At 39.7% G+C, this 1153433-nt stretch overlaps 1 protein-coding gene, 1 long non-coding RNA gene and 1 other non-coding gene across 3 annotated transcripts; 2 read left to right on the plus strand and 1 right to left on the minus strand.

Moving 5' to 3' along the window:
- Window positions 1–94856: 94856 nt before the first annotated feature.
- LOC142829459 (uncharacterized) lies at window positions 94857–97605 on the minus strand. The gene is made up of 3 exons (XR_012903877.1): window positions 97548–97605; window positions 97045–97138; window positions 94857–95080 (listed from the first exon to the last, which is right to left on the minus strand). It is a non-coding gene; the product is annotated as an uncharacterized LOC142829459 (long non-coding RNA).
- A 71640-nt stretch (window positions 97606–169245) lies between these two features.
- Window positions 169246–965193, plus strand: SGCZ (sarcoglycan zeta). Its single transcript, XM_075930376.1, has 8 exons — window positions 169246–170038; window positions 595626–595820; window positions 768631–768732; window positions 838180–838267; window positions 878843–878965; window positions 933508–933580; window positions 948539–948662; window positions 964999–965193. Exons 1-8 carry the CDS (start codon window positions 170000–170002, stop codon window positions 965191–965193), a joined length of 939 nt encoding a protein of 312 aa, XP_075786491.1. The 5' UTR covers window positions 169246–169999.
- On the plus strand, window positions 514793–514855 carry LOC112546685 (U7 small nuclear RNA). The gene has a single exon (XR_003090401.1). It is a non-coding gene; the product is annotated as a U7 small nuclear RNA (small nuclear RNA).
- Window positions 965194–1153433: the final 188240 nt, after the last annotated feature.

Below are 1153433 nucleotides of genomic sequence, written 5' to 3' on the forward strand. Positions count from 1 at the left end.
CACACCCAAGAGTCCATGTATTCTCTTGGCCCCTTGTATCAAGGGCCCAGCCTGGCTGTTATCAGGCTGGAGCTGCTGATGGCTCCCCTGATGTTGCCCAACATTGTTCTCTCCTTGGTGCTTCCTAATGGTCCCTAGCAGGCCAGGGTGACACGCCCCTCTGCTCTGCCCTTTATATCAGGACTCCTCCAGCAAGCTTTTTCCCGCCTGGCTCTCAGTAAGCCCTTCCTTGATTGGCTTGGCTTCTGAGCAGCCTCTCTGGCCTGCCTTAACTCCTTACATGTCAAACTAGGGCAGCTGCCCCACCACAGACCATTTCCCTATATTTGGAACATGCCTTAGTGAACATACAGTAGGATCTTATAACTTTAAAAACAAAGTCATTACCACAACAATACCAATCAGCAAATTGTAAGTTTTCAAATAATATCTCATTTGTACAAGATTTATTACAGTATTGTAAAAATTGTGAATACAGGGTATCATCCATCACACCCAGCACAGTCACTGAGTAGCTGGGGCTCCTGGCATTGAATTTCCAAGACAAACAGCAAAGCATTATTATCAGAAAGTGCTAACTTTTAGCATTTGCCCCCATTGACAGTCAACCAAGTCAAGAAATTACCAGCCGTAAGAGCACAATACAATGTTTTATTTGTTTTTTTGCTTCAGAGTGTTTTCTTCTTTCACTGTTTTATTCTATTTTTAGTCCTGACAGCAATGCTGCTGACATCCCTGGAAGCAACAATAATAGGTCTTAAATGCTTCTAAGTGTGGTTAATTTTATGTCATTTGTGTTTCTCTTTTGTACACAAGCACAATCTGTCATTATAACAGACATTTTATAAACTAGGTAGTATCCTCTGTCTAAGCTATGGGGAAAATTGTGTTTCTGAATAAGAATGAATAGTATTGTCTACAAAAAACCTTTGATCCCAGTGATACTGTCACAGGGCTTCCCCCTCCCCCCAATGCTTTGTAAAATTAGCTTATGAATAAAACTGAATAGACACTAGAAGCAACATATCATTTTTAAACTTATAATCTGCTGAATCAGTATATCATATTTTATGCATTTATTATTCTTGTTGTGTGAAGTTAGAAATATGAAGTGTGAATCTGTTTTTAATTCTAAATGTGCTAATGAGGGCCATTAGTGATACTTTAGGAACTCGATAGATCAGTACTCAAATCAATGACCCATGAGTGATTTTATTTTTCCTTTAAATTTAGTCTCTTAGTCCTTGGTTCCAGAAAGGCATGTGACCATGCCATCTCACAGTAGGATCCATCTTGATTCTGGTTCTTTTCCGAGGAGATGAGATTGAACAAAAAGTTCATGCCCTGGGAGAAAATCTATTTAAGGAATGGAAAATAATCAGGGCTTTGTCTTTAGCAGGCTTTTGAGATTGCCTCCCCACTCTAGAGGATATACATGAAGAGACCTGGAAACAATGAACTGTAGCAAAAGGGTGAAGGAAAAGCTACTGGGCTCAGATAAGAAAAAGATCAACATTGGACTAATTCTTTAGGGTAAGAATTCACATGTAATAAGTTTCTTGTTGCATGAAAATTAGTTGGTGTGTTTTATTTCTTTTGGCTTAGTAACATAGGGTATGTCTACACTGCAAAGTTAATTCGAAATAACAGCCATTATTTCAAATTAACTTTAATAGCATCTATACATGCAAAACGCCAATTCAAAATTAATTTGAAATAGCAGAGAGCCTAATTCAAATTTGGTAAACCTCATTCTATGAGGAACAATGTCAAATCCGAAATAGCTATTTCGAATTAAGTGCCGTGTAGACACTTAATTCAAAATAGGGGGCCTCCAGCCCTTCCCAGGGAGCCCTGGTGGCCACTTGGGGCACAAACAGGAAAACTTACTCTCCTCTCCTCCAGCCCCAGAGCCATTAAAAGGGTAGACCCTGGCCACAGTGCATGTGCCAGCTCCAAGCCTGCCAGCCCAGAGCTAGCAGTGGCCACTGGGACCCTTGACCCAGTGGCCCCAAAACATGAGCCAGCAAGCCACTGGCAGCCAGCCTTCTACCGCTCCGCAGGAGCAGTCTGCCAGCTCCCAGGAGCCTGAGAGGGGCTGGAGAAGGTGGGTGCCTTCCTGATCCAGGGTAGAGATCATTGACCATATTCAGGTTTGGGGGGGATGCCCCCAATGTCCATGATCTCCGCACTAGATGGAGGAATGTAGCTGTCTATGGCAGGCTAGCTGCCAGCCTGGACACCAAAGGCCACATGTGAACCCAGGAGCAGGTTAGTGTGAAAGTCAAGTTGGTCCGATGAGACCCCCAACCCTGAGTCCTGAGCTTCCCCTTTGTCAGCCGATGGTCAGGGTAGTGCATGTGTGTGTGTTACACCCGAGTTTTCAACCGCTGAGACACAAGGACCCGTCGCAGTTGGCAGTCTAGGTGAGACTGACGGGCACCCCGAGGAGTTTAACATCTGTGTCTTTACTGCTAGGATCTGGATCCCTTCGTGGCGTGCAGCCAACAGGCCAACAGATGCCCCAGAGTTTACAGGGAGACCCTATTACACCTCAGATTTTGACTGCTAGGATACACGATCCCTTCGCAGTGGGCAGCCTGGGGAGGCTGAGAGATGCCCCAACGGATCTGTCCCCTGGAAGTGACACGATCCAATGCTCAAGCTCTGCCTGTATCTGTCCCTTCTCACCGGCTGGAGTTCTTTTTAAAATTGTGCTTGGTTCTGTTACAGCAACTGAAGGAGTCAGGTTACAGCTTAAACAGTTACTATTTTATTGTTACAGGGTAAACTTAGCTGTTAAATGATACTACTGTGTTACAGATAACACAGCCACTACAAAGGACAGGACAGAAATTAAACTAAGAAGTCACTTACAGGTACCATGAAAACCCTTTTGGTTCTCTGAGCTCTTATTAAATGCATGCAAAATAGACACCTAGCAGGTATAAATTCTCACCCCTGCGTTCCAGACTTGGCGTGGCCAGCGTCTTTCTCTCAATCCCTCGGGAAGAAGTAGGGCGAGGTTGGGCATCCCACAGACCTCGGGAGTCAATCAATACCTGCCAGCAGGTGTAGATGATTGGCGCTCAAATGGGGTGGCCTACTAAAACCCTCTTTATACTCCTTGGGTCATGTAGGCTTCTTCCTGGTCTCAAGTGGCCAATTAGGAAAAATGGCTTTGAAAGCCAAGTTTCTCACGAAGGGTGCAAAGCATAATTCACACCTGGGAAAATGCAGACAATGGGCACCTCTGGTATGTGATGGGTAAAGGTTCCTCTCCTGGGACAGTGCAGGCGTGTCAATTACTGGTACTAGCCATCAGGGCGACGGGAGGCCTCCCAGTCATCAGCTAGCCCATTTACTGTCTGGTTTCTGTTTATGATAGAGTCAGGGACAGGCAGCACACCTGCGTTCTCAGGGCATCAAAGGCTGACTGCCTTTCTCTTGCTCTCTGGGGGGAGGGGGAAACAAGATGGGGTTCATGTCTGGCTACACCCTCCCCCTTCTTCTCCCTGCTTCCCCCTTCCAGCTCCCTCCTCCCAGGTTTCCCCCTCTCCTCTCCCACCCTCTCTCTTTTCCTCTCCCACCTCCTTTTCCCAGTCTCCCCAGAGGTTCATCCCCTCCCCCCCCAGTTTTGTTTAATAAACCCAGTTTCTATTTTTGAACATACATGTCTTTTATTTGACATCAGGAAGGAGGGCTAGAGAGGAGTAAGTGGAAGGATGTGAGAGAAGAATGGGGCAAAACCCCCGGTGGAAAGGACCGGGGAGGCTCTGAGGGCTCTGAGGGGTGGACACGCTCCCTCAGGGCCTCCTGGATCCTGACCACCCCCCGATGGACCCCCCAGATGGCAGCCTGCAGCAAGTACAGCCGGGCTGATGGCAATGACCCCACAAGACACACCTGAATGCCCAGGGGCAGCTCTGGCTCCATGTAGCTCAGTGCTGTAGTGTCCTGTGTTCGGGCACTCAGGGCACTCCAAGACAGTACTGCTTTGCTGTCCCTCATCAAGGTAGACAAGCAAGAGGGGAACCCTGAGAACTGTCTGTCCAGGGCGTGGGTAAGGTCCCTTTAATCACGGAGCTCAGTTAGCCTCAGGCAGCAGCCCCACACACTAAGTCCTAACCTGATGCCCTGCCGGCACTGGTTCTGGCCAGCCTTAACTTCGGTTCAGGGTCCACTCAGTGTGGATGTGCTATTTCAAAATAGCAAAACACTATTTCAAAATAGTTTTTGTGTATAGATGCGTTATTTCAAATTAGGCTAATTCGAATTAACTATTTCGAATAAAGTTAATTTGAAATAGCGCTGTAGTGTAGACGTACCCTTAGTTGGATCTGTCTGTTTTCACTTTCAATCACTTAAATCCTACTTTTTATACTTAATAAAACACGTATGTTTATTATCAAACCCAGTGTAAATAATTGTTACCTGTGGAGGGGAGCAACTACTGTACATAGTTCTCTTTAATTGATAAAGGCATTTTTATGAGCTTTATCTGTGCAAAACTTTTACAGAAGGTGAGATGGATTTATTGGATTTTGGTCCCTTTTATAGGTTATGTTTCTGAGTGCTGCAAATGATCCTATAGCTCTTCTAGAACTGAGTTGATTCAGCCTTTGTGTTGCTCTGAAGGGAGTGGTTATATGAAGTCTGTGCTTTGGCTGAGGGAGACCAGAGCTTCTGGCCCACCAAGACAAGGTGGTGGGGAGCCCCAGAGGGCAGGTACACTTGATAAGTGGCTTGATCAGCACACCGTGAGACTTCTCTGATCTAACCTGTTACAGATACCTTTTGAATTCTATGTACATTTTAAGTGGCATTAATCTTAAAGTAATACAGAGAAGATATGAAGAAAACAATTGTAGTGACCCAAATTCTCTTGTGATGTAACTATATCAGTGCAGTCAGAGCAGTTGAGTATTTAGCTCTTATGAACACAATGCAATGTGCAAACAATGTACATCATCTCTGTGTTTGCATGTAAACCTCACCTCTCCATATCAGGGATCAGTTATGCATGATGCACATATCTGGTGCACATTCTGTCATTGTTACATGAACTGAACTTGTAATGACAAGCTCATTGTCAAGTCAAGCTCATTGTTGTCAATCAATCAATAAATAAAAATCAATTGTACTCTGTACACCCCAATTACATAAAGGTGGATAATTACTGGTGGATGCTCTGATGGAAATAATGTCATATGTATTATTCCTAATAGTGATTGATTGTTATTTTTCACTAAGGCCACTTTATACATGTAAGCCATGTAAAAAGGTCTTCAAATGGGAGTATTTTTATTGCTAGAACAGTATAAAATAGCCTCAACATAAAAGAGAATCGAGTCCTTATAGAAATCTATATTACACCCTGTGGAGAAACAATATCTGAGTCTCTTGATGCCTTGTTTGATGACCTAATAGAGGAGATTTAACTAGAGATTTTTAGATTGTTGCTTTTTTCCAAATAGTCATCCTTAGCCAAGTTCTAGAGTAAAGAACCAATAAAACAAATATCTTCAAATGTGGCAGCTGCTTGCTTGTATTTAAGGTGAGGGAAGAAAGAGAAGGCAGATCTTCTGTCAATGATGACTTAATTAGCATTAATGTTAAGCTTCTGAACCTCTGCCTCCTCATCTGTTGATGTTTTATAAGAACCTAGTTTGGAATCCTAGATCTGAATTCATACACTGGCTCCCAGTAGGTTGTCTTGGATGATGTTTCTATTGTCCTCATGTAATTGGGGCCTTAAAAGTCAAGATTAAGTTCCTACTACTATTTAATATTAGCAAATATTGTCATTCTAAATACAAAATCAATTGTATATATGTATGAAACTGATATATACAGTATAATGCTTAGGGCTTTATTAGAAGAAAACTGGATTGAAAGGTGAAAGCAGAGTATTTCAGTACAGTCAGTGCATGTGTAGTTGATAGCTCCTGCCTAGAATTTAAATCAGTGGATGAAGACTTGTTAAAGGTTCAAAGTGAGAAGCTGGCCAAAGGAAGGTGAGCAGCTAGAAAAGCAATCATATTTGCTATGTTCAAAACTTTACATGTTATTGATATTAAAGGAGCTATACCAATTTATACCAGATGAAGATCTGCTCCCATAATTTAAAGCAACATTCACACTCAACACAATGTCAGTCTTAAGAAATCTTTAACTGATGCTGAAGCTTACTTGCCTATCCCTCAAAACTCTTCAGACTGCCAGCTTCCTGATGCTTCACATGCTTCACTTAAGTGGCAGCTGGAGGAAGCTGGAGTATTGATTTTAACTTTTTCTTCACGTGTGAAAAGTCTTCAGTGAAGGAGATAAGAGCATTTATCTTGAACCAGTAAACCAAATTAGTCCTTTTCTTTAGATCCAAGCAATCTTCAGCCCTGTCTCTATAAAACTAGGACATTTTGAGGAAAAAAACAAACTTTAGTTATCTTCAAGTTAAGGAAGCTTAAGTATATTCCCTGACAGAAGTGGAAACACTAAAATGCAAGGGGAAAATCCTCTCTCAGTGTAAATTGGCATCAACAGAGCTATTACAATTTATACCAGCTGAGAATCTGCTTCCATGTATTAAAACAACATTCATACCTCACTCAATAACAGCCTCCAAAATGTGCACTCTTACCGGCACATCCACACAAACACATGAATATTCTCTTCAAACCCTTTTCAGTTCAGTTTGATCCCCCTTCAATACAGATAGCAACTGAAAAGCACAAAGCTCTCCCCTCATTCTTTATATGGAACAATTGAAAGTATTAGGACTGCTTATTGAAAGAAGAGATGAAAAAGATAAGGGCAAATAAAAAAACATGATAAAATACATTATTTGGAAGGTAAAGTGGATCCATCTATTTAAATTTTCTTGTAATACAAGACCAAACTGTGAACAATCACGTATGTTGAATTCAGATCTACAGATGGCGTGCAGGTTGCGGCCACCACCCAGAAGCTTACCTGAATAATCAGGGAAGGGTCTAGCAAAATGTTAGCACCTGATCCTGTCTCTGGCTTTGACCCTTGGCTCCAATTGCTGGGTCTGATCGCTCTCTACTGGGTCATTGCACAGAGAACCATCCAATTAAACTCAAAATTAACATATTTAAAATTAATAAAAAGAAATACTTCCTTTAAATAATGCATAGTTAACCGGAAGAGTTACATTAGGTAATGTCACATCACAAGCATGCCAAGGCAGCACAGTCCAATGGCTAGAGTCAGTAGCAATGGCCCTCTGTCCAGGGTACCACAGCGGGACTTCCTCCCTCCCCAGGGCATTAAGCTCTCCTGACCCAGTGTGGGATATGCAAACCCCGTCACAGTATGGTAAAATAAAATAATGGATATACATTTCTTCCTTTAGGGTATAAACAATGACTAGCTCTCTGGGAGTAGGAAGAAACTTCCTCTCTGAATAGAAAAAAACCCGTTTTTTTCATTTTTCTCTGAAGCATCTGGTAATAATCACTGTCAGAGATGGGACACCAGATTACATTGACCAATAGCCTCATGTAACATGATTTCCTGTAAGCGATACTGCTTTATACTGAATGGAGCCAGAACTACTCAATTATGTTATAGGCCCAATGCTGCAAACAACTAATAGGGATTGTCCCTATACGAAGTGGTAGAAGTGTCTGTATTATAGCAATAGGTTCAGAAATCTAGCTCTGCTCCACTGACTTTCTGGTGATGTGCAATTTATCATTGTCACTTGGGGACCAGCTCAACTCCAACTGACTTCATTTGTGAGTGTTTTAAAGGATTCCAGTAAGAACTGGCACTAAATGTCAGGATATAATATGCCTGCATGTATATGTATATGAGAAAATATGATACATGAATAAATTATTATGAAAATTTTCTAGATCTTCTACAAAGATATATTGGGAGAGGGAGAAGGTTCTTAAATGTATTCTATGAATAGACAACAGTGAAAGTAGAATTCCTTTTGGTTTTTGAGCTTTAAACTCTAACTAACTGAAGTGGTTTCCAAAAGAACCCATACATTGTATAGCAGAATATCACTAATATTTTGCATATTTTATTTTCTCTGTGTATTTCACTATCAGAGACTCTGAATTATGTCCTTTTCTTGGGTAATATTATCAGGAGGGTCTTTTAAATCTTCTGGGTTTTATTTTGTTACAAATAAAAATCTATGATCTAAACATCTGCAACATGAGAAATCAAAAATGTGCATTACCAACAGCCCTTGGCAGGCATTCCCAAAGGAAAGAGTCACATTCCAATGAAATATTTTGATGCTTAGGTCTTGTTGAGGAAGACAGCATAGCACTAAACTTTTGTTCTTAAAAAATGAAGATTCAGTTTCTGTAGTTTTTATCTTTCAATAAGAAACATAATTGTCTTGAAGCAGCAGCTAAGGATGAAACTATGGAAGGGGGTGCTTTGGCTAAACATTGGTAACAATTGCAATAAAGACAAGATAGAGACCCTGGCATATAAAATTGCAGTCAAGGTTGCATGGCAGAAGTTAAAGATGAGATAAAATTGACTTCCCGATTTTCTAGAGCTAGAGGAAAAGACTGAATTCTTATTTTTCAATAGTTTTGTTTGGTGGTTGTTGTTTTTTCACTTTGAGTAGCATAGCCTCAATATCCTTCATTATTTCTCTCACATTCTGAAATAATATATTCTGAAAAATTTTGAAAACAGGGAAGATGAATACAAATCTTAAAGCTTGAAAGCTTTAGTTACAGAAGCTATGCATTCAAAGTTAACTTTTCTCCTTTCTCATTTCCATTTTTTGTATGAGGCGTTGAAACATCCACATAGCTTCTGTGAAGAAAATCCTTCCTGTTTAGCATACTAGAATTCCTTGATTGTATCAACAAACCAGTTGATAAAGGAGAACCAGTTGACATAACTTATTTGGACTTGTGAGAAAATTCCTTGTGAGGACTTCTGTAGGACTGTGGGGTGGGGCAGTTCTGTGCTCCCAGAAGGGGCAGAGCCTTAGGCATAAGAGGCAGGGTTGAGGAAGCCAGCCCTCAGCACTGCCCAGAACTTGCCACACGGCAACCCTCCCCATCCAGCCTTCAGAGCCATGTGGAGTGCACCATATGGTGCTACGGCAGCAACTTAAAGGGTCCAGAGCACTGCCACTGCTCCTGTGGTAGCCATAGAAGCTGGGAGCTCTAAGCTCTTTTGAATCATTGGGCTGAGGGGCAACTGCCCCCTTTGTCTCCTCCCTGTTCTCGCACCTGCTGTAGAATGAGAGACTAGGAAGATTAGGAGTGGATAGTTTAAAAAGGAAATCAAGGGGGCACATAATGCCAACATTTAGCTCCTGCGGCTGAGGACTAGCCAGCACGGCTTCCAGGTACATTAACGATCTTAGTTGAGTAGTGGTAGGACTGCCTGATTGGCTGAGGGGAGACAGTGGGCCTGCTTTTTACGCTCAGCGGCAGGCTGCTGGTTGCTCAATGGTTTGGTCTACAGTTGTAATTGCATGTGTGCAAGTCTTTGGGAATGGGCTGTGGGTAGATAATATGAGCTTGCTTCTATGCTAACTGAAATCAGACCAGTACTCCTATTGACTTCAGTTCTGCAGGGAAATGGATTAGTGAGGCCATCAGTCTATTTATCTGGGTATGTCTACACATCAAAGTTATTTTGGGATACTATAGGTATCCCAAAATAGCTACCCTGTGGCTTCACAAGCCATCCATTATTTCGAAATATTTTGGAATGCTATTTCGGCATCCCGGTAACCCTCATTCCATGAAAAAACACTTTAAGGGATGTCTCGAAATAAATTTTAAGTTTAGAGTGCAGTGTAGACATAGCCTTCAAACCTAAGAAAAACTATTCATTGATAGACTTTGGGAAGAAACTCACCCTTTAGAAAGGCTATTCCAAAACAGGGGATGTTTATGGGGTTTTTTTTAACATTACTCTGAAGTATCTGAAACAGGTTGGTATCAAAGACATGGTATGTAGCAGATGGACAAATGGTCTCTTTGGGATGCCTATTTTTAATGGATCTGTGAAAAGAAATCTATTACAATAGAAAGCTAGGGCAAAATACTGTACCCATTAGCAATATAAATCCTAACAAACTACTGTTGTCGATAGTTACTCCTAATTAATGTAAATGATCAATGTCCTTTATAAAATAAAAAATACATATTTCTTACATTTAAGTATTCATTACAATTCCATTATTATATGATCATACAGCAACAGACTTGCTATTAATACGATAAAATTTCAAAGAAAGTGCAGTTTTTTATATTCTCCGTTTCACATATGAAGGATAATAAACTAGGGTATGTCTACACTACAAAGTTAATTTGAACTAACAGTCGTTAGTTCGAATTAACTTTGATAGGCGCTACACAAGCAAACCGCTAGTTCGAACTTAATTCGAACTAGCGGAGCACTTAATTCGAACTAGGTAAACCTCATTCTACGAGGAGTAACGCCTAGTTTGAATTAAGTAGTTCGAATTAAGGGCTGTGTAGCCACTTAATTTGAACTAGTGGGAGGCTAGCCCCACTACTGGTGGCAACTCTGGGCACCGCCAGGGAAATTCTTCTGCTCCCCTCCCGGCCCCGGAGCCCTTAAAGGGGCATGGGCTGGCTACAGTGCCCATGCCAGCTGCAAGCCTGCCAGCACCCAGCCAGCAGACCCTGCACCTAGCACGGCACGAGCCAGTCGCTCGCTGCCACACAGCCCTCTGCCTCTTCCTGGGACCAGGCTGGCAGCTCCCAGGAGCCTGCCCAGGGCCGCAAGAGGCGGGCACCCGCCTGGTCTAGTGCAGAGATCGTGGACCTCATCCAGGTTTGGGGGGAAGCCTCCAACGTCCATGACCTCTGCACTAGGCACAGGAAAGTGGCCGCCTAGGGCAGGATAGCTGCCAGCCTGGCCACCCAGGAGCAGGTGTGCATGAAAATCAAGGTGGTCCACTGAGACCCCCGACCCTGAGCCCTAAGCTTAGAACATAAGAATGGCCGTACTGGGTCAGACCAAAGGTCCATCTAGCCCAGTAGCCTGTCTGCTGACAGTGGCCAACACTAGGTACCCTGAAGGGGATGGACTGAAGACAATGACCAAGCCATTTGTCTCATGCCATCCATCTCCAGCCTTCCACAAACAGAGGCCAGGGACACCATTTCTACCCCCTGGCTAATAGCACTCCATGGACCCAACCTCCATGACTTTATCTAACTTCTCTTTAAACTCTGTTCTAGTTCTAGCCTTCACAGCCTCCTGCAGCAAGGAGTTCCACAGGTTGACTCTTTGCTTTGTGAAGAAGAACTTTCTGTTATTAGTTTGAAGCCTGCCACCCATTCATTTAATTTGGTGTCCTCAAGTCCTTCTATTATGGGAACTAATGAAGAACTTTTCTTTATGCACCCTCTCCACATCACTCATGCTTTTATAGACCTCTATGATATCCCTCCTCAGTCTCCTCTTTTCTAAGCTGAAAAGTCCCAGTCTCTTTAGCCTCTCTTCATATGGGACCTGTTCCAAATCCCTGATCATTTTAGTTGCCCTTTTCTGAACCTTTTCCAAGGCCAAAATATCTTTTCTGGGGTGAGGAGATCACATCTGTACACAGTACTGAAGATATGGCGTACCATAGTTTGATACTTCCCCTCTTCCTTCTTCTCCTGGCTTCCCCCTTCCAGCTCCCTCCTCCCAGGTTTCCTCCTCCCCTCTCCCACCTCCTTTTCTCAGTCTCCCCAGAGGTTAATCGCCCCACCCAGTTTTGTTAAATCAAGAGAGTTTCTATTTTTGAACACACGTGTCCTTTATTTTGTACATCAGGAAGAGGGGCTAGGGAGGGGTAAGTGGAAGGAGGTGAGGGAGGAATGGGGTATGAGCCCCCGATGGGGAGGACTGGGGTGGCTCTCCTGCAGCCCCCCAATTGACCCCCCCGGATGGCAGCCTGAGGCAAGTGCAGCCGGGCTGATGGCTGAGTGCTGTGATGTGCTGAGTGTGGGCATTCAGGGCACTCCAAGCCAGGACTGCTTTGCTGTCCCTCATCGAGGTAGAGAAGCAAGCGTGGTACCCTGAGAACTGTCTGTCCGGGGTGGAGGTCGGGTCCCTTTAAGCACAGTCCTCGGCTAACCTGAGACAGCAGCTCCATGCTTTAAGTCCTAACCTGATGCCCTGCCAGCATTGCTTCCAGCCAGCCTTAACTTTGTTTCAGTGTCTACTCAATGTGGACATGCTAGTTCGAATTAGCATTTTGCTAATTCGAACTAGTTTTTAGGTCTTGATGCACTAGTTCGAATTAGTTAGTTCGAATTAGTGCTGTAGTGTAGACATACCCCTACTGTCTGGTAAGGCAAACATTTACCTACAGTAATATATAAGATTCATACTTAGCTGTAATTATTTCCTATTCTAAGTGGAGAAGAATACTGTTGCCCCGATAGCGCATGGTCACTATGTGTAACTCTTGTCTTTATTAAAGGCAATCATGATTTATGCTGTGTGTTATACAGAAAGACCCTACCAAATGCATACAGGTAATGGTATGAAGGTAACACTTCAGTAACACTTTGTCAGACCCAGCCTACCTCTAACAAGCTCCACAAAGGGAATGAAGCAACTCAATTTCACCCAGAGTAGTTAATCAGACAGCAAAGCACCTGGGCACAATAAAAAGTTAGGAACCTCAATAAGATCAACTACTGAGAAGAAAGGATGGTCCACAAAGGAGAGCCTGAGCTAAATGGAATCTATGTTCCAAAGACAGGAAGCAGGAAGCAAGCTCCTAGAGTGTGTCTAGACTACATCCCTCTGTTGGCAGAGGAATGTAAATGAAGCACTTTGAAAGTACAAATGAAGATGTGATTATGCAAATGAAGCATGGAATATTTAAATCCCGGCTTCATTTGCACTTTCAAAGTGCTTCATTCACATCCCTCTTCCGACAGAGGGATGTAGTCTAGACATAGCCCCAGAGTAGAGAATCAAAAAAATAATAATAAAAAAATAAAAGAAAGAAAAGAAAAAGAGAGTTCCTAGAAATAAAGCTTCCAGAGAGAGCCTGGAACAAGGACATAAGGAAAGAAGATGGTTCTCGTGGGAGAGTCCTGGTAGGCAGACTGCCTGGAGGGTCGTACCCAGTATTTGTGGTGACCTCTGTAGACACTGTCATCAGAAGAGGATTCCACACAGCAGTAACAGAAGATCTGAGGTGAGAGCAAACAAATGATGTGCCTGGATAGAGAGGAATACTGAATGAAAGCTAGGTAATAGACAAGTTGCTTAGGCCAGAAGGTGAGAGAATGCTTGTGTGAGAATGCATGCATGCCTGTGTGAGATTGTCTGTTAAATAAAGGGGACTGCCCTCCTGGGGAGGGTGCTTTTAAATTTCCAAAGCCAATCTGGACTTGTTAATTCTCCAGGCAGAAGGAAATCAAAGCAGGGCTTTCCTGCAGTGCTGTGCCTGAACACAGCAGGGGCATGCTGGATTGACACCCCTGCCCTCATAGATCCTTACTTTCATATTTTATTCACTTTAAGACAAATAAAATATGAAGCTTCATATTGCATCAAGAAACTTTTCACATAGCAACCCCAGTACATTGTTGCTAGCTAAAAATATGCTATGTGTAAATTTCAGCAGCGCCTTAAGAGTGTGAGATGCTTTTCAGACAGAGGAAGATAGTGTCTGTCCAGAACAGCATGCAATCTAACAAATAAACATAACATTTTTAGAACTGGGTTTTTCAGAATGCAATTGTTCACTTGGGTTTGTTTTTACATTGTGAAGCTAAGATTCCTACCTTGGAAAGACTCAAGCACGTGCTTAACTTTACTCAGTATTGAGTAGTCCCTCTGAAATCCAACATGGAAGTGTATCCCACATCCACTCAGTGTAGTGCTCTGTTTTCTTCTGTTGGTGGCTGGGCCACATATAGAGATTGACCTTGCCACAACTTTGGCTAATAGAACTGCGGCTTTTAGTTTGTGCTCTTGATTCAAAGGTTCCCCATTCAATCCCTACTGCTGACAGTCTGCCCAGAGGCACAGCATTATACAAATCTTTGCAGAATAGGGGAATATTCACATTTTTTTTTTCTGAAAGGGTGTCATTGTATATCCTGCAGCCTTCCTAGTGGTATAATTCTGAACATTTCTGAGGTCTCTTCCAGCTCTATGGTTCTATGATTTAGAATGAATATAAATTTTGGAGCACTGTTTCTGCTATGTGAAAATGATTCCTCTCTCTTTCTTCAAATGTATTTTTGAGACAAGAGAAACCAGTACTTGTAATAAAAATGGTTATTAAAATCGTAATAATTGTAATCATATTAATCATATTAATGGCACTGTAAAATCAAGCAAAATAAACTAATTTTAATAAACTAATTTAAAAAGATTTGAAGTCTTTACTTTCATTTAAGCCACTTTATCAGCTGTGAGAAAAAAAATAAAAATCATAAAAGCATCTAACATACATTTCAGGCAGCTACTCTGACTCACAGAGACATGTAAATGGCTCACTATATCCCTAAACTATTCTTATTTTCTGAGGTCAAACTAGGTTGATTACTAATTTGCAGAAACTTAAATAGTTAGTTCCTGATTACAGCCAAAACACTTTAAATCATACACAAGCTTGGCATGTATTTCTGCTTTGGCTATTGCAAGCATATACAGTGCTACTACACAGCTTTCTTTTTATAAGTATGTTACTAAAAATAGGATTTCCTATGGTTAATACAATTGTAGAGTTACAGAGTACCAAGAAAATGCCATTTAAGGGTATGTCTACACTTGCACCCTACTTCGAACTAAGGATGCAAATGTAGGCATTCGATATAGTCAATGAAGACAGAAATTAAATATCCCATGCTTCATTAGCATGATCTCGCCAGCACGGTACTCCGATCAACAGCTGTTTCGAAAGTGAAAGTGCACACCGGGACACGTTAGTTCGAACAAAACCCCAGCTCTCCCTGTGCCGGAATCGGCACTGGGCCTTACACACAGGTGAGGGGTTATAGAACCCAATCTCACCTACCCCGAATGGATTCTCCCGGTCTCAAAGAACCAGCCACAGACTCCTGGTCAGTTTACCCTTTAGATCTTACCTACAAGATCACACTGGGCCAATCCTTTAGATTCTAAAATCTAAAGGTTTATTAATAAAAGAAAGAATAGGTTGAGAGTAAGGTTGTTAAGGAAAATACATTACATGTACTAATCACCAAGTTCTTGATGCAGGCTTTCAGAAGAGATGTTACAAACTGCTATCTTAAAAGTCTCTGGTGTATATCCTATGTCAGAATGGGTCAACAATCCTTCATGGCTCTCTGTCCCGCTCAAGGCTGCATCTGGGATCAGTAGCAGAATTGAAGACAAGATGGAGTCCACCTCATAGCACTTATATATCTGTCCTGGTGTCTTCCTAGCCAGAGCCTGTCACATGATCAAGTGACCTGTCTGTGTTTCACATACTGACAGCCATTATGCCCTGCCTGGTTTGCATGTTTCCAGATGCATTCCTCAGGTGTGTATTGGCCTCTCGGAAAGCCATTGTCCTTGAAGCAGTGCTAATTAGCATAGTCATCGACTGAACAATCCTTTACAACAGGCATTGCAGGCCAATATCAGCACAGAGTCCATATTCATAACTCCACATACAAACATCACACAAGTATATGAGTAGCGTACATAGAATCAGTAGCACATAATATTTCATTTGATACCTCACATGGCCCCCTTTGTACAGACTTTGAGGCAAACAGTGATCTGGCTGCTCCCCTTAAAATCCAATAACGTGATACCAGGCAAGCTGGGGGCGACATCCAGGCTCTGGGCCTGAGGTTCTCCACCCCATTACAAACACTGGCACCCTATATTAAAATCTATAGGTCAAGTATGTTATAGATTTAGTAAAAGAATGAATATTTGTCATGTTTATAAAGACTTTCATTGTGTAGGATTTTAAAGCAACTGGGAAAAACATAAAACTATTCGGAAAGATCAGAGTCAGGAGCACATCACAGTAAGAGCCCCAATCTTTCCATCAGATGCATAATGATAGCTCATAATGAAGGAGTTCTTGACATGAAGGTAGAGTATGGCCCTGAATATCTTTAGCAGATGTGTATTTCCCTCATCTTTTTTGTTCTTATTGTTAGAATGATCTCTAGTGGTCTCAAAGTAGGACTTAATTCTAACACCAAAGTACAAGTAATATATTTAGAAGCATACTTCTCTTGAAAAATCAGTGGCACCAATACTGAAGGTTCTCAGCTGGAGTGAAGCAATGTGGTTCCACTACGACAATGGAGGAGGTACAAAAACTTATAATAGCCAAGAATCGGGCTCTGAATTTGTAAATCTCTCTAATCTGAAATGGGATTGGTTCTCATAAAACCATGAAGAAAAGAGACAAAATCATCAGGGAAGTGAAAGGGCAGCCTGGGGGCACCTGAGCCCTGAGCCCCACCCTCTTTATGGAGAGTGATGGGGAGAGGAAGCTCACTCCCCACATTGGTACGGAACATTGCTGGCTGTTCCCCTCAACTCCCTGATGAAGAGGAAGTGCACAATTTGCATCATTCCTCCCTCTGGCTGGGGAGTGCAAGGGGCAGCTGAAGCTGGACCTGCCCCAGCCCAGCTATAGCTGCTGGAGCTGCACTGGCCCTGGAGAACCACTTCTTACCTAGCCCCAGGCTGCTTCAGTAAGAGAGGGCTGGACATAAATTAATATTTTACTTTATTTAAAATGAAATTTGGTAAATAAACATGAGAAAGTTAAAATACTTAAATCTGTTTAATAATTTAAATTAAACCATTCTCCCTAGTTGCAGCACTAGCAAAATGGCTCGGGAATAATTATGTAATTGACCGTGAGTTTCCATTAGCAAGTGGTAATCCACAGAAAGGTTTGCATTGACCCAGGGGGTCCATGGAGTGTGCAGGGGAGAGAGCCCCTCCTCCCTCCCTGGCATGGCCCAAGGCATGAGGGTTAAATCTTGGCACACCACTTCAGAAAGGTTGCCAGCCCCAGTTGTAGTGTTTCATAAAATTAAACAAAATTGTTCAATGTTTTCTGAATGAAACAGTTCTGAGTGAAAATCTCATAACCAGCAATTTATATAAAATACAACTTCATATTTCATAGCATCTTACCAACTGTACTTTCAAATCCTTTAGATTTGAAATAGTTTCCAAATAGAACTTTTATAACTAAAAAAAATCAGCTACCATACAGAGTTATTAAATTCAAACTACAGCTTACTTTTCCGCAGTTATATTGCTTGCATTTTGGACTTCACTTATTTTGGACAGTGAAACCAGACATATCTCTTTATTCCAGCTCCTTGAGAATAATCAGGGAGTTGATTGAGGAGATATGTGAGCCATGAGTTATTATTTTGAGAAGTCATCTAAGTCATAAAAGATTCCAGAAGACTGGAAAAGGGCAAATATCAAAGAAGGAAAATAAGGACAAACCAGGAAACTACAATCAGTCAGTTTACCTTATGAACCAGGAAAGATAATGTCACAAATAACTAAGTTAATAATTAAGGAATCAATTTGCATACATCTAGATAATGAGGTGATAAATAACTGTCAGCATATATTGGTCAAGAATAAATCATGTCAAACCAACCTGGCAGCCTTCTTTGATTGGAAAACAAGCAACGTGGATAAGGGGGAAGCAGTAGATTTGATATAGCTAGATTTTAGTAAGGCATAATAAGTGGTGTTCTAGTGGGATCCGTTTTGGGGCTACTTTTGTTCAATATCTTCATCAATGATTTAGATAATGGCGAAGAGAGTACCCTTATAAAGTTTGCAGATTATAGCAATCTAGGATGTGTTGCATGTGCTATGGAGAATAGTATTATAATTCAGAATCACCTGGACAAACTGGAGAAATGGTCTGAGGTGACTAGAATGAAATTCAATAAGGATAAATAGAAAGTACTCCACTTTGGAAGGAACAATCAATTTCACACATTCAAAATGGGAAACATCATTCTGAGTTTTGTAAGCATGGCATGAGAAGTAATTTATCATCTCACCCTGAACTGATTAGGCCTCAAGTGGAGTACCGTGCCCACTTATGGGCATCATATTTCAGGAAAGATGTGGAGAAATTAGAGAAGGTCCAGCAAAAAGCAACAAAAATGATTAAAGGTCTAGAAAAGATGACCTATGAGGCAAGATCGAAATAACTGGGTTTGTTTAGTCTAGAAGAGAAGATAGGGAAGAAAAGATAACAGCTTTTAAGTATCTAAAAGGGTGTTACAAGGAAGAGGGAGAATATTATTTTATTTAACCTCTGATGATAGGACAACAAGTAATGTTCAATTTGCAGCAAGACTTTAGGTTGTACATTAGAAAAAACTTCCTAACTATTAGGGTGGTTAAGCACTAGAATAAATGGCCTTGAGAAGTTATGGAATATCCATAACTGGAGATTTTTAAGATCAAGTTTGACAAACATTTATTAGAGATGGTCTACATGGTGCTTGGAACTGCCATGAGTGCAGGGGACTGGACTTCATGACCTCTCCAGTTCCTTCCAGTTCCATAATTCTCTGATTCCTTAGTCAATTTCATTTGATCATCCTCATGCATTTGTTCACTACTATGGCATTTGAACAGCAAATCTTTCAATTAAGTTTAAAATTGAAGCAAATGTATCAGTGAAATTTAGAACATGTATTTGAATCTTTTGCTTCTTTTGTCATACTTACATTTGGGATCCTGATTAAATGCAAGTGCTCCCCTAAGCAACTGAGGAAAACTCAGTAAACTGTGCAAATTAAACTGCAGAGCTCAGTTTCTTGTTATAAGTACATCATTACTAGGGCCACATAGTAATGTTTCTGAAATTAATGTTTAGAATTGCATAAGCCTGTTTGGCAGTAAATCTGTTTGGCAGGAATCTTAGGCTCTAAACTATGCTATTAAAGTTCACTCATTAATAAGATTGAACAAGAAGCAATCAATTCCTATTATGGAATAAAAAGACTAATAATAAAACTTTAAAAATATCATTTGTTTAAGTGCAGGATATTCTATTTGTGAGGTTATTCTTAAAATCAAGATTTTGCACATGGTAAAAAAAAATAAGGTAATTTGAGTTTAATATTCATATTCAGAACCAGTATAGCAATTTTCATCTTCAAAAACAGATCTACAAAACATTCCTGTGAGGAAAGCATGGATCTCTACATGGACTATTCGGGCTCGTCTACACTGGCCCCTTTTCCGGAAGGGGCATGTAAATTTCACCAGTCGTCGTAGGGAAATCCGCGGGGGATTTAAATATCCCCCGCGGCATTTAAATAAAAATGTCCGTCGCTTTTTTCCGGCTTTCAAAAAAGCCGGAAAAGAGCGTCTACACTGGCCCCGATCCTCCGGAAAAAGCGCCCTTTTCCGGAGGGTCTTATTCCTACTTCAAAGTTATTACTTCAAAGTAGGAATAAGATCCTCCGGAAAAGGGCGCTTTTTCCAGAGGATCGGGGCCAGTGTAGACGCTCTTTTCCGGCTTTTTTGAAAGCCGGAAAAAAGCGGCGGACATTTTTATTTAAATGCCGCGGGGGATATTTAAATCCCACGCGGATTTCCCTACGACGACTGGTGAAATTTACATGCCCCTTCCGGAAAAGGGGCCAGTGTAGATGTAGCCTTCTAGTTTTATGGTACTGACATAGTATCTTAGATGGCTTTAGCAAAATTCAGAATTTAGAACTGCATTATGTTTGCACTGGGCCCAGTACAGACGCTGGGGCCCAAGACAGCAGGTGGACTAGCAGGAACTTGAACCCCACCTTAACACAGTTCATTGTTAGTAAATAAACATCTGTAAAAATAACATTGAATCAACACAATTTTTGCCAGCGATCCTCCTGACTGCTTTTCTTGTATGATGCATCACTTCTCCCATCCCTTTTCTATCCCACACTCTATAACAAACTGCACTAAAAGCTTCCCTTGTAACTATATTGACTTAGTGGCAGGGATACAACTGCATAAAGCTCAGTGCACAGTCATCACGTTGTTACTTAAACTGTTCAAGGCAGGGAATGTCTTTTTCTGGATCTAAGCATATTAAAACAGGACCTGATCTTAATCAGGACTCTGAAATACTATTGCAATACAGATATATAATAATAAAGTAGGATGATAACATGAAAGATGGCAATAATTCAGGCTATGTCTAAACTACATTCCTCTTTTGAAAGAGGAATGTAAATGAGGCTGATTGAAAATTCAAATGAAGCGCGGATTTACAAATCTCGTGCTTCATTTGAATAATTGTGCGAGAGCGCTTTTTTGAAAAAGGGTTTTTCAAAAAAGAAACCGCAGTCTAGATGGGGTTCTTTTGGGGAAAAAAAAACCCTTTTCCAAAAGAACCCCATCTAGATTCTGGTTTCTTTTTTGAAAAACCCTTTTACGAAAAAGTGCTCGCACACGATTATGCAAATGAAGCACGAGATTTGTAAATCTGCACTTCATTTGAATTTGCAATCGGGCTCATTTACATTCCTCTTTCAGAAGAGGAATGTAGTTTAGAAGTGCCCTCACAATCCTGCTAAAACAAATATTTTTCAATTACTTCCTCATTTTATTCTTTTTCAAAATATTTGGAAATGCTACAAAACAGATTCTTATTTTATACGACAAAAAGTGTCTTATTCTCACTACAAATGCATGTTACATTTGATTAAATAGTCTAAGTCTTAGGCAAATAGTATTTGCAAAGCAGGAATCACATTCTGGGTAGGACTCACTGTTGTTATAGTAGTTATATAAAGACAAGGATAATAAATTATGCAAATTTAATTATTTATTTATTATTATCATTATTGTTATTATTAATGGGGAAGAAGTTAACATGAACAATTTTAGATGCTTAGGAATGTTTCAGAGTGTTTTCAGATTTAGGTCATTTAGTTCTGAAATTTCTCTTGCTGTAGCAGCTTCTAACTTCCTACTGTCTTGTCCAGTATGTCTTCAGTAATGGGTAGTCTCTGACTGCAGCTGCAGATTTTCCTTTTAACATGCACCACCTTTGAAGAGTTCAGTGTGTTTGAAGGGTTTGACTTTGAATGCTGTGTGACTCAGTTTCACAGTTTAGTTATTACAAGTCACTGCCAATTATATTAGGATTGCAGGTTGTAGTTTCAAAAAATTATGTCACATTCTTTAGTATTTCAGACAATTCTGATAGTATTATGACATTGTTCTTTCACATTTTTAAGTTTAAGAAATGGTTTGACTCACTGACTTAAACAAGTTTTAAATGATAACATGGTTGCTTTCTATACTCTGACAATCCTATTTATGGTTATGTACATACTTAATTTTACACACATCTCATTGACTACTATTCACATGAGAAAAGTTATACATGTGCTAGCTAGATGTTTGCAAGGCATAATGGCCAAAGACTCCATTCCTATTCACTTCTGAGCAACCATTCAAGGTATTAAATGTCTTCAACTCCCTCTTCTTTAATATGAAGTGCAGGCAGTTCAGAGCCAAGCAGAAGATGCTAAGTGTTTTACAGTGTTCTAATCCTGCATTCCTATTAAATAACTTGTTCTAGGAAGGGAGACTTGACACTTAGGGCACATCTATACTAAAGAAGAAGATGGACTTAAGATACACAACTCCAGCTACATTAATTATGTAGCTGTAGTTGATACATCTTAAATCACCTTCCAAACAGCAGGAGGTTGATGCGAATAAGCCCTCCAATTGGCTTCCCTTACTCCTCATGAGGAACAGTAGTACTGGTGCCAATAGAGGAGCCCTCTCAGTTCGAATTAGCAGGTCCTCACTAAACCCGCTAAGTTGCATCCTGGAAAATAGACTGTGGCAGCATTGCTCTTCTGCATAGTATACACATGGCCTTAGAGCCCCACCTAGGAGTAGTAGGCTATATCTACACTAATCTTTCTTCTGAAAATTTTGCCTAGTTTTTACCCCGATGGTACTCCAAAGTGGTCAGAATTCTCTCCATACTTATGTAGATGGTGTTGTGGACAGAGACTAGATTTTCAGCACCATGTTGTCTAAATACATTCTCAGAAGGTCTGTGACAATCTGGTAAAAATTATTGGTGGCCACTGCTGCTTGCCTACACACATACTCCCGCTGCTGCTTTTACTAGTGGAGCTGAATTAATGTCAGCAACAGTAGATTTTTTTCTGTACCCTAGATATTAGAGGAATAAAAATCTTATACAGGACTTCAAAAATACAATTATGTTATTTGTATTTTCCTTCATTTTACAATTAAATAATGTGTCCTATAGAAGGAATTATTTTCAGTCACTGAGAAGTCCCAGAATTCAGTAGACTAGCAGCAATAATGTGTTCTGTGAAGAAGTTCTCCATCCAAAGCACAGGATGTGGTGGTGATGGGGAACTTTAAGTTACTGGACTGCACTGGAGACAATTTTTTTTTATTTCAGTAGATTGAGAAAACTACTGGGGGGGAAGCTCTTATAGATTTAATTTTAACAAATAGGGAGGAATTGGTTGAGAATTTATAAGTGGAAAGCAGCTTGGGTGAAAGTGATCATGAAATCATAGAGTTCATGATTCTAAGAAATGATAGAAGGGAGAACAGCAAAATAGAGACAATGAATTTCAGGAAGGCAGATTTTAGTAAACTCAGAGACCTAGTAGGCAAGGTCCTCCTATGGGAAGCAAGACTAAGAGGAAAATCAATTGAAAAGAGTTGGCACTTTTTCAAAGGGACATTAAGAGCCCAAAAGCAAACTATTCCATTGCAGAGGACAGAGAGAAAGTATGTCAAGAGACCACCTTGATTTAACCAGGAAATATTACATGATCTAAAAATCAAAAAAGGAAATACATAAAAAGTGGAAACTAGGTCAGATTACAAAGAATGAATATAAGGAAAGGCTCAATCTAGCTCCAGAGATAAATGGTAACAAGACAACACTCTATAAATATATTAGAAGCAAGAGGAAGACCAAGGATAGGGTAGGCCTATTGCTCAGTGAAGAGGGCAAAACAATAACAGGAAACTTGGAAATGGCAGTGGTGCTTAATGACTTCTTTGTTTCACTTTTCAACAAGAAGATAGATGGAGACGGGATGCCTAACATAGTGAATGCTAGTAGAAATGGGTTAGGTTTAGAAGTTAAAATAAAAAAAATGAACAAGTTAAAAATTAGTTAGAAAAGTAAGATGTCTTCAAGTTTATTGTCTTACAGAGGATATTACTTTTGAAGGATTTTAATCAAAAATAAAATAATGCTGTCTTCATTGGTGTATTTTTATTGAGGTTGATTTTGCATTGTAATCTCTTTCAGGGTTTACATCTGTAATGCTGACAGACCTCGATTATCTGTGGGCATGAGCCTCTACCACATGCACTAAAAGCCATCTGGCTGGTAGGTAAGGCTGTAGAACAGACTCATTATCTCTCTGTAAGTGGTCTCAGTGCCACTAGATGAAACAATACACCACACTCAACAGATATGTGGGTTACACATCATTTTCTGGGAATCTTCTGACACATCATCTTGCTGCTGAAATTGAATTATTTTCAGCCTTTGGAAAGCAAGAGCATGACATAATTTACTTAAAGTGTAACATCTACAGAGCATCTATTATTACAAAGAGCCTCTCCAAATTTTAATCTCTGGAATATATTAGAATATCATTGGAACTCCATAATAAACATCAGCAATTATTGGGGCAGTTTACCACAGAATTCTGAAACATCACAAAACAGGAATTACTTGAAAAAAGCATGGCAAATTGATATTTCTACCTCTGGAGTTTGCTATTTCTCAAAGTAAAGCATCACAGCTTCCAAGTCAAAGCTGTAGGTTTGTGAGGTAGCAATTAAAAAAATGTATATTTAATATGTTCTGTGCAGCATGCAAGCTATGAAATCATCACTGAACATGCATCTCTAGCACTAGCATGGTGTGTTTCAATCATAACACACACTGGAGTTACTCAATATTCCTAGTGTAATACAATAGCAAAGATGTTGATCCCTTGTTATGGGCATGTTGAGAATTTCCCTCACAAATACCTCTCTTACCATTCTTTTTCTCGACCAATGCAGGCCTTGACCACTCATTCATTAACTTGTCTATAGTTATTTCTAATCTTTATTCCATGTTCCTCCATACATAAGGAATGCTCTTCTAGGGAGGATACACCAATTTACTACCTTCTCTTCATGCAAATTCTGCTTTAAAAATTCTTCTTCCATGACTTTTACGAGAAATTATTTACAAATAACTATTGACAATAGAATGGATAAGACATGTTCCTATTATCACTTTGATCATCTTGCTCTTCCTCCCACCACTACTTTTCTCCATCCACTTTCGCTTTCATATGAGTTTCTTTTGCCACTTCAGACTATGATTTTCTCTTCCTATATGTGAATACTTTGATTAGCATGTTTTGGGCACAGCTGTCATGAGCAATAATACAGTGCTGATGATTTTTCATTAGCGTTTCAAGGTGGCAAACAGACAGATGTCCACATGGGAGAAACACGACAACAATGAAAAGAAAATCTATCCTTTAAACATGTTTATTACTTGGAAAGATTTTTGAACAGGGCGTAACTGGTCACATCAAATGTTTTTTTTTAATTTGATTTGATTTCCCCTTTATATATTCTAGTCTCATAAGGACTGATTTGTACTTCTTCCCATGCAGAAAGCATTCAGAATTTTGGCTGTATTGATAACAATAAATTCAATGGGTTGGATCTTTGGAGTCTCCTGTAGCACTGGATTGTTTTTTACAGGCTTGAAGTTCCTTCTGTGTCTTTTGGGCCTGATTTCTTTCTATAATGTGTCTGCATTAATCATTTCTACTTCAGTCTGCTGACTATAGGTGGAGAAAAAAGGGATAGGCTTGAGAAGCCAATAAAGAGCTTAGAAGTTACAAGGGAGTCTGGTGCGTGAGTTTAAATTGCTATTGTATTTCAGCAGCTGGGTGATGGTTTGATTACTGTTGTTAGATGGATTCCCAGATTAGCAGCCTCCTGTGTGATGCTTCCTGCAGAACAAGAGGTAGGGGATTCAGCTGCTGGGAGCAAGTAGAACACAGAACAGCTATTTTTTCTCTTCCTTCTCCAGAGAGTTTTTCACTAGAAAAATTCTCTCTGTCAGAGCTCTAGCCTATTTTCACTAGCTGAACACCAAAGTACCACTCAGATAGTGCATAAAAGCCATGTATTATTTGCTTTTCCTCTGTCTTCCATTTTCAGATGTAAAGGCAAGAAGAATGAAAGGAATCCCGCCAACTATTGTTTGTTTCCTCATCAGACTCTTTTTCAACATGAAACTTTTATTTCTAAACTCCAGGGAAACAGTGCATTGGGAGGACAGTGTTCTGCACAGCAACCCCAGTTCTGCTTGAGAGGACATGGATGTAAATCCATTTGCATTAATGGGACTTGCTTCTGTAAAGCAAAGAATAATTATGCCCATGGTTTTCTAATTCTCTCCAATATTAGTACTTCCACATCCAAAGAGCAAAGACCAACAGGCAATCATGGAAATCAATTACTGAACTTTTAGAGTGGTTCATGGGAAGTTAGACTAGGATACATTTTCTGCACGTAATTCCTCCCTTATATGTTTTAAACATAGAGCCCTTGTCCTTTGCTCTGGTCCTTTAATCACAGTTAACTAGTGAGAGCTGTTAATTCAGAATGCATTCTTCCACAGTAATAACAAATGGAGGTTTGTTCTATACTCTCCTCTGTTCAAACTCTTTTACCACTGTCATCCCTGTACCTCAGGTACTCAGAATTGAGTACCTGAGGTCCCGAACGTAAATGATTATGGCAGACTATTCATTTATTTCAGAATCACCTCCATTTCCCTGAATTGGATCATCTCTATGTAACCCCAAAAATGGGTGCAGCAAGCTACTATGGAAACATATTCACCCCACAGTATGAAGCAGTGAGTCAGATAGCAATATCAGTCTTCACGGCTGAGGACGTTGGGGAGATTCCTGAATCTGCACCATCCTTTGTGGGTGATGAATCTGAGGAACTGTCCCGGATTGAAGTGTCATTAGAGGAGGTTTTGGAACAAATAGAAAAACTTAATGTTAACAAATCTCCGGGACCGGATGGCATTCATCCAAGGGTTCTAAAAGAACTTAAATGGGAAATTGCTGAACTATCATCTGTGGTTTATAACCTATCCTTTAAATCGGCTTCCGTACCTAATGACTGGAAGGTAGCCAACGTGACACCAATATTTAAAAAGGGCTCTAGAGGCGATCCTGGCAATTACAGACCAGTAAGCCTAACTTCAGTACCGGGCAAATTAGTCGAAACAATAGTAAAGAATAAAATTGTGAAGCATATAGAAGAACATAATTTGTTGGACAAAAGTCAACATGGTTTCTGTAAAGGGAAATCCTGTCTTACTAATCTGTTAGAGTTCTTTGAAGGGGTTAACAAACATGTGGACAAGGGGGATCCAGTAGATATAGTATACTTGGCTTTTCAGAAAGCCTTTGACAAGGTCCCTCACCAAAGGCTCTTGTGTAAATTACATGGCCATGGGATAAGAAGGAAGGTCCTTTCTTGGACTGAGAACTGGTTAAAAGACAGGAAACAAAGGGTAGGAATAAATGGTAAATTTTCAGATTGGAGAGGGGTAACTAGTGGTATACCCCAAGGGTCAGTCCTGGGACCAGTCCTTTTCAACTTATTCATAAATGATCTGGAGAAAGGGGTAAGCAGTGAGGTAGTAAAGTTTGCAGATGATACCAAACTGTTTAGGATAGTCAAGACAGAAGCAGACTGTGAGGGACTCTAAGAAGATCTCACCAAACTGAGTGATTGGGCAACAAAATGGCAAATGAAATGTAATGTGGATAAGTGTAAAGTAATGCACATCGGGGAAAAATAACCCCAACTACACGTACAGTATGATGGGGGCTAATTTGGCTACGACAAATCAGGAAAGAGATCTTGGAATTATCGTGGACAGTTCTCTGAAAACTTCCACACAGAGTGCAGCGGCGGTCAAAAAGGCAAATAGGATGCTAGGAATTATTAGGAAAGAGATAGAAAATAAGACCCAGCATATCTTACTGCCCCTGTAGAAAACTATGGTATGCCCACATCCTGAATACTGTGTACAGATGTGGTCTCCTCACCTCAAAAAAGATATTTTGGCCTTGGAAAGGGTTCAGAAAAGGGCAACTAAAATGATTAGGGGTTTGGAACGGGTCCCATATGAGGAGAGGTTAAAGCGACTGGGACTTTTCAGTTTAGAAAAGAGGAGACTGAGGGGGGATATGATAGAGGTCTATAAAATCATGAGTGGTGTGGAGAGGGCCGATAAAGAAAAGTTATTTATTAGTTCCCATAATAGAAGAACTACAGGACACCAAATGAAATTAATGGGGAGCAGGTTTAAAACTAATAAAAGAAAGTTCTTCTTCACACAGCGTGTAGTCAACCTGTGGAACTCCTTGCCAGAGAAGGCTGTGAAGGCTAGGACTATAATAGAGTTTAAAGAGAAGCTGGATAAATTTATGGAGGTTAGGTCCATAAAAGGCTATTAGCCAGGGGATAAAATGGTGTCCTTGGCCTCTGTTTGTCAGAGGCTGGAGAGGGATGACAGGAGACAAATCGCTTGATCATTGTCTTCGGTCCACCCTCTCTAGGGCACCTGGTGCTGGCCACTGTCGGTAGACAGGATACTGGGCTAGATGGACCTTTGGTCTGACCCAGTACAGCTGTTCTTATGTTATGTTCTTATTAGTGGATATAATAGCCACCATCCTCCCTCTTGTACCCACCAAAATTAAGGGGAGGAAATAATTAAAACTGGTTTAAGCTGGGGGGTTTTCAGAGTAGCAAATAAGAAACCAAGCTAGAAGATGCAATTAGTTCTATTTCTTTGACAGACTAGCTGAAAGCCAAGCTCCTCCATAGAGGATGACTAATTTGTTGACTTAAATCAGGCCAGATATTTAGATCCTAGCACTATCAAAAAGGCTTGTTCTCCTTAGTGTTATTCTCTGGCTCCTAGTATTCTCATGAAGCAATATTATCCTCCAGCTAATCCCACCATCCTGTCTAGGGTCCAACTCAAATTTCAGCATACATCAATCCCCAACCCCAAACTAGTTCCTCCTTTTGGTCATTTTGCATATCAGCTCTACAGGTTGCTATGCCAAATCTCAGTGCTGTCTGGAAGCATCCTCTTCAGGACACAGCCTTTCTCTGTGCCACACACCATGTTCCCTCCTTACAGGGGACAGTACTACAGTGATGAGTAGTGGTAGGGAGGAACCAGGCCTACCCACCATTCCAGGTCAGGGCCTCAGAGACCGTATGAAGGGCCATGTACTGTGCCCTCCAACTTCTCAGTCTATTTCCCTGAGGGCATATCTATACTTAGCTCAAGATAGATGCTCCAGAGATGGATCTTCTAGCATTCGATTTAGCAAGTCTAGTATAGACTCATAAATTGAATGTGGAAGGCAGTCTATAATGGAATCTGGTACTCTTCCTTTTGTAAGGAGTAAGGAAAGCCGATGGGAGTATTTGCTCCTGTCAGCCTCTTGCTGTGTGGAAGCTGCCAAGACTTGGCTTAAAGTAAGCCAACTTCAGCTATGAATTTTGCAGAGCTGGAGTTGTGTCCCTTAACCTGGCATTCCTAGTCTAGTATAGACCAGGCCTGAGCCACTTTCCTGCACTCCTATCTTCTTTATCCTTGCTTTAGGGCGTCTGCCTATAACTCCTAGACAGCAGCCAGGACCTTTCCCCTAGCTCCTATGAACCCTGCTATCAGTACTGCTCTTCCCAAGATGCTGACTTTCTTCCATCTGTCCTCCCAGTCCATAAGCTCCAGGGAGTGACTCAATGTGTTCTGTCCTGCAGCTTTTCTTATATGAGCCTGCCCAGCCCTGATGGGCTGCTCCTTGTGGCACTTCTCCTAATGGCTGCTTTCTGTATTGCTTCTTTACAGTTCTATTCACTCCTTACAGGTCAGTGGAAGGTAAATGCACCATCACCCTCCCCAGACTCTTCCACCTGATACAGCTCTTTCCTAGTTCTTTTTTCAAACATATCTTCAGCTCAGTTCTCCTGAGCTTGTATCATTCTCTTCTGCTACAGTGATCATTACATCCCCTCAGAGGATGGCAGTATAGGGAAAACCATCCCCTCACTTTATGTGTTTCGAGCTTCAAGAACCCCATCAGATTGTCTGTCCCATAGTTTCTGTACCATCCCTTTCCCCCAGGCCTCTTCCACCTCTGTCTCCTCACTGGTCCTTTTCTGGATTGATTTCTCTTAACAGAATACTACTCCTAAGCTTACTTTCCACAGAGTCTTTCACAGATTCTCCTTTCTTTGTTGAGTCACAAGCTGCTGCTATCACCCACCAGTCTTGGTTTAGTCATGTGATCTTTGTCATATGATTACCTATGCTTCTGTTCCATTTAGAAAGCTATCTAAGCCTGATATAGGTGCAACTGAGGCTTACTCACCTTAAAGGGCCCATCTTGCCTTATAGTATACTAATACATTATTTTAAAGCAAGAATTTCTCAAAGGGAAAAATGTGATAATGATAAGAGGAGATATTATTAGAGATTAGAAAGCACCCAAAAAAGTTGTGCTTATTTTTATAGTACAAAGAGGGTATGTCACAACGTAAAATAAAATCTTTAGATGGTGGGACTGCTGTTACTTTAACATGAAATTAGCACTCTTCTTCATATGGTGGATAGTTAGCATGTGGAAATCAAACCTCATTACATTTGTACTATTATTTTCTTAGAGTGCATGTCTAAGAAAGATGTGAGATATTTTATCAATAGAACTCTGCACAGATGCAAAATTTGTATCTGCATCTGCAAAAATGATCCATGGATATCTGAATCTGTAGATGTAGATACCTGTGGATATAAATCATAAAATCATAGAATACTAGGACTGGAAGGGACCTCTATAGGTCATTGAGTCCAGTCCCCTGCCCTCGTGGTAGGACCAAATACTGTCTAGACCATTCCTGATAGACATTTATCTAATCTAACCTACTCTTAAATATCTCCAGAGACGGAGATTCCACAACCTCCCTGGGCAATTTATTCCAGTGTTTGACTACCCTGACAGTTACGAACTTTTTCCTAATGTCCAACCTAAACCTCTCTTGCTGAAGTTTAAGCCCATTCCTTCTTGTTCTATCCTCAGAGGCCAAGATTAATAAGTTTTCTCCCTTCTCCTTATGACACCCTTTTAGATATTTGAAAACTGCTATCATGTCCCCCCTCAATCTTCTCTTTTCTAAACTAAACAAACCCAATTCTTTCAGCCTTCCTTCATAGGTCATGTTCTCTAGACCTTTAATCATCGTTGTTGCTCTTCTCTGGACCCTCTCTAGTAGAGGGTATATCTGCAAATGTGCAGTGTTCTAGTTACAAAATTTGTTTCTTTATCCACATGCTGCCATTTTGGGATTGTTGCCCTGATCTCCCTTTCTGAAGCTTCCTGGATGAAGGTGATAAAGTCTAGATAAGGATTATACCATTTGTTCCATCCTGTGCATTGGTAGATGCATGTATGTTGAAGCTACAGAGCAAGATCAAATTTTTGTTTCATCAATTCCTCAACTTCTTCCTCGTCATTGCCATAGCTGGATTATCCTTAGATGATGCTGAGTCCGCTGAAGTTGCCTATGACAAGGCATGATTTTTCAGGCACAGAAAAACTGGTTAGCTATAGAAACTTTTCAGTGGGTGGCTTTTAAATAGAAATTGCTGCCAATTAGATCAAGTTCAACCATGGTAAGTTCCATTTACCATGATATTTCACAACAGGTCTTTTTTACCAGGTTTTTTTTTGTTGTTTGTTTGTTCTTTTTTTTGTCAGATACAAGTATTGTATCACCACAGATGTGACTCACAGCAATATTCATGCCTGGGATGTATGGCACTGTTGTTTCTTTGGGCATGACTACATGCAGAGCTTAAGCCAAAATAAGCTACACAATTTGAGCTACGTCAATTGTATAGCTCAACATTATTTTGACATTATGTTGAAATAACTGCCTGTAGATCTGGACTATGTTATTTCAGAATAACATCAGTTATTCCGAAGTAACACTGCTGTGTAGGTATAGCCTATTTATGTGTCTCTTGAAAGCACATGATTCCTGCTTCTCTGCCGGATGGAACATCAGTCTTCTCTCCAGAGAATCCCTCCACATTGAAACTGATTATTTGTGAGCACTCTCTTTGACTGAGGCTCCAAAAGTGTTCATTTATTTTAATATCTATGTCTACTGCTAGTGCCGTCTCTGAGTTTTGTCAGATTTCGTCTCTATGATGACTAGCTGCAAAGAGATATTAATTAACAGGGATCATGACAGAAACATACCCGGTACAACCCCCTTATCAATGCAGTATTTGCATTGTATCCGATTAAATAATGGAAGATTAACTGACTTTCTATTACAATAAGACATGGAAGTATGATGCACTAGAAACTCTCCGCAGGAATAAGATATCTGAAGGCTTTCATTGTATTAGTTTATAACTTCTCTTTTAGCATTATATCAAGTAACAGAAAATCCATTCCTGCCAGTTCCAGTTCATTTTTCTCTTCCTTTGAAGCACAAAATATAGCATACATCTTCATCACTAATCATATGAGGATACAATACTTGGGAAAACATGCAGAGTGAATTACATTACAGTAGGTCACTGGTCAGGATGGATGTGTGCAACTGAGGAGAAGCTGCTTTCTGTAGGTTTCACCTCTTTTTTTCCAAGTGGCATTTGAAGAACAAATCTGCACAGGAGTTATGGCTTATGGCTAATTTTACTCAGAGTGATTCCTCATTCACAACTACATTCTTCCTCCCTCCAGCCTACCATGTATGATTCTAGCACAGCCCCTGGCAGTCTCCATTCTTCTTATCATAAGATCTGTATTGGGGGGTGGGGGTCTCAGAATATTCAGAAATTTAAACTCCTAAATCACCCTGTTATGAGGGCTATGGCTAGAAACTCAAGAATTCTTGTTCCCAAATGCTAAAACTCCTTACGACATTAAGATAGGCTCTGTATTTAAACACATGCCAATATCTATTTATTTCCCCTTTCAGAATGGCAAGAATGGTGAGATATAATTTTTCCAAAATTAGGTAAAGAAATACTTTGATTCTTTGCGGTTTTAGTTTCAGAGAACCCACATAACAAATGAACCTATTCTTTTTGCAAAGTGCTAATTATTAGTATCATAATACTTATCAGCCTAACTACTCAGCTCACGAATTTTGGAAAATTTATCAGACTAACAGACAAACAGTAACTCAGTTTCTTTGCTTGCCCCAGGCCTTATGGCTTCTTGTTGAATAATTTTATAAGTAACAGAAATATGATCCAATCTACTTGGCTATTTTTCTCTTAGACATATTTTAAATATCTCAGATATCTTAAGACACTGTATCCTTCATGGTAAACAAACAGTGATTATCCAGTCATCAGCATTACTTAACGAAAACCAACAATGTGGTGATCTTGTGATCTCAGCAGCCACGTTAGCAAATGTTAAGCAACACCTATTAGTGGACAGATGCATTTCTAGGCATCATTAATCCGAGAAATGTTTCATACTGATACAAAGACATCTAGAGGACCTTAGGGGTTTTCTCATTTAAAATAAAAGTTAAAGAAATAGAGCATGATGGCTTATAATCCATGATGTGCAAATGCAGCAATATTATTCTGGATGATGAGCAAACAGTGGGTGATTTACTGAAAAGTATCAGAGGCACAAATGAATGAAAGGAAATGTCAGCAGCAGCAGTAGCTATGGTTTCAGCTGAGTGAATAGAGGCTAATACTGCAGTAGCTTGCTCAGCTTGCTTTCTTCAGCTTTAATGATGACTGAGCCTTACAGTTGCTTAACCAGAAGCAAAATTCTGTTGAAGTCACACAAGAATGTTTGCAGGGATTGGACACAGCTTAATCAGAAAATTTTTCTTCCTTTTAGTTTTCACACCTGTTTAATTGACAATATAAGTAATTGATGATACAAATCCTATTTGCTGCACTTTAATGTGCTTTCTGAATTGTTGGAGAACCCCCAAGGACTGACACAGTTTGGGATTTAACACCTTTTTAATTAGGAAAACTGGTCTTGTAAGAACAGAAAAGTGTAAGACTGACAGGGAGCAAAATATACATTTCCTGCATTTTGAAATGGCATATTTCTATGTATTTCTTCTGTGCTGATCACCATAATACCTAGGGGCCAAATTCAACAATTAAAATTCCATCAGCAGTGTGCCATCTTCTGCACCTTCCATGGTTAGATTCTATTTCTAAGGATCATTTTAAAAGGATTATTTCTAAACAAAAAAAATCCTTGACAGGCATTTTGTATCCTCCCTTAGCAAAAGAAAATCTGCCCTTTTACAAATGCACATGGCATGAATAAATCAAATACTATCTAAAGTTTTATGTACAACTTATTTTATACTAACTCTAAAAGCTACATCAGCAAAAGGCACATTCCAGCACAGCCAGCAGTTATATTGTGTAATAAGTTAATTCACTGCCTTTGATCCATCAAAACATGTTACCTAACACATCTTGTTCCCCCACAGTGTCCTTTAAGATCCCTTCCTTTACATTGATGATGCAACTTTTTGTCCGTTATAGTAAGGACAATAGCGACATTGTCAATTAGTAAGGACAATGTTACTTAACCCAAGTGAACGATAAAATACTTGGAAAAATTTAAAAAACAACAAATAGCCTTACAGCACTGTAGAGACTAATTAAAAATGACTAATTATCATGAGCTTTTGTGGGCACAACCCACTTCTTCAATTGAATGGAGTTTAAGGGGTTCAGTTTTCAAATAAATCACACAGATAGCAGATGGGGAGGAGGGGGGAAAAGGTAAAAGAAATTGTCAATTAGAATGTCCATGCTAACTGAATCTGATAAGAATACTTAGTACCCTCTTGAAGTACCCTTTGTTTGTTTTTGTTGTCATTAGGATGTGGAATGTAGCAGGCCAACCAGCCAATGTCTTTGCTTAGACTTCTCTTGTAGAAATCAAACTCGTAAATGGAATTAAGTTCTGTAGCTTCCCTGTTCAGTTGGCTTTTGAAATTGGTTTGAAGTAAAACTGTGACTTTACGATCCATTAATGATGATGCCACTGCATACCTGGTTGCAGAGCTCTGCGACTTTGTCCTCACCCATAACTATTTCCAATTTGGAGGCAATTTATATCTTCAAGTCAGCAGCACATAGCCCCACAATATGCCAACAGCTGACGATGAACAACGTTTCCTCAGCTCTCACCCCCTAGCACCGTTACTCTACTTACACTTCTTTGTTGACATTTTCATCATATGGACCCACAGGAAGGAAACCCTTGAAGATTTTCGCAGAGATTTCAACAACTTCCACCCCACATTCAACCTTAGCCTGGACCAGTCCACACAAGAGATCTATTTCCTTGGCCCTAAAGTACATTTCCACCACCTTCTACCAGAAACCTACCAACTATGACACTTACCTACATGCCTCTAGCTTCTATCCAAGACACATTTCCCAAAGATCTCCCAAACAGGATCAAGAACCTCATAATTTAACATGGCAGTCTACAATTGAAGCAAATTTTCAAAATACACTATGCTAAACACCTCAGCCATTTGAATTTATGTTGCTTAAAAAGCAGTATGTCTCATTTCTGTATGGTAGTGATTGTGGCTCTAAAACATGCTATAGCAATAGACACACATTTTTCTGTAATAAAATTAATAAAGTTAAACTTTCATGAAGTTACAAAAGTACTGTGTCTTCAGTATTGCCAAGCCCAAACAGTCAAAAATAATGAGCTTTTTAAAATAATAAAATGTGGGTGCTGTTATTAACTTTAAGGATTTTGAGTCTTTGGATTTCACATATAAAAGCCTTTCTCTCTACCCAAGAAAACTAAAATCTCATTATTTTTAAAAATTAAAAAAAATCTCATATCATCACACCTAGAAATTGGGACTTTAGGAAAGACATGTAATGCTGCAAGACTTGCCAACACTTCATTGCTAACTTGCCAACACAGTAAAATTGCAAGAATTTTCAACACACACAGCCCCTATAATACTATGCTTGCAGCTTCATAGAAAATATTATATTACTGCTAGGCTGCTTAGAAATATGTTCCTTCTATATATCTTTTAAGATGAATATTCTATTAAAGGTTGAATGTTTAGTTACAAAGAATTCCCAGGTTTCACAGAACTAATTTTTCTTGTAGTTCCCCCTGCCTCCAAAACTCCAACACATTGAGCATTTTTTGTTTCCTTTCTTTGTACAATTTTTGATCATGAATAAATTTTCTTAACTCTAATATAATTTCTTCTTTGATGACAACACATCAGTCTTTTCAGCTCTCCATGTTCTACACGTATATTCTCCTAAAATTTCAGATTCCTACTTTGGTGGTAAGTGTACAATGATCTCCTCTCTCAGAAAAGAACTTGTAAAGTGGCAGTGTTTATTAGGCTAGTCATGCAATATTCTTTATGGTCAGGGCACAATGAGGCAGTGGGAGAATACAGTGATTCTAGCCCTGCTTCCTTTCCTTGGCCATAGATATTACTACAAATCCATGTAAATGTCCTCACCAAAACCATTTCTCCTGCCAGAATGAGTCTGGAAATAGAGGAGTGGGTGGAAGTAGAGTGAGAGGATGATGGGCCAGGGTTGTAAGAAGTGGGAAACTGGGTATGGGGGAGCCTGGGTTCTGGAACCCCAGAAGGCAGTGCTGTCCTGCTCTGGCCAGTTACTAGGGCTTCAAGCATCACTTCCTTCCCAATCCAACTGTAGGCTGTGTTTGACTGGTGTGACAGACTGTCCCCAAATGGTAGCTAGGGTAGCAGAGCCTCCTGCATTAAGATCAAGACTTGTCAGGTTTGATTCCTATTGCCAATGACCAAGTAACAGGGTATTATACAAAGGACTGGTCTGAAGTAAGAGAAAATGGCTGAGATAGCTTTCCCTTCTGACACACCAGCATTACCTGAGATCTTACTCACCAGAAACACCCTTGGGCCCATCTTTTCCCACCATCTTCTCATGCAGTATCCTCTACCTTTCCTGCCTCCAGCTCACTCCAGAAGGAGAGACAGCAGCTCAATGGGGGCATACCTGTGCTGTGTGGCAACACAAACCCCATCCACACATGTATCTCAGAGCATGATCTCTGCTACTTGATAGGTAACCTGAACTTCCTCCTTAGGAAATTCTGTCTGAGCCTACTTAAGGTTTATGACCTGAGTTCATGGTATACATTTAGAACCTCCAATGACAAATACTGTGGAAACCCATGGGGTTATTATATATTACAGAGATGAAAATCCTAATTGTTAAATGAAATTTGCAAGTTAATTTGAGAATTGAACTACTTAATTCTCAAATGTAGACCAATCCTACAAGAAATGTACAGATCTTTGATATCTGTTACTGTATATTGGGATGTGATGGGACGGACAATGCATGACCTCCCCGCTGGAGACCATTCAGCACCCTGGCCAACAGCAGGCACAGTGGAGAGGTCCTCTGAGCATGTTAGAAGGGCAGCCTTCACAATAGCCAATCAGGATGTAGCAGGCTGATATATAAGGAACTGTTAGGTAAGGCTTGCCAGTTCCTTCCTCTGGGCTAACTGGGGAACACCAGAACCTTGAGCAGCACTGAGTGGGAGTTGGGCCTCATAACTACAAATACAACTTAAATGGGCCTACTATAAGGTGAGTGCATAACTGGCTGGATAACCGTATCAGAGAGTAGTTATTAATGGTTCACAATCCTCCTGGAAAGGCATAACAAGTGGGGTTCCGCAGGGGTCTGTTTTGGGACCGGCTCTGTTCAATATCTTCATCAACGATTTAAATATTAGTATAGAAAGAACACTTATTAAGTTTGCAGATGATAGCAAGCTAGGAGGGGTTGCGACTAATCTGGAGGATAGGGTCATAATTCAAAATGACCTGGCAAATTGGAGAAATGGTCTGAGGTAAACAGGATGAAGTTTAATAAAGACAAATGCAAAGTGCTCCACTTAGGAAGGAACAATCAGTTTCATACATACAGAATGGGAAGCAACTGTCTGGAAAGGGGTATGGCAGAAAGTGATCTAGCAGACCACAAGTTGAATATGAATCAGCAGTGTGATGCTGTTGCCAAGAAATCAAACATGATTCTGGGATGCATTAACAGGTGTGTTGTGAGCAAGACATGAGAAGTCATTCTTTCACTCTACTCTGCGCAGCTTAGGCCTCAATTGGAGTATTGTGTTCAGTTCTGGGCACCGCATTTCAAGAAAGATGTGGAGAAATTGGAGAGGGTCCAGAGAAGAGCAACAAGAATGATTAAAGGTCTAGAGAACATGACTTATGAAGGAAGGCTGAAGGAATTGGGTTTGTTTAGTTTAGAAAAGAGAAGATTGAGGGGTAACATGATAGCAGTTTTCAAATATCTAAAAGCGTTAGGAAAAAGTTCCTAACTGTCAGGGTAGTCAAATACTGGAATAAATTGCCCAGGAAGGTTGTGGAATCTCCATCTCTGGAGATATTTAAGAGTAGGTTAGATAAATGTCTATCAGGGATGGTCTAGACAGTATTTGGTCCTACCATGAGGGCAGGGGACTGGACTTGATGATCTTTCGAGGTCCCTTCCAGTCCTAGTATTCTATGATTCTATTCTATAACTGAGTGGAGCTAGATCCTGAGGCTAAAGGCTACACAACAACAACTTTGCAGAACCCCGGACAAGGCCCTAGAGAAGGACTGGATGAAACGGCATTCCAGGGAAGTGGCCCAGAGATGTGACCGAAATTACGGACTTTGAAACTTGGCAAGTAACTGCTATGTATAGGGTCCTTGGGCCAGGACCTAGTGGAGCGGGCAGGTCTGGGTTCCCCCAACCCCGTGCAAACCACACCAAAGCAAGGTGAGGGGGATAAAGAAGAGGCCTGAAACCCAGCCACGGACTGGATATCGACTTGCCCGCAGACAGGCGAGTAAATATTGTGAGACCCCCTTCAGCTCCCGAGGGGTGCTTGCACACAGGACTGAACCTGTTACATGAGACTAGACAAATTTCATTATATTTGCTACATGTTAAATAAATGTATATAATATAAAAGGATATTTCTGCTACATAATATGTAAGGAAGCAAAGATCAGGTTGGAGGAAGCTCATGATACCATCTACATGCTTTGTTACTCTATAAAGTGCTACCAGACCATTTGTTGTTTTTTAAGTTTATCCTGTACAGACTAACTTGGCTACCCCCTGATGCTTCAGTACTGAACAGACTGTCATCCTCAGTGTTTTTTTAAGTAGGACTTTTGTTTGTATATTTAGACTGTCAATGATTGATTCGAACAATGAAGGTGGCAGTGGGTTGTATCCAACGAATGACAAACAAAACAGAAACTAGTTTGGGCATCTGCTGAAGAACACCAGAAACATCAGACAATAAGAATAAAAACATTCTGGACAAGCTCTCAAAGAGAACAAAGTCATTGGATATTTCTCAGCTAACAAATACAGACAAACATGAACCAAAGAGGTTTCTAGGTCACTCTCTTACCTTTATAATTCAGCAAGCTGACGCTATAGCAAGAGGCATGATAATAAATACATATATTTCAGTCAAAAACTGTTAAGACAGCATTAAGGATGCATAAGTGAGCACTCCCTTCAGGAAAGTTGAGGCTGCATATATAACCTTAACCAGGACCCCTGGTACTTATCTATTACAATATGTAGTTTCTGCCTTTTTTGTCATTCTTTTTTGCAAAAACTAAGTTTTTCTGGCATGGCTAAACTTATGGCCAGATTTTGTGATGAAGGCAAATGCCAATGTTAGGGCTATTTAGAGTGCCAATGCTGCAGGAGAACGCCAGAATGCATATAATTCCTCCTAAATCTTCCTTATATATAGTGGAAAATGTTAACCATACTAGCCTTTAAGGGCATCTTTACACTAGGGAATTATTTTGAAATAAGTTATTTCAAAATAACTCCCAAAATAAATATTTCAAAATAGGGTGTTCTCACAACAGGGGAGTCTTGAAATTAGTCTGAGGCAGGCTCCCTTAATGTGGACATGTTACCTTGACTTAGAGCCCCAGGAAGCACTGAGGACTACTTTGAATGACTCTAAGAAGTAATTATTTTGAAATAGCAGGAGTGGAGCATCGATAATACCACTATTTCTAAATAACTATTTCAATATAAGCGTTATTCCTCAGGAGTTATTTCCAAATAACCAGCCCCTTATTTTGAAATAACGGGCTTGGTAGTGTGGATGTTCTGCTTATTTCAAAATAACTCTCTAGTGTAGACTGGGGCTAGGAGGGCTTAGACTGTAATCCCCTATGGCCAGCTAAATCTACTTTCATGGCCTTGACTTTTCCTTCTTTTTGGGCATGGCAGATTCCCCAGGAAATATCAACCAATAGTCCCTACACTCAAGGGGAGAGTGGGAACTTGCATAAGAAGGGTGCTCAAAGGATGGGAAATCTATAAATGGACAACCTAAGTTAGTTAAGAAGGTTGAAAATGTTCCATCTGAATATTTTTTCCAATTAAAAAATAGCTGTATAACAAAAAAGAGATTCTATTTGTATACATTTCAAATTTTATTACAAAATATTGTAAAAAATCCCGGAGAAATCCCGGATGACTGGAAAAAGGCAAATGTAGTGCACATCTTCAAAAAAGGGAAGAAGGATGATCCAGGGAACTATAGGCCGGTCAGTCTTATCTCAGTTCCTGGAAAAATCATGGACGGGATCCTTAAGGAATCCATATTGAGGCACTTGGATGAGAGGAAAGTGATTAGGAATAGTCAGCATGGATTCACAAAGGGCAAGTCGTGCCTGACCAATCTGATTAGCTTCTATGATGAGGTAACTGGCTCGGTGGACATGGGGAAGTCAGTGGATGTTATATACCTTGACTTTAGCAAGGCTTTTGATACGGACTCCCACAATATTCTTGCCAGCAAGTTAAGGGATTGTGGACTGGATAAATGGATGGTAAGATGGATAGAAAGCTGGCTAGAAGGCCGGGCCCAGCGGGTAGTGGTCAATGGCTCGATGTCAGGATGGCGGTCGGTTTCTAGTGGAGTGCCCCAAGGTTCGGTTCTAGGACCGGTTTTGTTCAATATCTTTATTAATGATCTGGATGAGAGGATGGATTGCACCCTCAGCAAGTTTGCGGATGACACTAAGCTGGGGGGAGAGGTAGATACGCTTAAGGGCAGAGATAGGGTACAGAATGACTTAGACAAGTTGGAGGATTGGGCCACAAGAAATCTGATGAGGTTCAACAAGGACAAGTGTAGAGTCCTGCACTTGGGACGGAAGAATCCCAAGCATAGTTACAAGCTGGGAACCAACTGGTTAAGTAGTAGTTCTGCAGAAAAGGACCTGGGGGTTACAGTGGATGAGAAGCTAGATATGAGTCAACAGTGTGCCCTTGTAGTCAAGAAGGCTAATGGCATATTAGGTTGCATTAAGAGGAGCATTGCCAGCAGATCCAGAGATGTCATCATTCCCCTTTATTCGGCTTTGGTGAAGCCGCATCTGGAGTATTGTGTCCAGTTCTGGGCCCCCCACTACAAAAAGGATGTGGACACATTGGAGAGGGTCCAGAGGAGGGCAACCAAAATGATTAGGGGGCTGGAGCATATGACTTATGAGGAGAGGCTGAGGGACTTGGGTCTGTTTAGTCTGCAGAAGCGAAGAGTGAGGGGTGATTTGATAGCAGCCTTCAACTTCCTGAAGGGTGGTTCCAAAGAGGATGGAGAGAGGCTGTTCTCAGTAGTGACAGATGGCAGAACAAGGAGCAATGGTGGGAGAGGTCCAGGTTGGATATTAGGAAAAACTATTTGACTAGGAGGGTGGTGAAGCACTGGAATGGGTTACCTAGGGAAGTAGTGGAGTCTCCATCCCTAGAGGTGTTTAAGTCTCAGCTTGACAAAGCCCTGGCCGGGTTGATTTAGTTGGAATTGGTCCTGCCTAGAGCAGGGGGCTGGACTTGATGACCTTCTGAGGTCTCTTCCAGTTCTATGATTCTATGATTCTATGAAAATTAGAATCATAGAATCATAGAATCATAATTAGTTTGATATTTCTTTTTAAGAACACAAACAAAAATCCCTATGAAAACAGAAACCACAATACAGTATATCCTTTCTGGAAAACAAAAATCATTAGAAAATTCACAACCAACTCTCAATATCAGTCTTACAGTAGAATTTACTTAGACAACTGTGGCAGGAACCACTTGTGAAAATTGTCAGGCTCTTGCAGTGAAGTAGCAAGTTTCCATCAACCTTTTTTTCATGTTGTCAACATGTTCTGGGTTGATTCTGTTCCTATGCTGCATTTAGCAAATCCTTCTTTTCCTACCTGCTTTCAGTTTTATTAACCATGGCTGCTGCTGCTTTTATGGGCATACATTTAGGGATTTCTTTGAATAGCCCAGAACTAAGCAGACAGCACTAAGAGGTATATGTACTGAGTTCTGCTTGTGGGTGATCACTTGGAACAACATACAAATTGCATTGAGGTGGAATGAGGTGTACCAGTAGTTCAAATTAGAGATCCTAATTCGAACTACCTACTCTGTGCCGCGTGTAGTCGTGGGCACGGAGTTCAGACTAAGGGACATTTAAAAATGGCGGCACCTGGGAAGATGCAAATGAAGCCCGGGATATTTAAATCCCGGGCTTCATTTACAATTTTGAATGCCTACATTAGCCTCCCTAGTTCAAACTAGGGGGCTAGTGTAGACATACCTTATGGGAAATAAATGGGAAGAATTAGAAATATTAATGAATAATCACAGTTATCATAAATTGTTATCACAGTGGCTTGTTGAGATAATTTGCATGATTGGAATACTTGTATAGAAAGGTATAATGTAAGGAAAAGCATGGGGGAAAGGCAAAGAGGGGCTGGATTGCAATGAGGTTGAGACAGAAATAGGAGATAGATCTGTTGAAAGCCTCTGGGTAAGGATAAACGTGGTTAAAAAGAAGGATGTTGTCATGGTAGAGATCTAATATAGACTATCTAGTCAGGAAGAAGAGGTGGATCAAGCTTTTTAAACAACTAACAAAATCATCTAAGGCAGCACAGGAGTTGGGGGTGATGGGAGACTTCAGTTATCCAGACATTTATTGGGTAAATAATATAGATTATCTAACAAGTTCTTGAAATTCATTAGAGAAAGCAACTAGAGGAGAGTCTGTTCTAGAGTTGATGCTGACAAATAGAGGGCCGATTTGAAGGTAGAAGGCAGTTTGGATAGGTGATCATGAGATAACAGAGTCCATGATTCAATCTAAGGCATGGCAGGAAGGAAAACAAACAAACAAAAATTAAACACAATGAAACTAAAAAGGTAGAATTCAGGAAACTCATATAATTGGGTAATTTGTCAATTTAATTATGAGTAGCATTCTCTTTTCTTCTCTCCCCCAGCCTTCTTCATCTCTTCCTATATTTCAACAAGCTCTTTTCCTTACTTATAATTTTATCCATATCCAGCTTCATGGCAGTGGTACCTGCGTGTGCTAGAAAAAAATGAATTAGATTTGCTCTTGCAATGAAATCCCTATAAGCAGACCCCTGCAGCCATGCAAGGTTCAGTGAAGTCCTGGAACCTCTGCAGGCATAAATGTCCGCAAATGTGGACTTTCTTAAAATATTAGGGACATGTTCTGAATGGATTAAATAACTGGAGTGTCTTGATAGGATGCATGTCAAATGTTTTGACTTAAATTAGGTGAAATATGTGTGGCTAGAATTCATGGAATGGTTGTGAGAATTTCAATGAACTGAAAACAATCCTGCATTGTTTAGTTCATCAGTGACATTTTGAACTTCATATACTAACTCTGATGGGCTTATAAATTAAAAAAAAAAAAAAAAGAAATGAAGATATTTTGTGCTGAGTTGACTAGTGGTCTCCAGAGTAATAATGCAGCACTATGTTAGTACAGTGTGTACTATAAGCTTTAATTTCCTTAAAAAAATAGTATTTTTATGGTGATTTCTTTTTCTTTTTGCTGAACAAGTAGCTATGTTTCCTCAAAGGTAAAATAAACCAGATGGGGCGTTTATGTAAGGAGTAACTTATAACTGCAAAATAATGTGTATGCAAACAGATGTGCGGTTTAACTTGGAGGTCAAAAGATATATTTCATCAAATTACATTGGAGAAATAGCTTGGAGTGATTCCTCTTTCTTAATCCTGAGCAGTAAAGAACAGACAAATTAAAGTGTTAATATACAGAACTGAAAACTATTTATGATAAGGAACTTGAGCCAACAACCAAGTTTCCAAGTACCACATGTGGTATTATATTTACAATTTTCGGTGAAAGGTCTAGTCCTAATTTTCAGCTTTTACCACATCAGTAAGAATTCAATACAGTACTGATATACCCCACTTCCTTTGAAATCTAAACAAGTCAAGCTGTAGTTACAGTGCAACAACTTTCAGTCGGGCAACAGGGTCCATTTTAATAAAAGTAACCAGCTGGATTACCAATTATTTAGGAATTGTTTTAGCTCGTTAAAATTATAGCTATTTGGAGCTTCACCAAGTGAAATATACATTAAGGTCATGTCAATTTATACAACACACAAGTAAATTATTCCCATTTGGAAAACATCAAAGAGATACAACCTTGTTCCTGGCATAAAATTATGATAAAAAAGTAACAGTATTTTACTAACCCTGCTGCAAATATATAAATCCAGCAGCTATATATGCTGGCAACCAACAATTCAGAAAGTTCTTTGTTTAATATCATGTTAATTTGAAGTATATGTGGAGTGTAAAATCTTGGTGATATAAGGCAAAGAAAATGCTGACTGTCTGATTCTTATTGTTACCTCCTATTTCTTGGGATAAACTTTCTTATTTAAGGAGAATGCTTAAGTAACATGGCAATGGGATACAAATACCAATACAATACAAATACAAAAAGAAACAGTGGGTAAGATAATATTTTTGACTGGTCCAACTTTTTTTGGTAGGAGAGACAAGGTTATATGTCTACACAAAACTTGTGTCTCAGCAACAGAAGTTGATCTAATCAAAGATATTAACTCATCCATTTTATCTATCTAATATCTTGGAACAAATATAACAAAAGCAAAACTGCACTGATTCCAAAGACTAAGCTAAATCTTGCTAATTATTCTTTACTTTGTAAAAATGCAAGCCATTGTTTTTCCATCCTTTACCAACCAAGTATTTGTACCCATTTTGGGAGTTTAGCTTTATCAATAATTAAACAAACACTCACAAAACGTGGAATATATCAATATAAACTACACAATCGGCAAAGGAAGAAGACTTCTGAAATTAGAAGGCTCTCTACTTTAGCAGACAACAATATAAAAAGGTCCAGTAACTGCAAGATAGTGCTAGGCAAATTTAGACTAGAAAGGGAGTGTAAATTTGTATTGATGAGACTATTAAGTTTCTGGAACAGGATGGGCAATAATTTTAGAAGGGGTGCTGTCATGTAAGCCATATGTAGGCTTTGCGAACAGAAGCAGCAAACAGGAGTTTTGAGAGGGAGTTCTCCAGATAAAGGAGGAGCAAATACGGGACCCTTGAGATAAGTGGCTGTCTGTAGTGTGTGTTTGGGGGTTACTTGCTGTGTGCTGAGCTTGTGTTTGTTTTGTTTGTTTGTTTGAAGGAGCATGTGCTGTGGCTGGCAGTTGGAAACTGTGAGCTTCTAAAGGTTTGAAATCTAGAAGCCTCTGTTAATTGGCTGAGCCTTAGTCAGGGGGTGAGGCTTTCAGGAAGGCCAGGGCTGTATAAAGCAGTGAGTCAACGACCAGGGAGCTTTGCAAACAGAGGCAGCAAACAGGGAGTTTTGAGAGGGAGTTGGGAAGGGGCCAAGGTGTGTTTCCCATTCTTTATAATTTAGTTTAAAGGTTTTAATCAAAACTTCCTGATTTAACTAAAAACCCTATCAATAACCTAGATAGCTGTAGGAGATAATGCAGACAGAAGCCCAGCAGCAGAGCAGGAGCTATACTGTGTATTGTACTCAGTGTAGCATGTATGATTACCTGCCCTATGGGTAGGTGGCATATGTCTGCATTTGGTGCAAGGAGCTCCTGGCCCTCAGAGACCGTGTACGGGCTTTGGAGGCCAGGGTGGCTGAACTGGAGGAGCTGAGGGAGGCAGAGAGGTACATAGATGAGGCATTCTGGAACACTGTAGAATTGTCCCACCTCTGGTCAGACAGCCCTTGCATGGTTAAGGAGGATGAAAGGCTCAGGGAAGGAGAGCAGTAAATGGGAGCAGAGGGAAACCTTCCCATATTTGGGACCCTCCTTCCAGATGTTGGGGTATACTCTCACACTGAGGTTACCTCTCCAGAAGAGGGAACTCTAGTCAGTAGGAAAAGACAGGTGTTAGTAATGGGAGATTCGATCATTAGAAATGTAGATAGCTGGGTTTGCGATGACCGGGAGAACCTTATGGTGACCTGCCTGCCTGGTGTGAAGTTTGTAGATCTCTCGAGGCATCTAGATAGACTTATGTGTAGTGCTGGGGAGGAGCCAGTGGTTGTGGTTCATGTAGGTAGCAATGACATAGGGAATAGTAGCAAAGACATCCTTGAGGCCAAATTTAGGCTGCTAGGAAAGAGACTGAAATCCAGGACTTCTATGGTGGCATTCTCAGAAATGCTTCCAGTTCCACGTGCAGGGATAGGTAGGCTGGCAGAGCGTTAGAGTCACAATGCGTGGAAGAGACGATAGTGTAGGGAGGAGGGGGTTAGCTTTATAAGGAACTGGGGAAACTTTTGGGATGGGAGAGCCTGTACAGGAAGGACAGGCTCCACCTAAACCAAACTGGATCCAAACTGCTGGCACTTAACATTAAAAAGGTCACAGAGCAGTTTTTAAACTAAGAGATGGGGGAAAGCTGATTGGTGCAGAGGAGCACGTCTCTTAGAGGAGAGTCTATTGATAGAGATTCTCTAGGTTTTAGTCAGGAGGAGAAGATGGAAGAGGATAAAGTATGGGCCAGATCAGACGAAAAACATACACTTAAAAAAAATCTGACACATCAGAAAAGGGCAGACAAATAAACAGTGACAAGTTTTCAAAGTGCTTATATGTAAATGCTAGAAGTATAAATAGTAAAATGGGTGAGCTAGAGTGCCTCATGTTAAAGAAGGATACTGATATAAAAGGCATCACGGAAACCTGGTGGAATGAGTACAATCAATGGGACACAATCATTCCGGGGTACAAAATATATCAGAAGGACAGAACAGATCGTGTGGGTGGGAGAGTGGCACTGATACCTTAACGACTGCTTCTTGGAGCATTTTCTTGAAATGCGGTGCCCAGAACTGGACACAATATTCCAACTGAGGCCTAACCAGTGCAGAGTAGACCGGAAGAATGACTTCTCATATCTTGCTCACAACACACCCGTTAATGAATCCCAGAATCATGTTTGCTTTTTTTGCAACAGCATCACACTGCTGACTCATATTCAGCTTGTGGTCCACTATAACCCCTAGATCACTTTCTGCTGTACTCCTTCCTAGACAGTCACTTCCCATTCTGTATGTGTGAAACTAATTGTTCCTTCCTAAGTGGAGCACTTTGCATATGTCTTTATTAATCTTCATCCTGTTTACCTCAGACCATTTCTCCAATTTGTCCAGATCATTTTGAATTATGACCCCATCCTCCAGAGCAGTCGCAAACCCTCCTAGCTTGGTATCATCTGAAAACTTAATAAGCATACTCTCTATGCCAATATCTAAATCGTTGATGAAGATATTGAACAGAGCCGGTCCCAAAACAGACCCCTGAGGAACCCCACTTGTTATGCCTTTCCAGCAGGATTGTGAACCATTAATAACTACTCTCTGAGTACGGTTATCCAGCCAGTTATGCACCCACCTTATAGTAGCCCCATATAAGTTGTATTTGCCTAGTTTATTGATAAGAATATCATGTGGGACCGTATCAAATGCCTTACTAAAGTCTAGTTATACCACATCTACGGCTTATCTACAAGACTCGTTATCCTATCAAAGAAAGCTATCAGATTGGTTTGAGATGATTTATTCTTTACAAATCCATGCTGGCTGTTCCCTATCACCTTGCCACCTTCCAAGTGTTTACAGATGTTTTCCTTAATTACTTGCTCCATTACCTTCCCTGGCACAGAAGTTAAAATAACTGGTCTGTAGTTTCCTGGGTTATTTCCCTTTTTATAAATGGGCACTATATAACATGATGGGGGCTAATTTAGCTACAACTAATCAGGAAAGAGATCTTGAAGTCATTGTGCATAGTTCTTTGAAGATGTCCACACAGTATGCAGCGGCAGTCAAAAAAACAAACATGATGTTAGTAATCATTAAAAAAGGGATAGAAAATAAGAGAGACAATATCTTATTGCCCTTATATAAATTCATGGTATGCCCACATCTTGAATACTGCAGACAGATGTGGTCTCCTCATCTCAAAAAAGATATACTGACATTAGAAAAGGTTCAGAGAAGGGCAACTAAAATGATTAGGGGTTTGGAATGGAGGAGAGACTAAAGAGGAGAGACTAAAGAGACTTGGACTTTTCAGCTTGGAAAAGAGGAGACTAAGGGGGATATGATAGAGGTATATAAAATCATGAGTGGTGTGGAGAAAGTGAATAATTAAAAGTTATGTACTTGGTCCCATAATATAAGAACTAGGGGCCACCAAATGAAACTAATGAGCAGCACATTTAAAACAAATAAAAGGAAGTTCTTCTTCACATAGTGCATAGTCAATCTGTGGAACTCCTTGCCTGAGGAGGTTGTGAAGGCTAGGACTATAACAAGGTTTAAAAGAGAATTAGATAAATTCATGGAGGTTAAATCCATAAATGGCTATTAGCCATTATGGGTAAGGAATGGTGTCCCTAGCCTCTGTTTGTCAGAGGGTGGAGATGGATGGCAGGAGAGAGATCGCTTGATCATTACCTGTTCGATTCATTCCCTCTGGGACACCTGGATTTGGCCACTGTCAGCAGACAGGGTACTGGACTGGATGGACCTTTGGTCTGACCGAGTATGGCCATTCTTATGTTCTTATGCAGGGGTTAAAGTTCTGTCCCTGTAAGCCAGACATGAACCCTGCAGGTGGAAACACAGGTGTTCTTTATTGGATGGTCTTCAGCAGCCACAGCTCTATGCTCCTTAGCTGAGAACTGAGTATGGGAATTCTCAGCTCCATAGGAATGTTTAGAGTTGCACTGAGCCAGTGCGCGCACACTTAGGGTGTCTCTAGACTACAGAGTTTTGTCGACAAAAGTGGACTTTTGTCGACAAAACTATACCTGCATCTACACTACCACTGAGTTCTGTCGACATAACGTCGACAGAACTCAGCAGTTTTGTCGACGCTGGTAAACCTCATTTTACGAGGCATAACGCCTTCTGTCGACAGAATTCGGTTGACGGAAGGTGTTATTACATCTAGGGTTGTGTCTAGACTACAGGCTTTTGTCGACAAAGCAGCTTGCTTTGTCGACAGAACTGAATGTAGTCTAGACGCTCTTTGTCGACAGAAGCTTTGTCGACAGTATCTGTCGACAAAACTTCTGTCGACAAAAGCCTGTAGTCTAGACGTACCCTCAGTAAACAGCTAAAGCATAAGATCAATGGGAGTCCCGCTCCTCGTGAGTTTCACCCAGGACCCCAACCTTGAGGGTGCCCAGATTTCCCCCAGCTGAAGCCATGTCCACTGGTGCAAGGTGACAGGGACGGAACTCCCCGCAGACTGAAGGGACGTAAGCATTTCTACGTGCCTGTCACTCTTTCATGCATTGCTCTGCCTGCGCTTATTGACGTGTCACTTTGCAGTAGCTGTGTAAGCATTTGGCGGTATTAACCCTGTAATAGTAGTGACAGAGAAATTATTAAAAGCAACTCTACCTAATCTACTCTGTTGACAACTTTACATAAAAACTGAATGTCTATAAAATATGCTGTAGTTCAACCAAAAGTTATTGTCTCAATGAAAGAATTATTGGATGAAATTCTCTGGTTTATATTATGGAGGTCATCAGACCAGATGATCACAATGGTCCAAGCTATAAAATCTGAGTGAATTTTTAGATCACCATGGGGAGAACAGAGTGATCAATGAAGTTTGACTCTGAAACGGATTTTTTCAAAAGCATAGTGGTTCTCAGATCTAGTATTTTGGTTCAGACATATCTGTCGTATTTAGAGTGGTATAACTTTTACTGATGCACATCATAGATCTCAGTTGACAGACAATGTTGTAGAAGGGCAGTACAGTATAACTCACATTAATTTAATAAGGTCTTGTTTAGGAAATATCATTATAGCTTTTTATTGACATTGTTAAATGTGTATGGCTCAATCCTCATGAAGATAATCTTGATAAATAAACTGATATCATGTACTAAGATCTCTGCAGAGCATTCCCCTACAGGTTCCCATGATTTGGGAATTTACATACACCATGGACAAAAGGTCTCTCATTTTTTAGCTCAATGTGGGGAAAGGTGGCTTTGATGCTTAGGCTAAAACACTTGCACTAGAATTTCATTAAGATGCCATCCAGCTAGTTGCTCACAGAACAGTCAGAACCTCTGACCAAAAAGAGATGTAGAATAGTCATGTAGATTCAGCATGAACAGAGAGCAAAAGATATTCTGCTCTCAATTGACAAAGATATGCTTGGAGGCTTTAATCAATGAGTTCTCTTAATATTCTTCTTCTGCAAAAGTGGGATAACGTAACTTACATAAGGGGTGGAATGTATACTAACATTCAGCAGAAGACACATACAATGCCACAGCAGCTATTGGGAAAAAAGGTCCTGCGAAAAACTATAATGATAACTAGGTACATATGGCTAGAATCACTTCTACAATCCTTTCTTATGCACAATTTGGGTAAAATGACTCTGAGGTATATCCCCCAGAATCAGCATGCAAAGATTCTTCAAAATTGTCAGGTGAGTGTTCTGTGCAGTGTGGAGTGATCACAGTGAACAGGTTGGCTGCCTCTAGACTCAGATTTGCATGTAGGATAAAGTTGGACATAAGGTAAGATACAAGGTGTGTGTTAACAAATAAATAGACACAGGTGGGAATGAAAAGGAGGGAAGCAGGGAATTTTGGTTACAAGTATTAGCAATGAGTAAAAACTGATGGTTCCTCATCTTTTAAAGATCATTGGCCAGACCCTACACTTATATAAAATATGTGAAGCTTCACTGAAATCAGTGGAGCCACACTGATTTAAACAACTACATGGACTTTTATATTTGATTTTAAAATGTAAATGAATAAATGAGATGTAAATAATCTCTGCTGATGAAAATGTTTGATTTCTCTAGGATTAGAACTGGAAAAGGTCTCTCCGATACATCTTTCTGAAAACTGTTGGCAATTGCAGACTTTGAGAGCTACCACAGCACCTGCAATTAGGTCAGCTATTTGTGCAGTCCTCTTGGGAACTCTGGCCAATCAGGTATTCCACTATCTTATCTAGTTATCATGGTTACCTACTCAGAATGATTTATCTGTGCAATAGAACACTATGTCATTTAAAGGTTTTTTCTCCTGTTTTCTCTGTCTGTTCTACAATTCCTCACAGTAGCTCTCTGCATAGCTAAATGCTAATGTAGCCTTTGGTTCAATCCCTCAGCAACTTGTGGGGAAGATAGAGGCAAGGATGTTTCAAAACCATAAAATTCATCATTGTTTTCATACATAATAACTGGCAGATTGGCCATGGCTATGGATGTAACTATCACCCCAAATTTGTAAGGCTTCCTTTAGATATTCTTGACAGTATAGGTTTCTATACAAATTCTTCAATTTGTAACATGCTTGTGTTCTGTTGAGTAAATAGCCTTGTGTGTCACTAAATTACTAAAAATATAGTTTGTATTAACGTTTTTTTTCCCAGTGAGTCTATTTAATGTTTTAATGGAGGTTATGGTACAGAGACAATGTTAGCTTCCCTTGGCAGGTGACTTCCACCATTCTTTGACATTTGAAGAAAGTGACACAGTATTCAAACATCTTGTTTCAAATCCCTGGTTAGCATAACAGACATCTCATTAAAACCATTTTTTCTCCAGCATCAGAAGGATATTTTTTAGTCATTATCAGTTTCATATGTTTATATTTTAAAACTTTCAGTTCATATCTTGCTTTCTATATATATTGCATTAAAGATCAGTGTGATGTGATTTGTACTTCCCTCCTTCATGATAAGGTAACTTGCAAATGCTATATTGTGTTGTTCTTTTTTAGCATTTGCTGCTTTGCCCCTTAAACCATAATATTTCTCATTCAACAAGCTCCTTAGGCAATTTATTCCAGTGCTTAAGCCACCCCCTGCCCCCGACACTGCAATAAATTGCTCAGGGAGGTTGTGGAATCTCCATCATTGGAGATTTTTACGCATAGATTATACAAACATGTGTCAGGGATGGTCTAGATGATGATTGGTCCCACCATGAATGTGAGAGACATGACTTGATGATCTCTTGAGGTTCCTTCCAGTTCTGTATGATTCTGAGAACTCACTGATGGCCAGATTTTTACAGGTTGGGTTTTTTTTTTGGCACCTAAAAATGCGGGCCTTTCCACATTACTGGAGTTCTGCAACCATGATAGCCTGTTCTGTTTAATTTCTGCTAATTTATTTGTGGATTAATAGTCCTTCTGATTGATTCAGAATAGCACTCAAGATCTTTGTTCTGCTTCATGCTTTTATGCCATCAGCTTTTACTTGCAGTGTCCATACATGTGCATCACTTGACACTTAAAATATAACTTGCATATCAAATTTTTCTTTTCAAAAGATGTTATCAGAACCATTCTGAACTAGCATAAGGGCATATAAATATGGAATAAGGTGCACTAAATATAAATATGTTGATTCAAAGGTAGCCCTTGCATAGGCTATCATTAAAACCCAGCATTTACAATATAGGTATAGCCAAGATTTCATAGTTACATGCTGGTCTAGGAAATCACTACTTACCCAACATTTTAAATACCTGGAGAGTTTCATATGGCAGAATCTATAGAAATGGAATGAATTGTAATAATGTATATTTAAATGTTATACTTTCTCTAACTGCCACATTTTTTTCTTAAACTATTATTCCATTTTTAATTTTTACAGAGAAATAGTATTCATATGTGGCGATTAATTTCCCTTTCTGAACTATGACTAATATATTCACATTATTTCATATTTCTTTGTTAAAAGCTTCTCATTTTAATTCTGCCCTGTTGTTCCTGAATAGTTCTAGAAGGATGATTCCAATCATGTGAATTTTTCTATTGACATCAAATCTAAATGGTCTGTCTTGCTTGGTAACATTGTGGGTGCATAAATGCTTGATTAAGAACCAGTCAAATATGGTGTTATCAGCCTCATGACTGAAGATGTAGGACCACATGCCTCTTATGGAATTCTGCTGATACCAGTGGCATGTCAAGTAAGCACAGATATTCACACTTGTGCTTCTGTTTATAAGATGATGGGCACCTTCTGCTTCACCCCTTCACAAGCCCCTCATCCCTGCTCTCATTTCCCATCTTTAGTGGCAGTAATAGTGTCCAGATTTCCCCACATCATTGTCACTGTATTCCAGAATTACAATAAAGAAAGACCCAGTCCTCTTAGGGGATGTCTACTTTAAGAGTTTATTTCAAAATAATGTATTTTGAAATAACTTCTAAATAGCATGTCCATACTATGGGGAAGCCTCAAAATTAGTCCAAGGCAGGCTCCATTAATGTGGACACACTACCTCGACTTAGAGTTCCAGGAAGCACTGGGGAGTAATTAGTTTGAATTACACTGGGGAGTAGTTCTTTCAAAATAGTGACACCAGAGAATCCACACTGCTGCTATTTCAAAATAGCTGTTTAGGAATTGACGTTATTCCTCATGGAATACAGGTGTTATTTTAAAATAACCATCCTGTCATTCTTAAATAATGGGCTTGTTATTGTGGACACTCAACTCGTTATTTCAAAATGTAGTCCACAGCTTAGGGCTTAATCGTACAAGGTATTGAGTATGCTTGAATTCCAGTTAAAGTCAATAGAAGTCGAGGTCTCTTAGCACCTTCCAGGATCAGCCCTTATGTTCTCCAACCTCTTCATTGCATGGTAGAGCCAAACTGAATCTGGAACTGCTTTTTAAGGAAAACCTAAAAATTTAAAACTTTTTGGTGATTAATAGGAAAGAAATAAAAAGTATGTTTTTTTAACTTTCTTCCTTCAATTCATTTTGTTTAGCCATTCCTTTTCAAAATATAAGTTACAACAATATTGATATTTTACTGTAAGATTAAATGAATTGAATGATAATGTCCAAATGAAATGTATGTACTTTATTAAAAATGAAATGTTTTGACACAAATTAAATGAACAAGTCAGAATGATTCATCTTGATTTTCCCCATTGGAAGTGTCATAGAAATCAATACAATCTTTCAAAACATTTACATTTGGATGAAAATGCATTTTTTAAGATATCGTTCCAGTGAAATGTTTTACCATCTCTATTATACCTTCAAAAGATGGTACCACTACTTTTCATGATTCTGCAATGTAGGTCAAATAAAAGTTAAAGGCTCCAGGGAATACAAGTTTTAACTGCTGTCAGCAACAGGTGTAAGAGATGTAAAATATTGTTTTTTTCATTCTGTTATGATAAGGAGGCTGTTTGTGGAATGCGGTATTTATTCTAGTTTTTTATCATGATTCATGAAGTATCTAAAGTCCAAAATGAAGTAGAATGTCTGTTCTAGAAGTGGAATCATAATGGCCATACCCCAAAGCCCCTTCACAGGCAAAACTCTTATCAAAGCCAATAAAAGTCTTTTCTGAATAAAAGCCAGGTAAGGAATTAGGGTATGTCTACACTACAAAGTTAGTTCGAACTAACTTTCATAGGCACTACACTAGCGCTCCGTTAGTTCGAATTTAATTCGAACTAACGGAGCGCTTAGTTCGAACTAGGTAATCCTCATTCCACGAGGATTAAGCCTAGTTCGAACTAGCTAGTTCGAATTAAGGGATATGTGGCCCCTTAATTCCAACTAGTTGGAGGCTAGCCCTCCCCAGGTTTCCCTGGTGGCCACTCTGGCCAACACCAGGGAAACTCTACTGCCCGCCTCCCGGCCCCTGACCCCTTAAAGGGGCACGGGCTGGCTACGGTGCCCGTGCCAGGTGCAAGCCTGCCAGCACCCAGCCAGCAGACCCTGCACCTGGCACAGATCGAGCCACCCACCCGATGCCCCCCAGCCCTTCCCCTCTTCCCAGGACCAGGCTGGCGGCTCCCGGGAGCTTGCCCGGGACCACAAGAGGCGGGCACCCGCCTGGGCTAGTGCGGACATCGTGGACCTCGTCCACAATCTCCACACTAGGCACAGGAAAGTGGCCGGCTTGGGCAGGAGAGCTGCCAGCCTGGCCACCCAGGAGCAGGTGTGCAAGAGAATCCAGGGGGTCCACTGAGACCCCCGACCCTGAGCCCTGAGCTTACAATGGCCGTCCTGGGTCAGACCAAAGGTCCATCTAGCCCAGTAGTCTGTCTGCCGACAGTGGCCAACCCTAGGGACCCTGGAGGGGATGGTCCGAAGACAGTGACCAAGCCATTTGTCTCGTGCCATCCCTCTCCAGCCTTCCACAAACCTTGGGCAGGGACACCACTCCTAACCCCTGGATAACACCACTCCATGGACCTGACCTCCGTGACTTGATCTCACTTCCCTTTAAACTCTGTTCCAGTTCTAGTCTTCACAGCCTCCTGCAGCAAGGAGTTCCACAATGTGAAAGTAGAAAGAATTATACTGTAAGAAAAAGATGAATTGTGCTGTAATAATTGAATAAGTTGAAGGAATTCTGTTTGTCTTTTTAAGAGGAAGAAGAAAAGTATGTTACTGTTGATTGTAGGTATGCAGATCAAGGTGCTAGCCAATTTGGGCCTGAGTTTAACAGGAAAAGGAACATTAGGTGTTAGACAGAAAGCAATTCCAGATAATCAGGGAGAGATAGCCAGGAGATTGCTGTGGGCTTGATGTGGAAATGAAGAATACTTGAGTAGCCTCACACTAATTATGTGAAGTTTTGCCCCCCTTTTAATCCTGTTAATTTTGGCTTTCTTTTGACTGTATGAATCAAGGGGTTTGAACCTTGTATGGCACTCACATTTTGTGGATGCATTTTAGCAGAGCTTTGCTGAAATAAACAGAGCGGTCTGCCAAATCTGTGAGTCCTGTCTGACTTTGACAACAGGTTGACTCTTTGCTTTGTGAAGAAGAACTTTCTGTTACTAGTTTGAAGCCTGCTACCCATTCCTTTCCTTTGGTGTCCTCTAGTCCTTCTTTATGGGAACTAATGAAGAACTTTTCTGTATGCACCGTCTCCACCCAACTCCTGCTTTTAGAGACCTCTATCCTGTCTCCCCTCTGTCTCCTCTTTTCTAAGCTGAAAAGTCCCAGTCTCTTTAGCCTCTCTTTATATGGGACCTGTTCCCAACCCCTGATCATTTTAGTTGCCCTCCCCTCTCCCAGCCTCTCTCTTCCCCTCTCCCACCTCCTTTTCCCAGTCTCCCCCAGTTTTGTTCAATAAAGACAGGTTCCATTTTGGAAGACACGTTATCTTTATATTGTACATCAAGAAGAGGGGCTAGGGAAGGGTAAGTGGAAGGAGGTGAGGGAGGAATGGGGCACGAGCCCCCGATGGGGAGGACTGGGCTGGCTCTGCGGGCTTCTGGGGGTGGAAGCTCTCCTGCAGCCCCCCAATTGCCCCCTCTCCCCAAATGGCAGCCTGCGGCAAGTGCAGCCGGACTGATGGCCGAGTGCTGTGATGTGCCCAGTGTGGGCACTCCAGGCACTCCAAGCCAGAACTGCTTTGCAAGCGGGGCACCCCTGAGAACTGTCTGTCCGGGGTGGGGGTCGGGACCCTTTAAGCACAGCCCTCGGCTAGCCTGAGACAGCATCTCCATGCTCTAAGTCCTCCTCTGATGCCCTGCCGGCACTGCTTCCGGCCATCCTTAACCCCGCTTCAGAGTCCACTTAATGTGGACGCGCTAGTTCGAATTAGCAAAATGCTAATTCGAACTAGTTTTTAGTTCTAGATGCGTTAGTTCGAATTAGCTTAATCGCATTTAAGGCGCTGTAGTGTAGACATACCCTAAGCTCCTTACTAAAACAGTAAACATGAAGTAATTATGCTTGTTCTTTATGTTGTATTAACTTGTCCACTCAATTATTTAACAATTTGGACATTTCATATAGTAATTATTCCAACAATGTTTCATTTTTTCTTTGTGTTTGGTAGTAGTAGTATTCACAGTACATTCCTGTCTTTTAGCATACAAACTACTGTAGCAATATTACTTAGTTACATTAGCAGAAGCCCTCCTCTACACAAAATGGACAAACACAACAACAAACATGCTAAGGGTGAGAAAAGGTATTTTTATGATACAACCTCACTTTCATGTGGTTTCTGTGTTTGAAAGTCTTAGGGAAAAGATATGTACTGAATTTAAGAAAAAAATCCATTTTGGTTGAAATTTCTTCATTCCATTCTCTCAACAGATTGTAGTGATGGAGCTAATCTGGTTATGCCCTGGTTTGTCTCTCAGACTATGTTAATTTATATTATTTTATATATTGATATTATATCAGAGCAGTTGAACAGAGGGCCAAATATTATTCTTACTGAAACTAAGTCTGGAGTAGTTGATTTGAAAGGTACAGAATCTGATTTGGCAAGCATCTAACAATCTTTTCTGCCAGAGCCAAATCCCAAACTCTGTATGGATGTCAGTGGAAGTTTGGTTGACTAAGGAGGGGGTGAGTGGTGTACATTTGATTTAGCTCTTAATTGTTATGTTCCTTTTCTGCAGTGACAAGACACTTGTCCTAATTGGCCAGATTTGCACTGGACCAGGTCTAAGGTTCCATCTGATGTTCAGAAATGAAGGAAGCTCAGTGAATATTAATAACAAAACTCATCTGTAACACTTTTCACACAGAGGTTTGTGACGGAAGTACTGTTTTTTTCCAATATGACACTTATACTAGGTGATCTCTTTGGCAATTATGTGAATGTTCATAATCTACAGAATACAAATTTCTAAAGACTTGAGAATGGCTGATTCACTAGTGTGAGAAAGTTTCAAAGGGTTAGCCATGTTAGTCTAACTGGAAAAACTTAAAAAAACCAACAAATAGCTTTGCAGCACCTTAGGGTATGTCTACACTACAGCATTATTTTGAAATATCTTATTTCAAAATAGTTAATTCGAAATAAGATATTTTGAAATAACACATCTACACACAAAATGCATTTCGAAATAGCGTTTTGCCATTTTGAAATAGCGCATCCACACTGATTGGATGCTTAATCGCATTTAAGGACAACTGAAATCAGTTCCAGCAGGACATCAGGTCAGGAATTACTTTGTGTGGCTGCTGCCTGAGGCCTGTGCTTAAAGGGACCCCCCTGGACAGCCAGTTTTCAGCTTTCTCTGCTTCCTTACCTACCTCACTGAGGGATAGCATAGCATTTTTGTCTCTGTCTGCTTCGGTTGCCCTGATTTGGGACACCACAGCACTCGGAACCATGGAGCTTTGAGCTGCCCCTGGGCATTCTGGTGCTCATTTTGGATGTCTTGCTGCAAGCCTGGCAGCAATTGCTGGATTCTGCCTCACAGAATCTGCTGCAGCCCGACCCCCAGGCCCTCTTCTGGACCCTCCTGGGGGACGAAGAGGAGCAGCAGCAGCGCCTATATGCCAGCGTGCCCCACCACATCTGGCATCTGAACACCAACAGCAGCTGGTGGGACCACATCGTCCTGGAGTGCTGGGGAGACCAACAATGGACCCAGAACTTCAGGATGAAGAAGGGCCACCTTCCTGGAGCTCTGAGAGTGGCTTGCCCCTGGTCTGCAGTGACGGGACACGCACATGAGGCCTGCCATTGCTCTCTGGAAGCTCTCCACGTCGGATAGCTACTGATCCATGGGGAACTAGTTGGGTGTGGGGAGAGCCACCGTCGGAGTATATTTATACCTGCCTCTGGAAATTTCCACTATATGCATCTGACGAAGTGGGTCTTTGCCCACGAAAGTTTATACTCCTACACTTCAGTTAGTCTATAAGGTGCCACAGGACTCCTCGTCGCTTACATTGAATGAAGCTGAGAGAATACTTAGTACCCACTTTTTATTTCCCCTATTTGGTTTTTTATATCATTAGGATGTGTAATATAGTGGGCCATCCAGCAAATGTCTTTGTTTAGACTTCTATTATAGAAATCAAACTTGTAAATTAAATTAAGGTCTGTAGTTTCCCTGTCGAGCTGGCTTTTGAAATTTGTTTGAAATACGGTGGCTTTGAGATCCATTAATGAGTACCCAAGCAAGTTAAAATATTCCCCAACCTGTTTCTGTGTGTTGCCTCTTCAGATATCTGATTTGAGTCCATTCATTCTCTCTTGTACAGAGTGTCCATTTTGGCCAGTATACACAGCAGAGGGGCAATGCTGGAACTTGATGGCATAGATCACATTAGTGGATGTGCAGTTGTACAAGCCTCTGATGTGGTGGTTTATGTGGTTAGGATCTGTGATGATATCGCCTGTGTAGACGTGTGGACTGATTTGTCATCGGGGTTGATTTCAAGGGTGGGTTCCCAGATGAGTGTGATAGAAGTGTGCTGCATGGTTATTTGAAATAATTTGTTTGAAGTTAGGAGGTTGCCTGTAGATGAGGATTGGTTTGTCCCCCAAGGCTGGTGAAAGCGAGGGGTCATTTTCCAGGATATATTGTAGATTGTTAGAGGGGTTTAAGTTGGGGGCTGTAGGTGATGACAAGTCATGTCCTGTTGCTTTCTTTGTAGGGCCTATTTTTCACTTGTTTGTAGGGTATTTCAGTTTTAAGAATGGTTTATATAAATTCTGTAGGTGTTTGTTCTCTGATGTGGGACTGGAGCAAATCAGGTTGCATCTTAAGGCCTGGCTGTAAACAATTGTTTGGGAAATGTGTCTGGGATGGAAGCTAGAGGCATGTAGGTAAGTGTAATGGTCAGTAGGTTTCCAGTAGAAGGTGGTGGAAATGTGTCCATTGTGTAATTGTACTGTAGTGTTCAAGGAAGCGATCCAGACTAATGTTGATAGTGGGATGGAAGTTGTTGAAATCCCTGTGAAATTCTTCAATGATCTCTTTCCCATATGTTCATATGATGAAATCTCATCTATGTCACGTAAGTAGAGTATGGGTGCTAAGGGGGTGAGACCTGAGGAATCATTGTTCAAGGTCAGCCATAAAGATGTTGGCATAATGTGAGGCTATATGAGTGCCAATAGTTGTGCTGCTGTCTTGAAGATATAAATTGTCTCCAAACTGGAAATAGTTGTGGGCTCTGTAACGAGGTGTGTAGTGGCCAGTAATCCATCTTCAAGTGGAATGTTGGTGTAAAGAGCTTCTATATCCATGGCGGCCAGGATGGTGTTTTCAGGAAGATTACTGATGTTCTCTAGTTTCCTCAGGAAGTCAGTGGTGTCTTGAAGATAGCTAGGTGTGCTGGCAGCATAGGTTCTGAGGAGAGTGTCAATATAATCAGATAATCCTGCTTCAAGTGTGCCAATGCTTGAAATAATGGGTCTTCCAGGATTTCCAGGTTTGTGTATCTTGGGTAGCAGATAGAAAACTCCTGGTCAGGGATATGGGGGGGGGGGGGGGGGGGGCTGTTTATATAGATTTGGCCCTCAGTTGTAGCAGGGAGTTTCCTGAGCAGTTGGTTTAGTTTTTTTTTTTTTTTAAGTAGGATTAGAGGAGAGAAGCCTGTAGAAATTGGTGTTGGTGAGTTGTCTGGTAGCTTCCTGTTCAAATCTGTTCTGTTCATGATGACTACAGAGCCCCTTTTGTCAGTTTCTTTGATTATGATGTTAGAATTGTTTTTGAAGCTGTGTATAGCATTGCGTTCTACATGAGGTTGTGTTACATGTTGTTTGCTGACAATGTCAGTCCAGGCACGTTTGCGGAAGCAATTGATGTAGAAATCAAGACTCTCGTTATGACCTCAGGAGGGGTCCACATGGATTCTTTCTTCTTGCAGGGCTGGTGGGGGGGGATGGAACTGCAAGGTCAGTGTGTTATTCATCGGTGTGTTGGAAATATTCCTTTGGACGGAGGCAGCAAAAATAGGCTTCTAGGTCTTCCCAAAACTGAATCACATCTGTGGGGGCGGTGAGGCAGAAAGTGTCCTCGAGATAAGACAGATTCTTCCACCGGGCTAAGAGCATGGTTGGATAGGTTGACAATTTTGCTAGGTAAGTTGAAGGTACTGGGACTGAGATATCATTAGGCGTGTAGGAGTTTGGACAGTCACTAGTGTGAGGATGCTGGGTTCTTACTTTGCCAGTCTCAGGCATGGAGGCATTTTATGTTAAAGTAGCATTAGAATCAGTGTGATATGATGCTGGATATTAACGCTTGCCAGAAAATTAAGATCAATCTCTTGCAAGCAATGCTGAAGTATTTCTTTAATGTGCTTTGGTGAGAGTCAGTGTATACTAGAGGGACTCCTAATGTGGCAGGCAATTAAATATGACTATCTGCTTCTGTGTTCTATTCTGTCTTGGCTTTCCAGAAGCAACAGCTATAGTGGCAATCATTAAATACACTCTATTAACAGTACCACATAATCTCTACACAGATAATAGGAAATAGCCAATGTGTCTCATATAGCATAGTGTGTTAACTGCTCTCTGAATAGAATGGTAGTTGCTATTTGCATGGAAGCCTAGTTGCTGTGAAAGTTATTCTATTTGTTAATTAGAAATTACATTTCATCTTTTCCCCCAAAGGTTATATCTGACTCAATACAGATTTTTCAGATTTTTGGTTGCATTCTTCTATAAGCTCTTCTGTCTGTTGACAGAGTGAATCCAGGTGTTGATCAATGATATCTTTATCACCTCATTTTCAATGTGATGTAATTGAACTAGCATCCCTCTGTGTTGGTGGATAAGCTCTTCAAATTAGATCTGACAGCTTTTTCTACTTGGGCTGTAATATTCTTTGTTACACCCCGACCCAAAACTCTGAAAGAGTCAACTTGTATACTTTTGTTCTCATTACTAATTGAAGGTAAACATCTGAGGAAGAGGGTTTTGATAATCTCTAAGCCTTGGTCTACATTAGGGGATAAATTCAAATTAAGATGCGCAACTTCAGCTGCATTCATTGGATAGCTTGAATCAAAGTATTTTAACTTGAATTTTGATGCCATCCACACTAAGTTGAAGGAAGCACACTCTCCTTTCAACTTCCCTTACTCCATGTAGAAGCAGGAGTACTGGCATCGATGGGAGTGCCCTCTGTTTGAATGTGTGTGTCTTCACTAGACCTACAAATTTGAACCTTAGAAGATCAGCTGCGGCTGCTTCCATCTTCTCCATAGTGTTGATATGGCCTAAAGTGCTGCAGGACTACTCGTGTTTTTGAAGATGAACATGTGCGTCTTCTGGATTCCTTGCCCTAAGTACATCTGTCTTGCTAGCACTTCTGAAAGAGCTTCCTGACCTACTTAGAAATTCAGTCTGATTGATATAAATGTGCTTTGGAAGAATATATATTTACATACACAGGATATACTGTAACAGATCTCTAGCCAGCACTCAACAAGTGGCACTATGCGTTTTTGAGGCAGTAGGTTATGTGGAACAAATCTAGCCAAAAACACCTTGGCACGTTCAAAAAAAAAATCGGGAAATCTGAATAACCAGCACCAGCTTTATGAAACATCTTTTCTGTCCCAGGACAACTAAGAACAGAGCTCTGGGGAAAATGCACAAGATGAATTCAAGCCAAAGAACAGTTCAGCATTTCCTACTTTTCTATTGTCAACATTTCATGAGATCATTAAAATTGAAATAAAAACAATCAGAGAAAAACAAATCAGCAGAATACTCATAATGTAGCTGGACACCTGTTGAAAATATTCAACAGGAATGACTTTCCAGTGACATTAATTTGAATTCCAAGAAATGGTGTGGGGAGATATTCTGGGGTAATCTTTCATTGAGCATAACAGATCTACCAAGGGCAGCATTACTGAAGGTAAATTATGAAAAGGGATTGTATCTTTGCTCCTTACAAAATATTATGAGTATGAGGAAACCACACCAGTACAGATTCTACATAGCCATATTTACTTACCACAGGTTCTACCTCCCTAAACCGGGACTCTCTGGTTCGGCAACATCTGAGGTCTGGCAGGATGTTTCTTGATCAGAAAATCGCAGGCTGAGCCCAAGGACACCGGGGCCTGGCATCTGTGGTAGACTCAGCTGGGGTGCTGGGAACACTCATGACACTGGGGCAGGGTGTCCACAGAAGCCCCAGTGAGTGCACTGAAATCTCTCCCATGGCACTTGGGCTGGGGGCCCATGCTAGCCCTGGCAGTAGGGGCTAGGACTGGCCAGCCATTCAGCTGGGTCAGAGGCAAGGGTGACTGGCCTGAAGTGGAGCTGGAAGTGGGGAGGGGCAGCAGACTGGGAGGCCAGGAGAAGAGGACCTCTCCTGGTCTGGAAAATTCCCTCTTTTGGGATTGGTCAGGTCCTGAGGGTGCCAGACCAGGTAGGCCAACCTGTTTATACCAACATAGCTACATATATGCTGATGCTCACCAGTACCTATAGCAGGATGTCCTAGTTCCTATATACCTCCATTTCTCTAAAACCCTTCACTGATAATGTATTTTAAGAAGCTCACATTTTGAAGCATACCAACAAGCTGATTACTTCCTGTCTCATGACCTTTATATTGTAAAACAAACAAAAAAACTTTGGGCTCTCTTTTTAGATTTAAAAAAACCACTCAGTTTTCTATTACTATCTAGGGTTTCCTATGAATTTTAGAAGACAGAAGTATTTGCTGGTAGGCACCATTCCAGAAAGTAAGTATTTAGGAAGTGCTGCTGATTTATTGCCTGACATATGAAGGCAACTTGGCACCTTCCTACTGAGCTGAGTTGGAAAAGAGTGAAATATGAGTCTGTTTTGTTTTATTGTTTGTTGCCCTTGTCCTTGTCTTTCATGTGTGGTTGATGTTCATGGTCCTTTATTGGCCAAGAGAGGCCAAGGTGGAAAACTGTTTTTGATAGTTAAAAAAGGAAGCTTTTTGGAGAAAGGGTCCTAGTGTTACACAAACACACCATGGGAAAATAATCCTAGATGGTGTGTCTACATGATTCTTCAATTAAAAAAAATTGTTGGGAAGGTGACAGGAGCTGATTGGCTGAAACTCAAGGTGAAGGTGAGCAATAGCACTATACATTGGTCTCAACTGGATGTTACAAGTTAAATACTGTAGAGGTAAGAGATGTCATCCATACGGGATAAAACATTTATTCTAAACATGATCCAAGCTGCAAAATTCATATTGGGGTGAGCATTTATCCAGTAATGAGGCTGTTTGTCAGGAACCAGGGCCTGCAGCAAAGCCCATCTCTGAGTTGCCTTATGAGGGCAGCTGGCTCATAGTAAGCTGCCTTTGTGGCTACAGCTCCTGACTGGATGTCTCAAATTAAACTAACAGCACACTGATTGGAAGGAGAAGGCCACAGCTTTATTTCTACCTACAAGAAGAAGAGAATACAAAATCAAGAGCAAATCCTAATGTATTAGGGTTGCTTTATCAAGGGGTACGTAGTCCAGTGCAAATAGCATCCTATAAAAGTAAGAGAGCGCAATCCCACTCAATACATGCTGCCAGTTTCGCCTTACTACTCCCTCCCCTGTGGCATTTTCCTCAGGGACCCTCACTTCCATCTAGAATCCAGCCCATTTTTTTTATTAGTAATAAAGTATTCCATTTAAACTGTGCCTTTCATCCACAAAGATCTCAAATGTTTGTTGATATGCATCCAAATTAAATGTAAAAATATGATGTGTGTGTGTGTGTGCACACTCACTCCAACACACAGTGAAACAGGCTTATAAATATCCTGTTGAGCTGGTTGATTTACTAAATATTGCTAGTATGGGATGGAAAGACATTGTTGTTCTTCCAGCTGTTCGAACAGGTGGCTGCATAATGCTGTTCAATTAACAGGGAGGAGTGGTTGTGAGGACTGACATTTTATTGGATGGTTATACGAGTAACTGTGATTAACAGGTGACTATTAGCACAGCCTTCATTGTAAACTGTATTTATATGAAATGCATCCACCAGTAGGATGGAATGTAGCAAATGTGTGGCAATAGTACAGTTTGTGGGGAGCAAAAACAATATTGTAGCTACACAAAAAGGAAGGGGAAATGATCATTTGGCAAAGAAGTTAACATAACTCCTTCCTTTCTCACAGGTTACGTGAGATCTTTAATGATCTCAAGTTATTATAACCTATATTCTGTATCCCGTCTGAAAGACTCCTACTCCTTCCTAGCTGGCGATCCTAAAAATGTATATAGCCAAACATTTCTTAGAACTGCCCAAATTAACTGTTAGCATGTATTATTTTACTTTCTAATCCACAGGAATTGCTATAGATATTTTCTTCTAGACTGATTGGAGCATTGTGCCTATTTGGGTAAATGCTGTGCTTTTATGAAAAGGGTATGCAGATATTTGAATAACTCACAGTTGGTTTCTGAAGTTATATCCTGCATTCCTTGTTTCTTTTAATTCATCAGGTGAAAATAAGGTGAAAAAAATGTTGCTAGTCATCCTTATAGGCGTTAGTTAACAGTATAAAAAAATACTAAAAATGAGGCAACATTTTGGAAAACTCATTAGTGAAAATAAAATATTTTCTTGAAAAAGCAATAATAAACAAGGCCATCTCAATTAAAATGTAATCCATAACCCGAGCTTCGTTAATTTTAAGATGCACGATGTAAAGGGGGGCTGTGCAACATGACATTTGAATTTTGTGCTGTATATAATATGTTGAGTAAAGCACTGTTTTTAAATTATTAAAAATAATCCTAACTAAATTTAGAGCTTTGTTATGAAAAAAACTTGAAAAATTAATACTTTGTATAATTTGTGTCCAATGAGTGGCTGAACACCCACCCAGTCAATTTATTCCCACATCTATCTGTATCTTGCCCTTATTGAATGATAGACCCTCAGTGAGAACAAGCCCGATGTGATGGTGGAGTAGCATTGTATATGAATGAGTAAGTAGATTGTACAGAAATTAGAATTGATGGACAGAACAAAACAAATTCTGAATCAAAAAAATCACTGAATCTGGCATATCTAGACTACATCTCTCTTTCGAAAGAGGGATGTAACTTAGACAGATCGAAAAATTGCAAATGAAGCCGGGATTTGAATTTCCCGTGCTTCGTTTTCATAATGGCAACTACGTGTTCTTTTGAAAAAGGGCTTTTCGAAAGTGAAACCACCATCTAGTCATGGTTCTTTCAAAAAAAAAAAACTTTTTGAAAGATACTGTACTCATTTTTGGAGGAGTACAGGCTCTTTTGAAAAAGGGTGTTTTTTTTTTTTTTTTAAAGAACCGCATCTAGACTGTAGTTCACTTTTAAAAAGCCCTTTTTCAAAAGAATGCAAAGCCGCTATTATGCAAATGAAGAGCAGAAAATTCAAATCCCGGCTTCATTTGCAATTTTGATCTAATTTACATCCTTCTTTCGAAAGAGGGATGTAGTTTAGACATGCCCTTAGAGAAAGAAAGTTGAGGAGAGGCTGCACTTGGACAGAACTTGGGGTTTGGATATGGATAGAGATGTCTTTAACATTTTAGTGAAATAAATGCTACTGTCAATTGTCTATTAATGGGAGGATCTCATAGGGGAACTGCTTGTAGAGAACAACTTTGGTTCAAGTGATCATGAGCCAATTTATTTTAAACTAAATGAAGGATAAACAAAACAGGTATGCAACTCAGGCATTTGATTTCAAATGGGCAAGTTTTTTAAAAAATGAAGAGAATTAGTAGGAGGTAGTGGACTGAATGGAACAACTCAAGGACCTAAATGTAAGCAAAGGCTTGTAATTATTTTAAATCAAAGCTGAAGAAAAATATCTGAAACCTGTATCCTAAGCAAGAGGAAAAATCAGAAGGAAAGCTTGCAGACCAAACTGGATTACCTATTTGGAGATGCTTGTTTAAAGGAGAGCAGGAAGCCTACATGGAATGGAAACTACCAAAAGCCAAGCAGAGCTGGACCTTGCAAAGGAAATTAAAATTGATAGTAAAATGTTCTCTGTCCAAATCAATAAAAATAAATGAAAAAAGGGACCCTAAACGCTAAGGATAGAGTGAAGACTAAATATAGTCTAGGCCTAGCTCAATACCTAAACAAGCACTTCATTTCCTGAAATTCTCCATATTTTTGGTGATGCAAAAAGGATCTTTTTTTATCTGTACAGACAAGGGAGTTGATCTTGGGTCTTCCACAATTGGAGTGTCTTAATGACTGTGCTGAAGGTAATATAAAAGTTGGGGGGAGTGGAAAGGCACCACAGCCACCTTCTCTACCTTTTTCTGGCATTCTGTGACCAGACAAAATCATTCATGCCATGTTTGTGACTAGATTCAGGGTTACCCAAAGTGTATTCTTCATTGAATACATTCAGTCTAAAACTTTTTACTGGGTCGTAGTTAGACATGAGTGAAACAGGAGTACAAAACTGCTGCTAGATTTCATTAACAACAGAAAAAAAGAAATAACAATAAACTGTATTTTTATGGAGTGTTTTTTTGTTAAAGAAACCCAGGGAGCTTTACATCTCAAACTAATAAAAGCTATATTGAACAAATGGACAATTCTGCCTTAAAAGCCAATTCTAGTTCTAGCTTTCCAAATATAAATAGGAAGTTAATTTCAGAACCGTGAGAGAGACACATGAAAAGCTTGATCACCCCCAGTCTCCCTATAACACTGAGGACAAACTGATTACTCAGCAGACAAAACCTAAAAAAATATTACAAGGAAAAGAAAGAAAACAAAAATTAAAGCTCTTATTGGCCAACATTACTGCAGTCCTTGCAAGTAAGCAGAAGTGTTCTAAAATCAATAAAGTAAATTGGAATAATAAAGAAAATAGTGATGTATTTTAATGTGATGATGAATTTTTCTGTTTGTGTAACTATAGAAAAAAATAGCAACTCAGATTCTGTGACTGACCTACACAACAGTGAAATAACAGAAGATAAATATAGCATCGAGTCATTTGCCAGTAAAAACTGCTGATCTGCTACAGTACAGTTATGGCCAAATGGTGGCCCTTGAGGCTCTGAAATCTGAGCATGTTAACAAACATTGCATTTGATTTAGAAATGAACACGTATTCCCTGAGCTGTACCTTCTGCTTTCTAAATTGAAATGTTTCAAACAGCCCTTCATTGCAGAGAAGAAAGAGAAAGGGCACCTCTTCCCCTACAGTGGCAGGAGCAGCTCTGATGTGAGCTCAGAGTGCATTGAGCTGCCAGTACCCCTTCCCTGATATAGTTGCTGAGCAGCTCTGCCACAGCCACTTTCTGAATTATAGAGGAGGATTGGGAGAGCAATTCAGGCTGGGAGAGAAGAGATCCCACTCAGAGCCTAGGAAATTACTTAACGTAAGAATGGCTGTATAGGGTCAGACCAAAGGTCCATGTAGCCAGGCATCCTGTCTTCTGACAGTGGCCAATGCCAGGTGCCCCAGAGGAAATGAACAGATCCCGTAATCATCAAATGACCTATTCTCTGTCACCCATCCCCAGCTTCTGACAAACAGGCGCGGGACACCATTCCTGACCATCCAGACTAATAGTCATTGATGGACCTACCCTCCATGAATTTATCTAGCTCTTTTTTGAACCCTGTTATTATCTCGAACTTCACAACATCCTCTGGCAAGGTGGACTGTGCGTTGTGTGAAGAAATATTTCCTTTTGTTTGTTTTAAACTTCCTACCTATACATTTCATTTGGTGATCCCCCTGGTATTATGTTATGGGAAGGAGAAAATAACACTTCTTTATTCACTTTCTCCACACCAGTCATGATTTTATAGGCCTCCAAGATGTCCCCTCTTAACAGTCTCTTTTCCAACCTGAAAAGTCCCCGTCATATTAATCTCTCCTCATATGGCAAACATTCCATACCTCTAATCATTTTTGTTGCCCTTTTCTGAACTTTTTCCAATGCCAAGATTTCTTTTGAGACAATACCTGCACAAAATTTTCAAATGTTGGCATACCATGGATTTATATAAAGCAATAAGATGTTCTCTGTCATATTCTCTACATTTAACAACAGTTGGCTCCCCAACACCACATAGCCCTCAGACCAAGTTGGAAAAGAAGCTGAGAACCTATAATATTTTAGCTTCATGATTTCTGCCTCAGCCTCATGAAGCATATGCCAAGTTTATCTGGCTTAGTGCCCCTCCTATCCACTTTCTCATGATGGCATGAGGCACATAGTCCTTAAAGAGCATCTGAGAAGAACTCAGATACAGCCCAAAGAACATACCAAATCTCAATCTTATGAATTGGAAGTCACATTTCTTTGATCTTCCTTTCACTGACAAATACATAGCAACATGTATATTGTATTTAAAAAAAACCCACCTAGACTAAACCCTTATGAAAACAAGATTCTCCACTGCACAACACTTCTCCCTCTGGGGAGAAAACTAATCATACATGAGACATATAGTCATTGGGTTTAATGCACTATGGCAGAGTACTAGATACTATCATGCAGAGCACTGTAGAGAGAAAAGAAAGACAAATGCCAAAGGTTAAAATCAACCTATATTAGCTTTACTGTCTCGAAGGTCTATTATACAGGTTGAAGCAGCTTGTCTGTAATGAATAATGTAAAAACCAACAACAACCAAACAAAAAGAATCAACCTCACCTTACTACAGGATCCAGACATTTAAGACAATAGTGTCAGCTAGTACTGCCTTATTCTGTTATGAACAAATGTATTTTCAGTTCTCCTTAGTCCCTGTGTCACTAAGATTGCCTCTGTCACAATGCCCTTTCACCATCTCCAAAAAAATCTCCCTTTTCTCACGCTCCACTTAAAGCTTCCCTTTAACAAACTCAAATTTTTGTCTAGATGTATTGACTTCAATTATAACTCTTCAGCTTCTAGAAGAGAAAGAGCAAAACTTCAGCACACCATTGTTTTGGTGACCTGGAGGGCTGATGATATATTTTAGCTTATGAAGGTCCTCAGAGCATTGGTTCTTAACATAATATATGTCTGGAGAATGGCAGAACTTCAATAACATACTACAGAAAGGCCTATTATTCTTGGGACTAGTAGGTGTGGTGTAATGAGAGGACACCTATTAGCTAGGATCAAACATGTAATTAACTGACAAAATGACTGTGTGCTATAACAGGTTACAATTCATCAGGTACTTGCCACACATCCTCCTGGCCACTATGCCGTGCTGCAATTCCTGGTGACTTACGAATCTGCTCACATGAAGCCATTTGCTGTGTACAAAAAACTAATATTTTTGGCAGTACTCATCGAGGAACAATGCTGCATATACTTCAGTGGCAGCTACTTATACCTCAGTTATCTACCTATTTACATATACATCAATATCTTTTTTTGAGCGGTCTTGTAGCAATTCTAACTCTCTCTCTCACCCACATTGATTGAGACTGCGAATGAGGGCAGGTGAGATTGCTATACCATCTGCACTGTCTTTACATTACTTTATTTTTTGCTGTTAGCTAAATAAATAAGCAGTTAAATTAATAAGCTATTCTAAATTCTGCCTCAGTCCTCATTGAAATATTGCAGAGCTGTCTGCTTTCTTCTACTTGAAGACATTTTTCCTTGTGTGTTCCAAGAGAATAGGATGAGGTTTAAACTAATTAATTTATGTTATAATTAATAAAATAGCTCTTCTAATTAGGTAATAATTTCACAGCTGGAAATGTAAAATGCTTATGAGAACAAAAGAGAAGAAATTGTGTGCATTTTATAATTATGAAAGTAACTGAACAAGGCACTGAGACTGTAAAGAAAAGAAGTTGAATAAAACTTGCAAATTACCCCTTCTATTTAGGCAAAAAACAAACCACTGACTCTCACTGTTGGAAGCCAGTATATTGCACTCCTGTGTTTCAGAGTGCTGTCAAGGTTGGCTGCCAATGTGCAAATCCAAACCACATTCAAATTATGTTAAAGGACAATTAGAAAAAATCATTGCAGATAGAAATGGCAAAGGTAGTAAAAAGCCCACCGTGTTCATGCATGAAGGGTGATTTCCACTTCCCAGACAGCACAGCAATTATTCATTTCTACATCTATGTCTTTGTCTGAATAATGGGCAGGATGTCCACTCACCATTATCTATAGTCCTCTGCCTGCAGTTGTGGAACTGCGATCATATTGTATTGCACTCCATGTTGCAGAATGCTGTCAACATTGGCTGCCAATGTGCAAATTCCAAATCACATTAAAAGTACCTATTTTAAAACTCCAGAAACATTGCTTTATATGACTAGGCTCCTTTGAAACACTACAAAAGTGCTCATGAGGTGAAAACATGTGGTTTTATTCTAGTAATGGCACTGTTCCATGAACTGCTGCACTCGTGTACAAAATGTTCTCCACATGCTTCATCGATATAGTCCATTTGATTGCAAATGCACTCTCTGGTAGGTCATTAGTCTTAACAGCATCAAAGCATTGTCACTGTGCATTTCAAGTAAGTGAACAATATGATAGTGAAGAGCACTTATACACAAAATATGTCAATAGTTATTCACTTTTGATTCCACATAATTGTTATATTGTAACAAATTTCGATGGAAAATTGTATATAGTACAGTAATATGACCGATTTCACATGTTGTTTCAGATCTTTTCCTGTGCTCACTCTCTCCAGGGTGTGGTCTAGATCAGGCCTTCTCATGCTTACACCAGTTCTATATCAGGTCTGGTGGAGCATGAAGCAGCTTAGTGGCTACTCTAAGTTCCAAGAGTAGTAACAGCTCATAATAAGATGTGTGTCAGTTGGCAATATACAGAGCTTGGTGCACTGCTCCCCAACTTAATATACTCCTTTGCCATTGGCTTCAGAGGGTGGTATGGGATCCAGTTATTCTTATTGTATGCCTGCCAGTGGAGAAAGTGCCTCCTTGGTGGTGCAAGCAGCAAAGGGCTCAGGATCTGCCCCACATTGTTTAAAAAAGGCAAATATTTTAATCACAATATGATTGAAGTAAAGTATTTGCATATAAAGATTAAGTAAGGAGAATAAATCTTTAATATGTTCTACATGATTCAGTGCTAGTTGGATGTACGCCCCTAGTACCAGTACCTAAGCAATCGTATTTATAGTGTCCTTTTTATATCAATAAATAGTAAATTTTATCTTGATTTTAAAATGACAGACTAAAGTATCAGGCTTTATTCAGAAGCCACTCATTCTAAGATTATACCACAGCAAATGCCCCCAACACAATGTCCCTCCACATATCCTGACCTGCTGTTTAGTCCCCCTTCTCATATTATCCCAGGTATCTTTCCCTCTTCAAATCTGGCTCCCTCCTCTCCTTCATGTTCTATTCTAGCTCAATCCAGCAGCTTGGCCTGGAGTTAGCAAAAAGAGCACTTTGGCATTTACTTTTGCACAAGAAATGATTCTTGATCATGTAGCTGATCTCAGTGGTATACACAGTGAGCTGGAATTTGAAAAACTTCAACAGACTTCATCCTTTTTTGAAACAAAGCTCAAGATTTTAAAACAGTCACTTGAGGTTATTTTTCATTTTTAAGTTACCCTCATAATCATCACAAATACTAGAAACTTGCTCTTTTCATAAATGCATGTTGATTCTAACAATCACATCCAGGAATTGAGGCTTTAAGAAATAAGCAAAAATGTTGCATGCTGGCAACACTGAATGCATTTAAATCCAGACCCTTAAAGGTAATTTGGCCACCTAACTCCAACTGAAATCAAAACTCTGACACACTGTTCCCCTGGAACAACTGAGTTCCTCATGACAATCTGCTGGCCCTTTAAACAAACACTTTCTCCCTGTGAATGGAAGGGAAAAGGAAGAGGATAAAGAGGTTCTGGCTGGTTTTCTATTGGTATAGCTCCATGGGTGCACTAGGTGATTTACAAGTAGGCATGATCATGATCACACATACAAATACACAACTATGATTTTCTACACCTTAAAAAGCAGGCTAGCCTTAGATCAATTCATGAATGTCCCATCTATTTTATGAAAAAATACCATTACAAATTTTCATGGAAAAGGACTAGAAATTGACTTATTAAAATATGAAAATTGAGTGTGTTGTGCCCTGAATGGGCAGACAGAGTATTTCTAGATCCATAGGGCTACATCTACATGGTAGGCTAAAGTTGAGTTAAGATGCACAACTTCAGCTACATTAATTACATAGCTGAAGTTGAAGTACCTTAACTTGACTTTTGGTGCTGTCTACACAGCAGAAAATCAAAGGAAGAACTCTTTTCCTTTGAATTGCCTTACTCCTCATGAAACGAAGGTTACAGAAGTAAGAAGCCCGTTATTTCAAAATTATTCCGAAATAATAGGCTTGCTGTGTAGACACGCATTCTGTTATTTCAAAATGAGTTATTTTGAAAGAAGCGTGCAGTGTAGACATAGCCTAGGAGAGTATGTGTGCAAATCTATGAAAATTTTAATTCCACCTAACCCATTCAGTTTCTTTTAAAGAAACGCTTGTATTTGGACCATTGATGACTTTCAGTATTCATTTTGTCTTTGTTTGTGAGCTATACTGCTGAAAGTATCTTTGTTTCTGTTGACCTGATTTGGTTTGCTAAATATCAAAGATCAAATGTTCTCATTTGATGTCACTGTAATATTTGTTTTTTATCTGAGCCCTAACTGGATTATGAAAGTCTTGAACACTGAAGCTTTTGATATGTCTGGCCTTAGCAACACATACATTCATTTTTTTATCTTCTAGTCAACACTTCTGTCCTTTTTTAATAGTGTTGTCAACACCAAAAAAACTAAAAAGGATATTTTGGTTTTGGATTCTGCTTTTTTGTATGCATGCCTCAGATATCTGTGTTGTACATAAAGTGTTACACAATCTGCCGTATGTTCTGTTGTGCACTGCATCTTGGTATGACAGCGTGTTTTACTGTGTTGTTTAAATATTTAATATTTGTATTCCTTTGTTTAAGAATACATTTATTCAGTAGGGTCATAGAGCCAGAAAAAAATAGCAAACAGCTAAGTTTAGTACATTAATTCAAAAATATTGTGCTCTTTCAAAATTCATTTGTTGTAACTATGTATCATGGCTACGTGATGTTTCAATCGCTTCATACACATTTTTATTTCCATTGCAAATGTGACTAATATTCAGTATGTTACACTCTCTCATATCATCTAGTTGTCTGCTCATTGCAGGACTGTGAATTTTGTTTTAAAACACGTGAGTTAACATGAGATCACGGCAAGCACACACTAAACATTTTTGCCCACCAACTGTCAATGCATTTCACTCCAGATTTGAGACTTTTGTATTGTTTATTAGTACAGATTGAACCACTGTAGTCCAGCATACTTAGGACCTGACTGATGACGAACCATAGAATTTGCTAAACTATGGGATGTCAATATTGTGTATCAGGATTACCAGCATTTCCACTGCTTACTAGGTACTTAGAGTTTTAGAGGTTAATTAGAGCTAAATAGCACAGAACACTGAAAACCAGGACTGGTGTCTGTAAAACTTTATGGGACCATGGAAAACTTTGCCACATCCATGATAAGCAGACATCTAGCTAACTAAAAATCATGCTGGACCATGGCTGTTGCTGGACCAGAGAGTGCCAGACTAAGAGGTTCAACTTGTATTTGATTCCTATTAAATTTGAATAGAGATCAATGTTTAATATCAAGAAAGAAGTATACCTAACTATTCTAATAGCTTGAAAATCATTTGTAGCTTTAAAAACAAAGTTGTGCTTTGTACATTTAATAGGAGAATTGGGGTGACTTTAACACATATTTAAGGAAATTGAAACAGTTTCTATATTTCTCCTAAAAGTAACAAACGCCCAGTTATGACACCGGTGAATTGGACCCAGCAGGTCAAATCCACTATTTGTTTATTCAGCTGCAATACATTATATTTTGATTCAAATAAAATAAAATCTAATGGTCACTGTAACACATTATCTTTTAGTTACATAATATTTCTACAAAAAAACCCAGAAGGCACAATAATGGGATGGATAGTGGATTACTCTCAGGGTCCATCTACAGAGTTATTTTGGAATATCGTCCTTTATTTTGAAATAACATTATGCATTGTCTATACAAGAAGTATATTATTTTGAAATATATTCAAAATAACAGGCTTCTTACTCTGACTGACTTCCTGTAAACCTCACTGTACAAGGATTAAGGAAGTCAGTGGAATAGCGATTTATTTCAAAATACATGCTGTGGGTAGACAATGCCAAATTTTGAAATAATTTATTTCAAAATAAGCTACACAATTTGTGTAGCTCAAACTGTGTAGCTGATTTTGAGGTATGCGCTCTACTGTGTAGACAGATCCTGACAGAATAGCATTGAAGATTGTATTATGACGTTGCCAAGTGCAGGTAAATGGGATTAGGAGATTTTATTTTTCTGTTTTATATTAAGTTGATATACTAAATCTTCCATTAAATAACCATTTCGATGACTGTGATGAAGCATACTACCTATCTGGGACCCACATTTGGTAGATATCCCCAAGGTTCTAGGATAGCATTCTGTCATGGGAGGAAGGGGGTTTAAGAATCAAATGGAACCCATTAGCCTCCCAGTAAATCCAGGCAGAAAAAGATGATAAGTCTAAGAAAATGGAGTATTACACTGCAGCACAATATCTCAAGTGGCATTATGTCCCGGGGACTACGTGCATGTGGCAGTTTTGCCAAGCATTCATGAGTCTAGAAATATTTGGTGTATTAGTTAAAGCCCCAGCTTTGGAATCAATTAATTATGTGAAAATCTCAACTTCCTTTTTTTTTTTTTTTTAAAGTCTTTAATCCACATATTAGTGGAGAAAAGATTGAAGATTTGACCTGCATACACTGTAAAGCAGTGGTGGACAACCCACAGCCGGTGGGTCACATGTGGCCCTTTGGGATTCTATGTGTAGCCCGTGAGACATTTTGTTTATCATTTCCCATGTGCAGGTTTGCCAGATTCTGCTGGTTTTCACTCACATAGAGTTTTCTCCCTACTGGCTTTACTAAAGTGACATGTATATATAGCAACAGCATGTGAAATGAGGTACTTGCTGATTGCACATAACATTGACTGTGAGCATTGTGCAATCCCTCTGTATCCAATCAAAGTGCTACTATGGTTCAATCAGCACACCCCACAAATTCTAGATATGCAAGTGCAGTTAGTAAATCTTTTCTATCCCAGAAAATTGTCTTGGTTACAACAATCTTGTGGCCGACAGATGTAAGAGGGTCACTCATTTAGCCTGCTTACTAGCTTATTTTGTCCATTGCTGTCCCTAGAGCCTGAAAACCAGAAAGTAAATAAACTACCCAATATTCGCTATTTTTATCTCATATTTAAGATTGTCTTATGATTTTTGGAGGTATGCCATGTGAATTTGAATATTTGTATCTCTGAGTACATGCTAACCAACATAAGGGTCTTCATATCCTCCCAAGAAAACCAAAACATTAGGTGTTGTCTCAGAAGCCCACTAAGTACAGAAGTAGCCCAAAATATCCTGCTAAGATTGAACTAGGAAAGAATCAATCTTCTCAGAAAGTAGATGGAACTCCATGATCATGCAGTACTTCTTTGGATTTCGGGGATTTCAAGAGAAGTACAAGGGAAACGTTACCTGCTTAATGCGGTGCAATGAAAGGTAGAGATGTTTCTAGTACGCAGATAGTTACATCAACTGATGTGATAAAAGATAAGATACATTACAAGTTGGTTTCCTGAATGTCATCCCAAAAGATACATGCACATTTATAATCAAGATTTAAGTGAACTCTCAGAACAGTTTGTAACAGAATTAAAATAGTCAAGGAGTCTGCATTTTCTTACATGGATGAAGTGATTTAGGACAGGATAGTATTTGGGACAAATCCACCCAAAGTCCAAGACAAGCTAATAAATCAAATCTGATTTAAATAAAGGACACATGTTAAATGTGTGTGTATACCAAGGCTTTTAGACAATCACAAAAGCAACAGCAATGATGCATCAACAGGCAGGCTACGACTGTGTACAGAGAAGGGTTCGAAATGTGGGATAAATACTCAAACCGGAGGAGTGCCCAGCAAAACATCAGCGGTAAAAAGATTTCAAAATAAAGTATTACGCAAAAAAGTCAGTTCAAAAGAATACTTGGCATGATGAGAAAATGCAATAGAGAACATGAACAAGTCACCTAGGCAGAGGCAGCAGGAGTAAGAGTTTCAGTTTACAGCAGTTTATTCAGGTCCAGACAAGCATTTCAAGAGATCACAATGGAGAAGAACTGGCACTTGGTTAAGTTTTAATTGGAGGTCGATACAAAATTCAATATAATATTCATAAAACTCTATGAACAATGAGCTATCTCAAAAACATCCTCACTTGCAATTCAGGAATTGTTTGGCACTGTGTGCACCTGGCAATCCAATGCATGAACACAATGTCCGAAGTATTACACTACAAACACAGAAACATCACCAACAAATCAAGAACATTTCTAGCTGTTTAATTCATGGAATTGTAAGGTAAGTGGAAACATACCAGATCCAGTGCCACAAAGTCCTGATAGAAGAGATGATTACTTAAAGAATACATCTTTAAACCCCTCTGACTTAAACCCCATCCAGCACATTATTAACAATCTATAACCTATACTGGAAAATGATCCTTCACTCTCACAGGCCTTGGTGCCAATCCTTGCCTACAGACAACTCCTTAACCCTGCATTTCTCAAACGCGCAACTTAGAGGGGGGTCATGGTATCACAAAGTTTGAGAACCCCTGACTTAACCTGAAACAAATTTTCTCCAGCAACCATGCATTACACCTCAAACATATTCACCCAGGAACCCACCCCTGCAATAAACTCTGGTGCCAACACTATGAAAACATCTATACAAGCTATATCATCACAGGACCTAACCACATAAGCCACCATGACAGAGACACATACAACTGCACATCCACTAATGTGATACATGCAATTAAGTGCCAGCAATGCCCCTTTGCCAGGTATACTGTATATTGCTTGTATATTGGCCAAACTGGACAGACTCTGCGACAAAGGATTAATGGACAAAAATCATATGTTCGAAATGGTAACTCACAGAGACCTGTCAGGGAACATTTTGACTTGCCCAGGCACTCAGTAATGGATCTCAAAGTGAATGTCTTCTTACAAAGCAATGTCAAAAAAAAGCTAGAGAGAAAAATGGCAGAACTTGCCTTCATATGCACATTTGACACATTTAACTAAGTTTAGAACAAAGACATGAACTGGATAGGCTGTTATATTCAACACGCAAATGACTTCAAAAACTAAGTATCAGGGTCTTACAGCCCACTCTATTAGCCTCATGGACACTGTAACTGACAAAGTTTTTTTTCCCCTTTCCCTCCACATCTCCCTGCTTTTTCTGCCATTTTTGTACCTGTGTATCCCGTGCTCCATTAATCTGAAGTGGGTTGTGCCCAGGAAAGCTCTTGATACTATCTACATTTTTTTTACTAGTCTCTAAGGTGCTGCAGGAGCATTCTTTTTTTTTCAGTTACAAGCTAACATGGATACCCCTTTGAGACTTTCATTTCAGACAGTGTAAACATCATGTTCACATATTTCTCATAGTTGTGAAGAGTATGATCAAATTTCAGTGTCCATCTCTTTGATTAGTGTCTCATTGCATTTTCAGGTTGGAATTATGGAAAGTTGCTATCTTAAGTGAACCTGTATGGAACTTCTGGAAACTAATTTCTCTTCCTTCAATATCTAGGTATCCTACAACTGCCTTGCCCTACCATGCTGGGTACAGAACATATGCAAAATACCTTTTACCCAGGTGGAATAAGTGGATGAGGCTTTTTTTAAACAACTAACAAAATCATCCAAAGCCCAAGATTTGGTGGTAATGGGGGACTTCAACTATCCAGATATATGTTGGGAAAATAACACTGTGGGGCACAGACTATCCAATAAGTTCTTGGACTGCATTGGAGACAACTTTTTATTTCAGAAGGTTGAAAAAGCTACCAGGGAGAAAGCTGTTCTAGATTTGATCCTAACAAATAGGGAGGAACTGGTTGAAAATTTGAAAGTGGAAGGCAGGTTGGGTGAAAGTGATCATGAAATCATAGAGTTCACAATTCTAAGGAAGGGTAGAAGGGAGAACAGCAAATTAGAGAAAAAGGATTTTGGGAAGGCGGATTTTGGTAAGCTCAGAGAGCTGATAGGTAAGGTCCCATGGGAATCGAGACTGAGAGGAAAAACAACTGAGGAGAGTTGGCAGTTTTTCAAAGGGACATTGTTAAGGGCCCAAAAGCAAACTATTCCGATGTGTCGGAAAGATAGAAAATATGGCAAAAGACCGCCTTGCTTAACCACGAGATCTTGCAGGATCTAAAAATAAAAAAGGAATCATATCAAAAATGGAAAATAGGACAAATTACAAATGATGAATATAGGCAAACAGCACAGGAATGCAGGGGCAAGATTAGAAAGGCAAAGGCACAGAATAAGCTCAACCTAGCTACGGGAATAAAGGGAAACAAGAAGACATTTTATAAATACATTAGAAGCAAGAGGAAGACCAGGAGAGGGTAGGCCCACTGGTCAGTGAAGAGGGAGAAACAGTAACAGAAAACTTGGAAATGGCAGAGATGCTCAATGACTTCTTTGTTTTGGTTTTTCCCGAGAAGTCTGTAGGAATGCCTAACATAGTGAATGCTAGTGGAAAGGGGGTAATTTTAGACGGTAAAATAAAAAAAGAACAAGTTAAATATCACCTAGAAAAGTTAGATGCCTGCAAGTCACCAGGGCCTGATGAAATGAATACTCAAAGAGCTGATAGAGGAGGTATCTGAGCCTCTAGCTATCATCTTTGGGAAATCATGGGAGACAGGAAAGATTCCAGAGGACTGGAAAAGGGCAAATATAGTGCTATCTATAAAAAGGAAAATAAGAACAACCCAGGAAACTACAGACCAGTTAGTTTAACTTCTGTGCCAGGGAAGGTAATGGAGCAAGTAATTAAGGAAATAATCTGTAAACACTTGGAAAGTGGCAAGGTGATAGGGAACAGCCAGCATGGATTTGTAAAGAACAAATCATGTCAAACCAATCTGATAGCTTTCATTAATAGGATAACGAGTCTTGTGGATAAGGGGGAAGCAGTGGATGTGGTATACCTAGAATTTAGTAAGGCGTTTGATACGGTCTCCCATGATATTCTTATCAATAAACTAGGTAAAAACAACTTATATGGGGCTACTATAAGGTGGGTGCATAACTGGCTGGATAACCGTACTCAGAGAGTAGTTATTAATGGTTCACAATCCTGCTGGAAAAGCATAACAAGTGGGGTTCCACAGGGGTCTGTTTTGGAACCGGCTGTGTTCAATATCTTCATCAACAATTTAGATATTGGCATAGAAAGTACGCTTATTAAGTGTGCAGATGATACCAAGCTGGGAGGGATTGCGAATAATCTGGAGGATAGGGTCATAATTCAAAATGACCTGAACAAATTGGAGAAATGATCTGAGATAAATAGGATGAAGTTTAATAAAGACAAATGCAAAGCACTCCACTTAGGAAGGAACAATCAGTTTCACACATACAGAATGGGAAGCGATGGTCTAGGAAGGAGTACGGCAGAAAGTGATCTAGGGGTTATAGTGGACCACAAGTTAAATATGAGTCATCAGTGTGATGCTGTTGCAAAGAAAGCAAACATGATTCTGGGATGTAGTAACAAGTGTGTTGTGAGCAAGACATGAGAAGTCATTCTTCCGGTCTACTCTGCGCTGGTTAGGCCTCAATTGGAATATTGTGTCCAGTTCTGGGCACCGCATTTCAAGAAAGATGTGGAAAAATGGGAGAGGGTCCAGAGAAGAGCTACGAGAATGATTCAAGGTATAGAGAACATGACCTATGAAGGAAGGCTGAAAGAATTGGGTTTGTTTAGTTTAGAAAAGAGAAGATTGAGGGGGGACATGATATCAGTTTTCAGATATCTAAAAGGGTGTCATAATGAGGAGGGAGAAAACTTGTTCATCTTGGCCTCTGAGGATAGAACAAGAAGTAATGGGCTTAAATTGCAGCAAGGAAGGTTTAGGTTGGACATTAGGAAAAAGTTCCTAAAGGTCAGGGTGGTCAAACACTGGAATAAATTGCCCAGGGAGGTTGTGGAATCCCCATCTCTGGAGATATTTAGGAGTAGGTTAGATAAATGGCTATCAGGGATGGTCTAGACAGTATTTGGTCCTGTCATGAGGGCAGGGGACTGGACTCGATGACCTCTCGAGGTCCCTTCCAGTCCTAATATTCTATGATTCTATGAAAGGGGCATTTCTTTCTCCTATCCCTTCTGCTGCTGCTCAGCTATACTAAATTTTAAAACCCACACATGTTTTCTCATTTTTTAGCTTATCTTTACTTTTTAACACTTTCAAATTCAAAATCCACAATGCCAAATTATAAAGTGTGGTCGGGTGAATGGTTCTGGCAGGAATCCACATATAGTGCATGCTTGTCACGACTTTCTTGTGTAAAAGATCTTCCCCAAGTCAAAGCCATCCTCCCCTGTGAAGTCCAAGGAAACCCAATTATATCTGATGGTAAGACAAATTATGATTAATAAATTAATGACCAAATTGGCAAATCATTTCTCTCATTGTTTAGCACACACTAGTTATGGACTAGAAAAAAATAATTTCTATGTAAACTTTCATATATTTTCTGTAGTACTGTATTCTAATTATTTTATGAATTTGTGTTTACTTTTTATAGCAGTTATGCATACAGGTTCAACATTAAAAAAAATAAAACAAAAAATCCAAGCAAACCTACAACATAACTTCTGTTTTTGCAATAAAAGTGTGTATGATTATGTTTGCTATATACCTTTTTACAGAATTATGCTTTATAATGATTGAACTCTGATAAAAATTCTACTAAAGTAATATCAGTGTAAATTTGTCTTATACAGTGGAAAGAAAAACAATATATTTATGCTTAATGCATTGCTATATTTAAAATGTCCGCATTTGCAAAGAAATCATTTTTCATATTATTCAGCCTTTAGCTCAAGAACTTTTGGAAACAGTTCTGCCAGGCATGGTGCCAGTTTGATAATGATATTGCCAAACAGGGATACGTTAACTGTTGAATTTTCCAATGAGTGAATCTCAGCTTTTTTTTTTTTTTTTTTTTAGGATCACTTTCCAGGCACACTTGAGGAACTTCATACTGTTTCTGTAGTAGCACCCAGGCAAAGGGAATAGACAGATGAGATTAGCACATATCACTTTCCTTTGGCTTACACTCGCTGTCCATTTCCTTTCCTATTTGCTACATTAGAAATGGAAATCTTGTACCACAGCTTAGGAACTCTTTTATAAAACAGGTTTCTTCATTTAAGAGGAGACAGCAAAGCTGTTACTAGCAAGGGTGAGAATTTAAAACAGCAGCAAAAGAAATGTCAAATCAATTGCCTTGATAACCTATAGGATAAACAACTCAATATATATAGAACCAAATTCTCATTTACAGCCTTGACGTCTCTGGCTATGTCTATACTCACAGCTTCTTGCGCGATAAATATGCAAATGAGGCTAAGCGTGGAATATCGCCAAGCCTCATTTGCATACCAAATGAGCTGCCATTTTTTTCAGAAGAGGCTCTTGCACCAGAAGGAGCTGTCTACACTGCTCTTTCTTGTGCAAGAAAAACCCTCTTGCGCAATGCTGTTACACCAATTATTTTCAGTAATAACGGCATTGAGCAAGAGGGTTTTTCTTGCACAAGAAGGAGCAGTGTAGACAGCTCCTTCTGGCGCAAGAGCCTCTTCTGCAAAAATGGCAGCTCATTAGGTATGCAAATGAGGCTTGGCGATATTCCACGCTTAGCCACATTTGCATATTTCTCGTGCAAGAAGCTGCGAGTGTAGACATAGCTTCTGTGTGATGAATTCCATCCTACAGGTTAGAGAGGCACATTATTTGGCTGGTCTCACAATCTGTAGCCTAATATTTGTCTCTGAGAACCTCTGAGATCCTGCCCTCAGATGGTAGCTGGGAAGCCCTTGGTACTGGGGATTGAGTTCTGCCTCTAGGGAGCCCCTGTGGGGCTGCAGAACCTATGCCACCACCACCCCACAGAGACAGCTCCTATGATTCCTTCCCCACAGGACTGGCTGGGCTCAGCTCTTAGATTTTAAGTCTGTGACCTCTGAGACTGCTGCATTGCTCAGATTTGGTCTAGCTCCCTGATGAAGTGTGTGGGGGGAAAGCTGGGCCACATTTATGTGAGTGACACTGCAACCTGGCCATATTTGACCAGCTCCCTATCATTAAGGATGGGTGGCCAGACCAAACCTGAGCAACACCACAATCCAGTACCCCAGGCCCAGAATGGAGAGATGAGCCCAGTCAGCCCTGTAGGATTGAAGCTACAGGAACCATCATGCAGCCTTTGGAAAGAATCTGGTAACCCCACTGAGATCTCTGAGCCATGGGTTGAGAAACTGTGATATAGAGCACCACTGTGGCTACTCTAAATCATAGGAACTGTGGCCCATAGATGTAACTTTAGCATTTATTTTATTTAGCAGTTTCACAAGGAACTTATAGGCCTGTATTGTTATCAGATATTAGCTTCAGCTGTTTGCTTAAGTCTTGAGGCCTATAAACTTTGGGAAAGATAAGAGCCCCTTGGGTGTGTCTAGACTGTGTAGTCCCCTTACTAAAGGGGCCTCTGTTTCATTCTGAAAAGACCCTGTATGCTACAATCCAGACTACAATTCCCGTTAGCCCTTGGGGAAAAAAAACAGGAAGGAAGGACTCTTGTGTGAGAGAAGACTCTCTCTCTCCATGTGCTTGAAGAAAGAGGCCTAGCAGTGTGGGACTCTGCCTTGCAGTATGGAACCAAAGGGGGAGCCAGGCTGCTTCCAAGGACATTGATCCTGTGCAGGGGCTGTAGGATGCAGCTACAGACCGTTGCCTGTTGCAACTGGGAGGTAGCAGGCTGCTTTCTATAGGCACAGCATGAGACTGTACGTTTTGGGCCTTGTTGGAAAAGTGCTGCCTGGGACAGAGCTGCTGTTTAGCCTGGACCAAATCTTCACTACAGCTGCAACATCAGCGCGCCAACACAAGCAAGTCTGGGACTGAGTCTAGGGGTATGCACACTCTGGGGTGGGGTCACTATTAGTACAAATGGTAGCAGTATTAGCTTCAATTATTGTGATGTGTTTTGTTAATGCTATTCATTTCTAATTCTGTTAATCCCTGTTTATTTAAGTTAAGTAAAGATTGTTTATTTTAAAGTATTCTATTAGATGTATATGATTTGTAGTTGTTGTTTTGGATCCATATTATAGTTGGAATGAGTATATTCCTGGAGGCTCTCAAGGCACACCAGTGTGTGTACAAGGCCAGACAGGTGGAGGCACCGCCATTTTACATTCATTGCCAGCAAGGGACTGCAGCAAGGGGGTGGATAGGGCTTTCCCCAACTAAATACCATCACCACTGGGGTGCTCAGGATCTCTTTGGGATTAAAACATGAGGCGCCCAGGCACACCTGTGAGTGTGACCTGCTCCCCAGTAACCCGGGGAGGAAAAAGGGGGTTACAACTGCATCCCTTTTCCGTAAAAGGGATGCAAATTAGACACATTGCAATTGCAAATGAAGCGGGGATTTAAATCCCCCCCGCTTCATTTGCATAAATATGGCTGCCACTTTTTTCCGGCTCTGAGCTTTTCCAACACGGATCTTTCAGAAAATAAAGCCTTTTCCGAAAGATCCGTTATTCCTTATTTTAAGGAGAAATAAGGGATCTTTCGGAAAAAGCTTTATTTTCCGAAAGATCTGCGTCTAGACTGGTGCTTTTTTCCGGCAAAGCTCCGAGCCAGAAAAAAGCAGCAGCCATGTTTATGCAAATGAAGCGGGGGGGATTTAAATCCCAGCTTCATTTGCAATTGTGATGTGTCTAATTTGCATCCCTTTTACAGAAAAGGGATGCAGTCTAGACACAGCCCTTAAATATTCTATTCCCAGTTTCCCAAAACTTAAGGGGAAAATTTGTCCATTATAATATTAGCCAGCCCTGGAACATGAGCTAACACCAGCATTTGGATATTTTAGGATAGGAACAGCTGCAAATGTCTGACAACATGAATGCCATGGCAACAAAATGACATTTATGGTAATAAGTTGAAATCATAAATATACTAGCCTAGCTCCCCACAATTACTAGGGTGAGGAAATACAAATAAGGAAGAGAAAAGAAAACTCTTACTCAATATGCATTAATCAGAGAGATGTCAGCATAGCATATTATAAATTAACCTGTGTACAGGAGAAAGAAATGTAGCTTGTGGGATATTTCAAGATGATGACCACTGGTGACAATAAGAAAGATGATGAGGAAGATGACACTGCATTTCAGGTTGTTCTGAAAGGATATTGAGAGTTAATAGATGTTCAGATGTGCATTCTGTATTCTCTCCATCTACCTCACTGGGTTAGAATGTTTGTGACTTTTCCAAGTGTGAGTACTACAAATGTGTACAGTGGGATTCCCAAATGAACTGGGCCTGACCTTGGGACAAGAAAAAACCAAACGTCAGCATGATAAGAGGGAATTTGTACTTAATCTATATAATTAATACATAATTCATAGATCAGGCTACGAATCAGCTTTTGGCAACCCCAAGAATATCAGTAGAATAAAGGTGGTTTAAAGACAAATATTCAGCCCACTCCCCATCTGTACCAAAGGTAAGGATGTGACCCACTGAGTTTTAGATGAAGTGGATAGTAACTTAACTACATTTTCTATTTCCTTTCCCTTGGTTGAGTTCAACTGCAACACAATTAAGAAACTTGAAATCATGTTCTTCATAGTGTATATGAACTGAACTTTCAAAAGCATTTTACATAGAACTTATTCACATGTTCCCTAAGATAAAATACCATTTAGGCTCTCAGAAGCAGGTCTCAAAATCATTATAGAAAAAGTGTCATAAACCTTGCCATGGATTTTACAGCTGGTGTTATGAAATTATGAATGCCTCCAGATATTTAACTGTTTCTTTTATAGCAACTGAAAACAGATACAATTAATGAATGGCACATAATTTTTTTTAGCTTTACTTTAATGAAAAACCATGTAAAATTGTAGCAAAGGACCATGCTCACCACTGTGCCTCCTGAGAAGGCTTATTTACATTAAATTATTTTTGTAATTTCTGTGCTATTCATGGCCCCCTAGCTTCCGAAATAATATCCCACCTGGTCTATTAATGTTGCTAAGAAATCAGTCTGGCCCTTGGAAGCATTTTTGAGTGTTATTCTTGTTCATTTTGTGAAAGTAGGAATAAGAGATCCTCCGGAAAAGGGCTTTATTCCGGAGGATCGCGCCAGTCTAGACGCTTTTTTCCGGCTTTTCCCCAAGCCGGAAAAAAAGCGGCGGACATGTTTATTTAAATCCCGCGGGGGATATTTAAATCCCCCATGGATTTCCCTATTCTGACTTACCTGCTTTGCATGACTTTTCCGGAATTAGGGGCCAGTCTAGACGTAGCCTTGGAGGCTACATCTACACTGCAAAGTTTTTGCGCAAAAACACGCAGAATGTGCACACTACAAGCATGTTTTTGCACAAGAAAAAGTACTGTAGATTGCCAGAAGACAGGGCTTTTTGCACATGAGTATTCCTCTTTCTCCCTGGCACCCCCTGCTAGTCATTCAGGAATTAGCTGTGCTCCGTATTGGAATGCCCTTTTCTAGCTAGGATATCACTGACTATTTCCTGTTTGTGTGTTAATGGTTCTGCTACCTTACATTAGGACCCACATCCCTCTAAGCCATGGCACCCTCCCCTCTGGATACTGCCCCTGTACCCCCACAGTCTGGGGTCTTCCCCCTCAGAGAACCCTTAAACCCCTACACCCACCTTACTTCAGTGACCCTATTGTCAGTCAGCATTTAGCCCCTGACACAGTTATAAACTGCTCTCTGAAATGGCCACTCATCATAAGCAAGGGGGTGTGGACCTGCTGCCGCCTTCTACCCTGGCTACCTTAGGACCCTCAGGCCTTGTAGCCTAATCAATCATAGAATACTAGGACTGGAAGGGACCTCGAGAGGTCATCGAGTCCAGTCCCCTGCCCCTATGGCAGGACCAAATACTGTCTAGACTAGCCCTGATAGACATTTATCTAACCTACTCTTAAATATCTCCACAGATGGAGATTCCACAACCTCCCTGGGCAATTTATTCCAGTGTTTGACTACCCTGACAGTTACGAACTTTTTCCTAATGTCCAACTTAAACCTCCCTTGCTGCAGTTTAAGCCCATTGCTTCTTGTTCTATCCTCAGAGTCCAAGATGAACAAGTTTTCAATCCTCATTATGACACCCTTTTAGATAGCTGAAAACTGCTATCATGTTCCCTTCAATCTTCTCTTTTCCAAACTAAACAAACCAATTCTTTCAGCCTTCCTTCATAGATCATGTTCTCTAGACCTTTAATCATTCTTGTTGCTCTTCTCTGGACCCTCTCCAATTTCTCCACCTCTTTCTTGAAATGCGGTGCCCAGAACTGGACACAATACTCCAACTGAGGCCTAACCAGCGCAGAGTAGAGCAGAAGAATGACTTCTCATGTCTTGCTCACAACACACCTGTTAATGCATCCCAGAATCATGTTTGCTTTTTTTGCCACAGAAAAAAAAAGTGTGAAGTCAGGCCAGAGCTCCCCAGTACTGCTCTATCTCAGGAAGCTGCTAGCTTCCCTAACAGCCAGTTCCCACCCACTCCACAGCTGGACAAAGAATGAGTGTTTCCCTCCACTGCTGGAGCTCTTATTTATACAGCCCCAACTGACCCTTAATTACCTTCAGCCTCACCTGTGGCTGCCTACCACTCAGCCTCCCAGGACTGGTTTTAGCCACTGTAGGGCCAGGGCAGGGCACATACCCTGTCACACTTGCCCATTGGACAAGCTTTTAAAATGTGATTCCGTGGGGAAAAATAATCCAAGAATCAAGCAAAGTAAATTACTGGAGATAGGGATTCCTTATTTTAAGGACCAATCAGGAGACAGACAATATGTGTGGTTAAGATGAATGATTAAATTCTGCTTTCCTTATTCCCCATGTAATCTCACAGAAGTCAAGGGCTCACCATTTTAAAATGTTAGAATGAATATTTTGAGGCCTTCAGGGTGTGTTTCTCTCTCTCAACTGTCTTCCTTGGAAGTGTCAACATCTGGCATGGAAATGTCTATGACAATCAGACTGCATCTCTTCCACCTATCACATATTATAATAGATACACTAAAGAGGCTTCATCTGTGGGCTGATAAAACAGGTCTCTATTAGAGCTGATCCTATTTTGAGTCAATGTTGTAGCCCTTGAAAAATTCCATTAAAAATTTTTTTATACATGAATGACCTGGAGGTGAAGTCACTTACCTAAAATTTAGAAAACCCAAATTCAAGTAATTTCTCAGAACCAGGTACAAATCACCAGTCTGCCTCAGTTTCCCACATCAAAGGTGTGTTTCCTGACTACTGTTTTCCCTGAGAGATGGGTATTTTATGTGTGTGGGTGAACAGTTTAGAAAGGCCTCACTTTTTGTTCCAATGCGGATTTTTGTTCCAAACTGAATTTTTCTGCAATTTTTTTCCAGGCATCTCTAATCTGTGTCCTCTGTTTTCTGGGAGCAAGGTTAGATCTATGAAAGGAATGTCTATTTCTTTATGATCTTCAAGCAGCCAATTACACTGATGACATTAATAGTACAATATCATGGCCTTCACTGAATTTGTTCTTGAATATGCCAGCAGTGGAACTAACCCTATATGCCTCTGTCTGCTGGCAGTAGTGGAAATGCCTCTCTCTATCTTATGATCTCAGGGATACATTAATCAGCTGAGCTAGCCAGAACTATGGCCTTTATGCGAACTGTCGAGCCATGACTTTTGCAGTCTAACTTAGAAAGTAATGTATTTCTCCAATTTGCATTGCAAACCAATCTGTTTTGGAAAGGAACTCTCAGGCAATCTTCATAGATGCAAAATCTTTATGCAGACTATATTGTCTGCATTATCAAAGTTTCCTACCAGAAATACCAAAGATGAAGTTTCTTGGTTTGACTGATAACTACATTCAGTACTAAAATGTCAATGCTTAGGGGGCAGTCTTTCAGCAAAGGCATTTAAGGACCTTCTCTCATTAGTAGTACAGCTTACCCAGATGGGCAATCATGCTGTGTGTATTTGTTCTCTGCTCTGAATTTATCAAGATAATAGTTATAATCAGTACACACTTGAACTCATAGTACAGGGTTAATGGTGAGCAAAATGATGAGACTGCAACATATACTTATTGTGTGTCAAAAAAATCAGCTATAAAATACTGCAAGAAAATATTCAAAGTGGCTGAAAACAGCAGGACAGCCCCACCCATTCTTTATTCCTGAAATGTAGAAACAACACTATTTATGTCAAGAATTTGTGTATAACATGCAGATGGTTTCATTTCATATTGAGAAGGATGGAAGATGTAATATGAGCTAATAAACTCTCCAAGCTGGGAGTTCTTCAGTTTAATAAGCTCCTCCTGCAATACATCCAGGACCTTTCTGGTAACTGTGGAGGACCACACACTCTAATCACTCCAGAGAAGAATCTGAATAATTCTAAGCAATTAAGATATATTCCGTCCAATTGGGAACATATAATCAGATTTCCAACTGGTGTAAATCAATGTAGCTTCAGGGAAGCTATGATTATTTTTGTATTTGAGGGTCTGGCCCCTAGAGTTCAAAGGGCCAATATTCTAGGGGAAATAGGCAGAGATGGGTGGAGTAGTAGAGACTGTGCAGAAAAAAGCACTGATAGCAGAGCACTGTTTGTATCATATTGGCTGAGTGCACAACACTAAAATGCAGGCACAAATATTCACAATATTACTATATTACTCACCACTATATTCCCTTTTTGTAACACGGAATCAGTAATGGAAGTGTATCAAATATCTATTTCCTATATCCAGCCACTTGTCATTTTAATGCTATTATTTTTCATTATTAGCCTTTGATTTGAGGAATTCCAGGGAGAACGCCATTAGGAAGGATCTGATGTAAATTGGATTGGCTACACTGTCTTCAGTATAACTGCACCAATTCACAGCAGCTGATGATCTGCCCCGTGAGTCAAATTCTGTATGTAATTGTTGCTGTTCGAATCTGGAGTCACTCCATCTAAATTTATTAAGGCTGCGTCTACACAGCAGAGCTTAACTCGAAATAAGATACGCAAACTGAGATACGTCAATTGCGTAGCTTATTTCAAAATAGCTTATTTCACAATAGGGAGTGTCTACACGGCGCTTATTTAGAAATACAGAACTCTTCCTCTAACTTCCCCTACTCCTCATAAAATGAGGGTTACAGGAGCTGGAGTAAAGTCCTCCAGCTTGACAGTATTTCAACATTATGTCAAGATAACTCCCAGCTGTGTAGATGTGGATTAAGTTATTTGGAAATAACGCTAGTTATTTCGAAATAATGTTATCCCATAGACATGCCCGAAGTGACTCCAGATTGGCATTCTTCAGAAAGCAGAGTTAGACCTACTATATTTTGGGGGTAATGGTTTTACCTGCCATGGGGGGAAAAAGTTAATCTTTTGTTGACCTTCCTTTTTGGTATGAGAGTTATTTTAATGTTGTAATGGATATGAATAGAAAAAAATGGCTTTGCTTGATATGTATGACCACTGACACTGCATTGGAGCAGAGGGATGACAAATAGAAATGGATTTTATGTATATGTTTTCATCTACAGAATAGAGACAATTAGTATGGTGATTTCAGCACCTACTTTTTTTTTTTTTTTTTTTTTTTTAAAGAGACTTCTACTGGACTAAAATCTGCTGTTTCCCTGGAAACAAAATTACATGCCATTCAACTCCTTGAAGTTAGAGGAAGAATCTGTTTTCTCATTCACCCTGCATATTGACTCGGAGTCAAAAATGAGTCTCTGGGCTCTGACATAAAGGGTTTAAACGAGAAAAGACATCAAAATATTGAAATAGAAATATGATTTTCTAAAGTTCCAGAAGGGGTTTTAATTAAAAGAATATAGTAATTTGAGAACTATAAAAATCATAATTTTCTACTTATCCAACACATTCTCAAAAACATGGATAGACAGTAATCCTCTTAACCACAGAAAAATCTGGTCCTGTGGTAAAAGAATTGGACTGGGGCTCAAAGAGATCTAGCTTCAATGTCTGTCTCTATCAAACACTGCCGATATATGACTTCTAAGTCTCTTGACCTCTCTGAGCCTCAGCTTTCCATCTGTAAAATAGGATAACAATACTTCATTTCTTCTCTCCTTTTGTCAGACTCTTCTAATAAATTTTGGAGGCAGGGGATATTCTCTTTACAGTTTGAGAACATATAGCATCTGATCTCATTGAGGCCACTAGATGTTATAATATGGGCAGAAGCAACAAATGCACATGTGCACACATTGTTGGTGTGTATTGGGAGGTCAGAGCACAGAAGTTTGTGAGATTTTGGGGTGAGTAGCTCATTGCATGCATGTACATTTATTTTGAATTGCTACACTGTTTTATTCATGTTACTTTTTTCTTTTTCAGACAAGTGGCCTTATTCTTCTTTAAAGGCCTGACAACGTTTGTACAATGATCAAGTGATTAATGCATACTGATAAAACTGTTCAGAAGCATACATTTTTCAATGACTTTTTACTTTCTTATTTGACTAGCAAAATATGGAAGCCCAGCCCATTTTGATTTGTTTTCACTGTTACTATTTCTCATAAGTGTTAAATGTTACACTTTGATTAAAAATCATTTTGTGATGTACTGTGTTGAGCCTGTTATTTATGGAGTGCTCCACACAAAGTAGTACTCAGATGCTCTCAGGCTTGCCAGACCCTAGCTAGAGGGATAGCTGGAGACAACATACAGAAGTTTGGCTGGTACTTTGATTCTCCATTTCAAATGCCATGTCTGGGCACATATGCAGACTCTGTGCTCAGAACCTGGAGGTGTCCTTCTCCAAATTTTCAAACAACCTCGTAGGCCTACTTTCAAAAGCCTTATGTAGAACTGTTTCATGAAAATTTGACATAAGTATGGAGCAGAAATTGAACACTTGCCTTAACTTTTAGGCTTGTCAACTGTCCAATCACAAAACCCAAAAGCACTTGCCCACCTCCTTCCTGAGGCCATGCCTCAACCCCACCTCTTGTCCAAACCTCCACTCCTGCTCACTCCATTCCCCCTCCATCTTCCATTCACTCTTGCTCATCCTCAGCAGACATGTCAAAGGTTTGGGGGCGGGCTCTGGGAATGTGTTACATCCTAGAGGTGGTTTGAAGTATGGGCTGTGGCTTGGCAGAACTTCTGACCTGATTTCCAGTCAGTGGCAGGCAAGCTTCTACCTTCCCTGGCCCACTGCTACTGCTGGAAGCCTTCAGCATATCCCTACAGCTGTGCAGCTCCTGTTGACCACAATTCCTGGCTAACGGGAGCTGCGGAATCAGTGCTTGAGGCAGGGGCATGCACAGAGACCCCTGCCCTCCTCCAGGGGTTCCAGGAATGTGCCAGACACTTTTAGGAGTAGCACTGCACTCAAGTGGGCATGGAGCCTGTGTTAGCCTTGTTGCACCATCAGACTTTAAGGCTGTGTTTACACTGGAGCGATCTTGTGCAAAAGTGGCCGCTCTTGTGCAAAAACTTGCTGCCTGTCTACACTGGCCACGTGTTCTTGCACAAATAAACTGACGTTCTAATATATGAAATCAGGGCTTCTGGCACCAGAACTCTGATGCTGCCACTCAGGAATAAGCCCTCTTGCCCAAGAACTCTTCCAGAAGAGGCCAGTGTAGACAGGCAACATGAATTTCTTGTGCAAGAAAGCCCTCTGGTTAAAATGGCCATCAGAGCTTTCTTGTGCAAGAGAGCGTCTACACTGGCAAGGATGCTCTTGCACAAAAGCACATCTCTTGTGCAAAAGCGCATGCCAGTGTAGACGTTCTCTTCTGGAAGAGTTTTTGCAGAAGAACTCTTCTGCAAAAGAGTTTTTGCATGAGAACATGCCAGTGTAGACGTAGCCTGAGTGGTTTAAAATCCCTCCAATGTCTTTGGTAGCCTTTGGAAGATTAAGCCCAATTACAAGACACCGCTAGTGAAACTGGGAGAGTTGGAAACCCCTATCAAAATCCTGACATTGTCAAGACCAGCAGATTGCAAGGTAGTAACCTCAGCAGGGAAGGTAATGATGTTTAGTACAATTGGTGTAGTTGCTGCAGTAATATGTGTCTTATTTATATGTGCATGCACAGATTCCCCTTCTATCAGATGACTGCTTCTGTATCGCTTCTGCTGTGACAAAGATCAACAGAAAGAAAAAGACAAACAAGTGGGGGGAAGGGGAAGCCACAGAGAAATCTGTCCACCAAGGGGCTTCTAGGATTGCCAAACCCCCTGGACTGGTTGAGTTTCCTGCAATCAAGCTTGATCTCCTGGAGGCTACTGAAGCCAATCCAGGAGATTTTAGGCTGCTAAAATTACAGACACATTTTGTGGCAAGTCACTAAAGGGATATTGGTTAGGTATAGATTTTTAATGTACATTCTTACTTTGTTACTAACTATTGAGATAAATTAAAATAGAGAGATACACACACAGTCAGGGCTTTGGGGCTCTCTCTCAGTTCTGGGAGGAGAGTGGAGTCTAGTGGGTTATAGCAAGGGCAGATACATCTGGGTTCTGTAGAATAATATCAGAATGACCACACTCAGTCAGTCCAATGGTTCTTCTAGCCCAGTATCCTGTCTTCCAACAAATGGCTATCATCAGGTGCTTCAGTAAGAATTAACAGAAGAGGCTGTCATCAAGTGATCCATCCCATGTTAAACATTCCCAGGCTCCAGCAAACAGATGCTAATGACACCACCTCTGCCCATCCTGCCTAATGGGCCCTAATAAACCTATCCTTGAAATTATTTAATTCTTATTGAGACACTATTATAGTTTGGGCCTTTCCATCATCTCCTGGCAAAGCATTCCACAAGTTGACTACAAAGAAATAATTTCCTTTGTTTTAAATCTGCTGCCTGTAAATTAAATGGACTGATCTTGTTTTATACTAAAGGAGTAAATAACATTTCCTTATTTGATTTTTCCACACCATTCATAATTTTCTAGACCTTTAATATATCCCGCACCTTTCAGTCATTTCATTTTCAACCTGAAAAGGCCCAGACTTTTTAATATCTCATCTGGAAGCTGTTCCTTACTCCTAATCACTTCTATTGACCTTCTCTGTACCTTTTCCAAAACCAATATATGTTTTAGATAGGGTGACTGTATCTGCATGCAGTATTTAAGATGTCGACATGCTATGCCTTTATATAAAGTCAACATCACATTTTCTGTCTGATAATCTATTCCTTTCCTTATGAATCTCCATATTTTGTTAGCTTTTTAGATTGCTACTGCACATTGAGCAGATGTTTTCAGGGAACTATCTGCACGGATTCCAAGATTTTCCATGAATGGTAGCCGCTAGTTTAGATCCCTCTCTTTTTGTGTATAATAGTTGATATTTTTCCATATGCATTACTTCATATTTATCAACATTGAATTCCATCTGTCATTGTATTTTTGTGATCTAATAATGATCCTTCAGTTACTTAAATGAAGAAGTTTGAGGGTTAGCCCAGTTAGTTTGTAACAGTAAAAACTTAAAACACGACAAATAGTCTGGTAGCACTTTAAAGACTAACTAAACATGTAAATGGTATCATCAAAGGCTTTGAATGACAAAGTATTTTGTTATCTTAATCATTCTGTTTACAAACAAACTCTCAACCCCAAAGGGAAAGCTGGGAGCAGCACAAGCTCTGTTGCAGTTAAGAGCTATGCCTGGAGTTGGACATGCACTTTAAGCAAACCTCAAGTATGAAATTCAAGGGTTCAAACTTTGGGCGGGGGGTGGCTACAGACTCCCTAGCTCTCTAAATGGTACCTCTGCCAATGGGAGCTGTGAGGACAGTGCCTGCAGGCAGGGGCACATGCACAAAGCTGCCTGACCACCTCTGAGCCTAGGAGTTGGATATACCCACTGCTTTCTGCAAGCTACCCTAGATACACAACCATAAGCCTGCACCTAAACCCCTACCCTTCCCTATCCTGCACCACATACCTCTTAGCCACAGCCTGGAGCCCCACTCTTGCACCTGAATTTCCTCTTAAAGTCTGTGCCCCAACCCCCTGCTCCAGGCTCCTCCCAAACTTGAAATCCCCCAGTCTGCATTCCCTCCCAAACTCCAACCCAACCTCGTGAAAGTAAGTGAGCCTGGAGGAGAGTGAGTAGTGGAATGAGGTATAATGGGGCAAGGATGTTTGAGTTTGTATAACTGGACAGTTGGCAGTCCTAAGCATTTCTGACAATGTTCTCAAGGGATGAAACTCCTTTTATCTGTGGAGATAAAGGTGGGGAATAACCCTTAATATTCTTCCCTTCATTGTTAAGGTGTTTGCCTAGCTATTGGCTTGCCCAGCCAGCAGAACAGCAGTGCAATGGTCTTCTTTTGTTGGTGGAAAGTGAAGCAGAGAAGAAGATTGTGACACCAGCTTTGCTGCAAGCAAAAAGAATAGACGTTAGGCCTAATGGGGGGGGGGGGGGGGAGGAATAAAAATGTAATCTAGTAACAGAAGTAAAGGACTAAGAAAGATGAAAGCATGAATAATTTAAGTGAAAGCGGGAAAGGAAATACAGAGTCTTAACCAGGCAAAATAATAAACAGAATTACAAAACATTATGGTATTTGCATTGGTTACATTTAATGTCTATGATGGACAGTTCCTCAGAGATAGACAAGTAGATTCAGAAATCTGGAGTCAAAACGATAGAGCGACAAGCAACTCTTTGGCCATACCATTTAAGTGAAAGGGTAAATTATGTTATAATTCATTGCCCAGAAAGCTACAGCTGGAAGAGATGAAGAATCCCTGAAATAGTTCTCACTACTTTTCTCCAAAAATAAATGTGATAATGAGGTACTTGTCATCACAGCTAACATTTAGGCAAGAACAACCATTTGCAGGTGGGACACTCACTAATTTTGTGTGCCAGATTAAAACTACCAGTACTAACTTGAGTTGGCTTGCTTAGTTTGTGAGATCAAAATGGACAACAGCATTAATCGAGCTGAAGTGAAAAGTTTTCAGTGGGTCAAAGCTTATATTGAACATTGGACACGACATGGAACAGCCAAGTCTCAGGATCTAAGCATAGAAAGCAATGCAAAACCGTTGTGTAAACTTAAAAAGGCTCAGTCTCAGCAAGCCAATTCTCCAGAAATTAAGTTAGCTTAACCTCCCACTCCTAAACAAAACCACCACACTTCCAGAATTTTGCATTTCTACCATGGGGCTACATCTACACTGGCAGCTTCTTGTGCAAGAACTGTTTTGCAGAAAAAAAGTCTTCCACAAGAGCGCATCTACACTGGCATGTGCTTTTGCACAAGAGCTGTGCTTTCGCGGAAGAGCTTCTATGGCAGTGTAGATGCTCTCTTGCACAAGAAAGCTCTGAGAGCCATTTTGAATAGCCGCCTTGAATATTTTAAATAGAAAGGCGGGGTAAAATATTTAAATAAATAAATAAATTTAGGCATAGCGGTTTCTTGCACAAGAAATTCATGTTGCCTGTCTACACTGCCCTCTTGCACAAGAGCTCTTGCGCAAGAGGTCTTATTCCTCGTGTGGAGAGGAATAACTCTTCTGGAAGAAGCCCTGTTTTCCAACACTAGACTGTAAATTTACTTGCACAAGAACACGCGTGCAGTGTAGACACCCAGGAAGTTTTTGCACAAGAATAGCTGTTCTTGTGCAAGAAGCCACCAGTGTAGATGTAGCCTTGCGAGTGTTTGGAAAGGCATATCACCCATGCCACAATACCCATTCTAATTGTGCTATTCCAAAATTCACAGGAATCACATCTAAGACAGGAAAAAAAAATCAACTCATTAGCCACTGTGGATGATGCAGGTGTTCATCCAAAGCATGAGATCGCCAGGCGCTGATTGTGCACATTGTCAGATTGAAACTCAGCTAGCACATCTACTAATCCAAAGAGGCAGGCACATCACACCACTATTTTCTGAACGAAAGTCTGCAGGCCCATCTCCAAAATGTAAACTAACCCTGAGAAAGTGAGTGGGATTAGGACAAATTTGAGCCTCTTACACTCACCTGTCCCACCATTATGACATCCTCTAGTTGCGAAACACCTTTCCGGTTGAAATCAGAGTTTAACTCTGACCATGCAAGACTTTAACTCCTTGATAGGGGCTTTTGCCCAGCAGTGACATTATTCCAGAGTCAGGACCAAAAAATCAGAGTCAGTTAAAAAAAAATTACTTAAAAAAAAAATTGACAAGCACACTAAGAAGAAGGAAGAGGATATAAATAGTGGCTGTCTCTGGAAGTATTTAGAACTCTTCCTGCTATTTTTAACTATTACATGGGAATTTTGTATCTTTTGTGTGAGCTACAGTTCACTTCAAGCCCTCCAATGAGAAGAGTAATGAAGACCCACCTCCAGGAAAGCAGCTGGACCCGCAGAATTTAGTTTCTGAGGATAGTCAGCAACGATTGCTCTGAGTCACTCCCCCCTCAATTCCAACGTGGAACTAAAGGGATCAAAAATAATTAACTTTATAAAGACTTCTGCTAAAGAAACAAATAATGATAGTTTAACTTTTATAACATGAATATTTCATAATCCACACACATTATAGCCAGATACACAAACTGAATTAAAAATTGATACAACTCATCTGGAAAGTTCAGTCTCCACAGAAACACACAGAGATGAAACCCTGAGTTCCCAAAAAGTTATGTTAAATTCACCTTAATCTTTGATTCTCAAGTCTACAGGGTGTTACAGTAAAAAACAACATCTTCCCTCCACTCATTTGTACAGGTTAAACCTCTGTAGTCCAGCACCCTCAGGACCTGACCAGTGTTGAACCAAAGAATTTTCTGAACCATGAGAGATCAATACTGTGTAGCAACATTACCAACATTTCCACTACTTACAGGCCTGCTACAAGACATTTCTTGCGCAAAAAGCTTTTTTCGGAAGAGATCTTCTAAAAAAAACAAACAACAACTTCTTAGCACATCCACACACAATAGCGCATTAAAAAAAGATATATGCTCTTGCGCAAGAGAGCGTCCAGACTGACTGGACAGTTTCTCGCATAAAAGGTCACCCAGAATCACTTCAGGCAGGGATTTAGGCCATCAGTTGCTTCTGAGCGCTGGTGCTGGAGCCTTGCAGAGACATGAACTTAAAGGGACCTCTCTGGACAGCAATTTCTCTGCTTCTGCTGCATGCTTGCTACCTCTCTAAGGGACAGCAAAGCTTTAGCAATGCCTGCTGTGGTTGTCATGTTCTTTTGTGGATGCCACAGCTTTTTCCCTTCAGCCATGGAGCCGGAGCTGCCCCAGGCATGCATTGGCCCCCACATGGTGATGCTGCAGTTTTTGCAGCACTTTTGCCAGCTGCCTACCTGGTCCTGCATGACCTGGACCCCTGAGCTTATTCGGGGGACCCACTCCATGGCTGCTCCACTCTAGCAACCGCACCCCACAGTGGGAAGGCATTTGTGGAGGCTCGACACCAGTTCAGACTGGTAAGACCAGTTGGTCCTGGAGCAGTGGGACAGCCAATAGTGGTTTCAAAACTTCCGCATGCGGAAGGCCACCTTTTTGGAGCTGTGTGCTTGGCTCGCCTCTGGCCCCTGCAGTTGCAACACCCACCTGTGGCCTGCCATCCTCCTGGAGAATTATGTCACAATAGCCCTCTGGAAGCTCGCTAGCCCAACAGCTACCGGTTGGTGGGCAAACAGTTCAGCATGGACAAGTCCACCATCAGGGCCCTCCTCATGGAGGTAAGGCACTCTCAGGCTGCAATCCCTACAGGGGATGTGGGAGAGTGTTGCATAAGGGGGACCCTCGGGAAAGGAAGGCTGGAGGCGTGTGGTGGAGTGGAGGGTCCCTGGGGGCTTGTGCCATCCTGCCCTGCTGTGGGAGGAGGGGGAGGGGGAAGAATAGCCTTATAGGAGATGGCTCCTAGGGTGTTGGGGGGGGGGGGGGCAGGGGAATAGGGTGAGTCCTCCCAAGGGCTCAAGCACCCCCTCTCTCATTCTTTGTTTTGTGTGTTTGTCTCCTTCTGGTGGTGAGGGCCATCAACTTGATCCTGCTGTGGAAGGTCATCCATGGCAGAGACCTGGACATGACTGTGGCTGGATTTGCTTCCCTGGGGTTCCCAAGCTGGGGGGTGGAGGGAGCCATTGATAGGACCCACATCCCACTCCCCCACACTGGAGCATTGAGCAGCCCAGTACATCACTCAAAAGGGCTACTTTTCAATGGTGTTGCAGGCCCTGCTTGACCACAGGGAACACTTTACAGACATTTGTAGGGTGATTGGGCTGGGCACACGATGCCCGAGTCTTCAGGAACTCTAGCCTGTACTGCAAGCTGGAGGTGGGCACATTCTTCCCCTGCTATGAACTTGCTGTTGGGGATGTGCACATGGCATTGTGCATCGTGGGGGATACAAACTACCCCCAGATGCCATGGCCAATTCAACCCTACACCGGGCACCTGCATCCCAGAAGGGACCGATTCAATGCCTACCTGAACCGGGCCTGGATTCAGGTGGAGTGCGCCTTTGGCCACCTCAAGGCACATTTCCAATGCCTGCTGACCTGCCTCAGGAAGCATGACATCCAAGGTGGTGGCAGCATGTTGTCCTGCGGGGTGGGGGTGGGCGGGCAGATGCTGGCCATGAGGGGCGAGACTTCCTGCAGCCATGGACAGCTGCCACCCACCAGGACTATTAGGCTGGGGTGTGCATCCGGGAGGTCCTGAGTGAGAGGGTCTCTCCAGGACCCCAGTAACTCCCCAGTGCCTCCTCCCTAGGGGCCCTAGACCTTCTCCACCACCCTTTGCCCTTTCAATAAAAACACCTGTTTTGTTTTCAAAAAAATGTAGTCTGTATTAATGAAACATTCTGAATAGGTGAGCAGGGGGCGCATAACTGGGAGGGGGAGAAGGGGTGGCTCTATGTGCCACCTTGGGTGTGGGGACCTTGTCAGGCTTGGGTGGGTCCATGGAGCACAGGAGAGGGGCTGGAGTGGGGTCAGGGTTGGCACAGGGAGGGCCCTAGGTATCACTTGGGGAGGTAGGAACATGCCTCACAGGGGCCCTAATGTGCCCAGAAGACCATGCTGCCCATTCCTCTCTCCACGGCCCATCCCCTCATGGACAGCAGAAGAGCTGGGAGCAGCCTGGGCTTCCCTGGGGTCCACACACACAGGTGTAACTGGCAATGCTGTTTGTGGGAGTGGCTGCTGCCTCACATGTGCAGGTACGCCTGTGTACTAGGTACAGCTCTCCTTGGTCTGTGTGGGGTTGGGCCTGCGCGTTTGTGGCTAGTCTGCTTTGAGCCATGGTGCCCCCCCTGCATGGCCTCCCCTGAGCATGGGAGCAGGATCCCACCCATGCTCAGGGGCTGCCTGCTGTGCCTACATGCCGCATAGTAATGTGGCACATGGTTGCGCATGCATGCACTGCAGCACAATGTCCGGGCAGAGCATCCCAAGCGACACTTGCCCCCCCCTCCGCCTGTGCACATGCCTCTCCCGCCCTGTGTGTGAGACAAAGTGAAACTACTCACCTGAAGATCCCTCCCAGGCGTCCGAAGCAGCCTGGGAGACGTCCTGCCTCACAGGCACTGGCTCAAGGGAGAGGGTCCTGGTGCCCGTCTCCTCCTCTGCCGCCGCTGGCTGGCTCTCCTGCTCCTCCTCCACGGAGACGTCTGGCTGGGTGATCAATGGCCATTTTTCCAACAAAACTGTTGTGTAGATATACCTTTAGTGGTAAATTAAAGCTAAAAAACAGCACAGAACATGTGGAGCCAGGACTAGGGACTAAACAAACTTTCTGTGACCATGGCAAACTTGGCCACACCCATGATAAGTGGACACCTGGGCTATCAAAAATCATGCCAGACCACAATATTGCCAGAGAGAGATTCAGCTGGAATCCATACAGACTCTTTCTGGGGGGATTTTGCAACTGCAGACACTACTATGCTCCAGAGGCCAGGGAAACAGAGGGAGAAACAATCTGATGCTGAGTCCCACTGACACCACCTTCTTCCTTCAGGACATGCTTGGAACTGCAGCTGCTGTGAACCCCTCGATTCTTTCACCCCCCATCCTCCTTCAGAGATTTTTCTTCTGTTTGTGGGGTGCACTCAGATAGGCCCAGTGGCCCCTTGTGCCAGCCAGCATCTCTGCAGCCTATTGCTGTGGGAAAAAACAGGAAAGTCTGTACACACATTTATTTCTGAAAAATTCTGCACTGCACAGTCTCCTAAAAGTAACAGCTTTTAGCCACCTCTGCTGAAGTCACAGTTTAATCAGTTAGCTGACTGATTAATGAACCACTCAATTAAGCATAGATTTAAAAAGTAACCACAACCACTAACAAAAAACCTGTCACAAGATAATACAAAACCAAGACTAGCAAGATATGACTCTGTCCCCATTATCACATTGAAAGAAAAGCTGACTCCTCATGTTAGCTGACACTAACTAAAATAGCTTAGGAAGTGTTGTGGGGTTATACACTTGTTCCCCTCTGAGGGGAAGCTGTCACGTTCCTAGGACCACGATCAACCCTGTAGTTATACACTTGTGCCATTCTACCTGGGGCAGTGCAGCTTAATGGCCAGAATCTATAATAAACATCCCCTCTCACCAGGGGAGTTTGGCCTAGCAGCCAGAGTCTATAGTACATGGCTGCCAGCCCCTCAGCCCAGGGTTGAAGAAGGTGGCAGGGGGACCCAGACCCTCCTTACTCCACTGGGTCCCAACCCAGGGCCTTACTAGCAGTGGCAGTCTACTGCTCCCTTTCAGCAGGGAATCCCACCACAACACATTGAAAACCACAGGATACAATCTCCCACCCCGGGCTACTTCCTGCCAGTCTCCACAGGCCTCTTGCCAGGGTCCTTCTGCCATATCCTCTGCTGCAGCGCTGGTATCTCACCGCTTGGTTTCCAGAGCTGGTCCCTCTGGCAGTTTACCTGCAGGCACTCTGGTGAATCTTCCTACCTTCTGGCTACATCTACACTGGCAGCTTCTTGCGCAAGAACTCTTTTGTGAAAGAGCTCTTGTGCAAAAACTCTTCCAGAAGAGAGCATCTACACTGGCATGTGCTTTTGCGCAAGAGCATCCATGCCAGTGTAGACACTCTCTTGCGCAAGAAAGCTCTGATGGCCATTTTAACCATAGGGCTTTCTTGTGCAAGAAATTCATGTTGCCTGTCTACACTGGCCTCTTGTGCAAGAATAGTTGTGCAAAAGGGCTTATTCCTGAGCGGGAGCATCAGAGTTCTGGCGTAAGAAGCCCTGATTTCTTACATTAGAATGTCAGTGTACTTGCGCAAGAACATACGGCTAGTATAGACAGGCAGCAAGTTTTTGCACAAGAGTGGCCACATTTGCACAAGATCGTGCCAGCGTAACCACAGCCTCTCAGTAGCCAGCCCAGACTGCACCTCTCTCCAGGCTTTTTTACTTGGGCGGCAGCCTGAACATGTCCAGCAGTCCTGCAAGGGCAGGACTTCTTCCACCAGGTGAACCTAGTTAGGCTCAGCTTTCCCAGTGGGTGGAAGCGCTGGTACACCCTGTCACAGGAAGGAACAATAATTACTTCTATTTTAATTCTATACTTTGAATCTCATTTGATTTTGGCCAGTTTCCCCTTTGTATAATTAACATAGCCTATGCTTCCCTGTTGGAGGGTAAGTATATCACTAATCTGCCACACCATGCTTCAGCATTTGAGAAAACAGCCTGCTTTCTGTAAAGTAACTGCCCTGGGCTGCTTGCCTCATGGAGTCTGACTCCAGCAACAGGGAGTTTGTTACCCAAAACTACCACACCCAAATCCAGAAGCTTCTGGATGTGAAGTGCTAAATCTACCTTGGAACAATGAGCAAGACACAACTCACTCTTACTCCACAGTGGGCTCTTAAAAAGTATGTGGCACATATGTGTTAGACACAATAGGCACCTGCGTTACATTTTTATATTAAAAGGTTTGTCTTATTAAAGTACTTAAACTTTGTTTTTCAATAAGCACAACAATTTTCAGGTAGGACACTGACCTAGATTTGTCAAGCAAAAAGGGAAGCTGACTATATTAACTTTGTGGAAGCAACTCACATCTACCTGATTGGAAAACAACTTATGACTTGCCATCGCTACAAAATTCAGAAAACTGAAGTGAAAGAAAAAATAACTCTCTCCAAATACAGTAAACAGCAGTATTGAGAAGATGTACGTGTGAGGGGATTGCACAAAAAGTGAACCTGAGAGGAAGACATCAAAAGACAAAGTGAAGAAGCTGGATGAAGCTGAGATAAATCAGAATCAAGACTTTTAGAAATTGTAGCCTGAAAATAAAGTGCTTGAGAGAAGTCAGAAAAGCAGAGAAAAAAGTGATGACTCAAAAGAAGAGTAAAGAGATGTTAAAACATTTAGAGACAGAGAGCAAATACAGACTTGGTTGCGCACACACACACACAAAATAGTAGCCATTGGAGGCATTCTTGATGTGCATTAATAGTACAACAGAAAGATAGAAAGAACCAGAAAGATAACTACATCATCTTGCCTTCCACTCAGGGTTGTTCAAGGACACCAGAAAAGAAAACATGGAAGTTCTTGATGGAAGAAAAAAATTATACAGAATTGCTGAAAATCCAGCATGTGTGATGATAAAAGGCCTTTAGAGCACTTCATAGCATTCAGCTCGAAATCTTGGAAAATCATTATTTCTTTAGCACCACTGCAGATAAAAGAGGATAAGGAGGCTCTTGAATGTGACCCAGTAAGAAAAACAAGACTACTGAAGAAGGACTTGGAAGACTAATGGTAACAATACCTTATGCATGACCAATTTCTGTATATTTTTCATTAACCCTTAGTAAGTCTGTAAAGAATTTGAGGAGCAATGGAAGCTTGTATCTCATTAAGACCACTACATTTGTAAGCTAATATGGTAATCTCAGACCTGCTGGTAGCAAAGTTTAGAGCAAGAGCCATTTGGCTGCACAGCCTGTTAGCAGGGTCAGTTCTGTGTGCTCCTGAATTTTCCTTCTACAAGACAGCACATGTTTCAGGATTCCCAACAGAAATTAAAATCAGGGGGCTGCTGCAAAGGTTCCACCTGCTGGGAAATCTATAGCTAGATGAAGTTTAATAGTTACTCATTTGTGTTCATAGGATAAAGGTAGAGTGAAGTGAAGTTTAGGAAGAAAAAATGAATCAATGTATCAAGGTTCTCGGAATTATGTATTTTCCAGCTTGACTTTGATGACCCTCACTATTCTCACTTGGTTTATATGTTGAAAATCTGCTCGGTTTAATATGGGGCTAATTGTTATAATACTTCTGACAAATCTGTAAAGAAATCAGAACTTTGGCTGCAAGTGAGGGAAGTGACGATATGAAAATTAAGAGAAGTCCATCTGTAAATGTATTTATTTCTGAACTCTGAGGGCCTGATTCTCATGTACCTTAAGTTACAATGTATTTCACACAATCTTGAGATGTCTTTTCACTGGTAAGGGCATTCACATAAATGAGAATTGGGCATTGAATCTGTGATTGTAGTTCTATTATGTCCCCGTGAAAAAACTTGTGATAACTAGCAAAGCCCTAAACCACAGCACAATATGAAACCCAATGAAGTCCAAGAGGCTTTGCTGACATACAGCTCATTGTTTACCATATTATATTGTGAATCAGCAGACAATTAAAGCACAATTTTATTTGTCTTCTATCATCTTTTTAGTTAGGCCTTTTTAACTAATATGTCTCATAGCTTTGCAGTTTGGCAGATGACTGACATGTGCAGTTATTTTTTATTCTATAGCCATGCTGTTTCTTTCCTAAGTCCCTGATTCTACAAGATACTTAAGGATGATAGGACTGTTCAAATATTTAAAGTTACTCATTATTAAGTTTCTTTTGGAATGTGGGTCTAGTTTTATAGTTCATTCTGCAAAAGAAAGGGCTATGGGGTTAAGCCCTATATTTATATATTGAATTACTTGAAATTTTTAAAAAAAGCATTATTACCACTGTTCAGCTAATAGAAGTAACATAAGTTATTCAATTATAATACCTTTAAAAAAAATTTTAAATGTTCTCAACCCTTAAAATTGGAACTTCACTTGAATCATGGCTGAAATGTTGCCTGCCCAGTACACAATACTGTGCAATTTTACAATAATTGCTTATACTTTAATTTGCTCCAGCTATGGGAAATGACACTTTCAAAGATATCAATGAGAGATTGAAAATAGCTTGGATAATACAGTTATTCCTGTTCAATACCCATTCAGATATGAACAGAGGAATTTAAATGGTTAAGTATTTTACAAGTAGTCTTCATATGATAATGAATTTAGAAAAAAGCAGTTTAAAGATTCAGTCCTTCAAAATCTTACTTCAGCAGAATTACTCACAGAGTATAAAGTTAAGAACATGGACAAGTCTTTCCAGGATAGTATCCTAAGAAATAAACTACTGTATATTGTTTCTCCTTGTTCCTCTATAGTCTAGAAGGATAGCTTATTGTCTAGATGTACTAGACTGCAGTTATCCAGAGGGTTGCTCTAATAAGTATGTAACCCTTCTGCCAGGTAGTGCCGGCAGCAGCCAGGGCCAGGTTCAATATCTAGGGGTACCTCTTCATCCATCTCACACACAACCGGCTTGAGCTCCCACCCAGTAGCCTGGGAAATTCACACACCCCTGGGTGCCTCTGAGAGGCAATGCTTCCCCACTCACAAGCACAGAGTCTGTGTGTAGATGAGAAACTTTTAATGAAAGAGGGAGAGAGGTCACATGGCATTAGTTTGGGGAAATACCACGAACAGAGTTCATAATGCCCCATGAGTAATCATCCCAGGTCAAATGGATCAAACAATGTCCTTTGCCAACAATGTAAGGATTCCATTCACTTACCCAAACTTTCCCTGTACGCTGCTTCAAATGTCCCACTTACAGCTCTGTCCAGTCATTGCGGACTCCAACACATCACCCTGATGTCTCCACTCATTGAGCCTGAGGCCAGGCCACCTTTGTGCTACTCCTGTGATCCGCTTGCTCCTCCAGCCACTTCTTCAGCTGGTCGCCTGCCATTGCTCCTACTGACCTCCTGCCGGTCATTCCCACAAGCTGCTCTGCTGGCCACCAGCTGTTGCTTCTACCAGTCGCCCACTGGTCACTCTGCTGGCTGCAATGGGTCTGGCTCCAGGCCAAACCAGTGACTTCAGCTCTTAGTGATTTCAACTCTTTAGCCACCACCCACTCTGGTCAAAAGATTCCAGCTTCCACTAGAATAACAAAATGACTCCTGATGGAGTTTGCTTTAGGCCTATCCATAAAACACATGATATTGTGGGAAAAGGGAGACAGCTTGAACTTGAACTTTAGCTTTGGCCCTCAGCTCAGTTCTGGAAGGGGAAGGCTTGTTTATCTGAGACCCCTTACAATGATGGTGTATCTCCTGCAAGCACTGGTATCATATTTTACAGTTCCCACATTTAGGGGTAGCATGGTTTGTGACTCCACAACAGCCCAAATTAGTTACAATACATCACATTCCATTCTAACAACCAATACTCTACCAGCCCTGGATGAATTGGATTTATATAACCACACCTTGACTTCCTTCCCCATCCCAGCATGAGCTGTATTTACATACCAACAGTTAATTATCTTGCAGGGCTAAACAACTTCAGCTGGCTGCATTGCAAGCCATCCTTCAGACCCCTGGCTTACAAATACATTGTTATTTTAACGGTGTATATCAACCAATCATTTAAGCTAAACAAATTAGTTTAAGGTTTCTATTTCTGAAAAGAATTTTGAGTAGTTGAGGCCAAAGCTGAAAAGAGTGAAAGCCAGTAATTGTTAAGACAACTCCCTGGCTGCAGTGTGACACTTATACACTTACATTTTGTGCTTCCTATTAGGTTTTTACAAGCTGAAACACTACAACTCACTTCATGCAATATTGGACCTAGCAACACCACATTTCCCCCTGATAAGAGCAAACCCAATTTTACAACAGTAATAACACAATAACTTGTTGCTGTATTAATAACCCCTAATTAAATAGTTATCGAATACATTAATGGTAACACAAAGTGACTATGGAACTATAATTAGAATTCTGTTTATAACTGAGGTCTAATCCCTTTTCTTTAATGATTACATAATGTAGTCTCTAGTGCAGGAATGGGCAACCTAAGCTAGTGAGTGTGCCAAATGAGTGCGCCCCTTCATCATTGTCATCAAAATAGTTTTCCAGGATAGGGTAATTTTGCTAATTGTGCTTACTTGCATACCTGGAATTTGCAAGGTGTGCCATTTAAACTGCAGCAGCACTTTGATTGGATGCAGAGAGAGCACAGGGCTCTCACACTCAATGTTGTGTGTAATCAGTATGCACCTTAGCTCACCTGTCCTTGTTTTGCATGTGTATTACTTTAGTAATACTGGTAAGATAAAAGCTATGCAGATAGAAACCAGAGGAGTCTGGCAACCCTGCACATGGGCAATAGTAAAAATGTTTCATGGGCCACACATAGAACCTCGATGTGGCCTGTGAGCTGCAGATTGCCCACCAATATTCTTATCCATACAAACAGCTGGCTGATTCTGATAGCACATCTGACAGGCCCAATAGCATTCAAAACCTGAACATCTGACAGCTTGTATGTGTAAGGCCTTTATGCATTAAAAGGCTCAGATACAGGTAAGCAATCAAACACAAGAATGTAGGTCATTAAGCAGCACATTAGGCAGAAGCTTGGTTCAGTAAGTGGCACATGTCCAGAGTGGTGCAAGTAAATCAATCCAGATAGTGTAGAAACAGCTGAGTCAGTGTCCAACATTAATTCCACTATGAGGATCAAGGGAAATTCATTAAATCCAACACTGGACATCATTGGGTCTGTGACTTTTTTATATGCATTTCCCTAGTAATTTTTAACACTATTGTTTTAGTCCGTCTGTAGTGGCTGCATGAGTTGGACTATATCTGCTGCATCTGGGCTCATTATTTTTGCCTCCACTATAGCTGACTCGATAGGGTTGGCAATGGGTATGGCTTTCCATAATGTCAGGTCCAATTCAAATAGTAAGCATTCTCTTATAATGAGCACAGCATTTTTTTTTCTCATGAGCTGATCTTGTATAATTTCACCTGCCACACTGCCAAAAATCACATGTGACAATCAGTTCCCTTAAAGCAGCAAAATACTGGTCTGTTGATTCCTCTATTTTCTGTTCATGCTGATGGAATTGATAGCATTGACATTTACTTTATGACATTTACTTTAGTCCCAAAAAAATTCTTTAACATAGGCCTAGTTTGCACTAGGAGTATAGGTCAAATTTAGCCACGTTAGGTTGATTTTCTAAATAATGAGACCACGCCACCAAACCCATTCCATCAACTTTAAGGGCTGTTAAAATCAATGTTGATGCTCTTGTCTTTCACTAGGGCTTCATCTACACTGCCAGTTTTTTTGGCAGAAAATATGCTAATGAGGGACTCTTTAGCATAAAATGCAATCTCATTAGTGTATTTTCTGCCATTTCTTTTTGCGCAAGAGGTTTATGAGCAAAAAGAAGCAGTGTGGACTCTTTCTTTGCACAGAACCCCCGTTTTGCGAAGATCCTTATGCCTCTCCAGGACACGCAATGAGACTTCAACTTAGGCATATTTTCTGCCAGAAAAACCTGGCAGTGTAGATGGAGCTCAAGAATATTGGTAAATTTGACTTTGGGTAGTTCAGATGCAACACTGTGAAAGTCAGCATTCTTGAACTACAGAAGGTATCCCACTGTTCCCCAATGTGACTGCTCTGGCCAGCACTTTCAACTCTGATGCTCTCTAGGTGCACAGGAAAAGCCCCACTAAAAACCGAATTTCATTTCCTGTGTGGCTAGCTTGGCAAGGGAACCTCAGACAGGCAGCGCACCTGATCACGAATGCCCAGAGTTGCAAACGAGCTCCAGCACAAGCATGCAGGAGATCCTGGAACACATTGCTATGTGGGGAGAGGAATTAGTTTAGGCAGCACCATGAACCAGCAAAAGAAATGCTGATATCTATGCCAAGGGCACAGAGGAAAAAGGATATGTCAGGGATGCCCAGCAATGCCACATGAAAATAAAGGAACTGAGGCAGGCATGCCAGAAGACAAAGGAGGCAAAAAGATGGTCAGGATCAGTGCCACAAACATACTGCTTCTATGAGCAGTTGCATGGGATTCTAGTGGGGGACCCAGCCAGTATTCCAAACCAGTCCATGGATTATTCTGAAAACACACTTCAGGCAACAGCTGCAAGTGGGTTAAAGCAATTGGGAATGATGTGTGTTATTTGTGTGGTGGCCTATTTAGTGCTTGGTGACAGCAGGAAGGGCAGGGGAAGATTATTGGTGAGAGATGGTTCCCCCTACCTGCTTGTACTGAAGCTGAAGGACAGGGTATGTGTGCTGTAGACTCCTTTCTCCTCACAGTCATTGGCTATGTCTAGACTGGCATGATTTTCCACAAATGCTTTTAACGGAAAAGTTTTTCCGTTAAAAGCATTTGCGGAAAAGAGCATCTAGATTGGCATGGACGCTTTTCCGCAAAAGCACTTTTTGCGGAAAAGTGTCCGTGCCAATCTAGACGCGGTTTTGTGCAAGAAAGCCCCAATCGCCATTTTTGCGATCGGGGCTTTTTTGCGCAAAACAATACCGTGTTGTCTACACTGGCCCTCTTGCACAAAAGCATTTGCGCAAGAGGGCTTTTGCCCGAACGGGAGCAGCATAGTATTTGCGCAAGAACACTGACAATCTTACATGAGATCGTCAGTGTTCTTGCACAAATTCAAGTGGCCAGTGTAGACAACTGGCAAGTTTTTCTGAAAAAGCAGCTGCTTTTGTGGAAAAACTTGCCAGTCTAGATGCAGCCCTCATGTTTTGTGGCATGGGCAGGGTGGTTAAGAGGGAGGGTTCCAATGGAATGGTGGGAGTTGTGATGGGCATGGGGAGATATGATAGTAAGATCAGGATGGGCCAAATGAGGGGAACAAGGTTTAGACAGTTATGGGCTATTCCTTGTTCTGGTCCTGCTCCCATCCTCAATGACCTTGGAAATTTTAACAACTGGTTGCCAGGCCTAATGGTGCTGTTGTTGAATGCAAAGTCGGTATCCTACAAGTCTGTTTTCATCCAGGATTAAATCCTGGATGAAGGGGCTGACCTGGCCTGTATCACTAAGTCTAGTCTGGGAGGGAGGAAATGAATGCATTATGGGAAGCTGGCAACATGTACGCAGAACCACCCACTGCATAGTTTTGGTCTCATTGGACACTGGCAACCTAACACAGAATACAAAGGGGCAGCAGGAACTGCAGGATAACTATGCTGTCAAAGTTGATGGCAGCCATCACAGTGGGGATTCCCTATGTTGAACTCTTGTGCACACGGGGCAAGGGGGGAGCACCTTCAACTTTATAAAATCAGGTGCTAAAAAAATTGACCTTAATAAATTCGACCTTAGAGAGTAGACAAGGCTGTAGAGTGCAGTATCATATTGATCATCCAGAAGGGGAAGAACATAATATATGCTGCTTTTTGGCTCCAAAGCACTCTATACGCAAAGCATATTTTTTTGCTTTCAAAAATTCTGTCTAATTTCAAATGTATAGATCTTGAATACTCTAATCCAAGTATTTAAACCAATTGGAGGCTGACCTGGGCTTTGAAGAAAGGGTTCAGGTAGAGGAGAGCCATTCTCTTCATAAATCTGTTGAGATGTGGAAGCCAAGACAGAAAAGAGTGAATAATAATGTGTATGAAAATAATCATGCTGCTCCAAAAGTAGTTGCAGCAGAAGCTTCTGGTTCCATCATGAAACACACAATTACATTTCCTGCTTCCTGATAATTTTCTACCCTCAAACTACAACTCCAACAACCAAGTAGTGGATCTAGCAGACCACAGAGGGCATCCCTGTAAATATTTACTATAAAGATTTAATCACACTGAATATATTGGATCAAGTTTTTGGTAGTCTTTTATGTAAATTTGAAGAATTTAGGAACTGAGGCTAGTATTTAGGCTTTTACTAATAGGCAAACCTTTACTCCTGGGAGTAATCCCATAGGTTACTGGGACTACTTGCTTGATAAAGGATTACTGAGATGAAAAGGATGTGCAGGGTTTGACTCTAAATTTGCTAAGGTAGTTAAGGAGATCCAAGTTTCTACATACATTTTTAAAGACTGTGTAATTAAAATATTGGATAAATATTTATTTAGAAATGCAATAAACTAATTATAATCTAACTGGTTTTACCAGTCTTATTTAAAAACAACTAATTTTCATGTTGTTAAAAGCAAAAAAATCTGAAAGGAGTAGAGCACGTGAGGTGGTCTATCATAAAAGTGGGAATTTTACCTTCAAGAAAAACCTACAATGACATTAGTGAAATACCTTTAAAGTAAACATTATAAAAACACATTTGATTCTAAACTGATCCTAGAAAACTTGCCCTGCTTTTTATAGAATTAAATTCAGATTTTATAGATACTATGAAATATGCACCGATTTCAGAAATGTCCATCAGATTGATCTCTCTCTCTCTCTCTCTCGATCAATTTTCTCTAAGCCTTCCACCACTTTTCTTAAACAGTCTTCTGTTCATGACATGTCTCAGAAAAATACATAGTCTGATCAACTGAAATAAACCTTGCATTTAATTAAAGTTACAATTTGCATGAATGCAAGATATTCCACTTACAGTGAATTATTTGCTTTCACAAGGGTACTCCATGTAATTTAAACCTTTTGAGGGCATATGCTATTTGACTTCTATGAATTGTCCCCTGACCTACACTTGGGCTCAGTCCTGCAGACCTTTATGGATGTGAATACAACCTCATTCGTTTAAGCAATTTATTTGATCAGCCTGTAAAAAAAAAAGTAGTAAGCATCATACTAATCCTACAAATATTTATGCATACAAATAGTCACATTGTGTTTAATAGAATTTCTCAGATGTGCATATTTGTTAGGGTTAGACCTAATATAAGTGAAGTAAACAGAAATGGTCCTTTAATAGTTTAAAAAAATAAAAAAATGAAAATATGCTATCTAGAAATAACTGATACAGAGAATCAAGGTTACTGATTTAGGAGCCTGATCTTGAGAAATTCTATGCACCTGCAACTACCAGTAGTTTAGTGGGAGCTAGAGAGTTCAGATTAATTCCTCACCCCATGTCTGACTCTTAACTGTTCATATTATCCCAAGACACATTTAGAGTTAACTTGGTTCCCTTTTCTGTTCCAAATTGTACTTTTCATATGGGTTTGCAGCAAAGAGTTAAGGAGTCATAAAGGGTCAAGTGTACAGTGTCTTATTTAACTTGTATGTGTTTGAATTCTCCATTTTTGCAAACTAGTAATAAACACCACAAAGTCTCAATATAATGGAGTCTTACTGGTGGCTTCTCCTAAAAACATATGCAGTGCATAACTAAAACACCTGTGGGAGGGACATCAGAGAAAGAATGGCATGTTTTCCCCAGCTCATTTGGTGATGGGGGATTGTTTCTATGTTAGATACCAGAAGATGAACAGCACACAAATATAATGTATGAAGAATTCCTGCCCATCACACTACTCTGGAGCCTCCTGCTTCCTAAACAGCTTCCTACCAGAGCAGCTTCAGTGTAGTCCCATTAGCAAGGCTTCTTCTGGCCACAGCTGCTCTACCCACAGAGTAGCTCCTTGGAAAAGATCATGCAGCCTGAAATTTTACTAACTTTTCTTCACATTTTCAGCCATGATTGGTGTGTCCAATCTGAAGCCTCACTTATGTCCCTTCTGTCAATGTCAGAATAAAATGTATGGGCTACGTCTAGACTGGCATGATTTTCCGCAAATGCTTTTAACGGAAAAGTTTTCCGTTAAAAGCATTTTCGGAAAAGAGCGTCTAGATTGCCACGGACGCTTTTCCGCAAAAGCACTTTTTGCGGAAAAGTGTCCATGCCAATCTAGATGCGGTTTTGCGCAAGAAAGTCCCAATCGCCATTTTCACCATCGGGGCTATAGGACCTCTTACAGGGACTGACAGCCGTAGTAGTTTTTGTGGTTGCCCTCTGCCTTTTTGGACACCACTGCCTTTTGTCTTTTAGTGCCTTTGCCTGTTATTTTTTTCCATCTTGCTTGTTTTGTGCCATGGAGCCAGGGGTGGCCATGTGCCTGCTCTGGCCCCTTCCGGCCATTTTGGAGTGCCTGCAGCTGGTGCTCCAGGCTGGTGCCCTCCTCTTCCAAGACCTGGAGGTGCAAATCACTCTGGACTCCCTCACCAGGGAGGCCATGGCATCCCTAACCCAGCGTGGAGAGGCCACTTTGGAGACTGGACACCAGTACGGACTGCTGGGAGCAGTCATCCCCATCAACAAGAGGGTCGCCATCACAGTCTGGAAGCTAGCCACCTCGGACAGCTACCGATCGGTGGCACATCAGTTCGGGGTGGGCAGATCAACCGTCGGTCTCGTCGTGATGGAGGTAAGTCCCAGGGGGAGTGGGATGGGGGGAGGGTGCTGTACTCCATGCCCAGTGGCAGCCAAGACTCCAGGATGGGTCACTCAGGGGTGTGTGTGTGTGTGTGTGTGTGTGTGTGTGTGTGTGTGTGTGTGTGTGTGTGTGTGTGTGAGAGAGAGAGAGAGAGAGAGAGAGAGAGAGAGAGCGCAGAGGGCATCACGGGGGGGAGGGGCCCAAGGGAGTGCACACTCACCTTACCTTATGTGATGTGTTCCTCTGTGTTTCTCTGTACCCTTCTGCAGGTCGTCCATGCCATCAATGATGTCCTGCTTCCAAGAGTCATCCACCTGCACGATGTGGACACCAAGCTGGCCGGCTTTGCTGGATGCAACCCACATCCCCATCCATGCCCCAGAGCATCAAGTGGCCCATTTTATGAACAGAAAGGGGTACTTCTCTATCCTACTCCAGGCCCTAGTGGACCACCGTGGCCGCTTCCTGGATGTTTACGTGGGCTGGTCTGGCAGGGCACACGACTCCTGCATCCTACAGAACTCTCCTCAATCAGGCCCGCAACCAAGTGGAGTGCGCCTTCGACTGCTTGAAAGCCCAGTTCCATTGTTTGCTCACCCATCTTGAGATGGGTGAGCAGAATGTCCCGGAGGTAGTGGCCGCGTGCTGCACAATCTTGTGGAGTGGAGGGGGGAAGCCTTCCTCCCAGCATGACGAGGGCCAGGCCTATGAACAGCCCCACACAGCTGCCATCTGCCAGGCGCACCAGGATGGGGTGCGCATCTGGGAGGCCCTGACGGGCATGTTTTCACAGGCCCCATAGTAGGGTCGCCTCAGTCTCCCTTTACAATTCCCTCCCATCCCCTCCGCTTCCCTCTCCCCTCCCCTCCCAATAAACAACAGGTTTGTTTTTAAAACACAAACTTGTAACTTTTTATTTACAATGGGGAGAGGGGATATCTAGGATGGGAGGGGAAGGAGACCTTGAACTTAGAGGGGGAGGAGCTACTCCTGAGAGGGGTGGCCCCTGCAACTACTTCTGCAGGGGCAGACCTGCACATGGGGGGCAGGCCACGTCGGGGCAGGCAGCACGGGAAGGTGGGCAGGAGGGGCAGGAGCAGGAGGGGCCATTGCAGGAGGGGCCAGGACAGGAGCAGAAGGGGTCATTGCAGGAGGGGGCAGGGCCAGTGCTAGGGGAGGGATGGCAGGGGCATGGGGCAAGGCCATGCCATGCCATAGTGGATGGCATGACCAATGTGTGCAGTGAGGGTGGCTATTGAATCCGCCATGCGGATGCACTGGGCCCGGAAGAAGCCCCAGGCCTCCTGGCGCCACTGCAGGTCCGCCTCCACATGCCGAGGGGTGGCTGCCTCGACGCGCTTGATGGCCTGCACGTGGCGCCGAAGGAGCTGGTCCTGGTGGCAGACCCGCCGCCTCAGTGGTTGGTGTGATGGACTGGGTCATGTCCGAGCACAGCTGAGGGCCTCCGCTCAGGTCGAATTGCTCAAATCCGGGGCTCCTTACAGCCCCCAGACTGGTGACCTCTCTGAACAAGCCACAAACCAGTCCCACAGAGCGCTTCAGCCGCCTGCCTGAAGCCTCACGAGCAAAACCCCTCCGGCACCCCAGCAATATCCGTGGCCCCGGGCCTCATACACAGGTGGGGGGTCTTAGCACCCAATCCCACCTATGAGTGCAGCAGTAATCTGGCTGCTCCCCTCAGATTCAGTAACGTGACAGTTGGGAGTGCTGCTGCTGCTGCTGCCGCAGGGCTGGAAGGTCCCCAGCTTGTGCTTGGTCCTGCTGCAGGGAAGAGAAGAAAGGATGGGTCAGTCAGGCAGCCTGGCCACTGTCCCCACACCTCATGACCTCCACCCGAGCCCAGGTGACACCACAGTAGTGTGGCTTGGGCTCACTTGGTTACCCTCCTGCTCCCCGTGTTGTATGTTTGCATACAGGACTGCCCCTGGAGTAGGGTCCTCCTCCATGTATTGTAACCTGGCCCCATGGAGGATGGGAGGTCTGTGTCCTGGCCCCATGGATGATGGGAGGGCGCATGAGTTGTGTTCACCTGTGGAACTCCTTGCCAGTGGAGGCTGTAAGGCTTTGGGCTAATCAATGGTGTTTGACAGGGAGCGAGATGAATCCCCACACAATGCCTGGGAACACATGTGGCAGAGGTGGTCTGGGCTCTCAGATCCCTATCACAAGGGGAGTGTCCTATCCTTGCAGCAAAACTCAGGCGGCCCTAGGGCTGGCCCGAGTGCTAGCACTCACACGCGTAGCCCAGGGACATGTGTGGCCGCAGTGGAGACTTCCCTCGGGGGGCCAGCCAAGGCACCGGGAGGAGGTGAGGGGCTCAGTGGGGGCCACGCTCACGGGCTGCGATGCTGAGGTTTTACCAGGAGCGTCTGGCTGTGCCTCACAGCCAGGCATGGGACAGTGTGCCGTCCTTGTGGAGGTGCAGGCTCTGGCCTGAGTCCCTGGCTGGTTCCAGCCAGCCTCCACCCTTCCTCCCTGGTCCTGCCGGATGTGTGTGAGCAGCATGGTTCCAGGCGTGCCCTGGAGCTGCCTGCCATGGCCACATGGTTGCACGTGCTGCATACTGCCTAATGCTACACAGCCCGTGTCGCTCACGTGGCCTGAGTGACGTGCTCTCCCTCTCCCCGCTCCAGGCGTCTGGCTCCCCTCCCACCCTTGTGAGTGCAAAGTGCAACACTCACTGGAGGATCCTTCCCCGGCCTCTGAGAATGCACGGGAGACATCGGGGCTGCTGGAGGGGGCCTGCAGGGTGGAAGTGCTGGCCTCGTCCTCTGACCACTCCTGGTGTCTCCTTCCCCTGACTCGGTGGTCCTGGTGACGGGGGGGGGGGGGGGGCACGCTGGTGTCCACAGTGACGTCTTGTCCCTGTGGTGCTGGCTGGCCCAGGATGGCATGGAGCCACTGGTAGTGGGGGTAGGTGTCCATTCCTGCCCCAGGCCCTCGCTGGCCCACACGTAGCCCAGGCGCAGCTCTTTTACTTTTGCCCAGACTTGCTCAAGGGTCCAGGCTGGATGTCCCTGGTGGGCAAGCGCCTGGGCCATGTGGGCAAAAAGGTCCGCATTGCGGCGACAAGACATTGTGTCTTGCAGGGCCTCCTCCTCCTGCCACAGGTCCAGCAGTGCCTCCAGCTCCCCCGGGGACCAGGATGGGGCCCTTCTTTTTCGGCCTCTTGGGGCCTCCTGTGCTGGGGGTGCAGGTGGTTGCTCCCCCCTGGAGATGCCATCTTGCTCTGGGCGGTGTTGGGGACAGCAGGGGTCGTGTGGCAGAGCTCTGCCCAGAGGTCCCAGAAGGGCTTCTGCCTCGTGGCCTTAGCGGGCTGCGTCTGCCTTTAATGGGTCTCGGGTTACGAGGAAGTACGGGAGCTGCTTGCAGCTATGGAGCCTCCAAACGGCCATTAGGGCTTTTTTCTGTTTAGCCTGCTTTTGCGCAAAACGTCTTAGCTGCCTGTCTACACTGGCCCTCTTGCACAAAAACATTTGCACAAGAGGGCTTTTTCCTGAACGGGAGCGTCAGAGTATTTGTGCAAGAAGCACTGATTTCGGACAGTAGAACATGAGTGCTCTTGCACAAATTCTTGCAGCCAGTGTAAACAGGCGGCAAGTTTTTGCACAAAAGCAGCCGCTTTTGCGCAAAATCTTGCCAGTCTAAACGTACCCATGATGAATAAGGGATACAATGCCTTGCAGGGAGGGGAATGGTGAGCAAGGGAGATTTGAAACTGCTCAGAAACCTCATGAGTAATAACACTGATGAATTCAACACTATAAGAAGATTTGTTGAGGTTACATACCATTTCTTCCCTTAATTGAGACTTAGTAATTTTAAAGTGACTGGGATGATACATTTTTGCATAATCATGTGATTCTCCCTGGCCAATGGCAATTTGAAATGTGTAATTGTTATGTTATAGCACTAATTATCCTGCTGTGAAAATAAGTAACTTTGACCTATCCAAGGCAGTATGATTCTTCTTCAGAACTTCTTCGTGCTTTTTTTGTTTGTCAGATGCTGTTGTGTATTTACTTTTTACAGCAGAGACAAAACAAGTTTTCAGTAAAATCAAGCTACAAAGATGCAGAAATGAGACATAACATACAGAGATTCCCGGATAATGTTTTAAAATGTTGAGATCACTGACACTGCAAATATTACCGGTAGCAGTCAGAATTAATATTTAAATTAAAATATATGCTGTGGACCTGTCTAAATTTCAGTGACTGGGTGAAGCCTGATATACAGGCAGTCCCCGAGTTACATGGATCCGACTTACATCGGATCCCTACTTACAAACGGGGTGAGGCAACCCCACACTATCTGCTTCCCCCCAGCAGACCAGGGAGACGCGAAGCTAGCGCCCCCGCCCCCAGCAGACCAGGGAGACTCGGAGCGGCTTTTCTCAGCAGACACCTCAGCTTGAGAATGAAGGACTGAGGGAAGTGAGGTGTGGGAGAATAAAACTGAGCTCTGGAGAAATGTTTGGCTAGAGTTTCCCCTACAATATGTACCAGTTCCGACTTACATACAAATTCAACTTAAGAACAAACCTACAGTCCCTATCTTGTATGTAACCCGGGGACTGCCTGTACTCTGAAAATTATGCCTCTCTAAACTATGCCCCTTGAGGATCCAGCATGTTGAGAGGTAACTCATGTCACTACCACTGCTTTCTTTGGGGTCCCCTGGAAAAGGCATTCTGCTTTCATTTCTGCTAAAGTGCTGCATTCCATTGCAAAAAAAAAAAAAAAAAAAAAAAAAGCTGAATCAATTCCCTAACATTCTGACCACAATACACATTCTTCTTAGGCAATGTTGCCACATTCTGAGGCTTCACTGGTCCTTCTAGTCACCTCTCATCCAAGTGATATTGCAGCAGCTTTCTTACATCAGTCTTTTGCTCATTCACATCTTACAGCCTGTGACACCCAGAGAACTGTGAAACATCACATGTAACTCCAACCCGATTTCTCATCTTGGAAGATGATAAATATGTGGTTTTTATCTATATCTTTCTTATGAAAAAATACATTTTTCAACTACAGTTTCCAAGTTTTAGATGGAAAAATTCAAAACAAAACATTTCATGCTGATAATTCCTTAGAGGAAAGTTTTCTAAGTATTTTTATGTCTCCTTTCGGTAGCTTTGTCCTGGAATGGGAGTTGGAGATGTGGACCACAGTTAAGTCTTTATGATTAGAATTCATCTGCTTTTACTAACAGCTTCAGACCACCCACAATTTTGTACTTCAATGGGAGTTTTGGGTACTTAGTTTCAATCCCTTTAAAAAATGAGAGGAATATATCACTTAAATGTGGTCCTTACCCTGCAGTCACTTACAAGATGCACTTCACTCATTTGATATTTGAGACTGTGTGTGTAAAGTTGAATGGTTACATATTTGCAGGACTGAACTCTAAATGCAAATTCAAAATGCAACTTTGTAATTGAGAAATGAGACGAGCCTTAGATATTTTTAATAATCAATGTATTTATGATGTGGATGTATTTATATTTTATGAATTTTTAGTTTTAATAATTTCTGTATTCTCTAAATATTGATTAGGTGTAGTCTGGCAAAATACTTAATACAAATATTGAAAAAAAATTAAAAAGAGGCTGGTACCTCAATTCACAGGAGTCAAGCAATTCTTTGCCACATAATATAATGAACTAGTGGTTCTTTGAGATGAGCATTTAGAGTAAATGAAGTGGTTATTTCAAGTTAAGCATCTAGTTTACCACAGAAACAAAAATAATGTAATTATGAATCAAAACAGAATTTATCTGAAATTAATAGTTTCTACCCAAGCAATTGTAGACACTCAGGCTATGCCCACACTGCAAGGTTTTTGTGCAAAAATGGCCATTTTCCCACAAAAACCTGCAGTGTCCACACCTCAAATGCACTTTTGCGCAAGTAAATCAGTAGTAAAATGGCAGGAGAGAGAGAATAGGTAAACCTCCTTCTATGAGGCATAACTCCCTTTTGCACGACAGCTATTGTACAAAAAGGCAAATGTGGATGCTCCAGGGAAAAAGCACAAGTAATCTGATGGCCCTTCTGTGGATGGCCATCAGAGCTTTCTTGCACAAGAGAGTCCACTTTTACTATGCACTTTGAGGTGTGGACATACTCTTGTGCACATATACCCAGTCCAAATTAGTCCCCATCTAGAGTTAACCTTATTTAGAATAGAAGGAAGATATTCTTTGAAGTATAGTCTGGACTCAGACAACATTCCCAAATATTACAGTAAAATGAAAACAAAACTCCTGAACCAAAACTTTAGGAAAAATAAACACTAATTGAAAAAATTGAGATCATATTTATTGTAAAACATACTCTAGTTTGACTAATTAAGCGACATTATGTTAATCAACAAAAGGAATATGAAAATGTTTTAAAGATCTGATTCTGATAATAGACTCTTAATATAGACTGTAACCATGCCATGAGCTTATTATCAAAGTAAGAACAAGCACACAAAACATCATTAATGTGCAACAAAAATAGCAATCAGAATTCACTAACATTCTCATTTCTTTAGTGGTGATTATTAATGATGCTCTGGAGATGCACTTGTAAAATTAGCACATTACTTCTGAAAGTTCAGTTACTCAGTATGCTTCTAGGTATTGTGTCTCATTCCTTTTACTGGAGTTGTATTTGTATCTGAACTCATGTAATAGCAAGATTCTGAGAACAGAGTCAAGGGCAAGGAGCAAAACTGGCAATTGAATCCTAGTACAGAACCCTAACTTGAGCATATAAAAAATCTTGGGGCATACTTCTGTTGCCTCTGACCATTACTTGCAGATGTCACAATGAAGACTCATTTGCCACTGAAAGAATAAAGTTTAAGTATTTTCTTAGTTGAGATTGTTTGGTTATACTATTTACACCAGTAATTGATAAGAATTGGTCATAAGTGAAATGTAGGAAGTCCTGTATTTCAGGAATCTTAGCCCAAAAATTAAAGCCTCATTTCCAGAGTAATTCTGACTTTAGTGGAAGAAATTAAGGCTGTGAACAAATTGATTTGCTGTTTACAAAGTTTCCCAACAATATAGCATTTCTTCATATACTATGAGCCCTGAGATATACAGCGCTGCTGGGTATTTTGAGTGAGCAAAGAAGAGGTGATGAAGAAAAGAAGTTAATTCCCATGTAAAAGGAGAGACTGGTAGTCCATTTCCCCAAATTTTTCCTTCAGCTTTTCTCAGCCAGAGACTAGATCAGGTTTAGGAGCAATGATACCTCCTGCCAGAGTATCTTCACCATGCTCATAGTGACTATTACCTTTTTCCCCTCATTGTTTCAATTTTATGTTCTTGAAAACAAAAGTGCATTAACACTGGATAAAAGCCAGATTCTAATCTCATTCCTTGCACTGCACTCTAATTGATATTAACTGGAAATCTATGCACAGACTTTGTACAGAAAATGGCACATAGTCCAGGCAAATGAAGGAGAAGATTGCAAGCACTGCTCTGTCAATGCATTTCAATCCTGACCTACAACTTCTCTTCAGCCTGCAGCCCTTGGCCTTTGTCAGCAGAAACTGCCAGCCATAAAACTACAGTGCTACATTTTGTAGTGGCTTTGCAATGTGAACAAATATCATATAGAGATAGAATGTGATCTCTGCTTATGGCTTAGAGAAACATTGGTCTCACAAGGAGACAAATGAGTAAGCTCTTCCCTTTCCTGTACTTGTGACACACTGTTCAAACATTAACACAGACATTACAGCTGCCAATTCTTCATCTCAAACTTCTTTTGTATGAGATTATAGATCATTGTTCAACTCATGCTAAAAAAAGCTCATCTGTGGAAAATTTAAATAATTTTCAAATGCTGATGCTGAAGGAGACCGAGCAGTAAACTTTTCTTATACAACTTTTGAATGAAATGTCAAAGGAAATATTAAATCTAGAACAGAAGCTATCATCAGCTTATTGTCAAAGTAAGAAGAAGTATGCAAAACATCATTAATGTGCAACAAAAATAACAACCAGAAATTGCTAACATAGTCACATTTCTTTAGTGAGTATTATTAATGATGCTACTGTTATATTCTAGTCTTTGTAGACCTAGGTAACCCATTGTATTGCAAAGATAATATGATATAGTGGTACACACACAAAAAGATTTCTAAATATTAACACTGGTATATCCTATAGAACATGTGATATCCATGTAAAAATCTAGTCCATGCTGTAATTTTTGTACAGTGATCCTTAATACTTTGGTTTATACACTGAGGGAAAATCCCAAATGGCCCAAATAACTTGCCCCCCTCTAATTGCCTCATTTGAAACATGTGGTTTGATCCATCTGCTGCATCTATGAAAAAGAGTAACTCGGCTGGATATATATTAATGGGCTAGTTGCCTCAAGACATCCAGAGTCCTTTTTTAAAAGCATCTTTATATTCTTCTATGAAAAGAAATAACTTACTTTGGAGGAAGTTTTAACTTGTCATTAGCCTATTTATTAGAGCTTTTCAAGTACTGCAGATGGTATGTTCTGGTGAAGAAAGCCATACATCTCATCTAGTCAAGTAAACTGGATGACACAGACTGATAATGGAATTCAACTTTAGGCCACCTCAAAAGTCACTTTTATCTGACGACTGTTTGGTGTTCTGACATGAATTGATAATCCAGTGAATTGTGGATAAGTGTCATTGTTACATTGGCACTCATTGGTCTCTGTTGGAATTCTTTGGAGACTAATAACTCATCTTTACAGGTCGTTCCTCCAGGTCAGCATGAGCCTGGGACACTGGAGAGTGGGCTCGAGGAAGCTTGCATTGCTGTTGGCTCTATTGTAGCCGCAAAAATAAGTGGTTCCCTTTCCTACGTGCTGTCCATCTGCACAAGGGTGAATTGAGGACCACTGTCAATATTGCACATTTCAAAAGCTCTAAACATCACTGTAAAAAGAAAGAAAATTTTCTAAAACCCTCACAATGTGCAAGATACAAGAGATACTTGAAGCTAATTAGCTCTCGATGTAATGCGGTGTCGTGCCATCTTTATTGTCTTGTGTAGAGCTACTTCCTCTTACACTTCCTCTTACAAGAGAAGAGCATTCTGACAAATTTTGATGCCACAGAACCCAAAATGAAATTTCAATTTATGTTGATATGAGAATCACAAGAATCTAGCTGCTCAAAAAATATGTTCTTCATCTTTGGAAAGATGATAATCTCTCAAGGAGTTGAAATTCTTTGTTGAGAGGCACTGCAAACAATGATTTTTAATGTTCAATAAAATATAATGAGAAATTTAGTTATGTCAGACTCCATCTGAGAGCAGCTGAGAAAAATTCCCTAATCTACAGTTAGTAACTATTCCTTCAATCTTTCTACTGCATTCCAAATGAAATATGCTAAAATCTGGAAGTACAATTTCATTATCCAAGATTCTAAAATATTGCCAAGTTTCAGAGTTACTTAATACATGGTGAGAATGTTGATTAACCTATGTTCAGACTTGATTAAAACTGCCAGATATTTCGAAAAACAGCCTTTAATCATCTAACATTAGGAAGTATGATACAAATCAACATACCTATGTACCATAATATCCATATAGAATAATGGCCCCAACATTAATTTTGGTCTTCCCCAATATTAATAGCCATAAGTATATTCTCAGATTTACAAATATTACAGTTTAGTTATACAGATTTTTTAAAAATAAACTTGTAGCCTTCATTACAAAGGCATAACTCAGGATGTAGTAAAAAGAGATGTAGAAAGTTATCAGTGGCGTACCAGTGATAAAATAGCCAACTAATAAAACTAATAAAAAAACCCATTGGTGAAAAGTAAACAAAGACCAAAAGCACAGACTGAACAAAATACAGCCCATCAATTACTTCACAAACTCAAACATTGTAGCAGGATCCAAAACCTCCCCTCCTAGACAAGTTCTCAAACATCAACAAATCTTTAGGAATCTAAACACAGAGAACTTGGCAAATTTACAGTTTTATTTTGTTTGTTTTAAATCTCAGCCTTCCTCTGTAGACAATATTATGCCTGCAGACTAGCTCTATATTGATTATATAATACTCTTTCCAATATATCCTTCCCAAGACCTTTTCCAGCAGGCCTCCTCTTTATTGATTTAATGATCCTTGATGCATCTGCTGCCATACCATCTTGAAATACTTTCTCTCAATTTCAGGAGCCAAGAAGAGGTGGATTTGCTCAGTGCTTGAGCAAGAGATGCCCAGAAACACTTAGGGTATGTCTAGACTACATGGCTTTGTTGACGGAGCCATGTAGATGAGTTTACTAGATATAGGAAAATGAAGTGTCGATTTAAATAATCGCTTCTTAATTTACATCAAAATGGCCAACACGCTGTGCCAATCAACTGTCTGGTGGCACAGTGGGGCAGTCTGGACGTGCCACGGTCAACAAGGGAAGCCTTTGTCGACTGCTCCGGTAAAACTCATTTCACGAGGCATAGCGGAGTAGTCGACAAAGGCTTTCCTTGTCGACCGTGGCGCATCCAGACTGCACTGTTGTGCCACCAAACAGCTGATTGTCACAGTGCAGTGGCCATTTTGATTTAAATGAAGTGGCGATTACTTAAATCACCACTTCATTTCCTATGTCTAGTAAACTCATCTACATGGCTCCGTCGACGGAGCCATGTAGTCTAGACATACCCCTAGATGTTGAAGAAAGGGCAGCTGAGGAGTCGCTAAATAGCAGTGTTGTTTTAAGTCATGACTGAATCAGTGCCCTAGCATAGAATCATAGAATACTAGAACTGGAAGGGACCTCAAGAGGTCATTAAGTCCAGTCTCCTACCCTCACGGCAGGACCAAGCACTGTCTAGGTCATTCCTGATAGATGTCTATCCAACCTGCTCTTAAATAGATCCAACGATACAGATTCCACAACCTCCCTAGGCAATTCATTTCAGTGTTTAACCCTGAGAGTTTTCCTTAGGCTATATCTACACAGCACAGTTATTTCAGAATAAGATATTCTGGAATAGTTATTCCAAAATAGTTTGTTTTGAAATAGCACATCTACCTTAGGGAAGCCTGTCTTAGACTAATGTTGAGGCTTCTCTGTAGTGTAGACATGCTTTCTCAATTTAGAGTCCCAGAAGGAATAACTTGGAATAGCCCTGGGCTACGTCTACATTAGCCCCTTTTCCGGAAGGGGCATGGTAATTTTTGAAATCGCAATAGGGAAATGCGCGGGGGATTTAAATATCCCCCGCGGCATTTAAATAAAAATGTCCGCCGCTTTTTCCGGCTTTTAGAAAAGACGGAAAAGAGCGTCTACACTGGCCCCGATCCTCCGGAAAAAGCGCCCTTTTCCAGAGGATCTTATTCCTACTTTGAAGGAAAAAGGGCACTTTTTCCGGAGGATCGGGGCCAGTGTAGACGCTCTTTTCCGTCTTTTCTAAAAGCCGGAAAAAAGCGGCGGACATTTTTATTTAAATGCCGCGGGGGATATTTAAATCCCCCGCGCATTTCCCTATTGCGATTTCAAAAATTACCATGCCCCTTCCGGAAAAGGGGCCAATGTAGACGAGCCCCTGGTGAGAAGACATTTCAAAACAGCAGTCATGGAGCGTCTAAACACGCATTATTTTGATATAGCTGTTTCAGAATAAGTGTTATTCTTCACAGAATGAGGATTACAATAGTTGGATTAAGCCATCTGTTATTTCAAAATTCTTTAAAAAATAATGGAATTTCTGTGTAGATGCTCACATAGTTATTTTGGAATAACAGCCATTATTCCAAAATAACTTCGATGTGCAGACATACCCCTCATGTCCAATCTAAACCTCCCTTGCAGCAATTTAAGCCCATTTCTTCTCATCCTATTATCAGAGGCCAAGGAGAACAATTTTTCTCCCTTCTTGTAATACCCTTTTATATACCTGAAAACCACTATCATGTCCCCTGTTAGTATTCTCTTTTCTAAACTAAATAAGACCAATTCCTTCAGCCTTCCCTCAATAGCTCGTGTTTTCTAGACTTTTACTCATTATCAATCTCTTCTGGACCTTCTCCAATTTCTCCACATCTTTCCAGAACTGAGCACACCTTCTAATTGAGTGCTAGAGTGGAGGAATGACTTCTTGTGACTTGCTCATATCACTTGTGTCTTGCTCATAGCACTCCTGTTAATGCAGCCCAGAAACATAGCCCAGAAAAACATACCCCCCCCCCCCACCCCGTGTCACTGTTGACTCATATTTAGGTTTTGGTCTACTATGACCCCTAGATCTTTTTCTGCAGTACTCCTTCCTGTACAGTTGCTTCCCATTTTGTAAGTATGAAACTGATTGTTCCTTCCTAGTTGGAGTATTTTGCATTTGTCCTTATTAAAATTAATTCTGTTTACCTCAGACCATTTCTCCAATTTGTCCAGATGCTTTTGAATTTTGACCCTATCCTCCAAAGCATTTGCAACCTTTTTTAAAAAGTAAAAATCTGAAATCAATCAATATGTTCCATAGAATCTCTATGGATAGTAATTCCATGCTCCAATAAGAATATCTATTATCAACCACCTGATCAAGACAGCGAAAATGGAGATAAACCCTCTCTGTGATGAGCAAGCAGTAGCTCGCACTGGAACTAGGAGGACAGTAGCTCCAGCCCTGGCAAGAAGTCAAGGAGGAGCTGTCCAGCAGGTGCGCAGCTGTGACACCACACCCGCCGAGCCTAGAATGGAATGGTGTCCCTCAGCCATGGCAAATAGGGCTTGCCAGCAATCAAAGGCAGACCAGCGCGCCCCAGGCAGGAGATGCTAGGATGTAACCCATGGGAGCTTACCTACCAGCTCTCTGATACCAACATGATGATAAATTACTGCCTTAGTGGGCTGTCCATCAGATAAGATGTAACCACCTGGGAAATTAAAGATCCTATGGCCTTTCCTCATGAGTAATGGTGTTAACTTTACCATGCCAACCAAATTCCATTTTTGTAATATCTCAACAACCTAAAATTGTTATGTTCTTTCTTCCATTGGGTGCTGATGCTGAGCCATCTACTGATAGGAAAGTGAAAAGGCACTGAAACAGCTCAGCTAATCTATATCTCTTCCTGCTATACTCACTTCAGAGTCACCTATCTGGCAGGATCGTGCATTACTAGGCAATGAAATGATGGAAAGAGAGGCAGCCATGGGCACATTTTGCTTTTGTGCTTCCTCAAGCTGGAAAAGGAAGAGAAAGTTGGACCAGAATATAAAGAATTGCGGCTACCCCTTTTCTCACACTTTGCTGGGTGGTGAGATAAGACTTAGGGTATATCTACACTGCAATACTATTTCTATTTTGAAATAACTAGCACTAGTTATTGTCAAGCTGGACAACTACTTACTCCAACTCCTGAAATCGTCATTGTACAAGGAATAAGGGAAGTTGGAGGCAGATTGCTCTTTTTCTAAATAAGTGCTGTGTACAGTGTCTATTTTGACATAAGCTTTTTTTAAATAAGATTTTAGTGAGTTGGAGTGGATGCCTACTGACCTCGAGGGGGAGCTGCCCCTCCCTGATCCTTGGTGGCAGCATCTGGCCCTGACAAAGCACCTGACCAGCAACCAGGAGAAAGGGCCAGAGAGATAAAAGGCCTGCCAGGAAGACCAGAGAAGGCTTGGCGGTGGAAGGGGCCCAAAGCCTCTACTCTGCACTCACCGGTGAAGCAGGACACAATGGAAGAAGAGAGTTGACCTGGGCCACAGGGCCTGCTGTTCCCAGATGACCAGCAAGGACTCATTAACAGACCAGAGCTGCTGACACACTGAGCCCCAAGAATGGGCCCGGAATCCAGGTACAGCCTCAGGGGAGTTCTGGAAGTAGCTCAGGGAAAGCTGACTACCCATTAGCTGAAACAGAGCTAGGGCAGCGTTGTGAAGAAGATCCCTGCTGACCCAGCAGCAGACTGCTTTGCTGCTACCAGGACTCTGGGCTGAGATGCAGTGGAGTGGGTGAGCCTGTGTCCCCTCCCGCCCCCCCACTCTCGGGTGGCAGACTCTCCTCTCAGTTCTGCCAAAACTGCAGCAGACCTCCACTACTGCCATGACCTGAACCAGGGTTTGGCTTTGAACTATTTGCTGTTTATTTAACTGCTGCCATGCCCTGAACCAGGGTTCAGTTTCGAACTATTTAGTTTGCTGCCCACCCCGAACCGATGCTGGGCCCATGAACTACTTAATTGTTGCCCACCCTGAACCAAGGCCAGGCTATTGAATGCTTTTGCAGCCACCCACCATAGACTACAGCTGGGCTCTGGATCCTGGACTGTTGCTTGCCCACTAGGAGGACCAACACTTGGGCCCTCAACTGCTGCTAATTCCCCTACTGACAGCATAACACATAGTGGGTTGGACTGGACACTCACTGACCACGAGGGGGAGCCACCCCTCCCCAAGTGCAACTGGCTTACAAAGATACACAATTGACTTTGCTCAATTTGCATGGCTTATTTTGAGTTAAGCTCTGCAGTGTAGATGCACTTCAGTTGGAGCTTTATTACCAAAAGAAGAATTTGTCAGGAACAATAGTTTTAACATTACTGCTAAAGAAAAAAAATGCTATGGGATTTTTCATTCCCCGTGGTCTACTCCTCAGTCTTTTATCCCATTTGAAAGCCATCTTATCAACACCACAATGCATCTTGGCATTATGCCAGGGCATGCCTTCTAAGATGACTCAAAGGAGAGACAAATATCTACTGAATAAACTCAATAGCTCATTGTTTTTTCTCTAAAGGAACAGAGGAGCCACCTGCTCCAACAAGATATATTTATCTCATAGAACTAGAAGGGACCTTGAGTCCAGTTATCTGTTCTCCCTGATAGATTTACCCCACATCCCTAAATGGCTCTGTCAAGGATTGATCTCACAACTCTAGACTTAACAGGCCAATGATCAAACCACTGAGCTCTTCTTCCCACCGATGGTGCTTTTATCTCCCAGCTCCACTTCCAATCAAGGGTGGAAGATCCCAGGGGAAACAAGATGTCTGTCAGAACCCTCTACCTCCTGTTGGGAAATGGTAGGCTTGGAGGAGAGAATTTAGTAAAGGTAAAAGTTAGAGAGCAATGGATGGTGAAGGATGGAGGGATGAGAGGAAGAGGAAAATGCAGATGACACAGCAGAGACACTAAAATTAACTTAAATCGTAGGAGAAACTGAAAATATAAGGAAAACCAGAGATGGATGAAAAGAAAAATACAATGATTAAAGAAAAGAGGAGGGAGGAAGTGTAAGACAGCAATTAAAAAGGTGAACTTTGTGTTGACATCCAGGGCCAAAACACAGAAATCATATATGATCTGGTTTGAAGAGAAACATGAGCACAAGACCAAAATATTCCTTCAGGTAGGAAACAAGCTTTGTTGGAGCTGACTGTTTATTGATATTTTAATAAAACAACTTGCTTTTGGCAAACTACAGTTTAATAGTAAATAATGTCATTGTGTTTTACTTTGCTGTGGGCTTTTTAATATAAATTCTCTTTTGAACTAACAGTTCTCTGCATTTCTGCAAAAATCAGGCCACTAGTTCAGATGCCTAAATATGAACTTTACAACCTAACGTCTGGGACTTGGTTTTACAAATCTTGCTGATTCTTGCAAATATTTTCTTAGACAATCCTATGTACAGCTGATTCATTTAATTCAATGTGTTCCAAGTAAGGTCTATAATTGTGTGATCTAGTTAGCAGCAAAACAACAAGAAATATATCTACACTACAAGATAAGGTTGAATTAAGATATTCAACTTCAGCTACATTAATAGAGTAGCTAAAGTCAAAGTACCTTAACTTGACTTTTAGCACTGTCCAGACTGCAAGAAGTAGAAGGGAGAACACTCTCCCTTCTGCTTCGATGAGGACTAAGCGAAGTCAAAGTATGGGCCTTGATTAGAGTGCCCCTCAGTTCAAATTAGCATTGTTACTTTAAAAATATTCTCACAGGAGACCACCCAGGGTTACACTATAAGGTTGGATCCTGGAGGGTCTCTCTCCTCATCAAGGCTGGGTCAGGAGGAAAGTGGTGGGGAGCTTCTCAGGATCAGTGGAAGGAAAAAAGAGTCTCACATGTGCTCCTTCTCTTTATATAGTGTCTGAATGGCTCCTGTGACTCATTCACCTTGTCATCAGGGAGCATGCCCAGACTTCCCTTTATCCAGCAGAGAGAATGCCCAGGCTGTGATAACTCATTGTCATGTGGTCCATTGTTCCAAGCTTTCTTCAAACACACTCACTCTCTCTCTCCATTCACTCAGGGGAGAATGCAGTTTAGGGAAAGTTACAAGCAAGGCGGCTGCATGTTACAAAGTTGCAGTTTACAGTAAGTTTGAGTGTTACACAGATTGCAAAGATTGACAAGGATCATAATAAGTTGCAGTTTAAAACCTTAGACCTTACAGTTTGGTGTAGCTTTAGAAAATCCACATATATAATCTAGTGAGCTCAGGCAGAGCCTTTTATGCAACAAGCGTGTCTTCACTAGACCTGCTAATTTGAACCCTGGAAGATTCACAGCAGCAGGTTTGATCTTCTCTGAAAGTGTCGACATACCTCCACTTCCTACAGATAACAGGAGAGAATGCCAAGACTAAATAACTATAACACTGGTCAGAACACCTAACCCAATTTTCGGCTTGGGGATTTTAACTCAAATATTATTAACACTTGTTCTAAAATGGATAATTTGACAGAACTATTGCCACTAAAGTTATTTACAATTTATATTTCAGATTCCCTTCATATAAGGTTAGATTTTTACAAGAGAAAATATATTTGAATGGCTAACCTTAAGGATATTTTGAATTTTCAGTCTGCACTCAAAGAATCTCATTTTAACCTTGTAACGTTTGGTATGCTGTTTTCAGTTTTCCACTTAATTTTAAGTACCTCAGAATTACTGGGCTATGGCCAGGACAAAGTGGTATAATGAAATATCGCTATTAGAGAGACTGTGTTTGCAATGCCCAGTGCAGTCCAGGAGGAGGAAACATAAGTAATCAAGACAGATTCTTCTCATTAGATTTACAGCTTAATTTTACAAAGCTAAGAACATGATGCACTTTACTTAGTCTCCAGTTCTGCAAATGCATCTGAATAAGAAGCATCTTCTGTGACTTGTGCCATTGACTATAAAGGTGGCTTTGGTACAACTGCAGGATCAAGGCAACAGTATTGGGTCAATACCCAAAATTTGCTTGGACTCATTGTGAGCTGAGCCCAAACTGCAACCCTATTGTAGTGTGTGCCCATGACTGCAAAGCAATATGCTATTATGGTTGTCAAGGGGTGCTGCCCCTCACTCAGGACCTGACCTAGCCTTTGAAAGTTCCCCCCTCTTGGGATAAATACAGCCTTCTGGCCTAGTCCTTCGGCCTGCAGGCCCTTCTGGACTCTGGGGGCACAGCAGAGGGAGAGGATGGGGGACCCAAGCTTTCCCACTCCACCGGGTCCCAGCCTAGGCCCCTACTGGTAGTGACTCAGTCCACTGCCTGCTCAGCAAAGGGTTCCTCCCCTCAACTCACTGAGTGCTCAGGGGTGTATTACTCCCTGTCCTGGACTGCTTCCTACCTCCCTACCATTCTCCTACAGTCATACCTCTCCACTAGCTCCTGGGCCAGGATTGGCCCAGCAGCTGCGGTATTGGTTCCAGTTGCACGGACTCCTCTGGGTCAGGAGCTGGCTTTTTCAGTCCTTCCCCTTCAACTAACAGCCCCAAATAAGCTGGCTCAGGGCCTTTTATAGTGTGGCTCACCAGTGAGCATGCCTGGCAAGGCCATGGGGGAGGGGCACTCTCCACCAGCTTTACCCTCTCAGCCAGCTGGGCCCTGCCCATAAGTTCATTTATAGTGCGGAGCCACCCTGTCACAATGGTGCACTAGCACATTGTTTTGCAGTCATGGGCACTAGCCAAACTTTATTTCTCCTTTCATTTTTCTCTCCCTAGCACATTTATTGTGAAACTGATAAAAGTCAAAGTTTGATGGGCTATGCATGAGACTTTTCAAATTGCTCAAGTGGAGAGACTTATTTAAAGTAGTCTGCATTTCTCAAATGTCTTTTTGGCAAAGTAGTTTCACAGCCCAGCAGAGCTGCCTCCTAAGTTGCTCAGCTGGTGGCGTTTGCACTTTCACACAGGTCCTAGCTATTGACTTCAGCACTAAACCATAAACAGTATGGCTTTGTCTACACTGCAGACTTCTTGCGCAAGAACTGTTTTGCACAAGAGTTCTTGTGCAAAAGGTCTTCCACAAAAGTGCATCCACACTGACATGTGCTTTTGCTCACGAGATGTGCTTTTGTGCAAGAGCGTCCATGGCAGTGTGGATGCTCTCTTGCGCAAGAAAGCTCTGATGGTCATTTTACCCATAGAAGTTTCTTGCGCAAGAAATCCATGTTGCCTGTCCACACTGCCTTTTTGCGCCAGAGCTCTTGTGCAAAAAGGCTTATTCTTCATGGGGAGAGGAATAACTCTTCCACAAAAAGCCCTCTTTTCTGATGCTGTACTATAAATTTACTTATGCAAGAACTCTCGTGCATTGTAGACATTCTGCAAGTTTTGCACAAGAACATCTGTTCTTGTGCAAGAAGCCTGCAGTGTAGCTGTAGCCTATGCATTTAAAAATCTTACTTTTGAAAACCTTTGTTAAGAAGCAAAGTGTATCCAGTCTATGATTTTAATTGTAGACTGTGCCCTTAAAACTCTTCAGCAAATATTTACTTAGCAAAATACTTTGGGGAGCATATGAACAGCACTACAGCATCAGAGCAGTATTTGCATTTAATTAGCAAAGTATCAGATAAAAGGAGGGAAAATATCTTGTTGAATTTGTGCTGTTGCTTTTAACCTCTCTGGAGTACTAAGGAAATGTTGTTCAATGTAATCTCTATTGTTATCCTTTAACATACTATGCTCCTTATCATAATTAATATGAATCCAGAGATTTAGTGTGTGAACTATCATGCATGGAATATGCAAAAACCTAAACAAATAACAATGTTGTGGTCATTGTTAAAATGACTTGAATGTGAAGTAGCCATAGAGAGAAAAAAGGGCAGTGTTTGTAAAAATGTCTTAAGTATCTTAATATTATTTATAAGAATCAAATAAGCAGGGTAATTTTTTTAAAATTATAAATGGAAAAAAAGTCAAATTGTGTTTGAACTACATGATTAAAAGGTAATCAATAGAGTGAGCCTGGCTTACTGAGAAAAAACTAGTAGTTTGTGTCAACTGGCTTTTGCTTTAATAAATAATGATCTATAAACAATGAGCACATTCATATTTACATAAAGCTTCTACTCCAATTTTTTCCACCTGGGGCTCCAAATTAAATCTGGATGCTTTTCTGAATGGTTAAATGTAATTGGTGGCAGACATGTTATTCCAGATTAACCTCAGCTCAGCCAGTAGGAGTCACAATTCTTGGGGACACAACAAATACTTGCGTCACAAGAGAACACAAAACCATTATTATTGGCTCAATAGAGAGTCAGTTTGACTATTCAGTGAAAAAAGTTAAATGTGCAAGTGGGAAGGATGTTTTCAGGGCCAGGACAATACAAGCAAATTACTATGGCTTGGAAACAGCACTATTTTACTCTAAAATGGCCCCAATATGTATATTCTGGAAGATTTGTGAAAGCTGATTACAAATGTACACAAGTGCACAAAGTTTTCCAAGTCTAAAACATGCTGAAGGAGAACAGAGCTTAATTGCACACGAGGAAGGCCACATCAGCATTATAACCACATCACACATCCAGAGGCATTGGCAACCTTGGAGCTGCAGCTGACTGAGGAGCCTGCCAAGCAGCCAGCAGCTGCTTCTACTGCTGGAGAAAATGTTTTTTTACAGCTGAGCAGCTGGGTCCTGTGACTGCTATGCAAAGGAAGAAATAACAGTTTGAGATGCTGATGGAAATGGTATTGCATCCTGAGCATTAAAAACAGTTAAAAACTTCCATCAGAATCCCTAAAATCCATCTTTTAGAAAAGGTCTTTAAGAACATATGAATGGCCCTACTGGGTCAGATCAATAGTCCATCTAGCATAGTCTTCTGGCAATGGCCAGTGCTAGATGATTCAGAGGGAGAAAACAGAATGGGGAAGCTCTTCAGTCATCCATCTCCTGTTGTCCTGTCCCAGCTTTTGACAGTCAGAGATTTAGGGACACCCAGAACATTGGAGTCGTGACTGACTATCTTGGGGTATGTCTACACTACCACCCTAGTTCGAACTAAGGTGGTTAATGTAGGCAACCGGAGTTGCAAATGAAGCCCAGGATTTGAATTTCCCGGGCTTCATTTGCATATTGCCGGGCGCCACCATTTTTAAATGTCCACTAGTTCGGACTCCGTGCCCGCGGCTATACGCGGCACGAACTAGGTAATTTGGATTAGGCTTCCTATTCCAAACTACCGTTACTCCTCATGGATGTAGCCGCAGGCATGGAGTCTGAACTAGCGGACATTTAAAAATGGCGGCGCCCGGCAATATGCAAATGAAGCCCGGGAAATTCAAATCCCGGGCTTCATTTGTAACTCCGGTTGACTACATTATCCACCCCAGTTCAAACTAGGGTGGTAGTGTAGCCATACCCTTGGATAATAGCCATTCATGGATAAGCGTATGGAAGAGAGATCTAATTCTTTACCCAATTATACTTTTTGCCATCATTACTTCCTCTGGCCACTTGTTCCACAGGTTTACTGAGCATTGTGTGAAGCTGTCACATAAAAGTCATATGTGGGTCCTGCAGCTTAGCAGGCCTGGGATGAAGTTTCCATCCCTGCTGTACCCAGCTTAACATAGCCTGGGACCGTACAAACCCAAACAGCAGCTGGGCTTTAACAGCTTTAAGCCATGCATTGAGGTGGGAAACCACTGAGCAGTAAACAAGTTTGACCTTGGTCTCAGCTCATGAAAATTATAAGAATGGTATGTACGCACACGGTAAACAACTGTAGTATAACTAGTGTAGGGAATCCCAGGCCCATTGAGTCTCACCAGGGACCTAGACCTCAAAGGGTGCCCTGGATCCCCCAGCTGGAGCCACGTCCACTTCAGCCTGGAGTGAGGTGACCAGAATGGGACTCCCCGCAGACCTGAAGGGGCATAAGCATTTCCAAGTGCCTGTTACTCTTTTATACATTGCTTTGCTATGATTACTGGCATATTACTTTGCAGTAGCTGTGTAACCATCTGGCAGTATTCAGTCTGTAATAGTAGTGATTAATAAAAGCAACTATCCCTAACTGACTCGGTCTTGAAGCAAATCCATAATCCTGTTGGGCCCTGCCCCTGTGAGTTGTCATAAGTAGTGTGTGATGGGACACTCCCGCCCCGCACTTGGGGGGGGCCGAGGCAAGGGCCAGAGGAGTCCCTGGGGGGCAGGCAGTCGGCCTGTCATGGGAACCCCGGGGCTGGCCGCAGACCCAGGGGCCGGCGCCGCGGGACGCGGGGAGCAAGGGGCGCTGCCAGAGAATGCCCTGGGAGGAGGGGCTAGCACGGCGCGGGCGGATGACATCATGGTGGAGGGGGGTTGCCTGGCATCGCAGGCGCAGTGACGCCGGGGAGCTAGGCTGGCGCTGAGTTTAAAACGGCGCCCAGCAGCCAGGGAGTGAGGAAGGATGGCGAGACGTGGAACCCAGGGAGCGAGGGTGAGGCAAGGGCCCTCGGAGGAGACTGGTCCCTAGGAGTGGCAGAGTAGGAAGCGTCCCAGGGCTGGATCGCGTAGCCCGTGAGCGGGTGTGTTTAGGGGCACTACCCTCACCCGCTAGGCAGGGACCAGCAGTCCCTGCCTTAAGGTCCCTGGGTCGGGGTTAAGAATGAGGGTGGGCCTGAACTCACCTGATCCTCCCAGCAGGGCAAAGCACATCCGTGAGACCGGCTGTCTAGGTCAAAGCGGGAAATCGAGTGACTCTGGGACTATTTTGGAGGGTTCCAGGCTATCCAATGGGTGCAATAAAAAATGGGTGACGGGAACCCACCAATGGCGAGGGTAGCATGATCCTTTTACATAGTGCTTCTGATGTTTCTTTTAATCCTGCAATCTATTAATTTAATTCTGACACCTGGTTTTCATGTTATGTGATGGGATAAATAACATTTCCTATTCACTTTCTCCATACTATAGAGAAGCTATTTCATACACTTAATTATTTTTGTTGACCTTCTCTGTATCCATTTGCCATGGTTCACCATTTCTGGCTAATGGGAGGCCCAGCCTGCTCTACTTCCTGCAGTTTCCATTTGCGGGAAATGGTGAACTGTGGCCAGTCAGAGCTGTGAGCATCTGTACCTGTGCACACCCAGGTAAACAAAGCATCTGCAGGCCCCCCGGGGTTAACCCTGGTGAACCATGCCCACCCACAGTCCGCTTATTGTCTACTACTGAGCTAGAGACAGGGCTTTAAAAGAGAACAGAGAAGCTCAGAGACAGTACAAGTGAAGAGATGGTTGCTCTGAGGAGGAAGTACTTCCCAGGAGCTCCTTCCTCGGGATTTGACAAAGAATTATATAAACCCACAAAGGGGAAGCAGTGGACTAAGATTTGATTTAAGTGATTTATCCTGGGAAGCTGAAGGAAGCTCAGGTAGAAAGTGGTCTGGGATGCTGTGGCTTAGCATCCCCAAACTCATCCTTTCATACCAAAAGTTATGTCTGTTTCTTCTAGTCTTTGGAAAACTAGTCTTGGGCCTATGTGCAAATCACTCGAAGGGACAATACCTCTTGGGAATTGTTTAGTATCAATGATTCATCTTAATCACCTTCCCCCACTTCTTACTTCCTGTAGCAACTTCAATAAACTATCCCCCTGGGAGAACAGAACAATCATACATGACAAAAAGTCTTGGAGGGATATCTGTAAAGACAATGAAAAGTCCTTGGACTTTCAGGTGCCACAGGACTTCTCACTGTTTTTATAATCACATATGAATTGTTCATAAATTTAATACAATACCCCCCCAAAGACAATGAATAAGACTGCAATATTTGACTTTGTTACATTATGGCACATAAATATCCATCACTTAGTAGCTGAAATTGTACCCACTCCCATAAAGTCAATGACAAAAGTCCATTTTTTACAACAGGGAACAAGTTTTATCCAATGTGTTAAGCAGAACTTCCCTTACCTTTCATTGGCTTATTCTGAAATTATTTTACAAAGCCATGAACTGGAATCTCATGTGGGGAGAATTGTTTGCACGTTCAAACCATTTGAACAATCAGAATGCTCTGAAAATGGCACATAGTTGTTTAATAATTTATGGTCTGTATTTCAATGCACATTTGGGAGGCCAATTTAGATTTGCACAGATCACCTTAATTTTGCCATTCCATAACTTCTGAGAGCTAGATTTGCAAAATTAATACAGGCAGTCCCCGGGTTACATGGATCCTACTTACATCGGATCCCTACTTACAAATAGGGTGAGGCAACCCCGCACTAGCTGCTTCCCCCCAGCAGACAGGGAGAAGCGAAGCTAGCCCCCCCCACCCCAGCAGACTAGGGAGACTTGGAGCGGCTTTTCTCAGCAGACACTTCAGCTTGGCTATGTCTAGACTGCAAGCCTCTTTCGAAAGAGGCTCTTTCGAAAGTATCTTTCGAAAGAGCCTCTTTCGAAAGAGCACGTCTAGACTACAATGCGCGGATCGGAAAATCGATCCGCTTTTTCGAAAAAGAGCGTCCTGACTGCTGGACGCTCTTTTGAAATTAAAAGCCACCCGGAACCGCTTCTGCCAGGGCATGGGGGCAGCATTTCCTTCCGGGTGCTGCTGCCTGCCTGCCCTTTGCAGAGACGCGGTGTGGTTAAAGGGACACTCCTGAACACCCGTTGCTCTGCTTCTGCAGCTGCCTTTGCTGTCCCTCTAGGAGGTAAGCAAGGCATTGCAGTGCTGGTTTGGAGTGCTCAGCTTCCTGGGACACCCCAGCAGGTTTTTTGTTTGGAGGTTTTTCGCTTTGAGACCCTTTTTTTTGGCATGGAGCCAGAGTTGCCCCTGGGCAGGCGATGGCCCCACGCCATCATACTGCAAGTGTTGCTGCATCTGCATGACACAGTCATGAGGCTACTTCCCCATCTGGACCCAGACCAGAGGTACGAAGGGATCGTTCGTCAAGCAGCCACACTGCCCTTGCCTCCAATCTTCTTTGTGGACAGGCGTGTTTGGAGGCTTGACACCAGCTCTGACTGGTGGGACCGGCTCGTGATGGAGCTCTGGGATGACCAAGAGTGGCTACGCAACTTCCGGATGCGAAAGACCACTTTCCAGGAGCTGTGTACCTGGCTCACCCCTGCTCTGCAACGGCAAGACACCCACCTGCGGCCCGCTATCCCCCTGGAAAAGAGGGTCGCCATTGCCCTCTGGAAGCTGGCAACCCCCGACAGCTACCGCTCCGTGGGACACCAATTTTTTAGTGGGCAGGTCTACTGTTGGATCCATCCTGATGGAGGTAAGTCATTGTCTGGGGACAGTCACAGTTTGGGGTGGGGGGAAGGGAGACTGTCAGGAAGGGCAAAGTGGAGTATGAGTGGGAGGGAGCTCCTCCACTCACCCTGAATTGTTGGGGGGGGTTCTGAGGAGGGGATTCCCGGGGTGTTTGAGAGGGAAGGTGGGTGGTGGGTTCTCCTCCTAAGAGATAAGGCACCCCTTCTAACATTTTGTTGTCTGTCTCGTTCTGCAGGTGGTGAGGGCCATCAATTCGGAGCTGCTCAACAGGCTCATCTGTCTACCAGATCTGGACAGCGTCATGGCCAGCTTTGCTGCCCTTGGCTTCCCGAATTGTGGAGGAGCACTCGATGGGACACACATTCCAATCCGTGCACCGCCCCATCAAGCAGCCCAATTCATTAACAGAAAGGGCTACTTTTCTATGGTCCTCCAGGCCCTGGTCGACCATCGTGGCCAGTTTTCTGACATTTCTGACATTTGTGTTGGGTGGTCAGGGCGGGCACATGATGCCCGCGTCTTCAGGAACTCGTACCTCTACCAGAGGCTTCAGGCAGGAACATTTTTCCCGCATCATGACTTTGCAGTTGGGGATGTGCACATGCCGGTGTGCATAGTGGCTGATGCGGCCTACCCCCTGATGCCGTGGCTGATGAAGCCCTACACCAGCCACCTGGATGCGAGCAAGGAGCAGTTTAATGCTCACCTTAACCGGGCTCGCAACCAGGCAGAATGTGCGTTCGGACGTTTAAAAGGCAGATTCCGGTGCTTGCTCACACGCCTAGACATGGGGGAGAGCAACATCCCTGAGGTGGTGGCTGCGTGTTGCATTCTCCATAACCTGGTGGAGAGGAAAGGGGAGGCCTTCCTACCAGGGTGGGGTACAGGTGCTGATGGCCAGGAGAGGCACTTTGCCCAGCCCCGGACAGCTGCCATCCGCCAGGCTCACCGGTCTGCTGTTTGCATACGGGAGGCCCTACGGGAGCAATTCTCAAGTGGAGGCCACTGACTCTACTGAGGGGCTTCTGCCTGGGGACTGGGCCCTGGCCCAAAAGAAGCTTCCCTCCACAACCCATCTCCTGACCCTGTTTGGAGAAATCATTAACACCAGGGTTTGTCTCAAAATAATAAGTTTTGTTTTATTTTTTTAAATATCACTCAAAAATAGTATAACTGTTGCAAACATAAAAAAGCTTTTGTTCATTTTTGATGTAGAAAAAACTATGTACAATAAACATTTTGTTGAACACTTTCTTTGTCATTTAACTGGGGTGATGGGGGTGCTTGAAACCTGGAGGGGGGAAGGGGACTTGAAACCTGGAGGGGGGAAGGGGATCAGGTTGCACGGTGCTTGCCTGATCTCAGTCTCCTGCCTGGGCCTCGTGTTCGGGGTCCACCATGGCCACGGGATCGGGTGGTGCACCTGTCGGTTGGCTGGATAGGGTGCTCTTGGGACGGGGAGGCCTGGGGGAGAGGAGGGCCAGGGGGAGAGAGGGGCTGGGGAACTGGGGGGGCTGGTGGGGCGGGGTCATGGGGTGCTGGAGGAGCAGGATCAGGCACAGGAGCAGGCAAGCCGCAGACCTCCCTGAGAGTGGCAGTCAGGGACGTGCGCTGCTGGACCAGCTCCTCCATCAGCCGGTCACGCCACCGATCCTCTGCCTCCGCCCTCTCTCGCAGGATGGAGTTGAGCTCCTGCACGGCCTCCACATGCTGCCTCAGGATGTCCGCATACACACGCCTGTGTCTGCAGCTCCCATGTCCCCGAGATGGAGATGGAGGTGGGGCTGGGGTGCTGTGGCCCTCTTGCACGGCTGGTCCGGCTGTGGAGGAAAAGAAGAAGACACAATCAGTCCTAAAAAACTGTACTCTGTAGCACTTAAAATACTAACAGGATGGTTTATTAGGGGATGAGCTTTCGTGGGCCAGACCCACTTCCTCAGATCAGAGTAACACGGCTACATTTCTATCACAATCAGTCATGTGTGCAACAGCTGTCCAAAAGGGCATGCCCTCTCCTTAGGACAGGGGAATCAGACATTCTGAAGGTAACACTGTGTGTGACCTGGGCATCAGCCTGAGCATGACAGGTTTCCCTTGTGCATCACCCACTGTGCACCCACCTACCTCCCCCCCCCCGGTGTTACACAACCTCACTGCACTCACCTGCTGCTTCATCTCCTGCGCCAGATGACACCTGGGAGGCCTCTGGGGTCTGGGTGACTGGCTCTAGAGTGAGGGTCGCCGTCTCCTCACTGTCCTCCTCTGGCACCATGTCCCCGTCTCCTGAGTGTTCTGGGTCCTGCTCTGGCGCGTCCACCACAGGGTCTGCCAAGCCTGACTGGACGAAACGCCGTGGTGTGCGTGCTTCACCACCACCCAGGATCTGGTCCAGCTCACTGTAGCAAGGGCAGTAGTAGGGGGCTGCACCAGAATGGGAGCTCTCCTCCCTGGCCTTGACATATCCTTGGCGCAGCTCTTTAACTTTAGAGCGCACCTGGTCCTGGGTGCTAGGATAGTGTCCCTTCTGGGCCAGGGCCTCTGCCATGCGGCCATAAATGTCCGAATTTCGCCGCCTGCTTTTGAGGGCTTGTAAGGCCTCCTCCTCTTCCCAGAGCTCGAGAAGGGTCTTGATCTCTGGCCCAGACCATGATGGTGCCCGGCGTTTGGAGCCCCTGGCTGGGTCCCCAGAAGGCTCTCTGGAAGGGCCAGGAGGGTCTTGGGGCTGGGACATGCTGCACCTAAGTAGCCGTGTGCTCTGGCTCCTTTGCTGCAACAAGTGGCTGTGAGGGTGCCTGTCCCTTTAAGAAATGGCTGCAGACAGGAACCAGAGACATGCAACCCATGCCCCAGATTGTCCACCAGGGCTTCTTCCTGGAGGCTAGTATTTTCAAAAAAATGGCCTCCCCACGTCCACACTCACTTATTTTCGACGGATCTCCGTCGAAAAAGGCGTTCTTCCTCGTGCAATGAGGTTTACCTCCGTCGAAAGAAAAGCCGCGTTCTTTCGATTTAATTTCGAAAGAACGCGGCTGTAGTCTAGACACAGGTGAAGTTTTTTCGAAAAAAGACTACTTTTTTCGAAAAAACCCCTGAGTCTGGACACAGCCCTTGAGAATAAAGGACTGAGGGAAGTGAGGTGTGGGAGAATAAAACTGAGCTCTGGAGAAATGTTTGGCTAGAGTTTTCCCTACAATATGTACCAGTTCTGACTTACATACAGATTCAACTTAAGAACAAACCTACAGTCCCTATCTTGTAGGTAACCCGGGGACTGCCTGTATTCTTTTAATGTTTATTTTTGGATGAAATGCTATATGTGAATTAATGGGATCTAGAATTCTCCCTGAATTTGAATTCCCCTGGTACTTGATCTAGAATGATACCAGTTCATACACATGTATTAGTTCATATAAAGATAATAAGCAAGCCATCAGGGAAAATGTTAGTATGCAGTTTTACAAATTTGGAAACTTGCACATTGATTTTGTTTTTGTAATTTCAATATAAATGATGACTAACAAACCAGATTACAATCTGAATCCTTTTTGAGACTTGCAGTTTGAAGTGGAATGAATTGATCAATTGTTGCCTTCTACTATGGATCTAAAAGCTGCCTGACTTTTGAAAAATCTCAAATTTAATTGAAAGTCATATATTTTTCAATTGTTTACTTCATAAAAGGAAGTATTTTATGCCACTAGCTATATTTTAGGAAAGAGATAACACATATATTAAATAATTTGGTATATATATATATAAAACACTAGAATTAAATTTAATTTATTAATTAATTTTAATAATGCGCTTCCTTTCAGATATTTTCCCATACTAGAGATAAGAGCTCCTACTGTACAAATAGGCAGATGTGGATACATATGTATAGATATCTATTTTTAAGTCTGGGATTGAAGTCTCTGACAGGATAAAAGCTTTTTCCTTAGGGACTGCAGTGTTGAGAATGATTCTGCACATGTCAGACAGCAATCCCAGAAGTGAGTCTTTTATCCTGTCAAGTAGACTATAGCATGGAAGCTTACAGTATGCTGGATTGGTCAGCCATAAACACTGCATACAAGTTGGATTTAGATCACATCTGTTGATTCCAATTTACTTCCAGAAAGCAAGACATCAAGCAGAAAGCTAAGACACAGAGAAGGTTTTTAGAACAACTTGAAATAGAATAGGATGAAATAGGATTGCAAATGTATCTGCATGCATACCTAATGAAGGGATGTATTAAGGAGAAATACTGCACAGAAGCCACAATTGTTTGCCCTAAGATTTACCAAAGAAACAGGGTAAAGTCAAATCATTTAAAGATGTTTATTGACAGTCACGTAAATAATGTTCCTTGTTACTGTCTCACCCTTTCCTCAAGTCAGAATGATCAAACCAGGCTTTGGTGGTTAAAAAAGATATCTTTAAAATAGTATCACTAGCTCAGCTTGAGAAGTAATTAAATGAATAATTGGTATGAAACTTCCCAATCACTACATCATTGGAAGCTTTGGACCCAAGTCAAATTCCAGAGATCTTTTTGATCATTTCTAGTCCTTTCCATGCCATGGTGAGAAGGGAATTATTTTATTTTAATTGTTTAAATAACTTTTTCCTGTTTTATTCTTACTTTTTTGTAATTATGAAGTAGATTTGAGCCTCAAAACTCCATAATAAAGTCAGAAGAAACCACTTAGCATAATATCTTGCATGTTAATGCTCTCATTAATCTCTCCCATCTTATTTGTATGATCACGAAGTGAGTTTTGTCCCACAGCCCTGGAATAAGGCAGGTATAATAATTAAAGGTATGAGTCTGACCTGACATTTCCATTGTGCTTCAAGATTGCTAGTATTTCAGATGGAAGATAGAATTTGTATCTCTGAAAATACACAGAAATAAGCTGCATAAAGCACTCATTAATATTAGGCATTGACATGCCTGTACACAATTCCTCTGTACCAGAGAATGTACCAGATAAAAAGACTTTTCCATCTGTCTCTATGATTTTCTAAAGTCTATTTTTAACTTACGAAGAACAAATTAAATCAACAACAGCTAGTTTATTATTTTATTATTTTAATTATACTAATACATTTACCATTGAAGCCTTACTTTGCTTGACATTGCACACACTTAATTTTTGGGACCTGGAAAGCACTAGTAGAATAGAGAATCAGCTTGGTGTTTTATCTCACATAATAATGATATGGGGAAAAATGTGAGATCAGGATTCTGTTATAATTCATCAGCGATCAAGTGGACCATTGTAGTCTGATGGAACAATTTACGAAAAATGTATGGTCCTGATTGTCAGTTACACCATTCTGCATTTGGGACAGAGAGGTTCTCTTACCCTGTATAGGGATCAAGTGATTGGTCCCTGGTGTAAATTATTACAGTGTCTCTCTTTTATGCACCTCTTCCCATAGCCCCCTATGAGCCATGGGGAACAGAGAGTAGCCATAATGTAGTGAACTCCTACCACATCTCCAATATGTCTTCTTCCCTAATCCTTCCCCTAAACTAGGTCTGTGAGTAATATCAGTGTAGAACCATTTTGTCAATCCTACACAGGCTGGTGAAACACAATGGGTGTTTTCAGAACTTACTGACACCCATGTCATGACCCTTTTATCCTGCCAGAATGGGCAATTTGATAATTGAATATCAGATGCTATGAGATTAAACTTGCTTTATGACTCTTCCAGGGAGTGTGCATATTTTTCCTACAAGAAAGGAGGATGGTCTATAATGATTTTCCAGTCCTGTGTGTAGACGCAGACAACAGGTATCATGTAATTTCTTAATCTGTAGATGTACGGTCATTTGTATGGGGCCATCTATGCACAAAATACTTAATTTGTTTATATCAAAAGTGCTATTTTTTCTTGAACTGTTGCAATATAGGTTAGAATTAGGTCAGTTAAACTGTACCAGGAATGTCCATTGAATCTGTCATGTAAGCTTCATCAAAACAATAGTAGCGAGGTAAGTATATAAGTGAAGCTTTGGGAGTTCTTGAGGCTAAGCTTTGGTGACTAAATAAGAGAGAATGAAAGAAAAAGAAAACTGAATGAGAGGTACATTTCATGCTCGCCTAAGACTAATGAAAGAAAAGAGGAGTATGCCTTTGTGTGACCAAGCATTCCAAAAGGGCAATATATATTTTCCTGAATTTATGTTATTCTTAAAAGTTAGTAACACATTCCACTACTACTGTAACCAAAATGAGCCTCTTCAGAACATCAGAAATCTCACTTCCGACATTTAGCAGACTAGAAATACTGACTTCAATATTAATAAATACAATATTGAACAATTTTATTCATGTGTATATGGGATTAGTCTAACTGCAGCCGACTTCCTGTCATTCGTCTGTCGGACATCACACCAGAAGAAGAAAGGGGAGATGAGAAGAGAGCTTATTATGGGGGGGGGGGGGGGGGGAGAGAGTCTATCTCTTAATGACTTCTGTATCCTTGCATCTTTAGAGCATGTAAGAACTGTAAACATTTTACATTGGCAGAAGGACATTAAAAACTGACAACTGAAGACAGTGGAGGAAAACAGGGATTTTCTTACCAGTTTTAGATAATATATTTAGCCCAAGGCAGTGGAATATGAACAGCAGATTAAGTTTACAGCCAAAGAAAACATTATCTCTTAATGATGTGGTATGTTGTATTGCCTTATTCAGGAAGATATGTTTAATTAAAAAAGCCATACAATCAATGCGTAGGATGGTGGAGTGAAGAAGCCAAACAGAAGGGCACAGAAGAGGAGGAGAGCATGAATGCAGGATTAATGGCAGAGGCAGATCGGACTACAGGATTCAGCTCCTGTCAGGTCTTCTGCCTCTAACAATTGTTACTGGATAACATGAGCACATCTCTGAATGTAGATTGGCTGAAGAAAAATATCTAGCAACAATACCTTATCCCTCCCCCTCCCCGTGATGAATGCTGACTCAGCAGTGTTGTTTTAGTGGGGTAATAAAGAAATATGTGATTTTAATTGTTTATATCAATAGCACGTAAGTGGAAAATGGAGCTAAAGAACACCTGACTTATTCTCATTCCTTCATTCTGACCAAATAAAAAATTCCTTTGATACAGTAGCAGCTGGGATTGTCACTATGAGCATTTAACCAAAGGCAGAAGGTAACAGTTGTTTGCCCCTCCAGAGACTCTTTCAATAATCCTGTGAGCTGAAAGGATGTTTTCCTTTTGTACACAGCATTCTTGAGCCACAATCAGCTGTCATCAAATGTTTTAGTGAATATCAGACACAAGAATGGAAGTTATTCTTTAAGCAGTTGTGCTTTATTATATTCATTTGCTAAATTCAAATATAATACAATGTATTGTACGTTCATAGATCTGCTACAATGCCAATAATTTAAGGATTTCAGCTTTCTTCTATAATGGGCCATAATATGAAAATTTACATTTCTCAAAGGTTTCATAGTTTGTTGTTGCTTTTAAAGACTGCAGTTCAAGTCCTACAATAGGTAGTTTGCTTCCAGTATGAATTAAAACAATTTTAGCTAGCAATGGAGGTACAATGCAACTACTACGCAGAGCAGTTTACGCCATATATAGGTGGAGAAAAAGAAGTAGGAAATAGAGCTATCCAATACAACTGGGTGAGTCACTACAGGGACTTGTTAATCAATATCTGCCATTGATGGCACTCTGATGGAAATAATTTTGCCGCAGTGTTTTAGCCTACTAGAACCAATTGGTTTTAGTGACAACACTGATGATGAAAAGGTAAAATATAGAGTAAAACTAGGATTTGTGGGAGAGGTAATAAAATAATGCAAGGGGATTAGAAAACTGTATTCACATATAGTTAATTGCATCCACAATACAAAATTCTTTGCAGCCTAAGCACCAATTTAAATAGCATGGATTTGCTTCTTAAACAATTACATTTCCACAGAGCTATATCCATTTTTTAAAGTATATCCATTTTAAAATATATCAATTTTTTGAGGGTGGGATACCCAAAGGTACACTTCACTGAATGGAAGTAAGGCATCTAAATAATGTGTATTCCACTTTTATATTTTAAATAACGTAACGGTAGTTAAATCTGCACAGAAAAATAGCACAATACAAAAAGAAAGTCATATGATCATATATTTGTGTGTGTATTGTATGTATACACACACAAATACACACACACACATATATTCATACGTCTGCCTCTGTAATCTACATAGATTGGTTTAGATCATATGCTCGATTCCTTTCATCCACAAAGCGTCCAGAGAATTCTTCTCCTTCCTTAGGCCATGCTTTCCATGTGTGGGTAGCTGAGAGAGAGAGAGAGAGAACGTATGTGTGTGCTCATTCAGTATTTCTAATCATAGCTATGGAAAAGCCTGAGTCGGGACTCCCAAAATCATACAAACTTAAAATCCATTGTGGAATCTGTTGTGGGCTCTTTTGTTTGCCCTCTAATTTTTGAGCAAGCAAGCATCAAGCTACTTTATTTCAAGTTCTTTTGAGCTAGAAACTAACTTAAAGAAAAAGGCATGATTAGATTACTATGGATTACATTGACTTCAGTGGCTGGGGCTTTAATAAAAACTTTAAATATTATAAAACAACAAATAGTCTAGCAGCACCTTAAAGACTAACAGAACATGTAAATGGTTTCATAAGCTTTCATGGGTACAACCCACTTCTTCAGATGAATGTAGTATTAAAAATTCAGTTTCAAAATAAATAGGCGATGAAGGGGGTGAAAGGGAAAAATAGTGAATTAGAGTGTTCATATTACAAGAAGCTGATAGAGAATGTGCAAGTTGTTCTTAAGTACCCATTGTTTGGTTAGTTAGGTCATTAAGATGGGGAAGGTAGCGAAGTTATTAAATATTATGAGGGTCATGACAAAATTACGATTGAGTGTGCGTATGTAAGAAAGAAAGAAAGAAAGAAAGAAAGAAAGAAAGAAAGAAAGAAAGAAAGAAAGGAGAAAATGGGGTCAAATTTACTACATAGTGAACTTCATATGCCATGTATCACAAAGGGTAAGAGAATTATTGCTGCTCTGACAAATAAGTGATAGCAATTATGGGTCCTTAATTTGCACCATACCCAACACGCTAAACAACCTGGATGTTATGGAGTGCTCTCTGCGACAGAGACAGGCTCTCTTTCCCAGTGTTCTCAAATACTAGGTTAAAATCCTTGTTTGAATATTCTGGGTTCATGGATTCATAGATTTTTAAGACCAAAAGGATGATAAAATCTGATCTCTTTTATAACGCAGAAATAGGAACTTCCCTGAATTACTTTCTGTGTGAACTAGAACACATTTTTTTGGAAAAACATCTAATCGTAGAATACTAGAACTGGAAGGAGAGAGACCATCAAATCCAGTCCGCTGCCCTAACAGCAGGACCAAGCACTGTCGGTCATCTCTGATAGATGTCTATCCAACCTGCTCTTAAATATCTCCAGAGATAGAGATTCCACAACCTCCCTAGTCAATTTATTCCGGTATTAAACCACCCTAACAGTTAGGACATTTTTCCTAATGCCCAAAACCTAAACCTTCCTTGCTGCAATTTAAGCCCATAACTTCTCCAATTATCAGAGGCCAAGGAGATCAATTTTTCTCCCTCCCCCTTATAGAAACTTGAAAACTGCTATCATATCCCCTCTTGGTCTTCTCTTTTCTAAACTAAACAAGACCAATTCTGTCAGTGTTTCCCCACAGGTGTTTTCTCTAGACCTTTAATCATTCTTGTTGTTCTTCTCTACATCTTTGTTGAAACGTGGTGCCCAGAACTGGTCACAATACTCGAAATGAGACCTAATCAGTGCAGAGTGGAGCAGAAGAAGGACTTCTCGTGTCTTGCTCACAACATTCCTGTTAAAGCATCCCAGAATCATGTTTGCTTTTTTTGCAACATTGTTACACTGTTGCCTCATATTTAGCTTGTGGTCCACTATGATTCCAAGATCCCTTTCTACAGTACTACTTCCTAGACAGTTGCATCCCATTCTGTATGTGTGAAACTGATTGTTAATTCCTAAGTGGAGTACTTTGCATTTTGTCCTACTTAAACTTCGTCCTTTTTACCTCAGATCATTTTTCTAGTATGTCCAGATCATTTTGAATTATGACCCTATCCTTCAAAGCACTTGCAACACCTCCCAGTTTCATATCATCTACAAACTTAATAAGCATACTCTCTATGTCTTCATCTAAATCACTGATAAAGATATTGAACAGAACTGGTCCCCAAACAGACCCCTGTGGAATCCCACTTGTTACTCCCTTCCAGCATGATTGTGAACCATTAATAACTGCTCTCTGAGAGTGGTTATTTGTCCAGTTATGCACCCACATTATAGTAGTCCCATCTAGGCTGTGTTTCCCTAATTTATTGATAATCAATAATATTGATTTTAAAATCTTCAGTGATAGAGAATCCACCTTAACTGTGGGCAAACTGTTCCAGCATTAATTACCCTCCCTATTCAGATTTTAATCTTATTTCCAGTCTAAACTGGTGTTCCTTAATTTTCGATCCACTTGATCATGTTGCACCTTTGTCTGGTAATTTGAAAAGCCCTCAGTTATGAAATTTCTGTGGATACTTATAGCTTGTGATCTGCCCCTTAAGATATTTATAGACTGTTATCAAGCGACCCTTTTAATCTACTTTTTGATAAGCTAAATAACTGAGTTCTTTGAATCTCTCATAATAGGGCATGCTTTGCAATCTTTTAATCATCCTCATGGCTCTTTTCTGAATCCACTTCAATAGATCATCATCCTCTTGAAATGCTGACATTAGAATTGGAAAAACTTAAAACACAACAAATAGTTCTGCAGCACCTTAGAGTATGTCTACACTATCCTCCTAGTTCGAACTAGGGGGGGTAATGTAGTCATACGGAGTTGCAAATGAAGCCCAGGATTTGAATTTCCCGGGCTTCATTTGCATAAAGCCGGCCGGCGCCATTTTTAAATGCCGGCTAGGTCGGACCCCGTGCCGCGTGGCTACACGTGGCACAGACTAGCTAGTTCGGATTAGGCTTCCTATCCGAACTAGCTGTATGCCTTGTGGAACATTGTGTACAGCTAGTTCAGATTAGGAAGCCTAATCTGAACTAGCTAGTCCGTGCCACATGTAGCCACGCGGCACGGGGTCCGACCTAGCCGGCATTTAAAAATGGCGCCGGCCGGCTTTATGCAAATGAAGCCCGGGAAATTCAAATCCCGGGCTTCATTTGCAACTCCGTATGACTACATTACCCCCCCTAGTTCGAACTAGGGGGGTAGTGTAGACATACCCTTAGAGACTAACAAAAAATGTAGATGGTATCATGAGCTTTCGTGTGCTCAACACACTTCTTATTTGATGCGGTATTCCTGTAGTGATCATAGTGCAAGACACAGAGGTAATATAATCTCTCTACTCCACTCCATGTTACCCTGTTCATACATCTGGTGAGTACATCAGCCTAGGAATTCATGTTCAGCTGATTATGCACCATGATTCTCAGTATTCTTCATAACCAGGGCTCGCCGAACCGCGGTGAGCTCCACTTGCCAGCCGCGCAGTCCGGCAATCTGCGCATGTGCAGATCGCCTGAACACGGCTCTTCCGGGTTGCAATCTACTCTCCATGGGTGAGTAGATTGCATTATTTGTTGAGCCCTGTTCATAGCCATTGCTGTTTTCCTTGTTCCTAAATGTATGAGTTTACATTTGATCCTTCAGAAACATGTATTGTTTGCTTTATATCCAACCTACTAAGCCACTCAGCTCACTCTGTATCATTGACCTCTCCTCTTCCTTATTTATCCATTTTCTCAATATTTGTATAATTTCTAAGTGTTTTTCAGTAATGAGTTCATATTTTCTTCCATGTTTTTGGATAGGGTGTACAACTGATGGGGTAAAATGTTCCCTTGTCCTTATTTCCCAAATATATGTGTGTGTGACCCACAGCATGATAGGACTATATTTTCAGAAACTGACTACTCCATCTCACCAATGAAAGACAGTCATCTCTATGGTAGAACAAGACAACCTTTTAACAATGTATAGAAACACTATAAAACATGTAGAAAAATGCTTCTTCATTTTAAATGTATAATGCCTATTTTATAGGCACCAAAGCATTTTTCTTTGCTGGAGGGAGTCATCCCACATTAGTTAAATTCAAACTGTTTCTGTCAAAAAAATGCTTCTTAATTTTTCAATAAATTCAACAGGACAAATTCACTATGTATTTTTCAGTGGCTTATTTCCCACAGTTTCTGAAAGAAAACAGTGAAGAACTGAGTAGCCTTTATACAATGCAATCAATAAATTATCTGTCAAAACAAATTCCCTTTCAGATGTTTCACAGAAGCCCTATTTAAAGGAATTACAAAGAATTCTGGTTTCAATGTTTATTTTGAAAAAAAAAAAATTGCTGAGCAACCTAAGGCTTCCTACAATAGTAAAACTTATGTCTTGGGTGGGGGAGGAAGAGAAAAAGACACTAATTGCAGTTTCATACAGAGAATCTTCTCTCTTAATCATTATAATCTATCTCTTTTGAAGCCCTTGTCTCTATTAACCTCTCTTCATTGTAAATCAGGATCTATAGACAGTGGCTGCATACACAGGTGAGAAAGGAAAGAATATAAATGCCTCAAATGCCAGAGATATGCTAAGGAAAAAGGCAGTGGATGATTTAGAAATCATCTGAGGCCTTCCTAAACATGGACAAAGACTAAGTACTGTACAAATACTGAATGAAAAGATAGTTCTTTCCCCAAAGAACTTACAAAATATACATGCCTGCTGGCGGGGTTAGGTGGGGAGAGGAGAGAAAGGGAGCAACTGCCCTGGGCCTGGCAATTCTAAAGCACCCAGTTGCTAAGGCAGCGGCAGCTGCTGGAGTAGTCCTGGTCTCCTTTGAATTGCCACAGGAGAGCCATTTGGTGTGGCTCCGAGGGGTTGGGGAAGAGAGACATGCCCTGTATTCTCGGCAGCTGCAGAGAGCTAGCTGCTCCCAGCCCTGAACAGACCCACCCACACCTTGCCCTGGGTCTATAGTGGCTGTTCACCCACTGAAAATGTAAGAGAAGAGACAACGGATAGATAGAGTGATGGGGAGCATAGGTCTGGTGCCAACAGGGCCGGTGCAGTAGGAAGCTCAGACCAGAGGGGCGGCTGGGCAGGAAGTACAGTTCCATCTGGGAGTGCAGCCAGGGCTAGTGGCTGGGAGCGCAGCCCAGGCTGGCAGCTGAAGGCATTGAGGCCAGTGCCCGGAATGCAGCCCAGGCCAGCACAGCAGGAAGCAGAGTACAGAACCTGGGTAGAGAGCAGAGCCCTGAGAGGGCTGGAGGCAACAGGGCCAGAGGAAGGGAGCACAGCATCAGCCATAGCTGGAAGCAGAGCTCAGTGGCCAAGACTGGCACCCAGAAGCAGAACCAACAACTAAGAGGAGATCTTTGACCTTCCCTGCTCCAGCAAACTCCATGGTTCGGGATCACTCAGATCCCGAGGATGCCAGACCAAGAAGGTCTTGTACATAATTTTCAGTGCCACATGACACTTTTGTTCCCAGTGTCCCTCCACGGAGTGCTAGATATGTAGCCCTTAATATTTTGTAGTATCCATATTTTAATTTGGCTCCCTCTAACTTCAGAACAGATGCAAACAACAATAGGCACCAACTTTAGAAAAAAAAGAAACTCAGAAATATATACAAGATTTTTCTAAATCTTTTTACTCACATCATTCAATTCACAAAGTAAAAAAAAATAAAAAAATAACTTTACAAATTCAGATAATTCCATTTTTTCTGGCAAAAGGAAAAGAGTTCTTCTGTTAACTTACTTTGGTAGTACATTTTATTAGTTTCCGAATCTTTCTTATGGGAGAGAGCCTCAGCTATAATTTGCCATAGCTTGACTGACTTTAGCTGAGCTAAGTGAACTTATACTAGGAGAGGAACTGGAACATTATTTTTTTTAAAAAAAATTAATTCTGACAATTGGCTGAAAACAGCTTGTATGCCTATTATTTTGCACATCTTTAGCCTTATCTTAAAAAATTGTTGCAAAATTGAATTATATTCCTTATTTAATATGTGATATAATAAAACAACGTGCCATATTGAAAATAAAACTTTTATGGAACTGCATACAAAAGATCATTTCTAAAATATGTTATGATTACTAAAGGTTATTATCTTTAACAATATTTTCATAAAAGCTATGAATAACTAGAAGTTATATCTAAAATTATATTTCTACAGTTATATTTTGAACTATACTAGTATTGTTTCACAGCTACAAGAACGTCTGCTTTTAGTGAGTAGAGTTTTATGCATATATTGCTATGATAAATGTTGGGGAAAACCTCACAGAATCTGGAAAGCATAGTAGATGTTCTTCATTCAGGATAAATGTAAGCAGTTAAAATCTTTTTTCAGTAGGATAGCTTAAACGATGGAGCCACTATCCATGAATAGGACCCTACCAAATTCAAAGTCTATTTTGGTCTATTTCACAGGTTATAGGATTTTTAAAATGGAAAATTTCATGATTTCTGATATTTAAATCTGAATTTCATGGTGTTGTAATTGTAGAGGTCCTGACCCCAAAAGCAGTACTATGGGTGTTGACAAGTTATTATATGGGGACTCTGGTATTGCTACCCTTACTTGAGTGCATCTTTGGACAGCAGTGTTGCCTTCATAGTTGGGTGGTCAGAGAGAGGCAGCTGCTTACCAGGAATCGAGCTCTGAAGGCAAAGCTACTGCCAGCAGCAGCACAGAAGTAAGGATAACTTGGTATGGTGGTATGTCTGCAGAGTTGAGCCCTTAGCAACTGCCACTCTGGCCACCCAGCTCTGAAAGCAGCAGTACAGAAATAAGGGTGACATAGATATTATACTGTCACCCTTCTGCACTGCTGCCGCCAGGATGGGGCCTTCAGAGCTGGGCACCCAGCCAGTATTACAGCCATCACTTTCCAATTGCCCACTTCTGAAGTCAGTGCAGAAATAAGGGTGGTAGTACTGTGACCCTCCTAAAATAATCTCATGATCCCACTGCAACTCCCTTTTGGGTCAAAACCCTCAGTTTGAGAAACACTGGTCCCTCCTATGAAATCTGTATTGCATAGTGCAGGGGAGGGCAAAAGGGCCTCCACGGGCCAGATCCGGCCTGCCAAGCAGGTGGATCCAGCCCGGGGAGGCCTGCTGCTCCCCCGCCCCTGCTGCCCTTCTTGTCCTGACAGGAACATGAGGTGCTTTGAAATGCCGTGCGCTGCTCACTGGGCGGGGGGAGAGAAGAGAAGGCTTCACACACTCCCCAACCCCCAGGCCAATCAGGGAGTTGTAGGGAAGAAAGCCTTTGAAAGGATAGAAGTCTAGGGGGAAAAGCAGCAAAGGCAGGAATTGTGTAAATCTTGAGTGCTGAAGATAGGTGTCCCTGTGTTAGAATCTGGAGTAACAGAATGTTCTAGGTTCCTTTAACAGACACTGGGAAAGTTGCACAGATTGTGAATTACAGAAGACTGCTTCATACAGCACATGGCTTGGTGGGACATGGCTACACAGAAAGAAGAAAACTCAGTGATTGAGTTCTGGAGAATTGGAAGAACTACTGGGGAAGAACACAGTGGAAGGGGGTCTAGACCTGATGAGAGCTGATTCCCCTGGGTATGTCTACACTAGCCCCTTAGTTCAAACTAGGGAGACTAAGTAGGCATTCGAAGTTGCAAATGAAGCCCAGGATTTGAATATACAGGGCTTTATTTGCATCTTCCCTTCTGGTCACCATTTTTAAATTTCACTAGTCCAAAGTTACTGCCTGGAATGAGGTATAACAGGTAATTCAAACTAAGGACTTAGTTCGAATTACCATTTAACTGCTGTGTGTAGCCATGGGCAGTTACTTCGGACTAGTGGAATTTAAAAATGGCGACCGGACGGGAAGATGCAAATAAAGCCCAGGATATTTAAATCCCGGGCTTCATTTGCAACTTCGAATGCCTACATTAGCCACCCTAGTTCGAACTAGGGGGCTAGTGTAGACATACCCCCTGAGACTTAAAGATGATCCATTATATCCTCATGTTTCAAAATTCCCTCAGATCCCACCCACATAGAACAAAAATTCTGCGGGTCAACAAAAGTAGCACTGCACATTCATAGAGGCATCCTATACAGGTAAAGATTTGTGTTCTCTTCTAAGTGCACTTCTACCACTCCATCCAGTTCTCTTCAAAAGACAATAAAAATATCCTGCTGGTTGATTAGGCATCTATTCTCTCATCAGTATTCCATGCACAGTATGTAATGCAGTATATGCTCAAAGCTGAAACTGGATAGCCTCAGTGAAGGGAACAAGATCCAGCATAGACATATTCAAGATTATTCCCTCCCTCTGTAACTTTCAGCTAAGATGGACAATAATACTTTCAGGCTGGGTTAGAGTGGGGTAGGCAAGAAATGATGACAATGACAACCTCAATTTTGCACTTCCTCTGTTGCCTTATAGCTGTGGAGAAACTCTGTTCAAAAACACTAGGGTCAGTGAGCAAGGGGCATCAAAGAGGAGAGTTTCCTTCCTAAAAAAACAAGCCACCTGTTCACATTCTTGAAACAGGCAAGGGAGAGGGACCAGACCTTGGTCAGCCCCACTTGGGGACGGTGGGAGAGGAGGAGGCAGGGGAAATGTTCAGAGAGGCCTTGCTCCTCTGGGGAGAGAGGCAAAGGACGGATACAACAAGCCATTGCAAGCCCCTTATCTGGCCACTAAGGATGTGTCTAAACCATACCCTTCTGCTGACAGAGGGATGTAAATTAAGCACATTGCTATTGCAAATGAAGTGGGGATTTAAGTATCCCATGCTTCATTTGAATAGAAATGGCTGCTGCTTTTTGCTGATGTGGCATTTTGCCAGCAAAAAACGACAGTCAAGATGGGGATCAGTCTACAAGGAAAGCCTTTTCCGACTGATCCTGTAAACCTCATTGCATGAGGCATAAGGGATCAGTCGGAAAAGGCTTTCCTTGTCGACCGATCCCCGTCTAGACTGCTGCTTTTTGCCGGTAAATGTATGTAAATCCCCGCTTCATTTGCAATAGAGATGTGCCTTATCTACATTCCTCTGTCAGCAGAGGGGTGTAATTTAGACATACCCTCAGGGTATGTCTACAATTCATTCCTCTCTAGAGAGAGGAATGCAAATGCAGGCACCCGAAATTGCAAATGAAGCAGGGATTCAAATATCCCGCACTTCATTTGCATAATCGTGCTGTGGTGCTATTTTTCAATAGTGCTATTTTGAAATAGCGCCATAACATGATTATGCAAAGAAGCACAGGATATTTAAATCCCCGCTTTATTTTCAATTTCAGCATTTGCATTCCTCTCGAGAGAGTGGAATGAAGTGTACACATACCCTAAGTTGCTGGCATGGAAAAAGGGTTTGGGGTATGGCTGACAGCATAGTATTCCTAGGGGGCCAACCAGACAGAGCTTGAGTAGCGTTCCTCTGCTGCAATTTGTCAGTTACACCAATATTTTAGGACTGGGCTAGGAGTCTGGATTATTCAGGATATTCATAGGGTGATATTTTTCCATTGTATTTTAAAGTTGGTCTCTTAGCTGAGGGAATCAGCTGAAAGGGTCTTTGCCCATGAATGTCTAAACCTTGCTGAAAGATGAGAAGGTGCCAGTGCTAATGAGGGTGCTGGTGCCACAGTTTCCCTATAGTTTTTTAGGCCTATAGAAACAAAACACTTTTAAAAAAATATTCTTCTACTTCCCTTTCCATAAGCATCCGAGTTAAAATCATGTTTCAAAGTAGAAAAAATATAAACAGTTTGGAAATAGCATATTCTGGCTGGCTATGAATGATAGCACTATAAGTAAAGATGAAATCTATTAGCCCACACACATGATATGTACAAGTGTTTCCTGTAATATGGAGATAAGAAGTCAATTGTAAGAATATTCAGAGGAACATAATACAATAATCATCACTTAATCATGGGCATTATCTTATACCTGAGCTTGATCATTTCTGATTTTAATTATCTTGGAAAGTATTGCCTCTGGTTTTGAGGATTTTGAAAAATATTATGACTTTAGAATGGACTTGAAATCTCTTTAGATTCTATTTCTTTCTGAGAGAGAAACAGGAAGATAAAACAAGGAGGAAAGATGCTTTTACTTTATCACATTACAATTGTTTCAAGGAACTGTAAAATTTCACTGTGCACAATTTTCACAGTCCCGTTAAGTCACCAAGCACTTACATTTTGAGTACCCAAATTTAATTTTAAACATTCAGTATCCACAGAACCCTTAATATGAAATAAATTGCATTAATGTATCTACATATTCTTTGTACAAATCGGTGTGCATTTTGGCATTCAGAGATTAAGGGAAAACTCATTCTGGTCCCCTTCACTTTGCCCAGTCATCAACAATTTAAGCATATTTTGTTTTCATTGTCATACCCTACCTACGAGAGACGCCAGTATTTCAAAACTGATCCTGCAAACTCCTATTCAGGTGAGTATCACTAATTTGGAAAGGAAATAACCATGTATGAGGTCTTTTATAACAAAATGATATCTTAGTGGTATTTTTATGTTCAGTGTGAAGGTTAACAAAGCATTGAGTTGAGTTTCCTTGCTTTTTACTGTTTGTATTTGTGGAATACCCAAGCCAATAAATATAGAGTGATGTCATTCTCCACCCCATTGGCACTTACCTCTGCAGTTCTCCTTCACTGTGCTCTGGGGATACAAGGTAGAAGTATTAAGGAATCAGAGTGTCTGTGTGCCAAGGCACTGGCACTTGAAAGTCTTGTAACATTATGCCAAGAAGCAGAAGCTGCAAAGTTGGAGAACCCTTCAAGCACCAATGCTAGGGACAAAGACACTGTCCATCCTCCTCAGCCATCTGTCCCTTCATAGATCTGTAAACAATGCACTTCCCTCACCCATTGGTCCTGCTCACCAGCTCGTGCTTCCTTGACTCAATCTGTCTCTGGGTGCCTTTTGATGTGCCCACAAGCCATCATGCCCCTATTTCCCAGCCTGCCTCCCTCACCAAGGGTGTGCTGAGAGCACAGCAGGTGAGTCAGGGATAAGACTGATTAGAAAACTGTAATGAAAATGAAATGTGTAAAAACAACAAATATATTTATCTGTATTCAGAGTGCACCTGAAAAACCCCATTCTCTATTCTGCTGAGCAAGTTCTTTGGTAATTTGATTTTCACCAAAGTTTTGATGTATAAAAAGGGAATAACATGTGTGCCTCATTGAAACAATGCAGAAGTAGCACATTGGAGTGGAACTCAGGCTACTTAATTTGAATTCCTGTATGACTCTGAGCAAATCACTTCATTTTCCCATGCCTTGGTTTCCCCATGTGAAAATAATGCTTTGCTTACACAGCAAAGGGCTGTGAGGGTATGTCTACAAGAGCTCGCTAATTCGAGCTAGATAGGCAAATCAGGTAACCGGGGCTGCAAATGAAGCCCGGGATTTAAATATCCCAGGCTTTATTTGCATGTTCTCGTCCGGCCACCATTTTTAAAACCCCCTTAGTCCGAACGAATTGCCTGCGGCTACACGTGGCAGTTTAAAGTTAATCCGAACTAAGGAGTTAGTTTGGATTAGCTTTAAACTGCCGCGTGTAGCCGTGCGCAGTTCGTTCGGACTAAGGGGGATTTAAAAATGGCGGCCGGACGGAAATATGCAAATAAAGCCCGGAATATTTAAATCCCGGGCTTCATTTTCAGCCCCGGTTCCCTGATTTGCCTACCTAGCTCAAATTAACAAGTGAGTGTAGACATACCCTGACAGATCCAACACTGAACTGTTTTTCATTCTATACAAGTATTCTCAAATCATGATGAAAGTTCAGCACTTGCTTAACTGGTTGGCTGAAAAGTAGCTTAAAGTCCTGACAGAAAGCCCATTAAAGTCAATTATAAGACTCCAATTAATTTGAATGGATTGTGGATGCGGCCCCAAGTTTGAGTCTTAATACCTCATTAACTCTGGAGTTCCTGCGGAAGCTTCACCATTATTTCTGTAGACTGAAATACATGAAACGGGATACTTTCCCTTTCCCCTCAATGTGTGCCAATATATGAGCCTGCATTTCTTAAGTATATGTTTATGTAGATGTGATAGATTATTGTGCACCTACTTATAGTGCTTTAAATATTCTGGACACTTTACAGAACATAAAAATTGCTCATTACAGTCTGTTAAATGTGACACAATGAGCAGAGTAACAAACAAGGTGGGGTTGTGAGTAAGGATGTTAAATATTGGTTAATTTACTAGCCGAATAGTCGATGGAATTTCCATTGATTACTCGACTAGAGGCAGCAAGGAGTGGGGAATAGATTAGTCCTTAACATCCTTAGTTGTGAATGGGAAAAGACTGATTACAATAGATCATACAATTTCTTGGTTCAGGCAAACGTATATCTCAGTACCAGAATTACAAGTTTTATTTTTGTGGCTTTTTAAAAAGATTTGTTCCAATGGGCAAAGCAATCACTTGAAGAGTAAGAAAAACTGGCATGACTAAGACACTGAAGACTTGTCCACTTGAAAAAAGAAGTGGTACAGCCAAGTCAGTTGCATGATGATTGCCATAATTATTCCTGGATTTAGTTGTACTTTATCTGGACTAGTACTCAAACAGGAATGGCTACAAATACCAATTTTTATTTGTCAAGATAGTTGTATCCTAACACACTTCATATTAAAAGATGAGTGAGTCATGCATAAAAAAAGTAAATAAAGGACCAGGTAGGTGTTCATTTGTTTAAATGCAGCTTTCTTCAAAAAGTTACTATTTGTTTTCTTCTTCAGTCATAAAAACTCTACTTTTCTACTCAGTGCTATTGATCATCTATTTTCCCTTAATTCTGAAGGATAAGCAAGAGCCTATGAGAACCCATTGCAATGTAATAAAAACAATCCTTGTGTTATTTTCACTGCTTGTGAAAGCTACGGACATGGAAACCCTAGAAGTCCTTTTTATTATTAATTGACCAGTACAACATGGACAGTGACACTCCAGTTTCCCTATTACCATATCAAAGTGTAGTAAATCCTGGCCTGTAGTTCAGCCCTCTGACAATGCCCTCTAATTCCAGTTGAAGCAATGATGTGATCTAGGCACTTACCCACTCAGTTGGATTAGAAATACTGGTGTATTTTGGTTATACCCCCAAACAGACCTGAGTTCTCAGTGAGAATTGAACTGATGGCCTAATTTACTATATATTTTAGAGAGACTATCTTTTTGTTTAAGTACTCCTGCGAAATGATAATAGCTAGGACCACTAAATTCGGAATATTGCTTCCTCTTACCATAGTTTAAAGCAAGGTAAGGGTTTCATTGTTCCAGGACAATGGGATGTGTCTGGAAAGGGATTCTTTGTCATAAAACATACAGAAAAGAGACAGAATCACCTGGCAAGTGAAAGGGGCTGGCTGGACTCCACATCCCTCCCCTCCATGCCCGGCAGTTTCATACAGGGATGTTGCTGGCTTTTCCTTAGTCACTGCCAGAAAGCGAGGGGAAAGTGCACAAACTTAAATGAATTAAGGGCCTGAGCAATTCTGGCAAATGTGCTAGTGATTCTATATTCTATTAAAATCCATTGAACAATAGAATACCCCTATGCTATATGCTTTGAACATTAGCCAGAAGCTGAAAATAGTTTCTGTGTGTGAACATGTGTCTGCCTTAAGGTGTGTAAAAAATTCTTAGAATGATTAAGAATCTGAGAGGAACAGAGAACTGCATAGTGTTTCCTTTATGAATGTTACAGCAGAGTATCTCACAGAGATTAAGCAAAATGGCTTCATTCCAAACTTCATTTCTTAGAATAAAAGTATCTCCCTCCAGCACTAAGACTCGATTATGCCCTCAGATACGTGTAACACTGAAGAGAGGAATAATTTATGCATTTGAAGGGCTAGCATCAGCCTCCATGATGAACTGTTGTTCCTCAGGGATATTGCAAGAAGTGGTGCATTGTGCCAGATACACATAATGCATCTGCTCTGAAAGATTTCCCAAACTAAAGAATAGGCTTGAATAAAAGTTACTATTTTTTTCTTAAACACAAATTATTTATACGTAGTATCTAGCAAGCATACAGATGAAGAATTTCCTCAGTGTAACTTATTCTGGACCTTTGAGGAATATACAACACATGAGTTTCTCAGAGAAGATAGTATTGTTTCATGTGATTTTAAATATATTTAAACAAAATCAGAGATCCAAATGGAAAAACTCTAGCTAGGAACATAGCAGTACTAACTAGAGAACTTTTGGCCATAAGCTAAGAAATGAAGTGCTCATTTTTATATGTAAATATTTTCCATCTGTGACAGATGTAAGATGTTTTGATTGATTTTATCTGTAAATTATTTTCAAAAGCAATTAGCATGGAAACATTACTCTCAGAAATAGACGACACTCATCTAAAACATGACGTGGTTTCAGAATGCAGCATGTTGTGGTCCGTGAAATGCCTGATAGTGAAGTGTAAGAAATATCCAACTGTGTCTTGTTGGTTGTGGTGTACCACGGGTCAGGCAGCATGTCACAACCAGAAAATTAAAATGTTACAATCCTGTTTCACTAGCAGGTAGTAAAAAATCCTGACATCTATACTAAGACATGATGTATTATGTAGTGTTGACAAACTGTGGAGTTAGACTACGGGTGTTTTCTCTGTTACAGACTTCTTGCTACAGAGCAGAAAGTTGGTTATTTTCAGGGGTAGTGGGGGGGAATATTTTTAATAGAGACTGGATATTTTTATCAAATTAAATGCAAATTTATTTTAAATGTAAATTAAATATATTTAAAAATAAAGCAGTACATGTTTGCTGCTGAAGTTTTAAAGAAAGTCAAAACCACTGAACTAGTGGAAATCAGAAGCGAAAGCACCTAAAATCAAAGTTTGCTGAAGTGCTAAACCAGCTTTTTGACTGCAGTACCCTCTTCTGCAAGTACAGAGACTATATATACACACATATATATATATATATTCATTTTGGTTTATTAAAGTAGTTCAACTCAGTGACAATTTAATTAAAATCTCAGAAGTGGATAGGGCATTGAAAATGAAGGAAACCTTGTTTTTTTCTTCCAATCTATGAATAGATATAAGCTGTAAGAAAATGAGATCTACTAGTTCTAAAATCTTGATGGACATGGTGACCATAAATAATTGATTGAATTCACTAACTATAGACAACACTGTCTTCATTTAATAATCAATTAGTTATCAATAAAACATGTTTTAAACTTATTCTTCTATACCTACATTTTCAATAGTTTCATTTAATTAACAAAACAACTTTAAAATGCTGTTTTTGTATATTTCTAATGGAATTCTAATTCCCATCAAAATGCAACTTGACACATATCATGAGTAAACAATTAATCATCTGCCAAATAAGTAATTTGTCCCTTACCATTTTCTAACATGATAAAAATGCAAAAAAAAAAAAAATACCAACAACAAAAAAGAATAATCTGGATATCTGTATATAAAACTATGCATTTCCTTAAATGTGTATAGATATTATTTCTTTCTAGTTATCTGGGGAAAGGACCAAGTTTAGTGCTTTGCTACAAATAATAAGTTTTAGTGGTTACTAGCCAATCACAATCCATCTTTCTTCAAAAAATTACCTTTAAAGTTCAAATGCAAAACAAGGTTCAAATCAAGCATTTAAATCAAAATATCCTGCTTGCTGACTTAAATCATGATTAAAATTGGAGATTTATTTAACTTTGATTTTAATCCATTCAGCAGCTTGGTACAGCCAGGAAATGGGAATGGTTACCTTCATTCTCTGCTTCACACCTCTGCCGGGTTTGGGGGCTTTTCTCCTTTAGATAACTGCTTTCTTCACCATATCAGCAATACTTCTTCAGCACTGATTTCCTACATACATACTTTTGTCTGAAGTTAACACTTCAGGGCAGTACCCACACTCCACTCAAACTGAAGCTAGAGGTGCTTTTTCTTTCTCTCCAAAAATGTCTTAGAGGAATTATCCCAAAATGAACTAGGAATCCCAACATTATCTTACATATAGCAAGATTTACCTAAGAAATCCGAGAAAACAGTGAAAATTGGAGTAAATAAATTAAGCTGTATAATTTAATATGTTGTTAATTGTTTTTAATCTAACTATTTGATGGCTTCTTATATGTTTGTGTATATAAATGATATGAAATATGTTTGATCATTTATGTTGGCTAACCTAATTTGACTCAGTAGCTTCAAAATTGTTTTTGTTTAAACATATAATTCAAATCATGAAGACTGATGCATCAATGTTCTGAGTTATATATGCTAATAAACAGTGAAGAATCATATTCTGATTTGAGTCTACTGAATGATGTACCTACCACTGAAGTAAATAGAAAGACTCCCATTGACTTCAGTGGGAGACAGGGTTACTGCCTGTACAAGTATCTCATGATCATCCCTTGTTTGTTTATGGTTTGTTTTAAGGTAGTTGTCCTTGGAAATTTGTGTACTGTTTGCAAAATACTCTGATAACACAATGTTTGCATACAAAATGTTTATATTAAAAAAATAACAAGAATTGCAAGCATGTCACCAGAGACTGAGGCAGCTAAATAAACATTAATTGGAGTGTGCTCCTCACTTTTGGGGTACCAATTTTCTATTAATCACTAATAAAAATGTATAGCTTTACATGGCACCATCCTGAGACTAGGAAGACAAGGTCCTGGTCCTCAAAAGTTTCAGTCTAAATATCTTTATTATAAAAAATACTGTTTCTTGATAAAATAGGACCAAGGTGGCTAGTAGAATAAATACCTATTTTACCTCCAGGAGATTTGGCAGATTTTTCTAATCCATGTTCCAGAAAATACTGTTGAGGTTGAAAATCTCGGTGGGGTAATAGTGTTAGTCTGTATCTGCAAAAATAAGAATCCTGTGGCACCTTAGCATATGTCTACACTAGCCACCCTAGTTCAGACTAGGGTGGCTAATGTAGTCATTCGAACTTGCAAATGAAGCCAGGGATTTAAATATCTCGGGCTTCATTTGCATGTTCCCGGGCGCCGCCATTTTTAAATGCCTGGTAGTTCAAACTACCTGCCCGCGGCTACACGCGGCACGGGCTAGGTAGTTGAACTAAAGCTCATAATTCGAACTACCGTTACTCCTCCTGCAATGACTCCTCATTGTTGTGAGGTAGTATTTCTTAAACATAACTTGCTAAATTTACTACAATTAATTATAAATTAAGTTTTAAAGTTTACTCAACGTAATTATTTATTTATATGTGTATCTATATTTTTTTCATAGTGTTGATTGGAGATCAGTAAACAATGTTACTAGGAAGCTTGTATATATTCAGAATTCCAAATATAATACATTATTATTTTCTTTTTTATACAATGTTTGAGTACTTGATATTCTTGAGTAACCAACATGTTGAGTACCTGATATTCTTGAGCAACCAACATGTTGAAGATATGAATGGTATGGTATTTCTGTTTCAAACCCCAGGCTCCTAATACATAGTAATGAAAGTTAGAGTATTTTAAGATTTTTCACTTAAGTATCCTATGATGATGACAAAGCACTATCTACAAGTTTATCTCCTCAATTTACAGATGGGGAAACTGACACATGAACTCAGCTGTGATTTTTCCCTTTTCTGAGATCACACAAAAGATCATTATTACAGCAATTTCCATGTCCACTGGATTGTTTGATTCCCTTTATAAACATTTGAATTATTGAACTGTTCTTAGTGCAAGGATACATTTTTCTTTACAACAACAAATAACATTATTTCTGATTGCTATTTAAAAAAATATATTCCAAGGACTGTATAACATAGTGATATTTTGTTTCTGACTTACATAATCCTGGCTATGTTTTGTAGCTTAATTTGAAAGCTAGACATTAATATTTTATCTTTTTTTCAGATGTGGAAGATGCCTATTAGCATGCAGCATGGAACATAAAGGATTATACCAAAGAATAAAAAATGATCCTGGACCTCATACTGTATTAAGCATGGTCCCAACCTTAAATGGCTAGCTTAGAAAGAGTTCAGAAATGACACATTCCCTCTTGCCAGATGTCAAACAGGCCTTATACAGGGGCTGTAGAAGGGTAATAATTTGCAGGCAGCCCTGTAGGGAGTTGTGAACATATGAACAATACTTAGCAGAGAGTACTTAACACCATGTCTCCAAATGTTTGGATTTTGAGGGTAGAAAAAGGGGAGGAAAAAGACAGGGCAAGATATTTTTGAATAGAGAAAGGGAAAGCCCAAAAGTTTGGATAAGCATTTAGTCATCTTAAAAAAAGGTCCATAATTTCTGAAGTTTATTTGTCACTAATTCAATCAAAACTTTGTCATTACTTTCTTGACAATCTTTTGTCACTCTGTCTTATTATATTATTCATGCGCCAGTATCCAGGCAAACATAAAATCTTCCAGGATGGCAGGGTAGGTATAACCTGGGAAAAGACTGCAACTCTAGGCTACGCACTGAGATATTGTCCATCTGTATTCTGTGAATTTTTCTAGACATTATCATTGTACATATATGCTAGTTCCAACTTAAGGGACTACAGATAGATAAAATGTATCTGTAAATGCACCATCTTTATTGGCTTATATAAAGAGTAATGTTGTGGTGGACAGGACGAAAATCAGCACCAGTTTCATTCTCTTAGAAACTTCCTTGCCACCTCATCTGTCAATCCAAATGGTAAGCACAATCAAAACGACCTTTAGGAATCAACTTAATTACTTAGCTCCTCTTTGCTCTATTTCTCTTAATAAATTGTTGCTTTTCCCATGTCCACAGTCTCAAAGGATTATGTGCTAGGCCTGAAAAAAATCTATTTACTTTTTGTCTTGTGAGGGTTTGGAAGATGGACAGGGGTTTTATTGATTTCAGCCCAAAGGGCCAACTGGGTGTTACATTTTAATTATGTCTTAGCAGAGTTATTCTGTGTAAGGTAGGAGGCATATGCTAGCCTAACATCCTCTAGTTAATAACAATTGCACATCCTTGAACTCACTGGAGATATATAAAAAACCATTTTCAGACACAGAGGATTCCCTTACAATGTCAGGATAATGTAGTCATTCTATTTATCAACTATGTTCATCCTCAACATGTACTGTTTTGGTGCTGGTGAGAAGTACTAAGCTGGACTTCTTAAATGGTAATGTTTGATTTACTAGTTAAATCTGGTTAATATGCACCAAAACTGTTTTTTATTCCATTGTGATGTTACCAAAAGCGTGGTAGGAAGAAAAGTAAAGAAATGATGAATCCTATTAATATAATTTGAAATAAGTGTCCAAACTTCAGGACAAAGAAATCCTTTACATATATGTATGTAACTTTAAAAATATTTGTCTGGACTGTGCAATAGAGCAATGTAAGAAGGGAATGCAGGTGAGGTCTTCTTATGCCATTCAGAGAATGGGCACAAAGAAAGTCTCTTGAGATTCCTCTAAATTAGTGAGGTTATACATGCTAAGGAGGCGTAGGGCCATAGCTGTGTCCAACCTCTCTTCAAACAGGTCAATGAAACTGTCCCTTCTCAGTGGGAATTCACTTTGCACCCTGTAAAAGGTTATGTAAAATCCTCATCCATCACTGGAGCAATTATGCTCCCTTGAAGAACTATGTCTCCAGGAACATATCCTGAAATGGTGTGCCTGTAAATTGTCCTCAGCTCATGCTATGGCATCCATACTTTGTCTTCTTGTATTATTGCAGGAGTTGGCAGTGACTCCTGGATAGGGGTTGTTTCTAAGACCTTCTATGATAAAAAGTGTTTGCAACCTTGATTTAAGAAGTTACCTCCTCCATTCCAAACCTTTGAAACTCAGCAGCTTGAGGATAGCTTTGAGGACAGAGGTGCCTTCTGCACTTTCCGCAGCATTTCATTCAAATCTGGCAGTGTTAAAAATCCTCATTTCCATCTGGGGCTTGCTTTGGACCTTGTGATTACAGGAGCTAAGCATGAAGTCCTGATCACACACTTTGTCTTACCGCTTTTTTTCAGCACACATTGCACTGGGAATCCCTTGGAATGGAGATTCGCAGAAAATATAACTTATTTTTCCTTATAAGAAAAACTCTAGAAAGTCATATATACAGGACAGAGGATGTTGCTTAGGAAATGAAGCAGGATTGCATTGCAAATGAGGTTTTTGTCTGTTTGCCCCTTGTCTCACTTGCTGAAGAAGTTGGAAGCTGCATAGAAAATGAAGCAGGTGAACAGGACTATTGTCAGGTCCTATGCAGTATTATTAAAATGGTGTCCCTATGCCTGATGGCACCTGTGGGAAGAGTGTGATTTTGTTCTGATGTGATTTTATAATATTCATCATTACACTAAGGAAATATTTGTAAAGCAGATTTTAAATTAATGTTCTGTAAACTAACACAGTAAATCCAGAAACTGACATGCTATACCTGGAGTTTCCAAATGCCTGTTAAATAGCTTCATTACCACTTAATTGGCTCTTTCACAGGTTCAGTGTTCTGCCAAAGCTATAGCAGGCTTTTTCTCTTTTAAGTTAACTAGAGCAGCTCCAGAGAAAGTGAAGCCATGGAACAGAGAAAGGAAGAGGCATGTGGGTAGACCCTAAGACATAGTGGTTCCCAAACTGTTGCACTTAGAGGTCTGTGGAGATAAGGAAGTAAGTCTGAGGCAATATACTCATCATTGAGATTCAGGTAGTCATGAGTTCTAATCTTTGAGTTGCCCTTAATATATTAGGCAGCCACTTTTTCTTTGCCTTGATTTCCCTGTCTGTTAAATACAGATGAAAATTCTCCATCTCACAGGGAATTCTGAAAATATATCCATGGCATGACATGAAGAATGCCTTAGAAAAGCCTCTGAGGTAATTAATTCAGTGTTCAATTCAGGCTTTAGATGACTTGTACAGTATGGCTACACTGCATTCCTCCTTCGAGAGAAGAAAGCAAATGCAGCTAAGTGAAATTGCAAATGAAGCACGGATTTGAATTTTCCATGTTTCATTTGCATAATTGCATCCAGGCGCTATTTCGAAATACCCTATTTTGAAAAAAAGAAACGCTGTCAAGACGCAGTTATTTCTAAAGAAAATCCTTCTTTTCAAATTACCCTTACTCCTTATAAAATGAGGCTGTGTCTGCACTATACCCCTCTGTTGGCAAAGGGACGTAAATGAAGCACTTCGAAAGTGCAAATGAAGAGGGGATTTAAATATCCCACACTTCATTTGCATAATCATGTCATGGCACTGTTACGAACAAGCACCACATTGAAAGTGAAACCACAGTTTAGATGCGTTTTTTTCGACAACAGGGCAATTTTTCGAAAGGAGTGCAAGATCTTTTGAAAAATCGCCCCATTGTTGAAAAAACTGCATCGAAACTGTAGTTTCTCTTTCGACATGGCTCTTGTTCCCGCCATGACGTAATTATGCAAATGAAGTGTGAGATATTTAAATCCCTGCTTCATTTGCACTTTCAAAGTGCTTCATTTGCATCCCTCTGCCCACAGAGGGATGTAGTGTAGAGATTGCCTCAGGTTTAAGGGTAATTTCAAAAGCAGGGTTTTCTTTTTTCTTTTTTCGAAATAGGGTATTTTGAAATAGCACCTGGATGCGATTATGCAAATGAAGCACGGGAAATTCAAATCCGCACTTCATTTGCAGTTCCGGTCAGCTGCATTTGTATTCCTCTTACGAAAGAGAAATGCAGTGTAGACATACCCCTAGTTAATAAAGCATGGGGCCACACATTAGATAGTGATGATAAACAAAGGTATTCAGTGGCCAGTCATTCTTTTATTGTGAGACACAGTTCCTGTAGAAAGAACCTAGTGACTAATTGCATAATCACATACTAGCATAATGTATATTCACAAGAAGAAAGAATTAAGGTTTTATGCATTTCCTAACATTTGGGTGACTGACTTTGCAACTTACATAACTGTGTTTTAAGCTGCTTTTCAAATTAATATCAGACTAAAACTTATTTTAAATGTCCATTCAAGGGACCATGTTTATAAAAAGTTTCATATAGTCTAATGAAAGTAGACTAGAATGGTATACAATATATTTGGGGATGTTTAAGACAGTTTTCTTATCCAAATTTCAGTATAAATAAAAAATGTTTGTGCAAATTTTATCAGGGAATGGATAACTCTTTAAATTACTATTTCTATAGGTCCTACAATCATTTGTTTAATATCCAGTTTCCCAGTCCTCTATTTAGACATTTTTTCATTCATTTGGAATCCAGGATGAAGTCCTTAATCTTTGAAAATTGCAGTTCTATTTGATTAAATGTATATTTGTGTTGCATTCAGATTCATTGTGAATTCACATACAGTTTTGTTCTAAGATGAGATGTATCCTTTGCCTCATCTCTACACTTGATTCTAGAAGATATGGGCTATATCCCATAGTTAGAATGTGGCCCAGACACCTATGTTTAACCTTATGTTGACCTTGAAGAATAGCAAACAAAGGAACAAGCCCTTATTGAACTAAGACTATATTATTGGCTTGAAACTATTAAATTTGTCTATGATTCTGGAAAAAAATGCATATACCTTCATGAAAATAAAATATATGTATGTAACCATAGAATATGTATAATATGAGAAGACAATGGTACAGGAATATGCCCACTGAGAATCTCTCAGCCAAAGAGTTAATTTAAAAAGGCCATCAAAAATGGAAATCCTATAAACAGTCTTATTTTTTTAATAAAAACCTGTGAGTGGCAGTCAGAATGCAAGGAAAATGAGTTTGATCAAATCAAGATCCTGGTGGGGAGGAATTTGAATTTTTTTAAATTCTAATTTTGATTCTATTTACAGCTTAATGTCATGAGAAACACAGCACACTGACTTTTTCAGAAAAATGAAGGAAATTACTAAAGAAATAAATGGAAAAGTATCCTTATTTAAATCAATGTGGCATCAACAAGGTTATTCTGCCAAAACTACTGCCCACTTCATATTAATACTATAAAGAATTATATAAAAACATGTACTGTGTCAATAAAATCAAATGAAAGGTAGCAACCCTTGTTTAATTTTCCAAGCAACATGTTTTGTTGGAGTGTTTGGTTTTTTGTTTTTTGTTTTTGTTTTTGGTTGGTTGGTTGGTTGGTTTTTAATGATGTAGTAGCTCTGCTGTGATATTCAGTATGTTAACTGATCTTCCCTCCATGGGGTAAAATATCCAATGAGGATATTGCATGGAAGTCCTTGTATTCTAAGTGATCTAGCATGATTACATTTGCTTGCATCTACAATGATAAGAGAGATACATATATTAAAATGCTGGAAGGCTAATGCACAGAGTGTCTGGATAGACAGGCTTTAAGACCCAGGGGTTGTATTTGTCGAGAAAGGAAATGTTGCTTTTTGACAGATGAGAGAAATCCCCCTCAGTGCTGGCCATGAGAGGAGAGAAGTGAAGTCAGTCACCTGGTGGTGAAGGACAGTAAAACAGGAAAGAAGGGGGAAAATCTCTCTCCCTTCTCTCTCCTGCAAAGAGATCCACCTTCTGTTTTCCTTTCAACTCTTTTAGCATAACCTTCAAAGGAGACCATTCCCTACAGACTTTATTATCTTTATTTTATTGAGAAAATACTTTAAGCGGCAAAGCATTTTTATGTATATGCAAGACTTGGGGGCATTTTATTTTTCCGGTGAAATTGATCATTGCTAATGACTCGGGCTCTCAGGTGCTAAATTAGCTACCAGAATAAGCTTGATGGAGACAGGTTTTTGTGATATACTCTTCTCTTCAATTTGAACACATTTGCCTGAAACGTGCTGCATGATGCTGTCCAGGGAAGCAGTTTTTTTTTCCTTGGGATGCAGCAATTCGCTGGTTTCTAAGCTTATTGCAGACGAAGAAGTCATCTTAAACTGAGTGGATTGGGGGTGGGGATTTCCTCCTCTTTTCATTGCCACTGGACATTATCGGCGAAAGATCACCTGTCGCTTTAACCCGTAAGGGAGTAAAGAAGTGATTATTTTATTTATTTGTAACCGGTGGAGGCGTGATCACGGAGAATGATACTGAGAGGAGCTGCCAGGGTTTGGAGGACAAGGCTGAGTTTGGGCTGGAAACTCAGAGACTAGATTTAAAAAAAAAAATTGGCACAACTTCCCGTGTCTATCTCAGTGTCGTTCGGTTTCACTCTATGGACAGATCCACAAACCTGGACATTGAGGAGCTCAAGGTACGTGATGCTCCGGGTGTTTGATTTCTCTCCTCCCCTCTTCTGCCTTGCTTCTGGCTGTGCCAGAGGAGTTGAAGGCGCTTCGGGTGCCGGTGAGTGGGCATGGGGGTGGAGGGAATGGAGGCTCACAGCAGTCCTTTGAGGAGGGGTGGGGGGGAGGAAGAGGAGGATCTCTGGAGATCAGATTGTATAGTCGGGCTTCGCTTCTTCCTCCTCTGCTTTGATGATAATCATAATAGCCCCTGTCCTCTCGTCAGTTACATCAGCACTTTGGGCACAGAGACAGATCGCAGTGTGTCCATTAATCGCACCCTGGGAAGCAGCAGCAGTAGATTTTTTTTCCAGCGCCTGCTGATTTTCCAGTGGAAGTTCGCTCTCAAGGCTCCCTCCCTCTCCCAGACTGGGCATCTCCTGCTAAAAGCTTTATTTTTCTATACAGAAGCAGCCTGCAGAGATAATGCCCCGCCGTGGTTGGGCGGCTGATCCCCGAGCTGACGCCTTCGCTGCTCCTTATCCCCGCTCGCTCGCTCTCCTACCCCGGCTCTGTCGGTATCATTGAGCTCGGAAAACGAGCGACAGCGACTCCCGGGGCTCCGTGGGGAGCTCAGGGACAGGGAGCCCACAGCGCCGAGGCCAGGGAGGGGGCTTGCCGGGGCTGCAGGAGTAGGGACTGTGCTTAAGGACGCAGCCCTGTGGCCTTCCTGAGCAGCCTAACTTTGCATGGGGCCCGTGTTGTGTCAGCATCTCGCTGCCCAGCCCGTTTTGCTCGCCGGGAGCCTGCCTGGGCGCCGAGCATGCCCGGTAGCCCCCTGCCCTCAGCCCCAGCAGAACCGGGGTATTGACCGAAGCAGGGGACAGGAGCCGGGGCGGGGAGCAAAAAGGGGAAAGGAGCAAAAGCAGGAGCTAGAACAACGAACCCGGGGGAGGTCTGGAGGCTCTTCAGGGGTCGCCCTGGGCTGTGAAATGGGGCTGAGGCGGGGTTTGAGAGAGGGAGACCCCAGCACAGCACTGAGGAGAGTAAACCCCACTGCACAGTCAGGGAAACAACAGCGAGCGAGGGTGGGTGGGGGCTTCCCGCCTGGGGGTTTCCCGCCCCCCCTCGTATACCGCTCTAGAGGCCAGAGCTGCTTCCCCAAAGCTGAACTGCGGAGTTCGCGCCTCATTTCGCAGCGAGCGTCAACTCAGCCAAGTCTCCCAGAGCTACCGTGGGGGTCTCTGCTTCTGGAGATGCGCCGAGTCGAAAAGTAATTGGAGACGCGCCTGGCTTGTAACCCCCGCCCCTAAAACATCGGAGTTGTCAGGGCCAGGCCGCCTGCACAGCAAGGGGGTGACACGCCTCTTTGAAAGTCACTGGGCAGCAGCCAGTCACCCACTTCCCCACCCTGAACCGAGCCTGCTCAGAGGGATCCTCTGGTGAAGCCCCGCCCTTCTCCGAGTTTCAGGAGTAACCCCAGAGTTCAGCTCAATCTTCGGACAGGGGTAGACGGACGTGGGATGGGCGCTGCAGTCGAGCTTCTGTAGGAAAGTGTAGTTGAAGTGACGGGGAAAAGCGTCACTGGAGACCGTGTGAATCCTAAAAATGGGCTGCACTTCGCAGGAGTTGCCACTGTTTGGAGACTGCCAGCTGCTTCACCGCTGCAAGGGAGTTTCCCTTAATCCTCTGGCGAGCTACTTGGCAACTGACGGCCAGTGTTGCAGAGATCGTGGAGTAGGCGACCTTGAGAAAAAGCAGTGTGGGTTATGCAATGCTGCTTTTCTTTGGTTAGCTTAGAGGGGGCCACAGGGATTGCTTTTCCCATACGAATAAGATGTGCAAAAACCGACCTTCCCAAAGCGCTATACCTCTCTTCACTTCGCCTCCTGCTTTCCACCTCTCAGTTCATTTTACTTGTATGTGCATATTTAGAAAAAGCTTGTGGGGCGGACGGCTCTCCAACTTTTAGCGATGCACTAAGCAATGGAAAAATTCTTTTACTTATAGCACCTAGCATTTGTTGCTGTGACGGGTGGGGGACTAGTAAATCAAATTGAGCCCTGGTGTACCTATTCTCAAGTCAGTGGGATGGATACAGTGAGCTAGATGCTCTGTCCTGTTATGCCCCTTTTAGTAGCAATCCAGTGATCCAAAGTATCATTTTATGGACATCTTGGAATTGCCCCACATCAGCCATTATCTTGCCAGTCCAGAGGATATGGACAAAACTCTATCAAACACCAACAAATAATTCCTAGCTGGCTAAACTGTCTCCACAGTAACCAGACACAGTAAAGAGCAGCCCTGATGCTGCTCTAAATTGTGCCAAAGCTGAATTAACTCCTTTCCAGCTCTGGGAGGATCAGGGAGCACCAAAGGTGGCATAAACTGTCTTTCAAGTCCAAGCTCAACCGGTCAAAGGATGTAGCTCCATATGTTTAGACATCAGAAACCTAGAGCTTCACAGAATACAGCTATCTCCTTGGACCTCCCTTCTCATGTTACTCTGAGGGCTGACATGCACAGTATGTTCCTAACCCAAGACCATGTAGCTACTTTTTCCAGGAATTTTTAAAAAGGGAACAATGGCTTAGTGCAGGATTGTGGAGTTTTATAGTAGTACCAAGTTTATTTTATCTAGTGTGGGCAAGTGAATTTAGGAAATAACAAAACTAAATACAGGTTAATACATATCAGATGTGCCTGGTAATGTCATTTCAATACTTTATACAAAAGGTAAAAAGTCTGATAAACTGAGGTGAGACTGAATGTCCATTTGAAATGTATGTTTTTTTTATTATGATTGCTATGATTTCTATATCCATTATGAAAGCTCTGGGTATGTGGTTGATTATTATTATAAACTGAAACAAAAATGGTGTGCAAGACCTACTAATGAGGTTAGGAATGACTTTCACTTGATTAGTCTGTACACGAATTCCTGAAGAAACAGATCAGAACAGGGGAGGGGGAGAGAGAGTGTACTCATCCAGAGATTTTTGGACTGCTCTGCTTTTCCTTTTGATCTGTCTCATATTTTGTCTCAGATGGCATCTGTGAACTTTACTCTGACTTTTAATTCACAACTATAGTATTTTCTTTTAAAGTAGTACCATCATAAAAATGAACTCAATTATAGTTATTTTCTTCGAAGATTTGTATTATATCCTGAATTTTAGTATTTTGAACTGATTCTATTTAAGGTGTGTGTAGATAGGTATATTGATACATCTAACTCACATGTACAAATATGTATATAGGCACTGTATACGTGAGTATATTTCTATAGGTTTTTTTGACTGGCATATAGTAATACATGTATGTTCCTTTGTATTCATGAACTCTTATATGTTGAGCACTGATGTTTAAGTTCCTATTCTTCGTAAAGGAATAGCGCAGTTTGGCTTTATAAATATTAGAGATTTTTGAGTTTCCTGGATTACAATAATTTGTGTGACACTCATTAATGCTGAATAGATACAGATTTAGTCCTTGAAAATTTCCTGACTGCTTGGTGTACAGGTATTACAGCATATTTTACAGTCTTTCCTTTTATGTTAATTTAGTCATCAAAATATGTACAGACTTCGATAGTAGGTGATAGCATTTTACACACTCCATAAAGCACCTGGAAGAAAGTTGCTATGTACATGTAAAGTATTATAAACGTGGTATTGTTTGCATGCTATAATAACTCTGTTTTTAAATCAGTGCTTTCTCCCTGAAGTTCCTCTTTAGACGCTAGAATTTTCCGTTAGAATCCCAAGATGTTTGTTATTACTAGAAATGTGTTTGGGTGCTTTGTAATTATTGTCACTTACTCTGAAAGATCAACTAAAATACAGTACACTATTTCTGAAAAACATTACAAACCTAGCCATGTTACTTGATGATAATTATCCTTAGAGTCTGTTATAGCTTCACATTTCCACATGAAATAAAACTACCAAACAGCACTGGCCACAGATGATCTATGATGATAAAACTGTCCAGTGCAGAACAGATTCTGTATTAAGAAGATTACTTATGTCATGAGGAAACTCAAAGAATCCAGAACCATTTGAACAAGAGGTTGATTCAACAATATTGTGGGCTTGAATCACTTCACAATTTAAATCAAACAGGAGAGCTAAAACTCCAACAGTTCTGAAATATTTTTTAATAAGATACAGCCAAGGAAAGTCATGCTTAGTAGGGTGTAGGAGGATTTTTGATGAGTGTAAGTAGGTGGTTATATTTCTGTTATAAATTAGTCATTCCATAATGAAAAATAGTACTCTCTAACAAATGACATATTTTTAGCACACTCTATTTCACTTTGGCTTAAGAGAAGGGCATCTACATGTGGATAATGAATTGTCATCTTTTATGAACCACTCTTTCTTCCCTTTCCATTCCAAGCCACTTGGCTCCCCATTTTTTTTAGGCAAAGCCCATCCTCAGCCTTGGGTAAAGGTAGTTAACCTTTGCAGTCCACAATCAGAAAATTTCATACTTTTCCTAATCAAAAGTTGAGCTAAAATGGGTTTAAAGAACGAAGCATGCAAATGTTTTCTCTTCTTATCCCCTCTGTTTGGGTTCAATCTCTAAATACTTTTAGAAACTGGAAATCTGGTAATTGACGATGGAAAGAAATATGTGCAAAGTATAAAGTTTATGTTCTTATGACACAGAAAAAAGCCAACACAATAAGTGTGCTTCCAGTACTCATTTTAGAAATTACTGATCCGCTGTCATTACTAAGAAAAGTTGATAGTACAGTATCTCATTCTGCATTTCTGCAATAAACATTACAGATTTGCTGAGCTCCATACTTTTCCAATTGAAAATATATCAATATCCCAAGTTGTAGTTTAAAATGAAAATACCTCTTACTTCCATGTTCTCCTGGGTTTTCCTACATTTTCTGGTTTTCCTCTAATGATTTGTGTACATATTTTGCCTGATTTAAAAACATGAGAGATTTATGAGACGGTCAGAAGTATTAATTTGAAGTTCTTCTGCAATTGAAGATAATCTTCTAAACTATTGTATTTGCAACTATAATTGGCTTATTTCTTATAGAGCTAAATTAAGACTCATGGAGAATCCATTTCCAATCCTGTATCCTTTCATTGATGGCTCAGGGAGTGAGTGTATTTTGGGGTTCAAGTATGCTTGGCACAACCTTTGACCTTTTCTGAAGGATATTATTGTGTATATCCTAGTTGCCCATGGTGCTGGGAACAAGGTTATCTGTAAAGTATTGTCTCATATGTTATGAACAAGGCTCTGCCTCCTGTGAAAACATTGTACTTGGTGCAATTTTAGATGACTTTTTTGTTAATCCATGTCTAGTGGAGCCATTTCTAAATCCATGAGGAATCCTACTATCCCAAGGACAAATATGGATTCAAAACACAAAAAAGGCATTGTTACAAGTAAACATCATAAAACTATTTTGTTCACTTTGAGGATAGTCTTTCCATACTTTATTTTTATTTTTTCATTTACTCTAATTTTAAAAGAAATCTGAAGATAGTTGGTTACAAATAATATATTTTTCATTACTTTTACTTAGATCCTTGAAAACCTAAGCTCCAAACTTTACTACCCTATCAGTCATTCTTTTGTGTCTCCTATCATGTTCGATGGTGTTCTAGTTTGGTTTATAGGACTGCAGGCTGAAATTACTTTGTAGTCCAAGAATGAAAGATTGGTATTAACTTACTATGCCATCAAACTATTTATTTGTTCCAAGATATATCTGAAACTCTTTATTAAATATACACACCAGTTCTTAGCTGCAAGACTCTTCTTTCCCTCTCTAACAGGAAACAAACCCTAATATTTGGGGACAATGTCATACAGTATCCCTCTTTGCTAAGTGTCACCTTAGCTAAGTCCCACAAGCCCACGTTTTAGAAGTGTTGAGCAAGACCATGGAAGCTGGGAAATTCTCAAAACTTAGTTCTTTAAGATGGCTGGACTGGGGCCCAACATTTTCGTCTTTGTAACAGGATATTATTTCCCTGTATTACAGAGATATTGTGAGATTTAACTCCTTTCTCATGTTACAACACAATGTTCTGTAGGAAAGGTACTAAATAAGTGCAAAATATTGTATTATCATGCTTAAAGAGAACTTGAGTTCATCATTTTTAAATTAGCAGCACTAAAATTTTAAAAGTTTATATAGCACAGTCCTACCAACAGTGAAACCTCACCAGGATTTGTAAAAATTAGTACCAGAAGCAGTAGCTTACCCCAGGCAGAAAAGTCTGGCCCATGGACATCTTATTTTGTTTCTTCAGTCCTCCTTCAGTTCATCCAGGTGGCATAGTACAGCATTTAGAGTCTCAACGTTCCTACTCTTCACAACTTTCAGACCAGATAAATGATTAACTAAAGCTTATACTTCTGAAAAATCATTTAGAGAGAGACTTCCTGCTGGTGTAGTGGAAATAAAGTAAGTCACATTTACTAAATGTACGTGTATAAAAAGCAAAATCATCCAGAAATAACCACATAATTTTGAATTGGTATTTGGTAAACACAGTGCAGTGATTTGTGTTGTATAATTGAGTATAAAGATGCACTATATAAGGTTGCGCCATTACGCATAGTTGCATCTTTAATGCTCCATGTACTTCAGATTCAGATGTGCATCCTATTTTTATGGTGACTTTTTTAAAATAACTATGTAGTAATGCTTGGTAATTTTGAGTAGGAATCATTTGAAAATAAATGTACACTGAATGCACATTGACAAACATAGCTTAGCAAGCATGCGCAGAACAAACTTTGTTGTACCAATTTTATTCACTGAAACCTTTATGCGCATTAAGTTTGCAGATGATACCAAACTGGGTGAGGTTGCAACTTCTTTGGAGGATAGGGACATAATTCAAAATGACCTTAGCAAGTTAGAGAAATGATCAGCGGTAAACAGGATGAAGTTTAATAAAGAGAAATGCAAAGTGCTCCACTTAGGAAGGAACAATCAGTTCCATACATACAAGATGGGAAGCGACTGTCTAGGAAGGAGCATGGCGGAAAGAGATCTAGGGGTCATAGTGGACCACAAGTTGAATATGAGTCAACAGTGTGATGCTGTTGCAAAAAAAGAAAATGATTCTAGGTTGTATCAACAGGTGTGTTGTAAGTAAAACTCGTGAAGTCATTCTGCCACTCTACTCTGCACTAGTTAGGCCTCAGCTGGAGTACTGTGTCCAGTTCTGGGCGCCACATTTCAAGAAAGATGTGGAGAAATTGGAAAGGGTACAGAGAAGAGCAACAAGAATGATTAAAGGTCTAGAGAACATGACCTATGAAGCCAGGCTTCATGAACTGGGCTTGCTTAGTTTGGAAAAAAGAAGATTAAGGGGGGACATGATAGCGGTTTTCAAATATCTAAAAGGGCGTCACAAGGAGGAAGGAGAAAATTTGTTCCTCTTGGTTCCTGAGGACAGGACATGGAGTAATGGGCTTAAAGTACAGCAGGGGAGGTTTAGATTGGACATTAGGAAAAAATTCCTAACTGTCAGGGTGGTCAAATATTGGAATAAATTGCCAAGGGAGGTGGTGGAATCTCCCTCTGGAGATATTTAAGAACAGGTTAGATAGACATCTGTCAGGGATGGTGTAGATGGAGCTTGGTCCTACCTTGAGGGCGGGGGGCTGGACTTGATGCCCTCTCGAGGTCCCTTCCAGTCCTATGATTCTATGATTTCCCCTAAAAGTTACTGCTTAAAGGGCACAATTATACTGGTGCAAAACAATCACTGATAAAAATATTGTAGTACATTGGTAACTGTAACTAAGAGCTCTTCTTGTAAAGTGCCAGGAGCTGATTAAAAACAGGACTATGTAGCACTTTAAAGACTAACAAGATGGTTTATTAGGTGATGAGCTTTTGTGAGCCAGACCCACTTTCTCAGATCAAATAGTGGAAGAAAATTGGCACAACCATATATACTAAAGGATACAATCAAAAAAATGAACACGTATGAAAAGGACAAATCAAATTTCAGAACAGAAGGGGGATGAGGAGGGGAGGTAAATGTCTGTGAGCTAATGATATTAGAGGTGATAATTGGGGAAGCTATCTTTGTAATGGGTAAGATAATTAATGTCTTCGTTTAGACCTAGGTAAAAAGTGTCGAATTTAAGTATGAATGACAGTTCAGAGGATTCTCTTTCAAGTCTGGTGTGAAAAGGTCTTTAAAGCAGGATGCAGGTAATCAAGTCATTGAGACAATGCCCTTTCTGGTTGAAATGGCAAGAAACTGTTGTTTTCTTTGTGATCCTGTCTAATATCTGTTTTGTGGGCATTGATTCTTTGGCGAAGTGTCTGAGACGTTTGTCCAATGTACATAGCAGACGGATACTTTCGGCACATGGTAGCATAAATTATATTTCTGGATGAGCAGGAATATGTGTTCTTGATCTTATGACTCAAATGATTAGGTCCAATAATGGTATCAGCAGAGTGAATATGTGGACAAAGCTGGCAACGGGGTTTGTTGCAAGGGAAGATTCCAGGGTTGGTATTAGTGTGGTATGTCCTGTGGTTGTTGGTAAGAATCATCTTGAGGTTAGGTGGTTGTCTATAGGAGACTATGGGTCTGTCTCCCAGAGCCTTTGGAGTTTAGTATCCTGTTCTAGTATAGGTTTTAGTTTATTGACAATGTGTTGCACAGGTTTAAGTTGGGGGGCTGTAGGTGATGACAAGTGGTGTTCTATTGTTGGTTTTCTTGGGTTTGTCTTGAAGTAGATGGTTTCTAAAACAGCTAGAGCACATGTCCTAGAAAGATGTTGAGAGTGTCTGTGTCTTTTCTACTCTAGGTAAGGCTAGACCCATAAGCAGAAGAGGCTTGCCCTGCCTTTTAACTTATCACTTCTACCACCAAGTGATCGGTTAGAAGAGTGTTGCATGTTGCTTCAAACTAAAGGCAACAAAATAGTAATTTGTTCTATGTATGATGGTAACCTACAAACAAAACTAAATAGGTCAAATCCAATCGGACTTTTGCTGCCTGGTAAATTGGTAGGACTTGATATGTAGATCAACAGAAATGACAAATGGTGCAACTAATTTAAGATTTCAAAAGCTACTGGATGCTTTAAAGGTGAGTGGGATATGCTTGAAGTGAGCCATACAATTGGGGCTCTAATCGCTACTTTTGCTTCCAGTGGCATTTGATTTTAATCCCTGCACAGGGGAAGGCTGTCTAGGCTTAACCCTTCAGCATGCTGTGAAAAATCAATAGTAAATACCATTGGTCACTATGACACAAATCTGAGTCTGTCATTAGTACTCCTGATTCAGCAAAACACTTAACAGCATGCTTCACTCATTTCAGAGGGACTTAGTCATGTGGATAAATGCTTTTTTGAAACAGGTGTCGGATGAAAAGCCCCAGCATACACCATTGAAATGAACAGTGCAGGATAAGATGTGTTGCCACCAAGCTCTTTGAATGCTCTAAATCAGGCCTGGGCAATATCTGGCCCATGGGCCAAATCTGGCCTGCCAAGCCATCGGATCTGGCCCATGGAGGCAGCAGGGAGCCCCAGGCAAGCTCCTTAGCTTGCCCAGCAGCCCTGCGTGCTGGGCAGAAATGTGGCTGCAGGGCTCCATTTCTGTTTTTAAACTGGAGGGGAGGGGGGAAGTTTTAGGAACTGCCTCGCCCCCGCACATTCCCTTCGGCCAGTATCTGGCAGAAACCAGCCGATGTGACCTGCTTGTTGGAGTAACAGGCAGCAAAAAGAAAGCCATGCTCCCTCTCCTCAGCTCAGTTATTCATGAAGCACATGGCCAGGCAGGCTGGTTGGGAAATATTTTAAGTCGGCAGGCAGGCTAGTTTGGCAGCAGGCAAGTAAGTTTCTTGGCCACAGCCTGCTTCTGGCACCCCAGTCCTTTCTTGCCCTAACTCTTTGCCCTCCACTCAACAAACCCAAACCCTCTGCCCCCCCCCTTACAGCTATACCCCCTCCCACATCAGGCACCTGAGTCTCCTGCCCTAGGTCACAATCCTCTTCTCCACTTGGTCACATCCCAAGCCCCTGCACTCCAGTCTCCTGCCCTAGGTCACAACTGCTTACTTCATCCCAACTCCCTCCCAGACTGCAGTCTCCCTCCTGAACCCTAGTGCCTTACCACAAGCTCCATTCTGCACCCAACCTCCATCCCAGACTCCAAATCTCCTCCATTAATATCATGGAAGAGTGTGGCCCTCGACCACTTTCCAAAATCTTGGAGTGGCAGCACATCAGAAATTATTGCCCATTCCTGCTCTAGATGAAACAGATTGTCATTCTGGATTTGTAATATATTTATTTTGTTGTGGATTGTGCATCTCCTGGACACTTGGATGTTATGTGATAACCCCAGCATTTCTAGAAAATATGAAGTAGGTAAATGGAAACCATCATTAAGAAGGAAAGTTTAGATAAGTAATGTACCATTCTTGCCACAAGGTAAATAAAGAGCCCTGTAAGAGGTTTACTAAGGTGAGAGTCTATAACTTAATGAACTCCTTTGCTCAACTTGTTCGTTAGGACTACTTTTCACACTGAGTAGTTATAGACTAATAGGTTCCCCTCTCCTATCCTTGAAGACAAGCAAATCCTCAAAACAAAACCCTGACACTGAACACCTCCAAACTTTGGGGAAAAAGTTCAAGCTGTGCATAAATAATACATTAGTGATTTAGATCCACTTTAGTTCTGAGTGTCTGATTAGTTACCAATATATATAAGGTATGTATTAGCTTATTCAGAGTTACCTAATATTTCACCTACACTATTGTTAGGCAACCTGCAGTCTGCAGGCCATGTGTGGCCCATGAGATTTTTTTTGTTTACAGTTGCCCTCATGGAAGATTTCCAGAATCTGTTGGTTTCTGTCTGCATAGAGGTTTTTTTATAGGTTTTTTTTTTTCCTATCAGTACTACAAAGGTGACATCAGTAAAGTAATGCAACATGCAGTGAGGTGCATGCTGAAATCCCACAGTTTTGACTCTTCAAAAGCTTCAGAGGGGTAGCCGAGTTAGTCTGTATAGGATAAACTTAAAAAAACAACAAAGTCTGGTAGCACTTTAAAGACTAACAACATGTAGGTGGTATCATGAGCTTTTGTGGGCACAGCCCACATCTGCTTATGATACCATCTACATGTTTTGTTAGTCTTTAAACTGCTACCAGACTTTTTGTTTTTTTAATTTTGACTCTGAAAATCATATACTCCCTCTGCATCCAATTAAACTACTACTGCTGTTAAGCCAGCAGCAGAACTTGGTAATTTCTAGGTACACCAGCATAGTTAGCAAATGTGTCCTATACCAGGAGACCGTCTTGGTTACAACAATCTTGTGAGGAAGTGAGGTGAAGCAGTGTTAATTATGTGGCGCATTCTCTAGCCAAGGTTGCCCATCGCTGATATAGACCATCCTACCTTATATTTGATTTCAGAGTTAATCTTTGCTAATTATGACACAGATCGTCTCCCTAAAATTTCTAATTTTTGAGTCACAAGTAGGTCTAAGAAAACTGCGTTGTGAATTATTTGTATGTTTGCTACTAATCATGAATAGTTAATCTTCCTAAATGTATTGTCCTTCAATTTTTGTGTTGACCAAAATACTTTTGTAAGTACCAAACAGGGTCATAAGTTGTTAATTGATGGGGACATTCCATGTAAAGGTGTCTAGGCATTGGTGCTGAGTTTCTTTTCAACTTAAAGAACTAGATGTACTATTTCAAACCTAACTCCATTTCATATATATTGTTGAATTATTCTCCATGACATTTCCAAGTGAATTCTGAAGACTAGAAAAGAATGAAGAAAAAAATCTCAAGTACACTCGTGTTCCCACTTAATCTTAATGCAGGAAAAATTATCCTATTTCAGTGTTGTATTAGACTTTAAAGAAAAGTTGCAAAAAGAGTGCTATTTTTCAAACAAGAGCAATGATCCAATTGGTATCTTCTGTACCCTAGTATTAGCATCAGCCTTCTCCTTTCTGTATTTTGTTTTCAGGGAGTTTTGGTGCTATTTTTAGAGCTGATCTTACAGCTTGCTTGCTTTTTTCCCCAACTCATTATGAGGCACAAGTGAATATGTGATTGGAAAATGATGTATTTGCCCAGCACAGACCTCTGACTAGTTAAGCTCCCTATTTCATTCAGTATTAATTTAGATGAGGCAGATAATATTCACTGTTCATGTAAATATGTCATCTATTCAGTCTACCGAGACTACTCGCAGTATTGCTTAATAGAATTATGGGAATATGAGCACTGTCACTGTGTCCCATGGTAAAATTTCCATCATAAAGCTGACAGTTATAATACAAAAGGTACTGTTTGCCAAGGTGCTGAATGTCCTATTGAACTTGGACTTTTCTGGGACCTGATGAATGAATGGTGTCTGAGTCAGTAAACAACCACATAATGAGTAGAGAAAGGAGTTAGGGCCTAGGCGAATTGAAGTGAAGCTCATGGTATATCCAGGATTATAGAATATATGGACTGAAATGTATTTTAGTGGAGGGCAAATTCTGTTGCATCAGAAATACAAAAGGAGTATTTTGTAGTAAGACACACATACACAACTTTAGGACAGGCAAGTAGAATTCAAGTTTCAAAGTCTGAGTGGCTCAAGGTGGCACATTGCATTTACAATTATAGCAAATCATAAACTGAGATTCAGAAAAACTAAAAAAAGCTAGTCCTATATTCAGACTAAAACTTCTGCTGACCTTTTATTTCTTTCTTGGTCATTAATATGGCATTACTGAGGTACCGTAATTATTGACCGATGAAACAGTGATTGCATTGGTATAGATTTTATTAATGCTTATTAAGTACTATATATTCGGTTGTCAGCACTTTGCACCAATATTATTACTTTATTGTTAAGGAAAAGAATGAGGCTACGTCTACACTGGCCCCTTTTCCGAAAGGGGCATGCTAATTTTACAGGTTGTAATAGGGAAATCCGCGGGGGATTTAAATATCCACCGCGGCATTTAAATAAAAATGTCCGCCGCTTTTTTCCGGCTTTTAAAAAAGCCGGAAAAGAGCGTCTACACTGGCCCAGATCCTCCAGAAAAAAGCCCTTTTCCGGAGGATCTCTTATTCTTTGAAGTAGGAATAAGAGATCCTCCGGAAAAGGGCTTTTTTCCGGAGGATCGGGGCCAGTGTAGACGCTCTTTTCCGGCTTTTCTAAAAGCCGGAAAAAAGCGGCGGACATTTTTATTTAAATGCCGCGGTGGATATTTAAATCCCCCGCGGATTTCCCTATTACAACCTGTAAAATTAGCATGCCCCTTTCTGAAAAGGGGCCAGTGTAGACGTACCCTGAGTGTTTATGATAAAAGATTAGTTTATTTTTCAAAGTACGGGATACAGACCTGAGTTGTCATTAGGAAGATCTATAGAAGCCTCTCAAAGTTCCATAACGTTCTTTTATGATATAGAAGGTGACTGAAAGTGAAGAATCAGACTTCCAGAAGTCCAATTGAGTTTGCTATTATCAAATGTAACTATGGTAGATGATGCTATGATAGCTCAATATAATTCTTTCTTCTTACACTGATGCATTAGATGTATTACTTTCTGTTTAATGTTTTGGACCCAATCCTGCGTTCTCGGTGAACTGCAAGTTTCTGCTGAGGCCAATAGAGAGGGCTTTCTCATTTACCATTCACTCTTCTGTGTTCTATTGGGTATCACTTTAGGCACAGCCTATTCTCTTCTACCAAACAGAGGTACTACTTTCTATCTTTTAATGTCATATTGCTTTTTTGTTACCACACATTTTAATAAAGAGCCATTGGAAGTAACAGAGGCTAGCAATTTCAGAGATCTATCTTGCTTCCGTCAATAGTGCTGATATTTTGTCTGCTCTCAAATGTATCTATTTTTTATTGTATTTCTAGGGTGTTGCATATTTTATTTAAAATAAAAAGACAGCTCAGATGTCCTAAGTCCAAAACAATATTCTTTTGTATGTAAATACAAGTTACATTTTAAACTATAGGGACTTTTCAACGTAATAAAATTACAAAAGAGGGTTTTTTTACATAGCCATAAGAGACCACATTCCCCAAACTCACATGAGTTGTTGCAGTTGAAATTAATGAATGTGAAAAATGATGGCACAGAAGGGAAACAGTATAGTGGAAAAATCAATTTATAGAACATAAAATATCTCTGAATCACTTATTATCTTACATGCTTTGGTTAGTTGGCTTCTGGGCTTTTCTTCCCTCTCAGTTTGTAAGTTAAGTTTATTGGGTTTGATCCTCTGTTGCAATAATGTAAGGCAAATTAACCAATCACCTAAGTGTTCCCACTCTATCAGGGAATCCTTTGATATAGAAACAAAGTGGTGGCTCCCACTGGCTCCCACTGTAACTGTTCTTGATGCCCCCAGCACAGGGGGTGTGATCAGCGTGTACCTATACCCTGATGATCCCACCTGGCAAAATGACAGTATGGGGCTCCATATTTGGAGTATAAGTATGAGGTAATTAGGCATAAGTCTTGAGTCCTCCAATTTATCTAGTGCCTGGATTATCCTCACCCCATCTGGGTCTGCACGTTGTTGGGATCATAAAGTTGAACTAACGGTACTTTTGCTCCTTTTTCTCCAGTCCTGTTCGTCTTGGCCAAGCTGTTGGCTATGTGCCGTTTAGTACATTAGCACAAAGCTTCTTGCTAGAAATATGGCATAAGGTAGATGATGGGTATATGTTTGGGCTAATTGTTTGCTTGCTTGCTTGCTTGCTTAAGAAATTGATAGGTGGTATTTAGAGCAGTGTTTTTTTCATACTTGGTAGATACGTATATCTTAATCTAGTTGTATAGAATTCTTTCAATATGTTCTTCTAATCATTGTAACCTACAAAATAACTGGAAAGTTTCATTGTAAACACAAAATATTGTAAATAACTATTTCTGCATCATAATCAGCCCCAGTCTCCTTAAATTTCCACAGTTGGACATGGCCTTTTTTTATATTTGACACCAGAAACAGTAAAGAGTTTTTTGCACTGAAGAAGAATCCCTCTGTACACAAACAGCTTAGATCAGTATTTCGCAAATGGTGTTCTGCAGAACACTGGGGTTCCGCAAAGGGAAGATAAGGGTTCTGTGAGAAAATTCCACTATAATATTTTATGATTTAAAACATAATTAATATTTAAGCATTTATGATTTTTATTGAAAACCACTTTCATTTGTTTGCCATGGTAAGTGTCCCTGTGCAATGCCAGCTTAGCCAGAGTGGGGATGATGTCACTACACAGCGCTGCATGCACAGTCAGTCAGTGGTGCAATTGTCTGTTATATATCACCGTAAATTTGTGTACTCACTCTCAGGGAGCGTGGATCACGTGGGTGACTGAATAGTATATTTGTATCGCTGTGTTGGACGAAGTCAAAGCTTCAGCTGTCATACCAGTTACTTGTATGGGAGTGTGCAGGAAGTGCTCTCATGCATACTTTACTTTAGTATAATCATGTGATTTCTTGAACTTAATTTATATGTCTCATGGTTAAATTTTTGATTGATGGATTAATCTATGCACAATTTTTAAACTAAATGTTGATCTCATGACCTCGTTTAGCATTTGTTTATTATTAACCTTATTTATTTGCGGTCTACTTTTTCAGTTCCATTTAGAAGACTTTTAGGGGTTCTGCAAAATTCTTTCAAATTTAAAAGGATTCCATGGCCAAATAAGTGGGAAATACTGGCTTAGATTATATCCTTAAACTGTAAAAATGAAGCAAGAAAACACACTTTTTAAACAATCAGTTTTATTCTGCATAAAACAAGTCTGCTGCCAGAAGTATAAAAGTTTACTAGAATTTTAATCCAATATTTTTTTGTAAATAGCATGAGGTGCATGTAAATGAGACCATACCTTCTAAGGACTCAATCTCCTCCAACTCTAATATTAGATATTTTTGTTGTAAACACGGTGTTCAGAAGCAGTAACAAAATATTGATTAGAGATAAGAGGAGCATTTGTACTATGTACCAGAAATCCTGCAGATGTCGTCTTTTATATACTAGGTGTGTCACTCACCACTTCATCTTCATCTGTACAACTCTTATTAAGGATAGAAGGAGAGTATTATGAATGAAAGTTTAAGTGGGCCTAATAGCTATGATTTCACACTCATGTAACACAGACTTCAGTAGAGCTAGTTGTTTTCTTATAAAATCGCAGTGGTCCCATAATCAGAATGGTACCCAGTATGTAATACTGAAAAGCTGCATTTTCATGCAACAAGACACCTTCTGCTCATATTGGCTAAGAGTCTCTGTATGCTGTAATAAAAATGCCCCGGGGAAGGAAGGGGCAGAATCAAATAAGTCTTCTGCTCTCTTGTGTTTGTTGCATGTGAATATTTGAAAATACTATGGAGTCAATTAAAAACAACCTTTCTATTTTGGTGAAAAACGACTACTTAGAAATTGTAGTGGATCCCTCATGTACAAGCTGTGGCACAAGTTCAAAGCACAGTTTTTCATCTGAAAAACAAACAAAATAAAACCCCAAAGTTGTAAATTTTCACAAGCCAGGGCTAAAAATGAGATGCTAGTACAGTAAACTTCCGATAATCCGGCACCTTTAGGACCCAGGGGGTGCCAGATTATCAGATATGCCGGACTATCAGAAGGGGGGGCCTATGAGGGGTCTGGAGTGGAGTGGGAGGGGATGCCACCCCAGACCCCTCATAACCCCCCCTTACAATAGTCCGGCTCTGCCCCAGGCGTCCCTGATTCAGCGGCTGCTGGTCAGTTTCAGCAGCAGCTGAATCGGGGATGCCTGCAACAGAGCAGCTGGGGTGCTGCCGGGTTGGTCCCACAGCGCCGAGGGGTGGCACTACAGCACCAACCCAGCAGCACTCCAGCTGCTCTTGGGGATGCCTTGGACAGAGCAGCTGGGGTACTGCTTGGTTAGTCCTGTAGCACTGCCCCTCGGGGCTGTGGGACCAACCCGGCAGCACCCCAGCTGCTCTTGGGGATGTCTGGGGCAGAGCAGCTGGGGGGGAGTGCTGCCGCGTTGGTCCCACAGCGCCAAAGGATGGCGCTACGGGATCAACCCTGCAGCACCCTAGCTGCTCTGCCCCAGGCGTCCTGATTCAGCCTGTTGGTCAGTTTCAGCAGCGGCTGAATCCCGACGCCTGGGGCAAAGCAGCTGGAGTGCTGCCAGGTTGGTCCCGTAGCGCCGCCCCTCGGCGCTGCAGGACCAACCCGGCAGCACCCCAGCGGCTCTGCTCCCAGCTTCCCCAATTCAGCTGCTGGTCAGTTTCAGCAGCAGCTCAATGGGGGAAGCCTGTCCGGCTGTCCCAGCACTTCTGGGTTCCTGATGGTGCCGAACCATCAGGAGTCCCAGAGCATTGGATGCTGGGCTAATAGAGTTTTACTGTATTGTGCAGCCCAGATAAATCAGGTGATATTAACAGAGTTTCAACACTTAAAGTTAATAATATCATCATTAGTAGCTCCTGAAAGAGACTTGAGTGCCTAAAGGCAACTTAATATTAAATAAGGAGATGAGTCAATCAGTGTACACCTAAAAATTATGCACTTGAGTATGTGGTTTGCATACATTACAGCCTTGTTTTTTAGTAAAAATGAGAAGTTCCTGTGACCCCATCACTCCATCACATTGAGGTCTTCTGTTCTCTTGTTTACTTATCCTGGAAAACAGTCTCAGAACATCCATAGTTGCTGGGAGGAGAAAGAACATGGGCTTTGTATGGGAGAAAAGGGAAGGATACATTCTTCCTCTTTAACTCCTTTGCAAACAGATCAGCCATAATTACCAGCATCCTATCCTAGTTTTGATGTGTTTTTAGGTGATGACAATAGGTGATGGAAGAAAGAAAAGCTAAAAGACCTCTTCAACATGTACAATGGCTTTGGCATGTATTAAATCATAGGTAGACGAGTGTTTTTTTTTTTTTTTTTTTTTTTTTTTCATTTTGTGCTCTGCATTATTAGAGCTGATAACCCTTCTGACATTTTAAAATGGCCAAGAGTAAAGTAGAAAGGCAAAGTATATTGATGTTAGTGAAATCATCTAAGTATCTTTTTAGGAGCTGTACTCTGCATCATGAGCAAATGGATATTTTCGACTAAGTGCCAACAATTTTGGCCAGGGTACGGTGAGGAATTTGTTGTGGGCTCTAAATGTATTTTCATTTGTGTTTGGAGAAACACATACAGTCTAGGAGGCACAGTAAATAATCAACATCTGCTCTCATTCTTTGTTTGCAATGCACCTTAGTGAAATGAAACAATTTTCCTTTAGATAGTTTAATTACAAGCAGTCCCCGAGTTACGTGGATCCAACTTACGTCGGATCCCTACATACGAATGGGGCTTTTCTCGCCGCGGATGATGCGGGCGGTGGGTCCGCTGAGGCCCCACTGCCTGCGTCCTCCGCGGCGAGAAAAGCCGCTCCACGTCTCTCTGGTCTGCTGGGGGGGCCCCCCCCAGCAGACCAGGGAGACGCAGAGCAAAGCCGCGGAGGATGCGGGCGGCGGGATCGCCGAGACGCGCAGTACTCCCGCTGCCCGCGTCCTCCGCGGCTTTGGTCCGTGTCACCCTGGTCTGCTGGGGAGGCGGGGGGGGGGGGAGGGGTGCAGCTAGTGCAACCCCCCCCTCCCCCCACCAGACCAGGCTTTTCTCGCTGATGCCTGGGGCAGAGCAGCTGCGGCACTGCCGGGTTGGTCCCGCAGCGCTGCTCCTCGGCGCTGCGGGGACCAACCCGGCAGCACCCCAGCTGCTCTACCCCAGGTGTTCCCATGTCAGCTGCTGCTGAAACTGATCAGCGGCTGATTCCAGGAAGCCCAGGGCAGAGCAGCTCTGCCTCGGGCTTCCTGTAGTCAGCCGCTGGTCAGTTTCAACAGCGGCTGAATCTGGACGCCAGTTCTGACTTACATACAAATTCAATTTAAGAACAAACCTACAGTCCCTATCTTGTACGTAACCTGGGGACTGCCTGTATTCAGGATAATATACACCTAGAACTATAGGAAAGGTATTTTTGAGACAAGGCAATAGGTTAAGTAAGAAGGTATTACTGCTCTCTTGATCAGTCTTTACTCTCCGAATTGGTCTTTACTCTCCTAAAGAGAAGAATTCTGTATCTTTTGAACATCCCGTGAAAACAAGATGTTTTTAGTTACAATTTTTCAGACTTCGAAGAGTTTTAAAGAGCCTGATTTGAAAGTGTGATTTTAAAATGTACATACTTTAAGAAACCCGTGGTTTTACCAAGGATCTTAAATTCTGAAACCTGATGTTGGCCTAACTGACAAGCCAAACCATAAAATGGTTACTAATTGTTATTACTCGGCCTGATCAGCCCACCCCAGGGAAATATTATTGTGGAAAAGAACTTGACAGAGCTAGGAAGTACCAAAAGATTTTTGGAGAGTTGCTTCCATTCTTCCATCTGAGGAATGGGTTTCCTCTCCCTACAGAAGCAGAAAAATATCTGGTCTTCAGAACCAGTGGATCTCAGATTTCCTGGCAGGACAAAGCATTTGCAGGTAGGAGAAACAATCACCTGCCATCCTACCTCTGCCAGAGGGTGAAACTCAGACATAGTGTCTGCTCTATGCTTGCTTGGAGGAGGAAATGATCATGGACGAGGTATTTAACAAACGTGTAAAGAGAGGATCCTGTTTTGAACAGCTTTAAAGTCAACATGGTAAGAAGAGAAGCAGGCTGGGGTACAGTACAGGACAGATTTTGTTTTTCTCTTGTCCCTTTTTATAATCTTTATTTTGTCCATAGTTTTCTTATTTGCCATTTTAGTTTTCTAATTAACGTAATTTACCTTTTGATGATCAGTTTTTAGATATTGCTATTTGTGTTGATCGTATGTCTCAGTTAAAACACAGAGAACTGTCTTTTAGGGTATGTGTACACTAGAGTTTTGCTGGAAAAAAACCTGCCATTTTCCAATGAAACTCGAACGTCCACACTGCAATTGTGTTCTTTTGCAAGAAAATTGAAAGAACAGAGGGGTTTTTCTGGCATGGGTAATCATCATCCTACGAGGAAGAAGCCTTTTTGTGGAAGAGCTCTTTCACAAAAAGGCATGTGTGGATGGGGAAGAGGGAGTTCCGTCGAAAGAAGAGGAAAAAGTACAGGTGCCCTGGTGGCCATTCCATCCATAGCAATCACATCTTACATGTGAGAGCGCATCCATTCAGTTTGGATGCTCTTTCGAAAAAGCAGATCGCTCTTTCGATGCACTTTTGCAGTGTGGGGGCACTTTCAGAAGTTTTTGTTGTTGTTGTTGAAGATCTCTGTAGTCTAGACACAGCCTTATTTTGTAATACTTTTCTAATATTTAGGGATGTATGGCTGTAATGTTCTCACACACAGACACGTGTGCATACAAGTATATTGGCTTAATCATTTCCTATTTGTGGAGTTTTTTTTAACTTTCTCGTTTTTATATTGGTGTTTGTTTTATCCCTGGTGACATTGAATTATTAACCTCTACTTGTTTAGGATCCAATGCTGTGAAGACTCATCAGAATACTGCCAATTTAGTTAGCCTTTACAACTGTCTATCCCTCTCTTATTCTGTACACAACTGCCATTAATAACAATGGAAGCTCATCATATGGAATGAGGCAATACATGGGCCTAATTACTGTAACTGTCTGACACAGGGCATTGCATCGTGAAGACCAAAACAACAAATGACAAGTAACAAAAAAATGGTAAGACCTTCTTAATATAGAACCAGGACTCCTTTCCTTTGGTAATAGCTGTGAAAGTGAATCTCTTTAAGGAATCCTGGGGCAAGGTGTGTCCATTGCAAGAAAGGATAAGCCATCCTCAAACATTGTAGGCCTTATAAACAATATCCACCCTGTATTTTAAACCCAGATCTGAGTGCCAGGCTTGTGGACCTGATATTTATTAGCCCACACTTGAGCATCACTACTGAATTTTTAAACTTGTCTTATAATTGCTGAACCAAGGTGTCCCATCCCTACCAGGATCTTACAACTGGGATCCTGAGTGCTTGCTGGCACTAGTCAAACTGATCTGTGTGTGAACAGAAGTGGGAGTAGAATTCGTTCATGAGTCAGTTCCTTAGTGTACAGGGTAGACCTATCCAATGAGGCTTCCATAGGGCCTCAGTTTTGAGTGACAGATTCTGTTTTTTTCCTGGCAGTGAAGCTTGGTTAGTCTAAAGCTACTTTTAGTCACGGATCTTTCCACACCGCAGAAGGGGCTGTGCTGAAAACATAATAAAGTCCCAGGCTTTACTTTCTCTTCATAAACTCTGGAGGGGAGTAATATTTATCCACACTTCAGACATAGCTAATCTGCTTCTGTTGTTCAACACCTTGCCTCAGATGATGTTGTGGAGATGACTAAGCCCCTGTTTTCAGAACAGGACAAAACACTACACATCTCTCGAGGACATATTCCTCACTATTATTATTAGCTTCTCTGAAAACCAAGCAGCCTTGTATTTTACAGCACTGCATTGCTTACACTTGAGGGCAATAAAATGTAGGTTAGTCATGATATAAGGGGCAGTGTCAAGGCATTTTCAGCCATGTCATAGAAAATGTTCTCTGTGTGTGCACTCACTTATCAGTTACAATGCACAGACCAGAGGGGATTTTATGGATCTGTTTTTTCCCTGTTAGTTGAGCAAGTGAATCCTCCCATGGTGTAGACACACATTTTGGGGTTATCTATGAGGAATTACACAAACAATTCTTGTTTTACGGGACCTGTTCATACAGAGACCACAGCTTTGAAAGCATAACATTTTTGCAATGTGCTTTTGCGCAAGAGTGTCCACACTGCAGCATGAATGCTCTTGCGCAAGAAAGTTCTGATGGCCATTCACAGAATGGCTGTCATAGCACCTGTGCTTTTTCAGATGGGCTCTTGTTGTGCAAGAAACTCCTGCGGAGCATCCACATGTGCCTTTTTGTGCAAGAGCTGTAGCACACAAAGGAGTTGTGTCTCATAGAAGGAGATAAATCTACACCACCGAAAGCCCTCTGTTCTGTCGATTGACTGTAGATTTTCTTGCACAAAAATGTGCTTGAGGTGTGGATGCTCTGCAGGTTTTTGCACAAAAATGGTGGATTTTGCACAAAAACCTTGTAGTTAGACATAGCCTAACTGTTTAAAATGTTCTCACTATTGATGATCTCCTTCCACCTGTAAACCAAGCTTGTTCAAAAGAAGAGGTCAAATTAGGCTCTTCAGTATTTTACCTCTGTATACACCATGGCTATGTCTACACTGGCACGAATTTCCGAAAATGCTTTTAACGGAAAAGTTTTCCGTTAAAAGCATTTTCGGAAAAGCGCTTCTAGATTGGCAGGATGCTTTTCCGGAAAAGCAGATGATTTTCCGGAAAAACTTGCCAGTCTAGACACAGCCAACCTGTGAAACAAATACTGGAATATTGCATACTGTTCTTGTGTCGACATTTTAAAAAGGATGTTGTAAACCAAGAGTGGATGCAGAAAAGACCCAAAGAAAAGAGATGAGGGATGTAGAAAATGCTTTTTTGTGATACGTCTGTTACCAGTCCTTTGGACCAGCCAAGGAGTGAGCCCAGAGAAAGTGAAAGAGGATTACTGAGGTTTTGTTTATTGGTACAGCTTCTTCATGTACGGCAGCGTGTGCGTGCGCACGCACACACACACACACACACACACACACCCATTCGTGCTGGCAGTTTAGAAGCAGGCTGCAGGTGCAGCATAGGTTACTCTCGATTTTGCAGGCTACTGAAAGAGCTTTTTGGAAATAGACTGTAAGATGATGAGCATCCCCCGAAGTCCTGTGGGGTTGTGGGAGGGTTCTATTCTTTCCAGTTTGGTCCCGAGTTTAGTGTGGTGATATGTGTCTCCTGAGGCTGAAGCCTGTATTTGGCCACCTGTTACATCCGCTTACACATTCTGCAGGATGTTCCCTTAGAGCCTTAAATGGCAATATACATTGCCTTGCTTTATCATTGGTAGTTTTTCAGTTACAATTTACACACTCCATATAATAACAGGTTGCGTATTACAATTGGAGTGTGCTTTTTAAGCAAGTGTCAGATAATAGAAAGTTGTTCAGACTGCAGTTGCTAGGCAGGCTGGGGGCCTTTCGGCTATAATTTCAAGAGCTCAATCTGTTTAGTTTATCAACAAAGACTGAGCGATAACTTGATAATGGTGCTATTAAACCTTGTATGGTGAGTACATATGAGGGCTAAATTCTAAAAGGCTCTTTAAGCTTTCATAGAAAGTAAAAAGGCAAAAATTCCTCACCTTTTTCTCTGAAGAGTGGGGGTAACAGAAGCTAGAACAGTTAACAGTTGGAACTAATGCTGAAGGTCAGTGGTGGATTCTCTTGGAGTCGTAAAATCAAGAATGATGCCTTTCCATAGGAGATGCTTTAGTCAAACAAATTACACTTGAGTCAACATACATGTTAGTGGGCTCATTAAAGGGGTAAAAGGAGGCAAAATTTAACTTCTGGTGTATATAGAAAAGCAAACTAGATACTATACTTTCTTCTGGCCTTAAACTCTATAAATCTGTAAAAATGGATTTTAGGGTCTGACAATAGTAGCTTATTGTGACATGAAATACTGTGAGGGGCAGCAGTCCCATGTATGCAGGGGTCCTCATTGCATTCGAACATGTGAAGTTGGGTCACAGTCTCATACTTTATTTTCATATGTTTGGGGACAAGTTTCATATTTCTCATTCCTCAAAAAAGGTATTGATTTTTGCAAGAAATTTGGCCTTCCCAAAATCATATCAGTAGATATCTTAGCACAGCTCAATACCATGTGTACAGAAGGAATATATACAGCCATATGTGATACTGGACCCCATATTCTTCAGTGATTTTATGATATTATGACACGTTTGATGCATTCTTATTAAACGTGTTTGCTTTATCTAAACCAGTGATTTGGAGTGAAGTTGGTTGGAAATTGTAGCTCAGTGGGCAAAAGCATATTCCTTTTCACATTGAGGGAAGGCCAACTTTGAGTTTACACTGTATAGTTCCCTGGATAATTTTGAATTTATTCTCTAGAGAGGTTGCATGCCTGAGGGACTGAGTGTTACTTTGGCATTAGGCTTTCGACTATTGATTTCATGCAGTGGTTAGTCAGAGAACCTACTTCTAACTGGAGTCAATGTGTCCCTACTTGTCTGGATGGATGCTGGTGGAAGAGCAGGAGTGGGTCTTCAGCTCATCACAGCAACACAGTGAGTAATGGAGTCCAGGCTGGTGGGTCAGAAGGCTCAGTGATGCCTCAATTCCAGGTGACGTCAAATATAAATTTAGGTAGATGAATGCAGGAGCAAATTCATGGACTACTTAAACATGCAATCAATGACTAATTTAAAAAAGTCTCCAAGAATCAAATGAAATATATATTTTTCAAATGTGGTAAGTGTTCTAGCTGGCAGCACAGAACACTATTTTCTGCCTGAGAACAATTTCTAGGACTTGCCATGTATTTCTAAACAAAAATACAATGCATCATAGTTATTTATTCATTCATTTCTTGTTTAGAGCATTAAACTAACCTAGAATATAACAATCATCTCTGGAACACAGGTGAAGGTCCCTTTTGTATTTTTATAAATGGGAATTTGTCTTTTAGCGTTCAGGTATTGGACTCTGAAGTCTTTGTTTTTGCTAGAATAAAACAAAATACAGCAACTGCTACCTTTTACTATCTAGCTATTGTTGAGTTTCAGCTAAGTGTGGGTTCTAACACATCCTCCTTATTTGCAGGGGCGTGTGTGTGTGTGTGTGTGTGTGTGTGTGTGTGTGTGTGTGTGTGTGTGTACACCATATTTATTTTAATCATTCTGTTAACTTGCCAGTTTAACAGGATTACACGTTTTCCAGTACACTGAATTCCATAAGGCCCTGGAGAATTATTGAAGGCTACTGAATTTTAGAACTCCAAGATATTTCTCAGCCTCTTAAATGTTGGTAAATGACCTTTTATTAGACCCATTTTTTTAAAAAGTAAATTTTTAATAAATGTTGAAAAATTTCATTTTTTTATGAGAGATGTTAAAACAGATATACAGTTTATTTGCTGGGGAAAATCTAAATTTAAAAATCAGAAGGAGTGGTAGACTTTTTTTAAATAATTTGTGTCCATAAAATTGCTCTTTTATTTTCTGGTAGAAAATGTTTAAACTGTCTTTAGTTAAATGTCTGTAATAATTGGTATAAATTAAGAATAATGTATAAGGTATTTCTTTTTTTCTTAAATAGAGAAAATAAATCTGTCATTTTTTTTACATGAAGTTGGTCACTTCTTCAATATAAGCCTTATCTAAAATCTAACAATGACATGTATCCAGTCACTTTATAAAAGATTTGCAGTTCAGTCTGAAAGACAGAATCCTGCATTCCCCCCTCCCCCCGCCCCATTAGTCAGTAAAATAGGACTGGAGGATTTTGACATGCAAGAATTTAGGAAATAAGGGTTTGATCCCAAAGGGGTTTACCATCACTTAAGAGACTGAGAAAAAAATCTATGGATTCTGGACTTCATTTGCCACTGTCTTCATTGGTCTCTGCTTCCTGTTTAAATACTTTAGGAATGTAACATCTAAGATACATTACTGCTATTGGCCAAATTCCTGAAGCCAGTATGGATATTTATTTTGGATACATCAATTGTTTGTATCCCCGGAAATTTTAGGTCATTGATTTTCTTGTACTGCATTTGTAATGTAAACATGTTGCTTTTATAGAAGGTTACTTTTACACTTCACCAATGTTGGTGAAACATCATGGCTCATAATGTTGTTCACCCAGTCTAGTTCTAAGTAATAGTCACCAGTTTTCCTTATTCTAATTGATCGTATTTGCATATCAGAATACCCTACATTGTACTGGATAAAAATGAAAGGTAAGCATTTATCTTGGTGAAGGGATGTGTACATTCACAGAACCACAATCCTCATTTAGAACTTTGCAATCAACTCTCTCAGTGCATCTTTTGCTTTTTTCTTCAAGTTTAAGGTTTTCCACTTCCACAGTTGTCTACTGAACCAGAAAGTAAATCTAAAACAAAGGCACTTTAATGTCCATGACTTTTAGATTTAACATGATGCAAAATTCCTTTCCTCTTAAAAGCTTTTGGTGCTATTTCACAGCACGAGTAATAGAATATGGAGGATAGATTAGAGTCAAAGATATGCCTGAGGAGCGTATGAGCTTTGATTTTTCTCAGCAGAAGAATGTGAAGTCTCATACTAACTTGTGTTCACGATATAGAACTCTGTCCTTAGGGATTTAGTTTTAGTATATAAGTACAATATTGGATGGATTATTTCAAGATGCTCTCCGATGGCACTGAACAATCTTATTTCCTGCAGAAAACAAACTAATGTTGGGCTGGACAGCAAGAGGCAGTGGAGAAAAGGTTATTAAATCCATATGTGGAAAACTTATAAGTTCACATAGCAATGATCTCAAATAAGACATGGCTATAATTATTAGAATGTTTTTGATAGAAAAGATTACTTCGCTGTAGTACATAACTTCCAAATCCACTACCTTACTTGAAAATAAAACTAGATTAAAACATTTTAATGTTTAGCATTGTCCTCCATTATATTTTCTATTCATAATAAAGTAACATGATCAATTTATCCTTATGCAAGATGTGTTTATATTAGACAATTATGACCAAGTCTTTCAAAATATACTCTGATTTATTATTCAATTAAATTTAGTCTTTATATTTTTCTTGTTATGTAGAATCTATATCTTGTCATGATATAGGCTTTTGAAGATGCCACTAGGGAAAAATAACACTTTCTGTATTGGTTATAAAGCTTTAAGTAAGTGTTTTTCCTTTAATAGAAATCCGAGTTACCTATTTTGTGTGATGTACCTGATGTACACTTTCTAAAATATGCAGTTATTTTATTGACTAAGTGTTTCACACATTAGTAGCAAAAACGTATAGTTAATGTTTATCAGGTTTGCATTGTGCATGAGGAAGATAGAGTGCAAACAGAAATAAAAATCTAGACCTAGAAATAGAAGAAAACATACTCTGATTGTAATGCTAAAGGGAGCCAGGAGAGGTGCATACAGAAATTAGAAAAAGATGAGTGAAGCATTCTTTCACTTCCAATTGTGTAGTTCTAGAGAAGATGATCAGAAAAAGAAAAATTAGTTTAAAGTCTTTTATGTTATGATACCTATTGGGGATTCCTCATTAAGACAAACCACCCATGGTGTTGTCTAGTTAACTAGTTTTAACCTCAGTTAAAGTAGTGGAAAATTTTTCACTTGAGGGAGTCTGAATTCTCACTGTTATAATGAGAGGAGAATTTGATACAGTAAAAATTTAGCCCAAAGGAAGAAGGCAGAATAAGGCCTTCTTTCCATAAAGTGATATTACTTAACTTAAAATAATGGGAGCTATAGATAAATAATAGAGGCAGATATACCTCACAAGATATGCTCAGCGGAAAGGTATGTTTATAAATGGGATAATTATCTATGTGAACAGTCTGATATGGTCTTTACCAATATGGTAAATATATAAATTGCCACAACTGCAATACCACATGGGAAAATTTATCAAAGAATGTGGCTTCTTCTCCATCTCTTGAGGTCTCTAAATCTAAATTAATGGAGATGGCCTATCTCCTAGAACTGGAAGGGACCTTGAAAGGTCATTTAATCCAGTCCCCTACCTTCATAGCAGGACCAAGTACCATCCCTGACAATTTTTGACCCAAATCCCTAAATGGCCTCCACAAGGATTGAACTCACAATCCTGGGTTTAAGCAGGCCAATGCTCAAACCACTGAGCTATCCCTCCCCCTGAAATGGGATAGTGCATGCTATATCTTTAAATATGCACCCTTTCTAGATTCAAAAACTATGCAGTTATCTAGGGTCTGTAACTAGAAAAACTTTAATTCTTCCCCTGCCCCCATCCACTCAGTTCCTAACTTATATCACTCTTTCCTACACTTCTCTAAATCTATTCAACTGAAAACTTCATCCAAGCCCTTATGTCCTATCTTGACTCCTGCAGCTTCCTTTCTGGCCTTGAGAAATGTCATCTTTCCTTCCTCAATTCAATCCACATTTATTAAGTACATTGCTTTGGCTTGTTGTAGTGACTACATCAAACCCATTTGTATTTTTCTCCTGCATCAAAAACAAGGAACTTGTTTTACCTTTAAATTAGTGTGCCATCATGCAATTGAGTCATGTCTGCTCTGCCAGTGAGTCAAGCACCTTTGCACTTTCTCCTGTGTTGTTCCTTTTGCATAGGAGGAGCCACATATAAACATGTGTAAGTGTACTGCATGATCTTCTTTCAAATCCACCCCAACTCATCTGACATAATGCCTAAAAAATACAGAGCCAAGCCATTAAAATACTGCAGCAATCATTTCACTGCTACCTTGTTGTCCCCATCTTTCTGTTTCTCATCTATGCTTTTTATAGCCATTACAGCACTACCAGAGAGCTGTGCATATGAGATGACAAACCAGAGAAATCCAGGCCAAAACTCTGTTTCAGGCCATTATGCCCACTATTCTTCCCAATGTTGCTACAAAATCCATCTCCAAGATTATTTGAATTTACTTCTATCATCCACACTTTCCCCACATGAAAAGTGTCTTGAAAGCATGAAATAATATTAATGTCTTTAAAAAAATTAGTGCACACATTGAATTTTGTAATCAGTTTCTGAGAGGCAGCAGTATTTTTCCTAACACTCATTGCAATGCTGTCCAATTTGATTTTCTTTTTTAAATAGAAGTTGTAAATTTTGGGGGGAAGGAAAAAGTTTGGGTGGTACACTTTAAAGTTTGACAGTTCAGTATGCTCAAACTCTTATGATTTTTGTGCAAAACCATCAAAAGTAGGGTGAAAACACAGGCTCAGATTTTCCTTTACAATGCCTGGTGTGGAAGAGAGTATAGGAGAAGGATGCCAAGCAGTGCCAAGGATGCAAAAGTGGATGTTCATAGCATATGTGGCATATCTCTTCTCCCCACCAATGCCATAACAAAAGTATGCAGCAGTTGCAACAGCCAGAGTACTCCCTTCTGTAACTGGCTGTCACAGACTAAGGGTGCGCCTATAGAGCACAGTTTTCTGGAATAACTGTTATTCTGGAAAAACAATACTAGCATCCACATTGCAATTGTATTATGCAGACAGTCAAAATAATGGAGGGCTTTTTCTGATAGCGATAAGCCTCATTCAACGAGGAATAAGCTCTTTTCTGAAAAAGCTTTCTCGGAATAGGATGTGTGTGGATGTTCCACTGCTAATATATCGAAAAAGCTCCTCACTAAGGCCATTCTCAAGTTTTTCCTCCCCAGTGCCTCCTGGGGCTCTAAGGCAAGAAAGCACATCCACATTAGGGGAGCCTGCCTGAAACTGATTTTGAGGCTTCCCTATAGTGTGGATGCTCTATTTCAAAATAAGCTTTTTCCAGAAGAGCTTATTCTGAAAGAAGCGTGAAGTGTACATATACCCCAAAACACTGCAGAAGATATAATGGTTTCCTTAGAGCACTGAGAAATGCATAGTCATAATCTGAAAAATGACACATGGCCACTCATTTGGGTTTGCTTTTCGGCTACTAAGGATGGGAGAGATTGCACATGAGTGCCGTTGCTGTGGATACATGAGGTGGGGCCAAAATTCTCTATGAATACTTGGCTACGTGTAAAGGCCATGCTCCATATCCCTCCCAGAGGCTTCATATGGCATAAGGGACAACACACTGAGTATACACCCTTTCGTATAAGTTTTCCCCTTTTGCAGAAGATGCTCTGCATTTCAAAGTTATCTATCTTTGACCTAGGAGACTGGCTGGCAATAATAATCTGAGAGGTTATGCAGAATTAGATACTGCACAAAGCCATAGAATGTGTTTAGCTCTGACTCAGACCTGACATGTTCAACAGAAACATTACTTTCGTTATAAGTGGCTCATTATCACGAGCACTCTGCATTCTTTTGGCTATTGAAATGTGATTCACTAGGTGGTTTAAAATGTGTGATCAGCTGCTGTGTGTGTGTGTGTGTGTGTGTTCCCTTCCAAGAACAGGCTGGTATATTTTCCTTCTGTAGTTGCAGATGTTAAATCAGGCTTTGATAGCCTGTGTCCAACTTAACTAGAATTTGGATATATTTTGCAAGAAATATTTCCTCCTCCTATTGGATGTACTACTGTTCTCTGTGTTTATAATCTTAGACTCTTTTTGCTGATCTAGAATTCTATTTCCTTCCTATTTCCTTGTCTCATTGGAAGCATAACCCAGGATCCTAGCTGAACCCCCTTTCACATATTCATAACAGGGATGAACTTTCAAAGTATTGTGTAGGCATCAGGAGTGACTCTGTAGTTGAGCTTTTAATTAAAGCAGGATTAAAACCCCATTGCTCGAAGTTCAGTGTTGGAATTTATTTCCTAAAATTATTACAGTAACTGTTCAGAGCACAACTGGATTTTCTGTGACATTATTTTTATAAATTGGTTACTAAGTCAGTTTGAAATTTGGCTCTGACATGCTGGCTGGTTTTTGGTTTAATTTTTTTTTCAGCAGTGGAGAAAGCACTTGTTGTTTAAATAGCTCGAGTCACTACAAACTCTGAACTGCATAAACTTAGGCGTGTGAGCACACACACTCTCCACAAACTCAAATACAGGGCACATTGGCAATTTTAAAACCAGAAAGAAAAACCCTCTTCATGATCTCTAATTGTTTAACACTTTTATTTACACCAAGAAAACATCTGGTTTCTCTGTGTTGTATCCCTGGGTCCTGGTGTCTCCCTGACCCTGTAGAAGCAAGTTGGAAAACAGCCAACCTTGTATTGAAGCTAGCAGACAACTTAGTTTTCCAGCACCCTGTTCTCCCCTATTCATTTTTTAGCTGTTAGGCTGACTGTCTGTCTTCAGGCAAGTGATACAGACAGCCTTACAATTGTGAATGTACAATAGAATCTAAAGTCATTCCCCAGCCCTTGACTGACAATCTGTTGGGTTTTTAGAATAAGAGGATCTTCACATAATCTATACCAAGAGACACCTGCATGGCTTTGAGCATCCCTGAGCAGTTTGAATTTTGTGTCAAACAGCTGATTGACTATATAACCAAAGAAGAGTTGTGGAATTTCTATGGCCTTTCTGTGCACAGCTCAATATTCTTCTTAACGTACATAATTCCTAAATAAAGGACTATCGTTTCTCTGGATAGTTATCCAGAAAAGCAAAGTGTAGAATTATGATGACTGCTGGGATTAACATTTTCAGATTCTCTGCCAAAACCTAAAAATTATTTTTCCAAATGTTTTCTAACTCAAGCCAGGTATATTAATAGGAAGAAATGACTGCCATTCAATTTCTCCATGGGGTTACATATTAAGTATTAGAGATGAGTAAACTGGTTATTGCCTAATTTAGAAACCATGTGTATACCATGTGTTTGTACCGTGCTTAGCACAAAGGGTTCTAGTTGCAACTGGAGCTCCTTAGCACTATGTTAAAACAAAGAAATAATAGGGTTGAGTGGCTTGCAGAGGGCTCACATTCTCACCGGAAATAGAGAAAACAAGAGTGACAGTGAAAGAAAAACCTGATGAAAAATAACTGTCACAGGTGCATGCGATATATCTCACTGAAGGGCGTGTGGGAGGTGTTTGCCTGGCTTCAGAGACAGCTTGATATTCTCAGTAGAAAGGAACATATTTTAACAAATTCAGTGACCATTAGGAGAGAGAGAGAAGAAAAAAATACACTGATATTAATTTGAGGGGGGGGGGGAACCACATGATCTTAAATAGTTTCACATATCCTTTGAAGCCAAAATATAATGGTGAAGGTTCACACATCCCTAATTTTCCCATCTATATTAAACATACATTACATGATTAGCCAATTAAAAATAGTCCACTCTGGCATTATTTATTATTAATGTATGTATTTCTGGTCCATAAGCTGCCTTTTAAGCCAGTACCAGTACTGGCACAAAGGCCAAAAAGCTTTTAGTCAGATTGCTTACCTGTAATATATTAACTCTGGGATTTGGCAGTGTGTAATATAACTTCAATTTTCTGTATCAAATGGTACTGAAAACAGGGTGCATGTACCTATATATTGTTTGCTTCATGTAGCCATTGATGGAACAGTTGATTGAGTCTTCTGTTAGATGCAGAATAGTGATGTGTAAACAAAGACGACATAAAATATGTCTAATGGGACATGTTAAGAGCATTGGCCTGAGTTTTCAAAAGAGAAGAGGACTAAAGTGCTCCATTTCTGAATTCCCAACTTGAGAAATGCTAATGGAGCTTGATTTTCATGGGATAGGTGTTTGTCTTCTGTAGGACACTATAAAATTATGGTATCACAAACCCAATCATTAAAACATTCAGACCCTAAATTGCTCTCATTGAAGTCAATGAAAACTTGGAATGTCTTTAATGGGAGTAAGACTGTGCCCGAAATTGATTACCCGGTTTCCAGCATCCCTTTAAACAATAGTAACTTGGGGCCTAAAGGCTTTATAAGCTTTTATTAAACTTACATCATAGCGCAGGAAGGCCAAGTGTGGAGATAGGTGTCCCCCAGAACCTGCAGATATCACTAAAATCTGCATGCATCCTACTGGAAATCTTTTGCACAGAAGCTCTTTGGCTAAGGACTACTTCCCTTGGCCTTCAACCGATCCCTAGCACAGTTTTAAATGTATTGATGCTGCTAGAGGTGGCTTGACTGCTGCTCTTGCCCTCCTGCATCTGTTTTTGAATAGTTGGACACACTAATGCTTGGGTATCCAACTGGTTGAAATGACAGCACTGTGAAGGTACATACATTGGGAGTTAATGGTACATATCTGAACCCTTCTGAGGGGTGTTTTTCATTGCAAAGAGGTGCGGGGCCATAGATTAATAGTTTGTATGTCCAGAAATGACCATTAGATCTAGTCTCGCCTTTGGTATATCACAAGCCATAGAATTTTTTCAGTTTACCCTGTATTAAGCTCAGTGCCTTGTATAAGGCTGACACATACCTGTGGAAACACATCCACTCTTGATTTGAAAACGTAAAGCAATGGAGAATCCACCATTTTCCTTGAGTGTTGGTTCTAATAGTTAACCACTCTTCCTGTTAAAATTCCTAATTTGAATTTGTTTGACTGTAATCTCCAGTCATTCATTCTTATTGTGGCTTTTTCTGCTAGATTGGAGATCTCTTTAATCTCTGGTATTTTCTCTTTGTGATGACAAATAGTGTAATCAAGTCACTTCTCCCTCTTCTTTTGGATAAAAAGCTCAATCTGTTTTAAGTCTCTATCTGTAAGGTGTTTCCTTCAATCCTCTAATTTTTTTCGTCTCTCTTTTCTGTCCCATCTCCATTTTTTTTCAATATATTCTTAAGAAGTCTGGATCTCAGAACTAGAGGTAGTATTCCAATACCCATCTCACTAATGCTGTATAAAGAGTCCTAAAATGCTAGAACTGGAAGGGATCTCGAGATGTGAACAAGTCCAGTCCCCTGCCCTCACAGCAGGACCAAGTACCATCTAAATCATTCCTGATAGATGTCTGCCTATCCTACTCTTAAATACCTCTTGTGTTACAGATTCCACAACCTCCATAGGCAATTCATTCCAGCATTTAATCAACCTGACAGCTAAGCAGTTTTTTCCTAATGTCCAACCTAAATCTCCCTTGCTGCAACTTAAGCCCATTGCTTCTTGTCCTACTAAATGGCCTGTCTGGGGGCGGGGTGGAAGGGCAGCGGCTGTGGAGCTCCAACCCAGCAGCGGCCGCAAGGGAGCTCTGGCTGTGAACCCAGTCTGACTCCAGCAGCCTGGGAGCCCCAGCCTCAGCAGTTGCTGGGAAGCTCTGGCCCCAACCCCGGAGCTCCAGCCATGGAACCAGGGAGATGCAGAGCTCTGCCCTGGCTGTGGAGCTCCAGCCCCAGCAGCAGCGGGGCTGGTGGCATCTAGAGAGCCCTGGGGGATGGGGCAGGCTGGAGCCCTAGCCCGGTAGCAGCACAGGCCACCAGGTTAGGGACCTTCCCTGGTACGCAAATCCTCTTGATCAGGTCCTGAGGTCCAACCTGTAGTTACTGCATCAGTTAGGAAATCAAGCTAAAGACTGTGGTGAAGCGTAGGATATATGGTGACAATTATAAAATGCTTTGTCTTTACCACCTGGGGGGGGGGGGAGAGTAACCTCAAAATGTCAAATCCTAGTAAACTATAAACACACCTTTCTTCCTTTGTGAAGCAATAGTCAAACATATTCTAGAACTAGAACCTGATTAACTATACTCTGGAGTCTTGATGTAATTGGAGACTACTCCAGACAATGGAAATAGCTTCTGTTTTCTCCTGTAGACTACAAACCTCACCTTCACACAACTAAACACAATGTGTGTATTCAGTTTCCCACAATGAGCTCTTAGTGCACACAGTTTTATTGTGTATGAGCTTTGGCATGCTGTTGGATGGTTCTTCTGTTGTCAAGTGTTCTGAATTATTGCCAGGGTTCCTACAGCTGTGCAGCTTTTTGTATTGAAATCAAAATAAACGATAAAAACCGCAATTTGTTGACTCCTTGTCACCAGGGAGGGGGAGAGAAGCACACTTGATTTCTTTTTGAAAAATCTTGAGATCAATCCAGTATAGACTTACGTGCCATATAAAAACTTAAACAGAATCCAGACTTTCCTGAGTGCTTGAATAATGAGAGACCACAGGACAGCCATGAGAAACTATAAGGACGAGATGCAAAAATATAATCCTAATCCAAAAGCAAGTAATTGACTACTTATGAACGGAATAAATAGGTACTACAGTGTATTCAGTAATGCAGATGCTGAACAGTTTACATTTGTGTACCTCTTTTTCATGGCATTTGTCTTGCTGTCGTACTATATTTTATGCTAGAATAATTGCAGATACTGAAAATGTATGATTTTTAGTGTTATAAAGAAATTCTTATGCTGCATATGGCAACATATAGATGGAAGTATAAAACACAAGATGTAAAATCATACTGCCATATTAAATCTTCATAGTGGCATGATAATTTCATGTTGCTGTATGACTGATATGCTAGGGGGCTGTTGAAATCAATGATTACTTTCCTTTGGGTACAATGGGTGCTGGATTCAGTTGTTAGAGGGTCAGCTATTCTATCACTGCCCTGTATTTACGATGTAAGTGCCTTTTCCCATTGCAAATACAAATGGATTTTAAAGTTGCTCATATCAAGAACTCTATTCTTGGCTTTGGTAACAAATTTTGATCCTTATTGATGCAATTTGCCATCCTTTTTTCCTCTCCTCTCCATCAGAAGACTCTGTCCCTGTCAGTTTAAGTTCCATACTGCTATTGTTAGTCACTGATTATTGAAACAGATTTCTCTAACTTGGATAGTAAAATATATAAACATTGGAATATCATAAGTTACCTACTACCACTATTTAGTGTATTTTTGTTTATTGGAAAGTAGCATTTGTGTTCATTCTAAATCTTGTAATCCTACACCCAAAACGTTGATCAAATTATCCTCTGCAATTTCTTGAAAAAATGGAAGAAACTTTTAAGAAGAGATCTCTTACCTTTTTAAACTCCTGAATCTTTTGTAAATGTTGCAGGTAATATAGAAATGCTGACTTCTGGGAGGAAGGCAGCTCCTTATAGAATTACAGTACAGTATCCAACTGGTATTTCAGTTTCAACTGGGTGTTATTTCCCATTATACTGGTAGAAGTCAGGAACTGCATTTTGCACTTCTTGTGAATCATAGACCAGATTTTTAAAACCTATGCCTAGCTTGGAAGACATTTGTTAAAAATTCTAGCTTACACTGCTAACTACGAGGGCACCTTCCCATATACTTCACATAGAAAAGATTCCTATCAAGAGAGAGATTTGGTTTGAAGAAGATCTCTATTTGCATTTTACAATAATCATATAACCAAAAGGTGCCAAAACCATTACAGTTGAACTGTTGATGGTTAAACTAAGGAACTCCAAAAAAAAAAATTGAGACAAAACTGGTAATTATAAAAGCATTAAATAAAAAAAAAAATGCAATATTTAAAAACCTTGATTATGGAGATGACTAAGTGCATTAATAGTCCTATCTAAAGCTAGTTAAAATGCAGTCTGTTTATGCAAAGGGTACCATCTTGCTGTGCATTACAATATCTCATTGAATTTTCACTACTACAGTACTTGAAATATAACAGACCTGTTCTTCAGGCATTGTAGTGGAAAAGTAATCATAGCTTACCACAAAATGTCTGCATAATATCCACAATATATAAAGAATCTGTGTAATTTTAAAATCATAGTTAGCTGAACAATGTGCAGTTGATGGCATTATGGTCTGTGAGTTGTGATACAAATGTTTGAAAGCAGAGGGCTTGACTGATTCAGGCTTAGTCAAGTTTTAGGTTAAAATTACCATCATTATGAATGTTTGTGGTCTTTTTCATTATTGTACATTTATTGGCTCAGTGGTCTCTGATAATTTATAATTGCTAATTACTAACCAGGTGGCATACAATTGTAATGAAACACTTTGTTCAATGAAGCAAGTACTTTTCAAGAGGGCTGCCTTTTTATATATTCCTTGAGTCCTTTATTAAAAAACAAAAAACAAAAATTAGTGCAAAATTCGAAGTGCAGCACTATCCTTTTAGGGTTGCATTTTCCATAGGAAATAACATGCACTTCAATATTGTTTTAAAAAATTTAAAATCTGCAAATGAAAATTTAAAAAAACCCACCCTTTACTGTTCCTTAAAATATTTCTCTAGAAAAGGGTCGGAATCCAAGTTCTCCCACACCATGTAAATGCACAGAGTCAGATTTTTATTCAGTTCCTGGGCTTGAAACTAGACTAAACTACATTTTATTCTATGTGCTCCTAGCATGCATAAGCTCACTTTCTAACATCTGATCCAAATCCTGTTTTTATTAATAACACAACTGAACCCTGGAGGAAAGCTTGGATGTGGAATTATAACCAGATTCTGATTTTTTTTTTTTTTTTTTTTTTTTTTTTTGGTAGTGCTAATTTACTTCTCCTTTCTGATCTTGACAAAAATTAAACTAAATTAGGTGGGAATTCATAAGTGTCTTGTTGGAACTTAAATTTAATTTAGCTCTAATGGTGTATTTCAACTCTAAGGTTCTGTTACTCCTACATACAAGAATTCATGCTAATATCTAGGGAAATTGCTTACATGGATGAAGACCTGAGACAAGATCTACATTACAAAAGTAAGTAGAATTTTGTTAAACAGCCCTGTGAAAATGGTTCAATTCCTGCCTATCAACAGACTGTATACATATATACACACCATTTTCCTTTATTCCTAATTAAAACCATACCAAACAATTAAGGGTATTTTGGGGATTTTTTTTGACAGTTGTATTTATTTATTTATTTATTTATTTATTTTTAAGACTTCACTTCAAGCTCCTCTTTTGCCTTGAATTCTTTCAGTTTTGTGTCATCCTGAATTGGCCCTTGCTCAACTGCCAGCTCAATATGCAAAATAGCTCTGAGGCCCCAGCTCATTTGTGGAGTTTTGGAATCTGAATTCTGATGTGGGCCTGTTTTTAAAAAACACCACACTAAACTATCACACATGTAATCAAGAATGGTCCTAATCAATCATGACAGGATCCAATGAAAACTCCCAGGATGCATTGGTTGGTCAATTTTTCCACAGGGAGAGCTGACGTGGATGTTTACCATCGTTGCTTATCACCTGTACCAGCATTACAGCTTTTTATATTTTAATTAAACATGTATTACAATAAGCAGAGGAGTTGTATTAAAGCAACAATAAACATCATACTGATGTATGGAGTATGATCATAGATAGCTTATCCTATCCAGATAAATTAGGAAATATTGTTGATCTGGACAGAAATTCTGTTTCATAGTTTTCTAGTTCAGATTACAAACCAGAAGTTTGGGTAGGAATTCAGACTAACCTACCAGATAATCACATATGCCCTCAAGAACAGGATTACAGTTATTCCTTTGAAAACATTCTGTACATGAGAAATGACCCACTATGCTCTCAGAACCAGAATTAGAAAATGGGGTGTGTGTGTGTGTGTGTATGTGTATGATGGGTGTTTTTTTGTTTTTGTTTTTAAAGGAAATGCCACCAATTTTGACCATTTTCTGATTTTGCTCAGAGAGGTTTATAATTCCAAAACATCTTTTTTTTAAAAGACTCAATCAGTTATCAAATTGCTTGTGTTAATTCCTAGCATGCCCTCCCTTCACTTAGTGAGCTACATTTTCAAAAAAAGAGGAAAAACAAAAAACCCCTATGCAAACCCATACCTTCTCTTTCTGAATATTGAAAGAAAAGGATTTGCAAGTGTGTATCTTGTGCAGCTCATCTCTCGAACAGAGCTTGGAAAATATAGCCTGGTATAAGTATCCCTTCTCCACATACACCCACAATCCCTGCCTCAAAAATGCACCAAGTGTTATAAACAATCGCATGTAATCTGTTCTATGATAATTGTTTCCCAAAGGCAGGACTGAAGACTCAAGTTGTTGCACAGAACATTTTTAAAGACAAGAAAAAGTGATTAATACCTGGAGCTGATCTGATACTGGTTTTTAATGTTTTGTTTTTATTTCTAAATCTCTACTAAACAGACCTTGAAACTTGATTTCATGATGCTCTCTCTCTCTCTCTCTCTTCCCCCCCCCCCCCCGGGTTACCATGATCAGTGATGATCATATGAATGGTTAATATTTGCAAAATCATGGAAGTGATAAGAAATAGTTCATATGAATTAATCAATAGAAAGAGATGCATTGAGTTAGCTACAGTTTGCTACAATTGGATTTTATGTTTTGTTTAGGCTTAGCAGGCAAAGATGACACAGGTAAAGGTTGATGAAAAACTGAATAGCATTAGAGGACTGAATATAAAATTGCAAATAACCTGATTGTGTAATTGCACAAGGATTGGGCCCATTGGTTCTATCCCAATTGGAGTTCCTGGTTAAATATAAAGCATGCTGAAGAGAAGTAGATAGTTTGAACCCAACAGGTTATCACAAAAGATAAACTATGTAATTGGTAGTTGCAACTTAAGTGGGGGTTGAAAAGGAAAAAAAAAATCCGTGCCGCAGGAATAGAGCAGAAATGCAGCTTCTGTAGCTCTATTTAATCTTCGTTCCTCCTTTCCTCTCCAAGTATGAACTATTTAGTTCTTCATCTTTATGAAAAATAATATTGTCACAGTGCACTGCCTCCTCAGCCGTATGTGCTATACACATGATCTTATTCACAACATACAGTCCATTTCTTTTCCCCACATGTACCTTTAATCTTTACATTCAGCACTGTAGAACGTGGCATGGGCATATTAGGTCAATAGGAATCTGGCACCCCAACTTTTTCCAGTGCTCCTAGTATGCATAAGCTCACTTTCTAACATCTGATCCAAATCCTGTATCTGACAATTTTATATTTTTCCATGTTGAACTGGTTACTTTATTGGTAAAACATAGCTCCCAAAGATCAACCAACACCATTCATAGGCTCAGTGGGAACTAGTTATTTTTTTCCCCTTGTATGCAGTTACTGAAGGGTGTCACAGTTAGCACTCTGTCCCTACTCTTTATTTTATTTAAGACCTTTTTTGGCCACCTTTGTGAGGTTAGGCTTGTACTGGGTCTTTTAGCATTCTTGAAAAAATCATTGTTCACGGGCAAGCAGTGGAGGTCTTCTACCTCTCCCCCACAAATGGTGTTTTCTATGGTGAAGGTTTGTCCCAGACGTCCACCTTAGCCCACAGATCATCCTAACACTCATACAGTGGATCTTTGTTCTAATTTACTTTGTTCTTGGCTTTTATAAAGGAGTGAAGTTACAGATTATCTGACTAATATCCCCAAAGGCTTCATTATTGTGTCCCTTCTCTCTACAATTAGAATATCTTTCATGTGAGGCTTTGTCCATGGCTTACTTGCCCTGGGCATCATCTGATCCTGTCCTCTTCCTCTGATAGGTCCTCCAGATTCATCACTCCTAGATCTATTGTCCTTATTGAGCACTTCTCCTCCTCCAGTGTGTCTCAATGTTTTCATTTTCTCTGAGCTTATTGGCTCTTGAAGGGCATATGTCAGAATTCTTCTCCTAGGTTCTGTCACTGAGATGCCTTTTCAATCCACACTGTTTTTCCTTAGGAAAATGGAGTTTGGACTCATCCTATCTTTGCTGCATAGGGCAGTGACTCAGAATTCCAATTCTATGCCACTTGAATTTTTCTCACTTGGGGGGGGGGGGGGGGAGTCACTTCTACAATACTGATTTTTTCACACTGAAAAGTCAGAGCTTTTTGGTACAAAATAGATCTGTGGTTCTCAACTGGAGGTCCATGGACCACTTGTGGTCCACGGTGACTTTTTTGGTGGTCCACAGGAACATTGTCCAAAGTCCACAAAAGTGTTTTGATTGGCCTGGTGGTCCGTGGACTGAAAAGAGTTGAGAATCACTGAAATAGATCAAAGTAGTAGGCTGGAATGGATTTATAGGTATGACAATAAATATAAACTTTTTGTTAAGGAAAAAGAGGAGCCAGTAGTAGTGATATGGGGGCAACAAAACACACTATTTGTTGAACTATTGGGCTTAACATTACTGTAAGACGTGAAGAGAAAGAACTTATATGTATAATATTTGCCTTGGGTATCTTTTAGTAAATTTTTAAATAACTAAACTGTTTTTTTTACAGATCTATAAAAGTTTATATATTTAAATGTGAAAGGTATTTATAAAGTAGGAGAGTTGATATTTGGTGATAAGTGATGCATTTTTGAGTAAGGATATAACACATGGAGTCTGTTACAAACCTCCAGGACCGAAGGAGAGTGAGAATGAAAAATTACTAAACTAACTGTAGAGGAGCTGGAAACTACAGGTTATTTCAGGAAACCAATCTGGGTGATGAATACAATTGAACATCCATGGCTCACCCAAAAGATTATTAAGTTATGTGGAGGACACAATTTCATTGGTAAGAAAGCCAGTGATGGATAGTGCTTTATATGAATAGCTTTCATTTTCAGATATACTAAAGTATGTAGAGCCAACCATCCTTGCCTTTGAAGAGAAGGTTTTGGAATCTTGTACTGGGTAAAATTGAAGGAGATGTGATGTACATCACATCAAATTAGATGATCTAATGGTCCTGACTGGTCTTTGAATCTAGTCAAAGGTAAAGCCCTACAGGAGCTGCTTCCCAACTGCCAATAGAAAGGAATTATTTACAGGTTAAGTCAAAGGGGTCCTTGTTGCAAATGATCATAAAATGAATTTGAGAGGGGAAAAAAATAAGGTCTACATTTTAAAGTGTCTAGTAATTTGGTGCATTTTCATTTGAGAGTACCTTAAAAAGGAGCCTGATTTTTAGACAGAGGTGAGGCCACACATTTTCAAAAAATCAGAATCCTTCATTTTATCCCCAGCAGGCTATCCAATCACTGCTCAATTTGATGATGTTTGTCAAGTGTCCACACAACTAGATTTCACAAAAGCAAATTTAGAGCACTATGAGATTGTCAGGATATATTAAAGTATATGAGCCTATAGCATAACATATATTCCATAACACGCTTACCAAAGAAAAAAGGGAAAAGAAACTCCAAATGTAATGGGGATGATTTACATCATGGAAAAGAGAAGGGAAAACTCTGCTAGGTCCATGCAAAAGGATTTGTTCCAATGATATTTTCTTTAAAGCTCTTACAGGGGAAAAGAATCTGAATTGGATATGAAGAAATGAGAGGATGTTAGAATATTACAGAAGCTTATAATGAAAAGAGATGAGCAGAAAGCCTCAATGGGGAGCTAATATTAGCTAAAAGGATAAGGATATGTATATGGACTTTGGGGTGAAAAAGAACCATTAACAAATGAAGAGGGGAGACAGAACTACGAATGTTGCTGGGAGCACAAAATTATTGAACTGCTTTTTAAAAACAAATTCTTTCAAAATAAGCAAACTAAAATTATTTAGGACAACTAAGGAGAGATGAAGACCATGCAAAGATAGCTTTTGATTAAAAAACCAGTTAAGAGACTGTTTGAGAGAAACTGAAGATACAGAAGATCAGCATTACTGGTCATTAAGCACCACAGAATGCAAAGGAGTTTACTAAACTGCCTGCAGTTATTTCTGAAAAATGGAGTGCTGTAAGATGCACCAGTGGAATAAAACATGCTACTGATCAAAATCATGATCCTAGCAATTAGAGTAATATCCAAGAACTCTAACTTCAGTAAAACACTATCTCTTTTTTTTCAGTATATCTGTTAACATCCAAAAATTGAGCAATAAATAGAGAAATATAAAGAGGAAGGAAGGCTAGACATGATTTTTTTTTTAAAAATAATCAGATTAAAAATTTAAGATGAGGGGACTGCAATGGAAGTAATATATCTGAACTGTAAAGTATTATATCAGGACTTAAAGCGAAGACTCATGAAGTTTCACTTGCATAATTAATTTAAATTGGCTCAGATGTCAGCACTGACTCCTGGATTGAAAATTGGATAGAAAATTGGTGGAAGTAGGCATAAATAAAAGGTCATGATAAACAATGTTCATTGAGTTGTGAAGGGAAAGGAGCAAAAGGGAGGGGGCGGACAGGATGTAACAGGATGTCACTGAAGTCAGTTTTAGGTCTGATCTTTTTCAACATCTTAATTAATTCTGAGAAAATGAGGTAAACAGCATGTTAATGAATTTCACATCTAATAGTAAACTGGGCAGCGTGGCAAACCTCAGAGAGATCAGATAAATAATTCAAAGGGACTAAAGTTAGAAATGTAGTGAACCTGCACTCAACCTGGAAAAACATTGAACTGTAACATTTTTGGAGAAAACAATTACGTTCACAGGTGATTGTGACTTAATTAGCCCTCAGTCCTATTGCTGGGTTGATCAGAAGCCTCCTGGGGACCAAACCCACTCCAGAGGCCATGGGGGGCCAGTCCCTCTGAACTCAGGGATTGCACTTGTGCCTCGTTTAAATACTCATTTTGATTGTGAAATTGGAGAGTGACAGTGTGTCCAAACCTCTTCCTCTTGGTGCTCTTTTTTTGGTGACACATGCAGTGGATCTAGCAGTCTTACAGGATTTAAAACTGTGAGCTGCCTACGTGGAAAGTGTCAGGGGAGGAAGCTTTTATTCACCATCCCTGGAGCAGATCACCATCTCTTATAATGTATTCCTTGATGAGACCAATATAGCGATGGCAATCCTCCTTAGAGGAGTTTTTTCACACATGAATGAATACTGTACAGTCCAGCAGGCATAGCAAAAACTGCTCTGTTCATGCTGTTGCTTGTGAGAAATGCAAGTGTTGCAAACTCTTATAAGGAAATCCAACACTTTTGAGGAATATCATGTAGATTTGTTCACCTCTGTTATCAGAGCTCAGATTTTATCACCTGTGCACTCCTTTTTGGGGGCACTGCTCTCCAGGAAGATTTACATCCAAGAAAAGACGTGGTGATATTTACATGAACATTCTCCTCCTGGTTTGCTTGTACAGAAAAGCAGCTTTAGGTTGTGGTTCCCATGTTGGCTGGCAATGCTATCTCCCTAGTGACACATCTCTTTTTCTCCCAATTCCTTTCCTTCTTCCCAATGTCAGCAAATGATTGAAGCATCCAGATGCATTTGCCACCTGTGGAAGGCCCTGAACCTTAGATTTCACCACCTTAAATCACTGAAACCAGAGTTGAATCCAAGACAAAATAGGAGCAAGTGGGGGAGGGGAGGAGAGGAGAGATGGGTGAAGCAATTTGCTTCAAACAATGTTCTATCTGTTGATAAAGTGGCATGGGTTTTTCAGAATCAAACTGAACTCATGTAATTCGAACCACTGTCAGAGCTTCATTTGTCTGAGGAATGAACCTGACAGGTGATTATTAAATATAAACATTTTTATTTAATTTTGAAAGGAGCAAGATTTTACTAGTTTGAGTGGGTATAATAGTTGGTGCACAGACATTATTTTGGACTTGCTGTACAAATGCTTTTGTTTAATGTTTCAGATAAGCAGTGCTTAACAAACGTTTTTATTATCAGAAAACCATCACAGCAGCAGGAAAAGGAGTAATTACAAGTTCTGTTATAGTACTGGGCTGATAGTATACCAAAAAGTATTTTTTTTTCTTTGAAATCCTGTTTTTATTTTAAAATCGTAACCAGGCTCTCTCTCTTTAGAAATAAAGCATTAGCATATGTTTCCATATTTTTTGCCTCTATTTTTGCATGTCTTCATTGTAGTGTGTAATTGGTTAACAAACATTTTGTGCAGTGGGTCAAGATGTTTCTAAATATGACTGACAATTTCATCTGAGGTGGATTTTGGGGTTGGATTTGTTATTTCTATAAACAGTTGTATGGTTATGAAAGGAACATGATTTGTGATGAGGTCAGTCGGTAAGGAGGCAGAAATAAAACACAGCATTGGATCTCATAGTTATAACCAGTACAGATAATACCTTTTTATTCAAATGGGGAATAACCTATACCAGTGGGAATGGAGATTTTTTTTTTTTATTGCCCATAATTATGTTTTCTAGATATGTGAACAATCTTTGACTTCATGTTCCTATAGAGTGTCACACTAGAATTCCAAGGGCTGTGGAAGGCTCCTATTGAATGGTATGGTTCTGCAGTGCAGGGTGAAGACACATCCACAGTGGCCCATTGGTCCACAATGATATCTGTGGCTGGGAGTAGCAGTTTGATGCTGCTGCTCTTGTCTGTTTCGTGAAGTTGCATCTGCATAACTCTGCATAAGCTTCTGCAGAGAGAGGTTAAATTTTGCTCATTTCCAGAAGTCACCTAATGCCACTCTAGCTCATCTGATGAAGTAGGTTTAATCCACAAAAACTCGTGATAAAATATATGTTAGTCTCGAAGGTGCCACAAGACTGCTGTTTGGTTTTTTTTGAAGTTACGGACTAACATGGCTACCCCTCTGAAACTTGTTATCCAGAAATAGTGAGTATCAACTTACAGGGCCATGGACAAACAGGATTATAGATTTGCTTCAACACAGAGTCAATTAGGGATAATTTGTTTTATTAGTCTTACTACGTCACTGCTACTACAGACAGAGTGTATATCAGCAAACACTGCAGAGCAATGCATATAAGAATAAAAGGCATTTGGAATGCTTATGTCTCTTCTACTGTGAGGTATCCCATCCCTGATCCTCACTTCAAGGACAGTGGTGGACATGGCTCCAGCGAACGGCACCCTCTGATATCTCGCTACACTAGTTTTATTAGTTGTTTACCAGGTGTGCATGTACTGGCTCAATGCCATTCCTATGAGACGAGACAAATGTCAAACTTGTTTACCTCATAATGGTTTCCCAGCACAAGTGCATGGGCTAAAGCTGATAAGGGCCAGCCCCTGTTGGCATTTTCAGACTACAAGGCTGTATTAGGCTGTGTATAGCAAGGATGGAAACTTCCATCCCAGCCTGCTGAGCTGCAGGCCCTGCATATTTCTGCTTATATGACCATGAGCAGATCACTATTTCCTCTTCAGAGAAAGATTCTTAAGCATTTGGCTAGGCCATTAAGGTTTGCCTGGTGTATTGTCAAGGTCCACGTGCAATTTCCATTCTTCTGTACTTTAGATATTAATCTGCCCTACTGTTGAACTAGTTGATAATGCTAAATCCTGTTTCTGCCCTATAAACATGAATATGCGCAATGTTTTGACCTGTTTAACGTTGTTGGGTCTCTAAAGTCTTGTTTTGTTGTGCTGGAATCCTGTACCTGTTTATGTTGAACAGCAAAACACTCACAATAGTCAACTTTCATGACTCCCTATGTCTTGTTCAGATTTGATGATAATGGTAGTCTTGTTGCCAGGGCAGCATTGATTCCCAATACCATTTTATAAAGTGTCTGAGCGGAAAAGATATCACGTAGCTTAGACCTGGGTCAGTCTTTAGGTAAATATTCTAGGTTATTCTTGAACTAAAGTACGTGTATTGCCAAAGCGGAAAGTATCTTGAATTATGTTGTTGGTGCCTAAATGTGCATATAAGCAATGCTGCAGTTTAGAATTCCCCCAGCTGTGCATCTGTTCATTTGGGTGCATTCACACAGGCCATTGTATGTTACATTTTCTGGTAGTTAGTTGTGTGATCACAAACATGCAAATAGCGATGTCCTATGTTGTACCTCGGGTTCCATTTCATCAAGGACTTTATATAAATCAAAAGCTCAAACTTGAATGTCTAAAGTTACTGCAAGCATCTTCAAATCTATACTGACATGTTTAAGTAACCAGATGAGATTTTTCAGAGATACTGAGTACCCACTGTCTACTGAGGTGAAGCATATCTAGAAATCATATTTTTTTGAAGTGCCTAGATATGATTGTTAGAGATCTGTCTCTAGGCACCCACGTCTAATAACATTCCCCATATTTTTTTTTCCTTCCAGTGCACTCATTCACTTCTTGGTTAATGTTTGAATATTGAAATTGTAATTAGTTTATTTTGTTCATTGATTGTTCAAAATGACTTTGGAACAGATGGATAAACAACTGAAATACTCCCCCTCATTTTTTTTGCAAGTTTAGAGAATATAAGGAGGGTATATCCTTATCCTTAATGCTGAAAATGGGATTCAGGATCAATGTACTGTGAACAGCCAGTTAGAGAATACATTCATGAAGAAATTAAGTATAACTGACATTACAGCTAAATTACTTAGATTGGGGTTTTCCTATTAAATTATTTGATTGGTGTCTATATTTTATGTAACTTATACTACCAAAGTTACAGTTCACTACGTGCTTTTACTTTTTACCCAGGATACATACAATGCATAACATTTCATCCTCGGGAATTTTAACCACCAGATCACAAATAAGTCATCTGTGTACTGACACTGCTCCCTGCATATGCTGGAGTAGCATCAGATATCCAGAGGAGGGCACTTGTGGCCCTCAAGTCAGTATGTTCAACTAGAGTACTGTAACTATACTGCAAAACTTAGTTTTAGGAAAAAAGAGCCTTTAGAGAGCCTTATCTAAATTGAGGCAAAGTACTATTAAGCAGTCATGGGCTATGCATGGTATCAGCATGGAGATGAGCTTGCAGGTTCCTGCAGTTAATTGGCATATTTGTCATACAAATTGTATCAAAATAGAGAAACAGGTATCTTTCAAGGGTTTTCAGAGCTGTAGCTGTTGGCTGCAAAAGTCCACCATTTCTACTGTGAAGGCCAAAAACATTCCTGTTCAAAATTCAGCCTAGCCTATTAGAGTTGGTAAACATTTAGAAAATAACTTTTCAGTCTCCTACATGTTGTAATAAGATACTGAATCTTTTTGACAAGGTGACTTTGTTTCCCTCGTGTCTGTGAGAATGCAAACAGAAGAATTATGGAATGTCATCTTTTATTTAACATAATTCTATAGCCCTAGACTCAGATAAAAAGCTAGTTTAAATATAGAAGTGAAAACCAAGCTGCTTGAGAAATTGTTTAACTGTTCATTTGTCTGAAAAGTGACTTATTTAGCCTATTAAACCAAAGCAGTCTTCGGATTTAAAAAAAAAATGCAGTGTCTTTTGAGGAAAAATAATTATTTATCAAAGTATATTATGTGAAATAGAAGAAACAAATTAGTTCCTGCCCCAACAGTTTATATATTCTGAAAGGACAAACAAATTTGGTGAAATATTCTATTCTGAGATACCACTAGAACTGGTCTGCTTAAGAGCACAAATACATGATGTATAGTAAATTGGGAAAATATATGCAAATTAAAAAGCCTGAGATGCTAGAAAAGTAAACCTTCATGTTAAGCTTTTTCTTCAAATAATGCACGCATTAGAGCAGAAAGAAAACATTTTCATTATATTCACATTATCAACAATTATATCCCATTGTATCCAATACGTGAAATGCATTCCTCCCAGAAATTGCACCCATATACCTAGATATTTCTCGTTAATATCCATGGGAGTCCCTTAGTTGAAGAGCTCACACCTTTTACATGTGTTCAAAATATTTCTCAAGGCGTTACTGAAGCTTTGCACCTTCCTTACATTGCTTCTCTGAAATCAAGAGGACCCAATCTTATCAAACAAAGCAACTTTGATGTATCATCAAATCCATCACCTGTGCTGAGAGGACCAAATAAATCCTGACAGGTGTTAGTTCAACCTCTTATTCAAAATGGCCAATGATGGGGATTGCATCAACTCCCTTGGAAGCCTATGCCAGTACTTATTTATATCTGTAGAGTTTAAAAGATTTTTGGGAGGGATATCTGCAGATTAAGCCTATTACCATCTTGTCCTGCCTTCACAATCTTCCTCTTCATAGCCTCCACGTTTGTAAATTATCATATTGTTCTGCTCCTCTTCCCCACACAGAGCCTTCTTTTTTTTCCATGACACAGCTTGTCCAGTTTTAAATCTTTTCTTCATAGGTCAGGTTTTCGAAATCTCTTGAAATGTTATTGCTATTCTCTGGACTCGCTCCAGTTTGCTCACATCTTTCCTAAAGTGTGGCATCCCAAACCAGACACTATCCTCTACTTGAGGCCTCACCAGTACCACATAGAGCAGGACAATTACCCTTTCAAATGACACACTTATTAATATACCCCTGAATATTAGCCTTTTTTTTTACATTTGCATCACATAGTTGATGCATTCAATTTGTGATCCAGTACAACCCCAGATAGTTTTCAGCAGAACTACCATCTAGACAGTTATTCCCCACTTCGTGCATTTTATTGTTCTTTCCTAAGTGAAGTACTTTGCACTTGTCACTATTGAATTGTATCTTGTTGATTTCAGACTACTTTTCCAATTTAAGGTTGTTTAAATTCTAATTCTGTCTTCCAGAGTACTTACAACCCCTCCCAGTGTCATCCACAAATTTAAAAAGTGTATGCTTCAACCCCTTGATCAAATAATCAGTGAAAAAATTGACTACTTCTAGACCTAGAACTGATGGCTCTGGGACTTTACTAGATACAGCCCCATCAGTTTGATAGTAAACTATTGATAACTATTCTTCGCATTCAGTCTTCAGCCAGTTTTGCAACCATCATGTAGTAGCTTCATCTAGATCAGATTTCCCTAGATGTTCACAGAAGCAAACATGTGGGAAGATGTGATAAAGTCAAGATATATTAGAAGATGGGATAAAGTCAAGATATGTCATGTTGTCTACTTCTTTCCTATCCACTAGGCCATCATTTCCATGAGTTCTCAAAGATAATTGCTAATTGTTCTAAGATTGCTTCAGCTTATTCCTTAAGTACCATGTGATGAATTTGACCAGGCCCTTCCAACCTGAACACATGTAACTTGTACACCTAAATATTCTTTAACCTGTTCTTTCCTGATTGTGGCTTGCATTCTGTCCCTCCTTGTTAGTATTATTTATGTTGAGTATCTGGTCACCTTTGTCTTTTTAGTGATGATTGGTACAAAACAGGCTTTATAAACACTCTAGTGCTTTTTAAGTCCTCAATTATTACCTCTCTTTTCATGCTAAGTAAAGGACCTACATTTTCTCTTGCCCCTAATGTTTTTCAAGAATCTCTTATTGGCTTTTATGTACAGCATGTATCTTTCCTTTAAAATCAATTCTGCTGATTTTTGGGTTCAGGGTATTTTTGTAAGCAATGTACATAGGGAGATATTGGGATGCTGCTGTCAAAATAATTTTGTAAACTAGTTACTGACATTTGTTTCCTTTTCTAACAGTAAATCTATTGAAGCAATTAATAGACCATTAGGTTGTAATGTTAATACTATCACTTCCTAAAATGTCTGAATGTATTGGAAAATTAAATGAAATAAAGTACAATTTGTAAAGTAAAAATTTACAACCTATGAGATGATTTCAGGACAACCTTACCCTACAGCTTTTTTCATGCATAGGAAAGGAATTCTGAAAATATAAGAACTCACGCATATATTTTTCTGTACTAAAAATGGTACATGCTAACTTTTTAGATGAGTAAAGGAATATTTTTCTTGATGGTGAAAAGATATGTTTATATAGGTTGCACCTCCCTAAATCTGGACTCTCTCTTGTCTGGCAATATCCATGGTCCAATAGGACCATGGATGTTGCTGAATGACAGAGCCCCGGGCAGGAGGGTCAGCAGCTGAGAGCTCCATGAAAGGCAAGGCTGGTGGTGGTGGAGCCAGGTGTTCAGCAGGTCGATGGCAGTAACAGTGCTTGCTAGCAGGGTAGGAGCAGCCCATGAATGCTGCCCCAGCAGTGGGGACAGAGCCATGGCAGCCTGGCAGCACAGCTGGGCTGTGGCAGTCCAGCAAGGGAAACTGGTCTGGGGATGTGGCAAGTCAGCAGACAGATTTGGGCTGTGTGCTGGCTGACAATGGGGCCAAGGCTGTGACCAGTACTGCTGGCAGTGGGGCTAGAGCAGCAGTTATAGCAGTGGGGCCATGTCACCTGCCCGGTAGTGGAGCCAAAAGAGCCAGTGCTGGGGAAGGGTGGCAGGCTGAGGGGGCTGGAGGCAGGGGACCTACCAGAGTCTGACAAATTGCCTCATACAGGACTGCTTGTGCCCCGAGGCTACTGAGCCAGTGAGATCCAACCTGTAGTATACTTTAAAACCAAGGAAAGACCATCATTCAATAAGATTTCTTCAATATAGGTCTGCTGCTCCATCAAATCTTATTCACCCTCTCATTCTCTCTAAAACGTTGTTGTTTAATATTGTATACAGCATAAAATCCCATAATCTATATTGGGCATAATCTGGCGCAATGGCTGAGACAACTCCATCTTGATATTGTTCTGCTATATCACAATGGCAGGTATAGAATTAGATAAAATAATAGGCCAGATTTTCAAAAGTGCAAACACAGAAGGTGAAACCCTTAACCATTAAAGTAAACAGGAGTTTTTCCATTAACTCCAGTGAGACTAATATTTCACCCAAAACTGTATATATATTCTGTGCATGTAATCTGAAATACAGGTATGAACGTGAGTGAATCGGGCTGGACATGCATGTCAAAATGCAAAGTAAATGTGTTGTGTGGTATGCATCTGTGAATATCTAACTGAACATATGTTTGAAAATACTGACAGGAATACAAAAATACCATTGGTAATCCCTTCACTATTTTGGCTATGAAACATCATTCAGAGAAGTAGAACTGAGTGCTAAATTCTGTGGGACAAGTAGAGTATGTCTACACTACGGGATAAGATGTGATTTAAGATATGTTAATTGAATAGCTGAAGTCAAAGCACCTTAACTCGATTTCTGGCACTGTCCGCACTGCAGGAAATTGAAGGGAGAACACCCTCCCTCAGTTGTTGTGGAAGCAGGACTACTGGCACCAACTGGAGTGTCCTCTCAGTTTGAATTAGCATGTCTTCACTAGACCTGCTAATTCAGACCCCGGAAGATCAACAGTGGCAGTTTTGATTGTCTCTGTAGTGTAGACATACCTTTAATGTGATCAATTGCTATTGGATTAGGCCCTTTCCTCACATTAGCTAAAGAATTATGACAACGTTGATTATGAGTTGTTGTTGATGGCTCAAGAAGGGTACAAAGGAAAAGAAAGATCTTATTAACAAGATTTTTTTATTCAAAAAAGATATTAATCTTCTGACATTTAAAAGGCAGACAAAATTTAAAATGTCCTCACAAATTTTTCCACCTGAAAGTACTAACCAAAACACCATTTTTTTTCCTTCAAGATGTCCTTAGAGACACTCATTAGTCAAAGCTATAGAACAGACTTTGTAGGATCAACCTGAGTTTCGCTCTTAGTGATGTGTGTCATGAACAGAGCAGGTACTGATCTCTGAGCTCTGGAGGTTATAAGCTCAGAGCTTATAAGAAATATTTCTTTTACTGGAAAGTTGCTCTCTTCAGCACAGGAACTCTGTTGTTGATCTGAAAGATCATAAACACAAATTAAATGGCATTCAAAGAATACTTACTGAGTCTGTAGCTATGGGAATTTTGCTTTTATTAAAATGAAGACACAAAAATGTTAACATAACTATACAACATATATAATTAAACATCTCTCTCTGACATCTATATTGCAAGATACTCACACACAAAGCCACTGTACAGGTCTATTGCCAGTGGCTATAAAATATAATGTCACTACTTTTGTACAAATGACTTTTTGCTGTGCTTATGCTCTTTATGTCAAGTCCAAGCAATAGAATAAATAAGTAAATTATGTTGTGTTGAATCCCTCTAGAGGGGAAAGAGACAAAGCAGTCTCCATGGGGGGGTGGAGGGGAGAGGGAACCTGAGTCCTTGTTCATGAAGCTTTCAAATGAAGAACAAGCAACTCCATGTAAAAAATATTCTTTTAAAATGAATTTAATTGCTGCTATTACACACGTGTACAAAATGTAGAATAAGTTATGTGAACTAGTTACATAAAATGTAAACATTCTTCAAGTTAATACATGCTGTGCCATCTGGAATGAAACCTGTAATTTACCATCATCTTAGCATAATTTTGTGTTAGAACTTCTGTATTAACATTTTCTTCTTTGAGAGCAGAAGTTGTCTAACTTCTTCCTTGTCTCTGACAAGGAATCTTTTTCCTCTCCACATCCCTCCCCATCAACTCATCCCCACCCTCACTACTTCTGTCTTTTGATCTGCCTTGTCTCATATGTCATCCCCATCTTTTCCTTTTAACTCTGATTCCTGCTCCACAAGCTTGCTTCCTCCAATTCAGACACAAAACTGACCCTGTTTTCCACTGTCATTGAGATATATCTTTATCCTTAGCAACTTTATATCTCTCTTCTTTCTTTCACTTCTAAACTCTTCCAGAGAATGGCCTGTTCTGCCACTTATGAAAGTCTCTCTAATTCTCTTTGAAAGAAGTTTCAAACTGGATTTCACACTACCAAAACAGTTGTCACCAAAATTACCTTTGAATAATAAGTCTAATTGTGGCTTCTTCACCATCTTGTTCCTTGGCCTGTCTTTCATTTTTGGCACCATTGACAACTATACTTTCTCTTTTGCACATCCAAGGTGTCTTTCACTTTGGTTTTCCCTACTCACCTTTGTGTTTGCAATTCCTCTTCTCTCTTCTGTTAACCTGTTAGTTTGAGAAAAAAGGATCCTTCATAGCTGCATAATGCGAATAAGGAATTTTACCAGGAATCCAATATAAACCTTGTGTTTCTTAACTTTGTAACCGTCTTTGTTCTGTTAACTTGCTTGGGCAACAGGATACTTAATATTGTGTGGTTGTCCAGCTTTCTCAATGTGAAATGTAAAGGTTAATAAAATTCCCTTTGTCACACCATTAACCGTTCTGGAAATAAATGCCCATGTTTTATATACACACTACTTGGTTGTCAGGCTAGTATCTATTTGTTACATAAAGCGCACACTTGGCTACGTCAAGTCTCTGGGTTATGAAGGTGACATACTGGCTGATGATTTTGTGTGTTCTGTGACAGCCAACAGTATTCATTTTTATTAGCTCTTTCTAGAGGCAAAACGCATGGATTTCATTTGCCTAGGTGTGAATCAAATGGCATTCCCTTGGCCTTGAATGTGGACTAGGGGTGTGCAGTCAGTGTGTGTGTGTGTGTGTGTGTGTGTGTGCAGTGTGTGAACACACACCCACATTATCTTTTTCTTTCTTTTTAATATTTCTTGCCAAGCATCAAAAATCAAGATAATTATTTCTGGTTGGCATATAAGAGGTGAATAACAAAATCTGGCCCAAGGTTTTGGAGCACAGCAAAGATGGTATTTTACAACACAGAGGGGGAATAACCCTCCTTGTACAAATGACAATATAAAGAATGCTTACCCTACATGATGTCCCCTGTTTTAATTGAGTTTTCTCACTCTGTTAAGCACATCTGCTGATAAGTTTCAGGAATCCTGCAGATATAATACTTTTAAACTAAAGAGTTGTGGGGTATGCTGCCCTGAAACATACACATTATCACTTACAATACATTTAAAAGATGAAAACATAATAGAATAACCAGTTAATAACCATAATTCATAACTCAGAATAAAACAAACACAATATAATTATGCTACTAAATACACCAATTTTAATATTGCATACAAATATTAATTATACTATATTTGATAATAAATGTATATTAAATTATCCATTTTAAGAACAGCCATACTAGATCATACCAAAAGTCCATCTAGCCCAGTATTCTGTCCTTCCACAATGGCCAATGCCAGGTGCCTCAGAGGGAATGAACAGAAACAGGTAATCCTCAATCGGTAATCAATAGGTGATCCTCAACCCTGTCACCCATTCCCAGCTTCTGACAGAGACAATGGGCACTATTCCTACCCATCCTGGCTAATAGCCATTGATGGACCTAACCTCCACCAACCAGATAAATCTCTGGTGTCTGGCAAGGAGTTGTACAGGTTGCCTGTGCGTTATGTAAAGAAAAACGTCCTTTTGTTGGTTTTAAAATCTGCTACCTATTAATTTCATTTGGTTATCCCTACTTGCTGTGTTATGGGAACAGTAAATAACTTTCTTCACACATTGATGATTTTATAGACCTCTCTCCTATCCCCCTTTCTCCTCTTTTGTAAGCTGAAAAAGTCCCAGTCTTATTAATGATGCATCATATGGCAGCTGTTCAATACCGATAGTCATTTTTGTTGCCCTTTTCTGAATTTTTTTCCAATGCCAAGTTATTTTTTCATTTTCACTTTCACTTTTGTTCATTTGTTTGTTTTTTGAGATGAGGCAACCACATCTGCATGCAGCATTCAAGATATGGATATACAATGGATTGGTATAGAGGCATTAAGATATACTCTCTTGTGTGTCTATCCCTTTTTTCAATGATTGCTAACATTGTTTTTGCTTTTTGGACTGCTGCTGAGCGTTGAGTGGATGTTTTCAGAGAACTAGTCACAAAGACTCAAAGATTTTTCTCTTGAGTGATAATAGCTATTTTAGACCCCATCATTCTGTATGGATAGTCAGGTTACATTTTTCAATATGCATTACTTTTTTATTTATCAACATGAAAATTTATCTGCCATTTTGTTGCCCAGTCACCCAGTTTTGTGGGATCCTTTTGAAAATCTTCAGTCTGCTTTGAACTTGGACATCTGCAAATTTTGCCACCTCGGTGTTCACCCCTTTCCCCAGATCATTCATGATTATGTTGAATAGGATTCGTCCCAATGCAGCAGACCTCTGTGGGACACCACCAGTTACCTCTCACCATTCTGAAACCTGGCCATTTATTTCTACCCTTTGTTTCCTGTCTTTTAACCAATTATCACTTCATGTGAGGGTCTTCCTTCTTATCCCATGACAGCTTACATATAATGAAGTATAATATAATAACCAATTCACAAAAATATACCAATTCTTATAAAAAGAAATACATTTAAAACTAGACTTCTAATTTATCTGAATGCAGTTTTTTATATATAATGCACTGATAATAGAATGTATTCCATCTTCTATAGAAGAAGCTTCCAAACAAAAAATTTCAATTCAGTACACCACAATAAAAACGCAAAAAAAAAAATTTCACAGTGGTTCTTAATGGCTAATAACTTGAACTATATTATTGGAAAATTATAGTGGGAATGTGAAGACAATATTATAAAGTAGTTAACATTGTTTATTAATCCTGTTTGGGCATACGTTTTGTGTGTGTGTGTGTGTGTGTGTGTGTGTGTGTGTGTGCATTGACATCACTATGAGGATCCTTGATAGCCAACATTTTTCAATCTTCAAAATAAAAACAAGTTCTTCATTTCCATAGTATTGGCAGCTTCCACTGAAATCAACATTGATGTAGCTATTAAAGTATGTCTGAGAATGGGGGGGAAAGAGGTCTCTCATGAATATGCAACAATGTCTCATGAATGACTTTGACAGCATGTTATCCTGGTTGATGTGACTGGGCAATTTGCAGATAGTCTTAACAAAGATTATATTTATATTCCATAGTTACAATAGTTAATATTTGGGATATATGTTGACACTGAAAAGCTGCTTAACGTTCTTAATGGAGAAGAGTGCATTGGTTGAAGAAAGCTTGGTTACTTGATATTATTCTTGTTCCCATGTTATTAATATTGTTGTTAGTTGCAAGCCTACTGTGAATATAGCTATCTTGTCAGAATAAGAAGGATTTCCTTTAGTTAAGCTTTTAGTCTGATTTCACATTTCTCTCCCCCCCCCCCCCCCCCCCCCGGCACATACCATTTTCAAAAGGTGTTTGGTTTTTTGGTTTGTTTGTTTTTTTGTTTTTAAGAAAATTCAAAACAAAAAAACGTAATGACGTTGAACCAAATTGTTCAGACTGTGGGAGTCAATCAACTTTTCTGCAGTTTGATATTTATATAATTTTTTATTCAGTCATGAATTTGTCACGCTATGCTAGACCAAAAATTACCTTTGTTAATTATATTGTGTGCATTGACATTGACAATATTGCTTATCAACACTCGCCACTTCGTGCTTCAAGAGCACTTCAAATATCACTATTAAACATATTCTGTGGAATGTTTATTAACAAGAGTGGTATGCATATAAGTATGACACTAATAGTTGGGCTTATTCTTCAGCTGATCAGGAATTATTACAAATATAGAATCATAGAATACTAGGACTGGAAGGTGACCACAAGAGGTCATCGAGTCCAGTCTCCTGCCCTCATGGCAGGACCAAGTACTGTCTAGACCATCCCTGATATACATTTATCTAACCTACTCTTAAATATCTCCAGAGATGGAGACTGCACAACCTCCCTGGGCAATTTATTCCAGTGTTTAATCACTCTGACAGCTAGGAACTTAAAAATTGGTGCACCAAAGTAAAGGAGCTAAAGAAGAATGGGATGATAAATTTGGCAGAATGTAGTTAAATTTTAGTCACAATAACAAGACAAATATCTCAACCTTTGTGCATCTTGTATGCACCTGAAACAATTCTCCCCTGCCTTTGTTGTCCTTCCCCGTTTGCACAGAACAAAAGTTGTACTGGGTTGGTAAAGCATTTTTAGAGCCTTTCAGAATGGACAGTAGTAGTTAAATACATATTTAGAACAATGAAAAAGTAGTGCCTTGCCAATTATTGAAAACAAGTCAAATACAAATTTTATTCCTTTCTACCATGCACCAGCTCCAAATGCAATTAACACTCTAGCACATCTGTTAATCCTTCACACACTGTTAATTCTCCTTGAAGGAAAGGTGAAACAAATCAGTTGTGCCCCACACCCTCTGAAAGCCAGCAAATCCAGGATATTTCAGTCCAGAGACCAGAGTATTCCAAAGTCACAGGTCCTTATAGAAAGCATTCCCACACCCCACCAAACAATGGAATTGTTAAATACCACAGATAGTCAAGAGCTCTTTTCAAAGTCAAAATCTGAAATGCAGGTGCACAGAGTCTTTTAACACACTGTCATGGCTTTTATACCATCCCAGAAGAAAATATGAAACTTGTTAAATGCCTTCCAAACAATGAGAGATCTTCCATCCAAAACTCCCATAAAAAGTGCCCCTAAAATACTCTTGTATATCCATGACACAATTGTACTGTAGGAAGTGGGAAGGAAGTCAAAGTCAGACTTTAATTAAAAAGTGTCAGCAAATTAATAGTTAGGACTTCACTCTTGCATAGCTAGCATAGGATGTGAAGTCTTCAAAAGTCAGAAGTTGACCAGTACAGTCTATAGAAACAGGATCAAAGAAGCATGAAAAATAAACAGTGGATGGTAGCTCTCCCAGTCTCTTCCAGCCCGACAAATGTCAAAAAGAATTTCAAACCATTTACCATCTTTCAACATGTGTGGATCCCCACTAAGCTAGGGAGAGAGGTAGATCCATAGGCGAGCAGTGATAGGGTCCAGAGTGACATAGACAAATTAGAGTATTGGGCCAAAAGAAATCTGATCAGGTTCAGCAAGGAAAAGTGTGGAGTCTTGCACTTGGGATGGAAGAACCCAAACCATTGTTACAGGCTGAGAACTGACTGGCTAAGTAGCAATTTAGCAAAAAGGACATGAAGATTCCAGTGGATGGGAATCTGGATGAGAGTCGTCAATGTGCCCTTGTAGCCAAGAAAGCTAACGGTATATTAGGGTGCAGTTGGAGGAGCATTTCCAGCTGATCAAGAAACATTATTATTCCCCTTTATTCCTCACTGGTGAGGCCACATCTCAAGTATTGTCAATTTTTTTTCTGCTCTCCCCCCCCCCCCCCCCCCCCCCGAAATACAAAAAGGATGTGGACACACTGGAGAGGGTCCAGTGGAGGGCAACCAAAATGATTAGGGGGTTTGAGCACATGATCTATGAGGAGAGGCTGAACAATTTGGGCTTCTTTAGTCTGCAGAAGAAAACAATGAGAGGAGATTTGATAGCAGCCTTCAACTTCCTGAAGGCAGGTTCCAAAGATGATGGAGAGAGGCTGTTCTCAGTAGTGACAGATGGCAGAACAAGGAGCAATGGTCTCAAGTTACAGTAGAGGATATCTAGGTTGGATATTAGGAAAAACTATTTTATTAGGAGGGTGGTGAAGCACTGGAATGGGTTACCTAGGGAGGTGGTGAAATCTCCATCCCTAGAGGTTTTTAAGTACTGGCTTGACCAATCCCTGGCTAGGATGATTTAGCTGGGATTGGTCCTGCTTTGGGCAGGGGGCTGGACTTGACCTCCTGATGGCTCTTCCAGCCCTAGGATTCTATGAATGTTGTGTTGGGCCATAAACCAAGCCCTGTCATGGATAACATTTTATGGTAATAGAGATGTAGCCGTGTTAGTCTAGTCTAGCTGAAACAACAAACAGGAGTATGTAGCACTTTAAAGACTAACAAGGTGGTTTATTAGATGATGAGCTTTCGTGGGCCAGACCCACTTCCTCAGATCAAATTGTGGAAGAAAATAAGCATGACCATATATATCAAAGGGATACAATCAAAAAAAGTGAACACATATAAAAAGGACAAATCTTTTATCATAATTCTTATTAATTAAGCTAATTCAGCAATTCTGGAATTATCAAGATACCACTGTTAGTCCAGTCTCATACATTAGTGTGGCACAAAGGGTGTTCTGGTTTCATTGGTCAATCAGTGTACAATAGTCTTCTGGCAAATGGTACATATATGCTTCTGCTTTTTATTTCTTTTGGCTTTCCACAATACAAATCATTACTGACTTAGATGATAATGCCATATACTATGACAAATATAAATTTAGCTGCCTTTGATTAACACTGTTACTTGTCTCATTGTAAAATTAAGTGATGGGCAATTCTGTGTGCCTTGAAGGATTTAAGAGGCGTAGGGTCAATTTCTGCTATCCTTTCTGTTCAATATGTGTGTAAGTCCCATAGGAAATGAGGGAATGGCCTGAAGTGTAGAGTGGCATATGGGACCTTTACTTTGGCATTTCCTGGATTTCGAGTGCTTAATTAGGTGATCTTCATGTTCTATTTATAGTAACTTCTCTCATGGATTTTGCGGATGTGGGTAAGGAAGGGAACAAAAACACTCCCTCTAGGATCACACAGATTTGCACCACTGACTTTACAAATGTAAATCTCATAACTTGAAAGTCTTTGACGAGACTCCTTTGGACCATTCGCTTCCAAATTCCTTTGGAGTGCTTCAGCATGGAGCTCTTCTCTCACTTAAGTGCTCCTTGAGGGAAAGGCCCCAGTTTTCTGCGCCTTAGCAATCTCTCAAAGAGCCCTTACATTGTTCATCTTCTACAAATGAGGAAGTTAAGACTAGTGTAAACAAGAGTCATTCAGATACTGAAATTTCAGTAACATTTTTCCAAAAAACAATCCAAGAATGTCTGTTTCTAAGAATGCTGGAGTTGATCTTACTCTCATTGTCTTATGATAACTTGTCAAATTACAAGTTGGATGTTTCGGTAGCTTTTGTAATCTGCATAAATAAGTGCCAATCATTACAAAATATCCTCCTCTCCCCCTCCATCCTTGCAGTATACTTTAATTGAAAATTATCAGGCCCATTAATAAATCACTTTTTATTTATTATAGTCTATCTGTTCTGAGTAAATTTGACATTATTTGAAATAATCCATACAACTACATCAAAACCAACTGATGCTTTCAGAAATCTCCTGGAAACCTCCATCCCTTATTCAACCCGATCAGAGCGATCTCGCCACCAAATCTCCATCTTTCTCATAAACAATCATATTGAGCAGGCCCAAGCCTCTTCAGCCACTCTAGCCAAATGTGCAGCATACTCACAAGCAAATCTTTTCATGTGCAGATTTTCTATATCAAAATACCATGGTTATGGAACAATCAATAACTCTTATTTCCCCCCCCCCCCCCGAACATTGTGTAGTATACATACAGAAGCCCATAACAAAGTATGCTAGGCTGGTGATCTTGTGTTACGAGGTATAATCAGGTAGTTCATTGGTTTGTAGGAAAAGCTAAAGTTTTAATAAACCAAAAACATAATAAATTGTTTTAAACAGTTCCACACTTTAAGCTAGGAAAGAACCAATCAATAAATCTATTTAAAATGCAGAAGGTAAAGCACCCACAAGCCCAAAGTTATTTGAAAGTATGACGTTTAAAATTATGCGCACATAGGCATGTTTTATGAAAGCTACCTTTCAGTACATCAGCTTATTCCTTGATGTATGAACTTCTTGCAGTATAATTTTTAAATGTAATAATCACACCGATAAGTGTGGGAACTTCAATCTGAAATCTAGATATTTTCTTCACCGTGTGTGTGTGTGTGTGTGTGTGTGTGTGTGTGTGTGTGTGTGTGTGTGTGGCACTAAATAGAAAAGAGAATAGAGTTGCTGAGAATGTATTAAGGCTATTAGAAATGGAACAGGAAGATGTGAATTCATGTAAAGGACAAGTGATTAAACTAAAATGAAGGGTGGGAGAAGGGTTTTCTGATAAGGATAGAATGGAAGGTATCTGACAGGGACACAAAAGGAGACCTATTACTGTACTAACGACAGAGCTAGTTGAGAATGAAACTGAGCTGGAATCATAAGCTAAAAATATACTGACCTAGTTTCTTTCATGCATGTAAATATTCTAACAGAAATTAAAGCAAGGCTTTCTGTGTGCCAATTGTAACAAAATTATACTACTTTTGGAAACCTTTGTCATCTAAGACCTGTTTTGTCTAGCTGCTTAAAATGATTGCTGCTGTTTTCCCAGATGGTGCTGTATTTTTGGAGTAACATATGATTTACTATGTTTTTTAAAAGGCTGAGTACTAAAGGCTGAATGAGAAAATGCATGTCAGAAAAAGGTATCAGATCATAATTTATTTCAGTGTAATTTTCCAATAGGCTGCCCTCTAGTTAAACAGAAGTGAATTGAGTGAAAATGTCTGATTTGTAATTTAGAAAACCTGTGTCAAGCAAGATCTCTGATTTTTCTCCACAAAATGTACTTCATTTGGAGTCAAGCCACACAGTTTTCCAAAGCCAGTAGTACAGTACAGTAATAGTATTTATTAATACTAGTACTAAAGACATATCTAACTTCTTGGGGGAAAACTGCAAACCTGTCACATGGGACTCATGTGCTGACATGTTATGGAAAATCTTCTTTTGAGTAGGATCTTTCCAAACCTGTTATGCTCATGTTCAGTTGTGCTATATGCTGAGCTCATAGTACTTTCTGTAGCTTAAGTGTGAGACTGGCAGACCAGATGCCTGCTGAGTAGGCCTTGCTGGACACTGACAAATACATAGCTTAAAACTAGACTGGCTTACCTATGGGTTGTTATAGCTAAAATAGCTATTCTATTTATAAGAATGTTTTACTGCTTGGACTTCAGAATGCTACATGGATTAATCTCATTTATAATATCTGTACCCCATGTTGTATTGTGTTTTTTGCATTGTAAGTCTCTGTATTTTTATAGTTCACCAAACAGGAAAGGAACTTTAATTAATGTAGATATGTTAGGTCCTGCCCACCTAGAAGTCCCACTGAAACCAAATGAAATATTTTGAAATATCAAAGAACAAAGATTTTGCTGATTGCTCTCCCAACACGCATGAAGATGAAATAGTTATAAGCATTCATCTCATTAGCTTGAGCTCTGAGAGAAAGGGAATAAAACTCCTTGTGAAGAAAAAAAAAATTTCCTGTGCTATTCGAACTCTGATGGGTGAACATTTCTAAGCAAGAGTGCTCCATGGGTTGGCTGGGTTAGCCCAAAAGGGCATAGACAGCTTGCTTATTACAGCAACATTCATTATCCTTTTGGAACAGAAGATTGCAACTCATTTGTATGTGTAAGTTTTTCTTCTCTAACTTTGTGCAAAAATCTTATTTATAGTTAATAAACATTTAGTTGTAAAGTTGGCTACAAGCATTGTCTTTGAGAGAGCTAGCCTGCAACTGATCCAGGGGGTTAATGACTGGTTCTTCAGGACTGGAAATAATCTGAATATTATTGTGACATCTTGTAGGGGCCATCTATCACAAAGGCAAGTTTGCCTTGATGGCAAGAGAGACTGGAGTGCCCAAGGAAATGGTTTCTGGCTCTGTTGAGGCTGTAATAGAACTTCTGGAGTTCACACTTGATAGTTGATTTGATAAAATCTAAGTATAGCACTCACCTCTGATTTGGGGGTAGCGCTTCACTAAGTGGGTGTTCTCACTCGTGAGCCACAAAGGGTACCATTCTGGGAGGGAAAAGTGAGGCTACAGTAGCACATACCAGGATGCTGCTTTCTCTTCCTCTTTTCCCCTTGCTCCCTGACAATGAAGGAAAAGTACACAACTTTATGCAATCATCTCACACCGGGGCTGGTTAGGATAGGGAGCCTAGGAGTAAGTGATGCAAGCTGTGCACTTCTCCCTCCCTCCCTGATACCCTTTTATAAGATTTTGTTTGCAGTTGCTTATAACTGTTCCAAATATCAGCCCTTCAGGCTCAAATTTTCCAAGCCAGGTATCTGCCTTAGGCTGCCTTTTTGGGTGAGTGGACAGAAGAGGGGGGTATAAAGTTTCAACAAAAATGATTAAGTCTTTTATAGAATGAGATTAGGGGAAAAACATTGTCTTGCGTCTTCCATCTGACCGCAAATGGAAAGGTTGGTTTGTTTTGGTTTTTTTTGTTTCGTTTTTAGGGTGCAAAAGTTAATCTCCTATGTGTGGGTAGGAGAATAGGCATTCTAAGCCTTCCAGAGATGAAGAAGATGCCCTACTCAACCTCTGCTTGAGGCAGGAAAGATGACATTGTGAGGTTCTATTTTTTGGGGGGGAGGCAAGGGAGGGGGGTCTAGGCTTCAAAGTTCTGAGCCCCAGAATGTTAGATCACTGTGATGGCTTTTGCTGGCTGGAGAAGGGAGACTGTCTTTGTGTTGTGAAAATAGAAAGGAGAGTGGAGTTTCTCTGCCAGTTCGGTGATTTTCTTTGTTGGAGGGAGGTCATATATCTTTTAAGATGTAGCACTTGTGATGCCATGAGTTCTGTGTTGTCTCTGTCCTTTCTTTTGTGCTGCTGCTGGTAGAAGGAGAAAGATGAAACTAAAGAGCCTTTTCAGCTCTCATCAGGCTTCAGTAACTGTTTTCCCCAGCTTCTTTCACTGGTGTTGTGTGTGGTGTTTATATAGTTTCTGCTAAGGGAGAGAAATGTAACCATTGTACAGAGCTTGTACCTCACATAGGGAGACAGAGCATTTTAAAGCAATTCTACTCACTCCTTAAAGGGAACTATCTTTTAGGTAAGGGTTAAAAACCTAAAAAACATGTTTGATTTAAAAAAAATACCCTGACCAAAATACATACATTCATTTTCCAAGTTTTCAAAGATTAATTGGTGTTCTAAGTGTACTCTATTTGATACAGCAAAGACTTATAAATATTTCTGCGCATGTTTATCTATTGCATCTCAGCAATTTGTGCTTATTTGTATGCAGGGTGATGAGTGCATTATTGTGACAGTTTCCTCTAGAATTTTTATATAGCTTATTAGTTTTACATAAGTGCCTTTTTCTCAGAACTGTCAATTTGGAAGAACCCTTTGACACATATCAGTAATGTACAGATTAAACTCCAGGTCTGGTGGGGTGGCAAAACTGGCAACTCTCACCCCACACAAATAAAAGCAAAGCAACAAGCAGCTACTGCTTCTTAAAGCAACAGTACAATAAATATGCACATAAACACACTGCATCTTCTGACTTTTTTCACAATATCTAATGAAGTAACATGTTATATTTTCACCTATTATTGCATTGGTATAACATTAAAATATTTTAGCCTGTGGGTAGAAAGGGGAACTGAAATTGGAATTACATAATGAAAATGTCAGTGGATTTGGGGGTAAGAGTACTTAGTTGAGTACCACCTAGGTAGACTGCTACCCTGATTAATATGGGGCTAATATTTAAACAGTGCATTTTGCTATATGAAGATGACTCAATTTTCACATCAGGCAAAACCTTAGCATTTCCTCAAGTTAACAAAACAGATAGCACAGCTGCAATTTTTATGTTGGAATCCCTTTAACTGAGAGATTACATAATTTTGCCCGCTGTGGATTCACACCATGTGTTACTGAAGGAAGGCTCTTTGGATTCTAAATGAAGCTGTTTTGTGTGTCTTGCATACATTTATGAGCAGATACAGTAAGTTAGAGTCCCAAATACAGACCATTTTCACTACAGTTTTGAAAGTGAATTTTAGCAGGTCCAGTCATATCCACTAAGGGTCTTGCTCTACTGGGAATTCTTTGTCAATTACTTTGAAATAATTGAACCAATTCAGCCATGGGCCTTTTCTACAGTACCACTTATGTTGACAACTTATATCACTCAAAAAAACACATGCCCCTCAGTGACATGTTTCACTGGCTATAAGTTGTAGTGTGCATTTGAAGGTGGTTTTCTTGTGTCTATGGGAGAGCACTCTCTCTGCCATTTTTCAGGGTGCTGCTGTAAGTTCTCTAGTGTAGACACGTTAAGGGTATAACCAGAGAAGCCAAACACTATTGGTTCCAATACTGTTCAGATATGCAGAAAATACCATTGTGAGCCTTTCCTGTATCCCCTATGCTAACCAGTGACCTGAATATATAAGGACAGTGGTGGGAATCCACTACTTCCTTTGAAGTTATTTTATCACAATAAGGTCATTCATCAGATTGTAGGCTACTTCAGAGATGTTCTCCCAGGAGTAACTGGATCAAAGAAGGTAAGGGAAGGTGTGGAGTACTCCGAGCTGCAGGACCCCTCTTACATACCAACTGATGGAAATGGTCAGCCATATTGAGGGGAAAGCTACTTGCTCCTAAACTTAAATATAGCAGATAGTTCTTTCCTTCAACACAAAAGGGTAGCTGCATGAGATACCATGAAGATTATGTCTGTTGTGGGATTGTGGCTCCTCATTTTTCCCCAAAGCAGAGCTGTGGCTAAGTGCCATTACAGGCAGTCCCCGGGTTACATGGATCCAACTTAAATCGGATCCCTACTTACAAACTGGGTGAGGCAACCCCGCACTAGCTGCTTCCCCCCAGCAGACCAAGGAGACGCGAACCTAGCGCCCCCGCCCCCCTCCCCCAGCAGACCAGGGAGATGCAGAGCAGCTTTTCTTAGCAGACACCTCAGCTTGAGAATGAAGGACTGAGGGAAGTGAGGTGTGGGAGAATAAAACTGAGCTCTGGAGAAATGTTTGGCTAGAGTTTCCCCTACAATATGTACCAGTTCCGACTTATATACAAATTCAACTTAAGAACAAACCTACAGTCCCTATCTTGTATGTAACCCGGGGACTGCCTGTATTTATCCCTCAATGAAATTGAAATAAAAGGAGCTAAGAATATACATAAGACACACATCCACAGGAAGAATGATTGATGCATGAAAGGTTTGCTTCACTTTGCAAAGTTCTGACCATTTAGCAGTATGGGCGACACTTGAAAATAGTTGACAAAGTATGTAGTGACTTAAAGGACTATATAATGCAAGTAAGCAACAATATTGTGCATGTATACCATTAATTTTTATTATTTAATCACTACTGCTGCTGGATATTTCTCAGTTCATTATGCTATTTGTGGCTTGATGTTGCACAAGATCTTGGAAAACAAAATGTAATTATTGGTCCTTATCCTTATAAATCGAGTGTAAACTACTTTGAGAGCAGCAAGTCAGAGAGAAATCCATCCATACTAAATCTATATATGACTTTCTGTTGGTAGTGGTAATGTGAAAAAATACAGCTTTCTTACCAAGAGAGTAATACAGTATTAATATCTGATACCATCATATACCAATTGCTTTCTACCAAGTGAATACCATCTTTATTGGTATATGATTTGCCCATAAGAATCTTTGTATAGATAGCAACATGTCAATTCCTGAATAATTCAGACAATAGTGCGAACACAAACTGGAGGCATACATGCTCTTGGAATAATAATGATGCAGCAGGAAACAAGCAACGCTAAATGCAGATCTACATTTGATAGGTACTGTCGTATTGTGTAAAGGGAAACTAAAAAGACAATTCCCAAATTTAAACTAGGACTAAAACAGGAAAGACTCACCTGAGGGAAGGGAGTTACATTTTGGGAAGACACATTGTCTGAGAGAGTCCACTATTGCTAGCTCTCACAAAGGAAACTTACGGGTGACATTTCTAAATGACTTGATATATATTAAGGTTACAGAATAGGCTCAGACATTCCACTCTAATTATTACTTATTTTCATAGTTTTTTTTTCTATGGGATAAATCATAGTCTGAATGAAGTCAGTAACAAGAACCCTATTGGTTTGACTAAGATCAGCCCTTTGTTCCACTGTGTGTTTTCTTTTTCTTTTATAAACTACTGGATACAAACTCAGGTTTGTGTTTGTGTTTTTTTAAAAAAGTTACTGTGTCCAATTTTTACCTGCAGCTTTAAGTTATTGTAACCATGACTTCTTGCTGGAGACAGGTGGAATTGGGATGAGTGGCTTGGTCATCATGGGGAAAAGAAAGGAGATAATAAATCTGTACTCACAAGAAACTTCATGGAGAACATTTAGGGTACTCAGATGACACACATGAATCAAAATGACTGTAGAGGAACAGATACCATCACAACTGCAGAAGGAAGACTTTGGCAAAGAAGGCAATTACTTCTCAAAGATAAAAGCATCATATGTCTGTGCCTTGCCAAAGCCTATCAGGGTCTCAAGTTGCTAAAGGACTCCCGTCAGGTTACAGCTGTTCATGTTTGAAATGCTTGAGGGAGGAGAAGGCAGTGATCTTAAATCCATTTCTATGACAAATGGATAATGTATAGAAGGGATTGCAGTTGATGTAGAGAATCATCCTTTTGATCATGCATAAGCAAGTCTACTTTCATTTATCAGGCAAGTGTGTTTCAAAAGCAATTGAGTTTATCCTATATTGATTAGGATGTGATGAATCTTTCTGGAAGACTCTTTACAGCACTGATTACCTATCTAGTATAAACAGGTGTAAATAATTACCCCACGTATTCTCACTCCGAGTTCTACCAATTTACTTCATTTTCTAAAAGACTCCTGCTACCTTTGGGCCAAACGGGCAAATTTTGTTACTACAAACTTGTTTTCACATTGCAACGTACTCTTTAACTCAACTGAGGTCTCCAGAAATTAAACCCACATTAGTCCTTTGTGCCAACTACCCCATAGACAACTTTATATATAAAGAATTACCCAATTTAGCCATATGTTTAAAAAAATAAATTCAGAATTCCTGACAAATGTATAGTGCTTTTCTTGGTTGTGGGGAAATCGTGAACTCATCATAAATCACTCTTAAGAGTTAAAGGGGCTGAGTTGTTGAAAATATTCAGGTCTTCCAAATTATGAAGCTGGAGAAGTCAGGGAGGATTAATGGTCTCATGAAGCTGACAATGTAGTTTACTGTTAACGAATTCATTGTGTGACACATCAGGAAGCACTGATAGCAGAAAGGCTGAAACCCATCATTAATGATATATTAGAATCAATTTTGAAAATTTTATAAATCATTAATTTGAGTGCGACAGCCCAAGTGAGCAGGAATGTGGGTGAAGAAGTTACCTGATTATTTTTCATGGTCTGGATCTTGAGAACTATTTCAGTAAATTAGAAGCAGAGGGGTTGGTTCATTCCACTATCTACCACTTGTGGGAAAGGCATTGCTAGGTGCCCTGTTTTTTAGTGGAACTGTTCTATTTGTTGGTGTGTAGGGGTGCTGTATTTGATTAGTTCAGTGTACTGAATTATGATTTCGTAATTAAGCAGGATAGTAAGTGTCTACTTGAAAAGACTTGACCTTGGTAGGAATCAGCTTGGTTTAGGAAGGACTGTAGATTTCAACCTCCTTGGTGGTGGTGGTGATGCTCATACAGACTTCTACTTTACTGAGATGAAGAGATGACCATTAAATAAAATGTTATTTTAATTACCTTGTCTAAAGAAGTTGGTTGTGCCCATGAAGTCTTACATTATCCTATATACTACTACAAGGAAGAGCTTGAAATTTAGAGCTATGGCTAGGTACATTTTAATAACAACTCACTTGCACTGAAGAGGCAGGGAAAAAGAAAACACTTGGATTTTCCAGATGATGAGAATCTTGGGCTGAATTATGTTCTACTCACAGAACTTTGAGTAAGAATTTTGGCGAACCATGAGAATACCACCTCTCTCTCTTTACCAAGAATTCATAAAGACAGGGATATCAGAATAACTTTCATGGTGGGACTACTGAGAGCTATTGAATCAAATGGTTAACCACAAATACGATGAAAACCACTTCAAGGAGTACCCTGAGCACCCTTAATTGAGACGCTCATGCATGATTATTGGCCCTTTCCTGCTTGCAAACAGCATTAATATGAAGTAGTGCTTGCTTTTAATAGGCTCAACTGTGAACATTCCAGTGCAGCAATGCTGGGGAGTAAGTGGATGCAAAGAAGCTTCTTACTCCTCTAGATAGGCTGCACACTCATTGTGGGGACCTGTGCTGGGCTGAGAGCAGCCACTGCTGGAGGTGAGTGGGTGGAGTCTAATTGACCAGCCAGGGCATCAGAGCGAACACAGAGGGGGAAATAATCTGAGGAAAAGAACTGGCACCATGATATTCTCCTCAAACTCCCACCTGAAAATGGGGAATAAGGTTGTGTGGTTTTGAGTGTCACTATGTTTTTCCCAGGGTAGCACAACTGGGTGCTGCCTCTTACTAGATCACAATCCAGCTCACTGAATATACTTAGATATAAAGATTACTTATTTCAAGGGAGTTGCAACACAGTGTAAGGCAACGAGCCTTAGAAAATGGAAGACTTAGAGACCTTCAAGCTCTCACTTTATGGTGGATGAATAAAAAGTGATGTGACTTTTTTTACCATACGTTTTGAGAGAGCACCAAGATCAGTAGACACATTTCCATTAATTCTTCTAATATTCTTTCATTGTTCTCAGCATTGCTCTAAGCAATGAGAATCTTTGAAAATGAATATAAACTGACAAGAGTGAGACTGAGGTTAAAGTCAACTGTAGTTGAAGTTCACATCAGATGGCAGTCAGCAATATCCAAAAATTGGCATTTTAAAAACACATTCATTAACTTACTAAATCACTGAACTCTGCTGCCTTTGGTAACAATCAGATCATCCTGAACCACAGGAAGTAATATTATCATTTGTTCATGCTGAGAGAAATGCAAAATAAATAAGATATTTTTTGTCTTAGTGATATTAGGTTAATATTTCAAAGTTACTATAGGTAAAGGCAGTTGCTTTCGCTGTGTGTGTGTGTGTGTGTGTGTGTGTGTGTGTGTGTGTGTGTGTGTGTGTGAGCAAATGTTCTGAATTATTTACTGAATATATATGTATAAATGAAAGCTGATTTCACTTTTCAGAAGTTGTAATTTATGATCCTGTGGACTTGGGACATGTATTTGTCCATGATTTACTGGATGGGTAGCAATGATGTCACCTAGCCTGTGTTTGTCTGGAAATGGATGACAGGAGAGGGATCACGTGATAACTACCTGTTGTGTTCCCTCCTTTTCGGGCATCTGGTGTTTGCCATCATAAGCAGACAGGATACTGGGATAGATGGAACTTTGATCTGACCTAGTATGGACATTCTTATGTTATGTAAACAAGGATTTGCTTTAACTTGCTCCTTCATATTTGAGATTAATGTATTGAAACCTACTGACCAAGGAAGGAAATAAATTGTGTAAGAACCATTAGTTTAGTCCCAGGATAATATGTTCTTCATCAGATAAGAAAATAATTACTGATTGACTCTAAGGTATGTTAGTTAATTCCATAGTTTAGATACTCTGGCCACAACTTCCTGAACATACTAAGAATTGAGGTTCTAGCTTAATTAAAATATATTTTTAATTTCTAACATCAAAGTATAGCATAACAAAAAGAAAACAGCCACTTGGAGTAGCAATTCTAACTCAATTCTTAATTAAGTAAAACTTGTATACATCTATCACTTGTCCAATACTCAAAATACATCAAAATCATAGTTCAACTCAAAATAGGCCTCATATTTTGTATTGTAACATGAATCTGAAAAACCTAAAAAATTATCATGTTCACACTTTAAGTGGGAGAATAAATCATTGTTTGGTCACTTATAAGACCAGAGGCTCATGGACTTTTAAGAAATTAACTGACACGTCATTGAACTTTGTACTTTCATTGAAATAATGGCCATGTCTCCATCAGAACAATCTCACCAAAGCCTTGGGAAATGTATAATAAATACATGCTTTTAGTGTTATATGACAGCCAGCAATTTGCAAGCAGTTTCTAAATGACATTCTGCATATTAAAGCTCTATTCTGTCATTTAGTCTTCCCGTTTGCTGCTTATTACACCAGAGCAGCTCCAAGCAGATATGGGCAATTTTTTTTTAATATGTTGTCCTTTTTATACAGAGCAATTATAATAGATGATATTGCAAACTTTTATTTTTTGATTGAGCTGTTTGTTGCAATAGAACACTCCTTCTGTAAGATGTGAACGTTTATTCCACAAGTATGTACTACTTTATTTTGTAATGCAAGACAACAAGTAATTCCTGTCTACTTTTAAATGTCTGCTGTTTTACCTAAAATATAGAGATAAATGGCTACATTTATAATATAAGAAATAAAATAGGTATTCTAAAGCTGGCACAATGATTCTTAACATCATAAGTATCCAGATGCTGACACTGAAACAGCTTTTTTAAAGGCTTCTCTTGCCATTTTGAAGTAAATGAATATTCATGTTCTTTATGTAAATATGGCTTCTCACATTTTTTTACTGCATGAGATTGCACTATATAACTATACACAGTCTGTTTTTTCTAAGTTAATGCTTTTTACTAATGAAATTAAATTTTATTTTTATATATATATATATATATATATATATATATATATATATATATATATATATATATATATATATATATATAAAAAAAATCATAGGGCTGGGAGAGACTTCAGGAGGTCAATAGAGTCCAGCCCCCTGTCCAAAGCAGGACCAATACCAACTAAATCATCCCACGTAGGGCTTTGTCAAGCAAAGACAGAAAAATTTGTAGGGATGGAGATTCCACCACCTCCCTGGGTAACCCATTCCAGAGCTTCACCACCCTCCTAGTGAAATAATTTTTTCCTAATATCCAACCTATACCTTCTGCACTGTAACTTGAGACCATTGCTCCTTGTTCTGCTATTTATCACTACTGAGAACAGCCTCTCTCCACCCTCTTTGGAACCTCCCTTCAGCATCTCAACCCCCTATTTGTTCTCTTTGAATAAGGTTCTTTCTACAAGAGTTTTTAAGGACTTTCATCCAACACTAATCAACCTAATTTTATCTCTGAACTAGCCTTATTTCAGAGGTATCTTTAACAGTTTTATATAAGTTAAAGCAACAATTTTTCTACTCCTCCACCAATGGAAACCACCTTATGCACCACAATCCCATTGCATGATGTAATTATTCCTAGGCATGCGTATTACTTAAGTAGAATCTCTAGAGCCAATTTCACAATGTTGAACTATCTAGTGCCAACACGTTTCTTTCCCTTTCAGTGTAGAGTGCAAAATGTATATAAATACTGTCAAAATAAGTATAGGACAATATTTTATTCTTTGTATTTTATACTGATAGAAATGATTGCACCGTGAAGATACTCTATTTTGATGCCACAATGTGTAAATTACATCATTGTTTATTTTATCCTTATGTTTTCTTCTGTTATGTTTCTATGACATTGAGTGGCAGATCAAAGAAAACAGTTACAATATTTTAAACATATTTATAATAGAGTTTATTTTTCAGTTGTCATAAAATGATCATCTTTTGTACTCTTTATATGTCATCAACAGTCGGCCAAGCACATATCACTCTGTTCATGCTACTATGCAGTTAATAAGTTGGCTCAATTACCACAGAGGAAGTTTAGGCCACCTATTGTTACTTCTAGAGAAAGGTGTCCAGATTCACGTTCAGGTAGTTTCCATGTCCCAGGATAATGTATATTTTAATTTAATTTCTTAATCAGACTTGTAGCTCTGGAATAGGCATTCCATGTGGCAGTCGGGCAAAAGCTACATAAACTTCAGTCAAAATTATAAAGATTATTCCCTCAGAAATGTGTTGGTAATAAAGAAAATAAGAAAAATCAGTAGAAGAGACATAAAATGTTGATCATCATTAAACTGGTAAATCATGTGCATATGTAAGGGCATTTTATGTAGCTGTTATACTATACTGTAATGTTCAGTAGTTATTTAATTAAACATTGAGGCGCCTTCCTGTTTTAGTTTATAACTGTTCGATTATGCACGCTTATATGGTGCGTATCATGGTGGTATCTGGGTGCCCTACTTACAAGGCAGTTATAAGTCACTTCAGGGGGTATGTAGCAAGATTTGGGAGTTTGTGTTCCATTTATTTACTATCAGTGTGAAAGTTTTTATCATGATATAGTTTATATTATAAATGAAATCTCCTACCTGCTATCTATTTATTTGTTGTGCTTGGAGTAATAGTAAAAGTTTAGCCATGAACTAGCAAAGTAAGAAGTTTAAATTATACTATGAAGTTTGGCTAGAAAGCAGAAATGGCTTTCTATTTTCAATTCATTTTCTCATATGTGACTACCCACAGACTTTTTTAGTTAGGAAATAGTTACAGAACCACCTGACACTGGTTGGTGAGTGATCCTAAACATATCCAGAATATGATAGCAGAACACTCCCCAGCATAGTGGAGGTGGGCTAAGGACAAGCTATGTCATTAGTAGGTCCACACTGTCCAGCACTCTAGATATTCTGTGTAGTTCTGAGGTCCACAAAGTTCCCTAAGAACTATCCTGTAACTTAGCCCGAAGCATGCTGGAGCTGCTGTAGTGCTCCCTCCCCACAACAGCTCAAGATCACCCTCTTCTCTCTCTGGACTGTAAATCTGCTGTGATTGTTTCTCCCTCTAGCTCTGCTGAGCCGAAATACAGACATTAGGAAGTATTAACCTCTATGCTCCTGTAAAGATACATTTTAAATATATATATATATATATATATATATATATATATATATATTTTTAAAAAAAACCCTTCTCCACTTTCTGCTCTCCCCCCTTTCTTAATTTTGCTTTGCTTTTCATTCTCCTTTTACTCGCTTCTCCTCATTGCAAATTAATTTCTTTCCATTAAATATAATTTTAAATCTGGATGCAGTAAGTACATCAGTGGAACTAGTTTCTGAATCCCAAGGTGTTCAGGGAGGCAACTGTAGTAAGAGAGCCAGATTTCTGAAGATATACAAGATAATAATTGTAACATAGTAGAAACACCTTGCTGTCATGTCATGGAGATGAAACCTAGTTGTGGTAAGGATTTTTGAGACCTCTGATAAGGACAGTGTTTTGGATATAGAGAGGCATCACATATTTAAGTGCATCAAATTTTTCTTCAAGCTCAAAGGATTATCAGAATGTATTCAATTTAATGAACATGTAACTTCATTAAGTGGGAATAAAATGGGTGTCTCACACGTCCTAAACTGATTACAAATAGATTTGTATTTACAACTTTGACACTTCTAGTGTAGTGTTCAGAAAGGGGCAGTTATATATCTTAAAGTAGATTCTCCTGGAACAGCTTTTCCCTTTATCTAGTCAGATCCCAAGTGATTTCTATTAAGGATACAAAAACTAAGAAAATGTTCAGAGGATGTTCCTTGGACTTTAAACTCGGGGCTTGAAATCCTTAAGTATGTCAAGGAAGGACCTGCAAGCTTTTCTGGTCACTAGAATACAACTATTCCTTTAAGCAAACTGCTTGAGGCATTAATGTAAGGTTTATGGGACTTTGCCTGAACATATATGTTTTGAACCTCATTAAATAATTTTGTGCAAACTTAATTAGTAATGAAATCAGATCTGAACAAAGCACCCCATGTCCAAGGAATAGACACAAAAGAGCATCGATCTCACAAGGACTTGAACATCTGAGGTAATGTCTATGATTGACAAGGAGCTAATATGGAAGGTATTTTTTACATCTGTGGTTCCTAAAAGTAAAATGAGGCACTGCAGTGCAATAATTTTCCTTTTTAGCTCAGTCAATAACCCCCCCCCCCCCCACACACACACACACAAACAACAAAAATCCTTTAATGAACAATACTAGCACTTGGTCTCAAGTGAGTCAATATTTGATAGGACTGCAGAGGACTGAGGATGGATAAATGTTTGGTGGTATGTAGTGCAATGCTACATATGCACAGGTCACATCTATCCTCCTCCCCCCCCCCCCCCCGCATACCATTCTTGATTATTATGATTGCAAATAAGAGATATTTCTGACAACCTATATTGATAAAACACTAAAATCTCCATCTGCTCATGCTTTGGACCAGTACTAGAGTTTGCGAAGTAGTGCTCAGAGATGCAGCCTACTGTTTAAGCCCACATCTTTTCTTTTAAGGCCTCAGATTCAAAGCAGCTTCTATGGCAGCCTCTGGTGACACAACCGAGCTGGGCGTGGGTGACCTGGCACAGGGATTAGTCAGGTGTTGAAGGTGGCCCACAAATCTGGCTGGGTTGGAATTCCAGAAAATCATGCTAGAGAGAACACCAAGAGGACAGGGGACCAGAGTCAGGTTGGTTCAGAAGAAGGCCAGATCAGATAAACACCAGACTAACAGTCCATTGCAGAGATAAGTACATTTGTAAAGGCTATTTCTGGTTTCCTCTTCTGGTTTAACTAGGGGTCATGGCCCAGTTGAAAGACCTGGAGATATCCCAATCAAAGTGTTGGGGTACGACCTGGGCACCAGTTGTGTTTCTTGGATCCCAGCCCCAGTGGATGTCTTAGAGTTTTTGGCTGGATGCTTGGAGCATGCTGATTTTCAGGACCTTTGTAGATGGGCGTTCAAGAACCACAAGGCCTGAGCCTTGCCTCCTGTTCTTGACTGATATCCGAAAAGAAAAAGGCTCTACATTATTATATTCATCTTTTTGGAAACCTACTTGTTTTGCAGATGATGGAAGCTAGTGGTAGATAGAAGGAATTTTCAAAATTCATTTTAAACTAAATAAGCCTACTTTTATTCAGAGTCCCCAACATTATGGAGGTATGAATAGGAGTGGGGGAGTTGGCTTGGAGAACAGGAAAAAAGTGAAGTCAAATGCGGTGGTCTTCAGGATAAAAAATTCTTAGAGCAGCTGCAAATCAGAACAGAGAAAAGTTAGAGGGGTGTGTGTGTGTGTGTGTGTGTGTGTGTGTGTGTGTGTGTGTGTGTGTGTGTGTGTGTGTGTATTTTTCAAATTTACATGTGATTCAAAACACTTGCTGCTCCATTAACCTCTATTTTTCAGGCATCTGTATTTTTCTCACTTCTATGCATATTTATTCACCATTTATTAGCTTCTTGCTATTCTCTTTTGCCTAACAATATTGTTGGAATGCACAGGAAAGGAGCAGCAGACTGTGCTACACAGAGCTCCAGCTTTTGTGTGCATATGTTTGAACCATTTTGCTGTGAAATGTGAAAATGCTTATGAATCCATTTAAGCAGGGATGCCCTTTCTATGGGCTTATCTGTATATTTAAACTTTTGATATGCAGAAGTGATCGCTTTATAAAAACTAAGCAGTAAGAGTAAAGCATCTTACAATTTGGGGGACGGGGGTGTAGCCAGCTAGAGCAAGTCTCAGGTCCGACACTGGGTTCCCAAAGTACAAAGGATGCCATGCAGGTATCTGTCAAGCACAAACAGTTTATTTCTTGACAGCTAACAGCTGTGCCCCATAGATGGAAGAACAATATAACAAAGAAGTGGCATATCTTACGTCCCTTCCTGAGTACTGGCGTTCCAGGACTGAAGGGTCAGGCATTCAGACACGAATCCCGGGGCGTGAACGGGGGGCATGATCCATTCAGCCAGGTCTAGGGGGATCTTTCCACCTGGGAAGTCGATTGCCACCATCCCGAAGGGTTAACTGACAGCACACTTGGAATCAGGAGCACCCAACTGCATGCTGGAGGGCTATTCTCATTTACGCAAGTGTGCCTGAGGAAAACATTGCAAAGTGCCATCATTAGCAGGGAGGACCCACCATGTAGCCCCTGGGCCCTGTGTGATGGTTTCTGCAGCCACCATAGGAGCAGAGTCTCCCGGGCGGGGTAGTACCCAGACTCTCTGCCCAACCTCCTCCGCACCCTTAGGTATACTTTCATCAGGAGGCTGGGTGCTAGGGCCACCCTGACCCTTAAAACGCTCGTGAGAGGTACTGCCTGCTATTAAGCAAGAGTTCAGATTACTACAGGCTTGCCTCAACACTGGCTTTCACCCCCGCAGAGTATGGGTGGGGGTGAGCGGTCTCATTTTTTTCCTTGAGGAGGCCATTACTGCACTCCATGAATCCTGCCACCTAGAGGTGGTATGGGATATGAAATATCAATTTGATGACAGCTTCATGGGCCCAATCCTGTACTGTGGTCTCTGTGAAGTGGGTGCCTCTGTCAGAGTAGATCTGTACCACCGGGCCATATAGTTGCAGCAGCCTGTGTAGCCCCATAATGGTACTGTGCTGGGGTTGCATGTCAGCTTGGGTTTACCCGGGAGGCCACTGTAGGTATCCTCAGCAACCAAGACATACTGGCAGCCCCCGGACTCGGGTGGTGAGCCAATGTAATCTACCTGCCAGGTCTGCCCAGGTGTATCTCCTTGTGGAATGTGACCTGGGGACAATTCAGACAGCTGTCGTTGTATCTGTCAGCATGTAAAACTACATTGCTCGATGGCAGTGTGAGCTTGATCTTTAGTGCAGGGAATACTGTGCCTGCTTGCCCACTGGTGGGTGTGGTCCACCCCTGCATGCCCAGTCTGTTGATGTGCCCAAGTAGCCAGGAGAGGCAGCTCAGTTTGATCGGGAGCAGTTGTCACTGAGCGTACAGCTGCTAAAGCATCTACAGCTGCATTCAGTTTCACATCCTCTCCAGGCTTTTGTGTGGGCATCTACATGGGACACCTGTATCTGTATGTGGCAGCGGAGGCCCCACAATTTCTGCCAAATAGGGGCACCCCAGACTGGGCGTCCATGAATCTGCGTAAAGGAGGCATGCCTCATCTCTCAGCTTTATTGCCTGCTTGCATGCCAGGTGTCCAGCCACTAATTCTGCTAGCTGGCTGGACCCTCCTGTGCCTTCTTTAATCATCTGTATGTTCTGGGTCTGCTGTAGGGCAGCAGCTCACCACTTCTGGGCACCCCCCCCCCGCATATCAGGCAGATCCCTCAGTGAACCAGGCAAACCGTTTCTGCTTGGTTGTGAGAACACTGTAAGGAGAGCCCCACACTGCTATTCCTTGCAGCAGAGGGAGCTGCTGTGGGCTGGGTTGTTGAGCCTTATCTCCCTCTGGAAGCTGTGCTATTAACTCATGCAAGTGGGAAACCCCTGAGGGTCCAGGCTTAGCTCTCTCCTGGATGTACCACCTCCACTTTAACAGAGTGCTGGCCATAGCTTGACCTGACGGGGGAGCAGCTGTATCTCACACCCAGCTCATGATAGGGAGCTCGGGGCGAAGCAACACCTGCAGGTTCTGAGTGGCCTGCTCAGTATCTAATAATGCAAGATAGCAAGCCAGTACCTGCTTCTCAAAGGGAGTGTAATTAGCATTGGCCCCCATTAAACTCTTGCTCTAAAACCCTAAAGGAACCCAACATCCTTGCTGCATTTGCCACAGACTCCATGCAGCTTGATTGCCCTGGGCGTAGACTTCCAATTCTACAGGACCAGGTTCCCACGGCCCCAAGGCAAGGGAAGTTGCTACTGCTGCCTTTGCTTGCTGAAAAGCTTCCTTCTGTTCATTCTCCCATTTAAAGGTAGTCTTTTTCCTGCTGACCTGATACAAGGGTCTTAGAATGGCCTGCAGGTGGGGGATAAAGCCCCTCCAATAATCCAGTAAACCAGTCAAGCGCTGTGTTTCCTCTTTTGAAGAGGGTCGAGCTGCACTTAAGATCTTATTCTTTGCACTTTCTGGCATGACATGCTGCTTTCCTGTCCATACTATGCCCAGGAATTTTACATTCTCACTGGGGCCTTGAATCTTATCTCTGTTAACTGCCCACCCACGTTCCTTAAGGTGATACAGGATAGCATCCAAAGCTGCTTCTACCTCCTCTCTGGAGTTGCCTTGGATTAACACGTCATCGATATACTGCAGGCACTGAATACTAGAGGGCAGACAGACACGGATTTGATCCAAGTCTCAGGCAATCAGTCTGTGGCACAGAGTGGGGGAGTGCAGATACCCCTGTGGCAGCCGGGTGAACATACACTGCCAGCCTTCCCTGGTAAAAGCAAACTGATCTTGAGATTCGGGGACTAAGCAGATCGAAAAGAAAGAATTTGCAAGATCTATCACTGCTTTCAAACTTCTCCCAAACTCAATAGAGTAACTACATCCGGTACAGCAAGGACGTCTAGTTCCTTTAGGGTTTTAGAGCAAGACTTTAGAGCAAGGGCCAGTGCTAATTACACTCCCTTTGAGAAGCAGGTACTGGCTTGCTATCTTGCATTATTAGATACTGAGCAGGCCACTCAGAACCTGCAGGTGTTGCTTTGCCCGGAGCTCCCTATCATGAGCTGGGTGTGAGATACAGCTGCTCCCCTGTCAGGTCAAGCTATGGCCAGCACTCTGTTAAAGTGGAGGTGGTACATCCAGGAGAGAGTGAGGGTGCTACTCAGTTCAGGTTCCGGTAATCAATAGTCGTATGCCAGCTGCCATCTGTTTTCTTAACAGGCCAAATAGGACTATTGAAAGGTGACACTACCGGGCAGATTACACCCGCCCGTTCTAGATCCTTAATGGTGGCCATGATTGCTGCTGTTTCCCCCCCCCCCCCCCCCCCCGGGATACGGTATTGCTTGGTATGCACAGGGGGTGGGGGTGGGGGTACAACCATGGGTTCCCACTTAGCATTTCCCATGGTCAGTGCCCGGACACCAAATGCAAAGCATCTGCCTGGCAGGGAGAGTTGCAAGCCTTTTAACATATTCATGCCCAGAATGTATTCACCGCCAGTGTTGGCAATTACAACAGGAAAGATTGAGGGGGAGGAGATCTCCGATTCCTAATCGTAGGGTAGTTTAACTGCAGGAAGGTCAGGGCCTCCCAAATCTTAGATTACAACGGGCTGTCCCCTTTGTGGATTAGGGGTCCCGTGGATCAGTCACTTCTGCCCCAGTGTCCACTAGGGCAGTTACTTTATGTGGGGTGTGTCCTGCACGATAAATGGTATGGGGAACATATGGCCTTGGGTCTCCCTGTGTGTATCCCCCCTAGTGATGCGGATCTGGGGGACCCGGCCCAGCCCCTATGCCTAGTACCCCTGGGGTTGGGGAGCCTGTCACTGCTGTGGAGGCGGGGAGGAGGAACTGATGCAGGAGGTGGTGGTGGTGGCCAGGATCCAGGGGGTGCATTCCTGTCCACCAGGGGAGTGGAAGCCGGTGGACCTGGTCCCTCAGATATTCAGTAGGTTTTCGATTGACTACTACAGGGGGGCACAAAGGAATTGTTCCTACTACAGGAGAAATAAAATGTCTGTTTCATGGAAATCCTACATAATATACTGTATTCCTAGAAAAGGCAGCATAAAATACATGAATGAGACCACACCTCCTAATGAGCCATCCTTCCCATTTGGTATTGCAGATGCTTAAGCAGTAAGCACATTGCTAAGTGCATATTACTCTGTGTAATACTCAGTATTGCACAACATTTACAAACATTAAACCTACATTTTCCCATAACTCAGAGTAAAACTGTGTTTCCTTTAGAAAATAGACGAGTGTTTATAAGACAAATAACTTGAAGTTAAGTTTGATAGCAGCGTTTAGACCAATTCAGAATTATGATGCATACTATTATGATTCCCTTTCAGAACACTAAAGGAATGTCTAAATCCCCCTTTAGTAAGAACTCTGTGCCCGCGGCTGCACGCAGTAGGTAGTTTGAATTAAAGATCCTAATTCGAACTACCGTTACTCCTCATTCCATGATTGCATGCCATGTATAGCCACGGGCATGGAGTTTGGACTAAGGGGGATTTAAAAATGGCAGCACTCTGGAACATGCAAATAAAGCCAGAGATATTTAAATCCCGGGCTTCATTTGCAACTCTGCTTGCTCTCATTACCCTACCTAGCTAGAACTAACGAGCTAGTACAGACGTACCTTAAGATAATAATGGAAACCTTGTTAGAAGTATACTTCCCCCAATAATGTCTGTGATGGAGACATTGAAGAGGTATTGATCTGAGATAGGAGCTATACTAATACTGATGTCTTCTCCCTTGGGCTGTATCTAGACTGGCCTGTTTTTCCGGAAAATCAGCCACTTTTCCAGAAAAACTTGCCAGTTGTATACACTGGCTGCTTGAATTTCTGCAAAAGCACTGACTTCCTACTGTAAGAAATAAGTGCTTTTTGCGGAAATACTATGCTGCTCTCGTTCGGGCAAAAGTCCCTTTCGTGCAAAACTTTTGCTCAAAAGGGCCAGTGTAGACAGCTGAGATTTGTTTTCCACAAAAAAGCCCCGATCGTGAAAATGGCGATCAGGGATTTTTTTGTGCAAAAGCGCGTCTAGATTGGCCATGGATGCTTTTCTGCAGAAAGTGCTTTTGCGGACAAACATCCGTGCCAATCTAGACTCTCTGTTCCAAAAATGCTTTAACGGAAAACTTTTCCGTTAAAAGCATTTCCGGAAAAATCATGCCAGTCTAGACGTAGCCTTGATGTATAAGTGTGTGTAAAAAGGTAAAAATAACCAAACTGAAGCATTTTTTTTAACCGATAGTAACTGAACAATAGAATGTTTCCAAAACCACTTTTCTCCATGCGGTACAAGAAAATAGTTACAATAATAGTTACAATAATGGAGCAAGAAGGAGAAAGAAAGGTTTTGTTTATACTTGCAAAGCAGAACACATACATTTAACGTTGTTTCCTTAACCGCTTAAAGCAAAACATACTGTTAAATGAGAAAACAGCATGCAATATGTATCTTCTCACCTCCCTTGCATCTGGAACAGAATTCTATTTAATGTTTAAAACAAGACAAAAAAACCCTTTCCTCTTTCTATTATTTTGGAAACTTCTGGAAGCCTGTCTGCTCTGAGCTGATTGCCTGTAGGTTACCTGTCTGTTCTGTCATACTACAGTATAACTTGTGAGCCAATGCAGAAAGAGTGGTTTTTATGACATTCAGTTGCAAAGGAAACTCTGTGCACAATTCATGATGTAAAAATGAATTATTTTAATAAAATTGAGTAGTCCCTTCCAATGCTAGAGTGATTGACCTCTAAACAAAATTTCTCAATATTTACAAAAATATTTAATATTAAACAGATGCTTCTGTGATGTTGTTTTTACCCATGTTGGGTAATACCATAGTCCATGAATAGACCAGTTACTTGGACGTACACGAAGTGGGACCTGGTGTGAGAGAATGGCAGCATCTTATCCCCATAATGAAATGAGTAAAGTAGTATGATAGATCTTTCTTCAACTTTTAATAGTATTCTTGAGCCCACTTGATCTGAAGAAAGACAAATAGAAAAAACATAAGGTAGAAAAAACAAACTCTTCTCAGGAAGTATGAACAATATATATTTAAATACATGACCCAGATAAAATAGTCACCTTATTGCTTAGATTCATTTTCATAATATTTGCTTTTGTGGCTAGTGTGGCAGTGTATACACTCCCCATCACAGGCAGGATCCTTTTCCAGAGTGGGATGCCACCTGATTGGCCACGAGGTAGCTGGGCATCTTTACAGTTCCCTAATCTTCCCTTGTCTCAGGGTAACCCAGAGCCCATAAGCAGCCCTTTGCACAGGGCAGCATGCCCTACCAGCCTGAATCTCTAGACAGCCCTTGGCAGTCTCAGGGCAGCGTGGCCTAATAGCCAGTATCAATATACAGCCCTCCATTCAGGGGTGTGTGGTCTAAGGACCAGTCAGTATACATCCCTCAGTTCAGGGCAAAGTGGCCTAAGGGCCAGAGTCTGAAGGGCTGGGGCTAGCACCTTGGTAGGATGATCCAGGCCCACCCTGCTCCACCAGGGCCCTATGAGAAGCAGAAAGGACTGCCACTCCAGCCAAAAAACACCGAGAATATCTGGGTGGGAGAGGCCACTCCTGTACCCTCCCTAAGTTACTTCCTACCGCTTGGCTGGGTCAGCGTGCCATATAGCAACAAGGTCTTCCCAGTCTCTGGCAGCAGCATCTTCCTGGGACTCTGCTGGGTTTACGTAGCAGCAGTCTTCTGGGGCTCTGGTTCCTGCTGTCTGAGTCATTGGCAGCTACAGCTCACAATCTGCAGCTGGAAATCCTTCTCCTTCTCTGGCCCACCTAGACTGAGCTGCTCTGCTGTCTTTTATACTGCCCCAATATTTGGAGCATGCCCAGTCTGGGGGAGGGGGTGGGACTTCCTCTGCCCACAGTTTTAATCCCCCTCTCCTCCCCCCCGCCCCCCCATTACAGTGCAGGGTATGCACATCCTGTCACAGCTAGTTTGTCAAAGTTCTGGAAAATGGTGTGTTAATATTAGGGGTCTGTGCCCTCTGCTCGCTACCCTTGCCTACCCCTTCTCTCTAGCTACTTCCGTGTTGTCGAGAGAGCCTGTTGAGGCTGATGACACTGGGGACGTGATAATGTATTTCTGTTGCCTGGCAGGAACATTCTCTTGCCCATCAGGAGAAACTGTTTTTATACAGAGAGATAATTTTATTTTTTGTTTGATTTGTTGTAAGTTGAAAAAAAAAAAATCGGGTCATTTGTGACCCAAACTAATACCAATGCCAGGATTCAAGCTAGTTTAACTTTTATGTAATTGCATAAAAACAACACATGTGATTTCATATTACATTAAGAATAATTTAAAGAAATGTAAAGGCTGCATAAACTCCCGCAGTATTCTTCCTGAGGAATTTACAAGCAGCTTCTTATTTTGCTGTTTCACTGCTTTGAGGTGATGAATGATTTTGTTTAGCTTTCAAAGAGTCACATTTCTGATTCAAAAGATGAAAATGCTAGCATAAAATATTTCTAATTTATTTTATATGTAACTGTAGATAATACTGACTTTCCATTCTAAGTCAGATATGAAATCCACTTTTAGCATTCCACCAAAAATTCTTGTTAATCTCCCAAATTGGCATGTATGGAATGTGCTCAAAACACATTTTCTTAAATTTAGAGTTGCTTTTAAGGTGGACCTTTAATAAAGAAAAGGTAAAAAGAAAGGTGTGTTCTTGGATTGTGAAGTGTGTGTGTGTGTGTGTGTGTGTGTGTGTGTGGTTTTGGTTTTCTGGCCATGTGTTGCCTGCAGATATTGTCCCAGTGACTAAAACTGAGGTTATTCAATTTTTTTTTTTTTTTTTGTTAAATGCAACACATAAACAAGTTGGAGATAAAGAGTTCTAGAGCAGTAAATCAAGAATGCTGGGTGTCATATCAGAATTTTTGTTGGGTTGTATGATGATTAGGGGAAAGAGAAAAAATTAAAGGCTAATTAGATAAATTGGATGTATTCAAATTGTCAAGGCCTGATAAAATGATAGAATGAATTAAGGAACTAGCTGATGTGGTGATTGACTCCTTAGCAATTACCTTAGAGAACTCCTGGAGGACTGGTGATATCCCAAAGAACTACAGAAGGGCAAAATAGTATCTGCATTTTAAAAAGAGAAACAAAGAGGACCTAGGAAATAGTATACCACTGAGCCTAACTTGAATACCTGGAAATGCACTGGAACAAGTTAAGCAGTCATTCTCTAAATACCTAGAGGATAGTAGAGCTACAAGGGATAGCCAGCATGGATTTGTCAAGAACAAATCATGCCAAATGAACTTAATTTCTTTCTTTGTCAGTGTTACTGGCTTGATGGATAGGGGGGAAGCAGTATACTTGATGTATCTTGATTTTCATCAGGATTCTGACACATTACCACATAACATTCTAATAAGCAAACTAAGAAAATGTGTCTTGAATTGCTATATGGAGGGTGCACAAATGCTTGACCAACTGTACTTGAGTAATTACCAATGAATTGGTCTCTCACTGGGAGGGTGTGTTTAATGTTGTCACTCCTGGATCACTTAGTATTTTATATTTTCATTATTTTGATAATGGAGGAGAGAATGTGCTTATAAAATTTGCAGATGAAACTGAGGTGGAAGGAGTAACAAGTACTTTGAATGACAGGATAAGAATTCAAAATGACCCTGACACATTGGAGAACTAGTCTGAATTCAGCAAGGTGAAATTGAGCTATGACAAGTGTACACTGCTTCATTTTGGAATGGAAAAAAATCAAATGCACAATTACAAAATGGGGTATAAATGGCTAGGCAATAGTACTGCTGAAAGGATAAGGTTGCTACTGTGGCTCACGAATTGAATACAAGTCAGCTATGTGATACAGTTGTGTGAAAGGCCAATATCATTCTGGAGTGTATTAACAGGAGTCTTGTAAGGCATGAAAATAGTCCTGCTCTACTTAACACTGACAAGATGTCAGCTGGAGAACTAGGTGTAATTCTGGACACAATACTTTAGAAAGGAGATGTGAATAAATTGGATAGACTCTAGAGCAGAGAAACACAATTAATACCAGGTTTAAAAAACCTGATTTTATGAAAAATGTTGTGTGGTTTTTTTTTTTTGTTTGTTTTTTAAGAAAACCCAGTACAGGCAGTCCCCGGGTTACGTACAAGATAGGGACTGTAGGTTTGTTCTTAAGTTGAATTTGTATGTAAGTCGGAACTGGTACATATAGTAGGGGAAACTCTAGCCAAACATTTCTCCAGAGCTCAGTTTTATTCTCCCACACCTCACTTCCTTCAGTCCTTTATTCTCAAGCTGAGGTGTCTGCTGAGAAAAGCCTCTCCGCGTCTCCCTGATCTGCTGGGGGGGGGGGGGGTGCTAGCTCCGTGTCTCCCTGGTCGTCTGGGGGGAAGCAGCTAGTGCGGGGTTGCCTCACCCCATTTGTAAGTAGGGATCTGATGTAAGTCGGATCCATGTAACCCGGGGACTGCCTGTACATGTTTAGTTTTGAGAAGAATTCTCGAGCAGACATAAGCCTTCAGATACATTAAGGGCTGTTTATAAAGACAACTGACCAGTTGTTCTCCAAGCCCTCTGAAGGTAGGAGGAAAAAGTAAAGGACTTAATCTAAAACAAAAAGATTTAGGTTAGATAGTTGAAAACATGTGGAAAAATGATATGAGGGTTGTTAAGCTCTGGAATATGCTTTCAAGGGAAGTTCTGGAATCACCATCAGTTGAGGATTTTAAGAAAAAGCTGGACAAACACTTGTCAGGTTTGGTCTAGGTGTATTTGATCCTGCCTCAGCTCAGGAGGCTGGATTTGATGTCTTGGAGTCCTTTCCAGCCCTATGTTTCTAGGATTCTTTTGCTATTTCTCTATTTCAATTGAAAGTTTGATCAAACTGGATAGCCTCAATCTAGCTAGCTTGGGTGATGCTAGAAGTTTACACATGGAAGAATAGCCTTCACAGGGAACTACCTGCTTTAGTATAATTCTTCTGATGATCTTGGGTATGTCATCTATTTGCTAATCTGTGCTGAAGCCGATGCCAACATTTCTTCATTATTTTTCTCCTTGAATGACTTACCTGGTGCCCAAGACCTTGAGTTACCATTTCACATCTGGTGGCTTGTTTGGGCTGCATGGCATATGAGGCTTAATGTATTCACTTGGCTGTGATTGGAATACAATAAGAAATTTCTGGTACTACAGACCATAGATGATATACAGGAGAGGAGCTCCACTCCTAAGTAGTGGACAGAGAAGTATGATGAAGTGGAGTTGCAGACTGTGATCTTTGGACAATGAAGGGTAACTAGAAACCTTGTTGTTGAGATGACTTGAGTTTTGATTTCCCATTATTGAAAAATTAGTTTATTTTTTAAAGTTTAACCTTAATTCTGAATACTGTGGTTTACAAATACACACACTTGCTAGCTACAATCTTGTAACTCTATCTTGAAGAATATTCTCCTGAGGAAATAGCAGTATAAGGTAGGCCCAAATTCTTTATAGCTTCTCCATCAAGGAGCTGGTTGTTCAGTACAGGATAGAAGAGCTTGGTCTTAGACAGTGTGACTTGAGTGTTCCCTATACCAATAATAGATAATACTCTACTGCTGAGGTGTCTTTACTTAAATAATCAAATTAAGTGAATTGACAATCTAAGTGCTCCATTGTACACTGAAAGTCAGGCAGCATGTCCTAGTTTGTACCTATGCCTTTCTAATGAGATTCTGGAATATGGTATGTTCCAAAAACTGGTCCATAATTACCAGGATTAAACACTGGCATATTGCATTGATGCAACATAGGTATTTTTAATATGTATTAACATATTTTAAGCTAGGTACTTTTTTCTGGAAATGTATTCAAACTGATTAGTGGAAACAATAATCCTGATGAGGTATTGCATTTGTTAACACAATTTTTGAGCATTAATTCTTTTAGGTGTCTTGCAATGCTGAAAACTGATAATACATCATGATTTTACTACTTAGTCAGGGATAGGATTGCAAAGTTAAATGTGGCAGATGACAGACTAGAGTTTGTGTGTTGTTGAAATAACTGAAGACCAAAGATGAGCTCATTAATGCGTATATTGTATTTTTTTATTTTAAAAGTTTAGATACCTATGATTAAAGGCCGGACGTCTTTTTAGCTCCGCTTACAATTTTATTAGCAGTTTTAAACAAGTTTAAAGTGAATTTAATACCCATTAAAAAGCACCAGACTAGCAGCAACGAAGCTATCAGCCTTTATGCACAGAACAGCTACAGCATGGGAAGCTGTAACAAAAGTTGACCTGTGCTATCCTGACATCACGTGTCTTTTCTTCCGGAGTGACGCTTATGGAGGAGGTGGGGTGGGAGGTTGAGAGGATAATACAGCTGTCTATCCAGCAACTTGATCAGGCTTGTTTAGTTCAATTGAAATCTTTCCATTTATTTAATGTGACTTGGATTAGGCCTTTAAACTTTAGCCTCCCCATTGTTAAAGGAGCTAACTGTGGTGTGAACATCTCTCCATTAAGAGTTGAAGTGATAGACCAGAGTTGTCTGTTTCATACAAAGTGATTCACAAATATTTTCAAAGTAAAATGTGTGAATTCAGTTGAGCATTAATGGAGTTAGATGCTTCACTCTTTCCAAGTTTTCAGATGGCCACAGGATATTGATAAAATGTTCATGAATCCCTTGTTTTCATCTGAGCTAGATTTCAACAGGTCACACGGATGAAAAGGTTGTGTGTCACATCACCAATTCCAACTGTCATCCATTCCTCAGCTGCTCTTAGAATTTTTTTCAGTCGTCATTCTGAATATTTTAATTAGTCTTACAATAACTTTTCAATCACTCAGAAAGTTCCAATAACAAGATACTTATTATACGTGGAGTGTCAATATGTTCCTCCAGTGCACTGTGTGTGGAAGGTATCCCGAGGAAAGAAAATAGATTGTGACCATAACATAACATTTAAGCAAGGAGGTTGATTTAAAATAACCCAGACAACCTTAATTCTGTCACTTAAATTCTGACAGTTGTCTTTGTTTTCTAATGTTCTTTTAATGGAATGTTTTGTGTATAATCATACATTAAGGGTTCTCTGTACTATACAAAATGAAAAGGCACAGCTGCTTCCCAAAAGAAATCTGCTATACAAATAATGGGTGTTGCATATAAATAACATTAATAAACTTCATGAAATATTATGTAAAATATAATAAATGATGATTCCTATGTATTATTCATTTATAGTAACCCTGGTTTCCAGCTCTCATTCACATGGTTTTCATTGTTGAGAATAAAAATAATTTCTATGGATGGCAATTAAGCTTTTTTCCTTATTTGGGAAAAAAATGCATTTAGGTTCACAGGGAAAGCAAAAAGCCTCTGTCCCACATAAATGATTTAGGTGACTTTGGAAGATTTTACTCTTACTCTTTTCTGCATATTTGAAAACTGAAAATTAAATAATTATATCTGAATAGTTAAAGAAACAAGTTCTCTAGCTTGTAAAAGTGTGTTTTGATATTCTGTTTGAACTTCAGTCAATAAATTGAAGTTTTTCATCTAATTCATTTTAAGGTATGAAGTTTCTGTTTGTGTGATGGTGGTAGTTGTAGTTTTTTATTGTAGATGATGATTGTGTTCAAGGTTGTAGATTTAAAGTTTTTAGAGAGCCTTGACATTTCATGTTAGAAGCCTTTGTGCATATTGAAGCAAGCATAAATGAATGGTATGCAATTTCATCCTGGTCAATTAAGAAAGAAAACTTACTTAATTATCCTTGCCCACATAATGGAAAAGTTTCTTTCGGGCCATCTGGCATACAACTCTCTAAATGTTTTTTGGCTGTGCAGCCTTTCCCTGAGCACTTGATAGACTTGAATACTGGTGGTTCTTGGATAGTATATAAATATACTAAACCCTTCTCTCAAGATAACCTCTCACTTGCTTGGAACTCTAGGCGAAGTTTCTCACATACATGAGTTGCAATCCATGTCCGTTACAGTTGGTGCTGATTGTCATCAGCATCAGATGTACACAATAAGTCAATATATAGGGCAGGCTATCTCAGAGAATACTATAGGTATGTTTCTTTTATAGTATTAGCAAATTAAAATTCTTGCAATGTTCTTGAACACTACATTGTGACAGTTGTTTTGTGCATGATAGGTTTAAGCATATGCAATAGATGGGTTATTTAAGGTTCATTTCCATGTTTTGATTAAACCTCATTTATTACTCATTTACTACATCCAAGTCCCTTGGATGTTTTTCTTCTTCATTAGCCACAGATAACTCCATTAAGCTTTGACCAACATTGGAAAGGAAGAACCTAGGTGGCGTATTTTCAGTATGTGCCATTGTACAGTGACACTTAAAGAGATTAAAATTACCGAGGCATTCAGTAATGACAGTTTTATGCCAGAAGGTTATATTTACTAGTTCATTATTGTAAAAATTATGCAAAAAGAAATTAGAAGCACCTTAACCTTTGCTCTCTCTTCAGTATAATAAACATTTAGCCCAGGCAGAGAATCTCTTAAAATGAAAGGCTGTGCTTTTAAATGTATAAGTTTAAATTTTAGCCATCAATTTCCTGGAATCTTTTCTAAATCCAAAACAGACTACAACATCTTGTACTCTTACGTTTCTCTTAATGAGCTATTTGCCTTCCTAATACTTTACCAGGTGGCAAATGAAATACTTGGCATTTTTAATTTAAATTAAATTACTTTTACATTTAAATATATTATGCAATCATTTAGCAGGTGGCTAAAACTGGTAACTTACAAAAGCACTTGGCCAGCAAAATTGTGAAAGCTGAACTAATAATCTTGGATTTATGGTCACATTTATTATCTAGATGAATGGGATCCTCTCTGTTCATGACAAAGAAATTTGGCACTGTGCAATGGGGTGGCACTCGCCTCCTGTGAGCACCTCCATCTGGCAGAGGGCATGTGCCTGCATTGTCTGTCAGCCTTTTGGCTACTCATACCTGCAGCTAAGTCATACTCTGTGTGAAGTACTCAAAATCCCTTCTGGGGAACACCTTCAAGAAGGATCCATCTCCTTGCTCTCTTGTCTAGTGTCTCTCCTCGAGTTTCACCACTTGAAGTGAGTGGTGCTGCCATGGCTTCCCTTCCTGGAAACAGCTTCCTCAGACATCCAGCTAAGAAGCCTCACAAGCTGTGCTGCTTGAGCTCTGTCATGCACAAACTGCTGCTCTGTTTTGAAACTTGCTTTGTAGGTCTTTCTAGCCCTGATTGTGGAGGAGCCAGCCAGTTACACTAGCCTCCTGGAAGATTTATCTATGGCTGTTTTTCTGGGTGGGGAATAGCAAGACTTCGCCAGCAAATACTGTCACACCAAATAGCCTATCTTTTAGGACCCAGATAGAGAAATGTCTAAAACAAGTTCAGCTGGAGAAACCAAGTGCACACGTACTGTGTCTTGCTATTCGGATACACCACTGTTCTGTGCTGTCACGTTATCGTGGGATGCTGCAATCAAGAATTGAAAGGCTGTTAATGAAAATTAGGAAACTTTTTTGTTCTAATGAGCTAGCATAACTATACACAGTAGCAGGCCTGCCAATGTGGGGTGGAGGGAAAGGAGGCAACTACTCCAGGGCCTGTCTAGTCTAAAGGCCCAGGGCTCCTAACTGCTGATGGCAATAGCAGTGGCTGGAGCCCCAGGCTCTTTAAATCACTGCAGAAGGCCCAGGTGGCACATTGCAGAATCCTGGGCAACAATGAAGGGCTGGCAGATGGAGGGCTAGCCCTAGCCCTGCCCCTTCCATCCTAGGAACTGCCCATTGCTGGAGCATAGATGTGATCACCCCGCCAAATGGACCAACAATTCTATCCGCCATCCTGTGTGGTATTGCAATCATGGTAGCAACATAGACATGGTTTGGGCTATGTCTAGTAAAAACCAACATGAAACTAGTAGCATGCCCATGTGTACACGAGCAGGGCTATCCCATGCCTCAGTCATTGTGTGGACCTAATCTAGAGGTTTCAGATTCTATTAAGTTTTCATATTGGACTTCAGCCATATTTTTAACATAGCTGTAAAAATATGGGGTCATCTTTTCAAAGCTAGCCTCAAATTGCATGCATAGACAGTCCTAGGTACTTCTCATTTACATAGTGAAATACCCAACGTGGTGGTATGTATGCTATTGCATACTTAATTTTTAAAATCTGTCCCACAATCTCTCAGCCCAGTGTTTGTGAAAAGTAAATATCATTTAAGTATCTAATCAGCTGAATGGGAAATGGGGGGAAAAATGCAATGTTTAGATCACAGGAACATTAGGCTTTAGTAATAGAATATTTGGCTTGTAATTGGCTGGTATTAAAAGCATGAAACACCCCTGTTGTAGGTTTAAATAAAGTCAGACTGGGACTCTTGATCTGGAGTGCTAAAGTTATGGTTGGCTGAAGAAAACAAGGCAGCAGAGAAAAAGCATATTCAAGATTAGGTAAGTAAAATGACAGGCATTACACATAGCATTCTGTTCCATTCAGATTAGCAGGTGAGATTTCAAGTGGAGCAGATAAGACTTTGCTTATTAATCTAATAAGACTTTGTTTTTTTGGTCATGCCCAGGACATCTATATATAAAAATCAAAAGAAAGTCATTATGCTAATATATTGCAACAGCTGAAATTAGAGTAGACCTCAAAATACCTATTTAATTTTCTTTACACAACAGGAATTTTGAAAATAGCTGTCCTTTAAGTAGTAAAGACTCTTCTGATATGAACCATAAATGTAATTCATTATAATGGATGCAGTGTAGCAACTCCAGCAATTGCATTACTAAGAAGAAATGTTATCCTTGAAAGATTTCAAAGCCAATTACTGAATGCCATAGAGAATCTACTAGAACTCTCTCTTTTTGTGGTGGTAATATCTGAACTACCACTAATGGTTTCTTCTGTTTAGAAAACTTTCTTTTTAACAATGACTAATCTAAGTATTTCTATTTTTAACATAATATTTGGATACCGTCCACATGTCCCCCCAATTGACACAGCCTGGTCTACTGTGATCGAGCATGGATGGTCTCAAAAAAAAGTCAAAACATGTTTGTTATGGTGGGAAACTGTTAGTGGCAATCCACAGTAGCTCCATTTGAGTCCTTCTAATGGATATGAAGGAGCTATGGACACATTCGTGCTTCTCCCTAAGCCATGTAAACCAATTTTTTTTTAGATGTGTTTGCGCATTTACCTGTTCTATCATGCAGCTACTTTTCTGGCAGACATTCTGTGAAGAGAGGAGCATTGCCAGCAGATGCCAGCATAAACCCAAGAATAAATCAGGCTCCTAATTCCGATATTACTAATTAATTTTAGGTATGGTTAATTTCTTTTCAGAATAAATTAATGGACCACAGACATATAATTAAAATATCCCAATCTACTTTTATGTACATGTTAGCTACAGTTCTTGCAGACAGATTGGTCAGAATGGATTTCAGCAGAGAAGCTGCAGAACTCAATACAGGATTGCACACTGAGATTAACACTTTAGTCTTCTCACCTTCATCCTGGATAGAGTCCATTTGGTCTTCTCCATACAGCTCAGTTTCTTTTGTTCTTGTAAACTATACCTCTCATCCTAGAAGATCCCCATGTTCTTTTAAACAAAATAAGAATGTTGCCAGTAACTTCAAAGGGGACAGGGATAGACTCGTAACAACTGCAAACACATGACATTTCAGTCTACAGGCAGTCCCTGGGTTACGTAAAAGATAGGGACTGTAGGTTTGTACTTAAGTCGAATTTGTACTTAAGTCAGAACTGGCGTCCAGATTCAGCCACTGCTGAAACAGACCAGCAGCTGACTACAGGTGTAGTCAGCCCGAGGCAGAGTTTCTCTGCCCCGGGCTTCCTGGAATCAGCTGCTGATCAGTTTCAACAGCAGCTGAATCTGGACGCCTGGGACAGAGCAGCTGGGGCACTGCCGGGTAGGTCTCTGCAGTGCCACACCTCAGCGCTGCGGGGACCAACCCGGCAGCACCCCAGGTGCTCTAACCCAGGTGTCCCTAAGTCAGCTGCTGCTGAAACTGATCAGCAGTTGATTCCAGGAAGCCCGGGGCAGAGCAGCTCTGCCTCGGGCTTCCTGTAGTCAGCCGCTGGTCAGTTTCAGCAGTGGCTGACTTGGGGACTCCTGGGGCAGAGCAGCTGGGGTGCTGCCGGATTGGTCCAGTAGTGCCGAGGAGCGGCGCTGAGGGACCAACCGGCAGCGCCCCAGCTGCTCTACCACAGGCGTCTGCGAGAAAAGCCTGGTCTGCTGCGCCCCTCCTCCCCCCCCAGCAGACCATGGAGACGCGGGCAGCGGGACCGAGACGTACCACGGTGCAGCTGCAGGGGTCCTCCGTGGCTTTGCTCCACGTCTCCTTGGTTTGCTGGGGGGCCCACCCAGCAGACCGGGGAGACGCGGAGCAAAGCTGCGGATAACCCGGGCGGCGAGACCGTGGCGCGTCTGGGCGGTCCCGTCGCCCGCATCCTCCGGGGCGAGAAAAGCCCCGTGCGTAAGTCCGGATCCGACATAAGTCAGATCCGCGTAACTTGGGGACTGCCTGTATTTTTTTTTTTTTCCTTTTTCATTATTTTTCTTGTCCTATTTCCTGGTACCTGAGACTAGGACCTTGACACGTTACATGGGCTCTCATTAGCTATGCAGAGTCAGAATTGATATAATTTAGGGTTACATTGTCATTTTAAGAGGGACTATTTAGGACGTTTATTTATCTCCCTTAAACTTTGATGGCATTATAAATAACCACCTCCCTTAAATAACCATATAGTTGATCCACATTTATAAGAACCGGTTACTTTGCCACTTGAAGAATATATTTCACTAACTACTTTATTCGTTGTTCAAGTTTTTCCTTGTATAACATTACCTTAATTTGTTTTACAAATGTGACCATAGTGTACAAATAGTCTAGTAGCACTTTAAAGAGCAACAAAACATGTAGATGGTATCATGAGCTTCCAACACTCCCGTCATCTGAAGAAGTGGGTTGTGCCCACGAAAGCTCATGATACCATCTACATGTTTTGTTAGTCTAGTAGCACTTTAAAGACTATTTGGGTATTTTTTTTTTTTTAAGTTTTCCCTGCTACAGACTAACTTGGCTACCCTTTGAAGATAATGTTATACAGTTATTCATTGAGCTGCAAATGAAAAAGTTGAGAGTGAATGTTCAAATCTGCCTCTTCACTGTTACACACGTGCATTACTATAAAGTGTTTAATTGTGCGGATACATATTATGGTAATAATCCACTAGAATATTCCCTTTTAAAAATTTCCAGCTTGAATATATGTACATCAAGCCTAATATAGTATATTGATGCAGACTACATTTTACTGTACATGTGTAATAGGGCTGAATTTAGCTTGTCCATTTGAATGTCTACATGTGCCACTGAACATAGCATTTTAATGCAACGTGCAGTTTTTTAAAATTTCCTAAAGGTTTAATGGAACAAAGAAAACATGTTAATTACTAGGGCACCAGCTGATCAAGGGCCAGACCGCACTTATTCTTACCATTACTACACTGATTTCCTATTCAAAGATGTTTTAGTATTTCAGATTTGTTAGTGTCTCTAAGATTTCATTTATAGATGGCACTTTTATGCTAACATCAAATGCACTGGGGGCATCTTCCAAAGAACGCTGAAGTTAGTGAAAAATTGCCTCAGATTGCAACATCCTTGGATCAGGGGCTAGATGTGTAAAATATTATACATAATTCCTGCAGTTTGATAAACCCTTTATTCTTATTGTTGTCTCCTCAGGTTCTGCACTTTGGGTGTTTATTTCTAACTGCGGGGGGGGGGGGGGGGGACAATTGAAGGACTTGGAGTTGTGGGCATCTTACAATAAATTGAGGCTTTAATTCTATTGAAATTGCTTAGAGTTCTTACCTAGCAGTTTCGTTTTTCAGTTGCAAGTATATGTATTTTTTTTTTTTAAACAAGTAGGGCCAGATCCTAAACTGAGTTCTCATTAAGATTAGAGCGTGCCCATGCCAAGAAGTTTCCACATTAAGCTCACATGCTTACCAAAATGAAGGAGGGGGGTGGGAACAGAGCTACCCTTCCTTTCCCTGGTCTTGGTGGTATAGATGGGACTATCAAGTACAATGTAAGACAAGCTTGAGCCCTCTTGGAAAAGCAAAGTAAAATACTGTCGACTAAGGATATGATCCAAAGCCCATTAAAATCATTGTGTTTTTCTGTTCACTTTGTAGAATCATACGGTATGTCTACACTACATGGCTCTGTCGACGGAGCCATGTAGATTTGTTTACTGGGCATAGGGAAATGAAGCATCGATTTAAATAATCGCCGTTTCATTTAAATTTAAATGGCTGCCACGCTGAGCCGATCAGCTGTTTGTCAGCTCAGTGCACTAGTCTGGATGCTCCGGTTGACATCAAAGGCATTTGTCCACCTCCCCGGTATTCCTCGTGGGATGAGGTTTACCGGAGAGGTCATCAAATGCCTTTGATGTCGGCCATGGAGTGTCCAGACTAGTGTGCTGAGCTGACAAACAGCTAATCGGCACAGTGTGGCAGCCATTTAAATTTAAATGAAGCGGCGGTTATTTAAATTGACGCTTCATTTCCCTATACCGGGTAGCTTAATCTACATGCCTCTGGCGACAGAGGCATGTAGTTTAGACATACCCTTAGAATACTAGAACTAGAGGGGACCTCGAGGAGTCATCAAATTCAGTCTTCTGCCCTCATGGCAGGAACAAGCACAAGCATAGATCATCCATGATCTAAGGATGTCATCTAGTCCAGTGTTTCTCAACCTTTTTTTTATAAAGTACCATATATATATGTGTGTGTGTGTGTGTGTGTGTGTGTGTGTGTGTGTGTGTGTATATATTAAAAAAAAATACACATAGAGTGCTTGACAAATCACTGAATCTACTCACCCGATTTCAGCCAGTCGCCCCGTTCACCAGCGGCACGGGTCTTGCGCATACGCAGTGTGGGGCTGGCGAGTAAGTTTCGCTGCTGTTTGTCAAGGGTGTGTGTGTGTGTGTTTGTTTATTTATTTATATATATATAAAAATAAATACAAAGTACACCCCAATACCTACTGTTTTCAGACGCACACAATTTTTTTCTACCATTGCAACACATTTGTTTAAACAACTTAATCATAGCGGTGTGGGCAATTACATTTTGGGGTGTTAAAAAGTACACAAATAATAAAGCGCTGTAAAACTTAATACAAAAATGTAGGTTTTTTTCCAAATTTCAGTTGTGTTCATGTCCTCCCCAGACTTCTCTTGAGTACCCCTAAGGGTACTTGTACTATTGGCTGAGAAACACTGATCTAGTCCAACCCCCTAGCTCGAAGCAGGACCAAACCCAATTAACTGATCCCAGACAAGGCTTTGTCAAGCATGGCCTTAAAAACCTCTAAGGATGGAGATTTTACCCCCTTCCTAGGTAACTCATTCCAGTGTTTCACCATCCTCCTAGTGTATTAATTGTTTCCTTACATCAAATCTAGATCTCCCCCACTGCAACCTGAGACCCTTGTTTCTTAGAATCATAGAATACTAGAACTGGAAGGGACCCTGAGAGATCATCAAGTTCTGTTTTCTGCCCTCATGGCAGGACCAAGCATGGCCCATATCATCCCTGATAGATGTCTGTCTAATCTGCTCTTAAATATCTTCAGAGATGGCGATTCCACTACGTAGGCAATTTATTCCAGTGTTTAACCACCCTGACAACTGGGAAGTTTTTCCTCAGATGCAACCTAAACCTCACTTGCTGCAGTTTAAGCTTCTTGTTCTATCCTCAAAGGCCAAGGAGAACAATTTTCCCCTTCCTCCCTGTGACACTTTTTAGATACCCGAAAACCTTCATCATGTTCTCTGTCTTCTCTTTTCCAAACTAAACCAGCCCAATTCCTTTATCCTTGCCTTATAACTCATGTTTTCTAGACCTTTAATCATTCTTGTTGCTCTTCTCTGGACCTTCTCTAATTTCTCCACATCTTTTTTGAAATGGTGGTGCCCAGAACTGGACACAATACTCCAACTGAGGCCTAATCAGAGTAGAGTGGAAGAATGACTTCTCATGTCTTGCTCACAACACTCCCGTTAATGCATCTCAAAATTACGTGGGGTGTGTGTGTGTGGGGGGGGGGGAGTTGCAACAGTGTCACATTGTTGACTCATGTAGCTTGTGGCTCACTGATCCCTAGATCCCTTATTGCAGTACTTCTTTCTAGACAGTCACTTCCCATTCTGTATGTGTGAAATGGATTGTTCCTTCCTAAGTGGAGTACTTTGCATTTGTCCTTACTAAACATCATCCTAGTTCAGACCATTTCTCCAGTTTGTCCAGATCATTTTGATATTTGACCCTATCCTCCAAAGTAGTTGCAACCCCCCCTTCTTGTTCTGTCATTTGTCACCACTGAAAATAGCCTGGTTTCTTCCTCTTTGGAAACCCCCTTTCAGATTGTTGAAGGCTGCTATCAAATCCCCTCTCATTCTTCTCTTCTACAGACTAAGTATGCAGTTTCCCTCCGCTTCTCCCAACTCATGCACTTCTACCCCCTAATCAATTTTGTTGCACTCCGCTAGACAGTCTCCAATTTGACCATATCCTTTCTGTATCAGGGGGCCCAAACGGGACACAATACTCTAGAGGTGGTCTCACCAGTGATGAATAGAGAGGAATAATCACTTCTCTCAATCTGCTAGCAATGCTCCTCATAAGGTAGCCCAATGTGCCGTTAGCCTTCTTGGCAACAAAGGGAAACAATTGACTCATATCCAGCTTCTCATCTACTGTAATCCCCATGTCTCTGTAAAACTGCTCCCTAGCCAGTTAGTCCCCAGTCTGTAGCAGTGCATGGGATTCTTCTGTCCTAAGTGCAGAGCTCTGTACTTGTCCTTGTTAAGAAAATTGTATGTGTAGAAAACAGGCATTTAGATTATAAAAACCATTCAAACAGGGCCTCCTTTAATATCTGAAAATATTGATATTATGAAATGTATTCTCATTGGTCCTCATAACAAACCATCCATTTTTGAAATAACATGGTTTGTGTTTAAAACTGGCTAGCATAAATGTGAATTATGTATATACTTGAAGACAAAAGAGTTTTAATCTTGGGTCTTTAAGTTTGTGATTCCTTTACTGATTTTTTTTTTCATAGAACTATGTTGCTCTGGTGTTTGCTCTTGTTCCATTATACAGATTTAATGTAGTAGTGATATACAGGTACTGTGTCAAAAAAACAACCCCCCCCCCCACTTTTACCTGTGGTGGTGAGATATTTTCAATGAGAAAAAGAAATATATTTGATCCTTTTACATTTGTGTCTTGTGACCAGTATACGATATAAAGCAGCCAACTGTACAGACTTACATGCCTTCCTGTTAAGGGCTTCCACAATGTATTGGAAATCCAGCATTCATGAGTTTTAACATAGAACCACACATAATTTAACCAGTGAGAGTGCTACACTGCTTTTTTATTTTTGCTCAAAAACCTCTTCTGCAATAAGGAGTGGAAGAGATCATGCAAATGAGAGCACAAGAAATGCTAATGAGCACTTCATTTGCATTGCCTGTGAACAAATTCCTGCAGTGTCTACGTAGCCTCAGCTGGACAGGAACAGGAGGGGCCTTTATAAAGCATAGGAGCCAAGAACATTTGGGAGTCAAGGCATCAGGAAAGTAGTGTTGAGTCTTTCTGGTTGAAAAGAAGTTTGGTGGGCTGTCTGGCAAAGCCAGGAAGATGGAGGAGTCAGATTGACAGGTAAGGCTCGGAGGTGGAGAGAAGCTGTAAGGTATAGGATAGCTCAGACCTTGGCTGCTGATCAGATGGTCCCTAAGCTGATTCCTGGTATAGAGGGTAAATCTTGGTCCCCTGCTAGACTCTGGGAAGTAGCGCAGACAAGGCAGTGGGGAGCAGATGGCTTGGGACAGTTTGCCCCCAAAGGACTTTGCTTGGGGAGGGTCAAGTCTCAAAGAGGATATTAAGATCCTGAAATAAGAGGAGCTGCAGAGTGAGAGAGGACAGTGGGTGGAGAGAATGTTAGAGGAGGGCACAACACCTGGAAAGAGCAGTCAGGAAGATTGGACCCATGACAGATTCCTTTACAAGTGAAAGTTTGCTAAACTGGGATGCTGTCAGCACTTATAGCAGGAATACTTGAGAAATTGCTTTAAGAATAACTAATTGATGGCAAGATGGGATGCTAAGAAAATGGAAAGCCTGGGGTCATTGTGTAGCCTCCAAAGTAAATGAAAACAATAGTCAATATATGTGTCAGACAAAAGTGGCTGACACACATTAAATCAGTGAGAGGTGATTTTGAAAATCCAGTTGGTGCCTAAAAATCTTTGTCTGGCCCCAGGTGCCTGATTGAACCTCGGGTACATGAGATCTAAACACAAACCCTATTGCAGTCTTCCACAAACTTCTCACGTGACTGGGTAAGTCAATTAAATGACTTACCCGGTATTTGTATCTTAATTTCTCTTGTAAAATGGAAGTAGTTTCCTATCTGATACAACTGTTTGAAAAGTAAAGTGTCATATCAGGCTCATTCCACAGTGATCTGATTTATGGTATAGGCCATATAACTACGTAGGTATCTGTCTATTCCCTGCTTTCCTTACTAAAGATGACTGTGTGACAATGTTCACTTTAATGTAAAAAGAGTAAAAGATCTACTTGATTGGGAACAGGCCCACAACTGACTAATGATAATACAAATTAAAGTGGGTGGTAGAATAATTTTACTGTACAGTATTACAGCACATCACTACTCTCTTCTTGTATTATCACACGCTTGGGTCACAAACATTCATTTCTTGCCATTTGCCTTTATTTCTCTGCTTGAAGATGGTACTGGAAGGTGTCTTTTACAATCTTTGCAGATTGTTGGTTGACGATATTCTGCAATATAGGAATGGTAAAATAATCCAAATGTTCAAACAGCATGGCAATGTTCTACAGAAGGATGTCTGGGAATATCTGAATAGCAAACTCAAACACATTTTTGTTTTGAGTAACTATAGTGGAGTCAAAGTTAATGAAAGCATTAATTTCTCTACAAGGCTCAAGAGAGAAGACTATTAACTGAACAACTTTTTCATTATGTTACTATTAATGTAATAGTCTTTTACAAGCTTAAAATAGACATTTCCCTATCGTTTTCTTTAAAGACTGCTCATTTGACTCTTCTTCTAAGAGTGCTAAAGTAAAGCAGCATTTCTTTGATTACATTAGTATTAATAATCTTGTTTATTTGATAGAGCTTAAAGATGGACTAGAAATAGATCCCTATTGATGGAGTAGTTGATTGCTCCTATCCTGAAGTGCTTAGGAGAACAGACAGTGAGGAAAGAAGTTCAATGATGGGATGGCAGCAAACAGTATGTTAGTTCTATGATTTCCTTTCCTTACTGTAGCTAGTAAAATTATATTTTGTATGTATATTTAAAAACTCTCAAATTCAGACTATTATTTTCAATTTTGATTGGTGCTGTTACTCATGTTCCTGGCCCTGACTGGAATATAGCTGTACTACCAGAGTTCTGCAGATTGTTATAAGCTAAAAAAATCTATCAAGATGTTGGCACTAAGCCTTTAAGGATGGGTGGGCAGCTGACGATAATGCTATAGCATAGCCCATCATGGAGGCTACAAATAGTCATTATTCTCCCGTTTGAATAGCATGTCTGAGGTGTACTAAACTGGGGAACAGGACACCAAATTTCTTCCAGACTCATATCTGCACTCAGAGGAACAGTGAAACTAACAGCACTAACCTACAGGATATAGGTAACTGCAAGAACACTGGGGAGTTGCAGCAGTAGGGCTGGTGGGCAGGGCACTACACCTCATCTAGCACTGTTTTGGGTAGGGCGGTATTATACCCAGTCTGGTAAGGACAGTCCCATGCCTAGCTGGCCACTCTCTTGCTGGTGTGGCTGCCCTGAGTGGTCATGCTGCAGTATAGCTGTCCCCCATGCTTGTTGTCCCCAGTGATCACTATGCATATAGCTCTCCCTCGAATCTGCCCCCTCCCTTTCCACGTTAGAGGAAACCAATCCCAGTCCAGGCACATCCCATTTTACAGGTACATCCAGACCCTGATCTTGCTCTAAGTTAGAATAAAAGGAAGTTTCATAGTAAATTTGGTGGGCCTAGCTTTTATCCTTTAGGAGGAGTTCTTGAACAAACGATTTAAAGGCAGATAAATGGATGGGCTCACAAACAGACAAATGCACAAACTCTGTAAGTCTCTTCTATCTCTCTATTTTACTTAAAATTACTTCACAAGGAAGGCGGCCTTTGGGACACATTTGCTTTTTTGACTTTCATATGAAGCATCAGTCAAAGACCTCTGCAGGAGACTAGTTTGAGGGACTGAGGTATGATCTGAAATGGCAAATAGTGTATTACTATGCTTTTCAGTTGTATCAGCCCTATGGGGGGAAAGCATACACTAACGCATAGCTGGCATAAAAACAAAAGGAGAATGAACAACATTTGATCACAATGTAACAAAAGAACCTCATGCCGCACATCACAGGTTAGCTATACAAGCAAGATGGTATTCATTTTATGCAGGTTCTCTGATCCCTTATGTTGTATATAGTTATATAAAAGATTGCAAAACATGCAGTGATGACAAAAGAAATAAAATAGGTGCAGGCAAAATGAGCCAGCAAATCATGAAGAGAAGCTGAACACAGGAAAAGGGTTTGACACTAGTAAGGCTGGCTGTGAGCAGATACCAGGGAATGGAAGGAGGACTGGTCAGGAATCCCTTAGACAATGTCAATGTAATGAAAACCAAACCTTGAGGGAATAAACCCATTTCAATGGAACTTTCATTGCAAAATATTAAGTCCAAGATGAAATTTATGACTGGAATTAAAAGAGTTGTTTAAAACCCTGGAGCGGGGGAGAGACAAATGAACACCAAAATAGGCAAGAGCCTGATTGTCAGGACAATCACCTGGAATCTACCTTCATGTCCCTGGACCTGATTACCTGATTGGGCTATTGGCTTTTCTGATGTCTTGGTGTGTCCTGCTGCAGTTGTTCCATTTTTGTATGCATTAAATATTGGGACAGAGAGAAATACCCTGACACTGTATAGCAGGGCCTGTTACTGTGTCAGGCAAAGTGGGACCACTGTCTTGTTAGGGCTTCTGAGCACTACTGCAATACAAATAGTAATTTTAAAGAGGCTAGACTGTACAGCATTAGTAGGTACGATGAAAAGTGATTTGCTACTTATTTAGCTGTCAACCTCACATGCCTGTTATAACAAAGATAATGCAAATATCAGGAATATGTTTCTTACTAATTTTGCCACTTCAGTACTTAAACAAAATCCAATTGTTTCTTTAACTGCTTAGTTATATTTCTGACATCTGTCAGTCTTAATTGTAATTTTAAATCCTAGCCAACTTCTCTAATACTGTTATCCACCTGCCATACCTATCGCGGTGTGGTTTTTTTCCCCTAATTTGTTGATTTTACTTTAACAAATCACTTTAGGAGTCATGAAACTGATGGCTTTTAGCAGAAATAATGTGGGTAGAGAGAGATTCCCATAAAGCTCTGGCAAACTTATTTAACTGTAACTGCATCATCCTTGCTACTCAGCTGCTATGTTTCTACTCAGCAGAGAATGACAGCTTGATGCCAAATTGTTAAACATTTTGGGAGTTTGTGAAATAGACAAAATGAAATTCCTTTCATGTGGTGGTAACATTATCTCCAATTCTGACTTCAAGAGGTGCAGTGTGAGAGCATGACTCCTTTATGTAATTTTATTCCTGTGTAGTTGTATTCATGGAGGGTGACAGACTTGCTGGGCCCCTGGGCAAGGTGGGGTGGGGAAGGAACTCTGCTTTTGGAAAGGGCGAAGCCTCGGGCAGAAGGGGCAGGGCTGGGGAAAGCAGCCCTCAGAGCTGCCTGGGGCATTCTGTGTGGGGCTCTATCAACAATTTAAAGGGCCGGGGACAACTGTCCCTTTTATCCCCCTCCATCAGCAGGCTGAGCTATATTCTTTTATCAGGATTGGTTGTAAGACTGTAAAAATGGGTAATAAAAAGCTGAATCAAAACTCACCCTCCCATGGAACTATCAGTAGCTAAATAACAGCCAAATGCAATCTGAGTTGAGTAGGAGTCATTTAATTATGATTTTCAGTGTAATGTCATGAATAATAACCATAGCTCTGCATGTTAATCCTGCATACGTCTTGAACTGAAAATAGGCAGACTTTTCAAATGTATGAGTAGTGAGCTGTGTTTAATGCTGAGTCTTGTAGTTTTGGGCTTTTTGCTTCCAAGTTGTCATTTAATAAAGATAAACCAGCTATTTTATTTTGAGCTTATCTTGAATTAATTTTAGGGAGCTATTACTAGTTTGAAATAGGATAGTTCAAGTACCTTGATAGCTTTTTTTTTATCGTGGCTTTCTGATTCATGAATAGAGCTGTAGGATAGCATCTGATTTAATGAACTAAAACTTTGAAGTTTAGAACATACCTGACAATTGTTTCGCTGTTCAACTATGCCCAAAGAAGGATAGGAGATATTTGACGTGGGTTTAATCAGGCTACAACTTCAGTATTAGATACCTTTATGTTCTTAGTCCCAGATAAGTCCAGCACCAGCTCAGCTTGGATTCAAACCTGTAATGTAGCTGCAGCCTTAATGAGGGGCCTGATCTTCAGAGAGGCCGAGCACCTGTACCTCCCTGGCAGTTTGTCTCTTTGGCTTTCTAATTATGGTAATACCTGGAAGCCCCATTAGAGGTCAAGGCTCATTGATCCGAAAAGAGGACCAGGAAGACGTATGAACAACATTTGATCACAATGTAGCAAAAAAAACTTATGCAGCACATCACAGGTCAGCTATACAAGTAAGATGTTATTCACCAGGAAGGCACGTTGCACCACAGAGAAGCAAAGGGCTCCCAAAGGACCATCGGGGCAGGGACTTAAGGCACTGTAAACTTTCACCCCCTACACTGACCCTGGAAAGTGCTTCTCCCACTTCACCACCTTACTTCCATCTGAGCCAAGTAGCATTAAACAACGAGGCCCTCCTCCATCAGCCTTGGTCTGTGTGAAAAGGAAGAACATAACATAAGAACAGCTACACTGGATCAGACCAAAGATTCAGCTAGCCCAGGGTCCTGTCTTCTCTCAGTGGTCAATGCCAGATGCTCCAGATGGAGCAAACAGAAACAGATAATCAGTGATCCCGCCCCGTCCTCCTTCCCCAGCTTCTGACTAACAGAGGCTAAGGCACTATTCCTATCCATTGTAGCTAACAGCCTTTGATGGACCTATCCTCTATTTGTTTTATCTAGTTTGTTTTTTTTAATCCTGTTGAAGTCCTGGCCTTCACAACATCCTCTGGCAAGGAGTTCCATAGGTTAACCGTGGATTGTGTGACAGCTTAAGTGACTGTACCATCTCTTTTCAAAGCCTTCATTCCTTGGGAATGAACCAGTGATCATGCTGCCCCTTTTGCATCAGTTTTCATCTCTCTCTCCTCCCCCTCTCCCCCCAGAATTGTTTTTCATTCTGCCAGGCAGCCAAGAAGCTGCTGCTTAAAGGTGCAGTGCAATCATCTTTATTTAAGTGGTCCACCGATGCCTCTTGTTCTTGCAACTGCCTCTTTCTTTGTAATGGATTCAGTGATATTGTGGGCTTTTCTAGATTGTAACAAGGGCAAGTCTCACATAATTGACCAGTCCTTTGGAATATCAGTGTTTTGAGGGAAACTTTTTTTTGGAAGACTGACTAGTATGACTTTCCAAGTCTTTTTAACATATACATTGTAAATAATAATTAAAAAAAAAACTTTACAAACTAGAGAAGTGATCAAATCAACAGAACCAGATATCTTACTAGATCTGAGCCTGGCAATATCCCCTTCTACCCAGCAGACTATCTTACCTTCAACCTCTTAAAGGTTAGAGAGCACCTCTTTGCCAGTATTTATTAGTGCTCCTTACCCACCCCTGCTTGCAACCTTTTTTTTTTTTTTTTTTTTTTTTTTAAGTTGGGGGCTGCACACAAGTGAGAAGTAGAATATTTTTTGGAGGGGAAGGGGGAAGCTGGAGTGCCATTGTCAGCTCCCCAGTGCTGGGAGGGGATGCTTGAGAGCTGGATCCAGGCAAGCCGGGGACCACAGGTTCTCCACCCCTGCTTAAAATGCTGCCCCATGCTGGCCCTTCCCTACCCCCACCAGGGGCAAGCAACCTTGGCTTATTTTCAGAGGGTATGTCTACACAGGCAAACTGCTATTTCAAATTAAATTTGAAATAGCAGGGCACTTAATTCAAATTTGGTAAACCTCATTCTATGAGGAGTAACAGCAAACTTGAATTAGCTAATTCAAAATAAGTGCTGTGTAGACACTTATTTCAAAATAGGGGGCCTCCAGCCTTCTCAGGGTGTCCTGGTGGCCACTCTATCCTCAAGCAAGAACACTCCTTTCCCTCTCCTACCCTCCCCGGAGCCCTTAAAGGGGTAGACTATGGCCACAGTGCCTGTGCCAGCTCCAAGCCTGCTGGCCCAGAGCCAGCAGTCACTGCCCCTGACCAAGTGGCCCCAAAACATGAGCTAGCAAGCTACGTGCAGACAGCTCTCCACTGCTCCCCAGGACCAGTCTGCCAGCTTCCAGGAGCCTGCCAGGGCCCAGAGAAGGTGGGCGCCTTCCTGGTCCAGGGCAGAGATCAGGGTGGACCTTACTCAGGTTTGGGGGGGATGCCCCCAACATCCATGATCTCTGTACTAGATGGACGAACGTGGCCGTCTATGGCAGGATAGCTGCCAGCCTGGATATCAAAGGCCACATGCGATCCCAGGAGCACGTTTGTATAAAAATCAAGGTGGTCTGGCCAGACACCCCCCAACCCTGAGCTTCCCCCTCCCTCTTCTTCCGCTTGCTTCCCCCTTTTAGCTCCCTCCTCCCAGGTTTCCTCCTCCCCTCTCTCACCTCCTTTCCCCAGTCTCACCAGAGTTTCATCCCTCTCCCGCCCCCCCCCCCCCATACACAGTTTTGTTAAATAAAGAGAGTTTGTGTATATGAAAATGTGTATTTTATTTGACATCAGGAAGCGGGGTTGGCAGGAGCGGCAAGTGGAAGGATGTGAGGGAGGAATGAGGCACAAGCTCCCAGTGGGGCAGACCAGGGAGGCTCTGAGTGCTCCTCAGGGTGGAAGCTCTCCCACAGGGCCTCCTGGATACTAACAGCTCCCCAATAAACCTCCCAGATGGTAGCCTGCAGAAAGTGCAGCCAGGCTCGCAGCAACATATTCACGAGAAGCACCAGCGTGCCCAGGAGCAGCTCTGGCTCCATGTTGCAGAGTGCTATGGTGTCCCGAGTGAGGGCAACCAGAGCACTCTGAGACACACACAGACTCATAGACTTCAAGGTCAGAAGGGACCATTATGATGGGCTAGTCTGACCCCCTGCACAGTGCAGGCCATGGAATCCCACCCACCCCCTCCTAGAATAATCCTCTCACCTATATCTTAAATATTGAAGCCTTCAAATACTTTGAAGATCCCAAGATGCAGAAAATCCTCCAGCTGTGATCTGTACCCCATACTACAGAGGAAGGCGAAAAACCTCCAGGGCCCCTGCCAATTTACCCTGGAGGAAAATTCCTTCCCTACCCCAAATATGGCGATCAGCTAAACCCTGAGCATGTGGGCAAGACTCACTAGCCAGACACCCAGAAAGTTCTCTATAGTAACTCCTATCATCCCTCCATTAACCTATTTACCACTGATAATGAATGGTCCGTTAATTACCAAGATTGTTACCTCATCAAACCATCCCCTTCATAAACCCATCTACTTTAACCTTGAAGCCAGATAGATCTTTTGCCCCCACTACATCCCTTGGAAGGCAGTTCCAGAACTTCAGTCCTCTAATGGTTAGAAACCTTCGTCTAATCTCAAGTCTAAACTTCCTACTAGTCAGCTTATATCCATTTGTTCTTGCATCCACATTGGTATTCATCTTAAATAATTCCTCTCCCTCCCTAGTATTTATCCCTCTAATATATTTAAAGAGTGCAATCATGCTTTGCTGTCCCTGAGTGAGGCAGGCAAGCAAGCAGGGACACCTGGGAACCGGCTGCCCGTGTGTATGTGTCCCCCTTTAAGCACAAGCCTCCGATTGTGTGGCTATTGCCTGAGACTAAGACACTCCTGACCTGATGCACTATCCCTGATCTGGTTCTGGCTAGCCTTAAAGCCCACTCAGTGTGGACGCAGTATTTTGAATTAGCAAAATGCTAATTCCAACTGCATTTTGTGTGTAGACACTTTAATTCTAATTAACTTAATTCAGATTAACTATTTTGAATTAAGATAACTCGAATTAATGCTGTCGTGTAGACATACCCACCGTGTGTTTCCCTCTAGTCCTGTTTTTCTCTGAAGTTCTGATGTTGGCTATCAAAGTGAATGGGTTCCATTTTTCTGATAAGAACTCTTAATCGGAGACTTGACTGCTATATAAGAGGTCAATTTTCTTCCTGGACACTGGAGTTGAGGTTGCTAATGAGCAGTGTTCTGGATTATGATACAGAAATCATTGCCGTTTCACATAAAAATGTTCTATTAATACAAGAGCCCATATGGTCTAAATCGGAGGCTCCTAACCATTTTTTATACCACAGACTGGCAAACTCATTCAAAAACCATTGGTGGACCAGCACTGAAATATTTCCATGTTCATTATGGTAATTAATTTGCAAATGTATACGTTCATTGTGGTAATTTTAGCCCCTGATATATCAGGCCAAGTGTAAGGCAGGAGGACATGATGGTTTTAACAGAATTTTGAAAAACTGCTACATGCGCACACACACACACACACACACTATAAAAAAACCAATGAAATAGATGCTAATGCTTGTTAAAGAGCATTCTCCAGTCCAAACCTTCTGCCTCAATTGCACCAGATTTAGAGACAGTACTAATACATTCTGCACAGTCATATTTTTCTGTGCACTTAATGCATAAAAATGTGTGTACTTGATGGCTGGGAGCAGCTGGAGGCCGGGGGAGGCTCCCATAAAGCTAGGAGGGAGGAAAATGGGGTTGCGGGAGCAGCTGCCTTTCACCTGGTGCTTGGCCCCGCCGGCCAGGGCAGCCACTCTGCATGTGGAGCTTAGCCCTACCAGCCGGGCCGCATAATGATTGCTGGAGCTGGAACTGGGGTTGTAGTGAGGATGCTCCTGTATGGACAGCCGCAGGCAGAGCTAAATAAAAACTGGGGCGTGGCCTGGCCATGTGCCACAGCCTGTCTTCATGTTGTCTGAGCGTCAGGTACTGTTTACCCCACCTTTATGCAGCAGGGTTTAAGGAATGCTCCTCTAGTTCCTCTGCTTATCAAGGCCATTGATTTATATAGTGGTTTTGTGGCCTCTAGATTTACTGAAGTAAAAGGGAAAGTCTCATCAGTGCTTCCTGGGGCTATAATGCACACTTGGGTAAAAGTGCGTGGGTACTTACCGAGGGCAAGGTCATTGAATTGTTTCCTACTGTCCCTGCTGAAGAAATAGCAGGTTGTGTGTATGAGGGGAGCAGAAAATGGCCACTTCCGATGTGCTCTCAAAATGCCCAGTGGATTGTCCCTGAAGCTGAAAGTTGGAGAGTAGAAGGCTTCATTGTGGAGTCTTAGGAAGACATCTATCATAAACACAAAGGCCGTGTCTAGACTGGCCAGCTTTTCCAGAAAATCAGCCGATTTTCCGGAAAAACTTGCCAGCTGTCTACACTGGCCGCTTGAATTTCCACAAAAGCACTGACTTCCTACTGTAAGAAATCAGTGCTTCTTGCGGAAATACTATTCTGCTCCCATTCAGGCAGAAGTCCCTTTTGCGCAAAGCTTTTGTGCAAAAGGGCCAGTGTAGACAGCTCAGATTTGTTTTCTGCAAAAAAGCCCCGATCACGAAAATGGCGATCAGGGCTTTTTTGTGGAAAAGCGCATCTAGATTGGCACGGACGATTTTCTGCAAAAAGTGCTTTTGCGGAAAAGCGTCCGTGCCAATCTAGACGCTCTGTTCCAAAAATGCTTTAATGGAAAACTAGACGCAGTCCAAGGGAAGAGCCAGTGTGCTGTTTATTTTGGGGCAGATAAGGGTGGAGGGGGAAGGGTCCTGGACTATCTCAATCTTGGAAATTTGGAATTACATTAAAACCCACCTAAAATGGTGTTTTTTAAATTTAGCTTCAATTTGAACAATTTACACACTCCAACTCATCTGGTGAAGTAGGCCTTACCCACCAAAGCACATATATTTGTTAGTCTATAAAGTGCCACAGAACTGCTCATTGTTTTAAAAGTTAGGCTAAGATGGCTACCCCTCTGAGACAATTTACATATTTCAGTAATTAGATACTTATGGTTCTCACCACATAGTATCTACGTACTTATTGTGAAGAGAAGAGTTCTGAAAGATTTTTTTTAAACCATTAGTAGAGCATCAAACTCCACATGGCTACTGACTGATTTAGCTCACATCTTTAAATCCTGATTGGAGGACTGCAGTAACTAAGCCGTAAGTTAATTGTTTATTACAGAAATGGATGGATGAGATTCTATGGCCTGCAAGGTGGAGGAAGTCAGACTAGATTATGATGGTTATACTTTCTGGCCCAGGTGGAGGGGGATCCATCCACCTGACCATTTATTGTTCTGCCCAGTTCCACTTAGCGGGCCAGCACAGGTACCTGCTGCCACAAGTGGTCCAGCCCTCCCTGCAGCACATACTCTTACTGTGAAAACAGCACAAGGCTGGCAAGCATACTTGCATTTTTGACTATCCCTTTCATAAGTGACAATGGGGAAGGCTGGGTGGAGCCCTACCTCTGCCTCACTAGCTCTGCTTCTTCTGACAATTTGCTCCAGCATTGCACAATGATAGGAGTCATCCCATACAGTCCCAAATTGAAATTCTCCTGTAATCCAGAAGCAGTGGCTTCTGCATGATTAATGCAGAAAGATTTTGAAATTGATTTGCAAAATTACATGTTTCAGCACGTTCCATTTGATTTGTTTAGTTAGTCAAAACCCCCAACTAAAACAAAGGAATTTACACAAGCTTCTGTGAGGCAGGCAAGTATTATTATCCCCTTTTTTTTGGATGGAGAAACTGAGGCACAGGATAAATAAGTTCCTTGTCCACTATTTCTGTTTTTGTTTTTAAAGTAGTGGAAAAACTCCCCTTGAGACCAAGCCTTAAAAGATGGGTGCAGTGTCACACTGGAAGTCTGTGACAGGAAGGCCACTGAAAGAACCCCTCATCTTCATACTTCTAGCAGAGGGGAGCACGAGCCACTGGCTGCACTGAGGTGGGGAGATCACCTGAAACCCCAGCTTCCCCCAGTACGGGAACTCCACAGTGAGGCTGCACATATACTTTAAGGTCAAGGGCTGGCCCTGCCCCTCTGTACCGGGTGTTGCTGGGTAGGCTCAGCCCAGCATGAGCCAAGTGTGGAGAGATTATTATGGAGGGATCTGGGTGTGAGTGGCTCAGTGGCAGATCTGGATGCAAAGGGTTTTGGTGGGAGGTTCTGGTACAAGGGCAATGGGACTCATATTGAGCTCAGTAGAGGAGTCAAGGGGAGGTGGGGCTTGGTGTGGGGTCTAGGTGCTGAGGAAGTAAGACTTCATTTCTTAGAGTAGGGGGTCCAGGTGCAACTTTCTGGGGCTCAGTGGGCTGAGGGTATGGAGAGCTTGTTGGATAAGTCATAACAGCCATACTGGGTCAGACCAAAGGTCCATCCAGCCCAGTACCCTGTCTGCCAACAGTGGCCAATGTCAGGTGTCCCAGAGGGAGTCAACTGAAAAGGTAATGATCACACAATCTCTCTCCTGCCATCCGTCTCCACCCTATGACAAACAGAGGCTAGGGACACCATTCCTTACCCATACTGGTTAATAGCCGTTAATGACCATTAATAACCTCCATGAATTTATCGAGTTCTCTCTTAAACCCTGTTATAGTCCTAGCCTTCACAACCTCCTCAGGCAAGGAGTTCTACAGATTGACTATGTGCTGTGTGAAAAAGAACTTCCCTTTATTTGTTTTAAACGTGCTGCCCATTAGTTTCATTTGGTGGCCCCATCTCTTATATTATGGGAACAAGTAAATAACTTTTCCTTATTCACTTTCTCCACACCACTCAGGATGTTATATGCCTCTATAATATCCCCCCCAGTCTCCTCTTTTCCAAGCTGGAAAGTCCTATTTTCTTTAATCTCTCCTCATATGGGACCCGTTCCAAACCCCTAATCATTTTAGTTGACCTTCTCTGAACCTTTTCTAACGCCAGTATATCTTTTTGGAGATGAGGAGACCACATCTGTACGCAGTATTCAATATGTGGGCGTACCATGGATTTATATAAGATATTTTCTATCTTATTCTCTATCCCTTTTTTAATGATTCCTAACATCCTGATTGCTTTTTTTGACTGCTGCTGCACGCTGCATGGATGTCTTCAGAGAACTATCCACGATGACTCCAAGATCTTTCCTGATTAGTTGTAGCTAAATTAGCCCCCATCATATTATATGTATAGTTGGGGTTATTTTTTCCAATGCGCATTACTTTACATTTATCCACATTAAATTTCATTTGCCATTTTGTTGCCCAGTCACTTAGTTTGGAGAGATCTTTTTGAAGTTCTTTATAGTCTGCTTTGGTTTAAATTACATTGAGCAGTTTTGTATCATCTGCAAACTTTGCCACCTCACTGTTTACCCCTTTCTCCAGATCATTTATGAATAAGTTGAATAGGATTGGTCCTTGGGGAACACGACTAGCTACCCCTCTCCATTCTGAACATTTGCCATTTATTCCTACCCTTTGTTTCCTGTCTTTTAAGCAGTTCTCAGTCCATGAAAGGATCTTCCTTCTTATCCCATGACATCTTAATTTACGTAAGAGCCTTTGGTGAGGGACCTTGTCAAGAGACCTTGTCAAAGGCTTTCTGGAAATCTAAGTATACTATATCTACTGGATCCCCCTTGTCCACATGTTTGTTTGACCCCTTCAAAGAACTCTAACAGATTAATAAGACATGATTTCCCTTTTCAGAAACCATGTTGACTTTTGCCTAACAAATTATGTTCTTCTATATGTCTGACAATTTTAATCTTTACTATTGTTTCAACTAATTTGCCTGGTACTGATGTTAGACTTACTGGTCTGTAATTGCTGGGATTGCCTCGAGAGCCCTTTTAAAATATTGGCAATACATTAGCTAGTCCAGGTTTAGGGGAGCAGGGCTTGTCAGTGTGAGGGTTAGATGGGCCTGCTTAACCATGGAGCCCCAGCTTGTGCTGAGATGACACTGCATGCCAGACTCCTGCTCCCTCCCAATTCCTCATCCCCTTTCCTTCTCCATTTCCTTCACTCCCCATTCCTTCCCCGCTGCCTCTTCCTCCCACCCCCACTTCCTCACCCTGCACGTCTCTCGTTCTCACCCACACCCACCCAATTCCATTGCAGAGCCCAGAAGACTGGAAGTATGTGGGGGAAATGACATGAAGAGGAGGGGATCGGGCAGCTATCTCTGCATGGCTCGTTGGGCTAGGCACCCCCACTCCACACACTAGCAAGGGTGTGGGGAAGGGGCAAGGGGAGAAAAGTCAGAAGCAGGTTCCCTAGCAATTGGGCTGGGAAAATCAAACCAAACCCACCCCCACTCCACACACTAGCAAGCAGGGCAAGGGGAGGTGGAGAGGAACCAACCAAGCAGGGAGAGTGCAAAAGAGAAGGGGGCAGTAAGAAGGAAGCCCAATTTTCCCACCCTGGGCCAAGGTTCAGGGATGGAGCTGGATAGGGTGAGGGGCCAAGCACGCAGGGGGCTGAGCAGGGACAGAAACTGGCAAACAGACAAGGCAGAAGCAGCAGGAACACCGCAAGCTGGGTGGGGTGGTCTGCAGAGCAGGGCAAGCAATCTGCTAGCGCTGGCGAGGGGAATGAAACTGAGGCTGCTGTAGCAGCAGGGAAACCCCATGTGTTAGTGATTTGAACCTTGTGTCCATGCCATACAGGTTCAGGGGTGGGCTGCTGAGGAGGCTCCCTGCTGCTGAGGAGGCTCCCAGCCACCCTGGAACCTTCCCGAATCCCACTAAACATCCATTGCCACCCCATGTGGCAGTTGGAGACAGGGGGGCAGGGCCAGCTCAGCTCCAGCTTAGGGTAGACTGAGCCTTGTTTTGCCTTACAGATGAAACATCCATGGGACTATGAATTCTCTACTGGTATAAAATCCCTGGGGCAAAAAAATAGGTTGACACCTACTTATTGTAACCCACACACCTAGTGGATGTGGTTTACTGTCCCAAATTGTGGCACTTAGACAATTTACACTGGGAAATAAGAATGAGTGAGTTCTACAGCTGCGGAGGTTACATGATAACATTTTAAATCATATTAATGTTGGCACTCCTACAGTTTTGTGAGAAACAGCAAATCACCATGACATGCACTGTATGATAAATATAATCAAACATGACAATTAACCATCACTTGGATCAGTTACAAACTGAGACTGAGCAAGAAGCCCTTAACTATCAGTTTGGCAGGTAAAGATATTTCTTGGTCTGCACGTAGTGGTGTGGTGGTTGTACCGTGGCAGAGACCTATACTAGATATTTCTTGCCTGAATTCTAGACATTCAAAACCCACGTAACTGACAAAGTTGTCTAAAAATAGTTCACATGCATTGTCATAAACAAAACTATAGATGCCTGTAAATATATATTTAAATGCTGCCAAATGCTAATGTAACAATAGAAAGAGCAGTCAAACTAAAATGGACCATAAGACTTTTTTTAAAAAAATTATCTAGCATAACAGGCTAGCATCAAAAGAACAAAATCTATGCTATAATTCTCCTCCAGCTGAATAAAAAGCTTTCAGTAATCTATCTAGCAACATAAGAGGCAAAGCATATGAGGAAGATGTCATGCTCATTTACTGACTCAGATGGACCCAAATCTGACAGACCACACTAATTCCCCATAGCAACTGAGAGATCAAGCACTTTCATTCAGATATGAAACATACATATTGGCTTCTTTTGAATGTTGTTTTCTGATCAGCTAAAAGATTTAACCTCTCACAAACACTTTCTCTTCCAGTGAGTAGTGCCAAACTATCAGGCTAGACTTTGATTCAATGAATTACTTCAAACATGTCTCTAATTTTAAGCATTATATATGCACAGTCCTATTAGTCAATAGAACTGTGCATGGCTTCGACACATAATTGAATATCCTGCTGAAATGGAGACTTCACTAAAGAACAACATTGTAACAAAAGGTCTATTCCTAACAGGAGTCCTTGGCCAGCATAGAAAGAAAACCAGGCATATCAGGATTAATTTGAAGGTCAAAGAAGTAGCATGGCAGTATTGGGATTCTAAGTATAATCCTACTTGAAGCATCATGTGCTTTTCTGCTATGAGGTACTGGGTTCCAGTCTATGCTTTGGAGGGGAGTATGCTACAGTGGGCACAGACTCTTTGCCTATTCTCTTCAAGCTTGACTAATTCTTCACCATCCTGTCTTATCCCTTTAACCCACCCAAGCTCCACACACCAGTCCCTGTCTCCACTAATCCAGTTTCTCATCCCCATCTCCTTGCCCAGCAAGGCCCAATTTCTCTCCTTTGGAGCCTCAGTCCTACTCTCCCACTCTTAGGCTATGTGTAGACTACAAAGGTCAACTGGAAAAAGAAACGCAATTGCGGTATGCAAATTGCATCTCTTTCTGATTTACTTCCAAAAGAGGCTTTTTCAAAATTTGGCCCGTATACATGGGGCCAGATTTTGGGGAAAAAACCCTCTTTCAGAACATCCCCCCCCTTCTTCGTAAAACAAGGTTTGCAAGGATGTTGACAAAACGCGTCCATTTTTCTGACTTTCTTTTCCAGAAAAGCGGACCTGTTCCTTGGATGCAGCAGAGCTTTTCCAGAATACCTTTGTGGTCCGGGATAGCTCTGCAACTTTTCTGGGATAGCTCTGCTGTCTAGACATATCCTTAGTGTCCTTTCCTAGTCCTGTCCAGCTCCCTCCCATCTCCTTATCTGTAGACTCCTAGCACAGTCAGTGCCAGTATTACATCTCTCATCACCTCCTCTGACACTGACTTTAACTCTGACCTCCTCTTCCTCCCCACTTGCACCTACTGCTGTTTGCCAGTTTCTGTCTCTGCTCAGCCCCCTCCATGCTTGGCCCCTCACCCTAACCAGCCCCCATTCCTGCACCTTGGTCCAGGGTAGGAATAGTGGGCTTCCTTCTTGCTGCTCCCTTCTTCTCTTTTGCACTCTCCCTGCTTGGTTGGTTCCTCTCCACCTCTCTCTGCCCTGCTTGCTAGTGTGTGGAGTGGGGGTGGGTTTGGTTTGATTTTCCCAGCCCAATTGCTAGAGAACCTGCTGCTGACTTTTCTCCCCTTGCCCCTTCCCCACATCCTTGCTAGTGGGTGGAGGGGAGTGACTAGCCCAAGAAAACATCATCCCTGTTTCATTCTCTGGCCCCTACTCCTAGACTCCAGCCAGTGAGGCTAATGCCCCATATTTCCCAGTCCCCTTCTCCTCTTCCAGCTGCTAGTGCTAGTTTGCTTCTTGCCCTAGTAGCTTCCCCCTGCCTCCCCTGTGAATCCATTTCTTTTCCATACAGATCAGATTGAATTCTCCTTCACATTGTCTGGGCCAGAGAGAAGGATAATTGAGAACACAGAAGTGTCAGGCTCCCTGCTCTCACCTTCTATGACAGACCAGAGCTGCAATTGTAGAGGAAAATTTGCTCAGCTCTGGATTAGAGCACGCCCAGTGCAGACTGAGTTTTCTGAAAATTTAAGTTTCTGGGAATCATCTGCAAGCTTTTTAAAACTTATTGCATGCCCAGTAGAGAAGACTGTTCAAGAATTTGGCCCCGATCCTACAAAAAATTACTTATATACTTTGCTGTAATCTCATTGACTATAATGAACTACTTGCATTGCATCAATTTAATCAAGTGCTTTAATCTGGGGATTTAATCAAGTGCATGACTGGGGATGACATCCCCAAGTAGTAGTTACGTTCTGAAAACTACAACAAGAACTATGAATGACATAATGTTTAAGGGTAATATGTGATAAATCACTGAATATTTGTGTCATGATTATTTCAACTTCTGCTGAATAAAAAAAAGTTAGGATCTTGCCTTATCACTTGAGAGAAGTTCTGTCCTGTGCCTGGTTCCAATATGGTCTCTACGTTCAAGGGACTTTTAGCTTTTATTTTAGTCTGGACTTATATCTATTCATTGATTTTTTTTTTTTTTTTTTTTTTTTAAACCAAGCACCACTGATAAGAATACTACATGTTTCCAGCATCTCCTTTGTTCTGCCTTCTTGCTAAACCTAGAAGTTCCAGCACTAAACTGGCAAGTTGTGGGGAAACTCAAACAACCTGCTAATTTCAAGTGTAAAGGGGTTTTGTTCTGGTCAAATGAGTGTGAGTTTTGACATAGAACCAATTGATGGGCATCTGAAGGTTTTCTGAGACTCCTGGTTGCACTCTGATGCCCACATCCTGCAATTCTTTGAACAGAAAATCTGTGGCATTTGGGGCAGGCAGGCCCACTAAATAGTTCAGAGCCCCAAGATGATAATCAATGGGCCTTCTATTCCACTCCCTCAGCTGGACCCACAAGCCATCACGGAAAAACCTCGTTCAAACAATGGACCTACTGGCTGGTTGTAGCTCTGTCCTGCATGTGCCTAGAAGAGCCCCGGGCCAGCTAAAACCACACCTCCTCTTCCTTCCCAGACCCAGCTCAGTGGCATTTGGGGGGAGATAATCTGAGCGATGGATTCCTGCTTTTGCTTCACCCAAGTGAGCAGCAGCACATGGTTAAATCATGTATAATCCATGAAGTAGGTCTGTACACATTTTAAAAGTTTCCAGACATGATGCTGATAATTTGTCATTAAATATTTCCCTCTCCTCCATCTCTACCAACAAGAAAATATATCTTTAGGAAGACATTCTCTCCCCCGCTCTCCAAATCCCTACCAAAAAAACCAAACAACTACAGACCAGTCAGCATGCAAGGTTTTAGAACAAATTTTGAAGGAAAGACTAAAGAAATGGAAGCAAACAGAAAATGGATAAAAATAGAACATGGATTTCCCAAAGTTTAATCATTCTAGACTAACCTGATTTTTTGCTTTGATAACATATCTTTTAAAGACAGATTAGACTTGATATGGTATCACATTAGAAATTACTTGTTAGGGGGATGATGATGGGCATTAGTGCAAGAATTGTAAGGTGGATAAAAAACTGAGTAAAGAGGAGACGACAACCTATTGTGATGAAAAGAGAATTATGGGGCTGAAGGGAAGTTACTAATGAAAGATTGCTCTTGGGGCCAAACATATTTAATATGTTCATTAATGACCTTGCAGCAAAATGGAGCCTGCTTGTGAAATTTGATGACACGAGGATCAGAATATTGTACTGGAAGAAATTAATGACTGTTAGTATTGGAGAAATACAAATGGGGTAATTTGTAATAGTACAAAATGCAAGGTAATGCATCCAGGGACTAATAAGCATTTCTGCTATAAACTAGGGTATTAAAGCAGTTGAAAACAGTAGAGGAGGGACAAAATTAAAAGAAGGCTCTAACTATATGAGGAATGAGGTTCAGGAACAACCTGCTAACAGGAGTCATGGATATAGGAAAACAGCCTAATTGGTTTTAAGCTTGATAAATCTTAGAATGGCATTACATGATGGGGTTGCTTGTGATAGGCAATTGGTCTCACTGACCTGGGAAGACCCACTCTAGTTCAGCACCCTTATGAATATCAGAAAATCAGGAACACATAGATTTGCATGCTGCTTTTATCAAGGGAACTCTAGTGGACAAAAAGCAGCAGGAAAAGAGGCAGGACACAGACTTAACAATAGATCAAAGTATGGAGCTTGCTTAAACAGTATACAAAGCTGCATATAGTAATACAACTGCTAAATGCCCCTCTAGCCTCTATATACCAGTAATTATTTCCTGTTGATTTTTAAATGAGTGTCTTAGATTTCTTTGTTTACCCCTCACCTTCACATCAGTGTTAACACTTGATGACATTTAGCTGATTGCTGTTATTGTGTTGAATTTTACACCATATGGTCTGTAATTCATCAGTTGTTCCCCCTCTTCCCCTCCTCCCCCCATAAGCAGATCTTTGTGTACATAAGCTTAGTGTTTTAAGCTAAGATTTTTGGAAACTAATACAAATAGATTATTTTATATATTTATACTAACCTAGAAGATTCAATACTAAATGTAAAATGGTTAATGCGCCTCTACCTCTGACCTACATCACTATACTACAGCATCTTGAGAAATAATCTATGCAACCTATATCCTGCTTATAGCACACAGGAAGTGGTCGACTCCACAGACTGTGTGTGGGAGTGATTGACTCCACAGACTCAGGCTTGCACTACAAAAAAATAACTATGTAGACCTTGCAACTCAGGACAGAGCTTAGGTTCTGAAGCTCTGGAGAAGTGAGGTGTGAGGGACCTCAAAGTGCAATGTTAAAGCAACTACTGTTAGAGTACTACAGGTTGTACCTCCCTTTACCAGAACTCCCTGGTCTGGCAAGGACCAAGGATGTTCCTGGACCACAGATCCAGGAACAGGGATGTCCGGCACTGGAGTAGGAGCATGGTGGGGGGCACTGGAAACTCAGCGATGAGCCCTGTGTCGGGAGAAAGGGTGGACAGGCAACATGGTGGGGAGTTGTGGACCCAGCAGAGCTGCGGCCAGGGAGTTCTGACCCCCAGTGGAAGTCAGGAGTTCTGGCCCCAGCTACCGACCTCCAGCCCCAGTGGCAGCCATGAAGTTCTGGCCCCGCTTACAGACCCAGGTGGCTGCAGAGCTCTGCCCCAGCTATGGAGCTCTGGCTGTGGTGCTCCAGCCCCTGCAGTAGCAGAGCCGGTGGTATTTAGAAAGCCTTGGAGGGCTTGGGCAATAGTGGAAGCAGGCTAGCCTCGTGGCAGCATGGACCATGAAGGGACCTTCCCTGGTCCAGCAAATTCTTTTGTTGGGAGCCAGTCAGGTACCAAGGGTGCTTGACCAGTGAAGTCCAATCTGTAGCATGAATCTGCCAGTACAGTTAGGCATTCCCTGAGAGGCCAAAAATCTGTTTCAACACTTAAACCCATATAATCCATGTTAATGTTGTTACATACTCTTTGTAAATTCATTCCCATTGAGGCAAATTCAACTTAGATGGATTTTTTATTTTTTTAACTACAGTACTTTGGTTTCAGTAGAGTTCAGGCTCCTAACTCTATTACGCTGATTTATCCCAGTCTAACGCCATTATAGTCAGTGACTGTCCTTGATTTACACTATAAGTGAAAGGAGAACTGGGCCCATGGTGGGCTACATAATGGATGAAATTTAGATCATTATATAAAAAATTAAATTAATTAATATTTGTAAGTTAGACTCTACACTGCTAAAACCTAACCATGCTTTTCAAGCAAGAGACTGAGTTCTATCTCTGTTGTCACTTCTAAGTTCCATATGCTCTATAGTATGCAGCATAATGATAATCAACCAGTTCAAGTGTTAATAAATGTATTGTAGAGTTATTTAGTTCAGCCTCTGTGGGCAACCATTTTAACTACAAAGGACTCATCAGAAGAAATCCTACATTCTGCATTAAAAATGAGCAAGCTGTTTTATTCAGTGGTTGATCTTTTGCAGGATCAAATTTGAGTCTAGCATTTCTCTTAATATGGAAGGAAACTGTATTGTTTATACACCTATGTATGTGACCAGGTTTCTCTGTAAAGTATTGCAGATTGCCAATTGGGGCAGACAATGAAAGTTAATAAAATTAATGTATAGCTGCTTCTTACACAAGTGCTGATAAAGGTTCTGATTCAGCAAAACTTTAGAGGATTCAGAACCGTAACCTTGTTAAAGACTGATACACTGTTTACCCAGTCCTTTAAAAATCACTAGATGTATTTGTAGAGAGAATCAGTATTAAAAAATACACATTTTTAGCTGCTTTTGCTTTTTTATAATATGGTCTTGTGCCATATATCCAAATTCTTATTTGAATGTAAATGTGGTTTGTGAATGACACAATGCAACATTTAAAAAAAATAGCATGTAGCACTATTTCATTACACATACCAAAAAGAAAAAAGACTCATATCAGCTTGTTCTATGCAGGGCAAACTTGGTACCAATAAGTGTCCAACTAGTTTATATCAGTGTAGATCCCATTGGCTTCATACAGCAATGCTAGTTTACATCAACTGCATTTCATCCTAAAGATGGGGGATGGCAATGAGTCTGTGGTAAAATATATTAGCTTGTTAGCGACCATCTCGTTTTCTCTAATAGGCTTATAAGGGATGTTACCAAATGATGACCTGATCAGCACAGTGAAAAAACAACAGAAGAAGAGAGGAGCTTGAGATAGCATAGTCATACTTAGAAAAGGTATATCAGGATACTTTATCATGTACGTCCAAAGGTCGGGTTTACACAGGGAGGTTAGTCCACACAAACTTAATTTACTGCTTAAAAATGCCTGTGGAAATGACACAGACCCTTAAAGCATGCTAACTCCCTATATGATGTGAATTCTCCTTTGACAAGTACTAAATGTTATGTAAATTGATTTAATACAGATTACCGCAAACTGCTATCCCATACCACTTTGTGGGTATCTGTGACAGACCTGCTTATGGGACTTTTTGTGTGTGTCCTGTATTGCTGTGCTCTGGCTGGCTATCCTCTCCTATGTTTTAAAAACTGATGCACAGATAAAATGGGCCCATTTACTCTGGATTCAAATATGTCAGCAGTATAGTGATATTACTGCAGCAGCCTTCCAGTGTATGCCACAAGTAGTTGTTGGGAGCTGTGGTCGGATCCCTGACTTTCTCGCCAGGTGGGCAGATGTGATGTTGCAAATAGCTCGTCATCAGCCATTGTAATTAGAAACATTTCAAGGAGGTTGTACAGCAGACGGCCAAGAAGCGTCTCAGCCAGAAGACCTCCCAGTGCTTTATGAAGAGTAAACAACTAAGAAAGGTTGACAGAATGAGGGATGACAGAAAATCCAGTAGTTGCCATTTGACTTCCTCATTTTATGAGGAGGTGGGCAGGATTTGTTACCAGCACATAACTGCAGAGCCCAGTGCCCTCATAGACAGCTATTGCACGAACACTGGGCCCCTTGAGGATGAGCAAGAGGCAGAGGAGGACAAGAATGTGGACAATACAAATGTGGGAGATATTACCCCCAAGTAACTAGGATCTCTTTGAACCTGGGTTAGTGAGGACAGACATATAGGCAGCCAACCTATAGAAAGAAGCTCAGGACACAGCCTGCTGATGACAGGAAGATTTTATCATTCCTATCAAGGGTACCTTAGCATGTAAATATCTATCTTTACAATTTAATATTCTACATTATACAGTCTTATTAGTCTCTCCTCATATAGCAGCCATTCCAAGCCATTAATAATTTTTGTTGCCCTCTTCTGAACTTTTTCCAATACCAAGATATCTTTTTTGAGATGAGGCAACCACATATATTCACAGACTGAACATGCCCAGGTGTTTTTTTTTTTTTTTTTTTTTTTAAGCCTTCTTCAGAGGTAAAATTCCTAAACCTTTTGGATTTTTTGTTGTTCTGCTCTCTCTGGACTCTATTAAAATTGTTCCTATCTTTCCTAAAATATGGCACTCAGAACTGTATATAATAAATACTCCAGCTAAGGTCCTACCCTGCTAAGCTCTGGTGAGGCAATTGCCTCTTGTGTTTCATGTATGAACACTCTTGTTAATGGCTAGAGAGATACCAGTCTTTTGCTCAGCTGCCTTATTGCTGACTCATTCAACTTGTGATGATCTATAACCCCCAGACCTCCCAAAAACACTACTGCATCCTGGGAACACTTTTTCTCTCCCACTTTTTTTTTTGCAGAGGAGCAAACACGCTATTTAAGAAGCCCTTGCATTCCTCGTTCCATGAGGAAAAAGGGAGCTTTCAAAAGAGGGTTTTTTTTTCCGAAATTTGGTCTAGATGGGCCAAATTTCAGAAAAGCCTCTTCCGACAAAAGTATCGGAAAAAGATATGCAAAATGAGCTCTGCATTTTGTGTATCTTTTTCCGATAGATCCTTGCAGTCTAGATGTACCCTCAGTCAGTTCTGTCCCACTTTATAATTGTGCATTTCCCCATTTTTCTAATACTTTGGGGGGTTTATGGGAAGAATCCCTCAATTGGTGGGACCAGTCTCATAACAGCATCCTGTATCTCCACTAGTAGAACACTCCTTTTATTTCAGGGTTTCCTGGTTTTATCTGTTTTCCAATGTGAGCCCCATTGGTATCCACTTATCCCCTTTTCTGAACATCTCACTCTTGGAATAACTGGGTTTAGTCATTTCTTTCTCTGCAGTACCTGTCGTCAGTCTTTTGCTGCATTTTGTGTCACTATATACAATTCTTTGCTGTAATAATCTTAGAACAATAATTTGTTTAATCTCTTGTGTAAAAATGTCTCTGAAGCATCATTCAGTAGGTTTTTTTTCCTTCTCTTACGGGACATAATCATCCAGTTGTACAACTCTAATCATTTTGGCTAAGAAGTGAATGTTTGCAGAGACAAAATGGGCTGTCCTTGAAAGAAGTAGAATATCATGCAGCTCAGTAAATAGTCTGATGAATACTTTGATTATTTTCACCTCTTTTTCCCAAGAGTGCACAATGTCCATTAATAGATCGGTTTGTTCATTATTCAAAACTATTAGAAATAAATATTACCAAAATATTTTCTCAATGTGTATTGCCATTTCTAGTTCAAAATGTTAGATGCATTATTAATCATATAAGGCACATGATGTCTTGCCTGACTGGATGAGTAAAACACACTAAATTAAAGACTGGAGGGGGATGGGAGAGAAACTACCATGTGATTTATGGCATTGTGTTTCAGTATAAATGGTTGTGGTAAGCAAATTTAAATTGAACTTCTCCTGAGTATTTGGTTGTATTAAGTGAACAATTAGATTTCTATGATCGTTTATAAAAATCAGTCAGATGAATGTTCTGATAAAGTTAACAGAAAAAGGGGTAACTGACAAAGTGAATTCATTTAAAAATTCAAGTGGATAGTTACATAAATTGACATGCTCTGAGTGTAATTCTGTATCTTGCTGGACTGCAGTATAGTTAGACAAAATAGGGCTGAAAGAAAGACTCTAGAATGTTGACAGACAAATTCTGGTCCTTCCTAAATCATGGAACAGGAATAAAATAGTTGAAAAATTACTATGCAAATATTTGATGCAGCATGGAGCTGGGAGAAGGAGGTTGCTTCTAAACTTTGTCTGATGTGCTGCTAGCAAAGGCAACATGTTGAGCACTGAGATGCTCTCTATGTTCTGAGCCTGGCTCTTGAATACTTTTAGCCAACTACTTGGCCACTCCTGCCAGATGTGTTGTTGCCAAAGTGGGCAATATAATGATGTGAGACTGCACAGTGTCTTCATGAAGTGGCACAGTATGGTAATTAGTAATGGGGCAGTGCAAGTTACTTTTGGTGTGCAAATAATTTATCATACCAAAAGGGAGTGATTTGGGTGGCATAAAAATATCACGTGTTACCATTTTTGAGCAAGATGTTGTTTTCCTTGAGGCCCCTCTTCAGTTTTTTCTTTTTTCTTCTTGTGACAGAATCTCAACTGCCATTTAATAAATAAGGAACTTTAAGCAAATAAACAGTCTGCTCTACAGATACATTTTACAGCAACAAATATTATCCTGTGTCATATAGTGATTAATGTGTGAATGTTTTAAGTATAACAGCGCTAGTGATCTGGGGTGTGTGTGTTGTAAGGGGGACTGGGATCCTTTCCTTTACGTTGACTTCTAACGAGTTTTGAATCGGGTGTGAGGGAGAAATGCCCTATGTGTTCAGACAGTTTCTCCAGCCTCCAGAGGCAATTATGCTGTGATGGTATTTTAGTGCAATCTGTATTTTTGTCACAGGTAGATCAGTATGCACAGTGGTCAAGTCAATTTTTGCATATTACATATTTGCCCTGCACAGTCAGATTTTTCCCCCCTTTTTTGGACAGAAATCTGACTGATTAGCAAAAACAGCTTCCAAAAGCGGCATATACAACTTTGTAGCTTAAGCATTTGTTACCTACTAGAGGAGAGTCACTGCTCAACTCTGGCAATCTAGTAAAACATAAGGAAAGTGTGCAGAAGCTGTCAACTTGTTAGAGTAATCCACATTTAACTATTTCATCTATAACTGAAGGAGCTCTACTCCCTCTTCCCCATCTGTGTGCATCATATTCCTACTATTTTCCATTTACTACAGGATGAACCTCTCTAAACCTGGACACTCTGGCAATATCCATGGTCTACCAGGACCAAAGAGTCCCAGTGCAGCTGGGAGTCCTACCTAGTAGGGCCAGGAGCCCAGTGCGCAGCCTGGCAGGGCCAGAAAGCCCAAGGGGACAGGGCAGTGGGGCCAGCAGTAGTGGTGGAACTAGCCAGGAGGTCAAAAGGCAGGCCAGTGACAGGGGCCAGAAATGACCTCCTCTGGCAAAATACCTCACCTGTGATCAGCCTGGTCCCAAGGGTGCTGGACCATAGACGTCCAATCGGTGTTAGTCCGTTTTCCAGTCTCACCATGGATTAATGTCAACCCTAGTGTGGTGCCATTGAGTTTATGCACTGATGACAATGTGTTATAGATGGGATTGCAGAGGTGAGTGTAATTTATCTGTTTTGCTGTATGAGTCTCTAATGAGGAGAGTGTAATCTAGAAACTGTTCAAGATCCCTCCAGGTCGGTTCCATTGTGAATATTCCTCCTGTCTTTGCCTGCTTGCTTTATGGCAGCTGTGGCTCTACTTCACTTAATATTTGTGCCTTATGATGCCTGTTTGCCACAGCAGATGCTTTTGTCCAAGCATCCAGCTCACACTAATTTTCTTTGAGGCCACCCCCTCTAGAACTTTTTTGTGGCACTACCAGACTTGTGGAAAATTAATATTGCTGTTGTTCCTGTGCTGTGCTCTCCTCCTCGCTCTCTTATCACTTCCTTCTGCACATCTCTCTGTTGGTCCACAACATAGGAGAGTATCTGATCCTATCTTCCTGTCTATATACATTTCTTTTGCTGCCGGATGGAAAAAATTGCTAGGATGGCAAAACACGTCAACATGATGTTTCATTTTATTATAGCTCCTGTTAAAAGAAAGGATGTGGATTACTGTAAACTTATAACAGCAACTAAATTTCATTTTATGACTCATCAATCACAAACTCTTAATAGATAAAAATAACAAAAGCTGAAGTTGAAAAGTGAATGAAAATTTAGCTGCTGTCACCAAGACTTTCCACATGCCTTATCCTTTTATTTTGCTGCAGAGAACTTTAGGGTTTTTTTTCCCCCACCCAGCAGGGATGGATGTTCAAGGACAATTTCCTCCTTAACATGATCTCTGTTGAGAGGAAACAACTATTTGTTTCTCTAATGAGATCATTTTACCTGTTTTTTAGGAAGATGCCCCAGTTATGTATCTTTGCTGTTACATTTAGTATCTAATGATTTAAAGTGTGTGTAGTCTTTTATGTAACTTTTTACAAATCCATAACATTAAGCCTAAATAAAACAATGTTAACAAGAATTTTAGTAACTTGGCTACCTCTCTGAAGAATTTTAGTAATTGTTAATTGTTCAGACTTGCTTGCTTTTTTACATCAATGCACAAAGAATGTTTCAGTTAGATGATAGTGTGTTTGAGATGAAAAAATCAAGGAAGATATGGATGTCTTTCTGTTCCTTTACTTAATGCACGAACAACTCCACAAATCTGAGGCCTGCATATGTTTTATTTCATTTGATATAATTCTGCATCAAATATAGTATAGGAACCAACCATATGGGAGAGTCAGGTATAAGACTTGTATCTAGTCTCTTATTCCTTGGGTACTGTATAGTGCACTAAGCTCCTGGATAAGTGATGAATGCCTTGCATAGTTCAATATTGTCCAGAATTTAAAAAGTGGTTTGTGATTCTCATCTTGTCCTCTTCAGGCAGTAAGATGGTTGTCCTACCATGTTTTACTGACATTGCATTTGAATGTATATTATATCATAAGGGCTTACAAGAGAATATGTAGGATCTACAGTTCTCATTTAGGTACATGCAGAAATCCTTGCCCAGAAATCAGCAAGGCACTCAACATTCCTTTAGTGGTAAGTTTTGGTATCCTGTTTGCATGTTTAAGCCTGTTTGTTAAAGGCAAGCACTCCTTTTTTTACTTTCTATTCTTGTTTTACTAACTTGTTTTGTAGTACTTCAGCACATAATTTATTATAGCTGCAAGCATATCAATTTTGGTGCATCAGTACATCTTATGGGATGCTTGTAAAACTACCTGTCACATTCAAGAAAGGATGCCTGACTACCTCTGGTTTTGCATAATAATCAAAAGATGTGTTAACTACCAGCATTTCCAGATGAAAATAATCTAAAGATGGCCCTTTTATATGAGATACCAGTGTAAATAATCTAGCTAGGTATTACAGTTGCTAGGGATGGGTTTTTTTGAAGATTTTCAAACTATATAACATACAGTTGCACATCTTTCATCCATTCTTCATAATAGGTAGAGGGAACAGATGGTTCTTGTTCTATGAGGTTTTCCATGTTCATGATCTGAGACATTACTAGCTTCATAAAATCTCACATTTGTTTGATCAGTCTTGCTAACTAATTACATCATTTCATAACAAAGCTCAAAACTTTGTAAATATTACCCTGATAATTTCCTGCTGAGGAACAAGAACTGTATTTGATGTTAATCGGTGTAGTTGCTTTGCTATTTCTTGTACAGTACATGTTACTTTGGCCCTTACACTCTTGCAAATAGCATTCTATTCAATGTATATCATAAAATAAAACAAGGACATGAGCATTAAAGCTATATCAGTGATGTGATAACTAGTAAATACTTCAATCACTAAAATACAGGGAAAGAAAAAAATCAAGATTTTCAATGTAGTATTCAATCAATTGTTTTGTGAATATTTCATGTTCAGTTCTTCTTGACCAAATCTCAGGGCTCTTACTCATCCTCAACCTGAATGATTTATACAGCTTTTGAAACAGTGGATCATTCTCACCGTTGCCAAAACCTTTACTTCCTTTGCATTCTTGACGTTGTCCTCTACTGGTGCTCCCCCTACTTCTCCATCTGTTTATTTAGTGTCCCCTTTTAGAGAAATTCCTTCTTTTCTTTCACTCTGACAGTCTTCCATGACTCCATCCTCTTTTTCTTCAGGACTATTTATTATCCACTCACAGAGGTTCAAGCAACAGGTGTTAACTGATGTTTTGCAGATCCAGCTTTTCACTTATGACTTATATTAAACATCTTGTTTCAACATCTCTGACCTTTTCTGACCTTTTCTCCTGAATGTCCTGATGGCAGCTTAAACTTTCTGTGGCCAAAATATTCATATTCCAAGTATTCCTGCTTACCAAGGAGCTTGGTCACAGGACTCTCCATGATCCTTCCTGTTGAGACCCATAAGTAGGAGTTATCTGCCTCTTGCATTCTGATAGATTCCAAAATGCTAACCCATTTTCCAGTATAACATTAGGAATATCAAACCTTTTTTTGGCATTGACACCAATAATATCTTTTAGGACTTGACCATTTCCTGTCTTGATTGTTGTGACTTTCTTCTCCTTGGAATCTTTGAAACATATTGTTCCCCTATAAAATCTACTCAAAAGGCAGCCATTGATATCACCTTTGCTTATCACTCCATCCCTGTGTGAAACCTTCTACTGGTTCTCCATTTTTTACGGTATGATATTTTAGAATCTTGTCTTTACCTTCAGGACTCTTCTGTTTTTTCCCCACCTTACTTATTGTGTCAGTTTCTGTCAGATATGCTGACAGTGAAAGCTCATTCGCCCACTTATCCCACTAATATCTGTGCTTTCCTCCATGCTATCTTTTATATAAGGAATTCCTTCCTTTCCTTAAACCACTACACCATTGCCTTTTACCTCAGCCATCAAAGATGGTTAGGTTGCAAAACAACCAGAGAACTGAAGATTTCAGGAGATTTGGAACTCTCAGGTGCACAATTGTGATGCTACATAACCACTAGAATGTTTCTCTTTCCTCTTCTTTACTCATTTGATTCATTTATTTCTTTGTATCTCATTTCAAATTATGTCAATTCTTCACGGTAGAATTGTGTTCCAGTAGTGCAAAAATGGAATATAACTTTGATCCTAAACAAGACTTTCCAATATCATCACAGTACAAAAAATGTCATTGGGCCATATTCTGATCTCACTCTAGTGAATATGAATCTGAAATAATTCTAAGGCATTAATAAAAGTGTTTTTTCAACAAATTATTAAATCTTTCTTTTGGCAAACATTTCAGGAACATATTCTAAATAACCCCTGACTTGGTTTACCCTGTCGCTTTAAGCAGCATCCTTAGCATACTGTACTGTGTATCTGATGGTCAAGTTAACAGCTGTAGGGGAAAAGACTCTGAGAATGTTTTACTTTCCAATAATTTGTTGTATTCATCACAAGAAGGATGCAATTTGTTATGAAGAAATAGCCTATGCTTCTAAATAAAAAATTAATACCACATCAAGAATTCTCCTTCATTATCTACCTTTGGTAGGGATCTGGAATTATTATATTGTTTATAGACAGATATTCTCCAATTTTACTCAGTTGGTGATTGTTTCAAGTAGATAAGCTTGTATATTTTGTATACCAGCTCCTGGTTATGCAATTGTCAAAGGTACAGTTCTGTACCTGGGCTGAAGTATCTTAGTCTTCAGTTGATTAAAAAGATGTCATGCCACACAATGGAAAGGAATAAAATTGAAGATGTTTCTTTTCTTCCTGTTTTGAAAGGCATTGACACGACACAGATAGTGTTTAATAGCATAATTCTTGGAAGTATAATGATGCATTACATTTCAATGGTTCAGAAAATAATAGAACGCTGATGCTTTTGATTAATACCATCCCATATTAACAACATCTAATTAACTTTCATTTGAAGCTTTTCAGCTGGATTATATGATCTTTGCATAAATTTTAGCTCAATAAAATGGGGCCTGTGTGTTATTCCTTTTTGCCTCTTAATTTCTATTAGTAGTAATAAATGTTTGCTGAGAGGGGGTGCTCATTTTGTGTAATATCCTGGTGCCATTACTTGCCTGTGGGTTTTTTAATAGGAAACTTGGCATAAAAGTAGCTGGCAGATTGTATTTTCATTGGGAAGGCTTAAGCCATTTGTTAGTATAACCCATAACAGATGTAAAGGATTTGCTAAGTATTAGAACAAGTATAAAATTTTTATCATACTCTCAATCCAAGTATGCCAATAGAACACCGTGAAAAGCTTCATTAAAACAGTTAAACTCTGAAACACATCATTTATTTAGATGCAGTTAAGTAAAAGTAGGCTCATTAACATGACTTTTTTGAACATGTGGAAGTAGTTGTACTTATATGCATTTATCATTAAACATAAAGTGAATGGGAATTCTGCTTACTTTGGTAAGGCAATATTGCTTTGCTTATACAAGAAAGTACAAGATTTTGTTATGGCATAGGAAGAGACATTTTGTATGGATTTTTAACACTTTGCAGTGTTTTGGTTCTGCTCAATTCTGGTTCTTGAAACACTCATAATAAAGAAGGGAATTAACTCAAGAAAAATATAATTTGTGCATTTGTAATTTAACTGTATTAATATAAAAGACTGAGGATCTGGTCATTTTGAAAGTTTAATTAATCTGGGTAAACACTGAGATTTGTATCTTCTGTTTGGGACTTTTTCTTGTGTATTTTCCATATGCTTTTACTGTACTATGGCACACACAAGCAAACTAGTGTATAGTGTTATAAGCAGTATATTACAGAAAGATCACAAATCTGACCAAAAAAAATCAAGTCGTGAAATTCTGGAAGTACTGAAGTAAATGGCAAAGTTCTTGTTGATTTCAATAATCTCCAGATTTCACCACAAGTTTTCAGGAAATTCCCCGTAGAAGGGAATTTGATTGCAAATTGATAGGTAAGATACCTTAGTTCTGTCTTAAGTTATATGATGGATCTTGACTGCACTATCCTTCTCTGCTTACATATGCAAATCTATTGTCTGGCTATGCCAAATGAAGGGCAGGAGACATTTGACGTGGGTTTAATCAGGCCACAACTTTACTATTAGATGTTTGTGACTTCCAGGCAGATAAATGTACAATGTAGGTAAAACTTTATGTACTCCATAATTTGTTGGGTGTGGAGGAGGGGTTTTACCAGCTCTTTCTCTTTCACTGGAGGTAACTGGATGAAAAATTAATTGCTGGGATCTTACCATCCACCCATACCTATAGGAGGAGAAGGGGGGCTATAATAATGGGAGATGCCTCCATGCCGTAGAAGTCATATGAGAGTCCCCAGCCACTACCCATTTGCTCCTTTTCTGAACACCTGTTTTTATATTCATTATATACATTCTTTTATATCCATTCTTTTTATCTGGTCACCGTATTCATTTCTTATGGAGTACCTACAGTGAACAGCTGCACTATTCTTAAATAAGTTGTGACATATAGCTTATCACCTTTTATGCCATACATGAACAAAACTTACTTAAACCTGCTCTGAGGAAGCAAAAACTCCACTTTACCTAGGCCAATATCGTAGAAGGGGAAACATTCCTTCACATTCCCCTTTAAGAAAGGGGTGGCAAGCATAATGCCCACAGTAGATCTAGACCAAACCTAGTGTTTTGGCATCAAAGGAGGGAAGGGTAGATACTACCTAGCCTGCTCTGTGCAAAAGGCAAAGTGAAGGAGCTGCCCCTTTTAAATTGCTCATTCCTAGGGGATGAGTCAGCAACCACCCCCTCTTGCAACTTTTTTTTAATCTTCTCCCTGCTCTCAAGTCATAGTTCACCTCATTTGGCTGGCCAACCTTCTCCTCCTCCCCCCCCTCTCCCCCCAAATCTGCCCAGAGAAAGAAAGGAATCAGTCCAACAGCAATTTAAAGGGCTTGGAGATCCAGTTGCCACAGTAGCAGTAGTGGCAACAAAGAGCCCCGGGCCCTTTTGAATTTCTGGGACCCAGAGCAACTGTTCCTTTTGACTCCCCCTCTGCCCCCTCCACCAACACTCCCGCTCAGTGTGTCTGGACCTATTGCACTTATATTATGTTTTATCTCAACACAAAGTCTCTTTAAGAAACTGTTCTACATATTGATACCTAAAGACTGAGTCTTGTTTGCTATACTCATGTGAGTAATCCCACCAATTTCAATACAAGAACTTGTGTCTCAGTATAGCTCCGGATTTGCCCCAGAATCTGTTTCCAACTAATTAGGAAAAGTGGATACTAGCAACGATATTGAGGATAAAGTCATGAGAATATTACACACCAAACTTTGATGTTTGTGTTGTAACAACTGCATCATCACAATCGGGCTGACTGCATGTCATTGTAACAGCGCCACAGTTTATCTGCAATAGAAGGCCCAATAATAGCAAGGCAACTAATTCAGAAAATATTTATTAAATATGAAGGGGGAAAAAAAAGGATACAATTGAGATGAAAAATGGAAGAGAAAACCATGGTAAAAAGGGAAAAACAGAAACTATACAGATAGATGCCACAAATAATGACAAGGAATAGAAAGTAAGGGAGGGAGGATGAAGAGGAAGATAGACACACTTTAAACCATGATAAATCACTTATGCTTAAAGTTCTACAAGAAAAATGCTCATTCCAATGGTATTTTCTATAAGGATCTTTTGAGAACCCTGATCCCTCAGAAATCTCAGTTCAGGTGCTCCTTAGTACCATTGTTGAAATAAAGAGTATTCTAAATGTCAATTTTTTTTTTCTTTTTGAGTGAAAATAAGGAAATGTTCTGACAGCCTAAATTACATTATATTTTGCACAAATGATTGTTGCAGCATGCAGTTCAAAATGTAAATTGTGGTTTTTCATAAAATAAATGCTTCCCTTGATAGTCTAGCTTTCAGTGTTCAAAGTACAGTATGCATTTGATTAGGAAAGTAACATAGTTTTATAGTGGGGTGTGTGTGTGTGTGTGTGTGTGTGTGTGTGTGTGTATATATATATATATATATATATATATATATATATATATATATATAGAACAGACTGTCACTGACCGATTAATACAAAATTCCTGTACAGTAAAATTGTTTCCTTACAAAAATGATCTAATTACCGTATGAAAATGCTTATGGCCTTAGAATAAGAGGATTTTTCAGTAAGAATGAGTTGCAAATATTATATAAAGTATTTAATCAATAAGCACTGGGTTAGGAAGATAATAAAATAGGTAAAACAGTCTGCTACACTGTTAAAGCAATATACATGATATCAGATATCCAGGTTATTAAATACAAACTTGATAGAACCAGCTGACTGAAGATCTACCATAACAGTTCTGGCTGATTCTGCTGCCTGACTTGGGGGATAAAGTTCACACTTGTCATCCTGATGTTAAGACAGTACACCAAATCTTATCTTGGAAATATAATTCACTCAGCTATTGCTTTCTGCATCCCCTTTAACTTCCATGTATTGCAGTTGTCTAGGCCACAAAATGATTGGCAAGTCCCTTTCCTGGGAGAAGAACTGGGACCCATTACGATGAATACCCCAAAGTTCTTACATTTAGGGACAATGATGGATTAGTTTTCCAATAGCTACAATAATAATTTCAGCACAGAAATGTCAATGGATGTTGTAAGTATTCCCTTTCTTTGTCTGTAACCTCTAAATCCAGCCGTGCATGGTCTACCCTTGTCTGACTGCTGCCCAGAGACTGTTCATTTATAAAGAATACCACCCATGAGATAAGACAAACATGGCTACAACACCACTACAAATATATTCTAATGATGGCAGCTACATATTGTATGTTCCCATAAGAATTACATTTTCACATTTCCGTGGGAAATTTAGTTTTATCTTTTCTTGTTTATAGAAAATTTTTTGGACATGTCCCCATGTCCCTTTCTGACTAGAAGAAAATACTCAACTTGGAATATAGCCTTACCATTGTCTGAAATGCAGTGGCCATATTGTCCTATGTTCCTTCAGCTCTTGACTTGCTTTATGACTGAGATATAATCCGGTATCATCACTGAAAATTCGTTTTATCATTTAAAGTTAGACTTCCATGGTATTGACCTGTTTTCTCTATATGATCTAGAAGGCTGCATGCCTTTTCATCTTTTTTTCCACTGCTTTATTTATAGTTTCCACTCCTAGTCATTTTCCATTTGCCTTCGTTCTCCCTTCCTTCACTACTGCATTTCTGGCACATTGTAGTTTTCTCTCTCTTTCTCTCCCCACTCCCTTTTTTCCCCAAGTCCAATTGCTGGAGGACTAGCCACCTTCCTGGGAAGTCATCCGTTCTATGTGTGTGACCTGACCTCAGCTACAGTTTGGGAAGTAGTTGAAGCTTATCAGTCTTGTCCCCATTTTACTATTAGGCTGTAGTGATAATTCAGTAGCCGTTGCAGCTGTATCAGCTGCTCATCCTGCCACTCTAGTGCAGAATGATGCCCAAAAAAAGGAATTTGGAAAGTTCTTTCACCAAATTCCTTAAAATAGAGTGAGCAGCCAAGGTAGCATTTTGAGTTTCTGCACTGTGCAAAAGAAAATGATAAATCTGTGATATCATAGAAACTGTAGTTTTCACTTTCTTCCTTAGTCCATGTTCTTTCTTAACTCTTATGGAGAAAATGAATGGTACCACTGACTGAAACAGCCCCGAAAGCTCATGATACCATCTACATATTTTGTTAGTCTATCAAGTGCTATCAGATCAGTTTTTGTTTGTTTGTTCTATTTGTATTGTAGGCTAAAATATGGTAGAAATACTGATCACTGTTTCCATAGAACTCACTACATATTCAGCCTACAGTTCACTATTGTTGCCATACACACAGTAAAAGAAATGTATTTCAGAGAGTACAACTTTAACATTGGTTAATAAATGAACACTGGAATCTATTTTCCACTTGGTTTGGATGGAAGCTTGACTCTTGAGTAGTGGAGATATGTGTGCTCTGTGAAACTAATGTTGCCTTTTAAAAAAAAATTGTGGGGCATTAATAGTACTTGGAAAATGGAACAAGGGAGATACGGCAGGCGACACATTAAATGGAGTTGCTCAGAGCCTCTTTCATATAAACAATTGTGCAGATTCTATGCAAACTTCCTGCTTTCGTTAAACACATTATAAATGACAAAAGCAATATTTTTTACATTTCCCCGTGTGTGCTGTTAAAAGCAACAGTTAGTGTATTTACTGCCTGGAGCCACAAGATTTATGTTTTACTGAATAATATCCACCCCACTGGGTGCAAAGTTCTGCTTCTAATTTAAACTTCATTCAAAGAAAATTCCTGTGTTGAGAATGAATGTCAAGTAATATGTTTACAGAATGTTTAGGCAATAATTTAAATAATCTGTTTTTCCTTCAGGCATCACTCTCAGTGTAGACTTGTGTTCAACAACAGGGAAATTAAGTTCCATTTGCTCTGCATCTTTTCTGAAATGGGCATTCAATAAAATAGACCAAAGCTGTAAGCACAGATCAACTCAACAAAGGAAATGGCAACAACTTTTGTTACTGTTAGTTTGTAGTTCTATACATTTCAGCAGATCAAGCCTCAAAGTTTGAATCCAAATTCAAATAGACGTAAATATTAAGGGTATTCATGTACCAGTTTTTCAGTTTTTTCGTCTCTGGTATTGACTAGGAACCTTAGTAGCATTCTTAAATGTCTAGGGAAATGTAAGATGTCGTTCAGGACCATGGCTGAACCAAATTCCAAGATATATGTAAACACGTTTTGTTTAATTTTCAACTGGCTGTTACTTTGGAATCAAAGGTTTGACTTGAGCACCATTAATATTGGGTGTGTATTCCATTTGGTAGCTGCTCTAAAATATGGGGCAGATAGAATAGACCTGGTTTAGAGATGGGATAATGTATAGAAAGAAAGAAAAACAAATAAAGATTGGCTGGAAAGGAGGTAAAGAGATCCATAAATAGTATGTACAGCCTACCCAGCCTAGCCAGCTTAGATTTGGGGATAATAGGATCCATAGTAGAATAGTAATAGAGATGCAGCCGTGTTAGTCTAGTCTAGATGAAACAAAAAACAGGACTATGTAGCACTTTAAGACTAACAAGATGGTTTATTAGGTGATGAGCTTTTGTGGGCCAGACCCACTTCCTCAGAGCAAATTGTGGAAAAAAATAGGCATGACCACATTATACCAAAGGGATACAATCAAAAAAAGTGAACACATATAAAAAGGACACATCAAATTTCAGAACGGGGGAGGGGAGGTCAAAATCTGTGAGCTAATGATATTAGAAGTGATAACTGGGGAAGCTATCTTTGTAATGGGTAAGATAATTAGCGTCTTTAAGACCCCAGTGTAAAGCGTCAAATTTAAGCATGAATGACGGTTCAGAGGTTTCTCTTTCAAGTCTGACGTTAAAATGCCTTTGAAGCAGTATGCAGGTAATCAAGTCGTTGGGACAATGCCCTTTCTGGTTGAAATGGCAAGAAACTGTTTTTTCTTTGTGATAGTGTTTGATATCCGTTTTGTGTGCATTGGTTTTTTGGTGAAGTGTCTTAGACATTTGTTCAATGTACATAGCAGACGGACACTGTCGGCACATGATGACTTAAATTCTATTTCTGGATGAGCAGGAATACGTGTTCTTGATCTTATAACTGAATTGGTTAGGTCTAATAATGGTATCAGCAGAGTGAATATGTGGAAAAAGCTGGCAACGGGGTTTGTTGCAAGGGAAAGTTCCAGGGTTGGTATTAGTGTGGTAAGTCCTGTGGCTGTTGGTCAGAATCATCCTGAGGTTCGGTGGTCATCTATAGGAGACTATGGGTCTGTCTCCCAGAGCCTCTTGGAGTGTAGTATCCTTTTCTATTATAGGTTGTAGTTTATTGATAATGCGTTGGATGGGTTTAAGTTGGGGGCTATAGGTGATGACAAGTGGTGTTCTATTGTTGGTTTTCTTGGGTCTGTCTTGAAGTAGATGGTTTCTGGGTATTCATCTGGCTCTTTCAATTTGTTTTTTTTTATTTCTCTGGGTCGGTAATTGAGGTTTATAAATGCTTGGTAGAGATCCTGAAGCTTCTGGTCTCTGTCAGTGGACATCTCCTTTGGGGTGTATTCTTATACACAGGTACAAACAAGTTACACATCACTCCTGAGGTACCAGGTTGCCACCTTCTGATGTACCTAGATCCACCCATTACCTTGTTCATGGGGATTCAATCACTATTTATCATGTTGTCAGTTTAGACCCTGTCCTGAACCTGGGTCAGTATGTTCTTGTTATCCATACGGAGTGTGTTGGTACCGAGATGTTTCTTCAGGAGTTATTCCCTTACTACCCTTCTGGAATGTGCTTATAGCCTATGCTTAGTACCTCCTAGGTATGAGTGTTGCTGCAACACCAGCCCTGTTCTTGCCAACTTCTGTGAACTAGGCCTGCCTCTTGATCAATGCTTAACTTGGCTTCACATTAGGAAAGTCTTAATCATTGTGGCCTACACCTCAGGCCTTACATCAAGCCTGTGATATGTGGGCTTATGTTCCAGGCCCTCATCCCACTACTTACTAGCACTTCTTATGCATAAAGAGTTGGAAAAACATTTTACAAACTTAAGTTGATATACAAAGTCACAGATTTTTTTTCTGGAATTAAAAAAAACAAACTATTGACATCAGTGCAGGGGTGGGGGGAAGTCCTTGCAGAGCAAACAATGCCCCTTGCTTCTCCCTCATCCTTACAAATGCTTGAAATTTTGAGGCAGACATTTTTTATGGCTAAAATTCTTTAACATGCCAGATACAAATAAATACTTTTTTTTTTTTTTTTTTTTTTTTTTTAATTCGGCTTAGTCAAAGTATCTTCACAGCAGGAACAAGGAACCATTTATCACTCATTCAGGAAAAAACTTCTAAATGTATTTCAGACAATAGTGGAATGAAACGCATTTGAAATTGGAAGTGTCTCCTCTCCCTTCCTTAGGAAACAGGTTACTAAGATGCAAACCAAACCTGGAACATTAAATGGCACTTTGTAAGGATTTTCATATTTCTGGTTTTGTGCATAAGAGTTAATATCCCTGTTGATTTGGCCTTTTTAAAATAATTCTGTTAACAAAGTTTGTGTGGAGTTCCACAAGTAAACTGTTTTATTTTGTTTGTTTTTATTTTATTCATTTATGCTTTTTGCCCTTTTGTTTCTGGTGTAATTAAGTGGGGGTTGTTTCTTTTATACATGGGGAGGAGTGAATATTATTGGACAAAGCATAGTAGGAAAGGACATTAAGGTAATGCTATTTTTTTAAGCATTGGTAGCAAAATGTACAGTTCATGTTACTAATGCTCACCAAAAATGACAGGGCTTCTTCCTCCCACAGTCCTGAACCTCCCAACTGATTATTATATTTTCAAGTGAAAAACTGAGAAATTGGGGGTATTACAGGAGGTAGAAAATGGAAATGGGAGGATAAGTGAGGAGAGAGGGCACACTTTCCCTTTTCAGAATCAAAGCCTGACAGTACAGGGAATCCGAGAAACCATCCGTATTTTTTTCACTGTTTATTACAAATGTCATACTTTCATTTACTCTGAGTCCATTCCTTTCTGGACATAGTCTCATACACCAATTCTCTTCCTGTCCCCATCCAAGTTCAGCATCTCTCCAGATTCTCTCATTTCTCTCTATCTCAGTACTCCTTTGCTCAAAACATCCCCCAACCAATGCACTATGCCCTCTACATGGAGCCCAAATTCCTGTGTCTTATGAGTTATGTGAATTTCACCCTCAAAGAGCAGCATCAAAACACAAACTTCTTAATAAAATAGATTAAAATGCTATGTGAAAACTTAGTTTCCAGCTAATTACTATAAATATTAGCATTTTCTAAATGTAAAGAGTCTGTTGGAGTAAGAGGATTTTTATTACCCACAATATTTTTATGATTTGTGTGTGTAAAAGTCTGAAGAGCCGATTCAGAAGTTTGTTTGTTTGTAAATATCGAGATGACAGATTTATCTGAATACACTCATAAATAGGCCATTTAAAGACTAGAATATTCCCCACTGTATTTCAGCTTGTTTGACTTGCAGATGTCAGTGTAGTCTACTGGGGAAGATATTCTTGTGACATGTTTTCGTAACTAGCTTTCAGAGAAACCTTTTCAACATTCTTCCTTCTGTGACTATATTTAAATTTATTATGCATAGACAAACCAATAAAACATATCAGCTGAATCCAGTTTTTGCATTCATTTACATTTCTTAAAATACATCATTAATGCTAGCAGAAAAATGAACAGGGGCAAAAATTATTCTCCTTAACTTCAGAAGATAGGACAAGAAGCACTAGGCTTAATTGCAGCAAGGGCGGCTTAGGTTGGACATTAGAAAAAACTTCCCAATGGTCACCGTGTCTAAGCACTGGAATAAATTGCCTAGGCAGGTTGTGGACAAACACCTGTCTAAGATGTTCTAGATGGGGCTTGTTTCTGCCATGAGTGCAGGGATCTGGATTTGATGATCTCCTGAGGTTTCTTTCAGTTCTGAGTCTCTGGTGAATTGGTTTGGTAGTTTGATCACAGGACTTGGAAAGGACATTAGTCTAATAGAATTTGATAATTGTAACTAATGGTAATAACTATTATAATGTAGGACTTCTTTGAGTGGAAAGTGCAGGCCACAGTTTCTGCAAAACAATATCAGGATGTGGTTAGAGGCGTAATTCATGAGATTTTGTGTCTGCAATAAGACTCAGGCAGAGGAAACAGGAGCCACAGTGGCACAGGTGGTGCAGCCCTTCTTTTCCATAATGTTTCAGAGGGGTAGCCATGTTAGTCTGTAACAAGAAGAAAAAATTTAAAACTACAAAAAAAATTTAGGTTCTACTAGTCTTTGTTGTTTTGTTTTAAGTTCAACTATAATGGTTATATTAGGGCTTCCTCTTACAAACTCCCTGCAGTTGCTTAACCTCTGGCTTTTAATTTCTTCTCTCGTAGATTAGCCCTAATCCCTCGTTGATCACACAGAGAGAGGGTGATCACAAGCCTCACTGAAGCTGGTCAAAGATGACCAAGGGCTATAAAGGGAACAAAGACTCAGACATTCTCCAAACACAAACCAGCTGACCTAGTAACTTAAATAACCTGAAAAAGAGAGGAGAGGGGGGGAAAACCAGTCAAGCAAACTTACTCACCCCAAGGTTAGTACTCAGACCTTGTTCATTCAGTAGGGAGATCTTTTTCTCCCCCTCTCAACTCCACTCTTTGCAGATATTTGACCTCAGGAGATGTAATGCTAGGATTTTTTTCCAGCTAGCCTTACAACACCATTGAAGGGCAATCTTGATTAACTGAGACAAAATATAGTGTGGCAAAGCTCTGGCCATGAGGGTCCTGCACTTCCTGGAAGTTAGAGTTCGCCTCAGAGGCTCACTGTGATACTCCATACAGCCTTTGGCCCTTTACTCGAGGCAAAGTCACAGCCTACACAGCCATTCTTATCATAGGCTAGTCTATAGTTTGGGGTGAAACTTCTCTGTAGTTCTAATCCTCCCTCAAGAGGCACATTCTGTAGTGGTGTGCAAATGGTTGGGGGCGAGAGGGAGGAACCCAAGAATGTCCACTAGTCTGGGTTCAAGTTCAGGGGCCCTAAAGTAGTGACAACAGGCAGCGTTTCCTCCACTCCCAGACTTGCAGGCTTTGCCTGAGCCATTTCTCCAAAGGATCCCTCCCACTACCTTCTGCCTAGTACTTGAGCAATCCTTCCTGCTCATCCACAACAATAGTCCACACTCCCAGTCTTTAGGTGTCTCAGTGCACCTCCTTACTCTCTGTCCTTAAGTACCCTCTCTTCCCTTTCTAAGTGGAAGCCTTTTAAATTGGAACCAGTAGACCCTGATTAGCCTACTGCTTAGATTACATGGCAGCAGTGCCCAGTCAGTTCACTCAGGGAACAGAAAACTATTCAGCCAGTTTACTGTATATTTACCCTCCACCAAGCTACTGTAACCAGCTGCTTTGGCTCTGTCACAATAGATTATAAATAGCCATTCCTGTTCCAGGTGTGTTAAATTAATCAAGATTGGCCAGTGTCAGTATTTGAAGGAGACTCTTGGGAAAACTCAGATGTTACAGAGAGTGGGGATGGAGATTCAGTGACACTTTTCCCTAGACCACTGGCCCAATATGAGCACTGTTGTGCTAGAGGTTTTGCTTTCAGATTAATTATGAAACTGAAGTCTGGATCAATTTACTGGTACTCGGATATTTGTTCTTTCAATTCCATGGTGCTTTTTGCGAGGCATTCACATTTGTATACTGATATGACTTGGATAATATCATTGTCTTTTTAAATTCTCCCAAACCTTAGTTGTAAATTAAGAATAACATACCCAATCCTAAACATCTCTGGTAATGCATAAATGCAAGAGCATACTCATTACTATCACCTGACACTGAAGCATACTGTGACCTACTGTAGTTCAGTGGCTGTCTTCTCGGGGGAAAAAAACACACTAGAGAGGATGAGTTTCTCAGTCTAAAGGAGCCTAAAAATACTTCATGTCCACTTTGGACTATCTTTACAATAGAGCAGTAGTATACATGAGAATCTGGCCCACAGAGGGAGAGAGAGGTAGGTGTGTGTGTGTTGTATCTCACCCAGAGTCATTGCATATTATTGTGGGATTGAGGTTGCAGAAAAAAAGTGGAGAATTCTGGATCTGAAGTGGTTGTTGATGTGTAGTAGAGAAGGGGAGCTTCTGTTAGGTTTTGGCAACAAGTGCTAGGAGGTGTGTTCTGGGTTGGGTTCGAGAGGCTGGGTGCTTGTGACTAGCTGGCCAGCAGGCCCCAGAAAGACAAAAGATGGCTGCTTTCCACACAGTGCTCAAGAGGAGGGAAAGGTCCTTGTTACAACCTAGCAGCTGCTCCTTTTCCAACCCACTGCTTCATCAGGGAAGCATGTTTTCAAGCCCCCAGAACCTTCCCACCCTCACAGAACTTCAATAAGGGAAAGGGAAGTAGCACTTCAGAATATCTGACTGCAGGCTGGGAGCAGGGACTACTGGGGAAAAGAGCCAGGTTTAATCTCTGACATGTCTGTAACTCAATACGTGAGGAGCAGGGAGTTTTTCTGGTGTGTGCCAGGGAAGATGCTTGTGAAAGAAACCTTTAAGAGGGCTTGAGGCCACAAACAGGGAAAGAACCAGGGAAGTCCTGAGAGAGAAGTCTAAAACAAGCTGTCTGACAGAAGCCTGGAAAAAACATGGGGAGTAGGCTTAGGAAGCTGTAAGCAAAGGCATCATAGAAAATGCTCCTGGGGCTATGTCTACAATACGCTGATGTATCAGAAAAAGGTACGCTGGGCCAAATTTCAGAAAAGCTGCCTTTTTCAGAAGAGCCCTTCTTCCTCGTGGGAGGGGGAAGACATGGCTTCTGAAAGAGCGCGTCTGCTGTTCCACTTTTTTTTTATTATTTTTTTTTTTATTTTATTTTATTTTTTATTTTTTTGCAGAAGAGCAAAGAGCAGACTCGTTCCCTGGATTTCTGTGTAGACATAGCCTGGGTATTGGAGAAAGTCAGGAGGAACATAGATAATAAGATAAAAATGAGAAGGCAGACCTCTGGATTTAAAACACAGTTGCTAGCCATGTCACTTTAAAGGGGAAACATTCTAAGCTTTGTTGTGCTGTATATGAAATAGAATTTTTCATTGCTGATGCTGTGTACTCATCACATTCAAACTCTATCTGTAGTGTACTTATACTGCAAAGACCCGATTGACTGCCTGTTTGTCTACTTTTAATCTCAATTTGGTTATAGCTGTCTAGAAAATCCCCAAATGCAATTCTCTTTGTAGCAGATAATGAAAAGCCTGAGAAATGGAAGGATGCTCAGGAGGCAGAAGTGAAGAAGGCTGGTGGTAAGCTTGTGGACATGTTCAAGAAAAGTGCACTAAAAGTTGTCCAACTCCATCTCTCGGAAAACAGTGAGCTGGAAGAAAGTAAATGAGCCAGAAATACAATGATCTCTTGTGGATATGGCACAGGATGTATTTGCATTGGTATTAACCTGATATTCATTTTTGAGGGGAAACTCCAAGATATATGTGTAGATTCTATTTTGCCCCAGAGACCTCGTCAGTGCAGCAGGTGGGGAATCTGGTTATAGATCACTAATCCTTAGATTCTGCACCATATGAGCTGCTCTATATTGTACCATTGATCTGAGGACCTTAATGGAACACTGAAGCAGAACATGCTCCTTGATACCCCATGCTTATCCTATTCCATCCCATGACATGATATCTATGCTGGGGATGAGTCAGACTCAGAGTTGGTTGCAGTATAAGTAAAGCCAGAAGAGAGTTCCCTGCATATAGGAAAATAATTTACTAGGAATACGCACCCAGAGCAAAAAGTATATAGTACACTAGAGAATCCGGCTCATTTGTCAGGAAATAAATATGATAGAAGCAAAGCTGACCTTCATGGATAAATATCTTGTTTGCTAAATATTGTTATTGCACACCTTTGAATATTGCAATAGGAAACACCTGGATTTATCATTAATGGCCATTAATTTCAGAATTCTAATAATTACTTTTCTTTTAAACTAATGCTATGAATGATAAAATCTCTGTATTTTAGGGAAGAAGGTGATGAAAAGGAAATGTGGAGGGAGGGGGGAAAATCCATGTTCCCTATAGGGATAACAAACTAAACTTTTACAGAATACTGTGAAGCCAGTTAAGTTGCATCCTTTACATATGTGAACTCCCTTTCTGCAAAGCACTAGTGCAGGGGTCTCAAACTCCGGTCCACAGGGTGGTCCTGATTGGAGAGATTGCACAATCTGGCCCATGACTCCCAGGAAGCAGGTGGGAACTGTCTGTTATTGCCACCCAATCTCATCATCGCCCTGCTCTCTCTCCCCCATCGCATCCTGTCTCCCTAGCGCAAGGTTTTGGGATCAGCAGGGGAACCTGGAGTAATGTGGTGGCAGGATCTGCAGGGGAAGCAGAGCCCAGCAAAGTGAATGCACTCACTCAGTGCACTCCACTTCCTCTGTGTCTCCTGCCACCATGAGGAGCATGGAAGGGTATGACCACTGCCACCATGTGGTTTCAGGTTTTCATGGTGATCCCCAAAGCCCTGTACTCAGGGACAGGATGCCAAGGGAGGAAAGGGCAAGGCGATGTCAGGAAGAGGTGAGGCTTGGGAGCCTGTAATGGGGAGGTCCCCTCCCAACCTGCGGGGAATCTCAGGCTGGATTCTGCAATTGCTTGGCCAGGACTGTCCTGTGAGCCATGAGTTTGAGCCCCTTGCAATACAGTATTCTACACTGTTCCCAAACAGTCAACCTTACTATAATGTTACTGCAACATTTTCAATCACTACTGTAACAGTCATTCTTCATAAAGTTTGATTGGTTAACATTGTACTAGGCTTTAGTGTAGCTGACCATTTTAAGGATGTAAACATAGATTTTCACTTGCCACCTGGCTATGCCCATGCGGCCATGAAGCAGAATTTTTATCTTACATGCAACAGGGTAAGCTCTAAATGTCATTAAAAAGTTAATACACCTTTTCAATGGCAACTTCATATTCTGCTCTCTTGCCCCAGCATGCTATTTCTAGTTCTCTGGGAGAAAATATAATTACTTTCATGTGTTGTTGAATCTTATTCTTGTAGTGCCAGTCAAACATTGTAAGGATTTGGGTGCTCCATTTCATATTCAATACGTATGCCTACAAAATGTGTCTGAGGTACTTTATGCACTCTCAATAATTCAGTTCAGACCATACATTTACATGCATTTTGGCAAAGATCAAGTTATTTAGTTTAATATCTAAAACATCTTTTTTTGGAAGAGAAGGTCTCAATATTTAATTAAACTTAAATGACTATAATGAGTTTTATATTTTTCTAAAAATATTCTGCTCATTTAAACCTCCCCTACTAATTTTTGCTTGAAATGCTAACATCAGCCAGTCAAAAGCCAATATTTCTCATGTAAGTTAGTAAAAATATGGGTTGAAATCCTGCATAATAATCTGATAGTTAGCAAATATGGAAACCAGCTGTTTCATACATAGGATATTTGCAGCATATCTTTACCGTCAGGAAAAACACTCTTCTAAAGTATGTAAGCTAATATAACATGATATGATGCAAAGTATAGATCAGTGAGTTCTAGCTGAGAAAAGATTAGCATACAGCTACTGGTCTAGCCTGAAAATGATGTTTTTTTTTTCTTTAGATCACCTGGTAAAATTCTTGTGCTGCCTGCAATGCATGATGAGGTGACTTGATTCTTCATCTCATAGATATGAAAGACACACTTTTTAAATTAAGCAACAAGATGGGAAACTATTCTGAGTAACTATTAAGTCTTATTTTCATGTTTGATCATCAGTTGGCTAACAGAGCATGTTTAGGGAAAACTGGAAATGTCAGCCATGTTGGAGCATGCCCACTCAGCAGTAAATCTGTACCTCAGTACATCAAATGAAATATTCACAATTACTTTTCCATTAGCAATAGGAGACTTCATCGAAACCTTGTAATTCACAATGCAGTTGTAAGCCATATAGCCAGGAAAATGCAGATCCCTTAATATACTTCAAACATGTCATTGTGAAAAGAACTTCTCAGAGTACCTACTACCATTTGTAGTGCTCACAAGGTGAGAGGAATTGAGTTCAATGAAAGACAAGCAAATCATGTTTCAGAGATTAGGGGCCCAAATCCACTTCCCTTTTTAGTTTCAATTTGGTCTTCCTTTTCAATCTCTCTCACCGGATAAATTGAATCTCTCTCTATTTAGCAGACTTAGAATTTTTATTACAAAAGATAAACTGTTCAGTAAAATCCCAAAGGAAAAAAGATGTAACAATCTAGTTTGAAATCAAAATGGAGAAATCAACACCTTTCTTATCTGAGTGACTTTCAGTATACAATTTTTTGAAATTAAATTATAAATCCCAGATGCATGATAGGAAACTACTCCTAGTCTGCAAGGTCTATAGGGCTCAGTATTGCCACCTCCCTTGTTGAACATAGAATCATAGAAATGCTGGAGTAGATAACCTTGAAAGGTAATTTAGTCCAGCCTTCTATGGTAAGGCAAGACCAATTATACCTTAGATTTCCATTTAAGAAAATTAGGGGGAATTTTAAGATGCAGCCATCTACGATGTCACACATGTAGAGGGGACATGATAGCTATTTTCAAGTATCTAAAAAGGAATTACAAGGAGAAGGGAGAAAAATTGTTCTCCTTGGCCTCTGATGATAGGACAAGAAGCAAAGGGCTTAAATTGCAGTAAGGGAGGTTTACGTTACACATTAAGAAAAACTTCCTAACTGACAGGGTGGTAAAACACTGGAATTACTGGGAAGGGGAGGTTGTGGAATCTCCATCACTGGAGATATTTAAGAGCAGGTTGGATAGACATCTATCAGAGATGATGTAGATAGTGATTGGTCCTGCTGTGAGGGCAGGGGACTGGACTTGATGACCTCTTGAGGTCCTTTCTGGTTCTACTATTCTGTGATTCTGTGTGAGAACTTCTCATTATACATCTGTTACCTCTTCCATAACATATAATATGAACTCTTGGATGTCTAAATGTTTATCAGTTGAGCTTATAGATGAGGGATGTTGGGTGAATATGTCTATTGGAAATTTACATAACAATAATCCATAAGAATTTTAGATAAGTATATTGATTTTTTTGAAATAAGTCTAATCAGGCCCACTTAAAAGAGCTCAAGTAATCTGAGACCTTATGGTACAGTAGGTAGAATATAGTACTGTGAATTAGTAGACATTAATTCTACTGCCACTTTACTATAGTTGTTCTATTGGTAAGTCACTTGACTGTACCTCTCCTCCCCTTATTATCATATCAATAAAATATCACTGTATGAATTATTTAGAGGGACTTCAGTGAGATGTGCTAAGTGGGTGAAAAATATATTTGTCACTAAATAAGGGAGTTCTGTGCTTTTCAGAAGAAAATCACTGAGAAATATACAGAATTTGTTAATCAAGTTAGCTTGTCACAAAATTAAATTACTAAATAATTTAAGTACAGCTGGTCCCCGAGTTGCGAATGGTCGACTTATGACCGTTCGCAGTTATGACCGACGCTGTCGTAAATGGCGGACCCTGAGTTACAAACGCAATCCGTGCTTACGAACAGCGTGGTCGTGTGTAACTCTATGGGGTCTGACTTATAAACAAACCAAGTTATGACCAATTGCTTGGTCCATAACCGGTTCTTAAATCAGGAAGAGGCTGTAATCGGGTAACTTTCCTATATGAAGCCTGCACATCTAGACTTGTGTATTGTACAGATTCTGCTCTCCTACCTATGGGTATTCATAATGCAAAAATGAAATTGTCAAAACAGGGCAGGTTAGGAAACCAATCAGTAATTTATAAAATGAGTCATTAATGCATGTCTTAATGAAAACTAGAAAGTTTTGATCACCAGTTCCCTGCAGAGGTAAACAATGCATATATGAGTGAAGTTGCAAATTTATTCTAGTGTCCATTTCAAGCAGATATTTACAATCAGCTACGCATCGCTGCTGTGTTTAACAATTTCCTGGGAGGCTTAAGGATAGTTTGTCATGTTGCCATGGAGTAAGGCATGCAACATAAATTCAGGGGAGCTGCAATATAAACACCTGATGTAACCCAGAGCTGAAATCACACTTTATAGGCCTCTTATCCTGAGTAGAGTTCCACCAGCCCAAGTTGATGAGATCCAAATGTAAATAGGCAGATATAAATGGAATAAATGAGTGCTGCTGGTGTCTATCAACCAGCATTTGATGACCTTGATGGCTGATCATCCTTACTGTCTGTGTACAGTTTTGATTCATATATGTATTTACTATTTACCTATTTCACAAATTCAGGTCCTTGACTCTGAATCAGTATGCCTAAACAAAGCAATGGTAATTTTCACCTAGTCTGGGTCTTGGCTGACCTTGCTTACATTTTTATTTTCTAATAGAAAAGGCTGGTTAGACTGATCATAGAATGTCCTATTGCCTCCTTAAATTAGGAGAGTATAATTACATCCTCATATGTATAGATTCAAAGGAAAAGCTGTTCTAATACCATGGTCAGCAATAAACTACTAGAATAATTGTAATGGAATAGCCACCATCAAAGAAAGTATGTATGAGTGGAACTGAATTTTTTAACAGGAGGACACAGACTTAAAAAAAAAATTGGTGAAATATATGGGTCACTATATTTTTGTGCCATCTTCCTCTAAATAAGTGATAGCTGATTCTATAAGATTTACAAGTTTATGACTTCCTAGATAAATTGGTTAAAGAATATACTCCTCCATAAACTCAATAGATTGGATACTAGCAACCACCTTACAAAATTTAAAAAAAACTTTGACCATCCAGCATGTATTGTTGCTTTTGTCTGAGAGAACTCTACATTTAACATGTATATATTATAGCAGTTTGTCCCTTCCAGATGGTAATATCCTTGTGGAAATATCTCCTTAAATATCCTATTACTTCATACCTACATGGCTTCATTTTATACATTTATCAAAGTTCATCTATGATGGAGGAGGGAACCCTGCCCTATCTCTGAGACAGATCTTCTGCCAGTATAAATTGACATAGCTCCATTATGTAATTATGCAAAGACAGACACAACAGCCTCAATTTTTTTTTGTATGCATGTAGGTGATTTTTACCAGTGGAGCTTGTGCCCTGGTTCTAGGTCTGAACTATGAAAAGAGAAATTCTTCTTCAAGTAGTATCCCCGTGGGTGCTCCACCTGAGGTGCTTCAGCACTGTTGAGCCAGCGATCGGAGATTTCTGACAAGATCTGTACACTACGCATAGAAATGATTGTCATCCACAATACTTATTAGAACTACACAACGCAGGTTTATCCTGGAGGTCCATCAGGGTACACCTTGCTTCTGTCTCTGCTCTTCACACTGCGTACAAGGACACTCGATTTTCATGCACCCTTCGGTCAAATGTTTTATACGGGGTCTCCACAACATGTTTTGCCCATACAAGGAACCGATTCCAGCATGGGACCTGAACCTTGTGCTGAAGGCCATCATGGGTAAACCCTCTGAGCCTCTCACTGCCTGTTTTCTACTGCACTTACCAATGAAAGTGGCTTCCCTTGTAGCTATCACCTCTGCCAGGAGAGTTGGTGAAATAACAGCCCTAATGCAGGATCCCCCATACACAATATTTCATAAGGACAAGGTGATCCTTAGGATTCATCCCAAATTCCTGTCCAAAGTACTGACCTCATTCCACTGCAATGAGCCCATATCCTTGCCTGTCTCTTTCCCTTAACCACGCAAGGGCAATAAAGAAGCAGCTCCCCATACCTTGGATGTCTGCAGAACATTTGCATTCTACCTACAATGAACAAAACCCTTTAGGAAAATTCCTTGGCTATTCATTTCATCTACAAAGAGGTCACAGGGTTTGCCTATATCAAAACAGACTATCAAAATGGGTATCTAGTTGCATTAAACTAGCATATGTCCTACCCCAGAGAGAGCCTCCCAACCATCATTCAGTCTCACTCAACAAGAGCAATGGCAGCCACAATGGCATTCCTACAGGGTTTCCCCATAAAACACATTTGCAGGGCCGCCTTGTGTCAACACATACCTTCATGCAGCACTATGCAATCCAGGCATTTGCTGAGTCAGAAACAAGATTTGGCCACACAGTACTCTCAACCACACAGGCTCAGCAGCCGAAGCTCCCACCTCCTACTATCAATACTGCTTCATAATTATCTAAGGTGGAGCATCCACAGGGACACTTCTCGAAGAAGAAGGAAAGGTTACTCACCTATGCAGTAACTGGAGTTCTTTGAGATGATCTACCACTCACCCTCCTCCCCTCTGCTTCAGAATAAAATATGTCTGGGTCAGAAAAGGAACCGATGGGGGGGCCCTAGCTGTGCATGTGCAGTAGCCTCCTCATGTGTGTAGCCAGCCACAGGCACTGCTGTCACAAATCTCCAATCGTGGGCTCAGTGGCGCTGAAGCACCTAAGGTGGAGCACCCACGGGACAACCATCTTGAAGGACTCCAGTTACTGTACAGAAGATTAACCTTCCCATCCGGGAGACCATCTTAAAGTCAAGCTGTGCTATGCCGAGTTGCCTTTTTCTTTGCTTAATTGATATTATGAAGAAAAATTCTTTATGGAGTTTAGCAGTGCTCTCAAAGGGAATTATAGTATAGTGCTTATCCATAATTGTGGTATAAAGCAGATTTAATAAAATAAAGCTAAATATATGGGTAATGACCCTACTGTGATTTATACTTGAACATATATTCATAGTTATGAAGGTTAATGGCCTGCTAACACTTCAAGTGAAGCTCTTTATTGACAGACAGAAAATAAGTAAAATAAAAACTATGGAGTCCATAGGGGAATTCTCATCCCTCAAGACATAATGTGTAAGAAACGGAACATAAAAAAAGAAAACATTAATACTCTAATAAAAAGGAACTCATATTATCAAATGTTTAATAGATAATACACCCATAAAATTAAACTGACTACACAATATTTAATAAAAACCTGTAATGTTGGTGAATTTATCAAAACAGATTGAAATAAGAAACTAGTCATGCTGTATATGCAATAACAAAAATGTGGTGGCAGGGAATACTGTTGCATTCAAAGTTGAGGATACTCAATGTATTCAGAAGCTTTAGTTAAGAATCTGAACATCATGATTTACTGATCATGACCCCACTTTGTTCAGATCATTTTTCTTTACTATGACATGCAAAATTTTGTGTTTAATAAAAAGGTTTAAACTTAGATTGGATGGATCAGGGTGAGTGATGAAATAAGGCATCCTTTGAGCTCAGGGGCATGTCATGTGACCATGAGAGAGTCAGTTCTAACACTAAACAAAAGTTTTATTAGAATGACACACTTGGTGTTAGCCCTAAGCCTACACCCTCTTTGCTTCAATTTCCCAGTCCCATTCTGCCTCTAATCCTTCTTTCAATGTAATGAAACAGTATACAAATTCAATGCAAGGAGGTGGTAACAAGAATTTGCCACATGCTGATGGCCCTGTTTTGAGGGCTACTTGAAAGGAGCATGCAGTGGACAGATGGGTTCCACACAATAAAGAAAATGAGCTACAATTGATTGACTCTTATGGACACATTGGATGTGTTGGCTAGCTTAAGAGACTCTTGACTTACCCCTTTAGGCATCTTCTCTGGCTTTAGTTACTCTGCGTTTTCCAACTAATACTTGTTCCTACTGTTACCACTGCTAGTAACAGGTAAGTGAACATGATGTCAATAGCTTGGTATTTTTAACAATTGTCTTGCCTTCCACTGCACTAGTATATTTTAATACAAATAATCAGTATTTTTTTTCTTGAAAAGCTGGTTTCAGAAGCTGTATCACATGTTGACAAAGAATGCCTTGTGTGTGTAAAAGATAAAGTCACACTGTATAATGAAAGAAGACATAGTTCAAATAACACAAAGATGAAATGTATTTGAAAGACTTGTTCATTTTTTTTTGTAGTTCTCACTTTCAAATTAATTTCATGCTTAGTCTTTATAGCTTTTACTTTCTCTGTTTCTAAGCTATGTGACTTTTTTTGGTAGCAGTCAAATCCAAATGAGAATTTACTGCAGTAACAGTGTGAGGTCTGTAATGAAAGGTTATGATAGATGTGTGATGGATTGGTTAGTTCAGTAGTCATCGGTTTAAATGGACATTACCTTCAAGGAATGGAGGCCAGCTTCAGCTAATTAGTCCCCCTACCTAAGCACTATGGTATGGTAGCTGTCAGTTGTTGTTAAGAACAGTAGACTCCTTTAAAGTCCTGCTGCTAATGGAAGGAAAAATACACAGGACTTACTTTATGGCTGCTAAGTGACAGGCCCACATCATGGGTGATACCAATGTGAAACAGCAGGAATCCTGAAACCCCTTGGCTTAGTATGCTAAAATGCTTCTGTGTGATATTTGAAGATGCAGCTGTCATCCTGTTGTAAGGTTCAACATGTGTTATTTTTTTCTGAGCTGGTTAAGGTGCAGTGGCTAGTGCAATGACTGTGAACAAGAGGATTGTGAACTAATTTGCCACATCCTATCAAATGCTGATGCTCCTGGACACTCAGAATCCAATTTATCACTGCCCTGCACTTTGTGTGGATAGTTACACTAATTCAAAAGAGTGTAAAATGCTATAATTCTGATTTGGAATTAGTGAATGCTATTTCACACTCACTTTGTGTTTATTTTACATTAGTGTAAATGATTGCACAAGTAGCACCATAATGATGAATTGGGCCCTAAATTTTTATACCCATGGAGAGCAAGGTTAAGTATGACAACCAGTGTTAATTGTCTTTCATTTTAGGGCACCAGTTGCATAGAAGAGATGCACTACCCTCAAAGCTGACAATAAACCAATTTGCTTCTTGGTTCATGAAGTTGAACTAAAGGGGAAGAAAAACCCTCAAAGCCCAAGTATCTTGTTTACTTCTCAAGATAGCACAATGTTTTGTGAAATACGGGGGGCGGCGGAGGAGATAATCTTAAGGGGAGCAATTTTGTCATACTCCCATGTCTCTCTCTCCCTCCCCCTTCCCCCTCCCTCCCTCCCTCCAGCATCTGAGGAAGTGAGTTGTAGCCCACAAAATCTTATGCCCTAATAAATGTGTTAGTCTGCAAAGTGCTACTCATGCTTTGTGGTTTTAGTTCATACAGATTAACATGGCTCCCCTTTTTTACAGTGGTTATAATGTACATTGAGGGGAAAAAAAACTTCAGGTCACTTATAGCTGACATGTGTAGTTGAAGTGCACGCATGCTTATTGGTTTCCATTAGTACATGGTTGCAGCAGTGCTCAAATGGTAAATGACTGATGGTTGCTGACCACCAACTGTTGAATAAGGCCTAATTACAAGTATGAACAAAGCCTAAAATAACTAAATCTAATCTGTTGTGTTTTAGGTATTTTTTTATGGTACAGGAAATCTTTGTTAAAACTGCAAATACTGAGGTAACCTTCCCTGTTAACGTGACAAAACTGGGAAGTTTAAAATGGTGATCCAAGTAGGTCCAGAGAAGAAGGAATTTATCATTGAAACAAAAAGTTGTCTAAGATAAAAGGGGTAAAAATCTGTGAAATGGCTTGTCACATATTACAATGCACTATAGTTTTCTACAGAAAGGATAGTAAGAGGAAAATATCTTTCCTGTTTAAATAACTCAATAAGGGTACGTCTACACTACAACATTAATACAAACTAAGCTAATTCGAACTAACGGATCTAGACTAAAAAACTAGTTCGAATTAGCGTTTTGCTAATTCGAACAAGCATGTCCACACAGAGTGGACCCTGAACTGGGCTTAAGGATGGCCGTAAGCAGTGCCGGCAGGGCATCAGAGGAGGACTTAGAGCGTGGAGCTGCTGCCTCAGGCTAGCCCAGGGCTGCGCTTAAAGGGACCCGACCCCCACCCCGGACAGACAGTTCTCAGGGGTGCCCCGCTTGCAAAGCAGTCCTGGCTTGGAGTGCCCGGACTACCCACACTGGGCACATTACACCACTCGGCCATCAGCCCAGCTGCACTTGCCGCAGGCTGCCATCTGGGGAGAGGGGGCAATCGGGGGGCTGCAGGAGAGCTTCCACCCCCAGAAGCCCGCAGAGCCAGCCCAGTCCTCCCCATCGGGGGTTCGTGCCCCAGTCCTCCCTCACCTCCTTCCACTTACCCTTCCCTAGCCCCCCTTCCTGATGTACAAAATAAAGATAATGTGTGTTCAAAAACAGAAACTCGGTTTATTTAACAAAACTCGGGGAAACTGGGAAAAGGAGGTGGGAGAGGGGAAGAGAGTGGGAGAGGGGAGGGGGAAAACTGGGAGGAGGGATCTGAAAGGGGGAAGCAAGGGAAAGGAGGGGGTGGGGAAACTGAAGGATCGGGGTGGGGGGGTCTCTCCGGGCCAACCGCCTCCCAGCACGGCGAGGGAGGGGGCCTCGGCGTCCCCAGGGGGATGGGGTGGAGGGTGCGGAGGTTGAGGTGGGGGGTGTGGACATTGAGGAAGAGGTTGTGGGGGTTGAGGAGGGAGTGGTGGGAGGGGGAGCAGGAGTGGGAGGAGGGACAGCAGTTGGGGGGGCAGCAGGTGCAGGACCAGCACGGGGCACCATGCTCTGCAGCAGGAGCTGCAGGTTGGTGCTCAGCCCTCGGAGCTCAGCCAGCAGCTCGTAGAGGACCTGCAGGTCTTCCCTCATCCACGCCTGTAGTGTGCGGTGCACGGCTCGCAGGGCCTCAAGGTGCTGCTCCCGGTACTCCTGCTCCATGGTGGTGGTCCGGAGCAGGCTGCGGGGCGGGAGCATGTCCCGGGCGGCGTGGTGCGCCCTGCACGAGCAGCTGGTACAGCTGTAGAGACAGAAGAGAAGTGGTCAGTTCTCCCTGGGGATGCAGAGGATAATGCCCAGCCCCCTCCCCAACTCCGCAACGTGAGGGTGACCATGTCCTGCACCATCACAGCCGCTGTGCTTGTACAGAGGCCATGGTCAGGATGTCTGGCTCTCCCCGGGACTGGGAGCTGCCCCAAGATCGCACCCATGTCCCTGTGCCATGTATAGTGTGGCCGGGGCAGCGGGGGGAAGGGGAGATGTCCCCTTCCTCCATGTAGAGGGGACATGTGAAGGGAAATCATCCTGCTGGGTCCTGCCCCGGGGTCAGGATCATGTCACGTCTCTTTGCACAAGCATGTGCCTATTGGGCAATGGCCCCTGGGTGTCACGCAGCTGGAGCCACCTGCCCAACTGTGGCATGGCATGTGCTCACACGTGCACAGGTGTCTGCGTGATCCGTGGAAGGCATGGCCCACGCACGCGGTCTCTGGTCTCCCTCCCACCTCCTCCTCTCCCCCCCCAAACTACTTAATTCAAACTACTTACCCGGTACGGTCTCCCTGGACGACCCTGCTGGAACAGCTGGCGGTGGCCCCTCCGGTGCGCCCAGGTCAGGGCCCTCTGGTCCCGGCTTGATGTCCCCCGGGCTGGCACGGACCGCCCTGCCCCCCAAGAGTTGGTGGAGGGCAGCGAAGTAGGGGCAGGTGGCAGCCCCTGCAGTGGCGCTGCCCCTTGTGGCCCTGGCGTACCCCTGCCGCAGCTGTTTCACCTTAATGCGCGCCTGCTTCTGGGTGCGCCTGTGTCCCCTGCTGGCCATGGTGGCTGCTATGCGGCCATAGACGGCCGCATTCCTTCTCCTAGTGCGGAGATCATGGATATTGGGGGCCTGCCCCCAAACCTCAATGAGGTCCATGACCTCCGCACTAGACCAGGAGGCCGCGTGCTGTCTACGGCCCCTGGCTGGCCCCTGGATGCTTGGGGACTGGGCAGGGGACGGCTCACTGCCACTGGCTACCTGGCTCATTGTGGGGCCACTGGCTCAGGGGCAGAGCCTGCTGGCAGGGCTGGCTGACTCCAGTGCCGTCTGGCCAGAGTCTACCCCTTTAAGGGCCCGGGGCTGGGGGAGAGGAGAAGAGTTTTCCTGGTTGTGCCCAGAGAGGCCACCAGGGGGAACCTGGGAAGGGCTAGCCTCCCACTAGTTCGAACTAAAGGGCTACACAGCCCTTAGTTCGAACTAGCTAGTTCGAACTAGGCTTAATCCTCGTAAAATGAGGTTTACCTAGTTCGAACTAAGCGCTCCGTTAGTTCGAATTAAGTTCGAACTAGCGGAGCGCTAGTGTAGCGCCTATGAAAGTTATTTCGAAATAACGTCCATTAGTTCGAACTAACTTTGTAGTGTAGACATACCCTAAGAGAATAACTGAAATATGAAACTGGAGATGCATCTTACAACATAGCAATTAAAAAAAAACCCAGCTTGTATTAAGAACCTTAAAGTGCAAGATAAGTCATTTCCATTGATACAATAATAGACATGTATCTCTGACTGTCAAAACAGAGGCTAGGTCTACACGGCAGTATTTTTGTACTTTTGCTTTTTCCGCTTTTTTTTTTTTTTTGGAAGAGGCTAGATGGGGCCAAATGGCAGAAAAGCCTCCTCTTTCAGCAGAGCCCTTATGCGTCGTGAAACTAGGTATACAGGGCTCCCCGAAAAAGCATGTTTGCTCTTCTGCGGAAAAAAGCAGAAGAGCAAACGCGTTCTTTGGATGTCAGGGTTTTTGCGGGATACCTCTGGTATTCCTAAAAAAACCCGTAGTCTAGATGTAGACAGTGATTTTGAAGGAGGAAGTGCAAAACACTGTAAATTATTTTATAGTGAGATGCTGTGAATCCTTTGCTAAAAACAGTATAGAAGTTCTGATTAGAAGAGTAATGCCTACACTTCATTATTTCCATTTCCTAGTTTAAATTTTACAAAGTACTAAACATATATTTTATTTGAACCTACTTGTGGAGGACACAGAAGAATATGAGTATTTTCAGTAAAGACAAACCACTTGTTAAAGAGCTGCTTGCAATATAAGAGTGGAGGCAAAACATTCTATTGGATTAATGAACACTTCAAGGCCTTACTCAACAAAAGAGTCTTTTCCTTGACATATATCAGAGAACTTCTTCTTGATCAAGAAAACATAAAAGTTTCAGTTTCCAGTTGTGCTTATCTTTATTTTGTAGGGATTCTAAAATAACTCCTCTGTAATCGTATAGTAGGCAGTGGTACCTGAAAGATGACATTGGATCGTCACCATAGTAGGTTGTGGAATATTCTTCCCAAAACTGGGAGAAGTCCCAGGCTACGTCTACACTGGCCCCTTTTTCGGAAGGGGCATGCTAATTTTGAAAGTGAGAATAGGGAAATCCGCGGGGGATTTAAATATCCCCCGCGGATTTAAATAAACATGTCCACCGCTTTTTTTCCAGCTTGGGGAAAAGCCGGGAAAAAAGCATCTAGACTGGAATAAGAATAACAGATCCTCCGGAATAGGGCTTTATTACGGAGGATCGGGTCAGTCTAGATGCTTTTTTTCCGGCTTTTCCACAAACCGGGAAAAAAGCGGCGGACATGTTTATTTAAATCCGCGGGGGATATTTAAATCTCCCGCGGATTTCCCTATTCTTACTTTCAAAATTAGCATGCCCCTTCCAAAAAAGGGGCCAGTGTAGACGTAGCCCCAGTGTTTGGACATTTAAAACTAGTTAAAAAAACTTAAATCTATTTAAAAACAACTCTTCATTGGTAGGGAAAACTTGAGGTACTGTGCCACATTCTCAGCTACACTTTAGTGTAAAATCAACATACGTCCACTGAAGTGAATGGAGCTACACTGACTTAAAAGAGATGAGAATTTAGCTTAACAGCATTTCCATATTCCATACAAGGCTTTTGAGATATGATTACTCAGTATGCATCAGCCAAGAGATAAGATACTCCAAGGCTTATTGGTAATGGGACAGATGCTGATCAGCCATCAGGAGTCTTAGAAAAGTTTTACTGAGAGAAAAGAAAATGTTCGGTGAGGTTATCTTCCTTGTGTATTCAGAATACGTATTTTTATTTTCAAATCTTTTCTAAGACACTTATTTTCTCTTTCACTTCAACTTTGAATCTGTTCTCTAAACACACTATTTCCATCTACTTTAAATCAAACTTACAGATCATACATACTGTTTAGTTCTCTCCATTATATCATTCAGCTTTCTTCCCTTAACACAAATTACTATTTATACACAATAGCTTACTAAGCTTTTGTATCTAAAGTACACGTGTATGCCTGTGCTAAGCTTCTTTGTGGACCCTTGCTATCATGTATGTACAGTTCCATTGTTCACTTTGATCTACTCATTTCAAAGCCAAGTAGATAAAAATGCTCTACAGAATTGTGCATGTGTAGAAGCAGGGTCTGCACAGTTAGACTAATGCTCTGTAGCTTTATACACAGCTTGCTGAAATCTAATTGTTAATACTATTTAGCCCTCAGTCTGCTGACTTGATAATTGGTGTTTCAGGTTTTTAGATTAATTTCCAATTTCCCTTCTGTTGCTAAAGTCTTATTCCTTTTCAGGATGATGTATTACTGTTTTAATACTCAGTCACACATTTCATGTTGTTTAACAACTTAAATCTCTCCTCTTCTTTTTAAAACTTGACAATTTTCATATTGAATATTGAACAAGGGAATGCTAATATACTCAGTTTAGAAATGGGTTACATTCAGGAATTATTCATACTGAAATTTATTAACCATAAACAGTTTGCAGGAACTAAAGTTTATGGACTATAAAGTGAAAGCATGAGGGAATCATTAAGGGAGTTAAAGTCAGGTGTTACTTTCCAAGAGAACTCCACTAGGAGTTTTGTTGAAGTCAGTTGGATTATTCATGGATGAAGACATTAGTTGAGGGCTGTAAATAAATCAGACTTGGGTGCTACAAGAATACATATAACACTAATTGTCAATGAGTATTTTGTCTCACAATAGTTAACTTGAACACGTCTCGAAAATCATACCAGATTGAGTACAGCCATTATGAAACACAACTTAATTTACACATACCAGCTCTGTTCTTTTTGTCATGTACTATATTTAATATTAACATGATACCTGTTAATAATTCAAGTATAATACATCTTTTGGTTCTGTTACGTTTTTTCCCTTCCTCACTTCTATCCATGTTGTCTTTCATTTCCTCCTTCTGCATAATGTTCAGCCAGGGTTGTTTTCAGTGTCTATTTCCTGTCTTTTTTTTTTCTTTTTCTTGCTCAGTTTTACTCTTATCTCTTTTCTTCACCCTTGACAGGTATGTTCTTTATTTATTCCTTCCCCAATTTTCTCATTTATTCCCTAATTCCCTCTCACTATCTCTTTCCCAGCATGTAAATACCTTACTTCTCTCTCCTAAATCACCCTGTTACTCTCTTCCTCCTACACATCCTCTTACCCATTCTTCTGGCCACTTCCACAGTCCATCAACAGAGTCTTAATATTTAGAGGACTTAATTTCCAGAAAGCTAAATGAAGACATGAGTCCTCCTTGTCCAAGGTTAACAGCAAGCTGAAAATATAGCCAAAACCATTACAAACTCAGCTGCGGAAGGGAGATAGTATTCTGCAGAAAATATTGTTCCTGGATGTTTCCTGAAGGTTAAAATTTATCAAACTTTAAAGTGCCCCCTTCAGTCCATCTCCTGATAGTAGAGAGAGAATATTTGCTAATTTATATCCTTCCATGTCAATTTCTTTTTCTCCTCTCCCTTGAAACTCCTGGCTACTAAAGTGGTGCATGATACAGTCCTATTTTGAGTCATGGTATTCAGTAAATATCTGCAGTGCCTACATCTGGTGGTAGTAGTTCTTTCCAAAATAGCCACGTGTTAAATTGACTTGATTGTTTTAGTTAATTTCAGAACCTTGCAGAGAACAGAGAATAGCAGCAATGAAAAACATGTACACTGGGTTTTCTGCCTGCACACTTTAGAAGAAAATATTTCACTTGTTTATATTAAGCACGCTTAGAAGGTTTTGTTGATACTGAAGGTTCTAGAAACTTAAAACGTAAAAGCTTAATTTCCACACATTAATAGAAACATACCCAGCAAAGAGCATTACTTGTGCTAGGCCACATTGAATTTAAAAACATATGCACTTAATTGGAGTGTTAATTTGTTAGAAGTCATGTCTTCTCTCTGCTAGAGCACATCTATATAGCAGGGCAAAAGTAGAAGTAAGCCATGCAATTTCAGCTACATCAATTGCGTAGCTGAAGTGAAAGTAACTTAATTCAGCTTTTGGTGTTGTCTACAACTGCTGAAAATTGAAGGAAGAACACTCTTCTTTCAACTTCCCTTACTCCTCTTGAAATGAGGATTACAAGACTCAGAGTAAAAAGTCCTCCAGTTCACCATTATTTTAAAATAATGTTTGGCTGTGTAGACGTGCACACTTTATTTTTGAATAATGTCAGATATTCCAAAATAACACTGATCTATAGACATAGCCCTATAGATTTTATTATTCATAGTATTTTCTTTTTTGGTTTTTAGTGATTTTTACAAAACAAATTTATTTTTTATTTTTTCAAAATCCAATATCTTGCTGCTTTTTAGGGGATGTATTAATTTGTTTCTGTTGTTGCTCCTAATGTAGAATTCTAAAGCTTTTATCATCTTTTTTTCAAAAGAATTCAATGAACTTTCCCAGTTGTGAAAAATAAGTCTTCTGGTACTTTCCAGAGGAATTATAAGTACAGGCAGATATTCAGCATGCTTTCCAGTTTGAATGTCTCTCAAATCAACATGCTTTATGTTCCATCCTGACACTTTTCCAGGTGAAGAATACCATATATGCCCTAGGTCTAGTGTGTGGGGGGGGGGGGAGGGGAGAGAGAGGGTTTGAGTTGGGAACACAATTACAATTAGTTTATTATCCTCACACATTTCACTTGGGACCATTCCACATTGAGTACAGAGACGCTGCATACTCTTTTTTCATCTTGGAATATTAAATCACCATATATAGTATTTTATTTGACATCTACCAAACAGAATGAATTTGAAAGAATTTTCTACTAAAAAATTGTTGACATATGAAATAGGATCTTGCATTCAAAGTTCTTTTTCAATTACTCTTATTCAACCCCTATTGTGTACAAGTGTCTGTTTTGTGGTTTCTATACCAGGGTTTCATTGTTTCCTCTAATGTGGAGGGAGTAGATCAAAAGACGAAATCTTTATTTATAAACTCACCATTTACTACTGATTATTTTGTAGCTCCTTATCTGATAACTATCATCACTGTTAATTCTGCTCAGTTATGAATTTCCTGATGCTGTTTAATAGCAGCTGCTTTCTAAGAACCCATTACACATTATCCATGCTATGAAACCTCTCCTCTGACAGAGACTTGATGAAGTGCTGTTACCAACTGATATCAGATTGTTGTTGAATTTAGTTTCAGTTTTCTTCTGATTTTTTGTTTTTGTTTTTGTTTGAACCTCGGACTAAGTCATTCATTGGTTTCTGACAACTGACTTTCTCAGTTTAATTCTTATACTCTGTATATTCACACAGTTGGCAGGGACCTCAACTGGTCATGTAGTCTAGTCTCCTGCACTCATTGCAGGATTGTATTATCTAGACTATCTCTCACAAGAGTCTAACCTGTTCTTAAAAATCTTCAATGATGGGGATTTAACAATCTCCATAGGTAATTTATCTCAATTTATTCCAATATTTAACTACCTTGATGATTAGGAAGTTTTTTTCTAAAGCTGAACTTAAACCACCCTTGTTGCAGTTTAAGCCTATAGCTTTAAGGAGAAGATTTTTTTCCTCTTTTTTTTTAATAACAACCTTTTATGTACTTGAAAATTATTAACATGTCAAGTCTTCTCTTCTCCAGATTAAAGAAACCCATTTTTTCACTCTTCCTTAATAGGCCATATTTTCTAAATCTTTAATAATTTTTGTTGCAATTTTTGAATAGTCTCCAACTATTGTTGAAATCCCCATGAAATTCTGCAAGGGTCTCTTTCCCTTGGGTTCATATGATGTCGTCATCAATGTAGCATAAGTAGAGTAAGGGTACTAAAGGGGAAGAGCTCAGGAAATGTTGCTCAAAGTCAGCCATAAAGACGTTGGCATATTGTGGGTCCATGCGGGTACCCATGGCTGTGCTGCTGATTTGCAGATACAAATTGTCTCTGAATTGGAAGTAGTTGTGGGTGTGGATAAAGTCGCAGAGCTCTGTAACCAGGTGTACAGTGGTGTCATTGGGAATGGCATTCCTGATATCCGTCTTCATGTGTAATGTTGGTGTAAAGAGCTTCTACGTGTATGGGGGCTGGATGGTGTTTTCAGGAAGATTAATGATGTTTTGTAGTTTCCTTGGGAAGTTGGTGGTGTCTCGAAGATAGCTAGGAGTGCTGGTAGCCCAGAGTCTGAGGAGAGTCAATATAGCTGGATAATCCTGTTGTAAGTGTGCCAGTCCTTGAGATGATGAGTCATCCAGGATGTCCAGTTTTGTGCCTTTTGGGTAGTGTCAGCCGACGGTCAGGGCAGTGTATGTGTGTATGTTTCCGAGAAAAGGTTTAACGTCCATGTCTTTACTGCTAGGACCGGGGTCCCGTCGCAGAGGGTGGCCAGCAGGCCAACAGATGCCCCGTTATATAGGAAGATCTTATTACACCTTAGATTTTAGCTGCTAGAACACAGGGGTTCCTTCGCAACGGGCAGCCTAGGAAAGGCTGAAAAGGTGCCCCAGCGGATCTTGTCACCTGGGAGTGACACAGATCCAAATGCCCAAGCTCTCCCTATGTCTGTCCCTTTATGACCGGCTGAAGTTCTTTTAAATTGTGCTTGGTTCTATTACAGCAACTGAAGGAGTCAAGTTAAAGCTTAAACAGTTACAGGTTTATTAAAAGACGTATAAAAGCATATGGTTACAATGGCTATTGCTCTCTTTCTTAAATGTTAGCAAATTAGATCTTAAAAATGATTACAGGGAAAAGGTAAAGATAGAAAATAGAAATAATGGTACCAAGTGACAGCTTAATCTTTAAAGAGCTCTTAACACTGTGTGTGTGTGTGTGTGTATATGTGTATATGTGTATATGTGTATATATATACTTAAGCAAAGGACCACATCCAGGTACAATTTTTACCCCTTTCTGTGCCTCTTGACTCCAGCGTGTCAGGCCAGGGCCGGTCTCTCAATTCCTAGGAAAGACGAATACAAGGTGGGCATCCCCTTGGAACCTCGGGAGATCAAACACCTAACCCGACCAGCAGATAGATGGTAGATTGACACTCAGAGAAAATGTGCTGCTGGACCCATCTATATACCCCTGGGGGCCCGTATCCTCTTTCTTATCTGAGATGCCGAATTGTACTGGTCCATTTTGTGGCGCCAGTTCTTACAAGCAAGTTTCAAGTTAATTTACACTTTCAAGGGAGATAACTAAATTGTGAGTACTAGACACTTTTTTTACTGGGCGAGAGATTCCTCCCCCCGCGGACAGCTGTGTGTTCGTATCAATATGGGTTAAGTCAAGGATACTCCTTGGCAGTCTCTTGGTCAGCAATTGGCGTATCTCTGTTTACAGCCATTCACGGTCACAGCAGCCTTGGCCTTCTGTTCTGTGTCCCCTGCATACTCCAGGCAAGCAAAAATGGATGTTACAAGGGGCGTTCCTGTCTGGCTACAGGTAGCAGATCGAAAACTCCCGGTCATGGATAGGGGGAGAGGGTTGGTGTAAATTTGCTCCTGAGAAGTATCGGGGAGCTTTGAGCAGTTGTTTTAAGGGGGGATCTATTCTTTAATGGGATCATCTCCTCTTCATAATCTATTCTGTCCATTCTGACTACAGCTCCCCCTTTGTCAGTCTCTTTGATTATGTTGTTAGAATTATTTTTGAGGCTGTGTATAGCATTGCATTCTGCATGATTGCTGTTATATGATGATGTTTGCTGATAATGTCAGCCCGTGTACATTTATGAAAGCAATTGATGTAGAAGTCAAGATGCTCATTATGACCGTTAGTAGGAGTCCACATAGAAGCCTTCCTCTTGTGGAATTGGGCGGCGGGTGGTCTGCAACATCAATGTGGTGTACATCGGTCTATTGGAAATATTCCTTTAGGAAGAGGCAGCAAAAACAGGCTTCCAGATCTCCACAGAATTGAATCCTATTTGTAGCAGTGGTGGGGAAGAAAGTCCTCAAGATAAGACAGATTCCTCAGCTGGGCTAAGAGTGTGGTTGGATTTGTTGACAATGTTGCTTGCTGAGTTGAAAGTATCAGGAATGAGAGATCCTGAGGCATGTAGGAATTTGGATAGTTTATTGTCCTTTCTCTTCTGAAGGGAGATGAAGTGATCCTTATAGGTGGTTTGTTGAGTTTTAGTAATGTCTGGCAAAGAGGAAGTTCATGTGCAAGCTTGTTTTTTTTTAGAGTTTCTAATGTTGAGAGCTCCTCCTTGATTTTCTTCTGTTAGTTGTATAGTATACTGATAAGGTGGTTCCTGAGTTTCACTATGAGGGTGTGGCATAATCATTGGCTGTAGTCTGTGGGATACATAGATTGCAATGGGTTTTTCACCTGCAGTCCTTTAGGGATGATGCTCTTGGAAGGGAAGATGATATACTTGGAAAGGAAGATAGTCTGTTTGGATCTCTGAGTTTATTTGTGTAGTAGATGGATTTCCACTCCACATGGACCCATGAGAAAGAGACCCTTGAAGAATTTCACAGGGATTTCAACAACTTCCACTCCACCATCAATCTCAGCCTGGATCAAGCCACATGAGAGATCCACTTCCTTGGCACTACAGTACAATTACATGATGTACAAATTTCCACCACCCTATACTGGAAACCTGCTGACTGCTACACTTAGCTTCATGCCTCTAGCTTCCATCCCAGACCTTTCTCAATCTATTGTATACATCCAAGTGCTAAGATAACAATCGGATTTGCTCCAATCCCACAGACGGAGACAAACACCTACAGGATCTATATAGAGCATTCTTAAAACTGAAATACCCACCTGGAGAAGTGAAAAAAACAGATCAACGGAGCCGAAGAAGTAGTTAATGTCTGGGTACTCTAAGAAGGGCTAAGAAGAGAAAACAGAATTCCACATGTCATCACCTAAAGCCCAAAACTTAACCCCCTCCAATGCATAATCCACAATCTACAAGCTATCCTGGAAAATGATCCCTCACTCTCACAGGATTTGGGGAAAGGCCAATCCTTGCCTATGGGCAACCCCCTAACCTGAAACAAATTCTTTCCAGTAACCATGCAACATACCTCCATCATAATCATCCAGGAACCTACCCCTGCAATCAGCCCTGGTGCCAACTCTGCCCACACATCTACACAAGTGATTTCATCACTGGACCCAACCACATCAGCCACTACAGCAGGGCTCATTTAACTTCACATCCATTAATGTGATCTATGCCATCAAATGCCAGCAATGCCCCACTGCCATGTATATTGGCCAAACTGGACAGTCTCTATGGGAAAGAATTCATGGGCACAAATTAGATATCCAAAAAGGCAACACACAGAAACCTGTTGGAGAACACTTAAACCTGCCCAGGCACTCTTTAATGGATCTCCAAGTCATCTTGTTTCAGGTCAATTCCACAAGCCAAATACACAGAAAAAGGTTGGAACTTAACTTAATTTACAAGTTTGATTCTTATCCGAATGGTATGAACAGGGACATCGGCTGGCTCGCACACTACCTTCCACATCCTAATGACTTAACTAACCAACCAAACAATAGTGGTGCTAACTGTTTTTATCAGCCTCTTGTAACTTGAACAATCTAGTCACTCTTTTTTTTTCTCCTTCCTCCCCTTTCCCCTCCCCTTATTTATTCTTGGATCTGGACTTTTAATTCTCCAGTCACCTGAAGAAGTGGGTTGTACCCACGAAAGCTCATGATACCAACTCATGTTAGTCTTTAAGGAGCTACTAGAGTATTTGTAGTTGTTTACGTTTTTCTATTTACAGAGTAACTAGGCTACCCCTGTGAAGCAATTTATCCACATTATTCCACATGTGGTACTCCAATCTGATCACAGTATTCTACATGAGGCCTAATCAGTGCAGAACAGAGTGGAATAATTATTTCTCATGTCTTAATTACTCTAGTGACAGGGAATTCTCCTCCTTCAGTTTTTAATCCAATGGGCAATGGATGCAATTCTTCTAGACCCCAGACCCTGACTAAGTGTTGTTCTGGTTTCAGTCTGTTCAGTTTTAACGGTCACTTCCATCATGATGAACTGATGGTGTTTACCAAGGTTGTGTTAAGTGCAACATATACTGCTCGCCTCTGGACAGGTAGGAAATGCTTACATGTGATGCAAGCAACTCGTGGTCCTCGGAGACAGAATAATGGCTTTTGATGCCAGAGCGGCTGAATTGGAGAAGCAAAGGGAGACAGAGGTCTAGAGAGGAGTCCATTAGGGACATAACAGAGCAGCCCCATCTGATGTCCAATTAAAGTCTTGGGGAAGAATAGCATCAAGATGGAGCCAAGGAAAATTATCACATAGTTGGGACCTACCTTCCAGATTATTGCATTGACTACTGTCCAGACCACAAAGACTCATAATCTGAAGAAGTCGGTTGTTTATATGCTGAGTAAACAGTGAGTGATCAGTCCACTGAAACAGGGCACAGTATAGGGTTAAGGAAGGCTTGCCTTAAACTATAAATTCATATATTGAATAAACACATTTCTGTTTAAGATTAGGTTACTGATTAAGTTGGTTATCTGATCAGATTGTTGTCTCTGCTTCTTACTTGGCTGTTTATTCCATGCCAGACAAACTGGCATTTTTTGCACTGTCCAAATATCTAAAATATAAATTCTCTATATATCATACTCTACATTCATAATATCCTCTTTCACAGAAGATATTCTTCTGGGGATAGGGACCCCAGTTATTAGAAAGATTCAGGCAATTAACAGTGGGAGATTTGTTTATTAGAAACATAGATAGGTTTGTGATGACGGAGAAACCACATGGTGAATTACCTATCAAATATAAAGGTTGCAGAACTCATGAGTGGTCTAGTCACGTGGATAATGCTGGGAAAGAACCAGAGATCATGTTATATGTGCACATGATATAGTGAAAGGTAGGAAAGATGGTCTGGAGGCCAAATTTTGCTTGCTGAATAAGTGGAACCTCTCTGGGAGTATTCTTTGAAATGTTTCCAGTTCCTCACACTGGTCCAGAAAGCCCAGCAGGACTACAGGGTCCTGTTGAATGGATGTGGTGATGGTGTAGCGAATGGATGTGGTGATGGTGTAGAGAACAGATTTTTGTTTGTGGAAGGGAGTAACCTATAAGGAAGGAATGGGATCAATCTTTACGAAAATGAAACCAGATTACTGGCATATATAATTAAAAAAGATTGTAGAGGTAATTTTAAACTGAGAGCAAGGGGAGAGGTAGAGGAAGCTGGGGTGCAGAGGATCACATGGTTCAGGCAGGGACATTCTGTAGAAAGGAATTTTATCAAACAGGGAACTATACATAGAGGATAGGAAAATCAGTTGATTAAGTACAAGTACTATCTAACAAGGAACTGTCAAATGGAAAAGGCAAGTAAATTCCAACAAAATGTACAATATACAAAATACTTAAGTACAAATACTGGAAGTTTCAGTGTTAGAAATTTCAAGGCTAAGGTAGGTGAATTAGAGTACCCAGCATTAAATGGAGTTATTAATGGGATAGACACTGTGCAAACTTGTCAGAATGAGAATAAGGATACAGTAATATCAGGGTGTAAGACACAGAAGAATGGCAAAATAGGTCAAGCAGGTAGGAGAATGGCATTATCCTGTTTAAAAAAAAAAGGAAAAAGCAAAATATGTGTAGCTCTTAAATTATTAAAATCATAGCATAGACTCTTTATGGATATAAATTCAACACTTCAATAATAAGAATAAAGTAATAAAGATTATACTATTAACCACCTAACCAGGATGGTGACTCAGGGTATATCTAGACTGCAAGGCAATTTCGAGATACTGGAGGTATCCCGAAATATCTACCCTGCATCCAAGGAACACGTCCACTATTATGAAATAATTTTTGAAATAATGGATGCACTATTTCAGCATCCCTGTCAATCTCGCGCAGTCTAGATATACCCTTATGGTAAGTGACTGTGAAAGAGGTAGTTCTTGGTTTAGTCCAATATGGAGCACAGGATCTGTTTTTAAAAACACATCTATAGTTAACCCTCTTGGCAACAGTGGTCATGATGTAATTAAAATTAGCAACACTGAATATACAAAACCCACAAAAATAGCATGTAACTTTAAAAGGGAAAATGCAGAAGAATGTAGATGCTAGTTAAATGAACATTAAAAATAATAGGCCCAAGCATAAAATGCCTGCAAGATTGACCCTACATAAAATTACCATAAGAGAGGCTCAGATTAAATATATACTCCAAACTAAATAAAAAAGGCAAGAGGACCAAAACATGACACCATTGCTAAACAGCATAATAATGAAGGGCTTTAAAGGCAAAACTTGAAAATTCAGAATTCAAATCCTAATGCAGAAAAAGGAAGGTACACAGCATTTTGCAGATTAGGTATAGAAGTATAAGAAGGAAGTCTCTTTTCCAAAGGGAGAAGCAACTTGCTCAAGATGCAAAAACTGTCAGTAAACATTTTAAGTACATCAGAATCAGAATGCCTGCCAAATAGTCAGTGGATCCAGTAAGTGTGAAAAATGTTCAAGGAGCAGTTGAGGAAGACAAGGTCACTGCAGACAAACTAGATGACTTCTTTGCATCAGTCTTCCCAGCTGAGGATGTGGTGGAGACCTCCACATCAGAGCTTTCCTTTGGATGATAAATCTGAAGCATTGTCCCAACCTGATGTGTCAGTAGATGAGGATTTAGAATGAACTGATAAATTATAGTTATAGTGCACCAGGACCAAATGGCATTAAACTAAGAGTTCTGAGGGAGTTCACATATGAAATTGCAAAACTACACGCTGTAGTAGGTAAACTAGCGCTGAAATCAGCCTCTGTGCCAAATGACTGGAAGGTAAGTAACATAATGCAATCTGGCAAGCCTATAGATTCAAATAATAGTGAAGAACAGAATTATAAAAGATAAAAATGATTTGTTGGGGAAGAGTCAACAGTGGTGAGGCATGGCTTTCTTTAACAAAAGCAAACTAGTAGAATTATTTGAGGTAGTCAGCAGGCAGGGAGCCCAGCCTGCCTTGGGGGTGCTGCAGGGCTGCTGGTCGGAAGATGCTTAGGTAAGTGCCTCCCAGCCAAAGCCTATCTTTGGCATCCCTGCCCCTCCCATCCCCCAATTCACTCCCCCAGATCACCATCCCAACCTTCTGCACTCTCCCCGGTCACAACTCCCTTCCATACCCTCGACTCCCCACTATAATCCCTCCCGCAGCCCAGAGTCATCTTCAGCACCTATACTCCCTCCTTGACCTTACACTCCAATCACCTGACCCGGGTCACAACACCCTCCTTCACCTAAACTCCCTCTTAGACTCACACTATCTTCTGCATGCCAGTCTCTTACCCCATACAACCTTATATACCCAACCCCCATCCTAAACCCCACACCTCCTCCACAGAAACATGCAGTGTTGTTGACAAGAGTAAGTCTCAGGTCCAACACTGGGTTCTCAAAGTACAAAGACATGCTACACAGGTATCTGTCAAACACAAGCAGTTTATTTTCTGACAGCTATCAGCTTCACCCCTTAACTAAAGAACAACATGATAGGAAAAGCAACGTCTTATGTCCCTTCTGCAAGCCAGGAACCCCATTTCGGCTGCAGATGAAGCAGGAGATCACTTAGGCTTCTGAGGCGCTGGTACCAAAGCCCATTGGTGAGGTCCAAATTGCTGTGCTCTGGTGCAGCTTTAAATACAGTGTCTCTACCTTGTTTGGAAGTTTGGAAATTTCCAGGAGTTACTCATCGCTTGTTACAGTATGGCTCAGCTGTACTGCTTGTCCTTGGACTTTGTTTACATGAGCAGTATATTTAGGTAAACGAGATTATGTCCCCCCCCCCCCATCAACAATTTGTTCTTGCTACAATGGCATATGTTCCTAGAGGCTTACTTCTGGCTCATCAGTAGCAGGGAATGGGGAAAGGGAGGGGGAATGCAGGCCTCGCCACTCCTATACTTCACACACATAGAGTTCTTCTGCAATTAACCCCTACATGCAGCCTTTGACCACTTTCCAAAATATTTGAGTGCCCCCCACCAAAAATATCACCCACCCCTGGTGAAGGGTGATGCAGTCAGTATAGCGTAGTTGAATTTTCAGAAAACCATTTCAAGGTCCTCAGTGATGGTCCTTAAGGAAATGCAGCAGCTGTGGAAAAGGAATAACTTCTCATTAAATAGTATCTCGTTGAATAATAGGAATAAAAAAGTAGGAATAAATGATCAGTTTTCACAGTGGAGAGAGCTGAATAGTGGGTTTCCCCAAAAATCTGTACCGTAATCTGTGCTATTCAATACAGCCTCTCTCTCCGACTTACAGAACGGTTACGGACCAAGCAATTGGTTGTAACTCGGTTTGTTCGTAAGTCGGACCCCATAGAGTTACATGTGACTGCGCTGTTCATAAGTATGGATCGTGTTCGTAACTCGGGGTCCGCCATTTACGACAATTTTGGTTGTACCTGCGAATGGTCATAAGTCAACTGTTCGCAACTCAGGGACCAGCTGTATATAAAAGATCTGGAAAGGGGGTGAAAATTAAGTGGCAATATTTACAGAAAATGAAAAATTATTCAAGGTAGCTGAGTCTAAAAGAAACTGTGAGGAGGAGTTAGAGGGCTGTCACAAAAATGGTGACTGGGCAACAAAATGGCATATGGATTTCAACATGAATAAGTGCAAAGTAATGCAAATTGATAAAAGTAATCCTAAGTATACATATAAAGCAAAGGGAGCTAAATTGCCTATTGTACACCCAAGAAAAATCTTGGTGTCACCATGGGTAGTTCTCCTTTCAAGGCATAGCAGTAGTCAGCAAGGCTAATTATGATAGGAACCATAAGGAAAGGGATAGAAAGTAAGAGAGAAAATATCATAATGTTGTATACCATAATGTGGATTTTTCCAATTTTCCTCTATTGAATATTTGGAACACTAATTATCACTAGGTAAGAAGTGCATTTTGGAAGACCGCTCTGTTAATTGGCTACTGTTTTTTCAGATCTTAGGTAATGCAAAATTCTATGCATTGGACACTTCATTTGCTTTCAGTTCAACTGATTACTGTTTCTGCAATTAAGTGATTTGGTTTACTTTTTCCATCTATATCCATTCACTTTTAAATTTCATTATCTTTTTAAAGCCCATTTCCATACTTGATTTATACTTGTCCAGTTCTGAGAGAACAATTCATCCAGTTCTCTGGGACCCCAAAAAAATGCAGTCCATGTCCTGATTTTGTTACTTAACTATCTTTATTTGGTGTACACTAAAGCTACACTCAGCATGCCAGATTCAGTTGTAGGGGTGGGTATAGGGAGCACCAGACATTTAAAGTTACAGAGAAAACCTTTTTGTTTATATATAATATAAACACACTCATTAAATTGCAATGTGCTGCTGTTCTTGTAGAACCTGATTCTATCTTGTTCATTGGCTGAAGCTCCAAAACAGCAACCAGGCTTCCTGCTGCTGCTGATGACCCTACAATTATCTCAGAACTTTTACTTCCATTTTCTACTATCTTTTATAGGGAATCACATGATCCCTGTTCAAATATTCCTCTTAGTGACCCCAGTTTGCTGGACCCAATTCTCTGGCCCCTAGAGTGGCAAATCATGCTCCTAATGTTCTCAAGCTTCTTTATTCTGGAGACTCTTCAAAACCATACGATGGATCCTTGATAATATATGGAGAGATGAGCCTCTAATGTATACTAAACAAAATTTCCAAATTATCACTCACATCACTAAATATGTTCCATATAGCAGGAATCTAAAAACAAAAATTTGACTAATTATACTGTTACTCCCTCTTGACTTGAATGGCCAGTCAGAATACAAAGCCCTGACAGTGTTCCAGTGGTGAATAGAATTGTTGATGGACTCAGGCATTTGCTTTGATGCATTCCTGTCCATGTACAAGGACCAAACAAAGTTGTCAGGAGGAATCAAAAGAAAAAGAAGAGTTTGCTTACTTGCCCATCCGGCTTTCCCCCCCCTAGTATGAGAGTCAGAAACTTCCTCTCTAACTTCTTTCATGGTTGCACATTTTGCTTTTTCTAGCCTCTTTCTATTTCTCCCAGTATGTCTTGACTCTCTCTCCCTGTTCATGTCTCTCCATATACTCTCCGTTTCTGTCTGCACTTCAGAAAGATGCACATAAGCATCCATGGTAAAGTGACAGACTGTTGAATCCACACACCTGTTGCTAGTTACTGGGCAGACTTAACTACCTCATTTTAGATGGAGCTCTTTAACTGTCTCTATGCCCTGGTCTACATGAGGGAATTATTTCAAAATAACCCCACTTATTTTGAAATAATAAGTGGAGCATCCACAGTACCAAGTCAGTTGTTTCAAAATAAGGGACTTGTTATTTCAATATTGGTACTTCTGCTTTCCTCAGGGAATAATGCTTATTTTGAAATAGTTATTTTGAAATAAGGTTAATCTGGATGCTCTGCTGCTGCTGTTTTAAAGTAACTACTCCCCAGTGCTTCCTGGGACTCTAAGTTGAGGTAGTGCATCCACAATAAAGGAGCCTGCCTTGGACTAATATTGAGGCTTCCCTGTAGCGGGGAAATGCTATTTTGATTTTATTTCAGGAGTCATTTTGAATTTAGTTATTTTGAAATAATTTTCTAGCGTAGACATGCCCTTACTGTTAGTTTAACTGAAGGGCATGTCCACTTCTATCAGTTTCAATTAGTTTAACCCACGCTGCAAAAACAGAAATAATTATTAAAACTCCCTACCTATAGGTATACATTTACTGACCCATTTTGAACACACAAATAATACCAAAGTCTGAGTGAATAGCAATGACCATATTTTGCATATTGTATTAATAGGAATAAATTATACTGCTCAGCAAATTGATCTTCCGTAATTGCTATTCTTTTAATACCTGTTAATTTATGGAATACCTCTGCATGGCATCAGCAAGTGTACCAAGGTGACAGGCAAAAAGATGGCTGCTTATTAAAGCACATTTATGTAAATATGGAAGTTATGGTTGTCACTTACTGAAACTCTGGCAGATCTGTCAGGGTGAAATATGTGAGGAATGAGAAGGCAGTTCTAAGAACTTTTCAAGTGATCACTTCCAGTACTTGCATTTCAAATAGGATGTTTTCAGGGATGTTAAGAATACCATTTGAAAAACATCGTTTTTACATTGGAGGAGAGAAAAATAAAGACTATTTTCTGTGTCTGCATTTAAGTAGTCTTACAACATGCAGGTAAATATTGCAGGAGAAAAGACCATAATATGGTTGGTTGGTTGTCTGCCTGCCTGCCTGCCTCTCTGTCTGTCTGTCAAAATCTTATTTATTTTAATAACCCTCCTCATGTACATTGACTACTTTCATAATGTATTTTTAAGAGGATTTTGAATATACAGAAGGCGCTCATGCTCACATGAGCACATAAGAGTCCCAGCTCTTACACTTCTATGGCAAACAAACTATTCACATTTCCCTGTGAATAAACAAAAAAGCAACTTGAGTTCTTGCTTTCTAGAGAGATCCCCTTGGGGAGCTCTTTAAATAAAAATGAACTTAACTGAAACAATAACAACCCTTGAGTTAACATTTATAATCCACAAACCCAGGTGCTTTGGGGCTGCAGTTTTCAACCAGAGTTCAAGTATCTTGGTGGTATCCAGGGTGTTCAAGGGGTACATTGGCTCTACTACATAGTTGCTAGTTTTACAAATGGTTCAATAAAAAGCAATAACAAAGTCAGTAGAAACTGAAATTTCATACAGTGATTTGTTTATACCACTCTATATTCTATGCATTGAAATATAAGAACAAACATTATATTCCAGTTGGTTTATTTTATAATTAAATGGCAGAAGTAAAAAACAAGCAATTTTTCATTATTAGTGTTCTGTGACACTTGGTATTTTTGTCTGATTTTTGGAAACAAGCAGTTTTTAAGGGAGGTGAAACTTAGTGGTACACAAGACAAATCAAACTCCTGAAAGAGATACAGTAGTCTGGAAAGGATGAGAATCACTGCTCTGAGAAACCAGGCTTGTCTATCACTATGCATAAGCTAATTCTTTTTTTTAAATCATTGAATTCCATTATAACTATTTGTGAGAGACTAGACTGTTAGAGGAATAAAAACACCTTTATGCTGCTGTGCAGGCTACCTGGATTCTGGGTAAAGCTATGCATTAGTGAATAAGTGCTGCATGCCTCCCAGCTTATATACCTCCCCATCTAAGGGCTGTTCCCAAATAAAAACTATCTCTCTCTTTGTCTTTAGTATCCCTTAATGAGGGAAAAAATAAACCTCACAAGCTCAGTCACATCTTGGTACAGTGAAATCTTTGTTATCCAGCACTCCATTAACCAGAAAACTTTAACTGGCATTGCCCCCAGACAAATATTGTCACATCTTCAGGAGCACAGGCCTGACTTGGTTTACCATGATTGGCTTAACAATTTTTTATTTAAGTGCTAATAACCTTTAACTCATAATAGAAATGGGAGACCAACTGCCTCATACTACAAAACTACCATTATTAAAAACCTGAGTTTTACTTCTATTGTCCATTGTTTTTTCCGAGGCTGATGGGACCTCAGATAACCAGAATTTTTAGATAACCAGAATACCCTAATCCCAAAGTGCGATGGATAACATGGGTTTTACTGTGTAGGCTTTTCTGAAGGAAATCTCATTATGGGTGTCCCTGATTTTAAACATTCCACCACGTTTTCCAAGCTGAAGGGTAAAGTGTTATTAACAGATCTATCTTGAATGCTTTTACTGTACAGCATGCAGACTAACTGTACTGCAGTTTATCATGTCCACCAAGATTTACTGATCTTGTGTAATAGTGAATTTAAATTTGCTTTCCATGGTAATATATTAACAAATAGGCTGAGAATTTGAAAACAGGAGGCAGTTTGGGTGAAAGTGAGCATGAATTAATAGTTAATGATTTTAAGGACTGTTAGGAGGCAGAACAGCAAAATAAATACTATGGTTTAAAAGAAGACTTCAGCAAAGTCAGAGAGTTGGTCTCTAAGGTTCTATGGGAAGCGAGACTAAGAGGAAAAACAATTGACTTTTGGCAGTGTTTCACAGAGAGATTAGATTATTAAAGATGCAAAAGCAAACTATTTCACTGCATAGAAAATATAGGAAGTATGGCAAGAGACTACCATGGTTTAAACAAGAGACCTTGAATGATTTAAAAATCCAAAAGGAATACTACAAAAATGGAAACTAAGTTACATTACAAAGGATGAATATAAACAAATACTTATGTAGGGGCAAAATTAGGAAGGCAAAGACAAAAAACAAACTCACCCTTTATATCTGTAGCTAGTCGAACAAGAAAACGTTCTACAAATATATTAGAAGTGAGAGAGAGAGAGACCAACAACAGGGTGGCCCCATTACTCAATGAAGAGGGGAAAACAATAAAAAAATAGGAAAATGTCAGTGGCACTTAATGAATTCTTTGTTTCGTTTTCATCAGGAAGGTTGGTGGTGATTGGGCTCGTAACATAGTGAATGCTGGAGAAAATTAGAGAGGTTCAGAAGCTAAATAAGAAAAAAAGCAAGTTAGAAATTAGACAGATAAGGTAGATATCTTCAGATCACTAGGGCCTGATTAAATGCTTCCTAGAATACTCAAGGAGATGGTAAGGTGGGAGAGATTACAATTATAAGGGTCTTTGTCTCTTTTAAATGTCAGAAATAATCTAAATGACCTTTATAAATGATAACGTTATTTCCACTACAGGGTGTCCCCGCTATAAGTTGCCCCGGTATACGATAGTTCCGCACTAGTGCTGTTGACACTTGTGGGAACTGTTCCATTTTAAGTCCTCCCATTCTTCCATTGCACCAAAAAAAAAAAAAAAAAAAGACTAAATCATGCTAACAGAAGTCAGCCGTAAGAGACAAAATTTCCCCTTTTTATGTCCTTTCACGCTGTGTCCACTTTTTTTAATGTATCTTGCATGCATAGCAGGGACACCCTGTATATTCTGAAGGTAGTCCATATTAATGAGGGAGAAGAATTATTAATACTTAGGATAATAAAGGGGATTTTAATTAAAGACATTTTCTTGTTTTTATTACTTATTAATACAACAAAAAGCAGTGTGGTTAAAGCTTACGCCTAAAGTAATGGACACATGGGTGAATAATATTTTTTCTTAATTAAAAAGGTAACACAAATTGCTTTGGGTTTTCCAGAATAACAATTATTTGTTTTCTTGTTAACTGAAACAGAAAAAATAAATTGTTTACCTTTTTTGTGTGTGTTAAACATAGCAATATTTTTAAATGAAATATATTGAAATGAAAGTCAAAACATTTCAATTTGAAAATGTCAAAACAAAACATTTGCAATTTCTCCTTCTTTTTCTTCACTTTTATTTGATTGAAATTATTGGCTGATATCTAGCTGAATTTGTGAACATGTTTTTCAACTCAATAAACTATTTGTCTCATTCCCCTCTCAAAAAAATTTAAGAAGCTCTAGCACTGGAATATTATGGACTCAGCTGAAGCGTCTTATGAAGTTAGCTGGCATAGTCATTTAACTCAGGTTGGCTCACAGCATACAAAGTAAACAAAGGATCTTTCACTTACTCAAACTAAAGGATACAGTCAGTAGGACATGCTTCCTCCCTTCCCAATAATTATTTCCTGTTCGAAGTGAATGTATAAATGCATACATTCCAGGTTTTCAAACTCTATTGTAACTTGTTCTAGAAAATACAAGAAATTTCTTATTCCTCCAACTTAAATGTATTGGTTCTTGAGTTAATCCATGGTCTTTGTGCTTAGTTATTATTCCTTCCATGTATTCTATAACAACCTCTTCTTTGATTTTACTCTTTGTAGCCATCATGCTGATTGAGCACTAGTTTTGTTTTCTTGGAAATAAATGTGTTCTGCTGAAAAGGTCCCTAGTTGTCGAAGTGGAGGAATTACAACAAGGCAGTTGTTCAGTTAAAAAAAAAAAAAACCTTCATTAACTGATTTAAAAAAAAAATCCAGTCTGTGCTGGAAAGAAATTTACCGCCTCGGATCCCAGAATGGAATATTTAAATAGCTTTGTATACTTTCATGAATTTTTATTGTCACTTGCTCTCTGTCAGCTGAAGCAGAAATTATCCACCTGATACAATTTAAACATCCATGTGATTTTTAGTCAAAGACTTAGTATGAACATTAGCACTTCGCTGAACAGTGTGACTTAGAAAAGTGCAAAGCCATCCTTGTCATCCTTGTAGAATTGGTACAATTGTTTTTAATGAATATTTGTTTTAACAATGAAACACTTACATATTGGGGAAGTACCTGACAATTTCATGCCATAGAAATTCCTTTGATTATGTTTTATTTTTAGCTCAAAGAACAAATTGTTAGTTGGTCCTCACTTGTGAGCTGACCTAATGTGCATTGGCACTTGCTGCTGTGGTGAATGCATACACAAATCTGGGTACATGATTTCATACACATTATTGCAAATTAAAAATCTTGTTGTTAGCTATCAGTTATCTCCTTCAGTGTGCATACAGATATTCTCCAAGTCAACTCTATTAGCAGAAATTGCTAGAGGTCCTTTTACAAAGTAAAAAGCATAGCAATATTGAATAGGAAATACAGAATTAAGAATCCCTTAAGGCCTAAGAACTTTATCCTGTGCAGTTGCTTAATGTAGCTTAAATTTTATAATGGGGGGAGGGGAGGGGGGAAGAGGGAGAATCCATTTTGGTAATCAATATGAAACAAGTGTTTATTTTTCTTGTTAATGTTTATTTCAGTGTTGGTGTGGTTTTGGTACTGCATGTTTGTTTAAATATTAATGTAAGCATCTGCTCAGCTCCATGTAAGATATGTTATGTGAGGCAACAATGAGGTGAAGTACTTTCTTTTTGTTATTGCAGTGTCCTCATATACCTTGAGGAAGATGGTGGAAAGAAATGAATGGGACTGTAGAAAGTAGAGTGTGGCCGGAATTTACCAAAATGGTATCAAAAGAATAAAAGAACTTTGATGTTAAAACAAAAATGTAAACTCAGGATTAATCAGGATGTGAATTATATCAAGAAGGAAAAATATAAAATCTTCTCTTCCAGTAAAGCACTGGGAAGTGCAGCATTCAGGAGCTTGTCTTTCTATAATAACAAAAGTTCTGAAGTTTTATTTCATGTCAGTCTAACTCTGATTCTGGCTTCTGATTCAGAGCAAAACATAGACTGTGCTGTAAGGAAGTTGTTCATGAATCCTGCAAGTCAGACCAAAACTTGGAGTCATATGAGACAGTTGTTTAATGAATTTGGTGGCTAAGATTTTGAAAACTATGCAACAAGGTTTGTGCAGAAAATGCAGCAAAAGTACCCAGCAGATAAAAAGGTCAGTTATTCACTACTAAGTGAGTTGGTTCTCACCGAAGAAAGCTAAGGAGAAAAAGAATGTTTTTCTAATGAAGCAGGAAAATTCAGGGAGGGAATTAACTAAAAATGAAAACAAGGAGGGAAGTTAATGCTTTTGCTACTGGTCATGTGCTATTCTCCCTTCCCAAAGATGCAGGAAAAGTGGGGTTGATGACTTTTAGGTGGCTAATGTGAGAAGTAGACACTGGTTAATGCAGGTGAGTACAATAGGCACTACAAAAAAGGATATATATGAAAAATAAAGGGTTAGCAACCTAAATAAAAATATCTACTACTGCTGATTTGACAGCACTTCATGTTGAATGAAAAAAAATTGGCTAACCTAACCAAGTAGTGATAAGACACTATTTGTATTCCACACACATAAAAGAAACAAGGCATGTAGTCAGAGTCATCCCCATGGAATATATTTGCAAAGAGAAACAAAGATTTTTCAATGTCAGTAACATGAAAAAGGTAAAGGAAAACCCATTCAGGTTTTCATCCAAATAGCTTTTAGAGAGTCCAAATTTTATCCGGGGAGGGGATAATTATTCATTCCTTGTATCATGATATAATCTTCCATTTCCTATTTCACATATATTTGAAAGCCCAGAAAAGTAAGGATTATGAAGTGAAAGAGGGAAAGGAATGTGATGTAATGAACATATGCTTTCCAGCTTCATGTTGCACCTTACGGAAACAATCTCATCAACATACACTGGTCTGTCTAGCTCCCACTGAAATCTGTAACAAACTGACTTCAGTAACAATAAGGTCTGATCCTTTGTGTGAGAGTCGAGGGATAAGGGTTCCAACTATTGGATTATCAAAGGTATAATGAACAGTATTACATAAATCACTCTAATACATAAACAATTTCAGACTATATAAACCTTAAATCTGAAAGCACAGTAGATTTGTTCATATTCATGTACAGCAGAACCTACATCTGCATCTCAACCCAATGTGAGATATTGACAGTTTTTATTAGAAGGTGGTATGACAACAAGTGTTCCTACTGCATATTTTAACCATTATTGGTTTTGGTGTTGGAACAATAAAATATATACATGTATTTCAATTTAAATTATAATCAGTAAAACAAATCATCCTAGCAGGAAAGTTGAATTTTAATTTATCCACAGTAAGTCATACAAACTCACAAATTATGAACTGAAAACAAAATGTAATTAAATTGTACACATTAACTGTGCTTTCCTCCTCCTTCAGGGAAAGAATATTACATCCCCTATCAGTTTGTTTGGTCCTACCACACTAATTTTTAGACCTTTCTACATAATACTTTGTAGCTGTGTAAGAGTTTTGGTCTTCTGAGAGTTATCCTCCTGTGCACAGGATTTGACCAAAGTATGGCAAGTTTCTTCTAACAGATGTACTTAAAGGCTACTAACTATGTATTTCAATTCTGGAACAGCTTTATTGACCTTATGTTCTTTTTGTGTGACTAGTAGAAAAAAGGCTTCAGTTGATGATTGTCTTGTTTTTTTCATTGTCCAGCTGTGACAGCCATAGTTAGCTACTGGCTAAATCAGAGCATGGAGAAATATAAGCTATGTAGCTTCTGAAATGCTCTAATTTTGCAATATCTGTCAGTCATGCTACAGTTGTTTCAGGTGTTCTTGGCACGTACAAATCTCCAGCATGATGTTATGCTGTCAAACTTCTAACTGTTATATCGTATGTGTGTGTACATACAATAGCTGTAGGTCTGATGCATCAAATTTTGTCTGCTGGGAAGTGGAATTAACAACTAGTACAAATTTTAGGTGTTTGATCACTAGTCAGAGGCTGAAAGAAATATAAACCACATTTTTTCACAATTCTATTTTTTTCTTCACTAGTATTAAGAATGTTGTAGTACATATAAGGAACATAATTCACCTGAGATTCCTTTTCATACTGGTCCTTCCAGCAATGTTTTCTCCTACATCATAATTACCTGATTGTTGTAATGATATTGTTTGTTGGGAAGCAAAAGGCAAAAGTTTCAAATCCAAACTAATGAGCTCTTTGGCTTGAAATTCTAAAAGTTTAATACCCTGTCAAATCATTATTTATAATGTAATAGAGATATGGTTAGATGGATCCGTCTCAAGAATGGCAAAAATATAGTTTAAATATGGAAATTTTGTCCAAATGTTCAATCGGAAGTATAATGGGTATCTTAATGGGATACTGTAAGGAAGAGTTGAGGAATGATTAAACAGGTTTGGGGCAGCAGAATCAAATACCATACAACTTTTTTAAAAATACGGGTTGTCGTGCACTTCATGTTGAAAGCATGACATACTTTATGCAAAACATTCAGTTTTTCCATTTGGAAAGTGGGGGTAGATGGGATGGTTTTAAGCTCCTTTCTAAAATGTAAAACGGAAAATGTGATGATCTTTATATCCTATGTCCTACAGAGTTCCAGATTTATTGTACCTAGTGTCTACAATGACATGCATTAATGTGTAATTTCAATATTTATTAACTACATCATTCCATTCTTCATAAGATCTTTTATAGCTTCCTTACTATAAAGTAGATAATTAGGTCTAAGTTGATCAGTTCCTGTCATTTGGTTAATGTTATCTCAAGGTACATATATCTTGTGGCATCTTTTAAATTCTGGGTATGAATCTGAAGATGAAATCTGAGCTTCTTTGTTCTGAAGAGCTCAAATAATCTAAATCCAAATCCATTTGTGCAGGATTTTAAGTACAACTTCACTAACAATACAATGACAAAATTCATTCCTTGTGCCAATGCCATAGACTAGAAATAACAGGGAGCAGGGAAGGATTAACTGACCAAAGTAGCCCATAGTTCTGAGGATAGAAAAGAAAGGTGAATAAAACACATACCAAAGTCCATAATTCTGCTTTTGGGCAATGTTGTACAGTGTTGCTTTTAGCAGGAGTCAGAGGATGTAGCATGAGTAATTTCATCTACACCGGAGTGGGAAAGCTGTTTAACAGTACAACACAAACTGTAATTTAAGTATAATATATAAAATCATTTAGGAAATAAGGTGAAAATTAACATTTATTTGACACAGCAGGAATAATTTTGGTAAACAACATGTGGCAAAGTCACTGTCAGTCTTAGACCTACTCTATACTAGGAAATGAGGTTGCTTTAACTGTTTGCTCATTCATGAGTATGATGACCTCATATGACATAGGTAGGTGGACTTAGGTCAGATTAACTATTAACTCTTGGGAAAGGGGATTATCTGTGTTAATGGTGCCCAAACTTTCTTCTGTACACCTCCCCTTAGCAGTAATGGAATTTGTTTGTGTCCCCTTTCCATTGCTGTACAGCCCAGTCTTCTAGGGTTGCCAGGTGTCCGGTTTTGGACAAGAACACCTGGTCAAAAAGGGATCCTTATGGCTACAACCTGGCCATTTAAAAGTCCCATCAGCAGGGCTAAGACAGGTTCCCTACCTACCCTGGCACTCTGTGGCTTTTGGAAGTGGCTGGCACCTCTAGCTCCTAGGCATCCCACTCTCCTACCCCAGCCTGGAGAACCACCCCACAGCTTAAATCCTTCATTCCTGGCCCCCTCTCAAAGGCCACACCTCCAGCCCAGAGAACTCATCCCTCTCATACCTCAACCCTTTGCTCCAGCCAAGAGTTCCACACACACACTCGAACTCCTCATTTATGGCCCCAGTCCAAAGCCCACACTCCATACCCCAGCCCAAAGCATGTGCCCCCTCACACAATCTATATCTCTGCCTCAGTCTGGAGCCCCCTTTTACACTTTAAACCCCTCATTTGTGACCCAGCCCAAAGCCTACATCCCCTCCCCATCCCACAGCTGAGTGAAAATGAGTGAGAGTGGGGGAGATGAAGCAAGGGATGGAATGAGTGGGACTGGGGCCTGGGATAAAGGGTGGATCTTTGGGAAGGAGCCAGGTACGCATAGTTCAATGCTGTTCAGTTTTCTACATACAAAAAGTTGGCAACCCTAAAGGCTTTCTCAGACGCAGACCTTGGGCTGAAGGAGGAGCTAGGGGCAGAACTGGGAGTGGGAGAGGAACTGGGCTAGTGACAGAAAGGGAGTGATGGCAGAGCTGGGCTAAGGGCTGTGTAGGGAGCAAGGTGGAGTTGTGACTGGGGCAGAGCTGGCCTGGGGTACTGTAGTGCTTTAATTGTAGACAATTCCTTATACTTTGTGCTTAACTCAGCATGTCTCATCAGAAAAACAGCAACTCCAACAGCATAATGAACACAATGCAGAGTTATTGATTTACTGCCACCTCAGAAGGAAATTTGACACTCACCAAATTGCCAACACTATGGTCCTACACCTCCTTGGCATTTTCTTTCGCAGGGTTTCAGTCCTGCGTACCTTATGTCCTTGTATGTCTTCATGTCATGTTGGTATTTTACAAAATGTCAAAATATATTTTAAAATTGTTATCCGATGTAGACCCTTTTAACACACATCAGTATATAAAAGTTGCAATTTACAATTATATAACATACAGGAAAAATATAATGATAATAGTAAATATCAAATGAGTTTCCAAGTAACAAGAAATCTTTAACATTATCTTTCCTACTGTATGGATTTTTTTGCTGTTGCATTCGAAAAAACTCAAGGAAGCCTGAAATATTCAGAGTGCCTAAAGTATACATTTATCCTAGCATTGTATCTAGAAGGATCAGTGTGATCACCTGCTCCTAAATGAATTGATCAGTTCATTAACTACTTGTATGAAAGTTGCTACAAAATGGCAAATCTGTTGTGTGAGATAACAATAAACACTTTCAACCTACAAAGTCAGTTCTAAAACTGTTGATTTTCATGTTTTAGAAGCTGAAAATTTGTATTTGAGGTCTTAATGAGTGGGTTTAATGGATGTCCTATGAACTGCCTGGGCAAGCCAAACAATATTCATTGCTCACTAAAAGTAAGCATGCCTGAATGAATAGCAGCATTTTAAATCCTGTAGTGTTCTCTAGTGGGATCTGCTTATCTATAACTTAGCCAGCCCCCGAAAGACTGATGCTGACTAAAGTTCTATTTGGATTAAAGTTGTAAAAACAGAGATTGAGTATTAAAACAGTGTTTTAGATTGGTTCCATGTTCATTTGACAGCTTGGCTGGTAAAGAGTCAGAGGATACACGTCTACAGAGGAAAACAAGAAAAAAGTTGAGTACACCTTAAAGTAAACAAGCAGAAGCTTACTATGACTTTGTAACATCAAAGAGAATATGTTTACTCTAGTTCTGTAATTTGCATTATCTGCTAGACTCTGCAAATCTAGAGGGATAATTCTATATCTGTAATAAAGTCTGGAAGATGCAGAGAAAGAATGATCTTATGGTGTGCACATGGAACTGGGAAATGAGCTGTGATAGGTCAATAGACCATCAGTCCTCTCTGTAGTACTCAATATAGGACTCAAGTGACAAGCAAGGAAAGTACATATTCTTTGGAGATTCTGTTTGGATCAGTGACATGGGACTCTACTGCTGGATATTGCAATAGCCACACAATATCTGTGGTAACCATATTGAACTAAGTGTGTGTCACTGTGGGACAGAGTTTGTATCCAATCCCAGCATGAAAGGTTGATATGGTTCATCCTGCACCAAAGAAAGGGCTTTTAATATCAAAAGGCTGTGTTTAATCTTACTAAGGACCTTCCTGCTTATCCTGCCGATGCACAGAATGTTCTGTCCAACTCTTGCAGAAGGATTCAAAAGACATTGGGCTCCTAGGGCCCCATAGGACTGATGGATGAGTTCTGGTAACCTTTTAGCATGTATATAGGAACACTTTATGGGGGTTTTATTGTGCTTTCTTTAAAACTTTTACTTTAACTGTAAATATTCTTGCCTATGTAGGCTAATTGGTAATTGATGTACACAGTTATAGCCTCTGAAGAAAGGTTTAATCATAGTAATGGATCTCAGTCTGACCTGATTGGAAATTAGTGAGGTAGAGGGAAATATGAACTCTTGGTTTGAAGGAAGAGCGACGCATGTCTCGGCTACTAAAGAAGTGACAAATGGGAAGCCTAAAATCTTGATCTTGAGTGGGGACCCTCAAAAAATAAAGGGGGGAAGGCTCAGAAGTCCAAATAACCTTGAAATTGTGACATCATTATTCATATCTTGTATCCTCTGCATACAGATTTCCCAAGTACCATATGTAAAGGGCTTCAGCTGTGACAGTGGAACTGTCCACATTTCTAGAACCTGCAGAGACTTCTCTGCAGGTTCAGGTTCTATATCTGAGGAGAGAATGAAAACCAGTCTGTTAGGTGGAGGAATGGATGATGTGGAAGAGATACTAGATGAATATCTATTGTTGCTATCTTTGGTTCCACAAAGTTCCCTTGATGTAGAATTTAATATCTTTTCTGCCAAGTTTTCTCATTGTGCATCATGGAAACTATACCAAGGAATGTTCCTGGTTGAGGAGCTGCGCTGAAGTCTTATTTCCAAGGAGCAGAGTGAGGGCATCTGAGAAACACAGGGTGAACATTCAGATGGTCCTGGCCTGCTAAAGAGCAGATTTTTTTGGGGAGAGTGAGCTGGTATGAGGGATAGTAAATCACAAACATGAGTCTGAGGGACCACAGATAGTCCTCAGACTGCAGCCACTGTTAGGCAGCTCACTGATATCAGCAGGTAGTGTAGGTTCCTGACTGGAGAGGCCTTTCCTCTCTGATGGGCTCAAACTTGGTATTCAAGAGCAGAGGCGCAGAAAGTTGTCTGAACAGCTAGGTGAATCCCTGGCAGGTTACACTCTGACTTCTCACCAGATGTGGCAGAAAAAAAATAGCACATGTTTACTGAAGATATATTTTTGAATACCTGAGTCTCCAGGGAAGCCAAAGAACAGTAAATCTTGAAGCTTCAAAGAGACATTCAAAATCAGTTCAGGCTTAAAAATTTCTTTCATATTATAGTGTTTTTTTTAAAAAAATATCGATACACTCAGAATAAAAATAAAATAATTGTGTGTGACTCAAGAATAATGTACCGTGTTGCAGAACCAATCAGTCAACAGAGTAAGCAGATATTAAACTGTATTTTAGAGATGTGCAGACATTTTGTAGTGCTGACGACAGCACAGGAGAGAGGAAAACATGTGACCTCTCATTTTAAAAATGGGTAAAGAAAGGAATGAGTGCTTGTCAAGACGAGTGGTTAGAAGGTACACATTCTAAGGGGATGTTAAATATACCATTCTCAGATTTTTCATTTTTCCATGATATACCATATCCAGTTACAATTGATCACAAATGACATAATTATAGTCAAATCAATGACACACACTGTTATGCCAGTGACAGAAACTGTCACCATTTATGGTAAATATATCAATCAGCTACTAAGCATAAAGTGCTCTAAGGTTACTGTTTTTAACAGAAAGAGAAAAGTGTGTCAGTGATAAAACTATTTTAAATTTCTTTTTGTATTCAGAGGAAACGCTAATATTCAACTTTCCTCCCTGAGATTCAGGATATTCATTAACCTTTATGGGTTTCACATCATTCCCATAGACACTTTTTGTCCTGTGTTGATGCCTGAATTTGACATTTCACCATGTGACTATTCACCATGAAATGTCATGCTCATTAGTAGAGGTACAGCCCAGAGTCAGAATTCGTAAATGCAGGCAGAGAACCTGTAAATGTGGATTATATGTCTATGGCCAAATGTCGTTGATGAAATATAGCTTTAATACAATTGTATAACAAATCTGTTATGAGAGAGGTGACAGCAAGGTGCTGGACAAAATGCCCTGCAATAAAAGATATTTGACAAAATAATGTGGATCCATTGTTACAGATATAAGTCTGAAAACAAAGTGGTGATCAGAGATGTCTAATTTTAGAGTAGAGATTTCTAAATTGTGTTCTTAATGACACAGGAGCAAACTTAAGGATAAGGGCCCAAGGAGCAAATTTATGGTGGCCTCCCTAGTAGTAGGACCCACGTTGAGTTTTCAGTGAGACATCCACTAGGGAAATAGTATTTTCTGGCTGCTATCTTTCTCTTTCAATCTGATGCCCCTCGCCCCACCTCTCTCTCTCTCTTCATTCAGTGCACTGTAGCCAAAGTTATCTTCCTTAACCACTATTCTGATCATTTCACTTCACCTATTCAAGTCTCTCAGTCCCCACTGGATTGCTGTCAAACTCAGACCTTTGCTGCAAGGCTCTGTGCAGTGGCACAGCTCCCCATATTTCAGCTACTTGCTCATACTATACTCCCTAAGAACTAGTTACTTATTTTTTTAAGGCAAGGCACCTATCCATTAGTCTATACTCCACTATCTTCACACATCATCCCTTCTCCATCACTCCCTCTCTTCTTCCTAAAATTCACTTTTTTCAAGTTGCAGATTGGGAAGGGAATAAGTATAGCAAGGCTAAAGAGTGGCAGCCTTCCCTACAAGGAATGCCCCAGTATTGTTTCTTGTCTTCCTGGAGTGTCAGGTTATGTAGAAGCTATGGCAGATTCCAGGGACTCCACCACACTCTATTAAATTTTATTTTGATGCAAGGTTGGAATATGTGAGACAGGGTGAGTCAGTCATCACAGGAAGTAAAATGAGCTGGACCTGTGGGTTGACTGGGAAGAAGTCAGTAATGTAAAATATAAAATTGCTACTGAACTTAGATCAGCTGTTAACTTGTGTAAATTACGTTTAAACTCAATTACTAAGGGGCAAAATAATATAACATTCTTAACAAATTTTTGGTTTTTCTTAGTTTTATTAATTTCTACTCTTTCCATAACATTGAAAAATGATGATCTGAAAAATGATGATCTGGGAATATAAAAGATTTACTTGGTAGGATTTTGGGGCATTTTTTTTCTGCTGTGTCTTTGGAGCACACGATCATACGTCCTACCTGCTGAATCTGATGGAAATTCTGAGAGCCCAATCAAAAAAGTGCTCCTGATTAGAAAGGATCTGAAATGTAATTAAATAAATATTAATACAAATATGAACCTCAATATCTAAAGGTTTTGTCATAAGAAAATAAGACAAGTTAAACATCTTACACTTATTTAAGAAATAATATGATACAGATGGCCAATAATGCATATACATTCTAGGGACATGGAAATTTGATTCCTTTCCATTATTATGGCTCATTTGAATGAACCTTTTAAAATATCAGCTAGCCAATACTATCTATGGATTCCCTCTCCCCAATTTAAATATGAGCATGCCAGCAGGTTTCACTGAGTTGTAAATAACCGAAATATTGTCTCTCCAGAGTATATGCCAATCAGCGCTTTCTCCTCCAGGAAATCTATCTCAGAAGGAATTTTTACAGAGTTTCTGCATATAACACATTCATGCTGTGGCTAATCTAGCTAGCCTAGTCCCTGGATTTTATTTGTAATCTGGGATCTTTTTGTATTTCATTTTAAATGATTGAAGGCATCTAACTGCAAATTCTTTGATTCACACCTTGGTGCATTTTCTCATGCCTCCTTCTACACTTGTAGCAAAGTTCTTCCTCTTCCTGTGTGGTGAGCAATCTCATACTCTGCTTCAGAAGAGAAGATTAACAGTGAAAAGCTAGTCAAAGAAAATGAATCCTGTGGAGGGATTTGAAAGAAATCTCCTCGTGCTCTCGAGACTGGATGTACTAAACTGGAACTGACTGCACTAGCTAGGGCTGTACTTGGTTTGAAAACAGAATGGAACTAACAAGGTTTAGTAGATATACATAAACATATTGCATTTGAACTATTTTGAAACCTTCTTCTCTCAGTGCCTGACCTCTCAATACATCTATTTCTTGCTGCTTCATAAATGTAATACAGAACTCAGAAACTGATCCTTTTATGCATGTCCTATAGTGCAGGAAACCCAAAAAGAATGGGGAAGAACTGAGCCCTTTTACCAGGGGCTAGCCAAGATGTAGGAGCATGTAGAAGGATACTTTGTTTTCTGCAGGACTGTGGAACTGCGATGCAGAGAATCTCTAGGAGCAGGAAAAGGAATTGTGGGAAACAGAATTGCATCACAGCTTCCTGATGGGGTGGGTGGGTGGGTGTGTGTGTGTGTGTGTGTGTGTGTGTGTGTGTGTGTGTGTGTAAGCGGGGGGGAATGGACCCGCTACTGTGGAGAACTTTCCTGACTTCTATACTACCCCAGTGAAATGGACCAGCAAAAGAATCGGAGTCCCTGCTTCCACTTCTTTTATCCAAAGGCCTCCCTGACCCTGAGGGCTCCCCTTCCACTCTCCTGAGTAGCAGAGTCCTCGATATCCCAACAAGGCTGGGCCCAGGTTTTCTGGGGCTCAATCCCTGACCTTGTAGTTATTTAGGGCAGGGGCTAGGGTGCCCCACTCCAGGGTGCTCTCTTCACACTGGATACTTTCCTGACCCAGTGATCATTACATACAGTTCAAAGTGAATACACTTTATTAAACAGCAACTGATTAAAAAGAAAAGAATAAGGAAAAATGAGAGAGGTTAAAAGAGAACACACAGCCCCACTCTGTAGCACAGGGACATCGCAAACAGCAGTTTTCTGAGTGTAAGGACAGTTCATGGTCTGTTCCTTATCGGTCCCAGGGCTCGCTCTCAGGCCCTGGCTGTGCTGCAGGGGGATCTGCAGCTTGGGCATGCTTGTTCTGGCAGTGACCACATGACTTCAGGCTCTAGGTGGAAGGACCCCTCTCCCAGTTTGAGTTGCAATCCCTCTCCAGTCTGGCCTGCAGAGCCTCTTGGCTGGTGGCATCTCCCTGCCCAGAGCCTCTTTTTCCCCCCTTTGCTAGTCCCAGGTGCTCACCACACCCAGCTCCAGACTATGCTGCTTTGCCAGCCTCCCTGCTCCTTGCTTGCTTCTCTAACTCCTTTGGCTCTGGTCACTGCAGGTCTGCTTCTCAGGGTCTGAGCTCTGTGGGCTATACGGGCCTCTGGCTCTGTCACTGCAGGTCTGCTTCTCAGCACAGCTTGGACCCCTTGCTGCTCTTCTTAACTCTCTCCTCCTTTGACTCAGTGACCCAGAAAATCCCAGCACACACGGAGGATGGGACCTGGCTTCCTTATTCCCTCATTGGACTGTCTAACCTGTCAATCAGGCTGACCTGAAGTGCTGACCTCTTCCCATTGTCCCTGGGGACAGTAAGTCTCAGGGCCCTGATTTCTCATGTACCCTTCCCCTTTTGGTACTGGGAGCTGGCCAACCAAAAACTCCTACTGAGTTTTAGTAAGGGGCTAACATTCCCCTTATATGTGGCTTCATACCACTCTCAGTGCAGGATGGACCCTAAGTGGCACCTTTATGGGACAGAATAAAGTGGGAAAACACTGACATATAAGGAAGCTTGAGGCTTACCACTAGTATTCATAACATTCTACCCTTTTTTTTCCTCTCCATATAATTTCTATTCACACCTCTTTGTTCTGTAGTAAGTGTTTTATTTCAATGACTCTGGTTTTAAGCACTAAGTTCATGGAGGAGTCTCTGTAATTGTCCTCCTCCATCATTCTAGAGATTGTACACCAGTTCAGCAATAGCATGGCCATTCATTAGCTACTCAGGATGGGAATGTATTCCACCAGGCTATCCCCAGGATTTCAAATTTTGCATCTGGACAGTAGGTTACAGTCATGGTCAGATTTGAGACATTTTATAAATGTGGGCTCTCCTATTTTAGCTTCACTGAATGAAAATTTCCATGGAAACCTAATGTACAGCATGGTAAATAGGCTGCAGTATGTTGTCAATATAGAATATAATGTGCTGGTTAAATTGCAAACATACAGTAGGGACAGAGTGTTCACAAATAGACAATTTTTCACCAGAATTAATGTTAATGTTTTTGCTTAATATTTGACAGTTGTACAGGAAAATGACCTTCCATTCTTTTTAAAATTCAGTACAACTTTCTGAACAGAGGTTTAAGTAAGAAACAAGTGGAATGATGCAAATTCCTATTCTCTTTAAAGGGAGTATTCTAAAGTATTATGTAACACTTTAATTTATAGAGTATTTTAAGTGTGCACTAGTTGTATGTTCTCCCAATATACTACTTTTTTTGAAAGAGTTCTCTTGTGAACTCTACCTGATCTGTACATGGACAAACAACTATGCTGCACTACACACCTGTGATATATGCTCCCATACACTAGTTTTCCATCATATATGCACTGAACTTTATTCTGCTGTAGGTTACATATATGCAAACTCACTGGGTCAAATTTTGCTCTTAAATGTGTGCACACAGTGGAATCACTCCAGATTTTTAAATATAATTGAGAGACAAAAGTACCCACTAATTGACAGCACATCTATGGTATGCTGACAGTGGCATCTTGGAACTGATGAAGAATTTGGTTCTATTCTGAAAATACAGAATACAGGGAAGAGGAAGAATCACATAGAGCTACAAACAGACTATTTCTGTTTAAAATCTTTGCTTTTTCCACTTCCAAACACTTCTTTCTGTATCTTGCTCAACTATTTTTCTTAGGCATTATAATAGCAGGATGCAGAGTGTCTGAGTATAGCCCTATAAAGACACATTAAAATGCATACTTGTTTAGATGTATATCTCCTATTACAAGGGTCTCTCTAGATTTTTTTTTTTTCCAATCTGTTCCTTATCCTTTTGTTTTTCCCTTTAAAGCCCTACCTTGGTGATGGTGGTTTCTGCTGTTTCTGTTAAGGCCCAAGCCTATGAACTTTGATTGCCATACTCGTGTTAGAAACTCAGATTACTAACTATTGCTTATAGTAACCTTAAATGGTTGATGCCTGAAGATACTTCAGCTCCTCTTATGATGATGCATATATATCATGACATCTTTCTGATCCATGATATATGGATAGATGTACTCTCGCACTGAAATTTGATTTCTCCATTGTTTTTCTACTAAAGTTGAACTTAAACTTAAAATCATGATCCAAACCCCTTTGCATTTGGATTGTTTGCATGCACAGTTCAGTTTTCTGCTTGTCCTCACTTCCCCAATGGCCTATGTTTTGTCTAACAAAACACCTTTCATTTTTTATTCTCATGATAATATATATTGAACCAAGAGCTTTACAAATAGAAAGGGAATTGACGAAAACCTGTAAACAAAATTGAAATTATTGTGGCATGAAATCGAAGCAGAAAGCAACCATTATAATAGTAATACAGTAATAAACATCCCCAAATACCCCCTCCCCCAATATGTATGTATGAGGAACTTTATTCTTGTACTGATACTTTTTAAAAGTTTAGTTTAGGATAGATGCTCTTTTACCTGTTAGAATTTTTTCTAGTTTCCCTAACCCTCAAAATTCTCAAAGACCAGCCATAGGAGGTAAAAACTAATGAATATTTAGAAAAATATATCCATGTAGGTGACGAATAATTTTATTTTATATGAGTAATCCAGGAACATGAATCTATCATTTGCTTGAGCATATTTATATTTTATTAACTCTTGACTTGTATATAAAATTTCTCATCCCATTATCTAATTTCATGCAGTTACTTAAGAATTGCTGCTCTCCATATTTCTTAAAAATGGCTAAACTTGGCTATGATTATATAAAACTGGGTTGGGTATCTAAGGGTTAAGAGTTTTCTTGGGAAGTTTCCATTAATTCCAGATTCCAATGAACTCGGAAGAAAATAGCCATTCTCAAGATTTTGCTGTACTTTCCGTTCTAAGCTGATCTCTGGGAGTGCAGAGTTATTTGAAAATGAAAACTATGGGGGGACGAGTGACAGAGAATCTAACCTCATTTTTCAAATGTTTAAATTGTTTTAAAGAAGTTTTGCAGAAACATCAGAGTGGAGTTTTGATTTTTCTCTGAACTGTTTCATCCTTCAGTAGTTTTCAACTTACTTTGCCACCTTTAAAATTGTGTTTTAATTCCATGTGAAGAAATCAACCTCATTATGAGGGACATGACTTAAATTCTTCCAGATACAATTTTTCCAATTGTTGAAAATGCTCTCCTAAAGTTTGTTCAGTTCTTCCACTTGTTCTCACCTCTCTGAAAGTTTCTCCTTCATTGTTTTATTGATGCTTGGTTGAAGTTTAGATCTTTTCAATGACATCTTGCATTTGAAATGAGCCTTGATACAACACTGAAGTGTGAGCTTTGACCATCACAGCTGCAGATTTGTTAAAGTAAATAAATTTTTGGAAGTTTATCCATGCACAATAGTTCACTGCATCCGTGTCTACAATATCAATAATAATATTTTTATATATCGGAAATTATTGAGATTTGATTTAATCCATTATTTAGTACAGTAACTATCCTGCATGTATCTTATAGCATGTTGTTTTTAATAAGGAATTCTTGCCTCTTTAATTCTTCATTGGTGTTTTTCTTTTTTTATGTTGTACTTAGTGTTGGCTTCTGTCGAGGAAGTTGGAAGCAGTATATTTAACTGTGTCTGTCTTTCTCCTGCTTTTACACAGGAAAAGTTGTTCAAGGAGCAAACTCTCCCTCCACTGAAAAGTTTGAAAGTCATTATTAAATAAGCAATCTCTTTCAATGACCCTCATAGTTATTAAAGCTATTGAAGACCTAAAGGAAAAAGGCCCAAGAATTTAAACAATTTTTTCATGTATTAGATTTTTTTATTACACCCCAATTGATTAGTTTTAGTATAAAAACATGGTTAGTGATTTTGTAAAAAGATATTAGAGTGTCTTTGTTTTAGTATCAGAACTTGATTTTGAGAGTATCCATAACTCCTAATCAAGTCAACAGCAGGGATTTTGTATCTCTGGTAATCAGATTCTAATCCTTTAATGACAATACTGTATATTTAAAACAGATACATGTAGCTTATATTTTGTCAGATTCTGATAAAAAGCACACTACCCAAAAGCCTCTATATGAAAGCCTGAGTTAAGCACTATAATAAAGGGCAATATTCATCCCTCATACAACTTCACTGACTTGAGACACTACCACAGAGATTAATCTGGCCCAATATGTTTTGTAAAACATATGTAAATACACAGAGCAGCAGAAAAATGTGTTCCCTACATGAAAAATTACAACATATTTAGAAACAGAATCACATAGCTGAGGAGGGAAATTTCTCCTGGCTTCTTCCATTCAAACAAATCACTGTGATCTACCTACATGCACACAAACCTGTATTTAACAGATTCTATGCAATTCTTCTTCTTCACTTTTTAAAGTCGGTACATTCAGTCTGAAAAGTGGCTGTGTAAAAAGGCACTTTCTTAATCACCAGTTCTGCCCTCTCTGTTTGTTCAGAGTTGTCAGGGCTGACTCTCAGCACAAAAATGAGCTTTTACTTTTTTTCCACTGCTATTAGCCCCTATGAAGCCAATGCAGCTGGGAAAGAGGAAGCAATTCCTTTCTATGAACTAATAGTACCATTTATTAAGTTCCTCTAGGCAAACACATTGAAGGCAGTGGAATTATATTGTTGTGTCTAAGGAAAAAAAATTGAAGACACTAGGATTTCACAGTTGTAACTGTGGACCCAAGTTGGCCTCCAAAGATTTTATTATTGGTTGTGATGTGCTTTATTCTCAGATTTCAGGATGAGCGTTCAGGGCTGGCAATTACTTCTCAGTTAAGCACATTTGGTACAGGCAGTCCCCGACTTACACGGATCCAACTTATGTCGGATCCGCACTTACGAATGGGGCTTTTCTCGCCCCGGAGCTCGCGAGCGGCGGAACCGCCCAGAGCGCAGCCGTGCCACCACCGCGTCCTCCGGGGGCGAGAAAAGCTGCTCCAGGTCTCCCTGATGTGTTGTGGGGGACTCCCCAGCACAGCAGGAAGACCTGAGCAAAGCCGCACAGGCGGCGGGACCCCGCTGCCCGTGCGACTTTGCTCCTTTACCCGAGAGCAAAGCCTCACAGGCGGTGGGGTCCCCCGCCTCTGCGGCTTTGCTCGGGTCTCCCTGCTGTGCTGGAGGGAGAGGGGGCGCAGCTAGTGTGCGCCCCTCCCCCAGCAGACCAGGCTTTTGTTGCGGGACGCCTGGGGTAGAGCAGCTGGGGTGCTGCCGGGTTGGTCCTGCGGGGACCTACCCGGCAGTGCCCCAGCTGTTCTATCCAGGAGTCCAGATTCAGCCTCTGTTGAAACTGATCAGTGGCTGATTCCAGGAAGCTGGGGGCAGAGCAACTCTGCCTAGGGCTTCCTGTAGTCAGCCGCTGATCAGTTTCAGCAGCGGCTGAATCTGGAGCCAGTTCCGACTTGCATACAAATTCAACTTAAGAACAAACCTATAGTCCCTATCGTGTACGTAACCTGGGGACTGCCTGTATAGAATTCAGTGAGCGGAAATAAGCATGGAACCCATGAAATCACTATAAACTTTTTTATTCAATAAAGCCACACTTGCAACACTAATAGTGTGCCTAACACTATGGCTATGTCTAGACTGTAGGCTTCTTTCGGAATATGCTTTTCTGGAAGAGTTCTTCCAGTGAAACTTCTTTTGAAAGAGAGCATCTACACAGCAAAAGCACAACAAAAAAGCAACGTGCTTTTTGGAAAGATAGCATCCACGTTCATTGGACCTATCTTGCATTTAAGTTCTGATTGCTGTGGATGGAATGGCCACCAGGACATCTGTGCTTTTTCCTGGAGGCCTCTTCTTTTGAAAAGAAACACTCTTCCCCATCCACACACACCGTTTTCTGGAAGAGCTTTTTTCAGAAAAAGGCTTTTTCCTTGTAGAAAGAGGTTTACCTCTGTCGAAAAAAACCCTGCATTCTTTCGACTTTCTGTCGAAAGAATGCAATTGCAGTGTGGACATAAGAGGACGTTTTTCCAGAAAATGGTCAATTTCCAGAAAAACTCCTCAGTGTAGACATATCCTATGTCTATGTCTAATTTTGAAATTAGAAAGATATGTATTTGTATTCTTAATTTTTAAGAAATCGTGGATGGCATCACAGAAAAAATAAGTAAAAAAGAAGGAATTCTAGGAAAAACTGGAATGGGCCATTTTTTCCATTCATAGAATGCAGCATATGGAAAAGTACAAAAATGAGTGGAAGAGTGAAATGACTAGCACAGCATAGTCAAAAATGAAATCATAGTATTTGAAAATCTACATAAATCGCATCTGCACATGACAGGTTCAGAAAAATAGTTACAGTAAAAGAGTCAGTTTTACCCAAAAGGAAGTGTTTAAGGATGGATTTAAAAGAAAGTAGTGTCAGATAATCACTCGTTTTTGTTATTGGTTAGGCAGGTAGTGAGCCAAGATCTTTACATTATTTTTAAAGATTATCTGCATTGTCCCAACCAATTTCCAGTTTATTTTATCAACCTGTTCTCTCCTGTCTCTTCTGTAAACTCTCTGGAGTAGGGACTGATTGTCTATGCTACTTGGCTGCAGAGTCCCGAGAGCAATGGAGCCCTGAATTTTAATTAGGATTCTTTAGGAGCTGCTGTAATAGAACTAATAAATAAGTATCAATAGACTCTATGCCTTAGTATTTTGCTGAAGTATTTGTAGTGTCCCTCTCTGCACAGCAGTTAAGTTGAAAACATTACTTTACTGCAGTAGTCAATTTAAAGAACAATGGAATGACAATGTAGATAAGGCTTTTGGTACATGTTCTAAATATCAGCTTTTAAAATTTATTCTGTGTATTTAACTAAAAATTGGGCACGTAAGTTTTGAGATAGTTACAACCTGGAAGAAAGATGATGCAGTGAATTGCTTACATGGGTCAATTCTGAGACTATTACCTAGAGACACATTTCAAAAATCATCTCAGCTTTAAGACTGTGCAAAAAACTCTCCAAGTTCCTGGCATAAATCAATCTGATAGGAATGTTATCACAAAAAAACAGATAATAAGGGAGCACATGTTGATGTTCCTGAAAGCACTAAAGCCTTCCAACCAAGCACAAACCCCTTAGTCTTGGTTGCAAGTTAAAAAATTATATTAATACTTTATGTAGACTGATCTGAGTCTTGCAATATTAATATATGTGAATTTGCCCCCTGGTGGGATTTTGCCAGTTTCACAGAGAAATATATCATTTTTCATAGTGGAATGAGGTTTCGCAAAGAAATTGAGGTTAAAAAAAATGTTTTGCTGGTTTTGTACCTTTGTACAGATGGTCTTTTCTCCGCTTTTACTGGCAGTTCATATTTTATAGAACTCCAGTAAACATGTGAGACTGCATCTCTGTCCTTCTTCAAGGGACAATATCTTAATATTCTTGACACTTTGGCAATGTCTACACTATGGAGTTTTTTTCCAGGATTCCAAAGGTAGCCTGGAAAAACTCCCGAGTCGAGACATCGTGTCTGCTCTTGCGAAAAGAAATTCAGAAGAGCAGGTGCACTCTTTCGGAAGCCCTGTATTCCTCAGTTTATGAGGAATAAGGGCTCTTCCAAAAGAGGAGGTTTTTCCAACATATGGCCCCATCTAGACGAGCCAAATGTCGGAAAAGCCTCTTCTGAAAAAAAGAATCCGAGAAAAGGTATGCAAATTGCAGTTAGCAATTTGCGTACCTTTTTCTGGAGGGGAAACAAAAAAAACCTAGCAATGTAGACATAGCCTTTCTGTGGAAGGGCACTAGCATACATTTTGGACTTGAAGTAATGATATCATCTCCAAGAAGAAAAGCAGTTCCAACATACCATTGCTATCTCTCAGATATGGGGGATGGGGAGAGCTTAGGGGAAAAAAAGAATAGCTGCAAAAAGATGAGCTCAATCAAACAGATCTTTCAGCTCCATAGTAACCATGTATAATCATAATGACAAGTGGCTCAAAAGAGTTTTGGAAATGTAACTATCATCTGGGTAATTAGATAAAATGAATAAAGAAGGGGAGAAGTGAGGATTTATTTTAATCAGAACTGACAAATGGCATCCTCTCATGAAAATATCTGTATCTTCTTATCAACTGTACGGAGCTAGTGGCAGTCAGATCCAGACAGGGAGGGCCTGAAAGGAAATTGCCTACGGGGGCACCAATTTCTTAGGCCTCTCCTCCCACCCTAGGCAGGATGCTCCTGCAGTGCTCTTTTACTCCACAAGACTCCTGGTGTTCTTACCTTTTCCATCTTTCTGCTCTTTTATGGACATTTATTGCTCTTAGCAATAGATAACAATTTGCATGTCTAACAATTTTGTTTTGTTTTGATTTCTGAAAAGTAAGTTTTTCAGATCACATTGCTGCCATGGAATGTGACTCTCATGTCCTATAAAGTGCAGTAAGCTACAAGGATATTGCAAAGGGGAATAATTAGAGCCTTGCCAAATTAATGGCTATGAAAAATGTCACAGACCATGAATCTGGTCTTCCCCTGTGAAATCTGGTATTTTGTAGGCTTTTACCCTGTACTATATAAATCTCACAAGGGAAGGGTTTTTTTTTTCAAATTGGAGGTTTCAGGGGGTCACAGGGTTATTTTAGGGGGATTGTGGTAATGCCACTCTTGCTTCTGTGCTGTCTTCAGAGCTGGGTGGCTGGAAAGTGGCAGCTGCTGATGGAGCACCCAGTTCTGAAGGCACCAGCAAAGAAGTAAGATTGAAAATAGCATAATGTGCCATCCTTACTTCTGTGATGCTGCTGGAGGTGATTTCGTCTTCAGAACACAGCTCATGGCCAGCAGTCCCTTTTCACCAGCTGCCCAGCTCTGAAGGCAGTACTTCCACAAGCAACAGTACAAAAGTAATGATAGCAGTTTCCTACCCTTCCCAGTAATCTTGCCCCCTGCTCTGCATAACTTCTTTTTGGTCAGAGCGCCTACAATTACAGCACCATGAAATGTAATATTTAAATTGCTGAAATTGTGAAATTTACTATTATTAAAATCTAAGGACCAAAATGAGATGTGAATTTGGTAGGACAAAAGAAATACTATTTCTGACTTGGCTCACCTTTCTATCATGGGGGAGGGAAATACTGTGTTGGAACTCATTGGGAACAATGTAAGATTGCATCATGGTCCTTTTACATTGGCATTGCTGCCATAACCCCTTCAGAGGAATATTTTTCAAGAGCAGGAATTCCCATTGCCTAGTATACAACCAGCCCTGAGTGTAGTGGCATAAGGAGCTTTTCACAGGATGAAATGACAGGATTCTTGCAGAAAAATGTAATTCCTCCCTGGAGGGTGTGGCTTTTATTATTTCCATGAGACAAATTTCCAATTTGAGTGAAACAGGTTATTAATTGAGAGCTGCATAATACAAATTGGAGAAACTTCAAGGCCATCATCCAGGGTGAAATTCAATTCCTATATCTTCTATTATGTAAATGTGAAACAGAGGTATTACCTTCTTTGGAACTAGCTGCACATACTGAATCTAGCAGTACTACAATACATGTGAAACTGCTAATACTTTTTTTATGGGATTTTTGGAAGGAAAAATTACAATCTTTTTAGGAAATACAGCATACTTAAAATGGCATGTTATTACCTAAAGCACAGTCAGGACTAATGCTAACATATATTATACATACATAGTTTCACTTGCCTCATTCTCTCCTTTTTAATTTTAAGGGAGTAAGACAAAATTGAGCAATGTACTGCATATCAGATGTGGATTTCTGATAGATAATTTTCCACAGCCAAAGTCTGGGAAAAGATTAGTGTGTCATGACAGTGCTTTCTGTAATATCTCACAAAAATGTACAGTATTATAGTGTATATTCTTTAAGTACATATGTGGGTGGGGGGAAGTGGGGATGCTGATGCTTTTAATCCAGGATTCTTGAAGTAGCCCACTAATTGCCGGTGGTACTGATAAAGCAGTGTGCATAACTTAATTAACTAAAGCCTCTGAGGTGCCGGTGGAGGAAAAAATAGGGGTGTGATTGTAAACACATAGTCATGATTAAAATCCAAATAAATAGAATAAACTCCCTAATTTTCCAGTCCACAATACAAATCTTTGGTGTTTCCCAAATATCAGCAATTTCCAGAGAGTGGCTTCTGGCCCATAAAGTGGATTCTTAAATATTCCATTTTAACACTTCAACACATTGATTGTGATTCCTTTTGCTTGTTTCGCTGTATGCATTTGCAGTAATCTACATATATATTTAAAACATGTACTTGTCCAACATGACTCTCTCAATTTTTTCAGTCAGAAAAAAGGCAGTTTTTATTAGGACTAAACCTTCATTAAAACACACTCTTATACGCTAATATTTGTTTTTTTCAGAAAGATTAAGAAAACACCTCGAGTACATTTTATTTTTTGCATCTAAAAGATGGCATATCGTCAGAATTTTCAGCTATACTCTCTCCTCATTTGAAGAACAAATGTTTTTATTTGCGTTTTGTGTTGATAACTAAACCATTTTCAAATCTTTTCTCTGGATTCCAATGATTTCTGCCTGATTGAATTGACACAGGTACAACCAGTGGTGTGGGGGTTATAATGATTCTGTGCTCATTATATTTTAAATACAATATATTAAACTACTCACTTTTCATATATCTATGTGGGTTTTTTTCTTTATTTCTTTGTTCTTAGTGAAAGATAGAGACCCATTTTATGAAATAAAGACAAGTGGCAATTGAGTGATTATGAGAGACTCGTTATCTTCCCAGGTATGAGGTGGTGGAGAAATGCCACTAATAATAGTAGGGCCTACATTTTCTTGGATGTGATAGCTGACAGATTTCATCACAAAATAGTCACTGAACCTACTAGAGGTGATGCCATTTTATATTTGGGATTGGTTAGCCATGAACACTTCATAGAAAAACTGGTTGTAGAGGTCAACCTTGGTTGGCGTGATCACGAGCACTTTAAAGCACTGCTGTGGCTACATGTGACAGGGTCAGTTGCTAGCTTAAAGTTGAATAAATGGTAAAAGCCTCTAATGTGCAGTCTTTAAATCTAAAAGTCCAAAAATTACTTAAAATTTTGAGGCCGTGACTAACTCAGCAAAAAATTATGGGTCTACTGTAATAACAGATGAGTGAGGGCCTGTGACCTGCAATGTTCAGGAGGTCAAACTAGATGATCATGATAGTCCTTTCTGGCCTTGAAGTCAGAGTTTTTTTTTTATAAGGTCTTGGTATTCTTTGTCTGAACAGAATTAATGGTAAAAAACAAACAAACAGTGGTCTGGCTCAAGCCCTCACATGACTCCAGGGAGAATGTGAGAAAAATATTACTATAGAAAAGATCCTAGTAAAGCAAAATGCTCCCTAATGTTCTATTAAAAACTTGAAATATGAATGGTCCTGTAGCACCTTAGAGGCCAACAAAAATGGAGATGCTATCATGAGCTTTCATGGGCACAACCTACTTCTTCAAATGATGAGTGGAGCAAGAGGGTTACTCGGCTAAGCCGCTGAGCCTAATGTTCTATGTTAAATTACTTTTGGCTGATGTGTTCACAGAGCAGTAATGAATTTGCTGATATTCAACTGGTATTGGAGTTTAGTTGCCTTATTGAAACAAAGTTGGAATAGTTCATTTCTTCCTACAAATCTATATAAATCTATATAAAATCTTGAAGTCTCGAGTTTATCAATATATTTGCAGATCTGAAATTATGCCATTCTTTGAGCTCTGGCAGCCTGCCTAGCAATGACTAATATATGTTAAATAGTTATACTATCATATATAGTACCTGAGATAAAGACTTGCACAGTACTTGGTTTGAAGGAACATTCTTCTATCAACACTGAGAATAGCCCTTATCCATGTCACTTTCTATTTGGTAACTTTTCAGAATGCCATATGAATCCATTTTCCTGATAAATAGAATATAAAATATTGGCATATATGTCAGCATCTAAACTGGAAGTCTTACCTGTAATCTATCACAATCAAGGAATCTTAACAAATGTCTGGTCTTGTAAGCCTCTCTTTTTTTTAGTGTTTCCTAATACTGGTTGCAGTGATTTCAGGAGAATTATACATCCTATAATGGAGTTTTATGATTATACATTGAAAAATAATCTCCAGTGGACTCTGTCAGAGTGCCAGGGAATTTATAATTCTCTAGGTCTTAAATTATCTGGAAAGGCAGACATTGAGAGAATCAAGTCTGATCTATGGAACATAAAGCCTTCTTTTATAACAATGCTATACTGTATTGCCATTTCCTATTGACACTTAAAGACTTGCACTTCAATTTCTGTCCTTGGTTGATATGTTTCAGCTAACTCAGAGGTTTTGCATATGTCAAAAGGCTTCATTGCTAATGTTTCTGAATGTTTTCCAATACACCATTAGAATTTAGTGTAACCAGAATAGAGCTGCCTGGAAATTTTTTGACTGTGTATTTTTGACAAAATGCAGATTCTTCAAAGCCAACAGCTTTCACAGGAAAGGGGTGGCTTCAGCAAACTTTTCGACTAAAAATATTTTAAAGCATAGTTTTGAAATAATTGTTTCATTTTGTAATTTTTTTTACAAAAAATCCAGTTTTCCAGTTCAAAATGGCTCTGTTAAAAATTAAGCTATTTATAGTAAACAAAGATGAAATTGAAACAGTATTTGGTTCACAAAAGTGTTCAAGGTTTTTACTTTTTTAGTTCCAATTCAGGATGGGAAAAAATTCAGAATCCCATAGTTTCACAGGACAGAAAGTCTTTTTCTGCCAAGCTGTAGTCAAAACACTTTCCATGACTGCTCACTTCAGAGTAACATCAGGGAAATTATATTTAATTTCTCTGAAAGCTGGAAAGTCAGGGAGAACTACAATGTCTATCTGCATCCAGGAATCTCAGCATTCCCTTTATCTTCATTACAGCAGAGTCTTATGTCCATCTGTCTCTACTCTGTGGTAGAGTTTCTACAAAAAAGTGTAAATAATCCTGTCTAGTAAGATCATGATCATTATATCATAAATGTTCAGGAGAGTGAGGGATATAAATATTTGGGAGAAGGAGTTCTGCAGAAGAAATCACTTCATGGATCTCACACAGAGGTTTCCACCGCGTCACACTGTCAAGGGTGAGAGATAATGTTTGCCTTCCCTAATTTCATAATTCTTGAATGGATCTGATTGCTGCTGCTGCTCCTTTGGAACCATGCTACCAGCAACTCCTCACAGGTGCTGCTGTTTCTACATCCCCTAGGAGGGAAAGACTTGAACTGCACTCTTTGGGAGCAGGGAAATAAACCAGTTACCAAAACTGCCCTGTCTTGTGTTTCTACTCCTCTCCCCATCCAACCATACATGGTTTCAAGGGTAGTCAGGGCACTGGGAAAAGAAATATTCTTTTGTCTGGCAGACATCTGCATGTGGAAACCATCCCCATGAACTACTGGGTTTTCCATACCTGTCACACTAGCCAGCAAAGTTAGTTTATCTCATGTTGATGTGGAATCTATTCATTCTTCCAGATCTGTGACTTTTGCTATTGAACCCACGTCATCTCATGAATATGAAAAAGCAAAATGTGATTTGCTTTCAGCATAAGGTTATTGCAATGAGTTCTGGCTAAAACTCTGAGCCATGGTTCTGGCATGCCCACTTCAATCAAGAAAGAGGAATTGGAACTGGCTGAGTAAGCCCAGAGCTGAGTAGCAAATGGGGAATAACTGCCTGCCTTGCTAGCCTCAGGCTATGTAAAGGATGGAAGGAAGGGAGACAAAGGGGGAAAAAAGTAGAGTGGGAGGAGAGCCATCCAGGAAGTCAGAGGGACTGGGTATTCTTCTCTGCTGCCTGTAGTAGTTAGTAGTTCTTAGGGCTGTGATACCAGAGCTGTTATACTGGAGCTACTTGAGCTAGAAGGTGGTGGCAAAGTACATTAAAGAGCCTAGGTGATTGCCCCAAAACAGAGGCTTCTGGTTGGTTGCAGCAGGGGCAGAAGCTAGAGGGGCTCAGCTGTAGCCCATTGAGAAGTACTCAAACCACTGGAACTAACTGTACTCTAGGATGTTTCTTTCCTTGCCATTTTTTTTGTTATACTTTGCATCTACCTTACTGGATAAACTGTCAGGTCTTCTTGCCTAGTTATGGATATGAAGGTGCTTAGTGTAAATGAGAAGTAAGCATGTGCAGCAAAAGGACAACAGATAATGGATGAGCTCTACATTAGTCATTGGTGAACCAGATGGTCACAGAGAGGATTTTATTTGAATAAACATATAATATTTTGCTTCCAATTGTTCAGTGAGCAAAACTGGGCTAATAATCTCCCAGCCGTGCAACAGTGTTCAGAAATTATTTTTTTTTGAATCTTGTGGTTTTACAATTGGAAATGCACTGTCCAAATGGGGACACAGTGCCAGTCCCAGAATTTAGCTAGGCATTTAACAAATAAAGAACCATAAAAATGTATTTGAGTCTCTCTAATTGTAAGGGGAGATTTTTCAAATAAACCAAGGGGAGGTAGGCTCATTGAAAGTCAGTTGAGATTAGGTACCAAACTCTCTTCTGTGCCTTAGAAAATATTAAATAATCTTAAATGTCAACTATCCCCACCTGCATTGCATAATTATCTCCGTATTTCGGAGACTCCAAAAAGGTTCAATTCAAGTTTGGTTTTAAAGGTTAATGAATATTGAGAGAGTCTTGTTAAATCCAGATAGATTCTCCCATTTTTGTGTAACATTGTATCCTAATCTAAGTCCCGAAAGAAGGATATTTTCAGTTGATAAGATTTTACTTTGCCTAATAATAAGGCTTCATTTCCTATACATATCCAGTTGTTAGTGAGAATAAGCACAATGATGAAAAATGAGATCCTTTCAAAAGTACTGCCTGGTTGCTAATCCCATTTACAGTCTTCCCTTCTCCAGAGGATAAGAAAATCATAACTTACTCTAAGATTTAAAGGTTAAAATTGCACTTTTCATCTTAGTGGGCTCAGATTTCCCCATTTTGATATGAAACCATCTTCATTTTTCCTCTCAGACAATCTCCAGACACAGGGCAGTGCCGTTAAGACTGAGCTCAGGCGAATGAGGATAATGATTTTGTTTAGAAACAATGTTTTGTTTACAATTGAAGAAATTCATGCCTTCTGTATTGAGTGTTAGCTGCAGAAATCTGTGAAAGTATAACCAAACATTCAAGCCCATTTTCTTTCTTCTGGCACTCTTTAAAAGCCTGTCTGGGAATTTAAGACAAGTGCCCTGTGAGATCAATACCCACTCCCTTAGGGAATGTAAAAACTGACAGCATCATCAATGTGAAAGGCCCTGATAGCTCCAGAGACAATGAAGACATATTCATTGTGACCTGAAGCAAAGACTCTCAACAAGTGAACCTTGGAGAATCATTGTCCATTTCTTTTGGAAACTGTCACCAAAGGGACACTGATGTGTTCTTTTTCAATGTAATGAAAAATGAAAGTTAGTCTTTTCCTTTGAGGCTATATCATTGACAGTCAATTACCTTTTCAAGAATGGAAATTAAATTTTCAAAGATGAATGCATATACTTCAAAAGACAACTGAAGGGTGTGATAAGGGAAATTCATTTCATTAAAGGTGGCTGATAGTTTAATAAATAAATTCCTACAGTCATTTCTTCTTTGAAGCAGCAATACATCTGGACATACTGTTTTTAACATAGTGAAGTCCGTATGCAATGAATAGTATGCATTGCTCACATCTCCTTTTATGCATGCATTACTTCTCTCTCTTAATAGCTTTGATTCTATTCATTTAGGATCTGTGAAACCTCAGATTATACTGAGCTTAAATTTAGCTTCCTTATGAAATACTGTTCTGATTTTATAGCTTTGCTCTCCACTGTAGTTTTACCAATTCCTGTTTGTGAGAATTGAGTTCTTTAAGAGATTATATGCACGATCAGACAGAAATGTCTTGTATCCAAGCTGTCTGTCTCTTTCAGTTTGTGTCATGGGGCTTTCAATTCACTTGTAGGGGTGCCTACTAGCTGGGGATTGGCTCCAATCAGATCTGACACTTATGTTTCACACCGCATGCCCTGCCATCTTTCTCTCACTCCCTTTCACTTAGGGTACTCTATGTTCATGGCTTGGCCCTCAGCCAGCCCACTATAATCTCCCTTTCTGGTGCATTATATTATTCTGGTCTTTCCATACCAACAGTCCTAGGCTATTTTCTTATGAACTGGGGTTCAAATGATCTGTTGATGGGACTTTTTCTAGTGAAAGATTTTGTTTCAGCTACACCAGACTAACACGGCTACATCTCTATCACAAAGATAAAGTGAATATCCTTAAACATATGCATGTATTTACTAACTCACCATGCATCTAATGCTCACCATGTTTGATAAAGCAGATGGACTTCTACTGATGATCAGTCAGTCATATACCCTGGGCTCTGGCTTCTTCACAATATGGTCATTCAGAGATTAAGTGTTTTGTCAGCTTTGGTCTTGAGCTGTGCCCTGGACTTTCTTTTGACCCTTACTACATAAGAGAAAACCACATTTCAACTATGTATGCTTCAACTAGTCATTTTACTTAAAGCATGACTATACAATACATTTACCCACTTATAACCCTTAATGGGTTAAAACAATTTTCCTAGAAAAAGCAACCCTCACAATTTCTACTTAGCAACAAAAACAACTTTTAACAAGAAACTAACATAGGGACTCAGTAAGGCTATGTCTAGACTATGGAATTTTTCTGGGATACCTCCTGTATCCCAGAAAAACTCCACCGCATCCAGGGAACAGTTTTTTGCGGAAGAGCAGACGCTCTCTTTCAGAAGCCCTGCATTCCTCGTTTTATGAGGAAGAAGGGCTCTTCCGAAAGGGGAGGTTTTTCTGAAATATGGCCCAGTGTAGATGGGCCAAATTTCAGAGAAGCCTTTTCTGAAAAAACAATTGGAAAAAGTATGCAAATTGCAGAGCATACTTTGCGTACCCTTTTCCAATAAAGCGGCAGTCTAGATGTAGCCTAAGAAATTTGCAAAAATGCAAGGTTAGCTTGTCCGTATTCCCTTCTATTCCCATGAATCTGTGAATTCACTGTATCTCTCCCTGCTACCAATGCTACAGCAGGTATTTTTTTTCTTTCTGTCAAGGTCAAATTTTCCCACCGCTATAGTTTTTGTTCTAACTTACTCTAGTGAAGCATACAAGATCGCTGCATATTAGGCCACATCTGTCTACATGATGGTTACAATACATGTCAAATCCAAGCCTCTGATTACAACTTCTCCTGTGCCTGGTAGGGGAACTCAGGTCTGTCCACCACTCCTGAGTCTAGTTCAGGGACTACATACTTCACAACTGTGCTCTACTTTTCCTCAGGCCTTGCTGCTCTTTCCCTGGACCCCTTCCTATAGTTTTTGCATCCCCCAACATTTTCCAGGTGTACCAACTCTCAACTTCTACTCCCACTGAGTGACTATTTACTACTTTCCTCTATCCTCTTTCTGTTGCCAGCTTCCTGGCTTTAGACTAGCCCCATCTGTTACTTCTCTGCTGGGCTCTGTTCTCACTCAGGGACTTACTTAGGCCATCACGTTCCCTTAAACGATGCAGGAATAATGTGACTTAGCTGGTTAACTTGCACCTTCTCAGCCTCATTAATTCTTTCCTGGCTCATGATAAGTGACCCTCATCACACTATGCATGTTATAATTGTCACAGGCACGTTATACCAGTAATACAATATATTTACCACAGATCAGAGGGGAAAAATCATAAATCAATGCCTTCCTATCTACCATGAAAAATAAACAAAGAAAACCAAACAAATCTTGCTTTTGATGTGGGTAATTTCAGCTAGGTATTTTTTTATTGCTACTTGGAGGAAAGTCAACTCTCTTCTGTACTGCAAGTCTGGCTTTTTATCACATTTTGATTATGCAAGATTGGTTTTTACTGAATGTCCTGGAAAAGAACAGCATTATGTGCTGTGACCAATGCAGCGATTCAACTATGAAGAGCAAACAAGAAGGCTAGATATCATCAATGCTCTTAGTTACCGTTGCATGTAATCAGCTCACTCCTCTCCTCCCCCCAAAAATACACTATCAAATACAGTATCTGATGGCAAACATTCTGTCTCTTTAAATTGTAGTTTTGTCTCAAGCTTGCAGTATTTTCTTAGTCTCATTGAAGTCTTTAGGCTGGCGAATGCTACTGCCTTTGAATTCTGCTTTGATTCTCTGGGTGTGATGAATGTTTCATGAGTTCTCTATACAAGCCATTTTGTGGCTTGCTGTACCTATTACTAGGTGTTTTTTGTTTTCTTGTTTTAAATACAAATGTGACTTGTGGACTAAACACAGGGAAATCTAATTCTGCATATTGGAAACCTGCATGTCATAGCTTAAGGCATTGGTCTTGTAACAAAAGCTGATGCAGGAATAATTAAAATTGATGCAGTGCAGTATGTCTTTCCTTTTTAAGTTTTTATTATAGTGCAATACTGAACTATATTTCATTTACTATTCATGAAATACAAATAATGCACCCACGAATGCCTTTTAGTCTTCACCCCCTCACATTGTGTTTATCCTTATGTCATGTGTGAAATGGTTTTCTGCAAATTCTCCAGTGCTGCTGTGATTTATCAAGTGCTAATTATTTCCAGGTGCTATGCCAAGAAAGCAAAAATCTGTGCTTTTTTCGTTTATTAAGAGACGTCTGATTATCTTGGGCTCCATAAGAGTAAATATTTTTCTTTAAGGAATTAAATATATTTGAACTTGTTGCCAGTACTCATCAAAACATTATATGGGCACAGTCCTTGGAACCAGTGTTGGGTTGTTAAAGCTACTTACTATAGCTAGCAAAAGGGAATGTTCTTCAGTAAGTAACAAATTTACTTATTGGGCTCAGATTTAATCTACTTTCATACACCTATGCAGGGCCATCCTTAGGATTTATGGGCCCTAAGCAGTAATATTAAACTGGTGCCACTAGGCTCGATGGCAGCTTGGGGGCGGGGTGGACAATGATTTTTTTTTTTAGAGATGTTAGCAACACACTAGTGAAATATTATGATCTTTAGCAACACACTAGTGAAATATTTTTAAAACTAATTTTAAACTAAGGTCCCAAGGACTAACGCAGTAAATTTAGAAAATGGTGGTATATACCTGGGGTTGGCCAATGCCTGTTAAATGGCTTCATTATTCCTTGCTTGGCTCAGTCACAGATTCTGCTAATTATCTGGCAGGCTTTTTCACTTTTAAGTTAACTAGATCAGGGAAACAGCCAATGGGAGCGTTGAGGTTCTGTGCTTGTGGACACTTAGATAAACAAAGCATCTCGTGTCCTGCCATGGGCTTGTCTGGGGTGGCCCACAACCTAACTTTGAAAATCCATGAACTAGATCCTCTGCAGAGGAAGAAGAGCCACAGACCAGGAAAAGGAAGTGGCAGGTGAGTGGACATTGAGACTCAATGGTGCCCCAAATCTTCAGGTGCCCTATGCAACTGAAATTCTGAATATGGATAAGTGCTACTCTGCCTAAATAGGATTAATCTGCTTATGCCAGAGTTCAATGTGTCTCTTGGTCTAAGATGCAAACTTGGATTGCTACAGGACTCTTACTAGGCCAGTGGCTAGTGCTTGCCAGTCGAGCTTTGTAAAAAACCCGAGGCAAGTAGGTAGCTGATCTAGAGCAGAAGGCAACGTTGGATTTTAAAGCACATGATTTTAAAGCAGTGGTGACTGAGGAGAAAACAAGGAAGACCCCTCTGGAGAAGTAGCAGAATAGGATAGCAAGTTGCAGTAAGGGACCATTGGAGGTTGCTATAGAACACGATTGACCTATACTTAGGACTGCAACATAGAAATGCTTAACAGCTTAAAGGATTATCTCTGAGCAAGAGCGCTGGGGGCTGTCAAGTTTACTGTAATTTACAGGGAGTCTTATCTGAGAACATTGATCAGATCAAGCTGGGCTTATAATGAAGGAGGAATGCTGAGGACATACTGTTGCTGCAGTTCTGCCTTTACAGAGAGCTGGCATAGCATCAGACAGGAGGAGGACCAGCACAGTGCTTCTATGACTTTGTGAATAACATTCACAGTTTTAAAGTAGTATTAAAAAGAGAGCTTAGAAAAAATTGAGAGGATGACATGTAGGAGAATGGGGGAGATGAAAATAAGCTAAAAAGGACAAATATTTTTGTCATGTTTCTGAGTAAACAATGACTTATTAAACTCTTTTTAATTTGCATAACAGTCACAATAAAAGACAGTCACAAAATAAATTCTGGAAAGCAAATTTAAATAGCAAATGGATTTTTCAACCTGTTCCAACCCCCAGCTCATTAAATATGGGTAAGCGAGTGGAGGAGAGAAGTGAGTACGGACTGAACCATTTAAAGAAGAACTTTTAATTTTCCATCTCAAAATTATTCTGCCACCTCTTTGAAAATTAACCCTTTAAAAAATTTAACTTGAACACTCTAATTCACTATTTTTTCCCTTTCTCTCGCCCTCCTTTATTTTTGAAACTGGACTTTTAATACTCCATTAATCTGAAGAAGTGGGTTATACCCATAAAAGCTCAGGATGCCATCTACATGTTTTGTTAATCTTTAAGGTGCTGTTAGATTATTTGGTGTTTTTAAGTTTTTTCAGTTACGGACTAACTTGGCTACACCACTGCTCTCTTTGAGTTATACACCATATCCTTCCCTTCCTCATCCTCATCTCATCCAGACAAGTGGCAGGACCTTCTGCCACCCATGAGGATGAGGTGCCCCAGTTGGCCAATCTGTATTCCATCCTCAAGCCATGGCCTCTGGGGGTATTACTTGATGGCTCCTTCACAGAACTGTAACCATGGGCATGGAGAAGTGGTCTGAGGTAAATAGGATGAAATTCAATAAGGACAGGTACAAAGTGTTCCACTTAGGAAGGAACAATCAATTTCACACATACAAAATGGGAAGTGACTGTCTAGCAAGAATTACTGCAGAAATGTATCTAGGGGTCATAATGGACCACAAGCCAAATGAGTCATTATGACATTATTGAAACAAACATACATAATTCTGGGAGTCTTGTGAGCAAGACATAAGAAGTAATTATTCCATTCTACTTTGTGCTAATTAGGCTTCAACTGAAGTATTGTGTCCATTTCTGGGTGCCACATTTCAGGAAAGATGTGCAGAAACTGGAAAAAGTCCTAAGACAAGAAACAAAATTATTGAATGCCTAGAAAACATGTCCTATGAGGGAAGACCAAAAGAACTGGGTTTGTTTAGTTTGGAAAAGAAAAGACAGGGAAGGGACATGGTAATAGCTTTTAAGTAGCTAAAAAGAGGAGGGAAAAAATTACTTTCCTTAACCTGTGATTCTAGAACAAGAGGCAATAGTGGTTAAGCACTGGAATAAATTGCCTAGAAAGATTGTGGAGTCTACATCATTGGAGATATTTAAGATTGGGTTAGATAAACATCTATCAGGGATGATCTAAATGGTGCTTGGTCCTGCCATAAGTTCAGGGGACTGGACATGAAGGCCTCTCGAGATCCCTTCCAGTTCTAGTGTTCTATGATTCTGTGTACCTTATGTGGTTAACTCCTGTCCTCAGTGCTTATCCCATTTGTAGCAGGTGGGAGATTTTGGCACACATGTCCATTGACTGTGCCAGGTTACAGCCTCTTTTCTGGTTCCACAGAACTTCTTCCTTAGTTTCTAGCTGCACTTTACTCCTGATCCACTCTCACGTTATCCAGGCTCCTATGAAGTCATGATACCTCCTTATCAGCCTCTTCCTGGCACTAACCAATATGGCCATCTGTCAGACTAGTAGGGGTCTGGTGGATGGGGTGGTGCTCTGTAATTGTGGGGTTTATTTCCACACATCCCTCAGGTCATGTATCCAGGAAGAGGTCCTCTGAGCCCTGACTACTGGCTCCCTACATGCCTTTGAGGAGCATCAAGCTCATTGTCCCCCTCTGGTTCCCTGTTTTTGACCCTAGGACTTCACTCCTGTCCCCATTATTCATTAGTTCTTCCCCCAACTTCATCTGAGCCCGGAGCTCAGGAGCTTCTCCCCTTAGGTTGGGGGAGGGGCCTTAGATATAGTCAGGCTTACACCCATTTCACCCCCAAGAAGCCTCAATAGGTACAACCCCTGTTGAGCTAGATTATTACAGTCACTAGTTTGCTGTAAAGGGCAGTAAAAGGAAAGAAGGTTCATCTTCCTTTCTTGCCTGGAACAGTTCAGATTGTGATTCTGGCAATAAGGAGGAAAGCAGGAGCTCCATGGCTGCACTCCTGCTACGAGCAAGGGGGGCTAGAAAAAAATGATGCATGTGAAACCCTCTGGCTTCACCTCCCCATGCTAGATAGGGCAACTAGAAACATGTGCAGTGTGGAGGAAATTGAACTATGAAAAGGGATGAAGAAATGTACTCCCTTCCCAGAGCAAACAGGAAGAGGACAGAATACTGATTGTCACAGTTCATCCCCTGCTCACTGGGGCAGTGAAGTTCCATATAGTCACAGATCCAGCATAGATTGTAAAGTTACTCTATGCTACCACCTCACACATTGGGTTATAAACTGTCATGTGTACAGGTTGTACCTCCCTTAACCAGGACTCCCTGGTCCAGCAACATCCATGCTGGACCACAGATGTTCCTGAAGCACAGTGCTCAGGGAAAGGGAAGTGAAGTGATGGGGCAGGAGTACCATAAGGGGCATCGGCAACTCAGGGGTGTGTGTGTGTGTGTGTGTTGGAGGGGGGGGACAGCATGGCAGGGGGTTCTAGCTTCAATGGAGTAACCTGCCCCAGTGGCCAGAGTGCTCTAGTCTGACACTGGCCATGGACCTTTGGACCCTGTCAGGGAGCTATGTCCCCAGCTATGCACTGGGGGCAGCTCTGACCCAGCTGCAGAGTGAGGTGACTGTGGAACTCTGCCCCTGCTGTGCAGCTCTGCACTTGGTGCTCTGGCCCTGGCAGTAATGGAGCCAAAGAGAGCCCCAGGGGGCTGAGGCAGCAGTGGGGTAAGGCTGGAGTGCTAGCCCAGAGGCAGCATGGCCATGAGGCAAATCCTCTCTTTCAGGACCAGGCAGGTCCTGAGGTTGCTGGACCATCAAGGTCCAACCTGAATAATTATAGAATTAGGTCCTTTGTCTTTAAGCTGTACCATACCCGACATTTTACAGAATAGTCACTAAACTCTTCTTTGTCTGAGCTGAGCTGTCTTTTGGCTTGTGATAAATACAAGGTGGTAGGCATTTGAGAGCCATCTGGCAGAACTGAAAGATGTACTTCTCCAGCTGCAACACGATCAATTGGTGCATTGCATGCTAAATAAGTAGGTAATTTATTATCAGAATGTGCAAGTCTTTGAAGACATCACTTGTTGTTTAGCTAATTAAAATCAAGTTCATAATTTTCACTCTGTTTCCATTTGTTGTGCAACAATTCATTCAAGTAATTGACAAGTGTCACTAGTGTAGAAATAAGTTCCTGACATGGTTCTGGAATGAGAAAAGAAATATTTGTAAACATAGCCAAAATGCCTGATGTGACAATACAATCTTATTTATTAACGATACTTGTGCAGTAAAGCAGATCAGGAACTTTCTAATACTGAACTATTAGTCATTTATAATGCTGCAGTGATCCAGCTCCCAGTGGACATAGATGCTGAACTCTCCCAAGGGGGGAAGGGAGTACTTGACCTGCACCTTTACCCTAGGCTCTATTTCTTCTCCACCTCTTCCCACCATTGCCCCCATCCCACCTCTTCCCATCCTGGCTCTCCTTCTACCAAGATTCCCATTCCACCCCCCTTCTCAAACCGCTGACTCCAGACCCACTCCTAAGCCCTCCCACCTCCTTCTTCAATTGCACCTCATCCTCCTTCACTCTCCCAGTGTTTCTTGAGTGCTGGGGTCTCTGGGAGTGCTGGGAGGGTAGGGGAGGAGTTGGTAATCAGGGTTACAATGGGTCGGAGGCTTGAGGGGAATGACAGAGGAGAGGGAGTTGGCTGCCGGTAGGTGCTCAGAACCCAATTATTTCACCCTTGGGTGCTCCAGCCCCAGAACACCCACAGAATCTGTGCTTATGCCAGCAGGAGTGCCAGGTAGGGACACTGCAGGTAGAAGGGTGCTGAGGGCCCCTTGCTCTGGCCCAGGGTCCTGTAAACCTCTAAATCACGTCTGGATATCCACTGAACTCTTACCCTTTTTAAAAAAAAAATAAGGAAGACAACTTTCTTGTTCGCGTATGACTCAATTTTGGCAAAAAATATTGAGGAAAAAGGTTATTTTGACAGGTTTGGCTGAAAGCAAAACATTTACATTTTTCCCTTTAATTTTTTTGTATAAAAATTAAAGCAATTTTTGCAGATGGAAACTTACTATTTTGGCTTCTGACAACAGCTTTACCAGCTACTCTATATTCCCTTTCTCCTCTGTGGGGATGTTGAAAGTAGGGATTGTGTTTATATTGCCCCACCACCCATTGTCTCCTTATTTCCTCATGATCCTCTTTTCCTATACTCTTGTACTGATTGTTCTTTGGCTTTCCTCCCTATTTCTTCATATTACTGTGACACCAAAATATGTTTTGCCTAGAAAATTGGTTCTATATTTTGGCTGAAAGGATAGTTGTTTGCTTACTATTTGAATATTTTATATATTAATATAATGAATTTGCCTACAGTTCTTCATCTCTTTCCTCTCATCTGTGTAGATATCTCAGTCTAGGAAGCAGAGATAAAATTTCTGCATACCATTCTTGACTGCTTCTTGATGTATTGAGTATTGGAACTCACAAGAAAGAGGCAATTCTTGATTTCATCCTTAATGGTACATGTGATCTGGTCCAAGATGTATATAGTCAAATCAGTAGTATATAGTCAAACCAGTAATAGAAACAATCTTATAATTAAGTGTTACATCTCTTTTGGGGATGGGGACACCAAAGAAATGGATGACAGTTCCATTTAACTTCAGAAAAATAAGGAAGCTAGTTAAACAAAGTAACAGCCACAAGAATGAAATGTATGCTCACTTCATGGACACGTTTTAAAAAAAAACATAGCTAAGGGTTAAATTAAAAGAATGTTCTCAAATTTAAAAAACTGTAAGAAGACCAAAACAAAGCCACCTTCATTGAACAGCAGACTAAAGGATACTGTTAGATGGAAAAGGAACAATCTTTCAAAAATGAAAGTGAAATCATACTGAGGAAAATAGGAAGGAGAATAAACTATGCAAATCAATAATCAAATCAAAAGTGTCATTCCGTAGGCCAAAATAGAATTTTAAGATTAACTAATAGCAGGGAAAAATGTAAGTACTTCAGAAACAATCAGTGGGGCCACTGCACAATCAATGTGCTTAAGGAGTACTCAAGGAAGACAGGAAATTGCAGAGAAGCTTAATGAATTTTCGCATCGGTCCTCACTGCAGAGAATGTGGGAGAAATTCCCATACTAAGCCATTCAATTTAGGTGATAAATCTGAGGAAAAAGCTCAGTCCCAGACTGAGGTATCAATAGAGGAGTTTTGGAGCAAATTGATTCATTAAATGGTAATAAGTCACCAGGATCAGATGCTATTCACCCAAGAGTTGTGAAGGAATGTATATATGAAATTGCAGAACTATTAACTGTGATATGTAATTTATTCCTTAAATCAGCCTCTGTACTGGATGACCAGAGGATAGCTAATACAACACTGAGGCTAGGGATACTGTTTTGAATCTCTGCTCACTCTGTAGGAAGATAACACTTGCTTTTGTTTAAAATCTGCTGCCTATTAATTTCATGTGTGACCCTAGTTCTTGTGTTCTGAAAAGGAGTAAATAACACTTGCTTATTTACTTTCTCCATACCAGTCTTCATTTCATTGATCTCTGTCACATCCCACCTTAGAAAAGTCCCAGTCTTATTAATATGTCTCCATATGGAAGCTGTAACCGTAAGGTGTTGCCCCCTCCTCACTCTACTGCCCCCAATCACCTGCACGTCAGATTGCCCCTGGGGTGCCCAAGCAACAGGTCTTTATGGTACCATTGTGCCGCCAGCTCCCTGTTGCACCTGCCAACTGCTTGCTGGAGAGGCACCAATGGCAGCCCAAAGGGAAGGGCCCTGCCAGTGCCCTGCCCAACTGGCCCACTAGGTCACCTTCCACTTGTTCCCACTCTTGCCATAGGTCAGAATTCCCCACAGCTCCTGTGACCTTCTCATAGGACTCCCCCATGTGATTCTGCCCCACCCATACACTGGGAACTCCATATTATACTGTTTCCTTCCCCTCCCCATTCCACATTCCCTGGGAGATGGGAAACTGGGGAAGCCAGAGGAGTTGCTGGCATTTCTGCTCTTTACTCCACCGCCCTGCCTCAGAACTGCTGTGCAAGTGTACAGGGCTGTGGGGATGGTGCTGGGAGTTTTGCTCCTTTTCTTTCTGGGAGGGGCAGTAGGAAAGAGCAGAATTCTGGCAGTGACGCCTGCTGCAATAATGCCTCCATCTTCCTCCACCACAGACTTCAGCCCTGTACACAGACACAGCACTAAGTGGAGGAGCTAGGGATGGCCGGCAGTGCCTGGGACAGATTAAGCACACTTGTGCAACTGTTCCTAGCTTCTGAATATGGCAAGTAATCCAAAGAGTCCAACTACAGCCCAGCGTCCGAATGTTTTTTCGAAAAAGGGTTTTTTGAAAAAAAAACACACAATCTAGATAGGGCTCTTTTGGAAAAAAAAATGCAAACAAACCCTATTTTGAAAGAACCTTGACTCCTGAAAAAATGAGGTAAACCAAGCACATTTGATCTGGAAATCATTGTGAAGCAATAAACACACAACCCAACAATGTCATGGTTTCAGACACATTTCAGAGTAGGGCTGAACTTGAAATCTCAGTGAATTTTGTCTCTATCTCTCTTCCATTATTTTCCTTGTTTTATTTTTTATATTGCAAGGTGTCATTCTCTTTACTGGGTTTTTTTTATATGTCTGACTTCTCCTTATAGGCTTTTATTTGAACACTCCTGTGTCATCGATCTGTAGGGCTAGGTCTACACTGCCGTTCTTGTGCAAAAAATTCCAGTGTCTCCATACTACAAGCCCGTTCTTGTGCAAGCAAGTTTACAGTAGATCGTCAGTAGAGAGGGCTTTTTGCACAAGTTATTCCTCTCCCCATGAGGAATTAGCCTTTTTGTGCAAGAGCTCTTGTGCAAAAACGCTAGTGTGAACAGGAACAGGGGTTTCTTGCGCAAGAAACCCCTGTGGCTAAAATGGCCATCAGAGCTCTCTTGTGCAAGAGAGCATCTACACTGCCATGGATGCTCTTGTGCAAAAGGTCACTGCAGTGTGGACATGCTTTTGTGCAAGAACTTTTGCGCAAAAACTCTCATGCAAAAATTCTTGCACAAGAAGCCTGCAGTGTAGACATAGCCCATTTGTGAATTCCTAAGCATTTTTTCTTGCAGTCCTGCTTCTTCCTTTTGGCATACTGTAATACTATCAAACATCTGTAGTACAGACCATGTAAAGCTATGTCCTAAGCAATCAGAACCCCCAGAATTCAAGCCATATCTGAAATATAATCAGATGGATCATTATCTGTTTATTTAAATTTTAAAAAATATACATAGAAGAATGCCTATCTTAGGCACTTATAAATAGAATAAACAAGTGCTCCTCTCATTACTGAATGTATTTTAGACATTCATTTTTAGATTTAGCTTAATTGACAAATGTGAGAACCATTGGCAGAGGGAAGGAGCATGTTAGTGTGTGTGCATGAGTGTGGATAAATATATAATGCAAACTGTTGGGCTTAGGAACAGAGGGGAAAAAAAGGCTGTGCTGTAAAATAAGACCTTTTATTTATATATATATATATATATATATATATATAGTATACTGTATATTTTAAAAGCTTACTATTATTCCAAGAATAATGTATGGATTTTTTTAGCACTTTAAGTCATAATTTTTCAGTCATTCTCAAAACCTACAGCTTAAGTGGATTGGATTTTTCTGTATATTACAGATAGGATATTAAACATAACAGTAAGTCATTTATGTTAGAAGACAGATAATCCCTTGCATTTGTTTTTTTCAGAGCTTCTAACACGAGACAATTAAGTCCGTTAAATTAGCTCAGTCCTCTACCTTTTTGCCCTAGAAAATTATAATTCCCGTTTCTGAAAAAAAACATTTTACCTTCCAGAGCATTGGAATTAATCTGATTTTCCTGTTTTGCCATAATTAACGGTTTGCCTTCAGGGGAAAAAAGCTACCTTCTGTACTGTGTACATTCACTAATGGGGTCATTTTATGAAATGTGATGCATCTCTGTTCACACTGATAAAAATTTGCTGCCCTCCATTCATTCCTATGGAATCTGGTTGGTTGCTTGGTTGGTTTATTTAAGCCACATGAGGTGTATAGGATCTTTCGAAAAAGTGCCCTGTTTTCAAAAGAACTGCATGTAGACTGCGGGTTCAATTTCGAAATAACACTTTTTCGAAAGAGCGCCATTATGTGATTATGCAAATGAAGCACAGGATATTTAAATCCTGGCTTCATTTGCACTTTCGAAGTGCTTCATTTACATTTCTCTGCTGACAGAGGGATGTAGTCTAGATGTAGCCTTAGTGTTGAGCCTGACAGAAAAGGGAGAAGTGAAATTTACCTGGTGCTCCCCAAGCAAAAACCTGAAACCAGCCCCTAACCCAATTATCACAGCTCACTTGAAGTCAAAAGCTTCAGGGGGTAGCCAAGTTAGTCTGTACAGGATAAACTTAAAAAAACAATAAATGGTCTGGTAGCACTTTATTGACTAACAAAGCATGTAGATGATATCATGAGCTTTCATGGGCTCAGCCCACTTCTTCAGATGGGGATTTTTCCGTGTTCCTTCTCCTCTCTGTACCTCAGGTTAGTGTGTTCCTTAATGCTGACTGACTAAGTAAGGTAACTCCCCCACCTTTTTTTCTTCTGATGCCATAGGGGAGCCAGTTTACCTTATGAGGGAAAACTTGAAACTTGATTCCTTTTCCTTTTGGTCTCTCCTTTTGCTGCTTACAGTGCTGCCCTCTGCCCTTAAGCCTGATTCACTAATGCCTCCACCTACAGCAGGGGAAAGCATGGGGGACTCTCCCTGTCCTTGTGGCCATATCAGGGGAATGAATGAGATTGCAGGTTGCCTCACTTGCCATGTCCCCCTCTCCTTGTAGAAATACTCTTCCAAGCCGGCTTAGCGCTACCCTAGCCAGAGAAAGGGAGACATTGTTCTTCCCTTCTTCCTTACTGTTTTCCTTCCAAATGGAACCATGTGGCTGAAAAGTGCTGTTGTCTCCTGCTTCAGCTTGCTGTGTGTAAAAGGAAGATTTCAGGTTGAAGGCTGTCCCTTTTAAAACCTACAACCATGCTAACCTCTCTTAAAGTAGTTTTAATCTCCCCCAACTCCAAGCCATAAGAAGGGTTCTCATCATTGGTCAGCTAGCCAAATACCTGCCCCCACTTCTTCCTGTTTAAGGTGCCGGGCAGTCAGTAGTTATTCCCTACAGCGCAACTGAGCCCTGAGAAGTGGAAGAGGAGAGAACAGGCTAGCAGACATGGAGAGGAAGAGGAACAAGAAATACAGGGAGACACAAGCAGAGGGAATGGGATCTCTTCTGTTCTTGTTCTAGTGAGGTCACAGCACTGACAAACACAGTTTGTGTTTGTCAGTTAAACATCAGTTTATTGCTGTTAGGGAAGAAGAACTTTGTCTTCTGTCACATTTGCTTCATGAAAAATGCAATTAAAGTATGATCTACAAGGATTTGCTGGTAGAAAAGGCCATAGAGCAATTATGTCACCAGCTCTATTCAGCATAGGGCGATTGACTTGCAGGACCAAGTATCATTATGCCTAATTAAACAATAAGGCACGACAGTGTGGCTGACTATAATAAGACAATCTTCACTCTTGGGGCCCTAAGATGTGCACAGAAGTGCCTCTGTAGAGTGCTAAAAAGGCTTGTTGTGGAGAGCATTGTCCTTTATAACTAGAAGATGAAATTGTAAGTACTGAATAGCTGCTTCATCTGAAGGGTGTGATTTTCATAGTGCACTGCATGCAAATAAACCTCCTTTCAGAAACCATAGCCAGTCAGAATACTTTCTTACTTCTCCACTATCTGACATAATTATTATTTAATTGTGCCCCCCATGTCAGGTTACATGATTTGTAGCTGTGAACGTGTAAAACAGATAACTATATGCCACAGTTTAACAACCTTCAAGAGCTTTGTTCCCCATTTAGAACTAAGGTCCTTTTCCTAGTCCTAGATTAGCAGGGAACAAAACACTTTAAATCAGTGGTCTTTTCAATCCAAGATCTTCCTTAAACCCAAATATCCTTGCCCCACCTCCTTTGTGCTCCTTGCCTCACCTCTCTCTGAGGCCCTGTCCCCTGTTCACTCCATCCTTCTCCTCTCAACCATCCTCAATCACTTTCACCAGGCTGGGGCAGAACGTTGGGGTGCAGGTTCTTATCTTGGGTTAAGGGATTCAGAGTGTGAGGGGCTCTGAACCAAGCTTGGGGCAGGCAGTTGGGGTTGCAGGAGGGAGTTCTATGTGAAGGCTCAGGGAGGGTGTTTGGATGAATGGGGGCACAAGGCTAGGGCAGGGGCTTGAGGTATAGGAGGCAGTTCATTACTTGGGTAGGGGTCCAGGATGTGGACTCCAGCTGGACACTGCTTACCTTAGGTGGCTCCTAGGTGGTGATGCAGTGGAGCTAATACAGCCTCATCCCTGCCCTAGCCTTGCACCACTCCCATAAGCAGCCGGCAAACCTGTCTGTTCCTAGTCTTTTTGTGCCTCCCCCTCCCCCACCCCACCATGGAGATAGGATACAGGGCGAGAGAAAGAGACACCTTGATATCAGCATCCTTCCCTGCTTTGCACAGCCAACAGGAGGCTCCTGGGGGAACAGCTCCAAGGCAAAGGGCCAGAGATGCACAGCAGTGGGAGGAGGAGCAGCTGAAGTCCTGGCACTTGATAGCCACTGGGCCAAACCAGTCATGATCACCTGTCAGAGGCTCCAAGATTTATCAGGAGATCCTGAGTTACTGGTTGGTGACCATTGCTTTAAATGAAGGTTTCCCCCCCCCCCCCATAAATGGAAATTAATAGAACTGGTTGGCAAACGTTTCTTTCCATGGACAATTTTGCATTTCTGGCAATTATTTGAAAACCAAAATATTTTGGACTCCTCTTCTGGGGAGTCCTATATCCACAGATTTATCCTTGTGCGGAGACAACAAAAATAATAAATCACTTAGTTTTTCTTATGTAGCCAGGTAACACCATACTAGAAGGTAAGTTAGAATGGGACTGAAAAATGCTGTGGGGGTGGCTTTCTGCACCCTGGAAGTGGCTGGGCTTTGGGCAGAAGGAGCAGGGCAGGAGGCAGCTGGCCCTCAGAGCTGCCTAGACCATGGTGCCTCTTACTCCCCGCTGCATGCTGCCTGGAGTGACAACCCTGCCTCCCCAGGCAGCTGTAAGAGCCACCCAGAGCACTGCACAGCAGTTCAATGGTGATTTAAAGGGGTAGGGATTCTGGGAGCTGTTGTCACAGCTGCAGCAGTGGCAGATGGAGCCTGGGCCCCTTTGTATCGGGTATCAGGGCAGTTTCTCCCTTCCCTCCCCCCGTTGACAGATCTGAATGTTGTACCAGTAAGGTTTCCTCCCTCTGTTCAGTAATACAATGCTTCTTTTCTGAAAACACTTTTCAGAACAGGGCTGTTTTTTATTTCCAATGGTATGTTGAAAACAAAATACAACCAGACATTTCACATTACTTTGGTGCAATACTATATATTGGACCATACTTATTTTGCAGCTAGGTATGGGTCCACTCAAACATGGGCACAGATTATACCATAGATTGCTGACCTTTAATGACTGTTTTCATAGACATGATATGAGTGTAAAATTTGTAATGTGGCCTGAAAAGTAAATTTTAATTCTCATGGTGAAAAGCGTGCATAGCTATGGTTGCAATATTATTCTGAAATGTTTTTGAAGTACAGTATCTCCCTATGGCAAATTTCGAAAGTGAATAAATTGTTATCAAAATAGTTAATTTTAACATGTATATGTAATAGCATTAATTTTCAGACAGATCGCAAAGCAGGTAAGGCCACCTTTATAAATTTTGCTTTTGCAACTTGTTGCTCAGCTTCATAATATTTAATTCACCATTGTGATCACTTTTTTCTGGATGAAATCAAAGTGTCCTTTTTGTCAAGTAATGTTAAGCTAATTACCATCACTTCCTCTTATTCCTTTTCTGAACCGTATGCAGATTTTCAACAGTTTTCTTAAATGCATTCAAGAACTTAGTTTTCTGTTTGATCCATATTCTATTTTAACATATTGATGTGTCAAAGTATGTTAATTATTTGCTTGTAGGTGTGCTAAATTGTCCTGATACATTAAAGCAAACAGAAGTGATTAAACAAATGGAACAGTATGTAGTGATATAAAATAACAAAACACGTTTTTTACTTAAAAATATATGCAAAAATCTTGAACTACATGAAGAAAATTGTATTGCTTTGTACTTGTATCCTGTGTGCACAGATTGCCTTATCTCTAATCACCACCACTAGGCCTAATAGGAGGTGGCCTTCTTAGAACTCCAACAAAGTTTCAGGTACATTGTAATTTGGCAGCAACCTTCATAGAGTCCCTTTGCATTATGACTTCCCTGGTGTATTACTGGGTAAATTCTGCCTGTCAGAACCAAAAGAGACACATTCCTCTATGGGATTCTGTGATAATGCAGCTACAATCTATGCCATATGTTTCCTTTCAGTATTTTTGATAACTTTTCAGAGTTGGCTTCAGTTAGTCTGTGTTGCTAAAAAGACCCTGTGATTAGCAGGGGACTGTTGAGAGTGAGAGGCCAGGAGTTCACCCTCCAGTCAGAGCTTATTTTAAGGCTGCACTACAAGTATAAAATTAGAGTACTTTGGCAAGCCATGTTCTGCTTAGGAGCAAGGGAAACACGTCCTGATAAAAATGAACAAAGAGATAAGAACTAACTTAAATAGTGGCTGTTAAGCCTAAGGAGAAGGCAGTCATTGTCTGGTTAGATCAGACCTGAAATCCGAGCAATCAGTTGATCCTATACTAGAGCCTGTTTGATAGAAAAATGTAATCCATCTCTTGAGTTACATTTTCTTTTTGTTATTTTTAACAGACACGTTATGTTATCCACTCTCTAGTGTGTTTTATTTTCCAGCTATTCACAAATATAAATCAATAGATGGATCTTAGAATAGAAGCCTCCCTGGAATGGTTAGAAGTGTTTTTAATCTAACAAGATATTAAAAACAATTTCTCCTTTGTGTTTCAGTGTAATCATGCTATTTTTGTAAGGTGCTGGATGAGAGAGGCAGATTAATAAAAACACAGACATAACTGAAAGGTTGTACACTCTGCCTGTTTTTTAAATAAATGCACAAATTGAAATAAATACCACATTGGGCTCCTGATCTGTTAATTTATATTATAGGGCCAAGAAATAATCCTGCAGAAGCAAATAAAAAGCAATAGAATGGCTCTAGTCTATAGACTATTCTTGGTAACTTTAACAGGCTTTAATACCATGGAACAGAGGATTAATCTGAGTTATTAACTTCAAGGCTTGAATGTATGTGATTTAACCGTGGATGTCAACACTTTACATCGATATAACTAGATTTATTTTGAATTTCTCTTCTTTCTCCTGGTATTTATCTTTCTGATTCAGCTACTGATGCCCAGATAATCTTACAAATTCAACTCTGTCATGTTAGAAGTGATTTACGATGGCTGATGGTTCATGGGGAAAATTCTTAAAAGGTTAAAGCAAACTGCTTGGTGACTAGAATGTTGTTTAATCTGTTATATTCCATCTTTTCATGATGAATCTGTACCTTGTTTCAGGATGCGAGAGACTCACCAAGTCACCTGCTCCTCAGATCAGAAGGTGATTGTGGCTTTGACTAGATACTAAGCAGCCACAGCACTGCCTGGTCAGAAAGAGCAAGTGTACTAGCCTTTTTACCTCAAGCGCCTTGGTGTTTTTCTACCATGGGTCACAACACACATGAGTTTGGTCTTGATCTATTCCCAGTGGGTGTCACTCCATTTTGCAACTAAAAATACTTCATCACATAATGCTTCACAGTTCAGTACAATTGTCAGAATCTGCTCAGAAATATCCAGGATTGGAGAAGCTGGAACATGGCAGGTGAGCCTTAAAGTTCAATTAGGAGCTGCATATGGAAGTGTGTGAGACATCCTTATGTATTCTGTCTAGTTGTAGCAAGAATGTTCTTTTCTCATTTCTGCTTTTTTAGAAGTAGGTTGGGGTTGTAGGTTTTGTTTTTGTTTTTGTTTTTTTTTAATCTAGCAATTTATTTAAATAGTAATATTTGGTTAAGACTATTATAAAATGAAGACAAGTTCTCCCTGAATAAAAATGAACATATTGTTCAGCTTTCATCATTTTTTTTTCATTTTTTTGAGTAATCAATGTGTGAATACAATGTGTGAATACAATGCATCTTCTGAAGCACTGAAGAATAAACAATGTAATGCTCCCGATGAAAGATGCTGTGGCTTCAGTGGTATAAAACCAAATGAGTGCTATGCTGAAATCAGGTCAGGATTACACCTCCAGTGAGAGAACAGATTTTTAGTGTCTCAGATAAATACATTCCATTTGTAGTGCCCGTTTGGAAGCGTTTTATCAAGAAAGGGAATGAATCAAATCCACAAAGTGTGAGATGATATAGGTTGGCTTTGGTATAAGGATCTTGGCAGGAGCATTAGCTACAGCCAATCACTGCTCACCACAAGTGAAGAGAACAGTGCACTTGTGGTGAGAAGTAATTGGCTGCAGCCACGTTGGTTGAAGTCGGGGCTTGAGCCATCCACCTCTGGCTCCCAAGGCAGGTACTTTATCCACTCTAGGAGTCCCCTGACCTCCCTATCTTCACAGCCCCCCTTATCTGTCATATGTCCCAAGGGTGCCAGGTTGGGGCTTGAACCCTTGACCTCTGCATCTGAAGGTGGGTACCTTATTCACTGGAGGAGCCCCACCCCCAACTTCCGTATCTTCATGGCCCCCCAGTTCTTGGGGCCATCCGGTGGCTAGAACTTTCTCTTTTATAAAATAGAGTGGCTTTTAGGGCATTTCTACATGCAGAGACAGTACATCTCATCTAAGTATCAAATTGAAATAAAATAGCAGACTTTCAAAGAAATGAAGTATGGTGCTGTGGCCAAGAGGCTTGATATGATCCTTGATATATAAACAAAAGACAGTCAAGTAGGATTAGAAAGGTTATTTTACCTCTATATTTGGCACAAGTGCTACCACTGTTATTTTACTCTGTCCAACTTAGTACCCACATTTAAGGAAGAATGTAGATAAATTGGAGAGTGGTCAGAAAATGTTTAATGAATTAGAAAACATATCTTACAGTTCCAGGCTCCAGGACCAAAATCTGTTTAGCTTAATAAAGAGAAGGTTAAAGAGTAGCTTGATTATAATCTATAAGTATTTACATTGGGGAACAAATATTTAATAATGGGCTCTTCAATTTATCAGAGAAAGGTATAGCCCAATCCAATGGCTAGAAGTTAAACTTAGACAAATTCATGCTGTAAATAAGATGTATAGTTTTAACAATGGGGGTAATTGATTATTAGAGCAGCTTTCCAAGAGCCATGGTCATTGATGGTTTTCTGAGTCAAGAATTATTTTGGGGAACTTCTGCAACCTATAATATACAGGAGGTCAGGCTAAATATCACAATGGTCCCTTCTCACCTTGGAATCTATGAAAACATTTCTTTTATCATGAGGAACACCTCATGAACTTTGGGAAATTCAAAAGGGTGTTTATTCACCCTCAAAAAGGTTTTATTACAGGTGAGGAATGAGGTGGTGGATGCTTTATTATTCATTAATTTGTTTAACAATGTGGTTGGATCTTATACACCATTAGGGATGCTTTTTGCCTTACTGGGAGACTTTTTGCCTTGGGAAATGAACAGCTACCATAGTAACTTTTATTTCTATCCCTAAGGCGTGCAGGGTCTCCACCCACCGGCAACCAATGGAGTAGTAGTGCTTCTTTGAGATCCTGCTACGACACACAGCAATCTTAAGCCAGCATAGGATCTGACCACAAGTCCTTAGACTTTAAATAATAAATGTTTGGCTATCCCACCCCACCAAACTCCCACAGCTTGTTAAACCTTCTAATGGGTCTGTGAAGTGTTCTCTCTACATTTTTAAAACATTGAATACTAGTATGAGCTTTTTAACTGCACTGCTGCCAAAATTGATTCTCCCTGAATTTATATATATGCATTTCCTTCTTGCAGAGTAAAACTGACTTATTCTTAGCATGTGGAGAGAAGGTCCACAAAGGTACTGCTGGATTCCAGCGTATGTCAAGTTTAATAACTTGAATGTACTTGACCTTCCCAGCTTGTGCTTTTCTGTCTTGATTAAATAGGAGAGGTTTTAAGGGATTGGGGTTTTATTTCTTTAAAATGTGATTGAGTTTAGAGATCAACAGTGCTATATCTTTAAAAAATATAAAGGTTGGCATTTGTATTGAAAGAGCAAGACGGATAGGTGTATTGTTTGTTCCAGGAGTCACAGAATGAATTTAATGCAGGCTATGGGATATAAAACAATTATTGATATTTTGTTGCTTGTAAATGCCAGAATATCTGGGGAAAGTCAAAACTATTTGAGTGTTGGTGGCTATTTTTGATATTCATTTAATAAATGTACTTTAGATATATGTTTCCCTCCAGGTTACTGCCAGCAATGATACCTCTTAAAATAACTTACATACTCAAAGTTAGCCTCTACAAAAGCTTACTTTGAAGTTGTGAAAGGAGTTCCCTTCCAATGTTTTCCCTAATTTAATATCTGCTGATCTCTCTCAAATTAACTATTGTAGTAGGGACTAGATGGCAAATACTAATTCTGCATGCTACACTTTTAATATCAGAAATGATGTTTGATTACAAAGCGGGGTTCCTTAGTATGAATAAAGAAAATGGGCATGATCCCATTTAGACTTAAAAGCCACTCCTTACTGGGGAGGAAGGGTGGAGCTTAGGTCTGTCTCACTTTTGATGCTGCTTCTGCTTTCCCTTTGATTTGCATTGTGATGATCATATGGTCACAATAGAAAAGATAGAAAGCAGATGACATGTTTTTTATTTCCATCTGTGACAGTGACTTGCTGAGTGATTTTGACTAAAGTCTGGTTTACACTATAGACCTATATAGTCATGTCGATGTTGCTTAGGGAAAAATCCCCCCACCGCTGAGTAACAGAGTTATACTGACCTAACCCTCAGTGTAGACAGTGCTGTGTTGGAGGGAGAGCTTCTCCCATCAACATGGCTACTGCCATTAAGGAAAGTGAATTGATGACATGATAGGACAGTTCACTCCAGTCAGAGGAGGAACATCCTCATTAAAGTGTTACTGTGGTGCAGCTGCACTTATTCTTCTTAAGTGTTGACTGAACCTGAGTCACTTTCCCCATATTTAAAATGGGGCTGGCAGTGCTTCCTGGCTTGGTGTCAATTGAATAGGAATTAGGAGCCTCATGAGGGACTGTGATGAGAAGATGGAGAGGAGGTGGTAGGTTATCAATGGAATTGTGGGCTCCTTTCAGCTCAGCTGTTTGGTTGGGTTTACCAATCAAGCAATTGGGCCACAGCACAGGTGAGCGCATTAAACTTCCTGAAGGCTGATTGGGCTAGCCTCTGGCTAGGCTCAGGTAACTGAACCTCAAGGACCTGATAACCTGGGGGGAGGAGGGAGAGGGCAAAGGGAATGGCACAGGAAGTGTTTTGAAGAGTAATGTGTTACAATTGGTTGGATTGTTCAACCTTTTCTATTAACCAAGGGAATGTGTTGGGAACTGAGTGGGAATTTTTTAGTGGAACATTTTTTGTTGGAAAATGCTAGCAGATAGAAACAAACATTTTATTGAAATGCTAGTGAGTCCTGAGACGAGCCAATGATCCAGATGATAGGACCAGGCACCTAAAGAAGAAGGACCCTGAGGTTCAAATCACTGTCCTGCCTGACTTGGAACAGGGACCTAAAGTTGGATCTCTCACATGTTCCCTGCCCACTGGTTTGTAGAATTAGTCTCTTTCTGCCCCACTGAGTACTTAATTATTTATATTAAGTGGAAGAAGGTGCTTGAGAGAATGGATCTATAGCCAGGTCATTAGGACATACAACAGAAATATGAGACACCCAGGTTCAATCCCTGCTCAGAATCTGGAAGACAAGGGGTCTTGAACCTGTGTCTCTCATACTACATGTAAGTGCCTTAATGACCACACTAATGTGGGCTTGTGCTCACCCACTTTTTTCCCCCATTAAAAAATTCAAAAATTATGAATTTTGTCCAAATGCAGAATAAAAACAAAACCACATTTTGCAAAAAATGTGAACTTATTTCCTCCAATCCCTAGCCAGAATAGCTTTGGATCTTTATCTTCCAAGTGGACATGCACAAATAATTCCATTAGGAACTCAAGTTTAATAAGTTATCCAAAGATGACAACTTTTAATCGCACAGCACTCTCCCTTATTCATCTATTTGATTCTCAGACAAGGCTGCGAGATCATCTCAGTGGTTCATACTTCAGTGCATTACGTAAATGAATCTGAATAAGGATTCCTGCTCTTGCTACCATTAACTTCTCATCAGATAGTTTACTGGATCAATGTTCTCTTTAACATTCCTCCCATTTAGCTCACTGCCATTTAAACCTGACTTTACTCTTCCAACTTATTGGGGATGGTTTTCAGATACTTCTATAAAATGGTCTGTTCCATTTCATAGTGAGGTCATTTCCTGATACATTGTTCATACATTATTAATCCATTGAAATATATTCAGCATTATACTTCTGAGATTCTTATATGTCCTTTTTGCTCATCTGTAGTTAGACCAAATTCTCTTTCAAAAGTGTCAGTTAGATCATTCTGGCACAATTGATGGTTGTTTCAATTAATGGATGCTGAATTGTGTGATTTTTTTTTTCTTCTTCTTCTTGGGTATGTCTACACTACAAAGTTAGTTCGAACTAACGGACGTTAGTTCGAACTAACTTTAATAGGCGCTACACTAGCTCTCCGCTAGTTCGAATTTGAATCGAACTAGCGGAGCGCTTTGTTCGAACTAGGTAAACCTCATTTTATGAGGATTAAGCCTAGTTCGAACTAGCTAGTTCGAATTAAGGGGTGTGTAGCCCCTTAATTCGAACTAGTGGGAGGCTAGCCCTCCCCAGGTTTCCCTGGTGGCCACTCTGGCCAAAACCAGGGAAACTCTATGCCCCCTTCCCGGTCCCGGACCCCTTAAAGGGGCACGGGCTGGCTACGGTGCCCATGCCAGGTGCAAGCCTGCCAGCACCCAGCCAGCAGACCCTGCACCTGGCACGGCTCGAGCCACCCACCCGATGTCCCCCAGCCCACCCCCTCTTCCCGGGACCAGGCTGGCGGCTCCCGGGAGCTTGCCCTGTACCACAAGAGGCGGGCACCTGCCTGGGCTAGTGCGGACATCGTGGACCTCGTCCACGATCTCTGCACTAGGCACAGGAAAGTGGCCGTCTAGGGCAGGAGAGCTGCCAGCCTGGCCACCCAGGAGCAGGTGTGCATGAAAATCAAGGGGGTCCACTGAGACCCCCCGACCCTGAGCCCTGAGCTTACAATGGCCGTCCTGGGTCAGACCAAAGGTCCATCTAGCCCTGTAGCCTGTCTGCCGACAGCGGCCAACCCTAGGGACCCTGGAGGGGATGGACCGAAGACAGTGACCAAGCCATTTGTCTCGTGCCATCCCTCTCCAGCCTTCCACAAACCTTGGGCAGGGACACCACTCCTACCCCCTGGCTAAGACTACTCCATGGACACAACCTCCATGACTTGATCTCACTTCCCTTTAAACTCTGTTCTAGTTGTAGCCTTCACAGCTTCCTGCAGCAAGGAGTTCCACAGGTTAACTATTTGCTTTGAGAAGAACAACTTTCTCTTACTAGTTTCAAGCCTGCTACCCATTCCTTTCCTTTGGTGTCCTCTAGTCCTTCTTTATGGGAACTCATGAAGAACTTTTCTGAATGCACCCTCTCCACCCAAGCCCTGCTTTTAGAGACCTCTATCCTGTCCCTGCTCCATCTCCTCTTTTCTAAGCTGAACAGTCTCAGTCTCTGTAGCCTCTCTTCATCTGGGACCTGTTCCCAACCCCTGATCATGTTAGTTGCCCTCCCCTCTCCCAGCCTTTCTCTTCCCCTCTCCCACCTCCTTTTCCCAGTCTCCCCCAGTTTTGTTCAATAAAGACAGAGTCAATGTTGGAAGAAACGTTATCTTTATTTTGTACATCAATAAGAAGGGGGGCTAGAGAAGGGTAAGTGGAAGGAGGTGAGGGAGGAATGGGGTACAAGCCCCCGATGGGGAGGACTGGGCTGGCTCTGCGGGCTTCTGGGGGTGGAAGCTCTCCTGCAGCCCCCCAATTGCCCCCTCTCCCCAGATGGCAGCCTGCGGCAAGTGCAGCCGGGCTGATGGCCAAGTGGTGTGATGTGCCCAGTGTGGGTACTCCGGGCAATCCAAGCCAGGACTGCTTTGCAAGCGGGGCACCCCTTAGAACTGTCTTTCCGGGGTGGGGGTCGGGACCCTTTAAGCGCAGCCCTCGGCTAGCCTGAGACAGCATCTCCACGCTCTAAGTCCTCCTCTGATGCCCTGCCGGCACTGCTTCCGGCCATCCTTAAGCCCTGTTCAGGGTCCACTCAATGTGGACTTGCTAGTTCGAATTAGCAAAATGCTAATTCGAACTAGTTTTTAGTTCTAGACGTGTTAGTTCGAATTAGCTTAGTTCGAATTAACTAATTCGAACTAAGTTAGTTCGAATTGACGTTGTAGTGTAGACGTATGCCTTCTTCTTCACCACCCCTCCAAGAACACATTAAAAGGAGGAAAGCAATTTTCTTTTTAGTATGAGTTTTATATGACCTCTTAGAACTTCAAATTAGCTTCTGAGAGTTCTTTGCATGTCTTGATCTCAGAACTAAAAATAAATAAATAAAAATGTGCTGACTTTTCATCAAAGTCTTAATTGAAGCATGATCAGAATTACGTAACGTATACTTGTACAATAATGTTCTTTGAATGCCAGAGGAGCACCCTTGCCCCCCAATATCCACCATCCTTTGTGAAAAGTTTGGTAGAGGGGGGTGACTAACTTCCGAAAAAGCTTCATGAAGGAGTTGTGCAGGGGCAAAAGCCAGTGCAGCTTGAACACAAAATCAATGCCCTGCATAACTGTCCTGGCTATCTCATATTCCTAGGCAATGCTGGCTAGTTCTTGAATTGCACTGATTGTTTGAGTCCCCTCCTTTTCTCTCCCCCCTCCCCACCCCGGCTGTCCAATTCAAGGAGCAGTTGTGGCTGCTTTTCATTTCCACAATCTGCTGACTGACAGATCTGTTATAGCTGGAGACTTCTGCCAAGATTTATGCCTGTGGAAACTGTTTTAGAACCTAGTCAATAGTGCAACCTAATGAGTATTATAGTGAACTGTACAGAACAGAACAATCAGAATAATGGTAATACTCCTTTTATCTTCATCCATTTCAATGTTACATATTCCACTTAGGAAAGAATTTCTGACTCACACATTTGAGCAAATCAATGCTACAAGAGAGTTATGGGCATGTTTAATGAGTGGAAAAAATATGTGAGTCCCTTTGAATGTAGCCACTTGATAGAGTGGAATATTTTGAAGTTAAACGAGAGTCCAAAATAATTCAGTGTTTTGCATGCTGCTTGTTAACATTGAGATGAATGTTCTCATTCAAGAATACATTCATAATCAGGACAGTATATGCCTAAATATAAGAATGAGTTTAGGTGGTTTTCTGCACCAGGATGTCTTTTATTTTATTATATTTAGCTTTACTGAGGGTCGTCTTTTAGGACCGTGTCAAACTTAAGGGGTTGGAAAGAATTGTTCTATGTTTGTTTTCCTGATAATTACTTATTTTACTATCTAACATCTGTTTCTGCAGTATCAGGATGTGGTAAACCTTCCAGCTATTATCAACTTGCATCTCAGCTGATGTTTTATAAACGATATGGGCAGTACCTGGACTCCACATAAGATTTCTCTGGGGAGACCAAATATACAGATATGATTTTTAAACAATGACCAATGTAAGAGCTAGCAATTCGAACACTTACCAGTCTTTAAGTAAATAAAAATGGTGCTTTGAAATAGATATTTGCTATGTAAATAAATGTGGCTAATTTTTTATCTGATAATCTCTGAGTACTTCAGTACGTTATATAATACAATAACATCATTTTATACAGCTCATGTTAGAGACCACAAACTCTTTCAATGAGACCCATCTTGATATTTGAGACTTTTATATTACTTCTTTGCAGCCTCATTCCCTTTTACAGTACAGTACTTTAGTTGTCCCATAGTCACATGGATGGAACAAGCTGTGATTATAATAAGAACGGATTATAAACTTCACCTAAAATTAAAACCAAATGCATTAAACTTTCAGTTGCAATTTATTTTAAAACTGTATTACCCTAAACCTGATTTTCACTTAAAGCAGGAATTTATGAATGCCACGAGAATATTCCAAGCTGAAAGCAGAAAATGTAGATACAATTTTTTTTTTAATTTAAGCACTTTGAAATCTACTGAAGGGTTATTTATTGATTAGTGATAATTAGTGAAGCAGCAGGAGACAGATAATTCAGATGCAACTGGAGAGCTAGAAAAAAGTTTGGGTTCTTATTTTACTTGTAGTGGTTTGTATATTCCTACTACCTTCCTTCTGCGTCTTGAATTCTGAGATAGGTGGCCTCTGTGAGTACTCTGGGGCAGTGACAAACTCTTAGAGACAGCACTTTAAGTGTCAGCTACTGGAGAGAATAAGGTCCTTTTTCCTTGTTATGTTCAAGACAGTTATATTTATCATAATTTTTTCCTGTACTAACATTTCACAGCTATTAGATCATTGCTGAGAGGCTTCAATGCATTCCATGGAAATATACTTCTTTGTCAGTATTTCTGTGGTATAGAGGCCACAATTCTAGGCTACTTGAAGGAAAATTTGGCCTTAAACCAAGCAGAAACAACTAGTTGGCAATTCACAGTAGCTAACCTATTGTTTGAAAGGCTGAAGTTCCTTGAAAATGTAAGAATTTAAAATAGGGATACTTTTGGACTGTGACGTCTCTAAGTCTTGGAAAAAAGATCCAGAATCAACATCAGCTCTGTAATGCTTTAATGGACACCTTGTCACCTGACTGCAGATTTTTATTTTGATTGCCTTCTGGAACTTTGGCTAGTAGTGGTAACATCTGTGAGTATTGTAAATTTAAATAACTGGGGATTAATTACAGGAGTAAATTATACCCACAATTATACTCTGATAGTCTTTTGATTGTCTGAGTTGCACAGGCTTAGTTGAGGGCAGAATTCGGCTCTTTTGTGAAGTGATATTTAGGATACAGGAGCTTTCCTTCATTTCCCTCTACTCACAAAATGTAAAGTGACTTACACATTTACTTCCTTCCACATATATAAATTGTAGCAGAAGATGTTTTTTGCTAAGCTGTGTTATACCGCAGGGTCTTCAGTTCTACTGCTGTTGTACTATTTCAGAGAAAATGACACATATATTGCCTCCTGTGGAGGTGAAAGGCACGAGCATTTTTTTGATTGGCTAGTGTAACACCTCAATGAAATACTGTTGTAGTAAATTTAAGAACTGTGCATTCTAACAGTTTATTCAAGAGGCTGGATACTGGGGAATGTCAGCTTTTAGTTACAGGTGTGTAGTATGAAAACACAGAAGGGTTTGAAATGCAGTGGAAAATGGTCGAAAAAGAGATTAAGAAAAAGGGTTACTCAGGAGAGAGGAGAAGTCATGTTGCAATGTTAAGAAACACTTCAGTTCCTACGTAAGGCCAAGGAAAGAGGTATCTCTCCTCCAAGAACTTTACTAGTTTTCTTTTCAACCCAGTTACAAATTTGGATATCACAACATTCCATGGCATTGGATTACATGGCTTAATTGTTGTGTGCAAAAAGTGCTTTCTCTTGTTTATAAAATGTTCTGCCTATTAATTTCATCCAGTGACCCCTTGTTTTTATATTGTGGGAAAGACAAAGAACACTTTTTTCCATATCACTTTTGTTGTATAGAGCTCTATTATGTCTTCCTTCCCTTCTCCCCCACCCTTAGTCTTCTCTCTTCTAAGCTGGACTGCTCCTAATCTTTTTTAGTTTCTCCTCATCCAGAAGTCAGTTCATACCCTTTACCATCTTCGTTGCCCTTCTTTGAACCTTTTCCAGCTCCACAATAAGTTTTTGGGGATGGGGGAGATGAGAACTGGACATAGTTTAAATCTATGGTGTGCCCATATCTTGATTATAGTATCATAATACTTCCTTATTTTCTATCCCTTTCCTGATAGTTCCTAACAATGCAAGCATTTTTTCAGTGAGGTCCTGTTGTTTCTCTCCTTTGTGAAAAGTTACCATACATTTCTAACCTTTTTTTTTTTTCCTTTTAACTATGTGCTGATCCATGAGAGAATGTTCTCTGTTGTTTTGTAAATGCTTAGTTTCCTTAGAGACTTTGGTAGGTCTTTGTCAAAGGCTTTCTGAAAATTCAAGTATGTTATATCAACTAGATTGTGCTTCACTCTGAGAATTCCAGCAGACTTCTCTTTACAAATGCTATATTGATTCTTTCCCTCTGCACTATGTGTCTAATATTTTTTCTCTTTGCTATAGTTTCTATCTATTTGCCAGGCACTGAATTAGGTTTACCAGTCTGTATTTTCCAGGATTGCCTCTGGAACCCGTTCAAAAATCAGCATTATATTACCTATCTTCAAATCCTCTGGTACAGCAGCTTGTTTCTGTGACAGGTTACTTGCTACAATTAGCAGTTCTATAATTTCATGTTTACATTCAGTCAGAAGTCTTGAGTGAATGCCATAAGGTCCTTTGTAAATTGTTACTGTTTATTTTATCAATTTTGTTCCAAAATTTCTTTTATTGGCCCATCAGTGTGGGACAATATTTCAGATTTTTCACCCCAGAAGAACTGCTCAGATATTAATATCCATACCTTACATCCTCTGTAGTTAGGAAAAGTGCAAAGAAACCATTTAGCTTTTCTGCAATGGCCTTGTTTTCTTGAGTGCTCCTTTAACAGCTTTATCTACTAGTCCCACTATCTGTTTGGCATGCTTCCTGCTTCTGAAGTCCTTAAAAAAGTTCTTGCTGATAGTATTTCTGTCTTTGGAAAATTACATATCAATGTTTTCCTTGTCCTACCTACTTATACTTCCATTATGCTACTGTTCAGGCTTGGTGGCATTCTTTTCATCCCCTTCTTGCCATCTCTGATTTGGTACAGTAATGTAAACTGAATCTCTATTATAGACCTTGTCTACACTTTGAGGTTAGGTTGAAGTTAGCCGTGTTATGACAATTTTGTAATGAATAAGTCTACACCACTATGCCTCTTCTGTCAACCTTAAGGGCTTTAAAGTCAACTTCCAAACTCCTCTTGACAAGAGGAGTAGTGCTAAATTCAATCTTCTGGTGTCAAATTTAGGGTAGTGCAGACAGAGGCATTCAATTTGATTGGATTCTGGAACCAATGTGACCACCTTGGTGAGCATTTCCAACTTTGCTGTGCTCCTAGTAACACAGGAAAAGCACCAGGAACTTTTGAATTTCATTTCTTGTTGGCCAGTATGACGAGCCTAGCAGCACCCATGAACACCCAGGATTGCAATTGAGCTGCAGCATGGAGCATGCAAGAGATTCTGGTTCTGATTGCTGTGGGGAAGAAGAATCTGTGGAAGCAGAATATTTGAAGCAGCAGATGAAATGCTGATATCGATGCCAAAATCGCATAGGGCATGGTGGGTAAAGGATACAACAAGGACAGCCAGCAGTGCCTCATGAAAATAAAGGCGCTCAGGCAAGCATACCAGAAGACAAAGGAGGCAAATGGTTGGTCCAGATCAGAGCCTCAGACATGCCACTTCATGAACAGCTCCTAAGGCTATTGAACTTAGGAACAAGGAGTGGGCGGGAGCAACCACTGTCCAAAACTTGGATTAAGGGAAATGCAGGGGTGCTGGAGCCATTTTCATAGTGGTGTGCAGTGAGCAATGTTGTTGTTGTTGTTGTTCGTCCATCGTATTCGAAGAGGACCTTGACATCTAACAGGTTATGGACTGTTCATGGTGTGTCCGCAAATAGCTGATAAGGCCGATACGGGCACGGAATGTTCTACCACAGGTCGGGCAGACATGTGTGGGCACCACTGTTGCAGCTTTTGCAACTCTGGCTTTACGGAGTGCTCGCTTCTCTTGTGCTATGGTTGTCCTTCTGGCTTCAGATGTTTGACAGCCTTGGTAGATCAGCGTGTGCCATGTTGATCGGTCTTGTGCCAGGGTCTCCCAGGAGGTGGTGTCAATATCCAGGGACTTGAGAGAGGCTTTAAGCGTATCTTTGTATCACTTCTTTTGTCCCCCGTGCGATCGTTTCCCTTGAAACAGCTCACCATAGAAGAGCTGTTTAGGGATGCGATGATCTGGCATCCTTGCAACATGGCCTGCCCAGCGTGTCTGAGCTTTCATCAGCAGGGTGTAAACTGACGGCAGACCTGCTCTAGAAAGGACTTCTGTGTCTGGCACCTTATCCTGCCACCGGATCCTCAGAAGTCTGCGGAGGCAAATCGTGTGGAAGTGGTTCAGTTGCCTAGCGTGCCTCCTGTATACAGTCCAAGTCTCACTGGCGTACATCAGGGTAGTTAACACTACTGCTCGATAGACTTTAAGCTTTGTAGCAAGGCTTATTCCACGGCGGTCCCACACTTTGGTCAACAGTCTGCCGAACGCAGAGCTTGCCTTGGCGACTCTGCAGTTGACCTCGATGTCAATTGTCACTGAGCGGGAGAGGGTGCTGCCAAGATATGTAAATTGGTCCACTGCTTGCAGCTTTTGTCCCTTCACTGTGATGGTGGGCACTTGATGCTGAGCTTTTGGAGCTGGCTGGTGCATCACTTCGGTTTTCTTTGTGTTGATGAGAAGGCCGAAGTTGTCGCATGCTGCTGCAAATTTGTCCATGCTGGCTTGCATTTCCTGCTCTGATCCAGCATTCAGGGCGCAGTCATCAGCAAAAAGGAGATCTCGTAACACAGTCTCTTTTATCTTGGTGACAGCCTGGAGTCTTCGCAGGTTAAACAATTTCCCATCGGTCCTGTATCTCAGTCTGATTCCCAAGGAACTGTTCTGAAAGGCGTCTGACAGCATGGCTGAAAACATTATGCTGAACAGGGTCGGTGCCAGCACACACCCTTGCTTGACGCCGTTTGTGACGGGAAAGGCCTCTGAAGCTTCTCCATCATCCAAAACACGAGCCGTCATGCCGTCGTGGAACTGACGTACCATCAAGATGAATCTGTCAGGGCACCCAAACTTCGACATGATGCGCCACAGACCTTCGCGACTGACAGTGTCAAAAGCCTTGGTGAGATCCACGAAGGTGGTGTATAGTTCACGATTCTGCTCTTGACACTTCTCTTGAAGCTGTCGGGCTGCGAAGATCATATCCACCGTGCCACGCTCTTTGCGGAAGCCGCACTGTGTCTCGGGTAATAAACCCTGTTCCAGGTGGTTAATCAGACGATTCAGCAACACTCGTGCAAGGATCTTACCTGCGATGGAAAGCAGTGATATTCCTCTATGATTATCGCAAACTTGTCGATTTCCTTTCCTCTTGTAGAGGTGTACGATAGACGCGTCTTTCAGTTCCTGAGGAATAGATCCTTGATTCCAGAAGGACTGGAACAGCTGAGTGAGTTGACAAGCACTGCACCACCACCCTTATAGACTTCCGCTGGAATCGCATCAGATCCTGGGGCCTTGCCACTGGACAGCTGGCTGATGGCCTGTAAGGTTTCAGTCTCTGATGGTGAGACATCCAGGCTGTGGTTGATATCCGCCTGGGGCATTCTATCAATCGCCTCATTATTGATGGAAGATGGGCGGTTCAGTACGGATTGGAAGTGCTCAGCCCAACGCTGTAAAATCAGAGCCTTCTCAGTAATGAGAGTTGCACCATCTGAGTCCAGTAGAGGGGAACTCCCTGAGGGCTGAGGTCCATACAAGGATCTAAGGGCTTCGTAGAACCGTTTGGCATCGTTTCTATCAGAAAACTTCTGGATTTCATCTGCTTTGGCACTCAACCAGGAGTCCTGCATCTTACGAAGCTTGTTCTGTACGATCCTGTGAATGTTGTTGAAGGCATTTTTCTTAGCTGTTGACGATGGGTCATTCTGGTGAGCACGGTGAAGGCAATGCTTTTCAGCAAGTATGGCCTTGATCTCTTCATCGTTTTCATCAAACCAGTCCTGCTGTTTCCTGTGTGAGGGTCCAAGAACCTTTAGTGCAGAAGAGTGCACAATATCCCGGAAGCGTTCCCAGTCCTTCTCAGCATTTTCCTCTAATTGCAGCTCTAAAAGTTGATTGCCAAGATCTTCTGCTAGTAAAGTTGCTGTGTTGGGGTTCCTCAGTCTACTGACATTGATCTTTTTCATCACAGCTTTGTTTCCCTGCGGACGTCTCTTTGGCTTGATGCGAAAGCTTAATTTGGAGATGATAAGTCTGTGGTCAGTCCAACAGTCAGCACTCGGCATGGCCTTGGTCACCCTTACATCCTGTCTGTCTTTCCTCCGCACAATGACATAATCAATGAGATGCCAGTGCTTAGAGCGTGGGTGCATCCAGGACGTCTTTTTGCGAGTGGGCAGGCGGAAGATGGTATTGGTGATGATCAAATCATGAGCCACACATGTCTTCAGTAATAGTAGGCCATTGCAGTTACATTTACCGATTCCATTTTTTCCAATGACGCCATCCCAGGCAGTGTGATCAGATCCTACTCTCGCGTTGAAATCGCCAAGTAGAATCAGCCTGTCAGTGCGCTTCACGGATGAGAGTAGGGCATCGAGATCTTCATAAAACTTGTCCTTTACTTCATCCGGATTCGTCATTGTGGGCGCGTAAGCGCTGATCAGTGTGGCTTGCTTTCCTCTCGGTAGTGGAAGATGCAGTGTCATGAGTCGGTCATTCACGCCCTTGGGAAGACTGGCAAGTTTGCGGACAAGATGATTCTTAACCGCAAAGCCAACTCCAGATTCACGACGTTCGTCACTGCTGCGTCCACGCCAGAAGAATGTGTAACCACCTCCTGTTTCCATGAGCTGACCTTCATTTGCTAGACGAGTTTCACACAGTGCCGCAATATCGATGTTAAATCTTGTGAGCTCTCTGGCGACCAGGGCTGTTCTTCTTTCTGGGCGGTCTGCTGAAGGGTTGTCCTGAAGCGTGCGTACGTTCCATGTGCCAATAGTGAGTGGTGTCACCTTGCATTTTGTTCGAAATTTTATTGTTCGACCGCATGAGATGGGATCCCCTCCAGCCGCGGAAAGCTGGCCAGGGTTCTGTGAAGCAAACAATGTTTAGGGCACCTTTTCTAGCCCCTTCCTCTTACTACGGAGGTGAGCAGTGCAATCCTAAAGAGGGCTGCTCAGTCACTCAGGTAGACGCCGAATCCAGCTGTTGCTTCCACCAGCAAGAAGACGACCATTAGACCTGAGCCGCCTGTGTGCAGGTCCGCGGCTACAGCTCCCAGTGTATCCACACCTGCTGCTTCGTCGCTCGCCCGTCGCCACAGGACTTAGGAGATGTCGAGATGTCAAGACTTGCGCGTGAATTGGATTAAAGTGAGGGAGAGGTGCGCATAGTCAGCCTCACTCTCTCTTCCCAGATTCCATCTTACTCCAATGGCAGGACTCAAGTCGAGACGGTTGGAGATGGGCTGGGCGCAGTGGTTGACCAGGGCATCTTTCATGTCTTGCCGTGCTCTTAGCGTACCACATCGCTTGCAGAAACCACCTTCATGACCGTTGGTCCTATTCTAGTAGGTCTCATCCGCTCGATCCGCCGGAGTCTGTCTTCACATGCTCGGGATAGACAAGTCCCTATCTCACCGAAGGTCGATGACCCGACGGCTACTCTCAACCTGGTTTAGCCAGCCTGTCGAAGCTGTTGCCCGGGGTGTGGCCGCTGCACATGCTACAGCTACTAGGAGCCACAGGTGAGAGTTGAGTGACAAGTGGGGACCAAAGGTGGACGAGCTGCCCTAAAAGGACACGACATGCCCGTACATCAGAGGTGCTACCCCTCCCTGAACACCCCATACACCCCAGTGAGCAATAGAACCAAATTGTAAACCATGTATATAATGGAATCCGCTGTGAGCTGAGGGGTGCAGCGGCACTCCGAGCATCTTTCCAGCATCTATGGGGGAATGAGTTCCATAGTTAAGGGCAGGCTTACAGAACATACCTGGCCAAAAGCCCACTAGCTCCTATATTGAGAGCTCAGCTGACCACAAATTAATCAATATGGCATAGGGGAAAAAGGGATCTGTCCAGTAGAGAAATCTAAGGCAATTTGGGGCTTTATAGGTCAAAACCAAACATCTTAAATTTCACCCAGAAATTGTAGACTGCTACTGCAGACCATGTATTTAACTCATGTGTTATGTGATCATAATTTAATATTTTTTTTTTAATGGGAAGGCTGCTAAAAGTCTTTACCAGTTTGAGTTTCTGCTCGATTTAAGATGTTATTGCAGGATGCTTAAAAGCAGAAATCATTTGCTACATCCTCCTCCCATATATCAATACTCCCCGAAATGGAAAGAAAACATAATAAGGCTATTGAACTTAGGAACAAAAAATTGTTCTTGATGAAAACCTAGTCTGTGTTGTCAATGCCCCAGCAAAATGTTTTCTAAAGTTTGTCAGAAGTTTGCTGGAATTGGTTTAATCAGAAGTGAGTAAAAAAAAAATCCCCAAACATTTTATGGTTTCAGGTCAATATTTGCCCACATCCAATGGGGAAAAAGCCTAAATAGCTTCACCTGAAACTTTCTGTGCTAGAATTCCTCAAGACAACTATTTCCTTTACTCACTTTAAATTTCAAAAAGCAATTGCAAAGCTAGCCACATACATATCAAGGTGCATCCGGTAACTGAAACCTGTGCAGAGACGGCTCATGTGAGAAAATTGATCCAGTTGCTTGAATAAATTATGACTTACTGAATAACATATTTTTGTATTGAGATAAGTCTAAATTCCCAAACCCAAAGAACTACTAACTAGTTAAATGACGTATACTAGGGCAGGAGAGGAGAGGCCAAAATAAAATTTTGCAGTGATGCCTCAGCTGTGCTTTTGCTTTTACTGTTTCACCTCTTCCATTATCTGGCAGAACTCCCAACTTGATATCCTTCTCCTTATTGTCAGCATTCCTCACTTCCACCCACTCCTCTGCAAAAGGAAAGGAGAAGCATAGAATTGTCACTTCTCTGTGCATGTGACTTTTATTCTGACCTTGTAGCAATATCCAAACTTCCCACCAATAACATTTTTTTGCATCTAAACTTCATCCCACCATAATTCAGTACATCATGAATATTTTCAATAATGACCCCAAAACTTCAAATCTCTAGTTGTGAATACAGACCTAAAAAACACTACATATAGGAAATCCACTCAAACATAAGTTCCTCAGCTTTAATTGACCACCTGTGAACATCAAGAAATATGGACAACTTACTGCTCTTACATTACCTAACAGTATGGTAACAGTATAGCTAGCACTTATAAATGGTGCTTTATCTTTGTCTTGGACTTAAGTTATGGTATGTAATGGATGATGTGGGGTCAGAGAAGGACTTGTAGTATGTTAAGTACTGCCAATGTGTATGGGAGTTTTTATCTTTCAGTATTCCAATAAATCCTTTGAGTTTTCTAAGAGTATGTCTACACTGCATGCTTATTTCAAAATAATCTATTCCAGAATAGTTATTTCAAAATAGCACGTCTATGTGGCAGGAAAGCCTCAAAATTAGTCTGAGGCAGGCTTCCCTAGTGTAGATGTGCTATCTCGATTTAGAGCCCCAGGAGGCACTGGGGAAGAATAACTTAGAATGGCCCTGATGAGGGGCTATTTTGAAGTAGTTGCAGTGGAGCACCTACACATGCCTTATTTCAAAATAGCTATTTCAGAATCTACTTTATTCCTTGTAGAATGAGGTTTACAGGTTTCAGAATAAGACATCTGTTATTTCAAGAATATTTCAAAATAACAGAATGGCTGTGAGGATGCTCAGATTATTTCAAAATAATGCTAGTTATGTCGCAGTGTAGACACACCCTAAGGAAGTATTACAATGTCACCATCAATTCTTTACTTCACTTGGTTCAATATATTCAAAACAAGCATGATTAGTATGTGGATAGCACTGTATATAGTCACTATTCATATCCACTCTATCATCATTTAATAACCCACAAAAGCGTTTATAGTAAAATAATAGTAAAATCATTTTAGAGATTGGGAAATTCAGAGAGATGAAGTAACTTGGCCAAGGGCATCCAAATGAAAGAGCTGGAATTAGGATGTAGAATTTACACGTGTCTTCAGAACAGCCTTCTTCTGGACATCCCGGTGTCCCAGTCATACTGCAAAAGTTTATTGTAATTCTTTCTCATCTTCTGATACAAATTAGATTTGACATAGACTCTTACATCCTTTACAAGCCAGTAATGAATATAATCTACTATATATTTGAGCGAGTTTGTCTGTGAGTCTGTCCATCCATTTGTTGGTTCAAGAACTCCTCCTAAATAGTAAGAGGTCAGACCACCGAATTTGATATACAGCTTCTTCTGATCGTAACTTAAAGCAAGGTAAGAATTTGGTTGTGTGGAGGATGGGAGGGTAGGAAAAAGGGGGATTGAATCTCTCACCCATGAGTATGGGGACACTTAAAACCATATAGATAAGAGACAGAATCACCAGGCAGGAGAAAAATGCTGGCTGAGGGTGCGCCTCGCTCCCCATCCAGGGCTGCCTCTGCTCCAACTTTCCCCCGCCCCCCAGGTACCTTTTAGGGATGACAGAGAGGGCTGAAGCTTCCCCCAACCAATTCATATGGAAACATGGATGGCTGTTTCCCTTTATCATGGATTGAGGGGAAAGTGCAGGTTTTTTTTGCATTCTTCACTCTGGCTGGGGAGCGCATGGGGGCAGATGAATCTGGACTTCCCCCAAGTGGGAGACACTCACCCTTCTCCTGCAGTGTCCACTGGAGCTGCAGTGTTCATAGAGCATCTCTTCTCACTTGACCTCAAGCTGCTGCAGAGAGAGAGGTCTGGGGTAATCCTCTTTCTCTGGGGCAACCTGCATACTGACCCCTTCATCTCCAGTCCCACGCCAGAACAATGAATTAAATGAAGAAAAACAAAAACAGATTGAGCTAAGGACCCAAGCAGCACTGGGTCAATCATCATAACGGTGACACTTGTATCTATTTGTAAATCATATCTCTATGAAGAGAAGGAAGAGACAATGATGTCTAACTTTACGTTGCCTATGGAATCTTAATTATATTTGTCCAGACAGAAATATTTAAAAATCTTTAGCTTTAAGTTAGAAATTTCTAACATACAAATGTTTGGGGAAGATGAATAATTTTTTGCTATATTGTTCTAATATGGTATTTTTCTCCAAAAATGTCTGTCTGCTTTCAGTGCGCTTATCCATTTGTACTACTTTCTATGCTTAATGTGGTCTCTCTATATAACATTTCTGATTCTAAATGTATTTATTGAGCACAAAGTTGTCTGGAATATAAGGTAACAGGAATATATATTTTAGATAATTAATCACATAGCTCTATATTATTAATTGAGGGCATGAAGAAGTATTTTTACAGGAGACATTTTCTTACAAGTCCAATGTATGAAGATTTGTCAAAAATCATGCTACTTTCAAACTTCAGTAAGCAGGCCCGATAATTGTGGAGTTCATATATTAAACTAGCAAGACTCACTTAGAACTATGACACTAAAAAGATACTACTAAGTTAAATTGTTAAATCTCTTGTAAGATTGACTATAAATCCTTAAAAATAGTGTGAGAATGCAGGGAGTAGTTTATTGACACTGTTTTTCCCTCTAATCATTTTTATACTGTAATGCAGGGGTTCTCAAACTTTGTGATACTGTGACCCCCCTAAAATGCTAAATGAATTTGTGACACCCCCCCCCCCCCCACCCTCAGAAAGTTGTTCAGCAAAAAAAAAAAAAGGAGGTAGGAGCCAAAGTTGCATTGCTTGGCCAATTTGGGACTGCACACTAACCGCCAATGCACTCACCCCTCCCCCTGAGGCAGGCCCCCCTAGCGTGCCCCCCCCATCCAAGTGCACTCCCCCTCCCCCTGAGGCAGGCATCCTCAGCGTTGGGAGCCCCGCTCCAATAAAATCTCTCCCCTCCCCTCCCCCCTGCAGAGCCAGGCATGGAGGAACACTCTAACTTTTAAAAAGGCTGCTCCTGCCACCCGGCCCAGCTCCCTCAGTTCACAGCTTGTAGGGCAGGCATCACGTGGCCAGCTGCTGGTCTCTGCTGCTCATGTTGGCCAGAGCAGTGCGCGCTCCACTCCCACCCAACCTGGTGCCCCACTAGCCCACCCAGCCCAGTGTAGGCTAAATGAACCCCGCTTCACTAGGCTCTGTGGTGCTCCTCACTACCCTGCCCCTGTTCCTGCCCCTGCCAGATGTGGCAGGGGAAAATTGTCCCCGCTGGTCTTCCATCCATTATTTCATGTGTTGTTTTGGTTTTTTTACTGGACAGAGCCCACGGGGAGATCAAAATTTTTTCAAGAAAAATAACGGATCCAGCTGCAACCCCCCTGTAAGTTGGTCATGACCCCCCTTATGGGTCACGACGCACAGTTTGAGAAACGCTGCTGTAATGGTTATTAATTTCATATTTTTTCTTGCTTCTCTGTAGCTTTTGGATACTGTTCTGCCTTGCAACAAGCTGAATTTTACCAGTTTAAAACCTTGATTCTCCTTACTTCATTAAAACTGGAAATTCAAAATGAATGAGGCTCTTGAAGTAACTTCACTAGAAATACAAATTGAAACCTTTTCTGAGTCTTTTTCTATTTCTTTTGCCTCTTAGGTGTGGTGCTGCTCTCCAGATCCATTAAAATGTCTGTTTGACATTTTATTTGACTTGAACTTCAGTATGTTCAGTCAGATAAGCTAGAATCAGTGTCTGTTATAGAGTGATTGCATGTGGAGGCATCTAAAACATGCCGTGAAGAAATTGTATGTTGATATCAGTGTCTAGCCTGTCTGAAAATAGTATGTGGTATTAAGAAAGGGGAAAGATGTTGGCTATGGTGGTGAAGACTTCCGGTTTATCTAGCTCTGACTTTTCCAGGGCTTTTTTGCGGGTGAGCTGATAATACTTTGTGGTGCCAAAGTATTATCACCTATTTCAATGTGCTAAACAGCAGAACGTTTTTCTCCTACAATCCTTGAAAATACCTTGTTCACTTTCCTATAAATGAATCTTCTTTCCGTTTGTTTTCTGATTTATTCCTCCCATCCACTGCAAAATCTCATTAGAACTCTTCATATTCTCTTGTGTCTCTGGCTTTCCCTCAACATCTGAATATAATTCAGTTCCCATCCTGCCTCCCAGGATTTCTAAATTCTCTGTGGCCTTAAATACTATCTCTGATTTCATATCCACCTACGCTCTTGCCTCTTCATTGTCATCTAACTCCGTTTCACCCTGATTCTCATTAACTGAAAAATTCTCTTCTATCCACGTCAGAAAGCATTTTTTCACTTAAATCTTGAATGAAAACCTTGTTTGCTTTAATTTATGATTCATTCCAAGTTTTTTTCTTCTTTCTTAAGGGATCCTCCTTCCCTTATTACATATTACATTCTAGAAGATTTACCCGGTGTTGCTTGGGTCCTTAGACTGAATTAATTTTTGTTCTCAGATATAGAGTAGACTAGCACATTTACTCAGTACTGCCTGGGTCCTTATGGAGGGATTCAGGGTAGGGGACTGGGATTGTGAGGGGTGCAGGAGTCATGGCTGAGGGGTTATGAGGGCTGGAGGCTGTGGGTGCAGAAGTCAGAGGGGGGTGGGGGAATCAGGGCAGAAATGTGGTAAGTGCAGGAGTCAGGAGAGGAGGTTGGGTGTGGGGGGACACAGGACAGGGAATGGGGGATTTGGAGCTGGGAGAGTGGCCACTGCATGGCCATGGCTCCCCAGAGATAGCTGTGGCTGTGGGGGATGTGCTGCTAGGTGGCAGATCCCCGGGGCTGCCTAGAGAGGTTGGGACCCTTCTGCCCAGGAAGAGGATCGCAGGGGTGGCCAGGACATTGGAGGTTTGGTGCCAGGGCAGCAGATCAGTAGGGTTGTGATCAATCCCCAGGAGTAGTGGGGCCTGCACTTCCTGACCAAATGCTCCTTGGAGTTAGTCAGGGCAACTGGGGCCATGCTGCCTGGCTGCTGGATCCCCAGGGCTGGGGTAACAACTCTGCTGCCCATTTGCCCAAGTTTCAGATCTGGAGCTGGGGTGTGCTGTGGATGCCCAGAGGCTGTGATTGCTGGCTGGGGCTCACCAGGGCTGATGCCTCACCTCCTTGCCTCCCTCCCTCCCCCCGTTGTCCAGTGCTGAGCCTAAGGGCTGGGGGGGAATGGTTTAGGCTCCAGCTGTGGGATATGGGGCCAGAACAGAAGGTTTAGGCCAACCTTGCCCAGCGCCAGTGCATGGTGGCCAGCAACATCCAGAGCCCTAGCCCCAGCAGGCCATGCTCTTGCTGGTCCCCCTGTTGTCATCCATCCCCTTATGGTTATTGTACAGTATAATGGTTCTGCTGGCAGTTCCCCCTCTTTTCATTTTATGATAAACCTTCATATTCTAGGCACATTCCATTCTTCTGGCACAACCAAACCCTGACTTTGATTTAAGTTATGATAAGAGGAAACTGCACATAGTGACAAGTTTTTAAATTGCTTATTGTGATGGAGTGAAGGCTCTATGGATCTTTGTCTGACCCAATATGGCCGTTCTTATGCAAACCAAGGCTACGTCTAGACTACATGGCTCTGTCGACAGCCATGTAAAATAGTTTATTCAGCATAGTCGAAGCTGGGGAGAGTGGCCCATAGTGAAACGAGGTTTACCAGAGCGGTCGACAAAGGCTTCCCTTGTCGACCACGCCGCATCTAGACTGCCATGATGTGCTGGATCAGCTGATTGTCGGCACGGCGCGGTGGCCATTTTTATTTTAATGAAGCGGGGATTATTTAAATCTCCATTTCTTTGACTATGCTGAATAAACTATTTTACATGGCCCCGTCGACAGAGTCATGTAGTTTAGACGTATCCCAAATGTGATAGTTCTAGCTCTTATAGTTTAGAAGGAGTTCTTGGACAAACAAACTCATCTACAGTCAGAGAAACAAACTCTCACAATTATATTGTAGATTACATGTTATACATCCTTTCAGTCTCCTTGCCATGGAGCAGATAGGAGCAAGTCCACAGCCAGAATTAATTGAAGAATCTCTGTGGCCATGACCCTTTCTCCTAAAGTGTTCATTTCCCCCTTACCTTTACCTCCCTTGGGTGTTTATATTCTCCCTATTAAGCACACACCTTTCTCCTCCATCTCAAGTTATGAGTAAACCTTTGGGAACTTGTAGTCCTGTTGAAGAGCTGCTGCCTGGGGCTACATCTAGATGAGGGGCTTCTTTTGGAATAAGCTTTTCTGGAAGAGATCTTCTGAGAGAACTTTTTTCAAAAGAGCACATCCACACTGCCAAAGTGCACTGAAAAAGTGATCTGGTTTTTCAAAAGATAGCGTCCACACTGAACGGATTCTGTCTGGCATTTAAGCTGTGATTACTATGGACAGAGTGGCCACCAGGGCACCTATGCTTTTTCGTCTTTCCTCTTCTTTCGAAAATACTCCCTCTTCCCCATCCATATACACCTTTTTTCTGAAAGAGCTCTTTTGGAATAAGGCTTCTTCTTTGTAGAAAAAGGTTTACCAATGTTAGAAAAACCCCTCTGTTCTTTTGATTTTTTTTTTTTTTTTTTTTGAAAGAACACGATTGCAATATGGACATAAGCAAATTATTTTTTTGGAAAAATGGCCATTTTCCTGAAATAACTCTGTAGTGTAGACATAGCCTGGGTGGAGTACGAGCCTCTCTACAGGAAGCGTAGATACATGCTTCTGTTTGCCAGAGCCCTGAGCCACTGCCCATGACACTGCAATCTTTGGACCAAATGTCAGGCCACTAGCCAGCTCCAGTGCCGACCTGCTAGCCTCCAGCCAGAGCTAAACCCCCCGCTGACTTGAGCACAGGCTTGGAGAGAGAGGAATTAGAGCTTGGCTTAGGGTGTGGTTAGCCTGGCCTGGGCTGCAGGGGCTGTGGGATTTTAAATGGGAGCTCATATAGTGACTGCTAGCTGTGCAATCTGAATCTTTTCTGACACCACACTCCTAATTCTAGTATCTGAGTGCCTTCTAGTCAATCATTAAGTGGCATGACAAAAAGCTGTCACATGTGGCCCATGCCGTCTCTCATCCCCTCTTGGGAGAGAATTGTATGTGCAGTAGTGTAGTTTGAATTAGTCGGGATTTTTCTTTCATTGTTTTATATGTTTCTTCTGTGAGTACAGCTCAGTGTTTATCTATGGGAACGTCTAAACTACATTCTTCTTCCGAAAGAGGAATGTAAATGAGCGCAATCGAAAATTCAAATGAAGCGCAGATTTACAAATCTTATGCTTCATTTACATAATAGCATGAGAGTGCTTTTTTTGAAAAAGAAACTGCAATCTAGACAGGGCTCATTTTGGGGGGGGGGGGGGAAACCCTTTTAGAAAGAACCCGTACTCATGGAAAAAATGAGGAGTATGGGTTCTTTCGAAAAAGGGTGTTTTTTTTTTTTTTTTTTTTTTTTTTTTTTTGAAAGAACCCTGTTTAGGCTGCGGTTTCTTAAAAAAAAAAAACTTTTCAAAAAAGTGCTCTCGTGCACTTATGCAAACAAAGTACGAGGTTTGTAAATCCGTGCTTCATTTGAATTTTCAATCGGGCTCATTTACATTCCTCTTTTGGAAGAGGAATGTAGTTTAGACATAGCTTCAGAGAAAACAAGTCAAAGAAGTGGAGAGAAGTTGGTGCAGAATTTGGTGATGTTGGAAAAGTTCAGCATTCCGTGAGTGGTCATTCCATGATGTCAGACATGCCCCCAGGAAAATTCAACCTTTCAGACTAACTCTTCCATTGGGCCAGAGGCGTGGAGATGTTGGTCATTATCTTTTAAATAACTTGGGCACAGGCCACTGAGTGCCTTGACCATAAGGATTGAAACCTTGAACTTGATTTAAAATCCCATGCAAAGCTAGGATGGCATTATTCTGTATTTTCTATAAAATATATCTCATTTTACTCTTTTATTCAGTCAAAGGCATAAGGCAGCAACATGAGACCTTGATCTGTGCTATAATTAACTGTAAATATACTCAGAAATGGTCACTCATTTATGTTAATTAAATACATATAGGACGAAATCCTTTCTACAAACGCTAATGGCAGAAATGAAATCATCTCTCTAACAGAAACCCTATGGAGTGATGAAATGTTTCATTTTGTTTTGTTTGAGGCACAATATATTTTCAAGTTTAGTACAAGATTGAGAATAAATAAAGGAAGCATGAGAAGTAATGTTGTGTAATGACATGCATTCACCAAAAATAGAACTTTTTGAACAAGTTTTGTTAAAATTATTTAGCCATTGAGGGACGACAGAAAATACTGCAATATTACATTTGGCTCTGGTTGCTTTGCACCATTCTGACACAAAGAAGCCATAAACACAATTTGACTGACCAGGTTTACTGCTGCCTCGCATTATTCACTGGAGCAATGAAAAGCAATTGAATGCAGTGGCAAATCTTGTACATAAGGTAGAATATATTGATAACAGTGTATGGAAATATACAGCCAACTTTCCAAGCCTCTTGAGGTGTGAGAAAGAAGCACAAACACCTAACAGTTGCAGCTGCTGCTTGTATATTTAGACTTCTGTCAAAACAATTATATTTTTCCACAGTAAGTTGCAGATATGTTTCTAGTGACAGCTGCCTAGAAGAGCATTAACTCAATTTCAGTTTTCTGTAGTTTGATAGCATAGAGCAGTGCTTTTCAAACTTTTTTTTCTTCAAGACCCAGTTGAAGAAAAGTACTGATGCCCATGACCCAACATAATTTAACCCATAAGGTGTGGGCTCCAGCATGGGCTGAGAATGAGAGCTTCGACTTTGGGGGTGGGGTAGGGCTAGGGCTTACCTTGAGCGGCTCCCAGTCAGCAAGGCAGTGGGGGTGCTAAGGTAGGCTTCCTGCCTGTTCCAGCACCACAGACTATTCTTACAGCCCCAGAAGCTGCCAGCAGCAAGCTCTAGCCAATGGCAGTGCAAAGCTAGTACTCAGGACAGGAGAAGAGTGAGGAGCCCTGTGAGCTCTTTGGCTCCTCCCCCTCTCCCCTGTTCCCTTCCCTAAGAGCGAGGCCTACTGCTGGTCACTTCTGGGGTACAGTACAGCCTGCAGTGCCAGAACAGGCAGGAAACCTGCCTTACCATCCTTTCTGATCACCTCGTAGCAATGAGACCCAGTGCTTGACATTTAATGGCATAACGTACATCTGCCTATCTGCAAAAGCTGTCATCTCATTTTGGAAGTTATTAGTTACTTTGTTCCTTTTCTTCCTAGGATCTTTCTGGGTTGTAAGTTGATATAGTGATATAACACAGGTCATCTCAGGAGATCCACAGGTGTTTCTCCTTTAACTCATCAGAGACAAAGTGCCAGCTGCTATGGCAACAGTAAGTTATGGTAATGCTTCTCTACAGGTTCCATACAAGGAAAGAAGGTAGGGCCTGTATGTGTCAAACATGACAGTAAGATGTAATTCCTTCTGTACTTGTCCATCAGATTATAGGACTATGAAATGTCATACCCACCGTGTGTTCCAAAGGAAGAATTCTTTAAACAGTTAGTCTTGGGGCCCATTTTTGCTCAGTTCCTTTCTTCCTCCATGCTCACTACCCTTTCTGTGGGTTTCCAACCAGTATGGAGCTGTCAGTAATGTACAGGATGAGAGAAAAGAAAGCAGAGATGCCACATCTGAGGCACAAAGAAATCAGGTCATATGGAATGGTCCAGAACCCATAAAACTGGACATCTGCTAGTATAAGCTGAGCACCCTTACAGATTTATAGGAAAAAGAATGGTTCTCAGGAGACTTGGACAGGTGTCAACCCTAGAAGAGAACCACTGGCTGCCTCAGTCCTGGTGGCATAAAGCTGAAGAACTGAACAGAACTATAAAGGGAGGTGATAGGGACTAAGAGCTGGACTGAAGTGCATAGAAGATGAAACTATACACCGTTAGGCAAGTGCAGAAGAATGAGAGATTAACATGAGTGAATAAACTGACAGCTACTACTGTTCCAGGCTCCATAATCTTCTCCTATCCACCATAAAACAACAAGGCTTGAGCTCCCAATACCCAAATAAAAACTCTGATAAAGAACTATAGAGAGCTAAATGAATGTCACTTCATTAAAAATAGCAATTTCCAATTAACTTACAACAAAGAACTTTATAGAAAACAAAGCAATGGCTGTGTTTCTCCTTTGCTTTACCATTACACCCTGCAGTGTTGGTAGAGAACAACACAGTTAAATGACCTCTGAACCTGTCTTCTGGTGCATCTTTCTAAATTGTGTATCATTTCTACATCTCTGTGGAATAACCAAGAATGCTCGGTTACAGGATCCATTCTGTTTTCATTATCCAGATTTTTTTCCTTTAATCTAACACAATTCAAAATAAATAGAATGTTACAATAAAATATAAATCATCTGACTGGTTTACAATAAGACAGAACAAAATCCACACCAAATTGTATAGATTATTCAAGTCATTAATATGCAGTCAAAATTTACAGAGATATGTTATATTCATTGCATTACCAATGTATTGAGAATTGTGCTTTTATAAATGGAAAATAAATACTAGCTGCACATTCAAATAAATGCACTATTTTCAATGACAATAAACATTGTAAAATGGGTGAATGGTTGGGAAATATACTGTATACTCACTCCTATATTTTATGCATTCCATGTAACCATAAATACCTCAGTTTCAAGGGTAATATATTAGTGTATTGTTAGCAAGGTACAATGTTTACAAGGCACATTTATGCTGATAAAATTTCAATAGATTCTCACAGCATTTATTTGCATTACACTAACTGTAAATTATGGATTATTCTGCTTTTAGGTGCTAGCAAGATTTCCCTAGCTTTTGCCTGTTAAAGGTGATAATTTGGTTCTGTGACTTTTAGCAGAATGTTGCTCTTGATTTGGGAAAATGCTGATTCTTTAAAATCTAAATTATGCAATGAAGTTTGAGCTACTATGATGAGTATGGTGAGGCCTTACACATGCATCTAATACTCATTATTGTTAGAATGATAAATGATGGGAAACTGTAAGAATATGATTCATCCAGATTAAACACACTTAGGTTTCTTCCTAAGAAAAGACAAAGAACTTAAAGTAAAAGTTAGAGGCTTTTAAGAGCAGACTTTAATTACTTTTGGTCACATTCTCACCAAATATATGTATATGCTTTCTCATGCTTGCAAACATGTCGCCCATGTCATTTCACGATCTCAGCACCAATGCTTTGCATAGTTTTAGCTACAAAATATTTGATCATTCACCATTTTGAAAACAGAAACTCATTGTCCTGTGATCCACCATATTTATTTTCTCTACCAAGTGCTTTTCTAAGACCACTCTCTCATTTTCTGAGCCCATTCAACATAAACACTTATAAACAAATTAACTATAATGCAGTAGGTGAAGTTTAGGTTGGACAGTTGGAAAAACTTCCTGTCAGAGTGGTTAAGCATGGGTATAAATTGCTGAGGGAAGTTGTAGAATCTCCAAAATAGGATATTTTTAAGAGTAGGTTAGGCAAACGCCTCTTTGGAATGGTCTAGATAATACTTGAGAGAACGTCTTAAGTGCAACAAACTTGATGACCTCTCAGTGTCGCTTCCAGTCATGTGATTGAGTGCCTGAGTACTTGGTCACAATTGTAGAGGCCATGTCAGTTACCCTGTCTGATGTTATTGCCAGGTTTCAGTCCTGAGTTTTTGGAAGCTAGTAAAGAAGCTTTAGCCGTAATGAATTAAAATTGGCTTGAGAATATAAATATGCATAACAAGGAGATGCTTTGGAAAAAAAAACTTTTTCAAAAGAACTCTGTAAACCTCATTTTTTCAGGAATAAGGATTCTTTCAAAAAAGAGGTTTTTTTGAAAGAACCCTGTCAAGACTGCTTTTTTTTTCCAAAAAACTCTTCTGAAAAAGCGATTGAAAGAGATTATGTAAATCAAGTGCAAGATTTGTAAATCAGTGCTTCATTTGCATTTTCGATTTCCCTCATTTGCATTCCTCTTTTGAAAAAGCAGTGTAGTCTAGATGCACCCCCAGTGTGCATATCTCTCTTTCATTGATAAAGAGGGTGAGCATTTAATGAACTTCGTGTAAAACTTTTACTCAGAGAAAGTCAGATTATTGGGGGTTTATCCCTTTTGAGGGTTGGATCCCTGGGCCTTAGAACTGCATTTTCACAGAGCTGAAGTGTTCATTGTCCGCATTGCTTTTCAGGGAGGCAGTCATCCCAACTCTGCACCTTGTCTAAGGGAGATCAGAGGATGTGGCCCAGTAGGAAAGGGTGGTGGGGAGCCTCAGAGAGCAAGGTAGTGGGTGTCAATGTTATAACCAGCACACTGGGGAACAATCCCAAGGGGTCTTCTGTTACCACACCACATTAATTATATCCAATATTTAATAATATTTCACACTTCGACGGCTGTAGTAAAATCACCTCCTGGTAAACAGTCAGAATGTGGGCAAAGGAATGAGCCTGCAAGTCTGATGTCAGAGATACTTACCCTATTCCTCAGTAACAGTGTCTTGTGAATTGTAGTCCTGCCAGCTGTTCTCCTTTCCACCTTTTCTCCCCTATAGCATATCCATGCTGGCCATTGATATGGATGAGCTGCCTTCCCCATTAGTCACTAGTTCGTTTCTTTTTTGATCTAGCTACAGTGCCAACATCTTCACTCTGTCTTCATCAGAAGCTCAGTTCACCTTTCTTCCACGGAGGCTGAAAAGGTCTTGTTCCCTGATACTGCTAACATATAAGCATGGAGATGACTAATAGATTCTCCTGATCACTCTCTCTTTTTCTCCTTTCCTTCCTTTTAGCTTTCCTTCCCTCTTTCTCATTCTCTCATTCAGTGAGTTGATTCCTAATTTCTTCTTTCACTTATTCAGAAACAAAATTCTAATATGGCTGCTATGCTATTTCTGCTACCTGCTCAAATACATTTTGTGTTATAACTACAATATTTTTGGCTACAAATTTATTCTGTATTCCATGTTTGTATGAACAAAATGGTGTTTTTACCAATTCTATAAGCACACACAAGATCGGGGAGACTATGACAAAGTGAAATTAAATATGTTGAAATGTTTGCAAGTTACCCAGCTCTAGTTCTGTCCGAGGTAGAAAATGACCCTTTTTAACACCTGTGATAGAAATGCGCTTCCTACCACAACCCGATTTCTCTTCTCCTTTTAGATGTATTAACTTATCTTCATGTCTTATTTGAAATCTCTTCAGCTCAAGTTCCAGACTGCAGTGTTTGGGATAGGTAACTTGTCACATTTTGGGATGTGTAGTTGAATCAAATTGGTCTTTCTCATTAATAGATTTAATGGATGTTTGTGGGATGGTTCCATAGACTAATGATTTCATTGACATGTTACTTGACACTGACTAGCTGCTCAATTTACTCAGTTAAGTTTCATGAAACCTTTCAGAATTCTTGGAAATATTTTAGAGCCATGTTTGTTTTGCCTTCTCATAACATTCATTCAAAAGTAGCCTGGATTTCAGCCTGGGGGAGGCCAGAAGATCTGGCCCAGCAGGACAGCGTGGCGAAGAGCCTTGTCTTGTAGTTGGATTATGCTTCTCTTTTGAACTCAGTGGAGATGCTTGTGTGAGTAAAAGTCAGAAGGGCTTGGAAAGCTCAACAATCACTTCTCCAGCAATGGCTCAGATTGTCAATTCTTAATTAGGTGCTTAAAATACAGCAGCTTGTTTTTGAAATAATTATTTAGCAAGGCACACTTTTAGGTTGGACATTAGGAAAAACTTCCTAACTGTCAGGGTGGTGAAACACTGGAATAAGTTGCCAACACAGGTTGTGGAATCTCCATCTCTGGAGAGATTTAAGAGCAGGTTAGACAGACATCAATCAGGGATGGTCTAGACATTATTGGGTCCTGCCATGAGGGCAGGGGATTGGACTCGATGACCTCTCGAGGTCCCTTCTAGTTCTAGTGTTCTATGATTCTATACTTTGGTGAGTATTTTTCAGCTCAGTTGCAGCCCAGACTGCATTAAAACAATTGAAACAGTTAATGAAACTAGGAGAGTGGAAAGAGGATATGTATGTGAGCTGGTAATACAGGGTGATATCAGTGCCTAAAAATATTTTCCCTTTAAATGCAAATTGCCATGGCTGTTTTATTCAGTGCTATAATTTATAATGTAGTGTTATTGTTCAGGGAGAAGGTTTTGGAATATCCAATGAGGGGAGGGACAGCACAAGCAGGGGAAAACCTATGTCTGTTAATAATATTGTGTTGAAAAAGTTTTAAAGATGAGGAAAACTAGATAGCATACCTTTAGATCATAGTAAGTAGAGGATTTCTGCTCCCCAGGAGTTAACCTCTTACAGCAGGAAAACTGGATATGCATGGAAATATACTGTAGTTACCGCACAAGAAATTCTATAAGCATTTTGAAGATAGGTTTTATTTGAATAAAGTTTAAGATTATAGTGTTATGCACTATAAACCAGGTCAAAGAACAGCATAAAAGGAGACTGGAAAGTGTGGTCTCTGATGCTCAAATCTAGACTGCTTGGGGAGGGATGTGAGGAAATGGGACACAAATTGCTGTAAAAATAGTTATAAAATATATCCAAAAGTTGGATTTCATGAAAATGTTAAAAACATTGAGGGTCTTTTCATCTTTTGGAGGGTGGGGACTGTGCAAAACATTAGGGAGTAAACTGATTCCTAGCATAAATAGCTCTGACTTAGGCCCAGTCAATACAGAGGGAGATATAGAACTAAAGTACACAACTCCAGATATGTGACTACCGTACCTTCGATCACGTTAGTGTGGCATCTCCACTGTGGGCGGGTTAACAGGAAAAAGTCCCAGCGACTCCCCGTAGTCTCCTAGATCTGATGGAGAACTGGAGACAGAGAGTGCATTCAGCAGTTGATTTTTCAGGTCTTTATCTGCTTAATCGACCCTCAGGGTATCAATCCCTGCAGTGCTGATCTCCCAGTATGTATAGACAATGCCCCACTGTAAACAGGTGGCAATTAACAGAATTGCACCTACTTGCACCATTTACACAATGTAACCATTTCAGACCCTAGTCTGATTTTTTTTTTTAACCTACTGGTACACTGTTGTGTGACTAGTATTTGCCTCTGTTGTAAACAATAGCAAGGATTCAGGAGGTATGATATAATTTTCAAGTTGATTATGATTCATATAGATGAGTGGTAGGCTTGGGGGTTGTAAATGATCTTTTGGGCTGTTTTTTCAGATCATTTTGATTAGGGGATTATATATGAAACTCATATTTTACCAGACAGATCCAGATCATTCTGGTGCCCCGTGGTATCTAGCAAATATTACAATTTAATAACCTCAAGTAAACCAGCCAGAGAGTATTACAACCCATCTCAGTCCAATGCTTATTTCTTATTGGTTGGAAACTGCATGTTAATACACCAGAAAGCACAGAATGGCTTATTCTTTTTCAGACTGAAATTACATAATTATTTACATGATATCATTTTGATGTCCTCTCCTAGTAAAGTATAAACCTCTGCCATGCCTTGTAATGATAGGGATGGCACTCTGTTGGAAACCCATTTGCATTATTGTAATGAAAACCACAGCTTTGAGTTCTTGATTGTTTAATTTTAAAACAGTATGTCCCGAAAAACTCTAATTTTCTAGTAGTTCAGGACTATTCATTGGAACCTATCACTGCACCTTCAGAGGGATTACTAATGGTTGGACCTAAAACCCAGAGTAATAATATACATACAATTCTGCTAAGCTCCAGTGAACTGCAAATACTGCCATATGTGTTTAATTGCATTCAAAGTTCCCATTTTTGCCCTATGTCCTAGAGGGTGTGTGTACCTAGGATCTGGAAATGAGCCTCCCATTTCAACAATTTTACACTAGTGGGGTAAAAATAGCTATGTAGATAAGGCAACTCAGGCTTGCTCACTATCTGCCCTACTGTCAGGAGTCTAAATAGATTGTCTGTGTTGTATTTGCGGAGGGGAAAATAGCAGTACAAAAAGAACTTATTTATATCTTTGCCACCATTTTCATTTCAGCTGTGGGATCATTAAGAGAATATTGCAAATTGCACAAGAGTTTTCAAATTAAGATGTCCTTCACATCAGAGAGTATGTTTGTCCCCTGGTGAGGACTCTGTGCTGAAGCATGCTGTGATACTGTACAAAGGTAAATTAGATTCTACCCACTAACCTGGACTAGCAGGATCTTTAATCTATTGATCTGCAAAAGTTATTGAAGGAATGGGGTGTGGCAAGTTCATATTTTCTTTGCATGAACCAAATAAAGGAAGCTGGGCAAATAGCAGAATTTTCATTTCATTTGGCAATTCCAAAGTAAATAAGAAAATAATTTTGGGTCATACCATATCTTGGAAAAGTTAACCAAATTAATTTGAGATCAAACAGAATGTTTTATTCCACTTGAAACATTTTGTTTCAATTTCAAACATTTGGAATTTTGTATTCAATACAATTGAAGATAGTAATGAAATGACTCATAAACCATTCTTATGGAATATGTAAAAATGAAATATTTCAATCTTTTTAGGATTTTTTTTCAAAATCACAAACTTTAAATGAATTCATGTTGGTTATGCCAAAATATTTTGGTAATTATTAATCTGCATTTTCACAGAAAACCTTTTTAACCAAAAGGTTTTACCCAGATATACATAAAAGTTGGTTTTGCTTTAAAACAATTATTGAAATGGGGTAAAGGAAATTTTCTCCCTTTATTTTTTTTCAAAGGTACCCTAATCTTTGAAGTCATTCATCGGGCTAGAGAATTTGGCTAATGATTTATTAAAGGCACAAGAACAATATATGCTTCCCAATTAAGAACTAAATTCTATCTATTATATCTTGTAAACTTACATAGCTGTACCTGGTTAAAGCTAGTTTAACATATCTCTATCACAATTTGAACTTGTATCTCTTTAAAAAAACAAAACCAAAAGACATAAAAAAACTTTATTTAATTTAAACACTTTTTAAAAAAGTGTTTAAATTAAATAAAGGGTTACTTAATGGCCTACCTTTCTGGGACTAATATTGTTCAATATAGTGGTGTCGGCCTATAGACACACATCTATTTCAACATTTTTATTACAAGAAATCATTAAAAAATCTTGGTTTCTAAGAACACGCTAATGAATGAAATATCAAAAATGACCTTGCATTTCTAATTTCATATCATTACAATAAGGTATATTGTAAAGAAAAAATAACATGATAGTACTGATTTCTGGAAGAAGCAAGTCCAATGTTTAACAGAAATTCTCACAAATATGCATAACTAATATGCATAACTAATGCATAGGAAAACTAAAATGCAGTATTAGAACTTCTAGTCTTCAAGTAGTTGAGAAAATGGAGACCACTGACTTCAGTGTCAGCATCTATCCAGGACAGGGCTGGGGAAACTAGGGCCTAGCCCCCGGCTTGCCTTGATCTGATCCCTGGGGCTCAGAACTCCCACAACCCAAAAAGGGTCCTCATCCCTGATCAAGGATAACTAAACAGCTAAAGCATTTTAACCTAGCTGGGCACACAGTTTCAGATTTCCAAGTTGCCATTCTCAGATTTAAAAAAAAAATTAAAAACAAGATGACAGGGAATCTGCTGAGCTGGAATTTGTATGCAAGTTTGACACCCTGCACCAACACCTAAATAAACATATGGAGTCATGCTCATATTACAATAGGTAATTTCCCTTTCAGGTATTCTCACCTTTTCATCACTGCTGGAGATGAGCCAAATACATTCTGATACATTTTTATAGATGTGCACTATATTTGCCCTTTTTGCAAAGGAATCCCAAAGCAGAGCAGGGACTGGAACCCATGGGTAGAGTGCTAACTACTGGGCCAGCCTTCCTTTCCCATCAGTGTGTAACACATGCTATTTCATCTCTGAAATGGTTTATCATGATTATCTTTATACATGGAATGTGTATTGCTTTCAAAGGGTTTCAGTATTACAATTCTCTATATATTGGCACTAAAGTTGAGAAAATGAATAGGATGAAATAATCACTGAAGAAGTTTAAACTGAAATTGGAAAAAAAAAGTGTGCATAGAAATAAGATGATTAAATAGTCTTGACATTTCAAAACATTTTCCATTGTATGTTCTTTGAATTGCAAAACATAATATTAGCCCCAAGTCTTTTATGTTAAGCTAGTTTTGATAAGAAGTATTTGAATAATTCATATAGTTATCTAAAGATATTAATATTTTGTAAATATCTTCAGTATATTACCCAGTTATGACAGTTTGGAAGTACACAAGACTGTATTTCTCTCTAAGGAAATAAACAAACAAACCCTGAAATCTACAGTAGGGTTACAGACCCATAGTCTCCAATAGACAACCACTGAATCTCAGGAAGATTCTTACCAACACCGACAGGACATACCACATTAATACCAACCCTGGAACTTTCCATCACAACAAACTTTGTTGCCAACTTTGTCCAAATATTTACTCTGGTGACACCATCACAGAACCTAACCATGTCAGTTATATGATCAAGAACATATATTCCTGTTCATCCAGAAATATAATTTATGCCATCATGTGCCAACAGTGTCCTTCTGCTATGTATATTGGACAGACTTCTCAGACACTTCGCCAAAGAATTAATGCCCACAAATCAGACATCTTCAAAAGGAAAAACCAGTTGCTTTTCATTTTAACCTACCTGGACATAGTCTTAACAGCCTTACTAAATGCATCTTACTTCAAAGAGACTTTAACACCAGATTAGAGGGAAACTTCAGAACGTTCTTTCATGCTTAAATTTGACACTTTACAAATGGGTCTTAACAAAGATGCTAATTTCCTTAACGATTACAAAGATAGCTTCCCCACTTATCACCCTGAGTAGCCATTCATTGACTCATAAATAGCTATTCCCTTCCTCCCTCTCCGTCACCCCACCTTCTGTACCAAATCTGATTTGTCAGTTTAATAATGTGTTCACTTTTTTAATTGTAGTCCTTTGGTATATATGGTCATGCCAATTCTCTTCCAAAATATGATCTGAGGAAGTGGGTCTGGTCCACGAAAGCTCGTCACCTATTAAACCATCTTGTTAGTCTTTAAAGTGCTACATAGTTTTTCCTTTTCTTTTAACAAATACCAAATATTGCTAATTGTGTTTCATTCAGCATCGATCGCTATGGTGATTGATCTCCTGGAGGTCAGTTTAGTGATTCTATTAAGGTTATGAGGAGTAAGCGAAGTCAATAGGAGAATTTCTCCCACTGACCTCCCACAGTGAGGACACCACAGAAATTCTTACTAAGTACATTGACTCTAGCTACTTATGTAGATGGATTTGCATATCTTAGTTCGACTTTGTCCCTAATGTAGACCTGGCCTGAGCCTCATATGTTTCTTTGTCTTCTGTACTCTGCCAAAGACGCCATATGTGAGATTGACACAAATATCTAACTTTTTCACCCTGTTCTTCAATATGGACCATAGAGTAATTGATCTGTAAAACCACTCTCTTCCTTTAAATATTGTCAAGGTCTACATTTATATGATACTCATGTAACCCCCTTTTTCCTCCCCGGGTTACTGGGGAGCAGGTCAAACACACAGGGCCTGGGCACCTGATGTTTTAACCTAAAAGAGATCCTGAGCACCCCAGTGGTGATGGTGTTTAGTTGGGGAAAGCCCTATCCACCCCCTTGCTGCAGTCCCTTGCTGTCAATGAATGTAAAATGGCGGTGCCTCCACCTGGCTGGCCTTGTACACACACTGGTGTGATTTGAGAGCCTCCAGGAACATAGTAATTCCAGCTATAATATGGATCCAAAACAACAACTACAAATCATATACATCTAATAGAATACTATAAAATAAACAATCTTTACTTAACTTAAATAAACAGGGATTAACAGAATTAGAAATGAATATAATTAACAACACATAACAATAATTGAAGTTTATATAGCTACCATTTGTACTAATAGTGACCGCACCCCAGAGTGTGCACACCCCTAGACTCAGTCCCAGACACTTGCTTGTGTTGGCGCGCTGATGTTGCAGCTGTACTGGAGTTTTGGTCCAGGCTAAACAGCAGCTCTGTCCCAGGCAGCACTTTTCCAACAAGGCCCAAAACTTACTGCCTCATTCTGTGCCTATAGGAAGCAGCCTGCTCTAACTCCCAGTTTCAACAGGCAACGGTCTGTAGCTGCACTCCAACAGCCCCTCCACTGGGTCAATGTCCTTGGCAGCAGTCTGGATTGTAGCACACAGGGTCTTTTCACAATAAAACAGAGGCCTCTTTAGTAAGGGGACTACACTTATTAGGGTTATGTTCAGAGATAGATGAGATAATTCACTCGTTGCTGAGTATGATCATCTTAAATTGGAGTTGTGGACCCTCAGGTGGCTGAAAAGGCCGATTCTTGAACCACAAGTTCTGTTACATTGAGGATAGATGTTTCCAGCTAGAGCAGGAGGCTGTTGACCATGACTAGAAGCCAATGTCCCCTTCCTCCTGCACTTCCTCTCCTCCTCAACTTGTTGGCAGGCTAGTTCAAAATGCAGGGAGCCACTGCATAGGACTTATCTCCATTTTGAGTGATCCTGGGCGAGTGTCTCCCAATTGTCAAAGTCAATGTTGCACTTCTTTAGTAAGTCCTTATAACACTTCCATCATCCTCCCATGTTACAGTATCCTCCTTTAAGCTGAGAAAACAGGACCTGTTTTTGGAGGTGATGGTCTGGTATCTGAACAATGTGACCAGACCAGCAAAGTTGTTGATGAATGATCATTGTCTCGATACTGGCGGCCCTTGCCTATTTGAGACACTTATGTTAGTGCACCTGTCTTCCCATTTGATCTTTAAAATTTGGCAGAGGCAGCATTGGTGATATCTCTCAAGGACTTTCAAGTGGTTTGTAGGTTGCCAGGTTTCAGACCCATACAGTACTGTTGGGAGAATGACGGCTTGATAGACAAGTTTGGTAATTGTTTGAATATCATAATTTTCAAACATTCTGTGCTGTAAATGAGCATAGGCTGCACAGGCACAGCTCAAACAATGTTGGATTTCTACATCAATATCTGCCTTGGATGAAAGATAACTTTCAAGGCAGAGAAAATGATCCACATTCTCCAATGCTTCTCCATTGATTTTAATAGATGGGGCTTATGGTACCTCATTAGGAGAGAGTTGATGGAGTTCTTTGGTCATCTTGATGTTGAAGGTCAGACCAAGACATGTGTAAGCATCAGCAAACACCTTCTGGATAGTTTGAAGTTCTTTCTCAGGGTGGGCAAAAACTGCATTATCGTCAGCATACTGAAGTTCCACAACAGATATGGTGGAAATCTTACTCAGCTTTCAGCCTGCTAAGCTTCATCAGCTTTCCATCCATTTTGTAGATTACTTCAACACCAGCTGGGAGCTTCCCAGCCATTAGGTAGGAAATGACATCAATAAGGACTGGAAACATTGTTGGGGCGATGATACAGCCCTGTTTGACTCCTATTTGTACTTTGAAAGGTTCACTGTGGGAGCCAGTGCTGCTCAGACAGTTGCTTTCATGTTGTCATGAAGCAACATTAGGACATTGGATGTCCTGATAAATACATCAATCTTCAAAAGTACAGTCCAAAAGGGAACAATGTTTCAGTGAATCAAAGGTTTTAGTGATCAGTAAAAACTATATGTGTATGATATATACACACACAGTTATGTGTGTGATATACACACACAGTTAATCACATGCTTATGTCTTTGTTGACTTGGCAACTTGGATTGTAACCCCAGAGGCCAAGGACCATGTCTTAATATATGATTGTATAGCAACCAGGGACCATGTCTTAATATGTAATTGTATAGCATCCAGGAAAATGCAGATGCAATCTCAGTTGATATTCTGAGTGCTGTCATATGAATATTAAATAGCATTGTAAACTAGTTGGGTTTCATAAGAATATTTAAAAAAAACAAACAATAGTTTGCCAATATTCAGTTGGGAATTTCATGATACTACACAAGACAAAATCACCTGTTCTCTGCAATTATTTTTTTGTTTGAGAACCAACAAAGCAAACAAAAATCACACCCTCACATTAAACTAGACAGATTTTTAAAATGCTTTCCAGGAGTACTAAAGTTAAGGTTGCCTAGACAACCTTAATTTTGTCTCCTTGTATGTATGTATGTATGACAATAGTCTTTAATTGCATATTGAATGCAATTAACTCCAATTTTAATTACATTCAGTGCAGGAGTAAATGGTGCATAATGAGTGAGGTGCAGATGCTGTATGGTAATTACAAACAAATTCTAAGGCTGACCCATTTGCTGACCACCATATTGTCTACAAAAAATGTAGAATGTGAAGACTGCTCTTTAAAAACAAACAAAAAAAACCCCTGTAACTAAATAGATTTCCACTACTGACATTTTGCTATTATGTTATCGGTCTGTGATGATGTTTGTATACTCCACGCTAGCATGGAAATGGATGAAGTGCTCCTTTGGGTTGGAACCGGCCTCATCTTGCCCTACCTGAAGATCCTGCCAGAAGTGGAGGAGTTAAAAGTAGGGAAACCCACTCAGAATGGGGGCAACCCTAGGAAGGGATTAGACTGTTGAGCTTCTCCAGCCCTGGAGTGAGGACTGGCAGCCTACCAAGCCCCTGCCCACACAGGAGGAACGTGTAGCACCCCTGGGTCTAAAGTGGAAAGAACTGAGGCTTGCACTGGAACTTAGCAAACTGTGAAGTTGACTGGGTTGGTCAGGTCTTTCAGCCCCAATTTGTTGCTTCTTCTAATAGATGCATAAACTACTAAGCAAACTAAATACACAAAACCAAAGCAAATAAAGTGAACTTGAAGGGTGGAAATGGCAGTCCTAATATTAAATTCTGGCCAGCCTCTAGGAGCTAAAACTCCAGTAAATGAAAATATCACTGAGGAAAAGGGGGGAGGGATAGCTTGGTCGTTTGAGCATTGGCCTGCTAAACCCAGGGTTGTGAGTGCTATCCTTGTGGAGGCCGTTTAGGGATTTGGGGCAAAAATTGTTAGGGATGGTATTTGGTCCTGCTATGAAGGCAGGGGACTGGACTCAGTGACCTTCCCTTCCAGTTCTAAGAGATAGGCAATCTCCATTAATTTAAAACTCTTTTTCTTCGGTCAACTGCGTTTGACAATGTAAGCTGTTATGAAAGATGCATGCTATTAGATTTCTGGTCCAATTAGTTTAAAATTAATAAAAACCTTCGTTATTCTGCTTGTCTCGCTCAAACTAAAATGACTAAAGATCAGGCACTACCTCTCTTTTTACTAATGGTTCAATAAAAGAGGAATTATTTCAGTCTGCTGGTCTGCTAGGCATTGCAGAGCACAAAAGAAGCTCATCCAATAGAAAATATTCTCATATCCGCCTTGTGTCTCTAATATTTAGGGACCAAAATGACCACAAGAGCACTATGTACAATACTGATAGAGATGCAGCCGTGTTAGTCTGGTCTAGCTGAAACAAATTGATCTGAGGAAGTGCGTCTGGCCCATGAAAGCTCATCAACTAATGAACCATCTTGTTAGTCTTTAAAGTGCTACATAGTTCTGTCTTTTGTTATATACAATACTGTAATATTCAGCCTTCTTGTAAAATTCTGGTTTGGTGTTACAGGTTGACAAGCAATTGGGGGCAATGACGGTGTATTGCAAAGGGAGAGATTAATCCTTAATAACATGTAAAGTAGAAACTTAAAAAACAACAAATAGTCTGGCAGCATTTTAAAGACTTCCAACGCTTTGGTCATCTGAAGAAGTGGGCTGTGTCCACGAAAGCTCATGATACTATCTGCACGATTTGTTAGTCTTTAAGGTGCTGCCAGACTATTTGTTGTTTTTAAAGTTTATCCTGTACAGACTAACTTGGCTACCCCTGTGAAGCTTTTCAAAGTGGAAAGTGTTTTGTATGTGATGAGAGATTCATTGTGTGAATCTTTCAGTAGTGAGTGATGAAGGATTCTGTATAGTGGGGGAAATATCTACACTCCAACTGTTCATTTCCAGACTTTAATAAGGTTTTTTTCTCAAATTGCAAAACAAATTATTTTTGTGAAAAGGGTAAGTTTGGGGGGTTATTCATTGGATTCCCTTGAAACCTATTTTCAGATTGCTTATAACGAAGTTCCTTTTCTGTATGACATTCTTGGATTCCTGCAGTCAGACACTAGGAAAAAAAATAACAATGACTACTTTCCTTTCCTGAAAGCTCATAAGGGATGGAGGGATTTTCCCCATCCTCATGTCTCCTTATGAACCTGTGGAAATCCCTCTTAAGAGTAGATTTTGCTGCCAAGATAGCTGAGGTAAAAAAAACTGTCATGTGAGGTGTACACTGTAAATGGATGGACCTACCTACAGGGCAGTTTTAACTGTCTGGAACTTTTTTTCCTCTTGTGTAGATTAGATTAACAAACAAGTATACAGATTTTTGGAATAGTAATAGCTTTGCAATTGTTTCTCATAAAATAAATCACACAGTTTACGTTAGGTAATGATATTAATCTTCCTCATAGCAAGCTAATTTAGTGCCCCGTTATCCCTTTCCTTGTTCATTTCTGCAATTGATTGTTGGACTAAAACAAGTAGTATACTATTAACTTTTCAATCTTATAAGTGATAAGAGATCATTTACCACCTTAACAGCTTGTTCAATTGAAGAGCTGGGATAATGCAATGGACAAATGATGTTACAGAATGCCTTGAAATGTGTGTTATGACTTCCATCATTCACTGACTCATTGTTAAATTGCTTGGATGTAATGTGGAAAAAATTCTGTACATGAGATGGCGATCTTTCGTTTTCAATTACAAAATGTCAGCTTGCTTTCAGTTAAGTGAACAGCTCTGTAACCTCTTCCAGAGTTCTATTCTTTTCTGTTGCTAGTTATTTTTGATAAGTAACTGAATTAGTTGGCGTTTCATAGTTATTGTCATCATTATAAATTTGCAAAGGGTAGGTAAGTAAATGTTGTGCCTATGCAGGTAAATTCGTTTGACAATTTTGCATGATTTTTAATAACCCAATATCTTAGGGCAGGGCTACTCAAAACGTGGCATGCAACCCACGGCCCAATTGTTTGTGGCTCACTGTGCGGTTTGGATTTATGCGGGGTTCAACATGCGGCCCATGGGTGGGAGCCAAAACACAAAAATAGTTCATAGTCTTCTGTTGATATGCATTTTAGTAATTAAATTCCTGGACCATCATTGATCATTAAAAGTGCTGTCATATGGGTGGAAATCGGGTAAACATTGCATTTTATTAATCAGCAGAATCGACTTAAACAGGGCCTGTGAGTTGTGTAGTCTTGCCTTAATCTTTGTATTCATGCCCGCCAGTGTTAAAGAAGCTATTTGCATATATTTGCATATATATGCAACCACACTTAAGTTTCCACCCTCAGCATGTGTTGTGAGTATCATTGTGGCCCCCGGGGCTTCCAAAATTGATTAGCCCTGTCTTATGGCATGTCTGCGCTACAGATACGATCAACACTCTGGAGGTTGATCATCTAGCATTCTTCTAGTGTAGATACATTTTGCATAGCAAGATGGCGTACCTAAAGCTGACCTGTCTGGTCTAGTGTAGATCAGGCCTTATAGGGTTCTATAATTTGCTATGGACATTGCAACTCCAGAACTGGCAGTGCTTGTCCTAAAATACAGTAGAATACTGACCCTGAACATGTGCCCCAACACACAACCTCTATGAAAAATCAGTGGCCAAAATCTTCAGACTTGTGCAGCTAAATATGGATTTAAATTCCCAAATATAAATATTTCCATTTGAAAATTTACAACAAATTTCTTTTTTAATTTTAAAATATTAGACAAATATATGAACAGGCCAATGCATTGAAATAAACTCCTTGAAAAGTGTGTTCTTCATGTTAAAGGTATGTGGTAACTTGGTGGAATGACTGCAGCCAAATTATTGTATGAATAATTCATATAATGGGAAATACTTGTTGGCTGTAGGTAGTGAAAACAGAGGTACACAGTTACTGCTGTGATAGACTGCTTATTGTAAACTAAATATACGAACACCTAATCTTTATTTCAATGCTCCAAAGATGAGGGAAGCTAAGGTGACTTTTAAGTAGTACTGGAACTGCCTGTTTGGCAGTGACCTCAAATTTAGTATATCACTAAAGAAGCAAACCACCTTTAACAAGTCTGCACAGCAGTGATGGCAAGTCTGAGGGCCACATGTGGCTCCTTGGAGTTCTGTGTGTGGGCCACGAGGCATTTTGTTTATCTACACACACAGTTGCCAGATCCACTGGTTTTTGTCTGCATCTGGGTTTTTTTCCCCTACCTGGATTGCAAAAGTGACGTGCATATAAAACAAGAGCATGGGAAGTGAGGTTCATGCTGATTGCATATGTGAGAACCATCTACTCCTTCTGCATCCAATTAAAGCACCGCTACAGATCAAGCGGCACGCACCGCAAATTCTAGTCCAATAAAAAACATTATTTCATCCATATGTGCGCTCTAATGCTTTATGTGGAATTTTTCAACCTGTAAAATTTGAGGACAATGAGAACACAGGACTAGTTGGTATTCAATTGCTTTAACTGTTGAAGAAAGAAAATAGGTGTGGTAATATTAAATGTTGCCTGTAAAGAAGACATTATACTTTCCAAGCTTAATTTTGTTAGACTTCTCACTTTGTATGACAATGACACTTTAATTATCATAAAACTTTCTTGTAACATTTTCCATAGATGTGCAGTGGAACTGGTATCTCAATAAAAGCTAACACATACAGTGAAGCTCTATAATACGCCATGTATAATAGATAGAAAGGGGTATATCTACCTAGCAACTAGATACCCATAGTTGGCCTGTGCCACCTGACTCAAGTTGTGGGGCTCAGATTGTGAATCTATTTTATTTATGAGTGGATATCTGGGTTTGGGTTGAAGCTTGGTCTCTAGGCATCCTGTGAAATGGGCAGTTTCTAGAACCTGGGCTTCAGCAGACTGAGCCTAGAATTCTACATAGCAATGAAAGAGCTCTGCAAGCCCTGGCTGCAGTCCAGCTGTGGATATCTAGTTGCTGGATAGATATACCCATAGATAAAGGTAAATGTGTAAATATTTCCTACCTCATTTGCAGAACTGTGAAGCCTAAATACTGGGTAGATATGCAGAACTATTGTCAGACTATTATTAGTATACTAGATGGGAGAATAATGCATTTTTGGCTTGCTGGTCATTTAAAACTTTGGTTTTTTGTTTATTTTGGGTTATACCAAAACCAAAAATTTTTGAAAATTCTCAGCAAATTGAAAAATTAAAAATAAAGTCAAGTTGAAATGAATAGTACTAAAATGCTGCATGTAGATTTTCAAACATTTTGACAAAATCAAATAAAAGCACAATTAAGTTTGTAAGACAACTGGAGGAAAAAATGTTTCTTGTATAAGCTTTCTTCCAGCATTTAAAGCACTTATCTGTGGTGTGGGAGACCCAGGTTCATCTTCCCCCTCTGCATGGAAAATGGGTTCATATCTAAGGCTGAAACATTGCAGAGGAATACTATGGCCTTTAAACTATGGGCTATACTACCATTGTTATTCAGAGTGACAATTCACAGTTATTAATGACGAAAAGAGATAGCAATTGGGTCAGGGAAAGACTATATAGCTTGCCCATTAGGGCATTCACCTAGGATGTGAAAGAAAATGAAGTTGTAAGTCCCTATTTCAAAGATTATTTATTTATAAAAAAGTACAACAGCTTGAGAAGAGATTCACATATCCCCATCCTAGAATATCCCAAAACCATATAGTCAAGTCTTTCCTGAAGAGGGGGTTGATCCTATTTAAAAGTTCTTCTCCATGTCAGGCAGAGAGGGGAAATTGAATGTAGATCTCATACAGTCCAGGTAAGTACTTTAGTCACCATGCTGTACCTTATGAGACAGAGGATAGCACATTGTCCAAAATCATTTGTTTCAACATTTCTGAAACGTCTTGACTTTCTGAGTTTGATTAATGGAAATTATTCAATGAACTTCATGTAAATTTGTAATAGTTTTGGTTAAAGAGAAACTGCATTTTTATGAATAAATTGTCCAAAAAAATTACTTACCTCTAGTTATTATGTAATAGTTGGTAAAATGCTCCTAAGAGGTCTGGAAAAATTCAACAATCCCTACTGTGGATAGAGGTGGTTCTGAAGTCATTCTCTAGTGCTTGAAAAATTCTAAGATGCCCACATTTGTCTAGTAGTTTGTACTTCTGTAGTGTGACTAGTGTAGACAGCCTCTGGCATTTCTTTGCAAATGGCTCTGCCCTCACTCCATTTTATGCAGCTATCCCTTGTGATCAGGAAGGAGGAGGATGAGCTGGTGGCTATGATTATGCAGATCTTTTTATTCTTCTCTTCATAACGAACCACACTGGCTACAGCAGTAACTGTCCTGTTCTCAGCATTGTTGCTCTTTAATTTTCATTGTATTTTTTTAAGAGTAATTGGGTTCTTAGAATGGAGGAAAACAGTGTGCTGAGGAAAAGCAAGAGTCATTTCAGTCAAGTATTGAAATGTGATTGACTGCAGGATGTTCTTCAGGCACTTTGCTGAACTAAGGATGCAGGCGAAGTTATATCTGTGACTTCCCTGGCAACTGTAGCTATAGTAGGGATGTGAAAGAGTGAAGAACAGGTTAATGTCAGGATCAGTGGAGTATTTTAAGACATGGATGGGCAATGACATATTTAGAAGGGTAAGACACAGGAGTTATTTACATTGTAAGTAGCATGAATGAGGAGAAAGAGTCGCTAGGGAAAGAAAGGATGTTTTCTTAGGACTAAATGACGTCAAAATGTTCCCAGGGAAACTAATTGGAAAAAAAATGGTCTGTGGGGAGGAGTAAATGAAAATCTTGGGAAAAGGAAGATACTCTCATAAAGGTAGCTGTATACTGGCTGAGATATCCAGATCACCTAGGGAACCTGGACATTGTCCTACTGATTTCTGAGACTGACTTGTGAATTTGAGAGTCTGTAGTCCATCAGTATTCCAAATTATATTTGTGACGGATGTATTTCCTCTGTTCCATTGAAATATTTTGCATTAAGAATTATAATTTTGTTTTAAAGTACAGTGACCATTGTTGCATCAGAAGTTAATAATTACCAGAAACAGGGGCAGATGACCATTTTGCGGGGCCCCGGGCAGCATAACTCCACGGGGCCCCTCCTTTGCCACGGTGCATACACCATGACGCCATGCACATGCGTGGTGGCTCCACGGCGCATGCGCGGGGCTTTTTTAAGCGCGAGGCCCGGGACGGCCACCCCGTTCGCCCTGCCCTATATCCACCCCTGACCAGAAAGATGCATTTTGAGAGTTTTAGGTTGAACTGGACTGATTTCATTAGCACAGAGTTACTTAGTATAAAGGATTTAAATCTGGGATTAGAGGAATCTTATGTTAAATTAACTGAAAAAAATTGTTTTCTGAACTATTGTACTGCATGGTCATTTATTTCAAGAACCACTTCTAGGGTACAAATGCAAACATGCAGTTTTATATTTCAGTTCTTTTTTTAATGCATATTGACAATATGTAATCACATTCCAAATAGTTTAAAAGAGTAGGATATGACTATTTCAAGTCACGACGCAAAACTGCTCCGCATAAATTTACATATGAAAACTTACATAATTCATCCTAATATTTAATTCTCCATTTTCCCCCTCTCAACTGTTGAAAACTTACACAGCTAGTTGTAAGCAGAGTTAACTCCAAAAAAGAAACTCTTTGGCTTGCTTACTCCTAACTTCAAAATGAGATTGGAATGTCTCAGCTGATTGATGATGCACCGAGTCCTTTACCTTTAGGTCATTATTGTGGATTATTCCTGAGTAAGTAATGGCTGGGAATCATTACCGTTTTCTGACACATGTGAAATAAGTTGGTGGTTTCAGAGCAGTTCACCATTTGGAGAGGTGGACATGACAGTTGTCGCTAATTTGCCTTCCTATTGATAATCTCAGCAGGAAGAACAAAGAACAAATTAGCATGAAGAATGAACTCTGCTCTGCATTTATAGCTTGTTCCTCTGGATCAGGGTTGATTAATGAAAATCTGGTTTAAAATAATTTAATTTAATAAATTGATAGGCATTAAGCAGAATAGCAGCACTGTCCCTTCCTTTTTTTTTTTTTTTTTTTTTTTTTTTTTTCATACAGCTTTTGGCCAGAGAGCCAGCTTAAATCCACCAATATTTCTCAAAATGCGTGAAAGTCAGAACTATGTAGCACTTTAAAGACTAACAAGATTAGGTGGTTTATTAGGTGATGAGCTTTCGTGGGCCAGACCCACTTCCTCAGAACAATATGTGGAAGAAAATAGGCACAACCATATATACCAAAGTGATACAATTTAAAAAAAAATGAACACCAGACTAACACGGCTGCATCTCTATCACTATTATGAAAATGATGGGGTGGGATGAAGACACAGATGAACCCTTGTATAGTTCTCCAAGAACTCAGCTTTCTTTCTAGAAATTAAGTATAACCAACATGGAGATCCCTGCCTATGGATGTAGATAGCCTGAAGCAATAGCTGTGAGTTATGAACTCAGATGCCTTCAATAATTCTTTAAGGCTCAACAGTGTTTCCTATTTCAGTGTTCATCAAGCATGTAAGAAGAAGACCTGTCATCTTATGGAGATCTGCTCCTGTGTTCCTTTTTTGGGATACGTGTCTTGTCTTATTTAGATTGATAGTTGTTCAGGGTGCATGGCTTCCCAAAGTGGAAGACTTGGAGTGGGAGAGAAGGAAATAACTGAACAAGAGTCATATGGCTTTAACAAAACACAGAGTCATAGTACTTGTTTAAGGTCAGAAGGGACCATCAACTCTTCTAGTCTGATGTCTTGTACATCACTGCCTGCCAAAACCATCCAGAATCCGCACACTGAACCCAACAACACAATTAAACAAAAGTACTACAATCCTCTTAAAAAATAATTACATTAATACAGATTAGGAACCATTTCATTTGTGTCCACAGCATCCAGGGGAGGGAGAGAATTACTGCACAGCACTTTGATGTGTACTGCTATTCACAAAACCATATTCATAACAGTGGGGGAATATCGACCTAAAGTAAGACTGTTGTGGGATCTTTGATTTTAAACCTCATGGGCCATGGTTTTAAAAAATGGAAGCCTAGCATTAGGTTAATATATTCAAATGAAGGTTCCTTAATAAGGGAGAAGCAGATTTCATAAGGGGACCATAATCCTTATTGGGAGACTCTCTGTACTACTATAAAACAGATATTAAATTATAGTAATAGTATCAGAGTTATTAGTGCCCATATTAATAGTCACTTATTTTTCTATTGGTTTTGTATTTCATTCGATAATGCAGCCTTTAACATACATAATTAAAAGACAATTATTGTTCACCTAGTAAACTGAACCAATGCGTTTTTTTCTCTTCTTGTTTTAGTTATCTATATGCAAAAGATGTAGCCTAGAGGTTTGAACTCACTCTCCAGATATGGGAACACCCACCAATCCCAACTCTTACCATTAGGCCTTGGTGTTCCATGCTCTTGAGCAGCCTAACCTCTTTCTGCATCTCTCTCTCTCTGTGTGTGTGTGTGGGGGGGGGGGGGGGGGTGTAAAATCACTGTCATGAGATTTAAATAGATGTTCGTAAAGCCCTTTGAAGATGAAGTGTTCTATCTAAATGCTAACATCAATGTAATGAGAAGTCTTGAAGAACAATGTTTGAAAGGCACTGTTTTCTAATATGTCAAGCATGCATGACCAGTATTTTTCAACCAATAATTAGTAACAAATATTTATACAATTCTATCCATTCTTACAATATTTTGCAAACATAGTTGAAAAATTTATTATATAAATAAGAAAAGTTGAACAATCCAGTATCAATGGTGAGGAAAAAGGGAAACAGGATTTCCAGAAGAGGGTTATACAGTAATTAAATGGGTAATATGCCAATAATTTGATTATGGAAACTCTTTGTGTATGGTCTTTGTCAGAAGACTGCACACTCCATTTTGAATATGGGTTTAATTGGCTTCCATCTCCTTTCAATGCCATGTTGGAACAAAATTCCAAGAGATTAAGACAAAGGTCTAGCAATAAATGGTCATTTACTGTATGAATCTTAACAATTAAATGTAATCACCTTTGACAATAAACTGATTGCTGCCTAGGAGCAATGTTTTAATAGGGAAGCTGGATTTGTGTTCACTTGTTGAAGCTGATAAATGAGTCATCTGACAGAGGATGCTGGAAAGTTGAATAAAAGGAAGGAGCCCGTCTAGGTAGGTTTCTGGAGCAATTTGTGTAGTGGGGATGCTGAGAGCTAATGAATCAAACTGTAAACTGAGCCAACGGGTGGCAGGTGTGGCAATACCCCCAGCACTCCTGGTTACAGCGTCTGTAGTTTTTGGCCACTTTCTTTCAGTTTAAGAGGCATAAGTATCAACACAGCATGTAGGGGTGCTTAGAAAGCTTTTAAACCTGCCTACCTTCCTGAACCCCCCTGGACCCCAACAACTTTCACAGGAAAACTGAAATAGTGAGGGGAGTTGTGTTTAGGATCTGTATTGTGATCTATAAGATCTGTAGTCCCTTGCGCTTGGTCAGCTAAGTATCAACTAGCAGTGGTGATGGAATCTGTGCAAAGTCTCTTGGTATATAGTCTCCAGAACTCTTACAGCTCCTGAAAGAGTTAACTGTGCTGTGTTTACGCTATGGGGAGGGGTGCCTGATCCCAGGCTTAGATAACTGTGCAGCATGTTGTTCTCACAATGGGATTCAGAGTAGATGTCTGTGGCTCAGGATTATGTTAGGGCCCCCAAATATGGGTTAATTTGACTGAAAACACCTGGGAACCCAGCAGCTGGCAAGTGTTCAAGAGAAGGTGATCCACCATCATCAAGGGGATTTCAAGGAGAGATATGTAGGAGAGTGACAATGTATAGTGGATAGGATGGGAAAAAAACTACTTTTGCAATACTAAGGGTCACAATGATAGGAGGCCCCAAGTGAGAATGAAGAAAGGAGAGGAATTGAAGAGTAATGGGAGAAGATTGGGTGAAGCATGAGGCATATTGGAAATTAAAGCTGAGATGAAGGTGGAGGCAAAGGTAATGCATTATTTTAATAATACCTATCAAGCAAATATGTTTATTCCTAGCTCTTCTGATCTTGAGCTATCATTGCATTTTTATTAGGATATATGAAAATAAACTTTTGTATTCTTATGGGAATGAAGTACATAGAGATTAATATATTCTCTATGACACTTAATAATGCAGTTTTATAATTTTTATCAGAGTCAAACAGAGCCTTGGTGGTTGTATACCTAGGATGGTTGACCATATTTAATTGTTACAATTTGTTTTCAGATTTACCAGGTCTGTCCTTTTCCCTCCCCAGTATTATAAGAAGTCATAAAAATTTGCATCTTTTCATGACTCTGTGTTCTCAGATAAAAGAAGAATGTGTTAGTCCCATTCAAGAAAAGGAGATGACTACAGGAAGAAGCTCTAGATTAGGAAATAATGTTAATGCTTAATTTGTAATGAAAGAGGTATTGAGACTCGCACCATTTTTAGGGCTGCCAAGGGACTAAAAAATTAATAATGATTAATTGTGCTGTTAAACAATAATATAATATGTATTTAAATATTTTGGAGTTTTTATACCTTTTAAAATATTTTTATTTTAATTACAACACAGAATATGAAGGGAATGAATAGAACAGATAATCAAGTGATCAGTCCCCTCTCACCCATTCCCAACTTCTGGCAAAGAGAAGCAAGGGACAACCTTCCCTGCCCATCCTTGATAATAGCCACAGGTACTTCCAGGCACTTACTGAGTTCTTTTTTGAATCCATAGTCTTTGCCTTCATATCTTCTGGCAAAGAGTTCCACAGGTTGATTGTGTTTTGCCTGAAGAAATACTTCCCATTGTCCATTTTAAACATGCTACCTATTAATTTCTTTTGGTGACCCCTAGTTCTTGTGGTATGAGAATGAGTAAATAAATTTCTTATTCTCAACACCAGTCATCATTTTGTAGACTTCTATCATACCCCTCCCTTAATCATCTTTTTTCTAAGCTGAAAAGTTCCAGTCTTACTAATCTCTCCTCATATAAAGCTGTCCCATACGCATAATCATTTTTGTTGCCATTTTCTGTACCTTTTCCAAGTTTCAGATGTGGGCGACCATATCTGCACATATGTATTTTTCTAGAGTCAATGTATTATTTCTTTATTATCTAACCATTTCCTAATCATTACAGACATTCAGTTCACTTTTTTGCCTGCCACTGCACACTGAGTGGATGTTTTCAGAGAACTCCAAGATCTTTCTTGAAACTAATTTAGACTCCATCCCTTTATATGTATAGTTGGGTTTATGTTTTCCAATACACAAAATTTTGCATGTATCAATTTTGGAATTTTTTTGCCCAATCCACCCAGTTTTTTGATATCCCTTATTAAATCTTAGCACTCTGCTTTGAACATAATCATCTTGAGCAGTTTTGCAAATGCAGATTCCCCTCTCCTTACCCCTTTTTTCTAAAAAAAATTATGAATATGTAGAATAATTCTGACATGATTTTTCTCTCTGTGTGTGAAAATTATGCTGTGTGACTATAGATTTTTTTTATCTGTCTACCTACCTACCTACCTATCTACCCACCCACCCACCTATACACATATTTAGGAGGCCAGCCAATTTCAGTGCATGTTCCAAACAGAGCTGAAGTGCATGTGGGAGCAAGGAGCATATTGGTGGCTGCCCTCCTACCTCAGTTATCAAGTTTTTCCACTCTTTGTCACACCATAAAAGATACTTTGAGTGAAACTTTGAGAATTGCAATTTTTCCATGTCCTGCTTAATACTTTGAAATGAACTAGATACTATACTTCCACACAAGCTTATGATGTGTCGGACACTGTAAATAGATCAGATTTTTGAGCATAGCAGAAAGTCTCAGCCCTTCCATCAGTTCTGTGGGATAAGGGGAGTGTCTACGGCAGTAGAGGTCAGAAAATGGGACAGGTCAGAGCTGTCCCTTCCCATCTTCAATTACCATGTTTTTCTTGAACATTCTGTAATACTTGATTTAGAAATGTTCAAAGCAGCAGGGAATCAGTTCCTATGGATTCAAGAATAAATCTAATCTGGATATTATCCAAGATATGGCTGGGTCTATAGAGAAGGGCACTCCAGGCAAAGAGATTGTGGGTACCTTCCCAATTTTTTAAACTTTCAAATACTTTATTTTTATTGCACTACCTTGGATGCATGATTTGCATGCATGATTTAGTTCTGTCATTTAATAATATACATTTGCTAACAACAAATACAGCAACCTGAGCCTAGTGGTTCCGTAAACCTGGCTACACAGGCAGTTTCTTGGGTCACCTGCCCTTAAATTTGGCCTTGATTCCAAAACACTATACACGGCACAGTAAGTTTATAGAGATGGATGACCATGGAGTATTTTAAATGTATGATCATTTTGGGTGTGTCTAGACTACATGGCTCCGTCGACAGAGCCATGTAGATGAGTTTACTCTGCAAAGGGAAGTGAAACGAGGCTTACAAGATCTGACGACAAAGGGTTCTGGGGTCGGCAGATGCCCATCTAGACAGCACGGTGACCATCTTGATGTAAATGAAGTGGCGATTATTTAAATTGACGTTTCATTTCCCTTTGCTGAGTAAACTCATCTACATGGCTTTGTCGACAGAGCCATTTAGTCTAGACACACCCTTTGCAAGGGACTGTGCAGAGGGAATTTGGGAACTGATGAGAATAACAACATATTCAAATGTATATCCTCATAAGAGGTTATTAGGAAAAATCAACTGTCAGCTTTGGTTGGTTGCATTATCATGATACATATCTTACTTATTTTATTCTGGGTTTATGATGGGCTGGGATTTGCCAGAACAAAAATGGTACTTTGTCAAATATTTTGCAGCAGCTCCAGTTCCCAAAGGTTTGATGGGTTTGTCATCCTTTCCACTGGAACATAGTATATATAATTACATACTGCAATTTTGTGACTACTTGAATTCATACTGATTCTAATTAGATATAATGATGCTAATTGCTGTGTGAAAGTGGACAACAATCTGTGAGGGGAAAAAAGGGAATAATTTAATGAGGTAACACCTAGGAGGTATAGCCTAGGGGTGAGCAAACTCCGTGTTTCATTTTAGCAACACTTACCAGATGAAGGTCTCTGCCCAAGCTATCTCATAATAGAAACAGGGAGGGGGGATGAGGAGCATTATCAGCTTTCCCACATGCTGTAAATCTATAAGAATGGAGTTTGCAGCATGAGGGAAACCCACAGACTGCATTCCTTCCTCCTGGGCCCTTAGCTCCTTGTTGCTCCAAATGGAAATCTCCTCTTCAAGCTTAACTTGAAGAGGAACAAGAAAAAAAGTTTCACTTCATATCTTGCAAAATTGCTCCAGAGGTTCATAGATCACCAAACGTGGCTCTTTGATCCCTGTTTTAGGGGTTCTACTTCTGGCTGTGACACTAACCTTCCATTAAACCTTGAACACATTATTCCACCCCTCTTGTATCTCAATTTCCTCAACTCTAAAATGAAGATAATATTGTGCTTCCTGCTTATGTCACAAGATGATGTGAAATTTAATCAGTCATTATCTGCAAAGCATTTTGACATTCTACTTGGAAGTCAACATAAATACTAAATATTTTCTGTCAATTAGGTCTAAATAATGAGGGATTATGCCGCACTTTTGAAGTTCTTGCTTTTATGGGGTTGCATTGAATGCTAATACTCTTCCAAACATATTCTTTGTTGCAGAAGTTATATTGACTAAGTCTAAGAATATACCTGTGGTCAACACAATCCTTTAAACAAACAAGTAAATTAATATCTGGGCACATATTTGCAGAAAGGATGTTTAACAGAAAATGCATCACTGTCCAAAAAATATTCATAACTAAATGTTATTTTTCAAAGAGGACTATGTCGTCTTGGTCTCAGATATTGGCGAGTGATTTGAGACAAGAACTATATGACACCCTTCCCTCAATGCATCTATATCAAGCAACAATCCTATTATATTCTTTAATAACAAGTTATGAATTATTTATTATAGAGTGCCATTGAATGTTTTCCTGCTTCGTTTACTTTCCCTGTACTAAATGACTACGTGCCTCTTACAGTTCTCCTCATTATGCCCAGACAGTTGTCTTGAGCCTAATATAAATATTACAAATGTTTTTTTTTTTGTGCCCAAAGTTCATATATTTTGGGTATGCAGATATAATTGTCTGCAATTATATCTGTCTACCCAAGTGCTATGATTCGTTTGCCTTAACACATAAATCATCAGTGTGGCATGTGCTTACAATTGAAAACAGTTTCATTTACAGCAGCTAAAGTTCAAAATAAATATTCTGGAGCAGAGCCTGCTGTGCAGCTGATCTGGATGGAGCAAAGGGCAGGGATGTATGTTCTCATTTAAGCTCACCTTTCCGCCCTCCTGATTCTGCTTCATGCAGGATGGGTCTCCCTGAGTTGCTTCAGATGGTGCTACAGGAACCACAGGGACAGTGTGGGCCAGAGTTATCTTATCCATGAGTCTGATTCTGCCCATGTCTCCTTTTTCCTGCTATACTAGAAGCAGAGGGACTGAGTGGCATAAGAGTGCCTATATAAGCAGTAAGCTGCTGCAGAACCCCCTTTGTACTCGGTTGTTCTTCTCTCATCTTGTAGGCTTCAAAGACAAAATGGAATTCTGGTGCAAAGAAATAACATCACGGGAGAGAATGTAGCCCTGTAATAAATGCTGGGCAAGTCTGTTTTGTGCATTCTCTTGCTCTGAGTAACATTTGAGGTTAACAAGGTGATGATCATAGCAATCAAGAAAACTTACTGGTTTAGGCTGACACATTCTCATACAAAGGATAAAGGGGGAATAATAATATCCCATTACTTTTCTCCATGGGTAACTGGACTTTTGACTTCCCCTTTCCTTTGGGTTGGTGTCTTGGTTCCACTAAGCAGTACTGGGGATATTCAACTGCTGTTGGCTTTGATCATCAATAAATTATTCCTCTCTTGGGGCAGATAGAGCCAAGGGAGAGAATTGTCTCTGTGAACCTCAGTTCCCTCTTTGAGATATGCCTGCTAGGTCACAGAAATGCAAACCTTACTAAGGGTTGTGTCCTACAAACAGTTTAGCACTTTTATTCTTTAGTGTGCAGGGGCGGAGAGGAGACACTGCCCTCCCATATGTTCTGTACTGCATTATGAATTCCTTTTATTTATTTTTTTTATCACAATGTGCTGTTGCTTTGACAGAATAGATTACCTCCTCTGGTGGTTTGGAAATGTCCCACCTCATGCAGTTAATCATTTTTTATATACTCCTCTTTGATATTTTAATGTGCCCTTAAACTAGTGGTTGACTTACAGTCCAGCATCATTTACAATGTATACCAATATTTGTTATAACATTGTAGTGGCTTTATTCAAGATGAGCTGACAGACTTCCAAGACCTGGTAGCTCTGACCTAATTCATAAGTGATTAATTGGCCTTCAGCGCTTGTGAGCTGTAACTGTGTCACAAAGGCTATAGATCTGTCACTTTGATACACAAGGTAATCAAGTCCTGTAATAGACTCTCCATGCATGTTAATAACTTGGTAAATCGAAGCAAGAAATGATAAAATATGGCTTGCACAACTGTATTGCAGAATAACTGGGTCAGAGTTTTCATATAGATTATAGCAAATCTTTCTTCCTTAAGGTTTTGAAATAAAAACTAGACTCTACTAAAGCTGTAGTTGGGTCTTCAGTGCTCAGTTGTTATGAATACATTCCACATTGGAAACTAAATAGATGAAATAAATTCAGATTAAAATATGAGGAAATTAATGAAGTTGGCTACACAATTCCAAATCAGAATAGAATGTAACTACCATACTTTGCATTCATTTCAATGTGTATATATATACATTTAGAAAAATATAGACATGCTTGCATGTTTGACTTCATACCTACAAATATTTCATTGAAATGTCAATCAAGAAAAGGATAAAGCTAAACTTCAAGTTAAACAGTAGCTTTGTACTTCCAGGGCTATGCATTGTACTGCATGTTGACTCCTGAATTTGATGTCATTTGGGAGTACAAATTATTTCCAACATTTTCACTACCTGTCTAGAATGTCACAATCAATGAAAGCAATTCAGTGAAAGAGAGTATATATGTAGATTGCATCATTATGCCCTGAGTTTCACCATGTGAGAATCATATTGTATGAAAAAAAAAACAATGTTATGTATGGGTGTGAATATGGCTTACAGAGATTGGAAATTTATGGTAAAAGACAAAAATGTACCTTAGTACTGTTCGTTGTGTCCTCAAATCCAAAGTTTACGTTAGATCTTTCTTTCGTCATTAAAATACTGCTTGATTAGTTATTCTTTTGTTTTCACAGAATAAATTCAAAGTACTAAAGGCAAAGAACTCCACACTTTAGCTGTTTGTCCATCATTCCTCTTTCCCCAGATGATCAGTTTATTTTTTCTTTTAATATTAGTACATTCACAGTAATTGATCAGTCAAATTGGTGCTCAAGGAATTTTTGTTATTGATTTTATTTAGTATGAAACCCCCAGCTTACATTGGTGGGATTCTTTTGCACAACACATAATAAACTTGTGGATCTCATTCATACAAGTTATTATTGGAGCCAAGACTTCAGTAGGATTATAAAGAATTAGACACATGCATAATGAGAATCACTACACATTTGCCAGGATTAAAAAATTGCTAAAGTGACTTGAAGCAAGGGAAATAGATGTTTGCACAGAAGCATTTCCTGCTCCCTGTTCTTCTGCACATTCATAAGCACACGTACTCTTTGTAAGTTTACTCACAAAGACTGATTGGAGACATTAACTTCCATGTTTCATAATGCAGGCCTCATGTGTAGATGATAAACTCATAAATGAAAGCTTACCAAAGGTCCATAACTGTCCTATACAAAAGTTTTCACAATACGTTCTGCAATACACCACTATATTTTTTTAAAATAATTATGAAATATTCTTCTCTTCGAAGTTTCTGGTATCTAGATGAATGATTCGCTATCAAGACTGGACTGAATAAAGAAACTCACAAATAATAAAGCTAATTAGCCTAGATACCTAATTGTCCATTTGGATTAATGCCTCTGCAGCTCTTTTTGTTTTCTACCATTTTCATTAACAACAAATAAGTGTTGTTTTATGTGAAGGTCAATATTTAGCACAGCTAAAAACAAACAGTACAGTAAAAATGGCTTTTAACAGACAATTAATTGCTTGAAATATAACATTACCCCATCTAGACGGAGAGGTGATCTGGTAAACGTATGTCTCAGCTCTACACATCTTTTGCATATGTTGTGCTAATTGAAATCAATGCCATTTCTGTAAAAAGGGTCAGGAAGAAAGATTCCAAAACTAGAAACCTCCACATTGATGCAATAAAATTAGTAGTAATTCGCAAATACATAATGTTACACTTCAGTAAAGAAGAGTCTGAATAATTATGGAGGAGAGAAAACCTAAGAAGATAATAGCAGAAAGTAATACAATCAAATTAAAAATCATGATTCTCTATGCATCCTTAACTTACTACACTGGATGCACTTACAAAGTTAATTCCAGTGTAAGAGATGGTATTTAATTGTTCCTCTGATATTCCTCTCATAAAATACAGGGTATATTGCTGCCATAGGTTATATTCTAAAACCATCACAAATAACATTTTATTGTATTTTAACAAGTAACATGTAGGATTCACATACCCAAAAGACTGAATAAATCTTTATTTTTGTTTGTTTTCTTAATGTACTTAATTCAACTTTGAAAAGTCAACATTATGTTTTTCTGTGCAGTTATTTTTGCCCTTTCTGTGGGCCTGTCACAAAACAAATATAACAGGAAACATTGTTTTTAAAAAAATTGGCAGGGAAATTCAGCTGCTGCACATTGATGTTGGTTTTCCTTTTCCTTTGCATACGTAAGGAGAAAAGCAGTAGAAAATCAGATCCATTCAGTAAGCAAAGTACTAACCATTCCCATGTTATAAACTCCATATCAACGTATATGGAGTTTGTGGCAGAGCTATGGAAGAACTCAGAAATGCTTATGAGAAGACTCATGTTCAAGCCATTATCAACTATTCGGTATAATCATACTGTGTACAATTTTCCTGTCTTGGATTTAAGATGTAAGATTCACTGGGATTCGGTTTTATTTTATGAATGGCAGTAGATTTGTTCTTGTACAAATAAAAATATATTCACACAAAATCAGATATGCAAAAAGTGCAGTGCAGACTTCCATGGCTAATGTCACATTGCTTTATATGGTCATATGAATGTTTTGATTATAAATTGTTTATGGTAATTACAGAATAGCAATCAAGTCTAAACCATGGCATCCTGTTACTTTGTATAATCACCTTAATAGGAAAGTTGCACTATACCATACAGATTTCATTTTTGCTTTGGGATATAGAGTAAATGCTTTTTAGGCCCAAATCTGCTGTCCTTACATAAGTAAAACTCTTGTACACTTTAATGAGTTTGCCTGAGAATGAATTGAAAGATCTGCCCATTTGTATTTTAACAATTCTCTTGCAGAAGATGGATACCCCCATATTCTCTTTTTGGTTACTGACCATCAGGCAGCTTGAGTGTAAAATGCTTGCTTCTTTCCTCTGTACAAGAAACAAAAATGCAGATGGTTGCTGGCTGAAAGAGTTTACAGATTGAAAGTAGAGTATGTTGAAACACTTCTGCCATCTTTTTTTTTCCCCATTGAAAAAGATGCTTTGTGAAGAACAGTGCGCTGAAATTTATTGTTTTAATTAAAATGTTTCTTGAGCCCAGAATGCAATTTGTGGTGTGAGAGAGATAGCTGGAATGTGGGAGAGACTAGTTCAGACCCTTGTTCTGTGTGATACACAACAAGGACTTATGCCTGGCTCTTCTACATCCTAGGAAACTTCCTAACTACTGGGTTACAAAGTTAGTCTCTCATTGAATAGTTCCTTATTTATACAGAGTGAGACAGGTTCAACTGGGAAGCTCATACAAGCCCATGCCCTTATATTTCTGTGGTTAGGACACTCACCTGGGATGTGAAGGAGCCACATTCAAGTCTGGGAGATATCTATATCTATCTATCATGACAAGAGAAGGTATAATAGGGATAGAAATGAATGCATTTCATAAAAGAAAACAAAATAAAAACCAGCTATCATACTGATTCCTAAAAGTAGCTTTCCACTGATTTCTTTCATTCCCAAAAGTGGCAGAATGGTTGCATAGCAGTGTGATACAGTGTAGTGTGATGAATAAAATGTGTTATTTGATAGTCTCAGGTTGTACCTCTACCCAGGGAAGGCAGCATGCTTCATTAACTACCAAGACTGCATATCACACAGATGCTTTACAAGCTCCATGATTCCTGGTTCTAAGCTTTACTTCATTTGACAGAAAAATTCAAAGACCTGCTTTGCTTCTGTTTTACAAGTACGGGGTCCTAGCTAAAGCCGCCTTATCTTCTATCTTCACCAGCTCCACAGCCACAACACTGCTGGATACATCCAGGTTTGGAGTGTCTGAAATTGGGAATAAAGCCAACTCAACAATGAGGATGTGGCTGAAGCACTCCATTCCAGGAAATATGTCAGACTGAAGTTAGTCCAATATTGTTTAGATAAATGTGTAAAATACCCCTTTTTAATTTAATCTTCTCCTAGAATTATAGCTCTGGGAGGAGGAGGGAAGGAATAAATAAATGACTTCACCATTTATGGTTATTCAATTAAATTCATCTATCCAGGAATAACAGATAAAGGAAAAACATGGGTTATTAGTTGAAATTTTTGAAATCTTTAATTTTGTCTAGTATTTAGGCACTGTTACAACAAAATACTTAAGCACGCACTTAATCATAAGTGAAGTCCTGAAAATCTACAGATGTCTGTTTTATATCCATGACTATCTGCATCCATGTATGCAGATGCCTGTAGCTCATTTTTTGTGGATATGGATGTGGATACAAATTTTGTATCGAGAACCCAGCAAATTTGTAGTTGGTATCCAAATCTGTGGTTCGCCTCTAAGCATAAGTATGGGAGTAGTCCTATTGATATCCTGTGCTCAAGTGCTTTGCTGGATTGTGATTTAGGTACCATGTTGATGGGCATTAAATAAAAGTTAGATAGAAAATGTAATGGAATATGTCTGTACAATATATTTTAAAGTCTTTCCTGATATTTTCCAATCCCCATGCTACAAATTACTATGGCTTTAAATACTGTTTTTTCTACCATCTGTATACTTTGTTATTAGTTAATGAAAAAGAATTTTATTACACCCTGAACCAACTGTTTTTCAACATTAGTGTAGAGTATGTGATGCATATTAAGTCACTCATTTAGCTAGAGCTTCTTTGTACATTTGGCTATGTCTAGACTGCAGAGTTTTTCCCAGATACCAGTTTCCAAAAAAGCAAATGCATTCTTTCAGCATCCTGTATTCCTCTTGGTGAGAAGAATAAGGGATGTTCTGAAAGTTTTTTTCCCAAAACTTGGCTCTGTCAGAAAAGCCTCTCCCCCTCTTCTCCCCTCCTCTCCTCCCCACAAAAAAAAAACAGAAAAAGATACATAAATAGCAGTTCACAATTTGTGTATCTTTTTCCGATATAACACTGCAGTCGAGACGTAGCCTTTACATTAACCTGTACATTCCACTACAGGAATGACAGCCATGAGCTGACTCTAAGCACATCTCGTGAGAGTAGAAATCTTTCTTTGAGTATTGTTTTGTCTCAACTTAATCCATGATTCAAAAAAGAAAAAAAGAGGCATAATAACAATGTCTGCAATGTCCCATTCCATATAAGACCTAGATGCACAAAAAGTGTAAATCGTTTCTTGCTCTTAAATCCAATTGAGAAACAATTCACATTCAATAACGCTGGCAGATTTCATATATAGAAAAGAAATGCAATTTTAATTTAGCCTATAATTAAACAGAAGCGCCTGTTATTAACCGTGTCAGTCTGATTGCTTTTCTGACTGCAGTTTTCAATTAGGCATAATCTGTTCTATTCATGTGCCAAGGAGGGGAGGTGGGAAAAATTGTTGTTAGCAAATTATGAACTTGAGCAGGCATTTACAAGAAAACACATCTTGAAGGGCTATGTGAACTTGCAGGAAAGGGATATTTCTAGATTTAGATAACTGTAGATAACTTGATTAAAGATGCACTCTGCAATATTTTTTCACAGTGCTTTATAATTCTGAGTTCTATTTGATAATGGTTTACAAACTTCTCATCACATAACTACATTGAAACTATTATAGTCCTTGCCTTTCCCATCTTTAAAGCTTTTTTAAAAATCGAAATGGGAAGCCACTCCATAAACGTTAACATGGAAATACCTCCCCTCCCCCGATGGGAAAGAGAAGCAGCAACCTTTTAATGTCTGTGTTTGGTGTGTTCATTATGTATTTCATAAAATTTTTAAAAAAACTTTTCTTTGTTCAAGGGAAGTAGATCAAAATATCTTGGCCTTATAAAATCCCTTTCACTTTTGTTTGTGGATGGGAGGCTAGACTGAAAAATCATGGTCTAAATGTTCAGTATCAGTATATCAAAGCCTCTCAGACTTTAAGGTTAAAGTGACCACCATGATCATCTAATCTGATCTCCTGCATGTGACAGGCCACTGAGCCTCAGCCACTCCTCTTGTAGTAGATCTCCTGCCTTCACTTTTCCCTTCCCTTCACTAACATGTCTGCAGGGGTGGTAGGGCATGCATGAAGAGCGGGTGAACTGAAGTGGGTGTTTTGGCAGTGGCAGGTGCATCTTCTGAACATTGTTAGCCCAGACCAACTTCAGGGATTTCTTCTTATGGTTTGCATCAATATTACCTGTTCTCACATTTCATAGGGGTGCCTCCTAAGGAAGACTCCAGGGAAAATAGGCAATGCCATCCAGCATACTAATTAGAGACTGAGGCCATAACAACAGAGGACATGACATCAAGGAGTGGACTGGAGGAAGGGAGGATAGAAGCACAAAGCTTCACCCTGGGATGCATAAGCAAAGGCCTCCGCATTTGACCCTATGACAGAAATTTCTTTCCTCTTCCTTTCACCTAAAATCTTTTGCACTTTTATTTTAATTAAAGAAGGGCTGAATGGGAATGTTTTAACCAGCTTTTACTCAAGTGGGGTAGTTTTTTCACAAGCAGCTAAACATTGCACCTGGGATGCAGGTTTGCCTGTGTAGGATGTTACTACTTTGAAATGACTTCATAGATGTATCGAACTCCATCAGTCACCACCAGACACACACACACCCCCAGCCACAGTGATGAGAAACACCTGAGAGGGACCCCGTTAACCCACACCCTAAAGTGTCAAGCATTCAAATGTGTTTGTGGACCACTGGGTATATTTAATTCACCCATTAATGGAAAGATTAAAATGTTCCCCCTCCAGTAGTGTTTGTGACAATGTGCTGAAATGATTGTTGGGCATAACACTGCTGCTGAAAGTAGAGTAAAATGGGGAGAAAAATTACACATCAGTCTGCGTAATCTTAAAAGGAAGAAAATCTTTGAAAAAAATATTATCAACTATATTCAAATGGATAGGGATAATGCATTCATGACCTTTACTCTACTGCATTCTCTTTTCCTTCAACACATTTTTCACAGGTTGATACACTGCGTACCCCTTATTTTAAAAAACTTTTAAAACATTTAAAATTAAAAAGTAACAGCAATAAGTCCTATCTGGGCATGCAGTACCGAACTTCCCACTCAGGCTACTGAATCCACTTAGCCCTGGGCTTCTGGTATCCAAGAACACCCAGCACACCTCTCCCGTTTATTGTAATTCACTGCTGTACTCCACTGCTTGCAACTCCTGAAAGAAATAAGGACACAAAGGAACTGTAGGGAGCCATGTTACCAGAACTCACCATACTCTCTCTCGCTCTTAGATTATTACTAGTCTGTTGCTCTCAAGAGACTAAAGTTCCATCCTTTATGCTTCCTATAAGACTAGGAATTACAATGATACAAGTGACAGCACTTTTTTCCCCCAAATACTCTACAGCAAAGACCTTCCCTTTTCCTAGTGAAAGGAAGCATAAATGACCTTTCAGCACTGATTTTTTCCTATCTTGCTAGAGCATGAGATATAACTTGCATTGTAAAGAGCACAGGACACCAGAGAGAATATCTATGATCTTTATTGTAGCTCACTGTAAGTTGAAAAAACTGTGATAAAATAGAAGGAAGAACATAGGAAAAAAGGAAACACCACACATTTTGAGAGCTTTGTCATTCTTTATGGAATGGTGTATGACCATGACTGTCTACCTCAAATCAGACTGTGACAAACAGGACAGATGCCCCCAAACTGTTGGTATTTACTGTATTTAGATTTTGCTAAGCTAGTAACAAATGTGAACTGTTAGACCACTAAAACAATTTTATCATGGAGTCACAGAATGTCCCGTTAGATTTTTCAGTCCATCGTGCCATCCAGGCAAGCAGGACTTAGTGATTATTGATCACTTGCACTGAAAATCATAAGCTATTGAGTTTGCTTCCTGTGCCAAGAGACCAGTCATTGACCCCAGATCAGTTGATACCTTCAATCTTACACCAGAGCGAACATCCGTAGGCAATTCTAAAACAAACTAACAAGTGTTTTTAACTAGGAAAAAGAAATAAGTATTATTTACAGTTTTAAGTAAGATAATGTATATGTAACAGAATTGCAATCTAAATCCTAAAAATGACATTTCTGCCATTTCAAGATCTTTTGGGACAAACTCAGGTTTAGCTCCAGGTGATCTCTTGTTTTAGTTTAGAGTCTCCGGTTGGTGAGAGTTCAAACAGGAAAGATACAAAAAAATTTCATGTCGGCTATTTTTATTTTCCTCTTCCAGCATTACCAATAGGACAACACTCTCTGCATGTACTTCTCTATGGGTGGAAGGAACAATTAACAAAGCTTTTCTCTTATGGTGACTTAATTTTTTTTGATAGTCCCCTACAATGGTCAGGAGGGTTCACAAGTTCAGAGCAAACAATTTCAACTTTATATAGCAAAATGTACATTTTTCCTCATAGCATTGTGTGATGGGGCTGGCTAGCCCTGCACTGAACAGGGGAGTGGAGAGCCCGCCTATTGGGTGGAATACGCCCCTCCCCCACAGCCCTGCTGGGCAAGCTCGCAGTGCAGCCCCGGTATAAAAGGCTGCCGGGCTGCTCAGTTGGGGCTGGCCACGGGAGGGGAAGGAGCTCGTCTCCAGACACTGGAGCCATACCCGCGGCAGCTGGACCAAGAGGCTCTGGACCCATTACCACTGCCGTCACCGGGACGAACCAGACTGCAATGCCAGCCATGCTGTGCAGCCTCCCTGGAAGCCGTCGCTGCTGTTGCTGGACCCGCACTTTCAGGTGGGACCGCTGGCGGACTGGGCAAGGGGGTAGGAAGCATCCTAGCGCGGGGGGCCAGAAAAAGGCCCAGCAGGCTCAGCGAGTTTCAGGGAGGATGCCCCACTGAGCCAGTGGTGGGAACCACCCGCCACTGATAGAGCTCTGGGTTGGGGCCCAGTGGAGGAGGGCCTGGGCCCCCCTACCCCTTCCTCCCAGATTCCGAATGACGAGGGGATCCATTTGAAGGACGAGGCCTCCGGGCCTACATTTGAAAGGACTAGGCTGCTGGGCATGCATTTAAAGGACTAGGTCTCTGGGCCTGCATTCAAAGGGACCGGATCTTGGAGAGAAGAGGGCGGGGCTGGTGAACCTGCCACACATGGAATTTAAGCATGTCACATGAACGTAATGCATGCAGCAACTTACATGTATTTCTAAACACTAAATACATTCTTATAAGACTAGTATCTGTTTTGAACCAAATTAATATATGTGTGATCTGGTTTGAGATCCAGCTATGAGTTTGTCCATTCTCAACTAATATCTACAGCCTTGGCCAGAGGTGGCATTTGGTTTACCAGTGGAATAGGGGAGATACATCTGAAAATGTGTGCTGTCACACTAGAATTCAAAGCCATGCTATCTCAAAGATAAAATGGGACACCATTGGGGCCAACATGAGGGCATCCATCCCTCAGCATGTAGCTGGCCCAAGTAACTCATCTGACACTGCCTTATTCTGCACATGGGCTACTCTGAGCTGCACTCCTGAGCTCTGCAAGCCCTCTCTCTCCCCCATCCCCCACCAGTGAGGCTGGAGCTGGTACTGGTGTGGCTTGAGGCCTCTGGCCTGAGCCCTGCCTCCTCCCCAGCATGGGGCCGACATCACCACTCACCCTCTTCTGCTTTCCACTTAGACAAACTGGGCATTTTTCATATTTATTCTTTCCAACATGATTATTGACAAGAACAAATAGGATAAATGCCCACTTTTGTCCCAGCCAATATGGTCGCCCCATTTCAACAAAGTTAGTCTGATAAAATAAATTAGTAATTTAAAGGCAATTGTTAGATTTGTTTTCATGCCTATGACTGCTAGACACAATCACAGGACAAATAATAACTTCATAGAAAATTTAGTTGGGACGTGCTGAACAAAAGTAAGGAAATTCAGAAATAAATTTCTTACTTCTTATATCCCACAAGCCCTTAACACATCTAGTTTTAAGCTTGTGATTTAAGGAATGTCTACATAGGGAGAAAAGACCTTTAGCTGACTTGAATGTACTGACTTGGGCTGCCAGCCTAAGAAGTGCTGTGAAGACATTTGATTCAGGCTTCAGTACACGCTCTGGGACAAAGCACCTTTGAAGGGTTTCAGAGCTCAGACTTGAGCCATAATAGCTACACAAGCATTTTTCAGCCCTGGTGCCTGAACCCTTATTTGTCCTGAGGTTGTGACACCAAGTTGGCTGTCAATGGCCTGACTCAGGTTATTTCATTCCTGTGTAGATGTACTCTTATTAATCATAAACTGTTTCATTAATAATAAATGCTGCTGCAGGTAGACTTCTGTCAGGAAAAATATCTTTATAAAACATGTGGGCTGTGTCTAGACTGCATCCCTTTTCTGTAAAAGGGATGCAAATTAGACATATTACAATTGCAAATGAAGCGGGGATTTAATTCCCCCCGCTTCATTAGCATAAAAATGGCTGCCACTTTTTTCCGGCTCGGAGCTTTGCCAGAAAAAGCACAAGTCTAGACATGGATCTTTTAGAAAATAAAGCCTTTTCCGAAAGATCCCTTATCCTTCTTAAAATGAGGGATAAGGGATCTTTCAGAAAAGGCTTTATTTTCCGAAAGATCCGCGTTTAGACTGGCGCTTTTTTCTGGCAAAGCTCCGAGCTGGAAAAAAGCGGCAGCCATTTTTATGCTAATGAAGTGGGGGGGATTTAAATCCCCGCTTCATTTGCAATTGCAATATGTCTAATTTGCATCCCTTTTATGAAAAAAGGGATGCAGTCTAGACACAGCCGCATACTCTTGTTCAGCTTTTCATTGAGCTCTCCTTCCAAACAGCTAGCATTCTTGAAAACATGCCATACTTTTTAAGATAATTTCCATTGTTAATGGGACTAATTCTCTGCCTCCATATGCTGCACATATGAAGTTCTAGTATTATATATTCCTCAGACATATAACCTGAATAGCTGTATTTTTCCAAATGGTTGCTGGCAGTGTCTACCTATTACCATAAACTTGAACTAGTGTCTCTTCTTGTTTTACAGGTTTGTTTGTGTGATTTTTTTTTCCTACCGGCTGCCTTATGCTATCACTGAATTTTGCAGAGAACAGCTACTTTGTATAACAGTCATGGCTGGATGACTATGAATTGTCATTATGAATAGTCAGTGAGCCAGCATGGGAGTAAGAGAATACATCTATAGCCTGGAGATGAGAGCTGTATGTTCAAGTCCCTGATCTAATAGTAATTTATACAAAGTGGACTAGGTTCACCAGGACAAAATGAGAGAGTCCCGTAACTGACTTGGGTCTCCTTCAATATTGGAAACCCAATTTAAATTATTTCCCCACATCATAGAGAAGATAACTTGAACCTGGTTCTGTCACGTTCTAACTGAGAATTCAGTCACTGAACTTGAAACAAGATAGCAGTTATTACACTGCCATTAGCTCCTCTTCTAGTTATTGTGTGAAAGTAATCCTTTAAAATTACCCTACATCTGTAGTATGTCGTTGGGACAAGGTGAAGACTATGAGAGGGTCAGGCCAGAAGTTTAATGACTGAAAAATTATCATCTTACACCATGTACAGTGTTCTCAATATTTAATACAATGCGTAAAGGAGAAAGGCATATAACCCAATTGTAAAAGTGCTTTGAAAAAGTATAGAGGGGTTATCGTGATCTTGAATCAGCAATTTTGGTAAGACAAATCTCCCTCAGTGAACAGCTGGATCTTTTTTGAGGTGGGGGAGAGTGTTGGGTCTGAAAATTCTTACAGTATTTCCCCATCGTACTTTAGTACTGAATTCTCAACACAGATGCAGGAATAAAGAATATTCTCTTTAGTCTTGGGCAAGTTAAAGTACTTAACCTCTTCAAGTGTGTTTCCTTGCTTTTAAATTGTTGACACTCTGGAAACAACCGTGTTTGCTCCCCAAACACATCTTGTTGCAGTTGAAATTTGTCTTTGTTTTTAAATGATTAGCACTGAACTCTATCAAGTTCCTTGTTGCTTTCTGGTCTTTCCATCTATATAGTCTCTTCATTGCCGGTCTGATGTCCCCCCCCCCCCCCCACCTTTGCAATAACCTGAAAAAGTCATTCTACATATCTTCACTCATCAACACTCCTCTCGTCTTCATCTCTCACCTGTACCCTCTCTCACACACTTTGTCATATCTTATGAACTGTTTTTTTAAATTCTTACATGATAGTGAAGAACAGTTATTTACTATTCACCTGCATGAGTAGACTTCTGGACTGTTCACTGCTGCCCTTGGGTTCTCACTGAGGAGTAAAGTTACTGTAACTAAATACTCTGTGTATTTAGCTTGTAGAACTGGTCTGTAACAAGACAGCCACTTGGAGATCTAGCAGTTTGGGAAATGGAGCCTGAGTCATTGTCACCATTACTGCTATAGCCTGAGGTGAGCCCCCTAAAGGCTCATTGTGGTATCTGAGGTGCACCCGCTCTAAAAGGATTGCAGAAATTTAAAGTCCACCTTTACAGTACCGTGTTTCCCCTTTGTTTACATTGTGTCTGTTGTTCCTGTTAATTTTCATTAATGACTTTAACCTTTTGGGATAGAATGCTTCTCTGCAGCACAGCCTTCTTCCCAACCATTTATCTGTGGACCACAAATCCAAAGTACTTTACAATATTTTCAGAATAGAAAACAACTCTAGCCTCTAAACGATTTTTTAAGCAGTCACAGCCTCACAAGTATAGATAGTTTGCGACAGTGCCAGCAGTGTGCTAGAAAGTCCTAGCAAGATTGTGGCAGACGGGAGTTGTTTTCTGAAGCAAGGAAAAAAATCCCCGTTAACTTTAGTGCCAACCATTTACCACTTTAGCATTGATGTTTGACATGCAGGAGATCAAATACTGATTTGTCACTTATAGGAGATGTATCAGAATGTTTTCAAATTGATTCAGCCCCATTTCAGACAAAATGTTACTAGAATCTTTTCTAAATGGATTTTATTGTAGCTTGTATTTAACCTGATTAACATCTCTTTCAAGCATGAATAAGAGGTATTAAGAAGTATACTTTTATTTTGACAGTTGGAAATCCATATAATAGAAGCTGCAGCAAGCTCATCTCCATTCTCTGCCTGTCCTAGTCATCTTTAAATTCATTACTAATACTCGACAAAACCAGATACCTCTGATTTATTTCAGTGTTCTCATAATAGCCACATATATAATCACAGAAATGGAAGATTTGAGCCTTTTGGGACATGATAACAGTTATATATTAATCTTATTCACACCTCAGCCTTAGTGCCTGCGTAGGAATTTAAAATTTCAAACACAACAAAAGCAGCACAGTTATGACTTGCAAAGGGATTTATATGCTGCTTTTTATAAATGACCCATTTTATCTTCTTTTTACCTGAATTTAAAATATTACTTGGCAAATGTTTTTCTTATCACAATCATTTAACTAATAGTTAAAAGTTGCTCTTTAAAATATTGCTGCATTTTTTTTTCCTTTTACACCAGCTGAATATACATTGAATATTTAATCTTTGTCACACTGGTAACATTGATTCTACACAAACATACTTGTATAAAATTGCTTGACAAGATTGAATTACTTCAGGAAATGTTGTTTATGCATCAGTGGATGGAATATTCAATTTTTTTCTTCACATTCGTAAATAGGATGTGGAGGAGTGTTCTCATTTTTTATTTGTATTCAAAAAACTGCTATTCTGAAAAAAAAAGTATTTGATCAACCACAAACAACAAAGAGCCCTGAGCAGCAGATACCGTCTGTTTTATCTTGTTTAGGCATTGTTGTTTCTGTAATTTATTATGTTCTCAAAGACACTCAACAAATTTTATGTATATATGTATGTATTGGAAGCTTTGCCTGGAATTCTCCCAAGCATAACATTTTTAATAGTATTATTTAGTATTCATACAAATACTAAATGGACATTGACACTTTTATTTGTGTAACATCGTGAAATACATATGAAAGGAACTTAAGTGCTTTTCAACAAATATAATTGGGTATTTTTCAGAAAAATAAATGATCACTTTATGCAAAGTTTAAACAATGTATTATATAACCAAAACTATTTCTTTATAAGTAAGCCTCCAACTTTGTGAACATCTATCAGGCATTATCAGCACTTGTGACACATAATTCTGGGCACCACATTTCAAGAAAGATTCGGAGAAATTGGAGAGGGTCCAGAGAAGAGCAACGAGAATGATTAAAGGTCTAGAGAACATGACATATGAGGGAAGGCTGAAGGAATTAGGTTTGTTTAGTTTAGAAAAGAGAAGATTGAGGGGGGACATGATAGCAGTTTTCAGGTATCTAAAAGGGTGTCATAAGGAGGAGGGAGAAAACTTGTTCATCTTAGCCTCTGGGGATAGAACAAGAAGCAATGGGCTTAAACTGCAGCAAGGGAGGTTTAGTTTGGACATTAGGAAAAAGTTCGTAACTGTCAGGGTAGTCAAACACTGGAATAAATTGCCCAGGGAGGTTGTGGAATCTCCATCTGTGGAGATATTTATGAGTAGGTTAGATAAATGTCTATCAGAGATGGTCTAGACAGTATTTGGTCCTGCCATGAGGGTAGGGGACTGGACCTGATGACTTCTCGAGGTCCCTTCCAGTCCTAGTATTCTATGATTCTATGACTTGCCTGACAATTGATTACTGCTGCAAAACTGTAGTCCTGGTTGAGGCACTTTTAAATCTTTGCATATAGGTCTCAGTTCTCTATTTGGCATACAGTTATTATGTCATGTGCATCCCCAATTTTCTTGTAAACCCAACTATGTCACTTATGTATATCTGCACTGTAGACTAGTATTATAGCTAGAGCCTGAATAGACGCTTCTGTTTTAATGCTATTGATTTCACCAAAATTAATTTCAGGAGAAAACTGGGAAATAAGTTCTGTTAATGTTGAAATGTCCTGGCTTTTTTTAGTTTGAGAAGAAATCTTAAAATGTGTTTTGTCTGGATTATAACAAAATTCTGAATCAAAATGAAATGTTTCAGTTTTTGATGAAGTGAAATGATTCACTTGATTCAACTGATTTTTTTTTTTTTTAAATTCCATCACAGAGAATTAAGAAATTTTCAGCATTCACTCTGGGTATGTCTAGACTACAGAGTTTTGTCAGAAAACAGCTGATTTTCCAACAAAACTTGCTGAAAGTCCGAACTTCAAGTGCGTTCTTTTGAGAGGAAATCGAAAGAACAGAGGCATTTTTGTGCAATTGGTATTCCTCTTTCTATGAGGAAGAAGCTTTTTTCACAAAAAGGTGTGTGTGGATGGGGAGGGGAGGGGTTTTATGTGCAAGAAGAGGCCTCCAGGATAAAGTACAGATGCCCTGGTGGCCACTCCATACCAGCTAATCACAACTCTATAGTTCCTGTCTCCTGCCCCTTCTTAAAGCTGCAGGCACCCTGGACAAGCCTTGTGACAGGAATCTGCCCAGAGAGCAGCAACCCATGTCCGCCCATGAAGCCCCCTGCAAACCTCCAGCCCTAGTTGGGAGCAGCCCCAGGGGTCTGAGATCCCACCCAAGGGGACCAAGAGGCACTCCCCATCCTGGACAGGACTGAAGATACAGTCCCTCCTCGAGCTGTGAGACGAAGAGATGCTCCAGGATCCCTGGGCCAAGCGGCGCAATGCTGAAATTTATGACCGGGAGGCCACCTCCCTGGCAGAGGGTATGTCTACACTACAGCATTATTTTGAATTAACTTATTTCGAATTAGTTTGAATTAATTCGAAATAAGCTAATTTGAAATAACGCATCTAGACACACAAACTAACTCGAAATAGCATTTTGCTATTTTGAAATAGCGCATCCACACTGATTGGACACTGAATGGCATTTAAGGGCAGCTGAAACCGGTTCCAGCAGGGCATCAGGTCAGTAGTTGCTTTGTGTGGCTGCCGTCTGAGGCTCATGCTTAAAGGGACCCCCCCTGGACAGCTGGTTCTCAGCTTTCCCACTTGCTTGCCTACCTCGCAAAGGGACAGCGAAGCATTTTCCTCTCCACCTGCTTTGGTCGCTCTTGTTTGGGATACCACTGCAGTTGGCACCATGGAGCCAGAGCTGCCCCAGGGCACTCTGGTGCTCATGCTGAGCGTGTTGCTCCAAGCCTGGCAGCAATTGCTGGAGGTTTCCTGGCACCTTCTGCAGCAGACCAGCTCTCTGGCTTTCCCCCTGCCTCCCCTGGGGGCCCTGGAGGAGCAGCGCCCGGATGCCAGAGTGCCCTGCTGCATCTGGCATCTGGACACCTGCAGCAACTGGTGGGACCACATTGTCCTGGAGCGCTGGGGAGACCAACAGTGGAACCAGAACTTCAGGATGAAGAAAGGCACCTTCCTGGAGCTCTGCGAGTGGTTCACTCCTGCTCTGCAGTGACAGGAAATATGCATGAGGCCCACCATTCCCCTCCATAAGCGGGTGACAGTCACCCTCTGGAAGGTCTCCACGCCGGATAGCTACCGATCTATCGAGAACCAGTTCAGCGTGGGGAGAGCCACTGTCGGAGCAGTACTCATGCAGGTATGGCACTCACCTGCAGGCTCCTGGCTGCCGTCGTCCTCCTTCTCCTCTTTCCCTGCGTCAGGGGCAAGACCCTCTGCCCCGGGGTTGATGACGACCGGGGGCGCACAGACCATCTGACCCCCCAGGATGCGGTCCAGGGCCTCAAAGTACAGGCAGGCCTCCGGGTCAGCCCCTGGTTGGGAGGCCCTGGCGCAGGCCTGCCGGAGTTCTTTTATTTTGTTGCGCACCTGCTCCTGGGTACGCATGTGGCCTCTGGTGGCCAGGCTGGCAGCCATGTGGCTGTAGATGGCCGCATTCCTGAGCCTAGTGCGGAGATCATGGGCATTGGAGGCCTCCCCCCAAATCTCAATGAGGCCCACGATCTCTGCACTTCACCAGGAAGGCATCCACATTTTGCGGCCCCTGGCAGGCTCCTGGGAGCTGCCAGCCTGGTTCTGGGGAGCGGTGGAGGGCTGGGTAGCAGCGGGTGGCTGGCTCATCCTGTGCCTGTGTGCTGCCAGGCTGGTACCTGGCACAGGCACTGTGGCCAGAGTCTGCCCCTTTAAGGGCTCCAGGGCTTGGGCGGGAGCAGATGAGTTCTCCTGGTTGTGCCCAGAGTGGCCACCAGGGATCCCTGAGAAGGGCTGGAGGCCAGTTAATTCAAAATAAGTATCTACACAGTACTTATTTTGAATTAGTTATTTTGAATTAGGTGTTATTCCTCGTAGAATGAGGTTTACCTAATACCTAATTCGAAATAAGGGCTCCTCTATTTTGAATTAATTTCGAAATAGCGGTTTGTATGTGTAGACAGCTGTTACAGTTAATTCAAAATAACATGTTATTTCGAATTAACTCTGTAGTGGAGACATACCCAGAGTGTAGACACCAACCCCGGACTATGGAACAGGTCCAGAGTAAAGTTGAAGAGCTCTGCCAGGGATATGTTCTGGCCAGAGAACACAGCTCATGCGCCCCACACCTGTGCCTACTACAGGGCGCTGCATCATGTCCTGGGTGGGTGAGGAAATATCTTCACCATCCATCCTGGTGGACTCTGGGGTTGAGATCCCCATCATTGTCCAGCTGGAGGTCACCTCAGAGGAGGAGCCAGAGGGCTAGGGACAGTTGGCTGCACAGGTGGAGGAGGAGGAGGAGGAGCAGGAAATGGGCCCCGTGACCCTCTTCCTTGAGCCGGTGCATGGGACCCCTGCTTCCCTCCCCTGTCTCCCCCCCCCCCCCAATACAACAGGAGCAGGGCTGTGTTAGGGCGGGACAGGCCAAGCCCTGGGGATGGGGCTTCCTGTTCCTCCCACATTCCACCCTTCACAGCCCTCAACTTCCCTTTCCCAAGGATCCACCTTATGCAACATTCTCCCTCCTCCCTATGCCCTGCAGGGACTGCAGCCCCAGAGTGCCTTTCCTCCATGAGGAGGGACCCAACAGTGGCCTTCCCCATGCCAAATTGGTTGCCCACCAACTGGTAGTTGTCTGGGGTAGGAAGCTTCCATATGTCGATATCAACTTGCTCCTCCAGGGGGGTGGCGGGCCGCAGATGGCTGTTGCTTCTTCGGAGGGTGGGGGCAAGCCAGGCACATAGCTCCAAAAAGGAGGCTTTCTGCATGCAGAAGTTTTGGAGCCATTGCTGATCATCCCACCGCTCCATGACCAGCCAGTACCACCAGTCCAAACTGGTATAGAGCCTCCAAAAATGCCTCTCCACTGTGTAGTGCAGTTGCCAGAGTGGAGCAGCCATAGACCCGAAGACGGTCCCCAGAATGACGTCGGGGTCCAGGTCCTGCAGAGCCAGGAAGGTAGCCAACACAAAGTGCTGCAAAAACTGCAGCATGGCTGTGTGGGGCCATCGCATGACCAGGGGCAGCTCTGACTCCATGGCACTGAAGAATGAAGAGGGCAACCCCAGCAGGCACTGTGAGAGTTTTGCTCTCCCTCGAAGAGGTAGGCAAGCACGAAGCAGAAGCAGAGAAACGGCTGTCCAGGAGGGACCCTTTAAGCACATGTCTCTGCAAGGCTCCGGCACCAACATTTGGAAGCAACTGGTGACCTAAAGTCCAGACTGAAGTGAGAGAGTGTCCTATGAGTCTGGATTGTCTCTTTCACTGCTTTTTTGATGCGCTTTTGTGTGTGGATGTGCTCTTGCACAAAAAGTTTTTTTGAAAGATCTCTTCTGAAAAAAGTTTCTTACAGAAAAAGCCTGCAGTCTAAACGTATCCCCCAATTTGGAGAAAAGAGAAATGTTGGAAACTGACATCATCTGTATGAAACAGAACTTCTGCCTTTTCACAGTTCTGTTTAGAATATATTATATTCCTGAATGATAAATATTTGAAACAAAGCCTGAAGTGTGGATTTATTCATGATAGCAGTGCTTTAATATTGTTAAATTTGTGATTATACAGGCAGTCCCCGGGTTACGTACAAGATAGGGACTGTAGGTTTGTTCTTAAGTTGAATTTGTATGTAAGTCGGAACTGGTACATATTGTAGGGGAAACTCTAGCCAAACATTTCTTCAGAGCTCAGTTTTATTCTCCCACACCTCACTTCCTTCAGTCCTTTATTCTCAAGCTGAGGTGTCTGCTGAGAAAAGCCGCTCTGCGTCTCCCTGGTCAGCTGGGGGAGGGGGGGGGCACTAGCTTCGCATCTCCCTGGTCTCCTGGGGGGAAGCAGCTAGTGCGGGGTTGCCTCACCCCGTTTGTAAGTAGGGATCCGATGTAAGTCGGATCCATGTAACCCGGGGACTGCCTGTACACAGTAAAAATCAAACCCAAATCTTTAGCTTAGCATGCAAAATCCTATAATCAATTATTTAAGACACAAAAGTGTGCATTTGCACTTGTACTTTACATTAATTAAGGGTAATTTTGTAGAAAATATTGTGCATGAACATTTTTGATGAGCTTTACACCTGTGCAGATCTCATTAAATATTTCCACAGATGGATCATCTGTGAGTCTTAATGCTGCAGATTTATTGCATTTATATACATATGAGTCTGGTGCATAAACTTTAGGTCCATGCCTCATTACCTGTGAAATATCAATATAGCAACAATTTCTTCGGGTCAACCTCTCTGAGAGACATTAGATATTATTTAATGGCATTTATTAGCTGTAATCAGATTTCATATTATGTTTATTTTTCAGGCAATATAGATGACTAGGAGAGGTGGCAGGTCAAAGCCCAGGTGTTGTGGTCAGGAGAAATACCAAGATAAACTGGAGTCAGAGCCTAAAGTCAGAACTAAAGTCAGTAACTGCTCTGGGAGCAGGAACAAGTGAGAATGGGAGTGGGAATGAGATAAGGAACAAGGAACATGGTACTAGGAATCATCAGCAGGCTTAGCAACTTGTTGCTCAGAAAAGAGATGTGGTAAGGAACAGGAAGCTTTGTTTACCCCCAGGCCCACCCACCAGGGAGGGGGTGAGAAGGCAATTGTCTCAGCACCTGGAAGTCATAAAGGGCCCTATAATTTCTGGCTGCAGCTTCTGCTACTACAGTACAGGTTGTACTTCCCTTAACCAGGACACTATACTATGGACCATGGATGTTTCTGGACCACAGAACCCAGGTACAGGTAGGCCAGGCTATGGGGCAGGTGCAGCAAGGGGGCGTCACAGAGCCACAGAACTCTGGCCCCTGCTGTGGAGCTTGGGGACTACAGCCACAATTGCAGAGCTTGGGGATGGAAGCAGCAGCCACAGAGCTCTGTCCCCAGCAATGGAGCTCCAACCCCTGTGGCAGCCACAACTAGGCAGCAGCAGGGCTAGGCTGAAGTCCTAGCCAGGGGCAGCAGGACAGCTCAGGCTGTTAGGAGGGATGTTATGTTCCTGGTCTGGCAAATCCCCTTATTTGGCACCTGTCAGGTCCCAAGGGTGCTGGACGTAGGAAGTCCAACCTGTAGCAGTGTCAGTCAGAGTTCTGGACCCTTTACAATCGGACACGTGGCTATGAAATGTCATAAAATAGATTGGGCAAGAGTTTTATGGGTATTATGGTTGGGTGGGATGAAACCATGCTAATCACTGGCACCCCCAGTGGCTGGTATCCAGTGCGGTTAAAAGGATAAAATGACCAGTCAGTATCACTTCACATGTAAGGAAGATTTAAAATAAATAGCTGTCCTGCACTGAAAACAGGGATTTGTTGTCCAGGCTTGCCAGGAAGAAGGCCATGGTGCTTTATGAATACAAAAAGGTGCAAAAAAGATAGCTGCTGGTCAGCTTTGCAATAATGATTCATCCCCTGGAAATGTAAAGGGCAGTATGTGTGTGAGTGGGGGGGGAGGGGGGAGTAGCCCAGTTGGAAACCTCTTTGTCTCCAGAGTGTGCTGGGTGGGAGAAGCAGCCAAGCTAGTTGCTGGCATCTTTGTAGCGGATGTCCAGTGAAGGCACTCCATAGGGAAAGCTTCCAGTGACCAGATGAATGGCCTGGTAAAGGACTTTATAAGGAGATGCCGGTTAAAGGAATGGATGGTGTGAGGCTTGGGGCACTTATGGTTGTAACAGGAGGGAACCTTCCACTCTCCCCTTCTTTTAGACACCCTAACCCTCCTAGACAGGGGTGGATTGTAATAGATTTTCTGGTGGGATCTGGATGGAAAAAGAGCTGAAGCTGGTATAAGCCACCCCCAGGTTATGGTAAGTTCCCAGCAACAGAGATGTTGGAGCAAGCTGGACAGGAAAAGACAGGGAGCTGCCCTGGATAATTACAGAATAAATAGGGGGTCACCTGTGCAGGCTATCTACTGGGTAGTCCCAGACATCTAATAATAAAGTTGTGACCTGACTATGTCCATATCAGTTGTCTCCTGTCCTCCTTTCAGTGTAGCTGGACAATGATGTATTATTAGTTGGCAATTGTGACAGTGAATGGTATATTTGTATTTTTTATATATTTTATCACTCAATATTCCCATAAAGTATTATGTATCTGCATAGCTTTTTGTTACCCTTGCTTTGAAGAGCTCACAACATAGGCCTGGAAAGATTAGATTTGTATTGGTAAATGTCAGAAAAAACCTATTTCATCTTATATGCACAAACCAAAGAAAAAATATTTTCATCAATAATAATAGAAATTTATAGATACATAAAATAAGATAATGCTCCTTTTAGACAAATAAGAGTTTGATTTAAATATATTAACTTTACATATTTTAAATGTGATGTTGACAATTTGTCTTTTAATGGTTATAGTACTTTAACTGTCAATAAATTGTCAATAAATGCCTGACCGTCCCTTCGCCATGTCTGATCTGCCCTATTAAATCCCATGGATGTGAAATTTTAAACTGTTTAAAAATGGAAAAAATACACATTGATAATATCCTTTGAAATTATAAAAAAGAATTCTGCCAACCTTAAATATAGTACATACATATTAATGATTATTATAGAACGATCACTTCTTCCTTCAACAATGAATACACTTCATTTATTTTGCATCTTTGCCATCACCTATACTCTGTCTCTAATCCATCTCCTTCCTGTACTCCAGTTAAAACAGCTCAGCCTCTTTGAAAGATGTCGTTTCTTAAAAAAACAAACAAACAACAAGAACAAAAAAGCCTCCCTCCCACTCACCTCCACTTCCTCAGTGTGGCTCATATGAGATTAAGTATGACCTATATTTAATGTATATAAAAACTTTGGGACACAGAACATTTTTATTCCATGGTTGTATAATGCTTAACACAATGGGCCCCTGAACTAACGCTACTGGCTCTTAGGTACTGTTGCAATGCACGTAAATATGTAATAACTAAATAATATGTTGTTCCAAACTCTAGGAGCAGAAATACTTCACCCTGCAGCAGTGACCTTTTGTGGTCTATTTTTTTTAAATTTGTTAGGCTAAAAGGATGTGCTGTTTTCTATTGGACACCCGAGATTCTAGGCTTTCTAAATATCTGTTTCAACCACAGATCTTTCTGAACTACTAGACTTTATAAGACAGAGGTTATAAGTAATGCATATATTTTAAATAGTGTTTAAAGACTCTTAAAAGTAATAGTCACATTTTTTTCATCCCTTGGCCTGCACTATTTGACCTATGGCATCATCACATGTATTTAGATGAATTGCTTGTGCTGAATTGCAGGCAGGCAGGCAAAGATTTCAATATGTTATGTGCCTATTGTGTGGTAACTAAGACACATGTCTTTCCATGCAGTGGAGTATAAAATATAGAACCTTTTTTTTTTTGTAAAAAATCTCCATGTTTTCTAATGTAACTCCTCTCTACTAGCATAAGCAAAATATGAAGTGTGATAAACATATATTATTGACACTTGCTTAGGATGACATGCATAAATGAAATTCACCCCTGTGCAGAAAGACAACACAAGACCTATGAAAAATTTACACTCCTGATGAGCAGTGCATAAGCCTCATGCTTCTCTCTTGCTCAAGGGTAAATTTCAATACTTGGAAGAAATTTGGCCATTCCAGATGAGTGACAACTTTATACCACATCATATTATGTATCGTGCATAATGTAGGTATTGAACATGGTTCCATATTTAGGATGTATTGAGAGTGGCTAAATAACAACCTCTGTTTTACATTGAAGTGATTTTAACTTGGGCACAATAGCTTTTCACAGGAAATCTGAATGTTCTTTGTATTTCTTTAGTAAAATACTCATTTTGGCTGAAAGAAACATTTTTAAAATGCTTCTTTTTTGAAAATTTACCTTGATTTTTCTCATGTATTTTTAGCTTCCAGCTAACCAATAATGGCTATCACAAACTTCAAATTTCACATGCTCACCTCAGACATACACATTTCTGAAATAAATGGAAAAGCCTCAAACTTTATGCAGGATAAGCATATGAATCTATGCTGAGATTAATCAATGATACTGTTAAATTCCATAACTACTTTCATTTTTGGATGCTACCAGATGGCTTCCTTACAGATACTTAACTTGCAGGTACATTGACGAAACAGTATTGCAGACTAGACAAAAAGAGGATAATGGGAGAAGAGCACTGGAAAACTTGGAGTTGAGACTTGGGGTTATAGATAAGGCTTGCTTTTTTGTCATGCATGTTGCACCCACCCTCACTCATTCTTCATTGTCATTAAGGTATTCCCTCCCTCCCTACACCATCTATAAGGTAGGTCAGTAGTGGCTTCCATTGGTGGGTATGATCAGGACTAAGGGACAAAGAGATAAACAAATGAGGATATGAAGGAAGCAGGCAGAGTGCCTGAGGTTTTGGGAAGCAAGGAGTAGGGGATTAAAAGGATATGGTAGGGGGGATGTTAGGAAGAAGACATAGATGTCTGGAAGGTAGGGGTCTATGAATGTTTCAGTAGTAACACAATCCAATGCCTCTTCATGAAGTCATTGGATTTTGAACAACTTTACCAGCACTACTTCTATGTTGGATCCCTCATAAACCATGCAGTTGATGCTAAGTGTTATCTCAAGAACTCTTCATTACAATGCTGTCTTGATGCTGAATTGCTTGAATTCCCAATTATCCAATCCAGTGTTCATAATTATACCTCCACCAAGACACTCTTCCTCCTTGATACCCTCACTTTTCAAACCACCCCCTTTCCTCCTTCAGTCCCACTCTCACCCATGAATGGAAGCCTTTGGTGAGCTGCCATGGAGAGTATAGGGGAAGGATTTGAGAACTTGTGAAGGATGAATGAGAGGAGAAAGCATGAAGAAAAAGTGGCTGTGAAAAAACAATAACAAAGGGGAGATTTGCTTCATTTTTATAGGTTCTCTCAAGAAGGAACTGTTCTGGTAGCAGTTATTACTCCTCTCCAGTCCTTCCCAGTATACTGAATAGCTACCCTGAGTACCAGTTGAGCATCTCGAACTATCAGAAAGCATCCAATTTGTGTGTGTGTAACTCTTTATATCCTTTATTGATCTGAACAAAAATTAAAAATTGCTTCTTCGGTAGTCTATTTGACATAGTTTCCTTGGTAAAAAATCATATGATTCATACTTGTAATATGTGAAATTACCTTTTCTGGGTCATTCCACTTATTTGGAGCCAAAGGCTCCATATTTTATGAGGAGATGTAGGAAGGAGTCTTCTGGTGTGGGTGATTCATTTATGCAAGGTATTTTAGAGAAGACTAAACTACATAATTCCTTGCCTTTTTATAGTTAGATCTGTGGTATGTGAGCGTAAGTCTCATAAACCTTTGTAATGATGCTTTTGTTTGGGGAAAATGCATATTTGTGTAAGCAGGGCTGTATACTCCAGATGCAGTGAAGAGGAGCCTGTTACAACTCTCCAGTCTTGCATAGCCTAACCTCGAATGGCGCAGTATGGATGTGTAAGTATGGCTATGTGACCCCCGGGTCTAGTAAGTGTAAACCCAGTTTTACAATGCAGTGTGGGTGCTCATCCACGGGCTCAGAAACCCAGGAGTCTACCAACACTGGTTCCACAAACCTGAGCTTAGTTTGCAGTATAAAGAAACCTTAAAAGACCTAATGCAAGAGGAGAATATAAGCAGCTCCAAATTGTTAGAAGCACAATTTGTTCATAGCTAAATGGAGAATCCAGACCAAAATATGTTTTTCCTTTTTATAAAGTGAACATTTACTTTTACATTAATTTAAATTTTTTTACAGCATATCAATTAGCTTAGTGGGAAGGTAAAAGTAATATAGTACATTATTATGTTCATAGCATATGTGAAGCAAAAGAGTTACAAATTAATTCAGTTTAGTTATATATCTTTCTTACCAAAAATAGAGATTATATTAATTCAGCAAACTCAGATTTGTTCTGGAGACAGTACTAAGATGGAAGTCAAGTTTTAAGGTTAAATGTGCTTTAGAGCATACATAGTGCTGAAGATATTTGAATTGGCATGGTGTGGGGTAAAGAGGGAGATTGGTATGCAAGATATACTGGTAAGTGTATTTCTCTTGCCTGTCTGCTATATGCAGTCTGATATTTCATGGATAGAACTCAATCTTTAATTTACTGAAACATTTTAAAATTATATATGGAGATTGACAGGAAACTGAAAAGGAGATAAAGGAATAAATTCAATTCATATTTAAAGATCAACTTTATTTAATCAAAGGCTACAAACACTGATGCATGATTCAGAATTGCGTGGTTACTGCATGGTATCTGTCACAGAGTGCTAGACAAGAACACCTGAGCCAGCCTTCGGTTGCTCCAATCAAACAATACAGAATGAAATTGATGAAACAGAGCTGTGCCTAATTTGTGAGTGGAAGAGAGCTGGAAGGCTAATTAACCCATTATTCAGAGACTACAAATAGGCTTTGCTTGTTGCAGGAGTGCTCCAGAATTGCTGGAGCCCAGCTGTATGTAATATGAAGGGGTTTGTAAATAATTTATACAAGGTGGTTGAGCAGAACAAGAGTCTGTGAGCTGTTTGTGGATTAGAGTAGAGGTGGGAGTCAAAGGCTTTATTACAGCATCACCAGTAGTATTTGGGGACCCTTACTTTTTATTTTCTATAGTTTAAATGTTGGATATCTATTTAAATTTAATTTAGTTTGAATATCCTGAATTGTAATGCTTTCTTTTCTGGATAATTACAACATCCTGATAAGGTTAAGTTTGTTTTATCCTGAACTGCACATATAATCTCTGAAGGTTAACTCCATCTTAATATAGATTGATCTTTGGGAGTTTTCTGTATATTAAACCAGAATAGTTATGTGCTTCAGTAACACTCTACAGTACAAACACCTTGCAGAGGTCTCCTTATTAGCACTGGTACTCATATGGTCAAAGTGGCAGCAATATTGATAGATTTCTTCCAGGTGTAAAAACTAAAAATTTCTATAACTTCTCAGATACTGTGGTGCTCAGATCCCAGTTTGAGAAATACTTGAAATGGGACAAAATAGAGCCAAGTTTGGCAACTGTTAAGAAATACAGCCTAACTGGCTTTTTCAGGAGTTGTAGAACAAGTTGGGTGGAGGCTATGAGGCAAATCAGGTTTCAGTAGATTGTATATAAATTTATGATTAAGGTTTGCTTTGGTTGCATATATTTACTTAGATTTTAGCAGGTTTGTGTGAAATGTAAACAAATTAAGTAGTAAATTGAATACAAGTTGTAGTCCTAAAGAAAATGCTTTATTCTAAGTCTAACCTGGATTTGAACATAACCTGTTAACTCAATCTATCTTGTGCCTAATTCACACATTTTGATAAATTGACCTCAATTCTCCCCATTTTTGAAGAGTTCATCAAGGCAATTTGATTGAAGGTAAATACTATCTGAAATTCAGAGTAGTAGCCTTGTTAGTAGGTCAGCAGGCATCCTTGTTGCCACAAGATTGTGTGCGTGTGCACGCGCGCTTTGGTTTTGGCGCTTTTACTATTCAAAACCTTAAATTACTGAAGTGAAATCTAGGTCAGTTTATTAAGATATCTCCTCATTTGTCATTAATGTTGTTTAAACTGAATTATCATCTGGTAGAACTCAATCTTGACAAAAGAACCTTATCCTGTTTCTTTGTGACTGGCTATCCCTGTCAAAATGCAGTTAGACAATGTTTCAATTTCTATTTATTTTGCTCTGACTTCTTTGATCTGTTTCTGCTTTTGTGATTGCTAACCCTGTTGTGGTGTCAAAACCTTTTCATGGTACACAAATATTAAAAAAACAGTACTTGTTCATCTTTTCCATTCTCTACTCAAGAAACAGAAGAGGACACAGGAGAGAGACTCCTCTTCAAAAATCTTGCTTGTTTTCATGTTTGAAACTCTAAGTCTCCAGAAGAGAGAGCAAAAATATGTAGCACATAGTTAGGTCTCTTTTCCCTATAGCTCTTGAGTTCTTTTGGTCTTTTGGTGAGTGTCATTTCATGTTAGTAGTTGCGTCCTTGGGATGCTGTGCTTCCCTCAGGCAGAAGCTGAAAAGTTACATTTATTACTAAGTTCTTCTACTTCTAGTTTTTCTGCAGTTATATAATCTCCTAGGATCTTTTCTTTTCTCTGAAAGTTGAATATGTGCTCCATTTTGGGTTTGAGGATTTAAAAGACTTTTGTGTATAACTTCTGCAGTTCATGGGACTCTTACCTTCAGTGCCGCCTTCCCTTTGGGTTTGCATCTCCCTCAGCCTTCTTGGTCCTCTTGTCTGGCAACCTCTCTCTATGTTGAGCTTTCTGTATCCAAGATCCACAACTCATTCTCTCTAGCTGCTCATACAGAATATGGACCTTTGGCTCTGGACTCTTTCATTGGCATGCCTTCACCCTCAATCAAGAGCAAACAAAGAAAATCACTATTTCAATAAGGGGCCCAAGTAAAAATATTTTTTACCCCAATTATACTGTTAGGCCGTCTCAACATCTGGAAATGAGTTGTGTGATTTCCATATGGATGGTGAGTTGTGTGATTCAATACTTGCTTATTGCATCTGTTACCCATGTTCGTTTGGAGACCCCTGTTGGTTTTTTTGTGAGATGTGAAGGGATAAATTACACTTCCATATTCAGTTTCTCAAAGCAATGAATGACTTTATAGACTGCTTTAATGTTTCCCCTTTTTCATCTCCTTTCTAAATCTGTCTTCTAAATCTGACCCCACATAGATGATATTCATACTTCTAATCATTCCTGTTTCTGTACTTATTTCCCTTTCCAATGTATCTCTTTTGAAATAGGACAGTCAGAACTGCTGGCAGTATCCAAAGTCTGTCATACCAAAGGGATTTATATAGTGGTATTTTGTGTGTCATTATCTATCCCTTTCCTGATGGTTCCTAATGTTCTCTTCGCTTTTTTGTCTGCCAGTCCATATTGAGTGGATGTTTTTCAGAGACTTGATTCTTGGGTGTGAACAGCTAATTTAGATTCCATTATTTTGTATGTATAATTGGGATTGTTTCCCAATGTACATTATTTTGCATTTATTTACACTAAATGTCATCTCATTTTGTTGTCTAGTCACTCCATTTAGTGAGGTCCTTCTGTAACCTTTCACTGTAAGCTTTGGACTTAACTCAAGATTCCTCAGAGTAGTCATCTACTCATTTTGTTTGCCTTATTGTTTTCCCTATTTACTATATTTCTGAATGCTGAACAGTAGCTCTTTGCAATCAATACTTTGAGGGACTCTACTATTTATTTCTGTGCGCTGTGAAAAGTGTCGATTACTACCCCTTATTTCCTGTCTTTTGAACCAGTTACTGATCCATGAAAGGATCTTCCCTCATCTCCCATGACTACTTATTTTGCTTAATAGCCTTTTAATGAGGGACCTTGTCTGTTACCAGATTTGCCCAATACTGTGGGGTATGCTCATTTATCAGGGTTACTCTTATGGGACTGGGGGAATATTAACAATTCTATCAGTGTGCTGTTTGTGCTTACTTGTGCTCTCATATGGAGCTGAATTCTCCATGCTGCCAATTCCCCCTCCCACTGGAGCTCTCTGGAGCTTTCCTGCAGGAACTAGGTTCCTCAGGATGAGGTTCTTACCACCTTGGCAACACACACAGACACTTACACCCACTACTCGGAGCACATCTGAGAGGACTGGGTACTCAGCACTTACAAGCTGACTCCCTCATATGTCCCTGGACTCAGCTGGCTGGGTTTCACAGCAATGCCACGCTGCACCCTCATGTGCCTTTTGGACTCTGTGGGCTGGATTAAACAGCACTTTAAGCTGCCATCCCCAGGTTCAGCACCCCCTATCCCCACTTTCACACCACAGTCATTCACGGGTAAACCACACGATGAGCAAACCCCACAGGATTTTGGGCACTACAGGGATCTTTAGCTTGGGTACAAGAAGCATTGTGGCAGAGCAAATGGGGAAGCCAAAACAATACCCCTTATGGAAGAGTGAGCAAAAGAGAAAGAGAGAGAAGCAACCAGCTTAACAATGAAAGTTACTTATTTCTGAGTAGTGAATAGATATAAAAAAGTTACAATATTAGATCAAAATTGAAACTGATTACAACTGTTACGTAACCATAGTCAGGAGGTTATGCTTAGAGAGATAGTTGATGGGGGGGCGGGGAAGACAGAGAGAGAGAGAGACCTCACCACTCCGTGGAGCTTGCACTGATCGGGGTTCCCAGATGATGGGAGCTGGAGGTCCAGCGGGCAGGAGACAAGCAAAGCAGAGCCCCCAGCACAATCAGACAGGAGATGAAGAAGTCAGTGGAACTGATGCAGTTTTAAATCCAGGTATCAGAACAGTTTTTCTTGGGGCAAAGATAGATGTTTTTATAGGGATAGTTCAAAGAGAAAGAGGAGAGACAATAGAGACTGATCACCCCTGGTTACGGGTGATGTTCCTTGAACGAGCTCACAATGCAACTAGGCAGTTTCAGTATTTTAGATGTCAATAGGGTCGTTACTAGAATTGGTCTGATAATGACTAATTTGGGTGTGAGCAGGCCTGGGTTCATTAGCATCTGGAGCAGGGATTTCCCATCAGGCAGTGCTTCTCTGTTTTCGGTGTCCCATAGTTCACTGCGGTTCTTGCCTTGGAAGAGCTGCTCTCCATTCTGTATGCTAATGAGATGTCCCTCTGTTCCATCTTTAATGCAAATGAGGCTGGGGTGTTTCCTTAATTGTATCACCCTTGTCTGAAGCAGTTTAGGTGTGTCTTCCCGGCCTTTTCATTGCTTTGTCTTTGATTCTAGCGGAGGCCTGAGGGAGGGGGATGGTTTTTCATGAATGTCACTCCCCGGCTCCCCAAGAGCACAAGGCTGACAGGTGACCATATTCTGGTTCCCCAAGAGTCACAGAGCTGGGGAGTAACATGTCAGAAACTTTCTGAAAGTCCAAGTGTACTATATTCACTGGCTTCAGGGGGTAGCCGAGTTAGTCTGTATAGGTAAACTGAAAAAAACAACAAATGGTCTGGTAGCACTTCATAGACTTACAAAACATGTAAGAAGTGGGCTGTGCCCACAGAAGCTCATGATACCATCTACCTGTTTTGTTAGTCTATGAAGTGCTACCAGACCATTTGTTTTATATTCACTGGATGACCCTTGTCACATCTAACATCCCCAAGAATCATGAGGTATGATTTCCTTTAACAAATTTTGTTGACTCTTCTTCAACATATTGCGTTCATCTAGATCTCTGATAATCCTGTTCCTTAGTATAGTTTCAACTAGTTTGTCTGGTACTGAAACTATGCTTACAGACCTGTAAACCAGGATCATGTATGGGGCTTTAAAAATCAGTGTAGCAGTAACTATCCTCCAGTCATCTGGTACAGAGGCTGATTTAAGGAATAAGTTTTATATATCACAGTTAAAATTTTGCAATTTCATATGTGAGTTCCTTAAGAATTCTTGAGTAAGTACCATCTGGTCGTGGTGACTTTCTACTCTTAATCAATTTGCTCCAAACCTTATCTATTGGAACCTCAGTCAGGGACTGTTCCTTAGACTTATCAACTAAAAAGAATGACTCGGGAATTTTCCACTTCCTCTCTAGTGAAGATTGATGCAAAATATTTATTAACTTCTTTGCAATGGCCTTATCTTCCTTGAGCTCATTTAGCACCTAATTATGCCATATTCCTGTTGAAATACACAAACTGGGGACTCGGATAAGAAAAAAAACCTGATTTCTATCATTCCTTTTCACATCTTATCTTAAATAATTGGTATATGCTTACAATTTAAATTTTCATATTTTGCAATCAAAAAATAAGCTGGCAATATTTACAGTGTCAAGAATTTGAAAAACTTCAGCCTTTCACAACACAGTAGACATTTCAGTATCAGGTCATGATTCCGTAGCTTGAAAGTGCCCTAGGATTTTTTTTCATATCCCCACTGTAAACCAATTACATCCACTGGATACAATGATTTGGATATATCTGACTGAAATAGTAAGAATTCCAGTCCACCTTTTCAGTCAGGCATACTTCTCAGCCTTTTGGCTAAAAGCAAGTATATGTAACTTTTTTTCTTTTCAACAATAGGTTATATTTGAATGTATAGTATATTTCTGAACCACTACTTGCTTTCCTGTAAAGTCTTTTTTCTTTTAACAGTTAAAGCATTGATTTTTTTCCCTCTTTTCTCCTCTAAAGAACTAAAAATAAGGCATCAGATCAATCTGTTTCCTGTTTAAGCTTGCATTTGTGCATTTTTGCATACTAGCTAATAATCACTTCTAAACTTTAAATCCTATTAAAATACTGTTGACACCTGACTGGAACGGTCCCTATAATTCTCCTGCCATTAGTGGAGGGGACTGGACTAAATGACCTTTAGAGGTCCCTTCCATTTCTATAATTAGTCAGTTTCATTCCATGTCTCTGTCTTCACACATTTTCCTTTAAATGAAGACCATGGGGTCAGTTTCTGACAAATGCACAACTTCAGTTCTTCTATCATGATTTTCAGTTTTGTTGGAGAGTTACTTAATTTCTGCACCTTCTTCTACTCATTATTTTATTAAATCCCAGCCTTAATGCTTTGAAGATCTTCAGAGTCCATTACATTTTTGTTTATCTACAGTTACTTTTTATTTAAATAGCTAATATTTGGGATCTGATTATTCTCTCAGCTATTGTACACCAATTCCAACCCAATAAATTAATTTATTTTTGAGTTGACAGTACATATCTGAATTTGACACCATTGATGAGGATTTTTTCTGCATCTAGAACCAGATTTTAATACTGCTTGTGAACTCTTCAGTTCAATGATTTTGGTGTTTGAAATCTGCAATTTTTCACAAAGAAATCTAACCAGATGTGGGGGAGATTAAACTGGGAGCAGGAAAAAGGCCATGTTTTCTGTTTCTTACTAACCACAAACTACAGCATAACTGAAGGCTGATATCATATGGTGAAGTGATTGAAAGTATGGGGTGTCTGAAATAAAATGAGGCCCCCAGACAAAGATGAAAAACTATGTGCCTGTTTTAGCAGAAAATCTTTAAAAGAAAAAGATTGAGTAGAGCCTGGTAGTGAAGGAGGGCCTTGACTTAATAGAAATTACTGAAACATGATGGAATGGAAAAAATTGGATGTTGTATTAGTTCTCTCTACATTCAGAGATAGGTTGAGAAATGTTATACTGCTCCTAAAATATTCCCAGGGGGATCTACACATCTAACATTTTGGAATGTACAAATGTAAGCTTAGTGGATTCCAAGCAAAAAGTGAAAATTTTTGCACATAAAATATAAGAAAACAAAAGTTAAAATATTTTGAGAGCAAATAGCCAAAACAAAATTAATATTAAATGTTGCTGAAATAGAGATCTCCAAACCACCAGTCTGTCCCCAGGACTACCACAGAAAAAAAGTAGAAATTGTGGGGGATTTAAAAACTGCTTTTCATCATTCTTTGCCAGGCAGCATGGTGGGGAGATGCCTTTACTGACTACATAGGCAAAAAAAGATGAGCTGTTAAGAGGAAGCAGAACAAAATGATGATCAGGTGACTAGATAGTCCATGTCAAATTTCTGAAGAACTTAAGCAGCTGAGCTGTGAACAAAGATATGTGTACTATATTAATATTAGCGCTGAGTAGTATATGATGTTTCTAAGCATGTAGGGGAATAGTCACATGGATAACAAAACCTTCAAATGTGTAGTTATGTTCCCATTATGGCTCTTCATGTTTTTGGGTGGTGTCTTTAGATGTCTTATTGTTACTCTGGGGATGGCACCTGGCCAATGCATCCTAGCAGTGAAGGTGTTTCTGGTTTTATTGATGTTATTGTGATGTCCTGGCAGGGCTGGAATAAGGCATGGGTGAGCCGGGCAGCTGCCCAGGGTGCCAACCTATGGAGGGCGCCTGATGGCAGCTGTAAGGGACGCGCAGCACCCCTGATAGCTGCCATCAGGCACCGCGCGCCCGGCTCCCAGATTGCAGGCTGCAGCAGCTCCCAGAGGCCATCCTGCAGCAGCTGCCCTGGGGTGGGGGCCGTGTTTAACCCCCACAGAGCTGGCCAGAGGTGCCCTTCTCCCCCCCCCCCCCGTGGCCATGGGGCCCTGCACGGCCAGGCTCTGCCCGCCCCAGGCTGCATGCCAGCGGCGGTAGCCGGGCTGGGTTGGGCTAAGCAGAGGCGTCCTGCCGCCGCCAGCTCTATGCGCCCTCCCCCATGCGGCGGGCGGAGGCAGGGCCACACATGCGCCCTCCCCCATGTGCCAGAGTGGGGGCAGGGCCCCGCATATGCCCTCCCCCAGCCCGGGGCACAATTAAATTGTCTGCCCGGGGCGCCGGAATGGCTCGGTCCATTCCTGTGTTCTGGCATAGTGAAGCTGTAGCTGTAGCTATATCTATGCTAACTTTTAATCTGGATGGTGCACTACAGTAGTAGTGAAGATGTGATGGTTTTGTTTCCAGCACAGGTTAGCCACCTGAGTACTAGTTCACTTGGGAGACTGGGAATGTACTCAGGTCACTACACCACACTGAAGACTATACTGCCTTCTCTTCGCTATTGTTAATTGTGCTTGTTAGACTAAAACTAGTACAGGTATGCCTACCTATGTTATAATTACACCTTAATTTCCAGTGTCATCCTAAAAAGGCATTAGAAGCCCCATCCTTAGAATTCCTGACCACCCCAGTATCAGAAAAATGGATTGGAACATAGAAAACAATTGAATATGTGATGACTTTTGTATAAAATAAATAAATATCAGACTCTAATATACAACAACTTTTGTGACCGTGGCAGCAATATAGAAGCTGATGGAGTAACAAAATACGTGTGTAATAATAATACTAAAAAAACCCACCCTTGCTAAAGCTCTTCATGAGTGAATCTTCAGGAAACTGTCACAAATCTCTTTAATATCATTCAGCCATGTCTCCTACATTCTGATTTGCCTTTAATGAATGTTTGACACTGCATGCAAAGCAAGATCATTCACAGCATCTGTATTTTTGGTGGACTCCTTCAAAGGCTTCCATCCTAGTTTGAGAGTACTTAATATCTCTGGGGTTTTAAACTGAGAAGCCCTCTTTGTGGCACAAGAGGTTTTTAATTCATCACTTGAGTTTTACCAGCAACAGAAAATCTCAAGGCCAGTGTTTGTCAGGTGTTTCAATAGCAGGAACAGACTATATAGAGGCATACTTATAGAAATCTATAATTGAGGTATTTCTAGCTGCTATAGTTTTATATATCAGATGGAAAACACTCTGCACAAGGACAGACATTGTCATAGTATACAGTTGAAATATCCAATTTCTTTATGCTTGCATTTAAAATGTACTTTTAAGTACCCTGCTATTGAAATGTAGTCCACATAGTGGCATGTAACACTCTATTCCTTTAATTCATAACAGGAGAAAAGTACAGTTCTTCAGATGACGTGTCTGGAATGTTACTTGCATAGGCAGAACAAATATGGAGCCATCGTACATTTGTGTGAGTTGTTGCTTAATTGGAACATACTTGAACTGCAGTGTGTGGTGGCTTTTTTGGTTTTAAGTTGAAAGTTTTGCCTCATGCATTGAAGCTGCTTTTCCTATTCAAATATGCCCAACAACACTTCCCATAAAAATTACTGAAATTAAATAATTACACTGGCATAGCTGAACTGTAAAACATCTCTTGACTCATAACAGAATGAGAGAAGATTGAATATTAGCACAACCTTGACTCTGTTGCCCAGCACTTCATTTCTCTCAAAAACATGTACCAAATTTAGGAATTAAGGCCCCAAAACAATACAGATGTATGGATTCTAGTTGAATTGTGCCAAATACACCTAATCATCAGCCTTCCTGTATCTCCCTGAGAGTGATATTACATCCTTTTAATGCATTTATCTGGAAGCTGGAATGTAGCCTGGCCTCCAAAAATTGGTAGTTTGGATGCTAATACAGCCTTGGAGAAATTAGATTTTTTTCTAAAAAGCTTTAGTAGCATTGAAGATAAATACAGAAAGTAATAAGCAGTGTAATGATCTTAGAATCTGCAGCTTCATTCTACCTAGTGTCTCAGGAGACTAATGTAATTTCAGAGGAAAAGGTACTAAGATGCATCATTTATCTTTCTCACATGCCTGTGTTATCAACTGAGATGTAGTACATTAACATGTGAATGGGACTTTTTTGTCAATTGAGAGAGAAAGAAGAATAGCTTTAAAGACACGAGGAAACAGAAGCATGTAGAGTTGGTTATTGTACATATTCAGGCACATTTAATGCATTAAAACCTTTCAGTCTGAATTGCAAATAGAAAGCTAAAAACATGCTGCTATTGTAGTCCAATCATTGATATTTTTCCATGTCCTTTTTACTTTAAACATTATCATTATCAAGGTCCGTTTAGAAAGATAATTACAGTTCTGAGATTTTAGATGTATTAAGAGTCTTTATGGAGTCATTTGAAAATTTTTCAATGAACTACAGCACAGATGTAAATAAAGTTAATTACATGGTGACATTATACCAATTAAAGAATGTATCAAGTGTTCTCTTTATCCTATCAAGTTTACTGTATTTCTGGAAGCTAGTATTGATAGAAATTTTATGCAGAATGTTGAGTGACGTAACACAAGTGCTTTTAACTTAAAATATTCTGACTAAGAAATGTACCCATACACAGTTCTCATAGGGAAAATGGTGGAACTTGTCTTCTGCATGGTTCATCTTCACAACTGAATTTGCTCCAGATAAGATCAGCTCTTAAGAATGGGTAAGATTAGGTCTAGGGTAGAGCTGTGTATGGTCATTAGGAAGTAAAACCCTTTGCAAAAGCAGTGGAGAGTATATTGCGTTACAGTGGCTGTTAAACTCATTCTTGTCATTCTTGAGCTCCTACATCCTTATTGAGGCTGTATTTTCAGTTCAAGCAACTCATGTTAAGATTTTTTTTAAATATAGGAAGAATTCATAGTATTAAAGCTTAATGCTGAGACTTTTTTCAGAAGTCTGCCTGGCTACTCTGAACCTTAGTCTACAAAAGGGATATGGAAATCTCACAAGTAAATTTCCTAAAGTAGACAAGGTTCTTCTGTCTCCTGTAAATGTGACAATATAGTCCGGTCACCTTTTCTTGCACTATTTTAGTAGCAATCCAGATGTGCAAATCCCAGAGGAGGGTGGAGAAGATGAGAAGCTAAGAACTGAACGTTGAATATTTACATGTCATTGATTAATAGAGAATGTGGTAATGTGTATGTATTATACATGCACGCATTTAGACACAATCTTGCTATAGTCCTACTGCTGGTAAGAGGTGAGCTGAAAAGCTATTTCCTAAAAGGAAACAAGTTTTTAACACAATTAGTGAATACACTTTGCAGTGCTTTTAAGCAGCAAAATGGAAGTGTTTATCTTATTAGTGTCATAATTTTCATGATATAGTGTGGTACTATAAATCTAATTTAGTACAGCTATTTTCTTTGTAGTGACAATCCTCTAATGTAATAGATAACATCAACTACTAATGCAGTTGAGAGAATGAACCCTCTCCCCCCCCCTTGTTCCAATTGCTTCCTAGTCTAAGATATACTGTAACAAGACAGCACATTGTATGCATAGGGATATTCACTATGGAGTGTCATAGCTTCACTGTTAGCACATAGAAACCCTTGTCATGGACTAGAATCCCATTCTTCTAGGCACAATGTAAACATGGGACAAATAAATTATGTCCCAAAGAGCTTATGATGCAAATATTAACCACATGAATAAAGATAGAGACACAGAGATAGATGAGTGTGTAAAGTAAACAATGGCACTATCTACACTGCAACTGCAAGTGTAGGGAAAATCAGAGTGGGGTTGAACTGTGTCAGGAAATCCTAGGCAAGAATATCAACATTGTATTTTAAACAGAGCCAGCCCAAGGTACGGGCCAACAGGGCTTCCACCCAGGGTGCCCCATTGTAAGGGGCACTGAGCGGGGTTACTGGGCTAGGCAGGGGCAGTGCCATACATGCGTCGCATGCCTGGGGGTGACACTGCGCTCCCGAGACCCGGGGTACACGAATGGCTCGGATCGACCCTGATTTTAACCCAAGTGTAAGAATCTTCTGACCTGTGCTCTGGTAGCCACATTGCATAGGTCCCAGACTAGGAGTGTGGGGAATGTTGCAGTATCCCCTAGTTTGAAATGCCTTCCATTCCAGCCAGGGTTTAGTTTAGTTCAATGGCTCGCAGCATCCTCACTATTAAAAATTATTACAAAACCCCTGCTATGCTGCAGTAACTAGCACCCTCCCCCGATGTTACCATTCTAGCTGTAAGAGCATGTTGTATAGAAGATAAACTCCACTATCCACCCTCATTCCTAACTGGGGTGGTGCTATTAATGGAACTTTGGTGCCCACAAAGAATACCTTAGCATATTAAACAGCATACATAGTTGCTCTGGTGGCTGGCTGTGTAAAACACCTGCTGCTCAAGAACAGCCTTATTTTGAGTTGCCATCCGTTCTGAGAACTGGGATCTTCAACTTTTCGCTGAGTGGCAATTTCTGGGAGACCTTCATGTGCACCTCTTCTGAGGAGATGTGGTGTGTGTGTGTGTGTGTGTGTGTGTGGTGGTGTTGTATTATCTGTTTGGAACTTTGACAAATGGAAGGTGTGAGATGCCCATCCCAGTCACACTTGCTAGCAGCAGCAGATCCCCAGGACGTAGGGGGAAAGGGTGTGTAATGTGCATAGGCACTCTTCCAAGGGTCCCTTATCCCTGCTTGGACAATCCTGAGAGATTTTCAGTAGATTGTGAGATGTCTTGGGGCTAGCTCTCAACTCCACCTTTATAGAATATGCTGCTTAGCAGAGCCTGCACACACATGGCAATAGGAACCAGGAGCACTATCCTGCAGGAAGGGATGAATGAGTTCTGTTCTGGCTCTTGGATAACTTTTGTCCATTCATGTTCAGTGACTTCAGCTAGAAATGACCAAGAGAATTATCAGATAAACTTAGAGCTATCATAATTAGAGACCAATGGAAACTTTACTGAGAATTCAAAGTGTTCTCTGCCCAGAACAGAGCAATTGTTTCTGGGGATCGCTACAATACAGTGTTTTTGCTTTTGTAAATTGGACAAAAACTTCTGTTGTACTCTAGGGAGCTGCTTAGGAAAGTCAGTTTACAAGAGATACAAAAAAGAGATCAAACCCTCAAAAGACAGGACACTACCTGTTGCTTTAGCTAGAGCCGTGTTTCTCTACCAGTGGTGAGAGTACCCTCAGAGGTACTTGAAGTCGGGGGTGGGGGGGTGGGGGGAGAGGTTACATGAACACAACTGAAATTTGGAGAAAACTGAATTTTTAAGTTTTACAGCACTTTATCTTTGTACTTTTTACACCCCAAAATTTCATTGAATTCAAAAAATTCATCCAGCTATGATTTAGTTGTTTGATGTGTTTCAATGGTAGGAAAAAACTGTAAAAAAAATTGTACCTACAATTTTCAAAAGGGATACTTTATAAAAAAAAAGGTTGAGACAATGAGCTAGAGCACCAAAAATAGCAGCATGGCTATAGCAGCCTGAACATGGACCCAACAGGTCTGAGTAGATGTGTATTCAGCTATCCCATGCTAATCCCAGCTACAGTGTAATGACTAATATGATAGCACACCCTGATGTAAGGGCAAAGAGAATTTCTCTCAAAATCATCTAGGAGTATGCTTCCAAGTGTAAGTCCTATGTATGAGTGTGAAACATAACCCACTGAACACAATGAGCAATTTTCCACGATCAGCCGTGCCCTTATGGCTTGATCTAAACTCCTTTGCATTCAGTAAACCTACTCCAGAGTTATAGCTGAAAACAGAATCTGAAACTTTTTACACCAAGTAAACTACAAAAATATTTAAAAGATTCACAAAGCTTTTGTGAATTTGTCCCACTGGCATATTAGGAAAGGTATGAGATTAATGAATAAGTAAAATACATTCTCTGTTAGGAAAAGAGATGTTTGTGTAGCTTCTTGTAGTAAACTGCAGAGGATGATTAAGTGAGGAATCAAGTCTTTCAGGAGCTGGTTTCTAAGAATATTATTGGCATCTTGCCTTAATATGATGACAGGACAAGAAACTGTATCTACAGTTACAATATTTAGCATGATGCACTAAATACCTCTACTTGACAAGTCCCTAGGTTTGAGAATTATTACTAGTCAATGTCACACAGTGGGCTGGTAATAGACTCTTGAAATGTATTTGAGCAAAATGCCATTTAACTGAACAAGAAAATAGCAAACTGTAAATGTGCAGCTTCAGAACAAAGCAATTCAATTATTCTAAAAATGAAGATTTTTTTTCTTGGTTAAGTGTGAAACACATGCTAGCTAGATCAGTGATTCTAAATGAGGGGTCCAGGACCCTCAGGGGACCACAAGCAAGTTTCAAGTGACTGCCAACAAGGGCCAGTATTAGACTATGGGCACCCAGGTTGATAGTTGAACCCCACTAAATGGGGCTGAAGTTTAGGACCCTAGGCACAACTACCTACTCCCTAAGCTTTTATATGCACAAAACCAATTGTGACACAAGTGGGCTGTGGAGTTTATAACATGTTTGGCCAGAAATGAAAACACTGAGAAACCCTTGAGCTAGATTACATGCCTTCAGTGAAAATAAATGACCATGCAGGTCCTTTACTCTCCCAATGCAGATGCAGTCTTAATTGGTATCAACTGATATACCAAAACAAAATGAAATAACTTCCTAGATTTAAATAACTATGTTTTTTTTAAATACTTGCAAGCATGCTCTAATAGAATTAACTAGCTTCAAGTGTTGCCTTTAATTGTCATACTGCCACAGCTAAACTGTTCCAAACATCTATTAAAAACCCACATGAAATACAGAAGTTGTTGGGAGCTTTTTTAAAAAAAAAAATTTCTTGCCGTCAAGAGAAACCAAATGAGGAACAATTATGTGAGAACTGGAGTAGCATGCTGACTAGTTTTGTCTTGTATTCATTTGTTGTCCTGTAATTAAATTTTAATCTTTGTTCTAGGCTTGGTACAAACCTAGAACAATGGAAGTCTGCCCTCTAGCTCTGGCTCCTAGTCTGTATGAGGATACAAAAATATGATGCTATTGGATCATCTCAGTAAAAGAAATGGTTACAATTCGCAAATATTGTTCATGGTTAGGTTTTTTCAATTAATTAGAATAGAAATGTACTTACTATAATAAACAAACCACCATTTTCTATTTGCATAAATACTAAAAGCATTTGGGGTGACTGATATGAATACAACTCTACTATTCCTAGAAATTAAGGATATGGTTTCCCATGAACATCCTGCAAGAAGTGGTCTAATTCTGCTACCACAAAAGTTTTACCAGACTTCAATGGAATAAGAGGTCAAAATAACCATTGAAAATTGGATTTGAAGGTGACGATTTGTCAATTAAAGACTTTGCATTTTTATATATTGTGATGACAAGTCAGGATTCCCCCTGGCCCCATAGCAGCAAGAACAGACTCCTCCAGCCAGTAGAATAGAGAGGGTTTATTGCTTCTCCAGGATACAGCATAGCACAGACGTGATATGGTTACAGGAGTCAGGGCCAGGATGCCTCAGATGCCTTGAGTTAGGATGTCCATTGCTATCCCTAGACCCTCAGCTCAAGCTGTTTCCTTCATGTTTCCCAGCCAGCAACTGCCTCGCTACCAGCCCCTGCCCCCCAGCCCTGTGTTCATCTCTGCCTCCCTCCCTTTGTGTCTCTCCCCCTGGGAAGCACCTTGTTATCTGGTCAGGCAGCGCCTAGGTGTCTGGGTTAGTACACATGTGGGTGAGTCAATGGGAATCACACATCACATCACAAGGGGATACCAGGTTACAGAGCAGACAGAACCCCCCACTACGTCATATATATGCATGTATCACATGGTCCACTCACTGCCAGTGACACACTCAGATTTCCTGCCGCTTGCTGAAGAGCCCTCCATGGCAAAGTCTGACTCTTCTGACCCTGCAGACCTCTCTTGATGACTGAGCCTTCTCACTGGGCTACCATGTATGTTATTCCCTCAACCCCCGCCCCAATGATAACCAAGTCCCTCTTCACAACTGGACTCGGGCAGTTTATGCACTACCCTGCCAGTGCCCTTTATCAGCAGTCAGACCTAAGACCCCTTCTATTCTGGGTCCCAGCTCAGGGGCTTTATCATCAGTCTAGCTGTGACTCTACCACCTCCTTGTTTTCCCCCTGAGATATGTCAGCCTCTCTAGCTTGCCCCCTTTTCAGAACTTTCCAAGCCATATTCCCACCTCCTTGCAAGTATCTGTAGGCTACTTGCTTCTAGCTCCACCACACTCCTTTCTTCTACCAGGAAGTGACTGAAGACTTCTTCTTTCTAACCCCTTCTCTTGCCATCTTGCTGGTTTATATAAAACTTCACCTGTTTGTGCCCAGCTGTGCCCAGCTTAAATCCTTGCTTCCTATCTCCTTCTCCAAGTTCAGCCTGGGTAATGAGTCATTTCAACCCTTCCAGGCCTTGTGCAGGGAAAACCATGGCATCACAACTTGATGGTATTAATCCAGTATAGTGTGTTAAGCACATTCTCTTTCTCTCCTAGATGCTCATATGGTCCCATCATCATAGAATCTATGCTTCCTATGCCCAGTGAAGTAGATAAGTATTATGATGCCCATTTCATAAAATGGGGACAGAGACACAAAGCAGCTAAGTGACTTATCCCAGGTCACGTTGGAAATCATGAGTGTTCAGAAAAAAAAGCTGGCTTTAATTTTTTAAACACAGTTCAGTGCTTTAAGCAGAAAACCATCCTACCTGATTAAGAGGAGAAAATGTAAGAACTTGAATACCTAATAAAAACTTGAGGTATGCACTTGCAAATGTTTCTCAATTTAGAAGTTGCAAAAACTAGAGTGTGCTTTGATTGTGTGGCACTATTTGAGTTTTTTCCCCTAATTTGTTCTTCCCTAGTTGTGGAGTGTAAAATAGCTATATTTAGATGCATATGAAGCCTGAGACAGTAAATAAAATTTAATTCAGAAAAGTTCAAAATTCAGTAGGTTCTAGAAAATGTCTCCAAAGTTTGGCAGTCCTCAGCAGATTATATATATATATTTTTTTTTTCCTGAAGGAAGTTCTGGTAGATGCATGGTTGGAAATTCACTGCTTATTCTGCCACTATACTAAGGTGCCTTATTTTCCTTTTTCCATACTAACAGAGTAGTCTCTTAAAAAAAAAATGTTCAAGTTCCTGAGGGAGAAGTGTGTTTAGATTCAGTCACATTGCTTTTATTCTTACTAGGCCATGTAAAATTGCAGAGCGCTGTTTTAATGAAACCTCTCAGATCATGTGTGCCAGCTGCACTGATTCTGGAGAGAAACTGATGCATGTGTTCAAATATGGAAATTTATTTCCATGTCACTTCATGTGTGACATGGAGAAGAGCTTTTCCCAATCTGCTCCATTGCAGATGCCACTGACTATACAGAATCAAAATCCTTACTCCTTTGTTCTTGGCAGTCTTTGGAGTAGAGGATGGAGGGAAAGCCTTGTAGCCTTCTATACATAAAGTTGGCATGGACGATACATCACTTTGCACTTTAAAAAAAAAAAAGTGTGTCCTGCCAGAAACTCAAATTGACTTTCTCATCCACAAAGTAAGGATCTTCCCATATGGGAGGGACTCCAGAGGAAATAATTCAGAGGAAGTTAGGAATGTAACTTGGAAGCAGTGTCAGCAGAGAGCTGCCTATAACTTCTATTCCAGGAAGAAAAGAACTAGTGTGTGGTGTCACTTTCCCAGAGATGGTGTCTGTTAGTGAATAAATTGGAATGAAGACTATGAATTCATGTAACAGTACTTGTTGTTGAGTGCAGAGACAAGAGAGAAGGGACAAGATAGGGAGGGTATGATCATGGGTTGGATTCCTTTCTTAGCTAGAAAGGAGCACTGTAACAAAGTGCCAGACTAACTGGGATTTTGACCAGCCTTTCCTCACAAAAGTTGCTCTGGTCACCACCAGCTGGTAGAAGACTGCTGGTCCTGGAATCCCCCTACAGTGCTAGATGCATTCTGAAAGCACAGATTAACAGAGAAACTACATTTTTCTGGGTTGTGGGACTTTAATGAGGCCTGGACATATGTAGGGGCCTTTTGTGTGTCTAAGAAGAAACAAAAAAAAAGTGAGGAAACAAAGTTGAATACCTCCCTCCCCACAGCTGTCTACACCAAAAAAGAATGCAAGTGTGAGATGGTCCTCAAAAATGAATGAACAAGGGAAGAAGCAATACCAAATCTTTGTTCTGAATTTTTTTCTAAGTAAGTCTGTCTATAGGAAAGTTTGGGATTACTTTTGGATTTTAAAACAATGAACATTGTATGCTGAAAGATTATTTGAATATATTCTGACACTCCAATGAAAAGGAAGCATAAGGCACCAGAATCATTTTCTCAATTGAACCCAGCACTCTTTGAGATTTCATTAGTTCTAATTATAGCTAATTTATTTAAATTCCCATGAAAATAACTTAATAGTCTGGAAACTATTATATTATGCTTAGTTAATTACTTTTTTTTAGTAAAAATGAGCAACTGGGGGGCCAGTGTAATAGTGCAGCAAACTAATACATTAGTCACTTAGGCTTGCTATATTGGAAAACAATGGTTTTGAGTCTAAGCACTGCTGGTCTAGTGAGTAATTAGTTCTTTCAGCTAAGGAATTGAATCACATTTTGGTTTAACACTGGTGTTTTCTCCATGGGAAGATGATTATAAAGATCCATCAAGGATGCCTCTATTTAGAAAAGCAAAATAGGGGTTGGATGTACAGGGGAAGAAACAGCATTTAGATCCTGTAGTTGGACTGATGTGACTCACATCAATGAAGTCACTCTGACTTTCTGAACTGGGAACTTGAGTAAAATCCTCTTAAGTGAAGCCAAAGTGATACTTGGGTGAGTAAGGGTTTACAGGAATGGCAACGGGAAAGTCTGTAATATATTAGCTCTGCTTTTGTCAGTAGATCTTACACTGAAACAGGATACAGGGAGCTCACTGATGTGAGGGTCACTTGATTAGTAAAGGGATGTTTGGGGAAAAAAAAATTATATTACAAGTTGGATCTCCCTGGTCTAGCACCCTCCAGACCTGACTGCTCCCAGATGATGGATTTTGCCAGACCAGGAGAGCTCATTTCTGATCCCCTGCTATCAGCCCCGGCCTGACCACTGGCCTTCCAGTTAGCTCCACCTCTTGATGGCTGCCACTACCCTGCTGGGCAGCCCCACCACTTCTGTGCACTGAGCTCCTGCTACCTCGCCTAGCACCTGCTGCTGCACTGGACAGCCCCACTGCCTTCAGCTCACTGGGCTGCTGCTGCTGCGCTGGACAGCCGTACCACCTCCATGCAGCAAGCTATTGCTGCCCTACTACCACACGTAGGGCTCCTCCTGCCCTGCCAGCCTATAGGGTCTCCACTGGGACTCTCTGGTCCTGGAACATCCATGGTCCTACTAGACAAGAAAGTCTTAGTTAAGCATTTTAACCTGTATACGATATGGTATATACATTAATTGCATGGAGTGCAAGCTAAGAGTCAGCTTCTAGAAGCTTTTCTCTGACTAGCCCTTTAGCCTGCTAGTACATAAAGACAACCTGTAAGATGTGAAAACTGACCAGCTGGAGAAGGGAAAATAAGTTTCAGCTGCATACAGGTCACTTCACATCCCTTAGCTTTAGTTAAACAAAACAAAACAAAACTTAAAGGCAGAACAAATCACCTCAAAGTACTGATGATAAACAGAGCTAGTCAAATATTTTCAGATGACTAGCTTATTAGTTCAAAAACCATTTTGGTTGACTGAAAAGCAATTCATGTCAAATTGATGATTTTCTCCCACTTCTCACTGAAAATATGAAAAGTAAGCTATTTAGTCCAGTGAGTGGCTAGAACACTCACCTGGACTGTGAGAGTGATACTCAATTCCCTGCTCTGCCTAATTTTGCAAGGGGACCTGGAGTGCAGTGAACTGTTCATTGTCATTATAAATGACTGAGTTGCCTCTTTGATTGACAATCAACAGTCATTGCACCATAGAGGGAGAGCAAGGGTGAGTCAATAGCTTGATGGTTAGGGCACTCGCCTATCAAGTTTCTGTTCCATATTATATGAAGATGAGACATTGAAGATCTGTTGCAGAATAGCTCTCCCCGTGCTGACTGTGGAACTCTCCTGAAATGTGGCAAACATAAGTTCAAAAATCATTTTTCATGTCAAGCAGAAGAGAGAATGAAACTGGGTCATCCACATCCCAGCTGAGGGCTCTGTGCAATATCGTAAAATTTAAGGAAGATTGCACTAATGCGTTCTCCAAGTTAGTTTGTTTTTTTTGAGTTGACCAAACCTTCTCTTTTGGGGAAATAAACTTTCCAAGAACAGTCTTTTTATTTTTAAATAGCCTTGCCTCTCACTGAGAAACAAGTTTCTCAGAGGTGCGATGTTAGTATGTTTCAGTAAATATAAACAAAATTCCAAATTGATGACTTCTATGCCAACAACCTGATAATAATCTTAATATTTAACTAAGCAATTCAGGACAAAGAGGACATGGTTGGAGGGGTGGTGTGTGTGCTGATTCTTCTGTTACATAATTCTAATTGACTAGCTATTGAACTAAATATAATATTTAGAGGTGTATAAGGGAAACCTAAAGTTGTGTCAATCTGAGTATTGTGTAGGATTCTCATTACCTCATACAAGGGGTAAGCCCTCAAATAAGCAGGAATATTTCTGAATCTATGTAGTAGGAAAGATTTACTTCAGTTAGTGTATCTCCAGGCAGACTGTTTCAAAAGACAGAAGCTGTACATAAGGACATCAGCAAACCTATCTTATCCTACTGTTAAATGCTGTACCTAAGGCAAAATATAGGATATTTCAGTCATTTTTCCACTAAATAAAACTTTACAGTAGGAAGCAGAGATTTTCATCCTTGTCACCTAATCATAATCAAGAGAAGCAAAGTTATTTGTGAGTTATATTCTTTTACAAAAAAGCTGGTCTTTTGTCTATGTGCTAATTGGAGGGAAGACTGGAATGGAACACATGGAACTAGCTCTTTTCTCTTTCCTTCTCTCCATCAATTATAGACTCTTAGACTTTAAGGTCAGAAGGGACCGTTTTGATCATCTAGTCTGACCCCCTGCACAATGCAGGCCAACAAATCTCACCCACCCACTCCTAGAATAATCCTCTCACCTATATCTCAGATATTGAAGTCCTTGAAACGATGGTTCAAAGACCCCAAGATGCAGAGAATCGTCCTTCTAGTGACCAGTGCCCCATGCTACAGAGGAAGGCAAAAAACCTCCAGGGCCTGTGCCAATATACCCTGGAGGAAAATTCCTTCCTGACCCCAAATATGGCCATCAGCTGAACCCTGAGCATGTGGGCAAGACTCACGAGCCAGACAGGAGAAAAAAGTTCTCTATAGCAACTTCTATCTTCCCACCATTGGCCTATTTACCACTGATAGTGAAAGGTCAATTGCCAAGATCATGTTACCTCATCAAACCATCCCTTTCATAAACCCATCTAGCTTTATCTTGAAGCCAGATAGGTCTTTTGCCTCCACTACTTCCCTTGGAAGGTTGTTCTAGAACTTCATTTCTCTGATGGTTAGAAACTTTCGCCTAATTTCAAGTCTAAACTTCCTAATAGCCAGCTTATATCCATTTGTTCTTGTGTCCACATTGGTATTGAGCTTAAATAATTCCTCTTCCTCCCTGGCATTTATCCCTCTAATATATTTAAAGAGAGCAATCATATCTCCCCTCAGCCTTCTTTTGGTTAAGGTAAACAAGCCAAGCTCCTGGAGTCTCCTTTCATAAGGCAGGTTTTCCATTCCTCGGATCATCCTAGTGGCCCTTCTTTGTACCTGTTCCAGTTTGAATTCATCCTTCTTAAACATGGGAGACCAGAACTGCACACAGTATTCCAAATGAGGTCTCACCAATGCCTTGTGTAATGGCACTAACACCTCCTTACTCCTACTGGAAATACCTTGCCTAATGCATCCCAACACCGTATTAGCCTTTTTCACGGCCATGTCACAATGGCGGCTCATAGTCATCCTGGTCCTTCTCTGTTACTTCCAACTGATGTGTCCCTAGCTTATAACTAAAATTCTTGTTATTAATCCCTAAATGCATAACCTTACACTTTTCACTATTAAATTTCATCCTATTACTATTACTCTAATTTACAAGATCATCCAGATCTTCCTGTATGAAATCCCGATCTTTTTCTGAATTGGCAATACCTCTCAACTTTTTGTCATCCGCAAACTTTATTAGCACACTCCCACTTTTAGTGCCGAGGTCAGTAATAAAAAGATTAAATAATAATGGTCCAAGAACTGATCCCTGAGAAACTCTGCTAGTAACCTCTCTCCAGCCTGACAGTTCACCTTTCAGTATAATTTGCTGTAGTCTTCCCTTTAACCAGTTCCTTATCCACCTCTCAATTTTCATATTGATCCCCATCTTTTCCAATTTAACCAATAATTCTCCATGTGGTACTGTATCAAATGCCTTACTGAAATTGAGGTAGGTTAGATCCACTGCATTTCCTTTATCTAACATATCTGTTACATTCTCAAAGAAGGAGATCAGGTTGGTTTGGCACGATCTACCTTTTGTAAAACCACGTTGTAATTTGTCCCAATTGCCATTAACCTCAATGTCCCTAACTACTTTCTCCTTCAAAATTTTTTCCAAGACCTTGCATACTACAGATGTCAAACTAACAGGCCAGTAGTTCCCCGGGTCACTTTTTTTCCCTTTCTTAAAAATAGGAACTATATTAGCAATTCTCCAGTCAAATGGTACATCCCCTGAGTTTAGAGATTAATTAAAAAAATTTGCTAATGGACTTGCAATTTCATGTGCCAGCTCCTTTACTATTCTTGGATGAAGATTATCTTGGCCCTCTGATTTACTCCCATTAAGATGTTTGAGTTTGGCTCCTACCTCTGATTTGGTAATATCTATCTCCATATCCGTATTCCCATTTGTTATGTTGCCATTATCCCTAAGCTCTTCATTAGCCTCATTAAATACTGAAGCAAAGTATTTGTTTAGCTATTGGGCCATGCTTGATTATCCTTAGCCTCCCCTCCATCCTCAGTGGTTAGCAGTCCCACTTCCTCTTTTTTTGTTTTCTTCCTATTTATATGGCTATAAAACCTTTTACTATTGGTTTTAATTCCCTTTTGCAAGGTCCAACATGCACATACTCAACATGACTTTTAGCCTTTCTCACTTTGCCCCTACATGTACGAACCTCAATAAGGTAGATTTCTTTGCTGATCCCTCCCATCTTCCACTCCTTATACGCTTTCTGCTTTTTCTTAATCACTTCCCTGAGATTCTTGCTCATCTAAATTGGTCTAAAACTCCTACCTATACATTTTTTCCTCTTTTTGGGATACGGGCTTCTGATAGCTTCTGCAACTTTAACTTAAAATAATCCCAGAATCCATAAATTCTTTAGTCCAATCCACTTCCCTAACTAATTTCCTTAATTTATTAAAATTAGCCCTTTTGAAATCAAAAACCCTAGTCTCAGATTTATTTTTGTTCATCCTTCCATTTAGTTTAAACTGAATTATCTCATGATCGCTCGAGCCAAGGTTGTCCCCTACAACCATTTCTTCTATGAGGTCCTCGCTACTCACCAAAACCAAATCTAAAATGGCTTCCCCCCTTGTTGGTTCAACAACTACTTGATGAAGGAATTCATCAGCTATCACATCTAGGAAAATCTGAGCCCTATTATTATTATCAGTATTTGTTCTCCAGTCTATATCTGAAAAGTTGAAGTCTCCCATGATTACACAGTTTCCATTAGTATTTGTTACTTCTTTAAAAACAATAAAGAGGTCTCTATCCATATCCAAATTAGATCCTGGTGGTCTATAGCACTCCCCAAGCACTATCCTGGGGAGGATCTAATAGTTTTCTTCCCCAATGTGATTTTTGCCCAGACAGACTCTGTCTTCTCCATTGCTTCACTATTTAATTCTTTGCAATCTACCTCATCATTGATATATAATGCTACTCCACCACCTTTACCTTTATTTCTGTCTTTCCTAAACAGCACATACCCTTCAATACCTGTACTCCAGTCATGCCTAGTATTCCACCATGTTTCTGTTATTCCTATAATATCTGGTTTCACTTCTTGGACCAGTAGCTCTAGTTCCTCCATTTTGTTACCTAGGTTCCTCGCATTGGTGTACAAACATCTTAATTTTTGCTGTTTCACCTCACTCATATTCTTTACCCCATTTGGCATGGACACTGTACCTCCAATATGACCTATTAGACTACTATCCACTCTGCCCTTCCTCCTTATGTACATTCTCCTACCCCCGGCTATATCCTTTCTTACTTCGTTTTCCTCCCTCTCAATACTAAAATCCGGTGTAGAGATAACTTGGACATCTCCCAACCATCTCCCCCAAATTCCTAGGTTAAAGCTCTCTTAATCAGTTGTGCCAGCCTCCATCCTAGAAGTGTGTTTCCTTCCCTACTTAGGTGAAGTCCATCCCGAGAGAACAGTTCTCTGTCCGTGAATGCCTCCCAGTGGCAATACATCCCTGTGATAATGTGGTGCTTCTTTTTCCAGTGTTCTCTACCTTAAACATATCAGACTACTGCTATTTTTTTTCCTTTCAGAATCTTTCTCTGTATCAGGGAATATAAACCAGACTATAGGTGTTAGCAGTTGTTTTAGGGTACATCTATACAGCGGTGCTATTTCGGTATAACGTCTGTTATCTCAAAATGGCATTTTGCACCATCTACACAAGAAGACCATTATTTAAAATACATTCAAAATAATGGGTGTCTTATTCCATCTTCCTGTAAACCTCATTGCAGAGGAAGGAAGATGCCAAAATTGCACTATTTCAAAATGTGGATCTGTCTCGAAATAAGCTATGCAATTTGCATAATTTATTTCAAGCTACGCATGACTGTGTAGACATTCCTTCAGTGAGTTACAAGCAGTTTAGTGCAAGAGTTGACTTCCATCCCAACAAAGCTGCTTTTAGCTTTTGAATTGAAATAGGTTTCACTTTTTGTTTAAAAAAAAATGGTGAGAATTGCTATGTTGGGGCTTTTTGTTGGGTTGTTGAAGTTTGGTTAAATTTTCATGTGATCATTCATTGCTGAGCTATCCCAATGTGAAGGAAATCGGGGATGGATTTTTCACAATTCAATTACTTTTGTACTCGGAACATTAACTTAAAGTTTATATTGATTTTACTAAACTTAAAAATAAAGGAATTTAACAAGTGACACACAGTAAAAACATTGAGTAGACTGAAATCTGTTTTCCAAATAAGCCTCCATTTTTATATGAATTCAGATAATTCGAGAAATAGTAATGTTAAAGCCTTCATCCTGTACATGCATAAGCACATGAGAAGTATACATCTGAAGTAGTAACAAGTAGTCCTAATCGAGTTCCTCTGACTTAAGTATAGGCCCATTATGAATTTTAGGGGAAGTTTCTGCACATCCCAGTATTTATGAGGATAAAAATATGAAAAGGATTAAATGGTAAAAACATGTCAGGTTCTAAAAACCCAGCAAATGCAGACAGTGATTCATGGTAGATTACCTCCATCACTCAAAGAAAAGGAACAAGTCACTATGCTCATACATCTTGTTAGGGAAGAGCTTGTATAAATGGTTAGCATCATTCTATGACCTTTTGCTCTTGAACTCAGTGACTGGGAAGTATCCTATAACTCACTATTGTAGACCAGGGCTGAGTTATTTTGAAATACTATCCTAGTTTTGAAATAATAAGCAGAGCATCCATGCTACCAAGCCTCTTATTGTGAAATAACAGGATGATTATTTCCAAGTCTGTACTCCCACTTTTCTTGGGGAATAAGCTTATTTCGAAAGAGGTAGTTCAAAATAATTTCCTACTGTAGACCTGCCCTTAATGACTAGGAAAAGAGACATTGAGGAGGAGGCTTCTGTTCTTTTTTGGTAGCATCAACAGCCACCTCTGGACAATTCCCTCTGAGCTTCAGGGCAAGTTTAGTTTCCTTTCTTGGTTCCTCAGGAAACTCGAAGACTCTTATACAAGTCCAGTAAGAAGAGCTTTTCTCATGATCTGGTTTGTTTACTCAAAATTAAAACAATGGTTTTCCCTCCAGCCTTAAATTCAACACTGCTTCTGAATCCTAAGGTATCTTAGGGTCTGTCCTTCCTAGCAGGCTACTCTGTCCTTTCTAGCTGTGGCAACTCCTCTGATCTCGGGTCTTTTCTGCAGGACCCTTTTTTCACTCTGCTCTCTCTATAGTTTCCTTAATTCTCCCCTAGGTTCAGAGGGCAATGACTGATCTCTCTCAGGTGTACCTCTACAACAATAGTAAGCAGGGTTGGCCCACAAAGGGGAAAGCACCTGTTAGCAACAGATGCAGTTAACAAGAAATTGTTGTATATACAAGTGCAAGGAAGAGAAGCATTCACATAGGAGCTCTGGACATATCCCGTTTAGTGTAATAGAGAGGAAAGTAAAAGCAGAACTCTCTTTTAGACAAAGAAAATCAATAGCAGTGTATGTAAGACAGCTATACTGGGATGTCTGATACCCATCTGACTTCTTTAAAAGTGAATTATCCATATAAATTTTTCTCACTGCTGGCATAGGTTAATGCATCTTATTCTTTGTGTTGTCCTCAGTCACTTGCTCTTTCTTATTACTGGACTCTGCTAGCTAGCAAATGGTATATCTACATACACTACAGAGTTTTTTCAGAAAAATGGCTGTTTTCCCCAAAAAACCTCAATTACATCCACACTGCAATCACATTCTTTCAAAGGAAAATTGAAAGAGCTCTTTTGGAAAAAGGCGTGTGTGGATGGACAAGAGGCAGTTGTTTCACAAGAAGAGGAAAGACGAAAAAGCACAGGTGCCCTGGTGGCCATTCTGTCCGTAGTAATCACATCTTACATGCAAGATAGCATCCATTCAGTCTGGACGCTATCTTTCAAAAAGCAGACTGCTTATGCAATGTACTTTGGCAGTGTGGATGATCTCCTTAGAAAGTTTTTTCAGGAGATCTCTTCCGGAAAAGCTTCTTCTGCAAGAAGCTGCAGTCTTGACGTAGCCGTAGACGCATTCCTTAGCAATGGATGTAATGTAAACTATACCCATTTCAGCTTCTCACATCCAGTTTAGGGGTAATTCCTGTTTTCTCCTTTTACTTGGAGAAGAAGTAGGGAAGCAATTTGTTGCTAGCCTCTACTAGCAAATAATTGCCGTTCCCTCCCATTCTCCACGTGTATTTAGCAGCACTGTCTGGTGCACTGGCTCTGCCCATTATACAGTGATTAATCTAAGACTTTCACTTGTCTTGGTGACTGGTTATTTCCTCCTTATTGGAGAGGTACATATTGAAAATCATCTCATCTTTGTTGCCTTTGACTACTTTTGGATTTAAGAATTGGTCATTAGTACACATCAGAAATGAGATGACTCTTGTTTTGCAGCAAACTCTCTTTTTCAAAGTCCAAGAATAAAAAGTTCTCAAAGTGTGTGTGTCTGTTCACTAAGGAGTGATATATTAGTTCCTTTGTCCTGGTTTTGAGGTATTTATCTAGTGTTGAAATAAGCTTAGGAAGCATTTGTATTTCTCTTTAGCATCTGCACAATGCCATCCATCATAAGAGCCATACAGTCACTGAATACATTTGGGTGTCTTTTTCCCATTATTATTGCTAAAATATGAGTTCCTGAAATCTGAAAAGTTCTACAGATCAAACAAAGCACAAAATTATTTGGTGTAGCCTGAATTGCATTGTTCATATACTGACAAAAATACAGGGTTCTGTGCATACTAGTTTAAATACTAACCCTACATATGTATAAATGATGCTGATTACTCTAAATGAGGTAATACTGGGAATGCAAAATGTATTATCAATTACAAAGAGCAGTGAAATAGTATGTCACCCAAAACAATTCAGACTGTAGATAAATAATGCATTGTGAATGTTCATTAACCCACAGCACTACTCAAAGCAATTATAAAACACTAGAGCATGTTTGTAAGTTTAAAACAATTCTATGTGGAGAGCTGCACATCACTGAAAAATACCTTAGTCAATAAAATTATGTATTGGAGAGAGGGGGAGAATCCAAACAAGCACAAAGGCCATTTAAGACGGTAATCAACACCTTGCTCACCTGGAGCTCTAACCACAATGCTATGCTGACATCAAAACAAGCAAAATTCATGCCTATTACATGGAATCAAACTGATTTAAAAAGGGGAGGAGGGAGCAGTGGGACCAAATTGATTAAAAAAGGGGAGGGGGGAATAGTGATTTGTATCTAACAGATCTCCTGGAAATGACTGCATTTTTTAATTGGTAATGTGTCCTTCAAAACCTCTTTTTGACTGATTTAGATTTTAGAAAACATTCAGATTAACACAACTTCTGGTTGTCCCTGCATCCTTAATTTAGTTTTAATCATCTGTTTCCATTTGTTCCAAATTGGACTACAAATCCGCTGTTTTACCAGGGGCTTTCTGATGGATAAGACATTTTAGAATGGAGAAACCTTTGCAAAATCCTGTTTCCTTTCTTTTGGAAAGGTTGTTCACTGTCATCTCCTCTCACCACCCCCTACCATTAAGAAGGGTGGTGGGGTTTTTTTGTTTAAGAAATCTTTGTACTTGACACTTGTGTCATGACATATTTTTCTAAGCATCTGAAAATACTCATTAATTTATTACTTAGAGCAAGGTGTATTGCCTGATTCCTTTGCAGGTGCCCAAGGATCACAGGGCTCCACGCAGCAATAAACCTTCAAGTCAAGATGTACTAGGACTATACAAAGGAATTGCTACTATCAAAGCTACTCTTTCTAACTGGGGTGGCAAGATACATGCTGCAGGAAAAACAGAGATGAACAAGTGCAAAGAATACTTTGTAGGCCTACTTGAATCTTATTCTGTCAAACTTTTTTGACACTCAATTGAGAGTTTGAGAAAATAAGAATTTTTACAGGAAAACTTCAGCTTTCCTGAAATTTTCATTATTTATTTATGTATTTTATTTTGCAGGAAAACCAAAAACTGAAGACTTTATCAGGTTATTAAATGTTTGGCTTTTCTATTGGAGGTTCGTATTAAAGCAGGCAAAAAAATCTAAATGTTCTGCAGGTAGAACATATATGTTCTGATTTTTTTTTCTGTGTTGCATTGTGAAATTTCAAGTGTAAAGCAGTCAATGCACTGTTTGCAACATGGAGTTTGTTGCATAACCGGAAAATATATCCTTTACTTTCTAAGAGTTGTGATTCAGGCCAACCTGCTGCTTACATTCACTGTAGAAATATTGAGTGTAATAACTTAGCCAATCCTGCTAGTCACACATTGGTGGAATTTTCATTCACTTAACTGGAAATGCTTTGCATAAGTGGCTTGGAATATCGGACTCGTGATCAGCAAATGATTAGTTGCTTTGTGTGAGGACATTTTAGTCAATAAATAAATCTTTCCTCCCGCAAATATTATGTTGCCAAGACCTGGGGTTTCCTTTGGGTTATTAAAATCTCTGTCCACATAGAAAAGTTCAGAATACTACTTCAGTACATAAGGATGTTTCTATAATTGGATTTTAGACTGTTTGCTTTGATGGGGAAATACATTCTTCAAAGGCTGTTTAGTCAATGATTTGGGGCATTTGCTTCCTGATACTTTTTTTTTTAAATCCCCACTTTAGATATTCACATCATTATGGATGATTTTGATTCAACTTGAGAGACTTTTCCTTTGCTGAGGAGTATGTACAATACTCAGGGGTTTCTCTCCTTCAAAGCAGACCTGTATTAGATCTTTAATCTAGAACTTTTTCATTATCCATTCTCTTGAGCTTCTTTACTTAACAATTCAATAGCTATTGTACAAGGAAGTATGGATTCAGGCAGTACAGAATGGTTTAATGTTACCCACAATGTTTTCCTATTGTCTTGTTCATGAACATCTTTAGATATGCTGATGGTCTCAGTAAAGCTCTCTTCAAATATGTTTTTTTTTTAACTTTGGAGTTTGCTTTGGGTTGGCTTTGTCTCTCCCCTCTGTAGTCTCTTGCGTATTCTGAACTACCACTAAGCATTCCAAATCAATTCTGCTCATTCATCACATCTCTGAGAAGGCTATAATATCTTTCAAAGTTTAATTATTATTTTAAGCATTATTAAAATGTAAACAGTACATATATCTGAGTTCTCTAGAGAGAAATGGAAACTGTCACTTAGTACAAATGACCTGGTCCATAGATTGACAAGATTAAGGAAAATTGCTTGGAAATATAAAGAAGTAGAGAATTATCTGTGTAAACTATTGAATGGCCAAAACTGGCATAATTTTGAAGGAGCCCTGATCTTAACAGGTATTAGATAAGGTGTTCTGGCATGTTAGAGGCTCCTGCCTCTAACTGATCTGGGCAGGGTTATAAAAGGTGGCAAGAGGTGGATAAGTTCTGCTTTCTTCCAGCAGGCTAGACCTTGGATGGATCTTTTCTGGTAGTCTGAGTAGGTTGGTCTGGATTTACAATTTTGATTTTGGAAATGCAGTCATCCATAGGAATAGTATGTGAAGTGATCAGTAGTAGAGACTATCACTTTCATTTTTCCAGCAGTTGTAAGAGAAAGGAGTGAGATCCTATGTGTGACAGGACTGTTCCTATAGGACGAAAGCTTGGGAGCAAAGCTGTATGTATATGGGCATGCACTGAATTGCTGTAGTGAGAAGAAGAAATCCTTATTTCAAACAGAGTGGAAGAATCCCCTATCTTTTCAACACCTGTGTTCCACTTCAGGTTATGTCTACAGGGCAATCTCACACCTACTGCTGCCCCAGGACATCTGACTTAGACTTGCAGAGCTCAGGCTGTGGGGCTGTTTAACTTCAGTGCAGTTATGGGCTCAGGAATGTAAACACCTGCCACCTTACAGGATTCTAGATACCGGGTCCCAGATTGCTTTGAATGCAGTGGGGCGGACAGCCACGACAGGCCCTAGAACAAGGAGTGTATGGGGGCGGGTAGGCTCCACACTCCCAGGAGGCATGGGGCTAAGGGCAGAAAGGGAGGGGCTGATGGCAGACAGTCATTAGTACTGCCCAGACCTCCGCCGCTCACCCCCTGCCAGCAACTCAAAGGGGCTCCAGGCTCTGGCTGCTGCTGCATTAGTGATAGCAGTGGGCCAAGAATTCTGGGTACCTAATCTCTGGGCACTAGGGCAATTGCCCTCTTTGCCCTTCTTTCCCCATTGGTAGGCATACCTGAATATCTACACCACAATTAAACATCTGTGTCCAAGCTCATGAGCCAGTTTTGGGTTTTTAATTGATGATGTTGTTACACTGCAACCATAACCATAATTGATGTCAACCTTTTTTAGAGATGGGAGGAATCTTGTAGGACCAAAATATGGCACTTCAGTTAAACTGGATATAGCAGTATAATTTAGCTTAAAAAAAAAAGGAAAAGCTAGTTTTATTGCCACATGACTTTCTTCTGTGCTAGGAAAAGTATTAATACAGCTGTCAACACATCTGCCTTATCTGATTCAATAGTAAATGTTGGATTTTTAGCATCTATGCATAAAATCTGGTCTTGTCATTTGCAAGTACATTGTTTCTGAAGACTGTTTCCTCTTTGAAAATGAAATATAAGCCCAACGCAATCAATGGAGTTTTGCTTACTAATTAGGCATCAAGTGTGGTCCTAAGGATATACAAAGAAAATTCTGAATGTCATTAACTCAACAACAGATAGCCAAACTATTCTGATTGCCAAAGACTCAGCGTTTATATTCCAAATCTGTCATTCTACCTAGAAGATCCAAATGGAAAAATAAGTATGTCAAGTGAAAACAGCCACAATATCAGTTGTCAACAGGGTTTACAAATCTTGACCAACCCTAGAAAAGCCTGGTCAACAATGAAGAACTTACTTGTTCGGGACGGCACAAACTAATTAAACTCTTAATATAGTACATGGCATTACACTGCAGCTGAAGTGATATTACATATGCTTTATTGTTTTATATGTAACTTTGATTAGAAACAAATTGGTTAAATTCATATAAATACAGTACATCATGAGTCTGTTTGAAGCATTTCTTCTTTCAAAACAATTTAAAACTATCAAAACAAAGTTCCATGTGTCATGTGAAAATAAGTTAACATTGACCAAATCAAATATAACTTTCTATCTCAATGTTTTTTCCAGATTTTCAATTGGCAATAATGCTCTATTTTGAATTTTGTTCTAATTTAGGAATGAAAGAATTTTTTCAGTATGCGAAAAAGTCTCATGGCCCACTTTTACTGAGGCCAGTGATTTTAACTTAAGAGCAATTTTTTTTAAAAAAAAGTCACAAACCTAAAATTAAAAGGTACCTTTAATGAAACTTAAAGAGGAATGGTCCAGGCAGTATATGGCTGGACACAGCTGGCTGAAAAGTGATCCAGAACCAAAGAATGTGTGCTATAGCTGCTGCTACCAGCATTGGCCCTACACCAAATGGCGCCCCAGGTGAGAAGCATCTGTCATTCCCTCCTTCCATTGGTTAAACTTTTTATATACCTTATAGTGCATTTCACAACTTGGATGCATAATTTGTCTGCATGTTTTATCCCTGTCACACAAGATAAATTTGACCGTTCGTATCTGAATTTGTATTCATGCCATATTAATAAATATGAAAAACACAGAACATGTTACTTCAAATATTCAATCTAACCTTTTTATAACTAATAACAAATGCAGCATGCTGAGTCCAGTGCCCCTTTCACACTGTACCCCATGCTGTTATCTGTCTCAAAATCCAGTGCTGTCTGTCAGTGACATAGATATTAAATGTAATATCTAAACACACCTAGTTAACGAATGAAGCTATTCAGAAACCATTTAGAATTCCATATCTAGCTTGAACCATTGCCCTTTTCATTGCTGGTACTGTATAGCTAAATTTCTGGATATTTTATAAATTTATCCAGTGTGGTGCTGCCTGATTTCCCACCCCCCATACAGTAAGGAAGCTGCTGCTTCATTGCTGTATATAATTTGGAGGAGCCTAATGTGATTGTTTTGTTCCTTAAATAAAGAGAGGAAATCTAGTCAGTGAGCCTCCTAAATCCTTGAGCTTTCTATGCTTTCCTCCTAGGGTATGAATGCTGGATGAGTCTGTGTACTTTACTATGTGCCATTTGGTATCTTAAATGTAGTTTCTGGTTTATTTGAGGGATTCTGGCTCTGGTTCTCAGCATTGGAACACTGAATTCACTAGAACAGAGATACCATAGAAGGAAATACATATGTTTGTTCGAAAGGAAAAAATAACTATGTGCCTGTTCTGTTGGATAGAAATGAATAAATGCATCAATGAAACACACCACTCTGCTTGTGGAATAAGAATACATGGCTAGTAGGATTTTCCAAGCAGGTATGCTGTGAATTATTCAAAGGCATTCTGCCACACTTTGCAAATGCAAAGCAGTGTTTTATTTCCATGTGTATAGATTAGAATGAAAATAATATGAGAGTAGCTTTGGCATTTTTCAAACCGAGAACTCCAATACAATAATGAACAGCTTGTTATCAACTGGCAGTTGTTGTGCCTTAGCTTGCAATTCCTAGCCTCATTCAGCCAGCTGAGATTTTTTTTTTAATGCAAGTATCTCTTATTCTTCTGCTTCAATAATGTGTTGCTCCCTAAAGCTTCTATCTTTTTTTATATATTTAATTTTCTGTTAATTAAATCACACACTTTTAGGGTTTGTTAGGTTAAACAGGAGTCTATGTTCCTAAAAAGGTATGCTGTAATTTAAAAAAATAGGTCAGATGAGACGCAGTGTTAAAAAAGAGCCAACATGGAACTGAAAGTCATTATATATGCACATAAAAGTTTGGTGAATGTGACATAACCATGATAACAATAACCAATAACATATGCATGAAGCCTGCAATAAAAATGATATTTCCCAAGACATAGCTCTCCTCTGAAAGCCCCAAAGTGCCAAAACGAACAAATTAGCAGGCCAGAATTCCACTGATGCAATGTCACCATATGAGGTAGATCTACTTCCTTACCAAAATTAGTATAATACATGCCAATTTTTTCCTTTTCCTTCTGATAGAGCTATAATAAATTCTATCAAGTCGTGGCTACCTAGTAAAGATTTTCCTACTAATGATGTTCCCTTTGATTGCCCTGTCATTATTGATTTCATTTAATGGGTAGTAGTTTCATTTAATGGGTCAAAATGACCTGTTAGACCCCCTTTCACCCAGACAATACTGTAAGCACCTCACCAATACCATGACATTTTTCCTGATAAACTGAGGAGCTGAATCCATTTAGGGAATGTCTAGCATAACAAATCAGTAGGCTGCAATACTGTTTTTAATCTCTAAATTTTCTTGGCATTATGAAGTCTTAAAGTATACTTAGACAGCCTCAACTACCCTGCATAACAGGAAGGCAGAGACCTAATGGAGCTGAAGTGCTGTGACACTTACCAGATACTGTTATAACTAGAAATCTTGTAACACCTTGAAGACTAACAGATATATCGGAGCATAAGATTTCGTGGATGAAGACCCAGTTATTCAGATGCAAGTGGACCTTTGCCCACGAAATCTTATGCCCCAATAAATCTGTTAGTCTTTAACGTGCCACAGGATTTCCTTGTTTATGCAGATTCAGACTAACATGGCTACCCCTCTGATACAGATACTGTTACATCACCTAAGGATCTTAATGAACCAAAAAAGATGTGGAGGGAGACTAAAGAAGTAAAAAAAAAATCCAAATAAAATTCCTAGTTAGTCAATGTTAAGGACAAACAAGACAGTAGGATGTATTCTGTGAAGAAAGCTATTTGGTTAAATTGATACAATTTATTCTTGACAAATCTACTCTGACTACTACTATATTTTAGGTGTTTGCAGATTGATTGCTTAATCGTTTGTTCCACTAACTTTCTAGGTTCTGAAGTTAAGATGACTGAAATAGTTCCCTGGTCCTTGTTTCCCTTTTTATAGATTGACACATTTGCCTGTTTCTAGTCCTCTGAAATCTTTCTCATCTTCTATTACTCTTCAATCTAGAGAAACATTCTAGAATAATACTCAGGGAGCTGACTGAAGATATCCCCATATAGATCTGCCTGATTGTATATTCATTCTCTCAAATTTAACCTAGCTTCCTCTTTGGAGGACATTTTGAGTGTCAATTGATTGAAGATCACTTAGTTAGTCCAACATGGTCTCTTAACATAGTTATATTTTCCTATGTGATGGTATAATTTGTTCTTGTGTTCATAATAATGTCAGTTTTGGGGGAGAGGGAGCAAGTGTCAGTTTTTCCCGTTTCTCCATGTTTTCCTCTTCTGCAAGATTGTCTTCATTTTTCTAATCCACCTCAGATTTTTCTTTGACTGAGAGCTTTTCTCCCCATGTTCATCCCATTTAATTCCAGGTCTGTGATAAGGCAGAAAGTGTTACAGTATCCGAGTGCCCCTTAGCTGTAAACCATATTCTGGACTTAATTACTTCTGCCTTGAGTTCATCATGACTTACTTGATTTTGCAAGTACTCTAGCAGAATCCAATGAGAACTTATGTCTCAACGTGAATTTAAATGCCAGAGTTGGGTTCTCTTATAATAGGAGAGAGATTTTTGAACCGACAAATGCAGGAGGTCCAGTGCAGTTTCTGAATCAATGTTCAACATCAGAAACAATTACACTAATTCTGTTCAGAGTTCATCAGTGTGAATCTGGCCAACTTTCTGACAAACAATTTTTAATATGCACCCTCCTTATCCCCACGTTACATCTCGCACTTGGCCCTACATAGTGTCAGTTTTATTTAATCTTTTGCAGATGTCACCAGCTCCCCCTTGAAGAGAGGAGAGGTTTTAACTTTTTTTGGAAACATGCAAATATATTCAAAGCAAATTCACATAATTTCAATATTAAATTAAAATACAGAAATCTTTAAATATTCCAGAAGGCCAATGTTAATGCATCTCTTTTCTGTCCCAGTCCATGAGTTTTTATTTTTATGAAATGTAATCAAACTCTATGGCCCTAGATTAGAATAAAGTGATTTAGGATTAGGTAATACCTTGGTATGTAATTATTGGGTCCTTTGTAATTCAGGGCCATTCATAGACAAAATGTCACTTAAATTCCAGTACAGTTTTGAAAAAAAAAAAACCACCCTGCATTCAGTGTAGAGAACTGAAAGCTAATGCTTAAATCTATCTTAATTCATCAACTGAGACACATGGAGTTCCTTGCATCATTCTTTTAATGGACAACTTCATTTAAAAAAAAAAAACTTGTGGCAAACCACACAAAGCATGTTTTAACCTAATCATGGGATGGTATTGACTAGGACAGAGCCTCAAAGTTGAGGCTCAAATAATAAATTGAGTTCCTTCTACTTTTTGTGAATATTTTCACATATGAATTACTGAGATGAATATTTGCAGAAACAGCAAATTTCAAGTGAATACTATGGGAAAAATCACTAAAATGTAACAATGCATTATTATAAATGAATCGTGAGTTGAAACAAGCAATCTAACTATTCCTAAAACTATCTTAGTCTAGCAGTTGGCAATAAGCAGCAGGGGATTATGATTCCAGCATTTCATTCATTTAGAAACCTTAAAATTGAAGTGCTATCTGTCTTGCATGAATGATGGAAACCTTTGCAAGAAAACAGTTGCTAATTCCATTAAAAAAAAAACTTCCTTTTGCTGTTCTGCATGACCCTGGTAATGACTGCATTTTGGTAAACTAGTGATCCTTATGTGCATAAATGTCATGGAGTGTTCTGAGATTGTTTTGAATGAATGAAAAACATTCACCAAGCATTCAAATAAAATGTTAACTGATGGTTGCCATCAGGCTTCTTCTTTTTCTACCATGAGCAAATGAGAGTCATTCATGGGATCCTAGCACCTCTTAGATTTGCCCATTGCTAATGAGCAGGAGATGTCCAGAGTCTGGGGCCAGAAACAGTACATGATACTCCCTGTTTCCTCCCCACCCTGCAGCACAAGCAAGGTGCTGATGAAGAGATGGCAGGAAGGGGAGGAAAAAAAGGAGTGTATTTTGCCTTACTACTCTACCCCAACTCCCCACCCCGGAGAACTGAAGTGTCTTCCCTCCCCTGTTCCAGCGGTTTTTTCCACTGCTGTCCTCCTTATAAAAACCACATCTTAACCAGACTGTTGAGCATTTCTATTTGGCCATAAAGGCTACTTTGAGTTGGCGATCTTCAGAAACAATATGTAACTTACTTTTCAAATAGTCCTGTCTAAATAAGAAATACACTGCTAATACAATTAGTCCAAAAGGATTGTATATTTAACGTCATAAAATGGGGTTCTATATCGTATGTGAACATAACATTTAATTTTGACTTGATGAATACGCTAGAGAGACACAGACTGACTCTGACTTCCGTATAATCCTGAATGCCCTTTCTTGCCCCACCCTTTGGACTACAGGCCAGAGTTTTCTTTCCTGAAAGCATTAATCAGAGTTAAAACTCTGTTAAAAGAATGACGATACTCCCTAGTCAGCTTTCCAAGGGGGAGTACTGTACACATTAACAAATATGAATTCCACACACACACTGTATAAAACATTGCGAATATCTGGAATATGACAATTTTTTAAAAATGAAATCTACTCATGTTTCTCCTCTCCCCATCCTTATTTCTGTTACAAACATTCAAATTAGGGTTTTAGTACCACCTTTTTCTATTTTTCAGGGCACACATCAAATCATTCCTTCTGATACTCTCAGAATCGTAGGTGATTTTTTTTGTTTCAATCTTCTTAGTGTGGGTATACAAGGGAGTATATTTCTTCAGAGCTTGAGGAAGGACAGCCTCTTAGTCCTTGCAAACACTTCAGAACTCCATCAGCAAACAGTCGGGGGAAGAGGGAGGGAATCTCCACACATGTGAGCTCTTGAATTAATAGCTGACTGACTGATCCTTTCAGTTACTCCATAAAATGGAATTCTATAACTTGTACCTAAAGGGAAAGAGGGACTGGGATCAGTATATGAAAGGTCCATTACCTGGATTTCTATAAGGTTTTCAGGTTTTGGGGGCATTTTCTTCCTTTCATAAGCCTTTTGCTGGATTTATCTACACTTCCCTGCAGATTACATGTTTGTGAACAATAGTTCACAGTACAGTGCTCTACTGTAACTCCCCCAGGCAGACACTTCAGGAGCAAATGAAGTGGTTCCTACTTCACATTCCTGTAGGAATAAATTAAAAGGTTCCTAGTTCCTACAGTGTCTGATTCAGGGGATTTACAGCACAGTACTTCAGTAATTTGGACTATGTGTATCTGAATAACAATGTAGCCATTGCCTAAATTAGATACAATGTTACAAACCTCTTTCTCTCTGAGGGTATGTCTATACATCAAAGTTCTGGTATCCTGAAATAGCTACTCTGTGTCTTCACAAGCCACCCGTTACTTCAAAATATTTTTCGAAATAACAGGAGGGCTATTTCGGCATCCTGGTAACCCTTGTTCCACGAGAGTTAAGGGATGTCTTGAAATATCACCTCACTTCTAAATTTGGTACTGTGTAGACAGCACCAGATTTCAAAACAGCCTGTTTAGAGTGCAGTATACACATAGTCTGAAAATAAAATACGTAATTTGAGCTACGCAAATTGCGTATCTTATTTCAAAATAGCTTATTTTGTAATTTGGTGCTGGGTGGACAGCACCAAATTTTGAAATAACTCAGTAATCTGAACTGTCCCTTACTTTTCATGGAATGAGGTTTACAGGGATGTCAGAACTGCAAGCCTGTTATAGTTCAAAATGACAGGCTTGCTGTGAAGATGTGGGATAGCTATTTCGGCATACTCCCCAGAGAGAGGGAGCAGACTGCATGGGGTGGATAGGTAGAATGGGGGTAAATGGGTGCTGGCATCTGTGTGGTGAGGTAGAGGAAGTCATTGGGTATCCTGAATCAGTCTTGTCTGGGCTGTAACTGCTGGTGCAAGGGAGAGACATAGGACTGGGGTGGGGAAGCAGACTGCATGGGGGAGGGAGAGGTATGCTAATATGCTTGGGTTTGGGGACATGTGACTATGTGGGAGATGAAGATACTGCTGTGGAAACTTCGTTGTCTCATTAATGCATTAGAGGGAGCTTAGACAAATATACCTTCCCTTTTCCTGTTGAGGCTAGAGTGAGGAGGGGTTGGTACGAATTCCTAACCGATTGGTGATATAATTACAAGATCTTAAACATGCCAGGAAAATATGATGGGGGGAGGGAATAATGTAGCACTCACTGTTGGACTTGTACAGTGATTCCTTTGCAGTTGTAGACCAAAATATTTTCCACCTAGTATCAGGAGATAAAGATCAATAGCTTGCTTTTGGCCAGGTTGAGTTTAACAGGAGTCAGCCTGCTTGGAGATATTAGCTTGAGCTAAAAATTAGTTTTGTTTGGAGGGAGACAGATCCAGAGCAGACCAACAGAGTGGAAAGATTCTGCATTAGCAGATCTTAATGCAAAATCTGACTTCACTTGTATTGGTGTTTTTAAGCAGTTAGGTTACTTTAGATAAAGCTTCTGGATAGGTCTAGCTCATGATGTTTGCAGGATTTCATTTCAAAGAAAGTTTACATAGATGTTAATGGCTGAAGGTATGGAAAGAAAAGGATTATTTTTAAACATATTTTTTTGGCGTGTGGAAGGTATCTGAAGACTCTGAATATTATTTTTTTAGGTATCCTGTGTTAGTAATTAATATGTGGTAAATTGTTAAAACTAGAAAAACTTTGCCATGGAACAGTTTTATTTGTTTTGCCTTTAAATACTTAGAGTTGGATTCCATACAAGTGATTTCCATTAAATTTTAGAATTTGTTTGGGGAAGGGCATTAAGGCCAGGTCTTTCTAAATGGCATAGTTCTGGCTCTTATGAGTCAATGGGGATGTTAGGTGTTCTTGTAGGATGAAGATTGTATCTGCAAGCTCTTGAAAAATGGATCTTTCTACACACTCTGAAGCCATGTGCTAAAGTACTGCTCTGGAGTTTCTACTCTTTTGAGTATGTCTAGACTGCATCCCTCTGTCTGCAGAGGGATGCAGATTAGGCAGGTCAACATTGCAAATGAATCAGGGATTTAAATATCCTGTGCTTAATTTGGATTAAAAATGGCAGCCACTTTTGCAGACTCAGCACAAAAAGATGCAGTCTACGGGGAATTTGTTGAGAAAGAAAGCCTTTTTTGACAGATCCCTTATGCCTCCTGCCTTTTTTGCTGACAAAGTGCTGAGTCAGCAAAAATGGTGGCCATTTTTATGCAAATTAAACGTAGGATATTTAAATCCGTGCTTCATTTGCAATGCCGACCTGCCTAATCTGCATTCCTCTGCCAATAGAGGAATGCAGTCTCCACGTACCCTTTGTGTCTGTTACCAGCTTAATTGAAAAGTTTCAAACAGGGCACTTTTATCTGTGATTAGACCTCTGTTTCATTTGTGTAGTCATCCTAAACAATTATTTAAAATACCCATCATCTAAAATGCCCATCATCAACCACCTGATGTTTTATTTTCCTTCCTGTTTGCAAGTTTGTAGATTTATTTGCTTTCTCTGTTGCTTCATTATTGATTTTTACTGCTAATCATATTAAGAGTTGATATCCCAGAAAGATTTTATAAGCCTGAGTACATACCTTTTTCTCTCTCCTTTTTAATGTAATCAAATACTTCATTAATACTCGCAAGGAGAGCATGACTATTTCCAGTTGATTCATAGATTGTTTTAGCATCTTAAAGCTGAGCTATATGTGGATAATATGCATTTTTGGTGTGTTTACTAGCTTGAGTTGTTATGATGATAAAATACATGTAGTACCAGACTAGTGTTGTTTTTGTTTGATATTAAATAAACCTCATAAGCATTGCTCCTTGATAAGTATCCCTTGTTTTAAAATGTTTTGTCTTCCATACCTATGAGCTGTTCATAATATATATTTAGGTTTTTAGTTTGTTTTGGTGGTGCACATAAGAGAATTCCACCCACCCAAGGATGGAAAATGTTAGAGGAAACATTGCTTATTATTACAGTGTTTGCATTTCACAGTTGTGTTTCAGAAACCTTGAACTATTACTAAACACTGTTTCTGGTGAAAATGTATGGCCAACATCAGCCAATGCATTGTTTCATAAATGACGTTGAATGATTTTGAGACACAATGTTGCTAAGTTATCAACTCTATGGTGCAATACTTGTTCTGTGGATTTTACAGGTGTAGCAGTAGAAACATCACCTCACTTTTCTCCTTATCGGCCAATTAACTATTAGGTGAATCCTAAGTGTAATTGTTGTATGCAACAAAATGGCTGTTTATTTGAGAATGAAGTACCATGAATTTCTCACATGGTAGGTCACTTTCAAGAGTGAACATTAAAGTGGCTCATACTGGGTGTTTAGGTGATAGGGCATTTCTCTCTTACATATTTATATGTAGTCTAAGAAGGGCTTACAATTATATGGGTGCCTAGGGTCTATGAAGAGCTTAATCCAGCCCTGGTTCAACCAGTTGTACACCCACCTTAGAGAACATTCATCTAGACTACATTTGCCTAGTTTTTTTATATGAGTGTCATGTGGGACTGTGTCAAAAGCCTTATTAAAGAAAACCTGCTATAATTTAAAATCTAAGGGTTTCAATTTTGAATAAAACGTGCTGTGTATTATAAAATATAAATACAGTGACATATGAATATAAAACAGATACAGTGACTGGTTTTAAAATTCTAAAGCAACATTCTCCTTTTTTAAGTTCAAACAAATAAACCTGAACAATGTATATTCACTTATTTGTGCTCATTTATGCATGTACTCTAATATAAAGCAGTAAATGTATTTTGTAGTTAAGCTAACTACAACATAATTGGTGTTTCATAACCATTAGCCAGAAAATACATTCATCCATCTTAAATGTATTAATACATTACATTCACCATCATTATCTAGTTTCTATTCATGATTATTTCCAGCATGATGACTTTCAACAATAATCAACAAGGAATTATATAATGTTCACCTTTTCTAAGCTTTGAAAATTCATTTTAAATTACCTGTGATAATATATTTAGCAGAATAACAAAGTTATAGATCATATATATGCAGTGGATAGCAGTTGTGAAAGCAGGAGTTTGACTTTTGTGTGGAAGGTGTATGTGAAATATAAATGTATAACCACGGAGACAGACCTTTTTCATATAACTACTTGAACAGTATCAGAATAAGGAAATAGGGAAATTTAACTTTGGCATCTGGCTGTCAAATGCTGTAACAATACCTCTGGTCAGGGAATAAAAGCTATTGTACTCAATTTTTATTTGAGAAGGAGAGCACCTCAGTGGCAAAATCTTCATCCTGCCTGATAGTGGATGACCTCTGAACATCTTATTTTGACGTATTGTCTGTTTAACTCCTCTATTGAGAAAAGAGATCCTGGTCCCACTGTAACCTGAGGAAGTTTGCTATAGATTTTTTTTTCCCCTAGTATTGAATTTAGAATAGTGAGGGGCTTTTTAAAAGGTCAGTAAGCAGTACCTGTTGTATGGATAACTCATGCTAACACATTGCTTACAGATGATGCTGTTCTTTGGTTATTCTGTGATCGGCTATGTCAGGTGTGTGTGTGTGTGTGTGTGTGTGTGTGTGTGTTTAAGATAGAGTCTCTGCCATCTTAGAAACAAAAGTATCACTACATCTTTATAAACAACTCCCACTCAACCTAGCTGCTAGGAAAACAAGGCTAAAATGGTCCAAAGCAGTAATGATAACATATAGTAAGACATTTGATTGTGATATTTTCTCCAAAACTTCATAAGGGATATACAGTTGGTAGTAATTCACAACAAATTTTACACTTCGTCTTGTTTTAGGTCTAATTGGGCCACCCAAGTTCAAGCTCTAAGCGTCTTCTAAATCAATGTTAGTTCTGCAGACTTCCTAGTTATACTCTTCAACTGAGTCTCTCTATGAAAATGACTCACTGAACTCCTGAGCGGTGGACCAAGTTGTTGTGACTTGGTTTACACCTAATTAATCACAGAAATGTATTTGAAGAAGTAGTATTTCTTTGCAGGGGTCACATTGATGCAGGTGGCAAAACCAAGTGACCATTTAAACAAAACAAACAGCCATGCTCACCAGCCTTTTCTTGATGCCCTCTGTATTGGCATTCTTCATTCTCCAACCAATTTGGTATAATATAGCAGGTGGGGATTCTTTTTAAATTATGCTTCTGTTGTATTAATGGTTATTGGTTTCCTGGATCTGGAAGAACTGAGTAATTGCACAATTTAACACTATAAGTAAGAGCAGGTGCAACTGTAAATAGTCCCTGATTAACAATTTCATTTTAAATGTTATAACAGATTTCTGCAAGCAAATGACTCCCACTGGTAAGGAAGTGTACTTTTTTGTAATATAATTCACTAAACCTAGTATTTAATTATGCCAGCAATAAAGACCTTTACTGTGCCAAAAACCTCAAAATATGTTGGTCTTTACTATCAAAATAACTGCAGTAAAACAAATGAATTGCTTTTGGAAACCTTCCTTCTGGAGCACAGATGTAAATTACAGCTCTCAAAGTTGTATTTGTTTGTCATGTACGTTATCAGAGGAAGGTTGATATGGAGGGAGAAATTCCAGTATTGAATGTAAATATAATATTGTGCTTAATAAATATAGCTTGTATGAAGAAGTGTTGTTTGCTCTCTATAATATGGAAATTCTGAACTTCAATATTCTATTTTAGAAGACTGATAAAAGACCAGGGTTAAGAGTTATCTGGATTAGTAAATTACAATTATTTCTTATGTGAAAGCAGGGCTGAATATTCAGGAAATTAAGTGTTCTATACTTAGTGACAAAATAAATGGTAAATCAGACATTCAGTATTGTCATTGTTCCAAGAATAAATATTACCACTGTTGCCAAAAGTTACTCAGGAGGAGGCTCTGGAAATCAGATTAGGTTATGGTTTCTTACCGATAATAAGAAACAGCTAGAGGAATTGTGAGGTCGAGTGCTCTGTGGAAAGAGGATAGGGCCAAGTGAGAGGAGAAAATCTGGTGAAGTTGTAGAGGTACTGATGTAACCATTAATATGAGAAGCAAGAGAAAGAAGGCAAAAGGCACAAATGAAGTGGAAAGATCTAGTAAAGTCCCTTTGTGAATTCTGCAACTTCATTATGGCTCCAAATGCAAAAATTGTAGCGTTTCCCCCAGAACTAAAAGTTTAAGGAGAAGGATGAATTTAATAGCTCAGAGAAGGAAAGAAGAGAGGAGAAAAAGAAAGTTGTGAGTGGATCAAAGAGACAGCAGGGTTTCAGATAGCATTGAAGTTGTGCATTTCTTTGATCTTCAAGAAAAATGCAACCATCTGAAAGCACTCAGTTAAAAAGTTTACAGGTACAGTAAGTATGAAGTCAAGTCAGTAACTGATAGCATTAAACTCCAGCGCTCTTAGTGACAACTTTTGATTAAAAATAAGTCTTATCCCTTGGAATGGTCAGCTGATCTTTTAACCATTCTTTATAATAGGCTGAGAATTTTGAGGAACACCACCTCCAGGAGTTTGCAGTTAGCTTATGAAGGTGATCACTGAGATCTAGAATAGTGTTTAAAGGGAATCACAGATGGAGGAGGGGGGGACAAACATCAGTAGGAGTTAAATGGGCCATCTTGTTGGTGGGGTGCTTTGGTAGAGATAATGCCGTAAGAATGACTGGTCTTTTCTTTTCCTTTGCACAATATTTTTGAACACTGGGAGGTGGGAATTTTAGACTTTAAGGTCAGAAGGGACCATTATGATCATCTAGTCTGACCCCCTGCATGATGCAGGCCACAGAATCTCACCCACCCACTGATAGAATAATCCTCTCACCTATATCTCAGATATTGAAGCCTTCAAATACTTTGAAGACCCCAAGATGCAGAGAATCCTCCAGCTGTGATCTGTACCCCATGCTACAGAGGAAGGCGAAAAACCTCCAGGGCCTCTGCCAATCTACCCTGGAGGAAAATTCCTTCCCGACCCCAAATATGGCGATCAGCTAAACCTTGCGCATGTGGGCAAGACTCACCAGCCAGACACCCAGAAAGTTCTCTATAGTAACTCCTATTATCCCTCCATTGACCTATTTCCCACTGATAATGAATGGTAAATTAGTTACCAAGATCATGTTACCTCATCAAACCATCCCCTTCCTAAACCCATCTAGTTTAATCTTGAAACCAGATAGATCTTTTGCCCCCACTACTTCCCTTGGAAGGCCGTTCCAGAACCTCACTCCTCTAATGGTTAGAAACCTTCGTCTAATCTCAAGTCTAAACTTCCTACTAGCCAGCTTATATCCATTTGTTCTTGTGTCCACATTGGTATTAAGGTTAAATAATTCCTCTCCCTCCCTGGTATTTATCCCTCTAATACATTTAAAGAGTGCAATCATGTCCCCCCTCAGCCTTCTTTTGGTTAAGGTAAACAAGCCAAGCTCCCTGAGTCTCCGTTCATAAAACAGGTTTTACATTCCTCGATCATCCTAGTGGCCCTTCTTTGTACCTGTTCCAGTTTGAATTCATCCTTCTTAAACATGGGAGACCAGAACTGCACACAGTATTCCAAATGGGGTCTCACCAATGCCTTGTATAATGGCATTAACACCTCCTTATCCCTACTGGAAATACCTCGCCTAATACATCCCAAGTCCGTATTAGCCTTTTTCATGGCCATGTCACAATGGTGACTCATAATCATCCTATAATCAACCAGGACTCCAAAGTCCTTCTCCTCCTCCATTACTTCCAACTGATGTGTCCCCAGCTTATAACTAAAATTCTTGTTATTAATTCCTAAATGCATAACCTTACACTTCTCACTATTAAATTTCATCCTATTGCTATGACTCCAATTTACAAGATCATCCAGATCTTCCTGTATGATATCCTGATCCTTTTCTGAATTGGCAATAGCTCCCAACTTTGTCATCCGCAAATTTTATCAGGATACTTTCACTTTTGGTGCCAAGGTCAGCGATAAAAAGATTAAATAAAATTGGCCCCAAAACTGATCCCTGAGGAACTCTGCTAGTAACCTTCCTCCAACCTGACAGTTCACCTTTCAATATGACCCCCTGTAGTCTCCCCTTTAACCAGTTGCTTATCCACCTCTCAACTTTCATATTAATCCCTATCTTTTCCAATTTAACCAATAATTCTCCATGTGGTACTGTATCAAATGCCTTACTAAAGTCGAGGTAGATTAGATCCACTGCATTTCCTTTATCTAAAAAATCTGTTACTTTCTCAAAAAAGATCAGGTTGGTTTGGCACGATCTATCTTTTGTAAAACCATGTTGTAATTTGTCCCAATTGCCATTAGCCTCAATGTCTCTAATTGAGGGTAAGGACAAAATGTTCAGCAGACTCTGTAATGATAGTTGGAACGATTGTGTTAGGGAGGGCAAAGCAGAAGGAGTTAAAATAATTGTCATGAGAATATCACCACAGGGATGACAGTGTGGAGAAAAGGTTGAAGATATTTGGATGTTGATTTGAAAGTAGAAATATTCAGATGTGGACACAATCTATTTCTGTGGATAATGAAAGTGGGAAGACATTTTGAAACCTCTGGGAACTGCTGGTGCAATGTTCCCCCTCCTGTGACTATATTCCAGTTACAATTCAGAACAGCTTGTCTAACAGAGCATTTATTGTTGTAATGGTCAGTGCTCAGATGGATAAGAAATCTGTATTGAACTGAGCTGCAGTGGCCAGTTGTTATATTCGCCACTTTTTGTTCCAAAAGGATTTCAAAATGGGCACAGTTGGGTTGGTGAGGGATATGGAAAAATCAAAGGTTGACTCCCAAATTGCAAGTCAAGAATGAAGGAGAGGGGAATAAGGCTAGAGCAATGCAAGCTGTCTGAGAGCTAGGGAAAGACTAGGATTGCAAACTTACCAAATGCATATGGAAAGTAAGGGACTACTCAGGAAGAAATGGTGTTCCAGTGGACAGTAAAGTAAGACAAATGGAGTAGATATGGAAGTGGGAAAAACAAAGATTGTTTTGTAATAGTTCTGTGGGTATCACTTCATTTCCCAACACTTACCCCTGTTTCATCCATCTGCAGCACATACAGTCTTGTAGATTCTGTTGAGGTAACTTTTACAGTTGTGAAATAGCTTGGCCCATCTGCATCATTCTAGAGCATGCCGGTGCTCTTTATGCATGCAGTCGAGGTGGACAGCAATATAAAGTGTTTGTTCCACAGTTCAGCACTTCCCATCCACTGCTGCCTGGTCATTAAAGACCTGAGCTCAGGTCTCTGTTTGTCCTTGGTAAGGTTGCAAAGCTGCATGTGTTGACAGCAACCACTGCTTTAAGTCAGAAAGAAAGGTGAGACTAGCTAATGGATGACTTTACTGAAGTGGATGGGATAGTTAATTAAAAAAAACCCAAAGTAATCAAAATAGAATAGAAATTACAGTAGATGAATAGTGTGTGTGAAATGAAGAATATGGTCACCCATATTTCCTAGGAAAAAATCTGAGTAGTAAATAATGAATGGAAAAATAGCTAATGGGTGGAAGAAGCTAATACAGATGGTACCTCCTTTAACCAGTTCTCCCTGGTACGGCAACATCTATGGTCAGGCATGGACCACAGATGTTCCTAGACCATAGAACCCTGGAAAAGGGAGGTGTGGCAACAGGGCAAGAGCATGGTAGGAGGGTAACTGGCAACCCAGTGTGTGTTGGAGGAGGGGAAGAATGAAAGGAACAGTGGGGAGTTCTGGCCCCAGCAGCAGCCAGGGAACTCTGTCTCCAGCCACAGATTTCTGGCTCCAGCCCTCTGCCCCAGCCATGACTGTGTAGCTCCAGTCACAGAGCTAGGCAGCTGTGGAGCTCTGCCCCTGCGGCACAGCTCTGGCTCTGCTGCTCTGGCTGTGGAGCTTCACCCTGGCAGAAATGGGGCCAGCAGCAACCAGAGAGCTCTGGGAGACTGAGGCAGCAGCAGTGGTAGACTAGAGCCCTAACCCAGTGGCAGCACAGGCCAGGAGGGACCTTCTCTGGTACAACAAATCCCCTCATTGGACCAGCAAGGTCAAACATGTAGATTGATTTTAAAGTTGAGTGGTGGAAGGAAAAGAGGTGCTCAAAGAAAGTGTAGCAATAATGGAGATGCATTAAATTTACATGTAGCTAAGTCATTCTGCCCTGGGAACTACTTACTGTGTCGTCTCAAGCCCTTTCCACATGAGAATAGTAGAGCACGTATAAAGGTTGAAAGTAGACATTTAAGATAAGAATGGCGCTAAATCTGCATTTATAGATGGGATCAACACGTAAAGGAAACCTATACAAGAACTACTTAAAGAAGTGATAGAAATGTAGCCGTGTTAGTCTGGGGGAGTTGAAGCAAAATGCAGGACAATGTAGCACTTTAAAGACTAACAAGATGGTTTATTAGATGATGAGCTTTCGTGGGCCAGACCCACTTCCTCAGATCAGAAGAAGTGGGTCTGGCCCACGAAAGCTCATCATCTAATAAACCATCTTGTTAGTCTTTAAAGTGCTACATTGTCCTGCATTTTACTTAAAGAAGGTTGCACTTACAGATTGTTTTGTCTACCCACCCCCTTCCTCCCTAAGCCTAATTGTTGGCATTTTTTTGTGTGGCACTCATTGCCTGATCAACATGACATAGCAGTGACTGAACAATAAGACTTTGGCATATGAACACACTTTCTAAATGGCACAAAATGAGAAATTGGGAGAAAAGCAATTTAACTTTTCAGTTCATAGCGTATTAACCAAAATCTTGTTTGAATCAGAACCCTGATTAGTTTTACTAGATACATTTAGTCTCACTTTTCACAGTGTGTTCTCTACAACAGGTTAATTGCCTAGGTAAAAGTTGTTGCATTGCTAACTTCTGTTTTCCCAAATAGAGTTATTACAAATGTGTACCCTTCTCTTGGGAACTCCAAGAGCCCAAAACAAGCTTACACTGATTTTTTTTTTCAGTCTGAGTTGAGTAGTCCAGTTGTTGATATTCAATTCCGGTGTTCAGACCAGTAGGGATGACAGTGATATTTCCTCTCTGTGTATATATGCCCTAAAGCTTTTGTACAGTATTAGGGCATTATGGATGCAATTTATCAGACCCAGATTGTCCATTCCACAAACAGACTAGAGGGTCAGGAACACTGAAATTAGAGTTTCCTCCTAATTTTTCCTCCAGAAGCCGAGGATTGGACCCTGAGAGACTTAGAACATCTGAATTGTGTAGACTGGTGAGACAGATACATCAACCCACTTTTTGGGACATGTCCTGCTCTGTTCTGTCCCAGAGGCTCCCTTGTTCTGTTGCAGCACATGCTGCCTTTGGTTTATTCCATTTGTAGCACAGAATGGAGTCAGACAATGTAAATTATTCTTGAAGAAACATTTACACCTCCTTCTAGAGAGAACTATAGGATACACATTGGTCTAGTAATACGGGTTAAAAAGGGGGAGTGATGTGGAATACAGGCAGTCCCCGGGTTACGTCAGTCTGACTTAAGTCGGACCCCTAGTTACGAACCGGGGGGGCCGCTAGTGCGGGGAGCGCTTCCCCCCAGCAGACCTGGGAGATGCGGAGCTAGCGCCCCCCCCCCCCCCCCCCCAGCAGACCAGGGAGACGCGGAGCAGCTTTTCTCGCCGCGGAGAACGCGGGCAGCGGGACTGCCGAGACGCGCTGCAGTCCCGCCGCCCGCATCCTCCGTGGTGAGAAAAGCTGCTCCTCGTCTCCCTGGCCTGCTGGGGAGGGGCGCAGCTAGTGTGCCCCCACCCCTCCAGCAGACCAGGCTTTTCTCGCCGACGCCTAGGGTAGAGTAGCTGGGGGGCTGCCGGGTTGGTCCCACAGCGCTGAGGTGCGGCGCTACTGGACCAATCCAGCAGCACCCCAGATGCTCTGCTCCAGGCGTCCCCAAGTCAGCCGCTGCAGAAACTGACCAGCGGCTGACTAGAGGAAGCCCAAGGCAGAGCTGCTCTGCCCCGGGCTTCCTGGAATCAGCCGCTGATCAGGTTCAGCAACGGCTGACTTGGAGACACCTGGGGTAGAGCATCTGGGGTGCTGACGGATTGGTCCCTGCAGTGCTGAGGTGCAGCGCTGCGGGAACCTACCCGGCAGTGCCCCAGCTGCTCTGTCCCAGGCGTCCAGATTCAGCCACTGTTGAAACTGATCAGCGGCTGATTCCAGGAAGCCCGGGGCAGAGCAGCTTCAACAGCGGCTGAATCTGGACGCCTGGGACAGAGCAGCTGGGACGCTGCCGGGTAGGTCCCCGCAGCGCCGCACCTCGGAGCTGCAGGGACTAATCCGGCAGCACTGCAGCTGCTCTACCCCAGGTGTCCCCAAGTCAGCCGCTGCTGAAACTGATCAGCGGCTGATTCCAGGAAGCCCAGGGCAGAGCAGCTCTGCCTCGGGCTTCCTGTAGTCAGCCGCTGGTCAGTTTCAGCAGCGGCTGACTTGCGAATGCCTGGGGTAGAGCAGCTGGGGTGCTGCCGGGTTGGTCCAGTAGCACGGAGGAGCGGCGCTGCGGGACCAACCCAGCAGCACCCCAGCTGCTCTCCCCCAGGCGTGTCCGATTCAGCTGCTCCTGGTCAGTTTCAAGAGCGGCTGAATCTGGACGCCAGTTCCAACTTACATACATATTCAACTTAAGAACAAACCTACAGTCCCTATCTTGTACGTAACCCAGGGACTGCCTGTACTAATTTTTTTCCACCCCTACAATACAGAACATTGTCAATGCACAGCTGCAACAGAGGTGTGCACATTTTAAAGCCAATAAAAGGCAATGCTGTGAAAATAATATTGTCTAGTTTCCATATAGACAGTAGGAGAAGCATCCTTGTTCCCTCTGCACATAAACATTGTCAATGTCCTCAAGTACTCTAAATGCGGCATAATTAACTTCTTGCCATTTTGCTTGTGTTAATTTTAATGTCTTCAGCTTCTGTGTCTTCCAGTAACAGACATTATAAAGCATTGGCACTCTTCTTTGTAACCTCATTTGGGAATAGAAAGTGCTACCATGGTGATAAATTATATTTATCTGTTGGTGAAACTTCCTTTGTTTGTCCTGTTTTCTTTTTCTTGTTGTGATTTTCTTTAACTCTTGTGTCTCCAAATGCAGGAGTTCTGCATGGTTTACATAATTATGAATTATTATGTTTAATTTTGTCATTTTTTAATTCCTGCTTTTGATGGAAATAAGCATATTACTACAAATCAAATGTGTGCTCAGATTTTTTTATGAAAAAATTGCTACTATACAATTGTTTGCAAATCTAAATGTAGGAGCACATACCGTAAATAGCATAAAGTCATGTCTCTCTCTCCAGTACTATAATGTTAGCTACCGAAGGGAAGCATCTACGTAAAATAGCAGAATACAACATAATTTCTTAGTGCTGTAGTGTATACTTTTCAAACATGTTCAAGGTTAGTGTAACAATGCTTCCTTTAAATCTCCCACTCGTGAATAGGAAGGACTAGGTTTCCAGGATGCAGTAAGAGTCAAGTATCTTAAATTCAGAAAAAGATACAATTGTACATGTATGCAGTTCCAAGCACTTTTTATTAACTGAAAAAAGGAAGCAAGATTTTGTGTATGCACAAATGATATTGGTATGAATTTATTATTGCAAAAAAACTCCCAATCCTTTGGAGGAAAAAGTTAAACATGCGGATAAGGATGCAAGCTTATTTCTGCTGGCTCAACATCATATCCAAAATATCAGATTTTTCTGAATGCAATGAAAAAAAATGTATCCTTTGGGTCATCAATGTAATTGTCCCCTATTATCTTCATGCTCATTAAGCTTGATTAGACAACTTCTGATAGCTCTCTTCCATGAATTCAAACAAGTTATGGCCTCTGTGGCCAAAATACAATAAGTAATTGGTAAAATTTGACTTTCACCTATGTTAATTATGTTAAACTTCAATTGTTCTTTAACTCTTTGGCTAGTATTTTTGGGACATAGATCTTTGAAACAACTCTTCTGATGGGGAAAAACATTGCCCATTTCTATCCATGCCAGAATAAAATAGTCTCATTGTGTTCAGTACTCATGAATTTTATTTCCAAAATTCTTTCAAAATCCCATCACTCCCTGGCAATTTGATTTGTTTAAATGGAGGTCATAATATCAGAAATTGTTTTATCAATTACCAGTCATAATGAATTACACATGTCAATGCTGATTAAATTTGATGTACAATTAGTTGGCTAATTATGTTGACTATGCCATTATGTACTTCAATAGACTCTAACAGGCCCATAACCCAGGTATTAGTACTCATTTAGGCATGCAATTGCATGTAGGGTTACAAATCTCTTTATATGTACATCTGTCTTTTTAAAATGTAACTTACAAAACTGCTGCATTTTCTGAAAGGTTTAATACAAAGGCTGGTCTAGCAGCCTTTGAACACACAACTCCCCCCATATTTCAAGATCAGATGTTTAAAACATGCTATTCACTGTAAAAATAGTAACAATGGGCTTCTCCAAAACGTTCTGCCCTAATTGATTGATATGCTGGTCCACTGATTCAATATACTGTGATTTAAAAAAATCTCTTCAGTATGTATTCTTGAATCCAATTTACAATTCATCAACTCTTCTACCTCTTCATCCTCTCATCTCGCCACAACTTGCTTGCCTCTTGGAGGTTCCTGTTAGCTAGTTCCCTCATCTCACAGCACCGATACCTATTTTGTGACATCTGATTATGAAATGGTTGGACGTTGGGAAAGGCTGCCTAGCTTCTGGAAAAAATGATTAGAACTGTTATAGGGTAGGAATTTGTATGTAACAGTTTTCTTAAAATGTTAGGCTTAGCTGGTGTACTGGTGTATTCTGTTCTCGATCACCCTCCTCTTCTCCCCCTCCCCCCATAAAAATGTTGTTTGCTCCAATCTCACAGATAGACAAAAGTTTTAAGAATGTCTGATAATGGTCCTGGAGTGAGTTTATCTGTCTGTGGGATTGGCACATTTGCCAACATTTTTATGACTGACTTTATGAGCACTCTTCCCATATTTGCACTACATTGAGGACATCTTCATAATATGCATCCATGGGAAGGAGACCCTTGAATTCCACAGGGATTTCTTCCACCCTGCTATCAACCTTATCCTGGACCAATTCATACAAGATATCCACTTCTTTGACACTACAGTACAATTAAATGATGACACAATGAAATTATTTACCTACATGCCTCCTGCTTCCATATAGGACATATCACATGATCAATTGTTTACAGCCAGGCCCTAAGATGCAATTGGGTTTGCTCCAATCTCATAGACAAACACCTACAGGATCTATATCAGGAATTTTTAAAACTTAAATACCCACCTGGGGTAGTGAAGAAACACACTCGCGGATGGGAATGAGTACCCAAGAATCTGCTTCAAGACAGGACCAACAAGAAAAATAACAGAACACCACTATTAATCACTTACAGCCCCCCAGCTTAAATTCCTCCAGTGCACCACTGACAATCTAAAACCTATCCTGAAAAATGATCCCTTATGCTCACAGGTCATGGGTGACATGCCAGTCCTCACCTACAGACAGCCCCCTAATTTGAAGCAAATTCTTTCCAGCAGGCACACATTGCATCTCAGACAGGATTCATAACCTACCCTTGCAATGAAACCTGTTGCCAACTCTGCCCATATATCTATACAAACAACACTATCAGAGGTCCTAACTACATTAACCACAGCATCAGAGGCTCATATTCTGCACATCCTCTAAAGTGATATGCCAGCAATGCCCCACTGCCGCGTATATTGGCCAAACACATGGAAACCTGTAAAGGAACATTTTAACCTATCTGGGTTCTCATTAATGGATTTGAAAGTAGCCATTCTGCTACAAAGGAACTTCACAAGTGTGAGTGAGTAAGAACTTTGCAAATTTGACACTTGCTCTATGGCTTGACAGAAGACCTGAACTGGATGGCCCATTATAAAACCTGCTTTGCTTACATTCAATGCCAAATTGACACCAACTGCTAAGTATGAGACACTTTCAGCCCACTCAGACCCATTTTAGCACTGACACTACAATTGACAGGTACTTTTTTTCTCTCCCTTCTTTTTTTGCTATAAATTGTGAGGGTCCCTCTTCTCTGCTCATCTGAGGAAGTGGGTTTTGTTCACAAAAGCTCATGAGATACAAATATATGTATAAGTCTCTAAGGTGCTACAGAACTACTCATTTTTAAAGTTTCAGACTAATATGGCTACCTATCTAAGGCTCCAAATTAAGTAGGGTTAGGTGCAGATAGTAGTAACTTTATCAAGATGCACTAATTAGAATTACTGAAGAATGAATTATATTTTTCCATGTAGTAGCTCAAGGACTACACTGGAAAGCAATATATAATTTACTCTATAAAGCCTTGTGTTTTAATGTTAATCTGCATTTGAAATGACTCATTCAGCATGATAAATCCAAACATTTATCAACAGTAATTCGACTGAAGCAAGATCTAAACATTTTAAGGATCTAGTGTTATTTTTATGCCATATATAACTGTCCTGCTTAATTTATGGGTTTTAGTTTTTACATAATTTCAAATGCCTCTGCATGTTGCTACTTGTCTTAATTGATACCTGTAATTTGTAAATGCACTAAAATGTAAATCTATTTCTATTAGGAACAGGTTCCTCATGGTGGTAGTTTTCACAGTGATGTACTGTTTAGAATAACCTAGTCCATTCTGATCATTTTGTAAAATAATGGCAGGGAAAAAGGATCTTGTAACGATAGTTGGGCCAAAAGAAATATGATAAGGTTCAACAAGGACAAGTGCAGCATCCTGACTTGGGACAGGACTGGCTAGGTAGTAGTTTAGCAGAAAAGGACCTGGGGATTACAGTGGATGAAAAACTGGATATGAGTCAACAGTGTACCCTTGTAGCTAAAAAGGCCAATGGCATATTATGGTTCATTAGTAGGAGCATTGCCGGCAGATCTAAAGAAGTGATTATTTCCCTTTATTCAGCTTTAGTGAGGCCACATCTGGAATATCGTGTCCAGTTCTGGGCCCCCCACTACAGAAAGGATGTGGATGCATTGGAGAGTAATCAAAATGATTAGCGGACTGGAGCACTTGACCTAGGAGGATTTGGACTTATTTAGTCTGTGGAAGAGAAAAGTGAGGAGGGATTTGATAGCAGCCTTCAACTTCCTGAAGGGAGGTTCCAAAGAGGATGGAGAGAGGCTGTTCTCAGTAGTGATAGATGGCAATACAAGGAGCAGTGTTCTCAAGTTACAGTGGGGGAAGTCAGTGATCTCCTGAGGTCTCTTCCAGCCCTAGGATTTCATGAAAGTTCATTAGGCAACAATACTATAAATTTAAGAGAACCTCACATGGCCACAGAGCTTGTTGGATTTGATTAATGGCTTTTAGACTTGTGAAGCTCAGCATAACCATACAAACCCACACATACTCTAACATGGAATTTGCTGCAGAAGTTCTCCCTTGCCATAGAACTATATTCCAGAATCTCAGTTTTGGCTTACAAAAAAATTCTTATGGTTTTGAAGAGAACTTTTCAAATATCCATCAGTTATCACCACCTTTGGTTATGTCTGCCTGAAATAATAGCTCAGGATGATGTAAACCAGTGTTTCTCAACCAGTGGTATGAGTACCCTTAGGGATACTTGAGAGAAGTCGGGGCAGGGGGCCAGCAACACAACTGAAATTTGGAGAAAATTGAATTTTTGTTAAGTTTTACGGTACTTTATTATTTTTGTAATTTTTACACCCAAAAATTTCATCGCCCACCCAGCTACAATTAAGTTGTTTAAATAAATGTGTTGCAATGGTAAAAAAAAAAGTGTCTGAAAACTGTAGGTACTGGGGGTACTTCTTATTATTACTTTTTTAAAAGGAGATACTTTATTTAAAAAAAAAAGAGGCTGATACGCTGATATAAACTGCCCTGGCCATCTCAGTGAGGTGCAAATGTAAAAATGTTTCACCTCTGGTGTACAATTTCATTACTTACCACATTGCTAGAGTACAATGTTTCTGTTAATGTACTTATCCATAATTTGGAATGCAGCATCAGATACTTGGATAGATTCAGTTAGCACTTAGTTGCTGAATGTGACAGCCAGGATGTCAAACACCCTCCCTTTCCAAAGTGATTGCTGGTTCTGCAAAGAATGGGCACAAAGTTTAAAGATCTCCCAGAGGCAAATCTTCTTGTGCCTCAAACCTGGGTTGCCTTTTTATACTTTCACTATTGCACTCCTACCAACAACAATTGTATTATATAGTGAAGTTTAGCTATAGTTGGTTAGTACAACTTTTCTTTTTTCTTTTCAGGATATGTGCACTGTGGGGTCACCTAAATGAAGTTCATCTTAATATCACAGTAACAGAACTGAGGGATTTTTTTTTTATAATTTAGTGAATTAAGTATGAAAACAACTTTAGACCTGTTTTTTTTTCTACAGAAATTCTGAAAGGCTACTCTAAAAATTTTCTGAATTTAATGGGGCTATGATGCAGTTTTTATGTCCACTATGCTGCAGATTACACAGGGCACTTGACCTAAACCCTGTCAAAATAACTTTATGATGAGAGAATAATCTGTTGACTGGCATATTATTGGAGGACCAGGATTCATCATTCAGAAGGACCTGAAGACTTCTGTTTTGAAAAGCCTGCATAATTAGATAATAGTAGAAATAGTAATTTTTGGGTCTTCTGGATTACCATAAATCCCTGATTAGAAATAGGTAGAGCGGGTGTGTGTGTGTGTGTGTGTGTGTGTGTGTGTGAGAATTTATGGTTGGAGTCATGATGGCTTACCCTTGTATTGCAGAAAGAGACACAAATTACCACATTAACAGATTCACTATAATCAACAATACTTGCAAATTCACATAAACAGGTAATGCTCTGCTTAATACATTCAGATACATCAAATCTAAATATATTAAGAATCTCTCCCCTCCCCACCCTGAAATGAGCACAACACACAGAAGTACTTGTAACTGAGCCTTCAGTTATTCCTCCCCACAGACCAAGTCTTTCAGGTAGCTTGTGCTTTCTTTTTGAATAGTATCCACCAACATTTTGAATACTTACTTGCCTTAAAGCCAGATGTTTGCAGATGTTTGCAGTCTAACTTAAATGATGTAAGCTGTTGAGCACATGAGCTTTCAAGTCCACATTATTGGTAGCTAATTCAAGCTAGGGACATTGATGCCAGAACAACCTGCAGCAGGTTCTACTACTTTTGTGTCAGTCGTGGAAAGGCCCCCAATTCCCTTACTGGTCAATGTGCTGCTCCCTAAAGATATATTGTACGAAAGGCTTCTGGCAATGGTTAGTGTGCCAACAGGTCAAGTACTGCATCCCAAAATTTGTATCAACATTGTTTGACCCGCTTGCAGTGGAGATGTGCTGGTCCCTCTCACAAGAGCTTGTCTTATTTGATGACTTCTGACTTGCAGTTCATAATGATGTGCGCTACAATGTGCTAGTGTAACCCACACACCTAGTGTGGTTCACTGTCCCATGTAGTGGCACTTAGACCACTTACAGCAAGAGATCAGAACAAGGGAGCTCTACAGCCTAAGCTGAGAGACAGTTGGCTTTATAACTCAGCTGTAGAGGCTCCTACATTAAGTTCCAGAGTTCCCAGGTTTGAATCTGCCAGGTGGCTATTACACTAGCAAGAAGCATATCACAATTTCTGGCTAGTGTCTCTTCATTTTTATTGCCCCAGATGACCTGTTTTGAGCTCCTCTAAGACTCTTGTGTGCAGTACGCTAGGCATAATACTTCTCCATATGATAAATCCTTTACATATGGAAAGGTTATCTCTGCATGTGTAAGAGTGCCAAATTAGGGTATTTCTAGTCCTCCAGAATGACTTCTTAAATGTGATCTAGTGTGGAATCCCTTTTTGTTTCCTCCTTGATCAAACTAGAAGTCACTGGGGCACCCTCAATTTGAAACAAGGTGATAAATTCAGCAGATTTAGTCTCTATTACAAGTTGCCCTTCAGCTAGCACAGGCAGGCTAGAGGCCATTTGTCTTCACAGATGCTCCTGTTCTTTTAAATTTGATGGCATAGCTGTAACCCACTTGGAAGAGAGCCCAGCATTGCGTACATGCTGCTTTTCTCACAGAAACTCCCTTTCTGAGGTAAAGGGATTGGTGATCTGTGATAAATGTGAATATCTTGACATTTGGTGCAAGACTTAAAGCCTCCTTTAGCTATTTGTTCAGCCACTGAGATTGAGGCAAATACTATAGATTCTCTCATTTCCATATGTCATAGTGTGTGATACAATTGCCCTCAATTCCATGTGAGGAAGCATCATATGATAACTTGATGGGCAAGGATGGTTAAAGTGTGTATGCACACTGATGTGACCAATTGTTCTGTTTTTGGTAAAGCGTGTGTTTTTGGTTTTGTGAGAGGAGTTTGTTTGTTTTTTTTAAAATCACTCACCTGATTATACCAGGTTTTGACTATTCTGCAGTAAACAATTCAGTGGATGCAAAAAAGTTGTTAGGTTGGTACAAATTAGCTATGGTCATTGATAAATTCTAGGAATAAAGTAAAATTTGCAGTAAAGTTTGCAGAATTGCTTTAGCCTTTGCCTAAGAATTTATGTAGGCCTTTTGCATAAATAACATGCTCAGCTTCTGAGTCCTTGAAAAAAACTCATTTTATGCAATTGGCTATAACACACATTCTTCTAGATATTCTAGTACCCTTTCCAGTATTTCCAGGTATTCTTCCTCCCTTCCATTGCTCACAAAAAGCTCATCTAAATAGCAATGTGTTCTTGGAACACCTTGCAAAACTTGGTCTCTTGCCATAAAACAGCAGCTGAAGCTATGCCAACATTAGTCTGGTTTCTGGATATAGACCCATTTGTGTGTTTTTATGGGATGTAATTTTAAATTTTCCAATTTTTGTCTGTAGGTAGACCCACAACAATTTAGTTTTGCTTAATTGATGTCCTGCAGCTGTAGCAAAAATATCTTCAAGGTGGGGGTATATTCCAGCTTTAAGTAAAGGTTTTATGGTGACCTTTTCCAATCCTTCACATACCCTTCCTGCATCACACATTGTTTTTACTGTTGGAATAATAGGCAGTCGCACATACTCCAGGCCACGCTTGAAAGTACATTTTTTTCAGATGTTCCAGTTCTGTGTCCGCCTTTGACTAGTTGCCATAACTTTGTAAAACTTGGCCTGCACTTCCACAGCTAGGATTATTTTAGCATTCTTGTCCTTGAATGCTCCAGTGCCTGACTTAGTAGGCTTCCAGCTGTGGTTTGACAGTTTTAGTAGGACTTTCTGAATGTGAATACAACATCTTCATAGCTTTATAGTCCTGAGGACATTTTTAACCATTCTAGCTCCACTGTCTTGGTCTCTTAACAATATACAAGTCTAATAAACAGCGCTTATTGTTACACCTGGTATTCGCTTGCATTACGCCAGCTGGCACTATCTTTCTCCTGTATATGATTTAGCAACGTCAGTCTGAGATTTTTAAGACGTTTTTCTCATCTTTCAAACAGGAAATAACAGACCCCACAGATTGTATATCCAATTCATTTTTGAGCATTTTTCCCACCATCTGGGGTGTCAACCAGATTTCAGACTTGACATGTTCGCTCACACTGTATAAATCTAGGCTGGCTTCTCAACTTTTGCCTTCTGTCTCGCTACTCCTTCTGTCTACAGAATGTAAATTGATATTGCTTTTTCTAGACCCTCATTTGGCTTCTTCCTTATGTTACTTAGTGTGACTAACTGCTTGGATATGACCGGTTATGGATCGTTTATGCATTTCTGTCTGTTTTAGCTCCAGCATGCAATTCTGTTGCATCCCTTGACACAGCCTTCATTGCTACTCTCATTTCTACTGTGTGTTTAAGATATTTCTTTAGTTAAGAGCCTCTTCTGCATGCTCTCACCAAGCCGTATATTCACATATCTGTCTCTTAGGGCCTTGTTAAACTAATCCTTAAAAGTACTGTGTTCTGATCATCTCTTTAACTATGTTGCAAAGAAGGAAATAGACTCACCTTCAAGTTGATTGCTCTTATGAAACTTGAAGCTCTCCACTGTAATCAGGTCTGAGTGCCCACTGCTATTGAATCATTTGCATGATCTCTTTAAAGATTTTGTTTGCTGGCTTCTCTGGGGTGATAAGTCTGCATACTGAATTGTATTTTTCTCTTCCCATTACACGCAATAATGCTGCTATATGTTTTCCTGAGGGAATTTTGATTACTTAAAAATACTGCTCTAGTCTCTCACTATAGGTGTACCAGTCCTCCATGGCAGTGTGGAAGATGTCCATTGTTCCAGGGTGGGATCCACTTTACCTCGCTGCTGTTTGTTTAGTGGCTTAATCATTTTTAGCAGACATTTCTCTTCCCCCATCTATCAATGTCATAGACCAGTGGTCCCCAACGTGGTGCCAGCAGGCACCATGGCACCCTCCAGGGCATTTATGTGCACCCGCGGAATGATCTGGACTGTCCCGCCCCCAGGCGCATGGCATATGCATGGTGCCAGCCTCTGGCGCATGGGCGGCCCCTGCCCCTGGCGTGTGGCACATGTGTTGCCCACCCCTAAATGAGCGGCCCCACCCCCAGACACCTGGCAGCCCCGAAAGGTTGGGAACCACTGTCATAGACTGTCTTACTATTCTGATGCATGGAATCCCTATCTCCTGTTGCTGTGTGCAGTGAATATAGCACAAGTCCCTGATTAGAAACACATGATCGGAACCATGATGTTTCTCTTCTATTGCAGAGAGAGAAGTAAAACATAGTAGGCACCAATATGAGCAACTGCTTAAGAAACTGCAAATTGACATGAACAGATACAGAATAAACAAATTCCAGCACTGCTCAATATATTCAAACATATCATAATAATGTAGTGTCCATGTTACTTTCAAGCTTTGGGTTTGTTTTTACATGTGATTTAGTTAATATATGATATGCAACATAACTATACTAATGTGTGGATTTCATACTAACCCTTATGGTAGACGCTGCTAAAGACAATGTAACAATAAATGGACACTGTTTTTGAGATGTCAGTAGAAAATCAGTCAGGCTCCATTATAGGGGAAGGTGCCTGTAATGAATGTGTATTGGATGGGCTTTAGTGTTAGCAATATGGCCAAATGTTAGATGGGTTTTATTAAAGCCCTGACTCCTATAGTCACGTGATTGGGGAAACTCCTTTTTTCATTTATAAAAGAGGTATCTAGCATCTAAGTGGAAGACAAAAGCCTGCAAATGTGAAGTGAGTGTGCAGTCGATCAAAAAGAGAATAATAAAATACTTTTAAAAATTTCATGGGGTTTTGTTAGTTGTGATATTTTGACCTTCCTTAGAAATACTGTTAGAAATTTAAAGATTCTTAGAACACAGAATGGCTGTCAAATTAAATATATGATAAATGTTTGCATAGCATCTATGTAATGATTTGCAATGATTGAAATTGAGCTCCATATCAATTACTCACAACTACTTTTGCTTGTTTAAGCTATTAGCACAAATCTTTCATGAACTTGTTTATAATTATATCTCAACAAGTCTCAGAATAGTTGATTGTTTAAGCAGCTGTACTATGTTCCATTAGCTACTACATAGAGTGTAGAAAATCAATAAATTCATATAAAGATGGCAAATTGCATGTATGTTTGTGAGGATCTCATTTTGCACCTTATGGATATTGTATTCAAAAGAGTGAGATGGAATTTGCTATTGTCTACTTTAAGTATTGCAGAATATATTATGAACTAAATGCTGGGTTTAGACAAGGCTTTTATGTTTGTTTTTTTGCAAGAGATGGTGAATCTGGAAGTAGAAGCAGTACTTGACATATTTTACACAAATTTAATAATAGATTCTCCCCCTGTACCTGCTCTGCCATGCCAGTCAAACAAAATACAATATATCTCACATTCTAGTTAAAGGTGAAGTTAAAAAAGAGAAACCTCAACCTTCACATTTTATAACTTACAGTACTGTGGGCTGAGAAAATATCATCTTTCTATTATATGGGCTTTGTTACAAAATTTCAAATTACAGTGACTTGTTTGAACAATGGATGGGTATGTTTTAATTTTAATCAGACTAACAACAAATTTATTTGTTTTAAATAGTTAAATGATAGGTTAGATGTGGTTTGTTAATTTAGTTTCATTTCTATAGGCAGCTGTTTTCTATGCATTTGGCAAATTGTACTGTAGGTGTTGTGCTTGTTAATTGGTTTTCAAAGTAGTATTGCTACTAAAAGAGGTCACCCTCTCTAAGCTCAAATAGAGGGCATTAATTATTTTTACATTAAAATTAAGATTGTGCAAATTCTAAGCAGACAGTGTCTAAAATATTCTGTATCATTCCCACAGTGGGTTTATTATTAATAATCTTAGCGTATATTTACATAGAACTTTCAACGCTAGTATTAACTGAATAAACTCAGTAACTGATACTACTGGAATCCTTTACAATACAAACCTGATGACTCTAGACTTAATTTGTAACAAGCTGTATAACAGAGTGATTAAACACTGCCTTTTCCTGCTATTTTTAAAGCTAGAAACTGATGCCTTCAATTCACAGTTTGTAGTGTGCTTTGAAAGAAAGGCCAGGCAAAATTCAATTAAGGTACACAACTCTAGCTACTGGTATAGTGTAACTGGAGTCATGTAGCTTAGTTAGAATTTCTGCAGTGTCCCCACTGTGGGAGCACAAATAGATGAAATACCAGCATCAACAGGAGCACAATCAGAAGTCAGTTTAGTGGGTCCTTACTAGATCCACTAAATTGACTCCTGGGAGATTGATCTCTGCAATGCTGGTCTCCCAGTAAGGCTATATCTATACTGCAGAGTTTTTTTCGCAGAAGAGCAAACTGATCTTTCGAGGAGCCCTGTATTCCTCACTTTATGATAAATAAAGGCTCCTCCAAAAGAGGAGGCTTTCCCACTATCTGTTCCTGTCTAGACAGGGCCAAATGGTGGAAAACCCTCTTCCAGAAAAACAATTGGAAAAAGCTGTGCAATTTGCATAGCTTTTTCCGCTAAAACCCAATAGTGCAGACCTAACCTCAGTGTAGAAAGGCCTAATAGATATATAACCCTTGTTCCTCTACAAGCAGTGTAACTTTTTTTTCTTGTATTTCCATTTCTGCGGAGTGCATAGTATTTTTGTTTATGTACAAGAAAACTCATCAGATACACTGCAGGAGATAACACAACTATTTAGTTTAAGAAAATAATTGTTACAATGTATTTCTTATTCTACCTCTGTGGGATGGAATGTAAAAAAGGTTGATTGTAAAGTAACTGTGGATACTGTACAACAATGACTTAGCATCATAAAATCAAAAACAAGAAGCTCTCATGTTAGTTCACAGCTAAGGCCATTAAACCCTTATTTGATCAAAACCTATACTAGTATAGAATTAATGAATTGAAAAGCCATCAGGTATGTTTATTGCCTCAAATATTTTAATTCCTAGCTACACAGGCATACGTTGAAGATTAAATCATTATTTTCAAATGATCAGAATGTTCTGATCATTTTGGATTCTTCCTAAATAAGGACTACAGAAGCACATATACTTTTCTCTTCACACTGTGCAAAAGAAAGCCAAAGACTGAAATAAGGCAGTAACAGCACTGGATTTATAAGGCATTAATTGTCAGGGCCATGTGGAAAAAAGGAAAGAGGTCCTTACCAGCCCTGTTTATATTGCAGGATACCCCAACTTCAGTCCTAGGTTTCTCCCTGAAATGCATCTCCTGCATTGCCCAGTCCTTTCCTGGGCAATGTCAAGTCCATTGTTGCTTTAATAGAAATAATATACACATAGCTTGCTGCTCAAATGGAATTTCCTAGGCACTTCAATTAAAACACACTGGATTAGATAAAACATAAAACAAATTTAACTGCAAAGTGATCGAGTGCAAGAAATGAGGCATAAATGTTACAAGTTGAAAAAAACCCAACTCAATTGGTGTTTAACTTAAACTTTGTTAAATTCAAAGCTAATTCTTCTCACCATATGCTCTATATTGGGGCCACTCAACTTTGGAAGCTCCAGGGAGGCCACAATGATACTTACAGCAAATGCTAAGGGCTGCAACTTAAGTGTGATTGCATATACATGCAAATATATATGCAAATAACTTTTCATATTTTTATTAATAATATTAAATCAACAGTGCAAACAGGCCAGCAGGGTCTGGTATGCTATGGCATACTAGCAGATATGGAAAGACACTAGATACTGCCCCAGCCACTCCACAGAGCCTCACAGGCCTTCAGTGTGGGGCAAGGGAGAAATTACTGGCGTTCTGCTCCTTTCCTCACTAGGATGAGCAGTGGGGAAAGGAGCAATCCCAGTCCTGACCAGCAGGGAGACCACTCCATGGAAGGGCAGGGAATGGAGTTGGGGTTTCAGTTTCTTCCTCCACTGGTAGGCGCAGAGCAGGGAAAGCAGAAGAACAGCTGGCAGCTTCTCCCATGTCATGACGTTTGTTTTCTTAATATTGAAACATGCTTTACGATGAACACTTGGAACATTCAGGTACCACGAGTTGCTTTAAGTCTAGTTCAAAACTGTCTGCACCTTTCATCAGAGTATATTTCATTGCCTATTTGTGTGAGACTTATTTTATGATCAATACCTGTACTATTCAAGAGACTGTTAGTTTTTATGTTGTCTATATGGCAAGAAGCCAGTTCTGAAGCAGTTACTTTGTAAATTGTCACATGATTTCACTTCTGTATTCACAAAAGACACTATGGGCCTGATTTATAAAGACTTAGGAATTGGGAGGCTGAAAGGCACCTAAAAATTGCGCGTGGTGCCAAGAATAAAATTGGAATTCTCAAAGCTTGATTTTGGCACTTATGCTCCCCAAATAAAGTATGGGGAGAAAGAGGTGCCCCAGAATGGAATTGAGTTAAATTAGTCAATGGGTTGTGCTAAGATTTGGCGTATAGGTTAAGCCACACTCCTCTTAGAGATGAGGGATTAAACCTGGGCTTGAGAAAAGGACTCTCTCTCTGTTTGGGATTCCCAGGTGCATACTCTTCTTCCTCAGTGTTAGGCGCCTACACTATTATTTTATGAAGAAACTAGGGGAGAATGAGGAGGAACTTCCTTATAATGCTTTGGCCAGTGGTTGAGGATACTCAGCTGCAATGTGAGAAAATCTCCACTCATGTTCCCCAATTACATCTTCTGATTTTGCCCTAGCCATGGGCCATGGAGATATCTTAAAGAAAGGGATACCTCAGTTTTTCTTTTTTGCACTGTGAACAATGAATGAAAGAATAGTTGGGCTAAAGAAAGCAATCATGGGAATGTTGATCTTGGCTTTGGCTGCCATCCTTTAATTCTCTACTGATTTGTAATCCTATATCAGCCTTTCCACACATTTTCCTGACATCAGCATCTGGCCAACCTGGTTATAGCTTCCTACATTATCCCATTTATCCTTTTTATAAATACATAATCACAGAACTATTTTCTGTTCCCTACTCAGTCAGATAGATACAACTTCTTCAGTGTTCTAAGACTGTTCAAAATCAAAATTAATGGCTTGGAGAGCTCCTCAACAAATTATGTTAGTTTTCTGTGTTGCAAATAACTTTTTCCTGATGTATTAAAAGGTTTATGAACATTATAACTGTTGGTAAATTGTATAGTCTAGAGTTTCACCACTCTTCAGTTTATATAGTACGTTTGACACTAATACCGATTATCAGTCAGATATACTGCTCTGAGCCAACAGTAGCTTAGTACTATAGAGAGGCTCAACATGAGACCAATCTCTGAGAAGTCATCTCATGTAGTATTGTAGCATTCACTTTATGCAGAAGATTTGCTCTTCAGCATTACACCCCTAATACACAGTACCTTTTTTGTTTATAGGGAATTCCTCTGAAATGAGATTTTAACCAAGCAGATTTCTGCCTTGTTTTTTTCTAGTACCATTGTGTGCTTACCACTTTGTTCTGAACATCTGTATTTCAGATGACAAGGCACTTCCTAGGTTTGTCCAGGAGTAGTACATTCATATAGCTTGTCATTCTCCTTGTTAATCTCACAGGAGTTCTCCCTATGTGTTGCTATGGTAAAAGTCTTGTATGGGCTGATCCTGACAGTTTTCCTATCTTAAGCCAAAGCTTGCTTAAGCTAATGCAGGATGTCCTGGAATAATTGACACAGGTGAACAAAATTGTGGAGAAAGTATAACAACTTCTCAAAACTTGTATGATAGATGTAGTACTAATATATGTCTGGCTAACAAGAATTAAAAATCCTTTTTAGCCATTTCTGGAAAGGGTATTTCACTTTCACTGTGAAATGTAAATACATCATACTGACTCTTATGGAATGCAAAACAGAAATATCTAGTGAATACTTCTGTATCATGATTGACAATTTACCATCTTGTTGTATCAGATCTATAGCATTGTTAGAATTTGTTTGATGTTTTCATGTTAAATTTAATATCTTCTTGTAAACCTAATAGTATTTTTTACTATGGATAAAATTTTAGGTCTTCCTTATCAATAGCTTGCTCTGTCTGCTGACTTGTAGTCCATTGCTGTGATTTTCTCCATAATCTTATATATTATTGTTTCTTTTATTTTGTGAGTGTAGAATTCTCTTTTGCAGAGAGTAATTTGATAAACCATCCATAAATACTAATTATCTTCTCCCACGGATTTTTTTACTCATTGTTTCTAGTGTTGGGAAATGGATCTCATTAAAAGAACAGTGTGTATACATATTACTAGACAGCTCATAGTAACTAAAGTTAGTTATAACTTGCACCCAGGTAGCATCAATTTTCAGTTCCATGATCTAGTCATTTTTTATTAGGCAGAAAAGATGTCTAACATACAATTACCTGGAGTTTGTTTCAAATTATGAAATCATTTACTTCAGAGCAGAACAAAAAAGTGTTCGTTATATTAAAAAAAAGTGCTAGCTGTTAGAAAATTCTCAAATGATTGAACCCTGATTATCCTCATTTTAGTTCTTATTCTTCCTTACAATGTACATCTGTAGCTTCCAGTAAACTGTGGGGGCGGGGGCAAGACATACTTGTTTACTTCCTGATTTTATATTTTGTTTCCTATTTCTTCTCTTCATCCATATTTCTCCCAGTCTCACTACATAGGCTGGGATTGATCCATAGTGGAGTAATGAATTATACGTCAACCAAAGGACTCCTAGAATATTGTATTTCGATGCTTGCTTGTGGCTCTCACAAATCATTAGTAGCGGTTTAAGAATTTTGCCCTCACTACAGAAACTATAGGAGAAAGTTTATTACCACCATTTCAAGAGGACCGGAGAAAAAATTATTCATGACTGATCAAAATCCTGTGGATGTTCAGTAGAAAACTTGGATTGGCCTTTTTATCCTCTTTTAAAAGATCCCTACTACTATTGTATTTCTTGAGGGTTTTTTAACAGAAAATGGCATCTGGCACTGAGGACAAAAGCATATGATCAGTAATATTTTTAAAACTACAATAATGGGGAGAGCTAAATGATCACTATCCTTCTCCACTTTTGTGAAATGAAACTTCAAGAAGTTAGCTGGAAAAAGGTGGAAAATGAACCGCTAAAAAGCACATTTCACTATATAAAAATATCATTTGGAGAAAGTTAGCAAGACAGGAGGAGCAGAGTGGATGGTTTTAAAATCTAGATACATTTAAGAAGTTCCCCATGATTAAATGCCTTCCTACTGTACAAAAGAGTAGTGCCATTTAGAAAATGTTTTTAGGAGAGCAACAGCTAAAGTTTCTTTTAGGCCATCCACTGTACATATAACAAGTTGGGTGCACAATTCTCACCTGCTATATAGGTAGACATAGAAGTTGGAAATGGCTTTAAATCAGTAGGAATTATTTAAGTGAAAATAAATGTACATGCAGCTTCCTCTTAGTCACTATTGCACACCCTTCTTCCTTTCTTAAAGAATAAGGTGGGCATTGAGAGGAAGTCTGCACTTGGCTAAGAACATACTCTTAGTTAACTTTGCAACAATGAGACAGAATATGGTGCACCAGGGAGACTCATTGCAATCCAGGAATTCCCATTTTTTTAGGAGAGGGGAGGATCTATTTCCACTCCCTACCTTCTCTTTGGTATTCGGTTGGAAAAGATGGCTTTTAGTTTGATTCTGAGACTGTATTGGAACCCTGGTATAGGAGTTGCTATATCCAGGACATGACTCAGCCACCCTCACCTCCAACCAGATCCATCCACATTTTTTGAATAATCTGTTATGGTGACCCAGGAAATATCACTTAAATGTTCTCTCATCCAAAATCCAGAAAGGCAAATTTTTACTTAACTACAGGGACTTTAATTGGATGAGAATAATAAGAAAAAGTGCAAAAAATAATCAAATTAACACAGTCCGTGAATCTGTTTACAATTTACAATCAACTCCTCCTTACTTTGGCTCTCCAAACCACTTCAACTGAAGTGCTTGTAATTGGCAAGACTTTTGAACAGTCAGTCCGGCCTATCCAGACCTCTACAGGTGCTGTCCCACGGTTCTAAAGTTCAACCACATTTCTCCTCTTAATTTTGAAGTTCTACATTTAAGATGGAATACTAATGCTATTGACGTTAATGGGAGTCTTACCACTTACTCAGTGAGGTCAAGAATTTTCCCCCTTCGTTTTTTGGGGTTGTAGTCTGAAGTGCATTTCAGGAAGTTGATCTATCCCTCGCTCTTCCCATTCCTCATGTATTTTCAGATCCATTTTCTATTGTAGCATTTTTTTTCCTAAAATCGTTCTTATATTCACGTGATCTGGGATCACAATACCTATGATCAGTGGCTGCTGACAATGGTGCCATTTTGAGTGATGCCCAGCACTGGGTTGGTCCCGTAGTGCTGCCCTCCCACTCTCCCCCCCCCACCCCAGACCCCTCATAGCCCTCCTTCTGATAGTCTGGCATATCTGATAATCCGGCACCCCCGGGTCCTAAAGGTGCCGGATTATTGGAAGCTTACTGTAGTAGGCCTCTTTGTTGAGCTACATAATAGATAAGGGGTTTCTTTTTATTAAGTGGAATCTTGCTCATTAAAAATGTGCTAGGAATTAGACATCATTCAATCCAAATAAGCAAAATGCACCATGTTTTATTATTGTTCCACTAAACACTTAATATGCTTCCCAACATGTATTTCTGTTGGCCAGGGAATAATCATTAGGATGTGCAATATTTTCTTGGCATTTCATATTTTTTTTCAATTATTTCTTAAAAAAGGCATTTTTAAGATTATTTTCCAGCTTTCTTCTGTTCAAAGTGACAAAAGCTAAGGTCTAAAAATTTGTTTTGCTCAATTAAAGGCATAATCAGTGCCCCTAACCATCTGAACGAAGGAGGCAAGGTAGGAAACAGTGTTACTGCTGTACCAAAAAGCCTACATGAAAAGTTTAAATTGGCATACTACCCCCATAAAAATGTACAGGTATTAAACTACATTATAATGATAGCCTTGAGAGTGAATGGGTTATTTAACTTCTTATTGTAAAGTTAATTAACGCTAGAATTCAATTTTACTCATTTCAATACTACCAATTGTCTGATACAAAAAAGAGGAAAGAAGCTTACATTCTGAAACATTCGTTATAGACTCATAGGCCATACTCCACCGACAGTAGCCTCCTTTCTGTGTATAAATTATGCACACCCCTCCTGCTCCTATCCTGTTATCTGCAATGTGGTGGAGCAGCAACAGAACTGCTCTGCATGTGCTCTTCCAAATCCGAGTACCAATGTTCTTGTATTCCTGCTTAACAGTGCATCTACTGATCTTCCACACCCTGCCCTTGTCTTCTACAAAACTGAGTTCCATAGGGAATCCCTCTTAGCAGGCACCTCAGGGAATGTTTATTTTTAATATCGCTGAAGTGGTGTCACTTATGTCTGAGTAGAAGGTAGCAAAATTTGCCCCATAATGTACTAAATAATCAGCAGACCTATTTCTGCACTGTCATAATTATTTTAGCTAACTCCTTTTTTCCTACCACTATTCATGCCATTGGAAGGCTGGCCAATGCAGTGGCAGTATGTTTTAAGAAGGGATTTGACATGCCCGCAGGAAGACAGCAAGTGAGTTTCAGTGGGGGAAAATAGTAGGAGACAACGAGTGTGTATTTAGTGACAAGGAGGTTTGGGTGTAGCAGAGGAAAGGACCAGAATGCTTTTGCCCTGCACTCTGTCCCATCCTCAGAGGCCCCACTTTCCCTTGCTCTCCCTACTCTCCATCACTTGTTTATCTTCAAGAGGTTGACTCGGGATTGGAGTGAGGGCTGCAGTTGGTGAATGTGGGCTCCATGGCATCCCCAAAATTAAGGGGTTTGGGTGCAGGTGGGGGCTCTGGGTCTGAGGGATTCAGACTATGGGATAGGGCTCCGGGCTGAGACAGTGGCTTGGGGAGGTGGCATTGTGCGGGCACTGGCTAGGGGTACAGACTGAGGTGAGTCTGGGGATGAGGGGTTTGGGTGTTGGAGTCTGTTCCAAGCTGGGATTGAGGGGTCAAAGGGGATCAGAGCTTGGGCAGGGGGTAGCAAGTGAGGGCTGAGGATGGGAGTGCAGGCTCTGGGATGGAGCTGAGGATGAGGAGTTTGAGGCTCTGGAATTCTTCAGGTCTGGGCCAGAATGTGGGGAAGCCCTAGGGGTGCTAACTGCGGATGCTGCTTACCTCAAGTAGCTCCTGGAAGCAATGGCAAGTCCTTTCTACCTCTTAATTTGAGGTGCAGCCAGGCAGCTCTGTGTGCTACCTGTCTGCAGGCACCACTCCCACAGGTCCCATTGGCTAGGAACCATGGGCCCATGCGAGCTGCAGCGCTGGTGTTTGGGGCAGAGGCAGTATACGGAGCTCCCTGGCTGCCCCATGCATAGGAGTTAGAAGAGGAATATGTCATTGCTTCTGGGAGTTGCACAGAGCTAAGGGCACTGTTCTACTGACCAGACTTCTAACAGCTAGGTCCTTGGTGCTGACTGGAGTCACCAGAGTCCTTTTTATCCACTGGGTGTTCCTGGGACAAACTGGCCATTAGGCAACCCTAGTAAGGAGAGGGAAGTCACGATAAAATGAGAGCAGAGATGAAGGAAGGGGGCAGATATTTAGTGTGCTAGCATAATTAAAAGAAAAAGACAAAATAGCAAAGACAGGCACTGCTGACAAAGTTCCAACAAAGACTGCTAGTTACACTCTCTTGATGAACTGTTTGGGTTTCTTAGGAGAGCCTATTGATTTTCAGCCCAAGTGAGCAAATTGGCTTGGATAAGTCTGGGAAAGAATCTGAGAAGTACTGAAAGTTAAACATCTTAAAGATCGCCCCTCTTTAGTTCAGTCACCGAGTTTGCTTTGTGGTGTCTTAAAAGGAATTCAAAATGAGGCTTTAAAAGGTGATGACCTATGGGTGTGAATCTATTTTTCCTGCTTACCCACAAATCCTTTTGTCAAACCATACAAAGTTTATATAACCTTGAAAGCTGAAGTTTTCAGAAATAAAAATAAGTATAAAAGCCTTGATTAGGAGTTGTGATTTTTTAGTATGCTACTTCAGAATATGCTTTTGCTAAAGAGTTCACTGACTTACTAAACATGGTATATGCTTTGTGTATGGAAAGGGAAATACTGTCTCTTCTGCTGTTTCAGAAGTCTGCAGACAGAGTTTGCATGAATAAGTGTGTGGCTGTATGTAGGGTACCTACATCTGTGAGCCTTGACTTCTATCCCTGTGTGATGCAGAACAGGATATGATAGGCAAAATGGTACCAGCACATAACTTGCTAGATAGCTCCTCTGACTACTGGCATCCAAAAAATAGGGATCCAGAACCTAAGGAGCTTGAGCTATACTATCACCTTGCATCATGGGAGACTGAAAGGAATGTGCTCTCAAGAAATATTCCCTGTGCCATGCTTGTGACTCCATCTTGGCATAGTCTGGGTAGGGAAGTAGTTAGCTCTAAAATACAAAGTTATAGGAAAGTCCTCTGTAACTACTTACCTCCTAAACTAAATCATTGGCAATTAGTATTATTAATTTATAGGCTGTAAATTTACTTTTTAATTAGGTAACAGAAAAAGTGGATTGTAATATTGCAAGTAGGTAAAAGGAAATGAGCAGTGAATGAAGCGCTGCCAGCTTTTAATTATGCAAATGAAGAGTAGTGTGGAAGAGCAATGTAGTAATCTTTTTGTGCATGGAATTGCAAATCTGTCTCTATGCTTGTGTTCAGAACAAATGAAGCCAGGATTTTATGTAAACTTTTGTTTAGGAGCTTGTAGTGGCTTAAACTAATGGATCAAAAATGCTACCAATGTTAAAATTTCTGAGCTTTATACACAGCAAGTTTATAGTATGTGCTTAGCCCAAATAATAGGGGCTGAAATATTACTGCCATAATACCCTTGTGAAGAGGGCTCACATTATTTTATGTTGTGTTACTACTACTCCCTAGCTCTATAGGCAATGGAGTTCAGCTCTCAGAATTTATCCCCTTGGCTTTCTGCCAGGGACATTTTCCCCATAATTTACATTATATTGCACTGTTAAAGAAATTTGATATTAATATTTCATGACTATTACTTGATATTTTATTAATTGCTTTCATTTTCATAGTTTGCTGTTTCTGTTACTAGCCCTAGATAGATATCTGGACAGTGGATTTTCTTTTCCACATTTGGTGGGCATTGTCAGCAATGGTATTCTACAGATTAATGAACAAGGAGCTCTAAAAGAACAAATTGTGTTGTCTTTGTCCCCATGTCACCTTTATTCAAGCCAAGACAAATTTTGATTATGCAGCTCCATGGTATGGTTGTATCTTGAATACTGCATGCAGTTCTAATTGCCCCATCTTCAAAATAATCTTAGAACTGGAAAAGGTACAGAAAAGGGCAACACAAATTAAGGATCTGGAACAATTTTTACTTATGAGAGATTTAAAAGACTGGGACTATTCATCTTGGAAAAGAAAGAAATAAGGAGAAATCTATGAACTCATGAATGTGGAGAAAGTTAAGAATGCATTGTTTATTCTTTCACGTAACACAAATCAACGAATGAAAATAAGAGGCCCCAGCTTAAAAACAAAAAAAAAACCCAATCATTTCTTTACACCGTGCACAGTGAACCTGTGGAACTTGTTGCTTAGGGATGTTGTGAAGGCCAAAACTACAAAGGGGCTAAAAATGAATTGGATAAGTACATTGAGGATAGACACATCAAAGACCACCAGCCAACTTCCACATTCTTGGTGTTCCCAGTCTGACTGCCAGAAGCTAGTAATGGGCAATAGGGAAAGGATCATTCTCTCTGAAGTGCCTGACATTATTGGAAGACAGAATTCTCCACTTGCTGTATCAGTGATCTGAGCCAGCATGGCTGTTCTTGTGCTTCTGGCCAGAAGTGAATTTTCAAATGCTTAGAAGATATTGAATGTGGCATGTGGCAATGGAACTAGACAGTAAATGAGAAGTATATGGTTCATGGGACTATACAGCAGACTAGCAGAGTTGTCATTGAGGCAGATGCTAACTGTAAAGCACAAACTAGATTGCTCTTTGCCTCTTTCATTTTTCCAGTCATGCTACAATGGCCTTGCCACCTGAGCATACCCACTCATGTACATATGTCTGGGTATGGTGGTGGCAGTGGAGCTGTGTCCTTGTGAATGATTCCTACTAACACTTCTCCCCAACAACCTTGCCCGCCTGACTGGCAGTACTCACAAACATATCATCAAAACATCAATGACTCATTGACCTTGATTTTTGCTATGTCATTTCCAGAGATGCCACTTCTTGGGCAGTGATAGAAATGAACTAATAGCAGCTGAACCTCAACAAGAGGGGTTTATTATATAATCTCCTCTTCTTCTTTTGCCTTCAAACAGTTGCATGAAAATACCAACCTTTTTCAAGTTAAGGTAGATATAATTAAAAGTTAAGGGTACTTCTTAATTTATGTAAACTGTTCCAGCCCTTAATTTGTAATTCATACAATGATGATAAATTGTTCTAATCAAGTTTCAATGACTAGCAGGAGAACATGTAATTTAAAAAAAGTGTGAAATCTTAATGAGATTAGAGTCTCTAAAAATTAACAAGGAGTGATGTTAATACAAATTCACTTATAAACTTTTTTAAAATATATGGAAATAAATGCTCAATATATACAGTAAGAAAAATGCAGCAAAAACAAACAAGCAAGCCATAGACTCATTTATAAAGCCTTAGGTGGTTTAGTAGCAAAGTGTTGTCTGAAAATACTTCTAAGTGCTACAACCTGTAATGTCAATAATATAGCACTTGTACTTTTCAAACTTTCCTAAATGATTTTGTTTTTGTTTTCAGTTAGAAAAGCTGGTAAACCACATCTTGAAAGAGTGTATATTTAGATTCAAACACTTGTACTTAATTATCTTATAAATGAACAAGAATACGTTTTCTGAACTATAGGAAGAAAAAGTGGCATTAATATGTGATTGGAAAGGTAACTCCCCTCCCTTTGCTTCGCCCTCGCCCCTAACATTGTAATTCCAATAAGGCTTCACGTTAGATTTCTCCTGACCTCTGAATGGTCAAGGACTTAATTCCTTTTTGGAATAAAAATGAGTCAACATTCTTTCCCAGAATGCTTTCCTCAGCTCTGTCTTAATTTTGTATGATTCCATGTCTCCGGTGACTTGCACCTTGTCTACTTATATACTCTTGAATAAAGTGGATGCCAACTACTATTAGATCAGAATGATAATATTTTACATTGAGATTCTACAGGTGTAAATGTCTGGTATCTTGCATAATCAATCTTAAAGATGGACTAAAGAGCAAAGGCAGCAGTGCTGCTTAATCACAAACTTCACTTTCAGAATTCTTTTCAGATACAGCTCAGGGCTTAAATGTAAAAGGGTTTCAATTTCAAAGGCTCTTACGTTGGCCTAAAGTTTCACAGACACTCTGTTCTTTGTTCCACTAGAAAACTATGGCTGCCTTAATACAGGGTGCACTAATCTCTTACCATTAAGACACTCATTTATTAAGGTGGGTAGGTACCTGGTAAAAAGCAGCTGAATATTATAATCGTCCAGTGTGGACAATTCAGACTGATCCCAGAAATCACCAGAGTATATGAAAAGAACTGTTTTCTGAAGCACAAACCTAACATTACAGCCATGTGTACATGTCAGTGAGTAGCCCACCCAAGTCATGTGTTGTAAGACAGTTGTTATTTACCTGAAGAGATAGAAGTTTAGGTATTTAAGTCCCCCATCATAGACATATCCTCCTCCCATTGATGGATTCTCTTCAGAATCCTTAATGGGATAGAACTATATCTTAATTTACGTTTGGAAATTGAAACATAGAGGGTGAAAATGTAACCACTTTAAATCAAGGGGAGGTTTTGACATGTGCAAGATCACATAGGAAGTCTTTAACAGCTGGGATTCATGAGCAGTTCCTGAATAGCCTCAAGATCCTTCCTTTAAACTTACATTATTTTAATACAGTAATTCATTTAATTTCTTTACCACTTTGGCCACAACAGACCTGATAATCTCAATGCCACAAAAATAGAGCCATTCTTAATATACCTTTCCCGGTATCTGCACCTCAATACTGTTGTAGCAAGCAATACAAAGAAGGATACCTAGGGGACTAAGGAAGCACGGGGACTAAGAAAATAAATGCTATTTTATAGTTACTTGTAGGGACTGACATAACCCTATAAAAATCTCCCATTGATTTCAGAAGACTTTGGACATGATTCATATTCTTGACTAATTTTAAGAGATGTCTCGAGTACTGAAAACAGGATCAAATATTCACATTTTGGTATTTTAGTAGTTTTTCTTCATTCAGTGTTTTACATATTGTGTGTGTGTGTATACAAATATTTCACAAATAAATTAGTATTGTGAAAAAATGGGTTATTAACCAATTTTTATACTGCAAAATCTGCTCATTCTATGCAATATTCTGTGATTGACATGGTGTGAAACTTGAGTTAACACTAACTCAAGCTATGTGTGCAGAAAATTGTAGGGAGAATAGATTGTTTTATTGAGAGTTCTCTCGTGTGACCGTTACTACTTATACTGTGCAATGCACAGTTGTTTGACTTTTTTTCCACCAAAATTTCATGTAGTGTATTAGCCAAATTTAAAAATTTATTTTCTTTCTTGGCTATCTTTCACTATTTTACTGTTAAAGAGGAGCGTGTGGCCATGTGAGCCCCCAGAAGTAGACCGACAAGTGCCCCGCACATATCCCCCTCGAACCCAGACCCCAGAGTACCTTCCCTGACCCAGTACATTTTTTAATACAGCATATTGTTTCCCAGTGTTGACAGATTAAAAAGGGTTCAAGCATACTTAATTCTTTAAAGCACATTGGGAATATGTATGTTTAAAGGTGCACGCAACACAATATCATAATACAGTCATAATTTTTACTTCAGTTTTTCATGAATGTGAATTAGGTAGAATATTACCATCACCAAAATATATTCTGTTAAATTAAAAAATATATATGTGTTTGCTTCTATTCACAATCATGCTGGAAGGGCATAACAAGTGGGGTTCTGCAGGGGTCTGTTTTGGGACTAGTTCTGTTCAATATCTTCATCAACAATTTAGATATTGGCAAAGAGAGTATGCTTATTAAATTTGCAGATAATACCAAGATGGAAGGGGTTGCAAGTGCTTTGGAGGATAGGGTTATAATTCACAACAATCTGGAAAAACAGGAGACATGGTCTGAGGTAAATAGGATAAAGTTAAATAATGACAAATGCAAAGTACTCCACTTCGGAAGGAACAATCAGTTTCACAACAAAAAGCAAACATGATTCTGGGATGCATTAACAGGAGTGTTGTGAGCAAGATATGAGAAGTCATTCTTCCACTTTACTCTGTGCTGATTAGGCCTCAGTTGGAGTATTGTGTCCAGTTGTGGGCACCACATTTCAAGAAAGATGTGGAGAAATTGGAGAAGGTCCAGAGCAGAGCAGAAAGAATGATGAAAGGTCTAGGGAACATGAGCTATGAGGGAAGACTAAAAAAACTGGGCTTGTTTAGTTTAGAAAAGAGAAGACTGAGAGGGGACATGGTAGCCATTTTCAGGTATCTAAAAGGCTTTCATAAGGAGGAGGGAGAAAAGTTGTTCTCCTTGGCCTCTGAGGATAGGACAAGAACCAAGTGGCTTCAACTGCAGCAAGGAAGGTTTAGGTTGGACATTTAGGAAAAACTTCCTAACTGTCAGGGTGGTTAAACACTGGAATAAGTTGCCTTGGGAGGTTGTGGAATTTTCAATTCTGGAGATATTTAAAAGCAGGTTGGTTAGACATCTATCAGGGATGGTCTAGGTGGCACTGGGTCCTGCTGTGAGGGCAGGGGACTAGACTTGATGATCTCTCAAGGTCCCTTCCAGTTCTAGTGTTCTATGATTCTATGATTGTATCCATAATAGAAATCGGAGCCCAGAATACCTTGTAATGGACCACATTAAATTGCTGTGCACAGTCTTAGCTGTCTTGATAAATCTTTCATGCTTTAGAATAATGTTTGCATCTGTTTCCATGTTCTTTCTTTATCCCATCTGTTCTATACATATAATTTATCTTTATAGAGCCTTTTTCTCCTCTAATTGCTACACACTTTCAATCTGCTGTATTTACTTTTTCGTTTAACTGTGTTTACCACCCTTCTGTTACTAGAGGCCGCCTTCATCAAATATTTCACGTATCAAACCAGTTTGAATCCATTAAGGGCCTGACTTCTTCCATAGTCTAAAGTTTTATTTAAAGTCAATAACATATGTTACTTTTGCCAGCCTTCTTTGGGATCTTTGAGGGGAGAAACTTTCTTTACAAACTGGCTTGTACAGAAAGTGTTGAAGGGTTGCATTGAAAAGTGCCTACTGTGTCAGCAAAGCCAACTTATGGTCTCTTAAAGTCTCCCTGATATTAAAGCGACTGACCTGGCTCCACTGTACTTAGTGCTGTGTGGTGATATATACATACCTATGTGAAAGGATAATAGCACAAAAACTTGATTTTTCAGCTCTCCAAGCTATCTTCTTTGGGAATTCTTTACAGGACACATTCATCTGAAAGTGTCACAGGATATGTTATCTCCTTAATATTTCATACAACTCTTGCCATGTCGAGTTGGTTTTTGTTTTTGTCTCCAAGGTCTCAGAACTAACCCTGAATTATTTATATGGAAAGTCATCAACACAATGTGATAGAAAAAGTCATGTTAATTCTCAGCTTTGGAGACGCAGGCTGAGCCTGGTAATTGGGAAGAGGAATTTGCCATGTTTATAGCTCAGGCGGCCATGAAGAAACAAATGTGCTTTGCAGTACTGAATAGTGATACATTTGCAAGAAAGAGGTCAGCTTCAATTTAGGCTATATCTAGACTGCAAGCTTCTTTCAGAAGAAGCTTTTCCAGAAGAGATCTTCCGGAAAAACTTCTTTCGAAAGAGAGTGTCCACATTTTTTGGTCACTTTCTCACATTTAACTTGTGATTACTATGGATAGAGTGGCTACCAGGGAACCTGTGCTTTTTCCTGGAGGCTGCCTCTTTTGGGGAAAAAAACCCTCTTCCCCGTTCCCACACACCTTTTCCTGAAAGAGCTCTTTGGAAAAAGGCTTCTTCCTTGTAGAAAGAGGTTTACCTCTGTGAGGGAAAAACCCCTGTGTTCTTTCAACTTTCTGTTGAAAACACAATTGCAGTGTGGACATACCCTTGGACTTGCCAGCAAAATTTCAAAGGGATAAAATGCTGTAGGACTGGAAAGAATGTTGCCAGTTCTATTTCTCTGCTCCATCTGTGAGGCTGGTTAGCCTGGCCCATGCCACTTCCCTCAGCTCCCCTTGGCTGCAAAGAGAGAAACGGAGTCAATGGGAGCCGCAAGTCTCCGTGGCTGTGGCACCAGTAATTAAACAAACTGGGACGGCCAGTTGATATGTTTCTCAAAGTGATTTCATGGAACACTTTCAGAAACACTACCTTATGTCTAACTGCAGTGTAGATATACTCTCTGTGGCTAGCCCATGCCAGCTGAGTCTGGCTTGAGGGACTCAGGCTAAGGAGCTGTTTAGCTGTGGTATAGATGTTTGGGCTCAGTCTACATTCTGGGCTTTAAGATCCTATGAAGTTGAGAGGTTAGGGGCTCAGCCTGCAACCTAAACCAAAATGTCTACACCACGATGAAATAGCCCCTTATCCTCAACTCTGAGTCTAAATGACATCGCAAACCACCGGTGTCCATTGTATATTTTCTAAAATGAGAGATTCTGAATGGAAATTAACCAGTGAAAGGACATCTGTGGATTCAGACTGTTTTGTAAACCTTATTTGTGGATTTTTCAACTACTGAAATTCATCAGGCTTGCTTCTTATTACAAAATGATGTAAGCCAAAAACTTCAAGGTAACCTCCACATTTTTCCTTGTGGTAGTTATCTTGGTATAATCCAAGGCTACAAATTGTGGGAATATTTCTAGTGCTAAAATGACACATACAATATTGGCAATAGAACCCAGGAATTTCATTTCAGGGTGCTGACTCTGACTAGTTGTAACAATCTTGCTCAAAATAAGGAAAGGGACAAGATACAGTAGCCATTCAATGTTGGGACAGAGATTCATTACATTGGAAGAGTTTAAACATTTGAATTCTTCTGTGTAGGGTTTGTAGTCTATAACACTACTCACATCCGCTTCAAAACATTGGGATTGGGTATTTAACCCTGTTTCCTAGTGTCTGTCTGTAGAGGGCCACCAGGAATTCATTGGTAACCTCTCTTCTCTGTTGTAGTGTTTGTTGTGATGTTTATGATTTAATTCTCTTTTACACTTAAAGGAGGAGTTTATCCTTTTATGTTGTACAAAAATAAAGTGTATCTACTCCAAATTTTCAACAGTTTGACTAAGGTTTGAATTTTGTGAAGTTTCTATAAATGATTCAATTACTTTCCAAACTCTACTCAAATATTGGGCCACCAAAAAGTTTACTTATGGAGTCTGATTCTTTCCTGGGCAGTTGACCTGAAAAAAGATACATAATAATAATAAAAAAATGTACAAAATAATGATGGCTTTGCCAGGATTGTGTAATAATTTAGTTAATTTGCAAAAGAAAACAAAAATGTGTACACATCTGAATCTTAAAATGCTTTAGTCATTCTACAAAAACAAGATATACAATTAACAGGATTCTCTGAAGTGACAGCTGCTGGTTTGTAAAGGAGGACCTCATTCAGGTTTTAATTGTATAGTTCCACCTGTACTTTGCTAAGCAAGTCTATTGTGTCAAAGATCCCAGTCATTATATATGTTGCTTTGTTGAAGACGCAAAAGCTGTCACTGGTTAGCTGGTCAGGAGCTCCTGAACTGGTTCAAGAGTTTTATGAACACAATGTTAAACAAAATATTCCTGATAACTGTTAAATTGATCAGGAGGCTCAAGAATTGCATCCATGAATCTGCAGAAGAAATATGAAACACAGGATGAACCTCTCTATTCTGGTACTCTCTGGTCTGGCAACATCCATGGTCCAGCATGATTTTAGTTAGCCGGATGTCCACTTATCCTGGGTGTGGCCAAGTTTTCAGTGGTCCCATAAAGTTTGTTTGCAGCCACCAGTCCTGGTTCTGTGTACTGTGCTGTTATTTTGCTCTAATTTTCCCCCAAATGTCTTCCAAGAGCCCAGTAAGCAGTGGAAGTGTTGATAGTGATTCTAGACAATATTGACCTCCCATGGTTTGGCAAATTTTCTGTTTCAGCATCAGTCAGGTCCCGTGGGTGTTAGACTAGAGGTTCAACCTGTATTTTCGTGAAATAACAATGGCTTTATAATTCAAAAATGACTTTTCAAGATTTATAAGTGTTTTCAGCAGAAAGGCCATTAATGAAAAGTGACTTTCTTTTGAAAAATTTTAACCAGTTCCTGAATCAGCTGAATAGAATTGATCTCTGTTCAACAAGTGAACTAGTTCAGTGAAGAATAGCATCTTCATTGTAGCAATTGCTCCTTTAATGCACAACAGGATTTTGGAAGACCTTGATAAGAATTGGGGTTGAACAACCCATATTACGTGTCTCTCTTTGGGATAGCAGCAGAGTGACCCTTATGGCTTCCTACTGATCTTGAAAAATGAAACAGACCTAATTATTCCTGTTCCTGAATACATGGCAGAAGAGGCAAAAGAAACAGGTCACTAGGCTTCCTACAGGAGACTTATATATGTAATGGGATTTGTCAGGTAGGAGAGAGCAGCTGTCAGAAGATGGAAGAAAGGAGAATTTTTGCAATTATGCAAAGCCATAAAGTGGGACCAAGTTTGAAATTGTTTATGGGAACCAGGCTGAAGCTTCCTGTTAATGAAACCTAACAGTAGGTGCATTTCTCCCAGGTAGGAACTGTTACAAAAACTTCATGGAATACTGTCAGAGCCACTTGAGGTTTTGACTTGTAGAAGAGAGAGACAGGGCTCTGCTGACAGCTGAGGCCAATCTAATAAGAAGAACCAGTTGTCAGTTATCCAGGCTTCCTGTAACATCTCCTTGATTTGGAAGTACACATATGAATAGATCTTGTTTCTTAGGTTTTTTTGTTAATAACCACTGGATGCCCAAGTTACTGGAGATTTCTAGTAAAACTATTAGTTTTTGAGCATACACCTGCCAATCAAATGCAGTTTCTGATATTCTAAGAATAACACACACGCATGAATAAATAAAACAGGCAAGTTGAAAGTATTTTTTTATTTTGCCAATTCTTTAGAATTCAAGGAATGCTCATTTGCAATTTCAACATGTAGTTACTATTAATTCCCAATACATCAGTTAATGTTAATTTTTGCTATTTAAAATACATTACTAATTCATGGAGAAATACAAACTAATCTGCTGAAATGCTGTCTTCTGATGCATGCTAATTGTGTATCAAATATTAAAGATTTGGCAGCGATAATAAATTTTATATAAATACTTCAAATTCTTCACAATGGACTATCTGTGAGCTGGATCTGTGTTCTACACATCAGTGAACACTTTCAAATGACAAATTGCTTGGCAGAGCTATTAAGGAATTATTGTGCAACAGCAGAGATAGGAAAGTTAGACAGAATTCTGTTCTTGCCATTTATGGGAGAGCCTAGAGTACACAGTTTACAGAGATGTTTTCAAAGTGGATATTGAGAATTCTATAATTGTTGCCCCCACATCTAGTCTTTAACAATGTTTATCTGATTTCTTGATATTCAGTTTCTTTCATATAAGATCAGATTATTAGTGTGAATTAATTATTGTTTGGCTTTAAGCATTATCTTTTTGTAGGTGCCTGGAAGACTGTTGCACCATCAAAACAATATGCACCAAAATTAAACTGATCCAACACACATGAAACCATATATCTTTAATCTGTATCTAGACTGAAGTGTGATGAAATAAAATAACAGAAATATTGGCATCATAGCATTTAACTATGTTTGCAAAGTACATAAAGTTCATAAAGTATAACAGGGATGTAGAATCCATGTGTACTGTTTTCTCATGTTGTTCTTCAGATGCCTCAAGTATACCAACAACTAGCTCTGCAGTGGAAATCAGTGATGCAGTATTGAATATTTTCTTGATTACCATGCAACTCCGTCCCATTTTTTAAAAGGTGTTTTACTATACAAAACCGCATCTTTACATTTCTTTTGCACTTTTCTTTCTTCTCCTTTTACTCCATTCACTCTTCCAGGATGGAGGCGATAGACATTTTTTAACATGAAGTCACAGAACAAACTGAAATGTTAAATGGTGGCAAACTCATGGTGGCTATGAAAGTATAAATTGTGGGGAGAAGCCCAGTGGTATTCTGTAATTTCATGCATGATGCATACCTCACGTTGGCCATACTTTTCAGGTGACAGTGTTTCATGATCTGTGATGCATAACTTCATCACAGCAACATCTGGCCTTTTCAAAAAAACAATTGGTTTGTTAGTCTCTCCTTTAAAAAGTTAGGAAATGCTAGCTTAGAGCCAGTGTAGGGTCTAACTCTTCTTCCATGACTCTTATCTGAGACTTGCCAATGAATCCTCAGATGTTCATTTATAGCATCTGCAACCTTGAGAACATTTTAATTAGCTTATTTTGCCACATACTCTTTTCCAAACAGATTGAAACTTGAAGACTAACACAACAAACATCTTTCTAATAATATTCAATGAAAAGTGATTTGTTTTCTGTAATCTTTTCTTCATAGTCTCACAAAGGGTAAGAAACAGACTTCCAATTAATGTGCTATCTGAAGTAATAGTCTCTTCATAAGCACCATTTGAATGTAGCCACTATTCTAGATCACTTAAACCATTGAAACTTGAAATTTATTGTTATGATGTGAATTTTTAGACTGCTCAGCAAAACATTCAAGGGTTACTTTTGAATTCAGTATCCTCCGATAAATACAAACATAGAAAGGAGACAAATTTCAAAATGTATGCAATTTTGCAGCCTAAATTGAACAGTAACTAGCAATATAATGTCTTGTACTCACCCTTAATGACTGGCACATAATATGTTTGCGTCTGCCATATTGCTCCCTCTGTGCTTATCAAAATGCAAATTTAAATACCATGGTACTATAAGCTTTCCTCTATCTGCACAATACTACACCACTTTTCCCCCATGTGCAAGACCTAAACTGTACAAAGGAAGAGCTGTACTCCTAAGAGTAATGCCAGCTCGCATGCAGATTCCATCCAGACTCAGAAAGGCAATGAACATTAATGCTCTGAGATTTAAAAATAAAATTTACACTTCCTTTCCCTCCCACCAACCCTCCATTATCCATGTTCTTGTCAGTCTACTGACAATCACTCTGTCACTTTATGGAACAGACTAAAAAAGTTGCAATGGTGTCTTTCAATGATCAAAATAAGGAATATGCAAAATATGTAGAATAAGGAAAATAAGTAAATATGGATGAAACTCGAAGGGTCTGGTTCCTCAGGCTGAATTTTTATCCAAAACTGTAATTAAACTATCCACTTTTCTTGAACCACCATATATATATTTTAGCCCCAACTAGATTACCATTTAAAAAAAAGCTCTTTCTAGTGCCCAATAAATTCACTTTAAGCCAAAATAGGAAACGAAGAAAACATTATCTGAACATTTCAGAATGGGGAAAGAAGAATATATAATCTGAACAAATTGACTCAGTTGGGGACTGTCTGTTCTATGAAGGTATGTATATGAGTGTACATGTGCACTGTTTTACTATACAACATTTATAGATGTTGTTCTAAAGGACAGGATTTTTTCCCATTTAAAATTATCAAGAGGGCCTTGGTTTTAAACTAGGTGATTCACATTTCCTTGCTATGTTATGATTAGTCTCCTCTAATTTGGCTCAAATGAGTTGCTCAAAGAGCTCTTTAAGCTTACTGACTCCTTTGTTTTTCTAGATAATATAATGACAGTGAAAATACATTGCCCAGCCCTTTTATTTTTCAAAGTCACAAACATACAACTCCTAGTGACTTTCAATAGGATTTGAGTCTCTAACAGTCCTCTTGACCTTTGAAAATCTCCTTCCAAAACTATTTTTTTTCAAAAGTATCCAAAATAGGTTTAAACAAGGAAAGGATATATGTTAATGAATTATGCCAAATGAGCCCTGATTCTTCTAAGACTTACCTATGCTTAACTTTACACACTTGTTTCAATGAGCTTGACACAGCTGTTAGTTGTATGTAAAGTTCTGTTCCTTTGTAAATATTTACAGGATCAGAGCCTGAGGTTTTTTTAAAATCTTAACCTAGATATTATGGGTATAGTGCAGGATCTTAGCCTCTTACTACATATCCTTTATACTCCAGTTATTTGCCTTTTCTTTGTTGTAATGATTGATCATTATTTATTGTAGGGTTACATCAAGTTGTAGAGAAGGTTATACTGCAGGTGTTTTGGGATAGAGGTGCTGTGTTTTGGTCGGATTTTTTGGGAGTCTTTAAATTGGGAGATGGGGGTTCCCAAACATGCATGACAACCTATGTTTTCCCTTTAGGATCAAAACATTCAGGTTCTTCCTCATAAGTTTTTAAAAATGTTGTACCCTTGAAATTTCTCTTCCACCGTAGAATGTGTAAAGGGACTCATTTATAATCTAGTCATGTATGCAAGACTGCTCTTGGGAAAAAATGACAGATTATTTTCTTATTGATCGTTATATTAAGTCACTATTTCACCTGTATCTTTTTACTGTCTTTTTTTTTTTTTTTTTTTTTTTAACTATTGGGGTGCTTACAGACTGGGTGTTTTTTTATAACAACAATTGGCTTGCATCTCTTAGTGTCAGCTATTGCCCTAATAAAATTTTTGTCTGTCTAGCTGATCATGTTCTGTTTCCTTAAAGTTGTAGCTTTTAGGAAATTAGATAGTCATGACACTAAACCTCATCTGCTTACTAAAAAGAAATTGCCATTGGATATTTTAAGTTATGTCACTTACTTTTTGTCTTTTGAAGACATCTAATCCTGGAGTGTTGGCAACATTTTTATATTTAGCAGAATTATCCAATGCTAAGAATTGAATAGTGTGCAATTATTTGAAGGCAGGAGAACTAAATAACGTTGTTAAAAAGAGATTACAATTCCTTTAAGACTTTAACAAATAGTATTTTTTAGCTCAGACAGGATTAAGAAACTCAGAGGATTTTTTTTCATTGCTGAGTATGGGTGTGATGATCCTGTTCAGTTTATTGAAAATCTGCCTGTTTCTCAAATGTTGCTTCAATAAAGTCAATATGATTCCAGATTAGATTCCTCATATCATTATATTTCACTTGAGAGAAGCTGTATTTTAATAGTTAAATACTAAAGTCTCATTGCCCAACAACTTGCAGGAAAACAGAGTGAAGAGATGTTGCTATATCCTGTAGTTAAATTGACCTTATTTTCATGTTCTCTCTTGAGATAAATATTTCTGTTGACACAGAGATATTGGGCAGTAATACTTCTTGAGATGTAATTGTATAAACCCATTCATGCCAAGACCTAAGATACCCCAAAAATGGGTTTCTAAATGAGTTATAGGATTCTCATAATTGCTATAACGTATCTTCATTCTCAGTATAGTCAGTGTTGTCATGCCATTTCTTGCCAGAAAGTCTCCTTACCTTTTGGTTTGTCACTTACTTATGACTACTAGTTGTGCTTTTTAATCCTGTGTTTCTTATCTCAGGACAAATAGCCCTCATGTAAAATTGAAGGATGTATCTAAAACCCACCCATTCCTATAATTAATCATAATATTCTGTATCTTTATAGCTTCTCTGTCATTTGTATTTGCTAAATGTTCCTAAATAGCCTATTTATATTTTTCCAAGTATTATGGAATGTAACTGAAGAAATCAATGTGTAGTATGAAAGTGTTATCATAGTAGACCCTGATTCAGGAGGGATCTTTAGTCTGGTTAGTGTACATGATTCATACCAATAGATCTTAAAGCTCAGTACATATTTAAATACTGCTCTAAAGAGGAATGCTTTCTTGACTCAGGACTGCATTTAGTTGCCAGATATAGTGGATATTGATTAGCACATATGATTCCCTATAATACTGAAAATAGGTCTCCAGAAATGAATGAAACCTGGACATTTTCTCCCATATTAGAAGAACAATTGTCTCTTTAACAGTAAAATAATTTCAAAGATGAAGTTTTCCCCTAGCATATTCCCTTTTCAGAAATTTTGAAATGCAGATCAGCATGGAGCATTCTAATGCTATTCTAGCAAAGAAAATGCATCTCTCTTTTAAAAACAAACATTGTTATATTATTTATAGAGTTGTACATTCATCTCGTAACGATAACCATTTAAAAGCTCTTTTAGTAGGTTTGCTTACATACAGAGTAATTATCCTAAAGTTTGGCAAGATCTTATGCTTTTATTCAATTTGAAACAAAAAAATATATACATTCAACATTTTGGGGGGAGGAAGTAGGAAATATCCATCATGTTGTTGCAAAAATGCTGGCAATGTCAAAATGCTCAAGCATTTTGAATGGTATACAGGTTGGACCTCCCTGGTCAAACACCCTCAGGACCTGAGGTGTCCTGGACCAGGGAGTTGGTGGGCCAAGGGAGGTCAGTGCTCCCTTGCTGGCTGCCCTGCTTCTGGGCTCCTCTCCTTGGGGCTCTCTGCCCTGCCGTTGGCCTGGCAGTGGCTCTCCACCCTGCTGCCCACCCATTGCCCCAGGTTATCCCAGGATTCCCAGCAAGGACTGCTTAGCCGCTGCTGTTCCTGCTGCCTCAAGGTGTTCCCCAGGGTTCCTAGCCAGGGCCGCCTAGTCATAGGCAGCTCCACTGCAGCTGAGGGTTCCTTGGCTGGGGTGAGGGCTCCTTGGCCTCTGCCTGGCACTGTTGATGCCAGGGGCTCCCCTGATGCCATCTGGCCCAGCTAGGCCTCTCCAACCTCTGTATTGCTCCCACCTTCAGGACTCTTTGGTCCAGCAATATCCGTGGCCCTGCCAGATCACAGATGTTGCTGGACTAGAAAGTCCCAGATTTGGGGGATTTAGCCTGTACTAAAGACTAGTAGAGGTGAAATAGTTGGTAGAGGTAAGGTGGTCAAATGTATATGGTAAATGCAGTTTATTACATGGTTCGGTGATTCATATTACCTCCACATATATGTATATAAGACTTGCCATGAACACTTAAAGGGAGGTTAGATTCTTTTCTGGATCTGCTTTTATGACAAGGATTGGATTCTTGGCAGTCAGAAGTCAAATGAGCTCTAGTGACACTGAGAGGTACAGCTCCTTTAATGTGCCCTAGAAATAAGGTTTCTCTTTGGAAGAAGCTAAGGTCTGGACTGAGCAGTTCAAAGGTTAGAACAGCCACAATGCGGGAGAATTTTGTGGTTAGACTTCAGTTTAATTTATGTTAAAAGGTGTTAGTAAAGAAAAACCCCTCAAAAGTGGTGAGTGGGTTTAAATCTCTTGTTTAGAGCATGCAAACTGGGAAGTTAAATATGTAATTTCTTTCTAAAAGATTACAATATAATATAACTTTACTTAATTTCTTACAATTCAGAACAAAAGATCGAAAAGAAGCCAAAATAGAAAGGGAGAGAGAGAATAAACAGGTTGCTCCTTAGGGCAGTTGAGGAACTGGCCTCCCATATTCGTTCCCAGGTATAAACTTTACATTTGGCTTTGTTAAAATTCACATAGTACAAAGGAAAACAGATTCCACTGCAACCTTCTGCACTACACCACATTTTCATAATAGTGTCCCTTTCAAAGATGGTTAATGAAACACACCAAGAAGTCTTTGCCTATTTATTTTTCACTACCTTAATCTCTAAATATCTTGGGAAAAAATTATTTAATCATGTTCAGATCTAAAACTTCAGTTGCTAATAGATGTGCACCAGATGTTCCCCTCTGCAGTGGATTTAATGTCTTCACTGAAAGTGAAAGGAATTCAGTCTCCTAAATGATAGCTTAACATCTAGTTTCCAGGTCTGCTTAGCTTAGAACAGATTCTGATTCACTGTTTTGTCTCCTAGTTTGCTACTGATAAACACAAGTTTAAATCTCATGGTCAGTGAGTGCTAATTCACATTTGATCTGTGTAGGCTGGCTCTTCACCAGCCATAGCTTCCCAAGGTGGTACTCCAGTGCATTATGAATACCTAGACTGGCAGTTTTTCTCACTTTTATCTCTTTTAGGGGCAAGTAATATTGTTTGGGAGGAGAGGGTTGATGATGTTGTGTGTTCATTCTGAACTTCTGTTAACTTCTTCATTCTGATTTTGATGGTATCACCTATGTGAGTGAATTTAAGAGGTCTGAACTATAGTGATGCTATTTTACTAGGAAATCTTTCATTATAATGTCAAATGTGTTTATAATACATAAAAAATTTAAAAAACAACAAATAGACTAGTAGCACCTTAAAGACCAATAAAACATGTAGATGGTATCATGAGCTTTCGTGGGTGCAACCCACTTCTTCAAATGACAGGCGTATATCTGATTTGTGTCCATTAATTCTTTCCCATGGAGACTGTCTCAAAGTCAATACACAAAAACCTGCTAGAGAACACTTTAATCTATTTGGACACTCATTAATGGATCTCCAAATCACCCTTTTGTTTCAGGCCAATTCCACAAGCCAAATATACAGAGGATTGGAACTTAACTTCATTTACAAGTTGAATTCTTACGCAAATGATATGAACAAGGACATAGGCTGGCTCACCCACTGCCTTCCACATCCTATGACTTAACCTACCAATCAAACAATGGAGGTGCTAATTATTCTTAGCAGCCTATAACTATTTGAACCATCTACTCGCTGTCTGTATTTTTTTCTCCCTTCTCTCTCTCTTTTTTTCTCTCCCTCACCCCCTTCCTTTCCCTTTTTTTATTCTTGGATCTGGACTTCTAATACTTCTGTCATCTGAACAAGTGGGTAGCACCCACAAAAACTCATGATATCATCTACATGTTTTGTTAGGCTTTAAGGTGCTACTAGTTTATTTGTTGTTTTTTTTAAGTTTTTCCTGTTACTAACTCTGCTACCTCCTCAAATATATATGTGTAATTAGTGTAAGGTAAATTTTTACCCTATAGAGAGATCTCACGAGTTAGACCATCAAATATGGTTTAACTGAGTCTCGACTGGTGAATTGAACTGTGGAATGTGCACACTTTTAAATGGATAATTGGTGAACAGTGGTGGAAATGTTAAACTCTTAATACAGAAATTTTTAAACAAAGATTTAAAAGAAATACACCATGCTGTGAATACCATATTTACTTTTTATGTTCTATATACTCAGTCGAGTATTGTAAAATCAGTGACTTTAAAAAAAAAATCTAAACTAAATTCGATACAAGAGGAACACCTAATTGGGGCAATCATCCATTGTGGTAGTCCTTTTTTTTAAGATTTCACCGCTGTATTAAAGAACTATAATCTTTCTCTCCTCTCTTTTCCTTCATACCTGGAACCCAATCATTTTGCAAAATTCCAGATTCTAAACTGAATCTACTGCCTTTTTGTCCTAATGCTTAAACTTAGGCGAAAATGATGATAAAGGTTAAAAGGCAAACTCTTGCTGCCTTGCAGTGGGAGCTGCACATATGGCACACATACATTAATGTATTGGAAGAGGAACTAAGCAAGGTTTTCACAACACAAAACAGGATTTGTCCTACATGGTTTGTCTGAAAAATGATTTGCCTTACAGCTATTTTAGAGTACATTAATAACAAACTCTATTTTAGCAATGTGTTCATATGTCCAAATTGGACAACAGAGGAGCAGAAAAAACAATCAGCATGTTACATCTGTCTGAAATAATAGCAGCGTGAAAGTGATACATACATTAAAACAATTTCAGAACTAATAACAATAGATGATTTAGTTGTCAAGTACAATTCAACTTAATTCAGTCAGGTAAGCAAATACTCATATGTGATCTGGTTAGGAAAACCACCACCCATGCCCAAACATGAAGATGAAGACGAATGTGAACAACAAGAACTAACATCCAGAATTTATGAAACCTTAAATGATGCAGAGACAGGTTAGCCTCTTAAAAAAGAAAAAAGAAATTGAACTTCTGAAGTGGGGGGCTGACCACTCCATATGACAGAAGAATTGGACAGGATTCCAGTAAAAAATACTCCCCTTCTTATTCCTACACACAGGTTATCACTTTAAAATGAATGCAGATATCCTGAGTCTTTTTTAGTGGATAACCACACATATTTTCTGAGACTGCCTTCAGATGCCAAATGTCTGGTCTGATCTGATCTGATCTGTACAAAAGCATTGAAAAATACATACAACATACAGTTGAAGAATGGGAAGAGGAACACCCACAAACTCTAATCTTTTCTGGAATTCCCTTCAAAATAGCATAAACACTTTAAATCATTGCTCTGGGATGAGGCTAGGGCTAGGGGTTCAGTATGCAGGCTGCCCTGGCGAGACATGATTCTCTCACTACAGCAGGTTGGGGACAGGAGAGAAGCTATGGGGGAGGCACAGCCCTCCACTGGCTCTGAGCGATGCTGCTGCAGCAGTTCTGTGCTAGGACCAGCAGGCAAAGGTGGCACTCCACATGCTTACTCTGAATGCTTCGCCCACGGGTGTGGCAGACTTGTGCGAGGCGGTACCTCACCCCCTGGCCATGACAGCTTCCAAAGAATGGGGTGGGGACCCAAAATGGAGCTGCCCCAGAGCTGCTGCTGCTGTAGGAAAGGTAATCCTACCCCAGAGCAATGATTTAAATGGAGAAAAACAAAAATTGAGATAAGGACTCGAGCAACCCCAGAAAAATCTTCTACCTTTATATTAAAAGTGTCCCTGATGTGAGACGTAAAATGTCCATGTGCACCAGAAGGAGAAATGCTTTTGAAAATGTGAAACTCCATTCTTCAAACAAATTTTCCTAGAGGGAGCAGTGGACTTACACAGGAGCAGAGACAGTTGTAGAGTCACTGTGTTCTTACACTGGAGAACAATATATGAAAAACATGTTCATCCGGCAGTATAAGGGCCAGTGTAGAAAGGATGGTATAGAAACAGATCATTTTAATGTCTTTTTTTTAAATCATTCACTTGTTAAAATGTAAACTATTGCATCCTATTTCACTCCTTAGTGCAGACACTTTTAAACTAAATGCAGCACAATGCTGCTTAAATATTTTTCCTCAAGCTTGTATTCTTGGTAGTGCTTCCCACACACATTAGAAAGAGTCATAGAATAATGGAACCTATTTTATTTTATGCCCAGGAGCATATAGCATTTAATTATTCAGTTTTATTTTTAAAATCCTAAACTCAATTTATTTAAGAAACATTTTTATTCACTACTCTTTATTTTCTCATTGGAAGATAAAATAAACTGTGGGGCACAAGTAACATTCTATATTGACAAAAATAGGTTCATTGTTTATTTCAAGAATTACTTTTTTTCCTATATATTATAATTATATCTGATAAATGTTTCTACTTTTTGTGAAAGCCTGACCGACAAAGAGGAAGTTGAGAGACTGCATCATGGAAGATCATAATCTGACGCTGGCAGCTGGTGCCCAAACGGTAGGATTGGGGCTAGCAATTAGATTGCTACTCCGAGACTGCCCCTAAAAAATACTGGTACATAATTAAATAATTTAGCCAGCTACTTAATGTTGGGAAATTCCTCTTCTTCTAATCTACTCCTTCTTCCCCTTAGGCTGCCTTTTCATTTTCAGGGAAGCTATCTCTGCAATGCTTCCTTGGGATGCCTGCACCTACCACTAGCTATAAGCCAGGGGAAGATGGGGATGGAGAGTGTGTATTTGAGCTTTCCATGTGCAGCCCTAACTTTCACTGGTTCCAGATCATTCGGGATCAGGGAGCTGCAACTGCTTCATGTGGATTCTACTTTCAACTCCATCCAAGCTCAGACTGAGTCCTTGGTCCTCGTTTTCTTAGGTGCTGGGCACCTTGCTTTCTAAATGGAAGTCTGCAGAGTGTCCAATACCTCCTGAAAATCATGCGAAACAAAGGCATCCAAAATTGGCCCCATAAAGTGAGACTCACAGCAAAGAGTGCATGTCTGAGAATGTGGATATTATTAGAATGTTGTCAGTGATCATCTTTTATAAACAGTTTAGGAAATGGTTTCTGGATCTTGAGAGTCCTACTAAACGCAAAATATTACAGGTTGGACCTCTTAGGTCCAGCACCCTTGGAATATGACTGGTCCTGGATGAAGGATTTTGTGACACCAGGTAGATCTTCCTGTTCCCCCTGTCACCAGCCCCTCCTGTTCCTGGCTTTGCTACCAGCCAGAGGCCAGCTCCCTCTTTTTCTCCCTGCTGCCACCCCGTTACTGTGTGCTGAGCTTCCCAGCGCTGCAGGAGTCCTGCCCACCAGCCTTTCACTGGGACTCTCTGGTCCTGCAATATCCGTGCTGAACCACAGATTTTGTCGGATCACAAATAAACAGAGGTTCAGCTTGTAGCAGCTTTCATTTTCTGATTGATTTAGTGCAAAATGAGACTGTTTGACAGTGATACAATTATGTTGAATAAAATTAGTTACAGAACTTACACAACAATTATAGTAATTCAACAAAAAGTTGATTAACTGTACATGCACTTGAGGATTTGAGACCAGTAGCAGGCTATTGACTTTATAGGCACTGAATAAATATCTAGGTTGACAAACAAGTGCAAACAGCTAAGAGTGTGGTATTGTCTGAAGTTTCTATTATGAGTTGTAAACACACTGAGGATGTAATGGAGCATAGATGACAAACTGTCCTGTTTTGGAAACCTTCATGTTGTACATGCTTTTCAGAAAATATATCTTTTAAGCACAGGTAAAAACTGCTCTGGTTTGACTAATATTGAGAAATATTTGCAGGATTTAAATGTCCTTGGATACTATTTTCTCATACGTTGGTGTTTCAGAAGAGACTACAGAACTGGTTATGTGTCACATTTTGCAATGTAACCTGTGATCCAGAAGATTTCAGAAATATATTTCAATTAGAATCTTCTTATACAATGTAGTAATCTCCAGAATGTAGTGCTCCAAAAACAAATTGTAGAGCAGCCTTGATGATAACCTGTTTTGTTCACTGCTTCTGGGCATTTGGCATTGGCCAGTGTCGGAAGTCAGGATGCTGGGATAATTGAACCTTAGGTCTGACCTCTTATGGCTATTCTTATATCTGCATCATTCTCACTGACTAAGCAAAGGCAGCTGCACAGTAGTTGGTTATTCCTGTTAGGTTCTCACAATCTTTCTGCCAGTGAAACAGCCTGAAGGCATGGTTCTTTCTTTTTTCGCCAGAACAGCTTTTGTTTTGTTTGTAGCCAAAATGAATTCCTCTTCCCCCGAAATAAATTAATTTGTTTCTCTCCGGTGTCATTATTGGGATTTTATAGCCACACATGACAATCCTTAAAGTAAAATACTTGAAATATAAATTGAATGCATTTTCCGTTGGAGGAAAATATACAACAACATGTGATTGATGTGGGTGTGGCACTATTGCTAGAACTGTAAAGGAGTTTGTGTGTGTGTGGTGAATTTTGTTTTGGGAGCTGCACCCCCACCTCTTTTCACTGGTGAGGATTCCACAGATTACGATCAATAATGCGGCCTGACCATTTGATCAGTCACTTTATTACGTTACCCAGCATATTTTGCTCAAGCTTACAGCTTGCATAGTTAATTGAAATTGACTGCCAAAGTGTGTAGCACTCATAAGTGGTTCACTGAGTACAGCTTCAGCTGAATCTGCATATAAGACATAGAATATTTTTTGTTGCATTGGTATTGACATAATAGCTATTTGGAAAAGAGTTATTTTGAAGCAGGAGACACACATTATTAGCTTTGTTTTCTAAAGATAATTGGTCTAATAAAAGAGAACTGGAATCCTCATATTTTAAGTCTAGATAGCTGTGTCAGCATTCCATATTTAGTGAAAAAATTGCCAAGACTCTCTTCACTTGGAAGGAAGTCTGTGTCACCAAAAGTGTCATTTAGAATGAAAGCATGAAATATTTTTGTCTAAGTTTTTATATTTGTTTTCACTATTATGATCAAAGCTCACACATGAAACCTTGCATAACAAAACTTTGTCTAAAATCTTGAAGCGGAATTTACAGCCACTGGAGAAGCTTTCTCATATTCTGGAAGAACAAAAGTCCTATATGAGAAAATATTGTCATTGTCATATGAGCATAGACCCAGTCCTCGTCTCACAAGAAGCAACAAAAAAATCACATCTCTAACTGCCCTAGAAATTAGAAATTGAAATGCATTTCCTTTTAAACAGCAAATTCTGCCTTCACTTGTACATATCTGACTTCATTTCAAATAATTTGTAACTCCCATAAGTCTCATGAGACTGTATCTACTGTAGCTTGGTTACTGTAACAGGAATGATCACTTTTTTCTAAACTCTGAGCATGAGCAGAAAGTAGAGCATAGAGATTATATCCCAACACAGTTTGCCTCTCCATCAACAAACAGAATTTCTCTATTTTCTGTCAGAGCAGTACTAGAACTTGAGTTCAAATTCATTCTATTTCAGCAAAAGATCCATAGCCACTCAAGATGATCATAGAGCCATAAGGTTTGAAGTGACTGAAAGGGTCATCTAATGTAACCCCCTCCTGCATAGAGGATCATTTGTGTTTGAATCCAAGACGAATGTCTAACCTCTATGAAAAACTACAGGGAAGGAACTTCTGTATTTTCTCCTAACAGTTTCTTTCATTGTCCTACTGATTTCACAGTTAGGAAGCTTTTCCTCAGATTTAGTCTAAATGTGAGATGCTGTAGTTTGAATTCACTGCCTCTTGTCCTGTCTCATCTGACATGGCAGCCTTTCAAGAATTTGAAGATAGTTGTCCTATCCCTCTTAATCATTTCTTTTCCATACTAAACATAACCAGTTGCTTCAGCCTTTGCTCATATGGTTGGCGTTCCATTCCTTGTATCATCTTTGTCATTTGCAGCCGGAACAAATCTAAGGAAGTTGAAGACCGTGAACACCTGCTTTCATGAGATGTGAGGAAGAGCTCTGTGTAAGCACATAAGAAGTTGACACATTAAAAGATGTTTCCTAACCACCCAGTCTCCCTGCTTTAAACATTTTATGTCCTCTTGCTTCATTTCTTGCTGTTTACTTGTCTTTACTATGTCAGATAATCGGCTAAGCTTGTGCAAATGGTATATCACACTTTGGATTTGAGGTTAAAAAAGGCTGAGTAAGTGAGACTAAGGGTTTGTGTAAATGAACACAGTTTGCCACAAGCAAGGATGCAAATCCACCTTGCAGTTACCTGTTGTGGACTAAGTTTTTGGGTTGATCCTACTGCTGCACCCTACAATTTCTGAAGAGCACTTTGAATTAGAAGTAGATTAAAGTGCACTTGGATACCAAAAGTTCCCAAAGGCATACGCCTTTTAGTGTGCAGCAGGATAGTGCAAGGTTCATTTACATTCCAACTTGTTATGGTCTAAATACTCGTATAGACAAGCTCTAAGATAATGTAAAGTAAAAGTGGAAGTAGACAGAAGAAGATGAAGACTTTTACTGGGTGAAATTCATCTCTGTGAAGGAGGCCTGCAAAAGATTTGTGCACTAAACTGACAGGAAAGGATCATATTATAGCAGCTTCATTCTCAGGATAGCCTAGAATAGTTTTGAATTTAATATCTGATATGGTAAAAATTCTGCTAAGAGACTCAAGGTACAGTTACCATGGGAATTGGGAATGACGGTAACAATTCCTGACTCTTCTACTCTTAAAACAATTTTATGCTTATGTAACTGCTTTCCTCAAATGAGTTACACCAGCATAAAACTAGTCTCTTCACATTTCTTTTTTTAACTCCATCCAACTCTGCTATTATCTTTCTAATAATGAGATGCTAGCATATGGATACAGAATCTATTCCCCTTAACTGCTGTATATTAAATCCTCAACTATAATGTATATAGTTATGTATATAACTATAATCCTCAATACATTTGCTCTGCAGTTTATTAATTACTGTAGCAGTCAGAGCATCACTAAAAACTACTGACAATTATATATAATCATATAAATGTCAGGAGTATTATTTTAGAACAATAGCAATAAATCCAGTGCTAAGATGATAAATTTCATTTTACTTTCCTTAGATCCTTTACATTCCCATGTTTCAAGATTCATAATTCTAAAAAGATTGATAATATTCTCTTTCAGGCTTTACCATTCAGCTAAAATGAAAGGAAATTAATTCCTATCCAGGCACAGAATAGTGAAGATATTACAACTGCAGTTCACACACCGCACTCAGTTTTATAGTCTAAAAAATGATCAGTGCAATACTAATACTGACACAGGGCAGATCTTTTGATTTAAAAGAATGATGTATTTCAAAAAAATGTACTTGTAGGTGTATAATATTTACCTGTTGTAATTACCTGGCTCAGATATGCCAATATTTTAATATAGTTTCCTAAAACAATTATTTGCAGAAGATGGGTTTCTGGTGAATGTATGTGTGGTGGAAGTGGTTGTGTGGTGGATCTGAGGTAGTTGGAGAGTCTAGTGTTTTGCTGGGTTTGTGGGACAGGTTGGGTGGTATGGGATGGGCAGAAGGGAGTTTATGGCATTTAGTCAAAGCAGGGGGAAGCAGCTTTGTTCAGCACTTGGTGCACGGGAGAAGTATGCAAGTATACTATGGCTCTAGCCATCCCCAATAACCAATCTACAGAGTGATATCATGGCCTTGCTTAATTCCAATCCCCCCACTGCATCCTACCTCCAGTGATGGACCAAGCCATAGTTGCACCCAGCGGGCGTGTGGTGCATGCGCAGCCTCGCCCCAAGTATGCGGTGCATGCGCAGCCCAGCCCCTGGGCGCGTGGCATCCCTTAACACTTCAATCAAGCGCCCTCCCATAGGTTGGTGCCCTGGGCAGCTGCCCGGCTACCTCCCCCCTTAATCTAGCCCTGCCTACCTCCAACCCCCATCAGGTTTAAAAAAAAAAGCAGTACTCTACTCCCATGAAGTAGGCACCCATGTTGGAGCTGTTGTCCTCACTTGAGTATTCATACAGAGTACTAGGGATCATGTGGCTTTTTGCTCTTTTAATTTGTCTTCATAAATCAGTCTTCCCAGATTCACTAGTCCAGCAGCCTCAGGACCTGACTGGTCTCAAACAAGAGGATTTGCCAGACCAGAAAAGGTTGCTCCCCTCATGGCCATTCTGCCACTAGGCTAGTGCTCCAGCCTTTCCCTGCTACTTCCTCAGCCCCCCAGGGGTCTCCCTGACCCTAGCCAGAACAGAGCTCTGTAGCTGCCTGGCTCCATGACTGGGGCTGCAGCTCCACAGCCAGAGCAGAGGAACAGGGACGGAACTACGCAGACCAAGCCACAGTTCTCTGGCTGCCGCTGGCGTCAGAGCTCCCTGGCCAGGGCCAGAGGTCCATGGCTGGTGCAGGCTAGAGCTCTCCAGCTGTTGGGGCCAGGGATCTCCGCTTGGGCCAGAACTCCCTGCCATGCTGTACATCCTCAATCCTGCCCTCCCCCCCCACCCCCACACACACACTGTGGGCTCCTGGCTGAGTTGCTGGTGCTCCTTACAGTGCTCCTGCCCAACTGCCAGACCTCCCTCTTCCTGGGCTCTGAGGTCCAGGAACATCCATGGTCTGGCATGACCATGGATGTTGCCAGACCAGGGAGCCTCGGTTAAGGGAGGTACATCCTGTAGTAATGAGATGTCAGACATATAGTAACTCAGAAGCAGTCTCCCTGGGGCTCTATAGAGAGGGAATTTTGCTTGTCTTGTCAGTGATATAGTGTGTTTTAATATATTGTTGACTTTTTTTTACTGTCATATACCTTGCACACTCCTGCCTCAATTGCTGGCCCTTAAGGCAATGACTACACAGGAGCTAAACAGCTGTTCCACGTCTTTAAACACGCCCATTATTTCAAAATATATTTCTAAATAATGGCGCTATTCCGGCATCCCTGTAACCCTTGTTCCATGAGGATTAAGGGATTTGTCAAAATAGCACTTCATTTCAAAATTTGGTGCTGCATAGTTCAAATTGTATAACTTATTTTGAGTTAAGGGAGCTGTATCTGCACCCTAAAATTCCAATTTTCGTTTTAGTGTAACTCCTTTACAATGGATTTCTTCCCATTGAAACTGGTTAATTGTATTTTTTTTTCTTCTTCTCATTTTCATGCAGATGGATTTGATGGGATTTTACTAAATCAAATAACTGTTTTTAAAGTTACAATATTTATAGAATATAATGTCCCTCTTCATATTTTGTTCTCAACTGTATTTGTGGAATTTGTTAATGTGCAGTTTATCTCTTCTCTCAGATCTTTAATAAAAAACTGAAATAAAATCATACCTAGAATTTCAGTGTCTCCATCAGATACGTCTTCCACCACCTCAATATATTGTTGCTTATTATTATCCTTCAGCTTTACATCCACGAGGCAGCATTCAGAGCCAATCTAACGTGAATCAATTTTGCAATATAATTGAAGCACAATATGACATGCATATAGCCATGCTGCTTATTACTCATTTTTCCATTTGTTCACTTCATATTTTTCTATTATCTTACTAGGTAGTGAAATTATACTTAGAAACAGCACTGGGAGAATGATTTATTTTGAATTATTTGAGTTTTACCTCTTATCCTGATGACAAATTATCTGTGAACACATCTTGATTTTGTTGGCAGACAATTCTCAGAGCAAAAGATTAAGGCATTACTTGATTATTATTTACCTACTTATACTCCCCATTTCTTAATCAGTGGTTCAATGAATTTGGTATCTAATTCATTTAACTCCCTAGGATGCATATTGATTTGTATTTGTTCATATTTTTAAGCATTCCCTTACCTGTCTTTGTAGTAGCTATTATATGATCTTTCGTGGTTATATTTTAGAGACTGTGGATAGTAGAAAAGATACCCATCATGAGTATATATAAATTAAGTGGGTAATAATCATACAAGATAAGTGCATAGTGGATATAGGGGTATAAATAGGCCATGGTATAAATATCTACAGTATATAGAAAATCCAACTAAGCCTATTCTACTGCTGATTCACACTGTTTTTGTTGTTGTCTCCTTCTACGAACCCTTTCCTGGCATTTGTATGTTGTATACATCTGATATATTTTTGATTGGGGCTGTCTTTTTCTTTATTATTCATCTATGAAGCTCGACTAGCATACTGATGATACTATGCAATCTAACAGATAATTCAGGAGATTCCAGACATCTTACTATTTAGTTTAGGAAAGCAATGCAAGTTAAATTGAAAATGATCTTTCACTGTTATGAATAACTTTGTGTTTTTTAAAGTAAAGTAATCTGTTCTACCCTATATAGTCTTATACCACATGCATCATGGTGGTATCTGAGAACCTTCCAGTAGTAGATATTACAGATGGTAGTCATCTTGTTCAATGTTCCCTCTTTCATCTTCTCCCCACAGAAAGAAATATGCGCAAGAGTGTGTTTGGGTTCTTTTAAAATATGTCTATGTAAATACATAAGCACAGGCCGGTATGCATACTCATAGAATTATATGTTGATGTTTGACAAGGCAAGAAGAAAGAAATTCACTGTGCACTTAGAGCACAACATGGTAAGGCTTGTGATGGTCTTTAGTTCTTGAGGGAGTTCATTCCACAGTCAACTCATGAGAAAGCTCTGTCTCCTGCGCAGATGAGTTTTACCTTTATTGTAGAATTTCATTGTGGCAGGTCAGCAGAGTTATCACCCACAGGCTTCATCTAACCATTTTAGTGGACCATTTAGATACTCTGAGCCCCAGGCCATTGAGCATCTTGAAGATGGGCAGTCTGAACTTGAATATGAATCGGGCTATCCACAGAAAAACAGTGTAATAAACTGAGTGTAGGTTTCATATGGTTATAGTAGACACTGTTGTTGAGGAAACTTGCTCCAGAATTCTCTGTCAATAGGAGTTTTCCTCTGTGCTAAAGTCTTCATGCCCAGGTCTACTGTCCTGCTGTAGGCCAGCAAGGAAATCATACTCTTACTCCTTGATTTGAAAAAAGGACCTATTTAAAATTTAGTTCTACAGAAAACTCATCATCAGAAAAGCCATGGGCTTATAAAACTGAGATGTAGGAATGTTTAAAATATGTAGAAATCTGGTTATTGCAAGCTGACTTTGTTTCTATAAGAAAGAGAAATGGATACATTTGAATATTTAAAATTAGAAACTTTGGTTGAATACATTAGGTTTATCTCATTAAAAATTGAACAAAATAATATACTGTAGTACAACTGAGTAAAGAAATACACATTAAAGTTTATCAGGTTACATAAAACGTTATGCTCTTATTAGTTACACAATTGAAGATAGGTTATTCCATATTAAATTATTTTTCTCTGAAGGTAATTTAAAGGTGATATAGAAATCAGAACAGTTTCTTTAAAAGTTATAAAAGGGTACATATCAGACAAATTAAATAGAATATTAAACTGACAAGTTTTCTATCCAGTAGGAGGTGGAGTGTTAAAATTGTAGATGAGGTAATGAAAGCATTACGGTCTAAAGATTCCAAGTCCAGATAAATCTAGCTAACAGATATTTTTCTCTGAACACTGAAAACTTCTCAGACGAGCTGAGTTCAATTGTTTGCTCATCTACTGTATTTCTGACGTTCATCGACAATGAATGGAATTTGGTACAAATAAGGGAAACACACAAATCAGAGAAAATGAAATTCTGAAGACAAAAGGAGACCATAAAAACATGGGGAAAAGTAATTAAATTTAATACATATTTAGATGAAGAGATGAGTGAAAGTTTTAATGCACGCATACAGGGGTACTGGATGAATTTGTATAGTGGAGGTCTTGAGAGCCATTGAACTAAATGTGGAAACCCTGTATGTGATGCTATCTATTTCCATACAGAGGGTGAGGCAGTACTCCCATCAACCCTAGTACAAGCACCTATGTACCTAAGTGACTTATGATTCTCAGAGCCTATATCACTTTTTAAAATGGAACATAGGTTCCTAAGTCAAAATCAGTTTTAGTTCCCTAAATCACTTTAAGAGCTCTTGAAGACTTTCTCTTGCATTTCTTTTTTTAAAAGAACTTGCCAAGAGGTTAACAAAAGGATGAAAAGATTAAAAAAATAGAAATATAGAAAGAACTAAGGCTGATTCAAGGAGTATCATGCATAGGGTACAACAGTCAGACTGTTGCTACAATGAGATTTACACACACACGAGGATGCCATGCCACAGTCTCTTGGCAACACACATGCATAACCACAGTGAAAATCAGTCTCAAACTTAATTTTTTATAAATATCAGTTGATGATCATCACCATGTGAAGGCCAATTTATAAGAAAGGATTGAACCTTTATGTGTATGATTGTTACAAAAGCAATCATGAAATGCTCAAGGAGACATTGATTACAGTATTAAAAATGCTATGGCATGATATAAAAGTAAGTATTTTATTATTGTGAAGCTACATATGAAAATATACAAGTCACAGAAAAGATTTGCATGCATCAACGACATGGGAAAACAAGTAGCTTTATGCTAGGGTGAAAAAACAGATCATAGAAACATACCTATGTATCATGTAAAAATTAAAAATGCAAATTTTGAATGATGGACCTATAATTCTACTATGGAGTCCTGGTGCCTACAAAAACAACTCCAGCTGCTCTCTCTGAGTTTGATGTCATCTGAATCAACTCAATAGATTTATAGCCACATAATTCACAAATGCACATTCTATATTTATTTTCTGATTATAATTGCTTATCTAACTATAGACTGCATGGAAAAATATTGCTTTCATGATACTTAAATATACTACGCAAACTTAGTTTTGGTATAACTACAATAGTGCAAAGGAGAATGTTAATGAACTTTATTGGGGTGGAGGGTTATATTCTATAGCTCTGAAATCAGTTCAGTGTCCTCTTACGTGAAGCATTATAGAAAGAAAGATGTAGCATTTACAAAAAGTTCTGTTATATGAACAGATCTTCCTGTGATAAGAAATTCCAACCTTTTGGGCATTTATACTGCAAAGCTCTCAACTGAAGTGGGTCTCTGGCTGCAGGCAGGTGTTGTCTAACACCTAGTAGCTAGCAGGATCAGGACCTTCAGTTATTTGATGATATTATTAACACATACCACTTCTCATAAGGCAGGTTGTTTAAAAAAAATCAATTCATAATGCTCCCCACCTTTAATCATCTACATCTGAAAGTGGGGAAAAAAATATCTTAGCCATGCTGTTTTTTGAATTAGTCACAGACACAAACAGAAGTTGGACTGTCAAATAAAAGGCTTAGTTGTAAATGAATCTTGAAAGATGTTGTCCTCCACATCTATTGGCCTTACGAGTTATATAGCAACGTACAAAATCAAGCCCTGAGTTACAGCATAAATATATTGTCAGTCCAGCAGCGCAGTCTGTTTCATTTTAAAAAGAGACGGTCAGACCTAGATGATCCAAATGGTCCCTTCTATCCTTTGAATCGATGCATCTAATCTAGGCAATTAAATGTTTCTGATTTGATGAAAGTGTACCTGGAAAATATGAAAAAGGGAATTGATATTAGCAACTGACACAGAGATGGTACTGAACTGTTTCCTTCATATTGCATCTGAGTTTCTCTGTATATAATGGTAGACAAACATATTTAGTGAGGTTTTTTTAAAGGACTTATCCTATCCAGACAATATTTCACTAATATATGGCTGTCACTTTCACCAGAAACCTCTTGAAAGAGGGGAGTTCAATAGAAAAGATAATACTGCTGTGCTTCTGCCTCTGAGGTGGAAAATCCTTCTTTTATGGATCCAGAGGGGCATGATTTCCCATCCCATACGTGTGTACACACACACACCTTTTTCTTTTAATTTTGCATTGTGCCTAGAGATGTTAAGGCAGAAGATTAGTCTGAGCAATGCTTTTTGCTGAGCAATTCTATCAAGTCACTTCCACCAACTGAAACCAAATTAAATTTGGTTTAATTTCTTTAATTTCTTGCTGCTTCCAGTGAGGTTTTAAAGTTCCATATAAACACAGAATTGGTTATATTCAAACACACTGGATATTTTTTATCTTAAGACTTTCTTGAAGATGTTAAGATATTGAGGTAGGTGGTATGAAACAAAATGTAGAGATGAAAAAGCCTCTTGTGTTCAGAGTTTTGCATATATAAACATGGAATTATTCTTATTAAAAGTTTACCATGAAACTTAGGGTGCATCTACACAGCATCCTTAGCTTGAAATAAGCTACACAATTTGTGCTACGCAAATTATGTTGCTTATTTTGAGGTAATTTTGAAATAGCGTATTTCTACACAGTGCTGAATTTCAAAATAAAGTGCTATTCCAACAAGTCCCTTACCCCCTTTTGGAATGAGGTTTACAGGGGCACCAGAATAGAGCACCCACTATTTCAAAATTATATTTCAAAATAATGGGCGCATTTAAAGACTTGGAATTGCTTTTTTCAGGATCCCTCCTGTATTTCCAAATAGCCCCGCTTTCTAGATATAGCTTTGGTTTGCAAAGCATTGGAGTCTTTGAATGTGAGATGATTAATCAGTGAAGTACAGAATATTGTTCAGTGCATTGTGTCTCCAAAGCTGTATTTATCTCATAATTATTAATGCTTATGAGCATGCCATACAGTCAAATTTATGACAAACATTATAATTAAATATGTTAATACTGAGCAGCAGTAAATGTTCCCACTAAGTGGTAATGCTAATAGCAAGCAACATTTAGCTTATGTCCATTTTTCCTCTTTATCCTTTTTTCCATCTGATGTGATAAATATTGTTTTCCAATAAAAGTTAAGGTAGAAGAATTATTGTCCTCTTTTATAGACTGTTCCAATAACTATTTAGTGGTGCTGGCAACACAGGGAGAAAATTGTATACCTCATCTGCTGTCCTGCCTGTGGCTGTAATGAAGTCTCTGTAGTAATCTAATTGTATCGACTTAGCAGGAAAGTGGAGTTCTAATTGACAACATAAAGCCAAGCAAATTGCACTATCACAAGAGACATGCTGACTTAAACCCAGTTGACACTGATGTCAAAAGTATTTTTCTGTGGCTAAGAAGAAAAGTCAGATGCATTTCAATTAAACTTCCAAGCATGTAAATTATCCAATCAACTTTGTATATTGTTTTTAGGTGGGATCTTGTACTCCAGACTTGGATGCCTTGCATACATTTGCATCCCTTGTGATTTTTAAAAGGCCTTGGGTGTTCTTCAGGACTGTAGGAGATGGATCCTGCTTTTAAGCACACGTTAGAAGGGCAATTCAAGGCATTTGAATTGTTTGTTTTTCTCACTTCTACTTCACAGTGATTTTGGTCCCTTCAATTCTGCTGGTAGAGATGATTGAGATCTAGCCCTTTCTTTTTTTGGAGTAGGTAGGAGGGGCAGAAGACATATCATATTTTGGGGTGAGCCAGAGACTATTTTATATTGTGAGCCCCAAGTGCTGTTTTAATCAAAAAGTATTTGTCCACAGACATAGACACATTTTAAAATCTAAATTATTTCTATAATCTCATCCCAACATGCACATCCTTTTCTGAAACATGGAAAAAGTGTAGGAAGCCTATGATGATAGAGCTATATTTCAGCCTTGAATGAGCTGTTTTCCATCCTCCTGGCTGGCATCCATCAGCTCCTGCAACTGATACTTATGGAGCATTGTACTTTAGTGACCTCTGGATCCTGACCCAATAGCCATAGCTAAGGAATGCAAACAAGATAAATATGAGTCAAGCAACCCCTTCACTTTTTCTCCTCTTCTCGTCTCTTCTCGTCTCGTCTCGTCTCTTCTCTTCTCTTCTCTTCTCTTCTCTTCTCTTCTCTTCTCTTCTCTTCTCTTCTCTTCTCTTCTCTTCTCTTCTCTTCTCTTCTCTTCTCTTCTCTTCTCTTCTCTTCTCTTCTCTTTTTTCTTTTTTCTTTTTTCTTTTCTTTATTCCTGAAAAAAACAATAGAGCAAAGCAGACCCTATAGAATATCTCAGTAAAATTTTGTTGCTCTCCTTTCCAAATTTGGTTGTGTTCTTAGCTTCTTTCATCATTTATTAATGTGTCTAACTGATTATCTGATAAATAGTAAGGTTTAGGACAGAAAGAAGATCAGAGGAAAATTGATTAAAATAAGTTAATATTTTGCTGGACAATAGCCTGAGAACTGCTTTACACTGAAAAAATTGCAGGTAAAGCTTTTTCTTTGAGAATTCCTCTAGATCTCTGACACTCTAGGCCAGTGTTATTGCTAAATAGAAAAGCCATCATATGAGAGAAATTGTAGTGCATCCTTTTCTATTTGTCCAAAAGGTCTCCTGGGAATTTGAAAAACAAATTATGGTTTCATTATTCATCTGACCTCCTAGCTGAAGCTCTTTGGCAAAACACGGCTTTCAGAAGTCAAGAGCTAGAGAGGTCAAGCTAAAAGCTAGAATTTGAAGGTGAAAGACTACATAAATCCCAAGCCTGCACTGCACTTTAAGAAAACAAATCTAAGTCCCAAACGAAACTCAATAGAATGAGTAACAAGTCATCCATGGGCCGAAAAATAAAGGGGATCGCTCCCTTTCTATAAACCTTGAAAGGAACAAAATCTCCACATACACACTTGCCATGAAATCTGTCCCTTATTAGTCAGTGACTAAGCAAACTTTGACTTCAATAGTGCCATGATATTTCACTTTTGTAATAGTCTTTGATATGAGTTCATTTTGAAAATGCCTTTTTGTTTAATAGGGACAGATACAGTGCAATTAAAAATGTAATTAGTCTGAAATAATTGACAGGGAATCTCTATGCAACTTTCCTTTTAAAATAGGTGACCTGCAACTAGCTTAAAGCCAGAGGAAAGTTTTAAGATCACCTATCATAATGTTTGTTTGTATTCCTTTGCAGTTAGGAGCACTAGTCATGGACCAAGAGTCCATTATGCTACATGCTCAAACACAATAAAATGGACACCCTCCTCCCCCAAAAGAGTTTACAATTTAAATATTAAAAATGCAGATGACAGATGGGGGAAGTAACTAGAAACAATGAGACAATATTGGTTAATATGAATGGTAATGGTACACCAGCAGACCAGTTGTTGTCAGGTTTATTGTAGGCATGAAAACAAAGGAGAAATGTATGGAGGATAAGTACGTTGTGAGTGTCAATTTCCCCTTAAATTATGAAAATAAAAACACATGTGCTCTGAAAAATTCAGAATTTTTATATTTTGATTTGCTTTCTGACTTGTCAGAAGCATGCATTGATTTACTTATATATTAAATGTGCTTGAGTTGTTACCTATTTTCTAAAATAACTCTTACACACCAAGTATTTTTTTTTGGGGGGGGGGGTGGGGAGGATGTGTATATGTGCCTGGATAACTCAACCATCTACTTCAAGACAGACCCAAGAAAACCAACAATAGAACACCATTTGTCATCACCTACAACCCCAAACTTAAACCTGTCCAACACATTATCAAGAAACTACAGCCTATACTGGAACAGGATACCATACTCCAAGAGGCTCTGGGAGACAGACCCATAGTCTCCTATAGACAACCACCTAACCTCAAGATGATTCTTACCAACAACCACAGGACATACCACACTAATACCAACCCTGGTACTTTCCCTTGCAACAAACCCCGTTGCCAGCTTTGTCCACATATTCACTCTGCTGACACCATTGTTGGGCCTAACCAAGTGAGATATAAGATCAAGAATACATATTCCTGCACCTCCAGAAATATAATCTATGCCATCATGTGCCGAAAGTGTCCCTCTGCTGTGTACATTGGACAAATGTCTCCGACACTTCGCCAAAGAATCAATGCCCACAAAACAGACATTAGACAGGATCACAAAGAAAAAACAGTTTCTTGCCATTTCAACCAGAAAGGACACTGTCTCAATGACCTACACCCCTGCATCCTACTTCAGAAGACATTCAAATCTGCACTTGAAAGAGAATCCTCTGAACTGTCATTCATGCTAAAATTTGACACTCTCCGCGGGGGGCTGAACAAAGACTCCAACTATCTTACCCATTACAAAGATAGCTTCCCCAATTATCACCTCTAACACTATTAACTCACAGATATCTACCCTTCCCCACCTCTAATACCATTAACTCACAGGCATTCACCTTCCTTTCTCCCCTCCCCTCCCCCCCCCCCCCCGCATTCCCCTTCTGTTCTGAAATGTGATTTGTCCTTTTCATATGTGTTCATTTTTTTTTAATTGTATCCTTTGGTATATATGGCTGTGACTATTTTCTTCCACTATTTGATCTGAGGAAGTGGGTCTGGCCCACGAAAGTTCATCATCTAATAAATGATCTTGTTAGTCTTTAAAGTGCTACATAGTCCTGTATTTTTTTAAAGAGACTATGGCCCTCAACAGTGAAATGGCGCTCAGAAGGTGCGTCTACGCAGCACCCTTAGCTCGAAATAAGCTACGCAATTTGTGCTATGCAGATTGTGTAGCTTATTTCAATTGAATTTCAAAGTAGCTTATTTCATAATTTGTTGCTGTTTACATAACGCCAAATTTCAAAACGTGCTATTCTGAAATTCCACTTAACTTTACTGGGACATCGGAATAAGCCTCCTATTATTTCAAACTCTAGTTCAAAATAACAGCCTGCTTCAATAGAGGTGGAATAGTTATTTCGGGATACTTCCGGTATCCTGAAATAGCTCCTCAGTGTAGACATACTCAGAGAAAATTAGATATAGGAATGTATTATTCATCAGAGATCCAACTTTGGACACATTGTCTGAGGTCACTAGACATTTTCTACAAGTTGCTGTGAATGCTTGAAGTCCTTGCAGATCTTGAAATACATAGGAGGGAACCCATTTAAACTTCCCAGAAGTCCCAGGCATCCTCTATAGTGGTGGGGTTTTTTTTTGGTGGGGGTTAGGAGGGAGGAGATGGTCTTCAGCACATATGTAGGACTGCCCTGTAGCAGAGCTTTTAGGGCCATACACTGTGTGGAGCAGGATTTGGAGAGCTTATAAGGAAGAACACTTTGTCCCATTACAGAGTGGGTATTTGGGGAAGAAGAGGTAAATGCACTGCTAGGTTAATCTACCATATTCCCTCCTCCACCTGTGTTGTAGTACAGAGACAAAGAAGGCTATTCTAGCAGATGTCTGTTGCCACAGTATTGCATGGAGAAAATAATGTCTTGTGCCACAGCCTCAGAAGTCACTAGGTCTCAGATGGTTGGTTGGCACTGTGCAGTGTGGGTCAGGAAATTGGCCTCAGGTAGTTTTCAGCTCTTCCTTGTTTCAGGCTGATAGCTCTAATGTGTTATGGTAGTGCACAGGAGTGAGAAAATGAAATTGGTTAGAAAATTGCTATAATTAAAGATAAACAGTAAAGTCCAATTTCATTGAGTGCAATGAAAAAGCAAACAATGTCAATAATAAAGAATATATTTTTTAAAATATGTGAACATTTTAAATACTCCACAACGGGGACTGACTACAGATGGAGCAAAACTGTATGCCCTGTAGTAAGGTATTGCAGCATCAGGCTATTAACCTGCTCCAAGTAAAATAGTTAAAATGTTTTTCTACATCAATAATACAATTTAAATGTAGTGTGTCTTTTAATAAGGACAGGGCATGTAAGAACTAACACCTTTTATTCTTACCAACAGAATGTCAATACCAATTCCCTTGTGTTTAGGTCTGATTAGCCTTTATATATAATGTAGAATCTGTAGTTAGTCTGTTTTTTGATATCAAGGGAAGCTGTTTTCCCTTCCAGTGTCTAATTGTCTAAGAAAGCAGCATTAACTATCCTCTCAATCAATTGCTGCCCATTCAGTCATAGGGGATAGAATCACTGGCCAGAACTATAATCCTGATTTCCAGAAATTATATTAACATTCTAGAAGTCATTTAGAGATGCCTAGGTCCTTGGATGACAAAGGAAACATCAGATAGTGTGCACTGCACATATTGGATGCGACAGCAAGATCTTTTCATTTACCTGTTAGCCTTTGAGTAGCTGTTAGTCATTTATTTTACATGTAAAGCCTTTTACAAGAGATACAAGAATAAGACCAAATGAGTGTACTTTTAATATTTTTCTTTGTATACCTCCCTCCAAATATTTTTTCTTTTTTTTAATCTTATCTGAGATATAGTGATTTCATACCTTTTGGAATGAATAGATTTTATACTTTGGAGTCTGCAGCCTAAGAAATTATTATTGTGCCTTGACAGACTCTATTGCTGTGTGATACACATTGCACTATAAAAGTTAGATTACCAACTAAAGGTTAAAGAAAACCTAAAGTAATATTTCATCTGTAAGTTTAATTAATGTCACATGTTGTACAAACTGGAAAAATAGTGAGTGACTTGCTGGCATGTCATACACAAAAAGAGATGCCCACAGCCAGGGTTGTATGGCTAGAGGACAAGTTACTGTCAGGGTGAGTGAGAAAAGCCAGCTGGTTCTGGTAAATTACCTGTCTAATGTCCTGAAAGAGATCTGCTGAGCTGCTATGGCTGGTTAAGAGCAGATTGTTTTTGCTTTTCTCGTTCACTCTAAATGCCGATGTGGGCATTTTTATCAACAGAGCTATATTTTCTGTTCTTGGTTCATTGTCTGTTTTGGCAGAGAACACCACACAAAAATCTGTTCCATTACAGGTCACCTGATTGCTTGGCAGTCCCTTGCTAGCCTAAATCATTGTCTGGTCCAATTACTGTCATATTTTATATATGCTTTTTATTTCTTTACAACATTTTTCATTCAATGCCTGAATAAATAAAGATTACTTAAAGGTGATTGAGATTAAATCTTAAATGCTCTAGATCTGTAAACAGTGTACTGTAGTTTAACAACCTAATGCAGGTAATAAAACAAACTCAATTTTTGCGTATCTATTTTATCTCTGTAAGACTATGCTGCATATTTATTTGATCTGTAAGATTAGGTTTTGAATTCTCACAGCTTGCGAATGTAGCAAAATATTGGTGTAGAAATAGATTTATACTTGTTATTGGATTTTTAAAAATTGTGGTTTAAAGTAAACATGTTTAAATCTGCAACTGTGTTATATTTATGTATGACATTGCATGAGACCTAAGAGCATAAATAACGCTAGATAGTGATTTCTGGAAGATTCAGTAAATACTCTGCAAACTATTAGACATTTAGTAAATGTACTACAATGGAATTCTATAATATCCATTTATGTTACACATCCTCCACTAGACAAAAAGATGAAAATAAAGATGAGCTGGAACAAAATCACACAGTCAAATAATTCTTCCCTTTTGATGTAACAGTTATTAAATAGACTATATAGGTATATTTTTCCACCTATGTCAAGAATATATCTACACTTGGTTATTCTCACTAAAAGTTTGCAATCTCTAAAATCTTTCCTTAAGTAATAAAACCTTCAGATAGAATTAAAGTTTTAAACAAAAACAATAGTGATGTAGTTGACAAAAAGGGAAACAAATCCACGTAAGGTTTAAATGTCAGAAAATGTTAAGGTAACTGTTTTAAAACATAAAATACTCATAACATTAGTTCATTGTATTGGTGACTCAAGACCTTGAATCTAGAAATAGTCATGATTTCTACACCAACCTGAATTCTACTCCCTTTTGCTTTCAGGGACTTCATGCTTACCTTTCCTGTAAAGTAAATCCTCATTTACTTATCTCCCCTAAAATGGGATTATGAGACTGTGATTAATAATTCACAGTGGGAAGAGTAAAGATTAATTAACAGTAGTAACTGGAAAAGCTGAAACTAAAACTACATAGGAAGCTGGTTTTGAGTTCAGTGCATCTTCACCTAGACTGCAGGAATATTCATTTTGAAAGAGCCTGTGCCCATCTCTTTTTCCTTCTCCCTTGCCCTCCTCTACTTCCCTCACTCCCAGCTGCCGGTCCTCAGAATTGTAGAGTGGAGGGATAACTGGAGTACCAGAGAAAGTCCTTGTCCCAACAGTAATCATCATTAGTCTAAGTGGAGGGTAGGCTAGATAAAGCAGGATGTAGCAGCTGAGCTGCCAAAATTTAGCTGTGAAGGGTTATGTATTATCTTAATGGGTTCTCTACAGTAAAGCACTCTCCCCACCCCACCCCCCTTGTGTGATCACACTGCCAGCTGTGAAGTCAGGAGCCTAAGCAGAGAATCTCAATCTCTCATCTGTGCATCATCCAGTATCCCATTTAACAAAACTTATTTCCTTTTTGTTCCTGTCTCCTTTTCTTAAAAACAGAATAGCCATTTTAAAGCATCTGAGCACTGTAAAAAAAAAAAGTATGTATCTTTCCATTCATTTTGTACAAGTCCACTCAGTCCTATGTCTTCACCCATTCACTAAGAAACAAGTTTGCTTACATTTGATGGAGATAACAGTGTTCACTTGTTTCCACTGTCAACTCAAAATGAAAACGTGTGTTTGAATGGCACCATTGTAGCCAGTGTTGCAACGCATTTCTGTGCCAGATGTGCTAAACTTTTGTATGTCTCTTTATGCTTCGACTTGTAGGCTCTAATATTTTACATTGTTCAGTTTTTGAATGCCGTTACGTAAAAAAAATCTACATTGGTAGGTTTGTACTTTTCCAATCTAATAATTGCACTACAGTATGAGGTGAATTAAAAATGCTATTTCTTTGTTTATTTTTTTTACGGCGCAAATATTTGTAATAAAACATAATGATCTCTGTACACTTTACATTCTGTGTTGTAATTGAAATCAATATATTTGAAAATGTAGAAAAACATCCAAAATACTTTTAAATTGGTGTTGGGTTATTTCAATGTGATTGAAACTGTGATTATTTTAATCTACTAATGGTGATTATTTTAAAATAATTTGACAGCCTTGTTTATTATCATAAACACTTTGCGCTGTTTGAATTGATTTGCACATCTTTGTAGTAACTGAACAGTTGAAGTCACTTTCTTGTTAATTTGAATCCCAAAATCTCCTGACGTTATTTCTTTCATCAACATGTATCAACACATCCATATTTTGTCTTCTGATTTTTGGTATCCAAAAATAGTTTGCTTATATTTAAAATCCATTGACCATTTCATAGAACACTTCCTTAAGTCTGTATCTGTATAACAATATTAATATTCAGATTGTCTTGGGCAAAGAATAGACCTGATCCTATAGTTTGATTAGTGAGGTACCCTTCAGCCTGTGCAGACCTCCAGTGACTTTAGTGGGACACTGCAGGATTGTAAAATCTACCTATGCTCATCTCATTGGAGGACCAGGATCTATGTTAAGCCTTCGGAAATTGGTCTGCTAGGTAAGGCATTTCTAAGTTTGCTATCTTTGATAGCAAGCCAAAATTTGATTTCGTGGAAACTGAATTTTCTGTCAAAAATCATTTCTATGGAGGATTTCCAGCCATCAGCAGGTGCAACATGCCTTTTAGAGTGAGACTTTAAGCATAAAAGATTTGAAAGTACGATGATGTAGTGCAGTGATGATGAAGAGCTATTTGAATCAGGACATGAAAGTTTTGAGTGCGGGCTTGGGGGTCACACCAGAACTCTTTCAACTGTGTGCAGTTTGTGTGAACTCTTGTCATAATATTTTGGCCCAGAATTTTAGCAGTCTTGAATGATGAATAAATAAGTCCTATTATCCTGCTTCCAAAAAAGAAACCACACAAACTTTCTCATTCGAAATGATGAAGATATAAAAATGCATACTGAACCCTGACCGTCCTGAATTGGGTCATGAATTGGGTGAGTGGAAAGAGAATGCAATACTGTTCTTAATAACTGTGCCATAAAATACGTACAGAAAAGCCAAATTAAGGTTTTATGGGCAACCTCAGTTCAAGATTGTCTAATTTTTGAGAGGTTGACCTAACAACTTTAACAGCCTTTTAACATAGGGGTTTTTTGTTTGTTTTTGTTGTCTTTGTTTTGGGGTTTTTTTTGTGGCAATACATATTTGTAGATCACAAGGTAGAATGAGAGGGATGCAGAGGGTGTACTTAAATAATTCCAGAGCTCAAAGAACTTTTCAGAGATTGTTGTATGATTATGACTGGGTACATGTACAGGAATTCAGCAGCTGGTTAACTAATCCTCTATGAAAAACTACAGCTTCCTCCCTCATGAATTGGCAGAAAAATAAGACTGACCACAGCTGTGGTAAATTATGTCATTCTACCAGGGTATAAGAAAAAAGTGCTTCAGGGCTCTAAGCTTACCTGCAGTAGGAAGCTGACTAGGAGATGAGTAGTATGTTAGTTGAAGGAAATCCTCTTGATGAAGTTTAACTACGGGAAGCAATTGTGTACTAAGACAAAGGGACAAAGGAAAGCCCTATTTACTCTTAAAAAAAAAAAGACTAAACAGAAGTGTTTTCCCTCATTGTTAGAGCACTGCAAATTGCCAGATATCCACTTTATATCTGCAGACAAATATCAATAGCTCATTTTTGCGGATACAGATGTGATGCAGATACAAATTTTGTATCTAGTACCCTGCAAATTTGTGGATATCCACTTTATATCCATGGTTATCTGCATCAGCAGATGTCAGTGAGTAGATCTGTGGTTTGTTCTGGTGGATACAGAAGCAAATGCAGACACAAATTTTGTATTTGCAAAGGACTCTACTAACTCTGAACCTTTCCAGATACCTTCATAACACATAGCTCTGTGGCTTACCTGTTTTTATTAGCTGTATGTATGTTTCCTAATGTTCACTGCTGTGATACATTTTAAAGTGACTTGGATGTGAAGAAGATGGAGCAGCTACTGCTGCAGCAGGGGTGGCCCAGGCCCTTTAAATTGCTGCAAGAGCACCATGCAACCATTTGGGGCATCTTTAAGGGTTGTGGGTGGGGGCAGCACCTGAGCAGAGAACAGCTCCTCCCCACCATACCGAAGGGTTCTGCATGGCTGTCTGCATCCCTGAGAAGTTGTGATTCTAATATCTCACAATTAACATCTCTGCTCATAAGAAGCGATGGGTAAACCTTAAAATGTTTGGATAAGTATCCATTGGTTCAGCTGCTTATCCCAATGTATTTGGTGTTGAACTCACGAGAGCAGTCTTGCTTGTTTTTATTTCAGACTTCTTTGATCCTTTAAGCTGATCTAGGATTGGTTTTGTTTGGATTAGTTTTGTATGGATTAGTTCACACATCTTTACTCATAAGATAACCAAGGGATTTGTAACTTATATGTACCGGGGAGAAAATGTTTTAAAATATAAAATAAGTAATTGTCTCCGGTGTATTTTGTTTATGGGTTGGGTAGATAGATCTACATACACATTCATTCAATTGCTTTTTTTATTCTTTTAAAGATTAAAATTGATAATCTCATCATTTTATGGTCATATTTGTAGTATTTTGGATAAATAAAAATAAATTGCCTTGATTTAATTTTAATCACATATGAATACTGAGGCTTTTCTTATGTTCAGAGAGGTATAAGTGACCACTGAATAGGAACATACATGGCAGGAAAAAGAGTAAGTAAAAATAGAGAAACTGTAGGAAGTCAATTCAGAAATTATTAAAGCAATTTATTCTAAATACCAAAAGTTTAGAAGTTAATTTAGTGCATGCATGAGAACCTTCTCAGTGATGGTTGTTTTATGTTGAGAATGGTCTAAAATATGAGCTAAAATTATTCTAATAGAACTTATGTAATTTTTTAGTCAGTCTGCTCCTTGGTCTAGGTGAATTATCTGTGTGTGTTTGAGCATGTCTTTACATTTTCCCTTTTATATAATTATAGAGAGTCAACCACTCAGCTTGTCAGTAAAAATTATACAGACACATTAGTAGTGCAGGTAATGCTGGTAAATAGTTGGGGTTTTTTTCTGTTACTGATGGAGGGCTTTTTGGAGGTGAAGGAGAGGTTACCTTTATATGTGCAGCTCTGGGTACATCTAGACTACAAACCTCTTTCGAAAAAGAGTATCTAGACTATACGCAGATTTTTAGAAAAAACGAGCCACTTTTTCAAAAGACAATCTAGATGCGCTCTTTCAAAAAAGCACAGTTTGCATTCAATAGCGCCTTTTTCGAAAGAGTACTTTAAAAAAAAAAGCATTATTCTTAGTAAAATGGGGTTTACCGCGATCAAAAAAACTGCAGCGTTCATTTGATTTACTTTCGAAAGAATGTGGCTGCAGTCTAGACTCATGTGAAGGTTTTTTTGAAAAAAGGCTACTTTTTTCAAAAAAAGCCCTGTAGTCTAGACACACCCTCTCACAGTTCATTGATTTGTAATAGAATCTTTACACCTGGAACATATATGGGATCTAAAAAGTATGCATCTTGGTAACCTGGCGACAATCCATTTTGATTTGGTAGTGTTATAAAGGTTTAAAGGATGGTCTTTGCACCTGATCACTGAGCTTTGAAATGAAAAATAGAGCACAGAAGGCTACAGTACAGTGGGCACAGATAACTTTTCTTTTATCTTGCTTTTAGTAGCATTTAGTAGTATTCTAGTAATATTTCCCATTAAGTATAGGGGAAAAACTGCACAACCCCATTTCCATTTCCCCCCTGACTAGTCTTCCTTCTTAATGACTGCCAGTCTCTCTGTGTGGCACTGTATGTGAAAGATAATGTAGAATCAAATGAAATAAAAATATGAAATGAATCAACATGTTCCATAGAATTGCTATGGATAGTAATTCCATGCTCCAATAATAAGAAATTAGCAGTAGGGATATATTACCGACCACCTGACTAGGACAGCAATACTGACATTGAAATGCTGAGGGAAATTAGAGAGGCTACCAAAGTAAAGAACTCTATAATAATGGGGGATTTTAATTACCCCCATATTGACTGGATACATGTCACCTCAGGAAGAGAAGCAGAGATAAAATTTCTCAATGGCTTAAATGACTGCTTCTTGGAGCAGCTGGTGCAGGAACCCACAAGGGGAGAGGCAATTCTCGATTTAGTCCTGAGTGGAGTGCAGGATCAGGTCCAGGAAATAACCGTTATAGGACCACTTGGGAATAATGACCATAATATAATAACATTCAACATTCCTGTGGTGGGAGGAAGAGCAGTCTAGCACCCTGGCATTTCAAAAAGGGGAATTTACACAAAAATGAGGAGGTTAGTTAAACAGAAATTAAAAGGCACAGTGACTAGAGCCAAATCCCTGAAAGTTGCGTGGAAACTTTTTAAAGACACCATAATAGAGACACAACTTAAATGTATACCCCAAATTAAAAAACATAGCAAGAGACCTAAAAAAGAGTTACTGTGCCTTAACCACCATGTAAAAGAAGCAGTGAGGGACAAAAAGGTATCTTTTAAGAAGTGGAAGTCCAATCCTAGTGAGATAAATAGAAAGGAACATAAACACTGTCAAATCAAGTGTAAAAATGTAATAAGAAAAGCAAAAATAGATTTTGAGGAACAGCTAGCCAAAAACTCAAAAAGAAATAACAAAATGTTTTTTAAGTACAATAGAAGCAGGAAGCCTGCTAAAAAACCTGTGGGTGCCCTAAATGATCGAGCTATAAAAGGAGCAATCAAGGACAATAAAGCCATTGCAGAGAAACTAAATGATTTCTTTGTGTCAGTCTTCACAGCTGAGGACGTTGGGGAAATTCCCAAAACTGCACCATCCTTTGTGGGTGATGAATCTGAGGAACTGTCCCGGATTGAAGTGTCATTAGAGGAGGTTTTGGAACAAATAGAAAAACTTAATGTTTGCCATCCGGTCCCGGAGATTTGTTTTCTAAAAGAACTCAAATGGGAAATTGCTGAGCTATTATTTGTGGTTTGTAACCTATCCCTTAAATCGGCTTCCGTACCTAATGACTGGAAGGTAGCCAACGTGGTACCAATATTTAAAAAGGGCTATAGAGGTGATCCGGGCAATTACAGAACAGTAAGTCTAACTTCAGTACCGGGCAAATTAGTTGAAACAATAGTAATAAATTGTGAAGCATGTAGAAGAATAAAATTGTGAAGCATGTAGAAGAATATAATTTGTTGGACAAGTCAACATGGTTTCTGTAAAGCGCAATCTTGTCTTACAAATCTATTAGAGTTCTTTGAAGGGATTAACAAACATGCGGACAAAGGGGATCCAGTAGATATAATATATTTAGATTTTCAGAAAGCCTTTGACAAGGTCCCTCACCAAAGGCTCTTGTGTAATTACATGGCCATGGGATAAGAGGGAAGGTCCTTTCTTGGATTGAGAACTGGTTAAAAGACAGGAAACAAAGGGTAGGAATAAATGGTAACTTTTCAGAATGGAGAAGGGTAACTAGTGGTGTCCCCCAAGGGTCAGTCCTGGGACTAATCCTTTTCAACTTATTCATAAATGATCTGGAGAAAGGGGTAAGCAGTGAAGTAGTAAAGTTTGCAGATGATACCAAACTGTTTAGGATAGTCAAGACAGAAGCAGACAGTGAGAGACTCCAAGAAGATCTCACCAAACTCAGTGATTGGGCAACAAAATGGCAAATGAAATTTAATGTGGATAAATGTAAAGTAATGCACATCGGGAAAAATAACCCCAACTATACATACAGTATGATGGGGGCTAATTTGGCTACGACAAATCAGGAAAGAGATCTTGGAGTTAACGAGGACAGTTCTCTGAAAACTTCCACACAGTGTGCAGCGGCGGTCAAAAAGGCGAATAGGATGCTAGGAATTATTAAGAAAGGGATAGAAAATAAGACCCAGAATATCTTACGTCCCCTGTATAAAACTATGGTACACCCACATCTTGAATACTGTGTACCGATGTGGTCTCCTCACCTCAAAAAAGATATTTTGGCCTTGGAAAGGGTTCAGAAAAGGGCAACTAAAATGATTAGGGGTTTGGAACGGGTCCCATATGAGGAGAGGTTAAAGCGACTGGAACTTTTCAGTTTAGAAAAGAGGAGACTGAGAGGGTATATGATAGAGGTATATAAAATCATGAGTGGTGCGGAGAGGGCCAATAAAGAAAAGTTATTTATTAGTTCCCTAAATAGAAGAACTAGAGGACACCAAATGAAATTAATGGGTAGCAGGTTTAAAACTAATAAAAGAAAGTTCTTCTTCACACAGTGTGGAGTCAACCTGTGGAACTCCTTGCCAGAGGAGGCTGTGAAGGCAAGGACTATAACAGAGTTTAAAGAGAAGCTAGATAATTTCATGGAGGTTAGGTCCATAAAAGGCTATTAGCCGGGGGATAGAAATTGTGACCCTGGCCTCTGTTTGTCAGAGGCTGGAGACAGACGGCACGACGCAAATTGCTTGATCATAGAGTTTAAAGAGGTTAGGTCCATAAAAGACTATTAGCCAGGGGATAAAACGATGTCCTTAGCCTCTGTTTGTCAGAGGCTGGAGAGGGATGGCAGGAGACAAATCGCTTGATCATTGTCTTCGGTCCACTCTTTCTGGGGCACCTGGTACTGGCCACTGTCGGCAGACAGGATACTGGGCTAGACGGACCTTTGGTCTGACCAAGTATGGCTGTTCTTATGTTCATGTTCTTTTATGTTTGTACAATTGTTTACACAATGCCCAATCCACCCTGGAGCATGTAGATGGTGGTGAAACAGAATACACGCATGTATTTGCACACTATGTACAGTATTGTTACCCTTCTACAAGGTATGGTAGATAAGGTGTATTATTTGAAACCTCCACAATTTGGTAGGCAGTATTATCTTGATAAATGTGTGGTAACATTGCATGTGATGCAAAAAGGTTTCTCTCTACAATGAGGATCAAACATGTTCCAAAACCTCACAGCTCTTCCCAGGTAGAAGTCAAGTCACTTTTAAACAAAGGAAGGAATGTGTGCTTAAGCAGTAAATAGGGTTACGAAGAGAGAAAATAAAGGAATTTCAAACAGGAGTAAAAAGCCAACAGGGAAGATCCTTCCACACAGATTCTTTTGGTCAGGTCTACACTACAAAATTTCACTGGTATAATCAGGTCACTTGGGTGTTTGAAAAATAATGTAGTTGTACAGACCTAGTTCCCACTGTGTATGGTGTTTTGAAATGGGAGGGCTCCTCCCGTTAACATAGCTACCACCTCTGATGGCGGTGAGCAAATAACATTATTTACATTTTAGGGGCACTGCACTCCTATGTAATTGCAAATACAGATTTACTCCAAATTTACACCTAGATAACATTGAAAACACAGTAGGTGTGCAGGATGTAGAATGAATGTCAATAAACGTGGCAACATTCTAGTAAACAGTAAAGATTAAAATAAGCAACAAAAGAGGTGCTTCATTCACAAAGTACTGTCTACCCTGTGCACTGAACAACGGAAGGGTGGGAAGGAAAACTTGTGATCATAAACACTAGAGTAGCTCTTATCCAAAGCTGCCTGGCAAAGTTTGGCACTTACTGAGTGATTCACTCTGTAATATTAACATTCTTATAATGTAGGCTTTTCTATGGAATACAATATATGTAAGAAGATGGATTATTTAATCACCTGCATACATGATATAATAGAGTGAGAATTTCACTTGTAAAATTTTGTTCCAAGCTAAAGCGTGACAGTATTTTTCTCCTTTCATATTAAAGAGATGAATGACTTTCTGTGACATGTTCATATATACAGAAGCTAATAAAACTGTACTTGAGACAAGCCTATTCTCTTTTGTACCTTTTTTCCTCCTAGTTTTCCACAATTTCCACATTATACTAAACCTTGTAGTCTGACTTATTTATAATCATGCACATGTGTTCTTCTATTAATCACTTTGTAATTCATGATAACAATAAGAAAAAGGATCCTTTATATAGTGGAGCAGCAACTAGCTAAACTTCACACCATGGGTACTAAAACCTTAGCTCAAATAAATTGGTATGGTTGAATTTGGCTCAGTGCAATTTCTTTCCTTTAGAATACTTCAATAGCTGTAATATGATTTTCGAAGCCTATTCAGATAATCTTCATAGATTTTCTTTTTTGTTCTATCAAATGCCGATTTTTCATTTTCTTACATGCATTTTGTCTTCTTTTTCCCCCTTCCAGATGACACGAGAACAATATATACTGGCAACACAGCAGAACAGCCTGCCAAGAATTGAAAATCCACAGCTTTATCCAGTGGGAATTTATGGATGGCGAAAGAGGTGCTTATACTTCTTTGTCCTTCTGCTGTTGGTTACCATGATAGTTAACTTAGCAATGACAATATGGATTTTGAAGGTTATGAATTTCACTGTGGTAAGTACAATCATGATTTTACATCTCTTGCTCTCCATGTTAATATTATCTTTTTTCCAGTACATGTACATTTATTCTTTTGATGTGTAATTTATTATTTTAATGAGATACTCTACCTAATTTTCAGCATGGACTTTTATGGCACATTATAGATTTTATTGCTTAATTAAAAATGGGAGGCTGTAATTTTTGGTTTGTTTATTGATATTGGACATTAGGATAAATGACTTGTCAGTTTATATCATGAATCTGGACAATGTGCATTTTGATGCTTAATTGTCTTTGTTATCAATATATATATGTCAAGGTGCTGGCTGGGTTTTTTTTGTTTGTTTGTTTTTAGTGGATCACAATACACAATTTTTTATAGAAAACTTAGTGACTTCCTTATCTGTCTAAATATATGGAATCTGAATACATATGTATAATTAAGTGTTTTGTGGACTTTATCTGAGATGACGCAATGTTCTTATTCAGATGAGACTTTATGTGCAGTAGACACATGACTATGATAAGCCATTTTCAGAGGATGTTAAAATACAGCCAAAGGATATTTAAATCAGTTATAAAGATACATTTAAAATGCATGAAAATTTCTCTATATGCTTGTCTTGATACATTGTCCCATGCTGAGGCCAGGGCAGAAAGGGTCATAATGGTGACATATTTCAAACAGCCACCTTTTGTACCTTGGACTCATTTGGTTTTCAGGACAACAGCCTATCATGAACTACATAATTATAGAATTTCAATCATTGGGAAAACTAAAATAGTTTAAATTACAGCTATACAGTAAATAGCAAAGCCCTCTTCTTTCTATGCCTCTTCTAAAATGGTCAGTGGAACTGAAATCATGGAGTCTGTGGAGGCATATTTCCTGGAGGAACTGCTATTGATGGGATTCCAAAGGCTCAGGAAAGGTGTGGTGTTAAGTTGGGAATTGCCCAGACACATGGAAACAGCAATATAAAGGTTTTATTAAGTTCCATTTGTTTGTTTTTTGCCTGCTTCATCTTCATTGTTTGCAAATGAAATTGGTAGGGGCATCTGATCAGGGTATTTCTGAAGTGCAGCAGTTGGCAGAATGAGTCATGTAATTTAGTGTGGATTTTGCAGAACCAAACTTTGTCTGGACCCAGTTGAAGGAGGAGTTCAAGATGTGTACAGACCTGGCCATGCAGTGGGACAGCAACAGAGGCACATTAAAATTATTATTTTCTTATTGGGGAATAAAGCCAAGAGATCTGCCTCACTCTGAGCCTCATGCTTCCTCAAGCCTTCCAGGAATCCTAGGAACTTTGAAGACCTATTGTTCCCCAAAGCAGGACAAAACTGTGGAGCATCCGACTTTTGGGGAGTTTGTGATTATTTCCTGCTCTGGGAAGGCAATCGCACGTTAGACAGATGGTTAGACATGGAATATGCAATGGAAGCCTTAAGGGGTGAAATTAAATCACTAGAAGGCTTTCATACACATAGCAAGATGTAATTACTGTGTGAGACAGCATGGGCATGTAAAAGAGAAGTGCCCCAAGGTCATCATGGCCCAAAATGTGGCAAGGTTAAATCATTTTACCAATGAGGATAGGAACACAGAAAGATCTTGGAAAGGCACTCAGATTTGTACAGAAGTGGGCTGGCATGTTGGACAACAGTAGTAACATCATGAGACTCACTTTGGCCCTGAGAGCATTATCAGTTTGAGTTGTCAGGAAAAGAAAGCAACAATGGATGGTACAGTCCTCCTTGCATGGAACCATGTTAATAGGGACCCATCTCTTATGATCTCAGCTGAATTGTGGGGCTTCCTGCATAGTGATTCCTCAGAGTGTGTTAGACTTGAAGACAACCGTAAATAGAGCAATTGGAATGTAAACTGGTGGAGCCCAAAAGACAATGTGATTTCATAGTAACTAACTTGAAAAATAATGGATGGTACCAACTGCAGTTTGTGATTGTGGATGGTAAGCATTCAAAGAAAGTCTTATGGCACTATGTAATCCAGTAAGGTAAGTAGCTTAAACGTCTGTAGAACAGGAGAACTATAGCCTCCAGAAGTTTTAGTGCAGCGTGGTGCTAAAGTCATCAGGAAAAATATTCATTTGCGTGCACCCAAAGCCTCTGAAACAGGAATTGGAAACATGCCTCTATTAACTGCCCACAACAGATTAAATTTTGCTATAACTTTCAAAATCCAAAACCTGTATGGTCTGTGGTTTGAGGACTGGAATTTGTCCCATAAGCCTGGTTATAGCGGACAACCCGTGCAACACTACTTCAGCACTATAGTTGGCTATTTATGCTGATCATAATAATCCCTGTGCTAGAGAAGATGTATCAAGTGCTTGAAGGATTGCTTCGGGTGCAAGCAATTGCAGATAATATCTTCATGGTAGGTGAAAGACATGATACATAAGTTGAATGAGACCATGATGGGAAATGACAAGCTTTCTTTCAGCAATACAGAGACAACAACATAAATATGAACGCAGATACAATGTGATTCAAACTGCATACGGTAACATACATTGGACATCTACTCACATCAGAGGGTCAGATCCAATCCCATCAAAATGTAGGCAGTCAAAATTCTAGCTCTAGAGAATGTGAAAGGGATACATAGGTGCTGGCAGTAGGTATGCTGTGTGTGCTGCCACATCCCCTGGCATAAAGCGGTTTCCATTGTATACAGGATTTACAGTGTCTCTCAGCATCTGCCCCTGCCATCCCATACAAATCAGCACCCTTGATGGGTACAGTGCTTTATAGGAGTGGTACATTTCCTGGCTACACTTGGTTGCAGAAGATGAACACATGGGTCAGCTCCTGTACAACCCTGTGCCCGCCCACAAATCTGGATGAAACTGGGAGAAAAGGGGTTAGGATGTTGAAGCCATTAGTATGCTGCACTATCCCCTGGTTTTAGTGGTGAGGCTGATGGAGATCCAAGAGGCTGTGGAAAAACCAAATAGCAATCAGTTATGAGTGATGCAAGCAGGGTGGCCGGAAGACAAAAGCCAAGTTACTGATAAGACTAGAACCATATTTTCAAATTAAAAATTCATTGAGTGTATAGGATAGAATGCAGTTTTTTTTAGACAGAGAGCTGCTGTCACCACCTAATTTCATAAGAAATCATGGGAAAATACATGCCCCACATCTTGGTATTGACCAATATCTTAGACAGATTTGAGAATGTATTTACTGACCAGGAATAAATGCATAGCTTGGCTTTGGATAGTAGGGTGGGACATCTGGTAGTCATGAGATAACCACCAACAGAAAGAGACTCTGGTGGATGAGTGAAAGGCTGCTGCATCCAAATTCACCAAATAGAGTATGGCAGGTTAACAAAGAACCTACTAGCCCCAGAGATAGACGCTTCTTGCAACTTGCAAGCTCATTCCTTCTGGTTTCTTTCTTTCTAATGGTATATTCTCACAGGAACACCTGGATAGTCCTTCACCAAGACTAAACTATCTAAAAGTCTATGCTATCATTTGAGTGTAGTAAAGATGAAACTCCAACTCAGCTGAATTCTAACCTGTCTGGCTGAAGTCACAGGAGCTGGGTGTCAATTGTTTTTGATGTTTATTAAAATGTTTGCACAACATGGAAAGCTCTATCTTGGCCAGTAGAACTGAGGTGTCACTGGGGCCATGTCCAGACTCGGGTTTTTTCGGGAAAAGTGGGTTTTTTCGGGAGAAACTTCCCCTGCGTCCAGACTCAAGCCGCGTTCTTTCGAAATTATTTCGAAAGAACGCGGCTTTTCTTTGATGGCGGTAAACCTCAATTTACGAGGAAGAACGCCTTCTTTCGAAAGTTCCTCTTTCAAAAGAAGGCGTTCTTCAATGTAAAGAGGCCGTCTTCGAAAGAGAGCATCCAGACTCGCTGGGTGCTCTCTTTCAAAAAAGCGGATTTCTCTTTCGAAAGATCCGCCTGCAGTCTAGACGCGATCTTTCGAAAGAGGCTCTTTCGAAAGATGCTTTCGAAAGAGCCTCTTTCGAAAGAAGCCTTCAGTCTAGACATAGCCTGGAGGAATAGGGAATGCAAGGAGTTAGGCTAAGTATAGCTCAGCCTGAAGGACAGAATAGCTCATAGGCTTTAATAAAGTTCTGCTTGTTTACTTTTAGCCTGCCTTTAGCTTTACTCTTTAGGAATAAAACATCTAGAAGCTTTGATAGAAAGCTAATAACTTACAATGGAATGTAGAATCAAATCTCACATTTAGTGCAAAAAGCAAATCTGTTTCACTGCTTCTGCTTACTACTTAACTAAATGGACTGCTTCTTCTTTGCTGTTATAGTAGCACGCATGTGGTTGACATAATTAATATGAGCTTAAGGATTTGACTAAGATAACATTTGAAGTGCAATAGACTTAATTGCAGTCTTCCATGACTACGCTGGATATTGCAGTTCAGAAATCACTTAGGCTATGTCTACACTGGTGCGATCTTGCGCCAGAGATATGCAAATGAGGCTAAGAATGGAATATCACTGAGTCTCATTAGCATATATAATGAGCCGCCATTTTTGCAGAAGAGACTCTTGCACAAGAAGGAACTGTCTACACTGCCCCTTCTTGCGCAAGAAAAACCCTCTTGTGTAATGCCGCTACGCTGATTATTTTCGGGAATAACAGCATTGCGCAAAAGGGTTTTTCTTGCGCAAGAAGGGGCAGTGTAGTCAGCTCCTTCTTATGGAAGAGCCTCTTCCACAAAAATGGTGGCTCAATATATATGCAAGTGAAGCTTGGCGATATTCCATGCTTAGCCTCATTTGCATAGCTCTGGCGCAAGATCGCGCCAGTGTAGACATAGCTCTGATGTGGAATTTTTTACAGTCCTGAAATATTACAAATAGAATTAGATTTTATTTAGTTGACATGTGTGAATTAATATTTAATCCTTCTGTGAAAGTTTTTTTTTTTTCAACAGTTCTTACTTTGGTATTCAAGTAAGCAATTGTTAACAGCATAAGAAAAAAAAATCACCCCTCCATGACATTTAAAAGCAGAAAACAATGTGCAATTTGTGCAGGGAACATTACTGAACTACCAGCATTATATTTCACTTTGAAAATTGCATTTGCTATACCATAAATGCAAACTCATCTCTGTTAACATTTCCTATTCGAACAAGCTGGATTAGTGGTGCTATCAAAAGATTTTGTACCAAGCTACACTGGATGGATCATTTTATGTTATGATGTTTCCATTAGTACATCATTTTTATCAGCATCTTTTGTAGTACATAATTGTTGACACTGGATTATTACCCTTTATTCCTCACATGGTGGACTGTGGAATAGCTTTGTTTGGTGAAATATACTATTTGGGGACTGATTAATTCCTCACTCCAAACATTTGTGTCCATTTATGACATCATCTGGTTAGCCTGATACAGAAAACAGGGTTTATAGATACAAATCTTGACTGTAGCTTATGATCTTCTAATTCTGAATGAATGCTCCTGCTCAAAATTGTATATTTTATAGTTTGCAAATATTTTAAGTGTGCTTGTGCTTAATTTAAGAAATATCTTGAAATCTTACTAAAGCACTTGTCCATGCTTGAGAGCTTAACAAGAACTGGGTTTATATCAGTAAAGAATCTGGCTGAACTTTTCACAGTTATACCCACAGATGAGCCTATCATCAGTTTGTATAAAACACGGCAATGTGGTTGACAGAAAATTCTCCCCAAAAATTGTTGAGATGTTTAATTTGTAAAGCTGAGGAAAATCTGTTTTATTCATAGGCATTCCATGAGCAAATTTTTCATATAAATTATGTTCTGAAATGTTAGCTAAGCATCCCTAGCCTCAGTCTCATTTTTAACTCATCTAGCCAGCAGGGCCAACAGTCTCATTGGGCCCCTGGGCAAGGCAGGGTTTGGGGTGGGAGAAGGCCTGTTCTGTGCCTCTGTAAGGGGGGTGGAGGGGATTCAGGCAGGGCAGTGGCAGCCAGCCCTCTAGTGCCATCCAGATAGCACCGCACCTCCTCCAAGCCATGCTCAGTGCTGCCAGAAGCATGCAGTGTGGTGCTTCAGCAGCAATTCAAAAGGTGTGGGCCTCAGGCTGCTGCCACTCTGGGCCTTGTGTATCACTGGGCCCCTTTACCCATCCCTTGTCAGAGAGTCTGCATCTAGTATATTAGGATTTCATTGTTTTGACTTCATTCTTTTTGTAAGCCTCTATAAAATTACCACGTATACATGTGATTTTTGTTAACATGGAAAATGTGCGAATGTGTCAGAAGAAAATTGAACTACAATTGCTGGATGACTTTCAAGGTTAACCTCCTCCCCTTCCCCTGCACACCCCCTCCCCCAGTGTTGGTGGTAAAATCCAGATTGGCTAGACCTTAATGTGCATAGCAGAAGCAAACTTAAACTAAGAATGGACTTTTTTTTCATGCTGACTTAAGCGTAAGGGCATTGTAAAGAATTTACAGAGGTGTCTATTGACAGCAATGAAAATTAGGGAATTGACTTACAGATCTGATTATGAAACTGGGACCCATAGATGAGCAGTGGTGGTTAGGTACAATGTATGTCAGGGTGGGCAATAATTTTTGGTGGGAGGACCACTCCAAAGTTTTAGTAAGTGGTCAAGGGCTACACTTTCCTGTGGAGAGGGTTAAGGGTTTAGGTTGGAGGTTGGGTACAGAAGAGCACATGGGGGAAGGGACTGGAGTACAGGAGACTGTGTGATCTGAGAGGGAATTTGGGTAGAGGAGGGGATTGTGACCTGGGTCCCCTCCCTGCAGAACAGAGAAACCCAAGGAGTGTGTGTTAAACCACAGCAGCTGCATGTGCCTGAGAGTCTTGGAAGGGTGGTCCGCAAGACAGATCCTGTGGCTTGGCAGGCCGGATCTGCCCCCAGGCTATATTTTACCCAGCCCTGGTGTATTCACTACTTCATGTACCTTTCAATCTGTCACTTGTAAAAATCACTAATAATTAATCCCTTTATTTATTTAAACAATGTTGAACTTTTCAAAGTAGTTTATGTGACAGATTATGTAATATCTGCCTCTGAGTTTCTTCACAATCAATCATTGTTAGAAGATAATTCGTGAACAACACATAGTGACAGTGTGCTGGATTCAAAATGCAGCAGCGTTGCTTGTGAATTAACCAGTGACCACCCCACATTTTTGAGAGAAATGCGTAATCCATAGTTCTCTGTTGGAACATCCTGACTCTAGCTAAAGCTGTAGCACCTTGTGCTTTTAGCTTCAAAGGTACCCACTTTAACTTTATAAGGAAATGAAAGAAGAGATACATAATAGTATCAGCTAAGGGGGCAAAGCTGGAGACTAACTGACCAAAGAAAGTAAAGGATCATTCCTATATAACTAAAAGCATTCAAAAAAAGCTGAGCACACTCAAATATGTTTGTAAAAAACTATGTTGTGTACTGCTTTCATTGATGAATATATTATTGGCATAATCTCCTGTAGATATTTCCTGATTTGAATTATGTAGTACACTGTATTTTAAGATTTGGTGATGATGAAAAACATTTAACCTATTTTTATATTTTTATATCTTCATAGCAGACCTCTCATATCATTGAGATTTAGCACTTCCATTTTAATTTTAATATTGAAATTGTCCTAAAACACAACTCCTCTTAAGTTTTGAAGGTCATCACTTGAGGATGTTACACAACCACTAAGACAGCAACATGGAAGAATGGGCAATGTGGTGTTAATGTAGTCCTCAGTGAGTCTCTAAATTTCAGAAATGTGAGCATTGTAGCTTACCTGGAGAAAATATGGAGCCCTTCACGTTTGATTTTTTTTTACTCTAAACATGTCATAGTTGTGTGCTCTCCCTATTTACTCACTGGGACTGCTGTCAGGGGAATCCAAGCTCTGTGTTCTGATGAATCAGCTTTTTTAGACAAAAAACTGTTTTGTCTAAACATTTCTGACCGGCTGTATGGACATTCTTGTGATCCTACCAGAAAGCCTAGGGCCTGAAGCTATGCACCTTTGTGATACTTCTATTATAAATTAGCCAATTAGACCATCATAAGATGGGATTTTCAGGTCTCTCCTCCACGCCGGTCTTCTCTCCTGAGCCTCTGGTCTCTCGCACCCTCTCTTTCTCTCTCTCCTCCTCCTCCTACTGCCTCCCCCTCACTCGCTCTAAGCTCTCCTCCACCTCCTGCCTCTCTCTCTCTGTCTCTCTTTCACTTCTCCTCCCCCTCCTGCCTCTCACTCAGGGGATCACGGAGCCCAAATGGCCGTTTGGGCTATGCACTCCCCGTGCTGCATGGGTGGTGCAGAGCCCAAACAGTTGCTTGCGCTGCTTGCTCCCATGCGGCGGCCTGGCTGAGCAGCACAGAAGTCAGCCGAGCGGCACGGTGGGAGGCGAAGGGAGGTGGAGTGGTGATATTCATGGCCAGGGGGCAGGGCCTGGAGCCGCTGTCACATCGCGTGTTGCTGCCCCGCTCCCCTTTGCCTCCCACCGTGGCGGTCGGCTGACTTCTGCGCCGCTCAGCCGAGCCCCTGCGGGGGAGCAAGCAGCCGTTTGGGCCCTGCACTCCCCATGCAGCATGGGCTGCCCAGAGGGAACAGCCAGCATTTCAGGCAACAGCACCCCCCAGAGGGAACAGCCAGCATTTCGGCGTTACAGACTCTCAGACACTGGGCTATTTTTTATATATATATATATGATTGCTGCAGATCATCATGATACTATGACCTATCTCCTGGATTTAGAAGGAAGTTGCATTATGGGATGAACATTTATATTTGCTCACATTAATCCTGAAAACAACTTAAAATGCATTACAACAGAGTTAGACTTTTTTTTGGTAGATTAAGGATGCTAGAGTGAAATTCACCTTTGATAAAAGAACGTCCAAAGCACATTATAGTCCACAAGTTCCATAGGGAACATGGCAGTGACTGGAAGACAGAACCGGATATAAGAGAAAGTGTTAAAGACAGTGGTGGGAGGATAGTGGTTATCTCTTTAAGGTGATTCAAGGGGCTGGGAAACCAACACAAGAGCTCTTCTATGACAGATCAGTGAAATATTAGTGAAGAAATTACTCTGAAGCCCTATAATTTATACTCCCTCCTCAATGTTCGTTTTCTTCTATAGTGATCTACTAACTGGATCTGAGGGGGAGATTAAGCAAATGTCATGCTTTGTGCACTGTTACGCTTCATAAATAATATTTTAAAAAGTATAGATTTGACAAATTTGAAATACTTTCATAAAATAATCAAAACCGAAAACCCAAGTATGTCCTACAAAAAGCATGATTCTTTTTCAAAGCACTTTGAGAAGGTTTCTTGCATTGAGTGGAATTTCTGCTGTGAATGGATGTGAGATGATCATCTTGTTATAGCCAATAGCCCAGTGGTTATGACTCAGACTTAAGATACAGGATATATTTGATAATTAGGTTCAGTGCCCCAGATTCAGAGCTAAGATTTCAGTGCAGGTCTTTGAGACAGATGAATGCTCTAATCACAAGGCTATGTATTGCCTACTCTGTACTGGGTGGTTCTCAATTTCCTCTTATGGAGCGATTTCATTTTGTGTAACCAAAAAGTTATCTGAGCCAAGAACCAAACCTTGGGGATTAAGTGTCATAGACACTTGGCAATAGTCAGTCTGCCCTAATTCTAATGAATATTTAATTATATATGCAAAGTGGAACAACTCCAACAGGACAGACAGAGACTACCCTCCAAGTAGTCAGTAGCCTGAGGCATGGATGTGGGGTGGGGGAAACCAAGGTTTAAGTCTATACTCTGAAAAAGGCAGAGATGTATGTAACTTCAACTGTGGATCTCCTTTGTCTCATGCATCTCAGGTGAGTGTTTTAGGCACTTGCACCACATCTCTCTCACTTTTTTCATGAAAATATTTTAAATGTCTTTTTCATCCCAAAAAGTAGGACATTTTACTTCTTGCAGGACAGGAAAACAGTTTCTGCTCAGCTTTGTTACCAGTTGTGCAACAACTACATATGTTCACATTGGCCACCAACTAGGCCCTGGTCTACACTAGGGAGTTATTTCAAAATAACTCCCCTTGTTTCAAAATAATAATCAGAGCATCCATACTACCAAGCCTATCACTTCAAAATAACTGGCTGGTTATTTCAAAATCTGTACTCCTGCTTTTCTTGGGAAATAAGCTTATTTGAAAACCAGTTATTTCTGGAGTAATTTCAAATACATTATTTCAAAATAATTTCCTAGTGTAAACATGCCCTAGATCTTGTTAGGGATCGAGGTTGGCCTATGCCCTTCTAATCTGGTCTCAATTCCAGCCAGAGATGAAGTAAAATGCTTTGTCTATTTGATTAATGCAGTTGCCCCTCCCCCCAACCAAGTTCCCAGATATCACATTCTCATCTCTGTAGTCATTTGCAATTTACAATGAAATGTCAGCAATTTTTTATTGCTGTGATAAGGGCAGTGTTTGTTTGTATGGTAGCGCTTCACTGTAGCAGTCATGCCTATAGCAGGAAAATAATAATCTGTGAAGAGATATTTAATGTTTACCAACTTCTGACATTTTATCTTCAAACATTAATGCCATTACCTTAAGCCCTTCCATCATTATGGACTTGCACAACCGGTAGTGTAAAGAATTGTTCAGATGTGAAGCTGTATGTTTGTCTTCAAAGTGTGGTGATTTTTTTGTTTTGGACAAAATATGATGGATGTTGTTAGTATGCAGAAGCCTCCAAAAATGCTACATTCCCTACCAAACCAGCCAAGCAATGAAGATAGTTTTAACCATTGCAATGTAACGAGACTCTGATATTTCTGGGATTCGCTCAGGCCCGTAAGGGATTGGGTTACTGTTTGTCTAATAACCCTGGGTATCTTGAGGTTGTGCCACTTCAGTCCGCAGCTCAACTTGCCAGCAACCCAGAAGCCTCACCCTGACTTTCCTGAACCTGCTTAGCTCCTGTAGGTTGACCTTTTGTACCCATGCAGACTTTGACTTTGCTCCAAAGTCCAGCCTCCCTCACTAGATCCTTTCAAAGAAACTCTTAGGTTTACTGTCTTTACAGAGACAGAAAAAAACTTCAATCTGTCAGTGTTCTAGAATCACATGCTTTTTACTGAACTGATACATCAAAGTTGATTTATAACAAAAACCAAACAGGTTAATTAACAATAGAGTATGAATTGACTGATTCTTAGTGAAAGAGATAAAAGTTACAAGCAGGTGAAAGCGGAAAATATACATGTAATGATTTAAATCTTAATCTAGATTAGTCTTCTGTTCAAGATTGTTTTTTCCTCACTCAGTCTTCTTTATAGCTTTTTCCTGGCCAGCCTGGTTATGGCTCATCAGAGATCACATTGCCTGGTTTTTCATCTCCTGAAGTAAAGGACAAAGATAGGGTCACTCTCTATTGATCATCCTTAAAGGGGTGCTTTTTTTCTTGCCAATTGAGGAGGACTACTGGGAATTCAGTCTTGGGTCACTCTGGGGTTCAGGTGCCATATTAATTTGTATCTCAAGATCAGATCAGGATAACCCTTCCTAGATAACCTTGATGACTTTACTGCTAATATGTAATTTGAAGGTAAACCCATATTCCTTTGTCTAAATCAGACCTATTTACCTAGACTAGGTTGTCTGGTCTTAAACACATTCTAGTAACATCAAACAGAATGATCTAATAACTTCACATATAACACTAACACCTCCATTTTACAATGATGTTAATAATTGGAATGTTAGCTTTCATTTTGATACTGCACAACCCACGTTTTTTGCAAATATTATTGCTGTAGTGTATAGTGTGTGAAAACAGGGGTATGTAGAGTCAGTCTCAACCAAAATATTTTAAAAGGCGCTAAAGGATACTTCATTAAAAATCCCTCTGCAGACCTGTTCAGCACTTGCATAAGTCAAACAGACCAAGTAAAATCTTGTGCAGCAAAGAAAGTTATTTTTAACTGAACATAACCCTGGCTCCAACCATAAAATGAAGATAAACAGCTGTTTTGATTTTTTTCCTGGCTAGGATTATTTCCTTCATATTCACAATTGAACATGCATTTGTTGTTGGCTGCCAAGACTTATGCCCATCTATTTGAACAGCATGATGCCAGTTTACCAGTTGATTGGATGCTTGCCTTAAGACATACATGCCAACCAGGCATGGGTTTAAATGGACACATGTATAATAATACTAATGTGCTTACATTTTTAAATGACAGTATCCTCAAGTCTTTCACTCAGGCACTTACATCAGTTTCCTGTACCAACACTTCAATGCATCTATGGATGTTTGTATGTCAAAAAATAATACCTCAGTAGTAATGAAGGTGATCTCATGCTTTCAGTCATTTATAGAAACCAGCAATTATTTTCAGGGCCAGGAAACAGCTAATTATTTTTGTGGTGTCAAAATATATGTACTAACTTTATTGCCATCTGGAGATTAACCTTTTAGTTCAAAGATCAGATTGTATATGTTTCTCGAGAAACAGAGAACTTGCCAAAAGAATTCTGCATGAAAGAAATTTTTTCATGTGAGGCAAAAAGGAACAATATACTCAGAATTTTTTGGTTCTGCTTCTTGGGCTGTTCCCTAAACAAAGATAATATTTGACCTTCAGCTTAATGTTAGGATAAGCTCTAAATATTTGGGTTAGGTATATTTAAATGTTGGATGTCAGCCTTAATAATCCAAACAGTTATAATTCAACAGAATTTTACTGGAGGTCTCATAACAAGATTTTCTGTAAGTGTCTTGGTACTTCATTTTCTGACTCAAAGAAACCCACGAGAGCTTAGTTTTTGTTGTATTGTACTGGTGTTGATGCCAGAAAGGGCAGAGGACCGCAACAGTGAAAAACTTTTAATCACTAACTGCTCTTTTCAGGTTTCTGGTAGGTTCGTTCAATTTAGCAATGAACTAATGATTGCTATATAATCCAAATTAAGAGTCTACACATGCTAAGAAGATTCAATCCTCCACATATTACAACTGGGGAACATGTAATCGATAGAGGCAAAGACATTCAACTAATGTAAATTTAGATTGTAAGCTTTTTGGAGCAGAAGCTTCATTCCTGTATTATTATACAGTGGTCAGTACAATGGACCTTGATCCTGATTAGCACATGATGGCTATGTTTAGTGGTTAATAATAAAGGGTACGTCTACACTACAACGTTAATTCAAACTAACTTAGTTTGAATTAGTTAATTCGAATTAAGCTAATTCGAACTAACAGATCTAGACTAAAAAACTAGTTCGAATTAGCGTTTTGCTAATTCGAACTAGCATGTCCACACAGAGTGGACCCTGAACTGGGCTTAAGGATGGCCGGAAGCAGTGCTGGCAGGGCATCAGAGGAGGACTTAGAGCGTGGAGATGCTGTCTCAGGCTAGCCCAGGGCTGCACTTAAAGGGACCCGACCCCCATCCCGGACAGACAGTTCTCAGGGGTGCCCCGCTTGCAAAGCAGTCCTGGCTTGGAGTGACCGGACTACCCACACTGGGCACATCACACCACTCGGCCATCAGACCGGATGCACGTGCCGCAGGCTGCCATCTGGGGAGAGGGGGCAATTGGGGGACTGCAGGAGAGCTTCCACCCCCAGAAGCCCACAGAGCCAGCCCAGTCCTCCCCATTGGGGGCTCGTGCCCCATTCCTCCCTCACCTCCTTCCACTTACCCTTCCCTAGCCCCTCTTCTTGATGTACAAAATAAAGGACATGTGTGATCAAAAATAGAAACTCTGTTTATTTAACAAAACTTGGGGAAACTGGGAAAAGGAGGTGGGAGAGGGGAAGAGAGAGGCTGGGAGAGGGGAGGGGGAAAACTGGGAGGAGGTAGCTGAAAGGGGGAAGCAAGGGAAAGGAGGGGGTGGGGAAACTGAAGGATCAGGGGTGAGGGTCTCGCCGAGCCAACCGCCTCCCAGCACGGTGAGGGAGGGGGCCTCGGCGTCCCCGGGGGGATGAGGTGGAGGGTGCGGAGGTTGAGGTGGGGGGTGTAGACATTGAGGAAGAGGTTGTGGGGGTTGAGGAGGGACAGGTGGGAGGGGGAGCAGGAGTGGGAGGAGGGACAGCAGTTGGGGGGGCAGCAGGTGCAGGACCAGCACGGGGCACCATGCTCTGCAGCAGGAGCTGCAGGTTGGTGCTCAGCCCTCGGAGCTCAGCCAGCAGCTCGTAGCAGACCTGCAGGTCTTCCCTCATCCACGCCTGTAGTGTGCGGTGCACGGCTCGCAGGGCCTCAAGGTGCTGGTCCCTGTACTCCTGCTCCGTGCTGGCGGTCCGGAGCAGGCCACGGGTGTGGGAGCATGTCCCGGGCTGGGTGGTGCGCCCTGCACGAGCAGCTGGTGCAGCTGGAGAGACAGAAGAGAAGTGGTCAGTTCTCCCTGGGGACGCAGAGGATGATGCCCAGCCCCCTCCCCAACTCCGCAACGTGAGGGTGACCATGTCCTGCACCGTCACAGCCGCTGTGCTTGTACAGAGGCCATGGTCAGGATGTCTGGCTCTCCCCAGGACTGGGAGCTGCCCCAAGACCACACCCATGTCCCTGTGCCATGTATAGTGTGGCCGGGGCGGTGGGGGAAAAGCGGAGATGTCTCCTGCCTCCGTGTAGAGGGGACATGTGAAGGGAAATCATCCTGCTGGGTCCTGCCCCGGGGTCGGGAGCATGTCACGTCTCTTTGCACAAGCATGTGCCTATTGGGCAATGGCCCCTGGGTGTCACGCAGCTGGAGCCACCTGCCCAAGGGTGGCATGGCACGTGCTCGCACATGCACAGGTGTCTGCATGATCCGTGGAAGGCATGGCCCATGCGCGCGGTCTCTGGTCTCCCTCCCACCTCCCCCCCTGAACTACTTAATTCAAACTACTTACCCGGTACGGTCTCCCTGGACGACCCTGCTGGAACTGCTGGCGGTGGCCCTTCTGGTGCGCCCAGGTCAGGGCCCTCTGGTCCCGGCTCGATGTCCCGCGGGCTGGCACGGACCGCCCTGCCCCCCAATAGTTGGTGGAGGGCAGCGAAGTAGGGGTAGGTGGCAGCCCCTGCAGCGGCGCCGCCCCTTGTGGCCCTGGCGTACGCCTGCCGCAGCTGTTTAACCTTAATGCGCACCTGCTCCTGGGCGCGCCTGTGTCCCCTGCTGGCCATGGCGGCTGCTATGCGGCCATAGACAGCCGCATTCCTCCTCCTAGTGCGGAGATCATGGACGTTGGGGGCCTGCCCCCAAACCTCGATGAGGTCCATGACCTCCGCACTAGACCAGGAGGCCGCGCGCCGTCTACGGCCCCTGGCTGGCCCCTGGGTGCTTGGGGACTGGGCAGGGGACGTCTCGCTGGCACTGGCACTGGCACTGGCTGCCTGGCTCATCATTCAGCCACTGGCTCAGGGGCAGAGACTGCTAGTAGGGCTGGCTGACTCTAGTGCCATCTGGCCAAAGTCTACCCCTTTAAGGGCCTGGGGCTGGGGGAGAGGAGAAGAGTTTTCCTGGTTGTACCCAGAGAGGCCACCAGGGGGAACCTGGGAAGGGCTAGCCTCCCACTAGTTCGAACTAAAGGGCTACACAGCCCTTAGTCCGAACTAGCTAGTTCAAACTAGGCTTAATCCTCGTAAAATGAGGTTTACCTAGTTCGAACTAAGCGGTCCATTAGTTCGAATTAAGTTCGAACTAATGGAGCGCTAGTGTAGCACCTAGGAAAGTTAGTTCGAACTAACGTCTGTTAGTTCGAACTAATTTTCTAGTGTAGACATACCCAAAGTGAAAAGTAGAAACATGTTGTATAAAAGGTGTTGTTTCTAAATACAGTGTATCATGGAAATGATTGAAGAGCACCAATGGTTTTTTTCTGTTCCTCAGTGGTGGGAGCTGAAACTATATTTAGTGCTGAGTTTTACTGATCAGCATTAGAAAAATGCCTCCTCATTTTTCAAAGTATCAGCATTCAATTAATTTTAGTGGCACCAAATGAAAAGCAGTTGTTTTTCAGTGCTTTTAATCAAAAGTTGACTCTGGTAGCAGATCACCTCTAATTCACCAGTGTATAACTAATTAATTTTCTTGCAAATGTAATTTGTAATACTATCTTGCTTTTCTCCACATGCGTCACAATATTGGCGGAGCATCTGTCAGACATAACAGATCAGTTTGCTCTAGTAATCTCTGTATCACCAATCCTGCTCTGATGGCCTGTATGGGTGATAGACAGCCTTTCAATCTGGGTTAGCTCAACTAATTTCTAAATAATCCTAAAAAAGGAAAAGGCTCAAGCAGTTTAGGAGGAATGTTGGCATTACTTCATGTAGAAATAGTCGTCTATAATATGTAGATGTTCAATGCCACCTAAAGAGTCTAAATCATTCATACTTTCCAAAGTAACTGGGCATGTGCTGATGGGTAATCAAAAATAATGTAGATGGCTGGCAGATAAAGGCTATTACCTATTAAAGAAGTACTTCCATATTAGTAACTGTATTAAAGAGTATACTTTTATCCCCTGAAAGCATAAGCTTCATAGCTCATTCACATACCAGCAAGGGCTCTTTTTTTAGGATGTAAATAGTTGCTTATGCACATACAAACTTGACGTACCAATATCAGTGACTGTTTAGACTCAAGAAAAGGAAGGAAGAAAATAAAAATGATTTAAAACTGATACACCAGCTCTCAATGGTGAGAGATTCTGATTTTTCAGAAGCATGGATTAAGAGAAGACTACATCTTGCACCTTTTATCGGTTTCGTTTCTAGTACTTCCACCTCTCTTACAGATGGAGGTTAGCAGACTCACTCACTGACAAATCAGTGAGCTTTATGCCAGAATCCAATACTCATAAATACAAAGGATGATCAACAATATACCTCTGCTACACGGTTGAAAAACAATTAACTCCAAGCTGCCATTGTTATTTAATGAACTGTTTCATAACCTTTTGGCTTTATTGCAAACCCTGGTGATGTTTGTGAATGTTCACTGGAACTTCTGTTGCTCTATGCTTGGTTTGGAGTAAAACTATTAAGAATGAACCACTTTACACACTTACCATGTGTCATTACTGTACTGAGTAGCTCTTTTGAAATAGCATTTTATTAATGTTATGAACAAAATCTTTCTTGTAAACTTGCTTTTTCTCTGTTTTTGTCTCTATAGAATATCCCTAGATAGTTCTGTTGTTGTTTTTCATGCATTTGAAGGAGCAAAACATGTTTCCCTCATATTTTGGTCAGTGCTTAATGTTTCTGGATCCATGTGTGAGCGTGAGAGCATCTCTCTCCCACCCATACGTAGTACTAAGTTTCACTACCAGCCAAGCCACTGCAACACATCCTGGTACTAAGTAACCTTTCCCTGAAGGTAAAGTGATGATACATACATAACTCCTACTTGTTGACTAAATGGTGTACAATGGAAAAAAAATGGATTTTAAAAAATTACTTAGACATCTTTTTAACAATGTATCTTACTAAATTACATTGACTAAATTACATTTAAATTACATTTCTTGGACCTGATGTATCATGTTGTTGAATCATAGCTAGTTGTATTTTCTATTGCTTAAGATTGTTTCACAATGTGTGAATGCATTTTATGGTCTTAAAATCAGCATGCCACTCCTGAGAAATAAATTCTCTATGGATTTTGATTATGATGATTGCAAATTGCATCTGCACAGAGGAGGAGACGAGATAAAATTACTTGCTCATTTCTGTATTTGTCCTGTCATTTTGAAACAAGTGGAAGAATGGGAAGAACGTTCTCCTTTCACTTTGCTCTCCTCCCTCCCCCCATTATTGTGACTGAACTTAAAACCAATTTACTGATACAGAGTACTTCATAGTAAAACCACTTCAAGCAAGGGCATGTGTTATAAATGCAGGCTACATTGTTTCATGGCAGAAATGCATTGTACCCTATAGGCTGTTACTGTTACCATTATACTACAACAAACCTTGCCTGGCATAGGAATCTGTTGGAAGTATGATGGGATCATTACCAGTCTACATACATTAGCACAGCTTTAGATCTATTCTACCCTGGGATGCTAATGTGAAGGGGAAAGGAGTCCAGGAGAGCTGTCAGTATTTTAAAGAAGACTTATTAAAGGCACAGGAACAAACCATCCTGATGCACAGTAAGAAAAGCAAATGTGGTAGGATACCAGCTTGGCTTACCATGGAAATCTTTGGTGAGCTTAAACACAAAAAAGAAACTTAGAAGAAGTGGAAACATGGACAGATGACTAGGAAGGAGTAAATATATTGCTTAAAAATGTAGGGGAATAATCTGGAAGGTGAAAACACAATTGGAATTGCAGCTAGCAAGGGGCGTGAAGGTTAACAAAAGAGGTTTCTGCAGGCATGCTAGCAATGAGAGGGTGATCAGAGAGGATGAGGAAGGTAACCTAGTGACAGATGATGTGGGAAAAGCTGAAGTACTCAATGTTTGTTTTGTCTCTGACTTCTCAGACAAAGTCAGCTCCCAGACAACTGCATTATGCAATCGAGTATGGGAAGGAAGATGGCAGCCCTGGGTGAAGAAAGAACAGGCTAAATACTATTTATAAAAGGTAAACGTACACAAATCCAGAGAGGCAGATTTAATGCATCCGAGGGTACTGAGGGAGTTGGCAAATGTCATTGCAGAGACTTTGGTTATTATCTTTGAAAATTCATGAAGATCGGGAGAGGTCCCGGATGATTTGGAAAAAGGCAAATGTAGTGCCCATGTTTAAAAAGAGGAAAGAGGACAGTCCAGGAGTCTATAGACCAGTTAGCCTTACCTCAGCCCCCAGAAAAATCATGGATGGGATTCTTAAAGAATCTGTTCTGAAGCAATTGGAAGATGGAAAAGTGATCAGGAATAGTCAACATGGATTCACCAAGGGCAAGTCATTCCTGACAAAGCCTCTATGATGAGGTAACTGGATCTGTGCACATGGGGAAGTCAGTGGATATGATACACTTTGACTTTAGCAAAGCTTTTGATATGGTCTTCCACAGTATTCTTGCCAGCAAGTTAAGGAAGTATAGATTGGATAAATGGACTGTATGGTTGATAAAAGTTGGTTAAATTGTCAGGCTCAACAGGTAGTGATCAATGGCTCGATGTCTGGTTTGTGGTCAATTTCAAGCGGAGTGCCCCAAAGATCGGTTCTATGGCTGGTTTTGTTCAATATCTTTATTAATGACCTGGATGAGGGGATGGATTGCACCCTTAGCAAGTTTGTGCATGACACTAAGCTACGGGGGGAGCTAGATATGTTGGAGGGTAGGAATAGGGTTCAGAGTGACCTAGACAAATTCATGACTCATGAGACAATCAGGAGTCTCAAACTCATGGTTGGTGCATATTTGCAATCAGGTGCATGTCCAACCCCATCCCTGAGCCTTGCCCTGTCCTCTGAGGGAGGCAGCCTCAAGGATTACTGGCAGGGTCTGGTATGGGCCAGCAAAGGGTGTTATGGGAAGGAGAAGGCAGTGATGGTGGCAGGAAGTGGTGGGATCTGGATGACAGATTTAGCCTGGATCTTCTGGGCTCGATTACGAATATGCTACAGCCTATAGATGGCCTGTGGGCTACGGACTTAAAACCCCTGCGATGGCTGTATTATTGGCACTACTGGTACCCAAATACTACAGCGATGAGGAGGGTAATAAGAGAACATAGATGATTTTTGTCCCATGAATATGGCAATTGCTGGAATTTTCTGTGTATGCCTGAAGATTATACGTTTCTAGACAGCTAGCAGCAATCAAATAAGTAAATCAACAAAAGCAGAGTATGAATGACACTCCCTGTGGCAACAGGGAAATTGCTGAAACATCAGAGAACACAAGCCAATATGATTACACAAATCAAAATCTTCCCATTGTAAAGTTGGATAACGCTTCCTGACAAAATCCAGTCTAATGCACCTTCTCTAAGTCACTTGTGGCATAAAGAAAAAGAAAATCATGGATACATTGGAGTTGGCAACTTGTTCAGGCTAATTTTATTACCACACAGCTTTATGCTTCACCAATTAATTCAACGGGGGATTTTGTTGTTGTTTGTTTTTTACTATTAGTACTAACAATAGGTTGTGGCTCTTGCATAACACTTTTTTTCATCAATACATTTCTAACGTAGTTTTATTTTGAATTTGGTTTCTCAGAGGATGGGATGTAGACAAAAATACCCTCCAGTCTGAGTCAACAGATTTGAGTTAGAGGGGCTTGCAGTAGCACTCTAAAAATAGGTATAGAATCATAGAATAATAGAATGGAAGAGACCTCGAGAGGTCATCGAGTCCAGTCCTCTGCCCTCATGGCAGGACCAAATACTGTCTAGCCCATCCCTGATAGACGTTTATCTTACCTACTCTTAAATATCTCCACAGATGGAGATTCCACAACCTCCCTGGGCAATTTATTCCAGTGTTTGACTACCCTGACAGTTAGGAAATTTTTCCTAATGTCCAACCTAAACCTCCCTTGCTGCAGTTTAAGCCCATGGCTTCTTGTTCTATCCTCAGAGGCCAAGATGAACAAGTTTTCTCCCTCCTCCTTATGACACCCTTTTAGATACCCGAAAACGGCTATCATGTCCCCCCTCAGTCTTCACTTTTCTAAACTAAACAAAACCAATTCTTTCAGCCTTCCCTCATAGGCCGTGTTCTCTAGACCTTTAATCATTCTTGTTGCTCTTCTCTGGACTCTCTCCAATTTCTCCACATCTTTCTTGAAATGCGGTGCCCAGAACTGCACATAATACCCCAACTGAGGCCTAACCAGCGCAGAGTAGAGCGGAAGAATGACTTCTCGTGTCTTGCTAACAACACACCTGTTAATGCATCCCAGAATCATGTTTGCTTTTTTTGCAACAGCATCACAACGCTGACTCATATTCAGCTTGGGGTCCACTATAACCCCTAGATCCCTTTCTGCCGTATTCCTTCCTAGACAGTCACTTCCCATTCTGTATATGTCAAACTGATTGTTTCTTCCTAAGTGGAACATTTTGCATATGTCTTCATTAAACTTCATCCTGTTTACCGCAGAGCATTTCTCCAATTTGTCCAGATCATTTTGAATTATGACCTAATCCTCCAGAGCAGTCGCAACCCCTTCCAGCTTGGTATCAGCTGCAAACTTAATAAGCATACTTTCTATGCCAATATCTAAATTGTTGTTGAAGATATTGAACAAAGCCCAAAACAGACCCTTGTGGAACCCCACTATTTATACCTTTCCAGCAGGATTGTGAACCATTAATAACTACTCTCTGAGTAGTTATCCAGCCAGTTATGCACCCACTTTATAGTAGCCCCAGCTAAGTTGTATTTGCCTAGTTTTTTTATAAGAATATCATGCGAGACCGTATCAAACGCCTTACTAAACTTTAGGTATACCACATCCACCACGTCTCCCTTATCCACAGGACTCGTTATCTTATCAAAAAAAGCTATCAGATTGGTTTGACATGATTTATTCTTTACAAATCCATGCCAGCTGTTCTCTATCACCTTGCCACCTTCCAAGTGTTTACAAATGATTTCCTTAATTACTTGCTCCATTATCTTCCCTGGCACAGAAGTTAAACTAACTGGTCTGTAGTTTCCTGGGTTGTTCTTATTTCCCTTTTTATAAATGGGCACTATATTTGCCCTTTTCCAGTCTTCTGCAATCTCTCCTGTCTCCTATGATTTCCCAAAGATGATAATTAGAGGCTCACATACCTCCTCTATCAGCTCCTTGAGTATTCTAGGATGCATTTCATCAGGCCCTGGTGACTTGCAGGCATCTAACTTTTCTAGGTGATTTTTAACTTGTTCTTTTTTTATTTTATCTTCTAAACCTACCTCCATCCCACTAGCATTCATTATGTTAGGCATTCCTTCAGACTTCTTGGTGAAGACTGAAACAAAGAAGTCATTGAGCATCTCTGCCAACTTTCCTGTTATTGTTTCTCCCTCCTCACTGACCAGGGAGCCTACCCTGTCCTTGGTCTTCCTCTTGCTTCTAATGTATTCATAAAACGTCGTCTTCTTTCCCTTTATTCCCGTAGCTAGTTTGAACTCATTCTGTGCCTTTGCCTTTCTAATCTTGCCCCTGCATTCCTGTGTTGTTTGCCTATATTCATCCTTTGTAATTTGTCCTACTTTCCATTTTTTATAGGGCTCCTTTTTAGTTTTAGATTAAGCAAGATCTCATGGTTAAGTCCAGGTGGTCTTTTGCCATATTTTCTATCTTTCTGACACAGTGGAATAGGTTGCTTTTGGTCACTTAACAAATGTCCCTTTGAAACACTGCCAACTCTCCTCAGTTGTTTTTCCCCTCAGTCTTGATTCCCTGTTCTTCCTTCTACCTTTCCTTAGAATTGTGAACTCTATGATTTCATGATCACTTTCACCCAAGCTGCCTTCCACTTTCAAATTCTCAACCAGTTTCTCCCTATTTGTTAGGATCAAATCTAGAACAACTTTCCCCCAGTAGCTTTTTCAACCTTCTGAAATAAAAAGTTGTCTCCAATGCAGTCCAAGAACTTATTGGATAGTCTGTGCCCCACTGTGTTATTTTCCCAACATATAGCTGGATAGTTGAAAGTCCCCCATCACCACCAATTGGACAGAGCTTTGAAGTTGTCTCAGATTGGAGCTCAGGCTCTGAGCCCCATGGCTCTCTTTGTTCTTTGGCGTCTGAGCTGTAGCTGGAGCTCCATCTTCAAACATGGTTTTAGCATGGTAACATGAGCCCTGCTAACCTGTGTGTGTTCATCTGGGATGGGAGGCTTGCCACTGCAGCCTGTGTAGACATCCTGAAAAGAGGCTAGTTTGTCTGGTGACACATTGCCTCTTACTATATAATCTAGGACAGTGTCAATGAGAGAGGAGTGAGTACAGCACCATTTCAAGAGTATCCCAGGGAAATAACTGTGCTTTGTAAACAAATTGCTTTCCTGCTCCCACCATGCTTTCAAGTTGCTGCTTACCTACACCCCTGATGCAAGATTGGCTCTGTGGGCTTGTACATTGTAGTGGTGGAGCTACTATTCTACTCATTTTCTGCACATTTGCTTTTTAGAGATGTGGAAGGACAGCTGATGCATAGTCTCAGTTTATGCTTCTGTCCCCAGACTGTAGGGCTGAGTGGGCCACAAAGGAAAAAGGAGGAAAGACTTATTTTGTACTTCTGCATTGGCAGGCAGGCCAAGAGATGGTTTTGCTCTAAATATTTCATCTTAAATTTTACTATTTGGGGCTGGGGGAGAGATTAGCATTTATATATTTTTTTTACTAAGAAGAAATAAACTAGGCAAATATAACTTAGATAGGGCCACGATAAGGTGGGTGCATAATTGGCTGGATAACCGTAGTCAGAGAGTTGTTGTTAACGGTTCTAAATCCTGCTGGAAAGGGATAACAAGTGGAGTTCCTCAAGGGTCTGTTTTGGGACCCGTACTATTCAATATCTTCATCAATGATGTAGATATTGGGATAGAGAGTACTCTTATTAAGTTTGCAGATGATACCAAACTGGGTGGGGTTGCGACTTCTTTGGAGGATAGGGACATAATTCAAAATGACCTTAGCAAGTTAGAGAAATGGTCAGAGGTAAACAGGATGAGGTTTAATAAAGAGAAATGCAAAGTGCTCCACTTAGGAAGGAACAATCAGTTCCATACATACAAGATGGGAAGCGACTGTCTAAGAAGGAGCATGGCGGAAAGGGATCTAGGGGTCATAGTGGACCACAAGTTGAATATGAGTCAACAGTGTGATGCTGTTGCAAAAAAAGCAAATATGATTCTAGGTTGTATCAACAGGTGTGTTGTAAGCAAAACTCGTGAAGTCATTCTGCCGCTCTATTCTGCACTAGTTAGGCCTCAGCTGGAGTACTGTGTCCAGTTCTGGGCGCCACATTTCAAGAAAGATGTGGAGAAATTGGAAAGGGTGCAGAGAAGAGCGACAAGAATGATTAAAGGTCTAGAGAACATGACCTATGAAGCCAGGCTTCATGAACTGGGCTTGTTTAGTTTGGAAAAAAGAAGATTAAGGGGGGACATGATAGCGGTTTTCAAATATCTAAAAGGGTGTCACAAGGAGGAAGGTGAAAATTTGTTCCTCTTGGTTTCTGAGGACAGGACAAGGAGTAATGGGCTTAAAGTGCAGCAGGGGAGGTTTAGATTGGACATTAGGAAAAAATTCCTAACTGTCAGGGTGGTCAAATATTGGAATAAATTGCCAAGGGAGGTGGTGGAATCTCCCTCTCTGGAGATATTTAAGAACAGGTTAGATAGACATCTGTCAGGGATGGTGTAGACGGAGCTTGATCCTGCCTTGAGGGCGGGGGGCTGGACTCGATGACCTCTCGAGGTCCCTTCCAGTCCTATTATTCTATGATTCTATGAAATAAAATTATAGGTAAAACGCATCTGAATTTTTAGAGTAATTTATGTTATAAGGAAGCATTTATAAACAATTATAGTTAAATTATAACAATTTAAGAAAATATTACTGCATTATAACAATTTAAGAAAATATTACTGCATATGAGCCATATTTGAGGCTAATCTCTGTCTCTGCATGTGGCTTCTTCAGAAGGGTTTATGCTACATTTATGTTTGAAAACTACTCTTAAAAGACTATTTGGCATCAGAGTTAAGATGGTTACGTTGTGGTGAAATGTGTATTTCTTGATGCTTTATTTCAAAATGGTTGGGTTTGTATGTGGGCAGTTTAAACTTAAGTCATTAAATTTTCATTACCTTGCTTTAGGTGTTTTGAGTTTTAAAAATAATTTGAGGAGGGAATAAGAACAGTATTATCACTTAGTTTGGGAAGTTGTTTGGTGTTTAGAAATTTCTGGCATGTAGCTTTTTTGTTTCGTGTCCAAAAAAGTTAACATACATGTTTAATTTTTTTTAAATTAGATAAGCATGAAGTGACTTGAGATTTTTAAAGTTGTGAGTGGTGAATGGATATCAACAATATTTCCATGATAACTCTAAAAATGTTGCAAGACAAAAATCTTGCCACATAAAATGCTACTGCCTTTTCATAATGAGTAAAACCATCACATGCTTTTGGAAGCAAGAACAAATAACCTGTAACTTCCATTCTATTTGGTTGTTTTCTTCTTAAATCCCTGTGCTTATAGATGGTCTTAATGCCAGTCCAATATTAATTTTTGTTGAAAATGTAGCGATGGTAATGTTATCTTTCCTCTAAGTGAAATGGCTGCCCCTATCATTGTGAAGTCTATTTGGCTGCCTCCTGAACATGAAAAATTTAGTAGGAGTCAGCCAAATAGACCTCACAATGATAGGGGCAACCATGCCACTTGGGGAAAAGATAGCATTACGTTAAAAATTTAGCAGTTTGTATTTTTAACAGTTGTCAATTAGGTTCAGATGATTGACCAGACTGAGAGAGGGCAGCAAGAGAGAAAGCCAAATATACATATTGTCCTCTTAATTGTAAAATGCTGAGGAGAAAAAAAAAAAAGAAAAATCTTAAAATTTACTGTACAGGGTATCTTGATACAAGATAAGACTACTTTCACACAACTTTTTTTCTTCTCGACTGGTTATAGTGAAGAACTCTCAAAGGATCCCAAATGAGTATGTGTGGGGGACATCTTAAAATGTATACAGAGAGGAACTTCTTAATTTAGGTCTTCCCTACCATTACTGTAAGAGGTTGAGTTATCACTGACTTCTACTACTTCTTTATTTGACCCACACAGAGGCCTTTCTGGAGAGGGAGGGGAAGGATGGGTGATCCTCATTTACTACCTCTGAAGACCAACCTCACAGGGATGCAAACAAAGGCTAAACCTCAGGCTGCAATTTTTTTCTGGTTCTGTGGGAATCCTCCTGCCTAAACACACACATACTTCTTCAGAGAATTCTGGGAACAACACCCAGCTGAAGAAACCCTTGTTGGCAGACTGGGGGCTAGCTCTATGGTGACTAGACTTGGAAAGAGAGCTGCAGGGCCCGGGAATGCAGAAACACAGGGTAAATCCCCTCCAGCTCTGCATTTCTATAGGTTACACCTTTTTTACTCATTCTGTGGCTGAGGAAAACCTTATACAATTGCCTCTAAAAATGATCTGGGCACAGTTCTCCCAAGCCCTGCCCTTGTATTTTACTGCAGTAGTGTAGTCTATTTTGTAGTAGACTCTGTGGAGAAATAAATATCCTATAAATGAAATGGTTATCTGAGTTTTGGACTACATGTCAAAAGACTATTGTACTCCTCTTGTAAGATTTAATAAAGCTATAATCTCTAGTTCCCTCAAGTTTAATGAACCATTTGCTTTCAAGAAAATAAAATTGGATAACAGATGAAGATTTTTATTAGAAAGGAAAAAAGATTATGAAAACCATTTTAAAGGGAAATATTTATGGATTTCTGATTCATGGTGTGTGAGAACAAAAAATGACTTCAGATGCCCTAAGGTTCAGGTTAGGATTGAATCACTTATGTAAAGCAACTGTACAGTGAAACATGTAATTGATTTTTATTTTGAATGGAAAAAGCTGTTTAAAGAATGTTTCTTAACTCTTTGCCTCATTTTGTAATATGAAAATCAGTATGAATTATGGAATATCTAGATTAATAAAAGGTATAACCTCATCAGAAATAGCCTCAGCAACTAATAGTATATACTTACATGGAATTTTTTTTAAAAGTTAAATTGAGTAATCAAGGCATATTGCACAGTATCATGCCCTACTTACTTGAAATTGAATCTCTGAGTAATATTTCAAAGTTTGATAATAAGCATAAAATGTGCAACTGTTTATTAACAGAAATAAAGATCATCTCAAATATTAACTGTAATGGCATGTTGTGTATTTAATTAATAGCAGACAGACTTCTATTGATGACCTGATAAATAATACATTTTGTAATATAGTTATCAGCATGTAGTGTACTTTGCGGAAAATAAGAAATACATGAGAACATTTAATTATGTGTTTCTAATTGAGGAAGGGAGACATAAGTGCTAATATAAATTCTCTATATTAAAATTGATGGATTAAAACAATACTGATGATGAAAGAACAGTTATGCTATATGCACGGCTGTTGGATAGACATTTTTAGACTGGGTTTTGAAATGTTATGTTTATTAAGTTCTGGAATGGATTTAAAAGTTACAAATTTATATAAAAAATAACGGTGCTGAAAAGTACGTCTATTATTTCCATGTGAGTTGTTAACTGTGGCTCTGGAAGATACATTAGTGGGTTTTTTTTTCCTCGCAAGATCCACATTACTATAACAAACTCCCTCATTTGTCAAGCTGAATGGGATACAGTTAGAATATTGTAACTTCAGATACATTTTTTTTCAGTCGCGTCAACCTAACACAATCAATAGAAAGTTTTTTTTTTTTTTTTCAAGTAAAGCAGGAGATTTGTTCACTCAGAAATCCAGACTGAAGTAACAAAATATTGGAAATATCTGCATTTCTCTCTACGTATAAAGCTCCGTGGTAGCACTTATTCTATGTATTTCTCTGTTCTATGATGAGATTGTGAATAAAATTAGTGGTGAGCAATCTAAAACCGTTTTTGTGTGTCTGGTTTGGAATTGTAGATTTCAAGTCAAATTTTTATGAACTGTTTGAAATCTGAGTTTGCAAGATTTGGAGGTTGAGGCATTGTGCAAGGAGAAACAGTATTGACTGTTTCTATAACAGCTTTCTGATATGCTGCAATAATGGTGTTTCTCAAGATATTTAATGCTAGTTGGTTCCAGGCCAAAAAGGAAATGGAATTTCAATGACTTCTCAGCTCCAAAACAAACCAAACAGTCCTAATGCTAATATTTTGAACTTCAGAGATTTGGTTTTGGTTGGGGTACTAGATGAAGGTTTCAGGTCTGATTTCACAACTAGTTCGCTGATCTCACTGTTTTAGTATCAGAATGGATAGAATTTTACTGAATAACACAATATTAAACATAATTAAGTTGTATATCAAGAAATAAGGTTTTGTTGTATGAAAATGTACTCATTATCCATTATCCTTTAATGTAGTTCTGTTTATCATATAAAGATTCTGGAATTTAGGTTGAACCTCTGTTGTATGGGAATCTCTGGTCTGGTAACAGCCTTCAGGCCCAATGGGCTGGCAGCTGTGAGCAGGGAGCCTCGCTGACCAGGGCGCACAGCCTTAGAACCCCATGCCTGGGGGTTGCAGAGCCCTCAGGGACTAGGGGCTCAGAGTCTCACTTGTGGCATGCAGAGGAGCCCTGGGGGTCAAGCTTACAAGCTGCGGCAGTACACTGGCCAGGCAGCAGCCAGGAGGAGAGTCCCGGGAAAGCCGGAGCCTGACCTCCAACCTGTACTGTGAAATAATAGCATATTAAATCATTGATATTCAGTGTGGAGTGTACACAATTGCATTTGTACAGTAGCTTGTGATACTTTGATCAGTAAATTGACTAATTGATCTTCATTTTTATCTGCTTCATTTGATCTGCTTTTCCTTCACGTCTTTCTATCAGTCCAGTGAAGATGTATAACAGCACAGATTTTCAAGCATGGATAAATTTTGACTTGTCAGGTGCAATATTCAAATTCAGGAAGATTAATATGTTAATGAAATTTTCTATGGTTTGAAAACTAGAAACAATTATTTGTAACAGCTGTACTAGGAGTAGCTATTTCTTGCAATATTGTGAACAAACACTGAATTAAGTTAAGCCTTATTGAATTAAGCTTTAAGTCTTTGGACTCCTTGTATTAAAAAATGGTTATGTATCCTTGGGAACTGGGATTGTATAAATTTCAATAGGGTTCTTTAAACAAATCCATTCAGGTTTTAACACCTTCACAGAACCACCGCCACTTGGTTCAACCATTTACTGGTTCAAAGTGGTTATCCAGAGACCATTATGATATTTGAAGGAATAGCCTAAGTTTAAATTATTGTAGGGCTTTCTTTCTGATCCAAGAAACGGGCTAAACTTTCTGTCCAATGGGGACCCAATTTTCTTGGGAAGGTTTGAAGAACTTTGCTCAGTCTGTGTGCTTGTTCTTAGCTGGTAGCTGTGGTGAATGTGTAGCCACAGAAAAGAATCTTGGGTGGGGTATGAAGGACAGCTTGAAATAGTCAACATTATTGTTGGATTTGAAAAGACCTCTGGTAAGATTTTTTTTTCTTGTTTTAATGTGTTTCCTCTCGAATACCCTTAAGACAAACATTGCTATGATTTAGAAAGAGATCTGTGATAACTTAACCTTGGCAATTACATTGTATACCATCTTTGAGGAGAAAATAAAGCAGGCCGCCTCAGGCATTTTGACATTACTGGGGAATTAACAATATAGGCTGGGAGCTGTGCAACCTAGAAATACTGGAGACAAATAAATGTTTCTGCCCAAGAAAGACAACAGCTAAGGAGTCAGAAGCCCAGGAATGGGTGATGGTGTTAGACCATAAAGCATATGGAATATGTGCGTAGTTGCCCTGAACTATGACAGAAGCAGCTGATGGTAAATATATTGTGTGACATTACTGCTATTGCAGAATTCAGTCAGTGTGACTCTAGCTGACAGATATTTCCTTAAGCTCTATTAACATCCCAAAAATATACTGCTTACAGACAGATTATTTCCATAACATTTTCAAAAGTACTAAAACAAAATAAATGTTGGTTTCCAGCAATTAGGGAGAGAGCAGTTTAGTTAATTCCTTTAATTTATGCAATGGCATTTTCTGAAAATACCGAGAACTTAAGAAAAAAATCTTGCTGACGTGCAAATTACAGTATATTATAACGATAGTGGATTTCATAGTTCTAGGAACACTGCTGTAACACATTTGATTTGTGGGTGAATATTTACCTCCCTCCCCAAAAGAAACCCCCACACAGAAGTCTAACTTATTTGCAGTAAACCAGCAATCTTCCAGGAAATATCAAATTGTTCCTTGTGCAAGAGTAATCAGTGCTCTTCAGATAAAAAATAAAATAATGAGTTGAGAGTATAAAATGAACCCAAAAACATGGGGTTTTTTTAACCTCTTATGGATATTTCCTTTCACAGGAAGTACTGTTTCCTTGAATAGCATAATCATCTAGTATCTTACATTCTGTGCATATGAGGAGAGAAGAATTTGCTGGTGGCTTTGAATCTCAACTATATAGGCCAGTCAATGTTCAGTATGCCTTTTGTTGGTTCCCTATCTGAAAAATGGAGCTAGTAATATTCTCCCACATGACTCAAAAGAGTTTTGTGAGTACTGATTAACTAATAGCTGTACTGTGTTTTGAATTTATGAAGCACTACAGAAACAAGTAGTGTTGTTATAACTGAACTAGAGAGAATTTTGGGGCCATTTGAGGGTGAATTGATAGTGAGAATAGAAGAATGTTCAGTGAAACAACAAATCAGTAGCTGGGTATGGCATTTTTGTGAAAAAGGACCTGATTCTGAACTTCTGCTGATTTAAACTAGAAATAGAATCAGATCCAGAGGTCTTAAAATCCAGGATCTGCAGCATTCAGGCACTAGAATACAGATTTTAACATAGATTGAAGTTATTGAGAACCCAAGAATTGAACAATGTGGGTTGTATTACAACCAGATTTTACTTTAAGAAATAAGATTTGTATCTTTTTCAGAGATTTTTCACACTGGAATGATTTAAAAATATATATCGGCTAACAGATTGAAGATTTTCATGAGAACTGCTCATTTAAAAGAAAACTTTCTTAATTTGGAATATTGGTTGATTGATTTAAAAATATTTTTACCCTACCGCATTGCAGTTAATGGGTTATTTCTACTTTTTAGTCTTTTCCCATTTATTAAAGTTAAAATCTAAGGTTTAGTATTCTTTGTAGGCACTTGCTTTTATTAAAGGGAAATGTCAGTATAGAGGGGGGAAAAAAGTAAAATCCTATATGTAGGAAAAATCCATGTCACCATGTTGGCAGGTGGCTACAGGTATTCTAATTCAATATATATTTTACTTCAGATTGAGGTCACTAGGATAAATTTTCAATTATAATTGGAGTGGACATGTGAAGAACCACAATGCGAGATACATTGCTAAGCAAGTAAAGGACACCATTTACTTTGACAGGTGTGAAGTGACAGATATATATATATCGACTTAAGTCTTATTAAGTTCAAGATCTTGGCCAATCTTTCTTCCCCTTAACAAACAATGAGTAGGGGCTTCCCAGCTGCTCAAAATCTATCTACAATTCCTTTGGACCCAATATAAAATAAAAATTATAAAATTGGATATTGTATTGCCTGAAATCTTGAATGAAGACTTGATTTAAATTGACTTTGATAAAGAAGACTTTGTGGACTGACACCTATTTGAAAGACTGTAAACAAACTAATAAACAATTATATACTGGACTGGAAGAGGAGTTTGTAGTGGGATACTGGAGACATGGGTAATGGATCCCATCAAATGTAATATTCCTATTCATAGCTTGAAAATGGCTTAACAATGGCTTTTGCATATGAAATTTATACTTGGAGAGGATAGACATATAGAAAGAAAATTACAAAATAAGTTTTAACTTAAAATGTGGGGAATTTTTAAAAAAAATACTCAAAGGGAAAGAGAAACCTAAGCAGTGGTCTTGTTGAATGAAATCTAATGGTGATAGTGAAGAAAAAAAATAGATATTAATACTGAATGTAGAATGACAGCCAATACAATTGGTAAGACCAATGCAATGCAAGGGAGCATAAGGAGTTGGATTGTAGAGCAGGGAGAGAGGCAATACTTCCTTTCTGTACAGCTCTAGTGGTTACATATCTCAAATATTGTGTTATGTTCTAAGATCCAAATACTGGAAAGATGTAGACAAATTGGAGATAGTTCAAAGATAATGGAGAACAAAATAATGAATATATAACAATCATGAGCTGACTGATACATTTAATTGATGAAAATATTAAGATCTAAGGTCCCATCCTACAAATACTTGTGTGTCCGATGCTGATCTTTTAATGTCACCTAAATGCTCTACTAGAAGTTGCTCAGATATTACAATGATGAGTGTGGTATGCAAGGTGCAATGGTATACTGAACTCCATAGAGGTGTCTAGTTAGCTAGAATTCACTAGGATTTTGGTTTACTGGGGCAGTGGATTCGATAACCCCATAGATTAATTCTATTTCAACTCTCTATTGTTACATGACAACTCAGAAGTAATGCTCTGATGAATAGAAAAAAACACACTGGAAATGTCTTGATTATAACATAGTCAAAGAGTACTTTTTAAAATGAGTGTAAGTGGGTTTTTTTTAATGTCCTAGTGTTTTGACCAATGCTTTGGCACGAAGACTTAAAAAGCTCAGAGAGAAGAAATTCACCAGGGGTGAAATGGAGGCAAAGGTTAATTCTGGTTGTTCCGTGTAAATGGTGTAATTTGTATTGAAAAATCTGTGTTGGTGGGTTTGCAATAGATTCTTGATGATTAGCTGTATTAAATCCTTTTATAATTATAGATTCAAATAACAAAATAAAATACCCAAACTGTAAATGCAGAAGTATTTTAATTATACGTTGGAATGTATCACTGGTTGTAATTCAATACATTTTGTGAAGAAGCAAAAAAAATTGTTTATTTTATATTTTTATGTAATTATGGAGTCATCAATGGATTTTTAAAAAATGAATGTTAATTTTTACATCAGGGCTTGATTCTAAATAGTTGAAATTAGATACTTTTTGATCAAGATCTATATATATTTTTAAGTACATGCCATTTGGGCCCTTCCCTCAGTCCTAACAATTGTCATTTGTTGCCTATGGTTTTGGAAAGGACAAAACAAGAGGAAGAGGAATGTGCAGGAAGAAAACCAACATGTGGGGATGAGCAATAGAAATGGGATGAGTGAAGAGTAATAAAAAAGAAGGAATTCAAAGGAAGTCAAGAGCCCAATTATATTTATTATTGTCTTAATTTGGGCTTAATCTTGTAAACAGTGAAGCCTGTGAGTAATTTCATGCATACAAATAGCCCAACTGAAGTGTTCATAAGTTGAACACATGCTGAAAGTTCTGTTTCTTTTACTGAAGATGTTGGGTGTTGCTCCCATGCTTTGTGATTTACTGGAAATAACTATACAACTCTGCTCACATTGTCTGGGCAATGGCTGGTTTCACATCTTTTATTGTCAGTTATAAAGAAAAAATTTTGTGTAAATTTCAGGTTAAATTTAAATATTTGTAAAATATCAATATCATACTTTTATGTAGGGTCTTAATTTGAGCCTTTGGAGTTTGTAATGAATCTATAGCCTTTACTAGTGAATCATAAAGATTATAGTGCTTCGGATTATATTATTTAAATGTTTATATATTGAAATATTTTAACTTGTGCTTGCCATGACTATCTAATAAAATAAGTTAATGACTGGTTTCTACTCTGCCAATTAGTTAATGCCTATACATTGTATATTCATTTAGAAATGCATTTGGCCTCAGACCCATTATGATCTTTCATGATGTGATGACACAAAATAAATACAAATGCTGGATGCAAAAGTGATACACGTTTTTATTACTTAAACACTGTTTTTATACTCTTTAATTTCTACAGTGAAAACTGCTGTAGAGAACGGAGTCTTAAGTGGTTTCTGCAGAGGTCTCTGAGGCCTGTAACAAAGTAGAACTAAGCATGAGAACATTTTTAAAATATATGCTAGAAGAAAGGGCACCTTTATCTCAAAATACACAAAGAGTTAAAAAAACTGTGTATATTAGTTTATGGTTCATTCAATATCTACAGAGTAAGCAAAAAGTAAGTATTAATAGGATAATTGGAGACAGCTGTCATAGGGCAAAACAAATGCATCTTACTGACAGATCAGTGTAGAGTTTATTGAATCTGTTTTTTGCAGGGAAAATTTCATGCAGAGTTAAGAACAGATGCTGAACAATATGGCACATTTGATTTCATGCTGCTCATGCATCCTAGCCTCTAGCATTCTTGATGAGGTCAGAAGATTAGTGAAATTTCACTTGTCAGGAACAGTGGCCATGTAGGTTGATGGCTCAAATCAACTGTACTGAAGCAAAGTGTGTAAGGTCATCTCCCATGTGTTTTTGTTGCTCTTCAGCATATGTCTGTATGGCCATAATTTAAAGGATGTAAGCTCAACAGAGAATACTTTAAATTATATTTGTTGCATAATTTTTCTGCTTTCTCAGCTACATTCTCTGTAGTAGATAACTTTTACATTACTCATTTTTACTCCATTAATTTTTAACCTGACTTCAGCTAACTCCATAGCTTACTCCTTCTCATAACACAAAGAATTAGAGGTAGCCCACTGAAATAAGTAGGCAGCTGATTTAAAACAATGTGACAGAAGTATTTCTTCACACAACACAATCTGTGGAACTCCTTGCCAGAGGATGCTGTGAATGCCTAGACTACAACAGGGTTCAAAAGAGAACTAGATAAATTCAGATGATAGGTCCATCAATGACTATTGGCCAGGATGGGTAGGAATGGTGTCACTAGTTTGTTTGCCAGAAGCTGGGAATGGGTGACGGAGGGAGCGGGGGAGGGGGATCACTTGATTACCTGTTCTGTTCATTCCCTCTGGGGTACCTGGCATTGGCCTTATTGGAGGACGGGGTGCATTATGAATTGGTTTTTTTTTAGAAAAAACCTCTTATTGAGTGTTGTTCACTTTGTCTTTATTAGCAGCTTCCTTAGGATGAATGAGAGAAAGGCAAGAAAGGTGGCTACAGGCACAGTTAGACTTACATATTTGATAAGAGATTGCAAAACATAGGATTACTTTTTCTGGAAAGATGAAACCTTTAGAAGAGCCTTGATAGTTTAAACAGATCACTTTTTTTCTTAACAAGGACAAGAATAATCTTATGTAATTAAAATGTAATAAACTTAAATACTCCCCTCTCCTCCAAATACACATGTATGAAGCAAGTAGTTAGCAAGTAAAACTATTGTGGAAGGCTGAATCATGTGCTGTCTGATTTCTCTCCTCTTCCTCCCCAAAGGTAGCTAATTTCCAGCCTGCTGACTCCATCTGTGGCTAGTCGCTTTAAAATGATACAAGTAATCTGGTATTTTGCTTTCAAAAGTAAAATGATTACTTTTGAGGAACAGTGGAGAATTATTTCCTCCATTTACAATATTACACAATTGCCTACATAGGTCTCCCCTGCAAACTTCAAAATGTTGCTTTTCCCACACAATGCTCCATGACGGTGTTCTGGACTTAATATCATTATGTGCAGGTAGTACCAGTATTGATATATTGAGCCTTCAAAAGTGACTCAGGTCACAAAAACATGACAAAATACATTTTGAGAGTTTTATACTTGCCTGCTGACTTCTGAGTCTTTCGAGTCCATGTTTTCAAGGTTTTCTCTGCAACAATAAGGGCTAGTGTTATACATAGGCAGAAAAAATGGGCTAAGCAGCTTTCATGCTGATTGACCCAGAGTCAACCATTAGATAGATGTCTGTAATTACAATATGTAAATTGTAATTCAGGCCATTTCATGTTAGGGAGGCTAGAAATTTGAAATGCACACTGGTGGTATTAGAAAATTAGAGGTGATGATACTTGTGTATATTTACTTACATCTTGCTAGATGTTAACCATGTCAACAGATACTTTGTCTATTACTGTCGCTGTTGATTCAGAGATCAAACGTAAATATTAACATTTAGATGAATCTTGGGTGAAATTAATTTCATTGTTCACCAGACAATGATATGATAGTCATGTATGTTGCTCTTAATGAGGTTCCCCCTGAATTGTGTGCTGGCCTATAAACCCTGTAAAGTGTTGGCAACACTGTTTAATCTCATAAATTATGAATAACATTATAGGTACTGTAGCGGGTTCACTCACTTTTTTTTTTCTTTTTGACCGGCTCTTTCCTCCAGGGTGGCCGGTTGGGGGAAGTAGCTGGCTGCTCGGACACCCCGTTTGGGTGTGGTGCTGGCTTCAGAGCACCAGCCCCTTAACAGCCCCTCCGGGCAGGCTGCAGGATCTCCCGGCCCCTACTCCCTGGCCACAGGTATGCCTCTGCCTGCCCGGTTGCCTCCTGGACTTACGGGCTGGGGCTTCCCTGGCTCAGCCTCCCCCAGCTTATCGCAGCTGCCTCCTATGCAGCTGTGGCTGCCCCCTATGCAGCCCAGACCTTTAGGGTTGCCTTCATAGCTTTTCAACAGCAAAGTACGGCATGTTTAAAATGTGTTATATTTTGGTATGGAACTAAATTGCTACGAAAATCTATGAAACACAACTTTTAAACCAGTTTCATGAATGTCAGAAACTTGCAAAATTTTAGGTACTGTTGGTAAAGGTATTACAAATGAAAAATAGTACATGCTGAGTGCACTTATTTCATTTAAGCACACAGGGACAATTATTTTACTCTATCTGTTTTGACAGTGAACTAGTAAAAATTCTATATAAACTGAAATAAACTGAGAATTGAATAAGAGTTAAAACTAGAATAGCAAGTATGTTGAAAGAATGCTAACATTCTAGCATGCTGTACATCAGTTGGTTTGGTGCTTTTATGAGAACATACTTGCAAATTATTAAAATATCTTTTAAATTACTAATAGAAATGTAGCCGTGTTAGTCTGGTCTAGCTGAAACAAAAAACAGGACTATGTAGCACTTTAACAAGATGGTTTATTAAGTGATGAGCTTTTGTGGGCCAGATCTGAGGAAGTGGGTCTGGCCCACGAAAGCTCATAACCCAATAAACCATCTTGTTAGTCTTTAAAGTGCTACGTAGTCCTGTTTTTTGTTTTAAATTACTATTGAGTTATAAAAATTATAGGCTGAGTTGGTGATAGATTAAACTTTCCTGAGATAGTAATTTCTAATTATTCTACTGAGCACTCTAGAAGATAAGTAAATATTATGTAACCTAGTCAGTTTTGTCTAATGGTATGTGACTAAAAGTTTATGCAAATCATATTTCAAAGACACAGGAATTTCCAAATTGTTGTTTAATAAATGGCTTCAATACTTATATCGCAGTTTAACTCCAGGATCTCTGCATCAGGCATAGGAATGAAAATGTGTATGGCCGGATGTCCGATAGCGTGGCCACCAAGAGCCACATGTGCACCCAGGAGAGAGGGAAAAGGAAGGTGAAGAAGCTAAGACAGGCATATGCCAAGGCTAGGGAGTGCTGGCCTGCACATTCCACACACAGCTTCACCACACCTAAAGGGTGCATCAGTCCCTTCTCACACCCCCCTCACTGTGGCACCATATCCATGCCTGCTAGCCAGGAATTCATGCTCACCCTGGAGCCAGTTACGCCCCCGCTCCACCCACCCACACACACACACACACACACACACACACACACACACACACACACACACACACACACACACACACACACACACACACACACACACACACACACACACACCCCTAGGATATCTTCCAGGCATCATCCAAAGCCAGGGAAGGCCCATCAGGTGAGTGCCATTACTCTCCCTAGGCCCACATGGGTGGAGGTGGCAGGTGGTGAGGGACAGCTCCTCACTCAGCCTTCTTGGCCAGGGGATTGCACACCAGCCTATGCACATGGAGCACCAGTGTGGGGCACAGAGCCCCAGCAGGCACCAACAGAGGACCCTTGTGCTCTGACTCGCAGGGTGTCTGGAGTGGCCTATCATACTCCCGCCAGAGGGGGGAGGCTGGGGACATGGAGGACCCCACGCTCACACTCAGCAGTACTGTACATGGCACATGGGCATGTGCCTGCACTCTCAGGGCTGCATCTGCTCTGAGGGACAATGCAATGAGGCACAGAAGCATCTGCACTTGCAGGAAGTTTGTGTAACACCCTGCCTGTCCCCCATTATCCTCCCTCTCCTGCCAGGGATACAAGTTCTCTCCCTATCGAGCACTGCCACTGCAGAACCCAGCATGTGCGTGGCACAGAGGGAAGCCCAGGTGCCCTGTGGTCCCCACTCCCATCCGTAGGCTCCCATTCTGGCTGGCACCTTCCCATGCCTGCTTGTTCCCAGGATGTGGGGGCAGTGAGGCTCCCCCCTTGGACATCTGTGCTTCTGTAAGAAAGGGTCCACTGTCTAGGCCTCAGGTGGCCTTGCTCCAAGTATATTACTTTCATCTGACCTGTGGACTTTTGGTCTCAGCTCAAAGATGAGGGCTGGATTCATGCCCGGTGTCTCCTGGGATGACCGCCCTTCTCTTTGTTCTACACAGGTGGACCAGGGGAGTGAGCAGGGAGTAGTCAACATCTCCCATGCCATCCTCCTGACCCCATGTGACCCACCAGTGCAGGAGGACCCACAAGGACCTCCAGAGGGAAGACATCACTGCCCTGTGAGCCCTACAGTGTTGTGTGGACCAGCAGGACTGGAGACTCGAGGAGAATCTCCAGCTGCGCCATGACACCTGGTGGGAACTGTCAGCAGGGCTGAACTATCAGCGCAGGCTTCAACATGGTCATCATTTGCCTGGTGGCTGCTTCTGCTGTCACTCCCATATCAGCTCCAGCCCCTGGCTTCTCCCCCTAACCTCCCACCTCATGGCTGTCAAGGGACCACCCCAGGCAAGCACCATTCACAGCCCTGGTCCTGAGCCTCTCCTCCCTACTCCTTCCTCTTCCATCTTCCTCCTCCCCAGCCCCTCCCTGGTTACATTTACCCTAATAAAAAAAGTTTCCTATTCCAAAACAAAAAGTGTAGTTTATTGTCTCTGTGGGGTACAGGGGAAGGGTGGAGTGGTGGGAGGAAAGGCAAAGAGAATCAATGCACAGTTGGAGAAGCCTGTGACGACAAAGCCAGTGATGATGGGGCTACGTCTCCCAGGTTGATGGATCTGAACAGCAGGATGATGTTGATGGCCCTTACCACCTGTAGAAAGAGACAACAAACAGAAAATCACAGGATTTTCAGAGCCTTCAGGTGGTTCCCCAAGCACACACCCTCCTCACCCTGCACACCAGGAGCAACTTCATTTGCCTCATCCCCCATCAAAGTTTGTGAAGGCAGGACTAAAAAAACTCCCACAGAGGGAGATTCCACCACCTATACTACCTCCTCCACCACCTCCCCCCTTCCCTAGGGAACCCCACGCCAGTCATTCAGTTCACCAACCTCCTGTGATTATAGCACAAAAGCACCATACCTGCATGAACGCGGCCCCAGCAGTCACTCTTCTGATGCCAAACTGGTTCCTGACAGACTGGTAGCTGTCTGGCATGGTGAGCTTCCAGATTGCAATGATGACCCGCTTCTGGAGAGGGATGGTGGGTCTCATATGGGTGTCCCATTGCTGGAGGCCAGGGGAGAGCCACTCACACAGCTCCATGAATGAGTCCTCCACATGCAGAAATTCTGGAGCCACTGATGGTTGTCCCACTGATCCAGGACACTATAATCCTACCAGGCGGAGCTGGTGTCTAGTTGCCAGAAGCGCCAGTGCAGTGTGCAGGGGAGGGTGGATGAAGTTGTACTGCATGAACAGTGTAGGAAATAATTTCTGGACATACTGGGTGCAGGTGAAAACAAGCAGAAGATTTATTGGTTCACACAGGTGGTGGAGTACTCATCAGGGGTTAACCTAATTATATGCTTTTATTTTGTGCATCAGCTTCAGAGGGTTTGAGTGAATTACTTTATTGTTCAATTTTTAAGTTAATGGTGGCATGCCTCAGTTTTCTTCTTGTACTGCAGACCAGGTGTTTAATGTGTGAAGCTTCAAACTATTCATGGGTGTTAATTGAGAGGCTTTACTGTTATAGACATTCTCCTTACTACTAGGTATTGCCAATTACCATTCCGGTAAGCAAAAAGGTTTTCAGTTTCTTAAAAAGAATCATATACAGTGTTACTTATTGAGACTATATTAATAATAATATTGACATTACATTTTGTCAAATAGGTGCTTATAAATATCTTGTTTGTATTTGGACAATTTACTTCAGGGGTTTTATATTTCTTTGAAATAGCCAGGCAGCCTATATTCACATATAACGTTGGATTTGAAAGCAAGCCAAAAGTGTTATCAACTCAGTCTTGAAAAGAGACAGTAAAGTTCCAAAGCTTGGGTTCCTAAAATAATAATTTGTTTATAGAGAGTTAAATTTAACCTTAAGGATTGAATGTATAGATTTCATTTTTTTATGCAGGTAACCAATTAAGTTTCAGTAGAATCCCTCATTTCCCCTTTGCAGATTTAACAAAAGTGTCCATAGCCAAATAGTTACATTTGATTGTTTCTTTGCCTACATGGTTTGCACACTGCTTAAGAAAAAGGCTGAAAGAAATGAGGCATCATTTTTTTAAAGCAGGTTTCCCTTCACATTACAACAATCGCTTAATTCCTTTCACACTCCCACAGAGTCAACTTCTCACCTTCACATACCTTCAATCACTTCCTTCATCCTTCCAAAGAAAACATTCCTCATTCCTAGTAACTTTCCAATGTCTGTCCTACTTTCCTTATTCCTTCCACTATGTCCATAGGGCTCCAAACCTTTTGCCTTCCCCTTTCACATGTTTTTTCCTTCTTATGATCCATCTTGAATCCTGCTAAATGACTTTTCTCAATGACACAAGTTTGTCCAGTATTAATTTGGTAAGGAGGGGGGGCTTTCCAATTAGCCTCCTGTGACGTAGTGGGGGGTACCTTGCAGGTTGCTATACTGGGCAGTGGATTGTGAGTGACCTCCGCTGTCTGCTGTCTGTAGCATGGCCCAGCAGGGCAGGGGATGAGTCATTATGCAAGGGGCTCCGAACCTGTCTGACCAGTAACTCCGAGGGAGCGGAACAATGGGAAGAAGGGGAGTGGAGCCCTGGCTGGGGGCAGGGCTGGAAGTGAGTTTAGTTAGTTTCTGTCTGGGAGCATGGAGGAGACAGCCTAGTGAAAGGGGCTGGAATTTAGGGGCCCAGTCTCCCCCATCTCAAGGGGAGCTGAGGCATCCTAGGCCTGCCCTGGAACCAGATTACATCTGTGCGGTGCTGTATCCTGGAGAAGCAATAAACTCCCTCTATTCTACTGGCTGGTGGAGTCTGTCCATGCCATTACGGGGGTTCAGGAGACGGGAAAACCCCAATGCGCCGTCATACCCCCATACCTCCTGATTATTTTCAGTGGGTAAATCCGAATGTTTATTATTGCAGTCAGCTATTACTGATTTTAAACTTAGTATAGGGTTTTCGTAACATTTATGCTGCAGCAGAGTCTGCGGTGTTTTGTTTTTTACAGTTAAATTAAGAGATTGTAAACGTTGTCAATTTACTTCAAAGTCTGTGGGGTTTTCTCTGAAACAGTTCATTCTATGATGGCTTTGGGTTAACTACTTCCTCAAACTTGATAGGAGATCTAGGTCACCAATTGTGTCTCCTTATCAGGGGCCAACGATGATTACATCTTCAAATTTAATTGCCACTAGCTGGCTTAAGGTGGCTTTTAATTTACCTCCTCCCACTTCTTCAAGCCAAATGTAACGGTGTGTGAGGGGAAGGTTTGGCTGCTTAGTAATAGTTTGCCCAGCTGCCCTCCCCCGTTCATGTACTACAAAACATTATTTGCTGGCACGGAGCTTAAGAATCTCCTGGAGTTGCTTGGCAGTTTCTCCTGCTCCTGCATGCTGTTCTGTGTGTCCTGTGTGCTGGGGGCGTTCCTGCTCAGCCATTGTCCTGCCTTCCCCCCTCCGGGGTGGCAGCATTCTGGTTTAGTGTGGCCAGTTTTTTTGCAGTTGTTACAAAGTTTGGGCTTCCTTGTATGCCCACAGTACCCTGGCTTTCCACAGGTGTAGCAAAGAGTGGCCTGAATTGGATGGATTGTGGCCACTGCCTTTTATAGTGTTGATTGAAGCTACTTTCTTTCCCTTCCTGTTCTGTAAATCAATAATCCACTTCAGTATGTCTGTGTATGCATTTCCAACCAAAATGCCAAGGGCCAAATCAGCTTGATGGTCGGTGGACATCCTTCCTTCAGAATTTGGAGGAACACTTCCCCTAATCTGGTAAACTTATTCTAAGACTCAGTGTTTCTCTTTGGAGCGGGCAGATTTGTTACTAGAGCCCGTTTTTCCAGAGGGACGATCTGATCCCTTTCAGTTATCTTCTGTGCCTCCTCTCTATCTTCAGTGATGTATGGTAAGGGACCGTATAGGGCTGGGCATAAAAAGGGATAAAGGGGGTGATATTGTGCCAAATTCCCCCTGAAGCTTGGGAGAGGCAGTGCAGTTGGTACAGCACCAGATGAGAAATCTTTTCCTCTCACTCCTAGTGCATTCCTTTGGCACAGAGGCTCTGTGGCTGCTTGTAAGTTACATTTCTCACTGCAGGGCAGATTTTTGCTCCTCTGAGCTTCAATCTCATCCCTCAGGGTATGTCTACACTACCCCGCTAGTTCGAACTAGCGGGGTAATGTATGCATACCGCACTTGCTAATGAAGCCCGGGATTTGAATTTCCCGGGCTTCATTAGCATAAGCGGGGAGCCGCCATTTTTAAATCCCCGCTGCTTCGAAACGAGGAGTACCGGTAGTTCGGAATAGGCACCCTAGTCCGAACTACCAAGTTCGAGCCCCGTGTAGCCGCGCTACACGGGGTTCGAAGCAGCGGGGATTTAAAAATGGCGGCTCCCCACTTATGCTAATGAAGCCCGGGAAATTCAAATCCCGGGCTTCATTAGCAAGTGCGGTATGCATACATTACCCTCCTAGTTCGAACTAGGAGGGTAGTGTAGACATACCCCCCGGGCTTTAATTTCTTCCTCTTTTAATGCAAGAGTTTTTAACAATGTTATTAGTACCTTCTTGGTGTTTCCACTTTCCTTTTCAATTCTCCACTTGATCAAATCCTTCTCTGGTGCTTGTTTGTAGTCTAGCCTTTCCCTCCTATGATTTTCCACATACAGCTTATACCGCACCTTCCTTGTGCCTACAGGCACCCTCCCACTGCTGGCTGGGTCGGGGATCTGCACTATTCGAGAGTGGTATACGTCATGTGCCGGTTGGGGGGCTTCCATCAGGTCTTGCAATGTTACGTGCAATGAGGGAGTGGACCACCAGTTTGTACTGCCTGCCGCCTTGCGTACCCAGTCAATTCTGAGCTTAACGTACAGATCAATAACTCCCCGGTGGTTTTATCCAGTCCCTCTGTAACAGCCCCTTAGCTCAAACAGTACCCTGCCCTCTTGTGCTTGTCCCCATAGGCATGCTTCTATGCTTGGTTCACACACGTCCAGGTGCCTCGTGCCTCAAATGGGAACGGATCCAGGATGTGTCTGAAGGGAATGAGAGACTTCAAATCCAGGCCTAATGAGGTGGTAAATAAATGTACTCCTCTTTCTTTGGGTATCAATCTCCAATCGCCATTCATCTCACAACTCATGGATCCCAGATGAGCCCCCAATCTGTAGGGAATAATTTCTGGACATGCTGGGTGCAGGTGAAAACAAGCACAGGATGTATTGGTTCACACAGCTGGTGGAGTACCCATCAGGAGTTAACCTGGTGAGCATGAACTTAACCAAAACATACATTAGATTACATAGGTAGCAGAAAGATGGAGGAGAAGTGTTTTGATAGGTCTAGCAGCAGAAGTGAGATATGTACATAAGCCAATAAGCTACAAAGTTACGCAGTATCTCCGCCCATTGCCAATTAAACATATAATCACTAATACAAGTAGTTATTCCTAACAAGTTAAATGAGCCAACATAAACAAAGGCATGTTGATGGTCATTTTGTCGGCCAGAAATATAATGCATCTCCTGCGGGGGTGGTATTTTCTTGACACAATCTTTGGGATCCAAGCTTATTTATCTGAAATCACAAGAGACAGTAAGAAAGCTGCACAGCCTGGCTGGTACCAGCCAGGCCTTATCACAGAAAGAGAGGTCCCTTTGAAATGTAGTTGCCAGGGGAACCAGGGTCACGGTAACTGTTGAACTGTATGCTTCCCAGGCTTGACCTGATACTTTCAGATTTGAATTTGTCATTTCTCAGCAAGATACCATGGGCTGCCTCAATTTACCCTACAAGCAGGGCTGACTTATCCAGTAGGCACAGTGCCTAGGGCCCACGATACTTTTAGGAGCCCACGAAAATGTTTTAATTTCTTTTAAAATCAGAAGGAAAAAAATGAACTTTATGGGTCGAAGAAAATATTTTAATTTTTCTCTCACATCAGAAAAAAATGAAACTTTTAGGGCCCACGAAAATCTATTCAATTTTGCCTAAAAAAGAAAAAAAATGTTGAAGTATTTAAAGTTATATCAAAAATAATGTTTAATTTTTTTTATGGAGGAAGGAGCCCATGAAGGCAAAAGTGTCTAGGGCCCACGAAAGTCATAATGCAGCCCTGCCTACAAGCGGTGCCCAGAGAGAGGTGTGGAGGTGCCCCAAAATGAACTGAGGATCCTGTTCTTGCAAGGCCTAGAAGGCAGCCCACAGAAACTGCAGCAGGAGGTTCACCAAAACATATAAGAGCTGTTGACTGCTCCGAGGCAGGTCTGACTCAATGTTTAGACAGCTGAGGTGTCCGCAAGGACAACTACAGCAGGCAGAGAAAAGGCTTTGCTATCCCTCAAGGAGGTAGGCAAAGGAGAGGAACCTTAAACACAGCTTTACAGAAGGGTCCTTTTAAGCACAAGCTCAGGCAGCAGCAACGGGGAGTGACTGCTGTCCTGATGACTTGCCCGAAGTGCTTCTGGGTGGCCTTAAATGCAATTCAGATGCTCTATGTTGAAATATGCTATTTCTGAGTTTTTCCTTCAAAATAGCTTATTCCAAAATAAGTGTGTAGTGTAGACGTGCCCTAAGGGGTTAGTAATCCTTTTTTCTGGGGTATTATCTGAAATAGAAATTTTTGCCCATTCTCCCTCATACACAGCAATTTGGGACAACAATTTTGCACCTCTAGATCTGCTGAGAACAGTGTTCTCCCCTATAGCTTTCATGAAACTTTTCTGTGCTGGTACTCCTTCTACACCAATTCTGCCATGCAAGCATTCTGTGCCTTATTTATTTTTATCTGACTTTATTTTTTAAAAGCCTGTTTGCTTGATTGAAAATAACCTTACTGAAATGATAATGGTTTCTAAAGGCTAATGTTATATACAATCTTTAAGCTTTTCTATTAGGCTTGATTTTTTTCTTGTATATTCAGTGATGAAACACATAAAGCATGAAGGAGGAAGTGTAAAAACATAAACAAGTTGGCTGTGTCTACCCTGGCCGCCTATTACGGAATAGGCATGCAAATGTAGCACTTTGGAAGAGGCAAATCCGCGGGGGATTTAAATATCCCCCGCGGCATTTGCATTTTCATGGCCGCCGCTTTTTTCCAGCTTGGAAATAAAGCCCTATTCCGGAGGATCTCTTGCAAGTAGGAATAAGAGATCCTCCGGAATAGGGCTTTATTCCGGAGGATTGCGCCAGTCTGGACGCTTTTCTCCGGCTTATCTCCAAGCCGGAAAAAGCGGCGGCCATGAAAATGCAAATGCCACGGGGGATATTTAAATCCCCCGCAGATTTGCCTCTTCCAAAGTGCTACATTTGCATGCCTATTCCGTAATAGGGGCCAATGTAGACGTAGCCGTTGTGTTTAGATACTATCCTGAAATGCAGATGATCCCAGGGGAAGACGAACATCCAAGGGTTGGAAAACAGACTAAGCAAATTCCTATGCCTCTAGAAAGTATTTCACCTTTCCAATCCATCTGTCCTACTATGCTATTCCACATTTTTCTTTCTCTCTTAACTTTTCACCAGTTCTGTTTGCATCCTCCTTGTGCTGATATTAGGGTTATGAGATTGAGAACTGGTTAAGAGACAGGAAACAAAGGGAAGGAATAAATGGTTAATTTTCAGAATGGAGAGGGGTAACTAGTAGTGTTCCCCAAGGGTCAGTCATGGGACCAATCCTATTCAACTTATTCATAAATGATCTGGAGAAAGGAGTAAACAATGTGGTGGCAAAGTTTGCAGACGATACAAAACTGCTCAAGGTAGTTAAGACCAAAGCAGACTGTGAAGAACTTCAAAAAGATATCACAAAATGAAGAGATAGGGCAACAAAATGGCAAATGAAATTTAATGTGGATAAATGTAAAGTAATGCACATTGGAAAAAATAACCCCAACTATACATATAATATGAAGGGGACTAATTTACCTACAACTAATCAGGAAAGAGATCTTGGAGCCATCATAGATAGGTCTCTGAAGACATCCATGTAGTATGCAGTGGCAGTCAAAAAAGCAAACAGGATGTTAGGAATCATTTAAAAAGGGATAGAGAATAAGACGGAGAATATCTTTTTGCCCTTATATAAATCTGTGGTACGCCCACATCTTGAATACTGCATACAGATGTGGTCTCCTCATCTCAAAAAAGATACACTGGCATTAGAAAAGGTTCAGAGAAGGGCAACTAAAATGATTAGGGGTTTGGAACAGGTCCCATATGAGGAGAGATTAAAGAGACTAGGACTTTTCATCTTGGAAAAGAGGAGACTAAGGGGGGATATGATAGAGATATATAAAATCATGAGCGGTGTGGAGAAAGTGAATAAGGAAAAGCTATTTACTTGTTCCCATAATATAAGAACTAGGGGCCACCAAATGAAACTAATGGGCAGAAGGTTTAAAAGAAATAAAAGGAAATTCTTCACACAGCGCATAGTCATTCTGTGGAACTCCTTGCCTGAGGAGGTTGTAAAGGCTAGGACTATAACAGGGTGTGATGGGGCAGGCTCTTTGCCCGCGCTCCCCCGCACTGAAACGGACACCAGGGCAGAAAGCAGGCACCCGGGAAGGCGGGCGGGCGAGGGGGGGGCCGACCGTGGGGAATCCGGAAGCCGTAGCAAGGGCAGAGGTGGCCAGCAATCGGGAGGACTACCCGGTGCTGCCAGATGATGTCAGGGGAGGCGATGAGCGGGACGCCAAGAAGGGCGGGGCCCCGAACGCCGGGAGGAGGCCAGCCCAGGAGGTGGAAGGGCGGGGGATTCAAAAGGGCGAGTGCCACAAACAAGAGGGGAGCTCCTGGAGGTGGAAGGAGGCCAGCCCCATGCCTGGAGAGCGTAGCATGGGAGAACCCCTGCGCACAGACCCCCGCCAGAGGAAGGGACACAGGGTGACTCTATCCCCTTGCCAGGGAACCTACTGGGATTGAGCCAGGAAGAAGAGACCCAGGGCGGGGCCGCGAACCCCGCGAGTGGAGGGTTTGGGGAACTCGACCCCCTCTACTGACAAGGGGCAGACGTCCCCGTCTTAGGGCCCTGGGTCGGGGCTCGGAGAGTGAGGGGGCCCGAGCCCCCTTCCCGGCCCCTCGGATCCAAGTGAGTCCGGAGCGTGCCGGAGTTATAGGCCTCAGACCGTAGCCAGGCAGTTGGTCACATGGCAAATACTCCCGTTTTGGGATGATGGCTCACCCGAACTCGGGGTGGCCTCAGGAGAGTGGGTAACACGGGGTTTAAAAGAGAACTAGACAGATTCATGGAGGTTAAGTTCATTAATGGCTATTAGCCAGTATGGGTAAGGAATGGTGTCCCTAGCCTCTGTTTGTCAGAGGGTGGAGATGGGTGACAGGAGAGAGATCGCTTGATCATTACCTGTTCGATTCACTCCGTCTGGGACACCTGGCATTGGCCACTGTCGGCAGACAGGGTACTTGGCTGGATGGACCTTTGGTCTGATGATTGCATTGCAATTGGACACCCCACAGTTGGCCCATCCCTGCTGTCTCCAGATCAGACAACGGAGTTGTTGAATTCTGTAGATATGCCAGTTTGGCCTGGTACCTAGCCTTTGGAACCCTTCAAAGTAGGAGGATTTCAATTATCTGGCTGCTGTGAACAAAAATGTCTACACTACAGTTAAGTGGACCTGAGACAGTCCAGCTGCAAGTGTCTAAATATAGTGTAAACAAACCCTTTTTGGCCATTCTCAGGGTCACTTGTGCTAACTGGTAACAGTCTCATTCATATGCACCAGAAATCCCAAGCATGATTTGAGAACATAAGGGAGTCAGTCCTGGGAGAATTCTGCAATTTTGCTAGGGCTTCAAATGCAACCATTGCAGAATTTCCCCAGAACTATGGAGTATGGATGGACTTGTGATCAAAAGAAAGGAGTGTTTGTCATTAGACCTAGATTCTGTTTCCAACTTTACATGACTTACCCAAGGAAGTCTGGAGTAGACTCCTAACTCATCTCCTCTTTGAGTGTGAGGGGATATATGAACTGCAGAGACCCATAAGCTACCAAGTACCAACTAATTCAGTCCAAGACCCACAGCAGGTATGGGCCAGCTGTAGATTTTTAATTGCAGTATGAACAGTCTTTCTATTCACTGCAATGGGCATCCTATCAAGTACTGAATCAGTTACTACCTCTGAAATTAAGAAATCTGATTTTTTAAATCTTGTGTTATACATCAGATTTAAGCTAACACTGACTTCAGTTACATTGCTTTTGAATTATTGCACTCACTTGGGTCAGGATTAGTTCCAGTGTGTGTGTGTCAGTGAAATATTTTGATGTGTGTTCTTCAGGTTCTGATATATTAAATTGGCAAATTTTAAAAAGATAAGAATTTATCTGAAGTCATGCAAAAGTATTTGCATTTGCAATAATTTATTAAAGCTTCTATTTATCACAGTGACTAGTGAATGGTAAATAACCTATATTCAAATGAATATTGTAAAATCTGAATGAAGAAATAATATATGAGAATGAATTGAGAGAAAAGAGCTTTAAAAAATCTATAAATTAGATAAAGCTATTTTGCCAGATCATTTTCCTTCCTTTCATTTTCCAAATACTGCACAGACGCCTTACTCTGTATTACAAAATAAAATGTAATTTTAATGTAAGCAGAAACTTCTAGCTACTGTTAAGAAAATTAACTTTATGGGAGAGTGGATTTTTGAAGAGCAGGCCAATAAAGTTTTGAATTGACAATTAAATTATAAAAATGGTCATTATCAATATATTTATTTTCCAGAATGAACTAGGAGTAGTTCTACAGGAATCTACAGACTCTCAATGAAACTTCATCTTAAAGTTCCTTAGGCTTTTTCAGCTGTAATAAATCTATAGTTGGTGTTTTGTAGAAACTATTGTTTTTCTTTGACCTTGTTCTTGCTTTCCTATCTGAAATTGTGAGATGTTATTTACTGAACAATATTTCTATGCATCTGCTAAGGAGTCCTTTAACCTCAGGTCAGAAAAACAAGGACCCAAATGAAATCGTCTCTCTGAAGCTTGTATAATATGGAAGAATTTTTACAATGCTACCAAACTACTTGCTGTTATTTACAGGATATACTTGTCAAAAAATCCTATTTTGGAGTATATCTTGAGAACCCATACATAATTCAATATTTAGCTGCCGGGAAAAGCATACCTCTTATTTACCCACTTTGCTAATGCAGAGGTGCCATTAAAACATGATGATATTTAAGTGCCAATGTTCTAGTAGGACATTAGCAGTTCAGCAGAGACAACAGCTACTTCTAATGCTGTTCCAAATGATTTATCAAATACATTACAGTATATTCATACTACATCGTACTTGTTAGCTCTTTCATCCAAAGATTTTACAATGCTTCTGCCTATTTTAATAGGTGAGGAAATTCTTCTTGGGAAAGTCCATATTCCATCTTTCTCAGAGCTGGGACTCAAAGCTTGGTTTCTTGAGAGTTGTCACCATTCTCTAATCCAGTGGTCACCAACCAGTAGATCAGATTCTACTGGTAGATCTTGTAACCTCTGACAGGTGATCCCGACTAGTTTGGCCAAAAGGCTATCAAGTGCTGGCACTTCAGTTGTCCCTCCACTGACTGCTGCTCATCTTCTGTCCTTTGCCTTGGAGCTGCCCCTTCCTCTGGGGAGCCTCCTGCTTTCTGTACAGGACAATGGATGGAGAGGAGGATGCTGATGTCAAGATGCCTCCTCCCCCACTCTGTATCCTTTCTCCACAGAGCAAAGAGGGGGCACAACAGGACTTGGGAAGGAGTTTGCTGGCTGCTTTAAGGAGTGGTGAAGGGCCAGGGCAGGGGTTAGCCCACCTTAGCCCCACTGCATCACCAACCAGGAGCCACCAGCAGTGCCCAGCTGAAGCCCACATCCCAAATGCCTACCCTAGTCAGGAACCCCGTCCTGCACCCCAAGTACCTGACCCAGCCCTGGGCACCCCTGCATCCAAACACCATTCCAGAGCCTGCACCTAGAACCCCATCCTACATCTCAACTGCCTGCCCCAAGAGCAGCTCAGAGCCCCTCTCATACTCCAGATCCCTTAATCCAAGACCAAAGCCTGTACCCCAACCCTCTGCCCCAGCCTGATGAAAGTGAGTGAGGATGGGCAAGAGAGGGAGGATGAAGTGAGCAGGGGTGGGACCTTAAAGAAGGGGCAAGAAGGAAGTGGGGCAAGGGTATTTATATTTGAGATAGATCTTGGATTGTACTTACATTCAAAAAGTGATCTCTTCCTCAAAAAGGTTGGAGATCACTGTTCTAATCAGTAAGTCATGCAACCTTTCTATTCTACTGATCACATAGAAATAGGCTTTATCCTCTATATGATTTTGAGGAGGTCTGTGATAATGCAACTACTGTATCTTGTTTTTTCATTATATATTGATGTTTACCAGTTCAGCTCATGTATTTTCCTATTTGTTGCTTTCTCTGAATCCTCCAAGTAGTGTATGAATTGTTTAGTCATACTATCGTAAGTCATGATCCTGTTTTATCTCACAAACAAATCCAAGTTAGTCTGGGTCATATGAAGAAAATCAAAATGAGTAGTAAAATTTGCTGAGCATTCAGTAGGTGGAACTCTTTCCTTATGGCTAGGTGCTGTATGCTTCTGGTGACACTAGGGTTTTGTATAAGAGTGAAAGCAATAGTCCTGATTTCCTTTAATAATTAACTATCCCAAAGCACTCTTTATGAAAACTTGAATGATAACCTCTCTTCTGACTTAATGACAAATCAGGAAATTCTCTTCTGCTTAGCTTTCCTCTGCAGAAAGAACTTTTCTTTACTTAGAACAAGACATTTACATGTATTTAGGCACCTCATTTCATTTAAAAATGAGATGGGTGCAGAGGTGAAAGTAAACGGATGCACCCTGCGCATCTTTGGCAAGAGCTGGCTGAGCTGTGGCAAAAGCCAGCAAGGAGCTATTTAAAGAGCTGGTATGGATCCAGATTGCAATAGGACAGTACCTGGCAGAAATGTAGAGCTACTTTTACTGCTGGTGTCCAGTGAGATTTTTTTTCAAAAGCACCAGAGTACCAGACTCCCAGTTGGAATTAGGCACCTTTGAAAATCCTATTAGGCCCCTATCTGCACGAGAAGTGTGTAAACACCTTAGAATAACAAGGATCAGGATTTTAGGGATGTTGCACAGAATTGCTGTGTTATGAAACACTTGCCAGATTCCCAGCAGAAGTAGCTGCATTTTGGGGTACATCTACACTGCCGTTTCAGGTGTAATTATAGCACAGAGATGCATACCCATGTTAGCTTTAATGTTGCTAGCATTAGTAATAACAGCAGCAAAGACATGGCAGCATAGCTCCACTGTGTAGTCATAGCCATTGAAACCCATACTTCTGTGTCTTCACAGCTTTTCAGTATAACTGCTCACGGGTATAACTTTGCAGGATTGGAGAATTAGTTGTAAGCTTCTAGGGGAAGTCAAGTTAGTTTATAAGTTCTTTATCTGTAAAGCGCCATTCACGTTTATAGTACTCCATTAAAAACTAATCAGTTGAACTTGATGAAATGTGCAGGTGATGAAATGTTGGGTGTTCCTTTGTTTGTGTTTCTACCCCTGCATCTTGAATTCTCCAAAGAGAGAGTGAGCTCACAAGAAATGGGGGTGGGAGGAGTCAGAGAACAGCTGATCAGTGTAGTATGTTTTTTCTCCTGTAAAAGCAAAATAGTGCAAATAAAGATTAATTAGTTAATACTTCTTGAAACAGTATTAAATCCCTCTCTGCTCATGATCCATAGCCCACTGAAGAAAAGGGGGATGATTCCAATGGACTTTTGATCAAGGTCTCTAGCTTCAGTTTAAGATCATAGCTGGAGTTCAGTTACAACCCACCAACTCATGGCAGCTCAGCAAGGAAGCTGGTTGTGCTGTGAGCAACGGTTGGGAGTATGTTGGGTGGAGACTACTGAAACAGTATGTCTAGAAATCAAGTCCTTGAAGTGTCCCAGACTTTGCTCACTTGAAGTGACTCCTTGTGCCCGATCCACTTTGCAGGATGGGTACAGGATGAATATCTGCAAACCACTCCCAGAAGCTTCCAGTTCTTAAGTAAATGGTTCCCTTCTCTTTAATTTTTTGCAGAGTCTTGGAGGCCCTAACTTCTAGAAGGAATCTGATTGGCTTACAGAGGGTTTACTGTGTCATGACAAGGGCCAGGCTACAGTAACTATACATTATAAAAAAGGGCACACATTTTCTACACTTAAAGATTAGCATTTATATGAGTTTACAATATGTACTCAGATGTTGATTGCAATTATTTGGAGGTCTGTGTACCTCACTTGGTATCATGGTTTATGAGTGGCAATTTGGATGTGCACACTATAGTGTGTACTATTTTAGTCAGTTTCTTTGCAATACAATTCTTTACAGTTTCTTTACAAGTCTTGTTATGATGTTTTTTGGTGCCTAATATGGGACTGTTGAACATACTAGCATGCTAAAATAACTCTTGGTATTTTATCATAAGAAAACTAGTATAACAAACAAACTGGACAGAGGCAAAAAATTATAGCAGTCCATTAAATTGAATGTGACTCCATCTTCTAGGGCAAGTTTGCTCGGGTTGGGATGGCAGGCTTTTGGATGTTAGGAAGAAGGGTGTAAGAGACACTTGTCCCACTATAAATTCTACATATTTATTGTCTCAGTTTTTCCTCTGTGCTCATTTGCCTCTTTATGGTTCAATCTTCTTCCCACCTATTTCTCCAAAGAAGTCAAAGGCTGAGTCTATCTTAGCAAAAAATAGAATCCATAATTGTCCAAAAGTGATAGGAACGGCAAGGACTATAGTGTAGACATATCTTGGGCATTTTATCATTGTGTTGTGTGCAGCTTTACCTAACAGTGACTGTGTATCAGAGGAATTGCCCTACCACACAATGAAATCAAATGATAGAAAATGGAATGTTTTCTCAGATTGCCAAGATAAATGAAAGCTTCTGCACCACATACGCTTTAGGAAATTCATCGAATAGCTTGAAATTCATGAGAAATTCCTTGGGCAACAAATTTAGATTCCTTCATTTCATTTCTTCCTTTCTGAAATTAGGCAGTATAAGTGCAATCTGTTTAAGAACAAGTTGTGATGTGACTACAGATGCAAGAATAATTAAGAGCATGATGAAATAGTACACTGGGTTCCTTGTAAACTGTGCTGCTATATTTCAGTACTAATGAGTAACATTTTGTGCCTGCTGACCTCATGAGGAATTACTGAAAATTTTAATCAAGAAAATTATTCTTTCAAATTAGGCATCTCTGAATAATTACCAACATGTTTATTAAAGCTTCAAGTATTTTTATTCACTTGTCAGATAAATAAAAAGTAGATTAAGCTATTTTTACAGCAGAATCAGGCTCTTGTTAGTCAGTTAAATAAAGTACAAACAGTTGCATTTTAAAAGGTTATATATTTTAAATACTAAGTTACTACCATGATGACACTACTGAAGTCCATAATCTATCAGTCACAAAAAAGCAGAAAATATTACTTTTCTTACATCATGGTTCTTAAGAATTCAACATTTTCAAGACATTTGAATGGTGTCCTAATCTATAAGAACTATACAAATACTGCACAATTTTAAATAGAAGTAATAAATATCACGATCAAACCAACAAGGTGCTGAGCACTTCATAGTACCATACTAACTGCACATGTTAGGGTGTGAAAACTGCTTATAGGATCAAGTCCCAAATACTTAACGTCCACATTATAGAATGTTTAAAACAAAACAAATACTGTTTCTTCTTGCAATGTTTCTCTTATATGCCCTCTTGATCTAAAACTCTTGTAAAGCTTCTTATAGGTACCCGTTACAGGAAACCCTTGGCATTCTGGTAGATGCATTCTTAACACCACTGTGAAAAGCAAAATCTGCCAATCCTGGGAGTTGTGGCTCCCAACTACTGTGACGAACTTCCTGAAGTTCCTGGACAGTTGTCACTCCTCCCAGGTAAGGCCAGGCAACCTCAATGAATACACAAAACCACAAATAATTGTTCTTCAAATCTAGAGGGTCTCCTGTAGGTATAACAAAGTGATCCAAGTTCTTAGTGAATGTATCTTCAAATAATAATTAGCAAAACATGAAAAAAACTTGTAACACTAACACCTCTTAGGCCCTAGCTTTTAAGCCTCATAATCAATATGAAAAATACCTGAGCTATTAGTCTCTACCACCCCCAAAATGTCATCCCTTGCAATATAAATTAATATAAATGGATCAGATTTCTAACTTTCTGATCATTAACATTTTGGATAAGAGACTTAGGAATTAAATTATATATCACTTTACAAATTTGAAAGTCATGGAATCCCCGTTTTTCTGTTCTCTAGTGAATGTAAATGTTCAATTTAATACATTAAAGGATTTTTCAAATTTAATTAAACTTCGATTTTTTTCAAAGCAGTGAAACTAGAAAGAAAACTTGATTTAATATCACGCAAGTCATTTCAGTCTTCCAACTATGTCAAATATTTCTAATTCCTTTTTTTCTTAGAATTCATGGTCATTAAATCAGTTTTACAAGGCAATTTTTGTTAAAAATCTAGTATCCATTAAAATGAAATTAAGAACAATATTTAAGTACCTGTGAAATTCTTGCATTCAGTTATTAATCTGAATATATGGGAATTGTTTGTGGATGGACAGGTTCTTTCTTCTCAGGTGTAACAAAATTGTGAGAATTACCAAAGACAGAGGGATTTGGCTGACCTGTGTTTCATTTGTGTTGTAAGAAATAATAAGAGTGAAGCAGACCAAGATTTAGTGGACCAGCTTCTGTTGGTGAAAGAGACAAACTGAGCTCCTCAGAAATCTGGAAAAGCTATTCTAAAGAAGAGCCACTCTTTTAATGTTTCCAGACTATTGAACCCTTATTAGGAATCTGTTTTGTGTTGTGTACCCTAAGTTTCACTTCAGCTAAACTACTTGCTTACAAAATCAGACATAAAATACCAATGTGTCAAGCACATAATTACTGAAAAAAATTACTTACTTTCTCATTTTATCATACAATTATAAAATAAATCTATTGGAATAATAATATTGTACTTACATTTCAATAAATAGAACATAATGCACTATAAAGAAGTCATTGTCCATATGAAATTTTAGTTTAAGCTAACGTTGTTTATGCTTTTTATGTAGCCTTTTAAAAAAGGAGGCAAATACAGTCTCTCCCCGAGTTACGAACGAGTTAGACCAAACACTTGGCCGTAACTCAATCTGTTCATAACTCGGACCCAATTGAGTTACATAGCGACCGCACTGTTCGTAAGCGCAGGTCGTGTTCGTAACTCATTGACCGCCTTTATGACTGCTCCATGGGAGCTTTGGTTGTAAATGCAAATGGTTGTAAATCGACCGTTCACAACTCAGGGACCAGCTGTATCTCAATGAGTTTTATTGCCATGGTTCTCAACCAGGAGTACACATACCTCTTTGCAAAACCTCTGAATACATCCAGAGGTATGTGATCCCCTGGTTGAGAACCATGGCAATAAAACAAGCTATCTCACTCACTCTCTCTCTTTTCCTTACGCTACTCATTTTCAAATACTTTTTAAAATATTTATTTTGGTCAGTGCGGGCTCAGAAAGACCAGCTGTACATAGATGCATTTTTATTTAGAAACACTCAAATACAAAGCTTCAGGATTTCTAAACACATCTGATCTTCATTTTGGTGTCTGTCTGCTGTATGATTTTATTTTTAATTTAGTCTTTTTTTGGTGACTAAAAGTCTTATTTAATGAGATGAAAATGAGACACACACACGTGTGGTTAGCTTTTGCTTCAATTTAGGCATAACTTAGTCCCTTGAGCAGTCAGTGATAATCAAGCAGAGAAGCTGACAGGCTCTAGTTAATGTAAGGAAGGAGTGGGAAAGGAGCCTTTCATTATGTAGGGAGGTAGCAGAAAGAGATCTGTAGGTTTCCAAGTATGGATGGGTACACTGGTTTTAGGGGAAGGGAGATATCAGGAGTCAGTCCTGGAGCGTATTCAGTTTAGTGTTGAGTCCATTAGCCATTGATTATGGAAGTCAGACAGGGATTTAATCTGGAATCTAACAACAACAAAAAACTGATAGCATAAATTATAGCTAGATTCCTTGATGCAGTATGATACACACACACAGACATCTCCCCACTTAATAATGCTATCTCTTATAGTAAATTACGGGATTTTTTGTACATGAGAATTTTTAACTCTTTGTTTAAACATTGCAATGTCAGTTTCACGTAGATTTGTAAAACTTTGTTTCTGAAGTTTTACCAAAACTTGTATTGAATTTAAGAATATGCATCTCCCTGGAATTTTTACTAGTTTTTATTCCATGAAAGATATCAATGAATAGAAGCCCTTTTTTCAGATGATGTGGAATTGTAGCTCTGTCCTGTTGCTATAATCCTGGGGATTACAGTGAATGAGAAGCTGGGTATGAGTCAGTGTGCCAAGAAGGCTAGCAGCATATTTGGGTGCATTATTAGGAGTATTGCTAGTAGATCTAGGGAAGTGATTATTCTCCTCTGTTCTTCATTGGCCACATTTGGAATATTGAGTCCAGTTTTGGGACCCCCCCCCCCCACTACAGAAAGGATGTTGACATATTAGAGAGAGTCCAGCAAAGGGCAACAAAAAGATTAGAGGGCTGGGGTGGATGATTTATGAGAAGAAGCTGAGGGAATTTGGGGTTATTAATCTACAGAAGAGTAAGGAAGGATTTGATAGAAGCCTTAAATTACCTGAGGGTGGTGGAATTCCCAAGGGGTGGAGCCAGGCTATTTTTTGTGGTGGCAGATAACAGAACAGGGAATAATGGTCTCATATTGCGGTTGGGTATAAGGAAAACTATCTCACTAGGAGGGTGGAGAAGCACTAGAACAGGTTTCCTTGGGAGGTGGTGGAATCTCCATCCTTAGAGATTTTTAAGGGGAGGCTTAACAAAGCCCTGACTGGAATGATTTAGCTGGGATTGGTCCTTCTTTGAGCATGGGGTTGGACTAGATGACCCCCTGAGATCCCTTCCAATCCTAATCTTCTATGATTCTTCTAAATTTGGGTACTCTGTATCCAGAAGTAGCAGGTGCCAGCTAAAAGGAAGACTCTCACAAAGTATCCTTATTTTTTGGCAGTGTCTGCTTTTGAAGCACTTGATACATTTAAAAAAATAGGAATGCTTTTGTTTGGATTGTATCACTCTGGTATATATGGCTGTGCCAATTTTCTTCCACAATTTGATCTGAGGAAGTGGGTCTGACCCACGAAAGCTCATCACCTAATAAACCATCTTGTTAGTCTTTAAAGTGCTGCATAGACCTGTCCTTTGTTTCAGCTAGACCAGACTAACATGGCTGCATCTCTATCACTATTAGTTTGGGTTTGTCTTGCTTTAAACAATGGATTGAACTAGATGACTCCTGAGGTCTCTTCCAATCCTAATCGTCCATGATTCTTATCTTTGAGTGGAGGCTGAAGAAGAAGGTGAGAGGATTTTAACTACAGACCAAATCCTTTTACTCACTCAACATGCCAATAGGCATTTTGCTTCCCTAAAGCCCAAACAAGGAATTTACGATTTGACCCTAAACATTTGCTATTGATAAAGATTTGTTGTTTTGCAGGCTATGTTTTGTTGCAATTCTTTTCTAATACTGGAACACTAATACCAAATTAAATAATCATAAATGTGTTACAAAATATGGGAAAATAATCAGTGCCTGAGAGGCAACTAATACTGTTCATTTTAGGCAAATCTCTATAGCTGCTTTGACACTACCGCAGCCAAAGGAAGATGCATCTTTGCAGTAACATTGTTTCTAACTTCTCCTTCACACCCTGAATGTCTGATAATCCATCTCTCATGTGACACATGGCGTGATTTGCTGAAAGATGTGCACTTAAAAGCCAACAAAAAAACTTGACAGCCTACATGGGTGAAAAGCATTTTCAATTAGTGTCATCTACTGTGCCTGAGCAACAACTCATTGGAAAATGTAATGTCATTCAGCTGATGAATACATGCTCCATATCTGAAGATTATTTGTCTTTCCTTGCAGTGGTTGTCACCTTCTTTCCCTCAACTTCACGCATGACATGGGGAATGTATCCAATATTTAAGAGGAGAATGAGACTCAGGAGTCATGGTTGAAAGGAGCATGTTGCTATGTTTTGCCATACAAGTCATCACTTAATGCAGAGGTGGGCAATAAAATGGCTATGATTCACGAGGGTTAGTCCCTGGTGGGCCACTGCCATGTATTTACCTGCACCTTTCCATGAATGAGCGATTGCAGCTCCCATTGGCTAGGAACAGTGGCCCATGTTCAATGGGAGTTGTGATCCCCAATATCTACTAAGGCACAGGTAAATACGGCTGTGTGGGGGCTAATCCTGGCAGTCCAGATCCAGCCCGTGGGTTGATATTTGCTTACCCCCAACTTAACAAGTAAAGGATATGACTAGTTCTGAGTAAAATTTATAACCAACTCTGGCTATTCACACACAGAAAATATAGATTGAGATTTTTCTTACCACTAGTACATGTTTAAGCAAAATGGTTTCACATTTATTTCACATTTATTCTGGAACGATTTAGAACAGGTATGTTTTGACAGGTGCAAAAAAATCTTAAGTAGTTTGTACTTTCAGCTTTATTATGTAAACTCAAGGTCAGTTAATTTCTATTACAATATATTGGCAATCCACTTGAGAAGCATATGAAAATCAGTTGCCATTAAGTATTCTAATATTGTGCATATTATGGGCTTTGTTTGTTTTTCACATTGCCACATGACCCCAAAGTTATTACCATCAAATTGTTGATATATATTGGAGAACTGATACAAGATATGGAATAAGTTTACAAACAGGGTTATATTTGTTTGCTCCAAATGATTTAGAATAGATCTGAAGACTACCAGAGCAATCGTCATAGCATGGAAGGAAAGGAAGAATATCAAGTAGCATATTGCCACTTTGAAACACAGCGCATATCTTTGGAAGCCTTGGTATAGGAACACAAGAGCTATACATTTCAGTTAGGTTCTGTACACCTACTAAATGGAATATACAAGCCAAATTCAAAGCCTTAAAAATCAGTAGGCCAATATATTTTACTTATTCATAAATCAGTTATTTTAGAGGCAAAGAAGTTATGTAGTACACGGAGGCTCAGGCCTTTAAGGGCTGAGCTTCCTAAACAGCAAATTCACATGCTGTAAAATTTTTATTGTTAAGCATGGCTAGCTGGACCTGGACACAAAGTAAAGCAGATCTCTTATAAGCTCCTTAAACATAGAATTCTCTCTGAATATTGCATAGTATCATAGTAAGAAGGTACCCTGAGGGAAAGATTGGACCGTTTCAAAGCTCCAGATATGTAGAAGACAACTGGATGAATTTGATATGGTCTTCCAAAATACTCTTGCCAACAAATTAAAGAAATATGGATTGGAGGAATGGACTATAAAGGTGTATAGAAAGCTGGCTGGACTGTTCTACTCAATCGGTACTAATCAGTATCTTGATTTCTATGTGGCAGCCAGTATCAAGGAGAATGCACTCAGGTCAATGGTTGGGCTAGTTTTGTTCAACATCTTCATTAATTATGTGGATGATGGGATGAATTTCACTCTCAGAGAATCTGCAGATGGTATTAAGCTGGAAGGGAGAAGTAGATGTGCTGGAGGGTAGGGATACGGCCCACAGTAATTTAGACAAAGTGGAGGATTGGGCCAAAAGAAATCTGATATGTTTCAACAAGTACTTAGAAAGGAAGAATCCTGTGCATTTCTACAGGCTGGGGATGGGCTAGCTGAATTCTGTAGAAAAGGACCCCGGGTTTGCAGTAGATGGGAAGCTGGATATGAATCAGTGTGCCCTTACTGCTCAGAAGGCTAGCAGCATATTGAGGTGCATTAGTAGGAACATTGCCAGGAGATCTAGAGAAGTGATTAGTCTCTTCTATTAGGCACTGGTGAGGCAACATCTGGAGTATCGTGTCAAGTTTTGGGACCTCCCCCCTCTACAGAAAGGATGTTGGCAAATTAGAGAGAGTCCAGCAAAGGGCAATGAAAATTATTAGGGGGCTGGGGTGAATGACTTATGAGGAGAGGCTGAGAGAAATGGAGTTATTAGTCTGCAGAAGAGAAGAGTAAGTGGAATTTGATAGCCTTAAATTACCTTAGGGTGGAGGGATCCCAAAGAGGATATAACCAGGTATCTCTATGGTGGCAAATGACAGAAAAAGGACAAAGGGTTTGATATTGCAGTGAGGAAGGTGTATGTTGGATATTTGAAGAATTATTTCACTAGGAGGGTGGAGAAGCACTGGAATGGGTTTCCTAGGGAGGTGGTGGAATTTCCATCTTTTGAAATTTTTTAGGCCAATTTGACAAACTGGATGGAATGATTTAGTTGGGGTTGGTCCTGCTTTGAACACCACCGGAGATCTCTTCTAACCCTACTCTTCTATGATTCTTCTAAATTTGGGTATTCGGTATCCAGAAGTACCAGATTCCAGCTAAAAGGAAGATACTCACAAAGTATTCTTATTTTTTACATTGGCACTTGATGTGTTTAATGAGAAGAGGACACTACCTATGAAATGGGAGTACTGGCACTGGACATGTAATATACTCCACATAAAAATGTTACATTTGAAAACACATGTTCAAGAGGGTCTCAGGTAAGCAATAAACACAGCAAACTGAAACAATCAGAGCAAGTGAACTAGCTAAGTAGTGTTGAAGCATCAGGGGAACCAGGTGATAATGAAGGGTACCTCATAGAAATAGGTTCAGTATTAAGTTGCTTATAAACAATTGACATTTTGGGTTATGTTTATGTTTTGTTAAGTAATATTTGTGATCACTATGATGAACACAGGTACGTAGGGAGGCTATTGTATTTAAAGCTATGCAAGTTATTTATAAGTTTGAGCAAATGCTTGAAAGCATGATAATTTCCAACATTATATTGAAATGGCCCAGATGATACAGATTCATATATTCATAGCCCTTTATATCAATACATATTATATTTATGCATGTTCCTGACTTGGGGGAGGAGGAGAGGAGTACAGGGAGAACGTTCCTGAAAAATCTGGATAAATACATTGTTATTAGTGCAAATATCCCAAAACTGGTTATACAGCCCCTAAGTGTGCCAAACCTCAAAAGGCTGGGTAAAATGGCAGTGACTCTTTTTACTTTTTTCAATATAGTAGCAGAAATAAAAGCAGGAGTTTGGGAATAAAAGCTAGTCTGAACTGCCACAAAGATTTTTTTTTTAATTAAAAAAAAAACCACAACTTTTTTTCCAAGGGAGGAATACTCTAGGGGGATCTGAGGACACCTGGCAGTGTTGAGGGCCACTGGTAAAATTTCAGTATGCACTTAGAAGATAATTTTTCTCTTTCATTTTTTCTCTAAGCCTTTTTCTTTAAATAAATACTGTGCTTGAAAGAGCTATATGGTTAATCTTAAGAACTGGCATCCAGTGGTCACAGTCATTGCAGAAAAAGCAAAGTGCACAAACTAAATGTTAGTCGACCTATTTGGATAATCACATTGAATTTCAGAGGGGCATCAGCTTGAATTAAAGGTGAGAAAAGAGAGAGAGGTGGGTCTCTGTCTGGAAAGGTAACAGCGAGGCCTGAGATGTGAAGAATAGGGAAACAGTAGGGGCTGTGGCAAGGGCACTAGTCCCCATCTGAAAATAGGTGGGCCAGGAGCCCCTGCAGCTCATCCCAGCCCCTGTTCTTCCCCTGGAGACCTTCCCCTGGAGACCATCCCCAATCAACAATTTACATTATATAAAAGTACTAGCATAACTGTACATGTAGACGCAAAGCAGAAGAATATCCATCAATAAGTAAAGACTAACAAGATGGTTTATTAGATGATGAGCTTTCATGGGCCAGACCCACTTCCTCAGATCAAATAGTGGAAGAAAATTGTCACAACCATATATACCAAAGGATACAATTAAAAAAATAAACACATATGAAAAGGACAAATAAAATTTCAGAACAGAAGGGGATGGGGGGGAAGGTAAATGTCTGTGAGCTAATGATATTAGAGGTGATAATTGGGGAAGCTATCTTTGTAATGGGTAAGATAATTAGAGTCTTTATTCAAACTTTGGTGTAAAGTGTCGAATTTAAGCATGAATGACAGTTCACAGGATTATCTTTCAAAGGCCTTAAAAGACTACACTTGAAAGAGAATCCTCTGAACTGTCATTCATGTTTAAATTTGACACTTTACACCTAAGTTTGAATAAAGACTCTAATTATCTTACCCATTACAAAGATAGCTTCCCAATTATCACCTCTAATATCATTAGCTCACAGACATTCACCTCCCTCCCCCCATCCCCTTTCTGTTCTGAAATTTGATTTGTCCTTTTCATGTGTTCATGTTTTTAATTGTATCCTTTGGTATATATAGTTGTGACAATTTTCATCCACTATTTGATCTGAGGAAGTGGGTCTGGCCCACGAAAGCTCATCACCTAATAAACCATCTTGTTAGTCTTTAAAGTGCTACATAGTCCTGTTTTTTGTTTCAGCTACACCAGACTAACACGGCTACATTTCTATCTCTATTCCATCAATAAGTAAGGCAGCCAATTCCCAAAACATGCCCACCCAAGTGATCAAAAAATAATAAGTCCGTTCCTCTTCCCTGTACCTCCCTTCACAAAAAACCACCACAGAGGTTTTTCAGCAAATTACATTATATTAAATAAAATATTATAATGATGTCTAAAACGGTGTCATAAGGAGGAGGGAGAAAACTTGTTCATTTTGGCCTCTGGGGATAGAACAAGAAGCAATGGGCTTAAACTGCAGCAAGGGAGTTTTAGGCTGGACATTAGGTAAAACTTCCTAACTGTCAGGGTAGTCAAAAACAGGAATAAATTGCCCAGGGAGGTTGTGGAATCTCCATCTGTGGAGATATTTAAGAGTAGGTTAGATAAATGGCTATCAGGGATGGTCTAGACAATATTTGGTCCTGCCATGAGAACAGGGGACTGGACTTGATGACTTCTCGAGGTCCCTTCCAGTTCTAGTATTCTATGATTCTATGAAAATACATGTTGTTTCTTTATTTGCCTTCTGAGTTTTCAGACTGTAGTATGCACTTGATGCATATTTTAAGCTTTTCTCTGTAGCTACAAAGGTTAGATTTTCTTCAAAAAGAATCAGAATCTTATGGAAGAGCTTGATTCCAGCAGCAGGTACTTTAAGGAAAATACTGAAAGTTGCAGGACTCTCAGTAAAAATCACAAGCATAAACAACAGTTTTCTGCATCTGCATGGTTTTATTGTACAGGTTAACAGTGTACTATACATATTAACAGTGTCAGGACAATTTAAGTGGAATAATTTATATGCTTCAAAGTTGTATTAGGAAGTAAAACACAATGTATTTTGCTACTAGTGGGTATATACAGTCTCCTAGATGTAGGATTCATGTTGCCGCACATTTCATTGCCAATAAAATAAACCCATAAGAGGGAGCTGAGAACAAGCTTAATGTTTTATTCACAGCGACATTATATCAATTTTATGCCACTTTATCCTAAGCCTTAGCAGGACCTCCAAGGCTTAGCTGCCACGGAACTGAGCTAACCTGATTCACGAAAGAAACATTCTTTTGTACATGAAGTTTAATCCCATGTTTTTAGTGACTCTAAATCTCTGACACACTATATCCACAGTATATCTTTCCACATATTCAACATCCTGAGAGAGTCTGATTTAGGTAAGATATCCAGAGATCACAATGTTCACCAGGAACAGAAAAAAAAGATTTTTAAAACAGATAGCAAAGCATGATTTGAACCAGTATTAAAATAAATATCCACATCCTTGCTTATGTTTATGACTGTCACTGCTCTGAAGACCTGATTTTCTGCTTCCTGATTATTACAACAGATATAGCGTCATGTTTGTAACCAGGGCCCCATTTGTTACTGAAAGTAATCAACTCTTCTGAACCCCCCAATAGGGGATTATTTCCCCTTTGACTGGATTTCCATTAGAATCAGGAATGAACAAAACATCTGTCCAGAGCTAAAATGGCCTTTGAAGGGGGTCAGGGAATGCTAACATAATCAGATAATGTTGCCTATCAAGTGGAGTTGGAGAGTTTGAGTCATTTGCTGCTGCTTAGGTACCACAGAACAATATTTTAAAATGTGGTAGTAAGCACTGCTCCATGGAGAAGGCAACCTTACTGGCCAGTAATTCACTCATTTCATCTTTGCTATATTGATAACATTCCCAAAGCATGTGGAGAAACTTTTCATATGAATGTCTCCTTAGTTGTACTGGTATGAAAAGAAAGAACTGCACTGAAGACAGAATTACACTAAAGGCTAGATGAGAAGCCCAATGAACTAATTTGTATACTTAACACACTATGTGATATACACACACATGCTAAAATATAACCTAACCCTCTTCAGTCCTAGCTGAAAAATTAAAGATTTTAATTAAAGTTGCCAGTGGAAAATGGGATTTATTTTAAGTTTAAGCTAAATGAAAATATTACTCAATTTGACTTCTTAGAATACAGATCCATGTGCACTGGCATTTATATCCTGATGCCATTTTATTAATATTCATACACTATAAATGAATGCTTGGCAAATTTAATCAACAGATCATCAAGACATTTCATGTAGAGTTCAGAGTTTAATGCATATGGAGAATGACAATATCTTTGTCAGGGAGGCCATAAATGATCAGATGTAATGATAAAAATTGTCCCCAATAAAAATCATAACAGAACTTGAATTTTTGAAATGTGTCTATATTTACAGTAAAAATTACAGTTTACATTTCCTCATTTACATGGCATTTTATTTAAAATCTCAGAAGCATATTCAGTCTACCATTCTAATAGTAAACCTTTCCAGAGGTGGATTTCATGCATTTCCAGACACTCTTCTGCTTTCATGGCATTGGAACCACTCCTTTTCTATGCAGTTTATATCTAAAATATCACCCATCACCTAGAATTCTCATGTGGAAAGAACATGTGATTCATAATAGCTACACTATGGTTTTAAGCAAAAGACTAGAAGCTCACCTGGAACAGGTACAGGTAGGAGGAAAATACAGGGACTTATGAAGACATTTGTGTGATTTCTTTAAAGTAGCGTTCAGTATTAAATATGAGGAAAGAAGTTGAAGATTAAAATAACTTTAATTAAAGTAAATATAGCCATGGATGCAATATAAAATAACAAAAAACATTATTGTCTCTTAAAGAAGTTCCTTCTTAAAATGAAGGTGTCAATAATTTGTTTCTATATATTTTGTCTTTTTTATTATCTTGAAGGAGTCTTTTTTTTTTTAATATGAACTGTAATGGGAGGGCTAGGTTAGATAGAGAATCAGGGATTTGATGTAGTCATTTTTATACTACTTTTCTGTCTACTAAGCTGGTGAAACATTTTAGATTGCAAATGGGTGTTCTGTGGAACCCCATTTGTATTATGTTTTAATAGCTGCGGTTGGAGAGCACAACTGAGTGGATCGTGGCTCATAAATGCACTAAATAGTCATCTATACTGCAATGAATTCTCAGAAAGATAACAAATAGGCTGTGTCTACACTGGCCCCTTCTTCGGAAGAGGCATGCTAATTTCTAACTTTGGAATAGGGAAATCCGCGGGGGATTTAAATATCCCCCGCAGGATTTAAATAAACATGTCCGCCGCTTTTTTTCCGGCTTGGGGAAAAGCCGGAAAAGAGCGTCCAGACTGGCACGATCCTCCGGAATAAAGCCTGAAGTAGGAATAAGAGATCCTCCGGAAAAGGGCTTTATTCCGGAGGATCGCGCCAGTCTGGGCGCTCTTTTCCGGCTTTTCCCCAAGCCGGAAAAAAAGCGGTGGCCATGTTTATTTAAATCCTGCGGGGGATATTTAAATCCCCCGCGGACTTCCCTATTCCAAAGTTAGAAATTAGCATGCCTCTTCCGAAGAAGGGGCCAGTGTAGACGTAGCCATATTGTATACTAACCATTTTGTTATGAACAAATGACAGTCATGTGCATGAGTTTCATTAGAATTGTACAGTAAATCCTAAGAATTTTAGACGTATCACAAGATTTTAGGTAAGTGATCCACATAATTAATCATGATGGACACCATATAATTACTACGCTTTGCATTCAGAATATAGAGGGATCATGTTAAATAAATAGACATTACATCTTTAAAAGAATTACTGATTTAATCTTAATTATCCAAAACCAAAAAAGTGATCTCAATTCTATCTTTAAAAGAGCTGCTAATGGATATTTTGGTAAATGTCTCTTCAAGAAGCCAAATTCTTACAGTAATTTACCAAAAAAACCTCTGGTGCTGCCCATCACAATTTTGGTTAAAATAAGAACCTGAACCAAATACTCAAATTAAATTTTGAATCCATACTAATTAAAATATATATATAAAGCTTGGTTACTCTGTTTTTCCACTTGAAAACCTCAGTATACTCTACTTTTCATCACAAACAATAATCTCAAGAGGGAGGTTATTCTTGCTCTATTTTTGACCCAGTTAAAATCAAGGAGGTACTGGTAATCTCACATGAAGGTCTGTTCTTCAGAGATTTCCAGACCAAAGGTTCCGAAAAGGTCAATTGAGCTTCAGATGAGAATCTGAACTTTTTGGACACTTATCCCAAGAGAGCCAGCAAGTCTTTAATATTTGCCTATTAGCAATTTCTGGCAGTTCCCATATATCTGATAGCAGGGGAGAAAAAAGTGGTGGAACTGTAGTTACAAACCTTTCTGGCAAAAATATGAAAAAAAATCATTCCTGTAAGTGTGGGTTCCGTATACTTAGAAGATAAAATGTTGGGCATGACTTAAGAGTATGTAAGATGATCCTGAAGACAATGGATAAGAAATATAATAATAAAATGCGGTGATAAACTTATCTGATGCACTTTTAACATTTATTATCAGTTATGAACAAAGGAGTATGGTCACAGATATCTGATTCTTCCTTTGAAGATTTATCTTTGAAATATAGCCTTGGAAGTGGATAACAAAGAGCCAGGATGCTAAGAAAGTGTATAGGTATATATTCTTTAACTAGCCCTTTCTATGAAAAAATGGCTTTCATTTTTGTTTCCATCCCACAAAAGCTTTATTCTAGATTATTTTAGAGTCACTCACACAGTCTTTTAGCATCTTAGAGACTAACAAAACATGTAGATGGTGCCATGAGCTTTTGTGGTCACAATCCATTTCTTCAGATGAGTAACTTCCAGGACAGACACAGCTATGACATTATTATTTTAAGGTATTTAGTTAGGGGAATTTTAAAACCAATTAGATAATATTTCTTCTTTTTCAAAAAAATCAGACACACTGTACAACTTGAACTAACACAAAGTCAGAAAACTTGAAGTAACTTGTCTTGTCTTCATGTGGACATGTATTTTCAGCTCATTCTTTTCTAAGAAAGCAATGATCCTCCTTCAGGGCAAACTTTGTATGGTGAAGGCACTTGCAAGGAATTCTTTATAAATGGGTTTGCAATTACCTGTTAAAGTGACAGCACATTCATTGCATTACACTGACAAGATTAATTCTAAATAGTGGCCACATTTAAAAAAAATCTTGAAAAACGCACACATATTTGATGTTTAAAGCAGCTTGGATCTCACACTATGGGAATTGATTACAAATTTATACTTGTATTCTAGGGTATGTGCCTTGTGATGTTCCCTTTAGAGGCATCTGAGAGAGGCAACATTCACAATTATCAAAGAATGTATAAAAAAATCCTACTTCCAAGCTTGGTTGAAGAGGAATAAGGATGGAGAGGCTTCCTAACCATCTTATACTGTAGCCATGCAGCTGATTTAGATGCAGTTTGAACTGTGAATGGATTATGTGCGGGTTCCCTGTAAGTAGGTCATCCAGTTCTTCTTTGAGACAGTCATCCATGCGCTGGAGCTCAGCATGACACACTTGCATTGAAATTACTCAGTCCTTGAATTTCTGAATGAGGAAAGAAACTGAACTCAATTGGGGAATCTGCCAAAACTGTGAAATTATTATTGTAGCTTACGGAAAGTTCTTATCAAGGAGATATCACTTTTTTTAAAGATTGAAATGCTGGAAAATCATGTTGGTTATTGAGCATAAGTGTTTCTAGAAGCTCTGGAATGGGCTGATCTATAGAATATCAGATCTTCTCTATTGAAAAGAATATGTATTGAAAGGAAACTTTTATTATTACTAGTACTGAGCTCTAATATACCTCTTCTCATCCATCGATTGCAGAGGATTTTAGCAAGGTCAGCATCATAGACACTACAGGATGGGGGAAACAAGTAGGTGAAAAAGCTTGACAAAGATCATACAGTAGGCCACTGATAGTAACCTCTTATCCAAGTTGTCTGAATCTTGCTCTTATGACTAAATGAATAGTGCGTTTAGCACATCATATGAGAACTAGCTGGGAATTTCATGGATTATTGTTAGTAGGGGAACATGCTTATTGTCAAAAACAAAAACTTCTGGGCTTAGGTAAGCTCTGTAACTGTCAGTTTTATTTTCACCTTTTCTACATGTAAAATTTTGTTTTCCCAGATTAAAATGACTTGCTGTTTTTAAATTTAAGTGGGAAAACAGTCAAAATCGAACCAAAATGTTTTGAGATTAAAGGTGTTAATTGACCTGAAGATTTGTTTTGTTTGAGAAATTTGAAATTTTTCACTTCTTCTTGGGAGAAAGAAATTTTCTATTCTATACCTCAAATGTTTGTAGACTAGGAAGATGGTGTTCCACTCAGTTCTTGGTTTTCCCACATTATTATTAATAGTAATAATAACATAAATCCGAAGTAACCTACATTAATATTTCCAAACATGCATCTTACTAGGGGACAATGCTGTAACATTTTTAAAAATAGGATAAGTCCCTATTAGCCAGCCAGCAAGCCATCTATCTTTATAAATCATTTGTTTTAGGATGAAGCAAACAGGATATAGGCAATAGGCTCTGTGACTTGGGTGCTGGATTCCCCAAGATGCAAGCTGGAACCTGTGTATCACTGAGAATCATGGCTTACCAACCCGGGCTCCCTCGCACATTGTGATGATGTGACTTGCTGGTCTCCTGGTACTGCATTTACACAGACATCAATCGGCAGGGACACACTCAACTGAGTTACATGAATGCTTTTGACAGCAATTCATGATCAAACAATGGAGAAGCTGCAGCCAGTTCCCTCATCTTCCTATCCTTTGACCCTAGAACAGTACTATCTTGCCTTGGTATTAAGTCTGACCAGGGTATGTTTATTTCCCACTTACACAAAGGAAAGTGGATATGCACCAACCCTTGCAACCCTAGCAGATTTCCCAAGTACTCCAACCAAAATGTACCATTTAAGGCAATAGAAGTTTCCCACTGTTTAGTTTCTCTGGGTTACTTCTATTGCTCCAGGTACATAGGATGGTGTTCAGTGAATGAGGTAGCTGTTTGACTTTGCCTTCGTGATTCAAAGTTTAGCCTCATGTCTTATTTACTGCAAACCATCCAAGCCATGCCCCAAATAAGGACATTTTCTCATAGGTGTATTTATGGCACACATCACTCTCATATATAGCATTGTGCAAACAGCAGGAAATACAAGATACATTTTTATGGCCTGTGTTACATAGGACATCAAAGTAATATATTATTATTGTCCTTTCTGGTCTTATAAGTTAAAGTTGTTAACAGTAAGAGCAAATGATACTTTATGGTGACTTATTTTGTATTGTTTCTTCAATTTAAGGGTTGAAACATTTTAATCTTTTTTTTTAACTACCAAAATTTTGACTCATTGGTTGAAAAAAAATTCAAAATGTTCTTGTGAAATTAAACTGTCAAAACATTTAAATAAAAAAAAACAGTAATTTTTGACCAATTCTGTGAATCTATGTTTAAAATATCATGTTGTAGTAAAGAAATCCATCTGGTATTAAAAGCTCCACTTTCCCAATGGAGAAAACAGGCAAGCTTTTTGTTCAGTATCTAACAGAGTGGGTGAAATGACTAAAGCTCATGTTTGTGGTTAGTGAGAGGCTCTCAGGCATAACACAAGATCAAGTTATCGGGGTTCTGCTTGATCATGTAATTTAATATAACACAAAATATATCAAAGTTTGCCTGTTCCAGGATAGATGTCTCTGAATTGCCATCTCTCACATCCAAACATCTTGAGAGTAAGGGAGGGTGAGTAAACCAGAGATGCAATGTTCTAGATTGAGCCTGTTGGAGGGTTGCATCCTTATCATTACCTTAACTGCAAGATGAAATGGTTATGAGTTTTGTGCAGTATCTTGTATCCAAATCCTCTCTGACTAGTCAAGCTGTTAAAGACAAGCAGACAAGTCCATTGCTCCTGCAGTTTAGAGACAGATGGCTTGTAATGTGAAAATGTAGAAGTTATTGCACTTGCAGGCAAAAAAGTTTCCATAACCTCTTCTCTTGACCCAAATTTTGCACTTTGTACCGGAGAACATGAGCTTTCCCTGTACTTACGAATTGTTTCAGGAAAGATGACAATGAGCTGTGATGCCTTCTGTCCTCAAGGATTACTGTGTTCACTTTTTTTTATTTTGCTTTAGTGCATCTCTGAGAAAACATTTTACTCTATTTTGAGGTTATGAATCCTAGAGCTCAACATTATGTGGTTTTTTTTCCTCAATCTACCTATCAAAGCTGCTGATAGCTCATTTGTATCCCACCGAGGACCTAAACTGCTCCATGTGTCTTGTATGCAGGGGCACCATTTCAGATTTTGCTGGCGCAGGGATGGGGCAGCCTGAGCTTATCTTGATAGGGAGGAGGGGTGTGTGTCAAAGCATAAGGGGGCGACTGAGGACAGCAGCTTCAGCAGTGTTACTAAGCATGTTCAGTTCAAGCCAAGCAGCAAATGGGAGGGACTGATTCCATTCACCCTCCCTCCACACATACACATATCACCTATTTATAGGACTACTAAGGCAATGGAAAACTCTAGGATTTTTTTTGTATAGAATTCCTACATAAAAGAGAGAAAGGGAGTGGGTGGTGGTCTCCCCAGTCATACTCTAAGATTAGAGATTCTTCATCTCTCACAATCATTCTTTTTAACATTGGATACCCAAGGAATCAGGGTATGAATTCACAGCATTTTCCAGTGGTATTGGAAGTGTTCAGGTAATGTTCTGCAGCACTTTCAGCATTCACTGGGGAACAGGAAATACCATATCTCCTTCTCCAGCAGAGTCGCAGAATGGATCACACTATGTAAATCACTAGTGTTTCTGTAAAGCACTCAAATATCCTAATGCATACAGTGTTTTTGAAAGTAATCTAATGGGTGGATAAAAAGAAGCATAAATATTAGGTGATTTATATAATCCTGGGCAAATCAGTGGCTCAGTTAGGAAAATAACTTGAGTCCAGATTCCTTCTAGACTCCTTATGTAACTGTTACACTACACTCCTCTTGGCTGGCATTTTGGAAATGTTAATACTAATAAAAAATTCTTCATGCTGAAGCTTCTGGCCAGTAGCAGAAACTAAGGCCAGAAACTACACTAGGATTTGGGGCACTAATTTAGCTGCATGAATGTAACTCCCTAACACAGACTCAATTTACATTGGTGTTGTAATCACTTGGTTTTATTTGTCCAGTTACGAAGCATTAGTTTAGGTTATGCCTACACTAAAGAGTTGCTCCAGTGTGATGACAGTAATGCCTAAAATCCTGGTGTAGATAATGGTTAAATCTAAGTAATTATTATCTAGAATTCAGATAAAATAATTTAAATATGTCACAGTGAGCCATACCTAGTTCAAATTTCAATATGAATAAAAAGTTCCTGTGTAAATATTAGATGAATACAAATAGGTAGAACAAATGTTTAATCTGGAATGAACAAACCTAATGGAACAAATTTTGCCATCAACAAACACTGACTGCAGCAAATCATTTGCTGTATCACCCTACTGAGAGCCGTCAATCTACAACGAGGTCACTAAAGATCAAATGAAATATTCAGGACTGTAATTGTATAACATTAGCCTTCATTTGAACTGAACAAATCCTGGCTGATTCCAAGATCACTCTGTATGCAAGCTGATATTTCAGCTATGTGTCCTAATAACTTTTTTATTGAAATTAATGGAACAAATACAAATTTCAATCTCTCAGCACCTTGTATTGTATCAAAAACAAATGAAGAAGGTGTATCATACAAAACATATGTTGTTCATAAATTTGGTCTTTGGAATTAAAATACAAAACATAATATTTACTGAGAAGTTTTATTTTATTTACTAGATATTCTTTGGCCTTAAAGGACCATATGCATTGATGACTCTCTGCAACTTTTCATATTGATTGAGATAATGTAAAGTAAGTCCAGCTGGAAAAAAATTAGAAATAAATCTAGAATAGTGATAGAAATGTAGCCTTGTTAGTCTGGGGTAGCTGAAGCAAAATGCAGGACAATGTAGCACTTTAAAGACTAACAAGATGGTTTATTAGATGATGAGCTTTTGTGGGCCAGACCCACTTCCTCAGATCAAATAGTGGAAGAAAATAGTCACAACCATATATATCAAAGGATACAATTTAAAAAAATGAACACATATGAAAAGGACAAATCACATTTCAGAACAGTAGGGGGATGTAGGGGGGGAGGAAGGAAGGTAAGTGTCTGTGAATTGATGATATTAGAAGTGGGGAGAGTGGGACGTCTGTGAGCTAATGGTATTAGAGGTGATAATTGGGGAAGCTATCTTGGTAATGGGTAAGATAGTTTGCGTATTTGTTCATTCCTTCCCAGAGAGTGTCGAATTTTAACATGAATGACAGTTCAGAGGATTCTCTTTCAAGTGCTGATGTAAAAGGTCTTTGTAGCAGAATGCAGGTGATTAAGTCATTGAGAGAGTGTCCTTTCTGGTTAAAATAGCAAGAAACTGGTTTTTCTTTGTGATCTTGTCTGATATCTGTTTTGTGGGCATTAATCCTTTGGCGAAGTGTCTGAGACGTTTGTCCAATGTACATAGCAGACGGACACTTTCGGCACATGATAGCATAAATTATATTTCTGGATGCGCAGGAATATGTGTTCTTGATCTTATAACTCACTTAGTTAGGTCCAATAATGGTATCAACAGAATGAATATGTGGACAAAACTGGCAACGGGGTTTGTTGCAAGGGAAGGTACCAGGGTTGGTATTAGTGTGGTATGTCCTGTGGTTGTTGGTAAGAATCATCTTGAGGTTAGGTGGTTGTCTATAGGAGACTATGGGTCTGTCTCCCAGAGCCTCTTGGAGTATGGTATCCTGTTCCAGTATAGGCTGTAATTTATTGATAATGTGTTGGACAGGTTTAAGTTGGGGGTTGTAGGTGATGACAAGTGGTGTTCTATTGTTGGACCTAACCAAGTGAGTTATAAGATCAAGAACACATATCTGACCCAATTAAAGGTAAATGTAATGTAAAGTCAGAGTACTGGTTGATACATTATTGACCTTCGTCAATTGATATTTTTCAAATCTTATGCAAATGAAAGTGGAAGATAAACATGAACCTAACATAGGTTTTGCAGGTATGGTATGCGAGAGATGCAGGGTATGTTGTTATATAGCTCTGTACTATTGACTAAAATATACTAATATTTGTACAGTGGAACATGTAATCTTATTTTCTTCATTATCTAGTACTATAATTTCATTAAAAAGAATCATTTAAGTACTTCAACTGGGAAGGCAGAACACCCCACACCTTTAGGTCTTTCACTTTTAGCAACATGTACAAAACTGTCCATCCTATTTTTGTATACTTACAGGATGTATATATTTATAAATAGAGTGACCATCCATCCCATTTTTACTGGGACAGTCCCTTATTTAAGATGTCTTCCTGGAATCCTGACCCTTTAAAAAAAATAGGCACATTGTCCCATATTTCCCCTGCAGGGAGATGAAAGGAGCCGCTAGCGCTCAGGGCTTCAGCCACTGGAGCCCCAAGTACTGGTGTCTTCCTTTCCCTCTCCAACCTGCATGCTGCAGGGGTGAACTTCATCCCTGCAGTGGTGTTGGATGGGTGTGGAGCAGCCAACACATGGAGTTTCAGCTGCTAGATCCCCGTAAAATGTCCCAGTGAAATGCAATGGCCTGAGAGTCTTACTGAAAAGACTTCACAAAGCTAGTTCATAGGCTGTCCAGTTAAAATGGTTAGGTTAATTACATGATGGCCTTTTTCTTCCAGATAAATAAGGGTTCCTTTCATTACTGGCATGCTAAGATGAAGTGCCATATTTTCTTGCAGTAAAAAAAAAAAAAAGTGCTGTGACAACACTCAGGGCATTTTATTATTTATTCTCATAAGGGGTATGTCTAGACTACAGGGTTTGTTGACAAAAGTGGACTTTTGTCGACAAAACTATACCTGCGTCTACACTACCGCTGAGTTCTGTTGACATATCGTCAACAGAATTTGGTAGCTTTGTCGACGGTGGTAAACCTCATTCTACGAAGAATAATGCCTTTTGTCTACAGAGTTCTGTTGACAGAAGGAGTTATTGCATCAACACTATCCTATGTGTCTACACTCTCATGTCGACAAAGTGGCTTGCTTTGTTGACAGAACTGGATGTAGTCTAGTTGCTCTTTGTCAACAGAAACTTAGTCGACAGTATCTGTTGACAAAGCCTCTGTTGACAAAAGGCTGTAGTCTAGACATACCCTTGTAGTCACAAATTATACATGAGCATAAAGAAGTGAACTGGAGAAGGAATTGAAAATGAGTTTATCCCAATTACTTGTACTGAATGCTACTCTAATCACAACTCCTCTCAGACATTGGGAGGCATGCAGCATGTAATTTAAAATAACTTTTTGAAAATAATGTTACTATATAAAATACTCACGGTATTTCCTAAATCATCTCTTTTTTTTTTTTACCCCATGTGTGCTATGGACTTTCCAAACACTTAAGGCTGATCAGAGTTGTGAAGAGTTTACTCTAAAATACCTGGAAATGGATGGATTCCAACATTTAACCCTATGGAGAATATAGATAATAGTATGTACAATAGAGTATTATGTGACATCACAAATACCATGCATTCCGTGGTTTATAATCATATTCCTGCATTGTATGATTTCACAATTCTATAATATTTTTAGTGAGCCAAGAAATAATTAAGTGAAATTTTATTTCTGAGCTGAGTGTTTGCTATAAACCCTTAATGAAGTCATTCTACAAAGAAATGCATAATTCTATCCATTTTTGCTATGAGGGTCGCTTTTTAATGTTAACAAACTTTTAAACTTAATCAGCAGCTGAGGATAATTTTATTGCAGTTTGTGTTTGAAGATGTGTATTGCTTTTATCTTTATTCCCCTACCCTCTATAATCACTGCACAGCTTTTAAAAATCACTGACAATAATTTGAGCAATGATTTCATATTCACACCAATATGTTCTTCACTTGTAATGATTTTATACAAGGTTCTGCATTTATGTCATTTAAATATTAAGTTTCTCATAAACATGTGTATTTCTTGAAACTCAACCACATTAACAGAAGGACATTCCAAGTGCTAGGGTTTTTATATGGCTAACACACTTTATTATGAATTCATCAGGTGCTTGTGATGAGAATACTTGTCAGACTGAATTAATTTCATAGTCATATAGGAATTCTACTATAATTAAATATTTGTAAATCAATATTAAATTGCATTATCTGTTACTTGAACAGTGCATTGTGAGCATTTACAGTTAAATCAAATTAGATTAAATAGCTACATTTTAATGTATTATATATATATAATTTATAATCATTGGTGTGACTTTTAACTGAATATTAAAACAGGAGGTGCAAGGGTTTGAAAGAAATTTGGCAGCCTCTTTGAATTCTGCTTTTCTGAGGTGTGTGGTTTTTTTCTCTTTGCTTTTCTTGAATTATTTATAGTAGGCCATGAGTTAAGTTGTTCCAACTGTCTGGTTAATGTATGCACACAATTATAATGCAACACTTGGAGAGTGAGGTGCACAAAGACCAGAATTAGTCATTTGCATATGCAGTTTCCCTATTTCCCTATTTGCTAGTACAACTTGTCCATGCAATTGCTTACCTAACTGTACGTACTTAACTGATACAGCTAATAAAAAAGGTGAAAACTTACAATTAAAAAAATCAAATTTACAAGAGTCAAACATTTGAAAATTTTCAACCACCTTTATAATTGGTCAAAAAGCAGGCAGAATATAGTGAAAACTTGAGATGCTTTTTCTGGTTCCCCTCACCTCAAAATGTTCACATGCTTTTGATAACGTGTTTAAAACTTAAGAAGAATGTGTGTATTTAAAAAAAACTAAACATACATATCTATTATAGTAATTATTAAATATAATGTGTAACCATGTAAAAATCCATAAAATAGATTAGCTGAGATCTGTTTTTAGCTCTCTAAAACAGCTCTTGGCACTGAGAGTACATGTCGTGGGTGTTTGTGAAGATAATGAAATTAACAATGGGTGGGAAACATTTTTCCCCATCTTATGAAAGTTTGAGATTTCCAAAACCTTCCCATTCCACATCATGAAGAAAGATGTTTTTATCCCCTATATATTTCATTGGAATTTAAGCATATATTTCAGATTACTCCAGAGCAGAGATCTTAAAGATTTTCCCCCATCAAAATATTTTTCTATCTTCCTTTAATCCAAATGCTTAAGTATCTCTGTTGAGGAGTATGACTTTAATGGCAATGCTCACATGCTTAAATTCAGCACTTAATTTAAATGTTTTGCTGGACTATGGCCAGGGGACCTTGATTGAGGCCTTCATCCTGAGGTAAAGTACAGATTACTCTCTTTCCCCCTTCCCTCCCCCCCTCCTGAAATCTGGGAAAGCGGAATAAAGAAAGATAAATAAATGTTGTGGGGGAGGGAAGAAATCATTCAGTCCCAGTTTAGGTAAAATCTGAAGTATGTATTGATGTGCCTTTCTGAAGCAAGGCTAGAATATTCAGAACCTTGCATTACTGATCCCCAGATTGTTTCAAACATTTCCAATTCATTTAATAGTGCCCTGCTGAAAGGGAAGTGACATGTATAAAATCTGATCTTACTATTGTAAGTTAAGATGAAATATCTGGTAGAAATAATTCATTATGTCATACACTTTATTTCACTGTTTTATACATCCTCTTAAATGTGCACATTAAATGACTCTCTGGGAGGGTTCTGTATTTCTTTCTAATCTCACAGGGGATTTTCATTTTGAGTGGTTAATTTACTAAAAGAAGAAAAGCTGGAACAATTGTAAGGTCATATGAATCTAACTTGCACAACACCACGCTATTCAGCACGAGGTGCGTCTACACTGCGCCGTAGATCGAAATACGATATTCAGTTTGAGCTATGCAAATTGTGTAGCTTATTTTGAAATATGGCACTGTCTACACAGCACTTTTTTCAAAATAAATCGCTATTCCAAGACACCCCTTACTCCTCGTGGAATGAGGTTTACAAGCATGTCAGCATAGCGAGGCAGTTATATTTCAAAATAATGGGCACATTCAAAAGACACCGAATAGCTTTTTTGGGATATCTCTGGTATCCCAAAATAGTGCTGCAGTGTAGAAGTAGCCTGGGAAATTTTAACCTAGGGTTAGAAAACATTCTAGACTATTTCCATACAGGGCTTGAGAGAATGTCTGTGTCTAGTCTTTATACCCATGGCCAAGTCAGGAGAACCAAATGTTGTACTTTGATCAAATATTGATTGACTAAAACTATTAAAAAATGTCAACATTAATTCACTGCCAGTTAGCAGCATCTCCAGTATTGCCTCCTGTTTTCCTTCTAGTTGTTTGTACCAAAGTTGTCAACTATTCCATCATTATATTTGCTTTCCACCATTTGGCTAGTTAAGGAAATAATTGTCTTCTACTGTGAAGAGACATGCAGAAATGAAATAAAATCAGGTCATGAAGGGACAAGCCTTTGTTCTACCAAGATCTTGGATTCCCTTTCATGTTCTTCAGGGCTCCCCTATGACAGATAATGGCTGCACATGGTAACCCTCTAAGGCTGTGTCCAGACTCAGGGGTTTTTTCGAAAAAAGTAGCCTTTTTTCGAAAAAACCTCACCTGTGTCTAGACTGCAGCCACGTTCTTTCGAAATTAAATCGAAAGAACGCGGCTTTTCTTTCGATGGCGGTAAACCTCATTTCACGAGGAAGAACGCCTTCTTTCGAAAGTTCCTCTTTCGAAAGAAGGCGTTCTTCAATGTAAATAGGGCTTCTTCGAAAGAGAGCATCCAGACTCACTGGATGCTTTCTTTCGAAAAAGCAAGTTGCTTTTTCGAAAGTTCAACGTGCAGTCTAGACGCTCTCTTTCGAAAGAGGCTTGCAGTCTAGACATAGCCTAATTGTTTCCAAACCTGTAGGCTTTCCTTTGAGGGCTTGTGGGTCATAAAGGCCATGTATCGTTAAGCGACTTACATTACTGACATCCCCCATCAGTCTCTCTTCTTCTCTTCCCCAGTTACAGTTTATCATGCCATCCTTTTTTCCCAACCTCAGCAATCACTCTGTCATTCTCTTCTAACCTGTCCCTTAAATCTTACATCTACGTTCTTATAGAGTGTTGATCACCATGGGTATCTAAGTTTCAATGAAGAATCTAATAGTCTTATTGCCTTGTCCCTATTTACCCACATGTTTGCTTCTTTCACATATCTACTATGAACTTACTATTGATCCCTTCATTTAAGGTACATCCATACTGCAAACCACTGGTGGCAGCATCTCAGGTATGTGTATCTACATGCCCCCATGAAAAGGAGGCTGGGGTATATAGTTAGATCTGTCAGTTTGAAAGGATCTGGTAAGAAGATGGTATCAGGGGAAGATTCTGGCAGTCTAGCATGGGGAGGAAATGGGATATTCCTCTGCTAAAAGTAGCAGTGTTGATGGGGGATGAAGTATTTGGGTGTGCAGAGAGCTATATAAGGTTATATTTGACACTGCTAGGGGACCATGCAACATGTGTGCTTTACATACTTCCATAAGGAGTATGCAATGTAGATGTATCCATAATCTTACCCATATCTTTTGGTCTATCAAAAAAATCACGTGAATGGAAACCAATAAAATGTGAGAACTCCATGCATAGGCAACAGGAAACAAAATGCCTTGAAGGCCACACACAAAACCCAATGGGTCATACATAGCCCACAGGATGCAGTTTTCCCATCACTTTTTTATTTGGTCTTAGTATCCCTTTCATGGTATTATTTTTTGTGTGAAGCTTATTGGGATAGTTACAATGAAGGATGTGACTTAGCTATTCATCTGAAGGAGGAGGCTATATTAATTAAACATTGCCAAAAGTCAACAAATGTTCTGCAGGTGCTGTTTTACAGATTACAGATGACACACAATTGTCCATATTTAACGAATTTTGAATAATTCAAGAAATTTTACAACAAGCATACTGATCTCATTCTGAAGATTTATACTACACTGTACATGCTTCTGTTGAGGATGACAAGATGCAGCTTCAGTCATGCTTCATCAATTCTGGGCACCAAATTTCAAGACAACGTTCAAACAGTAGATGATATATAGAGGAAGGCACAAGGCTCATTTGGGATTAGAGTTGTTTTATATGGCAAAGTTGGTGGAATAGACTATGTTTAGTCTGAAGATGTTATTTAGAAGGTCCCCAGTCAGTTTATTAAATGTGTATTTAACAAATAAGAACCTGTTCAAGTTCCATGAAGAGGCAATGTAGTAGCCATAATACATTCTTAGGGTTCTTAGTGAAGAAAGAACAGACTTAAATTAGGATTTTTTTCTTCTTACAACCATAAGAAACAAACAAAACAATGGTCAGATATTTATTCTCTTAAAAATTAGCATTGTGGAAGAATTGAGAAGTATACATTTAAGGAGGGACATTTATTCATTTGCAATGTATAGCTATGCCTGCTAATGACAAGATACTTTGCACTTTCTATAGAACCTCAGGCTAATAGAAACATGAGAAATGCCATCGTGGGTCAGATCAGTGGTCCATCTTATCTGGCAGTAGCCAGGACCAGGTGTTTCAGAGGAAAATGTAAGAAATATAAGAGCAGACAGGTGTGGGGAAAGTAAAACTTCTTCCTGACTACCAAAGTTAGAAGCTGACATGCACCCTGAAATGTGGGGGTCAACTAGCTCTTACATGTGCCTTCTATCCTGAACTCTTTCTTTTTAAGTGATCCTCACCTAGTAGTTTTAAAAAATGTGTAAGTTTAACTGTTTGAGAGATTTGCCTGTGTTGCATTTCTATGAGCTGATTCTTTCCTCTACTCCTCTTGGTGCTCAAATAAACTGATTCTGTGTTTATGTAATCCTAAACTGTTTAATTTTTAAAAGATAGAGAAAGATCACTTCAGTAGCATCTTTCAGAAACTCAGAATTGCTCCTCCTGCAACTGCAGTCCCTAATGTCGCCTCTCCAGCTCCAGCTCTTCCAACAACCTTTGAATCCCCAAACTGCACTCACCCCTGGAGTCATAGAATCATGGAAGATTAGAGTTAAAAGAGACCTCAGGAGGTTATCTAGCCCAAACCCCTTCTTAAAGAGGGACCAACCCCTACGAAATCATCCCAGCCAAGGATTTTTTCAATCTGAGCCTTAAACTTTAAGGATGAATTTCTGGTCACTTGACTACATGCTTCCCTTGAAACATGTTGGCCTAGCATTCATCTCTCTCAAGAGTCCCATCATATCACAGTGTCACGCAGACTTAGTCATGCCAGGTCTTTTCATACTCAATGATATCTGAGTAATTTCAAAAGACTTGTGCATCGTTATATACCAATTGTAGCATGGTAACATCATCCTCCTAAGATCAGAACATCTGAGTGGATCAAGGGATGTATTTCTTTCCACTTATCAAATGGCTCCTAACTTAACTCTCCCACAGTACAGTCATACACAAGTGTCTGAGATCTGCACGCAGGAACATGGAATAACTCTCTGGCTTTTGTCCTACATTATGGCCTTGACTTAGCAGTTAGACACATGCCAAGTTTGAGAGAGCAGCACTTCAATCGTAATTTGAGTAATGCAGCTGAAACATCTCTTTCCCACCATGAGATAATGCATGCCAATCACTTATAATTGGATCCACGTTGACATACAAAGGGAGAATTTATTTCGGTAACAATAACTGATTCTTTGTGATACTGTAGTCAGTGAGGAGCCCATTGCCTAATTTCCATCCCTGCTCTGAGCCCCCAGCTTCATGGGCTTCAAATTGTGAGGTAACATCACAGCTGCTCTGACCTTTGTGCCATCTCACAGGAGTGCAAGGAGCCATGGGGACATACACAGCCTACTTGATACTGCAAGTCAAAACACTCAGAACTCATCCTGATGAGGCGTGTACCTTTGGTGCTATGCACACAGTGACTACAGTATCTTAGAGAATCTGTTATGTAGGGGACTAACTGTCGCCTTTCAAATGACTTATCCCCAACTGTCTCATTCTTTAAAAATACTTTGGACCAATTCTACTTTTTAGACATTTCCCTCCCTCAGACTTCCACTACCTGTTACACATCTTTAAAATATAGCTCTTTTGTATGTTTTCTGGCAAAAAGTTTTTGATTTCACTTTTCTGTGATGGGCACCAGCTGGATAGCATGTTAGCTGAAGACAGTCTTATACAACTTATTGTTAAAAATCAGTTTCCCCATTTTACAATAGACAACTGAGTTGTGCTGCATCCGTTTTAACCAAAAAAATCACTTCATAAAGTATCATGAGCTCAGTTTTTTTCTAAGCATTTTGGGTACATTTTATATATTTTTTTATATTTGACAAGAAGAATGTTTTCTTAAAAGGGTCTGAATATAAGGCAATACCTATTATGGTTATTTTCTAGTATATTTTGTTAGGAGAGCTGATGGCTTAAGTGGGCCCTTGTGCAAGGTAGGGAGGGGTGACTCCTTGTTTCCTGAAGGAGTGAGGCCTTGGGCAGAAGGGGCACAAGACCTCAGAACCACCATGACAGCAGGGCACTCTCCCAGTCCTCAGCACTGCTTGGATTGTGCTGAAAGGCTCTGGTAGTGATTTAAAAGGGCTGGTCCTCAGACATCACTGCTGCAATATCAATGGTGGTGGTGACTAGGACTATGGGACCCTTTGAATCTCCGGGCACAAGGGTAATTGGCTCCTTCCTTCACCCACATTGGCAGGCCTGACTCTTGTATAATGGTGCTGTTCTTTGCCTTCAAGAATGAAGCTGATTACTATAGACACACAACAAGCTTAACTATGCCAAGTAATTGAATGAGCTTTACATTGATAGCATGACAGGCCACTCACTGTATTAGAACTGAGCTGAAGGACCATATTCCAACTAAAAACCAAAAACTGGTCTGGTAGTAGTCCCGTCATATGAAGAAGTGGGTTGTGCCCACAAAAGCTCATACCACCATCTATATGTTTTGTTAGTCTATAAAGTGCTACCAGACCAGTTTTTGGTTTTTAAGTTTATCCTGTACAGACTAACCTGGCTACCCCCTGAAGCATATTCCAACTGTGTAGGTCTGTAGCTCTGATGACTGTAGGTAGTGCTTGCATTAATCTCATTTTGAATATAATGTTGTTGTACAACTTGAGGACCTTTTTCACATGCAGTTACTTTTTAATGCTTTAGAAAACACTTATCACATTTTCAGGTTTGCTGCTCAGAAGGCCTTGTAGCACACTAATTCACTTGTGTATCAGACTAGAGAATGGTCACTCTCTGTTACACTGTTCAAGTGCAATATGCTGCAGGTTTCCCACTGATTTTGCTTAGTGGAATTTTAATGTGCATGGAACATCAAATGGTAGAGCTGTGTAAAACATTTACTGAGTTTTAAAAGCACTTGATCTGAGTCTAAGATAGGAGGTTCAATTAATTCATGGGCCTATCTATATCCAGGGATACAAGAAAGTCTTTTCCACAAGAGCATTGGTAGCGACTTCAGGATCCATTCTTAAATTTCAGAATGAAGGCGAATTTAAAATCCTACTACCTGTGTGCATTTAAGCCTTTAAAAGCCATCATTCTTCCCAGAAGGAAAAAAAATCATCTCAATATAGACAACAGTACACTGAGCATTGTGATGTTTATCACAGAAATCAGAATGTCTAGAAGCTACACCCCTAATGATAATAAGGAACTGAATAAATTAATACAAGGAAACTATAAATAGCGACAAGAAGCTTCAATTCCTATATAGGAAGCTCACTCATTGAAGATATGTAGTTTCTGTATTTGAGTCCCAGTTATATTTGATCACATAAAAGAATGTAGATTGTGCCCATCTTCTCAATACATTCAGAAATTAATTCTAGGAAGAATGGTGGCTTTTAAAGATTTAAATGAGTACAGGTAGTGGATAGAAATTCATTTTGCTCAACCTAATTAAGTTCAGGGACTTGACTCTATCTTCCAGATGAGTTTTCTGACCATGAGTAGGAGTGTGTGAGTGTGTGTGTGTGTGTGTGTGTGTGGATGGCGGGGTGGGGAGAGCAAGAAATTCTATCCTGAGCTTCAAAAACATTTCCTGATGTAAGTTTTATCAAAACTTGCACATGCCCAAACAAAGGTTGGGTTTCAACAGATTGGCATTAAAAAAAGGGTCAAAATTCCCGAACACCTCTGGCTATACTACATGTCAGACTAGATTACTATAATAGTATCTTGTAAGTTTCTAATATCTACAAAATGAGAACATGAAATATCCCTAGTATTAAATTTTCATTTCCGCAGTTTAATATGGGAATGAAGCACTTCTGTGAATTACCACAAATCATCTCAAAAAGAAAAAAACAAACAATCAAAAAAACAGATGTAATTTGGGAATAATTTAAAGTCACTACACATACAGTGAAAGCTACTAGAAATATTAAAATCTTGAAAAGTAATATACTCTAACACCAAACAATAAAGCTTTAGTGGTTATTACAGTATATTTAGTGTATCTTGCTCTCTTTATCTCATTGTATTTAATGCATATTATAGCAAATTTTATATATATATTTTATATATATTTTAGCACATTAGCTCATCCAAATCCACTATAAAGCAAATTTGCAAGTGACTAACTCACTCAAGTGAAGATACCTAAAGTTTGCTAGAACTAGTATCTCAAAAGCTACAGTATTTGAAGGTGTCTTACTAATTGGGTACAGCTCAGCTTTGAGTCGCCTTCCATCTCTGCCTGTAAGGGGGCAGCAACAAAGAGTGGATAGAAGCTTCCACAAGTTTTCTGTTTCCCCTCTCATGAATGTGAGTAAGTGAGGGTGAGGGGTGGAGGGAGTCTCAGCACCAACCTGCCCAATGTGCCACACACTGTACCTGAGCTGGCAAACGCTGGGAAGCAATTGGTACTATGTCTGGATACCAGGTAGCTGAGTGTAACTGTCAAAATCCAATGTCTGGCCTATCACAGGGCAGTGCAGCAACATACTGCTCCTTATGGGGAGTTTGTGGAAAAACCATAATGGTGTCCATAATTTACAATCTAGGAAAGTAATAACTGTTTTTTGCTGCTGAAGAGCACTCTTCACCAAATACCTTCTACTATAGAGGAGGCTGTGTCAAGAAGCAAGCAGCATGCTGTTTTCCACATTGTGTCTCTGAATAATCACACAGCATGCTTGTGAATATTCATGACTGCATCATTTTCTATCTGCTTTTACATGATGCCAATGTGAAACTGAAGGGGGATAAAATGAAAAACTCTGCTAAGCCCTTAAGAAACTAGGCTTAAGGCATGTGAGTGATCATGTTTCACTTTTTCCCTCTAAAACCACTGCAATAAGCCTGTGCTGTGTATCCTGAAGTTCCAATTAGTTTAAAATAGTAGGCTGTTGGTTGAATATGTCTAGACAGTAGAGACCTTCTCTGGATGATTCAGAATTTAGTACAAGACTTTACTATTAGTCTGTTCATCCCTGACTATGGTATCTACATATGATTATGAGCTCATTTGAAAAGCAAAGATGAATACTAATATACCATACCAATAGAGTAGCCTATTACAGGGACATATTGCACTTTGGTAGCTTTTGGTGATGAATATAATGGATATATTGATTAGTTTTCATGCTTTTTGCTGTGAGAACAGCATCAGAAATTCAGAAGATATATTGAGTGCTCTAATTAAATTGGCTCTCTTATTTAGGGCAGCCTCAGAGTTTAAAGGCACCAGAATCCGATGTGTGATTTAAATATAAAAAATATCTATTAACAATTTAACAGGGAAACCCCTGGCAGCGAGACATTTTAAAGTATTCAGTAATTCATCTGAAAGCTGTTACATTTTGGAGAAGCTTATTCCAAACACTGCGATTAGTGCTGTTACATGTGGAGAGCTGTTTTCTGATTGAAAGTCCTACTCCCAATGAAACTGGTACATGTAGTTAATTTTGGTTAGTCTTCCCTGCTGATATTAAAAAAGTGACTGTCATACAGTCCTTTGCATCCTAGTTAATGTGCCCCAGCATACAACCAGTATCAGTGGCCACTGACAAAATGCATTTGGCAGGAATAGGCCCCAGATGGTGAACTCAGAAATCTGTCTTCTTTTTTTCTCGAGTAGCAGCAGCATCTGGATCTGTGCTGACATTCTCATTGATCTCTATTCAACCCCCTGTGCTCATTTTTCTATTTGAAATTGTCATGGCTATTAAACTGCCTGTGGGGATCGTTCCTTTTGAAAGGCATTTTCTTTTCAGTCACAAGCTGTTTACTCACTGTTCTTTCTATCCTCTTCGTAACATCTGGAAGAGTGAGGAAGAAGTGTAAAATATGAAACATACTTTTATTGCTATAAATGATGTTTCAAATGGGAGACATTTGCTCTTGAAGGATTTCATTTCAAATAATTCCAATATTCGCCCTAAAAGATTGGGCTAATAGTACAGGGTGCAGTTGCTCTTACCTTATTAAAAACCTGGTAGGGGATTAAGGGGAAGGAAGCATCTGCAGTATTCTCCATATCATTCTATGTTCTTCCTTATAGAACAGGCCCTGGGACAGCGGAACCAAGTTTTTCTTTCTGTGTGGAACAAAGCAGTTTTCCCCACCCAGAGCTTGCACCTTTATTCTTGTTGGACCTTACATTCCTAGGTGGAACATTGCAGCTGGAAAGACTTCAGCCCACCTCTTTGCTGCAGTCTCTAAACTCATTTCGACCTACTTCCTTCAGCAAGCCTTACCCATTGTGACAGTATCTGAGTGCTGCTAAATTGGAGCCCTGAATGTCTGTCTTTGAATTATGAAGTAATCTTTTCTATGCTTGTGTGTGTGTTATCTAGAAGTAGTTGACTTGTTTATATGTATCTCTGGAGTTACTTTATAATTAGATGCAGTAGAAGTCCAAACACAAATCTCATTATGTGTTGTATTCCTGAACCTATTATAACTTTTAACAGCTAAAAATGTTTCACTTTTAAATATGATTTGCTTGTGAATCCTGTTTTTTACAACTCTCTGAAAAATTGTAAACCATTTCAAATAATAAACATGGCAAATTGTTTTACTTTAATCCAAGAGTTTCCCTATTGAAAGCTCGTTTTATTTGTGCATCCTAAAAGTCAGAAAATAGTTCATGTTAATATTGTACTTCACAGTACATTTATTTGAGGTGTTAATTCTATGTATTGCGCTGTCTCAAATATCCCTTCAATCAGCACCATGCTCAAAAAGAGGTTTTATTTTCCTACAAAATTTTATTCTAGGTATTATGCAAACCTTTAGAATGATTTGATATACCTTAAAATTATTGCAAATTAACAGACAGCACTTGCATAAATTGATACTGAAACAACATTAAATGCTTCATAGACCTCTGAAAACCAGAGTAAAATATACATATTTAAAAGGAAAAAGTTCCTAGAAATAGTATTTTATGTCCGCTACTAATTTAAACTATTAACTACAGAGTCATATGAAGTAGCTGCTTTATATTCTTTAATAGACAAAGGCAGCATTATTTAAGACAGCTCTCATGAAATGACCTGCTTTTATATTAATGACTTCCTGCCACACATAACTGATGGCATGCTTTCCGAGTTATCTATGTGGTGTTCTTGCTTAGCATTTATTCAAAGCAAGATGAAATAATGCATAGTTTGCATACTTATTCTTGACAACACTCATAGAAACTATAAAAAGTTGCCTTCTCTTATTATAACGTTTCAAGACCTTCAAAAATTGACTAACTTTCCATAGGTCCCTGGGGATGTGCTAGTTTAAGGACTGCATGGCCATCCCATTTTATTTTTAAATTAATTTATTTTTAAATAGGCCATTGACTTCAATGTGAAATTCAGCTAGAACGTGGACCTTAAAAGACAAATCCCAAATAATGTCGTGATTAGCAAGGTTGCATTTCTGAATATGTGCATGACTGCAGTCAAATTGCATTGTGAACAGGCAGCATTTGTGATAGAGATATTTAAGAGGATAACCATACAGGATGGTCTAAGTAGGTCAAAAGTTGGCCCAGTCTTTCATCCTCCCTCCCAAATGAATGGAATTCTGGGATGGTTGCAGACATACGTGTGACTGCCAAAATAGAATTTATACTAGGAAAACAGTTTGTGTGTTCATGGCATGAATTTTATTAATTGCATAAGAATAGTGCTTAGAAGCCCCAACATAAAGCTCCACCCCATTTCACTACGTACTGTACAAAACTAAAAAGTCATAGTAAGACAGAGGTGAATGATGAGAGAAAAGGGGAATTTTTTCTGTTTTATACTTGGTAAAAAAGGTACAAAGACATCAAGTGAGTCTTCTGCCAAGTTTCATGCAGAAGTCTGAGGCTGGGAGTAGTCAAGATGGGAGCAGAACCCTTGACATTGTGGCTACGTCTAGACTGGCATGATTTTCCAGAAATGCTTCTAATGGAAAAGTTTTCCGTTAAAAGCATTTTCGGAAAAGAGCGTCTAGATTGGCATGGACGCTTTTCCTCAAAAGCACTTTTTGCGGAAAAGCATTCGTGGCCAATCTAGACATGCTTTTGCGCAAAAAAGCCCCGATCACCATTTTTGCTATTGGGGCTTTTTTGCACAAAACAAATCTCAGCTGTCTACACTGGCCCTTTTGTGCAAAAGTTATAGTAAATAGCAACATAGTATTTCCACAAAAAGCACTGATTTCTTACAGTAGGAAGTCAGTGTTTTAGCGGAAGTTCAAGCGGCCAGTGTAGACAACTGGCAAGTTTTTCCAGAAAAGCGGCTGATTTTCCGGAAAAACTGGCCAGTCTAGACACAGCCTAAGCGTACATCTACACTGCATGCTTGTTTCGAATTAAGCTATTCCACATAGTTATTCCAAAATGGCTTATTTCAAAAGAGCACATCTACAGTGCATGAAAGCCTCAATTAGTCTGAAGTAAGCTTCCCTAGTGTAGACGTTCTACCTCGATTTAGAGGGACTGGGGAGGAATAACTAATGATGGCCCTGGTGAGGGGCTATTTTTTTAAATAGCTGCAGTGGAACATCTACATACGCCTTATTTCAAAATAGCTATTTCTGAATAGTGTTATTCCTCGTACAATGAGGTTAACAGATTTTGGAATAAGCCATCCATTATTTAGAAATTATTTTGAAATAACTGAATGGCTGGGTGGATGCTCGCATTGTTATTTCAAAATAATGCTAGTTACCTCGAAATAACTGTGCAGCGTAGATGCACCCTAAGAATATATACTTTAACTGGACTAATCAGAGAGAAAAGGAGGAGGAGCATGTCTACGCTGATCACTGGTGACATGCTACTACCAAAAATAGCATATGGCTTCTTTCATTGATGTAGGTATATCTACACAACAAAGAAAAACCCTCTGCTGCCCTGTACTAGCCTACTCATGCTCCTGGGACTTGGGCTGCAGTGTTGTTTTATTACTGTGTAATATTCTGAGCTAAGGCTAGAGCCCAAGCTCTGGGTAAGGTGTCTTGTTTTCAATGGGAACTCCCAGCTGAAAAGGAATGCTGGAGGCTCTGGTCAGTACTCCCAACTGGGCAATGAAAATTTGGCTGGTGTTTCTGTGCAGCTAAGGTAGGCTTCCTGCCTGTTGTGAGTCCTGGAAGCAGCAGCATGTTCCCTTATCTGCCTCCTATTTACAGGGGCAGTCAGAGGGCTCTGTGCACTGATCTCCATCCCCAAGTGCTAGCTCTGCAGCTCCCATTGTGTGGGAACCATGGCCAATGGGAATTTTGGGAACAATGCTTGCAGACAGGTCAGCGAGAAGAGCTATCAGCCTGGCCACCCTCTGTAGGAGCTGGAGTGGTGACATGACACTGTTTCCAGGATCTATTTGAAGCAAACTGTGCCTGGAGCCTGCATCCTTGAACTCCTTCCCACCTCTGGTGCCCTAAGTTCCTCCTGCAGTCCTAATCCCCCTGCTGCTCTCAGAACCCCTTTAGTCCCAGTCTGGAGTACTCTCCTGCAACCTATCCATGTCATCCTCAGCCACACCCCATTTCTGGCCCCATCCTATAATCCTCTCTCTCTTTCACACTCACACTCACACACACTCTTCAGCCTGGAGCTCTCACATACTTTGAACCTCTCAGTTCCACACCCACCAACTCACACCCCTTCCTTCATCCCATTGTTTTTTCTTTAACATAGCACACACTTGCTGCTGTTCTGACTTGAAAGAAATTTAACATTTCTTTTTAGCATATTTGCAATATATTATTTCCTTCTGAATTTTAGTCAGTTAGAAAGGCTTCATCAGCAGAACTATTATAGTTAGGCAAAAAGGGATCAGGTAATTTTTCAGTCAGGTAAGAACATGGATAATGGTTGACTATGAAACTCACTTTTCCTTCTCTCCCCTCCCCTCACTTTGTAACAGTCATGCTCTGTAAATTATGTTTACTTTTATTTCAGAACGTATGAATTTGCCTTGCTTAAAATGTCCCTATACAAATTTTGACAGTCAGGATCATTAATTCACATTCACCAGCTGTCCATTTCAACCAAGGTGGGGGAAACTACAATGATTCAGTTATCTATGAGGCTTGCTTGAAACAAAGTCTCAGCCCTTTATTTTTCTAGAAAATGAGTGGATTATCCTAAGAACCATGTTCATATTGATTTTATTTTTCTATTGCTGCTTAAGCCTTTTTTATTTAACTTTTAAGTCATGATAGAATGAAATACACACAAATGGTACTCAGCTATTTGAAATTCTTAGAGGTGTACAGAACCTATTTAGAATGAATATCCATAGCTGCAGTATTTAAAAACCTCTTCCAAGGAGTTATCAGCATTAACAGGATTTACTTGCTACTATGTTTAAATTAAATTCAGCATCATAAAACTTCTGATGGTAAAAGTAACCATAGCAGAAAGATTTGCATATGTCTGAAAATGGAGACCCACACACAATATTTTGCAACAAATATTGGTTTTTAATCTATTAAGAGGTTTCTCTTTTACCAGTAATTGAATCTGACCTAATCTGTGCCTTTAAAAACCAGTCAGTTACAGACATTTCTCCTGAAAATAATATAAATGTATTGTATATGTGCACTACTTAGGCATTTTCATTTTATTCACGTTATGGATACAGTTGCCAGTCATTAAACTATCTGCAATATTTGTGTAAGAAATTCTGAACTTAAATGAATTATTAAGCTAGCAATTTTCTGAAGATAGCTGGTATATATAGCTCTAAAATACTTGGCACCATGTCGGGGGACATAACCAAATAACTATTGACCGAGGAGAAAACAAGAAAATAACTAATGTAAAAGGGAAGACAAATTAGCATGAAACTATTTAAATGTATGAGAGAAGTCTCCCAATGTTTATGTGGCCTAAAATGTCAATACAGTTATTTCTGAGTAGTCTGGTAGGCACTTTGTACCAAAAAAAAAATCACTTACAGAAGAGCACAAACTAAAGCTTGATTAGGTAGCCAAATCTGTGAAGAGCCACTTTGTGAGTCAGTGCACAATTGGAGCCTCAAGTGATAAAAATTTAGAAGTTACCTTACTGCAAGATATGACCTTATTGTGGTGAGACAAATCCTTTTCCTGTCTTGCAATCTTATCACTGTAAGTTCAACATATATTTTCTGACATTCTTGATATAGTCAACTGACTTTTCTGTTTTGGTAAATACATCATTTTTTTGCCCATTGTAATTCTGTCCTGTTAACAGGATTGCATGGATGAGTAAACTGCTACTTTAGCCACAGTTTTTCATCTTTAAAAAGACCTTTTCTTTCCTCCCCTACCATAATATATAATACATTTAATTGCACTATTTAAGTCAATTTTCCTTGTTGGAATCTTCTTAATTCACAAACAAAACAATATTATTTTTACTATTACATTTTCTTCCCCACTGTTTCTGGTTTCACTCAGCCCTTTATTTATGATAGCTGTAAGAAACTGTTGAAGATGCCACTTTTTCAAAACACAGGGGTATGCAATTTCTCTGAGGAATTCAAATGGCCTGGTGAAAGGGTTTCTCTGACTATTGTTCTGGCTAGGTGTGTGTAAGAGAGATACAGAAAAAGAGGCTATACAGTATATCTAAACTTAAACCTTGACTATGTTACAACTGTGCTGCTGTAGTGCTTCATAGAATGATAGCGTACTAGACCTGGAAGGGACCTCAAGAGGTTATCAAGTCCAGCCTTACCATCACAGCAGGACCAAGAATCATCTAGAATATTCCTGAGGTGATCTAACCTGCTTTTAATGATCTCTAGTGATGGAGATTCCATAGATCGTGTAGGCAATTTATTCCAGTGCTTAATCACCCCGACAGGTAGGAAATTTCCTGGTGGCTTGCCTAAACCTCCCTTGTTTAAATTTAAACCCATTTTCATCCTATCATTAGAAGTTAAGGTGAACCCTGTTAGGTACTTGAGAACTGTTGTCAAGTCCCCTCTGTCTTCTCTTTTCCAAACTAAACAAATCCAATTCTTTCATTCTTCCTTCATCAGTCATATTTTCTAAACCTGTCATCATTTTTATGCTTGCCTCTGGAACTTCTCCAATTTTTCCACATCTTTCCTGAAATGTGGTGCTCAGAATTGGACACAATACTCTGATTGAGGCCTAATCAGCACAGAGCAGAGCAGAAGAATTGTTTCTCGTGTCTTGCTTATAACATTCCTGTTAATGCAACCCAGAATGAAATTCCCTTTTTTTGCAGCAGTGTCACACTTTTGACTCATATTTAGCTTGTGGTGCACTTATGACCCCTAGATCCCTTTCTGAGGTACTCCTTCCTAGACCGTTGCTTCCCATTCTGTGTGTGTGAAATTGATTGTTCCCTCTTACAGTGGAGTATTTTGCATTTCTCCTTATTGAATTTCATCCTATTTACATCAGATCGTTTCTCCAATTTGCATTGTTCTGAATTGATTTTTGAAATAGTCTCTGAACCAAACATTTCAGTTATGCACCAAAATCTAATTACAAAGCTAAAAGGGATCATTGTGATCACGTAGTCTGATCTCCCACCTAACTTGGGCCATAGAAGTTCCTATATTAGTTTGTTTCATCAGGAGCATCTCTTTAAGGAAAGTATCTTACATTAATTTTAAAATGTCCAATTATCAACCGATGGTCAGGGCAGTGTGTGTGTGTGTGTGTGTGTGTGTGTGTGTGTGTGTGTGTGTGTGTTACACCTGAGTCTTTAACTGCTGGGACACAAGGCCCCGTCGCAGTGGGAAGTCTAGGAGAGACTGACGGGCACCCTGAGAAGTTTAACGTCTGTGTCTTTACCACTAGGACTGGGGTCCCGTCGCGGAGGGCAGCCAACAGGTTGACAGACGCCCTAGAGTTTATAGGAAGAACTTATTACATCTCAGACTTCAGCTGCTAGGATACAGGATCCCTTCGCAGTGGGCAGTTTAGGGAAGACTGAGAGATGCCTCAACGGATCTGTCCTCTGGAAGTGACATGATCCAAACGCCCAAGATTTCCCTATACCTGTCCCTTATGACCGGCTGAAGTTCTTTTAAATTGTGCTTGGTTCTGTTACAGCAACTGAAGGAGTCAGGTTAAAACTTAAACAGTTATAGGTTTATTAAAAAGGTTTATAGAGCATATGGTTACAATGGCTATTGCTCTCTTAACTGCTAGCAAATATAGATCTTAAAAAAATGGTTACAAAGAAAATAAAGATAGAAAATAGAAATAATGGCACCAAGTGACAACTTAATCTTTAAAGAGCTCTAAATCTATGTGTACACTTAAGACAAAGGACCACATCCAGGTACAATTTTTACCCCCTTCTGTGCCTCTCGACTCCAGCGGGTCAAGCCAGGGCCGGTCCCTCAATTCCTAGGAAAGATGAATACGAGGTGGGCGTCCCCATGGAACCTCGGGAGGTCAATCACCTAATCCGACCAGCAGATAGATGGTAGATTGACATTCAGAGTAAGTGTGCTGCTGGACCCATCTTTATACCCATAGGGGCCCGTATCCTCTTTCTTATCTAAGATGCCGAATTGTACTAGTCTGTCTTTGTGATTCCAGTTCTTACAAGCAAGTTTGAACTTAATTTACACTTGCAAGAGAGAGAACTAAATTGTGAGTACTCGACTTTTTTTTTTTTTAACTGGGTGAGAGATTCCTCCCCCCCCCCCCCCCGCGGACGGCTGTGTGTTCGTATCAAAATGGATTTCAGTCAAGGGCACTCCTTGGCAGCCTCTTGGTCAGCAATTGTCGTGTCTCTGTTTGCAGCCATTCAGGGTCACAGCAGCCTTCATATCCGGGCCTTCTGTTCAAGGCTTTCTGCTCTGTGTGCCCTGTATGCTTCAGGCAAGCAAAAATGGATGTTACGGGGGGGTTCCTGTCTGGCTACACCAACGATAGAGTATCCTCCCCAATTCTTGGTAGTTCCCTTCACTGTTAAATATTTGCCCTTTATTTCTAGTCTGAATTTGCCTAGCTTAAAATTCCAGACATTGGATCTTATCATTCTTTTGTCTGCTAGTTTGAAGAGCATTCTTTCAAATTTGTTTATGTATGAACTGAAATCAAATCACCTCTTTAATATTATAGCTGAGTGATTTTTTTCACTGAGTAGTAAATTTGCATAAAATGTATTTTAGAGGTCACCAAAACTATTTGAATATGGTTCAACTTCTGCAAGTAGTTTGGGTAAAAAAATGAAACCCAAAAAATCCACACATACAGCTCTGAAAGCAAACTTTGAAAACGTGAAAAACTTCTGCTTTCAGTGTTGAAATGAACCATTTCATATCTACAATTTCCAAATGAATTGTCAGTTGGAATCAGTTTCTTTAGAAACAATTTGTTTTACCTCTTTTTTTTTTCAGTTTTTCATTTTAGTGAAGGGAATTAGGGGAATCAGTTTTGGTTCCGAACTAAGCACATTCATTTTTGATTCAGCCAGCTATTGCACTAGCGCATGTTACAGAGGAAATGTATCTCCTATGCTCCATTTTTATATTCAAGGATCATGTTTGTGTTTCTGGACAGTGGCACACTGGAAGAACGTGTTAAGATAACTATCCATCATGGCCCCCAAAGTCTTAATGCTAGGAAATAATGACTTTAGAAAAATCCCCAGGCCTATATTTTTTGTCTATAGAAGGTTAACTTTATATTTGGGCATTCAGATTCACCTTATTTTTTTGAGACCAACTTAACAAGCAATCCAGATAACCATAGATCACTGAGGTCTTCAATATTATTTACCATTCTGTCAAATCTTTTCTGCAAATTTTACCAGTGTTTTTTTTTTCTTTTTCTGGGCCACTAAAAAAATGCTAAATAGCATAGGCTCAGCAGCTGATCCCTGCAGGGTCCAACTAGAAACATACCTGGTCAGTGTTGATACCATGTTATGCTGATATTTTGAGACTTCTCAGCCAGTTTCTAATCCATTCTAAGCTACTTACGGCTGGTGGCTCCCCTGCCTGACCATCCTGAGAAATAGCTCTATGTTCTGTCTCTCCTAGTCTCTCTGAATTTGCCAACCCAAGCAGAGTGATTGCAGATGGCTTCTCTCTCTGTAATCTCAGCTAGTGCACTTTTTACAGGCTCCTCCTATTCTTGCCCCATTGGGCCTCATTTAATCAAGGTGCAGTCTCAGGAGTCAATTGGTCTGCCTGACCACCTTAAACCTTTCCTGCCTTGTGTGAGGTGGACATCCTATCACAATGTGCTATGTTAATTTTGTGTCATTCTAGTTCCTTAATAAAAATGGCATGCAGCACCAAGTCAGATGTTTCACAGAAGTCTGCTACATGAACACTGTTACCTTTATCAATTAAACTTTTAATCTTTAAAAAATAAATCTGATGGGATCTATTTTCCATAAGCCCATGTTGATTGGCTTTGATTATATTAAGTTGTTTAATAGCATCCTATATGAATCATTTGATTCTTTTCCCCCAGAATCAACATCAGGCTAACAGGCCTATAGTTATCTTGGTTATCCCATATATATTTAGCTTTCCTTCAGCCTTCATAAACTTCTGCAGTGTTTTAAGACTCAGTATAAATCAGCGGTAATAGACAGCTCCTCAACTGATTCTTTAACTATCCTCCCAAGTCATCTGTACCTGTTGATGTCACATGTTTAGTGTTAGCAGCTGCTGTTTTAACATCCTTCTGAGTTATTGTTGGAATCTATCATTATTGGCTATACATCATCTGGCTTTTCCCGAATACAGAATAGATAATTATTGAATGTTTCTGCCTTTTCAGCATTATTAATGAAAATTCTTCAGATTCCATCTAATAATGGACCAATACCACTGTTAAGATTCTTTTTTGTTCCCAATATACACTAAGAAAAAACTCCATTTTCTTACCTCTGCTGGCTGTAGATAACTCCTTTAATCCTTTTACCTATGGCCATTTATTTGCTGTAATTCCTAGCTTTTGACTTTTATTCATTACTATCAACAGTCTCTTTCTTTACTTGTGATATATCAATACCAGGAGATTGACTTGCTATTTTTCGGGTCCTTCAGGGCAGGGGTTCAGAGAAGGAGGCTGGCAGTATGGGAGGTGCAGGGGGCCAGCCTGGGATAATGGGGGCACTAGTTTTCCCCCTATGGTCATTCTGGAGTGTAATTACAGCCCTCCCTCTCCATTTTCTTGAGAAACAATAACATTTTATGCATAGCCCATTAACTTGGAACTCTACCTTGATTTAACTTAAGAAAAGATGAAGCTGCATAGTAGAGTTGGTGGTCCTAGTTTTAACTATTTAGGAGGAGTTCTCGAACAAACAAACTCGTAGACGGATGGATGGACACACAATCAGATGCACAAACTCTCAGATATATAGTAGTTCGCTATAGATAGAGATAGCTGCTTTCACTTTCCTTTTCACGCAGACTGGTTTCTATAACCAGTGTGGCTTTCTTACTGGATTAAGATTTTTTGAGCTTCTAGTAAAACATTCCTAGATAATTCCCAATTATCATTCACATTGTTGCATTAAAATGATTTCTTCCAATGGATCTGGATCATTGTATTCACTTTTATCCAACTGCCATGATAAAACACTAAGTACGCTATCACTGGTTTGGACTTCATTCTACTTGCACTTTGTTTGCACATCCCAAGTGTAATCAAATCCTGATCTCTTGTATCCAAGCTACAACAAGATTTTTAATGCTGTGATCAATTGCACCTATTCTGTCAAGAGAAGATCTAATATAGAATTCCCTCATGCTGGATGCAATACTTTTTGATTTAGGAAGTTGTCTATAATTTTTCAAAATTGTGACACTGTTTTAATACTGGTAACATGAGACAACTAGCATATGTCACTCAAATTGCAGTCCCCAATGATAATTCATCTTTTTTCTCTATGCATTATAGAAAAGTGCTTAAAGAGCCAGTCAATCTATTCTCTAGTATGATTTGGCAGTCTATGGCAGAAATAAACTTGCCCCTGTCTTTTGTGTTATATGTTCAGAAGATGAACAATTAGCATTCAAGATCATTGGCTTTCAAATCATCACTGACTTGGAAACAGGTAATGCCATTTTTTACCTTAATATTTCAAATATTAAATTTCAGAATCCCCCTTTTCCTCTAGTGAACTACATAATTCTTTCTAAATAGTGGAGCCATTGATTTTTTTAACATTCTAATTACAGCTGATATTAGAGGATGTTTTCATTTCATGGCAGCTCTCAAAGTTTCAAAATTTACTTTTGTCACTTATTTGGAATTAAAACATTTCAAGCTCTTTTGCAAGTGTATCTCCATCAGTTTGCCCCTTGTAGCTTGAAGATTAGAATGTGGATGATGCCTGATTTAAACAGTGCTTTTTTAACCTATGTTCTCTCTTGCTTCCCCATATTCTAGCTCCCAAAACTTCCTGTAATGAACTTGGGGTTCATTTAAATAACCAACCTATAAATTGGTGAATAAAACAAACTGAATAGCATCTTTGGTAAACTACTGCATGCAGCCATGTGCCTCCTGGGCACATCTCTGAATTCCCACACTCACAGTGTAGTCCCTGGTGAAGAAACATCCTCAAAACACAATGAGAGGGGTGATTTTTTTTTTGGTGTCAATTGATGCCTCTACAAAACATTTCACCTTTAATGAAACAATGTATTTTGTTAACATTTCATTTCAGCAAAAATGTTCTGACCAGCTCCCGACATGCATTTCATTAACACCTTTGCCATAGCAATGTACTCTCATTTTAATACACAGAGAGTTAGTAAGTTGAGTTGAGAGAGGCATTTTGCTATCAAAATGACCTAAATGCCATTGAGTGGCAAAAATAAATTTTGAAACTCTGAGAGTTGCCATGAAATAAAAATATCCTCTAATTTCAGCTCTAATTAGAATGTTAAAAAAATCAATGGCTATACTATTTAGAAAGGATTAAGTAGGCAATAGTGGATGGTGTGGGGGGGGGGGGCTTTCTAGGTTAAAAAAATGTCATTACCTGTTTCCAAGTCACTGACTATTTGGAAGCCAATGCAAGTCAGGCATAGGATTCTTTTTCCAGCTATACCAGCCAGATTAATTGATTCACCTGATTCCAAAATTTAATATTTGAAATATTCAGAACATTCGCATAAGAAGGACTTAGTATGCATGCCCCAAATCCTTCTCTGTTCAGCTGCTTACTGAAATTTTGGAAAATAGAAAAGTAAAATTCTTATCTAAAGTGACCTTTGTTGGTTTATTTTTCTGTATATAAGCAAACTCATCAAGAAGCTAGATTTCAATATAAGCATCTAGAAATAATTTCTACAAACAATCTTGGTCTGTGGATATTTCATGAGTTTTTAATGGAAAATATTAATATTTTGAAATTCACTCTATTAATTTTAATTTGATGCTTATGTTACTTTGTATATCTCTGACACCTGGTTGCATGAGCGTCTGGTGTCTGAGGTGGGGGAAGACACAACCTCCCCTCTTGGGTTTGTGGGTGTGCGGACTTGCTGTGCTGCTTTACCTCCTCCCTTCCACCATGGTAGGGAGCAGGGCTTCAGCAGAAGGGGCAAGGCAGTAGGTGGCGCTGGGGCCCTGTCTCCCCGAGGCCTAGCAGCACTGACTACCCATGCCTGGTTGGATGGCTGCTACAAGAATGTCATAGACTATGAAGTAGAAAGGCACATGATTCATGGAAATACAAATTGAAGACGAGTTTCCGCACAAGAACATTTCCATTTTGTGTATGGGCCACACTACAGGGCTGTGTCTACACTATAGGGTTTTTGCACAAAAGCCCGTGGAGCAGCCACACCTCAAGTGCGTTTTTCCGCAAGAAAATCTACAATCAATTGACAGGACAGAGGGCTTTTTGCAGTGTAGTACACCTCCTTCTATGAGAACATAAGAACGGCCGTACTGGGTCAGACCAAAGATCCTTCTAGCCCAGTATCCTGTCTGCCAACAGTGGCCAGCATCAGGTGCCCCAGAGAGAGTGGACCAAAGACAATGATCAAGCGATTTGTTTCCTGCCATCTCTCTCCAGCCTCTGACAAACAGAGGCCAAGGACACCTCTGGCTAATAGCCTTTTATGGACCTAACCCCAATGAGGCAGAACTCCTTTTTGCACAAGAGTTCTTGTGCAAAAAGGTGTGTGTGGATGCTCAACAGGGGTTTCTAGCACAAAAAGAGCCTATCACAAAAAGCACAGGTGCTCTGATGGCTATTCTGTGAATGGCAATCAGAACTTTCTTGCGCAAGAGTGTCCATGCAGTGTGGATGCTGTCTTGTACAAAAGCAGATCACTTTTGCAATGTGCTTTTGAGGTGTGTACGTGCTTTTGCACAGGAAGTTTTTGCAGGAGCTCTCTTCCACAAAAAGTTTCTTGCACAAAAATCCTGAAGTGTAGACAAAGCCTATGAGTTTAAGAATTCCTACCTTGCAGAATTTAATTTTAAAAGCTATCTTTTATATGTAGAAGGGATAATTTCCTGTTATATTTCTTCAGAGTAGTTTGAAAAATAATATAGAAAGAATAGAATTCTAATAAATTATGTAGAATCCTAATTAATTTTAGTGTCCTAATCATATTATGTCCGAATTAAATTTTACAAGATTTCTTCATAAGATTTAATTGTCTTGCAGTTTTAATCACTGAAAGAACACACTGAAGGTATAAAGGCTATTATATGTATTTAAAATAATGAAGGGATACTTGGGGAATAACTTTTCTTAAGTATTTGCTAAACTCCAGAAATCAGAAAGACTATCCTATCTCTTATCCTAAACTGCCTTGAGCTAAACTGCCTTGAGCCCTGATCCAGGATTATGGTCCACACAAGCAGATTGCTGAACCCTCACCAACCTACTTTGACCTCAATTATACCATGTATATCACAAGGCAAGATCAGGGTCTGAGTTCATATAACACTAATTTGCATTAGAATTTGAAAGATACAAAAAAACAAAATAAAGTTGCTGTTTTTTAAGTCTCTTTTATGGGCCTCTGTTTTCAGCATCCATAAAGCAGACTAGGGCCATGTCTATACTTACCTGCAGATCGATGATCTGGAGGTCCATCTTCTGGAGTTTGATTTAGCGGATCTAATAAGCACATGCTAAATTGAATGCTGAGGGTGTCCCTGTTTAGGAGTAAGGGAAGTCAATGAGACTGTTTCTCTCATGGACCTCCCACTGTGGGGATGGCACCAAAACACAAATCAAAGTATGTCAACTCTAGCTATGCAATAATTGTAGCTGGAGTTGAGTATCTTAATTTGAATTTATCACATAATGGATTTAGGCCAGGTCTATACAAAAAATAGTTTCCTCTGGAATACCATGAGTGGGATTAATCTTTCTATATTTGCAGCCTTTGGTAAAGCCAAGTCAGGGTGGTTCAGTTCTTAGTTTTTCAGTATAGCTGACTGATTTAAGTAAGCTGTGCTAAGTAAGGATACATTACAACTTTTACTGAGATTATTTTAAAAATTTACTAAAAATAATTTTGGGGTTTTGTGAGGTTTTTTTTTTAACTAAGCAAATCCTCATCAACCCCTGCCATCGGTGATTGGCAATTACTAGCACCATAGGAACACAAGTAAAGTCTCCCCTTTTATTAAGGAGGCTGAAAAAATGGTCTTGGGAACTAAGTAAGCATAAATATAGCTGAAGACTTTTTTCCCCTGACAGGCTTCAACATTAGTGCCTAACCTGGATCACAATCAGTGACATCCTTCAGTGGAAAATACCCTCAGTCAGCCTCATAGGATCATGTGTTATCCACCTCAGGCAGTCATTCAACATTTTCATCTTAAGAAAAACAGACTTCACTGTGACTGAAACTTGATTTGTGTTACTGTACTAGGTAGTGCCAGGTGCAGTATGCAAGTCCCTTCATTCCTATGTATGTGCTGAAACAGGAAAGCTTTCTACAGTACTTGGTTAATCTCCTGGGATTTGTTTGCCTTCCTAGTAGAAACTAGGTCTCTTGAAATGCTATATATACCACACATACCTTGTCTTCTGACCCAGGATTGTTTTAAATATGCTGAAATATTAGTGATTTGATATGTAAACTGGAGGAAAATATTTACATCTATTGGGTGAAAAAAGTGCCAATATTTTGATATCACAATTTGTGTTTATATGCCTAAAGAGTGCTGAAAATTTACAGAACAAATAGAGCATAATCTGCACCTGAATCTTTTAATAGACTTGAATTATAATTGCTTCCTCCCCTTCACTCATCTCCTCTTCTTGTTTGTAAATCTTATTGAATAGTTTGTCTTTGAATGGCAACCCTAAAAATTTATTCTTCATTGCCAGTCGCCAGATATTGTACATATTCTGTAGTCAGCAATGCCACTTCCAATAAGACAGATGAATTTGTCTTGATGGCCACTCAGGATCAGTACCATCTGGGGAGGACTCCAGTTTCAGCAAGATGTCATTGGCGCAGGGTTGAGGTCTGACAGCTCTGATCTTGGAGCTGTGCCCTGGAGTTAGTTCCCCAAAGAACTTCCGTTTGGGCCCCAGTTTATATAGTGAAACTTGAGTCCTGCTTAGCTCTACCTTAAGCAATTACTTTACTAAAATTTTACTAACTCATCATAACATACTATAACAAAATTACCTAACCAATCATACCCTGCCACCTTAGCTGAGTTACACCTAGCAAAATTATTTATACTGCAGACAGAAATAATTAAAAATCAGGCGTAGGTCATACAGTCAAACAATAGGAAATGGAAGACCGTAAACATAAAATGAGGATTCTGTAATCCCAATTACTGTGAAGTAGATTCTTACCAGACAAAATGCTGTTAAACTAAGTTTTCTTTATCATCTTGAGATCTGTTTCTTCATCTGGTGATAGTGAATGCCATTAGTAGAGGATCTCCTTCTTAACAGCCTGGCATTACACTATTTTAATTGAATTTCGATGGACTGTGAGTATGTGACTGTACAGATAATGGCTGCTGTTCTACAATCTGGCTTCAGAGGAAGGTTTTAAACAGCCATCTTTTAAACATGTACTAAGCCTCTTTGTAAATACCAGTAATATTTTTAAAACCTATGTTTTTATACTGTACAAATTCAACTCTTGTTTTACTTATCATTGGGCCCTACTCTAATCTCACTTGAAATGGTGATTAGCTCAGTTGAAGTCAATGATGTAAAACCAGGGCAAACTGAGATTGGTTTCAAGCCCTTACAGCTTTATTTTCTCTTTGGTGTTTGTTGATTTATGCATACACTGTACTCTTTCACAGCACCGTCTCTATAGGTTCAGTATTGCAATTCTATTTAAAGATTCAGCTGTGGAAAATCTATGCAATTTTTATGGGCCTTACTTTCAGGAAAAGAAAATCTTATTTACCAGCAGGTTTAGAATGAAGGAAAGCAAGCTGTTAAATCCCTGAATCCTGAGGGTTAATGGTATTAATTTGACTTTGGGACTACAATAATAATCGTTATGCATGCTATCTTTTTGTACTCATATGAAAGGGAAAAATCCTTTTGCTTATTTTTAAATCTGAATGAAATTGCAAATGAAATATTAATCTGTTATAGCCTTTGGAGATGTTTTGAAAATGAATCTTTTACATGTCTTCCAGTTTAACGTTATATACTGTGGTGGATGTGAATTATATTTTTGCATTGCCAGAGCATGGCCTATCCTAGCTGGCACACATACAATAATGTGATTTTAAAACATTATTTTTAAAAAATTTTAGTCAACAGAAATAAAAATTGCAAAAAGGAAATTCCATCATGTGATTGTTGAAGTTAAAATTGTATCTTATTATATCCTAATTGTAAAATATTGCAGTAAGGACTGGGTAATTTAGGATTGTAGATTTGTTACAATATGAACAGTTTGTAAAACTTTCTGACCAATTATTATTAGTAGGCTGGGTAGAAAGTGGAGTTTTTAAGGGTTTAAATGACAATGAGTCAAAGCTTAGTTACTAGATTCATAGAGCTTGTTGAGATAAGCCTCTTTGAACTGTTTGTGGGACTGTTTGCTGGACTGAACATTGTGTTAAATGTATGAGCCAATTTTGACTTTTAATTATCAAGTCAAGGAAATGGGTGGTCCATTGAGGAAGTCAGAGTTATATTTGAGACCAGTAGTTAAATGAAGATTTTAGATTTAGGGAACCAGCAGTTGACGTGCTACATGTATGCAGGAGGGTAACAAAGTGAATACAATATGGTGAGATTTAAGAAGACAAGTTCTTATCTACAAGTCTCCATCCTTTGCCCACTAGCCCTCTTCTCCCTTTCCCTAGGTGACATCTGCTTTCATGGTTCTTTAAATTATGTAAAATGAGACCTATCATTATTTTTTCTAAACTAGCTAAATTTTTGATGTAACATGTTGGTCTTGGAGTATCTGTTCATGCAAAGGTTCCATAAAAGATATCTGAGAGAGAAGGTTGCTTCGATAAATACAACAGGATTGAATCAATAGCATTTTATTTCTGAAAGCAAACATTCTATTGTTTTGAGTTAAATTTCAACACCTTGTAATTGTAAGACTTCTACATTACACCAAGACATTCTATATTTTATGAATAGGAAATCAGCAAGTACTACATCCTATAGAACCAAACCATTAGTATATGCAAGGTTCCTACTTTTTGTCTTCCCTTTGTTTTCAAATGTTTTTGTCATATAATTTTATTAAATCAAATTATTAAAAGCTGAAGAGGTAAGATAATGTTTCCAAAACTTCAGGACCATATTAACATTTTCTTAAGCATTATCATATGATAGGAAGACAGAAAAACTGATTATTTTGAAGCATTTTGCTTATTACAAGTATCATTCAGTACAAAAACAATGTAATTTCTAGTGCATTCTGCAACCTGAATCTGTTTCCATTCTCCTTAACGTTGGTTTTTAAGTGTAATTAAATAACATATATAGCAACAAGTTTAAATAGAAAATACAATTTTTGGAACAATAATCACATTTATTGAGGTGAAGTTTATCTTCATTTGCTAAAGTATTTAAAATTAATAATTTTTAATGCCCCCCGTCTGCTATCACCACACACGTAGTCCTACCTGCAGTCAAATATCAGAGCTAAAATTATCAGAGCTAAGGTTTTAAAACTGGATACTTAAAATTAAAGGCCTACATCCATAGTGAGATGGTGTAGAACTGGCCTGTGTTTCAAATTGTTGAGTACATCTAGCAGCTCTTCATTGAGAGCTGATGTGTGCTTATACTTTTGAAAGTCAATTTTAAAGAAAAATATTAGTCTGTTTTCCTGCTTTTATTGTTTGTCTTGAATTACTTGCAGTCAAAGAACCATAACTAAAAATTATATTCTGTGTGAACATCCTGAATATAATGGTCAAAGTTCTGTGCTTAAGGATACAGCCAATTTCCAATATAAATCCTACTTTTAGTTTCCTTATAACTTCTGTAAGGACAATATTTCTGAAAACAAGCAGATTATACTGTAAAGGCCAAAGAAAATTAATCAAACTTTTTTACAGTTGAGTCAATAAACATGACTCTCATTTAAAATTTGGAATAGCAGTTAAAGATTCTTTGCATTTTTCTTATTCAAAAATTGTCGCCTTCCCTCCCTCAAAAAAACTTTTCATATAGTTAACTATCCTACATTACTGTTACACAGACAGATACATATTTAATTTCTTAGCTTATCTGAGTAGTCTAACTAGGAGGATATCGATTCAGCTCAACCTTAAAAAAAGTTAAACGGAATTTTGAGGTGAGATGGCTAGAGGAAGGGACAAACAACATGAGAAATCCTGGAAATAAATTACCTTGAAACTTGAAAGAAATCATAAGCAAAAATCTGTGTAGAATGTTTGTGTATACAGACAAGGTTATGGACAAGATCATATTCAGTTGGTGAAAGGAAGAGTCGACTGCATTGGTAGGTTGTTGGGAGACTAAAAGGGAAACTAATCAGCAGGTCGTACTGAAAAGTGAACTGTCACACTGGAAGGTGGTTAGTGGTACAATTCCTAAGAGATCAATCTTAGAACCAATCTTATTTAACACTCTTATTACAGAATTTAGAATAAAAAATGGGAATGTGCTAATAACATTTTCAGATGACATAAAATTGGGAGGTATTGCCGAAGTGGAAGAGGACCAAAATATCATACAAAAAGATCTGGGTTACCTTGAAAAATGGAGTTATAGGAATGAGGTGAAATTTAATAGTACAAAGGGAAAGGTCACGCAGTTAGGGACTAATAAGAATGTTTGCTATAAACTGGGGACTTAACTGAAAGTGACGGAAGAGAAAGACCTGATTGTACTGATTGATCTCAGGATGACTATGAGCTGTCAGAGATGTGATCATCAGTCTGGGGATTCTAATACAGTCTGGGGATGCACCAAGTGGGAATTACCAGTAGAGAGAGGAACATGTTAGTACCATTATACAAGGCACTGGTATAATGGAGCCCTCCATTCCAAATACAATGTAAAAAATCTTATCTTGCCTGTTTAAGAAAAATGAATTCAAATTGGAACAGATACAGGAAATGGTCACTAAGGTGATATGAGGCATGGAAAACCTACCTAATGAGAAGAGACTCAAAGAGCTTGACTTGTTTAGCCTACCGAAAAAGACCAAGGAGATACATGGTAGATCTCTAAATATACCATAGTGATAACTCCTCTCCCTCCCTGGGATTTATTTAAGTACATTGCCAATGTGGACACACAACAAATGGCTTAATTCTGGCCAACAACAAGTTTAGGATTTAAATTAGGTGAAGGTTTTCAACTATCAGAGGAGTAAAGTTCTAGAACTGCCTTCTAAAAGGAGCAGTGAGGACAAAAAAAAACCCCAAAAAACTAAAAGGCTTCAGAACTGAGCTTGGAAGTTTTATTGGGTGGAACATTATGACAGGACTCCCAACAATAGCATATGGCCCATCAGCAATTGCTAGCAGATGGTAACAAAAATGTCTTCAATAGCTGGAGATGTGACCCTAGATTGAGAGAGATTAGTTACTACAGAGAATTCTGTCCCAAGTAACTGCCTGGTCCATCTTGCTGACATGCTCAGGCTTTGAATGCCATATTTGTGGTGGGAGAGTATTTTCCCCCACATCAGATGGGCAAAGATCCTCGGGATTTTTGCCTTCCTCTGTAGCATGGAAACTGGACACTTGCAGGTTGAAACTACTGAATTCTCTGTAATGTGAAATATTTAAACCTGGATTTGAGAACTTCAGTAACTCATCCAGAGCATAGTGGTCTATTTCAAGAAGTGTGTGTGTGTGTGTGTGTGTGTGTGTGTGTGTGTGTGTGTGTGTGTGTGTAAGGTTTTGTAGCCTATAAAATGTGGGAGGTTAGACTACATTCAGAAGGAACCATAGCAATCATCTAAACTTTAGAAATTTTCTAGTCTGAGGAGAGACCTCTTGGAAATTAATGGTTTAATTTGAACACTTCCTACTTTACATACATTTAAATACTGTTACCGGTACATTATTGTATGAGTTAATGTTCTAAATGACTTAAAAATTCTGCATTATAATTTAAAATAATGATGTATGATTTATGAAGTTTGTATGAATCCTTGGTTGTGTTGTAAAATCTGTGCACTGAAAATAGTGGGAAAATACAGGAAATGTAGACAGTCGAAGCTCTTTCAGGTGGAGCAAGCAAGGGTGACCTAGGGCCCCATGGGTTACATGAAGGTATGAAGAGCTAGGGAGCTGATGACCATGCAGAATTGAAAAGCTCTGCAGTCCACAGTGAAAGAAAGGTAGTTGGTGCCCCTACAGAGATGCTAACATCCATCTGCAGAGAGTAGTAGGGAGAGAATTTGGAGCACTACAGAATAAGGATGTTAAGTATCGGGTAATTGACTAATTGAATGGTCAATGCAAAAGCACCGAAGCTCCGTGTGGCACTGCCACTTTGAAACGCCGTGAGGAGCCCAACGCCAGACTCCCCATGGCATTCAAAGTGACATGGAGCAGCTGATCCCCGACTCCATGATGTGCTGCCACTTTTAAGTACTCCCTTCTTCTCTCCTCCCCCCTTGCTGCCTCTATCTGATAGAGGCAACAAAGGGGGAGAAGCGACTAGTCGACTATCCAATGAGCATTTGCTTATTGGATAGTCGACTAGTCCTTCATCTCCCTACTACAGAGCTCCTATACTTACGTGGCTACATCTAGACTGCATCCTTTTTTCATAAAAGTGATGCAAATTAGACGTATCGCAATTGCTAATGAAGCGGGGATTTAAATCTCCCCACTTCATTAGCATAAAAATGGCTGCCGCTTTTTTCGGCTTGGAGCTTTGCCGGAAAAAAGCGCCAGTGTAGACGCAGATCTTTCGGAAAATAAAGCCTTTTCCGAAAGATCCCTTATCCCTTATTTTAAGAGGGATAAGGGATCTTTCAGAAAAGGCTTTATTTTCCGAAAGATTCGCATCTAGGTTGGCGTTTTTTTCTGGCAAAGCGCCGAGCCAAAAAAAAGCAGCAGCCATTTTTATGCTAATGAAGTGGGGGAGATTTAAATCCCCGCTTCATTAGCAATTGCGATACGTCTAATTTTCATCCTTTTTACGAAAAAGAGATGCAATCTAGACATAGCCATGTAAGACTAAAAGGAGAGGGAGAAGAGAAGAAAAGATACTGCAAGAACATTGAGGAGCTCCTCGTCTCTGCATTGGCTCTATTTGTATAGAGTAATTAATAGAAAAAAAATTAATGATTTGTAAATAAATTTGTGAGTTAATATTAAAGAGGCAATAGAATTCTTGGCACCATCTTCTGGGGCCCAGGAAAGATGATTAAGATAAAATATTTTCATGTTATAAGAAGATTAGGAACTGGAATATGGAGCAATCCAGAAAGGGTTATGCTAAATAACATCCTTCAATATCATGGGCAAAAGATACTTTAAATAATACAGAGTCTGAGTTTCTTGACTGACAGGACTAAGTGTGAAGTATATATTATTGATATCCACTTACATTGTGTAGAGTATGCTGCAGAAATTTATATTTTTGTAACACTGATTTTTTTTCTCCTGAGTATTTGAATCTGCATTTTATTAAATATTTATATATTTCCTTTAAACATTAAAAAGGAAACATTAGAAATTAACTTAAGAGACCAGTGACCATGTTCTTCAAGCTTCAGGCAACTAATGTAAATGGACTTAAAAGTAATTGCATTCCAGATGGAAAATACTTTATCTGATGTTTTTCTATGTATCGTAATGGACAGAGCTTTGGAGAATGCTGCAATATTTTTAATTGGAAACCTCTTCTTTCTTATGACAACACCAATGAAACTATAGTTATAGCCACTAGTAATGAAGTGATATATTGGTTTGTGAGAAAACAGAATCAAAGCACAAAGCGAAATACAACATTAAGGTCTTAAAATAGGTGCTTTGAAGAAAGTAAGAAATTTTGTTTGGACAAAATGTGCCCTCGTGCAAGTGAACGTAGAGAAAAGGAACACAAGGGCAGAGCTTTCTTTTCCTATGGAGATTGTGAACATGACTTTGTTCCCACCATCAACTAGACAGCCACTCCTTTTCTCCGGGCCCAGGGGACTTCATACCTCCACCCATTACCCCCTTGTCTGAAGTCCCTAACCCCACCCCGTCTCTTCCTATCCCTCTTTGCTATTTCTTTCTGCCCTCTCTCCTAAGTGGGCTCCATTCCTGCTTCTTGTCCTCCCCCACTAAGAGCTTCCTTCATGCTGTAAAACACCTAATTGTGGCAGATGGGAGGAGGTGGAGTTGATCATCAGGGGCTGTCCACAGACAGGAGAAGCTGGAGAAGGGGGGGAGGGGAGAAGCTGGGCTGCCAGTGGGTATTTTTTTCCCGTGAGTGCTCCAGGGAGTCAGCACCTATGACAGCTGCTGGTGACTTTGCATACTTTCTCCAAAAGAGAATTCTGCTTCCCTGCAATATAATTCCTTTGATTCCTTTCAGGCATGACAAAGAAAGTCTGAGCTACAGTTATATGTAAACCCATAATTTTTATTTCTATTGCTTCTTCATTAGAACACATACTTATGAGGCAACACTAACTTACATTTTTTTGAGGATATAAGTTAGGTTGATAAAGTGATCAATAGCATTGATGTAATATATTTACATTTTTGTAAGATGTTTGACTTGGTACCACCGAATGTTTTGATTAAGAAAATAGAACTATACTAAAATCAACAGGGCACACGTGAAATGCATTACAACTGGGTACCTGGTGTAACTGGATAATGGGCAGTCATCAGCCTGTTTCTAGTGTGATCCTCATAGATAAAAATATCCTTTGCACCATGTTGTTTAATATTTTTCTTAATGATGTTGAAGAGAACAAGCATTGCTGGTAAAATGTGATTACAAAAGATGCACTGATGCAGTTTGATCCTTAACCTGCGTGGAAGCAAACAGTGAGGCTATGTCTACACTCATGGCTTCTTGCGCAAGAAAATCTTGCACAAGGGTTCTTGTGCAAGACTTCATTTGCACAAGAAAATGTCCGCACTGCCTTGTGCAAGCTGTGCTTTTGTGGAAGGACTCACATGGCAGTGTGGACGCTTTCTTGCGCAAGAAAGCTCTGGTATCCATTTTAGCCATAGGGCTTTCTTGCGCAAGAATTCCTTGCCAAGCGTCCACACTGCCCGCTTACGCAAGAGCTCCTGTGCAAGAGGGCTTACACCTGTTAAAAAAGAGCATAACTCTTGCGCAAGAAGACCTCTCTTACCACGCCATACTGTAAATTTCCTTGCGCAACAGCGGGCAGGAGTGTGGATGCTCTGCAGATTCTTGCGTAAGAATGGCCATACTTGCGCAAGAAGACACAAGTGTAGACATAGCCTGAATGTTTTATTATAACCAAATATATGTTTTCCTCTAGGAACAAAGAAGGTAAGCAATACCTATAGAATGGGAAGCAGTAAGGGTGTGTCTAGACTACATGTTTTTTTCAAAAAAGTGGCCTTTTTTCAAAAAAAATTCCCCTGCATCTATACTGCTGCCATGTTCTTTTGAAAATAAATCAAAAGAATGCAGCAGTTTTTTCTACCATGGAAAATATCATTTTACAAGGAATAACACCTTTCTTCAAAAGTGTTCTTTTGAAAAAAGGCGCTATGTAATGCAAGCTTTTTCGAAAGAAAGCATCCAGACTGCCTGGGTGCTCTCTTTCAAAAAAGTGGCTTGCTTTTTCAAAAATACTGGTTGTAGTCTAGACGCTCTTTTTCAAAAGAGACTTTTTTGAAAGTATCTTTCAAAAAAGCCTCTTTCAAAAGAGGCTTGCAGTTTAGATGTAGCCTAAGAGACCTATTCTCAGTGGTGACAGATGACAGAACGAGGAACAATTGTCTAGGTTGGATATTAGGAAAAACAGTGTCACTAGAAAGGTGGTGAAGCACTGGAATGGGTTACCTAGCCAGGTGGTGGAATCTCTGTCACTAGAGATTTTTAAGTCCTGACATGACAAAGCCTGGCTGGGACGATTTTGTTGCGATTGGTTCTTTTTTAAGCAGCTCGTTGGACTCAATGACCTCCTGAGGTCTCTTTTAATTCTATTATTCTAATTCTGAATGACTTGGGGGTCATGGTGGCAAATCAGCAAACTATGAACTCCTAGTGTGACAATGGGCTGAGAGTAGGGAGTCAAGGGAAGCCCAGCTGTGGCAAATGAGGAGGGCCCAGATGGAGGCAATAAGAACAGCTCCTAGGAGGAGGAGAGGGAGATCTATCTGTCTGCTGCTCTGGAGGGAGAGCAGTGGAGACCTGACTGCCGGGAAAGCAAGAGTCTCCCTAGAAGAGGGCAAGACCTGGGAGGCTATGGCAGGATGAACCCAGGCTACCCAGCCTGAGGCTCAGCACTGAAACGAGGCAGTCACGAAGGGCTGGGGCTAGCATGGAGGCAGCCCTAAAAGGCTGGGCTGCAAAGGAGGCAGCCGTGGCTAGCATGGAGGCAGCTGCGGCAGACAGGGGGAGCTTGAGGGAGTGAAGCCTCAGGCCGTAAGATCAGGAGGCAGTGTTGTAGGACGCAACCGGGCAGGCAGAAGTGCACCTGTGTCCAGGGAGGAGGGGCCTGGAGATACTGCGATCTGCCCAGAGGGGCTATTAAGGGACTGGCAGTGGGCCACTGAGGCCGGGACAGTGTGGAGGGAACTGGGTGTTGCCAGGGCAGAAGAACTGAGGGTCCTAGGGAGTAGGGAGGACCCTGGACTAAAGAACAGCAATGACTCCCCCCCCCCCCCCAAAGGGGGCATGGTCTAAGAACAGATTGGTCACTGCTGGAGGGCAGTGCCCTGAAGACCAACACCACAACCAAAGGGGGCACGTCAGTGATGGAACAGCCAGCTACTTTCCCCAAAAACCACCGTGAGGGGAGAACTGTGTGTGACAGAGGCAGCATGCTGGGACCTTCTTCCCTGACTGCCACATCAGGGTCGGGGACATGTCTATGTGCCTGGTGGGGGATGCATCCTACCCACTATAATCCTGGCTCATGAAGCCTTACACAGGACACCTCAACACATCCCAACAGGCCTTTAATGCCAGGCTCAGCAGGGCCTGCATTGTGGTGGAAGGTGCCTCCAGCCAGCTGACAACCTGATTTAGATGCCTCCTCACCCACCTGGACCTCTCCGAGTGGAATATTCCGCACACATGGCAGCGTGCTGTGTTCTGCACTATTAGTGTGAGCAGAAGGGGGGAGGCTTTCCTGCCAGCTTGGATGGCAGAGGCCGACAACTTGGCTGGCCTGTATGTGCAGTCCCTCACGGCTGCCAGCTGGGAGGCCCATTGGGGGAGCTGTCAGTATCCGGGAGGTCCTGTGGGAGAGCTTCCTGACAGAGGAGGAGTGAAGTCTCCCTGGCGTGCCCCACTGGGGCTTTGTGCCTTATTCCACCCTCACGTCCTTCCACTTCCCCTTCTCTAATCCCCCTTCCTGATGTCAAATAAAAACATGCGTTGCCAAAAACAAACTCTCTTTATTGAACATAACTAGGGTTAGGGGGGGAATGAGGGTGAGAGAGAGGAGGGGGAAACCTAGGAGGAGGGAACTGGAAGGGGGAGGCAAGGAGAGGAAGGGGAAGGAGAAGCTCAGGGTTGGGGGGGTCTTGCCTGCCTACCTGTCTCCTAGCACTGTGCGTGCGGGGGCCTCAGCTTCCCCGGGGGGAGCTGGTATGGGGGGTTGGGCGGGGCACAGGGAGGAAGAAGTGGGAGGGGGAGCAGGAGTGTGAGGAGGAGCAATAGCTGGGATGGCCGCAGGGGTTGGAATAGCAGCAGGAAGCAATCTCTGCACCAGGTTCTGCAGGTGGTCGTGAATAGCATGGCCCTGGTCAAGCGGCTCCCTCAAACTCTCCCACCGCAGCTGGAAGTCTTCCTGCACCCAGTGCTCCTGGCTGCAGACCTGTTTTCGCAGTAACCCCAGGTGCTGCCGCTGGTGGTACTCCTGGTTCCAGGTGAGTCTGCTGGCCTTGGTGCAGGAGGATGTTCTGGGCGGGATGGTGCGCCTTGCACTCGCAGCTGATATGGCTGTGGAGAAACAAGAGAAGTTGTCAGTTATCCCTGGTAACACAGTGGGTGAAGCCCAGCCCCCCTCTGCAAGGCGAGGACAGTAGATCTCCGCACCATCATGTCCTGCTATCCCTGGGAGTGTGACCTGGCCCAAGACTGCACCCATTCCCCTGTGCTGTATATAGTGTGGGTGTGGGGAGAGGGAGGGGGAAAGGAGATGTGCCCTGCTTCTGTGTAGAGGGAGCTTCTGGAGGAAAGGCATTGTGCATTGTCTCTCCCTGGGATCAGGAGCATGTCATGTGCTTTCATACATACATGCGTGTGGGTAACAGGCCAGGGCCCTTGTGTGGGAGCCAGCCGGGGCCACATGCCCCGGCTGGAACAGCACATGCACAGGTTGCTATGTGCTCCGTGGTCAGCAAGGTCCACACCCTGGGCTCCCTCTCCCTGCCCCTGCCCCTGCCCCTGCCCCTGCCCCTGCCTCTGCCCCTGCCCCACATAAGGGAACAGGGATGGCACTCACATGTCAAGGCCTCCGCGGCCTTGGAAGACAGTGGTGACATGGCTGCTGTGATGCCTTGGGGGTCCTGGGTGTGGGGCATGCTCCCTGCAGATTCCTGCGACTCCTGGCCATCGTCCTCCTCCATGTTGTGGTCAGGGCCCTCTGCCCCAGTGTCGATGACCACCTGGAATGCAGTCCAGGGCATCATAAAAGGGGAAAGAGTCTATATCTGCCCCTGGTTGGGAGCTGCTTCTGTGGCTCTGACATAGACCTGACGCTGCTCCTTTATTTTCATGCACACCTGCTCCTGGTTGCGCGTGTGGTCTTTGGTGGCCAGGCATCCATCTGTAGATGGCCGCATTCCTGTGTCTAGTGTGGAGATCATGGATATTGGACGATTCCCCCCAAACCTCAGTCAGGTCTATGATCTCTGCACTGGACCAGGAAGGCGCCTGCCTTTTGCGGCTCCTGAGAGCTTCCAGCCTGCTCCTGGGGAATGGTGAAGGGCTGGGTGGCACTGGCTGGCTCGCTCATGCAGGCAACTGGGTCAGGTGTAGCACCTGCAGGCTCTGGGCTGGCATGTCTAGAGCTGGCACAGGCCCTGTGGCCAAACAGAGTCTCCCCCTTTAAGGGCTCCAGGGCTTGGCGGGGGAGGAGAGGAGTTTTCCTGGTTGTGCCCAGAGTGGCCACCAGGGAAGGGCTGGAGACCCCGTATTTCAAAATAAGCGTCTACATAGCACTTATTTCAAAATAGCTATTTTGATTTTGATGTTATTCCTCATAGAATGAGGTTTACCAAATTTGAAATAAGCGCTCCACTATTTCAAATTAATTTCAAATAGTGGTTTGGCTGTGTAGACTCTAGGAAAGTTATTACGAAATAATGCTATTATTTCAAAATAACTCTGCTGTGTAGACATACCCAGAGGGAAGAGAAACTCAGCAACAGAAGATGAATTGTTTATCTGCAACAAAGGTCTGACAAGATGCAATGGCTGGAAGTGGAAGTTAGAAAAATACAGACAAAAATAAGGTATAACTTTTTAACAATGAGGATAGTTGATCATTGGAATAACTTACTTGGGTTGTCATAAATTCTCCATCACTCGCAATATTTAAAACAATGTTGGATATTTTTGTTTCTGAAATATATGTTCCTTGTCCTTGAAGCAGTAATTAATTCAGGAAAGTACGATGTATGTAAAAATCTGCATTGGGGCATAGTATTATGTTTATTAACAGGAATAAATTAATAAATGAAACCAGCATCAACTGGGTAACCAAGTATTTATCATGATTTCAGTACTTTGTGTCTGTATCGTAGGGAATGAAATTGTGTGTGTTAGCTATTTTAGCGTGATAACCTGATTCAAGGTGATATCTTGTAGAATAATATCATCATCATTCAGCTCCTGTTATGACAAATTTAGTTTAGGCTTCGGGATGAACTAAAAAATCTGCCAGTCTTCATTCTTCTAAGCCTCAAAGTTTAAACAGATTTTAATAAGCCCAAGAATACAAATTATCTCTTGTTATAATTACAACAGTAATTAAAGAGGAATGTAAAAAAGTGAGAACTAATTATATCAAATGTATTCATTGATTGAAGGAGCATTTTAAATATTTATCCTAACAGGTGTAACTTCTTTCTCTTATTTAATAAGATATTACTTTTGGCAATATTTTTACTTAAAAAAAAAAACTGTTAAGAGAGCAAACTTCTTGAGTAAGTTTTGAAATTTTCAGAAAGACTGCAGTTAAATTTGCTTGTGCAACCTTAAATCTGAATTTGTATCATGAGACTGTCTTTAATTACATGATTACATAACACTGCAGTTTTCTATGCTTCAGTAATATGACAATGTATAGTTTCTTAGAATTTTTTCATGATTATATATTTGAAACTAGTTTCATCTTCATACTATTTAAAAATAAATAAATGACTGACTGCTTTAGACACTATCAAATGATATAAAGCTGATGAAATACTGTACTTTTTGACCAACATAATGAAATAGCCAGGAATTCAAAGGCTATTGTGTTATAGTCTGATTTATTTGGAGTATGGTATTGAGGGCTGAGTGTCTTGTAATATGACCAACAAGTTCTTTATTTTTCTGTACTCCTTCCAAAGGAAAACTTTGTGGATTCTCCTTATTTCATGCTTTGCTATATTTTATTTAAAAAGACTTCCGCCGCTTGTCCTACAGGAGTAAGCTTTGCCTTCTTGAACAGGCTGCTCAGAAAGCTCTGTCTTCCTTCACAAATGAGCCTTACCCTTGTTATAGACAATTCCATTGTGCCAGAACAGTATATTTGGCAACAGCAGTGATGATTGCAGACCATGACACAATCATTTTAGGTATTTCAATGCAAAACTGAGAATTGCCTTGAAAATAATAACTGAGACTTAGAACTTGACACAGTGTACTGTTAACAACCAGCATAGTGAATAAAGACAAGTCAGATGTTTACATAGATTTTTAAGGCCTATTGTGATCATTTAGTCTGAACTCTTGCATAACATACAGCCCTGAAAGAAGAGAAGTATTAGATGCTTTCTCTCTCCAGATTGCAAGATCATTGAGTGGCTACACAAGGTCACTTCAGGTGCAACTGGGAAGAGAATTCAAGTCTCTAATATGGAAATCCCAGGCATTAGCCTTGTGGATCAAACCCAAGCCTGCAAAACTGTCACATAATAGACAGTTCCATATTGCCACTTAACAGGAGCTATAATCAGTTTGCATTCCATTACCCTTGAGCCTTTGTGGAAAAGGAGCATAGGAAATTCTGCCTTAAAGGTCTGACAGACACAGCCATTCCAATGGCTCCTGCTTGGCTCCAGATCCTATAAACCAAATGGATATTCCAGAAAGCATCCAGGCAACAGTGTAGAATTTTGATTTTAAAACTTTGTCATGGAGAAGTCACCACTTTGTTGCTGAGTTACTCCAACACTTAATCACCCTCCCTCTTAAAAATGTTCACCATATTTCCAGTTCGAATTTGTCTAGTGTCAGCTTTCAGTCACTGGAAACTTCTGTTGGTAGCCTGGGCTGCTGAAGTGCAGCATTTTTGCACTTCTTACCATTTGTAGATTGTTCTTTCTCCATGTGTTGATCTCAGTCATGCACTGAATTAGCCTGGATGACAATAGCATTGTCATAAAGTGTTCTCTTCTTAATGGTGGAATTTTAGCCATTTAAGTGACATCAGTAGCCAGTATTATCTTAACAACATAAGATGTTATAAGTGAAGGCCTAGTGGAGAAAATGCAGTTTGAGTAGTCATTTAAAACTGTGGAAAGTGTTTATAAAATGTTACTGGATCAGAATCCGTGTTTTACACCTACTTTTAAATAGATTGAAATGGGCAAGGTGGTAGAGAATCAGGCCCATTCTCTGTACATGCTTATGTAGCCAACATATATATATATATATATATATATTGTTTCTTTACTGCCTTGCTCCACCGTACTTCTGCCTCTAGCATAACAGGAATCTCTGAAATAAAACTTCATTGACATGGTTGCATATTATCCACTCTGGTTAGTGCCTTCAAAGAGTCATAAATGCAGCTATGTTTATAGTATTAACTAAGTGGCACTTGAGTCCATTTTAAACATATTTTTACCCTATGCACTTTTTTACAGAAAAGGAGATGAATTAGCACATGATACCCATTTCTATAGTTAGACCTAAGTATTCTTAAAGAAGTAAATCTAGTTGGCTGTGTCTACATTGGCACCCTTTTCCGGAAAAGGGATGCTAATGAGACCAGTCAGAATTGCAAATGCCGCGGGGGATTTAAATATCCCCCGTGGCATTTGCATGAACATGGCTGCCGCTTTTTTCCGGCTCGGGGCTTTGCCAGAGAAAAGCACCAGTCTAGACGGGATCTTTCGGAAAAATAAAGCCTTTTCCGGAAGATCCCTTATTCCTGATCCCCGCGGCATTTGCAATTCCGACTGGTCTCATTAGCATCCCTTTTCCGGAAAAGGGTGCCAATGTAGACACAGCCAAAGAGTAAGAGTGTGAGTCTTAATACAATCTTTTTAATACTTTCTTAAACATGTGTTTATAATTGTTTTTTACCTTGCTAGCTTTAAAATACAGTATTTTAGATTATGATTGCTGTTAAGAATGTTACATTTAATAAACACCTTGCTGGGTAGACTAGTTTTAATTGTGCAGCTGATTATTTGAACTGAAAAATATTTTCTAAATTAGCTTAAACTTTAACCTGCCATCTGACCTATTTTAGCAGCCAGGCTGACTTTCATTTGTACAGGCCATATCCATAACAGTATAAAATGTCAAATAGCTTACGAAACCTAGCCATTTTTAATTAAAATCATGTCATCCTAAAATTCTATACAGAGAATTTTGATGCCTTGTCACCTTGGTCCTGAAAGGATTTTTTTGTCTATTGTAGAGATGCTAATGTAATGTGTTATCCTCTGCAAGAAAGGTCCATTATACAGTAGTTGTGATAATTATAGATGAAAATCAATAGCACTTGAACGATGGGATTGTATTAAATGTGAGATTTATTGTTAAGATGCTCACTGCAAAATGTACCTTTATTGGAGTGTTTGTCTAATAAGTGGTGAGCAGTATACAAAACACTATACAAAACCATTTCTGCTTAGTTTATCTGATTCAAAGGGTTGAAAATGGAATGGTACCTGATTTGAAGTTTTATGACACTTTACATTCCAAAACACATATATCAAAGGCAGCTTTGTATTCCTATTTTACATTTTAAGGATCAGTTGGCTTTGCTCTATAAATGATTAATATCACAAAGAATTTAAAATCCGGAAATGAAAAATAGCACTTAGCAGTTATAATATATTGGTCTGGAACTAAGCATATATTATTCCAACTGCTGGACATTGAAATGCATAGTGGTATATATTGCTGCCCCCACTTGATTGATTATTCTGCATAAGTGAAAGATCAAACCACAAGGTCTCATCACATATGTCAATATATTTAAAAGTTAGGAAAGATATGCACTGAAATGCATAATGGTATATATTGCAGCCCACATTTGATCATGATGGAAAAATGAAGGCTCAAACCACAAGGTCTCATCACATACGTCAATAAGTTTAAAGGGTCCTGCCTCAAAATAGTGGTCCACCTAGTCCAAAAACCTGATAAGTATCTGCATTTACTATGAATTACTGATTTATGCCCTGAATCATGAGTATTTAATTATTTTACTGTGACAATGAGTTCTACTAGTGAGTAGTTAAGAAAAAAGACATATCTTTTTGCTTTTCAGTTTGCTGCCTGTGTGTTCTGTTCAACAGCCAGTTGCTGTTATATTATAGAATAATAGAATAGAATAGAATTTGGTGTATGGTACCATTATCTCTCCATGGAGTGCTTGTCCCTGTGTGCAGAGCACTTTAACAGCGCTATGCACCTAGGACTGGATAATTCTTCTGCAGAGTCTGGTTGATGTGCACATGTGCCCCCCGCTTTATGTTCTACACTACAGGGATAAGGGGGTGTCAAAGCACCACTCACTCTAGTTGCTTTTCATGGTTTATGTTTTGGGATGGTGTGTCACTATTTGTGCTTCTTTGGCCTTACTCTTAAATACTTTAACAAGAGTATAGGCTACTGTATTTTATTTAGTTTTGTGTATTTGGGATACAGAACCTTGGTTGGAGTCCCACTGGTTAGGGGAACAATCTCCACTCCCCTTTCTTCCCCCTTCTCCCCTTCTGTCTTCACTGCCTTCAAAAGCTGTGGACTGCCAGAAGCCCTTCCCACTAACAGAAGATCACAAAGCCTTATATGTACTGCCTTTAGGAATAACCACAGCCCTTCCAGGTGCAATATCTGCAGTTTATTTTTGAAGATGATGAAGCAGTCAAGAGAATTTTGGCCTAAGAAGTGTATCATGAAGCAGTCCATGAGAGCAAGTCTGGACTCTAACCAGAAACCTTGAGTGTGGCTGTGGCCAGTTCCAAGGCTTCTACCTTTCATGTTGGCTTCAAGAGACTGTAGTAAGCAGAGTTGTGGTAAACATGGGAAAGAGAAGCACAGCACTCCTGTAGATATGAGAGGATAAAGTTACTAGCTCAGTCTTAAAAGAAGAGGCAGAAGTCCCCAACTCATTCCAAGATGGAGGAGCCCTTTCAGTCTGGCCAAGGACTTTAAAGCCAAAGCATTATACCCTCCACTACCATTATACCCTCCACTAGCAGTATCTCAAGTGGCTGTATTTGGAACAGATCCCTCAAATGGGGTGTGCACCATTTATGCAGTAGAGGGGAAGGTAGAATATCCATTTACTCAGGTCCATTTCCTGAAACCAGAAAACTTTCTGATCCTGCCAGAACTAGAGTTATCGTTACTTTCTTGGAATGCTAATCAACATAAACCTTGCTGTGATGAATCCCTCATCAAGTTGGTTTACATCAGAATTTTGCTGCTGCCATCAATGAGTAGACTCAGGTCATCACCTCCTTCAATACTGGGAGCTTCCCTATAGGACTTGGGCTATGAATCTTTAGACTCAGAAAGGGGGATGCCAGGGTCAGGGAGATTTACCCCTGAGGGGACCCTCATGGAGGATACAGTTGGGATAGAGCATCCAGCATGTTGCAGTACTCCTGTCTAAAGAGCAACAACACTAAACATAGTAGTACACACCATATTGGGGTCTGGAGAATTGTAGAGCCTATGGACCAAGTCACCCAAGCCATGGGGCTGGGAAGTATAAGGATCCTTGGTGGGAGGAGGTGTCTTTACAGCTTTTCTTGGACTAATGACAACTCTTGGAATGGAAAAATAAGCCTAAGCAGGAGAACAATGCCCCAGTGAGCCTTATATCATCCTCTTTGGATGAAATGTTGCTACCTCCACACCTGGGTGACCCAAGGACTTACAGAACTTGCTTAAGAGGCTGGCAGAATCTTTGCAAATCCTTCTGGAACTAGACCCAGGAGGCTGCTGGACATTCTTCACTGCTTGGGACTGAGCAGGGTAGTTCTGCAAATTCATGAAGCCATCCTTGAGCTGGCACAACAGCACTAGTGTTGAAGTTGGCAGAGGAAGTATTGTGATCCACAAAGATGTCATCGCTGCCCATCGGTTTCTTATCACCTTATTTTCTGTGTGCTTACAGATGGTTTATTTGCTTTATATTTAAATTTATTAGTCTACATTTCCCTGTTTTGTCTTTATTCCCCCTTTTTAGAGATAGATATTACCTTTTTCCAGTACTCTGTGATCTCCCCCATCCTCCATGAGTTCCAAAGATAATCACTAATGGCTCATATTTCTTCAGAAAGTTCCTCAAATATTCTAGGATATGTTTTATCAGAACCTACCAGCCTGAAGAGATGAAAGGTATCAATGTAAGTCTTTTTCTTTGCTTTTTAACCCCAGATCCTACCACATTTACATGGATGTTCACTTTGTCAGTTGTACAGTCACTGTTTTTTTGGTTTACGTTTTCATCAAAAGTTTATTTAATGTTTTGATTATTGCTGAATTTTCTATCATTGTCTTTCCTTTTTCATTGAATAATGATCACAACTTGTCCCTCTCTTTCTTTTTGTTCCTAACATATTTCAAAATGTTTTCTTGCTATCTTTTATATGCCTAGCTAGTTTATTCTCATTATATGTCTTGGCATTTCCAATATTGTCTCTTCATGCCTGTGGTGGTTTTTTATTTTTATATTGATCCTTTGTAATTTGACATAGTTTCTTCTTCTTGTACCACTCTTTTTGAGTTTTTGATCGTGGAAGATGTTATGTTTAAGCCAGGTGCATCTCTTAACACATTTCTTTTTTCCTGTGCATTGGGTTTGATTGCTATTGTGCCCGTAATAATATCTCTTTATAAAATCATGAGCTCTTTGAAGATTTTCCCCCTAAGACTTGCTTTCCAACTAATCTTGCCTATCAATTCTGAGTTTTTAAGGTATTCATTCTTGAATTCTATTCTTCATTCTGATGTTTTCTGCCCTAACCATTCCTTATGCCTGTGTGAAATCCCACTGAAGTTACTAAAGCACTGTGAAGGTGCAAGGATGAACTGACTGTGGCCTCCTTGCAGGACTAGCATTTTAATTTCTTCTTTTGAAAGACTTTATTGAAGATCAAGTCTATACTACTTCTTACCCATGAGCAACAGAAATTATAATTAAGTATGAAGAACATTTTGTCACCAATATAGCTACCATCTTTTATGGACGTGATTTATTATGCTGATGGGACGGCTCTCTGACCTACATAGAGCAACTTTTCCAAATGTGCTACAGACAACTTCTAGTGTAGACTAGCCCAAAGGATTTTCAATGTCCAGTAAATATCAAAAGACTCTTCCTTGTCTAAGGTAGTGGGGGAATGGTGGTTTGAGTTTTTTTGGTGATGTATTATATATAAATGTAATACAGGTTCCTGTTGTTGATAGTGCAAGCAGGGTCTTTCATATTACCTTGGAAACCTTTTTATTTCCAGTATTCTATAATTGTACTATATATTTTTTCAGGGTGACATTTTTTTATTTTCATTTTGCAAAATTATGTTGATTTAAGGGATGGAGCGGTACGTTTTCATTTTACTCTTAAAGTTAGCACATCTGGGAATGGCACTATAGAAGTTCCTAAGCCTGCTTGGTTTATCATCCTTTGTGAGGTTACTCCTAGAAATATCATCTTTACAGTGATCATATCTGAAAATATTGATGAAGATAAATAAAATGGAGATCATGTGAAGGTGGAACTTCCTGGAGCTATCTAAATCTTCTCCTTATTTTTCCATATAACAGGTCAATGTAAATTTTTGGTAATCTATATTAACAGCCAAGCAGGATGGTTACTTAGGAAAAATCACTTCTTAGGTGATTAAATACTATTGAATATATCAACAGGAGAAAGCTTAGATATAACATAAACAGTTGATCATAACTTGGATTATCAAGTAAACAGCTGAAAGGCAAGCTTAAGCTTATTTCAAACATGTTGATGTTCTTTCAAACATTATTTAAGTTAGTGTACAGTTTGTTCAGCATTTGTGTGGCATTTAATCCTACAGTTAAACCAGCTTTTGCATATCCAAAATGTCCATGAATTAGGTAAGTAAAAGTCCCTGCACGAAAATTCTTTGGAAGCAAAATAGCTTGTTCACACTGAGTGGACCCTGAACCGAAGTTAAGGCTGGCTGGAAGCAGTGCCAGTAGGGCATCAGGTTAGGACTTAAGAGTGTGGAGCTGCTGTCTCAGGCTAGCCGAGAGCTGTGCTTAAAGGGACAGACAGTTCTCATGGTTCCCTGCTTGTCTACCTCGATGAGGGACAGCAAAGCAGTCCTGTCTTGGAGTGCCCTGAGTGCCCACACTCAGCACATCACAGTACTCGGCCATCAGCCCGGGTGCACTTGCCGCAGGCTGCCATCCGAGGGGATCAATCGGGGGGCTGTCAGGATCCAGGAGACCCTGCAGGAGAGCTTCCACCCCGAGGAGCCCACGGAGCCACCCCAGTCCTCCCCATCTGGGGCTAGTAGCCCATTCCTCCCTCACCTCCTTCCACTTACCCCTCCCTAGCCCCCCTTCCTGATGTAAAAACTAAAGGACACGTGTGTTCAAAAATAGAAACTCTCTTTATTTAACAAAACTGCGGGGGGGGGGGGGATTAACCTCTGGGGAGACTGGGAAATGGAGGTGGGAGAGGGAAAGAGAGAGGGTGGAAGAGGGGAGGGGGAAACCTGGGAGGAGGGAGCTGGAAGGGGGAAGCCAGGGGAAGAAGGAGGAGGGGAAGTATAAAACTATGGTAGGCCCAGATCTTCAGTACTGTGTACAGATGTGATCTCACATCTGAAAAGATATTTTGGCCTTGGAAAAGGTTCCAAAAAGGGCAACTAAAATGATCAGGGGTTTGGAACAGGTCCCGTATGAGGAGAGGCTAAAGAGACTGGGACTTTTCAGTTTGGAAAAGAGGAGACTGAGGGGGGATATGATAGAGGTATATAAAATCATGAATGGTGTGGAAAGGGTGCATAAAAAAGTTCTTCATTAGTTCCCATAATAGAAGGACTAGAGGACACAAAACGAAATGAATGGGTAGCAGGCTTCAAACTAATAAGCGAAAGTTCTTCTTCACAAAGCAAATAGTCAACCTGTGGAACTCCTTGCCACAGGAGGCTGTGAAGGCTAGAACTATAACAGAGTTTAAAGAGAAGTTAGATAAAGTCATGGAGGTTGGGTCCATGGAGTGCTATTAGCAAGGGGGTAGGAACGGTGTCCCTGGCCTCTGTTTGTGGAAGGCTGGAGATGAATGGCACAAGACAAATGTCATGCTCATTGTCTTCGGTCCATCTCCTCCGGGGTAGCTGGTGTTGGCCACTGTCGGCAGACAGTCTACTGGGATAAATGGACCTTTGGTCTGACCCAGTATGTCTATTCTTATGTTCTAAGCTCAGGGCTCAGGGTTGGGGGTCTCACTGGGACACCTTGAATTTCATGCAAACCTGCTCCTGGGTTTGCATGTGGCCTTTGGTGGCCAGGATGGAAGCTATCCTGCCCTAGACAGCCACTTTCCTGAGGTCGTGGACGTTGGAGACCTCCCCCCAAACCTGGATGAGGTCCACCATCTCCGCACAGGCAGGCGCCTGCCTGGTCTACTTGAAGCCCCGGGCAGGCTCCTGGGAGCCACCAGCCTGGTCCCGGGAAGAGGCGGAGGGCTGGGCAGCGGGTGGGTGGCTGGCTCATGCCATGTCAAGTGCAGGGTCTGCTGGCTGGGTGCTGGCAGGCTTGCACCTGGCACGGGCACCGTAGCCAGACCGTGCCCCTTTAAGGCCTCCGGGGCCGGGAGGGGGGAAGAAGAGTTTCCCTGGTTGTGCCCAGAGTGGCCACCAGGGCAAGCTGGGAAGGGCTAGCCTCCCAGTAGTTCAAATTAAGTGGCTACACAGCCCTTAATTCGAACTACTTAATTCGAACTAGGCGTTAGTCCTCGTAGAATGAGGTTTACCTAGTTTGAATTAAGCGCTCTGCTAGTTCAAATTAAGTTTGAACTAGCAGTTTGCATGTGTAGCGCCTATGAAAGTTAATTCGAATTAACGGCTGTTAGTTTGAATTAACTTTGTAGTGTAGACATACTCTATGTTATTAAATGAGTAAATTCTTTGGAAAATACAGAGATGAAATGACTGAGCTGGCTCCATATTTTTTTTTCCTGTTAAGATTCAGAAATGTGTGCCAGAACTTCTTCAATATTAATGGAGGCCAGTAACTTAAAACATGGTGCCTGCAATTTAATGCCTAAATATGAGCACTTTATCACACTGACATATGTGTGATTTTTCAAAGACGTTGAACATTGATTTCTCTCACTGAAGTCAGTTGCCACACATCCCATATATTCCTATGTATGGATTAAGATGGATAAATTGAGGCACTCAAGTATGAAAATTTTGGCCTGCAGTTGTCTCCACTCATAGATGCTGGAACCAGGGGTTCTGAGCTGCTCTATCCCCTGGCTTGAAATTTGGCTTCCATCATATGCATGGTTTACAATTCGCTTCAATGGCTCTTAGCACCACCTCCATACAGATTCTTCAGTGCTCCTGTCTACACTACTCCCCCAAGTCCACCAAGCAGCAAATCTCTGCTTCTGGGTTTAGATTTCAGCTTGTGGAGCTTCTGTTATATTACTAAGATAGCCATGTAAATGTTCTGGATTTGACTGGAGCCTCAGGTTTGAAGTCCACTCCCCAAGCAATAGCACAGGTCAGAACACAGCTACTTCCAACACCTTATCTCTAGACCCAGGGTTTGAGAGTCTCTTCTATAGTTTTGTTTTTGCACTATAGATGTACCCTAAGAGCAATATTTACTCAAAATTCATTTTGAACATGAATGGAAATAATTAATGTGTGCAGTACCAATGTTGAGGTAATGTGTAGATGTGCTGTAATAAGGGAAAAAATAGCTATATATTTTTTTAAAAAATAGAATGATAACAAAGCTGAGCTAGCCCAAGAGAGAAAAGATACATACCACTGTGGTGACAAAATGACACTAGTTGGACCTGTGATAACATAGAAGTAGGATTCTGTCACCCACACCTATTTGCATAGGGGCCTCACAGACCCTGCAGCAAGAGGTTTGGGAGGATAGAAGAGGGGATTAAGGCCACCCACAGCAGTCTCTCCACCAGATGTCTCTCCATGACCACTACAGCATTGGGGCTTTGGAAGAGGCATCTTTCAATAGCTGCCACAGTCCTTAATGTCCCAAGCACATCACCCTTTACCTCAACCCATTGCTCCCTATTCCTCCCACCTCACTATCTTACACATTCTTTCCATGGTGCAGGGGTTAATTGAGAAAGAACTGTGTATGTGCCAAGTATAGGGGTGGTGAGGCATGCATTACCCCCTTCCCGTATATCTGATGAGCCAAAAGCAAGCCTCTTTGAATATATGCCAGTTAAGATAAGCAATGGTGCCAGTGTAGCAAAAACAAGTTATAGATAAGGGCCAGAACCATAACAAACTTGTTTACCCAAATGTACTGATCATGTAAACAGAGTCAAAGGAAAAGTAGTACCAAATCGATAGTTAACAGCTAAGCCATACATCATCAAGTAATGAGTAACCCCTGGAAATTTCCAAACTGCAAAACAAGGTAGAGACACTGTATTTAAAGCTGCACCACAGTATAGCAATTTGGACCTCACTGATGGACTCTGGTACTGGTGTCTTGGGAGCCTAGACGACCTCCCACTCGTCCGGAGCTGAAATGGGGTTCCCAGCTTGCAGAAGGGATGTAAGACCCCACTTTTCCTATCATGTTGTTCTTTTAGTTAAGTGGTACAGCTGAAAACTGTCAGGAAATAAACTGCTTGTGTTTGACATACTTGTGCAGCGTTTTTTGTACTTAGAGAACCCAGTGTTGGACCTGAGACATACTCTTGATGGCAACACGTGGTCCATGTGTGAGTCCTTTAATTATGTGTGCAGCCTTTGATGTCTCTTGTGTGCATTCCAGCAACCATGCCTTAGAGGGAACACAGTCTAAAAGGCTATTTTTGAAGATATTTGTTACCTAAAGATGCAGCTAAATGCCTAGATTGCTATTGTCTTTGTCAAAAACATGTAACTCACTAGAAATTTTAAAAAAAATCCCTTTGTTTTTTAAACATTGTGCTGGCCAAGTGGTCCCTAAAAACATAAGCCATCCTAGAAATTATCATTCAGATAACCAAATACTACTTTCAATTTGTATCTATTTAACTATGGTTTCATGAAGGTATATGAAAGCTGAAATTCACGCTTGTCCTGTCAAAAAATCCTGCATACAAAGACCCTCTTTTTTCCCCCTTGGCAGCTGAACTAGAGCTGATGGGATTTTACATTTTTTACAGAAAAAATAATGTCTAAAAGGATCTATTTTTCATAGAAAATATTCATCCAATTTTCTGATCAGATTTAATGCTGATTTGAAGTGTTTTGAAATTTGGACTAAAATGTAATCAAAATGTAAATGGGAAAGAAAAGGACAAATTTAATCCCACATACTTGATGACAGTAGACCTTGGTATCCTGCTTAGGTTCTATGAATCTAGTCTATCCAGGCTGAATTAGTATTAGAGTTTAAGTTCAGCAGAAAAGCAGAGGTTAACCTTAAATGTCACAACCTCTCTTTTTCCCTTGGATAGGGTACCAAGCACAATGGAATAGGAAAGTGTCCACGCTGATGATAAAAATGGCTACTTTGGAAAGAAAATCAGGATATGACCTAAGAACTGATAAAAGCTCCTAAATGCCAAAGAGAAGCCTAAAAGAAATATCACCTGCAGCTTAATAAGAAAAGGGGGGAGACAATTTGAAAAGTGTTGGAAAAGTGGGCAGTCCTACTAGCCTGACACAAGATTAAGCTCTAGCTTAATAAAGAGTGCCTGCTGGGATGCTAAGGCAGAATGCAGGTTTAAGAAAGCTCCTGAGTAAGGTAAAAGTGATGATATAGGCCCTACAGTAATTTCCATTTAAATGGGTTTTCTGCTGTTTACCTGTTCTATACACTTGAAAGAGAGGGCCCTGATCAGTTTCTCTGTGTTAAAATACAAGTTAAAGTGACTCCATCAATTTCTTTTGGTCTGGTATATATAAATGACTACTGTTATAAATAGCACCTCAGATGACTAGAACTTACAGAGTAGAGCTTTGTTTCTGTTGGCTATATTTGTGTATATGATAACATTTTGTGTAGTGTCAGTCACACAGTTTATCTTCTAAAGTCAGTCAATTTCCTCTTATCATATTTGTGTGGGTTTTCATGAAGAAAGCATCTTTTTATTAAAAAAAGGAAAATATTACTGTAAAACCCCAATATTTTGAAGTAGGAACTTTTAGCTGTTTATATAGTATGTGTGGAGGAGAACATCTCTGATATTCGGACTACCATACTTATTGATTGGGTTCTTTAATGCTATGTAACTGAAAAGTGCTCTTTAACCCTCTATACATGTCCTTTATATTCTTCATAACAGGATTTATTGAAGTTTGTTTTTTCTTTTGGGGAAGGTAAACTTAGCTCCTATCATAATAGTGTTTTATTGGTATCTAAGTAGAGCATATAGGCCAGGGCCCAACAATGTTAGACACTACAAAAATATAGCTCCCACCAATGGAATGTGTTATCCAAGTACAGTAAAAGCTATTATCCAGTGTGTGTGTGGGGGGGGGGGAGGGGGGATGCCAGTTAATCAAATATTTGGGTTAATTTCTGAATAGAATGCCAATTTTCAAAGACTTAGAACATAATAAAATAAAGTACAAAACTGTACACAGGTTGCACTGTACTGCAGAGTTGTTTATTTTTCTTGAAGCACTTATGTGTATACAGGTAAAGTTTTCAATTACAGTAGGTTACACTACATATCAGTATGTGCTGAGCATGGTATACACCCAGATCACTAAAAATATACTTAACACTAAAATGACAATTAACATAATTTTATCTTTTTTGAGGATTCAGAAGGTACTGTATTGGAGATTTGCATTGGGAGAGATCAGAAATATTGATTAATTGAGCTTTTTGGGTAATTGAGTGCCAGAGAACAGAGCTTTTACTGTCTATATTAATTACCTATACAGAAGGTCTTCCATCACTTGTTTCTGTTCTTATTTCTGATACATGTTGAAAGAATGTGAATCTTTGCTGTAATGTATATAAACTCAAAACACATAAAAAACCCCAGAAAAAGTGACAAGTTTTGCTTTACTATATAAAAATGAATTTTTTGATATTGTATATTATGAAGTATGATTGCTCACATTCTGTCTGGTCTAGCTTATAAATCTATATGACTGTATTTAAAGAATCCTACGATTTAATATTACTTTATTTATGAATCATTTTACACTTTAAAAAATAGTTTATATTTATATTTATTTACAAGTAAAAGAAACACATTATTCTGGAAGCTTCAGACAATTATCCTCCAAAGATATAGGAGAACACATAGCTTTCTCATATTAAAAAAAAAAGATAAATAATAAATTGAAACCTTTAGCTTTGACTTTAAAATAAAAAGTAAAGTTTTTTTTTCTTTAAAAGCATAAGCCAACATTGTTTTTAAAAAAACCATAATAATACCATTTAAAATAAATCACTGGAGATTATTCTAAAACATTTGTATTAAACATTTATCTATTTTAGCCTCTGCTACAACTGAAAAATGGTGGGGTTTTTAAAGATACTATATGTTTTAAAAATTTCTAATCATGTAATTGAGGGCCTATACTATTATAATTTTTAATAGACATGTAATGTGGAAAACAGAAATTGAGTTCTTACTGAGGTAGACAGGTCTGTGTGTGTGTGTGTATGTGTTTGTTTTTTTCCTATAAAATTCCATCTTCGAATCTTCCCTTAGTGGGATAAGTGGATTAATGCATCCCAATTATGGAACAGAGATGTGATCAGGAGAAATTAAGAACCTGTTTGAATTAAAACTCCTGAGGATAACAAATTCGTTTTCAGGTAGTACTTAATATCCTCTTTCTTGTTGAATCTCAGTTTTTATTGTAGTATTTTTAGTCTGAAGAGAAGCAAAAAATAACAAAGATATTTAGTCTAATGAGATTTTCTTGTCAATTTTACAACTTGAGTAAATAACAAATATTTGATAGGGGTTTCCAAATACTCACTTTGGAACTCTATTCACTTTCAAATTTTCCACTTGGATTGAGATTTCCCATGTAGTGTTTTGGAGTAGCCTAAGAATGTAAGAACATAAGAATGGCCATACTGGGTCAGACCAAAGATCCATCTAGCCCAGTATCCTCTCTGCTGACAGTGGCCAATTCCAGATGCCCCAGAGGGAGGAATCACAACAGGTAATTCTCATGTGATCCCTCACCTGTCACCCATTTCCAGAGAAACAGACTAGGGACACCATTCCTACCCATCCTGGCTACTAGTCATTGATGGACCTAACCTCCATGAATCTATATAGCTCATTTTTGAACCCTCTTAAAGTTCTAGCCTTTACCACATCCCCTGGCAAGGAGTTCCACAGGTTGACTGTGCACTGAATGAAGAAAAACTTCCTTTTGTTAGTTTTAAACCTGCTACCTATTAATTTCATTTGGTGACCCCTAGTTCTTATATTGTGGGAATAAGTAAATAACTTTTCATTATTCACTTTTTCCATACCAGTCATGATTTTATAGACCTCTATCATATCCCCCCTTAGTCTCCTCTTTTCCAAGCTGAAAAGTCCAAGTCTTTTTAATCTCTCTTCACGTGGGACCTGTTCCAAACCCCTAATAATTTTCATTGCCCTTTTCTGAACCTTTTCCAATGCCAATATATCTTTTTTGAGATGAGGCGACCACATCTGTATGCAGTATTCAAGATGTGGGCATACCATAGTTTTATATAGAGGCAATAAGATATTTTCTGTCTTATTCTCTATCCCTTTTTTAATGACTCCTAACATTCTATTTGCTTTTTTGACTGCCTATGCACACTGAGTGGATGTTTTCAGAGAACTATCCCCAATGACTCCAAGATCTCTCTATATCTATATATCTATATCTATATCTATATCTATATCTATATCTATCTCTCTCTCTCTCTCTCTCTCTCTATATATATATATATCTATATCTGTTAGATCTAAATTAGTCCCCACCATATTGTGTATATATAGTTGGGATTATGTTTTCCAATGTACATTCCTTTACACTTATCAATATTAAATTTCATTTGCCATTTTGTTGCCCAATCTCCTAGTTTTGCAAGATCCTTTTGAAGCATTTTGCAGTCTGCTTTGTTCTTAACTATCTTGAGCAGTTGGGTATCATCTGCAAATTTTCCCACCTCATTATTTGCCCCTTTCTCTAGATCATTTATAAATAAGTTGAATAGGATGGGTCCCAGGACAGACCCTTGCCCCCACCCCTCCCAGTTACCTCTCTCCACTCTGAAAACTTACCATTTATTCCTACCTTTTGTTTCCTGTCTTTTAACCAGTTATCAATCCATGAAAGGACCTTTCCTCTTATACCATTACAACTTACTTTGCTTAAGAGCCTTTGGTGAGGGACCTTGTCAAAGGCTTTCTGGAAATCTAAGTATACTATATCCACTGGATTCTCCCTGTCTAAATATTTGTTGACCCCCTCACAGAGCTCTAGCAGATTAATGAGGCATGATTTCCCTTTTACAGAAACCATGTTGACTTTCCTCCAACAAATTATATTCATCCTTGTGTCTCCCAATTTTATTTTTTACTATGGTTTCAACTAATTTGCCCAGTACTGACGTTAGACTTTCCAGTCTGTAATTGCCAGTATCACCTCTAGAGCCCTTTTAAAATATTGGTGTCACGTTAGCTAACTTCCAATAATTAGGTATGGATGCTGATTTAAAGGATAGATTACAAACCACAGTTAATAGTTCTGCAATTTCCTATTTGAGTTCGTTCAGAACTCTTGGATTAATGCCATCCATTCCCAGATTTGTCACCTAAAAAGCATGGCTCAGATTTAGGAATTTCCCCAATATCCTCAGCTGTGAAGACTGAAGCAAAGAATTCGTTTAGCTTCTCCGCTATGACATTATCATATTTGAGGTCTCCTTTATCATCTCGATCATCCAAAGGCCCCACTGGTTGTTTAACTGGCTTCTTGCTTCTAATACACTTAAAAACATTTTACTTTTACTCTGAGTTTTTGGCTAGCTGTTCTTCTAACTCCTTTTTTGCTTTTCTTATTATATTTTTACACTTAATTTGAAAAATTTATGGTCCTTTCTATTTTCCTCACTAGGATTTGTCTTCAACTTTTTAAAAGATGTCTTTTTATCTGTAACTGCTTCTTGTCCCTCTTTTTTAAACCACAGTGGCGCTTTTGGGGTTCTATTATTGTGTGTTTTAATTTGGAGTATATGCTTAATTTGGGCCTCTGTTATGGTGCCTGAAAAGTTTCCATGCATCTGGCAGAGATTTTATTTTGTCACTGTGTGACGGACCGGGCCGTGTCTGGCCACAGCTGAGGGCAACCGCTTAGGGTGAATTGCTCAAATCCGGGGCTCCTTACAGCCCCCCAGACTGGTGACCTCTCCGAACAGGGCACAAACCAGTCCCACAGAGTGCTTCAGCTGCCAGCCTGAAGCCTCACGAGCAAAACCCCTCTGACACCCCAGCAATATCCGTGCCCCAGATGGCCCTGAGCCTCATACACAGGTGGGGGGTCCTGGCACCCAATCCCACCTACCCCGAACAAGTTCTGTCTGGTCCCAAGAAACCAGCCACAGATCCCTGGTCAATTTACCCTTTGGACCTTACCCACAAATCACGCTGGGCCAATCCGTTAGCATCTAACAACTAAAGGTTTATTATGACAAGAAAGAAAAGCATGAGAGTAAGGTTGTCAAAGTATAGTACGTTACATGCACTGAATCTCCCAGTCCTCGATGCAGGCTCTAGCAGAGATATTACAGCTGCTGGTTTAAAAGTCCTTGTTGCACATCCTAGAATCAGGATGGGTTCACAGGTCTTCCGGGCTCTTCGATCCCTGCAATGCTGCCTCTGGGATGAAGTGCTGAGCTGAGAACCAAGATGGCTTTGACCACATGGCCTCTTTATACTTCCTTCCTGGCCTCTTCTTGGCTGCAGCAGGTCACCTGGTCCTCAGCCTCTCTCTGCTGGCAGCTCTTAGGTGTCTGCCCTCATGCTTTAGGTGTGCCCTTGGCCCATCGAGTGCCATTGTCCCACAGGGCCTTGCTGATTAGCATATCCATAGGCCAGGCTCTGCCCAATGCTCAACCACATTCAGAGAAATATTCAGTATCCACACAGACTACAGATTCCTAACTACAAACACAGACATTATACAACCACATAAATACCTTACATAGGATTATCAGATAATAAGCTTCTATTCAGCACCCCACATGGCCCCCTTTTATACCATTTTCTGGGGCAAACACCCCCACCTACGGGTGCAGCAGCGATCTGGCTGCTTCCCTCAAATTCGGTAATGTGACACACTGTACCTTTTAATTTCTGTTGAACTAGCTTCTTCATTTTTTGTGTAGTTCCCCCTTTTGAAATTGAATGCCATAGCATTGGGCTGCTTAGGTGTTTTTCCACAACAAGGATGTTAAATTTTATTACATTATGTTCATTATGTTTTATTACATTATTACATTATGTTCATTAGGGTTAGGGTTAGGGTGGTCGAGTTGTATTTCCCTCTTGAACCTGATTCTGCGCTCCACTTTGGACTAAATCAAGAATAGCCTCTCCCCTTGTGGGTTCTAAAAACACCTACTCCAAGAAGCAGTCATTTAACGTATCAAGAAATTTTATCTCTGCATCCTGTCCTGAGGTGAGGTGTACCCAGTCAATATGGAGATGGTTGAAATCCCCCAGTGTTACTGAGTTTTTACATTTGATAGCCTCTCTAATCTCAGATAGTCACTATCACTGATCAGGTGGTCTATAATATATCCCTACAGCTTTATTTTTATTATTGGAGCATGGAATTACTATCCATAGAGATTCTAAGGAATATTTTGGTTCATTCAAGATTTTTACTTAATTTGATTCTACATTTTCTTTCACATATAGTGCCACTCTTCCATCAGCATGACCTGCTCTGTCCTTCCGATATATTTTGTACTATGATATGACTATGTCCCATTGATTGTACTCATTCCACCAAATTTCCATGATACCTATTATATCAATATCCTCCTTTAAAACTAGGCACTCCAGTTCACCCATTTTACTATTTAGACTTCGACCATTTGCGTATAAGCACTTTAATAATTTGACACTATTTATCTGTCTGCCATTTCCTGATGTGTTAGACTCTTTTTCATTTGATTGTGTCTCATTTGATCTGACCCATACTTACATCCTCTCCTCCTGACTAGAACATGGAGCATCTTATTAATAGAACCTCCACTAATAGATGTCTCTGTCCGATACATGTGCTCCTCCGCACCTGTCAGTTTTTTCCTTAGTTTAATAACTGCTCTACAACCCTTTTAATGTTAAGCCTGTAAGTGACTTTCAGTCATTAGTATTTTTTTTAATTTTGAAACTGGTTCCTTCAAACACAAAGACACTGTGTTTGAGGACTTAAAGGCATCACGAGAGTAAAGTTGAAAAACATAAAGAACGTATGAGTCAACAGTGTAACACTGTTGCAAAATATTTAATCATTCTGGGATGTATTAGCAAGGGAATAGTGAGCAAGACAAAAGAAATAATTCTTTCACTCCACACTGTGCTGATTTGGCCTGAACAGGGTTATTGTCTCAGTTCCAGGTGGCATAATTCAGGAAAAATTGGAGAAAGACCAGAGTAGAGCAGCAAGAATAATTAAAAGTCTAGAAAATGTGAACTATGGGAAGATTAAAAAAAACTGGTTTGTTTAGCTTTCAGGAACCTAAAATAAAAGAGAAGGGAGCAGAAAAATTGTTCCTGATCTCTGAGGGAAAGACAATATAAAGGGGTTTTTTTTTAATCCAGTTTTTAGGGGAGTCAGTCTGACATTTTGGTGTACGCAATGAGTTTTGGGGAGAAATTGTCATTGGTTCTTTAGAGAACAAGCATGTGAGGACAGTAAAACAACACCAAGCATGAATGTAGAAGTTGCTGTTCTTCATCCTTCTTTTGGCACAATTTCATCCAAACAGAATTGCCACAGTATCATAGGATGCAATGAGTATCAAACAAATCGCTATTTGGAAAGGTTACTTGAGTAGAAAGGAACTAGTGCAGAAAGACTGGAAATACCAGCAGAAGCTTGTTGTTTGCCATCTCAACCTGTGGTTCTCAACCTTATTTGATTGCATCCCTATTCATATCTGTAGCAGTTTATAAAACACACCTTACCACCACAAAGGTGCTTATGTCAAAATAAAAATATGTTCAACTCTTGCTAAATATTACACAGCAAGGCATTGATTCAAGCAGAGAAAATGATCCATTGTAATAAGACCAAGAACAAAACTGAGTTTGTGGTTGTGGTTGTGGTTGATGCTTACAATTAAATGTGCACACCATACTGTAACAAATGAATGAATATACAGATGGCAGCAACTTGGTGTAATGCCTTGCAAGCTTAGCAGAAATCTATCAAAATGCCCAGCATGATCTGAGGACCTAATATGTCTGGAGGGATCAGTATTGCTAGTTATTCATTGCTGTTGGTAAGATGTGTAGAGTAAAGGTTTTTGTTTGTTTGTTTATTTACTTGTTTTTCCCCTCAATTCTTCTTATGCCCTCAGTTTGAAAACTTCTGATCTAAATGAATACCCGTTCTTATGAACAGATGGTTTTACACTGAATCCAACCTGAGCATTGAGTAAAGCAGAAGACCTGTAGCAAAAATAGAATGTGGTCATATAATTAAAAACTGTATCATAATGTATATTTACAGGCATTCTTCTGGCATTTTCTAATTTTTGAGTATTTGAATTTGTACCCTAACTAATATCCTTTAAACCAGTTTTGGGACATAATTTCCAAGGATTTTTGTTGCTATTGGATGACATTATCAGAGTTCAACTCAGTGTTACAGCATACTTTTTAGAATTTGAATCACAGGGAAGTATTAGCTGTCAAGAAGGAAAATCTATTATTCTGGAGGATGGATGGACCATTGGTACCATGCCCTAGGTCTGAAGGATTGTTGGGTGATGCCTGGTCTGACTTTGTCTATTGTCCTCTTCAAGAAGATGTACATGCCCATTGTAGTTTTACCCCCAGAGGTGAAATGAGTCCTAGAAGCCATGTACCTGGTCTCAGTGAGGGATAAGAGGGTGCCTTTCCTTCCCAATTGCAACGTAAACTGTGCAGAAGCCCCCAGGTATTTACAGTGCACTGCTGGACAAGCTTACATGGTGATTGAGAAGGAAAGGAACCCTCTTCTGCTTTGACCATGCTGTGTGGGCTTCATTTTTCATAATGCTCATGTTCAGCTCTTATTTTAAATAACTGGTAGTGTTTTCCTGAGGAACACAGGCAAAAGGGAAATGGTAATTTTTAATAATTTGCAACTCTTCTAAACTTGAATGTGGCAAAGAAAATATGTTGCTCAAGCTGCAGCAGCTTTCTTCCTGCGAAATTTCAAAGGCCTGATCAAATAATTAGTGTCTTGAAAATAATTCTAGAAAAAATATTGAGAACAAACTCTTTGTGTGTGCAAAAGCTCCAATGCAAAACAAATAACATATGTATTTTTTTTCCAAAGATTTTGCTTGTACACACACACAAAAACCCTTGGTAAGAATACATATAACAGTGTCACTTACAAATCGGTAGCATAACAATGCTGTAAATGAAATCTGAAAATAAACAGGATTCACAATGTTTGTGGCTACATATAGACTGCCCATTAAGTATTATCATTATTTTACAGATTGACTTAAGACAGAGTCATACAAAGCCAAATTTTGTTCTCAGCTGCACAAATGTAATTCTTCAATAAATCAATGATGCTATATCAATGTAAATCTTGAGTAATTGAGGGCAGAATTTGTCTCAGAGGTTAAATTACTTGCTTGTGCATGGAGAGTCAGAATTAATTAATTTGCCTTGCTTCTGGACCCAAGAGACCTGGGTTCAGTTTCAAGTTCTGATACAGTCTATCTGTGTGACGCTGGCCATATCTCAACTTCTCCATATGTGAAACTGAAGTAATGTTTACCTACTTCATGATGAAATTATTTCACAGTCTAAATGAGTAAAAAATATTAATGCTAGCACATAACTGAGGAAACACTTGCCTCCCAGTCTTAAATTCCCTCTGAGATATACCATCACAACTTACTTGTACATTTTCTACTAGAAACAGCATTTTCAATGTCTCGTGCAAATAATCCATTGCATTTCCAAATACTGTCCTGTTTGCTAGTTAGTGCTTTATGTAGCATTTCTGGAAAAAGTAACATGAGCATCATTACTCTCTTTTTACTCCTGTCACAAAAAAAGACTGGCTACGTCCTTCACACAGAAAATAATGAGACAAACCTTTTCCCAAAAGGGCCAGGTTTATAATCTAGAATTTAGACACATTGCATAACAAATGAGAGAAAATGAGGGAAGTAAGGACAGTATCAGGTAAATAAGATCACATGGTTAAGTCAAGGGTCATATACATTTCAGGATGGTTTATTTATTTTTTATTTTTTTTTGTATTTTTATTATGTGTTATGACAGAAAGCTTGATACAAACTGACTTTTTTAGATTTAAGACATTTTGTTTGAAACTTTACTGTGGTAGGTTTTTGTTTTTTCTTTTTCTTTTTCTGTTTGATACCAAACATTTCCTGGGTTTCATACAAGCTGCTCTTTGATTTTTACCAATTTATTTCTTTTCATTCCAATTTTGGACCACTCAAGTATGTGAGTATGTAAAAAAGTCTAATATATTAAAGTAGGTAGATATGTATATTTTACTAAGTTAATCTAACTAAAAAGATGAGGTGGTCAAGATCAGGAAATGTAGTAGAAATACACATATACATGCATATGTACATATTACATTAATGTACTGTTCATGAAATGATCCAGAGCATTAAACTGCTTTTATTTTCAACACACTTACCTATCTCTATTTTGGTGTGGGGTTTTGTTTTGTTTTGTTTTTTTGCAGTCTTCCTGACCCTGAATATTTCCCCACAAAACTAAAATGATTTTTTCTTACAGGTTCTCACCTATTGTCAATGATTTTGTAATAAATATTGATAAATTTGTGGAACATTTTTAACAAAATATAAAAACTGAAAATGATTGGCCTTGCTTTATATTGGAGTAGAAATTACCCTTAGAAATTGCTTATAATACCATAATATATTGTTTCTCTAACTTACTCTTATTTTGTTCTTTGAGAAGCACATAAATCTTATTCTTTTTAATTATTTTAATACACATAAATTAATAATATTTCTCCTTTCCCCTTGATATTTTTACCCACTGCCTCTTCTTGTTCTCCCTCCCATTTTTTCCTTCTTCCATTCACCCCCCTCCCTTCTCTCCTATTTATTTTGGGACATCCAACACTCTGGTCATCTGAAGAAGTGGGCTGTTCCCACAAAAGCTCATAATACCATCTACATGTTTTGTTAGTCTTTAAAGTGCTACCAGACTATTTGTTGTTTTAAGTTTATCCTGTACTGACTAACTTGGCTACCCCCGAAGCTACATCATTGAAAGTTTGTCATCTTAAATGGGATCTAAAACAATGCATTCACCCCCACCACACTTATTTCTAGTGATTCATGAGTCAGGACTATCATTAAAATTCAATTAATTTTCATATACGATGAGACCAATATATGATTAATTTAGTAAAAACAGACTATATGTTTCAAATTTTCATGATGAATTTAGAATTGTAAAACAGATGTTCCTGCAAATTCTTAATTGTTAGAACTGACATTTTTAAAACTTATTGTAATATTTTAAAAATAATTTTTTATTTCACTTGCACCACATACTTCCTGTGGAGATTAATAATGCATTTACATTAATTGTGTGTTATGTTTTATTACTTTAGCTGCTTTTCTGCAATTTTTAAAATACAGGCAGTCCCCGACTTACGCGGATCCGACTTATGTCGGATCCGCAGGTACAAACACGGACTGCGGGACCTCGCGGTCCCGCCACCCGTGTACTCCCGGCGAGAAAAGCTGCTCCGTGTCTGCCTGGTCTGCAGACCAGGAAGACGTGGAGCAAAGCCACGGAGGGGCTCTGGCAGCGGAGCAGCCGAGGCCCGCCTGGGCTGCCCCTCTGCCGGCTTCCCTCCGCGGCTTTGCAAAGGCTCGGGGGAAGCCGGCAGGGGGGCAGCCCAGGCGCGCCTGGGCTGCTCCGCTGCCCGAGCCCCTCCGCGGCTTTGCAAAGCCATGGGGGAAGCCAGCAGTGGGGCAGCCCAGACGCGCCGCGGCCGTCGCGCTGCCGGCATCCTCAGAGGGTTTGCTCCCCGTCTCCCTGGTCTGCTGGTCTCCAGCAGACCAGGGAGACGGGGAGCAAAGCCGCGGAGGACCCGAGCGGCGAGACTGCGGTGCGTCTCGGTCCGCCACCCGCGTCTTCCTGGTCTGCTGGGGGGGGGGGGGGCGCAGCTAGTACGCCCCCCCCCCCAGCAGACTAGGCTTTTCTCTGGTCGCCTGTGGCAGAGTAGCTGGGGCGCTGCCGGTTGGTCCTGCAGCGCCACTCTGGGCGCTACTGGACCAACCCAGCAGCACCCCAGCTGCTCTGCCCCAGGCGTCCTGATTCAGCTGCTGCTGGTCAGTTTCAGCAGCTGCTGAATCAGGATGCCTGGGGCAGAGCAGCTGGGGTGCTGCTGGGTTGGTCCAGTAGCTCCGGAGTGGTGCTACTGGAGCAACCCAGCAGCACCCCAGCTGCTCTGCCCCAGGCGTCCTGATTCAGCTGCTGCTGGTCAGTTTCAGCAGCTGCTGAATCAGGATGCCTGGGGCAGAGCAGCTGGGGTGCTGCTGGGTTGGTCCAGTAGCTCCGGAGCGGTGCTACTGGAGCAACCCAGCAGCACCCCAGCTGCTCTGCCCCAGGCGTCCCCAAGTCAGCTGCTGCTGAAACTGACCAGCACTGACTACAGGAAGCCCGAGGCAGAGTTGCTCTGCCCCGGGCTTCCTGGAATCAGCTGCTGATCAGTTTCAGCAGCAGCTGACTTGGGGAGCTTGGGGTTCTTAAGTTGATTCTGTATGTAAGTCGGAACTGGCGGTCAGTTTCAGCAGCGGCTGAATCTGGACGCCAGTTCCGACTTACATACAGATTCAACTTAAGAACAAACCTACAGTCCCTATCTTGTACGTAACCCGGGGACTGCCTGTACATACACTCCAGTTTGATCTGTAACCCACATCAATTTTCAGTCAGTTTCTTCAAGGAAAACTAAATCAATCTGATATTCAGAAGTGTAGCAAGAGAGATGTTCCGAGAATTTTAAGACACAGGAACAGTTAAAATTATGGGATTTTAAAATATACAGTGATTGTTTTTCCTTGCTAGTGAAAACAATTTCCAGATTGATAATATAAATTGTATACTTATACACTCATTAGAATGTAATCCAAATTTGATTTCTGATATGGTAATATTTGTTTCTTTGACTGATTTTAATTTTGGCTTTGAGTGTGATTCTGTTATGTTATTAATTTGTTCTATGAACTTCCAAAGGCCTTCTTGAAATATTTGATGATTTAGAAAGCAACTAAAATGAAAAGGTACCTTTGAAACAAGGTCTTTCAACTTTATGTAGTGAGCATTTCAAAGAGAGCCTACTGATATGATGCAGGGTTTAAAATCTCATAGTTTGAAGTTCAGAGTGCTATGGTTATGTCCATCAGAGTGATAGTTTCCAGACTTTTATAACTAAAATTACAAGAATCAGTGCCATCTTCATTCTCATAATTTATCCTGATGTACACTACAATAAATACTGCAATACAAAGAGTGCTTGGCTAAGAACTTTTTGAGGTTTGGAATTAACTCCCTGGTGGGTTTTTTTCTTACACTCTAGTTATTTGTTAAGTGTTGTATATGGAAGACTTGGATTATTGTTGTTCTAATATCACTTACAAAGTTCCCTTTGGTTGATTTTATTTTTTAGAAACATTCCATGTTAGGGTTGAGATGACTATGATTTCTAGCAGCTTGAAACAATATTTAGAAGTTACAGGGGAAGCAGGTGATGATTACAAGCAGTCTGAAACTGATCAACCGCAAATTAGGTAATTTAGGATAATAGTTCATTATTGAAAACATGAAGGAAACATTCTCTGTTAAACTTAGTTATGTATTTTAATACTGTGCCCAGGGACAAATGCTTTTTTCTTGCATAATGTTGCCTTTTGCAGGGTCTGGCCTTGATCTACTCTCTGTCAACAGTGTTTTGATTATACTTCCTTTCTCCTTTTTTGCAATGATTTTTAGAGTTGAAATAATTTGTGATATGTAAAAAAAAAACAAAAAACAAAAAAAGGTTGATTTTTAATATGTGTGAGTAGTAATTGTTCAAGTATGATAAACACTGACAAATTTCCCCCAATGGTTAGAGCCCGGCATGGATACCAAATTTCTGTCCACACCTACATACATGAAAATGAGCTGCAGAAATCCACATCCACAACTGCAGATACCCATGGATATAAAGCCAATATCTGCAGATTTGCAGGGCTATACAAATGGTTGAATAAAACAAAATCTCTTTTTAAAATTTGAAAAATTGTCACCTGCTTCCTAAAGAGCTGTATTCTGGGGAGATATCCATGCTGAAATTAGGCGGTATGATTGCTGAACAGGTATGTGTTCCACGACTGGCTTTGGTGCAATTAGCTTGCTTAAAATAGCAGCGTAACTACAGTGGCATGGGCGGTGTTATCCAACCAGGGTACAGACCAATGATTTTGGATGGGATTGTAACATTGCTGCAGTCAATGCCACCACTGAGATACTTCAAATTTTAGCAATTATAAACCTATATGTGCGGCAGTCATACCTCCAATTGCAGTGTAGCTGCAGGTGAAATGAGATGCAAATGCGGTAACACCTCAAGTGAGGTTAATCTTGTACCTTTCAGTCTGAGTTGAGACCATAAATCTTAGGACATCACACAATATTTCCATGTTAACTATTCAAACCCAAAAGAATAGGACAATTTACATAATACTTGGATGCCCATTAAAATGTTTAGGTTCATGTATTTTGGGCAAAATTTTCAGAAGCATTTTGTGACATAGGCTCTCTGAATCACTGGACTAAACGTTGATGATTCCCTGATGCTCAGTGATCATGAGGTGGCTACATTTGATATGAGAAAACAGAATCCTAACCAGTAAAACATATCCAAAAATATTTCTCATCTGTATTTTGAAAGAAGCAGGAAGATACTTGAAATTACATCAGAATGAAGAAGTTATTTCTGGACTATTAGTGAACAAGGATGTTAAACATATTCTAGAGAGGAACATTTTTATAATCACCAGGAACAGACAGCTTGCACCCAAAAGTTCTAAAAGAGTTTGCTGATTGATTTTAATGTCTAATAAATCTTGGAGTAATGAATAATTCTGGAAGATGGCTGTGTCAATACTCAAAAAGAAGGAGGAGGATGACTGGGTAAGTTAATCTGGCATCAGTACTATATAAAGTGATGAAAAAGAAAATATGGGATTCAATTCATAATGAGTCAAAGGATAAGAAAACAATTTAATGCCATTCAACACAGTTTTATGGAAAGTAGATTTTGTTCTTTGAAATTACAAGTTTGGTTCATGACAGTAACTGTGTAATATAACTTAGTTCTTCTCCACATGAGGAAGAGACTATGCAAGAAACTAGGGTTTAAATTTGTGATGCGTTAGCAACTTGGCCCTAACTCTCCTCTTGACAGTCTAACTAAGTATTAATGTGGCTCTTGGGTGGTTTAGCTTAGTAAACACTAAAAAGTATTTATCTAAAGTGCATAGTCACAGGTGGTGCACAAAATATTTCTCATCTGTCCACTCGGGGCAAGTGTGGAGAGTTACTGCATTGTAAATGCATAGCTGAGTTTCCTGCAAACTTATTTACATGTGTAGACCAGTCCTAAGACCTTTGTAAGGCATTTGACAAATTATCACGACATTCTGATTTAAAAAATTAACACTATCAAACAGCAATGAAATGTCCATTCGACTAAAATTGGGTTTAACTGTCAGATATGAAAACATATTTGTCAATACGGGATTCTTATGTAAAGGGTATTTTTAATAATGTTCCACAGGGATTGGTCATAAGCCAGGTGTTACTAAATATTTTTGTCAATGATCTGAAAATAAGGTATAAAATCACTTCTGAAAAATGTGTGGATATCACAAAGATTGGAAGAGTGGTAAATAATGAGAATGACAGGGCAATCATACAGAGCAATCTGGCTCTCTTGGTAAACTGGGACCATTCAGACAAAATAAATATTAACAGAGCCAGATGGAGAGTTATGCTTCTGGAACAAGGAATGTACAGAATATCGACAGAATGGGAACCGTATTCTGGAAAGTAGTGACTCAAAGGATTTAAGAGTCATAGAGGATATAACTGCATATGAGCTCCCAGTGCAGTGCTGTGACAATCTGGACTAATATGATACTTGGCTGCATTAAAAGGGAAATGGAAAGTTATAATAGGATGATCATATTTTATCTCTATCTGCCCCTCTGTGAGATAAATACTGGAATATTGCATATAAATGTGCTGCCCACATTTAAAACAGGATGATGAAGAACTAGAAAGGTTGCGAAAAAGAGACCTAATATTTCTTGAGGGCTAGAGAAAATACCTTACAGTGAGATACATAAAGAGCTCAATCTGTTTAGTTTATTAAAGAAGAGATTACATAATTACAGTGTATAAATACCTTGTAGGGAATACCAGGTACTAAAGGGCTCTTTAATCTAAGAAAAGAAGCATAATAAGAACCAGTGGCTGAAACCAGACAAATTCAAACAAGTCACAGTTTTTGAACAGTGAGGATGATTAAACCATGGAAACCAACTACCAAGAGAAAAGATAAAGGCTCTAACTCTTGATGTCTTCAGTTTAAGATTAGATGCGGCTCTATACATGCTTTAGTCAAAAACAAATTGTTAGGCTTACTACACTGGCAACTGATGACATTTAATGGCTTGTGATATGCAGGAGGTCAGGCTCACTGATAGCAATTTCAGGCCCTAGTACAGAAAAATCAATTGGCCTCCTCCCACAGCTGGAGACACAGCTGTCCCCCTCCAACAGAAGACCTTCTGTTCCCACCTGCCTGGAGGAGCCCCCACCTTTCCCCTCAAAAATAATATCTCCCTTAAAGTACTGAAAGACAGATAATAAGATTTTAAATACTTTCCATTGAAGATAAATTCCTGCTCCAATGAAATTCATAACAAAACTCCCATTTACTTTAAGATTGATATCCTGACTCCAAATTCTAATCCAATGCCCATTCAAGTCAATGGGAGTCTTTCTATGATTTTTTAAAATGTCAATATAATTCAAAGTATTTGTTTTAAAATTTGCTATTTTCTGTTCAATTAAAAATACAAGTGATATAGTGATTAAGAAATAAAGAAAAAATATTTTTACTCTTATACTAATATCAGTAGTATCCATTTTTTATATTAGACAGAGAAAGAATACCAGTTAATACAGAAAAAAGTTTTATAATGTAAAACATACTTAAACTTTTGGATGCAGAATGTTTTTCTTTTCTAAAAGTAATTTGCAGTAGGAAAAAGTTAATGGAAGTGTGCACACTTACAGATGAAAATATACTAGGTAGTGTTCCTATTTAACATGCAATGCTTATCTTTCCCTTGTATATATTACAAAAGTCTTGCTGTTAGTTACCAGCTACCATATGTCTGTCCATGATATGATCTTAATATACTATCATCATCCCAGTATGTGTCCACCATCTGACATGCTTTTCCACATCAACAGACACTTTAATATTTAGATCATCCATGCTGCTAGAGTACCAGCAACCAGATTTGTACACGATGGGGCTTTGCTTGAGTTTTCTGCTAAGATGATGTACTCACACAGATTTTTTGCTCTGGAAAAAAGTGCTGACAAAAATGCAGGCTGTTACAAGAATACTGCATTTAACTATATGCTTTGTTTTTGACATGTATATTTACAGAAAGTTAGAAATTGCTTAGATAACATTCTGCAGATTCAAAGGACCAGTAGTCGAGCATAGTCATACACTAGAAAAAAACATTGTTAGCAATAGAATTAGTATCTGATATAACAAGTTGTGGAAACATCACAGAAATGTCTGTAAAGCAATATCAGATAGGACATTACTTTTTCAATACATTGGTGCACTCAGTTTTGGGGGTGTAGAGTTTGTTTCTGGTATCTGTTTCAAGATACCAGAAAGTATTTGGTTCAAAATGTGCTTGATTAAATTGAATTTCTTGTATTTGTTTTCTGAGATTAACAGCTTTTTTATTTTATTTGTTCTATCTATCTATCTATCTATCTATCTATCTATCTATCTATCTATCTATCTATCTATCTATCTGGACTTCTATAAATAAATCTATGATGAGACCAGGTTGAGTAAAATGATTCTCAAATTTCCAAAAAACAAAAGAAAAGAGAGAATCCTCATCTCAATAAGTCTGGATAAATAGAGGTTTTGCAATGTTTTGTAAAGATACAAGTTTCCCTCATCTGCCATCAGCCTAAAAAAAAAAAAATCATCCTGACAATCCCAACTCAAAAGTTTCATCTGATTTTAGTTGTCATATTATAGCAGAAAGAGAGGATCAAATCATAAAAAGCTTTGCTTGTTAAAACCAATAACTTTAATTGTCCCCGGAAACTAATCAGAGATTAGTACAGTTTATGAAACCTCCATGCAGAATGCTCCCTGCAAGAAGTATTGCTCTCTGTACAGGCAGTTGCTTTCTTGTCATCGGCAATTGTATCCTAGCCCAGGGACTACACAATACACCATAGTCAAACACCACTAATTTAGTCAACTTAATGTAGACTGTCTATTCAAGGGTTCTTAAACTTCACGGTAAACCGTGGTAAACCTCGGTTTTCAATCGCAGTAAACCTCATTTTACGAGGAATAATGCTTTTTTTCCAAAGTATTCTTTCAAAAAAAGTGCTATTGAACGCAAACTGTGCTTTTTCGAAAGAGAACATCCAGACTGCTTGGGTGCTCTCTTTGAAAAAGTGGCTCGCTTTTTCTAAAGTACTGGCTGTAGTCTGGACACTCTCTTTTGAAATAGTCTTTTAGTCTAGATATACCCAATGTGATTCACTGTAAAATGGATTTGTCATATTCTTTATGAAATGTTTGGTAAGAGCTGAAACATGCTTTTTGTCCCCTGCCTCTGCACTGAGTATTTCCTGTACAATGATGATAAATCTTTCTTTTATAGCTTGTGAATTTTTCACTCAGACTTCTTGTGAAGGTCTATCTGAAGAGAGCTGGATTCTTCCTGTCAGTCCAGTAATCCCAGTGCTTCTTTTTGAGTCTTAACTATAGAAGCAGGTGAGCATAATGCTATCAGATCAGACTAAATCTCTTTTCTTTCCTAGGTTCAATAAAATTCTGACGTGACAAATTGAACTTTCTTGTATATTTTAAAAAGCAACCCCTCTGACAAAGAATTAGAAAATGCATCCAGTAGTCACTTATCCAACTAAGCTCTCCTGGCTTCCATTGTCAGTATCAAGAATTCTGTACAGAACCAAAATGCAGGACAATGTAGCACTTTAAAGACTAACAAGATGGTTTATTAGATGATGAGCTTTTGTGGGCCAGACCCACTTCCTCAGATCAAATAGTGGAAGAAAATAGTCACAACCATATATACCAAAGGATACAATTAAAAAAATAAACACATATGAAAAGGACAAATCACATTTCAGAACAGGAGGGGGATGCGGGGGGGGGGGGAAGGAAGGAAGGTAAGTGTCTGTGAATTGATGATATTAGAGGTGGGGAGAGTGGGATGTCTGTGAGCTAATGGTATTAGAGGTGATAATTGGGGAAGCTATCTTGGTAATGGGTAAGATAGTTTGAGCATTTGTTCTTACCCATTACCAAGACTGGGCATTTTTAGGAGCTATCTTGCATTAAAAATGGTTGTAAATGCTGGGACTCATACGTCAAGTAGTTGTAAGTCGGGGGCCGCCTGTATAACTTACACTGCTCAGAGATGTGAAACAACACGCCACCAAGAAAAGAAAGTTTTGCGGTATCCATGCCAGCACTTTGTCAGCAGGAGACATTTTTCTGCCACGAAAGCCTTCACTTTCCACTGAGGTGGAATAATTATAGCAGCAGGAGAGTGCTCTCCTGCCAGCATAGCACATCCTCACTAAACGTGCAATAGTGGTATAGCCCAGTACTGTAGATTTGCCTTCAGTGTTTTGCTAGGAGGTATATCAAAACAGCACAAGTCGTACTTATCTTAACTAGGTGCCACACTGGCATTTAATGACAACCTGTCTCTTTAGATATATGTATCTTATATAAGTTTTAATAGGAGGTGTTTCCAATACTGATAGTTTTATTTTTTCTATACTTATGATATAGTTTATAGTATAGAATCTTTGGGAAGATTACATTAACTCTGGATTGAGGGACTAATAATTACTTATCTTTTTCCATTGTGATTACAGAAACACAAGAGACAGAGTTTAGATGCAGGAGCATATTTTAACATGAGCACGGTAGTCAAGTTATCCTATTTTTGGAAAAATATATTTTCTGCTTGACACAACTATTTATTTGAATGACTGGGCAGCTAGCCAAAATGTTGTGATCTCACCAATAGCATTTTTGTTGCAAATGTTGGATCTAGTTTACATGGAATTATATTTATGATATGGATAAGTTGTTGCATGCAATTTTCAGGCCCTTTTTCAAAGTGACAAGTTAGAGGGCTCACTTAAAATATATACAGGACATGTATATAATTTGTTCATTAATAAAATTAACATTCTTCAATTGAAATGGAGAAATTAGCATTTTAATATGTACTTTTCAATTTATCTCAAAATGGGATTTTAAAGTAATTAAGCAGATAGCTTCTGGCAATCTTTGTGTTCTTTTAACACAGTATCACAATAGTACATTAGTCATTGATTATGTGGCCATTCAAATGATAAAAAAATACAACAGAGGTAAAAAGTGATTGATTTAAATGTTCTGCAATGACATGAAATGGTTACAGCAGTGCAGAGCATCATGCTCCACCTCTGGCATGTCACTGTGTTCTGAAGCAGCTGTATTTGGCCATTGTGAACTTTGTTTTGCAACCATGGTTAACAAGCATACGGTTAGAATAGAAGGATGTTTTGGTTCCAGAAGGCTTACATAATGTTTCTCTCTCTTTTTTTTTAAAAAACTTTCTGCCCTCAACTAGCTTACAGTTTTACTCTATAGCTACCATATATGCCTTAAATCCAGGCTCTAGCTAATTGTAATTTAATTGAAATGTATCAGTAGCAAGACAGAACTTATCCTGAAACTATACTTGCCCAATGCAGAGTCTGATGACGGAGGAGAGACTTTTTATACTTTCACTAGCATTAACCATCCCGTTGTGTAGATGTACAAGTGGTCTGCTCCCTCCTTGCTGTTCCCAAGGGTGGGGAAGCTTGGGACAGCTTGTGCTTTGTGGCTTCCTCCCTCCCCACTGCTCCCAGTGGTGGGGAGGCTCAGACCATGTGGCCTCTTCCCTCTCTGCTGCTCCTGAGGGTGGGATGTGTGGGCTGAGACCATGCATCCTCTTCCCTCCCTGCTGCTCAAGAATGCCGGAGCATGTGTGCACACTCTTCCCCTCTACCCCCCTATGGTGGGGGCATAGCTTCTGTGAAGGGGTGAGGCTAGGGGCCTGCCTCCCCATAGAAACAACTCAAGTCTTCTCAAATGTAATGTTCTCTATGACAGTCTGCATGATAGATGCCTCTCCTTTTGTAATAGTACAGATTTCCCCTGGAGCTAAAATGTATTTGACACACTACATACTTGCAACTAAGTCCTGATCCATTGCTCAATGGAAATACCCCTTTGACTTGAAAGAGCCTTGGATCAGGCCCTTATTTATTAAGTGTGTTTAGAGGATATTTGGGTTTTGTTAATCTTAAATATATTGTGGGTTAGCTTTGGAGAAACTTTATCTTGTGTTTTTTTTTCTTTTCCCATATTAGTCTTGCCAATTTTTGGAGTTTGCTGATCACTAACCCTCTGTTCCCAACACAGTAAAATTAAAATCCACCCAAGACCCAGTTGGCTTACTGAAGCATATCTTTCAGAGTAATTAATGACTAACAGTACACTTTAGTACCATCTGTTGTCAAAAGAGCATCTTTTACGTAATCACTAATGATAGTCATCCAGACATTTGTAACATGGAATGTACATAGTGATGAAAAATCCAGTGGCAATTTCACAGTGATTGCAAATGAAAAAGAAATTCATAAGTATTTAGTACACAAAGATAAATTGCCAGCTGTTAAGAATCTTTTTATTTTTATGCAATGCGCATAAGTTTGAAATAAGTTTTTTGTATAGGTATGGGTAAGACTTAAAAAAGAATCATGAAAGCAGGAATTTTAGACAGGAAATTAGAGTGAAACTAACTTAAGCCCATATTGCAGATAACAAAACTGGCCTATCATATTATAAAATGTTTTTGTTAAAGATTATTTTACTACCCTGAAGCTCTCTGCAATATTATTTGCTTTACTATTGTATTGAATTTCAGTTATAAATACTTTTCAAAGTACTAAAATAAGATTCTAATCTAGGTGGAGGTACAGAGAATTGACTTAATGTTTATGAAATGTGGGGTGAGGAAGGAGATGATGTTCCATGGAGGAAACTTTTGTCGGAGGGATGCAGGGAAAAAAATGGCTTATCCCTGCTCCTTCAGTTTCATCAGCCAAGCAACCTCATTATCTTCTCCTTCTCCATCACACTATCTTGAAAGTATAAAACAGGATAGGTTCTGATAAATTGAGGAGTGGGGGTTGAGGCTGAGAGAATCATATTTGCCTATCTCAGCATCCTTTATTGTCTTCTGCTAGCACCAACCCTTGTATTATTTTCGGTCCAGTATCCGCCTTTCCATCAAGAATGTGCTCCTCTTTCCCTGCAAAAAAGACCTCCTCCCTGAGTCTTACCTTATTGCTTGATTACTTCTTTTCTGTTTGTCTCTCTCCTCTGTTTTTCCTGGGTAACCTGTTTTTATATCTTCTTTTTATATCATCTTCCTTTTTCTCCTCATGACAAGCAGAACTGACTTTTCAGGAAGGCCTTGTACGCTTGGTTCCCCCACTACTTGGATTTTCCCTAGCAAAATAAACATAAACTAAAGCTTGAATCCAGAAGAATCACCTCAGGGGGAAAACGTTGCACTGACTTGTAAGGACATCACCTAAGGAAGCAGTCTTATCTTAAAGAATGTTGCTGCTGCTCTGGGATGATTAGCTCTTGTCATAAACAGGAGTGCTGACCAACACCTAATGACTAAGGTGTTAACTCTGTCCCTAGCCAGGTATCTGCTCAGCCAATAACAATGCAGGTAGGAATTTCAAACTGGAAAAGAGGAGTTTTTCTCTCTGTTTGTTTCTTTGAGATTTAGAGCAATTTCTTCTAGGTATTAAGGGAGATGGAATACACTTCTCTCTCCAAGAATGGATTTCTTACAATGTGTAACTAGGGAAAAGTTTAGCTAGTCCATCAGGTTTTGTTGTTTTCCTGGTTTGGGAATTTGGAACTAACGCCTGAGCTAGTTAAGTGTTGGTTTTTCTTTGCAACTGAGTTTTAACCCAGAGGGTTCGCTGAGAATCTTTATCAATTGGTGGCTCTTCCCATTTAGCCACTTTACTATGCTTGCAACTGTAGTTTTGTTCTGATAATAAAAAGTTTGTTTTCTTTTTTCTAATTAACCAGTACTGGTTGATTTTTGTGACCTGAAAGGTCTGTCTGTGGGTTGCATTTGTTTTTCCCAACTCTAAGCAAAAGGGAGGTTGGTGCTGGGGAGAGTTTTACCTTAGGGAGGATGTTTCCCAAGTGATCTCTTCCCTTGTTTTCTTAGAATTACTTGGGTGATGGCAGCGGATTTCCCACAATTCCGAGTATTAGGATTTTGGGGAGAAGTTTTTGTACCAAAGCCTCTAAAGACCAAGTTTTGGGGTGTTCTTGCAGCCCCCACTTCTGCATTTGTTGGGCCAGAGTGGGGAACAGCCTTTACAGCTCTCCTTTCACTATGGAGTTATTTCAATAACGTTTGTCTCACTACTTTTGGCTTGTGGATTATATTTGCAGTTTTGCTGTGCTAGCTAGCTGAAAACAAATTGCAGGTTTCTCCAGAAAGAAGTCCTCCTCTCTCCCTTTTTTTTAGAATATCTGTTTTGGATCCTGGGTCTGCCACATTCACTCATGTATCTGCTCATTTATTTCTCTCTACCATCTTTCCTTTTCTATTCTGGCTCTCATTCCCTAGCTTCTCTCCCCATTCTCCGCTATTCTCTGTCATGCCAAGAAGATATAATTAATGCTATTAAGATGATAATTTTCAAAATTATAACTTCAACATTTTTCTCCAAAATGGCCCACACTATGCAGATCTCTCTGTGTCACTATCTACTCACCATTTCTTACCCTCTTGCTCCATATGTGCCTTTTTTCTTCTCTCTTTTCCTTATACTTTTCCCTCTGTCCTTCCAAAAAATAGACTCACTCATTTGGTCTTCTGGATATATGTGCAAAGGATTTGTGTGAATGAATAAATCACAAACTGACCCTTCAAAAGTGGGATATTCTAGTATCCTTAATCCAGCTGCACATTTTTGCAGATATCCTCCAGGCTCTTCACTCTGTACACTGCAACAATAAATGAGTCTCATTCTAAGCACTCTATTATTTAAGCTTATAGCAATAAAATGGATTATATTTGAGTCATTAAAGCAAGAAATAGAAAGTTTGAACTCTTTCAATCCAATAAATTTTTGCCACTGTTTCACTGCTTATAGAAAGACATAAATTCTCTCATATTCATGATGCAATTATAGCAAAACATCTGTGTGGTTTATTAACCAACGAAGTATACATACATTTTGCTCATCAATAAAATGTGCAATAAATGTTGAAGTTGACATCATAAATAAATATAATGATATATTTGTATTCAAGGACAGGGTTAGGACAAACTTGAATGCTTATTGCCACAAAGAGAACAGGGATGGGAAATGATTCTGTAGAACTTGTCTATGTTGCTTTTAAAAAGCTTCCTTCATTGCCTACAGTCTCATTTTATCTTCTCTGTTTCAAGACTGAAGAAAAGTGTTTTGGGAAAATATCTTTTTTATAAAGATTTATTTTAAAAGTTAGATTATCAGCATTCTGTTTTACATTTTGATAAATTTATTTATGGTATTAACATAAGGAAAAAAACAGTCTATATTTAATGTAAGACACAGCTAAGTAATCCAAAAGAAAGAATTGTTTACTTGAACTATGTTATATTCTGCTGTGTACAATGAGGATAAAGATTTGAATCCTAACTTACTTACTTCCTCTTTGCATAGCTTTGATTGTTTTTAGCTATACCATTAAACTGTATTAATTTCTTCTAATGACTACTTTCACAGGGCTCATGTAACTGTGTTTCATGTTAAGTCATCTTCAGTGGTGAGTGGGGTCAGCATTCATCTCTACAATTTGTGAGCTGATAGGCAGCTATTTTAATGAAACATAAATGGTTATTTTAGCCACTGGGTCCATGAGAATTTGAATGAAGTGACATTGCCTCCAAGGATGTGTAACCCACACACCTACTGGGTGTGGGTCACTCATGCACATTTGGACTCTTCCATTTAGAGTACAGGGTCCCATGGAGGTCTTTCTTTGAGGCCAACCCATTGGCTATTAACTTCCACAGCCCTGCTGCGGAACTTAACTGGCAAATTGCCCTTCTTTTCAAGGCCAGAAGGGATCTCTGTGATCATTTAGTTTGAGAATAAAATATATCCTCCCTGAAATAGTTTCTGTTTGCATGAAGCATATATTTCAGGGGGAAAAAATCCAAACTTAATTTAAAAATTGCCAGTGAAAAAGAAGATTGTGGATGTTGCTGTCCTAGACAGTCCCAGACCAAAGCTCTGTAATAGATATTGCACAGAGTTCTTCAGAAAGCAGTAAATTTCAAGACAAATAGTAGAAATCAAGGTTCCCTCTAGGGTACATGACTGCGAGGGCACACACCATGAGTTTGTCTCCTGCCCACCTCCTCAACAAGGACTCACAGTGGCTGCTGCCCACCCTGGAGCAGTTGGGCAGCCACCATGCTGCCCTAACCCTATCTTCAGCCCTTCCACAGGGCTGGAGTTGCAGTGAGAGCCAGCTGCATGGTGAGCAGTAGTGATGGCAACTTCGGCTGTACTGACCGCTGAGTAACTAGCAGTGGAGTGAAAAATATGGGACAATTTTGCTTGTTTCTTTTAAAAGAATGGGATACCTGCAAGAGGGCTTGAATATTGTAGTATCTCATTGAATAGGAGACAGATGGTCACCTTAACTAAAGAGGGCTCTGCATTGGTTCTTTAAGTGTGTGCCCCTAAAATTGTTTTGATAAATGAACTAATAAAAATAACCATTAGAACAATTGCACGGTGAATACAACTAACAGTATCAATAGATAACGGAAAATAGGTGAAAATTTTGAATACGGCTTACTGTACTAATTTGTTAGGCAACAGAAATCAGTTGAAGTATTTACTTTTATTAGTCTCTTAATGTTTTATTTTATTCTTTTTAAATAACATACATTAAGTGACAACTTAGCTAAAACAAACAGTAAGATGTTAACAAGGATGCAATTAAATCAGCAGGATTGAATAACTTTTAAAAACTGCTTTTATATTTATGTGGTTTCACGTTCCCTAGTTTGCGTCTTCCAGAAGTTGTGATAGCTTATGGAATCTAGGGGAAAATATTGTAAATAAGATTCTCAGTAGATGACTATCAAATTGGTGCTAATGAAACAATGCTAATATATATATCAACTAAGGATCTGACCATTTATTAAAAATGAGGACTTGTACTTCTCAGTATCATGGTGAAAGATGCAGTATAAGAATCGCAATATAACAGAATAAGGCAAATGTACTTCAGGAGGAGGAAAACTCTGCATTGTATAAATGAATCTTTAGAGATTTGTATATTGCTTAACAATATATATGCTGAGGATTCAGAGTAGTATTCAGGATGTCTTGTATGTAAACATTAATTCTGATATGGAAAATGGCCACAAAAAGAGACGTCTTAAACAGAATGGATACAATACTCAAAAATGAGAAGAAAATATAGGCTAATATAACCTTTTGGGTATAGTCTAACTTCAGTGGCTGTTAAACTTCCCAAACTACTGAATCCCTTTTGTATGATTTTGTCTTGTGTACCCCCCAAGTTTCATCTCAGCTAAAAACTACTTGCTTACAAAATCAAACATAAAATACCAGTCTCATAACATAAGAACAGCCGTACTGGGTCAGACTAAAGGTCCATCTAGCCCAGTAGTCTGCCGATAGTGGCCAGCACCAGGTGCCCCAGAGAGGGTGGACCAAAGACAGTGATCAAGCGATTTGTCTCCTGCCATCCCTCTCCAGCCTCTGACAAACAGAGGCCAAGGACACCATTTTATCCCCTGGCTAATAGCCTTTTATGGACCTAACCTCCATGAAATTATCTAGCTTCTCTTTAAACTCTGTTATAGTCCTAGCCTTCACAGCCTCCTCTGGCAAGGAGTTCCATAGGTTGACTACACGCTGTGTGAAGAAGAACTTTCTTTTATTAGTTTTAAACCTGCTACCCATTAATTTCATTTGGTGTCCTCTAGTTCTTCTATTATGGGAACTAATAAATAATTTTTCTTTATCCGCCCTCTCCACACCACTCATGATTTTATATACCTGTATCATATCCCCCCTCAGTCTCCTCTTTTCTAAACTGAAAAGTCCCAGTCGCTTTAACCTCTCCTCATATGGGACCCGTTCCAAACCCCTAATCATTTTAGTTGCCCTTTTCTGAACCCTTTCCAAGGCCAAAATATCTTTTTTGAGGTGAGGAGATCACATCTGTACACAGTATTCAAGATGTGGGCATACCATGGTTTTATACAGGGGCAGTAAGATAGTCTGTGTCTTATTTTCTATCCTTTTCTTAATAATTCCTAGCATCCTATTTGCCTTTTTGACCACTGCTGCACACTGCGTGGTAGTTTTCAGAGAACTGTCCACGATAACACCAAGATCTCTTTCCTGATTTGTCATAGTCAAATTAGCCCCCATCATACTGTACGTATAGTTGGGGTTATTTTTCCCGATGTGCATTACTTTACACTTATCCACATCAAATTTCATTTGCCATTTTGTTACCCAACCACTCCGTTTGGTGAGATCTTCTTGGAGTCCCTCACAGTCTGCTTCTGTCTTGACTATCCTAAACAGTTTTGTATCATCCACAAACTTTACCACCTCACTGCTTACCCCTTTCTCCAGATCATTTATGAATAAGTTGAAAAGGATTGGTCCCAGGACTGACCCTTGGGGGACACCCTTGGGAGACACCACTAGTTACCCCTCTCCATTCTGAAAATTTACCATTTATTCCTACCCTTTGTGTCCTGTCTTTTACCCAGTTCTCAATCCAAAAAAGGACCTTCCTTCTTATCCCATGGCCATGTAATTTACACAAGAGCCTTTGGTGAGGGACCTTGTCAAAGGCTTTCTGAAAATCTAAGTATACTATATCTACTGGATCCCCCTTGTCTGCATGTTAACCCCTTTAAAGAACTCTAATAGATTAGTAAGACATGATTTCCCTTTACAGAAACTGTTGACTTTTGTCCAACAAATTATGTTCTTCTACATGCTTCACAATTTTATTCTTTACTATTGTTTCAACTAATTTGCCCAGTACTGAAGTTAGACTTACCGGTCTGTAATTGCCCGGATCGCCTCTAGAGCCCTTGTTAAATAAAGGTGTCACGTTGGCTACCTTCCAGTCATTAGGTACAGAAGACGATTTAAAGAATAGGTTACAAACCACAGATAATAGCTCAGCAATTTCTCATTTGAGTACTTTTAGAACCCTTGGATGAAAACACCTGGTCCCGGAGATTTGTTAACATTAAGTTTTTCTATTTGTTCCAAAACCTCCTCTAATGACGCTTCAAGCCGGGACAGTTCCTCAGATTCATCACCCACAAAGGATGGTGCAGATTTGGGAATCTCCCCAATGTCCTCAGCCGTGAAGACTGAAGCAAATAAATCATTTAGTTTCTCTGCAATGGCTTTATTGTCCTTGATTGCTCCTTTTATAGCTTGATTGTCGAGGGGACCCACTGGTTTTTTAGCAGGCTTCCTGCTTCTAATGCACTTAAAAAACATTTTGTTATATCTTTTTGAGTTTTTGGCTAGCTGTTCCTCAAAATCTTTTTTTGCTTTTCTTATTACATTTTTACACTTGATTTGACAGTGTTTATGTTCCTTTCTATTTATCTCATTAGGATTGTACTTCCACTTCTTAAAAGATACCTTTTTGTACCTCACTGCTTCTTTTACATGGTGGTTAAGGCACAGTGACTCTTTTTTAGGTCTCGTGCTATGTTTTTTAATTTGGTGTATACATTTCCGTTAGGCCTCTATTATGGTGTCTTTAAAAAGTTTCCACGCAGCTTTCAGGGATTTGGCTCTAGTCACTGTGCCTTTTAATTTCTGTTTAACTAACCTCCTCATTTTTGTGTAATGCCCCTTTTTGAAATTAAATGTCAGGGTGCTAGACTGCTATTCTTCCTATCACAGGAATGTTAAATGTTATTATATTATGGTCACTATTCCCCAGCGGTCCTGCAACGGTTATCTCCTGGACCTGATCCTGCACTCCACTCAGGACTAAATCGAGAATTGCCTCTCCCCTTGTGGGTTCCTGTACCAGCTGCTCTAAGAGGCAGTCATTTAAGCCATTGAGAAATTTTATCTCTACTTCTCTTCCTGAGGTGGCATGTATCCAGTCAATATGGGGATAATTAAAATCCCCCATTATTATAGAGTTCTTTATTTTGGTATCCTCTCTAATCTCCCTCAGCATTTCAATGTCAGTATCTCTGTCCTGGTCAGGTGATCGGTAATATATCCCTACTGCTAATTTCTTATTATTGGAGCATGGAATTACTATCCATAGCGATACTATTGAACATGTTGATTCATTTAATACTTTTATTTCATTTGATTCTACATTATCTTTCACATACAGTTCCACTCCGCCACCTACCCAACCTGCTCTATCCTTTCGATATATTTTATATCCTGGTATGATTGTGTCCCACAGATTTTCCTCATTCCTCCAGGTTTCAGTGAGGCCTATTACGTCAATCTCCTTTAATACGAGGTACTCTAGTTCACCCATATTATTTGTCAGACTTCTAGCATTTGTGTAGAAGCACTTTAAAAATTTACCACTGCTTATTTGTCTGCCCTTCCCTGATGCATTGGATTCCTTTATATGCAGTTGTTTGTCTGCTCTGGCACATGGTTTGCCCTCTCCCTTCCTCTCTTTCTGACTACAGCTTAGAGAATCTCTATCAATGGTTTCTCCTCCAAGAGAAGTCTCCCTTCGATTTACGTGCATCTCCACACCAATCGGCTTTCTCCCATACTTTAGTTTAAAAACTGCTCTACGTCCTTTTTAATGTTTAGTGCCAGCAGTCTGGTTCCACCCTGGTTTAGGTGGAGCCCATCCCTCCTGTATAGGCTCCCCCTCTCCCAAAAGTGTCCCCAGTTCCTAATAAATCCAAACCCCTCTTCCCTACACCATCGTCTCATCTACCCATTGAGACTCTGAAGCTCTGCCTGCCTACCTGGCCCTGCGCGTGGAACTGGAAGCATTTCCGAGAACTCCACCATAGAGGTCCTGGATTTCAGTCTGTTTCCTAGAAGCCTAAATTTGGCCTCCAGGACATCTCTCCTATCCTTCCCTACGTCATTGGTACCTACATGTACCATGACCACTAGCTCCTCCCCAGCACTACACATAAGTCTATCTAGATGCCTCGAGAGATCCGCAACCTTCGCACCAGGCAGGCAAGTGACCATACGGATCTCCCGGTCATCACAAACCCAGCTATCTATGTTTCTAATGATCAAATCACCCACTACTAACACCTGCCTCTTCCTAACAACTGGCATTCCCTCCCCCTCAGAGGTATCCTCAGTGCGAGAGGATACCGCAATATCCTCTGGAAGGAGGGTCCCAACTACGGGATGGTTCCCTCTGCTTTCCATTGAATGCTCTATTCCCTTGAGACTTTCATCCTCTTTAAGAGCACTGGGGCTCTCAGACTGGAGGTGGGACAGTACTACAGCGTCCCGGAAAGTCTCATCAACATATCTCTCTACCTCCCTTAGCTCCTCCAGTTCAGCCCCCTGGCCTCCAAAGCCCAAACTCAGTCTCTGATGGTCAGAGCTCCTTGCAACGGGTGCACATGTACGCCACCCACCCACAAGACAGGTAATCATATATGTTACACTCGACGCAATAAACAGGATAGCCCCCACTCTGCTGCTGGGCTTCTATCTCCATTTTTCTTATGAATAAGTTTAAGCTGGGCTTCTTTTTAAATCTCTGGAATATAGATTATTATAAGAGTTATGTTTTAAAGAAGATCAGAAGTCACTAGTGCCCTCTAAACTCCCCGTTAGCTGCTCCTGTTTGCAAGCTTCCTGGTCGCTCACTCACAGACCTATATAGCTCTGGTAGCCCCTCCCCCTGGCTGAGGCTCAGCCAATTAACAGAGGCTTCTAGATTTCAAACCTTTTAGAAGCTCCTTCAAACAAACCAGCCAACCAACCAACCAGACAAACACAAGCTCAGCACACAGCAAATAACTCCCACACACACAAACACACACTACAGACAGCCACTTACCACAAGGGTCCCGTTTTTACTCCTCTTTTACCTGGAGAACTCCCTCTCCAAACTCCCTGTTAGCTGCTCCTGTTCACAAGCTCCCTCACAGGCTTATATAACAGATTATTATTGAAAAAATGCTTTCTTTCTCATTCTACCATATCATTATAAAATCATTCAATCCAAATGTAAATGTTGTACTTACAGTTCACTGGGTAATAGAGCAAAATAAACTAGTCATTGTATGAAATCTTAGACTGTATCGGTTTTGTTAGTGCTTTTTATGTAGTCTGTTGTAAAACTAAGCAAATATGTAAATGACTTGATGTATAGTCAGCTGGCATCTGCATCCCAACAGAGGTATAGTTATTGCTGGTTGAGAATCACTGGTTCAACTCCTATTAAATTCAATGTGTGTGGGGGGGACGGGGGGGGTCTCTTTATTTTAATTGATTTCAGTAAGTGCTGGACTGGTCACCTTTCATGTAGGATATATGATTAAATAAATGAACACTTCAGAATAAGTCTGTGTAGATTAGCACCCTGGATAGCACTGAGGCTAAATGACCTCCTTGGCTAGTAGGTGACATATACTTGCACCAAAGGAAAAGAATTATGCATCAAAAATGAAAAATTATATCTTTTATCTCACCCTATTCCAGAGGTTAGTAATCTTCTATTGATAATAACTGGAAGTAGATGAGCTTTCAATCACTCCCTGACCCCAAATTAGCAGTGCTGGCCAGTGCATTAGAAGAGTAGCATCAAAGTTTCATCCACTTCGTGCCCGGGGAACAATGGATATGTGTACCTGCTTACTAACTTGGGTGTGATTCCAAGATCTGAGAAGTTTAGACATGGTTAGGTGTGCAAGAGATGGATTTTGTGACAGATAGTATAATGGTGCAATGTCATGGAGGAAAAGATTGTATCAAGTTCTGTATCTCTCTGAGTCAAGGATTGTGTGCAACTCCAAAGAGTAGATTATCATAACTCCTCTAGGAACCAATACTGTGTGGCTACGTCTACACTGGCATGATTTTCCGGAAATGCTTTTAACGGAAAAGTTTTCCATTAAAAGCATTTCCGGAAAAGTGTGTCTAGATTGGCAGGACGCTTTTCTGGAAAAGCACTTTTTCCGGAAAAGCGTCCGTGGCCAATCTAGACGTGCTTTTCTGCAAAAAAGCCCCGATCGTCATTTTCGCGATCAGGGCTTTTTTGCGGAAAACACTACTGTGCTGTCATTTTTTTGCCATTAGAAAGACCTTATTGATTCTTTTTAAGTTTTCAATATTCATTTTAGATCTTCAATCATATACATTAATTCCATTTAAAAACTCCTTTAAGAACATAGCTGTGCCCACTTACTTACAGCCCAAGACTAAAAATTCCTGAATGTGGGTATTAAAAGCTTGATTGACTCCATGAATTTTATTATTCACTTTGTTTCATTTTCAAGAGCAGAAACATTTGTCATAATAGGGAAAAAATGTCTGCCTTTAAAGTGTCTCAATCCCATTTCATAGGCTTCAGTAAATTAGACTTCCTTTCCTTCCCAACAATTTTCAATACAATTGTAATTTAGGACTTTATTAACCTTGACAGAGTCATTCAAATGCAGCAAAATTATTGCAAGATAATCTTAGTGGCAGGGTATAATAAATGTTTTGGTTCCCAATTCATGAGGTTTAATATTGTTGCTTTTTGAATTGCAGGTTGAGATCTGAGATGTGGTGTAGAGAATTCACTAAGCTAACAACATGGGAATAATATTGACTGTAGTGTTACCAGTAAGAAAATATGTACTAGTCAGACTGTGAAATGACAGATGGATCTGGGGTCAACAACCAACAGTAGACAAATGGGGCCTCTGATACATTTTTAGATGGTAAAAATAGAAGGGGAAAACTAACATTTTAAATTATTATACTATATTTTTGTATGCCTTGCTCTTGTATCAATGCTGGGATATGAGACAAAGTGCGTGAAATAAATGTTTTTATTGGACCAATTTCTGCTGTTGAAAGAGGCGATTTTAGGCTACACAGAGCTCTTCTTCAGGACTGGGAAAGATAATCAGACTTGAGAGAGAACCTGTGTAGCTCCAAAGCTTGTCTCTTTCATCAACAGCCATTGGTCCAGTAAAAGATATTACTTTACCCCTCCTTTGTTTCTATGTATTGGAGTGAATTTGTTATTTGTCCCACAAAATAAAAGATTATGGGACTGAGACTTCATGCTTTCAATGCAGAAAATAGTGTGAACAGAGAGAAATAATTCTTCCAAGCAAGATAAATTGGTAATTAATTTCTATGCCTGCCAAACATGCTGATTTGTTCCCGTCACACTACTGTGGTGCTATGTTCTCTGATAAAACCCATCTAGTGTGATTGGAGATCATGAATGCAGGCATATTGTAGAGTACAAATCAACCCCAATATTGTTGCAGTCAGTGACTTTCATTTTTTTCCGGCCTTTGAATCAAATTTTGATTTAATATATTGTGTTCATCTTTGAGTTGGTACAGATAGAAATGGCACCTCATGTAAAATTCTAAAGACAAGTTCTAGACAATGATGTCCTTGGAAGTGGATGACATTAAGACTTATTTAGACTAATGGCCAAGCTGCCTGTGTGTATTTATGTAGCCTTAGATATATTTCAAAATCCAATGTCAAGCACCTTTAATCTTTGACAGCTTCAGAGTTTAATCTGCACAAAACTCATTTTATTTGCAACCTTATTTTCCTCTACAGCCTGCTTTGAAAGACCAAATTTTTAATCTAACAAGTCACTTACTTTTTCTCAGGTGGACATGTTTTTTACACCCGTTAGCACAAAAAGTGATAGCTTGATAAATTGGATTAATGAAAGTCTTCATCTCATTACTCTAAGAATGTAAACAATAAAATCTCAGGAGGAGTCCTATAAAGAAAGTGATAAAGCTAACTATACACCTTATGGCATGTCTACAATAGGAAATTATTTCAAAATAACTTACTTTGAAATAATAACTCCCAAAATAACTATTTTGAAATAGCACTTCCACATTACAAAGCAGCATTGAATTAGCACAAAAATATTTAGAAATTGTGCATCCACACTGATTGGAACTTTCATTGTATTTAAAGCCCCTGTGGCACTCCAGAGAGTTACATGCCAAATTACAAGACTTACAATAAAAAAGTTGCATGTTTTACATCCACATTATACTGGATTGTATGGAGGTTTCACACAATAATAGACGGCACCCACATCCCCATCCTGGCCTCTGACCACTGTGCCTCAGAGTTTATCAACCAAAAAGGGTACTTGATGGTTCTGTACATGGGTAGGGGAGAGGGGGGCTGTGCTAATCTGGGAGGCCTTGAGAGGAAGTTTCAGCTAAGGCCATCTGTGAGACTCTTCCCCCAGGCCTCCTCATAAGGGGTCTCTGCATTGCCTCTGTGTGCCTTTCTTCCCTCCCTCCCCCCCCCCCCCCCCCGCCTTTCACCTCTCCCTCCCCTGCAGACCAAATGAAAAAGCACTTTTTTTGTTTGAAAAAACTAGTGTCATTTTTTTATTTTGGGATATACCACAGGAGATAGACAGGGGAAAGAACATGGAATGAAGGAGAGAGGAGTAGGAGGGAGGGGGACTCAGGGTTGGAGCTGGGACTGATGCCTGCCTTAGGTATCTTGGGAGATTTCGGCTTCCTGGTAGAGCCCAACAGCATGTGTTTGGCCCTGGCAGCACCTGGGGGGCTAAGAGGAGAAGCTGGGGGGTGGGGACAGGGAGTTAGGGGAGTGGAGACAGAGACATGGCTGGTGACCTGCTCCATACACATAGCTATGTGCTCCATGACTGATGTTGTTGAGTAGTACATGGCCTTGTGCTGATGTGACAGCTGCTCCCACATGGTCTTCCTCCGCTCCTAGTCAGCAGTCAGTGGCCTGCTCCCAGCACTCCTCATTGAAGCTTCAGTTGAAGAACTGACATGTGCGAGGGATTTCAGTGTGAGAGTATCATGGGGCTGAATGATCCATACTGGCACTCCAGGTGCGTGCATGCGCATTAGCTGTTGTGTGACTAAGAAGGCCGGGTGAGGACCATGCACAGCCTGTCACCTGCCCCCGAGTGTGTATAGAGAAAGTTATAGAACTCACCTGAAGTGCCTTCTCCAGAATTGGCTAAGCCCTGGGAGACATCCTGGGTGGTGGGGCAGTTCCAGGCTGAGAATCAGCTCCTGGCTTGCAGGCCTGGTGCCTTGGCTTTCTTGCTGTTGCTCCTCCACAATCCTGTCTTCAGGATGGCATCCAGCTGCTCAGAGTAGTAGAAGGTGTGTGGTGTGTGTGGTGCTGCCCCAGAGTGGCAGCTTTGCTCCCTGGCCTTGGTGTAAGACTGCTAGGGTTCTTTAATTTTCATGCAGACCTGATGCAGGGTCCTAGTGTGCCCATTGTCCAAAAGGCTGGCAGACATCCAGCTGCACACTTCAGCATTGTGCCTCTAGGTGTGGAGAGCCTGGATGTTGGTCTCCTTTCTACAGAACTCAATGAGATCCAGGATCTCCCCACCAGTCCAGGCTGGTACCCTCTTTCACTCCTGGCCATGGGAATCACAGAGTGCTATGGATGTGTAGGCAGCTGAAGGAGCGGGGAGAGGCACAGAGGCAATGCTGGGATTGCTCATGGTTCCTCCAAGGAGTGCTGTGTGGCACAGGGCTACAGGACTCAAGAGCTCTTTTCCTTCTGCCTGCAACTTTAAAGTCTGCAGGAGAAGAGGAGCAGTGGAGTTATCAGAGGTGTGGCCAGAGCAGCCACAAAGGCAGATGAGAGAGGCCTTTGGAGGTCAATTATTTCAAAATAGCATCAGCTGAGTGTCAACACTCCACCAACACTGTTTTGAAATAAGTGTCATACCTTTTGACAAGCAGGAGCTATTTCAAAATAACCAGGCCGTTATTTTGAAATAACAGGCTTGGTAGTGTGGATGCTCAGCTTATTTCAAAATGAGAGTTATTTTGAAATAACTCCCTAGTGTAGACCAGGAATTACTGATTACGTAATTAGTAAACTTTAGAATCAATGTGGTTTAGTGCATTTTTTGGCTTACATTGCAGAAGGGGATTTACTCTAGTTGTCTCTATTTATTTGCATTTTTCAGACTGATTCCTATCATTTTCCATATAATGAATAATTTTTGCTAGATGTTACCAACTAACCATTTATGGCTTTGAGTATAATGAATAGAAAACACCATGACTATTTGAAACTTCCCTGATATCAAGGGCAGGGCTGGATTAAGACATGTTCTAGCCGGGCAGCTGCCTGGGGCACCAGCCTATGGGAGCCGGGCACGCAGCGCCCCTTATAGCTGCCATCAAGTGCCACACACCCAGCTCCCGGATCGCGGGCTGCAGCAGCTCCCAGCAGCCACCCTGCAGTGGCTGCCCAGGATGGGGGCCACGTTAACCCCCCCCCCCCCCCAGTGCTGGCCAGCAATGCTTTTCCCCCCACAGCCGTGGAGCCTGCATGGCCAGGTTTGGCCTGCCCTGGGTAGCCCCGGGCTGTGTGCCAGCAGTGGTAGCCGGGCTGGGCCAGGCTGGGCACGTGCATCCTGCTGCCACCAGCTCAGCATGCCCACCCCTCGTGCCGGGAAGGGGCTGGGCCGCACATGTGCCCTCCCCCAACCCAGGGCGCAATTAAACTGTCTTCCCGGGGTGCCAGAATGACTCAGTCCGGCCCTGATCAAGGGGGTGGAATTTGAAAAGCACCCATCTTTATCACTTCATTTAAAGTAGTATTGTCTGTCACTCTATCTTTGTCCCCTAACTCCCACCTCCACACTCACTCTTTCAGAAGCAGAAGGCCCCAAAAGCTTCATTTTCTCTTACTGGCACTGCTCTTGCCAAATATTTCAGTCTGAGACCACGTGCATCTGGTTTTCTTAGCAATGTGATACAGAATCAGGAGCAGGCCTGCCCAGGGCAGGTTGATAACCTCACCAGGAAACCTTGCTGCTGCCAGAATTTGCCAGGGTTATAAATAGAAGTAAATATTTGCCAACATGAAAGGATTGTCTCAGAGCCCAGCTCCTGATGCAAGATGCTATAGGTGCAAAAAATCAGAAGCTTGAGCTGATCATTTGTCCAAAAACAGATTTTACTTTAAAATAAAAAGTCTCAAACAAGGGTGGCTGATTATTCTTTCTGCTAGAAGCAATAATCTCCTTGAAATCAAGAATTGTCTGATCAACTGCTTGTACTGGTAAACTATTATGACCTCCCTAAATCAGAAAAGGTGTAATAATCAATGCATCTCATTTTATTTCAAATGTGAGGATAAAAGACTAAGTTTATGCCACCTTACACCTTTTAATTAGGCTCATTCTTCTCCAGCTAGCAACAGCCATTGAAATTGCTTAATTTTTTGAATTTAAGGTTTGGTAAAATGAAAATAACATACCATGGAGCATGAATGGGAACAAAATAACCCAAGAGTTCACTTTAAACAGTAATATCAGAAATATACTCTTTGTATGCTATGTGGTAGGCAGGTCTCTGATTCCAGATCTAAGATATCACAGATAAAGCCAAATAACAATAATTTTTTTCCATTTCCCCTCTCCCCACCAATATTGTCAGAGAGTGTTTCAAGTATCTAAAATGAGAAATTATGATATTACTATCCTATCTTCCTCCTTTCTCAGTTCAAGCCCAGGGCATTCGTTAGACATAGCACTCAAGCATTTCTCGTGTCTCTCAGATATTTCGGTGGACTAGCAGGACTACTGGGGCTGGGAAGATTTTCTTGCAATTGATATTTCCAGACACCAGTATATGGCACTAGCATTGAGGGAAGGCAGACTGTGTGACTCCTGAAGATGGATAGGCTTTCCCACAATTAAACCAAAATCATTCACCCTTTCCTCAGACAAGACCTTATACTCCAATCCCAAGTTCTACTCCTGACTTCCTTCAATACTATGGTCCTTGGCTGGCTTTGCCAGGCTCTCAATACCCTTGGTTTACCCCAATCTCCATACTGTCCCTGGATCTACCTTCTTTCACCCTCTGATTCTGTTAAATACAAGAGAGAGGCTTCTGTATGCACTTACTTCTTATGGCTTATGAACAGCCTCAAGGGAAAATAAGTGGTTATCTCTCACATGTGCAAGAGCTCAGATATGGACAAAATTTAGCAGTTATGCCATCCTGTAGGATAAATCGTATGTGAGAGAGAAAACAGTCTTACTGGAATCCCAAGTCTGTGTTATTCTCAGGCATATCAGGCCTGTGTTAATTTTTATTGTTTCCGATATTGATTTCTAAAGTCTAGATCTAGCAGTTGTGTATGTTCTTCCTTCTGTATTCAGGAGCCCTTCTCAGGTTTCCTTTTCGGTAGCACACAGAGAAAACATTTAATTACAGAATCTTGCAGTAGGTCTATTTAACAACACAATTAGTGAATTTAAAAATAAGGTGGAGAGAGACTTAAATGTCAACAAGTAATAGAATTGAATTTGTCAAGTACCACAGCTTGGCAAGAAAGAAGGCATCACTTTCAATTCAATTTAAGATGATTCATCACATACATTAGACTCCAGACAAGGCATCTGGAGGTTTCATGCAGATGATTCATGCCTTCTAGTGGTGCCAAAGCATATCCGTTGATATGCACTAAGTACCAAACAATAGAGGGTTGTGTTTGGAATAATGCTTTGGTAAAGTATTATTATTACATAGTTATACTAACATTCTGAACTTTAGGATTCAATCAAGAGATGCATTAGCAGTACTGTGCTTGTTTGTGTAGTTGATCAAATTCATATTTACTACATAAAGATCATGGATTGTGTAAGGGTGAAATTGGATCATAAAAGCAGCTAATATCATTGACGAAGAGTTGAAAGATAGCCTGAACAATTTCAAATAACTTGCACTGATTATTTGGAGAATGTGAGAAAAGGAAACCTCAAACAAAAATAATTTATGGCGCTGATTGTAGAAAGGTGCAAATACATTTGTGAGATCCATTCTTCGCTTTCATTTCCTTTATTCATTCAATGCTGAATCTCTACCCATATTGGAATAATTTCTTTTCATTTTTTTCCCTTCTCCACTTTAACAATCATTGTTTAAAACCAATGCTTTAACAATTAATATTCAGAGGCCATAGGTGTTTTATCCCTCTTTGTTAAGAATACACCTGAGTGAAGGACAAACTGTGAAATTTTTAGCGTCATTCCTTATTTATTTAAAAACAAAAAGAAAGCAGATGTAAACAATAACATAAAGCACCATCAAGATATGAAAGGAAGCATACAAAACTTTAATTGCTATAGTTTTTAATATAGAGGTCTTATAACCTTGAACTTTAGGGCATGAAGCTTCAGATGTGTAACTGATGTTGAACCCCACAGTATCATTTTGTACAACTTTTTTTTAGTGTAAGACCTTGCTTTAATGTTAATTTCTCTGTTTAGTTATGTATTTGTATTCTTACCAGGTTTCTTTGAGAGACTTCATTGTTCATAGTTAAATTACTAGTTGCATAGTAGTATACATAATATGCATATAATATGAAATACATCTTAAATTGATGTATACAGTTTAGATCTAGCAGTTGTGAAATCACAGATTCCTGGGAATTACAAGTCTTGGGTTTCCAGTAACACTGTTTTCTCTCACACATACAATTTATCCTACAGGCTGTAATAACCGCTAAATTTTGTCCATATCTGACCTCTTGCATATGTGAGAGAGAACCATTTATTTTCCCCTGAGGCTGTTCGTAAGCAGTGAGAAGTGAGTGCACACAGAAGTCTCTCTCTTGTATTTAACATGATCAGAGGATGAAAGAAGGTGGATTCAGGGACAGCATGGAGATTGGGGTAAACCAAGGGTATTGGTAGCCTGGTGAAGCCAGTGAGAACCATAGTATTGAAGGTAGTCCAGAACAGACCTTGGGATTAGTAAGGACTTGTCTGAGGAAAGGGTTGATGATTTGGGTTTAATTGTGGGAAAGCCTATCTATCTTAAGAAGTCATACAGTCTGCCTGCCCTCAGTGCTATTGTCGTGGACAACAATATGCAATGCTAAAAATGTATCTCGAAATTCAAGTGAACCATGTTTGATAACATGGATATTGGGTTACATCTAAGTTGGGTACAATGTAAAGGCCTTGAGCAGTGAAATACTGGGGAAATATTAATATTAATATTAATATTGTATTCGGCATCACTTGGTGCTTGCTGGCCTCTGCATACAACAATTAGCCATAGAGAGAGATTAATAAAGAATATCTGACATAGTCTATATGACATCATTCTCTTAAGTTTTATCTCTGGATGTTAACTGAATTTTTATCCCTCAAATACAAGTTTTTCAATTCAATTTAGATATTAGGTTTGTATGTCTATTAATGGGACACCATTAAGCTGAAATTTTATCAATTAGAATAAAGTTAGTTTCTGGTACAATGCATTCTGGTACAATGCATACTCTTGAATCCCGCTGCTGGCTTATGTGAGATTTGTACACTTTCTTATTTAATAAAATATTTAGTGTGATCTGGAGATTTTTTTTTCCAGTCTGGCTACCAAACTGAAAAAATCAGCTATTTGCTTAGCTCTCATTGCAGTAACTGTTTGTTATAAGGGCTATAACATTGAATGGGTGTTAATACTGACTCAAATTGAGCACTCTTCATCACAGACCAAATTGTGTTCATCTGGAAAGGGAAGATTGAGGGGTGCCAGTTGATGCCAGATAGCAATGGATGTGGGGAAAGTAATTGAAATCTCTCTCTTTCTGTTGATGGCCAGGAAACAAACAAAGAGAATCAGGTGGGATGGATAGTTCTTCACAACTGGTATAATAAAATAGATATTTTTTTACAAGCACCCCACAGTTGGTTCTAGTTTAATTTCTTCATTAGTGTCTTATAATCAATGTTTCTTTATTCCTGGAATTGTACCAGAAGTGCAGTGTGTCACTTATGGTTTAATTTCAAGTGTTAAATTTGTTTCATAATGAATTGATCTAAATTAAGAGACATTCCTCCACCTGAATACCTCTCTATATGGGTTTTATCTTATAATCTTCTACTTGTGGCCATCCCATTACTTGGCATTCTCTGAAAGAAAAAAAAAAAACCCTGAATAGCATGGTGTTTGAAGGTGGTGGGAGGTAGAGATAAGAAGAATTGGTGTTCTTTGTAATCCTTGTAAAAACTAAGATTTCTGATGTGTTTCTGGAACTACAAAGGCCCCAAAAGCCCATACCTGAGATCAGGAGGCAGGTAAGTATTCAAGGTCTTTAATTCCCGTTTGCACTCCCCTATTCTTGGGCCCTCTCTTGACCACACAAATCTTTCAAGATAAAGCAATCCGAGTGCTGCTTGATCTTGCACCAGGGATTGTGAACAGCCCCAACAGTCCAATATGTAGTTGGGGAACAGCAGGGCTCATGGTTGCTGTAGATATGGATTCTGCACTAGCCATAGATAAGGGATGGAGTTGCTTTATGTCATTGTTATGTTATAAGTTGAACAGTCTCAGAGGTGTAGCCGTGTTACTCTGTAACTTTAAAAACAAAGTGTAGTACTTTGGCACTAAGTAGAGACTAATGTGCCACAGGGCTACTTGTTGTTTTGAAAGGTTAACTACAACTTTGACCCCTTGCTTAGTCCCTCTCTGAGGGCACCCTTTCCAAGTGATAGGCTTAAACTTTCCTCAAGTAGAATCCGTGCCTGAAGTTCACTCCACTATTACACTGAGTCACCTGGTCACAGGACTGCTGTTCTCTGGCTGTGAACAAATTGATCTGCAGTTTGGCCCCTGCAATAGGCTTCCCCATTAGGAACTGTGAACAGTGTGAAATTGCAATGATTAAGAACAACTTGCTCAAAGCAAAATATCTTTTTTTTTTATCCATAGGAATATAACAGACAGAGGTAAAGGATTAAGACAACAATAATAACAAAAACTATAGCACCCCATACTGTCTTATCCAAATCCTAATTTTTCATATCAGATTTAGATGTCTCCACTCTTGTGTCAGGTATGATTGGTTGCTACTTGGCCAAGTTTTCCTGGGATTATCCCCTTTTTAAAGTAGTTATCCTGGGAAATCTGCAAAATTATTCAGTGCACACTGCCTGCTGTGAAGTTTTATGGGCCCAGATCAAACCAGGTATCTCAGTTCTTTGTACTTCTAATGTGGCAACCCTAAGCTCACATATACATACCTCATATTGGAGCAGAGTGAGGTAGACTACGCATCTGCAGCTCTTTGCCTCTGTCTGACCCTCTGTCAGTCCCTGTGTTGCCTGTGTTCACTGTCCATTTCAAATTACTTTTGTTTGGGCCACATGAAGTTGGTCAATACAGTTTGTCCCTATCTCCAGGATGGTTGGAGGTAGATGTTCAGCAATAGGCATGGGTAATTTAATTAGTAATCACCTGATACCTGTGTATATATGGTGCTCTCATTGGAATGAATCCTTAATGTTTCATAGAACCAGGTGCAACACAATACTGAAACAGAGATACCTTATTTTTTGTAGGACTATTGTGTGTATCTCTTGCATTCTCCAGCTCTAGGGTTGCCTTGGGCTGATGGTGGCTACAAGTGCCTCAGGACTGGGGCCAAAATTCTTTACTAATTTTTTTGTGATTGAATTACTAATACAGTAAAACTCCAATAGTCTGGCATCCAAGAGTCCGGCACTCCTGATAGTCCGACATCAAAATGGCAAGAGCCTAGTGAGTGAGCTTCGGCAAAAAATGAGTCACAAGGTTACAGCGGCAGCAGCTGAGCTGAGCAAAAAGGGTAAAGAAGGCTTAAAAAAACTAAAACATTATAGTATACTGCATACAGTATGTACAATAAAAAGGGTTAAGAACACTTTATATACAGTATATAATGTATACAGTATATATATAACCATTTTATAGTACCTCCTCATAATCCGGCACCACCTAGGTCCCATAGGTTCCAGATTATCGGAAGCCTACTGTACTTACAATATTATTACAGCTATTTCTTCAAGTTAGTCCAAATAAAAGATTTTTACCATATCCACCTTGTGTTTCTGAATTCTGGAACAAACATGGCTACCACAACCCTGAATGTAATATTTACAATAAACAGTTACTAATAGAAGCAAACTAACTTTCTTGGTTTAAAAACAGTAGTGGAATATGTGTCTGACATTTTGATTATAGTGTGTCACAATGAAAGTAAATTATGCAAATTATATTTAGTGTTTTAAAACCATGTGAATGTATAAATAAATAAGAGTTTTAAAGATTCACAGCATTTGGTGTGGAGATGTGACTATCCAGAGAGGGGAAATTGCTTTTGTAATGTGTTAACCAATTGAGATCATCATTCAATCCTAAATTGAGAGTGTTGAATTTGCAAATGAACTCCAGTTCATCTGTCTCCCTTTGTAACTAGTTTTTTGAAATTCTTTTGTAGAAGGATGGCTACTTTCAAATCTATTACTGAATGTCCAGAGAACTTGTGTATGTAACATAAGGGTCTCAACTTGTTAACGTACTATAAGGGCAATTTACCTTTTCTGAATGGTCACATCTACCCACTAAATGTTGTGAACGACCTATTCCTAACCTAACTTGATTAGCTTCATTAAAAGAAGCAACTTTTTCCTTATATACAGGGCTCGCCAAACGGAGGCGAGCCCTGCTCGCCAGCCATGCGGTTCTGCGCTCTGCGCATGCGCAGATCATTCTGCGCATGTGCAGATCACTCCGTGCCGGCTCTTCCGGGGTGTAATCTACTCACCACAAGCGAGTGGTCAAGCCCTGCTTATATATACTCAAGTCCTGCTTATATATACTCAAGATTCTGTAACTTCCACTCCAATTTATGAAGTGGGTTTTACCCTCAAAACCTTTTACCCAAATAAATAATTTAGTCTCTATGATGCCACAGGACTCCTCATTGTATTTTTCTAAGGGCTCAAGTTCAAGTATAATATGAGCATGAGGTCTTGGGCTTGAGGGGCAAAGCTTAATTTGTGGAAGCTTCTGTGTAGCATGCCTGCAGCCAGTGCTTTCTAGTTTGAGAAGTGGTTGATGTGGACATGGGATTTTAGCCTATTGGATTGCTGTGGTGTTGCCCCACTGGTTATATCTCAGTATTCAAAGTACCCATTCTGTGGCCTGCTGACTGTGAGGAGCCCTGCGGAGTATTTTCCCATGGTGCATGGTGGGGTGCCAAGCTTGAGGCATCGTTCTTACTCTGTAATGTCATCAGCAGCTTGGGATGTCTCAGCCATGCATATTCTTTTGTTTCCATGATCCTTATAGGTCCTCAAAAGTGGACACAGGATCCAGGCTCTGTTACATATGTACATATTTATGACAGCATTCTTTTATTCCAATAAGTCCTCTTTATATATTTCAGAATGTGTCCTGAGAAGCCTGATGAAAAGCATGTAGCATACACAGATTCAGCAGCTATCTTTTGATGCTTCCTTTCCGCACATTAGAGATTATTGATTTTGCCCCAATTTTGTTGACAGTGAAACCACTGGGAATTTTGCTCTAAGTAAGCGGAGCAGGCTCTTTCCATTGTATTACTGTAATTCAAGTTGTACTTAAATAACAACATGGTTTAAAAGAAAATAGGGGGAAAATAAAATACACATACTCAGATAGGGCAAAGTTTATCCCAGCTAAGATTTCATAATCCCAGTTGCTAAAATATGTTTTGGTGAATGCTGCTTCTGCAGATATCAGTGTACAGTTACAATGCTGCTCCATGGATGCTTCTCTATCTGCTGTGTCTTGAGCAGTCTCCCTGTCTCTTGTGTTCCCAGAAAAGAAATGCTAGCAGTACATGGATAATGCATCCTTATAAAGTTAGGGCTGATGAAGCTGACTTCAGTTCTGTAGTGAGTGGTAGCATGCAGGGATCATACTTTGCTTTTCTCCCCAAATCCTGGCCTAGCCTTTGCTCAGTGGAATAGCATTAGCTTTGCTAGAGGACTACAAAAGAAAGAGCAGGATTTGCCGTCAATTCAAGTGTAGACTGCCTCTTCATATCTGATAGAATGTTAAATATAGATCCTCTTTGTTACCATCTTTGATTTTTACTCAGAACTGATATGTGTCTGGAATTTTCAGGGGACTTCAAAAACCATCATCCTTCTGCTCACACAGACCCAGCACAGACTTTGACTAGTGATTGTGAAAGAAATGTTTATCTTTAAGCTAGCGAACCTATTAGATGACTGTTTTTTAATATTTAAATGTTTTTGCAGCTTTTGAAAGGTGGAATGAATTGTTGTTATCCACACATGCATGACATTTTTGCTCTCTCAAGCACCTTTGTGTATTCTGAGAGTCTTTGTCACCTCACTTCCTTCTTCAGCATTCTTAGCATTCAGTGCTTCTAAACTTTGGGCTTGAATGGTTTTTATTTCTACACAGTGGTTACTTCCAAAAGTGAAATATATATGTTGTTATTTGTAGGATGGAATGGGGAATCTGAGAGTCACCAAAAAAGGAATTCGACTTGAAGGCATATCTGAATTTCTACTTCCCTTGTATGTGAAAGAAATACATTCCCGAAAGGTAGGAGCTTGACATCTTTGGGTTTATTTACAGATCATTCAAATTAATTTCTTCCACCTGAAAATCCAGATGAGAGTTTCCGCACCCTCTAAACTGGAATTCAAGGGAGGTTTGTTTAGAGAATACTTTAGAGAAAGCACTATAGGGAAGTAAAAGGTTTATGAGTGCAGGCAAGATCTAACACTTAAATTTAATTCACTTTTATCTGAAGCTTTGTGTTCCTGTGCTTTGACTCAAAAAGTGTCCTTATCCCTCATCTATGTGAGAAAACAAAATAAGTATGTTAATCTTCAGGAGAGGGAGCTCAGCATTGTGAATAGAACATTTGATTTTCCTAATTGGATGTGAACCCAGCAATACAAGTTCTGCAAAATGTAATGAAAAGAATGAACAGTTTTATATCTATTTAAGTAGCTCAACCTGAGTACCTTCCAGCTGTAGCTAGTGTTATATTTTTATGAGGTACAGGGAATTTCATTAAAACTGGATAATGTACACTAGGTTAGAGATTTTTCTAAGCAACCCATTTGTAATATTGCTAAAAATGTAATTGTTTTATCACTTAACAGCAGGCCATTATAGGAAAAATAGTTAAATCAAGACATTATATATTCAAAAGTTCAATTCAGCTCATCTCAATTGTGTCATACTGGGTTGTAGCTCTTCTAGATATATTTAAAAAAAGCCTTTCAATACTTGAATTCTATTAAGATTTCACTGCTATACAAATGCTAACCTACAATCAGAAAGGAATGTTAAAATGTATTTTAGTTAATGAAGTACAGAGACTTTTAATATGCATAGAGCAAATGTTGACAGGAATGAAGAGGTATTAAAAACATTTTTATGTTATTAAATCTCCCTCAAAAAATTATTTGACCTCAATAGGCAGTAGAAAAAATCATGTATGTGTGAAAATGTATCATGAGAACCAATAAGCTTGCAATTTAAATTTATAACTGGTACCTTGCTATTTTTTCCTACATGATTATAACCTTAATTTAGTAGAGAGAACCTGAGAAATGAGGTCTGGTATGGGAGTCTTGTTATGAGGTCTGAAGCCTGAACTAGAGTAGTTAGTGAGGCCCTGCTAACATAAAGCAAAGTTAGCAAAAGGCAGGCTGTGGGAAGTCAGGCTCTCCCTGCCTGCATGGAGGCCCACACAAACTGGAAAGAACAGGGCTGGCATTGCAAGAATAGATGCATTCCTAAGAAGTATTAGGCACTCATGCAAGCACATTCCAGTAGGGTGGAACTAGAATACCCCAATACTAAGTGTGGTACAAACAGTCCCCCAAAATGATAGGACACACTGACACCCTCCCTCCAAAAATAAAGTTAATACGTCAATATGATGGATAGAGATGTTTTGATCTAATGTGTAAACTAAAGGGGTGATAACTAATTACATCAAAGGAGCAATAAATAACTTGTTTGTATCCCTACAAAAAGTGGGGTCTCAGAGGCAGTGTATTTTGGCCAAACAAGGAAGGAATGGAAAGTCCCACCATTCACTGAGCTGTGTCCACTATCATGGCTATACATGTGCTAGAGTAACTGAAACCATTGATGCAGAGTGTGAGGACTATGCTTTCTCAACAATAAACCTGACAGGGTACCTTTGCTACTGAGTGGATCTGTGGGCATCGGGAAATGAAATCTTTGCATAGCTGGGACAAAACTCATTGTGAACACACAAATGCAACCAACATCTAGCAACACTTACTTTTTAAAAAAATAATTAATTGAAATGGACAATTAAATTCTCTGTTTTCTTTTATCTGTAAAAAAAAACAAAAAAACTAATCAACCAACCAACCAAACAAAAAAAAAACCCCAAAGAGTTGTGTTTGCCTGCTAGCTGAAATATCATTAACACTTTATCAATCTGTCTATATGTCAAAACAGAGTCATGTTTTGATCACCTTATTAGATAGATAATCGTCTTAGACTTTTCTATTCACAATCAGCTTGGTCCATTAAGGCTTGGTTTTTGGAAAATATTCCTTAAGAAAAGTTTGCTAAAAATAGGAAGAGATAATTAATGTAACATCTATAAGCAAACCTTCAGTAACAAAGTAGCGGAGTATATTTAGAAATGCAAATATCAATGCTCTGATTTAGATCATGATAGAACCAAAAATATTAAGCTTACATAAATTATCTCTATATATTGTATTAGAGTTCTCTATGGGGAATAGGTCATGTTGTGGCCTCTAATAGATGATAATATGTGCATCTATGGGAGGAATTTGTTCCCTTAAATACTTTATTTCAAAGTTTCACACTATAGAAAAGCACAAAGAGCCTCTCAAGATTCTTTTTCTAAAAATTGTAACTTGATATCTGATACACTAAAATTAGCTTTAGCTTTTTTTGTTATTTATGGAAATAAAAAAGTAAATCACTAATACTCTAAGGGCTCATCTACACTGGCCCCTTTTCTGAAAGGGGCATGTTAATTTCAGAGATCGTAATAGGGAAATCCGCGGGGGAAAAAGCTCTTTCGGAAGAGGGTGTGTGTGGATGCTCCACTGTTGCTATGTTGAAATGGCTCCTCACCAAAGCAATTCTAAGTTATTCCTCCCCAGTGCCTCCTGGGGCTCTGAATGGAAATAGTGTGTCCACATTAGGGGAGCCTGCCTCAGACTAATTTTGAGGCTTTCCTGTAATGTGCAAGCTCTATTTTGAAATAAGCTGTTCCGGGAGATATCTTCTGTAATAGCTTTTTCTGAAGTAAGCTTGCAGGGTAGACATACCCTTAGATAAGTTTAGGGTGGAATAGGTGCTATTAGCCGACAAGGTCAGAGACACAGTTCCTTGTTCCCAGTATCCATTAATCTCTGATTATCAGAAGCTGGGTCTGGACGACAGGGTCTGGATCACTAAACAATTGGCTTCTTTGATCGTCTCCTGTGAAGCATCTAGCACTGTGTAACATCAGAAGATAGGATAATAGACTAGATGGACCATGGATCTGACATCATATGGCCATTCGTATGTTATGTAGCCCAAATGAAATCAATAGGAGACATCATTGCTACAGTGACATTGATGCGAGTTCTACCCTTAATTTTAATGCTGTTAAGCGTATGCTTAACTTTGCTCATATGAGCAAGTCCTATGGAAGATTGGTGCACACATAAGACTACATAGTCTCCCTGTGTACCAAAAGGAGGAGAAATAGACAAAATGTAAAATGGCTGATGTGGGCTGGAGAAAGGTAGGACTGGGAGCAAGTTCTCTTAAAAGAAAAAGGGGAAGAAGAGGATAGCTGTAGCTTTACTGTCTGGCAAGGGTTTGGGGTACTCAAATCTATATTTGGAACCAGTGCTTACTTAACACTTCCTAGCACTTATAAATAATGGAGGCTGCTCATAGTCCTAAGAATATAGTTGTGGATGTACAAATAGGGATGGGAGTTTTTGGGGAGGGTGAAAGATACTTCTGGAGCTGTGCTAAGGCTGGAAATGCATAATGGTTTTTTTTTAGTTCTGCAATTAGCTAATGAGGAGTATTTGCATTATTTTGAGACCTTCTTACCAGGTTAACCTTTATCCTGAACATTCAGAACCAGCATGCTTCATTGTCTGGACCATAGATATAGTAAATGCCATCATTTGAAAGTAATAATTGAGATTTTTTTGTTGATGGCAGGAAGAGGGATTTAACACAATTTAAATCTACTTAACAACACTGTTGGGTTTTTGTGGAGTGGGGTGGGAAAACAGTGATACTTCTATAGTGGTGGTTAACATATGAGTCTCATACACTTATTTTCCTTCTGGTATGCATAGATTTCTGACTTTTTTGACAGCAAGTAATTATTTACAGAGAACATCAAATCACAGCTGTAGAACCTTAATAAACATAATAAAAAGAAAAAAATAGATAAACACATTATAATGGTATCAACTTCCTCACAGTCTTTATTTGTGATGTCGTAGGAAAAGGTCTTCAAAATATTCCCCAAAGGTAAATTTCTTCATGTTTTCCATTATTGGTATTTGTTTCTGATACTTGAAAGTGATTAATAAACAATACTTGATCTTTAGACTGAAATAATATAGAATTTATTATTATTGTTTATTTTCTTTCCTTCCTCTTGCTTAACTTTCTATATAGATGGAAAAAGAAATCTCCAGTATTTTCCAGATTTAATAATATTCAGCTTCTATAAATGATTGTCTTAAGTTCTAAGTTTTATAACGCAAATATAAGCAGCTGATTGGAGACTCATCCCAGATCCCACAGAGGAATTATTATTACTTAAACTATATATATATATATATATATATATATATATATATATATATATATATATATATATATATATATATATATATATGAATTTTGTATTTCCCCTTTAAATAGACTTTGCACATGCAAAAAAAGAAAATACTTGAAGAATAATTGTTTATTTTAAATCTTAGCCATCTGTTGAAAAGAGCAAACAGGGAATTCTGCAAATGAAAAATTGTAAGGTTACTCACATTTTCCTTGTGATTTTAATCCGTAAGTGTTCCAGTTTTCTTGGGAAAATATTGTGTATATTATCTATTATCATATTATTAATACAAAACATTAAAATATGAGAAGGATGATAAAGCAGGACAATGAGTACCTCTACTTTTTTCCCCAGAGATACTATAACCCATGGTGAAATAATATTAAGAGTGTAAGTATTGTACATCAGGGAGTAAAAGATGTAACTGAAACTGAGGAGTTTATGAGCTTTTATGTTGCTGATTTATTTTCCGTACTACTGAAAATGGAACCCATAAAAGGACTGAGATGCAAATATCTTCTCTTTTCTCACATTTACTAATTTCCCATAGAAGAAGGTAGATTGTGAAATGTGGTTGGTTGATGTTAGTACTTGAGCTGAGACAATTGATAAGAAAATATTTTTGCCCAGTCTGAAAATTAATTGTAGGAAATGTGTGTGTTGCAGTTCAGGCCAACTGCACCTGTCTTCCTCCTCTTGGTTCCCTAGGGGCACCCACTCTGAGTTCCCAGTTTCTCAGTTGTCATGTATCTTGGGTGGAGACTTGCATTTCTCTCCCATCTCACAGGGCTGTTTTTTATCCCCAGGCTGCACACGTTTCTGACTATACTGAGATATTCCTAGCAAGTTAGACTGCCTGAATAGACACTGGGAACTTTGATTTCTCTTTGAAGGCTATGACCAGATAGTTGCTGATGGTTATAAGTTTACTCTCAGCTACTTCTAAGCAAATGCACACATTATTAAAGTGAAATTATTACAGAGAAAACATTAAAACAATAAAAAGAACTCACAGGCATGCAAATAAGCCTACAGAGATTGCCTTCAACTCCAACAAGAGCTCTACGAGTCAGTCCTTCAAGTTTTACAGAGACTCTTTTTCTGTCGTTACACATTCATAACAGCTTTAGTTAAGCCTCGGTACACCCATGAATAGATTTGCTTGTTCTTTTTATATTTGGGGCCTTTAATTCTGCAACACTGAGAATAGGTAATCAATAGACAATGTTCCTCTCCTCAGGGCATAGCTTCAAAAGGCTGGAGTTTTGCTTTCACCTCCAACTAGAGATTCCCTGCTATTTGTTCAAAACTGGCGCATTGTTCAGTACAGTCCTTTGAAGTTCATAATGCTTCCTACAGTTCACATTCCATCTTTTCCCAAGAGAAGATGCATACAATTCTGATTCTGGTTCACATTAATATATAAACTTTGCATTTATCACAATGGTCTGCAAAGGTACTTAAAAGTAATTGAATAAGGATTTTCAAGGATATTCTCATACCCATCATTCTGTGGACCTTGATACCTGAAGAAAGGAAAGTTTCAAGAAAGTATACAAACAACATTATATTCAAAACATATATATTTAAAATATACATATTTCATTTGCTTGAACTGATATCTGGTTCTTAATTCTAACTGCAGCTAATACAAACTTTTTCTTGTTTTTAACCTGAGAAAGTTGCTTTATTTATCTAGCTATAAGATTCTGAAAGGCTGTAAGAAGTTCATAACCACAGGCAAAGGACCCTTGTGAATCAGCTGTGCTCTTGATATGTTTTTTTTGTGTAAACTTCTTTAACTGACTTTGTACCCCTGGGACTTTATGCAATAACTTCCAGTATACTAGAAGCATTATGACTGTGGCACTGATCTAGGGAAAGAAAATACACGGTGAACCTTTCATAAAGAATCATATACTTCTTCTTGGAAATCCTAAATTTGAGGATACTTCAAACTACATTATGTGTGTGTTTTTCTCTTTATGTGTAGGGAATTGTTCTAATTTTACACATTAAGTCCCCTAATTCCTGCTGTCAAAATGTTTGGAAGTTATGTATTACAATACAAGTGTTTTGTCAAAAAATAAAGAAATAAAATACTGCAACCTAAAAAAAAAAAAATCTGAAAATAAAGCTGAAAATGGGAAAAGAAAAGGTTTGATGGGTGATAATAAAGGCTCCAGTGCCACTTGCTATGGAATCTGTGACAAAACACCATTCCAATAAGAGCAACAGTGTTCAAACTGTCAGTATTGAATTTGTATTTTGGAGTTAGAATTTAGAGTTAGGCCAATCCCAACTAAATCATTCCAGCCAGGGCTTTGTCAAGCCTCGTCTTAAAAACCTTATAAGGATGGAGAGCATACCTCCTCCTTAGGCAGCCCATTCCAGTAATGAAATAATTTTTCCTATTATCCAACCTAGACCTCCCCCACTGCAATGTGAGACTATCGTTTCTTGTTTTATCATTTGCCACCATTGAGAATATCCTGTCTCCATCCTCTTTGGAACCCCCTTCTGGTAGTTGAAAGATGGAATCAAATCCCCCCCCCCTTATTCTTCTGTTATGAAGACGAAATAAGAGACGTTCCCTCAGCCTCTCCTTATAAGTCATGCACCCAACCCGCCTAATCATTTTCATTTCGCTGTACTGGACTCTCTTCAGTTTGTCCACATATTTTCTGTAGTAAGGGTCTGTAGTAGGACTCTGCATTTGTCATTTTTGAACCTTATCAGATTTCTTTTTGCCCAATCTTCCAATTTTTCCAGGTCACTCTGTACCATACCCCTATCCTCCAGAGTATCTACTTCTTCCCCCAGCTTAGTGTCATCTGTGACCTTGTTGAGGATGATCACTACTTTTGAACCCAATGATCTAGCCAGATTTCTATCCACCTTACAGTCTGTTAATCCAAGCCATACTCCTTTAACCTACTATCAAGAATACTATGGGAGACCATATCAAAAGCTTTGCTGAAGTCAAGATCTGTCACATCCATCACTTTCCTGGTTACCATAGAGCCAGTAACATTATGACTTGCCTATGGTTGACTGCTCCTGGTCACCTTTCTCTCCTCCAAATATTTAAAAATTGTTTCCTTGAGGGACCCACAGCATTATTTTTCCAGGAACTGAGGTGAAGCTGACTGGTCTTTAGTTCCCCAGATCCTCTTTCTTCCCCTTTTTGAAGATTGCATTATGTTTTAATTGGTGAGAGAAGTTGTAAAATGAAATTCAGGGGGAGTTCTACAACTTAAGACACATCACAGCAGTAGATTCCTGCTTGTCTACTGATTTAAATCATGAATGCAGGTTATAAGGTCTTGGATATAGAAGGAACAGATTATCTGCCTCAATCTTCTCTAATGAAACCATTAATAATTTCCCTGATGGAGAGTTCCATCAGTCAGTGAGCCAAGCCCATGAAACCAGTATCAAATGATTCCAGGGGAACCAGGTCCATGCCCACCAAGGACCTTGTGGTTTTGTTTTGTTTTTAACTTTACTTGTCTCCAGAGAGGTTGGACTAAAGCAGCTAGTCTGAGCTGCCACCTTTGCCACAATGTCCACACTACTATATTTAACATGCTATCACAAGATGAGCTTCAAGGTGTTCTATATTTCAGAATTGATCAAAGACTATATACGCTGTTTTCTCTTCTTCTAGTCCACGGGGTGTTTTGAAATATCATATTGGCATTATTTTAAAATGCCAACATGTGACAAGACAATAAGCCAGGGCAGGGAAAATCTATCCACTATGAAATCAGAATGAGAATGCTCTTAAAGCTTTAGTGGGGTTGCATGATTTTGTGGGGCAGGACCAAGTGACCCAGATTTGAGGCTTCAAAGTAGGCCAGAACACCTTTGGCACAACACTGTATTCAGCCAGCATTCCTACGTCAACTCACAGCACAGACACCTAGAGAGGGTCAGGGAGGAGAAGTGATAAATAAAACTATAGGAAATAGGTTCATGGAGAGCAGCTGGCAGGTTCCCTAACAGTCCCTTCCTAAATCCAAAGTACAATTTAAAACCAAACCACTGGTGCATATTCAGCCAGGGTAAAGAGAGAAGGGCAGGAATTTTATATTACAACAAGCTTAGGGATAAACTACATCCTGAATTTGCTGCAAGTGATGGAGCCACACTGTAAGCTATTACAGGTTTTGAATAACACTAGCAAGTCTTGTGATCCAATAAGTATGTGTTGCTGCTATAAAATGTTGACAGCATAAATGGATGTACAAATTGCATTAATGGAAGAAACAAAATTCAAAATTTGTCCACCAAATAAGTGAGCTAAGAATTTTGGTATCACTTTTGACCCAGTCTTTTTATTGGAAATCAATTTATTTCTGTTTTCCCAGGATCAAGGGACAAGGCAGCTCTGTTTTCAGATGACCTATCATTTTGGCTTTCTTCTGTCACAGAGGTTGAATTGGCTGGCTCATGGATACCGTGATATATAGTTCCTTAGTAGCAGCATCTATTCAAATCATTTTATGAAATTGTCACCAAAATATCCCCTATATATGGTGAACTAGAGGGGAAATAAGGTTGATCTTTGAAGTGCACAGCAAACCAAATCTCTTAGTAGTGATAAAACTTTTTCCATTATTAACAACTGACTCTTCCATCCGTAATATGACTTGAACCATAGGAGGGCAATTCAGGCTATACAGCAACATCCCTTAATCTCTGAAAAAGCAACCCATAGTCAATCATGTCAAAAGCCATCAAAAGGACTTTCTCAACTGGGACAGCCAAATGACCCTCCCCTAAATTGGTTTAAAAGTATTTTCTTGCTATTAAATAGTTTTCTGTTCTCATCGTTGGCATTAATTTAGCAAGTAACCATCACAAGATGATAATTAAAATAGTGTCACACGTATCATTTGATATGTAAATAACTCAATGCAGTTAACTAATTAGAGCCAATGCTTCGAGGTTTCTGAATTCAAATATCATAGTTTGCTGAAGCTGTTTGTGTAGTTTTATTAATTTTAAATATACTGCAATTGTAATAGGCTACTCTCCCAATTCTTTAATCTTGAGTAGCTATTCACCATCACCCATATGATGTTGCCTGAAGCAACCCAAGTTTGTACCCCTATAATGCAGCTTCTCTGTTTGTCTTGGAGATAGATAATGTTTTCCTTTATTCTATAGTCCATTGCTTCATAATGTCAGAAGAGGTCCCTGTGTTCCTGGATTGGGTGCTCTCAAAAGAGTGCTCTAAGAGAACACATCATTATGTAATGCAGTGACAGATTATTAAAAAGAATGGCTTACAAGGCAGAAAAACAAGAGATGTGATAAAATGGAATATATGTACATTATATTACTAAAAACCATGCATTTTGTTCTCACAGCTAAACACCTAATTAGGCTCAGAATCTGTACTGTTATTGTTTCTAAAAACCTAGTTTGCTCTTCAGGGAATTTGGGGGAATACATATTTTTGGGGAGATTCAGGTTTACACAAAACCTAAACTTCCTTAAGATATGTCTACACTAGCCCCCTAGTTCGAACTAGGGAGGCTAATGTGGCATTCGAAGTTGCAAATGAAGCCCGGGATTTAAATATCCTGGGCTTTATTTGCATCTTCCCGTCCTGCCACCATTTTTAAATCCCTTTATTCCGAACTAATTGCCCGTGGCTACACGCGGCAGTCAAACGTTAACTCGAACTAAGTCCTTAGTTCAAGTTAACTGCTACATCTCATGGAATGCTGCTACAGTGGCAATGCCCAGAATCCCAGGCCCTTTACATCACCACTGGAGTGCCATACCATAGCACTGAGGACTGGGTAAGAATGCATCATGGTCTGGGCAGCACTGAGGGCTGGCTACCTCTGGCACTGCTCTTCTGCCCAATGCCCTGCCCCTCCCGTGAACATGGAGCTACCTCTCCACACATGCATCTTGCCCAGGGGCCTGTTGGCTCCCCTGCTGCCTCATGTTGGTAAGTTTGAATTATACTGTACCATGTAGCAGAGATTTACAGAAATAGCATCTCCATCTTAGGTAGCTGAAAAAGAGTGATTTGTTCAATTACTAGCTAGAGATCTTTCAGAAGCTGCTTCTGGCTTTGCAGGAATAGCAATTGTTGCCCCTGGTGAACTTCAATATTCCTTCCACATGCAAGCTCACATTTTTCATAAATTCAATTACTTAACTGGCTTCATAGAGAGTAGCGGTATTTATATTTGTAAAAGAAGTGAGACACTTTTGATTATTCTGAGTTAACCCCATTGAAAGAACACACATATGATGTGACTCATTGAGGAGAAATTCTGCCCTCATATACATCTGAAAAACTGCCTCTGATGTAAGTAACAGCCGCACTTGTATGTCAGTGTAGCATTTGACTGTCTCTGACTCTGCAGTCAAGAAAATTTGTACCAGTCATGTTGCTTTGATAAATTCAACAAATGCATCATTCATTTAGTGTTCCTAGAAGTTATGAGATTGTTAGCTTCTTAATCATTGCTTATCTTTTTGAAGGTATTTGATTACATTGCTTTTCTGATTATATTATAATATTGATTGCCCCAAAAAGATTTATTGCCTAGAAGGGATAAAATGTATTTTATATTAAAGCTTAACTAGAACTGAAAAATATTGGCTTGCTTCCAGTCTGGGTTATCAAAAACCATTTGTAATGTAGTATTGTAATGATATTGTTTGTGTTATTTACTAGTTACATGGTACATGCCTAGAAAGTGTCTATAATTTGTTCTGCTAGAGGTATCTTTTTGTTTAGTGGGTTTTCTTCTCATGTATATTCTTATGTATATGTGCCAGGCCAGCCCCTCCTCTGCTTCCTGTCCACCCAAACATGCCATTTGTGCTGGGGCGAGGTGTGTGTGTGTTGGAACTATCTACAGGCACGGAGGATTCCTACATGCTGGAGAATTTTCTTAGGGAGTGCCTAAGTTATGCTATCTTCTCATTGCTTGAGCAGCACACTTGGAACAAAGAATCTACCCCTCATTTTTTTCAGTGTAAAATGAAATGTGTAATTCTGTGTATAAATTATGCCTTACTGTGTGGTGTGATCAAATCTAAAACAATCCCCAATTCCTAATGCTGAAATCTACTGTCCTGGCTTGCCTTTACAATTATTTACCTATTGGTGAGAATAAAGTCATCATTGTAGAATAAAAAAAACCCTGCTTCACTGCTGCTCCCAATATGGAGTCCCAATATACTCAGAGTCTGGCATCAATGTATTGTCTATGAACGTCACATAATTATGGCTTAACCACAAGCTTTGCCAACGGACCAGCCACTATTGTTTTTTTCTGGTAGTCTGTGAAGGGACTGCCATTCTTGAATTCTCCTGGTTATCCTGCATTCTCCAATGGCATCTAAAAAGATATTGATGAATCATGATGGTGTCCTTGATTTGCTCTACTTCACTGAAATCTGTTTGGAGTTGCCTGGTTGTAAAACTATTTTGCACACAACTTTCATATTGAAAATTCTGAGCTAATATTACTCATGATTCTAGTCGCAGATGATTACAGTGCCCCTGACTAATCATCAGTTGTTTAAATCCATGCTCTTGTGCCAAGCCTGAATAGCTAGTCTTGTAATTAGGATGATTTCTGACAATGTACATGGGGTGTACCAGGAGGGGGAAGAATTCCTCTGCAAGTCATGAAGTGGTAACCTCTGTCTGCTATTACAGTATTGATTTTTCAGTGGTCCATAAAGGGTAAAAGCTGGTTTCATAGCCCAATTTTCAATTCAGTAATGATCTTTTCATCTATCTGGTCCTTCATATAGCTCATGCAAAGTTGTTTTTGCTATTTTTAATTTAAGTATGAGGCTTCTTAAGGAAAGAAGGGATGGTGCATTTTCTCAGGGCAGCTTGTATTAAATGAAATTGTCATCTCAAAAACAGTTAAGAAAAGTTTCCAGTTAGCAATGCTGAAAATATCAATCTGGAAAGTTACCACTTAATTGTCTGGAGACTTTCTTTTTATTAACCATTCTTAGAAAGTATGTATTTTATTCTTACCTTCTAACCATTGCCTCTCTTCTGAGGGTGCATTTACACAGCAGGGCTTAACTCAAAATAAGCTACCCAAATTGAGCTATATAAATTGCATAGCTTATTTCAAATTAGCTGATTTCAAAATTGGGAATGTCTACAGAGCACTTATTTTGAAATACAGCACTCTTCCTCCGACTTCTCTTATTCCTTGTACAATAAGGGTTACAGGAGTTGGAGTAAGTCCTCCAGCTTGACAGTATTTTGACATGATTTTGAAATAACCGCCTATTATGTAGATGAGGACTAAGGGTATGTCTACACTAGCCCCATAGTTCGATCTAGGAAGGATAATGAGGATGACCGAAATTGCAAATGAAGTGCGGGATTTAAATATCCCACGCTTCATTAGCATGTTCTCGGCTGGTCGCCATTTTAGAAATTGACTAGCCCAAAGTAACTGCCCGCATCTACACGCGGCAGTGAAACGGGATTCCAAATTAAAGCCCTAAATCGAATTATCTGGTATTCCTTCTTCAATGAAGTTTACCAGCTAATTCGATTTAGGGCTTTAATTCAGAATCTTGTTTCACTGCCATGTGTAGACGCGGGCAGTTACTTCGGGCTAGCTAATTTCTAAAAGGGCGATCGGCCGGGAACATGCTAATGAAGAACAGGATATTTAAATCCCACGCTTCATTTGCAATTTTGGTCGCCCTCATTAGCCTCCCTAGGGTGTGTCTAGACTACAGGGTTTTGTGGACAAAAGTGGACATAACGTCGACAGAACTCAGCAGTTTTGTCGACGCTGGTAAACCTCATTTTACGAGGCATAATGCATTTTACGAGGTGTTATTGCATGTAAACTGTCATTTGCGTCTACACTACCATGTCGACAAAGCAGCTTGCTTTGTCGACAGAACTGAATGTAGTGTAGATGCTCTTTGTCGACAGAAGTTTTGTTGACAGTATCTGTCGACAAAAGCCTGTAGTCTAGATGTACCCCTAGATGGAACTAGGGGGCTAGTGTAGACATACTCTAAGTTATTTTTAAATAACACTAGTTATTTTGAAATAACGTTGCTGTGTACACATACCTTGAGAGTGAAGGACAATGAAGGCCTCTTTGCCAACTTGTTCCTGCATCAGTATTTTAGTTTTGTCCAAATTTCTTTAAAATGTATTGGTTAGTGTATATAGTGTTTAATTCAGCTATGTGCCTGAGCATGCACACTGCACTCAGTAGTAATCAATCTTCAGTGGCACCAACTTTTTTATTCTACATTTCTCTGCTTGGTGAATCTATATACTTCAGTTGCAAAGTATGGGAAAAGCCTTGATACAATCTCTTATAGTTTTGCACGCAGTGCTAAGTATCATTGTGGTGGGGCTATGGGATAATTTGGGTGTTTGTTTAAATTATTGGATAAAAGTTGGTTAATAGCTTTTGACTCTACCATAACTCACTGTGTGTAGCTCCCTCAATAAGTAACAAAACCCTACCTTCTATATAGCACTTTTCATCAGTGTGATGGTAAAATAGGCCTGGGGTCAATAAACACTTTAATTCTAATTAGTTGATTCATCGAAGGGAGGAAAATAAAGCCACAAATAGAAATTGAACACAAATAACTTTAACCTCTTTCTATATAGTGTTTATTCACCATAAAAAGAATTTTGTTTAAAGTTTAAAAATACAAAAAGTTAATAACTTTATTTCTCCACTCTTTGATACTAGCTTAATGTCTGTACAACCCTACTGAACTTTATTAGACTGTCATAGAACTTGTATTTCAAAGTGATCACTCAAACTCCATATTCCTGTTTCCTTGGGTTGATGAGACAGAGCTTCTTGAGTCTGTAGATTAAAAAGATATAAACTATTCTTGAAAAATCATTTAGGTTTTAAACTAAGCACATCAAATTCAGTATATAAAAAGTCACATGACAATGAAATGAAAGCCTTTATGCATTGGACAAAGAATAGGTGTTCGTGTAACATTGCAGGAATCCCTTGCCCAGGTGAGAACTTGAAAAACAAGAGCAAATTGAGATACAATCTTACATTTTCACTTTTTATAATGAAAAGAGAAAAAGGAGTTTTTATTGCTTTATGTTTTTGCACACTCCTTGCAAAATGTTGGGAAATTGTAAAATTGTAAATCTATGTACTACCAAATTACAGCTCATTGGTTCTTGAAAAAATACTTATAGGTAACCTATAGAGCACATTTTAATTGTTTTCCTTTAAGTCCAAAAGATTAACTCTCTACTAGTAACAAACCTTATCCTAAAAAGGTAGAATAAGTGTGTCTAAATAAGTGTGACTTTTGGCATTTAGAGATTTCACTTCTCCAATGACAGAAAATGTGCTTAACATTCTATATTAAAAATGTTGATATATAAAATTGCTTCTTGCTTAGTAAAAACTCTGGCCCTTCATATCCAGTATTCCCAGTTAGACAAACCTGAGAAGACAAAGTTTAATGATGAAATATAAAAAGAAATTTAAAAAATAAGTAAAAGAAAAGAATACAAAAAGAAAAATAACGTAACTATTGCTTTTGTAACTTAGGGTTATCTCTAAGATGGTAGTAAAGTCAGAAACCTCTGAGTCATATTATACCCAACCCCAAAACTTTTGAATGGAATAAAAACACCCATAAAATTAAGGATACAACAAACTTCCAAATTTAGTTCAAGAAGGAAAAGAAGCTAATAAAATATGAATCCTTAGACCAAGATTAAATTGACATTTTGAGCTTTGAACTTGGAAAATTCAGACTTCCTTATTTACAAAACTCAGTTTTTATCCAATAGAGACATCCATAGAGAATCCTGAATTCATATCAAATTTACAATTGAACAGCATTGTGTAGTCATGTAAGTATAATTTGTCAGATCAAGTTCTAAATGGCGTAACTTTGCTTTCAATATATCTTGTATTTTTCATAATTTTGTCCACAATCTTTTTATCTAATTAATTTATAATCAATATATATAAAAGCTAAATGGCCAGACCTTCACAAGCTACTGAAATAAACATAATTCAAAACTTGAAAATATGTTTGGGACTGTAAAAAATGTTAGTTTTAGTAAAATCTTTTTGTTTTCATTTCATCTTCTCTTAAATCCTATCTTATCTGTAGGCACTGATGAATTAGTTTAGGTAAAATAAAAATCGGCATCTTTACTCAGTCCTCAGACTCAGTTTGATTAATTTTCTCCCTGTTATTTGTGTCTGTATTCATGGATTCCAGCTTCAAGCAGAAATGCTTGAAAGACTGCTCTCACAATACTTTTGGACAGTCAGAGGAAGGAAAAATGTCTATGAAATACCATGGTTTCTTAAAAACCATGGTATTCATAAACCCATTCAATAGGAGCAGGAAGAGTTGAGGATTTAGCCCCTCAGGCAACCCATAGACCAAGTTGTAACTTGTCCCAAGCACAGTATCTTCTTAAAATGTCCTCTTGCAGTACATGCAATGTAACGGTAGCCCTATGTGGTTATAAAATTTGTATCTGCATCCACATCCATATTTATAAAAATCAGATTTGGATATCTGTATCCATAGCCACAGATGCTGATACCCGCAGATGTAAAGCAGACATCCACAGATTTGTAGGGCTCTAGCTAGAGCGCTCCGCATGTCTCAAAAATGTGTGTGTGTCAATAATAAAAATTGTTCCAATAAAATATATTTCCTCACCAACCTTGTCTTCTTCAGATCAATTAGCCACTTCCCACCTAATTACAGGGCTTTGCCTAATCCTAAAACTTATCCCTATATGAGCAAATATTTCCTGCAACTGTCTGATTAGGATATCATCAAGTTCTTCTCTGAACTTCAGTTAATAGTGTAGCAAGCACTAGATCAAATGCCACGAACGTTTTAGAATGAGGCTGTGAGGTTGTCTCAGGGGAGATCCTCAAGTAGCAATCAAGTCTTACTAGCCTAATTATGAAAGTCAATCTTTAACTCATACATTTGTTTCTTTGCCTTTTCAATGTATCATTTGTTATGTCCTATCAAGGCTATTCTTCACTCTGGCACTACAAATGCAGAAGGGGGGGGCTGCAAGAGAGCTTCAAAATCTTGCCTCTACAGGCACTGGTTACAAAAATCCCCCCCCCCCCCAATCCTAGTACCCAGAGTTTGGGAATTTCGCTGCCACCATCAAGTGCTTTGATTCTCCCCCCCCCCCAAAAAAAAGAACAAACAGGAGTGAATACTTGAAATCCCCCCTGAGGCACCCAAACTCTTTTCCCCAAAAGTGAATACAGGCAGTCCTCTGGTTACGTACAAGATGGAGACTGTAGGTTTGTTCTTAAGTTGAATCTGTATGTAAGTCGGAACTGGCGTCAGCCGCTGTTGAAACTGATCAGTTTCAACAGGGGCTGAATCTGGATGCTAGTTCTGACTTACATACAGATTCAACTTAAGAAACCCAGGCATCCCCAAGTCAGCTGCTGCTGAAACTGATCAGCGGCTGATTCCAGGAAGCCTGGGGCAGAGCAACTCTGCCTCGGGCTTCCTGTAGTCAGCCGCTGGTCAGTTTCAGCAGCGGCAGACTTGGGGACGCCTGGGGCAGAGCAGCTGGGGTGCTGCTGGGTTGCTCCAGTAGCGTGGCTCCTCGGCGCTACTGGAGCAACCCAGCAGCACCCCAGCTGCTCTGCCCCAGGCGTCCTGATTCAGCCGCTGATCAGTTTCAGCAGCAGCTGACTTGGGGATGCCTGGGTTTCTTAAGTTGAATCTGTATGTAAGTCAGAACTAGCATCCAGATTCAGCCCCTGTTGAAACTGATCAGTTTCAGCAGCGGCTGACGCCAGTTCCGACTTACATACAGATTCAACTTAAGAACAAACCTACAGTCCCCATCTTGTACGTAAACTGAGGCAGAGCAGCTGGGGTGCTGCTGGGTTGGTCTGGAGCGGCACTGCGGGACCAACCCGGCAGCCCCCAGCTGCTCTACCCCAGGGGTAGGCAAGAAAAGCCAGGTCTACTGGGGGGGGGGCACTAGCTGCAACCCCCCCCCCCCAGCAGACCAGGGAGACAGGGGTGATGGGACCACCCAAGTCCTCCACGGCTTTGCTCCGTCTCCCTGGTCTGCTGACCTGGGAGACGCGGAGCAAAGCCGCAGAACACACGGGCAGCAGGACAGTCCAGGCGCGCCGCTGCTGTCCCACTGCTGGCATGCTCCGAGGCTTTGCTCCCCATCTCCCTGGTCTGCTGGTCAGACCAGGGAGACGGGGAGCAAAGCCGCGGAGCACGCCTGCAGCAGGACAGCCCAAGCACGCCCGGGCTGTCCCGCTGTGGGCGTGCTCCAAGGCTTTGCTCCCCGTCTCCCTGCAGACCAGGGAGACAGGGAGCAAAGCCGCGAAGCACGCCCGCAGTGGGACAGCCCGGGCGCGCTTGAGCTGTCCCCCTGCAGGCGTGCTCTAAGGCTTTGCTCCCCGTCTCCCTGGTCTGCAGGGAGACGGGGAGCAAAGCCTTGGAGCACGCCCACAGTGGGATGGCCCAGGCGTGCCCGGGCTGTCCTGCTGCAGGCGTGCTCCAAGGCTTTGGTCCTGTTCCCCTGGTCTGCCGGGGCGAGAAAAGCCCCATTCATAAGTGCGGATCTGATGTAAGTCGGATCCGCGTAAGTCGGGGACTGCCTGTACTTGAAAAAAAGAAAAGGAGAAAAAGAAACTGCAATCTCTGGGAGCTGACTCCTCTGTCAGACACACAGACAGACCTTCCAGGACACAAGAATCAAATCATAACCTTAAAAGAAGTGATTTTATTTCAGAACAAAAGATAAACTTCATAAAGCATACCTGGTTGCTAGATGTTACAGAGCAACTGAGGAAAACAAATTAAAACAGAAAAAAAATCTTGGTGCAATGCTTAGATGGCATGGGGGAAGGGAGGCATAGATTCACATAGGTTCAAACCAAACCACAAAATAAAGAAAAATTACATTGAATGTGACTAGACCCATATTTCCCTGGTAATCACTTCTAATTTTTCTCTTTGTTCAGTCCTCTCCCCTGTTCGGAATTCCACGGGGGCATGATATTCTGACCTGGGTTTAAATCATTCTGTGTATGTGTCAACCCCTGGTATTAGTCTCCCTACCAAAGAAAGCAGGCAGGGAATCTATATCCAATTCAAGTTCCAAGCCTCTATCTCAATTGGCTCTCCCGGCCCCTTGGTGGACACCTTTGCTAGGTACCTGAGTTAACCCCTTTGTCACTGGGTGTAGTTCAGCACTCCCCCTGTTCATGACATGTCTCATAGCACTAGAACGATGAGAGTAAGATTTCAGAGAAAGCCATGTGGAAGTTATTTTAGAAGAATGAAGAAGACTGTTGCTATGAAAAAGTACTGCTGTATCCCCCTGATTAAAATCATCCGTGAACTGGGATAAATAAAACTCATGGGGAAAGCAAAAGTTTTATGAGGAGACAGCTGAGCAAATTATCACATTTGTCCTGGAAGTGATCATTAGAGTGCCAGCATTAGTTTCATAAGATGAACATCTGTGCACTTACTCTGAAGTTGGTAGGTTCTCTTGAGTTAGAGGAGCTTTAGGACTCATTCATCTCTGCTGATTTGGATTTGCTTTGTCTGCAAAGCAAATGCTGATAGTTGCATTCAAAGTTTGAAGGATTTGTAAGATTACACCTTCAATTTACTGTTACTGAAGTTTTACTCTGATGCATGATAGGGAGTGCAGTGTAGCAAGCTACAAGAAGAAAAACAAAAGAAAATGTTTTTTTGAAGTTAAGGGTGAGAGTCTAGAGTGAAGAAAAAGTCTTTAACTAGCTGGATCAGAAATATATATAAAAAAATCATGACAGAACAATTAATTGTGGTTTTAGTTTTGATTCTTACTGAGTGCCCTATATGGCATCTGATGAATTATGGGTTCCTTTTAAAATCCATGGATTGCCTCTTTTTTCCACTGATTTCTGTGAAACCCAATTAACTCCAAAACTCTAGAGGAAAAGAGTCCCTAATATTTGGGTCACCGCCTTTGTAAACATTCTGGAATGTTAATTAGTCCCACTGATTAGCTGAGCTAGAAAACTGACACTGCTACTTGATCAGCTTTTTGGAGAAGCAACTATGTACCATAAATTAATAAAACTTGTGTGAAAATTGCACAATCCACAATTAAACAAAATCTATTTTAGGAAATATTTTAGTAAAACTCATACCACACCAGTTTAGATCTGGAAGTATTCAGAAAGAATCAGACCCCGATATTTTTCCACATATATTAGCTATAGACCACATTTTTATGCAGCACGGATATGCACGAAAGTCATTAAAATAAAAGAGATGTCAATTTTAGTCTTAAAAATATAATAGAGTATATATTGTGCAGGTTCTACACAGGTCACACAACAAACCTCTCATTTCTGACTCTGAATATGATGTATGAATCTGTTCTTCTGGACCACAAGATGCTCCACATTAGTTTTCTTAGCTACATTGTTTAGACTTTGCCACACTATTAATTCTGTTGAATAGCAACGCTCACTGCATGAGTAGTCACATGGATTGTTCAGCAAGAGTGGTAGAACTTGGTCCTTAGGATAGTCAAATAAATCATGGTGTAACTTCACATCAGAGTGCTAATTGGTGGAAATTACATGGTTAGCAGTCAGAAAGGAAGGGTTATTGTAAAGCAATCTACCATAAGGTGGAGTCCTTTCTCATGCAATTTTTATTATCACCCGTCTCCTTTCTTCCCTTAGTTTATAGGTTACACCTGCTTACACCTTGTTGCTGATATGTAAGTGGTAGCACCATTTACCTCTACTCTGAGTTTGGCCCATAGCGTTTGATTTCACAGGAGTAAGAGTCTCTAGGATGAAGTGCTATACAGGTAACTGGGATGCGGGGGAACAAAACTAAATTTTAAACTTTTTTTACTAAAATGTGAAACATTCTGGTCATTTTCTTCCCTCTGCCAGCACATACATCCCCTCCATCCAACAAGAATTGTTTTGGAGATGCCTCTCTCAAAATAGTGTTCATGTGTCTAAAATTGTAAAAGATTATTGTCACACTAGTATGCAGGAGGGATGGCCCTCTATTCTCTGAGCGGGAGATCATCTGTGAACCACTTACTACTAATAATCATAATAATCTACTCACTTACATAGCCCCTTGCACCTTCAGAGCATTTGAGAAAGTCGCTAATTAGCCTTAACAATACTCCTGTGAGATGGATATGTATTATTCTCATTGTATATCCAGGAAAACCAAGCCGAGTTTAAGAAAACATTCCAGGACTCCAGAAGGATTCTTTATGGGGTTTTTTTAAGTCAGTATTTGATCTGGTAGGCAGACAGACATATGTGGAAAAGTGAACATGCTTACACTGAAGCAAAACTGGCACCTGAAAATCTCCAAAGGTTAAAATTTCTAAAGTAAAACCATTAATGCAAAGTTATTGTTTATCCTGAGAATAAATAAGACTTGAGTTTTGACCAGTAAAAATTCATTAAAGTTCTTAATTATATGAGACTACTCAAGTATGTCTTATGTAATTCAAATAATAACATTTGTTTGCACTGAGAACCCGCTATTAAAACGTAATCTTCAAGTGGAATAGACTCTGAATAAAATTTGAATGCAGTTATCCATATGTGCACAGTTCTTTGTATTCTTCCACAGGGATACCATTCTTTTGCAGTTTGGCTTTGCCTTGCATAATCACTTCACGGCGTTTTTTAAAAAAATGCTATTTCAAAAGTGAAACTGTAGTCTAGAGGCTGTTCTTTTGAAAAGAAAATCCTTTAAACTTTTGAAATAGTGTTTTAAAAAAAATGCCATGAAGCGATTATGCAAATGATGCACGGAAAATTCAAATCTTGGCTTCATTTGTAATTTTGATATGTCTAATTTATATTCCTCTTTCGAAAGAGGGATGTAGTCTAGACATAGCCTCGGTCAGTGTTTTTCAAAGTGGTCTGTGAAACCACTTTGAGTAACCTATTAACTGGCCACTGCAGTGTGTGAATTTACTAGCACTGCAGCCACAGAGCCTTGTGGCTCCCATTGTCTCTTGTTCACTATTTTCAGCCAATGGGAGCGCGGGAAGTAGCCACCTGGCCCATGCTTTGTGGCTGTAGTGCCGGTAAATAAATACACTGAGCAGACAATTAACAGGTTGCTCAAAGTTGTTTAGCGTACCTCTTTTAGAAACACTTCTCTGGGTAATGTCATACATTAAAATATGGTCACATAAAAATGTAAACACTTTGAGCCATTAAACTTTTCTCTCAACCGTGCTCCCCTGCCCCTCCCCCCAAAAAAGATACCCAAATGAATGTCTCTCCAAACCCTTCTTACAAACACCAGTTTTTATTGTGGTCCTTCAGCCTCAGGCAAAATGATAGGTTGGTCAACCAGGTCACGTTATTTTAGACCAAGGTGAGGAGGTATATTTCATGGTATATCTACACGGCAGCTAAGAGGTATGGTTACCAGCATGGCAAATGTACATATGTTAGCTCTGCTCAAACTAGTGCACTACAAATATCCATGTGTCCATGGTGGCATAGGCAATGGTGCGGGCTGGCTATCAAGGTATGTACCTAAGGGAGTGGAGAGGACAGTACTTGGACAGCTAACACAATCTGTTCGGTGTGCCACCACAGCCACAGTGATATTTCTAGTTTGAGCAGAGTGTTCATGGATATGTCAAGCTGAGCTGACAATCATACTTCCCTGTGAATAAAGGGAAAGGACTCCCTAGGAAGAACATCCTGTCATCGGAATCTTCTTGATTTTATTCCAGCACAGTTCCAGGTCTATCATCTTCTCTGATCATTGGCTTGGCAGCTTGGTGGAACACAAAGTAGTGTTCTCTCAAGCAAGCACATCCATGCCATTTAGAGATTTTTGCAATAGATTAAAGAAAACCCAGTTTAACTCTCCCAGAAATCTTAAGGGCACGAATGTTTTAAACAGCTGTAATCGACACCAGCTTCAGTTTCCAGATTGATTTCAGTCATAGTTCTCTGTAATGCTCATAACAGTAATCTACTCCTGAGTTTATAAAGGCATTAACGACGATAGCAATTGCATTAGAAAGAAAATCTCACAAGATCCTGCTTCAGACACAGATGGAATAAAAGGCTTACCTAGAAACTGCTTTTATATGAACTAACAATAGCTGGAAATCCAATAACTCTCCTGGAGTGCAAATTCATCTACCATATTGTGGATAGTATTATTAAGAGAATTGTGTTTTGAAAGTAATTACAACTATTAATTTTACACAAAGCAGGAAAAATTATTTGAGGTGGAGATAAACATTACAAATAGGTCTCATTATACTTAGAATTGTGAAAACTTACCTTGATTCTGACCTTTACATTGTTACTTATTTCAAAGCACTGAAATGTCAAATTGGTCTCTGGGAAACTGAAGCTTGGTATTTGCATAGACAAGAGAAAGTAACTGAGCATACTGCTTTGTATTACAGGCCCAATACCAAAATGCCTCATACATGAATTAGGACCTCTTCTAGAAGCAACCAGATAAATGTTTTCCTGTGTTCTTCACTCTTGTGCTAAGATGGGCACCAATATTAGGACACTGGCATGCAAGATTCAAAAGATTCAAATTTAATTTAGTCCACCCACAGCTTTCATCTATAACTTTGAGCAGGTCACTTGGTCTCTCCCTCAGTTCCTCATCTGTAAAATAGGAATTTTTTTAGGAGAACTACATTAAAAACTTGTGAGGAACTCAAATACAATGCCAGTGGGTGCTTGAAGTAGATCATATGGAACAAGATTGCTGATGTGGAAGTAAGCACAAGACTGGCACTGAAACAATCAACAAATTCTCAACCTCTAAAGTTGTTTCCAAGAGCCGGTCTAGATGATCAGGTTTAAAAAGCATCATTTTTAGCTCATGCTTTTCTTATATATTTTCTATATATTTTTACATTGACTTGAGAAGTCACACCTTTTATCTATTTCAAGTCATTGTTTAATGGCATTAGACCTTGAGATGCAACTTAGCTAAACAATCACCTTTAGAACACAAATTGTTATATCAGGTGTTAAAATATACAAAGAAAGCTATTTAAATCAGACCCTAAAAAGTTCTCACATAGCATTTTTCTTTCTTTTTCTTTCTTTTCCTATCAGTAAATTCAGATTATTATTAGTGACAATATTTGTTTGTCATTTTTGTGTGGAAGGTGTAATTAACATTTACTGACATTTACTGATAAAAAAATCTAATCCTTCTAGGCCTACTTATAAGGTCCAAAGTATGTTAACAGACTGCATCTTTTTATGTGCTTTACACATCATTCCTGAGGGTCAATTCTAGAACCAAGGGATTACATTAGTAAACTAAGTTAAATATGGAGTTTTTGGCAGAAATAACTAGAGTGCTTCTGACATGCAGTTAATATAAGTCTCCACTAGTGTGAAGTTTTTACAAGCACTGGAATAATTTCATTCCTTTGTTCTTTAAGAACTTAGTAGAAGACAGTTGCAGAATGGATTGAGGTTAGTCATTTGCATTAAAAACATCACTGAGGTTATTCAGTCAGCAGGGGAGGGCAAGGTCCGGACAATTATATCTTAACATTTTTATCACAATGGAGAGATGGCAAAATGCTATGCTACATGGGCCAATGGCATGGTGAAATATCACACAAGCATTTCAGGCAGACTTGACTGTGGATTAAATATGTTCAACACTATTCTTATGTTAAAAAGGTGTCAGCCGACAGTGAGGGCAGTGTGTGTGTGTATGCTTCCGAGAAAAGGTTTAACGTCCGTGTCTTTACTGCTAGGACCGGGGTCCCATTGCAGAGGATGGCCAGCAGGCCAACAGACGCCCCGTTATATACGAAGAGCTTATTACACCTTAGATTTTAGCTGCTAGAACACAAAATTCCTTCGCAGCGGGCAGCCTAGGAAAGGCTGAAAAGGTGCCCCAGCGGATCTTGTCACCTGGGAGTGACACAGATCCAAACGCCCAAGCTCTCCCTATGTCTGTCCCTTTATGACCGGCTGAAGTTCTTTTAAATTGTGCTTGGTTCTGTTACAGCAACTGAAGGAGTCAGGTTAAAGCTTAAACAGTTACAGGTTTATTAAAAGACTTATAAAAGCATATGGTTACAATGGCTATTGCTCTATTTCTTAAATGCTAACAAATACAGATTTTAAAAATGGTTACAAAGAAAATAAAGATAGAAAATAGAAATAATGGTACCAAGTGACAGCTTAATCTTTAAAGAGCTCTAAGTCTATGTATATATATATACTTAAGCAAAGGACCACATCCAGGTACAATTTTTACCCCTTTCTGTGCCTCTCGACTCCAGCGTGTCAGGCCAGGGCCGGTCTCTCAATTCCTAGGAAAGACGAATACGAGGTGGGCGTCCCCTTGGAACCTCGGGAGATCAAACACCTAACCCGACCAGCAGATAGATGGTAGATTGACACTCAGAGAAAATACGCGGCTGAACCCATCATTATACCCCTGGGGGCCTGTATCCTCTTTCTTATCTAAGATGCCGAATTGTACTGGTCCGTTTTGTGGCGCCAGTTCTTACAAGCAAGTTTCAAGTTAATTTACACTTGCAAGAGAGATAACTAAATTGTGAATACTAGACATTTTTTTACTGGGCGAGAGATTCCTCCCCCCGCGGACGGATGTGTGTTCGTATCAATATGGGTTTGAGTCAAGGGCACTCCTTGGCAGCCTCTTGGTCAGCAATTGGCGTATCTCTGTTTACAGCCATTCACGGTCACACAGCCTGGGCCTTCTTCTCTGTGTGCCCTGGATGCTCCAGGCAAGCAAAAATGGATGTTACAAGGGGGGGGGGGGTTCCTGTCTGGCTACAAAAGGGATGGGGCCATCCAGAGCCAAAAGTATCTTATCACTGATGCCACAGTATCCCTGGTGATTCAGATGCAAATGAAGCAAAGCCATCTATCTATGTAACTATAATTATTAGTAGCTAGTGACTTATAGGATGTCTTATGTGAGGGACAAATGAGTGTTTATTTCAGATACACTTATAAATATAAAACTGTGTGAAAAGTTCTTGGGACTGGTGATAACATTTAATTTTAGTGCCAGTCTGGATTTTACACTGAAAAATTGGCATCCATGAGTCCCATGGGACTTGATCTTTCCCCTGCATATTGTGGGGACCAGAGTATTGAGTGATCCTCAAAGGAATTAATCTATTTTTTCAGATAGATTCTGCTTTAGCTATATATGTTCACTGCCACGCTCCTATTCAATTAAATCTTATTCTCATGGATTTTTATCATTTTATTTTGATGTGGTTGCTTCTGCTTTTATCTGATGTTTGCAGTTATATTTTTCCCCACATAAGTCATATATAACAAGATACTGCTTAAAAGGGGAGTGGATTTCACCAACGTAATTCCATTGATTTCAATTCATTTACACAACTGTAAATCTGTAGTGGTGTATTGGACTAAGGGTTTACCTACCTACAGACATGAACAAGTATAAAGATAACAGAGATGTTATTAGGAATCATTGCTACATACCTGCTTGGTTGTGCTTCCAGTAGTCATTGGGAGATTTGAGAGAGCAAAAACAGGGAAATTATACTGAAAGCACAACTTACATGGTTTAGACATGTCATCAGAATGGAAAACAATTGTCTCCCAAAACACATGTTATATAGGGATCTGAGAGGCAGGGCAAAGAAAGAAGGGTTGTTCTTACAAGTGTGTAACGGGTCTACCTGCTGGTGAGAGCCCTGCTGTGGCCAAGTGGTGCTGTAGAGGATCCTTGCCTGGTTGTCTGGTTGCCCTCAAGGTCCTGGAACCAAGGCCTGACTAGCCCTGTCCACGGTGCTAGTAAGTCTCTGCTTGTGGCTGGTCTTTGGCCAATGGGTCTGGGTTTTACCCAGATCTAGGCTCAGCTCACACTGGGACCTGGCTGTAGTGCTGATCCCCCAGTCAGGGTATAGACCTAGCTGGGTGGAGCTCCTGAAGGGAACTGCCAGGTCCCAGCCCTGTCGCTTCATTTTTACCCATTTACTGGGTCCTGATTGGCTGCTGCAGAGACAGCCACTCTATAGTGTCTGGAAGACCTCTTCTCCACTCCTCCTGCTGGGAGGAGGGGCGGCGAGGCGGCTATTCATGACTCTGAAGTCTGAACCCACATGGACAAATCTACCCCCAGCAAGTCTGTATCTACAGTATTTGATCATGCAGCTCTGTAGCACCTTTCACATACAGCCTGGAAATGATTCTATCAATCCCATTCAAACCTATTACATATCGATCTTGTCAGAGACTACCAGCGAATCCTGTTCTGAGCCTTTTGTTTGAGTTCAATGGGATGCCAATCTACTGGAGACTGCTCTTCAGATTATCTTTGAAATACTTTGTGATGGGCTGGACACAAAGCCCAATCTCTTTTCGAAAGAGCACTTTGAAACACTTTGTGATGGGCTGCACTAGGCCACATTCTCTTTTCTAAAGAGCACTTTGAAAAAAGGCGTTATTACTCGTAAAATGAGGTTTTCCACGGTTCAAGAAACTGCTGCATTCTTTTGATTTAATTTTGAAAGAATGCAGCAGCAGGCTAGATGCAGGGGAAGTTCTTTCGAAAAAAGGCCCCTTTTTCCAAAAAAAACTAGAGTCTAGACACACTCTAATTGATGTTTGTAACAACTGCTTTACTGCAGTTTGAATTTAGCCCTTGCTACAAAATTTTCTATTTTTAGACCTTTGAATATGTTAATTTATTCTTTGAGACAATTATTACAGTTCAAATGGCTGAACTGGGGGGAATCCTGGCCATTTTGCCATTCATAGAATTTGCAGATTTATGAAGTGGAAATACCACCTAATACAGCAGAAGCAACAAAATGGAATATTCATGCCCTAAAATAATGCTGCCTTATGTTATTGTGGAAAACAGTGTGAAGTCAGTCCTGTGGTTTGTCACGCACTGATTATGTGTGTCTGCACAGAGATTAGAAATGTATATTTTAGGATGCAAAGGAATTAAGTTCAGAATGATCCATCTTTTCTTCAAGTATATCTACACTGCAGAGTTTTTCTGGGAAAACGGCTGTTTTTCTGGAAAAACTTGCGTCCACACTGCCATTGCGTTCTTTTGAATGGAGAGGTTTTTCCGATGGCAGTAAACCTCATTTGATGAGGAAGAAGCCTGTTTCTGAAAAAGCTTTTTTGGGAAAATGCATGTGTGGACGCAGAAAAGAGTGTTTTTTCAAAAGAAGAAGCCTCCAGGAAAAAGCATAGGTGCCCTGATGTCCGCTCCATACACAGTAATCACAACTGAAATGCAAGATAGCATCCAATCACTGTGGATGCTATCTTTCGAAAAAGCAGATCGCTTTTTCATTGCGCTTTTACTGTGTGGACACTTTCTTTTGAAAGAAGATTTCCCGGAAGATCTCTTCTGGAAAAGCTTCTCAAAAAGAAGCCTGCAGTCTACACATAGCCTTCTTTATTTATCCTCTCTTCTTCTTCCTTTCTGTGGTGGCCTCCAATTTTTGTTTGGTTTTGTTTAATGTTTTTGAAAATAGATTAAAAATATTGCACAGTAAAGATTTTCAGCAATAGTCACTCACCTTTTCCTAGATCTGTGTGCCTATTTACAATATTTTTAACTATTCACAGGCAATTCTGGTGTCTTGTGTTCATCTCCTTCACATAAATACATCCTCCCACCAGAGAGCTTCCTCAAGGAATTGCAAGAGCATTTTTTATCAACATTGACTGATTAGTTGATACCATTCTGTATTGCATTGAAGAATGTATCTGCATTGACAATAAAACTGAGATCATAATCTTATTTGGGGCTTCCCTTTGCCAGTTTGTCAATCATTTGCTGCAATTTTAATTATAACCCATTCATTTGGCTGCTTCTTAGAAACTGAAACAATACTATGTGATGACTGAGAAGAGTAGGGATGATATTGTATGTATTGTAAATCAGTTGCAGTTTTTAAAATAGTAATCTAAAACTCACAAAGTTCACAATTCTTAAAAAAAAACCCCTAAGTCTTCATTGACTCTGTATAACAAAAATATTTAAGGACAGCAAGTCAACTGCAATCCTGCAGAGATTTGAAATATGCTTTCCATTTGCTCTTTTGGTATTGGAAATACCAATAAATAGCTGAATAAATTAGTTTTGCAACTTTTTTGGTGAAGTTATTTTTTGGAATTCTGTTAAAATTGTACATGAAACTAATAATTTGGAGACTCTTTTGTTCCTCATAAACAGAAAAGAATGTTTGTGTAATTTTCTTAACGCTTTTCATCATCTCTATCCCTTTGTTCTTCCCTCTCTTGATGCACCCTGGCCCCATTCTCTTATTATTCCAGACTCAATCTGAGTCAGAACTCAACCAAAGATCTTTTTATAGCTATTTATTGGTCACTTGTGAGAAAAGTTATTGGTCTCATAGCAGTTTTTACTAGAAATTTGTCCAAATCACAAAACTTTTTCACAATTGTCTCTGCTATCTCTAATCTTAACAGTGAAGAAAAAGACTGAATACACATCATAAGTACACTCTCTCCAAAACACTCGATCTATCTCTAGGTCAGAGTTTAGATGCATTGAGTGAGATTCTGATACTCGATGGGACATTTTTATCACGAGAGTAACACAGAGTAAAGTACCCTAAGAGGACAGCTCAGGTTTTGCCCTGAAAAGTCCTTATGTTTATCTGATTTTTATTGGAAAACAGGCTTAGAAAGTTGGATTAGAATCCCTCTTTGCTTCACTACCATTATACATAGCCCAGAAGTGAGGCAGAATAAAATTATTAATGCTGTGTCTCTTCTGTGAATAAATAATCCTGCAAACCAAAGTTCTCTGAGTTATACTAATTAGATCCCCCCCCCCCGCTGTTGCATATTCTTATTCATTCTTCTTGAAGAGTTACAAAGACTGTTATAGTTTTGCTGCAAGCGCAAGAACATCAATTTTTCATGCCATGTTTCTTGGACATTTATTTGATTAAGTAATACATGGGAAAAAGAAGGGACATGTAATTTGTCTATACCATGTACTGATCACATAGCATATGAGGGCCTGGGAGATTATTGAATATTTTTAGCATAAGTACATTTACTTGGGGGTTGGTGGACTCAGCATCAGCACCAAACTTGTGATGATAGCCTGGAGGAGGCAGTTTTCTAAATCCACTGTTGTGAAAGTTCGTACTGTCATTTCCTAAGAGGATCGAATTTTTTTTGATCTGGCTTAACAAAGAAAACTAATTTATCACTGCTTCTTCAGCACCAGGCTTCTGAGGGATTGCAATGTGCAACTGCACTCTACAGTTGTTTGTGTTCCACATTTCTAGTGTTGTGGATGATGAGTGCAATTGCCTATTGGGTTGCACGAATATATTTTGAGGAAAACAAAGGGGTCTGTAATAATATATGTCATGTTCGCATATTAACCTATAATCATACACACACTCACACCAGAAATACAACTTTCTTAATGTTCAGACAGTAAACTAGGACTTGGATTTGAGCTGGGAGAGGAGTTGCAGTACTCGACACAAGTTTTGACAAGCCCAAACTCTATAATCCACAACTACAGCGATTGTCAGTTGAGCAGTTATTATTGACATCCTAATTTTCAAAAGAAGCTTGATATTTGGCACTATAATAACTATGAATGGAATTGTGCAGGTTCTAAGATAACTATGTTTCTAAATGGACCCCAAAATTCAATCCTGTGCTGAAAATTGGGCCCTTTAATTATCACAATTAGGGGTCCGTCTAGACTACACCTCTCTGTTGACAGAGAGATGTAGATTAGGCATGTCAAAATTGCTAATGAAACGGGGATTTACATATCCCACATTTCATTAGTATAAACCTGGCCACCGCTTTTTTCGAAACGGAGCTTTTTAGATAAAAAACAGAAGTCTAGATGAGGATCTGTCGAAAATAAACCCTTTTTCAACAGATCCTGTATTCCTCAAAAAATGAGGTTTAATGGATCTATTGGAAAAGGATTTATTTTCAACAGATCCACGTTTAGGCTGCCGTTTTTTAAAAAAAACTCCATTTCAGAAAAAAGTGGTGGCCAGGTTTATGCTAATGAAATGCGGGATATTTAAATCCCCACTTAATTATCAATTTCAACATGCCTAATCTATATCTCTCTGTCAACAGAGAGGTGTAGTCTAGACGTACCCTAGGTGCACAGCACAGGAACGCACAATAGAGATCTTGGCTCTTGTCAGCAAAGTTCTATTACTCTTTCTCTGTGACAATTCAAGAATATTAAATACAGTTATTGATAGGAATGGGAGCAATTGACATCTTAACATTTTTCTCTGTCCATGAATTAGTAAAGATCCAATCTGTCCAGATGATGAATCCCCTTGTGAAACTCTGACTTTGATGGAAGTGGAAGTCACTCAGCATTTGGCAGGACTGAGCCCTAAAACAAGGCTAATCTGCAATATTTCACATTAACCAGGGTACCCTTGCAACTGCAGAATCTAGAAAAATGGTCAGAGAAGTAGCGATGTTAGTCTGTATCTGCAAAAACAATATGGGGTCTGTGGCACCTTGGAAACTTACGGATTTATTAGCCCATAAACTTTTGTTTTATCCACTCCAATTCATCTGATTAGCTTTTGTGTGTAAAACCCACTTTATGTCCTAATAAATCAGTTTCTAAGCTGCCACAGGGCTCCTCTTTAAAAAAAAAAAAAAAAAAAAAAAAAAAGAATAATGAGATTAGTTGTTGCTTTTAAATAAAAGATTAAACCATGCATAAGATGGGACAGCTAGCAAATTACCTGCATCATGCAATACCAGCTGACTGGGGCAGTCTCAAAAGAGCTTCCGGGAAGCTTCAGTCGCATTCTCTTCCTGTTTATCTCCAGTCATACATGTGCTACAAGTTCTAGCTGCGAGAATTCCTACACCCCATTCCTAACCCCTTACCAAATACATACCATTCGCGTTGACTTTCTTTTCTATTTCTTTAAACATAGTTGATCTTTCCGTCATTTTTTCCTTGATGTCTATGGTTCCAGTACTGTCTCTCATAGATCACACAGCAAGAAGCAAACTTCATATCACTTTGTTGGTGATTTGCATCAGAACCTGCAACAGAGCCACTCTCCAGGCAACCTAACAAGTGCAGTTGTCCTGTCAGAAGCCACCTGAGTGACTATGCTTCCTGTTTGGTTGGAAAATTTAGCAGAACTGCTCTTCTACTCAGCAGCCACTCTGGCAGTTCAGCAAACACTCAAAGTATTTGCTCATTGCTGTGGTGGTGCTTATCCCTCTTTGTTGGAAGTCCTGTTCATGAATGGCACCTAGCCCTGTCTCTGGCTTCCTTGCCTCACTCCAGGTAACTTGACCCCTGTCTTTGAATCTTAACTCCTGATTTTTTTGTGTCTTACCCTGGACATTGGCATTTGGTCTCTGACTCTGGCTCTGATTTTGGGTCCACTAGGAGATCAGTCCTGGCTACTGATACCTGTTCTAACCTATAGGCCTGGTCATACACTGACAGCATCCCACTGAGGACTTTATCACGTCAAAACCCTCTGACTGTATGGCTGTGTTAGCTGTGGTTCAAAGTAATATGTGGCCTAGCTTATAGAGAAACATATTTAAACCATATCTTATTTTATTTTTGCAAAAGATACATGGTAAAAGATCCTCCGCTGTTCCCATACAGCATACAATGTAGCTGTGTAGATGTGCCTATTCTAATGTATCAAACCATTAGACTATTTTGAAAAGCAGGATACAACACACATTTTCACACTGCAAATAATGTATATTAAATGTCTGTGTAGCTGTCCTAAATAGTGTTTCATGTTTCTGTTTCTCAAATTGACACCCTTTAATTTGAGTAACAGTCTGTTTGTATACAATTGGATGTATCAGTATATTCAGTGCTCCTTTCTTTCAATATCAGATGCTAGTGGAAAGGCTTACCTGCAGTCTTTAAGAAGGCTGCATTTTTGATTATTTGACTTAAGAGCATATCAAGGAGGGAGAATAGTTTACAGAGATTATTTTGTATCTGAGGTAGGACAGAGTGTTGGACCTCAAGCTCTTCCTGCATGAATAAGTGAAAACTCCTTCATCCCCTTTCAGTCTAGCCCTAAAATCTTGTTTCACTGTATAAGGAAGGTGCATATGCATGTTGTAACTTCTAAGTTGGTGTCAGATATGGTCCCTAGATGGAAAAACGAAAAAACAAACAGAATTATGACTTTCTCACCTCCTTTCTACTCAATTACATGCTTTAAATCCATGTTATATTTTATCTATGTACTATGTCAGAAGACATTGTGAAGGCTACTATAACAGGGTTTAATAAAGAGCTAGAGAAATTCATAGAGGATAGGTCCATCAATGGCTATTAGTCCTGATGGGCAGGGATGGTGTCCCTAGCCTCTGATTGTCAGAAGCTGGGAATGGACAACAAGTGATAGATCACTTGATAATTATCTGTACTGTCAGGAGCATACTGGCAATCAAAATAGGGTCAGGAAATGGGTTGAGAATGGTCCTCCCCATGACATCACCTCTGCATGCCCGTCAAACCCCACCCCCTGCGTCATGTCCAGCACACGGCGCAGGCGGTGGGTCGGGTTCTGCGTGCTGCATACAGCATGGATGCGGAGCTGCTCGGAGTGAGAGGCAATGGCATGCGGACACAGTGGTCCACCAGACGATAGCCCACCAGGAAATTCCCAGTATCCCTCTGGCCCAGTCTGCCCCTGTGTTCTGTTCTTTCTCTGTGGGACACCTGGCATTGGCCACTATCAAAAGGAAGACGGGATACTGGGCTATATGGACCTTTAGTCTGACCCAGTATGGTTATGCGCTCCTAAAACTTTCACAGAATAAACCATTGGCTTTCAAAATAAATGACCGAGATAAAGTGTTTATATGAACTAGCTTTTTTTTTTTAATTCTATGCCAACTTAATTGATAAACTTCTGAATGTTTAGAATTTTCAGATGCTACTAACATATAATGCCTTCACTTAGCTATTGTTATTCATTTAAATAAAATAATATATAGTTATAACATTTTTTCACTGTACCAAATTGCAAATTGAATAAATTGTATATGCTTTTAAAAATGGAAATTAAACGTTTTGAAAAGAGAGAAAAAATCTAAAATGCATTTATAAAACTGTTTGGATTAAACTTATAGGCAATGGAATCAGTGGAAAATACACTATCAGATAATATTTTAAAGTAAATAAGACACAGACATGACTCCAAAGATCTTGATAGGCTTTCGCTCTAAGCATACTTCTAACATCAATGTCAGGAGAAAGGAAGGCCATCTGTCCATGTGTTTGCTTCTTAGTTATTTTGAGACTTGTTTGGATAGTAACCAGGCCTTGTCCTTTTGTAGGGGTTTTCAATTAAGAGAGATAAAACTGAATTTCTTAACATGTTGAGTAGTTTAATGGGATTAAAGAGAATAGAATTATGGAAAAATGATTCAACAAACTGCAATCTATGTCATGTTAAAATCATCTATTTATAATAATAATAAATAACAATAATACTTAGCTATTACGGGGCAGTATTATTCATGTTTTTGCTATTTGTTTAATAATGTAAATGCCTATTTTGCCTCAGTCTTTCATAAAAGAATTAATGGTGACAAGATTCTGAACACAGTATTACAACAAAGGGAGAAGAAACAAAAAAAACAGGGAAAGACCTGGTGAAAGAATATTTAGATATTTTAGATGTACTCATGACAGAAGATCCATATTTCAAAATGTATCCAAAGACTTAAGGAACAATGTTGGAACTGTTATCAATTATCTTTGAAAAGTCAGCGAATGGATGAAGACCCAGAGGGCTAGAGAAGAGCTAATATCTGTCTTTAAAAAGAGGGAACAAAAAAAATTCAGGAAATTTTAGACCAATCAGCCTAACTTTTGATACCTGGAAAGATACTGCAGCAAATGATTTACATATTCTGTACGTTCCTAGAGGATGATAGGGCTATAAGGAGTAGCCAGCTTGGATCTGTGAAGAACAAATTGTCAAATCAGCCTGATTTCCTGTTACTGGCCTTGTGGAAGGCAGGAAGCTGTACACATGATATATCTCGGTTATAGTAAGGCTTTTGACTTACCTTGCAGACAAAAGGATGAATTTTTTTCTATAAAATATGCTCTAGAAATTACTTCGGGGAAATTTTATGGAGTGCATTATACCAGAAGTCAAATTAGATGATCGTAATAAGGACTTCTGGCCTTTAATCTGTACATGTATTACATTGTCATAAGCCAACTAGAGAAATATGGTCTATATAAAACTTCTATGAGGTGGGTACAAAAGTGGTTGAAAGACTGAATTTAAAGAGTAGTTACCAATGGTTTGGTGACAGACTGGTAGAATGTTATTCTACCAGGTGATAGGTTCTACATTTGGACCCAGTCAATATTTTCTTTGATGGCTTGCATAATAGAGTGTGCTTAAACAGTTCACAGATTCTGCCAAGCTGGTGGGGCATGGTCCATACTTAGGACAGGATTAGAATTGAAAATGAGTTTTGACAAATTAGATAACTGGTCTGAAATCAGCAAGATTGCATTTAATGAAGACAAGTGCAAAGTACTACTTTGGGGAAGAAAAAATAAAATGTTCAACTATAAAATGAAGACTATCCGTCTAGTCTGAGGGGCATCCGATATTATATTACATCACAAATTGAGCAAAAGTCAACAATATTATGCAGTTGTGAAAAAGGCTAATATTATTATGTAGTGTATTAACAGTAGTGATGCATGGAAGACACAGGTAGTTAATTGTCCTGCTCTACCTGACACTGGGGAAATGTCTCACCTGGAGTATTGTTTTCTGGATGGCACACTTCAGGAAAGAGGTGGCCAAGCTCGAGAGAATCCAAAAGAAAGCAACAAAAATGATAAAAGACTTAAAAAGACAATCCAAGAAAAGTTTTTAAAAAGTGGACGTGTTTAGTCTCAAGAAAAATTGAGTGAGGGGGAAACCTTAAAATTGTCTTCAAACATGCTGAGGGATGTTGAATGGAGGACAGTGATCTAGATTTGTTCAAATCCATTAAAACAGAATAAGAAATAATAAGCTTTATTTATAGTAAGGGAGATTTAGTTTAGATTCTAGAAAGATTTTCCTAACTATAAGGATAAGTAAACTCTGTAATAGGCTTCTAATAGAGGTTGTATATACAAAGACAGTCACCCTTCCCTAGCTGAGAAAGAGAAACCTCTGACCATTTCCCAATGCTAGAGCCTTTCACAGCAGCATATAGTTACTCACTTCAGTGTGGATGGAGCCTGCTTTTCACTGCAGCATTTACCCTAGATGCCTGCACTATAGACAACCCTAAAAGATGTGTAGAAAAGGGTAGAATTTATCACTCTCATAATATCAGTGAAGTGATATTATGGTACCTCTCTTAATGTCATGACAGTAAAAGTATTATTCGTTTATACAGTTTGCAAAGAATAAAATCAGCATAAGAAATATAAAATTATCAGTGAACCCTAGTGGAGCTGTATCGAGTGCATAATTTATGGATACACAGGTGATAGATTTAACATGCATGAGATCTTTTAAATTATGGGTCAGTCAGCATTTCCATTATACAGTAAACTTATTTTCTGCTTCAGTTTGCTCAGTGGTGAAGCTTGATAATTTGTCTCTCTTCTCTGGAGTGATTTCTTTTTGTACAAAGCTGCAAATTTTAAAGAATTGGATCAGTCAGTTTAACTTGTGAATACGTTTGCAGCTGCTACTGCTCTCTCCAAGGTTAAAATCCACTTTTCCCTTCCCTGACCCTGAATTTGTTTTTAGACATTTGAGAAGTACCCAGTCGTATCTCAGGCATATGATGTGGTGGGCTTCTTGCACTGCCCGTGAGAGATTTGAATTAGGCCAGGCATGCCCAATCAACCAATTTCACAGCAATCATGACAAAGATTTAGGCCACAAGGAGTCTGAAAATTTGGGAGCATATCATGTGATGGAGCAGGAAGGGCTTACATAAGGCCAAGACAAACAAAAGGGGTTAACATTTTTTATTGGACCAACTTCTCTTGATGAGAGAGACAAACTTAAAAGGCACATGGGTCTGAGAGAGAGATTCCCAGGGACCCAGCAAAATGCAAAGTGAAATGGATTGTTTAGCATACGTTGTTAGCATATATTGTAAGGGACAGTTCAACCTGTTAATGCCTCTGCAGGAATAGAACAAAATGAGGGAGATGGTGGGGTCCAGGTGGTTGCAATAAGACACAAATCCAGTGTCACTGTTCAGTCCATGATTTTTAGTTTCTAACAGAGTGATTAATTTAACCTCAGTGGCTCACCTTTTGGAAGTGTAATGTAGGTTTCCTTTGAAGATGAGGTCTGAGAGGGAAGATACAGAATGAAAAGTGTCACCCACAGTTGATAGGGTGCTTTTTTTTTTCATTTTCCTGGGTAAGTTTGAGAGAATAGTGATTGTTTGCTTTTACTTATATAAGTGTTATTTGGGCAATTAGTGTTGCCCACATGTTGAGATAGACATATGGAGGATCCATGGATTTTGGAAGGTGTATTATGGGGGCGCTGATCAGCACCTATCCTAGAGGTTGCGGGCCCCAGGACAAACCCCACCTCAACTGATACCCTGCTTCTGCCCCACTTCTTCCCACTCCTGTCCTGCTCCCATTCCATCCCTTCATCAAACTCTGCCCCTGCTCTGCCCTCATTATTAATTTATAGATAAGTGCAGTAATCATAAGGATTCCAAAGGAGATTTGGATTGCTGTGAATAAATATTAAGGGCAAATATACAATTAGCGACTAAATCAGTTTTACTTTATTAAGTTATAATAGTTGTAAGAAATATGCTGATAGAATTACATTTAAGTCTCTTAAGAGTTGTCATTGAATTCACTGATACCTTTTTGTGAGCCATGGTTCTATGAACTCTCTCTAGGGGAAGATTGAAGTTCATAATATTTCCCAGAGCTTACATTCCAAGGACTGTATTTAACAATGTGCCAGACAACAATGAACTTTTAGGATAAACAATATCAAGTGATTTTTCCCTGAGGAATCTTAAGGGAGGCGAATCTAAAACCTTCATCTCCAGTTAAGCAAACCCTCAGCTTTTTGTTAGAGCTATGTTCTTAGGAAAATTATCTTTTCTCGGAGTCAAAGGCCAAGCTATATAAATTAAAAACTCTCCTATTCATGGTTGTTTCAATTCTTAGCTAAAAGTGTTATCAAATTGTAACCACAGGGAAAAAAACAACCCTTTGTGGGATTTGAAAGACTGACTCCTACCAGAACTACTGCTGGAGTTGAGGAGAGTAGGGGGGAATATTTAGTAAACTAATTGGCATGCATGTACTGTAGTTCTTCTGTTTTTTACATTTTCTTTCTAATGCTTTCATCTTTAGAATGAAAGTGCTTGCTTATAAAAAATAGGTGGTGATTTTTGACTATTGATTATTTTTATTATGCTTAGCATTCATCGAGAAAATATAACAGATGTTGCTAGCCTGTTTATGCAGACTGGCTTGCTAGTAATATCACAGTGCAGTCTGGAAAAAAATGGGTCAGGAAAGGGAGAGACAGCCATCTAACCAAGAGAAATTCTGGTTGAGGAGCCAGGAGCTTAGAGTGGCTGCCCTGGGTACATAATGGAGAGGGGATACAGGTGCAGTTTCCCTGAACTTTGGCAATGGTTTAAAAAAACCAAAATGGGTAAGTCAGAGACCAGGTAGGCATTTGGGATGCAAAGTATCAAAATATATTTTAGTAAAGTGGAAACTGAGACTTTAAAAGAATCAAAACCACTATTGTAAAAAATGGTTTCAAAGAAAACCAATCCATAACTAAGGTCAATGTCTAATACACCCTGAATGATAGATAAAACTTCAGGAGTGTCTCAGTTCATGATGTCATAAAACAAAGTAAAGGCTTTAATGCCTACACATAAAATGGTGAATTTGAACTCCTAATTTCGTTACTTAATTTGCTGTTTAATCAGATTCTTAATACTATTATATCATAGTGTATGTATGTATGTGAGCATAATGTACTAATTCCAGTATGCTAGTTCTAGGCAAGAATTTACACAATCCCGTGCATTACAAATTAGGAAAAACATATATTTGATGTCCTGTGATATTGTTTGATTATACCAACAGAATAATGAAACAAAAGATGTGAAAGCTAGAATAAATATAGGATGATCACAATTGATAGGTTATATAATATAGGTTCTTTTGTGCTTTTCCCTTTTTAATGAAAAATAAACTATGTTGGACAAGAAATGAGTAGCTCATTTAATGTTTCTTGATGACTCAGATATTAAAGATTAAATGTATGTGTTTTACAGATTCAAACTTTAGTGTCTTCAAACAAACATAAAAAGCTGACAGCTGGCCTTGTGATAAACGCTAGTACTGCATTCTGAAAGAATGTGTGGAAGTGATTTATTGGCCAAGGTAATTTTCTACTAGATTATAGCAATTAGAATAAATATGAATTGTCAGTATGCCAGCCGCTTTTGTCTTGACCTTTTGAAAGCCATGTGCAAATAGGCTTATAGGACAGTTGGAGCAAAGGCAGCTCAGGGACATAGGCATGTAACATGATTCATGTCCTCTCTCTTCACACAGGAGGAAATGAATTTTAGTAACTTTAAAATATTTATGTAAGCATTAGCACTTTGGAAGGATGACACTTGGTAACTGCTAGCAGCATGTCCAACATTTAAAAAAAGCAGTTAAAAACTGACATCTTATTTACTTTCAGGGAGACCCATTTTTATATGTTGGAGAGATAAATATAGTATAAATAATGTTTTAATCAAAACAGAATGAATGCTGAATAGTTAATAATTCAGTTTTGCAGAAGAACTCAATACAAATCACTTAGGGTAAAATTCTATGTCCTTAATTAACCAATTTCCCTGTTAAAGCCATCCATTGAAGTCAATGGGAGTTTTACCTGAGTAAGGAGTGTGGGGTTTACTAGTTGTTGTGTTTTATCAGTTATTATTAAAGTATTTCAGTTAGATGGCTATTGCATATATAACAAAAACAAAGTTCCTTAAAAAGCTAGCCACATAAAGTCTATTTAAAATAGTCAGTAGATTTCTTCAATTATTTCTAATAAGGTTTTATAAGAAGTTATAGTAATCATTTATCAAGCTGCCATATTTCTAATGCTTCATAAGCTAATTAAGATCTCTTTATTGTATTGTTGCATTATGTGTTCAAATGCACTCTAAAATAAAATCTTTTGTAAGACATATGTAGCATCCATCTCTGATGCTCTGGAAATAGCAGCTTAAACTTTAAACAGAAAAAGACAAAAATAAACAAAGGGCAACACTGTTAAAGTACATCTTCAGTCTTAAAATAATTTTTAAATGATAATTAAATATGCTAAAACCCCATAATACTGGAAAATGTGAATGTGTATCATAGCCACCTAGTCAGTCATATGTTTAAGGTACCTATGTATTCCTAATAATCATATCTGAGATCATTTTATAGTATTGGGTTAGCTGTACCTTTAACCTCTCTCTGTTTTCTCAGGCATCCTTTTAAGCAACAATTCATACATCTTCACTTATTTTGAGTTTGAATCCCATGATGCTTCCTTCTCTCCCCCAATTTCTAGGCTTACATCTTCAAGCTATAGAAACTCTTTGGGTACGACTAGACTACATGCCTCTGTCGCCAGAGGCATATAGATTAGGCTACCAGACATAGTAAAATGAAGCGGCGATTTAAATAATCGCCGCTTCACTTAAATTTACATGGCTGCCGCGCTGAGCCGACAAACAGCTGATCAGCTGTTTGTCAGCTCAGCGCGATAGTCTGGACGCGCAGGCGGCTACATCAAAGGTATTTGTCGACCACCCAGGTAAACCTCATCCCAGGAGGCTTACCTGGGTGGTCGACAAATACCTTTGATGTCCACACCCGCGTGTCCAGACTATGGCGCTGAGCCGACAAACAGCTGATCAGCTGTTTGTTGGCTCAGCGCGGCAGCCATGTAAATCTAAATGAAGCGGTGATTATTTAAATCGCCGCTTCATTTTACTATGTCTGGTAGCCTAATCTACATGCCTCTGGCGACAGAGGCATGTAGTCTAGACGTACCCTCAGTCTCAACTCTTTGTCTCTTGGATTACTTTGCAAGTCTGCCTGGCCACTTGCCTAGATTCTATTTGGGAACTCTGTCCAACAGGAGATACAGTGACTCGAAGCAGCTTTTTTTGAGATACAGCATTTATTTATCCATAACAGCAGCACTGTCAAAGAAACTTAGTTTGTTATAAGCATTATCCTACTAGTCCTCAGTTCTAAATGTCAGTGACCAATGATTTTGGGCAAGAATTTGAGTTCTGTCCCTGCTGCTTTCCATGTGACCATGGACTGAAGGAAAGTGACAATTTAAAGTCCTACTTTGGCATGGATATTTTGCAGTAATAATGCAAAAAATCACGGAAGCTTTGGCATGTAATATTTGGCAGATTATTTTATTATCATAGCTTTGAAAATATATTTCCTTCTATAGTTTTGCTATTCTCTTTGAGGTTTTATTTGGCTCTGAAAGTTTGTAAATTAATATTCTGCAATCTTTCACGTACTTAATAATATTATTTCAGCAAAGTTTCTTTATTGTTTGGAAGTGATGCATTTATATGTATAGCTGGAAAAAATCTGAGGCAGTTTTAGTTTCAAATGCAATGTGAATAGTAGATATAGATAGATCATTGTAGAACACAAATCCTAAGAAATAATTTGGCAGTGGTGCAGATAAAAGTAGAAGTGTTTTACCTATGAATCCCTGAAGACACTCAGGGCCAGTGTTATTGGATCTTCATAAACAAAACTGGAATCTCTAACACTAGTCCTTTTTCAATTAATGTATTTTCTTTTAGAAATGTGATGTAATATTTCTAAGATTGCCACAATACCTTTTGGTTAGTCAGCCATATTTCAGATGATATTTCAGATGCTGATTGGTTAACTTATGAACCTTTCTTGCTAATGTTGGTACATCTGCAGCAATATTTTGTTTCCTATCTATTTAAAAGATTTAAAAGAATAAAATACACTGCAGTGATATTTGTGCCTATGTACCTGTGGAAACACATTAGGGAAAATTATCAGTTAAAACATTTTCACCAGCTAGTGACTGGATTTATTGTGTAGAAGTTCCTTTTATTACTAATGAAATTTAAAGCAAGAGCCTAATAGTCATTAGCACTACAAGACAAGACAGACAGTTTCTTTATTTTTTATTTTATTTTTTTTTTTTTTTGCTGTTTATATGATCTACTGATTTTTGACATATTATGGACAAGTCACTAAGAAATCAACAGCTCTACCATAGAAAACAAAATAGATTGTGTGAAATGGTAGCTTCCCTTTATCAGTGTACTTAAGTCAAAAAAAAAAAAAAAAAAAAGGTACTGCACTAGATACCTCAATGTAAACTGACAGTTAAGCTTTCAATGAAGGTCAAGCTGAGGATGCATTTAAATGTACCCAATGTGAGATTCAGATTTTCCTATTACTAAAACATTCCTATTGCTCATTGCCACACAAATGTTTTTTTTATTGAAGGGTCAGTTAGAGAATGGCGGAATCCTTCTGTAATAACCTGGTTATTTTTCCTCTAGGTCATATAAACTTTACACCCCTTCTTGTTTTGTTACAACACTTTCAATGTGTTTAGTCCTTCTGAGTTATGGCTTTGGAACGCTTCCAGATATCATGAATCATAGTGGAATGAATTAATCCAAATAAATGTATTCAACTATAAAACATTTCATACAGAGCATTAAATAAAATAAAGAATGAGGCAATATAATGAGAAATGGAAATGTTTCAACTCTAAAAGGATAGCCCAGCACATATCATATTTTCTACTTAATTCTTGACTGAGACACATTTTGTGCATTTCTTTAACAAAATAAAATAAAATAAAATAAAATAAAATAAGCATTTCATTAAGTTGAAATGGGTTAAGAAAAGTATCTAATTGTTAGACATCCATCTTCCTATTTTTAGGAAATCTGAGACTAAATCCTTCAACATGAAATCCTTGATTCAGGTGGCAAGAGAAAATTGGCAGGCCCCTGTACAATGTGTAGGAAAAAAGCATTTTAAATGGAAGATACAAAACTCTATGGAATTTAGTCTCCATGTTAATCTGCCAGAACTTATATTTACTGACCTATTTGTTTTCTCAGGTTATTACGTAATGTTACATTGGCTGAGAGCTTCTTCATGTAAAACATTTTGGTTAGATAAGCACTTATGAGTGTGTTCTTCAGTTTCTCTTTATTGTGAATTAGAAGACTTACCTGGCATTACCTGGTTCCAAGGCCAGCCAAGGACAGGACTGCTCATGGCAGCTGCTTCCTAGGGCAGACCAGGATAGCAGTGGGCTGTGTTGCCAGCCAGCAGCTGCTCACTGGCACTTGTTGCCTTCTATGGTCATTCATGGGTATAACTGTCCCCTGTGATTGCTGTCCCCCTGTGGTCATGCGGGAGAATAACTGTCCCTAATATTGCACTCCTCCCTTTCCATTTGAAATGAAACAATCTTACTCCATGCACATCCCATTCCCCTGGTTCAACCAAATCCTGACCTTGCTTTTAACTTATAAGAGGAAGCTGCATACCTAATTTGATGGTTCTAGCTCCTACTATTTAGGAGGAGTTCTTGAACAAATGAACTCACAGATGGCCGGACAGATAGACATTCCTAAAGAACATAGTTGAATAATGGAAATTATCTATTTTGCCAAACACTAAGTAGTAGTGCATTGTAGAGTTTTTAAATTATGGGCTAAATTTTCAAGGGCTTCAACCTAGCTTCTAATTTTCTACTTGTAGTTTTCTGCCATGAATCACTATGGGTACAAAAGGACAGACTAAAAGTGGCAGATTCATTTTGAAAATTTGATCTTTGATTTTGAACAGCAGCTGTTCATATTTCCAGATACTTAGAAAGTATATAAGAACATAAACATGGCCATACTGGGTCAGACCAAAGATCCATCTAACCCAGTATCCTACCTGCTAACAGTGGAGAACACAACAGATAATCCTCACGTAATCCCTCTCCTGTCACCCATTTCCAGGCAATATATATTATTGACAGTGAATTATTAATGGTTATAAACACAATACACATGATTTAGAAAATCTCTTCTCTCCAAATCCATGTATTCCAATATTAATTTAACTGTGAAAACACAATTGATGACAGTTTCATGAGATATTGAAAGCTATAACAACAAAAATTGTTAAGGTCAAAATAGAAAGGATGTTGTCTTTGTTCAACACCACCCTAAATATAACTTCAAACCAATATTGATAGAACTTCAGTTTCATAATTCATTCTGATAAAATTTACAACGAAGAAATAAGGGGTTTTTTTTTTGCCTTTTGTACACCAGTTTAATTTTGTCTTAGTATTTAACAAAGCCTAAATCTAATTTGTCACAGTAAACTATTAAAACCTAAAAGCCATCTATTTAGTCAGGTTAGAATTATTCCAAAATATAATACTACTTCTACTCCTCAGGGAGAATATATTGGAAGAAGCAGAAAGTGATGACCCAGAAAACTCTTATTGTTAAGATACAATTTTAGGAAAGCACTATACAAAAAAATATTGGTAGTTAACTTATAAAATGCTTTGGTTGAGGCTGAACTATTCATTGACCATTGTAGAAGTAGCAAATATTTCAAAATAGTTAGAACTCATATTCTTTAGGAAATGCAATTGTGTTTAATCACTGTTTTTAATCATTGTAAGTTGATCCCAACAGCAATGACAGGTGGGCCTTGTCTCACCTTAGTTAATTGTTTAAAATCATATTAAAACATGACTAAACTTCCTTAGCCCTAGTCCACACTACAGAATTATTTTGGTAAAACTACATTACTCATAGGTGTGAATAATCCACACCCCTGTACCAGTACCTACTTCTGCTCTAGCTAAGAGAGCTCACCCGACACCTGCTCCCCGCCCCCCTCTAAGTCTTCACCCTGGTCTCATCTCTTTCTGCACCTCACTCCTCCACACTCGCTCCCAAAGTCTCTGAATACCAAGGAACAGCTGTTTTGTGCTGAGAAGGAGAGGGAGGAGTAGATCAGAGAGGCCACCAGTGGATGAGAGACTCCAGGGGAAGAGGAGCAGAGGAGGGAGCTTGTCTGTCAGTGGATGCTGAGTTTTACCCTGAGGGTGTATCCCAGAGCACCCACAGAGTCCATGCCTATGACCCGAGGGATGTAGTTATACCAACTCAAGCACTAATTTAGGCAGTGCTATGTTGGCAAAAGAGCTTCTCCCATTGACATAACTAGAACCTCTCACAGAGGTAGATTAATGAAGATGATGGGGGAACTCTTTCCCTTTGGTTTAGAGCATCTTCATTAAAATGCTTCTGTGGTGCAGCTTCATTGCTACAGCGTTTTAAATGTAGACCTGCCCCAATGAAAACAAGACCTTGTAAGTATTAGATAGGCTTTTTGATAGCATCAAGACCTTATCAGAATGTACTGTGGAACTCTATTGTTGTCAGATTTCTTACCACATTTTAGCATCTGCAATCAGAATAATTTTCAGGTCAAACTAATAATTAATGTTTTAGCATTAATAAAAATTGGACGTAAAATAATTCCTTTAATCTAGAAATTGCAAACTTATATAGTAATTTACAAAGTATCTACCATTATCACTGCACCATTCACTGAAATGTATCCACCTCAGATGTGGAAGATGATAAACTTGGTCAAAACAGAGCTAAATTTGTCACCGTTTAAAAGAACAGACAAGAAAGTGAATGGTTTCATTTGTAATAGGGGACACAAGGGAAGATTTGTAATATGTAACTAATATGTTGTTCATTACTTGTTTGAAATGTAGGCATTAAAAATGGAGTTAAACATCAATATTTTTGAAAAAGCGCCATTAGATTTTTTTTGAAGTTCTTAGGACTTCTATCTGTATTGAGATGTGCACGTGGATTGCTTTTCCTCCCATTTTTCCCATCCTGGAAAAAACAAACAAACAATCTTCCAGATAGCTGGGTATCACTGTCATATCATTTCAAGGTGTTAGTACAATACTGCAGCAAAGATGTGTGGAGAAGAGGAGGAAATGGAAAATTAAAATTTAATATTTATATCACTTTGTTAGGACTCTCCCCCAAAGTTAAAAATGTTGTGAGCAACTGCCCAATAAATTGGCTTTGGGAAATGTCACATAAAATATTTAACAGACCATTATTATTATTTTTTTTTACCAGAAAGCCAATTCAGCTCTATTATAGGAATTGGTGACAAAACATGAGTTCAAATGGCTTTGCTATGAAATAAACTAGAATCTCCCATACTTGGAGTGTTAACCATCCACATAATTCCCTGCAGCAAAACAAAAGGAATGTTCTCATCAGGGAGGAATTTAAGCACAGCATTATTTTAGGAAATAAAGGAGAGACATTCACACAGGACTCCCACTGACTAAAATGAATACTATATATTACTATCTGGAGGCAAAATTTGCTCCTTGGAGTGATTTTAGCTGCTTCTGCTATGTTAAAATCACATGATGTTGCTTTAATTCTTTAAAATGGTGTGAAGGCCTATGACAGATACTGTCACTACTTAGTCCCCCATGAACCAAATATAGCTTTGGGCACAACTTCACCCACCTCACTGGATACCATTTACTCAGGAATAAAACCATACCTTCCACATAACTTTCAGTGACATCAGCTCTACATTAATAGTGCTGTCTGAGTCTAGGAGTACCTTGTGCAATATTGGCAAAGTGCTTCTGTATGAACTTAGCTTTATCAACCAAGTTTTGCTTTGCACAGCTATAATAAAACCACTTGTACAAATGAAACAAGCTATATTGGTAAAGGCACAGTTTTTCCAGGATAGATGTGTCCACACTCCAGATTTCTGCCGACAAAGAAGGATTACATCTATTCCCAACCCTTACTATATGGCTAGGCTAGTGGAAGTCAGTAGGGTAGATGTTTCCTAAAAAAGCAGAAATCTGTGGGGAGAGTTGTGTTCCCTAATCAATGATCCTCATCTAGAGGAGACTAGTGATCCTCATCTAGTTTATTTTCTCTGTTTCAACTACAATGATCTTTGCCAGGTGAGGATCTGTCCCATGCAGTCTAGGATGGTTCCTAAACTGGCAAAATTGTGTTTACTTTCTGCTTATGTTATATTTTTTGTTTCATAGTGCATAATCCTTTATAGTTAAGGGAAAATAATTGTTGGATATTTCATAAACGCCTAACCACGTTCAGTATTATTTTTCTATTGTCTGTTTCCTTTTATTTTCTGAGAGATGTCTCAGATTTTTTTATTTTTATTATTAGTACTGTATGTGGAAGGGAAAGAGTGGCTGTGTGCTTGCATGTGTTCGAGTGCATCTGTAAGGTCACTTGAGGATGGCACCAGATAGAAAATTCTAGATATCCTGTCATAAAGATGCTCATTAACATTTTGTGTATTTATCATTGACTTTGTCATCTGTATTTTTTTGTAGGTAAGATTTTAAACTTCTGTTTATAAAGGGTAATCAGTCTAGGTCCACATTACATGTCTGGGTTATCAGGAGGAAAGGATTAGATGCTAAATCTGATCAATTATTTTTTGAAGAAAATGATTTTCCCTGTGTAAAATACTAGTTATTTATACAAGTTTATGAGGTCTCAGTCTACCCAGGAATAGCCCATAGTCCTGTGTTTGGGGCTCTCACTTGGTATGTAGGAGGCTCACATTCTAGTCCTGCTCTGTAAGATTTGGGATAGGGACTCAAACCTGAGTCTCCCATGTCCTTGCTAAGTGTTGTAACTTAAATGGTGTATTGATTAAGAAAATAAAAATGGCCATACTGGGTCAGACCATTGGTCTATCTTCTGATAGTGGCCATATATTTTAGAGGGAATAAACGGAACAGAGCAATGATTGTGTTCTGTAGCCTCTGCCATCGAGTCCCAGCTTCTGGCAGTCAGAAGCTTTAAGGACACCCAGTGCATGGGAATTCCTCCCTGGCCATCTTGATTAATAGCCATTGATAAATCTACCTTCTATGAATAGGATACATTTCTTAATCTAGTCAACTGCAGCTGTCAATAGAGGTTTGGTCTTCTAAATGGCTACAACAATAGGAAGATTACTACAGGTTGAACTCTCTGATCTGAAAATCTCTGTCATCCAGAGTGAATTTAGTTAGCCGGATGTCCACTTTTCATGGGGGGAGGGCAAGTTTCCTGTGGTCCCATAAAGTTTGTTTACAGGCATCTTTTCTAGCTCCCCATGTTCTATACTGTTATTTAGCTCTAATTTACCCTTAAATGTCTTCTAAGAGTGCAGCAAGCAGTGGAAGCGTTGGTAATGCTGATATACAATATTGATCTCCCCTGATCCAGAAATCATCTGATTCAGAACTGGTCAAGTGCTAGACTAAAGAGGTTCAACCTGTACCAGAGTTATTAGAATGAGACCAGATTGCAATTTATCATTTATCCCCTTATTAACAAACAACTAAGCTCATGAGAAGCAACCCTATGAACACTGAAATATAACACAGAGAGTTTATACAAAAGTGTTTAGTCCTATCATTGGTCTCATTCATATTTCCTGCTGGGGAAACCCCACAGCATTTGTTAGTATGTCAAAGTCATCACCAGTGGTTGTTTTCTTAGTAGTTCCCAAGGCAGACAGGCTAGACTGTAACTATAGTGTGTTACGCTGATACCCACTGAAGTTCATGCATATTTATGAAGATTTCAACCCCCTTTCCTGTTTGAATTTCTACACACCACTACTTTCAGATAACATTCTTTTTATAGGCTAGCTATTAGTTCCCTGTATATTTATTAACACTGACATCATTCATTCACTGTAACTTGTGATATTGCACATGCCTAATGTAAGCAAAAATCTCCAAAATATTCAAGCCAGCTTTAATTAATTCACTGAAGTATATATGTATTGGAGTATTGTGTCCAGTTCTAGGCACCACATTTCAAGAAAGAGCAAGAAAAGAGAAGAGCAACAAAAGAAAGAGAAGAGGAACAAAAATGATAAAAGGTCTAGAAAACATGATCTATCAGGGAAGACTGAAACAATTGTGTTTGTTTAGTTTGGAAAAGAGAAGACTGAGAGGATGATAGCAGTTTTCAAGTACCTAAATTTATGACATAAGGAGGAGGGAGAAAAATTGTTCTCCTTGGACTCTAATAGTAGGACAAAAAACAATGGGTCCCCAGCCAGACATCCTTCCCCCAGCCTGCTCCTGCCCCCAACCCTCAGCAGGACACCCTGGCCAATTGGGGCCCAGTCCTCATCTGACCACAGGAAGGCTCCTACTTCAGAATGCGTAGGAGATGAGGCCACAATCCGTATGCGGTGGACAGATGGTGGGTTGCCAAGTGTACTAGGGGGTGCAGCTCCCTAGTAAAGTTGTAAAGAAATCTTAACAGAATTATAATGGAAGCTTAAATATAGTAGTTGCTAATAACAACTACTGTCATATTCAGAAAGGAAATTATTTGATCACTCTTTACTTTCACTATATCTTGACCAGATGGCAAGAACTTTACAAAGGTTGCTAAACCAGGACTGTAAGGAAAATTTTCAAAAGCACACACTGAAAATTTAGATTTTAGTGCACAAACTACATAAGTAAATGCAAATTATTTTAAAAATATTTTAAATTTAAAAACTTCCAAGAATATTATTTTAGGCCAGAATGAGTTCCCTTTGAAAGTTTGATCGTATAAGTCTTGATAAGTAAATGCATGCATTTCAGTTTTTACTTGAGAGATCTCATGTTGCAGTATAAAGTTGTCACTCAGAAAATTCCAACAGTTTGAGTTCTTAGAACTGCAATAATTTTAAGCTTTTTTTTTTTTAAGAACTTTTATGTTGTGTTCTGTTGACTGAAGGAATCTCTCTCTCTCTCTGTCTCTCTCTCTCTCTGTGTATATGTATGTGTGTGTGTTTGTGTGCATAAATATATATAGAAGTTTTTCCTGCCAAATGACAGAATCTTCCTGCTGGGCGACAGAATGACATCATGTATGGATGGTCAGGGCAGCTGGGGCTAGGAGGAGGTAGGCTCTCAGTCCCACCTACAGCTCCACCCTCTCTGCTAAGTCACCGTCCTCCATGGGAGGAGGCAAGGAGCATGCCGAGAGTGTGTCCCCACCCTCCACAGGGAGAGAAGGAGGCAGAGCAGTGCACTGAGGGAAGTGTCTTCCCAAGGAGAGGGGAAGAGATGACGGGGTGAAAGTACGCCCCAGCCTCCCAAAGCACTGGGAAAGGAGGAAGCCATGCAGCCTTGCTTCTCCAGCCCCCCAGAGGACCAGGGAGGGAGGAGGCTACCCAGCCCCATCTCCAAGAGCATCAGAGAAGGAGGAAGGTACACAGTCCCAACCCCCAGAGCACTGAGGAGGGAGTCAGTGCTGGGAGTAGCAATATTCCACCCCCAGAATGCCTACAGTAAGCATTCTGGGAGTGGAGTGTGGGTTGGGCTATGCCTAGGGGTTTGAGAAGGCAAAGCCTTCCCCTGCAAGGCCACCAGATGCCCATAATGTCATCACGTCATCAGCATCAACAGGCTCTCTCAGCTAAGCAAAAGTGGCAGGGAGAGGGGGGTTGGCATGAATAGCAAGCAGGGGGCGCAGCCCTCTAGTAATCTCTTATTGGAAATGTCCTGTGTTAGTCTACTCAATAAATGGATAACAGAAAGCTATAAGCCATCAGGCTGTATTTGTTGAAGTCACTAATGCTACATCTACCTGTAGAGGTAGGTGAGTGGAAGCTTGGACTAACCACCTTGAGTATGTACCCATGTGGCCTGGCAGGTTGGGTACATACTCAACTGAGAATGAGTTGCCCATGCTGATGCTGCCCATGCTAGCCCAGTTACAATGTTATTTTTAGTATGCTAGCTTAATGAGAGCTACCATTAATATTCAAGTTTGGACTCACCTATAGCTCCAATGTAGATGTATCCTAAGCATGAAAGTAAGAGGTTTTTTTAAATATCTGTAACTGAGCACCAAGTTATACAGTTACCAAAGCAGAATTAATTAGCAGTACATGAAGAAGAGAGATCCTAAAGATTTCATTTGGAAAAGATCTACAGTATTCTAAGTTTGCCATAGTCATGGCAGTGTCTCGCCTTCTCTCCTTGATCTATAATCGTTTTTATAGAATCTTAGTTCCTTTATTTTGACCTTCTGAACAGAGCTGGTGACTTTTCTTTATCTATGACTGGCAAGTCTCATTGCAAACTGCCTTCTGTTAGAAAATGTATTGAACCACTGAGTCATGTCCTCGAGCAAAGGTGGTACTGAATATCTCCTCTCCACAGATGACAAATTTTAGAGGAAGGCCATTTAACAAATTTTGAGCTGAGATACCAGCCAAGTTTGTGTCTTAGTGATGACTAAGCTGCTTATTAAAGATTTTACAAGGTTAAAGAATGTGCAGCAGCAGAATATGAAAGGAGTCCTTTCAAAATCACTTATGATTGTCATTTTGTCAGAACTGTGGGTGACAATCTGATGTATGCAGGGGATTTTCATTTTGACAACTTTGGATATTCCTTTTCCTCCTACTTCATACAATATATTGCAATTTTCATATTGATGCTTAAAGTTTGACAAAGCATATAGGGTAGCAAAAAGATCCATACTGATTTTACTTTCATGGAAAGGGCAAAGCAAGGGCATTTACTGAGTTGAATTGAATCTCTTGATGTCAAGAAGACAAGCGCAATGATGCCATTGTTTAGGACAAGTGCAAGACACCTAAATCTTATGCTGTCACGATCAACACATACATTTTGGAGATACAGGAAAAATTACAGTTTATCCCTTAACTAAGAGATAATTTACTGATTTACCTTTCAGATGATTATGATTTAATATTTGTGTGACAATAGTAAGTACCTCTAAATGGTACTCATCAGGGCCCTACTTCAACAGGTTCTATACAAACATAGTTTCTACCTCAGACGACAATTGCAGTTTATAAAAATATGAAAGAAATGGATGACATGAGCAAATGAGTGGATGTAGAGAGAGGAAGAGCAACAATAATATGAGCAAATGTTTACATTTCAATGGTGGCATTCACAGTTGATTGGAGTAGTGTAAACTTCTTATTTAATACAGGGAGAATAGACAGAACCAACATTACAGAAAGCATTTGCCAAGAGATTGAAATAATATATATGTATCAATGACTGATTCTTCACAGCTTGTGATCCAAACCTCAAAAAGTGTTATCAGGAAGTCTCAGCATTGTAATAACAATAGAGTTATAAGAGCTAACAAAAATTAGATAGAAAATATCCAGTTTGTTTCAGTAACTGATCATTTTCACAAGATTACTTCAGTTTTTTGGGGGTTTTGCTTAGTATTACATTAATTTCAGATCCCTCTAAAAGTAGAATTCCATACATAAATCTTTTAATTTAAAAGCAAATTTTCAGTGCATCCATTTTTTTTTAACATCACCCTCCAATTTGGTGGCCAGATCTGTGCCTTTTATTGTCATTACAATTTGTAGGGTTTTGCTGAGAGTGAATGTGAGAGAGTGCGCATTCTTTAAGTTCACTTCAGTTTTGCTTCATGTCAAGTTGAGATGTTTACATTTAAAATCGAGTGGAAGTTTTGTTTGATGTTTGAATCAGTTCTCGAACTCCATATCTATTTGCTATTTGAATAGGCTGCTACTATTCTATCACTAAGTTTCTCTCCGCACAAGTGATTTCTGACATAATACCAATTTCATGATACATTATGCTAGAAAGTAAAAGGAGTAAGTTATTTTTGTCCTGAGGTTATAGCAGTGATTACCATGTGGCTTTATTACCATGATGCTCTCCAGAGTGCAGCATCTACATGTCTTATGGAGTCTACAGGTTTGGCTAGAGTTCCTCACAAGACAGTGTCTTACTGTGAAGCATGAAAGGATTCCTAATAAATAGTTCAGAGATACCAAGCTTCCTCCCAGGCAACCAGTAAGGTGTGGGTGAAGGGATGGGAAATAGAAATAAAGGAGAGAGAACCTTCCCAGCAAATAGGACAAGAGGAGAGCGAATATATTTTGTAAATTGGACCCTGAAACACAGTAATCATGGTGCTGTATGCTAGGAACACATCGTAACAATGATTAGAGAAAGGGAGAACTGGGCTATGAGCATTGTTTTTTATTTTGAGCTCTTCTTCACCTTTATGGGAAATTTAATTTCATGTTCAGGAAGGGAACAACTGAGCAATCTTAGGTCTTTGGCTCCCAGAAAGCTAGTGAGAAAAGAGATGAAGAAAACTGGAAAAAGGTAATCCCTAGAGCAACTTTAAGAAACGAGCTATGTGAAGACTAGCTCTCTCACAAAGGCCAATTCCTGCAAAGTGCAGGGAACCATTAACAACCATCAAAGTCATTGAATTGACAGGTGTATATTACCTTAAGGGCTGCCCAGAAGCAGATTGATGCAGATCCTAGTGGTTAGAACTGCCTTTTACATGTATGAAGGTGTACGGAATGAGGCAAAATTAAAAAGGCCAAGGCAGTATTAGAAAGGACAAAGCACAAAATGAACTTAAATTAGCTAGAGACATAAGAGGTAACAAGAAAACATTCCACAAATACATTAGAAACAAAAGGAAGATGGACCAGGTAAGCACGTTACTCAGTGAAGAGGGGAAAACAATACCATAAAATGTGGAAATGTTAGAGGTGCTTAATTACTTCTTTGTGTCAGTTTTCACCAAGAAAGTTGGTGATGACTGGATGCCTAACATAGTGAATACCAGTGAAAATGAGGAAGGTTCAGAAGTTAAAATAGGAAAAGAACAACTTAAAATTACTTACACAAGTTAGATATCTTCAAGTCATCATGGCCTGAAGAAATATTTCCTAGAATTTGCAGAGCTGACCAACGAGATATCTGAGCCATTAGCTATTATCTTTGAAAAGTCATGGAAGATGGGAGAGGTACCAGAAGACTTGAAAAGGGCAAATATAGTGCCCATCTGAAAAAGAGAAATAAGGATAATTCAGGATACTACAGACTAGTCAGCTTCAATTCCGTACCAGGAAAAAAAATACTTAAGGAATCCATTGAAAACATGTGGAAGATAATAAGACAATAAGCAACAAAATGGATTTCTAAAGAAGCAATCATGTCAAACCAACCTGATAGCTTTCTTTGATAGGATAACAAGGCTTGTGAAAGCAGTAGCTATGACATACCTAGTCTAAGCATTTGATTTTCTTACATGACCTTCTCATTAATAAACTATGGAAATACAACCTAGATTGGGCTACTATAAGGTGGGTGCATAACTGGTTGGATAACTGTTCCCAGAGAGTAGTTACCAATGGTTCATAGTCATGCTGAAAAGGCACAATGAGTGAGTTTCCACAGGTGTCAGTTCTGGGGCTGGCTCTTCAATATTTTCAACAATTTAGATAATGGCATAAAGAGTATACTTATAGGCTGTGTCTAGACTGGCAAGTTTTTCCGTAAAAGCAACTGCTTTTGCGGAAAAACTTGCCAGCTGTCTACACTGGCCGCTTCAATTTCTCCAAGAACACTGACTTCCTACTGTCTGACATCAGTGCTTCTTGCAGAAATACTATGCTGCTCTCGTTTGGCAAAAGTCCTTTTGCGCAAAGCTTTTACACAAAAAGGCCAGTGTAGACAGTTCAGATTTGTTTTGCGCAAAAAAGCCCCAATCGCGAAAATGGCGATCAGGGCTTTTTTGCGGAAAAGCGCTTCTAAATTGGCACGGACTCTTTTCCACAAAAAGTGCTTTTGCAGAAAAGCATCTGTGCCAATCTAGGCGCTCTTTTCCGCAAATGCTTTTAACTGAAAACTTTAACGTTAAAAGCATTTGCAGAAAATCATGCCAGTCTAGACATAGCCATAAAATTTGTGAATGATACCAAGCTGGGTTGTAAGTGATTTGGGGGATATGATTGTAATTATAAATGATCTGGACAATCTAGAGAAATGGTGTGAGGTAAATAAGATGAAATTCAACAAGGACAAAAGAAAAGTACTCCACTTAGGAAGCAACAATCAGTTTCACACATGCAAAATAGAAAATGATTGGCTAGGAAGGAGTATGGCAGAAAAGTTATCTAGGGGTCATCGTGGACCACAAGCTAAATATGAGTCAATAGTGTGCTCCTGTTGCAAATAAAGCAAACATCATTCTGGGATATATTAACAGGAGTGTTTTAAGTAAGACACGAGAAGTAATTCTTCAGCTCCTCTCTGTGCTGATTAGGTCTCAAATTCCAGGCACCACATTTCAGGAAAGTTGAGGGAAAATTGGAGAAGGTCCTGAGAAGAGCAACAAAAATTATTAAAGTTCTAGTAATTGTGCCCTATGAAGAAAGACTGAAAGAACTGGGTTTGTTTAGTTTGGAAAAGAGAAGACTGAAAGAGGACATATGTTTTCAAGTACCTTAGGATGTTACAAAGTGTAGGGAGAAAATTTTTCTCCTTAACCTCTGAAGATAGGACAAGGAGCAATGGGTTTAAGTTGCAGCAAGGGAAGTTTAGATTGGACAGTAGGAAAAACTTCTGAAGTGTCAGAGTGGTTAAGCACCGGAATATATCCCCTAGGCATGTGGTGAACTCTCCATCATTGGAGATTTTTAAGACCAAGTTAGACAAACTTCTAGATGGTGTTTGATGCTGACATGAGTTCAGGGGACTGGATCTGAAGGCCTCTTTAGGCTCCTTCTAGTTCTGTGATTCTATGAGAGATAGAGAGGTAGCTAACTCAACAAAAACAACTAACTTTTACAATATATGTTCTGTGAAAATGTCCTTTAGTACACAAGTAATGTTTCAGTTATCGAGCTCAAGGTGTCTTGTCTCTCTCATTCTTTTAATTGAAGCTCATGAGTTTGCCCTGTGTTTCTATATTAAATCATTTGTACAATCGTTGCTTTTGTTTGATGATAACATCTTCGAAGTTTACTTGTGTAGGCAAGTCATATAAAAGAGCTCTTGACTCCTTCCTGAACTAATCTTGAAAACTAGGTAAAAGTCACAACAGAATGAAAATCCGGTGTTACATGTGAGCATGAGACATCCTTAGTAAGTGAATTTTATAGGTCGAATAATAAAAGTCATGACTCAGTTTAACTAATGTGTTTTATAAAAAAAAAGTCAGTGAACTGATTTTTCTGCTTGCTATGCATTTAATGGTAATTACCTAGATAATCTGGCTTGCCATTAGGGAATGAATGAATTGACCTAGGGTCGGTTTGAATACTTAAGAAACCTCTTGAGTCTGAAAAATTGGCATGAAAAAGAAAAATAATTTTCAATAACAATTAACCAGAATGCTTCAGATCCCAAGAACATTTCCTTTGGGAAAAGGATCAAGGTGTTCCTTATTGCTTATTTTAAAAACCAAAGGTGAACTGTGCCAGATTTACACAGTGATGCATCTTATTAAGTAATTCAAGATTGTTTTCAATAGAAAAATAATGATATTATCATGCTGTTTGGTGTGGCTTGGTCATTATTGCCAGCCTAATGACAGACTATCAAAAATCAGGGCAGAAACCCCAACCTGATTGTATATTCTATAGTTAGATTTCACCAACTCATTTACAAGCGTGAGCTCTATAACACTGTCTGTCTACACTGCAGCTTTTTGTCAGCAGAGACAATGCAAATAAAGTACTCATTAGCTTTTGTTGCGCTGTCATTTACATATTCTCTGCTGATGCTTTTTGTGGAAGAGGTTTTTGCACAAAAACAAACAGTGTAGTCAAGCAGTGTAGGTCATTTTGTGCAAAAAAAAACAAACCTTTTTGCACAAGATCCTGTATACTTCCTGTTTTGAGACATAAGGGATTGCGCACAAAAGTGGTTTTTTTTTTTTTTTTTTTGCAAAACTGCCCCACCTACACTGCTTGGTTTTGCACAAAAACCTCTTCCACAAAAAGCATCAGCATAGAATATGCAAATGACAGCGCAACAAATGCTAATGAGCGCTTCATTTGCATTGTCTCTGCCAACAAAAGGTTACAGTGTAGATGAAGTCTGAACGTCTTACCAGAGAGTCATCTTGAACAATCCAGACTATCTTGCCACACACTTTATGCCAAAAATCACACCATCATTCAGATAATCTACAGTCCCAAAAAGCCAGTCCATTTATCCCCCAGGTCAACCGTACTCAAATCACACAACACGAGTAGCCAGTCCTATAATAACTTAAAGGTTCATTAACTAGGAAAAGGAATGAGGAGTATTTAAAAGGTTAGAACAGGTAATCTACACATACAAATGAGTTACAGTTTTAGATTTTAAGAGGTAGTTTAAACCTCTACAGTATAATAGGCAGCTCTTTTGGGGCTAACCCATATGAAACAGCATGGGAATCTGTTGCTTAAGTTTTGGAATCTTTCCCTTTCAGAGTGCAGAAGGATAAAGAGAATCCAATTCCTTCTGATCTGAGATTTTTATTCCACTGACCCAGAGTCCAGACTAATGGAATGAGTTCTTCTGCTCGTAACCTGTTTGTGTGTGTCTGGGGGGGAGGTACTGATAATCTTTGGTTCCCAATGGCCCAGTTGGATTCAGTAGTCCTTCCTGAGAGGTAGGAGAAAACACCTTCTGTAGGAAGCCAGCATTTTGTCTTAGGAGGTTTTTGTTCCTGTTTGATGAGTTCGAGTTTCAGAACAAGCATTTCACAGTTACAGAGAGAATACTTAAGAACACTTCAAGTTACCTTTTAGCATGGAATACAGATATTATAAGTAGGATTAGTACAGAATTCCATAATGTCTAAACATATTCATATAGCACTAATATCTATTTTGACTATACTAACCCACATGTGAGCAGGAAAGGTTTCTTGGATAACTGCTCCCAGAGAGTAGTTACCAATGGTTCATAATCATGCTTGAAAAGGCACAATGAGTGAGATTTCACAGGGATCAGTTCTGGGGCTGGCTCTGTTCAATATTTTCAACAATTTAGATAATGGCATAAAGAGTATACTTATAAAGTTTCTGAATGATACCAAGCTGGGTTTTAAGTGATTTGGAGGATATGATTATAGTTATAAATGATCTGGACAATCTAGAGAAATGGTGTGAGGTAAATAAGATGAAATTCAACAAGGACAAATGAAAAGTACTCCACTTAGGAAGCAACAATCAGTTTCACACATGCAAAATAGGAAATGATTGTCTAGGAAGGAATATGGCAGAAAAGTTATCTAGGGATAACTAACCCACATGTGAGCAAGAAGGGCTTCCAGCTATGCATTTGTCAGTGCTCAGTAGGTCTGTGGCCTTGGCTGGGACCAGGTCAGCTAGTGCCACAATGTTCAATATCTGGATACCTAAATAAGTGGACTAATTTCTCATCAGCATTGATGAGAAACTAACTTTGGCACCAGAATATCTATTTTAATAAGGTGATTATGTCTACAATGCATTAACAAGGCAAACAGTCAAGGAACATGCTAGGAAGTACATGGACCACCATTTCTCTTAGAAGTCAGAATTGTGCAACTGGGTTTCATAGCTGTGTATAGTCAGCAACTATTGTAGAGGCTCTGATATTATGGACCTTAATTTTGGAAACAGAAGTTTGGGTTGGCATGAAATGTTCAGTTGTTTCTAGTTTGCTTCAAAGGCATGAATCTAAAGGTCTGTTTTAATTTTGCTCAGACATTAATTATAGGCAGAGTGAACACCTGTAATTAATATTAACATTGTATAACACTTTCCATTATAACCTTCTTATGTCAGTATCTTAAAGTCTGACACCCTTTAATAATTTGGGGTAAAATTTTCTGTTCTCAGGAGCAGATCTTCAGCTTGTTATAGATCCTCTGTCTTCAGATTTATGACAGGTTAAGCCAGTTTAGGATCTACTCCTTGATGTCAGCCTCTGGTTATATTCATTTATTTTAAGTATAAGGGAAATGGCGCATCAAAGTTTCTTCATAACTATGCCTCTGTATTCTTGATTTCTCTCAGCTACTCATTCATCCATGAACTTTAAACATTCAAGGTCTTCAGTGAGTTTATGTTGAGGAAAAGCCTGTTAATCACCCTATTCGGCTAAGTCTGCTAAGTCTTCAGGCCTTAATAAATCTGAAAATTCTTTTAATCTGGTTGGTTCCTCAAAGGATTTGAAATAATCTGTATGTGACATTTGTATTCCTTTTACAGTGAGTATATTATGCCCAATATATTTATTATTTGGAGGGGGAAAATTTTGTTAGATTTTGTTTGAAGATAATCTTTAACCTCATAACAGAGAATCCGATGTGTAGTAAGTGGAAGCAGAGCCTTAGAAACTCTATTTACACACACACACACACACACACACACACACACACACACACACAGATTTGTGTGGGGGGAGCAGTGCAAATGGCTGGGGGCGGGAAGGTTCATCAGCAAGGTGTTATACAGTGAGCTGGGGCTCAGGAAGAGGTGTACCATCTAGCATGGGCCTTTTCTTTTCCCCCAAGTCCGCTCCTGGACACCAGACACTCTCCATCTCTCCCTATCTGCCAGGAATCTTTTTTTTTTTCTCCCCACTACTCTGGCGTTGCAACCAAGTACTCGGATTGAGAGTGCAGCCAAGAGGCTAGCAACCCCCTTGAACAGCCTGGCAGCAGTGGGCTAGAATTGACCTCCCAGGTCTGACAAGCAACAGTCCGGACAAACAACAAAGGGTGCCAGACCAGGTGGGTTCAACCTGTACTATATATTATGCAGCTTCATATAATTAATTAAACAAGCCACCACTGGATTAAACAACTTTACTCTCAATACTCTGACTTTTCTCTATTAGTTGCTTTTTTAGAACTAGCCTTTCATTCACTGATATTCACCCAGAAAACTGAAGTTAGTTTTTCACACCAATTTTCAGCCTTTTTTTTTTTAAATAATTTTCCTGATTATTCTCAGGAATTTTTCAGCAAAATATAACAGTCCCTCCTATATGAGACCAATCCATTGTCAAATCAGAGAGCTATGAGAAATTTCTACTGTCAGACATCGTGAGAACATCATAACATTTTTCCAAACATGACAGACTCTTCTGACATTAACTAGACATTGAAGCACTTCAAAAACATATATTCTGATTCTAGATTTTGCTAAAAACTCATTAATTGACCTAATTTTTATGCCAGAAGATTGAGACAGTGCTTCAAAATGTTTTTCCAAGTATTTGCTGTGTATTATTTATTACATATTTCAGTTGCTAATTTTATGACAGAGTTAGTCAAACATTTCTGCAGTGCACAAAGATGACCTAAACATAGAACTGGCCTTCCTTGAGGTAATGGTGGGAGTCCTGCACATAACCTTGAAGGAGGAAAAGTGGAATTTTGTTTAAAATCAAGCAACTCCAAAACCCTACTGTTCTATATACTGAAACTGGACTTTTCAAGATAGTCTAGATTTCATGGCATAATTTTTTTGCCATTGTTTCAGAAATATTCATACAACATACCAGAAACATCATCCAGCAAAAATTACAAAATATTCATGGAGAAACCTTATTTTTTTATTATGTTCATCATGCTCCATGGGGAAAAATGTGATTTTAATTTTCCCCTGTGTTTTTATATTGAATCTTTAACTAGATTAAAATTTAATGAAGCCCTTTCAGTTTTTGCTATGTATACCTAAATAGGTTAACATGTTTCCTGCTTAGGTATATTCCAACTGCAAAATTGATCCTGGTAACTGCCTGATTACAATGACATTGCATATTTTATAGCTAGCTTGTCTTTAATATAATACACCAAAATCCAAAATTTCAGGGAATATACAGGTTCTACCTCCCTAAAATGGGCCTCTGTGGTCTGGCAACAGACCATGGATGTTCCTGGATCACAGAGCCCAGATATATGGTGGTCTGCCTCTGGGGTAGGAGTGCAGTAGGGAATGTGGGGAGGACAGCAACTCAGCCAGGAGCCCCATTTTGGGCGAGGAGAGGAGGTGCAGCAAGGATTTCTGGCTCCAGTCCCAGCAGTGGGCACATGGCAGATGGGCTGGGACTGGAGCCAGACAGCATCAGGGCCAGACTGGAACCCTAGCTCAGGGCAGCATGGGCCATGAAGGGAAAGGACCTCCCCTGGTCCAGCAAATCCTCTTGTTCAGGACCTGTCAGGTTCCAAGGGTGCCAGGGTAGGGAGGTCTAATCTGTAGTTTGCAATCCATAATGGTTATATCGTTAGCCTGCTTCAAATTCTTAAATTCCTTCCAACCTCTCTCTGAAATTCTTTTGGCTTTATTGTTTGAAGTCGCTATCACTAAGGACTTTATGCAACAATTAAAGGAGAGAAGGTGCATTCCTGTCATATTCATTTTAAATAATTACAATATAACCTCTAGTATGGCCTCAATATCCATTTTCCAAATTTCTTCCAAATGTCAACATTTTACCTAGCATTACAGAAAGAAATCCAAGTATTCGCAGCTAATGATGACATATTTGTTTAATCAAGTAGGTTCTATATAAGAGCTCACCTATGACTTTGTGAATAAGTTTGTGCTGAATTCGTAGCATCAAAGACATTTCTAAGACAGTGTTGTAGGTGTTAAAAATTCAGGACTGTGACTTCACAATAAGCTCCAGAGCAGAAAACGAGAATTGAGGTGAAAATCACATACTTTGAGAAAATATTTTTGTTACCTATTGTAGAAAGATATTTGTTATCTCATACATTTGTTTGATTTTTGTATGCAATATTCTGTTTTTGCAAATTTGTCCCAGAGTCAAAGTTTAAATTTAGGTATATCTGTGGTTTTTTGCTGCATGGATTCACTGGTTTGTTTCTTTAAACATGGGGCTTTTATCTAGTAGGCATTTGGATCATGAAGTCATTTACAGAGGAAATACATGCCTACATAATCTCATTCATTGAAAGCCAGTGTTCATATTTTTTAAAAAAAACCAAGGTATTTGGGTTGCTATACATGGGTCCAACATATGAGAAAGGCCAATACAATCAAAAGGAATTGGCTGGCTTATGCAATCAGGAAGTGAATACAAATATAACCCTAAGGTAAATTACTTGGCTTTTTCTATTTTAGGGGTTTGTGTTATAAATGGTTCACATACATATAGGCTGCATCTAGACTGGCATGATTTTGCGGAAATACTTTTAACGGAAAAACTTTTCCGTTAAAAGTATTTCCGCAAAAGAGCGTCTAGATTGGCACGGATGCTTTTTCACAAAAGCATCTGTGCCAAATCTAGACGCGCTTTTGCGCAAGAAAGTTCCGGTGGCCATGTTAGCCTTTGGGCTTTCTTGCACAAAAAATTAAGGTGCCTGTCTATTCTAGCGCAAGAGGGCTTATCCCTGAGTGGGAGCGTCAAAGTGTTTGCACAAGAATCACTGAATTCTTACATTAGAACGGCCAGTGTAGACAGCTGGCAAGTTTTTGCACAAAAGCAGCTGCTTTTGTGCAAAATCTTACCAGTCTAGATGCACCCATAGTGACGTGGTGACAACTATGTTTAATTAATAATAAATAAAAGCAGTTAGAATTGTAGTCCTGAGGAGAGAAAAATGTGTGGCTCTGTGGCATCTAAAGTGGAAGCAAAAAGGGTTAGGACTGTCACTCAAACAGTTCTTTGTCTAGTTCACTGATATAATTTATATATACATAAACTCTCTCTATATAATATAAACGTTTTGCTAACAAGGCACTTAGGTGCAGGCAGAGAGGCAGTTGTAATAGGGACTATATAGGGCATGTCTAGACTGAAGAATAGAGGATCTTTTGAAAAAGTTTTTTTTTTTAAAGAATAATGTCTAGTCGGTGGTTTCGGTTTCGAAAAACCCTTTTTCGAAAGTACGCGTGGCCTCCATTATGCAAATGAAGTGCGGGAAATTCAAATCCTAGCTTCATTTGCAATTTCAATCTGTCTAATTTACATCCCTCTGTTGAAAGAGGGATGTAGTCTAGACATGCCCTTTCTGGGGGAAAAGACATGCCTTCTCACCTGTTTCCCTGCATGCATTCAAATGAACTTAATGCCAAGAAATAATGTAAGTGTAATGAAAAAGCTTGCTATTTTCCCAATATCCAAGGGGAATCAAATAGGAAAAGCTATTATATATTAATAAAATACAGGAGACCCTCATGATTCATAGAATCACTATTTGCAGTTCCGCATATTTTTGGGGGGTCTCCTGTCCAGGCCTGGAAGGAGGACAGTGGGACTGGGAGACACAGGGAACTCATTGCAGCTGTGATGAGTTCACCATGGTGGATTCTCTGTGGCTTCCAAACATGCCCCTGGATGGGGGGGCCACAGCAGAGGCGAGGGGTTGTGGTCCCCAGTATTTTCAAATCTTGCCTTTTGCTGTGGTGTCAGGAACACATCCACCATGAATGATAAGGGTTTCCTCTGTGCATGTGTATGAATCGAAGATATTTGACCTCTCTACCCCTGACATTCATAACTTCACTTAAAAAAGGTGAAGAAATTACACTATAAAGCAGTATACTTTTCTTTGTGTGAGAGAAATATCAAACCCCTTCATCACTGTGTTCAGAAAAGTTTGAGGTAAAGTCACTCTCATGTTGAAGGTGAACATAAGGATAGGAATAGTGTCAGCGTATCTTAACTTTTGCTTTCAGAAACTGTTTCCTGCAGGCAGAATCTTAGGTTTTAGACACCATTTCTGATGTGCAATTATTTACAGATCCACTTACCTTCATTTTTGGTAATAAACATCCTAGATAATGTACTTCACATATGAAAATAGTATGTTAGGTTTACTGTGCAGGTTGTGGGGATGGTGGTGGTCTGAGATAAACAGGAGATCAGACTAGATGAACTTAAACTATCGTAGATATTAATTTGAAACCAAGTTTTTCCTCTTATTTCTGACTTATGAATATATTTTCCTTTTCTGGAAAACTTGTCCATATGTGAGTGGTTATGTCTTCAATATTTATTGTGACATATTGGCTTAAATTTCTGTTTACAAAAGCTGTTTTCTAATCATACTTTGGTGGTAACATTGAGCCCATGCCTTCTTTCTAAAAGTCAAATATTCCAAAGATTATCAAGTCCATTACCAGGCTTACTGACCAGGGGAAGGGGCAGAGGAGGCAAAGAAGGCAGATGCCCCAGGGCCTGGTAGTTCAAAAGGGCCTCGTGTTCCCATCTGCCATTGCTGGTACGGTGGCAGCAGCCAGATTCACAAGCCCTTGAAATCACCGCTGGAGTGATGAGCCACACACTCTGAGCTATTCTCAGGACTGGGAGGGAAGGACAGCTGGTTGCCCCAGTCCCACTCATTCTGTGATAGCAGAGCAGTTCTCCCTTACCACAGTCTAGGGGCTTACAGAGCCTGTCAGAGCCCTTTCCCATTGTTTATATAATTAAAATGTCACAACAAAAGAATGGTAGGCATAGTCACCTAGAAATGGTGATTCTACAATACTGTGAAAAAGACCTAGGTTAATTTTCATTCCTAGAACTGCTTCTTATCGCACAACTACTGTATTGGACTAATTTCAGTACTTGAGCAGTCTACTAGATACTACTTATGACTCTGAGTAGGCTACGGCTATAAACACTGATTCCTCTGATTCTGTCTTGCAGTCAATAGCTATCTATTGACACCAGAGATGCAAGGGAGGAAATAGAAACAAAGGACAGACTTCTTTGACCTGCATTTTCGTGAAACTGGTTAAGAGTTTACAATATGAGCATTAGTTCAATAAACTTCAGAGCACGTCTACACTTCTGGGAAAATCAATGCACTGGAGGTTGATCTTCTGGTGTTCGATTTAGTGAGTCTGGTACGGACCTGCTAAATCAAATGCTGATGGCATGCCTGTCTACTAGACGAATAAGTGAAGTTTACGGGAGAGTTTGTCCTGTTAACCTCCCACTATGGGGCTGCCCCAGAAAATTGACCAATATGTTGACTCTAATATCTCAATTCATGTGGCTGGATTTCCATCTTGAATTGATTTTCTTTGACAGTGTAGACCTGGCCTGGAGAGAAGAAAGCCCATGACAATCAAATTAGCATTTTCCTGTGAGAAAGGAAAACCCATTGGATGAGAATACAAAGACCTCTGAAATAACTACTCAATTTAATTAAAATGATGAATCTGAAGATTTAGTGCAGCAAGCAAAGGAGACATAATAACCTCTCTTGATAAGGAAATGGTTATTCTAGCTAAGAAGGATCTCTTTTGAAAAGATTGTCTAGCCAGCAGACTAATGAAACTATTTAAAGATATATTGTGAAGCTTCAGTTTTGTATAACAACCTCTTTTGCCAGAGAGGCAGTTTCCTGTGCTAATGATCTCCAAAGGTCCATAAGCGAGATGAAAAACAAATCAGTGCTGAAAAAAATATCCATAACAGCTGCTTTTGTTGCTGATGCATCCCTTGATATCATATTCTCAGCTCAAATGGTTGCTCTGAACACAGCATCTCAGATAGTTATGGCTCTGCACCTGGAAAGAAAATAGATAAGCCGAGCAAGCTCTTTGGCAGGGAATTACGTAAGATTGTTGTAGGGTCCAATGAAAGACAAAACACATTTACGATCTTAGAAAGTAGGTCAAAATAATTTCAGACCTTCTACAGAGTTCCATTTTAGGGTTAACAATCACTAGGAACACAATCATAGAATCATAGAATAATAGGACTGGAAGGGAACTCAAGAGGTCATCGAGTCCAGCCCCCCGCCCTCAAGGCAGGACCAAGCTCCACCTACACCATCCCTGACAGATGTCTATCTAACCTGTTCTTAAATATCTCCAGAGAGGGAGATTCCACCACCTCCCTTTGCAATTAATTCCAATATTTGACCACCCTGACAGTTAGGAATTTTTTCCTAATGTCCAATCTAAACCTCCCCTGCTGCACTTTAAGCCCATTACTCCTTGTCCTGTCCTCAGAAACCAAGAGGAACAAATTTTCTCCTTCCTCCTTGTGACACCCTTTTAGATATTTGAAAACCGCTATCATGTCCCCCCTTAATCTTCTTTTTTCCAAACTAAACAAGCCCAGTTCATGAAGCCTGGCTTCATAGGTCATGTTCTCTAGACCTTTAATCATTCTTGTCGCTCTTCTCTGTACCCTTTCCAATTTCTCCACATCTTTCTTGAAATGTGGCGCCCAGAACTGAACACAGTACTCCAGCTGAGGCCTAACTAGTGCAGAGTAGAGCGGCAGAATGACTTCACGAGTTTTGCTTACAACACACCTGTTGATACAACCTAGAATCATATTTGCTTTTTTGGCAACAGCATCACACTGTTGACTCATATTCAACTTGTGGTCCACTATGACCCCTAGATCCCTTTCTGCCATGCTCCTTCCTAGACAGTCGCTTCCCATCTTGTATGTATGGAACTGATTGTTCCTTCCTAAGTGGAGCACTTTGCATTTCTCTTTATTAAACCTCATCCTGTTTACCTCTGACCATTTCTCTAACTTGCTAAGGTCATTTTGAATTATGTCTCTATCCTCCAAAGAAGTCGCAACCCCACCCAGTTTGGTATCATCCGCAAACTTAATAAGCGTACTCTCTATCCCAATATCTACATCATTGATGAAGATATTGAACAGTACGGGTCCCAAAACAGACCCTTGCGGAACTCCACTTGTTATCCCTTTCCAGCAGGATTTAGCACCGTTAACAACAACTCTCTGACTACGGTTATCCAGCCAATTATGCACCCACCTTATCGTGGCCCTATCTAAGTTATATTTGCCTAGTTTATCAATAAGAATATCATGCGAGACCGTATCAAATGCCTTACTAAAGTCTAGGTATATGACATCCACCACTTCTCCCTTATCCACAAGGCTCGTTATCTTATCAAAGAAAGCTATCAGATTAGTTTGGCATGACTTGTTCTTCACAAACCCATGCTGGCTATTCCCTATCACTTTATTACCTTCCAAGTGTTTGCATAGGATTTCCTTAATTACCTGCTCCATTATCTTCCCTGGGACAGACGTTAAACTGACCGGTCTGTAGTTTCCTGGGTTGTTCTTATGTTTCCTGGGTTGTTCTTATATCCAGAAGAGCTTTTTTATTATAAAGGAAAACCAGAAGAAAAGGGTGGAGGTATGAAAGATTAAAATACAGCGGTGGCTGGAGATGATCCCTCTTGCTAGAAAAGAGTTACCACAGGTAGCTTTTTCAGTTTATTTTCTTATTTTCCTTTTTTAAGTGGAATAACAAAACAATTCATAACCAGGTTCTTACTGACTTTCCACTTATTTAAATTCATAAATTATATATGCAGTCAGCTCACCCTTCATGCCAAAGCAGCTGCTCATAATCTAACATACTAACAACCTTGTACCTCGATACATACCTCAGTTCTTCTTCAAAAGCTGGATGAGACAAACTGACCTACGTTATGCCTTGTAAGCTGCACTTTAGGCAGTATTGTACCAAGAGTTAAATAGGAACATCCCAGAAGTGCTATCCATACTCTATTGTATCAATTCTGTTCTATCATGAAAGAGTTTAGCATCAATGGCTCAGCTGATTTTAACTGTGATAGTGCTTCATAGGGAAATAGGTGGTCATTTAGTCAGGCGCATCCCAAGTACATTAAAACCCGATCTTGCCATGCGTACAATCAAAGTTTTAGACCAAATACATTCATGTAAATTTAGTCAAATTACAGGATTGGATAGCTCATGGGAGTTGGTTATTTGATATAAACATTTTACTTAAATTATAGTTCTTGCTTAGCATTATCTGAAGGTTGTGCAAAGGATAGACATTCTATTTCACAAAGGATTTCAAAATGTGTCTTAGTTCAGAATTAGAGCAAAACTGAATTTCCGAAATTAATTTTCATTGTTTTTTATTTTGTTTGATAAAGATTAAAAATAAAACCAAAAGCAACTTCAAAACAAAACAAAAAAAATCAGTTTCACTCCAAAATTGTTAAAATGGGCTCTTTCCACATATTGGAATTTCCTCCCCACTTTTCTTTGGAAGTGAAATCTGGTATAATTGACCAGGCCCTGATTAAGAAAGGGGTGTTAGGGGCTGTAGTCCTTGGCCCTTGGCTAAGGAGGGAGTGAGGAGGGGTAGGCTGCAAATGCTAAAGGTCCTGAATGCTGCATTCCGGGCCAGCTCTGGCTGGCTGGGGTGGGACAGGTGGCTCTGTGCACTGCCATTTCCTCCCCTGTTACCAAAGGCATGTGGCTGCAATGAGCATTACACCAGGAAGCGCTGTCCCAATGCTACCTTCTCCTGCAGTTCTACCCCCTGTACAGGGGGTAGAACTGCAGGAGAAGGTAGCATTGGGACAGCGCTTCCTGGTGTAATGCTCATTGCACAATTGCTCATTGCTCATGCACAATTCTTGGCCAAATGGAACTGCAGAGAGTAGTACCTGCAAGCAAATGTGGGCCATGTGGAGCTACCTGTTCTCCCACCTCTAAACAGGAGCTGCCCAGGTAAGCACCCCATATCCTAACCCTCTGCTCAGGTCCTATTCCGTACCCCAATTCCTCCTTGACTCTGCACTCCCAACCCCCTCCTGCACCTTATGTCCCTAACTCCCTCCCAGATTCCACATTCCATCCCCAACCCTGAGCCACCTCTTGTACCCCAACTCCTGCCCAGACCCCACACCACCCTCTCCTCCCACCCTGTGTCCCCTTTCACACACTAAATTCTCTACAGCCTGGAGCCCCCTGCAATGCAAACACATCCCCAACTCCACCACAGAGCAGCACCCCCAGTCAGAGCCCTCACCCCCTCCAACGTTGCACCCACCCTTCTGCCTGCTCCTGCACACTGATCCCCTAATTTTGGCCCTGCCCCAGAGTGGGGGGCACAAAATCTAGAGGCCCCAGGCCCCCAGAAAAGTTAATCTAGTCCTTCATGCAAACATGCTTACCTAAATCAAATCTGTTTGAACCCATACCTCTGCAATTTAGAGGTGCTGTTCAAATGAATCCATAAGCTCACTGATTTTGAGAAGCACTGTGCTGATTGGTTTTCAGTTTTCCAGTATAACTCTAATTTTAAAAATATGCATGATGGACTTCTTGTAGGAAAATCCTTTGTGCTAGGCATGCATGGTCTGTCCTTCATCCATTTATTTATGCCAAGGTGTCATGGATTTAAAATAACATATACCCGTGTTATAATTTCCTTCATTATAATGAACTTTTGGCTGTGATGTACAGAGACTCTGGATTCCAACTCCCATATTGTAAGAAAAGGAGGGTGTTGCACATGTGTGCACAATTTTTCTGTAGCCTGCTATAGAACAGTTGACACTCCAGAGCTATTCCGCTGGCAGGAGCTGATAGCCCAGAACCATTCTTTTGATTTTTTTTTTCACAACAGCATACCTCTTGCTATAAGTGGCTTGGTATCATAAGGGTGTACTGCACATCTATTTTTTTAGGTATTTTTTTAGGTATTATTGTATGAAAAACCCATGTAAACTACTGGAGAAACCAAATGGAGAAAATTGTAGATTTGTAATAAGAGTGGGAAAATAATAGACTGTGATTGTTAAACTGGTGATGTCCTCTATAACTTTTTTATGCTTTTGTTTTCATCTGTTTGAAAATTGGAATAACACTTTCACCTCAAAAGACTTAAAATCATTAATGTTTGTAAAGTAATATTATTATACTGCATAAAGAATACATGGATTTTGCTCTATAGTGAAGGTTAAGATAAAATGTAACAATTTGTTCTTTTTAGTTCATCATTTGTGTTGTCCAAATTTGTCCCTCAAAGAATAACACAATTAGAAATTAGAACATAATTTCAAGTCTTATCTCTAAAAAAGGCTGTGTAATATTATTTTCATTTGTAAGATTTTTGTTCTTGTACTTTAAATATATTTCCGATGTATCAAATAGTTTACATGATTTTTATGTAAAAATAAGAATATGGTATTTTGGAAAGACCCTATCATCACATTTTTATGCAATTCTAATTGAATTTTACCTATCTTCTTTTCTCCTAATTTGCTGTCTTATACATGTTTCCCAGGATAGCCCGCTCGTCTTACAGTCTGACAGAAATGTAACAGTGAATGCAAGAAATCACATGGGACAGTTAACTGGACAACTGACTGTAGGTAAGTGTTCTCTAAAAAAGAAAATTATATGTATTATTTTAATCTTACCAATGATTTTTTTATTCAATTACGAATATGAAAAAAATAGTAAATGGCTGTATAAAATATTCCTTGTAAAAGCTCAAAAAAGAAAGAAAATGCTTTTTAATTAATCACAATATTTTTTCCTTTTTTTCTCATGACAAACAAATATTTCAGCACACAGCTTAGCACAAAATTATTTTTTCTTACTGATTCCATTTTTTCCCAAAAAATATGTATCAATTTTCTTATAAAAAGACTTCCATATCTTTAATGAGCAGTGAATTAGGCTCCTAACTTTGATTCTGGATTCAGTCCTAAACATACTGGATTTCAGAATCTGAGTAAAAGAATATAAATTGTGTACATCTATTTGAAATTCTTTCCTATTTGGCAAGCATTGTTTCTATGTATTGTCAGTATATTATTGTATTGTAATATAATATGTAATATGGAACATTTTCCAGTCATTAATGAAAATTTACATGATATTACTTATTTTACAATTGAAGTATGAAATATGAGAGCCAAAAAAACCTATATTATACTTTATTTTAATTTTATTTGGAATGTTACCAACTTCCCTGTAGTACATTTTTCTCTTGATTTCCTTTTACTTTATTCTGCTTTCAATAAGTCTACTATTTTCTAACATTTACTGTTATCATGAGAATGTTTTACTTTAATTTAAAGTGTATGTGTGTATAATTTTTTTTTTCTAATAAGGCTGCACATTTTAGTGCTAGCACATGACTTAAGGCTTTTATGGCTTACTTGAGTATATTGATGAAAAAGGTCAATACTGAGGTACCCTTTAAAATAATTAAATGTGTTAGAGAATATATTAGAAAGAAAGTAAATGGCTACTGACCATAAAAAAAAAAAGTGTGTTGTTTTCCCTGGAGGATTGAAAGTGTGTGTGTGTGTGTGTGTGTGTGTGAGTGTGAGAGAGAGAGAGAGAGAGAGAGAGAGAGGGATGCAATTTAAAGAGGGATGTGTGCCTTTTCTTTGTTTTTATTAAAAGTTCTATGACTTTCTGATATTTTAGCCCTGAAAAGCTCTTGATCTTGTCTACCAAAATCTTGCTACAGGGAGGGAAACAGAAAACAAAATCTCCTACCTCCTAAGAGTAATTGCTATATAATTTTAGTGTTCCCAATCTCAACAGATTGTTCTACTCTACAGGATGCTATAGTAAAATGTTTCTAAGGAAAGTAGTGTTTATCATAAAATACTTCTGTCATCTTGCATAGAGAGTAAACCTTTTGGCTGTGTCTAGACTGGCAACTTGCCAGCTGTCTACACTGGCCACTTGAATTTCTGCAAGAACACTGACGATCTCGTGGAAGAAATCAGTGCTTCTTGCAGAAATACTATGCTGCTCCCATTCGGGCAAAAGTCCTTTTGCGCAAAAGGGTTAGTGTAGACAGCTCAGATTTGTTTTGCACAAAAGTGCATCTAGATTAGCCCCGGATGCTTTTCCGCAAAAAGAGCTTTTGCGGAAAAGCGTCCGTGCCAATATAGATGCTCTTTTCCGCAAATGTTTTTATCGGAAAACTTTTCCATTAAAAACATTTGCGGAAAATCGTGCCAGTCTAGACATAGCCTTTTGGTAAAAGAATCTTGTATTGTCTGGAGAAATAATATTAAAAAAAAAATTTAAGTATAAAGAACTCTTCTTTCTCATGTTATGAGACCCAAGATGTATTCAAGCTGGAAAAGCAACATACTTTATATCCTTCAGGAAAAAGATATATCCAAAAGAATATTATCATATTGTCTATAAATTCAAGAAGAAATAACAGAAAATATTAAGTAATCTCAAACTATTCAGAATGTTCTATTTATGGCTTTCTATAAGTTTTTACTAGAGATTGGGAATTTTTCAACAAAATATTTTCTTTGTGGAACATGATGTTTGGTTAAAACCAAAACTTTTTGCAGAAACATTATCTGTTTCAACAAAAGTTTTGTCAGGAGATTATCTGAGATCCAGAAAGGAATTTAGATGGAGAAAAATCAAGACCAACCAAATGTGGAAGATCAGAATCTTGTCCTTAATTTGCATGATTCAGAGCAGCTGAGGTTAGCCCTAACCATCAAGCTCTTGAGTTGGTCATTGTTTCTCAGTGTCTCCTTTTGGAATTATTCACTTTTTATAACTATATTCACTGGGCCAAAGAGAAACTGTCATTTTTTATATCAGTACAGGACAAAAGAAAGTTTTTCATTATATTGAATTTCTGGCCAGCTTTAGCTTTTACAAATTTGTATTCCTCAACTTTATTGCTTAAGGCTACAATTTAATTATGAGTATATTTAGTAAAAGTGATGGACAGGTCACAGGCAATAAACAAAAAATCATAGTAGGTGATCTGTCTATCACTTTTACTAAAAATAATGCTGACTAAATCTTGTTGGGAAGGTGCATTGGGCAGTCATTGCGGAGGCAAGGTGGGGGGTGGGGATGCAGGCAGTGCCATTGCTGAGAAGGGCAGGGCCAGCAACACCAGTAGCCAGGAGCTACCATGTAGTGGCTGCTCCAGCTGCTGTAGGACTGCTGATCAGGCAGTCCCTGTGGCCAGTCACACTGCTTGGGCAGTCCTCAAGTCCTCTACCTTCAGATGCCCAAGCAGCAGCTGGTGCAGCTGGCTTCAGAGCTGCTTCAGAAGCAGGCAATGTGGCTGTCCCTGATGCCACCTGAGCAGTCATTACTGGAGCCAGTTGCTTAGGCAGTGCTGTGATCAACTATTCTGGCTGCCACAGGAGTCTCCGAGGTCTCAGAAAGTCATGGAATCAATGACTTCTGCAACCTCTGTGACAGCACGGACCCCTACTTATGAAAGGCAACAGCTGCCTCTTCCCCACTTCACTGAAAGCAAAGCATACATAACCTTTTCAGTTAGGAGTTTTGCATTTCTAAAAAAACTTCTAAGATATAGGAGGTTAAACAATAGCCAATGCGCAGTCATGTCAGTTTCTTCTCTCCACTAAAAAACACCTCTGAATATATCCTAACAATTTAAAATTAGGAAGGGCATTTTTATCTTTTTTTTTTAGATGAAAGGCACTATCAAATATCTTCATTTAATCCTGATTTGGCAAGTGATAAAATATATAAGACATTGTATTAGATTATATGTATGTGAAATAAATTAGTTTTGAGGATGTAGTTAGTTACAGCACACTCAATGACAGGGTGTTCTGTTAAAAAATTCTAGAAGCGGGCTTCTATAACTTCTTGGCATCCTCATCTTAACCACATCCTTTTTGCAATATTTTTTTATAAAACTTCAGCATGTTTGTCTGCCAAAGATATTTCCAATAGTTTTCTACGATCAGTTTTCACTGTTTTTTCCATTTTAGTTCCTTCAAGAAAAGAAGTTAAACATTTATTGGGATACAAAGCAACCATTAATAATTTATCTCCTTCCTTAGGCAATTCTTCCCAAAGAAATATTTGAACTAGCCATTTGGTAGCCATTTTCAAGTTCGTGACTTGAAAAATAAATTTGTGGATTTTTTTAATAGCACAAAATAATAATAGATAATAATAAACTACCAGTGATTACCCATTGCATTAAACAACAACGCCACAACATGTAGACAAAAAAATGAAGTGTGGGGTTGTCAGAAAGGAGAAAGTATAGTAATAAGTAATGTTTCCATTTATTAGCCTAACTTCAAAATAGAATTTCCCAATACTGCAAGAAATGGACATGTAATGGAAATAGTTTAATGTACAATTAGATAAGAAATTTAAGTATTCTACTGTTCATGAACAGCAATAGGAGAACAAATATGGAATTTTCTCTATTCTGAGTCTGCCATGGCCTTGACTCTCTCAAATCTTTAGCCTTCTACAGAACTCTAAAGCAATAAATATTTAATGGAGTTTTGAATTTGTGTCATGAGTAACTTTACTTTTCTCGGTGTGATTTTTTTTTTCATTTTATAAATGATAACTGCTATTCTCGGTATGCACCAAAAATAGATGGTAACCTGGAAAACTCAAGTATGGAACAGAAAAGTTTAGATCAAGAAATGTTGCTGCTATAATGTACATTCTTCATGGTTTCTACTTCATACATTCAAGAGTTTAATTGTTAGTTTCCATGTTAAATTTGGCTTTGATGACTTGCTACTTTTTGCCTTAAGCTTGTTGCTTCAGGCTTGTAGAAACTACACTTGTTGTTTGGCAGAATTATTCAGAGCACAGGTGATGGAACTAGGGATTCTGGGGGTACCTACCGCATCCCTTGGCTTAAAGTGGTTTTCATCAGATCCCGGGTTTCTGATATGCTTCATTGGCTCTTAGCATCCCCACTGTATGAATCAGTCTAGCACCATTCAGTCAGAGCTCTACCATGCTGATTATTCTAAACTAGCCAATTAGCCCACCATAAGACAGAATTTTCCGGTCTCTCCTCCATGTAGGTCTTCTCTCCTGAGCCTCCAGTCTCTCTCTCTCTTTTTCTCTCTTTCTCTTTCTCTTCTCCCCCTCCTGCCTCTCACTCTCTCTTCACTCTCCTCTGTCTCCATCAGAGATGCATGGTCATCCAGGCCCCACCCCCTGGGCGTGTATGTCACCACCCCGCCCCCCTTTGCCTCTCGCCGTGGCGCTTGGCTGACCTCTGTGCTGCTCCGCTGGGCAGCAGCACAGGAGCAAGCAGCTGTTTGGGACCCATGCTCCCCATGCAGCACCCCCGTGCTTGCTTCCGCGCGTCGGCCCAGCTGAGCAGCGCAGAAGTCAGCCGAGAGCCATGGCAGGAGGAAAACAGCATCACCCATAGGGAACAGCCAGCCTTTCAGTATTACAGAGTTACAAACATTGGGCTACTATGTATATGATTACCATGGAAAATAAGTGTGCAAAGGTAACCTGACTTGTGAGATATCAGTTTTAATTACTTTGTCCTTGACAATGTCTATAGATTTGAGCAGATGGATTACTAAAGCTTTCTGCTTCAGTTTATACTGTTAAAAGGGAGGAATACTGTGGCAGTCATTTACATCTGCAGAAGTGAATCTGATACCATTTCTTGCCAAGTCAACAGAACATTGAGAAAGTGTGTGTGTGTGACCTGATCTGCTTAGACACAGTTTATTTGAGTTTAATATTATAAATACTTTAAATGCCCAAAAGAAAACATGTGTTGTTGTTTTAGTCATTAATGTGAACACCTGTGTTTAATTGGCCTACAGCTGGTGCAGATTAAATTGAGAGTAGAATGTTCCTAACTATAAGTGTCAATTACATTTTGTCCCCTTTATCTTTTTTTTGGGGGGGGGGGGAGGTGAAACCTGTCAGGAGTGAGTAGCCTGATTTTTTCCAAAATGCTGAGCCCCAGTAGCTGTTATTGGGGTTAATAAGAGCAGGGAATGTTATTTTATATATGAACGTCAGCCTACAAGATTCAAAGAAATTAATAGGAGCCTAAAATGGAAAATGTTTTAAATTGTCAATCCATCCTAAAAGTTGAACAAATAGAAAAGAGTATTAGTTTGTGAATGTCAAAAAATCTGAAGTGCTACTGTAAGGCTACATCTAGAATATAAGCCTCTTTTGAAAGAGGCTTTTTTGAAAGAATCTTTAGAAAAAGCCTCTTTCGAAAGAGAGTGTCTCAACTGCAACCACTTCTTTCGAAATAGTAAGCAGCTTTTTCAAAAGAGAGCATCCAGGCCGTCTGGATGCTCTCTTTTGAAAAAAGCCCCATTTGCATTCAAGAATGGCTTTTTTTAGAAAGAACACTTTCGAAAAAAGGTATCCTTCCCCATAAAATGAGGTTTACTGCAGTTGAAAAAACCACTGCATTCTTTCGATTTAATTTCGAAAGAACACAGTGGCAGTCCAGATGCAGGGGAAGTTTTTTTGAAAAAAGGCTACTTTTTAAAAAAAAATCCTGTAGTCTAGACACACCTTTAGAGTATAAGAGGAATTGAAGTGTATACAATGTTATTGAAGCTCTCAAGGATAAGACTTCTCTTGATTGATTCTTTATTACTTTGCCCTTTGCATATACACATGTACAGAAAAAGTGTAACATGCTACCAAACCAAAATAGTGGTACATTTCACCCACTTTACACAAATATAAATGACTACAGAAGGGACAACACTATAAATAATCAAGACACAGATCTTATCATTCAAATTGCTACACTGGTCATAGTTTAGGGGAATATACTCTCTTCAACAGAGATATCTGGAAAAGTGTCCATGCTGGACTAGGAAGGCCTGAATTTAAGGATTCAAGTTCAGCCAGAGCTGTCTGGAGCAGAGCTCCAGTAAATATTTTGAAACCTGCAGGAACCCCAGTGAGCCCTGTAGGTTTGAAAAGAAGAAAAAGAAAGGAAAAAAGCTAAGCATGATAATCCAGGGAGATGGAAGACCCTGAATAAAACTATTCATACATGTGTTCAGTTGGAAACCATCTAGCAAGACCACCGATGTTTCTTGTCCAGGGAGTCCTGGCTGGGAGCCCCAGTGCAAAAGGGCTGGTGGCATGAAGCTGGCTGGACTAGGACTGGGACCAGGGTTAGAGTGCCAGTAGCACAGCCGGGGGTGCAGCAGTTTAGCTTAAAACTCCCACAAAGAGTATATCTTTTCAATATAGACGGGTATATCTTTTCAATTCAAATTTCAACATCCTCTCCCATTGGCTTTCCTGGCTCCCTGCCAACACCCTTTAGTTACCTGAATTTAATGCTTTAGATATCAGATGCTGGCCAACACTACTTCTATCCATTACAGCCAGTGTTTTCCCCCTGCTGCTATAGGAGTAATGTCAACAGTGTGGTTATCTGGTAGGCTATCAGAATGAATTCTTTACCATACAGCCTGATCTAAAACATTTAACAAATGAGTCAAAAATAAAAATTCTTTCCTTGAACATGTCACAAAAAGCTCAGTTAGAACAAAGTTAACCATGACTGTTTTACAAGTAGCCAGTATAACAGGGAGTCCAGTGACACATTAAAGACTGACAGATAGGACTCTTTTTTGTTTTCACTGAAACAGACTAACATGACTATCCTGATGAAACCTGTCATCAGATCAAGTCAGAGCTATGCTTCCTTTAATTAGAACACTTGTGTGTGAGTTTATGCACTTCAAGAACTGGCCAATTGTTTCTTGCCTAAATGATCATCCAAATGTCTCTCTAACTGCGCAACTTGGCTATTATTTACATACAATATCTTTATAGAACTAAGCTTTTTAAAAATAAATTAGATGCCTTGTTACATGCTAAGTGTTTCTGCAAACTTTAATTGAAGAGACTTAATTTTTTCAACTTAAAATGAAAAAATAAATAGGGATGTTATTATAAGAAACAAGTTTTGAAATCACTGCCTTAAATTCTAATGAGACTTTATTAAAGGAAATCTTCTCCCAAAATAAATGTCTTTATTTTTAATTAGAGGAAGCAAAAATGAACATAATATTTAATGATTATTATTATTTTAAAAAGGCTACATCTGCACACACTTTGCACAACAAGCAATATTTCATAAATATTACATGATTTTAGTTTGTAATTTGTTTATTCAATAGAGGCTGAAATACATAATAGGACTGGTCAAAAATTTTCTGGCAAAATTTTGTTTTGGTTAAATGAATATTTTCATGGAACATGTCAACTTTCATGGAACTACTACGCATATTTCTCATGAATAAAGGAATTTAAAAGAACTTAAAGCTCCAGGTCCACAAATTGGAAAAAGAAAAATAATGGGCAGGAGAAACAATTTTTAGACTTGTTGTTATAGCACTCACACAGGCTATGGGATATCTTGGTTCAGTTCCTCCTCTTACTTGCTGTGGTGAAAGAATCTGAGCCCATGTCTCAGGAGAATACTCTATCCTCTGTTATATGGGATATTCTGAGAGGATCTCTCTCAAAGTCTCATGTTGAAACCTCTTCACTTTGTATACATTATTTAAAGGATATTGGACTAGGGAATTGAACTGGATGAGTGCCCCAACTACTGAGACAGAGATTCATTTTCATCATTACTCTGTCCAAATGAATATTTAATTATTTATACAATGTAAAATGACTTCAGCAAGAAAGATTTCACTGAAACGTGGTGGATGTGGGTTCAAATACTGGCTCCACAACAAACTGTAGCCCATAGATCTAACCTACCTGTTTGCCTATAGATATAAAAATGTATTATTTCCTTATGGTTTTGATTACATGTTTATTATAATAAGTTATGGCAGGTTTATATTGACAGTTTGTAGCACAAGAGACTTACAGACTGCATCCTGTATGTTGAGTTAAGGCAAAGTTAGTATTTTTTTCTGGGACCTTTCATAGCACAGTTAGCTCACATATGTTCAGGACCTGTTACCTAGATAGATGTTGGTAAGATAGGGACTTTCTATGGTATAGGGACTTCCAAGAATACCCTCAATCTTAGCCTAAGTAAGAAATCTAAGTAAGAAACATCATTACTTAGAAAAACCTGAAATAACTTTTTGAGACCGGACCAAATAACCAAATAGGATAGAAATAATATATATGATAGACAACCACAAAAGGCCCATGGTAACAAATTTATTCATATGATAAGAAGTTGAGATTAGTAACATACTGACCTTTTGGGAAAAGACACTTCACCATTAGTAAGAAAATACAAATAAGAAGGAAAGGAAACATCCATTATTGAATATGCATCAAACATAACAAAGTCAGCGTAACATATGATAAAAGTGGCATTGCAGATAAGGGTGGTAGGACAAGGAGATGTAGTCCTTGGGAGGGGCCAGAATGATGGCCACTGGTGATGATGAGGAAGATAATGGCTAACACCTCGGGTTGTTCTAGAAGGAGTGGTGTGTGTATATAGTGTGGAAATATAGATGTACATTCATGTATTTATCTTATGAAACTTGGTTATTTGTGACTGTGCTAAATGTGGTGTAAAACTATATTTGCAAATATACAAGAGTTCCTATAGTGTGAGTATTGCATCTATGCACATCAGGGTTCTCAATCATAGAACAATTGAATACTGGGCCTGGGATAAAGGACCTGTCAACCCTAGAGGCAGTAACTGGAAATTCACAAGCAATCTTAGATCAGGCAACAAAACAATGGTCAGTATTTGAACTCAGATCTTTTACATTCTTGGGGAGGCCAATGAGGAACAAGCAGAAAAATGAAGCAGCACCATGATCATCCCCTACAATAGTGATGCTTTATATATGGCCTAGGCTGTTAGGCAGCCTCTGAGAATACCCATCACATCAGGTCCTGTAAGTGGAATCAAGCAGTTTCTCTAGATTTATCCTCAACTTTATCCTCATTTACAAGTAATATCTAGAAAGTTAAGATTAAAATTGTTAGCAAAAATTATATAGATGCAGATATTTACAGAAGCTTTTACTCAGGAATGTACTTTCTAAGTAGTATCTAGGTGAAATGACATGAGTGGATCCTCCTGTTAAGTTTCATAGATGAAATGATTGTTTTCTTGTGATAAATAGAAAGTTAATAAAAAAAGGAAAAAAATCTTTAATAGAATGGTTTCAACAGACACATTTTTTTTGACATAGGGCGTGCTTTTAGTGGCTTGCCAACAAGCCTGTCTCCATATCTTTTATCAGAATTTTTCACCTGAGAAATTGATGTTGAACATAGTAAGTCTATCTATATAGTTTCTGATAGGTAATGAGCCTTTAGATATTTCTTTGGCAAATCTGATGTGGACCAGTCAGAATGTGACACAGGCTTTTGGTGAAAATTTAAATATCAACCTAGAATATAAGCATTTCCCCCCTTCTCATTATCCACTGTGAAATTTGTGACTTCTCGTAATTTTTTTCCTTAAAAAGCCACCATCCTCATGGAAAAAAACATTTTGGACATATTATTTTGTGTAACTCTCTTGAGACAATTCTAGTTTGTATAAAACATCTTGAACTATCCAGTGAATATCTGCAGATTTAGCTCAAGTCACCAGCATATTTGCACAAGTTAAATTCTATGGGCCCCTCTTGTAGTATTGTCTTTAGTCAATTCTGTGTTATTGCATATTCTTTCCCATGTTCAGAGCTGTGCAAGCGAGTTGTCTGCCAAAATAGCCATTCTGAAATAAAAATAATCTTTATATAAAGTCAGTTCATACCCCTTTTGAAACTGGGTTCTTGTTTAGTAGCTCACCATTCAGTAATACAACATCAGTATGATAGATCTGACAAGTAATGAAATAATACAAATCATCTGGGCATGTGTGTATAAAAGTTTTTCCCTTCACTTCAGCTGAAGGTTATAGGATCAGCTAAGGTGTCTCAATATAATTGCCATCAAATAGTTAATCAGTCCTATGGCTTTTAGTTCTTCTTACCATATTTTTGTTGGGATTACTTTAAGGATTTTCACCTCACTTTGACTTCTCATTACACTAACTCATTATTATCTTTCTAATGTAATTTTTCAATATAAAGTAACTATCTTTTTACATAGTCATTAGTTAGCTATGTAGAGAGAGGCTGCTTTTCAGTTTAAAATAGATATTCCTATTTGTAGTATTCTTTATGGTCTGTTTATCTTGGCAGTAGTGCTTTCTTAAAATGAAGATATTTATTACAGAACATTTGATAGAAAAATAAAAGTTGTGTTCTTGTTTAGATTTTAATTAACAAACAGTTATACCACTGTATTACAGTATCATACAAGGACTATAGAATCATAGGACTGGAAGGGACTTGAGGTCATCAGGTCCAGTTTCCTACACTCATGGCAAGACTAAGTATTATCTAGATCAGGGCTACTCAGCTTTGGAAGCCCCGGGGGTGACAATGATACTCAAAGCACATGCTGAGGGCCACAACTTAATTGTGGTTACATATACATGCAAATAGCTTCTTTCATACTGATGGGCATGAATACAAAGATTAAGGCAAGACTACACAACACACAGGCCCCATTTAAGTCAGTTCTGCTGATATTAATAAAATGCAATATTTACCCAATTTCCACCCATATGACATCACTTTTAATGAGCAATGCCTGTCCAGGAATTTAACTACTAAAACACATATCAACAGAAGATCATTACATCGACCACTTTTTTGTTCTGGCTCCTACCACAGGCTGCGTGTTGAACCCAATGTAAACCCAAACCACACCGTGGGCCGCCAACAAAAAGGTGCATCTTGAGTAGCCCTAATCCAGATCATTCCTGACAGCAGGTCAAATAATATATATACTGTGTTTTTCTTGTGAACTTCTAAACATAAAACATTATGTAAAAGGGAAAAAAAGGGAAAAGAGTAAGTTACTTTGTAATTTTGCAAGAGTATTTGGTTCGTTTAGTTAGTTGCCTGATGCAGTTGCATATTCAAAATTTCCTCTATGAAACAGCATGTCCTGCTTTTTGACATCTCCAAGTTCAAAGGCCTACTATGAGTGTTTGGGACCTTTAGACATAGATATACATAATATTAAAATGCTAATAATTCAATTTCATTTTGATACAATGTTTCTGTATTGTTGTTACAATAGGAGACGATATATGCAACAATAAATGCTTGGACTAGTATCCTGCACTGTTGAGTACAAACAAGTTTGAGATCCCCTGTTTTATGGTAACTTTGCCGTTATATGTTAAGCATTAGATGGGAGGCTTCCTCACTATTTTTTTTTAGTTGCTTCTCTCAAACTGAAAAATTTGCATTTATGTCAATACCTTTTCTGTTGGTGGCCCCAAACCTTCCTTTTACTTTTGTATTTGATGCCTTTGCATTCTTTTTCTACCCTTATCAGATATCTACAAAAGTTTTCTGGACTTGATTTTTAATCCAGGATTTCTTTTCTAATCCCTTCTCTTTCACTGCATTCCAGAAGGCTGATAGGCCCGCCTCCTTTCGGTACAAATCCATCTGATACTCCAACATTATTTCATATCAAGATTAGTAATTATTAAATGCGGAGAACACCTTTTGCAGTCAGGAATAAAGAAGGGGGAAAAAGTTAGCATGTACTTTTATGATTGGTGTGCGCGTGCGTTTGTTTTTAGCTCAACTAGCATGAACTGAGTTTGAGTTTCTGCCTCTTTTTGTGAAAGGATGGTGAGTAAAATCATCCACAATTAGAAGTGGTACAGGTATAACCCTCAATTTTGTCACAAGCATTACAGGGAAAACATTTAAAACAATAGAACAATTGACATGAACATTTAAAAAGCTTACCAGAACTCACCCAACTCCAACTAGGGGCCTTTCTAGGTGTTAGTCCTTACAAGTCTTCCATAGGAATAGCTAATCCAACCCACTTGAACAAAAGAGTTTGTTCTTTTACTTAATCAGACCAAAACCTGAATTTTAATTGAATATATCTATTTCTCTAAAATTCCTTTCTTTGTTGGTCTCTAGCGAATCCAGATTGAACTAGTATGTTTGAGACTTCTCTGGTGGTGGTACAATTTAGAAAATATTATAACCTGTAATGTTTTTATCATCACCCTTCCCCATAAAGTTATACAATCTCTTGCCCAATATTTCCCAAAAATTATTGCATGAAATTGACATATCTGTTGCATGTGGGATGGGAATTCATTCTCCTCATCTACTCAGTAGCTCATCTCAGGTACAGTTAGCACCATATATATAACTTTTTTTTTTCAGTTCACTATGTTTTTAAATTTTTTCCGTTTTTTACCATTTTAAATAAAAGTGATGTTAAATCAAAATCATTTCATTTTTTTCAGAATTTGGGGGTTTTCTTTCAACTGAAACAGGTCAGCAATTACTCCACAGTTTGTGAAGTGTTTTGATTGACATAACTCTTCAATTTTTGGTGAATGAAATAGTTTAATCTGAAAGATTTCACTCACTTTTATGTGTAATACCTGGTTGTTAGTACAGTTTTGTTCTTAAACAGTTTGCAAATAGTTCCTGGGAAACATTGAGAGGAAGTGATAGTCTCAGAGTCAAAGCAAACTTTTAAACCAAAGACTATTTTGGTGCCTTGCTGTTCTCTACAACCATTGTCTGCTTTACTAGCAAACATTCCCTAGTTTGATTGTTAGTGTTAAACTTATGATGAAGGAAAAATGTTTCCCTCTTGACCACTCCAGTTCTTATTATAAGTTCTTTTCTCACTTCCACCAATAATAAAAATGTTTTCTGGAAGTTATTGGTAACTCTAGATACTCACCCATGCACATTGATTCTGTGGGGTCCAGCACTCTAAGGCTACATCTACACTACAGGATTCTTGTGCAAGAACTGTTTTGCACAAGAGTTCTTGTGCAAAAATACTTGTGCAAGAGTGTGTCCACACTGCCATGCGCTTTTGCCAAGAGTGACCATGACAGTGTAGATGCTCTCTTGCTCAAGAAAGCTCTGATGGCCATTTTAGCCATAGGGGTTTCTTGCGCAAGAAATCTCTTTTGCCCGTCCATCCTGCGTTCTTGCGCATGAGCTCTTAGGCAAGAGGGCTTATTCCTCGTGGGGAGAGGAATAACTCTTGTGCAAGAAGCCCTCTGTCCGATGCTTTACTGTAGTTTTACTTGTGAAAGAACGCACGTGCAATGTAGATGCTCCCCAAGTTTTGAACAAGAACAAGTGTTCTTCCGCAAAAAGCTTACAATGTAGACGTAGCCTAAGAGAAAACAGAAAGTCAGCACTTGTGTTTTAGCCCCAATTCAATGTGATGTTCACTCTTAGACAGGCTTTCAGCATGTGAAGAACTGAAGTCAATGCAAGTCTTCTTGTTAAAGTAAGTTGCAGAAGTGCTTTAATTTTGTATTTTGTTGTGTAATGACTGTGCCTTTTGCTCTCTCTGCTATTTAAAGGGACTTTATTATTTCATTTACTTCATTTTATTGTTTTGATTGTCTAACATTTTTGTGATTTCTACAACAAGTGCCATCATAGCTAGATGATCTACATAGATTGGTTTTCACTTAAGGATATAAATGTTGTATATTATTCACCATAGTTTTGGCACTTCATATCTATTTAGAGGTTAGTAAGAGATCCAGAGTATATTGTCCACCTAGAACCCAATACATTTTCCTCCTTCAGATGCTTTAGTTGTATTCTATTTTTTACAGTGGATTAGGTTAGAAAAAACAGTTGATATTTCTCCTGACTCATTTTTAATTTTCTTATAATTTTCTTCCAATTAGTGAGGAAGTAAAGATTCAAGTGATCCTTTATGGCCTAAGCATGGTGAATAGTCTTTCTGGAGAAATATATGTGGAACATGTAATGAAACTGCATAGGTTTGCCCATACCTTGTCATATTGGGAAGTTTATCTCTTGTTCTGAGAGAATGTGTGTCTCATGCTTAGAAATAAAAAGAGAGAGCTTTTTAGTAAAATAAGCCCAAACCCTGCAAATGCATGTGCCTGACTTTAACTATTTTACTAACCCCATTAAAATCAGTGGGATTACATACATGTGAAACTGCTTGCATAATCAGAACCAAAGTCATTAGAATGTCTGAGTGTTCACAGGTGTCTTCAAATATCTTTATAACATGAAGAAGTAAAAAAAGGAAACATCTTGTCTAGAACACTATAGCAATTCATTATAAAGGAAACTGCATTTCTTAAAGACACTAGATGACATGGAACTCTGTGTGAGTAGCTAGATTCAACTGTCATAGTGAAAAGCAGTCACTAATAACTGCAGTAGAGTTTTGAATGTTAGTATTGAATCATTAATCCATTGCCATCTGTCTTGTTGTTTCTAACTCATGTTCCCTTAGCCAATGAAGACAGCATAAATGCTGCTCAGAAATGTTTAAAGTAGAAATAATTGGTTTGGTAATGTAGCAGGTAGATTCAAAAGTGTGGTGGGGGTAGGGGAGCAGACACTATGAAGTGGCATTTCAATATGTCTTCAGTGGTTTGACATACATCTACAAAAGATGGTATTAATTCTCAGTCTTTAACTTCTTTAACTGCTAATACTTTGATTGAACTGCTCAGGTAGTGCAGTGCACGTCATGACATTCACAAAGCTGCTGCAGGGTGCTAAGCACAATTAAATTACGTACAGCATTTGGCCCTTCAACAGCCCCAGATAGGGCATTAAGATTTTATTTTTACACCTTTTTTTCTTTATGACATTCAGACAGCTTATTAATTTTGGAGAGAATATGCCGTTCTATATATGAATAGCTTAAGAAAAAGGCATAAAAAGGGCAAGTAAATTTAATACCATTTTGTAATTTTATTCTATTAAATCCAGAAATTAATAATACTTAAAAGCTGCTAGGAAGCCATCAGGTCCTTCTAGCATGCTTCTTGACTTCACCATTTTCCTACCTCTAGGGGTAAAAAAGCTACTGTATACCATAAAATGTTAAAATGATAGCACACACTCATCATTAAGAAAGTCTGTGGAGTAGGAATACATGGTTGCAGATTTGGAATCTACACCCAGGTGTGCATTTCTAACAGAAGTCTAAACTTAATATCTAATGGGGTCAAAGATTGGATAATCAGGTTTCTAAGCATCAATATGCATGTACTGTATATTCTATTTACATGCAAAATTAGGAGCATATTAAATACATAGCCATTGTGAAATATATTGATTGGTACTTCTTCCAGACTAGCACCTAATGTTTTTAGGACCTGATCTGAAGTTCATTGAAATCTATTAAAACCATGTGTTGACTTTGGGAGGTTTTCAATCATGCCTTAAAATAATATTAGTAGCATATATACTGTAAATCAGATCATTTTGTTGACTATCATCTTTGAATCCATCCATATTAGTTGTTCAGTTCCGAGAAATATAATCTGCTGATCATTTGACTAACACCACATCTTGTTTGCTCCGAAATACCTATGGTCTGGAACAAATTGTAGGCAATTGGACAACTAGATCTTGCTGTATAGACGTGCACTCTTTTATTTTGAAATAACGTGCAGTGTAGACATAGCCTTACAGATCAGAATAGCTCAGGTCTAAAACCAGTTAATGCCCTTCAGAAGTAATCAGAGCAAGTAACTGCATTTAAATGATGACATATATAGTATAGTCAAATAGCATAATCAGAGTTTTCCCTCTCAACTTGAATTAAGGGTAGTATTGACCAGTAAACAGACTATTCCCACAAAGGAGACTGAAAATGTCATGAGCTTTCTTTAGGAGAGTTTCCACATTGTTTTCTATATGAGTTGGGTTCCTCTCCCAGCCCATTAATTATCGATATGTTTAAATCTTGCAGACCAGTCCCATCATAGAATCTTTAAAATGATATTCCTCCTCAACTAAGGATCTAATTTATTCAGATTTCTTGGCTCCCTTTTTATTGCAGAGTTTCATAGTCTTCTCTCAAGGGGCTGGTGTGATCCACATGTATCTCCCTAGTCTGTAGACTATCCTCTCCTGTATCTTCAGATCCAGGGATAGCATCGCCCTTCATGAAACTGGGTCCTGGCTTAGTTCTTCTCTCAACAGCAATCTCCCTGACTTTGTAGGGAGCCTCCCTCTTGAATCATTTGTCTTCATTCCCTCAAGCTTTCCAAGATGGGTCTAATTACTTCATACATCGATCTGTGCTGGCTAAGGGACTTTATCTACCTACTCTACAAGGTTCCTTGTCTTATGTCCTGAAAAAAGCAACAAGTTTGGTTTTCCCTATACCTTTCTCTTCCCAGACACTAACTATTCCCAAATATTTTCTTCCTCATAATCAAAATCTAGTTTGGTTTATTTTAGACACTTGCAATAGATAACTGGTCCTTCACACGATCTTAAAAGGACTATAGCCCTTTACTGATTCTAAAGCCTAAGATTCCCAGAGATCCAAAAATCCAGACTATCACGGGGTGGGAAGCCTGGCCTTTTGGGGGGCTGGGCGGGGTGCCTCTTATGCCCCATCTGCATTGCCACACCCCATATTTTGTCCCCTGTCTATAGCCTCTATCAGTGGGGTGGTATGACTCAGTGGCCTAATCCATAATGACCCCAGTCAGTGGGGCAGTAATGCCCAGCTGCTAAGTCTAGAGTTACCTCAGTCAGTGTGTCAGTAAGGCCCAGCTACTACGTACAGAAACCCAGTCAGCATGGCAGTAAGGCTCAGCAGCCTCGTCTATTATAACTGCAGCGGGGAAGTAAGGCCCAGAGGCCAGATTAGTATTGCAATTGAAAACACACCCTTTTGGGGATTAATAGGGGTGGAGTAGGGCGACCCAGGGCCAGCCCCAGGGCCCTGTCAGTGGTGGGCGTGTCCCACCACTAGCTCAGTGGGGAATCCACCCAAAACATACTAAGCTCGCAGAGAACCCTCCAGCTCCCCACCCTAGGCTACTTCCTACCCTGTCCAACAGCCAGCTTCTTCTCCACCTGTGGACTCTCGGCTACTCATTCTCCCTGGTGTCTGCTTGCTGTGGTAGCTGCTGCAGTGGCTGCAGTGGTGGCTGTGGTAGCTGCAGTGGTGGCAGCTGCTCCTGCATTTAGTCAGGAGCTCCTTCCCTTCCTGTGGTCAGCCCTGACTGATCCTGTGGCTTTTATACTGGGCCTACACTTAGAGCATGCCTAGTAGGGCTATGGGGAAGGGGCAATCTCAGCCAAGCAGGCTTGGTTAACACCTCCTGGGCCAGTGCAGGGTTAGTACACTTCGTCACACAGACCATAAACTATCTACCAAACATCTGCTGGCTGATGGACTAAATATACAAGTCAAAGGAAGAAATGAAAGGGGAAGGCAGAGTCCATCCCAGGCAGGTGGGGAACAACATCTTGTTGAAAAGTTTACTCTTTGGTCTCCTCTCTCAACTGCTTAGACCCTGCTTTTAAAGGTCTCTGGTTATTAGGCACCTTATATATGTGAAGCTTCTCATTTATCTTACTTATGGAAGGGAGAAAGATCATTAGGTCAGTTTTTCATCTTTCAGATTCTCCAGGCTGCAGTTTGCAGAGATGGATGATGTAATTTGCTCTATTTCTTATCTAGCCCTCTAGCAGGCAGGAGAAGTGTCTTAGCTCCTTTCTTGGACATTCTACACTCCACAGTGGGTGTAGTTTACACCTCTGATGTCAAGTGCATAGCCACTGCTTTAGAGGGCTGCTAAAAAGAGGCTTCTCCAGCTAATAGAGTGATTTCAATGCTTTGGCTTTCTGGCCAAAGGTAAAACTTCCCTTTTCACAATAAAAAAAGTTGAAAGCACAACACATCTTTGTCCTTCCCTACTTATTGACCCTCATCCATTTCCCATAGGCTCCAAGCCCAGTACCCTGCTAATGAAATAGTGGTGTGGGCTCCCACCACCACAGTCACTTCACTTTTCTCAGGAATGATTTCTACAGTTATCTTTCTCTTTCAGTTAACATCCTTATGGGTTCAATTCCAATTTTCTTCCCCACAGGGAATTTCTATTGCTAGCAGTCCTGACCCCCCGGAATCCAATGTGAACTTGCTCAACATGCCACTGTGTTCCATTCCAGCAGTAAGCCATTACACTATCGTGCCCCCCCGTCCCCGCCATACCCTGGTTCAAGGAGCTACTGGTGACTGTCTCCGTTGACTGAGAGTCAGGATTTGCTTTTTACCCTGCATCCTTTTCAGCAGACCTTACTTCTGGCTCACAGCCAATAGAGCTCTATCTTGTAAGCCCCATGATCCAGAATATATCAGGCATGGGTTGTCAGCTGTAAGTGAAATCCTTAAAGGCACAGGCTTCCCTGAAACACCTTCATGGAAGGCATTAGTTATATCATCTTCCTGAGTCTGAAAATATTTCCAGTGCCTCTCTGGTGCCATTCATAGCTCTATCAAGTGATTATAGAATGAAAATAAACAGTCTTTGGTTAATTTCCCACCATTGCTAACCCTGGTCTATTGTCAGTCAGGGTTTTCAGGGCTTTTCCTGGTGTGCTCCTGACAGGACCTCTACTCCGTCAATGATGATGAACTTTTGGCTGCATGCGTGTGTGCATTCCCTTTATCTAAAGTGTTAGACCTCGTGCACTTGGGTTAACACAGAGGATCTCTATGAGCCCCCAGAAACGACAGATTCAAGCAAGGATGAAACCAATTGAGCAGGTTTATTGCCAAATGCTATGCATTAACAGTTGTCAGCAGAAAGTCTCAACGCCCAGCCACTGTGCCTTCTACAAGCGTTGACAATGTACCAACACATAGCAGGCCTATTGCCAAATGACAGATGTTAACAGTGGTTAGCCAATGTTAAGCCACTGTGAATTCTGTAAGTCTTGGCAATGACACCTGGCATTTCAGGTGCCTAGTGCACCACTCCCCCCAATGTCAGTCGGCACTGACCATTTGAAGTGACCTTTTATAGACATGTACAAACAACTTACATCATTTCTTTACATACCAGATTGCCACCCTCTGTTGCCTAGTTACAACCCCTCACCTTATGGAAGGGGGGCTTACTTACTATCCTTTGTGCTGTCAATCTCGACCCGGTCCTGAACCTAGGTCGATATGTACATTAGTTTTGGGGCAGTCTTTTGTACCAAGACATTTCTTATTAAGATGTTCTGCTACTCTCCTTTGGCTTAAGGTCTGCACCTGATGCCTTCCTATGTCCTTCCATGCTCAACCAAACTTACAATAGGACCTCTTTCTTGGCTCCTGTGTTACTGAACCAAAATCTTGCTCACTAGATTGCAGGCCTGTTTCTGTTTTCATGTTACAGGCCTTTATTCAGGCCCGCTGACTCCATGGTAAGAACTCTCAATTTACTCCGTGGTCCACCTAACTTTGGTATTAGCAATGATGAAACCCCTAGTTTGGGTGGATCACAAACTGCCTTCATTAGTTTAAGCATTGTGTCCACAAACCTTACTCGGTGCAACTATAATCAGCATGATATATGAAGGGCCAGCACCTGACAGCAGCGTATTTACATTAGCACTCCAAAAACAGCTACTCTAATGGAATTTACCTTTGAATATTTGCAATGATGTTTTTTCTAGTATAGGAATTCCTACTATGAACATGGTTTTATTACATGAAACTTAGAACAGTGGAACCAGCTATCAGTCTGTCTATGATAGAATTCTTAATTTTAGTAATTCTAATGGAACATAATTGTTTTTAATAACATTGGGTTGTTTTTTTTTCAAAATATTCTTAATCTGTTGACATGTTTTCTGAGGGTTTTGGTAAGTTTTCTGACTCAGTTTCTTCATCTTCAAAATGGGAATAATTCAGCTATCTATTTTACATGGTATTTGTAAAGCTATAAAATAGGTTTATATAATTCTTAATTCTGTTGTACAAGTACTACTATAAATGGCTAATTCAAGGCACATATATAATAACTCTAAAAGAAAGGAAAAATAGGAACATATTTTAAAATTCTGTGTGTACTAGTGGCACCAGGAATTTTTATATAGAAAAGGGCAATGAAATAAGTATTATGAGAAAAAGAGATAAATGGAAATAAAAATAGGGTAATAAAGACATAAAGAAGCAGTGTCAGAAAGGCAAAGGAACACAACTAAATGCCGTTAGCCAAAATTATAAAAACACAAAAATTTTATATATATATTAAAAAAAAATAAGGAACAAGGCACAGTAAGTGTAGGTCTAGTATTTAACAGAGAAAGAGAAAATAGTAGCTGACAAGGGGAAAACTGAAATACTGCTTCTCTGAGGTCATCACAAAGCAAGATACTCACTACACTAATAGTTTATAGGGAAACGGAAAGGCCGTTTTGAGGTGTAATCAAAAAGGGAAAAGGTAAGAACCCTTAGATAATATAAATATATTCCATATGTTCCTAGCCCAGTAAAATTCATTTTAGAATGCTAAAGCAAGTACCAGAAAATGTATTGGTACCATTAGCAATTTTTTGCAAACTCACAGATGTCAGGTAAAGTTTCAGCAGATTGGATCACGAATAATGCCTATTTGTAAGAAGAGAAAAAAAAAACATGTGGGAACTTAGGGTATGTCTACACTACCCCGCTAGTTCGAACTAGCGGGGGTAATGTAGTCATCCACACTTGCAAATGAAGTCCGGGATTTGAATTTCCCGGGCTTCATTTGCATGAAGCCGGCCGGCGCCATTTTTAAATGCCGGCTAGTTCGGACTCCGTGCCGTGCGGCTACACGTGGCACGGACTAGCTAGTTCGGATTAGGCTTCCAAATCCGAAATAGCTGTACACCTCGTTCCACGAGGTGTTCCACGAGGTGTACAGCTAGTTCGGATTAGAAGCCTAATACGAACTAGCTAGTCCATGCCACGTGTAGCCACGCGGCACGGAGTCCGAACTAGCCGGCATTTAAAAATGGCGCCGGCCGGCTTCATGCAAATGAAGCCCGGGAAATTCAAATCCTGGGCTTCATTTGCAAGTGCGGATGACTACATTATCCCCGCTAGTTCGAACTAGCGGGGTAGTGTAGACATATCCTTACAGACAAGTGAATCTAACTTCAATATCTGATGAACATTTAGAACAAATTGTACAACAGTCAGAATGAAAGCACCTAAAAGAAAATAAGATGATCATTAGGTGGAACTATCACAGAGAGTATTTAGGAATCCAAAATCCTAGTGAATTTGTGGATTTTAAATATTTTCAGAGGAAGATGTAAAGATTTTTGGTGAATAATAACTTTTTGGTTTTTATAACTGTAAAGATCTATATTTATATCAGTTGCTTCTTATGAATATGAGCTCTTGCTATTTGATTTTGATGTGTATGTCAGTGTGTACATTGCATAGTCATGTCTCTTCTACATTACATTACATTATCCACTTGCTTTTCAGCTTCTCATTTTCATTTCAGTTTAATACCATGTAAATACACAAGAGAGCTAGAAGACAACATTGGTCTGTCATAAAATATGCAATGGAGAACCAACTTAATATATTATTCTTCAATAAGGTAGCAAACACTGGGCCTGATTCAACACTCCCCCCCCCCTACAGTAATGGAAATACTGCTATTGATTTCAATGAGTATTGGATAAGTCTTTTCATGAATAATGGAATAGTAATTCACACAATGTACCTCAGCTTCGATAAGGTCTTTAATATGGCTTTATATACTATATTATCAGAAGACTGTGGATTAGACTGAACTACATTATGTTGAATACAAAAAGTGTCATGGATGGCACCATTCCAAGTTTGAGGCTAGTGTCATGTGCAAAGGCTACAAAGTTTTCATTAATCACTTAGAAAAACAAGTAGAAAGTGTGCTAAACACATTTATAGATAACGCACGTACTTTGGAAACTAGATTTAAATGATCTTGATGAATAGAACAACTGGGCTAAAGTCAATGAAAGGTGAATTAATAAAGGCAGATATAAAAGACTTCATTTTAAGAAGAAATAAATATAGTCACTGGCTACATTTCACAATAGTAGAAGAGTGTGTGTGGTTTATAAATGAAGTCTGAGCCTGCTCAATATTATTGCAAGAAAGTTAAATACTAAACTGGATTTTATTAGTACCAAGTTTCATGCGTAAAACAAGGCTATAAACTCACTATACTGCACCCAAGCCTAAATCCATGCTAAAAAAGCTAGGAGAATATTCAAATTGGAGCAATAAAAATAGGTATTTGAAAATAAGGCCTGCAGAATGAGGAAATTTAAATAACTGGGCTGAGAAATGTCTGAGAGAAACATGCTAGAGACACACTTCTCACTAATTTTTCAGCCATGAGCAGCAGGTATAAGAGATAAGAGGAGGCAATGCATTCCCTAGTTCTTGGTGCTCAACATCTCCCCTTTTCCTATCTCTATTCTGATCATTCCTGGACACTTCCACAGCATGCTCTTATAGCCTACTGAGTCTCACTTTTAAATTACTAGATGCATTAGGAAGGAAAAGGCCTTCCAGTTGCAAGACCTCTTAGCATAACTTTGAACCAGTAAAAGAGCCATTAACTGGTTATAAAGCCATTTAACAGGCACCTGCCAACCTGGAGTTATATACTGTCAGCTTCTGAATTTACTGGCAAGAACAGATGTTCATTAATGTAATATGTCTACAGGACCTTAGTTTAAAAATTGTTTAAATATTTCATTAATTTGCTGCTGAAGATTCTAAAATTACATCTCTTAAGATATCCTTTTATAAATTTTTAGACGTGTCACCTGAGTATTCAGCTTTAGCCTTAACTGCTTGGATATTCAGACATCTAGATTTTTTTGAAATAAATGTTTCAAAAGATCACCCTTATCGAAAATACACATTTTAATTTTAATTACTATACTATAGTCTTCCTGTCTTTTCTACATACCCACTGTAATTTCAACCTTCATTCCCTTGTTGAAGAAAGCTCTTTAAGGGCAGCTCTTCCCCCCCCCCCATATAGCTGGACAAATGAATTTTCCTTTCTTTACTTCTGACTAATTTATTAACTAGTTTTAAGAGCTAAAAGGTAACAAAGAATAGCTGCATCATGTATTCCACATATTTAATGTTGTATTCAGCAAGACACCTAACTTGCACTTACTACAAAGTTTTGCAAATAAATCTCTGACAAATTTTAGGGTAGGGGTGTGTGTGTGTGTGTGTGTGTGTGTGTGTGTGTGTGTGTGTGTGTGTGTGTTCATATATATCTATATGAAAAGCATCACTGACATTCCCTCCCTAAATTTACTGCTTTTAATTAGGCATCTCCTGCATGCCCATTTCTTTATAATTTTGTATGCAGTGGGAAACATGATCCATTTTCTTGAGGAAGAAATTTTAGAAAGAGGTGGTTTTTTTTTTCCAAATGTAATTTGCTACATTTGGGTTCAGGGTTTTGGATGGAAGGGGTGAGTAGGGAGAGGGAAGGAAGAGAAGAGGGAGACAGTGGAGAAAAGGCGGCACTTGGGTGGAGCAGTAATGGAATACAGTCGGGGCCATGGGCTGTGGGGCTTACCTCCTCTAGCAGCAGCTTTACCCATTGCTGTGATTTCAGAACCTTTAAAGCTTAAAGGGGCCCTGAGATTCTCTGTTCTACCCAAGAGAGAAGTATCCTATGTGAACTAAGGAAGTAAGCGACTAGTTGACTATCTGATAAGCATAAGCTTATGGGATAGTTCAGTAGTCTCTGAAGTAGACTCTTTGCCCCTCTCCTCCTCCCCCCCCCCCACCTTGCTGCCTCTATCATAAACATAGGGGCTCTTAATATATATATAACAGGCAGAACTGCAGCAGAGTTAGCTCCTGGGACCAGGAGCTAACCCGACTGTGGATCCACAGTTTCCCCTGCTTATCAACTAATTGACTAATCAATAGAAATTCCATCAACTAGTCGATTAGTTGATTAAACTAAATTTAACATTCCTAGCGTTAATTGAGGAAAACTGCCTTTGACTTATTCTGTGTACCTCCTTGCAAGCCCTGATGTAAGGATTGTGTTGGGAACTTGATTGCCACCTGGGACAGCCCTTAAGTCTGCTATAACTGAATTTCTTAGGATCACTGCTGCTCACAGAGCAGAACACAATGGAGAGGGCACATAGGAACCTTGAAGCTATTTTTTATCCCTCTCTCCCTGTGCTTTGCTTTAGAGGTGTAGCACAAAATCTTGTCCCTTCTGTAGGTGCTCCTGTGGGCACTATCTACCTGTGGGAGTGGGTCCAATTCACACCTCCCACCCACACCAGGCTGTTGAGCAGACTGTGCTCTGAATGGAGCATACATTGTACCAATTGAAAGGGTGGCAGAACTGCCACCATATGAGTGCTTTCAGGGAGTCCTCAAGCAGAATTTTCCCAGGGAATCCCATGTCTTAGTTCAATGTGTCTGGTTGTAGTGAACAGATTCTAATTTTAATTACATATATAATATCAAAAATGGATTTCATCATGAGGACAGAAATGGAATAATTTTTGGACCAAACTTGATTACAGATTAGATAACATTATTTATTTAGTATAGTATGAAAGAAGGGTTTAGCAAAAAGCAAATGAAATAAAGCTGGCCTAGATATGGAGTTGATAATGCTAAATTTCCTTTTCAGCTAAAATGATTCAGTTGTTTAATCTCCAATTCATTCAATTTTCATGAAGGGTGAGAACTCAGCCTGAGAGAGATAAGTAGCTAAGCCACTTTTGTGTCCTCCTGATTTGACTATTCTGGAGGCTGAAGAGGCCCACGATTTAACTTAGATGAGCCTAGAGGCTCATCAAAGTTACAGCAAACTCACTGGCCTCCTCTGGGGACATCTACACAGCAGGGCAAACAAGCTATGCAACTTGAGCTACGTCAGTTGTGTAGCTGAAGTCAAAATAGATTAATTTGGCTTTGGCACTGTCTACAGAGCAGGAAGTCAAAGGAAGAACACTCTTTCCTCAACTTTCCTTACTCCTCATGAAATAAGGGTTATGGGAGTCGGAGTAAGAAGTCCTCCAGCTCGACATTATTTTAAAATAATGGCTTGCAGTGTAGACACACTCTTTGTTATTTCTGAATAACATCAGTTATTCCAAAATAACACTGCTGGGTACAGAGAGCCTCTCAGAGGCATGGTACTTCCTGGAATCTCCAGAGGTCTACCCTCCCGTCCAACAGGCCATCTCAGCCCAACTCTGGGAGACCTCATACAGCTGGGATATGATAGGGTCCTGCATTTCAGACATCTTCTGCAAGTATGTGCACAGGGGGAATGTGCACATCTGGATAAGGCTTTTAGAACCCCTTTATGTGCCTCTTCTCTTTTACATGGCTTACCGCCAATTTTAATGAGGCCAGTTAGGATCTATGAACATTCTAGTCACAAAACTGAAATGAGATCATTAAAGTCTTTTCATAAAGGCCACTAAAAATCCACCGACTGAAGATATAGCTGGGAAAGCTCTCTGCCCTGGTTCTCATGGGGGACTTTAATCACCCTGACATCTTTGGGAGACCAATACAGCAGTACATAGACAATCCGTGAAGTTTTTGAAGAATGTTGGGGATAACTTCTTGGTACAAGTGCTGAAGGAACCAAGCAGGGGCCATGCACAGCTTGACCTGGTGCTCACAAACAGGGAGGAACTTGTAGGGGAAGTAGAGGTGGGTGACAACCTGGGAAACAGTGATCATGAGAGGGTAGATTTCAGGATCCTGACCAAAGGAAAAGAGGAGAGTAGCAAAATACACACCCTGGACTTCAGAAAAGCAGACTATGACTCCCTCCAAGAAATAATGAGCTGGATCCCCTTGGGTGCTTACATGAAGGGGAAAGGAGTCCAGGAGAGCTGGCAGTATTTTAAAGAAGCCTTATTAAAGGCACAGGAAGAATCCATCCCAATGTGCAGCAAGAAAACCAAATATAGTAGGCAACCAGATTGGCTCCCCAGGGTCATCCTTGGTGAGCTTAAACACAAAAATAGCAGCCTAGGGAGATGGTGGAATCTCCATCCCTAGAGGTTTTTTAAGTCTCTGCTTGACAAAGCCTTGGCTGGGTTGATTTAGTTGGAATTGGTCCTGCCTTGGGCGGGGAGCTGGACTTGATGACCTCCTGGGGTCTCTTCCAGCTCTATGATTCTATGATTCTACCACATTGCTCTTCACCTTAGCCAAACAGTCTATTTCATATTTTTCCTAATTTATGTCCTTTTTGGATTCATAAATTCCAAGGCCATAAGAAAACACAGTGATCATTTAAATTGTCCTCCTGTATAACACAAGCCATGGAACTTCCTCAAAGTAATTCCTGGAGTAGATTTTTAAGAAAAATATCTCATCTTAATTTATACATTGTCAGTGGTGGGGAATTCACCACAACCTTTGGTAAATTGTTCCAACGATTAATTACTTTCACTGTCAAAAATATACACCTTATTTCCATTCTGAATTAATCTAGCTTCAACTTAGAGCCATTGGATCATGTTATAGCTTTCTCTGCTAGACTGAAGAGACCATTATTAAATATTTTCTCCTTGTCTAGGTGAAATATACAATACTATAATAGCCACCTTTCAGCCATCTCTTTGATAAGCTAATATATATTGCACTCTTTGAATCTATCACTGTTAATATGGTTTCCAATCCTTTAATCAGTCTTGTGCCTCTTCACTGAGCCATCTCCAAATTGTCCTTGAATTGTCAGCACCAGAATTGGACACACTATCCCAGCAATACTCAGACACACACCAAAATCTATAGATACAATAATCTCTTTACTCCCAGTGAACATCCACTCCCCCCCCCCCCCCATTTATACATATAAGGATTCATCATCTGGTTTTGCCACAGCATCACACTGGGAGTTCAGCAACTTATCCATCATGGTTCCCAGATTTTTGTAGTGCTTTTGCTGCTCCTGAGGATAGTACCCAGTCCTCTAAACATGGCCTTTTCCCCTACTTTTACATTTATCTTTATTAAAATGCACATTGTTTGCCTGCACAGAGTATACCAAAAGATCTAGATTATCCTGTATCGGTAACCTGTCCTCTTTATTATTTACCATACCTCCAATTTTTTATTTTATTTAATTTTTTGGTCATTTGCAAACTTCATCGGGGATAATTTTATTTTTTCTTCCATGTCATTGATAAAAATGTTTAATAGCATAGGACGAAGAAATGATCCCTGTGAGATCCACTGGAAACACACCCACTCTATGTTTACAATTATATTTTCAGGTCTATCAGTTTTTAATGTGTTCTGGATAATTTTATATTCTGGGGGTTTTTAAATCAAAATGTTCTGTGGTGCCAAGTAAGTGCATTACAGAAGTCTAAGGGTACGTATTACATCTTCTGTGGGCTGAGCAGACATGCATGCATTCCTCAAACATGGCAGCCATTCTGTCAGAGATGTCATAAAGGTCCACTAGCCCCAAATATCATCTCTCATCTGACCAACTCCAAAGCAGAGCCACCAGCCAAGTTATAGAAATGTCCATTGTCTGTTGGTTAGGATGTATCAGCTCAAAGATCCTCACCCCCAGAAAATTGTGGATGCCTGATCATTGTCCTTGAGATTAATACTTGTGGTATGTATTTGGTACAAGCTATTGTTGTACTTAATTCTTGCTTTCATGTTACTTCCTAACACCTCACTTGAATCTTCAACCATTGAATGCACACAACTGAGAATAACAATAATGTGCTGACTAAAAGACAAAATATAAATGTGCTTCTAGAACTATCTATACAGTGTCTTAACAATACCAGACACAAACTTAGTCATGTTATATAATTTAAAAAATCTAACTGACCTAGTCACTTAAATATACATACATAAACTTACGTTAAGAGAACCTCTTACTGGATCACTTCATATGTAAGGTAAAGGGGGGATAACCTGTAATTTCTTTTATTTATGATAAGAAAATATAACATTCAAAATACTTATTTTCATGGAAATTGGAATGTGTAGGCCTCTTTATATGAATTAGGGAACACACTATTTTTAAATGTATACAAGAGGTATGGAATTTGGAATTCTTCATTTGCTTTATTACATTTGCACTCATTGAAAAATATGGGAGCCCTCTGGTGGCTGAAATAACATAATACCTGAAGTTCCTATGAGAATTAAAAAAAATCTCTGCAGCTTAACACATACTTATCTGCCTTTATGTTTCAAAAATATTGAGTTTAAATCCTGCTGGGGTTGAGTCTTCATTAGAAATTCTTTATCTCTTTTATCCCTTTAGTTTCAAAAGCATCCACACATTTTCAAATCTTTCTTTATCAAGAAACATCCTGTATTTAATACATATTTAAACAGCCTGTTCTTATTGAAGAAACAAAACACTGTAAATTAAGTGTGAATTTCATTATATTTTACATACACAGATATCATGGGTTCTCAGTAATTCACTTTGAACTCTGGGCCTTTCTGATGGACTGGAAGATATATGTATTACTTTTTATGAATATGATGCATGCCTTTCTGATGGTAATAGGTTACTTGCGATGGAGCTAGATCAAAAGGAGTTATTAAAGGTACTAAACAGGAAAGGTAAAACAACAGGTTCTGTGAATTGGATACAAAATGGGCATATTATAATTTAAAGGAGCCATTGCAGTGAGCACATTGATGCTTTGTATTATTGATGCTTTCCAGGCACCTCAGTTCAACTCATGCACTGGCGGCTTCGACAATGGATTAAAAATGTACTGTGGGTGCCTGGAAGCAGAGCTGAAGATACAGCAATAGAAGTGTTAGCTTTATTCTCCAGCACAACTTTGTATTTCTTTTATAGTTTCTGATAGCAGTGGGAGTGTTTTTACTGCCAAAACTAAAAGAACAATGCAGAATGGAAGTTCCTTGGAGAAGGGCATATCTTTACAGTTCCATGCACATTTTTGTGCTCTGTGAATAATAAACAATTATAACACTGAATACAAAAGGAAAACACACAATGAAAAGTTTCTGACTGAAACCTAAAACAAAGGGAATTCAGAGTTTTGTCTGTCATTCTGGTCCTCATAATTAAAATACTTTACAGGTATATAGCCCTTTTCTTCTGAGGACCTCAGAGCTTTATACACATCATAAGTATCATTATGCCCATTATGATCTCTTTTGTATGGAAAACAAAACAAAACAAAAAAAGAGAGTGAAATCTATTAAATAAATGCTCAAAAGTGACCATCATTGGTCACAATCTGACACATGACTCCGTGTGTCTTGATATACAACATGCATAGTCACAAAAGTCTGTTGTGAAGAACTGCAGCTTGCAGATACCTCATTAGGGCTGACAGGAGATAACAGAGCATCAGACAATCCAAGCATCTAGGAATCTGATGAGCAACAAAGAGATCAGCAACAGCAGGCCAATGCATTCTGGTAAGGTTTCTGCAGAGCGTATATTCTGCAGCAACAATCTTTGTTGGAATGCCAATGAAAAAGCATTAGTATACTAAGTTCCATTAGTTTTTCAGGAGAAGACATCTATAGTTCATGTTATTCTGAGGTCTGCCTTTCCACAATCACTGAAGTACTATTGGCAGTTTACTTACAAATTTGGTGTAATGTAAAAATAGACCTCTATAGTTGGTAGCACCTTATTTCACTTATCCAAATTTTGGAGATTCCTATACATATTGTGCAGTATTATCTAAAGCATTTGTGATGGGTTACCATCTTGGCTGAAAGAGCTAAAAGCAGAAATTGTTTCAGCTTGAGCTAAATTTTCTAGTTGAGATGTAGAACACACCCTTGTTTTCCATGGATTGGGTACAGAATTGAAAATATAATCTTCACTGATCAGTGGGTTGCATAACATGCATAATTGCTTACAAAGCATTATTTTCTTAACTGAAGCATACATTTCAGTTCTGGGAGCATGTGCCATTCTGACTTTAAAATAACTTCTTGTGATGTCTACATCTTAAGGACAAGGCAGGGATGAGTATTTGTATATGTGTACCATAATTCCAAATGATGGTTATCATTTGTTTATTGAATAGCTAATTTAAAAAGTACAAAATACTATTTTATGTTAGCAAAGCTATTAAACAGTTATTTATTAGTCCACATCATTTGTGTGTGCTTTGCAAATAACTCAGGGCTTCATTGTGCTATAAACATATGACAAAGAGCTAGCCTTAAAGAGCTTACAATGTAAGTTATAATTTCATACTCCACTATAAAATTACAGCATATTCAGAACATCGTTTTGTTACATGTAAATGTGTAACAATTCCAAAGAAGGCAAAATTCATAGTTTTATGTTTTTCCCATCATTTATATTCTGGCTTATATAAAGGTGCTTGGTGAATGAGTGAGTTAATACACCACACAATTGGAGTGATGCTAACTTTGGTCATGCAAATGTTGTGCAGTAAGCATAGGGTATAAAGGTACATTCATAAATTATTTTAAAATGGATGCAAGTATAGTGATACTTGCCTTAAGGAATTGGTTGCTTAACAAAGGTACACTTCAGAATTGTGCACAATATGTTTGGTTGCAGTGTCGCCTACTGGAAAGAGCACTAGATTGGGATTCAGGAGACAAGGGTTCTATTCCTAGCTCTGCCACTGGCCTACTGGGTGAGCTTGGGTAAGTCACTTCACCCTTGTGCGCCTCAGTTTCCCCATTTACAAAATGGGGATCATGATGCTGACCTTTGTTAAGTGCTGTCAGCCGACGGTCAGGGCAGTGAGTGGTGTGTGTGTGTGTGTGTGCTATACACCCAAGACTTCAACTGCTGAGACTGGGGTCCCTTGCAGTGGGCAACCTGGAGGAGGTTGACAAGCGCCCCAGTAAGTTTCCAGGGAGAACTTATTACACTTCAGATTTTAGCTGCTAGAATCTGTGATTCCTTCGCAGTGGGCAGCCTGGGGGAGGCTGAGAAGTGCACCAACGGATCTGCCACCAGGGAGTGACACAAATCCAAACGCCCAAGCTCTCCCTATATCTGTCCCTTAAGACCGGCTGAAGTTCTTTTAAATTATGCCTGGTTCTGTTACAGCAACTGAAGGAGTCAGGTTAAAGCTTAAACAGTTACAGGTTTATTGAGGAAGCTTATAAATCATATGGTTGCAATGGCTATTGTTCTATTTCTTAACTGCTAGCAAAATGTAGATCTTAAAAATGGTTACAAAGAAGATAAAGATAGGAAAAACAGAAATAATAGTACCAAATAACAGCTTAACCTTTAAAGAGCTCTAAGTCTGTGTACACTTAAGACAGAGGACCACATCCAGGTACAATTTTTACCCCATTCTGTGCCTCTCGACTCCAGCGTGTCAGGCCAGGGCTGGTCCCTCAATTCCTAGGAAAGACAAAAATACGAGGTGGGTGTCCCCATAGAACCTTGGGAGGTCAAACACCTAACCCAACCAGCAGGTAGAGGGTAGAATGACACTCAAAAGTGAGTGTGCTGCTGTACCCACCTTTATACCCATGGGGTCACGTATTTCTCTTTCTTATCTGTGATGCCAAATGGTGCTGGTCTGTCTTTTGTGAGACCAGTTCTTACAAGGGAGTTGTGAACTTAATTTACACTTGTAAGAGAGAGAACTAAATTGGAAGTATTGGGCATTCTTTTCTCAGTGGGAAATTCCTCTTCCAGGGACTGTGTGTTCGTATCAACATGGGGGCCAGCCAGGTACTTCTCGCAGCCTCGAGGCCAGCTTATTGCCTTAATTGTTCTCTCCTCATATCTATGTTTTCAGCTTCTCAGGATCAGATGAGCCAGCATAGACTACGTTGATTTTATTGCTCCTTCTCTTTCCTGTATGCTTCAGGAACCTCAGAGAGGCAAAATAAGATGGATGAGATGGGGGGGCTGTCTGGCTACAAGTGCTTTGGGACAAACTAATGAAAAGTGATATGTCAGAGCTAGGCATTATTAATGCCTGGAGTTTGATTCTCTCCTGTGCCAGAGCTCTGCTGAGTCCAGGAATAGAGTTAAGAATGTGGGAACAGGCATTAGGGAGCCAACCATGATGACTCTCATATTCTCAGTGCCTTCCCAATCACCAATGCCATTTAAAGCTTCTTTCAAGCACTGATGCAGTGTTCTTAATGGCTGTTTCATTGTGGAGTTAATGCTCCACTATGTCCACCTTCTGACTCCAAAATATAACCTTCTACTGACATTCCTTTGGGGCAGAACAAAGCCAAAGGGCCTGGCTATGGTGTAAATACACCACACGGGAATTCCCTCCACCAAGAGAATTTTTACCAGATATTTCCAGCTGGATTGTGGTCTTTTTGCACAATAGGAACATAAGAATGGCCATACTAGGTCAAACCAAAGGTCCATTTAGCCCACTATCTTGTTTTTCAACAGTGGCCAATGCAAGGTGCCCCACAGGGAATAAACAACCAAGGTAATCATCAAGTGATTTCTCCCTTGTCACTCTTTCTTAGATTCTGACAAACTGAGATTAGGAACACCATCTCTTCCCATCCTGCTGGATAGCTATTGATGGTCCTATTCTCCATATCCCCAATAATTGTGTCGTCCTTTTCTGAACTTTTTCCAACTCCAATATATCTTTTTTGAGATGAGACAACTCTGTCTGCACACATTATTAAGCATGAGGGCATACTATGGATTTATATAGAGACTATGAGAGAGAATATGATATTCTCTGTTTTATTTTTTTATCCCTTTTTAATGATTACCAACATTCTGTTTGCTTTTTTGACCACCATTGCACATAAGATGTTTCAGAAAACTATCTACAATGACTTCAAGATCTTTTTGAGTGACAACAACTAATTTAGACCCTTTCTTTTGTATATGTATTGTTGGGATTATGTTTTCCAATGTACATTACTTTGCATTTATCATATCTTGAATACCCAATTTGAGAATCTGTCATTCTGAGTGAGTCTCTTACAATTAGACATTTCCAATAAGGATGGTTTCCTCTACACTCTTCATTCTAGTCTTTTAATTCCTACATTTGTTTTGATAAATTTCTATGTGGAATCTTCATGTTAAAGAAATAGGCAGCCAACATTTCCCTATACTATTATACTTGCAATTTACATCAGCATTCATTGATATTGAAAATTTGAAAGAAACACTACAGTATATTATTTTTACTGTGAAATCCCTTGAATGAAAATACTGCTAAAATTCTTTCTTTTACATTTTCAACAAACACTGTGATTTAATACAAATTCAGAGAATATTATTCACTATTAATGTATTTTGAAACACAGCTAAATTTCCCAGGCATTATTTATAAAGTACTTAAGGAAAATACTGAAATAATATTTGGGCTTTTGAAATATAAACTCTGCTTCAAAGTATCAGTAGTTTATAAATTGAAATGCCATTTAAACTTCTCTGGTCTCTTGAGGTATATCTACATGTGCCGCTATTTTGGGATACTGAAGGTAACTGGGCATTTCGGGATACTGGAGCATCCAAAATAGCTACCCCTTATCTTAACAAGCTTCCTGTTATTTTGCAATACTTTTCTACAAGGATTAAGGGATGTCTCGAATATTGTGTTATTTCAAAATCTGGCAGTGTGTAGATGACCAAAATTTCAAAATAAGCTATTTTGAAATATAATCGAAATAAGATATGCAATTTGCATAGCACAAACTGCATCCCTTATTTTGAGTTGAAATAATCAGACAAGATTCTGACTGTTGGAAAGTAGACTGCACCAGCAGTATGCATGCATGTGCTCAAAAAATCTGAAGATTTTCTCAGATGGTTCGCTTATTGGAGAAAATCCCAGAAATTACACTAGGTGCACTAATATTTGGGAAACTGACATGTTTCCACAAACTGTGACATCTATAGTGCACTGCAAAATGATATTCTGTGTCCATTGCAGATGAGTATATGGGAGGATGTGATTACTCTACAAGTCTGATCTAACAACTTCACAGACTAACATTGTTCATATGTCATGTCCTGAGGGACAGTTCTGTCATACTTTGCTTCTCTGTTATTTTAACAAACTGTCACAGATTCACAAATAATGTGTCTGTTGACTGCTTTTGAGACATGACCTTGTGCATTGAAACTGAAAGAATGTGATACAAATTCATCATACATGCAAGTACATACATTTTCTACATGGCTAAAATTTTTAAAAAAACCATTTAATCTGTTTTCCTACTATTTATGGCTTTGTCAGCAACTTATATTCTTAAAACCATTTTCCTAACTGGTTGAACTTTAGAAATGGTTTTAATGTCTCTGGATAATTCCACAAATGACTTGAACATACAAACTACTGTTTCAGCAATAATAATTGAGTACTGCTCAGTAAGGCACCATTGAGCTGCATAGTGTAAGATACACTCAAAATACATTTATTTTATTGTAGAATTCACTCTTGTGATGATCTTGGTGGAGTATCCAATTTCTAGGAGAATTTTGATATAGTATGAAAGTAAAGAGCCGCAAATTCCAATGGTTTAAAATATCACAGAAGTTCCCTGGTGATGTTTTTTCTGCTTGTGATGGCTGGCTTGTTAAGCATTCTGCATGGAAAACTGTACAGTATTGTTTGTAACACGTTAAGTTTTACATGTGTGTCAGTAAAAAGTTGGGCTATAATTTGTAATAGATGCCTCTCTCTCTCACTTTTCACCATCATTTTTACCAAAAATCACTATTCTTCTCCCAGACTGGACAGTAATTCTGTACCCAGCCCATCTGTTTTGATGTCCTGTGTCTTTGTAGTAGGGCCTGGAAAGTAAATATAAGGTCTGACTATTAATAAATATGGCAATTTCCTACATGTCCTTGGGGGAATTTTTAATTAAGTTTAATGGGGGCCATTGTATTAAATGCAAAGTTTATGTATTGTGCCTTCACAAGTGTACTCATATTCAACATGAGTAAAGATCTTTCCACGTACTATAAAAATGTAAGAATGGCCACACTAGGCCAGACAATTTGGTCCATCCTGTCTTCGGACAGTAGCCAGAAAGAATGAACAGAACAGGGACTATTGAGTGATCCATTCCTTGTAATCCAATCCCAGGTTCTGAAAGTTGGAGGTTTAGGGACAACAGAACATAGGGATGCTAATACTGACTGACTGGACCTATACCGCCCATGAATTTGTTTTTAGACTCAGTTGTATGTTTGGCCTTCACAATATCCCCAGCAATGAGTTGTGTGGATTGATAGGATGGTATATAAGGAAGTACTTCCTTATATTTGTTTTAAGCCTGGCACCTATTAATTTCATTTGGGCTATATCTACGCTGCTGGCTTTTGCTAGCAGAGAGTATGCAAATGAAATGCTGATTAGCATTTTGTTGCGCTTCTTTTGCATAATCTATTTGAGCTGTGTTTGCGCAAGGGGTTTTTGCACAAAAACAAGCAGTGTAGAAGTTTCCGTTTTACACAAAAACCCCTTGCACAAAAATGGCTCAAATAGATTATGCAAATGAAGTGTGACAAAATGCTAATCAGCACTTCATTTGCATAATCTCTGCCAGCAAAAGCTGGCAGTGTAGACAAAGCGTTGGTTATCTCAGATTCTTGAAGGGATAAATAACATTTCATTCATTTTCACCACGCCCATTGTCATAATTTTATAGCCCTTTGTCATATTCCAAGTTGAACAGTTCCAGTCTTTTTTAATCTTTCCTCCTATGGAAGCTGTTCCATACTCCTAATTTGTTTTGTTGACCTTATCTGTATTTTTTTTATAATTTTACTATAGCTGTTTTTCACACGAGGCAACCAGAACAACACACAGTATTAAAGGTGTGGGTGCATCATAGATTTCTATAATGGCATATTTTCTGATTTATTATCTATCCCTTTACTAATGGTTCCAAACATTGTTAGCTTTTGTTAATTGCTTCATATTAAGCAGATGTTGCATGAGACTTACCCACAGTTACTCCAAGATCTTTTTTAATGTAAACCCATCAATCTCAATATATAGTTGGGATTATTTTTCTAACGTGCATTACTTTATGCTTATCAACATGGTATTTCAACTGTCATTTTTTGCACAGTCACCAGTTTAGTGATATCAGTTTGTAACGCATCCCAATCTGACATGGACTTAACTATCTGCACTAACATAGTAGCTTCTGCAAATTTTATCACCTCATTGTTCACCCCCTTTACAGATCATTTATGAATATGTTGGACAGCTCAAATTCTAGTACAGGTACTTTGGAAAGCTATCTCTTTCTCTCCATTTCAACTCTTTGTTTCAGATATTTTAACTAGCTACTGGTCTGTGAAAGGATCTTCTTTTTTACCCCTTGATTGCTTCCTTTACTCAAGAGTCTTAAGTGAGGAATCTTGTCAAAGGCTTTCTGGGAATTCAAGTATATTATTTCCTAGATCACCCTGATTCACATCCAAAGAATTCTAATACACAGATGAGCATGACTTCCCATTACAAAATCTGTGGTGACGCTTCCTCTAGAAGTGATGTTTATCTGTGTGTCTGGTAATTCTGTTCTATATTGTTTCAACCAGCATGTTTAGTACTGAAGCTATGTTTACTGTCCTGAAATTGCCAGAATTTGCCTCTGGGGCCATTTTTAAGAATCAGTGTTACATTAGTTACCCTTCAGTTATCTGGTGCCTTTTTAAAGAATCACTATTACATTAGCTACCCTTCAGTTATCTGGAACAGAGACTGATATAAATGATATATTATACACCACTGATAGTAGTTTTCCAATTTCATATTTGAATTCCTCTGAACTCCTGAGTGAATACCATTTGCTCCTGGTGACTTATTACTGTTTAATGTATCAATTTGTTTTAAAACCTTCTGAACTAACACTTCAGTCTGGGTGAGTTCCTCACGTTTGTTACATAAGAATAGCTCTGATGTGAGTATCTTCCCCACGTACTTTCCATTGAAAACTAAATGAATTCACTTCATCAGTTTCTCTGCAATGGCCTTATCTTCTTTGGAGTGCTCCTGTAGCACATTAATCAGGCAGTGGTCCCATTGACTCTTTGGCAGACTTCCTGCTTTCTGATATGCTAAGGGTTTTTTGCTCTTAGATTTTGTGGTATTTTGCTATTTGATCGTCAAATTCTTTCTTGGTCTCCCTTCTTATATTTTTACTTCTCTTCCCAGAATGCATACTCTTTCTCTCTTACATGAACTTAATTCCTAATTATGTCTAATTTTTGGTATCCCATTTAGATTTTCTTAGTTCAAGCAATGCTGAAAGACTGATAATAGATAAGAATATTGATAGTTGTCTATAATTTGATTGTACATGATACTTATTCAGTAATTCCATAATCCTTGGGAGTGTAGAGTCCAACCAACCTACACAAAGTTATTCTCCCTCCTGTCTATATGGGTACATCTACACTTGCTCCCTAGTTCGAACTAGGGATTCAAATGTAGGTGACCGAAATTACTAATGAAGCGGGAATTTAAATATCCCATGCTTCATTAGCATGATCTCGCTGGCATGTTAGTCCGCTCAACAGCTGTTTCGATAGTGAAAGTGTGCGCCAGGACGAGTTAGTTCGAACCAAGCCCCTTGGTTTGAACTAATGTTACTCCTCATTTTTAAGCAGAATAACATTTAGTACAGTGGAATCTTAGGCCCAAACTAAGTTAAGCAGAGTAAACAGATTTTTTTTGCTACCCAATAACCAGAGTGATGGAGAAATATGTCGTCCACTTTCAAATTTTTAGATTATATGAGAAGGAGATGGCAGTGCCACCAGCTAATCTTAACAAAGAAATCCTGATGTACTGGTGGGTCAGTCATTTGTCCTATGAAGACTTCAGAAATAAGGGTAGTAGAGGACTATTTTACTTTTTTTTTTTTTTTTACCAGACACCCTGCCATAAAAAAGCAAGTGGTAGTAGAGAAACCTCACACCAACTTGGATCAAGCCCTTAAATGGGATTTGAGGGACATGTGCACCACACAGTTCAGATACTGCATGAGAAGTATACACTTTTATATAAATACAAGGACTTCTCAATTCAGTAAAAAAAAGCCACGTTATAGAGCTGTATTTATCTTTTCATCCTAGTTTTATAGTGATTAGGGATTACAAACTAACCAATTCTTTAGGGGTTCATAGTTCCTGTGGTTAGCATTAGGGATGTCAATGGTTAACTTGTTAACCAGTAAGCATCACCCTTAATGGTGATGGTTACCAGTAAACCAGTGGGACAGCCAGGCTGGAGCAGCTCCCCACCCGCCTGCAATATGGTGTGGTGCAGTGAGCCTGGCCAGAGCTGCACCAACCTGCAGTGCAGTGCAATAGGCCTGGCCTGGTCCGAGCAGCCCCAACTGATCGTGGGCCCAGCCTAGCCCCATTTAAACCCTCTCCTTGTTTAAGCCCCCAGCCCTCCATTTACCCTGTTCACACCCATGTAAGCGGTTAACCAAGCAAACATGACATGTAACCAGTTATCTGATTAAACGGATATTATATCCCTAGTTACTGTGTGTTTGTCAAGACACTGGAAGGGAATGCCTCTCTGGAAGTACTCTGCCCTTTGCAGGAATGAGCCTCTGTCAATGAGATGTGGGGATTCTGAGAGAGACTCAGGGTTTGTTCATTATCATGTGGTTATAAAGAACACTTCAGAAACTTGTTCACTTTTTTCACTAACCACAGTAAATGAAAATTGTAGCAAAACCTGATGATCAGATTGAAGATGTTAAAAATAAAGTAAATGCCTGACACGGGGTTAGAATTTGATACATTCTACATAAGAGGCACTTTTACAACAGGACAAATATAGTGCTAATTTCAAAGAAAGGGAGCTGCACCTATATTACTATAAACTTTCTGCATTGATAGTCTAAATATAATTCTAGCTTCTATATAATGTAAGTATAATTTCACTCTACTGGGGTAATCATCATTCCAAAAGCTTAATCTATTTTATTTTAATTTGGCCTTAGTCCTAATTCAAAATTGGCTGTTAGGGCTTTTATATCTCTGATTGGATTCCGGTTTTTGATGATGGCCATTTTTGAATTCAACTGATGACTACAGCATTATGTAAGCAGTTGCATTCTTCACTGTAAAAGATCTGCTGATTTCAACGGAGCTGGAAGGCTAGTAAGTAAACTCAGATAACTATAAGGTGGTGTTTAGAATACCATTCCCAAAATCTCTTGCGTGTGTGTCTTGAGGCAATAATCTAGTCCTAAATAGGGAATCTACACTCATAAATGGAACTAAATTAGTGGGGATGCATGAGAACCTAGGAGTGTTATAGAATAACATTGTACAAGGAGGCTAAGGATTTCTTACTGTTTGTCAGTGGAGCGCAGTTTGTCATTCATTCCCCTCAGTTGGAGAATTTTAACTCTGCTTCATTGATAGTGATGAGTGAAGTAAAAGAGGCTACATTTAAAAAAAAAGGAAAATATTTATTGAAGTATGAGAAGAAAGAGAGATTTATTCTAAATATATTAGATAGGGAATTGATAATTGCTATTTGTCTAAAACTTCAGGGGGTTACTCTGTACAGGATAAACACAAAAACAACAACAACAAAAGGTCTGGTAGCACTTTATAGACAAAACAAAGCAAATAGATCAGACCATTTGTTGGTTTTTTGTATTTGTCTAAAACTTGTTCACCATACTCTGGCCAATACATTAGGACTTTGATGTATTATAGCTATAAGGCAATAGGTGCCTTAAGATATTTAGGAATTTTCTTCCATAGCATCAAAAGTCAAACAGTAAATGCCACAAAAGAATGTGCATCTGTTTTCTTTTTTTACTATATCAAATAATGAAAGTATGTGACAGGACTAGAAAATTAACCTGGAAAAAATACCTTTTCCACAAAATGAATTTGTTGGTTTGTTTGTGATAGCAGAGTATGTCAGTGCCTACCTTTTGTTCCAACTGGCACAAAACAGGAAGTTATACAGAATAAAATCAAAGGAACCTTTCTGTATTGACATTTCAAGATCTCAGAATTTGAGTTAATTTCTTCATTCTGGACTCTCTTTCCGTTAAAGTCAATTAAATAAATTATACACATTATTTATTTTTATTATTTTAAATTCTATCCTAATGGATAATACTTGAATAATTATTATGAAACTCTTGAAAGATTTTATAATAGAAAATGTTCTACAACTGACAAAAATATTGAATCCAAAATATTTTTCAAAACTTGAGGTACTGGATATGCTTCTAGGATTCAAAGTAAAGTCTGGATAATTTATCTTTTCAATTAGTTTTCTTGGATTAAGTATCATATTTCTCAAATGCAGGAGCTGATGCTGTGGAGGCCCAGTGTAAGAGATTTGAAGTAAGAGCAAGTGAAAGTGAAAAGTTGTTGTTTTCGGCAGATGAAGATGAGATCATCATTGGAGCTGACAGACTCAAAGTAACAGGTAGACTAACACTCAGGTTTATAAACAATATTTAAGTTTTCATTTAAATAACCCTGGTGTTAATTTTCCTCAATGAGCTTGTACCTATCAGACTTTCATAAACTCTTTTCCAAAGGCAATGAATGACTAACATGGGACAGATTCTTAGCATTCACAGTGAGGTCTTGAGCTTTTCAGAATACCTTTGGATGAGTAAACACAAACTGTATGTTTTATTTTTAATGGGGACTATTTTATGTCCTCATTAATAAAACATTGCTTTATGGTATATGTGCCATTTTGAAAGGTTTTGCTTATATAATGTCCCCTCCTAATTCTGTAAGAGCTGTGATTATGTACTATGTATAAAACCAACTTTAACAGGAATAACAATTGAAGACAGTTGGCAGTTTTTAAAAAGGATATTATTAAGGGCACAAGAGCAAACTATTCTACTGCATAGGAATGTTAGGAAATATGGCAAAAGACTACCCTGGCTTAACCATGAGATCAAGAATGATCTAAAAATCAAAAGAGTGTACTATAAAAAGTGGAAACTAGGTCAAATTACAAAGGATTAATATAAAAAAAACAAGAAACAAGAGCAGAATTAGAAAGACCAAGGCACAAAACAAAATCAAGCTAGCTAGAGACATAAAGAGTAACAAGAAAACATTCTATGGATACATTAGAAGCCAGAGGATGACCAATGACAGGGTAGGCCAGTTACTCAATGAAGAGCAGAAACATTTACAGGAACTGTTTAAATGGTGGATGAATCCAATGACTTCTTTGTTTAGGTTTTCATTCAGAAGATTGGTGGTGATTAAACACCTAACATACTGATTTACAGTGAAAATGGAGTAGGTTCAGAGTCTAAAATAGGGAAAGAACAAGTTAAAAATAACTCAAATATGACATAGAATATTTGAAGAGTTGGCTGTAGAGCTATCATCTTTGAAAAGTCATGAAGAAATTCAGGAGACATTCCAGAAGACTGAAAAAGAGCAAATAAAGTGCCCATCTATAATTATAACGACAACCCAGTGCATTACAGACCAGTCAGCCTACGTCTACTCTGGGAAGGTTTGGTGACAAAAGTGGTGTTGACATGCAAATGTTGCTAAAAGTGAAAACCAGTCAAACCAATTTTTCTGCCTCCCACTATTGACATTTAATGGCCAGATTGCTAGCACCCTGTTAACAAATAAGATCAAAGCAATATGGGTATGTATCCCACAGTTGGATGTAGTGGAAAGGCAGAGCTGGTCCCTGTGCTTCCCAGGATTCTCTTGTAGTTCTGTGATCTCTCAGTGCTGAGGAATGTCAAAGCAGCACAACAGTCTCTCCAGACCGTCTCTTGCAGCAGCATTCTTCTGCCACTGTGTTTCCAGTGCAGGGCAGCACAGAAGTATTCCAGTGATTTGTTGTTTATTCCCCAAACAGAGAAGATCACTCAGCTGTCAGATATTTTTATAGAACTTTGAAAAGGGAGGGTACATGCCCACAGGACAGGACAGATCACAAATCACTGAGCACAGACATCAGGGCAGGCACTGTGCGATATTGGTGGAAGGCAGTTCTCTCAACAGTACAAACAGCAGAGTCTACACTGGCTATTTGTCAACAATAAAGGGAAGGGTAAAGACAAAATCTCTCTCAGGGGCTGGGAGTTTTTTGTCCCCAACACCAGATGTTTTTCCCAACAAAAGTCAAGAATAAATCATGTCAGACTAATCTAGTAGCTTTCTTTGACGGGGCAATAAACCTTGGAGATAAGGGGAAACCAGTAGATGTAGTGTACCTAGAGTTTAGAAAGACTTTTGCTACAGTGTTGCATGACCCTCTCATTAACAAACTAGGGAAATAAAACCTAGATGGAGTGACTATAAGGTAGGTGCATAGTTGGGTGGATAATTTCCCAGAAAGTAGTTTATCAAGGGTTCACAGTCATATGGGAAGGGCACAACAACTGGGCTTTCCCAGGGATCAGTTTTGCATCTATTCAATATCTTTGTCAATTATTTAGTTAATGGTGTAGAGGGTACACTTACAAAGTTTTCAGATGACACTAAGATGGGAATAGGTTTCATATGTTTGAAGGGTAGGATTATAATTCAAAATGATTTGAAGAAACTGGAGAAATGGTCTGATGTAAATAGGATGAAATTAAATAAGGACAAATGCAAAGTACTCCACTTAGGAAGAAACAATCAGTTGCACACATACAAAAGAGCAAATGGCTGCCTAGGAAGGAGTACTGTGAAAAGACATCTGGGGTCATAGTGGACCACAAGCTAAATATGAGTTAATAGTGGGACACTGCAAAAAAAAAATCATACACCCAAAGATCATTCAAGGATGTATCAGCAGAAGTATTGTAAGACAGAAAAGTAATTGTGCTCTACTCTGTACCGATTAGGCATCAACTAGAGGACTATGTCCAGTTCTGGGTGCCACATTTCAGGAAATATGTGGACAAATTGGAAAAAAGTCCAGAGATGAGCAAAATAATGATAAAAGCTCCAGAAAACATGATATGTGAGGGAAGATTAAGAGGCATGGTTTTGTTTAGTCTGCAAAAAAGAAGACCGAGAAGGGACATGACATAGCTTTCAAGTCCCTAAAAGGTTGTTATGCGGCACAAGCGATCAGTCGGCAAAGGCTTCCCCAGCCGACAGATCCATGTCTAGACTGCTACACTGTGCCGGGTCAGCTGTTTATTTTAATGAAGCAGGGACTATTTAAATCCCCACCTTTTTGCCTATGCCAGGTAAACTAGTTTACATGGCTCCGTCGACGGAGCCATGTAGTCTAGACATACCCAATATGTCAAGTCTAATTTTTGTATGGCCAAGTTGTGCTCTCCTAAAACAAGCCCACCTTGAATTTGAGAAGGGGAAGTCTATTTCTGAGCTGCAATTTAATCTGAAGAATTAGAATGAATTTCTCACATGGGAGGCAATTTATCCAGTTTTGTGAAAGTCTATAATATTTATATACTATCAGTGAAAAACAGATTGCCACTAAATCTTCTTCATGAATTTCCTAAACATGAATACCTAGAAGGTGCATCTATACATTATGCTATACTTCGTTGTAGTGTTGGGTGAGCCTTAAAGGCTCAGATAAGGTATGTACAGTAGTTTTAAATAAGTATCTAAGCCTTTTATACTTTAAAAAAAAGGCCTTATAGGTCTGAGTCATTAAATTCTAATCCAGTATTAGATATAAATCTGAATTTATCCACAATTCAAGTACGTTTGGACTCAAGACTACCATGTCAGTTCACTTTTAAGAAAAGCTTGAATTATGAAGTTCAGATTCTGATCCCACTTTTCTAAAGTTCAAGTGTGATGGTTCTGTTTTGAGCCCATATTTAAGTGGAGCAATCTGAACCTATTTTATCTGTAATGTTAAGCTGTAATTTCCTCTTAAACATAAGCTTTTTGTGAGATTTTAGAGATTTTTTCTTTACAGACAGGCCAGATAGATCAAAATGGTTTTCTCATTCTGTTCTGCTACATCCAATTCTTGTCTAGACTCAATCCAGGAAATCCAGAAGCACAGCCAGTGGAGGGGAAAAAAAGCTAATCAAACTTATTTAAAGCATCATAAAAGGTGTCTGTATACAAGATTATTGATGAATAGATAAAGAATAATTTTTATTCACTTCTGTTCTTCCATTCCTACCTGCTCTCTCCTTATTTTCCACAGCCTACATTTCTCTTCTCGTGCTGGTACTTCATAATCAAAGTCTTTTCCTATCAGGCAGTTTAGAAATACTGCAGTGTCCATTGGAATAGCATTAATTCTGTTTGTTTACAAAAACAGAGGAGGGGTTATCCATTGCTTCAGAGGAGCGCTTCACAGAGAGAAGGTCTAAGAGACTTTTATCACAATAGATGGGACATTGAAAGAGGTTAATCAGAAAAGCATTAGAAGAAAAAAGCAGCAGCATCCTACAGCTCCACTGGGATCCAAACTCCCAGTCACATTGTTAAATAGGCAGACAGTCATTCTTAAACAATTGACATAAGCTTTCAAAGTAGCTATTAAAAGTGTACGAAAGAAAATGTATCCAACAAAGGACATAAAAGTGATAAGGTTTTCACCATTAGGGAAACTAATGTATGTGCTGTAGATGTGGTATATCTTTTTAAGGACTTTGAAAAGCAATGTATTATATAACTATATTTTGTGGCTGCATTGACTTCAATAGGACTATTAGGGAAAATTGGGCCAATAAATATGTGAATTAAAACAGTTCCTTGTAACAAAAGTATACGTTTAAAAAAAAGTGCTGAAAAATTTTCCTTACCCATAAAGACCAGAAAATTTGAGTTACTGATGCTTTGACACCTTTAGCTGAGTTTCAGGGATAATGGGATATATCCAGTCCTCTACATCAGGATTTCATTATATTAGAGTGAATTGAAATAGCTATGGCCTAACATTTATTTGTATATACAGTGGCTGCTGAGTTTAAGCTAAACCCCTATCCTACAGTTACTTACGCACATGTTTAGTTTTACTCATGTGAATAGTCCCACTGAATTTAATGGGAACTATTCACTTAGGTAAAGGTGAGCATGCATGTAAGTGTCTGCAGGTGAAAGGCCAAAAAGAACACTTAATATATTTTGGTAATGCTATTTACTGTTACTTATGCAATAAAAAAGTTCTCAAGTTTCAAAGCTTTATGTAGTAAGGATTAGAGTGTTAAACATACTTGTCAGCTCTGATTGTTTTCAGTAGGAGCTGTTGTGTGCTAAGTACATTTGAAAAGCTGACTTAAGGTATGGAGATGGATCTTCTTGGGAATACAGGTGTGGATTTATTTAAATGATCAAACTGATGTATTTTTACTTATATATTGCTTTAATATGTTCTTTCTATGTGTGCGAATGCTGGGGAAAATCTGAATAAATCTGGCCTGTTTGTTTTTATTTTGGAGGTAATCTTTTTGATTTGTGGGAGGTTGGCTATATTTGGGATTGCTAAAGCTGGCTAATTTTTTTTTTTCAGAAGCATAGTTTATTTGCTGAAAAATGCAGTTTAGTTAGGGTGACCATATTTCCCTAAGCCTAATATGGGATACCTGGTAAAAATGCTCTGATTGAAGTGAGTGCAACAACAATCAATCAGCACTATGCAGTACAAATGTTCAAAATTACATTAAAATGACTGAGCCCCCATTAAAAAACATACTGCACTGTTATCTGTGTATATATATTTTAAAAATGTACAGTCTGAGAGACCATTTGTTCAAGAACTCCTCCTAAATGGTAAGAGCTAGGACCACCAAATTTGCTATGCAACTTCCTCTTCTAACTTAAAACAAGGTCAGGGTTTGATTGTGCCAGGAAAAAAAATGGGATATGCCTAGAATTCGATTGTTTTCCACAACATGGAAAGGGATGGGACTGATTGGCGGAGAGTTATATTGTGGCATGACCACTGGGGACAACCACACAAGCAGAACAGTGGCTAGCTGGGTCTGGGGCTCACCATCTTGCTGGGAAATGGACTGGGTAAGTGGCCCCACTGCCCCATACCTCTACTCTCTAGCCCTGAGCCCTTGGACCACACTCGGGGCCATACAGCACTGCCCCAGCTCTCCCTCCCCACCCAGGAGATGCTCGGGGGAGGAGCAGATGCACCGTCCTGGCCTTGCCTTCTACAGGAGCAGATGCCAGGGGACCTGGGAACCATGACCTGGTCCTGGCTCCTCTTCCCCTAGAGCTGCCAGTGTCACTGGAAACTGTGGGGTGGTCCTGCCCCCATAAAGGAGACACCGGGGAGGCTAGGAACTGTGTCCTGGACCACACTCCCCACAGGAGGCACCGTGGGGGACATGTGACAGCATATGATTGGTTTTGCTTTTGTCCATTCATCAAAAAGGTGATTCTCATCTATCAAACTTAGGGTGGGAATTGTTGTATGGTAATGGCAAAACTGCTTGGTACATTAACCAACACACACACGCTTCTCAGCAGGGCCCACTCAAACTTTCCTGTGCACTCAAAGGGAAGTTTTCAGTGCTCCAAGTACTTCAGAGACGTTGAATAAAAATTCTTTACTGCAGTGTAAAAGTCCTGTTCTCCTTAATCTCCTATGTTAGGAAAAGAAGAAATGGGCTTAAACTGAAGCAAGGGAGGATTATGTTGAACATTAGGAAAAATGTTCTAAGTGTCAGGGTAGTTAAGTATTGGAGTAAATTTCCTAGGGAGGCTGTGAAGTCTCCATCACTGGAGATATTTAAGAGCAGGTTAGATAAACATCTATCAAGAATGATCTAGATGGTGCTTGATCCTGGCATGAGTGTAGGTGACTGGACTTGATGACCTCCCAAGGTCCCTTCCAGTTCTAATATTCTATGATTCTATATCGGGAACCTAGATGTAAGGAATAGGAGGGCTGCTCTGGGACCCCTGAATCTGTTCTTGGGGGTAACAGGGTGCACAGAGTTAACTAGAAGCTTCGCTGCTCAAATCTCCTTTCCAGGCTGTGGCCAATATCCATGCTCCCCATTTTCCTCTGAAGCCTCCCTAGGATGTGTCAAGCCTGGCAATAGGAGTCTCAGGGTGAGAAAGGACAGTTTCCCTCCACAAAGTGTTCATGTTCTGTCATCCACCGTAATGAAATGTAAGCTATGGCTGAGAAACCAGAGGCTGAATGATTTTTTAGGCAGTTAAAAAAACCAGCAACCCATGTTACACTTTTCATAATGTGAAGTCCCACGTGAAATTTTGAAAATAATTCCAGATTGTTATATTTTAGGAGATAGTTCTAGGGCCGGTTTTGTTCAACATCCTTATTAATGACCTGGATGAGGGGATGGATTGCACCCTCAGCAAGTTTGAAGATGACACTAAGCTAGGGGAAAAGGTAGATATGTAGGGCCGGGATAGGGTCCAGAGGACCTAGACAAATTGGAGGATTGGGCCAAAAGAAATCTGATGAGGTTCAACAAGGACAAGTGCAGAGACAGTATGCCCTTGTAGCCAAGAAGGCTATTGGCATATTAGGGTGCATTAGGAGGAGCATTGCCAGCAGATCTAGAGAAGTTATTATTCCCCTTTATTTGGCACTGGTGAGGCTACATCTGGAGTATTGAGTCCAATTCTGGGCCTCCAACTATAGAAAAGATATGGACGCTTTGGAAAGGGTCCAAAAGAGGACAACCAAAATGATTAGGGGACTGTAGAACATGACCTATGAGGAGAGACTGAGGGATATGGGCGTATTTCATGAGCAGAAGAGAAAAGTGAGGGGAAGATTTGATAGCAGCCTTCAAGTTCCTGAAGGGAGATTCCACAGAGGATGGAGAGAAGCTGTTCTCAGTACTGACGGATGGCAGATCAAGGAGTCTCAAGTTACAGAAGGTGAGGTCTAGGTTGGATATGAGAAAAAAATATTTAATGAGGAGGGTGATGAAGCACTAGAATGTGTTACCAGAGGACATGGTGGAATCTCCATCTCTAGAGGTTTTTAAGTGCCAGCCTTATCAAGCTCTGGCTGGATGATTTAATTGGGGTTGGTCCTGATTTGGGCATGGGGTTGGACTTGATGACCTCTTGAGGTCTTTTCCAGCCCTATGATTCTATGGGGCTCCAAAAAGGTGGAAGACCTGAAAAGGAGTATTTGTAAAATGTTTCAGAACTCTGAAAAGAAGGAGCTAAAGATGCAGAAAACAAAAGATATGTCCAGGCTGAGGCATGTACATTTATGTAAATTATTTTTCTTAATTAAGTGAAATACACTATAGTGCCATGGAAAAAAAATGAAACCCACCATCAACTATAGAACTACTAAAGCACCTCCATACACAGTGTTTATATGAAGTGGAGGACCTTGAATGTGTAGGTTTGTACATTTTGTTTATCCATCAGCTCCCTAGAATCAATTCTCAGAAGTAACCTCCCTGTCTTGCTGATGTTCTATAATTTAAAATAAAAAGGAAGATGTGATATTTTAAGTTTATCACAAGAATGCAAGCTTTCAGAACCTGACAGCCTTTTTTCTCCCTTTGAGTGATAAAGTAGAAAAGAAATAACACAGTGTAAAGAGAATCAGAAAATGGTGGTGGAATGAGAGAGAAATAGAAGTTCTATAAATTATATCAGCAAACTCTATATCATAAAGATTTTTTAAATTAAACTTTGGCAAGCATGCAATGTGGGAATGAAGTATTTTCATCATTTATTGAGGTTCTCAGTAAGGTAAAGTGTCAATGGCTATGCTGACTCCATTATTTTTAGTGGCAAAGTAACTGAAACTCCTACACTCATCTTTTAGTATAATATTTATAACATTTCAAGGTTAGTTATGAAGCTATGGGTAAATCCATAACTGTAATTCTTGCCGAAAACAAAAATACAGCTTCAGCCTCCATGTTTTGCTAGTCCTGGAAGTATGTATAATAATTCATTTTCTCTATATCTGGCTTTACCAGTGTGCTACTGCCACACTTCTTGCATAAGATAAGGTTCTCTGCATTCTGATTGGGTAAATAAAAAAGCTATATGTCTTATAGCACCTAGTTAATGGTTAATTTTCCCAAACCATCGAAGATTAGGGTTGGAAGAGGTCATCTAGTCCAACCCCTTGCTCAAAGTAGGACCAATCCCAACTAAATCATTCTAGCCAAGGATTTGTCAAGCCTGGCCTTAAAAACCTTTAATGGTGGAGATTCCACCTTAGATAACTTATTCCAATGCTTCACCTCTCTCCTGGGCTACGTCTAGACTGACCCCAAATTCTGCAAATCAGGTAACTCAGCATAGGGAAATCCGCGGGGGATTTAAATATCCCCCACGGATTTAAATAAACATGTCCGCCACTTTTTTTCCGGCTTGGGGAAAAGCCGGAAAAAAAGCATCTAGATTGGCATGATCCTCCGGAATAAAATCCTTTTCCGGAGGATCTCTTATTCCTATTTGAAAGTAGGACATGTTTATTTAAATCCGCGGGGGATATTTAAATCCCCCGCGGATTTCCCTATGCTGACTTACCTGATTTGCATCCCTTTTCCAGAATTTGGGGCCAGTCTAGACATAGCCCTGGTGAAATAGTTTTTCCTAATATCCAATCTATATCTTTCCCACTGCAAGTTGAGACCATTGCTCATTTTTCTGCCATCTGCTGCCACTGAGAACATCCTCTCTCCATCCTCTTTGGAGGTAGTTCAAGAATACCATGAAATCCCTCCTACTCTTCTCCTCTGCAGAATAAACAGACTGAGTTCCCGCAGCCTCGTTTCATAAATTATGCACCCCAATCCCTAAAGATTTGTTATTATATCTTATGCTAGATTTCACGGTATACCAAAGTTTCCTGAGTATCCAAAGGTGGAAGAAACAGTTTGATTCTGTGGATTTCTGTAGCCTTATTAGAATCGTGACAAAAGTTGCCGACTATGTAGTGGGTTAATTCACAAAGAATTAACAAAGTGATTCCTGAGAGAAACCTGAAGGCCACAGTTAAGTAGTAAAACAAAATCTGGTTGATACTGTAATATCAATCTTGAGTTTCTGTAACCTGAAGACTTCAATTTTCTATTCAAAATATTGTTCTTTTTCTGTTCACTGTTGTTTGTTCCTGTTTTTTCAAAGTCCTCCTTTCCCCCCTTTTACTTCCTACATACTACTCCAAGGTACTATGATTATGACAGTGTCCGCTTGAGAAAAATACATTTTTTTCCTGCTTCCATCTGATGCTTGACACTGTGACATCTTGCCAGGTTTCATCAGTCATATCATGTCATATAGTGTAATATAAATTGACAAATAAAACCTACAGAGACTCATCATCTTATCAGGTTTTTCTGAAAATATACATAATAGTACACAGACCTGTGATATGAAGGAAGTTTTATATTTCCCAAGCTGGGGATTTTACCATCTTTTGGCAAGATTTTAGTGCTTTGCATGAGTCTACATGTAGTTGGGACAAACCGTTAAGTTCCTGTCTAATTGACATTCCTAGAGAGCTTAGTTTAATAGTGTCAGGTCTGGTCTACAATCAGTAATTACTTTTATCTGGGCTTGCTAGAGATTTGATGTTTGGCTGCAGTATATCCACTTAGATTAGAGAATTCATTTGAAAATTTAAAATTCCAGTATAGGGAATATTTTTGTTTTCTTATAAGCTTATTAAGGAATTGGCATAAATGGAACCCTGGAGTTTTTAAAGCAAAAGAGCATCGATTTTTAATCAGTGTTTCATCCTACTTACATGTTAGACCCCTGAATTCTTGTTTTGGTGGCATCTGTTTAATTATGTTAGTCTGGAAGCAACTGTACAAGAGTGATCTTAAGAACATAAGAATAGACTTGAACATGCCTAACTTGACTCTTCCTGCAGTATTGGAGCGATCTTTACTTGATCTCAAACATCTTACCTACCAACACCCTAGTCATACATGGAACTGTCATTAGCTTTGTGCCAAAGTTGTATGAATATTAAAATTACTAAACTTTGAACTATAAACAATATACCTTATTTCTTTAATTCAGTATATACTTATTTTTTAACTTGTGCAGCCTTATGTTATGGTCTACCACTTTTTATCACTTTAATTTTATTTCAGTTTTTCCCTCTTTTCAGTTAATGGTTACGGAGCACTTTTTCAGTATTGTGCTTGGAAACAAAATAATGCTGCTTAAAATCCTTTTGTGTCATTGTTACACAACTTACAAATCCAAGTCCTTGACCTCGATAAGTATTCTGTCTGTAAAATTGTGTGGGCCCTTCCTATCTTTCACATTTCCAAAGTGAAAAGCTGGTAATCTTCCCCTTTAAGATTATTAATTATGTAATAATTATGATGTTTATTATTCACATGTTGTGCAGGAAAGTCTGACAAACTTTGAAAATGCATGTATGTAATTCAAGTTATGTGACATTTGACATGTCTGTTCAAATGTGATGAATGTTGACTCATACTTCACTGCATACCTGTCACTATTCTTCCTGTAAGAAACCTACCTTTCCATATTTATTTCCAAGACACCACTGTAAGGAACTTTGCCACTTTCTCAATGAAACAACCACTTGTATGTTGATATAGTTTGATCCAAGTTTGCTCCAAGCTGAAAACAATATTTGGTCTGCAAGTTGTCAAGTATTTAAAAATCTGTTACTTGAACACTTTTGTTTTACCTCATGCAAGGGTGGGTGATAAGTGGCCCACAGGCTGAATGCAATTGACTCGGGTACACCACTGACAGACACATTATTTACCTGAGCATCTGCAGGTATAGCTGCTCACAGCTCCTGTTGGCTATGGTTTACCATTCCCAGATAAAGGAAGCTGTAGGAAGTGGCACAGGCCAGGCCACCCCTTCTCAGAGCTCCCATTGGCTGGGAATGGTGAACTGCTGTCAATGGGAGCTGCAAGCAGCAGCACCTGAAGACACTCAGTTTAAGAAAGCATCTCGTAGACAAACCCCGGTGAACCTTCGTGAACTGCATCCATCTCATGGGCAGTTTGTTGCTCATTCTTATCTTAGTGCTACATTTTATGGGGTAATCTAGTAAAAAGGGAGTCCTTTAAACAAAATAACAATATTTTTGGCTTCCATACATTTCACGTGACCAGTAAAACAGTCCATATAGGTAAACAAATTTAGTTACAACGATATTTACATACACTTAAAGGAGGGTTCTTATCACTAAGTTTCTCATGCTTTCTGCAAATTATACTAAACAGTTTATCTTTTTGACAAGAAACGTATGGGTCTTTGTCTCTTTATGAACTATGGAAAATGTGTTTACATCTAAGCCTCAGTTATTAGCTTATTCTTCACTGTTATGTGCTTTACGCCTAAACAAGCTTTTCACAAACAATAAAAATAGATTAATTTGATGTGTTCTAAGTGTGTTGAAAGACTTTTAAAATATCAGCCAAGTCTTTTTACACATGGCATTTTATTCGAATGTGTAAAATATAGGCGAGGACAAGATTAACTTGACAATTGAGCCATGCAATTCTGGCAGCAACAGATACATTTTCAGTTGTCAGGCTTTAAGAAAGAATGAGAAAGAAACCATCTCTTATCCTATAATCAAATCAGATTGTGTTCTATAGCTCCAGCAAATATTCAAATTATAAATAATTTGACTACAAAGCCCATTGTGAATTAGCTGATGACTTAAAATGTTGCTTGACTTACTGGAAAAAAATAACTGCCTCAGAACTATCTAAACTATTGCAACTGGGGTTGTTTTACTTATATGTATGGTTTGTTTATTTCTATGACCCCACTGTTGCAATAGACAATTGAATGGTGTCAGCCGACGGTCAGGGCAGTGTGTGTGTGTATGTTTCCGAGAAAAGGTTTAACGTCCGTGCCTTTACTGCTAGGACCGGGGTCCCATCGCAGAGGGTGGCCAGCAGGCCAACAGACGCTCCGTTATATAGGAAGAGCTTATTACATCTTAGATTTCAGCTGCTAGAATTTCATAATTCCTTCGCAGCGGGCAGCCTTGAGGAAAGACTGAAAGATGCCCCAGTGGATCCTGTCACCTGGGAGTGACACAGATCCAAACGCCCAAGCTCTTCCTATAACTGTCCCTTTAGACCGGCTGAAGTTCTTTTAAATTGTGCTTGGTTCTGTTACAGCAACTGAAGGAGGCAGGTTAAAGCTTAAACAGTTACAGGTTTATTGAGGAAGCTTATAAATCATATGGTTGCAATGGCTATTGTTCTATTTCTTAACTATTAGCAAAATATAGGTCTTAAAATGGTTACAAAGAAGATAAAGATAGAAAAATAGAAATAATGGTATCAAGTAACAGCTTACTCTTGCTATGTGTACACTTAAGACAGAGGACCACATCCAGGTACCATTTTTACCCCCTTCTGTGCCTCTCGACTCCAGCATGTCAGGCCAGGGCCGGTCCCTCAATTCCTAGGAAAGACAAAAATACGAGGTGGGCGTCCCCATAGAACCTCGGGAGGTCAAACACCTAACCTGACCAGCAGGTAAAGGGTAGAATGACACTCAAAGTGAGTGTGTGCTGGGCCCATCTTTTATAATCATGGGGTCACGTATTTCTCTTTCTTATCTGTAATGCCAATTGATGCTGGTCTGTCTGCTGTGAGACCAGTTCTTACAAGGGAGTTGTGAACTTAATTTACACTTGTAAGAGAGATTTGAGATGATTAAATTTTGAAGTACTGGACATTGTTTTCTCAGTGGGAAATTCCTCTCAGGGACTGTGTGTGTGTTCGAATCAACATAGGTGCCAGCCGGTGGCAGTCTCACATATCCTGATCTCTCCTCATATCTATGTTTCAGCTTCTCAGGATCAGATGAGCCAGCATAGACTACGCTGATTTTATTGCTCCTTCTCTGTCCTGTATGCTTCAGGAAGGCAAATAAGATGGATGATATGGAGGCGGGCTGTCTGGCCACAAATGGTCTGCTTATATCATTATGCTTGCCTTTATCCGCAGGTTTTTCTGATTGAGTATTTTACTAGTAATATCTCCTGGGTTTTTTTATTTTGTTTTGTTTTGTTTTTTGGAGTGAGTAAGTGTGTGCCAATCAATGTGTTTAATGAAGTTGTTGCAGGTGGTATTTAAAAAATTCCACTAGTCTTTTCAGGCATGTAACACATCAGGGCCACAGACTTTCATGGCTGTACACTGTTAAGGTAGACAATCACATAGTTACTATATTTCAAGCATGTTAGTTTGTCCCATGACTGAAGTCATAAACTGTTGGAAAAAAAATGTTTGACAAGATTATTAGAAATGGAAATGCTATTCAGGTTTATGAAAAAACAGAGGTAAAAATTTTGAAGGCCATTTTGCTTTAGGAGAAAACATACAGTTGTTCAAGAAGGCATAAGAGTAAAGAGGAAGAGAAGGCAGGTTTAGCAAGATACGAGCAGCGACACTTTCAGATTACTTGCAGGACATGCATATATCAAATGTACTTGGCTACCAAAGTAGTGTTAGATGAGAAAAATCTGTGAGCAATCACAATTACCTATTTTATCGTAATAGATGATACGCTCTTGTGAATATTGGCCCAATCCTGCTCTCATCAAAGTAGTGAGAGTTATGTCATTGATTTCAGTGGACCAAGACTTTGATGTGTTGCTCAGATTCTAATAAATGCCCCCATCTTTATATTTTAATTATCATTCAAAGTGAACATTTAGGAGAGAGTATGGGCCTCTTAGTTTTGATCTGAAAGCTGTAGTGCAGACTGGAGGTAACTGAAATAATTTAAAAAGGGATGCTATAATAGTTAAAATGAGATGATATATATATATATGTGTGAGTAGATAGATAGATAGATAGATAGATATAGTCATGCTAATTCTCTTCCAGAATATGATCTGAGGAAGTGGGTCTGGCCCACGAAAGCTCATCACCGATTAAACCATCTTGTTAGACTTTAAAGCACTACATAGTTTTTCCTTTTGTTTTTGCAAGATCAGACTAACACGGTTACCTCTCTATTACTATTCATATGGAGATAAGACAGAGACTAAACAACAGGGAGCTAGTGAAAGAGGGACTACAAAACAGAGGAGTCTGAGAGGTACAGAAGGAGATGCTCAATGAACAGGGTGTGAATACAGGGGTGAGTGAATTTGCTAGACGGTTTGTATTTTTCTTTGTACTTCAGAGTATTGCTGTAATTCCCGTTACTGAGTTAGTTGGGCTTATATATCTGGGGACTATTTGAGCCTTTGGTCCCTTATTTAGTCTTGATCATCGTTGATTAGCCGCAATCATCCTTAAGATCACCCCCTCTCCCACTCCACTGCCAGAGTGGTTAATGAGACCTTAAATGGCCTTAAAAGCCAGAGACTAAGTGACGAAGAGAGAGGACTATGCAGCATTTTAAAGCCTAGCAAGATGGTTTATTAGGTGATGAGCTTGAGTGGGCCAGACCCACTTCCGCAGATCAAATTGTGGAAGAAAATTGGCATAACCATATATATCAATGGGATACAAAAAAAAAGTGAACACATAAAAAAGAGACAAATCAGATTTTAGAACAGAGGGAGGGATGAGGAGGAGAGGTTAATGTCTATGAGAGGAAGCTATCTTTGTAATAGGTGAGATAATTAGCATCTTTGTTAAGGCCCATTCGTAAAGTGTCAAATTTAAGCATGAATGGCAGTTCAGAGGCTTCTCTCTGAAGTCTTGTGTTAAAGCCTTTTTGAAGAAGGATGTAGGTAGTAAGGTTGTTGAGAAAATGCCCAGGCTAGCTGAAATGACAAAAAATGATTTCTTCTTTCTGAAACTGTCTGAGTATGTGTACACTACAAAGTTAATTCGAACTAATGGACGTTAGTTCGAATTAACTTTGATAGGTGCTACACTAGCGCTCCGCTAGTTCGAACTTAATTCGAACTAGTGGAGCGCTTAGTTCGAACTAGGTAAACCTCATTCTACGAGGACTAAGCCTAGTTCCAACTTACTAGTTCGAATTAAGGGGTGTGTAGCCCTTTAATTCGAACTAGTGGGAGGCTAGCCCTGCCCAGCTTTCCCTGGTGGCCACTCTGGCCAACACCAGGGAAACTCTATTGCCCCCCTCCTGGCCCCAGACCTCTAAAAGGGGCACGGGCTGGCTACGGTGCCTGTGCAAGGTGCAAGCCAGCCAGCACCCAGCCAGCAGACCCTGCACCTGGCACGGCTCAAGCCCGCCACCTGATGCCCCCCAGCCCTCCCCCTCTTCCCGGGACCAGGCTGGCGGCTCCCGGGAGATTGCCTGGGACCGCAAGAGGCAGGCCCACGCCTGGTTTAGTGCAGACATCGTGGACCTCGTCCACGACCTCCACACTAGGCACAGGAAAGTGGCCGTCTAGGGCAGGAGAGCTGCCAGCCTGGCCACCCAGGAGCAGGTGTGCATGAAAATCAAGGTGGTCCACTGAGACCCCCGACCCTGAGCTTACAATGGCCGTCCTGGGTCAGACCAAAGGTCCATCTAGCCCAGTAGCCTGTCTGCCAACAGCGGCCAACCCTAGGGACCCTGGAGGGGATGGACCGAAGACAGTGACCAAGCCATTTGTCTCATGCCATCCCTCTCCAGCCTTCCACAAACTTTGGGCAGGGACACCACTCCTACCCCCTGGCTAATACCACTCCAGGGACCCAACCTCCATGACTTTATCTCACTTCTCTTTAAACTCTGTTCTAGTTCTATCCTTCACAGCCTCCTGCAGCAAGGAGTTCCACAGGTTGACTATTTGCTTTGTGAAGAACAACTTTCTGTTACTAGTTTGAAGCCTGCTACCCATTCCTTTCCTTTGGTGTCCTCTAGTCCTTCTATTATGGGAACTAATGAAGAACTTTTCTTGATGCACCCTCTCCACCCCACTCATGCTTTTATAGACCTCTATCATATCCCCCCTCCATCTCCTCTTTTCTAAACTCAAAAGTCCCAGTCTCTTTAGCCTCTCTTCATATGGGACCTGTTCCAAACCTCTGATCATTGTACTTGCCCTCCCCTCTCCCACCCTCTCTCTTCCCTTCTCCCACCTCCTTTTCCCAGTCTCCCCAAGTTTTGTTCAATAAAGAGAGATACTATTTTTGACCACACATTTTCTTTATGTAGTACATCAGGAAGGGGGGCTAGGGAGGGGTAAGTGGAAGGAGGTGAGGGAAGAATGGGGTACGAGCCCCCGATGAGGAGGACTGGGCTGGCTCTGCGGGCTTCTGGGGGTGGAAGCTCTCCTGCAGCCCCCCAATTGCCCTCTCTCCCCAGATGGCAGCCTGTGACAAATGCAGCCGGTCTGATGGGCAAGCAGGGCACCCCTGAGAACTATCTGTCCAGGGTGGGGGTCGGGTCCCTATAAGCACAGCCCTTGGCTAGCCTGAGGCAGGAGCTCCTCACTCTAAGTCCTCATCTGATGCCCTGCCGGCACTGCTTCCGGCCATCCTTAACCCCGGTTCAGGGTCCACTTAATTTGGACATGCTAGTTCAAATTAGCAAAACGCTAATTCGAACTAGTTTTTAGTCTGGATCCGTTAGTTCGAATTAGCTTAGTTCGAATTAACTAATTCGAACTAAGTTAGTTCGAATTAGCTCTGTAGTATAGACATACCCTCTGATATCTGTTTTGTGTACATTGATTCTTTGGCGAAGTATCTGAGAAGTTTGTCCAATATACATAGCAGACAGACACTGTTGGCACATGATGGCATAAATTATATTTCTGGATAAGCAGGAATATGTGTTTTTGATCTTATAACTGAAATGGTTAGGTCCAATGATGGTGTCAGCAGAATAAATATGTGGACAAAGCTGGCAATGGGGTTTGTTGCAAGAGAAAGTTCCAGGGATGGTATTAGTGTGGTTGTAGACAGGGTGTGTCCTGTGGTTGTTGGTAAGAATCATCCTGAGGTTAGGTGGTTGTCTATAAGAGACTATGAGTCTGTCTCTCAGAACCTCTCACAGTGTAGTATCCTGTTCCATTATAGGTTGTAGTTTATTGATAATGCTTTGGACGGGTTTAAGTTGAGGGCTATAGGTGAAGACAAGTTGTGTTCTATTGTTGGTTTTCTTGGGTCTGTCTTGAAGTAGATGGTTTCTGGGTATTTGTCTGGCTCTTTCAATTTGTTTTTTTTATTTCTCCGGGTGGGTAATTGAGGTTTATAAATGCTTGGTTGAGATCCTGAAGTTTCTGGTCTCTGTCAGTAGGATTAGAGCAGATGCGGTTGTATTGAAGGGCTTGGCAAACCACAAGCAGGGAAGTTTGAGAGGGAGTGTGCAGGAGCAAGCCCTAATAGAATGTAACTTCATTTACAAGTTTGATTCGTATCACAGAGGTATGAATAAAGACATTGGCTGGATGGCATGCTACATTTGTCACATCCTAATGACAAAAACCCAACCATGGGTACTTAAGAACTATTAGCACCTTCTCTATCAAGTTCATGTAGCCTGGACTCTCTAACTGACTAGTTCTTTCCCTTTGTTTCTTTTTCCTCCTCCCCACCCCCTATTTATTTAGAAACTGGACCTTTAATAACTCCATTCATCTGAAGAAGAGGATTGTGCCCACAAAAGCTCATGATACCATCTACATGTTTTGTTAGTCTCTAGGGCTATGTCTAGACTGCAGGCTTCTTTCGAAAGAGGCTCTTTCGAAAGCATCTTTCGAAAGAGCCTCTTTCGAAAGATCGCGTCTAGACTGCAGGCGGATCTTTCGAAAGAAAAATCCGCTTTTTCGAAAGAGAGCACCCAGCGAGTCTGGATGCTCTCTTTCGAAGACGGCCTCTTTACATTGAAGAACGCCTTCTTTCGAAAGAGGAACTTTCGAAAGAAGGCGTTCTTCCTCGTGAAATGAGGTTTACCGCCATCAAAAGAAAAGCCGCGTTCTTTCAAAATAATTTCGAAAGAACGCGGCTTGAGTCTGGACGCAGGGGAAGTTTTTTCGGGAAAAGGCTACTTTTCCCGAAAAAAACCCCGAGTCTTGACACGGCCTAAGTCTTCTGCGAGATTACTTGTTGTTTAAGTTTCTCCAGTTACAAGCTATCTTGGCTACCCCTCTGAAGCTAATAACTGCTATGGTTAGGTAGGGCTACATTTTTGTCCATGATGCTCCCAGGACTACTAAGCAGAGATGGAATCTGCATATAAAGGAAGGGGAAGTGCATATTTGCATACAGACTGGATAATCTAGTGAAGAAAGCTTTAAACTAGGTTCAAACGGCCTAGGTGACCAAAGCCTACATGGAAGCGGAAAACATGGAGATCTGAGAGAAGGATCATAGATTGGGAGTCATGGGCAGTAATAGCAGGGATAAAGGAGAGACAAGACAAAACTGGTGTTGGGGACTCGAATCAATATCTTAGATGTGTGTATAATAATGCGAGAAGTATGAGGAGTAAGCAGGAAGAACTCAAAATGCTAGTAAGTAAACACAACTTGGACACAGTTGGCATCACAGAGACTTGATGGGACAAAACCCAGGACTGGAATATTGGTATAGGAGTATATGGCTTGCTCACGAAGAGTAGGCAGGGAAAAAAGGGAGCAGGTGTTGTTTTATATATTAAAATGTACACATTTAAAATGAGGTTGAGGTGGAAATCGGAGACAGACTTGTTGAAAGTCTCTGAGTAAAAAAGAAGTGTGATGTCCTAGTAGAGGTCTACTTCGCACCACCTAATGAGGAAGAAATGGATGAGCCTTTTTTTAAACAACTAACCAAAACATCTGAAACAGTTGATATGTTTGGCTTTTATACTTACACGAATTTAAATGTCACAATGACTTAGCAAATCTGTATTCCCCTATATTTTATATGATAAGCTCTTTTGCAGTGTGCATTGTAGGCTGAGTGTGGTTTGTTACCTGAAGTTAAGATGACCTCAAGACATTTTGTTTAATTTGACAGTCCACAGGCATGGCCCACGCATTGCCCAAATACTTGAGTTAAAATGCCTCAGTACTTGATGAGAATGAATAAAATAGTTTTTCTTTAAAAAAAAAAAAAGTTTGCTTCTTTCATTATCCACAGTTTCCCACTGCTACAGAAGATGATGAAAAACTGATGTTTGAAAGGCATACAATCTCTACATCAGTGGTGGGCAACATGTGGCCTGCAGGGTACACACAGCCCATTAGGGTAACCTGCTCGTGGGCCACAGGACATTTGCTGTTATTAATTGTATACAGGTGCACGCACGTGCACATGCACACACACGCCAGCTCCCAGTGGCTGTGGTTTACTATTCTTGGCCAATGGGAGCCGTGGGAAGCAGGCCACAAGGATGTGCTTGGCTGCCACTTCCTGTGGTCCAATTGGCCAGAAATGGTGAACCACAGCCACTTGGACTTGGTGGGGGGGAGGGCATGGCTGTGAAAGGTCAATGCAAACAATGTTGTGCAGCCTCCCAGCAGATTACCCAGATGAATCACATGTTGCACACCATAGCCCTAGATGTTAGAAGTGTTTTTAGGCAGTCCAGTAAAATTCAGTTTTAAGTTTAAAAATGCTGTCTACATCCACACTTGGGTTTCTATTTAGTTTAGATGTCTCAATGGGGTAGCCATGTTAATCTGTAACTGAAAAAAAACTTTAGAAAGAGTGAAGGCTTAGAGATTAACAAAACATGTAGATGGTATCATGAGCTTTTGTGGGAACAATCCAGTTCTTCAGATGAATGGAGTAAAGGGTCCAGGCTACTCAGGTGGGTATTTACATTTTAAGAATGCCTGATTGAGATCCTCCTGTATGTGTATGTCTCTGTCTGTGGGACAGAGCAAATCCGGTTGTATTTTGGGCTTGGCTGTAAACTATTGATTGGGAAATATGTCTAGGATGGAAGCTAGAGGCATTTAGGTAAGTGTAATGGTTGGTGAGTTTCCAATATAATGTGGTGGATCATTTCCCACCCGGGGAAGTGAAAAAACAGATTGAAAGAACCAGACATCAGCTTCTTCAAGATAGGCCCAAAAACAAAATAACAGAACACACTGGTCATTACCCATTTCTCCCAATTAAACCCGTCCAATACATCATTAACAATCTACAATTTTCTATACTGGAAAATGATCCCTTACTCTCATAGACCTTGGGGGACAGGCTAATTCTTGTGTATAGACAACCCCCTATCCTCAAACAAATTATTTCTAGCAACCACACATCATACCTCAGTCATACTCACCCAGGAACCCACCCCTATAATCAGCTTTGGTGCCAACTCTGTCCATACATCTATACAAGCAACATCATCATAGGACCTAACCACATAAGCCACCACATCAGAGGCTCATACAAATGCACATCAACTAATGTGATCAATGCCATCAAGTGCCAGCAATGCACTCTCTGTCATGTATTTTGGCCAAACTGGACAGTCTCTATGACAAAGGATTAATGGACACAAATCAGATATTCCAAATGATAACGTACAGAAACCTGTTGGGGAATATTTCAATTTGCCTGGTGTGACAGGGAAGGTTAAAAGGCTTGGTAGAAAGGGAGAAAGGCAGCTCTTATAAGAGGAACAGCAACAGCCCTGGCTAATTAGGAGCAGCTAGACAGGGTGGCTACAAAATAATTAAGGGCCAGGTGAGCTGAATCAGACTACCATAGGGCCTCTTTAAAAGCCTTCCCTAGGGAGGCAGTTGAGAAGGAGTTGGAGTTTGGAGTGTGAAGGTGGAGAAAGACAAACAACTTATAAGGAGACCAGAGAAGTCAAGCAGAACAGCATCAGCCCTGCTAAAAGCTGCAGGGGGAGGTGAGGGGCATGGGCAGGGAGTGTTTGAAGACTCACTTTTCCCAAGTGGCCAGAGGAGGACTGCCTACTCAGCCCAGACTGACTCAGGGCATTGGCCCCATTACTTTGTTATTTTTCTGCAGGACAGAAGGCCAAACGCCAAAACAAGGTGAGTGAGTCTTGTATTATGGCCCCTAATAACTGTGAGACAGTGGACTGAACAGGGGTCAGGGCCCAGGAGAGGGACTGACCCTGTCACACTGGGCACTCATTAATGGATCTCAAAGTGACTATACTACTACAAAGCAATTTCAAAGACCAGCTTGAGAAAGAAGCTAGGGAACTTCCTTTCATTTACAAATTTGACACCTGTAATCAAGGTTTGAACAAAGACCTGAACTAAATGAGTTGCTACATTCCACACCCTAATGACATCAAAAGCTAAGTATCGGGCACTTACAGCCCATCCTATTTGTCTCATTTAGGACAGACCCTCTAGTTGACAAGATTTTTTTTCCTTCTCTTCCCCTTACCTTCCACTCTCTTTCTCTATTTATTTGTATCCTGGACCCTTAGGCTGTGTCTAAACTACATGGCTCCATCGATGGAGCCATGTAGATTAGGCTGATCGGCAAAGGGAAATGAAACCACGATTTAAATAATCGCGGCTTCATTTAAATTTAAATGGCTGCCCTGCTGAGCCGACAAACAGCTGACCAGCTGTTTGTCGGCTCAGTGTCCTAGTCTGGATGCTCCCGCGCTGACCTGAAAGCCCTTTATCGACCTCCCCGTTATGCCTCATAGGATGAGGTTTACCAGGGAGGTCGATAAAGGGCTTTCATGTCGGCAGGGGAGCATCCAGACTGCCCCGATCTGCCAACAAACAGATGATTGGCAGAGCGGGGCAGCCATTTAAATTTAAATGAAGCCGTGATTATTTAAATCACGGCTTCATTTCCCTTTCCCAAACAAACAAATCTACATGGCTCCGTCGACTGAGCCATGTAGTTTAGATGTACCCTTACTGCATTCATCTGAAGACGTGGGTTGTGCCCATGAAAGCTCATGATACTATATGCATTTTTTTGTTAGTCTCTAAGGTGCTATAGGACCATTTGTTGTTTTTTAAGTTTATTTAGTTTAGAGTTAAAAGGCTTGGTAGAAAGGGAGAGAGGCAGCTCTTATAAGAGGAACAGCAACTGCCCTGCTAATTAGGAACAGCTAGACAGTTGAAATTTATTTAGTTTAAAGTTTTGTTAAATGAAACAGAGCCAACCCTCCTGAAGCAATCCTGGTCACTGTTTTAACTTGTCAGAGTTATCCTCTTTCAGGGTGTCTTCCAAAGCTTCTGTTTTTGTGGCAAAAAAAATATTGAGTTTAGAAAATATCCTAACAACAGTAAAAAGGTGGAAAATACCAAAGCTGTGCTCCTGGCTTGTGATATTCATCCATTTGTATGTAAGCATGTATCTGGACTTACATATATTAATTTAGTATATACACATGTAAAATGGGCACACAAAGTATGCATGCTTTTTACATATGTGGCTTTGGAAATCTCGTTAGCTATTTGGATCTGATGCCTTCATTATTGAGGGCGAGTATAATAATGGAGACGATGGACTGGATTCCCTGGCCATGTAAGCATGGCGTGGAAAGGGCATGTCAGAGGCCAACACCAAGTGCTCTAACTTCCTTTGGTTCTGAGTGGCATTGTATCAGGAAGTTAAAACCAACTTCTTGTGAAGTTTGTGTCCTATTGGGTATACTAAGGTAAATTGTGTCCTATTGGGTAGACTAAGATGGATCTAAATCAAAGAATCATATAGCTCAATAGGGATCCAGATTTTGCAGTAAAGAGCTTCATCTTTAATGGGCTGAACCAAAACTTCATATGTAGGCACCCCCAAACTTTGACTGTGTGGAAATACAGATTTAAATTTTTCACTTTTGTTTTTAAGATATGGCTGCTAACAAACAGGAAGAGAAAATCCTAGAACTTCATTGGTTCTGTTTATTTCTGAATAAGCAGAATGTGATTAATTTATGCATGGATACAAAAATCAAAGTAATGAATAAAAGTTAAACCGAAGAGATTGTAGTATATATGTTTGGTGATAAGAATGTAGAATTTGAATGTTATCCATACAAAGAGGATGCTATAGGCCAAAGTATATCCTTATATCTCATGGTGAAACTTGGGGTCGAGCAATAAGGAGATGAAAACCTCATAATTGTACTTCGAGTCCTTGGAATAATAGGAGAAATAATAAAATCATATTTAACAGATCTCCCAAGTACTTTATATTACTATTTTTCAAAAGTGTATACAATGACACCCATTTATTGTGACCTACAGCAAAGTATCATGGTGAATGCTATTTTATGCCATCAATCCACACAATGCATCTCAGCATCTTATATTATCATTAGTAATGCACTTTGAATCCTTATTTGAAGCCAACAAGCACACTTATCCACACCTTCAGGCAAAACAGACATTAAATATTCAGTCTGTGTAAAGCAATGTAGTCAGTGACCATATCTAGTGCTGCTAGGTTATGTGGAAACTACACTGAATATTCAATAAGGGTTTGAAGTTCTGGTCATCCTCTATCAAAAAAGATGTATTAGAATGTTGAAAAGTGCAGAGAAAATGACTAGGAGTATGGAAAAGCTTCCATACAAGGAACAATTAAAAACACTGAAAATGTTTAGCACAAAAAAAGACAACTAAGCGGGAAATTACAGATGTCTGTAAAATGATGAAGAATGATGTGGAGAAAGTGAATAAAGAAGTGTTATATTCTCCTTCACATACCACAAGAACCAAGTATCACCTGCTAAAATTAATAGTCAACTGGTTTAAACAAAACAAAAAGCACTTCTTCACACCATGCACAGTTCTCCTGGCAGTCAATTCCACAGGTTGTGTTGTGAAGGCCAAAAGAATATCTAGATTTCAGAAAGAATTAAATAAATTCATGGAGGATATATATCAATGAGTATTAGCCAAAATATTCAGGGATGCAACATACTTTTCTGAGTGTCCCTAAACCACCAGCTGCCAGAAGCTGGGACTAGAAAACAGGGGATGGCTCATTTGATAAATTGACCTGTCCTGCTCATTCTCTCGGTCTATGTCTATACTATAACTTTTTTTGCAGAAAAACATATGAAAATGAGGCTAAGGGTGGAATATCACTGTGCCTCATTTGTGTAATTAATGAGCGCCTGTTTTTGCGCAAAACCCGCCCACTTGCTCAAGAGCCATTCTTCTGCATTTTTTTTCTGGAAGATTGGCTCTTGTGCAAGAGAAGGTTTTTACACAAAAAATAGCCGAGTAGATGGCTCCTTTTTGCGCAAAAGCCTCTTGTGCAAAAATGGGTGTTCATTAGTTATGTAAATGAAGCACAGCGATATTCCACACTTAGCCTCATTTGCATATGTTTTTCCACAAAACGGCTATAGTGTAGACGTAGCCTCAGAGGCACCTGGTCATGGTCACTCTTCAGAAGTCTGGATATGAAGCTAGAAGAATCCAGTATGACCATTCTTGTGTTTGCAATGAATACATAATAATACTACTAAACTTGCAATAGACTGGGTGACCTTGCCCTTACATTGAAGTGGGAAATGACAAATAAAATCAATTTAGAGCTTTAAGCAGGCTTTTTAAATGCTTGAGAAAAAGCTCAGTGGATATTGGACGCTTTCTATTATTGATTAAACAGGTGCTTCTGTTCTCAAAATTTAACAAAAGATGGGGGGATTGCTATCTTTCATATCTGAATTTGTTATTTTTGCAGTGAGTCAAACTTTCAGAAGTCTGGAAAAACTCTAGACCCAACAGATGCTTCCCAGAATTTTGAAAAAAAAAAACCCCTGGAAATCAACTATGTATTTGAGATACATTTTCTGTCTGTAGGTTTCTCATTTCTTAATTTGGACTCACAAGATAAAATCCTGAGAAAATGTCACTCATAAGATTTGTGTGTGTATATTTGAGTTGGAAAAGCAGAAAAAGTAAATAGCCATCAAAATAGCATTGTGATATATGTAAAACAGATTTTGTGAACACAATACTTAAAAAATATAACCACAAAATATTCTCTGCTAGGGACATACATGAATCCCTGGGCATCAAAATTTGAAACTATCATGTGTGCTGATGGGGATTTTAGTTTTGCGGCTTCAGCATCCAAAGCTTCATTCTTTTAAATTGAAGAACAAAGCATTAGGATTCAGGTAAAGCTCTGAAAGAAATTGTTTATTCGGATAATTTCTTCAGTGCAATGCATCTCAAACCTGATTGGCAGCAGTTGCCTGTGAGCTAAAAATACTTTCACCGAAGGGAAGCTACTCCAAAAAATATTGAATTGCCCACAAAAATATGGCCTAAAGCTTGCTGCCTGGGTTGTAAATTTAAATTTCTGATGGGGTAAAGGATAATGATGGGTTTACATTTCACAGTTTGACAACAGTAAACTCAACACAGCTATACACAGGCATAATGAGTCATCCATTAGGCTATTAAAACACATAATCAACATATATGATCCTTACATTTGTATTGAAAGTACTGTATATCATTTAAATGTATGTGTATGGCTTCACTGGGAGTTCAGAGTATGCAATCATGCATGTGCACAGATAAGGAATGACAGTTGGAAATGAGCATTAGTGCACACCAATTCTAGAAGGGATAGTAGCAAAAATGAACTTTGAATTACATGGAAAAAGGAAATGCAGTAGTGATTGTTCCACCAAAGGAGACTCCAACTGGAAGAAGACTAGAAAAACTTTAGATCCAACAGATGCTTCCCAGAATTCTGAAAAAAGACTGGAAAAACTGGAAGTCAATTGTATATTTGAGATAGCTTTTTCTCTCTGTCTGTTCAAGAACTCCTCCTAAACAGTAAGAACAAGGACCACCACATTTGGTATACAGCTTCCTCTTGTCATAACTTAAAGCAAGGTAAAGGTTTGGTTGCGTCAGGAAAATGGGACGCTGAAATGGAACTGCTTCTCAGAAAACCATACAGAAAAGAGACCGGACTCACCAAGCAGGTGAAAGGTGCAGGCTGGGAGTTCTCACCCCTCCCCCCCTGCCCCAGCTCAAGATTACCAGCCCCCAGGTAATCTTTAGAAGCTCCTTCCCTACCAATTTATACGGGAACATTCCTGGCTGTTTCCCTTCATCCAGGAGCAAGGGGAAAGGGTACAGTTTGCTGAGGTAGCCTTCTCTCCTTGGGACAGAAAAAACAGTACAAGAAAAAAACAAGCTCTAAAATATTCCACTCAGCAGTGCATCTGTAGAACACCTTCCAGTAAGTTTACAAGTGAGAAGAATGCTGATTGAACTACAGGTGAAAGGATAGCAAACCCCAAGTTCTTTGTCAAATGAACAACTAAGACTTATACTGAAAAGTTCACATATTGTAGGAGATGAATATGCATCATGATTGCATCCCAGGTTTTGGCTTTTCAGTACAGTTGTGAGCATATGTATTGGAATACAAAGGAACTTAAGAGATGAAACATCAATTAGCATTTTTTTTCTAGTCATAAACTGATTTAGGTAAGTTAAAATAAACCTTTCTCTTTGATCCTATATGACAAAATAGTAGGCTACTTTCTATAGCTCTTAGTAGACTAAACAAATCACTCTTCTTTCCTGATAGGTTTCTCTCTCTTTGTTAAACAATTTTTTCTCTCCAATAATTTGATTTTTATTTTTTATATTGTATATAGTTTTGTGTTTCTTGTATATTAGTTTTAAAGCTACTTTTTAATTTTGTATATATTAACATGCTTTATCTACTTAAAATATATTCTGCTCTTTTGAGCTTTTAGAATTGTATTGTGTCCTCAGACTATTCAGAAACCAAAGGAACGCTGAGTGGCATCTAGATTCGTGACAGGAAATAACAAGATTTTGCAACTACAGGTTGAACTTCTCTAATCCAGAGCTCTCTCATCCAGAAACATCCATCATCCAGAGTGATTTTAGGTATAGCCAAGTTTTCTGTGATCCCATAATTTGTTTACAGCCACCAGTCATACCTCTAAGTGTTCTGTTCTGTTATTTAGCTCTAATATCCTCTAACAGCATACTGTCTTTTAGTAAATATACCCCGCACCCAAATATACCCCACGGTTTTTGCTGTTTGAGTAAAAAAAATCTTGTATATCCCACACACGAGTATAACCCACAGGGTATACAAGACTTTTTTCAAACTGTGCAGGAAAAGGGGGGGCTTCTATGGTTTGGGGGGGGAATTAGCCACCCTCCAAGTGGGGGAGCACTCACCCTGCCTGGTTCCTGTGCAGCCGCACGACCTCTGGGTGGACGAATGAGAGTGCTCCCCTGTCCCTTCCTGCGGCTGCATAGCCGCCAGCCTCCGGGTGGAGGAGCCCTCATCTCCCGGTTCCTGAGCAGCTGCAAGAAGGGGCAGGGGGAGCACTCCTGCACAGGAACTGGGAGATAAGCACTCCTCTTCCCGGAGGTTGGCGGCTGGCAGCTGTGCAGTGGGGGAAGGGGCAGGGGAGCGCTCACCACCTGATGAGTTAAAAAAAAAAAAAAAAAAAAAAAAGTATACCCCACACCCGAGTATACCCCGTGGGGGAAGAGGGGTTGTAAAAACGAATATAACCCACCGGTTATATTCACTAAAATATGGTAGTATGCAGTGGAGGTGTTGGTTCTACTTGAAGAAAATATTGACCTCCCGTGATCCAGAAAATTCTCTTTTGAAGCTGGTCAAGTGCCATGGGTTCCGGAATAGAGAGGTTCAACCTGAATTAGAAACTAGGATATTTGAGTGGAGATCATTTCAGAGAGAGGAGAGGAGATAAATGGAATGTAACTATCTTTATCAATATGATTTGCCATGACCTGAATAGAAAATTTGGAATTAGCATATTGTAGAATCATAGGACTGGAAGGGACTTTGAAAGGTCATCCTGTCCTGTTCCTTGAATTCATGGCCATCCTTAACAGGTATTTGTCTAACTGTTCTTAAATACCATACAAAGCTATATTTTAAGGAAACAACACTTCAGAATATCTTCACAAGACTTACACAATTTAACTGTGAAAGTCATTGGCCTGATGCACTAGCATTCTTATTTCATATATAGCCATACTAAATAAGGAGGTCTTTGAAATTCCCAAAGTGTGAACTTTCTCTCCTTTGTGCACAAGGACAGTCCTCCTTCAGCAGTGTATTAAATGGAGTTCCCTTAATTGATAGTAGTATTTGCAATACATAAAAATAATTAGACATATCACAATGCTCAGTACAATTGAGGATCTAAATCAACAACAAAAAACAGGAAAAATTTGAGTGGGTATTGCACGTGCATGTAGATCAATATGTCTATATGTTTCTGTCCATTATCTGAGCATACCTCATCTAATAATTTTCCTGCCAGTGCAGAGACCTCACATATTGGTGATATCTCTGTCTAACCCCTGGTCTTTGCCTGAAGTGCCTTAGGCCGACTCTAGTTATTAGTCCTAACACAGAGGTAATTGGGTGAAATTGAATGATACACAGGAGTCAGATTGGATGTTCTAAAGATATCTTCTGGCCTTAAACTCTGTGCAATCTATATCTTTTGATATATCTGTTTGTATCCATCTATAGCTACTGTTCAAATCAGCTCCTTTTTTTTCTACCAACTATGAAGTCTTCTGAGTGAGGCACAAATTGGTGTTTTGGTACATGTAGTAGATTTTATTTTATATATTTTACAATTTAAACAAAGAACAATTTAATCTAAATTTATCATTTCAGACTTGGATGTTTTAAACAACTCTAGATAGAGTTTTTGCCAAATGCCTACTTATTTTCAATGGCATTTAGGCAGCCAACTCCATTAAGCTCCTTGGAACATTCAAAACTCATGTTGCACTAGGTGGCATAAACTAATATGAAGGTCATCAAGTGATTTTAGAAAAGTCATCCATCAGTTGAAAAAAGAACAAACATCAGGTGAGAAATATCAACTCTAATTGGGTAACACAGTTTACCCAACCTTAAACTCTCTTTCTTTCTCTCTCTCTCTCTTCAAGGCTTAACTGTAGCCTTGCCAGGTACCCCAAAAAGAAATCTGCCTCTCAGTTTCTCTCTTGTTCCTGGAGAAGGAATATCCAGTGCTAGGCCTAAACCTGGTTCACTGTGCATCTATTGGCCAGTGTCTCAGTTTGACTCATCCCCTTCCCACAATCTTTTGGTAGCAAGGTAACATCTTACAGAGCCTGAAGCCCTCTCAATACAGCTACTCACATTACTTCCCTGTGTAGACTTTCCAGAAGAGAGTCCCTAATAACCTCTAACTGCACAAGCCCAGTCACAATTTGGCCCTTTATTAATGATTTGGGGTACATCTAAACTACATTGCTCTTTCAAAAGAGAGATGTAAATTAGACATATCGAAATTGCAAATGAAGCTGGAATTTGAATTTCCTGTGCTTCATTTGCATAATCGCATCATGGCGTTCTTTTGAAAAACGCTATTTTGAAAGTTAAACTGCAGTCTAGATGCAGTTCTTTTGAAAAGAAAAGCCTTTTTCGAAAGATCCTGTACTCCTCAAAAATGAGGTTTACAGGATCTTTTGAAAAAGGCTTTTATTTTCGAAAGAACCACGTCTAGACTGCAGTTTCACTTTCAAAATAGTATTTTTTGAAAGAACGCCACGACGCAATTATGCAAATGAAGTGTGGGAAATTCAAATCCTGGCTTCATTTTCAATTTCAATATGTCTAATTTACATCCATCTTATGAAAGAGGGATGTAGTCTAGACATAGCCTTGCATTTTTTTTCTTTATCCCAAATCACAGGAACTCTTCACCCATTTCCGACCTGCTCCAAATTAAATAGACAGTATTTGTGAACTAAGTCTCTTAGTGATTTAAAAAGGAAAGGTCAAACACAGAAATAGCAGCATCCCAGAGCCAGTGTGCAAGAAAGATCATTTCATGGATTATTGTATCAGGGGTCTCTGCATTTGAAAGGTTATATTTTTTAAAAGCGATATGCAAAATATACATAAGGAAGTAGGTGAATGGCCTTTATCTTTGGTGTTGTGGTATCATGGGCATAGTCATTTGGAAGCTCTGGGGCACTTTGCCTCTATCAGGTCAATGGGAACCTGATAGAAGTAAAGTGTCATTTGTTTTTTAAATTATTCAGGAAATGTCAGGGAATAATTAATACTCTGTCTCAATCACAAATACTTTATGCTGTAGGGGTTAATTGCGGAAGAACTTTGTATGTGCAAATTTAGGGGTGGTGAGGCCTACATTCTTTCCCTCTCTTTTCCTTCCCCCTATATCTGATGAGCTAGAAACAAGTCTTTGGGAACATACTCCATTTAAGATAATCATTGTTGCCAGTATAGAAAGAACAAGTATAAGATAAGGGTAAAGGGCAAGAATGCATAAACAATTCTGTTTACCCTAACGTACTGATCACGTAAACAAGGCCAAAGAACAAGAAGAACTAGATCAGAACCAGATCGATAACTAACAGCTGAGCCCTCATCAGAACGTAATAAGTAACCCCTGGAAAGTTCCAAACAGCAAAACAAGGCAAGAGAACTGTATTTAAGGCTACACCAAAGCGCAGCAATTTGGACCTCACTGATGGCCTTTGGGTACCAGCACTTTGGAAGCTGAGACAACTTCCCACTTTGTCCGCAGCCTACCCGGGGTTCCAGGCTAGCAGGAAGGGACGTAAGATATTCTGCTTCTTTGTTATATTATTCTTCCCAGTTATAGGGCACAGCTATCCCAGTTATGGGGCACAGCTGTTAGCTGTCAGGAAATAAACTACTTGTGTTTGACAGACACCTGTATAGCATCCTTTGTAGTTTGAGCGCCCAGTATCAGACCTGAGACTTACCCTTGCCGACTACATATGCCTTTTTAATTTTTGAAGTATAAGGTGTTTTGACATAGATCACAAGTGTGTTTGTTTAATTAATGAACAATTCTAATTCTTAAAATCAGGTTTCCAATGCAAAACTTGTACTATAGTTAAAAATATCTATTTTCTACATATTTTGTCATATTTGCAATAGAAACATCATTATATCAAACATTCCAGCCGGTGAAGTCATTCTCTTGAAAACTTTCTGAAAACCTCCATAATAATCATCCAGGAACCCACACCTGCAATCAGCCCCAATGCCAGCTCCGCCCACACATGTACAAGCGGTTTCATCACTGGACCCAATCACATCAGTCACCAAATCAGCCATGCAGAGGCTCATTTAACTGCACATCCACTAATGTGATCTGTGCCATCTAATGCCAGCAATGCCCCAATGCAATGTATATTGGCCAAACTGGACAGCCTCTACGGGAAAGAATGAATGGACACAAATCAGATATCCAAAAAGGCAACACACAAAAACCTGTTGGAGAACACTTTAATCTTCCTGGACACTCATTAATGAATCTCCAAGTCATCATTTTGTTTCAGACCAATTCCACAGGCCAAATACACAGAGAAGGGTTGGAACTTAACTTCATTCATAAGTTTAATTCTTATGCAGATGGTATGAATCGGGATATCGGATGGCTCACGCACATTATCTTCCACATCTTACTGACTTACCCAGCCAACCAATGAAGGTGTTAATAGTTCCTGATGTCTGTATACAATCTGGTGTTGGTCATCTTCCCCTCCAAGTGCAAACTAATGATTCTTATCAGTCTCTTGTAACTATTAGTCTTTAAGGTGCTACTAGACTATTTGGTTTTTTTAAAGTTTTTCCTGTTACAGACTAACTTTGCAATCCCTCTGAAGTTTAACTACTCTCGCTCACTCGCTCTCTTTTGTTTTTCTTCCTCCACTCTATTTTTTTCCTCCCTTCTCCCACTCCCTCCTTCCCTTAGGGTATGTCTACACTGCCACCCTAGTTCGAACTAGGATGGCTAATGTAGGCAATCGAAGTTGCAAATGAAGCCCAGGATTTAAATATCCCGGGCTTCATTTGCATCTTGCCGGGCTCCGACATTTTTAAATCCCCGTTAGTGCGGACTCAGTGCCCACGGCTACACGTGACATGGAGTAGGTAGTTCGAATTAGGCTTTCCACGAGGAGTTTTTCCACGAGGAGTAATGGTAGTTCCACGTTCCTCATTCCACAAGGAGTAACGGTAGTTCGAATTAGCCTAATTCAAACTACCTACTCCGTGCACGTGTAGCCGCAGGCACGGAGTCCGCACTAACGGGGATTTAAAAATGGCGGCACCCGGCAAGATGCAAATGAAGCCTGGGATATTTAAATCATGGGCTTCATTTTCAACTTTGATTGCCTACATTAGCCACCTTAGTTCGAACTAGGGTGGCAGTGTAGACATACCCTTATTTATTCTTGGATTTACACTTCCAACACTCCGGTCATCTGAATAAGTGGGTTACATCCACAAAAGCTCATGATGCCATCTACATGTTTGGTTGGTCCTTAAGGTGCTCCTAGACTATTTGTTGTTTTTTTATTTTTTTCCCGTGTATTTTAATAATTAATAATCCTTATTTACTGAATGTCATTGAAGTCATTAGGAGCTTTTCCATTAACTTCAGTGGGAGCAAGATTTAGACCTGAATGAATATAACAAATTGATAGTTATGTTGAAAGTCACTTAAGTATAGCATTTTGACTGGTTTAATAGATGATGTATGGTATATTTCAGCTCTTCATGATGTCTCACAGTTGTTAGTGGTACATGATTTTTAACTGAATATTCTGGATCCTTAAGAATGTATTTAATCTGTTTTGTTGATTAGAGTATATTCAGGTTGTCTAAGAAGCACCTTTACCTACTATTTGGATTTGGTCTTTCAGATTGCAGAGTACTCTGGCCCTGATTTTTCCGACGTACTTAAGCATATCATTCATGCTGCAACTAATTCCACTGAAGTCAAAATACATGCTGAAATGCTTCGCAGGATCATAGCCAGAGTGCTCAGTAACTGTTGGGACTCAATGAGTACACCTAGATAAAGGGCCCTTTGCAGATTACATCTTGGCACACTGGAGCAGCTATGGTTAAAATTATTGAAAACCAAGAATCATTCCTGAATAGCACTATATAGCTATTGCTTTGCTCTAGTGATTAAAGAATGAAAAGTGTCTACTGTGCACATGTGCTATTTTCACATCACATGTGTTGTCAGAAGATAGATATTTTTGTATATATTTTCTGACTAGGTTTCTGATTACGTGAACATTATTAACTTAGGTGTGCAGTAGTAATAGTGTGGACATGTGAGATTTGTTTGTTTCAATGTTCTCTGTCATCAACTGCCATGTAAAAAGCTGACTTTTGCGGAATGTACATTACAACAAGTTTCAAGGAGTGAATGAGCCTGAAATGTGGCCACTGCTGCAAGTAAATTAAATTCTTACCAGTACTGGAACACCATCAAAGGGGGAGGTAAGTGACTCCCCACATGACTCCCCTGTGAATTTACCCCAAACCCAGCCCAGGACCTCCACGCTCTGCCCTCTACTCCCTCCTCATTCCACATTACCTGAGGAGGATGGGGGCAGTATAGCAGCTGGAGGAGGCTTGCAGTACTGCTTTTCCTTTCCTGGGAGGGGCAGCAGGGAAAGGAGACAAATGCCAAGAGCTCCTCTGGCTGCCATAGTGCAGCCAGTCCCAGCCCTGTATACAGAGATATAGCAGCCAGTGGAGGGGCTGGGGGATAGCCAGCAGGGAGTCTTTGTAATACACTGTGCCTGCTAACCATCTGCTTGCACCACTGGATGTGGCTGACGTTATTTCATACTGTTGTTTATTAATCAACTTTGAAAGCAGCTTGCCGTCATTCTACATAATACACACTGCAAAATATAAATTAAAGGGCAAACATCTCCTCAATCATCAAGGTGGATCTTAACTCTGTCATTTTATTCTCGTTAATCATGTGCATAACTGCCACTTATCTTTTCCCCCAATCCATTATCATTGTACACAAAAATTATGTAAGAATTCTGACAGACACCTAGATGAAGACTACATCATCCTAACCTGTAAATAGCAGTAGAACTATTAAATGGAAATTATGTTGTACCTGCTTTTAACCCCCCCCCCCCCACACACACACACACACACAAATCTATCTTCTTGCAAAGCAAACATTTTATAGAGCTTGAAGCTGTAGACCAGCAGCTTATGAGACTTATACATGGGCACAATGGTCCAAGACAGACTAGAGTTGGCCAAGATTAACCATATGGAAACCAGGGGTAACAGGATGCAAGATCCTTAACAAATGCTTTTCCTTGTTTTTATGGTCATCAGAAGGAGGTGGGATTTGTACTTTCATTCAAAAGGATTTATATCACTGCCTTTTCTTATTAAAGGTAAAATGCAAACATCAGTTTTAAAATAATGACTTTCTTATACAGTGAAAGCTTTGTTGTCCAGCATTCATGGGAACGGACATTGCTGATTAATTGAACATTCCAGATAACAAAGCTTAATGCTCTGCCCCCACCCTCTAACAGCTGATCTGGCTTCCTGCAGGTCAAGGCAGGCTGAGGGAGAAGGAGGTATCTGCTGATGACATCCAGCCAGCAGGATAGGCAGGAGTCAGACATGTGTGCCTGAAGACGCAGTGGTATTGTGGCTGGGGTCAATGATGGTAAACAAAGTTTTCTGGTTAACAGTGTTTTCACTGTAAAGCCAACTGAGTATTATATCCACTATTTTATCTCAGCTACATTACCAAAATGATGGTCTACTTTGTTTATCTTTCTCACTCAGATTTCTTTTCTCCCAGCATGAAATGGAGAAAACCCAATAGCAAAAGTATACTGTGCAGTCAGAGTACTTATTGACAAATGTGTTTAATGTTTAAGTTCTTAGAATTGCTTTCAGTTTTCTTGGTGTTGCAGTTTTTGTTTTCTTTCTGTCATTTCTGCCTTGATGTCCCTCGTTTGACTTAAATTTGAGATGAAAGCCAACAGAGCAATTTGTCTTTCTGAAAAATATAGATTTAGTGGGACTAGATTCTCTATAGAAAGTTTCTCATAACAGCAAAACTAACATTAATTCAAAAGGGCTTTTTTTTTGTTTTTCGAAAGCATCGATCTGGGAAAATAGAACTACTGTTAGTGAGGAGGCAAGTGGAGGGAAAGTCCTGCTGAAAAAGATAAAGCAGTCACAGGCATGCTGAAAGGAGAGGGGCCTGGCGATTCCTCAGGGCTTCTGGCTGCCACTGCTGCTACTACATGGCGTGCTCTGTCCCCAGCCATGCCTCTTCCACCCAAGGCCCAGATACTTCCAGGAGCACAGAGCTGCCTCCCTACCTTGCCCAAAGGCCTGGCAAGTCTGTCAGGTTCCCTAACCAGTTATTAGTAAGTACATATAGGTCATTCTCTGTGTTAGTTATCTCTTTACTTCCCGCTTGTATTCAAAGATATTTATGATAATCGTTTAAACTCTGGATTGTCATGGTACACTGACTCACATAGTATCATGCTGCAACAGTTAAAAAACTGGGAATGTTCTTGGTGGTGTTCTGAGGAGAGATTGTTCCATATATCACCTTCCTATGATGAATGAAAGTCCCATACAAGCTCCTCCTGATATTCTGGCTGACATGGTCATTTCTGGTTCCCAGTCACTGCAGTTAATTGCTTTAAAATACACCTGCTTCCACTTTGTTGCTAAATTAAAAAGCTTGTTTCACAGTTATGATAAACAGGAGTTGGGAATATTTTAAACTGACAAAATTATTGCTCTACTTTTTACAGTTTCCCTCACAGCTGCAAAATTTCCATTTTAAACTTCAGTTAAGACATGTTTAAATAAGTCATTTTCCATTTTACATTAAAGTAATGACAGGTTCGAATGTGCAGTATTTAGCTGCACCAATTTAGTTCCAGTGCACAAAGACAGAACATTCACAAAGAGCGTGACAACAAAGGCAGTCAGAGTAGGTAATAATCAATAGAATTAACAGTAATTTGAAAATAGAAATGTCTTAATCTTCTGAAAAGCTGATATTATAGCTTTTTTTATACCACGTTTTTGCATGAAATCTATGACTTTCAGTAATCTAAGTTGCTAGTATTTTTGTTTAACTTTAACCTAGTAGGCAGCAAAGCCAATAATATCAGTTCATTTTCATTTTGTTAGGTAAGAAATGTAGGGACTTCTCTCATCTTTTTATTTCTTCTTACACTCCAAGGTATTTGAAAGCATTGTGGTGTGACATTTTGAAAAAAAAATACATTTATACCCTGCTTTTATGCAGCTATCTTCCTAGAATGTGCATGTGTATTACTGCACTGTACTGATGAAATATCAGACTTGTTTGAATGTTTGATTATGTGGCAACATTATACAAGCTCTAGTAATAGCATTTCTAAAACACTGGTGATAATATTGCCCTAGGGTGTCTTCATCCTGCTGTAGAAACCCAAATATTACACTTTTTCATTAGTAATAAGTAATCCAGCAGACTTCAGGACCAGGGTTTCACAGATAATCGTTATTAATTAGGGAACAGAAGTACTCTGTCATCAAACATGAAATTGGGCCGGTGGGCCAGTAAGAAGTGGCTGCTGGTATCAGCCCTAACACAGCTGATGATGTTAAATCATTGCCATGGCTGAGGATGTGGGGGAAGGGACAGCAATGTCAAAACACGGCAAGGATGTGAATGTGTGGGGCTGTGGACACCAATGGGAGAAGGCAAAGTATTCATCAATACTTGAGAGAATTTTCTCTAATCTTTCACAGTCCTTGTATACCACACGGCTCACTGCAGAAATAGTTAAGAAGAATGATTGTCTCGATCAAAACTTTCAGGGTTGGATTTCATCATCCAAGATTTACAGTTTCAGAGGTTAAACGTCTAAATTGCAGGGACTAATTCTGACTTTTGTGTTGGCAAAGCTTCAGGAATTTTATTTTCAATAGAGAAATGAGTACAGGCAGTCCCCGGGTTACGTACAAGATAGGGACTGTAGGTTTGTTCTTAAGTTGAATTTGTATGTAAGTCGGAACTGGTACATATTGTAGAGGAAACTCTAGCCAAACATTTCTCCAGAGCTCAGTTTTATTCTCCCACACCTCACTTCCCTCAGTCCTTTATTCTCAAGATGAGGTGTCTGCTGAGAAAAGCCGCTCCACGTCTCCCTGGTCTGCTGGGGGGGGGGATGCTAGCTTCGCGTCTCCCTGGTCTGCTGGGGGGAAGCAGCTAGTGCAGGGTTGCCTCACCCCGTTTGTAAGTAGGGATCCGATGTAAGTCGGATCCATGTAACCCGGGGACTGCCTGTATACTACACTAATCCTGGCAATAGTTTCTCTATTTTAAGACCCTTATATAGATATATATTAACCTTTACAGAAGCCTTAATCCCTCAATTCCTAAAAGTTAGCAGCAGGACTTTATTTGTCTCCACATATGTCCGTACCGAACCCACATTCACCGGTTCCAGACTATTATTTTGAACTTTTAGCAGGGATGAGGCTCTTCCTCTGACAGCAGAGCTATCGTGATCTATGTAAAGTTAATACCTGTAGCCTGGGGAGGAAAGCTACATGCCCAAGCAGTCCAATGCAGATCCATACAAATATCATCTGCCATGAGAAAAAGACACATTAAAATAAGTCCTAGTGTTCAAAACAATGTCAATTACTGCTACATCTCTAGCCAAGCAGTATCATGCCAGTCAGATCTCATTGTCCACAAAATTCCAGATTCAGCCTGAATTGCAAAGACCTGGCTGGATTACACTGCAAACTCTCCTAATTCCCCATCTCAGACAGCGATCAGCCAAAAGTACATCCAAAAAAGCAATTGGTTTTGAGTTTACTGTCAAACTCCAGCAAAAAGGAATCCCTACACAATAAATTTTTTTTAGCATTTGCAAGAAACACTTTTCACATCTCACTGGCTCAGGGGATGTGTCCCATTCTTGCCACTGTCAACCAGGTTTTGGTCAGATATGCCTCCAGGTGGATTATTCCATTGTAATTGGAACATTACCTTTCCAAGCACTAAAAGTGTTACTAAATGCATTAGTGGCAGTCCTCCTCAGAAATATTTTCCTAAGATCACAGAGTTCCTGTATTATACTCTGCCCACTGGCATCCTATAGAAATTCACATCGTGTAGCATCCCTCTTTAATTTCAAGGCTTTAAATGGCCTGATCCTATCATATTTTAGATTGCCATAGTCTCCAAGATCCTACCTCCCATGAATTAGAACACTGACTCTCAAAAACATAGGATCTATCTAACTTTTAATCATCAAGCTCATGTTAGGGACAGGGTTTCCTCCAGGTTATGCCCAGGTTTCTCCCCTCCAAATAATTTATTTGACCTTCCTTTCCCATAAAGCAACATGGATCTATTTAATAGATTAGACAGACAGACAAAAACCAAACATATTCACAATTACACATTCATATAATTTTACCCTCTGGCGAGAAGAATGAAAAGCAAAGATATTTGTCTTTGACTTGCAGATAGGATGGTCATTGGTTCAGATAGGATGGTCATTAAAGATCCTAATTCGAACTACTGTTACTCCTCATTCCACGAGGAGTAACGGTAGTTCAAATTAGGATCTTTAATTCGAACTACCTACTCCGTGCCGCGTGTAGCCGTGGGCACGGAGTTCGGACTAAGGGGAATTTAAAAATGGCGGCTCCCGGGAATGTGCAAATGAAGCCTGGGATATTTAAATCCCGGGCTTCATTTGCAACTCTGCTTGCCCTCATTACCCTACCTAGCTCGAACTAACGAGCTAGTGTAGACGTACCGAGGGGCTCATTTCTGTTGTTTGGAGAGAAGCCTTCTTTCCCATAAGCTTCTGATTGTCATGAAGAGAGAAACTGTGTCTTGATAGGCTTTATTACTTAAGACTATATTGATTCCTTCTTGAATATGTCAGCTAGGGAGAGTGATCTGGGTTATCTTTGGACTTGGATTTTCTTTCCTCAGTGAAGGAGTATCAGGCAGCCAAAGAAGAACCCACAATCTGCTGAAAATATGAGACAGTAGTTTCTCCCTGAGGCTGGTCAGGGAGACAGGAGTTGTGCTGCCAACCAGTAGCTGCTCGTAGGGCCACTTGCTGACCCCCTATGGTCATGTGTGAGTATAACTGTCACTGCCATCACTCCCCTCCCTTTCCATTTGATAAAAAGAAATCACATTCCACATACATCCCATTTTCCTGCACAACCAAACCCTGACCTTGCTTTAAATTATGATAAGAAGGTGCTGCGTGCCAAATTTGATGGTCCTAGCTCTGAATAAATGGACTCACAGATGGATTAATAGACATACATGCTTTTCTAAAATACATAGTAAAATGAGCATTGCAGAGTCTTATTGGGATAAATCTTATGACTGAATTATAGGCATATACGGATATGGCTTGTTCATAACATGGGGTATGTCTACACTGCCCCGCTAGTTCGAACTAGCGGGGTAATGTATGCATACCGAACGTGCAAATGAAGCCCGGGATTTGAATTTTCCGGGCTTTATTTGCATAAGCCGGCCGGCGCCATTTTTAAATGCCGGCTTGTTCGAACCCCGTGCCGCGCGGCTATACGTGGCACGGGCTAGATAGTTCGGACTAGCAAGCCATTCCGAACTATCTGTACACCTCGTTCCACGAGGCGTACAGATAGTTCGGAATGGCTTGCTAGTTCGAACTATCTAGCCCGTGCCGCGTGTAGCCGTGCGGCACGGGGTTCAAACAAGCTGGCATTTAAAAATGGCGCCGGCTGGTTTATGCAAATAAAGCCCGGGAAATTCAAATCCCGGGCTTCATTTGCACGTTCGGTATGCATACATTACCCCGCTAGTTCGAACTAGCGGGGTAGTGTAGACATACCCTTAAGAACTAGGGATTATAAATGAATTAATAGGAAGCAGGTTTAAAACAAACAAAAATAAGTTTTTCTTCATACAGTGCATGGTCAGCCTGTGGAGCTCCTTGCCAGGGGAGGTTGTTGTTAGAGAAAAGAAACTGCCCCTACCCCCCCAGTAAAAAAGTTTGGCCAGGCCGCTCTTGTTCTGCAGTACTCCTTGAGATAAACCAGCCGCACCCTTCCTGCGTATCATTGCCTTTAGAAAAAGGAAAGCTGTGAAAAGGGGAAAATAGCCTCAGACTGTCCCACCCATCACCTTGGCGTGAGAACTGCAGGGCTTACCTGGTCGCATGAAACCTGCACAATTTCGGCCCAACCCCTGGGACACAGACCCCCCACTTGGTGACCATTGGGCCATATATGGTAATATGCAAGCGCGGGAAAGCGATGTGCAGATTTGGGGATAAATACCCATGGCACAGTTCGCTCTAGGAGGTCTTTGCAACACATGTACCACCGTGCGTGTGCCTTCTCGTATACTTCAAAGCGTTGCCGGCCTGATCAACAGACCAGCCACCTCCCCCGACTCTCAGGCATAACCAAGGCCTTCGCAACCGAACCGATATCTGTGAAATGTTCCGTGTGCTGTGTAAGTTGGTATGTATGATTTGATTTTTTTCCTGTTGTATAAGCTTAGTGTTGTAGTTGTTTTTGGGTAGTACATAAGAGTTTGTAGTTAGCACTGTTATTTAATTACTGTAGCTGGATAGTTTAAGATTAGAGACTATTCCCCTTGCCATTCCCATCCTTATATCTCTGACACATTTTACTAGAAGCCATAGAATAAATAGAATAAATACTGTAAATTCATTATTAACACGGTCTATTAAAAATCTTAGAATAAATACTATAAATTCACCACTGTCATAAATAAATATTTTTTATTTGATTAAACTGTCCACCTGGTTCTGTCCTTCCCCCCTTGGGTATTCATTATTGGACCTGTGATTCTCGCGACAGTTGTGAAGACTAGGACTTTAACAGGGTTTAAGAAAGAATTAGATAAATTCATGGATGTTAGGTCCATCAATGGCTATTGGCCAGGATGGGTAGGAATGGTGTCCAATAATTTGAGGGAATTATAACTACCCAGACATCTGGTGGGAAAGCAATACAGCAATCCATAATGTCCAATACGTTTTTGGAGTGCCTTGGAGAATTTTGATTGAGAAAGGGTAGGAAATAACTGTGAGGACAGTCATTTTGCACTTTTTTCTGAACAACAGGGAACAATTGATTATGAATGTGAAAATGGAAAACTATTTAGGTCAAAGTAATCTTGAAATCTAAGAGATAAAGATGTTCCTGGGAGCTGGTGGTTTCTCAAAGACACAATATTAAAGACATAACTGCAAACTATTTCAGGGTAAAAAAACAGAGGAAGAATAGTAAGAAATTAATATGGCTCCATCACTACCTTTTTAATAATTTGAAAAATCAAAAAGGAATCCTAAGAAGCAGAACCAAGGACAAATTTTGCTAAGAAGGAGTACAAAGAACAGCAAGAACACAGGGACAAAATTAGTTACACCTTTCAAGGGACATGAAAGTAAATAAGTAGAGGGTCTTTAAATACATTGGAAGCAATGGAAAAATACTTAGTGACAAAGAAAAGTAAAGATGTTTAAGCTGTTTAGTGCATATATTGCTTCAGTCTTCACTAAAAAAAGTTAATAGTGATCAGGTACTCAACACTAATCAATTTTAACAATAAAGGGGAAGGACCACAAGGCAATACAAGGAAAGAACTGATGAAAGAATATTCAGATAATTTATATGTATTCAAATCACCAGTATCTGATTAAAAATATCCTGAGATACTTAAGGAACTAGCTGAAGCAATTTCTGAGCCATGAGCAAGTGTTTTTAAGAACTTACAGAAACTGCTGGTTCCAGCATACAGTCTTGATCCAAGCAGTCTGGCTGAATTTTGTGCTGGCTCCTGTATTAAAAATGAAGGTAGTGGGGTCAGCTGTACAAGCTGCATTTGATCCTCGAGCTGCACTTTACTTTTTCCTTAAATGCACAATAATATTTTGAAATACCAAGAACCAAACTGATGTGTTCTTAAATGGTGCCTTGATATGCTGTTTCTGATTGGTTGCCTATTCCTGTGTTTAATGTAGCATTAATGAAGCCCTCACAGTTATAGTCCATAGGGATTACCCCTATGGAGAACAACAAATAGGGTTAACTTTCACCAGATAGTACAAAAATTATTAAGTCTTTCTATCTCAATTAAACTTTTAGAGCATAAAGCCTATAAGTTCAAGGTCCTTGCAATGGCAAAGCAAGCCTGATTAATTACTCCTATTTCTCTTTGAAAGCTAGACTGTAGATACTTTTGCTTGTTACAAATTCTTTGAATTAAATTTGAAGCTTCCACCCTAATGAAGATTTTACAGTCTTTCCTTTCAACTCAGTAGGACAACCCCTAATATACACATGAAATATTACAGTACTACCCCCCTAATATACACATGAAACGAGCCCTTCATAAAGTTCTCTTACCAATGGAAGTGATAGATTCTTCACTTTTCAATTCTTCAGATCAAGACTTTCTGGAAGATATGTTTTTGTCCTACAGAAATTATTGAGCTCAATACAGGGGGTTATTAGGTTGAAATTTATTAATCCCTTCTGTCATTAGACTTGGAGAATCTATTTTTTCCTTGTATGTGCCAGTCTCTTTCATAAATATATACATATAATGTAACATAACAGCCCTTTTAAAGTATCTCCTCTAATTTGGGACAGCTAGAAACATAAAGAATGTCACTTTTAAAGTAAGTTTCACCCTCTCTTCTTTAAGATGATAGTCATGAGAATATAACTGATGCATTGATCACTAGTACTGAAAGTCTCACTGCTACCTAAAGATCACATGCTTCTCTGACTTTCCATACAGACTCTGATAAAGTAGTGACAAGGCTGACCTTTGGGGGTCTGGAAAACCATTGCCATGAGTCCTTTGATATTTTCAGGGAGCCTAAAGCTCACAGATGTAGAGGATGGCATTCTTCAAGGCATCACAACCTCTTTTCCATTCTAGGAGATTCCTCACCTGTCCAATTAAGACATCTTTCTGTCTGCAATGTGTGCAAAAAAAAAAAAAAATGGAAAGCAGACAGGCAGGACAGTGGAATAATGAATACTTTAACCAGCTTTCAGGTTCCCACTTTCATTGACTTTAGGTATGAGCCTACATTTTTTCACACACAAAATTCAGTCTTCTTGTCCCTAACTTTGTCCCATCTTTATGGGACGCTGAGTCCTCCTTCTCCATTCCAGTGTGCATTGAAGCAGTTGCTTGAAAACTCTGCAGACAATTTAATCCTTTTGTATGACATCCACACATCTAGTTCTGGATCTTCCAATTGTTCTCTCACCTTCCATGTCTCAGTTTATCAGCTTATGTCCTATATATTATTTTAATCTTTTTTTCCTTCAGCCGCAAAACATCTAAGCCTGGATTCCCTGAGCTTCTATATGACTGATACCATCTTCACACTTCCCCTAATTTGTTTGTTCCAAACATGGTTCATCTTTGTAACTCCAGATGTTCATTTTCCCATGTTCATTTCCTGTCTTTTTCCTCGGTGTTCAGAATTTGGAACCATGCAAAACTGCAGCCTAATTACTCTCCTGTAGATCTTTTTTTTTTTAATTCCATTAGGTATTCTACTATTGCAGATCAGTCTACTCACTTCTCTATGTTTAAACTTCAGTGACACAGCAGGAATTGCTCCTGGACCCAGCACAAGCTGGGACAGATCACCTTCCCTTATCGCCTATTTTTCTAGTCAATAAAAATTCTATCAACTGCGTGATTAGTGAAATATCTGCTTCTTAACATCCCTACATTCCAATATTTACAGCAAGATATCATTAAATCTCCATATACTCTGTTCTGATTTTCATGCTGTTTCTTTCCAAGTATGCCTGTCTGTGTGTCTAACCCAGCTTCTACACCCTGTATGCTTTTCCCCAGAACCTCTACCATCTGTAAAAAAGATACAGTAGGGTACCAACTGGAATGTTTTCTATAAGGACATCAAACAGTAGCATGAAAAAGGGGCTTAGTACTGATCCTTGATGTATACTACTTTTTCTAGGAGTTCAGTTTAGTTTTCTCCAAGTGCCCCTTTTAACTGTGGTAATGTCACCCTTGTGCATATCCTAGATTAATCTAATACAGGTTTTGGGTATGTGTTTCATTCAGACACCACCAGGTGACTTCTCTCAGGAAATGGTTATATGGCTTTTCAAGATCAATTAATGCTATGAGCAGGGTTTCCCTCTTTTTGCCATGTTTCTCCACAAGCAATCCTAATGCGGAGATCACATCGATTGATAACTTGTCCGACACAAATCCAAACTGATTGTCAATGATCTTTACTTCTCTTCATAGTCTGTTATCAGTAACTCTCTCCCAGATCTTCATTATGTGGCTCATGAGTTTCATGCTGTGGTAGTCACCTTGACTTGTTCACCTCTTTTTCTTTTAAATATTAGTTCTAATGTGCAGTTTCTTCATGCATATGCAGGCATTTTTTCAGGCTTCTTGATACTGGTGCTTTCATACTTTTGCTGGTATGCCATCAGGCCACAAACTTACCTATTTTTTTTTTGTATACCTCAATGCTTCTGCAACAACTTCCTCTAGAACTAGTGCTATTCAGAGATAATTTAGTTTTGTCACATGGCATGTTGCTCTTGGATTATCTTTATTCATAATCCTTGAAAAGTAATTAGTCCACTTTTCTTATTCTTGTTCTTACACAAATTTACAGTGCAATCACTAATGCAGGATCTAGTACCTTTAATGGCTAGCCTTTTAGTAAGGTAGAGAATGGCACCATCATCCACTACCATACATCAGCTTTGCATGTATTAATAAAACTTGTCATTCTCCAAAAGCTGCAAATCAGTAAGTAGTAAATTAAGCAGAAGTCAGTAGTATACACCAGTCAATCTAAGTATACATTTCCAGTTTCCATAGTTTCAAGGGGAATGCAATTTGGGAATGCATGACTAGTTCTTGCTTCTACTGAATTAGGATTAATATGATATGTGCTGTATTCTCTGTCAGAGAAATGTCTTTCAAAAACCTGCCATTTACTGTGGAACTCTGTGTACTGGGGATTTCTTTGCTTATATCCATTTTGTTTCTGATTGCTTTAACTTTTTAGTTTTTCTGTGTAGATTATCCCTAGTGCCCATTAGGTTGTTTGCGGGAAATGCTTTTTTCTAAAGGAAATCTGTTGTATTGTTAACTCATTCTCTTCCAGAACTGGAGTTGGAAGTAATTTCACTGGCATGTATGATTTTGCTTCTACCTCCTTTGCACCTTATTCAGTGCCCTCTCTATTTTATTTCTTCTGAAAGGTTCACTTTTCATTGTTATCCATTCTCTGTCAAGTTCTATGGAACTCAGTTCCCTAACAACTTCAGTTTGCAGTGTACTTGAAAAGGCTGACAGGTTCTATTTTTTTAATATGGATTAATCTCTGCCTAGTTTTTCATTCTCAGGGTAAATTTTGGTTGCTGTTCTATAAGTCTAGGAAAGTGAAACTGTACCCTAGCTTGGTTTTTCATTAGAGATACATGTCTTTCTAAAGAGATCCAGTCCTGTCAAACTTCAGTCACAGAGAGAGAGAGGGGGGAGGGAGGAGTAAGTATCTTTATTTTGAATTAACTTTAGGACATTTTAAAAGAACTTCCCTTATCCTGAGGAAGTACTTTTCTCTGTAACATGTATAAATTCCCATAGTTTTTTGAACTGTCACTCATTCATATTGATAGTTTGTGTGAACTTTTGAGTACCTGATAAAGCAGCTTTCACTATCCTTTAAAAGAAGACACATATTTTACCTCTGAGTAAAGCAAGTAGCACAAAGTTATTTTTTGGTTTATTCTCAAACACTAACCTTCATGTTCAGAATATAAGAAATAAAGGGCTACGTTCCTCCTATTTATCCAAATTTATTTTCAGAAAGCCAATCACACTTTTACAGTATAAATATTATTTATGATAAAGCATGTAATATACATAGAGACCAGCCATTTCTAGTCTCATTTTATAGTAAATGATGGAGATAGGAGTCTAATCTTCCATCTGTAAACCCAGGGGTTTATATTTATAGTTCATGTAGTAATTGAAACTTCACACCAAACATTCCCCATACACATGCATGAGACAACAGATACCTACAACATATCTGCTTTATTAAATTCATTCCATATGCACTGGCCTATTCTTTTTAGCTACTGGTATTCAAATATTTGTAGTTATGCTAGTGTAAGCCACATGCTTACTGGGTGTGGTTCACAATCTCATATAATGGCATCTAGACCACTTACAACAAGAGATAAGAATAAGTGAGCTGTACAGCCTAAGTTGAGAGCCAGTTGGCTTTATAGTTCAAGCTATAGAGGCTCATGTACTAAGCTCTAGAGATCCCAAGTTTGGTTCTGCCTGCCAACAGTTACACTTGGAATTTTTCTTAATCTTGGTGTTTTATCACAGGAAGTATATCAGTAGATATTGAGGGTCTGATCTTTTTCACCTCTGTAACAAGATAATTATATGTGAACACATCTCTTCTACTAGGGTGTAAAGCAATGCTACACAACTTTGGAAGCCTCAGGGGCCACAGCGATGCGATACAGCACTTGCTGAGGGCCATAACTTTAGTGTGGTTGCATATACATGCAAATATATATCCACATATATGTAAATAGCTTCTTTCACACCGACGGGCATAAATACAAAGATTAAGCCTTAAGCTATGGCACGGGACCCAAACTTGGCCAGTGTGAGCCAGTCAGCACCTCTCAGGCTCTGTCCACAAGGCTAAACAACCAGCACTTTCCACAATGCCCCAGCACTTCCTCCCTGGGGGCTAGAAATGCCAACACCTTGTACATGTCTGTTCCAGCCAGCCAGTCAGCTTGCGTCTTCCAGTTCTCACCCCTCCTGGGAGATGCCTTGCTGTTGTGGAGTGTGTTCCTAGTGGAGGCCATGTTCAAAGGCCACCTGCGAGCTGCATATTGAGCCCTACATAAACCCAAACCGCATCGCGGACTGCATACAGCCCATGGGCTGTGTGTTGAGTAGCCCTGGTGTAAAGAATATGTGATTATAGTTCCCCAATGAGTAGAATGACACATTTCTGGGGATCAATGACTGGAAGGTAGCCAACGTGACACCAATATTTAAAAAGGGCTCTAGAGGCGATACTGGCAATTACAGACCGGTAAGTCTAACTTCAGAACCAAGCAAATTAGTTGAAACAATAGTAAAGAAAAAAATTGTGAAGCATGTAGAAGAACATAATTGGTTGGACAAAAGTCAACATGGTTTCTGTAAAGGGAAATCCTGTCTTACTAATCTGTTAGAGTTCTTTGAAGGGGTTAACAAACATGGGGACAAGGGGGATCCAGTAGATATAGTATACTTGGATTTTCAGAAAACCTTTGACAAGGTCCCTCACCAAAGGCTCTTACATGGCCATGGGATAAGAGGGAAGGTCCTTTCTTGGATTGAGAACTGGTTAATAAACAGGAAACAAAGGGTAGGAATAAATGGTAAATTTTCAGATTGGAGAGGGGTAACTAGTGGTGTACCCCAAGGGTCAGTCCTGGGACCAATCCTTTTCAACTTATTCATAAATGATCTGGAGAAAGGGGTAAGCAGTGAGGTAGTAAAGTTTGCAGATGATACCAAACTGTTTAGGATAGTCAAGTCAGAAGCAGACTGTGAGGGACTCCAAGAAGATCTCACCAAACTGAGTGATTGGGCAACAAAATGGCAAATGAAATTTAATGTGGATAAGTGTAAAGTAATGCATATCTGGGAAAAATAACCCCAACTATACGTACAGTATAGTATTTGGCTATGACAAATCAGGAAAGAGATCTTGGAGTTATCGTGGACAGTTCTCTGAAAACTTCCACACAGTGTACAGTGGTGGTCAAAAAGGCAAATAGGATGCTAGGAATTATTAGTAAAGGGATAGAAAATAAGACCCAGAATATCTTACTGCCCCTGTATAAAACTATGGTACACATCTTGAATACTGTGTACAGATGTGGTCTCCTCACCTCAAAAAATATATTTTGGCCTTGGAAAGGGTTCAGAAAAGGGCAACTAAAATGATTAGGGGTTTGGAATGGGTCCCATATGAGGAGAGGTTAAAGCGACTGGGACTTTTCAGTTTAGAAAAGAGGAGACTGAGGGGGGATATGATAGAGGTCTATAAATTCATGAGTGGTGTGGAAAGGGCCGATAAAGAAAAGTTATCTATTAGTTCCCTAAATAGAAGAACTAGAGGACACCAAATGAAATTAATGGGGAACAGGTTTAAAACTAATAAAAGAAAGTTCTTCTTCATGCAGCGTGTAGTCAACCTGTGGAACTCCTTGCCAGAGGAGGCTGTGAAGGCTAGGACTATAATAGAGTTTAAAGAGAAGCAGGATAAATTCATGGGGGTTAGGTCCATAAAAGGCTATTAGCCAGGGGATAAAATGGTGTCCTTGGCCTCTGTTTGTCAGAGGCTGAAGAGCGATGGCAGGAGACAAATCGCTTGATCATTGTCTTCGGTCCACCCTCTCTGGGGCACCTGGTGCTGGCCACTGTCGGTAGACAGGATACTGGGCTAGATGGACCTTTGGTCTGACCCAGTACGGCCGTTATTATGTTCTTATAAAACTAGTTATATAGTTTTTTGAGAGAAAGAGAGAAGGAAAGTATGTGGGGTTATATTCCTGAAGGTAAAGGAAAACATATCTGTCTTTGAACATTAGCTGTGTCTTTAAGGATTCTACTTAGTCTCCAGTGCTAAAATTTAAAATCTGCTGGGTTTAGTTGTCTTCATCTTAATGCTCTCTGCTTATGTAATGGATTTATCTTTTAACAAATGTGTATAATAGAAAAAGAACTCTCAATTCATAAGCAAATGTTATAGTCATGAAAGTGAAAAATTATTAGTGTTGCCTTTGAGCCAGTTATGCCCCATATTCTATTCTAGTGCCTTACAAAGAATTATTTTTGTCATTAATGATAGCTTGGCACACAATAGAATGTGAGTAGAATATGGCCCTTGGTATGGAGAAAATGTGTTCAAGCTTCTCCTAAGCACCACAATCTTTACTTCCCACCACCTCTGCTACTACTGTTTTCAGCCTCTCATAAGTAGGGACAGGTGGTTGTTTTAATCTTTTAAGAGGTTGTTTCATACCTTCACAGCTTCAGATATGAAATGTGTGCAGTTTTGCTAGCCAGGGAGGAGAGAGAAACTAGGGATGTGTGGGACGCACCCTTTGTGTGGCAAGGAATCCAGCTCCACAAGAATTCATGAGAACATAAGAAACAAATATCTGTCTAGCCCAGTATTCTGTCTTCTGACAGTGGCCAAAGCCAGGTGTTCCAGAGGGAATGGCTAGAATAAGTAATCATCAAGTGATCCGTCCCTTGTCTGGCAAACCGAAGCTAGGATCAGGGCTAACAGCTATTGATGGACATGTCCTTCATGAATATACCTATTTCTTTTTTGATCTTTGCTTTCACAACATCCTCTGGCAAAGAGTTCCACAGTTTGAATGCGACTTTGTGGCACTGAATGTCGAGGCAGGATTTGGGTTTTGGAAGCAGCCATAGGCGGAAAGTGTTATATTCCTGGTCTGGGGACTGACACCAGCAAAGTTTGTGGACAAATCTCTTTCCTGTTCCCACCTGCCAACTCCATGTACTCCCCCATGATGCATTTCCTGGCTCTGTCTGCCACCCTCTGTGATTTAAAATGGCCTGGGAGCTCTCTGCTACTCACTAAGTGTGGCTGCCAACACATCCCTGTGGTCCTGGTGAGAGTCTCTTTATGTTGGCTCCCCATTCTAAACGCTCCTGTAGCCAATGGAAGCTGAAGGGGCAGTGCCTCTGGGCAGTAGCGCCCAGAGACCCTTTGCCCCCATCTACAGGCTGCTGCTAGAGGGGGAAATCCCAGGTAAGTGCTGTACCGCACAACTCCTCTCAGCCCCAAACTCCCTCCTTTGCCCCTTGCCCTACCGCTCCTCCAGTCCCCAAAGTCCTTCCCAAAGCGTGCATCTCCTCCAGCACCCCAATCCACCGCCCCATCCCAAAGACTCAACCCCAAATCCTCACCCTCTATAAACCTCCTTAAGGCTATGTCTACACTGTCAGGAAAAGTTGGGAAAAGATACGCAAATTGTGGCTCACAATTTGCATATCATTTTCCACTTTTTTTTTTTCTGAAAGAGGCTTTTCTGAAACATGGCCTGTCTACATAGAGCCAAATTTCAGAAAAAAAGTCCTCTTTTGGAACATCCCCTATTGCTCTCACTGATAGGAATACAGGGATGCTGAAAGAACACATCTGCTTTTTCAGAAACTGTTCCTCTGGTATTCTGGAAAAGCTCTGCAGTCTAGACATAGCCTAAGTTATCATCCATTTGAAAAAAAAAAAAAACCCTCCTGTGCAAGTAGCTTTTAGAAGAATAGTCGCCTTCATTTTTAGCCAAGGAAATCAACACCATTCTTCTCTTTTAACTGAGGCATCCAATTGAGGCCATTTTTCCTCTGTCATTTCAAGATGTTAAACTAAATTAATTTACATTCACATTCCTGCTCGCTTTTCTCTTTAATCTGCTGGCTATAACTGTTTTCTAAATCTTATTATAGTTTAGTTCAGCAAAGTATTTAAAATATTGGTAAATCTGGAGGGATGTATCTGTTTTTTTTGTTTGCATCTCTGCCATTATCTAATGAGATTTATAAAAAAGATACATTTGTTTATACAGAAGATTAGTGCTCAGAAATAAATATCAGAAACAATTTAAAAGACTGTATTTAATCCTAGAAGATATAATGATCAGGTATTAGGATTCTGAACATTCTCCTCAACCCTACTTCTAGTAATATAGAGAGAGTGGATATATATTAATTTCATTTAGTTTTTACTTTTTATTATCTGTGGTCTAGGGAGGAACATTTCATGGCATAGCATTGAATCTGTTTTTATTACACAGAGTTCACTATTCTATCTTTAAAAGTAGGGAAAAAATGCTTACAGATACAAGGCTGTTGAATAGGTAAAAATGAGAAAATTTAGAGAGAGAGTAGATAACAAAAATAAAATATGACTCTAAGACAAAGACAATAAACAAAAACAGATATCAGTCTATCTTTAAAAAAAAAAGCCCCCTAATCTTCTGAATAACTAGTAATGTGGACTTGGTATTGCTCCCTCCTAAAAGATATAAAGTTAGTCATATAAATGGCTGTTATATATGTTCTATCCCTGTTTCTCAGTAAAGAATAATACCAGTTACATGGAATTTTGTCTGAGTCAGTATTGGGAGTTATTTTTCCTCTTAGCCTTCTTATTCCTGATTGTCCACACTTTGAAAACAGTCTTTTTTAGGATGTTTACTACATTTTGCCAAATTTCTCCAGCATGTTTAAAAGAAAGGTTTAAAGTGGAAAAATATAGTGAAATATTGCATTTTTTTAAATTAATAAATCAACCAGTTTGGATAAAATAAGAATTACTTTGAATATTCCTTCAAATTTCAAAGGGCACATCTATATGCGTATTTCAAAATAAGCTGTTTTGGAGGAAAAACTCTGAAATAGCTTATTTTGAAATAGCGCATCTACAGAGCAAATGTCCATTGAAATAGCACTGAGCTATTTTGAAATAGAGCATCTACACTCACTGGATGCTGAATCACATTTAAGGCCACCCAGAAGCACTTCAGCTGGGGCATCAGGCTCTCTCTTCCTGGAGCTTCTGCTCAAGGCTATCTGAGGCTCAAGCTTAAAGGCAGCGCACCTGCTCATCTGTGTCTCAGATTCTTTTCCTTTGCCTACTTCATTGAGGGACAGCAAGAATTCTCTGTCTGCTATGGTTGCCCTGGCAAGCATCTCAGCTCTCTAGATGTGGAGCCGGACCTACCTCCCAGCAGTCAATGGCTCTTATATGTCTTGGTGCACCTCCTGCTGCAGTTTCTGAGGACTGCCTTCCAGGTCCTGCAGGAACAGGATCCCCAGTTCATTGTGGTGTAATTTCTCTCTGCTGTCTGGGTCTGCTCATTTAACTTGGCTCCACTTACCCTCCCCTGCACTTCTGGCAACTAGACATCAGTTTCGACTGATGGGACCAGATCATCCTGGAGTGGTAGGACAAAAGATGGTGAAAAAAAGCCAAAGTCACTGGTTTGGCCAAGAGGCTATCAAGTGCTGACACTTAAGCTACTCCTCCCTGTACTGCTGAGCATCTCCTGCTCTTTGCCTTGGAGCAGCCTCCCCAACCTCTGGGAGTCTCCTGCTTGCTGTGCAGGGTAGATAAGGGAGAAAGGGGGCACTGATGTCAAGGTGCCCCCTTTCCTGCCCTGAATCCTATCTCCACAGAGCAAAGAGGGGGCACAACAGGACTTGGGATGGAGTTTGCTGGCTGCCCTTGGGAATGGTGCAGGGCTAGGGCAGGGGTGAGCCTGCCATTTCCCCACTGCACTATCACCCAGGAGCTACCTAAGCTAAGTAGTGCCCAGTCGGAGCCCACTTCCTGAAACGCTATCCCAAGTCCCTGCCCTGAGCATTCCAGCATCCAAACATGCTTCTAGAGCCTGCACCTAGAACCACCTCTGGCACTCCAACTGCCTTCCTCAGGTTCAGCTCAGAGTCTTTCTCCTACTCCAGATCCCTTAATCCAAGACCAGTGCTTACACCCCAACCCACTGCCCCTGCTTAGTGAAAGTGAGGGAGGACTGAATGAGCAGGGGCGGGGCCTCAGAGAAGGGACACAAAGGAGGTATTTGGGTTTGACAAAGGTATTTGGGTTTAAGGTAGATCTTGGATTGCTCTTAAATTTGAAAAGTGATCTCATGCTTAAAAAGGTTGGAGACCACTGGTCTAGATCTACAGAAGAAGATAATATATGATCAAGTACAGGAAAGATTAACTTATTTGGTAATCGATTACTGCATTCAGATTTCTAGTTAAAAGAACATGCCAAAAATGGGGAGAAGGAAAAACTTTCAGCTTTTTGTTTAAAAAGAATTTTCTTGGTTAAAAACCTTAAGATTTTTGTTTCTCAGTTTCCTATGAAAAGAAGATCTTTTTTGTGAAAAAAAAATCATGTAGTCAAAAGTCAATTTTTCATAATTTAGTTTTGACTTGAAAATGGAAAAATAGTCTTATTTTAAAGTTATGGATGGTCATATCAATTGAGACTTCAAAAATATTAACTTACTTTGTAAGGCAAAGTTTTTAGGTGTTCAGCAGCATGCACCAGTGTCTTCTGTAAGGCACCCAAAATGAGGGTTTTATAATTAGTGACCATTTCAGAAATGTTGTTGTCAGCAAATTAGTGAGCCAAATTCTCTTGGCAAGGGGAAATGTAAGATGTGAAAAGAGTAAAGAGATTCAGAATACTTGGTATCTTTAAACAGTAAAGGTACATCTACACTGCAAGACTATTTTGAAATAGCTAGCACTATTCTGAAATAACTTAGTCCATGTCAACACAGCAGGCAGTTATTTTGAAATACTGTCAAGTATTTCAAAGTCTGTAGGACTTCTTACTCCAATTCCTGTAACCTTCATTGTACGAGGAATAAGGGAAGTTGGCGGAAGAGTGCTCTATTTCAAAATAAAAGGAAAAACTATGAAGCACTTTAAAGACAAACAAGATGGTTTAATAGGTGATGAGCTTTCTTGGGCCAGACCCACTTCCTCAGATCCTTTTGTTTTAGCAAGATCAGACTAACACGGCTACCTCTTTATTATTATTTCAGATAAGTGCTGTGTAGATGCTCCCTATTTATTTCAAAATAAGCTACTCAATTGACATAGCTCAGTTTGGGTAGTTTATTTCGAGTTAAGCCCTGCAATTTAGATGCACCCTAAGGGGGCTAAAAATCTTCAAAATCTTTGAAATCCAAATATTAGATAGCGCAAGCTAGGCAAACAAAATTTGAGCTACACAAAATTACTGGACACTTTTGAAAATTTGACCATAGATTTTTGCTGTTCAAACTTCAATTCTTTCTTTTTAAAAATATTGACATTTAACATGATTACACCCAAAGTGTGAGATGAAAATACTGATGGTCATACCAGTGCTAGAAAGTTTGGACTTCTATTATTGATGTTAAAGCTTTTTTATGAACATGTAGATGACTGCAGTTTGTAATATTTTGAATCCAGACGTGGGCATAAGCAATAACTTTTTCTTAAATGCAAAAAACACATGTTGAATATAAAGAAAGCTTATTGGTAATGAGATGCAGCAGCATACACAAATGACTCAACCAAGTATTTTGTCCTAGAATGTCAATTGATGGTTATAGATTATAATGTGTTTTTGGTTTTTCAGTATAATTGTACTGTATTTTATTTATGTATTTATTTTAGGCACAGAAGGGGCAGTGTTTGGGCATTCTGTGGAGACACCCCATATCAGAGCAGAACCTTCCCAAGATCTCAAGTAGGTGTTCGTTGAAAGAGTTATTTAAAAATTATTTTTCCCAAAATCAATTAAGAAATCTTGCTTTGCATTTTTTATTTAAAAAGAAATCTATATCATTTAGGCCATTAGCTTATATATACTTTATTGCCCTATTCCATGTATCACAAATGATATTCACACTAAATTCACACTTATTTACTTTTATAATATAACCTTCACCGATGCCAAACTAACCTAAATCATTGAGTTTGGGATTCATACATACACTAAAAAAAAAATAAAAATCTGTTCTAAACTGATTTAATCCAATTTAATTCAGAGCTGTCTAGCAGCATGAAGCCAAGATATTGTTTGTTTATGAGCTATTGCAGGAGATATAAGCCAAAATGCCCATGGAAGGTAAACTAACTCAGGTTTGTCCTTCAAACAATACTTCTGTGGGTTTTTTTTTTAAGATTTTGTTTTTTTCCTTTCTTTTGGAATTCATCTTTAAGACCGTCTATCTCTCAAGATGTACTCAAATCATTCTGAGGTTGTTGTATGTATATATGGATGTGTAAAAGAACAAAATCTGAAGTTTACTAGGGACCTTATATGATTAAGAAAAACATAATTTAGAATGATTTACTATAGAAGCCTTTCCATAAAGTTTATATGTGATTTCACTGGTAGATATTAGTAATTTACATGAATGGTGGAAAAGTGAAATTTAAATGTGAAACAGTCAATCATACTACAGACCAAGGGATTTTTTTGTGATCTTCCATAGCTATACTTACATCCAAAGTTTGCTGCAACTCTTCCGTGGTTTCTGCACATTTTAACCTCTTCTAGCTAATCCTTAGCAGCATTTAGAGTGTCTAGCTGTTCCCTGGCTTCCAGAAGAGTATTAGATGAAGCTACCTCTGCATTTTGAAGAATCATCAAACTGACATTGACTTTAGTAAGACTATGCATAGTCATACAGCTTGTAGGACTGGGGCCTTTATACATTTTTCTCTCTCTCCCTCTCTCATATAAAATGGAACAGACTGACCAAACCCAAGAATTTAAACAGAACATTTAAATTTTATATAAGGATTTTTGGCGACCTCAAGGTGCAACACCCTTCCACCCCCCCTTTCCTTCTGCTAAAGACTGTTGTCTGTTTAGAGTAGTTGTTGTCAACAGTAACCAAGTGGGAGGATTACTAAACACAAGGAGGGCAGCAGAGATTGAAGAGAAACCACAAGTTGCTGTTTCAGAAACAATAGTCTCATGTGAGGGAGAAATACTTTTGCCACCCTAAAGAACATGGAGGATCAAAGCAGATGTACTTTGTCAACATGCTGTTTTATGGATGTGATTTTAAGGGTTCATTTGAATAGGGCTGTAATCTCCCTGATGCCTCTGAGTGCAAATTGAATTATTTTTTAGTTGCCACCACATCCCAATACAAACTCACATCTAAATTGCAGTCTTCTGTCAACCTTAGTTTTCTTTTGGCATTATTCTTTTCTGTGCTTCTCCCTTCTACTCAAGATCTGCCAAATCAACCATTCCCACAAATCATTTATTATCATATGTGCTGCAGTTAATGGAAATTTCCCCAACATTCTTCAGCTAATCTTCCCCTTTTCTTCTAATACCGGATTGATTTAGGACCTGTCTACACTAAGGGGCATTGTTGAACTAAGATATGCAACTTTAGTTATGTGACTATCATAGCTGGAGTCGATATATATTAGATCAAATTTCCACAGCATCTCTACTGCAGGGAGTCGACAGGAGAAATTCTCTCATGACTCCCCTTTTGCTTCTCAGTCTAGTCGAGTACTGGAGTTTATGGGAGTGCAACTAGTGATTGATGTAGCAGGTCTTTACTTGACTCATTTAAATCAACCCTTGGGGGATCTATCCATATGGCGCTGATCTTCTGATAAGTAAAGACAACTTCAAGACAACTCAAAGAAGGATGACGCAGAACCATAATCATTAAATAAAACATTTCTTAAACTAAAGTAACTCTTACTTTACACAACATTTCAGACCAATAGCATTAACTTACAGTTTCATTACTTTATTCTTCTCTTATTAGATATGTATCTGTTAGCTACCTTTGAATGTTCACTGCTATGTATTCATCAGGGTTCAGTTTTATTACATTTGAAACCTCTGAAGTGATCTAAACAGTACGGCTATGTCTAGACTGGCCCCTATTCCGAAATAGCCATGCTAATTTCCAACTTTGGAATAGGGTAATCCGCGGGGGATTTAAATAAACATGTCCGCTGCTTTTTTTCCGGCTTGGGGAAAGTCCTGAATAAGAGATCCTCCGGAAAAGGGCTTTATTCCGGAGGATCGCGCCAGTCTAGATGCTTTTTTCCGGCTTTTCCCCAAGCCAGAAAAAAAGCGGTGGACATGTTTATATCCCCCGTGGATTTCCCTATTCCAAAGTTGGAAATTAGCATGGCTATTTCGGAATAGGGGCCAGTCTAGACGTAGCCTACAAATTTCAGGGTTTTATAACTTGTCTTTATGTGAAATCTGGCAATATATTTTAGTCTAGCACAGAAGATACTGGACAATTTTCTAAATAATGACCTTGAATCTGCAGCAGAACCCACTACTGAAAAGAAAAGATAAAATTATAACAATATATCCTATAGATGATACTGAACTACAAAATTGGAAGATAGCCCAGATTTTGACACCCAGTAAGGATTTTTTAAAATCTGAGAGTTCGGCTTAGTTCTTGGTAGACCAAGCAACTGGTTGCAGAATTCATATCAGTAGCTTGGCTTACACTCTCAATACTTTCATCCCCTCAGAATGAAGGGGTGTTCAGACTTTGACTTATGTCTAATATTAGCTATTAAAATGTTCACTTTAAAATTATACAACATGTCGTTTTAAAACAAGTGCCTATTTGTCCCTTCTTTTATGCTGTTTTTCTCTTTGCATTTTTTCCAAATCTAATTAGCCAGCTTTTGCTAGCAAAAAATGTTTTCCTACAATCCTTAGTGAAAGCTGATAAACCCCTTTAGATCAAGTCCATTGCCCAAAATATAATTGAATCTGACTTTCATTAGCTGAAAAATGCAGAATAAAAGAATCGTGCTTTAGAATGAGTCAAATGAATTACATTTTAATAATTAAATCTCCAGATTTCTGTTGATATCTTTTCCCACAAGAATGCTGTGAAGAGAACTAAACTGCTAAGATTATAGCCCCAAAATATTGGTTTTAATGATGATAATGCATTAAAATATGGTGCACTAATGGGTAATATCTATGCACAAAAGGGGCAGCCAGTGGTTATATGCTGATAGCTGTGCCCTGAATCACCTTCTTAATAAGGGGGTAAATTACTTTGTTGTTGTTTCCTACCTCTGGGGAGAACTAGAAGATCAAATTTAATAGCTTTTTTTTCTTCTATGTCAAGGCTAGTATGCCATTGACTATTAGCTAATCCTGAAAGCTAGTGCTGGGCATAATGAGATGGAAACTGATCAAGCAGCAAGAAACAGATAAAGCTCGTAAGATCTCATTTTCACTCTGATCAGTATCAAAGATACACAAATCCTGCAGAATAGTTTGTAGATTTGTGGAAAACATAAATCACATGACATTCTCTAAGAGCCTTTTTTCTAAAATGTTGCAGTAGTTAGCATGCTAACATAGCAATGTGTCCTCTCTGTAAAAGCTTGAGGCCAGAGAAGGGGTCACACAGGAGTTTTGTCACGGAAATAATCAAGGTTGAGAGAAGCTAGGCTGAGATGTTATTTGAAGTTGGCAGGAAAGCAGTGATCTTCTGTTCACGCAGTTTATGCATGAAAAACTAACAAACCAATCTTCAACAGAAGAGGCTACAGACTGAGACAGTCCAAGCCTCAGCTTTTTAAAAAATATTTATGCAGGATTTTAATGTCTATAAACTATTGCCAATCTCCTGAGACATTACCAGAAGGATTTTAGTGACTTTCTAGTTCTGTTTTTTTCCCCCACAAATTGATTTCAAAGTGATATGTTCTTGTGTTGATAAAAATCAATGTTTCTAGACCTATCTCTAATTGATATCCCTCTTCATTTTCTTTCTACTTACAGGGTGTGTGTGGGTGTGTGTGCATGCTATGACCATGTCCCACTGTATGCTCCATTTTCCCTGGTTACTATGACTTGTTAGCTCTGGCTTTATTTAAGACTGACAAATAGTTTCCAGAACATGCTCCTGTTTTTACATGCTTAAATTTTTAAAAAACATTCACTTCTTGGGTCCATGTTTAGGACCTTTAATCTAAACCCAGAATTGACTGTTCTTTGGAAAATGTGGCCCAAATCCTTTCTTCAGTTTGAAATTATCAAAGAGTGAAAAATATCCATGTCTCCTAATGTTAAAAAAACACCCGACTTTTTTGTCATAGGCCTTTAACAGAAACAGCTAAAGCATGAATTGCATTATAGTCCTAGTTCTCACCTACATACTAATATTTTAAACTATATCAAAATCCTTCCGGAACATGCTTAGCGACAGTTAAGTAAACCGGTTAGCAGAACCAATTGAAACTCCACTCTCTTTTTAAGTTCAATGGCACTTCATGATTCTCCTCACTATCTTGACCAGGAGGCATGATGCTTTAGCTGCTACTCTGATTTCTGTGTCTTCTCCAAGTTCAACTGTGCAAGGCACTGAGCACTTTGGCTCCAATCCAACAAAGAATTGTCCAACTATACCAAAAGGATAACAGGAGACAATGGATATGGATTTAACCAGATCACAACTATATTATTAGATGTCTAGGTCTACCCAGCAAACACAAGCATGCAAGATAACCCTATGTTCATTCAAATAACTACCCAAGGCTTCCACCTGCCTTCTTCATTTTCCATCCCGGTCTCCCAGCCAGCCCATGGCTTGGAACCTACCATCCACTTGCCCTCATAGGAGGTTAAGTTGGGCTATAAGAAGGGAGACTAGCTCTGTGCTCTACCAATAATTGGAGCTTCAACCTTCTCCCTCAACATGTTCTAGTCCTTTAACCAGCACCTCATTTGTAACTCCTATTCCATACTACTTATCTGGTAACTAGATGCCTTTCCTATATACTGGACATCTGCCCCACACAAAATTAGTTACAATGTATAGGATTTAACCCGCTTACCCCCTCACTGCAATAAATCCTCGCTAACATCCAGTGTGAAAAAAGGGAAAAAAACCACTCCACCTAGTTCAATCTGATGGTGAGAGTTAGTTCCTTTCCAACCCCCTTAAAAAACAAGCAACTAATGCAATACTCATGTTGGACCTAACAAATTCTGATATTTGCCACCTCAAGAGAAGGAGGGTGGGTCCTGCTTTGCTTCTTGTTTAGAGAAAGGGATACTAATGCCAGTGCTTGCACCTTTCAAAACCTTTCCCCTTTACATTCCTAGGGGATGAGTCAGCATTGCCAAGTTGATGTGTCTCACCTTTTTGCAACAATTTCTGACTACCTTCCCCAACTCCTATCTGTGAACTACAGTTACCATCCTCTGACAAGCCCACACAATGCCATCCCTTCCACTTCAGGTGTGATGTGATCATTTAAGAACATGCTTAACTTCAAACTTTTGAATGATCCCATTGATTTCACTGATGCTATTCCTTTGCTTGAGCCAAGGATATACTTTAGTATTTTTGGAGCAGAGCCTGAGTGCTCAACATCTCACAGGATCAAGCCTGCATTGGGAAAAAACAGCAAAAATTTCAAAAAAATTATCATGCTTTAACATCAGGAGGAAATAACAGGTGCAAAACCACTCTTTCCTAATCCTATGATTTTTATCTTCATTCTTCCAATTTTTGCTGAATTTGCAAGCTCTATTTTTTCTTTAAAAAAAAAGCATGTTTGCTCAAAACTTACAATACAGCAATGTAAAAAACCGAGCTACTGTTTCAATAACCTAGTATATCAGAAACCTGTCTACAACCAAACAATAGCAACTAAACAGGAAAACGTGAACTTCAGACTAGCTGGAATCATTTTAAAGCTAATGTTATTTAAGCACAGAAGATAATTGTTTTTCTTTTAAAAACAAGGATGTTACATTTTTTAAATATAAATGCAACATTTCAACTTAAATGGTAAAATCAGCAAAAAACAGAAAATGCCAAGCTTGGGCTCTGACAGAAACAGCATTGCTAGTGAAACTTTAACATTTGCAGTTCCTGTCTTTTGTGATTTTGACTGTACAGGCTTAATGTTGTATTGATGTAAGAGGCTTTTTTATTTAATTCACATTTTTTCCTAAATCTTAATTTGTTATATTTTTCTTTAGATACATTTTCATTCTAGTTACTCTTCTTCACAACCTATTCATTTACTCTATTTTTTTCTATTGAATAATGCCCATATTTATTCACAGTATTCCAGCTGTAGTCTAACCAGTACAGAGTAAAGGGGAATGATTATCTTCTTTGTCAGTGGCTCAATTAAAAAAAAAGAAGAAATGGCCATGTGGCTCCCGGTTGCTAGCATAGCCTGCTGCTAAAGGTCGGAAAGAAATGTCTGGTCTCTGCTAAAGATGGTACCTGTCATAAGGAGGTAACTGAAAATAAATTGACTTACCAAATCTTTCCTAACTCTTGTTTTAAAAACAGAGGTTGGGTTGAATACAAGTGCAACCAACTGTAGAGTCTGTGTTACAGGTTCTTCTCTGTGCTGGATAATAGAGCAGGTTGGGAAAAACTTCTACAGAGCTATTGTCCATGCCATTTCATCAAAATTGATATGATTTATGAAATTGTGTCAATTTCCCTGAAAAAAATTTTTGAAGGAAAAAAACTGGGAAAAGAAGTTCCAGTATTGTCAGATGTTCTATTTCAATGAAACATTTTGATTTATGGTTTAGAAATGACTTTGTTTTAAAAATTTTAAATGTGTATTGTATTCTATTTTAAAGTAGAATATAAAATAAAAAGTCAGAATCAAGTTAGAACTATAAGACTAGACAGGAATTTAGTAGATTGAATCCAGTCCCCTGCACTGAGGCAGGAATGAGGATTATCTAGACCATCCCTGCCAGATGTTTTTCTAACCTGTTCTTAAAACCCTCCAATGATGCAGAATCCATAACCTCCCTACGTAATTTGTTCCAGTGCTTAACTACACTTATAATTAAGAAGTTTTGCCTGCTGTCTAACCTAAATCACTCTTGTGCAATTTAAGCCCATTACTTCTTGTCCTGTCCTCAGTGAATAGAGAGAACAGTTTATCCTCCTCCTCTTTATAACATTTATGTACATGAAAACTGTTATCATATCCCCTCTCAATCTTCTTCAAACTAAGAAAACAATTTTTCAACCTTTTATCGTAGAGCACGCTTTCTAGACCTTTAATCATTTTATTTGTTGTACTTTTGAATGTTCTCCAATTTGTCCATATCTTTCCTGAAGAACTCCAGTTGCAGTCTTATCAGTGTTGAGTACAATGGAAGAATTACTTCTCATGTCTTACTCCTAATACATTCCAGAGTGGTGACTGCTTTTTTGAGACCGTATTACACTGTTGACATATAGTTAGTTTGTGGTCCACTATAAATGTACTGTTTATACCACTATCCTACCCATTTACAAAGATATTGAATGACAGATTCCTATGGGACTCCACTAAATATGTCCTTCTAACTTGACTGTGAACCCTTGATATTCTCTTATTAAGATTTTCCAATCAGTTGTGCATCCAGCTTTTAGTTGGTAAATCAATGCTCTATTTCTTTAGTTTGCTTAACAGAAGGCCATCTGAGATACTATCAAAAGCCTTAATAAAGTTGAGATCTATCATTATTTTCTGCTTCCCCTCTATCCAGTAGGCTTCTTATCCTATCACGAAAGGTGAGTAGGTTGGGTTAACAGGATTTCTTCTTGACAAATCTATGCTGATTGTTACTTAGCACCTTATTATATTTTAGATGATAAAAAATTGATTCACTATTTATTCCATTTCCTTTTGGGGTACCGTAATTAAGATGACTAGTATACAATCACCTGAGTTGTGTTCCTTTTTTATAGATAGGTACTATATTTGCCTTTTCTAGTCCTCTGGGCTTGCTTTCTTTCTTTCTTTCTTTCTTTCTTTCTTTCTTTCTTTCTTTCTTTCTTTCTTTCTTTCTTTCTTTCTTTCTTTCTTTCTTTCTTTCTTTCTTTCTTTCTTTCTTTCTTTCTTTCTTTCTTTCTTCAAAAGTTTTCAAAGGTAATTGCCAATGCCTCATATCAGTTAAGTCAGTTCCTTATGTATTCTAGGAAATAGTTCTTGAGGATATCTAACTTACCTATATAATAACTCCCTCTCCCCTCGGATCCTACCCCATTTACACTGATGATAATTGTGTTCGTTATCTGATTTCTGTTAACCTTTTTATTGAAAATTGAAGCAAAAAAATGCATTTAACACTGATTTTCTTCCCCACCAATGTAGGTCTATTAATATTCAAATGTTCAGTTACTATGATAATGCAGATCCGCTATTGTGAAGTAATGAATTGTGTAGTGCAATTAGAGTTCAGCGACTTGATTTCTAGATTAATGAGAGTTTAGTAACTATAAAGGTGCCAATGACTTGTCCTACAGTCAGTGATATTTGTTATGAAGGTGGACATCACAGCAAATGGTACTGACTGCCTTACTGTTCTGATACTAAGTAATAAGGGTTCATCTTTATTTAAATTTATTTTCAGAGACCTGTAAAGTTGAATATGGAAAGTATCAGTGAGAATTTCATATTTACAGAAGGGTTTTCAGATTGGAGTTCCCACTATTTCTGTAGGGAATCCACTTTTAAGGTCACAACACCTAAGACCAGATTTTGCCTTTGAATCTATGTGCACTGAAATCCAAGTGAGCAGCATGTGAACATCTAAGGACAGATTCCAGACGTTAGAGAACAGCTGATGATCAGTACATAGAATTAGGGCTATCTGAGTCCAATTTCTCTGAATTCCAGTTCTAGAATGAGCCATGAGTTGTGCAGAATCAATATCTCTGCTTGTCAGTGTTGATTAGGGCCACTTAAATATATTTTGCAACTCTATTTGCATTAGAGCCTGAGGATCCCCCTGGATAAACAGTTCATTGTAAATGTAAGATTGATAACATCAATCCACTGGTTGCACAAGTGTCTCGGTGATTCAATTTATTAACTAGGGACCCTTCAGCCAGTCTTCCCAGATCCAGCACAATGGAATATTGAAAAGTAAAGGTCATATGTCATTTCAGTTAGTGTCACAGGCCATTTGGTCTTTGAACCAAAATAGTGAGATTGGTTTAGTCGGGATAGCTGTTCAGTCTGGAATAGGCAGATTAAATTTTTAGAGACCATTGTTTTAAAAGCATCCGTCTATTTCTTGCTACGCTAAGATGTCTGTCTAATAACTGATCTAGTACAAAGATTTCTACTCTGTCATATCTGCTAGTTGTCTTGGGGGAAAAAATGGAATCATATGACTAGGAATCACTCACAGAAGTAAATTCCATTCTGACAGGCCATTAGTAAATTTGAAAGGAAAGCAGATTCTTGTTATGGTATTCAGAAGAGACCTTTGCTGCCATTTAAATTATGCATTTTTAGAGACATGAATATAGTTACATGGAATCTTGCAATAGGTTTCTGGCAAAGATCAAAGCGTTTAGAAAATAAGACTGAGACAAATAACAAGTGTTATTTTACATCAAGGTTCTGACTATCCCCTGGCAACACCTACCGAGGAAAATCTCTCTCTTATCATGTAGGCTCTTACTTTTCTAGTTGATAGTTTCAGGTCACACAGCTCATAAAAATCTTTCCAGATATACAATAATTGAAAAAATAATAAAATCACTGAAGTAACTGTAAAAAGATAAAAAAAAATATTTGTACTGCTAACTGTAAAAATTACACTGCAGTCAACCTATTAACCTTTCATCAGATTGATGAAATTAATAATTTCAATTAACTGTTTAAATTCTTTTATATTCTGAAAATGCTTGAATTTCCTTCAGCTACTCAGAGACATACAGTATTAACAGCCTCTTCAGAAGTTCACTGTTCAGATCATGTAGATTCATACAATCAAATCACTTACCAGTTTCATAAAATTGATGGTATATTGACTAATCAGGTTGAAAATGCAGTAGACAATTCTGAGTAGCACCATGGCATCTTTACTGCAGATAATTGTTAGTGATCCTATAAAAAAGATTACAGAGTAGTGAAAGATATAACCCAATACAGGTCAGCATATGCAACACTATACCTGCTACTGGAAAACTTCCAGGCAAAATCAATTGTGGTTTAGATTTTCTGAAGCCAGCAGGAATGTGTATTTTTAATGTTATCCATTCAGTGAAATTCATATAACAGGGCAGTTTCATCCTTCTGACTAAAAGGTGATACAAGTAACACATAACATATATATATATAGATTATAGAAAATAAAGTTCTAAGTAACATTACGCACACTGAATTATACTGAGAAATAAAACAAACAGTAATAAACAGTCATAACATTTAAGCATGCCATTAGTCCAAGCATTTTTGAAAATCCTACTCCATAACATTAAAACATCTAAATGGATTATATGTATATTTCTGCAATACTACTTAAATATTTAATCATTTCATGTTGGCACCAGTTTGATTGTAAAACAGTCTGTTGCCTCAATCCTGAAATTATATCTGCACCAACCAAAATGAGTGTGTTTCTGGATCAGAATGTTCAACTCTGGCCTAAATTTCCTATGAAAACAATTTGCATTGGCTTTTGGTTACTGCAGGAGAATGCAAATTGATGCTCAAAAAGAGAGATGTCAAAACTGTAGAATAAATTTATGATCATTACAAGATATATATTATACTGTTCTTTGTTCTTGATTTACAAAAATGGTGAGAGCGAGAGAGACTGATGATAAACACATAGAATATATAACTAAGTATTAGCGATTTCTGTTTCCATATATAACAACATAATGCATATCTACATTCTGGACTGGTGAAAGTAGTCATAAATATTTTACTAGCACCTATCTACTTAAACAAATAAAAGGAAAAAAGAGAGAGTTGATTACAACATAAAAATAAAAATACTTTCCAGTTGCCTTTTATGTATAATAGCAATAATAGTATAAGCACAAAATGATAAATGAATGGATTAGTCATGTTTTTCAAATCTAAAAGATAGTCTTTAAAGAGAGTATATATTAAATAGTGAATCCCATGAACTGTCATTTTTAACCATAAATATTTTAAGCTTTTTTCCTTACTTTAGAGGTCCCTCCCTTACTTCCATTTCCTATTACAGGCAGTCCCCGGGTTACGTACAAGATAGGGACTCTAGGTTTGTTCTTAAGTTGAATCTGTATGTAAGTTGGAACTGGCATCCAGATTCAGCCGCTGCTGAAACTGACCAGCGGCTGACTACAGGAAGCCCGAGGCAGAGTTGCTCTGCCCCGGGCTTCCTGGAATCAGCCGCTGATCAGTTTCAACAGGCTGAATCTGGACGCCAGTTCTTACATACAGATTCAACATAAGAACCTCAGGCGTCCCCAAGTCCGCTGCTGCTGAAACTGATCAGCGGCTGATTCCAGGAAGCCTGGGGCAGAGCAACTCTGCCTCGGGCTTCCTGTAGTCAGCGCTGGTCAGTTTCAGCAGCGGCTGACTTGGGGACGCCTGGGGCAGAGCTGCTGGGTTTCTCCAGTAGCACCGCTCCTCGGCGCTACTGGACCAACCCAGCAGCACTCAAGCTGCTCTTCCCCGCGCGTCCTGATTCAGCCGCTGCTGAAACTGACCAGCAGCGGCTGAATCAGGACGCCTGGGGCAGAGCAGCTGAGGTGCTGCCGGGTTGGTCCAGTAGCACCCAGAGCGGCGCTACGGGACCAACCGGCAGCGCCCCAGCTGCTCTACCACAGGCGTCCGGAGAAAAGCCTGGTCTGCTGGGGGGGCACTAGCTGCACCCCCCCCCCCCCAGCAGACCAGGGTGACGCGGGCAGCGGACTGAGACGCACCATGGTCCCGCCGCCGGGTCCTCCGTGGCTTTACTCCGCGTCTCCCTGGTCTGCTGGTCTCCAGCAGACCAGCAGACCAGGGAGACGGGGAGCAAAGCCATGGAGTACGTGGCAGCGGGACAGCCGCAGCACGTCTGCTCCCCCCACAGCAGACCAGGGAGACACGGAGCAGCTTTTCTCGCCCCAGAGGACGCAGGCAGCGGGACCGCGCCTCATCTGGGCGTCCCGCCGCTCACGTCTTCCTGGGCAAGAAAAACCCCATTAGTAACTGCGGATCCGACATAAGTCGGATCCGCGTTACTCGGGGACTGCCTGTATTTGGACCTTTACCTTAGTGACAACCATAATTAATAATCAGGATTAACTATTGCTTCATTTTTCATGAAACAAAATAATTCAGCACAAAGTATGTTATATGTGCCTTCAAAAAAAGCTCTCTCTTCTGTTACTTAAAAGAATATAATCTGCTCAAGTTTTGCATTGGCTTTTAAACACAGGGGACTAAAATGCTTCATACCTGATCAGAAGATGAATTGTCATATTTTTACTTCCAAATTATTGCTTTCAGAGAAATATTTGACTGATGCTATCTTCATGACAGTCAGCTCATATCTCATCTCCATTAGCCCTGATCTAGTAATGTGGTATTTTTGGTTTCAGAAAAATAATCCATAACTGCTATCTATCAGCCCTCACTAAAATATATACACAAAAAATACAAAGAAACAAACCACTTCAGCCACTTTTCTCCCAGCTTTCTTTCCAGGTACTTAACTAGTTGTGGTATTATCTGAGCACCTCACAATTATTAATAGATTTAATCTCCATAACATCTCTTTGTGGTTAAGCAATGCTAACCTCATTTTACAGATGGAGAACTGAGATACTGGGTAGATTGATTTGTCCAAGATTGCTCATTCTAAACAAGATCACACAGTTAAACTATTAAAGAACTGAATCCATGCTTCTTGAAACCCAGTGCAGTGCCCTATGCATTAGACATCTGTCCTATTAAGCCCTATATGTGAGCACCATCACCACAAATCCTCACCACAACTCTCTTAGGGTATGTTTACACTACAGCATTATTTTGAAATAGCTTATTTTGAAATAACGCATCTAGACGCAAAATGCAATTTGAAATAGCATTTTCCTATTTTGAAATAGCACGTTCACACTGATAGGTAGCTGAATTGCATTTAAGGCCGTCCGTAACTGGTTCTGGCAGGGCATCAGGTTAGGAGTTATCTTATGTGGCTGCTGCCCGAAGCTATCTGAGGCCTGTGCTTAAAGGGACCTCCTTCCCCTCCCCCCGGACAGCTGGTTCTCAGGTTTTTCTGCTTGCTTGCCTACCTCACTGAGGGACAGCAAAGCATTTTTTTCTCTGTGTGCTCTGGTTGCTCTCACTAAAGAAACCACAGCACTCTGCATCATGGAGCTGGAGCTGCCCCTGGGCACTCTGGTGCTTCTCTTGGACGTGTTGCTGCGAGCCTGGCAGCATGTTCTGCAGGCAGTAACAGTCTCCCTGGTGTGCCCCACTGGGGGCTTGTGCCTCATTCCTCCATCACGTCCTTCCACTTCCACTTCCCTAACTCCCCCCTTCCTGCTGTACAATAAAAGACACGTGTTCATTACAACAAAGCCTCTTTATTGAACAAAACTGGGGTGTGGGGAAGGAAACTGAAGTGAGACTGGGTAAAGAAGGTGGGATAGGGGAGGAGGAAGGGTGGGAGAGGGGAGGGGGAAACGTGGGAGGATGGAGCTGGCAGGGGGAGGCAAGGGGAGGAAGGAGGAGGAGAAGCTCAGGGTTGGGTGTCTCACCGGCCCAACTATCTCCCAGCACCGTGGGTGTGGGGACCTCAGCATTCCTGGGGGTATGGGGAGGGCATGGAGGAAGAAACAGGAGGGGGATAAGGAGTGGGAGGAGGAGCAGTACATGGAGAGGCAGCAGGGGCTGGAGCGGCAGGAGGTAGCAAGCTCTTCCCCAGGGTCAATGACCACCTGGTGCTATTCCTCATGGAATGAAGTTTACCAATTTTAAAATAAATCCTCTGCTATTTCAATTTAATTTTGAAATAGCGGTTTGGCTGTGTAGATGCCGTTAAAGTTATTTCAAAATAATGGCTGTTATTTCGAAATAACTTTGCTGTGTAGACTTACCCTTATTCAGCAGAGGAGAGTGGAATGAGCTATTTTGAGCTACCTTGGCTTTGAGTGGTTCAGGATCCTAAGGACAGAGTACGTGAGTAAAAGAAGCACTAGAGAAGGGGAGACTAGTAAATGGACTAAAAGAAAAATGTGGTAATTGCACTGAGAAGCAATAGAGAATATGACAGATAATGTAGGATTTTAAGAGGCCAGTGAGCAATCTGCAGAAGGGGATAAAATGTAAGCTGAAAGCAGAGTAATATAGATTGAAGGCCTAATCAATCCCCTCCTCATCCCCAAGCACATGAGGAACTCGACTTCCTTTAGTAGGAGTTGTTTCTATGTTGTAAAGGAAGAAAAGGTCCCAGGGAATTGAAACTATTATTAAAAAATCCAAAGGAAACATTTCAATTTAGATTTTAGATGCACATGTAGCATTACATACATGGGCTAGACACTATTTTTCAGCATATAGTTGCCGTACAAAGCAGCATATCTGCAACAACAAAAACTCTGCAACTATCAACTAAATTAGTTCTCAGTTCAAGAAAGCATTGCTCAGGAGTACAGTGAGCATAACGTTAGGCATGTACTTAAGTGCTTTCTCAAACAGTGATGGACGTAAGTTCTTGCTTTGGTGCTTTCTTGAATCTGAGTTACAAATAATAATACATGAACAACTCATGCAGTAATTCACTTTTTATTTTCTTTGTTTTGACAGGATTTTCATCAACACATTCATGAAAGATTACTGGAATGAGAGGGTTTATTTGTTTGGTTTGTTTGTATGAGGTTTGGGGATTTTTTTATTAATGGATACTTTTATTTTTCAGACTTGAGTCTCCAACTAGATCTTTGATAATGGAAGCTCCCAGGGGAGTACAGGTTAGTGCAGCTGCAGGAGACTTAAAGGCAACCTGTAGAAAAGAACTGCACTTGCAGTCCACAGAAGGGGAGGTAAGCTCAGTCTCCAATGAAATGCTATGCAATTCTGTCAAACAAAAGAAAAATAATATAAGGAAACTGTTTAAGTGATATTGTATGTTAGCGCCAGGTGAATATGATATGAAATGTTCTGTATCTGCATGAATTTCAAAGTGGATTTACTTCTGCCTGACTCATGCGTAATTCTTTGCTTTCTTAAAAAAAAACCCAAATCAAACATTTGCATGGTTAAAATTTATTTACACAAAGTCTCTCAGGGAAAAGAATATTAATAAAATATAAATGTATTTGCACTACAAATAGCATGACACCGAATATTACTTAATATCATAGCAGAGGACAAGTTTTACCCAGATCCGTCACCAATGTCCTCGTGTTACAGATTTGCTTATCACATCCTTCACAGCTATATATGCATATATACACAATTACTTTGTGTGTATGTACACAGAGAAAGTTAAATTGAAAACTTGCACCTAATCAATTAATCTTAAATTTGGAATGATAGCTTGACAAGGGCTGAGAAAGAAAGAGGTGTTATATTTCCCCAATTCAGTTTAATTGCTCTCTTTTAAATTGTTGATACCTTTCTGAGAGATTGAAAGCACTCCTTCAATGGTGCACCACACCATTCACGTGATGTTTCAGTGATCAGTTCAATATGAATAGATTTGGGACCAAGACTCTCCACTTGTATGGTCATTTATACTTGTAGTTATATTTTTGGTATAAAATATAATATGACCAAAACAGAATGAAAATCAGATCCCAATTTTGTTGCAATTGAATTAATGTGTGGTAGCGGTGTATGGAAGATTACTGGAAAGAGGATTTTTTTATATTCTTACCTAACAATGAAATAATCATCAGAAATCTTGGACAATTGCATCTAGAGAGCTCATTTCTCAACTAGATAATTCAATGAAATTACTAGATTTTTAAATTGTACTTGGCAGCAATTGATGAATTACAAGCTTGTTTGAAAATATGGCCATGTCATTTAGGTGCTTAACTGGGAACTGTTGTCTTTGGAAAATTTGTCTCCTTATGTTTATACTAGCCAATAACCTGTCATACAACGGGATATTTCGGGACTCTCCTCCACGTCCATCTCTCTTTCTCTCTCCTCCTCCTGCCCCCTCCCAGCTCTCCTCTACCTCCTGCCTCTCTCTCCGTCTTGTTTCTCTCCTCCCCCTCCTGCCTCTCACTCTCCATTTCTCGTCTCCTCCCCCTCCTGCCTCTCATTCGGCTGGGCCCCATCCCCTGGCCATGTACGTCACCACCCCGCCCCCTTCCCCTCCCGCCGTGGCGCTCAGCTGAGTGCTGCACACTCAGCCAGGTCGCCGAGTGGGAGGAAGGCAGGGTGGTGACATACACGGCCCCACCTCCTGGCTGTGTACATCACCACCCATCCTCCTTCCCCTCCTGCCATGGTGCTCAGCTGAGGGCTGTGCGATTAGCCGGGCCGCCGCAGGGGAGCCCAAATGCCCCTTGCACCGCTTGCTCCCCCGCGGCGGCCTGGCTGAGCGGCACAGCACTCAGCTTAGCACCATGGTGGGAGGGGAAAGGGGCGGAGCGGTGACATCACAGTCTGCATTGGAAGTGCGGACCCCAAACAGCCGCTTGCTGCAGCTTACTCCCCACCACAGCCCAGCTGAGCAGCGCAGAACTCAGCTGAGCGCCATGGCGGGAGGCAAGAGCGCCCCCAACTCACAGACATTGGGCTACTATATATATATATATCACATCACATCTTCCTCAAAGAATCCCAAATGCTTCATAAAGTATGCAAAATACATATGACAGCCTTGAAACATACCCACGTTGGTGGTTATGGGTAGCCACCAACCATTGCACAGTATATTGTATTCCAATACATACAGAAATATTTTGGCCAAAGATTCTGGTTCAGAATTCTACTTTTATGAAAATTTCCAAGGATCTTTAATTTTCATGCAATAATCTTAAATCATAATGGTCATTTTTCTGGCACTAAGCTTAGATTCTCCACTCTTTTGTTGTACATCAACGTACTTCCTCTTTCCATTTTCTTCAAAACCCACTTCTTCCTACAATCCCTTAAGAAGTTACTGTGGTGCTAATGTAACCCTCAGAAAATTTCATTTAAAGAAAAGCTGATAAGATACATCTCAATTGAAACAGAGAAGACAGCTGTTTTTAGACCAAAATTAAAACTTTAGGCTCAGGATTCTGCAAAGTATAGTTTATTGCTCCCCCAGCCAAATAATTCCTCCTTGCTATGTGGGGTACATAAGCTATGCTCTCAAAAGTGAAGGTGTTTACTTCCCCTCATATATGTTTCTTATGCTTGGTTTTTTCCACTGGGCTTTATGTCTGTGTGGGGGGAGAGAATTTGTGGCTCTGCCTGCTCCACATCCATTCCTGAGCACATTCCAATCCACTTTCTTATATTGGAGAACAGTTTGTGAAGTTCTTCTCTCACTTCATCAGAGAAGGAGGCAAAAAGAATGTGTCCAATGTGGCCATGTTAGGATTAATGACAGTCTAGGTCTTATTTCTTTCCCTTGCCCTTGCTCTGTCTTATATATCTTTGAGTCATGTTATGTTTTTCATCAAGAATGTCTCACTATTCTTGCTCTACCTGTAATGACATTTCTCATGTACTAATGCAATACTAAAAAGTTGAGAGGAGTAGCAGAACTTTTTTTAAAAATGGCTAGGTCTTTGAGACTGAGGGATAGCTCAGTAGTTTGAGCATTGACCTCCTAAACCCAGGTTTGTGAGTTCAATCCTTGAGGGGGCCATTTAGGGACCTGGGGTAAATCTGTCAGGGATGATACTTGGTCCTGCCAGGAGGGCAGAGGCTAGGACTAGATCACCTCTCAAGGTCCCTTTCATTTCTATGAGATGGGTATATCTCCATATATTTATTTACACAGCAGGGCTTAACTTGAAGTAAGCTACACAAATTAAGCTACGTCAATTGTGTAGCTTATTTTGAAATATCTTATTTCAAAGTAGGGAGCATCTACACAGAACTTATTTCAAAATAGAGCACTCTTCCTCTGACTTCCCTTACTCCTCATACAATGCGGGTTACAGGAGTTGGAGTAAGAAGTCCTCCAGCTTGACAGTATTTCAACATCATTCTGAAATAATTGCCTGCTGTGTAGATGTGCACTAAGTTATTTTGAAATAATGCTAGTTATTTCAAAATAATGTTGCTGTATAGACGTACCCTGAGAGTGTGTCTTCAATTTCTCTCTTCAGCAATGTCCACATCCATGGTGCTTTTATAAATGTTTTATAATAACAATTATTTATGCTGACTTAGTGAGTGCTCCAGGTGTGCCCTATCCCCACTCCTTCCCAATGGAGATCCCACCAATGTGATCCCACCAATCAGCTCCTTCCTTTCCCTCCCCACATCTTCTCCTTGCTGTGAACAAGTGTTCCATAGTGTGCAGGAGGAGCTGGGGAGAGGGCAGGAATGGGAATGGGGTGCACACAGGGAAAGGGGCGGAATGGGGGTTGGAAGTTTGAGAGAAGAAGTGGAGTGGAGGGACAGAGTAGGAGGAGCTGGGGAAAGAGTAGGAATGGGAAAGGGTGGGGCAGGGACCGGGAATTGGGGAAAGGGTGAAGTGGGGTCAGCGTCTGGGGCAGAACAAGGAAGTAGCTGGCACCTAGGATAATAATAACTAACAACAACAATTATGATCCAACAGTTGTGAAGATAACCTCTCATCCCTGGGTTGGTCAGGGATTGTGTTATGTATCCTGACTGCTATTTGCCTTCCTGACAGTTCTTATGAATTATTGTTCTCTCTTCTCCATTTAAGGTATTTTTGGAAATGATACTCAATGACCTCCTGTAGCATAGATAGTTTAGTGGTAAGCACCTAAGGAAAGTTAAATTGATTAGATTCTTTATCCGAAAATCAGATTCATTTAAGTGTTCAAACTTAACTGCCTATGGTTGTCAAAATTATTCACAAAATAAAAGAAAGCACCATTCTCTGACAACTGTTGCAGATATTTTACTCCTAACATACACGTCTGTTTAATATGTTAATAAATGATCTCAATACAAAGTTGACAAGTTCTTGGCTGAACACCAAATTAGAGCATTTGTTAAATTCTCAAACCAACATGAAAATTGTGGGAATCAAACCTTTATACACAATTGGGATTTGCCAAGTGGTTGATTCCATAATGATTTGTTAATTCATTAATAGTTGTCATGAAGCATTATTTTTCTGCCCCCCTCCCACCAACACACAGGCAGCATCCTGTGTTAACCCCCAATATATAGTTATCAATGCCAAAAATATTTGAGATGATATTTGATTATACGTTTAATTCTTGTATTGCTGGTAACTTTTATGCTCAGCAAAGGAACAGCTAGTTTTACCCTATGGATCTTTCCTAAATAAACACAGGAATTTCATGAGGCTCAGACTAAGGTCCATCCTGTCTGTACCTCTCTACAGCAAGTGGCGTATATGAGATGCTTCAGGGGAAGGTGCAAGTATCCTGCATGTGCCAATAATTTACCCCTCCCCCCATTAGGATTCATCCTGATCTCTATCAGAGATTGTTTTAAGCACTGAAATGCAAAGATCAATATCCCTTCCCCCAATATTCTTGATCTCCAAACAAAGCTCCAGTCTCATTATCCATCTTTTTAAAAGTTTGGCTTTTGAGGAAATTCCTGTGGTATAACAAGTGTTGTGAGTAAGTGCTTGGCGTGGGGGAAGGGGGTGGAAAATTGATTGTTATCTTTCCCTCTTCCCTCTCTTCTATTCCCTCCCCCTGACTCCAAATGTCCTAATGGAGTTCTGGGGAATGGATATCTCAGGTGATTGGCAATGGGTTACCATATTGTTTTCTTCTGGGTAACTATTTCATCTGTCATCCAGGTCAGTGGTGACAGCAAAATAGTGAAACAAAAAAAGCAGTCATGTAGAACTTTGAAGACTTAGAGGATGGTTTATTAGGTGATGAGCTCATCACCTAATAAACCATCTTGTTAGTCTTCAAAGTACTACATGACTGCTTTTTTTTGTTTTACCAAGATCAGACTAACACGGCTACCTCTCTTTTACTTTTACTTTTCAGCAAAATAGTGCTGATGGTTGGTAGGGAGCCTATGAGTAATGAGCCAGCAGACCCAATCCAGTTCTTAAGGGACCAATTTCCACATCAAAACACCTGTATCGCTGTTTCTGGCACATTTGTCCCCTGTGTACTTTTCATCACCTATACGTGATAGATTGCAGTTTGCTATTCCGGTTCCCAACAGATAGGCCAAAGTGAGACATGAGTGTGAAAACTAAATTATCTTTTCATATATAGAAGTGATCCTCCTAGGATAGGTCCTGGTTCGACAGTCTGGAAGAGCATGACTATTGATGTCCATTTGTTTCATTCTGTGAACACACAGGGGACTTCAGTGTTCAAGAGTAGCAGTTCAGCACTATTCATGTGAATTAGGTTGCATAACAAATGGACGAAGTAAGTAAGTGCAGGAAAATTACATGAGACAGTTTAAAGCACAGAGACTAACACAATTCAAATTGTTCCTAACAAATATCTTATTGTCTATTTCTTTGTCAACTCACTGAACTGATGACTAACAAGTTTATCATAGTTGTTCTATTAATCTATCACATTCATAAGTGAAATCAGACATTTCAAAAGTAAACTTTTGCTCTTCTGTTATCAACACCAATTTTGTCAATGAGTCTTTGTGCACTATTTGAGGCTGGAGATTTTATACTAGAAAATAGTTCATTTGTTTTGTTCGCATATTGCCTAACCAAGTTGAACTTCATAATGTTTGGAGATTTGTACTTATTCTGCAAATAAATTGAGCTATATATACTAAATCTGTATTTTCTTTCTATAGAAAACAGAAGAAAGGAATTGTACATCACTTAGAATACATTTTAATAACCATATTAGCAGAACATTATGAATTTACCATGGATTAAGAATTGAAACATATGCTTCCCTTTTCTTTAAGAAGAAATGTAAAGTTTTGTGGGTAGGATAGAGGTGGAAGAACATAACTATGTTTACCAAATACTTTCCCTCCAGTTCTATCTATTTCTTGTACAGTATAATCCTTAGCCTCCCACAGCATTAACTGAAAGTCTTTGCAAGCATTCTGGCTTCTGCTGTTTGATGCATTTTCTTTTTATTTATTTCAGTATTATAATAATCCTTTTATCCGTATTATAAATAATAATGCATGATCCCAGATTGAATACTGGAGGCTGTAATTTAGTCTCAGGTTCTGTTGCCCTTTATAAAGCACTTGAGCTGCACCCTTGTGATTCAAAGCATCAGCAGAATCCTTTGATTCAATTACAGCTTGGCATTTAATTGTGGACTGTGTATTAGTCTATAAATAAACCATAGCCAGTGGTTTAAAGCAGCAATCATTTACACATAAAATGGAATCAGAAACTCGGGGCATTAAAAGATTCTATCATCTCACATGAGAGGAAAAAAGAACATTCCATCATTGTAAATGCATCCCCCTGGCTGCTAGTTGACTATTACTTCCACATATAAACATAATAGAAAAGTTCAAAAATGTTCAGAGATCATTGTTGAATAATGCCATTTGCATCCTCTAGCTACTAGCTTTTGGTACTCTTGCAAATACATAAAAGTTTGTTTAGTAGAACCTAAAATACACCAAGATATAACAATAACAAGTTTAAAAGTTTATGCTATGGTAGCAGCTTGGTGGTCCAAAATATGATTTACCTAACCTAGCTCTCATGACATCTAACTCTGATTCAGTTGCTAGATGTTTACCCAAACTGTTCCCATGTAACAGACTCTGAACTTTAGCAGCATCACATTGGCTAATAAATGCCAAGTATAATAAAGAAAAGAGACTCTGGGTATGTCTACACAGCTGCTGGTCTTACAGCCTAGGTCAACAGAGTTCTAGTAACAGGGCTTGCACTAGCAAATGAACATTCCTTGTTAGACTAATAACACAATTAGTTTAAATTTCTGTTATCAGAAATACATTTTACTTACTTGAGAGTCCCAATGTGAAATTTAATTTGCATTCCCACCCCCAGCTGAGGGCAGGATGAAATAATCTTAATGTGTTCATTTTAAATTATACTCATATATGTAAAGATTTCAAAACATACAGGAAGTCACAACAAAGTAAAGGTGTTTAGATTTTTCCTTATGAAGGCTTGGAAGTATTTTGTTTGTTCTTTCTCAGAATGTCTAGGCATATCAAATGAAGGCTGAATTCAGTGAATAAATGTTGAAGGAAATGCCCAAAACTACCTCTTTAGAGTCATGTTTTAAGATTTATATGGTTTGATTGTCTGCTACATTAATTTGATCATTTAAATAAATTTTGATTTCAGTATTGCAGCTAATTTATCTATGTGATTTTATTTTGATCTGTTTGACTATTTAATTGTTGAATACTTGATGTCTAACTCTGATTCAATTGCTACATGTTTACCCAAACTGTTCCCATGTAACAGACTCTGAACTTTAGCAGCATCACATTGGCTAACAAATGCCAATTACTGTATAATTGCACTAGTGAACTAAAAATAGCAAATGGAATAGGTTGCATGAAAATAGAATATTAAGTAGCTATAGTTTGGACTCTAAATATGCATTTAATATATACATGTGAAAACTACATAGTTGGGTGCCTAGTGAAAACAGCCATCTGTGCTTGCAAAATAATGACACCTGCAAACTAATGCACAAAAGAAACCCAAGCCTGGGCCAAATCATCAGTGTAAATCGGCATTAGCTCCATCATACTCAATAGAGTATGTGACAACAGATTAGGCTCCTACGTGGATGGCTGTTATCCACCCAGGCTTCTCAATAATTCTAGCTCATGTTGCTTATTTAGAGCAAGTTGACTAAATATCTTTTTAATACAGTTTTATTAAAGTTAATTAGCAAACAAAAATCAAATCAATACTAATCACTAAGACTATACTACTACCCTGTATAAACTCTAGTAAACTTGCCAAGTATTCTAACTATTAAATAGCAAAACTAATAATTAAATAGTCAAACTGAGGTCAAAATAAAATCACATAGATAAATTAGCTGCAATACTGAAATAAAAAATTAGTTAAATGATCAAATGAATGCAGCAGACAATCAAACCATATAAATCCTAAAACACACTCTAAGGAGGTAGTTCTCACACTGTTTTGTGACAGAGCCCAATTAGAAAATTTCTTTATGGCAACAAAATCAATTTAGCTAGTTGAATAGTTTAATATTAAAACCAAATTGTTGTTTACCATCAAGTCACAGCCTCAGAGCCAATGGAAGTTTCCACTTTAAATTTCACTATTATCTATACAAGCTAATCTGTTTCATCTCTCCTGCCTACACCACACACATAACAGAAATTAACAAAACTCTAGGATGAGCAAAGTTTAGATGCTCTCACTGAACAGATTATAACTGACAGCTTACTTACTCTGGCACTTTCACAGAAGTGGGAAGACACATTCAGTGCTTTTACAAGGCAGAGCTTGGGAGGTGGGGGTTTAGATTTGGGTGGGTTTATTCATTAGCACCTCCCCATGTGGTCTGTACAAGTGTATCCTCAGCCATGGAACTACAAGGTGTTTAGAAACTGAATAGGGCTGAGAATCTGCACCACAATATTGACTGTGATCCCATGACCTTCTTGGGAATTAGGTTTGACCATCAGGCTGAAAGCTCGTGATACCGTCTACATGTTTCATTAGTCTGTAACGTGCTACCAGACCATTTGTTGTTTTTTTCTGTAAGGGTATGTCTATACTACAGTGTTATTTCGAAATAGCTCATTTCAAAATAACGTGTCTACACACAAAATGCATTTCGAAATAACATTTTGCTATTTCAAAATAGCGCGTCCACACTGAGTGAACTCTGAATCACATTTAAGGCTGTCTGGAACCAGTTCTGGCAGGGTATCCAGTCAGGACTTACTGTGGGGGGCTGCTGCCTGAGGCTAACTGAGGTCTGTGTTAAAAGCCTCCCCTCCCCACGGACAGACAGTTCTCAGGTTTCCCTGTTTGCTTGCCTAGCTTAATGAGGGACAGCAAAGCATTTTGTCTCTGCGTGCTCTGATTGCCCTCACTCAGGACACCACAGCACTCTGCAACATGGAGCCGGAGCCACCCCTGGGCACTCTGGTGCTTCTCGTGGATACAGTGCTGTGAGCCTGGCTGCACTTTCTGCAGGCTTCCATCTGGGAGGTCCATCTGGGGGCTGTCAGTATCCAGGAAGCCATGCAGGAGAGCTTCCACCCTGAGAAGCACTAAGAGCCTCCCTGGTCTGTCCCACTGGGAGCTTGGGGGAAACCTGGGTGGAGGGAGCTGGAAGGGGGAAACAAGGGGAAGAAGAGAGAGGGGAAACTCAGGGCCGGACCAACCTGATTTTCATGCGGACCAGCTCCTGGGTTTGCATGTGGCCTTTGGTGGCCAGGCTGGCAGCTATCCTGAGATAGACAGCTGTGTTCCTCCATCTAGTGCAGAGATCATGGATGTTGGGGGCATCCCCCCCAACCTGAATAAGATCCATGATCTCCACCCTTGACCAGGAAGGTGCCCACCTTCTCTGGGCCCTGTCAGGCTCCTGGGAGATGGCAGACTGTATCTAGGGAGCGGTGGAGGGCTGGCTGCCAGTGGCTTGCTGGCTCACGTTTTGGGGCTACTGGGTCAGGGACAGTGACTGCTGGCTCTGGGCTGGCTGGCTTGGAGCTGACACAGACACTGTGGCCAGAATCAACCTCTTTAAGGGCTCTGGGGAGGTGTGTGTGGGGGGGGGGGGAGAGGAGTGATCTTGGTTGAGGCTGGAGGCTCCCTATTTTGAAATGTGTCAACATAGCACTTATTTCAAAATAGCTATTTCAAATTTGGTGTTATTCCTCGTGGAATGAGGTTTACCAAATTTGAAATAAGCCCTTCGCTATTTCTAATTTATTTTGAAATAGCAGTTTGGCTGTGTAGATGCTAGGAAAGTTATTTTGAAATAACGGCTGTTATTTTGAAAAAACTTTGCTGTGTAGACAAGATTAACTTGGCTACTCCCTGAAGCTACAATCTAATGTGTTAGTAGATTGCCAAGTGAATTTTACTATCCATAATCACAAAGGACCATGGGTGGAGAGTGGTCTGTATTGGTGCATTTAACTATGTATGGACCTTCCTGACCCTGGGCATGCCCTGTTGCAAGAGAGGGGTCTTTGGGAGGGAGCTTTACAGCTGTGTTACATGTCATCAAGAAACTAGAACTGTAATGTGCAGGGCTTGACAAGTGGTGGCGAGCTCTGCTCGCCAGCCGCGTGGTTTGGCACACTGCGCATGCACAGACCACGCTGCGGTGTCATGCCAGGCTAAAATCTACTCATCATGGGCGAGTAGATTGCCCTAATTGTCAAGCCCTGGTAATGTGAATATCATAGTGCATCCCTTACTTTGGCAAAATTCTGAATATTGATTTCAACAAGAATTTTGCTTCAGTGAGGATTATAAAAGCACTGGGAAATTTGGCTCTCAACAATTTTGAAGCCCTTTGCTTTTATTTAGTCTATTATAATTTTTGGATTTAATGTAATTGCATTTTCATGTTTTTATTCTGTCTAGTCAAATACCTTGTATGCATCCACTAGAAACTCCCTTTTTTGTCATAGCTAGTTCTGGCCTAGATATGGTTGTGTCTAGCAGTAATAAAAAACTTTCTTATGGTACAGAATTTTCAAAATGAAAGCATTTATTTAACATCCACAGCTAATGTAAGAGAGCACTTTGTCATAGTATTGCTACTGAACATGAAAAAAATCAAAGAATTTCATAATCTTGTTGCCCAAATCCTACGAGGCTCAATATAATTTTAGTGTGAACACTTCCTTTCTAGTAATTCTAATTCCTTTAAGTATTTCTCATTGCTGGAAAATGCTCTTTTATGAATTCCCATGGAGGCTTGGATCTTTTTGTCAAAAGGTTCACTTTGCTTTGAGTTGCTTTTTCTGAAGATCATTACATCACAAGGTTGTCTTGTCAAATAATAATGTATTGCCCTTTCTTCTGTTACTACTCCATATTCATGATGCCTGGTCAAATGTATGCCTCATAGCAATTAAACACAGGAAGAAAACAAGAACGCTGCTTTTTTATATTGGAGCAAAATTAAAATCAAATTTTCACAGCATTGCAATTGGGAACCAGAAGTAGAAATTAATGTAAAGCAACATTCCAAATCTTCAGATGATTAGAAAAACATGCAGCAGATTCTCTTCTGACTTACCTCAGAATAACTCAATTGAAGTTCCCATCTACCGCAGTACAACATACCTACAGTGAGTTTCTGCACACTGTAGCTACACTGATACATAAAAAAGACCATTATAGAGTCATATATTAGAATACCATGGAAAGTCTATAAATTCCTGTTTGAATTAGAGTGTATCTTTGAGGGGAAAAAAATCGATCTTTATTTAAAATTTTCTAGTAATAGAGAATATACTTCAATCCTGGTGAAGTTACTCTAGAAGTGGTTAATTACCTTCACTGTTAAACATTTATGCTTTATTTCTAGTCTGAAATTTGTCTAGATTCAGCTTCAGTGATTGGATTTTGTTACACTTTTGCCTAATAGAAGGGATAATCCTGTTTTGTAGATATTTTAGACTATACTAAAGTCACCCATAGAATCACAGAGCTGGAAGAGATCTTAGAAGGCCATCAAGTCCAGCCCCCTGCCCAATTAAATCAACTCAGGACCAATCCCAATTAAATCAACTCATCTAGGGCTTTGTCAAGCTGACCCTTAACTTGCTCTTCCATAAATTTAATAAATTGAGCTCCTATCAGGCATAATTTTCCAACCCTTTAATTATTTTCACACCTCTTCTCTGACCACTCCAATTTATCAAAGTCCTTCTTCAATTATGGACAGCAGAACTGAACATGATACTCCATAGTCAAGCACATCGATACCAAATACAGAGGCAATATCACCTCTTGTAGCAGGGTTTCCATTTATTGACCAACCATTTTTGGCCAGAAATGACCCTCATTTTATTTCCCCCATTCAGGGCCACTTAGGAATGCCCCATAGTCCGTCTTGTGATTACCCATCAACCACCAGGTGGGAATGGGTTAACAGTAAAAAACAGTTCAAAGTGTTTTTCCATGTTCCCAAAATAAACACAATAGTTCAAAATCATCTCAGATTCTTCTGCTGTATATAGAAGTATACAAAAATCTTATATAGAAATCTTATACAATCCCAGATTGTTCTTCATGGACTTGCTGATCCTGTTCTCCTTAACAAAAGCTCAGCCTTCTGACAACACTGCCATCTTTGACCCTGTCACCACATTCTCTGTTATGAGGGAGAAACCAATATATATGCTGCAGCTTATAATGATTTTGTATTTGGCTATTGATAAAACATTAAATAGCAAAGGGCCAAAATCCAGTCCTTGTGAAACCCCAGTAGAAACATATTTACTCAACAATGAGCCCCCATTTTGAGACCTGTCAGACAGCCCGTGTTTAATCCATTTAATGTTTACTCTGTTAATTTTTTTATTGTTCTAGGGGTTTTTTTAAACAAAAGTGTTGTGCAGTACCAAGTCAAATGTTGTACAGGAGAGTAAACTTTTTTCTTACATGTTACATGAACAATGACACCTTTACCAACAAAACTTGCAATCTCATCCAAAAAAGATATCAAATTAGTTTGGCAAAATCTATTTTATACAAATCCCTGTTGATTAGCATTCATTATACTACTCTCCTTTACATTTTTATTAATCAATTCCCTAATCAGGCATTTCATTATTTTGTCTGGGAGTGATGTCAGTCTGACAAGCCTATCCCTGTCAAGGACATCCTGTTGACTCTTTCTAAACATTAGCACAATATTAGCTTTCATCTGTTCCACTGGAACTTCTCAGTGTTCCAAGACTTATTGAAAACTACCATTAACAGTACGGAGTCCTTCTCAATCAGCTTATTAAAAAACTCTTATTTGTCAGTTGTCCACAGATGTTGATTTTAAAACATCTAACTTTACTTGCTCGGATACTGGCTTACTTCTGAGTTATTGAGTTGCAATGAAAAGTATTTCATGATCATGCGATTATAAATATATTGATTTTTTTCCCCACACAGAAAACAGAAATATGTATTAAATGTCTTTTCTGAATTATTATTGACATTTCTACCATTTAGCAATGAAATAATACAACTGTTGGGATTCTTTTTGTTCATAATATACTTTTAAAGCTCCTCCTTATTGAACTCAATTCTGTTGGTCATAGACTTCTCCTTGTATCTTTTTACTTCCCTTATTAATATTCTACAGTTAATAGCTACTAATTTATGTTCATTCCTCTTGCCTTGCCCCTTTCTCCATTTCTTATCTATATCTGTGTCTAGATACTGTTATTGTTGTTACTTATTTACAATTGCTTTCACTTCCCCTCCAAACCAGGTTGTTGGTTTTTTAACAAGTGCAGCTTTCTTTTTAAACACTGGCATTTTGCACAGCTAGTGAAATGAATATTCTTAAGCAGTTTTCTGTTCTCATTCATTTTTTGCTTAATTTTGGTATCATTGTTTATTTTTTTAAACTGAATCTATAAATAGTATATATTTGGCTGACATGATCTGTACATTTCTTATGTACAAACCACAGTAATCAAGTCAAGATCACTTGGACTGAATATTTAGTTCTGTGATCTATTCTCCTTCATCTGCCTGGATAAAGTCTAATATAGAATACTTCTATGTTGGATGCAACACTTTTTGAGTTAGGAAATTGTCATCTAGACATTTTTAGACAGTCCAAGGATATTGTAGTACTGGCAGCATTTGCTCTCCAATATATGATATTCAGCATGAAGTCCCTTGATGATGCAATGTTTCTCACCACGCTTTACAAATAGATGCGAAAGAACTGCTGTGATTTGGTGAGCTGTGGTAGGTACCAACTAGTGTTTTATACTGTGCTTTACTTGTTGGAACATTGACCCATAAGAATTAAAAATAATTTGCTTCTTCAGTTGTCAGTGACTTAAGATATGGCTAGACTACAAGAGGTATCTCGGAAAAACTCTTCCATATGCAGGGACACGTTTGCTCTTCCGTTTTTTTTCCAGAAGAGCCAAACACGCTCTTTCAGAATCCCCTATATTCCTCATTCTATGAGGAATAAGGGGGCTTTTAAAAGAGGGTTTTTTTTTCCCGACATTTGGCCCAGTCTAGATGGGCCAAATGTCAGAAAAGGCTTTTCTGACAAAAGGATCAAAAAAAGCTGCAGTGTAGCCATACCTTTAGAAACAGATGGTTCCATTTCTGACATAGATGACCTTCCCAATGGGTTTCAGTAATATCAAGTAGGTCAAATTTGTGCCCATAAATGAGCAATTCTGATTCCTCTTATTTTACCCGAGCTCCTAGAATTAGTGTACAAACAATTAAAGATTTTTTCTTGATGTCCTCTGATGCTTTGATTAATTTGTTTGTGAGACTGTTCATTTTGTGCTAAATGAGTGCTCATGTATTCTCTCTCTTCCCCCGCCCTTTTTGTTATTAGTTTAATATCCTCTTGGATATCTAGACCACGTACCCCAATGAGATTGGTTACACTTCTGCCATCATTTACAATTTGGGAGCTGGCCAGCGTCATTAGTATCAACTGGCATAATCTGTGAATCCTTGTCCATCAACAACAGAAGCCTATCCAATGTAAGGGCCACATTTTGTGTCTTGGCTCTAGAAGATCACACATCCTTTTATCCTTCTGCCTCTTGCATAATGTTCTTTCCATTCTTCTTAGCGTGGAACGCCAACAATGTCATGTGTCTCCCTTGATCAGTTGGAGATCTCTGTGGGGGCACATTTTGATCATCTTAAGGGTTGTTTATGTCACACACAAATCTCTGTTCCATTCCTTCACTTAGGTTTTCAGAGATATTTTCTGTAGTTTCTTTACTAAGAATATAATAGAATACTTCTAGCTGTCTGGAATACGTCTTGGTCTTCTCTCTGGTAAATCATAGCCTGTGCATCCTATTCTACTTCCAGTAGGAAGTTAGCTCTTAGCAGAGCTTTCCCATGGCTCCTCTACCATTTTCAGCTGGTGTTGAATATAAAACATGTTTGCCTATTGAATTGAGCAGCAATGTATATGCTATGCAATTATACATTCTATATATTTGCTGCCCATAATGGGGATAGGTAACATATTAAAGCACTGGGAAATACTTCAGGATTTCCACTACCCCATGAGTTTCATAGCACTAGCACCAGGGCTTGTGTCTGTACTGAAACATCATCTATTCTGCCAGTGAGGCACCTAGGGCAGTGGATGATCTTGCATTAGCTAGCATGGAGCTTTCTTCTTACATAATCTCCCTAGGTTCATCCATCTTTAAATTAAAAATAGACAAACACCTAAAAAGTTCACTTTTTTCAAAGGTTCCCCCTCCTCCCCGTCTGTCCCTCTGAAGGACAAACCTTTTTATTATATTATTCATCTATTGTGATGAAAATTCATTATACTGTAGTTATTTATTCAGCACCTTGAGCAATTGGGCAGATGGCTGAAGTACTTTCTAAACATTATGAAACTATTTATACATAAATTCATGACCACATTATCTTTTCCAAACTGGCCAGTCTCAGAACATTTAGTGATGAAAGAAAGTAAAAAAGGCATTTCTGACTCAGATACATTGTTCAGAAACCAACTGATTATAATTGATTGTTCTCTTAAGAAGACTTTAACCTTAAACCTTTTTCATCTGATTTCAAGTTCTGTAAGCACATCACCTTAGTGTATGTGAACACATCTGATTCTTTAACCATTATATACATGTAACTATTTTTAAGACTATACAGTAAAGCACATTTTGCCACAATTATTTTGCTACTTAAAAATACATGGGGAAAATGACCTTTAATAGCACTTCACACTTAGTAACATACAAATTGTTCAAAGCACAGAGATGCTATTGCATGGAATGAATGAATTGCCATCATAAAAGATACCAAAGAAAAATTATCTTGTTCAGGAAACAATCTCAGAATGTTATTGTATAGGCACCTGATTACAGTTGAATAAATATATTGGATAAGGAATTAAGAGGTATTTGCATAAACTGTACTTATGTGCAGTAATGTGTTTAAAACCATTTGACAGAAATATGAGTAGAATTGTATGTTGTGTAGATGTTCATATTAATCTCTCAGGTGCACATTAAAATAAAGTTTAAAATATTTTATATAAAGGATGGAAAAAGAAATTAAATTCAGTTGTTTTTCTTTTTTTCCTTCTGTAGATATTTTTAAATGCAGATACAATCCGACTGGGAAATCTACCAATGGGTTCCTTTTCATCTTCCCCATCTAGCTCCTCAACTCCTCGACAGACTATCTATGAGCTCTGCGTTTGTCCAAATGGTAAACTATACCTTTCCCCGGCAGGAGCAGGCTCTACTTGTCAATCCAGTAGCAACATCTGTTTGTGGAGCTGAAATGATTCCAGTTTCTCCTCACACCAGAATAGCCTTTTGTTACTATCCCTCTGCTTCACGGTTCTGCTTGGTTTCCCTTGTGACAAGTTTGAAGCTTCAAATGGCCTGCAGAGCAACTTCTTCCAGTGTAAGCAGGAATACAACGCTGCCTTCTCTTGTGGCTCATGTTACCACTCAACGTAGAGATGGGAGTGAGATACTCAAAAATAAATATAATCTTCATCAGGAAACCTGGATCATAATATCATCTTTTGTCCTAAAGGGAGAATAACACAGGTGCCTTTGCTACATGAAGTGAAGCACATAGTTTTAGTTTTATGCAGGACCTGGATATGAACTGCACACATATATACAGTACTTAAACAAATTTGCCCAGAATTCATTTGTGAGATGAATAGGTTACTCCTGTATGATAATTAACTTTCCTGTCTGAAAGCACAATTTTCCATTCATCTTTTTTGGATGTAAACTTTTATCCCTGAATTTTAAAATTTTGAAGCATTGTGTGATGCTTGCTTTACTAAACAATTAAAATTCAGTACATGGTTTTTAACAAAAAAGAGAGACAGAATCCCTCCCTGATTTTTTTGTTTCTTTAAAACAAATGTGCTGTTACTCTTTGTCTAATAAGTCTAGGGTTTTGTATGTTAGGTACATTTTGGAAGCACTTAGCAATATTACATTTACAGAGTTCAAAGGACATCGGCTTTTGTTTGTCAGATCTGGATAGCCTTACAGAGTAATTAGTGGGTTATTGCACATAAAGTGATTGCTTTAAGTAAAACATACAGTTGCTGGAAAAGAAGAACAGGATAAAGAGGAAAATATTGATTTTATGGAAATGACTGATCAAATAGATAATTTCCAGAATATATAGAAACACTCTTCAGAGGTACATCTTGTCCATTTTATAGCTCTGTGTATCCGCTGCCATTTGAACATAATACCAACTAAATACATAAATATTAATGTACTGTATAACACCAAGAAGCAATTCATTAACAACTGGAATGGCAGCTTCAGATTTATTATCTGTTCTTTGTTTATCATCTGCTATTAAGATTTTTAAAATAGTATTAAAAATCGATGACATTACAGAGAATATTAGTAAGTACATTGACATTGCATTAACTCTACCAAGTCTGTGTTTAGATAATGTTATCATAGTTCCACTCAGCTCTCAATATTAACTCTTTCTGACTAGCTTGACATGGGAGCTCAGTTCTCTTTCATTTTTCATTACTTGTTTGTTTTTTAGTAATTGAGCTCCTGCAAAAAGACTCTTTGGTATGTTGTTGATAAATATGTCACACTGCTGCTTAACAAGAGTATCTTGAAACTTGCAGAATCCAGGAATGTAAAACAGATAAAAAAAATGTTTCCTATTGTGGGAAGATGATTCAATAACAGTAAGGTAAGTGTGCTTTTAAATATTATCTTTTTGAGTTGTCCCACTCAGCTCATAGTTTTCATTGTGTCTGATTGTAAGAACACCAATGCAATCATTAGCCTGCAAAGCTAACTCTGAAGCCAAGGAGAGCAGTAATAGGGTGGTAAAAATAAAATTAAAAGTGAAACTTGGCAAGCATAATAATGTGATTAATTTTGATTTACTGTCATCTAATAAGGTTTATTTGGTTCACTATAGTTGAAAATCATCCTTATATAGAAGACCAGCATAAGGCCTATACATTGCTTCACAGGTACTTGGCTATGTTCTAGTCTTATGTGTAAGGATGAATTTCACCCAAAAGAAAGAAGTATCCCCTCCACTGCTACATATTCAGACACGGACTTTAAATAAGATTATTTCACTTGCTGTGATTTGTTCAGCTATTAACTATTGATTTACAGTATTTGCTTTGAGACTTTCATTCCTTGTCTTTAATAAAACAACTTCTATTATTTGTCATTTGTTTTCCTTTTTTTCTAGCAAGCTCATTCTCTGTAATACAGGAAATAGAGTAGCAGCATTATAAGAAGATTATAGGAATTGTCAATGTATGCTTGACATTCAAATGACCTTATGAGGAAAGGGATATCTTTTATGTGAGTAAATAGGTAACAGAATACATGTGTAAAACTCATTAGGACAAATGACATTCCAAGGAGAGGAGAATACCAATGAGCATGTGTGTATGAGCTCATACATTCTATCACCTGTGCCAACATGAGTATGTTGATAGTCTAAAAGATGCACAAAAAGTTGCAGACACACATTGATTCAGTGAATTTAACCCTTTGTGCTTTTCTCAAGTGTTCTTGAACAGACTGAATACTTGTTTGCTATTCAAAACATACTGAGCAATGTTTGTGGGAACAAATGTTAGCCCGTAGGAATGACTTGCAATAGATTGCTGTGAGTATTCCCCTGATATTCAAGCTGTATGACTGGTCACCTGAATCATAGAGTTGATTATCATTTCCCTGGCTGGATGACCTAATTTGTATAAACTACTTCAACTTCTGCGTAAACTGAAATTCATTACACTGAGAAAACAAATTTAATTATATTATGAGATTCATTTTGGCCACGAGACTGAATTAATTTTCCACTAGCATTTATATGAAAACAATTCAGTGTTGCCAACTCTTGCAAATGTTAATGTAAGCTTTATGAAACTGGGTATTTCACTTTAAGCTCTTGAAAATATGTAAGAACCTCTGCATTCATTTTTAAAGTACATTTCTAGCTCTCAGGATTACAAGTAAAAGCTTAAAAATGTGACCCATTTTAAAAAATGGAAGAAAAATAACAGGAAAGGAAAAATATTTTAAATTAATCTCATGATTTTTGTGTCCTGGCTCATGAATACTGAATGCTTAAAATTGGCAGTACTGAGAACCTTAATAGTATATGATATGTTTATGAAGAGTAAATAGGAAGAAATGCTGAAACAAACTATAGTTACAAGTTCCTAAAATGTTTTAAATTAACATTTCTTCTTGTTTCCCAGTTCTACTGGTGATAGTGCTCAAAAATGCAAAGTTGCACTCACTCATGAATTTAGTTGCTGATGAAGGGCAAGTGGATACTCTGGGCAAATCAATCACACAGAAAAAGGGAGTGATATCACTATATTTCTACTATTGATTTTATGAAGTAGTTGTGTAAGCCAAAGGAGGCCGCATGTGCAAAACTGAAGGATTTTTTTCATAACTCTTTGCCACCTGCTATCTTGCTACCTGCCAACTTGCTGACTTACCCAGACTCTTTGTTTTCTTTAATATTTAATGGCCATTATCTACCATTCTGCTAATAATAAAGCAATTGCAACCCTTTCCACAATTAATTTGCTTGACTGGCTGAATGTTCCAGTGGTCCTCTTTAGAAAAGGCATGTGCCATTTTGTCATGGCTAAGGCAACATCTTCCCAGTTTCCAGGTCATTGCATTGTAACATCTGTAGGACAGGAGTGAGAATCCCAAAAGCATTTTTAAATCCTTTTCTTTTAAATTAGTAAATGTTCTATTAGGAAAAAGCCTTTATATCTCCTCTGAAGTGCTTTATTATATATAAATACATGACTTTTTTTATTAGCCTGTTATATTGGCCACTACACATGTGGTTTTTTAGTTGACTGACCTCAGAATTACTCATATAGCAACAACAAAATATACAGAAGACCTGGTCAGTTACATGTATTAATATATAATATTATAGTTGTAAATATGTTGTAAAACTGTCTCTGTTCTAATAGGAAAGGATACTGTCTCTTTCTTACTTAAAAAATGAAAAACACTGAATGACCTCTTTGAGCACTGTTACCTGTATGGTTTTATTCTGCAATTCATTCATTGGCTAAATGTTAAAGACCAAAGACTGACGCTTCTATTATAGTTAGTAGTATTAAACAGCTGCATCCGCTAAATCAATTGAAGGAGGAGAGGAGAAGTTGTAATTACAACATGAAACCGTAATGTACTGTGCAGCATTTTGAGCTGCAGATTTTTTCCCAGAGAGCACAGTGGGTCAGTTTTGTCCAATTACATTGTTCTTCAGACATAAGAGGATCTTTCACTGTTTGAGATCATGAGAAGAAAGAATGTATATTCAAAAATGTGCCAAAAAATTGCTTACTTCAACTGAATTTATAATGTACATTGTTTTGCTTGCATAGTGGTTTGACTAAGTAACAAAATTCACTTTAGACCAATTTAGAAACAGGGAGCTATTTAGTATGGATTGAAGAAAGAGCCAGAGGGACTGAAAGAAGTTGAGATGTATGTTAAGGATGCTCAGCTGTAATAACCTGTGAAAACTTTTTTAGGGTTTCTAAATCATTGCCTACGTGTTAACAAAATAAAAGCAAATTTAGACTATTGGAGTTATCATCTGGTTCACTGTAATGCAGATACAAGCAGTATAAGAGTTTAGGTGTCATATTGTTTAAAAACACACTTCAAAAAAGGTCTGCCAACCATTTTTGTTTTCTTTTATTAACTATCATGTGAATGTTTTTCTTGTGTGTATAGATATATAAAAAGATGGAAATATTTTCTTACACATACTATGCAATATGTTTGTAAAATTGCAATATTACCAAAATTACAAAAGCTGTGCTTTTGTACTCTTGCTTTATGTAAAACAAATCTTTTTCTATTTAAATAGATTGTTTGTCTTATAAATTGTAGATAGCATATTTATTCAAAAACAGTATACTGTATATTCAATAATTTTTTGTTTGGTTTGATTTTTTTGGTGAAATAAGAGCAAGGTTTTGGAAGTTGGAAATAACTTTTGTTGAAAAGATGGTACTTCTGCAGCATGTAATTCATAGAATTTACAATCTGTACTGTACTTCTTTGTATTTGGTTTTAGTATTTTCATCTGGTGCTACTGTATAACCACAATTAAATGTGATAGGCAAAATAGGAAAATAATTAACCAAATTCATTCAAAATGTTTAAATGGGAGTGAATAGAAATGTTGCTACTGATGACCAATGTGTTATTTTCCAAACAGTTTATATTTAAAGATAACTTCTGTTAACAAATTTCCTATTGTTTGTCTACATTTTCAATTTTGTAGTTTTTCTTGGTTCAATCTAATTTTCTCAACTACATGCAAAACAGAGATGTCTGGAGATGGATTTTTTTTAAACTGACTACTTTGCAAACATTTAATCCTGCAAAATACATGTATTTTAATTTCAAGCCAATCTTAGAGATAATAAAACTAAGAGCATGATTCTAATTTATACTAATGCCACTTTATATCACTCTTCTGAAGAAAAGGAGCCTTGAAGTCAATACAGATTACATTTGTACCTAATTGGATACCCCTTAGCCCTTGAGCTAGTTGGTTTTTTTAAGATGAAAAGCTTTTTGGTTGAAGAATCCTATGGTGTTGAAAGCAATACTGTTTGCAAAAATGGGTCAATTTTAATGAATCTCCCAACTAAAAATATTCTAGAAAAAAGTTTTTTAAAGATGTTTAATTTCAATACTTTTGGGGGAAAAACAGTCTTTCTAGCTTTAGTCTTTGTTTCAAAATGTAAGTTGGAATAAAAGGGGAAAAACAGGTTAAATTCAAATTAAGTATTTTAAAAAGATCAAAATATTTCAACAGACTTCAAGTAAAGAATAGTTTGGCTTTTAAGTTCACAAATGTTTGAGGTTTTGACATTTACTCCCAAACTATGGCGAGAAAAAATTATAAACTCTTGAAAGTATTAGCTGGATGTAAAACTATTTTTACTTAACACTGATAGAATTGTGTGAAATGGCCTTAATGTAAGTGTGACTAATTCAGAAATACCAATGCAGTATTCAATAAAATAAAAATATTCTGTTCCATTCTATTCAGGTTTAAGTTAATCATTCCCATTCCACTAAACCTGAATAAGCAATTGTAATTGTATTCATTCTTATAATTTTAAAAGAGAAGCTACATTGATTGCCAATGCATAAAAATGGAACTGAAAAATATACACCTTTTCCTCTAATATAAAAAACTCACCCAAAACTTTGCTTGGGCCTTGAGTTGAACCCAAATTACACATTTTTGGGGAAAAAATAATTATCACATACCAATCTGTGATGTGAGCCAGATTGGAAAGGAAAGTGCTGGAACACCCTGAAGAAATCATCTGCTTTATATCTAGCCAGACCATATCAGGAAATACCACATATATCACAATTTAATTTGTTCTGAATAAATGAGACAGAAACCATTCCTAGACTCATAAGATTATGAGAAGTAGCCAAGCGTTAGGTGCTTCTCTGAGCCTCTGACCTGGTGACTTCAGAGCTTTTCTCTCTCTCACAGTATCAGCAAGAGAAAAGGAGCAGCTAGGGAGCAAGACTGACAGTTATTTGTATGCACTCAGACCCAAAAGACTTCCAGCAAGGTTTCCGGTGCCCCTAGCAACAGAAGTTTAGACCTATTACACTAGGTAAATGAAAAAAAGTCAGAGAGCCTGTTGTGAAATAGTGAGATGTCCAGCGAATGTGTGGTTTTTTTTTTAAACCAAGAAAGTGGCACAAATTTGTCATAAATTTTTTGTGCTCTGTTTATTAGATATAAGCCTTTTTTTAAAAAATCAGTTTCTGGAATCAAAACATTTTGAGTCTATGACCACCTCCACAATACCCAGAAAATTTATAAATGAAAACAGACGTATGTAAAAATCGAAGTGGAAAAATAGATGTGAAAGAATTAGTTTAACAAATAATAGCAACTTTCTTATAATTTACAATGTAGCCCTAGCACATACGAAAAGATAACAATGAAAGTTTAAAAGACAACTCTCCATGAAAATAAATTTCATATCAAGATCATAAAATCCATACGAGATTTTAGCTACTACCTTATTTTTGTTTCAACAGTTCCTAGTGTGAGGGAACAGACTACATTTTGTAGTTCTGATTTTGGTCATTTATAATATGCAGGCTATGTAATTCATTCACCTAAATCCTTTATGATTAATACCATCATTACTACACAAGTTCTCCAGATAAATCAGCACATTAGATTTACAGTAGACTTGCCAAAATTTTTATAGTGAATGTGGACCATTTTTACCCACACTATTCTTTCAAGAATTTGAGGTCAGATTTTTTTTTTAAAGGACAGTGACAATAAACCTTTTTCATGCATGTTAGCATATTTTTCATGAGTAAAGCACCAGATGAGTAACCAGTAACTTGGCTACCCCCCTGAAATAGTTTACATGAGTCAAGCTATAACATATCTTGATTTTATTATTTATCTCCAGGTTCCAAAATCTTGCATGGATTTATTCTTCTAAGATTGGTTTTGTATTTTTGTTTATCTGTAGTGCATTATATACTTTTTAGGATATTTAAATTATATATCTAAACCACAACACTTTATTAATGGCCATAAGTTACTGATAACTGAAAGGGAAAAATACATTTAAATCATATTGTCTCTCGTTCTACAGATATGATTTCAGTTGATTTAAGTAATATTCCAATCTAGTTTTAAGAAACGTAATAAACCTTTATTCAAATCTGACACTGTACAGCTTGTCTATCAAGCATCACTTTAGTTAGACTTTTGTATTTACATTCCAAGACATAAATTTCTAAATGGTGTATTATTCCCTTTTAGAAAAGTTGTTTATTACTAAAATTACTGGGAAAAAAGTATATACATGTATTACTATGTTGTGAAGTATGACAAGCTACGTTATATCAATTTTTAAATAAATGTGAATAAAAATCTTTCATATAAAACATTATTAAGTGTGCAACCTCAAGTTATTTAACCACTCTGGTGACGGGTTATTTGAAATCATTATGAGAATATATAGTATTATAAATGTGTTCTTTATATTCTCTTTTGTCATGAGTTGCCTCTAACATCTTCTAGAAGTTTTGATTATATCAACTAGAAGGAAAGCCCCTTTCTTTACAGATCCCCTGTACTTTTGCTGTATTCTTTCATAAAATGTCAATGTTATTCTTTGGCTACATCCATATATTATCAGTTTATCCTGTGAATGTTCATTGTGCATGTTGTATTGTAACTTTTACTTAATACTGATAAGATGCAACAAAGGCGTGAGTATGTGTACTTAAATTTAAGCATATGAGTAATCCTATTGAAAATAAGGTGTGGTTAAAGTTAAAACCATGTTTAAGAATTTTACTGGCACAGAGTCTTAAACACTGGATAGCCATGATTTATAAGAAGTATAGGGAACTGACCTGAATGGAAAATATAGATCGGTCTCCAATGTCCTCATCTTACCTACTTGGTTAGAGTGAAAAACCACTAATTGGAAAATCTCTTCTTCATAATTTCCCCTTGTCTATCTACATGATTTCTCTTCATAGCTGTCTGCATTCAATCAAAAAGCACCAAAGAAAATATTTTTTAGTTATTACTTGGGTTATGTTGTATCCACCGCATGCAGTTGCTTTTCGGCACACATCTGGTCAAAAACCCACTCTACTTCAAAAGAGTCACTGGCCACATATGAGCATCTCAGAGTGCTCTGGTTAAATGAATCTTTAAGTGTGTATTCCATCAATAAATAAATTGAATCCATAGCTGTATACAGTGCTGTATACCCAGATCTTAATATCATCTATATACTTGAAAGTTATTCACCAAAAAGGAAATAGTCTTTGATCAGCATGCAGTGCATAGTAGCAGCTCGATTTCATAGCATATGCGCTGCAATACAATTTGCTTTCACTGATGATCTTGTACTAAAATTGTTGGCACATTCTCTGTGGATGGTACTACTGCACCGTCTTAGGCAGTAAGCAACCTAGCTTTATGAGTTAATATGAGTTATATCAGTTTTGGTCTCCAAAAGATGGAACTGGTAGAGATGCCCCCAGTACATTACCAGTTGTTCCATGACACTGGAGACTTGGAGGGGATTTTTAAAAAAGCAAGCAAGAAACTGGTCTGTAAATTGTAGCAAGATTTTGAATTGTATCATACTTTCTATTAAGAACATAAGAATGGCCATACTGGGTCAGGCCAAAGGTCCATCTAGCCCAGTATCCTGTCTTTTGACGGTGTCCAATAACAGATGCCCCAGAAGTAGGGATCACAACACGTGAGCTCTTTCCTGTCACCCACCTCCAGAGAAACAGAGGCTAGGGATACTATTCCTACCCATCCTGGCTAATAGCCATTGATGGACCTAACCTCCATGAATCTATCTAGCTCTTTTTTGAACCCTGTTAAAGTTCTAGCCTTTACCACATTCCCTGGCAAGGAGTTCCACAGGTTGACTGTGCACTAAGTGAAGAAAAACTTCCTTTTGTTTGTTTTAAACCTGCTGCCTATTAATTTCATTTGGTGACCCCTATTTCTTTTATTGTGGGAACTAGCCAATTAGCCCGTCATAAGACAGGATTTTCAGGTCTCTCCTCCCTGTTCGTCTTCTCTCCTGAGCCTCCGGTCTCTCATTCCGTGTCTCTTTCTCTCTCTCTCTCCTCCTCCTACAGCCTCCCCCCCCCTCAGCTCTCCTCCGCCTTCTATCTCTCTCTCCATCTCTCTCTTTCTCTTCTCTCCCTCCTGTCTCTCACTCTCTCGCCGCTCTCCTCTGTCTCTGTCGGGGATGCACGCTCGTCCAGGCACCACCTCCTGGCCCTGTACCTTACTGCCCTGCCCCCCTTCACCTCCCACTGTGGCGCTTGGCTCACTTCTGTGCCACTCATCTGGGCCGCCACAGGGGAGCAAGCGGCCATTTGGGCTCCCCCGTGGCAGCCCGGCTGAGTGGCGCAGAAGTCAGCTGAGCACCACGGCAGAAGGGGAATGGGGGGGGCAGGATGGTGACATACACAACCAGGGAATGGGGCCTGGCTGTGTACATCGGAACCCGCCCCTCTTCACATCCCGCTGTGGTGCTCGGCTGACTTCTGCGCCACTGAGCCAAGTCGCCGCAGGGGAGCAAGTGGCTGTTTAGGCTCCCCCGCAGCGGCCCGGCTGAACGGCACAGAAGTTAGCCGAGTGCCATTGCAGGAGGCGAAGGGGGGCAGGGCGGTGACGTACACAGCTGAGCCTCACCCCCTGGCCTTGTATGTCACAGCCCTGCCTTCCTTTGCCTCCCGCCGTGGCACTCGGCTGACTTCTGCGCCACTCAGCTTGGCCGTCACGGGAGATCAAGTGGCCATATGGGCTCCTCCGCAGTGGCCCAACTAAGCGGCGCAGAAGTCAGCCGTGTGCCGCGGCAGGAGGCAAAAGGGGGGGGGCAAAGGTGGTCGGGGCAGTGACATACATGGCCAGGCTCTGCCCCCTGGCCAAATACGTCACCACTCCGCCCCCTTCCCCTCCCGCTTGTGCAGCTTGCTCTCCCGTGGCAGCCCGGCTGAGCAGAGCAGAAGTCAGCCGAGCGCCATGGTGGGAGGCGAAGGATGTGACTCAGGCAACAGCACCGCCCAAAGGGAGGCAACAGCATTGCCCGAGGGAACAGCCAGCATTTCAGTGTTACAGAGTCACAGACATTGGGCTACTATATATATAATAAATAAATAATTTTTCCTTATTTACATTTTCCATACCAGTCTTGATTTTATAGACCTCTATCATAACCGCCCCCCCTTAGTCTCCTCTTTTCTAAGTTGAAAAGTCAGTCTTTTTAATCTCTCTTCATATGGGACCCATTCCAAGCCCATAATAATTTTCATTGCCATTTTCTGAAACTTTTCCAAAGCCAATATATCTTTTTTGAGATGAGGTGACCACATTTGTACACAGCATTCAAAATGTGGGCATACTGTGGTTTTATATAGAGGTTATAAGATATTTTCTCTCTTATTCTCTATCTCTTTTTTAATGACGCCTAACATTCTATTTGCTTTTTTGACTGCCACTGCACACTGAGTGGATATTTTCAGAGAACTATCCACAATGACTCCAAGATCGCTCTCTTGAGTAGTTGTAGCCAAATTAGTCCCCATCATATTGTATATATGGTTGGGATTATTTTTTCCAATGTGCATTACTTTATATTTATCAGTATTAAATTTCATTTTCCATTTTGTTGCCCAATCACTTAGTTTGGTGAGATATTTTTAAAGCTCTTCACAGTCTGCTTTGGTTTTAACTATCTTAAGCAGTTTGGTATCATCTGCAAATTTTGCCACCTCAGTGTTTACCCCTTTCTCTAGATCATTTATATATAAGTCGAATAGGATGGGTCCCAGGACAGACCCTTGGGGGACCTCTTCCCCCCCCCCCCCCCAGTTACCTCTCTCCACTCAGAAAACTTAGCATTTTTTTCTACCCTTTGTTTCCTGTCTTTTACCAGTTATTAATCCATGAAAGGACCTTCCCTCTTATCCCATGACAACTTACTTTACTTAAGAGCCTTTGGTGAGGGACTTTGTCAAAGGCTTTCTGGAAATCTAAATATACTATATACACTGGATCCCCTTTTCCACATGTTTGTTGACCCCCTCAAAGAACTCTAACAGAATAGTAAGGCATGATTTCCCTTTATGAAAACTACATTGACTTTCCCCCAACAAATTATATTAATCCATGTGTGTCACAATTTTATTCTTTACTATTGTTTCAACTAATTTGCCAGGTATTGATGTCAGACGTACCACTCTGTAATTGCCAGGATCACCTCTAGAGCCCTTTTAAAATATTGGTGTCACATTAGTATCTTCCAGTCATTAGGTACGGAAACTGATTTAAAGGATAGGTTACAAACCACAGTTAATAGTTCTGTCATTATTATTCCAAGGTCAAAGGAGAACTCAAATGGAGAATGGGATTTTCCATACACTTGCCACTATGATTTTTGGAAGAAATAAAGGAAATGCTTGCATTTCTAGTGCTGTAGGAAACGATTTCCAGATAATATATAAAGGAAATATTATTCAGAAATGGCTCAGCTTTGTGAAAATATGAAGTCTGTAATATTGACTTTTGGTAATGAGACAAAGGTTTGGCAATCAGGGATATGAACCATTGTATACATCATACATGCTCTGATGACCATAGCGACCTAACTTTTAAAAAAAAAATCTGTTTCCATGTCACACAAGTTGATAACAAAGATCAGGTAACATCTAAACTGAGTCTGAAGGTTTTCTTAGTGTCACGTTTGTAGAAGCATGACGATATATTAGAAATGTGGGGTAGAAATAATTACTCATTTTATAAACATAAGTCAAAGACCTCGTCATCATTCCTGGACAAATCATTCTCCTCACTGGATAATACATTATCCTTTTCCAGCCATTTTGGCTTCTGGAGAGAGGGAAGGAAAGGAAGCTTCTGAAAAACATGGATGCATTTTTCTAAACACAGTGGTTCTCAAAGCATTCGTACAAAGAGCCCATGTTCTTCCAGCACTTTCCTCTCTTCTGGAAACACAGCACATGGAGGATACAAGCTACTTCTACTTCTGCACTGGCATGTTTCTGCCCTTTCCAAAGGAATACTGCTTTTATTTTTTGCCAGAAATTTTTCAGATTCTCTGTAGAGAACACTGATTCCTATGATGACTGTTCCCAATTCATATCCCTCAGCAATAATTTCCCCTTCCCTCAAAAAAAGGCCCTCATGTTCCCAGTTCCAGAATTCCTCAGTTTTAGAAGGAGAGGTGACAGTCATGTTCACTTTTGTTTTCCTCCCCCACGGTGTTCTGGACATAAATTAATAGGATTTTCCCCTCAGTGACGTGGCCCATATTCCTTTGCTTCTTCATCTCAAATCCAAGTACACAAGTAAGAGAAATCATACGTTTGGTCACTTCCTTGAAAAGAAATTACCATCCTCAAAGAAGTGATCACTTGTGTCTGTTGCATTCCCAGTCTATAGGAAATAATCTAATTTCCAAACTTCTAAAACATTTTCAATTCTCAAAATAGTCAATGTTTACAAGAATAAGTTGATCGTTTTAAACTGGTGTTTTGTTTTATTTGGAGGTCTTAAATTTGAAGCTGAGTTTTCTCTGAAGATAGACATTAATGAAAGCCACTAGAAAACTAGCAATGAATGAAGTCTCTGAGGGTACGTCTAAACTACATGGCTCCGTCGATGGAACCATGTAGATTTGTTGTTTTGGCAAAGGCAAATGAAGCCGCGATTTAAATGATCGCGGCTTCATTTAAATTTACATGGTTGCCGCGCTGAGCCGACAAACAGCTGATCAGCTGTTTGTCTGCTCAGCACGCTAGTCTGGACGCTCTCCTGCCGACATGAAAGCCCCTTGTCGGCAGCCCCGGTAAACCTCATCCCACGAGGAATAACGGGGCTGCCGACAAAGGGCTTTGATGTCAGCAGGGGAGCGTCCAGACTAGCACACTGAGCGGACAAACAGCTGATCAGCTGTTTGTCGGCTCAGCACGGAGCCATGTAAATTTAAATGAAGCCGCGATCATTTAAATCGCGGCTTCATTTGCCTTTGCCTATGTGTCTAATCTACATGCCTCTGACGACAGAGGCATGTAGTCTAGACACAGCCTGAGGGTCTGACTTGTATTTCCCTTTAACCTTTCCCAGTCCCTAAAAAGCAGATCATTCCAACATTCAGTTTATTATCACTGGAAGTGATATAGACATGCACATTTTCCTCCCATGAGAAATTCCTTTGAAGGCGAGAGAAACAGATTTCGCCCCAGAGATATTAAGCTGACTTGCTAAAGAAGCTGTTGTAAAGAGTGTCCCACTTTGGTGTGTGACATCGTTTTAGTGCCTGAAAATGCTTGAAATTATGATCTTTCATATTTAGAGTGAATTTTTTATCATAAGACTGAAGATGCATACTATATCTCTCTGTTTAACTAGACTTCTTTTTGCAGCACAAGATAGTTCAGTATTCATCCCCTATAAAAGGATATCAAATTGTTAGAGGTTTGAACTGTAAAGTGGATTATAGTATATTGCTTCAGGAAAAAAAATGTACTTTTTTCCCCCTATCAAATAAACTCTGCTTAACATTCATTTTAGAGATGAGTTGTGCATTTTATACTATTAATTAAGTACTGATTTAAACTATGCCATTTTCACTGACTAAGATCATCTAAGATGCCACAGTGGCCTGCCATTTACTCATGGTTAATTGTGGTATTCAGTAAAAATGTTCTTTGCATTTTATAATTAAAAATAATAATATCTGCAATGAGAATAAAACACAGTTTTCTTTAAAAAAAAAAGAGTGATCTTATAACACTTAAGACCACTCATTGTTTCTCAACAAGTTTTTAAGTTACAGACTAACATGGCTACCATTCTGTGACAGTTTTTTTCAATGCTCTAAAGATAGCCATTGAATAATATTTAGCTAATAATGAGGGGAAGTGGTAACATGTTAGGAATAAGTTATCCTGGAAAACTTCAAACACTGCAATATTTCTGAAAGAAAAAAATGTCATGTTCCATTTTTATACAATCTATTATGGGCAACCCACTGGGAATATAATCAAAACATCTTGGTTACCACATTGTAGCCAGTTTTAGTATCAAATATTCTTGACAACTTTGTTGTCTGTCTGTTACTATTACAATTAACATGGAATATTAATGTGTGGCTTAACACAGAAATTCCAGTAATGGAATTAGCCTCTGTTGTAGCTCAATTAAAGAGAAAGAGTGTAACCACAATAAAGCATTTGTTGAGACACTTATGCCAATTTGGTGATACAAGTTGTGCCATTAACTAATCAGAGGTGGACTAGACCCACAACTCCTTGAAAACTCCATCTCACATGTGACATTCCAATTAGAAGAAAAGAGTGAGGCTAGTCAGGTACTTTCTTTGATATAATCTTCTTTGTTTACAAATAACATGTAAAGTCCTGTTTCTTTAAACAAGGGGGAATAAACAGGAGAGCAGTTCTTCATGTACAGGATCACATGATATGTCTGTCTAGGCTGTATCTGTCTCTCTTTGAGAAGACATACATGCCTGCTTAAGTTGATCTAACTTGTGTTGCTGAGGAGAGTGAAAAAGACATCCTCTGAGCAAAACAAATTAATATGACCTAAGTACTATCCATCCTAGAATTATGTCAGTGGGAGAGAATTCTTCCGTTGGCACAGAGTATCTTCACCAGGCGATACAACTGCACAGCTCCATCAGTGCTGATGTAGAGCTTCTAATGTAGACTTTTTGGTAATCTGCAATCTCCTACTGCTCTTACATGTATGCACCCACTCCATCTCGCTGGTCAAACACTCCCCATGAAACCTTTGGCCCAGACTGTTCATTTTTCTGCACAGCTTTGTATTTGTGTTTGTTTTGTGTAGAGACTGCTACAATTTTAGTCTCCTTTTTACACTCATCCTGCATGAAAGGCAGCAATTACCCCCAACCTAGAACAAGTTTAACACAACCTACCACATTGTTACTCAATTGTTTACTCATGAGGCATGGATAAATCTGTGTTTATTTAACCCATTGCACTCGTCTTCCATTGGAACCTTAGGATGATTTTTAATATTCTAACAATGTCATTAAATATATGTGGGCTATCCAGTTACTCCTCAATGCCCAGTATCAAGGGCCAATAGCTGCTCAGAACAATGGTGAGGGAACAATAATGTAATGTCAGGGTGAGTGGATGATGCCTCCTACTGGTTTTTTGGTCTATAATATTTATAAGTCTATAAATGATGTAACTTTGAATCTTAACTTTTATAGAACTATCATGTATAAAATATATTAATAAAATACAGAACAGTGTTTACAGATGTTTACGCCCATTATTGCTTAGGCACTTTCCCTTTTTTTGTTATATTTCCTGCCAGTTTCTAGCTGATCAGTATAATTGTTTATGAGATTTCCTAGTGTCAGTGTGAAAGCTTGCAGTTTATCTGTATGTTGATCAAACACAATTTTATAGTTAAGCTGACCAAGGGAATAATTCAATAGGATGTATTTTCCTGGAGGGCTTAAAAATATTGAAAGATCAACTGTGGGATCTGTTCATTTGTCTCCGATGATTTCAAGCTGTGATTGTGCCTTACAGTATTACAACATTAATCATGTTAATGCCCCGCTGAAATAGCCATTTCAGCTTTATTGAATCCTCCTTATTTCAGTTTAAACTAACTCTGACTCTGAGCTAATTCTGGTTCTAGCTATTGTTTTCTTACTGTTTTTTAAATGTTGTTTGTCCTTGTTCTGTTACTTTTCTTGTAATTAACATATTTAAAATACATTCACTGGGAATTATGAAAGACAACTTCATCACAGTGATTCTTAAAATGCACTCAATCATGTCTACTTTTTTTGTGTCTGTAGTAATTCTAGCCACTCAAGTTATACACCAATTTAAAAAAGCCAACATGCAATTCTCACTAAATATTAATAACAGCTAGGCATTGATTTAAACAGAGCCAATGATCCATTGCAATAAGAACAAAAGCAAAATTTGGATTGTGGCCAGTGCTTAAAATTAAATGTGCATTGTATCATACACATTAGCATACAGATAGCAATGACTTTGTATCATGCTATGAAAGCTTAATGGAAATCTGTCAAAGTGTACAGTGCCATCTAGAGGCAAATGCGCAATGCCGCCAAATACCTACTAAGTCTGCTAGAATCAACTTATGGGTAAAATGTGCTCAGTAAGGTATTTTTTTCCAACAGCTTCTCTCTCTCACAAACCCAGCCAAATAAATTTCATGCTCCAAAGGTGGGCCCACCCTCCAGTTTCAGGACCTCTCATGTATAAGAGAAATAGAACTATACATCAAACGTGTAACATTACCTGAGTTGCTCAAATCACAATGTCACATGAAAGTCATATGTGGGTCCTTCAACTTAGCAGGCCTGGGATGGAACCCAACCCTGGGATGGATCCATCCCTGCTGTACCCAATTTAGCATAGCCTGGGACCCTGCAAGCCCAAACAGCAGCTGGGCTTTATCAGATCTAACCTGTGCCTTGAGCTGGGAAACTACTCAGCAGTAAACAAATTTGACCTCGGTCTCAGACCATAAGAGTGATAAGAATGGCGTTGAGCCAGGTACGTGCACACTCGGTAAACAGCTAGAGTATAAAAACTGCTGTGGGCCCCGGCCCTCTAACAGTTCCACCAGAGATCTGGAGCCACATCCACTGTGACCTGGTGCAAGGTGACCAGAACAGAACTCCCTGTAGCCTTGAAGGGGAGTAAGCATTTCCAAGTGCCCGTTGCTCATTTATATGTATTGCTTTGCCTATGCTAATTATTTGGATTAGTTTGCGATAGTTGTATATTTGCCAGTATTAAGCCTGTAATGATAGTGATGTAGTGAGATTTGTATTTTGCAGTAACTGTGTAATCACCTGGCAGTATTAAGTTTGTCTTTGTAGTGAGATTAATAAAAGCAACTATCTATCTCTAATCAACTCTGTCTTGAAGCAAATCAATCCACAACCCTGTTAGGTACGATGCCCCTGTGACTTGACACACTTAGGCTATGTCTAGACTGCAAGCCTCTTTCGAAAGAGGCTTTTTCGAAAGATACTTTCGAAAAAGCCTCTTTCGAAAAAGAGCGTCTGGACTGCAAGCGGAACTTTCGAAAAAGCAAGCCGCTTTTTCGAAAGAAAGCAGCGAGTGAGTCTGGATGCTCTTTCTAAAAAGCCCTGTTGGCATTCAAGAACGTCTTTTTGACTTCCTCGTGAAATGAAGTTTACCGCCGTCGAAAGAAAAGCCGCGTTCTTTCGATTTAATTTCAAAAGAACGCGGCTGCAGTCTAGACGCAGGTGAAGTTTTTTTGAAAAAAGGCTACTTTTTTCGAAAAAACCCCTGAGTCTGGACACAGCCTTAAAGCTGATAAGCTAGAGAACAAGACATCATAACATATGGGCTCTTTCATAGTCATACCATGGGGTTGGTGCAATAGGGACTGAAGGTTGTTCAATGACCTGAGCTTGGTCCTTGAACAACTCTAAGCTTCTATTGGAGTCACAGATGAGGTTTGTCCAGGCTGGGTCTGTTTCTTTCTCTGTGTATGTGTGTGTGTGCTTGTGCTAGTTTCTTGGACTTTTTCTACACTTGGAGCAAAGAGGGTGTGCAAGATTATTCAGGAAATAGTAACTTCTACTGAGCTTGTGAAAAATACAGTACTGGTGCAAAGTCTAATAATCTTGGACAGCATTTATATATATTCTGTGCATCCAAGGAAATAACACATTAATATTTGCATCAGAGTAATAGCTAGGGCCCAGGATTTGGTGAAGTAGTAGCTGGCATTGTATTAAAAAAAAAAAAAAAAAGGTAGACCCACAGTTTCTTCCTTGTAGATAGGACTAATGGTGACACCATCAAAGTGACAGAGAATGGGAGCGTTGTAATGCTTTGTGAAGGAAAGATAAAGAGTGCGTGTTAAATGTAAATTGGCAGGTGATTCTTGTGACAGGCAGAGACCTGCAATTGACATGGAGAAAGGCATGTCAGTAAATCTGCATGGACTGAAGAAAGGATGCCTTTGTTATCCTGCTAACTTCCTTCATCTCTCCTTTTCTTCTTTTTCATGTCAGTTTTTATCCACTTTGCTCCTCCATTTTATGTCCTTTCTCTCCCCAACAGCTCTTTGCAACAATATGAAGGAAAAGAGGGCAAATGCTATGTCACATATATGAGCACTCTATCTGCCCATCATGGCTTCACCCATAGTAGATGATATTTTGCAGAGATAGTTTTTAACTAATTGTCTTGCCAGCTAGTTGTTGGGTTAGTAACAAGGCCATTCCACAACTTACTATATTCTTTATTATGAAGAGAAAGCCAATGATCTTCCTCCTTATTTCTGCTGCTGTTTGTTCCAAATCCATCTGTGCTGAGAGGCCCAAAAAATGCCATGCCAAAACTGACAAATAAACTTACTCTATAGATGCTCATTTAGAAATTGCAATTGGATTCAGAGCCAGATTGAGATTTGTAGCTCTAGCCCCTCTTTACTCATGTAGGATTTCTATCAGAAAGCATAGGAAAAGGTAGTTGTAAAAACAGAGATTCTGCTAGCCACATATCACTACACTATCTTAATTGCCTTCCTGTCACTACTTTGAGATGTGACATGTGCTGGTCTCATGAAGGGGTCTTTTTATGAATTACATCGGACAATAGTTACTATTCTTTAAGAAAATGTGGGCTTCTACTTAGTGTGTACTTATATGTCATCTTGTTGGGAGTGAGTGTCTTTTTGGAAGATAAGGAAGTATGACTTATTGACAATTATGTAATAGAAAAACCTATTTCAAGGATATGACTTAGGGGGCATAATATTCATAATATGAATTATGGGGCATAATATTCATGTTTAATTTGTCGTTTCCCTAATTGAGAAATTATTCACTCAGATTGGCCCAACTCACACCAATTCATCCTCACTTATAAAATACATTTTTGAGAGAGGAGTATCAGAGGTGAAGACGGCCTCGAAGAGCTTTACAATTAGCAATATAGGCCACTTGGAGAATATTCAGGTTGCATCTAAATTCATACTTTCATCAATCAAAAGCAGATATAACAAGCAATGTAACAGGGAGGTTCAGGACACCTGATAATGTAAATATTCATCATGGGTGTCTATATATGCAACCTCTCAGCTATTTAAGAGTTCCTAGCAGTAGTTTAAAACAGACCTACATCTTCAATAGCCAGCACAATAAAAGTAAGACTAGAAGAAAAGTCTGCCCAGAAAAATGATCTAGTGTTGACCTCCTGAGGTCTACATGTTTGATGAAGAAAGAAATGTGAGAACTAGGGGGAAAATGAAGAAATCTTTCAACGAACTTGGGTCTTTAGCTTAAATACTTTCTCAGATGCAGTAAATTAGCATACATCCATAAAATTACTTCTGTATCTCTAACCTCAGATTTATTATTTAAATTTCTAGTTGAAAGCATCTAGAAATGAAAGAAGATGAGTGAGTCTGATAATGCTTTCACTGAATTTAACAACAGCATTGCCATTGACTTAAACAGGAGCAGGTGTGAGTTTACATGTGGTAGAGGTAAATTTGGATCTACCGGTGCTTGAAGATTCAAAACAAAGGAGTAGTCTCAGGAGAGATCCCTCTACAAAGCCTAGAGAAAAGGCCTAGTAATTTTGGATTAACAGTGGCTAAGAAATAAAGCTTCAGGAGTAAGGTTAACTCCCGTGATTGATCCCTAAAGTGGAAGGAATCCCTGAGCTAGAGTCTATGTGATAGGAGAATTAGGTAGAAACCCAGGATGAGTGAAGGGCCTTTTTTTGTTTAGAGTTGAACTCCAAAAGGGGATAAAAGTTCTGTGTTATTTGACCAGAAGACCAAGCCACAGAAGACCCAGTACAACAGTTTGACTAGCACTGACCATTGTGCCCAGGAAATGGTTGCCAGAGGGTGTGAGAAGCAGCCAAACTTCTGGCAAGGCACAGCCTCCATTCCACACTCGGGCCGTGGACTCCTAACTTAGCTGAACCAAGCTGAGTGGGGAGAAGAGAGGATTTCATCGTCACAGTGTGGGGCACGGGAGAGGAAGCATTGTGGAGCTGGATTTGTATGCACAGGGTATGGGGTGGTACCAAGGGGCTGATTCAGGTATTTAATGGGCTGCTGGGGGTGCAGGGGAGCAGTTGGATTCTGGTGCATATTTTGGAGAAGGATCCTCTAGGACCCCAATTTGGTACGAGTCTCCCCCAAGTCTGCTGGCTATGCAGCAGAGCAGCCCTGCCCAGGTCGCAGTGCACTTAGGGTAAGCGAGATGGGCTGAACCTTGACACAGGAGCAGTGCATGGGTCATGCTACCAGGAAGGGGGGCTCACCATTACCTGATGGCAGATGGTTGGTCTCTGGTGACTCGGCGGGAAAGTGAAAGGCAGGCAGAGTGCCTGTACTGCACCTTCCCTCCCGCCCCATCCAGCACCACGGGGCCTGCCAGAGGCAGGGGAGTCTCACAAGAAATCTGTTCTCTGTGACAGACGGTGTGATAGATGCGTCTCATTTTATAATAGGATAGAATACACATTTAATTAATTTTATTCTACATTGCATCACACATTTTTGGATTGCTTTGGTTACTTTGCAGGAATGAATGTACTGTCCACACACTCTCTAGGGTTCAAATTCCTTTTTACTGCATCTCCACATTGCTAAGATATTTTGTCCCTTATTATCTAGTACATAGTAAACTGTTTCTGAGTGATAAAACCCTTTTATCTTATCATTTACTTGATACCTTAAACTGGAAGTGGATTTAGGAAAGGGTGACCAGACAGCAAGTGTGAAAAATCAGGACTGGGGATGGGTTACAATAGGTGTCTATAAAAGATAAAACCCCAAACCTTGCAACTGTCCCTAAAAATGGGGGCATCTGGTCACCCTAATTTAGACGAAGGAGTCTCATAAATAATTTGGGAGAAAGGGATTGGCTCCTAATGTCTGGTATATTGAGGATACCACTACTTTTCCCTAGCGTCCTAACCTTCCTACAAGGGATGGGCTAATGGATCTCAGCAACAGGTTAGGAGCAGGTGCAGAGGACTGGAAATGATTAAGGAAAAAATCATGACCTTCATGTCACCAGTTAGTTCCAAGATGTGTTAATTTAAAGATGTCTAATTAAAGCACATCCCTTGTGTCATGTCTATCTTCCTGAATGGCTAGAATTTTTGCTCCAAGGTGGTCAAGTCATCTGTAGGACAAGTCAAAGTTTGAACGTTAGGACAATGAATGTATATGGAACTAATGATGATGTGGTATATTGTTTTTATCAGAATGAGTTTGGAAAGGTCATGTTACTTACCCCTCAAATAAGTGCTGGCAAACTATTTATTTCACATCTCACTATCATGTACAGGCAGTCCCCGGGTTACATGGATCCGACTTATATTGGATCCCTACTTACAAACGGGGTGAGGCAACCCCGCACTAGCTGCTTCCCCCAGCAGACCAGGGAGACGCGAAGCTAGGGCCCGCCCCCAGCAGACCAGAGAGACGCGGAGCGTCTTTTCTCAGCAGACACCTCAGCTTGAGAATAAAGGACTGAGGGAAGTGAGTTGTGGGAGAATAAAACTGAGCTCTGGAGAAATGTTTGGCTAGAGTTTCCCCTACATTATGTACCAATTCTGACTTAAATACAAATTCAGCTTAAGAACAAACCTACAGTCCCTATCTTGTACATAACCCGGGGACTGCCTGTATTCTGTTTATGCCACTAAGCTACAGGGAGAGTTAAAAAAATTATTGAAGCTGCTTTTTTTTTGTAATCTCCCAATCTAATAGGATCAATTCCATTCTGTTGCATCTGTTGAAGGGAACAGCAAAACTCCTACTGTTGTCCATGTGTGGAGAATCAGGCCTCATGATTTCAACCATATGGAGCTTGGTGAGAATTATGCATTATGAATTATGATGCTGTCATGACATTTTTCAGTGAAGAATTGATGTTACTGCTGTGCATCTCATTTGGTTTACTTTACTTAGTTTGTTTTTAATAACAAGCATGCAAAATACAGGGCTCAGGCTGGAGTAATATTAAGAATTCCTTCTTTGTAAGGTGGGAAAAGGAGGAGGAAAACTTTATAAACAAGTTTTTTTTTTTTTAAAGATCTATTTTGTTTATTAAAAGCTGTTACGGTGCTTTGGGATATTAGACTGACTTCAGAGAGATGAATTAATGGATGGTAGTAAAATGTCCATGATAAATTCATTTATCATATGGCTCAGGAACAAGTCAAATGACTTTCCTTCTAAGACATACACATTATCTCCACACATATGGCAGATATACATATAAAATGTGTAGAGTGGTTCCTTTGGGAGAAACAATGCCATATAATATAAAATGTAAAATGTTCTTGTTAATGTCATTTTTATGTGAAAAGATCCTGTTGCGCATTTTGTATCCTGAAAATAAGATACCTTAACAGTCAGCAGGTTCTACATTTTGGCTGCATTTTGCTAACTCATTTGGTTTGCTTTACTTAGCATGAAAAATACAGAGACTCACCAAACTAATAAGAAATAAGATGAAGCTAAAGATTTGTTTTTTTAAAAATAAGACAGTCAATTAAGGGAAGTGTTATCAGTTCCTCACAGAGTTACTTGCTACTTGACACTCTTTGCTTTCATGGGAATTCAAGCTACATCAATCAAATCACTTGTCACTTCAGTGAATTAGGCAAAAGAGTGGCTGATTCCTAGTATCACTGCAATTCTCACTTCCACGAATTGTATCCTCACAGAGAAATTCTGGCTGATACAATCACAACAAAGGGACATTGGGGCAATCACAAAGTAACAAGGAAACAGCAGAAATGCTAAATAACCATTTCTTTACTTTATGGAGAAACAACAGGTGGTGCTTTCCTCCTTCTGTATGATAAGAATGCCGCATTACCCAAAATAGCCAATCAAATTCGGAAAAGGTTTTTGTATATCCCTGAACTGATAAATGAAGAGTATTATTTGTTTACTAGATCAATCACTCATTGCAGTGAGACATGTTACCAAGGAAAATAATTTACAAGTCCAAAAATCTCTGATCACAAACCAAACCATGATGACACTACCAGTGGTGCTATATGAACAAATCAACAAGGTGGGAAACAAAGATGGAGCTATCTAAAAGCATCCTTTAGAGCACCTGCAAAGATGAAGAGCAATTGCCCCAAAATACATCTTTGGCATAGTCAGGAAGAAAGGAGCAAAGACTCCAGAAATCAACACTCTTTACTACCTCTGCAAGCCAATAATGCTTCAGGAGTGGAGGCAGCTGATAGAATTTCATCTCGGTGCACTTGGAAACCCAGACTGATGTGTCAAGGAATCACGAGGTATCAGGACAATGGGGACCAGAGTAGGAACTTTTTCAGACATTCTTTCTGGCTTATGCAGAGCACTGCACGATAGTGGAAGACTTGTATACAAGGCTGTAGAGGAAGAAATTTTAGTATATTGTAGTATCTGAGAAAAGTAATCAAACATAGATTTACAACAATACAGTAGAATCTTTAACGCTATGTTTGATTACCTTTCTCAGATACTGCAATGCTGCATGCAGCATAGTTTAGACTTATCTGACAAAAGTAATTGAATATAGAGTTAAAGACTATGGGCTTGAGTTTAATTTACATTAAGGCCCTTTTGAACCACTTTGCTTTTGGCAATGTAAAGGCACCACAAAGTTGACAATAATTATATTTACACTCAGTTTATAACTGTTTTTCACTGCCAGTGTGGTGTAAAAAGACCTTTATTAAATGAGAATCAGGCTCTGAATCAGAATGCATCTGCTCAAAGAGGATGAATTCATGTTGTTCATACAAATGTAACTGTTATTTCTTAATAATGCAACCTTTATTTTTTATGGATTATATGCTTTCCAAATTAATTTCCTATGCATGTCTGTGAACTCTATCTTCTCTTATGGATTCCATTTGAATTGCTGCATCAGCCAACTCCTAATTTTCCATCTCCACGTCTGAACTTGTATGTTTGAGCATCTCTCTGTTGTTTCACCCTGCATGTCCACTTGGTAATTCAAACACAAAGTCATGAAAACAAAATTTCTCCCACTCTTGCCTAAATACTCTTCTTGTAGCCTGTTCTTTGTTAGTAGCAATGGTTCCACACCCATCTACTCACCAGGAACACAATCTTCCAGTGAGACAGGGGAAGTCAATCTCCTTTTTTCTCCCACGTCCAGGCTGCTGCAGAATCCTGCTCTTTCTTTATCATAACTCCAGGCATCTATTCCCCTCTACTACAAACCCTCACTGCCCTTTCTGACTTTCACAGTATCCTTGCATCTCTGTAAAATGCAGCCATCCCCAAAATCATCATGTTCACCAGCCACTTTGATTTATCTCCCTTTCATTCCCTGACTCTGGTCTCACTTCCCTTCCAGGTCAAATTCCACATCATCCACACCCACATCTTTTATCTGACAAAGCACACCATTTTAATACCCTACCCCATAGCTTTCACCCCATGCTCTGTACGTAATGCTTTTCACCCCTTTCTCATGCCATGTATATTACTTTATCTTAATTATTATATGTGTACAGTATTGTAATATCTGAACATCACTCAAGAGATAACCCAATCACTGAGTCAGTAGTCGAATTTTCCTACACATATCTCCCAAACCCACATAGTTATGGCTATGATCAACTCCTCCCCATTCCTTTTCCTCCCCCAGTGAGTGTCATACCCTCTATACCTCGTTCTGCTTCAAAACCCCGTGCAAAACTCTTCCTTTATTTTGCACGCCAGTTCTGTTCACCACACCTCTTTCCCAAATATTAATATAGTATTATAAAAAAGCAGGGAAAGGGTGTGGAGCTGAGAGATGGGATGGTAAGGGTGTAGAGCTGAGAGATGGGAAATGCTTGTCTCATTTTCTCTTTAAAGGATTTTGGTACATTCTACTCATGGGAATGATGCTCTGACATCTGACCTTCCAGAGCAAGGCTATTCAACACATGGCCCGTGGGCTGCATGCAGCCTGAGTCCCATTTGTTTATGGCCCATGGGTGGAATCCTTTGAACATGGCCTCCATTGGAACACGCTCCACAACAGTGAATCAATATAATGGACCACATATCAACATATGTGTTCTAGCAGTTAAATTCCTGGACTGTCATTGCCCATTAAAAGTGCTATCATGTGGGTGGAAATAGGATAAATATTTCATTTTATTAATAGCAGCAGAACTAACTTAAATGGAGCCTGAGTGTTGTGTAATTTTGCCTTAATCTTTGTATTCATGTCCATCAGTGTGAAAGAAGTTATTTGCATATATTTGCATATATATTTGCATATATATGCAACCACGCTTAAGTTGTGGCCCTCAGCATGTGTTGTGAGTATCATTGTGGCCCCCAGGGCTTCCAAAGTTGAGTAGTCCTATTCCAGAGCCTACAAGAGGTTATATCTTGTATAACAAGAGGGGGGGACATGATAGCGGTTTTCAAATATCTAAAAGGGTGTCACAAGGAGGAAGGAGAAAATTTGTTCCTCTTGGTTTCTGAGGACAGGACAAGGAGTAATGGGCTTAAAGTGCAGCAGGGGAGGTTTAGATTGGACATTAGGAAAAAATTCCTAACTGTCAGGGTGGTCAACTATTGGAATAAATTGCCAAGGGAGGTGGTGGAATCTCCCTCTCTGGAGATATTTAAGAACAGGTTAGATAGACATCTGTCAGGGATGGTGTAGGTGGAGCTTGGTCCTGCCTTGAGGGCGGGGGGCTGGACTCGATGACCTCTTGAGGTCCCTTCCAGTCCTATTATTCTATGATTCTATGATTCTATGATATCTGAGGAGATTTTATACGCACCCCCTCCTGATGCCAAACATGGCACTCAAGGTTACAAAGGCCTCTGTCACCTTATTCCTCCTTTTCCATGGCAGGATATACAGAAAACTTTGCTCTTTACTAGATCTATACACCAGTGTTTTTGACTGCCTTTTACCACCATATTTTCATATAGATTTTTTAATATAAATTATATTTGTCTTAGCTTTCACTTGATCAAATTTGCTCAGAGCTCTTGGGGGTTCAGCTCAGTCTGAGTCATGTCTGAGGCAGGATACAAAACAGTCTTGAAAAGATGTCCTTTCTGAACACCGGTTTTCCCTTAGTCTAGGTCTAGACTATGGGGCTTTACTGGAAAAAGCTACACAAATTGCTGTAGGCTTATTAGAAGACTGAGACACAGTCCTCAGAGCCAATGGTCCTGGCATTGTCCCTTACCAATCTTCAGAGGCTGAAAGGGAGCCATTTTTTTCCTTCCTGCCTGTTTTTCTCCTTAGCGCTTTGTTGAATTAATATATTAATACAGTAAATGTCCCAATTACAAAGCCAACGTTCAGGATGTATACATTAATTAATACAGAGCATCTCCAAATCTGCCACAGCATACTAGCTATGCCTTTTGTCTCAGGAAGGCACATTCACTATCACAATGCTCAGTGTCCTAGGTGTCACCTCATTGGCCCACTGTGAGGTCTTAGAGGCCTACCTGGCAGGAGAAGCCCCACAATAATGAGAAACTTTTCACTCTTTTAATCTTTAACTCCCTGTGAGTCCATTCCATCCTCCTGCTCCCACATTTTGTTTATCAATTTTTCTGTGTGTTGTGCAATTCTGAGGGTAAGCTTCTGAGGATGGCTTTTTATTTATCTGAAAAGCCCTATGCCCACCTATGGCACTGTATAAATAAGAAGCTATATGGCTTATCTGAAATTACTAGCGTAGATTACTATTTTTGTTTGCTAAGAAACTCTAAGCTGGAAGGCCAAACTGAGAGAGGAAACAAGGGCTTTTGATGACTACAGAGAAGCCTCAGATTTTTGGATGCTTTATGTATTTAAACTGTCAATCTCTCCTAGCTCGAAGTAAAATAAACAGCAAGATGTCAACATGAATATTATTGGGAGAATTTATGGGGCCATGCAGAAGGTTCCTTTTGGTCAGTGAAGTGGGATATAAGAATGAAATCATCAAGCTCTATTACCTCATGTTTGGCTGGCACAATGCTAGGGCAATAGGAGAGAACAGGATGTTGGATAAAGTGATTGATTGCACTGTTTAACAAGTGTCAACAAAGTTGGAGAATTTCTGTGTCTTGCAACCACTCAAAAGTGAAAACATTGAACAAACTTGGATGAAGCTAAAGAGCAAACACAATAGAAGAAAGCGCTCAGAGAGAGAGTTTTGAACAAGCAACGATTGATCAAAAGGTGAAGAAGGTTGTGTGTAGAGACCTGCTGCTAACAGTGAAATCAGAGCATTTAATTAGATCATCGTAGTAGTTCTTTTCTGAAAGGAAAACAATCCAATACAGTGTGCCCTTTGTGCCGGCCTGTGGAATTACTCCCAAAGAAGTGCATTTGCAGGTGCCTGCAAAAACACTAACACTTTTATTGGCAAAACTTTTGTCAGTGGGGGGCATGAAAGAATACACTCTGACTGACAGAAGTTTCACTGACTGAAGTGCCAGTGTGGACAAGCACTATGTTGGCAGAAAATGCTCTCCTCCTATTGCCGCTCATTGGGGATGATATAATTATGCCGGCAGGAGAATTCTTTTCTATCAGCATAGAGTGGCTACATGAGACAGCTTACAGTGGTGCAGCTGCAGCCCCACAGCAGTGCTTCTGTAAGGCCTATAGTGTATCCATAGCCTAAATCTTGAAGATATTAAACCACATTATGCGATATGATAGACGCTCCAGCTATATAATACTTACACTTGTTTTATATGGGCTTTTCCCATTCAGTATTTATAGGCCTTTAGCTAAAATTCTGCCTCCCTCTGAGGCCTGGTCTACACTTGATAGTTTCCCCAGGAAAACTTTCCTTCTGTAGCCATTGCACATGCCCTACAGTCCATTTTGATTCTTTGCAACAAAACCCTCGATGTTGCTGGGAAATGTAAGCCAGTGCCCTAAGTGACATGAACCTTCTCCCAGCACAATTCTAGCAGCACAATGTAAATGCTGAAGTATCTGTTTTAGAGTTGTAATCCTCCAGCAACAAGTCCACAATGCAAGTGTCCCTTCAGCAGTCACTTCTCTTATTGTATGTTTGTGCTCTGCTGCCTGAAGATCAGTGACCAGAAGCACCCCGCCCACCTGTACTTAAAATTCACAATCTTTTTTGGAAATGCTTCTTTCCTTGATCCCAGTACAAGCATGACTCCAGCTCCAAGTTACCCTTGTGCTGCTGCATGGTCCAAAAGAGAGGTCCTAGATTTTCCCAAGCTGTTGGTGACGAACATGTACAGACACAACAATGGAATTTGCACAGGAATAATAATGTGTACACAGACATCACGAAGGCCATGGGGAACCTGGGATATTGATGAGGGCTGATGTTAGGCTAAGGAGAAGAAACTATGGCAGACCTAAGAAAAGACAGAGAACAACAATATGCAGTCTGTTGTTGTCCCCAAGACATGCTCCTGTTAAGACCAATTCAGTGCCATATTTGAACTGGGATCCTACTACATGCCTCCAACAGTGAGACAGCAAATTGCAGAAGGTAAAGAAGAACTGGTAACCCAGGAGAAGATTACTAACAACGGGGATGCAGATAATGCTGGGCCAGTACTGAGAAACTCTTTGGGACCAGCCAATCAATGCTGGAGGAAGGACTCTAGTATGTGCTATTTTTTTTACTTTTCTGAGGAACCCCAAAACCTCTCTCTCCCACAGCTTGTCAAACTGGTGGCGGTTCCTATGGGGACAAAGGAATTTTATTTTAACAGATTGAATTGATTGAACTGAGCAATAGTGTGAAAAGGTGTGGTGAGAAGGAGGTAATGTAACCTGGTGTCCTGATTTTATAGGGGTAGTTCTTATATTCAGAGTTTGTTTTTATGGGTGCCTATTACCACCCATCCAATGTCCCAATTTTTCACACTTGCCATCTAGTCATCTTAGGAGTACGAACAGCCAGAACACATTCCCAAATACAGCCTTTCACAGACCATGCTTGCTTTTTAACCATTAGAAAACCAAAAATGTAATGGAAACAAACAGACCACTTCCACTGATTTGAAACTGCATGGATGCTTATTTACTTGAATGCACAGTGAAAAGAGAGACCAACATATGCTGGGGGAGAAATATGAAGAATAAGTAGAGAAATCTAGGGTATGTCTACTTTGCAACTAGAAGTGATCCTTCCTGAAGGGGTAGACAGGCTTGCACTAGTTGGGTCTCATGCTAGCATGCTAAAAATTGCAGAGACTTAGCCCAGCCACCCAAGCCCTGCCCAAACCCTGCCCAGCCATTGGGTAAATTGAGCTCCCTCATACAGCTGGCCAACTCCAAGGATGGCCTGTCTACTTGGTGGATGGGCTCTTTGGCTCCACAGCTCTCTGGGCTTCCTGCAAACTGTACAGCTCCCGGGCTACCCAAGAAGCCAAGTGGCCAGCTTCTCAGCTGATTGGCTCCCCAAGCTGCCTGGCTTCCAGGATCCCCAGGCCATTAACTCAGTGCCAGAAAATTTCACATCATCCTATGTAAAAGAAGCTAATGATTTCAAATATGCTTATTTTACTAGTTGTCTGAACATTTAGACTGACCTTCAGTCTTTAGAGACATAGCTATAGTTTCTGGAAAAGTCCTGGAATCTTCCTTAAGTATAGTTTTATATTAACTTTTATAAAAATGAAAACATTTTGCCAAGGCAGCTCATTAGATCTGGGCTTTTCATTTTTATAGTTACGATAGAACAACATTCAGCTCCAGAACAACTGATGCTGAAAATTACAGTTTGGTTTTAATCTTCATCCCTGTTTCTGGGGGGGAGACAATCTTTATAATTCAGGTGACAAAACACAACTTTCTACAAGTGGAAATATATTTTGCTTATGGCAGGACTAACAAAACTGTTCCAAGTAAAAAGAGGATTGTTCTGCCTAATAACAAAAAATTTTAAAAAAATACAAACGGTGATTTTGTATGTTTTTGCTTTCTACATTTCTAATGGTAATATAATTAAAAATACTAAACAAGTCACCCTCATGCATGGTGAGTCATGCAAAAAAGTGTGATTATTAAACCATTTAAGTGTTAAGTAGCTACAGTTGTACGTCCCTTAACCGGGACTCTCTGGTCCGGCAACAACAGTGGTCCAGCATGGACCACGATGTTCCTGCATCACAGAACCCAGTGGCCAGGGAGCTCTAGGCTCGCCGCAGCCATGGACTTCCGGCCATGGTGAGGGAGTGCCGACCCCAGGGAACTCTGGCCCCATCACTGACCACGAAGCTCTGGACATGTTCAGGCTCCAGCAGCTGAGGATCTGCAGCCCCAGCCTCAATGGCAGCCCCAGTGGCAGCCTAGGAACTCTGACCCAGGGTGCAGTGCTCTGGCCCATCCCTCCACCCTGGCCACAGAGCTCTGGCCCTAGCCACAGAGCCAGGCTGCTTTGGAGCTCTGCCCAGCTGCGAAGCTCTGGCTATGGTGTTCCGGCCCTGGCAGCAGTGGGGCTGATGAAAGCCCCAAGCAGCAGCGGGGCTAGGCTGGAGCTCTAGCCCAGTGGCAGCACAGGCCATGAGGGGAGGGACCTTCTCTGGTGCATCAAATCCCCTCATTCAGGACCAGTCAGGTAGCAAGGATAACATTTGTTATATTTTAAGAAGAGGAAATATATTTTCCATTAATATATTGTGCCCTGTTTTGTATAAATTCAGTATTCTGAATGTCATTTACATTGGCAGATAGATGAACATATATCAAAAATACATATGGAGATACTGAACAGCTGTTAACAGATGCACGTATGGGAGTAGATCCTCAGCTTGTGTAATTATGGCATCACTGAAATTATCTGAGCGAATGGCCCTGTAGAATGTTTTGTATAAATCTTTACCTCTTATTTCAAGATATTTTCCAAATCTATTTTTGACAAACACTTTAATGTGTTCATTTGGAGTGTGGGGTTTCTACATCCAATTCCAAAACACGATTAAGGGTGAAGGAGATAAATGTTAGTGGGGAGGCATAAGGGACAGCTACTGAAAGTTCTGTCAACATTTTGTGGCCTTTATGTAAGCAACAATATGTCAGATTATGATATTTAATTTTAAAAAGTACCTATGTACTCAGTAGGTGATGCTTACCTTTATCGTATCTTTTTTCCTCTTCTGGCCATACTTAAAGGGAAAATACATGAGCCATACTAAGGAATTCACCAAGCTATCAAGTGGAAAATATTGCATGACAGTGTATAACAGGGTATATTAGTCGCACGCTGGTAAAGTAGGGTTAAGGATCTGCTTCTGACACAGGAGGCCATACCTTCTTGACTCGTCTGAGCATGTTCTCCATGGAAAGGACACTTCAAGGGAAACAGCTCAGCTGAGTCTTGGCTGTCCCAGGAGGAGAGTGGTTGTGTGCAGCATCCTCCTGAAGAGAAGCTGCAAGAGGCTGAAAAACAAGGTCCTGACCTCTCAGCCAAACCCCTGGCTCACTGCCGCCAACAGAAGGGATTCTGGAGATGAACCAAAGAGGAACCCAGGTGGGACTGAGGGACTAGAACAAATGACTCAAGGAGTGCCCTTATGGGTACCAGATTCTAGGTCATGAACAAAGGCTATTGGTTTGAAGGGCCCTGGGTAAGAACCCAGTGCAGTAGGGTGGATCTGGGTTCCTCTACTCTACCCCTCAATCCTAAACTATAATCTCTAGGTGAGATATCCTGAGACCATCAGCACTGTGCCATACTGTTGGTTTTGTACCTACTGCCTCCTACTCTCACATATGACTTGTCCCCACAACACAAAGTTATGTCTCAAAAGTGCATCCTGCCAAACAGAGCTGTGCAGCAAAAGGTAATTCAATTTTATTTTTTCAAAGTTTGGTTTCATTCTAATTTGCAGTGACAATCAATAATTTTGCAATTCTGTGAAAGAGAATGAAAGTTTGGTTCTGGGGGTATCCTAATAGTGGCCTGTCAAGGGTGCTGCAGAGCCTGGAAGCCATGAGAACCTAGCTGCAAATCTATGAACTGTCCCTCATCTCCCAAGGCTTGCAAGTTAAAGTGCAATTGCTAATTCTTGAGAATCTAAAGGAATCAAGAGTAAGGAGAAATATGAGATAAAAATATAATGCAAAGTTGAGAACCATTCAGGGAACTGAAGATCGCATATTCAACAGAATGCTGTATATTCAAAGAAGAAGAGAGTGAGTGAGTGAGGAGAGAGAAAGAAGTCTCTTGCTTCTGAAATCTTTTTAAAACTAGACAGACAACTTTGCACTCTGTGGTGAGCCTAGCACTGCAACTTATGACAGTTTATTGTTTCAGGAACATTAGTCCTTTTGAAGCATTCCATAATAGCACTGGTTTCTTTGGAGTAACAAAGACATTATTTGTCACTGAAGTCTTTTATCTCTTTTACACACTGTTCTTTGCAAAACAAAGAGTTATTTAAACTTTAACAAAAATAGGTTAGAAAGGGTTCAACATGGCCAATTAATTCCCTGTTTCATCAGCAACTTGAAAATTAATAGAGATATAACTACACTTTTCTTAGAATTAAGTTTTCCTATTATTTTTACCTCCATAGTAAAACTGCCTGTACTTTAATTAGGTAAATCTTCACTGAATTCTGACATTGAATAGTAAGTTCATACATCACAGACTTAACTACATTTTGAAATCACATTTAATTAAGGCTATTATAATGTCCATATCTACATTAGCTCTATTTAGCTACACAGACCATAATGAACTTTAGAGTCTTTCATATCTAATTTAAGCAATTTTTCCTTATTGAGACATTAACCATTGTCTTTTGGGACTTTGCTAAAGAATCAGAGAAAATTAAGGTCTAGGAACATTTTAATACTAGCTGTTTATATTGGCTGTGATATTTCTACAATATTTTGCATTTACATCAGAAAGGGATGAATTAAGAAATAGTCACCATAAACCCTATCCTAAGCCCCTCTTTCTGAAGTTCTGGGCTTACATCAAAACCTCAGCTTTCATGCTGAAGTCTGGGGAGGGGAGGAGAAGAAAAAGCAAGTTTCTTCATAGCTATGGAAAAGGTTGAAAATATGACCCAAATGTTGGTGCATTAGGGTGTGTCTAAATTACACTCCTCTGTCAGCAGAGGGATGTAAATTAGACACATCGAAAGTGCAAATGAAGCTGGGATTTAAATATCCTGTGCTTCATTTGCATAATGGCGGCTGCTGCTTTTTTCGAAATGGGGCTTTTCGAAAAAAACCAGCAGTTTAGATGGGGAATTTTCAAAACAGGGCATTTCTGTTGAAAATACCTTGTCTAAACTGCCAGTTTTTTCGAAAAGCTCAGTTTAAAAAAAAAGCGGCGGCTGCCATTATGCAAATGAAGCACAGGATATTTAAATCCCGGCTTCATTTGCACTTTTGAAGTGTCTAATTTACATCCCTCTGCCAACAGAGGGGTGTAGTTTAGACACGCCATTAATGTCTACTTGTGTCTGCAGAGAGCCTGGGACAATACCTGTAAGATGTATAAACTGCACTGTGTATGTCAATGGAGTTTAACTTCAACTCCCACAGTTCTATGTGGCAGGCTGAACAGAGGTATGGTGTGCTCAGTCTACACACACAGTTGCTTCTGGTTACTGACTCCTATCCCTACTAATATCTTTACCTCAGTGGAGGTAGAGAGGGGAATCCCAGAGACCACCCTGCTGTTCATGAAGGAGAAGGGCTGGGCTAGCACCACTACTCCAAGTAAAGGACAGGGCTATAGTAAATAGACAGAACTGTCTATGGCCCCAGATTGCCATTGGATGGTCCCTGAGTCCAAAAGAAAAAAAATCTTCAAAAGATTTAAATGTGAATGTTATCTGTGGAAATAGGAGAGAAGTTAATGGGTGGAGAAATCATTTCATATGAAGACAATACAATTTTATATAGGAGACATGTTTCAAATTACTGATACTAATACTGTTTCTGTTACTAGTAATGGGAAAAGAAAACAGGAATATTTCACTCATACGGGTGTGTTACGTGAATACTTTTAATAAGTACCAACAGATCAAGGATGCCAAAGGTGTAAGAGGGCAATCCTCAAAGAAGTGCTCGGCACTTCCCAATCCTCTAGGGATGGTAAAACAGGTTGGATCTCTATACGTATCTATTCACCGTTTAAAATGCGAACCGCAATGAATGAAAACATAAGTCCCAGGTATAAATTTGATAACAACAGGACTATATTGTTTAACAAAGTAAAAATTTAACATACAATATCTCGGTTTAACAATAACCTGGGGGTAGTCCCCGTTATACAATAACCTAAAGGATAAGAAGGGGAAGTCCCCTCAAATCCTTGAATATTACCAGAGTCTTCGACGATGGTGGAGCCGCAGAAGCTGGTGATCTCAAGCCTTTGGCTGTTTTGGAGCCTCGGGCGAGGAACAACCAGGTGATCCCTTGTCGGGCGATTCGAGGCAGGATAGTCCCACGAAGGCAGGAATTGGGAACGACGACCGGTGATTCGTCTTCCATGGATCGTTCTCTCGTCAGCCCTTTTCATGCTCTTCGGTAGCGTCTCGAACCGGCGATGGTGGACCCTGTACCTAATTTATCCTAATCCTAAAATAAAACCCTACACTCTCCGACGCACCCGTCGAACAAACACGATGACGGCCGACCTTACGTTGACCGACACACCTGTCGATGACACATGGGAGATCTATCCTATTCTAAGAACTAAACTACACTAACTAAAGTGGGAAAATGACCTTCCGTCATATAACCCGATGAAGAGAACTAGAACACCATAAAGGTGTCCGGTACCACAAGGGTACCTAGTACCATTAAGATACTAACAGATCCTGTATATGACAAATACCATTAAGGTATTCTTTCTGGAAAAGAGCCCAGGCTAGGATGCTCTACTAACCCGACGAACCCACGACGCTGCAGGCCCCAGCTATGTCTGGGAACCAGCACGAACTGACGTTCGGTCCAAACTTATATAGGGTGGTCTCATACATATTCATTACCTAGATGTTTTAAATTGATTGGATATGGCAAGGATGCTTTTCCAGCATGGTATGAATTGATTGGCTGATAGAAATGCTCATGCATATTCATACTTATGCAAATTTAACTGACAGGTAGCTCAGGGTTTGAACTCAAATATTCTACCTGCACATTCTATGCCATATCCAACCGTAAAAGACAAATCTGCAAAGTTCTAGGTACAAAATGGAGTTTTGGACTCCATTTTGGAAAACTACATTTTAAACAGCTTTTTCCATTATTAATGGTCTTACAAACATTTTCTTACAATTTACAATTCTTCACAGCATTGACAAGAGTACATAGTGCTATATTACATCACTTATATTCATTACAGGTGGTAGGCCTTAAAATTTACTCAGATCTTCCTCTATTCAGCATTTCTGCCTTACAGGTGGAGGGTGGTGGAAACAGGTCATTTAAAAATATTCTGAGGTTCTTTTAAAGCTATTTCCTTTTACTACACTCTTTACATCAAATGTAATAGGACCCCGGAGAATATATTTTCTAAGTGTCCTGGGAAAAAACAATTTATCATCGTTATTATTTTCTGCTATGTTTATGGCACTACCTCCATCTATAATATAGTAGAACTTCAGGCTATGTCTATACTGCAGGCTTCTTGCACAAGAAGCTTTTTGCAGAAGAGATCTTGCAATAACTCTTGTGCAAAAAGGAGTTATTCCTCATAGGAAGAGGAATACATATACCACAAAACCCCCTCTGTTCTGTCGATTTACTGTAAATTTTCTTGCACAAAAATGCACTTGGTGTGGCTGTGCTGCGATTTTTGTGCAAAACAAGCCATTTTGGTGGGGCAAAAACTCTGAAGTGTAGACGTAGCCTCAGGGTGCGTCTAGACTGGCGAGATTTTGTGCAAAAGCAACTGCTTTTGCGCAAAATCTTGCCGCTTGTCTAGACTGGCCGCAAGTATTTGAGCAAGAACACTGACTTTGTACTGTACAAAATCAGTGGTTCTTGCGCAAATACTCCGATGCTCCCGCTCAGGGATAAGCCCTCTTGTGCAAGTATTCTTGCACAAGAGGGCCAGTGTAGACAGCCAAGTTAATTTCTTGCGCAAGAAAGCCCAATGGCTAAAATGGCCATCGGAGCTTTCTTGCGCAAGAGAGTGTCTACACTGGCACTGATGCTTTTGCACAAAAGCAAATCTTTTGTGCAAAGGCACATGCCAGTATAGACGTTCTCTTGCACAAATACTTTTAATGGAAAAACTTACAAGTATTTGCGCAAAATCATGCCAGTCTAGACGCAGCCTGAGAGTTATGACCCACAGAGGAATGTAGGTAGTTCATAACAATGAACAAAATGCTATGGTTGTTCTGTTGAAAACTTACAAGTGAATATTGACTTAATTCAGCTTTGAAACTTTACTGTGCACAAGAAAAATGCTGTTTTCTGGGGGGGGGGGAGTGTTGGGGGGGGAAGTTAGTCATGTTTAACACTGTACTAAACTGTATCTGATTTTGTGTGTGTGCGTCTGCTGCTGCCTGATTGTGTACTTTTGATTCCAAATCATATGTGCATTTGCTGGTCATTTTGTAATTTTACTGTTCATAATTCTGATGTTCTATAATATAGTAATGTCCATTAGTGAGTTTGGGGGCACCCTAATTCCACAATCTTCTGCTAGTGTAGACAATTTTACAAACTACACCTTTGTAAACCTTAAATGCAGCCACAGTCCTTGCCTTCAATACAGTACAAAAACTGTGTCACGCTAATAGTGCTAACAGCTCTGAGGGGAAAAGAGAAGTCGGTGGTGTATTGGCCAGCTGCAAAGAGAATATAACACCACTTTGTTAATGGGAGGTAGAACAGTCATTATCTCCCTGTGTGCTGGGAAGTGCCATGAAGCAATGCCTCCTTGAGCTCTAATTGAAGTCCTCATGTCCCTTGCAACTCCAGCCTCCAACACAAAGCAGTACCATTAAGGAATAATCCAGCTCTCACTCTCCTAGAGAAGTGATTAATTTACTTGTATTAAGCATGTCTTTCCATCTGCATCTCATCATTTCAGTCCACTGGCACCTTCTCCAGTTTTCCCTTCCCTTCTGAGTATAAACCAAGACTCACATTTTTGTTGGTGAGGGGCAAACAGATAGAATATATATATTCAAAGCCATTGACTTTTTATTATCACTAGATAACTTTAGATGGGTTTGTTTCCAGGCTATATTAGAGTCTAGGCTATATTACAACCTATGCTCTGCTTTCCCTTTCTCCTCTTGTAGAAGCTATGCTAATTTGGGGCTTAAGAGCTTTGGGGAACTGCTAATTAATTGTCCCAATATACTTCTCTTAATTCATCCCATCTGACAGTGCTTCTTCCCAAAGGAAGCAGCTTCCAGCTAGGGTCAGCTTGTCAGCTCAACTTAGTTGATTGTTATTTCTTTGCATTTTGGTAATCCCTAGAAGATTTGGCCCAGCTGTGGTAGGCCCTATATAACTTAAAGAGTGAACAAGCATGCAGTTGTGTGTTTGGGGACCTCTAGTAAGGAAAAAGCATAAGAAAAGGGGTCGACAGTTATCTTTTTTTTAAAAAGAGAGAAGAGAAATGAGAGGTATGTTGTATTCCTCTCACATTCTTTCATGCATACTTATGCTAGGGAAAAATGCCCAGGTCAAAATGATCTCTTTCACCCTTTTCTCCTACTTCCTGTAGGTCAGAAGAAGTGAAAGAAGTAGTGTTCACAAAGGAAGTTATTCTTACTATTCTCTTTTTTTGTTCAGGAAAACCTGAGACAGCAGCTTCTGAAAGAAGAAATTGAAACTTTACCTATTTATTTAAATTAGAGGCACAGCTGGAAGCAACACAGATGGGCCATCTTAACTAACACTTTCGATTGGCTTTGTTTTCACTTCTTCATAACTTTGTAAAACTAACACTGTAGGCTAAAATTGTCCATGTTTGTTTCACTGACACTAGCTGAAATGTTTTTTTTTTATGGAAGTGGAGTTTTAGCAAAAAGTGTTCTGTCATCTCTGAGAATGAGTTTAGAGGGAAATAAGCAGATGTTCCTATGTTAAAAAACAGAAGCAAAAGAATAAAAAAGTCCAACCATTTCTTTGAAGAGTTCTAGCATCTCAGAAAGTTGCACAAGGAATTCAAAGTATGTTTTAGGTTTGGCCCTGGAATTAGAGAGGCATCTCTTTTGCTGTACATAGGAAAATACACTCAGATTTGTCTGAGCTATGTTAAGTCTTCTGAAAATCACAATTCCTCAGATTTGTCACCTAAAAAGAATTTGGTAAATAGCTGCATTCTTGGAAAAAACAAGGCTCTCTAAGGTTATGTCTAGACTGTAGGCTTCTTTCGGAAGAAACTTTTCTGGAAGAGATCTTCCAAAAAAACTTCTTCTGAAAGAGAGCGTCCACACTGCCACAGTGCATCAAAAAAGCAGACTGCTTTTTCAAGAGATAGCATCCACACTGAATGGATGCTATCTCGCATGTAAGCTGTGAATACTATGGGTGGAATGGCCGCTAGGGCACCTGTGCTTTTTTCTCTTTCCTCTTCTTGCAAAATAACTCCCTCTCCCCCGTCCATACATGTCTCTTCCTCATAGAAAGAGGTTTACCAATGTCGTAAAAGCCCCTCAGTTCTTTTAATTTTTTTCCGAAAGAATGTGATTGAAGTGTGGATGTAATTGAAGTTTTTTGGAAAAAAACGCCATTTTTCTGAAAACACTCTGTAGTGTAGACATACCCTAAATCACATGATTTGCAGAACCTCACATTGCAGGGGAAACAGCTACAGAAAAAAGAGTCACTTCAGAGAACTAGAAGGATAAAGAAATGGCAGGAAGATGAGACTATGATGAGAGAAAACAAAAGATCAAAAATGTAAGCAACTGGGAAATAACAAAGCCTCTTCTTATTGATGCACCAGAGCTGGCTTCAGATAATTATAATTTGATGCAGCCTCATGAAATATGCACAGTGAGCCAACCTGCTCCAATTTACTCTCTGTGCAATCATTGATTTCAGTGAAATTGTGCTTGGATTAAGGCAAGGGGAAACTTGGTCAAATAGGCTAAACTGAAATACAAACAATGGCGTGAGGCGTCCAGGAACGAAGTGGGAAAAAAATGCTTGACTGCTTGACCAAGAATTATCTATCATTGAGAAGTATATATTGCATATGATATTTAATGTATTATACAATGAACTGACATTGCTGCTTTAAAAAAAATAATTAAAGAATTACTTGTCTTCAGTAGCGCCAATGACCAAAATCTGAAGTTTTATCAACTGTTAAGATGTATCTGCTCTCAATGACTTTAAGGAAAAAAGAATTTGTGCTTTAGTATAACAAAAACTCAGTTTGGTGACTTTTCTTCGTGACACAGCAGTGAAAGGCCTTATTTTTTCTTTTTCTTGTTTTAAATGTTCGTAACACAGATATAGGGAAGTGATGAATTACTGTGCTTTGCATAGACAGAAGCAGACCAAGTGTGCATGGTAAAGACATTTCAGGCAACAGATTTACTAAATTCTACTAGCTGATTGCACTTCCTTTTATTTTATCTCCCATGCCACTCAGAGCCAGCCCAGGCTACGGGCTGACCGGGCTGGTGCTGCCCGGGCTGCTGCACATGTGCCAGGCACCCGGGGGTGGGGCCGTGCATGCACCGCGCTCCCGAGGCTCTGGGCGCACAAATGGCTCGAGCCGGCCCTGATGCCACTCAAAACTGGAAAAAAGGGTCAACAAAGTCTGACTTACATATAAGGCAAAATAAAAGGATGAAAGATGGTGAGAATAATAAATAAAGATGCTGAATTAATGTCTTGCCATTTGAGAAACTAAGACAAATAAGGTGATAGCAATCAGTACTTCTGACTGTTAACATAAGTTCATCCCACTCAAAGCAGGAAAGATGGATTTGATCAGCTGGTGATTTCAAACAACAAACAACCCTCTATTTCTAATGCTTCAACCATGCTTATAAAAGAGTTTTCTGGGATCTGGGGGTGGAAAATAGTGTTAAATATGATAAAACATGTCAGAAATTTAGCAGCTCAAAGCATAACTTTTTTTCTATTGACAAGGTTATTTTTAGGAACTCTGACTAATATAATGTAACTACAACTAAGTAGCTCTTTCTGTGGATAAAGTGAATCAGCATTCCTGAGGGGAAACAATATCTACAGGGTCTAAATGGTAACAGGGAAAATTAAGAGGACAATGTTTCTTTAACAAGAGGAAATTACTGAACCAAAAAGGCTTGTATTACTGAGCTATGTTTTTACCACAGGTCAAAACTATCTGTAAACTTTCAGTAGTTTCATGTAGGACTACTGTTCTGTGTCATGGGTCACAGTTTCAGAGATAACTGCCCCTATATGGCCCCTTTCTGGTCCCTCAAGGGTACTCGCATAGGGTTTCAGGCTTTCTCCACAGAAAACTCTTAGGTGAAGATGCCCTGGTCTCTCACTATTGCCTGTAAGGAGGGAAGGGTCGCAACTACAAAGCTCTCTGACATACACTGTGAAATCCCAGCAAGCCAATTGGCCTAAGGGCAGCACCTAGGCTGTGCTTTCTCTGTAAGATCAATGACCAGTGTGTGGCAACAGTCGTACATTACAATGCAGTTCTTCCAAAGCAAGGTGCAGTTATTTCTGGAGAAAAAGGGTTATAAAGAAAACACAACTTTCCTTCACCTATACACACACACCATCAAAACCCCCCAAAACTATATGCCTCACTAGATATCCTAAAAGCTTACCAGTGGTCACAGCAGTCAACACCAGGCTCCAGTACATGTCAGGCTTTCAAATTCTTCATCTGGATTTCATCTCTTCATTATCAGTTGATGTCAAGTTTAACAGCATGAACAAGAACCACTTCTGGAAGCATAGGCGGCGAGTTATATGGGCTCATGGTGCCCATGCTCCACCAATATTCAGAGCCAGGGGCCCTGCTCCACCAATATTTGGAGCTGGGTCTCTCCCCCGGCCCTGCCTGGAGCAGCCCCTGGCTCCCACTTGCCGGTCCTGCACGTCCTCCCACCGGCCCCAGAGCGTCCCTGCTGGCATAGGCATGTGCACGGGGTGTGACTGGCAGACTGGCCAGCTGGAGGCTGCTGCTGGAGGAGGAGGGGTGTAACGGGACAAGCCCGTCCCCCTGCAAGAAGACTGCTGCACATGCTCTGGTGGCCCCACAGGCACTTCAAAAGCCAGGGCACCACAGCTGAGAAAGGGGGCAGAGCACATCACTGTGCTGGATGGTGGAGGATGCGGGAGGCCGGAGGGAGCTAGGGCCCTGGACGAGAAGCACTCCACGGCGGCCAGACCAGCGAGGGGGCTGCCTGAGAGCCCGAAGGGCTTGTACTGGGCGGCCTCTTCTTTGCCTTTGGGTGAGTGCGCCCCACCCGCCCGTGTGCCCCCTCAGGCCAGCCACCCCTCTCCCATGCGCCCCCCCGCAACTCTCCCTTCCTGCTCGTGGACCTCCCCTCGCCTGTGTACCCCCATTGCCGGCCACCCCAGTGCAGCTTTGGTGGCGGCGTAGTGGAGCTGCTCACAGGGGGAGGGAAGCGGCAGGGCTCCCCACCTCGCCAGTGCTGCTCTGCAGCGCCACTCACCTGCCTACACCCCGATGGCCCATTGTGTGCCCCGAGCCTGAGAGCCGCCCCCTTGGTGCAGGGGTCCTAAAGCCCAGGACCTTGCCGTTTGCCAGGACATGCCATAGCTAGTGGCTGGCTGGGCAGGGCTGCAACGGCCTCTCTTTGCGTGGTGGGCTCGGCCCCGGATTGGGCTGCTGGGTGCCAGAGCTGCCCATATGGCGGGGGCCCACGGCTCAGAGCCCGCCCCGGGAGACCATGGAGGGAGCTGCAGTGGAAGCGTGTCCTGCCTTGAGCCAAGTTGGGTCGGGGCTCCTCGCACGAGCATGCACCTGGTGCTGGCAGTGGGGGGGGCAGAGCCAGGCAACGCAGCCACACTTAAAGGGGCAGAGTGCTCCGGGCTCTCTGCGGTGGAGGCACCGCCAGGTGAGACCCTCGCCCCCGGCAGGGCCCTGCATCACAGAGCGTGGCAGCATTTGGCAGGCAGGGAAACTGAGGCACAACGTGCACAAGGTCTGGCCAGGAATCCAATTCCTCCTCTTCCACAAACCTTCCTGGGGCCACATCCCTGCCCCCACTCCCAGGGCCACCCAGGGCCTCGCTCTTCCCCTGAGTAGACAAGGCCCCCCAACCTGGGCCCTCTGGGGCAGCCTGCATGAGCCAGCTGACAAACACCCTGGGCCTCTCTTGTGATGGGTTTCAGTGGCCCCAGCAGCGGGGGTTACTCCTGGAAGCCATAGAACCCATTAGCAGCCCTCAGGGATCACCCCCAAGTGCGGGGGGGGGGACTCCAGAGAGGGGTTGGGGGGCATCTGGGAAAAAGAGGGAAAAGGGGGCAGGAGGAGGCACCATGAGGGTGCAGGGGTGGAGGAAGGTGCAGGAGCCAGGTGAAGCAGAAGGGCAGATACCTACAGGGGAGGGAGCAGCACCAGAGGAAAGAGACAGGGCAAGTATGTAGAGGGAGGTGTTAGGAGAGGGGATGAGGAATGATAGCTCACATGATTAGAGTGGGGCTACTGGAGGAGTGGGCTGGGCACAGGGTGGAAGAGAGAGGCTAGTGGAGGGGGGCAGATCTCAGGAAGGCTGAGGGCAATGAGAAGGGTAGGATTCAGGACAGCAGAGGAGGTTGAGAGATTAGGGGGCAGCAGGCACCAGGGGAGCTGATGGAGCAAGTGGAGGAGACATGGCAGCAGAAGGAAAAAGTAGAGGTTTATGAGATATTTATTAATAACTTGGGTGCCACAGTGGCACATGCAAACAAGCCACATGAACTCAGTACTGGTACACAACACAAAATTCATTCTGCTCATGGGAGGAAACTCTTCTTACGTAAGGATTCTTGTGCAAGAAGTCTTGCACAAGAACATGTCCACACTGCCATATGAGAACTGTGCTTTTGCTCAAGAGCATCCATGGCAGTTTGGATGCTCTCTAGCGCAAGAAAGCTCCAATGGTCATTTTAGCCATAGGAGTTTCTTGCGCAAGTAATCCCTACCAAGTGTCCACACTGCCCTCCTGCGCAAGAGAGTTACACCTGTTAGAAAAGAGCATAGCTCTTGTGCAAGACATCCTCTCTTACCACGCTGTACTGTAAATTTCCTTGCACAAGAGCAGGCGGGCAATGTGGCTGATCTGTGGATTCTTGCGCAAGAACGGCTGTGCTTGCGCAAGAAGCCATGAGTGTAGACATAGCCTTAGAGGAAACACTTCCTCCAGCTTCTCTGCCCCTGAGTTAATGTCACACACATTGGGTTAATGCAATTGCAGGATAGTTGCATGAGGGTGGGTTTGGTGGGGAACAAACTAATCCCAGTTGGTAGGAGGATGGTGGGAAACTTCCTTTGAGAGGGGTGACATGACACCTTTTACTTCTGGTCATGTGTCCATCTTGCCCCGAGTGTGTTACCTCCAGAGGCCTGGCTAATGGAAGTCAGGGGGTATGGCTATTAGGGGTCGGAGGTGTGGTTAACAGGGGTCAGGGGGTGTGACTAATGGGGCACCACTAAAAATTATACAAGCCTGCCGCCCTTGTCCAGAAGTTCAACCATTTATTTATCCAGTCAGGGCCTATGATTTCTGGTATCTCCTAATAGGTATTCATGGCATCAGTGGTCAATGGCACTCTCCTCAGCAGAGACCTTAAAAGTCTTGGTTCTTGCATAACCAAGGTTGAGGAATTTATATTGCCCAGCCTCTAGGGATTTCAGATTCCACTGGGAACCCCTCACCTGCGCCAGGAAGACACAAATACACATCGTATTGATACAAAGGGCTGTGAACATTCTTTAGCTCATGCAGTCTGGGCCATCCCATTATAATGGCTTTCTGAGGCTTTTGTGTTTTAAACATAATATACAGCATGCCCCAACCCCAAATGATGCTGAATGTGATTGTAAAAACTGTCACATCTTGCTCGTTTGAGATGATTCAGTTATTGAAGGTTGCTAGGACCTGAGGTTCAGCCAACTAAGAAATATATTTTATATTTCTCCACGTGAAATAGAAGTCTATTAGCATCAATTAAGTTAATTAATTGAAATATGAGCAACTATTCATGTATTTCTAACTTATCCAGTCAGTCCAGTTCCCTACCACTATAGGATTGTTACCACACATTTGCTGGTATTTTCCCAATCTGGTGTCAGAGTTCAATATGCAACTTTTTAAAAATGAAGGAGGACAACAACAACAACAACAAAAGATTTTCTCAATAAGGCTTTTTGGGGTTTTTTTGTTTTTGTTTCTGTTTTGACATTCAAAATCTCAAGTCTTCACTTTCCTCTCTTTAGAGGAGGGCTCTGAAATGATCACTGAATGACCTGAACAATGATCTCAGATGAGGTAAGTCAGATGAAGTTGTTATATTTCCTCAAAATGGAGAATTCAAGGAGAACGCTGGTTTAAAGACTTGTTTTGCTTCACTCTTTGGGTTCCCTAAATATCTTGCCAAAGTCCTTCAGCAAAGAAAAGAAAATAAAGACCTGAAAGTTCCAATATAACAATCTTTAAGTAGAGGCAGACTTCACTTACCTGCAGGAGCAGTAGGCAGCTGTTTGGGTTTTTGCCTTTGCAATTCACCTTTAAGTGTTTCCAACCATTAGGATGCTACCATTTGTCTTAAATTTGTTCTTAATTGTATCCAATTATTCCTAATGATTTTATACACTATGTACATAAATTCTTGGTGTTTTTAACTTCTATATTTTTGTTACCATGCTGCCTCCTCTCCTATAATACCACCAAAACTACACTTCTTTTATGGAAGTAGAAATGAATATATATATTTTAGGCTAAATTCTGTTTCCCTTTTCCTCATTATGCGGGCAAAACTCCTACTGATGTCACTGAAAACTTTGCATGAGTATGGGCTGTTTGATGTGGCCCTTTATAATTAGGGTATTTATTTCAATAGTGAATTGATATTAAACCACACTAGAAGCAAAGCTTAGCAGTGATCAGTGTATACAGCTCCTGATTTAGCTTCTCACTTTGATTTGGACTACAACTGTGATATGCCTTCCTTTTTATTTTTAACAATAGTTTGAATGTTGCATAAGCTCTCTGCTTGGCTTCCTAAAGAAAACTGTAGGTGCTCAGATACCATGGCGAATAGTTCAGTGTAAATACTGTACTGAAAGCTTATCAAAGCACCTACTACAATTGCTCACACAGTCACCGAGTATGTGCATGCTGAGGAAAATTGTCTTCTGAAGCCCAAATTGAAAGCTGATCATCAGCAATTTCAGTGATCTTAAAATGGTATGATATTGCTTCTTGGTATTATAGGTTACACATGAAAGCCCAGCTCAGAGGCTGTACCTCAAATGGAAATCCTTTATTCTCTCTATTTCCAAACTTTCTCTCTCACCTCTTACCTCCCTCTCCCACAAAGTCAAACAGTAAAAAGCTCACAAATAAATCTGCTGGTATTTGCTACCCAATAACTGTAAAATTATAAAATAGTACATTTATAAAGGAAATTGTTTCAAAAATAAGGATGTGGAAAAAAATAAGTCAGTACTGTAAACTCCATACATAACAGAAAAAATCATTTAGGTCTAGGTAAAAATAATAGCCAATAATAGACATATCTTTGTAGAATAGTGCACTTAAAGATATTTTATGGTCTTAGAAGAAATATTCCACTTTTGAAGTATATCATGTTGATAACTTTCTATTCAGCTGGCATAAACTAATCATTTCACCCTTGGGAATAGTGTCATTGATTGATAGCTGGTTATTGTATGAGCAGTATTTGGTATGTTTCAGCTCTTGCCAAACTGTTAAAATTGCTTTTTCATTGGTTTATTTAATTTATTATTCTCCATTATATGACATTCTATATTGAATCAATGAAGACCTAATATCTGACTTAAAATTTTCAGATCTTGGCATTCTAAGGGTATGTCTACACTGCAGGCTTCTTGCGCAAGAACGCTCTGATTGCCATTAACAATCTTTTGTTAATGTGCTTTTTCTGAGAGGCTGTTTTTGTGTAAGAAACCCCTGTTTGCCCCCTCACACACCTTTTTGCGCAAGAGCTCTTGCACAAAAAGACTTATTCCTCATAGAAAGAGGAATAACTCTTGCACAAAAAAGCCCTCTCTTCTTACAATGTACTGTACATTTTCTTGCACAAAAACGTGCTTGTAGTGAGGATGCTCCATGAGTTTTTGCGCAAAAATGGCCATTTTGCGCAAGAACTCTGCAGTGTAGACGTAGCCTAAATCAGCCTTAACAGTCTATTTTTAATTCTGTCGCTGAAAGAAGAAACTTGTGTGATTTCCATATGAAGTCATTCCTCATTTAACTTTACTGGGTCAGTATCATTATATTGACATTCACTAGCCTTCATGCCAGAAAAGAGGCTTTAGCAGTCTCCAAAATGCACTACATTCTGCTGCAACAGTCTGCAATGTTGTTTAAAGGTGTGTGTGTGTGTGTGTGTGTGTGTGTGTGTGTGTGTGTGTGATTAATTTCATAGTCTAATATATTTCTTTAGTCTGTGTATAATAGATAATTTGCATGTCCTTTTTTAAGTATCACTCTCTCATTAGATGTAAAATCACCTTTTTCAAAAGCTTCTGTATTAAAAGAGTTTAGTAGCATATAACTGCCATTATCAAGTTGCCTATAAATGTTTAGAACTACAGGCAGTCCCCGGGTTACATGGATCCGACTTACATCGGATCCCTACTTACAAACGGGGTGAGGCAACCCCGCACTAGCTGCTTCCCCCCAGCAGACCAGGGAGACACGAAGCTAGCGCCCCCCCCCCCCCCCCCCCCAGCAGACCAGGGAGACTCGGAGCGGCTTTTCTCAGCAGACACCTCAGCTTGAGAATGAAGGACTGAGGGAAGTGAGGTGTGGGAGAGTAAAACTGAGCTCTGGAGAAATGTTTGGCTAGAGTTTCCCCTACAATATGTACCAGTTCAGACTTACATACAAATTCAGCTTAAGAACAAACCTACAGTCCCTATCTTGTACGTAACCTGGGGACTGCCTGTACCATAGAAATTGTTTTGTGATTTTCTTCTGTCTCATTAACTCCAGTGTCTAAGATTCTGTATTACCACATTGCCAAGGGACTCAGTCACATTAGCATTGTCCACTTTATCTGTGCCTGGGCTCTTGTATTTCTGTACTTCATTAGCTCTCTTTTCCCCGAGAAAAAGATTAGTGAGTATAAATATAATCTTTTATATATAAACACACAAATATGTTGTTATTGAGTATGAAAACTGAGGGGAAAAGACTATGAAAATAGTGAGGTTAACTCAGCTATGATACTTACCTTGTACATATTTATATTGTGTATTTAACAACAAATATTCACAATAGTGCACACAAACATCGGATCCCAATATAGGTACTACATGGCTAACTCAGCATTACTAACAAATCCTTATATTCTATATTAATTCCTGGCCTTAGAGTGCTGGGAGGCCAGACTCTGATTCTATTCATCTTTGTGAATAGTACCTATGTAACAAGTAGCCCCCTTATTACTTATGAAATAAGCTAATATTCAGCGTGAAAACTCAACACTTTTTTGCTTTATGTCAGCATTAATTTCTGCATTCTCTTGAGCTGACAGCATTCCTCATGGGAGTTCCATGATGCACTGTGGCAGCTTAGCACAGGGATAAACCACAAAGCATCATGGGAAATATAGTCCTGCACAGAAGCAGAGACAACAGAAGGCAGGGCTATAAGAGACTTGGAACTATGATTCCAATGAGGTACCGCAATTGCTCAGGTGGATGCAGACTTAACAGTAACTTGTCCCCAAATTGAATGTTTTGACATTTCCCTAATCAACATTTTTTAGAATTTATCAAAACATGTTATTGATCGAATTTTTCTGTATACAAATGTTACAAAAATGTCAAAATATATGAATTTCCCATAGTATGAAAATTCTGTTTGCCAGTCATCTCTTCATTCTAAATGATAATAAAAGTATCTAATTTACATCCTTAATGCTACATTTACTTAAGATTCTTGGGTGCTAATTTTCTATTCTCTCTTTCTCTCCTCTATGAAACTCAGAACATCTTTCTGTCTGTCTGGTCAGCACTGAGTACATTGTAAATGTTTTATATATTTTAATTTAGCTGGAGAACAAATGAAGATGTGACAAAACAGCCTAGTTCAGTACAGGCAGTCCCCGAGTTACGCGGATCCGACTTATGGCGGATCCGCAGTTACGAAAGAGGTTTGCTGCCCGTCTCCCTGGTCTGCTGGAGACCAGCAGACCAGGGAGACGGAAATCAAAGCCTCTGAGGACACTGGCAGCGGGACAGCCACAGCGTGTCTGGGCTGTCCACTGCCCGCGTGTTCCACGGCTTTGCTCCACGTCTCCCCAGACCAGGGAGACAGGGAGCAAAGCCGCGGAGCACGCGGGCAGCGGACGGCCCAGACGCGCCGCAGCTGTCCCGCTGCCGGCATGTTCCGCGGGCTTTGTTCCCCGTCTCTCTGGTCTGCTGGAGACCAACAGACCAGGGAGACAGGGAGCAAAGCGGAGCAAAGCCGCGGAGCACGTGGGCAGCGGACAGCCCAGACGTGCCGCAGCTGTCCCTCTGCCGGCATCCTCTGAGGCTTTGCTCCCCGTCTCCCTGGTCTTCCTGTAGTCAGCCGCTGGTCAGTTTCAGCAGCGGCTGAATCTGGATGCCAGTTCCGACTTACATACAGATTCAACTTAAGAACAAACCTATAATCCCTATCTTGTATATAACCCAAGGACTGCCTGTACATCAAAAGAAGGAAAATTATTTTTTCTGTTTTTGATTTAGAGATACAAGGTATGTATTAGTCCATATTTTGTCATGGATTATCTTATATGTAGGAGGACCTATTTCTTCCACAGAGAAATTAAAACATGAGTGAATTTAGTCCAACAAACTGGTCATATGCAGAAATTTTCAGTACATAACTGAGTGTACAACTACACTGCAGCACCATTTTGACATACTTCCAGTATCCCGAAATAGCTATTCCATGTCTTGACAGTGGATAACTTTCAAAATAATGGGCACTCTAATCTGAAATCCTAGTAAACCTTGTTCCAGGAGGATTAAGGAACATTTTGGGATAGCAATTTGTTTCAAAATACACTTGAAATAAGCTACACAATTTGCGTAGCTCAAATTGCATTTGAACTTATTTCAATCTATGGATGCAGTGTAGACTCACCCTGACTCTTCTGCCTCCAGCCTCCTCACTATAAAGATTTGCTTTTAATGGATTCCTGATTTTAGTATTCAGTGTTAGATGTGTGAATTTCATTAATCCATTGAAGCTGCTTCATTTTAGCTGCAGAAATTAGTTTTCTGCCTACCATCAAGGGAAAAAAGATTCAGAAAAATATATTTTGTATTTTTTCTTCATTCTCTGATTGCTTCTTGATAACAAATATTCAATAATTATTCTTTTTTTCATGGGTTTGATTCCAGAGCTTGAACAAGAAACCTAATGATTTAGCTCAGTCTAATGCCCTTTTAAATGAATCTAAAATTTTATTCTTTTGCATCTGCTCCGATTACTAACTTCAGGGGCACAGTGGGTGTGATAAGACAATGATTTTGTTAGTTGAAACTCGTATGTCCCATAATTAAGAAGAAAATGAATGGAATATGAGTGTCTCACTTGTGTCATCTCAATACAACAGACAACAAGTCTGTATGTGCTCTTTCAAGAAAAGATAACGTGGGTTTTTTCCTTAAGAGTCAAAGAGACATTTATGGATCAGTCAGACACTTATTCCTATGTTATATGGGGAACCTGTCATTTAGACTTTCAAAAAGCATTAAAGCTAATTTCCCTTGATGAAGAATCAGTTGTGTCAAGTGACAGAAAAAGTAATTAAACATGTACAATCCATAGTTAACTCTCCTCCTTGCCAGCAAACTTAATAGGTAAACAGCTGTAAGCACCACAACAGTAACTAGATTTTATGAATAGTGGGAAACTAGAACCATATAATTTGTCCCAATGGACAAAGCATACTATTGACTTCCATATGACCAAACTGTGTATAATGATTCAAATTTACAGCTTCACTAGTACTGATGGAATACTAATTAAAGCATAAATATAGTTGACAGGGCTCCAGAATGATACTGTGTCCACCTACCTAGACTGTTGGCAAAAATTAAAAATGAAAGAAATCCAGTGAGTTAAGTGAAATATTGACATAGAAAAACAAAAGACCTATTTTTATAAAATTAATGTCATTTTTTAAAAAAATGTAATTGACTACAGATTTGTCTGCTGTGAGAAGAAAAGCTGCATATCAAGATCTTTTGAAGGATGCATGATAAGAAGACTGATGCCCTCATGCGTCTAGATTTATATTTTGGCTAAAATATCTCAATGTACAATCTCAAGCAGGCCCACTGACAGGGGTGTAACTAGCCAGTTCCCTCAAGCCCTTTAAATCACTGTGCAGCACACTCTGGCTCTGGCTCTGGCTCTGGCTCTGGCTCTGGCTCTGGCAGGCCTGGCTGCTCTCAGCCTTACCCCTCCCTGGAGGCCCCTTACCTCCTGGTAGTGGAAAGTCAGGCTTCCTCTCCCCTACCTTGCCAAGGGGCCCAATAAGTCTTTTAGTCCTCCGGTCTCAAAGTTTAATCATCAATCCAAGCTGCTACTTTTTTTTAAAAAAAATCTTCATTACTCTCTTTCAATGATGTTGTTCCATTGAGAATCATCACTGGAAAAATCTATGGTACATGCATCCTTTCTCTCATACCCCTAGGGAGTGTAGCACAGATGGGAAGAAATGTCGCAAGCTATAACACTAGAGTTACAGCGATGAAACAGAGATTCACACAGAAGTACTAGACAGCAGTGGTCCCCACAGCTTTCAGAAGCACCATCCCCAGTTTAAAAAATTGAGCTATTTTGTGACTCAGTAATATGAATTAACCCACAGTAGTCATGATGTGTGTGCAGCTACATAAATAAATGCAATGTCTGAAATCTTTGTGTATATTATGCTTTCTACTGCTTATCTGGTTGCCTGAAATTGGAACACATATCAATTCATTCATAGTAGAAACATTTCCTTACAAAAAGTCCTTACTAGCAAAATAGCATATTTTTTCTCTAATAGTATGAGGCATTTTCCATTTCTGTGTGTACTGCTAACTGACTGTGTGTTGTTCTTCTTGAAAACAGAAATGGATTGAGTAAGAATTTGGATGTTCTCCTGGGGAAATGTTCATATGCTGCACTATGATGAGACTATTCACAGGACTAAATAGGGCAAATAAGGAAGAGTCCCCGATTCAAGAGAAGTTTCAGTGTAAAGATATGAGTGGATATAATATGGCACACCAGAGAGCTTGCGGTTTTTATAGCTGGTTTACATCATAAAGATGATGGGATTCCAGAGGTTTTGAAGGAGTTGAGTGAGGGCACATAGCTCACATTAAGGAGCCTTAGGCAATGGAGAATAGCTTGGGAAGAGCAGAATGCCGTGTAGGAGGAGATGAGAACAGAGATATAAGCAGGAGCAGAGCAATGCAGTGCCTTCAATATGAGGACATGAAGCTTAACTTTGATGCAGAAAAGTGAAAGCCAGAAAAAACTTCAAAGGAAGTTGGAGAGGCAAAGTGTGATATATATTTCTTCTGTTTTCCTCCTTCCCTTCGCCACCCTCACCTCTTGAATTATAGTCTGTGTTCAGCACTGAGCATCTTTGCTAGTTAATAAAAAATAACTGTCAGTCCATTTATTTGACAGTGTCCATCCTGATTAATTGAATCCTTAAATCTTTGTTGTTTCTGTACCATACGTATTAGCCTTGGTAAAAGGTATAGGATTTCTTAACTCAAAATCTAAGACCATAGCAAGGGTTAAAGGCACTTGACTTTTCCTGCAGGCTCTATTGCCAACATTACATAGAGTATAGACACAAGACTAAATTCAATGGTGAAGGTAATGATACGGGGAGTTTTTTTTTTTTAAATGAAAATCTGCATTGACTTGGGGGAGACACAATCAATAGTTTCTCTTATTTTTTATCTCTGTAAAAACAGAGCACAACTTTCAATTTGTATTGTCCTGATTCTCTTTCTGTCCTGATTCTCAGGTGACTGGTCTTCTCTTCATTTATTTACGTGGGATCAGATTATGCATTCCACTTTTTCCATGTTCACATGGTCTTCAGAGTTCAAGATACAGGGAACTGAGTGCTATCTGTGACATTGCTTGTAGAGGAGGTCTAGGAAACATTCTACATCTTTACTTACTCTAGGTGGCCTCTAAATGGCCCAATCTAGCAGTTAATTATTTGAATTTATATCACCGAAGGCTCTAAGCACCTTCGCCATTTATTGCAAGTGAGGTTGTATCGGTCTGAGCAAAGTAAACACAGCTCCCCCAGCCAAAATGAAAATGTAAAACATACCCCAACCACAATATCAGATTTCAGAGCACCACTTTCAGTCCTTTTCCCCAAAAAAATTACCAGAAAAAAAACATTTGCTTTGCTGCACATCCTAAAGGATAAGTACAGACATGAGGACTCATTAAGACTCAGTACACACAGTGATTTCCATCATTTAAAGTCCCTTGTGCTCTCTCAGCAGCTTTTGTGTGAATCAAAGTGTTTTCAGTTTGTATGCCTCTGCCCCCTCTAAAGCCAGGTGTACACTTGATGAGAAAGTCAACTTAAGATACGCAACTCCAGCTATGAGAATAGCATAGCTGGAATTAATATTCTTTGAGTCAACTTTCTAGAGCATCCCCACAGCAGGAGGTCAATTGGGAGAATCTCTCCCATTGACTTCCCTTCTTTCTTGCAACGTTGTGGAGTACTGGAGGTTGATGGAGGTGCTGCCAGCAGTCAATTTAGCAGTTCTTACTAGACCCACTTACTTGAACTCTGGTAGATTGTTCTCTGGAACATTGATCTCTGGGTAAGTACAAACAAGCCCTAAGTGTTGGTGGCAGTGCTGTTAGGCACCACAGCTTTCCCTGAAAATAGGCAAGTCCCCAGCCAGGAAACAAAGACCATTACTTTACTGAATTCTCCTGTGTTGCTCCAGTATTACATACTGATCTGAAGGCCTTATTGAGCTCTATGGAAAGAGAAACCTTGTAGGAGTGTCCAGGTAGTTGCTAGTGAAAGGAACTGCAGTACCTGTGAGACTAGAAGGAGGCTTCCATAAGAAGGTAACTATTGTGTGAATTTCCTGAGTTCTATCTGCATAAATCCCTGCTCCCATAAATTGCTATATAATTCCCCATTTGCACATAATGAAGCACAACTCTGTCAAATAAATCTAGGATCTTTATGCATAATACATGTCTAATGTGATGGATGGTACACAAGGACCTTCGTTATCCCTTTACATGTTTTCAGTGTTTTCTGAATCCCTATTAATAATTCTAAATATTTAATTGCCTTTGGTATCCTTCAGAAGTTTCATTTTGATCAGGTGATACCAGAGAAAAATTTAAATCAGCAATGAATCTCACTTTTTGTCCAGTTTATATCCAAGTAATTTTGATATACTATTAATTTAATTCAACCAATATCTAAGGATGTGTATAGACTACAAAGTTAATTCAAACTAACAGCCGTTAGTTCGAATTAACTTTAATAGGGGCTACACATGCAAATCGCTATTTCGAATTTAATTTAAAATAGTGGAGCGCTTAATTCGAACTAGGTAAACCTCATTCTACGAGGAGTAATGCCTAGTTCGAATTAAGTAGTTTGAATTAAGGGCTGTGTAGCCACTTAATTCGAACTAGTTGAAGGCTAGCCCTTCCCAGGTTGCCCTGGTGGCCACTCTGGGACAAACCAGGGAAACTCTTCTGTCCCCCTCCCGGCCCCAGAGCCCTTAAAGGGGTACAGTCTGTCCACGGTGCCTGTGCCAGTTGCAAGCCTGCCAGAATCCAGCCAGCAGACCCTGCACCTGGCACAGGATGAGCAGCCACCCACTGCCACCCAGCCCTCCGCCTCTTCCCAGGACCAGGCTGGCGGCTCACGGGAGCCTGCCTGGGGCTGCAAAAGGTGGGAGCCCGCCTAGTCTAGTGCGGAGATCATGGACCTTGTCGAGGTTTGGGGGGAGGCCTCCAACGTCCACGATCTCTGCACTAGGCACAGGAACGTGGCTGTCTATAGCCGCATGGCTGCCAGCCTGGCCACCAGAGGCCACATGTGGACCCAGGAGCAGGTATGCTGCAAGATTAAAGGAGCCGACCCAGAGGCATGTCCTCATTACGAGGCCCTGGACCACATCCTGGAGGCTCACGCAGTCCATGCCCCCCGGGTGGTGATTGACCCCGGGGCAGAGGGCCCCGTCCCTGACACGGAGGAGGACGAGGTGGATGCCAAGAGCCAGGAGCCTGTAGGGAGACTGCCCAAGACCCCCGAGGCATCCCACAGATCACATTATCTGTGTCGTCTGAGGCCAGGGAGGGCTCCACATGTGAGTGCCATCATGCTCCCCTTATGTGTATGGGGGGGTATGTGTGTGGAGAGGGAGCCCAGGGACCATGCACCTGGGCCTTGACCACCATGGAGAAGCAGCTGGGTGTCATACAGGGGCCCTGGACTGTTCCCCACACGCCAACCTCGCCTTGCAGAGAGGGGCTGGGTTTCACCCACTGTGTCCCCAGGGAGAACTGGCCACTGCCACAGCACCTGAGACTGCAGGGCACACCACCCCACCTGCAAGAGCCACCTGCACCCAGGCCAGCAGGTGCACCGTCAACCTGGAGGACTATCAGCAGCAGCACCTGCATCTACTGGAGCACCAGCTCCGCACCCAGGACCACTGGGTCCAGGAGGACCTGCGACTGCAGCAGCAGAGCTTGGAGGCACTGGAAGATCAGGGCCGTGCCCTCCCCATGGAACGAGGTGTACCGATAGCTTGAATTAGAGAGCCTAATTCGAACTACCTACTCCGTGCTGCGTGTAGCCGTGGGCACGGAGTCTGCACTAACGGGGATTTAAAAATGGTGGCGCCCGGCAAGATGCAAATGAAGCCCGGGATATTTAAATCCCAGGCTTCATTTGCAACTTCAAATGCCTACATTAGCCACACTAGTTCGAACTAGGGTGGCAGTGTAGACATACCCTTAGATATTGGTTGAATTGATATTGGTGTAGACCAGGGCTAAGATTATACCTCCTTTATCATATGCTTTGTAGTTCATTCTGCCTTGCACAGTCCCAAGAATTCCCTTATATTCCTTCCTGAATATAGCAATCTTTTGTCCTAAAATACTGTGTATCATTTGTTTCAACCCATTGTCAGGGGTATGTAGTGGAGAGTGAAGCAATCCCTCAGTATTGTTTCCAGCACCTATAGTGAAAAATCTTTTGATATTCTCTCAAGAGTGAAAGGAACTATTCATTTCCAATTTTGTATTTTCAAGTGTTCTGAACTTTATTTAAAATTAATAAAAATGTCCAGTTTGTAGCTGCTTTTCAAATGAATGAATTATTTGTAATTAATAAGTAAATGATGGAATTCTTCATTAAAATAGATTATATATATAAAACTATCAATACTGAGACTTGATTGAATACAGACAAAGTAATTAGGAATCTATTTGTCCACAGATGCTAGGGCTTGAAAAAAATGTATCGGTCACCTAAGTTTAGACAGAACAGACTATTAGCCAGGAGCCAATCCAAAACAAGTTCACACTATGTTCTCACAAGCACTGCATTGGTTAAAAAAAAACAGTATGGCCAAATTACTTAGCTTTTTAGGACTCATGTTAGCTAGGCTTCTTACTAAGACACTGATCCTAGACTTTACTGGCAAGCATGTCCATAATCTCTGCTAATACACACCTGACAAACCAAAATTCTCTCTCTAGGCACCTGCTTTCTTTTTCTTTGTATTACTCCAGTTTCTCCCTGATCCACTACATTACTCTCCTATTTATTCAGGCAGAGTCTCTCCATCACTTATCTTTGAGGTTCATCTTCTTACTTCTCAAAAGTCCCTGATTTTTAAGGACATCAGTCATAGATATTCTATATATAACATGATATTCTTTCACCTTAAAATATATATTCCTCAGAACAAAAGAACAATAAGAAATAGGTATTAGAGCTGTTTGGTTAAATCATAGAATCATAGAAATGTAGGCTTGCAAGAGATCTTAAGAGGTCTTCTAGTCCAGTCTCCTTCAATCAAGGCAAACTAATTACTATCTCTACCATCCTTGACTGATGTTTGTCTAATTTGCTCTTTAAAATCTTCAATGATGGAGATTTCACAATCTCTCTAGGTAATTTATTCCAGCGATAATTACCTTGAGAATTAGGAAGCTTTGCCTAATACCCAACCTAAGCCATCCTTGCTGTGGCCATTTTATTTATTTTTTTTTGACAATTTCACGATTGCCTTCTTTTGAGTTAGTTTAATGGTTGCTAAATGTTGAGGTGGTGTATATACCTTTGCAGTGTTTAAATTAAACAGATGTTGAGATATGGTAATGTGCTACTAACTGTTCAAACAAAATATTTTTCCTGCTACAGTAACTATTAAAGATAAACAGCTCTATGATCAATGAAAATCAGTTTCACATAGTGCCCAAGGGCACAGCTTTGATAACACAGTACTTTACAATTGTCAAAGTATTTTTATTGGTTGTTTTCTATTTTACAGTGAGGCATAATAACTGTGAAAACAGTGGTAGTTCCCAAGTTACCCACCTGCCTAGTCCTAGACACTTCTTGAATTTTCAGAAGTAACAACCCCTCCCCCCACACTGTATTTTTGCTTTGACTATTAAAACAGTGTGTTAGTCACATCACCAAGGTAAATGAAGAGATGGAATGTGTTTCCTGGGGAACATACCCTGTGTTCCACAGTCACTCCAGTGTTGGGCTATGTAGGAATTGTAAGTCTGACATAGCTGGAATACGATGTCAAGTAAAAAATATTCTACCAAACAAATAATTTCTATAGGTTTCGTTTGTTTTTTTTCTTTGAAAAACAGATGATCCTCTTCTGTGCCCAGCCTCTATGAAATCCATATCTACTGATGTCTTCCAAATGGACCAGATAAGGTCTCTTATCTGCTGCCCCCTGAGGTGTTATATTTGCATAGTTAGCCTGGCCCCATTTTCAGGGAGTGCTGGACACCAGTCCACTTTCTATTTTCAGCCTTTTTTTAAAGACAAGGCTTTGGGCCTATACTTCTCTTCCAACTACATCTACAGCATTCCCGCATAAATCCATCTGTAGACAGTGTACTGAACTGTGCATTATACCATGGTAGAATGAACAAATGATGTAGAAGTGAGATTACAGAAGCATTTTGAGGTCCATTGGGGTTTTCTGACAAAGGAGATGAAAGGGACAAGAATACCTTTGGTTCTATGCCACTCCCTACCCATAAAGTATTAAATGGATCTAAGGGGAGCTCGTTTGTTATCCCCCACAAAAGAAGCAGATTAAATCGAACTCCCTTACAGTTCAATTTGTGACAAAAAAGTTTATCAAACACTTCACGTGAATATTCCTCACACATATAAGGCTTCTGGAAGCTCCAGACAATTATCACTTTGGAAGATCAAGTCCTTCTTTCATGCATAAGCCCAACCCTTTTTCAATAGTAATGTTTTGAGTCAGCTGTAAGATTTTTGGGGCAAATATTAAGAGCCTCCCTCATGTGTATTATCCTATCTTTATTGGTTATCTGAGTGTGCAAACAGGTACACACACACACACACCAATGAAGCACTTATAGACCCATAGACTTAATTTAACATGTTTAAGCAACATAATTTTTGCCGGATGCCCTTGCAGTCAGTATGAGATTGCCAATAAGCATTTCATTTAGGAATTTGCTCTTGCCATAAAAAGAGCTCATGATCTCAAGAAAAACTATTATCTTTTACTTGGGTTTGCTTATAAAAAGTGTCTATGAATATTAATAAACTTAAGTCAGTGGATTGAACAAATACAATCTATAGGCCATCTGCATACAGTGACAGTGATCCTCCACTTGGGACTATGCTTTTGTTGTTGACTGTGTGTGATATGTTACCAGCCTTCTGGCAAGAACATTTTTGCAGTTATTGGACAGCACTATGACATTGGAAAAGAGTATAAAACCCAAAGTTAGATAGTGATTAAAGCTACTTTCGTTGCTAAGGTTGGTTTGTTTGTTTTTAATATCTATTACTGATGAATTATAGCTAAAACAGGGGAAGGGTGAGATGTGCTTCCTTGAGGAGTATGGCTTCCTAGAGGAAACTGAGAAATATTCTTGCTACTTAGTCTAGATTAATTAGATAAGATCTGTACATTTTGGCCTATGTCGAACCACTTGCTTTTGAAGAAAAGACATTTCTGTTTCACTTAGTCAAAATGTTATGCTGTGTCAAGTGAAGCAAAAGTTGCAGGGAAATCTTAGTTTTTCACAGAGTGCATTTATATTGTGTTGTAAAGTTCACAGGTAATATCTGAGCCAAGTCTCTTTCTTCAGGATCAAACTTGATCTTGGAGTACAACATTCTGTATTACAGACTTCAGGCATGTCTCAAAGATTACATAGACTAAGATGATAAGTGCCATCTGGTTTTAATCAGACCAATGTTAAGACTTCATAGACAGTACCATGGAGATTTTTCATTTTAGAAAATTAATGAAAAAAATCATAAAAATAAAGTGATGGTCATTTACCACATTTTACACAGACTTCTAATAGTTAATTTTCTCTGATGTCAGATTTTTTTCTTATTTGGATTATGGTGAAAGGAATTTCTAAAGTCATCTTGTTTAATTGAAAAACTAGATTATTGTTTTTGTAAATCTTGATAGTCTCTATGTTTCAAGAGTTAAATCTGAGATAAGGGAAGTGTCATGTCTTTCTTTATAATACTATTTTTACCAGCGTTAATGTGTGCTTTTTTCCTATGCTTTGTGGTAAAAGCAACTAGAATGCTATTGTGCTATTCTTTGGATAATATCTTGCAGTCTCCCCAATAAGAAACCTAGCTTTTTATTTAAAATTAGGTTTTACAAATATTTGAGTTTGACAAATTGAAGAGAACCCTATTGCCATTTCACTATAAAGTTGTCTAAATTTTTAGCATTTTCTTTTTCTTTTTGATTACATTAAATATAAAGGAAAATTGTGTATTATAAACAGTCTTTAAAGTATCTGTAAAGTGTCAGCATCACCTTCAGCCAAAGAAACTGTGTATCTCTCCCTGAAAGTGACCGTTTTAATAATAACGTCCCAACTGGCTAATCAGTTTTAAAGTTTGAAACTCTTTGAGAATTCCCCATAAAGATCCCTTTTCATTGAACAAGTCAGTCCAGAAGCCCAGCTCAGAATTTTCTAGAGTGCAATGTTGGTTTTAGCCATTTTCCCTCTTTCTTTCTGGAGAGTTCTGAGGGTATAGTTAGGAATATTCAAATCCTTCTACTGTACTTAATGACCACTGAGGATTTATCTCCCCAGCACACTAAGCTTGGGCTCTGAGAAGCTCAACCCCCCCTCTCCTTAATTCATCCATTTTGAAATTAGTCTGACTCAGGCCAGGAATCGTTCTTGGCTTGGGCCCATAACCCCCAAATTCCACTGTGCTGCAGTTCAAGGCCCAGGCATTTTAGAGTGTGGAAGCAATTCATGTCTGGAGAATCTGCCAACACTGTTTCATAATCTCCTGAGTCTGTTTCACTGTCCTTCGATTCCAAAATTTGCCACTCACTTTCCAACCACTAGAAGTAAACATTTGCCTCAAATGCAACTGCTTGGTATAATTTTGCCCTTCATTTCCATGTAGATTGCTCAACTGGAAATACTTAGTTATGATCAAATATAAGTCCTGCAGTGGGTAAACTACTAACTTGCCAGAGCAACATCATTATATTCTGGTTAATTTCTAGCATTAGATAAGCAAGAGAAAGCAAATAAAGTTTGAGTACTGCAGAGTCAAGGATACTAATGGCACTTCTGGAAACTTCCTATCTCCCAGCCTTTTTTTCTGAGAAATTTGACTGAGTATTGGGAACTGTGGTACACACGGAACCCATGTGGTACATAACAATCTGCTGAGCAGGGATGGCAAGCTAAAGCCAGAAGAGAACCAAAGTAGGGCAGAAAGTGACTGTGGGCTGAAGTTGATGACAGAGGAGGCAGTGCACCAAAGCAGCTAGAACATCGCTAAGGCCCATTCTCAAAGGAGCTATTTTGGGATGGACTTGGGGTGTAGCCCTCTGCAGAACCTGCATCAGAACAAGTGCTAGTAAGATCTTCTGTTGTGTTTATTCTTACTAGCATATGGGAAGGAAGGATTTATGCTATAAAACAAGTTGGGGTTTGTGTCTTCCCATTCAGGACAGAATTCAAGCCATTCTCCTAGTGTCACTCCTTCCCCTTAATGCCACTTGGGATTAAAATTAACACTTCAAAAGGAAGAAGAAAGTTAAACAAGAAGCTACACGATTTTTACTAGTTACTCACCAATTTCTAAAATTATGGATTAGGGCTCCATAATTAACAGCTTCATATAACCCTCCTGTCTAACATATTGCACTTTATAAATTACTCATGCCCATACTGTCCCAGACTGACAGAACTGCTTATCCAAAAACCTGGCTGTTCTGAGTCCATAACTGGCTTTAATATGAATGAAAATTGTGTTAGAGGGTGGCAGTCTTAAGGAGGCTATAATGCAACTCCAAGTTAAATCAGCCTCTGTCTGATATTTAGAACGAATTTCCACCCAGTGGTGACTAGTAACAAAAGGGAACTGCTCATGGAGTAGGAACTCTAGAGCCCTAGAGTTGAGCATTCTTATTAAGGCTGTTGCTGTAATTTGCAAACCTCCTTACATTCTGAGATGTGATGGTTAGTGACTAGATATCTAAATGTCTCCTTAGCCTGCACAGATGGCTCTTTCCTGCTGGCCTGGGAGAAAAGTTGAAGCTTCTAATAAGGAATCTCCAGAATATCATTGTCCTTCAGAGCTTACCCTGCCTGATAGAAATGAATATTCTAGTAATTAAACTCTTAATGTGTTCTCCATTTTCAGTTCCACCAAGAAAAACTGAAGGGGATATAAAAAAAATTCAACTGATTTTTACGTGACTTTTATCAAGTCTGCTGGTTTCCAGTTCCACTCTGAAGCAGAAGGTATTTTTGTAGCAGTGGAATAGAATAAAATATATTTTTACCTTTTCATTAAAATAACCCAGTTCATAGAATGGGAAGTCGAATTTATCTCCACAAGGCTCACACAGCACTAGAAAGCTGGGGACATAGGCTAACCTACTGTGAGGAAAGAGAGTCCAAACTGAGCTGATGGGAGATAAAACTCTCTCTCTGGAGCCTGAGTTTCAAACAGATAAGGATGCACACAGGGTGGAAAGAAAGACAGGGGTTGCACCATCAAAGGACAAAGTGGTCGATGGATTTAGGGAGCATGGCTGCACGTTAAGGTAGGAAGACAGAGCAGCAGAAGGAGCAATTTAAATTATTACTTCCACTCATGGCTAACAGCAGGGCTGGTCCAAGCCATTCGGGCGCCCTGAGTCCTGGGAGCGTGGCACCGCCCCCAGGAGTGTGACACATGCGGCATCCCCACCCCCCACCCCGGGCACCCAGCGCATGCGCGGCACATGTGCGGCTCCCCCTGCTCCCCAAGCGCATGCATGGACCTTCCCCCGGGCGCCCGGCCCATGCGTGGTGCCACCCCTGCCCGGCCCAGCAGCCCCACACGGCGCCCCCTACAATGGGGCACCCTGGGCGGTAGCCTGGTCAGCCCGTTGCTTGGGCCGGCTCTGCTAACAAACACAGGCTCCAGTGCCAGCTCCTGCTCTTAACCAGTTGCATAATTCCCTTCCATATTATTGTGCCCTTAAAAATATGTAGTCATTGGATAATTCAGGGAGAAGCTTGATGATGTCACAATGAATCCTAGCACATAGAATGGATAAATGTATGCTTTGCATTCATCCACTCTAGTCCAGTCTCAATCCACATGTGTAAAACATTCCTGAAAAGCCAAGAAGAAAAGAGGGACACCCGGGAATAGTTGGCTGTGTCACAGCTGCCATTTCAGTATCTTCCTCCAAGAGGTGCCTTTGGCAATTTAAAATAAACTGCCACCAAAAGATTAAGTCCAAATCTGAATGTGAAGAGTTGCAAAGGGATTTCATAAAATTGGGTGACTGGGTGACAGATTTCTTTAATTGGAGACAAATGAAAAGTGATGAGGAATGGGAAAAACAATTCCAATTATACATACTAAATTTTGGATTCTGCTTCACTGCTATCGCAGAAAAAAATCTTGGGATCATCACAGATAGTTCTCTGAAAACATCTACTCAAGGTGACCCAGCAGTCAAAAAAGCTGGTAAGGTTAGGAAGCATTAGGAAGGGAATAGAGTATAAGAAAAATGCCACTATAAAAAACTATAGTATACCCATCGCTCATATACTCTGTACAGTTATGGTTGCTCCATCTAAAAATTATATGTAAAAATGGAAAAAGTACAGAGAAGAACAAAAAATGATTAAGGGGAATAGTTTACATAGGAAGAGAGATTTAAAAGATTGGGACTTTTCACCTTAGATAAGAGATGACTAAAGAGGATATGACAGAGAATTGTACAATCACAAATGGTGTGGAGAAAGTGAATAAGGAAATGCATTTATCTCTTCACTTTACACAAGAACCAGAGGTACCCAATGAAATAAATAGACAGAAAGTTTAAAAAACAAAGAAAAGTAATTCTTCTTGCGGCACGCAGTCATCCAGTGAAACTCATTGCCACGGGATATTGTGAAGGTATAATTGGGTTCAAAAAAACTATTAGCTATATTTATAGAGGATAGGTCCATCAATGGTTACTAACCAACATGCTCCAGGATACACACCCCATTCATTGGGTGGTCCTTCTGACTGCTAGAAGCTGGGACATGGTGACTGGGAATGGATCGCTCAATAATTGCCCTGTTCTGTTAATTGTCTCTGAAGAATCTAGCACTGGATACTTTCAGAAGACAGGACAGTGAGCTAGATGGAACACTAGTCTGATCTAGTTTGCGTCTTAGGTTATTTTGCCAGTGGTTTCCTAGTATACACTATTACTTCCCCTTTCTGTTAACCTTACATACACCCAATAATGACACTGTCCCAAATAAGTCTAAGAAGTTCTTTGTATTTCTGCACTGAAGTTTTAAGGTCTAGTTTAAAAGTCTGTTCTGTTCATATTTTACCTTGGTTTCTGTCTCAGGGGCCAGCAACAAACTTTGCTGGATTCTTGACAAAGTTGAGGGAGGCTCAGCTATGGGCCCCCTGGAAGACACAAAGTAGACAGGTAAATGCTTTAAACACAATGTTGAGTAATGCAAGGAGTATAGTTGTTAATGCATGGCTGATTTCAGTGATGTTGATTCACTGTCCATGATCGGTACCAACAATGTGTACGCTTCTTTGGTCTCATTTAGTCATGAGCTGCAATTCGGTCACTTCTGCTGTAAACCCTCCAAATATAGTATAAAGCAATGATATTTTCCCAGAGAAATGCTCTGCTGCTTTTTTCACTGTGATATGAGTGAGGCAAATTCATTTAAAAATTAATACAATAGCAATTAATAGAATAAGGGATTAAAAAGATATTACACGATTTACCTAATTACAGGATAGCTTTCTGTTTGTGCCAGATGCATATATTTGGCACCATTTAACCAAAGGCGGCTGATAAAACAACACCTGTTGGTTGAAGAATCTGAACAGCTAACGTTCATAGCAAGAACTTGTAATCTTTTACTCACTCAGAAAGTCATACAATGGAAACGGAGGAAAGTTTAGAGTCAAGCTGGGGCAAGAGAAAAGATTCTAGTTGCAGTGATATTTAATTATACTTCTACCCTGATTTATATAGGAATTTGTTCCATGAGTCATGATATTGCTTTCAGTGGCACTGCTAGCAAAGAAAGCTTCTGCGCAGTGAGAGTGAAGTTGGCAGAATCTGCTCCCACCGCCCACTCACAATTACTGAACTTGTAGCATTACTTTAGCAAATCACTTAAATATTATTTATCATTAATTGTTATACGAATATAGGATTAGCTTTGTTAAACTGTAATTCCAAATACATAGTACATAATATGAACGTCAATATCTTTTCTAGAAAATACATTTTATTAAAGCTGAAACATTTGTTTCTAATCAACATCAAAATTTACCTTGCCAGTTCTTCTTTTCAATATGTATAATGTAGCCTATTTGCTCTAAAGCGAGCTATGATTTATTCATCAGATTAAACCCAAAGAATGTCTGTCAGTATTTTAGATTTCCAAAAAAACCCCAAACCCCATCTCTTTCACAGTGAATATCCAATGGTCTTCTAGTCTTCCCATATTCTTTGTGTGTACACATGCTTATGTGTAGGAAAGATGAAGACTGTATAGGCCTGCTCCACAGCATTCGTCTTTTACCACACACAAAGCAGTGGGCCATGTTATGGAGTTAAAACCTCATTGAGATGCATGGTGCAGTTTACACTTCTCAGAATTATTGTCCCTGCTCTTTGCAGATGTAGGCAACCCCTGCTACACAGGCCCACTGATAGAGTACAGGGCAAAAGGGGCAATTGGTCTGGGGCCAGGCAATTCAATGGTCCTCAGGGCTACCGACTGCCACCACTGCTACTGAGGCAGTGGTGGCACCCAGAGCCCCAGGCCCTTTAAGTTGCCATAGGAGCACACTGAGGGCTAGGGGCAGGAAGGGGTGGAAGGAGAGTACAGCACAATCTGAACAATGTGGAGGGCTTTCTGGCCACACCCCTTCCACTCAAGGCCCACCCCTTCTGGAAGCATGGAGCTAGTCCCACCCTCACACCTTGCTCAGGTGCCCATGAAGGCTGTCGGCTCCCTTGCTGCTGCAGTGGGGTCACATTTTCAAGCTTTTCTTAGCAACCATGGAGGCCACAAACTTAAATATTTACTTTAAAAAAAGATTCTGATGTAATCTTATGACTCAAAATACTAGGATCTCAAGCACAGATTTCTGGTGCCAACTCTGTCTGTTTTCCCCCCCTTCCATCCCCACGGCAGCCAAAACACCTATTGAGGGTTTTTTTCCCCTTTCAGTAGATGTTGACTTGATAAACAGAAAGGATTAATTTCCCTCCATCACGCTTCTAGCAAATATACCATTATGACAAGTAAATGCAGAAAATCTCATTAGCATAGATGCTTCATGGCAGAAAACTGACTAATGTGGCAGTTTACATTAAGAGTTTTGAAATTCAGGAGCTGTTCAATTAAAAGCCTGAATAATATCATTCAATTGAAAGGCTTATCCTATCTATCTATCTATCTTATCTATCTATCTTGTTTCAGAAAGAATAAATAGAGGATGAGCTGCTTCAACTTGTCTGCTTTTCAGAACATGCATATTTTTCCAATGTCCAGAAGCAATATCATTTCTGGATTAGTTTGTATTGTACACATTATAGCAACAGTTGTATCTAAATTAGCAAGATTAAAATTGTTGGACTGAAAGGCAATGTTAATGAAGGCTAAGTCCTTGTTACAAAAAGTGCCAGCCTCCCCTGATGCTGGATACAGAGTACAACAGCATCCACATAATACTTCTGATTTCCATTCTCTTACCTTTTTTATAGCCGTATTCACATGCAGTTAGTGGAGGGGAGGAAAATTTATATACACTTTGTTCCACCTTACATAAGCCCAAATGTGATGTTGTGTCATTGTCTTCTGACCATTCCACGGAATGGCTTATGAACGCTGTCATTTTATTAAAGGGGGGATCTGGTTCACTTTATCAGCCTTGGTGTTTTGGATTGTCAGCAATCTCCAATCCCCTTTTCCTCAAAGACCCTCAATGTAGAGGCCATGTTTGCCTCTTTACTGACACAATACTATGCTAGCTGCCCTTGAGGATGTCTCTTCCTCCAGCAATTAAATTCCACTCAATGCACCTCTGACATTCTCTCTCTAATTCGAGGCCTTTCCTGATAGTCTACATGTGTAGTGATTTGCTGTATAACACATCTATAGATGAGTCTCCTATAGTAAAAAGGGCACTATGCTTTCATATTCAATGTCCTCAATTCATGATTCAAACTGTTCCTTATCTGCTTTACTGAGGTGAACAAGAAGCAGTTTTTTCATCCCATGAATATTTTTGAAAGTTTGACTGTCTGTCTCTATTTGGGACAATAAAAATGTTCAATTTTAATTGTTAAATTAAAAAAAAATCAATTTCTCAGCTGAAACATTTTGTTTTTATTATTATTAGATAGTTTGTTTCAATTACAACTTTTTCCCTTTCGGAATTTTAATCTAACGAGCTTAAATTTCTAAACAGAAAGTCATTTTAGCCCCAAACTGGAATTTTTATTTAAAAAAGTATAACTGAAATGTATAAAAATTCCTAGGATTGCTTTGAAGAATCAAAGAAGAATCAAATTGACCCTATGTCACAAAGACTTGCAATGAATTGTATATTTCAACCAAAAAAACCCAAACAATTTGTCAAACTCCAAAGAGGATACTGTATTCTCAGCTCTACTACCGAGAAATAACGTTTTTTCCCTTGGTGAAGGAAGTACTGACAGGCTTCCAGGTTCCAGTATTGAATACCTGTCAATGCCACATCTTGAGGTTTCTCTACCATAACTTTCAGCAAATGTACCCTCTGTCCCTCGGGCTTCTGCTAGTTGTTATAGAGGCTAAAATGGGTTACACATTCCTGTTTTTCTCAAAAAGTAGGTGTGAAATTTGAGAATACATGTGATTAGTTTTTTATGCCCTTTGAATTCTGTGTAATTTCTTTGGTTTCTTTCCATGCAATAGGAAGTCTTTAAATGTGGGATAATACTATTTTTCATTACTATAGATATCTAATTCCAAAGCATTGTCTAGCCACAAAAAAAAACATAGTAGAGAGGTGCATTCAGAGTAAAGTTTGTGCAATGGGCAGGAGTTGTAGTCTTTAAATGTTGAATTTGGGTAATGGGGAGTTTAGCAGTTATTCCAGTTATAAATGAAATATTTTCTGTGCTCTCAAACCTGACTGGGACCATGTGCACCTATGCACATGCATGTGCACACACACAAACACACACACACACCATCTTCTAGCTGGAGCTTCTCTTTTCTGACATTTTAATCTACAACAAAGAAGGTTTCCTGTGAAGCTTCTGACATAAGGTGGAATCTTTCAACTAACCCTCCTGGAGATATTCCCTTTTCTAACCCTCCTGCTTATCCAAATTCCTCTCCCTCCCTTCTCCCATTAAACATGAAAAATTCAAAGAGCTTATATATAAAAAGTTGTTGTGAATCAGTTAGCTATTGAACAGTTAGCATGGGCCCATATCTCTACTAATAGCTGTAGACCCATACATTTGTGTCCTATATATCAATTAGCTACCTGCCTGGTCTGTGACTCTTAAATGGAAGCAGAACTGCTCTGCAGAAGTGTCTGTTTCTCTTAGGACTGCCTGCAGACATTCAACAAACTCCTTCTATTCCCTTACGTGATCCCTTTACATGTGCCACCATGCAAACCACATAGCGTGGGGAAAAATATCACAAGATGATTTAATGCATCTAATTCCTTATATGCCATATGGCATCGTGATTTACTGGCATTTCTAGAGTAATGGTGTGAGTTTTCAAAATGTTTGCTTTGTACATTAGTTCCAGGACATTGTGAACTTTCCCTTTTTGTTCTACATATATTGCAACAAGGAAGTATTCATTTTAAATATTTGACCGCCTTTGTGCATACACAACTAATTATCCCATTCCAGTTGACATGCAAATGCATTTTCTCATCTGAGAGTGACTCAGCCTTTTCTGAGCATGCTGTCCTTGACTTCACCTTCATATTTTTTTGCATTCCAGAAAAATGGTTTCTCAATTAATACTTATTGCAGATTTTCACATTATAGAATGCTCCCTAAGAGTTTCAGATGGCTTTTGACACTGATTTTGAACATTCTGGGATGACTTTAGAATTAAATATTTATTTTGTACCATTTTCTCATCCTGCACCTCATGATAGTGACCATTTTTATTAGCTTTTTGGTTACTATGAGTCTACAGAGTTTGAGCCTGCAGATTTAACTATGGTAGCAAGCCATTGGCTTCTCTGCCCTAAAGCACAGAAAACCTCTCATTTGGAATGCAGCCTGTCTCCTTTGTACCCTTCATTCTACCAGGTTACATTTTAAAATCCTCAAAACTATACTGTTAAACCATGTCACCAAATTATTTGGGTCTCACTACATATAGATCTCTCAATCTGACAACTGTAATAAATTTTGCATCAAGTCCAACTCCTTTTATTAATTAATTGAACATCTGCATTTCTGTTATTACTATAGGGCCTACTTATTTAGCACATATTTTTAGAATGGCTAAAATCATTCCAGCATTTGTTCATTAAAGGTCTATTTATCTTCTTCAAATGTAGAGTCTTAAATATAGCAAAAAGGTATGACGTGATTTTATTTGTTTCTTATGAAAGCCTATTCTTACTAAGAAAATCTGTCCTATGTTAAATAATAATAGAAAAGTAGTACTTCAGTTTTACAATTGAACCTATGGTAAAGTATATGTTAAAGAAGACTGGTAGTCAAGTAGCAGTCAGCTGCTAATTAGTACACAGATAAACTATTAAAAGCTGAGGTCTTTTGCTGGAGCTCTTTTGAAAAGTAGTCTGCTAGTTCATTTATGTTGAACTAAGTGCTGGTGAATGATTGCAGGCACTCAATGCTTCCATGAATAGATTCCTAGTTTTCCTCTCTCAAGGATATTTTCCAGATGGCAAGGGGGCAAAAAAACCCTCTTTCAAATCATGTCAAAATTACAAATTTATTTGAATCAAATACCCAGAAAAGTACTTTGCCTCAGAGCAATGTTTTGATCATTTCTTAGTTTTACTTTTGTCACCTATTTAATAAAACATAAGCTAAAAGTGGTTGAAACTGGAGTAAAACTTATGTATTAGCTTATCAGCTTATGTTTCAAAATAAAAAGTCATTTTGCATCCCAAAATCAGAATTTCATTTTAAAATATCAAAATACCCTGTAAATTTCAAAAGTTTTCTAAAACTCCGAGTCAATAATTTGTCAATGCCTTCATAAAGTTTTGGTTTGATATTGACAAATTGGAATTTTTCAGATGAATAAACGTTTTTGTAAAATTCCCAACCAACTCTGTCAGAGTTACCTGCTTTTTCTTATCCCAGATTTCTTTCTGTCTTTTCCTCGCTCTCTTTCTAACTAGTTTGGCTGGTGAGTAAGTGTGATTCCTACACTCTTTCAGGATTAGTGATGGCCATTAATCCATATGCATGAATAATGATATATCATGATCTATTAGATCTCTGTAATTATGTTTTGACATAGCTCACAATAGTGTAGCTCACAATAGTGTAAGAGCTTTTCAAACAGCAGATTAGTAATAGACCCTCCTCCAAGGTGCTCACAATTGAAAACTAGGTTGCTGTTAACTCACACATTTTAAAAAAAAATTTCAAGTATAAGGAAGGTGATCAATAGTACAACACTACTACTGCATGCAAACATGTGCAGATGCTATCCCTACCTCCTCCCATTATTTAAGTACAGACTTTTGAAACAGAAACAGGGCACTTGCTCTAGAATGCATCCTATGAAAACTGTGGGATTGTTACACATTTGTCAGCTGACGTTTTTGTGTTTGTATTAATGGAATTTAGAGGTCACCTCAGGGAATATAATATGCTAGAGTGAGCTCACATTTCCTTGGTCCTTGTGCTCTGTGACAGGGATGGATACTCTTAACACATAACAGTCCCATCCTAAAGTAATAGACTTTCAATGACAAATACATTATTCTTGTATCACACTTTGATTTTTGTCCATTTGGCTTTATAATTATTTTTCTATAAAACTAATGGAAAACTTTCCATCTAAACTTTGATGGGAAATTGAGAGGTTGACTAATAATTTTTCATGTCAATTGTTTGCTTTCTCTGGAAAATGGATTTTTCATTAGAAACTGCTTGAAAATGAAATATTTCAATTTGGAAATGCTGCCATTGTGCCTCATGAGTTGCATTTCAGTTACATTATGTCCCCATTCTCTGCTATAGGTCAGCCTCATCGGCTAAACTAACCAGAATCACCATGGTCATTGACTCCCATAGAGTAATATCCCATGTCTATAAGAAAAGCCCAGGATGACCAAGAGATGTAGTCCAACCAAGGAATCAGGCAACAGAGATCAGGAGCCTAAGGTGTCCAACTAAAACTTCAGTGGCAAGACAGCATTATTTTCACACTGACCTTTTTTCTGTTTTCAGCTGAAATTAGTTGGTACTCAAGTCTCTGCCAAAAATTGAAATGTCCCATGGAGAACATCAATGAAAATAATTGATCTTCATCTAACGCTTTTGAAGGGAGACATGTTTTGACCATCTCAATTTGAAATGTTCAGATCTGTTTTTTCCCACCCTACTCTTCCCCGGTGATACATTTATACTAAAGGGTTCACATGATTGGAATTTGCGTGAGGCAACTTAATGTAAATTGAGGGTTCCATTTGATTGAGTACTTCAGTCTCTATGGGGCAACTTCAACTTTTAGCCAGTGGTCAATACAGTAAGAACTCTTTAAAATCTCTCTTTGAGCACCCTATTAATTTTTCCCATATGCAATTGATATTCCTTTATTGCTTTCATGATATTGATATCTGAAATGCCTTGTAAAGATAAATATATATATATATATCCTAAACTAGGTCTTACCACTGAAGACTCAGCAGATACATTTGCAAATACTCATCCTCTTATAGCTCTAGCCTATTATAGGAGTGTGGACTTGCAAGTTTTTTATTGATAGTGCATATGGTGTGTCAAGCCATAGCATTTAAATGTTTAATAATCTAGAACTTTTGTGTCCGGGGGGTAGGGGTAGGGGTGGGGAGGGAAATCACACTGACCACATTTGTCAGGAGCTAAAACTCCAGCATGAAATATTCTGCTTCATTGGCAACTGTTGACTCTGGTCCTTAATTTGACAGGGAAGGCAGGTGAATGAGCTTCTCTGACACTTGTGCCTCTGAATAAGTGAGAATAGCTGACAAGAAATGTGCTAAGGGAAAACAAAAGTGCTTGCTTTCCAGCTCTACAGATTTGTCTTATAGGTGATTAAACACAAATCTTTTCTTTTTGTTTAATTTGTTTGAGTTCATACCCCATAATATGCTTTTGGCATGAGATTTGAATATATTCATTGTAAAATTCAGCCAAAATAAGGGAGTTTTGCTTATTTTCATGTTGAAACCAAGCTAAGTTGATGAATAGGATTTAGAATCAGAAAGGGACCATTATTATTAGCTAATCTGATTTCCTGCATGAAACAGGCCATAACTTCTGGTTGAACAGAGGATATCTTTCAGAAAGACATGCAGTCTTGATTTAAAATCTTCAGGTGATGAAGAAAATCCATCAGCCCAATTGTAAGCCTTTGAAATGGTTAATTTTCTCACTCTTTAAAAATTACACTTTATTTCCAATTTAAATTTCTCCTACTTCAGCTTCCAGACATTGGATCTTGTTATGCACTTCTCTAAGTTAGAGAGCTCTGTAGTATCATATTTTCTCTCTACAAGGGAATTTATAGACCATGGGGAAAGTCACTTCTTAACCTTGTTTTTGATAAATGAAATAGAATGAGCTTCTTAAGCCTCACTGTAAGCCAGGTTTTCTAGACCTTGAATCATTTTAGCTGGTCTTTTCTGAACCCTCTACAATGTCATAGTTTTCACAGAAAATCATAAATATCAACCTTCTACCTGAAACATTGCCTATAGACACTTCCTTATCAACTTACGATTATGAACAAATGCTTTTCAGAGCATTATAAAAACTGACAGCCTAAGAAGGATGTTGGAATTGGGAAAAAAGAATACTGTTATGATTTAAAGGAACTAGTTGCTACTGTGACTTGTAAACACCTTTCAAATCCATCAGTGGCATGGAGATTGTTTAAAATGATTCTTGTGGTTAACCTTGCATGTATGGATGATTTAACAAAAGATGTGTCACTATGAAGAGGATCAGGTTTGAATAAAATAAGAACCAGCCTGAGTCACTGGGCCCAATTCAAAACTCTGCTAAAGGTGGACTAGCAGATTGACCTAGTGTTGCTTGGATATATAATTCAGAAATTCCATTAAGTGCATTTTGTTTTTTCATCACTATAAACTCTTATCATTCACTATGTTTTAACAAAATGGGGCTATAGTCAATTTGGTCTCCAATAACAAAACTTAAGCATTGCTTTAAGCTGTAAAGCACTAATCCAAATTCCTCTGTTTTATTTCTTTTTTTATAAGGTTTATTAAGAAGCAATCCTATTCCAGGTTCATCCTATTTTTCTGGTTCATCTTGGTTCAGTCTCTTTCAACATTCGTTCAGTTTTGTCAGTTTTGAGGGACTGTATTTGCTTTGGTGATTATGTCCCATTTCTGTTTGGTTTTATCAGAAGCAATCCCATTCCCACACATCACATTTTCCTGGCACAACCAAACCTTTATGTTTCTTTAAGTTATGATAAAATGTATAAGATATGAATACCGAATTTGGTGACTTTAGCTCTTACTGTTTAGGAGGATTTCTTGATCAAAGAGACAGACAAACTCTCTAAAATATAGATTTACTGTTTGGTTACATGGCTCCCAACATCCTCAGTATAAATATTGTTCTACCACCCCTGGTTTGTAGTATCTGAGTTATTAAAAATATAATTTCATTGATTAGGTCTCTTCTATGTACTAAGACAACCTTTTCTTACCATAAACCCTGAAATTAAATTAAATAATAAAAGTGGTCACTGCTGCTAGGGGCACATCCAAAAGCCAATTTAATGTTAGCCTTATTGCTACTCGTTTGGCTATCATGAGAGCTTCATAATCAGAATTTCTTTTGGATGTACTAAGATCCAAGGATGGCATACAGTAGGCTGTCTCCACTTACCCTTTTCCCCCCTTTTTTAACTGGACAAAACCAGCTCCACTTTTCATCTATATAATGGCACACTTCATCTATAATAACAACTCTCTCTTTTTTACCCTTCAAATAAATCTAAATCCACATTTGAACATGTGAGTTTCTCTCCCTAAATTTCCCATGACTGAAGGTATGTCTACACTGCCACCCTAGTTCGAACTAGGGTGGCTAATGTAGGCATTTGAAGTTGCAAATGAAGCCCGGGATTTAAATATCCCGGGCTTCATTTGCATCTTGCCGGGCGCCGCCATTTTTAAATCCCCCTTAGTGCGGACTCCGTGCCCGCAGCTACATGCGGCATGGAGTAGGTAGTTCAAATTAGGCTTTCTAATTCAAACTACCGGTACACCTCATTTCATGAGGAGTAACGGTAGTTTGAATTAGAGAGCCTAATTCGAACTACCTACTCTGTGCCGCATGTAGCCGCGGGCACGGAGTCAGCACTAAGGGGGATTTAAAAATGGCGGCACCCGGCAAGATGCAAATGAAGCCCGGGATATTTAAATCCCGGGCTTCATTTGCAACTTCAAATGCCTACATTAGCCACCCTAGTTCGAACTAGGGGGGGCAGTGTAGACGTACCCTGAAAGACTTACCTTCATTCAATTTTTGTAATCTTTTGACTTCTGCATTCATTCTTCAACTCAGATGACACTTATCAGTTTACCTATCCGAATTGTAACAATCCTCATTTTTTTTTTTTTTTGGTACTTCCAGCTTTGCAATTCCTATTAACATTGCCCCTTCCCCCCCACTGAAAGAAAGGTCCAGTAGTTTCTTTGTAATGTAACTGGCATTTCTGCTGTGCACATACAGGTATTGTAATAGATAGAAAGTGCAATTCATAGTGTATGGACTTGAATTAAATATAATTTAAGTTCTGATTTTGAAGCTGACCCAAAAACTTGGCAGCCATAGTCAGGAAGGTTACATATACATTGCACGCTTAGCTTGAAATAAGCTACGCAATTTGAGCTATGCAAATTGCGTAGCTTATTTTGAGTTAATTTCAAAATAGCTTATTCATAAATTTTGAAATAAACCGCTATTCCAGAATGCCTCTTAATCCTTGCAGCACAAAGGTTTACAGGGTCATCAGAGTAGCGAGTGTGTTATATTTTGAAATAACCACTTTCTTAAAAGATGCAAAATAGCTATTTCAGGATACCAGAAGTATCCCAAAATAGTGCCAAAGTGTAGATGTACCCTAACAGTCTGAGAGTACGGCTAGACTACAAGTTTTTGTCAGAAAAAAGGTATGCAAAATGCGCTCCGTATTTTGCATACCTTTTTCTGATTCTTTTGTCGAAAGAGGCTTTTCTGACATTTGGCCTGGGTAGACTGAGGAATACAGGAGCTTCTGAAAGAATGTGTTTGCTCTTCCACCAAAAAAAAGCAGAAGAGCAAACGCGTTTCCTGGACATGGCGCAGTTTTTTTGGAATACTGGAAGTATGCTGAAAACCCCCCACAGTCTAGCCATACCCTATGGCTCTACAACATCAGCACTGTTTTCTTATCTGAGTCCCTAATTAGTACCAGCAAGACTTTTCATCAGGTTAATCCGTCCTGCATATTTATCTTAAACAATCTATATGATCTTTCATAGGTAATTTAGTATCACATATTATTCCTAAGAATGTAAATCTTTTAACCAGGAGTCACAAACTCATGGCATGCAAACCACCCTTGACCAGAGCATTTTCACTCTCTGGCCCAGGAGTCCCGGGTCTGAGGGGGAGGCATGTCCGATCCCATCCCCAAGTGCTGCCCTCTACTTGCTACCATCCCCATGATGAGTGCAGAAGGGCTTGACTGCTGCTGCCACTCCTTGCCAAACTTCCACCCACCATCGGTAATCACCGAAGCCAGGTCTGTCTGGGGATGGGGCGAGAAAGTGGGGCAGTGATGGGGAGGGGGTGGGGTTTGGGAACCAACATGCTTCTCCAGGCCACCAGGACTCATGGGCCAGATTGTGAAAATGCTCTGACTGAAGTTGGCCCATGCTTTTAACTATATATTTGTTCTATATACAGGTACAGTTTACATTCCTTTGTAATTTTCCATTTTGAAAATATCAGTTATTTGATTCTGTCAATGAGAAAAATGAAACCCCAGCATTTCCTCAGGCAGAAATCTCTTGTAATGCTTTGATTTTCTTTTCTGCCACCTCAGCATTCTGGTTCATAACCCTGAGAGCACAATCATCTGCTCATAGAATGACACTTACCCCAGCACTTATTTATTTATAAATTACCTAGGAGATCATTTATCATAATAGTAAACAGAGGTGGGCTGATCAAAATGATACACCCCAGGGAAGTGTTCATATATATGTGTGTGTGTATATATATACACACACACACCTTCAACCTAATCTACCCATATATTCTTTTCCTTATCCCTAGTGTCTCTACAGTATATAATGAGCCTCCCCTCAATAGCAAGTCATATACCTTTTCAATATCTAGACACACAGCTATCATAGAATCTTTATGCTTTTTGTTTTCTAATTTAATCATGTGATCAATTATATGTCTTCCCTGTCTTCTTCCTAAATCCATTCTGTACCTTGTCCATGATGCCATTGTTTTCCAAATAGGCAACCAGTCTGTCATTCAACATTTTCTCCACAATTTCACCCAAATAGACTATGCAGACAACTGATCTATAGGCATCCATGTTGTGGTTAGTTTGCCTGGTTTTTGTATTGGTATTACTGCTGCATTTTTCTACCCTATTGCTAACATATAGTATTACTTAATTCCAAAAGAACCCTATTTAAACACTATTACCTATCTTATCTTTACTAGGGAATATATTCTCGCTGATATGAGTAGAGTTCTTTCAAGTTCCCACATGCAAAATCATTCAGTATAGTATCTTCATCTTTACCTCAACTGCATAATCAGTTGTGGCTATCTTCAATGAAGAGTTTTTTTTATCTCATGGGAAATTTCAATTTCATTGTGACTCACAGTCTTGGAAAGCTGCTAAAACTGTTGGTTTCTCATCAGAACTTCTAACTATGTGATCAATCCCAATGAAACCTGAGTTGTGACTGCTGTTAGTCTGATTTCTATACATTCTTCTAATTTTCTGTGTATTTCTCATGTCTTGATGTCTTTATTTGTATGCAGTGCTCCCTTCAATTCGTTCTTTGATTTTGGAGGGAGGGATTTATAATTATTTTTGCTATTGCCTTACTTTAAATTTTATTATCGTTTCACTGTTTATTGTGGGTTTTTCACTTTTTATATGAACTGTTCCTTTCTTTAATTGCATTTTGTATGCCTCATTCTAACCTGGAAGTGAGTTGTTTTAGTTTTGGGGTACTTAAATATCTTAGATATAGATAGGGCAGCTGCTACTATTAATCCCTTTATTACATTATCATGTCAATTTGCTGTCATCACTCACAAAATGATTATTCAATTTTTTTAAAAAGAACTTATAAATAGCACTCAGTTATCTTTCTCAAAAATTTCCATTACCTTTCACCTTACTTTGCCTTTAAATCATAATAGTTATAGGAAAATCATCACCCCACTCCTTTATCCTTATCTATTTTCCATTTGCAGTTCCTCACATTATTGGCTATTATATTTCCCAGTTCTAAGCACAAAAAAATAGCATCTGCTGCATTAAATCTAGTGAGGTACCATCAATTATTTTCATCCATTAACTTTTCTAAGTATGTACAATTTTTATCATTTAGCTTACTACTTGTCTCACTTAATGACTAATTAGGTCAGTGGTTTACAAAATATGGGTTGCAACTCAGCATTGGATCACAGTGTCAGGCACTGGATCACCTTGCTTTAGGGTGATCCAATGACTAGTTGGGGTGCTAAAATAGGCACTCTGCCTGTCCTGGCACTGCAGATGATGCTGTATCCCAGAAGTGGCCAGCTACAAATTTGCTCCTAAGCAGGGGTGGGGGACATGATGCTCTGTGTCTGCCCCCTTGCTGAGCACTGACTCCACACTTCCATTGGCCAATTACCAACCAATGGGATCTTGCAGGGGAAGGAGGGAGGAAAATCTGTACCTGCAGACAAGAGCAGTGTGCAGAGTTGCCTACTGCTGGCTACTTCCAGAGCACAGTGTGGTCCTCAGTGCCAGGAGAGGCAGGATGTCTGCCTTCACAGCCCCACTGCACCACTGAACATGAGCCACTGGAGGTAAGCCCGTGCCCAACCAAGAGCACCAAACTCCTGTCCAAGTCTGGAGCCCCCCCTCCTAACCAAACCAGAGCCCCCTCCTACACCTCACATCCTTCATTCCTATACCCCCCCACCCGAGCCTGCACTCTAGTCAAAAAATATAATTATGTTGTGTAAGAAGCATCAACGATTTTCTTCAACTGGGTTGTGAGAAAAAACGTTCAATAACCACTAATTTAGGTCACTCTGAGCTTTTTAATTTCCAACATGAGTGATAGATATTCTAAATTCTTAAAAGAAATACTTTTCCCTCTGCATTGGGAACTCAGCACCATTGTATTATAGGTTTACTTCTTCATTCTCTACAACTATATAGATTAATCTTTCCCTCATGAGAATCTCCTTCTCTTCTTAGTTCTCAGTCTTGCCTAAAGGCAATATACCCTGGAATTATAACTGCAGTGGATTTTTATTCAGCCATATTTCCTGGATATTTATATCTGCTTTGATTTTTATTTCCAGCATATTTTCTTTTAATCCTTAATCACGTGCTGTCAAAATGTGTGTATTCCAACAAAAATTGTGATCCCCAGACTAAGCATATTTCACCATTAACATCGTGCAAACATGTATGAACACAGTCCATTGACAAATTGCTAACATACACATATTTTTCCAAGTATCAGAGGGGTAGCCATATTATTCTGGAACTGCAAAAACATCAAGGAGTCCTGTGGCACATTAAAGAATAACAGATTGACATAAGTGTTTGTCTGCAAAGACCCACTTCATCAAATGTAAAATGTTCCTCATTGTTTTTGCATATTTTTCCAAAGTCCTTGCTATAATTTTCATTTTTTTCTGATTTGTTTCCTTTTTTATGGTACGTCTAGACTATAAGCCTCTTTTGAAAGAGTCTTTTTCGAAATAATCTTTCAAAAAAGCCTCTTTCAAAAGAGAGCATCTAGACTATGACCACTTCTTTGCAGTGCACTTCTCTGCGAGCTGCTTTTTCGAAAGAGAGCACCCAGACAGTCTGGATACTCTCTTTCAAAAAAGCCCTATTTGCAATCAAGAATGCCTTTTTTTGAAAAAGCACTTTAAAAAAAAAAGGCACTCTTCCTTGTAAAATGAGGTTTACCATGGTCGAAAAAAATGCCGCGTTCTTTTGATTTAATTTTGAAAGAATGTGGCGGCAGTGTAGACGCAGGGGAAGTTTTTACGAAAAAAGGCCACCTTTTTTCGAAAAAACCCTGTAGTCTAGGCACACTCTTACTGTTTATCAAGTTCTTTGTAGAATGAGACTATGTCCGTAGTTCCCATTTTCCTGAGAGGATTGTGTCTTCTCTGCATGATACTTTGAGCGTCTCCTTCTGCATATGACATGTCAATAATTTTGTCTTTTGTATCTTGTTAGCTTGTCTTGCTCTAATACACCCTTGATATGCCAGATTGTGACTCCCACCACAGTTACTATATTTGACCTCTATCCTTTCTGTATAGTTTTCATAGAAATGGCCTCACCAACATTTACAGCATCACATTTTTCCTTTTACGAAAATTAGGGGGATGCACCTGCACTGCTTGCTATGCTCACCAACCCTCCTCTGTCTAGCTTCCAGAGAGCCTGATGATGTCATTCTGTTACGTGGCAGGAAAAACTCTCTCTCTCTCTCTCTCTCTATATATATATATATATATAGAGAGAGAGAGAGAGAGAGAGAGAATTGTTACATACCCATTGGCAATTTTAGAAGAAGGAAAATAAATTATTCAGAAATCCTGGTGTGAATTTCTCAGGTAGAGACCTTCCCAGAAATGTAATGCATTGCTTTCACAGCGTTCTTTATGAATTCATCACTTCTTTACTTAAATTTTATCTTCCCCTATGGTTAAATTATCTCACCATTGGTCAGTTCACATAGAAATCCATATATTACCCCCTTCAATTCAAATACTTTGTAGCTGACAATTTATTCTAACTTTCCATAGCATCTTAGTTTTTAGCAGTTTATCAGCTTGCTCTTTGATTTCACAGTCAACTAAAAAAAATTCCCATCTCACAGCTTCCTGATGCTTACTTTATATCCTATACTTTTTTTTTAATCCAGTCAGTCACTATCACATGGCTAAAATCACCTAATCTTATTCCTTTAGCTAGGGATCTTACAAGTCATAAGACTTTGGTTTATTTCCTTCCTCAGCTTTTTTTTTTTTTTTTTGCTGATAGCAGCCGCAGCTACATCAGCTAATTCTGCTTCTACTCTTTCCACCCCTACTTTGTATCCGTTCTCCCCCTAGAGAAGATTCATATTTCATTTCCAGAGCAACTTTATTTGGGTCAGAAAATCTTCCATCTCTTCCATACCTTCCACATCTTTTTCTTCTTGTTGTTTCCCTGTTTATAAGGCCCATGTGCCTTCCCATAAGTCCAGTCAACAGTCACAGGTAAATTGGACCCTTCTCCCTCTTGAAGGAGACAGTCACTCAGTGATACTGGGATACCCCAATGGTTAGGCATTTTTAGCTACTTGTTATTTTTAACTTTAAATTTAGAGTGGGAAAAAATATTCCATTACAAATCTATGTGCCATGAGGGAATAACTACTACACATGTCTGCAACTCTCCCTCATTTCAAAGACAAAATTTTATCTTCTTTTCATTTGCATACTTGTTAGCCATCTGGGCCAGGCTGAAAGATCCCATGTCTGTCTCTAACACTGAGTGCACTCATTCAAAATAACTTCAAATAAATAACAAGAAATAGGAAAAAGTTAATATAATAAAAAATGCAACAACAAAACAATACTAATTTAAATGCTGTCTCTCATAGTTTGTAGCTATCGCTCTTGCAAGTATTTCTGTAATACAGGCAATTTATATACAGAAATCCAAATAATCTTTTTATGTTCTGAATACTGTCAGAATAGACCATCTTTTTTCTCTTTCAGCAAAGAAATAGTAGCACACAGGGGGAAACCACAAAATGGATCTACAGCAAAGCCTTCTGTCTGGCATCAAACTGTATGTACAATCTGCTAACAAGCAGCAAAATGAAGAAGAGGCCTAAAGGTCACCTTTGAGCTCAGCTTTCTACTCTTCAAGGAATGGTCCTGCGGGAACCCACCAGTTCTCAAAAGACAGCTAATTCTTGACAGTTCAAGGTATCAGTTTTAAAAGGAATACAAATATGAAATCTGGATAACAGCCCTAAAATTCTGCAAGCTATAGAAGCAGCATAGAAACTATACAGAAAAATGGGGAACAGCAAATGTTCAGATTGCAAATACAGGCAGTCCCCGGGTTACGTACAAGATAGGGACTGTAGGTTTGTTCTTAAGTCGAATCTGTATGTAAGTTGCAACTGGCGTCCAGATTCAGCCGCTGCTGAAACTGATCAGTTTCAACAGCAGCTGAATCTGGACACCGGTTCTGACTTACATACAGATTCAACTTAAGAACTCCAGGCATCCCCAAGTCAGCTGCTGCTGAAACTGAACAGCGGCTGATTCCAGGAAGCCCGGGGCAGGGGCTTCCTGTAGTCAGCCACTGGTCAGTTTCAGCAGCGGCCGACTTGGGGACGCCTGGGGCAGAGCAGCTGGGGTGCTGCTGGGTTGGTCCAGTAGCGCCGCCGCTGGACCAACCCAGCAGCACCCAAGCTGCTCTGCCCCAGGCGTCCTGATTCAGTCGCTGCTGAAACTGACCAGCAGTGGCTGAATCAGGACACCTGGGGCAGAGCAGCTGGGGTGCTGCCGGCTTGGTCCAGTAGCGCCCAGAGCGGCGCTACGGGACCAACCGGCAGCACCCCAGCTGCTGTACCACAGGCTTTGCTCTGCTTTGCTCCCCATCTCCCTGGCAGAGAAAAGCTGCCCGCATGTTCCGCCGCTTTGCTCCGCGTCCCCCTGGTCTACAGACCAGGGGGGCGGGGAGCAAAGCAGAGCAAAGCCGCGGAGCACGCGGGCAGCGGACAGCCCAGATGCATCTGGGCTGTCCGCTGCCCGCGTGTTCCGCCGCTTTGCTTCCTCTCCCTGGTCTGCTGGAGACCAGGAAGAGGACCCCGTTCGTAACTGCGGATCTGACGTAAGTCGGGGACTGCCTGTACATAGGAAAGGTTGGTGCAGTGTATAAGCAAAAATCATGCATTATAGAGAGGTATAGAAAGTGCATGCTAGAGTCACTAACTATACCTGTAATAGCCACACTGTGTATCTAGGAGTTATATGGTACAGTTTTTTATAACTTGCATGCAAACCTTAGCCTAGCACTGGGTATCATGAAATAATACATACTATAATATAAATAACATTGATTTACAGACATTGTGTGGTGGATACATTAATACATGTATTCGGAGACCAGGAACACAAGAAGAGTTAAGATATGTTTCAAAGAGATTTCAAAAAATAGCTGTATGGGGAAAGAGATATGAGAAGTCTCTTTAGGGTGATACAGTCTGCAGGGGAAAAGGCTCTCTCACACCAACACTACAGAAATTGAGAAAAGAGACACAATTTAAAACTGGATATTGTTTCCTCTAGTTTCTTGAAGTTTCCTAATGGAATGGATATTTCCTAAGGAAAGACAGTATTGAGATGAACAAAGTATTTCAGATCAAACAAAGCTTCTGTCCATTTCACAAGAGTCTCTTTACTTTTTTGGCTTCTATTTCTTTTTATGTGGAAAACAAGGCCCTTCAGTGAAGCTGGATTTTGTTTTAAATGAAGGCAGTAAATTGACTAGTGGTTTTCACACAGCCTGTCTGGCTAGCTCTTAACTGGATTCTCTCTCGGTTTCTGGAGCATCTGATGTTTAGAAGTGCCACAGAATCTCCACTCAAGAACCCAGGAGATTTGCAGAATGTTGCAAAGCAGTAAGAGGCTGTTCAACCCAATGTTTAATTGTGTGAGACATCAATAGAGGTTCAGTGTTATGTTGGGGAAAAAGAGAGATGTAAATTGTTGGGATGTTTCAGAGTTAATAGGGGTTTGGAAAGGCCTGCAACATTGTAAAGGATTTGGAAAGACAGGCATTTTCCTTACTAAATTATAGGCCTGTTTTCCTCTTACATGAAGCCCACTTTCTCCATCCTTGCTGCCTGTAGGAAAGATAAATGAGGTCCGTTTTCTCTTTCCTTGCTGCTGATGAGATAGATGGGGAACTGTTGCACTAATCTGCAACTTGATAGACGCACGCATTGTTAACGGTGTCTCGTATCCTTTGCCTTCTCTCTCTTGTTATAAACCTTATCAGGGTCAGAGTTTCTTCCCCCTTCCCTGTAAGCTGCTGACTAAGACAGTATGTAATTCTGAATCAACTAAAAACCAGTAAACAGGATCAGATACAACTGTATTAATTGCCTGCTTATTAATGTTCATTGTATGGGAGTTAACCTTACTAAATAAGGGTTTATGGAAAGTAGGGCTAGATGTGTACATTTACATACTAAAATGTATAAAGGAGTGTGACTGATGCCAAATCTTTGCCACTCGGAACTATGTGGTGAGTGTCCAAGGTAAATGTGCATGGGTAATGAAGTACAGGCAGTCACCGGGTTACTTACAAGATAGGGATTGTAGGTTTGTTCTTAAGTTGAATTTGTATGTAAGTCGGAACTGGCGTCCAGATTCAGCCGCTGTTGAAACTGACCAGCAGCGGCTGAATCGAACACGCTTGGGGCAGAGCAGTTGGAGTGCTGCTGGGTTGGTCTGGTAGCGCCGACCTTTGGCGCGGCGGGACCAACCCGGCAGCACCCCAGCTGCTCTTGGGGATGCCTGGGGCAGAGCAGCTGGGGTGGTCCCGCAGCGCTGCTCCTTGGCACTATTGGACCAACCTGGCAGCACCCCAGCTGCTCTGCCCCAGGTGTTCGCAAGTCAGCCGCTGTTGAAACTGACCAGCGGCTGACTACAGGAAGCCAGAGGCAGAGCTGCTCTGCCCCGGGCTTCCTGGAATCAGCCGCTGATCAGTTTCAACAGTGGCTGAATCTGGATGCCTGGGACAGAGCAGCTGGGGCGCTGCCGGGTAGGTCCCCGCAGCGCCATGCCTCGGCACTGCGGGGACCAACCCGGCAGCCCCCCAGCTGCTCTACCCCAGGTGTCCCGATTCAGCCACTGCTGAAACTGACCAGCGGCAAGAAAAGCCTGGTCTGCTGGGGGGGAGGAGGGCACACTAGTTGCGCCCCCCCCCCCCCCCAGCAGACCAGGGAAATGCAGAGCGGCTTTTCTCACCACGGAGGACGCGGTCGGCGGGATCGCCGAGACGCGCCGCGGTCCCACCGCCCGCCTCCTGCACGGTGAGAAAAGCCGCTCCGCGTCTCCCTGGTCTGCTGGCGGGGGGGGGGGGGGGGCGCTAGCTCTGTGTCTCCCTGGTCTGCTGGGGGGAAGCGCCCCCCGCACCACCGGAGGCGGCGACAGTGGGGGAGGCACCCCGCACTAGCTGCGCCCCCCCGTTCGTAACTAGGGGTCCGACTTAAGTCGGATTGACCTAACCTGGGGACTGCCTGTAGTCAATTTACTGTGTCCTCTCTATAGGCTAAAGTATTTTTGGAAGGATGGTGGGGCTCAGTTTCAGATTTTGTCCTGGGCTCTCATAAACCTCTGCACAACTCTGATACCACTGACAATGTTAGCACTGGGGAAGAGAGAAATTTTTTGAAAGACATAATAAGTAGAACCTTAGCCTAAAGACTGAACAACACTCAATCTGTTTTAAAAAAGATGCAGATATTTATGTTAGAAGATGAGCACAGGTGACTAAGGGCATGTCTAAAGTACATCTCTCTTTTGAAAGAGGGATGTAAATGAGACAGATCGAAATTGCCAATGAAGACGGGATCTGAATTTCCTGTGTTTCATTTGTATAATGGCGGCCATAGGGTCTTTTGAAAAAAGGCTTTTTGAAAGTGAAACCGCCATCTGGATGCGGTTCTTTAAAAAAACCAACCATTTCTCAAAAGATCCCATACTCCTCAAAAAAGGAGGAGTATGGGAGCTTTCGAAAAGGTTTTTTTTTTTTCGAAAGAACCGCATCTGGACAGCAGTTTCACTTTCGAAAAGCTCTTTCTTGAAAGACCGCACAGCCACCATTATGCAAATGAAGCACAAGAAATTCAGATCCCGGCTTCATTTGCAATTTCAATCTGTCTAATTTACATTCCTCTTTCAAAAGTGGGATGTAGTTTAAAGATGCCCTTGGTCACATGTGCTCTTCTTCTAACATAAATATCTGCATCTTTTTTAAAACAGATTGAGTGTTGTTCAGTTTTTAGGCTAAGGTTCTACTTGTTATGTCTTTCAAAAAATTTCTCTTTTCCCCAGTGCTAACATTGTCAGTGGTATCAGAGTTGTGCAGAGGTTTATGAGAGCCCAGGACAAAATCTGAAACTGAGCCCCACCATCCTTCTAAAAATATCAACACTGAGAAGAGGCCAGGGTTGGAGAGTGAGCCCATATTTCATTCATTTTGCAGTGATATTTCGGCTCTGTTCTGTTGGTCATGGCTTTATACTATCGGCATTGTGATCTAGCACAGCAACACTCAGGTTTGGTCCACACTTCCTTCTGTTGAGCAGAGGGCCCAACAGACCAAATTTCAATGAATGTTGCTGTAACTCTGCTCACCAGTTCACAACACCACTTGATATGGTGACCCTCTCAAATGGGGAAGGGAGAGGCTATAGAAAACTGCCCCTCCCCTATGGCTTTTCTTGGTGGTTTTACTTCCAAAATAACAAAGTTAAATGAAATGACTGCATACAGAAATATCAATCCTACCTAAATGTTCAATTGTATTATCAGTAAGGGAATAAAATGTTTTCAAGACTGTTAGATTTAAAAAAAAAAAAAAAAAAAAACAGGTAAAACTCACTGTTACAAATGAAAAGTATTTATTGTAGGAGTCTGACTACATATTTGTATTAAAATATTTTCTAATACTGAAGGAGATAGCGCCTTCTTGTCTGCTAGAGGAAAAACAAATCATTGTAAATTATTTTATGCTGATTTTTTAAGATCTGTAAAAAGAGCAAGAAATATATGGGTCAATTTATAAAGAATCTCATTTCAATATGTGCCATACAGCAGCAAGAGGTAATGTTTTTCTGTTGCTACACTATGATCTCATGGTAAGCCAATATTATGCTACTCAATAAAATAAATGCTGATCTTTCCGTTTGTAGCTGATAGCATACTCAATAAGTTACCAGCAGGTGAACCACCTCAGAGTGTGATAGCTTCATGTTTTATATGTAAAGCAGGAATATTCAGTCTTTGGATTTGAAATCTCCAAAAGGTGCTTGAAGAAGCTGTTTTGATTATTTAATGTATGTAACTCTTCCTTTTCAATCAGTATATTCTGCATGATGTTAGCAGAGCACTCTGTTGCCAAGATGCTTGATTATTTTTGCTACGGTAGCACTAAGGAACTCAAGTCGTGGAACCGGGACCACATTGTGTTGAGTGCTGTACAAACACTGAAGAAAAGGTACATTCTTTCCTCAAATAGCTTACATGTCAGTTTCAGACAAGAGATGACTAAGACTGACTGGTCAGTACAAGGAAACAGTGAGTATTTCTGCTCTTCAATCCAAGCCTGACTCTGACTCAGCTTTCAGCCCAAGTGTCACTTCTGTCCACACACAAATCAGTCTGGTACAGGTCAGCAGGTACTCAGAGGTGAGATCCTAGGACCTGCTAGGGTCTGGCTTAGAGCCTGAGTGCCACTGGGACTCCTGTCCAAGCCCTGCCATTTTTCAGTGTATGAACAGGTTGAACCACTGTCCCAAGTCACAAAGTCTGTGTGGTGCAATGTGGCTGTATTAGCTTGACAGTGAGACCTGGGTCCAGCAACTTTAAACCCAGGTTCACGCTGCAGCATAGGTGCTCAGGCACAGGTGAGGAAAGACTGAAATCACAAGCCTGACTTAATATAGAGTGTAGACATAAAACATGAAGTAATATTGTTCAAATAACACAGACTGGAGGAAGGGGTAATATTCACAGATAGAATGAACTAAGAGATGGCAGCAAACATTGTAATTCCATTATTTGTGAAGGGGGAGACTGAGTCCTTACAAGGTCATCAACTCAATGGAAAAAGGAAACAGAGGGGCACTGTCCAGGAAAGGAAGAGCGGTTACGGTGTGGATGGGTGATTTAGAACAAACAGGGCAGAGAAATTTCAACAATTTTGTCTGGAATGTTTTGAGGTCCCTTCTTTGGCTGCTTCTGGTCCTACTGGCTGACACGTGTGTCTGCTTTCTGTAGCTCTCCCCAAAGTCACATGGTAGTGGGAATGGGAGACCCAGAAAGGAAGGAGTAGTATTAGAAGACTTTCTTGATATTTTTAAAGGTAAGACATGAAAGGGGTGAGTGAGTGAGTGAGAGTGTGTGTGTGTGTGTGTGTGTGTGTGTGTGTGTTTTCAAAGTACAGCCATTAAACATTCCATGGTGCTTTTTTGTATAAGTAAAGTTTTAACTCAGGGGTTCTGGCCAAATTCTAATTGGGGTAAATGCCTTCTGACTTACCGAATTTTACAATCAGTTTCAATTGCTGTTATTCATTTCCTACCCTAACTTGTGAGGTATTGTTTTGCTATTCAATAACAATCCTGGCACCTGCTATTGTCAAATGACACCTGTTCTATGGTACGCCCTTTATGCTGATTTCCTGAAATTTCAACTTTCAGCGTGTGTCTATACAGAAGAACTTAGCTTGTAAAAAGCTGCACAAAATGAGCTACATCAATTGCGTAGCTTATTTTGAAATTGAAATTGGAGGCATCTACGCAGCACTTATTTCAAAATAGAGCACTCCCTCTCCGACTTCCCTTACTCCTCGTACAATGAGGATTACAGGAATTGGAGTAAGAAGTCCTCACAGCAATAAGAATGAGGATGTATTGGGAAATGGATTGGGTCTTTTGTTTAAGCACAAAAGGTACATTTATACAGCAGGACTAAAGTCGAATGAAGCTATGCAACTTCAGTTACGTTAATTGCGTAGCTTAAGTCAAAATAGCTTAATTCGGCTTTAGGTGCTGTCTACACAGCAGGAAGTCAAAGGAAGAAGATTCCCTTACTTCTCATGAAATGAAGGTTACCATGAGTAAGAATAAGAAGTCCTCCAGCTCAACATTGTTTTGAAATATATGCTCCTAGATAAGACACACTCTGTTATTTCAGAATAATGTCAGTTATTCCAAAATAATGCTTCTGTGCAGATGTACTCTAATTGAGCACTTCAAATACCTGGTTATAAGTTCCTGCTTCATCACAGAGTTCTTGGGTAAGTCATATACCCCCACTTTGCCTCATTTCTCCATCTTTAAAAAAATGTGAAAAAAACAACACTTCTCTACCTCGCAGGGTGGTAGTGAAGTTATATGCACGAAAAGTTGAGAGGCATTCAGAACTTTGGTGAGGGAGGTCGTATACATACATGAAATAGAAAAGGTCAGGAGGACTCTCTGTCATGATTATGGCAAAAGTCTTTTAAATTGCTCATCACCAGTAATCTCAAACAAGACAGCCAATTTTTACTGCCTGACCTCCCGAAGAGGTATTCAAAGTTATGCTGTGTTTGTGATACAGGCAGTCCCCGACTTAGGCAGATCCGACTTACGTCGGATCCGCAGTTATGAACGGGGCTTTTCTCGCCCCGGAGGACACGGACTGCGGGACCTTGTGATCCCGCCGCCCATGTACTCCAGGGCGAGAAAAGCTGCTCCACGTCTCCCTGGTCTGCAGACCAGGAAGACGTGGAGCAAAGCCGCGGAGGGGCTCGGGCAGCCCAGGCGCGGCTGGGCTGTCCCGCTGCGGACGTGCTCCGCGGCTTTGCTCCCCGTATCCCTGGTCTGACCAGCAGACCAGGGAGATGGGGAGCAAAACCTCGGAGCACGCCAGCAGTGGGACAGTGCGGTGCGCCTGGACTGTCCCGCTGCCCGCGTGCTCAGCAGCTTTGCTCCGCGTCTCCCAGGTCAGCAGACCAGGGAGATGGAGCAAAGCCGTGGAGGACTTGGGCCGCCACCCCCCTCTGCCTGGTCTGCTGGGGGGGGAGGGTGTAGCTAGTGCCCCCCCCCCCAGCAGACCAGGCTTTTCTTGCCTACCCCTGGGGTAGAGCAGCTGGGGGCTACCGGGTTAGTCCCACAGCGCCGCTTCGGACCAACCTGGCAGCACCCCAGCTGCTCTGCCCCAGGAGTCCTGATTCAGCCATTGCTGGTCAGTTTCAGCAGCGGCTGAATCAGGACGCCTGAGGCAGAGCAGCTGGGGTGCTGCTGGGTTGCTCCAGTGGCGCCGAGGAGCCGTGCTACTGGAGCAACCCAGCAGCACCCCAGCTGCTCTGCCCCAGGCTTCCTCAAGTCAGCCGCTGCTGAAACTGACCAGCGGCTGACTACAGGAAGCCCGAGGCAGAGTTGCTCTGCCCCAGGCTTCCTGGAATCAGCCGCTGATCAGTTTCAGCAGCAGCTGACTTGGGGACGCCTGGGTTTCTTAAGTTGAATCTGTATGTAAGTCAGAACTGGCGTCCAGATTCAGCCACGGTTGAAACTGATCAGTTTCAGCAGCGGCTGACGCCAGTTCCGATTTACATACAGATTCAACTTAAGAACAAACCTACAGTCCCTATCTTGTACGTAACCCAGGGACTGCCTGTATAGCACTCTCCAAAAAGGAAAAGATGGACAGAAAATAAGGAGTGACATTGCTCTGGGTTATGGAGTTGCCTACTGCTGAGCAGCTCTTAAATCCTGCCTGCAGAACTGGTTGATTTTTTTCATTTTTTCCTTAAGCATCTGACTCACCTACCCTTAAACATGTAGCACAGTAAGTTTAAGTGATGGTCTGGTTGTTCCCTTCATTGCCTATACAGAGTGCTTTTAAACCAGGTTAGGCAATTGATATATAGGTCTATGAGTTTCATTAAGAGTTACTTTATAGATTATTTTAGTCAGATTAAATTATAAATATCCAAGGGGTTATTTTTAAATAGGATATTAGAAGTCTTTCAATCCTTTGAGAACAGAATTTTACCAGATTGACGTAAGATGGCTCTGATGGACAGTTATTTATTTAGTGGTAGCAAGGCTTTTCATCTTTGGAAATTGTTGAATACTCTTAGTATTATAATAATATAGAACTGAACTTTCTATCAGTGTCAGTATGTGCCAGAAACGTGATTTCATGGGCTCAGTCTACAATACAGAATGTTTCTGCTCAAACAGATTTAGATTTACAGTCTTAATAAAAAAAAATACCCCTGTTCACTGTCTTTTTAGTGTGGTAGATTTACCATTTTTCCTTTCACTTCTAGAGAGAATTTATTACTTAAAAACGTTACAAGATTTGGTAACACTATTAAATTTATATTTTTCTTTATGCACAGATCACTGACAACAAGAATCCCAGCTTTTTCTAAGTTGCCCTGCTACTTTGTACAAAGTTAGGTCAGGCAGGGTCAGAGACTAGCTCAGTCTCCATATCCATGTGGCTTTCTGATGAGACCAACAAATATCATGGTGAATGATGCACTCAACCGATACTGAGAGAATTCTTATTTAGATCTTGGTGAGATCTCTGGGGCAGGCACTGTCTTTATTTCATGTTTTGTAGAGTGCTCAGTGTTGTCTGGAGATCAACAAATTAGTTTGCCCTGGATTTTCTTTTTAGTGGTTTCAAAAAGCTGAGAAAACATCAGTTTATGTAATACAGGCATTGGAACAGTCATCGGATTCAATCACTGGATTCAGACCAGTGACTTAGAGACAAAAGGCTTTATCCTGTTACTAATCCTCTGAACTCCTGCAATATGTTTACTATTATATCTAAAATAATTATAAGAAACAGTACAGGAGTTGCCTGTTGCAGTCACATGGATACATGAAGCTAGACAAATTCAGAGTGGAAATAAGGTGTATTTTAATGGTGAGAGTAATTAACCATTGGAATAATTTACCAAGATTTGGGGAGGAGTCTCCATCAGTAGCCACTTTTAAATCAAGATGGGATGTTTTTCTAAAATATATGCTCTAGGAATTATTGCAGGTATATTCTGTGGCTTGTGCTATGCAAGACTTCAGACTAAAACATCACAATGGTCCTTTCTGGCCTTACAAGCAATGAATATGTAAGGATGTCTTTATTAACCTCAGTACTAGTTACCTGTATATTCCGCACTATACAAAGCACAAATGAAGACTTGGTCTTGCAAGTCCTATGCTATAAATTAATTAGGTGTATCCACTCATGGTGCCCAGGCCACAGGAATAGTCTGGGCACAGAGGCCCAGCTCCATTAGTGTTTGGGGCTGGATATTGACCCCAGTCTTACCTATTGCCCCTCTGCTGCCCCTCTGCTGGTTCCTCCAAACCCCCACCCCAGTTCCACTTGGCTGGCCAAGGCTTTTCTCCATCCCTGTCCCCACCTGCCAGCAACCCCTTACTCCATGACACCTTCCCCCCTTCCCTCTACCAGGCTTTCTCCTTGCCTGGTAGCTAGCTAAAGGCTCCTTTCTGTCCCCATCACCAGCAGGCAATAGAGGGCAGAGAGGAGCCCTCAGTCACTGCCATTCCAGGCACAATAGCAGCACAGGGCAGTGCTTTAATGCAACAATATGGCCACAGCACTAGCCCAGCAATTTGCCAGTGTAGATAGGCTCCCAGAGTTTTCTCCCTGTGTTTTAGAAAAACCACCTCCACGAGGAGCATATCTCCCAGCACTGAGAACCCATCTTCACTGACAAGTTACTGTGCTGACCCTTGCTGCACTTAGAAGAGGAAGGTGATTTTTCAACCCCCTGAGAGAAAAAGTAGTAACTTCCTAGTGTAGACAAGCCCTTAGTGACCTTGGTTAGCTCTTTGGATGAAGTTAGTTTATAGGAGGCATTTGAAGAAAGAAAGTGTGCACTGTGTTGGGAAGCATAACAGAAGTTGCATGGAAGAGCTAGAGGGAAGACAAATGGAATGAGATGCTGCAAAACAGGGAGAAGAGGAGAATAAGATATAGATGCAGGGGGTAAGGTTATTTGAGGAATAAAAGTTCACCTGAGTTCAACATAGCGTCAAAGGAAGTCGGTGTAATCAGTGGAAGGGAGGAATGACTTGGTCTGAGAAGTAGGGGAGGAAGATGAGTTTTGCTATTGATTTTTGAATAGACAGCTTGGAAATTGGAGACTAGAGAGGGGAACATTGCAGCTGTCAACATGTTACATAATAGGCAGGTAAGTTGGGACAGAACAGGACGCTTGAATGTTTGAGGTTTTAGAGAGAAATAATCAACATGATTTGGTAACTGCTGAACTGCTGGTTTTAAAATGGTTACTGTGGCATTAGTCCTGATTTGCACTGAAGCAACTGAGCAGAGAATCAGAATCACTATTCCTGTCTGAAGTGATTGAAAGGTTAGTGGCTTCTTAATTGCTCTGCAACATGAAAAAAACACAGACTATTGAAACCATTTCAATCTGTTTTTGTCAGCTGCAAACTACTGATCCTGTTCAAATGCAAATTTTAATTAGCATGCTTTATTGAGGTCACCCCAAGCATCTAATTCTTTTGCTCTTCAGCAACACTGGCCCCTTGTTGTTATAAATCTATCTGTTGCCCTTGGGAACCTTAGTTGTGAACTCAGCTGGAGTCCTATTTCTCTGCTGCTTCTTGTAGCTGTATTTCTCATTTCATATCAGATAACCCTGCTCAACTGTGAGTTTTACAAGGGTGAAATTAACAAACCATTTTTGTATACGGGTAAGATGGAGTCATTGTTGATGCTGTTTGGGCTGCCAGGCACTGAAATCTGACTTAAAAATAATAATATAATGTTTTACAGAGGATCACCATATTTTCTAGATCTCTATTTGTCTGGTTACCAAGAAGTGGTTCTCAACATAGTGAATGTATGAATTCTATGCATAGTTCTCTCCCTGAAGGATTTTTATAAAGATTAACACAATTATAATGAATAGGACCGTGGCAGCTCCCAGCCTATCATCAAGAATTATTTTGATTCATTTGACATCCTGTATGTTACAAAGAAATATATCCCTAAAAATGTTATCTGTGAAGGTTTAATGTCACTGCTTGCTGGTAACTACAGAGAAATATTTAGCCATAAACATTTATTTCATATAAAACAAATAATTTTAAAATCAGTTCCAGACTTCCTGCCTTCATTTCTTACTTAGCTAACCTTGTATTGATGTCCCCACTGTTGATTTGGGGGCTGTCTGTAAATTCATCACAGTTAACTCAAGCAATTAATGCAAAACAAATGGAATAGCTTTTTTAAAATAGTCACAAATAATTGCCGTTTTAATCACACTGTTAAACACTAATAGCACAATAATTTAAATTTATTATAAAGCCACCTGCCCCTGCAGGTTACACAGGGCAGGGAGAGCCTAGGCTCTAGGCAGTGGGGAGGGTCACTGGGCAGAGAGGAAACATGAGGTGTTCATGTGTCCTTCCCTTTGGATAAAGTCTCCCATATGGGGAGGCATGAGTTTTCTGTGGTTGTCATGGCTTGTTCCTGGTAAAATGGGCAGCTTTGAGGTGGTTAGCAATATTGATATTTAAACTATCCTTATAACTAAAATTCTGATTAACTCAATGGGCCACTCACACTGCTCTCAAAGATATTGTATCAAGCCTCTCTCTTGAGACTTAAGGCAGGTCTACATGTAAAATGCTGCATGAGCACAACTGCACGGTGCTACTGTCGTGCTTTAATGAAGACACTTTACACTGACAACAACGAGCTCTCCTTTGGTGTAGTTAATGTCACTCCCCAAGAAGTGGCAGCTATGTTGGCAGACGCTCTTCAGCTGAGAGAGATCACTCCTGAGCCATGTAGAGTCGACTTCTGTCGATGTTATGTCAACAAAACTCGTTGGTAGTGTAGACGCAGGTATAGTTTTGTTGACAAAACTCTGCAGTCTAGACCCACCCTGAGTATCAGACTGAAAGAGAAATAGGGTTTGCATCTACACTGTCCTTTGCGTCTATACTCTCATGTCGACAAAACGGCTTGCTTTGTCGACAGAACTTGATGTAGTCTAGATGCTCTTTGTCGACAAAAGCTTTGTCGATGAGGAATAATGGGGCTGCCAACAAAGGGCTTTGATGTCGGCAGGGGATCGTCCAGACTAGTGCGCTGAGCTGATCAGCTGTTTGTCGGCTCAGCGCGGCAGCCATGTAAATTTAAATGAAGCTGCGATCATTTAAATCGCGGCTTCATTTGCCTTTGCCTATGTGTCTAATCTACATGCCTCTGACGACAGAGGCATGTAGTCTAGACACAGCCTAAGTGTCCTGCAGCTACTTGCTATGGGGCTTTTTTATAGTTTTTCCACAATGGTTTGGCCCTTCTCTGGGCCAGATTGGCTGAACAAAGCCAAGCCATCATCTGTCATCTTCTGGAACTTTAGTAATATAGAAGAAACCCTGTTGGTTTTGTTTGTTTGTTTGTTTGTCTCATGAGAACTATAGTTATTACAATAGGAGGAAATCTCTGTATTATTGATTTCAGAGGTACATTTTGTACAACAGTAGCAATTGTGCTTCACAGCCTTTAATCTAGTATATATAATTAACACCTTCTAGTATTTAGAATACATATACCAGACTATCCTTTTCTTTCCTATCTGAATTTATCTGATCACAATGTATATGGGAGTGAGGGAAAGGTTGTTTGAGGATTTTTTGGGGGTTTGTTCTATTGATGTAACACTTGGTTTTATTATATTCTCATTACTGTTGTTACATTGCAGTGTACACAGTGTACTACATGCATCTCAGATAGAAATGTTGTTATACCCGTTTTGATACATTTATAAAAAGCACAAAGGATCCTTTTCAGTGGAAAATGCAATGCACTATGTTTGTTGAAAATACAACATGAAAAGCAGCATGTTCATTTACTCTCTCTCTCTCTCTCTCTCTCTCTCTGACACATACACAGGTCTTGAAGATGATCTTATAGTTTCCAGTTGGGCATGGCTCAAGTCAATGTAATGGCCAGTTAGATAAAATTTTAGTAAGGAGCTGGGCTTTGTCAATCATGATCTGATACTTTGAGGGTTTGTAGGATGAACCCAGAGTCCCGTGGAAAAACACCCGATATGATTTGTAAATTCCCATTTGAGTCTATAGATTTTGCAATGTCATGCTACAATTGTTAATGCTCAAGTGATGTTAATCTTGGGGGTTTTCACTGTTAATCATTTGATGGTTATTGTTAGTCTTCCCATAGTTATTACTTACTTGTTGTCTTCGAAGTAGGAATAAGAGATCCTCCGGAAAAGGGCTTTATTCCGGAGGATCGCGCCAGTCTAGACGATTTTTTTTTCGGCTTTTCCCCAAGCCGGAAAAAAAGCGGCGGACATGTTTATTTAAATCCGCGGGGGATATTTAAATCCCCCGCGGATTTCCCTCTCCTGACTTACCTGCATTTGCATGGCTTTTCCGGAAATTGTGGCCAGTGTAGACGTAGCCTAAGTGTTTAGAGTACAATAGTTGAAGTCGCTAGAGTCAGTGTTACCATTATAAAGGATCTTTTACATACATATGATTCTTTTGAATCAGCCATATAGTCATCATCATGGGGGACCAAATAGGAAAATGCTAATATTATGTCTGCAGAAAAATGGAGTTAGAAATTCATTTGAAACAAGTGAATCGAATTGTAACAATACTTTTCTTAATATACATACTGAAACGCATTTATGGCTGTACCTTACTCTGCCTTTCCTTATTTATCCTATCTTATCACATAACCTTCCTATTCCTGCTGCAAGTATAAAAGGGATAATTTTCTTATGTATATTTCTTCAAAATCTCTATCTGAAAATGTTTGAATATATTATTTGCAGACTTATCAAACCTGAGCAACGTATATGTTAGAGACATAAGCATAAATTAACATACTATTAGCCCATTATTTCTCTCTAGCACTTTAATGTGGTACAGTTTTTTTGGAATATGTTTGGTAGGCAAGCTTCCAAAAGCAGTAGAATAATATTAATATCATTTACAGACTGTTACCTTTTTTATTCCTAGCAATATGTGTTTGAGTAGCTAGTAATTCACCACTTTCATTTAACAGTTAAAAATCAGAACTATGTTTGACCTTCTGCTCTAGTACTTAACGTTATTATGGGTACACTAATTTGATTTGGCCAGGCCATATCCACATGCATTTACTGAGTTGTCAATAAAAGTTATGCAATGAAAGGATAAAATGTCAGACTTTTCAGCACTACAAGAAAAGCTTTCTTACTAAGGGTCAGGGACTAGAATAATGTGTCACTCAGATTGAAAGCCTCTTGCAAGCTAAACAAAATTACCAGGCTTATAAGGAGTAGGTTTCCTACTGTTAAAATACGTTATACATTGAGTTCAAACAAGTCTGCATGGAGAGAGAGGATTGTTGTTGCGGTTTCACCAGAAATCAAGGACAGCAATGAACATGGGCTGGGGGTGTGTGGAACGGTAGAAGGAATTCCATTCGATCAATGTATGCAAAGAAAGTATAAAGGTATTCATAAATCTGTGGGTAAAATTTGTATTAATCTGACTTACAAACATGGAAAAAACACATTATCTTGCCAATCTATATTTTAGAGTGCATCTGTTTGTCTGCAAGTCCATTTGTTCAAGAACTCCTCTTAAACAGTAAAAGCTAAGGCCACCAGATTTGGTAGGCTGCTTCCTCTTACCCTCACTTAAAGCAAGGTCAGGGTTTTGTGTGCCAGGGCAACTGGAAGCCCTAGGAAAATGCAAAGGGAAGAGCTGCTGTTCAAAGGGACACAATAGGAGAGTAGTCTCTTGGGGGAGCGAGTCTGCAGGGAAGAACTATTTTGGGCTATGTCTACACTACAAGGTTTTTGTGCAAAAACTGGTGGAGCATCCACACCTCACGTGCATTTTTGCAAAAAAAAAATACAGCAAATCGACAGGACAGAGGGCTTTTGCCGGTAGAGTTATTCCTCTCTCCATAAGGAATAATTTCTTTTTGAGCTACAGCTCTTGCGCAAAAAGGTGTGTGTGGACACTCGACAGGGGTTTTTCTTGTGCAAAAAGAGCCTATCAGAAAAGCACGTGTGCTCTGATGGCCATTCTGTGAATGGCAATCAGAACTTTCTTGCGCAAGAGTGTCCATGCAGTGGTGATGCTCTCTTGCGCAAAAGCACATTGCTTTTGCAATGCGCTTTGAGGTGTGGACGCACTTTTGCGCAATAACTTTTTGTGCAAGAGACTTTCCACAAAAACCTTCTTGTGCAAAAACCCTGCAGTGTAGACAAAGCCTTAGAGAGTGTTCACTGGGGGCAGCCACACCACCCCTTGGCCAACAGGGCTAGGCCTCCACCATCTTGCCTGAGATCACACCACACTGAGTAAGTAACCCCCACTCCCACCCCAAACCCTTTCAACCTTTGCAGTGCCAGAGAGGTCTGGGGAAAGAAAAAAGGCCCCTGGGAGGTGGAAGGAGCAGGGAGAAAAAAGGTCCCTCTGGCCAGAGAAGGTCTGGGGAGAGAGAAAAGGACTACGCCAGATGGGACCCCCAACCCTGATGCCCTCTACACCCTCCAACTCTCACATTCCCTTCTCCAGACTCCTGCACTTCCTCCCCCACATCTCCAAGTCCCTGCCCAGACACCCCCACAACACCAGTCCCTTGTCCTGAAGGACCTGGGCAATGCTGAGTAAGTCTGTAAGTACATTATATTTGTTTTTCCAAAAGCACCCAAGTACTTTTAAAAGCATTTCAGAAAGATACATTTCACATAATAAATGAATTGCAATTGAATTTGAGATTTAGTCTATTATTATTATTGTTATTATTATTATTAAATGAAGGAACTAGAAATTCTGTTGTTCTCTGACCAGGTAGGCTTGAGAAATGACAATTTAGGACAAGTGGAGGTAAAACCCATAAACAAGTTATCACATCACAAAGGCAAATTAAACATGAAAAGCTCAAAAAACACCATAGTTTTTAGAGACAAATTCACCAACAGAACAAACAAACAAGCTTGTTTGAAGTTGATGGAGTTGCACCTGCTTGTGCAAGCAAAGCATTTAATCCTATGACTTCAGTTCCTGAGACTCCAGCCTACTTAACTACCATCCTGTGGGTCTGTAAATTAACCACATCAGGCTAGCTGGAGTCTAATAGCTTCCAATTTCCAGGATATAACTTATATAGTTAGTTTCTTTCTCTCTTACACTCTCTCTAAATCCAGCTGGCACAAGAGAGCAATTCTCCTTTCCCTATTAAATATGACAGCCCTTACCTTCAAGAACTGGAAAGAGGAAGGGAAAAAATTGAACTAAGGCTTTCTTCTTTCTTTGAAAGATGCCAGTCTTTCCCCCCTAAGTTAAACTGAGAAGCAGCCTCAATGCACTGTCCAATTAACTTCTGAAATAGGTAAATAAGAAGAGACAACCAGTTTTCATTCTGCTCTGGAGAAGAATTAAACAGCCAGTACTCTACAAGTGCACAGAATAACTTACACCTTTCACATTTATTATTGATATTACAGTAGGACCTGAGGCCACAAATGAGACTAATGAGAGTACTACTCTACAGAGCTAGGCAGTGTTCAACATATTATGAGAGACAGTCCCTGCTTGAAGAGCCTATATATTAAATAGGCAAGTCAAAGAGTAGTAGCGGAGAGAGACAGAGAGAAGTGATGTGACTTGGTCAAGGACACAGCAGGTAGGTGGCAGATACGGAAGTAAAACGTAAGTGTCTTGAGTCTCAGTAGTACAGCCTATCCACTGCACCCTAACCACAGTCGTGCACCCTAACCACACTACCTCTCCATAAATCATCCATACTAGCTTTGTTTGTGTTCTTTAGATGGAATTCCTAATGCCGAAGAGTGAATTGTTTCTGTCCCTCCTGAGCAAGAACACAAAAAATGTGGCACAAATTACTTTTAGGTGAGAGAAACAAAGAAATATCCCATATTTAATACTGGTGGGAAAAATATTTTCTTGATACGGTTAACTATAATGAAAACTAATTTCAATATCTTACCTTGTATATTCCTTACCAAGACAGCATATGGAGTCTTCAATGTCCAATGAAATAAGATGTAAATTAAAAACCAATACCCATAGCACAATTGTGTTATAAAAATGCCATTAAATATTTGTTTATTATACTTACACTCAATCTAGACTAGCCTCAATTTAAAATGCACAAGGGGGTTTAAATTTCCCAAGTTTAAAATTCCAATGAACTCATGAGCAAATAGCATCTAGTAAAACAATCAATTTGTTTGCAAATTATCCATGATAAAAAATAGACACAAAAAAGTCTGATTCTTTTTTTCCTTGATACATTAGATAATGTCAGGAAGCTAAAGCATGGGTGGCTTTAACACTGGAGATAGACAGCAAGAAGCAGATCTTGTATGTGCAGAACTAACATTAGTCAAAAGTCTAGATATGAGAGGTAAAGTCAAAGGAAGATGATCCCAAAATTGTGAGCATAAGTGGCATGGAGAATGTTGGCATTATTTATACAACAGAGCAGTTGACTTCAAATGGATCTGGATAAATAACCTCACCAGAATTGAGCAAGACAGAATACAGCTACAACTTTGTATAGAGATGATGACAACACTAACAATTCAAAATTAAATATTGTTTGTTTTGACTCAAATGCTGCCCTGAGAACCAACCACATGAGGGAACCACTGACTTTACCTCTCACACAGGGAAATTCTTACAGGAGTGTCTGCCTCATGGTTCCCTGTGAGAGATCACAGACTTAGTTATTACCTGCTTTACTAAACATATAGTTGTCAAGCGTAGTCTGAATGTATGTATTATTAAGTAGGATAATAGTTACAGGAAATAATGGAGATAGGTAATAATCCTATGACTCTAATAAAACTGTATGAATTAGTACAGAATGTTCAAAATTTAGCAAGAATTTATGCGCCAAGTAATAATGTAGACAACAATTCAAGTCTTGCCATTTAGAATTATTCTTATTTAATATTCTGCCCTGGAAAGATGCCATACCAAAACAGAGTTAGCCAATCCAGTTGTATATAACAGTAAGTGATGGTTCCAGCAAAATTAATTTTACAGTTAGAAGAAAATTTGAATAGCTTTTAATTACTTAAACACAGTTAATCAAAATCCTTTTCACAGTTAATGATTATCATAGTCAACCTTTGCACATGTGCAAACATGCTTCAATATTTATCATGCATTCTATACCAAAAAATCAAGATAATATTAATACAGGTAGTATGCAATTGTATACTCAGACATAAAGTTGAAAGCTATAAGATGTGTCTGTGGATTTGCTGATCCAATCTGAATTCCTTGAATCTCCTTTCCCTTGGTCCCATCCTCATTTTAATTTCTCTCTCTCTCTCTCTCTTATATATATGAGATCATATTTTTGGTAGAAAGGACTTCAGTCAGGAGAACGGGTGACACAGAAGCTTTCTATTCCTCTTGTTTCTATTTCTCATTTTACTCCAGATAAGGCTATCTTCCATTTGCCATCTTTCTTGTTTCCTGCATTGATCTGAAATATTTTATCTTTGCTTGTCCTTGTTCTAAGTTACAGTTGTCCTGAGGAATACAAGTGTTTCTCCCTGAATGTTGAAGTGTCTGTAAACTGTAGTTAGACAGAACCAAGATTTTTTCAGTCATTGCTTGTTTGTCTCTTGCCAAACTTAAGATTAGCATTAGATGCCTTCTGCCATTCTTTTTCATTGGTGTGGAGACTCTACTATCCAGCAAGCCTTCTCAAAAGTGGATAAAGTACTCCCCAGAAGACAGGCTAGAAAGGTTAGAAATTTCTATAGATAAAGGGTGCAAAACTGCTATGTGGTCATCCTGGCATACAACTATGTTCTACTAAAGAAGGGGTATATTTTCTTTGAATGAGATTGCTTTTAAAAAGGTACACCATCAACCTTCAGTATCAAGTAATCTTTTCTTCTCTCCCTAATGATTGTTACCACAGTGTAATGGGAGGACAGCAATCCTCCGAGTTTTATGACAAGTGGAAATTATTTAGCAACAATTCAACTGTCATATTTTTCTCCTGATCTCCAACCTACCTCTCCCTTGGCTTGTGCCATCAGTTTTGAAAGTAATCTGACTAGGAAGAGTGAGTATAGCTTCATCCTGTAAATTGTAGGTTTGGGTAATTACGTTTTGCTTACCTCTTGCTTCTTGGAAGATGGAGTCATAAAAGCATAAAGTAAAGTATCTTTCTGGCAGGAAATTTACATTCCATACCCCAAAGGCAGGTGCATGCAATGTACCTCAGAAGTTACTTGATTTGAATACTCTAAGTAATGCCATCCACACTCAGATGCAGAAAAGATTAATGGGAAAAGAACTAGCTACAGAAGTTATGTAAATCTTGGAAACGTATTAGCGTGAGCCATTCTAATGTCATCCTGAACAGAGCACATCTTAATGTCAACATGAGCTTAATTTCCAAAACACTTATCATTAAACATCTCAACTAAGCAACAAGAGCCCCATGAATCACCCATAAAATGCTTTTCTTATTTAATTCACATTTGTGCAGGAAATCTTGATCTTATTTCTGTTAAACCTACAAAAGCCATGTAACATGATGTTAATAAGAGTTGCAGTTGTTTCCTCAAATATAAAATATAAAAGCATTGTACCTTCAAAATTACTGAAATGATTGCTGTTTCTAAATTATGAATAAAACCTACTTTGTGCACATTTGTAATTTCCACAGTAATTCAATTCATTTTAAATGGTAGGACTTAGCTATGCTTTATAGGACTCAAACACACCTTATAGCTCTTGTAGAATGTACTAAATATCCCGTTGACCACATAAAAGATTGTAAAATCCTCTTTTTATGTAATGAGTTCCATGAACTTAACTGGACTCTCTCAATACAAGAGATCTATAAAGACAATGCAAAATATTTTTCTTTTTTCAATGTACTTCATACTATAAGACACATATAGAATTTTAAAATGAAGGAAATACATCGTAACAGAATGTGTAAATAAGCAGTAATTTCCTCAGAGGTGGCACTTTTTAGTTTCTATTTTAATTACACTCTGGTTCTGCTGTTAGCAGTCTAGCTAATGATTACATGCTCACTAGAGTATACTCTATACTTTATGTATTTTGACCTTTCACAAAAGAAAGTATAATTGGCAAAATAATGTTAGAGGAAACAAACAAAATATTTCTGTCTTAGCCAGTGTTGCTGTTAAAGGATGTTCCACATAATAGCCAGATAATATGAAAAAATATTTTAACTAAAAATAAAAATAATACTTTTAGGAATTGTAAAATAACCAGTGGTGCATTTTTGTTTAAAAGACTTTATGATAAAATTATACTGTGAAATGCTATTTCTCATACTTGTTTTAGATTAAATCTAAAGGCTGCAGACTGTGTGCTAGTTTTTTTTGTAGGCAGTGAATATCTATGGTATGCCTGTTTTAAAGTGTGCACTGATAGTAAAACTGAGGAGCTCAGAGAGAAATTAGTTAACTGATTGTTTTTCCAACTCTTTGAGACTTTGCTTGAGAGTTAGACTGAGATCACAAGTGAAAATAAGGCATCCTTCTTTCTTCAGCATAAAATCATGTATGTCATATGGCAATTCAGCATTACTTACCAGTAATTTCCCCAGAGAGCTTTAAGTCTAGAATATCAGCTGTGCAGCCAGTCAAGATTTGGGTGCATTGGCAGATGTGCAAGAAAAGCTTTCTCAGAATCTTGTCTTACTGTTACATTATCTGATCATCTTACTTATTCATTCCTGTACTTCTAAACTGAAGCTCAGAATAATTTGTTTCAAAGTAGTCCCACTGGATGATTTTTTAAAATAAATTTAGCTCACCTGAGTGTGAATTCACTCCAGATGTTCATAAACCTTTAAGAACCTGGTTATCCAATTTGTGATGAAATTCAAGATGAGGCAATATTGTGTGTGGTTAGAAGCCATGCTGCATTTATTTCACATAGATCTATTCTTTTATACCTGGGCCCAATCCCTGGGCCCCTGATGTCCTTAGGAGCAAAAGATACTCAGCACTTTTCAGGATTGGCATCTCACAGGATTTGACATGTGTTATTGAGCGTGTTAAATAGTTGTTACATACTTTAATAAAGGTATAAGAAGTAGAGCTATAGTCTATGCTGTCAATGTCTGGTCTTGTCCTTCTCTGTGTTTAAACAAATGTTGTTTGCAGTTTGGTACAAGCTAGTGAAAAAGGAAAAGTGTGCTGTGTTCCAGGCCGGCTGTAATAAGCAGTTGTCAACTGGATTGATCATCTCTACCACATTATGCTAATGAAGGCTATGAGTGAATATAGGTTACTGCCTGCTTTGATGACTTCTTAATGTGATTTGTGGCAGAAATGTTTCTTATTTCATTAATCTCAATTCTAAGGTATTCATTTTGTCATATATTATTCTCATCCACTTTCTCTTTCCCTTTGGGAGGTTTAGCTTACTTGCAAAGATTAGCTAAATACTTTCTTTTGTTGGTGGTTACACTTGGTTGACTTTTGCTGTTGTGAAATTAGTTAATGGAGTCCAGTAGTTCTTATTTATGGATTCTTTTTCCTTTCTACACCAGCAATAAATTAAAATGTCAAATTGCAGTCACTGTAAAATATCCATTATTTTTGATAGAACAGTTGTGTTATTTTGGTACAGAGTAGGAACAGTAACAGGAAAATCCAAAATTGTAATTGCTATAATAGCTGAAATGTATCTGTTTGTATTTATTGGAAAATGCTTTGACATGACTTCCTACCAACTTTGGCTATTAACTTTATTTTTCTGACTTTTGTTTTATTATCAAGGTTCAAAATGCACAAGCAACATTTTTCATCTCCCTTTCCTGAGTAAGACAAATTTAAAAGAGGTCTGGCTCCAGCAGGACTTTATAGTAAACACTGTGAAGTGTAACAGTGAACATGATGTAGAAAAGTATGTATTGTTACGCAGATGTAAGCACAGCACTTAAAAGAATTCTGCAGGATGAATTTGCACAGTTTGGACAGTAGACTGAGAATCTAGAGCTCCTAGCAATCATTGTTTTGGATCTTTTCATAACATTTGATATCAGAAAACTAGCTACCCAGGTGAGTGAACTTTGATGTTTGAACAATGCATAAAAATAGACACTGCTCCCAGGCAAACAGAGATCAGATTAAGCATGGTAAATATTGTACTGATATGGAGGAGGACACTCCAGACATAGGACATAGCACCTGCCTGTGGGATGCATCAGGTCCACAGGATTAGTCCCTGGCGGACTTCCATCTTTATACTTACCTGTGCCTCGGCAAGTATGAGGCAGTCACAGCTCTCATTGGCCATGGATCGCTGTTCATGGACAATAGGAGTGGTGGGAAGTGGTGTCCCAGTCCACGCCACTTCCTGCTGCTCCAATTGCCCATGAACAGTGATCTGTGGCCAACAAGAGCTGTGACCATCCAATAGCTTTGGAGGAGGAGGTAAATGTAGTGGTAGCAGCCAGTCAGGGACTAACCCTGTTGGGTCATCATTTCTTTTATTGCCCATCCTTGGCCTACAGTTTTGTGCAAAAGTTGAGAGAGTTTGTGGTGTTTGTCAAAAGTCACACTCTTGGGAGAGAATTTTTTTGGGGGGTGGGAATATGCTGACCATTTTTACCATGCTTTCCAAAAAGAAAAGGTGTCACAGGCAGACTAGATGACAGCTCATGCCTAGTCCCAAGTCCTAACTAAACATTTACGAATGCATAGCAGCAAATCAGTCCTGCTTACCTACGGGCTAGCATTATCAAAATGGATCCAAAATATTATGTTGCCAATAATGTGTTTAGTGTTTTGACTTTAAAAAATGTTTGTAAGTTGTTGCATGTATTAGTCTCATTAAATGTAGAACCTCTGTAGTCCATGGTATAAAGTTGTATTAAGATTTGCATTGTATATCTCTGTAATTGTTTAACTCACCAAATAGGAAAAAAAGCACTGATTAGGATAAAATGCTCAACCTGAATATCAATATGGCCAATTGAAGACAAATGAATTATCATAGCATCAAAGAGCAGAAGCTTCACAGTTGACCACATTTCTAACTCACTCCAGGAAAGGGAGCCTAAACATGAACTCATCCCATCCATTTTGGACTCTCAAGTGAAGGGGATACAAATCCCTGACAAGAAGAAACTGAATCTTTTTTATGCTGTCTGGATTCTGAGGAACAAGGATTCTTAAGCATATGCAGCAAGATAGTTAACCTGGAAATATACTTTGAATTGACAACTCTGACCTGTTACCAGGTTTGCCCAATACTCTGAGGTATGCTCATTTGTTAGGGTTGCTCTTATGGGACTGGGGAAGGTTATCAATTTTATCAGTGTGCTGCTGTGCTTACTTGTGCTCTCATACGGAGCTGAATTCTCTCCCTACTGTCAATTCCCCCTCCCACTGGAACTCTCCTGCAGGAACTAGTTTCCTCAGGAGGGGGTTCTTCCCACCTTAGCAACACACACAGACATTCAAACCCACTAACAGAGCATGCCTGAAAGGACTGGGTAATCAGCACTCACAAGCTTACCCCTCGTATGTCCCTGGATTCAGCAGGCTGGGTTAACAGCAATGCCACATTGCACCCTCATGTGCCTTTGGACTCAGTGGGCTGGATTAAACAGAACTTTAAGCTGCCATCCTCATAAGCCCCCAGGTTCAGCACCCCCTATTCCCACTTTCACACCACAGTCATTCATTGGTAAACCACACGATGAGCAAACACCACAGGATTTTGGTCAATACGGGGATCTTTAGCTTGGGTACAAGAAACATTGTTGCAGAGCAAATGGAGAAGCCAAAACAACACCCCTTGAGGAAGAGTGAGTGAAAGAGAAAGAAGCAACCAGCTTAACAATGAAAGTTATTTATTATATATATAGGAAGCCAAGCACACAAAACAGTTATAGGGATAGGACAACAGTTCAAAGAGAAAGAGGAGAGAAAATAGAGACTGATCACCCCTGGTTATGGGTGATGTTCCTTGAATGAGCTCACAATGCAACTAGGCAGTTTCAGTATTTTGGATGTCAGTAGGATTGTTACTAGAATTGGTCTGATAATGACTAATTTGGTTGTGAGCAGGCCTGGGTTCATTAGCATCTGGAGTAGAGATTTCCCATCAGGCAGTGCTTCTCTGCTTTCAGTATCCCATAGTTCACTGCCTTGGAAGAGCTGGTCTCCATTCTGTATGCTAATGTGTTCTATCTTCAGTGCAGATTAGGCGGGGGTGTTTCCTTAATTAGTTTAGGTGTGTGTTCCCTGCCTTTTCCTTGCTTTTTCTGATTCTAGCAAAGGCCTAGGGGAATGGGGGGATGGTTTTCCATTAATGTCACTCCCTGGCTCCCCCAAGAGCACAGGGCTGGTAGGTAACAGACCCCTCTAGAATCACACACAGAAACTCATTTGTGTACTTATGCTTTCTCACCTTAACCATAAATAACTCACTTCTAGTTAATAAATCCTGGCTGCGGGCATTGTCTTTGATGTGAGATTTAAAGTACAAATTGACCTAGGGTAAGTTACTGGACTCTTGGGAACTGAAGCAACGTGTATATTTTATAATCTGTAGTGTAAGTGTGACAGGTGACTATGTAGTCCAGCTTGCCTATATGGCAAGATAGATAAAGTATCTAAGGGAACTCTCTGTGACTCTATTATAAGACTATTGTAATAATTTGAGAATTTACATTTGTTATGGGGTTAGTAAAATATATTTACAGGAAATACACCTTAGTTTTAGTTGTCTGCCTTGTTTTTTGACCATTTGGCTTGAGGTTGGTTCTTTCATTCATGAGCCATTCTAGACAGTGTGACAGAGGTCTTATCTCATAACTCATACCCCTGGTCTACACTAGGGGATACGTATAAATTAAGATACATAACTTCAGCTACGTTAATTGCATAGCTAAAGTCAAAGGATCTTAACTTAAATTTTGGTGCTGTTCACACTGTGAGAAGTCAAAGGGAGCACTCTCTTTCTTTACTCCTTGTAGAAGCAGAACTACTGGCATCAACAGGAGCACCCTCTCAGTTCAAATGAGCTTGTCTTCACTAGCCCCAGTAATTCGAACCCCAAAAGATCGACTGTAGTTGCTTCGATCTTATCTGTAGTGTAGACATGGCCATAGTGACTTGTGGGCTACACATCCAGCTCAAGTTACTGTATCCATTAATATAGGTGCACAATCATCTACATAACTATGTTCACTCATGTGGTCTTTGTTTTAAAACATAAATAAGTTTGATGGGAAACTGTTTTCTGAGCAATGTTTGGCATCCGAATCAAATGAAAAGGGTTATTTTCATTCATTCACTAGCAGCAAATCTGCTTTACAAGTTTTTTCTTTTACCTGTCACAATAAATTAAACATTTAATAACTGAGAAGGAAAATATATTGCACTCAATTCTTTGCCCAGTGTAATTGTTTTTATTTCTTCAACACTTTGGGGGAAAGTGCTGTTAGTACCACTTTGTCAGTGCTAGTTCAAGTTATGAGATTTTTTTTAAAGTTGTTTTTGAATTAACAAGTTTAGAACTATCCCATATGATAACTCATAGCAAATACAAACAAATAAACCACATAATAATGGAGTTAATCTGACAAGCTGTAGTCAAATTATTAACCATTTACAATTAGAAGCTTTGCTAATTAGAGTATAATGATCTGATTGACAAACAATTTAAATATATAGTTAGGATGAATTTTTATGCACTACTGAGTCTATGAAATATTCATGACATTAAATGTGCATACTGACAGAGATACTTAAGAGTGAATGGAAACTTACGTGCACAAATAGAGTGACTGCTCTTAAAAAATTGTCACTGTTATATCTACAGTTAATAATGTACAGTTATGCTGGGGCGGCTGTCCCAAAGTCAGGTCAGCTACTCAGTACAACCAGAGAGAAAATCCTGAGAGGTTAACATGTAGACATGTTATCCCTGTTACAGAGTGAGGTCTTGTCAAACTGTAAACATGGGAAGAGCCAACAGAAAAAGGCCCAAGGATCCCTAGAACTTGGGGGAAATTGTGAGGCTGCCTTCCTTTTCTATGCAGATGTTCCAGTAGAGGCTTACCCAGACAGAAGCCTTGCCTTGTTTACATATATTGATATAATCATACGGGTGCACAATGTTTGGGTGCATGTCCTGGTTCAATAATGTTGAGCAGTTTTGATTAAAGGCAGCAACACAATCTGGGGTCTGGTGAGACATATCTTGTCACGCACTGTGATTGTAGTAGATGACACGCAGGGTACCAGGAGTTCCCCCACACAGTGGTTTGTTCATATCACAGTCAGCTCAGAAACAAACTGTTTAATTTCAGGATTGGGGAATGTACTACAAATTTTGGAACTGAATAATCCGCTTCAAGGCTTGAAGAACAAGTGCCGCCCTCTTACGCAGAATAACTCTGGTACTATCCCCACTATGGCAGCTTCACAGAATAATGGGAGAGTTTCTTATAAAAAGAATGGTGTAGAAAATCTATTTGTCCCTGTTCAGATTTTTGGCTTGTCATCTTGGTTGCTGCAGTTGACTCTCCCCTGCACGGCACAGGATCTGGATTTATGCTTTCATCCATGCATATGCCATGGAAGGAAAATAAGCACTTTCCTTCTATGCCAGTCCAACGACTTGGGTCTGAAAGTAAAATGTGTGTTCTTCTGAGCACTGCATTAAGTGCTGAAGAAGGTATGGGGAAAGATTTCATTCTCTTCATTCATGGCAACAGTTTTTCTATGCTTTTGTTTGTTGCTGAATGAGCAGTTTCTCCTGCATTTCATGAGACACAGCGTAAGAAAATTAAAGAAAGAGAAAACAGTTTCTTGCCATTTTAACCAGAAAGGACACTCTCTCAATGACTTAACCACCTGCATTCTGCTACAAAGACCTTTTACATCTGCACTTGAAAGGGAATCCTCTGAATTGTCATTCATGTTAAAATTCGACACTTTCCAACAAGGACTTAACAAACATTTGAACTATCTCACCCATTACCAAGACAGTTTCGCCAATTATCACCTCTAATACCATTAACTCACAAACATCCCACTCTCCCTACCTCTAATATCATCAATTCACAGACACTTACTTTCCTTCCCCCCCCGCCCCCCCACATCCCCCTCCTGTTCTGCAATGTGATTTGTCCTTTTCATATTTGTTCATTTTTTAATTGTATCCTTTGGTATATATGGTTGTGACTACTTTCTTCCACTATTTGATCTGAGGAAGTGGGTCTGGCCCACGAAAGCTCATCATCTAATAAACCATCTTGTTAGTCTTTAAAGTGCTACATTGTCCTGAATTTTGCTTCAACTACCCCAGACTAACACGGCTACATTTCTATCAGTTTCTTTAACAGGAATTGTAATGTTGGAGGTTTGAAAATCAAGCTTAAAGGAGAAGTTAGGGTTAGTTTTAACTACAGAACAGATACCAGTGTCCTATAATTAAAAGAATAGCAGTCACAGCATGCTTTGAGTAAATATTTCAGGAACAAAAATTGAGCCTAAATGTATTTGGTTACAGAAATCCAATAATAAATTTCTCAGCTTTGTGAAAGCTTTTCCTCTGTTGCTTTCAAAGTGCTTTGCAAAAGTTCAGATGCTTAATTCTCTTCTTTTACAAATGGGGAAACTGAGGCACTGAGTACTCAAGTGACTTGCCCTATATCTGACTCTCACAGCAAGTCAGTAACAGAGTCAGGACTAGAATTCCTTTGCTCCCTGAAAGCATATATATAGGACGACATTTTACTTGCCATTCAATTTAATTTCAAAATTTAGCAGACATTTAAAATATTTATGTATCTATTTGGGAACAATATTCTTCTCTCCATTTAAATTATTTCTAGATGGCGCACACTAATTGATTCTGATAATAAAATGGCAATCATAGTACTCAATGGATGAGATCACATTTGTGTGAATGTTAAGGCTGTCTGTCTATTTTTCTATCCTTGTTTTTCCTTCAGCCCCCTGAGGCACTTTTCTTTAACAAACTATTAAGTTTCACAGTATGTTGGAAGGTTTTGGTATCCATGCGCTTATCATTATAAAACAGATTTTTATCTGTTACAATCTACAGATAAGGTATATTGAATCTGAAACAATTTTCATTCCCTAGCCCTCCTATGATTGCAAAATTACACCTATTGAAGCAAGGAATAACTCAAAAGGCAACTCTGGAAAATGCTACTGAAGAATCATTCTTCGGTATCTTTATCTCCTATTTCCTAACACTGATAACTTTAAAATTTGAAACAGTAATAACTTCCCTTTATTGTAAACAAACATCCATTTTTCTAATAAGAGAAACAAAGTTGTGTGAAGTAGTGAACATGTGGAACAGACATAACTTTGAAGAACATTATGGAGTAGAGCCTACTACATTTTACAGCAGCTTTCTATCATAAATTCATTAATGTGCTTTAATCTGAGAAATTTCTGTTTCTGAGCCTGACCCTGAGTAAAAAGGCTGAGTTTACAAGGTATTTACAAAGTAACAGCGCAGAACTGTGGGGCTGGAGAAAAGCATCCTCCGTGCCTGTACAGAACGCAAATTGTGTTAGGAATTTTCATATGATTTTTTTTTCTGGAAAATGTGGCTTCTTCGATATCAATTTTTTCCTTAGGAAAACATCAGTTGTACTGAACTTTTGTTTTTAGGGAAAATCTAAATAAAATAACTTGTTTGGGGTAGACCCAAATGAAAACATTCTAGCCTGTTAAAATGTTTCATTTGACCTTGAGTCAGCACTATGACCATATGGAGATGTTCCACAAATTATTTAAAAATCAGAAATTATGTGTTTTAATTTGCCTTCTGATTTTTGACTCTTTAATATGCACTCAGCCCACTTTTTCAATCTTTTATGTGGAATCTTGAGAGCCAAAAACTTATTTTTTTAAAAGTTGTGATTCTCTCCTAATCATAGGATTCCAGGATCTAGGCTTTCAGAATAATTCCAAATATCACAAGACTCATGAAAAAATTGTAAAAGTTGGTAATACTAGGTTAGTCAGATATTTCTTGATGTCTCTGTGAGCTCCTGTCATTCCTCATGGGAATTGCAGTAATATGCCTCAGAATTTTATAATCTGATTGGAATTCTTTTCCCATAATGTATCTCAGGCTGAGCCACCAATGTGCATCATAGAAGTCCAATAGTGCAGTGCATTATGAGAGATGTAGTCCAGCTAGGGCAGTGGTTCTCAACTCACTTCAGTCCACGGACCACCAGGCCAATCAAAAAATATTTGTGGACTTTGGACAATGTTCCTGTGGACCACCAAAAAAGTCACCATGATCCACCAGTGGTCCATGGACCACCAGTGGAGCACCACAGTTATTTGCCTCCATTTTATTTACTATGAGCTCCTGTGGGAAAGATCACGATGGTTTTGTCAAGCTCCATGAGTCTAATTTTTAAAGTACTGTTCTTTTCTGAGATTCCATAATCATTGTCTCAATGATTTTTATATAAATTTTCTTTGTGTGTAAGTAAGAAGTTGCTTTTTCTAACTGTCCACCCCACAGATTTACACTGAACTCTGGCACACTCCTGTCATCTGAAGCTCATGTTTATATCTACATGTTTTGTTAGTCTTTAAGGTGCTACTAGTCTATTGTTGTTTTGTTTTTTAAGTTTTTCCTGTTACAGACTGTGATGGACCGGGTCATGTCTGGGCACAGCTGAGGGCATCCACTCAGTGCGAATTGCTCAAACTCGGGGCTCCTTACAGCCCCAGATTGGAGACCTTCCCAAATAGGCTACAAATCAGTCACACCGAGTGCTCCAGCTGCCTATCTGGCCAGCCTGAAGCCTCACAAGCAAAACCCCTCTCACATACCAGCTCCCTCTGTGCCACAATCAGCCGTGGGCCTAACACACAGGTGAGGGGTTGTAGAACCCAATCTCACCTACCCTAAATGGGTTCTCCCAGTCCCAAAAGATCAGCCACAATTCCCAGTCAATTTACACTCTGGATCTTACCCACAAGTTCACGCTGGGCCAATCCTTTAGAATCTAAAATCTAAGGCTGCATCTACATTGGCAAGATTTTGCGCAAAAGCAACTGCTTTTGCACAAAATCTTGCCACCTGTCTACACTGGCCGCGAGTATTTGCACAAGAACACTGAAGTTGTAATGTACAATATCAGTGCTTCTTGTGCAAATACTCTGACGCTTCTGCTCAGGAATAAGCCCTCTAGCACAAGTATTCTTGCGCTAGTAGGCCAGTGTAGACAGCAACGTTAATTTCTTGCGCAAGAAAGCCTGATGGCTAAAATGGCCATAGGAGCTTTCTTGCACAAGAGAGCATCTACACTGGCACTGATGCTTTTGCACAAAAGCAAATCTTTTGCGCAAAGGCACATGCCAGTATTGATGCTCTCTTGCGCAAATACTTTTAACTGAAAAACTTTTCCGTTAAAAGTATTTGCGCAAAATCATGCCAGTGTAGACGCAGCCTAAAGGTTTATTACTAAAAGAAAGAAAAGGTGGAGAGTAAGGTTTTTAAGGAGAATACATTACATGCATCAAATCACCCAGTTCTCAATATAGGCTCTTAGCAGAGATGTTATGAACTGCTATCTTAAAAGTCTCTGGCGTACATCCTATGTCAGGATGGGTCCACGGTTCTTTCTGGCTCTCTGTTCCTCTCAAGGCTGCTTCTGGTATCAGTAGCTGAACTGAAGACAAGATGGAGATTGCCACATGACATTTATATGCCTCTCTGGTCTCTTCCAAGCTGGAGAAGGTCACATGGCCCAGTGACCTATCCTTATTTCCCAAGTCAGCAATCATTATTCTGGCTGGTCTGCAGGTTCCAGACACACTCCTCAGGTGTGTATTGGCACCTAGAGATTTATTGTCCCTGGAGCCTTGCTAATTAGCACTGTCACTAAATGAACATTCCTGGCACACTGCTCTGCCTCAGATAGAGAATTTTCCAGCATCAACACAGAATACATGCTTATAACTCCACGTACAGATATTATACAAGTACATGAATAGCATATACAGAATCAGTAGAACATACGCTTTCATTTAACATCTGACATGACACCCTTTGTACAGACTTTTGGGGCAAACAGCCCCTACCCCCAGAGGTGCAACAGTGATCTTTAGAATCCAATAACATGACACAGACTAACTTGGCTACCCCCTGAAGTTTCTAGCAATCAGGTTAGTTTCTTTACATCCTGTAATAGATGTTTGCCCTCGATTTCATATGTGCATCCTATCCTCTCTGTCTTCATTCTGCTGTCAGGGGCACCTTAAAAAAACATTTACCTTACACAGGTTGCTATCAGCAGCTCCATCCAGTTCCTACTACTGAAACTGCACCACAAGCATCTCCTCCTCATCATCCCTATGGCAAGATGACATTGGGAGAGTGTCCATTTTTTAAATGTAAAAGTTCCAAGGTATGCTGGTTAGGGGACACTGCCAGTACTCAGGAGACACCAGCTCATCTCAAGAACTAATGGTGACATATACTGCTGATGACTTGCAATCTTCAAAGGAGTGCTATGTTAGAATTTTAGCAATACATGTCTGGCCCTAATTATGACTCATTCAATAATCATGTTAAACAACTTGGCCTTCAGAATATAGATCTCTGTTGTATACTGTACAGCAGAATTTTTCTTTTCTTTTATTCTCTTTGAACACATAATGTGTTTTGGATCAAACAGTATCAATACCTCCTCTTTTAAAGTCAGTTTCTTGCACTTCCTAGTGTAAGGTTTTCAAAACATTTAAGTCTCACGGGCTTTATTTGCATATTAGACACACATTTTACTATATCAATACCCAACTCTATGCAAAATACACAAAATAGACTTATAAGCAACACTGAAAAGTGATTGTACTCTATTAACTGTCTTAATTTAACGTTATCAAAAAGAGAGACATAGACTTTGATCAGACATTTTTGTAAGACTGAAAACCAGTGGGTAAATATGAATAAATGAAATTAAAAGCACGGAACAGGCCATGAGTAAACTGAACTTTGGTAATCAAATATTTTGGAATTTATTCTATCTAATATATAAAGGATAATGTTTGTATGTTTGTGTTCTAATAACTGGGGCATTATAAGAGTTACCACAACCAAACTTTGCATGGGGTAACCTTTCCTCCAGAAGAAGGTTTTAAGGTACTTTTGGCAGTGCGGGGAGAAGCGGCTTCCTGGGGGAAGCGACAGGGATAGTCACTTACGAAGGCAGGGACAGTCACTTACTAAGGTGCAGGCGTGAGGGGAGGGGCAGCACTCTGAGTGGCAGCTGCCCCACTCGCCTCTACCAGTCCGTTCCACTGCGCAGGCGCGTCCGGGGTGGAAGAGCCCCCTCCTCCCTCCTGCCCATGATGCCACTCGGCCTGGGCCCCTCACCTCTGGCAGCAGCCATGGGTTGCCGAGCAGTGGGCTGGAGCTTGCGGCTGCTGCTAGGGGGCGGTTGTGGGCGCAGCGGGGTGAGCCCAGCAGGGAGGTGGTGGTGGTGGCGGTGCTGAGAGCAGCCCGGGGTCCAGTGCAGCTTTCTGGTCGTGTGGTAGGGAGCCTGGCACCTGCTCGCCATGGCCTGTGGGAGAGGGGAGCCCCCAGCATGGCCCCATGGTGCGGCAGGTACTGGGGAGAAAGTTTCTGGGCAGGCGGTGGGGTCGGTTCCCGCCATGGCACCTGCAGCCCTGGGTGCAAGCTGGGCCGCCCCGCCCACCTTAGGTCCCATGCTTGCCCCCTCCTGCCCCTCACATGGGGCACTCCGGGCAGGACCCTACCGCCCAACCCGAGCAACGCCGGGTAACTCCAGCTTGTTTATTTATAATTGAAGTAAGTAATGCAATAATTTTATGGAACAGCATTAAAGTGTTGGTACAACATGGATTTCTAATCTTTTTCCTCCCATAAACTACATGGATATTTAATAGATTCTGGGCAAGAAGTACAGTATTAGAATGCAATGAAAATGTGTCATAAAAGTTGTCTGTCTCTATATGTTACTTTACTGGTTTCTGTATAACATATGTAATTGTCATAGATTTGCATCTGCTGGATTAAGTAGTACAATAGCTACTGTTCCTTTGAAGTTATCTGTTATGTGATATGTCTTAATTCTTGTATGAAATTTTATAATGCAGTTTCTAATGATAACATATTCTTGCTGTTTGTAGTATCAGTTGTTTACAAAGGGCTTCCCATATTTTCTTATCAGACTTACAGCTGTTTCTGAGCTCTTGAAAACTTGGTCAGACATTTCCCCTCTAGTTCATGAAGCCTGTGGGTAGTGCCAGCCATAGAAGAAATATAATCACCCATAACAGAAGAAATGTTGTGTTTTTCCAACAATAAACAAGCTCACCTGTAATTTTTAATATCCCTCTCTTCTGGTCACTAGACAAATATACTACATTATCAAGACATATTGCTGAAATTTCAGAGAAAAGAAAGTATTAATTTAACTAGAACATTCTCAAGAGAACATAATCTTAGCACAACATGGACCAAGTCAGATTTCTAAAGCTAAAAATGGCAGAATTTTTATATAGAGGATTCAGGGAAACAAATACATATTAGTAGAATAAAAACAGAATTGTAATAAATATACATAAGGAATACAGATAAATGCTCATAATCCACATGGAGTTCGCCTCTATAAACTTTTAAATGTTTAAATAAGTGCTGCTTTAACATCTCCTTATGAAGGACAAAAATATGAAATGATACATGCACTATTTGCATGGAGGATCAAATCCTACTCACAGAAGAGACTTCATTAAATCACAGTGATTTCTCCTATTAGCAAGCCAAGCTGGATTTGTACCATAGTTTATATACATTAGCACAGAATAGAAATAGGATATAAATATATATCCTATAAAATGTGGGTTGATATAGCTTGGTATTCCCAGGTTTGGTGCATGTACATCCTCCACTTTTGTGAAAAATGTAACATTTAGTGTCCAATCCTATGAGCTGTTGAGCACCTTCAGCACTAACATCCATTAGAATAAGATGGACTCAATATCTCATAGACAATAAACATCACCCATAAATCATAAAAATCCACCCATAAGGTACCATCACTGAAAATAGATAGCCATGATATACAGTGGTTGGTCCTGAAAAAGTTGACCAACTTACCTCTTTTGAATATCAATAAAACAAAGAATCTCCTTTCATGTTTCTGTTACCGTCTGCTAACTAATCCTCTGCTATAGTTGTGGAAGAGTATCATGTTTCTTTCAGATTAATGACCTGAGAGATCCTTAGCATCACTATCACTTATATCACAATTCCACTGGTGTATCAGAGTGAAATGTCAGTGCTGGAGAAAAGGTACTAATAGGAGACAATCATAGAATATTAGGACTGGAAGGGACCTCAAGAGGTCATCAAGTCCAGTTCCCTGCCCTCATGGCAGGACCCAGTACCGTCTAGACCATCCCTGATAGACATTTATCTAACCTACTCTTAAATACCTCCAGAGATGGAGATTCCACTATCACCCTAGGCAATTTATTTCAGTGTTTAACCACCCTGATAGTTAAGAACGTTTTCCGAATGTCTCACCTAAACCTCCCTTGCTGCAGTTTAAGCTCATTGCTTCTTGTTCTATCCTCAGTGGCCAGGAAGAACAAGTTTTCTTCCTCCGACACCCTTTTAGATGCCTGAAAACATGTTCCCTCTCAATCTTTTCTTTTCCAAATTAAACAAACCCAATTATTTCAGTCTTCCTTCATAGGTCATGTTCTCTTGACCTTTAATCATTCTTGTTGCTCTTCTCTGGACCTTCTCCAATTTCTCCACATCTCCCTTGAAATGTGGTGCCCAGAACTAGACACAGTAGTCCAACTGAGGCCTAATCAGCACATAGTAGAGCAAAAGAATAACTTCTCATGTCTTGCTCACAGCACACCTGTTAATGCATCCCAGAATCATTTTTTGCAACAGCGTCACACTGTTGACTCATATTTAGTTTGTGGTCCACTATAACCCCTAGATCCCTTTCTGCCATACTCCTTCCTAGACAGTCGCTTTCCATTCTGTATGTGTGAAACTGATTGTTCCTTCCTAAGTGGAGCACTTTGCATATGTCTTTATTAAACATCATCCTGTTTACCTCATACCATTTCTCCAATTTGTCCAGATCATTTTGAATTATGACCCTATCCTCCAAAGCAGTTGTAACTCCTCCAACCTTGGTATCATCTGCAAACTTAATAAGTGTACTCTCTATGCTGATATCTAAATCGTTGATGAAGATATTGAACAGAACTGGTCCCAAAACAGATCCCTGTGGAACCCCACTTGTTACTCCTTTCCAGCAGGATTGTGAACTGTTAAAAACTACTCTCTGGGAATGGTTATCTAGCCAGTTATGCACCCACCTTATTGTAGCCCCATATAAGTTGTATTTGCCTAGTTTATTGATAAGAATACCATGCAAGACTGTATGAAATGCCTTGCTAGACTTTAGGTATACCACATCCACCACTTCTCCCTTATCCACAAGACTTGTTATCCTATCAGAGAAAGCTATCAGATTGGTTTGACATGATTTGTTCTTTACAAATCCATGCTGGCTTTTCTCTGTCACCTTATTATCACTTCATTACTGATTCTAAATGTAGGTGGAAGAGGACAAAGATAGGCCTGTGAAAGTATCTGGGACTTAAATTGATCAGTGTAGCCATCTTTATCTCTCTGCTTGGTATTTTTAAAGGCAACAAAGAAATATCATTCCAGAACTGAAGCTCTAAGAATAGTTAATATGTAGCTCTTGCATTTTTGCTCTTTTTACTATGAGGCTTTTGGTCATAGAATTGGTATGATTAACTTAATAAATTGTCACTGGCTTGTTGCTGGGTCACCAGCTACAACAAGCATTAATAACTGATTGGAAAAGTCAATAACAGTGTGCATGGCTGTGAAAACAGCAAGATAATTTAGAAACATATTTTCCTTTACTCAGGGTATGTCAACACTACAAAGAAAAACCTGCTGTGCCAAGTCTCAGATCCCAGGTCTATTGACTTAAGACTCTTAGGGCACAGGCTGCAAAGCTAAAACCAGCACTGTAGATATTCTGGCTGAAGTCTGGTCTCCAAAACCATTTCAGGGCATGGGCATCAGCCTAAGCACAAATGTCTGCATTGCTCTTTTTAACTGCACAGCCCAAAACCCTGAGGCTTAGCACTATGAGTTTTTCCTGCAGTGCAGGCATACATATGTGTCTAGAAAATGAGAATTTGTCGCAAACAATCTGGTATGTTTGATTTTGATGTGATCACCTCTGATCTTTGGTCAAAGATAGTGTCATAAAATCATGTGCATCTTTTGGTAGATGACTGGGAAAATAGCCAGGAGGGTCTATGCGTAAATGTTAATAGAAGGTGAAAAAATTAGCCCAGAAATAGGTAAACCAAGTGAAAGAAAAAGCCCAGGATGCCCTTATTCCTCAAAAAATGAGGTTTATAGGATCTTTCACAAAAGGGTTTTTTTCCAACAAATGGTCACATCTACACGGGCTTTTTAGCGGCAAAACCTCTTCCACAAAAAGGATTGTCAGAAGATATGCAAATGAGAGTGTAATTTGCATATCTTCTGCTGCTGAAAAAAAATGGCAGTGTAGATGTAGCCTCAGAGTGGATACTGGGATATCAAAGGAACTGCAGACCTGAGAGGGAGAGACAGTTCAAAGGCGTGCAACACCAGGAAGGGGCATTGACTTGGAGAGCTAATTCCCAGCATGACCAGGAGGAGGCACCAAATAAGCAGTGAGTGGAGCAGTCCATGACAAATCTATTGTACATATTTCAGTTCATGATATCCACCCAATTGCAAGGGGTGTGTTATAGATGTGACAAGCCAGCAGCATCATGACTATAAACCGTACTTCAGAGAATATAAACCACAAATTTCAATCCCTTTATGAGGATGTATGTCTGGAAAGCTTATGAAATGTTATTATTGCCTTAGGTTTTTTAATGTAATGTTTGTGCTTAATTCAGCCTTGGTAAATGTTGAGGATAGTGCTCAAGACCCAGGTGGTGTTTTAAGCAAAATTACTAAACTGAAAGGTAATTGCATAATGGTTTATATTTACTGTCTGTACCACACAAGAAGTTACACAACTCTGTTCAAGAAAAAGTCTGTAAGAGATTTAAAAGGTTTAAGTTAGAGTACGATGAGTGCACAAACAGATGTTGTAAAATAAAATACATTTTAAAAGCTGAGTTAAACCAGATATGATTCAAACAATGCAGCTTTGTTAAGTTTCAGTGGGTATACATGGATTAGCCTTTATATATAGTTACATTATAAAAAAAACTCTAATAACATGGGCCTGATCCATTTTAAGTTAATAGGAGTTTCTTCATTGACCATGATAAACTTTGTCTCAGGCCATTCATTTCTTCTTACCTCTACAGCCCATGAACAAAATCTTTAATTTTGTAAGTGAAAATGATCAGTTATGTAAATGTTATCCTGACCATGCAAGAGCTGAACAAGACTGGAAACTTTAATGAGGAACATAATTCTTTAGAGTTTCCAGTATTGGTATTTCTGAAATAGCAGAGTTTTGAAGCATTAGTAGCCTGTTTATGAGATGCTCCAAGCAAATGATAAACAAGGATTTACTGTAATCCATACAGGAAAACACACATGTCTGAGTGACTCAGCATCACTAGGAGACTGAAAATGATTTAATTTTGGATAACATTTTCCAGTGAAAATAGACTACATTTGCTAAGAGAAGAATTCAGTTATTGAAGATTTGACAGATGTATTAAGAGACCTCTGAACTCATTGTAACTGGAGAAAGCAGAATGTTATAAGCCACAAAATTAATAGAAAAGATTAAAGGTTTCTCTAACAGATGTTAAGAGTCAAATGAGCAGTTTGACCATTACATTATTATAAGAGAAACAATGTTTAGTTCTCGCTTTTATAACTAACTAAGAAGGCAATGAAGAAACATCCTAAAGATTTTTTTATTCAGACTTTGAGTAATTGTGTGCATCTGTCAAGGCTGTTCCCCACTCTGGCTCTCTGAGTGCAGAAGGTGGGGGTCCTCAAGACACTTTAAAATTACATTGCCTTTAGGCTTCTGCCCTTATTCCTTATACAATGAGGTTTACCAGTTATTTCGAGAAAAGGGTTTTCTCTCAAAATAATTGCATTTTAACAGCATCTGTTATTTCAAAATAGCGCTATTTCGAAATAGAGCCATAACACGAATATGCAAATGAAGCATGGGATATTTAAATCCCGGCTTCATTTGCAATTTCGAATGTCTTCATTTGCATCCCTGTTTCAAAATAAGGTGCAAGTGTAGACATACCCATATGGTACATCTACACTACATGGCTATTTAGGGATACCACAAAATAACTACCCTGCATCTACACAAGCTGTCTGCTATTTTGAAATATTTTTCAAAATAATGGGTGCACTATTTCACCATTCCAGTAAACCTAATTGTACAAGGGACAATGGATGGCTCAAAATAGCGCATTATTTCAAAATTAGACACACCAAATTTCAAAATAAGCTATTTTGAAATAAGATATGCAATTTGTGTAGCGAAGATTGCGTATCTTATTTCGAGTTTAGGGTGCTCTGTGGATCCACCATAGAGTTACAACACGCAAATAAGGTCTTTCTCTTCTTTGGTTAGGGTTTTTGATTGGCACAGCTGGTTGCGTTCTTTTAACTAAATTCCAATCACTTTAGAAAATCTTACATGACAACATGATGATGAACTGAATTGGCATTTGTGAATGCTATGATCTTTGAAAAATCATGGAAGACAGGGGAGATTCCAGAAGACTGGAAAAGGGCAAATATTGTGCCTATCTATAAAAAGGGGAATAAGAACAACCCAGGAAACTACAGACCAGTCAGTTTAACGTCTGTCCCAGGGAAGATAATGGAGCAAATAATTAAGGAAATCATATGCAAACACTTGGAAGGTAATAAAGTGATAGGGAATAGCCAGCATGGGTTTGTGAAGAACAAGTCATGCCAAACTAATCTGATAGCTTTCTTTGATAGGATAATGAGCCTTGTGGATAAGGGAGAAGCGGTGGATGTCATATACCTAGACTTTAGTAAGGCATTTGATACGGTCTCACATGATATTCTTATTGATAAACTAGGCAAATATAACTTAGATAGGGCCATGATAAGGTGGGTGAATAATTAGCTGGATAACCATAGTCAGAGAGTTGTTTTTAACGGTGCTAAATCCTGCTGGAAAGGTATAACAAGTGGGGTTCCGCAGGGGTCTGTTTTGGGACCCGTACTGTTCAATATCTTCAGCAATGATGTAGATATTGGGATAGAGAGTACGCTTATTAAGTTTGCAGATGATACCAAACTGGGTGGGGTTGCAACTTCTTTAGAGGATAGGGACATAATTCAAAATGACCTTAGCAAGTTAGAGAAATGGTCAGAGGTAAACAGGATGAAGTTTAATAAAAAGAAATGCAAAGTGTTCCACTTAGCAAGGGACAATCAGTTCCATACATACAAGATGGGAAGCGACTGTCTAGGAAGGAGCATGGCGGAAAGGGATCTAGGGGTCATAGTGGACCACAAGTTGAATATGAGTCAACAGTGTGATGCTGTTGCAAAAAATGCAAATATGATTCTAGGTTGTATCAACAGGTGTGTTGTAAGCAAAACTCGTGTAGTCATTCTGCCGCTCTACTCTGCACTAGTTAGGCCTCAGCTGGAGTACTGTGTCCAGTTCTGGGCGCCACATTTCAAGAAAGACGTGGAGAAATTGGAAAGGGTACAGAGAAGAGCGACAAGAATGATTAAAGGTCTAGAGAACGTGACCTATGAAGCCAGGCTTCATGAACTGGGCTTGTTTAGTTTGGAAAAAAGAAGATTAAGGGGAGACATGATAGCGGTTTTCAAATATCTAAAAGGGTGTCACAAGGAGGAAGGAGAAAATTTGTTCCTCTTGGTTTCTGAGGACAGGACAAGGAGTAATGGACTTAAAGTGCAGCAAGGGACGTTTAGATTGGACATTAGGAAAAAATTCCTAACTGTCAGGGTGGTCAAATATTGGAATAAATTGCCAAGGGAGGTGGTGGAATCTCCCTCTCTGGAGATATTTAAGAACAGGTTAGATAGACCTCTGTCAGGGATGGTGTAGACGGAGCTTGGTCCTGCCTTGAGGACGGGGGGCTGGACTCGATCACCTCTCGAGGTCCCTTCCAGTCCTATGATTCTATGATAATGCTCTTATTTGCAATATGACTTTCTCATTGCTAATCTTTCCTTTATTGGTCTTCATTTAAAAAGAATTGTGCCACATGTAACTTCCAGGGTGCATCTACATAGCATCCTAAACTCAAAATAAGATATGCAATACAGAGCATTTGTTACATTTAACAGCATGTTGGGATTTTCCTGACTCTCTTACTTCTCTAGTATCCTGCCAGTATTTCTGCTTCTCAAATCCTGGTTCACAATTGAAAAATAGAAAGTGTTTGAACATGTTTTTCTTCCAGTTGTAAAATCACATCTAAAGCATCTTTAAAAACATATTTCACCCATTCTTAGATCACTATTAAAACTGAGTATGGCTTCTTACATTGGGCTCTCAAGTTACCATTCATATATATAACAAGATGCCACCTCCCTATAGAGTCCCAGATGGCAAATTATTAAACTGTTGTTGTTGAAACATTCCACTGGGGTATTCATGCTGAGAAATGGGAATGCTGACTGAAAGCATATGGATACATTTGTCATGTACATCCTTTTGGAAAATATGGTGTAGAATGTTCACTTTAAAAAAGTTTTGGCATAAACTTACATGGCAAATGATTTGAGCCAATGCAAACTGATTTGCAAACCTGATTCTACTTCCTTCTGTGTTCAGAGACTGAATATAGAATGAAGGTCATCACAGGAAACTTACTTAACCTAACTACTGACAACAGATAAAGCTTTATCATTAGCTATCATAAATCTTGTTTATAGAAGAAAATCCATTCATGTCTTCCCACATACACAACCCACCTCAGTTTGTTTTTCTCTTGCCCTATCTTTGCATTTGACAAATGAGAACTGTGTGGCCCTGAAAACTTCTGTATTTATATTACATTCTTGAAAATAAAAAAATTATCTTCACTCCTAATTCATCTATCTGTTTTTCAATGATTAATCTGTCAGCAAACCACTTTGAATAGATGGCAGGAGCCTATTACTGGGACTACTCAAGAATATTTATGACAGTGCTTGAGTTTCACAGTGAATTTCAAACACCTGTAACATCCGGGTCATTTCTTTTAGATATCTTGTATTTCTTCCCAGATATTAATTAAATACCTTAATTAAACAACCTATTATTTTCTACTGTAATCATATTGCTACAGCATTGGATTAAGCTGAGATGTTCTTGAGGGCAAGACAAGCAAAATATTTTAAAGTTTTAAAAATATAATATATCTTGGAAATGAGTAGTCTAGCTGCGACTTCTGCGGCAAAGAATGCGGCAAAGGATTGGCCTTTTCAGCCACCAACGACGCTGTCCCCGACGCTGTCCCAGACAATTCGACACTAACCAAGACGAGAACTAGGATACGTCATCCATGGTCAACTGACCGATGGAGGCCAACAACAATCTGATTTGTATACGAGTGTAGTTAATTTAAATTACAAGAGCATTTGGAGAGAGGGTATGTGATGCCTGAAATCTAGCACGCTGCTGCCTTGGTCAAGGAATGGATTCTTCCCCTATTTTTCTCAGTTGTCACTCACTTAGAGTTACATCATTTTGGAAAATACTTATCTCCATGCCATCCACTGCTATTTTTTTCTCAGTTGGGCTTAGACCAATAATTGACTTAGCAACCTGTGATACATGTCTTACTAAGAAAATCTTTGAGTGAACAACCTTACAATTTTCCTAAGTACATTGCCTACCTTAAAAATTATTCCTGTAGGTACAGCTTTTAAAAAATCATAATGACTATCCCTAGGAAATTCTGATATTTTGAGCATTTGTTTTGTTATTTTGAATTAGCCTGATTCAGGATAACAGAATGATAACTTCCAAAAAATTCCAATTCAGAAGTCTCTAAATATTTCATTTCAGTATTCTATGTGCTCCTGAGCTGCTGAGCCATAGTCTGCTCAGGGAGCCTGTCATATAGAGAAGAATCAGGGTATGAAGCACCCAAACTACACACTCCTATGAGGTGCTATGAGCTCAAGTCTTCATACAGAGAGCTAAGAGGAAAACAGTTCTCCTGACACATTACAATTTGAGATTTATTTTTTTTCTCTTTGGTTTGCATTGAACTAGCCCAGAATGAAACATTTTTATTTAATTTTTCCAATAGAAAATTGGGGGGGGGGGTGTCTGTAATATTGACATGTTTGAAATTTAGATTTTTTTTGAAGAATGCATTTTCCATTGGGGAAAACATGTTTTTAACCATCTCTCAATTCATGAAAGTGAGAAATGCCTGTTTGTCACTTTCATTTGTTTTGTTTTGTTTTTTTAAGACTTCAGAGATATTAGCAATATAAGGGGCAGAGCAGAGGGAGGCCTCTCTGCCAAAAGGGAGCTCAAGGGGTTAAATGAATCCTCTACAGTTCTCTAGTTACCAGATTTTAAGTTGTATGTGTATCTTTAGTAACATGTAAACTAAAGCCTTAAGTAAAAAGCTGTGTTTACTTTGCAGCCAAAATCAAGAGTATTGTCTGAGTGTTGCTTATGTGAAGTTTTGCCAGTGGCATTCAGTCTTACCTTCTCATTTAAAGTTGTATTACAAATACTTCACTTTTGTAGGTGGTGACATTTGTCATCATCACCATGGCTTGACCCTTGTCTGCTGGCTATATTCCTGTTTTGCTATTGTTTTATGAGGACTGTGCAGTATGCCATTCATCTTTTGTCAAAGTTAAATATGCCTTATTATTTTTGGATATTACATTTCTCTTATAAAACCTTGCATGGGTGATCAATGGTGGCTGGACAAAAATGCTGTACCTTTACAGATCCCTTAGAGCTCCTCCCCCTCCTCCCCCCCCCCCCCCACCCTGCAGACTAGGGAAATAGGGCAATGCACTACTCCAGTTGTGGGGGTGCTGAAGTTGTCAGGTCAGCAAACTATTCCAGGAGATCAAGGGAGTGGAGTGAGTTACTGCTGCATCATCCTCTCTTGGGCAAGTAAATTCCATCCTTGTGAACAACAGTCTATGTTTGCTACACATAGCCCCACTCTGCCACTTGTCCCAAGCTCTCTGAGCCAACTAAACTAGTAAATCTTTGTCTTCAGATCTCAAGAACATCCTGATGTTCTACCCCTATATGAGTGTGAAGTGAATAGAGATTCTTTGCCCACTCCTGCCTCCCAACTTGCAAATCCATTCATGTGTGGGCATAATTTAAGCCCCTAATGATGTTGTGTGACCACAATATTATTCGTGCAAGTCTTTCCTTTACTGTTTAAAGCACTAGCTCTAAAATCCATATTTAGAACTAAGTATTGCTGGCTTCAATTCAGTCCTCTTACAGAGATCAGAGTTGAATTTGTTTAATACTAACTTAGGGGCCAATCAGACTCTCAAACGGAATCACCTAGGCAAAGAGGATGTAAAATGCTACCAACTCAGTTCTTCACTTGGCTGTAATATGAACTGCAGTCCTGTCTCTTTTGGTTAGTTTGAAGGTATAAACAGCTAGATCTCCTCATCTGGGGATTCACCTGGTGTTGTAGTTCCTAATTACTATATTCCAGCAATCACTGGTTGGTGGGTGGACCCTCAAGTGCTACAAGCAGCAAGCACAATTTTAGGGCAACCCTCAAGTAAGCAAGAGCTAGGACCAGGGTAGAACTGACTCTATGCTTAGGAATCCACAATCAGTTTTTCACAGCTCCCACATCACTTATACCCAATTAAAATGCACTTGTACTAGTGGTATAATTTTATAATCATGTTGCATATGACTTAATTAAATGCTGGATACTGAAGGCCTATTATGTTAATTTTTGAATATCTAAAATTATTTAGAGGGATTAGACTTCTTTTCTACAGTCTAGTTGCCTAGTCAGGAAGTTTAATAGCTCTTTTTGTGTGAACATTAATCTTTTTAAGGCTGGTGAATAAGTTTATTGTTCACTTTCCAGTGTCAGAATAGCCTAATTTGACTATATATATATTTGCATTTTTAGATACATAAAGTGTGACTAAAAATATATGCAGTCTGAGTCCTTACACTTCACTCAGGCAAAACGTCTATGGATATCAGGTGGAACTGCAACAGAGTAGGTAGGGCTATTTAAAAAGTGGATGCAACTAATCCAAGGATTGTTGTGGTCAGATGACTACCTGGGCTATATATAAGAAGTTTTTAAGGCAATGTCTACATTGGGAAGTTTTGGCGACAAAAGTGCTGTTGACGTGCCAAAGTTGCCAAAAGTGAAAAATGGTCAAATCAGTTTTTCTGCCTCCCATTGTCAACATGTCAACATTTTGGCTATGTCTACACTGCAGGGTTTTTGCACAAGAAGTCTTTTGTGGAAGAGTCCTTGCACAAAAACTTCTTTCATAAAAGTGTGTCCATGCTTTTGCAATGCACTTTTGCTCAAGAGAGCATCCACACTGCATGGACATTCTTGCGTAAGAAAGCTCTGATGGCCATTCACAGAATAGCCATCAGAGCACCCGTGCTTTTTCAGATAGGCTCTTTTTGCACTAGAAACACAAGCCTCTTTGTGCAAGAGCTGCAGTGCAAAAAGGAGTTATGCCTCGTAGAAGGAGGTATACCTACACTGCAAAAAGCCCTCTGTTCTGTTGATTTACTGTAGATTTTCTTACACAAAAACACAGTTGAGGTGTGGATGCTCCATGGGTTTTTTGCAAAAACAGCCTTTTTTGTGCAAAAACCTTGTAGTGTAGACGTAGCCTTCATGTCCACATTGCTAGCATCCTGTCGACAAATAAAGGAAAGCAATGTTGGTAAATATCCCACATTGCAATGTTGTGGGAAGGCAGAGCTGATGTCTGAGCTTCTTGGGGTTGTCTGATAGCTATGTAAGCTTTCCATGCTAAGGAAAGTCAAAACAGCACAGCCATCTTTCTAGATCTCTCTCTGAAGCAACAGTCTGCCTGCTGCTGTATTCTTAGCAGGGCAGAACAGAAGCATTCCAATGATTTACTCTTTGTCTGCTCATGCGGCTGACAGATACTTCTAAGATCTTTGAAAAGGGAGAGGTGCATGTCTGCAGGATAGCAGAGATCACAAAACACTGAGGAGCACTGACATCAGGGCAGGCATTGTGGGATACCGACATAAGCCAGTTCTCCCAACAAAACAAACAGCAGGACTGATTCATTATGTTTGGGCCTGGGCTGGAGCCTGAACTCTGGGGCCTTCCCCCATTATAGGATACTAGAGCCTGGGCTCTAGCCCAAGCCTAAGGCTACATCTACACTGCCCTCTCTTGCACAAGAGGCGTTCTTCCTGAAAAAAAGCAGCAGAATGGCTCTGGCGAAGAGGGGGTATTTGTGCAAAAAGGAGCCGTGTAGATGGCTTTTTTTTCGCAAAAGCCTCTTGCGCAAAAATGGCAGCTCATTAAGTATGCAAATGAGGCAGGGCGATATTCACCACTTTGCCTCATTTGCGTATTTTCTTGTGCAAGAGAGGGCAGTGCAGACGTAGCCTGGGTATACAGATTAAATCTTTATAGCCCTTTTGCCCAAGTCCCATCAGACTAAGGCAGCTGGCACAGGCATCCAATTGCAATGTAGACATCCCTTGGGAAAGAAACACTTGAGTGTAATGTGCTAAGTTAAGCTGGAACCTGGGAAAGCAATATGCATATAGGGGGATACTAGAGGGTGGCTCACAATGATTGCCATTGAGGGAGGTAGTAATGTGAAAACTTCCATCCCATGAGGAAAGTGCCAATGGGATTACTTAATCTAATGAAGGACTTCAAAGATCAGACTCTTTTTTTTTGTTGTTGAGCCCTCAAAAGTGCTGGACTGCAATAAAAATTTAGCCCCAGATCTAAAATTTGAGTCACCTGTCCTCTGGGGAGTTAATAGATCAACCAGAAGAGGGAACTGTAGCACAGATACATGACTAACGCTGACGGGATAAAGCAACCCTCTTACATGATGTTGTCTAAGTCCTCTACATCTACGGTGTTTGAGCTTTATTGTTATGGTTATTGACCTAGCTGTGTCTCATAAATAGGGAAGGGTCATGATTTACTGTGACAGTCCTTCCTTAAGATTTCTAATATTTTGGGGCTACAAAGTTTACTGGATACAAAGTTTAGCTTTGAAAATATTACACAGGGTCCTAGGTTTTTCAAACATGTTGATGGTGTATTGCATACATTATGGCAGGTTGCATTATAACACTCAGTCCTATAAGCTTTTCTTAGCATGTGAGCACAAATTCTTGGAAAGATACTCTGTGTGTTGTCTTCAGTTTAGGTATGGAAATGTCAGGGGAGAAGAAGTTATGTGAGTGGCAGGGAAGTTTGATCTCTGAGTTCACATCTCAGTAGAGTCAATACTTGAGACTGACTTGTTTCATGGGAACTGGACATGGGTTTGGAGTTGAGATTTCTGTAATAAGGGATTGCCTGCAAACTATTGGAAGCCACTTCTGTTCTAAGACAGGTTAAATAAAACAAGTTACCCTTAATATATACCCAGACTCTCCATAATTGATTTCACTTGCACTGAAAAGCAGACCTACAAGGTCCCAGACATCTTTTAATACTTTGTGGCAACAATGTAGAATCCGACATAATGCCAGAAAATCTTTGCACTATCTTGTACATTCTTGTGTAAGTTCTAAAACTGCATAATTCCAAAACAGTGTGGGCTTTGTTTTTTATACTCTCTTTTTTCCCCTCACTTCCAGTATGTAGGCATAATAACATCAGATAAAAACAGATTTTTATGAAATAGGTCAGCTCCTCTAAAAAAGTTAAACCCCTCAATCAAGTTCCCTAATGCAAGGGCTTTTTGTATCATTAGCCTTCTAGGAACTTTCTCATATTTGAAATATTGTCAACTCAAAAATGTATAAAATATAGAAAATGTCTTCTGTTCACTCATGTTCTAAAGTAATATGTAATTTATCAGTGTTTCTTCAAAAGTATGACGATGAACTCTATAGCTGCCTTGCTGTAAGAAAATGTGCTTGATTTAGTGTTGTACAGCAAGAACATCTATTTTATCAAAAGTGCTCATTATGTCAAAGAAAATGATAGAGGAAAGTAAACTGTGCTGAGGTTTGAGAAGTGATAGTGAGTGGCAGCCTGCAAACATCAGGGGAACATGCTAAGACTGCTATGTATCTTGCAATTGATTCTGCTGAATACACAGCATGATGAACTAAAATGGTATAAAAATAAACTAAACTTTGCAGTCAACTTTTATGTTATCTGGAACTCTTACCACCTTTGGATCAGGGCTATCTTTTAATGGCAATGTCCTCTTGTGTTTTTTTTAAAGACTTACAATTGTGAATATGTCTGCCTGGGTATTTCTAATGGCTACACTACATATTACCTAACATATAGCTTAATCACAGAGAGCTGCTAACATTTAATAGCTTGCAATTCTGAGCGACTGGGTGAGTTTATTTCTAGACAGTTTGAAAGACTATTTAAAAATATTTTAATGATTTTTTAAAACAAATCTCCCTTTATAATTAGATGTATTTAAAAAAAACAGCTACCTCCTGTAATGTTTTCTTTAAAAGAGTGAACATTTTAGGGCACACATGCTTGCTTACAAAAAGATTGTGAAAGGTGAAAATGGAATCTCCCTTTCGATGTAGTCCCACCAGGTATGGCTCTTTGGAGATGGAAGTTAATTGTGCAAGTTGCCAATAATATATATTTTCTGTAAGTGAACATAAGATTTCACTCTTCTTTCAACTGTGTGCTTCTTACAAGCCTTAATTTTAGGGGTGTTTTTACCCAGGGGTTTTTAAAGATGCAGTACAATTTCGGTGACCCTACTGTTTGTTTTAAAGAACTGTTTGGGGCACTCTTTGGGTTTTTCTAGACTGCATCCCTCTGTCGGCAGAAGGATTCAGATTAGGCAGGTCGACATTGCAAATGAGGCAGAGATTTAAATATCCCACACCTAATTTGCATAAAAATGACCACCGTTTTTGCCGACTCAGCTCTGTCAGCAAAAAGAGACAGTCTAGAGGGAGATCTGTCAAGAAAGAAAGTCTTTTTTGACAGATCCTGTAAACCTCCTTGCAGGAGGCATAAGGGATCTGTCGAAAAAGGCTTTCTTTCTCAATAGATCTCCCTCTAGACTACCTCTTTTTGTCGACAAAGTGCTGAGTCGCCAAAAACTGCAGCCATTTTTATGCAAATTAGGTGCGGGATATTTAAATCTCTGCCTCATTTGCAATGTCAACCTGCCTAATCTGCATCCCTCTGCTGACAGAGGGATGCAGTCTAGACATACCCTTTGGTATAACAGAGTCCATGCTGTGAAACTAACTGTAGCACACCTGGGATTTCTATTGATTGATACAAACTTGTACATATCAGGCTAAAGGAGGAACTTTCCCCTTCATGTTATATGTCTGGGGCTATCAACTACTCTTTCCTTTGCCCTTTAGAGACTGAGACTCAGACCTGCCATATGTGGCAGTCTGGTTTTGAGAGTCTTCATATCCCTAAACACACAGCAAAGAATGGACTCTTTCATGGGGGAAGTAACAGCCAAGGAAGAGATTAACAGTGTGTATATGTGATGGGATATCCACTTAACATAACATCTGAACAGCTCAAATAAGTCAGTTAACCTTATCGGCTGTATCTGGAGGAGAGACAAGGACTGGAAAGACCAAATGGCTGATGAAGCTTTCCTGGGGGAGGAGTTGTGATAGGCTTATAAAGAGATGAATTTGGTGGTAGTTACAAGGTTGCAGGGAGGATCTCTGTAGTCACTCCTTAGAAAGAAGGGGAGTTGATATTACAGGCAGGAGATTAAGCCCTGGGACTGTGCCTTGAACTACAGACTTAATCTGAGAGGGATTAAGTAGCCAAGGGAAATGGAGGAATCTCCAATGTAAACTTAGAGGTGAGTCATAAGAAAAAGAATAGAAGTAGGAAAATGCCCAGGGAAACAGCAATAGTGCTTTAGAGAGCAGACCATGGTTGCCAGGTCTGTATAGGATCCCTGGACTGAGTCTTGTAGTAATAGATGGGTCGAGGTTCCCCTACCAGCCACTGGGAAAGTGGCACAAACTGTGCCGTGGATGAGAAAACTGCCTGAGCTAGCAGATAAACAGTTTGTCCAATTGGACTTTGATACACTGCAAAGGGGTAGGGGTGGGACTTTGATACTTCTGACTGGAGGGCTGAGTCATGAGGAGAGAGCACTTCGAGACAAGAAAGAGAAAGACACACAATGGGATGAGCAAGCAAATGGAGGGTTACTAGTTTGGATGTGAACTGACCTAGCCACAAGGAAGTGTCATGGTGGTTAGCATACCCCATGACAGTATGTCAAACAAAGCCATCTTCCTGGCTGTCAGTTTGATGTAGAGGTCAGCCAAGAAAACATGAAAGAGAGCATTCTCAAAACAGAGAAACTTTCTTAAACTTTTCAGCTTAATGAATATGAATGCTTTCAATGAAAAAAAAACCTTCGAAAATGTTCATTATAAATCAATGCTCATGCTTGAAAATGCTAATTAAAACAATTTCTTTCAATTCACCTGATGAGATAAATCAAAACATTACTGAAATCAACATTTTTCTTTGGAAAACTAATTAATGAAACTACATTTTCCAAGAAGAAAAAATGTGTTTCAGTCAAAATATTTTGATCAGCTCTAAATAGTAAACCACATCCTGCAACTATGGCTATGGAACAACAATGCCAAATTCTTAGGAAGCAAATAAAATACAATAAAAAAATCCGCACAACCTTTTTTCCTCTCCGCTCCACCACGTCCCCACCCTGTCCCTCTGATATTACTTAGGATTGTCTAGAACCATTGCCCTAGTTCTTTGCCAGTTGATAGTGAGTTTATTCTTGGATCTGTGGTGATGTCTGGCATTTAGAATATGTGTGTTTGTTCAGCATCATCAATCTGAGAATCTTTTTGCCCTTAACAGTTCTCTCTCTCACAGGCTGGTGATTTAGGCAAGCAAATACAGTACTAACCTAGTTTATAAATATGTAAATTGAAATAGCTATTTAGCCAAGGTTGCACAGAGACCTTTCAAATGAGCTACTTAAATACTTTTGTTCACATGCCTTGGGGGTGTAGGGGAAAAGGAAATTGCAGACACCCTTTTTAAAAAATCTGTACTAGGGAACATAGTTCCTCCTTCACCATTGTTTATCTATGCTCTCTCTCTACTCCATGTGTATTTTTACTTCACACCACTGTGATTATGCTGTGTTATTTATATCCAGGTTAATGTGATTCTGTAAGGTTATGATTGCTACCAATGATTTATGAATGAAATCATTACAAGATGAATGTACTCCAGTAATAGGTAATATAGATGAATAAGTGTAAGACTTCCTGCATTACTCTCAAGGAAATGTAAAATATTCAATCTGGAAGCTAGAGAATACCACTTCATTCAGAGACTTGACCAAGTACTGCTATTTCAGGCCCTTGTCAGTTGAAATTAAGCTTCTTCTTGGATTCTGAGAACCTAGACTGTGACACAAGTCTGTTAAGAGAGAAGGCAAAAATGCAGATGACAGCAACAATATACAGCATTGCAGAACTAGCAGACACAAAACTTAAGCAATGTATTTTGCTAGCACATGTCCAAATTATGTGTCTTAACCAATGAAAACTGTTGTACAAAAGATTTGGTTTGAATACGCATTAAGATCTCAAAAGTTCAGATCCTTCTGAAAAATGAGCTGGAAAGTGTGTCTCTATCTATGTACAGATTATCCTATACATTTTTGTATATCCTTTCAGCCCCTCTTGTTCCTGCCAGTTTGTTAGCTAGAGACACTAGCTGTGCATAAGTGATTAATTTTCTTTCAAGATAACCCCTTAAGAGATGCATCTGTTGGCAAAATCCAAGGTAATGTCTTTGCTGTAGGCCCAGTTTAATAAAAAGGTAAACATGATTTAAACCTCACTTCCTTGAAAGCTCACATCAAGTGTTCCCTCACCAGGGATCCTTGGGCTCTTAAATTGTGACCCAAATGTACGGTTGAGGAAAAGAAAAATATTAGAGAACAGATTTGCTATTGTTGTCAAAGCACCACAATTCATTAAAAAAGGGAGATTTCCACCTTTAAATACCAGTGTGAACAAGCACAGCACTTAACCATTTATAGTGGATAGCTTATTTTAACAGGCTTTAGTAGGGTGAACTTGCTGCTACTTGCTACAACAGAGTGCCAAATGCATCTTTCCCAAACATTTCACATGATCCATGGCAAAAATTCAGTGATCTACCAAATTTGCAAACCATGCATCGATGTAACTGCTTGCCTTCTTGGTAGTTAAATACATTTCACACACAATAGTGTACAAACAGACAATCATTATGCTCTTGGTGAATTCACACAGAAAAATGATAGGACAAAAACAATGGGAATGAAAACTTTTTTTTTCAGACTCCTCAGTTGTCATCAAATTTACCCGACACTTTTAAAAAACAAACCTGGGGACATGTCTACACTAGCTCATTAGTTCGAGCTAGGTAGGGTAATTAGGGCAAGTGGAGTTGCAAATGAAGCCCGGGATTTAAATATCCCGGGCTTCATTTGCATGTTCCCGGGCACCGCCATTTTTAAATCCCCCTTAGTCCAAACTCCGTGCCCATGGCTACACGCGGCACGGAGTAGGTAGTTCGAATTAAAGATCCTAATTCGAACTACTGTTACTCCTCGTGGAATGGGTGGTTTCTTTAAAGGAAGTTCTGTAAGGACAAGGGAAAATTGAGGAGAGCTGCATTAAGAAGCATAGATCCCAGGATTGGCCATGAAGGGAGATGGCAGCAAAGGTGAACTTGGTGAAAGTGTTCCAGGCAGCTGCCAAAGCAGCCAAGAGACACCAGAAGACAGCTCCTCAGCAAAAGATTGATTTAAAAGCTGCAGAGAGAAATGAAACACCATGAAGATGAAGAGAACGGCTCCATAATTGATGCAAAGATAGGAAGCAGCCGAGGGAGTAAATCATAAGATCCACAGGGAAATAGACCTTAGCTGCTTATCAGAAGGGCCCTCGCCTAGGTTGGAATTCAGAGAAGATGATGAGTATGAGTCCCATTACCATGTCCTCTCAGGAGATATAGCGTGAAAGCTGGAAAGGGGGCAAAAACTATTAAGACCAGAAGGGGCTAAAGGCCTGATACCTGGTTATTAACAAACTCATAAGTACTGGATGAATTCAAAGGTCTTCCATTAACTAAAGTAGCCCACTATTGTTTGCTTTGCAGATGAAGGATTCTACTACTGAGTGGGCTTTGCACAGTGGACATGGAGCATAAACCAATTTACTTCCTCAGTAAGTTGCTGCTTTCATGCAATTAATTTCTTTCCCTACATTCCCTAAGATATTCTTTAACTCCACTAGTCAGCACAACACTTTACTGGTGTTGCAGAGCAAGCCTTGACTTGATTGGCACCACATAAAATCTATCAGATTTTCAGTGTCTGCACTGAAACATATTTTTTGAAGTTCAAGGATTTAATTAACCAACAGCTGAATAGACTATATCAAATAAGTAGGCTTGGCAGAATTCATTTTTTTAAAATTAATGAATAATAATGTGGCTTTTTTATTTTAAATGTTCACTGTTGAGGGAAATTATGGGGAAATCTGCCCCCTAAGCGGAGTGGAGCCAAGTGGCACACATGACATGGAAATAGTAGAGATGCTTAATGACTTCTTTGTTTCGGTCTTCACCGAGAAGTCTGAAGGAATGCCTAACATAGCCAATGCTAGTGGAAAGGGAGTAGGTTTAGAAGATAAAATAAAAAAAGAACAAGTTAAAAATCACCTAGAAAAGTTAGATGCCTGCAAGTCACCAGGGCCTGATGAAATGGTCAGAGGTAAACAGGATGAGGTTTAATAAAGAGAAATGCAAAGTGCTCCACTTAGGAAGGAACAATCAGTTTCATACATACAAGATGGGAAGCGACTGTCTAGGAAGGAGCATGGCGGAAAGGGATCTAGGGGTCATAGTGGACCACAAGTTGAATATGAGTCAACAGTGTGATGCTGTTGCAAAAAAAGCAAATATGATTCTAGGTTGTATCAATAGGTGTGTTGTAAGCAAAACTCGTGAAGTCATTCTGCCGCTCTACTCTGCGCTAGTTAGGCCTCAGCTGGAATACTGTGTCCAGTTCTGGGCGCCACATTTCAAGAAAGATGTGGAGAAATTGGAAAGGGTACAGAGAAGAGCGACAAGAATGATTAAAGGTTTAGAGAACATGACCTATGAAGCCAGGCTTCATGAACTGGGCTTGTTTAGTTTGGAAAAAAGAAGATTAAGGGGGGACATGATAGCCGTTTTCAAATATCTAAAAGGGTGTCACAAGGAGGAAGGAGAAAATTTGTTCCTCTTGGTTTCTGAGGACAGGACAAGGAGTAATGGGCTTAAAGTGCAGCAGGGGAGGTTTAGATTGGACATTAGGAAAAAATTCCTAACTGTCAGGGTGGTCAAATATTGGAATAAATTGCCAAGGGAGGTGGTGGAATCTCCCTCTCTGGAGATATTTAAGAACAGGTTGGATAGACATCTGTCAGGGATGGTGTAGACGGAGCTTGGTCCTGCCTTGAGGGCGGGGGGCTGGACTCGATGACCTCTTGAGGTCCCTTCCAGTCCTATTATTCTATGATTCTATGATTCTATGAAATGCATCCTAGAGTACTCAAGGAGCTGATAGAGGAGGTATCTGAGCCTCTAGCTATCATCTTTGGAAAATCGCTATGCAGAATTCATTCTTGAAAAGTTAACAATGGTAGCTGAGTTACTGTTTTCATTTCTCAAGGAAAAATTACATTCTCAGACTCCTTTGTGATAAATATTGAGTTTTACAATAATGACTACTGTTGGGGAGCAATTGAATCCTAGAATACTCAAGGAGCTGATAGAGGAGGCATCTGAGCCTCTAGCTATCATCTTTAGAAAATCATGGGAGACAGGAGAGATTCCAGAAGACTGGAAAAGGGCAAATATAGTGCCCATTTATAAAAAGGGAAATAAGAACAACCCAGGAAACTACAGACCACTAAGTCTAACTTCTGTGCCAGGGAAGATAATGGAGCAAATAATTAAGGAAATCATCTGTAAACACTTAGAAGGTGGCAAGGTGATAGGGAACAGCCAGCATGGATTTGTAAAGAACAAATCATGTCAAATCAATCTGATAGCTTTCTTTGATAGGATAACGAGTCTTGTGAATAAGGGAGAAGCGGTGGATGTGGTATACCTAGACTTTAGTAAGGCATCTGAGATGGTCTCGCATGATATTCTTATCAATAAACTAGGCAAATACAACTTAGATGGGGCTACTATATGGTGGGTGCATAACTGGCTGGATAACCGTACTCAGAGAGTAGTTATTAATGGTTCTCAATCCTGCTGGAAAGGTATAACAAGTGGGGTTCCACAGGGGTCTGTTTTGGGACCATCTCTGTTCAACATCTTCATCAACAATTTGGATATTTGCATAGAAAGTATGCTTATTAAATTTGCAGACGATACCAAGCTGGGAGGGGTTACGACTAATTTGGAGGAGAGAGTCATAATTCAAAATGATCTGGACAAACTGGAGAACTGGTCTGAGGTAAACAGAATGAAGTTTAATAAAAACAAATGCAAAGTGCTCCACTTCGGAAAGAACAATCAGTTTCACACGTACAGAATGGGAAGCAACTGTCTAGGAAGGAGTATGGCAGAAAGGGATCTAGGGGTTATAGTGGACCACAAGCTGAATATGAGTCAGCAGTGCGATGCTGCTGCAAAAAAAAGCAAACATGATTTTGGGATGCATTAACAGGTATGTTGTGAACAAGACACGAGAAGTCATTCTTCCGCTCTACTCTGCGCTGGTTAGGCCTATGTTGGAGTATTGTGTCCAGTTCTGGGCACTGCATTTCAAGAAATAGCTGGAGAAATTGGAGAAGTTCCAGAGAAGAGCAACAAGAATGATTAAAGGTCTAGAGAACATGACCTATGAATGAAGACTGAAAGTATTGGGTTTGTTTAGTTTAGAAAAGAGAAGATTGAGGGGGGACATGATAGCGGTTTTCAGGTATCTAAAAGGGTGTCGTAAGGAGGAGGGAGAAAACTTGTTCATCTTGGCCTCCAAGAAGCAATGGGCTTAAACTGCAGCAAGGGAGGTTTAGGTTGGACATTAGGAAGAAGTTCTTAACTGTCAGGGCAATCAAACACTGGAATAAATTGCCCAGGGAGGTTGTGGAATCTCCATCTCTGGAGATATTTAAGAGTAGGTTAGATAAAAGTATATCAGGGATGGTCTAGATGGTACTGGGTCCTGCCATGAGGGTAGGGGACTGGACTTGATCACCTCTTGAGGTCCCTTCCAGTCCTACTATTCTATCATTCTGTGATTCTATGACATCACATGGCCTTTTAAGGGACTGAGAGATCTTATTACCACATATATACAACAACCTAGGAGACACTGGAAGCAGTCCTGGGAGGAAATCCCCTTACTGTTTCTCTATGAACCTAGGTCCAGGAGATTTGCAGAGAAGGCAGGGAATGTCTCTCCACTCATCCAACCCATTGGGGATGAACTGGGAGAAGGGGACCAACAGCAATGCTACTTCCTTCATCATAGCACATCAAACAACTGGAGTTATCGCAGGGGACAGCTGCCGTGTCCAGCTGCCTGCAGCCTAATTAAGGAAAAGGAAGCCAGCTGGAGGAGAAGCTGGTCAGCACCCCACAGCTGGTTCATCCACAGCTCAGCTCCTAGGAGGAAATCTGGAGAGACTACTGAGTAAGGAGAAAGTGTGGAACTAATTTATACAGCTCAGGTCCAAAAAGGAGAGCTAGGCATTCCTGCTGAAGGACTAAAAAGGAGGAAGGGACTGGGAAAGGTTCCTGGAGCAGAGACTGTCTTCAGGTGCAGGAGAGACATGTCCTGCAGGAAGCGGACAGAGAAGGCAATCAACTATGCCCTTGGTTATATCTGAGTGAGCCTCTACTTGTGAGTATGATGTCATTCATAGTTGACACCCTTAGCAGGGAAGTGCTCTTTAATTAAAAAGGTTTGTCTGAAAACTAAGAGAAGGGAGTGAGGCAGGGTTTGCCTGTCATGCCATGCTGGATAAAAACAGGGCAAACTGAGGTAACATCTACACCATTACACTTAGATTATAGTTATTTAATCACAATAGGTATTTTTATTCAAAAACTGAAACCTTTATCATTGTTAAAACACAAATTGTCAACATTACATGTCAAAATATACTAAGTAAATGTCCTTAAGTCTTGACTGGAATAAATTCTGTAGCAGCATTTTTTTCTTTGCCTTTCTGTCAACTTTGATTATTATGAATTAAAATATTTTTGTTTTTTGTTTTTAAACCAATGTGTTCAGTGAAATCTCTGTTTTACTGGCACTTACAGATTTTTTTTTAAAACCTAATCCTGGCAAGTTGACATCATATTCTCATTATTATGAGTTACGTAGTTACACAAATGTGGGTAGATGTAACTTGGAGCCCAGCCATGGACCAGAATCTCATCATTCTAGTTGTGTACAAAAACAGAACAAAAAGACAGTTTCTTTCCTAAGGATTTTACAACTTAAGTATAAGAAAAGAAAACGGGTAGATATAAACAGATGGGGAAACAAAAGCAAACAATAAGCTTGTATTGGTAAACATGACCAGTAATTTACTGTTAACTAACAATCTTGGGACAGGATTTGTTTAACAAAAGTGATCCAATATTTATAAATAGTGATATAAGGACAACTGAAAGGTATACACAAATGGCTATTCAGTAACACTATGTACAATGTAGAATTTGCAGATGACCTTACTGACACGACAAGTTATATACTTTCACTTCCAAAAAGCTGTTTAAGACAGTTTTGACATATATATGTCAGATAAAATATCCCTAATTTGGATTCATCCATACTAGAAAATTACCATATGACTTGAGGTAGAGATATAGTATAACTGACAATGTTTGGTCAGTTACGGTTCCTTACTAAAATAATGATTGTTGATGCATTGTCAGAATGGTGTAGTGACATTGGCACTGCTTAATCTCTCATGTTCATGATCCCTAAATCTACAAAATAATAAACCAGCTATTATACTGATCTTTTTAGAACACAATAGCCAAGATAACCTTTATCTAGAGTTTTTGAAATGATCCTCTGGACTTTAATAGAGAATTCCTCGAGCTATGGAAATCTATAGAAGCTTTCCAACAGCCAGAGAAAGGTTTTAAGCCTGCAATAGAAAATTGCTTCTTTAGCAATTATCTGGAGTCCTAGATAAAATCTTTAAAAACATACTTTTATTAGCAAATCAATACACATAGAGTTCTACGTAAACTACACTCACAGTCTATTTGGGCCCAAGTCAATTAAGATACTTGAGCATAGTGCTCACCCTTAGTGATTTTCTGATGAGAGAAGGCATTATTCAAGTTTAAAATTAAGTCCCATAAAGTTAAGTTAAGCTGTGCTTAAATCCCATGAAATCAATGTTTAGACAAACACTTAAAACTAAGCACATGGTGAAACCGTTTGCTGAAAAGAGGGCTAAGTTTCTATAGGACCTTGTTGTCATGATAACAATATTAACAGGAGAATAATGTAGGTTGGGAACAAGACTGAGTAGTCTGACAGTATAGAGCCTATTATTACCTACAGCCTTAGTAAATGTAGAATGTAAATAAAAAATAGTTATCTAACTTTTTGGCACTGTTTCATTGATATAATATATAAATGTTTACTTCTCCACTCAATTTACTTTTAATAAAAGCATTTTGGAAAGGCATATGTAATACAAATCATTTATGTATATATCACATTTAGCTAAATGACTTTGAAAGAAAGATGCTGTGCCATGACCTTGACTATTAAGAATCATCAAATAATGCATAGAAAGGGACTTTTCCTAATCACTGGAGAGACCTTACATATAAAATTTGCTTAAAACCTTGAGTGTGGAGCTTTTTTTTTTTTTTTTTACAATTAAAATCCCTGTATCACAGATGACAATAAATATTTTCATTTAAAAATAGCATTCAGGAAAGCTACAAGTAAGTACTTTAAATGGTTTAGAAAATTTAAGCAATAAAAATTGCCAACTGTTCAAATTTTAGGCTGGTTAACTTTTTCAGACCTTTCTAATTTTGAAATTTTAAGATGCTATAGATTTCTGCAAACAACAACAAAACAAAAAACAAAAGCAAACCTTCCAACTATTCTTGATCATTAATGTTTATATTTGCAATGAAAGTCAATGGAAAAAACTTATTAATCAAATGCCAATATTTACATTTTAAATGTGGCTGACGTCTAACAAATTCAAAATATGATTTCCACTCCAGGGAGGTGAGATGGTGCCTGGGTAGCAAAGCGCGAAACTACATGGAATCAATATTCTTTGATTTCCAAAGGTTAAACACCTTCCACAGTTCACTATTCCTAATGTCTGTGGCAACAGATTTGGGTGATATACAGCCATGGGACCCTCTCTGTCATGTACCTATCACCTATAAAGGTTGTCTAGACAATGTCTGTTCTGAATGTAGGATTGCTTTAAGATCATAATTTATAAAGGAATCCCATGCATTTGAATGTCAATATATGCATCTTAAAATAGATTTGCCATAAGCTTCTTATCTATTATATTAATGATCTTTTATTTTCTCAAGAGAGGTATTTTATTTCATGTATATCTAAAGCCTCTCTGATATCTAGTTAGTGGTATGAATGGAAAGATTCTTGTCCATTCTGGCAAAAACTTGTACAGTTGTGTTCATAAGTGAGACAAAGAGATTTTATGCAGTTAAAAATGACTGGATTTTTAGAGAAGCATCCAAAACTTGCATTGAAGTCAAAGAGCTCCATGTGTTTAGCACATCTATAAATGGGTTTGGAAATTTAAGCCTTTTGTAACTGATTTCATAGCAGAGACTAATTATATCTTGTGGATAAGGGAGAAGCAGTGGATGTGGTATACCTAGATATTAGCAAGGCATTTTATACAGTCTCACATGATCTTCTTATCAATAAAATAGGCACATACAACTTAGATGGGGCTCCTATATGGTGGGTGCATAACTGCCTGGATAACCGTTCTCAGAGAGTAGTTATTAACGTTTCACTATCCTGCTGGAAGGGCATAACAAGTGGGGTTCTGCAGAGGCCTGTTTTGGGACCAGTTCTGTTAAATATCTTCATCAACAATGTAGATATTAGCATAGAGCGTACGCTTATTAAGTTTGCAGATGATACCAAGTGTGGAGGGGTTGCAACTGCTTTGGAGGTTAGGCTTGTAATTCAAAATGATCTGGACAAATTGGAGAAATGATCTGAGGTAAACAAAATGAAGTTTAATAAGGACAAATGCAAAGTACTCCACTTAGGAAAGAACAATCAGCCTCACACATACAGAATGGGAAGTGACTATCTAGGAAGGAGTACGGCAGAAAGGGTTCTGGGGTCATTGCAGACTACAAGCTAAATATGAGTCAATAGTGTGATACTGTTGCAAAAAAAGCAAACATGATTCTGGGATGCATTAACAGGAGAATTGTGAGCAAGACATGAGAAGTCATTCTTCTGCTCTACTCTGCGTTGATTAGGTCTCAATTGGAGTACTGTGTCCAGTTCTGGGCACTTCATTTCAAGGGAGATGTGGAGAAATTGGAGAAGGTCCCGAGAAGAGCCACAAGAATTATTAAAAGTCTAGAGAACATGACCTCTGAAGGAAGACTGAAAAAACTGGGCTTCTTTAGTTTGGAAAGGAGAAGACTGAAAGGGGACATGATAGCAGTTTTCAGGTATCTAACATGGTATCGCAAGGAGGAGGGAAAAAAATTTTTTCCTTGGCCTCTGAGGATAGAACAAGAAGCAATGGGCTTAAACTGCAGCAAGAGAGATTTGGGTTGGACATTTGAAAAAACTTCCTAACTCTCAGGGGGTATGTCTACACTACCCTCCTAATTCAAACTAGGAGGGTAATGTAGGCATACCGCACTTGCAAATGAAGCCCGGGATTTGAATTTTCCGGGCTTCATTTGCATAAAGCCGGCCGGCGCCATTTTTAAATGCCGGCAGTTCAAACGCGGCACGGAGTAGCTAGTTCGGATTAGGCTTCCTAATCCGAACTAGCTGTACTCCTCGTGGAATGAGGAGTACAGCTAGTTCGGATTAGGAAGCCTAATACATACATGGCCTAATTAGGAAGCCTAATACATACATGGCCTGGCTCAGTGCAGCACCGTGCGTATCTGCTGCTGCAGTGGCCTACGCAGCAGGTATGCTCTGGCACCTGGCTCAGTACTGCGCCATGCAACTCCACTCATGGGGAGACAAACGCCGACTCGAAGACACTGGAGAACAGAGACAATCTTGCCTTCAGCACAAATTGATTTCACGTCCTAATTGCTTGCCCCCCGTACTTAGCTGCCTTCTACTGAGGCAGCAGAGGAAGAGGAGGGCAAGCAAGAGCCAATGCTGGGAACAGCCAGCTTAAAAGCTGTTTTCCCCAGCACCAGCTCCGCAGTACCACCTGCCCTCTACCCCCAAGCTGCTGCCTCTATCAGGAGGGGAGAGAGAGAAAGAGAAGAGGCTGACACAAAGCAGCCTCCGTCTGCAGGGGGGGGGGGACTGTGCAAGCTCCCCATGGACAGAGGCTGCTCCACATCCTATGGAGCAGCCTTGTCCGTGACACGATTTAGACATGATTGAATGCCATGATGAATGAGCTCATATTCTATGTTGGCAGAACAGCATGTGATCATTCAATTAAATATCATAAAACATACACAGACGTGGCAGTATTCAGTTTACTCATTCAATCTTAAAAGTAAGAAAATGCCAAAGTTAAGTGCTAAGCCATATGACCTTATTCCTTATAATTGTAAATCAACATTGTAATAATTGATATCTAGATCACCTTCAGATTCGAAAAACAGTACAAAGCAGCACCAAATATCAATAGAGATGTGCTATTGGCTTTTTTTGTGTGAAATATTTACACACTAAATATTTGCAATGAAGGATGGGAGGTGTGCTGCCTGTAAAGAGTTAAACTTGGAGAATCCCAGAAAAAATCTAGGAAGTGTTGGCAGGGAGCCAGGAGAGCCAATGGGAAGAAAGGGTATGTCTACACTACCCCGCTAGTTCGAACTAGGGGGGTAATGTAGGCATACCGCACTTGCAAATGAAGCCCGGGATTTGAATTTCCCGGGCTTCATTTGCATAAGCAGGGAGCCACCATTTTTAAAACCCCGCTGGTTCGAACCCCGTGCAGCGCGGCTACACGGGGCTCGAACTAGGTAGTTCGGACTAGGCTTCCTCGTGGAATGAGGTGTACCGGTAGTTCAGAATAGGAAGCCTAGTCTGAACTACCTAGTTCGAGCCCGGTGTAGCCGCGCTGCACGGGTTTCGAACCAGTGGGGTTTTAAAAATGGCGGCTCCCCGCTTATGCAAATGAAGCCCGGGAAATTCAAATCCCGGGCTTCATTTGCAAGTGCGGTATGCCTACATTACCCTCCTAGTTCGAACTAGGAGGGTAGTGTAGACATACCCAAAGTGTCAAGATTCAAATGAAAAACAGGTTGTCTGCTTCAATCTCTTTTGTGGGAGAGACAGAATGAGACTGGTTCTTACAGGATCTAAGGGCTCTCTAGAGAAGTTGGAGTAGAGCTATATAGAGTATGGAGATGTTGTGAGCCCTCATTGTAAACAAACTACATAAGCTATTTAGCCAGCACAAGGGTCTCTGGAAAGTTTGTGGACCAAAGCTGAAGAGAGAGGGTTCTGTCACCTACTCTTGAGGAGAGCTTTCCTGGGTTGTACAACTACCATATTTTTCAGGAGACTAATTATCTGCCTAACTGAAACAAGAGAACAACCAATGTAAACAGGCTAATCTTTGGAGGAATTTCTCAGATAAATAAACCTGATAGACATATATCACAATGTGTTCACCACACCTGTATATAGTGGATACTTTGCAGCCTGGCTGGTTAGAAATGTGTTGTCGCCTTTTGTAAGGGCTCCAACTATAATGACTAAGATAGGGAAGGTGAAGGAATTTTTCAGAGACAGAAAAAGGGAGATCAGGAAGCAAGTAGAACAAGTTTGTGTGGCGCAGAGGTGGGGGCACTATACTTCCAACTAGGCAGACTAATCATCTAGTTTTAAGGCAGACCGTCCATTTTTCCCCTATAGATTTATGCTCTGTCCTGTCTTGACACAAAACTGGACATAGTTTTGTCCAGTAGCGATGATGGTGGGACGCCATTTTGAAAAGAATGGTGCCTTGTCTTCTCAAACTTATATGCATTTGTATGAGATCATGCTAGCAGGGGTGTGGCAGCATACTCTTTAAAATGATGTCCTCCATTTGGCATGAGCGCTAGTAATGTTAAATTCTCACGAATAAATTTATGGCGAATATTCTCAAGAATGTTCTTAGAATATTCTCCAATGCGAGAATTTTTGAGAATTTTCTCTTAAATACTTGTTAAATAGTTTTTAAAGAATTTTACTGTTTATAATAATGTCTTTCTTTAATAAAACTTCAAGAATCATGAAAGTTTCCAATTGTTAAAATGAAAATTCAGGAAAGTAAAGAAAAAAAGACAGAGGTTTAAATTACTAGAACTTTTATTACAAATCTTTTGTTGCAGGATACAAATATTTTTAACTTTCTGGATTGAATACAAGTCTAATCAGAATCTGCACTTTCTGAATCTGACCCATATATTTCTATCTCTTCTTATTCCTCATACATATCCTCTTCTTTGACTTCTTCTTCTTTCTCTTCAGCATCATCAATGTCGTCTTCCTTATTTCTCTGGTTCTGTTTCCTTTTTTCTCTTGGGGATTTCAATGGAGCATCGTTTGGGTTTTTAAGAAGCTTTATACTATGGCCTATGAATGTCAGCTTGCCTGCCCTTTCTTGTGTTAACTTCTTTCTTTTTGCTACTGTAATTATGAATGCTACTGTAAGTACTGAAATTTCTTTCAGTTGTTGCCATTGTTGGTGGCATATTCAATATATTGATCGCTGCTTTCCCTAATTTTGATCCATAGAAAATACCTTCCACCATGTTACTGCATCTACTGAGCCAGCTGGTTTTGTTACATATGATTTTCCAAAAAAACCTTCTTTAGCATGATATTCTGCAAGCTCTGCAATGACTATTGCTGAATGATCAGTGCCATACATTCTTGTGACTAATTTATCAATTAATTCAGTTCCTTCTTTTTGTTCATTTCTAGTAAAGTACTCACCATTGAATTTTGGATCTACAATATTTGCAGCATAGTGAATGTCTTTTAGAGCCATGTCTCTTCTTTTTTCAAAACTTTTCATCACATCCTGTTTTTCTTGTTTGCTAAATTGACTTTCAGGAAGTAGCCTGTCAAAATGATCGCTTAATTCCCTGAAACATTCAGGAACTTTGCTCATTTTTGGCTGGTCAGATTCAAGTAGTGTAATCCATTTAACAACAGGACTTACCAGCACATGCAGTTTTTAGACCAGTACACAAAATATATCTTCATCCAGGATTGAATTCCTGGTACGTTTGCTCAACTTGGTCTGTAAATCTTCATGGACAGCAAGGCATTTTAAGATGTTTTTTGATTTCAATAAGCTTTTCAAACAATATAAAATGGAACCCCACCTAGTTTTAACTGGCAATTTAAGTGCACAAGTTTGATTTTTTTTCTTTTTGAAATGCAATTAAATGAGCTCGTAAAATTTGTGATTTGTTAATTTCCTTCACAATAGTTTTACAAGTAGCTTCAGTTTCTTGAACAGATTTTAAGTTATTGATGTCACCAGTTAAATTTAATGTATGAGCAGCATAAGTATACATTGCAATGTGATTATATTTTTTGTTAAGCATTGATAAGGATTTCACCATTGCTGCAGCATTATCAGTGACAATGGCACCACATTTTTCAATGCTTATTTCTGTCATTATTTCTTCCATATGGAATGCCATGTACTCTGCAGTAAAGCATTCAACATCAGTTGCCACTGTGTCATAAAACACTGGTTGGGGTGTTGATATAATAAAATATATAACAGATTCATTTCTTTGGTTGCTCCAAGCATCACACCGCAGTGCAAGAGAAGAGGATTCAGCAATTTTTGTTTTAATAGGAGCATCAACACGTTGATATTCAACTTCCAAAAGTTTGTTAGGAAGTGTGTACCTGGATGGCATCTGGTACAATGGTCTTAATTTTTGCATGAAAGTAATCTAATCTTTATTTTCAACCAGTGAAAGAGGCAATCCTGATGAGAATATAGCTCGTGCAAAAAATTCATCCAAAACTTTGTTTTCCATTTCATTCATAGAATCAAAGTAGAGACTTAGAGTGAGATACCTTGGCTGAACTAGATGTGGAAGGCGGTGATGTAAATTCACTAGCACTATCGCAGTGTTCTATAGATGTTGATGCAGTTGATAGTTAAGGTGATCTGCTTCTGGACTCTACGAATTTTGTTGCCTTTCCCTTGATGTAAGCAGGAGTCTTCAGACAACTGGAAATATGCTTTCTCACCCTTGTCGCATTTCTGATGTATTCAGCCTTGCAGTACTTATATTCATATAAGTCTTTAACTGTTTCGTGAAGGAAATAATCCCACACATCACTTTTAGGCTTAGTTCTTCTTTTCATACTGATGAAAAAACAATTACACCTTTCACAAAAGAGAATAAATGTGTTATTGCCTCTTTATATACTTTTTGTGATGCTTCCAGAAAGTTCCATAACAGTCAGAATTCCTGACTCAAGAATGTTCTAGAAAGTTCCATAACATTCTGGAACGTTCTATAAAGTTCTCAAACTAACTTGAATGATCAAGAAAGCTCTTTAATATTCAGGTTGTTCTAAAAGTTGGATACAATATATTATTTCAAGAGGAAATGAAAAATTAGAAAATTCTCAAGAATTCTCGGGAAATAATTTTTTGAAGAATATTCTCAGAATGTTCTCGTTCTCAGAGAATATTCTTCAGATAATATTCTCACCTCACATCACTAGGCATGACCTCATGACCCATGAATGAAAAGTCACAACAGTAGGGATACTGTCCTGAAAGTACCAGGATGTCCAGTATTTTGGGGATATAACAGTGGCCACCCTGCTTCCAGCTGACCAGGGTACTTATACTCCCAGGCAGTTCTGGATTAACCATCTTTCACCTGGATTGGGCTGACAGCACCCACATCTAGGTCACCCACTCATTACAAAAATCATACCTCTTCCTCTCACTGCCAGATAAACAAGGCAGAGTGGGGAGCAGAAGGCTGCATTCCCCACAGTTGCTCAGGGACTTGATTGGGCAGGGAACTGGAGTTAGGTTATGTGAACTTAGTATGTGAAAGTCCAGGCAGATGTCTACTGAAGTTATTGGGTATGAAAGGCATCAGAAAAAAAATGATTTGGAAAAAGGTTTGATAGAAAACATCCCTTAAAAGAGCTGAGGAAAGGGGTTTTGCAACTCCAAGAGCTGATACAGTGCTTGAGCTCCTCTCTAGCCTATCCAGCTTTTGTGAGCTGTATCAGATTTTACATAACAAATTATTCAAATAGTATTTCAAGCACAGACCGTAAAATAGCAAGCTATTGGAATGAAGGGCAGAAAAGGAAATTAGGATTACATAACACTGATATTTTACACAGATCGAAGGCTTTGAATGTTAAGGTTATTCAAAAGGGATTTGTAAGATTTAGTTGGTAAGACAATATTACAATACTTGATAAAAAGAGCAGTCCTCACCACATTCCCCCAAAACTGCTGACATTACACTAGTGCACATGCTACAGTCTTGTATTCACAGCCATTCAAAATCCTCATTCACTGTAATTTGAAATAGATACAGAGGAACCCTTGAACACTCTGTTGGACACAAGCATAATCTCTGGTCACTCTCTGCACCCCACTTCTCTTGTTGTTTCTATATTTCCATTACTTAATTGAAAAAAGGAAAACAACTAATTCCCTGATATTCCATTTAAAAATAACATAGGAGGAAGGGTATGTCTACACTACAGCGCTAATTAGTTAATTTGAACTAAGCTAATTTGAACTAATGGATCCAGACTAAAAAACTAGTTTGAATTAGCATTTTGCTAATTCGAACTAGCATGTCCACATTAAGTGGACCCTGAACCGGGGTTAAGGATGGCCGGAAGCAGTGCCGGCAGGGCATCAGAGGAGGACTTGGAGCTGCTGTCTCAGGCTAGCCGAGGGCTGTGCTTAAAGGGACCCAACCCCCACCCCGGACAGACAGTTCTAAGGGGTGCCCCGCTTGAAAACCAGTCCTGGCTTGGAGTGCCCGGAGTGCCCACACTGGGCACATCACAGCACTCGGCCATCAGCCCGGCTGCACTTGCCGCAGGCTGCCATCTGGGGAGAGGGGGCAATTGGGGGGCTGCAGGAGAGCTTCCACCCCCAGTAGCCCGCAGAGCCAGCCCAGTCCTCCCCATCGGGTGCTCGTACCCCATTCCTCCCTCACCTCCTTCCACTTACCCTTCCCTAGCCCCCCTTCCTGATGTACAAATTAAAGAAAACATGTGGTAAAAAATAGAATCTCTCTTTATTGAACAAAACTCGGGGAGACTGGGAAAAGGAGGTGGGAGAAGGGAAGAGAGAGGGTGGGAAAGGAGAGGGCAACTAAAATGATCAGAGGTTTGGAAGAGGTTCCATATGAAGAGAGGCTAAAGAGACTGAGACTTTTCAGTTTAGAAAAGAGGAGACTGAGGGGGGGATAGCATAAAGGTCTATAAAAACATGAGTGAGGTGGAGAGGGTGCATCAAGAAAAGTTCTTCATTAGTTCCCATAATAGAAGGACTAGAGGACACCAAAGGAAAGGAATGGGTAGCAGGCTTCAAACTAGTTCAAAGAGTCAACCTGTGGAACTCCTTGCTGCAGGAGGCTGTGAAGGCTACAACTAGAACAGAGTTTAAAGAGAAGTGAGATCAAGTCATGGAGGTTGGGTCCATGGAGTGATATTAGCCAGGGGGTAGGAGTGGTGTCCCTTCCCAAAGTTTGTGGAAGGCTGGAGATGGATGGCACGAGACAAATGGCTTGGTCACTGTCTTCAGTCCATCCCCTTCAGGGTCCCTAGGGTTGGCCGCTGTCGGAAGACAGGCTACTGGGCTAGATGGACCTTTGGTCTGACCCAGTACGGCCATTGTAAGCTCAGGGCTCAGGGTCGGGGGTCTCAGTGGACCACCTTGAATTTCATGCACACCTGCTCCTGGGTGGCCAGGCTGGCAGCTCTCCTGCCCTAGACGGCCACTTTCCTGTGCCTAGTGCGGAGGTCGTGGACGAGGTCCACGATGTCCACACTAGACCAGGCGGGTGCCCGCCTCTTGCGGTCCCGGGCAAGCTCCTCGGAGCTGCCAGCCTGGTCCCGGGAAGAGGGGGAGGGCTGGGGGACATCGGGTGGGTGGCTCTGTGCCGTGCCAGGTGCAGGGTCTGCTGGCTGGGTGCTGGCAGGCTTGCACCTGGCACGGGCATCGTAGCCAGCCCGTGCCCCTTTAAGGGGTCCGGGGCCGGGAGGGGGGCAATAGAGTTTCCCTGGTGTTGGCCAGAGTGGCCACCAGGGAAAGCTGGGGAGGGCTAGCCTCCCACTAGTTCGAATTAAGGGGCTACACACCCCTTAATTCGAACTAGTAAGTTCGTACTAGGCTTAGTCCTCGTAGGATGAGGTTTACCTAGTTCGAACTAAGCGCTCCACTAGTTCGAATTAAGTTCGAACTAGCGGAGCGCTAGTGTAGCGACTATCAAAATTAATTCGAACTAACATCCGTTAGTTCGAATTAACTTTGTAGTGTAGACATACCCGAAGTGATTAGAGTAAATGTAGTACTAAACTCAAGATTTGTATGTTAGAACAATTCTATTATTTTCTTTTTATATGTCTGATTCAAGTACAGTTGTAGTTGTAATATATTTTGGTTGTTAACCTGAGGATATTTTGGAGTATAATATATTTCTCTGTATGCATCATTTTTTCTGAAAAGGCAAACTTTTGATGAGCAAGGTGTTTGAATTAGTTTCTGTCATAGTTGAAATGACCTTAGGGGTTTTTCAGATTATTGTAATGAGCAGTGTGAGTAAGGGGGTATCACACAAACTACAGAATTTAGAACAGGGTTAAGTAATCTTGGTGATTTGTTTTCTCTCCCTGTGCATATGTGTGTGTGTTCTCCAATCTTCTCTACTTTCTTCATTTTTTAACCATTTTAATTGTAGGCAAGGTAAGGGTGAATGAGAGACAATCCTAAAACAGATAAGAATGGAAAAAAACTATAGACAAAGTCAAATAATATAAATAATCAAATAATATAATGTGGTTATAACAGAAATGTGACTGAACCAGAAACTAGCCTATAAGAAAACATCTGTAAATAAAAATACTACTGAAACATATGGATTTAGAAAATGGACGTAATTCATAGATTCATAAAGTGCTTTAAAGTGAAAATGTACAACTCAGACTATTGATTGTCTCTCTGATTATATAAACAAACTTATCTGTTTCCGATATTAGAAGAGATGTCTACAAAATTTTCAGTAATATGAATTGTAACAATCAGGGCTTGACAAATCGCTATATCTTGACAAATCGTTATATATTTCAGCCAGTCACTCCGTTCACCAGTGCTGCGTGCATGCACAGTGCCAGTCTGGCGCATGCGTGGTGCAGGGCTGGTGAGTAGATCTCGCCATGGTTTGTTGAGCCTTGGTAATAATAATACTGTATTTTCAAAAATACTCCAGAGGTAATGCTGTTATTGTTTCATATTCCACATGTTAATTCAAATGCACTCAAAGTTAAGTTGACTAATAATAATCTCCATTTAGAAATTATCACAGTTCCTGTCCTATTTCTTTTCCAACAAAACTAATGTAGAATTTTAGAACTTTATGGTATGTAATAATTACTAAAGAATCAACTGGAAGGGAACAGACAGGTTGAACCTCTCCAGTTCAGCACCTTTGAGACCTGACTAGTGCTGAACCAGAGAATTTGCTGGACCCAGGAAGTCAATATTGTGTAGCAGCGTCACCAACACTATTTACTAGGCTCTTAAAAGACATTTAGGCTACGTCTACACTGGCCCCTTTTCCGGAAGGGGCATGTAAATTTCACCAGTCGTCGTAGGGAAATCCGCGGGGGATTTAAATATCCCCCGCGGCATTTAAATAAAAATGTCCGCCGCTTTTTTCCGGCTTTTAAAAAAGCCGGAAAAGAGCGTCTACACTGGCCCCGATCTTCCGGAAAAAGTGCCCTTTTCCGGAGGGTCTTATTCCTACTTTGAAGTAGGAATAAGACCCTCCGGAAAAGGGCACTTTTTCCGGAAGATCGGGGCCAGTGTAGACGCTCTTTTCCGGCTTTTTTAAAAGCCGGAAAAAAGCGGCGGACATTTTTATTTAAATGCCGCGGGGGATATTTAAATCCCCCGCGGATTTCCCTACGACGACTGGTGAAATTTACATGCCCCTTCCGGAAAAGGGGCCAGTGTAGACGTAGCCTTAGGGGCAAATTAGAGCTAAATAACAAGCTAGAACACTTAGAGCCAGGATTGGTGGGTGTAAACAAATTTATGGGACCATGGCAAACTGGGCTACATCCATGATAAATGGACATTTGGCTAACTAAAATCCTGCTGGACCACAGATGTTGCTGGACTAGAGTGTGCTGGACTAGAGAGGTTCAGCCTGTGCTATTTCAATATATATTAATTATGGTATACAGGCAGTCCCCAGGTTACATGGATCCGACTTACATCGGATCCCTATTTACAAACGGGGTGAGGCAACCCCACACTAGCTGCTTCCCCCCAGCAGACTAGGGAGATGCAAAGCTAGCACCCCCCCCCCCCCCCCCAGCAGACCAGGGAGACACAGAGCGGCTTTTCTCAGCAGACACCTCAGCTTGAGAATAAAGGACTGAGGGAAGTGAGGTGTGGGAGAATAAAACTGAGCTCTGGAGAAATGTTTGGCTAGAGTTTCCCCTACAATATGTACCAGTTCCGACTTACATACAAATTCAACTTAAGAACAAACCTACAGTCCCTATCTTGTACGTAACCCGGGGACTGCCTGTACTCTCTAATTACATCATTACATGCTGCTAATTTTATAGGACTCCTGTCTCACCAAGGTGCAGAATTATGGTTTGCTGGACAGTTGAAATTTGGCATTTCTCAACTTTTAAATGTTTGACATTGCAACCTATGTAACTTCCTTCTAATTTTTTTTCTTTCACATATGATTTTAAATTCAGTAAGAGGAAGAGAAAATTCAAGTTCTCATCAGATAATTCAGTGTATGTCTCCTCTTTAACATGAAAGATTACTCTGCCTCACAAAATGGCACACATAGACAGAGCAAGCAATTTAATAGTACCCCTTCAAGCATTTTAATAGCTCTGAATTGTGCAGGCAGCACAGACAGGTTTTATGCAGGTGGTGGAAGGGTGTTACTTTCAAATTCCTTTCATATACTTTTTACAAATGTGACACAAGTACTAGGAACAATACATGTCAGTACAATTGCTTACATTATCATCACTAACTCCTCAAGCGACCTTTTCAAAAAGGCAGGAAATGTTAACTAAACTGTTAATAAGATTCCAGTGGACAGAGGTGAAGGCAAAGCCTGCATTTCCTCTATTTTTCTTTCAAACAAAATCACGCATAGCTTTTTGTTCCTGCAGAAGCCTGTCAAAACATAATTTGTAGAATTGTGATGGTCTTGAACTTCATGCTTGAGCAGACATACATGCAAGTTCTTTGGTTTCTGTAGCTAAAATCTGGATTTTGTTGGACTTGATGTAATAGGCAAACCATTTTACATGACACCCTGTTCTACTTCCATTTTACCAGTTACCATGCAGAAAGTAGTTGGTGTATTGTGTAAGCGGTGTGAAAATGTATGGTATAGTACATTATGTGTGCAAAGTTATGGCCACCATGTTCTGTGGCCTAGCGTCATACTCCAAATGGGTACTTCCAAGTGGTACAATATATAGCCTGGCAAGGAGATTGTCCTATATCTTTTACAGAAGGCAGAGTCCCTCGTGATTTCCGTTTAAAACTTGTTTTAAAAATGGTCAAGGTATAGGAGTAATACAGAAGACTGACAAATAACTAGGGAAGCATAAGTAAGGGTGGAATATGATTTGGAAAAACCTGTGGTGATCTGTGCTGCAAAACTTTTGTGATCTCACCTCACTGGAACAAATAGTGTCCTCTGTAAATGATATAACACTAACTCAGGTCCTACGTCCTTGGTCTCTTTTGTATTATTTTGTTTCAGATGACCTATGCATGGAAGGTCACCATAAAAATACCTCAGAACATGTACTACTTTTGGTACCACTGCTGACTACTAACATTCTCAGTGGCCTTTTTGCATGGAAGTGCCTATCCAACTAAAACATCCAGTCAGTGCACTAAATTAAGAGTAAGGACTGCCTTACATCAATTCTATGGGCCTGATTCTCCCCTCTTTTACTTAAGTTTACACTGTTGTAACTCCATCGAAAATAAAATCAATAGTATTGTACAGGAATACAACTGGAGTAATTAAGTCCTGAATCAGACTCCTAGTACTAAATATTCTCAACAAGCTTGTTAACAAGTGCTACTGTGGCACTCTCAGAAGAGGTTCTTGATCCCCTTAGAGACACATCTTGACTGGTGAAGTACCACAACGTAAGTTGTAGCAGGTGTCTCTGAATATAGTGCTTACATACCAAATGATAAAACAAGCATACTATTTAAGTGCTTTCATATCCTAGGGAGACATAATGAGCTGTTATCAAAACTCAGGGCAAAGCTACATTACAAAATTAAGTTGACCTACATTACATTGAAATACAGCCTCTACAGTAATTAAGTTGCATTAGCATGTACGCACTACACTCCTTATGTTAGTGGTGCGCAACCTCACTGGCAGTGCTTGCATTTGTGCAGACAACAGTGCCCCCTGGGTAGGTACCCCACAGTGCAATTTGCCACCATCTAGCACAGGATGTTTTGGGAAAGGTTTTCAATGCCTCATGGGAGTAAAACAATTCACACAAGGGTGACTGAAAATATGGTTCAGTATTCCATAATGCAGTTTTATTCCTCCCTTAATGTTATCTGCATCCCATAATATTGTGTGCCTCTTTTAAAAAGCCCCGCAAATGCGCATCAGCTCTGTGAGAAGTGGGGATCCTAAACAACTCTGGACTATTGTGGTGACCATTGTGATCACAATGTGCCCAATCGTACATTATTTACAGAGTTGCTAGAGGAGCCATATTGGAATATGATGATTCCTTGCAAGCTTGCTTGCTGTGTGCCATGGAAAGAAAAAATTCCCCATTGCTGTTGGCAATTGCAGAGCAGCTTTAATATGGTGGAGTGGAGGTTGTAGGCCCATAAAAACAAGCACTTACTGGTGGGATCACATCATTATGCAGGTATGGCATGACTAGCAGGGGCTGCCGAACTTTCAAATGCACAAGGCCACATTCTTAGACATATATGCATGGCTTGCCTCTGCCCTCCAATATAGTGACACCAAAATGAGAAATCCATTGTCAGTGGAGAAGCAAGTGGTAATCACTAGGGAAGCTTGCAACACCAAATTGCTACTGATCAGTAAGAAATCAATTTTGAGTTGGGAAAAGCACTGTGGGGTTGTGGTAATGTGCAGGGGCATTAAGGGTATGTCTACACTACCACCCTAGTTCAAACTAGGGTGGTAATGTAGGCAACCCGAGTTGCAAATGAAGCCCGGGATTTGAATTTCCCGGGCTTCATTTGCATATTGCCGGGCGCTGCCATTTTTAAATGTCCGCTAGTGTGGATTCCGTGCCGCGCGGCTACACGCGGCACGGACTAGGTAGTTCGGATTAGGCTTCCTATTCCGAACTACTGTTACTCCTCATGGAACGAGGGTGGTAGTGTAGACATACCCGAACAAACTTTAACACAGGGCACGTCCCTGTAGCCCCTGGGAGGGTCAACCCAGGAGGTCTCCTTGCCTGCAGACACTACTCCTGAAGCTCCCATTGATCGAGATCTGTGGCCAGTGGGGAGACTGTGGGGACAAGGCCTGTTGTGGATGGAGGGTGGATGGGGGGGCTATGAAGGATTGTGATTCTAGACAATGTGCAGAATATACTGGATCTTTTTGCAGTAATGTGATTCCTGAAGCGCAGTGAAGTGATAGACAGCACACATGTCTCTATTTTGGCATCGGACTACCTTCCTGCAGAGTCCATCATCAGAGAGGGCTATTTATTCAATGGTACTGCAAGGGATGTTTTACTGACATCAGCACAGGATGGTCAGGGAAGGTTCATAATGCACACAGCTTTGAGAATGCAGAAAGCAGGAACTTTCTTTTTGAACCAGTGAATTACAAATGGGGGTGCTGACATTGTCTACTCACAAGATTAGACCTCAATGGAAAAAATATCCCTTTAGTTACAATTGCCTGCAGTATACTTTACAACATCTGTGAAACAAAGGAGAAGATGCTTCCACTGGGATGTAGGGTGGAGACTGAATGGATGTCTGCTGATTTTGAGCAGCCAGATACCAGGCTTATAAGAATAGCTCAATGGGGAGCTATATGGCTCAGGGAGGCTTTGAAAGACCATTTTAAGTAATGTGTGTTGCTATTGGCTACATCTAAACTACAAAGATTTTTCAAAAGAGGATATGCAAATTCCGATCATATTTTCGAAAGACGATGTTATCATATCGCTATTGTGTTGTGTTTCTGAGTTTGCATTTCTGCAGCCCAGCATGAATGTGGTATTGAGAGCTGTGTGTGCACCTATTCCTATTATCTTCATATGATGGCCTCAGTCAGCATATGTTGTGAAGTAATGAAGATGACTTACATTTCCTTAAGTAGACTTTTATTCCAAATCCATGTAAACAAACATTTATAACTGGGTGAAATGTTATAAGCGCAGGAAATAGAATCTTCAAAGGGGAAAGAACAGTTATTTACACTTCACAAATGCATATACCAACCATGTCTCTCTCAGGAGTGCAGTTGTGATTGTCTGTGCTCTCCCCCAGGATGGAGTGGTAGGGGTAGTGCAAAGGCCTCATTTGCCATATGGAATGTGTGTGAGGAGGAAATGTAGGGAGATCCCAAATTCAGTTCTCTATGGACTACAAGGTGAGCATGGATCAACTAAGCCTGAAAGTCAACAAGACTCTACAGCATGTCTGTTTACCGCTTCAGAAGCACTATCAACCCCTGCTTATTCTCCTTTTCCCATTATTTTCTCTTGTCGATACTATCCCCGTTCATTTAGTCCCAGCATGATCCTCCAAGACCTCATCTTGATATCTGCAGCACAAAGGGCTTGCAGGATTTCTGAATATGCCGTCTCATGTCCCCTTCCTTTTCCTTATGTGGCTAAGCCACTTTACTGGTATCAATGGAGAGCTCTTCAAAACACCATTGCCAGATACATTCTCACTTCATAGATCATGGTGGCAGTCCCTACTATGGTGAGTGTAGCCTCAGAAAAACACAGGGTGAGTTGGCGTAATAGGCAGAGGCAGAAGAAAGCTCACAGGCATGACTGAATGTAGATAGGACCATTGAACTGAATCCAGTTTTCCAGAGGCAGTGGTGAATTTAGCTGATATCTCACTGCTGTGAGTAACAAAAGCTGAAAGGGATCATGCCCCGAGTGATCTGCTTATAGATATTGTGGTTTCTAGATGGAGCAATGCTTGCACAGCCTCTTTTTCCCACAAAGCCAGGAGATCCAACACCTTTCCTGTACTCTAGGAAGGATCACATCTGCAGCACAGTGGTGGCATGGTCTTCTGAGCTATGCTTCTCACAGAGGTGGAATGCTGGATGCATCTATCTGCACACTGGGTCTGTATGCTGCTCGGCTGAGGGCTGCAATGATGACTGTGAAGTGATGTGAGAAAACATCCTACCATGAGGAAGAAATAAGGCAGGCTTCCTCAGAAGCCTTTGACAGAGGATTGCAGACTACCTTCAGGAAAGCTTCGTCAAGATTGCTATAGAGGAGTCATGGGACATCCCAGTGCATATAAACTGTTCTGCAGCAGGGCCCTGCCCAACTGTACAAGGGAATGAGAAACTGATAGTGACTCTGCCTTACATGGGTATTTCACTATCTCTTTTAGCATGATTGAAAAAAAAGTAAATGAACAGATATGTCCCTGCAGTATCAAAGCAATCTGCATACTTTCCAAAGATTCTGTCTCCTGCATCAGACTGTTGAGTGGTAGGGACTTGCTCAACTGCTCTGGTGTCAAAAAGAGGTCCTTGCTCACTTTGCCACTGAATTACCCCTGTTGTCTGTCCCCCATTCTTCTACTCCTCTTTCTCCTTGAACACCTCATCTTCTTGATTCACTCCAGTGACCTCTGATTCCTCCAAAGTATCTTTGGCAGGTGTGTGGTTACATCTGAGAATGGCATGCAGCTTCTTGTAAAAAAGCATGTCTGCAGCTTCACAGTAGAGTGACCGTTAACCTCCCTTACTTTTTTGGTATTGCTTTCACATGGTTCTACTGCCTGACTCTGATGTAGCCCTTCTCCTTCATGCCCCGAGTGATCTGCTTATAGATATTGTGGTTTCTAGATGGAACAATGCTTGCATAGCCTCTTTTTCCCACAAAGCCAGGAGATCCAACACCTTCCCTGTACTCTAGGAAGGAGCACATCTGCAGCACAGTGGTGACATGGTCATCTGAGCTATGCTTCTCACAGAGGTGGAATTATTAAGTTGGTGTAGCAGGAAAATTACATCAATGGGCGTGACATTTCATGTTAGATGCTTACAAAGTTAGACAGAGATAAGCTGCCTTGCATTGTAGACCAGGCCTCCGTGTTGGTTACACTTGTAAAATATGCACATATCTTTATGCATAGGTTACTCACGTAAAAAATAGGAACTTGAACCCACTTGTACAGAAGTACAGGATTTATGTGTACGTAAGCAATTGTGAAAATCTACAATCTGTGCATATAGTTTGTGCAATAAGGGTTGAAAGTGTAATCATATTTCAGGTAAATCTATTTTGTCAAAGCTAAGCTGGTTTGGGTGAACATTTTACACATACATACATACTGGGGTGGGGGGAGGTATTATCCTGTCTTAGTAGCATTTCAAAAGCAGTGGATGACTACATATAGTGCTAAATAATGGGGAACCACAATCCTTCTTTGATAGCTGATAAGCAGGGATGCAAGATAGAAGTTAAGATCGCTTTCAAAATGCTAGACATGGTTATTCATGCAACTGAGTCTGACGTGCAAATGACTCTATCAATGGTGTTATTTTTTGACATGAGATAACTTTTTCGTAAATAAACAATGAAGATGGCTTAAGCAAAGAGCATAGGGAGGTAGGTGGGGATGACTATTTGGCCACTATGTACTTGAAACAGCTACACAATTTGGTCTTGTCTGGAAAAATAAACAAAAGTGCTTTCTTTGTTAACCTGAGTCAATTAACATGATGTGAACCAACCCTTTGTACCTCTTAAAGATACCATTTATCACCTTTTTAATCATGTTAGTTGTTCATGTTGAAAACATCTGCAAATATCATTTTTTAAGATTCTAAGGTTTAATCTTTTTACAGGATACTCATATTATGACCTAGTCACTGATCCTGCTCAAAAGGGTGTTGCATCAGGATTGAATTTAGTCAGGTATGTGTAGAAAAGCTGCGTCTACCCACATTTCAACATACACCTCATTCTTTTTGAGAAAAAGAGATAATCTGAAATCAGGGAAGCTGGAGCTGAGAGTTCTGGGGTTACCAGACAAACGAAGGTGGGTTTGAGCTGATAGCTAAATTCAGCAAGAAGAGCACATTTTCCATGGAGGTTTACTTTTTTATGGTTATAAATAATACGTAACACTGTTTCTGCAAAACACACAAATGTGAGCTAGAAAGAAAGAGTGTTGGAGATGATAGGATATGTTGCCAAATTTGTATTATGATATGCCATGTTGGATTACAGCAGAAAGACTGCTTAGCTCAACAGGACAGAAGCAACAAAAAGGGAAATATTTAGTGATATATAGGAAAAAAGTACTTCTTTCTAACGGTATTTTTCTTTGAGTTGTGCTGTCCTTAACAAAAGGATCAGTTTATAAATAAAAGATGCCACAGCATGCCAAAAACTCTTGGACTTTGTGTTTGCAACCAGGACCTTTCTAAGAAAACAAGAGGGCCAGAAATGTGGCACTTAGCACATGATCTAAACATCTAAGTGGCAGAACATTCTATACATTGCAGAGTAGAAATGCGTGACCAATAGTTAGGTGGGTGTTGTCCTACTGATACACCCTAACTAATTAGTTAGTAGCAGGATAGGATATAAGATTGAAAGAAAATACACACGACTGTACTGCAATGTTTACTTATATTATGACGTAGTCCTAGTAGGGGAGGCAGTGGACATTCATGAAGAAAAAGATGGAAAATAGAAGCTTATGAATGGTTAGAGGCCTAGATGGATATAAAAATAGAACATAAAAATCCTGTAACATAGGTTTAAAAATTAACTTCAGGGATTTGGATGTTTGTTGTCTCTGGTAAAAGTAGACCTTCAGATAAATCTCACTTCAGCTTACAGTTGGAACAGCAATCAGGAAATACAGATGGAAGGTAAATCAAATCATAGTCTAGGAGAAGTTACTACTACAGTAGACTTCCGATAATCTGGGACCTAGGTGGTGCCAGATTATCAGATATGCCGGACTATCAGGAGGTACTATAAACTGGTTATATATGTACTGTATATATTATATTCTGTACATAAAGTGTTCTTAACCCTTTTTATTGTATATACTGTATACAGTATACTGTAATGTTTTAGTTTTTTAAGCCTTTTTTACCCTTTTTGCTCAGTTCAGCTGCTGCCACTGTTACCTTGTGACTCATTTTTTGCCGAAGCTCACTCACTATGCTCTTGCCATTTTGATGCCGGACTATCAGGAGTGCCGGACTATTGGATGCCGGACTATTGGAGTTTTACTGTACTAAGTATATTTGAGTCCAACCTGCTGCTTATTATTTATGTCTTGCCCGTTTCCAAAACATATAGGATTGGGGTGAAAGGGAAAAAAAATCAAAGAGGTTTTACATTCTGCATCAGCACTGCTGGGCTCCCCCAGATACTGTATGCAAATATACTATTCCAAATGGTACTTAATCTTGAAATACTTTATATTAATACCTGTTTGTCATACAAAAGACAAAGGATAGAAGGATTATCCTTTAAATAAACTGCTGTTAGAGCATGCCATAGAACTGAATAGTCCTCATGAGCTTTTCCTAGGAAGTCAGTTTAGACAAACCTTCATTTCTGTTAAGTCCCTTAAGAGCAGTAAAAAGAGTGCTAGCTTTCATACACCATATGTTGTATCTTAATTTAACTTCTTCCATTCTTAATCCCATCTTTTCTCAATGCTTTTTAATGTTATGGTGACTAATTTTAAAGCTAAATACATAGCCTAAAAGAAAAACCCAATATAAAATCACTGCAACCTGAAACAATCAAATGAAACTATTCTTTAACCCATTATAATAAAGCATTATTACTTGCAAAATAAAGCTCTTCCAGCATTTACATTTTCTAAGGTTTAAACTTAGTAGAAAGGACTAATTGCAAAGATAACTTCTAATTTTGGTTGCAAAATTAAGCATTCAGCAAACGCCATTTGCACATGCAAACCAAGTAATTGTACAATAACTCAGTTTTCAGGTACAAATGGCTGGTTTAAAAATGCTAATAGGTATTCCTTTAAAGCCTATGTGCCTCGGTTTAGAGGTTGTCTGAGACTTTTTGAAATCTGGGCCCACATCATTTAAGTTTACCAAAATACAACCAAATGCAAGTGTGGCAGAATTGTATTCTGGAAAGGAGCAACTCTGAGATGATAAGCAAGAAAGCAGAAGTTTCCAATGTGGTGCTATGGCAAAAAGGGCTAATCCTGTGCTGGAGTACCCAGACCCTATGTTGGCCAGGAAAGGGTTAATGAACTGTTGTGAGCTCAGTTTGTTTTACCCTAATATGCCTGCCATAGGTGTAGGGTTAGGAGGAAAAGGAGAGAGCATAGCTCATTTAGGAGCTGACTGTAAAAAAGCAAAATATTTGACTATCAGAGAGATTGCTGCCTCTTAGCATCCCCCTCAGGGAAGTTAGGCCTGATGTTCAGGATGACCATATGGTGTTGTGGCTGGGACGATCACATTTTTTTAACTCTGTCCCAGTCATCCTGATGCTTCTTCTTTTTTTTCTTTCAAAAGTGGGCTTTTGTCCCATTTTCTCTTGCTAACTGATGAAGCTGGCAAGATCAAAGAGGACAATTGCCCACTTTTTATGTGGGGTGTACAGGAACATGTGGGGGGGGGGGGGGGAGTGGCAATGCCAGCCGCAGGTCAGGGAAAGCAGGGATTAGGCAGAGCGAGCAGGCCTTGGATGAGTGAAGTCAGCCCCAAACTCACAAGGGGTAGGCAGGGCTCTGGCGAGGGGCAACTTGCAGCCATGCCAGCCCCAGCCTTGCACAGGGCTGAGCTTGCATGAGCAGTGGTGCCAGCCTTGCACAGAAAGGAAGGCTCAGGCCAGCCCTGCACAGACGGGTGGGGTTTATGGGGCGTCCCATTTTCCCTTTGGAAATATGGTCACCCTATTGATGTGGGACTGTAGTTTGGCTTTTAACCAGGGACTTATCTGCCCATCCTAAGTCTGCTTCAGCTGATGATTTACCTCAAGCGGGCAACAGGAATATGCATGGCCTTTTTGAATCCTGACTAGAGACCCAGCAGTGGTTTGTTTCAAACCCAGAAGCAACCGAGTCACAATTTTCAAATGTATAAATTAAATTAAAGCAGTATTTTTTGCTCTGTGTAAGTCATTGCGAAGAACACCAACTGGCATCAGCACCAAAATGGGTGGAAAAATTAAACATTTTTTTAAAAAACCGAATCTACCTTTTAGAAGATAATTCCATCTTTGTTGAATTTTTAATTGATATTTTAAAAGGTTATACAGCATGACCAAGTAATTATAGGCCTGTCAGCCTGACTTTGATGCCAGGCAAAATAATGTGGCATGGTTGATACAGGACTTGGTAATGAATAATTTTAAAAAATGTAATTAATTCAAATCTACATGGATTTATAAAAAATAGACTTGAGTCAAACTAACTTGATTTTTTATGAGATTACAAATTTAGCAGATAAAGGTAATAAATAGTGAACATAAGAACGGTCATAGTGGGTCAGACCAAAGGTCCATCTAGCCCAGCATCCTGGCTGCTGACAGTGGCCAATACCAGTTGCCCTAGAGGAAGTGATCAGAACAGTGTGCCTGTTAGACTTCAAGATATTTGACTTGGTTAAACATTTGTATTTAAATAAACCTAAAAAGATATCATTACATTAATTTAATGTTAATGTTAAACACTAACTTAATGAAAAACGGAATAACTGATAGATCGTAAAATACAACTGCAAATTGTCATCAAGTAGGTGTGTTTCCAGTGGGATTTGCCAGGGATCATTCTTGTCCTTATGCTATTTAATTTTTTTCTTTTTTAATGAAAGACTAGGTAGAAAACATAAAACCTTCACTTACAAAGTTTTACATGAGGCACAAAAAATGAGGGAATGATAAGTAATACATATGGAAGATCATGAATTTAGAGCAGTGATTCCCAAACTCTGGTCTGTGGACTGGTGCCAGGCCACAAACTGCTGGCTGCCAGTCCACAGCACGCTGCCAGGCCACACCCATGCTAGCTGCTCCTGGACCAGTTGTTTGTGGCAGCTCAGCTCTGGCTCAGTTGTTTGTGGCAGCTCAGCTGGCACAGCAGCCAGCTTCAGCTCTGGCAGCCACTTGGGCTGCCAGATGACTGCATTCTCTGCTAGAATGGTAGGGGAGTGCTGGGGAGTGGTTAGAGCAAGAAGGGATTTCTGGGTTCTACCCCAGTCTGGCTGGACCCCTGCTGCCTGCCTGCCTGCCAGCCCTCAGCATGTGGGGCAGCCCTGGGAAGACAGAGCCCTCTGAGAGGTGTGTGTGTGTGTGTGTGTGTGTGTGTGTGTGTGTGTGTGTGTGTGTGTGTGTGTGTGTGATCACCAGGGCCTGCAGTGTGTGTGTGAGAGAGATCACCATGGCCTGCAGTACGTGTGTGCATGAAGTTGAATTTGACTAGTTTTGATGTAAACATCAAAGAAATGAGCGACAAAAATGCAGCAGAAGTCCCTTAAATAAATTGTGTGAGTTCAATGTTTAATTTATGCTATTAATCATCATGTCAATTATCAATAACACTAAGTTGGATATTTTCAGTCATGCAAATGGTGTTAATGGCTTAAGATAAGAAATGAAAGGATTCTTTTAACAATTCTTTTTAGTGTTGATATCTGCAAATTCTGATCTTAATGATTTCATGCAAATACACAAATGAATTTGCATAATGAATATGCATATATACTAATAAAATATTACCAGTCTGCCAAAAGTTTGTGAATGGGTTTGCCGGTCCATCGTATAAAAAGGGTTAGTGCATGCTGGACTAAATGGAAAACAGTGTCTCAACATAAATGCATACCTATAGAAACAAAGAATGTAAGCAATACTTACAGAATAAGGACCCTATCCTGGGAAGCAGTGGCTGCAAAAAAGATTTGGGGATCAAGGTGGATAACTGGCTGAATAGGAGTTCCCCATGTGACATTATGGTCAAAAGTCCTAATGAGATCCTTGGATGCATAAGCAAAAGAAACTTGAGAATGAAAAAAGAGGTTATTTGATCTTTATATTTGAAATTGGTGTGACCAAGGCTACAATACTGTGTCCTGTTTTCATGATCTCAATTAAATAAGAATGTTGACAAATTGGATAGGGTTCAGAGAAAGGCAACAAGAATGATTAAAGAAAAAGAAAACATGTCTTGTAGTGACAGATCCAAAAAGCATCCCTGTGTGGGATTTCTCACTATCTGAGTATTTTTCTTTTCATGCCTTTCTTGCTGGATTTGGAGGAACTAGTCTGGTTTTAAACAAAACAGCAGACCTCTAAATGAACTTGTCATGGACTATGTATACCAAGATCAAACACAATATGCTATAAACAGTAGTGGTTAAGAAATATAGGAAGTTTAAAATTATGGCCAAAAGAGAGTTACAAAATGTCTAGCTCTTAAGGCAAAGATAACTAGTAACTCTGTGCAGAGATAGAATGATGAATATGGAAATAGATTTATGGTAACCAAGTAGAATAAAACTCCATTGGTCCGGCATCTGATGGTCTGGCACTTCTGATGGTCCGGCACCATCAGGAACCCGGAAGTACTCCGGGCAGCCGGGCCATTTGAGCTGCTCTGCCCCCGGCTTCCCCGATTCAGCCGCTGCTGAAACTGACCAGCAGCGGCTGAATCAGGGACGCCTGGGGCAGAGCCGGACTATCAGAAGGGGGGGCTATGAGGGGTCTGGGGTGGCATCCCCCCCACACCACCCTAGACCCCTCATAGACCCCTTCCGATAGTCCGGCATATTTGATAATCCGGTACCCCCTGGGTCCTAAAGGTGCCGGATTATCGGAAGTTTACTGTAGTATGCAAAAAGTTTTCTGTCATATTGAAGGAATATTTGGAGTGGGGACATAGGCAGAGAAAACACCTATCATGAAACGCTGCCTTACATTAAATATTTGATTAATACTGATGACAGAAAGAAATCAATATGGTTACAATAGAAGTTAAGGAACATCACAGACCAGGGAAGATGGGGGACAGGTCCTGACTAAGACTCTAAGGTGCTACCAGGGACCTGTCAGCCTTGGAACAGAGACAATAAACACATGGTCTCAGTAGGTAAGAATGTTATTCTTATATTAAATTCACTGTTACTATACAGAGAATCTACTATGGAGACCTTAGACTAGCTATGATTTTATATTTACTTTTGATTTTCTAAAATATGCTTTAGTTCATATACTCCTGGATTTCTGTTGTTACTGGGATAGTCACAGTTGGCCATACTTCTGCTGACACACAGTTTAAAGGGTTGATGTTGTAAATCTCACTGTGCAGAGAAAAAACACTTATTCTAAAGTCACTTCTTAATTTACTTTAATGCAAAAATTTAATAATTATATTGGATGAATTTAATAAGAAATATAGAACGGTTTCTCTTTACTGCCCTCATTTCAAATGTTTGTTTATCAACGGAGTTGTGATTCATTTTTATTAGTAAATGATGTTTTATTTAAAACACTTTGATCACATTTAATCATTGGGCCTTTAAGGGTACGTCTATACAGCAGGGCTAAAGTCAAATTAAGCTACACCACTTCAGCTACATCAATTACATAGCTTAAGTCAAAATAGCTTAACCAGCTTTAGGCGCTGTCTACACAACAGGAAGTCAAAGGACGAGCACTCATCCTTCGACTTCCCTTACTCCTCATAAAATGAGGATTACAGGAGTCATGATAAGTCTTCCAGCTCGCTGTCATTTTGAAATAATGGCTTGCTGTGTAGAAGCACTCTTTGTTATTTTGAAATAACGTCAGTTATTCCGAAATAACACTGCTGTGTGGACATATCCTAAAAGAAAATCCCCATAACCACAATTACAGTAGTGGCAACCCTGGAAAGACAACAGAATTAAATTTATATGTGTACAAGGGAACTCTGTTTTACAGTGTATTGTACCAAGTTGTTTCCAGGTACATGACATCATCTGCATCTAGTACTTCATTAAAACCAGGATCCCTGATTTTTCCCTTCCTATCCATTTCTAATGAGACACTCAGACAGTACTGCTTAAGCTCCATTAATTTACCTTTTTTCTCAACAGTACACAGTTAGACGCACTTCCAAATTCTCCTTCAGTGTGCCAGCATGCTATCCCTTAGCAGTTCTTCATATTGCACTTCATGGTACATTTAAAGTGTAGAAATAGGAAATAGAAAAAAAAGAAGTAAAGCGTGACGATTTATTTTTTCTTCTCTTCCCAACTCCTTTTGCACTTTTTTGCCTTCATAGTCTTTTCTTTTTCCTTTTTCTCTCCATCCTTTCTGTCCCCCAAAACTTGTTTCTCCATCATTTCCCTACCTATGAGCTGACTGCCTCTTTTTCTCTATCAGATTCCGCAATTGCTGTCACTTCTTCCTTACCTCTTGCTCATCTGTGTTTCATCACTCACCCAATTTTCATATCTCTCTGCTCCCAATGGAAGTCTCTGCTGCAGGCATGTAAGATCCTGAGTGTATTTTTCTTATCACAAAGTTCCATGACAAACTTTATTACTCTCTTTCTGGATCCTCTGTATTCTCCTGTTTCAGATATCCTACTGGTTTAGAAAGCCAGTTGCTGAATTGAATAATGAGAGGGTGAGAGGAGACAAGAACACCATATTAGTTCTATTCAGTTTTCTGGCACTAGGTAAAAAGTTGGGGTGGCGGTACGGAGAAATGCAAGTTAGTGCTCACAAGCAAACAACTGGTAGAGGCAGTTCCATGTTCAAATCTCTCTCTCTCTCTTTCTCTCTCTATCAAGGAGCGACCAAGATGAAGCAAAAGAAGCAGATTTGAGGGAAGTGAAGTGGGGTGATCGACCTACAAAACATGATGTCATGTGTTGGTTGGAGTTTGTAAAAAAGGAAAGGAGCAAACTACCGTTTGACTGAGAGAAACTGGCACTGGTGAATAGTTTTTAATAGCAGAGAGAAAAATGACAGAACCCAAAGGTCTATAGGTCAGGAAAAAAGAGTCTGAGAGCTGTGATTTTCATTCAGATTTTTGTTGCTCCTAAGAGAGTAGAGTTTTTTGTTTTGTTTTTTAGGTGAGCAGCTATATAGTGGTCAGTGCAATGTCACATTACAGGAATGAAGCAACCACAGTGACCTTCTGGGATTAGCACTATCAAGTTCCTCTGCTGCTAAGAATAATACTCCCTAGCTTATATAAGGTGTGCCTTACAGAACTTTACCAAAAAAAAGTAAGTAGCATTATCCTTATGTAACCCACATACCTCCTGGGTGTGTACTGTCCCATCTAATGGTACCATGACCACTTACAAAGAGAATAGTGAATTTGCTCTAAAGCCAGGTGATTTTTGGTTCATGCACTAAACCATGGGTTCCCAAACTGGAGGGTATGAAGAAATTCGGGGGGGGGGGGGTGAGGCAACCCAGCCTTCCCCCCCCCCCCCCCATCAAGTTTTGCTGCCCTGTTCAGTTACTTTTTTTTCTCAACAAGTTTTGCTGCTATTTGGGGGTGGGGGGGGGTGAGGGTTTTCCAAAAATCAAAAATGGGGGCATGATGCCGAAAAGTTTGGGAACCACTGCACTAAACTACAGAGATAGGTTCAATTTCACCTGCAGATGACCAGGGTCTGCTGGTGTTACACCTATTTTAGGGTATGTCTAGACTGCAGAGTTTTTCTGGAATATAGTATCCCAGAAAAGCTCTGCTGCATCCAAGGACTGCGTCCACTTTTTGGAAAAAAAATTCAGAAAAGCAGAAGAATTTTTTTGGTATCCCTGTAAACCTCGTTGTACGAGGAAGAAGAGATGTTCCAAAAGAGACTTTTTTCTAACATTTAGCCCAGTGTAGATGGGCCAATTGTCGGAAAAGCCTCTTTCGGAAGAAAAGCAGAAAAAGATACGCAAATTTGTGGTTCACAGTTTGCGTATCTTTTTCTCATAGAACTTCGTAGTCTAGAGACAGCCTCAAAGAGGGGGCGGATATGAGGTACACAAAGGTGAAGCCAGCCAGTAGGCCAGTGGTCAAGGCAAGAACAGAACCTAGCTCTTTGATGTAGTGCTTTATCCATTAGGACTTGCTTCCTGAAAGACCAATAAAACTGTGTGCCTGTAGCATTTGGAAGTGTCTGTGATTATTGTTCTTCAGCATCACAGAAACAATATATATAAAATAGATCTTTGGAAAGTAGTAGAGCTGGATGATTGGTGATATAACTATTAATAAATAAAAATTAAAAATCAGGAAACCCGCATCATTCAGTTTAGTTATGTCATATCCTTCTTGGCAACCAGCTAAAAAGTGTTAAATTAGCACACTCCCTGGCATCTTTTCGTGAACCTTAAATGAACAGTTTAGCAACAGTAGTTGATGTGTTGTAAGTATTTTAGTAAATAAAAATTGAGAAATATTCCATTATCTTTGTAAGGCTCTGTATTCTGACATAATGCAGAAGGCTTCTATAATAAGATTTTACAGCTATATTCAACCCTACTTTACAATATATGTGTTAAAATATTCAAATAAAATGCCATAATTTAATTTGCCTTTGCATTAATGTCTGATGAGATGATTTTCTACAGAATTTAATCCTTGAGCCTCTTTGCCATTTTCCTATGTGCTCGACTCTCTCTCTATTCCATTGTTTCCTCCCTCTGATTTTCTTTGCTCCTTCACTCATGCTGATGCTTACTCTTGGGATATTCTCCTCTCCACCAAGTATTCCGTGTCATTCTCCTTTAAAACCTGCTTCTTCCAGGGTCCTTTTCTGCTGTACCTTGTTCTCCTGTCCAGCAATATCACTATATTCTCTTTGTACCTCACTGCCTGGTTAATCATCTTGAATTTGTCTGGTTTAGACCTCAATCTGTCAAACTTTTTCTCATCTGTTAACTTTGCTGTCATCAAAAGTCCCAAACACAGCTGGCACTGTTGCTGGCTGGTTTTCATTTTCTTTTTTCATAGTTCTTCTTATGGTGCCACTGAGTTATAACTTCTTTCCCTCTTTTTGGCTAATCTCAATATTTTCGGGTTTGCCCTTAGGATAGTTAATTGGGAAAATGTAACTTAGAGCCAAAACAAAAAGTGCTAAATGGGTTACAATGGCCACAAACATTTCTGATTTGATTCAAACAGAAGAAAATGAAAGGAATTGAGAGCTGGAGTTCTGCACTATCCAATTTGTCTGCCCTCTCCGGGGAATGGTAAAATACATCCTGGAGCCCCGTCACCTTCATAACTTTACTATCTTAATTTTTGGATAAAGTCTTCAGGAATAAATGGTGACTGACACTTTGATTCCAACCTTCTTCAGTCCTCTAGCATTTCTAGTATGAAGTGTTCCCATTCATTTATTCAAATTTTCTTTATCTTTACTTAACCGTAACTATCCCCAAATCCATATTTTATTAGAATAGGTCTAATTTCATGTGCTAGTTAACAGATCAGACAAGACAATTACTTCTTAAAGCTCTGTTAAAAGGCCTCTTCTGCAAAACAAAGATGAAGGTGGACATGGTTCCTAGACCAAAAGCTTTCTATTAGTTTAGAGAAATAGCCATGAATTGGTTTGTCTTAACTTTTGTTAGGACTCCTACAATACAAAGGTACTGTACACTTTGCTAATTTGTTCTGCTTTCTGGTACTTGAGTTGTTCTAATACTTTCATCGTTGATCATGACATTTATTTTCTTTTCAAGCTATTTTCTTACAAATAAATGAATACCAAAAGTTTCACTGATATCCACCCTTCTTCCTAAACTAGAAATTATTCATAATTTTACAAAATGAAGATTTCTCATGTTTCACTGTTCTGCAAACAAGACCCTCTGTACCATGCCTGTTCTTTATTCAAAACTTAAATAACAGTCCATATATTTCATGGTAGGGAGAAAGCCATCCTGCTACAGTACTTATAACAGTTACTTACTGTGGTTGTGTCTTGCATCTGCCCCCTCTTGTGACATTTAACAAATTCATGGCTGACACCATTGTACAGGCTCTCTACGTTTCATACAGCTCCTCACAATGAAAGACAATTATCTGACAATAATTTTGATAGCACTTTGAAGTCAGCAGTGGGCTTTTCCAGCTATGATTGCTGTGCATCTTCTTTTGGATTCCAGGAAACTTATTTTTATCAGCCACCACTGAGGTAGAAAAATGTGTCCCCATGATGTCCCATTACCATAGTTCTACAAAAAGCAATCACTTTATGGAAGAGTGCTTCAAAAGACTAACCCCTAACATTAATCATGGGGTTTGGTGAACTTCTCACATGTCTGCTAAGACTAGATCAGTAAGATGGCCTGTCAAAAGCTTTCTGTTTAATGTTCTTTACAATCCACTGCGAGTCTCCAAGGCTGCCTTTGAGGATTAAGATCAGTCCTGCTTTGCATTTCCTCATCTTTCCTTCGTTTGTCTCTGAACATTTGTTCTCACCATTTTGTCATTCAAACAGGTAAAGATGTCTATCTGATTTCTGGATCAGACAAAAGTGATAGGAAAAGTTATATACTTGAGTCTCTAGTAGAAAATCAGCAGTAGTATAAAACATGAAATGTGTTTCCCATAGTTAATAATATGGTGTCAAAACAGTGTCATTCTGACTGTGTATCTTTTTCCCAATGCCCTTGAGGAAGATAAAAGCTTAAGCTTATGACTTTATATTTTTGGACCTCATACAGAGAGCCTGATTTGTGTACAGTAATAGTATTCCTTGACACTATATATTGATACCATTTTATTTGAAATCTTGTTTTGCATGGATTTTTATACCCTGTACTGTTATGATTATCAGATCTACTGTGTCCTCTTAAGCAACACAGAGGTTCAGTAATTTTGAGCAGTTTTTCAGGAAAATATATTCCCTACAGCATCTTTGGGCCTTCTTCCCACTTCTCTTTGATGTTCTGCAGACGAGAATATTGCAAAAGAAGATGCCATGGGGTATGAAGACAGAGTTCCAGCTGTGTAGCTTTTTGAGTGAGTAACTCTTTAGACTCATTTTATGTCAAAGATTTGCACACTGAAGGCATGTCTACACTCCAATGTCACGGGAGCTCAGCTTCACTGTAGACACCACCTACATCAACAGGAGCGATTTGCACATTGGCATATGTAAACCACCTCCTTGGAGGCACTAGTTAGGTCAATGAAAGAATTTTTCCAGTATTGACAAGGTAAACAGATCAGTGTAGCTACATAAGTATAGTTAAGTTTCTCGGAAGTGTGGATTTTCCTGAGACACTTAACTAAACCCTTTTCAGTTCTCAGTGTACAAATCATAATGTTTATTTTTCAGTAATGACAAAGGATTGGCAGTCTCAAGTGGGGCCCTATTATGCTGTTTGTTCCACAGTTATAGAAAAACACAGCCCTGAAAAACCTGATACCCTGAAACTTACAGTCTTAAGCCATGTTTATACATATCTATACCGATACAGCTGTGCCGCTGCAGTGTGTCTGGGGAAGATGTGCTATGGTGATGATAGAGAGCACTCCATCAGTATAAAAAATCCATTTCCACAACCTGCAGAAGCTCTCATCCTGACAGAATGCTGAATTCACAAGCACTTAAGGCACTTAGAAGGATGGAATATTCACACCCCTGAACACCACAAGTTTTGTTGACATGGGTTGTAGTGCAGATGTAGCCTTAGTTGTTCTGATGAGGGCATTAAGGTGCCGATCCAAACACCAAACTGACTTCAGTGATAAATTAGTGTTGGATCAAAATGTTTAGTATCCAGAATCTGTGGGGTTTTTCCCTCAACAGTTAAATGGTAGTCTCATAAAACAACCTATTTACCCTTATCACAGGAGAGCTGCACTTTCCAAATGTTACATTGTATGGCTAACTTGCCACAGGTAAACAGCCGCAGAGAATATATGATTAGGAAAAAGATCCAGTAAGCATGAGAGAAGCTGAAAAAGACCTGGTAAGATGGAGAGATCTCTAAGGCTATGTCTACACTGCACTCTTCTTGTGCAAAAATAGTTTTGTGCAAGAGTTCTTGTGCAAAAGTTCTTGCACAAGAGAGCATCCACGCTGCCATGTGCTTTTGTGGAAGAGATGTGCTTTTGCGCAAGAGTGTCCATGGCAGTGTGGATGATCTCTTGAGCAAGAAAGCTCTGATAGCCATTTTACCATAGGGCGTTCTTGCGCAAGAAACACCTGTTGCCTGTCTACACTACCTTCTTGTGGAAGAGCTCTTGCGCAAAAGGGCTTATTCCTTGTGGGGAGAGGAATAACTCTTGTGCAAGAAGCCCTGTTTTCCAATGCTTTACTGTAAATTTACTTTTGCAAAAATACGCGTGCAGTGTAGATGCTTTGCAAGTTTTTGCACAAGAACAGTTGTTCTTGCACAAAAAGCCTGCAGTGTAGAAGTAGCCCTGATGTGCCTGTAATTGCTTTCTTGATTGTCCCTATTCTCCATCACCAAAAAGTGAATGCAGAGAGTGTGTGGGAAAGGGAGGTAATGTAGTCAAGTAACACTGAGTCTAAAAATGAGAACTTGCAAACTATCCAGTGTACATTTTATTTAATGGCGAGATCATATCTCCAATATAGCCAGGTGCATAACCAAATCTTCTTTTATTCAGCCATTTTCTGTAGGCTTTATTTAAGTCTGTCAGTTGTACTTTACCATGTCTAACAACTCCCAGAACAGGAAATTCTGATGGAGATTATTATAAGCATACAGCTGTAACATGGCAGATAAAAAGGTCACTGTGAAAAGGTAAATAATCCCCCTCGCTGCTGTGGGACTAAATCACAAATGTAATGTGGTATTTTTGAATATAAAAACATGCTCTTAATTAGGTAGAATACCACGGAACAGATGAAACTACTCTTTTTGCAAAGCACAGACAAAACACATACACAGAGTAATTCATTATTGAGTCTTGATGATTGACCCAGTTCTGTAGAAAAGAACAAAAAAAATCTATTTTCTGTTTTTGTATATTCCCTTGCAGGGGTACAGTTGTGTAAAAACAAAATACCCAATTGTTTGTATATTTGGAATGTATGTATAAAATTGTTGCTGCCTGATCGGTATACTTTTTGCACAGTGCAACACTTTTCCATTTAATCTAACCATCACCAAGGCAGATTCTATCACGCTTCTGTGCATGGAGTTGTATTTCACCAGGGCTAGTGACAGACTTTGCTGGGCACTGTGCAACCAGGGACAGCTTGCCTTCTGGCCCAGGAAGCAGTGGGACCTCAGGTGGAAGGGGTGCAGTGAGGGTATAGCTTCCCCCAGTCAGCCCTCAGTGCCTCCCCGGGACCATGTCGCTTGGGGCTCCTGTGGTGATTTAAAGGGGCTGGGGTTCTGGCCACTGCTGCTGCCATAGTAGCAACAGTGATGGACCAGATCCCAGGACTCTTTAAATCACTGGACCCTGGGACATCTGCCCCCATTTCCTCTCCTGTATGCAGCCCTGTCTTTCACTCCTTCTCCCATTGACTTCAGAACCTGTCCAGAATACCTTGTTCTAAAGACAGTTCTAATGAATGCGTTTCCATTAACCAATGTTAGTTGTATCATAGTTTTGATTTTTAGTTAGCACAAGTAGAAGAAACTTCAATAATATTTCACATTTGGGGGGCTATATGTGAAACTACCAATTTGTCTTTCTGAAATCCCCTTTTTTTTCTGCTTTGGTTGAATCTCTTTACTGTGTAATCTTTGCCAAAGCACTTTGATTACATAGGGCTATCCCGAAGAGGATATCTTATCCCGTTAAGATATAACTTCCCCCAAATCCAATATACAAATGCATTTTGTTCAGACACCTGCAGAAAAGCTGACCAGTGGGAATCCTTTTTGGCAAATCTTCTAACTCAAGATGAAGGCACTTCAAAAAGATAGAGAAATGTAAATAAGTAAGCACACAAAAGTGTAAAGTGTAATCAAATTAAGTAAACAAGAAGGGGACTCCTACCACAAAAATCTGCACCTGGATCTGAATTTTCAGTAACACAATATGCAGGATCTTGTGGAACTCTGATTTCAGTTCATTCCTATCTCTTATCCAAGTTGTCTTAGATCTCTAATTATAAAATTTAATTCTGACCCATAAGGCATACTTACACATGCTTTCTGCATTTAACTCTTCACTAATACATACTCTGCATAAAGTATCCAGTATGATCAAGGATATGCAACCAGGGCCGGCTCAAGTCATTCCTGTGCCCAGGGCAGCAGGCACGCGATGCATGTGTGGCTCCTTACAGCTGCCATCAAGCACCCCCCATAGTTTGGCGCTCCGGGCAGCTGCTCAGCTAGGCCCCCCCCCCCCTCCTTATTCTGGCCCTGTTTGCAACATAGCACAATCCCAGAAAGAAGACACTTTTCAAACTCTGCAATAAGTAGAGAGGGAAATCTAGCAGCATAATGACATGGGATACTTCAGTAACATAACCAAAATCTCCTGTGCAGATCATGAATTCTTTAAGATATACCTTAATGTAGATCTAATATCCTTGTAAAGACTGATTTACACTGACAACTATGTAAAAAGACCAAACAAAATGACTGATTCATCCTAGGAATTAGAGCTTTGCAAATGGTAATTTTAAGCATTAACAACTAATATTTTACTCACTCAGATTGGAAGTCAAAACAACCTAATTATTACATTGTTAAGCTCTTCTAATAACCTGATTGGTAGATAAGTGTCTTTTTCTCTAGGGCTGTATCCAGACTCAGGGTTTTTTTCGAAAAAAGTAGCCTTTTTTCAAAAAAACTTCACCTGCGTCTAGACTGCAGCCGCGTTCTTTCGAAATTAAATTGAAAGAACGCGGCTTTTCTTTCGATGGTGGTAAATCTCATTGCACAAGGAAGAATGCCTTTTTTCGAAAGTGCTCTTTCAAAAAAAGGCATTCTTGAATGCCAACAGGGCTTTTTAGAAAGAGAGCATCCAGACTCACTCGCTGCTTTCTTTCGAAAAAGCGGCTTGCTTTTTCGAAAGTACTGCTTGCAGTCTAGACGCTCTTTTTCGAAAGAGGCTTTTTCGAAAGATACTTTCGAAAAAGCCTCTTTCGAAAGAGGCTTGCAGTCTAGACATAGCCTAGGGGTTGTGAGAGGGGCTGTGTTTGCTATGTGCTGTGTGCTCTTTCTGTTGGTCTGTATCTGTTTTTGTTTACTTGCTTGTTTCTTTGTTTTTAGGGATGTTGTTGCTTTCTCTCTCTTTTTAGGGTTGGAGGGGGGTGCTTCTTCATTGGGTCCACTTCTGATGGCTTTAGCTATTTGAACAGCAAGCATGCGATTTGGTGTATGCCTGCTGTCTCCTGTATTTGTAGTATATGTTGCTAAGTGTAGGTTAGGTTATGGTCTGTGTATGAAACCTCTCCTTTAAATGAGAAATCTGAAGTAATTTTCATACCCCCAGGAGCAGTATGTGAATCATTTTGGTCCAGGAGAGATTTTGGGTAAAGGAGCCTTATGTTCTAGGTTTTCCCTCCCATTACAGGAAGTCAATTTCTGAAGTTAGGGAGGTTCCATTAGGTTGCAAGAACCAAAATGTGAGGCATGTTATGTAATTCTAGCACCATATCATAAATAACCATGTGGGAGCCCACAACATCAAGGGACCAGAAACAGATAAAGCTTGCATTGGCATCACCTGATTCTATTTCCCCCCTTCTTTATGTGGTCTTTTTTTTGTTTGTTTTTTTGTTCAGGAAGCAGTCCTCTCATCACCCTCCTCCCCCCAATCCAGAATTGTAGAAAAGCAATTCCTGGAGGGGAGGAAGAGTGAGCAAAGAGCATTTCTAGAGATGGGAGGTGAATGACAGGACAGATTTATGTGGGATCATTTTGAAAAAGTCAAAGACTTTGGAGAGCCCGGAGGTGATAGCAGCTGATGTTAGATCTTTGATTTCTGAGAAGGAGGATGCCATTGCATTGGGTAGTAGCACTGTGCATAGTGGGACACACTCTCCCCTTGGCAAGGTGATCCTCAAGCCAGAGGGCTGCTTCTTTGGAGAGAAGGGACAAGGCGCCACAGTCTGAGCCTATTTTAGTCAGCTTCAGGAAGCTATCACTCTCACAAGTTTCTTATTATAGTTGAAGAAAAAGACTATGGCCCATTGGTTGATTTTTTTATTCCCTACCACCAGATGGTCATCCCACAGCTGTTTTCTTTTATGTTACTGTCTATTACCCAGAAGTCTTTAATGTGCTAGCAGTAGAAGATCTGTTACAGGGGTTACCACATCTGAGTGGTGAGGCACAGTGGTTCCTAGATGCCCTGTTGTTGTTTCAGAAGCTCTTGGTTGCAATCCAGCAACTCTCTACAGGCAATTCCCAAGTTATTGATTGGCCTCCATCTGAAGTCTATAAGAATTTCTGAAATTTGATTGGTTCTGACCTTTTTTTTTAGTGGAGGTAGAGTGTGTAAAAGAGAAAGGGATCATAGAATCATACAGTTAGAAGAAACCTCAGGAGGTCATTGACTCCAAACCCTTGCCCAAAGCAGAGCCAACCCCAACTAAATTATCCCAACTCAGTCTTAAAAACCTCTAGGGATGAAGATTGTACCACTTTCGTAGGTAACCCATTCCTGTGCTTTGCCACTCTCCTAGTTAAATAGTTTTTGCTACTGTCCATCTTAGACCTCCCCACTGCAACTTGAGACCACTGCTCCTTGTTCTGCCATTTGCCACTGCTGAGAACAGCCTCTCGCCATTCTCTTTGGAGCCCCCTTTCAGGTAGTTGAAGGCTGCCATCAAATCCCACCTCACTTTTCTCTTCTGTAGACTAAATAAGCCCAACTCCCTCAGCCTCTCCTCATAACTCATGTGCTGCAGCCTCCTAATCGTTTTTGTTGTCCTCCACTGGATCTTCTCCAATGTGTCCACATCCTTTCTGTAATAGGGGTCCCAGAATTGCGCTCTGCTCCTCTCTGATCTAATAAGATTTTATTCAAGTCTTTAGGTAACTGTCTTTAGGATAGTCTGAAGGACTATCTAGATTCTTAAAACACACTGATCAAACAAATTGTATTACTAGAAGCTGTTTTTTTGATAGTTTGTTTTACCTTGTGTTTTTACTGTTTACTTGTAATCTGGACGTGGGGCTTATTTCAGTGGACCAGTAGAAGGCTTTTGATAGAGTTAACCATAGTTATCTTTTTTATAAACATTAGATGCCTTGGGGATTGGGACAGTGTTCTCTTCATATATTTATTTTACCAGAATATTTTTAGTGTCTTGAAAGATTAATGGGGGTCTTAGCCACTGCTTCCCTTTTTGCAGAGACATTCATCATCAGTGTCCTCTGTCTGGGAAGTTTTATCTCTGAGTTTGGAGATATTTCTGCTCCTCCTCAGTAGCCATCTGACCAGTCTTTTTGTGCTGGGATGCTGGATGCTTTCCTGGTGGGCTCAGGCTGGTGCAATCTCAGTTTTTATCACATCTGATGGTGACATGCAAGCACTCAGCACTCATTTATAAGTGTATGAACAGGTGTCTTCAGCTTGCCTTAACTTGGCTAAAACCAATTTGGGCATACTAGGCTCTTGGCAATACACAGCTCCCCCTTTGTGTGGAGGGCCACAATGAGACGCTGAGGTAAACTATCTTCCAGAAGCGCACACACCCCAGGGCACAGCTAGCACTTTGCCACATTTAGTATGTGTGTATCATGTATACCACCCTAAGGGCTTCTTGTGCAAGGGTTCTTGTGCAAGAAGTCTTGCACAAGAAAATGTCCACACTGCCATGTGGGAGCTGTGCTTTTGTGCAAGAACACCCATGGCAGTGTGGACGCTATCTTGAGCAAGAAAGCTCTGATGGCCATTTTAGCCATAGGGCTTTCTTGCGCAAGAAATCCCTGCTGAGTGTCTACACTGCCCTCTTGTACAAGAGCACCTGTGCAAGAGGGTTTACCCCTGTTAAAAAAGAGCTTGGCTCTTGTGCAAGGAGCCGTCTCTTTCCATGACGTACTGTAAATTTTCTTGCACAAGAGTGGGTGGGTAGTGTAGATGCTCTGCGGATTTTTGCACAAGAACGGCCGTACTTGTGCAATAACCCAACAGTGTAGACATGGTGAGGCCTAACCAGTGCAGAGTAGAGAGGAAGAATGACTTCTCGTGTCTTGCGCACAACATGCCTGTTAATCCATCCCAGAATCATGTTTGGTTTTTTTGCAACAGCATCACGCTGTTGACTCATATTTAACTTGTGGTCCACTATAACCCCTAGATCCCTTTCTGCCGTACTCCTTTCTAGATAGTCACTTCCCATTCTGTGTGTGTAAAACTGATTGTTCCTTCCTAAGTGGAGCACTTTGCATTTGTCTTTATTAAACTTGATCCTGTTTACCTCAGACCAGTTCTCCAATTTGTCCAGATCATTTTGAATTATGACCCTAGCCTCTAAAGCAGTTGCAACCCCTCCCAGCTTGGTATCATCTGCAGACTTAATAAGCGTACTTTCAATGCCAATATCCAAATCGTTGATGAAGATATTGAACAGAGCTGGTCCCAAAACAGACCCCTGTGGAGCTCCACTTGTTATACCTTCCAGCAGGATTGTGAACCATTATTAGCTACTCTCTGAGTATGGTTATCCAGCCAGTTATGCACCCACCTTATGGTAGCCCCATCTAAGTTGTATTTGCCTAGTTTATTGATTAGAATATCATGCGAGACCATATCAAACGCCTTACTAAAGTCTAGGTACACCACGTCCACTTCTTCTCCCTTATCCACAAGACTCATTATCCTATCAAAGAAAGCTATCAGATTGATTTGACATGATTTGTTCTTTACAAATCCATGCTGGCTGTTCCCTATCACCTTACCACCTTCCAAGTGTTTGCAGATGATTTCCTTAATTACTTGCTCCATTATCTTCCCTGGCACAGAAGTTAAACAAAGTGGTGTGTAGTTTCCTGAGTTGTTCTTATTTCCCTTTTTATAAATGGGCAGTATATTTGCCCTTTTCCAGTCTTCTGGAATCTCTCCTATCTCCCATGATTTTCCAAAGATGATAGCTAGAGGCTCAGATACCTCCTCTATCAGCTCCTTGAGTATTCTAGGATTCAATTGCTCCCCAACAGTAGTCATTATTGTAAAACTCAATATTTATCACAAAGGAGTCTGAGAATGTAATTTTTCCTTGAGAAATGAAAACAGTAACTCAGCTACCATGGTTAACTTTTCAAGAGTGAATTCCGTTTTTTTCTTCAAAGTGCTTTATAGCGATTACCCTAGTTAATCATCTGAACACCTTGTATAATGACCTTGGGGTTCATTAAATAACAAACAAGTGACTGATAAAGGAATAAAATGTTAATAAAATAAACTGGAGAAATTCTCTAATGAACTGCCGTGACACTGCCATGAAGTGTTCCAAACCCCAGAGGGAACATCTCTAAATTGTAATCTTCTACAAACATATCCATCACCCCCATCAGCTAATTTGATCAGAATTGTACAAATGGGGAAACTGAGCTGGAGTGTATGAGGTGGCTTGCTATTAACTGGAGTGAGGCATAATTTATAAAGGTATGCTTTTAAGGAAATAAAATCTGTATTACAAAGAAGTTGAATGTTCATTAAATGTTACAGTTACATAAAATTCAGATTCTATAATAAATCTAGTGGGGCATTGAATTCCCTGATTTAGGTAACAGCTCTGAAGTATTTTGAAAATTTCATTTTAAAGGTGAATTTTAATGCTGAATTGGATCTTTGTAAGTCACAGAGGCTATGTCTACACTGGCGAGTTATTGCGTAAGAAGGGCTGTTCTTCCGCAGAGCATCCACACTGCCCACTCACTCATGTGCAAGAAGATTTACAATAAAGTGTGGTAAGAGAGGGCTTCTTGCACAAGAGCTATGCTATTTTCTATCAGGTGTAAGTCCTCTTGCTAAAAACCTCTTGCGCAAGAGGGCAGTGTGGACGCACGACAGGGGTTTCTTGTGCAAGAAAGCCCTATGGCTAAAATGGCCATCAGAGCTTTATTGCACAAGAGTGCGTCCACACTGCCATGGCAGTGTGGACTTGTTCTTGCATAACAGTTCTTGCACAAGAACCCTTGCACAAGGGCTGTATCTAGGCTGGCCAGTTGTTGCGGAAAATCAGCCACTTTTCCAGAAAAACTTGCCAACTGTCTACACTGGCCACTTGAATTTCTGCAAAAGCACTGACTTCCTACTGTAAGAAATAAGTGTTTTTTGCAGAAATACTATGCTGCTCCCATTCTGGCAAAATTCCCTTTTGCGCAAAAAGGGACAACTGAGATTTGTTTTCCGCAAAAAAGCCCCGATCGCAAAATGGCGATCAGGGCTTTTTTACGCAAAAGCACGTCTAGATTGGCCACGGATGCTTTTCCGCAAAAAGTGCTTTTGCGGAAAAGCATCCGTGCCAATCTAGACGCTCTTTTCCGAAAATGCTTTTAATGGAAAATTTTTCCGTTAAAAGAATTTCCGGAAAATCTTGTCAGTCTAGACGTAGCCAAGATGTTCTTGCGCAAGAAGCCGCCAGTGTAGACATAGCCTAAGGGTACAGCTCTTCAGCAGCAATATTTCAGAATAACTGATATCATTCCAAAGAACATAGTGCACATTTACACTACAAGACTTTATTTTTGAATAATGTTATCTTCTTATTCCAACTCCTGGAACCCTCATTTTATGAGGAGTAAGGGAAATCAAAGGAAGAGTGTTCTTCCTTTGACTTCCTACTATTTAAACAGCACCAAAAGCAAAATTAAGCTATTTTGACTTAAGCTACACAATTGACATAGCTGAAGTTGCATAGCTAATTAGCCCTGCCATGCTGATGTATCCTTAAAAATGAAATAATTTCTATTTACATTTAATTTATTTAGTATTTAAGTCTTGCATATGTAGTTTGGTCTATTTCTGAGTTTTTAGAAGTTATTCCAGTCACCTTTTTACTATCCATACATTACAGTTAGGATGGTAACTGATAGCTCATCAGGACAGGGAAAAAAATTCAATGATTCTTCATCCTTTACATCTAACTGTGGCAGAGCTCCAACCTTGTCTTGGTGGGGTCCTGTGTTTCAAGGCAGTTGATGTTGGCCTCAGAGTCTCCCTGGGGCCCTCAACATAGCCTCTCACCCTTTTACTAGAGGCAAGTCATAGGCCACAGAGCTACCATCATCACAAGCTAATCAATGGGCTGGGATAAAACCCTTCCATAGGCCCAGTCTCCCCACTCAGGGACAGACTGCAGAGGAGTGGGAAGGGTTGAGGGGAACTCAGGCTGACCCACTACTCTGAGTTCCAGCCCAGACACCCAAAGGCAGTGGCAACAGGCAGTGTTTCCTCCACTCCCAGTGTCGCAGCATTTTTTCCTGGGCTACTTTCCTAATCAACTCCTACCAATACCTTCTTCCTGGAACCTGAACAAGCCCTTTCTGCTCCTCCATATCACACACAGTCCTTAACACACCCCCACTCCACCAGCCCTCTCTGAAGGGAAGCCTTTTAAGACAGCCTTAGCAGGTCCTTAATGGTCTGCAGGTGACCCGAATAGCCTGTCTCTCTTCTGTTTCAGGCATGCTCCTACTAATTGGCTCCAGGTGTCTGTCTGACCTAATTGCTCTCTAGCAGACCCTGCCCTGGTCACTCAGGGAACAGAAAACTATTCATCCTGTATATTTACTTTCCACCAAGCTACTGTAGCCAGCTGGGCTGGATGTCACACGAATGTATCACTTCATTTTGTTGCATTAAAAATCTGAGGCCTGTTACATAGGGCTAATTAAGAAAAGTCAGCTATTACCTGTGGTTCCCTGTAATCTGAGCACTTGGGCAGCTGCCCAGGAGAGATTCAAATTCTGCCCGTCTGATTAGCAGAGCATCTACAGCACCCACAGTTGGCAGCAGGTGTTTTACTGGTGGTACACATCCATAAATGCCTTGGTGAACATAACAAAATCTATTCCACACATAGGTGGGAAAAAAAACTAGAGGGAGTGTTGATGGTAATTTCTATGTCCTAACTATCAAGCTCAAATACAGGATAAGCTAAAATCATCCCCCAAACACCTTTTTAAACAAAAAGGCTGTGTCTAGACTGGCCAGTTTTTCTGGAAAATCAGCCGCTTTTCCGGAAAAACTTGCCAGCTGTCTACACTGGCCGCTTGAAATTCTGCAAAAGCACTGACTTCTTACTGTAAGAAATCAGTGCTTTTTGCAGAAATACTATGCTGCTCCCATTCAGGCAAAAGTCCCTTTTGCGCAAAACTTTTGCGCAAAAGGGCCAGTGTAGACTGCTGAGATTTGTTTTGCACAAAAGCACGTTTAGATTGACCACGGACGCTTTTCCGCAAAAAGTGCTTTTGCGGAAAATTGTCCATGCCAATCTAGACACTCTTTTCCAAAAACGCTTTTAACAAAAAATTTTTCCATTAAAAGCATTTCTGGAAAATCATGCCAGTCTAGATGTAGCCAAAGAAATAAGTATTTATAATGGGGGAGGGAGAAATAAAGGTTTCCCCAAAGGCTAAAGCAAAAGGGAAAAATACTTGAAATATGAATGTTTGTTAGCAAACACACTTACCACAGTCTGGCCTGGAGCTTCTGAGGGATTTACCCAAGTCACTGATACAGAAGCAGAAGTGTAGGTACAAAGGTTCAACAAAACCGCAATGACAGGAAGACTTGCAGCCTTTGGCAAAATCACCTTCTTCTACAAGATAAAAAGCTAAGTCACTATTCTTTAAAAAGATACCTTCTGATTCTTCACATGCACTGACCTAGGGCAGCCTAAAAGCTGCCTTGTACTTGTCAAGAAATCAATACTATAATGTCCCCACGCTGTTACTCCTCCATACTGACCAAACTGGAGAGGAACAAAAAGGAACAGAATCTTTGCAACTTCACACAGAAACATCTGAATTTTGAAATGGTTTCTAATTTTGTTTATTTAGTTATCTTTATGGTAATGTCTGAAAATAATTCCTGGGACAATGACCACAAGGATTGGACCAATAGAAATCTGATAAGATTCATCAAGGACAAGTGCAGAGTCCTGCACTTGGGACAGAAGAATCCCAACCACTGCTTCAGGCTGGGGATTGACTAGTTAAGCAGCAGTTCAACAGAAGAGGACTGGGGATGAGAAGACAGATATGAGTCAACAGTATGTCCTTGTAAACAAGACGACTAATAGCATATTAGGTCACATTAGTAGGAACATTACCAGCAGATCTGGGGAAGTGACTATTCACCTTTATTTGGCACTGGTGAGGCCACATCTAGACTATTGTGTCCAGTTCTATCCCCCCTCCGCCCCCCGCATTACAGAAAGGATGTGGACACATTGAAGAAAGTCCAGGGATGGACAATAAAAATTATTAGGGGACTGAAGCACGTGACTTACAAGGACTTACAAGGATAGGCTGAGGGATATGGGCTTATTTAGTATACAGAAGAGAAAAGTGAGGCGGGATTTGATGGCAGCCTTCAACTACCTGAAGGGAGGTTTCAAAGAGAATGGTGAGAGGCTGTTCTCAGCAGTGGCAGATGACAGAACAAGGAGCAGTTGTCTCAAGTTGCAGTGGGGAGGTCTAAGATCGATAGTAGAAAAAACTATTTCACTAGAAGGAAGGTGAAGCACTGGAATGGGTTACCTAGGGAGGTGGTAGAATCTCCATCCCTTGATAAGCCTTGACTTGTCAAAGCCCTAGCTAGGATGATTTAGTTGGGATTGGTCCTGCTTTTATCAGGGGGGTTGGACTCAATGACCTCCTGAGGTTTCTTCCAACCCTATGATTCTTTGATTCTATGAATGCCCATGTAGCACTTAAGCACTAGTTTGAAAGTTTACGTGAAACTTATAGGGCCCATTGGGCCCTGGAAATAGGAATGGATTTCAGTCATGAGAACTCAACTTCTCAAATTATTGCCTTTCCATAATGATAAAAATCAGTTTTTAGATTGTATCTCTTACACAATGAATCCAGGATTTGTAGGACTATGTTAGCTGTTTGTGAATGTTCTTTGCTGGAATCACTGAGGAAAGAAACACTGAATTCGATCTTGAACATGCTCAAGTTTCTTTCAGTTCTTAGCCTTTCTGGTGATTGAATATGTGATAGAATTCCTCCCATTAGATCAAAGGTTTTAGTAGAAACACCTTGGCTAGGTCTACACTGGTGCGAGCTTGCTCCAGAGATATGCAAATGATACTAAGCATGGACTATTGCCAAGCCTCATTTGCATATCTAATGAGCCGCCATTTTGCGGAAGAGGCTCTTGTGCCAGAAAGAGCGTCTACACTGCCCCCTCTTGCACAAGAAAAACCCTCTTGCGCAATGCCGTTATTCCTGAAAATAATCAGCGTAGCAACATTGCGCAAGAGGGTTTTTCTTGCGCAAGAAGGGGCAGTGTAGACGCTCCTTCTGGAGCAAGAGCCTCTTCCACAAAAATGGCGGCTCATTAGATATGCAAATGAGGCTTGGAGATATTCCACGCTTAGCCTCATTTGCATATCTCTGGCGCAAGATTGCGCCAGTGTAGACATAGCCCTTTTATTTATCTAGAAATGTTACAGTTCTTTGTTCATGTTTTAGAAGCATTTTATCAAGGTTAATTCTATATACACTGTTTCTCCAGAGAAATGGTAGACAACTTTTCATTTGTTGAAAAAGGGCAATTTTTTAATGGAAAATGGTAATTTGCTAAGAAGATAATTCAATGGAGTAATCATTTTTGGAATAGAATCCTATTTTTACCAACTATAAATATTTTGGGAAGAACACTTTAGATTTTATAATATTGTCATTTTCCATGTATAATTAAGGTTGTTTCCTCAAAACATTAGTACACCTTTTAGATGAAAAAAGAAAAAAATAGTGCTTTTTAATATGTATTTAAAACAGGTTTTTAAATTCACACCCATAAATTATTAAGGAGTCCATATTTAAAAGTCCAATCACAGGGCATCTAAGGATCAGCATCATATAGCAGAATATTATCCATAAAAAAAGAAAGTTTAAATTGTTGCTTGCTTATTTCTATGCTATCCTTATGCTATCTATAGCCAATATTTACCTTCACTTACCAAGAGAGGATTAGCAACCAACATAGGTGTATTTTGGAGTTAGACTGCCATCTGCTGTAGGTTTTAGGGTGGGTTTGAATTTAAATTTTGTTTAGACAGTTATGCAAGCTACAGCTCTTTAAATTCATGAGTTTAGGAATAACTGATTTGCAAATGCAGAACAAATGTCCACATTTTTCAAACTGTTTCTGAAGACAAATAAAAGTCACTTTCAAGATGGCTTTTCATATGCAGGTCTTCTATGTTGTGATTTAACCAAAAAAAGTGTTAAGTTTATTGAATAACCTTCCCCTGATGGAATACAAAACACTCACAATTCACTTGCTAGCATGCAAAAACTATATATAAAATCATCTATTATTCAGTACAATTTACTTTAGCAGCCACAAAGCTCTGCATTATGATATTGCAAGAACTTTGCCTAGAAGCATCTACCAGCAGTTAATGAAGACTGTGCCAGCCAGTGGTTTTGAGGGCAGAGGTGCCCAAAGCGTAAGTGCTATCATTACACATTCAGCACCTTACAGAAGTATAACCATAATTAGCTTACAAAGTAGAGGTCTTTTTAAATTTGCGGGCTCACATATCTGATCTCCCTGGAGGCTCCAATGCACTGTAATATTCAACGTGCCCTTCTCTGACACTATTATACCTCCCAGTAACCTTTGCAGATTGGGGTTGGCCAGCAGAAACCCAGATACATATGAAACTCTGAAACAAGTGCATTTTGGGACAAAGTAATAATAATTAATATTGGCTTACTAAACCTTCCCCCATCTTATCACTTGCTGGGTCCAGTCTGCTGTGGACTTCCGTGTTGAGTTTAAAGTAATCATAATAGGGATACTTAGACTAACATTTTACATCTGATTGTGATCTCACACTGGTGTACACCCCCAGTAATTCCATTAAAAGCAAAGGAGTTACACTCATATAAAAGCAGTGTGAAGGAGAGATGAGAATTGTTGTCTTGGACTGAAAATTTGGATCAGTTTTAGTATCTGAAGCCAATCCCTATGAAATGAAATAAATAGTCTCAGATAAAATTAACTCGTGTATGCCCTGTTTATAGAAGAGAATGCAAGGACTTTGGAAGAGCTGTCCCATGCCAGGGCAATGTAAATATAAATACCTTTATTGTTTTTTTTAACATGAGTCATAAGCATTATGAGATCATATTTTTTTTCACTGATTCACAGGAAATATTTGATTAAGGTATATTGGTGGGCCTAGTATTTGTAGTATTGGGAGGAACAGGTTCAGAGACAGTGAACTGATAGAAATCATTATCTCAGTTACACTGGTCACTGGAGTTAATTTCAATTTACAACTGTGTTACACGTCTCCAACAAATTATTCAGTCACTACAGAATCCATTTCTTGATATGTGGCTTAAACCCAGTAAATATTAAAAGAACATAGTCCTGCCTACATCTAAATGTGTGTATTGAAAGAAAGTGAAAAATAGGTTTCTAGAATCTGCTACAGTAACATATTGGTTCAGTACAGAGTCAAGAAAAGGAAAGTGAAAAATCAAAAGGCTCATATTAGGTGAAAAAATAGATCTGAAGGCACTAATTACCTACCCTACAGTTAGTTCATTTCTCATAAGCCTCAAGCTGTTGATACATGCATTAAGAACAGATGAACAGCTTGGTCTACATTCTACTCTATGAGCAGATGGAACATATTAAATATGATTGATTAAGAGGGGTATGCTGACAGTGTTACAGGTTCTATTGGGAGGGTAAATCTGTAATCAGCCTCTGTTACTTTCCCCAAAACTCTCCAATCTTCTCTTTGGCAATTTCTCCCTTTCCTTCTTTTTACTTTTTCCTTTCTTCTCATCACCCGTTTTCAGTCCTAACATTCTAGAGTTGTCCTGGGACCAGGAGGATGAATATTCAAGACTTTAGACAGTCTCCCTAACATTTTATTGGATATTCAAATTCCAAGGACAAAAATTTAGCTACTTTTTTCAACAGCTCTTTCTTTATATTTACCCTGAAATGTATGTCCATTTGTTACTCACAAGGGACTTGCGTTAACTATACTCCAATGGAGCAAATCTATCATAACAAAGGCTATAGTTAATTGTGAAACCACCATATATTTTGATATATTTGAATTAATAATTCCAGTGATATTTAAGCAAACATGAATATTTCAGCAGTGAAACTGTACTGTGATTAACCTTACAAAAAGGGTGTCAGTATCATTATTCACATTTTACTGAGGAGTAAACTGAAGCACAGAGATGGGAAGTAACTTGCCCAAGATCACCCAGCAGACTAGTGCTGAACTGGGAATAGAAGACACGTTTCCTGACTGTTCAGTACTCTATCTAGAAAGCAGTTCAGTCGATGCTAGTATGCAGGCAGCAGCCTTGCTTTCTACTAATAAAAAGTGGCTAGCAATCAGAGGGCATAAATTGGGGGGCTTCCAAATAGCCTGTGAATAATAAACTCTGTTTTCATTTCTCAGACAACCCACACTGCACTTAAAATAAGTATCACTTATTGCTAACTTGTATGGATATTCTATTTAGCTACCAGATACTGGCAGAGTACCTTTGCCTGTAATCGGTTGGTTAAGTTGTCTGGAGGAAGTAGATTATTTAGTAGAAGTAGGTAGCAAGTAATTGACTATCTGTACTTCTGTACTCTTTGATTTAAAGACAATGTGCTTAGGACAGAAAGTCAACAAGTCACTCCAAACCACATACAAAGACTTAATTGTAGTAATTAATTCATCTATACAACTCAGTGTATTTTTAAATAGCTTCTTGACTGAAAATAAATGCCTCATCCATCTTAAATATAACAGCCTGAAAGAACAAGTGAAGTCAATAGAATAATAAATTGCATTACACAGAGCTCAGACAAAAGCATTAGACAAATAGACTCTTCCAACTGAACACATACTAAAACTATACAAGATTTAAAGAAAGTAGATGCAGCAGCAACATGAGCAAATAGTTATGTCAGTAATGCACATAAACATGTACTTGGAAAGGAAAACAACTCTTTTTACTGAAATTCATAAATTAGGATCCATCCTAAATTAACATGTGGTTATTATTATAATGTGAACTCTACACGATTTTTTTTGGGGGGGGGGAGGGTCTATAGGAAAAAGGAGTAAATGATTCATGTGGAATTAAAGAAAAAAGAAAAGTGAGGTGGGAGAGAGAAACTCTTTATGCAAGTAAGTGAACAGTGCGTGTTGCTCTAGGACATCCCTTATGTCACTGGCTTTTAGTGTGACAGGTGATCATGGTCATATTAGTCAGATCACTACATCACAATTCCCCCCACAATTTAAATGTAACTATGTATAAGCATACTTGGAGGACACTTCAGATATCAGTTTTACGTTTG

Source organism: Pelodiscus sinensis, chromosome 5, assembly GCF_049634645.1.
Source record: "Pelodiscus sinensis isolate JC-2024 chromosome 5, ASM4963464v1, whole genome shotgun sequence".
In the NCBI taxonomy this organism is placed as follows: Eukaryota; Metazoa; Chordata; order Testudines; family Trionychidae; genus Pelodiscus; species Pelodiscus sinensis.

What these genes read in the sequence shown, in the direction of transcription:
- SGCZ (XM_075930376.1), top strand. Translation starts at nt 170,000, where the DNA reads ATGGACAGATCCACAAACCTGGACATTGAGGAGCTCAAG. An exon ending in AACTGGACAACTGACTGTAG is followed by an intron (nt 838,268 to 878,842) that starts GTAAGTGTTCTC and finishes TCTCAAATGCAG; the next exon opens with GAGCTGATGCTGTGGAGGCC. An exon ending in TGCAGTCCACAGAAGGGGAG is followed by an intron (nt 948,663 to 964,998) that starts GTAAGCTCAGTC and finishes TTCCTTCTGTAG; the next exon opens with ATATTTTTAAATGCAGATAC.